Consider the following 1,153,433-nt stretch of genomic DNA (forward strand, 5'->3'; position numbering starts at 1 on the left):
GCACAACTACTACTTCACCCCCTCACCCATCCGTCTGCCACTCCATGCCCTTACACATTGGACTCCTATGCTCTCTTGCCCACTTACTTTACACAATTGCATCCTTTCTGTCGCTTGTCAGTTCCAGAATATGGCAGCTATATTATCAAAAGGGGGCACAGTATGACCTCTGAAGGTGACCTTGCATTGTGGTGGTATGGATAAGGAACGCTCCATGTTTTCTAAATGGCTGGAAGGAGACCAGAAATGCAGAACTCTTGAGCAAGGTGAGAGTGTAATGACAAGTGGATGGTGATTGAAACTCCACAGGTGACTGAGTTCAAGAAAGAAACAAGAATATCGCCCAAACTAACACACGGATAAAAAAAAATCAACTTGTATTTTGTAAACTTAAATTGTGAAAACTCAACAGATGTGCTGAACTACCTAATAGTCAACGATGCACATTTTTAATGTAGAATACATGGACGGCAATTTGTAGAGAGTAAGATCCAACAACCAGCCATGTGATAACTGACCAGCTGGCCTGTCATGGTGGTAGATACATTTCACAAGAGTGCTTCCTTAAACAGAAACCATGCATCTGTTACATTGTTCTGAGAGTGAAGATGTACATGAAATTGAAACAATTAATCTGGGAGTTCATTTGTTGGGGATTTCTAAGATTTTACAGTGAGTACATTAGATGCTGCGCCTGTCTAGATAGCAATGATGACTATATATTTCCGTAGCAATCCATTAGGTATAAAGTGTTTAGGAATTCATCACATAGATTTCTTTCTTGTATTCCTGGAAATTTGGCAAATATTTCTGTTTAATTTGGCGATGATTTGATTCACCACAATCTGATTTCTACTTCATGACCATCTTGGAATTGTTGTCAGGATCAGACCATTTTTACTCACAGAATATTTTTAGAACTTGCTCAGTGTTTCATATAAACATGCTTTGGTAAATGTTAATATGATTATCAAAGACATAACAAGGTGATTCAGTCACATGGCGAAGGATTTTCAATGCCAAGTAATTCCCCACTCTCCTGAGACACTGTTCAGTCAGTTATGGTTTCAAATATTTTCCACAGCTTTATTACAAGTTAAACATGATAGCACATTCAATACAACTAGCTTACTGACTAAATCTATCAAATGGCGAAGGTAAAAACATTACCCACGTAACTGCCAATGAAAAGTAATGGCCCTGAGGATAGATTGTTGTTAATGTGAGCTGCCTGTAGCAAAACAGCTAAAGATACATGTAATCTTGTTCGTCTCTTGACTCTCAGAGGTTAATTATCCCGTATAAACATGACAAAACTCTTCATACTGTCTCACTTATTTGCATTGTTGTTAAAGGCACTTTTTTCTTCCTATCATGCTGAAGCAGTATTTTCATAGAATCATAGAAACCTTACAGTGTGGGAACAGGCCATTTGGCCCATCGAGTCCACACCTACCCAGCGAAGGGCATCCCACCCAGACCCATCCCCCTACCTTATCCCTGTAACCCTGCATTTCCCATGGCCAATCCACCAGCCTGCACATCTTTGGACTGTAGGAGCCCTTCCTGAAGAAGGGCTTATACCTGAAATGTCGATTCTCCTGCTCCTTGAATGCTGCCTGACCTGCTGCACTTTTCCAGCAACACATTTTCAACACTGTAGGTGGAAATCAGAGCATCCAGGGGAAACCCACGCAGACACGGGGAAAATGTGTCAACTCCACACAGAGAGTCACCCGAAAATGGAACTTTAAAAAAGTGGGCAGCATGGTGGCACAGTGGTTAGCACTGCTGCCTCACCGCGCCAGAGACCCGGGTTCAATTCCTGCCTCAGGCCACTGACTGTGTGGAGTTTGCACGTTCTCCCCGTGTCTGTGTGGGTTTCCCCTGGATGCTCCGGTTTCCTCCCACAGTCCAAAGATGTGCGGGTCAGGCGAATTGGCCATGCTAAATTGCCCACAGTGTTAGGTGAAGGAGTAAATGTGGGTGGGTTGCGCTTCGGCAGGTCGATGTGGACTTGTTGGGCTGAAGGGCCTGTTTCCACACTATAAGTAATCTAATCAAACCAGGTCACTAGTACATTGAGGCAGCAGTGCTAACCACCAAATTACTGTGGCACCTCATTTATGGAATAGCATGTAAAAATCTTTCTTTAATGCAAGTGTCAACAAGGGTGTCATATACCACAGGCAAGCAAGAAGAGTTATGAAAACCTTTATAATTTGTAAGTAAAAGTTAAAAACTTTGTAGAAAACAGTATGTAAGAAAGCATAATCCAAGAGTGTGGCTGAGACAGATAGAGCTGTAGTCTTCAAAAAGGAATTAGATAGTACGTGACTAGAGAAAGTTATCAAGACTATGATTTAAGATGAAGAGTGAGATCCCACGTGGATTTGATGGATTGCATGGCCGCCTGCTGTGTGATAATCACTCTATGATTTCAGGCATCATGGTACAATTTTTATTAGATTTTAATTCCTGTGTAACATTCGTTTTTTAACCAATTTGCTTCACTCTTTATAACTATGCTCGCAGCGCTTATTGTAAGTGTTGCTGACAAAGTCATTGTTGGGTCAACCCATGGGAAAGGTGAGTTACAGATGAACAGGTAATAGGGGGCATGAACAAAAATGAAATGGGACCAGCAGCAAGCAACTGATTGGTCTGTGGAGTTAGAACAAATTGTTGTTGACAAAGACTTTCAGCTGTCAACAACCACGTGATTGAATCCAAAATAGCTAGGCAATTTAGTACAGCTGATTCATTTTAACCTGCACACCCCTGAACACTTTGGGTAATTTAAGCATGGCCTATCCATCTAACCTGCACATCTTTGGGCTGTGGGAGGAAACGGAAGCACCTGGAGGAATACCACTCAGACACGGGGTGAACGTGCAAACTCCACTCAGACAGTTGCCTGAGACTGGAATCAAACCCAGATCCCTGGTGCTGTGAGGCAGCCGTGCTAACCGCTGAGCCACCGTGCCACCCTTTATCTCCCCTTACCTGTTGGCCTAGGTTAAAGTGAAGACAGCAGATATTGAAGATCAGAATCAATAAATGGAGTGCTGGAAAAATACAGCAGGTCAGGCAGCATCCAAGGAACAGGAGAGTCGATGTTTCGGGCATATGCATCAGTTGGCCTTGGCTGATGCTTTTAACTAATAAGCCAGAGACTTCATAAGTTGTGGCCCATTACCCTGTGCCTCCTGGAAGTAACTGGAGTCAAGTAATCGAGGAACAGTAAGCTGAAAGGATCATTTCGGCCAACACTCAGAATGGGACCCATTGAACTGCCTTCCTAGATTTTCCCCACACCCAATTTTGTTGATGTTTGAGTCTGTCTAGTAAGTGTGTGAAGGGGGAGTTTTGTAAACACAGTCAGAGTTTTAACTCGTATAGTTCTAGATTGTTTGCTTCTAACTATTCACCTGTAGCTATATTTGGAATAAACAGTAATTCTTGTTGAAGTACAGAAACCTGGTCTATGCTGCCTGTTAACCTGAGATTAAAAAAGAGATAAGGAGGGGATTCTGCATTCTTTTATAAAATCTTCAACATTGCGATGACTGTAAATAGTGGAGCTTGATTTCCAGCATGGTATTGCAGAGAGGTCTGACAACTCTCATAATGGACTTGTTGATTCGCAAATTATTTCAAATACAACTTGAATATATATCACTTCCTAACAGTTTGCTAGCTGCTGAGAGATTAAACCACAACAGCAAATCTCCTGTGTCAGCATGTTAGGTCATGCTGATGGAGAGTCCTGTCTGAAACATTGACTCTCCTGCTCCTCTGATGCTGCCTGACCTGCACTGCTTTCTCCAGCACCACATTTTATCGACTCTGAGATTCCACTGTCTGCAGTCCTCACCATCTCCAGGACATCCTGTTTACACAACCAACATTTATTCCAGAAATTCTCTGAGGCTATTATCTAAAGTGTTGTGCCACGTGTTGTACTGGACGCCTTGGAGGTGTTAGCAGGAGGAAGAGAGTTTTTATTCATGATCATTCTACTGGGGTTGTCCTATGGGCATGAGGGCTAGCAGAGGCAGAGTGATAGAAGGGGGAAGCAGATTCCAACACAGGTTGCCTCCTTTCTTCTGAGTTCAGATCGCCAGTATCCAAGGACCAGACTGTAAATCCCTGAGCCAAAACAGACTGCAGCGTTCCAGTCAGCACACTCTGTACTTCTGGTGATTATGTAGCAGAATCATAAGATACAGAATTTATAGCAACAGGATTGTAGTGTCATGGAGTGTAAGATTAAACAATTTTAGCGTCAGTCTTTCACTTTTTACAATGATCATGTTAGTTTTGCTTCCTTCATATGTATATGCCAGAACTTTATATTTAAAGATAGCTTTTAACAATAGGCACCATCTCAGCGTAGATAATGCATTAAAAGTGTAAAGTTTAAGTCAGTCTGTGTCCCAATGTTTGGTCAGATTGATTCTACATCTAAAGTGGGATTTACAGAATCTTATAGGGATTATGTAGTTTTTGAGCAAAATAAAGTGCAATTCTGCAAATACAAATTCACCCCACAAACTTATGTGTGTGTGTACAGGGGAGACTGAGTGAGTGTGTGTACGTGTGTGAGTGTAAAGAGTTGTAAGTCTGTGAGAAGGTGGGAGTGTATGTGTGAGCGTATGAGAGAGAGAGAGAGAGAGAGAGAGAGTGTGTGTGTGTGTGTGTGTGTGTGTGTGTGTGTATGTGTTAGAGAGTGTGTCATGCAGTTCGATCACTTGTAATGTGACGTGAACCCAAGGTCCCGGTTGAGGCCATCCTGATGGGTAGATTTAAGCTAAGTTTGTTTAATATTACATTCCAGAATACTGCAATCCTGTTCCTATAATTCTGCTCTACAACCACCTGGTGATGAAGCAACGTTTCGAAAGCTAGTGCTTCCGAAATTATGGTAATTAGTAATTAGTGTCATACTGTCAGACAGATGTATCTTAGCACAGCCCGCATTTAGTTTGTTTTTGTCTTTTACTCAAATGGCACTCTATTATTTGCGTGCGAACATCTCAATGTGTGAAAAAAAGAATGTGCATGTGGTTGATTGGTAATTATAAGATTTGAACCTGATCCTCTCATGTTGGGTGCTGACCCACAAAAGGTTTTGAGGGTTGGCACCTGCTCCCCAATGGAAGACATGTCAATGTAAGCCTGAGTAGGGGTGGTGTGGTGGCTGATGGTTAGCACTGCTACCTCACAGCACCAGGGACCTTAGTTCAATCCAGCCTTAGGTGACTCTCTGTGTGATTATCTGCACATTCTCGACATGTCTGCGTGGGTTTCCTCCCACAATCCAAAGATGTGCAGTTTAGATGAAACAGCCATGCTTAAAATACTCATAGTGTGCATACTAGGTGGATTAGCCATGGCAAATGTAGCATTGCAGAGGTAGAGTGAGTCTGGAAAGGATACACTTCAGAGGGTCAGTGTGGACTCAATGGGCCAAATGGCCTACAACCACACTTTTGAAATTCTATGACAACCAATGTGAATCTGTTCAAAAAGTTATTATGCATTTTTAAATATTTCTTCATAGAGTTACATTGAAAAGAAGTTATAACGAGCAGTATCCAAGCCCATTCAAAGATGAACTCTCATACCAATGAAAAGTGCTTAAAATGCTTAAACAACTGGGAAAAAAAAGTGCTGAAGAGAATCAAAAAATGTCTTAAAAGTTCCTTTTCAAAGGTCAATGGAAGCGTCTTTGAGCTGACTTCTGTGTTGTGGTAACAAACATGCCATATTATTTTCCAATTCAAAGGCAGCTACGTCCCCAACATTACGTCAGATATTTCCTGGGTGCAGTTTGTTTACTAAACTTTGCAGCTGTGTTGACCATTAACTCAGCCTCTTGTGGTTCCTCAACTCTGCCGTTGTCGCTGGGATTACACATTGGTATCCTTCGTTAGGAAGTCATCACTGACATGGTGAAAAATCTCATGACTTGTAAATATCAGCTAAATCTACTTTCTGTTCAAGTAGCATGAAGTTCTGACAGACACAGGGTCATTCTTTTTACCACATTTACTTCCCATGGTTGAAGAGTAAAGTTGTAGAGAGCAAATTTTCATTTGGGACATCATTAATGTCACTTTTTGCTCTTCATCTGGACGCAAGTGGATTCTCATCATCTCCTCCGGACTGGTGCAAATGCCCAAGCAGAATGGTTACAATTTAGAAGTTTAGAATCCCTACAGTGTGGAAACAAGCCATTTGGCCCAACAAGTCCACACCAACCCTCCGAAATGTAACTCACGCAGACTCATTCCCCTACAATATTACTCTACATTTTGCCAAGTCTTCATTTTTAGTTTGGAAGTTTGATTGTGAAGACTCAGTTTAATTGGGTTAAGCCGGAGCAAGACCTTTAACTACGCAATAGAAGTTTCCAAGCCCAGAGTTTAGACTGCGACCACAAACTCCCATTTTGTAAGATCAGCCAGTTCCATTCCTATCTCACACTTCACTGCTGTCTGCATCTTTATCATGGCTTTTGTCATTCCCATTCGGAAATACTCCAATGTCTTCCATTCTGTTCTGACATCTTCCGCTTTCCATTAATACAATGTGTACAAAACCCAGTGGCAGCAGCCTGTCCAAAGAAGAGAGCTTCTTCAATTTCAGGGTGAGGACCAGTTCAGTCAGTCGAAGGAGGGTGTCAGTGGAAGGGTACTGGTTGGTGCGGCGGGAAAGGAAGAAGCGGAGGGCTTTGAGTCCTTTGTGATGGGGGAATGGAGGTGTACAGCGACTGGATGTCCATCGTGAAGATAAGGCGTTGGGGACCAGGGAAGCGAAAATCATGGAGGAGGTGGAGGGCGTGGGTGGTGTCCCGAACGTAGGTGGGGAGTTCTTGGACTAAAGGGGACAGAACCGTGTCGAGGTACGCGGAGATGAGTTCAGTGGGGCAGGAGCAGGCTGAGACAATGGGTCGGCCGGGGCAGGCAGGTTTGTGGATTTTGGGCAGGAGGTAGAAACGGGCGGTGCGGGGTTGTGGGACTATGAGGTTGGAGGCGGTGGATGGGAGATCCCCTGAGGTGATGAGGTTATGGATGGTCTGGGAGATGATGGTTTGGTGGTGAGAGATGGGGTCATGGTTAAGGGGGCAATAGGAGGAGGCGTCCGCGAGCTGGCGTTTGGCCTCAGCGGTATAAAGGTCGGTGCGCCAAACTACTACAGCGCCTCCCTTGTCTGCCGGTTTGATGGTGAGGTTGGGGTTGGAGCGGAGGGAGTGGAGGGCTGCACGTTCTGAGGGTGAGAGGTTGGAGTGGGTGAGAGGGGTGGACAGGTCGAGTTGGTTAATGTCGCGGCGGCAGTTGGCTATAAATAAATCGAGGGCGGGTAAGAGGCCAGCACAGAGTGTCCAGGTGGATGGGGTGTGTTGGAGTGGGAGAAGGGGTCGTCAGAGGGTGGGCGGGAGTCTTGGTTGTAAAAGTAGGCACGGAGGCGAAGGCGGCGGAAGAATTGTTCAATATCTCGCCGCGTGTTGAACTCATTAATCCGAGGGCGTAGGGGAATGAAGGTGAGGCCTCTGCTGAGGACTGGAGGAAGAGCACCTCATCTTCTGCCTGGGAACCCTCCAACCACAAGGGATGAACTCAGATTTCTCCAGTTTCCTCATTTCCCCTCCCCCCACCTTGTCTCACTCGATTCCCTTGAACTCAGCACCGCCCTCCTAACCTGCAATCCTCTTCCTGACCTCTCCGCCCCCACCCCACTCCGGCCTATCACCCTCACCTTGACCTCCTTCCACCTATAACATCTCCATCGCCCCTCCCCCAAGTCCCTCCTCCCTACCTTTTATCTTAGCCTGCCTGGCACCCTCTCCTCATTCCTGACGAAGGGCTCCGGCCCGAAACGTCGAATTTCCTGTTCCTTGGATGCTGCCTGACCTGCTGTGCTTTAACCAGCAACATATTTTCAGCAAAGAAGAGAGCTGCAGGAGTAGGCCATTCGACCCCTCTACCCCAACATTCAATCTGGTCATGGCTTATCACTGACCTCAATAGCATAATCCTACCCTCCCTCCACATCTTTGATACCTTTAGCTACAAGTGCTTTCATCTACTTCCTTGGAAACACATATTTCGGTCTCAACTTTTACCAGGTGTAGTGAATTCTATAACTTCACTGCTCTCTGGGTGAAGAAATTTCTACACATCTCTGTCATAGAAGGCCACCATTATGCTTAAACTGTGACTCATCTTTCCAGATTTCCCCATCATCAGGAACATTCTTTCTGCATCTAACCTGTGGAATTGAGTAGATTTCTATGCATTTCCCCCAACTCTTCTAAAACCAGAGAATATAATTTAAACTGACTCAATCTCTCCTCATCAATCCTATCTTCCTAAGAATCAATTGGTAAATCTGCGCTGCACGTCCTCTATAGTGAGAACATCCTTCCTCAGAGAAGGAGACCAAAATTGCACAGTTGTGATTCCGGTTGTGATCTCACCAATACACTGCAAAAGATTACAGTAAGACATTATTGCTCCTATATGCAAAATTGTTTGCAGTGATGGCCAACATACAATTTGCCTTCTTTACTGGCTGTTCCACCTGCATGCTTATTTTCAGTAATTGGTGCATAAGGACACCCAGGTCTCATTGAACATTTGTCTTTCTCAATTCAAAACTATTCAAATAATAATCTGCCTTCCTGCTTTGCTACCAAAGTGGATAACCTCAGATTTATCCTTATTATACTGCATCTGCCATGCATTCACCCACTCATTCAGTCTGTCCAAATCACGCTACAATATCTGTACATCCTCCTCACAGATCACCCTTCCAACACAGTTTTGTATCATCTGCCAATTTTGAGATATTACATTGAGTTCCACCATCTGAATCACTAGCATATATTGTGAATAACTGGAGTCTGAGTACCAGTCACTGTGGTACCCAAGGAGAAACTGCCTGTCATTTGGGAAAAGATCCATTTATTCCTACCCTTTAGACCATAAGACCATAAGACAGAGGAGTGGAAGTAAGGCCCATCGAGTCCACTCCGCCATTCAATCATGGCTGATGGGCTTTGTTTCCTATCTGCTAACCAATATGTTTTTTTCATCTCAATACACCACCCCAAAACTCATACACTTTAATTTTACCCTTTAATCTCTTACATGGAAGTTTTTTTTTAAAGCATTCTTAATGTTCAAATGAACGACATTCATGGGTTCCCTGATAGCTCTATTCATGCCATCCTCAAAGATTTCCAGTAAATTTGTCATGCATGAGTTCCCTTTTAGAAATCCATGCTGACTGTATTTGATTCTGGCACCATTTTCTAAATGGTCTGCTACAAAAATCCTTGATAATGAATTCTAACATCATCTGCACTTTTTGATGACAGATTCACTGGTCTATAATTCCTGTTTTCTCCTTACCTGAAGATTTAAATAGTGGAATTACATGAGCTAACTTCCAATCTTTAGGAACTGTTCCACAGTCTAAAGGAACTTGGATGATGATCACCAAAGCCTCCATTATTTTTAGGGCCCTTCCTTCTTTACTCTGGGATGGAGATTATTGGATCCTGAGGATTTACCAGCATTCAGTTCCATCAACTCCAACTCCATTGCGCTGCTAATGCAAATTTGTTTTAGCTCCTCCCTTTTACTAAATTTCTGGGACATTAATCTTGTCTTCCTTTGTGAACGCAGCAGCAAAGTATGGATTTAGTTCATTAGCCATTTCTTTGTTCCTCATTAGAAACTCTCGCGTTTCTGGCTGTAAGGGACCTACATTAACTTTCACAATTCCTTCCTCTTACATACCAGAGTCAGGTCTTATGGTTCTCACAAGCTTATCCTCATACTCTATTTTCTCTTCTTAATCAATCTCTTGGTCTTCATTTCCTGACTTCTAATACTTGTGTCTATTGTTTCTCTCTTGGCAATTTGTAAGACTTTTTTTGCATTTAAATACTATGTCTAACTTCCCTCGTAAGCCACTGTTCTCTTTGAACACTTGAATGGGACAGGAATAAGCAACTTTTGTAGTTCACCCATTTGCTCTTTGAATACTTGCCATTGTCTATCCACTATCATTCCTTTCAGTAGTGTTTCCCAGTCCATCACAGCTAACTTACACTTCATACTACCACAGGTTCCCTTTTTAAGATTCACGACCTTAGTCTCAGCATCAACTACTTCACTGTCCATCTTGATTAAAATTCCTAATGTATTATGATTGCTTATCTCCAGGTGGTCTCTCACAACTACATTACCAATTACTCCTTTCTCATTGCCCAGTCTACGATGGCCTGTTCTCTCATTGGTTCCTCAACCATTCTATATACACTCTAGGAATCCCTCCTCATTAGTATTTGATTCCCCTAATCTATATGCAGTTTAAAGTTACCAATTATTACTGCTGTTCCTTAACTGCGTGTATCTTTGATTTCTTACTTAATGCCATTTGCAATATCTTCACTACAGTTTGGTGGTCTATATAACACCTCCATTCCTTTTTTTTTTCCATTTTGGTATTTTTCAATTCTACACACACAAATTCTACATTGTCTGAGCTACTATCTTTCCTCAATATTGTGCCTATATCCTATTTAAACAGGAATGCAATTCCACTGCCTTTTCCTTTTTGTCTGTCCTACATAAGTACAGAATGTTTCTGGATGCTCAGTGGGAGAAAGTGAGGGCTGCAGTTGCTGGAGATCAGAGTCGAGAGTGTGGTGATGGAAAAGCACAGCTGATCAGGCAGCATCTGAGGAGCAGGAAAATCAACGTTTCGAGCATAAGCTCTTCCTGAAGAAACGCATGTGGTTGAAACGTCGACTCTCCTGCTCCTTGGATGCTGCCTGACTAGCTGTGCTTTTCCAGCACCACACACTCGACTCTGAATGCTCAGTTCCCTTCCCTGGTCACCCTGCAGCTAGCTCTCCATACAACTAACTATATTGGAACAATTTACATATATTTGTATAATTAATTCATCCACTTTATTTTAAATACTCCATGCATTCAGGCACAAAGCTTTAAAGGCTTGTCTTTTTAATGTCCCTCATCTCATTTCCACTATTTTCCCCTTTTTGATTTTTTTTATTTCTCTGTCTCTCACTTCTCCTATTCTCCTTTCTGTTTATTGTTCTCCTTCCTCTGAATCCTTGCATTGGTTCCCATTCCTTTGCTAATTTAGTTTAAACCATCCTCGGCCACTCTGTTAGATATTCCCCAGAGAATAGAGAATATCATTGTCAGTCCTGCCCAGAATAGCCCATCTAATTTGTATTGGTGCCACCTGCCCCAGGACTGGCGCCAATGCCCCAAGATTCTCAAAACCCTTCCCTTCACACCACCTCTTTAGTCGAGTATTCTTCCAATATATCCTGCTATTTCTACATTGACTGCCATGTGCAACTGGTAGAAATCTGGAGATCACTATCTTTAAGGACCTACTTTTAGAGATGTTTCTGGACTTCCCATATTCCTCATCCCTTAGTTTTAACCTATGTTGCTAGCACCAATCAGTACAATGACCACCAGTTATTCACCCAACCCCTCCAGGATGCTTGGTAACCACTCTGAAACATCCTTGTCTTAATCTTCGATATTCCTATCTACGGTGACCCACATTGGCTCTTTGTCTCTCAATCGTTGTTTTCAAATCCGACTACTCTTCGAACTTATCACTGGAACCTTTTCCAAACATTAGCTTTTATGTACAAATCTCTCTTTATGCCTATTACTGGTGCTTCACCTGTCTGTTGCCTTGACCTTACACTCTGTAACCCCTTCCTAAATGTTTTCTAATGTTTTGAGCCCAGTGGTTCTTCATCAGACGTGCAGTGAGGAAAACTTAACGTTTATGCTGAAGACAAGATTAGGAAGTGAGATGTGGCTGACCAGAGAAGTGGAGATAGAGCTCACAGATATATGAAAGGGATAAGTAAACAAGGGTATTGAGGATGGTAGGCCAGGACAGATGAGAAACTGAATAGGTGATAATGAGAGCTGAAAGTAGCAGAGAATGGGTAGTCTGTGTTGAAATGGAGGAGAAAGTTGGGACTGCAGATGCTGGAAATCAGAGTCGAGAGTGTGGTGCTGGAAAAGCACAGCAGGTCAGGCAGCGTCCGAGGAGCTGGAGAATCGACATTTCGGGCATAAGCCCTTCATCAGGAATGAGGCTTGTGGGCCAAGGGGGGTGCTGAGAGATAAATGGATGGGGGCGTGGGGCTAGGGGGTGGTAGCTGAAAGTGCAATAGGTAGATGAAGGTGAGGGAGAAGGACATAGGTCAGGGAGGAGGGTGGACAGGAAAGATGATGTTCAGGTCAAGAGGATGGTGCTGAGTTGGAGGCTTGGGATGAGGATAAGGTGGAGAGGGGAAATGAGGAAACTGGTGAAATCCACATTAATCTTTGTGTGGCTGCAGAGTCCTAAGGTGGAAGATGAGGTGGTTACGGTTGACGATGGAGGATGCCCAGGACCTGCATGTTCTTTGGGGAGTGGGAGGGGGAGTTGAAGTGTTCAGCCACAGATCGATGGGGTTGGTTGGTGCGGGTATCCCGGAGATGTTCTCTGAAACAATCCGCAAGTTGGCATCCTGTCTCCCCGATGCAGAGAAGACCACATCAGGGGCAACTAATACAGTAGATGACATTTGTGGAGGTACAGGAAAATTTCTGTTCGCTGTGGAAGGATTCTTTGGGACCTTGGATGGAAGTGAAAGGGGAGGTGTGGATACAGGTTTTCCACTTCCTGCAGTGGCAGGGGAAGGTGTCGGATGTGGAGTGTGGTTTGGTGGGAAGCATGGATCAGACAAAGGAGTCGCAGAGGGAATGATAAGAGTGGGGAGGGAAAAATATTCCTAGTGGTGAGGTCTGTTTGTAGGTGGCGGAAGTGGTGGAGGATGATGCAATGCATGCAGAGGTTGGTGTGGTGTGGTGGGGCGTTGAGGACCATGGGGATTCTGTCCTTGTTGTGGTTTGAGGGGTGGGGTTCAAGGACAGAAATACACTGGAAGGCATAATTGAAAACATGGGAGGGAAATCGCGGTCTTTGAAGAAGGAGGCCATCTGGGACTTTCTGAGGTGGAATTGATCATCCTGGGAACAGATGCAGCAGAGTCGGAGGAATTGGGAATTTTTGCAGGAGGCAGAGTGGGAGGGGGAGTGTAGTCTAGGTAGCTGTGGGAGTTGGTGGGTTTGTAGTAAATGTCTATGCTCAGTTGGTCGACAGCGAAGGAGATGGAGAGGTCCAGGAACGGGAAGGAGGTGTCCGAGATGTTCCAGGTGAATTTATGGTTGGGGTAAAAGGTGTTAGTGAAGTTGATGAATTGTTCAACCTCCTCATGGGAGCACGAGGTAGCGCTGAAACAGTCATCGATGTAGTGGAGGAGAAGGTGGGGGATGATGCCGCTGTAGTTGTGGAGTAGCAATGGTTGAAAGCAAACCATGTCACGTGGTAATCGGCCTGAGAGTGGGTGAAAATGGGTTGGCCAGTGTTAACTCTGCTTTCTGCCCAGAGATGCTGCCAGACTTGCTGAGTTTCATCAACAGTTTCTGGTTTTGCTTCAGATTTTCAACATCTAAGCTTCAGTTAAGTTTGTAGCTTACAAAGACAGGTTGGAAAAGCTGGTGTTTTTCTCCTTTAGTGAAGAGAAGTTTACGTAGAGATTTGGTAGAATTGTTCAAAATCAGGAGGATAAAGAAACATTTCCCATGGACACAAATGGCAAGAACATCTAGGCACCAATTAGATAAATTGTTGAAACACAAAAGAATGACATTGGGGAACTTTTCTTTTCTGGATTCTGTGATTGTCTACTGCATTGGTAGAGGTCAATTCAATTGCAGTTTTCAAAGGGCCTTAGATAATATCCAAAAGAGAAAGAAGTTTCATGACTACACCTAAAGTTAATGAATGGTACCAGCTGAGTGGCTAGCACAGAATTATCTGTCCGAATGGCCACACTCTGTCTTGGAACATTCTATGATTTCCTGACAGTTGCATCCCTGATTTTGATCAGCAAAGCTTTGGATATGAGAATGGAATCATTGTGGGTGACTGGTGCTAGACCTGTCATTTTAGCATTTCATAGAATGAAAGCCTTAATTAATGACCACAATTTCACCACAACTTGAGCAAAAAAGGGATCTGACTTAGTGTCATGAGTGTGATCAAATCGCAATGATAAAATAGACAGGTTTTATGTTACAAGGCTATGAACTGCTGGGGCATTAAAAGTGCAGCAATAAATTAAGATGATTCATTTGATGAATTGTCAAAATCATAGTCTTGTCCTAGAGTTAAACAGAACACTTGTCGATGCAATTAAATCACATCATGGCAGGCTGCGAATTTGCAGGTGAGCAAGTGATTGAAAATTTTGATTCATTGATAGGATCTGCAAGACATAATGTTTGATGTTATACCCACGTCTCAGAGATGGGTGAAATGTTCATTACAAAGGGGAAGAAAGAGCCAATAGGTGCCCAGAGCAAAAGGTAAAAGTAAAAAGGAGTGTTAATTATAGTACAAGAGAAATGTATTATGCAAAACAGCTATTAATCATGGATGTGAATAGAAGAATTTAGGGCAGCTCTGCGAACACATGCAAATAAGATGTAAGATGAGGAATGGGAGTGTGATTGAACTGGAGGATGAAATTGTTGAATTCAATGTTCAGTCCAGTGAGCTGCAAAGTACCTAAACAGGAAAGGTTGTGCTGTTCCTACAGATTCACTGGAGCACTACAGTGGGTCCCAGGATAGAAAACCAGGATGCTTATTCTGATCTTCCCTCTGGACCAGGAGGTGTGGACTATCCAAACCTAGATCCAAGGCGGGGAGCAGTTATTTGTGCAAGCTGTGTTGGGAACAGTGCCATAAATATTGACAATGACTAGTTCAGAATCTTGCGGGTGTCCTGTTCCAGAGTTCTGGAATAATGGAGCTGAATTCTCACTGTAAACTTTGCTGATATACAGTAGCATTTGTACAAAGCTAGTGATGACTCTTGGCAATATTTCATTCAATTGATGTTAGTCTTGGACCAAACATTTCAATGCCAAAAATTATCCATCAACCATTCTATGCTGGCTCTTAATTTTGTCTCCAGCTGGGGTACAGTTCCCAGACTCTTAATACAGTCTCCAACTGGGATACAGTTCCCTGACTCTCAATACAGTCTCCAAGTGGGGTACAGTTGCCTGACTCTCAATACTGTCTCTAGCTGGGGTACAGTTCCCTGACTCTCAATACAGTCTCTAACTGGGGTACAGTTCCCTGACTCTCAATACTGTCTCTAACTGGGGTACAGTTCCCTGAGCTGAAAATGTGTTGCTGGAAAAGCGCAGCAGGTCAGGCAGCATCCAAGGAACAGGAAATTCGATGTTTCGGGCATAAGCCTGAAGAAGGGCTTATGCCCGTATCGTCGAATTTCCTGTTCCTTGGATGCTGCCTGACCTGCTGCGCTTTTCCAGCAACACATTTTCAGCTCTGATCTCCAGCATCTGCAGACCTCACTTTCTCCTACAGTTCCCTGACTCTCAATACAGTCTCTAACTGGGGTACAGTTCCCTGACTCTCAATACAGTCTCTAGCTTGGGTACAGTTCCCTGACTCTCAATACAGTCTCTAACTGGGGGACAGTTCCTTGGCTCTCAATACTGTCTCTAACTGGGGTACAGTTCACTGACTCTCAATACAATCTTTAGCTGTAGTACAGTTCCCTGACTCTTAATACAGTTGCAAGCTGGTGTATAATTCACTGACTTTCAATACTGTTTTTAGCTGGTATGCAGTTCCCTGACTCTCAGTCCATTCTGTAGCTGGGGTGCAGTTCATTAACTCTCAGTCCTCTCTCTAGCTGGGTTATAATTCACTGACTCTCCTTACAGTCTCTAGCAGGGATACTGTTCCATGCTGATCCTCAGTCTAGTCTCGAGCTGGGATACAGGTCTACACTGATTGCCAGCACAGTCTATCACTGGGATATAGCTCCACTCTGACTCTCAGTGTTGGAGTACAGTTCCCTGTTGAGTCTCAGTGCAGTCTCCGATGGGTACAATTCCATGCTGACTCTCAGCAGTGCAGTATGCCCCCGGGGTATCTCTTCAAGTTGACTCTCGGTTCTGGGATGCAGTCCCAAGGTGACAGTGGATTACTGATTCTGCCTCATTTCTTGCCTCTTTCATTGACGACCTGTAACTGATCCATTACATGACCCTAAAGCGATTGGCAAGACTGTTTGGATACGGAGAGCATTTGATAAGCCAGACCCAAAGCCCAGCCAACATTCTAGCTGGGGATTTTGTTGAACAGAGTGGACCCAGTGGAGAGGAAGAGACTGACAGTCGCCTCTGACAGTGAGAATAAGGTGGTCAGTGTAGTCGTCAGCATCGGGAGCAGTAAACACAGGCTGACTCTCTCCAAACCTGGGATCTTGCCTTTCACATCAGACCTAATTGCTCACATTCATTTCCCATTCTCAAGCTGAAGTTAAACAGAAGCTGGCAACAGGGTTGAGGGTTGAGAACGAAATCCATTGTTGTGGTTCTGTTCGCCAAGCAGAGAATTTGTGTTGCAGACGTTTCGTCCCCTGTCTAGGTGACATCCTCAGTGCTTGGGAGCCTCCTGTGAAGCGCTTCTGTGATGTTTCCTCCGGCATTTATAGTGGTTTGTCTCTGCCGCTTCCGGTTGTCAGTTCCAGCTGTCCGCTGCAGTGGCCCGATACCCAGCATGAGCAAAACCAATGTAGTGTACAAAATCCCACGCACAAAACACTACATAGGACAAACAGGAATACAGCTAATGATCCGCATCCATAAACGCCAACTAGCCTCGAAACGACACGACCAGCTATCCTTAGTAGCCACACACGCAGATGTCAAGCAACATGAATTCGACTGGGACAACACTACTATTATAGGACAAGCCAAACAGAACTGAAAATGTGTTGCTGGAAAAGCGCAGCAGGTCAGGCAGCATCCAAAGAGCAGGAGAATCGTCGTTTTGGGCATGAACCCTTCTTCAGGAATGAGGAAAGCCAAACAGAGAACAGCCAGGGAATTCCTAGAGGCATGGCACTCATCCACAGATTCAATCAATAAGAACATCGACCTGGACCCAATATACCGACCACTGCAGCGGACAGCTGGAACTGACAACTGGAAGCGGCAGATACAAATCACTATAAATGCTGGAGGAAACACCACAGAAGCGCTTCACAGGAGGCTCCCAAGCACTGAGGATGTCACCTAGACAGGGGACGAAACATCTGCAACACAAATTCCCAGCTCAGCGAACAGAACCACAACAACGAGCACCCGAGCTACAAATCTTCTCACAAACTTTGAACAAAATCCATTGTTTAGACTATGCTCACCAGTGAACGTTCAGAACACAATCCCTCACATTTACACCACGCTGACAAACTCTGGCAATCTTGAGAAATGAGGCATTCCTTTCTGACCAGAAATATGCACTGGTTATTAATTTATTGAAGTAAAGCCAGGCACTGACACCTTCTCAATATCACTTCAGGGCCTTATATATGACAATAAAATACAGGGAAAAAGTGTATTTTGGAATAAAATATTATCATTGTCAACAGCTGCTGCTTATTTACTTGCTTCTCGAGGTATTCCTGATAGTAATGGTGACTGGAACAGGGGGAGCCGGACGCTCTGAACAGGCATCAAGTCAATGTTTTCCACTGTAGACCTGACACAAGAAATTGACCAGTGCCCTCAGAATGTGTGTCCTACAATAGTGCCAGTGTGGCAGAGCCATTGGGAGCTAAGGTCAGGGCAAATTCATCCATGCCTTTTCAGCTGGTTTTTGGAGGGAATCCATGCCCCTGCAGACAAAGGTGAGTAAACCAATCGACTTGAACCAGAATGTTGAGGAACTGAAGGGTTTAAGATGAGGATAAGCAGTGTATATATAGCTACTGACTCATCCTGCAGGGGCTACTGGACACAGATTGAGATCCTTTCACTTGCACTCTATGTTGCAGGTATTCCCACTTTGAGCCAGTTACTCCCAAATGGAATATTGCCCCGTGGGGCTCGAAAATGGGAACACCAGGCTTTGGGTATCACGTTTCACCCAGAAGGTGGCAATAGGGCACTCTCTCAGGACTGGGGCTGTTTTTCCTCTAGTGTTGGAGGCTGAGGATGACCTTATAGGGGTTTATAAAATCATGAGGAGCATAGATAGGCTAAATAGATGAGATCTTTTCTCTGGGGTGGGAAAGTCCAGAACTAGAGGGCATAGGTTTAGGGTGAGAGGGGAAAGATTTAAAAGGGACCTAAGGGGCAACTTTTTCCCACAGAGGGTGGCGTGTGTATGGAATGAGCTGCCAGAGGAAGTGGGGGAGGCTGGTACAATTGCAGCATTTAAAAGGCACTTGGATAGGTATATGAATAGGAAAGGGCTAGAGATACATGGACCAAGTGCTGGCAAATGGAACTAGATTAATTTAGGATATCCGGTCAGCATGGACAAGTTAGACAGAAGGGTCTGTTTCCGTGTTGTACATTTCTATGACTCCCATGACTGCATTGTGGGTTGAAAATGTGTTGCTGGAAAAGCACAGCAGGTCAGGCAGCATCCAAGGAACAGGAGAATCGACATTTCAGGCATAAGCCCTTCTTCAGGAATATTGTGGGTTGCCAGTTTAGTTTTATATTTAGAGATGGCAGAGGTGAGAGTGAAATAAAGGGAGAGGAGGGGGAGACACTTGTATTTCTACCAGAAACCAAAATTAATGGGAAAATTCTGCAGGTCTGGCAGCATCTGGGGAGAGAAAAGCAGAGTTAACAATTTAGGTTCAGTCATCGTACATTTGTTTCTTTTCCACGAATCTTCATTTTGTAGTCCATGATCTTGTGGTGCATCAACTAGGAGAAAGTGAGGACTGCAGATGCTGGAGATCAGAGCTGAAAAATGTGTTGCTGGAAAAGCACAAGAGGTCAGGCAGCATCCAAGGAGCAGGAGAGTCGATGTTTCGGGCATAAGCCCTTCTTCAAGAAGAAGATTCCTGAAGAAGGGCCTATGCCCGAAAAGTCGATTCCCCTGCTTCTTTAATGCTGCCTGACCTGCTGCGCTTTTCCAGCAACATATTTTTCAGCTCTTGTGATGCATGTGCAGTGTCCCCACCCCTGAGTCAGGAGATCTGCTTTTAAGTCCCACCTGCTCCAGACGTGTAACTGATGAGGCTGAGGAAAAATACCGACAGCTAATGATGAAGTAATTGCTGCCAGCAGCATTTTTCACTAAAGTCAGTACATGGCCAGGTCATTAAGGTTTAGATACTCGGGAGGGAAAAGTGATGGAGTGGGCATTGTACTGGATTTTTTAAAAAAAGAAGACCTTTGGGATCTAAGTCTGGACCCTTTTCTTATCTCTTTTCCCTGTCCACAAGGTGGCACAGTGGCTCAGTGGTTAGCACTGCTGCCTCCCAGCGTCAGGAACCTGGGTTTGATTCCTCTCTCGTGTGACTGACTGCGTGGCATTTATATGTTCTCCCCGGGTCTGCGTGGGCTTACATTGGGTGCTCCAGTTTCCTCCCACAATCCAAACGTGTTCAGGTTATGCCTGAAACATCGACTCTCTTGGTCTTCAGATGCTGCCTTACCTGCTGTGCCTTTTCCAGCTCCACACTTGATTGACTCTGACTCTACAGCATCAGCAGTCCTTACTATCCCCTAGGTTAGGTGGGTTAGCCATGCTAAATTGCCCATTGTGTTCAGGTATGTGCAGCTTAGGTGGGTTAGCCATGGGAAATATAGGGAAAGGGGATGGGTCTGGGTGGGATGCTCTTTGGAGGGCGAGTGTGGACCAGTTGGGCCTGTTTCCACACTGTTTGGATTCTATGAACATCCCTGGGTAGAATTTGCCATACTGTTTAAGGTTCAAGACTGACAAGGCATTTGACCATGCTTTCTTACTTTTAATCAAACCAACCCTGACACAGAGACATGAACTTAAAACAGTAGAACTGTTAATGAGCAAAAAGGAGCTGGAACATGGGATATGAGGGAGGGATTGGTCAATAGGATACAAAAGGGAAATTAAGAGATGCTAAACTGTGACATTCAGCCAAAGAAAACAGAAGGCAAAATTTTTGAAAATCCAAATAGTGCAGGTGGAGAGTGAGCTGCAAATGTGTTGCTGGTCAAAGCACAGCAGGCCAGGCAGCATCTCAGGAATAGAGAATTCACACAGCCCAGCCCAGATGGCCTCCTTCTTCAAGGACCGCAACACCGCACAGCCCAGATGGCCTCCTTCTTCGAGGACCGCAACACCGCACAGCCCAGATGGCCTCCTTCTTCAAGGACCGCAGATTCCCCCCAGACGTGATCGACGATGCCCTCCACCGCATCTCCTCCACTTCCCGCTCCTCCGCCCTTGAGCCCCGCTCCTCCAACCGCCACCAAGACAGAACCCCACTGGTTCTCACCTACCACCCCACCAACTTCCGCATACAACGTATCATCCGCCGCCATTACCGCCACCTCCAAACGGACCCCACCACCAAGGATATATTTCCCTCCCCTCCCCTATCAGCATTCCGCAAGGACCACTCCCTTCGTGACTCCCTCGTCAGATCCACACCCCCCACCAACCAAACCTCCACCCCCGGCACCTTCCCCTGCAACCGCAGGAAATGTAAAACTTGCGCCCACACCTCCACACTCACTTCCCTCCAAGGCCCCAAGGGATCCTTCCATATCCGCCACAAGTTCACCTGTACCTCCACACACATCATCTATTGCATCCGCTGCACCCGATGTGGCCTCCTCTATATTGGTGAGACAGGCCGCTTATTTGCGGAACGCTTCAGAGAACACCTCCGGGCCGCCCGAACCAACCAACCCAATCACCCCGTGGCTCAACACTTTAACTCCCCCTCCCACTCCACCGAGGACATGCAGGTCCTTGGACTCCTCCACCGGCAGAACACAACTACACGACGGCTGGAGGAGGAGCGCCTCATCTTCCGCCTGGGAACCCTCCAACCACAAGGGATGAATTCAGATTTCTCCAGTTTCCTCATTTCCCCTCGCCCCACCTTGTCTCAGTCGGTTCCCTCAACTCAGCACCGCCCTCCTAACCTGCAATCCTCTTCCTGACCTCTCCGCCCCCACCCCACTCCGGCCTATCACCCTCACCTTGACCTCCTTCCACCTATCCCACCTCCATCGCCCCTCCCCCTAGTCCCTCCTCCCTACCTTTTATCTCAGCCTGCTTGGCTCTCTCTCTCTTATTCCTGATGAAGGGCTTATGCTCGAAACGTCGAATTCTCTATTCCTGAGATGCTGCCTGGCCTGCTGTGCTTTGACCAGCAACACATTTGCAGCTGTGATCTCCAGCATCTGCAGACCTCATTTTTTACTTACAGGTGGAGAGTGAGGCACCGAGGTAACAAATGAGCCTCTTTATTTGTGATTTATTTTTCTCCCATTTTATTCTCCTCAAGATATTGCATTTCCTTTTGGGATCCAGCTCCTTGCCCTCTGTCACTGCCCATCAATGGCAAGAGGAGATTAACACAATAGTAAGGTAGGACATTAGCCTGGACAATGTGGAATCTGTATGTGTGGAGCTGCAGAATCCCAAAATGAAAACATCATTAATGGGAGTTGTGTGCAGACCGCCAAGCAGTAGTTTTTAGATTAGGTTAGCTACAGTGTGGAAACAAGCCCTTCAGCCCAACAAGTCCACACCGATCCTCCGAAGAGTAACCCACCCAGGCCCATTTCCCTCTGACTAATATACCTAAACCTATGGCCAATTTAGCATGGCCAATTCACCTGGTCTGCACATGTTTGGACTGTGGGAGGAAACCGGAGCACCCAGAGGAAACCCACACAGACACGGGGAGAACGTGCAAACTCCACACAGACAGTTGCCCAAGGTTGGAATTGGAACCCGGGTCCCTGGCGCTGTGAGGCAGCAGTGCTAACCACTGAGCCACCATATCGCTCTGTTATGTGGTTGGGGATGACATCAAACAGGAAATTAGAGATACATAAAAAGCGGTTAGGGCGGGTGACTTCAATCTGCATTTGATTGGATTAACCAATCTGGTAGCAATATGATGGAGAAGGATTTCCTGGAATGAATGTGGGATGGTTTCATTGGGCGATATGTCAAGGAACCAACCTGAAAGTAGGCCATCCTAGACTGGGGGTATTGAGTAACAGGGCAAGATTAATTACCTACATTGTGGTCTGAGATCCTTTAGGGAAGAGTAACCATAACATGGTGGAATTCTTCATTATATTGGAAAGTTAAACCTGAGACTAGAGCTCTGAATTAAAACTAAAACAGGGTGGCGCAGTAGTTCACAGTACCAGGGACCCGGGTTTGATTCCCACCTCGGTCGACTGTCTGTGTGGAGTTTGCACGTTCTCCCCGTGTCTGCATAGGTTTCCTCCGGTGCTCCAGTTTCCTCCCACAATCCAAAGATGTGCCCATCTGGTGGATTAGCCATGAAAAATGCATGATGACAGGGATAGGATGGGAGGTGGGTCTGGGTGGGATGTTCTTTGGATGGTTTGTGTGGACTCAATGGGCCGAATGGCCTGCTTCTGTACTGTGGGGAATCTATGAAATATATCTTTGTGCTTTGAGAATCCACGTTGTATTAAAAAGGCCGTTCTATCTTGATAGGGATGCCTCAATCACAGGTTATCCTGATCTGACAGTCCACCCATAGCTCTTCCTAGTGGAGGATCTTCGAATGACAATCAGCGTCGGGTAACCATGACTGAATTCTCACTCCTCCTTTTGAGAGAACAAAGGCTTCAAAGACCTTTTGTAAGTTGATGGATTATGTATTAGCCCAGATACTTAAATATGCTTCTCCAAATTAGTGCCACAGAGATCAGTTACTTCCATCTGAGAGGGCAGGAGGAGTTTTGGTTTGACATCTCAGACAAACAATGGGACGTTCAGTTGCTCAAAATTTTCCACTGGGGGAAGAAGGCTCCTGAGAGTAAACGCAGTGAACCGGATAAATGTTTAGAGGAACCAATCCACCCGTTCCTTCTGGCACCATCCCCCCACCAAAAGCATCTTCCCACCTGTCTCCTGAAACCTGCTTACATCATACTAGCTTGGACAGAATGGCCAGCATATTGGACAGAATCATTTTTCAAAATGGGAAAGATACACCAATACAGTGGTTTTGTTATTGAGTTGGTAATTCAGAAAATTCAAGTTTAAATCTTGCCATGTCAGCCTAAGAATCTAAACTGAATCGAGCAGAAAACTGAATTTCAAAGCTGCTAGCATCGGTAACAATTGATGCAGAAGTTGTCAAACTGTCTAAATCCCCAACTGTGTAATGCTCTTCGCGAAGGCAAGCTGCTCGTGGGAAGATGTTGGTTGTGAAGTCCTCAGTGGCTGATTAGTCCCCAGCAAATTCAGTCACTATCCATCGTCCCTCTCGAATGAGAGAGCAGTCCTATGGTCTGGTAAGACTATAGTAACTCAACATAGAACACACCAGTTAAAAAAAAGGATTACTAAGAACATTAGTGCCTTCAGTCAGCACCAAATTCTTCTCACTCTGCAATTAATTTGTTGGGTGGTAGATATGCTGAAAATGTGTTGCTGGAAAAGCGCAGCAGGTCAGGCAGCATCCAAGGAACAGGAAATTCGACGTTTCGGGCATAAGCCCTTCATCAGGATTCCTGATGATGCCCGAAACGTCGAATTTCCTGTTCCTTGGATGCTGCCTGACCTGCTGCGCTTTTCCAGCAACACATTTTCAGCTCTGTTACTCCAGCATCTGCAGACCTCACTTTCTCCTCCTGGGTGGTAGATATATTGGTTATTCTTCGTGGGCTTAGTTGGTCACCTTTCTTTATCAGAGCCAATCAAGCATGGTGCTGGAAAAGGCACAGCAGGTCAGGCAGCATCTGAGGAGCAGGAGAGTCGTGCAAACCCTTCATCAGGTCTGCTTGGCTTGCCATGTCTGCACGCATATTTGTGGCAATTGTTGTTGTAGTTTGAGTGGGATGAGAGCAGTCTCTGACTCGGCAGCTCCCTGATACCAAGGCAAAGGCAGAGCTAGAATCCCACCCCTCCAACATAATACGCATGGGAAAGGCAAACCCCTACTTTTGAACTGAGGAATTAATCTTAGGAACTTAACGATGATGTGACAGCATACTTTATCGGACTATGTTAATCCACCCTGGTGCATTTGTGCTGAAATTTAAGAAGTGAAAGTGTTTCGAATTTGGTCAAAAATTCTATGTCACAATCATTTCAGTTCTGCAATGACATAAATTAATGCAAATTATTGGATAGAATGTCTGATTTACAGGCAACAATAACTGATGGATGTTTTCAGAAAATTGCAATGAAATGTTTTGATCAAAGATGTTGTTGCAGAGTTAGAAATAGATAATATTCTTGTGGGTGCAAACAGACAGCAGCAAACTTTTCCATAAAGCGGCAATCACTGTTGAATTGCTGCTTCCTGCTCTACCTTTCTTGTGTTCTTTGTCTTGATGGCACATTGGAGACACAGTGGTTAGTAGTGAGAGCTCAGTGGTTAGCACTGCTGCCTCACAGTGCCAGGGACCCAAGTTTGATTCCAGCCTTGGGTTACTGTCTGTGTGGAGTTTGCACATTCCCCTTATGTCTGCATGGGTTTCCTCTGGGTGCTCTGGCTTCCTCACAGAGTTCAAAAATGTGCAGGTTAGGTGAATTAACCATGGTGGCTCAGTGGTTAGCACTACTGCCTCACAGCACCAGGGTCCTGGATTGAATTCCTGTCTCAGGCAACTGTCTGTGTGGAGTTTGCACATTCTCCCCATGTCTGCATGGGTTTCCTCCTGCTGCTCCAGTTTCCTCCCACAAAGATGTGCAGGTTAGGTGAATTGACCATGCTAAATTGCCCATAGCGGTAGGTGGATTAGTCAGGGGGGAATGGGTCTGGGTTGGTTGCTCTTCGGAGGGTTGGTGTGGACTTGTTGGGCTGAAGGGCCTATTTCCACATTGTAGGGAATCTAATCTAATCTAAATTGCCCATGGAGTTCAGGGAATTTAGGCTAGGTGCATTAGTCAGGGGAAAGGTATCTGTGTGGGTTAGTCTTTGCAGAGTTGGTTTGGACTTGTTGGGCTGAATGGCCTTTTTTCACACTATAAAGATACTATGACACTGCTCTGTATTTTTGGCTGGGTCATTTCAAGTTAGAAATACATTCTGATAAAGTGCCACATTACAATACTGCAACATCAGGGATGGGGTGGGGGTGGAGTGGGTTTGGGAGGAAGACAGGCTACACTAGCTTTTTTTGAACCACAAAAGTTGAAGTGAGCTAAGTTCAAACGTGTGTTTAAACATTCCAGTGTGAATGGTAGTGGAATTGTAAATGGGTAGCAGTGTAGTTTGTAGGTAGGTCTGGAAGGTGGGTGAGCTGGTCAATGATGAGTTGGCACACAGGTGGCTAGGGTGAAGTGGTAGGTAGGTCAGATAATTGGGGCAGATTAGCATGGGTTGTCAGGTTGAGTCAAGAGAGTAATTGGGTTTGGGAATTTGAATTGTGCAGATAATTCAATTTGTCTTGAGTGACACGGTGTTGGTTCAGGTGATGTTGGGCGAGAGCTAATCAAACAGTACAGGATGGTCAGATTAGACGGTGTGGGGGGCAATCAGGTTGGTATGTGTGATCACCCTTACAATGTCCATGGGAATCACTAATTTATCTCCCTGTGGAACTCGTTGATTATGGATTCCCTAGGTAACAGGAAAAGGCCTGTCCAACTGCAACTCATCATTTAGGCCATTTATAAGGTCAGCACAGTGGCTTGGTGGTCAATACCATTACCTAACAGCACTAAAGACCCAGGTTCAGTTTCACGCTTGGGTAACCGCCTGTGTGGAGTTTGCATATTCTCCCTGTGTCTGCATAAGTTTTCTCTGAGTGCTCTGGTTTCTTCCCAGAGTCCAAAGATGTGTAGGTTAGGGTGGGTTGGCCACAGGAAATGCACAGTTAGGGTGGAGGGATGGATGTGGATGTGATGCTGTTTAGAGGGTTGGTGCAGGTTCAATGTGCTGTGTGGCCTTGATCTATACTGGAAGGATTCTCTGATTTGTAAAGGAGGGTCAGGGATGGGTCTTCAGAACTGTTTGTCTCAAACTGGGACTAGCCTTTGAATGCCATGATGAAGGGCTCTATGTCTTTTCCCATTCAGACTTCCTGAGTTATTACAGTGGAATGAGAGGACTGGAGGGCTGAGTGTGAATGATCGCTGGGTATGTTATAGAGTTACCCTGATGTATGATTGAGTTTTGATATCTCTAGCATTTGTTGGGTGACTCGTCATATTGGAATGGTAGGACTGTCCAAAGTCTTCCACTCCAACTCAGAGTCAGTCATTAGTGGAGGGACCTGGGAAACATGGGATATGATCAAACTCCCTGCACAATATTCCACAGAGATTGGCACATCAGGACTTATTCAGGTCCCTAACTACTTGTTGGGTCATATATTCAGTCTCCAGTAATCGAGAGACCAGTGGATCTAGGCCAATATATGTAGTTGAGTAGATTGAAAGAACAATAGAGGAGCTAGTATGCTGCTGAAGTTTCATTATATTGCCACCAAATAGTGGAAAGGAAGTATAAAATATACAATATGAGCAATCTCAATAATACTAATGCATGACTACACAAATCTCTGACTAATGGCAGCTACTCTCAATGGTCATGTTTACTACTTGTGGAAAGCATTTACATTTTTTTCTGCTTGAATACTTTCATTGCTGTGGTGTTGACAAAGCTTTGGAAATACTTGGTAATGTTGGCCTTGTGACCATTAAACAGTGAGGCTGAATTCTTTTGCATATAAAGGAGTCTACTTATAAAGGTGGTTTCTTATTGCTGCTCTTAATGGGCCATTTTAATGATATTGAGCAATTTGCCGTACTTAATCATGAAATAATGACGCACTTTCATATTTGCAGCTGTTTTGTGAAATCTAATTCTTACATGCTACAACCAACTATAATTTAATATTACTCTATCAAGTGGGACTAGATTGGGTTGGGATATCTGGACAGCATGGACGAGTTGGATTGAAGGGTCCATTTCCATGCTGAACATCTCTATGACTCTATGACTCTAAGTAAGCCATTTGCCCCGTCCACACTGTTCAACAAGATCAGGGCTTATGTATTTGCATTTTTAAATTCCACATTCCCATCTACTCTCGATAACTTTGATTCCACTGCCTAGCAAAAGTCTATCTCACTTCACTTTAAAAACATTCAATGACCAACCTTCAACGCATTCTAAAAGAGACATTTCCAAAGTCATAAAACCCTCCAAGAAAAAAAATCTCCTCATCTCTAGGGTGATCCTAACTTTACATCAATGCCCCTTAGTTCCAGGCTCATCCACAAGATCAATGCCAATATTGTCATGACCAGCCCGGATCTTATACACTGCAATCAAGTCACCTTTCACTTTTCTGAACTCCACAGAAAACGGGCCTACCCTGTCCAAACTTCCCTCATACAATAAAATACTCATTCCAGGTATCAACTTTATAAATCGCTTCTGAACAGCATCCCATGCTCCTAAATCCTTCTTCAAGTAAGAGACCTGAAACTGCTCTCAGTGTTCAAGATGTGATCCCACAAATGCCTTGTATAAGTGAAGTATAATTTTCTTATTTTTATGTTCAATTCCCATTGCAATAGAGGATAGCTTTGGATTAGCTACATTAACACTTTGACAGTTAACTGCCAAGCTTTGCTTTAAAACTGTCAGTCATCATCAACTGGTGCATTTTCCTTGGCATAGTTTGTATCAATCATTGCCTCATAGTCAGCGTTTTGTTTTCATATTGTACAGATATTGTCTTTTCTTTGCATTAGTATTTATTGCAAATTGTCCTAATGAGCGCAAGACAAAAACCTTTGACAAATTATAAGACCACATAAAACCATAAGACACAGGAGCAGAAATTAGGCCATTTGGCCCATCGCGTCTGCTCCTGCTATCCGATCATTGGCTGATAGGTTATTCAACCCCATTTTCCAGCTTTCTCTCTGTAACTTTTGATCCCCTTTACAATCAAGATCCTATCTAATTCCGTCTTAAATACATCCAATGACCTGGCCTCCGCAGCCCTCTGTGGCAATGAATTCCATAGATTATGAACTTTTTCAGCAACATACAAGTTCTGTACTACTGAACAACTAAATGTTGAGTTCATTGATTTCCAAAACGCATTCCATAAAGTGGCACAGACTTGTGTTACGTGACTTTTAACTGCACTGTTTGAAGCCAGTGGGCTTAACAGCTAAAGGCTAAGGGATTAAACCCAGACAGTAGTGCTCAATGAAATAAAAGTAAGACATTTTGAAAATATTCAGCAAGTTTGCATGCATGCACTGAGAAACAGAATTAATATTTTATGCCCTTTATCAATTCTGAAAAATTGTACTGACTTATAGGGGGAAAGGGAGAAGGCGCTTGTTAGAGACAAACATACACTCAGGTCTTTGAAAGTTGCAGAACAATTTAAAAAGCTAATAAAAAGGCACATGTGATCCTTTGTTTTATCAATAGACATGTACAGGACAAAAGTGAAAGGACTCTTCTAAAAACCTGTAAGACTCTGGCTGGTTCCCAAGTAGAACATTGCATACAAAGGGATGCGAGCATTGATTACATCCCTTATAGTATGGGAACAGGCCTTTTGGCCCAACAAGTCTACACCGACCCTCCGAAGAGTAACCCACCCCCACCCTATATTTATCTCTGACTAATGCACCCAACACTATGGGCAATTTAGCATGGCCAATTCACCTGACCTGCACATCTTTGGACTGTGGGAGGAACCCGGAGCAAACCCACACAGACACGGGGAGAATGTGCAAACTCCACACAGACAGTCACGCAAGGCTGGAATTGAAGCTGGGACCCTGGTGCTGTGAGGCAGCAGTGCTAAACGCTGAGCCATCATGCCAGCATTGCAGCAGAGATTTATACAATGATATCAAGGTGAAAGATCTGAAAAAAAATATGATCCTCCCATTTAGAAAGCCGAAAGTGAGCAGGGGAAGAGACATGAATGTTCAGATTTATGAACTGTATTATCGAAGTCAACAAGGAGAAACTGTTTCTTGTGGCAGGTGAATGGAGAACCAGATGACCGAGTTTTAAAACAATTGGCAAAGGACTAGGGATAGTAGGCAAATTCGCAGATAACACAAAAATAAGCGTGACAGTAAATTGTAGTGGGGAGGTAAGAGCCTGGTAAATGGATATAGATAGGTTAGGAGAGTGGGCCCAAATACGACAGATGGAGTTTATAATGGATAAATGTGAGGTCTTGCATTTGTTCGGAAAGATAGGAAGGCGACATATTATCTAATTGCAGAGTGACTCCGGGGTACTCCAGTGCAGAGGGATCTGGGTGTCCTTGTTCTTGAGACAGAAAACTAGGTATGGCAGATAAGAAGCAAGAGAATGAAACTTTGGTATTTATAGCTGAAGGAATGGAATATAAAGGTAAGGAAGTATTGTTGCAACAATGCAAGATATAGGTGAGACTGCATCTGGAATATTGCGCACAGTTTTGGCCCCCTTATTTGAGGAAAGATGTAGTGGCTTTGGAGGCAGTTCAGAGGATGTTCACTGAATGATCCCAGAGATGAGGGGCTTGTTGTATGAAGAGAGAGTGAACAGTTCAGTCCTATACTCTCTGGAATTTAGAAGAATGAGGGGAGATCAAATTAAGGGATTCAAGATGATAAAAGTGTGGTTAGAATAGATGTGGAGTGGATGCTTCCTCTTGTGGGGCATTCTGGGACGAGAGGATAAGGGGCAGCAAATTTAAGACAGAGTTGAGGAGAAACTACTTATTCCAGAGGGTTGTGGATCTGTGGAGTTCACTACCCAAAGTGTGGTGGATGCTGGGACAGTGAGTAAATTTAAGGAGTTAGACAGATTTTTAATTGGTAATGAAGTGAAAGAATATGGAGGGAAGGCAGGAAAATGGGGGTGAGGAGCATATCAGCCATGATCAAATGGCCGAGTGGCTTAATTTTTCTACAGTATCTTATGAACGAGAGGTAACATGAGAGGAACTACATTTCCAGAGCAAACTGTTGTGATCTTGAATGCTCCAGCAGAGAGGGAAATGGATGCAAGTGTAACAGTAACTTTTGAAAGGAAATGATAGCAAGTATTTGAGCCTACAGCATCTGCTGGATAGCCCAAAAGGAATTTAAAGCATAAATTGATCATTAAAATTAAATATTGGGCATGTGAAAGTCTAAATTGAACGCAGAGAATGCTAGAGGAACACAGCAGGTCTTGCAGCATCTGTGAAGAGGGAGAATCAGTTAACATTTCAAGTCCAATCTGACTTTTCTTCAGAACTGAATTTGTTCTGTTCAATTCAGTTTTGGGAAGAAGTGTCATATTGGTCTTGAAATGTTAACTTTGTGTCTGTCCGTATAGGTGATGCCAGGCCTGCTGTGTTTCTCTAGCAATTTTCACATTTACAGTCAGTATAAATTATGTTTGCATGAACTAGTCTAGAAGCCTAACAAAACCTAACCATGCCCCAGGTAGAATTAATCGCCATTGGGAGGGAGGATCCTTACTTCTGCTTGTTTGAGGAAGATCTAAAAATCAAGCTTTTTTGGAGGTACATGGAAATTAATAGGCACAGCTTAGAAGTTATAAAATACTTAAGATACTGGCTACTGTAAACAAGCATGACTAGAAAATGATTAATAGTCCAACGTAGAGTTTTAAAATTGTTTTTGTTAAATCAGGTTCAAGCTCTCTTGAGAAAAACAAAGAACATGGCTTTCTTGTATTACCATTAGCTACTAATGGATTAAAAATAGCTGTACTGTACTTATAAATAATGTTGGTTAGCGACAATGTTCTGACTTCAAGGCCAAGTAGGGAGGAGAAATTGGAAAGCAAACTCTTTTAGTCTCTGCATGTGGCCTTCCTCAATGCAAATGTTTTGAGAATTCAAGTTTCCTGAGTCCTTGTTTAGTGATACGTTTTTCCTCTCTGTGTTTGATGTAACTGAAACCTCAAAACATCTAAAATTACAGTGGAAAGTTTTCAGGTGAGCACTGACCCCTGAGCCATTCAAGGCACACTGGAGTATTTTGGGATGTGGTGTGTTGTGTGCCATGTTTGGCAAACGGTGCCCAGCCCAAGCTGTGGAGTGAATCCATTGTCTGATGTTTAAAGTAATAACATATCTCTTGTTTGCTGTCCCTTAATGCAACACAGAAACGCAAGATAAAGAACAGACAAGACATTATCTTCCTGTTCAGTGCTAGGCTTGTGTATAGAGTAAGAGCAGTGCCTGTCTTACCAATGATTGTCGAGTCCAAATCTGTGAAAAAGCCAATTATGAAGTAGACCCAAGCGTTAAATTGTGACCTTCAAATGGCTATGCCTAAATGCACTTTGCGAACTTTGGGGAACGATTCCTCTTTATCTATCAGAGGATACAAAAATGTTGGGAAAATAAGCTCCAGTTCATGCTGTATAAATATGTAAAACTCCTCATTCGTGGTATGATGAAATTTGTGTAAAATTATTTATGATTGATTTGATGATGTGACTGACATCAGTACGATACTGCATTCTGCGGAAAATCATGAAGGGAGTGGATGGGGTAAACAGATAAGGTATTTTCCCGAGGGTAGGGGAGTCCAAAGTTAGAATGGTTTAAGGTGAGGACCTAAGGGGCAACTTTTTCACGCAGAGGATGGTGCGTGTGAATGGAATGAGCAGCCAGAGGAAGTGGTGGAGGCTGGTACAATTACTGTATTTATAAGGCGTATGAATAGAAAGGTTTAGAGGGATATGGGGCTTCTGCGCTGTGCATCTCTATGACTCTATGGCCTGCTATGCGTAGCTATAAATAAAAATGTGTTATAGATCATCAGGAGTGGCAGTGTCTCATTTAGATATGGGAGCCATAATCCTTGAGTACAGTGTATGAGGAGATAGCACAGCCAAACATTCTACAGATCGGTATCTCAATGGACAAATAGCCCTGTTGATGCAACGCACAATTGCAAATGACTGCTGAAAATAGGTCAAGGGTGAATGAGGATAATTTTGAAAAGAGATGTTAAAATATGCAGGAAAACCAGGCTTTGACGAGATATCTCAGGCACAGTGGCCTCAGTTGTCTCATCATTTGCTCAGATGTTTCTACAACAAAGAAAAACAAAAGAAGAAAATCGCATTCATATAAAATCTTTCACAGGATGTTCCAAAGCACTTTCCAACCAATGAAGCAATCTTGATGTGCCATAAGGGTGTCACCTATTAAAAGGTTTAATCACTTCTGGTAAAACTCTACTTCATATGCTTGCAGGTGAGTGTGAGGATGCAGAGTGTTCACAGAGGCTTTTTCATGACATTTCAGCAACACTGCCTCCCATTAATCATCTAACTAGACTGACCTCACTCTAGGAGAAAGTGAGGTCTGCAGATGCTGGAGATCAGAGCTGAAAATGTGTTGCTGGAAAAGCTCAGCAGGTCAGGCAGCATCCAAGGAACAGGAAATTCGACGTTTCGGGCATAAGCATTCCTGATGAAGGGCTTACGTCCGAAAGGTCGAATTTCCTGTTCCTTGGATCCTGCCTGACCTGCTGCGCTTTTGCAGCAACACATTTTCAGCTCTGACTTCACTCTAGGTCAGATACTATTGAAAAGATTTTTCATGTAGAGACCATAGAATCATAGAGTCATGGAGATGTACAACATGGAAATAGACCCTTTGGTCCGATTCATCCATGCCAACCAGATATCCTAAATTAACCTAGTTCCATTTGCCAACACTTGGCCCAGATCCCTCTAAACCCTTCCTATTCACATATACCCATCCAGATGTCTTTTAAATGTTGTAATTGTACCAGTCCCCACCACTTCCTCTGGCAGCTCATTCCATGCACCACCCTTTACGTGAAAAAGATTCTCCGTAGGTCCCTTTTAAAACTTTCCCCTCTCACCCTCAACCTATGCCCTCTAGTTCTGGACTCCCCCACCCCAGTGAAAAAAACCTTGTCTACTTAACCTACCCATGACCCTCTTTAAGATCACCCCTCAGCCTCTGACAGTTTAGGGAAAACAGCCCCAACCTATTCAGCCTGTCCCTATAGCTCAAATCCTCTGACCCTGGCAATAGCCCTGTAGATCTTTTCTGAACCCCTTCAAGTTTCACAACTTCCTTCCTATAGGAGGGAGACCAGAATTGCACATAATATTCCAAAAGTAGCCTAACCAGTGTCCTGTACAACTACAATAAAACTTCTGAAGACTCCACTATTAAAGAACTATGAATCTGCACTCTTGTTCAGCAACATCATTTGCTAAGTGAAGGAATAGAACAGGTATCAGGGTCAAGACACTAATTGCATTTTACTCCAAGTGTGTTGTGATGAGTGGACATTCAGAGTAGTTGGTAACTTTTCACATGATGCAGTTGTGAGCTTACCCAGAAGGGTGGAGAACTCTATTATACTATGGTTAAAGTGCCAGACAAGTAAACACACAAATTGTTCTAAAGGTCTCATCATTGGGAAGCCAAAATGAAGGATCAATATTTGAGCAGGTGTGAAAATAAGCTGCATCAAGATGTATGCGTATCTCATGCCAATTAATCTTCAATTTGGAAACCTGCTGAAGGAAGGAAAGAACAGGTGTGAGATGAAGAGTTCCACAATTGTGAGGTCCTCAATCAGAATGAGTTGGAGAAGAAAGCAGTGAGATGAGCATTAGAATGGTAGCATCATCGTAGAGTCATGACTTAGTTGTATAAAAAGAGCAAACATTGCCTGTAGTAATGAAAAAGAGATGGTGATGGAGATCACAATAATTTCTTCTTTAATCACCTTTTTGGGATATCATTGATTCCAGAGCTACATTAGTGCACAATGTCACATTGTCTAAAAGAGATAAAATGAGGAATTTGTCACGTGAATGACTTAAACATGTCAGTACAAAACCTGTGAAGTTCAGAGAACATTGCAGAATGCTGATTGTACATTGAATGAAAAGGGGGAATTTGTATGAATGAGAATTAGGGACACGTGACTCAGAGGGTTAATGACAGATCCTTGATAAATGAAAGATGTTAGTGACATTCAGAGAGTATCTACAAAGTCCAGCGATCTGTGACAATGGTCAGAAACATGGGGATATGAGTGATTCTCAGATTACCTGATGGGATTAAAGTTTCAAACTGAGACAGATATAACCATTGTTTTCATTATTGGATTCCAAAGAGATAGTCAAAATGATATTATCCTTCCAGAGGTTCAGACTCATACAGAAGTGTTATGACTACGTGACAGCATATGTACCGGGAAAAACTCAGACTGGAGGCATCACAATGTCCGGATCTATACTATATCAAACAAGAGATCATTAATTTAGAAATTAAAAACTTTTCATCAGTAAGAAGATTTTTTTTGACTTTTCTACAAATTATGAGAAACCAGAGAAGCACAATCAGCAGATGCAGAATGCATGTGAATCTGCACATTCTGACAAGAAATTTAGTCAAAATATAAGCAAAATTATCAATTCTCATGGCTATATCATGAACAAAGGAAGCACAATTGACCTTAATCAATGATCTTTCTATCTTTAATCACTGGCTGGTAATATTGCAAGTTATGAATGACAAAATCTTTCAAAGAAAAGGGCTTATGCTCGAAACGTCGAATTCTCTATTCCTGAGATGCTGCCTAACCTGCTGTGCTTTGACCAGCAACACATTTGCAGCTGTGATCTCCAGCATCTGCAGACCTCATTTTTTACTCAAAGAATCCAAATAGGTCACTGAGGAATAACCAAGCAGAGAGCTATAAAATACAGGGTGGCTAGATATTTCAAGATTTCATATTGTATCACAGTATTTGTGTAAACAACATTTAATTACCAATGTCCTTTTTTTTCAGCAGCACCTTTGGTTTTTTTGCTAGTTTCCTGACAAGGTCATGGGAACGTTTGGGATTCTACCACTACAACTTTACATTCCTGCTCATAGTGGACTATTATTCTAGGTAATTAGAAGTTAATGAACTCCACATCGTGACAGATAAGACCAAATCATGAAAGAAAACGGTTCCCAACTGAGATTGTCTCAGACAATGGTCTGCCATTTGTGAATTAGAACGTTAAGAAATTCAGCACAGAATGCAGAACGGATTGTGTCATGAGTCCTCACTCAGACCAATGGGGAAACCAAGAATGATGAAAACCATGAGCTGATAATGACTGAGAATACTGATCAGGATTTAGTTATAAATCAGAGAGCACCAGGTTATAGTCCAACAGGTTCAATTGGAAGCCTTTGGAAAGTCACTCCTTCACCAGCTGGTTGTGGAGGGCACAATTGTAAGACACAGAATTTAATAACAAATGTTCATAGTGTGATGTAACTGAAATTAAGGAGTGCTTCCAATTAAACCTGTTGGACTGTAACCTGGTGTTGTGTGATTTGTAACTTTGTACACCCCAAGTCCAACCCCAGTATCTGTAGATCAGGATTTAGGTTTACTGAATTACAGAGCAATATCTTTAAGCACCAAATATTCACCAGCAGTTACTCACAGGCGCACATTTCCTTCTCATAGCAAAACCTCAGATAAAAAGAATTTGCAGAAACTATCACAGTCAGATGGCTCTTGGGTAAGGGAGGTGATGGCTTAGTGGTATTATCACTGGTCTATGAATCCAGAGACCCGAGTAATGGTCTGGGGACCTGGGTTTGGCAGATGTGGGAATGTGAACCCAAAAAAATCTGGAATTAAGAAACTAATGATGACCCTGAATCCTTTGTTGATTGTTGAGGAAATGGAAACCTAGCTAGTTCACTAATATCCTTTAGAGAAAGAAACCTAATCTGGCCTACGTATGACTCCAGACTCACAGCAATGTGGTTGGCTCTTAACTGCCCTCTGGGCAATTAGGGATGGCAATGCCCTCATCCTGTGAATGAATAAAACAAATGGTCCAGACCACAAACTGCCAGTCAAGGCTAGCATTGTCATCTCTCTAAATGTGCAGATTAAAATCCCAAACCACAGGAAACATAAACCACTGCCCAATAGCTATTTAAATTAGAAGCAGAGAAATAGCCCAATGATGCACTGACTGGTTCACTTCGTTCATGTCTCCTCGTTGATCAAAGCAACGAAGGACAAATTAAACTCAGCGAAAGTGTGGACTTCAGGTGCTGGAGAGTCAGGGTCAAAAAGTGTGGCGCTGGAAAAGCTCAGCAGGTTCGAGGAGCAAGAGACTTGACAATTTGGGCATAAACTCTTCATCAGGAATGCTTGACATTCCTAATGAAGGGATTATGTCCGAAATATTGACTCTCCTTCACCTCAGATGTTGCCTGACATGCTGAGCTTTTCCAGCACCACGCTTTTTGACAAATTAAACTAGTCATCATGTTGGAGTCAATGAATAAAGAGATACATGTGAAGTGACTAGCTGGAGTTTTACATTATATTAATGGGTTCAAGAAGTTTTGTGACATTGATTGAAGAACTTTGTGGTCAATACCTGACATGAAGGCTCTCGATTTCATTCCTGGACAGGACATATAATCACATGGAATTTCCTGGCTCCACAGACTGGACGTGGAAGAAACCAGCCTGAAATGTTGGATCGTCATGGCGGAGTGGGCAAGTTGCCATGGGAGATGGGCTGGATAATCCTGCAACAACTGACCTTGATGCCAAATGCTGGGGCAAGGCTTGCACTCACGCACTAGTACTACGTGGCTGACAAGAAATAATCAAATGAAACAAATAGCAGCCCTATGGCCATCACCCTTCATAGCACCTCCCTTCCCACATACACATTCTGCAGCGATTGCAACACAGTCAGCCAGGTGGCCCTGACAGAATATTGAGACTGCTAATCTGGTCCAATCAGGGTGCACCTTGTGTCTTTCACTGTGTCTTACATCTGCACACACACAACATAGGTGCTGGGGAAAAAATAAGCACGACCGAAATTAAGTGGTAGTGTGGGGGTAAATAAAAAAAACAAAGAAAAAAATAAACAGGAAAGTTGTGCTCCTGGGCCTGGCCAAACTGGCCATAAACAGGTCCAGGCAGCGGGCCGTGGAGGGGGTCGTTAGGGCCGACTGCCTGCTCCTCTTCTGCGGTTACGTTAGAGCCCGGGTGTCCTTGGAGAAGGAGCACGCGGTGTCCACCAACACTCTGGAGTTGTTCAGGGAGAGGTGGGCTCCGCAGGGAGTGGAGTGCATCATTTCCCCCTCCAATTCTATTTTGATTTAGTCCCTGCCCTCCCCTTCACTGTTTGATCACACAGCATTGCCCTTTGGTGTGAAGGGCACTGCTTGTCACTGGCCACTCGGGTCTTTCCTTTCTTCCTGGTGGTGGAAACTGAATAAAGATTCGTGCACCTTGTGTCTTTCACTGTGTCTCACACCTACACACACACAACATGGGGGCTGGGGAATAACTAAGCCCTATCGCAGTTAGGCGGTAGTGTGTGGGTAAAAAAGAAAAAAAACACTCATCTCAGTCATTCTATTCACTCTGAGAGTTAGCTCTGGGGGAGCCAGACTAGTAAAATAAAAAAAAAGGTACGTACACACACGACATGGGTGCTGGGGGAAAATAAACACCACTGCTGTTCGTGTAGGAGATAATAAAGAGTAAAAAAAAGGAAAAAAAATAAACAGGAGAGTCAGACAGATCTGTTCACTCCGAAAGCTGACTCTGAGGGAGCTGGATCAGTGTCAAGACTCTCCATGTCTAAATAAAGGGAGACTTGGTGATGGGATGCCGACCTCTGTGGAGTTATGTCAGTGGTGACGAGAGTAGGATCTGACTTTGGTTTAACCCTTAATGAGATGCTGAGACACCGCTTGGTTTGTAGCATTATGAAGCAACCATGCAAAAGTGCTCCTTCCAAAACCTATCACCCTCACCTTGACCTCCTTCCAAACCTATCACCCTCACCTTGACCTCCTTCCAAACCTATCACCCTCACCTTGATCTCCTTCCAACTGACCTCTCCGCCCCCACCCCACTCCAACCTATCACCCTCACCTTGACCTCCTTCCAAATACCGTACAGCCCAGATGGCCTCCTTCTTCAAGGACCGCAGACTCCCCCCAGACGTGATCGATGATGCCCTCCACCGCATCTCCTCCACTTCCCGCTCCTCCGCCCTTGGGCCCCGCTCCTCCAACCGCCACCAAGACAGAACCCCACTGGTTCTCACCTACCACCCCACCAACCTCCGCATACAGCGTATCATCCGCCGTCATTTCCGCCACCTCCAAACGGACCCCACCACCAGGGATATATTTCCCTCCCCTCCCCTATCAGCGTTCCGCAAAGACCACTCCCTTCGTGACTCCCTCGTCAGGTCCACACCCCCCACCAACCCAACCTCCACTCCCGGCGCCTTCCTCTGCAGCCGCAGGAAATGTAAAACTTGTGCCCACACCTCCTCCCTCACTTCCCTCCAAGGCCCCAAGGGATCCATATCCGCCACAAGTCCACCTGCACCTCCACACACATCATCTATTGCATCCGTTGCACCCAATGTGGCCTCCTCTACATTGGGGAGACGGGCCGCCTACTTGCGGAACGCTTCAGAGAACACCTCTGGGCCGCCCGGACCAACCAACCCAACCACCCCATGGCTCAACACTTTAACTCTCCCTCCCACTCCACCGAGGACATGCAGGTCCTTGGAACTCCTCCACCGGCAGAACACAACAACACGACGGCTGGAGGAGGAGCGCCTCATCTTCCGCCTGGGAACCCTCCAACCACAAGGAATGAACTCAGATTTCTCCAGTTTCCTCATCCCCCCCCCCCCACCTTGTCTCAGTCGGTTCCCTCAACTCAGCACTGCCCTCCTAACCTGCAATCTTCTTCCTGACCTCTCCGCCCCCAACCCACTCCAACCTATCACCCTCACCTTGACCTCCTTCCAATTTAACCTACTACTAGCTGAAGTCCCAAGCTGACTTCAAAAAGACACCATAATTGATTTTATCAATGGAAATTGAGGCAATTAGAACATATGAGTTACAGGGTATTCTGAGAGAAAGGCATCCCCTCACCAGGCTGACTGAGCCTAGGAGAAAGTGAGGACTGCAGATACTGCAGAGTCAGAATTGCAAAAGTGTTGTGCTGGAAAAGCACAGCCGGTCAGGCAGCATCTGAGGAGCTGGAGAGTTGAACTGAGCTTAGGGAACACCTCGTGAGTATAGGCAATTGATACATCCTGAACAGAGGGACTCTGGGTCAGCCCACAGCAAAACCTCAAATCAAAGCCAGGCAGTTAAAATCTTCTTCTGGATCCAGGCAGCTAGCCATAGTAGTTGCTGCATGTATGCAGACTCAAGACAACAAAAGAGTCGCACTAGACCAAACTGAGTAAGAGAGCTTATGGGCCTGGATACAGGAAAGTCCACCCCCATCCATCCTAAAGTATGACTTGTTAACAGGATACTGGCCTCTGTGGAGTTATTTCACCATCCTTATGCCATATTCATGGTAGCCCATGTCACCTTGTAGCCATCTGCAGACTCCCAACAGCCTCCTTATGTTGCTGTACCCATTCATTGTGGCTCCTCATAACCCACTTGCCAACCTATGTTGTACAACCCATTTTCACACATATATGTACAAACCCCAGCCTGACTCCACTCCTCCCCCCTTAAAAATCGGAAGTGTCATGTTTTGTTTTTGGAGGTGACAATTTATTTGTAGACACTGCCAATGATTGTGTCCAAAATTCATCAGAATATAAGGATCTGAGCTCCCTTCGGTGGCACATAGATTAAAAATCATGCCCAGTGTGAAAATTAAAGGCTTTAAGGCTTTCTCTCAGGCTTGCGGTAGGTCAGCTGAGACAGCCCCCAATGGCAGTAGACAGGCTCTACATCTCTATGTAACTATACTGCTCTGCATTTGTGTAGCACCTCTCTTTCATAGTAGAAACATTGCTGAGGTGTTTCACGGGAGCATTACCAAACAAAACTTGTGCATGAAAAAAGCCATTAAGCCCATCATGTCCACACTGACCTTCCAAACAGCATCAAATGTACACCTAGCCCCATGCCCTATCTCTCATAACCTTTGCAATTCCATTGGCCAAGCCACCTAGCCTGCACATTGCTGGGAATTATGGGAAATTTAGCATGGCTCATCCACCTACCCTGAGCAGTTATGGACTGTGGGAGGAAATTGGAGCAGATCCACACAGACACGGGGAAAACGTGTAAATTCTACACTACAGCCTGAGGCTAGAATGGAACCCGGGTCCCAGGCGCTGTGAGGCAGTGGTGCTAACCACTGAGCCACCATGCCACCCCAACAATCCATGGCAGGCGAGTTAGGGCAAGTCACCAAAACTTAGGTTGAAGAGGCAGATGGTTAGGGCACCATTCAGGAAGAAACAGAGGTCAAGACACTATAGTCTTGGGGGCAACATTCTTTTTGATAATGATTTCATCTAGATGAACCTCCAAAGTCCATTTACAGCAGTGGCATGGTGGTTAGATAGTTGAAGAGTTTACAGGGCATGTTGCTGGAAGGGAAATCCCAGAGCTTTGTATCTAGACAGCTGATGGCATAGCCCACAGTGGCTATGTGATAAAAATGTGGGATATACATTTTTCCATCATGTAGTTTTTGTGTTTGGGCTCAAGACAGGCTGAGTGAGATCAAGAACTGTCATCAGGCTTGGGCTGTTTAATCACGCTGTTTATTGCATATTAAGGCTAAATATTACATGGGTATTCTGAGATATGCCAGTATCTATAGTTGCCGTTATATTATTGAAAAATCATTGTATAATCTCTGGTGCCAGGTGTGCATTGGTCTCCTCCATACGCTTCTCTCCACATGTTTCTCATCACAAGGTTCCTCCAGGGTTCTGAATCCATTACACAACTGTGTGAGAGACTGGGAGAAAGTGAGGACTGCAGATGCTGGAGATCAGAGTCAAGAATGTGGTGCTGGAAAAGCACAGCCGGTCGGGCAACATCCGAGGAGCAGGAGAATCCACGTTTCAGGCACACGCCCTTCATCAGGAATGAGGCTTGTGGACCGGGGGGCGCTGAGAGATAAATGGGAGGGGGTGGGGCTGGGAGGGGAAGGTAACTGTGAATGTGATAGGGAGATGAAGGTGGAGGAGAAGGTGAGAGGTCAGAGAGGAGGTTGATGCAGATAGATGGGAAGGAAGATGGATAGGTAGGACCATTCAGGAGAGTGGTGCCGAGTTGGAAAGTTTGGACTAGGATAAGGTGGGGGAAGGGGAAATGAGGAAACTGATGAAATCCACTTTGATCCTCTGTAGTTGGAAAGTTCCAAGGCGGAGGATGAGGTGTTCTTCCTTCAGGCGTCGGCTGACTAGGGTTTGGCGATGGAGGAGGCCCAGGACCTGCAGGTCCTTGGCAGAGTGGGAGGGGGAGTTGAAGTGTTCAGCCATGGGACAGTGGGGCTGGCTGGTGTGGGTGTCCCAGAGATGTTCTCTGAAACGATCCGCAAGTTGGCATCCTGTCTCTCCGATGTGTAAGAGACTGATTGGAGTATACCAAACTATCAGAGGTTTATGGGACAGGAGAAGATTCCAGAAACAAAGAGCTGAGGTTGTGAAGAGATTTGCAAGCAAGGATGAGAATTTTAAAACTCAGACACTGAGAGCAATGAAAGTTAATGAGCACATATCCAATATGGAGCACAGGCAAGACCTTTGTGTGAATCTGTTGGGGAGTGAATTTATGATCAGACTTAGCAAACATCAACAATATTTTATAGCCTGCTGGCAGTCAAAGTCTACAGTCAGATGGGGGGGGCGGGGGAGGGGCTCTGGGTGATTTGTCCAACACCAGTGAAACAATATTTCAACATGCAAAGGTGACATTATTGATTGATTTATTTATTGTCACATGTCCCAAAGTACAGTGAAAAGCTTTGTTTACGTGTAGTACAGGCAGATCAGGGTAAGCAAGGATTTAGAGATCATAGAGACTTGGACAGAGGCATACAGGTTATATTACATAGGGCGTGCGCTAAGCAAGAGGAACATTAGAAAGGTCAGCATTATTTGTGGCTAGACAGTCCATTCATCAGTCTAACAACAGCCAGGAAGAGATGCTCCTGAATATGTGGGTGCGTGTGCGTGTGTTCAAGCTTCTGTATCTTCTGCCTGATCGAGAGAGGAGAAAACAGGACACTGCAACAGAGGAGTTAAATCTGAAAAAAGGTTTTAAAACTGGACTGGAAAATTAAAGTGAAGTGATTATTATTTCAAGGGCAAACATTACATCCACATTTGATTTCTGAAAGGCTGATGTGTTGAGGGAAAATGGCAGTAAACATTCTGGTATGTTGTTATTCTAAACACCAGACAGATAGCGTTTTCCACCATGTCTAAGCTACTTAAAGACCATGGTCTTTGTCCGCACTTGCACAGTCCTAGTTCTTATTTAGTTCGGAATACGATAAGACTGTAGATACGTGATCTTGAGTGAGTGGGGAAAGGTTAGATAGGTGAACAAAGTTGTAGATGGAGTTTAATATGGGAAAGTATGAGGTAATCCATTTTGGATCTTTCTAAGAATTTAAGAGTTTTTCAAAAAGTAAAAATTTAAGTATCATTTAAGTTTAAAAGAATTTAAGAATCCATAAATAGAAATCACTATAATCTAATAGACAAGTGCAAGAGTAATATTAAAAATCTAATGGAACAGGAATATAGGGACATCACTTAAGTACATAAAGAGTTGGTGCTCATCATTCGAAACTTTATATCTGCCCTGCCATTTAACAAGATCTCACCTGAACTGCTGCATCAACCTCATCCTGTCACAGTATGCTTATGACTCTAAATACTTTTGGATTCAAACACCTAACAATATTGTGTCTTGAACATACTCAATGACTGACTATTGATTGTTCTGTGGGACACAGAATTCCAAAGATTCACAACCCTTTGAGTGAACAAACTTCTCAAATAATTCTTAAGGGAACCAATCCGTTATTCAGCTCCTTGGATCTTTCAATTAAATTGCAGCTGAACCTCTATTGTAATTCTAAATTAGAATCATAAAATTAGCAATAGTATTGCAGGAGAGCATCATATCCCTGACATTTCTCAGTAAGAGCAATTTACCCAGTCCCATGTCCCCACAGGACTACCTTAGGTACAAAATACCTAGGTACAAATCTTAGATAAAAACTAGGGAAATAAAAAAGTCAAATTACCTAAAGTTAGAAAATAAGCTGTGTTTTCAGTTGCCACAATGAGTATATTTTTAAAATTAAAAATCACACAACACCAGGTCATAGTCCAACAGGTTTAATTGGAAGCACTAGCTTTCGGAGCGACGCTCCTTCATCAGGTGGTGGTTGTCAATACCACCTGATGAAGGAGCATCGCTCCAAAAGCTAGTGCTTCCAATTAAACCTGTTGGACTATAACCTGGTGTTGCGTGATTTTTAATTTTGTACACCCCAGTCCAACACCGGCATCTCCAAATCATGATTATATAATTAAAATAATTCATTGGCTTTAATGCAATTTGAGATGTTCAGAGAATTTTGTTTCTATTCTCTTTAAAAGGTCTCAATTGAATCTACTTCGATCCCACTCCCAGGCAGTGGGCTTACTGATTTAACCCATTGTTTAAGAGCTTTGCACCTCTCTACTGTTTCCCTCACTATCACAAGGTGTGAACACAGCTCTACTCACGCGGAAATAAAGGCTGATCGTGCCCTTTGTGGATTATCACTCTGTTACTATTTAGTTTCAATGTAACTCATTGATAGTAAGCACATTCTCTGAATACATTCAGGTGCTGATGTGATTTCTGCTTGGAATTTGTGGAAAGATAAGTATGTACATTAGTGCAATGTCATGACAAAAACAAAGTAGTAGTAATGGTCCTGTTCTTTTTATACATTTAAACTGCTTCTTTTGGATTGTTGCTCTGAAGAGCATAATTGTTTTGAAATAGTGGCAGGAACATATCGGGACATAAATTGGCAAAACTGACAGATACATGTTCTTTGGTTCCAAATGTTAGGAAATTAAAAGATCCTAGCAATGATACTGCCCCAACTTTTCCCTTATTTAAGTGAGAAAATAGCTTAAATTTATACAGCACCTTTGCTGATCTCTGGTCGTCTTAAATTGCATTAAAACCAATGAAGTACTTTTAAAATACACTCTTTGTGGCAATTCAGAACACATCTGATCTTCAGAACACGTCTTAGTATCCCTAGTTTGTATCTAAGATTTATGCCGAGATACTTTGTACCTAAGAAAGCTCTGTGAGGGGTGACATGACTTAGTTACTCATAATCTTTCAGTGTATTAAGTCTTCAGAATGATGTAAGATAAACATTGTGTGGGATAGACTTGGTACATACTCTACGCAGGATGTCTACTCTGATGGGACCTTCCAGCTGGCTAAATGTGAGATTGGCATCTAAATCAAATCACACTCAAAATCATAACTGTTCTGCTACTGAGAATGTGAGTACAAAATTGTCATCTAATGTTTCAGTAATCTGTTGGGATCAAATGTTGGCCAATTATATATATACAGTAGCCAACGAGTATAAGTCAGAAGTTACTGAATTGGCTACACTAAATTGCCATTAGTGTTGAGGAATGTGCCGGCTACTTGGGTTAACCATGGGAATTGCAGAGTTACAGGGATAGGGTAGGGGGATTGGTCTGGGTGGGATGTTCTCTGGAGGGTAGGTGTGGACTCGATGGGCCGAATGGCCTACATCCACACTGTAGGTATTCGATGATGATTCATGTGCAAATAGCTAATCCCAGTGAAATCTGAGTCAATAATTCACTGCAATAGGCCATACACTGGAGCATAAAGATATAATTTTGGAATGATAGCAAAACCCTGACCTGTTAAATTTCAAACTTTTAAGGTTTTTGCTGTGGCTCACTTGACAGCTCACTCGTCTGCTGTATACCCGTGCTAATAAAATCGGGGGATTCCAAAAGTGGTCAGAAAGTAGGCCCCACCATATTCTCCTTGACCTAAAGAAAATTGTGCAGAGATTTTCAGCTCCTAATCTTTCAAAGTTTAGTTTAATTGGAAGCTGACCATTAAAGAAAAATCAGCAGTTGTTGTCCATCCTTAACTGCCTTTGAATTGAGTGGCTTATGTGACCATTTCAGGGGTAGTTCAGAAACAGCCATACCATTGAGGGTCACATGTTGGTCAGACCAGGTAAAGATGGCAGATTTCCTTCCTTAAAGGACTGTAGTAGGGGAATGAGGGGTGTGGTCCTTCTAGGGTAGAGAATACTGGAAAGAGTATCAGGCTGATATGATTTAACCAAGTCAGAAATTGTATAAGTACTTAATAAAAACACAGGGAATAGTGAACTGATTACCGCAACTCAGTCGAGAGATTTGCTGATTTAATCATTCATTCATTCAATTTCACGGAAGCTCTATTTTGATAGTAACTTTCATAAAAGGGGAAGACACCTTTATGGTGGCACGGTGGCACAGTGGTTAGCACTGCTGCCTCACAGCGCCTGTAGACCTGGGTTCAATTCCCGACTCAGGCGACTGACTGTGTGGAGTTTGCACGTTCTCCCCGTGTCTGCGTGGGTTTCCTCCGGGTGCTCCGGTTTCCTCCCACAGTCCAAAGATGTGCGGGTCAGGTGAATTGGCCAAGCTAAATTGCCCGTAGTGTTAGGTAAGGGGTAATGTAGGGGTATGGGTGGGTTGCGCTTCGGCAGGTCGGTGTGGACTTGTTGGGCCGAAGGGCCTGTTTCCACCTCCACACAGTCGCCTGAGGCGAGAATTGAACCCAGGTCTCTGGCGCTATGAGGCAGCAGTGCCACCGTGCCACCCAGTCTTGAGTTCCTTCCACTGCTATAATCGTTTACCACTTGAATAAACTGCTGAATTCCTGACTCCTTCAAAATCTTCTTGCCTTAGAGACTGCAGTCACTCTTACAAGGACATTAGTAAACTGGATGCGTTTTCATAACAATGAATGATAGTTTCTTGGTCACTATTACTGTGACTGTTTGCAACTGTAGAATTATTAATCAAAGTTAAATTCTGTCATCTGCAATCATAAAATCATGTGAATGACACACATACTGTTCCTATTTATTTACAGCAAAATAGAGCTCAAGAATGAACAATGCTTTCACTTCCAATAATGACTGGACATTTCCTCTTCCTCTTCCTCTCCAGTGAAATGAGTGTGAAGTTTTCCTCAGGAAAATAACTGATAAAACTTGCAGCTGGATTTTCTGTGGGATTATCCCTCTGTTGAATGATATCCTGCCCTACAATGTTAATGTTCAGTGACCCACGGTTGATAGATTCGGCCCTAAGGTATGATGCATATTCCACTGAAAATGGTGCTGCAACAAAAAATCATCAATATATAATGTTTCATATTAACATCGAAGCCACAAGAGCTGACGATATCCATCTTAGTCCAGTGTTGATAGAATCCTGTACTAGATTGAGGCACAACCTTCAATGAAGAATAAGCATTAAGATTTCAGGCTTGCACGTCATATTGTGACAAAGAGACAGAGGTCATAGATCATCATAAGAAGCTGCAGCTTGCAAACATAATGCTCTTTTCCAGTTCTACGCTCCCAACCCTGCAGGACTATGATTCCACAAGAATTAATGATTAATTAATTAATTAAGGATGGAAGTATTCATTGAGATAATGGAAAGTAAAGTTCTTTTTACAGCTTTTGTCCATTCATCATGAAAATCCTACTAATGGGAACACAAAGTCTGTTGAATTTTCAGCTGGTGCGACAAACCATGAGATTGGATGATATGTGTAACCAATAGAATTGACCTGTTCGGATATTCAATGATATCACGTCTGATCTGACAGTGGCTTACACAACACCACCATGTCTTTCCCTTCCTCATGGTCATTGACTCCATTATCAATCACATATCTGTTTATTATAGCATTGAGCATTCTCTCTGTGGAAGAGAACTCCAAAAGGCCAATACCTTTCTGAGACAACACTTTCTTCCTCATCTTCAGCTTAAATGATGACCTCTTTCACCTATACCTCCAGACATCCCCGTGAGGGCACGTATCCTCGGTCACTACTCCATCAAGCTCCCTCAGCATCTTAGAACATAGAACATAGAAAAGTACAGCACAGAACAGGCCCTTAAGTCCACGATGTTGTGCCGAGGTTTAATGCTAATGTAAAATATAGTAACTTAACCTATGCACCCCTCAACTCACTGCTCTCCATGCGCATGTCCAGCAGTCGCTTAAATGTCCCTAATGACTCTGCTCCCACCACCACAGCTGGCAACGCATGGGCATGCATTCACAACTCTCTGTGTAAAGAACCTACCTCTGACGTCTCCTCTATACCTTTCCCCAAATATCTTAAAACTATGACCCCTCATAGCATGGGGTCCTGCCCTGGGGAAAAGTCTCTGGCTATTGACTCTATCTATTCCACCCATTATCTTGTACACCTGGTCAGGTCTCCTCTCTTCCTCCTTCTGTTCAGAAAGAAAAGTCCAAGTTTATTCAACCTTTCTTCATAAGGCAAGCCCTCCAGGCCAGGCAGCATCCTGGTAAACCTTCCTTGCACCCTCTCCAAAGCCTCTGTATCTTTCCTAAAGTAGGCCAACCAGAACTGGACACAATATTCCAAGTGTGGTCTCACCAGGGATTTGTAGAGCTGTAGCAAAACCTCACGGCTCCTAAACTCGATCCCCCTGTTAATGAAAGCCAAAACACCATATGCTTTCTTAACGACTCTATCCATTTGGGTGGCAACTTTGAGGGATCTATGTACTTTTACACCCAAATCCCTCTGTTCCTCCACACTGCCAAGAATCCTGTCTTTAATCCTACATTCAGCATTCAAGTTCGCCCTTCCAAAATGCATCACTTCGCATTTATCCAGGTTGAACTCCATCTGCCATTTCTCAGCCCAGCTCTGCATTTTCTCTATGTCATGCTGCAGCCTACAATAGCCCTCAATACTATCAATGGCATTTCCAACCTTTGTATCACCTGCAAATTTACTAACCCACCCCTCAACCTCCTCATCCAAGTCATTTATAAAAGCTACAAACATCAGAGGCCCAAGAACAGAGCCCTGCGGGACCCCACTCAACACTGACCTCCATGCAAAATACTTTCCATCTACAACCACTCTCTGCCTTCTGTCAGAGCTGAAAATGTTTTGCTGGAAAAGCGCAGCAGGTCAGGCAGCATCCAAAGAGCAGGAGAATTGTCGTTTCGGGCATGAGCCCTTCTTCAGGAATCTGCAGCTTTTCCAGCAACACATTTTGAGCTCTGATCTCCAGCATCTGCAGTCCTCACTTTCTCCTCTGCCTTCTGTCAGCCAACCAATTCTGAATCCAGATAGCCAAATCTCCCTGTATCTCATACTTCCTGGCTTTATGAATGAGCCTACCATGGGGAACCTTACCAAATGTCTCGCTGAAGTCTATATACACCACATCCACTGCTTGACCTTAATCGACCTGTCTTGACACCTCCTCAAAGAACTCAATAAGATTTGTGAGGCATGACCTGCCCCTCACAAAGCCATGCTGACTGCCTTTAATCACACTATGCTTTGCTAAATAGTCATAAATCCTATCCCTCTGAATTCTTTCCAAACTTTGCTGACCACAGACATAAGACTGACTGGTCTGTAATTGCCAGGGATTTCCCTATGCCCTTCTTGAAAAGAGGAACAATATTCGCCTCCTTCCAGTCCTTCAGTACAACTCCCATGGAGAGTGAGGAGGCAAATATCCTCGCCAGCGGCTTAGCAACCTCCTTTCTCGCTTCCCGGAGCAGCCTCGGATAAATCTGGTCTGGCCCTCGGGACTTATCAATCTTAATGTTCTCCAAAATTTCCAGCAAATCAACTTCATCAATCTTGATCTGGTCAAGCCTGTTTCCCAGCTCCTCAAAGTTTTCATTCAAAATAAGGTCCCTTTCCTTTGTGAAAACTGAAACAAAAAACTCATTTAGGACTCCCCCTATTAATGGGCAGCACGGTGGCACAGTGGTTAGCACTGCTGCCTCACAGCGCCTGAGAACCGGGTTCATTTCCCGCCTCAGGTGACTGACTGTGTGGAGTTTGCATGTTCTCCCCATGTCTGCGTGGGTTTCCTCCGGGTGCTCCGGTTTCCTCCCACAGTCCAAAGATGTGCGGGTCAGGTGAATTGGCCATGCTAAATTGCCTGTAGTGTTAGGTAGGGGGCAAATGTATGGGTGGGTGGTGGGTCGGTGTGGACTTGTTGGGCCGAAGGGCCTGTTTCCACACTGTAAGTAATCTAATCTAATCTATTTACTCAGACTCCACGCACAAGTTTCCTCCACTATTCCTGATCAGCCCGACCTTCTCCCTGATCATTCTCTTATTCCTCACATATGAGTAAAATGCCTTTGGGTTCTCCCTAATCCTTCTTGCCAAGCTTTTTTTGTGCCCCCTCCTGGCTCTCCTCAGTCCATTTCTGAGCTCCTTTCTAGCAAGCCTGTAATCCTCTAAAGCTGTGCAAGATCCTCGCTTCCTCCACCTTACGTAAGCTGTACTCTTCCTTTTGATGAAAGGCCCCTCTGTTCTCGTCATCCAAGGCTCCTTAATCTTATCCCTTCTTACTTGTCTCAGAGGAACAAATTTGTGCATCACTCACAACAACTGCTCCTTAAACAGTCTCCACATGTCTGCTGTGCCCTTTCTGTGGAACAATTGTCCCCACTCTGTACTTCCCAATTCCTGTCTGACAGCATCATAATTTCCTTTTCCCCGATTAAATACCTTCCCTTGGTAACTGCTCCTTTCCCTCTCCAAGGCTATGGTAAATGTGAGGCAGTTGTGATCACTGTCACCAAAGTTCTCCCACCACGAGATCTGACCTGTTCTGGCTCATTGCCGAGCACCAAATCCAAAATGGCCTCTCCCTTTGTTGGTCCTTTCTAGCAAGCCTGTAATCCTCTAAAGCTGTGCTAGATCCTTGCTTCCTCCACCTTACGTAAGCTGTACTCTTCCTTAGTGAGTAAGGGAACCCTCCTGAATGCACCTGACAAAAGCGCCTCCATCCAAACCATCTGCACTTAGGAGGTTCCAGTCGATATTGGGAAAGTTGAAATCACCCATAACAACAACCCTGCTACTTCTGCATTTTTCCAGAATCTGCCTGCTTATGAGTCCTTCAATCTCTCTACTGCCATTAGGTGGTCTGTAGAAAACCCCCAATGTTGCGGCTGTTCCCTTGCTGTTCCTAACTTCCACCCATACTGATTCAGTAGACAAACCTTCCTCAACAACCTTCGTTTCTGTAGCAGTGATATACTCTCTGATTAGCAATGCTACACCCCCTCCTCTTTTTCCACCCTCCCTATTCTTTTTAAATGCTCTAAACCCTGGAACACCAAGCAACCATTCCTGTCCCTGTGAAACCCATGTCTCCGTTATGACCACAATTCGTAGTCCATGCTCTGAGTTCGTCACTCTTGTTTCTGACACTCCCTGCGTTAAAGCAAACATACTTTAACCGATCCCTTCGTTTCATTGCGTGAGAAACCTTCCCGATAGATTCACTACATCCTGTCACTGCCCCATCTGCATCTGTCCCCCTCTCAGATATGTGGCTCTGATTCCCACCCCCCTACCAAACTAGTTTAAACCCTCCCAAACCACACGAGCAAATCTCCCACTCAGGACATTTGTGCCCCTCCAGTTCAGGTGTAACTCGTCCTTCATGTACAGGTCCCACCTTCCCTAGAAGGTATCCCAATGGTCTAGGTATCTGAAGCCCTCCCTCCTGCACTAGCCTCACAGTCACATGCTAAGCTGCATTCGCTGGCTGTTCCTCATCTCACTATCTCGTGGCACCAGTAGCAAACTTGAGATCACTAATCTACTTGTCCTGCTCTTCAGCTTCCAACCAAACTCTCTGTCGTCACTTTTCAGATCCTCAATCCCTTTCCTGGCTATATCATTGGTGCTGAAAATGTGTTGCTGATTAAAGCACAGCAGGTCAGGCAGCATCCAAGGAACAGGAAATTTGACTTTTCGGGCCAGAGCCCTTCATCAATCCTATATCATTGGTGCCAATATGTACCACAATTTCTGGCTGCTCACCGTTTCCCTTTAAAATCCTGTAAACCAGATCAGCGACATCCTGGACCCTGGCACCAGGGAGGCTACACACCTTCCGGGAGTCCCTTACCTGACCACAAAATCTGAAGAAGGGCTCATGCCCGAAACGTCGATTCTCCTGCTCTTTGGATGCTGCCTGACCTGCTGCGCTTTTCCAGCACCACATTTTCAGCACAAAATCTCCTGTCAATCCATCTAACTATTGAATCCTCTAACATGACACTTGTCCTATTCTCCCCCCTTCCCTTCTGAGGCACAGTGCCAGAGACCTGACAACTATGGCTTTCCCCGGTAGGCTGTCCCCACCAGCAGTATCCGAAACGGCATACTTATTGCTGAGGGGAACGGCCTCAGGGGATCCCTGCTCTGACCATCGGTTCCTTTTTCTCCCCCTGACAGTTCCCCAGCTGTTCTTATCCTGTGTCTGGGGAATGACCACCTCCCTGTACATCCTCAATTTCCCCCTCAGCCTCCCAGATGATCCATAGTTCATCCAGCTCCAGCTCCAGTTCCCTAACTCAGTTTTCTAGAAGCGAGAGTTGGGCGCACTTCCCGCAGATGTAGTCGGCAGAGACACGTGAAGTGTCTCTCACCTGCCACATTCTGCAGGAGGAACATGCAACTGCCCCAACATCCCTCTTCTGCTACTCTGAAAGCCCGCACAGAACTAAACAAAGGAAGAGGAAAGAAAGAGAAAAAAAATGAGAAACCTGAAAACGTACTGAATTTACAGATTCTTAGTAAGGTTAGAGGAGTTGTGTGGGAGGGAGGCCCTATGGTGTAGGGTCTCAGGTTTAGATCTCACCCTCTTAAAAACTTCCCAACAGTCCCATGCACCTCTCGGCAAATGGAGGCCCCGAGGTAAGTGTTTTAAAAGTTAGACTCACCTTCCCGAAGTGCTTCGCTCCTCCCTCGCACCTGTCTGCAAATGAACAATCTGCATTTCTTGGAAAACATAGCATTTATCTCACCAGAGAATTCTCCCCATCAGGGAACCGAGCTCCAGTCTCCGGCATGACCAACATATTAACAAGGAACTTGCATTCAGCCATCTTGCAATAAGATCATCAGTCATTCTTCTAAACTCTAATGAATTAGCACAACATAATGACGACCTTACACAGCTAGGAAACTTATCTGCTAGGATATAAATCAAAGTTGCCACATTCTGCAGAAGGATTTCGATTTGTTACGAACACAGTTTACAAACATATATAGTCTCAATCGCCAATATGCCATGCTAAGACATTCATGTGAAACATTTGATATGCTTGCCTTTATTGGTCAGAGCATTAAGTATAGGAGTTGAGAGGTCATGTTATGGCTGTACAGGACATTGGTGAGGCCACTTTTGAAATACTGTATTCAATTCTGATCTCCCAGCTATAGGAAGAATGATGAAAGGATTCAGAAAAGGTTTACAAGCATGTTGCCAGATTGGACTGATTTGGAGGTTTGAGCTACAAGGAGAGGCTGAATAGGCTGGGGCTGTTTTCCCTGGAGCATTGGAGGCTGAGGGGTGGCCTTATAGTGGTTTATAAAATCAAGAAGCACATGGATAGGGTGAACAGGTCTTTTCTCTGAGATAGGGGAGTCCAGAACTAGATTTAAGGTGAGATGGGAAAGATTTAAAAGAGACCTAAGGGGTAACATTTTCACAGGTATGGTGCTTGTATTGAACCAGCTGAAAGTGATGGTGTTTCCACATATCTGCTGCCCATCCTTCTAGGTTGTAGTGTTGTAACTGTACTGGAACAGCTTGGTCAGGGGAGTGGCAAATTCTTGAGCACAAGTCTTCACATTTATTGTTGGAATATTGCCAGGGCCTGTAGCCTTTGCAGTATCCAGTAGCTCTTGATATCACATAGAATGGACCAACTTGGCAGAAATTATAGTACCTGGAATACTGGGATCATTGGAGGAGGTCAAGATGGATCATCTACTATGCACTTCTGACTGAAGATTTCAGCGAATGCTTCAGCCTTAACCTTTGCTCTAATGTGTTGGCCTCTTCCATCATTGAGGACGGGGATATTTGTGGAGCCTCTTCCTCCAGTGAGTTATCTAATTGCCCACCAACATTCACCACTGGATGTGGCAGGACTGCAGAGCTTTGATCTGTTCCATTGCTTATGTGATCTGTCTATCACTTGCTGCTTACGCTGCCGGGCATGCAAGTAGTCCTGTTTGGTAGCTTTGCCCAGCTGACACTTCAAGTATGCCTGGTGCAGCTCCTGGCCATGCCCTCCTGCACTCTCCATTGAACCAGGGTTGATCCCATGGATTGATGGTCATGGTTGAGAGGGGGAATATGCTGGGCCGTGAGGTTACAGATTGTGCAGGAGTACAAATCTGTTGCTGTTGTTGGCCAGCAGCACCTCATGGAGGCCCAGTCTTGAGTTATTGGATCTGTTTGAAACCTGTTCCATGATAGTTGCAAGGTGATAGTGTCATATAACATGATGGAGGGTATTCTCAATGTGAAGGTGGGACTTTGTCTCCACAAGGACTGTGTGATGGTCACTCTTACCGATACTGTCATGGACAGATGCATCTGCAGCTGACAGGTTGGTAAGAATGAGGCTAAGTATTGTTTCTCCCCCTTGTTGGTTCCCTCACCACATACTGCTGACCCAGTCTAGCAGCTATGTCCTTTAGGACCCAACCAGCGGGATCTGTGGTATCGCTGCCGAGACACACTTGGTGGTGGACATTGAAATCCCCCTTCCAGAGTACATTCTGTGCCCGTGCCATCCCCAGTGCTTCCTCCAAATGTTGTTCAACATGGAGGGGTTCCGATTCTTCAGCTGAGGGGGAACAGTGGGATGTGGTAATCAGCAGGAGGTTTCCTTATCCAAGATTAGCCTGAAGCCACAAGACTTCATGGGATCTAGAGTCAGATGATGAGAACTCCCAAAGCAACTCCCTCCCAACTGTATCCCATTGTGCCACCACCTCTGCTGATGGTGATGATAGTGTCTGGGAATATTGTCTGTAAGGTATGATTCTGTGAGTAGTACTATGCCAGGCTGTTGTTTGACTAGTCTGTGAGACAGCTCTCCCAGTTTTGACATGGGCTAGTAAGGAGGACCCTATAGGGTCAACAGGGCTGTTTCTGCCATTGTCTTTTGTGGTGGCTAGTTCAATGCCAGGTGATCTGTCCAGTACAATTTCTTTAAGAGATTGTAGCAATTGATACAACTGAATGTTGTACTAGAAATATACTAGCAATGGTTTGCTAGGCCATTTCAGGGGTCCCATTGCTGTGGGTCTGGAGTTACATGTAGGCCAGACCAGGTCAGGATGGTAGATTTCCTTCCTTGAAGGACATTAGTGAACCAGGTGGGTCTTTCCGATAACTGATAGTGATTTCATAATTCCAGACGTTTTTTAAATTGAATTCAAATTCCACCATCTACCATGGCAGGATTTGAACATGGGGACCCAGAACATTAGCTGAGTCACTTGATTAGTAGCCTAGCCTTAATACCACCAGCCCACCACCTCCCTTAGGAATGCCCCCTGGTTTTAAACATTTCAACTCTGGGGAAAGGATTCTGACCATCAACCCTATCTATGCCTCTCATAATTTTATAAACTTCCATCAGGTCTCCCCTCAGTCTCCGCCACTCCAGAGAAAATAACCCGAGTTTTTCTAGCCTTGCCCTGTAGCTCATACCCTCTAATCCAGGCAGCATCCTGGTAAATCTCTACTGCACCCTCTAATGTGGCGACCAGAACCGAATGCAAAACTAAGTGTGGTTCAGCCAAGGTGTTATAAAGTTGTAACATGACATCCTGACTCTTGTACTCAATTCCCCAATCAATAAAGACAAGCATGCTATATGCTTTCTTCACCACCCGAGTACCTACTCCAGTACCAGCAACACCCTGGTAAATCTTTCCTGAACCTTTTCCAATTTGATAATTTCCTTCCTATAAGAAGGTAACCAGAACTGTACACAGTACCTTCAGAAGAGGCCTCACCAACATCCTGTGCAGCCTCAACATGATGTCCTAACTCCTATACTCAAAGGTCTAAACAATGAAGGCAAGCATGCTAATTACCTTTTTAGCTATCCTGCCTACCATAGATGCAACTTTCGAAGAACAATGTGCCTGAACACACTACCCAGAGCCCTACCATTAACTGGTTAAGTCCTGTGCTTGTTTAATTTACCAAAATACAATACCTTGCATTTATCCAAATTAAACTCCATTGGCCCATTGGCCCAATTGGCCCTTTGTACTCTTAGGTAGCCATCTTCACTGTCCACCACGCCACCAATTTTGGTCTCATCCACAAACTTATCAATTCTCATCCAAATTGTTCTTATAACTGAAAACAAAAGTGAATCCAGCACCAATCCCTGTGTCCAGTATGAGAAACAACCCTCTACCACCATCCTCTGCCTCACACTGTCAAGCAAATTTTGTAACGAATTGGCAAACTCTCCCTAAATCCCCCGTGATCACACTTCACAAATCAGTCTACTGCGTAGAACCTTGTTAAAGGCTTTGCCAACACCTATGTCGACAATGTCTGCTGCTCTTCTCTCATCAATCTTTTTGTTTACAACCTCAAAAATACTCAGTCAAGTTTTGTTGATGAGGCAGGATACAAATATAAAGAGGGGAATAGGAATGGGAGGCAGTATGGTGGGGAGAAAAGGGAGGGTGGACATGAGGTGATCAATTGCAAGGATAGAAGGTTTTTCTTTGAGGTGATAATGGCAGATTGGAAAGAGAGGGGCCCAGAAGCTGTGGAGAAATGCCTATTAATAATATCAGCAAACTTGGGAAGCAGGAAGGGGAGCTTGATGGCCATAGTTTTATGGGAAGAGAATTGAGGAAACAGGAATTAAATTTTAGTGACACTGGGAACCCAAAGAGTCACAGAGTTGCACAGCATGGAAATAATGTTTCTGTCCAACTCATTCATGCTGACCACATATTCTAAATTAATCTAGTCCCATTTACCAGCACTTGACCCATATCCCTCTAAATGTTTCCTATTCATTTACCTGTCCAGCCTTTTAAATGCTGTAATTGTACCAGCCTCCATCATTTTCTCTGGCAGCTCATTCCATACAGACACCACCCTCTGTGTGAAAAGGCTACCCCAAGGTCCCTTTTATATCTTTTTCCTCTTACCTTAAACCTATGCCCTCTAGTTCTGGACCCCCCTACCCTTAGAAAAAAGACCTTGGTTATTCATCCTATCCATGTCCCTCATGATTTTACAAACCTGTATACAGTCACCTCCCCAGCCTGTGACACTCCAGGGAAAACAGCCCCAGTCTATTCAGCCTCTCACTATTGGTCAAACCCTCCAATCCCGGCAACATCCTTGTAAATGTTTACTGCACCCTTGCAAGTTCAACAACATCCTTTCCATAGCAGGGAGACCAGAAATGCATGCAGTACCCCAAATGTGGCTTAACCAATGCCCTGTACAGCCGCAACATGACCTCCCAAATCCTATACTCAATGCACTGACTAATAAAGGCAAGTGTGCCAAAGGCCTTCTTCACTACCCTGACAACCTGTGACTCCACCTTCAAGGAAGCAATGAACCTCTGTGAAGGTCTCTTTGCTTGGCAGCACTGCCCAGGACCTGACCATTAAGTGTATGAAATCCTGCCCTGATCTGCCTTTCCAAAATGCAGCACCTCATATTTAGAGGGAGAGGGATGAAGAACAAAAACCAGAGAATGATACAAATTTCAGAGGAAGAGATATGCATGGCAAGAGTACAGGGTGAGAAAGTCTTGATTTTAGTCCATCAGCCCCTTGAATGTGTTATTAGGGGGTAAGAGCAGAGGACACCATAGAAGATGGAATGGAGCTGAAGAAGACAATTTGCAGCAGAAAACAAATATTCAGGTTGGACTCCAGGATCATTCTGGAATGACGCACAGGATTGGTCATTGACAGTAAGACCCAATAAAGCATTATCTGGTCCAGCCAGATTTGGGTGATCACTGAATTAGTTGTCCTCTGTCAAAGCTAGTGGGTTTTGACGCTATGGAATGGAAATGGAGACTATACCAGATGGAACTAACAGGGTGAGACAGAGTACCCTAATAATTTTAATTTTGGCAAGGTGCAGAAATGTCATGATGAATGGAGAGTTAAAGAGAATTGGGATTTTGAACATTTGATATAAGCTAATTGGAAGAGAGTTTGTTCAGGAACAGACAAAGAAAGAAGTAGGATAATAAATAAAAAGGGGACTGTGAGTGGCAAATGATTGAAAGTAGTGATTAGACTTGGCCTGATCTGTAATTATTCACATGATGTGGAAAGCTCAATGGGATTGCCATGAATATGGGTTGCAAGGAGACCTTCACAGAGGTTCATTGCTTCCTTGAAGGTACACGGAAAGCCAGATAAAGGTAGTGAATTCAGCGGAGAGAGAACATGAGGTCAGATCACGACTGAAGTCACATCGGGTAAGATGTTGCTTAGTGCAGAGGCTGAGAGAGGAACGCAATGAAGATATCTCAGTGAGAATATGTTTATGCTACTTCAGTACGTGTTAGAGGCCTAAGAGGTGGTGGGTTGTCACAATATGAAAAAGGTGGAGAAAGTACCAGAAGAATAAGCGGAAATAAATTAAGGTATTGTTTTGGTGATGAAAGACACACCAATGGAAGTCTATATGGAACTAAATCGTAGAGTTATAGCCAGGTGGTGTGTCGCATGTTAGGGGAGAGATGTCACCACCCCTCAACCAGATTTCCATTGAAACTATCATGACAATAAGATAAAATAAGCTCATGGATGGCAAGTGAATAGACCTTGAAGACAGAGGTGAGGAGGGAACAAGTAGTATTAAGAACGTTCTAACTGGAAGAGTCTGCCATGTGGGCACTGGCAAAGGTGCCATAGAGCCACATAGTAAGAAAACAGGTCGTTCCAACCAGTCCACGGCAATCATGTTCCCAAACTAAACCAGTCCCACCTGCCTGCTCCCTCCAAACATTTCTTATTTGTGTACCTTATCTAAATGTCTTTTAAACATTGTAGCTGTTCTCACATCCTGTGGAAGTTCATTCCATTCACGTACCACTCTCTGTGTAGAAAAAAAGCCCCCCATGTCTTTTTTAAATCTTTCTCCGCTCCCCTTTAAAAAATGCCCCCTGGTCTCGAAATCCCCCACATTAGGGAAAAGACACTTGCCATTCACCTTATCTGTGCCCCTCATGATTGGAAAGAGAGGGGCCCAGAAGCTGTGGAGAAATGTCTATTAATAATATCAGCAAACTTGGGAAGCAGGAAGGGGAGCTTGATGGCCATAGTTTTATGGGAAGAGAATCGAGGAAACAGGAATTGAATTTTAGTGACACAGGGAACCCGAAGAGTCAGAGTTGCACAGCATGGAAGTAATGTTTCAGTCCAACTCATTCATGCCGACACATATTCTAAATTAATCTAGTCCCATTTGCCAGCACTCGGCCCATATCCCTCTAAATGCTTCCTATTCATTCACCTGTCCAGATGCCTTTTAAATGTTGTGATTGTACCAGCCTCCATAATTTTCTCTGGCAGCTCATTTCATACACGCACCACCCTCTGTTTGAAAAGGTTACCCCAAGGTCCCTTTCATAACTTTTTCCTCTTACCTTAAACCTATGCCCTCTAGTTCTGGACTCCCCTACCCTTGGAAAAAGACCTTGGTTATTCATCCTATCCATGTCCCTCATGATTTAATAAACCTCTATAAGGTCATGATGGGTCAAGAGGACAGGGTATCTGAGGCTGTTACTCAACAGCAAGGATCATGGATGTTGGACATCATAGTATAAAAGAGCTTGAGGTTAGGCACTGGGAGATACGTTGGTAGGAAGCATATGAGTGATGCTTTTTAAAACTCCAATTGCAAATGCAATGAGAAAGTCTTTCCACCGTGCCAACTATGTGTCAGGAAACATCCACTTTCATTTTGGTGTCACCTGGCTTAACTCCAGAAGAGCCCTGCCACCAATCCCATTCCTCCTGACCCTGGTCATGGTGAGGCAGCTCCCGTAAAATGTCCTGATTTTTGACTGTGGAAAGATGATCCAGGTCATTACTGAGATGCCTGGAGACCTTAGTGGTGCTACGTTTGGATTGTACTGCCCCAGACAAAGAGCCAAGAGCAACACAGTTCCAGCAAAGTACATGTGGCTGCGATTCTCCTCCTCGGATAAGGGAATCCCTGCCTTTCCCTGTTGCTTGCTATCTCAGATGGGTATCCGTGTGAAATGATATTCCCAGGATTCCCCCTTCTGCAGGATTTAAAGAGTTAACTTAAAAAGACAACTTGCATAAACCCAGACTTGCATTCTGTTAATATTAAATCTCAAGAGGTTATCTCATCAAGGTGTTTAAAAATGTTAAAATAATTTGATAAAATAGATTGAAAAGAAACAATTTCCTCTGTTAAGATCATTGAGAACAAAGGAGCATACCAAATAAGGCCATTGGGGAGGGAAATTGAGAAGTATTGCTTCTCACAATGGCTGGGGAAATTCTGAATTCTCTTGCCTTTACACTGGAAAGTGCTATCACACACAACCAGTGGCTTTTTATCTACCACCAATTCGCCTGTAAGCTCTCTTTCCTGAAGACTGTGGGAGTTGGAAGTCAATCAACAGCTGAAGGCTGAGATTGGCCAGATTTTTGTTTGCGAAGACAATCAACAATATGGAGCAAAGCTCTACCAGTGGAGATGGAAGTATAACCCAAAGGTCAAAGGGGCTGAATGGCTTCATTTGTCATGATGCACCATGAGACGGCTAGCTGCCTGGCCTGATTATTGAGTTGGCTGAACAGGGGCTTATGATGAGAGAGGAAAAATTTAAAAGGGGCAACTCTCTCACTCAGAGGGTGGTGCTTGTATGGAATGAGCTGCCAGAGGAAGTGGTGGAGGCTGGCGCATTTAAAAGGCATCTGGATGGGTATATGGATAGGAAGGGTTTAGAGGAATATGGGCCAAGTGCTGAAAAATAAGACTAGACTAGGTTAGGATGTCTGGTTGGCATGGACGAGGTGGACCAAAGGATCTGTTACCGTGCTATACATCTCTATGACTCTATGACACAGATGTAACTTTCCCAAAATCAGATGCAGTGATGTTGCAAAAATCCTTATCCATCTCCCAAATTAAAACTCAGAGAGACAAAGGCTACAAAAATATCAGCACATCCTTAATCTGATGGTATCATTTTATTCAGTTCATTGCAAAATATCAACATCGGCAATTTCTGGACTCAGAAGTGAACGTCAAGAAATCACATTGAGACTTCACCCTTCACAATCCAAGAGCTGGAGGAGGTCATTCTTTGTGTAAATGAGCAAGCCCTCTCACCCTGCTGCCAGCTTCTGGAGAATGAAGGCTATTTGGAGAGGTCAAAATATGCAGAATGGTTCAGCAATTAATCTTGCAAATTTGAGTTCAGCAGAACCAGTCTTAGGGAAAACTAGGGTTTGAAAAACAAAAGTAGCGTCCTTTGAGTCACAAGAAGTGTGTGTGTGTGTGTGTGTGTGTGTGCGTGCGCGTTTGTGTTTGTATGTGTGTGTGGGTGTGTGAGAGAGAGTCTGTCTGTGTGTGGATGTGTTTGTGTGTGTCTGTCTGTCTACGTGTGTGTGCGCTGATAAAGTATTGGAGGGTTACTGTTTGCAGTGCTGTGATTGAGGAAGACCTCCCCTGACATCTTCAGCTCTCGGAGCTGTGCTCTCTACTCCGACGACCCTCCACTGAGTTTGACGAAGGAGAGCTTCTCTCCAGGCTACTTGCCATCCTCACCGCTCTTAGATGTCAGCTGTAAGACAGGGGAGATAAAAAGAAAGCCTGTTGTCAGACTTCTGATGGAATGACAAAGACAACAATTTTGATTCCAAATTTACAACATCTCCTCAACACCATTAGAAATCAAACAAAAGAGCCAAGGCCAAGACTCTGGCGATTACAGAGAATCTAACACCCAGAAACAGAGCTCATGCTGCCTCACAGTGCCAGGGACTCCAGTTCAATCCCAGCCTCAGGTAACTGTGTGGAGTTTGTACATTCTCCATATGTCTGTGTGGGTTTCCTCAGGGTGCTGCGGTTTCCCTGCACAGTCCAAAGATGTGCAGTATTATGGGGTGGGTCTAGGCAAGATGCTCTTTGGTGGGTAAGTGGGCTGAGTGGCCTTCTTCTGCACTCTATGGATTCCATTATATGAGAAAGGTCATTTATAGCCAGCAGGATTGTATTCCACATGACCGTCCTCTAAATATTCCTGCCCGCCTTTCCTCCTGAATCCCTTAATGCCCTTGCTCTGCGTGCATTCACCTGCACCATTCTCTACATGCATTAGTGCTATCTGCTTCAAGCATCAGAACTGTCGGGATCTATCCTGCATTGGTCATACTCCCACACGAGCACAGTGGGAAATCCTGTGACAGGACTTTGCCACATTTGGGGGGATGGGAGGACCCGAACAGTGCACCTCCCATGTTTGTCACTACACAGCTGGAAGTAGTGTTCATATAGATGTCAGGGAGGAAGAGGAGGAGGAACGTCGATGGCAGGGAACTGCCAAGCCTTTCCTTGAGGAGCATGTTTGCTCCTGCAGGTCCAGCAGGAGACCTAAAACAAAATGGCGAAATCAAGGAACAGTCTATTCTGATATAACACGATAGTTCTGTTCCCATGTGATCCCACTTTATAAGAAAATCACGTCATAGCAGCACCATTTAAACCGATGGGGCTGGAATCGCGTGATAGCCAACACAGGTACGGGAAGTTCATGTTCCACAAATAATGGTCCAGATGCATTGTAGCCATGCTGCATTGAAGAAACCTGCGTTATTGCAGAACCAACTGTGAATGCTTTTCCTGGGGATTTCGTGGCCTCATTCATGTTTGCCATGAGTTTGGTCTGTCAGGGTAAACATGATTTCTTCCTGGAGTTCAAACATCAGAACCTTGTGCCTTATGCATTGTTAATACTCTCGGTCTTTTGTGAAGCCCCACTTGCCTGTTCAAGGCAAGTTAAAATTCCAAACCATAGGAAAACAATGGGCCAGTTGTTGTGGTCCCTTTAACAGCCTGTGTCTGTCAGACAGGCAGGGTTGGCAATGTCCCATGGAGAGAGAGAGAGGCATGGTGCTGATTTAGGCTTTTCCTGAAGTGTGTGTGGTTGTGTGCTTATTGACAGAGTCCTGGCTGTGAAATGGCCTGGACACGCTCAGACTCGTGCCACCAAAACAGGACTCTTCCTGGCTCCCTGTCAGCCCGACTCCGGGCAGAGTTGGCTTCGAGCTTGGCACGCAGCCTTGTCTCTGAGCTCAGCCTTGACAGCGGGTCAAATGAAGTACAAGAACAACAGGCACCACTCCAGTGCTAACACTGAGTCCAACGATCATGCTGATTTGGTTGGTTAACTCTGGTGAGCATCATCTGGAAATTGCCAATTAATCTCCTCAGCAGTCAACCTTTAGAAGTTACTTTCCTTATCTCATTCTGCTTTGTCCTCTGCCACCCTCACGGTCAATGTGAACTGGACAATGTTGTGCCTAATCTGACCATTGCACACTAGATATCGATCATAAGCCAGAGCCCTGGTCAATTTTCTCCATTGAAAGATACTGAATTGCAACATCCCTAACACCTGATGTGAAATTAGTTAACCAAATACAGATTAGGGGTTTCAATTTTGGGCACTGTTGCTCGGTAAGAGTATGTTAACCCCAGAGGAGTACAGAATAGATTTATCAGAATCTTGAAGGACAAAATCTTTGGGGCAGCATGGTGGCTCAGTGGTTAGCACTGCTGCCTCACTGGGCCAGGGACCTGGGTTTGATTCCACCCTTGGGTGACTGTTTGTGTGGAGTTTGCACATTCTCCCCATGTCTGCTTGGGTTGCTTCTGGGTACTCCAGTTTCCTCCCACAGTCCAAAGATGTGCAAGTTAGGTGAATTGGCCATGCCAAATTGTTCATAATGTTCAGGGATGTGTAGGCTAGGTGCATGAGTCAGGGATAAGTATAGGATAACATGGTAGGGCAATGGGTCTGGGTGGGTTACTCATCAGAGGGTGGATGTGGACTTGTTGGGCTGAAGGACCTGTTTTCACACTGTATGGATTCTACGAAATCTACTAGCTTTGGAAAGTAATCAAGGGCTGGTGCCTCTGGTGTCTGATGTTCACATGTGGGGGTAATCTTATACAAGTGGGTAATAAAAAGTGCGTCTACATTCACTGATGGACAGCTCTATAGGGTACTGCTGAACAGCAAAAGGTGAGTATAAGGCAGCCTCAAAATTGAAGCGCTCTGAAGAGACTGTAATAGGTTCAGGGCACTGCTGCAGCAATCAAAACATTAGGGTCAGACCCTCTTCCTGTATGATGTTTTGATTGTTTCAGCCGTGTGGCACTGCTGTAGAGGCATGGACAGCAAGCCTTGACCTCAGGGCATCTCCACATTTATCCTGGACTCCGGATTCAGTGGTGGGCTCCCATCTGGTAGTGTGGATGAAATGAGCTTTAAGTTCTGTCTTGATTGGTTTACCTACAGTTGGGGAGTGGATTGTTGAATCTCGTGAGAAACTGTCCCCTCTTTTAGAGGTGGGACAGCAATGGAGAGCGCTCATGATGGGATTTTATCCCATTTGCCCAACACCCGCCCACCAGCACCTCCAGTTGACTCCTAAAATTAGAATTACATTATGAGAGCAAGCCGCATAAATGTGGCTTATATTCCTTCGAGTCTAGAAAACAGGCTGTGATCTCATTGAGGAATTTGAAATGATAAAGGGATTAAATAAAGGAGAGAGAGAGAAGCTATGGTGAGGGAATCCACATTAACCTGTGTTTTGAGGAAGGGTCAATCCAGCCAAAACGTTACCTCTGATTTCTCCTCACGGATGCTGCTAGACCTGCTGAGCTTTTCCAGCAATTTCTGCTTTTGTTCCAAATTAGCCAAGGTCAAGTTGGAGTTAAACCATTTTGGAGTCTTATGTTGCCAATGTTGTGGGATAACAGAAATTGAAATCAACTGAGATCGATAGATTTTAGCTCAGTACAAATAATAAGGGAGATGGATCAAGGATGGGTAATTGGACGATAGGTACAAGTTGTGAGGTGACCTGATAGAAGCTTATAAAATAATGAGAGGTAGAGGTAGAGTTGGTGGTTGTTGTCTTTTCTCTAGGATGGTGGATTTCAAGGCTGGGGCGCATTTTTAAGGTGAGGGGAGAAAGATTTTAAAAAATACATCAGAGTCAAATTGTTTCCACAGAGAGTGGTTGGCGTGGGGAATCTTGACCAGATGGGCCAATGGGCTGAGAAGTGGCAGATGGAGTTTAATTCAGATAAATGTGATGTGCTGCATTTTGGGAAAGCAAATCTTAGCAGGACTTATACACTTAATCGTAAGGTCCTAGGGAGTGCTGCAAAACAAAAAGACCTTGGAGTGCAGGTTCACAGCTCCTTGAAAGTGGAGTCGCAGGTAGATAGGATAGTGAAGAAGGCTTTTGGTATGCTTTCCTTTATTGGTCAGAGCATTGAGTACAGGACTTGGGAGGTCATGTTGCAGCTGTACAGGACATTGGTTAGGCCACTGTTGGAATATTGTGTGCAATTCTGGTCTCCTTCCTATCGGAAAGATGTTGTGAAACTTGAAAGGGTTCAAAAAAGACTTCCAAGGGAGTTACCAGGTTGGAGGGTTTGAGCTACAGGGAGAGGCTGAACAGGCTGGGGCTGTTTTCCCTGGAGCATCGGAGGCTGAGGGGTGACCTTATAGAGGTTTACAAAATTATGAGGGCATGGATGGGGTAAATAGGCAAATCCTTTTCCCTGGGATCGGGGAGTCCAGAACTAGAGGCATAGGTTTAGGATGAGAGGGGAAAGATATAAAAGAGACCTAAGGGGCAACTTTTTCATGCAGAGGGTGCTACGTGTATGGAATGAGCTGCCAGAGGAAGTGGTGGAGGCTGGTACAATTGCAACATTTAAGAGGCATCTGGATGGGTATATGAATAGGAAGGGTTTGGAGGGATATGGGCCGGGTGCTGGCAGGTGGGACTAGATTGGGTTGGGATATCTGGTCAGCATGGACAGGTTGGACCGAAGGGTCTGTTTCCATGCTGTATATCTGTATCTTAGATTAGATTAGACTACTTACAGTGTGGAAACAGGCCCTTCGGCCCAACAAGTCCACACCGACCCGCCGAAGCACAACCCACCCATACCCCTACATTTACTCCTTACCTAACACTACGGGCAATTTAGCGTGGCCAATTCACCTGACCCGCACATCTTTGGACTGTGGGAGGAAACCAGAGTACCCGGAGGAAACACACGCAGACACGGGGAGAACGTGCAAACTCCACACAGTCAGTCACCTGAGTCAGGAATTGAACCCGGTCTCAGGCGCTGTGAGGCAGCAGTGCTAACCACTGTGCCACCGTGCCACCGTCTATGACTCTATGACTCTAAATGGTGGATGCAGGTACAATTACAACATTGAAAAGACATTTTGATTGGTACATGATTGGGAAAGGTTTGAAGGGATATGGGACTGGAACAGGCAGGGGGGACCAGTTTAGTTTTGAAAAATTGATTGGCATGGACTGGTCAGACCGTAGGCTGTGTTTCTGTGCTGGATGACTCTATCAGCCATAATTTAACTGAATGATGGAACAGTTTACATTTTCCCTTGGTCCTAAAGAAGCTGACGTCTTTCTGGATGCCAAGATTCACTATCACAGCCATGCCATCACCCTGAACCTCCCACCCCCACCAAGAGAGACCACCCTCCAATCCCATTGCCCTGCTGTATTATTGTGGCCTGACCTGGCTCAGCATGGAGTGAGTTTGCATGATAGCAGCAATTTGCTACCAGCTTCGATCCTCAATCGCATGTTGTCTGTAACAGAAAAGAATCCCCTCAAACTTGCTCTGAAAGATCGTAGACTCACCCGGTTCTTAAAGAACGAAGCTTTTTTACTTTTGGGGGTGCTCTTCTTCTCTCCATCATTCTCATCGAGGGAGAGCACAAACGTCGGCTGGCTCATCCTTTTCAGTGCGTTCTCATCAAGACTCTGGTCTTCACCTCCGTTCGCCACAGCAAAAATCAGAGCTGGAAAAAAAGGGATGCAACGCATTGAAGAGATCAGCCCAGGAGAAAGGGAAAGCTGTCGCAGAAATGCCCTCATTCCTGAACAAATTGTCAGCATCCGGATGGATTTAAAAACAACGTGCCGGATCAATGAAAGCAATAAAACACACCCGGAAAGACCCAGCAGCACTGTGGAGAGAAACGCTCCAGATTAAGATGACCTGACAACAAAATTGGTTTTGGGTTTGATTTCTGGTTTTCAAGCATCCACTATATTTTGCTTTTGTGTTCGTGTACATCAGGAGTATTGGTCACTTGCTGTCTAGAACTGTAGAACAACGCTGCTGTATGGCAGACCAGCCCTGGTATTTAACTGTGGCTCAATGCTTAGCACTCTTCAATTCTATTCACTCACAGGATCAGGCTGAGTCAGCATTTATCGTACACTTCGAAAAGCCCTGGACAAGGTGCTTTCTCGAACCGCTACAGTTCTTTAGAGTATACTGACTCCCACATTACTGTCTGTGAGGGATTTCCACAACTTAGACCTGGTGACACTGAAGCAATGGCGATACATTTCCAGGTCAGGTTGGTGAGCCTCAGAGACAGAAAGCTGCGAGTTCAAATCCCATTTTGGTGACTCATGCTGATACTTCAGTGTAATAGTGATGTCTTGTGGATGATATGAAACATGATCTAATTTGATCAAGAGCATAGAAACAGATAGACTTGGAGCAAGAGTGGGCTAATGCCTCTTTGAGCTAGCTCTGCTATTGACTATGGTCATGGCTCATTCTCAATATCAAGACCATTTCCTGCTTTTGCCCCATATCACTTGATGCTTTCAAAATCTAAAAAATGATCTATCGCTTTATTGAACCTATTCCATGATGTGGCCTCCGCAGTGTTCTGTGGTAGAGAATGTACAGTTTCACTACCCTTTGAATGGAAAAATGTCTCCTCATCTCAATCCTAAATGGTTCACTCCATATTCTTGAACTGTGTCCCCAGGGTCTTGTCTTCCCACCCAGGAAAAAGTCTTTAATGCATCTAGTCTGTCCAGCCCTATTAGAATTGTATATGCTTCAATCAGATCACTCCTCAGCCTTCTAAACTCGAGTGAATGTAGGCCCACTCAAAGCACTCCATCTTCATTGGATAATCCTGCGATTTCCCATAGCAGCCTAGTGAATCTCCACTACACTTTGTCAATGGCATATTCCTGATGAAGGGCTTATGCCTGAAACATCAATTCCCCTGGTCCTCAGGTGCTGCCTGACCTGCTGTGCTTTTCCAGTGTCACACTCTTGACTCTGATCTCCAGCACCTGCAGTCCTCACTTTCTCCTCTGTCTACTGCATATCCTGTCTTAGGTAGGGGGAGCGAAGCTGCAAACATTACTCCAGGTGTAATCTCACTAAGGCTCTATATGAATGCAGTAAGACATCCTGACTTCTGAAGTCAAAGCCTCCTTCATCATTTGCTTTCCTTAAGTGCTTGCTGCACCTGCCTGTCTACTTTCATTGACAGGTGTATAAGGACACCCAAATCCCTTTGTACATCCACACTACCCAATCCATCGCCATTTTAACAATATTCTTCCTTTCCATTTTTCACACCAAAACATACAACTTCACATTTTAGATTAGATTCCCTACAGTGTGGAAACAGGCCCTTCAGCCCAACAAGTCACATCGACCCTCCGAAGAGTAACCCACCCAGATCCATCTCCCCCAACTAATGCGCCTAACACTATGGGATTTAGCATGGTCAATTCACCTAACCTGCACATCTTTGGACTGTGGGAGGAAACCAGAGCACCCGGAGGAAACCCACACAGACACGGGGAGGATACGCAAACTCCACACAGACAGTCACCCGAGGCTGGAATTGAACCTGAATGCCTGGCTGTGAGGCAGCAGTGCTAACCACTGAGCCAATGTGCCACCCCAAACTGCAGATGCTGGAGATCAGAGTCGAGAGTGTGGCGCTGGAAAAGCACAGCAGTTCAGGCAGCATCCGAGGAGCAGGAGAATCGATGTGTTGGGCAGCTACCATGTGTTTGCCCACTCACCGAGCAGGTCTAAACCACCTGGAAGCCTCTTTGCATCCTCCCACAACTCACAAATCTGCCCACCTCTGTGCTGTAAGCAAACTTGGAAATGTTCCGCTTAGTTCCCTCATCCAGTTAATTTATCTATATACCGTGGCTAGCCGGCGCCTTGCAGTACCCCCCAGTAGTCACTGGTTGCCACTTGGAAAAAGACCAATTTATTCCCACTCTGTTCCCTGTCTGTCAGCCAATTTTCAATTCATGCCTGACTAACATGTATTCCTCAATGTAAGTCTTAAAAGGCGAATGTTTGAGGGTATCTGGATGGATCCAGATAGATTGGTAATGGGGTGAGAGGGGCAACTCACTGTTTAAAATGCAATCTGGCTTAGATCAGCTATTGGGTCTAACTGGGATACATCACATGAGTGGTAAGAGTTGCATGCTTCAGAAGTAAGAGATAATTTCGAACGTGTGATTCCCAAAATTCTACAGCATTGAGGAGAAGATTCCTCCTCTGGTATCTCAGTGGACTGATTGATAGAGGTTCATTCCTGTGACAAATCGTTCACAATACAACACACCAACTATCACAGAGAAGGCAAACTAAATTTGTTTCTGTTTTCTTTTCTGAACAGCAATTCCTACATGCCTAGGCTGGAGCGGACGGAGCTGAGATGTTTACTGTAATCTTAAGTAGATCCTGCAGTTTTCCCGCAAACTACCTGGGATTGTTGGCACTGATCTACTGGCAAAGCTCATCTGCTTGAGCACGGACGATGGGCGTTTCTCAGCTTGGTCTGACAGGTTGGTATCGCTCCGAAATTCCTGCTTTCTTGAGAGCTGTAAAGGACAAAAAAATAGGAAGAATCTCATGAACCGGCATAACAGGGTCGGGGAAGTATTTGCAGCCATTAAGCCAAAAAATTTTTTAAAAATTATTCAGATGATTAGCTTCAATATTAAACACGCTCAAATTCCCAACCACGGAGTTAGGTACATTGTAATTCGTTCAATGTTGTACTTTCAAATATCCCAGAGCCAGATATAGCATTGATTAGACAGAATAGTCTTTCACTACTCAAAGCATCACTCTTTGTGTGCAAAGTGTAAAATTACCTCCATACTGTCTGGTCATACACTCACATGGAATGTACAGAGAAGTTGGTAAAACTTTCTCTATACCAACACCCCAGGTTGAGTACAGCTCGGGTTGGATACAGAGTAAAACTCCCTTTACTACGTCCTGTGAAACACAACCAAGGCAGCTACAAAGTAAAGCACCCTTTATGATATCCTGTGAAACACCCTCAGGGAAGGAACAATATGCTTTGAGTACAGAGTAAAACTCCCTTTACAATGTCTCATGAAGAGCTCTCAGGGTAGGTCAGGTTAGGGTTGAATTCAGAGTGAAGCTCTTTAGATAAACGGTCAAGGTACGTCTCCAAAATAGGTGCAGCGTGGGTTGGATATGGAGGGAATCTACTTTTGTGTTGCACTAATGAGAGTCAGTTCATAAAGGTGTAGCCTTTTCATTTGAGACAGCAACCACACTGCAGCGTGAGAGTGAGACATTTGCTTTGAGTTGTGGCCAAATGCATTCCAGTAGGAACTGGTTAAGATCAAGCCAAACCCAGCTGTGTTTTTAAGCGTTGCCAGTGCTGTCCTTTTTATTTAGATGTTCGTACCCACATTATCAAAAGAGACAGCTTGAAGATATCAAACAGAGGCTGGGGAATTCTGACACTGAGGTCTCACTGGGCTTCATGCGCCACTATGAACTGTAAACGATTTATCACTAATCAGTCCCATTTGTGATTGGACATAACACTGCCTTTTCAAGCCAGCACTTTAAATTCACACGAAGATACAAGAGTTCATAAACAAAACTCTAATTAGCAAATTAAATGTAATGTTGGGGCTCAAAATCCACATTTTCATGTTGGAGCTTGAGAAGTGGTGCGTGTATGGAATGAGCTGCCAGAGGAAGTGGGGAAGACTGGTACAATTATGACATTTGAAAGGCATCTGGATGGGAATATGAATAAGAAGGGCTTAGAGGGATATGGGCCAGATTAATCTATCCCCATCCACTGGCAAATGGGGATAGATTAATTAAGGATATCTGGTCAGCATGATCGAGTTGGACTGAAGGTTTTGTTTCTGTGCCGTATATCTCTCTGAGTGCAAGTGGATGCTCAGTGATAGGGTTTGATGGCCTTGCTTTGTGACATTCTGTTTTATTGAACGGCATCAGGGATTGGTTTGTAAATATCTGAGTCAAACTGAGAACTACACATGCAGTCTTCCAAAACATCAGGAATGCCGGTATCCAGTTTAGAACCAGCTGCGCTCGTGTCAATGGGCTTTTCACTAATACATGGTTCCTTATGCTGCTTACTCGCTTGGTGTCTGAAGGCTCGGTCTTGCTGTCTGCAAACACCACGCTACTCCTCTTCTGTCTCTTCCTGTCCCTTCTTAGTTTAACCTCCCCTTCCTCTTTGAACACTCGGTCTGGAGCCTTGTCTTCAGATTTAAGGATTGGGGTCCTTGGTCTGGGGCTGTCAGGAATCACACCACCACTTGAAGCAAAACAAGGAACACTGGCGTGAGATAAACATTGAATTTATTCAGTTCCTTCTAAAAGCATAAAACAAAAACAGTCAGCATCCCGGAGATTCCACTCGATTCAGAGTTTATGAGCCACAACATAGATAACGTCTTCCAGCCTTTGATGTGGTGAACTCACACTGGCGAAAGGCACATTGAAGACACAGTATAGAATCCCTACAGTGTGGTAGCAGGCCGTAACAACTGTTACAACTTGGGGTAAACCCTCCTGCTTAATTTAAAACCAGCAACACAGAAAAGATTTATCCCGTGCAGTAATCTGTAAAACTCTGAGTGGCCAAGAACTATGTAAAGTAAAAATTAACGACTTTATTTCTTAAAGTATGACAGAGAATAATTAATGAACTATTATTTACAATTCCTTCCTCTAACCTATCTTTACCTTCCCTCCTATAATACTAGTCCAATAAAACTCCCAATTAAGATTTACAAAGCCACTTTTCTTATCTCAAAACAAGGTAGCATTTGTTCTTCTATTCGCATCTTCCTGTGTCTTTTCTTTTTCTCAGGAATTTCTTTGTCTTAGGTTTCTGATCAAAAAGGTACCTTTATTCAGACAGCTATTTTTCAGGCAGTCTGTTTACATGCTGGGCTTGTCAGTTCTCCTTTCTCTTTCTTCTCTCTCTCTCTCTCTCTGCTCAGTCAAGAACCTTCTCTTTCTCTCTTTTTCCTCTCTCCCTCTCCTTTCTTTTTCTGCTTCTCTCTCCCTTTTTGTTCAGCCAAGTTAGCAATCTTAATTGGGAATTCTTTCGGACTAGTATTATAGAAGGGAGAGGTTGAGCCCCCTTATTTTGAGGTTATACCCCCTTAGATCCAGTTTCACCCACCAGTGGAAACAAACTCCCTGCTTCTATCTTATCAATTCCCTTCATAATTTTATATGTTTCTCGAGGATCCTCCCTTTTTGTTCTCAATTCCAATGAGTATATTCCCAATCTCTCCTCTTAACCCAACCCTCTCAGCTCCAGAATCAACCTAGTGAACCCCCTCTGCACCCTCTCCAGTGCCAGTAAGGAGATCAAAACCAGACAGAGTGCTCCATTTTCCAGTCAGAAGGTGTTAAGGAGTTTGCTGCCTGCACTGATGGTCATAAGCTGCATGTAGAACAGTCGACAATGAGTTCAGTGCTTATTCCTCACCTGTCAGCAGGTCCTTTGGTTGGTGTGTTGCATTCAGAATTGAGGGAGGAAAGGGAGATCATGGACACTTGACGGTAGGATCTCAGCATGGACCTTGGTCGGCTTGTTCGCTTCTCGTCAAAGTCTGGCTGTTAGAACAAATTCAGGAAAGAACGCAGAGGTGAGTTGTCAAGGTATACATTATAGATCTGCTTTGGTTCAGTGTTGGCACTGCTCCAATTGAGTCAGCAGCATTAGGGTTCTTTTCCTGCCAGTATCAAGGCAATACTGCACCGTCAGAGTCGCTGTATTCTGACTGAGACATTTAACCGAGGCCCCATATCTACCTGCTCAGTTGGAAGTAAAAGATCTCACTCTTGAGGAAGACAAGGTAACTAGCTTGCGTGTCACAGCCACAAGTTATCCATCAATCTGGTCATTGCCACATCATGGCTGGTGGGAGTTTGTTGTGTGTACGTTGGCTGTGTTTCCTTCATTGCAATAGCAATGGGTGGCACGGTGGCTCAATGGTTAGCACTGCTACCCTAAAGCGCCAGGGACCTGGGCTTAGTTCCAGCCTCGGGTGACTGTCTGAGTGCAGTTTGCATATTGTCTCCGTGTCTGAGTGAGTTTCTGCCGGATGCTCCGATTTTCTCCCACATGTGCAGGTCAGATGGGTTAGCCATGGGAAGTTGCACTGCAGTGTTCAGGGATGCGTGAGTTAGGTGGATTAGCCATGGAAAATTACAGTGGTATTGGAAAAGCGCAGTAGGTCAGGCAGCATCTGAGAAGCAGGAAATTCCTCGGTTGCTGCCTGACCTGCTGTGCTTTTCCAGCACCACTTTAATCTTGACTCTGATCTCCAGCATCTGCAAGTCCTCATTTTCATCATGGGAAATTACACCCTAGTGTCCAGGGAGGTGCGGGTTAGATGGGTTAGCCATGGGAAGTTGCACTGCGGTGTCCAGGGATGTACGGCCCAGGTGGATTAACCATGGAAAATTACACCCTCGTGTCCAGGGATGTGTAAGTTAGGTCAGTTATCCAAGGGAAATTGTACCGCAGTGTCTAGGGATGGATAAGTTGGGTCGGTTATCCATGGGAAATTACACCATCGTGTTCAGGGATGTGGGGGTTAGGTGGGTTAGCCATGGAAAATGCAGGGCTATTGGTGTAGGGGTGGGGGCTGGGACTAGTTGGGCTTCTCTTTGGAGGGTCAGCACAGACTTGATGGGTCAAATGGCATATCTCTGCACTGTGGGGATTCTATGATTCTAAGACTAGTGTTCAGTGAGTACAGCTTTGGCTGCCAAGTGCTTTGAGACATCTGGGTGTTGGCCAAGAGCATCATTAACACATGACTTGCTTCCTTTCTTTAAAATCTTTACCCCATTAAAAGCTAGCTGAATGATAAATAGGTCAAGGCTTCTGTCAAAATAGTGGACAGCAAAATTTAATGTAAAGATCTTAACTTACTGCTGAGAAATCTCCAAGTAGCAAAACCGAAAAGGTGATGGCAGGCTTGAGGCCTGTGAACACGATGAGCTATTTCATCATTCATCAGCAACTAAAAGTATTTCAAACCTGATATTATCAATCGACAGATAAGCCATCGTCTTTTACAGGAGACAGAGGTAGAAAACTTTGGGCTTCAGCGAGGGGGTTTAGATTACACCCCAACATGCTCCATTAACTCCAAAACATGTCAGGAAACGTAAAGAGGAAAGAGTTATTCCTTCAGAAAAGCAAGCAATGATTCTCGGTCACTTACCAGCTCCCTTAACCCATATTCCTTTTGCACTTTTAGTTTCAACTGTTTGAAACATTCTTCCATCCGGTCATGGAAAGGTCGAAGGTCATCCTGCACTCTTTTCCCGTGAAGTTTTATTCCTTTTTCAAGCATTGGGACCTTGTGAAGAGAAAGAGGAAAACGTTCTTTACCAGATTCCTACTCAAAAAGGAAAAGTGAACAGAGTACTTGCTCTCCTTAACCTGCCCTAGGTCCTTCAGACAGTGGTTGAGATCTTAGATTAAATTCTGAGTGGAGAGAGGGCCCATGGTAAATGTGACAAGACACCATCAGATATGAATAAATGTGCAGAATGGCTGTGTAGTTGGAGAACTAACTTCAAAAGTTGAAAGGCTAAACGCTGTGGATGCTAGAAATCAGAAATAAGCATAGAAGTGTCCAGTTACAGGAAGGATATTATTAAACTGGAGAGGTTTCAGAAGAAAATTACCAGGAATGTTGCCAGGAATGGGAGGTTTGAGCTGAAAAAAATGGCTGGATAGGCCAGGGTGTTTTTCACTGGAGAGTAGGATGCTGAGAGGCATCTGATAGAGGTTTATAAAATAATGAGGGCTATAGATAGGTGTAATGGCAGTTGTCTTCTCCCTAGGGTGGGGTATTTCAAGGCTAGGGAGCACATTCTTAAGGTGAGAGGAGAGAGGTTTAAAAGGCATGAGGGGCAAGTGTTTACACAGAGGGTGGAATAAACTTCATGAGGAAGTGGTAGATGTGGGCACAATTGCATCATTTAAACTACACTTAGCTAAGAATATAAATTGAAAAGGTTTGGAGGGATATGGTATTTGGGACTAGTTTATTTTGGGATATGTTCAACATGGACTGATTGACCTGAAGGGTCTGTTTCCGTGCTGTATGACTCTGTGACTCCAGAAAGCTCTGGAAAGACTGGAGACAGAAAAAACAGAGTTAATGGGTATAATCTAGTTGTAGCGTTGAGAGTTTCTTCAGTCGCAGCCTCCTTTTGGAGGCTTGGCCGAACTACAGCTAATCAGGCAATGGTGAGGCCACCAAAGGAATTAAGACCCCAGGCGGCAGAAGATCAATTAGCAAGGGCAGCTGGGTAATTAGAGGTTGGCAAATCTTGCGCTTAGCAACACTACTGGAGTGGCTGAGGCAGCTGTTGGAAGGACATCCTCAGGGTCCCAGGAGAGTGGAGGACACAGACTGCATATATACAGATGTTTCTAATGTTGATGACAGTGGGCAGAAGCAGGCGGGAGTGTTAAACGTAGGGACGTTGCAAAGGTTCCCAGAAAAATCACTCCCTCCCGCAAAAAGATAAACTTCCTGATATCCCGATATTTCTAACCAGGCACTTTAATCAAGGTACCTCCCCTGTCACACCAACCTGCATGATATGTGGTCCTCACAAGTCTGACACAAGATTACAGGCCAACATCAGCCAAGTATGCCCCAGTGGTAATAGGAGACCCTTGTCTGACCTTAATTGGTCACGAGAGGACCTCAATTGGCACACAACCCCTTCTGTCCAGATCTTAATGCTGGTGGAGGCAGTAAGGGTGGAAGTTGGCATGAGGAGAGGTGACCCCACCTCTGAGCTCACTGCCAGGAAGAGGAGACCTCTCTACCCAAACTTTCAGTTGAATGACCCTTCACCAAAACTCATCATTCAATAACCGATTGCAAATGGCAGCACATTTTAGTGAAGAACACATAGATTTTTAGAGGGAAGAAGAGACAGAGGAAAATGTGGGTTCAGGACCAGGAAGAATTTGGGAGGATACATGTGAGGCATACACCAGCAGAGGCTGGTTGGGATGGTTGACACATTTCTATGCAATAGAAGAACAAAGGACAATACAGCACATGAACAGGCCCTTCGGCCCTCCAGGCCTGCGCTGACACATTTTGCCCTTCCATGGTAAAACTATCTTCACCACAGGATCCATACCCCTCTATTGCCTTCCTATCATGTATTCATCCAGGTGTATCTTGAACACTATTATTGTGTCTGCTTCCACACCTCCTCTGGCAGCACACTCCAATCACTCACCACCCTTTGTGTGAAAGACATATCTTGCACATCTCTCTTAAACCTGTGTCCCCTAGTAGTTGCCCCCTCCACCCTGTCCATGCCATTTAAAACATTATAAACTTCTATCAGGTCACCCCTCAACCTCCTGTGTCCCAGTGAAAACACTCAGTTTACCCAACTTTTCTTCATAGTGAAAATCCCCCATACTGTTCCCCTGGGCAACAACCTTCTCTGTACCCTCTCCAAAGCATCCACATCCTTCTGCTGTGGTACGGTGACCAAAACCATACACAATATTCTAAGTGTGCCCAAACTAAAGGGCTATCAAGCTGCTGCATAACTTGTCTATCCTTATACTCGAAGCTCCTTCCAATGAAGGCAAGCATGCCATAGACCTTTGTTACTCCCTTATCTACCTGCGCTGCCACCTTCAGTGATCTGTGGACCATCACACCCAGATCCCTCTGCATATCAGTACTCCAAAGAATTCTGTCATTCACTGTGTAATTATCACCAGTACTTAACCTTCCAAAATGCATCACCTCACATTTGTCTGGTTTAAACTCCATCTGTATTTTGCTGCTCTTACCTCCAACTGATTTATATTCTGCTGTATCCTCTGACAAATCCTCCTCACTATCTGCAACTCCACCCATCTTTGTATCATCCGCAAACATACTAATTAGACCAGTTACATTTTCCTACCAATCACTTATGTTGATTATGAACAGCAGAGGTCCCAGCGCTGATCTCTGTGGAACACCACTAGTCACTGTCCTCCATTCCGAAGGGCATCCTTCCACCGCTACCCTCTGTCTCCTGTGACTAAGCCAGTTCTGTATCCATATTGCCAGTTCATCTGATACCATGTGACTTTTCATTTTGTATCAGTCTGCCATGAGAGACCTTGTCAAAGGATTTACTGAAGTCCATGTCAACAATATCAACCACTTGTCCCCCTTCAATCATCTTTGTCACCTCCTCAAAAAACTCGATCAAGTTAGTGAGGCATGACCTCCCCTGCATGAAACCATGCTGTCCATCGCTAATAAGTCCATTTGCTTCTCATTGTGAATAAATTATGTCCTTGAGAATCTTTTTTCCAATAATTTCCCTCCCACTAACTTTACAGCGATGATTTTCACAGATGATTCACTTGCAATAAATGAATCACACAGCGAATGAAGTGTGGGCCAGACAATAATTTCACTTCAGGTGTCAGTGGCAAATTTGCTTTATCTTGTGCTTAAGGCAAAACTGCTCCCTGCACATGGAGACATCTGGTTTGGGGTAGGTGTCTGCTCATGCTCTGTGCTTCAGGCTGCATAGGCCTTATCTCAAGAGCATTCAGTAAGGTTCCTCAACTCTTCAACTACTGTAACACTTCTTTACTTACACATCCCTAGTGTTGTGTCTAAGACCACTCCCTTCATATGCTTATTCTAGACTGGTCCACTCTGTTATTGATTAGAGTGGTGCTGGAAAAGCACAGCAGGTCAGGCAGCAGCCAAGGAGTGGGAAATTTGATGTTTCGGGCAAAAGCCCTTCATGAGGGCTGATTCCTGATGAAGGGTTTTTGTCCGAAACATTGATTTTCCTGCTCCTCGGGTGCTGCCTGACCTGCTGTGCTTTTCCAGCACCACTCTAATCTCCAGCATCTGCAGACCTCACTTTCACCTCTCTGTTACTGACGTTGAGTCGTGGAAGCAGATATTTTTTAAAAATGTATTCATGGGATGAGACCAGTAATTATTGCCCATCCCAAGTTGCCCAGAGAGCTGTTAAGAGTCAACTACATTGCTGTGGTTCTGGAGTCACACGTAGGTCAGGACAACAGTTTCCCTTCTTAAACGATATTAGTGAACCAGATGGGTTTTTCCAACAATTGGCAATGGATTAATGAGCATCAGACTTTTAATAACAGATCTGTATTGAAACAAATTCCATGATCTGCCATGGCAGGATTCAAACCCATGACCCCAGAACATTTCTGGATTAACAATCCATTGATAATACCACTTGGCCATTGCGTTCCCCTCATGATAATGATTTCCATGAATTCTATGATACCACATTTCCCATCTCTAACCCTACCCCTCCCCAAGCTCCAGTTTTCCTTCACTTACTCCACATTCATTCCAGTGGTCGACTTCAATTGCTGCAGTGGATTTGTAATTATTAACAAAATGAAAACATCTTATAATTATCACTGGTTTGTGTTGCACTGTTTCTGGAATAGTGTATGATCTGCAGCACTCTGGGTTAACACTGTCCCACATGTATGATAATCATAGTCTCATTTCTTGGTTTGACTAACATCAATGCCGTCCTGTTGTTTCTGTATGGTGCATTCTATCACTATACCATCAGAGTCAATCTGTTTCTCTGATGATCATGTAGCCTGATCTCGTGTTCCTGAACCAGACTTTCTACCCTGGCTTTAAGGTTGGCAGATTTTTCACCCTGTCTCTAAAATTATACTACTTCTGCTGCTGCTTGCTGTATCATCTCTCCAGTTGTTATACCTTCTTGTGACCTTGAGAGGTCATATTTGGCTTTAGGTTGTGTTCAAAAACTGATACATAATTTTTAACCTTCTCCCCATTAACAATACCGCTGCTGAGTACCCATGATTCAGTGGTGCTGCTGATGAAGGGCTTATGCTCGAAACGTCGAATTCTCTATTCCTGAGATGCTGCCTGGCCTGCTGTGCTTTGACCAGCAACACATTTGCAGCTGTGATCTCCAGCATCTGCAAACCTCATTTTTTACTGAGTGAATTCTCAGTCTGGATTCTTATGTTTTAATGACTTCACAACCTGGACTGCTCTTTCCAGCTCCCCTTTCAACTGGAGATGGAGTAGTGAACTCCTCACCAGGATTATGCCTATCTCCAGAATCTTTGTTCACAAATTGAGTCCCATTACCTGATACCGATTCTTCCTGGCAACTTTGCCAGAAGTCTCACCACACCAGGTTATAGTCCAACAGGTTTATTTGAAATCACAAGCTTTTGGAATGCTGCTCCTTTGTATGGTCACCTGATGATGGAACAGCACTTCGAAAGCTGGTTGGTTTCTAATAAACCTGTTGGTCTATAATCTGGTGTCATGTCCCCCCCACCCCCCGCCATCCAACACTGACACCTCTGCACCATGGAAACTTTATATCCTGTTCAGTGCTCTGATCACCCCATCTGCTGTAGTTGATTGAAATATATCCACAGTGTGAATCCATTGCTTTCCTGCTCCTTGGATGCTGCCTGACCCGCTGTGCTTTTCCAGCACCGCACTCTCAACTCTGATCTTCAGCATCTGCAGCCCTCACTTTCTCCGAATCCATTGCTAGCTATTCTCATGCAGAAATCTTGATGAAATTATTAGATCTGCCAGTGCTTGGCTTTGGGTGGCACACATTTGGTGTGACCTTTTGAAATGCCTGGGCACTACACTGCTTGCTGTGTTCTTGCTCTACACTCCGTAACTCCTAGATGGCTGTCCTGGAGTCTCAGTCAGATTTTTCTTTGTATCAGCTTTGGTATAAGCATTCTGTGGTTGTACACCAATAAATCTTCTGCTATTGTTTTGTTGCTTCTGCTTGTAACTTCTTAGCAATTAATCGTGCATTCCATGTCAGATTTTAAGCTGCATGAATTTATCTGTGTTTGCCCTCAGTTCCCAGTAAATATCTGGTTACACATTTGATTTGATTTAATATTGTCACATGTACCTAAGTACAGTGAAAGGTTTTGTTTTGTGTGCAATACAGGTATGTCACACCATACAAAGATCACAGGATGATTGAGCAGAGTGCGGAATACAGAGTTACAGCTGAAGAACACTGTGGATAATTTAGCATGATCAATCCACCCTACCTTGCACACCTTTGGACTGTGGGAGGAAACCAGAGCACCCGGAGTAAACCCACATAATATTGCTGATATTCTGTTGACTCATGAGCAATGTGTAATTAAGAATACCTGCAGAAATAATGTCCTGAAGGAAAGGGATTAATTGTGGGAAAAGTTGTGTTTAAGCTGACAGCTAACTCTGAATATAACAAGGAACAGGGGGATAAGGAACTGGTAAGAAGCTAAGCTGAAGACTTGAGGTCTCCTGAGGTGTAATCAATGTTGAGGATGATAGAATCTATCGAATTGTCATAACGTCACACCACAAACTTGAATGACAGAAAATTGTGCAAGAATCCAACATCAGAACAATTCAATACTGCACAAGGATCAAACCCTGGACACTTCCAGAGAGACAACTGGTTGGAATCATTGCTAAATTCCACCATTAATAGCTAAATTGAGTTGTTAGGCTTAACCTGTTTATTAGAGGGGTCTTATTTTGGTCGTGACATGCAATCATTGTTTTAGTACTTGATTGTCTGTGAAATTCCTTTGTAAGTATCTGAATTAAAGGTAACTTCTGGTAAATTACCCACACCACAGACTTCGATCATGGAAAGATGAATGCCAGTATTAGAGCAGCCAATTCTGCTTGGAGTTTAAATTGTGTTTCAAAGTGTTGCAACTCCAAGCTGATTATCTGAAATCTGTTTTGTTTCTCCCTGATGTCACCAAAGGAGAGCTCACCTTTTGACTTGTTTCTTTAACTTGAGTGTGGAGTTTACACATCCTCCCTGTGTCTGTGTGGGTTTCCTACAGGTGCTCTGATTTCCTCCCACAGGCCAAAGATGTGCAGGTTGGGGTGGACTGGCCATGCTAAATTACCCATAGTGTCCGGGGATGTGTATGTTAGATGGGCTAGCCATGGGAAATGCAGGGTTACAGGGATAGGGTGGGGGATGGGTCTTGGTGGGATGCTCTTCAAAGGGTCGGTGTGGACTTGTTGGGCCAAATGGCCTGTTTCCACACTGTAGGGATTCTATGATCCTATGAACTTCCTGAACATTACCCTTGTCACATGATTTCAATTTCTCTTGAAAGTATTCCACTTGCAGGATCTTTATTTTGTTTAAGAGGTGAAAATGCTTCTGTTAACCAACAATATGTCCTGAAGAAACCCCAACTAGCCACACTGATGTCCTTTAGCTCCTCCTGCTGGACGTTCCTAGTGATTCTGTTTGGAGTCGCATCTTATTCGACCCGATATGGTCAATGATTTGATTCTGATCTTTTTGGCACTTGTTGGGCACTTGTGGTGGTGTCAACACTGCCTTGGGTCCTAAAGATTTGACCTTGCCAGAAAAAAAATTTCTACCTGCATTAGACTGCTTTTTCCAGCATTAAATCCATTGGATTGACATAACCAACAACATCTTATCCCTCATGCACATCACTCCATGGTCTCCAATTAAGTCATCGTTCTGGAACTTAACATCCTGCTAGACAGCACAAACACATTACAAAGGCTTTTATTTATTCCCCTACATGCTGATATGACTAAGTAAATCTCACCTCCTCTACCATTAAATTTCTTGTAAGGTTAAAGTAGGTGTTGAGTCCCTTAATAAATTACTTGTAGTTTCCTCTTTACCATTGCAACTACTGGATCTACAGCATGTTAAATATAATGACTTAATGCTATTGCATCTCTGCTATGGGAAAGTGATGGTCGAGTGATATTACTGTTGGCCTGTTAATCCAGGCACCCAGGTAATGTTCTGGGGATCTGGGTTTAAATCTCACTATGGCAGATGGTAGAATTTGAATTCAATAGAATTCTGGAAATAAAGAGTCCAATGATAACCATGAAGCCATTGTTGATTGTTGGAAGAAATGCTCATCTGATTCAGTCATGTCCTTTCTGGAGGGAAACTTCCATTCTTACCTAGTGTGATCTCCAGACCTAGAGCAATGTAATTAACTCTCAAGTGCTCTTTGGGCAACGCATTCTCAATTTTTTTATGGCATCTGTGACTGGTATAAACACCACCTGTAGGTAGTACAAAGGGTCTGCATCTACCAAGATCTCAAGCAAAACATTGAATTGGGGAGCAGACTCGATGGGCTGTATGGCCTAATTCCTGCTCCTATGTCTTATGGTCTTATTATTGTGACTCAGCAAGCAGGAATTGTACAATATTCAAAGCAAATTCAGCATTTACAGAAATTATGTGCTGTATTAATTTAAAATCGTTTCTGTTGAGGATGAGCCCGGCAATGAGGCAGAGATTTGTTCTATTGTGCTTTGAGCTCTGATCATGGAGAAATAGTGGGTTTGAGCTTCAGATTTTTACACGTCCAACTTTTTATTTCTTGGCTGCCAGGTCCTTCACTAATTGCCTTCTCTCTCTCTCAGTTTTATTCCCCCATTTTTACCACTTTATCTTCCTCATTGGTGTTGAAGGAGATGGAGTTGCTCGATCATTTTGCCTGCACCGGAGAGCTTTTCCTTCTATGAACTGGGGCTTCTCCACAGGGGCCCTGCTACCAGACAACCTTCCTTTCCCATGAGCGGGGCATCCTTTTGTGATGGCCACAACCATTCAATATATTATTCCTCATTCATCGATGCCATCTGTGCTTGCATGGTGGTTGCCTTTGTTTTATCAACTGTGAACGGACAGGGGGCCATCTGAGCATGTGCAAGCCATAGTGGCCATCTTTGACGGCCATGTTGGTCTTTGTGACACGCACTCTGATTGAAAACAATAGCAATAGTTCCACTGAAGTGGACACCTCCAATTAATATTTGCACGTGACTGATCTGGGTGAATATTGGAGGACATTTATACCCTCCAAGGTATTACTAATTCATGGTTAAGGTTCAAAGTGTCCAAAAGGTTCTTTCTCCCATCTTTGGCATTGCGTCTTCACATATAGTACTTAATCTGTTTATGAACCTGAAGCTATTGCCTTCCAGAACTCCCACCTTTGATCTTACTGATCCCTCATTATCAAAGATTTAAGGCAGCTTCCACACTGTAGCACAACAATCACATTTTCCAAGCTGTTTTGCCTTCCTTTAGGGCCTTCTGTCTTTGCAGCAACTTTTGTCTCAAAGTCTTCCAAAGTGGTTTCCCTGTCATAGATTCAAACAGTGGAAACAGACCCTACGGTCCAACCAGTCCATGCCGAACATAATCCCAAACTAAACTTGTCCCACCTGCCTGTGCTTGGTCTATATCCCTCCAAATGTTTCTTATTCATGTACTTATCCAAATGTCTTTTAAATGTTGTATCCACATCCATCATTTCCCCTGGAAACACATTCCACACGTGAACCACCCTCTGTGTAAAAAATTTGTCCCTTGTCTTTTTAAAATCTTTTTCCTCTCACCTTAAAAACATGCTCCCTAGTCTTGAAATCCAAACATTCTAGGGAAAAGACACTGCCATTAACTCTATACCAATCATTCAGGTTTTTTTTAATTCATCTGCACCTTCGAAGTCTTCTGTCCTACCGTCGGAGCTTTTTAAGCTGTGTCACTTGGGCTCTGGAGGTTTATGTCCTGAGCTGCCACAGGTTTAACCTTGTGTTCCCTGCACATTGAGATACTGGTCTGGAGTGTCTCAGGTTTGTACATATCTGCCCCTGAGGCTGCTTCAGCCTTATATCTCAGTGAAGCTCTCCAGCTCCTCTTGTACTGTAACACTTCTTTATTTTCATCTGTACAACTCTCTAGCACAGTCTAAGACTTCACTTTCCTTTTACTCATTCTAGACTTGATTTGGACCTGCCAGTGTGGAGGTTTGTACCATACTCTGAAGCATGGTACATTGGCAGAGCAAGCAGTGGCCACGGCAGTGGATGAATGACACCTCACAACATCACCAACCAGGGATGTTCCCTTCCAGCTGGACAACACTTCAGCGATCTGGAATATTTGGCCTCGCACCTTGGGCTGACCATCCTCCAAGGAGGACTTCCAGAGAGGCAACAACGCAAAGTGGCCGAGCAGAGGCTGATAGCCAAGTTCAGTACCCATGGGGATGGCCTCAAACAGGATCTTGGGTTCATGTCACATTACAGGTGATCACCATTGCACTGTACACTCACTCACACACACAAATTTATGGAGTGAATTTGTACTTGCAGAATTAGATTTTACTTTGCTCAAATCTATGTCAGATTCCATGTAAGATTCTGTAAAAGCCCTTTTTTAGAAATAGAATTAGTCTGAACATTGGGGCACAGACAGATGGACTTTAACCTCACACCTTCAATGCATTATCTGAGCTGACATGGCACCTGCTGTTAAAGTTCACTTGAGAATGTAACTTTAAAAAGAGTTCTTGAATTTACATATCAAAGAAGAGAGACTTAACAAATAATCCAGGTCTTTTTCAATATATAAAGCCAAAGTACAAAGGGATCTGGGAGTGCTAGTCGAGGATTCTCTGAAGGTAAACATGCAGGTTGAGTCCGTGATTAAGAAAGCGAATGCAATGTTGTCATTTATCTCAAGAGGGTTGGAATACAAAAGCATCGTTGTGCTACTGAGACTTTATAAAATTCTGGTTAGGCCCCATTTGGAGTACTGTGTCCAGTTTTGGTCCCCACACCTCAGGAAGGACATACTGGCACTGGAACGTGTCCAGCGGAGATTCACACGGATGATCCCTGGAATGGTAGGTCTAACATACGAGGAACGGCTGAGGATCCTGGGATTGTATTCATTGGAGTTTAGAAGGTTATGGGGAGATCTAATAGAAACTTACAAAATAATACATGGCTTGGAAAGGGTGGACGCTAAGAAATTGTTTCCGTTAGGCGGGGAGACTAGGACCCATGGGCACAGCCCTAGAATTAGAGGGGGTCAATTCAGAACAGACATGCGGAGACATTTCTTCAGCCAGAGAGTGGTGGGCCTGTGGAATTCATTGCCACAGAGTGCAGTGGAGGCCGGGACACTAAATATCTTCAAGGCATAGATTGATAAATTCTTGATGTCACAAGGAATTAAGGGCTACTGGGAGAATACGGGTAAGTGGAGTTGAAATGCCCATCAGCCATGATTGAATGGCGGAGTGGACTCGATGGGCCGAATGGCCTTACTTCCACTCCTATGTCTTATCGTCTTATAATTTCAGTTGCAAACTATAAACCTTTGATACAAATTCTGTGCCTTGCGATCTTATACTCCACAATCACCTGATGAGGGAGCAGTGCTCCAAAAGCTAATGCTTCCAAAGAAACCTGTTGGACTATAACCTGGTGTTGTGTGATCATTCTAAACTGGGTGGTCATGCACTGTCTCTCTCACTCACACACACACACACACACAGTAGAGGCTGTAGGTTTAAGGTGAGAGGGGAAAGATTTGAAAAGGACTGAGGGGTACCTTTTTCACGTAGAGGGTGGTGTGTGTATGGAATGAGCTGCCAGAGGAAGTGGTGGAGACTGGTACAATTACAACATTTAAAAGGCATCTGGATGGGTATATGACTAGGAAGGGTTCAGAGAGATGGGTCAAATGTTGGCCTCTGTGTGAAAAAGTTACCCCTTTTGAACCTTTCCCCTCTCACTCTAAACCTACGTCCACTAATTCTGGATTCCCCCATGTCAGGGAGAAGACCTTGTCTGGATTTGGCTTCTGGATGGGTACATGATTAGGAAGGGTTTAGAGGGATATGGGCCAAGTGCTGGCAAATGGGGCTAGATTAATTTAGGACATCTGGTCGGCATGGACGAGGTGGACCGAAGGGTTTATTTCTGTGCTGAGGAGAAAGTGAGGTCTGCAGATGCTGGAGTAACAGAGCTGAAAATGTGTTGCTGGAAAAGCGCAGCAGGTCAGGTAGCATCCAAGGAACAGGAAATTCGACGTTTCGGGCATAAGCCCTTCATCAGGAATGAGGAAACGTTGAATCTCCTGTTCCTTGGATGCTGCCTGACCTGCTGCGCTTTTCCAGCAACACATTTTCAGTTTTGTTTCTGTGCTGTACAGCTGTATGACTCTTCATCAGGATTCATATAATTCCGATAATATCACAAAATTAGTTACCTTGGAGCATCAGATCAGCACCAAAATGACTGGGCGACTAGCCCAGAGAAAAGTTATGGAAATAGAACCTTCACTGAAATTTGGCGACTCCTCAGCATTGAATGATACCTCAATCCCCCCCTGTACTCCTTTGCAGAAGACACTAGTTAAGATAGTTCCTGACTCACTCACATTAGTAAAAGCTGCTCTTTTCCCTCTTGTTGCAGTTATCCACTGCCACCCAGTGACGTACAGCTGTATAGCAGCATATTCAAGATAGGGGAGGACCAATGTTAGGGGCACAGTGGGAGAGAAGTGACTGATCATGTTTACGATAGCATTTTCAAATAAGCAAATTAGGAAATCTGAGTGGCACTTCCCGTGGAATTAAGTACTGAACAATTCAATGTGACCCAATCAGACAATACTGCATGCAAATTTTCACTGGTGTGTTTAGATTAGAAAGGAGATATTTTGCCAATTGTTCCAAGAATCAGAGATACACAAGCATTAACCCCAATTATCTGACCTACACTGCCATTTATTAAGCCTTATAGAAGGACTAAATGAGTCAACCCTGCAAGATTGTTCTGTCATCTCCAGAAATTGATGATAATGTCCTGTGCAGCATGTTCAGCAAACCTGGACATAAGTTACAGGGCATTAAAATAAAATTTGACTTTTCTTCCTCTCTGTTTGAATATTTTTGTTTGCCAATTATAATATTGTAATTATTATAATTATGTTGATAATTATGTGGAGGGGTACAATTTGCTTGAGACATTGGGTGACAGGGATCCATCTTGATACAAATTGAAGGAAAGTAAGGAGTTGGCAACACTAGTGTCATAGAGATGTACAGCACAGAAACAGACCCTTCAGTCCAACTTGTCCATGCTGACCAGATATCCTAAACTAATCCAGTCCCATTTGTCAGCACTTGTCCCATATCCCTCTAAACCCTTATATACCTAACCAGATCCCTTTTAAATGTTGCAATTGTACCAGCCTCCACTACTTCCTCTGGCAGCTCATTGCTTACACGCACCACCCTCTGGGGGAAAAAGATGCCCCTTAGGTCCCTTTTCATGCTTTGCCCTCTCACCCTAAACCTCTGCCCTGTAGTCCTGGACTCCCCCATCCCAGGGAAAGGACCTTGTCCATTTACTCTATCCATGCCCCTCATGATTTTGTAAACCTCTATTAGGTCACCCCTCAGCCTCCAACATTCCAGGGAGAACAGACCCAGCCTCTTCAACCTCTCTCTATAGCTCAAATCCTCCAGCCCTGGCAATATCCTTTTAAATCTTTTCTGGACCCTTTCAAGTTTCACAACATCCTTCCGACAGGAAGGAGACCAGAATTGCACGCAATATTCCTAAGTGGCTTAACCAATGTCTTGTACAGATGCAAGATGACCTCCCACCTCCTATACACAATGCACTGATAATAAAGGCAAGCATCAAGTTGCCTACTTTACGCTGAATCATATTTAATTTCTGGATCATTTCATAACCTTTTTTTTTAAATTAATCTCTGGATTTACATATCTTTCAAGGTGATCAATATAACGTGAATGGGTTTGGGAAGTTTGGATTCTACATGAAGATTGTGAATGAGTTGGGGAAACCTTGGTGGAGAGAATGAATTGTTTTGGGGATTCTTAACGGATGGGATAAATATAAAACTACAAATGTATGAATTAGGAGTAGTCTTCATAAAGTCCAAACAATTCAATGCGTGGAGGTAATTAGATTAGATTACTTACAGTGTGGAAACAGGCTCTTTGGCCCAATAAGTCCACACCGACCCGCCGAAGCGCAACCCACCCATTCCCCTATATTTACCCCTTTACCTAACACTGCGGACAATTTAGCATGGCCAATTCACCTGACCCGCACATCTTTGGACTGTGGGAGGAAACCGGAGCACCCGGAGGAAACCCACGCAGACACGGGGAGAATGTGCAAACTCCACACAGTCAGTCGCCTGAGGTGGGAATTGAACCCGGGTCTCTGGTGCTGTGAGGCAGCAGTGCTGACCACTGTGCCACCGTGCCGCCCAAGGTGCCAGTGTTGGACTTGGTTGGACAAGGTCAAAAGTCACACGCCTCCAGGTTATAGTCCAACAGGTTTATTTGAAATTGAAAACTTGAGGAAGGCTGCTCCTTCATTTTTAAACAAACATGTTGGACTATAACCTGGTGATGTGTGACTTTTGACTTTGTCCAACCAAGTCCAACACTGGCACCTCCATAATAAATAAACCTGCTTGACTATAACCTGGTGTCATGTGACTTCTGACTTTGACCAGTCAATAAAATTATGGTTGAGTTGATTTACATAATATATCGAACATAGAACAGTACAGCACAGTACAGACTCTTTGGCCCTCTATGTTGTACCAACCTTTTATGCCACTCTAAGATCAAACTAACCTACATACCCTTCATTTTACTATCATCCATATGCCTATCCAAGAGTCACTTTAATGTCCTTATTCTGCACGTTGCCCACCCCCAACAATCAAATACTCTCTGAGGATTTGTGGACTGTATATGGAGAGTGTAACTATATTTGAGGATTCGACATGCAAAATATGAATGGTTTTGGAGATTTTATTCAGAATGTATGAAAAGGTTTGGGATTTCTGCAGGAAGACATTTGGGGGGTTCTGTGTGGAAAGTATGAATGAGGTTGAGTATTATGTATAGAAAGTAAATAGGTTTGGGATTCTATATTAACAACATGAACACATTTGGTGAGAATTGTACCATTGTTCACCTTACCTGCCAAGCTATTAGATTCTTTAGATGAAGCAATTTTTCACAGTCTTCTGGATGCTCTTCTGAGTAAGCCTCTGTGAAGAAAGCCTGAAAATGTGGAAAGTTTTAACACAGAGTCAAAATCAAACATCTCCCTCTACTTAAATAACCACCAGCTCTCCCAGATTGAGAGCAAGTAATAAAGTGCCTACTTTTCAGTTTAGTTTAGACACAAAGTTTTAATAGTCAATTTATTGGCCAATTTTTATTGCAGAAAAAATCTTCACTTTTTGTCAAAGCTTTTCACTTTGCACTCATCAGGGCATTCACAAGAAGTACCACAGTAAAAGGGATAAACATTTTCTATTGTACGAGAAAAGATTGCTGATTGGTGGCACCGTGGCTCAGTGGTTAGCACTGCTGCCTGACAGCGCCAGGGACCTGGGTTTGATTCCAATCTCAGGCTACTGTCTGTGTGGAACTTGCATGTTCTCCCCGCATTTGAATGCGTCTGGTTTCCTCCCACAGTCCAATTCAGGAGGATTGGCCATGCTAAATTGCCCCGTAGTGTTCAAGGATATGAAGGCTGGGTGGGTTGGTCAAGGTAACTATGGGGTTACAGGGATTAACTGGAGTGCGCGTCTAGGTGAATGCTCCTCAGAGGATCGGTATACCCTCAATGGACTGAATGACCTCTTTCTGCACTGTCGGAGTTCTATGATTCTAAGCGGACTCTGACTGGCAGTGGCATTCCATGGTGAAGGCACTGATGACTGACAATTAATGACCAAGCTTTGCTTCAGTTTAAACCAGACATTTTGACTCTGATTGGTCCTGGTGCTTGCAACATTGAAAGCTTCAACAAAATATGTCTTTTTCACTACCAAGTGACAACATGGCTTTTAGGAGGAGAAAATTAAGTCTCTGTTTATCACAGATATTGAAAGGAAAACAAAATTCCTCAAACGCAAATGTAAAATTCGATCCCAAACTGCATGATGCAATGTCTTTTTCAACAAAATTCACTGCATGCCCCAAGGATTAAAAAGAAATGTAATATGTTCCAGCCATTGCAGAATCCCACACTGAAATGCTAAGTAACAATGCGTTGGGACATTTTAAACTCCTCTTTCCAAATCACAAGTGTTTCCTAAGCACTTGTTAAACTTATTCAAACTTTAAACTACTCATGGATATACCTTCTAATACATGTGAATTAATATTTGTTATTACTACAACTGAAGTTACTGTGCTTGCAATGTTTCTCACACACTAACCTTATAATTGTAAGGTTTCATAATCAAACCCAACCAAATCCAATCTAAATTTTGTCAGTTTATTTTTGCCCCTTTTTGGGCCTGTTATGTTTGAATATTGCGTTAGCTTGGTATTAAAATACAAGTCGTTCTGCGATGTTTCATTAATGTAAATTCACCATAACACAATTGATGAATTGGGAACACTGCTTCTAAAGGACAAACTTTTAAAGTGTGTATTGGTTCTAACACAATTCTGATGTCATTAAATTAAATGGTGCTGCTATTCCATGATTTTCTTGCAACATGGGATTGTGTGAGGATGGATCTAGTGTGTTACAGCAGATTCAACTGTACTTTAATCAGGGACTGAAGCTGTTTGTTTTGGGCTGCACTGTCTTTTGTTTTTGTCAAATATGTTGGCTTGGTTTTCTAAGTTAGATGTGCAGAGGTGTCCGTATTGTTGTATTTAGCTCGGTATCTCCATTGCATTGAAGCGGTAGTGATATTTCTTGATCCTACCTTCACAGCCAACTACCTAAACAATTTATGTCATGTTCTTTAAGTGTTTTAACGATAGTATCTGCTCCCTGAACATTAATGGGATATTGAACGTGCTCTATTAAATTTTTACATGACCATTTATCTCGCTCTCTATTAAGACATGAAAGAAACCACTGTTACACTGCCCTTATCTGTACATCTGCCCAGAGTAAAAGAAATGAAGGCTGTTAACTTTAGGCCAGTCAGCACGTTCAGATTCATTAAACAAAGTTCTTCAAGCAATATTATTTCCAATCCAGTAAGTACTTACAGCACAATATTAACAATCAAAAGTTAAAATAGATAAGAAAAACATTTACAAATAATGTAGATATTTTTAAATACTCGATCAGCACTGATGTTTAATATTGCATTCAATCAGAACAAATACAAATCTTTACACAGGCAGAGAAATGAACAACACATAAAGCGTAAGTGAGAACATTCACACTGATACAGTGATGGTGTATAATCCCACACTGATACAGTGATGGTGTATAATCCCACACTGATTCAGTGCTGGTTTATAATCCTACACTGATACAGTGCGGTGTATAATCCCACACTGATACCATGCTGGTGTATAATCCCACACCGATACAGTGCTGGTGTATAACCCCACACTGATACAGGGCTGGTGTATAATCCAACACTGATACAGTGCTGGTCGATAATCCCACACTGATACAGTGCTGGTGTATAATTCTGCACTGATACTGTGATGGTGAGTAATCCCACACTGATACTGTGCTGGTGAATAATCACACACTGATACAGTGCTGGTGTATAATCCCACACTGATACAGTGTTGGTGTATAATCCCACACTGATACAGTGCTGGTGTATAATCCCACACTGATACAGTGCTGGTGTACAATCCCGCACTGATACAGTGCTGGTGTATAATCCCACACTGAAACAGTGCTGGTGTATAATCCCACACTGATATTGTGCTGGTGTATAATCCCACACTGATACAGTGCTGATGTATAACCCAACACTGATAAAGTGCTGGTGTATAATCCCACACCTTTACCATTCTGGTGTATAATCCCACGCTAATACAGTGCTGATGTATACTCCCACACTGATATAGCGCTGGTGTATAATCCCACACTGATACAGTGCTAGCGTATAATCCCACACTGATACTGTACTGGTGTGTAATCCCACACTGATACTGTGCTGGTGTATAGTCCCACACTGATAGAGTGCTGCTGTATAATCCCACACTGAAACAGTGCTGGTGTATAATTACACACTGATACAGTGCTGGTGTACAATCCCACACTGATACAGTGCGGTGTATAATCCCACACTGATACTGTGCTGGTGTGTAATCCCACTCTGATTCTGTGCTGGTGTATAATCCCACACTGACACAGCACTGGTGTGTAATCCCACACTGATACTGTACTGGTGTGTAATCCCACACTGATACTGTGCTGGTGTATAATCCCACACTGATAGAGTGCTGCTGTATAATCCCACACTGATACAGTGCTGGTGTATAATCCCACACTGATGCTGTGCTGCTGTGTAATCCCACACTAATACTGTGCTGGTGTATAATCTCACACCGATAGAGTGCTGCTGTATAATCCCACACTGATACAGTGCTGGTGTATAATCCCACACTGATACTGTGCTGGTGTGTAATCCCACTCTGATTCTGTGCTGGTGTATAATCCCACACTGACACAGCACTGGTGTGTAATCCCACATGGATACTGTGCTGGTGTATAATCCCACACTGATACAGCGCTGGTCGATAATCCCACACTGATACAGTGCTGGTGTACAATCCCGCACTGATACTGTGCTGGTGAGTAATCCCACACTGATACTGTGCTGGTGAATAATCACACACTGATACAGTGCTGGTGTATAATCCCACACAGATACAGTGCTGGTGTATAATCCCACACTGATTAAGTGCTGGTGTATAATCCCACACTTATACAGTGCTGGTGTATAATCCAACACTGATTCAATGCTGTGTATAATCGCACATAGATACAGTGCTGTTGTATAATCCCACACTGATACAGTGCTAGTGTATAATCCCACACTGATACTGTACTGGTGTGTAATCCCACACTGATACAGTGCTGGTGTATAATCCCACACTGATAGAGTGCTGCTGTATAATCCAACACTGATACAGTGCTGGTGTATAATCTCACACTGATACAGTGCTGGTGTATAATCCCACACTGATACAGTGCGGTGTATAATCCCACACTGATACTGTGCTGGTGTGTAATCACACTCTGATTCTGTGCTGGTGTATAATCCCACACTGACACAGCACTGGTGTGTAATCCCACATGGATACTGTGCTGGTGTATAATCCCACACTGATACAGTGCTGGTGTAATATCCCACTCTGATATTGTGCTGGTGTATAATCCCACACTGATACAGTGCTGGTGTATAATCCCACACTGATATTGTGCTGGTGTTTAATCCCACACCGATATTGTGATGGTGTATAATCTCACAGTGATACTGTGCTGGTGTATAATCCCACACTGATACAGTGCTGGTCGATAATCCCACACTGATACAGTGCTGGTGTATAATCCCGCACTAATACTGTGCTGGTGAGTAATCCCACACTGATACTGTGCTGGTGAGTAATCACACACTGATACAGTGCTGGTGTATAATCCCACACTGATTCAGTGCTGGTGTATAATCCCACACAGATACAGTGCTGGTGTATAATCCGACACTGATACAGTGCTGGAGTATAATCCCACACTGATATTGTGCTGGTGTATAATCCTGCACTGATACTGTGCTGGTGTATAATCCCACACTGATACTCTGCTGGTGTATAATCCCACATTGATACAGCACTGGTGTATAATCCCACACTGATACTGTGCTGGGTGTATAATCCCACACTGATAGAGTGCTGCTGTATAATACCACAATGATAGAGTGCTGGTGTATAATCCCACACTGATACTGTGCTGGTGTGTAATCCCACTCTGATTCTGTGCTGGTGTATAATCCCACACTGACACAGCACAAGTGTGTAATCCCACAAGGTTACTGCGCTGGTGTATAATCCCACACTGATACAGTGCTGGTGTATGATCCCACATCAATACAGTGCTGGTGTATAATCCCACTCTGATATTGTGCTGGTGTATAATCCCACACTGATACAGCGCTGGTGTATAATCCCACACTGATATTGTGATGGTGAGTAATCCCACACTGATACTGTGTTGGTGAATAATCACACACTGATACAGTGCTGGTGTATAATCCCACACTGATACAGTGTTGGTGTATAATCCCACACTGATACAGTGCTGGTGTATAATCCCACACTGATACAGTGTTGGTGTATAATCCCACACCGATATTGTGATGGTGTATAATCTCACAGTGATACCGTACTGGTGTATAATCCCACACTGATACAGCGCTGGTCTATAATCCCACATTGATACAGTGCTGGTGTATAATCCCGCACTGATACTGTGATGGTGAGTAATCCCACACTGATACTGTGCTGGTGAATAATCACACACTGATAGAGTGCTGGTGTATAGTCACACACTGATACAGTGTTGGTGTATAATCCCACACTGATACAGTGCTGGTGTATAATCCAACACTGATACAGTGTTGGTGTATAATCCCACACTGATATAGTGTTGGTGTATAATCCCACACTGATACTGTGCTGGTGTATAATCCGACACTGATACAGTGCTGGTGTATAATCCCACACTGATAGAGTGCTGCTGTATAATCCCACAATGATAGAGTGCTGGTGTATAATCCCACACTGATACTGTGCTGGTGTGTAATCCCACTCTGATTCTGTGCTGGTGTATAATCCCACACTGACACAGCACAAGTGTGTAATCCCACAAGGTTACTGCGCTGGTGTATAATCCCACACTGATACAGTGCTGGTGTATGATCCCACATCAATACAGTGCTGGTGTATAATCCCACACTGATACTGTTCTGGTGTATAATCCCACACTGATACTGTGCTGGTGTATAATCCCACACTGATACTGTGCTGGTGTGTACTCCCACACTGATACTGTGCTGGTGTATAATCCCACACTGACACAGCACTGGTGTATAATCCCACACTGATACAGTGCTGGTGTATAATCCCACACTGATACTGTGCTGGTGTGTAATCCCACACTGATACTGTGCTGGTGTATAATCCCACACCGTTACCGTTCTGGTGTATAATCCCACGCTGATACAGTGCGGATGTATAATCCCACACTGATACAGCGCTGGTGTATAATCCCACACTGATACTGTGCTGGTGTGTAATCCCACACTGATTCTGTGTTGGTGAATAATCACACACTGATACAGTGCTGGTGTATAATCCCACACTGATACTGTGCTGGTGTGTAATCCCACACTGATTCTGTGCTGGTGTATAATCCCACACTGACACAGCACGAGTGTGTAATCCCACTCGGATACAGTGCTGGTGTATAATCCCGCACTGATACAGTGCTGCTGAATAATCCCACTCGGATACAGTGCTGGTGTATAATCCCACACTGATATTGTGCTGGTGTATAATCCCACACCGTTACCGTTCTGGTGTATAATCCCACGCTGATACAGTGCGGATGTATAATCCCACACTGATACAGCGCTGGTGTATAATCCCACACTGATAGAGTGCTGCTGTATAATCCCACACTGATACTGTACTGGTGTGTAATGCCACACTGATACAGTGCTGGTGTATAATCCCACACTGATAGAGTGCTGCTGTATAATCCCACACTGATACAGTGCTGGTGTATAATCTCACACTGATACGGTGCTGGTGTATAATCCCACACTGAAACAGTACGGTGTATAATCCCACACTGATACTGTGCTGGTGTGTAATCCCACTCTGATTCTGTGCTGGTGTATAATCCCACACTGACAAATCACTGGTGTGTAATCCCACATGGATACTGTGCTGGTGTATAATCCTACACTGATACAGTGCTGGTGTATAATCCCACATTGATACAGTGTTGGTGTACAATCCCACACTGATACTGTGCTGGTGTATAATCCAACACTGATACAGTGCTTGTGTATAATCCCACACTGATACAGTGTTGGTGTATAATCCCACACTGATACTGTGCTGGTGTGTAATCCCACACTGATACTGTGCTGTTTTATAATCCCACACTGATACAGTGCTGGTGTATAATCCCACACTGATACAGTGTTCGTGTATAATACCACACTGATACCGTGTTCTTGTATAATCCCACACTGATACTGTGCTGGTGTGTAATCCCACACTGATACAGTGCTGGTGTATAATCCCACACTGATACAGTGTTGGTGTATAATCCCACACTGATACAGCGCTGGTCTATAATCCCACACTGATACCGTGCTGGTGTATAATCCCACACTGATACTGTGCTGGTGTATAATCCCACACTGACGTAGCACTGATGTATAATCCCATTCTGATACTGTGCTGGTGTATAATCCCACACTGATACAGCACTGGTGTGTAATCCCACACTGATACTGTGCTGGTGTATAATCCCACACTGACACAGCACTGGTGTGTAATCCCACACTGATACTGTGCTGGTGTATAATCCCACACTGATACTGTTCTGGTGTATAATCCCACACTGATACTGTGCTGGTGTATAATCCCACACTGATACTGTGCTGGTGTGTACTCCCACACTGATACTGTGCTGGTGTATAATCCCACACTGACACAGCACTGGTGTATAATCCCACACTGATACAGTGCTGGTGTATAATCCCACACTGATACTGTGCTGGTGTGTAATCCCACACTGATACTGTGCTGGTGTATATTCCCACATTGATACAGTGCTGGTGTATAATCCCACACTGATTCAGTGCTGGTGTATAATCCCACACTGATACAGTGCTGGTATATAATCCCACACTGACACAGTGCTAGTGTATAATCCCACACTGATACTGTGCTGGTGTATAATCCCACACTGATACAGTGCTGGTGTATAATCCCACACTGATACAGTGTGGTGTATAATCCCACACTGACACAGTGCTGGTGTATAATCCCACACTGATAATATGCTGGTGTATAATCCCACACTGATACAGTGCTAGTGTATAATCCCACATTGATACAGTGTGGTGTATAATCCCACACTGATACTGTGCTGGTGTATAATCCCACACTGATACAGTGTGGTGTATAATCCCACACTGATACAGTGCTGGTGTATAATCCCACATTGATACAGTGTGGTGTATAATCCCACACTGATACAGTGCTGGTGTATAATCCCACACTGATTCAGTGCTGGTGTATAATCCCACACTGATACAGTGCGGGTGTATAATCCCACACTGATACAGTGCTGGTGTATAATCCCACACTGATAATGTGCTGGTGTATAATCCCACACTGATACTGTGCTGGTGTGTAATCCCACACTGATTCAGTGCTGGTGTATAATCCCACACAGATGCAGTGCTGTTGTATAATCCCACACTGATAATGTGCTGGTGTATAATCCCACACTGATATTGTGCTGGTGTGTAATCCCACACTGATACAGTGCTGGTGTATATATTCACACTGATACAATGTTGGTGTATAATCCCACACTGATACAGTGCTGGTGTATAATCCCACACTGATTCAGTGCTGGTGTATAATCCCACACTGATAATGTGCTGGTCTATAATCCCACACTGATACTGTGCTGGTGTGTAATCCCACACTGATACAGTGCTGGTGTATAATCCCACACTGATACAATGTTGGTGTATAATCCCACACTGATACAGTGCTGGTGTATAATCCCACACTGATTCAGTGCTGGTGTATAATCCCACACTGATACAGTGCTGGTGTATAATCCCACACTGATACAGTTGAGCTATGGGGTGTGCTAGTTTAACCTTGAGTGCAGGAATCAAAAAACATTTTTATTGTGTCCTCTGCCTTTTTCACTTCTCACCGGTTAACCTGCCTGTCAATGGACAGTGCCAGAATTAGCTTCTGGGCTGGCTTTTGTCTCTGTTGTTGAAGGCATGATTAGGTAATCATAGTGTTCTTTACCTTCTCATATTTAGCAAATCCACCCATCACCGCCGGATCCACAATCCCGTTGAGCAACATTGAGAGAGGATTGATCGGAAGATGGTCATCGCCCTTGTATTGGCTGATCAAGGTGAGGATTTTCTCATTGGTTTTCTGCATTGTCTCAATCGCATTTTCCAGGGGGCTGATGGAGTTCTGTAATGTCACAAAGAAACAGTTGATGAGAGTTTGCTGTTTACATTAGTGAAAAGAACGATGGTGTAACGATGTTGCTCCTTTTACATGGGGATGCTGTCCTTGGTTTTTTTTTCCAGAGAGTTCATTAAAGCAGCGATTCTGAAACGTCTAGCTTCGAAGGATGTTAGGGCTTGTTTGATTCTAGATAACAGATGCTGCCTCAGGAAAAAGGCTTTCAAGTTTGAAACAAACACCTGTACAATGAATGGGGAGTGGTCAGTTCTCCCAGCTCAGCTTGTCTCTGGTTTGACAAAAGTGAGGACTGCAGATGCTGGAAATCAGAGTCCAGATTAGAGTGATGCTGGAAACGCACAGCAGGTCAGGCAGCATCCGAGGAGCAGGAAAATCAAACAAGAGCCCTCCATCAGGACTGAACTTTTCTCTGGTGAGGTTTGGTTTTAAGCAGCCTGGCTATTCACTGAAAGCAGTCAGGCAGCTTTGGTGCTGCTAGTCCAAGAAACAGCTACATGGAAAAAGGTATTCCACGCTGAATCTCTCCACCATCTCTCTCTCTCTCTCTCTCTCTCTCTCTTTCTCTCCTGTAAGAGCCTGTGTTTGATTTTTGTTTTCCTTTTGTGCCAAGGGGATTGTTGCAAGTAATAGGAACAGCATCATTACACTGGGGTAAGCTGTTGGGTTTTCAGATAGGTTAACTTATTCTTTATTCTGTTCTCTTTTGCTTGTGTTTCATTCAGTCATCTTGCAAATAAACTCTGTTTTTTTTCTATATAGAGAGGCTAAGTGGTTGGACCAGCTGCATACCTCCTGGAATATCCACTTTACACCTGATTAAAACAACTAGCAAAATTAGGGTCTGGGATACTTTCTTGAAATGTTTTGAGAGGGTCAAGCCTGGTCCACAACAATGAACACAGTCAATGGGGTTAAACAATGTGGAGATGGGATGGAGGTAGCTGAGGTGAAGGATTAACCATGAGTAATGGTGAAGCAGTGTTGAGGATCCTTATGCCTAATCCTGCACTAACGTTATGTTCATATGAATCACAAGAAAAAATCATTTTTGCACCTTTTAGTTTTCAAAAGGACTGGCATACTTGCTGATCTACCACCTGCACTAATGCAACACGGATTCAGCCACTGGGATCAGGAGGGCCCCCTATTTAAAACTAAACTGAAACAAGTTAGGTTTGTTGACCATGCTAAGCTGTCCCATAATGCATCGGGATATGTAACTAGGTCGATGAGCCATGGGAACTGCAGGTGTAGTGATTGTAACAATGATGTAGACATGTTGGTGTTGGACGGGTGTGGACAAAGTTAAAAATCACACAACACCAGGTTATAGTCCAACAGGTTTATTTGGAAGCACCAGCTTTACGACCTGTTGAAGGAGCAGAGGTCTGAAAGCTAGTTGCTCCCAAATACACCTGCTGTACTATAACCTGGTATTGTGTGATTGCAATGAGGTCAGCTAGATGGATCTCATAGTATATGAGTTCCCTGATTGGGGCTGTTAACTTGGTCCAATCAGGGAGCCCTGGCTGACGGGGGTGTCAGGGGTTCTGCTCACTCTGGAAGTTGACTCTGAGCTAGTTGGGTCAGTGGCATATATATTTTACATGTAAATAAAGAATGACTTGGTGACAGGATGCCAGCCTTCATGGAGTTATTTCAGTAGGGTTAGCGAGATTGGGCTGGGTCTGGATAGGATGCTGTTTGGAGGGTCGGTGCTGGATTCGATGGGCTGAAAGGCCTCCTTCCTCACTATAGAGATTCCATGATTCGATGGTAAATTGAATGTTATTGCCTATCTGCAAGTGTGGCTCAACAGTGCCACCCACTGACCGGAGTCTCGGAGCACATACATCCCAGACAGGGCCTGCAGATGATAGTGAGGCAATCAAAGAGAGGACAAAAATGACTAGCCCTCGCCAATCTGTCACACATTCCTCTCTCTGTGATTGTACAGATAGGAGTGGCCACAACACATTGATTATAAAGTTTTGACGTTTTTGACTTCACACTGAGTTGATGGTGTTATCAGTTAAATGGAGAAAGTGAGGTCTGCAGATGCTGGAGATCAGAGCTGAAAATGTGTTGCTGGAAAAGCGCAGCAGGTCAGGCAGCATCCAAGGAGCAGGAGAGTCGACGTTTCGGGCATGAGCCCTACTTCAGGAATGAGGAAAGTGTGCCAAGCAGGCTAAGATAAAAGGTAGGGAAGAGGGACTTGGGGGAGGGGCATTGGAAATGCGGTAAGTGGAAGGAGGTTAAGGTGAGGGTGATAGGCCAGAGTGGGGGATGGGGGCGGAGAGGTCAGGAAGAAGATTGCAGGTTAGAAAGGTGTGCTGAGTTCGAGGGTTGGGACTGAGACAAGGTGGGGGGAGGGGAAATGAGGAAACTGGAGAAATCTGAGTTTCCTCCAACAAGGACGTGCAGGTTCGATGCATGGGCCATGTTGGTTTGTGAGTGGATGGGTGGGATGGTCTCTGGAGGGTTGGTTCAGATTTAATGGGCCAAATGGCCTTTATCTGCACTGTAGGGTTTCTAAGTACATTCTTGCACAGTACCCAAGGTGAGTTGCATTATTGCCCTGTAGGCGGCACGGTGGCACAGTGGTTAGCACTGCTGCCTCACAGCGCCAGAGACTCGGGTTCAATACTCAACTCAGGCGACTGACTGTGGAGTTTGCACATTCTCCCCATGTCTGTGTGGGTTTCCTCCGGGTGCTCTGGTTTCCTCCCACAGTCCAAAAATGTGCAGGTCAGGTGAATTGGCCATGCTAAATTGCCCGTAGTGATAGGTAAGGGGTAAATGTAGGGGTATAGGTGGGTTGCGTTTCGGCGGCGGGTCGGTGTGGACTTGTTGGGCTGAAGGGCCTGTTTCCACACTGTAAGTAATCTAATCTAAACTATCCCTACTCTTACATAGCAATCACCTTTCTAAAAAGGCAAACATCCCATTCCGAATTTCTTTCTTTCCCTTGATATTCTCACATTGATACAATACTGCACATTTTCTCATGGGTGTGGTCACAATGTTTTAATTCAAATAGTCTGGGTAGGCCGCTCATGTGTCATTTCTGCCTGATTTTGAGATCTCAGTTTCCAGTTGAGTGTAGAACCTTACATCAAAGGGTTGCAGGATTGAGTCCCAGAAACATGCATTAGCGTAACTCTGAGGAATATTGTACTTACAGTGGAGCTAGAAATGACTTCAAACCAACGCAGAATTCCAGGTAATTTATAAGCTGTGATAAATGTTGTCCTCTCAATCCACATTGACTACAAGATGCAAAGAAATGTATATATGAGCATCAATGAATGCTGAATTCTCAAATTATGTTCATGACTATTTTTCTTGACATCAGATGCACATATAGACTCTACCAGCAATGTTCGAACAAAGGTAAACAAACAGCAATACACCAGAGGCCATGATAGCAAAATAATCCGCGATATAATAGAGGAGGGACACCATACACTTAGGATTAAGGCTGCTTCCTTTCGGATGAGACAGATTCAAATTTGGGAGCTTTGTTTTTGTGTCACTACTGATGGCAGTAAAAATGTTTTTGAAAAATTATGAACACATGGCCTGCTGCCCCCATTAGCAAGGAAGAAATAATTTTCTCTTTCCATTTCCCAGTGTTTAATCTTCCCACTCACGTGGTTAAGAGGAGTTTCTCTTCAGTTTGAATAATTACAACAATATTGGTCCTTGCTGTTCTCTCCATTTGAGGTTAATAAAATAAATATATATATCTTACAGCAAATTCATTGTCTGGATCCACTGTTCCCTTCCGGACTGGTCTTGAGTATTGAAACTTCTGCACGTAATTTGCCCGGTAGAAACTAGGAGAATCAAAGAAATAAAATGACTTGCACAATGGTGTGTCATAGCTAGACTTGAATTTTCCTTTCTGTTAACAACGTGGTTTTGTTGTATAAATTTGTGGTCTCCATTTAACCATAGCTATATCTTGAGCTCTCACTGGAGGCTGGAATTATGCAGAGATCTAAAAAGAGAAGAGAAGCTGAGGCTTGCTGCTGAAGAAAAACCCACCCGCTGAGAAAACAGCATCAAGACAACACCGTAGGACAACGCCTTCAAGCGCAGTCACTACAGCTGAGACTGCTACTCCCATGTGGGCTTCTACAGCCACAACAGACACTGTTCTACCAACAAAGATTGAAGCAAGCCTTCCCAGGTGCAGATCCATGGTCTCACCAAACTAACAGATGCCACCACATACCACTAGTACAAGGGTAAGTCTATTGCAGGTTGACTATTCACGCTAATAACTCTTTTGTGTAGAGGTGGATATCACAAATGATGATTTCCCATCCCCTCCCCTCACCCCACCTTTTCTAATTGTAATGGGAGTATTCGGACTTTACCCATTTGCAATGCAGTTAGGTATATTTACAAAGTTGTCCTTTAACGTGGGGGTCAATACAGTGATTGGAGTTGGTGACTCCTTTAGTCTAGGGGAAATTATAGCAAACCCTCACTCATCAACCATTCAAAGAGGATTTGGTACTTTTAAAGTGGGCAGAAGAACATTATGAGTGGGGAATGGATGAATATTATGGAATCCTCTTTGTGGGAAAAGTATTCTTAGAGAGCTGAGAGGATGTCATGTTGAGGTTTTACAGGCTGTTGGTGAAGCCTTTCTGGAGCACTGTGTCCAGTTCTGGTCAGCCTGTTACAGGAACGATATTATTAAGCTGAAGAGAGTTCAGAAAAGATTTACCAGGATGTTGGGTTTGAGTTATAAGAAGAGGCTGGACAGGCTGGGACTTTTTTTCCCTGGAACATCGGAGCTTGAGGGTGACTTTATAAAGTTTATAAAATTATGAAGGGTATAGATGAGGTGAATGGCAGGTCTCTTTTCCCTAGGGTGGGGAATTTCAAGACTGGGGGGCATATTTTTAAGGTGAGAGGAGAAAGATTTCAAAAAAGACACGAGGGGCAACTTTTCTACACAGTGGTTTGTGTGTGGAATGAACTGCCAGAGGAAAGGGTGGGTGCTGGTACAGTCACAGCATTTAAAAGACATTTAGATAAGTTCATGAGTAAAAAAGTATTTTGGAGGGATATGGGCCAAGCGCAGGCAGGTGGAACCAGTATAATTTGGGATTATGGTCAGTGTGGACGAGTTGGACTGAAAGGTCTGTTTCTATACTGTTTGACTGTATGACTCTATGGCTCTCTAACATCAACAGTGAAAATTAAACAGAGTTCATAAAGGATTACTTTTTTAAAAGACTTAAGCCAGGACTGGGCTTTGCAGACTGAGTATCATCTCATTCACTGATGTCATATCATTACTCCGAAGGGATCGAGGGTCAGGAGATGCACAGAACAGGAAGGAGGTGACTTTGAATTTTATTAATTTATCCATTTTTTAAAATTACCAATTTGAAAGTCAGAAGCCATGGCAAAATGTGATAAGATCAGAATGGAATAGTCACGATCATGAAACCGCACAATGAAAAATTACATTATGGCGAGCTTCTACTTCTCCCTGAAGTTTAATCACAATTGTAATTCAGAGCTCCAATTTGGTGTTCATATTTGCAATTATGGAGTCACTGTTTCGAATTCAGCTGAGATGGTAATGTTACTGTTCAGCTGCATAGAAAATACTCCATGGCTGTGATAAATATAGGAGTTAAACAACAGAGCATGGACATCACTGTCATTCATTCACAGAATGAGGGTGTTGTTGGCAGCATTTATTGCCCATCCCAGAGGGCAGAGAAGATTCACCCACATTGCTGTGGGTCTGGAATCACATGTCGGCCAGACCAAGTAAGGATAGCAGTTTCCTTCCCTAAAGGGCATTAGTAAAGCAGATTGCTTTTTTTCCCCCACAAATTTAAGTGCCACCCTGTGCCATGGCAGGATTCAAATCTGGGTCCACAGGACATTAGGAGAAAGTGAGGACTGCAGATGCTGGAGATCAGAGTCGAGAGTGTGGTGCTGGAAAAGCACAGCAGGTCAGGCAGCATCCGAGGAGCAAGAGAATTGATGTTTTGGGCATGAGCCCTTCATCAGGAATCTAACCCTAGAATCCCCAGAACATTACCTTGGTCTCTGGATTAACAGGCCAGTGATCTGATCATTAGACCATCGCCTCCTCGTCATAAGGAAGAGCCTAAATAGCAGTGGAGCAGGACAAGCATAACATGAACCTGTTGAATATTAATGGTATTGTCACATGAGATGCTTTTTTAGTTTGGACCCACTGCATTAGTTTTCACCAACTGTTATTACAATGGGGCAGTGAGCCCATATCAATAATATGTATCTCTGATTTTGTGGGCACTTGAGGAGAGGTAGGGACAGGATAGACTGTTCAATAGGCTACTGCCACTACCAGACATATATTCCCCTTCCCTGCCCTGTCTGCCTTCTGCAGGGACCAGTTCCTCCAGAACACCCTGTCCGTCCTTCCTTCACTCCCGACACCCCCCTACAATCACTCGGCACCTTCCCCTGCAACCGCCGAAGGTGTAACCCATGCCCATTCCCCTCCTCAGTCTCCAAGGGCCCAAACACACCTTCCAGGTGAAGCAGCACTTTACCTGCACTTCCCACAACGTACCCCATAGCATTCGCTGCTCACAATGTGGTCTCCTTGAGATTAGGAAAGCAAAGCATAGACTGGGTGATCGCGTTGCAGAACACTTACATTCTGCCAACAAATCAGACCCTGCGCTTCCAGTTGCCTACCACTTCAACATACTACCCTGTTCCCTGTCCTTTGTCTGTCTAAGATTTCTGTCTGAGGTTTGCTGCAGTGCTCCAGTGAAGATCAGCACAAGCTGGAAGGGAGCCTGCAGCCCTGTGGACTCAATATCGAGTTCAATATTTTTAGGGCCTGAACTCCCCCATGTCCTAGCCCCCTACCACACACACCATCCCTTGTTATCATATAGTCTGTCATTACACACTACCTATTGTTAGCCACTAACAGTCTCCATTAACAGCCATTCAGCCTCCCAGCCAGACTGTAATCCACTCCTTTGTCTGTCCAATTGTTCTTTTCTCTCTTTGTGCTCTATCCTCACCTATCCTTTACTACTTACCCCTCCCTCACCCTACCTTCTGCAAATAAACCACAATTTTCCTCGCTACCATCAGTTCTGAGGAAGGGTCACTGTACCCAAAACTCTAACTCTGATTTCTCTCCACAGATGCTGCCAGACCTACTGAACTTTTCCAGCGAGTTCAGTGTTTGCTTCTGATTTACAGCATCTGCAGTTCTTTCAGTTTCCCAAGAAGGTTAGGGTGGATTGGCCATGCTGAATTGCCCATAGTGTGCAGGCTAGGTGGGTTAGCCTTGGGAAATGCTGGATTACAGGGATGGGACGGCTCTGGGTGGCACGCTTTTTGGAGGGTCGGTATGGATAAAATGGGCTGAATGGCCTGCTTCCACACTGGAGGAATTCTCAGTGCAGTGTTTGGACTGTCAAGCTCTTTCCATTATTTGAAGTATTTTAAATAATTCTACATCATTTAAAATTGTGACACAGCCACTTGCATACTAAACTGTGCAATACAGACACAACACTCGAGTGTTCCTTGTTTGATGTCAAATACCTACAGTTCTAACAAACATATTACATGACGCGGAGGAACGTGATGAAGGAGCATCAGAACACCAGGTTCCAGAACTATAACCTGGTGCTGTGTGAAACATATTGCAGAGTGGACACAAGGTGGCAGTGGAGGTTCAGCAGTTCAAACAATTTCTTGGTGAAAGGGTGTCTGAACAATGTAAGAAAGGGCTCCGCACAAAATGTTAAGCTGTGTCTGTTTCAACAGGGCCTGACAGCAAAAAGCCTGCCTGGATTGTAAATCAAGTACAGAAGCCCCACACAGGAAGTCGGCCTTCCACAGAAAGAGACAAAAAATCTCTGCTTGGGTCACAATGTGGTCTCCTCGACATTAGGAAAGCGAACGAGGTAAAAACAATGACTGCAGATACTGGAAACCAGATCCTGGATCAGTGGTGCTGGAAGAGCACAGCAGTTCAGGCAGCATCCCAAGTGCAGCGAAATCGACGTTTCGGGCAAAAGCCCTTCAGCTGCTGAAATCCAAGGTCGACAAGCAGGAGACTGGAAGAACACAGTGAGCCAGGCAGCGTCAGGAGGTGGGAGTCGCCAGTGTACAGCTGAAAAAGCACATCCGAGGAGCAGGAGATTCAATATCTCGAGCATAAGCCCTTTGACCTGATGAAGAGCTTATGCTCGAAACGTCAATTCTCCAGCTCCTCGGATGCTGCCTGACCGGCTGTGCTTTTCCAGCGCCACACTCTCGACTCTGATCTCCAACATCTGCGGTCCTCACTTTCGCCTAGCTCCTGGAAGTGAGAAGTCAACGCTTCCACAGAAGAGGGAAAGTGATATTATGGCTAGATAATGAATCCAGAGACCCAGGTGAAGTTCGGAGGACATGGGTCCAAGTATTGGCGTGGCAAATGGTGGAATTTGAATTCAATAAAAATCTGTAATTCAGATTCTAACGATGACAGTGAAGATGTGGAGGTGCCGGTGTTGGACTGGGGTGGACAAAGTTAAAACTCACACAACACCAGGTTATAGTCCAACAGGTTTATTTGGAAGTTCGAGCTTTCAGTGTGCTGTTCTTTCATCAGATAACGAGTGAGGCAGGATATTGTTTTAATTGCATGGCACTGTGATCTTTTACTAAACATTCTGTGTCTTATGATCCTGCCCCACTAGCTATCTGATGAAGGAGCAGCACTCTGAAAGCTAATACTTCCAAATAAATCTGTTGGACTGTAACCTGGGGTTGTGTGATGACTGTGAAAACATTGTGAAGGGAAAAACTCATCTGGTTCAAAATGTCCATCAGGGGAGGAAGCCATTGTCCTCACTGGTCTGGCCTGGAAGGGACTCCAGACCCACTGCGATGTGGTTGATTCTTAACTGCCCTCTGGGCAATTAGGGATGGGCAACAAATGCTGGTCTATCCAACAATGCCCACATCCCATGAATGAATAAAAAACAAAAACCACTGAATAGATTTAACACCCTCTTTCATTACACTAATAAACCAGCTTTGTAGAATACTTGTGGAAGCAAGCCATTCAGCCCATTGAGTCCATGCCAACCCCCGAAGGGCATCCCAACCCCATAATCCCACATTTCTTATGGCTAATCCACATAGCCAGCACATCTCTGGACTCTGTGGGCAATTTAGCATGGCCAATCCATCTAACCTGCATATCTTTGGACAATGGGAGGAAACCTGATCAAGAATATATAGACACGAGGAGAAGGTGCAAACACCACACAGACTGTCACCTGAGAGTGGAATTGAACCTGGGCCCCTGGTGCAGCGAGGCAGCAGTGCTGAACACAGCTACTGTGCCACCCTCCAGCCTGCTCCAGAGCCATGAGAGAATCAACTAAATGCAGTACAGGGCATCGCTTCGAATAATGGCCAAGTCGAGGTTGGTGTGTTCCTAAAGTATAGCAGTTTTTGATCGGTCTTCCAGGCAATGTGAGACTGGCAAGCTAACTATTCACTGAAAGCAAAATACAACATTCTTATAGAATACTTCATGAAGACAGAAGGACCCCAAGTACTTTTGAAGTGGAGCTGTTGGATAAATGGTGCCAAATCTACACACAGCAACGAGCAGTAATGGAATAAATTACTAAATCATCTGATTTCCATGCATTTTGGAGGAAAACTACTGGCCAAACAAACTGGTGATATCTCCTGGATTTCTTCCAAATGGTGCATCTTTATATCCATCGTAGAAGACAGAGAGTGTTTTACTTTAAGGTTAATTTGAAAGGCATCAAAATACCCAACAAAATTCTGTTACCATTTGGAATGAACGACTGCAATAGTGTTGTTAGTTCTCTACCTAAGTGTCCATGTCATGGTATCACAGGCCACAGTCAAAACTAGCTCATAGGCTCTGGTGTTCCCTCTTACAAAAGTGTGAGTGTTGGACAATGAAAAATTGTCTCTTCATCAGTAAATAGCCCACATCCGACAAAAAGCCCAGCTACCTGCTGAATACTTTACCCTATTGAGGATGTCAAACCCAACATTATAGCTGCCTTTATTTAATGGATAAGGCCTTTATTCTTTACCCACTGTATGAATGCACTCCATCTTGGTGGCTCAGTGGTTAGCACTGCTGTCTCACAGCAGCAGGGACCCAGGGCTGATTCCAGCCTTGGGTGACTGTCTGTGTGGAGTTTGCACATTCTCTCCATGTCTGCGTGGGTTTCCTCTGGGTGCTCTGGTTTCCTCCCACAGTCCACAGATGTGCAGGTCGGGTGAATTGGCCATTCTAAATTGCCCATAGTGTTAGATGTATTAGTCAGAGGGAAATTGGTCTGGGTGGGTTATTCTTCAAAGGGTTGGTGTGGACTGGTTGGGTGGGAAGGGTCTGTTTCCATACAATAGGAAATCTATGAAATCGACCAGTTTCGGAAAGTAATCAAGGCCGTTTCTGATGCCATTGGTGTCTGAGGTTCACATGTGGAGGTGATCTTATCGCAAGTGGGCAATAACACTCTGTGTCTGCATTCAACTGATTCCATTTTTCTCTTCTCACTGGCAGTAAGAAGATACAAGGGCGATAACTGAACGGCAACTCTAGTTCAAACGCACGATTGAAAATGTCAGAAACATCAGAGAGGTGTTGATCAGTTAGTCTGCCAAGGTTGTGTCACAAGCAGTGGGACAATGGTCAAGACAGGACGTATGGTCAAAACTAATGAACCAAGTCACAAACCCATTTCGAGATTCTGTGAGGACCGATATAAACCAAAATCAGCATCTTTCAATCCAAATGAACGGCAGCTAAACAGGCTGGTGATCAGTGAGACCACAAGCAGCTCATTTACCTTATCAGGGGCAGCACAGTACTGGGATCAAACTTACTTTATGACTTGGTCTGGCACGGGCTTGTCCTTGAAACGGGATGGTTCTTCCAGGACTGGCTGGACAGTGAAACATTGAATGACTGTTCAGAAGTTAAGGATCTTCAAAGTAGTATGTAAGCTGCTGCAATTTCAAGAGCAGGTTAGACACTGAGGAATCAGCTGTAAATAACTTACTTCCTGATTCCCCAATGACTCCTGATTATCGCCTACAAGGCACAACTCAGGACAGTGACGGAATATTTCCCATTTGTCTGATGAGTACAGGACCAAGAGGCTTGACGCCAACTAGGGCAAAGCAAATTGTTTGGTTGACATCCCATCCACCACCTTAAGCATTTACTCTCTCCACCACCGGCACACATTCACAGTGGTATGTACTGTACATCGGATGCACTGTAGCAACTTACCAAACCTCCACATCAGCAGCATCTTCCAAACCCATCACCTTCATGATTCATTAGAACAAGGGCAATAGGGCATCTGAACATCATGCTTGTATGTCCCCTTCCAAGTCATGTAACACCCTGAGTTGGGATATATTCCTGCTTCTTCACTGATAATGACCAAAATTCTGGAACTCCCTTCCTCACAATGCTGTAGTGTACCCACTCTAAATGAACTGCAGCAGATAAAGAAGGTGACACACTTACCGCTTCTCAAAGGATGGGCATCAGAATGCTGACCTTTCCCCCAATAGCCTCATCCTGAGAATCAATAAAGGAAAGGCATTTCTAATCATTTCTGCTGTGGAGATTGGGAGTAGCACAGTGGTTGTGATGGAGCCTATAGTCCAGCTGTATAATTTAGAGCTCCAGTTGATGTTTTCAACACTCTCTTAGATCAAGTTTGCAATAATACTTTGCCCAATCTACAAGCATATTCTGACTCTTCTCAGGAGATAGATTTGCTACCTCTCGGCTCAAGCTGCTCTCTATGAGGTCACCCCTCAACCTCCTACGGTTCAGTGAAAAAGGTCCCAGTCTGTTAGCCTCTCCTTACAACTCAAACTCTCCATTCCCAGCAACATCCTGGTAAATCTTTTCTGAACCCTCTCCAGCTTAATAATATCTTTCCCATAAGAGGCTGACCAAAATTCGACACAATCTTCCAGAAGAGGCTTTACCAACACTGCACCGCTAATGACTCTAAAACAACGTGTGTGTGTGTGTGTGTGATTGAGTGATTGGAAGGGCAGGGGAGGGGGTCATGTAGCTCATATGCTTGATACCTCTACTCTAGTCACAGCAGGACACTACCTTGAGACAATGGAAATGATTGAAAGAGGTACAACACCCTGCCAACCTGTAGGACTGACCAAAATGGAGAAAGTTCATCGGCAAAGGAACTGGACGGATCTTCAGACTTCATCAGGAACATACGGAGACAAAGCTGAGGTGTCAGAGAGAAGGGACAGGTCTCCAAACAACCCATCCATCCAATGCTTCAAGTACCATCTGCCCTACATGTGGCAGGGTCTGCAGGTCAAGTGTTTGATTTATCAGACATCTCAGAATCTGAGGTGGAGGTAAACCCTCCTGATTGTCAGGCATGCCTAGGAAGGACAACTCAGAACCCAGCTCACCTCTGATGAAACCCTCCAAAATGTTGCCATGCTCTAGACTTCAACCAGTTTGTAGCCATTCTCAGGACTGACTTGAATGGACATAGCTTCAGCTTAATTAATAGCTGCCTGTGTTGAACTTTTGTCAAGAAGATTTTTAGAATTTGCAAACCTTCTCAAGCTTACCATAGTCCACTTGGGTTTCATTTCTTCACAGAAGTTGAGGAGGGTGGTTAGACAGAATGTTCATTTTCCTAATCAGTGTTGACCATTGTCAACTGGACAATTTGTGGACAGGTTTACTTGCTATAGACAGCTGTATGAAATGTCCAGCATCTGTGAAGACAAATCAGAGTTAACGCTTTGGGTCCAGTGATCCTTCCTCCAGACCTGAAATGTTAGCTCTAATTTCTCTTCACAGATACTGCCAGTCCTGCTGAGCTTTTCCAGCAGCTTCGGTTTTTGTTTCTGATTTACAGCATCTGCAGTTCTTTCGGTTTTTATATGAAATGTCAGTTATTTTAAAATGCAGATAATTAACCTCGTTCTGATAGTGTGGTACTTCCTCAGCGTTTAATAACTCCATAATGGTGAGTTATTACTTTAAAATTCTCACCCTCAGTGTGTCTCAGCACTCTGTAATCTTTCTTGGTAATTTGTTTATATTGAGTCTATTTAGCCAGGAACTTCTGACTTTTTTATTCACTCATTGCACAGGGATGTCATTGGCTGGGTCAGCATTTAATGCCTGTCCCTAGTTGCTCTTGAGAAGGTGATGGTGAGCTGCCTTGAACTACTGCAGTCCATTTTGTGCAAATAGACTGATTATGCCATTGGGGAGAGAATTCCAGGATTTTGACCTAGTGGCACTGAGGGAACAGCGATATTTTTCCAAGTCAGAATGGGGACTGGCTTGGAGGGGAACCTGCAGGTGGTGGATTTCCCACATATCTGCTGCCCTTGTCCTTCTAGATTACAAAGGCCGTGGATTTTCAAAGTGCTGTTTAAGGATCTTTGGTGAATTTCTGCAGCATATCTTGTTGATGATACACACTGTTGCCTCTGAGCTGCGGTAGTGGAGGGAGTGGATGATTGTTCACTGAAAACAACAGGATTGAACATATGTTTTATGTGTTTTGTGCGGAATTTGGCTCATGAGTTTCTGAGATAATTATTGAATATGATCTTAACAGTGTGTTTTATCCTGAAGCGCACTGCTCAACTGCAGATGTCTAAAATTCCAGTTCTCCCTCCAACTGACCCCACATACTTTACACATATGACTTTCCAATGGGCATCCTGGATGGTACTTGGAATTATCAATAAGGATCATCTTCTGAACATCTGACACTGTTCTCTTTGGAGAGTCATTCGCAAACATTAAGCACTGGATTCCATTTCCAAAAGAGTTAGAATTGAAAAGCAAAGAAGTATTTTTGAATCGCATATCGAGCTTTGGTTAGATGAGACTTAGAGTACTGTGCACAAAACTGATTTCCACTTTGTAGAAGTGATACAGAGGTACGAAAGAAGGTGCAGAATAGATTTACATGATGGTACCAGACCTGAGCAAGCATTGCCCAGGCTGGGACTCCTTAAACGGTTAAGCAATGACCTGGTTGAGACCGTAAGGCGATGGAAGTGTTCGATAGAAAAGACATAGGGAAAAATGTTTCCACTTGTGATGAAAACCCAGGTTGTGAAAGAGTCATGAACACAAGATAATCCTGAATACAACAAATAAAGAAATCAGGAGAAACTCCGGAATCCAGAGAGTTATGAAAATAAGGAACTCATTGTGGCAAGAAGTGGTTGAGGCAAATAGTCTGTAATAAGAAGCTAGATAAATGCTAGAGGAAGGACTGAGTATGCTAACAGGGTTTAGATGAAGAGGACTGGGAAGAGAATTAACTGAGCATAAGCATGTTTTTGGGTATTTGCACTGTATTCTGTTTTGCCTATGTGAATGTTCAGGGGACATCACTGTGTTGAGAATTACCACTGTTTGTTTTTCGACCATATTGTTTCCTTCCCCTCCTCTGTGGAAGTACAAGGGAAATCATAGACTTTGCTTGATGTCAGCTACTCAGGATAGCCCTACTAGGAAAGTGGAGCTAAATAGCAAACTGGACCTGCCTCGTCAAACTACACAGTCAGTGCCAATAAACCACTCACCCAGACCATTATTATTGCAGAGTTCCCCGAAACAGTACAGCTCTTCCAAGTCATTAAACAGCTTGGTTACTGCACAGCTCCTTACAACTAACTGGAATTTAATGGCCACTAAAACCACTGACCTCTTCTACATGAAAACCACTGTGGAAGAGAAAGTGAGGACTGCAGATGCTGGAGATCAGAGTCAAAGAGTGTGATGCTGGAAAAGCACAACAGGTCAGGCAGCATCCCTAGAGCAGGAGTTAAAAAGTTTCAAGCATAAACTCTTCATCAGGGATGATGAAGGGCTGATGCTCGAAACATCGACTCTCCTGCTGTAGGGATGCTGCATGAGTAACACTGTGACAAGTTATTGAACAAATTGTGAGGACAAAGGCTTATTTTCTCCTGCCCTGTGTGTTGCAGCCTCCCTCACATTCTACCTCAATTATCTGTACCTCACAACATCAAACAGTCCCTTGGCTTATGGTCATGATGTGGGTTATAACACTGGGTTATAGTCCAACAGGTTTATTTGGAAGTACTAGCTTTTGGAGCGCTGCTCCTTCATCAGGTGGTTGTGGAACAGGACCATAAGACACAGAATTCTGTTTCACAACCACCTGATGAAGGAGCAGCACCTTGAAAGCCAATGCTTCCAAATAAACCTGTTGGACTATAACCTGGTGTTCTGTGTTTTTTTTTAACTTTGGCTTAGGAGAAAGTGAGGACTGCAGATGCTGGAGATCAGAGCTGAAAATGTGTTGCTGGAAAAGCACAGCAGGTCAGGCAGCATCCAAGGAACAGGAGAATCGATGTTTCGTGCATTCCTGAAGAAGGGCACATGCCTGAAACGTCGATTCTCCTGTTCCTTGGATGCTGCCTGACCTGCTACGCTTTTCCAGCAACACATTTTCAGCTTATGCTGCTTACTCCAAAATATGTGAGTGTGACACACAGTTCTGTACCTGCCATCTCTCACACCATTGAAGGGATAATTTCAATCATCTCCATTGTTGGGAAATGACCAAGGGCAGCGACCCCATTGCAAGCGAAAATAGACTATAAAACTAAGAGGTCTGCCTCATTAGGCTCTGAGCCCATTCACTTCCCGTGCGGCAGCTGGGATTTTCCGATATCCCGATAGCATTCCCTTTCCCAAGTTAACCCGCATGGGAGGATAGTTCGGTTTAATATTCCCTCTTCACCAGGATGGGGAGCAAAAGGTTGTTGTGTTGATTTACATATCCATGTGAAATGCTGTGGACTGTCACATTGAATTTTACACAGAATCGGAAGCAGAGGAATGAGGACATTGAATACAAGCAGCCCGTGCTGTTGTTTATATTCCTCCTTAGCTTTCCAACACTTTAAATATTTCTTCCCACATGCAACGTCTGCTCCCTCCTTCCCCCAACCATATTACGCTGCTAGTTTCTTTCTCAGATGTCCATCAAGTTCACCCTTAAATGCATTCAAGGTGCCAATTTCAACTGCTCCAATTTCTCTGTGTAATTTTGTTTTGATATATTAGTGGATATCTTATATGCTTGCTCAGAGTGACTCACAAGTTATAGTTTACTGTGAATGCCAATAGTTGTGTTCCTACTTATGCACTGGCAGTAATCAGTGAGTTAATAATATCCCAGGATTTGAAATAGGACTTTCTAATCTGAATGATATCATGGCTATTAGACATATAGTCATAGAGATGTACAGCACAGAATCAGACTCTTCAGTCCAACTCATCCAGGCCGACCAGATATCCCAACCTAATCTATTCCCATTTGCCAGCACTTGGCCCATATCTCTCCAAACCCTTCCTATTCATATACCCATCCGGATGCCTTTTAAATGCTGTAATTGCACCAGCCTCCACCACTTCCTCTGGCAGCTCATTCCATACATGTGCCACCCTCTGTGTGAAAATGTTGCCCCTTAGGTCCCTTCTATATCTTTCCCGTCTCACCCTAAACCTAGTTCTGGATTACAATCTTATTGAGTGGAACATGCTGTATGCAGACAAATTGAATATTAATACAAATTCTTCAAGTTTCAGGTTGAAATGTTTTTGAACATTTTCCACAAAAGCTATGAATAAAGTATATTTTTGCAAAACACACCTTCCTGGTCTGAATTAAGTTTTTAGCACGTAAGGCAAATCATATACCCGCACTGTTCCTCAGTTTATTTGCTGAATGAACACAGATCTCCACCTCAGCATAGAATTCTGCTCACAGGAGGGCTATCAAACAGAGAAGGTCGTACGTCTAATACTGAGCTCTGAGTATTTTTTGCTTGTTGAAAGGGAACCACTTAGAAAATGGCAATATTACTTACCTGGTGGTTGTCTTATTTCTGCAATGCTGGGCTTTTTATTTCTCTATTGTTTTAAGATATTGTAACTGAAGAAGCTGTTCCTGGGTGTCATTGTACCTAAGAAATAAGTGGCAACTTATAAACTTTTCACTGTACTCATTTGAGTACCTGAGACAATAAAGTTAATTTTATTCTATCCTAGGGTAAAAAATGAGGTCTGCAGATGCTGGAGATCACAGCTGAAAATGTGTTGCTGGTTAAAGCACAGCAGGTTAGGCAGCATCCAAGGAACAGGAAATTCGACATTTCGGGCATAAGCCCTTCCTAATGAAGGGCTTATGCTCGAAATGTCGAATTTCCTGTTCCTTGGATGCTGCTAACCTGCTGTGCTTTAACCAGCAACACATTTTCAGCTTTATTCTATCCTATCCTAGCTTACTCTGTTCTATTCTACCCCATCCTAACCTATTCTATTATATTCTATTCCATTCTATACTAGCCTAGCCTATCCTAGCCTATCCTATCCGAACCTTTTCTATTTGATTCTATTCTATCCTATTCTAGGGCAGCACAGTGGCTCAGTGATTAGCATGGCTTCCTCACCGCATTAAGGAACCAGGTTTGATTCCAGCCTCGGACCATTGTGTGGAGTTTGCACATCCTCCTGTGTCTGTGTGGGAGTGCTCCCTTTTCTTTCCACAGTTGAAAGACGTGTAGGTTAGGTGAATTAGCCTTGCTAAATTGCCCATAGTGTTCAGGGATGTGTAAGGTTAGGTGCTTTAGTCAGGGGTAAATATAGGGTAGGGGAATGGGCCTGGGTGGGTGAGTTACTCTTTGGAGGGTCAGTGTGGACTTGCTGGGCCAAGTGGCCTGTTTCCACACTGTAGAGATTCTACTCTATTCTATGTCTCCTTATGAGATTTTTATCAGGTGCACCCTTTGGGGAAGGCTTTTTAGCTCTGTGTTTTGGTTCACAAAGTATATTGTAATATCGAACAACTACATTAACACTGATGGGGCGAACAGGTAACACAAACCTCTTGCCATGAAAATGCCCAATACTTGGTAAAGATTGGATCGGAACCTTCCCTCCGATGCAACCTATGTCATTATCCACACAGCAAAGGATACATTGTCCTGGGGAGTTTTTGATGGTGCTTGAAGGGGGTGATGTTGTGTTCATTCTCTCTGCGTTTGGAAACTCAGTCATCAGCTGTCCTTGAAAATCCTCTCTCCGCTCATATTCCTTGCCCCGGTAGATGAACACCTTGTTCTGTTATTGAAGATAAAAAGAGACATATCCTTGAGCTATCTTTTTGCTGGTTAGTTTTGGTCAGTTTTAGTCCCGTTCCTTCTAGGCAGCAGAACAACTCCCTAGTCCAGTATTAATTAGCACCACGTTAGTAATCACACTCACATTAGTGAAGGTGCAGGGTGGAAAAACGACCCAGTCACATTGTAAGAGAAACTGTGTATATTTATCCAGCATTTTTCATAACCTCAGGGTATCTCACAGTAATTTGCAACCACTCCTAGGTAGTCCCTGCATAATGTTGACAAATGAGCATTCACTTTGTCACGCACTGAAGTCCCACAAACAGCAACGAAGCAAATTACTGAATCAAGTGCTTATAAACAAGGTTTTAAAATTGAGAAGAGAGGACAATAAAGTTTGTTCCCCAGAGTTGAGAAATCCTCTATTAAATATCTTCTGTTCTGCTCCAGTGAAAATGATTTGAGCGTCTCAGGTCCATTCTGTTTCTGAAACCATCCTCATTTACCTATGCTGTGTGTTCTCTATGACTCTAATGGCTTTGTTGCAATGAGCTACTAAAAATCGAACAGTTATTCTAACCACAGATTAACCATTTGCTTTATACAAATATAATCTGTCTCTGCTTTTTTATTGTAATGGAAAAAACAAAGTAAGTGGGGTGAACTGATCCAATTTTATTTTAAATAAGTAACTGCGATACGTAAGTAATAAAACACTGATTAATTACCAATTAATTTTAAATCAGACTCATCCATCAGCTAATTAATACCAGATTAAGTGATTCTATTAATCTAAATATAAATTACAGCTAACTCTAACTCTACATAAACAATTTTAACTCAGGAATTGGAAGAACAATTTCAAAATTTGTAGATGGCACTGAACTGAGTGTATGCAGTTAATACTGAGGACTGGAATAAAATATAAGGATGCATTAATAGATTTGCAAACACAGCTTATAGTAAGCAAACAAACTTGAAGAACAATAAGTGAATTTAATGTGGTTTTGGTAGGAAAACAAAGACCATCTCATATTTCTTGGCAAATAAATGTCTAATTGGATTAGATGGACAGAGGGATTTGGGTTAGAGATAGATCATTAGAGGGAGATGTTCAGGTTATGAAGACACAGAAGAAACAATATATTGGTGTTAATTTCTAGTCAGACAGATCTGCCTTAAACTAGACTTGGCTAACAAGAGATTTATTCCAAGATATTTACTCAGGATCTCTCCTGGTTCCATTTTTGCTTTGATCTCATTTAATTTCATTTGAATTGATTTATTATTGTCCCACGTACCGAGATACTGTGAAACGTATTGTTTTGCAAATTATCCAGGCAAATTGAACAGAATGCAGAATATAGTGTTACAGCAACAGAGAAGGTGCAGAGAAAGATCAACTTTAATATATGAGAGGTCTGTTCAAAAGTCTGATAGCAGCAGGGAAGGAGCTCTTCCTGAATCTGCTGATATGTGTTTTCAAAATTTTGTAATTTCTGCTCAACAGAGCAGGGTGGGAGAGAATATAAACAAGGGATGGGTCTTTGATTATTGTGTTTGTTTTCCTGAGGCAGCGGGAAGTATAGATGGAGTCAGTGGATGTAAGGTTAGTTTGTGTGATGGACTGGGCTGTGTTCATAACTCTCTGTAGTTTCTGGTGGTCTTGGGCAGAGCAGTTGCCAGACCATGCCGCGATGCATCCAGATCGGACACTTCCCATGATTCATCATAAAAACTGGTAAAAGTTAATGTGGACATGCCGAATTTCCTTAGCCTCCTGAGACAGTAGAGCCATATGTAGGGTATGTAGTAAGGCTCTTGTGGTGCAGTGGCAATGTCCCTGTCCCAGGCCTGGGAGCCCTGAGCTCAGAGCCTACCTAGTGTTCATTTCTGAAGAGGCTGATTAAAAATATCGATAATGTTAGCGAGTTTTCAGAAGACTCATAGCTCAGGTTGAGGTTCTGGATGTAGGTTTGATCACTGAGCTGGGACGTTCATTTTCAGACATTTTGTTGACATACTCAGTATCATCTTCAGTGAGCCTCTGGACTAAGCACTGTTGATGATTCCTGCTTGCTATTTATATGTTTGGGTTCCTTTGGGTTGGTGATGTCATTATCTGCAGTGGTGTCATTTCCTATACATCACCATAGGAAATTACATCACCGCAGGAAATGACATCACCAATCCAAAGAAATGCAAACAGATAAATAGCAAGCAGGAATCATCGGCAGTGTTTCGTCAGGAGGCTCACTGAAGATGTTACCTAGTATGGTGATGAAACGTTTGAAAATGAACCTTCCAGCTCAGTGAGCAAACCTACATCCAATTTCTATGATGTGTTTGGTTCACAAACAGTTTTATTTCCTAAGATCTGTTCTACATCCATCTCCAAATAAATCTTTAACGTGTCTTTGATTTCAGGTACTAAAATAAACACTGTGAGAAATACAAAAAAACTTATCAGAATGTTCGAGAAACCAAATGTAACTATAAGAAAAGACTGAACAGGTTGGGGTGGGTGAGGGCTCCCTTCCCAAGAGTATAAATGATGATCTGTTGGATGTCGAAAGGATCTGGAAGGTTTTTGTGGAGTCGATGTAGACCAGGACAGAGTTTAATTTTTCCATCTGTAACCTTGCAAATGAGCTGGTGAACCAGAAGGGTGATGTGACCCTCCTTTCAGGGAACCTGCCCCTGAGAGATACCAAACCATCTGCTGCTGTCAAGATTGTTGTTAGCGCCACCCAGAGTGGTGGCTCCAGCTGGTAATGCACCTAGCAAAGTTCCAGGATCAACAAGCAACTAGGGGCCATGGTCGAGTGAAGAAGGAGGGGCAGTGAGGTCAGGGCCTGCAGGTCACTAACATGGAGGAGTGTCTAAGTTGGAGGCAGGAGGATGGTTGTCTATAACTCTTCCTCACCCCCACCTCCCCTCCTCATGCCAGGCCTCTCAATGAGGCACTGAGCACCATTGAACGCAGGAATCAGGTTTGCTTTCTGAACTTCACACATGGGGACACGCCACAGCGTTTGGTAGAACACCAGTAGTGATGGGATGAGGCTATCAAAGTAGGTATCACATACCCAATTAAAATCCTCAACTGGCATGCAGGCAGAGTAAGTCTTTTGACCCAGGAGGTGGTAGGCATCTGAAACTCACTGCCTTAGTCTACAACTCCATGCTTAATTTAATGCCCCCTGCCACCATACCTGCCTCCAGGGTGAAGTATTAAATTCTGCTTCTTATTTCCACTTGTGGCTGAGATCACATCAGGAAGATAATATCTATAAGCTAGTTCCTAAAGGTCATCCAGAGGAGCCCTCTTTACCTGATCATCAGTGGGATGTGGAACTCTCTACCACAGGGAATAGCAGAGGTGATGTATTTCTGGGATGACTGAAGTGGAGTGGAAGAGCCTCATGTGGAACATAAAGCTGCATTGGACCAAATGACCTGTTTCTGTGCTGAAAATACCTTGCAATGCACAGTAATACTTAGCATGCCCTGATAATAAAATCCGAAGTGCTGCTGTGAGTCACTCATCTCAAACTGGCTGCTGCACTCACCTACATAACAGTGACTGCACTTCGAAAGTGATTTCAAATGTCACCAAGAAAATGAGGAGAGAGATTAGGAGAAAATGTCCTTACAAATGAGTCTGCTGGAATGGAATATTTTACAATAGGTAAGATTGAGACACAGCAAAGCCTGCTTTGCGCTGAAGTAGTCACCTTGATTATGTGTTCAACACTGCTATTGTTTGATTCCATGCGGCTTTTTGACACAGGGCCAATGCAGCCAAGCTAACAGCGAGCGCTGTGCATAGTTCTGCTCTCTATATTACAAGAAGTTAGAAAGTGAAAAAGATTTATGTGAATGATGCAAGAAGACAAAAACGTCTGAGCCCATTAATCCAGAAAATTGAAGGGTCTGGAGAACTCTGGTTAAAAGAAGATTCCGATGACAAAAGGATTGGGTAGGCTAGAGTTGTTTTCTTTTGAACAGAGTAGACTGAGAGAAGTTTCAACCGAGTTGTACAGAATTACGCGCAGTCACTGAGCATGAGCAATAAAGAGGACTGCAACCAATAGGCAAAGACTTGAAACAAATGTAGGAGGGGTAGACAGGAGTTGAGATTAATTCTTTTGACCCAGGTGGTAATAGGCACCTGGAAATCACTGCCTGCAATGGTGGTCGAACCAAGCAATCACAAAGGATTCAAAAACTACTTACTTGAAACCATTTGAGAAAACCATGCACTTTAAGTGGGGCAACTCATCACGGTATGTAAATGTTTCTCACCCAGGATAACAACATGTGCCAAATTTCCTATGATTTTAGTGCCAAAGGGAGGTGCAAGAGAAGACGTTACCACCTTGGGAGAAAGTCCAAAGTCTGGAGCTATAAATGTATCGAGAATGTGGTGCTGGAAAAGCACAGCAGGTCAGGCAGCATCTGACGAGCAAGAGAATCGATGTTTCAGGCATAAGCCCTTCATCAGGAGGAAACATCAATTCTCCTGCTACCTGATCTGCTGTGCTTTTCCAGCACCACACTCTCGACTCTGGTCTCCAGCATCTGTGGTGCTCACTTTCTCCTGGCCATAAATGCATGACAGTCAGTCATATATCCAACGGAGAGTTGTCCTTTCTCAGAGAAATGTGGAACTCACCACCACAAGCAGTAACTGAGCTCAAAAGCACGGATAGCATTTAAGGGAATAACGAGAAACCCCAAGAGGGAGAAATGAATAAAGTGAAGTGAGATGAAAATATGGAAAGGACCTTGTTTAGATTAGATTAGATTACTTACAGTGTGGAAACAGGCCCTTCGGCCCAACAAGTCCACACCGAACCGCCGAAGCGCAACCCACCCATACCCCTCCATTTACCCCTTACATGCCTGCCTGGTCCAAAAGGCCTATTTTTCTGGCTGTACGGTCTATATCATTCCATGTGACCATTAGACTATAAGAAATAGAAACAGGAGTGGGCCATTCAGCCCCTCAAGCTACCTCTGCCATTCCATACCAGTCAAGAATCTATCGCAGCCTTAAATAGATAGAAGCTCTGCCCTCATAGCTCTCTGTGGTAAGGACTTTGCAAGATTCTGAAGGAACAAATCCCACCTGATCTCAATCTCAAATTGGAACTGACCTTGACTGTCACTTCAACATGTTAATTGCCTGGTTTTCTCGCACTCATGGCTGGTCAATAATGATTGACATCTCTCTCTGGTCTGACTGTCACCATTCCACTGAGGACTGACCAACTTGGCACAAAGCAGGAGTCGAGTCTCCATGACTGTGTTGCATACCAGACCATGCCAATGCTGAATAAACCATTTGGGATTCTCATGGCTCCATGTGGCATTTTCCCAGATGATCACTCCTGGTACTTTGTGGATCATCCATCTCAACCAGAATGTGGCACTGATTAAGGGTTGTTTATAAGGTAATTTGGTGCCAAAGGTCTTCCGCTATCTTTGCTTTGTCTTGGCCTATTTAGTCATCAGTGGTAGAGGATACCACATTATAAAGTATCTATAGGAAAGGCATTGATTTTGAATGATGAGAAGGTTTATCACATGATAGCCATAAGTAAAACAACTATTAATTCCTAGAGCCTTTGGGAGTTGGCAGAGACACATCAGCTCCCTCTGAAACAATATTTCTTGATTCCATCCATAGACTGCGTTAACATGATCAATTAAGTAGAGCCAATGGTGCACAAACATGAGAACATAACAACATCAGACTAAGAGCAGAAGTAGGCTCCTCATTCCTGTCCCACCATTTAATACAGTCACGGCTCATCTCATCTCAGCCTCACCTCCATTTTCCAGCCTGCTCTCCAGAAGCTTTCAGTTCATTGCGAGTCAAAAAAATCTATCTCCTCCTTAAACTTACTCAGTGTCCCAGCATCCACCACACACTTGGGTTAGTGAATTCCACAGATTAAAATGAACAATAACCCTGTCAGAACCATTTCTTCACACTATAGGGAGCTTTGTGGTTAAAAACAAATTGTACCTGAAATGCAGAACAATGTGAAGTCTAAACAAAATGATCACATGACTTTACAAGCCCCTGTTAGAGTGAACTGCTTCTGATGAGTTAATTTGTATTTGGAACGATTGCAAATGTATACTTACTTTTCCAGTTGAAACTTGAGTGATGTTTACACACACAGTATGATTCAAAGAACAAAGTTAATTTAGAATTCTTACAGTGTGGAACAGGCCCTTTGGCCAAACAAGTCCACACCAACCCTCCGAAGAGTAACCCACCCAGACCCATTTTCCTACCCGATTCTTCTACATTTACCCCGACTAATGAACCTAACCTACATATCCCTGGACACTGTGGACAATTTAGCATGGCCAATTCGCATCTTTGGATTGTGGGAGGAAACTCACACAGACATGGGGAGAACGTGCAAACTCCACACAGAGAGTCACTCAAGGCTGGAATCGAACCTGGGTCCCTGGCGCTGTGAAGCAACAGGGTGAAAGTGTGGACTGCAGGTGCTGGAGTTCAGAGTCAAGATTAGAGTGGTGCTGGAGAAGCATTCGAGGAGCAGGAACTTTCTTTTCGAGGAGCGCTGGTTATTGAGGTGGGTATATAAATGCTTGTGATACCTGATTGATTCCTGATGAAGGCTCCTGCCCAAAACATCGATTTCCCTGCTCCTCAGATGCTGCCTGACCTGCTGTGCTTTTCCAGCACCACTCTAATCTTGACGCTATGAGGCAGCAGTGCTAACCACTGAGCCACTGTGCCACCCCTAGATGGATGAAATAGTTTATCTGGACTTTCTACGGAGGCAAGCAACCTAACATTATAATAAATATTAGAATTGTAACATTAGAAGCTGATTCTGTTGCATTTCCTCTGCATGCCAGCTCCTTGTTGAAGGTCCAGGTTGACATGCTCTGGTGTAATAATCACTTCCAGTCCATGATCCAGTTGGGATTGACACGTCTCTCAAGCAGTCACTATGAGGCTTTATTACTGCTGATATTTTGAAGAGCTGCCATGCAGTGTGAGCATCCAGCTCCAGCAGCCTTCTGTCCACCCTCTGGAGAGCAAACATTGACGCACAGCCGGCATAATGTCTCCTGCTGTTAAGTTAATCTTCTCCTGTTGTGGCCTTACCAATGGATAGAGCTTGCTTATTGCGTGGTCATGATCATACCGTGTATTGTTGTGAGCCAGAATGGCTGCTAAACTATGCAATTCAGAAACCTGCATGCCTAAACCCAACATTCGGTGCGGTATGGATGCAGTGCTATAGTCTCCAGGGTGAGCCAGTGATCCAAGGCCCTGGCTGCTTCAGTTGAGTGCAATCAAACCCAGTGCACTATTGCAATGAAAGGGGGCAATGATTCCCTAATGTCCTACATTGTATTTATCCCGAAACCATCACCAATGTAACACATTACCTGATCTGGTCACGATACTTTATTATTTTTTGGAGCTTGCTTGAATAAATTAACTGCCACGTTTCTTACATTACAGTGGCAATTGACAGAAAAGCGCTTGGTAAAGCATTTTGGTAAAGGGTAACGGGACCCGAAATATTAACATGGTTTCCCTCCCCATAGATGCTGCCAGACCTGCTGAGTTTCTCCAGGAATTTGTTCTTGTTTCAGACTTCTAGAGTCCGTAGTTATTTATTTTAGCTATTCCTGCAGAGAGCCAATACAGGGCGTTACATAAAGACAAATTTCCCTTTTCATATGGCAAGAGTGCCAACACATTGACAAGAAGCGTGGGATTTAATGGGGTAAAAGCAGAACACTTTCCTCATTGAGCCTTCTCCCATCGCATTCCTTGCTCTGTTCAATTACTCTACGATCTTTGTATCGTATGATCTGCCAGTGTAAACAAAACTTTACACTGTACTTAGGCACATGTGACAATCAAATTAAATCAAATCCGTTCACCTTCACAAGATGGCTGGCGTTTGTCACCTGGGCTTCTGGTGAAATGTCCAGCTTTGAGCAATGGGTCTGTAGGCTTTGGTATTCTATAAATACATTTGAATCATGAACAATATGCACCGTGTCATGGATATTACAACAGCTAAAAGGGCATTGGGAAGGGCAGCCACAACAATGAAGGAGGCAAAATGTCAGTGTGGATTGCACACCGCAAGATCCCACAAGTACCAATGATATGAAAATGACTAGAGCATCCAGTTTTTGATGATGATACTTGAGAGATCAACGTTGGTCATGAAACTGGAGAATTTTGTTCTTCTCTAAATGTTGACATAGAATCTTTCATATCCATGACACAGCCATATATCTTAATTGAATATCTCATCCTTGATAGTGTAGCAGTCCCTCAGTACCATCCCAGAAAGTGTGTTTATGCTGTAAACAAGTCCTTTGCATTGATATTTGAACCCGAGGTCTTCTGACTTATGCAAGAATGCTGCCAACTGAACCAAGGCAGTGACCTAAGTCAATGTAAGATATAGGTACAGAGACTAGATTAATTCAGAGTATCTGGTCAGCAAAGATGAGTTGGACCAAAGGGTCTGTATGATTAGATTGCCTACAGTATGGAAACAGGCCCTTCGGCCCAACAAGCTCACTCCGACCCTCCGAAGAGTCACCCACCCACACCCCTACCTTGTATTTACCCCTGACTAATGCACCTAACATTATGGGCAATTTAGCATGGCCAATCCACCTAACCTGCACATCTTTGGACTGTGGAAGGAAACCAGAGGAAACCCACACAGACACGGGATGAATGTGCAAACTCCACATGATTACCCACAGGAATTGAACCTGGGACCCTGGCGCTGTGAGGCAGCAGTGCTAACCACTGAGTCACCATGCCACTCCATATCTGTGTGATACAGCTCTGTCACTTTATAACTCTATGACTGTGAGTTTCTCAAAAGTGCACCTTCAAAATGTCACTCCTGGTCAAGAAAAGTCTACAGTAAATCAGTACCAATAAATTTTTATTTCTTCCCACAGAAACATTCTTCAATCCTTGAATGTCACCGTAAAAAGGAAGTCACGCTGTATTTTTCATCTTTCATCATAAAGCTGAAGGGGAGGAAGAATTTCTACTACATGGAAAACAGGGTTCACAAATGGACTCTGATTGATCAAGTGTTGCCATGGTGAAAGAGAGATGTAGTGGTTTTCCTTTTGCTATGAGATTTATCATGCCATTTAAACTGTTGTTCCCTTGGAAATGTGGTATTCTTGTGATTCTGTCCTGAAGAGCTCAAGAGGAAAATCTGAAACACCTTTTCCCAGCCATGCACAAGGTGACTTTTCTGTAACGAAAACAAATTGCTGGAAAAACACAGCAGGTCTGGCAGCATCTGTGAGGAGAAGGCAGAATTAATGCTTCGAGCCCAGTGGCTCTTCTTCAGAAATCAGTGAAGACTATTTTGGTAAAGGGTAATGGGACCCGAAGCATTAACATGGTTTCCCTCCTCACAGATGCTGCCAGACCTGCTGAGTTTCTCCCAGGAATTAATTTGTGTTTCAGACTTCTAGAGTCCATAGTTAGTTATTTTAGCTATTCCTGCAGAGAGCCACCCTCTGATTCCTGAAGAAAGGCTCATGTTCGAAACGTCGATCCTCCTGCTCCTTGGATGCTGCCTGACCTGCTGCGCTTTTCTAGCAACACATTTTCAGCTCTGATCTCCAGCATTTGCAGTCCTCACTTTCTCCTGCAGAGAGCCAATACAGACATAGCAGCCTGAATTACTTCTTTCTGCGCTGTGCTAATTCTTTGATTCTACAAAGTTCTATAAAAGCAATTTCTCATCATTTGGCTCCCTATCCAAATGTACAGAACAACACGAAGTTCCCACATTGAGCTCAGAGATATGAACCAAACTTCCCAAATAAATATTAGAGTCTGTCCATTTCAGTCTAAGTACCCTTTTTTTATGAGTCAATCTTTCTTCGCCTTTGAATCACCATTTGGAAAAAGCACAGAGGGTAACAATAAAACAAAATGTACGCTGCATGTGGCCTTTCAATGATTTGAGTTATAGAGTCATAGAATATGCAACACGGAAACAGACCCTTCAGTTCAATTTGTCTGCACTGACCAGACATCCCAATCTGATCTAGTCCCATTTGCCAGCATTTGGCCCGTATCCCTCTAAACCCTTCCTATTCATATATCCACCGAGATGCCTTTGAAATGTTGTAACTGCACCAGCCTCCACCGCTTCCTCTGGCAGCTCATTCCATACACGCACCACCCTCTGCATGAAAAAGTTATTCCTCAGGTCCTTTGTAAATCTTTTCCCTCCCACCTTAAACCTATGCCCTCTAGTTTTGGATGCCCCTGAGAAAAAAAGACCTTGGCTATTCACCCTATCCATGCTCCTCATGATTTTATAAACCTTGATAAGGTCACCCCTGAGCCTCTGATGCTCCAGGGAAAATAGTCTTGACCTATTCAGTCACTCCCTAAAGCTCAAACCCTCCAGTCCCAGAAACATCCTTGTAAGTATTTTCTGTGTTCTCTCACGTTTAATGGCATCCTTGCTGTAGAAGGGTGACCAGAATTGTACACAGTATTCTAAAAGTGGCTTCCCTCATGTCTTGTACAGCCATAAAATGACATCTCAACTCCTAAATCCAATGTTCTGAGCAATAAAGGCAAGCGTGCCAAATCTTTCTTCATGACCCTGACTACTTGCAATTCCACTTTCAAGGAACTATGTACCTGCACCGCTAAGTGTCTTTGTTAGGCACCATTCCCCATTAACTGTACAAGGCCTGCCCCGGTTTCCTTTCCAAAATGTAACAACTCATATTTATCTTCAAAAAGCCATCTACCACTCTACTGCCCAATTGGCCCATTTGATCAAGGTCCTATTCTACTCTGAGATAATTTCTTCACTGTCCACTCCACCACCTATTTTAGTGTCATCTGCAAACTTCATAACTATGCCTCCTATATTGACATCCAAATCATTTATATAAATGACAAACAACAGTGGAGCCAGCACCAATCCTAATGGCACACCGCTGATCGCAGGTCTTCAGTCTGAAAAGCAACCTCATACCACCATCCACTGTCTCTGACCTTCAAGACAATTTTGTGTCCAATTAGCTAGCTCCCCCTGGATCTCTTGTGGTCTAACCTTACTCTGCCAGCCTATAAGGCATGATTGGATCACTGTCCAAATGTAATGTTCCACATCACTTGTTTGCAATTTCCAAGCCAATCATCTCAGTGTAATTAAAATAAAAGTTATTTTGAAAACAAGAAAATTCATTCATGGGATGTAGCCCATTGCTGGCTCAACCAATTTATTGCATATCCCTCATCGATCGGAGGCCAGTTCAGAGTCAACCATATTGCGGTGGGTCGAGAGCCACATGAAGGCCAGACCAGGCACGAATGGCAGATTTCCTTAGTATCAGTGACAATTGGTGAACATTATGAAGTAGTTTTATAGGGTAGACATAGAGAAGATGTTTTGCCTTGTGGAGGTGATCTCCAAGGAATTCAAGAGAAATGAGTTTATCCAAAAGAGTGCTAAGAATGTCAAACACTCTACCACAAGGTATAATGAAATGAATAACAAAGATGCCTTTATGAGGGATTTAGATATATATTGATGAGGACGAAAGGAATAGAAAGATATGCTGACATGATAAAATGAAAAAACTATTTATTTATTATGGAAAGACTCAATACGTTAACTCTGTTATAACTCCATAGGTGGGCAGTATCATGGACAATGAGGAAGCTTATCAGAAATTGCAGCAGGATCTTAATCAGCTGGGGATGTGGGCCAAGACATGGCAAATAGAGTTTAATATAGATAAGTGTGAGGTTTTGCATTTTAGAAAGTCAAATCATGGTGAATGGAAGGGCCTTAACGAGTGTGGTGGAACCGAGGGACCTTGGAGTTCAAGTGCATGTTTCTCTGAAAATGGAGTCACACATACAGAAGGCAGTGAAGAAGGCTTTTGGCACAGTGTAGAAGTTATGTCGCAATTGTAGTCGTTGGTGAGGCCGCAGTTGAAGTATTGTATTCAGTTTCGGTCACCTTGCTTTAGGAAGGATGTTATTAAAGTGGAAAGAGTGCAGACGAAATTTTCAGGGATGTTGCCAGGACTCAATGGTCTGAGTTATAGGAAGAGGATGGGGAAGCTCGGAAGTTTTTGTTTAGAGCAACGGAGAGTGAGGGGCGATCTTATAGAAGTGTATAAGATCATGAGAGGCATGGACAGGGTGAATGCACTCAGTCTTTTTCCCAGGGGTGGGGTATCGAGGACTCAAGGGCATCAGTTTAAGGTTAGTGGGGAAAGAATACAAGGGAACCTGAGGGGCAACTTTTCTACACAGAGGGTGGTACACATATGGAATGAGCTGCCAGTGGAAGTGGTTGAGATGGGTACATTAACAACATTTAAAAGGCATTTGGACAAATACATGGATAGGAAATGATTAGAAGGATATGGGCCAAGTTCAGGGAAATGGGGTTAGCACGGATGGACATTCTGTTTGGCATGGACCAGTTTGGGCTGAAGTGTCTGTCTCCCTGCTGTATGACTCTATGACTCTAGGTGTTCCCAGACTGTTGAGTTCTCCAATAATGTCTGCTTTTGTTTGTTGCAGATTTGCTATCCTTATCCGATCTGGTTCATATGTGACTCAGATCCACAGCAATGTGTTTGATTCTGAACTGCACTCTGACATGTTCTAGCAAACCACATAGTTCAAGGGCAGTTAGGGACGGACAACAATTGCTGGCACATCCACCAAAGGAATGCATGTTTTACAAAGGAGGTATATGTGGAGCATTATGATTTGGAGGTGCCAGTGTTGGACTGGGGTGAATAAAGTTAAAAATCACCCCACAACAGGTTATAGCCCAACAGGTTTATTTGGAAGCACTAGCTCCACAACTACCTGATAAAGGAGCAGTGCTCTGAAAGCTAGTGCTTCCAAATAAGCCTGTTGGACTATAACCTGGTGTTGTGCAATTTTTAACTATGTGGAGCATCATCACTGACATGAACCCGACGCACTGAAACGCTTGTCCCGGTACAGTAGACTCCAGGCAATTCCCTGCACTGCCATTTCAAAAACATTTCAGAGAAACATTCCAGATCTTTCTCCAATGCTTGGGGAAATTGTCTGAGTTAACAAAGCGAAACTTCCACTTGGTCACTCTAATTTGTTTCTATAAACCATATCCAAGGATCAGCTGGTGCAAAGTTCCCAATCTCTCATCTGCGTTTCTCTCCTTTCGAGAAAGGAAGCACTCTGTGGTGAATTTACAATCGTGTTGATTATAAACCAAGAACTACATTACAACCTTCTGCAAATTATGCTTCTTGCTGCTGTGAAGCTCAGTAAAAATCAAGCTTGTTAAACAACCGGCATAGGGCAAATATACATGATTTTATAACATGTTATAAATTAGTACTTAGGTAAGTCTTCACAATGCTGTGGGCAAGATTTGGTCCTTAACTGGGAATTAGACCAGAGATCAAGTTTATAGGAGACTGGTTCAAAAGAAAATGTGAAGCCATTGTTCTTTGTCTCATCCCCTGTAACATTGTCACTTAAGCTTTCATCTCTGAGCCATGGACTCAAGATGCATCCAAAGACCTCAATGCATAATGCAGACCAATCCTTCAATGTCACACTGAATGAATGCTGCAGTGCCAAGGGGGGAATTTCGATGGAATAGAGGACTGCCCTCTCAGGTGGATGGAAAAGATCCCATGGCACTTTTAAAAAAAAATGGAGAAATGGTCCCAGTGTATGATCTCTAAACCAAGGTTACTAAAGATCATTATCTGCTCATTATTAAACTGATGCAGTGAGTATTTTCTGTGTGCAAATTGGGTAGATGTCTGCACTGCATTACAGTGCAAGACTTCAGCAGTACCTTAATACACATTACAATGTTGCTATAATGTCAATGTGATGGTGATAAAACATGTGGATACTCTGAGATGTTGAAAGGCACTATAGAAATGCAGGTTTTCAATGAAATAAACATTGATCCTTGCAATTTGGAGCTGCTGTCCCCTGTTGACTCCTGGGCCAAACTGGAAGGAGTAAAAACTGCTGGGGAAACAACGTTTTACCTTTGGATTACAGACAATGAAGTAAATCCTCAATCAGTGCAGGGATTCATTTTGGAGAGACAGCAAAGAATTAAACTCTGTAACGATTCACAGCACAAACAAGAAGCTTGTGTTAGATGCAGGAGTAGGCATGTAGAGCTAATAAAGGATTAAGACTCAGGACAAGTGAAATGTGAATAAGAAGCACTTAAAAAACCTATCTGTGTAAATAATGCATTTCCATCAGAATTCACTTCCAACCATGTAAAATACAATTTACTTCCCCCTACAGTTATCTTTCTTTCTGTGTTCTCCTGTTCTCTGATGATAAGTGAGGCTTGTGATGAAGAATGAGACCATACTCTATGTCTTTCTATATTCACTCAGTCCCGGTTGGATGTAGCCTGGAATAGAGTAAGAGTACTGAACTCTCTCAATAAATAACACACTGCCGAAGGAAAGTTACCTACATTTTCCAACAGTATTCATCGTCATTGTATTTGGTGGTGCCAAATTTACAGAATCTTGTAGCACAGATAAAGGCCATTCAGGTCATCGTGATTATACTAGCCTTTTTGAAAAACCCCCATCTGATTAGCTCCACTCTTGCCCCATAGTCCTGGATATATTTAAATCCCCATTTAAAAGTTAGTTTTGAATGTGTTCACACCACCCTTTTATGGAAGGCCATTTAGCTGGATGGTTTGCAATGAAGAGTGAAGCCAGCAGTGTGGGTTCAATTCCTACATCGGCTGAGGTTACCACAAAGGTCATAGAATCCCTACAGTGCAGATAGAGGCCCATTGAGCCTGCACTGACCCTCCGCAGAGCATCCCACCAGAACTAAACCTGCTAACTCCACACTTCCTATGGCTAGCCCACTTCATCTGCACATCCGTGGACACTACAAGGCAATTTAGCACTGCCAGTGCATCTAATCCACACATCTTTGGACTGTGATAGGAAACCAGAGCACCTGGAGGAAACCCATACCAACATGGGGAGGACATGCAAATTCCACACAGACCTGAGGCTGGGGTTGAACCTGGGTCCCTGAGGCTGTAGGCAGCAGTGTTAGCCACTGATCCACCCGACTGTTCTCTTCCTAAATGTTTCCTATTGCTTGGGGCATGGTGATACTCAGGATAAGCTCAATACAATTCAACTCTCTATAATGAGGGATTGGAACATGTTATCGTGCATTGAGGATGTGAAATAAATACTCCCCTCATTTCAGCTCTGGTTCTTCTGCCAATTATCATAAATTCTTATCCACTAGCTCCCAACTCTTGTCATAGAGGAAACCATGTTTCCTTTCTACGGTAAGATCCTCTTCAAAATTTTCTGTAACCTTTTTAGATGTTCCTTTGATCTTCTCCCATAGATCCCAGCTCCTCTAGTCTATCTCGCTAAGAATCTGACTAAAGTGCCACAAAAAAAAACATAAAATAGCATTTAACTTTGAAAAAATGAACTTTGATCATTTAAAATAGGTTATTCACAGGTGATGGCTTGACACTGGTTAAAAGTTCTTGTGATAAGCTTATTTACAGTTGATATCATCAAAAGTCTAAATAAAAGACTTTCTTTTTAATGGTAATGGTCTAGTGATATCACTAAGGACTATTAATCCAGAGACCCAGGGCATGTTTTGGGGACCTGGGTTTTAATCACAGCACAGACAGATTTCAAAAAAAAGAAATCTAGATTTAAACACTTAATGATGACCATATCATAAAAACCCATCTGAGTTCTGGAGACCTGGGTTTTAATTGCACTGCAGACAGATTTCAATAACAGAAATGTGGAATTAAACATTTAATGATGATCATGCCATAAAAACCCATCTGGCTCACCCTTTAACAAGGAAATCAACCATCATTACCTGGTCTGGCATACATTTGACTCCAGACACACAACAATATGGATGACACTGGTGTGTTGTGGGGGCCCATAGCCTTTGAAATAGACTGTTCCATCAACCATTTTTCGAGATTTTCTCAGGGTTGATACAACCGAATGGCCATTTCAGTTCAGAGTAATGAAGATGTGTTCTCAAGAGTGTGCTGAATCTCTAGCCAAGCTGTTCCACCATATTGGCATCTACTCGACGATGTGGAAAATTACTCAGGTATATCCTGTGTACAAAAAAGCAGGACAAATCCAATCTAGCCAATTACTGCCCTATCAGCCCACTCCTGAATATCTGGAAAGTGGTCTGGGGTGACAGTGCATGTCCATTTTGGGATAGTCCGGTGATATTTGGGTATGCCAAGTGGTAGGATGGGATTGTTTCAGATGGGATGGTTGCCATAATGCCAGGATATCTAACTAATGGGGAAGGTTTGGACAGTATTGGTAAGTGGTCTCACTCACCCTCAAAGCAAGAAACCCTTCTTGAAACCAAAGACGCGCAGGTTAGGTGAATTGGCCATGGTATTCAGGGATGTGTAGGTTAGGTGAATTAGCCATGGTGTTCAGGGATGTGCAGATTAGGTGAACTGGCCATGGTGTTCAGAGATGTGTAGGTTAGGTGAACTGGCCATGGTGTTCAGGGATGTGCAGGTGAGGTGAATTGGCCATGGTGTTCAGGGATGTGCAGGTGAGGTGAATTGGCCATGGTATTCAGGGATGTGTAGGTTAGGTGAATTGGCCATGGTGTCTAGGGATGTGTAGGTTAGGTGAATGGGCCATAATGTTCAGGGATGTGCAGGTTCGGTGAATTGGCCATGGTGTTCAGGGATGTGTAGGTTAGGTGAATTGGCCAGGGTGTTCAGGGATGTGTAGGTTAGGTGAATTGGCCATGGTGTTCAGGGATGTGTAGGTTAGGTGAATTGGCCATGGTGTCTAGGGATGTGTAGGTTAGGTGAATTGGCCATGGTGTCTAGGGATGTGTAGGTTAGGTGAATGGGCCATAATGTTCAGGGATGTGCAGGTTCGGTGAATTGGCCATGGTGTTCAGGGATGTGTAGGTTAGGTGAAATGGCCATGGTGTTCAGGGATGTGTCGGTTTGGTGAATTGGCCATGGTGTTCAGGGATGTGCAGGTTCGGTGAATTGGCCATGGTGTTCAGGGATGTGTAGGTTAAGTGAAATGGCCATGGTGTTCAGGGATGTGTCGGTTTGGTGAATTGGCCATGGTGTTCAGGGATGTGTAGGTTAGATGCATTAGTCAGGGGTAAATGGAGAATATTGGGGACTGGATTTGGGTGGGATACTCTTTGGAGGGTCGGTGTGGACTTGTTGGGCTAAAGGGCCTGTTTCCACACTATAGGAATTCTATTAAAAACACTTAAACAAACTGAAACTTAGTCAACAGATATGTTTCAGCCCATGAATTTGGACAGTAGGTCATCCAGATCTGAGAGCCTGCTCCACGATTGAGCACCTGACTATGACCTTAACTCTATCAAAATGTTTCACAGCAGAAGGCGGCTATTCAGTCTATCTTCCTTGTACCAGTTCCTCAACTTGCATGCCTCAGTTAGTTCCCTATTCATTCACAGCACATGCGTGTTGCTGACCAGGCCAGCATTTATTGCTCAACCCTAATTGCCCAGAGGGCAGTTGAGAGTCAGTGATATTGTTATGGTTCTGGAGTCACATGCACACAAAGCCAGGTAAGGATGGAAGATTTCCTTTCCTAAAGAACATCAGTAAACCAGATCGGTTTTTCCTGATAATAGGCAATGGATTCATGCTCATTATTAATTCCAGACTTTCTTTTCATGAGTTCAAATTCAACCATGGGGAAGGGCGGCACAGTGCCTCCTCAGTGGTTAGCACTGCTGCCGCACAGCGCCAGGGACCTGAGTTCGAATCCAGCCTCATGTGAAGTTTGCACATTCGCCCTGTGTCTCCCCTTGGGGTACTCCTGTTTCCTCCCACAGTACAAAGACTGGTTGGGTGGATTGGCCAAGCTAAGTTGCCCATTGTGTCTAGGGATGTGTAAGTTAAGTGGATCAGCCAAGGGAAATGCAGGGTCGGGGGAATGGGGTGGATTGCTCTTCGGAGGGTTGGTATGGGATTTGATGGGCAAATTGGCATGCTTCTACACTGTAGGGGTTCTATGATGGGCCATGGTGGGATTTGAACCAGGACATCAGCTGAGCTTTGGGATTAACAACCTAGCGATAATACCACTAGACCATTGCATCCCCCGAAAACAGCGCACCTTTAATTTCTATACTTAAGAGAGTACTAGTCCAGTCTGTGTGACCTGCTCTCATAATTTATTCCTTTAGCCCTGGGATCATTCTTGTAACCCTGGGCTACACCTTTTCAATTCCCAGTTAATTTTCCTGATCCTACAGTACCTCATAAGCACAATGGAAACACATTGTGGCCCCACCTGAAATGCTGCATGTCTGGATGGTGGTGTGAAAAGTATTTGAACTTGAAGCTTCCTAATTGGAGTCACCTCCTGCATCCTCACAGACCAGCTTATTTTGTCTTCCTTTTTGAAATTCATTCTGGGGATATGGCTAAGACTGACATTTCTTGATGGTGCCTCTTTTCCCTGGAGAAGATCATAGTGATAGTCCCATTTTCTTATACTTCTGCATTCCCTGACAGTGCAGATGCTTCCACAGTACTGCGAGGGTAAAGAGATAATGGCAACCACCCTTGAACAGGTTTCTAGGTAAAGCCAGAGATGAAAAACCTGAAATTACTTCAGAATCGCATAGTTGTGGTGGTGGGAGATGAGTGCAGGGTTTTCCTGGATGGTTGAATGAAAATCAAATGAATTGCCTTCTTCATCTGTACCCACATAATCTTGGGAGATGCAATGATTCATCCTTCAATATGAAATTGTTCCAGTGAGTAAAACATGATAAATATTCATGAAACACAAAGCACTATGAGTGTGTGGGCTCCACTCTACGGTTTTTCAATATTCCACATCCAAGAACCCACTAAGTATTTTATTTCCAATTCAAAGTGGTGTCAAATCACCTTTTGTTTTCATTATTAAGCTAGTTACATCCTACTTAGGACAATCAGAGGGTGGTTTAACATGTTCTACCACATTCTGTTGCCAATTATCCTCCCTGTTTCATTTACAAATGCTGCCTCTTGTTGGCTGGCAATGGGCCACAGAGATAGGGGAGGGTTGGTGATGAACTCAGAATCACGGACAAACCTAGTTCGATTCCCACTCGAGCTCAGTGCACATTTCAGCACTGGACAACAAGAAGGAATGGGGGAATGTAGGAACATAAGAACTGGGAGCAGGAGTAGGCTGTCTGGCCCCTTGAGCTTGTTCCCCCATTCAATAAGATCACGGCTGATCTTTCTGTGGCCTCAGCTCCACTGACTCACCCGCTCACCGTAACCCATAATTCCTTTACTGTCCAAAAAAATTCTATCTGTCTTTGCCTAAAAACATGCAGCAAATGGCCTCAACCGCTTCACAGGGCAGGGAATTCCACAGATTCACAACACTTTGGGTGAAGAAGTTCCTCCTCCACTCAGTCCTAAAGCTGACCCTCTTATTTTGAGGCCACGCCTCCGAGTTCTAATTTCACCTGCCAGTGGAAACCATCTCCCTTCTTCTATCTTATCTATTCCCTTCAAAATTTTATGTTTCAAAAAGATTTCCCCATCCCCACCCCCCTTCTAAATTCCAATGTGTATAGCCCCAGTCTACTCAATCTCTCCTCATAAGCCAACCCTTTCACCTCTGGAATCAACCTAATGAACAGCCTCTGCACCCCCTCCAGTGCAAGTACAAATAAGGAGACCAAAAGTGGATGCAGTACTCCAGGTATGGCCTCACCAGCACCCTATACAGCTGCAGCATAACCTCCCTGTTTTTGGACTCCATCCATCTAGCAACGAAGGACAGTATTCCTTTTATTTAGTTTATTGAGTCATTTATAGGGGCACTTGTAGCACTCCTATCACTGTGCAATCTGAGATGAGTTCATCTATGGCAGGAGGAGGAGTCACCGGTGAGATGATATGCTATCCATTGCTTGTCTAGGTATTAGGAGAGGTGTTTGTCCTTATCATACCATGGATAAGGAGGAAGGAAATCTTCAGAGTTGTTAAGGGAAGTGATCATTAATCTTCAGTGGGAGATTTCATCTGCCACTTTGAAAGTAGCTTTAGAACAGTTTCAGTACAGAAATAATGTATCATAATTTCACCGGGGACAGAACAATGGATCATTTAAATAAATGTGAACATGGATTTCTAAGGGTGGGTCATGTCCAATGAACATTGAATTCTTTGTGGAACTCACTAACATGTTGGATAAAGGTATGTTAGTGGAGTTCACTACAAGGATCAGCACAATCAATTTGATAATCAGAAACTCAACTGGACTCACCACATAAACACAATGGCTACAGGAGCAGGTCAGAAGGTTGGAATATTGTAGGGAGTAACTCACCTCCTGACTCCCAAAGCCTTCCCACTATCTACAAGATACAAGTCAGGAGTGTGATGGAATACTCCCCACTTGCCTGGATGGGTGCAGCCCCAACAACACTCAAGAAGCTTGACACCTTCCAGGACAAAGCAGCCCACTTGATTGGCACCACATCAACAAACATTCAATCCCTCCACCACTGGCACTCAGTAGCAGCAGTGTGCACTATCTACAAGACGCACTGCTGAAATTCACCAAATTCACCAAAGTGGGCGGCACGGTGGTTAGCACTGCTGCCTCACAGTGCCAGAGACCCATGTTCAATTCCAGCCTCAGGCGACTGACTGTGTGGAGTTTGCACGTTCTCCCTGTGTCTGTGTGGGTTTCCTCCGGGTGCTCCGGTTTCCTCCCACACTCCAAAGATGTGCGGGTCAGGTGAATTGGCCATGCTAAATTGCCCATAGTGATAGGTAAGAAGTAAATGTAGGGGTATGAGTGAGTTGCGCTTCAATGGGTCGGTGTGAACTTGTTGGGCCGAAGGGCCTGTTTTCACACTGTAAGTAATCTAATCTAATTTTCAGACAGCACCTTCTAAACCCATGACCACAGAAGGATAATGGCAGCAGGTACATGGGTACACCTTCACATTCAAGTTCCCCTCCAAGCCATCCTGACTTGGAAATATATTGACATTCCTTCAATGTCGCTGGGTCAAAATTCCCTCCTCAATGGTATTGTAGGTCAATCCACAGCAGGTGGACTACAGCAGTTCAAGAAGGCAGCTCACCCCCATCTTCTCAAGGGGCAACTAGGGATGGGCAATAAATGCTGGCCCAGCCAGTGCTCCCTACATCCCACAAAGGATTTTTTTTATAAAAGAGGTTATTGGAACAATGAATGGTGTACCCAGAAAAGATTGCTAGATTCAGCTTTCCACCACAGTAGCGGTGATTGGGATCCTGGAAGAGAGAGCTGGAGATGCATGTTTTCAAATGAATCCAATTCCAGAGGCACAGTGGAGAGAGAATCTGATCATTACAAAGGGGCAATGAGTGAACAGTACTGTAACAGATGGAACTTAATGTGAGGGTGTATGCAGTCATCTACTGTGAGTCTCAGAATGATGATCAAAATATTTTCTTAATGGCAAGAAATGTAAAATTGTGAAGGACTGAGGGACTGGAAATTCAAGTCGAAAAGTCACTTAAAACTGGCAAAAAATAGAGCACAGAGGACAGCTTCAGCTGAGAAATCATCTTGGAGCAAACATAGGACTGATACATTTCTTACATTATAAGTTTAAGTCAGAAAAGAATTTCAGTCCAGAGTGTGGTGCTGGAAAAGCACAGCCAGTCAGGCAGCATTTGAGGAGCAAGAAATCCGATGCTACACCCTCACATTAAGTTCCATCTGTTACAGTACTGTTCACTCATTGCCCCTTTGTAATGATCAGGAATGTGAAGAGCTTATTCTTATGCACATGCGAAGAGTTTATGCACATTCCTGATGAAGGGCTTTTGCTCGAAATATCAACTTTCCTGCTCCTCGGATGTTGCCTGATCTGCTGTGCTTTTCCAGCACTGCACTATAGGCTCTGATCTCCAGTATCTGCAGCCCTCACTTTCTCCCAGAATAAATCACAGGTGATGCAAGAATAAACTGGAACCTATTTGATCATGCAAACGCAAAATACTGCAGAGGGTGGAAAGCTAAAAGATTAAAAACAGAAAATGCTCGACATATGCAGCAAGTCTAATAGCATCTTTGGAGAAGGAGAGAGAGAGAAGAAAAGTGAACATGTCAAATTGATGCCCTTTCCTCAGAACTCGGAGAGAAGTAAGAAATATAGCAGCTTTTGAGTAAGTCAAAGGGTACGAGGATGTGAGGAACAAAAGGGAGATTCTGTGATAGGCTGAATAGACAGCTTCATCATTTCTCAGGTTAACTTTCCAGCACATGCAGTCTTCACTTCTGCCTTTTAAGCATCATGTCCATTTTATTCTTGCTTTCAAGTCCTTCTGCAGTCTCGCCCCTCACAATTTCTACCACAACCTACCCAACCCTCTGAGATATTCGTGTTTCTCAAACTTTGTGCTCTTGACCTTCCCCAATCATTTCACAACTGATGGTCATGGCTTCAGCGGCCTAGCCTCTAACCTCTTGTGTTTACTCCTTACCACATTCCATCTTCCCTCCCTCCCTTTTCTCCTTTCAGAAACTTCTCAAAATATGTTCCTTTGATCACTTGACCTCATGTCTCTTTCAAAATCAAGTTTTGTTTTATACTGCTCTTGTTATAGTGATGTTCAACATGGAAACAGACCCTTCAGTCTAACTTGTTCATGCTGACCAGATATCCTAACCGAATGTAGTCCTATTTGCCGGCACTTTGTACATATCCCTTTAAACCCTTCCTATTCAAATACCCATCCAGATGCCTTTTAAATGTTGTAATTGTACCAGCCTCCCCCACTTCCTCTGGCAGCTCATTCCATACATGTACCACCCTCTGCATGGAGAAAGTTATCCCTTAGATCCCTTTTAAATCTCTCCCCCCCTCACCTTAAACTTATGCCTTCTAAGTTTGGACTCATCCAACCCTGGGAAAAAAGACCTGGGCTGTTCACCCCACCCATGCTCAATCATGATTTTACAAACTTCTATGAGGTCACCCTTCAGCCTCCGACACCTCAGGGAAAACAGCCCCAACCTATTCAGCCTCTCTCTATAGCTCAAACCCACCAGTCCCAGCAACATCCTCATAATTCCATTCTGAACCCCTTCAGGTTTTGCAATGTCTTTAGAGTCATAGAGTCCTACAGCATGGAGACAGGCTGTTGGGCCCAAACTGGTCCATACTGACTAAAATGTCGCTAACCCCATTCGCCTGCACTTGCCCCATATTCTTCTAAACCTTCCCTCTCCATGTATCTTTCTGGAAGAAACTTTAGACGATTTATGATGCTCAAGGCGCTACGTTGTTCCAAGTTGTTGTTGTCATTTATCCTAAGGAGATGCCAGGATTAATTAGCATTCCCAAGCCTGAGATCAATGGATATTTGCTTGGGAACAAAACAAAGACTGTGGAGCCATGGTGACTGAATGGGGTTAGGTACAGGTCACCTAATAATATTTCAGCGCTCCTATTCATCCCATATATTTTAATGAGTTGTCATGGAGATAGTTTGTTGTTTATCAATTTCTTTACTTCTCTCCCTATTTGGATATAAATAAACATATCTCCTCCCCAGCATCGTTGCTCTGACACCCACAACCAACTTGTTCGATGATTCAGTTCACACTGCGCTATTAATTTAAAAATATCTACACTTGCAATGTTAAAAAGGTGAAGAATGATAAATCTAAACCAGGCCTGGAAACAAAGTCTTCTACAAACAATTCTCTTTTGGATTGTGTAGCGAGGAATACGTAGAATTGTTGAATAATACTTTCTCTCTGTGAAAATACAAAATCAACTTCTGAAATGTCCCTAAAGTCTCCACCAAACCTAGCCCCAGCAGGCAGTAGGGATTAGGTAGCTCTCAAAAAACGGAGCCTGGATTCCTGTCCACAAGACCATAAAACCGTAAGATGTTGGAGCACCAGACCATTCAGCCCATCGAGTGCTCTGTGCCATCCAATGAGATCATCCGATAAAACAAAAGAATGGCGGATGCTGGAAATCAGAAACAAAACAGAAATTACCAGAAAACTCAGCAGAGTCTGAGGAGGGAAAGCAGAGTTAACGGTTCGAATCCAGTGACCCTTCTTCAGAACTGGCTGAGTTTTCCCAGCAGCCTTTGAATAGAATAAATTCGAATAAAATAGAATAGAATCGCTACAGTGTGGAAACAGACCATTAGGCTCAACAGGTCCACACCGACTCTCTGATGTGTAACCCACCCAGACCCATTCCCCCTACTCTATTACTCTAAATTTACCCGTATTAATGCACCTAGCCTACATATCCCTAAATGTTACAGGCAATTTAGCATGGCCGACCCACCCTAACTTGCACATCTTTGGATTGTGGGAGGAGACCAGAGCAAACCCATGCAGACACGGAGAGAATGTGCAAACTCCATATGGGCAGTCGCCAAAGGCTGGAATCGAACCCAGGTCCCTGGCGCTGTGAGGCAACAGTACTAACCACTGGGCCCCTGTGCTGCCCTGAAGGAATTAAAGACCAATCCCCAAAATACGGTCATGTGAATCTCCAGTGAAAGAAAAATGGTCATTAGGACAGTAATAAAACATTTCTTTGAAAGTTCCTCTTTACTCAAAATAAAAATATCAAGGAGGGTTTAAAAGGTTTTAAAAGACAGTCAATCATCATCCAAGCAGACTATGTGTCTTTCAGTGTTCCAACTGATATAGCAGAGTGGATGTGTTAGCTGACTAATGGCTGAAGCAAGGGGACAAGTTGTGTAATAAAACCTCCACTCAACCACACTTAGCTACCTTAAAAGTGATTAATTCAAGCCTTTTCTATGTAATGCAAGCAATGTGCCAATTTTTACTAATTTGACATTTGCTATGTCCAGCCAACACTAATTGCGGCACCCCTTGGCTGTTCAAGACATAACTGGGGTCCATAATTATAACATGTTGGCACTGTGAGTGCTTAAGGCTCACAAGACCTCTCAGAGAGAGAGGCGACATTAAGGCTGGATGCTGTCAAACTTGCAAAAAGCAAATCTGATCAGAGAAACCTTGGGAAAGAAGAGGGCTCGAGATCTTTTACATGGTTGATGGAAAAGAGGAGAGTTAGCCTCCATCTTCAAGGGCTGGAGGTCACCAGAGAAATTGTGCTCAGGCAGCAGGAGCAGATGCCCAAGCATATTGATGCTGGAAGTGTCACCCCAAAATTCTGGAAGCCATACTGCAAGACATTCAGTGACCTCAAGGTCAAGGTCAGTGAATGTATCCACTAAAGTCACATCCCACCACAGGACCGTGTTCTGGAATACAGTGTCCAGTTCTGTTCATCCAGTTATTGGAAGGACATTGTTAATGTGGGGAAGATTCAGAAGAGATTTTACCAGGATGTTGCCAGATACGGAAGGTTTCAGTTATAAAGAAAGGCTGGATAGACTGGACAAAGTTAAAAATCACACAACACCAGGTTATAGTCCGACAGGTTTATTTGGAAGCACTAGCTTTCACCACCTGGTGAAGGAGCGTCGCTCCGAAAACTAGTGCTTCCAATTAAACCTGTTGGACTATAACCTGGCGTTGTGTGATTTTTAACTTTGTACACCCCAGTCCAACACCGGCATCTCCACATCCTGGATAGGCTGGGACTTTTTTTCACTGGAGAGTAGGAGGTTGAGAGGTGATCTTATAGAAATTTATAAAGTCATGAGGGGTATAGATAGGGTTAATGTTAGTTGTCGTTTCCCGAGGATGGGAGATTTCAAGATTAGGTGGCACATTTTTACAGTGAGAGGAGAGAGATTTAAAAAAGATGTCGGGACAATTCTTTACACAGAGGGTGGTTCACACATGTAATGAAGTTCCTGAGAAAGTGATGGATGTGGGCACAATTACAACATTTCAAAGAAATTTGGATAAATACATGAATAGGAAAGGGATATGAGTTAGGAGCAGGCAGGTACGATGAGTTTAGTTTGGAATTATGTTTGGCATGGATGAGTTGGACCGAGGGGTCTGTTTCTGTACTGTACAGACATTGCTTAATTTACCACACCTGAAAATGTGTTGCTGGTTAAAGCACAGCAGGTTAGGCAGCATCCAAGGAATAGGAAATTCGACGTTTCGGGCATAAGCCCTTCATCAGGAATGATGAAGGGCTTATGCCCGAAACGTCGAATTTCCTATTCCTTGGATGCTGCCTAACCTGCTGTGCTTTAACCAGCAACACATTTTGATGAAGGGCTTATGCCCGAAACGTCGAATTTCCTATTCCTTGGATGCTGCCTAATCTGCTGTGCTTTAACCAGCAACACATTTTCAGCTGTGATCTCCAGCATCTGCAGACCTAATTTTTTACCCTTTAATTTACCACACACCTAATAACTATCTCCAGTGATCAGGACGTTTTCCTGACATTCTTATACTGTACTCATCTTCATACCCTTTTGTACTTCTACAAGCTTCCCACCAAGTTTCACCGCTTGCCCGTGCTCTCGGGTATTCCCCCAAGTCAATTGAACCATGCTTATTGACAGACTTTGCTCTCTCTTAGAGAACAACATGGTCCACAAGTAAAGGCAGCAGGAGCTTATTGGAATGGAACAAGTGTGTGTGCATGTTCTGACATCAGTCTGGGAGTTTGTGTTGGCTGTTATTACAAAGGTCTTTGCTGAGTATGTAGCCACCACCTGACCCTTGAAGATAATGGCCTCCTTGTGTATGGTACTCCTGCTCAGAACCCATTTCACCCTCATTCCACACCTCCTTCTGATTTATAAGCTGCACATTATGTCAACTTGGACTTCCTGCCTCTCCGTGCCCCTCATCCCTACCCTTCTGCCTTTTAGCTTTTCCGATGACCAGAGAACTAAAGTGTACAACACGCAGCAGATTTCACAGAGGATTTGTCAGATTGCATGGTGGTTAGTACTGCTGCTTCATCTGGGTTTGAGTCCAGCCTCAGGAGCTATGGGGCTGTCATTGCACCCAAACACAGATGCCAATGAGACCACTTTTTTGCCCAACAACTTCAAGAAACAAAAGGAATAAAACTGGGTCAGAAGTGCACAAATTTAGCAATGGCTTATTACTAAACTGACATGGGAAAAGTTTGTATTGTAATATGCAATATATAAGATTTAGCAGATCATCTCACTGAGGTGAAACTACTCTCATTAGTGGTCAGTGTACATAAATTATACAATTGGCCACGGGTGCATAAATGATACTTACTGCTGAATAAGAACAAAGAATAAATCAGAATCCAAGCCATGGAATGGCAACATTGCAGGAGTCCTCTCAGCCCATTCATTCCATGCTAGCCCTCTGCAAATGGCCCCACTGACCTGCTTTTTTTTTCCCCTGAGCCCTGCAACTTTATTCTTTGCAGGTAAATTACCCAATTTCCTTTTAAAAGCCTCCATTCTATCTGCCAAAAGGATGTGCATTGTCTTGATAACAAAACTTGATATCTGTTGCTTCTACATCTCTCTTGTCAGTTTAATTTGGATTCATCAATACAGACACGAGTTCAAAGTGACGTTCGATCCATGAGACTGGCTTGCCACATTGGTGGTAGCTCAGTGGTTTGGCTGTACATAGTGTTAAAAGCAAGAAATAGGGAGAATGCATCGGGGAATTTGCCTCTTGTTGTAATATTGAAGTATTATAACAGTCAGCTCACACAGCAATGCAAGGTTAGACTTTTAACAATAGCAGAAATTGGATGTTTCTGCTGAGTTAGGTGAGCACCATTAGCTACCTCAATTAGAGTTATTAATGAATAAAATTACAGATAAATAGTGGAGAGCATCCAGAGATGTGCATGGTAGCATACAAGAGATGTACAAATTCCTGTAAATTAAATAGTCTTGGTCAGTAAAAAAAAATGAGAGGGATGTTATAAGATTAAAATAGAAGATTTTTGCAAATATAAAGAATGAAGAATGTTTAAATTTTGAGGACATATTGTTTGAGATGATGCTTGCATTTCCCTGATTAAGGATCGATCTAATTGAGCTGTTGAGAATGATTTAAATATTTAATAAGATGGACAGAAATTATTTCCTCCTTTGGTGGCATTCAGAGCAAGAAAGCACAACCTTAAAATTACAGCCGGGTCATTCCAGGACAATGTTAAGAATCCATAGCAGCATGTTACCCAGCCAGGCAACAAAATCCCTCATTGTCTGGACTAATTCACAAAGAATTGGTTTGGGGAGTACATCAATGTATTTGGAATTACACCATATCATGAGTCAGAGCTTTAAGAATGATGCACCAAAATATTTTGGTACATGGGGCTGTGACTTGACATTTCACCAGACAGGTGAAAGTGAGGACTGCAGATGCTGGAGATCAGGGTCGAGAGTGTGGTGCTGGAAAAGCACAGCAGATCAGGCAGCATCTGAGGAACAGGAGAGTTGACGTTTCGGGCAAAAGCCCTTCATCAGGAATCCCCGATGAAGGGCTTTTGCCTGAAATGTCAATTTTACCTGACAGTCAACTCCTCTGGAACTATAAGATTCCTTTAGAATTGTACAGCGTAGATTATATGCTCAAATCTTTCAAGTGGGAACTTAAACATGCAACCACTGCAAAAGGAATGAAAGTGATGTCAACTGAGCAAAGTCTGACATTTAAGGAGCATGAAAAACATGGAAAACCTTTTGGAAAAATTTGAAAACCACCAGAGTGGGTAAGCCTTTGACAGTCGACGAGGTGATGATATAACTTGAATGTGCTAAAATCATTTTTGCACTTCACTTGTTCCCTTATGGTATCATTGTTGATTCCCAATATTTAACTGTCTTACATAGGCTTCAAACTCTTCCATAATGCGCACTCAGAGCTGTGCTTTGTATTGTGAGCGTGGCGTGTTTATATAAATAATGCAATATTCTGTGGTCTCTGCCTGTCTGAAGTGAAGCAGCTCAGGGCTAATGTACCGCTGTGTATTTGCTTAGTAACATTGTCGGGTTTGATCTCAATCTATCCTGTATTACAAGCCTCAAATACGCCAGTGATTCAGACTTTGAAACAGGCATCATCTGAAATGGATTTCAGAAATCACTTTGAATAAAACTGAGGAGATATTCAGAAAAAAATCTTGCGTTTAAAACATCGTTATAATTAATGTCAACATGCTTTTTTAAATCTCTATTTCTTTTCATGTGTGCTTTTGTTACTGGAGGTGATGCCTAGAATTTTATGGATACAGACCCTAATGATGAATTGCTTCTCTCATCCCTTATACTCTCCCTCTGTCTATCTGTTCATCTTTATTATTTCCCCTCTATCCTTCTTTCTCACCTTTCAGCAGAATAATCTATCAATACCCCAGCTGAGATCTCAACATCTTTGATATAGTGTTACTCAGTACTTTAGCACAAGGTGCTAAGCCACTTGCAAACAGAACTGAAGAAAATAGGTTATGGAGAAAAGGACTCCAGAAAGCCACATGCAGCACTAAAGTAAACACATGTGGAATAGCCTGTGAATTCACTAACTGTACTCGAGAGCTAGCTAATTATTATATATTAGCAATGCACCCATATAAAGTCAGAGAGTCATCGACATGTACATCAAGGAAACATCCATGCTGACCAGATAACCTGAACTAATCTAATCCCACTTTCCAGCACTTGGTCCATAGCCGTCCAAACCCTTCCTATTCATATACCCATCCAAACGCCTTTAAAATGTTGGAATTGTACCAGCCTCGATCACTGTCTCTCCATACACGCGTGAAAAAGTTGCCCCTTAGGTCCCGTTTAAACCTTTCCTCTCTCACCTTAAACCTATGCCCCCTAGTTTTGAACACCTCTACCCTGGAGAAAAGACATTGGCTGTTCATCCTACCCATGCCCCTCATGATTTTATAAACGTCTCTGTATACGATATGGTCATAAATCAAATGACACAAGGTTATAGTCCAACAGGTTTACTTGAAATTGCAAGCTTTTGGAACTCAGCTTAGGAAGGAGCTGGGCTCTGAAAGCTTGTAATCTCAAGTAAACCCGTTGGACTGTAACCTGGTGTTGTTTGATTTTTGATCTTGTCCACTCCATTCTAACTCAAGCATCTCCACATCATATATAAAATGTATGTATATATATGTAATCAACTTGTGTAAATGTGCAGTTTTATTCTGGTAGCTTGGTAACATTGCACTTAGAATATTGCACATTGTTTTGATCTCCTTACCTACGGAAGGGTGCACTGGCCATAGAGGGACTGCAACATAGATTCCCTAGCCTCTCTCTTGGGGTGGCGAGATTGTCCTGTGGGGAAGGATTGCAGAAACTGGACCTGTGTTGTCTGAGTCCAGAGGTGACCTCATCAAAACATATAAAATTCCTATAAGGCTTGACATGGTAGATCCAGGAAGGATCTTACCCATGGCTGAGGAGGACTGGAACCAGGGGACATGGTTACAGAATAACAGGGAGGACATTTGGGTCCCAGATGAGGAAACATTTCTTTACTCAGATGGTGGTGAATCTTCTGAATTCTCAACTCCAGAAGGCTGTGGAAACTCAGTCACTCAGTACCTTCAATGCAGAGATCGATAAATTTACAGATAATAAAGATACCACGGGGCATGAGGATATTATGGAATAGTATAAGGTAGAAGAACACACATATGCCAAAAAGGTTTACTGCTGCTCCTGTATCCTATGTCTCTCATAGTGTTATCATTAATAAAATGAGGCAGAGGCCACGGCCAAGTGGTACTATCGCTAGAGCATTAATCCAGAAACCAAGTTAATGTTCTGGGGGTCTAGCTTTCAAATCCTGCCATGGCAAACGGTGGGAAATTAAATTCAATAGAGAACTTGGAAGTAAGAGTCTAATGATGACCATGGTGATTGTCACAAAACCCCATCTGGTTCACTTATGCTGTTCAGTGAAGGAAAGCTGCTGTCCTTGCCTGGTCTAGGCCTACATGTCACTCCAGACCCACAGCAAGGTGGTTCACTCTTAACAGTCCTCTGGGCAATTAGGGATGGCAAATGAATGTTGGCCTAGCCGGAGACATCCATAACTGAATAAAATCAAAGAATGCAGGACATGAGTGTTAATCTTGCAGTGGTGTAAGGCTCCTGGCTCACAAAATTGGCTGCCCAAATAAGGCAGTGGCTTCCTCTAGCCATATCCATTTTTTTGTTAGCCAGGAGTGGGAGACATAGCATACACTGGTTAGAGCTGCTAGGAGTAGATCTAAATTTTGCAGAAGGCTTTGGAGATGTGGTGTCCTTTTGGATCTGGCTCCTGGACACTTTTGGTGTGTACCAGATGTCTTTTGGGAGAAGTAAGCTTAAATATTAACCATGAACGTGCATATAGTCACTGGAACTGCCAAGCAAGCTGTGAAAAAATTGAATAAAAGTGTCAATGGTTACTAACAATTGGAATAGTCAAAATCAACAGTTAAACTCTCAAGGCATTTAAAACTCCTGCCTTTTAAATTCCAGAAGAAACTGTGTGCAACGGTAAATGAAAGTCATTGTTTTCCTTTCCACTCTGTCTTTTGACCTAAACCTGAGGGTAATCACAGGAACAAGAGTTGGCTAATCAGCTGCTTGAGCCTGTTGTAACATTCAGTGAGACTATGGGGCCTGACTTCATTCTCCTGCCTTTGGTCCATATCTCTTAATACGATCTGATGAAGAGTCACTAGACTCAAAACATTAAGTCGGCTTTCTTCTTACTGTTGTTGCCAGACCTGCTGAGTTTTACCAGCAATTTCTGTTTCTGTTTCAGATCTCCAGTGCTTTAGTTTATTCCCTTAAAACCTTTGTTTAACAAAAAATTATTTCCCTCAGATTTAAGATTAATAACCATTGTGCATCCACTGCCATTGTGGAAGAAAGCAATTCTGGTCTCCTTCCTATCGTAAGGATGTTGTGAAACTTGAAAGGGTTCAGAAAAGACTTACAAGGATATTTCCAGGGTTGGAGGATCTGAGCTGTAAGGAGAGATTGAATAGGCTGGGGCTGTTTCATAAAATCAACAAGGCATGGATAGGGTAAATAGACAAAGGCTTTTCCCTGGTATGGGGTAGTCCAGATCTAGAGAGCATAGATTTAGGGTGAGAGGAGAAAGATATAAAAGAGACCTAAGGGACAACTGTTTCATGCAGAGGGTGGTACGTGTATGGAATGAGCTGCCAGAGGAGGTGGTGGAGACTGGTACAATTACAACATTTAAAAGGCACCTGGGTATCTGAATAGAAAGGGTTTGGAGGGATATAGGTCAGGTGTTGGCAAATGGGACTAGATTAGGTTAAGATATCTGGTCGGCATGGATGTGTTGGACCGAAAGGTCTATTTCCGGGCTGTACATCTCTATGATGCTATAAATATCTACCAGCCTCTGTGTGTAGAAATACTACCTAACATCTCTCTTGAATGGTCTGACCTTAATTTTCAGACAATGCCCCTGAGTTCTAGAACCCCCAATCAGTGAAAATAGTTAGTCTATCATATCTTTTCCTGTTAAAATCTTGAAAATGTCAAACAGATCAGCCTTTAAACTTATAAATACTACAGGGAAGAGTCTAATTTGTATAATCTCTTCTCACAAATGAACCAATTTAATTATTACTGGATTAGGGTTCATAATTAATGTCACAACCTTGCATTATCACAGTAGGATGCCTGCTATGTTATAGTCAGATACAGGCTGCAAGTGTTTATGGACACTTTGAAATGGTACTGTGAATTCCTTTGCAGGGGGTTAAGCACTTGAATAAAATATTTGTTTTCAGAAGAGATAAAGTTTTCTTAAAAAAAAGTCCATGTATTAATAGTTTTGAATGAATCAGTCATGTTTGAAAAAGGAAATCTGCAATTAACTTCATTTTATTTCTTGTCAGATTGTTCTTGATGACTGCCCATAGTGGATACTGGATTAGAGTGATGCTGGAAAAGCACAGCAGGCTTTTGCCTGAAATGTCGATTTTCGTGCTCCTCGGACGCTGCCTGACCTGCTGTGCTTTTCCAGCACCACTCTAATCTAGACTCTGGTTTCCAGCATCTGCAATCCTTGTTTTTACATAGTGGATACTGGGTGAGTTGGCCCGGGAAGACAAAGAATGATGGATGAGGGTATAAGTTGGCATGAGTTGGCGATAAGTTGCCTTGGGGGTCCAAAGGGCCATGCAGAAAGTTGGAAGGCCATCATATGAATGGAGTATATAATAGGCCATAGGTTGGTGGGAGGCATAGATTAGCATAATGGAGTATGGAGAGTGTCTGGGTGGGGACAGAGGGGGTGTGAGAGATGTGAGCTGGAGGGTTGTTCCCCACTTTGTTTTAAATCTCGGATGATGTGTCAGTGTAAAGAGGTTCTGCCCAACTTGCACTCGACAGTCACAGCTCTACTCCCAGGGTGGTTTGACATGATTCCCAGAAACCTCAGGATCCCTCAGCCTAACTTTCGAACAAATGCACAATTTTCTGTGGCACCTTCTCCCAGGTCAGCTAGGAAACATCCACACTCTGTATTTGCAATCAGAGAATAAAAATTAAGCATGGGTGTCAATGCATCAAAAGAGACATGCCTAGTTCAAAGTTTGTGGGAAGATTTGTAGCTCGGGTGCTCGTTGTTGTGGTTCTGTTCGCCGAGCTGGGAGTTTTTGTTGCAAATGTTTCGTCCCCTTTCTAGGTGACATCTTCAGTAGATGTCACCTAGAAAGGGGACGAAACGTTTGCAACAAAAACTCCCAGCTTGGCGAACAGAACCACAACAGACATGCCTAGTTTGCCACCTTCCAAAGAAAGTATTTCTAAATGCCTTACTTCATCACAGAGACTGAAACAAGAATACAACTGGAGAAAGAAAAACAGCCATTGATCTGGAGCCGGAATTTTACACACAGCCAACAAATGCATTTTGAATGGCCTCGAGAGTATAGGATCAATTATGATGCACTGCATTTGCCAATTTAAATCATGTTGCGCCAAAGAATATGAAAGCGCTGACCTTTTGGCAAGAGGCCATATTAACAGTAAATACTTGAAACCTTCATGCACCTGACTGCCCAAGCTAAACGTACTATGATGCTGTTGATGTGTGGGAACAGTTTTAGTTCTGTCGAGACAAATGACCAGGAGACTGGCTTGTTTATTCTGGGATAGAGAGAGCAGGGAGAGCATTGGCTGCTTACCAGCATATGGCTGAGAGGCCAAATAGACAACAGAAAATGAACTGGAAACCATGAGCTCTGGAGGGGCGACAACAAATTCACATTGACTGCTGATCATGCCAGTTTTACAGGAGAACATTTTAAGCTGCAAGACAAATTGCTAACTAACCCAATATCATGGTTTGGTCATTGACATCCTTAGCAGTCAGCTGCTTTGTTAAATATTTTGCTGCACTGCTTGCTTCAGCTGCTAAACTATACAACATATAACCCAAGAAAATGGGTGAGTCCAAGGGTATTGCATTAACTCCTTTTTGCTTCCTGGTTTCACAGAATTCATAACTGCCCCGCCATAACTGCACCTCCATCCAGGGCCCGAAACACTTCTTCCAGATGAGACAGAAGTTCACCTACCTCTCTTCCAATCTAGTTTCCTCTACCTGGAGCTCCCAATGTGGTCTTCTCTACATTGGGGAGACCAAACGTTAACTCAATGCACTTCTTGCTGAGCATCTCAGCCAGGCCTGCAGGGGCTGACCGGACCTCCCAGTCACTGCTCACTTTTAATTCCCCCTCCCACTCCCTTTCTGACATGTCCATCCTCAGCCTCCTTTACTGCCACAGTGAATCAGACGACAAATTGGAGGAACAACACCTCATTTTCCACCTGGGCAGCTTACAGCCTGGAGGATTCAACAGAGAATTCTCCAATTTCAAATAAGTTCCCTTGCCATCCCCCCGACTCTCTTTCCACCCCCTCCCCCTCCCTTCCATTCCTCTGACTGACCCTTCTTTCCAGCCACCAACCAGATTGATCCCTCCCATTGACCAACCAGGACGAACCCCCTACCTGAGTTCACCTATCACCACTCTGCCCCTCTCCCCACCCAAAACCTTTCCCCCTCCCCCTTTATCTGCAGCTCCCCTGACACCACCCCCATCCTGAAGAAGGGTTACACCTGAAATGGTGATTTCTCCAGCCTCCGGATGCTGCCTGCCATGCTGTGTTCCTCCAGCCTCCTGCCTGTCCACTTTGGATTCCAGCATCTGCAGTTTTCTTTGTCTCTCTCCAATTTGTCAGTGGGTCTACTTTAAAATTCTTCCCATCATTCTCTCCAAGTTTTCTCCACCTTATCTCTCCCTTTGAGAAGACTGCGCTCCTCAAATTCCAGGCTCCGATGCCTCACTAAACTCCACCAATAGCGGCGGTGACTTCATCTGCTAAACTTTACAGGTCTGTGGAATTCCCGTCATAAACCTCTTTCTTCCTTTAAGATACGGATTAAAATGTCCCAGACCAAGCTTTCCGCCTCCTTTATCTCCTTATGTGGCAAACTATATTGGATCATGTTTCTATGAAATTGCTGCATTGAGGATTCTACGTGGTCAGATTGTCGATGCTTTGACAGCCCTTCCTTTGTTGGAACAAGCTGATATTGTTTCCTGCATTGTGAGGGACATATTATCCATTAAGGTCAGTTTAGCCTACTTCTTCAGAGGCAAAACAAATTTGCAGTTAGCTTGGAAGATAAAAAGTCTGTCATCCCATAACAAGGTTGTTTCTTGTCTGGTTTCCCAGTGATTAGTAGACCAATTTTGTGACAATGACCGTTCGGATGTTTTGAAAATGAATGCTAACAATTAGATCTTGTTCAGTAAAGGAGCTAACATAGGCCAAGACTGATTGAAGTCCAGATCACTGGATTTCCACTCATTTCGCACATCTCATGGTATCCCAGTCCATGCAGGAGATAAAAATAAATACATTTACGTTGCGTTTGTTTTAAAATCATGGGCTTGCCAAAGTGCCTTTTTACCTGCAGAGTCAAGGTTTAACTCATGCCTATATACATAGGAAGTAATTTCAATGATATCATGATCACATATTGGAGAAACTTTGAATACAGCAGCAACTACTTTGAAATTGTTTGTCATTAGAATGGACACAGCCTGTATGATTTAAGTAAAGAATTACTTCAATAAATCTTCAGTCTCTAACTACTGCATCTATTTCCTTGAATCGTGCAGACTAAACATCTTCAAAGACACCGCACAACACTTTAGGTACTTTTCATGTGGGCTTACTCATGTAATATAGGAAACAAAGCATCTAATTTGCGCGTCGGGAGATCCCATAAAACAGCAACGTGGCAATAACCTGATATTCTGCTCCAGTGATGTTGGTTGAATATCTGAAATGACGTGAGGGAGAATTGCCCCATGCTTCTTTTAATAGTTTCACTGGAGGGACGCAACTTAAACTCTCATCCCACAAGACAGTGTCTCTGAACTGCAGAACTCGCCCACAGTTCACCAAATTGTGAGACTGGAGATTAGTGTGAAACCTGAAAACAAATTTCTTCGAACATTTCGATTTTGTTTTTCTTGGACAATTGCAGACCTTCTCAATTTTCCGATGGCCTTATTAGCTCTTTAACCTCTCTAGTCCAAAAGGTTCAGACTTAGATTCCACACCAGGTGACGCAGCCTGAAGTTTCATTGGCTTCTCAAGAGACAGGCAACCAGCCTGTGACACCCTCATCCCACGGGTGAATTAAGAACAACACGTAGTGCAATCCATGCTCCACGTTGAGTTTTCATCTGGGTGTTGTTGCTGCAATTTGCCTCAGCATTCTTTATCGAAGGAAAAATTGACTTGTGCAGTACTTCCCCCATCGTGGGATACTCTACTGCAGCCAATGAATATTTTTCCTTTAACTTTATTCATGGGATGAGGGTGTCGCTGGCTATATTGCTGGAATTTATTGCCCATCCCTAATTACCCAAAGGGCTGTTAAGAGTCAATCACGTTGTCGTGGGCCGAGAGTCACATGTCAGTCAGACCAGTAGTTTCCTTCCCTAAAGGACATTAGTGAACCAGATGGGTTTTTCCAACAATCACTAATGGATTCCTAGTCATCACAGGTTCATAATTCCAGACACTTAATGAATTCAAATTCAACCATCTGCCATGCAGGATTCAATCTTGGGCCCCCAGAATGTTATCTGGCTCTCTGGATTACGAAAACCCAGACAATAGCCTCTAGGCCATTGTCCCCCCATAAATGCTGTTATGTAGGAAAGGTGATAGCCAATTATGTACAGTCAGATCTCACAATGAGGGAATAATTGGTTAATCGGTTTCAATGATGTTAAGTGAAGGGTAATAATGGATGAGGAGATGGGGGAGGAAGCACCTGCTCCTCTTTAAAATAGTGCAACAAAACCTCTTATGTCAACTTGTCAGGAAAGATAAGGCTCTTGGTTCAAAGTTTCACCTGAAAGATGGCATTTTCTGGTCGCTCCTGAGGCACTGCATTGAGTGCGGATTTGAGTTCGCAACCCTTCAACTCAGATGTGAGCGCATTGCCAATGAACCCCAGCTGGCATTTCTTCAAAGGGTGTGGGTGTGGATGGGAAAAACCAGTCAGAGTTCTCAATGTTGACCCAGATTTTTACTTCATGATGTCAAACGCGGTCCAGTGGGGACAGGATCAGGGGTGATAGTGTTGGCACCGTCCATACCTCCTGTTGTCTTGTGCTAGACCGGGTAACACACAAAGAATGGGTAGCTCGGGGTCACATCAGCTCCTCAGACAACCATAGTTTAGCAATTCACATCTGTGCCACCAATAGATGGAATCAAGGGTGATCTCAATCAAATTTTCCTGTCTGCTCCACATAACCCTGGGCTCAATTATGTATCAAACATTTACCTAACATAGCCTTGAATAAATTCAATAATCAAGACTCCTCACTTTCTGTGGAAGCAAATTCCACAGAAGTACAATCTTCCCAAAGTTAAAGAAAAGGCAGCAAAACATAAGCAATTTCATTGGCTGTGGGGGTGATATTAGACATTATTAGGGTTAATCATAATGACAATCATAGAGTTATACAGCACGGAAACAGACCCTTTGGTCCAACCAGTCCATGTCAAACATAATCCCAAACCAAGCTAGTCTCACCTGCCTGCTCCTGGCCCATATCTCTCCAAACTCTCCCCATTCATTTACTTATCCAAATGTCTTTTAAATGTTGTAACTGTACCTGCATCCACCACTTGCTCAGGAAGTTCATTCCACATGCGAACCACCCTCTGTGTAAAAAAATTTCCTCCCATTTCTTTATTAAATCTCTGTCCTTTCACCCTAAATAGGTGCCCCCCAGTCTTGAAATCTTCCATCCTAGGGAAAAGGCACCTACCATCAACTCTATCTATTTATAAACTTCTATCAGATCACCTCTCAACCTCCTGCACTCCAGTGAAAGAAGTCCCAGCCTAGCCAGCCTTTCACTATAACTCAAATCTGCCATACTCGGCAACATCCTGGTAAATCTTTTCTGGACCTTCTCCAGTTTAATAATATCCTTCCTATAACTGGGTGACTAGAACTGGTCACAGTATTCCAGAAGAGGCCTCATCAATGTTCTGTACAACCTCAACATAATGTCCCAACTGCTATACTCAAAGGACTGAGTAATGAAGGTAAGCATGCCAAATGCCTTTTTAACCACCCTGTCTACATGACCTCAATTAAATCTCAATGTTGGCACTCTGTGATGTTTATCTTTTATGTTGTTCCCAATTATTTCCTCTCTCCTTCAAAAACCGCTGTCTCCTGCTAAGCCTCAGTCAATGAGATTGTCGGTTCTGTTCTAATTAGAACTGTTAATTTGAAGTTATGATATGTCTTTTATTGCTACATTTGTCTTTTACAAGAAAATGTGCTAGCAAAAAATAAATGATTTGTACCTACATGGATACTTGGAAATTCTCAGTGACAAAACATTGCCATTGGGATAATTTCTCCAGGAATTTAAAAACAGGCAGACTCTGCAATGCTTTAGCACTTTGATGAGTGTGTAGTTCCACCCTTTTTAATAATCATTCTTTTCCTTACCCCATTTGTCAATGTGTACTTTCTAATGGAACAAAATAAAGGGACAAAGCAGACCATAGTTCATTACACCAGTAAATAATCCCTGATGGATAGACACAGGACGTTAGATGGTGGTTTTAATGACAACATCCATCATGCGGGAAGTTTATTGGGACAAATGTGGTTTTACATTGGAACAAAATTGTTAAATCTCCGGACTGCAAACTGTTAGGAAGAGGAAGTGACCTGCAGGGAAGAAAGGGGTAAAGGCACAGCCTCGTGTAGCACTGGGCTGGACAAGAGAAAGGAAAACCTCGGTTCGGTCTGCAGTTTTGATGGGAACTCCAATGTCCTGGGCCAGGAAATGGAGAAACGAGTGAAATCTTAACACTGGCTTTCCCTTTGTTGGAGCATGGGTATTTGGACACCAGTGGGCTTGGTATGTTTTGTCTCATTCAGTAAATTTGTTAACGCTGTTAGTTCCCTGTGCTAGGATTAGCAGTAAAGGCTGTGGGGATCTGTACAGCTCCATACCAGCAAGACAGCAGTACGATAAAGAGGAACTAAAAGGAACTGTCGTGTAAGGGTGTTTTCTCCCAGTCATGCTTAATTCCAAGAGGGAGGCCTGATGAGGAGCCACTCTCATATCTGGGCTCAAATGCTTTGTGCAGAAATCATGCTGCCTGTGAAACATACTTCAGCATGTGCCACATCATTCCCTGTAGGCTGATAAAGTAACTGTGGAGAACACCATAAATATGACAGGTCTTACTCTGCTTGCCTGCTTTATTTTCAGTGTAGATGAACAGGAGGCTGGAAGAACACAGCAAGCCAGGCAGCATCAGGAGGTGGAGAAGTCAAATTCCAAGTTCCATTACAGTTTTTGGATGGTCACTCACAGTGAGGCCTAGCATGTTGTTGCGCCATATCCCACCAAATTTACCTCATTAATTACCTGTCTTGCCCCTGTGGCATTTTTGTTTTGTCCTTTATCTACCCCACTTTACCACACACTGTTTCCATAACAAATTGTTGCCCAGCCAAAAGGCTCAGCATTCCTTTTGCCTGCGCCATCTTTGAAAGGTCACTGTGCACCTGGACAAACATGAGCAACCCGGTGCTGGCCCTCACTGGCAATGATATGGCACAGCAGCCTCAAAGCCACCGTAGGCAGCTGTCATGGTTTTACACAAATGCCCTTCATAGAATCCTGGAAAGAGGCCATTTGGCCCATCAAGTCTGAAGAGCATCTCACCCAGACCCCAAAACCCAGCATTTACCATGGCTAACCCATCTAACTTGCACATCCCTGGTGCTATATTTAGCATAACCAATCCACCTAACCTGCAGTTCTTTGGACAGTGGCAGGAAACCGGATCACCCCAAGGAAACCCACACAGACATGGGGAAGATGTTCAAACTCCACACAAACGATTACCCAAGGCTAGAATTGAACTCAGCACCACGAACCGAAGTCTGTATAAATCATGGCCTTCAACATTCCTCTGTCTACTACATTATTCAAAAATTTCAATTGGCTTTGTGAGATACGGGTTACCCTCTATAAATCCTCATTGACTTTCTCTAATCAACTAAGAAGAAGGGCTAAGAGAGATATGGGCCAAATATTGGTAAGTGCACCCCATCAGGTGAAGCCCACTTGATGAAGGGACACTGCTCTGAAAGCTTGTGATTTCAAATAAAGTATAACCTGGTATCGTGTGACTTCTGACTTTGTCCACCCCTGACTGACACTGGAACCGCTACCTCATTTTAAAATGGTGGAGTTACGTTTGGAATTTTCCAACCTGAATTGAAAATTGACAAATCGACCAAATTTTGGAAGATTATAGTCTCATCTGTTTCCTAAACTATCCTGGGGTGGAAACTATCATTTTCGAAATTTGTTAGTCCTGAGTGTCTTTATTTTTTTCCAATGTTATTTTCTTCTTTATGTTAGCTTTAGAGAATTCAAAGCCTTGATTAATTTTGGTTTTCTTGAAGTAGTGGATGTATTATTTTCCTCCTTATCCATGATGACTGACACAAAATAACTATTCAACAAGTCTCTCTCTAAATTTCATTTTAAGATTACCAGTGTGTCGTTTTAAAAGTCATTCCCCTAAACATGTTCTTCTGATATAATTATATATGCTATTTGTTTTGCAAGTGTGGCACTGGGAAAGCACAGCAGATCAGGCAGCAGCCAAGGAGCAGGAGAGTTGATGTTTCAGGCAAAAGCCCTTCATCAAGATTCTACATGTTATTTGTGTTAATCATGATATTCCTTTCAGGTATCTCATCTTCCTATGCTATTCTTGATATGCAGCCATGTTCTCTGGATCTGCCCTGTTCTCTGCATTTCTGCACTCTTTACTTTCACATCTCTCTTGTGAATGACAGCTGTTTTGTAGGTTGGATAGAGCTCTTGCCCCAAGGAGGTATATAATGGCCTTGTGATAAGATTTTAAAGCTCCCACAGTTGTTCAATGGTTTTATTCAATAACAGTTTAATCAGTTTTTAATTTCTGTCTGATCCCTTTAAAATTACCTGTTCTAAAATTTGCTTTGGTTCAATTATAACAACTGCTTCACCTTTGCAAACTGAGGTCGAATTTGACTATAATAGCATCAACTTTTTTTTGCTTAAACATTTTCCTGCTGTTAAATTATTAACTTAGGTTTAGTCCGCTTATTGGCTCCAGAATGTATTGCTCCAGAAACTATGTTGATGGATTTGGGAAATTCATTACTGAACAGATGCAACTTGAGCTACCTCTGCACCTTCAAATTTATATGAAAATTAAAAACTCCTTTTGTAGCAGCGCTGTTTTTTGCTAGACAGTGCTCTAATCTCTGAATTAATGTAGTTTGCTACTACATTGTAGCTGTCAGGAGGCCTGTATAAAACTCCCACCTCAGTGTTAACTTCTTTCTTATTGCTTAATTCTAAACAGAAAGACTTTGTTGACTGGCTCCCTTACCTATATCCTCTCTTACTAATATTGTAACAGTGCTTTTAATCACTGAACATTCTCCACCTCCATTCACTCTGAACACCGTAAAACCCGGACTATTTAATTTCCTTTCAGAAATCAAAAGATTTTTTGATGGAATTCTATTGCAATATTTTACGTGGTTTAAAAAAGCATTCTCACTATGACCTGGTTTGCATTTTCTCCCTCTTACTGCATTTTTATGACATTAGAATGACTCATTAAACATTGAAAATCTTCTCAGATATCTTAAGCGTGAAATGTCTAGTGTTTATAAATGATGGCATGACAGCCCGTAATGTTAATTTTCACACTTAAACAAGGAAGTTGTGGTCTGATTTAGCTGTTTTCCTCAGATCCTGAATGTTTACACCAAAGTGTATTTTTCAGCGAATGAGGAGTGAGGTTTGCATCCCAAATTGACATTGGTGAAATGGGCACAATGTGGATTACAACTTTCCAGTATGCCTTCAGATGAAATTTCACCTTCTCCCTTAATTAATAACCAGGTCCACCAGTTTTTTAAACTCATGTGCCATGTGAAAATGTGGGGTAGCACAGTAACCGTCTCAGAGGCTATTCTGAACGAATATTGTTCTCTAAGAAACTCATTGATGTCTTCATCGCTATGAGATCTGAATTGGTTTTTGTAATTTCTCTTGCTTTCTGTCCCACTGGGTTAGACTTCAAAGTTGGCACACTGGCTCAGTGGTTGGCACTGCTGCCTCACAGCATCAGGGACCCAGGTTCAATTCCACCCCGAGGTTGTGTGGAGTTTGCATGTTCTCCCCATGTCTGTGTGGGTTTCCTCCTGGTGGTCTGACTTCCTCCCACAGTCCAAAGATGTGCAAAGTCCTGAAGAAGGGTTATACCCAAAGTGTTGACTTCTCCACTTTCTGATGCTGCCTGGTTTGCTGTGTTCTTCCAGCCTCCTGCCAGTCTACTTTGGCTGGGTGAGTTGCTTGTGTTAAATTACCCATAATTTCAAGAGATGTGTAGTTTATGTGGATCAGTCGTGGGAAATGCTGGGTGATAGAGTGGGTGGGGGTGGGGGAGGGTGCACCTGGGTGGGATGCTCTTTGGAGGGACGAATGGACCGTTTTCACACTGTAATAATTCACATAAGGTTCCTGAAAGCTCCATTTTTGTCTAGTTTCTTCCCATCTCCCTGCAGATCTTCATCAGCACTCCTCACTGACGAGAGCCAACTCCTGTCTCCGAACCTATGACCATATCCCCACCAATCTGCTGACACTTCAAATTCCATTCCTAGTCCCAGTGTCAGTTAACATCATTGACAGTCTTCTCTTCCTGTACTGAATCTGTGACCACTCCCGTCCTCAAAAATAAACTTGATTCCTGACTTTGCGAAATATTGCTCCATCTTTAACCTTCCTTTCCTCTCCTAATCCTTGAATGGGTCATAACTTCCCAAATCCATGCCCATTTTTCTCAGAACTTCATGTTGAATGCTTCCAATTAGACATCCCACTCCCAGCACATTAACAATGTGGCTGTTACTGGAAACACAAGTGAGTGAGAATACTGTAAAAAAAATCCTTACCATTTTTTCTGTAGCTTTTCAGACAAGCATCTAGTTGTCTGAACTTGTACTTCCCTGATTCTAATCTTACTAATTAAATTGTAGCCCATCAGGAAGGGTTTTTGCCCGAAACATTGTTTTTCGTGCTCCTTGGATGCTGCCTGACCTGCTGTGCTTTTCCAGCACCACTTTAATCTAAACTCTGACCTCCAGCATCTGCGGTCCTCATTTTCGCCTAGGCAATAGTTTATCTCCCTATTCCTGTACAAATAGGGTGGGAAGTCCCCCGGATTAATCCTTGGGCCTCTCCTATTTCTCAGCTATATGCAGCAATATTATCCAAAACCAGAGTTCCAAGGTCCACGTGTTTGAGCCATACAGCATAGAAACAGGCCCTTCTGCCTGCCAGGTCTATGCTGACCAACAAATACCAAACTACACTAATCCCATTTACCTGCATTTGGTCCATAGCCTACTATGCCCTGGCATTTTAAGTGCTAGTCCAGAATCTTGTGCAAGATTCCACTCCACCACCCTCTCCAACAGTGAGTTCCACATCTCCTCTACTGTGTCAATGAAAAAAAATTTCCTCAGATCCCAATAAACCACTCACACTTCACCTTAAATGTATGCCCTCTGGTCTTAGACATGTCTGTTATGGAGCAAAGATTCTCACAATCTACCCTGTCTATTCCTCTCATAATTTTTCACATCTCAATCAAAATCCCCCTTCAGCCACCTCTCCTCCAGAGAAAACAAACCCAGCCAAGCTGATCTAACCCCATAACTGAAGCTTTCCATACTAGACAACATCTTGACGTAACCCCTCTGAATCCTCTCCAGTGCAACCATGTCCTTCCTATAGCGTGGTGACCAGAAATGTACGCAATATTCCATCTGTGGTCCAATCGGTATTTTATAAAGTTGCAACAAGACTTCCTCGCTCCTGGATTCTACGCCCCAGTTAATGAGACCATGAGCAAACCTATCACTTGAACACCAGGACACAATTCAGACCATATCATTAGCATGGCTGTCACGATCACCTACTTCCACCTCTGTAACATTGACCAACTCCTCTCCCACTTTGGATATCTGAGGTTGAAACTCTCATCGCTGTCATCCTTTTCTTGAAATTTGATTAATCCAACTCAGTCATAGAGTCATAGAGATGTACAGCACGGAAACAGACCCTTCGGTCCAACTCGTCCATGCCAACCAGGTATCCCAACCCAATCAAGTCCCACCCTCCAAACCTTTCCTATTCATATACCCATCCAAGTCTTGGCCACCTCCCGCATTCTCTTAGCTTAAAAATGTGTTGCTGGAAAAGCACGGCAGGTCAGGCAGCACCAAAGGAGCAGGAGAATCGATGTTTCAGGCATAAGACCTTCTTCAGGAATCACCTCCCACATTCTCCCCTCCGCAAATGTGAGCTTGCCAAAATGAGCGGCACAGTGGTTAGCACTGCTGCCTCACAGCGGCAGAAACCCGGGTTCAATTCCTGCCTCAGGCGACTGTCTGTGTGGAGTTTGCACATTCTCCCTGTGTCTGTGTGCGTTTCCTCCGGGTGCTCCGGTTTCCTCCCAGAGTCCAAAAATATGCAGGTTAGGTAAATTGGCCATGCTAAATTGCCCGTAGTTTTAGGTGAAGGGGTAAATGTAGGGGAATGGGTCTGGGTGGGCTGCTCTTCGGTGGGTCGGTGTGAACTTGTTAGGCCGAAAGGCCTGTTTCCACACTGTCAGCAATCGACAAAACCATTGCCTTTCCCATGTCCCACTGTCTTCACCATCACTCTGTATTTGTTGAATAAGACTGGCTCCAAGATGAATGATAACACAAACTTAAAATTATTATTCTTCATTCCAAGTTTGGCTGTGCCTTCAGCTTTTCCTTCCTAGGTAATCTCCTGCAGCCTTCTAAGCGTCCAACATTTCTAACCTGACCTCGTGCACATCCCCAGTTTTATTTGCTGTGCCATGGGAGCCCATGCCTTTAGCTGCTTTGACTCTCAGCTCCGGAACTCTCGCTGATCTCCTCTGCTGAGACATCCTTAAATCCTATCTTTTGGGCTGAGCTTTTGTTCCTCCACATCTCCTTATCTGGGTCGGCAGATTGCATTTTCCGCACTGGATGAACTATTTCCGGCGATACGCAGGAATGCAGAGTTAAGGTTAAAATCAGGTCAGCCACAATCTGATCAAATGGCAGTGCAGGACTGAGTGGCTTACTCTTGGTCCTTGTTCATATTTTTTGTCCCAACTCCTGTGAGATGTCAAAGGCGTCCTTTAAGTACAAAATATTGTTGCAGTAGCTGAAAATGTGTTGCTGGTTAAAGCACAGCAGGTCAGGCAGCATCCAAGGAACAGGAAATTCGACGTTTCAGGCCAGAGCCCTTCATCAGGAACTATTGTTGCAGTACCCTGTCAAATTCCTTCATAATTTTAAACACCTGGATCAGATCGCCCCTGTAATCTGTTAACCACCAGAAAATTACATACCAGCTTTATGCAACCTTCTGTCATAATTTAATAGCCTAAACCCTGGCCCCACTCTGATCCATCTGTACTGCACTCCCTCTGAGGTTAAAGATTCAAATGGAAATGACTCACTCGGAGAAACAGGGGAAAGCCACGACCATAGTACCCGACAGCGAAATAATCCGGGGTCGGCCGTAGGATTTTCATGATGTTTTCATAGAAAGTGGCTTGCTGTTTCTGCAAGGAGACAAATAAGTGCAGTGTTATCTCCAGAACCATCACACCATAAGTAGAAGCTATAAAGATCATGCTACAAAACTAGCAATCAACTTTGGTGAACATTATGCAAATACTCCAAGATGATTTAATGTTGGAGTGCTTTAAGATGATTCACTGCTCACACCATTCCAACATCCTTTCGCTTAGGTTTGCATTATTGTATATTAATGAGAGCAAGAGCCTCCAGCGTCTTGTCTCTAATCCAAGTCAGCGCATACCACAGCTTAAGAGGTAAGCTGTATACTGCATTATATTAAACAAAGCTTGTCTCAGAGAGACAAAAGTTGAATAGATTACAAGGTGGGTGAACACCTAACAATGCAGGATAAATGCTTTTCAAAGTCTGAGGCAAATGTAGCTTAGGGTAGCATAGCAGTACAAGGAAGGAACCTATTCTTTCTATTAGTCAGATTAATATCTCATGGGCTTGCAGACGCCCACAGTCACACTGACAGCCAGGAGGATGAGTACTTCAGGTCGACAAAACAAGGTTATATTATTTGCATGTCATCTTGTGATTTAATATAACACTGTAGAACAGTTATATAAAGTTTAATACTGCTATTAATCAATGTAATAAACCATGTCATTAGAGAAACCACTCGTGTAGAATCATAAACGGAGTCATTGCCTCCGAACTCACAAACCTTTGCTGCAAAGGTAATCATCAAAAATCTGTTAAATTGATACCATTTGACAGAACAAAACCTACAATCTGGAGGATCCCCTTTGGGCCCATGCGCCTGAAGTCATCATTTTACCAAATCATGGAATCCCTACAGTGTGGAATGAGGCCATTCAGTCCACCAAGTCTGTACTGAACCTCAAAATGCATCCCAACCAGAACCAGCCCCACACCTTATCCTTGTAACTCTGGTATTTACCATGGTTAACCCACCTAATCTGCTTATCCCGAGACAGTGTGGGGCAATTTAGCATGGCCAATCCACCTAACCTGCACATCTTTGGATTGTGGGAGGAAACTGGAGGAGAATGTGAGGACTACAGATGCTGGAGATCAGAGCTGAAAATGTGTTGCTGGAAAAGCGCAACAGGTCAGGCAGCATCCAAGGAGCAGGAGAGTCGACGTTTCAGGAAGAAGGGCTTATGCCCGAACCGTCGATTTTCCTGCTCCTTGGATGCTGGAGGAAACCCACACAGACACAGGGCAAATGTGCAAACTCCACACAGACCGTTGCCCAAGGCCGGAATCGAACCCAGGTCCCTGGCGCTGAGAGGCGGCAGTGCTAGCCACTGAGCCACCATGCCACCCAAAGGCAATACACACCCAAAGATCACCCCAATTTAACAAGGACAAATTCAGAGTGAGCTTGAATGAGCATCGAGCAGTAGCTTCTATTTCATGTTAATTTATTCTCTGGATATGGGCATCACTGACTGGTTCACGTTAACTGTACTTCAGAAGATCCTGAGCCACTTTTGTCCAAAACCACTGTCAACCCTGAGCCTATTAATAACTCCCACAATCCTGTTTGACAGTGATTTCTGGGATTTTTCACCCAGGGGCAATGAAGTAACAGTCCAAGGCAGCATGGAGTGTGCAACTTGGATTGGAACTCTGAGCTAAGGGTGCTCGCATCTGCCTGCTGCTTTAGTCTACCTTGACAGTGGGGTTCTCGAGAATGGGATGGAGCCAATGGAAAGTGGCTGTACTGCGTCCTTTGCGAATCCATTGAGAAATGATCAAAAATCAAACCATCTGGCAACATTTAAAAATACATGATTTGGAGATGCCGGTGTTGGACTGGGGTGTACACAGTTCAAAATCACATAACACCAGGTTATAGTCCAACAGGTTTAATTGGAAGCACACTAGCTTTCGGAGCGACGCCCACAATCACCTGATGAAGGAGCGTCGCTCCGAAAGCTAGTGTGCTTCCAATTAAACCTGTTGGACTATAACCTGGTGTTGTGTGATTTTTAACTTTAATGTGAATTAGAAGACGAGGTGAGAAAACATATCGGGTGGCAGTCCTCGGGGTGTCTGCAACCCAGGTTTGAGGAGAGGACAGCCCGCGTTCTGAAGTTTATTAACAATCCCACTCCCCGATCCCAGGTCAGGCTAAGAACAGCCTCCGTCTCTCTCAGGGGTCCAATTGTGAAACACCGAGTCTTGAATCTTTTCAAGCTGTTCCTTGGAATGGGCTAATTGACCAACTGGCCCCTTCAGGGCTCTCCATCAGGGCAGGCTGCACGTGGGTACTTACCAGGTTTTCGCTCAGAAGTTCATAGTCAAAGATTTCCTTCTCAAATTGATCAGCCAGCTCCTTGCAGAGATTCAGGGCTTCCTCCCACATCTGAAAGAGAGGCACCATCCATCAGCGTAGACCCAGAGAATCCCTACACTGCAGACAGAGGCCATTCGGCCCATCAAATCATTGCGCCAGTTGGAAATATGATGTTTTACAGGGGGTGAGTTGCTGGTGATGAGTGCAAGAAGTAATGACTCTTTTCATGCTCTGTCTCTCTCTCTCTCTCTCTGTACTGTATCCCTTCCCTTCCAATATTTTGACCCGGGAAAGGCAATTATGAGGCAATCAGGCAAGACTTAGGATGCATAGGATGGGGAAGTAAACTGCAGGGGATGTGCACAACTGAAGTGTATAGCCTGTTCAAGAAACAACGACTGCGTGTCCTGGATAAATATGTACCTGTCAGACGGAGAGGAGCTGGTTGAGCAAGGCAACTGTGGTTTACTAAAAAAGTTGAAGCTCTAGTCAAGAGGAAGAAGGAGGCTAATGTAAAGATAAAACATGAGGCTTTAGGGCACTTGAGAAATACAAGTTAGCCAGGAGGACCAAAACAAAGAATTAAGAAGAGCCAGGAGGGGACATGAGAAGTCATTGGCAGATAGGATCAAGGAAAACCCTAAAGCTTTCTATGGGTATGTCAGGAATAAAAAAATAACTAAAGTAAGATTAGAGCCAGTCTAGGACAGTAGTGCGAAGTTGTGCGTGGAGTCTAAAGAGATAGCAGAGGGGCGAAATGAATATTTTTCATCAGTATTCACATGGGAAAAAGGCAATGTTATTGGGGAGAATGGCTTTTAGACTAGACAGGATTGAGGTTCATAAGGAGGAGGCGTTAGCAATTCTGGAAAGTGTGAAAATAGATAAGTCCCCTGGGCCGGATCGAATTTATCTTAGGATTCTCTGGGAAGCTAAAAAGGAGATTACAGAGCCTTTAGCTTTGATCATTATGTCATCATTGTCCACAGGAATAGTGCCGGAAGGATATTGTTTCTTTATTCAAGAAGGGGAATAGAGACAACCCTGATAATTATAGACCAGTGAGCCTTATTTCAGTTATGGGTAAAGTGTTGGAAAGGATTACAAGAGATAGGATTTATAATCATCTAGAAAGTTGATTAGGGATAGTCAACACAGTTTTGTGAAGGGTAGATCTTGTCACACAAACCTTATTGAGTTCTTTACGAAGGTCACCAAACAGGTGGACGATGGTAAATGTAGTGTATATGGATTTCAGTGATGTGTTTGATAAGATTCTCTATGATAGGCTATTGCCGAAAATACAGAGGCATGGGATTGAGGGTGATTTAGCAGCTGGATCAGGAACTGGCTGGCTGTCAGGGTGGTGGTTGATGGGAAATGTTCATCCTGGAGTTCAGTTATGAGTGGTGTACCGCAAGGATCTGTTTTGGGGTCACTGCTTTTTGTCACTTTTATAAATTACTAGGAAGAGGACGTAGAAGGATGGGTTAGTAAATTTATGGGTAATGCAGAAGACTGTTGCAGGTTACAGAGGGACACAGATAAGCTGCAGAGTTGGGTTGAGAGGTGGCAAATGGAGTTTAACACAGAAAAGTGTGAGGTGATTCACTTTGGAAGGAGTAACAGGAAAACAGAGTACTGGACTAATGGTAAGATTCTTGCTAAGTGGTAGTGTGGATGAACAGAGAGATCTCAGTGTCCATGTGCATAGATCCTTGAAAGTTGCCACCCAGGTTGATAAGTTTAAGAAGGCATACGGTGTGTTAGCTTTTATTGGCAGAGAGATTGAGTTTAGGAGCCATGAGGTCACGTTGCTGGTGTTCAAAATTCTAGTGCAGCACACTAGGAGAATTGCATACAGTTTTGGTCACTGCATTATAGGATGGATGTGGAAGCATTGGAAAGGGTTCAGAGGAGATTTACTAGGATGTCGCCTGGTAAGGAGTGAGGGTCTTATGAGGAAAGGCTGAGGGACTTGAGGCTGTTTTCGTTAAAGAGAAGTTTGAGAAGTGACTTAATAGAGACATATAAGATGATCGCAGGACGAGATAGGTGGACAGTGAGAGACTTTTTCCTCAGATGGCAATGGCTAGCATGGGGGGGTCATAGCTTTAATTTGAGGGGTGATAGGCTAGATGTCAAAGGTATGTTCTTTACTCAGAGAGTAGTAAGAGTGCAGAATTCCCTGCCTGCAACAGTAATGAACTCACTCACACTAAGGGTATTTGAATGGTCATTGGATAAACATATGGATCATAATGGAGGTTAGATGGGCTTCAGATTGGTTTCGCAGGTTGGCACAACATCAATGGTTGAAGGGCCTGTACTGCGCTGTAATGCTCGATGTTCTATGCTCTATGATATCCAATTCAAACAAAGCCTTCCTTGACTATCTAATTTGGAATGATTATGAAGAGCAGCATTTTTACTGTGAACCTCACAACATCTTGGACATGTTTCATTCACCTTTTCACTCTAAGAAGGTTGTGCCATGCTATTCTGTCAGGAACAGTGTGCTGGCAACAGTGGGGGCTTGTGGCTCTTGGTCGTGCTTGGGACAGATAGTTTGGGATAGTGTGATGTTGAAGAGATAGCAGCTGCAATCAGGTGGAGAGCTAGGCAGTGCTGAGTGTTCAGGATATTTTTAGGGAGAGCAGGGGAGAGTTTTAGGAGGGAACGGGTTTCTCCCAAGTCTTAAGAAGGAACCATTGGCTCCAATCTCTTGGGGTTCCCCACTCTTCCAACCCACTGCCCCAAACTCATTGAGTCATTCAGTACTGAAACAAACCCTTCGGTCCAACCAGTCCATGCCGTCCATTATCCCAAACTAAATTACAGTCGGTTCTGCTATAATACGTGTTTCATTGACACAAATTGTCTATAAGATGATTGAAGAATTTAGACCGTTATTTATAGAACATGAACTTTCCTTACCTGTGTTGGCTATAATGTGATTCCAACTCTACTGGTTTAAACAGCGCTACTGTTAAATGATTTTCTTATGACATGGGAACGCACGGGGACTGTCGCAATAGACTGTCGTCCCAGTTGCCCGCGCTTGACCCCTCACCTCCTTAGTCTTGAAATCCCTCACCAATCTCTAAAATGTCAGCACACAATCCAGGCTGAAACTTCAGTGTGGTGATAAGGAAGTGTCGCACTGTGTGATTGAGGTACCATCTTACAGATAAGACATTAAACAGAGGCCCTCAGTGGTTTTAACCAAGTTCCATGACATTACTCAAAGTAGATTGAGGGAGTTCTTCCCTGTTCCCTGGATAACATCTCTCCCGCAACCAGTTACACAAAAATACAAATCAGCTCATCATCTTTTTAGGGTGCGAGCATGCTTTGTGAAAGCTGATTGATGCATTGCCTACATTCTAACAGTGATTAAGCTTCAAAAATACTCCACTCTCTGTAAGATTTATTGGGCTGTTGTGAGAATGTGAAAGGTGCTATGCAAATACAAGTCCTCTCTTTCTTTATTACCTCGAATAAAATCTGATTTATAGCACGTAATATTTGGCCTATTAATGGTATTTGTCTATCCAGTACAGTGCAAGGCACTTCCCGCTTTATTTCAGTGAACTTATCACCACAAGCAAGGGATCATTGCTCGCTGGATCATGTTTGTGGTATCATGCGCTTTACACACATGGTCAGGCTCAGCAGGGACAGCATTCTCTGCACTTAGCACGACAAGAACTATCTATTGAGAGGACAAATTAGATTCGCCCAAGCTGGTTGGCACGTGTTGGGTCCAGGCTGAATCTCATTCATTTGGCACTTACCTTCCCCTTGTCAAAGTAATCAATAATGGTTTTGTACAGGTTTTCTTTCAGCTGCCGCTGTGTTTGGGAATCATGAAAGTCTCTTGGCATAACATGCGAGGTACATTGTTCATCAGACCACTGAAGTAGAAAATGAAAACTGGGTCAGTCCATGGATGTATAATGGGGTTACACTCCCCTGAAAGAGGCTAATGGAATGTTAGCTATTATGTTCAATGTTCTAAGGTTATCACTTTGCTGCGCTCAATTTGACACTGCCTGGGAAAACTGTGTTCAGTTCAGTTCACCACACTTCAGGAAGGATGCTGCTCCTACAGTAAAGGTTAATCAGAATGAAGCCAGGTCCTGAAAGGAAAGTGACATTCCCATTTCTTCGCTGCTTTCCTTCAATATTCTTGGATTCCCCACAGCAGAACAAAGAGACACTCAAGAATATTCTACCTATTTAACATTCTCCCTCTCCTTCCTTTGCATAATTCTACAGTACATCTCCCCACGCCTGACACATTGGTGAATGAATAGTAAGCAATTGGTTATGGTAGCTCTCATAGCTGGTGGAATGGCAAGTATACATTATTACAAAATCCCCCAGCCTTAACACCTTCTTCAGGGAAACAGTTCCAGATTTCCGCTTCCCATTGCATGAGTTAGTGCGACCCAATTCAACTTTTATGGACGTGCCCCTTTGGTTCAGGTCATCCCTACCACAAGAAAAACAGCACCTCTTTACCTATCTTGTCCTCTGCTTTCACTATGATAAATAACTAAATTAGAATCACTTTTTGCTTGACTTTATTTCTGAGCGTACAGACCTTAGTTTATGCCCTGATTGACCCTTTTTGGTCCTAGCTTCATTCTGCTGACCCTTCACTGGACCCATTCCAAAAGGCATTGCAGAGTTTCTCCAGGTGCAGGCTAACCAGCTACAGCAGAACTACAACATAACTGCCACCCCACTTTCTTCATCAACCTCCTTCTCAAGAACTCTCCTTCTTTATGGTCATTTAAGCGGGCATTGGATAGGCATTTGGAAGTTATTGGGCTAGTATAGGTTAGGTAGGATTCGGTCGGCGCAACATCGAGGGCCGAAGGGCCTGTACTGCGCTGTATCCTTCTATGTTCTATGTTCTATGTAACCTTGGCATTCCGGCTGACTTTCCATTAGCCTTTTTTTTCCCCAGTTTTCCTACTGGTCCACTAACTTTTAGAGAAGTCTTTGCTTGGATCACCTCATTCTCTCTGCTCATTTGTAAATCCCAGCTCCAGAACATTTTGGAAATGTTCTGCGCTCCCTTAAATCCAGAGCGGATGACCTCACGTCTATTCCAACACATCAAACTCAGCTGCCACGGTCTCTCCACGATGATTCATCAGATGGGAGCTTTCGGACGTAACTAGTTAAACCATTGGCTCCTTTCCCACCCCTGCACTCAGCACTGTGCGTTTTTTTTTACGTTAAAAGTTCCTAACCTTCAGCAGCTTAGCATGCAGGAGGAGTGTGTAGGCAGCCTCTGTGTAGTTTTCACAGTCCAGGTGCAGATCCCGAAGCTTATACAGATATCTGCAGAGCACAAACAGAAGTGAGAAACACTGAAGATTACTGCTGTTGTCCTGTAATTACTGAGCTGTAATTAACTCCAGGGAAAAAAATTAAATTACATGATTTTAGATAGTTGCAGTGATAGGTATTGTCAAAATAACATTTGTTAGTGTACATAATTGTTCCCAAGGGATGTAATATGAGGATAATGTTTGGTAACAAGGCTTTGTAGAGCAATCCACTAAAAACTGGAAATTACCGTCAACGACGCTATTGTGTGAAAGCATTATGTACTCACATCAAGACCCCCATTCTTTCCATTTATTTTAAATAGCTTATTGCCTCCATTACAATGGCAGAGGGAGGGGTTTAATCTGAATGCACTGTGTTTTGCAGATAACATCACTGTGTCATTTGCTGTAAATGTATTTGTTTATTCTGGCACTCCAGTGTGCTCTGAGCTCACATTTCTACAGCCAGTTCCTTTCCCCTATCCACACTCCAGGCTTGCCATCTCTCGCCTTCATTCTGTGTCTCCTCTAATTAATACCCATGTCTAGCTCAGCCCAATTCCTCTGCATCTCTCCCTCTCCTTTACTCAGCACCATCATTTCTCAGCTTCTTTCTGGAATTGCAAGGCCAGAGATGAGGTTTCAGAAGTGAAGAAGGCGTTTGGTATGCTTTCCTTTATTGGTCAGAGTACCGAGTACAGGAGTTGGGAGGTCATATTGCAGCTGTACAGGACATTTGTTAGGCTACTGTTGGAATATTGTGTGTAATTCTGGTCTCCTTCCGATCGGAAAGATGTTGTGAAACTTGAAAGGGTTCAGAAAAGATTTTATAAGGATGTTGCCAGGGTTGGAGGATTTAAGCTATAAGGAGACGCTGTACAGGCTGGGGCTGTTTTCTCTGGAGCATCGGAGGCTGAGGGGTGACCTTATAGAGGTTTACAAAATTATGAGGGGCATGGATAGGATAAAAAGATAAAGTCTTTTCCCTGGGACTGGGGAGTCCAGAACTAGAGAGCATAGGTTTAGGGTGAGAGGGGAAAGATATAAAAGAGACTTAAGGGGCAATTTTTCACACAAAGAGTGATATGTGTATGGAATGAGCTGCCAGAGCTGGTACAATTGCAAAATTTAAAAGGCACTGGGATGGGTATATGAATAGGAAGGGTTTGGAGGGATATGAGCCGGGTGCTGGCAGGTGGGATGAGATTGGATTGGGATATCTGGTTGGCATGGGCTGAAGGGTCTACTTCCATGCTGTACATCTCTATGAGTCTATGACTCTAAGGAGGGCAGGGACAATGCTGTCAGGTCTGGGAGGGAGCTGGAAGAGAAGTGAGTCTGCAGATAGGAGAAAGGAGTAGCAAAGTGGGAACAGGGACCTCAAAGGAAGGAGAAGAATGGCAAAGGGAAAGCAGCCATTTTGAACTTTCAACAAAGGAATTGTGTACTGTAATACCATTGCAGTAAAGGATGACTTAATAGTGAACAGTTTGATTTCATAAAAATTTACGATTTGGAGGAGCCGGTGTTGGACTGGGGTGGACAAAGTTAAAACTCACACAACATCAGGTTATAGTCCAACAGGTTTATTTGGAAGCACTAGCTTTTGAAGTGCTGCTCCTTTATCAGGTGATTGTCCATAAAAAATTACATTTGTCTGTGACCACATCTCACATACAGTGGATCACTTGAAGTGTGGTGACTATGTTCAAGACAAACATGTAACTATTTAGATGTGATCTTACCAGTCCACAGGAAGCAGGTTTTTGGTGAAGGCTTTTTTTGTGTGTAAGCATGTGTTAGTTATTTGTTTGAAAAAGGACTCATTGCTAACTTATATCTGTTGTCTAGTGTCAGTTTAAACATTGTGGTGTCTCTAAATGAACCCTCTCTTTTTTCAGTGTGTGTGTTGTGTGAATGAAATGAACTCTCTCCCTATGTGGTGTGTGTGTGTGTGTGTGTTGTATGTCTCCCGTGTGCAGTGTGTGTTGTGTGTCTCAGTATGTGTGTTGTATGTCTCTGAAAGTTGCCACCCAGGTAAATAGTGCTGTGAAGAAGGCATATGGCGTACTGGCTTTTATTGGTAGAGGAATTGAGTTCTGGAGTCCTGAAGTTATGTTGCAGTTGTATAAGACTCTGGTGCAGCTGCATCTGGAGTATTGTATGCAGTTTTGGTCGCCATACTATAGGAAGGATGTGGAGGCACTGGAACGGGTGCAGAGGAGGTTTACCAGGATGTTGCCTGGTATGGTAGGAAGATCGTATGAGGAAAGGCTGAGGCACTTGGGGCTGTTTTCATTGGAGAAAAGAGGGTTTAGGGGTGATTTGATAGAGGTGTACAAGATGATTAGGGGTTTAGATAGGGTTGACCATGAGAACCTTTTTCCACGCATGGAGTCAGATATTACGAGGGGGCATAGCTTTAAATTAAGGAATGGTAGGTATAGGACAGATGTTAGGGGTAGATTCTTTACTCAGCGAGTCGTGAGTTCATGGAATGCCCTGCCAGTAACAGTGGTGGACTCTCCCTCTTTATGGGCATTTAAACGGGCATTGGATAGACATATGGAGGATAGTGGGCTAGTGTAGGTTAGGTGGGCTTGGATCGGTGCAACATCGAGGGCCGAAGGGCGTGTACTGCGCTGTATTTTTCTATGTTCTATGTGCGTCTCCCTGTGTGTAGTGTGTGCGTGTTGTGCGCAGTGTGTGTTGTGCACAGTGCGTGTCTCCCTGTGTGCAGTGTGTGTGTTGTGTGTCTCCGTGTGCAGTGTGTGTGTTGTGCGCAGTGTGTGTGTGTTGTGCGCAGTACATGTGTGTTGTGCGCAGTATGTCTCCCTGTGTGCAGTGTGTGTGTTGTGTGCAGCGTGTGTGTTGTGCACAGTGTGTGTCTCCCTGTGTGCAGTGTGTGTGTGTGTGTGTCTCCCTGTGCACAGTGCGTGTGTTGTGCGCAGTGTGTATCTCCCTGTGTGCAGTGTGCATGCGTGTCTCCCTGTGCGTGTGTGTTGTGCGCAGTGTGTATGTTGTGTGCGTGTGTTGTGCGCAGTGCGCGTGTGTGTGTGTGTGTGTGTGTGTGTTTGTTGTATGTCTCCCTGTGTGCAGTGTGCATGTTGTGGGCAGTGTACGTGTTGTGTGTGTGTGTGTGTGTGTGTGTGTGTGTGTGTGTGTGTGTGTGTGTGTGTGTGTGTGTGTGTGTGTGTGTGTGTGTTGTGTGCATTGTATTTGAGTACACCTGACAGAAGTCTAAATCTAACTCCATTTACTCTCCTTTCTGTGCTTCTTGATATTCCTATTCTTGAAATCCATCAATCTTTGCCTTTTAGTTCAACCAAGTTCATGGTATCTTGAAGGTGGATAGTGGGGCAAGGACCATAAAGATTGCACTGGAGAGATGGTAACTGCACTCGAGTCCCTGAAGTGAGGCTAGAATTCTCAAACATTTTGCCAGCGAAGCTTGTCTACCATGGCTGTCATACCAGAATCCTCTGAGTGACGCCAGTCTGATTGACGTCGCTGAGAGTTAACTGTGGAGCTGGGTTTCTTCATGTAACCCAGTTAGCCTCTCAGAGACGGCACGGTGGCTCAGTGGTTAGCACTGCTGCCTCATATCACCAGGGACCCCAGTACGATTCCAGCCTCGGGCAACTGTCTGCATGGAGTTTGTACATTCTCCCTGGCTCTGTGTAGGTTTACTGCGGATGCTCTTGTTTCTTCCCACAGTCCAAAGATGTGCAGGCTGGGTGGATTGGCCATGCTAAATTGACCATAGTGTCCACGAATGTGCAGGCTGAGTAGATTAGCCATGGGGAAATGCAGGGTGCCAGGGACTGGGTGGGATGCTCTTTGGATGGTCTGTGAGAACTTGATGGGCTGAATGGACCGCTTCCAACTGTCGGAATTCTATATTTCAGTCTGATTACGCATATTGTAAAGGAAAGGGAGTAAAGCAGATGGCTATCCTGCCAGAACTAATGTACATTTTATTGATTTAGATCATTTGTTTTCATGGCGCTCTCCATCTTGACTGGATATGCTTACTGTGGTATCATATCTGCAAATGACATTATCCCAATTAGTCTCCTTTGTGAGTACACTTAGGCTGGGATGCATCACAAAGTCTCAGGCTCCTGCAATGTTATGCTATCCCACAGAAGAGCTAACTATGAGTCAGATCAGAAACCATTCAGGACGATTCTCCACTTCGAGAAATGTCCATCCTGATTGAGCCCTGAGGTCGGCTGATGAGAGGGGTAGGAACGGGAAGGCCAATTACTGCGGCTACTGTAAGGATGAAGACCCTCCTGAGTGTTACACTGGTCCTGCAGCAGCTATGGGATTGTAAGAACTTCATGAGTCAAAAGAAATGGAAGGGATCACATCGTAAATAAAACTCAGGCACCAATAGGAGGTGACGACAAATCAGTGAGTGATTTCACTGGTTTATATTTAATGCCTAGGAGTGATTACAAAGCAGTAATCTAATTGAGAGACCTCAATTACATTAGAAAGCATGCGAGCAGAATTCCAATATGCTGCACCTGAACGTTGGGATTAGATTACTGTCTTCAGATCACACTCTTATTGTTATACAATATACAGGCTTTCAGTTTTATGTGGGAGTTTAATTTGAGTTTTGGGCTGGAGAAGACGACAATTGTTAGCTTTCTTCACTCACCCAAGTCAGAAATGTACAAGCAAGATCAGTAATTTGAAGATAGGGTGAATAATTAATCAAGGAATTATTTATCTAGAAACACTGAGGAACTGGAAAAAGGCTCTCTGATCCATCCAGCCTGTCCCTCAGGTGTCGAAACCCAAACACTTTCGATGTCACTCTGCGCCCAATCAATCAAAACTCATTCACATTATTCCAGTTGGGAGAACTAACAGCAGAGATCAATCGTTTTTGTTACTTTTACCCTCTCTCCTCCTCGGGACGTATCGAATACGTATCAGCGTGTGAAGGTCATGGATTCAACAGAGTTGACAGCACAGTGCAGCGCTGAGAGAGTGCAGCAGTTTCCAAAGTGCCACCTTGCAAATAAAATGTCAAATCAGGATTTTGTCTGTTCCCTCAGGTCGACAGAAAGGATGTCCATGGCATATTTGAAGAATGGCAGGGCAGTTCTTCCAGTCTCCAGGCCAATTTCAGTCCTCTATCTAAAGTCGAAAAGTGTAGCGCTGGAAAAGCATAGCAGGTCAGGTAGCGTCCGAGAAGCAGGAAAGTCGACAGTTCAGGCATAAGCCCTTCATCAGGAGTGTGGAGGGGGGAAGCATTTCAGGGAACACCTCAGGGACACATGCACCAAACAAATGTTGACTCTCCAGCTCCTCGGATGCTGCCTGATCTGTTGTGCTTTTCCAGCGTCACACTTTTTGGCACACACCAAACAACCCCACCGCCCTGATCCCGACTACTTCCCACTCCCCCTCCCACTCCACCAAGGGCATGCAAGTCCTGGGCCTCCTCCACTGCCAAGCCAAAGCCACCCGCCAACTGGAGGAACAACACCCCATCCCCTTCCCCCAGGACCCCCAATCACACAGCATCAACCTTGACCTTTATCCAACATCAGTGAAAGACCACAGTTGAGAAGGGCTCTGGACAAGAGCAACTCAATTTTTTCTGAGGTGGATCTTGCAGCTTTACAGTTTCAAGCTGACTAGAAGGTCACATGACAAGTTGTTTTTGTCACTCTTGACAGAGAGAGAGAGAAAGAAAGAGAGAGAGAGAGAGAGAGAGAGAGAGAGACAGACAGACAGACAGACAATAGGCTGTTAGGTAGAATAGGAGGGCATTCACGACACATGTCTGACATGTGTTCCTGAACAGTAAGGTTCCTTTGGGTACAAGATCATTCAAATAATCGTTTAAAAGAAAAACTTGAATTGTATTGATTAGATTAGATTACTTACAGTGTGGAAACAGGCCCTTCAGCCCAACAAGTCCACACCGACCCGCAACCCACCCATTCCCCTACATTTACCCCTTTACCTAACACTACAGGCAATTTAGCATGGCTAATTTACCTAACCTGCACATCTTAGGACTGTGGGAGGAAACCAAAGCACCCGGAGAAACCCACACAGACACGGGGAGAATGTGCAAACTCTACACAGTCAGTCGCCTGAGTCAGGGATTGAACCCGGGTCTCTGGCACTGTGAGGCAGCAGTGCTAACCACTGTGCCACCCTTGATGTGTGTAGAGCTACCTTTGTGAGTTTAGGTTAGTTATTCTTTTCAGGTCACTCACAGTTAGACGTTAATAAAGTTCCCCTAACTCAGTACCAACATATCGCCTCAAACCTCTATCCAATACTTTCTAATAGTTCTTTGCACTTGATCAGGGGAATTTCTGCTCCCATGCCCTGTCCCTGTAACCACCACCTCCCCATCTCACAAACCAGCCTCTTTGTATCCTCCCTGTGTTTTTTTTTAATTCATTCATGGGATGTGGACATCACTAGTCAGACCAGCATTTTTTACCCTTCTTATTTATCATTAAAAAGTTCATAGAAACATTATCTTGTGGGATAGGTGCAACTAGAGTGTTCTTATGGAGAGAATTTCAGGGTTTTTACTCAGGTGAGAGTGGTTTTTGAGACATAAGATAATCAGAGGGTTATCTTTTTCCTTGGATAGCAATGGCTAGCATAAGGAGACATAGCTTTAAATTGAGGGGTGATAGATATAGGACAGATGTCAGAGATAGTTTCTTTACTCAGAGTAGTAGTAGGGGCGTGGAACGTCCTGCCTGCAACAGTAGTAGACTCGCCAACTTTAAGGGCATTTAAATGGTCATTGGATAAGCATATGTACAAGAATGGAATAGCGTAGGTGAGATGGGCTTCAGATTGATTCCACAAATCGGTGCAACAGTGAGAGCAGAAAGGCCTGTACGACCTGTAATGATCTGAGTTTTACATTCTATGTTATATGGTGATGACTCCCTACTTGAACCTCTGCTGTCTTCTGATTATCTGATCACATCATTCAGGTCTTGCTGCATTTGGTTACAAACTGCTTCAGTATCGGAGATATCATGAATGGTCCTGAACATTGTGAAATCACCATCAAACTTATGATTGGCGGAAGGTCATTGATGAAGCAGCCATATAGTCATAGAGATGTACAGCATGGAACAGACCCTTCGGTCCAACCTGTCCATGCCAACCAGATATCCTAACCCAATCTAGTCCCACCTCCCAGCACCTGGGTAATATCTCTCCAAACTCTTCCTACTCATATACCCATCCAAATGCCTTTAAGTGTTGCAATTATACCAGCCTCCACCACTGGATGTTTGGGCTGAAGACATGACCTTGTGGAACTAACTGCTGCAATGACGTACCAAGGTTGAGATGACAGACATCCAAAAACCACAACTATCTTTCTTTGTGAGGGATATGTCTTCAACTAGCACAAAACTTTACTTTGGTTCCCATTGACTCTACTTTGGTTAGGATGCCTCAATGCCTCACTCAGTCAAATGCTGTCTTGATGTCAAGAGGAGGGACTCACGCTTCCCATTCTTCATTTGCCTGTATTTGGACCCCAGCTGTAATGAGGTCAGGACCTGCATGGCTATGGTGGAACCCAAACCAAAGCATCATTGAGTGTGTGTTATTGTTTTGCAAGGGCTGATTGATAGCACTAGGAGAAAGTGAGGACTGCAGATGCTGGAGATCAGAGTCAAAAAGTGTGGCATTGGAAAAGCACAGCCAGTCAGGCAGCATCCGAGGAACAGGAGAGTTGATGTTTCGAGCAAAAGTCCTTCATCAGGAAGGAGCTTTTGCTAACAACATTGACTCTCCTGCTCCTCGGATGCTGCCTGACCAGCTGTGCTTTTCCAGTGCCAGACTTTTTGAATCTGATTGATAGCAGAGTTAATGAGCAGTTCTATCACTTCACTGATAATTGAAAATTGACTGATAGGGTAGTAATCGACCAGGTTGGACATGATCTGCTTTTTGTGCACAGGACATATTTGTACAACATTCCACATTGCTATGTTAGTGTTCTAGTACAGCTATAACAGTTTATCGAGGGCATGTGACCAGTTCTGTACAAGTCTTCAATACTGTTGCTGGAATATCATCAGGGCCAATAGCCTTTGCAGTTTTCAGTGGCTTCAGCCAAGTCGTGGTATCGCATGGAGTGAGTCAAATTGGCTGAGGATTGGCAACTGTGATGCTGAGGACCACTGGAGGACGTCAAGATCGGCCAATTGGCACTGCATCAGTCTTGCCCTTTGCACTAATGAGCTGGGGTCTCCCATCATTAAGGATGGGGTTATGTATGAAACCTCCACCTCCTGTTAACTATTTAATGGTGCACCGCCATTCATGACCAGGTGTTATCGGACGTATGTCTGATTCTTTGGCCGAGGGATCACTCAGCCCTGTCCAATGAATGCTACTTTCTTGGCTTGGCATGCGAGGAGCCTGCATTGTGGCTTTCCCAGGTAGACACCTTATTTTCAGGTATAGCTGATGCTACTCCTAATATGTCGTCCTTCACGTTTCATTGAACCAGGATTAATACACTGGATAATGAGGGATTATGCCTGGTCTGAATTAAGAAATTGTTGTTCAATGCAATTCTAATGCTGTTGCTAACCCCCAGCACCTTATGGATACCAGTCCTGAATTAATAGATCTTTTCAAAATATGACCAATTCAGCACACTGATAGCACCACACAACTCAGTGGAAGTATCCTCAGTGTGAAGATTAGACTTCATTTCCACAAAAAATGCAGTGGTCATATTTACCAATACTATCATGGACAGAACCATCTGCTACTGATAGTTGGTGATGATGAGGTGCCCCTCTTGTTGGTTACCTCAGCTCTTGCTTTAGACCCAGTCTAGCAGGTATATCTTTGAAAACGTTGACTCTAGTGGAGTCACTGAGGTGAGCATTGAAGTACCTGACTTCTTAACTGTGATTTCAGGAGCCTGATTACAAGTCCACCTATATTCACACAAAATATTGAGTGCTACTTATCATCTTCTTCCTCGTAAGCATGTGTTTTCCTGACCTTGGCCCCATTCCTGTCACATCATGATCTGTCAATGGCCTGTTACAGGATCCTTTAACTGCATAAATCTTCTCACTGGATCACGATGGAGTTTGCACTTGGTGACATTGCTGCTAGATTGGTACTGCTCATTCCTGATGAAGGGCTTATGCCCAAAACGTTGATTCTCCTGCTCCTCAGATGTTGCCTGACGTGCTGTGCTTTTCCAGCGCCACACCTTAGACTCTAATCTCCAGCATCTGCGGCCTTCACTTTCTCCATATACTGCTCTTGGGGCAGGGTGTATACGTGCTTATAGGTAAGAATTAGTTTGTTTTTTTTAAACTCTTTATTCAGTAACCCGAAAGTGACCGAATAGTGTGACCCTCTAGCTACTGAGCAAAACTACTTTCAAATCCTGAATCTTGGTGGGTCAAGGAAGGGCTGAAGATGGGATGTTACTGATTTGGCTGCATTTTAGATGAACAGATATAAGGCACACTAATCTATGATCAGTAAAGATTCATCTCTGCCTCAGCTCTGATTTGACTAGATTAGATTCCCTACAGTGTGGAAACAGGCCCTTCCACCCAACCAGTCCACACTGACCCTCCGAAGAGGAACCCACCCGGACCCATTTCCCTCTGACAATTCAACATGGCCAATTCACCTGACCTGCACATCTTTGGGCTGTGGGAGGAAACCGGAACACCCAGAGGAAACCCACGCAGAACAAGGAGAATGTGCAAACTCCACACAGACTCCCGAGGCTGGAATTGAACCTGGGGCCCTGGTGCTGTGAGGCAGCAGTGCTAACCACTGAGCCACCGTAATGCATCGTGCTGCATTAGTTAATTATTTTTCACATTCTGAAGTTTAATTTCAAAGCAACAGGCAGATTTCCTATTGCTAATGAGTAGCAGACATAAACTCTCCCTTTCATGTCAGAAATGAGGAGTTAATGGTAGTCTGGTGGCAGCATACTACATCAGGTGAAATATGAGTCTGCACGGCTGAACTTATAAAGAAGACAGATTGCATGGTTATGACTGAACATTATTATGCACATACCTTATGTACATCTCTTCTCGGTTGATATCCTTATAGAAATTCTGTGGACAGAAAAAGAAAACCAATTACTTCTGATTATTTTTTTTAAAAAACACGCACACACAACTTTAAATATCTTTGGGATCTTGCAAGCAGGTTTAGCCACCAGGCTGAAGCAGGGAGTTTGAACAAGTCTTGCCTAAAGCAAGAGCAGGATCACGTTGTGCAGACAATCCCTTGCTTAGGGACTGGAGCTGATCAAGTAATCAGTTTGAGTTGGTCCTCACACATGGCAAGGGATGGCTACTTTGTTGAGTTGAAAACAACTGAGGCAAGTGAGCAGTGAGAGCTGAAAGGAAAACAGAAAACATTGCAGTGCAGTACAGGCCCTTCGGCCCTCGATGTTGTGCCGACCTGTGGAACCAATCTGAAGCCCATCTGTCCTATTCTATTCTATTTTTATCCATTTGTTTGTCCAATCACCATTTAAATGTCCGTAAAGTTGTCAAGTTTATTCCTGTTGCAGGCAGTGTGTTCCACGCCCCTGCTACTCTCTGAGTAAAGAAACAATCTCCGACATCTGTCCTATATTTATCACCCCCTCAATTAAAGCTAAAAGGTCTTGGAAAGAGAGAAAGAGTCACAGATTGATGGTGAGGGGGAGCGGAAGAAATGGTATGAGGAGAATTTTTAAGCAGTCAATCTGGTGTCAAAGCAAGGATTTTCTGGAAGAATTCTTAAAGGTCTGGGATATACTTTCCGACTGAATAGATGCCGATTTTGGAAACAGGAGTAGCCAGGGGAGAAAGGGAGCATGCCATAAGTGAAGCCAATGGTGCTGAAGTCTATTTGAAGAGATGATGGAACTTGGAATGGGAATGAGGTCTGTTCAGTCTGTGATGAAAGCGCCTTGTCGTTCTGACGGAGCTGTACTTTGTGAAGCCTAGGAGAGCTCTGTAAGGCGACTAAAGTACGAAATAGGATTTGTGTAGCACCAGAGAGGCAACAAGGTCAGAAGAGAGATCAACACTAGGGAACATCAACTGTGTTGGCACTAACAGCCAAAAGGCAACTAATGAGCTTAATACATAATAACCTGAAGGTAGGGATGCTTAATGAATTGGAAAGAAGTGAGAAAGTGCTAAAATGAGATCAATTTTCATCCCTGAATTCCATGCTTTAGTCAGCCACTTAAGGACTGAAGATAAGTTCTGTGTTTGCATCACTTGGATGTGGTAGCAGAAACTGCCAAGGAATTATAGGATTGTACCCTAAACTCTCCCTCAAGATGATCAAGATCCCAATTCACAATTTGGAGATGTGCAAAAAAGTCCGCCCATCATCCTGGGCCTCATCCGATATATCACTAAAAAATAATGATCATCTGGCCTTTATCTCACTGCTGTTCATGGGAGCTTGCTGTGTGCATATTAGCTGCCAAATTACAATGTATTATAACTTTAAATGCTAATTTTGCTAAGAATCAAACCAAAGCAATAAAAAGTAATTGAAGTGCAGTGGAGCAGCAAAACATTTCTCCATGGGCAATCTGTGCGCGTTGAAACTATATCCAGTGCAGACATGCTCAAACACAGCCCATAAGATTCGTGTGTGGAATGAACTTCGAGGGGAAGTGGTGGATGCAGTTACAGTTACAACATTTAGAGCACGTTTGGATAAGTTCATGAGTAAGAAATGTTTGGAGGGAAATGAATAAAGTGCAGGCAGGTGGGACTAGTTCAGTTTAGGATTATGGTAGGCGCGGATTGGTTGATCTGAAGGTTCTTGGTTTCCATACTGAATGACTTGATTATTTCTCTGGTCTGAATAAGCAGCTCCAAAACAACATGGATGGACTGAAGGACTAGGGGCATGGGAAACTAGGGGCCCGGTGGGAAGAGAAGCTGTACCGTGAAATGGATTGTGGCTGGCCAGTGTCTTTTGTGATAAAAGATTCAAGGAGGGAGTCAACACTTTTGGTGTCAGGGGCAATTTTAATCTTAGTTTTAATAAGAGTAATTTTAAAGCTTCAGGACTATGTGAGCAGTCAACATAGTCGTGAAAGAGAGCGGAGAAGCTATTGAAATTTCCTACACCCTAAGTATTTGGGGGAAAAAAATCAATGCTTGCTGTTTCACTCTGCCTGAGGGTTATTGTTACAGGGTAAATGCAAGCTAGCAAATAGTTTAAGGGTTAAAGGGAAAATGCAGGAAGGTGGACGTCAGGAATGTTGGATTCTCCATGCTCCTATTGAATGGTGGGCTAGACTCGAAGAGCCAAATATCATACTCCTGTTCGTATTTTTTATGATCTTACGACGATCGGCTCTAAAAACCTATGAGGTAAGTCAAAAGGAACAGATTAATGTGCACGAGTATGGGTCTATTACAGGTGAAGACTAGAGAATAGGGAAATGACAGATAAGTTAAAGTAATTGAAATGTGTCCTTTTCAAAGAGGGAGACATAGAAAATCCAGAAATGCTAGGAAACCTTGGGGCTTATGAACGTTAGGTACCGAAAGAAGCAATACTTCAAAAAAATGAATTAGTCTGAAGTTTGAAAAATCTCCTAGATCAGAGGAGGAACATCCTAGAATAGTGAAGGTGGTGGCTACATAGATAGTCTTTGCATTGACCTTCAATATTCTATAGATTCTGGAAAAGTTCTTGCAGAGTGGAAGTTAGTAAATGCAACCCCACTATTTAAGAAGGGAGAGCCAGAGAAAAGAGAGCCCAGGTGACCTCTTAGTTTGATGTCGGTGGTCAGAAAGTGTTAGAATCTGTTATTAAGAAAATAGTATCTGGACACCTTATGAAATAACGATATGATTATGCAGACTCAATAAACAGCCTTATAACAAAAGAAAAGATACAACACAGTAATGTACCATTCAGCCCATTGTGTGAATGAACAAGTTGCCCATTCTCGTCCCATTTACCAGCTCCTAGTTTATGGTCTTACAGGTGCAGATCCAGGTTAGCTCTCAATAAAGTTGGAGGATTTCGGCCTCTATCTTCAAACTGAGTAGCGTTTCCACATACGCACCATCCTTTGGATTACAAGGTTTTTCCTCAAGCCCCTATAATTCTTCTTCCAAATCCCTAACTCCCTGCGCTTTGGTAATTCACCTCTCTGGAAAAAGTGAGGACTGCAGATGCTGGAAATCAGAGTTGAAGGGTGTGGCGCTGAAAAAGCACAGCAGGTCAGGTAGCATCTGAGGAGCAGAAGAGTTGACACTTCAAGCACAAGCTCTTCATCGGGAATTCACCTCTCTGTTAGGGGAGAATTAATTGGATTGGAGAATCTGAAGGGTCCAGGGATGTTAGTAATGAGGCAAAGATTGCCATGGAAAGGGTGAGGGCCAATAGGTTCAGGTGGAGGGATAGAGGCTGTCATGCAGAGTATGAGGAACCATGGGTGTGTAAAAGGACAGATTTACACAAAGAATATGAGAAACAGGGATCATGGGCAACAGAAGTAATGTGGAGGTGTGGCGAAGGATGGGAGGGTTTTTTTTGTTTTATTCCTTTCTTTACAGCTGCAGCAAAATGCTGGACAACAGAAGCTGGCATTTCAAACCATCTTTCCTGCCCGGTCTCTAAACCGTCTCATCTGGCAGATGACCGGTGATCCTGGAGACGGTGTCTGGTAGATAGCAGTGAGTGAGTTGGTGACACTGGAGAGGGTGTCTGGTGAATGGCGGTGAGTGATTTGGTGATCCTGGAGTGGGTGTCTGGTAGATGGCGGTGAGTGATTTGGTGATCCTGAGGAGGGTGTCTGGTAGATGACGGTGAGCAAGTTGGTGATCCTGAGGAGGGTGTCTGGTAGATGACGGTGAGTGATTTGGTGATCCTGGAGTGGGTGTCTGGTAGATGGCGGTGAGTGATTTGGTGACACTGGAGAGGGTGTCTGGCAGATGGCGGTGAGTGATTTGGTGATCCTGAGGAGGGTGTCTGGTAGATGACGGTGAGCGAGTTGGTGATCCTGAGGAGGGTGTCTGGTAGATGACGGTGAGTGATTTGGTGATCCTGGAGTGGGTGTCTGGTAGATGGCGGTGAGCGAGTTGGTGATCCCGGAGAGGGTGTCTGAGAGCAGCAGCAAGTAGAGGACTGGTCGAGAGCCAATCACAGGCATCCGGTATTGGCTTAGGGAGGAGGAATGTTCCAGCTGGCTGCTGTGTTGGCAGTTCCTCTTGGCCGTTGCGACAGTGTCCAGATTAGATTAGACTTACAGTGTGGAAACAGGCCCTTCGGCCCAACAAGTCCACACCGACCCGCCGAAGCGAAACCCACCCATACCCCTACATTTACCCCTTACCTAACACTACGGGCAATTTAGCATGGCCAATTCACCTGACCCGCACATCTTTGGACAGTGGGAGGAAACCGGAGCACCCGGAGGAAACCCACGCAGACACGGGGAGAACGTGCAAACTCCACACAGTCAGTCGCCTGAGTCGGGAATTGAACCCGGGTCTCAGGCGCTGTGAGGCAGCAGTGCTAACCACTGTGCCACCGTGCCGCCCAGTGGTCATTCAGTTTGGATTCCTCGGTGGCACTGCCCAGGATTCCATTGGCCAAATCCTACAGGCAGCTTCAGTGGAGTCTTCCGCCCTGGCATTCTATTGGCCTGCCATCTCAGTCTTTACAGTGGCACTATCTTTTCCCAGACCCAGGAGCCGGGAATTGAACTCAGATGGACATTGTCTCAACGTTTTTCTCATCTCTGCCTTCTGTCATTGGTATTGACACGTGGCATTGTGACGAAGACTTTTTACTGTATTTTCTTTTGTAAAAAATATAAGTTATGATAAATGACTATTCTATTCATTTGCAGCCCCCTCAGCATGGAAACAGACCCTTTGATCCAACACGTCCATGCCAACCAGCTATCCTAACTGAAACTAGTCTCATTTGCCAACACTTGGCCCATATCCCTTTAAACACTTCCTATTCATGTACTTAGCTAGATGCCTTTTAAATGTTGTAATTGTACTAGCCTCCACCACTTCTTCTGGCAGCTAATTCCATACACGCACCACCCTCTTTGAAAAAGTTGCCCCTTGGGTCCCTTAAATATCTTTCCCCTCTCACCCTCTCCCAATGCCCTCTAGTTCTGGACTCCCCCACCCCAGGGAAAAACACTTTGCTTGTTTATCCTATCCATGCCCCCTCTTGATCTTGTCAATGAAAATCTATACACCCCTGGCATCTTCTCCAGAGTTGGGTTGATGGAGCCAGAAATAATCCAGACTTGCTGCTCATGAACTGGTGTCAGGCCAAAGGAGATCACTCTCTGAGCCACATCAGAGGCTCCAATTGTTTAGTTGTGGCTGGACATTTATTGCTTAAAATCATGAGGACCTTAAATTGGACAGACTTGAAAACAAGCACGGGGAGGACAATCTGTACAATTAACTCCCTGCCTCCTTTGCCGGGTGCCAAGCTAATCTCGTGCCCGCTGCCTGTGCATCTAATGTTAACTGCACTGCTGAATGGCTACACATCTCTGCAGGGGTCCTGCATTCATGTGAAACTAGCATTACTTAAAGCCAGCCTGTAGTTTTTAAACAGGAATGTAGAACATAGAACATTACAACACAGTGCAGGCCCTTCACCCTCGATGTTGTGCCAGCCTGTGGAACCCATCTATCCTACACAATTCCATTATTATCCATATGTTTATCCAATGACCATTTAAATGCCCTTAATGTTGGCGGGTCCACTACAGGCGCAGACAGGGCATTCCACGCCCTTACTACTCTGAGTAAAGACCCTACCTCTGACATCTGTACTATATCTATCACCCCTCAGTTTAAAGCTATGTCCCCTCTGCTAGCCATCACCATCCGAGGAAAATGGAGATGCATTTTGATTGGAGCAGAAGCCAAGAGGTGTTTATGGAAGTTTGAGTGTGTATTTAAAGAGAGCAAGGTCCAGAAAATTGGGTTTGACCCATTCAGGACCAGGTGACCCTGGAGAGAAACATTCCAAAGGCAGGGAGCCGTTGCTGTTGGGAGTTAATGTTAAGATTTCCTGATTTCTTTATTTTTCTACTTATTCTCTGAAGACAAAGCTTAACGTTGTTTCTTTTACTATTTTGTACCTAAGATTTTTATACCTGGGTATATCTGGCACCTAAGATGGTGCCAAGTGGAGCGCCATTATACACTTTTCACTGACCTCCTGTACTCAAGTACATATAACAATAAAATAAAAAAGTGGAAATGGAAAAGCACAGCAGGTCAGGTGGCATCTGAGGAGTAGGAGAGTCAATATTTCCAAGTGGGGCATTCCTGATGAAGGGCTTATGCCCAAAATGTCAACTCGCCTGCTCCTAGGATGCTGCCTGACCTGCTGTGCTTTTCTAGAGCCACACTTTTTGACTCTGATCCCCAGCATCTGCAGTCCTCACTTTCTCCGAGTCAATAAAATCAAAATCTAATCTAGGAGGAGCTGGAGAGAGAACCATAAGAAATTAAATAATCTTCAGGTGGTGTGTTAAGGCGAGTGAAGTTATCATTGAATGCTACATTCCACCAACAGCATGGTCAGCCTCACACACTGTTCAATTACCAGACTCCCGTCACTCATCTGGTCAGTGCTGTGACCATCAATGGGACTAAAACCAAAGATAAGTATATCCTCACATCTAATTCTTCTTGTCAGAGCCCTCCTCCTTCAATCTACATACACTACTAGCTCCAGGTGACATAATGGATTACACATTGTGTAATCCTTCTCACACAATGAAGGAGAGTTGTGTAACTCTCTCCTTCTATCACAATCCCATCCTTAGACATTTCTCTTTTCTGGTGGGCAAGGTCATTAACCTGCCCAGGAACACAGTGAGGAAGAGGAGATGAGAATGCTCAACCTCATACCAGCTCAGACACCAACATCCAGGCAGGATAAGCTCGTGGTGAGACAGCAGATATAAGAGGCATGCCATCAGTGCAGGGGACTCTCTCACACAGAGGATGGTTGTGTGTATGGAATGAGCTGCCAGAGGAAGTGCTGGAAGCTGGTACAATTACAACATTTAAAAGGCATCTGATTGGATACATAAATAGGAAGGGATATAGGCCAAGTGCTGGCAAATGGGACTAAGTTAGTTTAGGATATTTGGTCGGCCTGAATGAGCTGGACTGAAGGGTCTGTTTCCATGCTATATATCTCTGTGACTTTACAACAGATCGAGTCAAACATCATTCTGGAGTGAGTCCAACATAAGCACTGCTGCTGAGGATTCAGCTGATGAGCTTGATCAGGTCAGCTACAGCAGAAGGCTAATAGTCAGACGTTCCATGTGTATCCTGTTTGTGCATGTTCAACATGTGCTGTTGAAGACATGGCATTAGCTGGTGCAGCCCACTCTAATTTGGCAGCACTGGCACCAAACCCATGTCACACGCTGATCGGCATTATCACCCTGTTTTACTGCATTCCTCCAGCAGGTACCTGTGCATGCGCCAGGACCCTCAACAAAATGACATTCATTTCTATCCCACTAGAACTGTGCATGGGGATGGCCATTTTGGAGCCAAAATAGCACATTTAGAAGCTGAAATGCAGCCATTATTTCTTGAAGTATTCATTGCCAGGCTGTATTGTAGCAGCAGTGATTGCAATGACAGAACTAATCTCCGCAATCCAGGGCTCTGTTGCCTAGATCCTAATCCACGTTTACCCATCACTCCCAAGCTCACTAATCTACTATACCCAGAGTTAAACAATGCCTCCATTTTAAATTTTCTTCCAATGTTTCCAAGTCCTTCTATTTGTTTTTAATTCATAGTTACATAAAGTACAATACAACAATAACGATACACAAGAGAAATAGGGACATTGCCATAGGGTGCCCAAAATTTCTCAAAACAAACAGCACTACATAAAACGCATACAGAATTTCACACAAGTCACTGTCCTCTTAAAGGTACCACAATGACAGAAACCCAAAAAAAAGAGTCCATTTCAGCCTCTGAAGGCAAAGTTTACAGTCAGCAGAAGCACACAATATACAATTGCAAACACTTTACACATCGCCTGCACCAGACACAGAGAAAAGCAATATAGCCAAAACAACATTCACCAATAAAAATCACTGATTTCATAACTCAACTTCCAAATCCTTCTATTGCCTTGCTTCCTCTCTGGCTCTGTAATATCCTGCAGCCCCACAACATTCCAAGGTAGCTAAGCTTATCTCATTCTGGTCTCATCAGAATCCTCATTTTTAATTGGGCTAGCTATGCCTTTCACTGTCCAGGCTCCAAGCCTATTATTATCTTCCTTTCCTTCTTTAGCCCAATTTTTAAAACCCACCTCTTTTGACCAACCTTTTAGTTATTTGTCCTAACTCCTCCTTGAATTCAATATCAATTCAAATCTTAACAACTTTGCTTTGTAACACCCTGTTGTGCTATTAACGGCACGATAGCACCTCAAATTATGGCTGGTATTATTTAATTGAAGTTCCTAAACTGGGATCAATCAGACGTTCAACCTTAAAAGTAATAAAAGGTTGTGGAGAGAATTAGCAGCAAGGTAAGATCTTTTAGCATTCCGGTCATTTTTTTGTAACACACTGGTTTTCACTTCAAAGCACAATGTGCCATCTCTTCTCTGCCTACATTCTTTCAGAAATTAAAGGCAGAGCAGAGGTGAAGATAGAAAACATTACACTGTGACACGTCTGAATTTATTATCTCCAAGGCTATTCCAAACTGCCAGTCGATGATTTATTCAGTTTATTGCCTCTTGAGATTAAATTAAGCAAAGCAGCTCCCTGATGTCAGAGAGTTATGTACAAACCCTCCAACATGTATCATTATTAAAACCTGCAGCCAATTAATTAAGATCAGGTAGTTCATTGTGTTAATTCTCTGCTTACCAGCTGGAATTTCACCAACCTAATGAGCTGCTTAGATATTCAGATAGTTAGAATAACTACACTCTGCAACTTTGACTGGATAAAACTCCACAAATATTCTGTCAGTTCTCACTAGGTATGCACTATTAAGGTCTGTCATCTTCTGATTTGGAGCTATGTCTGTTCTCCTTAACATTGGTGACTATCGCTTGAGTAGCCTCCCTCAGTTTCTTCTAAATTATCTGCCAACTTACTCTCCAGCCTGGGACCAGGTCTCCAGCTTCTATGACCACATTCCATCAATCCTGGGACTTTAAGGCAGAGTGGCCTTGATTTAATTTGATTTGATTTACTGTTACCACATGTACCTAAGTGCAGTGAAAAGTTTTGTTTTGCGTGCAATACAGGCAGATCATAACATACAAGGACATACAGATCACAGGGTGAGATGTGAGGCATACAGGGTTACAGCTGCACAGCAAGGCAAGATCAACATTATTTGAAGTTAGAGGTGTCCATTCAGCAGTTTGATAAGAGCAGGGAAGAGACTGCTCTTGAACCTGTTGGTGTGTGTGTTTAAGCTTCTGTACCTTCTGCCTGACGGAAGAGGTTTGAAGAGAGCATGACCGGGGTAGGTGTGGTCTTTGATGATGATCGCAGCCTTTCCGCAGCAACAAGAGGTGTAAATGGAGCCTTTGGATGGAAGGTTGGCTTGTGAGATGGTCTGGTCTGTGTTCACAACCTTCTGTAGTTTCTTACAGTCCTGGGTAGGGCTGTTGATGTACCAAGCTGTGATATACCCAGGCAGAATACCTTCCATGATGCATCTGAAAAGGCTGTGATTCTCCCCTCTAATTGTATCGTTTTACCTCAGCTAGGCCAGGAGGTCTGAGATCTTGCTCAATTCTGTCAGTCAGCCCAGCCCGCATTCTTGATGTCTGATCACCACCAGCACAGGGTCAGACTATGAATGAGGGGCAGCTGGTTGTAAAACCCAGCTGGTCTCTGCTTGGCAATCTATGGCCTTATCTCAAAATGGTGGCCTTGGGGGTAAACTGTGAGACACAAGAAAACAATGGTAGAACACTGCTGCTTCAAAATGGCCTCCATGCTATACTAGAGAAACTAAAGCCCATTTATTTTAAACCAGTTCGTGCTCTGACTGAAGTAGCAGAGAGAGAGGAATTTCGGATTGTCACAGTGCTGTACATGGATGAAGGTGAAGTTGCCAATTCTGCCTGGATATATTTCCGAGGACTCTCATGACATTATGTCTCCAAATGCTCAGTCCCACCCACACTCAGACTCCCCTCCATTTTGTCCCACACAATTTAGAAATTTTTGCTTTTGTTTTTTACTTTTTATGCTTTTTGCTGTTCTTCCTCTGGGTACATACTTTTCATTTGACCCACTACCATTCCTCTGATCTTGACCATCATCACTTTTGCCATTTAATGATAGGTTGGTAGGTCTGGCCTGGGCAGGATGGTTGGTGGGCCAGCGGGGAGTGGCAGGCAGGCCAGGGACTCAGAGGGGGAGGGTGTGTTGGTGGGCGGGGATCGGTCAGTGGACTCTGGCCTGTTGTGGTCACTCTGTCACAGTTCATGAGCCCGGCAGTGCGGGCAGAGTGAGAACACATGTGAAAAGCCCAGAGTTTGTAGAGACAGCAGGCTATAGAAGGACTATAATGCTTACCTTTTAACTTTATTTGGAGTCATACAGCTGTACAGCACGGAAACTGACCCTTCGGTCCAACTCGTCCATGTTGACTGCATAGTCAAGCCTAATCTAGTCCCATTTGCCACTTGGCCATATCCCTCTGAATTTTTCCTATGCATATAGGTGAAAGTGAGGACTGCAGATGCTGAAGGTTAGAGTCAAGGTTAGAGTGGTGCTGGAAAAGCACAGCAATTCAGGCATCATCCGAGGAGCAGGAAAATCGATGTTTCAGGCAAAAGTCCTTCATCAGGTTTCGGGCAGGAGCCCTGATGAAGGGCTCCTGCCCGAAACGTCGATTCTCCTGCTCCTCGGATGCTGTCTGACTTGCTGTGCTTATCCAGCACCACTCTAATCTAGACTCTTCCTATTCATATACCCATCCAGATGCCTTTTAAAAGCTGTAATTGTATCAGACTCCAACACTTCCTCTGGCAGCTCATTCCATACATGCTACACCCTCTATGTGAAAAAGTTGCCCTTTAGGTCCCTCATATCTTTTCCCCTCTCACCCTAAATCTATGCCCCTCTAGTTCTGGTCTCCACCACCCCAGGAAAAGACCTTGTCTCTAATCTATCCAGGCCCCTCATGATTTCTTTATCTTCCTAATTTATACCATGAAGAGCTAATGTAGAACTTTTAACATTTCTCTTTATTTATTTTTGTACTTAATCTATTTTAGTACCTTAAGATTTGTACCTCGGTACTTTTTACCGATATGGCACTGAGAGTGGTGACATTGTACACATTTCACTGTCTCCTATACTTTGTACTTGAGTACACGTGACAGAAAACCCCAGTTCGAATTCCACCCCATCACAAGACCTTTTCTTGTATCCAATCCTCCCTCTTAAACCTGCCTAAAATTTATTACATTCCTAATGTTTCCTAATCCTGATGAGAGGTCACTGATCCATTTCCATCTCCACAGATACTGCCAGACCTTGCAGCATTTTTTGTCTATTTTTTCAGGTTTCCAGTTCCTTGCAGCATTTTGCTTTTGAGTTATTGTTGTTTGGACAGCCCTGAATTAGAGTCGGTCCCTTAGCAGTCAATGTGTCTGCCAAAACCAGACTGAGTCGGTCTGAATGCTGCGAGATACACTGATTTAGTTAACCTCTTCCTTGATCTTTCAATTGGAGACATTAATGAACACAAAGATGAGCTTCACGTAACACATTTGCCTGGATAAGTGCTGGTTAACACTCGAGAAGCCTCTGGATGAAACAGCTCACTGAGTGACATCCCTTACTCCACCACCAACATTTATTCCCTCCACCTCGGTTGCTCAGTAGCAGCAGACTGTACCACCTACAAGATGCACTACAGCAATTCAACAAGACTCTTCTGACAGCACATTCCAAGCCGTTACCACCTCGAAGAACAAGGATGCAGATAAATGAGAACAAAATCACCTGCAAGTTCCTCTCCAAGTCCTGCATAGGAACATAGAAGATTGGAGTAGAAGGAGGCCATTTGGCCCTTCCACCCTGCTCCGCCATTCATTAAAGTCACGGCCGATCATCCAACTTAATAGCCTAACACTACTTTCTTCCCATAACCTTTGATACTATTCACCCCAAGCCAGTATCTATGAAATCCTGACTTGAAATATATTGCTGTTGCCACTGGGTCAAAATCCTGGAACTCTCTCCTTTACACCATTGTGGGTCTACATACACTTGTATGGACTGTAACTGTTCACCATAATCACGTTTAATTTTTAAACTTTGTTCTTTCTTTCTACCTTGTTATTAAGATTCTGAATGTAGGCACTTTTTGGGCTGCACAGTGGCTCAGTGGTTAGTACTGTTACCTCACAGCACCAGGGTCACGGGTTCAAATCCCAACTTGGGTAACTGTCAGTGTAGAGCTTACATATTCCCTCCCTGCGTCTGTGTGGGTTTCCTCTGGGTGCTCCAGTTTCCTCCCACAATCTAAAGATGTGCAGGCCAGGTGAATTGGCCATGCTAAATTGTCAATGGTGTTAGGTGCATTAGTCTGGGGAATGGGTCTGGGAGGGTTATTCCTCAGAGAGTCTGTGTGGACTTGTTGGGCCAAATGGCCTGTTTGCATAATGTAGGAAATCTAATCTACTTGTACCTAAGATGACACCTTGTGTAGAGGCATTATTCACTATTCTCCTGCACTTGAGTACATGTGACGGTAAAAAAATAACAAAATCAGAGGTCACCACCACCTTCTCTGAGCAAGTATTGGTCTACAATAAGAACAATTGCCTTTCCAGCAACCCTCCCATCTAAGGAGATAAACAGTAATTGAAGAGTTGATAAGAATCCTTTCTACCCCAGTTATCCCCAAAACTTTTTGTGGTGTCAGATATTTATAAAAGGGCTAGCAAAACATTATTTCCAAACTAGGTATAGCCCCTTTAATTATAAAAAGAAATGAATACATTGCAATGGGCATTTCTGAATTTGATCAAAACCGTATTCTATTGATTCGGCATGGATTTCAGTCAGATGCTCAGGTTTCCTCCCGCTGTCCAAAAGTGTGCAGGTTAGGGTGGATTGGCCGTGCTAAATTGCCCATAGTTTCCAGGGATATGTAGACTAGGTGGACTAGCCATGGGACATGCGGAGTGACAGGGATAGGGTGGAGGGCTGGGTCTGGATGGATGCTGTTCAGAGGATCGGTGCAGACTCGATGGGCCGAATGGCTTCTTTCTACATTAATTCTCCTATTCCCTACCCAAACAAGAACATTACAAAGCCTCTGATTATTCAGCACATATGCAGGGACTTGTCCTCTGCAGAGAAAAAAAGACCATAGATCCTCATTTAATACAGGAATTGGGGAACATCCTTCCTTGATGGTTTCTCTGTGGAAATGTCTTGCCCAGAGCCAACCTGTCTGACCACTGGACTTGTGGTATTGTTGAGTCCCAAATAATGTTTTTGTGACCTGGGTTCGAAACCCAACATGGCAGATGGTGCAATTTGAACTGAGTAAAATCTGGAATTAAGGGTCTAATGATGACCATGAATCCATTGTCGATTGTTTGAAAATAGCTATCTGGTCCACTAATGTCTTTTAAGAAAGGAAACTGCCATCCTTACCCAGTCTGGCCTACACACGACTACAGACCCACAGCACTGTGGCTAACTCTTAACAGCCCTCTGGGCAATTAGGGATGGGCAATAAATGCTGAACTGGCCAGCGCTGCCCTCATCCCATGAAGGAAATAAAACAAAGCGCAACTTTTTCTTAAGCAGCATAATTCTCATGCAAATGCAAGGAAAGATCTTGTAACAGTCTGCAGCACAGACTGAGGCAGAGTATTAGGACTGAAGGCAGAAAGGTCACTAGGACTTGGTGGCCTGTAGCTCAGGTTTTGAAGGATGCAGAGGGAGTGAAGTCATTGGTTGAAATAGACCAAAACTCATTGAATTCTGAGGGGGTACCACTGGATTGGAAAACCAGTAATCTGACATTCTTCTTCAAGGAGAAAGGGAGCCAGAAAGCAGGAACCTATAGCCAGTTGGTAAAACATCTGTCTTTGGGAAACAGCTGGAGTCCATTCTTAAGGAAGAATCATTTACAACAGCTTAACACAATTAACATCAATTTGTGACAGGTAATCATGTTTGACAAATTGGTTCTGTTTCTTCTGGGGATATAACAAACAGAGTTAGAATTATAGAATTAGATGAGATTCCCTACAGTGTGGCAACAGGCCCTTCGACCCAACCAGTCCACACCGACCCTCCGAAGAGTAACCCACCCAGAGCCGTTTCTCTCTGACTAATGCACCTAGCACAATGGGCAGTTTAGTACGGCCAATTCACCTGACTTGCATACCTTTGGACTGTGGGAGGAAACCGGAGCACCTGGAGGAAACCCACACAGATATGGTGGAGGTGGGGGGAATGTGCAAACTCCACACAGACACAGTCACCCAAGGCCAGAATCGAATCCAGCCACCGTGCCACCCTACAGTGTGGAAACAGGTCATTTGGCCCAACAAGTCCACACCGATCCTCAGAAGAGTAATCCACCCAGACCCATTCCCCTATCCTATTACTCTACATTTACCCCTGACTAAGTGCACCTAACCTACTCATCCCTGAACACTGTGGACAATTTAGCATGGCCAACTCCCTTAACCTGCACATCTTTGGACAGATAAAGCTGATAAAGGGGAACTAGTAGATGTAGCTATTGTGCAAGACAGGTACTCAAAGCACTGGGGGCAATGTATTTGCACGGGATGAAGAAAGGTTAGCATGCTGAAAACACAGGTTCAGGATTAATGGTTAATTTTCAGGTTGAGGAAACATAACGGGTGGAGTCCCACAAGGATCAGTTTGATAGCTTCAATTACTCACTATTTATATTGATGGTTAGGATGAGGGGGCAAAACGTAATGTATGCAAATGTGCTGATGATAGGAGTGTGGGCATATTGTAATGAGGACATATGGAATTTACAAGGAGATACAGATCGTTTGAGGGACAGGGCAAAATCCTGACGAATAGAATTTCATGCAGGAAAGTTTAAGGCTGTGCACTTGGAAGAATTTAAAGGTTGATTGTTATTTAAATGGAGAGAGATTCCAACACTGCTCAACACAGAGGGATTTGGGTGTTCTTATGCACAAAATACAAAAAGTTGGCAATCAGATACACTAGATAACTAAGAAGGTAAAGGGAAGTTTAGCTTTATTCCTAGAGTTTAAAAAATGTGATTCTTGTTACAACTATGCAGTGTGTTGGTGAGACTGCAGCTGGAGCACTGTGAGTAGTTTTGGTCCCTGTATTTAAGGAAGGATTTTAATGGTATTGGAGGCAGTTCAAAAGAGAATCTTGAGGCTGGTTCTTGGAATGAAGAAACCAAAGGGCAGCAAAACAGGTTAGACCTTCGTTGATTGGAGTTTAAAAAAAAAAGGTGTGATCTTCATGAAACATTTAACATTCTGAGGGAGCTTGACAGTTTAGATGCATAGAACATAGCACATAGAACACTATAGCACAGTACAGGCCTTTTGGCCCCTGATGTTGTGCCAACCTGTGAAACCAATCTGAAACCATCTATTCTGCACTATTCCATTTTCATCCATATGTCTATCTAATGACCTTTAAATGCCCTTAAAGTTGGAGAGTCTACTACTGTTGCAGGCAGTACATTCCATGCCCCTACTACTCTCTGAGTAAAGAACCTACCTCTGACATCTGTCCTATATTTATCACCCCCCAATTTAAAGCTATGTCCCCTTGTGCTAGCCATCACTGTCCGGGGGAAAACGCTCTCACTATCCAACTCGGATTATATGTCTATACTAAATCACCTCTCAACTTTCTAATAAAAACAGCATCAGGTCCCTCAGTCTTTCCTCGTAAGACCTTCCCTCCATACTAGGCAACATCCTGGTAAATTTTCTCTGAACCCATTTCCAAAGCTTCCATATCCTCCCCATAATGCGGTGACCAGAACTGTACACAATACTCCAAGTGTGGCCGCACCAGTGTTTTGTACAGTTGCAGCATGATCTCATGGTTCCAAAATGCAATCCCTCTACGAATGAAAGCTAACACACCATATGCCTTCTTAACAACTCTATCAACCTGGGTGGCAACTTTCAGGGATCTATATACATAGACACCAAGATCTCCCTGTTCATCTACATCACCGAGAATCTTGCCATTAGCCCAGTACTCTTTATTCCTGTTGCTTCTTCCAAAGTAAATCACCTTACACCTTTCTGCATTAAACTCCATTTGCCACCTCTCAGCTCAGCTCTGCAACACACAATATTCTTCCACACTACCCACAACTCCACTGACCTTAGTGTCATCTGCAAATTTACTAACCCATCCTTCTCAGCCCTTATCCAGATCATTGATAAAAATAACAAACAGCAGTGGCCCCAAACAGATCCTTGTGGTACACCACTCATAACTGATCTCCAGGATGACTATTTCCCAACAACCATCACCCTCTGTGTTCTTTCAGCTAGCCAATTTCTGATCCAAACCATTAAATCACCCTCAATTCCATGCCTGCATATTTTGTACAATAGCCTGCCGTGGGGAACCTTATCAAACGCCATACTGAAATCTATAAACACCCCATCAACTGCTTTACCCTCATCCACCTGTTTGGTCACCTTCTCAAAGATGCTGAGAAGATGTTTTTACTGGTGGGAGAGTCTTGAACTAAGGAACATAGTTACAGAATAAAGAGAAACTCACTTAAAACCAAGAGAGCACAACAACATCTCTATTTCTTCAGGAGGCTAAGGAAATTCAGCACGTCTACAAGGAATGTTACCAGTTTTTACAGGTCCACTATAGAAAGCTAAAAATCACAACACCAGATTACAGTTCAACCGCTTTATTTGGAGTGCTGCTCCTTTATCTTTTGGACTATAACCTAGTGTTGTGTGATTTTTAACTTTGTGCAACTCAGTCCAACACCAGCACCTCCAAACCATGACTACAGAAAGCATCGTACCTGGAGGCATCAGTGTGATGTGGTAACTGCTCTTCCCAATACCAAAAGAAACTACCGAGAGCGGTGAACACAGCCCAGTTCATCACAAAAATGAGGCTTCTATCCATTGACTCCACCTATACTTCCCACAGCCCTGGGAAAGCAACCACCATCAAAGACCCCACCCACACCGGGTATACCCTCATCCACCCTTTTCCATTGGGCAGAAAATATAAAAGTTTGATTACTCATATGAACAGATTCAAGAACACCTTCCTCCCTGCTGTTGTGAGACTTTTAAACAGATCTCTCAAATATTAATTCTGATCTCTCTCCCTGCACCTTCTCTGCAGCTGTAACCTTGTATTCTGCACTCTGTGCTGCTGCCCTGCTGCACTCTGTATGGTACAAGTTGCCTGTATAGCACATAAATACACTTTTCATTGTATTTCGGTACATATGACAATAATAAGTCAAATGCAGACTCAAATGTGAAGGAATTTCTTTGAGAGGGAGCAGGAAATGTTTAAAATTCTCAGCCTCAGCTGTGGAGGTGAGATGTTATTTAAGAAGGACAGATTTTTGAAATATTGGGGAGTGGACGGCGATGTTGAGCACAACAGAGGAGTTGAGGCATGTAGCTCATCAGTCATGATCATGTTTAGTATAGAGTCAGGCTTGATGGGCTGAATGGCCTACTCCAGTTTTTATTTCTATGTTCTTCAGCTGGAAGTGAAGTATAATTCACACACTCGGATACCCTGGAGAATACTTCACACATCAATGTTGTATATGGAACAGACATTACACCTTGACTTTTTGGTTCAATCCAAAGTGGAACAGTTTGCATTTCTATAGCACCTTTAAGGTAGAATGCATTGCATCCTTCACCGGAGTGTTATTATAAAATGGAGTTTACATTAAAAGAGGGGGATTAATAAAGATTGATTAAGCAGTTTGAAGGGGCACCCCAAAGAGGAGAGAAACAAGAAAGAGGTAGAGTATTCTAGGGAGAGAATTCCAGAGGTTAGGACTGAAGAGAGATGATGGTGATAGGGAGATAAGTCTGGGAGGTCAAGGGAGAGTTATCAAGAATAAAGAGTGGGAGGAGTTGAAGAAATTTCTTTGTACTTACCAGCAGGTTAACTGTGCAACTCATACGGTTCCTCTTGCTTTCGTCACTTATCACCGACCTATAATCCAAGAGTTTCTCCAGGAGTCCCTTTACCAGGTGGACGAAATGCTGCACCGAGTAGGCAATAGATGGGTGCTGTTCAGCACACTTTAGAATGCTAAAAGACAGAGCCGCAAGATGTCACATTTACAATGATGATCTGGGAGTGATGTGAAATCTCGCTCTAGCTCTCGCGGATGTGGTGGGCAGATGCAGTAATGAGATCAAATCAAATTCATCCCAGCTCAAGGTTCCCTCTAGACAGTGCAGTGAAAGTGTTCAGTTCAATGCAGAGATGGCAGTAGCTTCCGAGTGTGCAGGAAGTGGATTGACAGAGCTTCATGCAATGTTTTAAAATATCTAACCATGCTCCCAACTCCACTGTGGTGTGTGTTTATATGCTTCAGAATCCTCACCCAGACTTAAGCAATCAAGCACAGTAAACGTAAATCAGTTACTCGACTCTTGTAATTATACACCGAATATTACACGGTGCTCACTTAAAGAATAATACTTTTGATGTATGAAGCTTTGGGAGATGCTTCCTACTTTACTCATGATGGGGGTAAAGTGCCAAATCCAAAATGCACCAGAAAGGGGGAGATAGCATCTTCCACAATGCCACCTCAGCCCACATACTATTGAGGAAAATGCAATCATTGCAATGAGGTCAGTGAGGTAGATGTTATAGAGTACAAGTTCCCCGATTGGGGCTGTTAACCTGGCCCAATCAGAGAGCCCTGACTGACAGAGTTCCCTGCCCTTCCCTTCACTGTTTGATCACACAGCATTGACCTTTGATGTGAAGGGCACTGCTCGTCACTGGCCACTCGGGTGTATCCTTTCGAGAGCTGGATCAGTGAGAGTGTGTGCACGTGTAAGGACTCTCCACCTTGAAGGGGTCTGAGGGGAAGGGGACTGTCCCTGAACCAACTACCCCACATCAAGAGAGCTCTAGGAAGGAAGAAAGAAGAAGAGGGAGAAGGAGAAGGAGGAGGAGGCAGAAGGTGGTGAGAGCTTTGAGTCCTGGGCCTCACCCAGGTCAAGGGAGTGTTGCTGCTGACTTGGGGCCAACTCCCACTGCTGGTCTCTGGGACCCCGCCCTGAACTGCCTCAGCTGTTACTGCTTGGGGCCTGCTTCACTGCTGCTGCCTGGGACTCGTCTTGGGGCCCCTCCCAGGACCTCCACCACTGTTGCTGCTGTTAGAGGCCCAGCTCCACTGTTGCTGCCTGGGACTCAATTTTGGGGCTGCTTGGGGACCCTCCCCAACAGGTCTGCCCCCACCGCTGCAACCAAGGGCCTGCCTAGGACTTGCCTGAGGCCTGCCTCCACCACTGCTGCCTGGGACTCACCTTGGGCCTCTCCCCACAACCTCCACCACTGCTGCGACCTGAGGCCTGCCTCCACCGCTGCTGCTGCCTGGGGACCTGACTGGACTCTTGTCAAGCCTGTGGAAGGCAGCAAACATGCTGTGCCCAAAGGTCACAGGGCCCAGCAGCACCTATGCCGGGGTAGCCTCTGCCTTAGGCTCGACTATCCCAACCCCGGCTGCAACCGCGACCCCCTTCAGGCACCTGACTAAACACCTGGGGGTCAAGGTCTATCCCCACCCCAATATGACCATCGAGGTCTGCAGCAAGGCCATGGCTAGTGTGGTCGGCCCACTGGCCATCGTCGTTGTGGCCCGGATGTACGGGAAGGCCATCTTCTTCCTGAAAACCAAGCAGGCGGTCCATCTGAATGTGGAGAGGGGGCTCACTGTGGGTGGGACACATCTGCCCTTTGACCCTTTGGAGGTTACAGCCCAGAGGGTCATGATCTCCAACATCCCACCCTTCATTTCCAGTGAGCTCCTTCTTCCCCACCTCAACACCTTAGGGGAGATCCGGTCAGGTGTCCAACTGCTCCTCGGTCTTAAGGACCCTACTCTCCGGCACATATACTCCTTCTGATGCCGGGTGTTCATCTGCCTGGCCCAGGAGGTCACTGAGGGCTCCTTTACCCACCTCCAAGAGGGCGCAGCTTACCGCGTCTTCTGGACGGCAGACAGCATACAGTGCCACCTGTGCCACAAGGTGGGGCACATAAGAAAAAACTGCCCCACCCAGAAGGCTGGCCAGCCCACACCAACGGCCAAGGGTGGCACCACTGCACCCACTCCCCCTCCCCTGAAGGCAACACCACGAGCCCCGTCAGCAGGGGGTAAGCCAGAGGCTAATGCCTCAGCCTCTGGCAGGAGGGGGGATGAGCATCTGACCGGCCAGAGGGCCCTCAGGAAGACACAACGCGTCAGGCCTGCCCACGGGGAGACAACCCTCTCGCCTTCTCCTACACCTAGCCCACAAGCTGCCACACCCCAGCACGACAATGACCCCACAGCCGTGCAAGCGTCGCCCCAGCACAGGAACCCTGACCCCCAAACTCGTACCTGATCCTGGGCCCACTGACCCAACCTCCACCCCATTACAGAAACCCCTGGGGCTTCAACGCCTGCCCTGGGGGCCCCTGAGCCCAAGCCCCACCCCACCCAGGGCACTAGCCTCACCTCCTGTAGCGACCATGTCTCTAGGCCTTGGAGAGAGAACTAGGCTCCTTCCCCACCCCACCCCACAAACCAGGAACAGGGCAGGAAGTGACACAGCTGACCCACAACACCCCCTGTCTTCCCCCAGCCAATTGTATTCTGGGAAAGGCTGGGGTGGGGCGGGACCTCAGGCCCCATGACCACCAAGGCGGGCAGGGAGGGGAAGGCCCATATATTCCCCCCTGTCTTGCTGGGGAAGAGGTGCTGGCCCTTGGAGGGGAGAGACACTCTAGCAGCACACCATAATGCTGCTCTGCTCCTCTCCAGGGGGATGAGCCTATGGTGCCTCTTGACTGTCCTGCACTGTGGCCTGACCTGCCTGAACCCCCAGGGGCTACAGCAGGGCCTTCTGCTGCCTCAACTCCTCCAGCCCTTGGGGAGGACTTTAATAGCCACACGGGCTGTGGTGTGGGTGACAACAGAGAACCCTCTGCTGGGTCGTCGAGAGGTGGAGGGGAGGAAGATGTAATCCTTGCTCCTCCCTCCCAGACTGTTTTTCCTGGGGGCCTTTTCCCCGAGGAGCCGGGGTCCTGATGTCGGGAGATGAGCGGGGCCCCGAGCCTCTGCTGCCCGGTGACCCGAACTCAGGGCGTTCTGGGAGGGGGTGTGCCAAGGAAGGTGCTGCCAGTGACCCTGGGGGTGGGGTTGCCGGGGGTTTGAGGCTAGTTGGCGGTGCTGGACCAGCCCCCAATTTCTTGGTGGAGGAGGGGTCAGTGACTGAGGGTCACCTCCCAGAGGAGGGTTTGGGATCAGTTGCGGACACTGGGGATGACGTGGAGTCTGTCTTCAGTGACCTTTTCAAGTCCCAGGTGCCCCCCACCGATCTCCCCCCTCATCCCCCTCGAGGAACTCTGGGAGTTTGTCGAGGAAACTTGGAGGCACCGGGATAGAGCCCAACTGGCGCTCGACTGCTGGTGCTCCTTTGAGAGAGTTTGCGGGTCAGCCCATGCTGCTCGCCAAGCACCTGGGCTCTAAGTGAACGAGTGAAAGTGAATCAGGAACTTCCTGGGGGCACTCTTGGTGAGGGTGAGGGCGAGGGACTTCTGTGCGCCACCCTCGACCTCCCAGTAAATGTGTGTGTATGTAGTTTTTTTTTACTGTACTGGTGGTGGTTGCACAATGCTCTGACATGAAGACAACTATAGCCAGCCTCAACATCAACGGCAGCAGAGTCACAGCGCAGATTCCAGACCCTCTCGGTCCTTCGGGACGGGAGGTATGTGGTGTGCTTCCTGCAAGAAACCCACACTACCCCGGGAGACCTGGCTCCTGGAGTGGCGAGGGGGGGGTCTACATGAGTCACCTCACCCGCAGATCTGGCGGGGTGGCTATCTTGTTGGCCCCACATTTTCAGCCGGAGATCTTGGGGTTCAGGGAGCCAGTGCCAGGCCGTTTGTTTCACCTGACAGTTCGGCTGGGGGGTGCGGTGCTTCACTTGGTGAATGTCTACGCTCCCCTGGCCGGGCCGAGGCAAGCGAGCTTCTTTGGAGAAGTGTCCGCTCATCTCACCTCCATCGACGAGAACCAGCGCGTCGTCCTCCAACACAGACCATGGCGGTGCCCGCACCAGTTGGGCGTCGGGGAGGAGGTTGGGGGACTTGGTCAAGTCATCTGGCCTGGTGGACGTCTGGCGGAATCTCCATCCTGACTCCATCATCTACACCTTCGTGAGGCCTGGGGTCGGAGCGTCCAGAATCGACCGCCTGTACATTTCGCGGGCGAACCCCTCCTGTTTTCTGAAAGCCTCCATGCGGCAGGTGTCGTACACGGACCATTACCTGGTGTGGGCGGAACTCCTTCCGTTTGGCGCCAGGCTGGGCTCCGCGTACTGCACTTTAACAACCTGCTGCTGGAGGACAAGTGGTTCCGGGACTCGTTTTGTCGTTTCTGGGCCGGCTGGAGAAGGAAGAGGGAAGGCATCCCCTCCCTGAGGCTATGGTGGGACGTGGGCAAGGCTCACGTCCGCGTCTTCTGTCAGAGTACGCAGGGGGGTCGACAAAGAGGCGGAAATCCAGGATCGGGGAGATGCTTGACTTGGAGTCACGCCTCGGTCAGCCCGACGCTGACCCGGCGGTGCGCTGGGTGTACGAAGAGAAGAAGGTCGCGGTCTGGGATCTGCAGCTCGTCCGTGCTCAGGGCGCGTACGTGAGGTCGCAGATCCAGCTCCTCCAGGACCTGGACCGCGGCTCCCCCTTCTTCTTCTCGCTGGAAAAAAGACGAGGCACCCGTCAGCAGCTCCTTGTGCTGCTGGCCGACGACGGGGTCGCTCGTCTTGGATCAGGAGGGTATCAGGGCCCACGTCCAAACCTATTACACGGCCCTGTTCTCTCCAGATCCGTCCAGCGAGGATGCTCGCAGAGTTCTGTGGGAGGACCTGCCGCAGCTCGGCCCAGAGGACACCGGAAGGCTCGACGCTCCCGTCACTTTAGAGGAGCTGACCGGCGCTCTCGAGGGGCAAGTCCCCGGGGCTGGATGGGCTGACTGGAGTTCTTCAGGGCGTTCTGGGACGTCCTGGGGAGCGACTACGCACAGGTCCTGGGGAGTGTCTAAATGCAAGAGAGCTGCCCCTTTCTTGGTGCAGGGCGGTCATCGTCCTGCTGCCAAAGAAGGGGGACCTTCGTTCTTTGAAGAACTGGCGTCCGGTCTCCCTCCTAAGCACAGACTACAAAATCTTCGCCAGGGTGTTGTCTTCTCGCCTGGCTTCCGTGCTGGCCCACATGATTCACATGATTCACCCGGACCAGTCCTACACGGTCCCGGGCCGGAGGATACACAGCAACGTTCACCTGGTCCGGGACCTGACCCATTTCTGTCGACGGGCTGGTCTGCCGAGCGCCTTCCTGTCTCTCGACCAGAAGAAGGCGTTCGACAGGGTCGATCACGAGTACCTGCTCGGGACTCTGCGGGCATTCGGGTTCGGGACGCAGTTCGTCGCCCGGATCCGACTTTTGTACGCCGCCGCAGAGTGTCTGGTTAAAGTTAACGGGTCCCTGACGGCGCCCCTTCGCTTCGGGAGAGGAGTGCGTCCGGGCTGTCCCCTGTGCGTGGAGCCTTTCCTGCGCCTCTTGCGGAGGAGGTTGTCGGGGCTGGTTCTGCGCGGCACGGGCACGGGGGTGGTCCTCTCGGCCTACGCCGACGACGTGCTCCTCACTTTCACCGACCCGGCTGACCTGGGGAGGATGCGCGAGTGCCAGGCCGTGTACTCGGCAGCGTCTTCCGCCAGGATCAACTGGGCCAAGTGTACCGGGCTACTGGTGGGTCCGTGGCGGGTGGACTCCCTGCCGGAGGAGTTTCGGGGGTTCAGCTGGAGCACCACCCATCTCCTCTACCTGGGGGTCTACCTCAGCCCGGCTGAGGAATCCTGGCCGGCCAACTGGCAGGAGCTGGAGGCCAAAGTCTCGGCTCGCCTAGGCCGCTGGACAGGACTGCTCCGAGTGCTATCTTACAGGAGCCGAGTGCTGGTCATAAACCAGCTGGTGGCCGCCATGCTGTGGTACCGGCTGGTCACTTTGGTCCCTCCTCCTGGCTTTGTCGCTGACATCCAGAGAACGTTGGTCGACTTCTTCTGGGACAAAAAGATGCACTGGGTCGCTGTGCAGGTTCTGAGTCTCCCTATTGAGGAGGGCGGTCAGTCATTGGTGTGCGTCCGCACCCAGGTCGTGACCTTCTGCCTTCAGACCTTGTAGCGATACCTTTACGTTGAGCTTCCTCCTAGGTGGTGCGCCCTGGCGATGTATTTTTTTCCGCCAGGTGCGTAACCTCAACTACGACACGCAGCTCCTGTTCGTCGACTGTGACGGTTTGGAGGTCGCCCTCAAGGTGCTGCCTGTCTTTTACCAGGACCTGAATATGGTCAAATCGTGCCACGCCTACCCTCCGCCAGGAGTAGCGGTTGTCGTCAGGGAGCCGTTGCTCAGGAATCCTCACTTCCGTACTCGCGGGTTCGAGTTGCTGTCGGAGGGGAGGGTGACCAGGGTCGGGGATGTGCCAGGGGCCTGGGCTAGATGCTGCCACAGGACATGGCGGGCAGGGCAGCGGTAGACGTCTGGTACGTGGCCACCGCCATCCGATGCCTTAAAATGGCGGTGCTCGGACCTGACGTGCACCAGTTGGAGGACGCTCAGGTGTGCGGTGGGATCCCGTCCACGCTCATCCCAGCCTGGAGGGAATTTCTCACATTGGCCCCAGGGTCCCGTACTTCCCGCGGGAGCCTGTGCCCCATAACCTGAGCTGCCTCCGAAATTTTAATTTTTTTTTGTCCCTTTTTTTTTTAAGGACGTATATGGCCTCTAAAAGGACCTTTATTGACTGCTGCTGCACACCGTCCACCTCTTCTCCCTCATCCACTGTCCGGACATGCCTTGGCATGCCCACTTGCCACCGGGCAGAGGGGATCCCCAGTGGAGGGCCCTCTACGCGGGAGTCCTCCCCCTTTCTCTCGGGGATCTGGGTTGGGGGGTGCTGCACGCAGCAGTCCCCTGCAACCGCAGATTGCGGTGGTTCATGGATTCCCAGCCCAACTGCTTGTTCTGTGGTGCTGTGGAGTCCGTGGACCACGTGTATATTGGGTGTGGGCGATTGCACTCCCTTTTTGATTTTTCTCAAAAACCTCCTCTGCTTTTGGTTGCACTTCAGACCCACGCTCCTGATCTTCGGGCACCTGGTACGGAGGAAGGAGGGCAGGTCTGAAGACCTCCTCGTGGCTCTGCTCCTGGGCCTGGCCAAACTGGCCATAAACAGGTCCAGGCAGCAGGCTGTGGAGGGGGTCATTAGGGCAGGTCTGAAGTGTTAGAGTTAGAGTTACATTAGAACCCGGGTGTCCTTGGAGAAGGAGCACGCAGTGTCCACCAACACCCTGGAGTTGTTCAGGGAGAGGTGAGTACCGCAGGGAGTGGAGTGCATTATTTCCCCCTCCAACTCTATTTTAATTTAGTCCCTGCCCTCCCCTTCACTGTTTGATCACACAGCATTGCCCTTTTTTTTTAAGAAAATGTAAAGAAGTAAAAAAACTGGAGTGGACTCCATTCCTCGGAATGGACTCTATATTTTGAAGACTCTATATTTGGAATGTGTAGCAGAAAGGACTCTGTTTTTTGGTAATTAACTGTGTATTATGGTGTTTGTTGGATCTATATCCTGCACTGTCTGTATCCCTGGGTCTGGCAAGCCTTGCTATGAGTTGGAGGCTCATGTTTCGTCCTGAAAGCTGTCACCCCGAGCGCTGGAGGGTGGGTAGGCCATCCTGTGAACCTGAAGGTTGGTTGGTTATCCCGAGAGCCAGATGCTGGGTAGGCCACCCTGTTGCCAGTTGCCCCGAGAGCCTGATGGTGGGTAGGCCATTCTGAGTGCTGTCATCCCGAGAGAGGTTAATCGGGACGGGCTGTCCTAGAGGTGGACGAAAGGTGTCAGAGCAGCCAAGAGGCAGAAGGCGCGTAGGGGCGGGTTGCCTTAGAGTGGCCAGAAGGTGGGAGGGATGGGTGCTTGCTGGGTCTGTAGTGTCTGCACTTTTTAATGAAACTGGATTCTTCTTTTATGTCCAAATGTCATTGTCACTGTCTTGTCAGCTGTGGAAGTGGGATTTGAGGTTTGCCCTCATTTCCCTGTAAACTGATTGAACGGTAGGGTTTGGGGCCTAGCTTTGCTACTCCTCTCCCTTGTAAAATTGCTGTTGTGTGTATATAGCTGTAAATGTTAACTGTTTTTAATAAATTGTTTTGTAATTAGTTTAATAAAATATTATAAACACGAGTGTAACCGAATAGATTCGTGCACCTTGTGTCTTTCACTGTGTGCAACATGGGGCTGGGAGGATAAACATAAGCACTACCGCAGCTAGGCAGTGGTTCGATTAGATTAGATTACTTAGTCTGGAAACAGGCCCTTCAGCCCAACAAGTCCACACCGACCCGACAAAGCGCAACCCACCCATACATTTGCCCCTTATCTAACACTACGGGCAATTTAGCAGAGACAATTCACCTGACCCGCACATCTTTGGATTGTGGGAGGAAACCCATGCAGACACAGAGAGAACGTGCAAACTCTACACAGTAAGTCACCTGATGCGGGAATTGAACCCAGGTCTCTGGCGCTGTGAGGCAGCAGTGCTAACCACTGTGGTGTGTGTGTGTGTGTGTGTGTGTGTGTGAGAGAGAGTGAGAGAGAGAGAAAGTGTCAGAGATTCTGCAAAAGGAAAGAAAAATAAAAAAAAACAGGAATGTTGCCGTGGGAGCTGGGGCACTGTCAAGGACTCTCCATTTGTGTCAGGAAGGGGACTGACTCGAAGCTGACTGCTCACATCCAGTGTGTACTACTACTGTTAGTTTTTGTGATTTTATTTTTGGGGGGGTGTGAAACCTGATTCTTAAACTGGTTGGTTTACAAAGCCAATTTGTTAAGTGATTTTCCTTATTTATTTAGGACTGATTTCTTTAAAAAAAACAGGACTGTAACTGAATAAAGATTCTCATACCTTGTGTCTTTCACTGTCTCTCGCACATGCGTGCATACACAACACGGGTGCTGGGGGAAAAAAAAAAGCACTACCACAGTTAGGCAGTAGTATGGGATGAAAAAAAAAAATTTTTTTTTAAAAAAAAAGGAAAAATTAAGAAAAAGAACAGGAGTGTCAGCCATCTGTCCACTCGGAGAGCTGGCTAAAAGATCAACAGGAGGATCAGGGGTTCCGTTCACTTTGAGAGCTGACGCTGAGGGAGCTGGATCAGGGTCAAGGACTCTCCATGTGGAAGTAAAGGGGGACTTGGTGATGGAGTACTGGCCTAAAAAATACAGGAATGTATAAGCACTACCGCAATTAGGCAGGTAGTGTGGGGGTGAAAGAAAAAGAATAGGAGCGTCAAACATCCTAAAAAAAAGTGTTGGAGGTTCTGCTCACTCGTGGAGCCAGCTCTGAGCTAACTGGGTCAGTGTCATGTATTATGCACGTGTAAATAAATGGTGACTTGGTGATATGATACCGGCCTTCATGGAGTTATTTCAGTACGTGCTACAGATTAATTATTTTAACTACTGTCACCCAGGAGCCTAGCAAAGACAGAATGCAGACATTAAGTCCTGTTCTACCAAAAAAGGTTACATCTAACTTCTGTAAAGTAGAGGAGAATATCTATGGCCAAGTATACCGTACACAGACTTCAGTTGATAACCCTGGAGTATGTCCACCACAAGTACACCCACTCTTCATTTGGAAGGCGAAAAACCAGGTAAGTGATTCAGGAGAGACTCCTCATCAGATATAACATTTATAGATTGGACTGTTAGTGGGCAAGAAGGAGTCTTACCTAACTGACACCCTGGGAACATCGGAGAGACTGCTGGGGGGGTCCACCCAAATTGTATAACCTCCACTTACACTGAGGCAACAGGTTCACCTTCCCTTTCAAGCCTTGCCTTCTACTCCTATCCCAAATTGTTGACCCCAAATGCAAAGTTCCCATCATTCCACAGCCGACTTCTTCCTCGCTTGAGTGTGCAAGTAGTGACCATTGCCCGTTCTGATACTGGGGAGAGTTGCTAACGTCTGGTTAGCTGGCCACTCTGAGGTGGGACTTGTTTACCCTGAGGGGTGGAAATCCAGCCCCCAACTCTGTTGACAAAAAAATGCTAGTGGGGCAGCTACTGATCCCATGGATGCCCTGGCCCCACTCGCAAATGTTTTAGCTGAGGGAAGGGGTGTGTGTAAGAGACCAAAGAATGCATATAACTCAAGCCAAAGAGTTATTTATTAAACAGTATGAGGTCATTCAGCCCATTTCAGTCCATTGGAGCAATCCATTGAGTCCCACTTCTTCAGTCTAGCCCCATAGCCCTACAGGTTTCTTTCCCTGAATTGTCTGCCCACCTTTCTTTTGAAATCACTGCATGTGCTTCCATCCTCTCAACAACGATGGATTCCAGGTCATTACCACTTGCTGTGAGATATAGGTGACCTGGAAGACCTCCTTGTATCTCTTGTTTGGAACTTTACTTTTGTGTCTTCCTCCAAACCCCTGCTTAATTGGGGGGAGGGGGGAGTGTTCCCTGATCTAAACCTGTTATAGTCTTTTATCCCTCCATCACATCTCAATTCAAGCCCTTTGGTTAAGAAAAGAATAACCCCCGTGTCACAATGCTGTGCTTTTAAGAGATTATTTTGTCCTTTTTTTTAGAAGAGAGATTTTAAGACAAAGGTGATGTGCTGTCTACTTGGAGAGCCAGTAAAGTAAACAGCTTGTGAGGCCTTGGTTTTTTTATTTTAAGTTGGAACAATAGGAGCAGCCTGGATGGGTGTGGCCAGCTGTCACAGCCTAGTTTTTTTTGGTTTTGAGGTTTAGCTTTAAGCAGTTGCTGTTACAAGCTTGAGGAATTGGAAGTTACTTCCCTCTCACGATTCCAGCCAAAAGCTGAGGGTTCTCTTCCTGGGCAACTGATTTGTATTTTTCTGAATTTGTCCTTTTGCCAAAAGATGTGTTTATGGGGTGTTACAAAATTGAAACAGTTCCTGTATCTATTATTCTGTTATGTTTTCCAATAGAGCTAAGTTATTCCAAATTCCTCTTTCTTTGGTTATACTTTAACAACAATGTTGAGCATAATGTCGAGTGGCTTGACAAGTTGCATTGCATCTGCAACACAGCATGTTATATTTGCCTTTAAAATAAGGAGAAGTTAGGATCTAGGCTACCTTCTTAAAATATTCTGGGAGGCATGTCTGGCCTGGTTCATAACACCAGCCTTTCCAATTTAACTTTATCATTAAGCTGCTCCATTCTGGGAATCACTCCAGTAAAGTTCCTTTGAATTCTCTTTACATCCTTCCTGAAGGATGGTGAGTGAGTCTCGACACAGTACTCGAGTCGGGTCCTAGCCACAGTTTCATCAGGGTACGGCATGACTTCCCTCAATTTATTATTTTTATTTGCAGTGAATGATTTGTTTTTTAGGAATGAATGCATTTGAGTTTGAAGAAGACACCCTTTGATTGACACAAAAGGCTTCCAAAAGAGTTATGCATCACAGCAAACACCTCCCCATCCCTACATCCTATCACCTCATCCCAACCCCTACTACCACCTCCACCACAACCCTCGCCGCTTGTACCTCAACCCCCCAGTACATAGATCCAGGGGTTGAGAGATGGAAATTGGAGATGAGGGGAGAAGGACATGTATACAGGACAATGATCAGAATGTCAGAGGCCAGGATTGAATTAGGAACCTTGGGGTTGAGGTGAGCATTGAAAGTGAGGTGGGAGGTGTTAGTGGGCAGGGTGTGGAGGACCTGGATTCGGGTGATAGAATCCATCGTAAGTTTGCTCTCAGTTGGTTTCGTAATTTGTAGTTTTGAATCAGGTCCACTGCCATTTCAGTAACTTCCTTCACTCATCTCACATGAAACCATTTCCCCTCCTTTCCACTTGACTTTTCTACTTTTCTCCAATTGTTTGAAAAAATTAACTTGGTGCCTACTCCTTCAGTACCTCTCCTTCCTATCTCTTTTGTGACTGAATGATGCCTTTCAACTCATTTCTATTTCTTTTTGTTTATTCACAGGATGAGGGGTGTCACTGGCTTGGCCAGTATTTATTGCCCATCCCTAATTGCCCAGAGGGCAGTTCAGAGTCAACCACATTGCCGTGGGTCTGGAGTCACATGTAGTCCACACCAGCTAAGGATGGCATTCTCCTTCCCCAAAGGACATTAGTGAACCAGATGGGTTTTTGCAATCATGGATTCATGGCCATTCTTAGACTTTCACTTCCAGCTACTAATTGAGTTAAATTTCCACCATTTACCGTGACAGGATTTGAACCCTGCTTGCGATATCAGTACCTGGATCTCTGGATTAACTATTCAGCAAAAATACCACTCGGCCTTTGCCTCCACCCATCCCCCCTTTAGGGCTAGTATCTAAAGACATACATGTTGTGGAGTTGTGCGATACTTCACACTCTTGTTTAGTTTGGAGACCTGTGATTCTGATTCTCTCTGCATTCATTTCTCCGACGTACTCGTTATATGCTTTGTGTGTCTCAGTTGAAATTGGGAAATGAATGCAATCTTACATGCTTTGAAAGAGCTCCATATACTGCTCATCGCCACATCCTCCCTCCACCGTGTGATCTAACTTCAGGATTATTTCGTCTTCGAACTGTTAAAAAAGATCATTAATTATGAGAGAGATCCAAAAAGTACACCGACTAAAGCACAGGATGAACATTGTTTGCAAAACTACTACCAGCAAAATTGAAACCACTCCTGGGCATTGGATCTAATATTCATAACCAATCAGTAAACATTATCGAATGTTATATTTCCCAATATCGTTCCTTTGGTTCACAGCCATTCCTTTTGCTTTGATTCTCAATGTTTATACCTATTAGGGCCTGACTGTCATTCCCAAGGTGCCTTATTAAGTTACCCTGAAGCTAACAGGATGCTGTTTGGCATGAATGCCTGTAAAAGACCATTTTGTTCATCTTTGCTGATTTAATAAGCACAGACCTGCAGCTTCCCAGCTCGTAATGTTGACTCCAGCAGAGAATTCAGTCCTTTTGAAATAGATTCCTGTATCCCTCAGTATCCTTACAACCACCCACCCACACCCCCTCCACTGCGCGCGCGCACACACACGCACGCACACACACCATCATCCTTACCGCCTATCGCTGGCCTGGCTTAACTTTGAGCATGTTTGTTTCATTGTTTGGGTTTATTTAATAGAGTCATAGAAATTATGGAAGGAGGCCATTTCACTTGGAGACCGGAGCTAACCCTTTAAATGGCATTGTCTGCTCAGCATCCTTTCTTTTCAAATAATTATTTCAAAGGTCATTGCTGCTTCAATAGCCACATGTGCTTCATGATTGTGTGGTATTATAATTCTGTGAACATCCAATTCCCTTTCTGTTCTTATTCTGCATAACCTATTTTTTCATTATTTTGTGAAATGTTTCCTAGAATGGTGATGGCTAACACGAGGGAACATAGTTTAAAATTGTGCAGTGACAGATGTAGGACAGATGTCATAGGTAGGTCCTTTACTCAGAGAGTAAGGCTCCTGATGAAGGGCTTATGCCCGAAAGGTCGAATTTCCTATTCCTTGGATGCTGCCTAACCTAATGTGCTTTAACCAGCAACACATTTTCAACTGTGATCTCCAGCATCTGCAGACCTCATTTTTTACCTGTGGAATGCTCTGCCTGCAACAGTAGTGGACTTAGGGTACACTAAGGGTATTTAAGTGGTCATTAGATGAACATATGGATCATAATGGGATAGTGTAGGTTAGAAGGGCTTTAGATTTTTGCGCTGACCTGTGAAACCATCGAGGGTCAAATGGCCTGTACTGCGCTGTAATGTTCTATGTTCTTTGTGGATATCGCTTCCTAAGCCAGTACTTATTGCCCATCTCACATTACCCTTGCGATGGTGGTTGTGGGCTGCCTTGTTGAATGATAGCAGTTCCATTGGGTTTAGGAACACCCAGCATGCTTTTAGGAAGACATTTCCAGGACTTTGACCCAATGCCACTAAAGGAATGGTGATATATTTCCAAGTCAGGAAGTGAACTTGCAGGTGGTGGTGTTCCCATGTATCTGCCACCTAATCCTTCTAGGTGGTTGAGATTGCAGAGTTTGGGAGGTTCTATTAAAGGAGCCTCAGTGAGCCATCGGTGGTGGACAGAACATATATGACAGATCATGTGGTTACAGGTGGTGGCTGAATTCAATTCTGTTGCTCCTGATTGCCCATAACATCTCCTGAACAACCAGTCTTCACCACTAGATCTGTTCAAAATATGGCCCACTCAGGACTTGAGTAGTGCCACACAACACAATAGAAGCATACTCAATGTGAAGATTAGACTTTGCCTCCATAAGGAATGAGCAGAGGCCACTCTTATCACATACTGTCATGGACAGACACATCTGCTCCTGGTAGACTGATGAACATAGAACATAGAACATTACAGCGCAGTACAGGCCCTTCAGCCCTCGATGTTGCGCCGACCAGTCATACCAATCTGAAGCCCATCTAACCTACACTATTCCACGTATGTCCATATGCTTGTCCAATGATGACTTAAATGTACTTAAAGTTGGCGAATCTACTACCGTTGCAGGCAAAGCATTCCATACCCTTACTACTCTCTGCATAAAGAAACTACATCTGACATCTGTCCTATATCTGTCACCCCTCAATTTAAAGCTATGCCCCCTCATGCTCGCCATCACCATTCTTGGAAAAAGGCTCTCCCTGTCCACCCTATCTAACCCTCTGATTATCTTATATGTCTCTATTAAGTCACCTCTCAATCTTCTTCTCTCTAACAAAAACAGCCTCAGGTCCCTCAGCCTTTCCTCGTAAGACCTTCCCTCCATACCAGGCAACATCCTAGTAAATCTCCTCTGCACCCTTTCCAATGGGCCCACATCCTTCTTATAATGCGGTGACCAGAACTGCACACAATCCTCCAAGTGTGGCCACACTAGAGTTTTGTACAGCTATAGCATAACCTCATGGTTCCAGAACTCGATCCCTCTATTAATAAAAGCTAAAACACTGTATGCCTTCTTAACAACCCTGTCAACCTGGGTGGCAACTTTCAAGGATCTGCGTACCTGGACACTGAGACCCCTCTGCTCATCTACACTACCAAGAATCTTACCATTAGCCCAGTACTTTGCATTCCGGTTACTCCGATCAAAGTGAATCACCTCACACTTGTCCGCACTAAACTCCATTTGCCACCTCTCAGCCCAGCTCTGCAGCTTATCTATGTCTCTCTGTAACCGACAACATCCTTCGTCACTATCCACAACTCCACTGACCTTAGTGTTGTCTGCAAATTTACTAACCCACCCTTCTACGCCATCATCCAGGTCATTTATAAAAATGATGAACAGCAGTGGACCCAACACCGACCCTTGCAGTACACGACTGGTAACTGGACTCCAGGATGAACATTTCCCATCAACCACCACCCTCTGTCTTCTTTCAGCAAGCCAATTACTGATCCAAACTGCTATATCTCCCACAATCCCATTCCTCTGCATTTTGTACAATAGCCTACTGTGGGGAACCTTATCGAACGCCTTGCTGAAATCCATATACACCACATCAACCGGTTTATTCTCATCTATCTGTTTGGTCACCTTCTCAAAGAACTCAATAAGGTTTGTGAGGCACGACCTACCTTTCACAAAACCGTGCTGACTATCCATAATCAAATTATTCTTTTCTAGATGATTATAAATCCTATCTCTTCTAACATTTTCCAACACTTCACCAAAAACTGAAGTAAGGCTCACTAGTCTATAATTACCATGATTATCTCTACTCCCCTTCTTGAACAGGGGAACCATATTTGCTATCCTCCAATCTTCTGGCACTATTCTTGTAGACAATGATTATTGAAAGATCAATGCCAAAGGCTCGGCAATCTCCTCCCTGGCTTCCCAGAGGATCCTAGGATAAATCCCATCCGGCCCAGGGGACTTATCTATATTCACACTCCCCCTGATTTCTAATACCTCCTCCTTGTGAGCCTCAATCACACCTAGTCTAGTAGCCTGTATCTCAGTAAACTCTTCAACACATTGTTGTTTTCTAGAGTGAATACTGTTGAAAAATATTCATTTAGTGCTTCTCTTATCTCTTCTGACTCCACACACAACTTCCCACTACTATCCTTGATTGGCCCTTATCTTACTCTTGTCATTCTTTTATTCCTTAAATACCTAAAGAAAGCCTTAGGGTTTATCCAGGTCCTATCCACCAACAACTTCTCATGTCTCCTCCTGGCTCTTCTGAGCTCTCACTTTAGGTCTTTTCTGGCTACCTTGTAATCCTCAAACGCTCTTACTCAGCCTTCACATCTCATCCTAACATAAGCCTTCTTCTTCCTCTTGACCAGAGATTCCACTTCCTTTGTAAACCACGGCTGCCACGCTCTACAGCTTCCTCCCTGCCTGAAAGGCACATACTTATCTAGGACACACAGTAGCTTTTCCTTGAATAAGTTCCATATTTCTAATGTGCCCATCCCCAGCAGCTTCCTTCCCCATCCTATGCTTCCTAAATCTTGCCTAATCGCATCATAATTGCCTTTCCCTCAGCTGTAACTCTTACCCAGTGGTATACACTTATCCCTTTCTATCACTAAATTAAACATAACAGAATTGTGATCGCTATCACCAAAGTGCTCACCTACTTCCAAGTCTAACACCTGGCCGGCTCATTACCCAGTACCAGATCTAATGTGGCTTTGCCCATTGTTGGCCTGTTTACATACTGTGTCAGGAAGCCCTCCTGCACACACTGGACAAAAACTGACCCATCTATAGTACTCGTACTATAGTGTTCCCAGTCAATATTTGGAAAGTTGATGTCCCCCATGACAACTATCTTGTCTTTCTCACTCTTATCAAGAATCATCTCTGAAACTATTCGGAGGCCTATAGAAAACTCCCAACAAGGTGACCTCTCCTGTCCTGTTTCTAACCTCAGCCCATACTACCTCAGTTGACGAGTCCCCAAACATCCTTTCTACTACAGTAATACTGTCCTTGACCAACAATACCACACTTCCCCCTCTTCTGCCATCTTCTCTGTTCTTACTGAAACATCTAAATCCTGGAACCTGCAACAACCATTCCTGTCCCTGCTCTAACCGTGTCTCTGAAGGGGCCACAACATCGAAGTCCCAGATACCAACCCATGCTGCAAATTCACCCACCTTATTTCGGGTGCTCCTGACATTGAAGTAGACATGAAGATGAGGTCAAAGACATTTTCCCTTCTTGCTGGTTCCCTCATCACCTGCCACAGACTAAGTCTAACAGCTGTGTCCTCAATAATGATGCTATCAAGCCACTTTTGGTGACCAACATTAAAGTCCCCCACCCTGAGCACATTTTATGCCAGTGCCAACTTCAAAGATTTCTCCACGTAGTGTTCATTATGGAGGAGTACTGATTCATCAGCTGGAGGAGGGTTCAGCTAATCATCAGCAGGCGGTTCCCTTGCTTGGCCTTGATCTAATATCATGAGGCATCATGAGATCTGGGGACAATGTTGGGGACTCCCAGGCAACTCTACCCCCTCATTATACCACACAGCTTTTATATTGAGTGTGCCTGAGCTGCCAACGAAATAGGATGGTTATGGTAGAGTCTGGGACATTGTTTGCAAGCTATGATTCTATTAATTTGATTATATCAGACTGTTGCTCCACTAGTCTTGGTACAGCTGTCCCAATGTTTCATAAGCCCCCAGATGTTACTGAAGAGGATATGGTAACATTGACAAGCCTGGGTTTGCCATTGTCGTTTCTCATGCATATATCAATGCTGGGCAGTTTGCCTAGTTTATTATCTTATTGACTATTCCAAAGTAGTTTGATAAAACTAAGCAGCAAGCTAGACCATTTCAGACATCAGTTAACATCGAAAAATAAATTCAACCATATCGTTGTGAATCTGGAGTCATGTGTGGGCCAGACAATATGAGGACAACAGACTTTATCCCTCTTAAAGTGCTTTGGAGAACCAGACGGGACTTTATGACAATCAAAGTTGGTCTTATGCTCATAATTTGATTCCAGCTTTTAAGTTTGGCCATGATGGGATTGGAAACCATATCCTGAGAGTACTATCCTCAATTTCTGGATTGTTAGTCCTGAGATATTCTTGCTACACAGCACTATACCCTCTTGTCCCTGAGATAAGAACATATTTATTAGATTCCGCTAAACTTCTCTCTTCCAATAATTATAATGTAGGATTCTGAATTTGCCTTTCTCGATACTGCTTATCGTTTTCACATACTTGGATCAGAGCCCCTTTCGGTCACTCTTTTCAAATTTCTCCAAAGACGTCAATTACACAGGATGGGTTGAGGAAGAACACTCTGATGATGACAATTGTCTGGTGACACTGAGTGTCAGCAACTAGCAGCAAGACAACCAAATTGTCAGACAATGACAACAGAGAACAACACACGTTTCTCCAGATGGGGATATGATCTCCAGAATAGGAGAAGTTGTCAAATCTCCACAGTGTTGCATTGATCTTTTTGTTGATGTTATAAATTCTGTTTAGCCTATTTGTATAACTGTTGAATTGCAACTGTTGAAAGCATCAATGAAGCAACCTATGAATAAGTTGTGCTGTTCTAATCACTGCTGGACAGGAAATGATTGGCAAGTCAAAGTAAGGCCATTTGATCTTGAATATGACATGTCCCTCACCTTTCTTGTCGAGCCTCTTTTAACGTTGTACTATCAACCTGTTGAGCTAGGGGCAAGTGAGGTCTGTGGATGCTGGAGATCAGAGTCAAGAGTGTGGCACTGGAAAAGCACAGCAGGTCAGTCAGCATCCGAGGAGCAGGAGCATCGACGTTTCAGGCAAAGCCCTTCATCGTGTTTACACCGACTGTTCTGGCATTCTCATAGTGGATTCTGGCATCTTATTGACCACAAACAAATTTACACTGGGGAAAGTTTGTTCACCTGCAGTGAGTTGACACAAAATTGACTTGAAGGTAGGAGACAGAGGATGGCGGTAGTGGGTTGCTTTACAGAATGGAGGCCTGTGACCAGCAAGGATTGAGGCGGGGTCCACTGCTTCTCATCACTTATATAAATTATTTTGATATGAATACAGGATTAAGTTATGGTTGGTAAGTTTGCAGGTGGCACCAAAATGTTGGTGTGGTGGGCAGTGAAGAAGGTTATCTCAGAGTACAATGGGACTTCGATCAGATAGGCCAATGGACCGAGGAGTGACAGATGGAGTTAAATATAGATAAACATGCGTTGTTGCATTTTGGTAAGGCACACCAAGGCAGGACTAAGACGGTTAATGGTAGGACCCTGGAGAGTGTTGCTGAACAAAGAGAATGAGGGGTGCAGGTGCATAGTTCCTGGAAAATGGAGGGTGGTGAGCAAGGCATTTGGCATGATTGCCTTTATTGCTCAGAACATTGAGTAGAGGAGTTAGGATAGAATGCTGTAGCTGCACAGGACATTAGTGAGGCTTTTAGAATACTGAGTACAATTTTAGTTGCCCTTCTATGTGCAGAGTACTATTAAACGTGCGAAGTTGCAGAAAAGATTGACAAGAATGTTGCCAGGACTGGAGGGCTTGACTATAGGGAGGGGTTGACTAGGCTGAGTGTTTTATTTCCCTGGAACGTTGGAGGCTGATTGGTGACGTTATAGAGGTTTATAAAATCATGAGGGGCACAGATCGGGTGAACAGCCAAGATCTTTTTCCTGGGGTGGGGGATTTCAAATCAAATGGCACAGGTTTAAGGTGAGAGGGGAAAGATTTAAAAGATGGGAAGGTTGGACTATAGAGAGAGGCTGAATAGGCTGGCGCTGCTTTCCCTAGAGTGTCAGAGGCAGAGGGGTGACCTTATAGAGGATTATAAAATCATAAGGGGCTTTTTTTTTTAGATTCTCCACAGTGTGGAAACAGGCCCTATGGTCCAACAAGTCCACACCGTCCCTCCGAAGAGAAACCCACCCAAACCCATTCCCCTACCCTATACTTACCCCTGACTAACACTGTGGGCAATTTAGCATGGCCAATTCACCTGACCTGCACATCTTTGGATTGTGGGAGGAAACCGGAACACCTGGAGGAAACCCACGCAGACACAGGGAGAATGCGCAAACTCCACACAGACATGAGGCAATCGAACCCAGGACCCTGGTGCTATGAGGCAGCAGTGCTAACCACTGAGCCACCGTGCCACCCATAGATAGGATAAATAGACACCCCACTCCCTGGGGTGGGGGAGTCCAGCACTAGAGGGAATAGGTTTAGGGTGAGAGGGGAAAGATATAAAAGGGACCGAAGGGGCAGCTTTTTCACACAGAGGGTGGTACGTGTATGGAATGAGCTGCCAGAGGAAGTGGTGGAGGCTGGTACAATTACAACATTTAAAAGGCATCTGGATGGGTATATGAATAGGAAGGGTTATTGGGATAGGTCAGATTAGGATTTATTGCTGATGCAGAAGAGTTGGATTAAAGGGTCTGTTTCCATGCTGTATGGCTCTATGATTCCACTTTTGTCTGATGCTTGCAATCAGGGTACAGCCAAGCTCCATAACCTGGCAAGATAAAGTTGGTAAAATGGTATCCTGTTGTGTAGTGTAGTGGGCAGAAACTGCAAAGAGTGAACAGCTGTACCACTCACATCTTGGTGACCATACACTCACCTGTCATCCCGAGAGACTTCTGTGCATGTTGGGAAGGAGTGCTGCTTGCTTCCTGTGTAAGTGACCTTAAATATAATCTTTTTGGGAGTGTTAACCAAGTGACGGAGTGCTAACCAAGTGCTAAAGTCACTTGATTAACACTCTAGCCGAAAGTTCAGGGGGTAATGGGTTCAAATCTCACCATGCCTGATGGTGAAATATGAATTCAATACAATCTAGAACATTGTCAATGGTCAGGAAGAATGTTAATGCTCTTTTGGGAAGGGGAAATATGCTGCCCTTACCCAATCCACCTTACATGTGACTCCAATTCAGAAACAATGATCCTGCTATTGGAAAATCCAGGCCAATTCTAGAACAAGGAGAAGGTGAGGACTGCAGATGCTGAAGATCAGAGCTGAAAATGTGTTGCTGGAAAAGCGCAGCAGGTCAGGCAGCATCAAGGAGCTGGAGAATCGACGTTTCGGGCATGAGCCCTTCTTCAGGAATCATAGAGCCATACAGCATGGAAACAGACCCTTCAGTCCAACTCTTCCGCATCAGCAATAAATCCTAATCTGACCTATCCCAATAAACCCTTTCCTGAAGAAGGGCTCATGCCCGAAACGTCGATTCTCCTGCTCCTTGGATGCTGCCTGACCTGCTGCGCTCTTCCAGCAACACATTTTCAATTCTAGAACAATCCATGCCTAAGGTATTATTTATTTCTATTCAAAGGATTCATGGTGTGGGAGAGAGGTGAGGCTCACAGGAGCTTATGATCTTAAAAGGACCCCTAAGCAAAAAGCAAAGTGAATCTGTTCTCAAAACCAAACCTTCTCATTTGGTTGCTGTTTAATGCCAAGACACACAGCCTTACATCAGTTCCAATTTGTGTCCTTCATCCTCTGAAGATGCTGATTTGTAGAAGGTTATTTTTTTCTTGCACTTTACTCAATCCTTGTCGAGTATTACAAGTGCTTATTCACACCATATAATTAGTGTCTGTCTCCACACTGCTGTTCACTCTGCCCAGCTACAGCAACCCAAGGCTCGAGTTTGCATTGAAATGCAATTGAACGAGTGACCACTCACAGAGAAGTAAATCAACCTGGATTTCTGAACCAGAGACGGGCTGCGGGAAAACAGCAACATCCAGTTTGGATTTGGAAGGGGTGGGTCAGTGGGATACAATGTCAGGAGATATTCCACTGCTTGGTGCAAGCTTCTGTCTCGTGACCTCAGCCACTGGGAAGATGCCAAAAGCAGTATTTTCACGAGCAGACTGACCTTTCTGTTTGGAATGCAATAACAGAAGCAGTGCAGATTCAACAATAAATTTTAAAGAGGGTATATGTTTGGAAAGTAAATATTGCCAAGATTACAGAGACAAGGACTAACTGAACATGAATTCGAAGAGGTGGCAGTGGCAATGTTGGGCCCAATGTGCTCTTTCCATGTTGTAAGATTCTACACCATTATCTCTTCCTGCTTTTGAACAATACTCATTTGGTGTGTGTGCATTGGGGTACAGTATCACCCATCACTAAGAACTCACATCCACCAGCACAGCTGTTTAAAGTACAAGATTGAGCTTATCCGACTGATTTAAATGTATTATTCCTTGCAATAAAATTCCAGTGGACAGGTATTACATGATTATTCCCTCCACGGCATCCCTTGCTTTTAGTTTCTGTTTTTGAAACAAAGATTCTTGGAAAATACAGATCTCAAGCTATCTTGTGACTTGTAACCAGTTCCAGGCCTACTGCATCATGCAGAATAGGAAATGGATTTTTGGCTTCCTCCATACCTTCCTGAATTTGTTGAACATGGAGTACTCGCACAGCATCATGTCAAAGAAGATTGGGATCGTGGCTTTGCGGAGCTCAATCTCTGGGATCAAGGTCATTTCCAGGATTGGACCGACCATTTCGGGGATGAAGTGGATCTTGTTTTGAGCTGCCAGTCAATATACAAAAGAAATCTGATTAGAAAACAGGGACCTGGAGACACCCCTCACTACTCCTCGATCATAATCTCTGCAATGTGGAAGCAGGAACGTCAGCCCATCCAGTCCACACCGACCCTTCAAAGAACATTCTACCCTGACCCACCACCTCTGCCCTATCTCTGTATGTCCCATGGCTAATTCACTTAACCTACACATCCCTGAATTCTGTGAGCAATTTAGCATGGCCCATCCACCTAACCTGCACATCTTTGGACTGCTGGAAGAAACTGGCGCACCCGGAGGAAACTCACACAGACACAGGGAGAATGTGCAAACTCCACACAGACAGTCATTCGAGGGTCAAAATGCAGCCCGGTCCCTGGCCTGTGAGGCTGCAGCGCTAACCACTGAACCACCATGTCCACCCCAAAATTGGTGACTTTGGCTTTACCATTTGTCACACCTAACTTGCATCACTTATACTGTGTTTTTGTTTCCAATTTTCCTCCCTACTCTTCTGAAACCACTCGCAACGCCCCTTGGAGCCAATCACCATCCAATAATTTGCCCAGATAATTGTACTTTGTGTATGTGCTTAGATGAAGGATTAGCATGGGGAAAGGACAGTGGATCCATAGCCTATTCCCTTTTCATCCATTCCAGCAACCTGCACCGACAAAGGAATGGCTGCTGAATGAGGTAGAAATTCATAGGGGTGGGTCATTTGGTGCCAAGGGGTAATGATCAAGGGCAAGAACCTTGAATCCATCCCACCATGATGAGGTCTGGGAGCCCTGAATGACCTTTAGTTTTCACCCAACAGCATTTAGGCCATTAGTAACAGCGACATCATCATCTTAGCACCAGACGTCACAGTCTACGGATGCAAACAAGGCCATTTCGGACTGAGGTGAGGTGGAATTTCTTCACCCAGAGAATGGGGAGCCTGTGGAATTCATTGCCGCAGAAGTAGTTGAAGCCAAACATTGAGTGTTTTCAAGAGAGGAAGTGGTGGAAAGCTGGTACAATTGCAACATTTAAAAGACATCTGGGTGGGCATATGAATAGGAAGAATTTGGAGGGATATGGGCCACGTGTTGGCAGGTGGGACTAGATTGGGTTGGGATATCTGGTCGGTATGGACGAGTTGGACCAAAGGGTTGGTCTCCATGTTGTACATCTCTATGACTCTATGACTATAAGGTGCTGGATACAGCCTTTCGGGCTAAAGGGAGCCAAAGATATGGGGAGAATGCAGGATCAGGATATATAATTCGATGATCAGCCATCGTCATGTTGAATGCTGGAGCAGGCACAAAGGGCCGAATGGCCTCCACCTGTTGTCCACGTCTGCTTATTCCACAGCCGATCTAGATGGCATTTTTGTCACTCAATACCACAAGGGGGAAGCATGTATAGACTGGGTCTGTGAGAATCCGGTTTAATGTGCAGCACATTGAAAATTCACCTTATTCAAAACAAAAAGGAACAAGTATTTCACTCACCAAGCCTGTACCACATATCACGAACATTAAATCCTATTAGCCGCCTCATATCGCCATATCTGAAAGTAATGAAGTGTTTTCATTTACTCTATCGTATAACAACCAAAATTGCAATTAACATATTTTTGACATGTTATCTCAATACTGCTATCATTTTCACTTCATGTTCTTCACCCTGCTTTCAGGCGGCAAAGTATCTTGTGATGTTAAAATATGACAAGTTTTCTTTCCAAGTCTCAAGATGAGAGGTCATTCATTTGGAAATAAAGAGAGTAAATCTCTTCACTCTGAAGATTATGAATCCTTGAAATTCTCTACATTTGAGGAACTTGGGTGCTCAGCTGATGTAAATAGTCAAAACAGAACAAGGGGTATTTTGCATTAGAAGGGGTATGGTGTTACAATACGGGGTAAGTCCTCCTGCTTAATTTAAACCAGCAACACAGTAAAGATTTATCCCATGCAGTAATCTGTGAAAGTTTGAGAGGCCAACAACAATTTAAAGTAAAAATTAACAACTTTATTTCTTAAAGTATAACAGAGATTAACTAACTAACATCAACTTACAACTCCTTCTTCTAACCTACCTTTTACCTTCACCTTCTACAACATTAGTGTGATAAAACCCCTCCAATTAAGATTTACCAAAATCCCAACTTTTCAAAAACCAGCCAGACGTCGAATCTTTTTTTCTTCTTCTTAGGGATTTCTGCTTCACAGGTTACTGATCGATAAAGGTACCTTTAAAAGGGCTATTCTCTGGGCAGTCTGAATATGTTGTTGGCTCAGCAGTTCTCCTCTCAATTGTCTAATTTTCCCCAGTCTTATAGCCTCAAAGTAAAAAATGAGGTCTGCAGATGCTGGAGATCACAGCTGAAAATGTGTTGCTGGTTAAAGCACAGCAGGTCAGGCAGCATCCAAGGAATAGGAAATTCGACGTTTCGGGCATAACCGAAACATCGAATTTCCTATTCCTTGAATGCTGCCTAACCTGCTGTACTTTAACCAGCAACACATTTTCAGTTATAGCCTCAAAGCATTGGATTGTGCCATTGGCTTTTAAGATTGTCAATATACCCAATTCAAACTTGATTGGTGTTTGGTATTTTGGGGGGTATAATTTAAGCTGGTTGGCCTAATTTAAACCTGTTTTGTTGTTTCCAGGCAACCAGCTACACTAGCTACTGAACCACATGTTACATTATATCTGGTTCAGAACACTTCATACTAGCTTTTAACTCACTTAAAGGTACAGTGCACCCATATCTTCATAACAATGGCAAGAGAGAAAATGGAGTTAATGGAGATATTCACTAAAGGTTTTATGCAACAGCATGTTAAGCACTAGTGACCACTTGGTCTGTTCCTGCTCCTATTTATGTTCATAACCGCCACATTCTCCTCAACTGCAGGAGGTGCTGTAACCAGTAAAAAAGCACCAAAGCTATGACAACACACATTCATGTCAAGGTGATTTCCAAAGGTCATTCTCAGACCCTAGGGATCCTGCAAATCTGCATCCAGAAAGGGAAATGACCCAGTTCCTTGGGTTCTGAGAGCGTGATTTGAGGAGACTGCATGAAAAGAGGGATGTGAATTTGAGATTGTGAGTGCTGTTAAGGCTCTGCTATAGCTGCCAGACTTGTGGCTGTGCTAGTTCTGTGGCCTCAGAATCAGAAAGTTATGGGCTCAAGTCCCACTCCAGTCATTTCGGTCACAATCTGATGTACTCTCAAGGGTACTGTCTTTCAGCTCAGATGCTAAACTGAGGGCCTGCCTGTCTCCAGGATAAAAAGATCCCATAGCAACATTTCAGGGTGGAATTTTTACCAGTATTAATCCATCACTAATGCAGATAGTCTTGTTATTGTTACATTGCTGTGATTTCAAATAAACTTGTTGGACTATGATGTTCACTTGCTGTTTGCAAATTGATTACTACATTTCCTCCATTCTGATATGACAATTGGTCATTCTGAATTGTGAGAGATGTGGAACAATGCAAATCCTTCTTCCTTTTTTGTTGGCTCATTAATAAGCTGTGGGATATATTTGGGATTAAGACAGATGTGTGTGATTCAATCAATACAATTAAGCAGGACCTGGACTGTGTACCCTCTTCTACTTTTACAGATGTAACCTGAAGCTAGAAGTCTTCATTTCTAACATCTCTCGCAAATGGAACACAGCAAGGAAATTGAGCTGTTTAAATTGTTCCCTCCCTCGGCCAGTGAGTTTGACTGACATTATGGTAATAGCTTTCACGTCATTAGCAAAGTGTTATTGCTGTTAAGTTCCAACCTTAACATCCTGAGGTGAGTTCAACAGACAATTAATGTGCAGCTCCAGAATGCTTTCAAAAAAAACACCAACGCAGCTAAAAGTGAAATATGAATGATGTGAAACAGATTGTGGAGCAACATAAATTCTGCACATTCACAACATCACTTTATCTCCAAATTTCAGTTAACTTGCTGTTATCATTTCCATCAAGACCCAGCCGAATCAATCGTTAGGTGGATAATTATCATTCCATTTGCAGCTTTAAGGAACACGGCACTAATTCAATTGAGGTATTAAATACTCCATGGGCAAGGTAGTGGAGGTGCTCCTCAAGCCTAGAAACAGCACTGGCCAAGATTTAGTTGCTTTGGGAAAGGATGAATATTCTCCAGTTTTGTTTGATCTATTCAGGGAAGATAAACTTAACATTATCCCAGTTGGAAACAAATGGATGGAACAGAATTTATTGCTGAGTAAAGCAGAATATCCAAGCTTCTCTTTGTTTATTAAAGCCATAGAGTTCTGCTTCATGGTCCAGGTACAAAGTATAATTAACTCTATGTTCCATTACTTTGCCCATTTACCAAAGAGCTTTGTGAACAGGAAATGCCCATTGATTTGCAATGTTCTAATCTTGTATTCTGACTTTATATTAGAAACTAAAACTAGCATTCATACCACATCATTAATGTAAATAGAAACCTCAAGAGACATTGCAGACAGTACTCAGGCGAAACACATCCCGTGCCAAGCTGGGCAAGATTTGGTAAAGTTTAGGAAATGATGGTAAGCTTGGTCCATTGATGCATTCTAAAGAGGATCTTTAAAGAAGGAAGAGGTGGCGAAGGATTGGAGGGTGTTAGAGATCGAATTAACTGTCTGCAGCTAAGTGGGCCATTATCTCCAGTTGGAAGTGAATGGAGTAAAAGGTACAGAGAGATCTTCAGGACCTTGGGGGACTGAAAGAGTTGTGGAGTGAGAAGATCATGAAACAATTTAACAAAAGAATGAAAATGTTAGCTGATAAAGAACGAGAAACTGATTTAAAATAGAAATGAAGGGGTGATTAAATATAGGGTTAGGATTTGAGTTAGGGTTATGTGAATGGTTGAGTACAAAGTGTGGCGGATTGGTGTCCAATTATGGGAACATTAAAACGATCCATTCAGAGGCGACAAAGGTAACCAGTTGACAGAACTTTTCAAAACCCCACATCTGCAAGACAAAAATAGGGCAAACCAGCAAGTAAGAAATACCAGTATAGATGGATCTAAGTTCCTTAGGATTTATAGGCTGGATTTGGTCAATGTACATTTCCGGTAAACCACCGAGGCTTCATTTTGTCAAGTGAATGACATTTTATTATTCTGTTGTTTCTTCACTTTCAACTCTAAAAGATCATAGTTGGCACTGAATAATAAAACCATTAGTGAATCACACTCACTTGTTCAAGACTTTCATGCTTTTTGCCTGAGAAAAATGTTCCAGTTGTAGTGAATCTTGAGTAATGAATTTTACAGCCAGATGGAAGTAATTATTCCATAACTAGAGATAAAAACATCCAAAAATTACACAGAGACATAATTAAATTTTACTGCACATCAAAACTATCACTATTTAAATGACATCTCATCATCATGGCTGAGCCTAATGTAAATTATTCAGAAAAAAAAGTTGGTTCTTTTTTCAAACAATACAATAAAAGCAATATTTGTAAGCTTCCAGCAACTTAATTGTCACAATATTTCTCATTTATATTTGTTACATAAGAATTTTTTTTATTTTTTACTGTTTCCAGATTTATCATTTCATAATGAGTTGGCATAAAACAGGGGACAACAGATGTCCAGAGGAACAGATTGAAGGAATTGCTAACAGAGGATTTGAAGAGTAAGCGAGTCAACCTTCATCTTTGTCAATCATTTAATTAGGTCAAGGATGATTTGGAAATTGACATCATTTCATTGCTTTGGTCCCAATAATAATACTCTGAACTCACAAAGATCTCAGTTCTGAATTTTTTACTTGGTCTGACCCAATAGCTATTGAGAATAGAGATCTACATTCCATTGTCCTTTGTATGAATAAGGGGCTTCCTGACAACAAATTTGGATAGTACAGGGCTGATTTTTGAGGATACTTTCCCTTGTAATGAACTCCCCCATCAGAGGGTTTCATTTCCCTGTGTTTATCCTACAGCATTCGTTAATCCTTGAAATTGCAATTAAATCACTCTTCCCTCCAGGAAAAACAAGACCAGTTGATAAAACCTATCCTCAGAATTTAATGTTTTTAACCCATATTTTATTGTGGTAATTTGATTTTGCACTTCCCAAGGCTAATGCCTTAATGCTTTAGGTATGCAGTCGGAGAGCTGAACCCAGTACACTAACTTATGTTTAACCTGAAATCAACACTACAATCTTGTAATTTCTATCCTTTGTGTTGCTGCTTCCTTCTTGAGATGAGGGCAAAAATCAAATATCTTTCTTTAATAACTTTGCATATCAGGCCACTAGCTTTTAGTGAGTTAAAGGTAAGGTGATAGTGGTATTGTTGCTAGGCTAGTAATCCAGAGATCCAGGTAATGCAATGGGGGTTAGCTACAAATCCCACATAGCAAATGGAATTTGATTAAAACAAGTCTAATGATTACTGTGAGACCATTGCTGATTGGCAGGAAAAATCCATCTGGTATATGAATGCCCTTTCATGAAGGACATCTGCTGTCTTTACCTGGAATATATTCCCGGTAAGGAGGGATAAATCAATCATAGCTAACCAAAGTGGTTAAGGTGAGTGTGAAGTTGAAAGCTAAAGGACATAAAGAGTCAAAAGTCAATGATGGTCCTGAAGTCTGGGGTAAATTCAGAATTCAGCAATGGAGGACTCAAAAGATAATAAAGAAAGATAAAATAAACGATGAAGTGCAAACTCATGAGGAATTCAAAAACTGAGACGAAGAGTTCCTTTAACTTTATGAAACAGAAGAGGGAGTTCAAAGTGAATATCAAAGCCCTTTCGAAAATGAATTTGGGAGATAGTTTGTTTTTATTCATTCATGGGCATCACTGGATTGGCCATCATTTCTAGCCCATCCTTATTTGATTGGATTTGTCACGTGTACCGATGTACACCTGTATGGGCCTGAAATAAACGTGTTGCCTACAACCTGGTGTCATGTGATGTCTGAGAGTTGGAGCCAGTAGACGTGTTGTATCTGGACTTCCAAAGGTGTTCAACGAGTTCATAGAGTCATAGAATCACAGAGAGGTACAGTGTGGAAACAGACTTTCGGTCCAATTTGTCCATGCCATCCAGATATTCTAAATTAATCTAGTCCCATTTGCCAGCACTTTGCCCATATCCTTCTAAACCCTTCCTATTTAAAGACTCATCCAGATGCCTTTTAAATGTTGTAATTGTACCAGCTTCCACCACTACCTCTGACAGCTCGTTCCATACATGCACCACCCTCTGGATGAAAAAGTTACACTGTAGGTCCCTTTTAAATCTTCCCCCTCTCACCTTAAACCTATACCCTCTAGTTTTGGACTCCCCTATTTTGGGGAAAAGACCTGGTATCTCAGAGAAGTTTAAGTTATAAGTTAAGAGGCCACAATGTCGTAGGAATGTAGAGTGGCATGGATAGACAATTGGCTAGTGGGCAGGAAACAGCTATGGAGATAAAGGGTTCTTTTTCAGGTTGGTGACCTGAGACCGGTGGGGATCTACGGGGATCAGAACTGGGAACGCATCTGTTTACAGTGTATATTAATGACTTGGAGGAAGGAAGCAAATGCATCATTGGTAAATTTAGAGACAACTGAAAAATAAGTGAAAGGGGAGGAATGAGAGGAATGGAAACAGTTTACAGAGAGAAATTGATAGGTTAAATGTTGGCAAATGGAGTATAATGTGAGAAAATGTGAAGTTCATTTTGGAAAGGAGTTCCAAAAAAAACGTTAACAATCACACAACACCAAGTTATAGTCCAACAGGTTTATCTGAAAGCACTAGCTTTCAGAGCACCTGATGATAAGGCGCGGCACTCCGAAAGCTAGTGCTTCCAATTAAACCTGATGGATTATAACCTGGTGTTGTGTGATTTTTAACTTTGTCCACCCCAGTCCAATATCAGCTCCTCCAAGTCAGAAAAAGAGTATTGGACATTGGATAAGAATGCAGACAGATGCAACATAAAGGGACCTGGGGGTATTTGTGCATGAAAAAGAATGCCAGCATGCAGGGGTAACAGATATCCCACAGTCTTTGCCCCATGGCTGATCTAGAGCTGAAAATGTGTTGCTGGAAAAGCGCAGCAGGTCAGGCAGCATCCAGGGAGCAGGAGAATCGACGTTTTGGACATGAGCCCTTCTTCAGGAATGAGGATTCCTCATTCCTGAAGAAGGGCTCATGCCTGAAACATCGATTCTCCTGCTCCTTGGATGCTGCCTGACTTGCTGCGCTTTTCCAGCAACACATTTTCAGCCTTGGCTGATCTACTCTTGGCTCAATTAATCCAATGCCCCCCTTCCACACTGGTACCCTTCGGTGCTGACCCTCTCTCCTTTCCACCCCCACCTCAACTCTGGCTCCCAGCTGAAACGCCTGCAGCTTGGCAATCTCTTCTTCAGTTGTTTGGCTACTGACAGGGCAATGATGTGGGAAGATTTAGAGAGAAATCAGAACCTCCAGAAAGGCCACGTCATTGGGTTTCCAGCCAGTAATCTTCCCACCTGCTCCTTCCATCAAAATAGTGGGGCTTTTGTATCCTCTGGTTCACATTTTACTCCAGAGATGAAACAATTTTCTCCCTTTATATATCCTTTGTGAATATCAGTTAGGATTGAATTATATCATTGCTGTTTCAAACTCACTCTTCACCATGATTTCAAATGCGCCTGTCTTTCGTGAATCATCCCCTGCTGCAATCTACAGATGGCTTAGCAAAAAGCCCAAGCGCTCTGTTACAAAATCACTCCTCCTTGATTTATGTATTTGACACACAGAGAAACCGTTGTCTATTAACTTGGACATCTCGCTATTTTGGATGACAGGCTCCTCGCTCTTTCTGATCCAGTTATGTGCTGCCGCGCGCTTAATTATTTAAAGTGGGTGAATTGAAAGATGTTGGGAGTTCCGCAAGGAAACTCCCCCAGTGACTGCTGTTCATTGGCAGAAGCACTGCTTTCTCTCGCTGGCTGTTACACTGTACTCTCTACCTCTGTTCACCCATTCCCACCCCACGACCCTTTATCTGCAGCTCCCCTTACACCAACCCCAGTCCTGAAGAAGGGTTACACTCGAAATGGGGACTTTTCCACCTCCTGCTGCTGCCTGGCTTGCTGTGTTCTTCCAGCCTCCTGCCTGTCTACTTGGAATCCAGTATCTGCACTTTTGCTTAGCTACAGGAACAACAGAATTGATACAACATCTCTCAACCCTGTCTCTCTCATAACCAGAATGACAATGGCAGCTTACATCAGACGGCCGGAGGCAGGAGATGAATGATACTCTCAGAGCATTCACATATAATTCATCTACAGAATTTCACAAAACTGTCTTTTGTTCACTTTCCCCAAACACGGTCCTTTGTGGGTCCTGTTCTATTTAAATTGCTGTAAGCAGTGGATTCAGGATGAGGATTGGTGATAACGTTCAGTAATAGCACAACAGCAAGAGAGTTTGTGGACCCAACTCCTGCAGCTGAGAATCTCTACTGTGTGGAAGTAGGCCATTCAGCCCATTGAGTCCACACTGACCCTCCAAAGAGCAGCCCACCCAGGCCCACGCTCCTACACAATCCCTGTAACCCTGCATTCCCCGTGACTAATCCACAGAGACACTATGGGCAATTCAGCATGGCCAAACCACCTAACCTGCATATCTTTGGATTGTGGGAGGAAACCGGAGCACCCGGAGGAAACCCATGCAGAGACTGGGAGAATGTGCGAACCCCATACAGACGGTCACCTGAGGCTGGAATGAAATCTAGGTGCCTGTTGCTGTGAGGAGGCAGTGCTAACCAGTGAGCCACCATGCTGCACTGAACCAAGTAAAGACTCTTCAACTCAATACAAAGGGGGAACTGTGAGATCGGAAAGTCATAAAGATATACAGCACGGATATAGGCACTTCAGATCCACTTGTCCATGCCGACCAGGTATCCCAACCTAATCAAGTGCCATTTGCCAGCACTTGGCCCATATCCCTTTAAACTCTTCCTCTTTATATACCCATACAGATGCCTTTTAAATGTTACGAATATACAAGGCATTGGTAAGACCACACCTGGAGTATTGTATGCAGTTTAAGTCCGCTTATTTGACAAAAGATTTAATAAATGTTGGAGGCAGTTCAGTCTGCTGATCCCAGAGAACAGGGGTTTGTCATACGAAAAGAGCTTGAACAGTTTAGGCCTATACTCTCCGGAATTTAGAAGAATGAGAGGTATCCAAATGGAGGTAATTAAGATGATAAAAAGTGTGGATGGAGCGGAAGCTTCCTTTTGTGGGGCATTCTGGGATGAGAGGTCACAGTCTTAGCATAAAAGGCAGCAGATTTAAAACAGAGTTAGGGAGAAACTCTTTCTCCCAAAGAGTTGTGGATCTATGGAGTTCGCTATCCCAAAGTGCAGTGGATGTTGGGACAGTGAGTACATTTACAGAGGAATTAGACAGATGTTTAATTGGTAATGGGTTGTAAGGTTATGGAGGGAAGGCAGGAAAATGAGGGTGAGGAGCATAACAACCATGATTGAGTGGCGGAGAAGACTCGATGAGCCTATATCTTATGAAATTATGAATGAAAGAATTAGTGTTTTGTCTCTGGTAGGGAAGTCCAAAACTATAGAGCATAGGCTTCAGGTGAGAAGGAAAGATATAAAAAGGGACAAAAGGGGCAACTTTTTTCACGCAGAGAGTGGTGTGTGTGTGGAATGAGCTGCCAGAGCAAGTGGTGGAGACTAGAACAATTGAAACACTTAAAAAGCATTTGGACGGGTATATGAATAAGAAGGGTTTGGAGGTTTATGGGCCAAGTGCTGGTAAATGGGACTAGATTAGGTTGGGATATCTGGTCAGCATGGACAAGCCGGACCGAAGGGTCTGTTTCCGTGCTGTACATCTCAATGACTCTATCAGGTAGGAGCAGAAACAATGACAACACTTAAAAGGCATTTAGACAGACACATGAAAAGGCAGGGAGTAGAGGGATATGGTCCATGTGCAGGCAGATGGGATTAGTTTAGAATGGTAACATGGTTGGCATAAGGTTAGAAATCACACAACACCAGGTTATGGTCTAACAGGTTTAATTGGAAGCACATTAGCTTTCGGAGTGACGCTCCTTCATCAGGTGATCTACCACCTGATGAAGGAACGGCGCTCCGAAAGCTTGTGTGCTTCCAATTAAACCTGTTGGACTATAACCTGGTGTTGTGTGATTTTTAACTTTGTACACGCCAGTCCAACACCAGCTCCTCCACATCATGGTGAGCATAGATATGGTGGGCTGAAGGGGCAGTTCCTGTGCTGTAGTGTTCTATGTTAACTATGATCACCTTCACAGCAAAGCAGACTCCATGGGCTGAATACCCTGCTTCTGCTCCCATGTCTTATGTTCTTATATTATGGTCTCATATTCTCCACGATAATTCTATCTCCATTAAAATACGGTGGAGTCAGACAACCATTGTGTTATCTTAGTGCTGTCTGTGAAAGAAAACTGTTTCCTACATTACAACAATGACTGCACTTCAAAAAATAAATTATTGACTTTGAAGCACTTTGGGATGGTCTGAAAGGTGCTACATAAGTGCAATTTCTTTCTCTAAATATGAATATAAGGGACATTTTCACTTTGAAAATTGCTTTGTTCTCACCACATCATCGAGAAACATAATGGATCCCAATTGAATTGAGAATATTTCAATGGAACATGTGATGCACTGACGAAGGTGTGACCATTGTGCCAGCAATTTGAAAGAGCTTTCAATTAGTCACACTTTGTCACTCTTTGTCCATAAGCCCTGTAATTTTGTTTCCTTTTCAAATGTTTGTCCAATTCCCTTTTGAAATTTACCGCTGAACTCATCTCACACACTCTTTCAGGCAGTACAATCCAAATCGTAACAAGTTGGTGTGTGCAAAAAAAAGTCTCACAACTCTGGTCTTTCATCAAGCAACGTTAAACCCCTGACCTTGATTTGGCAATTTTTTTTATGGGCAGAAAAGGTTGCTCCTTATTTGTAGTATTGAAACCTCTCCCACCTTTTAACATCTAATCCTCCACTGTACTCGATGGAAGACAAATCCCAGTTTCTCTACTATTTCATATTAATGAACTTCAGATGCTGAAGCAGTCTGTGTCCAGTTGTATTGGACAGATAAACAACATTCACATCACACAAGTACCAGACAAAGGCCATACAGTCATACAGCATGGAAACAGATACTTTGGTCCAAATAGTCCCAAACTAAACTAGTTCCACCTGCCTGCTCCTCGTCCATATCGCACCCACCCCCAAACCTTTCCTATTCATGTACTTATCCAAATATCTTTTAATCATTGTAATTGTGCCCACATTCCTCACTTCCTCAGGAAGTTCATTTCATGTGCAAACCACCCTCTATGTATAGGATTTGCCTCTCATGTCATTTTTAAATCTTTCTCCTATTCCCTTGAAATGAACCCCCCCACCCCCCCAGTCTTGAAATCTCCCTTCCTAGGGAAAAGACAACTGTCATTAACTCTATCTATAACCCCTCATCATTTTATAAACTTCTATAGGATCGCCTCTCAATCTTCTGTGTTCCAGTGAAAAAAAGTCCCAGCCTATCCAGCCTTTCTTTGTAACTCAAACCTTCCATACCTGGAGACCTCCTGGTAAATCTCTTTGAACCCTCTCCAGCTTAATAATATCCTTCCTATAACTGGGCAACCAGGAGTTGGCATAGTTCTCTACAAGAGGCCTCACCAATCTTCAATGAAAAAGAATTCAACCATGTCTCCTTGATATTGAATGGCCTTACCATTGATTATTGCCCCTCCATCACCATCCTGGGGGATACAATGGATCAAAAGGTTATTCGGGTCAGCCTTATAACTCGTTGCTTGATTCCTTAAAGCCTATTCACGAGAGAAAAATGGAGTTTGTGGGCAGCACAGTGGCACAGTGGTTAGCACTGCTGTCTCACAGCACCTGAGACCCGGGTTCAATTCCCGACTCAGGCGACTGACTGTGTGGAGTTTGCACATTCTCCCCATGTCTGCGTGGGTTTCCTCCGAGTGCTCCGGTTTCCTCCCACAGTCCAAAGATGTGCAGGTTAGGTGAAGTAGCCATGCTAAATTGCCCGTAGTGTTAGGTATGGGGTAAATGTAGGGGAATGGGTCTGGGTGGGTTGCGCTTCGGCGGGTCGGTGTGGACTTGTTGGGCCGAAGGGCCTGTTTCCACACTGTAAGTAATCTAATCTAATACTCTCTGCTGATCTGGATGAGTGGGGGAGCCTGAATAACACTCAAGGAGCATGAACCCTTGCAAAACAAACCGACCCACTTGATTGGCACCCCATCCACCACAGTCAACATTTGGTCCCTCCACTGACAGCTGTCTACTAGCTCCAACAATGTTCCTTCAACAGTCTCTTCCAAAGCCATGAAACCTTCCACCTAGAAGGACAAGGGTAGCAAATGTTTGGGTAGGCTACTGCCAGCAGGTTCCCCTCCAAGCCTTACTTCTACTGACTATGAAATATATCGTCGGTGTCGCTGAATCACATTCCTGGAATTCCCACCTCACAGAACCAGTGGGTGTATTACCACTGGGACTGCAGCAGTTTCATTAAGTGTTCAACCGCCACTTTTTCCAGGGCAAGATTGCCCAGAGTGTTCAGGGATGTGTAGGTGAGCTGCGTTAGTCAGCGGTAAATGTAGATAATACGGTAGGGGAGGGGTAGGTCTGGTTGGGTTAGTCTTCAGAGGGTCAGTGTGGACTTGTTGGGCCAAATGACATGTTTCCATACTGTAAGGATTCGAGCAGCACCTTCATGCCATGAAATGATAACCACAAAGACCTTCATCTTTCAAGCAAGCTTAATAACAAAAGATCTTATTTCCTGCACTGCCCTGAAAATCGCATCTCTTAGACTGAGTTGAAGACATCTCAATCAAACATCTCCTTTACCTCAGCCTACTAGTTCCTCAAACCTGTATGAACCAACCAGGGCCACTTATTCTGATTAAAACCATTATCTGGTTATCTCATTCAGTTACCATCAAAAGTGAAATGGTCTTGAAGGTTGTTGGTGCTTTAGAAAGATTCCATTATCATTCAGGTGCAACAGACTGAAACAGATGTCTCACATGTTGACTTACCTGTTGCTCAAAGTTCATATTCTCCAGGAATTTCTGGTTCATAGTTTCTGCAAACTTGTTAATGGCTCGTAGAAAGACTCTACAATAAAAAAGAAACAATGAATTAATCCAGATTTATTAAAATGCCTACTTGGAAAGGCTGGGTGAACTTTCATTGTACTTTCGAAGCTGGGATCAAACTTAGTCCAGTCAGATCACACAAACATTTCTTTCCCTGCAGAGTGTCCAAGTGAAACTGAATGGAGTGTCTGTGATCTCAGTTTAAAAACAGGAAGTGATACACTGCAGAAGAAATATGTTGGAGGAGAAAGTGAGGTCTGCAGATGCTGGAGATCAGAGCTGAAAATGTGTTGCTGGAAAAGCGCAGCAGGTCAGGCAGCATCCAAGGAACAGGAGATTCGACGTTTCGGGCATAAGCCCTTCGTTTCCTGAAGAAGGGCTTATGCCCGAAATGTCAAATCTCCTGTTCCTTGGATGCTGCCTGACCTGCTGCGCTTTTCCAGCAACACATTTTCAGCTCAGAAGAAATATATTGTCAAAGATTTTCATCTTGCGCCTGATGGATGGAAACTATCAAAGAAATCAACAGTTCTGGTGCAGGAAACAAGGGTGCTGATTGGTTGTCGAGTTGACACTGATTGGTCAAAGGGTTGCCGTGGAGTATGCACCAGAGAAGCATTGTCCCCATGTTTGCTGTCTGGCTCCCAGAAGGCTAAATGCTTGGACATGTCTTCGCTAACTGCTGAGGTTCAGTGATGATTATGTGTAGCTTCTTGCAACCACATTGAGAGTCCAATTGATAAACATGATAAAAAACAGATCCTAATCACAGAACTGATCTCATGATTCTATAGCTCTTGTTGAATATGTATATGTATCGCTATGTTACTGTTTGCAGGAACTTGCTGTGCTCAAATTGGCTGCTACATTTCCATACACGACATCAGTGCCAACATTTCATAAGTTCATTCACTGTTGCAAAGCACTTTATGATACTCTGAGGTTGTGAAAAGTGCTCTACATACAGAGGAGCATCAATTATCCAAATATCAATTATCGAATCTCAGATTATCCGAAGATCTCAAGGTCCCGCTAGAAACATTACATTAAAGAGGTGTTTCCAACACTGATCATGTCTTTTGTTCACAGTGATTAAAAGTGAACTCAGCTTACTGAACTGCTGCTGAGAACAGTCCTGGACATCGATGGGAGCCCAGGCACTGACTCCAAATGACTGACCTCCCGCCCTTTCTCCACCAACACTTTCCCTAGAGATCAACAGAGGGGTGCACCCTAAACCACCCTTCCCCAGATATTCTCTCCAACATTGACCCTGACAGGGCAAAGGTGAAACCTGTTAAAAAGTTGCAGTAAACAATTGTAGGTTTGTCTGTGTGTGTGTGTCTGTATGTGTGTGTGTGTGTCTGTATGTGTGTGTGTTTGTGTGTATGTGTGTGCCTGTGTGTGTCTGTCTGTATATCTGTGTGTTTTTCTGTGTGTGTGTCTATGTGTGTGCCTGTATGTGTGTGTGTGTCTGTATGTGTGTGTGTGTCTGTATGTGTGTGTCTGTGCATCTGTATGTGTGTGTTTGCGTGCGCATGTGTGTCTGTGTGTGTATGTATGTATGCGTGTGTGTGTTTATCTGTGTATCTGTGTGTGTGTCTATATGTGTGTGTGTCTGTGTGTGTGTGTGTCTGTATGTGTGTGTGTGTGTATGTGTCTGTGTCTGTGTGTGTGTGTGTGTGTGTGTGTGTGTGTGCGTGTGCTATTTTGAGACTCACCTCCTAAAGGAAGCAGCAGTCTTACTGTTGGTGTCCAGTCCGGCTGCCCCAGGAGGTGAGGGTGGGAGCAGACGGGATGCGGGGTGCATTGATGGGGGTGCTGACAGGGAGCTCACAGGGACGGGGGCAGATGGGACATGGGGATGCAGGGTCTCACTGGAGTGGGGCTCATGGTGGTTGGACAGGGGGCAGGGGCGCGAACTGAAGTGCGAGTTGGGGAGTGGGGGTGGGAGGCGGTGTTGGACTGGGGTGGGGGAGTGGATGGCGGCCCAGGGCTTGTGCGTGGTTTGCTGCTGCCTAATCTCCTGAAGGGGGAGTGGACGTAGCAAGCGCTCACCGTATCACTCCCATTGAACTGATGGGTGGGGGAGTTGGGAGGGGGGTGCAGGAGGCTTCAGCAATGCTGCAGGTCCCTAACACACAAGTGAGATGTCTGCCCAGAAAGAAACCCTGAGGCAGTGAGAGGGAGCAAGGCAGGCAGAGCGAGGAAAAAGGAAACTTCAGAAAACTCCAAGCCCCAGAGGAGAGGCATTGAATCGATTAACTGAATAATCAATCATCCAAATAAAATAGTGCCCAGCCATCTCATTCGGATAATCAAGGTTCCTCTGTACATGCAAACTTGTTTATACCACATTGTATCATTTGTAGTCTTGTCAAAAGGCCTTTGGTTAGTGCTCCTACATATGGCTGGTTAGAATGGCTATTAGCTGAACTGAGGCAATGATAAACCATCTCCTGCAGCACTAATCAATCAAAGCACATGAAAATGATTGTAGAGACAGTTCAGAGTGACGGGATGTGTCTGGTACTCAACCCGACTCTCTGCGTTCTTTTTAAATGTAATGGAGCTTGGCACTGACTGTCTTATTTTATAATGAAGGCCCAAACGCATGCAGAAGATGGAGTTCAGCAAGTCCCTATTTGTGATTTAAGATTTATGGGGGTTTAGCTTCAGGCATGAAGAACACAGTTGAGCTTGCCAAATGAACTTTGCATGCACTAAAATTAATGTGGAGACTCAAAGTCTATAATATTGCAATGCTAATGGCTGATTTTATATTGCGATTAGTAGATTTCTACTGCCATCTGCTACTGATTCATGAATCTTCGGCAGCTTCCAGGCAAAGCCAAACTTCCCTTGCTGGATTCAGTATGGACTGAAGCCCAATATAAATTATGACTGCAGTCTGCCGGGGGACGCTACAGAAGTTGGCTTGGGGAACTGATGGTACCTGTGAAACAGGAAGGTGATATATAAGCTGCAGGATCACAGTCGAAGATGGAATATGAACCCTTCCCTTCATGGGGCGCACGCCGTTGCATCAACAGCCATGGTTCAGCGGAGGGAGTTTGCTCGAGGCATTGGGAATAGTCAAATGTTGGAGGAGTCATGCACGGCAACTCGGATTTTCATGTGGTCATTTGCGTTTTCTTGCCATCCCAGGAAAGAGTTGCTTTTGGGCTCTGTGCAGTGAGGCCTCAGTGAGATCTCAGTAAAGGTAATGGGTTATGCAGCTTGAGACTTCGAGCAGATTCAAGTCAGATGCTTCATAGCGACCAATACAAGCAGCATGATTCAAGATCAAAACCACAGCAAACCATTGGTTTGAGATTGCAGTTGCAGCAGGCAGTGAAGAAGTCCAATGGTAAGTTGGCCTTCATCGCAAGAGGGCTTGAGTACAGGAGCAGGGATGTCTTCCTGTATTTGTACAGGGCCTTGGTGAGACTTCACTTAGGGACCTGCGTGGAAGGATGCTCCGGCTATGAGGGGAGCGCAACAACGGTTTATCAGATAGATTCCAAGGACTGACGCTTGCAGAGGTGCTGGATCAATGAGGACTACATTCTCTGGGGTTTAGAAGAATGAGGGAAAATCTCATGGAAGTCGATGAAATTCTAATGGACGCGACAGAATAAATGCAGGTAGGATATTCCCGATTATTGCAGCCTCCAGAACTCGAAGTCACACTCTCGGGCTGCGGAGGCCTGTTCGGAGCAGATGAGGGGAGATTTCTTCACCCAGAGACTGCTGAACCTGTGCAATTCCCTGCCCCAGAGCGCAGCCATAGAGTGATAGAGTCATACAGCACAGAAACAGACCCTTCAGTCCAACTCATCCCCATGGACCAGACATCCCAATCCGACTGAGTCCCATTTGCCAGCATTTAGCCTATATCCCTCTAAATCCTTCCTATTTATAGACCCATCCAGGTCCCTTTAAATATTGTAACTGTATCTGTGTCTATCATTTCCTCTGGCAGCTCATTGCATACACGCACCATCCTCTGCGTGAAAAAGTTGCCCCTTAGACCCCTTTTAAATCTTTCCCCTCTTACCTTAAGCCTATGCCCTCTCTCCCCCACCCTTGAGAAAGACCTTGTCTGTTTACCCTCTCCATGCCCCTCACAATTTTATAAATCTCTTTAAGGACACCCCTCAGTCCCCGACGCACCAGGGAAAACTGCCCCAACCTATTTAACCTCTCCCTGTAGCTCAAACCCTGGCAACTTCTTGAGATTTTTTTTGAACCCTCTCAGGTTTAACAGCATCCATCCTGTAGAAGGGTGACCAGATTGCACACAATATTCTAACAATAGCCTGACCAATGCCCGCAACATGACATTTCAACTCCGATACTCAATGTTCTGACCAACGAAGGCAGGTGTGCAGTGAAGTCCAAAACACTGAATGTTTTCAAGGAGGCATTAGGTATGGTTCTTATGGGATCAAAGGATATGGAGCGAAAGCAGTAATAGGGTAATGAGTTGGATGATCATATTAGATGCAGGCACAGGCTCGAAGGGCCAAATAGCCTGCCTCTGCTGCTATTTTCTATGTTACATAGTCATACAAGGAACTCAGAGGCTGTGAGTTCATATCTGACCAGACCAAGTTGGACAGCTCGAACCAGTTAAAACCTGAAGACCTGTGTACAGTGTAATGGGAGTGAATGTGTTAATGTTGGTATTGTGAGTCTGACACCAATAATCATGCACGATGAGACGAGAGAGTGGGGAAAGAGAATGGGAAGCTGTGATCAGCATTCTGTATAAAGGCAGTCCCGGGTTGTGAACGGGTTCTGGTCTGGAGTCTGTTTTCAAGTCAATTTGTAGGCAAGTCAGAGCACAATGCAGGACAAAGAAAGAAGCTGCTTGTAAGTGTGGGGGGATGTTTGTGTGTTGGGTCTTTAAGATTACAGCCCTATATGAGATTACATTCGTAAGTTGGGCATTTGGATATTGGGGATCCCCTGAATTGGGAAGTAAATAAATAGTTTATAGGACACACAGAAGGTCACTCTTGAATAAGGTAGGGACAGAGATACAGCAAACCCAGAGAATGGACAGTCAAATGTAGTTTTAAGGTTGCAAAATAGATTCCCAACACCCAGACAAAATGGTAGGCACGATCCATGAGGGTAGTCTCACTGTGCTAGGATTGGGTGGAGTTTATACATTCTCCCTGCGCCTGTGAAGGTTTCCTCTGGATGTTCCAGTTTCCTCTGACAGTTCAAAGATATGCAGGCTAGGTGAATTGGCTGTGCTAAGTTGCCCAGATGTGCTGGTTAGGTCGATTTGTGATGGAATGTGCAGGGATAGGGTGGGTGGAAAGCTCTGAATGAGATGACTTCCAAAGGGTCAGTTGGACTTGATGGGCAGAATGGCCTGCTTCCTCACTGGAGGGATTCTGAGACCACAAAAGCATCATCCTCCATGGTAACTGCAACATTAGCACAAATTATTATGTTACTGGTGCCAAAGTAAATGAAATTATTGTTGGAAACCCGACTGGCTCAGTACATCCTTCAAGCATGAAAACAGGTCCTCCCTGCCCGGGTTACATGAGACTCCAGTACCACAGACCATGACCGACTTACAATGCCCTCAGGCCAAGTCCAGATGGGAAATAGATGTTATCCTTACCAGCAGCCTCTACAAAGCAAAAGCAGTTGCAATGGACTGGTTAAGGCCAATGGAGAGAGGAGATTTTTAGCCATGAATCAGTGTGCGCAAGGGCAGACGATTAATCAACTGCACCCAGACAGTGGATTCGAGAGTGTGACAAAAAAATCTGCAAATGAGATTTGAAATGGAGCCTTCAACACATCTGCTGTGGGCCCTGTGGTTCATGTAATGACTAAAATTAGTTATCCTTTCATGAAAATTTACATAAACTTATTCATATAACAAAACGCTGCAGCAAACGGAATTATGCTAATATGTTCCACATACATAATTTGATCTTCCCACGACTGTAATGGGAAGGATGGAAGCTTAACTTTTATAATTATGCTGCGAATCAGAGGTACTGCCTGTCAAATTGATAGTTCAATGAATGTGGGGAGCTGGGTTTGAGAGGAAGCAGCCCGTCAGGTAGTCTTTTACTGCTGTCTACACAACGTGCCCAAAGCAAAAAAAGTCATCCAATCTCGCACCCAGCAAGTCAATGAGCTGGAGAATTCACATCACAGCTTTACTGCCTAATTCAGAATTTATGTACTGCTTTGATTGTCAAGGTGAAGCTTATTATGAAACGGAGGAAATGGCAGGAGACAAAGTCGCTGCTGGCCAATGAGGTTAGTGCCGACTGTGGTGGGAATTGTTCGAGTCCGGCACTGGGGATGAGCAAGTGAGTGCCTCAAGGCAGAAGAGGCTGATTTACCGAGAGTCAGCAGGATGTGTTCATTGGGAAATCATGGGCTAAATTGCCTTTGATGGGATCGCTGAGTTGTGCGTGGAGGAGGATCGTTGGCTGTCGCTTAATGCATGTCAGGAAAGCATTTGATAAAGTTTCATAGAATGAAGGCAGAGCCGTGGTTGTGGTGAGTTAGAGACCTGGAGGGAATTGGAACTGGTTAATCAAATCATTGTCAGCTTGGTGGACTCAGGTCAGGAATAAATTGACGTCCCTCAGGCTTCTTGTGTTGGAAACCCAGCATTTCAACTCTCTGTCCGAATAAACTGGACAGGGGACATTGAAAATATCCCCATGTTTGCAGATCAGACTAAGCTGGGCTGTTTATAGTGCACTGTGTCATAGAGTGCGGAGAACTGCATATGGACAGACCGTAGATGACAAAACAACAGTTGATGCATGATGGTTCCACATAAAAAGTACACGGTCGTACACGTTAGAGGTTAGAATGGCAAATAGGAGGTTGGAAAAACACTGGGTAACCGGGGAGCAAAGAGATTAAAGACTCAGTGATCTAAATCATTAAAGAATAACCTGCAGATGGAAAGGTTAATTAGATGCTGGGCTTCATCACAATGGGCATAAGGAAACAAAAATAGGGAGGTGCCGCATTTGATCACATAGATCACAAGTCCATATAGATCACATCTATCGCTCTGCCCTCATCAATCCTCTTTGTTACTTTTTCAAAAAACTCAATCAAGTTTATGAGACATGATGAAGAGAATTGACTCAAAGGTAGAAGACAGAGGGTGGTGGTGGAGGGTTGTTTGTCAGACTGGAGGCCTGTGACCAGTGGAGTGCCATAAGGATTGGTGCTGGGTCCTCTATTTTTTGTCATTTACATAAATGATTTGGATGCAAGCATAGAGGTACAATTAGTAAGTTTGCAGATGACACCAAAATTGGAGATGTAGTGGACAGCGAAGATGGTTACCTTAGATTACAACAGGATCTGGACCAGATGGGCCAATGGGCTGAGAAGTGGCACATGGAGTTTAATTCAGGTAAATGCGAGGTGCTGCATTTTGGGAAAGCAAATCTTAGCAGGACTTATATACTTAATGGTAAGGTCTGAGGGAGTGTTGCTGAACAAAGAGATCTTGGAGTGCAGGTTCATAGCTCCTTGAAAGTGGAGTCGCAGGTAGATAAGATAGTTAAGAAGGTGTTTGATATGCTTTCTTTTATTGGTCAGAATATTAAGTACAGGAGTTGGGAGGTCATGTTGCGGCTGTACAGGACATTGGTTAGACCACTGTTGGAATATTGTGTGCAATTCTGGTCTCCTTCCTATTGGAAAGATGTTGCGAAACTTGAAAGGGTTCAGAAAAGATTTACAAGGATGTTGCCAGGGTTGGAGAATTTGAGCTATAGGGAGAGGCTGAACAGGCTGGCGCTGTTTTCCCTGGAGAGTTGGAGGCTGAAGGGTGATCTTATAGAAGTTTACAAAATTGTGAGGGGCATGGATAGGGTAAGTAGGCAAAGTCTTTTCCCTGGGGTTGGGGAGTCCAGATCTCGAGGGCATAGGTTTAGGGTGAGAGGGGAAAGATATAAAAGAGACCTAAGGGGCAACTTTTTCACACAGAGGATGGTACATGTATAGAATGAGCTGCCAGAGGAAGTGGTGGAGGCTGGTACAATTGCAACATTTAAGAGGCATTTGGATGGGTATATGAATAGGAAGGGTTTGGAGGGATATGGGCCAGGTACTGGCAGGTGGGACTAGATTGGGTTGGGATATCTGGTCGGTATGGACAGGTTGGACCGAAGGGTCTGTTTCCGTGCTGTACATCTCTATGACTCTATGATTCTATCTTACATACCTCAGCTGAATTCTATCCAGAGACTCCCAAGTTTAGTCAGGCCCTCAGGCTAGTTCTTTCACTCTCAATAAAGTCTGGGTGGAATGTAGCTGGCTTCATTCTGATGTGAGTGCATCCCTTGTCTTCTACCTTTGAGCTAGTTCTGTATCCAAATGGCTAGTCCTCCCTGTATTCCGTGAGATCTAACCTTACTAATCAGTCACCCATGGGGAACCTTACTCAAGTCCATATAGACCACATCTATCACTCTACCCTCATCAATCCTCTTTGTTACTTCTTCAAAAAACTCAATCAAGTTTGTGAGGCATGATGAAGAGAATTGAAAATGTCAATGTAGAAAGGAGGTTTTGTCATGTATGGCAATCCAGAATGAGAGACCATAGTTTTAGGCTAAGAGGTGGTAGACTTAAAGGAATTACTTCTCTCAAAGTTCTGAGAATCTGGAGAATTCACCACCCCAGAGTTTGGTGGATGTCAGGGCACTACATAGATTTGAGGAGCAGATAATTAGCAATGAATTAAAGGATTACAGAGAGCAGACGGGAAATTGAGTTGAGGCTGAGATGAGATCAGCAATGACCATTTGAGGGGTGAATTACTCATGTATGATTTGAGGGCGATTAGTCCGAGGTGCCTAAATTGTCTGGATGGCAAACAATTATTTTCTCTAATAGTTGAATCCGGAACAATTGGGAACATGGTTAAATGGCCCTGATTGCTCACTTATCATGGATTTCTGAACTCACCGTTCATGATCATCAGGGTGCTGGGAATTGCAGTGTCCCTAGTAACTCAAGCTCATCTTAGCAAGTTTTGAGAAAATTTGTAGCTCAGGTTGAGATTCTGGATGTAGGTTTGCTCTGTGTTCATTGAGTGCACCATTCTTTTTGAATACACTGTATAGGGAATTTCCTTTGCTCTGTGTAGTTCTTCTGGGCTGCAGTGTGTGGTGACTCATTGGAATAATGTTCTGATGCAGCTTTGTTTGTGAATGTTGGGGTGATTGCTTCTGTAGTTCAATATTTGATCTGCATGTGCTGTTTTCCTATAGAAAATCCGCAGATTTCTCAGCAACAAACCCAACGAGCAGACAAAACATGTCCAGAAACCCTTGCCACTCTCCGCTACATCAAAGACATCTGGGAAATGACTGCCAGGCTACTCAGACCCCTTGGCATCATGGTAGCCCACAAACCCACCAACACACCAAAACAGCAGCTAATGAACTTGAAAGACCCTATACAGACAACAAGTAAAACTAATGTTATTTACAAAATACCGTGCAAGGACTGTAACAAACACCACATTGGGCAAACAGGCAGAAAACTAGCCACCAGGATACATGAACACAAGCTAGCCACAAAATGACATGACCCTCTCTCACCAGTATCCTTACATACAGATAAGGAAAGACACCATTTCGACTGTGACAACACATCCATCCAAGGACAAGCCAAACAGAGACATGTACCCGAATTCCTGGAAGCATGGCATTCCAACAAACGACTCTATCAACAAACACATTGAGTTAGGCCCCATCTACCACCTCCTGAGAAAAAGAACAGGAAATGGCATCACCACAGGAAATGATGTCACCACTGAAAATGACTTCACCAACCCAAAGAACCACAAACATATAAATAGAAAGCAGGAATTATCAACAGTGCTTTGCCCAGAGGCCCACTGAAGATGTTACCTTCTGGCAATGAACCTTCCAGCTCAGTGAGCAAATCTACATTCAAGCTCATCTGTTTAATCTAAGGAAAGTCTCAATGACACGAATCATAAATAAATGCAAAACCTATTTCCTGGAATAAATACCACAAAGAAGATCCAAACTGTTAAAATGGTGAGATAGAAGTAAGAATATTCAGGGATTAAAAATAAAAACCATCACTTCCTCTTTTTCAAAGTAATCATGGAGGACTGGTGTCCACCAACTCATTGGCCCAGCACTGAGAGAGTTTGGTAAGAGCTGGAAAGCTTCTCAACGAGTCACAGATCAGAACAGGGGAGTTGCAGCTTGCCCGAAGCCAATCAGCAGCTTCCTTGCCTTCAGGATGGTTGGTTAAGGACTACGTCTCAGGGGATCCAGTGGAGAGAAGGCCGTTCCCTTTCACTTCTTATGGGATGGGTGTCATGGGGAGTGGGAGAGAGGGTGGAAGCAAAGTGAGGAGGGTGGCTTCCAGAGTCCACCCCCACCTGCACCTTCGATTGGGTCCAGTTTGATGACTGACCACTTAAATCTCACTAATTCTGGCAAGTTGAGGAAGTCCCAGGGGATTTCCTTGGCCAGCATTTAATTGATGAGGTGCCAAGAAAGGGATCAGTATCATCCACAACAAACTCACCTGACTATTTCTTCTTCTCAAGGAAGGGGATATTCCACTAGAAATACCTTCCAGAAGTCAACAAAATGGTGAAGCAAGGTTAATGGCTTCCCCCTGTTTAAAGTAATGGGGGATGCCAGTACTAAGTGAAAAACTTTCCCTTTTACTTTCTATAAATAATGACAATGTCAATCACTCCTGTGTCAGGTCAATCACCGTCATATGTAGTGCATAGCTTGTTCCATTATGTCACAACAATGTTCCTATGTGTCAATCGCAGAAAGCACACACCAAACTGCATGAATGTGATGGTTCTCCACTTCCAACAGCATTAACTCTCAGCTATATAAGCCAATTTGTGAAGGTTTTTAAAGTAGTTTTATGTTATATGTTCAGTATGCTTGTTCAACATTTAGGATGGCACTAGTAGCTAACACTGCTGCCTCACAGTGCCAGTGATCTAGGTTCGATTCCAACCTCGGGCAACTGTCTGGGTGGATTTTGCACATTCTTCTTGTGTCTGTGAGGGTGGGGGGTCCTCCCACAGTCGAAAGATGTACAGGTTAGATGGATTGGCCATGGAAAATGTAGGGCAAGGGGATGGGTCTGGATGGGAAGCATTTTGGAGGTTTGGTGAGGACTCAATGGGACAAATGAACTATTTCCGCACTAAAGGGATCCCAATCAGTTATATACATGGAACTGGACTTATACTGTCCATTATCACTTGACATGTGACTCTTAAAACCAGGATGTGTTGGTAGGCCCACTGATGCATAGCAGTTGCCATGGTTATCCTGAATTTTGCCCTGTGATATAACCAGACTGTTTCCCTGTGTCACACTTGTTGTGAAATAATGTATAAACTTGAGGAGGAAAATAAAATCAGAAATCACAGATCAAAACAAGTCACTTCTCCATTACATCTTATATCATTAGCCGCTGTTAGATATATTACAGCATTTGCAATTGCAATAGGGCAGATTTCTGTGTTTACTCGGCTGCCTTTATTAATTTACAGTGTTGAGAAAAAAAGCAAAGGAACTGCGGATACTGGAAATCAGAAACAAAAACTGAAATTGCGGGAGAAAGACAGCAGGTCTGGCCACAGTTGCGAAGTGAAATCAGACCTAACATGTTGTGTCCAGTGACCCTTCTTCAGAACTCAGCGTTTGTGTTTCTGTTCGCTAATATGCAGGACTCCATTCTTTAAAGACAGAAAAAGAAACATACACACATACAAACCCTGTTTCAACACAACAAGATGAGTGATAGCCACTCTCTGGTTCATATCTAAGGGAAACATCTTGACCGACTAGAGTCGATCTAGTGTTCAAAATGTAAACAAAATGCAGCAGTTAACTGTTAAACACCATAAACTTGTGCATTCTCCGTGGTAATATTTCTGCAAATCAGAGTCCACTTGTCAACCAATCAGCATTCTCTGGTCATACAGTGTAAATATTGTTTTATCTTTACTTTGGCATTTCTTGTAATTTGTCCAGATGAGTGCCATAGAGAAATCTTTGACAAAATGTACATTTTTAACAGCAATTCTCAATTCTGAACGACCAACTGATTATTAGCAATTGGATTGATTGATACCACTGAAAGTGAGACAATATCTTAAGCAGACTCAGTGCAACACTTCAATCATGGCCTTTTACCCTAATTTTCATTTTTTAAAGGACTGTGAGAAAAGTAGTCTGGTTCTCCCTGTAAGAAATACTAAGGATTAATTTCTTTCAACAACTGTGCTATTCCCCCAAGGTTATACAACCTAGTCAATCAGATCTGCTATTGAAATGGATGATAGTAGAGAATGTTAAACTGTGTAACATCACAAAGACAGTGAAAATGATGACATGTAACTGTGTGCGCATTTTCTTTTACAGTGAAACAGCATTTGGAACATAATGTTTTCCATTCAACTTTTCTTTACTTCTTTTTTGGACTATTATTGACCAAAGTTGCTGTAGGGTCTAGGTGTACAGTGCAGATTGAGGAGTGAAGCCTATAAGATGGCAGAAATCAAGATCAGGTCGAAGACAGACACCCAGTGATTGAAGGTAAATCAAAGAGGCCAAAGTAGAGTTTCCCAGTTTTGTTTTCTTTAAATCAACATGGGTTTTGTCTAGTTTTGTCACTTTTTCTAGAGAAACAGTTTGTAAGGGTTTGGAACTCTGATGATGCTCTGGCTTTATGAAGTGCATTTTATCTTGGTGTCTGTTGAGAGAGATTGGAGGACAGATAGTGAACAGTCTATGAGAAAATAAACAACTCGTGAGGCTTGTAAGTTCAAACAATAGAAGCAGCCTGAGTTGGTGTGATCCAACTAACAGACCAGAATTTCTAGTTTTTTTTTGTTTTTTTAAGGTTTAGCTTTAAGCATTTCCTGTCAAGAATGTGTGGTGCTGGAAAAGCAAAGCTGGTCAGGCAGCATCCAAGGAGCAGAAGAGTCAACATTTCGGGCAAAAACTCTTCATCAGGAATGAGAAGCAGTCACTGTTGGAGTCTTAATGTGGTTGGAAGTTACAGTAAATGTCTCTTGACTGCTACTTTCCCTGAGTTTTTATTTGACATTTTTTCTATCTCTCTATTGCTGGGTTGCATATGAGAAAATCTGATCTCTGAAATTGCTTTTTTGCCAAAGAATGCTTTTTTTATGGGATATTACTACATTGGAACAATTAATTAGTGATAGTTACAGTATCTATTATTCTGTTAAGATTTCCAATAGAGTTGTTACTTCAAGGTCTTCTTTCGTTTTCTCTATTTTAACTACAGTGTTTGAATATATTATGCTTTGCTTAACGTTGAGTAGTTTAACCAGTCAAATTGCATCTGGAACACGGCACTTTACATTTGCCATTAAAATAAAAAGAAATGATAAGGTCTTGGCTACCTTCTTAAAACATTTTGAGCGGGCCTGGTTGGGTCCATAATAGTGTATATATTGTGATGCATCTGGCATCCCAATTATGAGAGACATATTGGTTGAAGAGTCTCTTTGCTCCTTCACGCATCATTTAGAACATAGAACATTACAGCGCAGTGCGGGCCCTTCAGCCTTTGATATTGCACCAACCTATGAAACCAATCGGAAGTCCATCTAACCTACAGTGGGCGGCACGGTGGCACAGTGGTTAGCACTGCTGCCTCACAACGCCACAGACCCGGGTTCAATTCCCACCTGAGGCGACTGACTGTGTGGAGTTTGCACGTTCTCCCTGTGTCTGCGTGGGTTTGCTCCGGTTTCCTCCCACAGTCACAAAGATGTGCAGGTCAGGTGAATTGGCCCGTAGTGTTAGGTGTAGGGGTATGGGTGGGTTGCGGTTCGGTGTAGACTTATTGGGCCGAAGGGCCTGTTTCCACACTGTAGGTAATCTAATTTATTCCATTACCATCCATATGTTTATCCAATGACCATTTAAAATTGGTGTCCTTAAAGTTGGTGTGTCTAGTGCTGTTGCAGGCAGGGCGTTCTACAGCCTTACTACTCCCTGAGTAAAGAACCTACCTCTGACATCTGTCCTATATCTATCACCCCTCAATTTAAAGCTATGTCCCCTCCTCATGCGAGCCATCACCATCCCGTTGGATATAAATATGTAGAAGGAAGTACTAGAGGTGGGATGTTCTGCAGGCATAAAATCATAAATAGAGTGCATAAAGAGGAGGATAGTGTGGCATGTCTTCATTTCAGCTTGATGAGAGCGCACGGAGGAAGACAAACATAAAGAATTGAAGCAAGACTGAAGAAAACTGCATATCTAATACTTAGATGTATGGTGTTGTCTTGACTATTAGACTTGTGACTGCTTTTCTGACACTTCTTCAATAATACCGAGTACTCCAGGCCAGTAATAATGATTAAGAGAATGTAAACACCCTTTATATCTGACAGGCATGCATCTCATTAAGACTTTAATCGTCACATGCAGCAGTAGAAAGGGATAACTCTCCCTCTAGGCAGTGAAATACAATAAGTAAATACAGCTTCTCCATGTGCTGCCATGTCAGCTTTAACTAAAATAATTGTCATGGGTCTATTGCAGCCCTCATGTGATATTGCACTGTTATTTCATATGAAATCATGAGTAACTGCCTTGGGCCAGAACTTTAGGTAGTTAATATCGAGAAATCATCAAACTCAAATCTCTCTAAAATAGTGTTGTGGTAAAAAACAGATATTATTAGCTTCTTCATTTTCATTATAGTCTTGGAAACTTCAGGTAAAGAAGTGATATATAATAATATGATTTGTTGAATCATATATTCCATAAAATGCAGTGGTGTCTTGCTAATTAAGTCATAGCAATTGGATGACAGAACCTATTTGTCAGGTTCTACTGCTCTATTGGCGAGAGAAGACTATCAATATTTCCTTAAAGTTTCTCATGCTACACACAAATACACATATACAAACACACACACACACACACACACACACACACATATATAGACACACACATACATAGACACAGACACACACACACAAACACATATGCATGTGTGCATGCACACACACATAGACACACATGCGTGTGCATGTGCACCCACACACACACACTCACACACACACACACTTACACACACAGACATACACACACAGTCTCTCTCTCTCTCTCTCTCTCTGACCAGTCATTTCTAAATTGAGCGATTCTCATTCATCAGAATTCAAACACCATGATTCCTTGCACAATTGTCCATTCCCGCTCAAAACCACCATCAGCTGCTATAAGAACCAGAATTCACATTGCAGGTTCATCAGTCAAAGTGTAGACATTTTAATGTTTGAGAAACAATTCACTTTCAATATAGAATATAATATAAATTTGAGATGAAACCTGGATCTGATTTTCACAGGGCTGGCAGGAATTGGGAAGTGAGTAAAAGATTTCCATTGATGCCGATGGGATAGAGACGATAATTATCGACAGGTTGGTGGGACATCTCCAAGCAGGAGCCATTTATATGTCTGCATCCCTGAATTATTTAATAAATGAGAAGGAAAAATTCTGCATTTTCTAATTGGCCGGGGCAGAGTGAAGAGCAGTGCCAGGGTGAGGAACAGTTTGTGTTCTTAAAATGTAACTGCTTCTTCAACAGTTTATTGCCAAAACTTTCAAATTAAAAAAAAAACTTTTTTTAAAAGATAAAATCTCTACAGTGTGGAAACAGGCCCTTTGGCCCAACAAGTCCGCACCAAGCCCCCGAAGAGTAACCAACGGTAGTTCTCGTAGTCAGACCCATTTCCCTCTGACTAATACACCTAACACCATGGGCAATGTAGCACGGCCAATTAGATTAGATTCCTTACAGTGTGGAAACAGGCCCTACGAGGGCCTGTTCAAGTCCACACCGACCCTCCGAAGAGCAACCCACCAGACCCATTCCACTACATTCACCCCTGATTAATGCACATAACAGTACGGGCAATTTAGCATGGCCAATTCACCTGACCTGCACATCTTTGTGACGGTGGGAGGAAACCGGAGCACCCAGAGGAAACCCATGCAGACACAGGGAGAATGTGCAAACTCAACACAACAATTGTCTGAGGCAGGAATTGAACCCGGGTCTTTGGCGCTGTGAGGTAGCAGTGCTAACCACTGAGCCATGGTACTGCCCTGAACGGAATGGAGACTTCAGCGCATGCACAGAACAAAGCGTGCAGGATGGTCACCATTGAAATCACACTATTGCAAATGGAGGTAAGTGATCTTGAAAAGACTGTTCCCTAATTCTTCAGTGACGTTGCAGCCAAATCACACTGCCAAAACTCGCTTTATAGGAGAACTACCCTACGTGTAAAATCATCCCAACTATGATGTGGGCAACTTCACTTTGGCATTTTGCAATTCAAGGTCAGGTTGGGATGTTTGAAGATTGGCATGCAGCAGGTTGGCATCTTTATAGCTTTTGGTTGATCACCCTCCTATGTCAAGGAGGGTGAGAATCCACACTGAGGTCTGAGCCCTGGCTCAGTGAGTAGTGCTCCTGCCCGATTCATGACTCTTCAGTCAGATTCATTGCAGGCCCAATCAGCCCTCCCGGGGATATAAGACCCCAGAACTAACAGCTGAGCTGCGCAGGAAAGTTGTCCTACACAACTACCTCAACAGCATTACTGAAAGAAAATCTGTTCATTGTCAGGTCGTGCAATCTTGCTGCATGAAACTCATTACCACAGAGTTGTAGTTCAGATGTACTTCCTTGAATGGGAAAACTCGTTTCTGAGACTGAGTAGGGAATACCAGTCTTGCCTTCCCTGTCAGTGAGACCCCTGATCTTTGGGAAGAGTTACATCCACAGATGTGTCTTTCCTTCGATGGAAGATGCTGTTCATTTTAATTGATGTGGTTTAACTCGCTGACTGCAAAAGCAGCTGGATGAAAGATTAATCAGGAACTGTTTCTGCCCTATGGCAGTGTAATGGCTGCCTTGATAGGAACAATCCAGTTGAGTGCTGATTAAATTAGACTTCAGTGATCACAGCATCCATAAATTCAAGTCATTACTTCAGCACTGTGACTCAATCACTGTTAAATCAAAAGATAGTTCTATTTTATTTGATATACCTAGGATACTGACATCATAGTCACCTCAAACCAAGGAACTTAACTTCATCCCCACTTCCTGGGGTTTTCAGAATCATAAAAGGGATATTTCCTGTTCTGACCTTTATTTTCATTTTCAAAAAAGACAGCCACAGCTTACATATAACTAAGTGGAACTTGCCAGGGTGATTCACAATAGCTTCATCAAACCAAAATTGATGCTGAGCTGAAGGATAGTATTAGTGCAGAAAGCTAGAACTGAATTAAGTTATGGAGTCCCTCAGTCATTGTTATTAGGTCCGAGTGTTTTTCATCATATAGGAATGAAGGTCCATAAAGGGGTCTTCATGATCATGGAGAAGCTACTCAGAGTCTAAGGTCGCTATTGAATACTTGGGACTGAATATTCCCTCCAGCAGGGCAGTTGTGGGGACTGGAACTAGGATCAAATGGATCTCATTGAGCATGGGTTCCCTGATTGGGAATGCTAACTTGGGCCAATCAAGGACCCCTGGCTGACAGATAGAAACAGGAGTGTCCCCCTTCACTGTTTTGATCACACAGCATTGCCCTTGGATGTGAAGGGCATTGCTTGTCGCAGGCCACTCAGGTGTTTTCCTATTTTCCTGGTGGTAGAAATTGAATAAAGATTTGTACACTTTGTGTCTTTCACTGTGTCTCACACCTGCACACACACAACATTGGTGCTGAGTGCAGTTAGGCGGTAGTGTGGGGGTTAATTTAAAAAAAGAAAAATAAACAGGAGTGTAAGGGCACTGCTTGTCACTAAAAAAAAACAGAAGTGTCAGGGATTCTCCTCACTCTAGGGACTGGCTCCTGAGCTAGCAGGGTCAGAGTCTATGTACTGTGTGCGGTAAATGAAGGGTGACCTGGTGACAGCACTCCAGTCTCCATGAAGTTATTTCGGCATTAAACAGAGGTCAGGGATGTTTCTGGATCTTGAGCTCACCCTCTCAATGCGGATAGAAGTGGTTTGGCAGAGACACTCACCAGAATTTTCCCAGGAGTGCAAGGAGACTGCTTCCCAGTCCAATTGAAAATGAGGAAGGATGGTGCTCAAAGCTGTGGAGCCACTTCCCAACCTAAGTGTGGCAGCAGGGCTGCACTGAAAAGCAAGTAAGGAAAAGGGTGCTTTACAATGGAGGTGCCCTCCTGTCCTATCTCATCTACAGTCGAAAAGTGCGGTGCTGGAAAAACATAGCTGGCCAGGCAACATCCGAGGAGCAGGAGAGTCAATGTTTTGAGCATAAGCCCTTTATCAGGTGTGTGATGACGAAGAGCTCATTCCTGACGAAGAGCTCATGCTTGAAACATCGATTCTCCTGCTCCTCGGATGTTGCCTGACTGGCTGTGCTTTTCCAACACTGCACTTTTGACTCTGATCTCCAGCATCTGCAGTCCTCAGTTTCTCCTCAATCTCATCTGCAGAATAGCTTGTGGCCAGGTAGGTGGGGGTGGGGTGGGGTGGGGGGGGATGGGGGTGGGGTTGGGGGGGGGTTGGTGGTGGTGGTGATGTGCCTCTCGGCCTCTCTGAAATTGCCCTGAGTTAGACTCTTCATTAATTAACCTGATGGTTTCCTACTGAGTGGTCCTCATTGCATCTCCACATAGAACAGCCTCAAGATGGGATTGAGCCTGGAAAACAACACACTGAGCGGCGGGGTTAACTTTTGGCTCCACACGCCTTTGGTCATCACTTCCTTCAGAGCTCAGAAATCCAGCTGATGCCCTCTATTCATTAAATCCTTCCTGTGTGGAAGCAGGCCATATGGCCCATCAAGTCCATGCCTAACCACTGAAGAACATCCCATCCAGACCCAAACCCTCTCCCACTATACCCCTGTTACCCTGCACTTTTCCACCCAGCCTGCATGTCCCTGGACTCTATGGGGCAATTTCCCATGGCCAATCCACCTGACCTGCACCTCTTTGGAGTATGGGAGGAAATCAGAGCACCCCGAAAAAATTCACGCAGACACGGGGAGAATGTGCAAACTCCACACAGACAGTTGCCCGAGGCTGGAATTGAACCCAGGTCCCAGGCGCTGTGAGGCAGCAGTGCTAACCATTGTGCCATTATGAATATTTAAATAGGGGCAATTTAGGTAGGTCCTGCTCTGTGTTGTTTTGGTTTGGGTTTTCAAATTTACCCCCTCTACCTCCACCCCCTCCCCCGGTGAGCCGGGGCCAACTTCTTAATCCACATCTGACAAATGATTGACATTGTCTGGACATGTTGGGTTCAGGTTCTCAGTGTAGTTTGAGAGTTGTGGGGAATGTGTGGAGACGGATTCATCCAGAAGGCCCCCATTTGGAGATAACAGCCTGCACCCACCATTATCCCAATTTTATACCACAAACCCCTCAGCCACCCCACCCAGTCCCACCCTCAGCATCCGCTTTTCCTCTGTGGTCCCTCTGTATTTCCTCACAGGCCCCAGGTTGCACACCGACCTCTCTATGTATCACTCCTTCTCCGTACCAATGCCAGCGTCCTTGACCAGGCCAACATGCCCAGCATCGAAGCACTGACAACCCACAAACCACACCCCTCCCCCACCGTCGCGATGGGGAGGGCACATCATCTGCATGACTGAGGCGAGACTCCCCAAACAGGTGCCCTGCTCCCAGCTCCGAGATGGCAGGCAAGTTCCAGGTCAGTACAGCCACCTTCAAATTTGCCCTGGGAGTGGAAGGGCATCATGCTCACCTTCAAGGGACTGCCAATAATGATGACTATGATGATGACAACATGAACCTCTGTGGACAGTCCTCAGAAATTATGCAATAGCAGTCACGTAAGAGAAAACATGAGAATTTAACAAAAGGCTCTTTGAGGAATCAGCCATTGCTACTTCAAAATAAACCACACTCCTACAGAGAAACAGTAAACCCTGAAGTGGTTATATTAGGTCATTTAAACAAGCAACCATCTTTTATTCAGAAACTGCATCAATGGCAGAAAATGTTCTTTCAAATCCGTTAGGCTGTCACTTCTTTGCCTCAGTAGCTGTGTTAATAAATCAGCTGCTGATCTCAGACCAGCTTTGTCTTTCTGGATTTAAAAAAAATGTGTCTATGGGATGTCAGTGTCATTGGTTAGGCCAGCATTTATAATTATAGAGCCATAGTCATAGAGATGTGTAGCATGGAAGCAGCCCCTTCGGTCCAACTCATCCATGCCGACCAGATATCCCAACCCAATCAAGTCCCACCTGCCAGCATTTGGCCCATATCCCTCCAAACCCTTCCTATTCATATATCCTTCCAGATGCTCTTTAAATGCTGTAATTGTATCAGCCTCCACCACTTCCTCTGGCAGCTCATTCCATACATGCACCATCCTCTGCATGAAAAAGTTGCCCCTTAGTTCCCTTTTATGTCTTTCCCCTCTCACCCTAAACCTACGCCCTCTAGCTCTGGACTCTCCCATGCCAGGGAAAAGACCTTGTCTATTTATCCTGTCCATGGCCCCCATGATTTTATAAACTTCTATGAGGTCAAGAAGATGGGAGTAAGCTGCTTGCTTGAACCGTTATAGTCCTTGAGCTGTCAGGAAGCTCCAGAACTCTGACCCAGTGACAGTGAAGCAACAACAATATAGTTCAAAATCAGGACAAGGTATTACTTAGGGGAATCTGCAAGTGATGGTTTTCCATACACCTGCCTCCCCTTGTCCTCCGAGGTGGAAAGGTCATGGGTTTTGGAATTGATCAAAGCATTCATAATGGTCACAGCTATCCAAAAAATCTCCTACAGCCGCTGAAACTGAAAGAACCAATGGGCTCTAGTTCCATTTCAAACCAGAGTGCGTGTTAATTAATGGAATGGTGATGCTTAGAATTTCTTTCAATGTGAGATCTATGTCCCCACCAATGAAATACTAATAAAGCTGGGATCACAGCAAAGATGGAATGACAGAGATTGTTCATGGTGGAACATTGTTTATTTCTGTTATTCACTGTGTGATTAGCATCAAATCACTTGATGCTGGTGGAGGAAATTCTGCAAACTGAAAGCTAGCATTACTGCTCGAAATTATAAAGGTTTCAATTTAGGCTATTAAATATTGAGTTTTCCAGGAGCTACAATTTTTACAGAAGAAAGGAATTAATATTGTTTAGCTGTAACTTTGTTTGATCTACACACTAAATGAGAGCATTAATTATAAAACTGCATTGACAGGACCATGAAATGCAATTTCTTTTGCACTTTTGAGTCCTTTACTCCCCAGCCTAGATTCATTAGATGGAATTCTCTTCTTTCTTCTACTCTGCAATTATCTGCTCAGACACACTCAATAGAAACAATGGATTGGTAGTAATGAAATAGACCAGGGCTGAAATAATTCCACAAAGGTCAGTATCCCATCACCGAGTCATCCTATATTTAGACCTGGACTTCATTAACATATTCCATATTGGGATCTTGTTATTTGCTAGTTGGTGAGATCATACCAAATGTTGGCAAATTTCAGGCTGTAACTGAGAAGACACAGGACAAAATTGACGTTGTTTTTCCACCGCCTTTAACATTGGGTTTGCCTTCAGAAGGCGTTATGATCTCTGCCATGTGAAGAAAAGTCCTGGATATGACAGCTTTTGATTCAGCTCCCTCAGAGCCAGCTCTCAGAGTGGACAGAACATCTGACACTCCTGTTTATATCTGTCAGCCAGGACTCCCTGATTAGACCAGATGAACGGAACCAATTGGGGGACTCATTTTCTGTGATGTCCACCTGGTTGACCTCGTTACAATCATTCCAAGGGCTAGACTGGCTGCCTGGTTCTGACAAACTTTGTCGGTTTCAATCAGGCCGCCCCCTCATTCAATGATACTCTGGGGATGACTGACCCAGAGACCTCTATATCTCCTTATAAACTAATCCCACAATGCCAGGAGTTATGCCCTTCAAATTTACAGTCTGAGTTTGCTGGCACAAGAGATGAATATTTGCTCAACTCAATCTCAACTTTTTACATAAAATCTGACTTTATGCTTATGAAGTGTTTTAACTGGATCAAGGTTATGATCTTTAGCTGGTAACCAAGCATGATCCTTTCAGGATCTCATTAACATATTCCTCACTGGGATCTTGTTACCTTCTAGTTGGTGAGTTGGTGGTGGGCAAGTTGTTGGAGGAAATCCTGAGGGACAGGATATACATGTTTTTGGAAAGGCAAGGACTGATTCGAGATAGTCAACATGACTTTGTGCGTGGGAAATCATGTCTCACAAACTTGATTGAGTTTTTTGAAGAAGTAACAAAGAAGATTGTTGAGGGCAGAGCAGTAGATGTGATCTACATGGACTTCAGTAACCTGTTTGACAAGGTTCCCAATGGGAGACTGATTAGCAAGGTTAGATCTCATGGAATACAGGGAGAACTAACCAGTTGGATACAGAACTGGCTCAAAGGTAGAAGACAGAGGGTGGTGGTGGAGGGTTGTTTTTCAGACTGGAGGCCTGTGACCAGCGGAGTGCCACAAGGATCAGTGCTGGGCCCTCTACTTTTTTACATTTACATAAATGATTTGGATGCAAGCATAGAGGTACAGTTAGTAAGTTTGCAGATGACACCAAAATTGGAGATGTAGTGGACAGCGAAGATGGTTACCTTAGATTACAACAGGATCTTGACTAGATGGGGCAATGGGCTGAGAAGTGGCAGATGGAGTTTAATTCAGATAAATGCGAGGTGCTGCATTTTGGGAAAGCAAATCTTAGCAGGACTTATATACTTAATGGTAAGGTCCTAGGGAGTGTTGCTGAACAAAGAGACCTTGGAGTGCAGGTTCACAGCTCCTTGAAAGTGGAGTCGCAGGTAGATAGGATAGTGAAGAAGGCGTTTGGTATGCTTTCCTTTATTGGTCAGAGTATTGAGTACAGGAGTTGGGAGGTCATGTTGTGGCTGTACAGATCATTGGCTAGGCCACTGTTGAAATATTGCGTGCAATTCTGGTTTCCTTCCTATCAGAAAGATGTTGTGAAACTTGAAAGGGTTCAAAAAAGATTGACAAGGATGTTGCCAGGGTTGGAGGATCTGAGCTACAGGGAGAGGCTGAACAGGCTGGGGCTGTTTTCCCTGGAGCGTTGGAGGCTGAGGGGTAACCTTATAGAGGTTTACAAAATTATGAGGGGCATGGATAGGATAAATAGAAAAAGTCTTTTCCCTGGGATAGGAGAGTTCAGAACTAGAGGGCATAGGTTTAGGGTGAGAGGGGAAAGATATAAAAGAGACCTAAGGGGCAACTTTTTCATGCAGAGGGTGATACATGTATGGAATGAGCTGCCAGAAGAAATGGTGGAGGCTGGTACAACTGCAACATTTAAGAGGCATTTGGATGGGTATATGAAGAGGAAGGGTTTGGAGGGATATGGGCCCGGTGTGGGCAGGTGGGACTAGATTGGGTTGAGATATCTGGTCGGCATGGACGGGTTGGACAGAAGGGTCTGTTTCCATGCTGTGCATCTCTATGACTCTATGACTCTGTCAGACAATGTTTGCAAATTTCAGGCTGTAATGAGATGACGCAGGAAGAGATTGACATTGTTTTTCTATCACCCCTAACATTGGGTTTGCATTCATAAGGTATTGTTACAATGTGGGGTAAAGCCGTCTTCTAATTTTAACCAGCCACATCAAAAAGATTCACCCCTTGTGGTAATTTGTTTAAATGTGAGAGACAAAGAACTATCTCAGAGGTCACTATTTAAAGTACAAATTAACAACTTTATTATTTAAGTCCAACAGAGAATATTAAAGCAAACAACTATTTATAACTCTTTTCTCTTCAACCTCACTTTTACCTCCCACTCGTCAATATAGTTCGATGAAAAAAAATCCAGTTAAGATTTACAAAAAACAACATGTTTCAAACCAGTCAGCTTTGTCAAATCTCCTTTGTAAATTTTCCTCTGTAAATTCTCCCTAGATCAGTTTTGATGTTTTGCTGTGCAAACTCTTTCCCCAGACAGTACCTTTCAGCCAGCTATTGTGCTAGCAGTCTCCATAGCAGCTCTCTCCCAATTGTTCAAAAATGTTCAGTTTTATGTCCCAAAACATTGGATCATTTCATTATTATCAAAATACTAAATTCAAACGTGATTGGATTTTGTCATCTTGGGGCATAATTTAAACTGATTGGCTGAATTTGAATTTGTTTTGTCTCATGGTAACCCAGCTGCTGCTAGCTGTTTTGACCACATGTTATATTGTTATCTTGTTCAAAACACTTTGTGCTGTGTCAGGCAGTTTTGCTAGCTTTTCAACTCTTTTAAAGGGTACAGTACCTCTACACCTTCCTAAATGTATTATGACCTCTGTCCTGTGAAGAAAAGATCTAGATATGACAGATTTTTAATCTGACAAGGGGATCCCTCAAAATATTTCTGTTTTGTAAGGGCCATCTTACATCAGCGCAAAAGATTCTCACCCGTTATAGCCACAGTGTCCAATTACAATGAAGTAAGTGTAACTTTAGATCATTTCTCTATCAATCTGCATATTGTCAAGAAAGAAGTGGGGACACGGGAAAATGTCTAAGTTTCAATTCTCCTGCAACTCTTGCTGATTTTTTGCAGGCAATATTTCTCCACATAGTCTGCCAACAAATTCTGCTCAGGCTCATTAGAAACTTGGTGAAGATTGACCACAGTTCTCCTGTAGGATCCAGATAGATGGCAAACTTCTCTACACCAGTCGAGGCTGGATTGTAAGCTGCCTCTCAAAGATGAAAGCCATGCTATGTTAAATGTGAGGCAAAGGATAATTAAGACATTGGACGGAAGCTGCTTTGCAGTTGGGTTATTCTCCAAGGTAGATTACTGACTTATTCATAGATGCACAAGCCCTTTTGTTTTGGAGTGCTCGAGTGTTACCAAATTCCTCCGACAGTCTAATTAGAAGTTGGCAGAGGTGGTCTGAGATTGAAAAGCACAGAAGAACAGCCAGTTCTCCGTGGGATGAACAACGCATCTGCTAACCAACACTGAAAGGTAAAGGGCAGCCTACAAGGGTTGGTCTTCATCTGAAATCCTTCCAATATGCAGACTAAGAATTTCACCGTGAGAAGGAGAGGGAAGGAGCAGTTACTACCTCAGTCGGTGGAAGTGAAATGTGGTCAGGGAGGGAAAGAAATGAATTGACATGTCCTTTATACAGGAGAGTAGTGACAGCAGCAGTTATTCTTCAGAGGAAGAAGGGGTCATTTTAACCCCCCGAGTGTTGGGACAGTCTTTGCGCGGGAGGAGGAATTAAACAAAGTTAGTTTCTCAAACCACCCATTTTACGTTCTGGTGCATGTAGAACAGCCTGGGTGAGCAACATGGATGTCACTTGTCATCAATTATTATAGGTTTTATATTCATTTTGCACCCACTTTGACAATTTTCCCAGAGCCTGGCAAAGCCAGTTAGTTAACGAAGAGGTGAAAGGTCACATCACTAAGCTAAGCATATTTATTCCATGACTGAGCTCTGATAAAGAGTCATTTCGCCTCAAGATGTTAGCTCAATCTTGCTCCATTGATGCCATCTGACCAACTGTGATCTCCACCATTTGATGTTCTCAGTCCACAATTGCACAATCAGCCAGATTCAATGATCACAATGCCCCCCTCGAAAACAATCCTCCCAATCACCCCACCCGCCCCCATGCCTGAGGACATACAACCTAGCCACAATCCCCATCTGATCACAATCTCATCTCCCGCCCCACACTCCCCTCACTGACCACAATCTCTTCCCCTGACAACCACATCACGCACTGATGACAATCTCTTTCTTCACACATGCCCCCTCCTCGACCACTGTCTGCCCATTTCCCACACCCCCTCACCCTGGCTTTGTGTGGCAGGTACTTTTGTTCAGAAAACAGATATCCTGCCAGGCCCACCTGCCTGCCAAAAGAGAAACCAAGTGCAACCCTTTCAGATAGATCCTGCGATTAATTTTGCTTCCAATTTGCCATCCACCTCTTCTCCGGCCGAATTCCCTGTTATGATCTCAAATCCTCACTCTGAGTGGGTGATCGTAACTTTTAAAACTTTTGCAAAACTTTCACATGTATCGAGGTACATGTAGCAGTAGTAACTCAAAAGGGAAACTGATATACTCTGAAAGGAAAATATTGGTGGGAAGTGAAGGAAATTCAAGGGCAAGTCCGAGGACAGCACTTTCTAAAAACAGGCATGATGGCTGAATGGCCACCTTCCAAACAGTGTTATGGACCAGGCTAGACACCTTCAAAATATTTTAAGAAGGCATTCTAGACCCTGACTTTTTTCAGGAGTGATGGAGCTGGTCAAACCACTCAGCTTTAAGCGAAACAGAATTTATTTAAACACTACCGTTGAAACACGAACGAACAAAATGGAATTTAGAATAACTGAGCTATTGGAAAACTGAACCAAATAATTGATACAGTAACTTAACTAATTAACTGCATCATAACATCCCATAAACACACCTCTTGGCAAAAAGGTAAATTCAGACACAAATTCTTACAGGCAGGAGGGAACAACATCCAGAGAGAGAGATTTCAGAAAAGATTCAGAGGCCTTCTCTACTGAAGCCTGCAATATTTCTGGACTCATACATCTTGTGACTGCTCGAGCTATAAAATGAACTAGAAATAAACCTGAACGGGCCACTCTCCTTCCGTTGTTTAGCTTTTAATCCTTAAACTCTACAGTGCCTCTGTGTTTATAATCTCTCTTCAAAAAAGAACCACAGACCATATAACCTTTTTAAAGTAGCACTTTCATCACACCCACAGATGCCATTCTACATGCTAACTAACTCATATCCATTTTCTTCAGCTGTTAAGCATGGAAGACATGCAGAAATTAGAGGGAACACAGGTTGTGTTTATATTATGCTCATGAGCTTACTGTGAGCGAATAGGCTCCCATATTTCCTATATTCTCAATTACTGCACATCAAAAATACTTCATTAGTTGCAAAGCATCTGGTGATTGTGAAAAGCCATATCCAATTCTTTTCCCTTTTCAGTTATGAACAGAAAGTAAGACCATGGGCTGAAAACCAAATCAACCACCTGTATTTTCTTGTATTTTTATCAGCCAAATGCAGCTTTGATTTAAACGTCGTGTGGATACATGTAAATAAGAACTGAATTTAATTCCAGATGCTTGATCTTGTATAGATAAAAAAAAGTCCTCATGGAGAATGATAATGAGTGCAGTTGAAGTTACCAGATACACGACTTTGTATGCATTTAGTTCTCCAATTTCAAATAACTTCCCTTTCCATCCTCTGACTCCCTTCCCAGCCCCTCCCCCCTCCATTCCATTCCTCTCAGCCACATACTGGATTCATCCTTCCCATCGATCAACCAGGTCGCACTCTCTATCTGTCTCCACCTATCCCTACCTCACCAACCTGCCCCAACCCTTTTATCTGCAGCTCCCCTTACACCCAGCCCCAGCCCTGAAGAAAGGTGACGCTGAAATGTTGACTTCTCCACCTCCTAATGCTGCCCAGCTTGCTGTGTTCCTCCAGCCTCCTGTATGTCTACCTTGGAATCCAGCATCTGCAGTTTTTTTTTGCCTCTAACTGGGGCTGTGAGAAAAACAGGTGACCACCATACAGGCCGTGATCATTGCCACAAATAGCCAATGCTCTGCAGCACAGAGAGCAGAGTCAGCAGTCTATCCTTGCCCTTATATTGCGCAGCACGGGAAACATTAATTGTTAATGAGAATTATTCTTCCAGGCAGGAACTAATGTGCTGGGCCATTGTCTCTCACAGGAAGTGACCCATTTAGCTTAAAGTTTGAGTGCATGAGGAAGACAGAGGACAGTCTTAAAGAGAAGCACTTGAATAAAATCAAGCACTGATTATCAATTAAAGAAAATAAATTACCTTAATTTGTTATCGTGTGTTTTTTATAGTCGCTGCGTTGTGGAAAAAGTGTGAGGCAAATATTGGTTAAAAATAAACTCTAATATGTTGTGGCAGATGCTTCAACTGTGGAATAATAAAATCAGAAGATGCAGCAGGATGCCTATTGGAATCTTCAACAGAAGAGGCAAGATAAAGTTTTGAGCTGATTTAAAGACAGTACATTAAAATAAATGAGGGGCATGGATAGAGTTAATGGTAGTTGTCTTTGCCCTGGGATGGGGGATTTCAAGACTAGGAGGTACAGTTTTAGGTGAGAGGAGAGGGATTTAAAAAGACATGAAAGGTAAATTTATTTACACAGAGGATGGTTCGCGTGTGGAATGAATTTCCTGAGGAAGTGGTGGATGTGGGTACAGTTCCAATGTTTGAAAGACATTTTGTCAGGTACATGAAAAGAAAAGGTTTGGGAGGATATGGACCAGGAGCAGGCAGGTGGAACTAGTTTAGTTTGGGATTATGTTGGGCATGGACTGGTTCGACCGAAGGGTCTGTTTCCACACTAAATGACTCTATGAACCTATAATACAAAGAACTGAGGAAGCTGGAAATCTTACACAAATACAGAAGTTGCTGGAGAAGCTCAGACGCTCTGGCAGCATCTGGGAAGAATGAAATAGAGAGTATTAGCGAGTTTTGAAAGGATTTGTAGCTCAGGTTAAGGTTCTGGATACAGGTTTGCTCGCTGAGCTGGAAGGTCCTTGTTCAGATGTTTTGTCACCCTACTAGAAAACATTTTCAGTGAACCTCTGGATGAAGCATTGCTGATGATTCCTGCTTTCTATTTATATGTCTGGGTTTCTTTGTCTGGGTGATATCATTTTCTGTGGTGACATAATTTCCTATGATGATGTCATTTCCTGTTATTTTTCTCAGGGAGTTGCAAATGGGGTCCGGAATTCTATCAACAAACACATTGACTTGGACCCCATTTACCACCACCTGAGAAAAAAACAGGAAATGACATCACCTTAGGAAATGATGTCACCCCAGGAAATGACATCACCAAGACAAAGAAACCCAGGCATGTAAATAGAAAGCAGGAATCATCAGCAATGCTTCGTCCGGAGGCTCACTGAAGATGTTACCTAGTATGGTGATGAAATGTCTGAACATAAACCCTCCAGCTCAGTGAGCAAACCTACATCCAAGAGTTAATGTGTTTTCAGATCTGTTCTGAAGCAGAGTCACTGCTTTGACCCCACACAATTCTGCTGAATTTCTACAGCAGTATCTGTTAAAGGCAAAACATTCAGAAATACTCAGAATGTCAGGCAAATTCTGTGGGGAGACCCATGCAGTTATACAGAGAGGTCATTAACTCCAAAGCTTAAATCTCTTTCTCTCTGCATAGATGCTGCCAAATTTGCTGAGTTGTTTTTTTTAATTTCCCAGCAATTTCTGTGTTTTTATTTCAGGTTTCCAGCATCTGTGGTATTTTAATTTTGTATGTAACTGATAGAATGATGTGACTCGAATGACAAAAAATAATTTTGCCCCAGCTCCTGATGCCTTTTGTCTGTCTGAGTCACATGGAGTTCCTGTGTCTGTGCTACTCACTCAACCAACACAAAGAGTGGAGCTGAGCAATGCAAAAGGAGACTACATGTTTTGTGTCCTATCTGTCTTGTCACAGAGCTGATTTAAGGATCAACGCAGGTGATATTAGTCATTGGATTAAATGAAACAAAAATCATCTTGTCTTCCTTCTAAAATGTGCTTACACGTTATCCAGTTCAGGCACTATTTCTCATGACTGAGGCTTCAGCTTTGTTACTCTGCTGGTTTTGTTCCAGGATATGATTTCCAGGCTGCAGTAAGCTACTAAATAAGACAAGGTGCTGATGGTATATGATGATCTCCATATTTTACCTATTCATTAGCTCATGGACTGTAGATAGGCAAGCATTTACTACCCATCCCTAATTGCCCTTGAGATAGCAGTGGTGAGCTAGCTTCTTGAATTGCTGCAGTTTCTGCAGAGTAAGTATACTGGCAGTGCTGTTAGGGAGGGAGTTCCACCTTTTGACCCAATGAGAGTGAAGGAATCGCAATACTTTCATTTCAGTTGGCATGTCACTTGGAAATGAACTTGCAGGTGATGGTATTCCCACACATCTGCTGTCCTTGTCCTTCTCAGTGATGCACATTCAGAAGGTGCTGTCAGAGAAGCCCTGGTGAGTTGTCACACTGCAACTTGTGAATAACATTCACTGCTGTGACTGTGTGTTTATGTTTAAGGCAGCAAATGTTGAAGTTGGTGGATAGGATGGCTGCTATGTTCTGGTTGACGTTGAGGAGTTTATGCATCATTGGAGCTGCACTCATCCAGGCAAATGGGGAGTATTCCATAACCCTCCTGACTTGAGCCTTGAGGAGTCAAGAAGTGAGTTACCCACTGCAAGATCTCCCAACCCCTGACCTGCTCATGTAGCTACACTATTATCATAGAATCCTAACAGTGTGGAAACAAGCCATTTGGCCCACAAGACCACACCAACTATCTGAAGAACATCCCACTCAGACCCATTCCCCTACATTTACCTCTGACTAATGCACCTAACCTCCACATCCAATTTGGCCTGGCTATCTACCCTAACCTACACTTCTTTGGCTGTGGGAGAAAACTGGCGCTCCCAGAGGATACCCCACACAGACGCAGGGAGAAAGTGCAAACTCCACACAGACAGTCACTCAAGGTGGGATTCGAACATGAATCCCTTATGCTGTGAGGCAGCAGTGCTAACCACTAAGTCACTGTGCACTCTGTAGGGGGCTGGGCACAGCCTACACCCGGGGTGATGTTTTCATGCTGATGCCTGCTAACCCCGATGTTGGTTTTAAGTTGCTGGACACATGGGTACAGCGCGGAGTGAGGCATGAGCTCATGCTTTATATGGTTAATCCAGTTCAGTTTCTCATCAATGGCAACCCCAAGATGTTGATCATGGGAAATTCAGCAGTGATATTGTTATTGGATGTCAAGGGGTAAATGTTGGAATTGGTCACTGTCTGGAACTTGTTTGCCACAAATATTACTTGCCACCTATCAGTCCACACCTAGATGTTGTCCACGTTTTGCTGCATTATCAACATGGACTTATCTGCGAAATTATAAAGTATCTGAATATTGTGCAATCACCAGTGAACGTCATCCATCTGACACTTTGAAGTCGGGGACGTCATTGATGAACTAGCTGAAGATGGTTCACCCTAGACTCTGAATGATAAAAGCTGTTGTGGTGTAGTGGTAATGCCCCTTCCTCCGAAGCAGGAGATCCAGATTCAAGTCCCACCTGTTCCAGAAATGTGTAATAACATCTCTGAATAGGCTGCTTAGAAAATATCTACCCTAAACAACATCCTGTTACTGAAATAATTAGCCTCTCTTAACAACAACCATCTGCTTTTATATGATTCCTACCAATGGAGAGATTTCCTTCAATTGCCATTGACTTAACTTTTCCTGCAGCTTCTAATGTGCACACATTCAAATGCTATCTTGATGTTGGGGGGCAGTCACTCTCACATCACCTCAAGCATTTCAAAGAATGTATTAGCATCTGTCAGTTTTTATTTCCTTTGCTGTGAGCTTACTTTTTCAATAAACAAAATGTCAGATTTGTAAAGTGTTATGCGAATCTCAGCATGAGAAGTGCCATCAAAAATCGCCAAAGCTTGAAATTTGTATTTTGAATGTTTCTGGACCGGAAGTTTGTTTGTTTTGACCCTCAGTCTGAGTTTTCACACATTTCGGCTGGTGGGGTGCAATTGAGTGAGACAAAAAGGCGAGAGATGGCCCATACTTAATCCAGTCGCCAAATGAATAGGTCATGTCAGCATTAAAGTCACTCTGTGCTCGGCTGAATTGCCAGATCTGTCCAGGTGGATAACCTGCAGAATGGGCAGACTGGAGAGGTGCCAGAGGGCACCTGATATCCATGCCAGCTTAGGGAAAGATGCAGATCTAGGGAACGGGGAAGGGAGAAAGGAAGGTAGGGCGAAAGGATGTTGGATAAATAGGAAGGCAGTAGTCAAAGAACTGTAAAAGTCTGATGAAAGAGTTAAACTCAAAATGACATTGTTTAAAAGAGTATTGATTCTGAAGTGAGGGGTGTTGAATTTCAGTGATTAAATGCCACTTTATCTTGCAGTGATTGAGATGCATTGGATATCATTTATTTGGTAATTACTTGATATTGGAAAGTTGTTACTAACGGATTTGCACTATTGAATCAATTGGTTTTTAAGTTGTTAAAGCTTTATAATGTCCATAGGGCCATTGCCATCTGTCTTGATTGCAAGCTGGCTCAATAGGGCAACTCAAAAATAATTGATAATTGGATTAATTGGTCTCAAAAAATGAATCAATTTGCCCTTGGTTCAATCAAATCAAAATTGGAATGATTTCATTTGAGACACCTGCTTTGTCTGACAATTGATCATTGCATACTCAATTTATAGTGCCACTCCATTATGGTATCTGTGCCAAGGTAATATGCTTTATACATCTGTAATTTCAACACAACAGAGCGATGACGCTCCCAAGTTGATGGGCATCACATTTTGGCAATGGCCTCAGTACGCACACTTCTAACTTTTCCAGCTGTCATTTTCTCTGATGTTATGTTTACATGGATGTCCTGTAGAGTTAGCCTGCTTATTTTAGTTCAGTGACTGTCAAAACAATACACCTAAGAAACCAATTGAACGGTTTACAACCAGAAAAGATAAATCTCCAACTTTGCCGATCATCTTGATTTCATCGTCGGGTAGGATCCTGATCGTTTGGGATGTGTTACATTTTAGTTCTCCATCCTACGGTAACTTTTGCCTTCTCTTTCATTCCAAAGAAGCTTGAGGAATAGCACCAAAACTGTCTGGTGGCCTAGACCCTTCCAGAATCAACACTGACTTCAAAGACTTTGAAGCAGTTCCCGTTTATTGTTGAATGGCAGGTTGACTAATTGGAAGAATGGTCTATGGCTGATAGGGTGGTCCATGGACCATATATCAACTTCCTTTTCATTCCTCCACACATTAGAGTCTTGTCCATCTGGTCACATTCTCTCTCTCTCTCTCTCTCTCTCTCTCTCAACTGCAAACCATTCACATAATCTCTGGGTCGCAGTATTTACTTCCAGAGAAACCTCGATTATCCAGCATTTGATTATCTGAATAGCAAATTATCCAGCAAAATCACAAGGTCCTGATGCTTGGCTAAACTAACCGGTATTCGATTATCTGGAATTCAATTAACCGAATGAAATACTCCCTGCCCGAGTCCTTCGGATAATCAAGGTTCCCCTATATTCAAGTTCTTTTGCTATTTTCTCAATTTTATGACACTGATGTTATTCAGCCAGCTATCCTCTACCCAATTAGAGTCCATGGCCTTCTCTCTTTTTCTCTCCCCCCTGTCGCTGCTTGAAGTTCACCTCTAACATCTTGTGTTAAAGATAGGAGATGATCAATGTCCAAGTTCAACCCTCTCTTCCATGAATAGTGGCTCAACTGCTGAGTGTTTCTGGAACTTTCTGATTCTATTTCATTTCATACCAATGTGTGCTGAAAAGGATTTGACTGTGAATGAAGAGTTTGCAAAACAATTAACATTTAAGTGGTATTTGGATGCCAGTGAGCGCAGCTTGGGTTTCTGTTTATGTGTACAAATAGCCAGCTCGGCTTTTTTTGACCAGAAAACCATGTGGACAAAAGGCATTGCATCTCACCACTGCTATTCCCACTTAGCAACCACAGAGTTTAGTGCCACGCTTTGTCATCACACAATGAATTATTTCATGTAGACAGTGAAGCAGGTTATCAATAATGAATGAACCACTCTTTAGTTATCCATAATACATAACGAGATTGCTCTAAACTTAAGGTCGTAAGGAAGCATTGAACAAACGTGAGCTGAGTTAGTGTGAGATAAGCCATCCATTAAACCATAAAATATCAGAGCAGGGGCAGTTTCCAGCCTTTTCCACTTCATCCTTGTTTCTCTTGCTGATTATAAATCTGCCTATCTTAACCAATCCTCTATCCATGCTAACACACCATTTCCAACATCGCAGGCTCTTACCTTATTGAACAGCTGGATATTGCATCTATTAGTACCCATTTATCTATCCTGCTTGTGACCTCCTTGAAGAACCATAACATGCTTTCCTCTTGACGAAGCCTTGCTGACTCTGCCTGATAATTTTCTATGTTTCCAAATGCTCTGCTATTACATCCTTTACAATAGATGCTAATATTTGCCCAATGACTGGCGTTATGTTTCCAATCATCTGGGACACTCCCAGAAGCTAAGGATTCTTGGAAGATTACTATCAGTGCAACTACTATCTTTGCAGCTACTGCCTTTATAATCACAGGATGCAACCCGTCAGATTTAGGGGACTTATTAACCTTTAACTTCATTAGTTTCTCTCGTACTTTCTCCAGCAAAAGTTAATTTGTTTATTTTCTCCCCACCTTTAGCCTCTTGCTTATTGATAATTTTCATGATGCTATAAGCATCCTCGACTGTGAAGACTGAAATATTACTCAATTCCTCTACTATTTCCTGATACCCCGTTATTATTTCCCCAGCCTCATTCTCGAAGGGCCTAAGTTCACCGTTGCCCTTTTTATACATTTAAAGTAACTCTCGCTGTCTGTTTTTATATTACTTGTTGGCTCATTTGGTTTATTTTCTTTCCTTTTTCTGGTCACCTTTTAATGGCATTCCCAATTCCTTGATTTACCCCAGATCTTTGCTATATTGTATGTCTTTTTCATCTAATTTGATACTGTCTGTAACCTCCTTGATTAACTCCCTTGCTGGCATTCTTCTTCCTCACTTATATCTGTTGTGAACCGTTTTGTTAAACATCAGCCATCATTCATCACTGTCTATCTGTTAAACCCCTTTCTTAGGGTGTCCAGCCAACTCTGCCCTCATTCACACCCCTCAGAGGGCAGAGAGGCACTTGGTTTAATATTGCTTGCACCCTCTGCTTAGCTGGCACATCAGGGAGGCAAAAGTGAAGACTGCAGACGCTGGAGGTCAGAGTTGAAGAGTGTGGTGCTGGAAAAGCACAGCTGGTCAGACAGCATCCGAGGAGCAGGAGAAGCCTACATTTTGAGCATGAGCTCTTCATCAGGGCATCAGCCAAGGTTATGTATCTGGGTATCTGGAGTGGGAGATGAACCTGTAACCTTCTGGTTCAGAAATGTAGATGTTGCCAGCTATGTAAAGGTTGGTATGAGGGACATACGGTGTGTGATACGGATCTGTAGCTCCTACCTGTTTTGCACCATACTCATAGCCATCCAGTCACTTGGGTAGACATTCTTCTCAATCAAATCCTTGAACAGGATAAAAGTTTCCATGAAGAAATCCTGTAGCAAAAAGCATCAGTTAGGAAAGAGTAAGAAATTGATCCGGAAGAACTGAAAATAAATGTCACATTCAGTCTCATGCAACCAAAACTTTTGTTTTTTTTTCACAAACACTTATTGGCTGAAAATCACACATGGTCATCACCCCACAATTAATAAAGGGCCTTTATTCATTGCAAACACAAACAAAAACATAAATTGCTGGAAAAGCTCAGCAGGTCTGGCAGCACCTATTGAGAGAAATCAGAGTTAACGCTTCAGGTCCCGTGACCCTTCCTCAGCACTCTTGATTATTCATTGCGACCTCTCTTGAAAGCATGGGATATGGGTCTTCATCTCAGAAGCACAATTATAGTATCAAACCCTAGCAGATTACACTGAAGGGACTAAAATATTTGAAGAGCATTACATTCACCCTAAAACGTCATAATGGACAATAGGTTTGGTAATGAATGAGCAGAGTCATCCTGCCTATTTTACCCGTTTCTCTAAAAGTAATTCAAACATCAACGTTGGCTCAGAAACTGCAACTCCAACTTTCTACTTGCAAAACCACTCACACACTCTTTTACCTTGAGTTTCAAAGTATTAAAACACCAGCATTTGAAAAGGTATATCATCTTTCATCTGTAGTACTCACTGCATTTACGACTGCCAACTTTTCGAAGGAACGTCTCCAAACTCTTCAGCCTCCGTAAGACAAGCAGCCAATTTATCATCAACATTTGGGAGATATAGAGCCATAGAGAAGTACAATAAGGAAATAGACCCTTCGGTCCAACTCATCCATGCCGACCGATATCCTAAATTAATCTAGTCCCAGTTTCCAAAATGTGGTCCTTATCCCTACTCATATACCCATCCAGATACCTTTTAAATGTATTTGTACCAGCCTCTGCCACTTCCTCTGGCAATTCATTCCAGACACACATCCTCCTCTGCATGAAAAGGTTGCCCCTTAGGTCCCCTTTAAATGTTTCCCCTCTCACCTTAAATCTATGTCCTCTAATTTTGGACTTCCCCACCCTGGGGAAAGGAACTTGGCTATTTATCCTATCCATGCACCTCATGACTTTATACATTTATGTATGCCTCAGCCTTTGACACTCCAGGGAAAACAGCCCCAGCCTATCCAGCTTCTCTCTATAGCTCAAACCCTCCAACCCAGGCAATATCATCCACCTCAGCTTCACAATCCGAACATAATAGAGGAAAAAGGGCAAGTTTATGAAAACAATGCACCTCCTGGTCTATTCAGAGTATCCACCGCAATTAAAATGACATTACATCATTGCTCCTTTTCAATCCTTGAGGCCAAACCTCAGATTAAAAAGACTTCAGGGCTAGTTGGTGAAAAAAAATCGGGTGAACTCCTCTCCAATCATTTTGGATAATTGTAACAAGGGGATCACCCTGGTCCTGGTTTACAAAGTAATCAGTTTTCTACCCTAACTGGAAACAAGACCAACTCTCCCTCAATGGTCTGAAAATTACTTTTCTTTATCTTTTGCAATGCTCCAATTAATTAAATCTGTGACCCTTGTTTTAATTGTATGACGCACAGTGAGTTCACCATTAAATTTAAAATTCGAGACGTCCATTCAGAAGTCTATCAACGGCAGGGAAGAAGCTGTTCTTGAATCTGTTGGTATGAGTGTTTCGGTTTTTGTACCTTCTGCCTGAAGGAAGGGGTTGAAAGAGATGGGATATGCACTGCAGAGCAGCTATTCAACTCTGGAATGCATCACAGATAATTTTGATCCTGTCATCCACAACCTTCAATCAAGCAGGAATGATTGGCTTGCCACTGATGTACCCAAACTCCAAACCAATGGTATCACCCACACCGTCAGTCCATCTGGGAGGGCAAGTATTCCATCACTTTTTAGACTGTGCTCTCCTCAGTTGTACAAACATATTCATTTTTGACATCACAGCCCAGCTAAGAAAAGCTTTTAATTTCCACCGGCTCATTGGATTTCTCTGAGGCACTGCAACTAATCTTATGTTGCAGAGGCTGGGAGCCATGGAATCTGTAAACATGGGTTTTGGAGGTTTGCATAAAGATTTGTAGCCGGGTGCCAGTTGTTGTGGTTGTGGGTATGTTCACCAAGCTGGGAAGTTGATTTGCAGATGTTTCATTCCCTGTCTCGGTGACATCTTCAGTGCTTTGGAGCCTCCTGTGAAGTGCTGCTGTACTGTACCCCTGGAATTTATTTGGTTCTCTTCCTGCTGCTTCCGGTTTCCAGTTCCAGTTGCTCATTGTAGTGGCCGGTATATTGGGCCTAGGTGAATGTGCTTGTTGATGGAGTCCATTGCTGAGTGCCATGCCTCTGGAACCCCTCTGACTGTCCTCTGTTTAGCTTGTCCTATGATCGGTGTGTTGTCCCAGTTGAATTTGACCTCCTTGTCATCAGCGTGTGTGGCCATGGTGGTTAGTGGCTAGTTGGTGTTCGTGGATGTGGATTGTTAGCTGTCTGCCAGTTTGTCCTATATCGTACTTCATGGAATCTTGTAAACTATGTTGTCCTGCACATGATGGGGATTGGGGTATTTTGTTTTGGTGAGTTGTTGTCTGGATTTTGGAGTTGAAGATATCAATTTAGTACTGCTGACTGCCCTTTGCTGACAGAGGTGCAGGTGCCTACTGGTTCAGAATGTCACTGATCAAACAGATAGGAAATTGTAACAACATACTTTTGCACAACTTCTTTCATCCCTGTTCTAACATGAGACACTGTGCCTTAGTGTGCTCAAGGGACTATGTCAATGGAAGATTTTGTTGTTTCTGTCTTTTCTGATATCTCTCATCCCAATTGCCTGCTCCCCCTGCTAAATTCAGTGCTGCCCTATTCTCTATCCACGCAGACATGCGGCTACCAAAAATCTGATTCAACTTTCCTGCTCAGGTTCTGACATGGATACACTGATTTTGTCCTGATGTCCTCCTGCCTGTCTCCCCCCTTCAAAGCCCGCTGTCGGCCAAATCTGTGCCTGAGGCATGGTAGAGGTGAGATAGATTGAATATTATGCCTTGCTCTTGCATTTTATTTGTTCAAAGCAATCTTTCCTGCATCAAAGAACTTTGCGAAATTAGCATTTTTTAAATTAGATATTCAAAGAAGTATAAAAATATTGATGTTTACAGTCTGTGACAACAAAACGTTTTCCCCGGGGCTTCAAATGGGATTGCACTGCCAGAAGTCAAAACTCAGTGTAATTATTATATACCATCTTTGCAATGTCGAAATAAAGAATGTGCATTTAAATCATCCTTTCCTCATCTTCAGGATACTTCCTCACATCCAATTAAATCATTTTGAAATGTGGTCGCTTCCAAAAATTTTGAAACCATATTGCACATAAGTGACTCTGATTTACTGAGACATAAATGTTGGCTGGGCACCAGAATAACTTTCTGCCCTTGATTCGATTAATATCACGGGATTTTTATATCCACCTGTTTAGGCAAGCAGTGACTTGGGTTTCACAAGATGGCCACCGCTGGCAGTGCAGCACCTCTTCAGGAGTGCACTGAAGTGTCAGCTCAGACCAGGCATCATCAGATTTTGTTAAACTCAAGTACAGGCAACCAAACTAAGTGGATGAATAGGTATGCACTTTACTAACACTACATAATCACTCACATGATCAGATTAGATTACATACAGTGTGGAAACAGGCCCTTTGGCCCAACAAGTCCACACTGACCCGCCGAAGCGCAACCCACCCATACATTTACCCCTTACCTAACACTAGGGGCAATTTTAGCATGGCCAATTCACCTGATCCGCACATCTTTGGACTGTGGGAGGAAACCGGAGCAACCAGAGGAAACCCACGCAGACACGGGGAGAACGTGCAAACTCCACACAGTCAGTCGCCTGAGTCGGGAATTGAACCCGGGTCTCAGGCGCTGTGAAACAGCAGTGCTAACCACTGTGCCACCGTGCCGCCCATAAGATGGATCACTGCGCTTGCACACAGACAATCAATACTGAGCACTCTCTTCTATAACACGATCCTGAGGCCAGCCTTCTCACTTGCAGGCATTGAAGGAGGCTACTGGTATGTTGGCCCTTGCAGCAAGAGGATTCCAGTAGAGGAGCTGGGATGCCTTGCTGCAATTGTGCAGGGGCCTCGGTGAGACCACACTGATGCATTATCTGCAGTTTTGGTCTCCTTATCTGAGGAAGGATGGATGCTCTGATTATGAAGGGAGTGCAACAAAGGTTTTTTTTTTAAGTAGAATCCCCTACAGTTTGGAAGTAGGTCATTTGGCCCATTGAGTCCACACCGACCCTCCCACCCCACCAACCACCAACCCTATCCGTGTAACCCCACATTTCCCCTGGCTAATCCACCTAGCCTGCACATCCCTGAGCACTATGGGCAATTTAGCATGGTAAAAACGATGACTGCAGATGCTGGAAACCAGATTCTGGAGTAGAGTGGTGCTGGAAAAGCACAGCAGTTCAGGCAGCATCCAAGGAGCAGGAAAATCGACGTTTCGGGCAAAAACCCTTCATAGGAATCCTGATGAAGGGCTTTTGCCCAAAATGTCGATTTTCCTGCTCCTCGCAATTTAGCATGGCCAATCCATCTAATCTGCACATCTTTGGATTGTGGGAGGAAACAGGAGCACCTGGAGGAAACCCACACAGACTCAGAGAGAATGCGCAAACTCCACACAGACAGTCACCCAAGGCTGGAATCAAACCCAGGTCCCTGGCGCTGTGAGGGAGCACTGACCACTGAGTCACCCTGAAAAACATTTAGCAGACTGAATCCTGGGATGGTAGGACTGGCCTATGAAGAGAGCCTGGATCAGTTGGAATTATATTCACAAGCGTTTGGAAAATTGAAGAGGGTTATCTCATAGAAATCTATAAAATTCCAACAGGGAAATCAGCAGAGTAAACCCAGGAAGGATGGTCCAATGACGAAGGAGTCCAGAACCTGGTGTTACAGTCTGAGGATAGAGTGTAGTTGATTGAGGACTGAGATGAGGATAAATTTCTTAACCCAGAGAGCGGAACTCTCTGCCACAGACAGTGGTCCATACCAAAACATTGAATATTTTCAAGAAGGAGGTGAACTTAGTTCAAAGGGGATTGAAAGATATGGGGAGAAAGGAGGAACAGGGAACTGAGTTGGATGATCAGGTGTGATCATATTGAATGGTGGAGCAGGGTCAAAGGGTCAAATGGGCGAAAGTGAAGACTGCAGAAGCTGGAGATTAGAGTCGAGAGTATGGTGCTGGAAAAACACAGCAGGTCAGGGAGCATGTGAGGAGTAGGAGAATCAACATTTCAGGCAAAAGCCCTTCAGTAGGAATGCCTGATGAAGGGCTTATGCTCGAAACGTCAATTCTCCTGATTGGCTGTGCTTTTCCAGCATCACACGTTTTGACTCTAATCTTCAGCATCTGCAGTCCTCACTTTCTCCCATTTTCTATGCGTCTACGAAATGATTGCACTAATGTTTGGTGGCAAGTGAGTGATGTAAATCAGGTATTGGGTTTTATTGAAACAGTCAGTTCTGAGCAGCGGGCAGGAAAGTGACATGATCCTGCACTGTGTGAACCATTGCTGTGACAACAATTCCCACACTATGCACAGTTCTGGCTTCCTCAACATACAATAGATGCTGCTGAACACCATCGCCAGAACAATTGAAGGGATGGAGGGATGGGATTGTGAAGAGTGATTATGTAAATTGGACAGATTCTCAATGGAAAGTGAGGCCAGGAGGTGACATGATTGTTGTTTTTTATTAAGGATTCTGAAAGGAGTAGATAATGAGGAGCTTGACAGGCTATTACATCTTGTTCAGAGCAGTGTAATCAAAGGGACATGATTGGCATTTGAAGGTGAGGTAAGATTCGAAACCAATGTGCAGAAACAATGACTAGGATTTTCTCCGTGAGCTGTGAACCGTGCCGTCAGTGTTAAATGGGGCACAGTGTATTGCAGTTTGTGGCTAATAGGCAATTTTTCCACCAAATTGTCAATAAATAACCAAACCACGAGAGTACCGTCCAATCTGTTGTGTCAATCAGCCTCCTTTCATCAATGCTGTCAGTGGCCTGCCACATGTAGCTCGGTAACCTGGCTAAGCCCTGACCCCTCATGCTGCCTCCTGGGAAAGGACCAGAGGGCAGGATGGAGCAATGGAACTGAATTACCAACTGGTGACCCGACACCTTTCTTCCTGGTCACAACAAAGTTCAAAGTTCATTCCACTACCTCTCCTCTCCTGCTCACGCAGTCCCTCTCCCCTGCCTGTGCATCCCTCCACCTGCTTATCTGCCCCCCTTGCCTGCCTTCCTCCTGTTTGCCTGCCCCCTCCCCATGCTCTCTTGCCCACCTGCCCTTCCTCCCATGCCCCCTGCATTCTTCTTCTCCCCTTTTTCCTGCCTTGACTCTTCCCTCTTGCTTGCCCCCCTCCTCACCCAGATCCCCTCCACGACATGATCTTTCCTGAAGAACACTAGCATTACCTTTGCCCCACCCTTAGCATCACCATTGTGCAGCTTGGGTGGCTCATTGGTTAGCACTGCTGCCTCAGAGTGCCAGGGACCCGGGTTCAAATCCACCCCCGGGTGACTGTCTGTGTGGAGTTTGCACATTCTCCCCGTGTCTGCATGTGTTTCCTCCAGGTACTCCAGTTTCCCCCCATAATCCAAAGATGTTCAGGTTAGGTGGATTGGCCATGCCACATAGTGTCAAAGAACGTAGAAATGCAGGGATAGAGTAGTGGAGGGAGGGGAAACATGGTGGATTTGGGTGGAATGCTCTTCAGACAGTCAGTGTGACTCAATGGGCTAAATGGCCTGCTTCCATATTGTTGGGATTCTATGCGTGAGTCTTTGAAACAGCAGACAGTTTGATGCTGGATCTTGGGAGAATTGAGTCATTTAACAGCAAACTGGAGATATTGCTTTCACAATTGCCAATACTATGCATTGGAAGGAACAAGTGAGTTTGAGAGATAGCATCAGATCTGACATTCGTCACTCGCAATGGGAGAGGAAGTGAAATGGTGGTAATGCCCTTTGGACTAGTCATTGAGGACCCCAGACTAACGTTCTGAGGACATGGGTTCGAATCTCACCACAACAGATGGTGAAACAGGAAGCCAGTAAACAAAATTGCAATTAAAAAGCTAATCTAATGGCAACCATGTAACCACTATTGATTCCTGTTAAAAGAACAAACAGGTCACTACTGTACCTTTTTTTTAGATTACTTACAGTGTGGAAACAGGCCCTTCGGCCCAACAAGTCCACACCGACCCGCCGAAGCGCAACCCACACATACCCCTACATTTACCCCTTTTACCTAACACTACGGGCAATTTAGCATGGCCAATTCACCTGACCCGCACATCTTTGGACTGTGGGAGGAAACCGGAGCACCCGGAGGAAACCCACGCAGACACAGGGAGAACGTGCAAACTCCACACAGTCAGTTTTGAGATGATAATCTGCTAATCTTACCTGGCGGCCTACAGGTGTGGTTGATCCTTCAATGCGGTCTAGTCCTTTGAGCAATATAAAGTAGCCTTGTCCACAATAGCTCAGGAACGCAAAGAAAGTGCTAATTGCGTCACAGTAAGGATCAGCTTGCTAATTCTGCTCTGGGCCTCCTCCACCACCTAAGTAAGGCTACCCAGAAACTGGAGAAACAACACCTCATCTTCTGCCTTGCAAGCCTACAACCACCAGTGGGTGGCACGGTGGCTCAGTGGTGAGCACTGCTGCCTCACAGCGCCAGAGACCCGGGTTCAATTCCCACCTCAGGCGATTGACTGTGTGGAGTTTACACATTCTCCCCATGTCTGCGTGGGTTTCTTCCGGGTGCTCCGGTTTCCTCCCACAGTCCAAAGATGCGCGGGTCAGGTAAATTGGCCATGCTAAATTGCCCGTAGTGTTAGGTAAGGGGTAGATGTAGGGGTATGGGTGGGTTGCGCTTCGGCGGGTCGGTGTGGACTTGTTGGGCCGAAGGGCCTGTTATCACACTGTAGGTAATCTAATCGAATCAGGCGGCCTCAACATTGAATTCCCCGGTTTCCAAATCTCCCCACTCCCTACCCCACCCCACCCCATCCCACCCTAGATCCAACCCTCTGACTTGGCTCTGCACTCATGACCTGTTCTACCCGTCCATCTTCCTTCCCACCAATCCTCGCCAACGTCCTATCACATCGCCTCCCACCTGCATTCGCTTATCACCTTCCCATCTACCTTTCCCCCACCCCCAACATTTATCTCTCAGCCCCCTTCCCCCTTCACATTCCTGATGAATGGCTCTTGCCCGAAACATAGGCTTTCGTGCTCCTCAGATGCTGCCTGGCCTGCTATGTTTTATCCAGTGCCATGTTGTAACGGCTCCCTCATTTTTAAACCAGTACCTCTAGTTCTAGACTCAACCACAAATGAATGCACCCTTTCACTTTCCACCCAGGCAAGTCCCCTCAGGATCTTATATGTTTCCATTTTATTTATTCACAGAATGTTGACAGGGTTGGAGTGTCTGAGCTATAGGGAAAGGCTGAACAGGCTGGGGCTGTTTGCCCTGGAGCGTTGGAGGCTGAGGGGTGACATACCATGGTTCATAACATCATGAGAGGCATGGATAGGATAGATAGACAAGGTCTTTTCCCTGGGGTGGGGGAGTCCAGAACTAGACAGCATAGAATTAGGGTGAGAGGAGAAAGATATAAAAGGGCCCTCAGGGGCAACATTCATGTATGGAACGAGCTGTCAGATGAAGTGGTGGAGGCTGGTACAATTACAGCATTTAAAAGGCATCTGGATGGGTATGTGAATAGGAAGGGTTTGGAGCGATATGGACCAAATGCTGGCAAATGGGACTAGATTAATTTAGGATATTTGGTCAGCACGGAGGAGTTGGATTGAAGGGCCTGGTTCTGTGCTGAACATCTCCATGACTCTATTATGACTAGAGCCAGCATTTTTTTGCCTAGAGGACAGTTAAAAGTCAAACATGTTGCTATGGGTCTGAAATCTCTGGTTGGCATCTTTCATCCCCTAAAGGACATTAATGTTGTTTAATTCCCCAATCAACAACGATTATTATTCAACATTTAACTCTGGGTTCCTTTTTTTTATTATTGATTTCAAATTCCACTACCTGTCAAGGCAAAATTCAAACTCAGGTTCTCAGAACATACCTGAGTCTTGGGTTTATAGTCAAGTGATAATACCATTAAACCATCACCTCCTCAGGATCATCGCTGACTCTCCTAAACACCAGCGGATACAGACCCAGCCTCTCTAGTCTTCCCTCATAAGACAGGGTAAAAACAATGACTGCAGATGCTGGAAACCAGATTCTGGATTCCTGGTACTGGAAGAGCACAGCAGTTCAGGCAGCATCCGAGTAGCAGTAAAACCAATGTTTCGGGCAAAAGCCCTTCATCAGGATTACAGGATGAAGGGCTTTTGCCCGAAACGATGATTTTACTGCTCCTCGGATGCTGCCTGAACTGCTGTGCTCTTCCAGCACCACTAATCCAGAATTCCCTCATAAGACAATTCATTCATTTCAGGTATTGTTCTGGTAAACTTTGTCTGAAATGCTTCCAATGCATTAACTTCCTTCCACATATATAGTCACCATGGTAATTAGTGAGTTCAAAATGGTGAGTGGGCTGCCAATTTTTACCCCCGAGCACCTTCCGGAATTTTGGGAGACAGGTGTGATGAGATTGCATTGCCCACATATTCCTATCAGTGCACTGGGGGTGGGGTGGGTATGTGGTCTGTGGCCAGGGTGGTAGAGGTGGTGCTCCTAATCTGGAATACCCAGCTCCAAGTTGCTAAAAACAAGCAGGTTTCATTTGCTGGTGCCTGGGTCAGTGCAGGATAACTTTCCTTTATTGGTCAGAGCATTGAGCATAGGAGTTGGGAGGTCATCTTGTGGCTGTACAGGACATTGGTTAGGCCACATTTGGAATATTGTGTGCAATTCTGGTCTCTTTTCTATTAGAAAGATATTGTGAAACTTGAAAGAGTTCAGAAAGATTTAGAAAGATGTTGCCAGGTTTGGAGGATTTGAGCTAAAGGTAGAGGCTGAATAGGTTGGGGCTGTTTACCCTGGAGTGTCGGAGGCTGAGGGGTGACCTTATAGAGGTTTATAAAATCATGAAGGGCATGAATAGGGTCAATAGATAAGGTCTTTTCCCTGGAGTGGGGAGTCCAGAACTAGAGGGCATAGGTGTAGAGTGTGAGGAGAAAAATTTAAAAGGGACCTAAGGGGCATAATTTTCACACAGTGGGTAGTGTGTGTATGGAATGAGCTGCCAGAGGAAGTGGTGGAGGCTATTACAATTACAACATTTAAAAGGCATCTGGATGGGTATATGAATAGGAAGGGTTTGGAGGAATGTGGGCCAAGTGCTGGCAAATGGGACTAGATTAGGTTAGGATATCTGGTCGGCTTGGACGAATTGGACCAAAGGGTCTGTTTCTGTGCTGTACATCTCTATGACTCTATAACTGTTGGAAATTAAATCTTACAATTATTTCACAACTCCATTCCCATTATATCATACCATCACTGGAATGATGAACGATACAAGCCTTTGTATTTTTACAGATCATAGCCTTTTGTTGAAAGAGGCCTCCAATGTCAAAGGTTCTTTCATTTGGCAGAGATATATCCATGGACTTATAAAGTCATACGGCACAGAAACCAACCCTTCATTCTCACCCATCCACACTGACCATAATCCCAAGCTAAACTAGCCCCACCTGTCTGCGCTTGGCCCATATCCCTCCAAACATTTCTTATTCATGTACTTATCTAAACATTGTAACTACCAGCATCCATCACTTCCTCAGGAAGGTAATTCCAACTAAGAACCACTGTCTGAGTAAAGAAATTTCCCCTCTTTTTTAAATCTTTCCCCTTTCACCTTAAAATGTGACCCTTAGTCTTGAAAAACAAGGAAGAGAGTCTATTTTTCCTATCCAAGCCCCTTATGATTTTATAAACCTCCATAAGGTCAACCCTCATCTTCGTACGCCCAGTGAAAAAAGTCCCAGCCTATCCGGCCCCTCCTTATAAGTCAAACCTTCCACACCTGGCAACACCCTGATAAATCTTCCTCTCAGCTTAATAATATCAGGGTGACCAGAACTGGACACAGTACTGCAGAAGAGGCCTCTCCAACATCCTGCACTACATCAAACATTTTTTAAAATGCATTCATTCATGGGATAAGGGCATGAATGACATTCATCACCCACCCCAGAGAGCATTTGAGAGTCAGCTACATTGCTGTGGGTCTGGAGTCACATGTAGTCTAAGCCAAGTAAGGATGACCGTTTCCTTCCCAAAGGGCATTAGGGTAGCAGATAGTTTTTTTTTAACCTCAACAATGATTTGATGGTCATTATTAGATTCTTATTTCCAAGTTCTTTTATTATTGAATTCAAACTTTAGCATCAGCCATGACAGAATTTGAACCCAAATATCCAGAATATTCCCTGGGTCTTTGGATTAACAGTCGAGTGATAATACCACTGGGCCATCGCCTCCTGTGTTGGGTCTTGGAATGGGGGTTTCTTCCAATTTCCTGGACAAAACTCCTCTGAAAACAGGGTGATTACCCGTACATGTAGACCTTCTTTTTACATTCCGTAGCCAAGCTGTTCAGAGATGTTACTACTCATCTCAGGAGCAGGTGGCACTTGAGTGTGGCCCTCCTGGCTCAGAGGAAGGGACTCTACCACTGTGCCACAGAAATAGTTAAAGATTAACTTCTGGACTATTAGGCTGGTGACATTACAACCGTTTCCCTCATATGGATGACCTGTAGGTCGACAGAATAATCGTTATTTGACTCTATGAGAAGTGACTGGCTTTGAGATCTTTTTTTGACAAAGTGTTACATAAAAGTGGGTGTTATTTTAAGACTGCAAACATATGACACCACCTCCTGTTAAATAACACTGTTGATCCAAGCAAACTAAGACAGCGCTATTTATTTGCAGATATAAACATATTAAATTAGGTTTACTGGGCTTGTTGTGAAGATTATTTTGACATTGAAGTTTCTCAAGCATCTCTATGTTGTTCGTTCCAACTCCCCAGGGGGGCAGAAATCTATTTACTCTGCAGCTTGAAAATGAACTCAATAAATTTTTGACCAGAAGTATTGATCAGTGCATTTTAAAAAATGCCCTGAAATTTCAACAATTTATCTCTTAAAATCAGATTAAGATTTCCCAGCGTCACTGTTTGTAGTAACTTGGCCCTTGCTAAAGAAAGTGACCTTCTGAACGTTACTGCTACAAATCTATCACAGAGTGCAGGTGAACTGGTAGGTGCAACTTAGGGGACTCCTCATGTATTATGGTGAAATGATAAGTACAGCAGGTGGGGGAAGGAACGTCATCAGAGAGGATTTGTTAGGGCTTGGTTCTCCCTTTCTGAAGGCATGGACACTTGCTGAAAAAAGTGTTTCCTTCTTGCATGTATCAAACCCTGAAGTTAAACTCGCCACCAGTAGTCTCACTCTCTAATGTGACAGCATCTCTCTGGGGTCACCAAGCGACTCTCCATCACCCATGAGAATCTGAAAGATGAGGATTCAAAAACTCGCCTAAATATCCTCTTTCGCAGCAGACCATTCAAATAGATTTTCACAGTTCCTTTGCTTTTCAAAAACAAAACTGGTTCGGAATTAAATGGGGGATTTGAAGACGAGGTAATATTTTTAAGGTGTGAGGAGAAAGATTTGAAAAAAGACATGAGGGGCATTTTTTGTATATCCAGAGGTCGGTTCATGTGTGGAATGAACTTCCAGTAGAAGTAGTTGATGTGGGTACAATATTTAAAATACATTTGGATAAGTTTATGAATTAGAACTGTTTGGAGGGACATGAGCCAGCAGCAGGCAGGTGGGACAAGTTCAGTTTGGGATTGCGGTCTGCATGGACTAGTTGGACCAAAGGGTCTGTTTCCACGCTGCATGACTCTATGATTTTTCTTTTATTTTATATTTTACCTCGGAATGTATCTCTGTACGTTTTTTTTTGTCCTCTGTTCTTCACTCTTTCCCTTCGAACAGGCGCTTGTCAGTGGTGTACCATTGCTGATGGTGTAGAAGGACCCACTACCCCCCCACCATCCCGGACCTTACTCATTTCCCATGTGGTTGCAATTAAAGCTTACAGTGTGCATAGGAAATGTGAGGAATTCTGCGCAGGGCAAGTTCTTCACTGGGAAAACATGATGATAAGCTTTAAAGGAGTCAGAAAGAATCAAAGAGGGAGGTTCAACGTGAGGAAAACAACTCCTCCAATCATTGCCATGAATGTAATTCTTTCTGAGAGCACAATGGTAGAAGTTTAAATTTGAGGTATAATCATTATGCATTACATTGGTTTCAATTTATAAATGTGTACATCAGCATTATTTATTGATCACAGCTTAACCACATTAGTGTACTAGGAACATTGCTTTTATTGTGGAAAAACAGACAATATTGCGTGGTGTCATTTATTCTGTGTTGAATGTTCATGCTAGTTATCAGTTTTGCACTCATCTCGCTGTGGGATATAGTTGAACTTACAAGCGTAGCAGACCCCTCCTTCTATAGCTGGTAAAGGAGCTTGCTCTCTGTGTCAATAATTACAATGTTGTAGATGAACTCATAGAGTCATACAGTACAGAAACAGACCCTTCGGTCCAACTCATCCATGCCAACCAGGTTTCCCAAACTAAACCAGTCCCATTTGTCCTGATTAACCCATTGCCTGCTAAACCTTTCCCATTCACGAACCTCTACCATTTTCTGTGGCAGCCCATTCCACATATAGAGTCATAGAGATGTACAGCACAGAAACAGACTGTTCAGTCCAACTCAACCATGCTGACCAGATATTCCAACCCAATCTAATCCCATTTGCAAGCATCCGGCCCATATCCCTTCCTATTCATATACCCATTCCAAATGCCTTTTAAATGTTGTAATTGTACCACCCACATCACTCCCTCTGTCAGGTCATTTCATACACGCACTACCCCCGGCATGTATGAACCACCCTCGATGTGAAAATGTTCCTCCTCAGGTCACTTTTAAATATTTTAAAATTATGCTGTCTAGTTTTTAACTCCCCTACCCAAGGGAAAAGACCTTTGCCATTCACCTTATCCAAACCCCTCATGACTTTTACAAACCTCTGTAAGGATGTAGTGTACCTGGACTTTCAGAAAGCTTTTGATAAAGTCCCACATAGGAGATTAGTGAGCAAAATTAGGGCACGTTGTGTTGGGGGCAAAATACTGACTTGGATTGAAAGTTGGCTGGCTGACAGGAGGTAAAAACTAGTGATAAATGGGTCTCTTTCGGATGGCAGGCAGTGACCAGTGGGTACCTCAAGGTTCGGTGCTGGGACTGCAGTTGTTTACTTATGCATTAATGATATAGATGAAGGTATTAAAAATAATATTAGCAAATTTGCTGATGACACAAAGCTGGGTGGCAGGGTGAAATGTGAGGAGGATGTTATGGTGACTTGGACAGGCTAGGTGAGCGGACGAATGCAAGCCAGATGCAGTTTAATGTGGATAAATGTGTGGTTATCTACTTTGGTGGCAAGAAAAGGAAGGCAGATTACTATCTAACTGGAGTCAAAATAGGTAAAGGGGAAGTACCACGAGATGTAGGTGTTCTTGTACATCAGTCAATGAAAGCAATCATGCAGGTACAGCAGGCAGTGAAGAAAGCTAATGGCATGCTGCTCTTCATAACCAGAGGGATTGAGTATAGAAGCAAAGAGATCCTTCTGCAGCTGTACAGGACCCTGGTGAGGCCGCACCTGGAATATTGTGTGCAATTTTGATCTCCAAATTTGAGGAAGAACATTCTGGCTATTGAGGGGCTGCAGCGTAGGTTCACAAGGTCAATTCCCAGAATGGCAGGACTATCATATGTTGAAACATTGGAGCAACTGGGCTTGTATACACTTGAGTTTAGAAGGATGAGAGGGGATCTGATTGAGACGTATAAGATTATTAAAGGATTGACTCTCTGGAGGCCGGATGAATCCAGAACCAGAGGACACAGTTTAAAAATAAGGGATAGGCCATTTAGAACAGAGTTAAGGAGAAACTTCTTCATCCAGAGAGTGGAGGGTGCATGGTATGCACTGCCCCAGAAGGCTGTGGAGGCCAAGTCTCTGGATACTTTCAAGAAAGAGATGGATAGAGCTCTTAGATATAGTGGGATCAAGGGTTATGGGGATAGACAGGAACAGGATACTGATTATGGATGATCAGCCATGATAATAATGAATGGTGGTGCTGGCTCGATGGGCTGAATGGTCTAGTCCTGCACCTAATGTCTATTTTCTATTGTCTATTGTCACCTCTCAACCTCCTGTGTTCCAGGGAAAAAAGTCTCAGCCTATACAGCCTTTCCTTATAACTCAAACCCTCCAGTCTGGGAAACATCCTTGTAAATTTTTGTCTGCACCCTGTCCAATTTAGTAACATCCTTCCTCTCACAGGACAATCAGAACTGTACACAGTACTCCAGAAATGGCCTGAAAAACATCCTGTTGAACTGCAACATGACATCCCCGATTCCTATGACATAAAGGTTTGAGCAGTGAAGGCAAGTGGGCCAAACGCTTTACTCACCACCCTGTCTACCTGTGATACAACTTTCAAGGAAGGATGTACCTGAACCCTTAGGTCTCTCTGTTTGACAACACTCCCCAGGGCCTTACCATTAACTGTATAAGTCGTTCCCTGGTTTGTCTTACCAAAATGCAACATCTTATATTTATCTAAATTAATTTCCATCTGCCATTCCTGATGAAGGAACGTCACTCCGAAAGCTAGTGTGCTTCCAATTAAACCTGTTGGACTATAACCTGGTGTTGTGTGATTTTTAACAACAAATTTTGGTGTCATCCTCAAATTTACTAACCATACTTCCGATAGCTAATGCCCCGAGATAAAAGCACATTTGAGTCTATTTTCACCCCACTCATTTTCTTTACTTGAACTGCAATGCTGATATCCTTAACATCCTAGGCCCTTCCAACTTCAATCCTCTGTGCCCCAGTCCAACCCTCCATCTCAACCACCTTCCAGTCATCCATGCACCGAATCCCAACTTATCCAACCTGAGCTCCGCCCTAACCTACCCTCGCTACTCTGGAGCCTCCATGCTAGTTGTCATACTCCTGCTTCCTGCCAAATTCAACAAACTCCCGGGAGTGGTTATCCACAACAAGATTTCTTGGACTCTTCAAGAGGACGCAATGATTACAAAGGCCCAACAACGTCTCTTCTTTCTCACGCAGCTGAGGAAATTTGGCATGACAGCAAATACCCTTGCCAACTTTTATAGGCGCGCCATCGAGAGCATTGTCTGAAAGTACCACTACCTGGTGGGACAACTGTACCATTCAAGATTGGAGATGGTTACAGAGAGTGGTGAACTTAGCTCGGACAATCACAAAGGCCAACCTCCCATCTATAGAATCCATCTACCAGGCCCGCTGTCAAGGAAAGGCCGCCAGCATTCTCAAAGATCCATCCCACCCTGGCAATGTTTTTCTACAACCTCTACCATCGGGGAGAAGGTACAGAAGCCTGAACACACGCACCAGCTGGTTTCACAACAGTTTCTATCCAACTGTTGTTAGAATACTGAATGGACTCATAAACTCTTAACATTCGCCCGTACATGTGTTTTTGCTTTTGCCGATGTTTCCCTATTATTTACTTATCTATGCAACTTAACTCTGTGGTCTGCTTGTATTGCTCACAAGACAAAGCTTTTCACTGTGCCTTGGTACATGTGACAATAAATTCAATTCAATTCAGCTACTCACTGACGTCACACAACTGCACAAAGCTAACGTGATGCATGCCGCCTTCAAACAAACATCAACAAGGAGCCATGAGGTTCTCATGCATCATTGATTAAAATCAGGAAGCTAGGAAATAACCAAATGAATTTAGGGCTTGCAAACGTTTTTGAAATGAGAGGTACCATCCTCAGATGGTGATGGCTAGCGTGAAGGAGCTTGGCTTTAAAGTGAGGAGTGATAGATAGAGGACAGATGTCAGAGGTAGTTTCTTTACTCAGAGAATAGTCGGGGTGTGGAACGTTCTGCCTGCAACTCACCAACTTTAACGGCATTTAAATGGTCAGTGGATAGACATATAGATGAAAATAAAATAGTGTAGGTTGGATGGGCTTCAGATTGGTTTCACAGGTCGGCACAACATCGAGGGCCGAAGGGCCTGTATTGAGCTGTAATATTCTATGTTCAGCCGTGGGCCTGGATTTAAACCTGACTCAAGGGCTGACTTCATCCCTTCATTGAAAATCAAAATTTTAGCTCTTGCCAAATGCTGTTCCACTTCTCAACAAATTTCCCCAGTCTTAATATTCTCCTCTCTGCATATTTCTCTTTATTTCTTTTTAATGCATCTCCTCCACCATCTCTCTTTTATTCTTTCTTAATACTCCCTTTTTTTTTCTGTCTTTCCATAGTTTTCTCCCTGTCTCTTGCGCTCAAATTCTCTTTTGCCTGTTGTTTGCTGAGATCTCGTGAAAGAGGAGACCGACACTAACTGATTTCACCCCACCCCCAGCCTTGTTTAACCCGACACTATATGTTAGTCCCATGGTAGGATTAATTGTACAAAGCACCCTTATACTAAATGACGTGGTTAAATATTAATCTATCAATCTATCTTACTCCTTCCTTTGCAAAACACAATGCTCAGATCCACAGCCATCTCACATGGCCTTTCTTAGAGTCTGCTGTCAGTTGACATTTCCTGGATTTTCAATGACCTTTAGCAGCATTGTCCAATTGGCCTTCCTCTCAAACAATTTCAATTTCTGAGAGAACTTCACACATCCCCTCTCTTGAAAAGCTGTGCCAAAATGTGCTCCTCTTATCTGCTTGAATCTGTTCAATATCTATAGTAGTCAAGAGTGTGGTGCTGGAAAAGCACAGCAGGTCAGGCAGCATACAAAGAGCAGGAGAATCAGGAAGGGCTTATTCCCAGAATGTCAATTCTCCTGCTCCTCAGATGCTGCCTGACCAGCTGTGCTTTTCCAGCTCAATGTTGCGCCAACCTGTGAAACCAATCTGAAGCCCATCCAACCTACACTATATCATTTTCATCTATATGTCTATCCACTGACCATTAAAATGCCCTTAAAGTTGGCAAGTCTACAACCGTTGCAGGCAGAAGGTTCCATGCCCTGACTGCTCTCTGAGTAAAGAAATTACCCCTGATATCTGTCCTATATCTATCACTCCTCAATTTAAAGCTATGCTCCTTCACGCTAGCCATCACCATCTGAGGATGGTACCTCTCACTTCAAAAATGTTTGCAAGCCCTAAATACTGCAACCTTCATTTGGTTATTTCCTAGCTTCATGATTTTAATCAATGATGCATGAGAACCTCATGGCTCCTTGTTGATGTTTGTTTGAAGGCGGCATGCGTCATGTCAGCTTTGTGCAGTTGTGCGTGACGTCACTGGGTAGCTGAATTGAATCTGCAGTCCTCACTTTCTCCCAATATCTGTAGCGACCATCTTGTGGGTCAAATACACAATGGACACATGAACATCATGGACACAATATGAATGTCAATTGACACTGATGGTGTGTTTCTTCCCTTCTTCCATTCTTAGCTGTCCCTCCACATTACCGAACACAGTTAAGCAAGTAGTCTTCATTTTGATTTGAGTGTAAGTCACAGGGTATCTGACATTATGTACATTGGGCAGCCGATCCTGTATGGTTCTAGTCTGTAAAGTTCTGCACCTTTCCCTCTGCAGTCTCACACCTATTTATGTCGATCTTTCATAAATAAATACTTGAGAGTGAGGATGCCCAGTACTGTTATAAGGCTGTATTTATGAAACTTAGCAATGCAGCAGGATTAAACTTACTGCTGCTAATCAACTGCTCCAGACTAATTATAAAGATCTGTAAATCCTATGATTCTAGGTCATAGCCAAAATACCCTGCAATCTTCTCTGATCTTGGAAGCAAAACAAAACTGGGATTGGCTACTCACATTCTCCCTGTGTCCGTGTGGGTTCCCTCCGGGTGCTCCAGTTTTCTCCCACAATCCAAAGATGTGCAGGTTAGGTGAATTGGACATGTTAAATTGCCAAATAGTGTTCTGGGATGTGTAGGTTAGCAGCATCAGTCAGGGGTAAATGTGGAGTGATAGGGGAGGGGAATGGGTCTGGCTGGGTTACTCTGTGGAGGTTTGGTGTGGACATGTTGGACCAATGGCCTGTTTCTGCACTGTAGGGTTTCTATGATGACTCTTTAGTCAAGAGGTTGCCTGTAACTACAAGTTATGAGGACAACAGAGCCTATTAATTCCGTGCATGCTTCAAAATCCCTGTTCCAACACGTATTCTCTTATTTTTAATCCACTTCAGTAACCATCTGCCGTTCTTTTTTTGTCTTGTATTCCAAAAATTCATGATTAAAACATTAGGAAGTTGCTGAGGAAACAAGTACATGCAAAGGCTCAGAGGTTAGGAATGCTTGGCAGAGCAGGCTTGATGAGACAAAGGTACCTTTTCTTTCACCTATGTCCTACATTCCAATTCTCATTTCAAGTTGCCAGTATCAGATGCCCATCCTCTGAGGTCAAAACATCTTTCCTGAGGTCAGGTGCAGAGACAGATGGAAAGAAATCAGATCTAACTAAAGCTTTATTTTGTTCTGGTATAAATCCACCCACTTACAATCTGCATAGATCTTGTATAAGCATACCCTCTGCAACCCCCCCCCCCTTACAAAGATGTTGATTTGGGACACTTGGACCTATTCAAGTGTGCTTTCACGAATTTTGTGACTAAACATTTTATGAAATTTCTGCAGAAACAATTCAAATATGGGAACTATCCCTCTTCCTGTCCCCTGGTATCAGGGCAGATTAACAAGTGTGGAAACAGCCCTTTGGCCCAACAAGTCCACACCAATCCTCCAATGAGTATCCCACCCAGAACCATTCACAATTACTCTACATTTACCCCGACCTAACTTACACTTCCCTGAACACTGTGGGCAATTTAGCATGGCCAATTCACCTGTCCTGCACATCTTTGGATCATGGGAGGAAACCGGAGCACCCGGAGGAAACCCACGCAGACACGGAGAGAATGTGCAAACCCTACACAAACAGTCACCTGAGGCTGGAATCATGCCCGAAATGTCGAATTTCCTATTCCTGAGATGCTGCCTGACCTGCTGTGCTTTAACCAGCAACACATTTTCAGCTGTGATCTCCAGCATCTGCAGACCTCACTTTTTACCCTGGTGCTATGAGACAGCAATGCTAACTGCTGAACCACCGTGCCATTTCTGGACTGTCTCCAAGCAACCAGCAGCCAAGCTGGGTAGTGCCACTGTGGGGGAATCACCAGGGTCTGTGCCGTCAGCAGGTCTGAGCTTGGGAAGCACAGACCTCTTTGTGATAGTGATTACTCTGAGCTCAGCCAACCCCACTCTGATGTCATAGAGACAGAATCAGTAAGGCTTCTCCAATCACAGAATTTGCCTATGCTATGCTTCTCCAGTCACAGGTGTTTGTATCTCAAATTCAAAGCTGATAGGCTCGTGAGTGAGCCTATCAACATCTAACATGGGAGAGAGCCAGTCTATAATTGGAGAAGCTGTATGGAGTGGCTATGTGCAGCAGTTCTATTGGGTGAAGGCCTCAGGGGGTTACCAAACATGGTCCCAAGGCCTCAGGAGATTTCCAAGTGTGAAACTGGGAAATGAGGCAGGGACAGGGGAGGTGATGGGGGGGAACTGCTAGTCAGGTCCAGAGGATGCAGGAGGTGGTATGAAGGAGGAGGCTGTAAAGAGTTGGGGGAGCTGAGGGGAGAATGGGGAAAGGAGAAGGTTGCAAAGAGTATTAGAAAGAAGGAGGCATGAGGGGAAGAGGAAAGAGAAGACTTCAAGCAGTAGAAGAGGAAGTCTACTGTTAATTGGTAATATTGATAAATTCTTCTAATTCTGCTTTCGTGCAAATCTAATATGTCAACACAAATGCAGAAGGTATTGGTTCCACATGAATGCATCACCTCATAAATGTCAGTGAGAATGAATAAAAAAGCCACGACAACCAAGCATTAGTATTTGAAAACATGTCAAGAAGCACCCTTGGAAAAAACATATTTTGCCATTGGTTCAGGTTCAAACAAATGGGGCTGGTTGCACAATATAAACAACTGAGCTGCATGTAATTGTCTGACAAAGGCTTCACTATATCATACTGAAACCTAAGCTTAGAATGGGGACCTTTCGTAGAGGCATAAAGATCAAAACAAAATCATTTTGCAGCATCTATATAAAATAGTTTGATCTCACTGTGCCTATGGTTTCTGATTCTTGAACCAGATGTTTGTGAAGGCTTTGAGTAGGACTGAGAAAAGATTCACCAAAATGACTCCAGGGCTCAAGTGTTACAGAGGGGCTACAGTTGTTTACTGAAGAACCAGTGATAAACAATCAAATAGCTCAGATCTAATTACATTCAATCTGTTTGGCAAAATAACCACAAAGCTAATACGATAAAGATCTTTTACACACTGAGTAGTTAGGATTTCCACCTATGGGTGGAACAGTGGCTCAGTGGTTGGCGCTGCTGCCTCACAGTGCTAGGAACCTGTGTTCAATTTCTGTCCTTGAGTGAGTGTCCGCGTGGAGTTTGCACATTCTCCCCATGTCTGCGTGGATTTCCTTCAGGTGCTTCGGTTTCCTCCCACAGTCTAAAGGTGTGCAGTGGATTGGTCATGCTAAGTTGTCCTATAATGTCCAAGGTTGTGTGGATCTGGATGAGGTGTTCTTCAAGGGTTGCTGCAGACTTGATGGTCCAAATGACTTATTTCAGCACTGTAGGGACGCTGTCTTATTGTGATGGATTTAAGTGCATTGAAAGGAGAATTGGATAAATACTTGGAGAACAAAAATAAGGAAATAATGAGTGGGGAGGGCAAGGGGATAAAACTGACTGGATTTCTCTTCAAAACAGTGGGCACAGATTTGTTGGTTTGAATAGCCAATGCCTTCCATTTCCTCCAGAATACATTGCATAGTTACTTGACAGAAGTGGTCATGTATTAGAGTGGGCAGGAGGAGAAATGGGACCCAGAAACAGGAGTACCAGAATCCTTTCCTCTCCCTTGCTCTGCAAGTCCCTTTTAGTAGGAGAAAGTAAGGACTGCAGATGCTGGAGATCAGAGTTGAGAGTGTGGCCTGGAAAAGCACAGCAGGTCAGGCAGCAGGAGAGTTGACATTTTGAATATAAACTCTTCTTCAGGAATGATCAAACCCCTTTTCATAGCCTTTGCTTCAGAATTCCCTTCCTAAATCACTCCACCTTTTTCCTTCTTTGAGGCATTCTTCAAATTGTGCTTTTTTTGATTTAACTGAATTGAGTTTTTTGAAGACATAATGAAGAGGATTGATGAAGGCAGAGCAGTCGCCGTGATCTATATGGACTTCAGCAAAGTGTTCGACAAGGTTCCCCATGGGTGACTGGTTAGCAAGGTTAGAGCACATGGAATACAGAGAGAACAAGCTATTTGGATACAAAACTGGCTCAAAGATAGAACACAAAGGATAGTGATGGAGGGTTGCTTTTCAAACTGGAGGCCTGTGACCAGCAGTGTTCCCCCAGGATCGTTGCTGGGTCTACTGCTTTTCATCACAAATATAAATGTTTTGGATGTGAACATAGGAGGTATGGTTAGTAAGTTTGCAGATGACACCAGAATTGGAGGTTTAGCAGACAGTGAAGAAGGTTACCTGAGAGTACAATGGGATCTTGATCAGATGGGTCAATGGGCCAAGGAGAGCCAAGACAAATGTGAGGCGCTGCATTTTGGAAAGATAAATCAGGGCAGGACTTATGCACATCATGGTGAGGTCCTGGGAAGTGTTGCTGAACAAAGAGACTTTGGAGTGCAGGTTAATAGATCCTTGAAAGTTGCAGATAAATAAGATGGTGAAGAAGTTGATCAATATGCTTGCCTTTATTGGTCAGTGTGTTGCGTATTGGAGTTGTGAAGTCATGTTGTAGGTGTACAGGACATTGTTTAGGCCACTTTTGGCATACTGTGTGTAATTCTGGTCTCCCTGATATAGGAAAGCTGCCGTGAAACTTGAAAGAGTTCAGAAAGGAATTACAAGGGCTGGAGGGTTTAAGAAATAGGGAGACACTGGACAGGCTGGAGCTATATTCCCTGGAGCATCAAAAGTTGAGGGGTGACCTTATAGAGGTTTATAAAATCATAAGGGGCATGGATAGGATAAATAGACAAAGTCTTTTCCCTGGGGTGGGGGAGTCCAGAACGAGACAGCGTAGGCTTAGGGTGAGAGGGAAAAGACTGAAAGGGATCTAAGGGGCAACTTTTTCACACAGAGGGTGATGCATTTATGGAATGAGCTGCCAGAGGAAGTGGTGGAGGCTGGTACAATTACAGCATTTAAAAGGCATCTGGATGCGTATATGAATAGGAAGGAGTTAGAGGGCTATGGGCCAAATGCTGGCAAATGGGACTAGATTAGTTTAGAATATCTGGTCAGCATGGACGGGTTGGACCGAAGGGTCTGTTTCCACGCTGTACATCTCTATGACTCGATGACTGTATGAATTATTGGTGACCTGCCCTTAGAGTTTTTTATGCGTCTTAGGATCAGGTTTTGCTATTAAATGCCCCTGTGCCGTATATTGCAACATCTTAGTCTATGAAGGATGCTATACAAATACAAATTGTTCTGATCCAGCCCCGAGAGACAAACATTAACGCTAGTTTCTTTGGTTATCATTCACTAGATTTAATTGGTTTTTATATAGAACATCCTCCACAGTTCCAAGCTTCTCAGGATTTCAAAAAAATGTCTGTTCTACCTTTCTTCAAACCAGGGAGGCTAGCCTTGTAATTCCCACATTCAGTTCCTTCCTGCTGCAACTACCGACATAATCTGCCAACTTCGCAGTTTCCATGAGTTTATGGGTTGAGAGGGACTGGGGTCTGTCCCCTTCATGCTACTTCATCATAAAGCCAAGATGTGACACATCTGATATGGGATTATAACACTGGTGAGCTCCTGTACTATCAGATTCTCTCTCTGCGTGATATCCAGCATCGAAATAACATCTTTGGGTTTTCGAAGACATAGGAGCAGAAATTAGGCTATTTGGCCCACCAAGTCTGATCCACTATTCAATCATGGCTGATAAGAAACTCAACCCCATTCTCCTGCTTTCTCCCCATAACCCCTTTGATCCCCCTTGATAATCAAGAACCTATCTATCTCCATCTTAAATACACTTAATGCCCTGGCCTCCACTGCCTTCTGTTGTAATGAATTCTATAAATTGACCGCTCTCTGGCTAACAAGGTTTCTCCTCATCTCCATTCTAAAGGTCTTCCTAAGGCTGAATTCTTTGGTTCTAGTCTTTCCGCCAATAGAAACATCTTCCCAATGTCGGCATGGTGGCACAGTAGTTAGCACTGCTGTCTCACAGCGCCAGAGACCTGGGTTCAATTCCTGCCTCAGGAGACTGACTATGTGGAGTTTGCACGTTCTTCCTGTGTTTGCGTGGGTTTGCTCCGGTTTCCTCCCACAGTCCAAAGATGTGCAGGTTAGGTGAATTGGCCATGCTAAATTGCCCGTAGTGTTAGATAAGGGGTATGGGTGGGTTGCGCTTTGGTGGGACAGTGTGGACTTGTTGGGCCGAAGGGCCTGTTTCCACACTGTAAGTAATCTAAATGTCCACTCTCTAGGCTTTTCAGATCGCCCACCCCATACTTCTAAACTCCATCGATTGTAGACCTGAGTCCTCATATGTTAACCTTTTCATTCCTGGGGCCACTCTCATGACCCTCCTCTGGACTCACTCCAGGGTCAGTAGAATTTGTGTTTTGAGTCTTTGCTTGCATTCAGGTTGCTTGGGTGTTGCACAGATCTGAATGTTTAATCAAAACTCCTGCAATAAACTCATTGGTTCCTCAAGCAGCAATGATGTCAAGCAATTTCTTTAAAAAAGTACTTTCAGGCGACAAATTTCAGCAGCTCAATAGAAACTGAAAGAACTGTGGATGCTGGAATCCAGAAACTAAACAAAAAGTTTCCAGAGAAGCTCAGCATCCGTGGAGAGAAATCAGAGTTAATGCTTTGGGTCCAGTGACTCTTCCTCGGAACTGTATCGGATTAAGTATTGGAAGTTCCTGAGAGTAGAGTCCTTCAAAAGCCACCTCTTTTGATGTGGTCACACTAATGACAATAAAGTTCATGCTGTCGTGAGGGTACTTGCTCTCTGCTTACACCTCACGGAGACATAATCCCACATGGAACATCAAGGAGTCCAATAGCTACCCACTGGCCTTTCAGATTCTTTAACAGGGCATGGGTATCTGGAATCAGACATAAGCCAGAGCAGGTAAGGATGGCAAGTGTCTTCCCAGAAAAGCTGTTAGTGAACCAGATGGGCTTTTAATGACAATTGCCAATGGTCATTGTTACTAAAACCAATCTTCAATTCCCGATTTCTTGAATAATTAATGAAAATCCATCACTAGCCACAACAGGATTTGCGCCTGGGTTCCCCAAAGAGTTAGACCAATGGGTTTGTGTACAGCGACCTTATTATTTCTCCACCGTCAGTGAGCAGCATAGGTTAATACATTAAGGACGTGTAACCACGCAACAGCCCATTTGTTAGTGATGGAAAAGTCTTACTCACCACCAGGTCTTGATTTGTTTGGAAGGATTCTAGATAATTGGAGTAATGCTCATTATCCATCTGCTTGAATATTGCAGTCATGCATGCCACAAAATTACTCTGTAATAGAGAAACACCAAGAGAATTAGCCGTGAAGGATGCTATAGAAATGTGAGTTCTACTTCTCTGCCTTTCTTTTCACTTCTCGGACACGGTACCATTTTCAGAGGTAAGACAAAATCCTTTGTTGCAACCGTTATCGCTAAGCAATGCTGACACCATGGTCTTCAAAATGGTTACATAACTTGCACTGAATATACCCTCCTCCCTAAATTTATAGACGAGTGTGTGTCACTGGAAAAGCACAGCAGGTCAGGCAGCATCTGAGGAGCAGGAGAGTCGACGTTTCGGGCAAAATGTCATTCCTTATGCCTAAAATGTCGATTCTCCTGCTGCTTGGATACTGCCGGACCTGCTGTGCTTTTCCAGCAACACACTCTCGATTCTGATCTCCAACATCTGCAGCCCTCACTTTCTTCACTCTAAATTTATACTCAAACAGTTTCAATAACTGGTCAGGTGTTCTGCTTTGCCAGATTATGTTCTGGACAATTTACGACTCCCTATCTCTCCAGCCTATTTTGTTCTTTGCTTCCACACACTTGATGCTTTCCCTTTGGAGAAGCAGGACTGAGACTCAGTTTTGAAATGAACCATGGTTATATAGAAAGAATAGAATAATGACCAAGTTCAGGGTTCCAAATAATGTTTTCCTAGGGCAAACTTCCTTCTATTTTTACTGGTTGTTTTGGAACAGTTCCAAGGCAGATGACCAATAAAAAATTTGAAGGTGAAAGATCTAATATCAGAATTGCATTTTAATTCAATCACAGGACACAGATTTCATTGGCTGGACAGGTATTGATTGCCATTCCTTAACCGCCCTTGAGAAGTGGCAGTGAGCTGTTCTTTTGAACCACTGCAGTCATTTGGTACACCCAAAACGTCATCAAGAAGGGTGTTTTGGACTTTGACTCAGCGGCAACAAAGGAAGGGCCATGGAAAGGGTGACTAGACAAAGACTTTTCCCTGGGTAGGTGTGTAGGTTTAAGGGAGAGGGAAAAAATTAAAAGGGCAACTTTTTCACACATGGATGGTATGTGTATGAAATGAGCTGCCAGAGGAAGTGGTTGTGCTTAGTAAAATTACAACATTTAAAAGGCCTCTGCATGGATACATGAGCAGGAAGGGTTTAGAGTAATATGGGCCAAGTGCTAGAAAGTGGGACTAGGTTAGTTTAGAGTATCTGGTCAGCATGGAGGAGTTGAACTGAGGGGTCTGTTTCCATGCTGTACAGTTCTATGACTCTATGAATGGTATGTATTTCCAAGTTAGATGACGTGATCCTTATGGAGCAGTGGTAGTGTCCCTGTGTTTGATCCAGGAGACCCGGGCTCCAAGCCACCCCCATGCTCCAGAGGCACGTCATACCATCTCTGAACAGATTGATTCTCCAAGTCAGGATGTGAGTGGCTTGAAGGGAACTTGCAGCTAGTGGTGTTCCCATGTATGTGCTGCCTTTGTCCTTCTAGATGGTGGTAGTTGGAGGTTTGGGAGAGGCTGGTAAGGTGCCTTGGTGAATTTCTGCAGTGCATCTTGTAGATGGTACAGATTTCAACTACTAAGCATCAATGTAGAGAGAGTGAATGTTTGTAGATGTGATGTCAATCAAACAGGCTGCTTTGTCCTGGATGGTGTCAAGCTTTCCTAGTGTTGTTGAACTCATCTAGGCAAATGGGGACTATTCCATCACACTCCGAATATATGCCTTCCATATACTGGACAGGCTTTGGAGAGTCGGGAGGTGAGTTATTTGTTACAGCATTCCTAGCCTCTGACTTGCTCTTGCAGCCACAGTATTTATGTGGTGAATCCAGTTCAGTTTCTTGTCAATGGCCAACTCCAAATTGTCAATAAATGGGGGTTTCAACAATGTTGATGCCACTGAATGACAAGGGGTGATTAGATTCTCTTAGGATGGGTAACAGGCCCTTCGGCCCAAAAAGTCCACACCACCTCTCCAAAGAGTAACCAACCCAGACCCATTCCCCTACCCTATATTTACCCCTGACTAATGCAGCTAACACATGGGCAACTAAGTGCAGCCTATTCACCTGACTTGCACATTTTTGGATTGTGGGAGGGAACCGGAGCACCTGGAGGAAACCCACGCAGACACTGGGAGAACATACAAACTCCACACAGACAGTTACCTGAGGTAGGAACTGAACCTGGGTCCCTGGTGCTGTGAGGCAGCAGTGCTAACCACTGAGCCACCGTGCGACTCTGTGATGATTAGATTCTTTTTGTAGGAGGCAGTGGTTGCCAGGTATTTGTTTGACATGGTAAAAACAATGACTGCAGGTGCTGGAAACCAGATTCTGGATTAGTGGTGCTGGAAGAGCACAGCAGTTCAGGCAGCATCCGAGGAGCAGTAAAATCGACGTTTCGGGCAAAAGCCATTCATGCTGCCTGAACTCGTCTGCTCTTCCAGCACCACTAATCCAGAATTTGTTTGACATGAACGTTACTTGCCAATCATCAGCCAAACCTAAACATTGATAATCTATTCGCATTTGGACATGGACTACTTCAGTTTCGGAGGAGTCGCGGATGGTGTTGATCATTATGCAATCATCGGAGAACACCCCCAATTCTGACCTTATGATGGAGCGAGGGTCGTTGATAAAGTAGCTGAAGATGGTTAGATCTAGAACACTACCTTGTGGAAATCCTGCAGAGATGTCCTGGAGCTGAGGGGAGTGATCTCAAACAACCACAGCCATCTCTCTTTGTGCCATGTATGACACTAACCAGTGGAGAGTTTGCCCCCTCATACCCACTTATTCCATTTTTGCTAGGGCTCCTTAATGCCACACTTGGTTCAATGCAGCTTTGATATCAAGGGCTGTCACTCTCACCTCAGCTCCAGAATTCAGCTCTTTTGTCCACGTTTGAACCAAGGCTGTAATGAGGTCAGAAGCTGGGCAGAACCCAAACAGGGCGTCATTGAGCAGGTTATTGCTGAGCAGGTGCTGCTTGACCGCACTGTTGATGACACCTTCCAGCACTTCACTGGTGATCAAGAGTAGGTTGATGGGGCAGTAATTGGCCGGATTGGATTTGTCCTACCTTTTCATACAGGACAAACCCAGGCAATTTCCCACATTGTTGGGCAGACGCCTGTGTTGTAATTGTACTGAAACAGCTTGGCTAGGGGAGTGGCAAGTCATGGAGCACAGAACCATGTCAGGTGTTGTCAGGACCCATAGTTTTGCAGTATCATTTACCTTCAATTATATTTTGATATTATATGGAGTGAATCAAGTTAGATGAAGACTGGCATCTGTAATGCTGGGGACCACATTGGAGGAGGCTATGATGCACTTCTAGCTGAAGATTGCTATAAATGCTTCAGCCTTATCTTTTGCACTGATGTGTTGGGCTTTCCCACCATCGAGGCTGGAGAAATTTATGAACTTTCCTCCTCCAGTCAGTTGTTTAATTGTCTTCCACCATTGGAAGAGGCATGGAACTGCACAGCTTATATTTAATCTATTGGTTGTGGAATCATTTAGCTCTGATTTGCTGTTTATATTTTTGTAAGTAGTTGCATTAGGTTGCAATGCAGGTAGTCGTGTTTTGCAGCTTCACCAAACTGACACCTCATCTTTCGGTCTGCCTAGTGCTATCTTGCACTCTCTATTCAACCAGGATTAATCCCATGGCTTGATGGTAATGAGTGAGTGGCGGATGGGCTAGGCCATGAGGTTGCAGATTGTGTTGGGGTACAACTCTTTTGATAACCCACAGTACCTCCTGGATGTCCAGTGTTCAGATTTAAGATTGATATGAATTCTGTCCCTTTTAATCCAGCAATAGAGTCACACAACTCCGTGGAGAGCATTCTCAATGAGAAGATGGGATTACATCTCCACACTATGATGCGGTGGTCATTTTTATCAATACTGTCACAGACATGTATTGTGGCAGGTAGAGTGGCGAGGATGAGAATAAAAGTGGTTATCTTATTGGTTCCCTGACTAGTTGCCACAGACCCAGCCTATTAGTAATGACCTGGAGGACTCAGTCCATTCTTCTGCTGCTGAGACACTCTTGGTAATGGGCACTGAACTTCTCCATCCAGAGTATATTCTGTACCCAAGACACTCTCAATACTCCCTCCAACTGGGGTTCAATATAGAAGGGTAGTGATTTTGAACTGTATTGCTGAGTTGGGTTCAGTTGGCTGGACACATGGTACGCAGTACTGAGCAATATCGAGCATGGGTTTATTTCCTACACTGGCTTACATGAAGGTCTCACCTCCTCAACAGCGACCCTCACCTGTGGCATGGTGACCCTCAGGTTAAATCACCATCCATCATTTCCTCTCTCTGAGAGAGTAGCCCTATGATCCTATGCCAACTTTCCCTTGTCTGCCTGCACCTTCCCTGTCCATTGCCCACTGTGCCACGCGTTTAAAGGAGGTGTGGTTGTGTCTATCTCAGGATTTACCTCTCCAGCTCTTTTCCGCACTCACTATAACAGAGTAGTGGGCAAGCCCTTTCTGCAGGACACCTCACATGGGTCAGCAGGGGTAGGTCAGAGTCTACTTGAAGAACCGAATGATCCACATGGCATCGTTGCCACAGCTGGCACCAAGCTCCTTGAGATAATTGTTTACATGGGAGATCTCAGTCACCAACCACTTACCCTCCTACAGCAGCTTAGTAGAGCTGGGGGCAGTGCCTAGTAACTGGAATAAGATCAACAAACTCATTTCCTTTACGGGTGAGACCCCTGTACTGTCATCTATCGACAAGGACGTACGATCTTGGTCAAGACTCCAGTCGAGTGCAATGCAGCCAGAGTTGGTACACGGTCAGAAATGCTATCCTTTAATCCAGACATTTAAACAGCATCCCTCTCAGCTACCCACCCACCACCCTCTCAGACTGACAGACGAGATTCTAATCGAAAGAAGAGAAGGGGAGATCTTGTAATGCCTCAGTTAACCTCCGACAAGTATCGATGCTGAGGATTATCTAGAAAATTACACAATATTGACATGAAAACTGGGCAGCCTCCGTAATCCGCAATGCCAATTTTTATAGGTAGGACAAGTGGAAAATCCAGACTTGCCCCTTCCCTTACCTACGTCCTATCTCTCAGGCCTTATGCCCGAAATGATGACTCTTCTGTTCCTCAGGTGCTGCCTGACCTGCTGTGCTTTTTCCAGTATCTCAGTTTATGACTCCTCCCCCACCTCTCACCATGTCCGTGCTGAAGACAGCTGAGTTGGTGGCGACGAGGTTTGGTGATGTCCCACACCGATCAAGGAACATTTACCTAACAAATTCATTTGGCAAGCTGAAAATGGATCCTTAGGACCAAGTGTGTTTAACTATGGAAGACAATCAGCAGTAATATAAGTCATACTTTAAATTTAGAAATGTTCTGGAAACACTGCCTTACAATCATAGAGCTCAAAGTGACTGGTGCTGAAATATTCTCCATTTCACAACTAAACATTACAGTATTGGAAAGCACAGTGCCTCAGCCCTGAACATCTGAAGTTTGATGGAATTGTGTTGTGCGGTGTCCTAGCAGAGAGAATCTCAGACACTGTGCCGTTATGACCAGTCAGAAATTGAAAGGAACATCTCAACATCTATCAAACAAAAACACAAAGTACTGTAGATGCTAGCAACCAGAAACACACAGAAATTGCAGTAAAACGCAACTTTTTTTTAGATTAGATTAGATTACTTACAGTGCGGAAACAGGCCCTTCGGCCCAACAAGTCCACACCGACCCGCCGAAGCGCAACCCACCCATACCCCTACATTTACCCCTTACCTAACACTATGGGCAATTTAGCATGGCCAATTCACCTGACCCACACATCTTTGGACTGTTGGAGGAAACCGGAGCACCCGGAGGAAACCCACGCAGACACGGGGAGAACGTGCAAACTCCACACAGTCAGTCGCCCGAGTCGGGAATTGAACCCGGGTCTCAGGCGCTGTGAGGCAGCAGTGCTAACCACTGTGCCACCCACATTTCTGTAGACAAATTGAAGTTAATATTTCAGCTCCAGTGACCCGTCTACAGAACTGACTGTATCTTGGAGAAGGCTGGCCTTTATGCTGATGCTGGAGTTGGGGAGGGAGGAGGATGAAGCTGAGTGAGACAGAACAACAGTTCAGCAGACAAAGGAATGGTTAATGGTTAGCCTGGGAGGATGAATAGCTGCTAATGTGGGTCATTAGTAGCTGACAATGAGTTGGCTGGAGTAGCAGTCCATGTGATGACAAGGCTTGGTGTGTGAGGATTGGGGTAAGGGCATGGGAGAAGGTGCCTCAGGCCCTGAAATGATTAAACTCGATATTGAGTCTTGAAGACTGCGGGTCCCCCCCAAGCGGAAAATGAGGTGCTGTCCTTCCAGCTTGCACTGAGCTTCACTGGAGCACTGCAGCCTGAGACGGAGATGTTGGCCAGGGAACAGGGTGGGGTGTTGAAGCCATAGGTAACTGCAAGCTCAGGGTCATTTTTGCGGGCAGAACGTAGGTGTTCTGCAGAGTGGTCATCCAGTCTGCATTTTATCTGCTCTACACTGGGGAGAAGGCCTCATCATAACATGGGCTGCGACCGCCGACAGCTCATTATCGGCTACATCTGCATTAGCAGGTATTGATTCTCCTGGACTGACTTTTACCCCTTCTTTTATCTGCCTGACTATTGGTCTCTCACAGGGGAAGGTGTGGACTGCAGATGCTGAAGATCAGAAACATTGATTCTCCTGTTCCTTGGATGCTGCCTGACCTGCTGTGCTTTTCCAGCGTCACACATTTTGACTATTGTTCTCGCCCACCGGGCTCCATTACTCCCTCTGAGGAGCAAGAGAATCAACATTTCAGGCATAAGCCCTTCATCAGGACTCTAATTCTCCTGTTTTCCTGTCGATTCTCCTCCTCCTCGGATGCTGCCTGACCCGCTGTGCTTTTTCCAGTGTCACAGGTTATGACTCCTCCCCCATCTCGCACCACGTCCATGCTGAGGACAGCTGAGTTGATGGAGATGAGGAGTGAAGTAAGCTGCAGTAGGGATGTCCCACACAAATCAAGGATCATTTACTTAAAAACTCATTTGGCAAGCTGAAAATGGATCCTTAACACAAAGTGTCTTTAACGATGAAAGAGAATCAGCAGCCATACAAGTCATACTTTAAATTTAGAAATGTTCTGGAAACACTGCATTACAATCATCGAGCTCAAAGTGACTGGTGCTGAAATATTCTCCTCCTGTCTACATTTCACAACTAAACATTAAAATGTTGGAAAGCACATTGCCTGAACCCCGAGCATCTGAGGTTTGATGGAATTGAAATTTAAACACCCATTGTCTTGTGCAGTGTCATAGTCCTGTAACTGCTGAGCGAATCTCAGAGACCGTGCCATTATGACCAGTCAGAAATTGAAAGGAACATCTCAACGTCTATCAAACTAAAAACAAAGGACTGTGGGTGCTAGTGACCAGAAACGCACAGAAATCGCTGGAAAAACTCAGCATTTCTGTAGACAAAGTAAAGTTAATATTTCAGCTCCAGTGACCCGTCTACAGAACTGACTGTATCTTGGAGAAGGCTGGCCTTTATTCTGATGCTGGAGTCGGGGAGGGAGGAGGATGAAGCTGAGTGAGACAGAACAACAGTTCAGCAGATAAAGGAATGGTTCATGGTCAACCTGGGAGAATGAATAGCTGCTAATGTGGGCCATTAGTAGCTGACAATGAGTTGGCTGGAGTAGCAGTCCATGTGATGACAAGGCTTGGTGTGTGAGGATTGGGGTAAGGGCATGGGAGAAGGTGCCTCAGGCCCTGAAATGATTGAACTCGATATTGAGTCTTGAAGACTGCGGGTCCCCCCCAAGCGGAAAATTAGGTGCTGTCCTTCCAGCTTGCACTGAGCTTCACTGGAGCACTGCAGCCTGAGACGGAGATGTTGGCCAGGGAACAGGGTGGGGTGTTGAAGCCATAGGTAACTGCAAGCTCATGGTCATTTTTGCGGGCAGAATGTAGGTGTTCTGCAGAGTGGTCATCCAGTCTGCATTTTATCTGCTCTACATTGGGGAGATGGCCTCACCATAACATGAGCTGCTGCCTCAAACAACCCATTGTCGGCTACATCTGCATTAGCAGTTATTGATTCCCCTAGACTGACCTTTACCCCTTCATTTGTCTAAAATCTGATTGAAGATTTGTAGCTCGGGTATCCATTGTTGTGGTTCTGCTCGCCGAGCTGGAAGTTTTTGCTGCAAACGTTTCGTTCCCTGGCTAGGGAACATCATCAGTGCGGTGGGAGCCTCGTGTGAAGCGCTGCTTTGATGTTTCTTCCGGTATTTATATTGGTTTGTTCTTGCCGCTTCCGGGTGTCAGTTTCAGCTGCAGTGATTTGTATCTGGGGTCCAGGTCGATGTGTCTGTTGATGGATGTTCTTGCCGTTTCCGGGTGTCAGATTCACACGAGAAGAAGAAAAGGATAGCCAACTCCCATTCCTAGACGTGTTAGTAGAGAGGACACCTAACGGAGAATTCACCACAAGGATACACAGGAAACCAACACACACAGACCAAGTCTTAAACTATGAAAGTAACCACCCCAACACACACAAACGAAGCTGCATCAGGACACTATTCAAAAGGGCCACAACACACTGCAGTACACCAGAACTGCGAAAAGAAGAAGAGGAACATCTATACAAGGTATTCGCCAAAAACGGATACCCACGCAACTTTATCACCAGATGCCTAAGAGATAGACCACGGAACGAGGACATGCCACAACCAAAAGGACTAGCCACTCTACCATACGTCAGGAGTGTCTCAGAACTGACAGCCAGACTACTGCAACCCTTAGGACTCATAACAGCACACAAGCCAACATCCACGCTCAGACAACAACTCACTAGAACAAAGGACCCAATACCCAGCATGAGCCAAACTAACGTAGTTTACAAAATACCATGCAAGGACTGCACAAAACACTATATAGGACAAACAGGAAGACAGCTAACAATCCGCATCCACGAACATCAGCTAGCCACAAAACGACACGACCAGCTATCTCTAGTAGCCATACACTCAGACAACCAGCAACATGAATTTGACTGGGAAAACACCACTATCATAGGACAAGCCAGACAGAGAACAGCCAGAGAATTCCTAGAAGCATGGCATTCATCCCCAAACTCCATCAATAGACACATTGACCTGGACACCATATACAAACCACTACAGCTGAAACTGACACCCGGAAACGGCAAGAACATCCATCAACAGACACATCGACCTGGACCCCAGGTACAAATCACTGCAGCTGAAACTGACACCCGGAAGCGGCAAGAACAAACCAATATAAATACCGGAAGAAACATCAAAGCAGCGCTTCACAGGAGGCTCCCACCGCACTGATGATGTTCCCTAGCCAGGGAACGAAACGTTTGCAGCAAAAACTTCCAGCTCGGCGAGCAGAACCACAACCTTCTTTTGTCTACCCAACTATTGTTCTCTCCAGAGAGGTGTGGACTGCAGATGCTGAAGATCAGAAACATTGATTCTCCTGCTCCTTGGATGCTGCCTGACCTACTGTGCTTTTCCAGGGTCACACATTTTGACTATTGTTCTCGCCCACCGGGCTCCATTACGCCCTCTGAGGGGCAAGAGAATCGACATTTCAGGCATAAGCCCTTCATCATGACTCTAATTCTCCTGTCGACTCTCCTGCTCCTCGGATGCTGCCTGACCTGCTGTGCTTTTCCAGCGCCACACTCTCGCCTCTGATCTCCAGCATCTACAGTCTTCAGTTTCTCCATTACTTCAGGATATAGACCAACCATTTCCTAGCTACAATAAGTTCCGAAGAAAAGTCTCCGGACCCGGAAACTTGTTTGCCGTCCATTGATGCTGCCAGGCCTGTTGAGGTTTTCCAGCAATGTCTGTCTGTGTAACTCAAAGTCTATGTTGTGCACTTTAATCAGAGGATACAAGGCAGTGTGAAGAGCAAATAGCAATGCAGTTGGTGACAATGAAAAGCCAAAGTTCAGAAGCGAAGCCTGGGCAATAAATAGAAATCTGAGTCAACAATACAAAGTTGAAAGGTTTCACAGGGAATGCCAAACAGAGTTTTTTCACAAAAATTAATGATAATCGTTGAGAGCAGGTGGGCATTCCAAACTAGTGACTGTTTACTATGAGACACCTTGGGAGAGTGGGTGGTGTGAATTAGCTTTCAATAAAGCCTCAAAGCCAGAGAGAGCGATAGAGAGAGAGAGAGAGAGAGAAAAAAACACAACTGATGAACATGGCTAGCAACTGTATGTGTTGCAGGTGTTATACTCTGCACAGTTTTACCTCTGTCCCAGATGACTAATGGTGATCCTATCAATCAACATTTTGCCAAACATTTGTCTTAAATACATGGCTACATTTGAGGTTTATTGCTCTCATACGAGCGTGGGTAATGTGAGATAGAATGTTCCGTTGTGAAATAGACTGCTGTCATTCAGTATCCCAGTTTGCTGAAGAAAAGGACTTTTGTTAAGTGCCAAATGACAGCTTGTCCCCAAACTAGGAACCATGGTCAGTTAGCATCATCATCTTCCATCGAGAAAGGGTTAAGACAGGTGGGTGATGCAGAAATGGGGAGAAACCAACTATTTTAAATTCAATGCATTTGTACTTGGGATGCTGACATCTCAAGCGAGACTGGCATTTAGCGGACATCTATCTCACCATCCTTGAGAAGTAGTTGGTGAACTTTTTTGTTGTCAGTGTAGTGAGGGTGCTCCTACAATGCTATTAGGCAAGGAGTTCATGGATGATTAAGGACTGTTTTGTAATCTCTCAATCAGGAAAGTTTAGAACATGGAGATAAGGTGCTCTCATACATCTTCCGCCTTTGTCCTGTGTGCTGGAAAGGAGATGCTACTGAAGAAACTTTAGTTGGTCCAGTAAACATCGACTCTCCTGCTCCTTAGGTGGTGCCTGACCAGCTCTGCTTTTCCAGTGCCACGCTTTGTGACTAGTGTCAACAGCATTCATTTATAAACCTGGTTGGACTACATATTCAGTAAGTAGAATTGATGTGATGAAAAATTGAAGATTTTTCAACCTTCCTGTAACTTTGAACGTTCTTGCAAAAGCTTTGTCGCTGTTGGTTATGTGTTATACCTCAAGGCCATTGTGCATAAAGGTTGAAAAGGCACATTAAAATGTAAAATGTTAATTCTATCGATACCTTCACTCGTTACAAAACAGAGACGATGAGGCTCTGAGTCAGCCTTGACATAGAGCAAAACGGGAAAATAAATCAATCTTCTCTAGCCATCTAAGACACAGCAGGGTAAATGAAAGCCAAAGCAAAAAGGAACCCGAGGCTAAATAAGGACATGACTTAGATCTGCAGTAAGGAAACAAAAGCAAAGCCTTGCTAATGAGCCACAGCAGGTGAAGACATAACAGATTGGCAGGCAAAAAGTCCTGTAATGATATCCAAGGGGACAAGGTTGATTTATAGTGATTAACCCAGTCAAAGGTGATTTCAGTATTAATGATCTAATGTTCTGTGATGAAGTCAGACGTCAGTGACATACTTAGTTCAGAAGAATTCAGACACAATGTTTAGCAGTCACAAATTCGCGAACGTAACTGAAAAAAAGCCTTGAGTTTTTTTTCTGATATTTAAATGCGATGAGTCAGCGATCAGCCTCTATCTGTGTGTCTTAGGGAGTGCTAAAGAGAATCGCAATGGTGAATGTACGGAAATCCACCAAATGTTTGCAAACTCATCGGTTTCAGAAGAACTTAAAGAGCAAAGATAGGAATGATACTTGATTGGGATTGAGTGGCTGGAAAGTATATTGCTGGGAAAAAGGGTTGCATCTTTCTTTTTACTGCTCGTGATGAGACCTTTTTAAATTGTCATTATGTTCTTTTGTTACAAGTACATTGGCAGCTTCTTGTAAATATTTTCAGTGATTGGTCATCACAGTATACAAACTGAAAAACAAAAATTTATAGTCTATCAAGGCAGATTGCCCTCTAAGACTTCAATTGACTTGTCCTTTATTTCCATAATCTCTGATCAGTACACATCCAAAAAGGCTATTTTCCAAAAGAAATGCATCTAATTTTCATTTGAATAAATTAATTCTGAAGTTTTCTATTACCTTTCAAGGGAAGTTATTCTAAAGAGTAGCCCCTTGCTCACTGTTCCCACAGGTGGGTTGTGAATTCACCTCAAATTGTCCACTTTTTCCACCCAACTTCCATTATTTCTGTGAAACTTATTGAAGTTCATGCATAAAGGTACTGAACCTCAAAACAGATTTCCTAAGAGTTTATCTTACTTAAATTACTGAATCTTGTTGCTACATATTTGCCTGACTAGTGAGTATCATAGCCCCAAACTGTCTTATTTGTGCTGTTTGATAACAGCTAAATCCTCTGCTGCTGTCCTATATAGAGGTACAATAATGATCTGTATTCAATTAACTGGGATCCTCTCAATTTTAAACAGTGTTCCTGTCAGGCACCGATCTATCTGCTCCCCCTCCCACCCTCCTCCGCCCTGTCAATTTGAATCCTTTTTCTCATTATTCTGTCTGAACTATTAGCTGAGTGGGTGGAGAGGGTAATTCTCAAGCTCTATCAAATCTCTCTTATTTTTTCTAACAGGTATAATTGCGCTAACACTTTATGTATGTCCTCCTAATTACTGCTCCATGTTGTGGGTGGAAAGGGTCTATATGTGATGGAGAAAAATGGAAATCAATTCAGAAATGGTTGCGTTGGCCAGCTACCTCAATGGATAATGACATCATTAGTAAAGATGAAAATGGTTCCATGTTCAGCTATTGCTGTTTAGTCACACATTTTGGAATTTCCCACCCTCTTCCCTGCAAATCTTTCCACTTGTTGACTCTCCCTTTTTCAAAATATTAGCTCCAATCAACCACTTAAACCTATTTTTTTACGTCATTTCTCATAAAGTCGCTATTTCCGTCTCTGCATCAATTCTACGTTAATGTGCATTGGGGCACTGCACTGTCCTGAAGATGCAGTGTAGATGCACATTGTTGCTGCTGGGCTGTTGACTTGTGCTGACTTGACTATTCTCACAGGATTTTGTGACATTTGCCAATTCAAGTTGTGGGCTTGTGAGAGGAATAATCATTCAGTGTTCATTCCTTGCTGGCAAGTGTACAAAGAAAGTCTGTGGAATCAGATGCAAGAGTTGGTTAAACAACACAGAGACTTCAGAGAGCCAACCACTTGAGCTGGTAGCTCGAGTGCACAAACCCAGACTGGAGATCAGGGTTGAAATCACAAAGCATGCCAAAAAGTACACATTTTTGAAAGAAAACTCCAAGAAAAGCCCATCTTGTCAGACAGACAGACCTCCACACTTGCATTAATTATAAAGAACATTCTTTTTAAAATCAATTTTCTTTCAAAGATGCCATTAACGAGCAGCAGAATATGAAGGTTTGACAGGAATACAATGACGCAAAGTCACCACAAGGACTTGCTGCAGAGTACAAAGTACAAAATGACTTCAGTATCTCTGATCCTAATGGATGCCTCAATATTAAAGTAGTTCTGGTAAGTTTCAACAGTTCAGAGGACGCCCCAGTTTTAGTGTACTTTGATCAAGGGAAATGAGTCAAGCGTTCATTGAAGTCAATGGAGCATGTAGATTGGGAACTTCAGGTGTAAAATACATGCCACACTAAACCCACTCATGGGTTAAGTTAAGAATTAGTCTTCAGCATTGCAGGATGAAATATATTCCATGATATACTTTATCCTGGCATTTGTCAAATTCACTCTACATTTACAACATAGAATCCCAACAGTATGGAAGCAGAGTATTCAGCCTATCAAACTCACACTAACCCTCCAAAGACCATCCCACTCAATCCTTGTAACCCTGAATTTCCCATGGCTAATCCACCCAGCCTGCACATACCTGGACACTATGAGCAATTTATGAACCCTTCCTGAAGAAGGGCCTATGACCGAAACGTCGATTCTCCTGTTCCTTTGATACTGCCTGACCTGCTGTGCTTTTCCAGCAACACATTTTTAAGCTTTGATCTCCAGCATCTGCAGTCCTCACGTTCTCCTACGCAATTTAGCATGGCCAATCCACCTGATCTGCACACCTTCAGACTGTGGGAGGAAACCAGAGCAAACGCACGCAGACACAGAGAAAACATGCAAACTCCACATGGACAGACACCTGAGAGTGGAATTACCTGGTGCTGTGATGTAACAGAGTTCACTACTGAGCCATCGTGCCTTTCCATGGCTAAATAAGTCAAAATTCTCAGTTGTTTAAATACAGTAATGAAGCAGACAACATTTCCATTTTTTAATTATTTATTCATTTTATGAGGTGTGGGTGTCACTGGCTGGGCCAACATCTATTGTTCCTCACTAGTCGCCTTTGAGAAGGTGGGGGTGAGCTGCCTTCTTGAACCGCTGCAGTCCACCTGCTGTGGGTTGACCCACAATGGCATGAGGGAAGGAATATTTCCAAGTCAAGATGGTGAGTGGCTTGGAGGGGAACTTGAAGGTGGTAGTGTTCCCCTGTATCGGCTGCCCTTACCCTTCCAGATAGAAGTGGTCGTCAGTTTGGAAGATGCTGTCTGATGACCTTTAGTGAATTTCTGGAGCATATCTTATAGACAGAATGCAGTACTGCTACTGAGCATCAGTGTTGGAGAGAGTGGATGCTTGTGTAATGCAGTGCTAATCAAGCAGGCTACTTTGTGCTGGACGGTGTCAAGCTTCTTGAGTGTTGTTGGGACTGCACTCATTCAGGCCAGTGGAGAGTATTGCATCAAACTCCTGACTTGAGCCTTGTAGACAGGCTTTGGGGAGTCAGGAGTTGAGTTACTCGCTGGAGTATTCCTAGCCTCTGACCTGCTCTTGACGTCACTCTGATTATGTGGTGAATCCAGTTGAGTTTATAGTTAATGATAACTCCCAAGATGTTGTCAGTGATGGTAACACCATTGAATGTCAAGGGACGGTAGTTAGATTGTCTCTTATTGGTGATGATCATAGCCCGATATTTGTGTGACTTGAGCGTTACTCGTCACTTGTCTGCCCGTTCAGCACATTGGCAATTCTCTTCTCTCCTTCGGACAAAGACTGTCAATTCCAAGGCTTGCATCTCAAATATTTCATAATCAAATTTGCACATGGTCCCAATGCGTTAGACTGTCCATTAGATAGTTCAGTGTCTCAACAAGCTTTGGTTAGTCTCATCCTCACCACAAACTCAGGAGCATAAGATTCAGGGTGGCAATACTGAGGGAATGCTGCACTGTTGGAGCTGTCATTATTCAGTTGAGATAGTAAACTGTCATAAGCTTCATTGGTTCCATCGAACAGTGAAGATTTCACTTGGCCAACATTATCCTTTCTCAACCATCAGAAAAGCAAAATCAGCTGGCCATATACTTTATGACTTTTGGCTGGGTGTATGGTGTGTGAACTGAGTTTGTCACACTGATCTAATCACTGCTCCTTGTCAGTGACTTACAATGTGTGAAGTATTTCGGATGTTTTGATAAGATGCTTTAGTGAGGTAACGTTATATAAATATGTTTTGTAATTTTTTTATGAAAAGAAATCTTTCATCTGTAAACTGAACATTTGCATTGCCAACGTGATTTTTTTTCTCTATATTTCTTTAGTTTAAAATCTGAAATTGTGTGTCAGCTTTTGTTACAACCCTGATGGAGGAGCTGCACAGGTAAACAAACTCCAATCTTCAAGAACTGTAATATTTCTTGAAAAGGACAAGTGCCACAGTTCTGCTTTCTCATGAGAGAGAGGGGTGCATGTTTAAACTGAGGCTCACCATATCTTGGAAGAGGGGAAGATCGTATGAGGAAAGGCTGAGGCACTTGGGGCTGTTCTCATTGGAGAAAAGAAGGTTTAGGGGAGATTTGATAGAGGTGTACAAGATGATTAGGGGTTTAGATAGGGTTGACAGTGAGAACCTTTTTCCGTTAATGGAGTCAGCTGTTACTAGGGGACACAGCTTTAAATTAAGGGGTGGTAGGTATAGGACTGACGTTAAGGGTAGATTCTTTACTCAGCGGGTTGTGAGTTCATGGAATGACCTGCCAGTAGCAGTGGTGGACTCTCGCTCTTTATGGTCATTTAAGTGGGCATTGGATAAGCATATGGAGATTATTGGGCTAGTGTAGGTTAGGTAGGCTTCGGTCGGCGCAACATCGAGGGCCGAAGGGCCTGTACTGCGCTGTATTTTTCTATGTTCTATGTTCTCTGTTCTAAATAAAGTTCTTCATTGTAATCTTAGCTGGTGTGGGAATTGAACCCACGCTGTTGGCAGCACTCTGCATTACGAAGCAACCATCCAACCACATGAACTAACTGACCCCTCCCCCATTCCTTTCACTCAGACCTTTATTTGGAGAAATGACCCTCAAGTTGCATCTAAACCTCTTGCTCTTCATCTTAAAGCTGTGCCCCTGGTTATCAACCCCTCTACAAAAGGGAAACATTCTCCCTATCTACTCAATCTATGCCCCTCATAACTTTATTCACCTCAGTAAGGTTCCCCCTCAGCCTTCTCTGCTCTAAATAATTCCATCGTATCCTGTCTACTACCAACCGTTACCACGCAAACTTCAAACTTTCCCCTTTCAGTCCAAGCATGGAGCCATTCATTAACACACAGGCAGAGAAGATGGACAATTCTGCAAAAATATTGTTGATGGTAAACCATTGTCAAAAAGGAACAAATTCTGTGGATCAAAAGTTTAAAGCACAAAGGGTGGAAAGAGGTGACTCTCTCACAGCTCTGTTTGGTGTTTGGTGATGATACCACATTGTTGTTAAACACAGAAGAACCTCAATTCAGTCGGTGTCCAGTTGCACATAGATCTTTGCTTGGCTTTGACATTCTTCTTTTCAATGTTGTTAAACATTTCTCCACTCACAGAGGGGGAGAGATAGATAGATAGATAGAGACCTGTCTTGGCCTGCAGTCTTTCTGAAGGTGTGAGTGTATCTGCCCTCTCCTAGTTCTGTAATAAACTGGTACTTGGAAAGACGTTGCTAAGCCATCATCAATACAAAGACACCAGCAATAACTGATTCCACTTTGTGTCACAGAAGTATCTTCTCCATAAGTTACATGACCATGTCTGAATGATAAGGAGAAAGTGGGGGACTACAGATGCTGGAGATCAGCATCAAAAAGTATAGTGCTAGAAAAGCACAGCAGGTCAGGCAGCAACAGAACAGCAGGAGAAGTGATGTTTTGGGTATAAACACTTTCTCAGGAATGTCTGATGAACAGCTGACACCCAAAACATCGACACATGACTCTCCTGCTCCTCGGATGCTGCCTGACCTGCTGTGCTTTTCCAGCGCCACGCTCTTTGACATGTGTAAATAATAAGTCAACACGACACAGGTCCACTTTTAATCTTTGAGTCACGAGAAACCCACAAATGCTGCACACTCATTTTCAATTGATATTCCAAATAATAAACACCAGTCTTAACATTTTGCACTTTTTTAAAAGATGCTATCTCTCAGTTTAAATAGATCGTCACCCTTGACAATGTGTTCTGAAGCTTGAATTTTATGTTCCGTAGTTAGTAGACTTCACTGTGATATGTTGTGTTATGTGGTGACTCATTTGCAGTTTTGGGCGACAGGACCTGAGGGAGGAGGGGAAGTGGGAGAGGAGTTAGGGGAGGTTGTGAGGTAGGCTTGAGGCTTGAGGCCTGAGTGGGGCAGAAGGATGCAAAGACAGGCCTTCTGACATTGGGCAGCTCTGAAGCAGTCTCAAGAGGATGTCAGGAAAGCTTAGACCATATTCAATCATGACGTTGTGGAGAACCATACATGCTGAGTTACAAATTGTTTATGTTTCAAGATGCATGATGTGCCTCAGGCGTTTGGGTCTCTGTTGTACTGATACGAGCCATGAATCTCCATTCTGGACATGAGGTACTAATCATTGCAATGATGTGTTAGAAAAGATGTTCCGTCTCTTTGAGAAGGCAAACAGTGCGTTTACAAGACTGCTGCAGGGATAACTCACAACCTCATATTTACATGTTTTTATTACCTTGTGAAGCACTCTGATACTTAAAAAAACACACTAAGCAGGGGGTTAATATGACATTAACATCTTGCTTATTGCAACTGCCTTGAGGGACCAAAGATTTGTTTTTGTGAGAATGGCTAGAGTATCTTTTCAAGTTACGATTCCAAGTGCCCCATTGTTTCCTGCTTTTCCCAGAGCACAAGTTATATTTAGTGTCACAGTGTAGCACCTATTTATCTAGATCAGAGCTGTCTATCTTGGCCATGAATACCTGGCATGAGTTCCTTTGTAGGAAACAATATTAGATTCAGTGCTTTGCTTCCGGCCTCAGTCATCGCAACCTGTACAGGAAGAAGGCCACTCAGCCCGTTCACCAGAAAGAACTTACAGCAACTTGCCACTCAGCACTGATTTTGCAACACACTATCCAAATCCTTCTCAAATTATTCCAGTGTTTTCACCTTTCTACCCAACATCAATCCCTGTTTAAAACAAAATCCAGAAGGAGGCGTTTTGTCTACTCTTCCTGTGTTGACTCTTTGAATGATTTAACCAATATGTCCCACACCCCTGCACTTTCATCAGTACCCTGAAAAAGTATATTTGAGTATCTGAGTTGAGAGCAGGGTGCTGGAAAAGCACAGCAGGCCAGACAGCATCCAAGGAGCAGGAGAATTGACATTTCTCGTGCTTCTTGGAAGCTGCCTGACCTGCTGTGCATTTCCAGCACCCTGCTCTTGATTCTGATCTCCGGCATGTGCAGTCCTCACTTTCTCCATATTTGGGTATCTATCCAGTTAACTTGTTTCAAATTCTTCTTGAATCTACTTTCACCAACCTTTCAGGCTATGTATTTCAGATCACAATACCTTGCATTACAATTAATTCTCTCATTCTCCCTACGGTTCTTTTCCCATTGTCGTGAGCATGGGCCCTCTGGTTACCAACCCTTGCATCACTGAGAACAATTTCTCCCTCCCTGCAATGGAATAATCCCTCATAATTCAGAGCCTCTGGTTTGAATACACCCCGAATTTTTAGGAGAACAATCGCTGGGGGATACAGAGTTCAGGGCCTCTAACACCACACTGCATTTCTGTAGAAAATGTAGTAGCCAACATAATAATGCATGAAAGGTCAGAGTTAGAGGACTTTGAACTTAGAGAGTCATGAGGCTGTCAGAACTTTCAAAGATGGGGAGGGAAGGGCCATGGAAAAGGCTGAAAATCAGGAAGCAAACTTTTAGATTTGAGGCATTATTGTACATGGAGCCAATGTTGGTCAAAGAATAGGGTGGGCCTAACAAGCCTGCAATGGAAATTTAACACCACCCATTGCATTATGGGAAGAGAAGAAGGTTGTAGGTTTTTCCTTTCCATATGCACAGTTGCATTGGAATCTCCAATGCGAATTAAGGAAATCTCATACTCAATCAACATTAAAATGTCATTAAAAGGTGAAAATCTATAACAAAAGCCCCTAAACTGTTCTCTTACTATTCATCCCTTCGGATTCCTCCTTCCAGCTCATTAATCTTGCTGCTTAAGTGAAGCGTGAACATTATTTATGGAGCACAAGTGCTAAGGTTATTGTTTCAATGTATCTGGAGGTTTTGGGTCATTAATTAATATTCTAAGTTATTTGTCTCTGCAAGTTTGAAGACTTCTTCTTATCACCAAACACTTTGTCTCCTCTCTAGATGGGCTATGGTTTCAGTGGTATTGAGTGTGTCTGTACAGTACAGCTCTGCATATATCTGCACATTGAAGACCTTGGCCACTTATCCTGAGTAAGCCTTGACCCTGAACATCCCAGGCAATTCATCCAGATGCTGTGCCTCACTCACTACCAACACAGGTAAGTTCAATCGGAAAGGTTAACCAGATTCTGTCTCTTTTGTCAATGGTTCATGAGATGTGGGAAAAGCTGGCTAGGCCAGAAATGATTCCTTAGCTTTAATACCCAGAGGAGCATTGAGAGTTGAACACATCGCCTTGAGTCTGAAGCCCAATGTAACTTAGAACAGGTTACAATGGCAAATTTCCTTCCTTCAAATACAACAGTGAGCCTGATGGGTTTGTACAACAATCAAAATATTTTAGACAAAGTTTTTCTCAATTCTGTATTTTTTATTGAGTTCAAATTCCACTTGCTGCCATAATTTTGTTCCCAGAACATGAACATGGGGCTCTGGTTTATCAGTCCGGTGACATTATCATCTTGCCACCACCTCCCCTAAAAGACCAAGAATCCCTGGCTCACCTTTAACCCTGAGGAGACAGCCAATTGACATGTTGACCAGCTCAATCTGAAAGGATCAGCCATCCAGATGAGTCTTTGTCAAGCTGAAACCTAATGGGCTAAGTTAGCCCTTGTTTCTCCATGACAGACAAAGAACACTCGATACACACAAGGCTTCTCAGTTCATACATGCAGCCGAAGTTTTCCCTCCTCCACCAGCATCTTTTCTTTACAGTGACTCAATGGTAGCACCCTCACCTCTGAGTTAGGAGGTCTGCATGTTCAAGTCTTATTCTGGAAACTCAAATACAAAAATTCTAAGCTGATGTTCCAGTGTGGTAACAAGTCGAGGCTGCACCATCAGAGGTGCCACTAGCATTTGGTCCTCTGTGATCCGATGTGTCCATCCAGCCTCATGCCCCTTCTCTGGCACTGCGGAGTGCCAGACCCGCCAGCCACTCATTGGCTGACAGCTCTTGTGGGCTGAAGCCTGAACCCCAGCTGAAGACCCACTGATGCCGACTTGGCATTCAATTCTGCAGCTTGGGGATAGCGAGCACTGCAGACGCTGGAGAGTCAGAGTCGATAAAGTATGGAGCTGGGAAAAGCACAGCGAGTCAGGCAGCATCAACAGAGTCTTAATGAAAGGTTTCGACCTGAAATGTCGACTCTCCTGCTCCTCTGATGCTGTTCAACTTGCTGTGTTTCGCCCAGCTTCACACTTTGTCTATTCAATTCTCCAGCCAGATACCTGGCTGAATCTCCAAGGCTGAAAATGTGTTGCTGGAAAAGCGCAGCAGGTCAGGCAGCATTCAAGGAACAGGAGATTCGATGTTTTGGGCATAAGCCCTTCTTCAGGGCTTCTTCCTGAAGAAGGGCTTATGCCCGAAACGTCGAATTTCCTGTTCCTTGGATGCTGCCTGACCTGCTGCGCTTTTCCAGCAACACATATTCAGCTCTGATCTCCAGCATCTGCAGACCTCACTTTCTCCTTGAATCACCAAGGGGCTGACGAGACCCCACTACCTCAACAAGATTCTGCCCCTGATTTTGCATTAATGGATCGCTGCAGGCTCTCCTCTGTTGGTCCTGTTGTTCCAAACAGCTTTCAATACTCTCCTGGTTTGTCACTTCCAAAGTCACTCCCTCGCAATCACTGTTAATGTGGCTGAGTTTAGATCAGAGTGGTGCTGGAAAAGCACACCAGGGTCAGGCAGCATCCGAGGAGCAGGAAAGTCGATATTTCGGGCAAAAGCCCTTCATCAGGAATAGAGGCAGGAAGTCTCCAGGGTGGAGAAATAAATGGGGGGGGGGGGGTGCTGGGGAGAAGGTAGCAAAGAGTACAATAGGTGAATTGAGGATGGGGGTGGCAGTGATAGGTCAGAGGGGAGGGTAGAGCGGATATCTGGGAAGAGAGATTGGCAGGTAGGACAGGTCATGAGGACAGTGCTGAGTTGGAAGGTTGGAACTGGGGTAAGGTGGGGGGAGGGGAAATGAGGAAACTGGTGAATTCCACATTGATGCCCTGGGGTTGAAGTGTTCTGAGGCGGAAGATGAGGCGTTCATCCTCCAGGCATCGGGTGGTGAGGGAGCAGCAGTGGAGGAGGCCAAGCACCTGCATGTCCTTGGCAGAGTGGAAGGAGGAGTTGAAATGTTGGGCCACAGGGCGATGTGGTTGATTGGTGCGGGTGTCCCGGAGATGTTCCCTAAAGCGCTCTGCTAGGAGGTGTCCAGTCTCCCCAATGTAAAGGAGACCGCATCGGGATCAACGGATACAATGTTCAGGTAAAACTTTGGATGTGGAAGGCTACTTGGGGCCTTGGATGGAGGTGAGGGAGGAGGTGTGGGCGCAGGTTTTGCAATTCCTGCGGTGGCAGGGGAAGGTGCCAGGATGGGAGGGTGGTTTGTTGGGGGGCGTGGACCTGACCAGGTAGTCACAGAGGGAACGGTCTTTGCGGAAAGCAGAAAGGGGTGGGGAGGGAAATATTTCTCTGGTGGTGAGGTGAGGTGGGGTTTGAGGGCAGAGGTGCGGGATGTGGATGAGATGCGTTGGGGAGCATCTTCAACCACGTGAGAAGGGAAATTGCGATCTCTAAATTGCGAGGCCATCTGGTGTGTTCTCTGGTGGAACTGGTCCTCCTGGGAGCAGATATGGCGGAGGCGGAAGAATTGGAAATATGGGATGGCATTTTTGCAGAAGGTAGGGTGGGAAGAGGTGTAATCCAGGTAGCAGTGGGTTTGTAAAAAATGTCAGTGTCAAGTCGGTCATCATTAATGGAGTTGGAGAGATCCCGGAACGGGAGGGAGGTGTCAGAGATGATCCAGGTAAATTTAAGGTCGGGGTGGAATGTGTTGGTGAAGTTGATGAATTGCTCAACCTCCTTGCGGGAGCACGAGGTGGCGCCGATGCAGTCATCAATGTAGCGGAGGAAGAGGTGGGGAGTGGTGCTGGTGTAACTACGTAAGACAGACTGTTCTATGTAGCCGACAAAGAGACAGGCATAGCTGGGGCCCATACAGGTGCCCATGGCTACCCCTTTGGTCTGCAGGAAGTGGGAGGATTCGAAGGAGAAATTGTTAAGGGCGAGGACCAGTTCAGCCAAACGAATGAGAGTGTCGGTGGAAGGGTACTGTTGGGGATGTCGGGAGAGGAAGAAATTAAGGACTTGGAGGCCCTGGTCATGGCGGATCGAAGTGTAGAAGGATTGGATGTACATGGTGAAGATGAGGCATCGGGGGCCAGGGAAACGGAAGTCTTGGAGGAGGTGGAGGGCGTGAGTGGTGTCTCAAACGTGTGTAGGGAGTTCCTGGACTAGGGTGGATAGGACAGTGTCGAGGTAGGTGGAGATGAGTTCGGTGGGGCAGGAGCAGGCTGGGTTGGCCGCGGTGGTCAGGCTTCTGGATCTTGGGAAGGAGGTAGAATTGGGCAGTGCGGGGTTCCCGGACTACGAGGTGGGGAGCTGTGGGATGGGAGATCTCCTGAGGTGATGAGGTTCTGTATGGTCTGAGAGATGTTGGTTTGGTGACGGGGGGTGGGGTCATGGTCGAGGGGACGGTAGGAGGAGATATCTTCGAGTTGGCATCTGGCTTCAGCAGTGTTAATGTGGCTGGTCTATAATTGCCAGATTTATCCTTCTCGTGATGTAACCTTGACAATCCTCCAGCCCATCGGAACCACTCCTGTTTCTCAGGACGATCGGACGATTGTGGTCAGCCTCTCTGCAATTTCTTTCCTTAATTCCTTCAGCAACCTTGGAGTCTTCCCATCTGGACTGGATAACTTATTTACTTCAAGTATTGCCAGCCTCTTAATACCTCCTCGTTATTTATTTTTAACTCAACCAGTATCCTGGCAACCTCCTTACTTCGTACATTGTTTGGCACCATTCTCTTCCTTGCTAAATACTGTTGCAAAGCGCTTGCTTAGAGACTCAATAATACCTTCTGCCTCCAATTTGGACCCTAATTGACTCACTGCTTCTTTGGCAACCATTTTACTGTTAATACACATATAGCGAAACCTTTATATTTCATTTCCCTCTGGCTGCCAAACTATTTCCATAACTTACCTCTGGTCCTCTCATTTTCTTTCTCACTTTTCAGTTCCCACCTTTCATTGAGCTGACTTCATACATCCACTTCTCTCTGCCATATCCTACTCTAATTCCTGCTTTGCCCTTGGAGCTCTGAGTCTGGTAGCGTTCTCTAACTGAACCATTGCTTTTTCAAAGGTTGCCTGTTACTCCATTGCTTTTCTGCCTGACAGATCCCAAGTTACCTTGGTCAAATCACTCCTCCATTCACTGAAATCAGCTTCCTGCAATGAAACAGTTTTATTCTAGATTGTGAGTTGCTGGAAAAGCGCAGCAGGCCAGGCAGCATCCAAGGAACAGGAGATTCGATGTTTCGGGCATAAGCCCTTCTTGGAAGAAGGGCTTATGCCCAAAACGTCGAATCTCCTGTTCCTTGGATGCTGCCTGACCTGCTGTGCTTTTCCAGCAACACATTTTCAGCTCTGATCTCCAGCATCTGCAGACCTCACTTTCTCCTCCTTATTCTAGATTGTCCTTGGTAGCCATCTAAATCTTACAATTCTATCATCACATGGGTTATTCCCGATTGTAATATTCCCCATTTGACTGATCTCACTCAGTACGATGTCCAACAATAACCCCATTATTATTTCCCTTTTGTTTCTGTGCCTTTCAGTAATTTCCCTTTGAACTTGCACCCCTGTCTTCTTTCCTCAGTTTGATGGCCTCCAAAATACACAAAGTCATTTAATCATGGAAGCTTGACACTGTCCAGGACAAAGCAGCCCGCTTGATTGGCACGATATGGACAAAACATCACTCCCTCCACCACCGTTGCTCAGTAGCAGTAGTGTGTACTATCGACAAGATGCACTGCAGAAATTCACCAAAGGTCCTCAAACGACACCTTCCAAACCCATGACCACTTCCATCTGGAAGGACAAGGGCAGCAGATATGTTGGAACACCACCACCTTCAAGTTTCCCTCCAAGCCACTCACCATCCTGACTTGGAAATATATTACCATTCTTTCACTGTTGCTGGGTCAAACACCTGGAATTCCCTCCCTAAAGACATTGTGGGTTGCAGCAATTCATGAAGGTAGCTCTTCCCCCACTTTCTCAATGGGCAACTAGGGACGGGCACATCCAGACGGCGACATCCACATCCCACAAAATGAACTACAATAAACAATCTTTTCTCTGTGTTATTTTTGCACAACACCTAGGAAACAGATTCTAAATTTAACCCCTCCAGAACCTTCTGTCCCTTAGGCAATGTGATAGTTTCCATTATCAAAACTGCTCTCCATTGGCTTTATCTCCTTCCCTTTCTCTCTGGAATACCTTGTACCCATGAATATTAAACAGTCAATCCACTCTGTTACTGGATGAGATCTGTGCTATCACCAGTGTGGAATATTTATATGTGGCTCTTTGCGTTTGCAGCTCAACAACTTAATTAATCACAATGTGTGCATTCACACAAATTCATAAGACCATAAGACCATAAGACATAGGAGTGGAAGTAAGGCCATTCAGCCCATCGAGTCCACTCCGCCATTCAATCATGGCTGATGGGCGTTCCAACTCCACTTACCCACATTCTCCCCGTGTCCCTTAATTCCTTGTGACATCAAGAATTTATCAATTGCTGCCTTGAAGACATTTAGCGTCCCGGCCTCCACTGCACTCAGTGGCAATGAATTCCATAGACCCACCACTCTCTGGCTGAAGAAATGTCTCCGCATGTCTGTTCTGAATTGACCCCCTCTAATTCTAAGGCTGTGCCCATGGGTCCTAGTCTCCTCGCCTAACAGAAACAATTTCTTAGTGTCCACCCTTTCCAAGCCATGTATTATTTTGTAAGTTTCTATTAGATCTCCCCATAACCTTCTAAACTCCAATGAATACAATCCCAGGATCCTCAGCCGTTCCTCGTATGTTAGACCTGCCATTCCCGGGATCATCCGTGTGAATCTCCGCTGGACACGTTCCAGTGCCAGTATGTCCTTCCTGAGGTGTGGGGCCCAAAACTGGACACAGTACTCCAAATGGGGCCTAACCAGAGCTTTATAAAGTCTCAGTAGCACATCGCTGCTTTTATATTCCAACCCTCCTGAGATAAATGACAACATTGCATTTGCTTTCTTAATCATGGATTCAACCTGCATGTTTACCTTTAGAGAATCCTTGACTAGCACTCCCAGATCCCTTTGTACTTTGGCTTTATGAATTTTCTCATCGTTTAGAAAGTAGTCCATGCTTGTATTCTTTTTTCCAAAGTGCAAGACCTCACATTTGCTCACATTGAATTCCATCAGCCATTTCCTGGACCACTCTCCCAAACTGTCTAGATCCTTCTGCAGCCTCCCCACTTCCTCAGTACTACCTGCCTGTCCACCTAACTTCGTATCATCGGCAAACTTCACTAGAATGCCCCCAGTCCCTTCATCCAGATCATTAATATAAATTCACTCCAAACTTTACTGAGATATTCATTGCATAAAGCCCCATCTAATTGCATATCTTTTTTTTTAATTTGCTGTCTATTCTCTCCAGTTCCTCCACACACCCAAATCACATCTCCCTCACCCAATTAAATTCCCTGATTTTCCTAGGCAATTTAAATGAATTCCAAAACCTAATTTGTCATCTCAATCATCACTTTTGCTCTATTTTTACTGGAAATCTCATGACTTGGCTGTTCTCTTCTTGCCTATGGCAAGACCCTACAAGGGAAGGCTTTTAACATCAAGTTGTGTAGCACGGAAACAGACTCTTCAGTCCAACACAAAGTTTCCCAAACTAAACTAGTTCCACTTACTTGCATTTGGCTCATGCTCCTCTAAACTATTTCTGTGCATGTACCTGTCCAAATGTCCTTTAAATGGTTTAACTGTTAGCTCCACTGGTAGTTCATTCCTCGGTGTGAAAATGTTGCCCTCCAGGTCCCTTTTAAATCTTTCACCGCTCACCTTAAACATATGCCCTCCAGTTTTGAACTCCCCTAACCTAAGGAAAAGATCTTTGCTATTCATCTTACCTAAGCCCCTCGTGAATTTATAAACCTCTGTAAAGTCACTCCTCCACCTCCTCTACTCAGGGGAGAAGGTCCCACCCTATCCAACCACTCCTTATAACTCAAACCCTTCATTCCCAGCAAAATCCGAGTCAATTTCTTCTGGACCTGCAAGTGGCCTGACCAATATCCTGTACAATTGCAACATGACGTTCAAACTCCTCTGCTCAATGGTCTGAGCAATAAAGGCAAGCGTGCTAAACGCTTCCTTATCCACTGTGTCTCCATGTGATGGAACTTTCAAGGAGCTATGTACCTGAACCCCTAGGTCACTCTATTCAATAACACTACCCAGGGCCCAACCATTAATTGTATAAGCCCTGCCCTTGCTTGTTTTACCAAAATGTAATACCTCGCATTTATCCAAATTCAACTCCATCTGCTACTCCTCAGTCCATCGGCCCAGTTTATCAAGAGTCACTTCATTTAAAATTTACACTGTTGACTAAATTCTGAACTGGCACGTAGCAAGAGAGCACTGGTGTTGGGGTTTACACCAATTAATCAAATAAGCTAACACTGCGAATTATTCTCAGTCATCTTAGGAGAAATGGGCTTTCTAGGACATCCTTGAGGTAGTGGTAGCCCCTACCTCTGATCCAGGAGGTCCTGTTTCAAATCCCACTTGCTCAAGAGGTGTGTAATATCACCTCTGAATATGAGGATGCTTTGAACAATGGGGGCACAGTGGCTCGGTGATTAGCACTGCTGCCTCACAGCGGGAGGACTTGGGTTCGATTCCACCCTTGGACGACTGTCTGTGTGGGAGCTCTAGTTTCCTCCCATGGTCCGAAGATGTGCAGGTTAGGTGGGTTGGCCATGCAAAATTTCCTCATAGTGTCCAGGAATGTGCAGGTTGGGTGGACTAGCCATGTCAAATTTTCCTGTAGTGGGACTAGCAATGGGAAATGCAGGGTTACAGGGATTGACTGGGGTGGGCTAGGTTTGGTGGGGATATGGATTGGAAAGTCATTGCAGGCTCAAATTGCCAAATGATCTCTCTCCATGCTGTAGGGATTCTGAGCTGTGGTGCTGCAGTTCCCATACGGTGTAGCTGACCAGGCAACTCATAACTCTTACTGCCTGTCATTGGGCTATCAGAGGATTTAAGCTGTTTGAATGCACCATAAATGCAACTTCCTGCCATCAAGTCTTTAGGGGAGTCTTGAACTGGCTAAGAATGTTAGCACTGGCACCACTAAAATCTCTTTTCTTGTCTCTGATTTTCTTTTACTGTTCCCTTCCAAATCTCCTCATCCAATCGCGTAGAAATCGCAACAGAGAAACAGGCCATTTGGCCTAGCCAGACTTTTACCTTCCATTCCCTCAGTCACTCTCCTCCCATGGACTGGATTTTACTGGATGCCATATCATCCACTCAGCCCACAGGTTGGCCACAAACCCACCACCCAAAAGCCAAGCAGCAATTCTGCACTGGGAGCAGTTTATTCGTTCCAGGGTCACTTCACGCCCAAAACTGGGAGGATATCCTGTCTTCGAGACCTGCTGCCCAATCAAATCATAGAACCCCTACAAAGTGGAAACAGGCCCTTCAGCCCAACAAGTCCACATAGACCCCTCCGAACAGTAGCCCACCCAGACCCATTCCCCTACTACTCTATACTTAGCTCCTGACTAATGCAACTAACCTACACATCCCTGAGCACTATGGGGTAATTTATCATGGCCAATTCACCTAACCAGTACATCTTTGGATTGTGGGAAGAAACCAGAGCACCCAGAGGAATCCCATGTTGACACGGGGAGAATGTGCAAACTCCACACAGACAGTCACCTGAGGCTGGAATCTAACCCAGGTCCCCGGCACTGTGAGGCAGCAGTGCTAACCACTGAGTCACCGTGCCACCCCGTGGGTGGGTAGCTCTGTCATCTTGGAGGTGTCAGGTCTGGGTCGTGGTGTCTTCTGGGATTAAAGCCAGATGCGGGCCTGGATCCTGGTTTTCAAGGTCAGTCTGGCCTTTCGGATGGCCCCAGCCAGGATTGAGAGGAGAGAGTGACGGTTAAATGGTGGTGTGATTTTGAGTGGGGTATGCCCTCTGCTCCAGTGCTTGCAGGAGTCCGCACTCCCAAAAAAAGGAACATCCTACTTCTTGCCTATGGGGAAAATCAGTCAAATTTAGAAACAATGATATTGATCCAATCTTGAGTCCAGATTAAGGTATCCAGACACATTTGGTTCCATTCCACCATTTTGAAGTGTAACAGAGTCTTCCTCCATTGAAGGCTTCAGGCTGTCTAGTTGACCTAAACCTACCATTTTCTTTAGTAAAGTAGGGACATCAGCAGAATGAGGCATTAACGTGGTCATTAATCAGACACTTCTAGCTTTCAGTAGGCCAAGACCAGGGAGGACACTGATGTCTTCCTCACCCATGGGAAAATAGGAGACAAGCTGGGGTTAACACATAGTTAGGGGATGACATAATGGGTAGGCCATCAGTTTGCAATCATCCCAACCTTCAAATGCACTGGCAGAGCAGAAAATCCACCTCTGTATTCCTTTATACCCCCTAAGCCTCAATCACCTATTTATTAGCCTAATCTCTGCTGTAAGCACTGGCTCTGATTTAAAAAACAGCCTCTTAATCATCAGGAAATAGGAGAAGTACTCAAATGGGCACTGCTGCCTCACAGCGCCAGAGACCCAGGTACAATTCCCACCTCAAGCAACTGTGTGTGGAGTTTGCACATTCTCCCCGTGTCTGTGTGGTTTCCCTCCGGCTGCTCCGGTTTCCTCCCACGGTCCAAAAATGTGCAGGTCAGGGTGAATTGGCCATGCTAAATTGCCCGTAGTGTTACGTGAAGGGGTAAATGTTGGGGAATGGGTATGGGTGGATTGCTCTTTGGAGGGTCATTGTGGACTTGTTGGGCCAAAGGGCCTGTTTCCACACTGTAAGTAATCTAAAAAAATGTACCTCAGCACTTGTCTAACACTGATCAATGTACTATGATAGTCAACTTGTTTCAGCAGGTCAGACACTAGGAATCAGTTTTAAAATTCATTCATGGGATGAGGGCGTCCTTGACTAGGCCAGTATTTATTGGAATGACATGGTTGCTCAGTGGTTAGCACTGCTGCCTCACAGCGCCAGGGACCGGGTTCAATTCCAACTTCAAGCAACTGTGTGGAGTTTGCACATTCTCCCCGTGTCTGCATGGGTTTCCTCATGGCTGCTCCAGTTTCCTCCCACAATCCAAAGATGTGCAGGCTTGGTGAATTGTCCAGGCTAAATTGCCCAAACTGTTCAGGGATGTGTAAGTTAGGTGAATTTGTCAGAGATAATATAGGATAATAGGGGAGAGGAATGGGTCTGGGTAGGTTACTCCTCAGATGGTCAGTTGGACTTGTTGGGCCGAAGGGCCTGTTTCCACACTGTAGGGGTTCTATCGCTAATTGCCTAGAAGCCAGTTAAAAGTCAACCACATTGCCGTGTGTCTGGAGTCACATGTAGGCCAGACCAGGTAAGGATGGTAATTTCCTTCTCTAAAGGACATTAGTGAACTAGATAGGGTGTTTTTTCCTCGACAATTGAGTCATGGTCTTCATCAGATTCTTAAGTCCAGAAATTCAGAATAAATTCCTTCCAGAGAGTGGTTAGAACATGGTATATACAGATATTCTTGAGTGACTACAAAGTATAGCATTAACATGCCTAAGGCCTAGCTAATTAAGTAAATAAGGGAGAAAAGAGTGAAAGAGTCAGGTGACAAAAGAATGGATGGAGGCTTGTGCAGAGTATAAATGTTGTGTAGGATTTTTAGACCCTTGGCTCCCTTGTGCAGATGTCATAGGAATACAGGAATTAGCAGCTGAAGTAGGCAATTCAGCTCTTTGAGCCCACACCACCATTTAACATGATCATGGCTGAATTTATCCAGGGCTCAACTCCAATTTCCTGCCTGTTCCCCATAGCCCTTTATCCCAATTTTCATCAGAAGCATAGTTATTTCTTCCTTGAATCTGTTGATTGATTCTGCCTTCACTGGTCTCTGGGGCAGTGAGTTCCACAGATTCACAACCCTCTGAGAGAAGTAGTTTCTCCTCATCTCAGTTTTGAACCTATCTCCTCCCACTCTATATCAATGACCTCTTGTTCAAAACTGTCCCACAAGGGGGAATATAAGTTCAACTTCCACCTTATCAATTCCCTTCAGCATTTTATATACCTCAATCAGACTCCCCCCACCTCATCCTTCTGAACTCCAGTGAGTACCAGCCTGAGCAAGTCAACTGCGCCTCATATGGCAATCGTTTCATAGCTGGAATCAATCTGATGAACCTCCTTTGATCTGCCTCCAGTGCCACCACTTCCCTCTTCAAGTAAGGAGACCAAACCTAGACACTCCGGAATTGCAATAACATTCTATAATCCAGTCCTTTTGCAATAAATGCCAGGATTCCATTTGCCTTTCTTATGAAATGCTGCACCAGCTAACGCACTTTCTGCGATTCATGCACAAAGACTCCCAGATCCCTCTGCACTGAAGCACTTCGAATCTGCTTCCCATTTAAATAATAAGTTGTCCTTTCAGGCCGAAACAGACAACCTCGCACCTATCCCCATTAAACACCATTTGCCGGCTTCTAGCCCATTCTCCGAGCCTATCAATAGCCGTCTGTAAAACTCTTCATTTCATCATTACTGCCTGCTGTTCCACCTGTATTTGTGTCATCTGTGGACTTTGCTATGTTGCACACTGTCCCTGTTTGCAGGTCATTTCTATAGATAGCTGAGGTCTAAAAATTAAACCCTGTGGCACCTCATTAGTTACAGTTCGCCATCCAGAGAAGACCCATTTACCCCAACCCTCTGCTTTCTGTCAGTCAGCCAATCCTTTATCTGGTTCTCTGTGGGAGACTGGTGGGCAAGGTTAGATCTCAGGAAAGAACTGAAAATGTGTTGCTGGAAAAGTGCAGTAGGTCAGGCAGCATCCAAGGAGCAGGAGAATCGGCGTTTCGGGCATGAGCCCTTCTTCAGGAATCTGAAGATCTCCAGCATCTGCAGTCTTCACTTTCTCCTAGGTCTCAGGAAATACAGGGAGAACTAGCCATTTGGATACAGAACTGGCTGAAAGGTAGAAGACAGAGGATGGTGATGGAGGGTTGGTTTTCAGACTGGAGGCCTGTGACCAGTGGAGTGCCACAAGGATCGGTGCTGGGTCCTTTATTTTTTGTCACTTACGTAAATAATTTGGATGCGAGCATAAGAGGTACAGTTAGTAAGTTTGCAGATGACACAAAAATTGGAGCTGCAGTGGACAGCGAGGAGGGTTACCTCAGATTACAACAGGATCTGAACCAGATGGACCAATGGGCTGAGTATTGGCAGATGGAGTTTAATTCAGATAAATGCGAAGGTGTTGCATTTTGGGAAAGCAAATCTTAGCAGGACTTATACACTTAATGGTAAGGTCCTAGGGAGCGTTGCTGAACAAAGAGAACTTGGAGTGCAGGTTCATTGTTCCTTGAAAGTGGAGTCACAGATAGATAGGATAGTGAAGATGGCATTTGGTATGTTTTCCTTTATTGGTCAGAGTATTGAGTACAGGAGTTGGGAGGTCATGCTGCAGCTGTACAGGACATTGGTTAGGCCGCAGTTGGAGTATTGCGTGCAATTCTGGTCTCCTTCCTATTGGAACGATGTTGTGAATCTTGAAAGGATTCAGAAAGATTTACAAGGATGTTGCCAGGGTTGGAGGATTTGAACTATAGGGAGAAGCTGAACAGGCTGGGGCTGTTTCCCCTGGAGCGGAGGCTGAGGGGTGACCTTATAGAGGTTTACAAAATTATGAAGGACATGGATAGGGTAAATAGGCAAAGTTTTTTCCCTGGGGTCGGGGAGTCCAGAACTAGAGGGCATAAGTTTAGGGTGAGAGGGAAAAGATATAAAAGAGACCCACGGGGCAACTTTTCACACAGAGGATGGTACGTGTATGGAATGAGCTGCCAGAAGAAGTGGTGAAGGTTGGTACAATTGCAACATTTAAGAGACATTTGGATGGGTATATGAATAGGAAGGGTTTGGAGGGGTATAGGCCGGGTGCTGGCAGTTGGGACTAGATTGGGTTAGGATATCTGGTCGGCATGGATGGGTTGGACCAAAGGGTCTGTTTCAATGCTGTATGTCTCTATAACTCTATGATTCTATGACTCTAACACTTGGGACCCAGCCTTTTGGGTCAGTCTTTTATGTGATACCTTGTCAAATGTCTTCTGGAAGTCTAGATATACCACATCCACCAGATCCCCATTATCTACATTGCAGGTAACATCCTCAAAGAATTCCAGTAGGTTTGTCAAATACTACTTGCCCTTCATGAAACCATGCTGATACTCCCACTACAGAGATCAAACAAACTGGCCGATAGTTCCCCACTTCTTTCCCATCTCCTTTTTTGATTGGGGTGTCACATCACTATGTTTCCTATTTACTGGTACCCCACCCACCCCCCAGAATCCAGGGAATTATTTTAATGCCCTAGGATGCAGGCCTTCAGGTCCAGGTTCTTATCTGCCTTTAAATCCATCAGTTTACTAATACCCTCTCCCTAGTTATAAAACTTACACCAAGTTCCTCTACATTAACTGTGGTTTTTGGGAAGAAATTATTACCCTCCGCCATGAAAACAAGAGACAAAATATTGGTTTAGAGTCTCTGACGTTCCTGACTTTACCAGTTTTTTCCTCTGAAGGACCAACATTTACTTTTGCTATTCTCTTTTTATATACCTGTCATGAAGCAAAATAGTACAGTGTGGGCGGATTTAAACAGAAGAGAGAAGGTCACATAGAGCTGGCAGAAGCCTGAAATCTTGCTTTGTAAATGTTGAAAAGTGCAGCGTTGGAAAAGCACAGCAGGTCAAGCTGCATCTGAGGAACAGGAAAATCAACGATTTGAGCATAAGCCCTTCACCAGGAATGTTGAGGGTGGGGGGATGTTGGGAGTGGGGGGGGAAGGGGGCTAAGAGATAAATGTTGAAACGTGCAAAGAAGTATATGCATCGACCCACAAGCATTAGGTGGTAGAGTTTAAGGAACAGCCTTTCAACAATGTAGCAGTAAAATTAGATCCTGGTACATTTCTGAGCATTGTAGTGTTTAGCCTCAATATGTCATAAACAGATCCCTAAAGAAACCCTGAAGGCAGTTCTTGACCTTGCCTTTTCACATCAATCCATCTGGAAGTCAAATAACAAAAGAAAGAAAAAACAAACAGCATATTCAGTTAAGCTGAATAGGATTTTACCATGTCGTACATTTGATGCAATTGCTCTAAATGGTTCCATTTGCTCAGTGGCAATCTGTGTCCTACACCCACTGGCCAGGTTTCGGACTAGTTGACTTGGGTGGGATCCTGAGGATCTGGTTACTGCCATCTATCCTGTACCAGCCCACTGCCTCTTGCTGTCATACCACCATCAGGTGTGACTGATCTGGATATAACCACTGGAAATGCAGCTTTGGAATGTTGGAGCTGTGCTCCACTATTTTGTTGTCACCTTGTATGTTAGGAACTGTTGTCTCAGATAGTATCTCATAGAGCACGGAAGGAAGCTATTAAGTCCATTTTGCTTACTGTCCGTACGACAGCTCTCTCAACACTCTCTCTCTCTAGATGTTTCCATATCTTTTGTTCCTCCTCTCTTGCTATCTCAATCATTTTATTTTTAAAATACTGAGTCTCCCGCTTCCATTTTCTCTATGTTCCCTCATCCCACACACCACCCTGGTCACATCTGCCTCATCCAATTCTCCTCCATCCACCCTCATCCACTCCTCTGCCTCTGTTTCTCTCTTATGCTCTCAATGCTGGCGTGGAGTTCTTATTTTTGCTATATTCCCCAGCATGCCTGCTTATTGTTAAAGTGACTAAATACCTGCCACTGTGCAAAGTTTTCTATACATTACAGGAAAGTTGGTTAAGGAGCGTTCAGCATGCTTGCCTTCCTTGCTCAGACCTCTGAGTATAGCAGTTGGGACGTTACGTTGAGGTTGTACAGGACGTTGGTAAAGCCTCTTCTGGAATACTGTGCCCGGTTCTGGTCGCTCTGTTATAGGAAGGGTATTATTAAATTGAAGAGGGTTTAGAAAAGGTTTACAAGGATGTTGCTGAGAATGGAAAGTTTGAGTTGTAAAAGTAGACTGGCTAGTTCAAGTCTATTTTCACTGGAGCATAAAAGGTTGAGAGGTTAACTTAAAGAGGTTTATAATATCATGAGTGACATAGATAAGGTTAACGGCAAAGGCCTTTTCCCTTGGGTGGACAGTATAAAACTAGGAGACATATTTTAAGGTGAGAGGAAAACGCTTTAAAAATGATGTGAGGGGCCACTTTTTTAGGCAGAGAGTGCTTTGTGTGTGGAATAAGCTACTGAGGAAGTAATGGATGCAGTTACAGACACAATGTTTAAAAGACATTTGGGTAAATACATGAATATCAGAGTTTGGGGGGATATGGGCCAGATGCAGGCAGATGGGACTTGTTTAGTTTGGGGGCATGGTCGGCATGGACTGGTTGGACCGAAGGATCTGTTTCCATGCTGTTTGACTGTGTGACTAAAACAGCGAGGATTAGCGATAATAAACTAGAACAGAAAGTAGAAAGACTCCACAAAGAAAAAGTGGTAAAAATGCACCCCCCTCAAGCAGCTTTTATTTATACCTCACTGGGATGTTGGAATTTATTTTCTAATGTGTACAAAACAAATGGATTGGTGGCAGATGCCTGGCTGAGGGTGTTAACGGCAACGGTGAGAGTGTCTCTTTATTCTAAAGACAGCAGCCTTCCCTGCACTATCATAGTGAGATCTTGTACAATGGCAACCAGGCTGGATTAATAGATTTCACTTTCAGGAGTGTTGAAACCATGAGAGCCACTGCAATCTTATTCAGAAAGCAACCTGCAGGATATGAGAAAGTGCTTGACCAATCCCAAGCGGAGACAGGCTCTCAGGACTTTGCAACTGACAGAGAAAGTCTCTCATTCTCAGATCATACCTTTCACAAGTTCAAGACACACCAATGAACTTCATAGCTGCTGAAGTACTTTTGAGTGCGGTTGCTGTTGTAAACTGAGCAATCGCCCTGCACACGGCAAACTTTCTTGATGAGCAATGTAATTTGCCACATGGTCTAGGAGTCATACAGGAGAAAAACAGACCCTTCGGTCCAAGACGTTCATGTCAACCAACTAAACTCGCCCCAATTGTCTGGTCCACATCCCTCTATGTTTTTCTTATTCATGTAGCTGTCCAAATGTTTTTTTAAATGTTGTAATTGTACCAGCCTCCACCACTTCCTCTGGCAGCTCTCTCCATACATGCAGCACCCTCTGTGTGAAAACGTTGCCCCTTAGGTCCCTTTTAAAGCTTACCCCTCTCACCTTAAACCTATGCCCTCTCGTTTTATGTCTGTGACTTACACAGAAGAGGGAAGTACAGTCAAAGGAAAAAAAGTCAGGAGATAAATAAACCTCACTTGAGATTGGCATACGCCTCATGTGTCAAATGTGTCAAACAACACACACGCGTGCACATACATGCAAGTGCACACACACACACATGCACACATGCATGCACGCACGCACACACACAACACACATACACACAAAACGCACATACACAGAAAATGCACATACACACACACACCCCTTTTGTGTGCTATACTCCCAAAAACAAACCCAGAAGGCTTTTGTTTTGAAATTAACTTTTGAAGTCACGCTCACCTTGATTGCTCTACTGCCATGGCTCTCAAACATCTTGTTTTCTTCTTCCATGGGCCAGGCAGTTAAGCACCACGCAGTTTAACACCTCACAGAATCACAGAAGCATTGCAGTGCAGTCTGGCCCATCACACTCACTCTAGTTCCATTAGCTACTCTGTCTGTATTACCTCGTGCCAATCTCCTGCCTTTTTTCACATATGCCTGCCCATCATTGCTAGATAAATAATCACCCAATGCACCCTTGAGTGTTTCATTTCCAGACAGTGCATTCCATATCCTAACTACTCACTGTGTGAAAAAGTTTTTCTCTCTCTGACAGTAGCCTTACTGCATTTGCACGTCACTTTAAATCAATGTCCTTGCAATTTTTTTTTGTCTTTTACAAGCAGTGAACAGCTTCTCCTTATCTATTGTGTTCACTTTCCTTTGTTAAATGGACATGAATGTAATGAAGTGATGGTGCTTTTTGAAGTGGTGAGATCTGCGTCCCAGCTGGAAAGTTTTGCTTTCACATTCCTCATCTTAAAACCCAATCTCTCAGTTGCCTGTTGCGAGGTGTGGCAAGGTGCATTCTAAAAGCTGTGTTGGTGAGACCAGAAGATCCCGGCCATAGGTGGAGCCAGACACTGCTGGCCAAAGAGAAGTTTCAGGAGACTGCATTCATGACTGGTCCAGTGAACGCATCACTGCTGAGGGCCAACCTGGAGTTAAAAGGCTGAATGGCCTTCTTCTTTGTGGTGATAATTCTCCAATTCCTAGCCACATCCCTATAATACCCACCATCCACACCAATCTCAGGAGCAGAGACAGTTCCTGAGACAGTCTTGCAGGAGCATTATAAAAGATGGAAGTTTTAATCTAACAATGTGTACTTTATCACATCTCCACGGCAATGGACTCCTTTGGCTATAAATTCTGCGAGCATGGTCTTAACCTCTACAACCACCTGATGGAGGAGCAGCGCTCTGAAAGCTAGTGTGCTTCCAAATAAACCTGTTGGACTATAACCTGGTGTTGTGTCATTTATAAAAACTTTGTCCATCCCAGTCCAACACTGGCACCTCCAAATCATCGCAGGAATGAGTAGTCTTTGATTTATAAATTGGTTCATAAATTGACAGAAGACATTAGGGTCTGAACAAAGATCATAAAGGGGAAGGGGCCACTCAAAGTATTGTGAATAGCTGATACTATTCAGGAAAACATACCAAATACTTCAAACACCCGACTCGAAACTTTAACTTTGCTTTCTCCCCACAGATGCTGTTGAATTTCTCCAGCAATTTCTGTTTTGTTTCAAATATCCAGCCTCTGCTTTGTTTTACAGTAAAATGGCCTCTGCATCTTAAGAAGAATAAATCTTTCTCACATAACACATATCTTTGAATTAATTTTCCAGATTGCTCAAGTGCTTCAACCTAAAGGCGCTGCCAAATGACAGAAAAATCCAGAGCCTGGCACCTTAACTAAAACTCTCACAGCACTTAGACTGTCAAGATATATTGACTGTACGCTTACTGGATTCTGACATCCTTGGCTCTTACTCAGTTAGTCCTGTCATTTTACTTTAAAGACAGACAAGTGTAAATAGGTCCAATTTTCTCTTTCTCTTAAAGATGATTTTCAGTCAATGTGTTGACTGAAATAAGGTGGTCGAATGCAAAGTGTTTCCACTTAGGAGACACTGTCTACTCATTACCATGCTAGCTTCCATACCATTCAGCACAACTTGGCAGAATGAGTTCATAGAATCTCTACAGTGTGGAAACAGGCCCTTCGGCCCAGCAAGTCCACACTAACCCTCCAAAGAGTAAACCACCCAGACACATTCCCCTACATTTAACCCTGACTCATGCACCTCAAGTAAATCTGACTTAACAGTATATGCATGTACTGTGTATATGTTTAAGGTGAGAGGGGAAAGATTTAAAAGGTGATGTGTGTGTGGAATGAGCTGCCAGTGGAAGTGATGGAGGCTGGTACAGTCACAACATTTAAAAGGCATCTAGATGGGTCCGTGAATAGGAAGGTTTTAAAGGGATGTGAGCCCAATTCTGGAAGTAGGACTTCATTAATTTAGGATAGCTGGTTGGCATGGACGAGTTGGACCAAAGGATCTGCAACTCTATGACTCTATAATTCAATAAACAGCCAACATGCATAATCTTAGGCTATGCCATATTTCCCTGAGCATTCCAAATTTGGAACTGAAAGAAATTGTAATTAATGTTTTTTTTTTGCTAATGTTAGCAGGTGGATAATGTAATATTTCATGCCCAAAACTCTCCAGTGAACCCTCATATTGCTGTTAATTGAGGTCCAAGGCCTATCAAATTCAGCTTCAATCTTTGTCTATAACTAAGCACTGGATATATCAAAAGCTCAGATATGTTAGGGTGAAGCTCCATTCTCTATGTGAAAAGTGGCCTCAAATTGCTCATCAACCACCAACCAGAATTGGTGAAACAGTTAATTTTGCTTTTGGGAACTTGAAGGCATTTGAATTTATCTTCAGCCACAGAGACCAATGCATGGGCAGAATTTCATAGACTATGACTTCACATGTGCAGGGATTTCTACAATCTTTGGAATTTTGTTCTTTTCATCACTCCACCTCAGATGCATAGTAAATCGTCACAAGATTGGTGGGGGGAGTCTCATGATCTCAATGCGATGACACTGATCAAAAATGTACTTTTGGGTCAAAGACATTTGATTTAATTCACTAGCCTGCTACCTGGAATGTTGGGAGAGAAATAAAAAGGAAAGAGACATTTGGAAAGGAGTGTTAAATTGGAGAAACAAGTGAGTTTGTCCAAGAAGGGTGGCTCACCCAAGCCAAAACCAGTCAGTTTCAGAAAGCTAATTGAGCAAAGGTGGTGGCATCCATTAGTCTCATGAGACAATGGATCTGCACCTGAGAAATCTTGCTTCAATCTTTGCTGGTTGTCTATTGTGGCTATAGAGGCCCACACGGGAGTGGCAGTCTTGACTGCAGCGATTGCACTTGAAGGCGCTGTCCTATGGTGTTGTCTTGGTGCTATTTTCTCAGCGGTAGGCTTTTCTTCAGCAGCAAGTCTCAGCTTCTCTTCTCTTTTTAGACCTCTGCGTAATTCCAGACTCCAGCCAGAGCGATCACTTGCAATGTCCTCCGAACACTCGACGTTTATGTTCAGTGACTTCATGTCTCTCTTGCAGACATATTTGAAATGAAGCTGGAGCCGCCCTTGTGCTATCTTGCCAGAGGCCAGTTCCCCATACAGCACATCTTTCAGGATCCTCCCATCTGACGTGTGGTGTGTACGTGCCAAAGGTATGGCCATAAGAAAGAGTCCTGTGGCTATTCATTATTATTCCTCTCAAGGAGAGCTATGAAGCTAGTCAAGATAATGTGAAATTTCATTCTAAGAATGACTCCCAACATTCACATGTCAGTAAAAGAAAATGGGTTAAGAATTTACATGAGGGGTTGTCTCAAGAAAATGCTTGCAATCCACTTTTAGAAAGAGTGGGCTTGTGAAAGAAACAATTTAGATCACAAGGAGCCACCTATTGTCACATACACTCTGCCTACAGTGTTGTTTAGTTTGAGAAGAACTGGCTGCTTACAAGAACAATCAGCAGTCCGGTACCTCAGAGAAAACCTCAGGTAAAACAAAAACTCACAATACATTTACTTGTGTAAGTAAACACTAGCTCTGTCACCCCAATGCTCTGAATGAAATCACTCATTCATGGGCCATTCCTGTCACCCTGTTTCCAGAGGTTAATGGTTCCTAGGATCACTTTGCTTTAAGGGGAATCTTTAACCTGGCAATCCTGGTGCATTGTCACTGGCATCTTCAGCAACAGGAGTCTACATCTCTCATAAGCAGGAGTTTACCTTGACTGCCTAATATTTGGTGAAATTATAGCATGACCTGAGCAAATCTTTCTCAGGGAAGTTTGTTCCTGTAATAACATATGTGTCACCATTCTTACCTTCCAAAAAATGGACCCATGAATACTTCAGGGACCATAAGACAATGACTGAGTTATTTCCACATGGTGGGTATGGTGTAATGGAAACAATTCTGTACAATTCTTCATCACAGACAAGACAAAAGAAAACTTGCCACATCACCTTATTAACAGGCTAAGTGCATTACTTGGACTCACAATCTCTCTTACTACAGTCAACATTATGTTAAAAGCAGAATATATTCGCTCTCACATTTTGGATTCTTTACCAACTTCTTGGTTCCACCAATTGATCCTTAGCTGGAAATGAAGACAAAAAAGAGAGATGTCTGACACATCTCTTCTTGCGAGGAAATTGGCTATCCAGGACTTGAAACCCTGTGAATATTTACAGGACCAATTGTACCAAATCCTTTCTGTACTGAAGTGAGAGAGAGCCTGTCTATAAAATGGAATTGTCAGTCAGTAATGTTGACCACATCGTTGTCTCAAACTGATCAAAGCAGATCGGATGATGGGCCCCTTGGATCTCTGGGAAATTCCCTCAAATAGCTTTCAACAACAATTTGCATTTATAAAGTGCCTTTACGCAGTGAAACATCCCAAGGCAACTAATGTAATTGGACAACAACATGCCTAAAAAAAAAAGACAGGTGACCAAAACTTAGGCCAAAAAGGTTGCTTTAAGAAAAAGAGCAGATATAGAGATTTAGGGATTCCAGAGCTTCGGATCGGTGTGTTGAAGACACAGCTGCCAATGGTGGTGCAATGCAACTGGGGACAGACAAGAGGCCAGAGGCAGGGGAATGCTGAGATCTTAGATACTGAAGTAGATTAAACAGAAAGGGAAGAGTAAGGCCTTGGAGAAATCTGAGCATGAGGCTAAGAGTTATAAAACAGAGGTACTCAGAGGACTGAGCCAAACTCGAGTTTTGAGCCTGAAAGGGACAGTGTGAGTTAATACACAGACCACAGTCTGTTGGAGGAACTGGGAGAGGGCCGGGGCGGGAGGTTGTTGATAGGCAAGAATTCAATGAGTTATATCTGAACACAGCAAAAACATGGAACCGTTGATGAAACAATTGTAGTCTTTTGCTTTTGTCAAGTAAAATAAAACAGCTGGGCCTTTAAGAGGGAGCCCATAGAATCAAATTCACATCCAGAACATAGCATCGAATCAAGTGAGTCATCCAATCTGACCAAATACTCAGAAGTCAACAATGGGCAAGGACCACTTTATTTGTATTCACTATCCTGTTTAATTATAAGACCATTACATCAGCTAGCCACAGCTTTGAGGAAAGCAAATTATCCCAGAATTCGACAGGAATGTTCCTGTGGAATCTTAAATCAGTAATCACACAGTATGTTCTTGTCAAATATACTGCTATGTAATGAGTTCGTGCTTGTCTCCAGCTAAAAGAACATCACAGTCTCAAGGAGAAGTGTGGTTCCAAAGCTTGATATAGAAATTATCACTTCTGTGTGCATTATCGATATGGACTCTGTGAGGACACCACATGCTGTACCGAGAGAAACTTCTCTATTCAATAACTGCAACAAAATTGGAAATACGTTTTCCTTCTTAAAGATTTGTACACCCCTCAATTTCCCATCCATCACAGTACTTTGCAGGGCAGGGGCCATTATTCTCTAAATTAATCTCGCAATTATTTTGTGCACAGTTGGATTCCACAAGTGTGGATGAAGTTGGTAACTTCTCGCCCAGCAAGGCTAGCAATCCCACAGTGCTGTGCTGAGGTAGGTGTCAGCTCAAATTCTCTACTCATGTCTCCAGAATGAGGCCTGATCACACAACTTTCTGATTCAGGGGCGAGAACGCTCCCCTCTGAGCCATTTCTCACACACAGTATTACATTACCGACAGCTTTTCATTATTCAAGGAATCCACATCTTCAAAGCTTTTTATTGATATGAGAGCTCCCCACAATTAGTAATGACATGACAAACTGCACTTATTCATTCGACACTCTTTAACTGTTAGTATAAATATGTCTATTTGGTTCATTAGCAACACTAGTAAACATCAATTGACTTAACCAATGCAATTAGCCAAGGTGCCTCATAGATTTTAGGTTCGTTGCTTTTACATTTTAGAAAAATGTAATTTGCAATTAATTCCTGTTTTGGCAATAATTCAACCTATTTCCAGTACAACTATCTTTGAATAAAATCATTGTTGTTATGGGAACAGAAATGATAGCCAACAAGTAAACAGAAAGATCCCACTAAAGGAAGATGAGAGATGACTGACCACTCAGTCAGCTCTCGTTGGTTCTGATGAAGAGTCAGAAACATTGACTCTGTTTCCCCTCTCCACAGACACTGCCACACCTGCTGAGTTTCTCTAGCAATTTCGAGTTTAACTTTCTTAGTGTTGGTTAAAGGAGCAAGGCAGACAAGTGCACTTAGAGTACTATCCTGCTCCTCTTACAGACAATGCGGTGGCAAAAGCATGGGAACGTATGAATTAAAAGTCAGAGTAGGACATGTGACAATTCAATCCCATTCTGCCATTCAATAAAATGGTGCCTGATCTTGTAAAGATCTCAACGCTGCTTCCCTGTCTGGCTTGCACAACCCTCAATTCCCTTGTTGAGCAAAATAATCTATTGAACAGCCTTTAATTAATTCAATGATTTCGACTCCACTGCTCTCTGGGGAAGAGATTTCTACAGCTTAGGGACTGTCTGAGAAAAGAAATTCCTATCTCCATCTTAAACTGTCATTCTTTAGCTTTTCTTTCTAAAGCTGTGTCCTGTAGTTTTATTCCACAAGTGGAAACATCTTCCTTTTATCCATAGCCGTAGGTCCCCTCAATGCTGTGTAATCATAAGATTACCTCACATCCTTTAAAACCTTTATGGGTGCACGCCCATCCTGTTCACTCCTCCTTTTCCCTGGGGTGGGGGAACACAGAACTAGAGCATATAGGTTTAGGGTGAGAGGGGAAAGATATAAAAGGGACCTAAGGGGAAACTTTTTCACACAGAGGGTGGTGCGTATATGGAATGAGCTGCCAGGGGAAGTGGTGACGGCTGGTACAATTACAGCATTTTGAAGCCATCTGGATGGGTATATGAATAGGAAGGGTTTAGAGGGATATGGGCCAAATGCTGGGACTGGATTAATTTAGGATATCTGGTCGGTATGGATGAGTTGGACCGAAGGGTCTGTTTCCATGCTGTGCATCTCTTTGACTCTATGACTCTAAGCTCCTCATGAATTGGGTGAGACTTCTCTGAGCAATCTCTGTATTAGTGCCATGAGAAAATGGGTGAAACAAGATTAATGAGATGATTGCATGCCTCAGTTTGGGATAAACAGGCTTTCCATTCCTGGGACGTTGGCATCAGCACTAGGAAAGCTGGGAGTTGTACCAGTGGAATGGTCTTTGCCTGAACGGTGCTGGCACAAGTGTTCTAGCTAATATTTTAACCAAGTTAGAGACAAAAAAAAACCCGTCTTGAAAAAGGGTTACACTCGAAATGTTGATCTTCTCCATCTCTTGATGCTGTCTGTTTTCTCCCAGGCTTCTGCTGGTCTACTGACAATATTTTAATCATCGCAGCAGAGAGAGCTTTAAGTGATATGGTTGGGAGAGAGTAAGTGTGACAAATCAAAGGGAAATGAAGTAAGAGACCATAGTAGAAATTTGGGTAACAATCACTAAAGTGTATCAAGAAATGACAGACTACAATGTTATACAGGCATTAGCAGACAAGGTCAAGAATTGCAAAGGTTGGAAAATGCCTTATATCTGAATGCATGCAGCATTCATAACAAAATGAATGAATTGTTAGCGCAGACAGCAATAAGTACATATTATATGATCTCCATTACAGAGACATGGTTGTCTACTTGAAGGATATTTGACATTTTGAAACAGAAAGGAAGCCTATGTAAAGATGGTGGAGAATCCCTGCTGGTTAATTATTCATTAGTACAGTAGTGAGAGATTATCCATAGCTCAAAAGAGCAAGGTTGAGCTTGTGAGATAAAGTGGGCAGTGAGAGGCTGAAAGATCATCTAGAAACCTGTTTACAATTTGTTTGCACACTGTCATTGAATGGGGGAACAGGCTCGAGAGGCTGATGGCCTACTCTTGTTTCTACGTTCATGGAATGTGGACATTGCTGGATTGGCCCATATTTATTGTCAATCCCGAATTATCCATGGGAAGGCAGTGGTGAGGTGACTTCTTGAACCTTGCAATCCATGTGGTGCAGATGTGGTCACACTGCTGTTAAGAAGGGAGTTCCAGATTCTGACCTGCCGCAGTGAACAGTGGGTGTTAAGAGTTCCAAATCAATATGGTGCATGGCTTGGAGCATAACTTGCAGTTAGTGGTAAATGCTGTCCTGTTGAAGGATCTTTAATGAGTTGCTACAGTCGATGTTGCAGATGGCACCCACTACTGCCACTGTATGTCAGTAGCGGAGGGATTGAATGTTTAAGGTGGTGGATGCGGTGCCAGTCAAGTGGGCTGCCTTGTCTTTGATGCCGTAGAGCTTCTAGAGTGCTGCCCTTATCCAGAAAGTTTTAGAGACATCCTTCACACTCTGGACTTATAGGGTCATACAGCACAGAAACAGACCCTTGGGCCCAATCAGCCCACACCAACCATAATGGCAAACTTGTACCGAGTAGATAGTGGACAATCTTTGAGGAGTTGGGAGGTGAGCTACTCACCACATGATATCTAATCTCTGACCTGCTCTTGTAGCCACACTACTTTACGTTTCAACCCCAATCCAGTTTAGTTTCTGGGAGAAAGTGAGGACTGCAGACACTTGTCATCAGAGTCAAAAGGTGTGATGCTGGAAAAGCACAGCCAGTCAGGCATCGTCCAAGGATGTTTCGAGTATAAGCCCTTCAACAGTTTAGTTTCTGGTACGATATAGCCTCCAATATCTAAGTGGCAGATTCAGGGGTAGCTAAGGCTTTCTTGGGAGGCAGGAATTGACTTTTATGCACTCCCATGAAAACACTTGCGGCCTGGGAGGGAATCCCATACCAGTCATCTTGGTGGCAACTGTGATCCTAAACCTTTATTCCAAGATCTCATCATCTGGATCTCATCACCTCTCATCTCCAGGCTGCAAAATGTAGGTGCATATGAGAGGTGGCCAAAGCCTCTATTCAATGCGACCATTAGATACTTATTAGATGCTGAGAGCCAGGCTATGTGAGCAGTTGTCCTTTAGATTAGATTAGATTACTTACAGTGTGGAAACAGGCCCTTCGGCCCAACAAGTCCACACCGACCCGCTGAAGCGCACCCACCCAGACCCATTCCCCTACATTTACCCCTTCACCTAACACTACGGGCAATTTAGCACGGCCAATTCACCTAACCTGCACATTTTTGGGATGTGGGAAGAAACCGGAGCACCCGGAGGAAACCCACGCAGACACGGGGAGAATGTGCAAACTCCACACAGTCAGTTGCCTGAGGCGGGAATTGAACCCGGGTCCCTGGCACTGTGAGGCAGCAGTGCTAACCACTGTGCCGCCGTGCCGCCCTCCTCAGGTACAGCATACTCTCCTGAAACTGTCAGCTACATTTATCAATGGGACATTCACATTTTCTTTGGCCACTGAGAAGGAATTAGGCAGGCAAGTGCTTTGCTTCCGGACTCTCGTGATCCATTCACTTCAAGGACCGGCCAGTGATTTCAGCTGTTTGAGATCACTCTTCAAATCTGCCCTACAGTCCTACAAAGGAGCTTTATAATGCTGCAGTGTCTTTCATACAGGTAAATATAGAACACACCATACCATTGCTCAAAGAGGAGGGAAGCACACAGGGACAGAATATATATATGCAGCGAGATAGTGGCAGAGCTCCGCAAGCTTGCAATTTCAAATAAATTTGTTAAACTATAACCTGGTGTTGTGTGACCTCTGACTTTGTCCCCTCCAGTCCAACCCCGGCACCTCCACAACATTGAATGGTCTGGAAGAGCATTCCAATATGTGCCTCAGACCACATTCAGAATGTCTTCATCTGCTGCGCCTTGCTCAATATGGCACTGCAAAGGAGGGAAGAATTGCCAGTTGAGACCAGGGAACAGCTCCTAATCTCTTCAGAACTCGATGACGGAGAGGAAAATGAGGAGAATGTTGATCTCGTTACAACTCCTTCCCGATGCCAGTGCTGTGCAGGGGCATGCCAAGGGAGTCAGGGGCAACTTCATCCTCCATCAATGTGTGCATCGGTGTGGCTCAGTAGTTGGCACTGCTGCCTCACAACGCCAGCCTCAGGCATCTGTGTGTAGAGTTTGCACATTCTCCCAGTGTCTGTGTGGGTTTCTTCCAGGTGCTCCAGTTTCCTCTCACAATCCAAAGATGTGCAGGTTAGGTGAATTGGCCATGCTAAATTGATCATAGTATTCAAGGATGTGTAGATTAGGTGTTTTAGTTCGGGGCAAATGTAGAGTCATCGGGTAGGGGAATGGATTTGGGTGGGATACTCTTCAGAGGGTCGGTGGGGACTTGTTGCGCTAAAGACCTGTTTCCACACTGTAGGGACACTATTTGACCACCATCTCCTCTCCTAGAATCCTGTACCTGCCATGACTGTGCAGCCACCTCTGCCAACCTACGACACCTGCGAAACCTCCATCTGGCACTACTTCATTACACATGCCCTTTCCTCTCTGGAAGACCATGAGGGAGTTACCATTCAAATACAACTTGAACACACCTTTCCTCCTCCCCTGAGGAACCTGGCTTTGCAGCTCCCATCCAAGTCCATGAAGCTTTCCTGAGCCAGCTCTCTGCTCCTTGCTTGTATCATTAAGACCATGTTGCACCAGCAGCACATCAGTTCTCATTCTCGTCAGTGACATTGACTAATCTGCTTGGGCCATCATTTCTGAGAAGGCTAATAACTGCTGTATATGCTGCCATGTCACATTGCTTTCGAAGACAAATCACACTTTAGATATGACACAAATCTAATACACCACCATTTGATGATCTGTAAAGATGTAATGTCCCTCAACCCCTTTCATGCAGCTAAGACTGCATTAGGCATGGCAACATTTCCTTCAAAGATAGATATCTCAACAAATGCACATAATGCTCACGGTAGTCGAGAGAACAAGATATGCTGTGATACTTAAATGTACAGCATGACAGTGTCTGAACAACTGTGTCAGCATTGGACCCTCTAGATTTCTTAAAGTTTCTTCGAGCAATCCTACACTTTATTGCAACCCAGACCCTTGAGTGTATCACCCACCATGTCCCAGTATTTGCTATACAAGCCCATCTCTCACTCACACAGACACAGACACACACACTCAAACACACAGACACACACACACACTCCCTCTCTCCTTCCCCCACACTCCTACCCACACACATAGACACCGACACACACTCTCACACAGAGAGACACATGCACACACTCCCTCCCTCCTTCCACCACTCTCTTACACACACACGCACACACACTCCTACCCGTGCCCACACACACACGCTCTCCCTCCTTCCCCCACTCTCCTACCTACAGACACAGACAGAGACACACACTCTCACACAGAGAGACACACGCACACACTCCCTCCCCAACTCTCCTACACATACACAAACACACACACACTCTCTCTCTCTCTCTTCAAAAATATTGTTATTGCATTATGGCTTCCCAAAGGTGAGTGTGTGTGACGTCCCCCTCCTGTACCACCTAGTTTCTTGTTAAGTTCTGCCCTTCACCACTGCTCTTCACTGTTTATTTATTCACAGGATGCTGGCATGACGAGCTGGGCTGGCATTTATTGCCAATCTCTAATTGCCCTTGAGAAGGTAGTGGTGGGCTGCCTTCTTGAACCACTGCACACTGTTCGGTGTAATTGCACACATAACGCCAAAACAGAGGGATTTCCAGGAGTCAAACAACACAGAAGGGCAGGCGATATACTTCCAACTCAGGCTGATGAGTGGCCGTGGATTTGGAATTGATGTTGGTATGGTTCTCTCCTCTCCAGGACAGATTATGAAGTTTGGTAAGATTTACCAAAGAGAGACAATGTTAATGGGATACTGCTCCAAGAGCAAACTGAATAAGAAGGAAGGAGAAGTGATAAAGAGAAGGTCCCCCTTTCTATTAGACTCGTAGAGATGTACAGCACAGAAACAAACCCTACAATCCAACTCATCTATACCGACCAAATATCCCAACCTAATCTAGTCCCATTTGCTAGCACCTGGCCCATGTCCCTCTCAACCCTTCCTATTCATATACCCATCCAGATGCCTTTTAAATACTGTAATTGTACCAACCTCCACCATTTCCTCTGGCAACTCATTCCATACACATAGCACACTCTGCATGGAAATATTGCCCCTTAGGTGCCTTTTATATTTTTCCCCTTTCAACCTAAACCTATGCCCTCCAGTTCTAGACTCCCCTTCCCCAAGGAAAAGACCTTGTCCATTTATCCTATCCATGTTCCCCACGATTTTATAAACCTTTAGAAAGGTCACCCCCTCAGCCTCCGATGCTTCAGGGAAAACAGCCCTGTTTTCATTCAAATCCTCCAACCCGAGCAACATTCTTATAAATCTTTTCTGAACCCTTTCAAGTTTCACAACAGCCTCCCGATAAGTCTTTGCTCTGCTCTGGGACTAATTCCGATGCAAGTTTCACATGCACGATTCTGGAATCATGTAGCCACACTCACAATATCAAACAGCCCCCATTGGGACCGCAATCCCAACCTCCCCCCCCACCTCCCCCACCACGCGACCCCCCCCTCCCCCCGAGACCTGGAGGTCAGTTCTCTGATCACTGAAGGTAATCTGGAATGGCATCAGAATATAACACTTCAGACTCAGAATACTGAGCTAGCTTTCACTCTGTCCAGATCTCAACACCCCAATGGATGTCCAGCCAGTATATAACGGCCAGATTCCAATCTCTACTCATTGAATTGTCTGGAGCCATGCAAAAACCAGTCCTGAACTCAGTAGGCAGGAATGCCACTAATACATCATGGGCTTATTCCTGAGGGAAGATACATTTTTAAAATTCTTTCATAGGCTATGATCATCACTGGCTAGGCCAGCACATATTGTTTAACCCTCAATTTCCATGAGAAGGCAACAGAGATCTACCATTCTGAACCACTGCAGGGGGAGGTGATGGTCTAGTGGTATTATCCCTAAACTACATTATGTATTCAGCCAGAAATTCAGTTCATGTTCTGGGGACCCAGGTACTGAGCCTGCCACAGCAGATGGTGGGATTCATATTCATCAAAAGAAAACAGGGATTAAGAGCCTAATAATGACCGTGAAACCATTGCTGGTTGTTTGGGGGAAAAGAACCCCTCTGGCTCACTTATGTCCTCCAAGGAAGGAAACTTACCTGATCTGGCCTACATGTGATTCCAGACCCACAGTAATGTGGTTGACTCTGAACAATTAGGGATGGGTATGAAATGCTGGCCCAGTCAGTGACTCCCACATCCCTAGAATGGTTTAAAACAAAAAGTTCATGTGCTATGGATAACCCAAAGCAAATTCCAGGATTTTTCAAGTCAGGATGGTGTGTAGCATGGAGGGGAACCTTGCATGGGTGTTCCCAAGTATCAGTCTTTATTCCCCATGGTCCTTGTCGTTGAAGGTCACAGGTTTGGACGGTGATATTAAAGAGTGTGTTGCTGCTGTGCATCTTGTAAACTGTACACACTGCAGTCACTGGAAGTCAGTGCTCGATGTGGCATTACTCAAGTGGCGGCCTCATCTATTCTTGTAATACAATGTGTTTGATGATAGATTTATCCAGGGTGACTCATTTGTGAACAATGATAATGATGTGACAGGTAAACCGGGATCTAAGAAGTAATAATTGAATTAATAGAACCAGAAGCACAGTTCCATTGCCCTTTTAATGATGCACAGGAGAAAACAGATTGTACTGACAGCCAGACTATGGAACAGCTTGAGACTTGTGGTTGGAGGAACAGCAATTGCCAAAGCCCGAGTAATTCAGAGCCTTAACTAGACGTGGGGCGTCTGAAGTGATTGACACACTGATTATTATTTACCCAAATCCCACCTCTACTCCTAACCCACAACACCTCCGATTTGAGTGTGGTGTCGGCAGTTCTCACGTGGAATGTGTAGGCAAGGGAGGGAGAGAGAGACAGAGAGAGAGAGAGAGAGAGAGAAACAGCGACAGCACTGAGAGCTTTGCCTCTTTATTTGCGAGCAGTGCTGCAGCTCAGATTGTAAATAGACTAAAGCTGATCCTTGGCTCACACAGCACAGTATCATTGAACAAATCTCTGCCAAGATTTTCTCCTCAGTGCTTCACCAGGACAAGGAGTTATAAACTGACTGGATTACCCCGTACACTGAGGCAACCAGAGATGGAGGGGAAGGAGGGTTAGCTGAGGGATTAGTCTCGCTGGGTTTTCATCGTGCAGTGAACTTCAGGGCTCTCCTCATGCGAAGAGTTGAAAATGGGATTCCATGTTCAGCATACGTTATGGATATTGTACAGCATGAGGAACTTGGCAGGTAAGGAGTCTTTCATTCACATTATTAACCCACAGAACTTGATCAGAAAGCATTTGACGTTTAAAAGTGAACAACTTGTTAAATGCTTCTGAGCAGTTCTGCGATATGCTTTCACCTCCATGTCGACACCGAAGCAGCATTCTAAGTCAGTGTCAACTGCATGCCTTTCATGGTCTATGAGGTGGCAGGTGCGTTGTCAGAGAAGGTCTGCATGCTAATCACTCTGGTCATCATGTCTGCTCCATATCTGCTGAGTTAGTCTGGTGTTTGACACGAAGAGCTGCCCGCTCAAGGTTGTTCAGAGCCGTTGTCTGTGCTCAGCTCTTGCCCCAGTCTCCCCTTGGCACCGGGTATGGAATTTCAACAGCCTAAAGTCCCTGCCATCTCGCCACCATCAACGCCTGGTTTCAGGAAGTGCTCCAGGAAATTGGCAGAATGAGGAGCAAGGGTTGGTGGGTTGGGGAGTTGTTGGTAGGGGAGAGTGGATGCGGACAGAGGAATTATCAAATGATCGAGATGTTGGAATATTAGTTGAACAAGAACATAGTAAAATAAAATAGGAATATTTGGAGAGAGTATACTGGGTGTGCTGATGCTCCATTTTGGAGTAGACAATGCAAGTCAGACCAGCATTTCTCACTGGCCATTTTTTACTGTTTCCTTCCCTTATGGGTACAGTCATTTGCACTGGGAAGACAGACATGGTGGGCATTAACAGGCAACAAGGAGGAGAAAGTGAGAACTGCAGATCAGAGTCGAATAGTGTGGTGTTGGAAAAGCACAGCTGGTCAGGCAGCATCCAGGAATAGAGAGTCAATGTTTCAGGCATAAGCTCTTCATCAAGAATGAGGCATTCCTGATGAAGAGCTCATACTCAAAACGTCAACTCTCCTGCTCCTCAGATGTTGCCTGACTGGCTGTGCTTTTCCAGCACTATACTATTCGACCCATTAACAGGGAACAACCTAACAATTGCATGCAACTTTTACAGTTTAACTTTCTCCTTTCGTTTGAAGTTGGAAGAGAGTGAAAGTATCTGACCATAGCAATTCAAAATTCCTCCTGCACTTCGCTGAACCCATTCCACTTCACCCTGAGTCGTTCCAGATTGTCAGAGGTAGGAGAAAAATATAATATTGAGAGGAGCTGGAATGCGTGTTGAGATACTTTTCCCTTTTAAATCTCACTCCAGAGGGGATTTTGAGGAAGGAATTGGCATGAGACATGGCCAAGACTGTCACTCTTAAATTCTAAGAATGGTCAGCAAGTGGAACAATTCGAGATTCCCTCCCATCAAGCACACACCCTGCACTCTCTTCACCACTGGACAGAGTCACAACGTTACAAAATCTAGAATCCACTGAGAAGTAACCAGATGCATTTGTGAAGGAATGGTGCAGTAAGGGAGGAATGTCAGATGAATGGGATTCGATAAACTGGAAACGCCTTCTTTATCCCTGTATAATTGTTTTTATCTGGTAATCTTCCTCTCTAGACCTGACCCACTTCTAGCAGACCTCTGGCTGAGGATTTTATTACTAGCTGATGTCTGCTGGTAACAGTTGAGAATGCATTACAACATTTCACCTCAACACTGGCAGTTTTCAGGGACATTATGAACAGGAATATGCTGGTTTTGTAAAGACATTGTTAGATTTCAAGCAACTACGTTATTTCCTTTCTAAACGTACAGCCACAACCATTTTCTTTAACTCACTTCCCCTCTTTGGGTACTTGTGTTTGCTAGGGCAAGGTTCCCGTCACACCAGGTATCCTTTAGCCATTCCCCTGTCTGTACATCTAAGCCCACACAACGAGCCATACTGGCAACCCTGTCTGGTCCTATCTCTATCCCGATGCCCAAGAGGACATTGGATGACTACTTGAATAGAAAAAATGTGATAAAAGCAGGAAATCAGCACTGGGCAATGACGCTGATTTAATGGCTGCTTCAGATATGATGGGTCAAATGGCCTCCATCTCCTCTGTCACACTTCTGTGACTCAGCGCTGGGCCCTAGTCACTGATCAGGAGCAGGAGTCTACATTAGAGTTGCCTCCTCTCCCCACCACCACACCCCCCCCCCCACTTCCTTTGTTGTTGGCAGTTTCCTGAACTGAATGCTCACTCACTGCTGATCAGGAATTGTGCACGTAATCTAGTTTTTTTTTTAATTCACTTTTCGCATGGGGAATGCATTAACTTTTATGGATTGTGCATGCCATGTCTTCCTCAGTGTGCCAGTGATATACTGTGTGAATTCAGTACACTGTCAGCAGCATTCTCTATAAAAGGGTTGAGTATTTGATATATCTCTTCCCTTACAGCTGTTCCCTCTGCTCTCCTAATTAGGCGAACTGCTACAGCACCCTTTGAATAAAAGCTAACATTTCACTGGCTCATTTTGTGTTCACAGTGATTATAATCTGCTTCTGTAGAATGGGTCTGGTGTACAGCATGTTGTATCCGAATGACTGACAGGAGGACCACAGGCTTAGTGTTGGTGTCAGGTCATTTTTCAAAGAATTGTAGCCTTGAAAATGGTGTGCAGTTCCCATCCAAAACAGCGACACATGAGTGAATGGGGCACGTACTCATGTCAGTTATTACTTATTGTGGCTCAGCATTGCCAATTCTGACTGGATGCATTCCTGGATGTTTAGCCTTCAGGCACTTTTGCTTTTGTCACCCTCTTCCTGGTCAAGTAGCCCAGTTAAAACAAACAGCTGAAAACATTAAGAAAAGGAAATCGAAAATCAATTGTCTCGAGCGGCCACTTGACTTTCCTTCTGTGTTAGTCACTAAATAGGTCCCGTAAACTCTGGGATAACTCTGGGATGCAGGGATGTCATCGTGACACCACAATACCAGCACTGCAGGTTCAATTCTCACACTGAGTGGAGTCACTGTAAAGGCCCTCTCTTCTCAACCTCGCCTCAGGTTAAGCTCCCCACCAGCCATCTCTCCATTCATGATCCTTTCGGACTATGGTTGTTCTCACTTTTATCTCCAGTGACTTGTATAATGCACTATTGGGCTCCCTAGCAGTTGGATCTTGAAAACTAGGCAATCATTTTTTCAATATTGCAGCTGTGACTCAATAAAAATGCTCCAGTTAAACCTTTTGGGATGCATAACACCATTGAGGCTTTTGCATCCATACACATTTTCTTTCCTTTCCACCTCCATTTAAACCCATCAGTTAAATAAATGTAGCGAAGAATGAAAATTTAATGTTAACACCTCTCCATCTCCTCGGTTTTGGTTTTAACTGAAATTTGTTCCAAAGTTTTCATTTTATTTATTCGTCACCTTTCAGTTTGGATCATGCATGAACTTAACTCTCGCTGGACTGTGATTGCAACAACACATTGTCTCCTTGTCAATTGGCTGTTCCCTTTGGCAGGCATCACACCTGAATCCAATCCCAATCCCAATCCCAATCCAAGGACAGAGATACAAACACACAAATGGACACCTACCTTCTTTTGTAAGGGTCTCTGAATTGTGACAAAGGTTGAGAGTTTTCTTGTTAATCAGCTCTTCTGGCAAGCTAAGTCTGTCTGTAGTAGCCCAGCTGAGATTGACCAACTCAGTAAAGGGCAGGTATTGAACCTGGGAGTGTGTAGACAGTAAGACAAAGTCTTTACCAACCGGGCCTTTAGAGGGTGCTGTGGACAAATATTTATATAATTGTTAAAGGTTAACCCATTGCAAACAGTGAAATTTATTGATGGTCCTTAAAATAATGGAATTAGGAAGTCCTCACTAGCTCAATATAGACTCTACAAATATAAGCACCACTTTAGATGTGATTAAGTCAACTGGCAGATTAGAATTAATGATTTACAGAGGGTGTAGAAGGGTTAGTTTAGGAGGGCAGTAGCATGTGGTGCATGGAAATACATCATTGAGTACTTGATGGATATTCAAGAGTCTGGACAATTGAGAGGGCTTGATTTTCTTCAGGGAATTTGACAGATAACCTATCCATGGTCTCCCTTTGACCATGTTTCTGGGTCAAATGAGGCAGATCACAGAACTACTAGCACATAAGGAACTTTGGATTTAAAAAGCATCTCAGTATTTGCCCGAATTGAAATGTTTGGCCTGAGTGAAACACCTAAACATTTTTCTTTTTGTATCCTCTTCCCAGAAACCAGTGTGGCTTTCCACTGCCGACTGTCCAACGTGTTCTCAAGTGTCCTGGTGGGCTTTTTGGGGCCTACGTCCCAATTTCAAAGCCAGTGAAAATTATAACTGCAAGCTCCTCCTCCTTCTGGCAGTCAGCAGGAATCAGTGGGCCTGACTCCAAGAAACATCACGTGACGAGCAGGTCGCAACTTCATTGGACAGCGGTGCCTCTGGGCCAGGATTTGATTGGGTCATATTTGCTGAATGATACTTTGTGATGGAACTTGCTCTCAAAGAGGCCAGTTCGAACGTATCACTGTGGGCAAGGGGATGCCACCCTGGCCAGTGGTTCTGCTGTGGTTTATTTCTTTATGCTGACCAACCCATCCCAGAAACTTAATATTCCAAATTTGCCAATCTGTGATTGGACATATGGAGCCCCTTTGACTGCACCATTTCCCGTCTGTAGTTACATGATCAGATGCTCATAGACCTCAAAATATACGCTCCTAGGTTGAATACCTGCCCTTTACTGAATTGGTCAATCTCAGCTGGGCTATGACAGATAGATTGCCAGAAGAGCTGATTAACAAGGGAATTCTCATTTTTGCCATATTACAATGAGGACTGCATACAGCTGTCAAGCCTCAAAAGCATATCCCGTGCTAAATGACCAGGCGGTAAGGTCTTTACATGTGCTTTCTGATGTGTGCTTTCAATTTTTGATAAGACACTTTTATTTCTGGCCCTTCTATCTGTTTGCCAGTTCACTCAGCTTCAATGTAAGCGAAGCTGATGCTGTAGATAAAGGAAGAATCTGTATTCTGTAATTGTTACTCCTTCAGTTTGCCATGTGGAATGGACAACCCTAGCAACAGAGGCGAGAGACTGCCATTGACTTCAAGGCTTGAGTCAGCCTGAGTTTCATTGATGTGTCAAACGAGGCAGTGGGGGGGAGGAATAGTTCCACCCTGCGACCCCTCACCTTTCGCTCGATGCTTGCTCACGACCATTCCCCCTTTCGGTGAGCACTGCGATGGGTCGTAAGGAAAATAATTATCTGGAACCTTTGAGGTGTAACAGTGGCCCAGTGCAGAACTCAAAGACACGTTCGCTCGCCGTCAAACAAGAAAGTCAAGACCCTTCCGATTTCGCTGGGCAGGTCCAGCAGCGCAAGAGCAAAGTTCAGCAAGTGCACTTCAAAGAGGAATGTACATCCAACATGAGAGAAAGGACTGAAGGGAAGCCCACACTTAAAGGGAAAGCGCAAGGCTCCAGGTCTCGAGGACTAGCCAACTGCTCACTGGTGATTACAAAGCCCCAGGGTGTCCTCAAAAACATTGCCATTCAGACATCACCAAGTCTGAGAAAGCATCTTCCAAAGTTCAAGGGGAAACTGAAGACTACGGCGAGGCTGACCAAGGGGTCACTCTCAATGGATTCAGCTAAAGCTGCCGGGGTCACTCTCGCTAAGAATGGTGTGGCTGTGGAGACCACTGATACTGGCACCCAGTCTGAGCAAACACAGTCAGGCCAGGCCCAAGAGAAAGGAACTGAGAGAGCCCCGAGTGTACAACTCCAGTCAAGTGTCTACGGCTCAGTCAAGAGGAAGTCTGTGCCACAAGCCACTGATCCTCACCTCCAAGACACGCAGCAGGAAGCAGCGGCCTTGTGCCACTGCCCAGCTACGCCCACGGCTGCAGAGAGCTCAGGGCTCCCAGGTGACCTATCAGACTCTGATCAGCCCCACTCCAAAGTGAGTGCCTCCCCTACTGAGAACACCCATGCTCATGTGAACTGTTACACTGTGCACAAGTTTGAACAGGCACCCAGGCGGCAATCAGCTGCAGCTGAGCTGAGGGACAGATGTCACTGCCGAAAGGAGGTTTGGTTAGAATGCTCAGAGCTTCCTGCTGACTGTGACGGGTATCCCGATCGAGTGAGCGAGGAGGTCTCACAATCTCCAAAGTGCTCACTAAGTGAAGGCAAGGCAGGTCTCTCGGGCACTGAAAGCTCTTCAAAATCCATTCGCAATCACACAGCTTCCTGTAACATGGAAATAAAATCTCAGACGAGCAAAAGGATTAAGGAAATTAATCAAATCCATCTGACTCAGAGGGACCTGTGTGATCTCCAGGGCAGAATGCAGATCATTGAGGATACCTTACAGTCAAACGAACACAAAATTAAAGTCCTTTTGAATGTAATTCAGGACATGGAGAAAACCAAAGCACTCAATGAAGGGTATGATGGATTTTTGTTACTTGCATGTTTAACTGTTTTATGGCATTAGTATCCACACATTCATTGTCAAAGAATTTCAATTTTTCGCAGAGCAGGAGAATCCCAATAACAAAATAGTTTCCCCACCTCCAACTTGATGGGGTTTTGTTCTGAGGTTGACCTCCCCGGAACAAAAAGGGGAACAATCAGGAAGGCATTTTCTGCCAGTCACTCAGTCCCAGTACTTTAACAACTCTTCTCTGACTCAGTCATCACACTCCAATTACTCTCCACTCACTCTGTCCCCACACTCCAGTTACTCATTACTCACTCTGTCCCCACACTCCAGTTACTCATTACTCACTCTGTCCCCACACTCCAATTACTCTCCACTCACTCAGTTCCCACACTCCAATTACTCTGCACTCACTCTGTCCCCACACTCCAGTTACTCTGCACTCACTCTGTCCCCACACTCCAATTACTCTGCACTCACTCTGTCCCCACATTCCAGTTACTCATTACTCACTCAGTCCCCGCACTCCAGTTATAGCCCACTCACTCTGTTCCTGCACACCAATTACTCTCCATTCACTCTGTCCCCACACTCCAGTTACTCATTACTCACTCAATTCCCGCACTCCAATTACTCTCCATTCACTCTGTCCCTGCACTGCAGTTATTCACTACGCACTCAGTACCCTCCGATTACTCGCCACTCATTTAGTCCTTTTGCTCAACCACCTACCCTTACTTAGAGAATACGAGCCACGTTTATGTGTTCAGCGATCTCAAGCTAACACTCTAAGCTTTGGTATCATTGTGATGACACTGCACAGCGACACCTGCAGGATTGACAACAGCAGCCGGTTGGATGATTGCTGTCAGTCTTCCTCCAGGCACTGACTAGGGACTGCCATTGGATCCCTGGTGCTAGGGGCAAAGCTGTAGCTTTCAATGCCACCACTCACCCTCAACCGGGCTCTGGGCGCCAAACAACTAGGAAACCCTGGCAAATCTATCGGAGTGACCTTTGGTGGGCATGCTGGGGTGCAGGGGTGGTGTTCACATGACACATGACACCCATTTTGATGCTGAACCACAGCGAAATTCAGGGAGGGCTCTCGGATAATTGGTATCAACCGACTCATTGTTGAACCCACTTGAGCAAGTGAGTTTCCTGCTCAGTCTGTTCCTGCTCCAGTTTAATTGCAGAAGGTTGCTCCCCCTGTTGTGCGATCGGTCTGTCCCACAGTTCAATCAGTGTGGCAACCATATTGCTTGTCACAGTGACTTGGATGAAATCGCCCTCCCCAACAAGCCTGGGCCCTCAGATTGACTACAATCAGGTATTAGCAACAAATTTTGACTTTGCCAGGTAAATTCACATCCCACAAAAGAATTATCATACCCTTCTCTTCCTTTCTCCCTCATCGAGCCTCCACTGAAAAGTAATTCGGCAATTCGCCTTATCCTTCCCAAGCAAGTCATTTTAGCAAAATCTGCATTCTAACAATTCAACTTTAATGAATTTCTCCTGAGTCCCTCACTGAATTGATTCATGACTATTTTGTTTTTATATTCGTTAGGTGCAGATCCCCAATCACTATCTTCTTTACATCCACATCCCTATCAAAGCCCTTCACATTTCAAAACCACTATGCGATTACTCCTCAAAAAAATAGATTAAGCCCATTTAGTCATTGCCAAAAGTTATGACATTTCAGTTTTGCTACCATCCTCTTTTCACCTTTCCAAGTGCTTCTGTATTCATTTTTTTTTCGAATGGGTAACTTAGATAGGTAAACAGAGCTGAAAATGTGTTGCTGGAAAAGCGCAGCAGGTCAGGCAGCATCCGAGGAGCAGGAGAGTCGAAGTTTCGGGCATGAGCCCTAGTCAGTAAAGCGATAAACACAAATTCAATAATAGGTTTCAATGGGAAAGGCCCATGCGCAACTCAGATGAACTGCACATTGCTTCTTCATTATGTACAGGAATATTGACTGTGCCCGATAACATATATAAAAACAATTCGACGTTCAGGCAATACTGTAATGCATTTCTTGCACAAATGTGCAGTGTAATTTGGAGTTCTGGTGGAGCTGGTATTTCTGCTGTTTTCCTGCCTGTTCTACCCGTCGTATTTAACTAGTTGGCTAACCCCACCGCAGGAGGGAAATGTGCAGTGTCAGCCTTGCAGTGGTACAGAGGGACAGTTAGGAATTAGTTACTTTACCAGCAAACAGCAGGACCTCTCTGCTTGGTGAAAAGTGGATAGTTCAGAACTGCAGATGAATCCCTCTTGTTTCCTTCCGTGTATATTTTTGACATAGGAACATAGAAACAGAAATAGACTATTCAGGCCCATCCATTTAGTCCCATCTCTCAATATAGTTATGGCTGATCCTCTATCTCAACACCATACACCCACTCTCTCCCTTTAACCCTTTTGTGTCTACAAATCTTTCTTAAATGTATTCAGTGACTTGACCTGCACAAGCTCCTGTGAAGGAGAATTCCACAGATTCACCACTCCCTGAGTGACCCAATGTCTTCACATCTCAGTCCAAAATGGCCGAATCAATATTCCAAAAATATGATGTCTTGTTCTGGACCCCACAGTCAGGGGAAACATCATCCCTGCATCATTTCGGTCCAGCCCTATCAGGGTTTTATGTGCTTTATTGGCATCCTCTCTTGTTCCTTTAAATGCCAGTGAATACAAGCCCAACCAAACCAGTCTTCCCTCAAATGACAGTCTTGAAAATATGCTGGTTGATTGGTTGCAATGTACTGACAAGATCATCTCATTGTAAGTTAGAGATTGCTACCAGGTTTTAAAGGGTAGAGAGTAACTCCGTGAGATGGTGAGAGACTGAGAGCAAGCAGTAAACAGCTCTTTCCATGTCTCATTAATTTCCATTCATTCAATCAATCCCTTTCTTGTCCATTTTACCAGATAACACAAAGTTAAGATTGGCTTCACTGTCTATAAAGAAGCAGTTGACAAAACTTTGTGAATTTCATGAAGGCAGTGCCAGGAATGGAATGGTACAGTCTAATAATTACAGAGCAATTATGCAGATTTTTTTTTGTCCTAGTTTCCTCAGTGTGGCTTGTGTCTGTTTTATTGTTCTCAATACTTCGTGAAAAAAAGTAATGTGTCCTCAAGATATGTGTGACACTTTCAGGACTGAATTTATTGGAAATGTTTATGTAATATTGAGTCTTTTGTGACTGCTGCAGCAGATTAGGAAGTCCCACATTGCTGTTAGGCAGGAGGTTTCTGGATTTTGACCCAGCCACAATGAAGGAATGGCAAATCTATGTCCGAGCAGAGATTCTCTGTCACCTGGAGGTGATGGTGTTCCCTTGATTTTGTTGCTACTCTGTGTCTTAGTGATCGAGGTTAATGGAATCGGGAAGTCGATCTGAAGAATACCTTTATCCGGTGTGGCTCACGAAGATTCCAAAGAAACTCTCCTTAGTGTTTAACACCTCACACACCGGACTCTTCTATTCTAAACCTGACATTTGTCATAAGCAGGATGATTTCACTTTGAGGAAGGAAAATAACCATACCAGGTTACCAACAGTTCTTGCATGTCTTTTGGCAGGAGAGTTTGGCAAGATAGAGTCATAGAGTCATAGCGTTGTACAACACGGAAACAGACCCATCAGTCCAACTCGTCCATGCTGACCAGATATCCTAACCTAATCTAGTCCTTTTGCCAGCATTTGGCCCATATCCCTTCAAACCCTTCCTATTCATATACCCATCCAGATGCCTTTTAAATGTTGTAATTGTACCAGCCTCCACCACTTCCTCTGGCAGCTCATTCCATACACGCACCACTCTCTGAGTGAAAAAGTTGCCCCTTAGGTCCCTTTTAAATCTTTCACCTCTCACCCTAAATCTATGACCTCTAGTTTTGGACTCCACCACACCAGTGAAAAGACCTTGTCTATTTACGCTATCCATGCCCCTCATGATTTTATAAACCTCTATAACGTCTCCCTTCAGCCTCCGACATTCCAGGGAAAACAGCCCCAGCATCTCCCTCTAGCTCAAACTCTCCAACCCTGGCAACATCCTTGTAAATCTTCTCTGAACCCTTTCAAGTTTCACATCTTTCCTGTGGGAAGGAGATCAGAATTGCACACAATATTACAAAAGTGGCCTATTCATTCCTAATTTCTCACCATTACGTATTGAACACGGGATTGTAAGCACAACTGTTGTATTTTATGCTTACAAATTATTACTCCTAGCAGTGGCCTGGTGGCTCAGTGATTAGCATTGCTGTCTCACATTCCCAGGGACCCAGGTTCAGTCCCAGCCTTGGGTGACTGTTTGTATGAAGGTTGCACATTCTCCCTGCGGCTGTGTGGATTTCCTTTGGGTGCTCTGGTTTCCACCCACAGTCCAAAGATGTGCAGGTTAGGTTAAGTGGCTTGGGCTGGGTGGTTTAGCCATGGGAAATGCAGGGTTACAGGGATAGAGAAGGGGGATGGATCTGGGGGCGATGCTGTGGACTTGATAAGGCTGGATGGCCTCCTTCCACACTGTAGGGATTCTATCATTTCAGGCCTTTCAGCGATTACACCTAAACCTTTAGTGCCAAATATCATCAAGTTTTGAAAAACTTAACAGACTAGACCAAAGCAACACAGGATTCAACCCAGAATCTCTCACCCAATTCTTAAAATCAACAAGAATATAATATTAGTAAATATTAAATGCTTGCTTCAATGAACACTTATGAGCAAAGTTCCCCAGTAAACAGATTTTGGGTCCAATTTTAACTCACTCAAAATCTCTTCATCTGCACAGAGTTCACTTCAGGGCAGTTGCTTTCCAAGTGAAATAAACATGGAAAAACATCTTTAAAATTTGTGTTGTAACTTGGTTTGATCTGATTACTGTAGTGTGGAAGTGAAGGTCAGGATCACAACATCAGTGAAGGCATTTGGAGAGAACTTGAGATGAGTTAATTAGTTATGGAAAAGTGAAGAGTAAAGTCTTTCTTTTGTGCATTGTAACTCTATAAACTGAACTCTACAAAGGAGAATCAGTTTGGAATTATTAATAGAAATTGGAAAAGAAGCATGAATTGCCTTGAAGATAATGGAAAATGGTGAGTCAGGTTCAAGATGCTTATTAGCCTACACCTTCTCCATTTCATTAACCATCTGCTTCCTCTCTATCTGAGCTATTAGTTTCCTTTCCAATTTTAGCACTCACAAACTTCTCAAATTCATCTTGTAGCTTTTTCTTACCATCCAAAATGGTGGACAAAGCATGGTGGAATAACATTGCGGTTACCACGGTAATATTCCCTGAGTTTACAAATAGGCAGCCAGAGTGATTCCTGAAGTTGGGAAGTAGGATCAATTCAGCCTCGTATTGGGAGCTCACGGCATAGTTGGGAGCCCTATTGTGGACTGAACTGCCCAAAGATGATCTTGAAGGGAAGACTCCCCAATCTTATTGTGCAATCAGAAAAATGATCAGTGCTCCTCAAATCTCAACTGGAATTGCCCAGGTCACTGCCACACCACTTAACATAGATGTCAACAGATTGTTTTCTGTTGTGGGAGAGTCTATAATCTCAATGTAAGGAGTTGTACATTTCAGAAGAGATGAGAGTAAATTTCTTCTCTCAGACGGTAGAGAATCTCTGGAATACTTGACCCCAGAGGCTGGGTTGTTAAGCATAGTCAAGGCTGGGATAGATAGATTTTTAATCAGTCAGAGAATCAAGGGTAATGGGGAAGAGACAGGAAAGTGGAGTTGAGGATTATCAGACTAGCCATGATGTTATGGATCAGCAGAGTACTCTCAATGGGCTGAATGGCCTACTTCTGCTTCTATATCTTATGGAGAACCTGGAGATGTCACATCATCACCATTTTGCTCAATCCTGATTTGATATATTCCCATTATAATCTGCTGTGTCCACATTTATAACGCAAACAGTCTATCCAACGTGCCACTCTGTATTGGAATCCACTGGCCAACAGGCAGTTTAATGTCAATAGGAAGGTGTAATCAGGCAAATCCACAAAGGCAACATCCATGAGAAATGTGGGCATTGGTATTTATGGCAGTGTCATCAAAATTAGGGAGGCATGGTGGCTCAGTGGTTAGCATCACTGCCTCACCAGCAGAGACCTAGGTTCAATTCCAGCCTCGGGCGACTGTCAGGGTGGAGTTTACACGTTCTCCCTTGTATAAGACTCTGGTGCGGCCACATCTGGAGTAGTGTGTGCAGTTTTGGTCGCCATACTATAGGAAGGATGTGGAGGCACTGGAACGGGTGCAGAGAAGGTTTACCAGGATGTTGCCTGGTATGGTAGGAAGATCGTATGAGGAAAGGCTGTTTTCATTGGAGAAAAGAAGGTTTAGGGGTGACTTGATAGAGGTGTACAAGATGATTAGGGGTTTAGATAGGGTTGAACATGTGAACCTTTTTCCACGTATGGAGTCAGCTATTACGAGGGGGCATAGTTTTAAATTAAGGGTTGGTAGATATAGGACAGATGTTAGGGGTAGATTCTTTACTCAGCGAGTCGTGAGTTCATGGAATGCCCTGCCAGTAGCAGTGGTGGACTCTCCCTCTTTATGGGCATTTAAACGGGCATTGGATAGACATATGGAGGATAGTGGGCTGGTGTAGGTTAGGTGGGCTTGGATCGGCGCAACATCGAGAGCCAAAGGGCTTGTGCTGCGCTGTATTTTGCTATGTTCTATGTTCTCCCTGTGTCTGTGTGGGTTTCTTCCTAAAGTCCAAAGGTGTGCAGATAAGGTGAATTGGCTGTGTTAAATAGGCCATAATGATAAAGTTATGCCTGTGTGTCCCCATCCAACTCTGCCTTGCCCTCAACCTAACATGACCGGAGGACTGGATTCCAGACATGCAGATGCAAGATTTTTCGAGTAGTGCATTATCTGAATGATGGCAAAAAACATTACTTTCCTTGGATGTAACAGATGGTTTTGGGATAGAGTTTATAGTCTGCACTACTGCAAGGAGCACTTGAGTTTCATCAGATACTACAAACTGTATCATCAGTTACATGCTTGAGAATTTACTGAGACAGATTCACATTACAGACCATTATACCCAATAGTGCAAATAAGAAACCATTACCAAATCCTTTTTAAAAAAATCACTTCCTACTGTGAGTTGAATCTACGCTGATGAATTTAGCATGGTGTTATGCACAATGTGAAGATCATGGTTGCTAGTTAATAGTGATGAGCTCACTGAACTAGAATGTCAGATACACCCACTAATCTAATCAGAACTCAAGAGTTGCACAGCCACCCCTAGGCCTCTTTTCAAAAGAATGCGAGACTGAAACAAACAGGGACAGGTAAAAGAAAGAGAGAACTTGCATTTCTGTGGAGCCTTTCAATACGTCATAGCCAGCGAGGGTCTTTTGAAGAACAGTCCCAGTTAAAATGTACAAAACATCATCAGTGAATTTGAACATAGCAAGGTCTCAGTCAGAAACAGCGGTTTTAAAGTGGGAAAATGATATGGTCTTTTTTTCAGTTTGCTGGTTGAGGGATAAATATTGATTGCGGAAATCTCCCTGTTTTTTTTTCCTTGGGTCCCACGGGAGTTTTAAACCCACCTGGGAAAGCAGAGGGGAGCAGATGGAATCAATGTTATACCAGAAAGGAAGGTTTCAATGCAGTTGTTTCCCCCCATTACTTTTGCCCGTCCATTATCCCAGGATTCCCATGGCCCTACCACTGAAGTCATTGAGAGCAGGAGAAAGAATCAACTCTTAACCAGCTCCGTAAATTGATTTAAAAAGACACTTTGCAGACAGTCGGTGGGAAGGGAATAGTGACTGGCGAGAGAAGTTCAATTATAACATTCTCAGGGATTTCATAGAATCCCTACAGTGTGGAAACAGACCCTTCAGCCCAACAAGTCCACACCAACCCTCCAAAGAGTAACCCACCCCCCGACATTTTGACCCCTCTAATGCACCTAACCTATACATCCTTGAACATTATGGGCAATTTAGCATGGCCAATTCATCTAACCTGCACATCTTTGGACTGTGGGAGGAAACCAAAGCACCCAGAGGAAACCCATGTAGACACATATAAAACATGCAAACTCCATACAGACAGTCGTCCGAGGCTAGAAGTAAACATGGATGCCTGGCACTGTAAGGCAGCAGTGCTAATCACTGAGCCATGGTACCACTGTAAATTGGGGCATTGCTAACCAGCCAATGCAGCTTGTCCCTGGCGAGGATGTGCTGGCCATTCCTCATCAACTGGGCTTTCTTTTCCCTTTTAGCAAATAGGTGAAAAGTGAACTAATTGAGGTCTTTAAGGTGAGGAAGTGCTGTGATATGATAGACAACGAGAATATGGTCAGGGCGGCACGATGGCTCAGTGTTTGGCACTGCTGTCTCAGCACCAGGAACCTGGGTTCGATTCCTGCCTCGGGTGACTGTGTGGAGTTTGCATATTCTCCCCGTGTCTGTGTGGGTTTCGTCCCACAATCAAAAGATGTGCAGGCCAGGTGAATTGGCTATGAGAAATTGCCCCATGGTGTTCAGGGATGTGTAGGTTAGGTACAGTCAGAAGTAAATGTAGGGTAGGGGAATGGCTCTGCATAGTTACTCTTCAGAATGTCGGTGTAGACTTGTTGTGCTGAAGGGCCTGTTTCCATACTGTAAAGAATCTAACCTAATATTCTAATGGCCAGGTTGGCGTCGGAGCACCAGAGACTAGAAATGTACACTGAGGAAACGCGGAATCCAAAACACAGCTGAATCCCTGTGAAATTGTATTTTACAATAGACAGTTCCATGTTGTCTGAAAGAATCCATGATAGCCAGAGTTTTCAGAGGATTTCAAATCGGTTTGGCCTAATAATTACTCAGAAGAGGCCAGAGAAATAAAGCTCTGAGTCACTACTTAGATTAGATTCCCTACAGTGTGGAAACAGGCCCTTCGCCTCAACAAGTCCACACTGACCCTCCAAAGAGCAACCCATTCCCCTACATTCACCCGTGACTGATGCACCTAACATGACAGGCATTTTAGCATGGCCTACTCACCTGAAATATACATTTTTGGACTGTGGAAGGAAACCGGAGCACTCGGAGGAAACCCACACAGACACAGGGAGAATGTTCAAACTCCACGCAGACAGTTGCCTGAGGCAGGAATTAAACCCAGTCCCTGGCGCTGTGAGGCAGCAGTGCTAACCACTGGGCCACTGTGTCACCCTAACATTCCCCAACACAAATAACCCCATTGCTGAATAACCACCTCCTGACCAGACTACATACCACCAAACCCACTTGTCCCTGTGACTAACATCTCCCACCACACACCGGATGCTTCCTCCCCCCCTCCCCCACCACGAAAACTCCCTTTCACATGGATAACACCCCTCCAAAGGCCTGACACTCTTCTAGACCCACCATTCCCATCCTGGGTGGCACAGTGGCTCAGTGGGTAGCCCTACTGCCTTACAGACCAGGGACCCAGGTTCAATTCCTGATGTGGGTAACTGTCTGAGTGGAGTTCCTGTGTCTGCATGAATTCCCTCTGTGTGTTCCAGTGTCTTTCCACAGTCCAATAACATAAGGGTAAGGTGGATTGGCCATGCTAAACTGCCCATAGTGTGTAGGTTAGCTTTAAAAATGTTTTTTGATGCTTAATTCACTGAGAAAGCAACAGTGAACTCGATACAAGCAAAGAGGCTGAGTGAGTTAAAGTTGGATCCAAAATGTGTGTTTATTGTTTGTAAATGCAATGTTTATTGAAGCAGGCATTTAATATTTATTAATATAATATTCTCGCTGGTTTTAGGAAACTTATGAGAGATTCTGGGTAGAATCCTGTGTAGCTTTGGTCTTGTCTGTTAAGCTTTTTAAACCTTGGTGATATTTTGCACTAAGGGCTTAGGTGTAATCGCTGTCAGGCCTGAAATCATAGAATCTCTACAGTGTGGAAGGAGGCCATTCGGCCTATCAAGACCACGGCAACCCACCGAATAGCATCTCACCCAGATCCAATTCCCTACTCTATCCCTGTAACCTTGCATTCCCCATGGCTAATCCACCCAGCCCGCACATCCCTGGACACAATGGGGCAGTTTAGCATGGACAATCCGCCTAATCCACATATCTTTGGACTGTGGGAGGAAACCAAAGCACCCGGAGGAAATCCACGCAGGCACAGGGAGAATGTGTGAACTCCACACAGCCACCCGAACTGAGATTGTACCTCGGTCCCTGGTGTGGTGAGCCTCTGTGTCACATTATTTAACTCAACTAAATCTTGGGATGATATGGAGGTACTGGTGTTGGACTGGGGTGGACAAAGTTAAAAATCAGAGTGCTGTTCCTTCATCAGATAATCTTGGTATCAGCCAATCTCTGGTGCTTCTGACATGGAAACACTACAACCAATCAGAGTCCACTTTCCAATCAATCAGTATTCTCTTCCCTAACAATATCAAGCCTTTCTTCCCTTTGAGATTTGGTATTCTTGTGATTCTATCCTGACGGAAGCACGATGAAAAATTTCAGCAGAATGCCTTTCTTTTCAACAATGCTTATACCATAAATTGTCTGTTTGAAGGGGAAGGGGATGATGGGAAATGCTGACCGAGTTAAATGACAATGGGGGGGAGGAAACTTGATGAAGCATAAGCACAGACATTGACCAGCTGAGCTGATTGGACTGTTTCTGTGCTGGGTAATCAGTATAATTCCTAAACCATTGCAATCTGTAAAACGCAGATAGGAATTCTGAAAATGGACCAAAAGATGATTAAAAAGGTCTTGGGAGGAAGAGTCAGAGGAGCAGATGTATCAACACAGATTCAGAGCAAACTGCCGGTGACATTGAATCTAATCAAACAGTTCCCTCCACTGAAAGCCATTAGACAAAGGAGCAAAGTACTAGTTTAATTGTCTTGGTCTAGTAATTCCTGCATGTAAGAGCTAGTCATTAATTAATGGCCAGTTGATCAGAAGGACTCTATCGGGAATTGGCGGTCAGGTATTATGCTAGTGCTTTTTATTGCTGTGATACTGTGATGCAAATAAGCTACAGCTCTGACCTCCAGTAATCCCAGTTTGCTGAGGCAGCTGAAGTGAAGGCTGACCAACTCATCAGGTACTAATGTGAAATGGACCTTGAATGTCATGTCAGTCAGGTTGGGAAGGATTTCTGGGCCAGAGAGGCGATTTGAAAATGGTCGGTTTACCCATATAATATTGCACGTATATTGTGAAGTTTACAACTCTCACCCCTCACCCTCCCCACACTCGATTTTCTCCCCACCCCCTCTTTTTTTGCATAATTTTTCTGCACGAACAGCTTCAATAATTCACTGACTCACATCAAAGTATCTGGGTCAGAACACAGTCACAGTTCCTGAATGTGAAACAGCCGCAGTTCCCATTACTTTCTGTTAGATCATTGACTCCAGCGTTCTGCCTTAATACCATCCTGGCATGTGTCATGAAAAATAACCATTCCATTGGCAGATGTAAAGCACTTGGTCCAAAAAAAATCTTCACCCAAACTGATTGCGACACAAGCTTTTAGTTCAGAACGATTTATTGGACCAGTTCTGCTTTATGTTAGCATTACAGTATTGGTGGTTAAAATCACATTTTCTGACCTTGACAACATCCCCACTCACTCAAACTGTGGACATGGAGGTATACATAAATGTAACATCAAACATACACATTAGAAGATGTAGGCCACTCAGCCCATCGAATTTGCTCTCCCATTCAATAAAATGGTGGCTAATCTGATTATATCACATTCTTGTCTACCCGAGATAAGCAGGGGCATTGAGTATAAGGATAGACAAGTGATGCTGCAGCTTTGTAGAACTTTAGTTAGGCCATACTTGGAATATTGCATACAGTTCTGGTCACCACACTTCCAGAAGGATGTGGATGCTTTGGAGATGCTGCAGAAAAGGTTTCCCAAGATGTTGCCTGATATGGGGGAGTTTAACTATGAAGAAAGGTTGAACAAACTGGTTTTGTTTCCACTGGAAAGCAGGAGGTTGAGGGCTGGCGTGATAGAAGTTTATAAGGTTGTGAATGGCATGGATAGAGTGGAAAGTATCTGGGCTTTGACCCAGGGTGGAGGGGTTGATTACTAGGAGACAGAGGTTCAAGGTGCGAGGGGGAAAGTTTAAAAGCGATGTGCGATGCATATTTTTCACACAAAGGGTGGTGAGTGACTGGAACACACTGCCAGAGGAGGTGGTGGACGCAGACACAATAGCAGCATTCAAGAAGCACCTGGACAAATACATGAATAGGAAGGGAATAGAGGATTCTGTAAGTGAAAATAGCTTTAGTATGAAAGGGCAAAATGTGTTGGCGCAGGTTTGGAGGGCCAAAGGGCCTGTTCCTGTGCTGTATTGCTCCATAACCTACCCCTGAAAGTCTTACTCATCAAGAACATATTGATCACTGTCTCAAGGAGATTCGAAGACTTTTCTTTCACTGCCTGTTAACCCACAACTCTCTGTGAGAAAAACATTTTCCTTATCTCCATTTTAAATGGGTAACTCTTTAACCTTGAAACAATGACTTATAGTTCCAAAGTTTTCCATAAGAGGAAATATCCTCTCCAGAAATATCCTTTCCTGTTAAAATCCTTCAGAAGTGTATTGGCTTCAGTCATGTTGTCGTCTTATTCTTCAGAACTCCAGCAGATGCATGCCTTGCCTGATCCTTTTTCATTTGACACCCCTCTCATTCCAGACATTAGTTGAGCAAACCCTCTATGGACTGCTAAAACGGTTCACTTGATGTGGACTTACCAATGCTTTGTGTCGCTGAAGTATAACCTTCCTACATTTGTAATCAGTTACCCAGTGCTCAATAAGGAGATTGGATTAGTTGTCCTAATTACTTGTTGCACCCATATACATTGATAGGAAGGATATTATTAAGCTGGAGAGGATTAGGGGGAAGAGATTTACCAGAATGTCACCAGCAACGGAAGGCTTGAGTTATTAGAAAAAAGGGTGAAGAGGCTGGGACAATTTTCACTGGACCATAGGAGGTTGAGAGGTTTATAAAATCATGAGGGTTATAGGTAAGGTTAATGACAGTTGTCTTTTCCCTAGGGTGGGGGATTTCAAGATGAGAGGGCACATTTTTAAGGTGAGAGGATAAAGATTTTAAAAATACATGAGGGGCCAATCATTTACACAGAAGATGGTTCGCATGTGGAATGAACTTCCTGAGGAAGTGGTGGATGTGGGGACAATTCCAAATTTAAAAGACATTTGGATGGATACATGAACAGGGAAGGTTTGGAGGGATGTGGGCCAGGAGCAGACAGGTGGGATTAGTTTGGGATTATGTTTGGCATGGACTGATTGGACTGAAAGTTCTGTTTCCATGTTATATGACTCTGACTCTATGATTAATGTGTTGAGGTTCACTCACGAGGATACCCAGATTCTTCTGCATCTTAATGCTCTGCAAGTTTAAAGAGGTTTCTATTTTTTTTAAATTGCTGCCAAAGTTGACTAGTTCATATTTCCTCACATTGCTTGTCAGTTCTTCACATACCCAAAACTAGTCTGTGTGACTCTCTTATGTCCCCTTATTTTCATACCTACGCTCATCACCAGCAAATGTAGTAGCAGTATCTTCCATTCCTAAAAACCAATAATTTATATAAATTATAAAAGTGGAGGTCGTAGTGGAACAGGATGATCAGTCTAAAAAAAATCACATAAAATTGATTATATGGTCTTCCCAGTGGTCACTTCCTGACTTGGAAGGTACAGAAGTGAAGCCAACACACCAGGCCTCGTGAAGGGATGAGGAAAGTCAGAATGGATCAAAGAAAATTGTTTCCTTTTATATAATGGGCCAAAGCAATTGCTGAATACATAATGCGCGAGTACATTATAAGGAGAAACTGCCTAAATGTGGCTCTTATTCCACGAAATTTGATCAAGATGTTTCAAGTGTTAAGTAAATTCAATAGGAGATTCTTTTCATTGGGGAAGAATCAGATGCAAGGAAACAATAGGTGGAATCTTCCTAGCAGAGGGATGATGGGTCTGGAAGGATGGGGGATGTTGGTGGATCAGAACTTGCCACCTGCCTACTTTAAATTCTGGACAGGAGCCCTAAACTCCATGTTCCCACTTTGTAGTTTAATAAGGCCTTTAGGTGATCAATGAGTGACCACTTAGGGGCCTCCACCTGCCTAGGCAACAATTATTTCAACTCCAGATAGGACGGGAAATAGCCACCCTCCCTGACTGGTTAACCACTCCAACTCCCTCTCCTAGTCCGCCAAGGGCATGTAAGTCCTGGGCCTCCTCCACCACCAGATCCTAGCCACCCAACGACTGGAGGAAGAATGCATCATCTTCCACCTCAGGATCCTCCAACCATACAGTATCAACGTCAATTTCACCAGTTTCCTTATCTCTCCTCCCCCCTACCACATCCCAAAGCCAACCCTCCAACTCGGCACCACCCTCTTGAACAGTCCTACCCGTCCATCTTCCTCCCCAACCCCCCACCCCGCTCCGATGCATCACCATCACCCCCCACCTCCATCTACCTTATGCCTCTCAAGCTGCCTTCCCCCCAGTCCCACCACCTTCTCATATGTATTTTTCAGCACCCTTTACCATCCCCACCCCCCCACATTCATAATGAAGAGCTAATGCCTGAAATGTTAACTCTCCTGCTCTTCGAATGCTGCCTGACCTGTACGCTTTTCCAGTGCCACCATCCTCAATACTGGTTAACCAGGGTGGACAGGCTGCTGGTTAAGATGAAGACACTGATCTGTCCACGATTGAGGGAGCAATATAGGGCACTAAGGTGTCAATTGAATGCCCTCTCTCTCTCTGCCACAGCGAGACAAGAGAGCATCTCCCCCCGCCCCCAGCCATTACCGACATTCTCTTTTTCCTTATTCACTCACGGGATGAGGGTGTCCCATAAAGATCAGCATTTGTTGCCTGTCCCCAATTGACCAGGGGCAGTTATGAGTCAACCACATTGCTGTGGGCCTGGAGTCATGTGTAAGCCAGAGAAGGTGAGGATTGCAGTTTCCTTCCCCAAAGGGCATTAGATGGGTTTTTCTGGCAATCAACAATGGATTCATGGTCACCATTAGTGTATAAATCCCAGCTTTTTTATTGAATTGCATTTCTACCATCGGCCTTGGCCAGATTTGAACCTGGGTCCCCAGAACTGGGGCCTGTAAGTCCAGTTGGGGTGGTGGGGAGGTGTTTGTGGAGGGGGGAACATTGTACCAGCAGCAGCCACAGCGTCCTCCTGAGTTCTGGAGCTGTCAGTTATTGGTTGCCCAGCAGCTACCTAGCAACCAGCCTCCCCTCACGCCAGTTCTTAATATGAGTCACACAACTGGCTGCCTGGTCGCCTGAAAATCCCACCCTCTTTCAACCTCTCAGACTTTCAGGCATTGTGGAAAAGCGACGATACAAATGCCCACAATCTTGAAATAACTGCTGGAAATGCTTTCAGGAGTGATATCAGTGAGCTCAAGTTTAAGCGACTGGAAATTTGAAGACTTTGAATGATAGATTTTCGTGAGGTAAATGTGAATGGGATAAACTCCCAAGTAGGCAAAGGTGTTGAAATGCAGTTAAATGGCTGCACAAATTCCAAGGTCTAATTGTCTATTCTTGTTCTTATACTCCTACCAGCTTTATCATTGAGGATTTCTTCTTCAATTGATAGCACCATTTTACCTCAATGACAAACAGCACTCCCCTATCATTCCTCAGTTTCATTTTCCCTCACTGCTCCATTTCCTTTAATCTCCATGACTACCTCTCTGCCAATGGTTTACATTGAAGGCCCCCAACAGGAGTCTGACGGGTAGTGCTGTGAGGTGAGTGAATTAATGGAGGAAGAGGTGCAATCATTAACCACAGATCCCTTCAGGGAGTATGTCCGTGTATTAACTAATTGTCAGACGCCGCGGCTCCTCAAAAGTACTCCAACCAGTGACTTTTCAGAAACTACAAATTGTCGGTGAAAAGCAACCATACATTCACAGAGCTCCAAAACATTTCACAATCCATGAGGCGACTCTGAGGAGTGTGTAATGGCAGGACCCATGGCACAGCAACCTCCCACAAACAGCCATCTTTAAGCAGATAATTTGTTTTAAAAATGATTGTTGATCAGAGAGTGACCCTTGTTCTTCTTGCTCAGGAGGCTTCTTCACCAGTCGGTAAATTCACTGAATTACTGACTGGTGTTGCCACCGGGTTTCGGTTTGCTGACGGTTAGTTCAAGTCAGACACTGATATCAGGAGCGGGAGCCTATTTATCTCAGCCCTTTAATCAAAGAATTTTACAGCACAGTTTGAAGTATTGTGGCCTTGCCAGCTTTTTTGAAAGAGCTGTTCAATTACTCCCACTCTTCTAGTTTCTACCACCCCCAAATCTGTTAATGTTTGGCTGATGAAAGTATATAACCTTCTGAAAGTTACCATGGAATCGGCTTCTATCAGACGTTCAGCTAGTACATTCAAGATCATCAGAGCTCACACATACAGAATATGTCTAAACTCTCCCCCTGCTTCTTTTGCCAATAATCCTAAATCCGTATCATTCGCTCCCGAATCTCCTGGTAGTGGAACAGATTCCACTTATTTACTCAATCAAAACTCGTAATAACTTGCACCATTTTCTATTAAATCTTCTCCACTCGAAGGTAAAGAAATCCCACATTCACTAATCTCTCTTCTAATTAAAGGCCTCAACTCTGATACATTCTCGTAAATCTTCCCTGCACCAAGGTTTTCATTGCCGGTTCCAATTCTTTTTTTAATTCACTCATGGGATGCAAGTATTATTGGCCAGGACAATATCTATTACCCAGCTTTAATTGCCCAAAGGGTTGTTAAGAGTTAGCCACATTGCTGGGGGTCTGGAGTCACATGTAGGCCAGACCAGAGAAGAAAGGCATTTTCCTTCCCTAAAGGAAGGACATTAGTGAACCATTTTTTTTCCAACAATCGATAATTAACTCAGAGTAGACTCTTAATTCTGGATTTTACAAAAAAATCCACTATCTGCAATGGCAGCATTTGACCTCAGTCTCTGAGGTCTCTGCATTAACAGTCCAGTGACAATACTCTTTCCTGATGAAGGGCTTATTCCCAAAACGTCGACTCTCCTGCTCCTCGGATGCTGCCTGACCAGCTGTGCTTTTCCTGCACCACACTCTTCGACTCTGATCTCTAGCAACTGCAGTCCTCACTCTCCCCCAGTGACAATATGACCAGGCCATTGAGGAATAAGTTGATACTGCATCTGCCTGGTGCCACTGCTCACTATATTTTCATTTTGGGGTGGCAGGGTAGGCTGCAGATGGGATATTGCTTCCCCAAAGTGGAATTGGGTAGAAATTGAAGTGGATGAATTCTGATTGAGGCAGTTGTATTTCATTTGCCTGTGAAAGCAACCAGTTCTATACATAAGAGGTAGGTAACTTATTCCTCAACTTCACCTGCTCCTCATGGCTTACCTGTACTGCCATTCACTTAATTTACCTTGTTCTACCATATATCCCCATATCCAAGTATCTAATATCCACAATGGATAAACTCATGGGATCTACAACAATGATATCTGTGAGTGTTTATGATCCTGTCAAAAATAAATGAATATTTATTCAAAATCTACTTAAAATAAACTTAATCCACTTAGGAGCTCAGAAAACTACCAACCAAACACACAGGTATTCATACTTGTGCTCAGACAAAAAAACTTAATCCAATTAAACGTTCTGAAAGCTGTAAAAGTAAACAGTCTTTCAAAGCATCTTCAAAGACAATGCTTGGAGGAGTTCATTAAGTTACCAACAAAACAAACTTCACAACCTTCTTGTCACATCTATGAATAACCCCCGCTAAAATGAATTAATTAGCGGTTTTCGTAGCTCAGTAAAATATTCATCATGAAATGTTAGTGCACAACTGTGTCAACAAAGCGTCCAGAGTTGAGTGTGTTAAAACTTATGAAATAGTGGAACAAATGTTAATCAATTGCAAAATCAATTGTACCTTGAAGATGGAATAGCTATCTGAACTATCAATCAATGAGAAACATAAATCACAGAATGCAACTAACATTCATAGTTTGAACCTCAACACAGTTCAGTCCAGTGGATCACTTGATACACTGGATAAATTAATCTGATATAAAGCCAGAAATTGCTGGAAAAGCTCAGCAAGTCTGACAGAATCAGTGGCGAGAACTCAGAGTTAACATTTCGGGTCAAGTGAACCTCTGTCAGAACTGGGTCCATTTTGTTCTGAGGAAGGGTCACTGAATCTGAAACATTAACTCTGATTTCTCTCCACAGATGCTGCCAGACTTGCTGAGCTTTTCCAGCAATTTCTGGCTTTGTTTGTGATTTATTGCATCTGCAGTTCATTCGGTTTTTAGATTAGTTTGATACTTCAAAATACCTTCCCACCTTTACAATGGTTCAAAAATCTAATAGCCCCATACCTATTTTAAACAAAGCTCTATCAAACCATCTCCTTATTAAGCAACATCATCTTAATAAGAATGTATTGATTACATTATATGATGAAATATGAAGTTTTCAACAACATTTGAATTAAATATCTAAACGTTTCTCACTCTAAATGAGGGATCCTCCATGTTTCATGACTCCCATGAGATGTCCTGAAACACACATTTAGCGAAAAGAAACTTAGCTTCATGAAACTGATGTGGATCAGAGACGATAAACCCTGCAATGGAGCTAGAAAGGTCTAAGGCTCTTTATCCCAGTACGCTATCTGCATTTGAATCCTGGGACATTAAAAACAACTGGCAACAGGAACAAGAGTAAGAATCGCAGAAATTGGGTTTGGATTGTTATTTTGAAACCCCTGCTAGCTTACATTCCAAAGCAGATGGAGGCTTAAAACTCTAACCCTCACTTGTATGTGTGAGCATATGGGTTATCAATGGGCTTCAGTTATGTTGCTTCAAACAGATAAACCACAGACACAGAGCACTGATGTATTTATGTGCGTGGCAGCTTCTTGAATAAGTTTTGAAAGAATATCCATAGGACCCAGCAAGGTCTTAAGATGAGGAAGGAGCCAGAAGCTTTACAGAATAGTCAGCAAAAAAAAACAAGACAAAAATAACCCAAGGGTGTCATTGAATGTGATGGAGCTGAATTAATGCAGAGTTACAATGTCAGGGTCATTGGATGCTGTCTGGGTAATTACTGTATCAACCGCTGTCAATTCAAATGCTTTCCACACCATGTTAAAGGTCTAGCTAATGCCTTAATCAGTGTAAGTTAGGGATCTAGTCATGCTGTCAGCTCTGAATCAAAAGGTTGTGAGTACAAGCCCACCTACAGACAAGACGACACATAATCTAAGTTGACAACAGCATGTCAACATTTTCAGGGATTCTGTGCATCCTTATTTATTGGCCTCCCCAGGTTGTGTCAGTCAGTATTTACAGTAAATTTCTGGAATATGTCAGGGATTTGTGAGCAGGTGCAGGGATACTCAAAATAAATCTATCTCTTCAAGGTATTTTTGGGCTGGGTCAGTATTTACACCAACTTTCTGAGTATTTCAGCAGTTGCAGGGGACCCTTCCAGAAACAGGCTAAATAAAGGAAGTGAGAGGACAAATGAGAAGCAGTACCAGCAATGAGATGAGACTAGCACTTAATATAAAAAGGAAACCCAAAAGTCACCCAAACAAATAAAAGTCCAACTTGTTTTAGAAAAGGAAGTGCAGACCTTCAAGAGGACATGGAAAAGATTTACCTGAGTGTATCCATGACTGAAGAATCTCTGTTCTAGGTTGAATTGGAAAAGCTGGGGTTGTTCTCAACAGAGGCGACAAAGTTGAGGGGAGATTTGGTGTAGATGTTCAAAGTCACGCAGGGTCTGAACAGAATAGAAACACTGCAACACTTTCAGCTGATGTAGAGTCAAGAACCCAAAGGGCGCTGTTTTAGGATGAATGGCCAAAGATTCAGAGGCATGTAGGGCTCCGTTGCCTGAGTGTGAGGCAGGTAAAAACAGCTCTCTTTGAGAAGAGAATTGGAGGATTGTGTTAAGAAATACAGTGAGTAAAGTTAAAATATTCCAACTTCGTGGAAAACACATTAGCTGTGACCTCACCCCAGTCTGAGGAAGCTGAATTTAGGCAGATGACTTTGTGTGTGCAGAAATTTCTGTTAATAGTGGAGGAAAAGATACAATTTGTTACCTTTCATTTATTTCCTTGCACCAAATTGAATACAGCAGTGACTTGGAAATTCATGTTTTCCTTTGGTACTGTGGCTCGAAACTAAACGGTGTGTTAATAATTATTGAGAATATTGATGAATTACTCTAATTTTGTTTCTGTCTTGAGTCCAAACACCCCATATATCAACCATAGAAGGCATTGTTGCAAAGTGAAGCATCACCTAATAAATAAGTTAATGAGAATAAAAAAAAAGTCCTTGGAAACTGAGAAGTAGCCTCCAAAAATCAAAAGGTAGCTCTTGAGAAAATCTCTAAAGGTGTTCACAAAAAAAAATTTAGACGCTTGGTAACTATTCCGACAAGTACAAAGAGTTCTGGGAGTGGATCAATACTTAATCATCAATCATCAAGGAGGAATTTTGTAAATAGCCACTGAAAGTAAACAGCATGCTGTTTATTCAAACTTTCTGAGTTGACGTTGGAGAAAAATGTACAACTGAAAGTGATGATTGTACTTTATGTACATACGTACCAAAACTTGCACATGTGTCAGCCTTGACTCAATAGTAACAGCCTTGCAATCAGCTGAACATCGGTTTAAAACTCACTTCAGACACTTGAGCACGTAATACAAGCTGACACCTCGCTGCCTAGGGAGAACTGCACTGTCAGAATGGTAACTTACCTGTATCATAGAATTCCTACAATTTGGAAGCAGACTCTTCAGCCTAACAAGTCCACATTGATCCTCTGAAGAATAACCCACCCAGACCCATTCCCCTACACTATATTTACCCCTGACTAATGCACCTAACCTACATATCCCTGAAGAATATGGGCAATTTATCATGGCCAATTCACCTAACATGCACATCTTTGGATTGTGGGAGGAAATCTGAGCACCCAGAGGAAATCCACGCAGATGCAGGAAGAACGTACAAACTCCATACAAACAGACAGTCACCCGGGGCTGGAATCGAACCTGGGTCCCTCATGCTCTGAGGCAGCAGTGCTAACCACCAAGCCACCATGCCACCCGATAAGAAGTTAAACTGAGATCATGTCTGCTTCTGGGCAGTTTAAGCATCAAGGCTAGGGAAAAGCCTTTAACTTACAACAAAACATTAAGATGAAGAAGAACAAGGGGAAATACGAAGGCTAAATCTGTAGGCTTGTTGAGTATCACTCATAGTGACTTACAATGACTCATTTTTAAAATTACATGCAGATCCTTTTGTGTAAATGGATTTGTGACTGATCATGTTGCCTATAGAGCTTATTCTAACCTTTTCCTGACATGGAGTGTTTTAGTCCTTGATCTCTCGGATGTTGACTAAAAACAAGAAAAGAAGTGTAAATTTAAAGTTTTTTTAATCTTAGAAAAGGATCCAGGGACTGCCATTAAACAGACACTCACAATCCCTTCATTCAGTTCATGACTTGCTGCCATCTCACTTAATCTTTGCAATGTTCCCATAACTCATAATTACCTTGGTACTCACTCATGCAAACATAATGGCCAATTTTCAACAATTCACAAACTAATCATTCCATGACTTTCCTCATGCTTTCTTCCGGTCCCTTCTGTACCTTCATTCTCATCCCTTCTTAGGATCCTTGTTTGTGACTGTCACCCTGCTGGATTTTATATACAGTGGGGTTGAAGAGGAGGTGGCATATAAATTCCAGAAAGTGAACTTCCTGGTACTAATCCACTCACCCCTGACCTGTATCGGAGTGGCAGAGGCAGGCGCATGATGAGTAATCTGCTCATTCTTAGGCCTGAGGCCTGTAACGTGTCAACTAATGGTTACTTAAAAGCTTCCTCCCACCCTCATCAGAGGCTATCCTCTGTCCCCAACCTCTCCCCCACCAAAGGTCAACCCCTTCTTAAACCCTCTGCAGAACACTTGAACCCATTCCATACCTCCCCTTGCTAAGAGCCCATAGCCTGGACATACCTCAGCAGAATGGGCTGGCCTTTGTCCCATCACTGGGTCTGCACCCCCCACCCCTCTCCAGTGCTGATGGGTTAATAAAGCGTGCTGGCCATCCATTCTGCCTGGGGTGAAGTCCCACTAAAATTACATAGTATTAAACTGGTGTGAGACAGTGTTGTTTAAAGGTAGTGGTCCTGAAAGTGTCAACGCTAAAGCTGCCAATAAGCTTCACCGTATCTGATAATGTTCAACAGTCTTTGAGTGGTGAAGATGTGCTCTAATCCAAGATCTCGATGGAGACAGAGTTGATACCTCTGGTTCCTGAAGTAATTATGCCTGAATAGTAAATCTAACTTGTACCAATTGCTCTCATGTAATAAACGACTGTAGAACAAGTATCTCTTCTTGTTAAAACTCACCAGTGATCTATTATCTACCACTGATACCTACCACACATCACTATTACCATAAAGCCTTAGACTCAGCACAAAGAAGGAGGATTGGTTACAGCACTTCAACCCAAACATAAGCTGCTAGTGATTGGTAACCTAGTGCTCAATCTGACAGGTAGCCTTCTGGAGCTATGGCTCAGTGGTTAGCACTGCTGACTCACAGCACCAAGATCCTATGTTTGATTACAGCCTTGGTACCTGTCTGTGTGGTCTCCTTGCATCTGTGTGCGATTCTGCAGAGTGGTCTGGTTTTCTCCCATGGTCCAAATATGTGCAGGTTATGTGGATCAGCTCTGGTTAAATGGGCATAAGCTTGGGGTCTAGGTCTGAATGGGATGTCTTTGGAGAGTTGGTGCAGATTTAATGGGCCATATGGTCTCATTTCACCTTGTTGGGGTTTTATGATATCTCATCCAACCCAACTTTTTAATCTGAATGGGCAGCTAAAATCTGATGGGGGTGCTTTTGCCAGAGCATCGAATCTCCTGCTCCTTGGATGCTGCCTGGCCTGCTGTGCTCTTCCAGCGCCAAACTGTCAACTCTAATCTTCAGTATCTGCAGTCCTCCTTTTCGCCTGTGTAAAATCCAACCTTGCGGTTATTGGAGATATCCTCCCTCCTTGCCTCCTTCAGTCTGCACTCAGGATCTTCTAATCTTTGATCATTTCAATCTCCACTTCCCTTGCCCTCTTTTCTGTGAATTTATTCCCCACCTGTCCTGTCTAATCTCCTTTTCTCAGAAACATGCTTACCTATAATAAAGTATGCATTCTTGGCATCTCTCTCTCTCTCTCTCTCTCTCTCTCTCTCTCTCTCTCTTTCTCTCTCTCTCTTTCTCTCTCTCGCTCTCTCTCGCTCTCTCTTTCTCTCTCTCTCTCTGCTATTGTTCACCTCTTTCCTTTGTTTGAGAGTCAAAGTATCTCTGGATTGATCCTCATAAATCTCATTACCCTCCTTCAGCCTGGCTTCCTTCTGTGTCCAACCTTGGGTGAAACCACCAAAGTGTGTGGTGTTGTCATCAATACATCATGGTAAGGCCACACACAATTCTAAAACCACTCCCACTCCAGGATCATTCTAAAGAGCATAGCTAACCTCTACCTCCTAATGAGCTAACTGCCTCATTAACCTCACTACCTCCATTGTCAGCTTTAAAAACTTGTGGGAGACTCTAGAGGATTTCTTCAACAAAGTCAAATCTTTCCCTTCTGCCACTTGCTCTCACCCACTAGTCTAGACAATTCCTTCTCATCCTGCTTCCTCTTGGGTTCACAAACTCCAATCACTTACAACTCCCATCTCCTTATCTTCTCCAGGCTCACTTCCTTGATGAGATTTAACCTTAGTCACACTAAATTCCTGATAATTCCCACATACGGCAGAGTGGCTCAGTGATTGGGGTGACATAGTAGCTCAATGGTTAGCACTGCTTCTTTGCAGCATCAGGGACTCAGGTTTGATTCCAGCATCGAGTGCCTGTCTGTGGAGTTGGCACATTCTCCCTGTGTCTACGTGGGTTTCCTCTGAGTATTTTGGTTTCCTCCCACAATCCAAAGATGTGCAGGTTGGGTGAATTGGCCATGCTAAATTGTCCGTAATCTTTAGGGATGTGTAGGCCAGATCAGACTAAATGTAGGGGAATGGGTCTGGGTGGGTTACTCTTCAGAGGGTCGGTGTGAACTTCGAACACAGAACATTACTGCACTATACAGGCCCTTCGGCCCTCAATGTTGCACCAACCTGAGGAACCAATCTGAAGCCCATCTATCTACACCATTCCATTTTCATCCACTGACCACTTAAATGCCCTTAAATTTGGCGAGTCTACTAAAGTAAAGCTTTTCATTCCTGGGACCACTTCACTCTGTTGACATAAGCCTAATGATTTTCTGTATTAGATTTCAGGTAAATGAATGCTCAGCGACAACCACCCTTTCCCAAAAACAGAAAGAACTGCAGATGCTGTAAATCGGAATCCAAAACAGAAATTGCTGAAAAGCTGAAAGTAGTTTGTTGCCATTTCAGTTTTTGATTGACAGCCACAAGTGATTATAGACTGTTTGAAATGGGATCATGAATTTTAATGCTTGGTATCATAAGAGATTGTACACTTGTTCGGCTAAAAGGTTTGTTTCCATACTATACGGTTTATGCCATGCTCAGTTGCCCATAGTGTTCAGAGATGTGTAGATTAGGTGCATTAGTCAGGGTTAAATATAGGATAAAAGGGTTGAGGAATGCATCTGGGTGAGTTACTCTTTGGAGGGTTGGTGTGACCATATTGGGCTGAAGGGCCTGTTTCCACACTGTAGGGCTACTATGGTATGTTTCACTCTGCTCAGAATTTTTATCTTACACTTCAAAACTATTGCTGTCTTCCTTAAATTAAAGGAAAACTCTAAACTCAATTCCACCTACCATACATATCCAATCTCCTTTTCCTCTTCATGGTGCTTGAATATGTTACAGACTTCTAGTTCCAAGTCCTTTTCTTTTGTAATTCCTTACACAAACCTCTTCAGCCAGAAACAGCTGCTAGAAAGCCCTAATCAAAACCCTGAGTGACATTGTTTGGACCAGTGCCCATCCAACATTAACGTTGATTATTCTTTGTGATCTCACTACAAAATTTGACACAATCATCAAAGACTCTGTTCATTTCATGTGTCATTCGATGAGTTTAAGGCAGGGCAGCACCGTACAAATTTGTTACTCAGTCGACTTAAGCAGCAGCTTCACCAGTTTCCTCATCTCCCCTCCCCCCGACCGCAACCAACACTCCACTTCGGCACTGCCCTCTTAAACTGTCCCACCTGTCCATCTTCCTTCCCACTATCCACTCCACCCTCCCCTCTGACTTATTACCATCATCCCGTACCCCCCCCCTTCCCAGCTACCTCACTTCCACCCTCACCCCCCACCCTCTCATTTATGTCTCAGCCACCTTCCACACCCACCCCCACAACATTTCTGATGAAGGGCTTATGCCTGAAAAGTCAACTCTCCTGCTCCTCGGGTGCTGCCTGACCTGCTGTGCTTTTCCAGCGCCGCACTTTTCCACTCTGACTCTCCAGTATATGCAGTCCTCACTTTCTCCTACTTAAGCAGTGTCTCCACAGCAAACATGACTCACGATCAAAACTCCAGCACTGTCCCTCAGTGGGCTGATTTCTCCAGGACGTACAGTGAAAGGAGGAAGTTTAGGTTTAAATTTCAGTCATTTACGTGATCGATGGGGGAGTCGTCATTCAGGGAATAGTGGCCTTTTGGCAGCCATTTGTCACACTGTTCCGCTTCAGTGCCTCCTCCTGCTTCTACCCTCACAGTGAAGGCTGGGGCAGTCCTGTCATATACTGCTACTACAGATCTGTTTCCTGAGACAAACACATCAGTGATTTTTGCGACGATTTGTAGCTCAGGTTGTGATTCAGGTTGTTTGTTCGCTCGCTGAGCTGGAAGGTTTGTTTTCAGATGTTTCATCACCAGGTGACGTAACATTGTCAGTGAGCCTCTGTTGAAGTGGGTAAAAAGTGAGGTCTGCAGATGCTGGAGATCAGAGCTGAAAATGTGTTGCTGGTTAAAGCACAGCAGGTTAGGCAGCATCCAAGGAACAGGAAATTCGACGTTTCGGGCCAGAGCCCTTCATCAGGATTCCTGATGAAGGACTCCGGCCCGAAACATCGAATTTCCTGTTCCTTGGATGCTGCCTAACCTGCTGTGCTTTAACCAGCAACACATTTTCAGCTCGAGCCTCTGTTGAAGGCTGGTGTTCTGTCCTGCTTTCAATTTATGTGTCTTATAGTGTCAGACCATAAGAGAGTCAGCTATAGCTCTTGAGCCCTCTATTAAATTGCATCTACTCAACTCGTTCCTGAGATATTTAGCACAGCAAATCTATGCAGTTGAAATAAAAACAAAAAAAAATTGGAGAGCTACAAAATATAACAATTTCTGTGTTGAAAACTGCTTCAGATAGATGTCTCTGGGTAGGGTATGTATTGCCTGAAGAACACACTTGTCTTCACCCTGCATTAATACAGTCAGTTTTGTTGAATTTGACATGTTTTTCTTACATACATCCTAATTTTTTTTTCATTGCAGAAGGAACTTCTATCGGACTGGCCAGGACCTCAGTAACTGCAGCATGTGCCAGAACACTGCTTGTATCATCTACAGGTACAGCAGTCATTTATTACATTTCCTGTTTGCTTATTACTCACATTGTGCCTTTCAGATTCGAATGTGCCTCACTGCAGCGTTATGAAACAAGAGTTGACAACATGAGCAATTGTTAGGGCACGTGGCAAAAAATACTTATTCAAAGAGGCAATTTTAAGGATTTTTTTAAAGGAGAGGAGAAGCAGAATTGCAGAGAGATTTAAGTAGGGAATTTTAGAAGCTGAAAACATAGGACAGCAGTAAAGAGAGGATGCGAGTCATTATTAGTTTGTGGATGCACATTATAAGGTGAGTACATTCCCCAAGACATGTCTGACTCAGCCTGTCCATTCAAATTACAAAACCCATTCCCAAGACTTGAATGCTTACACTCCAAGGCAGCGTCATGGAGATGGTGGATTGTTGCAAGCGCTGTCTTTCAAATGAAGCATTTGCCATCTCAAGCTAACATAAAAGATTCCACAGCACTGTTCAAAGAAGAGTAAGAAAGCTCTCCTGGTGTCCTGCCAATATTTAGCTATCGGCCAACAAAAAATGAAAAGATGAGAGAAGCAACTGCCTGCCATATTGTTCCTTGTGGGCCTTGGCTTAGTGAAAATTGGCTGGGATCCCATACTAAAGCCCAGCTTCTCAAGAACACCCTGGGAAGTTAAAGCTGACAATTATTTTATCTGCTTTCTTGCACTTTCCTGATTTTAATTTTGTACCTGAGTTTGTGGGTGGGTTTGATGTCATGTCTTTAATAAGATCACTCTTCTTTTCAGCCAAGAAAACTGTGTAATTGGCTCCAATTTTTTTTCTCTTGAGCTGGTTAACTACATCTTAATCACAGTGTGGTATAACTGTATGATAAAAATAAAATGAAATCTTTGCTGTGACCAACCAAAGAGCTACAAACTCATACAGCATGGAAACAAATCCATTGTCCACCCAGTCTATCCCAACCATGTTTGCAAACTAAACTAGTCCCACCTGCCTGCGCTTGGCCCATATCTCTCCATCCCTTTCCCATTCATATACTTTATCCAAATGTTGCAACTGAACCTGTGACCACCACTTCCTCTGGCAGTTCATTTTACATACTAAACCACTCTTTGTGTCAAAATATTGATCCTTTTGTCCTCTTTAAATCTTTTTCCTCTCACCTTAAAAACACGCTTCCTAGTTTTGAAATTCCCCACCTTTGGTAAAAGACCTTTGCTTTTCACCCTATCCGTGCCCCTTAGGATTTTATAAACTTCAACAAGGTCATCCCTCAGCCTTTGGCGCTCCAGGGAAAACAGCCCCAACCTCTCCATATAACTCAAATCCCAGTTGAAAAACGTCCCAGCTTATTTTTATCACTCAGACACTCCTTCCTGGCAACATCCTGGCAAGTCTTTTCTGAACCCCCTCCAGTTTCATAATATCCTTCGTAAGAGTTTTTGAAGAGGGGAGATAAGTCACCTCATGTCACCTGATTGCTACAACATGACGCAGATTTAGTTTTTCATTGCCAGTGGGATCTGAATAACATTGGCGATTTTGTTTCTCTACCATTATCCAGCAACTCTGTAATGAGCATATTCCATGGACGCTTGTGTTAAGTTCCACTGAACTTTCACGGCCACACACTTAAATGAATTGTTGCTGGCCCACACTATTAGGTCTCACCTGGAAAATTGCTAGTTAACCCACTGACCCAACGGAATAGACGTTAGCATTAAAAAAAAATCACATTTTTGTTAAAATGCACTCTGTTGAAATGGGAGGATGTCAGATTTTCTCCCGATGGTCACTGGGGACGCAAAGTGGAATGAGTTCAAACCATCACAACCAAATTCCCACCAGGTCTTAGACAAGAGAACATAAATAGCCCTCAGCCTCAATAATTGTCCAATGGGACCAAAGTTAATATCCTTTTGCCATGCATCAGGTACAACTTCGAGACTGAGATGAAGGTAATGTCAGGCAGGAAAAGTAGGGCAACGTTTTCAAGTTTCAGATGCATCTGCTAAGGGCCTGTAGCAAGGCAATGAGAGTCTTTAACAAAAATTAAAAGATCTTCAGCTGCTCAGCTCTCACTTATCTCTTGTTATAATTAAAAATAGTTGCATTCAGGTGATCACGTCAAGGGTACATTTTGACAATGTAGTTGCCTGAATGATTGATTTCATGTTGCGTTTGGTTTGCTGTTTTATTTGGAAAAAGAAGGCAATGAAACTTATCGTGTGTCCAACTTGTCACTTGTGCTGTATTGGCGTTTCCAAAATCACCTGCAGAGCTGAGTTTTCTCCCACCTTGTTTTGATCTCTTTAATCAAGGCAGACAATAGACAATAGATAATAGGTGCAGGAGTAGGCCATTCAGCCCTTCGAGCCTGCACCGCTATTCAATATGATCATGGCTGATCATTCCTAATCAGTATCCTGTTCCTGCCTTATCTCCATAACCCTTGATTCCACTATCTTTGAGAGCTCTATCCAACTCTTTCTTAAATGAATCCAGAGACTGGGCCTCCACTGCCCTCTGGGGCAGAGCATTCTACACAGCCACCACTCTCTGGGTGAAGAAGTTTCTCCTCATCTCTGTCCTAAATGGTCTACCCCATATTTTTAAGCTGTGTCCTCTGGTTCAGCACTCACCCATCAGCGGAAACATGTTTCCTGCTGCCAGAGTGTCCAATCCTTTCATAATCTTATATGTCTCAATCATATCCCCTCTCAGTCTTCTAAACTCAAGGGTATACAAGCCCAGTCGCTTCAGTCTTTCAGTGTAAGGTAATCCCTCCATTCCAGGAATTGACCTCGTGAACCTACGCTGCACTCCCTCAATAGCCAGAATGTCTTTCCTCAAATTTGGCGACCAGAACTGCACACAGTACTCCAGGTGTGGTCTCACCAGGGCCCTGTATAGCTGCAGAAGCACCTCTTTGCTTCTATACTCAATCCCTCTTGTTATGAAGGCCAGCATGCGATTAGAACTCTCCAGGTGTCTGTCCTGGAGCTAGACTGTGGAAACTCTCAGTTCACGTTTATGTAACTCAGAGATATTCCTCACTTAGAGCACTTAGAAATGTCTGGCAAGGATACAAGATGGGTTAGGACTGTCCTCCATCCGCTCAACCTCGCATTCAAATCCAACCCGGCTGGATGGGATTAGCATTTCGCCTGCCAGAAAAATTGCCAGAGAAACTTGGTAGGTCTGGCAGCATCTTTGGAGAGAGAAACAGAGTTAATGTTTTCAGTCCAGTGAACTTTCTTCAGAACTGAGTAGTTCACTGGACTCGAAATGTTGGCTCTGCTTTCTCTCCACAGATGCTGCCAGACCTGCTGAGTATCTCCAGCAATTCCTGTTTTTGCTTAGAATTTCTTCTGTCTGTTCCCAGTAATGAATCAGGCAAAGCTTGCAAGGGGTCATTGTAGTAGAATGGAATATTTTAGATGAATTCCCATAAAGGGCTAATTGTAATAAGCTGTGATTTCCTAGTTGGAAATGACATATTGTTATGGACCAGACCAAATCACCTCAAAATATTCAAAAGATAGTCTAGTCCCTAACTTCCTCTTATTTGATAGATTATTGTAAGTGGTTGCATTCCAGATGCAGTTTGATTGGTCACACTACTGCATTTAAAGCAAAACACACTTCGTTCAGCTGCTAGTGTTAAAATACAACAAAAGAAAGAAGGAATTGGAATAACTTAACTCCGCTGGAAAAGTTAGTAGAATATAAAATACAATAACTATGGTTAATTAACTGTTCTAATATTGTGACGTCGCATCAGCATACCCTTGGGAAAAGGCAAATTTAGAAAACAAATTGTCTCACATGCAACTCCTGTCGCAGACAGAGAACCCCCAGCTTTTGGCAGTAACTGAAAGAGGGAAAGAATAGTTTTCACTTCAACAGCAACAGCAACTACTGAAAGCGAAACCTTTGTACTTCGGGAGCTCAACCACACCCATTCAGACTGCTTCTATTGTTCCAACTTTTAAAAAAAGGCCACACAAACTGTTTACTTTGTTAGAATACTCTCTACCTCTTGTTCAATCCCCCTTTTAAAAATGCCAGGACAAAATTGCCTCTTAAAGCCACTGTATCATCATAACATACTTCTATATTCCGACAGTGTAAGGGAAAGTCACAATGAAAGGAATTGGTATCAGGGAGTGTTCTCGTAACTGTAACTAGGTTACAATAAAGTAAGAGCATATTATAATTAACAGCCTTTCAAAGTTAATGAAACTATTCCAATCCAACTACACAATAATATAGTCACAGTGAGTAATTGATGCTAGATTGGCAATATTACTAAATAGAATAAAGTTGCAATGTTCTGAGTTCAGTCCTAGTCATTTTATTAAGACAAGGATAAGATGTGGGTAGAGAGATTCTTAAAGGGAGTAAGAGGCCACCCAAAGAGTTTGAACATCAAACATAGAACAGTACAGCACAGTGCAGGCCATTCGGCCCTTGATGTGCCAGCGTTTTACCCTACTCTAAGATCAGACCAACCTACATACCCTTCATTGTATTATCTTCCACTTGCCTATCTTAGAGTTGCTTAAATGTCCCTAATGTATCCTGAGTTTGGATCATTTTGTCTGAGAAACCGTTGACTGAACCACAGCCTACGGCCAGTAGAATGCTGGGGTCATTATGACGGTCAAAGATATCACGAGGAAACTACACTTGCTTTATCCAAGAAGGAATTGCCACTTCTACTTCAGGACCCAACATTGCCCTTTTCCCAGTGAAAGCAGGTTCCCTAGGCGATGTCAGGACAACAACTCAAAATGAGGTGTCCATCAAACGGAGCTACTAACCATGCCTACCGTGTGCCAAGCAGCATAAGTGATCCCACGACTGACATTCAGATCTCAGCTCTTCTGTCTGCAAACCCAGTCATGAATAATGATGGATGATTAAACATCTGACAGGAAGAGCAGATCCCAGAAAGGTTCCCATTCCCACAACCCAGCTCATCAGTCATTCCCAATGGCAGGACAACCCAGCTCATCAGTACAAAACTGAAGCGCTTGCATCCATATTCAGCCAGAAATACTGAGCAGATAATCCATCTCAGCCTCCTCCTGAGGAGACTAATGCAAGGAATGGGGGACTTTGGTTATGTGAAGAGACTAAAGAACCTGGGTTGCTCTTGGTTTCTACACTGAACAGCATTACCAGCCTGGCACCAGTTGTAGTCATGCCCACAGGATCCATCGGCAATCCCATGGGAAGATTCACTAGGAGGTCTTCCCAGTCCCTGAATAACATTGGCAGTTGAGAGTGAATGGAATAATGGCCTAAGTTTGGCAGTGAGACATTTCTTGACATTGAAAGCAAAAAGTCCCAATTTCCAACCCAGTGTTGAATGGTGGCACCAGATTCTTGTTAGTCAGCAGCAAGAGACCTCCTTACCCTGTTTATCATCCTCATTATCTCATTAATATGCTGTTTTCTATTTCCCATCACTGGATAGAAACTAGATGGTGACAGCTACAGACATGAAAGTCCTGGCAAACTGGGCAACTCCAATTTGTTGTTTGCTCCTCCAACCCATCGTCAGTCACCAACTTCTCCAGGCACGCTCCATGAGCAGTGGCTGCACACTGTAGCAAGATTCCCATTCCCCTCCTCCCCACCCCTGCTCACCAGGGTCTCCAATCAGTGAAGCAGGACACCAGCTTGCCTCTGCCTGACAGGCAGTTGACAGGAACCCAACTGCTTGCACTTGACAGGCTGGAGGGCCGGGGACACTGGCAACAGGAATCTTTGCGTTCCCAGCAGCAGCCAGTGCTTACATTTACCAGGAGAATACAACAAATGCCAGAGGGGCATAACACATCAGTAATGATATATTCGAATGGCACAACAACTCAGTGGTTAGCACTGTTTCCTCACAGCGCCAGGAGCCTGAGTTCAATTCCAGCCTCGGGTGATTGTATTGAGCTTGTACCTTCTCCCTGTGTCTGCGTGGGTTTCCTCCGGGTGCTCCGGATTCCTCCCAAAGATGTGCAGGTTAGGGTGAATTGGCCATGCTGAATTGCCCCATAGTGAACTGGGATGTGTAGGTGGATTAGTTGTGGAAAATGTGGGGTTATGAGGAGAAGGGTGCTCTGGGTGGGATGCTCTTCAGAGGATTGATGCAGACTCGATGGGCCAAATGGCCTGTATCTGCTTTGTAGGGATTCTATGACTTTGGAAGCTAGCACAAGAGAACTCGCTGAGAGACATCTTCCATGAAACACAGCAAAATTTACACTTGGCTGAGTTCTGGTCAAATCTTCCACCTGGCATGAATCCTTCTTCTTTATATTGGTCTGAGTTACTGATTCCATTTGGAAATGGATACCTCCATGGAAGGACGGATTGACCTTGTTAAGCAGAATAGAATTATTAAATGGTCCTCGATAGCTGTTATTTAACTTGTGAGTTACATAGCAGGTATACCAAGAACAAATACACATTAATGTTAGCTACATAGAATTTGCACAAACCTGGAACCAAAATTAAACACACATTTGTAAGCTCTTCCCAAGCACAGCCCCTTAAACACTGACTGGTAGAGCTTATTTTGCATCGTCATTTAACTTTTTCAGGTACTAACTATGTTACACAACCATTCTACTATGAGCAAAAGAAAATCAGCTGGTGGGGAGGTGGATATTTGGAAGAAAAAACCATTCAAAGCTGGAAATGGATTCAGTGGAGCAGATAGGGAGAAGTTCAGGTGGGACAGTAGATGAGGAAATGATGTTAAAGTAATTGACAGATGATCCACATCACAGGAGATTTGTATGCATGCGCTGTTCCAATATGGACTGCATCGTCTGAAGAAAATGTTGAATAGTAATTTTAAAAAGGATACCTTGAAAAGAAAAGGAAAGCTTGCAATGTTATTGTGAGAGAGCTCTAATGTTTGGATAGCTGTTGAAACACCTTCTGTGTTGTATAACTGGCTCTGGTCAGACTGCATTTAGAGTATTGTGAGCAATTTTGGACCCCACACCTCAGGAAGGATGTATCGGCCCTGGAGCTGGTCCACAGAATTCACAAGAATGATCCCAGGAACAAAAAGCTTAACATATGAGGAATATTTGTGGACTCTGGGACTATACACGATGGAGTTTAGAAGGATAGGGGGGATCAGACTGAAAGTTACTGAATGGCCTGGGCAGAGTGGACATTGGGACAATGTTTCCATTGGCAGGAGAGACAGGGACCCAAGGGCACAGTAAAGGGAAGACCTTTTAGAAAAGAGATAAGGAGGAACTTCTTCAGCCAGAGAGTGGTGAATCTAATGGAGGTAAGGAGAAACTCCTTATGAATCATAGAATCTCTACAGTGTGGAAACAGACCATTAGGCCGAACAAGTCCATGCCAACTCTCCGAAGAATAACCCACCTGGACTCATTCTCCTATCCTATTATTCTACATTTACCCTCGACTAATGAACCTAACCTACACATTCCTGAACACGATAGGACAATTTAGCACGGCGAATTCATCTAACCTGCATATCTTCGGAAACCAGAGCACCAAGAGAAAACCCACGCAGACATGGGGAGAAGGTGCAAACTCCACACAGACAGACAGTCACTCGAGGCTGGAATCTAACCCAGGTCCCTGGCACTGTGAGGCAGCAGTGCTAACCACTGAGGCAGGAGAAAGTGAGGACTGCAGATGCTGGAGATCAGAGCTGAAAATGTGTCGATGGAAAAATGCAGCAGGTCAGGCAGCATCCAGGAGCAGGAGAATCGACATTTCAGGCATGAGCCCTTCTTCAGGAATGAGGAGAGTGTGCCAAGTAGGCTAAGATAAAAGGTAGGGAGGAGGGACTTGGGGGAGGGGCGTTGGAAATGTGATAGGTGGAAGGAGGTTAAGGTGAGGGTGATAGACCGGAATGGGGTGGGGGCGGAGAGGTCAGGAAGAAGATTGCGGGTTAGGAAGGTGGTGCTGAGTTCGAGGGTTGGGACTGAGACAAGGTGGGGGGAGGGGAAATGAGGAAACTGGAGAAATCTGAGTTCATCCCTTGTGGTTTGAGGGTTCCTAGGCGGAAGATGAGGCGCTCTTCCTCCAGGTGTCGTGTTGCTATGGTCTGGCGATGGAGGAGTCCAAGGACCTGCATGTCCTTGGTGGAGGGGGGAGGGGGAGTTGAAGTGTTGAGCCACGGGGTGATTGGGTTGGTTGGTCCGGGTGTCTCAGAGGTGTTCTTTGAAACGTTCCGCAAGTAGGCAGCCTGTCTCCCCAATATAGAGGAGGCTACATCGGGTGCAGCAGATGCAATAGATGATGTGTGTGGAGGTGCAGGTGAATTTGTGGGGGATATGGAAGTATCCCTTGGGGCCTTGGAGGAAAGTAAGGGGGGAGGTGTGGGCGCAAGTTTTGCATTTCTTGCGGTTGCAGGGGAAGGTGCTGGGAGTGGAGGTTGGGTTGGTTGGGGGTGTGGACCTGACAAAGGAGTCACAGTGGTCTTTTTGGAATACCGATAGGGGAGGGGAGGGAAATATATCCCTGGTGGTGGTGTCCGTTTGGAGGTGGCGGAAATGATGGCGGATGATACGCTGTATATGGAGGTTGGCGGGGTGGTAGGTGAGGACCAGTGGGGTTCTGTCCTGGTGACGGATTGGAGGGGCGGGGCTCAAGGGCGGAGAAGCAGGAAGTCGAGGAGATGCGGTGGAGAGCATCGTCGATCACGTCTGGGAGGAAATTGCGCTCGTTGAAGAAGGAGGCCATCTAGTTTGTTCGGTATTGGAATTGGTCCTCCTGGGAGCAGATGCATTTTTACAGGGGGCAGGGTGGGAGGTGGTGTAGTCTAGGTAGCTGTGGGAGTCCGTATTGATTCGGTCACCCAAGATAGAAATAGAGAGGTCTTGGAAGGGGAGGGAGGAATCTGAGATGCTCCAGGTAAATTTGAGGTCAGGGTGGAAGGTGTTGGTAAAGTGGATGAACTGTTCAACCTCCTCGTGGGAGTACGAGACAGCGCCGATACAGTCATCGATGTAACAGAGGAAAAGGTAGGGGATGGTGACAGTGTAGCTGCGGAAGATGGACTGTTCCATATATCCTACGAAGAGGCAAGCATAGCTGGGGCCCATGCGGGTGCCCATGGCTACTCCTTTGGTTTGGAGGAAGTGGGAGGATTGGAAAGAGAAGTTGTTCAGAGTGAGGACCAGTTCAGTCAGTCGAAGGAGGGTGTCAGTGGAAGGGTACTGGTTGGTGCAGCGGGAAAGGAAGAAGCAGAGGGCTTTGAGTGCTTCGTGATGGGGGATGGAGGTGTACAGGGATTGGATGTCCATGGTGAAGATAAGGCGTTGGGGACCGGGGAAGCGAAAATCATGGAGGAAGTGGAGGACGTGGGTGGTGTACTGTGCTGCCCTTCAGCCAGAGAGTGATGTATCTGTGGAATTCCCTGCCACAGAAGGCAGTAGAGGCCAGGTCATTGAGTGCATTTAAAAAAGAGATAGTTAAGTTCTTGCTTGTCAAGGGGATCAAAGGTTAAGAAAGCAGGAGAATGGGGTTGAGAAACTTATCAGCCATGATTGAATGGCAGAAAAAAACTTGATGGGCTGAATGGCCTAACTTCCTATGTGTAATGTTCTTATGGAACCGGAAAGGACACCAGCCTTATCAGAGGTGCTGCTTGTGATTTTGTTACTGTTTACCAAGTAAGTGGCTCCATTCCAGTGATTGAATACTGTAAGCACTAACAACTGACTCAACTGCGACCTAATCAGTTACTGCCATGAACAGACTGCTCACAGTCAACGTCATGAAAAAGAAACAGATGGCTCGCTTGCGATTTATTGCACACTGCTGGTAAACCAAATGTACCCACCATTGGCATGGCTTCCACCCGCTGATCTGGAATGTAATCCTTGCCAACCTTAAGTACCTGTTGCAGATCTCAGGCATACTGCCAGCTGTTAGACTCACAGAGCTAACCCGTGAAACAATGACAGAGCTGTGAAATGAAGTGCTCGCCTTACTATAGCACCTTCCCCTTCCCTGCTGAGTGTTCTAAAAGTCATCACAGCCAATTAATTGCTTTCAAATTGTGGTCGGTGTTGCATTTAGCCTGTCTGCTCACGGCAAGGCCTCACAAGCAACACGGAGATAAATAACTAATTATTTAATATCTGGGAAACTTCTCCTGCTATTCTTTCTGTGGTGCCATCTCAAGGCAAGCTCACCTTCATGTGCCATCTCAAGGCAAGCTCATCTGAAAGATACTTGGGACTACAGAGGAACCTCAGTTATCCGTAGGACAACGGCGGGGAGTATTTCGTTCAAATAATTGAATGTCGGATGACACAGTTAAGCCACACATCAGAACCTGGTGATCTTGTTCAGATAATCTGAAATTCAGATAATTGAATGCCAGATAATGAGGTTCCTCTGTACACTGCACTGTTAACCTGGCTTTCATGCTCCAGTCGTAGGAATGGGACTGGAACCCACGAAGTGGAGGATGGAGTTTAATTTAGGTAAATGTGAGGTGCTGCATTTTGGGAAAGCAAACCTTAGCAGGACTTATACACTGAATGGTAAGGCCCTAGGGAGTGTTGCTGAACAAAGAGACCTTGGAGTGCAGATTCCTTGAAAGTGGAGTCACAGGTAGATAGGATAGTGAAGAAGGTTGTTGGTATGGTTTCCTTTATTGGTCAGAATATTGAGTACAGGAGTTAGGAGGTCATGTTGCAACTGTACAGGACACTGGTTAGGCCACGTTTGGAACATTGCGTGCAATTCTGGTCTCCTTCCGATCAGAAGAATGTTGTGAAACTTGAAATGGTTCAGAAAGGATTTACAAGGATGTTGCCAGGGTTGGAGGATCTGAGCTAAAGGGAGCAGTTGCATAGGCCAGGGCTGTTTTCCCTGAATGTTGAAGGCTGAGGGGTGACTCTATAGAGGTCTATAAAATCATGAGGGACATGGATAGAATAAATAGATAAAGTCTCTCCCCTGGGGTCAGGGAATCCAGAACTCGGGTTTAGGGTGAGAAGAGAAAGGTATAAAATAGACCTAAGGGGAATCGTTTCACGCAGAGGGTGGGATGTGTAGGAATGAGCTGCCAGAGGAAATGGTGGAGGTTGGTACGATTGCAACATTTAATAGGCATTTGGATGGATATATGAATAGGAAGGGTTTGGAGGGATATGGGCCAGGTTCTGTCAGGTGGGACGAAATTGGGTTGGGATATCTGGTCAGCATGGACGAGTTGCACTGAAGGGTCTGTTTCCATGCTGTACATCCCTATGACTGTATGACTCTATGACAGTCTGTCTCAGAAAATGGGTGTTATCAATTGAGCAGGTCCTCACTCAGTATAGATCCACTGCTGTTATCTCTCTTCATTTGATATTCAGCAGTCGTGTGCCTGGACTGGATGCTGACCTTCTCAAGTGGCATGGCGACTCAGTGGTTAGCACTGCTGCCTCACAGTGCCAATGACCCAGGCTTGATTCCAGCCTCAGGTGACTGTCTGTGTAGAGTTTGCACATTCTCCCCGTGTTTGCGTGGGTTTCCCCCCAGGTGTTTCAGTTTCCCACCACTATCCAAAAATGTGCAGGTTAAGTGGGTTGGCCATGGGAAATTACCACGCAGTGTCCAGAGGTGTGTTGGTGAGGTTGATTTGTCATGCTGAATGTAGGGTCACAGTATTAGGGTGTGAGGCTGTTTGAATGTGGGGTTACAGTGCTAGAGTGTGAAGTGTTTGATGGATCGGTTCAGACCCAATGGGCGAAATAGCCTCTTTCCATGTTGTGAGATTCTATTAGTTTAGGATATCTGGTCAGCGTGGACATGTTGGACTGAAGAGTCTGTTACTATACTGTATGACCCTATGATTTTATGAGTGATACAGTATACAGTGGTTGTATAACTGTTGTTTCACTATTAGTATTACTACAACCATTGCTAATAAACGTTTATGGATTACTGTTAGTTCTGAAAGAATAAATATTATTTATTGTTGAAATTTCAATAAGTTACCACTAAAAACTGATGAAATCAAAGTTTCTTCTATCTCTCATCTTCCCTCTATGAATGATTCTTCACTCTTAACTTGCTCATGAAAGGCTGCTGACACAAAACCATAAGAAATCATACACTTAAACTAGCACAGGACCCAAGCTCGATAAGGTGACATTGCAAATGTAATGTGATCCAGTGTCACATAACTGAACAAGAGAGAGTCAGACGGCAGTTCCCCAGGTGATCAACCCTGGACCGAAGTCTCTGACAAGAGTTGACAGGCTGAGCTTGCAGTTGAGATTGTGGTGCTAGCGAAGCACAGCAGGTCAGGCAGCATTTGAGGAGCAGGAGAGTCAACGTTTCGGATACCGACTCTCCTGCTCCTCAGACACTGCCTGGCCTGCTGTGCTTTTCCAGCACCACACTCTCGACTCTTATCTCCAGCATCTACAGTCCTCACTTTCTCAGGCTGAGCTTGGAGGTTAGTTGCAGAGTCTCCTTTCATTCCAATACCCACACGTGCCGCAATAGTCACTCAATGGCAGTCAGCATCTTCAACCCAAGCTGGTTGGCCCTGCCATTAGCTCAAAGGTACTGAGGTCAATTCAAGCCGCAATAGCAGCTACTCTGGCACACTGTGGAGAAGTGTAAACATCTACGGATTGTGCATCAATTGATTCACTAACAACAAAATGACCAGAAAAGTTATCCATTCTTATTGAGTGACTGTTACATATTTATATCATGACACACATATATCTATTCTGCTCATATTAAAATTGTCAGTGTTAATGTGCTCCGGCATATCCCCAAGGCCAGACATTTTGTTTCAAAAATTACACTGTGTAGATAAGCAGAAAGCACACAGGAATAATTGAATATTCTTTACTCTTATGGAAATTGAATCTTTTAAGGAGTCATTAAACGAAGACGAGAATCTAATTTTACTAATGAAGCCTTCGAGGAGCTAAGCAAAGCCCCAAAGTCCTAAAGCTATAAATCCAATAATTTAGTCCTCTGATACCAGGGATCAGTCATTGGCTCCACTCCGAAATGCCTCTGGACCTCAATGATTCCCTTGTGCTGAGAAATGGCACAGTATTCAACAGCTGCAGAAACCTCAAGCACAACTCACGTTCCTTTCTGTTCTGTCGTTTGACCTACTTTAGTGGCTGTGTGCTTGTACACACGAAGGACCTGGTCTTAAACTTCCAGCTGGGTACAGTTACAATATATGAAAGACATTTGGATAAGTACATGAATGGGAAGGGTTTGGAGGGATATGGGCCAAGAGCAGGCATGTGGGACAGGTTCAGTTTGGGGTCACTGTTGGCGTGGCCTGGCGCACCAGCCGCTGAAAATAAGCGTGCAGGTGCAGCAGGTGGTAAAGGAGGCAAATGGTGTGTTGTCCTTCACTGTGAGAAGCTTCGATTACAGGAGCAGGGATGTGTTGTTGCAGTTATACAGGGCCTTTGGTGAGTCTACACCTAGAATATTGTGTGCAGTTTTGGTCTCCTTTTCTGAGGAAGGATGCTCTTTGAGGGAGTGCAGCGAAGGTTTCCCAGGCTGCTTCCGGGTACGGAGGGACTGATGTCTGAGGAGAGACTGACTAGGTTAGGAGTATTTTCACAGGAGTTCAGAAAGTGGGGGGAGGGGGGAATCTCATAGAAACTTATAAAATTCTAACAGGACCAGGCAAGGTAGATGCAGGGAGGATGTTCCCCATGGTGGGTGTGTCCAGAACCAGTGATCACACTCTGAGGATTTGGGGTGGACCATTTAGGAAGTAGATGAGGAGACATTTCTTCACCCTGTGAAATACATTACCACTGTGAAATTCATGTCAAAAGAGGCAGCTGCTTCTTAGCGCTTGGGGCAAATGGGATCAAAGGTTATGGGAAGAAAGCAGGATTAAGCTATTCAGTTGGATGATCAGCCACGATTATGATGAATGGTGAAGGAAACTTGAAGGGCCAAATGGCCTCCTCATACTCTAATCTTCTATGTTTCAATGTTTCTATGACCTGGTTGGACCAAAAGGGCTGTTCTGGACTATATGGCTCCATGACTCACAGATCTGGTACAGAACAGAAAGAGGCCATTCAGCCCATTGTGCTAACACCTATAATGCCAATCTCCAGCCTTTTTCTGCATATGCCTGCACACCATTGGCATGATGGGGGAGATGATGACACGGTGGTATAAACACTGGACTGATAATCAGAGACCCAGGTAATGCTCTGGGGGTGTGTGTTCAAATCCTGCTATGGCAGATGGTGGAATTTGAGTTCACTAAAAATCTGGAATTAACGATGACCATGAATCCATTGTCAATTGTTGGGAAAATCCCATCTGGTTCACTAATGTCCTTTAGGGAAGGAAATAGCCATCCTTATCTGGTCTAGCTTACAGTGACTCCAGACCCACAGTAATGTGGTTGACTCTTAACTGGGCAAATAGGGATGGGCAATAAATGCTGGTCTAGCCATTGATGACCATTTCCCGTGAATGAATAAAAAACTATCCAAATAATCATCCAATGCCTTTTTCAATGTCTCAGTTGGATCTACCTCCATTACATGTCTATGACGTGAAGGTGCTGGTTTTAGTCTGGGGAGGACAAAATTAAAAACCACACAAAACCAGGTAATAGTCCAAAAGGTTTATTTGGAAATACAAGCTACCTTCATCAGGTAGCTAGCCATTGGACTATAACCTGGTGTTGTGTGATTTTTAGCAATTGTATATCTCAGCAGTGCATTCCATACGCTAACAACTCACAGTGTGAAAAAGGTTTGTTTTCTCTTACATTGCCTCATTTGCATATTACTTTAAATCAGTGCCTTTGTTAAGAAGTTCATATTCTAGGCTGGCATATCCACTCCAGTTGATCAATGCACTAGCAAAGTCATTTTGAAGCAAAACTAATTTTCAGAAACTCCAGCTTTGCTCTGCTAGAGATCAAAAGGGAGTAGGTGGAAGATTATTATACCTCTGGGCTGAGAGTGTCAACAGACAAATCTTAATGTTCACGACTTTGCAGACAAATCCCTCAAGATGCACTCTGACTGTTCAAAGATAATGCCATTCTCAAGGTACGTGAGCTATGTGATAAAATAGGTATGACAAGGTAGATTGTTTGAGATGCTAAAGGGCTCTGTGCTTCAGGAAAACATGTTTGAGTTGGCCGGAGTGGACAGCATTACACCCTGAATTCCCCATTTTAGGGGCATCAAGAAGGTGAATAGCCAAGGTCTTTTCCCCATGATTAGGTGAGTCCAAACTGGAGGGCATACGTTTAAGGTGAGAGGGGAAAGATGTAAAAGGGATCTGACGGGCAACCCTGGCACACAGAGAGTGGTGCATAGATAGAATGAGCTGCCAGAGGAAGTGGGTACGGTTACAAGACTAAAAAGGCATTTGAACAGGTACATTGATGGGAAAGACTTGGAGGGATATGGGCCAAATGCAGGCAATTGGGACTAGCTCAGTTTAGGAAAATTGGTCAGCATGGGCGAGTTGGGCCAAAGGGCCTGTTTCCTCTCTGATTCCATGACACCATCATCCTGAATGAAGATTGTACTGGTCAGAAAACTGCTTTCTGTTAAACCTCCTGCCTCATTAAAAAAAAATTGAAGAAGGATCCATGGAATGATGTCGTACGTCAGGATATCATTCAACCCACTGTGACTCCCAGTGCACACAAAGAACTTATTCAAATAAATCCATTCTTTTATCATTGTCCTGCAAAATGTTTCTTATTTTGATGCATTTGTTCAATTCCCCATTTGAAGCTTTCATTGCATTTACTTCTCTCAGGCAATACAGTCCAGTTCAGATCAGATCACTGCATAAACAAACCTCTAACCTTCTCCTCTGTTTCTTTTGTAAATTAGATCTAAAGCTGTAACGGATTGCCAGGCCTCTTATTGCTGTGAACACAGTCTGCCTCAGTACTCTGGCCGGACTGGCCCAGCAGTCTGGAAGGGCAAAATGTGTCAGCGCAGGCTAGGAAGGTCAAATGGCCTGTTCCTGTGCTGTATTGTTCTTTGCTCTTTGTAAGCAGAATTTTACAGTGGTTTGGGGAAGTTCGATCGGCCATCAATATAGAAAAAGAACCCTCTGCAGTTTTGATGCACACTGCAGGGGTGGGGGTGGGGGGGTGGTTGGAGGGGGGGCTGGGGGTGTGTGGAATGTGGGTGCAAAGTGGGAGCTGCAGCCCGCAATGGGAGGAGGATCCATGATATAGAGCTGCTGCTCAATCAGATTGTCTGGTGGCTGTCTCAGCAGCACCAAGTCGTGCAGATGACTGGGACGGAAGGGAGGAACACAAAGAACTCCTAATTTTGCCTTTAACTATCTGGAGCAACTGCCCAAGTCCATGTACGTTATTTGACGTTGCAGCCAGACTCCTTAAATATCAGACTAAGAGCTTCTTCTACACCTATGAACTTAAACCTGCTTTAGTGTTGTTGGTGTATCTGCTGGAAAATAACAGTGAATTCCACACTCAATGATGCAAATATCATAGAATCCCTACAGTGCGGAATTAAGACCAGCAGGTTGACACCAACCCTCTGAAGAGCATCCCAACCAGAGTCACCCCATCCCCGCATTCCTCATGGCTAATGCACTTAGCCTGCTCATCCCTGAGGACTGTGGGCAATTTCCCACAGCTAATCATCCTAACTTGCACACCTTAGGACTGTGCGGGGAAACTGGAGCATCCAGAGTTAAATCACACAGACACGGGGAGAATGTGCAAACTCTGCATAGACAGTTGCCCAAGGCTGGAATTGAACCCAGCTTCCTAACACTGTGAGTAGACAGGCAGGAGACTGGAAGAACACAGCAAGCCAGGCAGCATCAGGACCTGGAGAAGTTGATGTTTCGGGTGTAACCCTTTTTCAGGACTTGGGGTTGGTGTAGGGGGAGTTGCAGATGAAGGGGGTGGTGGTAACAGGGTGGTGAGGTGGGGATAGGTGAAGACAAGTAGAGGGTACCACCTGGTTGGATAATGGGAGGAATGAATCCAGTTGGTGGCTGGGAGGAGTGGAAGTGAGGGGGAGGGGCTGGGAAGGAAGTTGGGGGATGGGAAGGGAGGCTATAGGCTGCATTTTGTTTTGTCCTTAACACTGTGAGTCAACAGCATTAACCACTGAGCCCCCGTGCTCAGGACAGAGGGATTTCCCCATAGGTGCTCCAATTACACACCAGGATTGATGTCGTGAGAGTTCCCATTCTGTCTGTTGCCGTGTTGCTCCATGATCAAGGTTAGGGGAGGGGTGGGGAAAGGCAGGGTTTGGAAAGGAAGAAATAGTGACATGTGAGCCCAAAAGTTCCCTTGAGTTGGAGTATCAGACTCCAACTCCATTAGTATGAACTTAAAGAATTTTGGTAATTCCTGCCTGACCTGTCCACTATGTCTGTGCCTAACTCTTATATGCTGAAAATGTGTTGCTGGAAAATCGCAGCAGGTCAGGCAGCATCCAAGGAGCAGGAGATTCGACGTTTCGGGCATAAGCCTTTCTTCAGCCCTGACGAAGGGCTTATGCCCAAAACGTCGAATCTCCTGCTCCTTGGATGCTGCCTGACCTGCTGCGCTTTTCCAGCAACACATTTTCAGCTCTGATCTCCAGCATCTGCAGACCTCACTTTCTCCTCCTAACTCTTATATATCAAAGTTGTGGACAGGTAGGTTTCATGGAGTCTTTGGATTTTAGCCCCTAAACCTTTCTAATACCTTTCTTTGCTGATATTAATTTTCTCAATTTTTGCACCTATTTTAACACCTAGGTAACCCCTTCTTTCTGCTACGAAACTTGTGTTCTCGATGAAGATGGAACAACACATTTATTCAAATTCTTGGCAATTTCCTCAATCCCCATGATAATTTCTTTGTCTCTGCTTTGAAAGGACCATCATTTATTTTAGCTCAAAGACATTTAAACAGGTACACGAATTGGGAAGTTTGAGAGGGATGTGGGTCAAATGCAGGAAAGTGGGACTAGTTTAGTTTGTGAGTGTAGTCAATGTGGACAAGTTGGGCCAAAGGATTTGTTTCTGTGCTGTATGACTCTATCACTTAATTTTTATATACTTATAAAAAAAATATTGCTATCTGTTTTTATATTTCTGGCCGGTTTACTCTCAATCTGTTTTTATTTTTCCCTTTTTATCAACTTTTAGTGACTGCTGGTTTTTAAAACATTCCCAATTCTCACATCTACTACTACTTTTACAACTTGACAAGTCGTGTCTTTTTATGTAATGCTATTTGTATCTTCCTGAGTGAGCCATGGATGGGTTGCTGAGTTGAGTTTTGTATTTTTTTATATTGAATTGTATCGATAAATGTTTCACAGTGTTTCTGCATTGCCACACATTCTTGATTATTTACATAATCAACCTTAGTCAGTTTTATACCTGGGTAATTGTCCTTGTTTACAATTCTTGGGTATTGCTGAATAAAATATCTGTTTTATCAAAGTTTTTTATTTTGCACGTGCCAAGAGAATTCACAAGAATTAACAAAGTAAGCAACATTTATACGATATGAGAGGAGTGGGTTAATTGGTTAACAAGTAAACTTCTACCTGCAGAGGCATTGCCAGGCAATAGATAGTAACGACTGTCAGTTCGCTGTCAATCATTGATTCAATTTAAAATCAGGCAATTTAATTCAAATTAATCAAGGTATTACCCTGAAAGTAAAAGGAATACAGTGTCTCACACCGCCAAGGACCCGGGTTCGATTCCAGCCCCGGTTAATTTCTGTGTGGAGTTTGCACATTCTCTTGGTGTCTGCATGGGTTTCCTCTGGGTGCTCCGGTTTCCTCCCACAGTCCAGAGATATAGACCTACTTGTAGAATCATACAGCATGGAAACAGACCCTTTGGTGAATTGACCACAGTGTCAAGGGATGTGCAGGATAGGTGGGCTAGCCATGCGAAATGCAGGGTTACAGGGATAGTGTGGGATGCTCTTCGGAGGGTCGGTATGGACTCGATAGACTGAATGTCCTGCTGCCTCACTGTAGGAATTGTATGGACCTATCGATGTAAAAATCGCTGTCATCCATTTTGTTGCCTGTTAGTTAACAGGCACAGTATGATCATATAATTATTGACAGGGAAGAATAGGGCTGTGTGTATTCATATCTGTAGTTTCCGGTACATGCATGTGAAAAGTACTGTGAGCCTGACAGGAGTGCATTGGAAGCTACATAAGTTAGTAGACTGAGAAATATTGATCATTCGACCTTGAATTTCATGTTAAATTTGGAAGTGACATAAATTAATTACAAACAAGAATTTAAGAACTGCTGAGAAAAACACAAGTAACATTACTAATTAACTGTGCCTCATGACAGATTACTTGGTCTAAGCCAACTTTATCCCTGGTCGGATGCACAATGTATCACTCCAGGAAACTCATGAAAATATTCTAACAACTCATCTTCAAGATCATTCTTGCCAATTTGATACTCCCAGTATATATAAAGATTTAAAACCCCCACAGGTAACATATTACCTTGTTATATGTTTTTCAATAATTTCTTCTTAAATGTTTTGTTCAATGATATAATTAATGTTCTGGAGATTAAAAACTGCTCGCACCAGTATTTTTAACAGTTGCTTATCCTGATCTCCAACCATACTGATTCTATTTCATGTTTTTCTTGAGGGAGATCCTTTCTTATTAACATCTTATTCATTAGGCCCAACTGACTCTCTGAAGAGTAACCTACCCAGACCCATTCCCCTATTATTCTACTTTCCCCTGACTAATGCACCTAACCTGCACATCCCTGAACACTGTGGACAATTTAGCATGGCCAATCCAACCTAACCTGCATATCTTTGGATTGTGGGAAGAAACCAGACCACCCGGAGCAAACCCACACAGACATGCAGAGATCGCGCAAAGTCCACACAGACAGTCACCCGAGGCTGGAATCAAACCCAAGTCCCTGGCACTGTGAGGCAGCAGTGCTAACCACTGAGCCACCATGCCGCCCATTTTCATGGCATTCTATACTATCAAGGCTACCCACTTCGTTTGTCATACTACAGGTCTTTCTGAAATATTCAGTGCCCTGGAATATATTTGATCACCTCTCAATGATTCAGTAGGTTGTAGATTCCAACCCATTTTAGAGATATGAGACAATCTAAGTCATCACTCCTGAGGTATCACACTTTGTTGCACATTCTACTCTTCAGATTAAATGCTAAACAAAGGTGAATGGAAAGGATCCCAAGGTGCTATTGGAAGAAGAGGAGGAAAGCTAATCTGGTTTCATATCCAACCTTCAACTCTCAATAATCAAGTCAGTATCACTTTGCTAGATAACATTGGCTGCCCTCTATCCCATATTATGAAGGACGTGGCATTTCAAATATTCCATATAAAGCAAAGGCATGAAAGGCAAGATTCTAGTAGTGTCGTACATATCTATCCACCCACCACTTCCCAACCCCCACAATTAAAGATCCTCAATGTTCTTCACTGAACCAACCAGTTTAAATTTCGGGTCCATAGTATTAATTCACAATTCTTTTTTTTTCCAAAAAAAATCTTTTGTTTTAAAGAGAAGTAGCAACTTGTTCTTCAACTATGTTTTCTTATTCAAAGTTTGGGAGAAGATTTGTAGCTCGGGTGCTCGTTGTTGTGGTTCTGTTCGCCGAGCTGGGAATTTGTGTCGCAGACGTTTCGTCCCCTGTCTAGGTGACATCCTCAGTGCTTGGGAGCCTCCTATGAAGCGCTTCTGTGATCTTTCCTCCGACATTTGTACCACTATAAATGCCAGAGGAAACATCACAGAAGCGCTTCACAGGAGGCTCCCAAGCACTGACGATGTCACCTAGACAGGGAACGAAACGTCTGCAACACAAATTCCCAGCTCAGCGAACAGAGCCACAACAATGTTTTCTTATGAAGCACAACACTGTAAAACTGTCCTGACCAAGGGTTTCAGCTCAAAATGTTTACTCTCCTCCTCCTCAGATACCATCTGACCTGCTGTGCTTTTCCAGCTTCACGTTTATTGACTCTGTAAAGCACAACCGTTCATGTTTCAGAAATAAAACAGGGCGATTCATCAGCCTTTGTTTCCTCATGGTGAGGAACTGTCGTTTTGCCATTTCGGTTGGAATGGACTTTCAGCTCTACATAAGTATTTCTCTTCAGAAGAATGCAGGATTTATATCCTGCTCTGGAACAATTCTCTTTGTTAAATTCATGGCTGGCTTTCAGCAGAATACTTAGACTCAACGGGGGATGCGGGCTAACTCCTCCTGCATTGAATGAGATTGCAATAATCGCAGCTCTGTTTGACCAGCCATCCTATTGTTTGCTTATAAGTTGGGCTGTACACAGAAAGAGTATTCATATTGCTGTCAGTCAGACTGCTAATCAGTTTCCAAATCATCCTTTACTTTCTGTACCAAGGGATGAATGTGGAAAAATAAAAACTGCAGCATCCATCACCAATCAGTTGCAATATTACAGCGTAAATATAATAAGAACAACATCTTTCTGACAGAAAGAAAACAACAGGAATTTAGTACATCAGAAATAATGCCAATGATGAGCAACACCAATAGATTTGTGAAACTGTTTCAGTCTTTAGCCAATTAAAGTGCTTGAGCACAGAATTAATTGATGAGAATGTTATCAATAACTGAGATTTTGTCCAAAGCTAAAAATCACACAACACCAGGTTACAGTCCAACAGGTGTTGTGTGATTTTTAACTTTGTACACCCCAGTCCAACACCGGCATCTCCAAATCATGAGATTTTGTCAGTTGTATTGAGGACTATTTCTAACATTCCAGGAAAGGTGAAGAGGATAGTTTGATAAAATTTGCTTTTTTGTGGTCTGAAGGATTTTACCAGAATGAGGTAAGAGAAGACTCATTAACTTATTCTTTCAGAAAATGTCCACATCGTTGGTGAGGCTAACATTGGTTGCCTAGTTATAATTGCTTTTGAACTGTGTGACTTGTTCAGCCGTTTCAGAGGGCAGTTGAGAGTTAATGAACATTCCCCTGGTCTGGAGTCACAAGTAGGCCAGACCAGTTAAAAATGGCTGATTTCCTTTCCTAAAGGTGATTAATGAACAGATGGCAGTTTTATGGTCACAATTAATAAGACTAGCTTAATTCCAGATTCTCCAGAATGAATTTAATATTTGAACCTGAGTAAAAATACAATCTAATGTAACACTATAACATTTGATTGTGAAATTAACAATCCTTAGGGTTGCTATGCATGGCTGCTCCCTGTGATCCTGAACCAACAGCCCATTGTGCTCACTATTCAAGATATGGAGGTGCCACTGTTGGACTGGGGTGGACAAAGTTAAAAATCACACAACACCAGGTTATAGTCCAACAGGTTTATTTGGAAGCACTAGCTTTTGGAGCACTGCTCCTTCGTCAGGTAGTTGCCATCTGGCATTGCGTGATCTTTAACTCACTAATGAAACCCATTGTGGTCAAATAGCTGACTCACCATCCCGGCCTCAACAAACTCACCTACACCAGAATTACCAAAAAGAAAACAGCAGCCCAGCTTTAGCTGAACAAACGGTGGAGAACTAGTGGCAAATAAAACATTGACCAGAAACAAAAGAAATGACTCCTCATATTGCATAGCTTGACAAAACGAGACTGATAACATGGCAGGAAATTTTATGTCAAATCAGACTTAAAAAAAAACTGCAGTGGTATCCTGTTGATTGTACTGTACAGTAAATTCTGAACTTATCTCTAGAAGGTAAATGTAAGACTCGATTTTGGTCAATCACTAGAGGAACAATGTCATATTCATTTTTATTGATTTAAATATGAATAAAAATCAAGTGTTTTCTCTCATGGCTAACAAAGTAATGATACGAGATTCATACCTAGTTATCAAATTCAGAAACTGTCCCTGTGGCATAAGAATTGTCACTCTCCGATAATCTGCTTCCTGGCAAACATTAACTGTTTAAAACTATCTTGTCGTATAGTACACAAGAAGATGAAGTCCTTATTTACATAGTGCTGACAAATGTCTCATGTTCGGTGTCATGCCTGTCCCAAATTGAAAATTTTCAGAAGAGCAGCCAAAAGACTCTCAGGCCTAAATGTCATGGAGATGAAGGAGGTAATGGAAACACTGAGAGAGTGTTGAATTATAGACCGCTTTACTGTTCCTTTGAGACTCTCACAGACCTTGCAGGTCTGCAAATGTTGCCGAACTCTTGCCCCCTTTAGATCGCTATTTCAGGTCGGACACACCATGCCCACACATGGAGGACATGATGTTGAGAGTTCCTTCTCCAGTCTCATCACACTCGACCCATTGATGAGAAATCAGAGACATTTAACTTGAAACTTGAGATAGCTTAACCCCTGAAATAATTGGCTTTTTTAACCTTTAATTTCTATTCACTGCACACAGGACTGAGATTTTCCAGATGTAACAAGGAGAAACATCTGCCATGCTTTATTACTGGCTCATCTAGATGAATTGGCCTTGCATTTTGAAAAAGCTTTTAAAATACAACATTCCCTTGAGTTAGCACACTTTTCCATCAGCCCAATCTTTCTTCTTCCTGCGTTAGTGTGTTCCACACATTCTTTCCTATTCATCCTAACTGTACTCCATTCTAAGTCTTCTTTCCCAGCTCTCATCTATATTAACCTATTCTTTCCAAGATTGGAAAACAGTGGAAGTTCCTTGTTTACATCAATCTATCCTTCCCTATCGAGTCCATCTTCTTTTTAAAACATCATTTGCAGGAATCTGGAGCTCCTGCCCTCAATACGCTCTGAATGTTGGAACAGTGGTGCTTTCCAAACTGAGATGGGCTGATTTTTATTTGGCAAAAGTAGTAGGTAATATGGAGCAAAGCTGAGCAAATGGAGTGGAGGTTCAAATCATTTATAAATTGTTTGAATAGCACAGTGAATGAATGGCAGAGTGACTGAATGGCCTCCTCCTAGAATTGTACTGTACAGAAAAGGCCCTTCAGCCCATCAAGTCTGTGCCACCAAAGCTACACTCAATCTATGCTAGTCTCACTTTACAGCAGTGGGCCCATAGCCCTGAATGTTATGCCATTTCAAGCGCTCTTCCACATACCTTTTAAGTGTTATGAAGTTTCCCGCCTCAACTGTGGAGAGAAAACCGAGTTAATGCCTCGGGTGCAGTGACCTTTCCTCAGAACTGTTCTGTGGAAAAGTCATTTGACCCGAAATGTTAACACTGATTTCTCTCCATAGATCCTGATGGAACACGAGTTCCCTGATTAGGGCTGTCAATCTGGTCCAGTCAGGGAGACCTGGCTGACACAAAAGGGTGAATGTCAAGGAAAGATGTGGAAGCTTTGGAGAGGGTGCAGAGGAGATTTACCAGAATGTTGCCTGGAATGGAGAATAGGTCGTACAAGGATAGGTTGAGAGTGCAAGTCCTTTTCTCATTGGAAAGACGAAGGATGAGGGGTGACTTGATAAAAGTTTATAAGGTGATCAAGGGAATAGATAAAGTAGACATTCAGAGACTTTTTCCCCAGGTACAACAGAGTGTTACAAGGGGGCATAAATTTAAGGTGAAGGGTAGAAGGTATAGGGGGAATGTCAGGGGTAGGTTCTTTACCCAGAGAGTGGTGGGGGCATGGAATGCGCTGCCTGTGGGAGTGGCAGAGTCAGAATCATTGGTGACTTTTAAGCGGCAATTGGATAGGTATATGGATAGGTGCTTAAGCTAGGACAAATGTTCGGCACAACATCGTGGGCCGAAGGGCCTGTTCTGTGCTGCATTGTTCTATGTTCTAACTACCCTCCAAGGCAATGCATTCCAGATTCTCGCCACTTTCTGGGTGAAAATGTCTTTCAGAAAAGATTTACAAGGATGCTGCCAAGGTTGGAGGGTTTGAGCTACAGAGTGAGGCTGAATAGGCTGAAGGGTGTCGTTTTAAAGGTTTATAAGATCATGAGGGGCATCGATAGGGTAAATAGACAAAGTCGTTTCCCTGGGGTGGAGAAGTCAGAACTAGAGGTATAGGGTGAGATATAAAAGGGACTTTAAGAGGCAACCTTTTCATGCAGAGGGTGGTACGAGTGCAGAATGAGTTGCCAGAGAAAGTGGTGGAGGCTGGTACAATGACAACATTTAAAAGACATCTGAATGGGTATATGAGTAGGAAGGGTTTAGAGGGATAGGGGCCAAGTGCCGCCAAATGGTACTAGCTTGGGTTGGGATACCTGGTCAGCATGGATGAGTTGGACTGAAGGGTCTGTTTCCATGCTGTACATCTCTATGACTCTATGACTCAAATTCCACCTAAACATCCAGCCTTTCACTTTAATATAATGTCCTCTTGTGATTGACCCTTCAACTAAGGGGGACGGTTGCTTTCTATCCAATCTGTCCAACCCCTCATGACCATAGACACCTCTACAAGGATCCTCCATTCTTACTTCCTGGTTCACCATCTCAAACTGGCTGATGATTACCTGGGTGGCCCACGATCCTTCATTAGCTGATGATTACCTGGGTGACCCATGATCCTTCATTGGCTGATGATTACCTGGGTGACCCATGATCCTTCATTGGCTGATGATTACCTGGGTGACCCATGATCCTTCATTGGCTAACTATCGGCATTGATTTAGCACCTTGATTGTGGAAATGGTGTCCCCAAACAATCTGCAAATCAAATTCATAGCAGAGCCAAAAAAGGAGTTATACAGAGGGTTGAACAAAAGAGCAGTCAAAGAGATTTGGTTTTATTATGAGATGAAGAAGCAGGAAGAAATAAAGAATGAAAACAAATGCATCCTGAGCACAGGATCTCAATCAGTATTCATCTGGCAATATTCTGAGAGCCCTGCAGGGCTGGGGGTGCATAAGTTACATAGTTACCGTTCTCACCAGCTGACCTTCGACCTCTGACTTACAGTTATTTAATGAATGGAGAGCAGTGCCTTGGCACACTTGCTTATATGACAATTAGTGATCGCTTAACTGCCAATTGCTGCCTAGTTACATTTCCCAGTTGACAGGGGAAGGTCAGTGTGGCTGTGACGCCTGGCAGGTAACTGAGTTTGAGCCGTGACAGGAAAAGGGTCAGTCTCCTTCAAGGGATGCTGTAGGTCATTCCCCATTTCGCCATTTCCATTGCCTAACTCCACCTATGAACCCTGCAACCACACATTCCAACTGACCCATTATTCGGTTCCAACATCCTCTATCTCAGGACTCCCGTTGGTGCTTCAGGGATCAGAGGAGAGATCTCCTCACAGATAGGGGTGGAGGCCTCTCTCAAACCATTTAACAATCCTCAACACATCTGACTGAGGATAGTCGTATGATGGCTTTATCAACAATGGGGCTTTCTCACTCCTAAGTCAAACACATATCATATCCTATGTATAGAGTAACTCAATGTCAATAAAGTGCGGTGCTGGAAAAAGCACAGCAGGTCAGGCAGCATCCAAGGAGCAGGAGAGTCGATGCTTGGGACAGGACCCTTTATAGTCCAGCATCTGCAGTCCTCACTATCTCCGAGTAAAGTAACTCACTCTATGTCTTTCGAGTCAATTGAAGTACCTATTTCCAAAACATCTGCATCATTGAGTTTGCCACTTTGTAATCATTATGTCCTCTACAGTAACTCAATTTTCTCTGTTAGGTCAAGAGACCATCTATTTAATGGTCATTGAGTCAGTAGATAATCTCACAATAAATCATGAACATCCATAAAGAATTTTCTTTACTCATGGAACCCATTAAGTATCGAGTAACTCCTATAGACTACAACACTTAGTAAAGTCAAAACGTACAGTGCTGGAAAAGCACGGCCAGTCAGGTAGCATCAGAGGAACAGGAGAGTTGACCTTTCAAGCTTAAGCTCTTCATCAGGAATATGGGATGATGGAACGTGGAATTCCTGATGAAGGGCTTATGCTCGAAATGTCGACTCTCCTGCTCCTTGGACGCTGCCTGGCTGGCTGTGCTTTTCCAGCACCACACTTTTTGACTCTGATCTCCAGTATCTGCAGTCCTCACTTTCTCCTACGTCACTTGATAACTGTAGCTAACCAGCAACTTAAATCCCATCAAGATTTCATTGACAACTTGGGATACAGTTAAGGTTCTGAGATCAAGGGAAGCAGAGAAGAGTCCATTGACACTTGATCCTCTATGGTCATGAGATGTCATACAGTCATAGAGTTATACAGCATGGAAACAGGCCCTTTGGTCCATCCAGTCCATGCCGAACATAATCCCAAACTAAACTAGTCCCACCTGCCTGTGCTTGGCCAATATCCCTCCAAACCCCTCCTAATCATATTCTAACCTAAATATCTTTTAACATTGTAATTGTACCCATATCCATCACTTCCTCAGGAAGTTAATCAGTGTTCTTGAGAACTCAGGTTCTAACAACTGTGGAGGGTATCTATGGTTTGATTCTCTATAGCCGCACACAAATTTTTACTCAGGTTTCTCTCAGAACAAAGTGACTCAATTCCTTTCATGAGGCCTCTCTGTTTTCAACTGTCCTGGTGAGTGTAGCATTTCAAATACACAGCGAATTGTGGCAGTATTTGCTGTGGCTCCCTCCACCTCTATCTTTTCATTTCATCATTGAGAATATGCTTTCCCCACTGTACTTGAGAGAGGTAAATGAGTGCAGTATAGCAAAGTAATCCCAGTTCTCTCATTCCAATGAGTGACTCTTGAATTCCAGATATATATGATGGTCTGAAATCAACGATGCACACACTATGAATTGCGAGAAGCTGTATATATTTTACAAGGATAGCTGGAAGGAATATTTCACTTAAATCAGAGCCCTGGAAAATGGTTTTAACTATGACAGATATTAATGGGATGGTTATATAATCTAACTGCATTCGCCTACTTTTCTTTTTTTGAAGTTTCCTCTCATCAGTTTGAAGGCTTTAAGTATTGCAGAAAGGAAAGTTCACCACTTGAGTCTCAACATTGCCAGCTCAGTCACTGTACTTCCAGCTCACTGACAGCCAAGCTAAGTGCAGAATAGTGATCCCCAACAATCTGCCTCAGACACGCCATCAAAAGTGCATTCCTGATTGTTCCAGTCATTTCCTGCACCACCCTTCTCCACCCACCACACCCCCAAACATCTTTTCTCCTGGATCGTACAGGACGCCGATCAAATCTGTGCCAGACATTAGAAAGAACAACCAATGCTCCTATTCCCACCTCATCCTTATGCATTTCTTGTCCCTTTCTCAAGTCCCTATCCAGTTCCCTTTTATTACTTACAATTGAATCTTCATCTTCCCAGGCAGAGTACTGCAACTCATAATAACTCACTGTGTAAACAAAACTCTCTTAATCTCTCTGGAGGTTCTGATCTTAATTATCATACCAATTATGTTAATAGCCAATTATCTAAATCTGTATCCTCTAGCTGTTAACCTCCCTACAATGGAAACAGTCTATCTTCATTTACTGTAACTAACCCCTTCATACTGTTGAATACTTCAATTCAAGATAGTAAGAATGAAGGTTTGGAACCGTGACTTGATCTAATCATTGCTACAAGAGACAACATTTTTTTGAAACAAAATAGAGAAAGCTTTTCACTTCTCTCCATTGTACCGCAGCTCTGTTGAAACAAACATTGGCAATCTATCATACATTACAGAGAAGGTCAGACACCTGATCTGTTATTTTGTTAACTTCAATGTCTTTGCCTGCCCTAAAATTTACATTCAGATGTTTTGTGTCCTTGGCTAAATCTGATTAAATTGCCTCTTTCTCTGATTACATTGAATGAAACAAACCCCCGTAAAAACAGATACTGCCATCAGCTTAGGAGCAAAAGATATCAGTACCAGGAATTTATTTTAGATTAGATTACTTACAGTGTGGAAACAGGCCCTTCGGCCCAACAAGTCCACACCGACCCGCCGAAGCGCAACCCACCCATACCCCCACATTTACCCTTTACCTAACACTACGGGCAATTTAGCATGGCCAATTCACCTGACCCGCACATCTTTGGACTGTGGGAGGAAACCGGAGCACCTGGAGGAAACCCACGCAGACACGGGGAGAATGTGCAAACTCCACACAGTCAGTCGCCTGAGGCGGGAATTGAACACAGGTCTCTGGCGCTGAGTGATGTAATTTGATAGTCAGTTTTCACAATGCTGGAATGAATAACAAACAATCACATGTGGAATCTCTCTTGACTTAAAGATTATCCATGTTTTCCCTCACTCCAAATTTCAAAGACACTGTTTGCCAGAGCAATATGTAATGTGCAGGATTATAGTTGGAGCAAAGTGTTACGCAGACATACCATAAAGATTCAAAAACATTGAAATATGAGAATGATCTTTCTTGGTCACTCTAAGGTCATTGAACCTTCATAACATATGAGTCCTCTTTTTTTTGTGTGAATTCCCTATTCATCAATGCGGTCGTTAGTATTGGACAAGTCAACATGCATCAAGCATTGTGGTGCCAGAGAAAGACAGCCAGTCAGGCAGCATCCGAGGAGCAGGAGAGTCGACACTTCGAGTGTAAGCCCTTCATCAGGAATGAAGAGCTCATGCTCAAAGCATCAACTCTCCTGCTCCTCGGATGCTGCCTGACTGGCTGTGCTTTTCCAGGGCCATACTTAGTGATGCTTATCTCCAGCATCTGCAGTCCTCACTTTCTCCTATACGGCAATCATTGCCAGCTCAGGAATAGTATGAGTTACAAACAGATTCTATAACATCCCATTAAACACTCCTAGGGCAGTTAGAATCAGTTCCCTAAATGATGTCCATCAAACAATCCCTGGGTGGGCACAGTGTTAGAGTAAAACTGTGTCCCCATCAACTATTTCCAGGTTAGGTAGAACATGGGCCAGTTAAAAAAAATGAAGCTACCTCTACCCTTCTAAGTTTGTTCCTTTTAATTTTATTACCTCCACATGGACCCCTAAAGATTGTATGCAGCATTGACAGCATAAAAACAAAGTTGATTCTGGGAGCAACATCGGTACACCAATTGATAAGTGTGGACTCTCAGAGCATTTGAGCAGGTTCACAGATTAGAGGGAACATTGACTGGAAGATAAACCAGGTGTAGGATGAGTAAAATATACAGGCTCATCAAACACTCCAAGGTCAGGTACAGCACAGATTAGATACAAAGCAGAGCTCCAACTAAAACATTGCATCAAATACTCCCAAGTCCTATACAGCAGGGAATAAACATAAAGTAAAACATCTTTTAAACCGTCTCAGTAAACAATTCCAGAGCATAACCAGTATTGTCTTCCTGAATTTAATCATGGGATGTAGATGCTATTGATAGCACAAGGATTTATTGTTCATTCCTAATTGCAGTTGAGAAGGTGATAATAAGATGCTCTCTGGAACCGCTGTAGCCCATGGCTAGAGATCCACTGACAATGCTTTTAAAAATATAGAATCTCTACACTGTGGGAGCAGGTCTTTCAGCCCATCAATCCCACACTGACTACCTCCTTACCCTATCCCTGCATTTCCCATGGCTAACCCACCTAATCTGCACATTCTTGAGACTAGATTAGATTTTTTAGGTTAGATTAGATTCCCTGCAGTGTGGAAAAAGGCCCTTTGGCCCAACCAGTCCACACCGACACTCTGAAGAATAACACACCCAGACCCATTTCCCTCTGACTAATGTACCTAACACTATGGGGCAATTTGGCATGGCCAATTCACCCGACCTGTACATCTTTGGATTGTGGGAGGAAACCGGAGCACCCAGAGGAAACCCACACAGACACAGGGAGAATGTGCAAACTCCACACAGACAGGTAAAAACAGTGATTGCAGATGCTGAAAACCAGATTCTGGATTAGTGGTGCTGGAAAAGCACAGCAGTTCAGGCAGCATCTGAGGAGCAGTAACATTGACGTTTCGGGCAAAAGCCCTTTATCAGGAATAGAGGGCAGTCACCTGAGGCTGGAATCGAACCTGGGACCCTGGTGCTGTGAAGCAGTAGTGCTAACCACTGAGCCACCCCATATGTGCAATTTAGCATGACCAATCCACCTAACCTGCACATCTTTGGATGATGGGAGGAAACCCACATAAACACAGGGAAAATGTGCAAACACCACACAGACAGTTGCCCAAGGCTGGAATTGAAACCAGTTCCTTGTCACCATAAGGCAGCAGTGCTAACTACAGAGCCACCGTGCCACCCCTACAATACCAAGAAACACAGTCATTACTCTTTATGATCATTGTCAAATCTGCAGTGGATAGTTTTCCTTCTGACTCCCTTTAAATTTGACTTCGGGTACCCCATGGCCAATTATTATCTTGATGTCAAGGTTAGTTACCCTACCACACGAATTCTGCTATCATATCAATGTTTCGGTGGAAGCTGTAACAATGTTTTGAGCTGATCATTCACAATGATGACAAAATTGATCAAGGGAACTGTTCCCCTTAACAGAAAAGACAGTGAATTAAGGTGAATGACAAAAGAAAAACAAAGGCCTCATGAGAAAATAATGTTACAAAGCAAATGGTTAGGATCTGGAATGGAATGTCTGAGACTATGGCAGAGATTGACCCAAGGAAAGCATTCAAAAGAGAATTGAATGGTAATGAGGAGCAAAGATTTTCAGGGTCATGAGAAAAGGGCGGGATTGAGAGATTGGGCGAGTCGCTTTTACTAGGAACAAGCACAAATTGAACAAGCAGAATGGAGTCCTTCTGCATTATATGATTCTATACATCATCCACTGAAGAGATATAACTCTCCATTTCTTCAATCAAGACACTTTTCCGATATTCACACGCCTTAGTTTCTAGGTCAAACTTCATTCCAATAACCTCAACGATTGATAAACATTTTCAACAGCAAGTAAAGAATGATTTTGTGCAAACTTGTATGAGAAGTTCATACTTGTTGCTGCTAGCAAATGGAACATTAATATTTGATAAATACTGTCCTTGATAATTGAAAATACCTCAATCATGAATAATTGAAACACTCTGATTACAAAGCCAGTTTTGTATGATTTGTAAAACTAGCACATGTTTTCACATGAACTCCCACTCATTAAAGAAAAAATCCCTGCTTTATCTTCTGACTCAGCACTTGTAAGAATGTATTTCCAAGGGAGTTATAAGAACCTTCCTTCTGTCTTTGCTTAGGGCACCAAACTGACTTGCTTCATTTAAGTAAATCCTTTAGCTTTTGATATATACAGATTTTTAACCTTGAGGAAAACAATGATTGAGAGAAAAAAAGGTGGATACAATGTTCTTAGTCTCCCACAAAAATACTTCAGTGTCACACTTAAATTTGAACAAAAGAAATTCACCCAATTGAATAAAGGGTATACGTGAAGTAGTTGTGCACAGACAGACAATGAGATTGAACACTGAGGTACAGAAAGGTTCAGTGCTGTTGGCAATGTCATTGATTTGCACTATCTCGGAAACTGCATTATCAGTGAATGGTAAATTGAATGCATGTCTCTTTGAGGTAAGATAACCTCTGGAAGGATTGTCTTCATCCGGGTTGCATGGTACAATTCAATTGTGGCAGACTCAACAGGATTTAGTCTAGAATGTATTAAAGTAAGAATTCAAATTGGAATCCCTGCAGTTTTTTGTAGTCAGTGGTCAGTGGTTAGAACTGCTGCCTTACAGTTTCAGTTTGATTCCAGCCTCGGGCAACAGTCTGTATGGAGTTTACATATTCTCCATGTGTCTGTGTAGGTTTCCTCTGGGGGCTCTGGTATACTCCTACATTCGTGGGGTGTGTAGGTTAGGTGGACTAGTCATGGGGTAAAACCCTATGTGGGGTTATGAGGATAGGATGGGATGCTCTTTGGAGGGGTGGTGCAGATGGGCTGAATGATCTCTGTTTCAATGTAGAGGTTCTGTGATTCATGCTTTGAATTGGGTTTTGCTGAGGTCCATCTTTCAGAAACCCATCTTTCAGTCCCATACACATTTTGGGAAAAGCGATCCCGTGAGTTAAACAACTCTGTTTTCCAGCCCTAATGTTCTTTTCTCCTTTGTACCCGAGCCTTTCTTCCACAGACACTAGTGACATTGTGTTGGACTGTGGGTTCACATGGATGGAGCCCACCAATGGACAGCGCAGTTTCCTCCACCAACTGGGTTCTAGGGTTTGACACTCATCGGTCAAAATCAGAGCTGGGCAGGTCAAGCTAAAAGTAGGCCCAGATGGCCTCCTGGTCTCACATGCCCGCCGCTGTGGCAGAACTGGGGTGGGTATAGGCCCAGTTGAATGAGGGTGTCATTCTTGCTATTGAGGGGGTATTCTTGCTATTGAGGGGGTATTCTTGCTATTGAGGGGATCATTCTTGCTATTGAGGGAGTCTAGCGAAGGCTCACCTGACTGATCCCTGGGGTGGCAGGACTGACATCTGAAGAAAGATTGGGTCAACTGGGCTTGTACTCATTGGAATTTAGAAGAATTGGGGTGGGGGTGGAGTAGAATCTCATAGAAACAATAAATCCTGATGGGACTGGACAGGCTAGAATGTGGGAAGAATGTTCCTGATGTTGGGAAGTCCAGAACTAGGGGGTCTAAAAATAAGGAGTAATCAGTTCAAGACTGAGATGAGGAAGAATTTCTTCACTCAGAGAGTTGCAAACATGTGGGATTCTCAAAGATCCATCCCACCCTGGCAATGTTTTTCTACAACCTCTACCATCTGGGAGAAGGTACAGAAGCCCAAACACACACACCAGCCAGTTTCGAAACGTCAATGGTAAAAGGCTGGTAAATGGAAGAGTGTGGCTGATGAGGGATCAAGAAGATTTATAACCAGAGGCGGAGGTTTGGCTCCGATGTCAAATCAGTAGCTTAGATCAAATTTTTAGCCATGAGGCAGATCCTGAGGAAACTCAATTTCGAAACAGTTTCTACCCTACCGTTGTTGGAATACTGACTGGACTCACAAACTCTTAGCATTCACTGTACCTGTGTTTTGGTTTTTGCTGCTGTTTACCTATTATTTACTATCTTTGCTACTTAACAATGTGAAATGCCTGTACTACTTGCAAAACAAAGCTTTTCACTGTGCCTCGGTATACGTGACAATAAATTCAATTCAATTCAATTCACAGGAAGCTGTTGCAGCCAGTTCATTAGATATATCCAAGAGGGAGCTCTGTCACTTTTGTGGCTAAAGGGATCAAGGGCTATGGAGAGAAAGCAGGAATGGGATACTGGGAATGCATGATCCAACATGATCATATTAAATGGTGGTGCAGATTCAAAGGGTCGAATAGCCTACTCCTGCACCTATTTTCTATGTTTCTATTTTCCTCCATGAAATTGTTCAGTCAACTCTGGGGTGGCAGGACTGACATCTGAAGAAAGAAAGATTGGGTCAACTGGGCTTGTACTCATTGGAATTTAGAAGAATTGTGGGGGTGGGGAGGTGGAATCTCATAGAAACATAAAATCCTGAAGGTAAACCAGTCACCAAGGCTGCTCCGATGAATAAGATTCAATGCTGCTTTAAAATTGAAACAAAACTAGCAATTAGCCAACAAAAGCCAGATTTACATAAGCCTTCACTGCAAAATCTTTATTTGATGAAAATTTGCCTGGTGGAATGACTTAATTGACAATTCTAATTTCTAATCCAGAGACACACTTGATTTTTCAATCACCCAGTGAACATGATCATTATTTAATGGCATATCGAAAAAAAACAAAGATTGGAGACTTAAAGGAAATGAAACTCGTCTGTAATTTAATCTCCAGCCTCATTGAACATTAGTTCTGCTGCTCTTGGGGTGGAGGCTTCTGTCATGTAAATCGTGATAAAGCCAGTTCTTCAGTGCAGCTGATAACATTTTTTCTTCTTGGTACAATGCTCCACCAGAGCTAATGAAGCCCATCCAGATTCTAAATGAGCTATTAAACTGAATCAGGTTACTAATTACTAAAGCCTGATTCCGAAGAGCAATATATGGGTGAATCAATTGGATGATTTCCTTGTGCTAGTGTTCAGAAGAAACAAGAACATGGAGCCTGTGTGGTGGTGGTGATTTGAGTTAGTCGTGTAAATAACAAAGATAAAATAAATCTCATACGATGGAAAACAAAACAAAGGAACTGCAGATGCTGAGAATCAGAAGCTAAAACAGTAATTGCTTGAAAACTCCACAGGAGGAAGCGAGGACTGCAGATGCTGGCAATCAGAGTCAAAAAGTGTGGTGCTGGAAAAACACAGCCGGTCAGCTAGCAGCCAAGGAGCAGGAGAATCGATGTTTCGGGCATGAGCTCTTCATCTGGAATCAAGATGAAGGGCTTATGCTCGAAACGTTGACTCTCCTGCTCCTCGGATGCTGCCTGACCGGCTGTGTTTTTCCAGCACCACACTCTTCAACTGTGAAAGCTCCACTGGTCTGGCAATGTATATGGAGAGAAAGCAGAGTTAATGTTTTGGGACCAGTGACCCTACTCCTGAACAGAGTCATGATGCCAGTAAAGGTAGCAGCGAGGAAAAATAATATTAATAAAAGGTAATGTTCGAGCCTGTTAGGACTTGATGAATTGGATCTTGATAGAAATTATTTGTTCTTCCTCATCAACTGAGAAGCCAGAAGCTGGAAGGTTTTCAAATTCCTGCTGGTTACGAAGAATAAATAGAAATGAGTGATTGAGCGCTTAAGGCCTGAAAAATCTGGCTGCGTCTCCCAGCTGCCAAAACAGAAAGCCATCCCAGGATGATTTTTGTTACTGTGGCTAATACCTTTCCTGAGCTTCCCAGAAAAATTGGATGATTTCCTTGTGCTAGTGTTCAGAAGAAACAAGAACATGGAGCCTGTGTGGTGGCGATTTGAGTTAGCCGTGTAAATAACAATGATAAAATAAATCTCATACGATGGAAAACAAAACAAAGGAACTGCAAATGAAGGGCGCTGGCCCGAAACGTCGAATTTCCTGTTCCTTGGATGCTGCCTGACCTGCTGTGCTTTAACCAGCAACACATTTTCAGCTCTGATCTCCAGCATCTGCAGCCCTCATTTTTTACTTCCCAGAAAAACACTGACTGAATTTCTCAGCAAATTCTCTTTCAAAAACAATCAGTCAATTCAACACAAACTGTGTCTAATGTTGCATTGGTTTCTTTCATAGACTCCCTACAGTGTAGGGAGAGGTCATTCAGCCCATCAAGTCAACACTAAACATCCAAAGAGCATCCCACCCACATCTACACTCTTACTCCCAAGGCTAATCCACATGACAGGGAAATTTAGTATAGTCAATCTTCATAACCTACACATCTTTTGACTGTGGGAGGAAACCAGAGCACCCAGAGGAAACCCACGCAGACACAGGGAGAATGTGCAAACTCCACCCAGTTACTCAAGAATGAAATTGAAGCCTGGTCCCTGGCACAGTGAGGAAGCAGTGCTAACCACCATGCCATCTACATACCCTGCCTTTTGGATACCTGCATTAACCCATTTCGGTTATGCAAAGTCTGTCTTGAACCAGCATGATCAGCAAGCCCAAATTCTGTTTGAGAAACTTACTTTAGAAAATATTTGCTCTGTTTAAATTCAGCATCTTGATTAACATGACTGAACGTGGATTTTGTCCCAAAAATTTAAGCGTTTCTCCAATCCAGACCTGGATTTCAAAGGAAAGAAAACAACTTTGAAAAAAATGCAGAGAACTCTGTGCTGGTTACAGTGGGATACACTAGTTAGTTTCTTTGCAAATGTGATGAGGAACTCAAAAGCTTTTAAATCACATTTATTTGTGTTTTGCACCCGAAAGAACTGGCTTAATATTTGGAACATTCTGGAAGGCCTGCAAATGAGCCCAATTAGAGGAAACTCCCAATGGTGATTAACTCCTTACTGGGAATCTAGCCAATTTTGTAAACAGATCCTACTTATAACACAATTACTCTGAAATTAGTGCACATTTCTGAAGCTCAGATAATGCTCAGTGTAACTTAACACACCACTGCCATAACAAGCACAGAAAATGCTGGGGAAACTTTTAAAGTTAACTTTTCAAGTCTGGTGTGAGTGTGTGGATTAGTTGTTGTTTCTCTGTCCACTGATGCTGCCAGACCTGTTGATTTTCCCCAGCATTTTCTGTGCTTGTTTCAGATTTCCAACATCGCTTTTATTCAGCAGACTTAAGACTGAGGTCAGGCAATTGCAGAGAAACTTCCAGCATCATGAAGTGAAAAAGCTAGATTTGACAAAGCCATTTTAAGGGAATGTGGGGATTTATGAAGTAGATATTTAACTCACTGTTTGGTTTTGAACATTGATAACAGAATTGGTCATGATTGAGGTGAAAAGGAAGTAGAATTGAAAGGGATCTGAGCATGGCATTTTATCATCAAATGTCACCTAATGAAACAAGGAAGGATGCTGAACAAATAGGGTCAATTCTAACCCTATCTCAAATGACTAGTAATCTGCTGGGGCTGATAGCTCTGCTATTGTAGAATTCACCTCATGGGATAATTATCAAGTAGGTGTTTCTCTGTGCCAGACTGCTATCTATATGGGCGAGACTAGAATTTAACCTGACATGAATGAACTAACAAGCAACAGTTGATGAGATAAAGAGGCACTTTTGCAACTAGGACGACAGGTTACAAAACACTTCAACTGAAGGCTGATGAATTAAAATGAAAGCAAAGAGCACACAAAAAAAAACTCCTGCATAATTGGACTGTCCAGAAGTTTATTTTCTCTGGAAGGTTCTGAGATTGAGGTGTGACCCTACAGAGGTTTATAAAATCATGAGGGGGCATGGATGGCTTATGTCTTTTTCCCAGGATAGGGGAGCCTGAAGTGAGAGGCCATGGGTTTAGGGTGAGAGGGGAAAGATATAAAAGGGACCTAAGGGACAACATTTTCATGGGGAGGGTGGTCCCTGTATGGAATGAGCTGCCAGAGGGAGTGGTGGAGGCTGGTACAATTACAACATTTAAAAGGCATCTGGATGGGTACATGAATAGGAAGGGTTTGGAGGGATATGGAACAAGTGCTGGGAAATGGGATTAGATTAATTTAGGATATCAGGTCGGCATGGATATGTTGGACCGAAGGGTCTGTTTCCGTGCTGTACGTGTCTATTAGTAAAGCTGGGGTGCTGGTGTTGGACTGGGGTGGACAAGGTCAAAAGTCACATGACACCAGGTTAGAGTCCAGCAGTTTGTTTGAAACCACAAGCGTTCAGAGAGCTGTTCCTTTATCAGGTGAAGGAGCAGCAATCCAAATTCTTCTGACTTCAAAGAATTCTGTTGAATGAGAGCCTGGTGTCATGTGACTACCAACTCTATTATTGGCAATAAAATTAGAAATGGTTAGAGGTTCCAGGAAGAAATATTAGAAGATGCTTATGTGCAGTTTGTCAAAATCCCCTTGGAACAAGATGGTGTGATGACAGAGAATGAATCGTTATGCACATCAGAGCAGATGAATCTGATGCCATGTGGCATTGCCAGTGCTGTGAGCCGGGATTGCAAATCCAGGTGTTCAGCCTTGGATGGTTACCAACTTCACCTTATAAAGCTGCAATCAAGAACATGGATGGGTTCATCCCACAGAGTAAGCCTTTGTGCATGTGTTGTGAACTATATGCCTTCAGCAAGGTCCAAGCTGTAGTGAATAGAACAGGGCTACACCAGCTGTTTGGGAGCTAGTCATCTGCACTGGCCTCTTCAAGAATTGGAGGCAATCCAAATCAACAAATCAGGGATAGCAGGAGGCCATTCAGCCCCATGAGTGTGTTCCGCCATTTAATAAGATTATGGCTGGTCTGACTGTAACTTCAAATCCACATTTGTCCCTTATCCTGATCCCCTTTCACCACCCCTTGCTTAACGCAAATATATCTGCCTGTCGGAGAAATTTGCCCAATAGGTTAGAAATCGCAAAACACAGCTCGAAGTGAAATTGACAAGCAGTTTATTGTAAGCGATATCGCGAGAAGGGAAATTGACTCAGCTGACACAGAACTGACAGACTGTACAGGTGGATTAGATTTCTCTTCCCAGAGCTGAGGGTGAAGCTAGTTTTATAGTAATACGCACAATGAGGCTGATTAAGAAGTGGGAAACTGAAATGGAGTAATCTAGTTACAAGGATGCTAATTGGAAAACAATTATCGGATGAATGTCCTGTCCCTTCATACAATGCAACATCCTGACAGTGTTGATGGTTCCATTCATCTTCACAGGTAGGTGTTCATGTCTCCTCTGAAGTGAAGTATATCCATTGTCCTGTGCCTGGAGCATGTCCTTGCTGGTGTCTCTCTGTCTGACCTGCTCTTTGTGTGGCTTTGGTATTGCTGGGTTGTGAAACTGCCCTTGGGGCTTTGAGATTCTGTGGTGCTCTGCCATTGTTAATGAGCTTAAAGTGTATCCTCTTGTCTGCGTTGGCTCTCTGATTTGGCTTGTGAACCTGTTTGGGAATTCTGGGTGTTTTTGGTACAGTTTGACCAATTTTGCTTTTGTAGGCCTATCGTGGGTTAGCAGATCTTTTCCCACGCTGCCAATGCCTCAAAAATAATCAAGGAAGACCTTTCCCGAAAAAAAAGAGCTTCAGAGACTCATGACCCTCTGACAGAAAGAATTTTGCCTTGTATAAGACTCTGGTACGGCCACATCTGGAATATTGTGGGCAGTTTTGGTCGCCATACTAGAGGAAGGATGTGGAGGCACTGGAACGGGTGCAGAGGAGGTTTACCATGATGTTGCCTGGTATGGTAGGAAGATCGTATGAGGAAAGGCTGAGGCACTTAGGGCTGTTTTCATTGGAGAAAAGAAGGTTTAGGGGTGACTTGATAGAGGTGTACAAAATGATTAGCGTTTAAATAGGGTTGACCATGACAACCTTCTTCCACATATGGAGTCAGCTATTACGAGGGGACATAGCTTTAAATTAAGGGGTGGTAGGTATAGGACAGATGTTAGGGGTAGATTCTTTACTCAGCGAGTCGTGAGTTCATGGAATGCCCTGCCAGTAGCAGTGGTGGACTCTCCCTCTTTATGGGCATTTAAACGGGCATTGGATAGGCATATGGAGGATAGTGGGCTAGTGTAGGTTAGGTGGGCTTGGATCGGCACAACATCGAGGGCCAAAGGGGCTGTACTGCGCTGTATTTTTCTATGTTCTATGTTCTATATACCTCAGGTTAAATGACCATTGATTGATTCTCCCTCAAAAGGAAACACCTACTCTGTCAAAATCTCTCAGGCCCTTAATGATGTTAAGGTTGTTTTGGTCATGTTTATTTTGCATTTCCAGAACCCCAAGACTGAATTTTATACCCATTCAGCAGTTTATTTTCCTGCACATTTTTTTTTCCCCGAAATTGTTACATCGCCAGATTCTGTACTTGCTTTGCAGACAGGAAAGGATCCAAAATTAGGAGTGCTGAGGCATGGAGGGACGGAGATGTGGGAATTTCAAGTAGGATTGAAATTTGGAAAGGAAGATTCTGAAAGGCTTGGGGCAACTCAAACATTGTGACAACCGAATGCATCTCAGAGTAGCCTTCTGTTTTCTCTTTCCACTTCACTGGAGTAGGTTATTTCAGAGCCACAGGGAGGCAGTCACATAACAACATTGTCACTGGTCCTGTAACCGAGAGACTCAGGCAATGTTCTGGGGATGTGGGTTTAACTCCTACCATGGCAGCAGGTGGAATTTCAATTCAAGAGGAAAAATCTGGAATTAAAAATCAGTGCTAGTCAGTCTAACAATAAACATTGTCAGCTGTCGTGAACATGAATAGGAAGGAAAAGTATTATTAGCTTATCTGGTTGACACGTGAATCCAGATTCACAGTGACCTTAGGTCATAGAGATGTACAGCACGGAAACAGACCCTTCAGTCCAACTCGTCCATGCTGACCAGATATCCTAAATTAATATGGTCCAATTTGCCAGCATTTGGCCCACATATCCCTCTAAACCTTTCCTATTCATATACTCATCCAGATGCCTTTTAAATGTTGTAAATGTACCAGCCTCCGTTACTTCCCCTGGCAGCTCATTCCATACACGCACCACTCTTTGCGTGAAAAAGTTGCCCCTTAGGTCCCTTTTATATCTTTTTCCTCTCACCCTGAACCAATTACCTCTAGTTCTGGACTAACACACCCCAGGGAAAAAACCTTGACTATTCACCCTTTCCATGTCCCTCATGATTTAATAAACTTCTATAAGGTCACCCCTCAACCTCTGATGCTCCAGGGAAAACAGCCCCAGCCTAAGAAAGAAAAAAAGACTTGAACCATGTTCAGGCCAGTAACATCTTGACATGACATTTAGGTCAGTAATAGAGGTAAAGCTTTCCAACCCTCCTGAGGAAATGCCGAGGTCAACAATGGTTAGCTGTGCACTCTTGGTCAAGTGGCAGACCAAGCTTGCAATGGTAACCCCTTCATTCACCTCCCTGTGATAGGAAGCATCCGCTTGACCCACAGGGATTTGACCCCAGCTTCAATGATTTGGAATTGGTAGCTACATGGCCTTCAGAATCTTGAAATCAGCTGGATTGCTGTTGCAAGGAGGAAGGATTACATTAAGTGAAGTTTCTCACAGTACCCAAATAAAATGCACACAGTCAGCATGACCCAGAATGATGTCATGAGGCAGTCTTTGTACACCAGTCTGAAATGCATGGATTAATTGAAGGCAGAAATGAGGCTTAATTGAGTTGGTGAACCAATGAGCCCTCCACCATGTTCACTTTTGTGAAACACATTTCGGTAAAACAAAATTCCTGTAGTTTAGCATAGGATTACAAACTTACATGTGCAACTCAGAAGTATAATTGCCTGTTGTCTGGTCTCTTTGAAAGGCCTCTCAACCACACCTCAGAAAATTAATGTCAGACCTCACAAGATTTACCAGTTCACAGGTTATGAAGCTTCAACAACGTTCATATGATGTTTTGTGAAGGCAAACAATTAACAATTAAAACAGTTAACTTTCACCAATGCAATTTATTACAAAGAGCACAGTTCTCATTTCTGTCTGCTGATTCAGGAACGGTGTTATGAAAGTAGTTTGCAGTAGAGTTCAAAGAGCACTAATCCAAGACATAAAACCTTCAGAACACAAAACTGAGCTTCTTCAAGACAGCTAATCTGAATGCAACCAAGATATTGAATTTCCCTCAATAGAGCTTCCACAAATTAATTACAAACTGCAGCTTGAGAAGAGAAAAAGTGCCTAACCTTGTGCAACAATAAAGATTGTGGGATTGCTTATGCTCACAGGTTAATACGTGTTTGAAGGAAACCCCACCAACAGTTTGCTTAATGCTTCATCTGTAAACAGAAACAAGAATTTGCCACAACTGAACTGAACTAGCAAAACATAAGCTCATTGAGTGGTTGGGCTCTTGTGGTGCAGTGGTCATGTCTCTACCTCTGAGCCAGGAGGCCTTATATTAGGTCCCACCTAAACCAGGGTGTGTGGTTTATATCCCTGAACAGGTTGATGAAAGTTATTGACCTTTAGAGCAGTAAATAGCTCATGGCTGACCTGTATGGTGGTTCCACTGACCTGCCATGGTTCTCAGCCTTGAAATGATCATCGTCCAAGGTTCAAACACTGAATTAAGGCAAGAATACCAGGTTTCCTCTGCCTTTTGGGTGAAAAGTGCTTCCCAACAATATCTCTTTACCTAGCTTATTAAATCATTTAATAATCTTAAACATCACAATTTGAAGCTTTACTCCAAGGATTACAAGTATAGTGTGTGCAACCTGTTGAAACAATTCATCTTTTAGCTCCAATATAATTTTATTGATTCTAAACTTCACCCACTTGCAATGTTATTATATTCTCCCTCGGGGTAGTGAGTAGAAGTGAATGAAATATGTTCTCTAACCACAGCTTTATACAGTGATAGTATAACATATTTGCCATTCTAGCTCCCCTAACGTGATAGAATCGCTACAGTGTGGAAACAGGTCATTTGCCCCAACAAGTCCACACCGGCCCTCCGAAGAGTATCCCACCCAAACCCATTCCCCTACCCTAATACTTTACATTTCTCATGACTAATGCACCTGACCTACACATCTTTGAACACTAGCATGGCCAATTTACCTAACCTGCACATCTTTGGACTATGGGAGGAAACCCACTCAGACACAGGGAGAGTGTGCAAACTCCACACAGATAGTCGCCTGAGGTTGGGTTCGAAACTGGGTCCCTGGTGCTGTGAGGCATTAGTGCTAACCAGTGAGCCACTGTGCTGCCCAGTCTAATGTCCTTTATCAGCTATGACATGGAGGGAGCCAGTTTAGCTCAGTCGGTTGGAACCCTGGCTTACAGTATGGGCCCAATTCCCATCACCGATTTGAGATTACCACGAAGGACTCTCCTCCTCAACCTCTTCCCTCATCTAAGTCTGGTGGCCCTCGGATTGAATCACTACCAGTCGCTTCTCTCTAATGTGAGAGCAGCTGCTATGGTCACACAACAGTAAGGTGGAAATGATTCCTGACATAGAATGATGTCCTTCAATGTATAACCATTTGTCTTCTTCTGAAACAGACTGTGAGAGATCGTTATTGTTCCTTGTGGAACCTGGTTCACACTCGATATACAGTCCTCTTGACTAAATTTTATAATTTCTCCTCACAGATCTGCTCCTAGAATCATTACAGCATATGATGTGGAGATGCTGGTGTTGGAATGGTGTGGACAAAGTCAGAAGTCACCATGGCACCAGGTTCTAGTCCAATAGATTTATGTGAAATCACAAGCTTTCAGAGTGCTGCTCCTGCATAGGTGATGAAAGAGCAGCGCCTCAAAAGCATGTGATTTTAAATAAGTCTGTTAGACTAAAACCTGGTGTTGTGTAACCTCTGATTTTATTACAACTTAGAAGAAGGCAATTTTGCCCACTGTGTCTGTGCTGGCTCTCTCAAGGGAGAACTCATTGACAGCTGCATTCCTGAAGTTCCATAGTTATTTCCATTTATAAGCTGGAAAATCTAGTTTAAACTTTGTATCCAAACCATCAGTCGAGTTTTGCTCTTGGGTCACCATTATGTAAAAGGGTCATCTTTTTGTGCTTCACATGTTTTGAAACACTGTGACATCAAGTGTCCAAACAGAAAAGGAAGAGGCCATTTGACCTATGTCTCTGTTACCTCTCTGACAGAGTTATCCAATTAGTACTACATTCAATTTTTCTCCAAGTTGGCCTTTTAAGGATATGTTCATTTTCCTTTGGAAGCTTATGTGAATAGAATTAAGGTTAAAATCATTTTGTTTTATAAGACCATAGGGCATAGGAGAAGAAATTAGGCCATTCAGCCCATCCAGTCTACTGCACCATTCAATCATGGCTGATAAGTTTCTCAACCCCATTCTCCCGCTTTTTCCCCGTAACCCTGATCCTCTGGACAATCAAGAACCTATCTATCTCCGTCTTAGATTTACTCAATGACCTGGCTTCCACAGCCTTATGTGGCAACGAATTCCATAGATTCGCCACTCTCTGGCTGTAAGAAGTTTCTCCTTATCTCCGTTGTAAAAGGCCTTCCCTTTTCTCTATTTGAGGTGACCGGCAGTTAGCATCGATAGGCAGCGATCATTTGTTTTAATGGTGTTGGTTAATTTGAGAAAATGTCAAAAATTCTTTTCTGGAATTTGCTGGAACTGGCAAGTTTTGATATCCTGCTCATTCTCAGTGTGGGAGCATGGAAACGACAATAAAGCAACAAAAATAATTGAAATTATTTTGCAGTTGAATTCCCACTGTGCATTATTTACAGTCCAGAGACTGGTATTAAATTTCTGAGTAGGTTTATTTAAGTGTAGTCATTAGCTCCTTTATACCAAGTTCATGATTCCACTAAAGGAGTGCAGTGCCTTAGTTCATAAAAGGCAACTACAGAACTAAAAATGATGGACAGCAGGAATGGAAGTCTTTTGCTATTATTTTTGAGAGTTTAACTTCAAAATATTACTAAGGAGTTTAAATTGTAGGATGGCAAATCTTTAAAACACTGAAGGAAGGTAACAAAGTCAGGTGCAAGCACTATGGTCTGGATAAGGCCTAAAATTGCTTTGGTTACTGTCAAGATCATGATAGGTAAAGGAAAATGATGCAAGATAATATACAAGATACAAAATAGGATACAGAATGGAAATAATGCAATGATACTTTGGAAGAGATATATGAACAGAACTGAGGGCAGTATCAAGGGGCTATTGGACAGCAAAGATGAAAATGGTTTTCTTTTCACAGAATCTGGAATTGGATACCAAGAGTGGTGGTTGAGACAGAACATTGGAGTCATTCAAGAAAGAGTTCCCTTCTTTGGCAAAATAAGGAGAAATCTTTTTACACAATTGGTCTAATCTGAAACTTTGTTTGCTTAGGTGCTGGAATCAGACACAATAACAAACTATCAGCAGGGAAACCAGATATATAATTGAAAGGGAGATATTCACAGAAACCTGAGCCCCAGCACATAAGCCAGGAGATCTGGATTACTGTTACGGTGACAGTTACACCACACCACTGCTTCCCCACTTGTTACCTTATTGCCAGCTCACATGCTCATGCCATTCCCATAGGCATTTGTCCAGTACACAGAATCAGGACGTATGATCAGAATTGAAGGAAAATGCTCAAAAAGAGCTCTAACCCAAGCACGTTTGTTACAGAAAAAAAAAATCATGGAAGGTATTGAAATGTTTTAAGTCCTCTCATATTTTTCATTTCTTATTCAAAAAAAATTCTATTTCGAGACAGATAATTATTTAATATCCTCTTAAAACTGCCAATCAAAATGTGAACTCAGTCCATGATTGAGATAAGTGCTTCGAAGCAATTGAGTAAAAAGTGAGGTCTGCAGATGCTGGAGATCAGAGCTGAAAATGTGTTGCTGGTTAAAGCACAGCAGGTCAGGCAGCATCCAAGGAACAGGAAATTCGACGTTTTGGGCCAGAGCCCTTCATCAGGAATGAGGACAATTGGTCAAGTGTCCATGTAGGGCTCATCTGTAACAGCAGTCTTAGGAAAGTCTATTGCAGCAGGAATAGACCTTAATTTTTCTTTTAAGCTCCACCTGATGGCCCGCCAATCAATGCACTCCAGCAGTGTATATTGTTTTGTTTATTCAATTGAATCTGTTTAATCATTTTATAAAGAGTTGGGGATTTAAATAGCTTCAGATCAGGACAATTAAACAGATGTTATCTGCCCATCAAGAACACTTATACCTCCATCAATTTGTGACTCCTGTATAATAGAGTGAAGTATTGCTGAGTATGAATTTCCCAATTGTGTGATTTTAATCTCATATCTTTCCCTCTACCAGCAAAAAAAAGTATCTACCAGAAAAAGAGGCAAGTCTTCAGCACTTGGGCTCTGATCACATTTCTCATAGGTCTGAAGACCCAACAAACCTCTGCAAAATTGCAAGTCTGTCTCAGTGGTAGTTGCTCAGGTATTCTGTCTATGAATACCACAATGATACGGTATCTCAATGATTTTACTGCAGCCCTGAGACCATTACTGTGTACAATTTTAGATCTCCACAACTGAAAACCGATAATTTAAGGCACTCCATCGAAAGTTCACTCAACTCATTCCTGAGATACAGGGCCTATCCTTTGGAGAAAGGCGTGCCTATATTAACCATTGGAGTTTAGAAGAATGACAGGTGACCTTATTGACACATCCAGAGAGGGTTTGAGATGGGCGATATGAGAGGATGCTTCTTCTGGCGGGAGAGACTAGGGAATCCTGTTGCAGAATAAGGTGTCTGCCTTATTCTTTTCCCTCAGAAGACCATCAGTCTACATCCATTCGAGTTTTATTCTCCAGTAAACACTGGAGGTCAGTCAGTGAATTTATTTAAAACCGTTAGATTTTTGATAGGCAAGGCTTGTTGGGGGAGGGTAGTCAGACATCAAGGTTGAATCAAGATCCCTGCCAGATCAACCATGATCTTATTAAATGGTACAACAGACTTGAAGGCAAAAGTGTCAAAGTGTGTGGTGTTGGAAAAGCACAGCAGGTCAGGCAGCATCTGAGGAGCCGGAGAATCGATGTTTTGGGCATAAGCCCTTCGTCAGGAATGCCTATGCTCGAGACGCCGACTCTCATGTTCCTTGGTTGCTGCCTGACCTCTTGCGCTTTTTCAGCACCACACTCTTTGACTTTGACTCTCCAGCGTCTGCAGTCCTCACTTTCTCCTCCTTGACGGCATAAAGGGCTGACCCATGATCTGAAGTGGGTCCTCTACTTGTTGTCATTTACATAAATGATTTGGATGTGAGCATAAGAGGTACAGTTAGTAAGTTTGTAGATGACACCAAAATTGGAGGTGTAGTGGACAGCGAAGAGGGTTACCTCAGATTGCAACAGGATCTTGACCAGATGGGCCAATGGGCTGAGAAGTGGCAGATAGAGTTTAATTCAGATAAATGTGAAGTGCTGCATTTTGGGAAAGCAAATCTTAGCAGGACTTATACACTTAATGGTAAGGTCCTAGGGAGCGTTGCTGAACAAAGAGACCCTGGAGTGCAGGTTCATAGCTCCTTGAAAGTGGAGTCGCAGGTAGATAGGATAGTGAAGAAGGTGTTTGGTATGCTTTATTTATTGGTCAGAATATTGAGTACAAGAGTTGGGAGGTCATGTTGCATCTGTACAGGACATTGGTCAGGTCACTGTTGGAATATTGCAAGCAATTCTGGTTTCCTTCCTATCGGAAAGATGTTGTGAAACTTGAAAGGGGTCAGGGAAGATTTACAAGGATGTTGCCAGGGCTGGAGGATTTGAGCTACAGGGAGAGGCTGAACAGGCTGGGGCTATTTTCCCTGGAGCGTTGGAGGTTGAGGGATGACCTTATAGAGGTTTATAAAATCATGAGGGGCATGGATAGAGTAAATAGGCAAAGTCTTTTCCCTAGGGTTGGGGAGTCGGGCATAGGTTTAGGGTGAGAGGGGTGAGATATAAAAGAGACCTACGGAGCAACGTTTTCACACAGAGGGTGGAACATGTATGGAATGAGCTGCCAGAGGAAGTGGTGGAGGCTGGTACAATTGCAACATTTAAGAGGCATTTTGATGGGTATATGAATAGGAAGGGTTTGGAGGGATATGGGCTGGTGCTGGCAGGTGGGACTAGATTGGGTTGGGATATCTGGTCAGCATGGACGGGTTGGATCGAAGGATCTGTTTCCATGCTGTATATCTCTATGACTCTATAAGTCCTATATTCCAAGGGAATAGCACACTAAATGTAAAATCTCAGGTAATGTTTAAGACCTGTGAAGCCATTTGTAAGGGATTGTAAACTTTAATTTTCCAGGTCAGCATTGTACACCAAAGTGTACAGAGAGAGAAGAAAAAATGTAACAGGGATTTTTATCACATTTAACTTAAAATTATAGGTTGGGCAGAGAGCTAACATTCTTGGCTTTATTCTTTTCTCAATATCAATGGACAGGCAATTGCTTGGAGGTACACTTGCTCTTCAGCTTTCCTTCATTGCGGTTGCAAAGGAAGGACCATTGTCTCCTGAGACAATGACAGCAGAACAAGAGCAGTCCTGGCCATTGCCTGTGGGGTCTGTGCCCATATCCATTCCAACACTGCAAGGATGAAAACCTTCTCTCTATGTCAAGAGCTTTGCTCAGTTACATACTAGCTTGAAGTAGTCAGATACCTAAGGTACATAACAAGATGCTGATTGTCAATGGAGGGTAGGCTCTAGGCAACACAAGAATGTCACTCGGTTGCAGCAAAAATGATGTTCAGAGTTTGCATTTGTGCAGAGGGGACGCTATGTTGTATCTAACCTTGTTAGACTTACTGCTGAAGAGCAAAGTGCTGCACGGGCGGCACAGTGGCTTGGTGGTTAGCACTGCTGCCTCACAGTGCCAGGGACTGGATTTGATTCCAGCCTCAGGCAACTGTCTGCGTGGAGTTTACCCATTCTCCTTGTGTCTGCGTGGGTTTCCTCTGGGTGCTCCGGGTTCCTCCCACAATCCAAAAGATGTGCAGGTCAGGTGAATTGGCCATGCTAAATTGCCAATAGAGTTAGATGCATTAGTCAGGGGTGAATGTAGGGAATTGAGTCTGGGTGGGTTACTCTTCGAAGGGTCGGTGTGGACTTGTTGGGCCGAAGGACCTGTTTGCTCACGATTGGGAATTTAATCTAATCTTATCTCATTCAGCTCAGGATGAAAGTGTAGTGCTTGTATTGATGTCAGTCAGCTGGACCTCATCGAGTATGAGTTCCCTGATGAGGTTCTTAGTCCGGTCCAGTCAGGGAGCCCTGGCTGATATAAAAGGATGAATGTCAGGGGTATTGAGTCCTGAATGCCTGACTCAGCGAGAGGCAGTGCTATTGTCCAAGACTCTGCATTTGTAAATAAAGGACGATTGGGAATGGGTTGCCAGCCTCTGATGAGTTATTTCGGAAAGAGACTGATATTTTGCACGTCAGAAATATTGTTCTTTTGGAGCTTTCTGATTTCCAAGATCCTATTAACAGAAGCAAATATTCTTAATAATATGATAGGGAAGTAAGTGTTACCCTTGGAGAGGCAAGCCCCAAAAATACTTCAGTGGCGGCACTTTGCTCTTCAGTGGTAAGTCTAAAAAGGTCAGTTACAACGTGATGTCCCCTCTGCACAAACACAAACTCTGAACATCACTTTTGCTGTAACCGAGTGACATTCTTGTGTTCCCTAAAGCTTATCCACTCTCCATTGACAATCAGCATCTTTTTATGTAGAATAGACAATTGACAATAGACAATAGACAATAGGTGCAGAGGTAGGCCATTCTGCTCTTCGAGCCAGCACCACCATTCATTATGATCATGGCTGATCATCCTCAATCAGTATCCTGTTCCTACCGTATCAACATAACCCTTGATTCCACTATCCTTAAGAGCTCTATCTAACTCTTTCTTGAAAGTATCCAGAGACTTGGCCTCCACTGCCTTCTGGGGCAGAGCATTCCATACACCCACCACTCTCTGGGTGAAGAAGTTTCTCCTCAACCCTGTTCTAAGTGGCCTACCCCTTATTTTTAAACAGTGTCCTCTGGTTTAGGACTCACCCATCAGCGGAAACATGCTTCCTGCCTCCAGAGTGTCCAATCCTTTAATAATCAGATCCCCTCTCAGCCTTCTAAACTCAAGGGATACAAGCCCAGTCGCTCCAATCTTTCAGCGTAAGATAGTCCTGCCATTCCGGGAATTGACCTCGTGAACCTATGCTGCACTCCCTCAATAACCAGAATGTCTTTCCTCAAATTTGGGGACCAAAACTGCACACAATACTCCAGGTGCAGTCTCACTAGGGCCCTGTATAGCTGCAGAAGGACCTATTTGCTTCTATACTCAATTCCTCTTTTTATGAAGGCCAGCATGCTATTAGATTTCTTCACTGCCTGCTGTACCTGCATGCTTGCTTTCATTGACTATGTACAAGAAACCTAGATCTCGTTGTAATGCCCCTTTACCTAACTTGACTCCATTTAGGTAGTAATCTGCCTTCCTGTTCTTGCCACCAAAGTGGATAACCACACATTTATCCACATTAAACTGCATCTGCCATGCATTCATCCATTCACCTAGCCTGTCCAGGTCACCTTGTATTTTCCTAACGTCCTCCTCACACTTCACCCTGCCATCCAGCTTTGTTTCATCAGCAAATTTGCTAATATTACTTGTAATACATTCATCTATATCATTAATGTACATTGTAAAAAGCTGCGGTCTCAGCACTGATCCCTGCGGCACACCACTGGTAACCGCCTGCCATTCCAAAAGAGAGCCGTTTATCACTACTCTTTGGTTCCTGTCAGCTAACCAACTTTCAATCCATGTCAGTGTTTTGCCCCTAATACCATGTGCCCTAATTTTGCTCACTAACCTTCTATATGGGACCTTATCAAAGGCTTTCTGAAAGTCCAGGTATACTACAGCCACTGGATCTCCCTTGTCAATTTTCATAGTTACATCCTCAAAAGATTCCAGAAGATTAGTCGAGCATGATTTCCCCTTCATAAATCCACTCTGACCTATCCTGTTACTGCTATCCAGATGTGTTGTAATTTCATCCTTTATATTTGACTCCAGCATTTTTTCCACCACTAAGGTCAGACTAACTTGTCTATAATTCTCTGTTTTCTCTCTCCATCCTTTCTAAAAAGTGGGACAACATTAACCACCCTTCAATCCACAGGAACTGATCTTGAATCTATAGAACATTGGAAAATGATCACCAATGCATCCACGATTTCTAGAGCCACCTCCTTCAGTACCCTGAGATGTAGACCATCAGGCCCCGGGGACTTATAAACTTTCAGACTTAACAATCTCTCCAACACCATTTCCTGCCTAATATAAATTCCCTTCAGTTCAGGTCCTTCAGCCACTATTACATCTGGGAGATTGCTCGTGTCTTCCCCAGTGAAGACAAATCTAAAGTAGCAATTCAACTCTTCTGCCATTTCTTTGTTCCCCATAATAAATTCACCCGTTTCTGTCTTCAAGGGCCCAATTTTAATCTTAACTATTTTTTCTCTTTTTACATACCTAAAAAAGCCTTTACTATCCTCCTTTATATTTTTAGCCAGATTACCTTCGTACCTTATTTTTTCTTTGTATTTCCTTTTTAGTAATCCTCTGTTGTTCTCTAAAAGCTACCCAGTCCTCTGATTTTCCACTCATCTTTGCTATGTTATACTTTTTCTCTTTTGTTTTTATATGGTCCTTAACTTTCATTGTAAGCCACGGCCATCCCTGCCTCCCCTTAGGATCTTTCTTCCTTTTTGGAATGAACTGATCCTGCATCTTCTGCATTATACCCAGAAGTACATTAGGTATCTGACTACTTCAAGCCAGAATGTAACTGCCCAAAGCTCTTGACATAGAGAGAAGATTTTCATCCTTGCAGTGTTGGAATGGATATAAGCAGAGACTCCAGAGGCACAAAGTCAGAGTCTAACTCAATCCACCAATAATTTGGAAGGTTAAAAAAAGGGGAAGCAAAATGTACTGCTAGTGTTAACTCATGGTACTAACAGAATTATGTCTTGAACTGGCAGCAGTTTTATTTGATCTGTCTGTACTTTCTCCTAGTGTAGAATATGACTTCAGACAACAAGAAGGCAGGTTTCATCAAGTACTACGAGCACTGGAAAGTGAAGATGAAAGTTCACACCAGCCGCACTTACCCAGAGGCAACACGGATACACAGACTAGTCAAAAACAAGAGCTGAAGAATAAAGCGCGCAAGCCTAAGAAAGCCTGCTTTTGGTGTTTGTGAGCCCCTGCTGTCAGGATTACTGGCTTTTCTTTCTGTCCCCATGCAACTTTTGTAAATTAAAGTGCATCGATGGACATTTCAGGCTAGCTGGGGCTGGCTGTAGCAAAGGAGGCAGCCACAGTCATTACAATGGCCACGTGGGAGGAAAGAAGAAAAATTTAGAGAGAGAAGAGGTGAGAACATTTATAGAAAGACCAATCCTTCTGACGTGACGTTGTACCGCTGCAGCAAAGTGACAGCTGACGAGTGTAAGTGACCTGCACCATCCAACGGATTCAGGTCAATTGGTACGGGCTGATGGATTACTTTCCAAACCACATTTGGTTTGATGCAGCACTCTCTCTAATAATTATTTTTGATTGATCAACATAATAAAACACAGCAATAATGAATGTGGTGGAGCATTTAAGAAGCTGATGAAATCGATTCAGTCTAACAATAAAGTCTGCAGCCTCATTCATTATTAGCATTGGTGCAGAGGATAATGTTCGTATTCCTGTGTTTCCAAATGGTCACACTCTTTCCGCTTTTCAGTGGGATATTTGACATTGCAGTTTGGTGCCACTCTCTCTGTATCAGTGGTGCCACTTTTGTACATAAAAGAAAGTCTCCCCTTGGGGGTTTCTGGTTGCCCCCACCCCAAAACCTTAACTTCTCTTTTTTGTCACAGACGTTGTTTTCTGCAGCCCTGTTTTAATATGGATTTTCAGCATAGAAGCAGTCCAATTCTGACCATTTTACTGGTCTTATTCAGTATTAATGCTCCACAAGTGTCACCTCCCACTGTGCCTCACCTTACCACAGACGTCTATAAATTTCCACCTTATTTGATTTATTGTTGTCATATTTACGGAGATACAGTGAAAAGTATTGTTTTGCATGCTCTACAGGCAGATTGAACCATACAAACTGCAACAGGTAGCAGAACAGACCTACGCCTCCATTATTCATCTCAACAACAGCAGATGGTGTTGACTTCCACATTATATCAATCATATTTTGTTCAAAAGTTAAATCCAGAATTTAAAATGACATACAATGCAGGAAAAATGCCAGAAATAATTCATATACTGTAGTAGAAACAATTATTCCGAAACGCATATCAGCACATTCGGATAATAATTCATGTAATGGAGATCCTTCAAAAATAAATGGCCTCTTCGCTGCATTAATAACATCACGTTCCAATTTCGCATGAACACTCTAAACATTGTGCCCCACTATCACCAACACTTCATAGGCTAATAGAGGGGGCCATCACAGAATAACATACTTACACGGTGACAAGATTACAAAGAGCTGAATTTAAAAAAGGCCTCAAAATGATTAAACAATGCAAAATTCTTCTCTTGTCTCTTTGGGCACAAAGCTCACTTGGTGGCCTAAGCAGCGATTCATAAAAGGTTTCCATTGTGATGAATAATTTTATAAGAATATTATTGTGGAACAAACCCTTAAATCATGAGTTATTTTAAAAATGTGGAACAGTGTCATTAATTTTATATTCTTCATAACATGCACAGCAGCACTGTTAAAAGTTCCAGAATCCATGTGCTGTCCTTTCTAATGCAGGTGGTGGAAGATTGACTGTGTAATTATTGAACTTTCTTTAGGCTTTTATTTGGGTTTCTTGGTGTTCTTGCTTTTTACCACTCCTCATTTGAGTGCAGCTTTCTAGAAAATTCCAGCTGTGTATATAATAGCTTCAAAGCTATTTCTGACACCAGTTATATTTTGTGCAACATTAGTGTTCGGCTCAGCATCGTACTGTGCGAATTGAAAATAGTTGGAAGGTAAGGTGGGTTAATCCATGACGGTGAACATTTCCTTGAACCCCACAGTTACCTACAGTTACTGTTGAGAATCACAGGTGAACAGCTGGGGCTGTCATCCAAAGCTAGATCAATACTCAAAGAAATGAAGAAGATAGGATGAATCAGGAAATTGCGTGAAGGTGGTGACAGTTTGGGTTTGGGAATCCTGGATATCATATGAGGGAAAAGGTGAGTGATAAAAGTAGAGTCTTCATGATTTTGACTCAGTGACATTGCAAGGAGGAGAAAGAGATAATCAGTCATTGCATTTGATTCTCATAAGAGCAAGGGAAGAGGGAATGCAGACTGTAATATTTATTATAATGGAGATAGTCAACAGAGGTTGAGATGAATAGTGAGAGAATTTGATCTTTCTTATGTTGGCAAGTCTTTGGGGATATCTAGCCTGAAAGTGTAAGGTGGGCTTAGAAGAGACACACTAAGTAGGAAAAGGTCTTAAAGTTCTGGGCCAAATTAAACTCGGATTTTGAAACAGGTTGAGAATTACTAAGATTAAAAATAATTTTCAATTTCATATAGTTTCTTGACCAAGAAAAGAAACAACAATCTATTGCTCCCCAAAGTTTGGGAACAGGCTCCTGCGTCAGAGAAAATATTGCAGATTATATGCTTTAAAATACGTACAGGTATACGAGTGCTTATGCACGAAAGTTGCTTGTACGTTGGATATTAAAAGATCGAAACATGCTGATAAAGAACAGAAACTGAAAGGTTTTCCTGTGTGATCCAAAATCAGTTAATGTTCACTGTGGTGACTGGAAGTGAAAAACAATTGACTTTGGAGTCCTTGAGATAGGGAAAGGTGAGACCTCTGGGCACTTGTTCACCACCACATCTGCTGGGGCATGTTGTATCGGTGGATACCAGGAAGAGCAGGATCGAGCTGGACTGAGATATCTGCTTTTACCACCTCAACTCTCACAATTCAACAATCGGCTGAGAGTCACAGATGAAGAGCTGGAGAGTTGTTGGAGATACAAGAGGATGAACTGTGGCCCTTCAGTAGGAAAGAATACGAGTGCCAAAGAGAAACCAAGAACTATCTGAGTTATTAGAAAGAAATGAAAATATGTAAGTTTATTTTGAAATGTGAGAACAGGAGTAAAATAATAAATAGTTTTGTGTTACATGTGATGCTAATTTTTGGATGTGTCTTACCTCAGTAAATGAGGCTAACACTTGTGTTATAGGCATATGGGGTGCAGGTGAATTTGTATATTGTCTATACAGGAATAAGACTTTTCTTTGTATGTTCTTGAATATACCTGTAAAATACATTCAAGCAATGATATTTTTGAAACTGTGTCATTTTGATGGCTTTTCATTGCGCACAAATCAGTCAGTTGTTTTCACTGATTAACGCACAGAAATAAAGAAATACTGATGTTTTCATGGACATTTTATCAAGCCAACATTTAAGAGCACTTTTCGCCATGTATTTCTCTGGGGAGTGGATTTCTAGTGTGTAAGCAAACAGAACACTCATACTGCTGCTGCATTGCTCCAGGAACAGCATTCAGATTAATGATCAGTCTGGTTCTGGCTGCATTAGTTATGAGATCAATGTTATCCAGGATACAAAACAGATAGCTCTGAAGCAGGCTGCTTTGCCTTGGATGCTGTTAAGCTTCTTGAGTGCTGTTGGAGCTGCACTCATCCGGGCAGCCAGAAATATATGGCCGGTAGTATGTGGGAAGTCATGGACCCTACTGGTGTCTTGGATGAGAACCTGTGCAATAGGTGCTACCAGCTGCAGAAACCTGAGCTGCAGGATTCAGAGCTTGAGTAGAAACTGGAGTCACTGTGGCACATCTGCGAAGCTGAGAGTTATGTGGACAACACACTCAGATGGGTGGTCATGCCAAGACTTAAGGGCCTGAGACAGTTCAAGAGAAACAGACAGGTAACGCAGGAGTTCCCCCATGTTCCTGCTCACAAATCAGTTTTCCATTTTGGAAATTGGTTCCTCAAGGGAGTGCAACCAGAGCCTTGTTTGTGATACCATGACCAGCTCAGCTGTACAGGAGTGAACTAAGGAGCAACAGTGATCATGTGATAGGGGTTTCATTAGTGAAGGAAACAGACAAACGTTTCTGACAAACTCCAGGATGGAATGTGGCCTTCCTGATGCAAGGATCAAGGATGTACAGAACAATTATAGGTTGTTCTGTCATAGCGCACGTTTCGTCAACACGAATTGGCTATACCCCAATTGACAAATTGTGGATGACATTTGGCTAACGCAAACTTTCTACTGAACGGGTATAATGATTTTCTATATCGTTCTTCTGCAGCACGAGTTTCTGTAGCTGTTTTTGTCAGTGCAATTTTCTATCACGCAGAGTTGCAGAGGAACACAATTATGCATTATGCCAGAATGACCTGTCTAGGGCATTATTGTGGGGGAGAATGAACAGGCATGATCTGCAATAGTCCAAATGATTTGAATAGGAATTATTAATGTGAACGAATGTGAGTGCATGGAGTGTTATAAATAAGATTGGGAAGTTAAGGTCAAAGATTACCATATGAAGTTATGGTGGTAATTAAGCATTGGCTCAAGGAAAGGCAGAGCTGGGTGTTAAATATTCCCAGAAATAGACGCTCACATAAGATGAGAAACAAAGTGAAGCAGGAAGGTCGGAGGTATTGGTGGAGGGGAGCTCTGGAATATGGAGAATGCGGATGTTCCAGAAGGAGTCTAGAAAAGAATCAATCAGACAAGAGTGAAGGAAAAACACTGTTGCAATTACACTGCATAGGCAACTAACTATGGAAAGTTTGTAGAGGAAGAAATCCGCAGGAAAATTACATAGTGATATGTCAACGTTATATTGGGGGGTGTAAACTACCCGTGCATAGATTAGCATTAAGGGTGAAGATGAGCAAACAATCCTCGATTGTGTTCAGAATAATTTCATATGGCAGCCTGTGTTCAGTCTAAATACAAATGAGGCCCTGGATCTGAGTGTTGGAAATGAGGAGTGCCAAATTGATCCCGTGTCAGCGGTTGAATATATAAGAGGGAGTCATCATTGGTTTAGAATGGTTAAGGTTTAGGATGATGATAGAAAAGGACAATGGGCAATCCAGAACAAGAATTAATCCAGTTGAGGCAACTTCAGTGGGGCAAGAGTAGAGCTGGGCCGATAAACTGAAATAAAAGGATGATAGGAAGATCTGTGGCAGACCAATAGACTACCTTCAAAAAGGAGATGGTTCAGATATAGACAAGGTGTATTTCTTCAAAAGGGATGTGGAAGTCAAACAAAGTGAGAACTTCATGGATGCAACAGGAGAGTGGGGAGAAAATATGTTAGAGAAGCAAAGTGGAATTATAACAAAAGACTAGCAGTTAGCATAAAAGAGAATCCCAAAATCTTCCATTAGTGCACCATTAGTAAACGAGTGACAAGAAGAGTAGATTCTGAAATAAAGAGTGTGTTTGACCAACTTGCTAGAAATCTTTGAATGGGTAAGAAAAAGAGACAACAACAGTAATGCTGTTGATATGGCATCCATGCACTTTCAAAAGGCATTCAATCCAGCGTCATAATCAATACAGTACCACGTTCAACATAGCGCCACATTCAATACAGTGTCACATTCAAAACAGTGGCATATTCAATACAGTGGCATATTCAATACAGTATAACATTCAGTACAGAGCCACATTCAATATAGTGCCATATTCAACACAGGACCACATTCACTACAAAGCCATATTCAATACATGCCTCATTCAAGACAATACACATTCAATATAGTGCCACATTCAATACAGAGCCACATTCAATACAGCGCCATATTCAGTACAGCACCACATTCAATACAGCACCATATTCAATACAGAGCCACATTCAATACAGAATCATTTTCAATACAGTGCCACATTCAACTCAGTGGCATATTCAATACAGTGCCACATTCAGTACAGCGCCATATTCAATACAGAGCTACATTCAATACAGCGCCACATTCAATATAGCGCCACATTCAATATAGTGCCACATTCAATACAGTGCCACATTCAATACAGAGCTACATTCAAAACAGAAACATATTCAATACAGTGCCGTATTCAATACAGCACCACATTCAATACAGCACCACATTCAATACAGTGCCACATTCAATACTGTGCTGTATTCAATACAGCACCACATTCAATACAGAACCACATTCAATTCAGTGCCACATTTAACACAGTGCCTTATTCAATACAGTGCCACATTCAATACAACGCCACATTCAATACAGTGCCATATTCAGTACAGTGCCACATTCAAAACAGCACCATATTCAATACAGTGCCACATTCAATACAGTGCTATATGTAATACAGTACGACTTTCAATACAGAGCCACATTCAATATAATGACATATTCAATATTGTGCCATATTCAATACTGCACCACATTAAATACAGAGCCACATTCAATACAGAGCCATATTCATTACAGAGCCACTTTCAATAGAGTGCCATATTCAATACAGTGCAATATTTAATAGGGTGCCACATTTAATACAGTGCCACATTCAATCCAGCACCACATTCAATACAGTGCCACATTCAACACAGCGCAACATTCAATACAGTGCCCTATTCAGTACAGAACCATATTCAATGCAGTGACACATTTAATACAGCGCCACATTTAATACAGTGCCACATTCAATACAGTGCCACATTCAACACAGCGCAACATTCAATACAGTGCCCTATTCAGTACAGAACCATATTCAATGCAGTGACACATTTAATACAGCGCCACATTTAATACAGTGCCACATTCAATACAGTGCCATATTCAATACAGCGCCACATTCAACACAGCGCAACATTCAATACAGTGCCACATTCAGTACAGTGCCATATTCAATACAGTGCAATATTCAATACAGGGCCACATTCAATACAGCGCAACATTCAATACAGCGCCACATTCAGTACAGTGCCAAATTTAACACAGTGCCGTACTCAATACAGCATCACATTCAATACAATGCCACATTCAATACAGCGCCACATTCAGTACAGTGCCAAATTTAACACAGTGCCGTACTCAATACAGCATCACATTCAATACAGCACCACATTCAATACAGTGCCCTACACAATACAGTACGATATTCAATACAGTGCCACATTTAATACAGCGCCACATTGAATAAAGTGCCATTTTCAGTACAGTGCCACATTCAATACAGAGCCACATTCAATACAGTGCCACATTCAATAGAGTGCCATATTTAATACAGCACCACATTCAATACAGTACCATATTCAATACAATGCCACATTCAATACAGAGCCACATTCAATACAGCGCCACATTCAATACAGTGCCATATTTAATACAGCACCACATTCAATACAGTACCATATTCAATACAATGCCACATTCAATACAGTGCCACATTCAATACAGTACCATATTCAGCACAGTGCCACATTCAATAAAGTGCCACATTCAATACAGTGTCCTATTCAATACAGAGCCACATTCAATACAGCGCCATATTCAATAAAGTGCCAGATTCAATACAGCGGCACATTCAACACAGCGCCACATTCAATACTGCGCCAATTCAAATCAGGGCCACATTCATTACAGCGCCATATTCAATACAGCGCCACATTCAGTACAGTGTCATATTCAATACAGTGCCATATTCAATACAGGGCCACATTCAATAAAGTGCTGTATTCAATACAGTGCCACATTTAATACAGCACCTTATTTAATACAGCGCCACATTCAATACAGCGCCACAATCAATACCGTGCCGTATTCAATACAGCGCCATATTCAATACAGTGCCTTATTCAATACAGTGCCTTATTCAAAACAGTACAGTGCCACATTCAATACAGTGCCTTATTCAATACACACCACATTCAATACAGCGCCACATTCAATACAGTGTCACATTCAATACAGCGATACATTCAATACAGTGCCACATTCAATACAGTGCCGTATTTAACACAGAGCCACATTCAATACAGTGCCACATTCAATACAGCGACACATTCAATACAGCACCATATTCAATACAGTGCTACATTCAATACAGAGCCATATACAATACAGTGCCACATTTAATACAGTGCCACATTCAATACAGCGCCAAATTCAATACAGTGCCTTATTCAATAGAGTGCTATATTCAAAACAGTACAGTGCCACATTCAATACAGTGCCTTATTCAATACACACCACATTCAATACAGCGCCACATGCAATACAGCGATACATTCAATACAGTGCCGTATTCAATATAGTGCCTTATTTACTACAGCGCCACATTCAATACATTTCCACATTCAATACAGTGCCTTATTTAAAACAGCGCCACATTCAATACAGTACCCCTTCGATACATTGCCACATTCAATACAGCTCCACATTCAAAACATTGCCACATTCAATACAGTGCCACATTCAATACAGCGCCACGTTCGATAGAGTGCCACATTTAACACAGAGCCGTATTCAATACAGTGCCGTATTCAATACAGAGTCACGTTCAATACAGAGTCACGTTCAATACAGTGTCACATTCAATACAGTGCCACATTCAATACAGCGACACATTCAATACAGCACCATATTCAATAGAGAGCCACATTCAATACAGAGCCATGTACAATACAGTGCCACATTCAATACAGCGCCACATTCAATACAGTGCCACATTTAACACAGTGCCGAATTCAGTACAGCGCCAAATGTAATACAGCGTCACATTCAATACAATGCCTTATTCAATACAGAGCCATGTACAATACAGTGCCACATTTAATACAGTGCCACATTCAATACAGTGCCACATTTAACACAGTGCCGTATTCAGTACAGTGCCACATTTAATACAGCGCCACATTCAATACAGAGCCATATTCAATAGAGCGACACATTCAATACAGCACCATATTCAACACAGCGCCACATTCAATACAGTGCCACATTCAATACAGCGGCCACATTCAATAAAGCGCCACATTCAATACAGCGCCACATTCAATAGAGCGACACATTCAATCCAGCACCACATTCAATACAGCGGCCACATTCAATAAAGCGCCACATTCAATACAGCGCCACATTCAATACAGCGCCACATTCAATAGAGCGACACATTCAATACAGCACCACATTCAATACAGCGCCACATTCAATACAGTGCCACATTCAATACAGTGCCGTATTCAATACAGCGCCACGTTCAATACAGTGCCACATTCAATACAGTGCCGTATTCAATACAGCGCCACGTTCAATACAGCGCCACATTCAATACAGTGCCACATTTAACACAGTGCCACATTCAATACAGCGCCACATTCAATTCAGCGGCACATTCAATACAGCGCCATATTCAATACAGTGCCACATTCAATACAGAGCCATATTCAATACAGTGCCACATTTAGTACAGCGCCATATTCAATAGAGTGCCACATTCAATAGAGTGCCGTATTCAATACAGTGCCGTATTCAATACAGTGCCACATGTAATACAGCACCACATTTAATACAGTGCCACATTCAATACAGTGCCGTATTCAATACAGTGCCACATGTAATACAGCACCACATTTAATACAGTGCCACATTCAATATAGTGCCACATTCAATACAAGTGCCACATTCAACACAGCGCCACGTTCAATACAGCGCCACATTCAATACAGTGCCACATTTAACACAGTGCCACATTCAATACAGAGCCACATTCAATTCAGCGACACATTCAATACAGCGCCATATTCAATACAGAGCCACTTTCAATACAGTGCCATGTTTAATACAGAGCCACATTTAATACAGTGCCACATTCAATACAGTGCCACATTCAATACAGTGCAATATTTAATAGGGTGCCACATTTAATACAGTGTCACATTCAATCCAGCACCACATTCAATACAGTGCCCTATTCAATACAGAACCATATTCAATGCAGTGCCACATTTAATACAGCACCACATTTAATACAGTGCCACATTCAATATAGTGCCACATTCAATACAAGTGCCACATTCAACACAGCGCAACATTCAATACAGCGCCACATTCAATACAGTGCCACATTCAGTACAGTGCCATATTCAATACAGCGCAACATTCAATACAGCATCACATTCAATACAGTGCCATATTCAATACAGCGCCACATTCAGTACAGTGCCAAATTTAACACAGTGCCGTACTCAATACAGCATCACATTCAATACAGCACCACATTCAATACAGCACCATATTCAATACAGTGCCCTACTCAATACAGTACGATATTCAATACAGTGCCACATTTAATACAGTGCCACATTCAATACAGTGCCACATTCAATATAGTGCCATATTTAATACAGCACCACATTCAATACAGTACCATATTCAATACAATACCACATTCAATACAGAGCCACATTCAATACAGTGCCACATTTAACACAGAGCCATATTCAATACAGTGCCGTATTCAATACAGTGCCACATTCAATACAGAGCCATATTCAACACAGTGCCACATTTAATACAGTGCTACATTCAATACAGCACCAAATTCAATACTATGCCACAATCAATACAGCACCATATTCAATACAGTGCCACATTTAATAGAGTGCCACATTCAATACAGTGCCGTATTCAATACAGTGCCTTATTTAATACAGCGCCACATTCAATACAGCGCCACATTCAATACAGCGACACATTGAATACAGCACCATATTCAATACAGTGTCACATTCAATACAGCGCCACATTCAATACAGAGCCATATTCAATACAGTGCCACATTTAATACAGTGCCGTATTCAATACAGCGACACATTCAATACAGCGACACATTCAATACAGCACCATATTCAATACAGAGGCACAGTCAATACAGAGCCATGTACAATACAGTGCCACATTCAGTACAGTGCCACTTTCAGTACAGTGCCACATTTAATACAGCGCCACATGCAATACAGCGCCACATGCAATACAGTGCCTTATTCAGTACAGCGCCACATTCAGTGCAGTGCCACTTTCAATACAGTGCCTTATTTAATACAGTGCCACATTTAACACAGTGCTGTATTCAGTACAGTGCCACATTTAATACAGGGCCACATTCAATACAGTGCCGTATTCAATACAGCACCACATTCAATACAGCACCACATTCAATACAGTGCCACATTCAATACAGCGCCACATTCAGTACAGTGCCACATTCAATACAGCACCACATTCAATACAGTGCCACATTCAATACAGTGCTACATTCAATACAGCGCCACATTCAATACAGTGCCACATTCAATACAGCGCCACATTCAATACAGTGCCTTATTCAATACAGTGACTTATATAATACAGTGCCACATTCAATACAGCACCACATGCAATACAGTGCCTTATTCAATACAGCTCCACGTTCAATACAACGCCACATTCAATACAGCGACACATTCAATACAGCACCATATTCAATATAGTGCCACATTTAATACAGCGCCACATTCAATACAGAACCATATTCAATACAGCACCATATTCAATACAGTGCCACATTCAATACAGTGCCACAATCAATACAGAACCATATTCAATACAGCACCATATTCAATACAGTGCCACATTCAATACAATGCTACATTCAATACAGCACCATATTCAATATAGCCCCACATTCAACACAGCACCATATTCAATACAGAGCCACATTCAATACAGCGCCACATTCAATACAGTGCCACATTCAGTACAGAGCCACATTCAATACAGCGCCACATTCAATACAGCGCCATTTTCAATGCACAGCCACATTCAATACAGTGACACATTTAACACAGTGCTGTATTCAATACAGTGCCTTATTCAATACAGTACCACATTCAATACAGAGCCACATTCGATACAGCATCATATTCAATCCAGTGCCACATTCAATACTGCGCCAAATTCAGTACAGCGCCAAATTCAGTACAGCGCCATATTCAATACAGAGCCAATTTAATACAGTGCCATATTCAAAATAGTACAATATTCAATTCAATGCCATATTCAATACAGCGCCACATTCTTCCGCTGGATTAAGGTTCGCAGTGGAGTTCCCCAGGGTTTGGTACTTGGACCCTTGCTTAGTCTGTTGAGGTCTGTGTATTACTCCAAAAGGACATTGACAAGTAGGTGGAGACATCAGAGAAATGGCAGATGAAGTTCAGTGCAGAAAATTGTGAGGAGAATTCATTTGGTAGGAAGAAAATGGACAAACAATGTATAATACGGGGTACAATATTTATAGGGAGCAAGAGCAGATCGACCTGGGTACAACTGATCACTGTAGGTGGAATAGATAGATAAGAGAGTATCTTAGACATCACAAATGTACACGTAGAATACAAGAGCAAGGAGGTGATGCTGAACTTGTTGAAGACACTCAGCTGAAGCATTGTGTTTGGCTCTGGACATCACACAATTAGAAGATTGAGAATGCATTGGCAAAGGTTCAGAGCAATTTATAAGAATGGATCCAAGGATGAGAGATGAAGTCACTTTTCAGAGCCCGGTATCCAGATTTGAGGCTAGATTGGAAAAGTTGGTCTTGTTGGAAATAGAAGGTCAAGAGGATGTTTACAAAATCACAAGCTGGGGGATAGACAGAATGGATAGGGGGAGACTGTTCCTGTTCACAAAAGGGCACAGAGTTAAACACAGCAAATGTAACATGAGCAAAATCCTTTCTTCCGCTCAATGAGTGCTTTAGTTCCAGAATTCACTGCCAATGAGTCTGCTGGAGTCAGAGTCAATTGACTGATCCAGAGGACATTGAATAATTATTTGAATAGAAACAATATGCAAGGGTTTACGGGGAAAAGTGGAAGAATTCCACTTAGTTATAATGTGCATTAGCAAGCTAATGTAGACAGGCTGAATGGCCTCATTTTGCACCATAACATTCTACATTAGAAATATCAATGTTCAGCAGATCCAGACAGCATCGAGAAACAGTGTGAGATCCTAGGGTGACGCCTTTTCATGAGAACGATTTTAGGCTAATGACCTTTCAACTACTCTTGGCCAAGTCAATTGAGGAGAGCTTGGAATTAATAGAACTAAAATACTGTGAAAATAAAATTTTAGGTTAATAACCTTTCTACTGCTTTTGGCAAGTCCCCAGATCAAGCCAAGTGAGGAGCTTGGAATTAATATAACTAAAATACTGTGAAAATAAAATTATGCCAATGCTTGTTTCATTCAAGTGGGCTACGAGATCGGAGCATACATGAAGGCGAAAAATATTCCTCCTCTAAAACCAAATGTATACCTTTCATTCTATTGTACATTATGTATGCTGTGTAAAGGGATACTATTACCAGGAATCAATAAAGTGGAAATCTTTTCTCTTCTTGTTTGAAAGGGAAGGTGATTGTCATTGGCACCCTTCCTTCTATGAAAGAAAACGAACACTCTGCAAAAAAATCCATTTCAGACCGAGACTCTTTTTTTTTTGTTCACCTTGTTGATGGCTAAAGAGATTAGTCCAGTCAACAGACAGGTCTATCATAAAACACTACTGGTAAAACTAAAAGGAGGTTTACACCCAATAATGTGATGTATTACATCCTGTGTCATGCATTGAAAAAACATGGAGGATAAAGCACATTTGCAGATCATTTCCCATTAATATGTAGGATATATTCTTAATGTGTGGGAGTTGCTGATATTTGCCCTGGAGAAGGTAAGAATATGCCTTAATCTTGAACTTCTGCAGTATCGTGTAGTCAAGGAACTCCAACGCCGCTGATAGGGCAAGAGTTTCTATATTTTGACCCAACAACTTCCAATGCGAATAATGCATGTAGCATCAGTGTTCTTGTATCTATTCACACATCCAAGTTCATACTCCTGCAGGCTGTGTACACATGTTTGTGAAGGAGGAAACCAATACTTTTTGCTGAAGGTATTTATATGCATATTTATACAGCAGAGGTACAAGTTTGTCTCCTTCCTGCACAAGTACCATGGCTTCGATACCAACCTCAGAAGTCAATTAATTTTAATATGTCTCAACAACTTCCATCCTTATGGTTCAACAAAGGACCACACTGATGGGAAGCTTAATCCTGTGGTGTTTTAGTCAATTGTTAACATGGCTTCAGTTCAATTAGAGAAGAAAGAAGAGACTGGTCCAGCTTTTCAGAGCATTTTTGGTTTATCAATGCAACACCACTCTATCCCAGGCAGCGTTGTAGAAACGTGATTGTTTTTTAAATCTCCTGTACATCTGCCTGTCAACAACAAGGATTTGCAAATCCTGGCAGAAACCTCAATGACATGGGCACAGAACAATCAGAACCCTAATTTTAATTAAAAAACAAGTTGACTGTCAATGACAGAAGGTGACTGCAATATAACAGGAAAGAAATTTAACTCATGGCTTCCTGCCTTTCCAGCATAAATTCAGAATCCATTCCTTTGTTTCTCATGCCAGGATCTGTCTTAATGGGCACAGACAGTGCCAGACATCATACTAATGGAAGGGGAAGATTGGAGTGCAGGTGCTGGAGAGTCAGACTCGATAAAGTGTGGTGCTGGAAAAGCACAGCAGGTCAGGCAGCATCCGAGGAGCAGGAGAGTCGACGTTTCAGGCATAAGCCCTTCATCAGGAATGTTGGAAGAAACCTGAGAGATAAATAGGGAGGTGGGTGTGGGGCTGGGGTGGAGTATATGTGGAAAGGCAATAAGTGGCTGCAGCTGCGGGGTGATGTTGAAAGGTCTGACGGGAGGGTGGAGTGGATAGATGGGAAGGAAGATGGACAGGAGGACAGATCAAAAGGGTGGTTCCAAGTTAGAAAGATGGGTCTGGGGTGAGGTGGGGGGAGGGGAGATTTGGAAACTAGTGAAGTCGACGTTGATGCCATGTGGTTGTAGGGCTCTGAGGTGGAAGATGAGGTGCCAACTGTAGGAAGAATGCCTCATGTTTCACCTTAGGACATCTCAACCTCACAGCATCAACATCAACTTCACTAGTTTCCAAATCGCCCCTACCTCCACCTCATCCCAGCATCATACTAATGCAGTTCATCCACGTGACCTGACTGAGGCATCAGGCATCCTTCAACCTGTAGGTTATAAAACTCAAGGAAAAATGGGTAAGATTGTGCGTTTGGCAGATGCAGCAAGCACACTGAGCAGGGTGACCAGCCGTCCTTAAAGGGACTGCTAAAGGCCATTCGACAATGACAAAAAAAGGTTAGGCTATCACATTTCTTCCTTTTGTTTTAATCAGCCCAGAAAAAGCAAGAGTTCCTCTTCTGAGCAAACAGAAAGGCTCTAGCCTACTGTCAGCTGCATTGAATCAACTTCTGTCTTGGATACAGACCCTAAATCAGCTCCACAATCTCCCAAACTTCATGTCTATTTAGCCACACATTACATATCAGAGACAAAAAAAAACTGCAGACGCTGGAATCCAAGGTAGACAGGCAGGAGGCTGGAAGAGCACAGTAAGACAGGCAGCATCAGGAAGTGGAGAAGTCAATGTTTCAGGTGTAACCCTTATTTAGGGCATTCCATATCCACAACAAACGCCAATTAAATGCCTGCATCACACAGACTTTGGAGCTTTTCACAGAATCATCACAATGCTGAAAAAGACCATTTGGGCTATCAGGTTAGCAACAACCCTATGAAGAGTATCCCATGCAGACCCACACCATCCCTGCATTTCCCATGACTAATCCACCTAACCTGCACATCTTTGGACTGTGGGAGGAAACCAGAGCACCCAGAGGAAACCCGGACACAGACACAGGGAGAACGTGCAAATTCCGCACAGGCAGTCGCCTTAGGCTGGAATCAAACCCATGTCCCTGGCGCTGTGAGGTAGCAGTGCTAACCACTGAGCCACTTTGCCACATAGTGGGACATCTCCAATTTGTCACACCAAGATACATCAAGCTCGAAGACAGCTCTATTAACATCACTGGCCGGAAATGTTCGCTCTGCTTCTTTGCACAGACTCTGCCTAACCAGCTGAGCATGTGTGGCAACTTCCATTTTATTTTGACTTCATATTTACAGCATCTACAATGTTTAGCGTCCTTGGGACTGCAGGGCCATTCTCTTGCCTCAACTCTTGAGGCTGGAGTGTGGGTGGATTGAGCCTGGGGTGGATGCAGAGTCCCCAGGAGGCCACCAGCAGCCGTAAAGGGACAGAACACTAAACACAATTCCACCTTAATGACCAGATCAAAGCTATGCTCCAGATATGTGTGCTCCCAGGGACCTACAACCAATCAGGTAAAAACAATGACTGCAGATGCTGGAAACCAGATTCTGGATTAGTGGTGCTGGAAGAGCACGGAGTTCAGACAGCAACTGAGGAGCAGGAAAATCAACATTTCGGGCAAAAGCCCGTCATGAGGAATACAGGCAGAGAGCCTAAAGGGTGGAGAGCTCTCTGCCTGTTTTCCTGATGAAGGGCTTTGGCCCAAAACATCGATTTTCCTGCTCCTCAGATGCTGCCTGAACTGCTGTGCTCTTCCAGCACCACTAATCCAGAAGCTACAACCAATCACCCTTGGTCACACTTGTGTGTGGAGACACACAGATATAAATAGCAATGCTGTCTCCAAGGCTCCAAAGGAACACATACAGCACACGAAAGCTAAAATGCTGGTGAGTCACCCATCGCCCAGCAGCAAGTTCCTGCTTCGCCCTGTCAAAGTCCATGCATGCTGTGAGAAACGTTGTTTTGATTTTACAAACTCCCAGCTGTCCCAGGAAACAGGAGCAGATAAGCCAGAGCAGATTTAGCACCCACCTCCAGAGCAAGGCCTTCGCATGAGAAAACACGATGGAACATTTTTATGCCTGCTGTTTCTATGGAAACGGGAACTAGAATGCTACTATTTTGTTTATTTGGTGATAGGTTGAGAGGGTGAGCCCAGACCATACTTTGTTTCTGTAAATCAGGTGCTTCCAAATAAACCTGTTGTTCCACAACCTGGTGTTGTGTGATTTTTAACTTTATTCAGCCGGAGAGGATTAGAACCCAAAAGTATCAAGGGAGATTCTCAGAGTGTCGTGTTGTACCTATGATTGCGGGCTAATCAGTTAAATGGCTCTTTAACTTCAATGATGGAACTTGAGCAGTTCCATTATCAACTGCTGGGGATAGCCTGCAGCAAGCTGTGAGTAATGCACACTCCCCATTTGCCTGGGGCTATTGCACACTAGGAACAGTGAAGAGTTATCTTTGCAGTTTGAATCATAGAACCTCGACAGTGCAGAAAGAAGCCATTCAGTCCATCAAATCTGCACCCACCCTCCAAAGCGTAACTCGCCCATCCCCACATGGGGTTTTAACCATGACTAACCCCACCTCACCTTCACATCCTCCACAATGTAGCATAGCCAATCCACCTAACCTTCACATCTTTGGACTTTTGAGAGGAAACCAGAGCGCCCAGCAGAAACCCACATAGAGATTGTGCAAACTCCACGTAGTTGCCCTAGGCTGCTGTAAAACCTGGGTCCCTGGCACTGTGAGACAGCAGTGATAACCACTGAGCCACTGTCCCACCTACAGTACACACCCCATGCTTTGCTGACAATTCTGAAAGCCTTTAAACATATGACACAAGCAGAGTTCACAAACGGGATTTGCACAAAGTAAGCAGAGATCACAGAAGAGATTTTATTTCTCCTGTCCTTCCCTCCAATCAATTACTTACAACCAGGCCGTGGTCTTTTCCCAAGAAAATAACTGTCCGATTCACTGTTCGCAGCAACTTTGTTATGATCCATTGGAGATGGTCGTGAGTTGAACCCTAGAGAAAAGAAAAGTACAATTTTGAGGCAGACAATTTTTGTTAAGTGCAGGTCAGCCATTTTGGATGAAGTTGGGGGAATGCATGCATCAGGTAACACAGTCTTAAACTTTTACCTAAAAATTTACCCAGAATTCAGAGCATTTCAGAGTAAGAGCTTAAAAGTCCCTAACTACAACAAGGGTTCCTTTCTGCCTGCCCCTCCTTCTCTGCACAATGTGCAATAGGCCATCTTTTCAATTTCCCATGGAGTCCTAACTCCATATACTTGGTTTTGGTTCAGAGATAGTATTATAACCATTGAGTCATGCAGCACGGAAACAGACCCTTCAGCCCAACAAGGCCATGCTGAACATAATCCAAAACTAAACTAGTTTGACCGGCCTGCACTTGGCCAATATCCCTCCAAACTGTTCCTATTCACGTACTTGCCTTTTAAATATTATAACTATGCCCACATCCACGGCTTCCTCAGAAACTTCATTCCGCACACATTAGAAATTTGCCTGGAAGTCGTTTTAAAATCTCCTTGCACTGTAAAATGTGCCCCTACCCTTGAAATCCCCCATCCTAGGGAAAAGACAACTACCTACAAAGGCACGTCTATTATCTGGCATTCGATTATTCGACTATCAGATTATCTGGCAAGATCACAAGGTCCCAATGCTTGGCTAAACTACGTTATCTGGCATTCAATTATCCGGAATTCAATTAACCGAGCAGAATACTCCCCGCCCATGTCCCTTGGATAATCAAGGTTCCTCTGCATACCCCTCATGATTTTGTAAACTTCTATAGGGTCATCTCTGAACTTCCTACACTCCAGTGAAAAAGGTCCCAGCCTCTCCAGCTGAATTCGAACCTTCTGTACCCAGCAACATCCTGGTGAATCTCTTCTGAATCCTTACTAGCTGGTGTCATCTTGAAGATAGAATGTGCCCGCACTCCCCTGCCAAGGCAGAGAACCTGTCAGCACATGTTTGGACTTGAAGATCACACCTTTATTGAAAAGGTCACATTAGACGCAATCATCGCTCTCCTGGGATGGCCACCAGGATATACCCAGGCTCACCAATCCCAAATGCAGATTGTAGGTGGTCATGGAAGAGTGAGGAGATCTGGTTTCCAGCATCTGCAGTCATTGTTTGTACCTCGTTGATTTTAACCCTACTGCGAATCCTCTTGCAAAGATGCCTGCCTTGAAGAAGTTTTCCTCCTCTCTCTACAAGAATCTCAGGGAGTCCCTCTCCCACTGCAACTCCAGGTCATTTCCTCTGCCCTGAAGCTCTTATGCTACTTTGTCCCCACCCCCACCCTCCTCTAGTTTTCTCTCCATGCTTCAGGCTCTCTGCCTTTATTACTGATGAAGGGCTTTTGCACCGAAACATCTTCCAGCACCACTAATCCTGAATCTGGTTTCCAGCATCTGCAGTTATTGTTTTTACCCCATGGAAGAGTGAGGGCCTTGCTGGGCCATTCACAAGGCCCACCTCAGTCTTATGTGTCTCTGGCCCTTTTGTTTTAGGAAGCATTGGGCTTTCTTGTCTTTGTTCCTGTCCCAAACTCCCCCATGAAAGTCCCTTCATGCATATTCATGCACACGTGCCCCTTCATGTTACCTCATACCCCATGCAACTCCATAGCCACTCACCCATTATCCACTATGGGCAGACCTCAAGAGTCATATGGAGCTGAAAAAGCAAATGTCTAACAATCCAAGAAAGTTCATTTTCATATACACTTGATACAGAAGTAAACTCATTCATTCTACCTATTCTAAGATTTTTAATCAGCTCAAGGTTTCAATTTATGGTTAAATCAAAATTATACTATGTAATCTATCAAAGATATTGAATCTTTTAATAACCCCTTTAAACTGTCAATAAAGATGAGAAATCAGAGATACTCCCCCACATTGAGATATTTGCTTTTTTAAGCTTTTGAAACTCAGCAAAGCATTCATAATTATCTCAGCTATAATAGCTACCCTTGTAAATCTTAAAAATAAGCTCTATCAAAACTATAATAACAGGCTTTCTTTTCCTCGCATACACCAGCTGGGCTGTCATTCAAAGCAGACAATGTTTTTTTTGCACTCTGACTGACAGATTCAACTTATTTAAATTTTCATTTTTAAAGGGCTACAGACTTAAATAACTAACCAAAGAAGGGCAAATGGGTGATGTTTTGGTTTCATGGCCAGAATGATTTCCCTCAATTGACACCAATAAAATAGATTATCTGGTCATAGAGTCATAGGTGCATACAGAATGGAAACAGGCCCTTCGGCCTAACTAATCCATGATGACCTCTTTTCTAAATTCAACTAGTCCCATTTTCTTTGCATTCTGTACATATCTCTTGAAATCTTTCCTATCAATACACCTCTCCAAGTATCTTTTAAATGCTTTAATTGTACCCGCCTGTACCACTGTCTCATTCCATTCATGTACCACCTCCAGCCCCTCAGGTCCTTTTAAATTTTTCCCCTTCTCATCTTCAACCTATGTCCTCCAGCCTTGGACTCCCCTACCCCAGGGAAAAGACCTTGGCTATTTACCTTATACATGCCGTGATTTGGTAAACCCCTATAAGGTCACCTCTCACCCTCCTGTGATCCAGGGAAAAACAAATCCCTGTCTACCCGGCCTGTCATTATAATTCAAACCCTCCAGTCCTGGCAACATATTTCCAAATTTTTTTTGCACCTCTTTCAGTCTAATAACATTCCTCCTATAGCAGAGTAACCAGAATTGCACACAGTACACTAAACCTCGTCTGTTTTGGCTTGCCATGGCGTTCAAATTCAAACAATATTCATAGAAATCCATTCCCTGATGAGTTACACTTGCCACTTTTCATACAAGTAACTCCTTTTATAATCTTCTGCCTGAAAACATAATTAGTTTCCCTACCCTCACCATTAAGCAACTATCCTCACTCCCCCTTGCAGCCCCTCTCCCCTCCCACAGGGACTCCTTGCCACAGAGAGTCCTTGTGAATACTTAAGATTGAGATGGATAGATTTTTAACCTTTTATAAAATGCCAGTATGTGGGAAGTCGCTGTGCACAAGGGGCTGTTATCCTTCCTAAATTGTAAGTGACTCCTGTTCAAAAATACTTCATTCTGAGACATTCTGAGATTGTGACAGATGCTATATAACACAAGTTGCCTCTTGTACCTACAGTCCAGTCCCTAAGAATTGTACCATTTTTCACTCATGACATTTCCAGCCTTCTTATTGAACTTTAAGGGCTCAGTCAGTTGGATTCAAAAGTGTGGCATTGGAAAAGCACAGCCGGTCAGGCAGCACCCGAGCAGGAGAGTTGACGTTTCAAGCATAAGAACGATGAAGAGCTTATGCTTGAAACATCAACTCTCCTGCCCTCGGCTACTGCCTGACTGGCTGCGCTTTTCCAGCACCACATGATTGACTCTGATCTCCAGCATCTGCAGTCCTCACTTTCTCTCAATCAGTTGGATGCCTGATTTGCAAAACTGAGTGATGCCAGCGCCACGGGTTCAATTCTTGTACCAGCTGAGGTTACTATGAAAGACTTTCCTTCTCTATGTCTCCCTTCATTGAGGCAGCATGATCCTCAGGTGAAACCACCACCAATCATCTTTCTCAAATAAGAAAGCAACCCTAAGATTTTTAATCAGCTCAAGATTTCAATTTATGGTAAAATCAAATTATTACTCAGTAATGTATCAAAGATATTGAATCCTTTAATAGCCTTTCCAGAGTGTCAATGAAGATAAAACTTCAAAGACACCCCATCCACACTGAGATATTTGCTTTTCAAGCTTTTGAAACTCAGCAAAGCATTCATAATTACCTCAGCTGTAATAGCTATCCCTTGTAAATATTAAAAATAAGCTCTATTGAAACTATCCTAGCATACACCAACTGGGCTATCATTCAAAGCACTCGAGTAGACAATGTTTTTTTTAAACTTGAACTGACGGATTTAGCTTGTTTACATTTTCATTTTTAAAGGGCTGCAGATTTAAATAACTATTCAAAGAAGGGCAAATGAGTGACCCTTTGGTTTCATGGCCAGAATGATATCCCTCAATTGACGCCAGTAAAGTAGATTATCTGGTCATAGTCTCATAGAGGTATTCAAAATGGAAACAGGCCCTTCGGCCCAACTCATCCATGCCTATCAACTTTCTAAACTGGCCCATTTTAGTCCCATTTGCTTGCATTCTGTCTATATCTCTCAAAACCATTACAACTATAATGACTTTACTTTTACTTACACCATTGGATTTACCCTAATTATTAATACATATTAAATTGGCAACAGTTTTGATCCAATTAACTCTGTAATTTGGGCTTGTCTAATTAATTGGCCCTGGTATTTACTTGGAGAAGGGGGGTGGAAATTGGATGCTGGGGTGGGAGAATGCTATTTTGCAGACAGACTGCCACCCCTTGTTTGCAGCATGTTTTACACATCCTCCAAACCAACCCACTGGTTTTGGAGGGTGGCATGTTGCAAGTAATTGTGCAAAATGGATAATCCATGAAGCGACCATTAAAAAGAGGGGTGGGATGGGGTGGGGAGCAAAGTCTGCTGATCCGAAGGTGGAATGGCACTTTTCATTCTACAAGGTTGGATGTATAGGGTTTGGGGAGTGGGCTCATCTCCTCATATTAATCCAGGAGTGTTTAGTGCACTTGGCTTCATTGCTGAGACCTTAGATTATAGGAATTGGGATGTCATGTTGAAGTTGTACAGGATGTTGATGAGGCCTCTTCTGGAGGACTGTGTCCAGTTCTGGTTGCCCAGTTATAGGAGCGATATTGTTAAGTTAGAGAGGGTTCAAACGAGGTATATGAGCGTGTTCTTGGGAATGGAAGGTTTGGTAGATAGAAATACACTAGAAAGCCAGGGACGTTTTTTCACTGGAATTTAGAAGGTGACCTTATTGAAGTTTAGTCATGAGGCACTAAGGTAAGGTGAAAGATAAGGATCTTTTCCATAGGTTGGGGGAATTCAAAATGAGGAGTCTTTTTTTTAAAGTGGGAGCAGACCTTTTTACCCAGAAAGAGGTTTGTGGGTGGAATGGCTGCCAGAGAAAGTGATGGATGCAGGTACAGTTACAATATTTTAAAAAACATTTAGATAAGTTCATGAATGGGAAAGGTTTGGAGAGATATGGGGCAAGTGGAGGCAGGTTGGAATAGTTTAGTTTGGGAATGTGGTCAGTGTGGACTGGTTGTACTGAAGAGTCTGCTTCAATGTTGTATGACTCCATGGAGACTGGGAAAAAACTGAATTTTCCAAACCAGTCACAGTTGAAAAGGCTGCAGAAAATCTAATGTACACAACGGTGGGCATTATGTTGATACAGTGGTTCTTGTAGTGGTTCTGTTCGCCGAGCTGGAAGTTTTAGTTGCAAACATTTCGTCCCCTGGCTAGGAGACATCATCAGTGCTGTGGAGCCTCCTGCGAAGCGCTTCTTTGATGTTTCTTCCGGTATTTATAGTGGTCTGTCCTTGCCGCTTCCGGGTGTCAGTTTCAGCTGTCCGCTGTAGTGGTTGGTATATTGGGTCCAGGTCGATGTGTTTGTTGATGGAGTTTGTGGATGAATGCCATGCCTCTAGGAATTCCCTGGCTGTTCTCTGTCTGGCTTGCCCTTCGACTGGGAAAACACTACTACACATCTTTAATGCATTGTCTGAGCTGAGATGTCACCTTTTTGTTTTAAAACTTTAAGTTATCTCAAAAAGACGACATAAAAGAAGTTCTGAGATTTACATATTATTGAACCGAAACATTCTAAAAGATGAAAGGCCGAACAACAATCTGCGTTTGTTCAATATACCATTTCATTTGCATGGCACTGTGTAAATTCTGTGTCTTATGGTTTTATTCTCCACAACCACCTGATGAAGGAGAGGCGCTCCAAAAGCTAGTGCCTCCAAATAAACCTGTTGGACTATCACCAGGTGTTGTTTGATTTTTAACTTTGTCCACCCCAGTCCGACATCACTCCTCCACACTGTTGAGGCACAGAGGTCAGGAGCTGGACATCAACAATATCTGGTGTTCCTCGAGAGGTGGAGAAAAAAATGGACTGCACATTATGGCAGCAAACATCGGGATGTTCTCAGACTCCTGCTGGTGGCTGTGGCTGTGAGAGAAGAGCAGGAACAAATTCAATCCTGACTCCCTAGGTTCCACAACCTGGCTAATGTTCACTGAAGCTGGAACAGTGAGGCAGCATGCACACACCACCCTCTCAGCTGGAATCGCCAAGTTCACCAAGAAAGCCGGAAGAGCATGCTGAAGTGGAAATGAACCAGTTCCTTTTTACAGTGCTACGTTTTTTCATTTAACTGGATTGTTGGCAGGGCATAAATTTAACATTCTACAGACAGCTGGAACAAGTTCAGGGCAAGCATCTCTCGCTGTGTGCTCTCGATATCAGTAATTATAAAAATAATGGTACATTAGTCAGATTGCGGTATATTCTCTCTGCACCTCGGATTTTATTCCTGATGCTTTAGCTCTCAAGTCGTTCACGCTTCACCTACTTCATCACTTGCTGAATGCTGATTGTTTCTAACAGGTGGCCTGTCTGAAACTGTACACAAGATTGATTCTGTTGGTCATTTTCTGACCTACTGCAGGCTGCACAAGGCAGCAAAGCTGCAAAATCCTCCTCTGAAGAGGTTAACTGGATGACATAAAGGGGTTGGGTGCGTTTGAGACCCCATCTTGTTTCATTCTCTGTCCAAGTTCTATTTCATAACTACTTCAATGGGATAACTGTAAAACAATCAGTTGGGAGGTCATGTCACGGCTGTGCAGGACATTGGTTAGGCCCCTTTTGGAATATTGCATGCAATTCTGGTCTCCTTCAGATAGGAAGGATGTTTTTAAACTTAAAAGGGCTCGAAAAATATTTACAAGGATATAGCCAGAGTTGGAGGGTTTGAGCTATGGGAGACACTGAATAGGCTGGGGCTGTTTTCCCTAGTGCATTGGACTCTGAGGAGTGACCTTATAGAGGTCTACAAAATTATGAGGGGCATGGATAGGGTCAATCGCCAGGGTTTTTTTTAACCTGGGGTGTGGAAGTCTAGAACTAGAGGGCATTGGTTTAGGGTGAGAGGGGAAAGATTTAAAAGGGGCATAGGACACTCCTCAGAGTCCAATGCTCTAGGGAAAACAGACCCAGCCTATTCAGTGTCTCCCATTGCTCAAACCCTCCACCTCTGGCTATATCCTTGTAAATATTTTCCCAGCGTATGGAATGAGCTCCCAGAAGAAGTGGTGGAGGCTGGTACGATTACAACATTTAAAAGGCATCTGGATGGGTATATGAATAGGAAGGGTTTAGAGGGATATGGGCTGGGTGCTGGCAGGTGGGACTAGATTAGGTTAGGATATTTGGTCAGCATGAACAAGTTGAACTAAAGAGTCTGTTTCCATGCTGTACATCTCTATGACTCTCTGGCCCTAAGCCCATCAATTTTTCAGACAGTAGGTTAAGTGGGAATGATTCTCTTTGAAAATGCTTCTTTCTGAGTCCTATCCAATGGATTTCACTCCTGGATCAGCTACTCTTTGCATTTTATTTTCAATCGTAAAAAAGAATATGCCAGCAGTAATGTTCTCCATTCCTGGGGCTAGCACATCATGTTCCAGCAGAGTGCTTCAGAGAGCCATAACGTACTGGAACAAGATAACTAATGGAACCTGCTGTGATCTCCATTTGCCCTTGCAGGTTTGGTTTTTAATTGTGTGCGGAACAACGTTTCGAAATGAGGGAACAGATAACTGTGAAAGGAGGAACAGTGAGCACGAGAAGCAACTGTGTCTCTCTCCCTCAGCAATCAGGATTGCCAGAACACAGAAGGAGGTACATTAAGAGTGCACAAATTTAAAGTCAAATCAGGTACAGAAACAGCAATAAATACAGGGAAAAGTTGACTTGTTTAAGAAAGAATTATGAGCAAGATAACAGACGAAAAGGAATGGTATAAAGGGCATCAAACTTTTACAGTTTTAAAATTTCAAACAATTAATTCCTGCAGGAATGAAACTGCGCTTTTGCAGTTTATTAATTTCCAGTCATAGAATGGTGATTGACATCAAGTAAAGCATATTACACCTTCATATAATGAGACATGTTAAGAGTAGACTTAAACTTTCTTTACCTTGCATCTACGGCAGGTACACAGCAAATTTGCACCATTCAATATATTGTAATAGCAAAGCAGACAATGAGATGTCACTTGCATCAAATAAGTAGGGGCTTAACACAAATGGCTATGTTTTGGATATTCACATTAAACTGCATGTTTGTTCCTTGCCTGAATTTTTGTATTGCTTAAATTTAAATAACAGAGAGCAATTTTAGCCTTTTTTGATTATTATTATATGAGACGTGGGCATTACTGTCAACAACAGCATCTGATGCCCATCTTGAATTGATCTTGAGAGGTGGTGATGAGCTGTCTTCCTGAACAGCTAGAGTCCATTTTGTGTCTGCATAATCACAGTGATATTATTCAGGGAGTTTCAGCAGTTGTGCCCAGTGATGGTGAGGGAATGGTTATATTGCTCCAAGTCAGGATGGTGTGTGGCCTGGAGAGGATTTGTAGGTCGTGGTGTTCCCCTGCATCTGCTGCTTCTTGGGAGGGGGGAGGGGTGCGTGCGAGTGAGCAGGTTTGGGGGGATTCGCACAGATGCTGTTTTTGGTGAGTTGCTGCGGTGCATCGTGTAGATGGTGCACATTGCTTCCATTGTGCCACATGGTGCGTGGATGTAATGCTCTATTAATGTCTCAACACACTTAGCAATTTGTGTTATACAATGAGAATGGACAAATAAATTCGAGAATCGATTAGTCCTACTAAAGCTACAAAGGGCAAGAGACGGAGAGGGACATTGGGTAGATTCAGCAAGATTTCACAGTCGATCTCCAGAATATTTGCTGGCTACAATACTTTGGAATTGCAAACAGAACAGGAATACTCATGAAGTAAGGGTTGTAGGTTATTTGGAACATGGAAATGAAGGGCCACAAACGCAGAATCCACTGCAGTGACTTGTCAAAGTTTCTTCACTAGTTTGAAGAACACGAGCATTAAGCATATCACGAAGTCACCATCACTCACAAGTCCCTCTCCAAATCAGAGACAGAAGCAACCTTCTTCTTCACATGGAATTTCCTAATTAACAGAGTAGTGGGAGCAAACACACTAGATTGACAGCAACTGTTCAAACTGAAGTCTCACTGCCAACTTTACAAGTCTACACCTTGGGCTGTGCTATAAATACTAACATTTGTTGGCAACATACATATTACACTAAGGATTCTTTCTTTAAAAAGATGTGTAACAAGCTGCCTGAGTTGAATGTCACTGATCTATGAGTATTCTAGACTGTTATGGACCCGGATTTATAGTAACAATCTATATCAAGAACAATCAGTCATTCTCTGACCGTTAACTTTACTGACACAGGTGGCATTTATTGACCAGCGCTAGTTGCCCTGAGAAACTGGTGGTGGGTTTTCCATACAGATTGCAAGAAGAGATTTCAATGCAACCATGTGTGTGGCCACATTAGCTCAGGAATTAAAGCTGCAATGTTTCTGGACTATGTGGCTCAATGTGACACCTCACAGAGCAGAAATCCTCTAAGCAGCCACGGCATCCCTCCGATGTTGTTTTTTAAAATTCTAATAGCACCTCATGCCATCAGTAGTCATTATTTGTCAGGCTAGGCCAGAGGATCAACTTCCACAGGCATTAATGAAAATGATGCCACCTATGGTAAAAATATAGAGATTATTAATACCATACTTTTCAGTACAGAGAGCCATCCAGACAGTAACAATGAACTTTAAGTCCTTTTGAGTTTTGGTAAAAGAAGACTTATTCTGTTGCAGTATTTTGTCTTCGACTTGTCTGGTGAATTCACAGAAAACAACAAAGTTAGGGGCAAATAACATTTATATTGCATGAGAGGAGGGTACTGATTGGTTGGCAAATGGACTGTAGTCAGTGGAGGCGTTATCAGAGAAAATGTAACAGATAATGATGATTGACTGTTAACTGCCAGGCTTTGCATAGATTTCAAACTCGATAGGTTAATTCTGATTCATCAGGGCATTACCTAATATGTTGAGTTGAAACTGATGCATATGTTCTTCCAAACTTCAAATGTGGCTGTAATGGCCTATATAGCTTCCAGTATACCCAAGTGCTCACACTGCAGGTTTGACTGACAATACTAAACCGGTTATCACTGTAATTTTTTGATTGCTCAGTAAATGTTGTCCAACTGCAGAATCATATTGAATTTTGGACACTGGGCTACTTTGATTGACAGAAGATCTGGTGCAGGTTAGAACAAATATCAATTCATACAGTTCCAATAGATGTCACTTTTAGCACATTTGGAGGGTTGTTATTACAGCTGAGGTTATCATTAATGCTCAGCTGAGTTTCAAAAGTTTCAAAACCATATATCACAGTTGGAGGGAGGGGATATAAGTTCATGTTTTTATTGGCCATTTGAAGAGGCTGTTGTATGATTAGATGTCTTTGATTTGTTCCTGAATAACAAGAGCTTTTAAAACACACAACGTGTCCTTTTTTTACAACAATACTCAAGTTCTGAACTATTTAAATAATTTGCTATTGCACTGATAATCTAATGATTATTGCAAAATGCTTTATCCTTGGTAAGGTGACAGGCCAACAGCATATTATTAGACCAAGGTAACAATAGAAAGGATTTGCTATCTCCATTGTTTGACCACACTGCACTGCATCAATAAACATTCTCATTCCTGTGCAGCTACGTTATATAAATGACAATCCAGTGGTCAAATCTCTGGCATAACATACTGGCCTCAAAGTTCCTCAGTTTGACTCCCACTAAATTTGGAGTGTTGAAATTGTCCTTTCGCACCCTGGCGTGGTTGGAAGAGTGTGGTTAGCCAGATTTACAGTTTCTGGTCATTTCCCAATGTGGCACTTCGTTGAGACAAGCTCAACCTTGATAACCTCCTGTGACCAAGTGTTTGAACCTATCCACGATACACTACCATTTGGTTAAAGAAGGGTGAAGGATACCTGTGTTTCTGGAGCAACTTTCTCAATGTATGTTTGAAGTTCAGGGCATCATTACCTTCTGAAGAGGATCTTCAAGTATTCCAATCTGAGACTTAATAATTATTCAGTGAGATCATTCAGGGGTCACTTTAGTCACTTCATGATTGCCAGGATGGCTGCTCAATCTCTCAATAAAGTGATCTGTCAGGGCTCCCTTTCATATTCCAACATTTCAATGGAACATGCCGTTTTGGTGATTCTTTGGAGAAGTGTATATAGATGGTATTCTCCAAATGAGGTGTGGTTCTTCATCTACAGAAACAAGCCACTGCTCTTAAAATGCTAACTTGATTTACACATCTCAAGCTAACAATAGCCTGGGCAGCAGTGTCTGACTGTCAGACCCAGTGAAGCAAGTGTTCAGTCAGAATCCTTGGTATTTTGTCATGATTACTGTAACCTTCACTTGACTCTCCCGCAGTCATGCCTCATGTCGAACTCCCAGGCTGATCCTTTCCTTCATTTGCCACGCTCAACCATTCCGGCTTCTCCGGGGAAATTCCCTCACCTGAAGCTCAGGTTGATTAACATGGGCACATCATTGGCAATCGCTGGCGGTGCATTCATAATTTATTCTGTGAGCACTGACCGGGCAGATTGAGAGGCAGGTGATGACTTGCATTTCTGTACCAACTTCCATAACCTCAGGAGGTCCAAAAGAGTTTGCAGCCAATGAGATGCTTTTGAAGTGTAGTCATTTTTGGGAAAACTGACTGCCAATTCGTCCACAGCAGGATCCCGCAAACATCAATTTGATAATGAGCATGTAGTCTGTTTTTAAGTGATATTTGAGGAACAAATAGTGATTTGGACTACCAGAGAAAAATGCCTCAGTCCTTCTATGAAAATAAATGCCATGAGATTGGAGAGAAAGAGCTTCATTTTAACATCTTGGACAGATGTACAACACTTTCTAGCAACACAACACACCCTCAGTATTGGACGAGAGCTTCAGCCTAACTTTAAGATTCTGGGGTGGGACTCAAATGCACATTCCTCTGACTCAGAGACAAGGGCATCTGCTGGAAGAGTCTGGTGTCAGTCGAACAAGTGCATAAAATAGAGTGCTAAATTGATTTCTACATATCTGCTCAATTTATTTTTACATGGACATCAATTGATAAGGCCCATAAGGCACCAATTCACGAGCACTACCTTACACCTCTGCTTATGGTAAATTTAACACACAGCTGTCTCCCTGTTGATTTCTCACTAAGCAAGAAGACTGTCTCCTTCCAAACCTAGGTACATTAAGATCAATTATAGAAACCGTATAGTTGCTTCTGCTGAGCTCAGCTAACAAAGGATCGAATCTGAGGCATCCTGCTCTCAATGTCTGTCCATTAGTCACTTCCTGGATAAATTCACTGCACCATCATGAACACGCAGTCCGGTCAGAGTAACAACTTGTAAGCTCTCACAAGCACTTGCTCGTTTACTTCCAATTTATTTGATTAAAGCTTCAGTGCACTTGAACTTTCACTGGGTCTTGATGCATTTTTAGAACAGTTCTGTGAGGTTTAACTGCAAAAGTGAATATTAAAGTGTGATCACTTTGAATGTGATCGCATCCGCTTTGTTATAAAAATTGATGTACATGTTGCAAACAGCCTGGTGAGTCAAATTATTTCTGTGCCTTGCATCCTGACTTTCATAACCACAGTCCACCAATTACAGTGAATATCTCTCCACTGTGCCTAGTTCACAGCCCCTGACAGACAAACTGAACCAGATATTCAGTTTAATGACTCACTCTTCTCTGAAAGGAACAAAAGTCAGTGCTGATTAAAAGGAATTTGGAAGACTAAATGATAACGAATAATTAACAACACCAAAAAATGATATAAGCTCAGGTTATAGATGCGCCAATGACTCTGTTGCATTGCTGTTTTCACATCACAACATTGTACTCGACTAAGTAATGAGGTTGCTGACTGTATCAAATTTTGGCAGTGATGCCTTAAAGACATGTAATAACAAGCTCACAGAATCTGCAGTCCAGGAATATACTATTCAGCCTATTGCATTTGTACTAAAGATATCAAATCTCATCATAGTCCAAACAGCCCATGCTGAATTCTTGAACAAATCCTGATTCAAAATCCAGTTGTTACTGACTCTTGAATCAAATAACAGGCTCTTTCAACACTCATTTAGTCATCTGAAAGACCTCCAGAAAATGTTCCAATAACTTTCCTTATTCCATTGATAAAAGGTTTAAAATCTTTGTTCAGATTATACCCAGTTTCTTGGTAAACCATAGTTTTACCCTTTCTATGATTCCTGCACCCATCCCACAATAGGGTTCTTTACGTTGTGCACTATACTCCAAACATAGCACAGTTCCACATCTTTGCACACAGAATAAGAATACTACTTAATTTATGATTTTAAGAAATATTTGGAATAATATAGATTTTCTTAAAAGCATTTTAAAAGCACTCTTGACCAACAAGGAGACCTTGGAGTGCAGGTTCATAGTTCCTTGAAGATGGAGTCACATATAGAGTCATAGAGTCATAGAGATGTACAGCATGGAAACAGACCCTTCAGTCCAACCCATCCATGCCAACCAGATATCCCAACCCAATCTAATCCCACCAGCCAGCACCCGGCCCATATCCCACCAAACCCTTCCTATTCATATACCCATCCAAATGCCTTTTAAATGTTGCAATTGTACCAGCCTCAACCACTTCCTCTGGCAGCTCATTCCATACACGTGCCACCCTCTGCGTGAAAAAGGTGCCCTGTAGGTCTCTCTTATATCTTTCCCCTCTCACCCTGAACCTATGCCCTCTAGTTCCGGACTCCCCGATCCTGGGGAAAAAAACTTTGCCTATTTACCCTATCCATGACCCTCATAACTTTGCAAACCACCATAAGGTCACCCCTCAGCATCCGACGCTCCAGGGAAAACAGCCCCAGCCTGTTCAGCCTCTCCCTGTAGCTCAGATCCTCCAACCCTGGCAACCTCCTTGTAAATCTTTTCTGAACCCTTTCAAGTTTCACAACATCTTTCCAATAGGAAGGAGACCAGAATTGCATGCAATATTCCAACAGTGGCCTAACCAATGTCCTGTACAGCCACAACATGACCTCTCAACTCCTGTGCTCAATACTCTGACCAATAAAGGAAAGCATACCAAACGCCTTCTTCACTACCCTATCTACCTGCGATTCCACTTTCAAGGAGCTAAAAACATGCACTCCAAGGTCTCTTTCTTCAGTAACACTCCCTAGGACCTTACCATTAAGTGTATAAGTCCTGCTAAGATTTGCATTCCCAAAATCCAGCACCTCGCATTTATCTGAAATAACCTCCATCTGCCACGTCTCAACCCATTGGCCCATCTGGTCAAGATCCTATTGCAATCTGAGGTAACTCTCTTTGCTGTCCACTACACCTCCAATTTTGGTGTCATCTGCAAACTTACTAACTGCACCTCTTATGCTCGCATCCAAATCATTTATGTAAATGACAAGAAGTAGAGGGCCCAGTACCGATCCTTGTGGCACTCCACTGGTCACAGGCTTCCAGTCTGAAAAACAACCCTCCATCACCACCCTCTGTCTTCTACCTTTGAGCCAGTTCTGTATCCAAATGGCTAGTTCTCCCTGTATTCCATGACATCTAACTTTAGATAGACAAGATGGTGAAGAAGGTATTTGGTAGGGTTGCCTTTATTGGTCAGAACACTGAGTATAGGAGTTGGAGGACATTTTGCAGGTCATTGGTTAGGCCATTTTTGGAATACTGCATTCAATTCTGGTCTCCGTGCTATAGGAAAGATGAGACATGAAAACATTCAGAGAAATTTACAAGGCCATCGCCAAGGTTGGAGTGTATGAGCTATAGGGAGAAGCTGAATAGACTGGGACTGTTTTCCCTGGAGCTTCGGAGGCTGAGGAATGACGATATAGAGGTTTTTAAAATCATGACGGGCATGGACAGGGTGAATAGCCAAGGTCTTTTTCTCAGGGGAGGGAGTCAAAACTAGAGGGCATAGGTTTAAGGTGAGAATGGAAGGGCATAACAGGGACCTCAAGGGCAACATTTTCATGCAGAGGGTGAATGGAATGAGCTGCCAGAGGAATTGGTGGAGTGTGGTACAATTAAAACATAGGTACATGAATAGGAAGGCTTGAGAGAGATTTATGCCAAATGCTGGCAAGTGGGACTGGGTTAGGTTAGGATATCTGCTTGGCACAGACGGGTTTGACCAACGTGTCTATTTCCATGTTGTGCATCTCTATGACTCTATTCTCTCATTCTACTAACAATTCTTATCAGGTAAGGTATAATTTCTACCAGTGAGTTTTCTTTTATCAGCTATCATTATTTCCGACTGATCTGTGTTAATCGTATCGCCACCGTGGCACCCAGGCTGGATGGTAGACAATCTCCTGACCCTCAGTTTTACACTTTCCTTTGAGGAAAGTTATGAACAATTGTAAGCTATTCAGCCTTCTTAAACATGTTCTGTCATGCTGCTGGCGATGGCGCGCCCCTATCACAACTTGATTATACGTTGAGATCCATGCAAATGCAGTAACATCCGAAATGTGGCACTGACCACCCATGGTGAAGTTGCATCTCTCATTTGCCAAGCAATGGAAGCAGAGAGAGGCTGGTGTACCATTCACAGCAGTCTAGCTGCATTCAAACAAAGAGGAGAGTTTTAACTGCCTTGATTGGAAACTTAATGCTTCTTGGCAGGCAGCAGGGGTTTTGCCTCCAGCAAGATCAATAGCAGTGGAAATAAGGCAAAGAATCCATATTGCAAATTGCTACAGATTCACTGCTTCCAACTGCCCCTCAGCAGGGCTGGCAAGATTCTGACCTTTGTCTTCCATTTTCTAATGGATTCTGTATTTGGTTGCATTCTTTCTAAGTGTGTGCATGTGGTTAGCTAAGCGAGTCATAGAGGCAAAGAGTCATAGAGATGTACAGCATGAAAACAGACCCTTCGGTGCAACCCGTCCATGCCGACTAGGCATCCCAACCCAATCTAGTCACACCTGCCAGCACCCGGCCTATAACCCTCCAAACCCTTCCTATTCATATACCCATCCAGATGCTTTTTAAATGTTGTAATTGTACCAGCCTCCACCACTTCCTCTGGCAGCTCATTCCATACATGCGCCACCCTCTACTTGAAAAAGTTACCCCTTAGGTCCCCTTTATATATTTCCCCTCTCACCCTAAACCTATGCCCTCTAGTTCTGGACTCGCCCATTCCAGGACTTCGGGACAGGCAGCAGAGGAAAGTGGCCGAGCAGAGGCTGATGGCTAAGTTCGGTACCCATAGGGAGGGCCTCAACCAGGACCTTGGGCTCATGTCACATTACAGGTGATCACCATTGCACTACACACACACACAGATATTCCTACACACACACACTCTCACATACACATGGACACAGGCACACACAGACATGCACACGGACACCCACACACACCCTTATAGGATACGCACACTCCCACACTCACACATGCACTCCCTCACAGACTTAAGACACTCTGCGCTCACTACACACACACACACACACACACACACACACACACACACACACACACACACACACACACACACACACAAAGACCCACATGCACACATATGTTTTGTGGGGTGAATTTGTACTTGCAGAGTTATATTGCACTTTGCTCAAAACCTGCATCCATTCATGTAGAACTCTGAGTTCAAAACCTGCATGAATTTATGTAAAACGCTGTTATCTCACTTATTAGATTAGAATCAATCTAAACATCATGGCATAGACAGAGAACACAGGGGGCTAATACCTTCAACATATTGTCTAGCTATCACTATTGTTAACAGCTAACCCGAAAATTCAACTTTAAAAAGAAGGGTTTTGTGATTTACACATGAAAGAAGTGAAACTATCACTATATTCTAACAGAAGAAAGGCTTAACAGACAATCAATTTTTCAATGTATAATTTCAGTTACATCACACAGTAAATTTTTGCTATAAATTCTGTGTTACGATCAAGCCCTCCGCTATCACCTGATGAAGGAGCATCGCTCCGAAAGCTAGTGTGCTTCCAATTAAACCTGTTGGACTATAACCTGGTGTTGCGTGATTTTTAACTTTGTCCACCCCAGTCCAACACCGGCATCTCCAAATCATGTCTATTTATCCTATCCATGCCCCTTATGGTGCATGAAGACAAAATGCTGCAGATGCTGGAAATTTGAAATAATATAAACAGGAAAAGTTGGAGATATTTGACAGGTGTTGAGAGAAAAACCAAGTTAACGAATGACTCTACTTAAGAATTTCTTGGAATCAAAACCTTAACTGTGTTTTTTCTGTCTCTCTCTCTCCATAATAATTATTGTCCAGCTGTAGTTACCTTGGATAAAATGGAAGACCTTGGTAGATCACATGAGAAGGCAGATAAGTATCAGCAATATTGATGTATGATTGGAGTCACTGTAGACTAGATAAGGACAATGCATTTGTCATGAAATGACAATAGGCTATAGGTAATCACACTGTTTCTAGTCATTGAGGGGTTTATTTCAAGGAGCTATAAACAAGGGATTAATTGTAAAATGTTTAAAAGTCATGGCTGGGCGAGGAGTCTTTACCAAAATGGTGTATGTTATAGTACTTTGGAGTAAAAGAAGACACTGGTTCATGGTAAGAGCATGGACATGAGGAGACTGTTGAGCTATAGCTGCCTCATGGTTCTGTCTAGAATGCTCCCCCTATCGCACTGCCTGCAGTAAGTGCCTCAGAAAGATTGACAGATTGATTATCAATATTTATGGCCACATTAACGCAATGATTTTAACAAAGTCAGCCATTGGACATCATAGAGCATGGGTTCCCTAAATGGAGCAGTTAATCCAACCAGGGAGCTCTGGCTGACATCAACGGGTAAATGTCAGGGATATTGGAGTCTTGGAGTGCCTGACTCAGTGAGAGGCAGTGCTATTGTCAAAGCTTATGCACTTGTGAATTAGGGGTGACTCAGGATAGGACTGCAACCTCTGAAGAGTTCTTTCAATTTTGACACATCTTCCATTGCTATCAATGCCTGATGTAGGACCTCCTGGTCCAGAGGTTGGGACACTCACGTTAGACTACATGAGCCCTCCTACACAAAAAGTAGTGAGGTTGTAGGATTCAGATCAAAGAGAAACAATGGTGCCTATGTCTATGATTGTTTTTATGCGTAACATGAGCCATGCAGTAGCAGCAATATAGGTTTAAGTCTCAATCATGTGGGAATTGGAGGGGAACCATAAATAATCTCAGTGCTTAGCATCCTTGTCCTTCCAGATTGTGGAAGTTGTGGGTGCTACCAAATAAGTTTTTATGACTTGCTGAAGCACAAGACTTTGACAGCCCTCGAGGGGAGGTTGTACCAGAGGGTTGGTCCAGATGCATGAAACACACCTTTGACATGCCAGTTGTATATTTGACCATTCCAGCTGCAATATAAAAATCATTGTACTTGAGTACAATCTCCAATCATGGCTGGTAAATGATTGTCACACATCATGGCTGAAGATGACTTTGAGGAGCTGGATGGGGGGAGGGGAGGGGGGGGGGGGGGGTTAACTGTCAGTGCTGTAGAATAATGCACTTACTACAAGGCACTTGATAGGACTCAGCATTCCCAAGCTGGAGAGGGAAGGGAGGAAATGAACAAGATTCTTTAGTTCAGCAAAGAGGAACAATGGCCAAGTTATCATATACATTGAGTCATACAGTCATAGAGATGTACAGCACAGAAATAGACCCTTCGGTCCAACTTGTCCACACCAATCAGATATCCTAACTTAATCTCGTCCCATTTGCCAGCACTTGGCTCTTATCCCTCTAAGCCTTTCCTGTTCATATACCCATCCAGATGCCTCTTCAATGTTATAATTGTACCAGTCTCCACCTCTTTTGACCCATTCTATTGTTAAATTCTCCCAGATGCTCAAGCACTCCTCTCCATTCTGAGCCAGGTAACAGGCATCTGTGTTCTCTACTTAACCGAAAGAGATGGCTCTACCATGTTAAGGAAACAACATAGTCAGAAACCTCAGGGGAAATTAGTGAATGAAACTGGATTTGAAGCTGAGTGAATAAAAACACTTCTGAAAAAACAGATTGACCCGAGATTATTCAAAAATTGGGTAGACAACATTAACCAATTTACTTCATACTAAAATCCATCTGATTTCAGCACAGGTATTAAATCATTCCAACACACTTATATATGAGTCAGCAGGAAAACAACATGCATTGCCTGATCTGAGTTTACAGTCTAATGATTTATAAGCTATAATTTTGACTGTAGTTTTATTTAACAGTGTGTGCGTTGTCTGCATCTTAAAGAAAAGGAAAAAGTTTGCATTTCAGTCATGCCTTTCACAACCTCCAGATTTTCCAAGCACGTTCCACCCATTGAAGTACTTTTAAAGTGTAGCCAGAGTTATAGTGTAAGGGAAAGCCGCAAGGGAATTAAGCAGCAGGGACATTTATCTATGGCAGATAGCACAACCAAGAACATATTGTCCTTAACTACATCCAGAGTGATGAGGTATAGAAAAAATCTTGCCTCATTTTCACCCATTGCCAGAAGATTATTGAAGGCAGAGTGGTAGAAATTGTCTGTATGGACTTCAGCAAGGCATTCCACATCGTAGACTGGTTAGAAAGGTTAGATCACATGGAGTCCATGGGGAGCTAGCCAATTGAATACAAAATTGGCTTGAAGATAGGAAACAGAGAGTGGTGGTGGAGGATTGTTTTTCAGACTGGAGGCCTGTGACAAGCAGAATGTTGCAAGGATCAGAGCTTTTCATCATTTATGTAAACAATTTGGATGCGAATATAGGAGGTAAGGCTAGTAAGTTTGCAGATGACACCAAAATTGGTGATGTAGTGGACAGTGAAGAAGGTTACCTCAGAATACAATGGGACCTTGATCAGATGGGTCAATGGGCCAAGAAGTGGCAGATGGAGTTTAATCTAGATATAATGAGAGGTGCGCCATTTTGATGAGGTAAATCAGGGCAGGACATATACACTTAAGATAGGTCCTGGCGAGAGTTGCTGAACAAAGAGACCTAGGGATGCAGGTTCATGGCTCTTTGCGAGTAGACAGGACAGTGAAGAAGGCGTTTGACATGCTTACCTTCATTGGTCAGTGCATTGAGTATAGGAGTAGGGAGGTCATGTTAAAGCTGTATAAGGCATTGGTTTAGACCATTTTTAGATTGCTGCATTCAATTCCAGACTTCCTGTTAGAAGGAATATGTTATGGAACTTGAAAGGGCTCAGAAAAGATTTACAAGGATGTTGCCAGGGTTGGAGGGTGTGAGTTGTAAGGAAAGGCTGAATAGACTGGGATTATTTTCCCTGGAGCGTCGGAGGCAGAGGGCTGACCTTAAAGAGGTTCATAAAATCATGAGGGACATGGATAGGTTGAATAGCCTAGGTCTTTTTCCCAGGTTAGGGAAGTCCAAAATTTATGGTGTGAGAGGGGCAAGATATAAAAGGGACTTCAGGGGCAACTTTTTCACACAGAGAGGGGTGCATGTTGTGTAATGAGCTGCCAGAGGAAGGGGTGGAGGCTGGTAGAGTAGCAACATTTAAAAAGGCATCTGGATGGGTATATGAATAAGAGGGGTTTAGAGGGATATGGGCCAAGTGCTGGCAAATGGGACTCGGTTAGGTTCGGATATCTGGTAGGCATGGACAAGATGGTCCCAAAGGTCTGTGTCCAAGCTACATAACACTGTGGCCAAATTGTTCACGCCCTTGCCATAAGGTCAACTGTGGTGCAAAAAAATAAGCCAACAGCTTGAGTTCAACCATTTCACTTTCTGTGGTACCTCAGGGAGTCTCTACCTCTTCACCTTGCCCCATGCTTGTGGAATAATTACCCTTAGCTACATCTAACCAAATGTGTCTGCCTCAGAGAGGTGCCTTGGTCCTTTGTGGACTGTGGTTCCTCACATTAAGTCAACACATCATCACCTTCTGCCTAATTAACATTTCAGGGATGTCAAATTTTGATTTCACGAACAAAGGAATTTGAGGCCGTGGTGACTGATTTTGAGATCCCCTTTCTTTGTAAGTAGGTTGGGTGAATGAAAGATGCTTGTTAAAATCTATCAGAGGCAGTTTTAAAATGTGAAGTTTTAAAGGAAGACTTGCAGGTAGTTGCTAGCCAATTAATCAAATTCAAATTTAATAACATGCACTGCGCTGATTTCAACACAACAAACCAAGTGGCACCCCGTTCATTAGTTTAGCTCTCAGAGCAAGGCCACCATGAATCACTGTTAACCTGCCTCATTTAAAATGTAACTAAAGCTTGACTATTAACTGTTGATTAGCATTAATGGATACATTCTCCATAGTAATGCTCATACCAATCAGAGTCCTTCTGCCAACTAATCAGCATTTTTTCCTCATGCAACATGGTCTTTCTTCCTGAATTGGTATTCTTGTGAATTGTCCTTTATTAGATTATTTACAGCATGGAAACAAGTCCACATTCCCCTACACTAACATTACAGGCAATTTAGCATGGCTAATTCACCTAAGCTGCACATTTTTGGACTGTGGGAGGAAACCAGAGCATGGTATCCAGAGGAAACCCATGCAGACATGGGGAGAATGTGCAAACTCCACACAGTCAGTAGCCTGAGGCGGGAATTGAACCCGGATCTCTGGCGCTGTCAGGACAGCAGTGCTAATCACTGTGCCACCATACCGTCCTGATGAGTGCAAGATGAAAAACTCTGATAAAGTAGGTCTTTCTTCAGCAATATTGCATTTGATGCACTGCCACATTTCTAGCTGATATGCTTTAGATTCCGAATCTTGACACCCTAATTTCCGTAACTTTTAACATCAAGAATCACCCTTTGACTTTGCTGCTTTAACCCTGCCCTTTTTTCCAGTTGAGATTAGGATTCTCACTTCTCCTTTTGCTAGACATGTCCCTATTTAACATGGCTTCTCACGGCAGAGTTCTCAACAGTGATCAATTTTGCATCTAGCCAAAATGAACAGAAAAATCACTTAACAATGGAAGCTGTTGCACTGAATAACCTTTTGTCCCTTGTATTTAGAATCTACACATTCAACATTGTCCATTTTCATTTCCAGCACTTTTTGTTTTCATTCACAAGAATCTGGGCATTTATTGCCAATCCTAATTGCCCAGAGGGCTGCTAAGGGTCAACAACAAGATAGTAGGTCTGGAGTCACATGCATGCCAAACTAGGCAAGGATGATAACTTTCTTCCCTAAGGGACATTAGTGAACACGATAGGGTTTTACCAACAATTGACAACAGATTCAAGGTCATCGTTAGACAGAAGAAGGTTGAGAGGTGACTTAATTGAGACCTACAAGTAATCAGAGAGTTAGATAGGGTGGACAGTGAGAGCCTTTTTCCTCAGATGGTGATGGCTAGCATGAGGGGACATAGCTTTAAATGGAGGGGTGATAGATATAGGACAGATATCAGAGATAGTTTCTTTATTCAGAGAGTAGTTGGGGCGTGGAACGCACTGCCTGCAACAGTATAGACGTGCCAACTTTAAGGGCATTTATGTGATCATTAGATAAATATATAGATGAGAAAGGAATAGTGCAGGACAGATGGACTTCACATTGGGTCCACAGGTCAGCGCAACATCGAGGACCGAAGAGCCTGTACTGCGTTGTAATGTTTTATGTTCTACTGGACTCCTAATTGCAGATTTTTCCTGAACTCACATTCTACCATTTGCCACAATGTGGTTTGAACCGGGTTCCCAGAACATCACTAGGTCTCTGGATTAACAGTCCATCAATAATATCACTGGGCTGTCCTGTCCGCCACTTAAAATATAATTCATATCCTTTATCTGCCCACTGAGTCCATCCAACTCCCTTTTCTTTGGATAATTCCATTTTGGGATTTTTGGATTGATTATAATTTTTAGGATAGACCTATTATGGTTTATCACTTGGTGCCATCAGCAACTTTTTTATTCAACAATTGTCCCTGTTGCTAAATAATTTGTTGTTCATGTCATCTGGGTGATGTAGATATTGTGCCCATTTATTGGCAACTGTAGATGAGGCAGGTCCTAATGGAAACATCCTGCAATAACCACACTCCAAAGTCTTTTCAGAATATGACTGTTACGTCCACAGAGAATGGCATTAACTTTCATCCAACTCAAGACACAGGGAGCTCATGGGATCAACTGCTCAATATGACTCTCCACGGACTTTACTGGAAGGTAAAACGAGATGAGTTCCACATAAAAATTGCACTTGATCCCAACAGAATGTCTTAAACAAATCAAATATTATGAAAGTACATTAACTTGAGACTTTGTGAGAGGTAACACTGAGCAAAGACCATTAATGAGCGAAAGGATGGAAAATGCATGAAGCTCTACCTGTGTAGAAAGAACCTGCAAGTTAATTTTTGTTCCAGTTGTGCTAACATGTTTGCATTTAACTCCATAGCCTGCTACTAATAAAGATCTGTAAGAGCAAATAAATTCTCAATCCAGAAATAATCAACAGAAAACCATCACCTCAAGCTGAACCTGAACTATGTCCTTTTGAAAGATCATGGGTTGCATGGGTAAGAGTATCTCTATCAAACAATTCTGACCTTCAGCAAAGGCATAAAGAGACATTTCAAGCCCCATATTGCGAAGGTATATTAATCAGGCTTCGAGACAGCTCATTGAGAGTGTAACAAGACATTTCTGAGATTAAAATTGAATCCTCAAAGCAAGAATTAATTAATTCCAGAGCCAAATGCCAATGCTTTGATTCAAATAAAAAAAATATGATAAATGTTAGGGAAAGATAAAAATCCTTGAGTCCATTAAAGCTCCCCCTTTAACAGCCCATCCTTCCCAGCTAAATAAACTGGAGTCTAAATTCTGTGCCTTCCTAGTAGGTCAACCCATTCATTATATCTCTCCATTCACTTTTACACAGAACACATATATCTGTTATTGCTAAATGGTGCTGGAGGAGGGAACATTGTTGGCACAGCTCCCATTTCAATTCCCACACAAATTAAAAATGCAGTTCATGTATCCCAATGTTGTAAAAGATGATGGAACTGCTGATGTTGGAGACTGCATTATGCTACACCCAATCTGATGATGTTATATAGCTCTAGACGGAGAATTGAGGAGTCCAGCTCAAATTCTTGATAGGGTCTGAAATGACACCTCTGATTCCTGATCATCTCAGTAATTAAACCTAACTAGCCAACAAAGCTTTAACCTTCTGCTATCAGGCAATGATGTGGAAGTGCCGGTGTCAGACTGGAGTGGACAAAATCAGAAGTTTGGCAGCATCTGTGGAGAGAAATCAGAGCTAACTTTTCAGGTCCAGTGACCCTCCTTCAGAAAACCTGCTCAGAACTGCAAACAAGAAGATAAAACTAATATCTGTAATGAGCATGTTCTCTTCTTATAAACATTGTACAGGATGATGTGATGAACTTTAGAAGAATCACAGGGCTCCACTGGAACATACAAGATCCTAAGGATCTTGATGGGATGCAGATGGGAAAGGTGTTCCTTCTAGAGGGACAATCCAGGGCTAGGGGTCATGTTTTAAAGTAAAGTGCTACCCATTCAAGACAGAGAGAGGAAAAATATTTGGGTTTCTCTTCCTCCAAAGGTCATGGAAAGAGAACTGAACAGAGATCAAAGAACAAAGAAAATTACAACACAAGGACAGGCCCTTTGGCCCTCCAAGCCTGCACTATCCTGATCCTCTATCTAAACCTGTCACCTACTTTCTAAGGGTCTGTATCTCTTTGCTCCCTGCCCATGCATGTATCTGTCTAGATATATCTTAAATGATTCTTTGTGCCCGCCTCTACCACCTCCTTGGCAATGCATTCCAGGCACCCCACCCTCTGCATAAAGAACTTTCCATGCATATCTCCCTTCAACATTTCCCCCCGCCACCTCGAACTTGTGATCCCTAGTAATTGTCACTCCCACTCTGGGAAAAAAAGTTTCTTGCTCTCCACCCTGTCTCTAACTTTTCTTGAATACTTTCAGGCTCAATAAAATTTCAGCAGCTTGATCAATTCTTGTAAGCAACGGGGTGACAGGTTTCAGAGGCTTGGCAGAGGAAGTGCAATGGTGAGAGAGCAGTTTTGAAATCTTTCAGCAACAAAATAGGCTGGAATTTAGCAGAACTCAGCCAAGTGTCAATTTGGGCAAGTTTTGTGGAGGTTCTGTGTGGGACCTAGCCAGTTTTCACACGCTGTTTTCCCAAACCTGCATCATTACTTACACACTACATCCCTACGCCTCCCCGCTTGTCCCATTCCCCCAATCACTACAGGCGGGATGTTCTGACCTCTGTATCCACCAATTGTTCAGTGGCTGCGAAAATTCAACCCAGTGTGTTGCATGAACATTACTAGTCTATGAAAACTGTCAGTTGGATAATTTATTGCTGGGAGTTAAGGTAAGTTAAAAGTGAGGACTGCAGATGCTGGAGATCAGAGCTGAAAATGTTTTGCTGGAAAAGCGCAGCAGGTCAGGCAGCATCCAAAGAGCAGGAGAATCGACGTTTCGGGCATGAGCCCTTCTTCTGAAGGTTTAGGGCTAGGATTTGAGTTAGGGTTAGGGATGGTTTGGGTCAGGGTTACGGCTAGGGTTACGGTTATGGTTAGAGTTAAGGTAGGGTTTGGATCAGGGTTAGGGTGAGTGTTAGGGCTAGGGTTAGGGAGACTTCAGGTCAGGCTTAGAACTAGGGTTAGGGAGTGTTAGGGTCAGGGTTAAGACTAGAGTTAGGACTAGGATTAGGGGGGTTTACATTCAGGGTTAGGGTCAAGGTTAGGGCTCCCCTAACCATATTTCAGAAAGATTTACATTTATGTGTTACCACATCTCAATGCCTCTCAGATAGTCGAAATTGTTTGATGTACAGTGTCTGTGTTCAAGCTAAACATGCAACTATTTAGCTGTGTTGTCCCCAATCTGCAGAATGCATGAGAATAGGAACCTTTTTACATTAGACAGAGTGTCAGTTATTTACTATCGCTAAACTAATTTGTTGCAAACTTATGTTTATTAATTCATATCAATTTACATTGAGTGGTGTTTTAGATACACAGGAATGGGTGTAGACCATTCAGCCCTTCTAGCATCACACGCCATTCAATGAGATCATGGCTGGTCTGTGGCATATGTCCACACAGTTGACTCTGGCCCATATCCCTTTGCTTAGTAAAACATTATCTATCTCAGATTTAAAATTAATTCAGCATCAACAGCCACTTAGAGAAGAATTTAAAACATCTTCCATCCTTTGTGTGTAACAGAGCTTCCAAACATCTCTCCTGAATAGTCTGACTCAAATCTCAGACCATGCCCCTAATTCTAGAGTCACTAACTACCGTGAATAGCTTAACCCTATCTATCCTGTCTTCTTGATTTCTTGAAAACCTGGGTGAATGCTCTGGTGAAATGGGTCCAAATCCCAATACAACGCATCATAAAATGCAAAACTAGTTTTATTAACAATAAGCATGAAACTACTAATGACCGTTGCAAAAAAGCACTCATTCGTTAACATTGTTATCTTTCGGGGAAGGAGCTCTGCCTCCATATTCAGTCTGATTGACATGTGAGTTCAGACCCACAACAATGTGGTTAACCCTATAACAAAGGCAAAATAGTGCAGCTGCCAGAAACCTGAAACAAATACAAAAAGTGCTGGAGTAACTCAACTGGCCTGGCAGCATCCATGGAGAGAATGACTCTTCTTCAGAAGTTAACAGGTTGTTTCTTAGTTGTTTCAGGAAATGGCCTTAGTAAGCTTCTCAGTTAGAGGGTAATTAACGATGCCTATATTCCAAGAAATAATGAATACATACAAAGAATGTCAGAGTTGAGAAGGAAATTATTGAAACCATGATCAGGATCACCTACCACATTCGGCTGACTGAGGACCTCCAGGATGTGATTGAGGAATTCGATGCAGTACTTTAATTCCTGGTTTTGTTGTTTCTCATTCTTCTGATCCAGCTGGGTCTGCAGCTCATCCGTCATCATGGGAAGCAGGATGTCACGGCATTCTGCAAAACAAAAAGTGCGGGTTCTGAGACTCGTTGAGTGCAGGAAGTTTGTTTGAGAATTACTATTGTAATGATGCTGCTCCTTTAACAAGGTTATGTTGTCCTTCAGTTTTTTTCAGAAGGTCTTAAAAACACAGGCTCTGAAAAGCCTGAGTTTGGATGGTTTTAGGGCCAATTTGTGTATACTGCATCATGCAAAAGGCTTTCTCTCTGACATCTCTCCTGTAAGACCCTGTGTTTGGTTTTACCCTTTGTACCAAGGGGTGTTTATGGGGATCATTTCAAGTATCTGGAACAACATTGTTAAGTTGGGATGATCTGTTGGATAGGTTAAGTTATTCAGCATCCTGTTCTCTTTGGTGTGTGTGTCACTCGGTAATCTAGTAAATAAATTCTATTTAGTCTAAAACTGCCTGGTTTGACCAGCTGTATCCCTCCTGGAATATCCGTGTTACACCTGCTTTAAACAACTAGCAAAGTTAGGGTCTGTGCTACTTCCTTGAATTGTTTTGAGGGTATCTGGCCTGATCCATAACAGTATACACACATTGAAATAAATATGCAGAACCAGGAATAAAGAGTTAAGAGATTGCCATCTGTAATCCAACTGAAATATTTTAGTAAAACAATTGCTGTTGTTTCCTGGTGTGACCTTCATCTCATTCCAGTCCCAACCAAGGGGGGCTGTCTTCAGTTTGCCACTGAAGGGAGAACCATGTACTAAATTATACAACAGTCATGGAGAAGACTGAGCATCATTATCTCACGGTAACCTGGAATAGGTTGGAATTTGCCATGGTCTTCAATATCTCATGAACTAATACTTGTTTCTAAAAGTGACATTGATGTCCTATTGAACTAAAATGAGATCACATACAAAACCCCAAGATGGTTCACAATCCTTAAGGCTTCAAGGTTGTATTGGTGAGGGTGGAAGTTTCCACTTGAACACATAACTCCCAATAGAAGGAATATCCACTGGACAGAAGTCTGTAGGAAAATACTTCCCATTTTGAACATTTTTACTTGGCACTCTTCAGTGCTGAAATGTGGCACAATGGCACAGTGGTTAGTGCTTCTGCCTCACAGTGGTATGGACCTAGGTTTAATTTCATCCTCGGGTGACACTGTGAAGTTTGCATATTCTCCCTGTGCCTGCATTGGTTTTCTCCCACAGTTAAGTGAGGTAAGGTGGATTGGTCATGGTAAATTGCCCATAGTGTCCAGGGATATACAAGCTGGGGGTGCGTGGGTCTGGGAGGGATGCCCTTCAGAAGGTTTGTGTGGACTTGATTGGTCAAATGGCCTGCTTCCATACGGTAGGGATTCTATGATGCTCTGTAGTTGGAGTATAAACTGAAATAGGCAGGAATGGAGCATGTTCTAAGGTTCAGATATTTTCTGTTGCCAGGACAGAGGTGTGTGTGGACAATTGGTGCATGTTAAATTTCATTAAAGGGTCATTACATTAAGGAAGTTATTTCTGAAAACAGAGAAAAGTTAGATTCATAATTGCTAATCGCTGGCATTTTTTTAACATTGGTAAAACCAATGCAAAATCATTTTGAAGGTTAAAATTGTTAGGATGCATTTATAAGTCTAACGTAGATAAACCCAGGGAGCACCGGGAAGTCTGATTTAAAACTGCAAAGAGTTGAACATAGAACTATGAGTTTGGTATTAGACAGCTGTCTAAACAAAAGTCAAGTATTTTTTCCAAGTGTTTAAACTACCCTTTGTAAGTATGTTGAGATGAAAGGTGTGTAACTTATCAGTTTTAGAGTTTGGATTCCAAACTTGTGGCATATGGACACCAGTTACTATGGTACAAAGAACAATCCAGCACAGGAACAAACCCTTCAGCCCCCCATGCCTGCGCTGACACAATTTGCCCTTCCATACTAAAACTGTCTTTGCTTACAGGATCTGTATCCCTCTATTCCCTTCCTGTTCCTGAATTTACCTACGTGTTTCTTGAATGCTGCTATTGGTAGAGTATTTTAAAGACAAAACAAAGTCAATCTTTCTCGAAAGAATATCTAATCTAGTATGTATCAGGAAGCAGGGATCCTTTTTTTTTAAAACTGTGGGGATCATGACCTCAAGTGTAAACATTAGGGGCCATTATCTTTGATTTAGGATAATGAAGAATTGATTTTAGTCAACAAAACTCAAAGATTAGAAGTTTTTGTATAGTTTTTTGGAGAAATGTTGTTGAAGACAGAAGTAAAATATTATTTCTATCTGAGAATGGAGTGCAGAAGAATTCAGGGAATAGGTTACTTCTGTCAGAACTTTGTCCATGCAATTTCAGGACCAGGAATGTTTGGTTAGAAATTTGCAGGTCATGGAAACCTGAGAAAGTCTAAACTTTCAGTTCTATTAACACTCATGTAAAAAGGTTTCGCAGTTCATTGGAGAGCACTGGGAATCTGTAATGTGACAATATTGAGGAATAAACAAATTTATGTTTTGCTGCGTGTTTTAAGATCTTCCAAACTATCCTCTGTATTTACTTAGCTTTGGTTCTTTCTGTTATTTTCTTTTTATTAACAAGTTTCAGTTTCATTGCTATTCAAAATCTGCAGCCTTTTGTGCTTTTGCTTCAGTGAATGATCTTGACATTATGTTTTTTAATAAATCCATTGAAATACGTTTCATTCTGGGACCTGACTTGGCCAATAGTAGCATCAGCTGGCACTACGTGAGTGTTAATAATGGACATTGATTATAAATCTACAGTTTTGTATTAATATTAGACAGCTGTCCAAACAAAGGTCAAGTATTTCAAATATTTTCTCCAACATAAATGTGTACGTGCAGATTTCTTATAGTTTTGTCTTGTCAAAACACTAATGTAAGGTGCAAAACATTTTGTAGTTTGCAGTTACTCTTATGCAATGGTTGTTTGGTGAAACCATGCACAGATGGAGAGAGTTAGTCCCCTTCCACTTCACAGGACGTGACTCTGTACATACACCAGAATGGTTTCTGCGTAGGTAGACAGATCTCGAAGGAAGTTGGCCAGTTGTCGTGGGAACCTCTCTGCTGGGGAGGGTTGCCGTGGTGAACATGAGCTGACAATCATGGACTGTTGTCATCGTAGAAATGGTCAGACAGTGTGTATGAGGCAGAGCAGGAAGTGGAATCACATTCAGCATGGTGCTCATTGAACTTCAGGCTATTACTGCAGCTGGACAAGGAACAGGGGAAATAGCCTGGTCAGCTACCTGGAAGGAGGACCAACAAAGACCAATTGAACAACAAATCCTCAGGGAAACTAACTAATTAACTGGAAGTGGCATTCATTCATGTGAGAAGTGTTAAAATGTTTGACAATAGTATTAACAGTTGAAATGTGTGTTGCTGGAAAAACACAGCCGGTCAGGCAGCATTCAAAGAGCAGGAGAATTGACATTTTGGGCATAAGCTGTTCATCAGGAATTTGGGGGCGAGTGCCCAAGGAGGCTGAGAGATAAATGGAGGGGGGTGGGGCTGGGGGGAAGGTAGCTGAGAGTGATGAAGGTGGGGGATGATGGTAATAGGTCAGAGTGGAGGGTGGAGTGAATAGGTGGGAAGGAAGATGGATGCAGGGGCAGTTCAAGAGGATAGTGCTGATTTGGAGGGTTGGTTTTTGAAATAAGGTGGGGGAGGAAAAATGAGGAAACTGGTAAAAATGTCATTGATTCTGAGTGGTTGGAGGGTCCCAAGGCTGAAGGTGAGGTGCTCTTCCTCCAGTCTTCGGGTGTCCAGGATTTGGCACTGTCCTTGGCAGAGTGGGAGGGGGAGTTGAAGTGGTTGGCCACAGTGCGGAGGGAATGTTTAGTGCTTATCTCCCGGAGATGCTCTCTGAAACTTTCTGCAGGTTCATTAGACTAATCCTAAATGTGGAGGGAATGTTTGATGAGCAATGTTTGAGTGAATTGTGCCTGTACTCATTGGAGTTTAGAAGAATATGAGGCAGGATAATGGTTCAGTGGCTACCACTGCTATCTCATAGTGCCAGTGGCTGGGGTTCAATCCCAGTCTTGGGTGACTTTGTAGAGCATGCATGCTCTCCTTGCTTCTGTCAGGTGCTTCAGTGTCCAAAGATGAGCAGATTATGTGGATTGGCAACAGTTAAAAATGTGATGATAGGTCAGGTGATAGGATTGGATGGGATGCCTTTCAGAAGGTTAGCATGGGCTGAATGGCCTCTTCCTGCACTGCAGTGATTCTCAGAGAAGTTGACAGCTGAGATATGGAAACGTTGTTGCCCCTTAAGGAAGGGTTTAGCACCAGAGGATGTGGTCTCGGAATAGGGGGTTGGACATTTCAGGCAGAGATGAGGGAAGAGTTCTTCTCTTTGATGTTAGTGTGTCACTAGAATTTTTTACTGTTGAGGCTGTATCACTGTATATTTGAGGCTGAGAGATTTTAAATCAGTAAGGGGGTCAAGCGTTATGGCTGAAGGCAGAAAAATGGAGTTGAAGATTATCAGATCAGCCATGATCTCGTTGAATGGTGGACCAGACTCGATGGGTTGAATGACCTATTTCTGTTCCTATATCTTATGGTCTGAATAAAGTTTTGTTGCTTTGGGTGAAATCTTGAATGTTGGGTCATTTATATCTGGTGTAGATTTCCCAGCTTAGGTGAGTGATAGGAATAATCTAGTTATGAGCAATGTGTGATGCTGCTCACCAAGTTGTATCATCTCTCTAAACTATTGCCACCATCCACTTTCAAAGTAGGCATTTCAAGGACATGCCTGGTCTAGTGTTATAGGACGAAAGTCACTTGGTAGTCTAATGAGAAGAAGCTTTAAAATATAAAGGATATTACACATTAACAACTATGTACAATTTATATTAATGTAATAGATATTGTTACAAAGACCATGAAGAAAAACCAGGTGGTACATAAGACTCCTTTAAGATCCTAAATTGCTCTCTCACTGTAGCCTTAGGCATGCTCATGACAGTTAGTGCTTAAGTCACTCCTTAGCATTGATCCTTTTAGACTCTCACACCCTTATAAAATAAGGATTATGGAAATATCGATGCTAAGCCCATGGGCTGGTTTCACACATGTTACTTTGTGTGGGTGAAGAACAGTAGCTAGTAGTTTTCTTTTTGATGCTTGACAGGTTTGCAAATCTTTTCAATGAGCCCAATGCAAGAACTCTGCCAGAGAAAAAGGAACATATAGTTATAGAGATGTACAGCATGGAAACAAGACTTTCAGTTCAACTCATCCATGCAGACCAGATATCCTAAATTAATCTCATTCCATTTTCCAGTACTTGGCCCATATCCTTCTAAACGCTTCCTATTCATACACCCTTTTAAATGTTGTAATTGTACCAGTCTCCACTGCTTCCTCTAGCAGCTCATTCCATACATGCCCCACCCTCTATGTAAAAACGTTTCCCCTTATGTCCCTTTTAAATCTTTCTTCTCTCACCTTAAACAAATGCCTTCTATCTTTGGACTCTCTCACTCTCGGGAAAATAACTTAGCCATGCACCCGATCCATGCCCCTCATGATTTTACAAACTTGCACAAGGTCACCACTTAACCTCTGATGCTCCAGGGAAAAAAGCTTATTTAGATTCCCCCTACAGACTCCAACCCTGGTAACATCCTTGTAAATCTTTTCTGAACCCTTTCAAATTCTACAATGTACTTCTCATAGCAGGGAGACCAGACTAGAATGTAGTATTCCAAAAGTGTTGTAAACAATGTCCTGTACAACCATAACATGACCTCCCAACTCTCACACTCAATGCACTGATGAATAAAGGCAAGTGCAACAAAGGCTTTCTTCACTATCCTGTCAACCTGGGACTCCAATTTCTAGGAGCTATGAACCTGCACTCCAAGGTCTCTTTTTTCAGTAACACTCCCCAGTACCTTACCGTTAAATGTATAAGCCCTTTCCTACTTCACCTTTCCAAAATGCAGCACCTCACATTTATCTCAATTAAACTCCATTTGCCAGTCCTTGGTCTATTAGACCATCTGATCAAGATCTTGTTATATTCTGAGGTAACCTTCTTGGCTGCCCACTGCACCACCAATTTTGTGTCATCTGCAAACTTAATAACCTCCTCTATTCATATCCAAATTATGACTCAGCATCGACCTGGGTGGCACATCACTGATTACAGGCCTCCAGTCTGAAAAGCAACCCTCCACCACCACCCTTTGTCACCTACCTCCGAGCCAGCTTTGTATCTAAATGGCTAGTCTACCCTGTGTTCCACTGAGCTAACCTTACCAATCAGTCTCACATGCAGAACCCTGTGAAACCCCCTACTGAAGTCCAAATAGACCATGTCTGCCTTCATCAATCCTCTTTGTCACTTCCTCAAACATCTCAATGTAGCTCGTGGGACATGATTTCCCATGCACAAAGCCATGCTGACTATCCCTAATCAGCCCTTGCCTTTCCAAAAACATGCAAATCTTTTCCCTTAGAATCCCTGCCAGCAACTTGCCTATCACTGATGTCTGGCTCACCAGAGGTGCCATTAAACAAAATCGTGTTCTTTTCTCATTGATCTTAAACACATTCATCCATTTGATGTAAAGATATTGGGATTTAAGAAAAGAAGGCTTGAAATCCAGATTGGGTAACAGAGTTCAAATGGGATTGGGACTGTGTGGTAGATTGGAATGGTTCAAGGGTGGAGTGTGATGGTGAAGATGTGGTCATGGTGATAAGACCTTCAGGAATGCATCTGATCAGAATTAGCAACTTTATTGTATCGCAGTTACACACACAAAAAAACAAACTGTCAAATACATCAGACATAATATGAACGTGCTTCACATTGACAACGTGATGACGAGAGACATTCTTATGCCCAAGCAACATGGAAAAACTAGGGAGAGAGGATTTTTCTTCAACTCATCCTTAGCCTTAGCTATAAGTGGCTAACAATTTAAATCCATTAAATTCAAATTTCATAATTTACAATTTCATAAACATGAAGTTAGTGTGAGGAGTCTGGTTGAGTGGTATTATCATTATCGTGTTAATCTGGAGACCTAGGTAATATTCTGAATTTGAAATCTGCCACGGTAGAGTGTCATGAGGAAAGGCTAGATGGTATATTTTATTCCTTGAAATTCCACCATTTGATGACTGATTTCAGTTCAGAAAAAGGGTCCAGCAAAATAAAGTTTGGTGCCAGTAAAACTGTTCCCACATTCCTTCAGCAGTTTAACAAAACTGAAGTAAGGAGACATACAGTCCGTGTTTGGTTTCTCTTCTTGGCTAAGTCAGTTCTCAGTGAGCAGAGCTGTACGTTAGCCCAAGTCTAGAGGTTACAGCCGGAAAGCTGAACATGTATGACTTCAGGTGAAAGAAGACCAATTCTTGAGAAGGAAAGTCAACCATGTCCCCTGGTCACTATCGATTTTACGACCTTAAAACATCAGAGGGCTGAACACTAGGCTTGCACAAACTAACACTTATTGCCTATAATTATATATGTGCGGGCTTTTCCAATACCTTAGTGGTGTCCCTACTGAAGGACTGGGTTCAGGTCGAACCTATTTCCTGTGTATGCAATAATACACCTGTACAGTGGCTCAGTGGTTAGCACTGCTACCTCACAGCGGCAGGGAACCCGGGTTCAATTCCTGTCTCGGTCAAATGTCTGTGAGGAGTTTGCACATTCTCCCCGCGTCTGCGTGGGTTTTCTCTGGGTGCTCTAGTTTCCTCCCACAGTCCAAAGATGTGCAGGTTAGGTGAATTGGCCATGCTAAATTGCCCGTAGTGTTAGGTGCATTTGTCAGGGGTAAATGTAAGGGAATGGGTCTGGGTGGGTTGCTCTTTGGAGGGTCGGTGTGGACTTGTTGGATCGAAGGGCCTGTTTCCATACTGTAGGGAATCTAATCTAAATCTCTGAATAGGCTCATTGGAAAATATCTAACAGAAACATCTCTCCCCAGGTATCTAAAGTACAATATAACTATATGCATAACCGTGATAGGGTAGGGTTTCACTAATACCCTTTTTCCATCAGATGTGATTCCATGTGATCTTCCAAATTCACATTCTCACTAGTTTGAATTATAGTTCTTTGTTATATATTAACTCTGCTTTGTCTCCACAGAGGCTCTCAGATGTGCTGAGTTTAGATTAGATTAGATTAGATTCCCTACAGTTTGGAAACAGGCCATTTGGCCCAACAAGTCCACACCGACCCTTCGAAGAGTAACCCACTCAAGCCCAGTCCCCTACCCTATATTTACCCCTGACTAATCACCTACATTATGGGTAATTTAGCACGGCCAATCTGCCTTAACCTGCACATCTTTGGATTGTGGGAGGAAACCGGAGCACCTGGAGGAAACCCACGCAGACAGAGGGAGAATGTGCAAACTCCACACAGACGGTCGCCCAAGGCTGGAATCGAATCTGGGTCTCTGGCGCTGTGAGGAGCACAGCTAGCTACTGAGCCATTGTGCTGCCCAATTTCTGTTGGAGCTATTATTTGTGCATTGATACAGTTAACCATTTATATCTTTCATACCCCAAACCTAGAGGTCATGGCCAGAAAGCTGAACGTGTATGACTTCAGGTGAAAGAAGACCAACTCTGAATATATTGTTGAGTGAAGAAGCTGTTAGATTGTGGTTAAAAACCCAACAGGTTCAGAAAATATTTTCAGGGCAGTTAACCTGTTATCTCTTCATGGGCTTGTCTACCTATGGTTTTGAATCTTACAAGTCGACTCTTAAATAGTGAGCAAACTGGTCCTACGAGCCATTCAAGTTGCATTAAAATGCTACCTGCAACCCGTGAAAAAAGAAGATGTACTTCCAACTTTCTCTCGGTGATGAGAGACAAACAATTGAATTCAGCCTTGCGAACTGCATCCATAGCACAGGAACAAATAGCAAAGCAATAGAAGCCTGGTATTGACAGCAGCAAGCTCAGCAGTGATACCCACTGCCATCCCAGCCCAATGACTGGACAAGCAGATGTCTGGGGCTTATGAAACAGCCATTTGTACATGATGCCACAAGGTTCTCATGAATCAATACTGCAAGGGTCAACACTTCAGATGTGGGCAGAAAGTAGGGATTTTTTTTAAAAAAGCCTTCCAGCTCTGAGGGGCCACGTGTATCTTATTTTTTTCATCGCTGTGAAGAGATTGGAGATAAATCATTCACTAACTCATTTATATTTTATATTGCAAGGATTTTACATTTACAACCAGGTACTATAGGAACTTGCCTTGGAGGTCAATATTTTAAACTGTTAAAGAAGGAGCACTGTTAAATCGAGATAATAATTTGTGTCACAATCTGTACTATTACACAGCTTCTCATTCCCTCAAAGTTAAAATAATTATTTGCAAAGGGATATAACCTATGTTCAATTTCTGGTCATGGCTGAGTCAGTTCTCAAATAGGGGAGATGTTGGGAAAGCTCAAGAATTGGCTGCAACATCACTTGTCGAGGGAGGAAAAAGTCAAGCGTGCTCCTACTCATAGAAGCCCAGAACTTTTAACCGGAAAGATGGGTGTGAAAGTAATAGAGAACCAATCTGGTGTTGATCCAACTCCTACTTGTTGATGAGATCGAGCGTGATCACTTGGTTTGGATGTCAGCAGATGGGCCCAGAGAAATTGACTCTCTCATCAAAGGGTCAAAAGCTTCAGAAAACAATGGTTAAAACTTTCAGGATACAGTGATTAGCAGCTTCAGAAAAGAATGCTCAACACCTTCAGGATAACATGATCAACTACCTTCAGGAATAATCAATGAACACCTTTAAATAGACTGGGAGAGTTTTTATTCACTAGTGGGAAGTGAACGTTGCTGGTCTGTCCCCAGTTGTCCTTGAGAAGGTGATGGTGAGCTGCCTTCTTGAACCATTGCAGTCCATGTGCTGTGGGGTATACTCACAATTTTATTAGGGGGGGAAATTCCAGGATTTTGATCCAGCTACAATGAAGAAAGAGTGATATATTTCTAAGCCATGATGGTGAGGGGAATTTGTAGTTGGCAGTTTTCCCACATATCTGCTGCCCTTATTCGAGATGATAGTGGGCACAGGTTTGAATGGAATTGCCCTAAGGACCTGTGGCCGCAATACAAAGTATGAAAGCAGCTAAACATCTTCACTAATGTCAGTGATGTGCTGCTCGCCTTGGAACAGTGATGTATTATTAATTTCACACTGTAGCAAACTAGTCAAGAAAGTAATGGCTCTTCAAAGGCTTTTAATGTGGACTGAGTAATAGAGCAGAAATAACAGATACATCATACACCAGCGACTCAATCACAATATGCAAATAAATAAACTGTGTGAGGTAAATAATCAAATCTGCCCAGATCCAGACTCAGTAGGAGTTAGCAGTCTGGCCTATTCTTAATGTGCAATTCTAGGCAGTGAGTGCTGGCAGGCTGTTCAAACACAGAAGAGAATCTAAGCAAGGCCTAATTGGATTCCTGTTACATGCCAATATTGTTCTATTTTAACAGGATTCCTAGCACCTGGAGTGAAAAATCTAATTTTTATTCCCCAGGATCACTGGTGACAATTCCAATCAATTTACTGGATCAACTGACTTGCTGCAAGAGCAAGGATAAAGCCTGGGACTGTTCTAAAGCTCAGGGCACTTAATAAGCCAAATGTGTAATCTTTTGGCATTCTGACTGCAAATCTAAGTGTGGTAAATGTTTAATGTGGAACGTCTGTCCATTCTGTGGTCAGAGTGAAAACAATCCACATTTTACACAGGCATAGAAGGAAGCAAATCATTACTATGTTCCCTGGCCAGCATCTCTGCTGCAGTGCTCAAGTGTAGCTCCAGGAAGAGCAGGACTTCATTTTCCTGCTTGGGGACCCTGCAACTTTCTGGAATCAATATCAAGTTTGATAATTTTAGGATGTGAATAGCTTCTCCCATGACTTTCCCCAAACCCTCACCCACCTGGCCTGGTCATCACTTGGACTGCTAGCACAAACAACCCATTATCAGCCACCAACGGTTCCCATTAGCAGCCACTGATTCTCCCACTCTGACCTTTACCATTCCTTTGTCTGCCAAACTGTGCTTTTCTCTCTCTCTGGTCTCCAGTGCTACCTCTTCTTTACCCCTTTGCCCTTCCCCCACCCCATCTTCCGCATATACGCCAAACTGTTCTGTGCTAAAAGCGGGGATGTTTATCTGAGGCTCTCTAAGGCTCTGGTCAGACCACATTTGGAGTATTGTGTGCAGTTTTGGGCCCCATGTCTCAGGAAGGATGTACTGGTCCTGGAGCGTGTTCAGAGAAAGTGCACAAGAATGGTCCCAGGAATGAAAATCTTAACACATGAGGAACATTTGAGGACTCTGAGTTTATACTCGATGGAGTTTAGAAGGACCCATCTGAAACATGGGATCTAACTGAAACATACAAAACACTGAATGGCCTCGACAGAGTGGATGTTGGGAAGATCCACTTGTAGGATCTCCATTTGTAGGAGACACTAGAACCTGAGGGAAGACCCTTTAGAACGGAGATAAGGAGAAAATTCTTCAGCCAGAGAGTAGTGAATCTATGGAATTCACTGCCACAAAAGGCTGAGGAGGCAAGGTCATTGAATATATTTAAGACAGAGATAGATAGGTTCTTAAAGATCAAGGGGATCAAGGGTTACGGGAGAAAGTGAGAGAATGGGGTTGAGAAACTTATCAGCCGTGATTGAATGGTGGAGCTGTCTCAATGGGCTGAATGGCTTCATTTCTTCTCATGTTTCTTTTGATCTTATGGTCTTAGCTCTGAAGGAGGGTCATTAGACCCAAAATGTTAACCCTGTTTTCTCTCCATAATTGTAGTCAGACCTGCTGAGCTTTTCCAGTTATTTTTATGTTTGAAGCAAATCATTTTGTGCTTTCACCCTCCAGTTGGTCTCACACAAAGAATTTCATTTCCCGGCGGCTGTTTGTGCTTTTGCGTTTGGGGTACCATGTGACTACCAACCTGACAGAGTTTATGGATATCCAGGAATATCGGGGTCACTGAACTCAAAATGTGAACTCTGCTTTCTCTCCACAGCTGCTGCCTGGCCTGCTGAGCTTCTCCAGCAACTTCTGTTTTCCCCATTGGGGTAGAAGTTGGCAAGTGATGGTCTGCTTCTGGACTGAAGCAAAAGCACCATCACCAAATTAGCAGTGCAATGACTTGTGCATCATTTGCACTCAGAGATTGTAAGGTGATTGTAAGATCCTTACGACCTCACCCCAGAACTCATCCACCTTATTACAGTTCACGGTTAATTATGGCTTTAAAAAAGGCACTGGCATTGGTTTGGCATTCTTTACTTTCTTCAGTTGCAACTGAAGTTGCAATTCGGTACGACACAAAAGATAAATAGAAAGCTATAATCTGGTTTAACCCACTGTTCTGAGCATAATGGAGAGAATTGATCTCACAATAAGTGAAAGTTAAACCCCATTGGGTCAGGTGCAGAGTGCACCTCCCAAGTCTGGCAGCTTTCAGGCCAAGTTTATGCTGGACCAGAGAATTTGCCAGACAACATGAGGTCAAGTATCTTCTATAACGTGATGGTTGCATTCTTTTGCAACCCCACATTACAGAAAAATTGCGCGTCAGAAACAGCGCTTAAAGTGTTGGCGATGTAATTGTGTTACAGCCAAAGCACATTTTAGAAGTTCACGCTGTAGAAATAGTCAATTGCATTGCAGCAAATTCACATTGGCTAAATGCATGTTATAACAGAACAACCTGCAGTTTAAAATGTATTAAAAGTCGAGGCCTCACCTTGACCCGTATCAATCATATGGGTAACGAAGAATCGTTGTTCAATTGGACTTTAATGACACAACTTGGATTATCCAAACCAGGTAAAATGTAACAAAAAAATAACATGAATAAAGATCAGTGCAGAGCCACTAGGAGGAAAATTGGAAGAAAACCAGGTGCCATACCAGAGATTGCTAGATTAGGGAGGTAACCCACACTTTCCTCCACATCAATTTATTTGTCTAACTTTCCAACCACAGAATGTGGGAAAGATAGAATTAGGTTTAGCTACGATATCTATTTCAGTTAACGAAATAAGTAGGAACAAGCACCATGCAGGCGTGGGTGTGAATATGAGCATGTTGAGGGTGGTCTGGGATTGAACCTGAAACATACCTTTAGAAGAATGAATGTTTCAGGAAAGGAGAGATATTCAACATTTTCACTTTGAGGCAACACAGTGAAGCAGGAGATTTAAAAACAGCTGCACAAAAGATTTACCCGAATTAAACAAAGGTCAGGGTGGCATGTAATCTGAGTGCAGACGGGTGATGTGGCTTAAACAATCGTGGAATACACATACAGAAATGAGTGGTGCATGACATCTCAACACATGCTAAGTATCTTCAATCTCATAAGAGTATCCAATGAGGCCGTGGGTGAACAAGTTTCTGCCCATAACTGACCAGGCGACTCTCTGTGTGGAGTTTGCACATTCTCCCCGTGTCTGCGTGGGTTTCCTCCGGGTGCTCCAGTTTCCTCCCACAATCCAAAAATGTGCAGGTTAGGTGAATTGGCCATGCTAAATTGCCCACAGTGTTAGGTGAGAGGGTAAATGTAGGGGAATGGGTCTGGGTGGGTTGCACTCCGGCGGGTCAGTGTGGACTTGTTGAGCCGAAAGGCCTGTTACCACGTTGCGAGTAATCTAAAAATAATCTAAAAATTATCACCTTCTCAAGGGATATTGGGATAAACATTAAATACTGGTCTAGTCAGTAACATCCCATGAACAAATAAAACCAAAATGCCCTGACTCTGAAATGCAAGCATCCTTGTTCTGAGATTGGAGGGGGTGGCAAGACTGGGGATGAGTTCTGTCAATATTATGCATGTGAAGTCTCAGAAACAGTAAGAAATTATCATTTACTTGAATATTTCATTGCAATCTTTTAAACTGACTTTTAAAAAAGGAATTATATCCTCATTGAGATGCAGTCTGTTTTCCTATTTCATGCATTTATGTAATATCAGAGTAAGCTACATTAAAGATCAGAATGTTTTGTAAGCACGGTGGACCTGATGTGCGTGAAGGATGCTTCAGTGAGTTGGAATATATATTTGAGGGCTCCAAGAAGATAAACTAAAGAATAGCAGATAAAAAGGAAGAGCATATGCTATGATTTTATAAATCACAGGCAAGGCATCAACTGGGGGAATGTGAATAATTTTAAGAGTCACACTTCAGGCCTTAGAAAGGGTACAGAGAGTTTACCGAAATATCAACAGAGAGTGGGATATCGGTTATGCGGAAAGTTTGTTAAAGTAAGTACTGTTCTTTGGAACAGTGAGTTAACAGATGACCAAATAGTAGTTTTCAAAACACTGCAAACCTTAATGAAGCAAAGAAAAATCCTTTCTCCATCGCAAGTGGATCAATAACCAGGGTTCCCAGACCTAAACTCATTGGCAAAAGAAATTTCGTTCAAGTATCATTGCCATATTTAGGCCTAAAAGGGACTCTGTTCATCTGAGATTATTCTGGAAAGGTAAATTTGTCTCCAAATTTGAGAAATAGGTGACACAAACTATGCAGACGCATAATAAGTGATTGCCCCTATTGACAGAATGTTGAAATCAATCCAAAAAGATGTTCTACCGCCCACACAAATGTGCAATGTAACATATGAATTTCAGTATTGATGTCATACTGAGTCCTAAAAAATGATGGATCACATCAAACAGCTTACCAATGTGGCTGTTCGCAATAGTCCGTCAATGCAAAATATAATGTCTAATATTGGGTGTGATTCCATAATTAGGCTGCTTTGCTGAACAGTCTTCATTGTGCTCAGAATTACACTTAGAACAAACCTAAGATGACCATTTAAGTTTGCAATGTGGCTTACTCATGCGTACCAGAAGCTACATGTGTTCACACAGAGAAACCTGTCGTCTGTAAGCAAAAGGAATATGTCCAGACACTATTATTTGTTATCAAGTTAGACAAAAAGAATAAGGACTAATACACCCCTGGCACACTCACAATGTAGCAATCCGTGCCTACCATTTGGCATCACTCTCATGTGGTATAAATTGTTTCTCTCATTGAAGTTTAGAATTCTTGCATTTGTCCTGATGAGTGCAAGACAAGAAACTACAACAGCACAACCCTTTTTCAACAATACTTCAATCTTTCAGAGTTCAGGCCATTATAAATTTAACTGATAATAGGGATGAGTAGATGCAGCATGTTTGGAGTTTCAAAAGGCAGTAAAAATGAATTGGTGCAGTATATTAGCGCAGACTGGCACAAGTTAATGCACAGAAAACAGTCGGTGTGAATAAATGAGACAGTTTTGTGTGTCAAACTGTAACTAGTTGAAATCCAAGTCTTGATTTTTAAAGTATCATACTTGTTACAGACTGATACATAAAAACGTTTCATTGATACATATTGTTTTCTGTCCATTAGCGTATGCTAATCTGAGCTAATCGTTGTAAGTTAGCCCTTGTCGTATGAGATGGAGAATGTTGCACATTACCAAGCAATATCTCTCTCTGAAATAAACAGTCAACAAATGACCTTAAACCCAGCAATTGAGAAGGTAGTTGCTTGAATTCAGTGAGTTGCATTTCCAAATTAAATACAGTGATCAACTTGAAAAACAAACTGTTTGTTAGTTCTTTTTACAGAAGGGATTTGAGTATAAAACCAAAGAAACCTTACTACAATTATACAGGATATTGGAGAGGACATACACAGTGTAAGATATGTAGTTTTGATCTCTCTACAAAAGAAGGAACCATGCTTACCATCTGAAAGTGCATCAAAGTTTCACCAAACTGGTTTCTGGAATAAGAACATTTCCCTTGAGGAGAGATTGAATGTCTAGATTTATTGCATTCTCTGCATTTTAGAAGAATCAGAGGTGACTTTTTAATTTGTCCTTTCATGGATGTTGTCCACATCCAATTGCTCTTGAGTGTTTTACTAAAGCCATTTTAGTGGACAGTTAAGAGTCAACCTCATCACTGAAGGGGGCTGGTTGGCTCAGTTGGCCGGACAGCTGTTTTGTGATGCAAGCAGTCAACATTGCAAATGCAATTCCTGCACCGGCTATCACAAAGGACTTTCCATCTCAGCCTCTCTCCTTACCTGAGGTGTGACGACACTCAAGTTAAACCAGCACCAGTTCTCTCTTCCTCCTAATTCGAGAGTAGCTCTATGGTTTGGTAAAACTATGACAACTTTACTTTTACTGTTGGTCAAAAGTGGGCCAGCTCAGGTAAATGCAGTAGCTTTCCATCCCTAAAGGACATTAGAGAAGGAATATTACAACAGTTAATGGCCCCTGTTATTGAGGCTTTGGATTCCTGATTTAATTAATTGAACTTAAATTCCACCATGCCATGAGATGGGATTTGACTCCCCATCCGCACAGCATTAACCTGGGCTCCAGGTTGCAGGTCTGGTGACATTGCCACCACACAACCATCGCCCCTAACTGAAACACATGAGATCTTTAAGAGGCTTGGATAGGTGAGATAATAACTCCCATGGCTAATCTTGAGCATGGGGTCAGTGTTAGAATGAGGAATCAGTCATTCAGGACTGAGATAAATGGAAGCCTCTTTTAAAAGGTGGTAAACCTTTGGAATTTCCCAATCCAGAGAGCTGCGGTCAAGTCTATTTAAGACAAAGGTCAATGGAGTTTTGAATACTAGAGAAGTTGTTATATGAATGGAGGCAGTGTGGTAAAGAGGAGTTGAAGTAAAAGATGAACCACAGTCTTGTTGAATAGTTGACAAGACTTAAAGTGCCTTTTTGCTCTTCTATTTAATATGAGCTTTGTCAATTAGAGCCTGTCTGTTTTCTATATTTTGCCATGTCCCATCAAATCTTATGTTTAAAACATTAATACTTTACTATAGGGACCTGAGAAACAATTATAATTTGAAGCAGGAACCTTGTGTTGGTCAAATCTACCTGGCTCTATTATCATGAAGGGGGACAGTTAACAGGTATAGGATCAATAATGAAATCATTGAATTGCCCTTGTGAAGTTTTTACACTTCTGCTGACAAAATAAAAAAAAAACTGGGGCAGATAAATAGTTCGAGGGAATCCACAAAGCAATGAAGATGGTTGACTGGATTACACCAGCAATAAATAAAGCTCATAAAATGTTTTTATCTTTCTGAAAGCTTTAGCTATGCAAAGTTATGATTCAAATTCAGATGTTTTGGTCTTTAATTCTGACTTAACTGTTCTCTGAAGCTTATCAGGAATGAATGACTGAGCTGACTGCATGGAGGTAAATAATTAATGGGCAACGCTCAGGTAAAGATCAGAGAAATTCTTGCACAAAATGATCATCTCTGCAATATATTCAATCAGCTCTATCATAGAGTGCAATAACATTCCTATCACAGGGTTCAGTAAGATTCCTATCAAGTTGTCTTTCTGCAGAAACAAAGCCACTGCACAATATAATTTTTAACTCCTGTGTTCTGTGCTTCCTTCTGCCCCTGAGTTGGGGAACCAATGCATGACTGAGGGAGTGCCACATTGTTGCCAGTCAAATCCATCTGACAAGACGCTAAACTGCAATCTTCTCCAGCCATGCAACTGGATGATGAAAACATTGATGTGGTATTTGGTTGGTGTTCTGGCCAACATTCTTCGCTAAATGAGCACAATCTAAAAATGGGTATAATTCGTACAAATTGACTGTCTTAATTACCTTTAACTTATTCCACTTCAAAGTAACTGAAACATGCCTGAGGAGTGCTTTATGGTTTTGTATAAATGCAAGTTTTTGTTTTGAAGTGGATGCTGACAAAGCATCTTCCATTGCATCTTCAGGAAAACATTATACATTAGTCTTTCCTGAATTCAGCACATCTTAAAGCGTATCACAATCAGTGACATACTTTTAAGGTGAAGACACTATGGTAATATAGAAAAAGCAGAAGTCATTTTTTGCACAGAAAAATCCTCACCTCCAGCCATGTGATACATGAGGAAAACAATCCAATTTCATGGTAATGTTGATGAAGAGATAGATCAGTGTGAACTCTCTTACTGTTCTTTGAGCAATATTTAACAATGTCTTTCAGCATTTATTTTTATTTAAGGAACATGTGATTGTTTTGGAACAAATTATTATGGAACTATTTTGTGCTTGGGTCAAGCTTTTTCATTTAAAGTTCAATTAGCTCTTTCTCCCTTTCTATATACAGTGAAGAGTTCAGGCAGTGATGTTCAGGGCCATGTTAAAGCTTTCAAGTTTGATTTCCAGCCAATATTGACTTGAGTAATCTGTATTAGGTCAGAATTTGGGGACTGCAATCAGTCTTGTCATCCCTCTCCTAAAAGGATAGAGTCAGCAAAAACTCCTTTTGCTGTTAGATAACTACTGAAGAGATGTTTACTTCACTTGAACCAGTTTAAGTGGATCAGTTTTCACAGCACATTTCGGAGGTGACACTTGTTTATATATAGGTAGGAGGAGGTTCCCCTTACACTTCAGTGTTGCTTGACCAAAAATAGGAAACTTGTTTAGTTGGACATGTGTTTGCTATGAGTTTCTCACTGATAAACTAGCCAATTTTATTGTCTGTATTGTAAACTCGTTAAATTGTGACTCGGACAAAGGGTTTATATTCCAGTAGACCTTGAGGGGAAAAGAAGTTAAAAAGAGTAAAACATTTTCCACAACAACTTTGTGATTAGTGTAATATCTCCCCTCGTGAGCCACTAAAGCCTGTCATGTATCACCATGATCTGAATAGTAGCAAACCAAATGTCGATGGTCTCTAAGTGCAACCGAGCTCAGAGATGCTCATTTTTCTTTCAAGTTCTCCTGTGTTTCCATGAGGTTCCAGGGATCCGAGTTTGAATTCAGCCATGGCAAATGGTGGAATTTGAATTAAGAATCGAATCTTGACCACGAATCCATTATTAATTGTCAGGAAAAACCCATCCACTTCACCCATGTTCCCGAAGGAAGGAAACTGCCATCCTTGCCTGGTCTGGCTGACATGTGACTCAAAAGTAGACAGGCAGAAGGCTGGAAGAACACAGCAAGCCAGGCAGCATCAGGAGGTGCAGAAGTGACTCCAGGCACACAGCAATACATGGTTGACGCTCAACTGCCCTTTGGGCAATTATATACAGGCAATTAATGCTGGCCTACTAAGTGATGCCCTCATTGCATGAATACATTTTTTAAAACCTAGCATGTTAATCCTCATGTTCCACAGCTTCATACTTATATGTCCCATGTCAATGTGTTTGAGTGAGGCATTTACCCAGGAGCCTTGTAACTGTAACCATTCCTGACATTTGTATTCAGGTGGGCTGAAGCTCCAACATTGGCAATTGGATGGTTTCCACTTGCCTTTCAGTTCCTTAACAAATGAGAGCTGTTTTGCAACCGAAGTCAACACTATTTGCTTTCCCTTTACAATCCCTGTTGAGTTTATTTCTAATAAAAGACTTCACTGTGATGGAGTCAAAACGTGTAGCACTGGAAAAGCACAGCCTTTCAGGCAGCAGCTGAGGAGCAGGAGAGTCGACGTTTTGGGCATAAGCCCTTCATCAGGAATGTGATGGACCCGGGGTACAAACCCTCCATGGGGGGAGAAAAGTTGTTGAATGATTGCAAGATTTCAACATAATGGCAGTATGTTTTGGCAGAGCTGAGTGAGGGAAGCAGTACCAAAGAAATTTGAAAACATTGACCCATAGACAGTATTACTATTACTATAATAAAAGCCTCTGACTCCTGTTCCACTTGTTGGTCAATGAGGCAGCTGGAGAACAGCCAGTTTGGAGGTTTGTGGAGGGGAAGAGCAGGAAGAATGAAGGTGCAAAAATTCCAATGATTCTTACTTTAGTATCCCACATTCACTTTTCAAACTGTTGCTTCAACAGCTCAATTATTCCCATTCCTCACACCGGGTTAGCCTTAGAGCAACTATTGTCCGGTCAAATTCTCAGTTAAAACAAAGAGTATAGAAGTGGGTGAAGAGGTGGAGAATAAGCATGATGGAACTACTGGGTTCAGCCGAGCTGGTAGGATAAATAAGAACTACAAGACAGAAGCTAAAATTTCCAATGCCTTCACAAACATATTGCATGGGGGAATTCTGAGCAGTAATAAGAATGAGGATCATTTGCATTAAATCCTACTCATCATGATTAACATTTCTAAGTTTAATCATCAATGTTGCTGGAAGTTTCTGTCAAAACTTGACAGGACAAGATTAGTTTCAATATTCTAATTAGTGGGAGCTTTATTCTGTGAAAGAATAAAGAAGCAAAGCTAATTTGTTACACCTTCTTTTCAATGCTTGCTCAGAACTCCCAATACCTTGCCTTGAATATACTGTTCCACTTTCTTTTCAGTTGAGTCTGTACTTCTAACGGCAAAAGATTGAAAAAGAAAACACTTGGACACTAGAATAGTGTTCAAGAATTTTCAAGCTTAAAATGGGTCAATTGAACAAAAGCATCTTTCCTCACCCCATAATGACAAAACAAGTTACGTATTCCTTCATAAATATGGTCCTGGAATTCGGGTGTCTGGTTTACGAGGGAGCTGTTTTGAGGTAGAAATGATGAGCTAAAGAGACAGTGTGAGATCAAGCATTCCACTTGTCTGCTACGTTCAGGGCAAATGACTCAGTAACTCCGGACTGACGGCATTTGTCCGGTATACAATGATATTTTTACAGATGGCACTCGTGCAAGAGATGCCAGTCTTTTGGCGAATGTCCACTTAGCGGCATGTTGTTTGCAGGAACAGTGCATGGGGAGATGGAAATAGAATCAAAAGTGCAGGATACCACAAAGGGAGAGGAGGTAGTTAATGACCAAATTTTGTAAGATACGGCCAGAAACCTTCCTAAGTATTGCGATGAGAATCCCTATCAAAAACACTCAATGCAACTCACACTTAATCAAAATGAACCTTAAGATTCTGCTGATTATTTCCCATAACACAATGCCATTAAACGTAAGCGTGTATTTTGTGCTCAAACCCTGCACTGACAGTTAGAGCTAGAGGTTTGGTCTTTCACTAAATGATGTGAATGTTAACCATCAGTGTGAATACTTTAAGCTGAGCTTCCCTGTAATCATTCAGTTCAGCGCGATAATTTCCCAGAAATCTCTTGCTCTGCTGTGCCTTTGTTGCTTTCTTCTGACCCTTTTTAAATGGAAGTATTTGTTCATATTGAAAATGAATTAGATTTCCCTCACTTCACAAGTTTGGAGATCCGAAGCTGTCAGCCTGCCTTATCATTTCCTTTGCTCACTAATCCCCTGAATTGTCCTTTCTTGTTCCTCTTGAGCTGTCTTCTGGGTTAATCTTTATTACCCCAGTGCATTGCAATCCGCTCACACTAAACCATGTCTTGATATGTTCTTCTTCCCCAGGCTCCTCTATCAGAGCTTAATGCCTCCTCATAGCTGAAGTCGGCATGACCTGAACACGGAGTGCTCAAATCCAATCACAACAGACGGTGAAAATTAAATTCAATTGGTAAATCTGGAATATAATATTTGTCCCAGCAATGCTGCCAATAAACAGCCATTGCTTATTGTAAAAAGCCTTCTGGTACATGCAGTCATAGAGATGTACAGCACAGAAACAGACCCTTCAATTCAATTCTTCCTTGCTGACCAGATATCCTAACCTAATCTAGTCCCATTTGCCAGCATTTGGCCCATATCCCTCTAAACCCTTTTAAATGCTGCAATTGCACCAGCCTCCCCCACTTCCTCTGGCAACTCATTCCATGCACAACCATCCTCTACCAGGAAAGGCTGCCCTTTTGGTACCTTTTCTATCTTTCTTCTTTCACCCTAAACCAATGCCCTCTAGTTTTGGACTCCCCTAACCGGGGGAAAAGACCTTCACCCTATCCATGCCCCTCATGATTTTACAAACATGTATGAAGTCTCTTAGGCTCTGAGCCTCCAAGGCTCCCGGGAAAATAGCCATAGCCTATTCAGCCTCTCCCTATAGCTCAAACCCTCCAACTTTGTCAACATCCTTGTAAATCTTCCCTGAACCCTTTCAGGTTTAACATCTTTCCTACAGCTGGGTGACCAGAATTGCACACAATATTCCAAAAGTGGCCTAATCAATGTCCTGTACAGCTGCAACATGACCTCCCAACTCCGATACTCAATGTACTAACCAATAAAGGAAAGCATACCAAATGCCTTCTTCACTATTCTATCTACCTGTGACTCTACTTTCAAGGAACTATGAACCTGCACTCCATTGTTTAGCAATAATCCCTAGGATCTTACAATTGCATGTGTAAGTCTTGCCTTGAATTGCCCTACCCAAAATGTAGCACCTGACATTTATCTAGATATTGTCCTGTAGGGAAGGAAATCCATAATCTTTGTCTGGTCTGTCCTATATGTGACTCCAGATCCACAGTAATAGGATTCAGAAATGGCCTAGCAAACTATTCACTTCAAAGCTAATTAGAAATGAAGAACACTTCTGGCCTTGCCAGCATCACCTACATTCTATGAAAGAATAAAGAAACAAAGCTGATTTGTTACACCTTCTTTTCAATGTTTGCTCAGAACTACCAATACCTTGCCATGAGTACATTGTTCCCCTTTCTTTCTACTTGATGTGGGAAAAGATCTGCTAACCCACGATAGGCCCACAAAAGCAAAATTGAACAAACTGTACCAAAAACACCCAGAATTCCCAAACAGGTTCACAAGCCAAATCACGCAAACAAGAGGATATACTTTAAGTTCATTAACAATGACAGATCACCACAGATATCTCAAAGCCCCAAGGGCAGTTTCACAACCCAGCAATACCAAAGCCACACAAAGAGCAGGTCAGACAGAGAGGTACCAGCAAGAACATGCTCCAGGCACAGGACAATGGAAGCATCTCACTACTTCAGAGGAGACATGAAAACCTACCTGTGAAGAGGAATGGAACCATTGATAATGTCAAGATGTTGCATTGTGTGAAGGAACGGGATATTCATCTGATAACTGTTTTCCAATTAGCATCCTTGTAACTAGATTACTCCATTTCCAGATACATTGCAGTTTCCCATTTCTTAATCAGCCTTATTGTGCAGCATTATTATCAAACTGACTTCATCCTCAGCTCTGGGGTGAGAAATCTGATCTACCTGTACAGACTGACAATTCTGTGTCAGCCTAGTCTGTTTCTCTTCCAACCATAGAGCTTGCAATAAACTGTTTGCCAATTTCACTTCGAGCTGTGCCTTGCGATCTCTAACCTATTGGGCAAGTTTCTCCGACACTTGAGTCTGTACTTCTAACAGCAAAAGAATTAGAAAGAAGACGCTTCGACACTAGAATAGTGTTCAAGAATTTTCAAGTTTAAAATGGGTCAAATGAACAAAAGCACCATTCCCCCCGTAATGACAGTACAATCCCCGCCAACGTGATTTCAACAACAGTGAATTTCACCCACAGTCAAGGAGACAGAGTGCAGACTTTAAATCAATGAACCTGAATTGATCTGAATATTGTGTGTGTTGGGTTCTGGATTCCACCCTGGAGAACTCTTTTAGTATCATCACCACCTTAGAGATGATAATAGTTTCCCAGGTGGATAGGATATAGCCCTCTAAGTGGAGACATGAAGATCTTCTTAAAACCATAGATCAGCCTATTCACAAGCTTTGTGCTATTGTGGATGGTTCAAAGCCACTAATTAAACAACTTTAAGACTTTGTAACCCGACAAAGAATATTTTTAGGTGAGAATTAGTAATATTTTACTGCCACTATTGGGATTCTTAGAAAACTTGGCAGAGTTTGCATCATGTAGTTTATGTCAAAAATGTAGCAATTTTCTTCTACCACTCAAATTAATATATATTCATTTCATTAGGCTAATACAATGTGTACTTGACCTTTACTTTGAAGCAAAGAAAATGGGAGCAGGAGTAAGTCCTTTAGCTCATGAGGCTGCTCCACCATTCAATATGATCATACCTGATCCTCTAATTAAATACTGAAAATGTGTTGCTGGAAAAGCGTAGCAGGTCAGGCAGCATCCAAGGAGCAGGAGAATCGACATTTCGGGCATGAGCCCTTCTTCAGGAATGAGGAAAGTGTGCCAAGCAGGCTAAGATAAAAGGTAGGGAGGAGGGACTTGGGGGAGGGGCGTTGGAAATGTGATAGGTGGAAGGAGGTTAAGGTGAGGGTGATAGGCCAGAGTGGGGATGGGGGGGGGGAGGTCAGGAAGAAGATTGCAGGTTAGGAAGATGGTGCTGAGTTCAAGGTTTGGGACTGAGACAAGGTGGGGGAGGGGAAATGAGGAAACTGGAGAAATCTGAGTTCATCCCTTGTGGTTGGAGGGTTCCTAGGCGGAAGATGAGGCGCTCTTCCTCCAACCGTCATGTTGCTATGGCCTGGCAATGGAGGAGTCCAAGGACCTGCATGTACTTGGTGGAGTGGGAGGGGGCGTTGAAGTGTTGAGCCACGGGGTGGTTGGGTTGGTTGGTTCGGGTGTCCCAGAGGTGTTCTCTAAAACGTTCTGCAAATAGGTGGCCTATCTCCCCAATATAGAGGAGGCCACATTGGGTGCAGCGGATGCAGTAAATGATGTGTGCGGAGGTGCAGTGGCCACAAATTCACCTGCACCTCCACACACATCATTTACTGCATCCGCTGCACCCGATGTGGCCTCCTCTATATTGGGGAGATAGGCCACCTATTTGCGGAACGTTTCAGAGAATACCTCCTGGACACCCAGAATGACCAACCCAACCACCCCATGGATCAACACTTCAACTCCCCCTCCCACTCCACCAAGGACGTGCATGTCCTTGGACTCCTCCATCACCAGACCATAGCAACATGACAGCTGGAGGAAGAGCGCCTCATCTTCCGCCTAGAAACCCTCCAACCACAAGGAATGAACTCAGATTTCTCCAGTTTCCTCATTTCCCCTCCCCCCACCTTGTCTCAGTCCCAACCCTCAAACTCAGCACCACCTTCCTAACCTGCAATCTTCTTCCTGACCTCTCCGCCCCCACCCCACTCCGGCCTATCACCCTCACCTTAACCTCCTTCCACCTATCGCATTTCCAACGCCCCTCCCCCAAGTCCCTCCTCCCTACCTTTTATCTGACCCTACTTGGCACACTTTCCTCATTCCTGAAGAAGGGCTCATGCCCGAAACATCGATTCTCCTGCTCCTTGGATGCTGCCTGACCTGCTGCGCTTCTCCAGCAACACATTTCAGCTCTGATCTCCAGCATCTGCAGTCCTCACTTTCTCATCTAATTAAATACCCTGTTCTTCCCAACTTAACAGTTGAGGCGAACTTTGAGAAGACAAAACGCATCCAAAAACCCTCACCCTTCTCCCCTGCATCAAAAACATCTCAGAAATCACTGCCAGACTACCCAGACCCCTTGGCATCATGGTCGCTCACAAACCCACCAACACACTAAAACAGCAGCTAATGAACTTGAAAGATGCTATACAAACAACAAGCAAAACTAATGTTATTTACAAAATACCATGCAAGGATTGTAACAAACACTACACTGGACAAACAGGCAGAAAACTAGCCACCTGGATACATAACATCAACTAGCCACAAAATGACATGACCCTCTCTCACTAGTATCCTTACATATGGATGAGGAAGGACGCCACTTTGACTGGGACAACACATCCATCCTAGGACAAGCCAAACAATGTCACGCACGAGAATTCTTAGAAGCATGGCCTTCCAACCAGAACTCTAAGAACAAATGCATCAAATTAGACCCCACCTACCACCCCTTGAGAAAAATAAAAGGAAATGATATCACCACCAGAAATGGTGTCACCACAGGAAATGGCATCTCAACCCAAAGAAACCCAAACATATAAAGAGAAAGCAGGAATTATCAACAGTGCTTTGCCCGGAGGCCATTGAAGATGTTACCCAGCAGGGTGACGAAATGTCTGGAAATGAACCTTCCAGCTCAGCGAGCAAGCCTACATCCTTGGCAGTTGTGGATTTGTAATCTTTCCCAGGTCACTTATTTCAGATAGCTTTCTATAATTCTTAAACATTCAACATTGTTGCTTGTCAAAAAATGCTGGTTTTGACATTCCTTATTGCAATTGCAAAAATTTCTACTGCTTCATAAGGACAATACTCAGTCTTTAATCTCGCTCTTGTTTACTACTCTTTGCTGCAATAAGTCATGTTAGAAGGACACGACAGATCTGGTGTCTATACTTCCAAGGCAGTGTGGTTAATCTGGGAAAATTTGATTATTACCTGATTAAATGCCAACAGGTCAATAGCCAGCACATTGAAAAAATGGTGGGTGTAGCAATGAGTAACAAACAATCTATATACTCACCAATCTAAAAGCAACTTCAGTGGCATTGAAACCTGAGTGTTCTTGAAAATCTTCTAGTTAAAGAAAAGATACAAAACACTGACTTGTAGAGTCTGCATTATAAGTCTGGCAGTTTTGGACTCAAAAAAATAGGCCTACCCCAGCAAGTACTTACCACGCTGTAAGAAGTTAGGAGTTTCACAAGATGGCTTCTGTTTTGGGAAGAGCTGATAATCACTAGTTCAATGTCAGTGCTCACAGGACGCTTGCCTTCATCAGCCAGAATGTAGAATATAGGAGCATGGATGTCTTGTTACAACTTTATAAAACATCCTTTAGGCCACAGATGCAACACTAGTCACCACACCTTTGGAAGGGCATGATTGCATTGGAGAGGGTGCAGAAGAGATTCACCAGGATGTTGTCTGGGATGGAAATGTTCAGTTATGAGGAGAGATTAGATAGGATGGGTTTGTTTCCCCTGGAGTAGAGGAGGTTGAGGGGGCATCTGATTGAGGGATATAAAGTTATAAAAGGTGGAGGCAAGGTAGATCATGAGAATCTCTTCCCCAGGATAGATGTTTCTAAGAGTGTAGGGAGTGCGGCGCTGGAAAAGGCACAGCAGGTCAGGCAGCATCTGAGGAGCAGGAGAGGTGACATTTCAGGCAGGATCCTTCATCTGACCCTGATGGACAGCTTAAGCCCGAAATGTCAACTCTCCTGCTCCTCGGGTGCTGCCTGACCTGCTGCATTTTTCTCTATCTCCTCTGACACCTCGAGGAGTCCTCATTATCTCTTGGATGTTTCTAAGATCAGTGGGTACAACTTTAAGGAGGAGAGCAAGTGGTTTGGAGTTTTGAGAAAATACTTTTTCACCCAGAGGACAGTAGAAACGTGGAATATGCTGCCTGCAAGGTTGGTGGAGGCAGATACTTCGGATCTTTTAAGAAGCATTTAGACGAGCATTTAACAAGCTAGGGTATAATAGGCTATGGACGAAGTGCAGGAAAATTGAACTAGTGGAGTTTTGTGTTTGTTCCTTGACTTACACCTGAAGAGTCAAATAGCTGATTTCTGTGCTGAGTAACTCTATGAGTAAACCTCAATGGAGCATTCGGGAAGACATACCAGGAACAGCACCAGGCAACTCCAGAAATGAGGCATCAACCTGGAGAAACTACAAAACAAGGACAATTTGTGTGCCAAGCAGCATAAAGCAACAAGTGATAGATCTGAGTGATCCCACAACCAACCAATCTAGGCTCTGCGGATCTAGGCTCTGCAGTCCTGCCACATCCAGTCGTGAATAATGGTGAACAATTAAACAAGTCAATGGAGAGAAAATTATAGAAATAGCCTTACTCTCAATGACGGATGAGACCAGCAGATCAGAGTGAAAGATAAGGCTGAGGGATTCATATTAGTGCTGAATGGGTGATCCAATTTGGCATCCTCCAGAGGTTCCCCCGCATTACAGATACCAGGGTCTTCAGCCAATTCAATTCACTCCATGTGATACCAGGAAATGGTTGGATGGCACTGGATGTTGCAAATGCTTTGGGCCCTGACAACATTCCAGCAATGGTTCTGCTGGATGTGTGCTCCAGAACAAGCTGCATCCCCAGCCAAGATGTTCCAGTATGCTTACAGCACTGGGATTCTATCCGACACTATGGAAAATTGTCCCAGTCTGTACCCAATCATCTACTCTCAGTAAAGTGATGGAAGCTGTTATCAACAGTCTTGATCAAACACTTGCAGAACTCCAGAGGTGAGGGGATTGTGACTGCCTTGACTCAAAGGCTGCATTTTATTGAGTGTGACATCAAACAGCCAGAGGATCATAGACTATAAGATACAGGAGCAGGACTCAGCTATTCAGCCCATTGAGTCTGATTCACCATTTGACCATGGCTGACAGGTTTCTCAACTTCACATTCCAGCCTTCTCCTGATAACCTTTGTTGTCCTGACCACTGAAGAGCATATCTAACACTGTCTAAAATACACGCAATGACTTGGCCTCCAAGTCTGTGGCAATGAGTTCCACAGATTCACCACCATCTGGCTTTAGAAAATCCTCCTCATCTCAGTTCTAAAGGGTTGCCTCTTCACTCTGAAGTTGTGCTCTCAGATCCTAGTTTCTCTTATTAATGGAAACATTTCCACATGCACTCTATCCAAACCCCTCTCAGCACATTTCTTCTGCAAGTTTCAAACAGAGTTCACCCCTGCACACTACGCCCCCATCCACCATTAAGTACAGATGCAGAGTCCTCAACCACCCTCATATGACAAGCCTTCATCTCCAAGATGATTCTTGTAAACCTCCACGGGATCCCCCTCCAAGGCCAGCACATCCTTCCTTAGATACAAGGCCCAAAACCGCTCTCAATATTCCAAAAGTGGTCTGACCAGAGCCTTATACGGCCTCAGCAGTACATCTCAGCTCTTATATTGTAGCCGTCTGGAAATGAATGCTAATATTGCATTTGCCTCCCTAACAGCCAACTGAATCTGCATGTAAGCCTTAAGAAAATCCTGAATTAGGACTCCCAAGCTTTCATGCTTCAGATATCTGAAGCCTTTACCCATTTGGAAAATTGTCTAAACATCTCTTCTTCCTACCAGAGTGAACACCTCACACTTGCCTACATTGTATTCCATCTGCCACTTCTTTGCCACTCTCCAATTCTGCCCACGTCTCTCTGCAGCCTCTCTGCTTGCTCAATACAACCTGTCCCTCCATCTATCTTAGTGTCACCTGCAAACTTAGCAACAATGCCTTCAGTTCCTTTGTCTAGCTCGTTAACGTATAACGTGAATAGTCATGGTCCCAACATGGACCCCTGTGGAACTCCACTAGTCACCGGCTGCAATCCTGAAAAAGACCCCTTTATCGCTACCTGCTGCCTTCTGCCAATCAGCCAATCCTCTAACCATGCCAGTATTTTGCCCCTAACACCGTTGGCTCTTATCTTATTTAGCAGCCTCCTGTGTGAGGAACTTTCTGGGAAGATCATGTCTGCTGCCTCTCCTTTGTCTACTTTGCTTGTTACATCCAGAAAGAATTCTAACAGATTTGTCAGGGATGAGCTCCCTTTGATAATGCAGAGCTAACTCAGCACCATTTTATCGTGCACTTCCCTGTACTCCGCAACCTCATCCTTAATAATGGACTCTAAAATCTTATCAACGTCTGTGGTCAGGCTAATTGGCTTGTAATTTCCTGTCTTCTGCCTCCCTCCCTCCCTCCTTAAATAGGAGCGTTAGATTAGCTATTTCCAGTCCTCTCAGACCGTGCCTGATTTCTGACAGTGATTTCTGACAGATCGCCACCAATGTTTCTACAATCTCCTCAGCTGTCTTCTTCAGAACTCTGGGGGGTAGTTCAGCTGACCCTCAGTAAAACTAATATCAATGGGAATCAGGGACCAAACTCTCAGCTGGTTGGAGTTATACCTGGCATTTAGGAAGGAGGTCATAGCTGTTGGAGGGCAGTCATCTCAGCTCCAGGACATGTCCACAGGACTTCCAAAGGATAGTGTCCCAGACACCATCATGTTCAGCTGCTTCATCAATGATCTTCTCTCCATCAGAAGGTCAGAAGTGAAGATATTTGCTGATGAGTGCACAATATTCAGCACTATTCATGACTCCTCAGATACTGAAGCAGTCCATGTTCAAATGCAACAAGACGCAGGCTTGGGGGTGAGTGGCAAGCAGCATTCATTGCACACAAATGCCAGGCAATGACCATATCCAAGGAGAGAGAATCTGACTACCCTCCATAACATTTAATGGTGCTACCATCACTGAATCCTTAACTATCAACATCTTGGGGGTTACCGTTGACCAGAACCTGAATGGGATTTGCCCTCTGAATGCTATGGTTACAAGACCAGGTCAATTCAGCAATAACTAACTCACTTCCTGACTCCCCACAGCCTGTTCACCATCTCAGGCACTCCAAGTCAGGAGTGTGATGGAATACAGTCCACTCCCCTTAATGGGTACAGCTCTAACAATACTCACGAAGCTTGACACCATTCACGTCAATACAGCCTCCTTGACTGGTATCACATCCAGAAACATTCACTCCCTCACTGACGCTCAGTAGCATCAGTGTATATTATCTATAAGTTGCGCTGCAGAAATCCACCAATACCACTCAGCTAGGTAGCACCTTCCAAACCCACAACCACTGCAATCTAGAAGGACCAGCAGAAACACATGGAAACTGCACTACCTGCAAGTTCCCCTCCAAGCCACTCACCATCCTGATACGGAAACCATATCGCCATTCCTTTGGTGTTGTCGAGTCAAAGTCCTGGAACTCTTCTCTCACAGTATTGTGTGTCTGCCTTCACAAAATGGACTGCAGTCATCCGAGAAGGCAACTCACCCCTACCTTCTCAAGGGTATCTAGGGACTGGCAATAAGTGCTGGTCCAGGCAGCAAAGCCTGCATTCTCGCGAATGCCTTTGTTTTAAAGATTCTGTCACTGCACTAACCTCACTTTATTCTGGCAACGTTCTTGAACTGAAAATAGCAACCTTGCTTGGAAAAGGAAAACTCCTTGGTAACAGAAGCCCACTGACTCATCGCACTGTTCTGTCTTTTACACATTTCTGCCTTGCTGCGCACTTTAAGAACTCTTCACTTTCAATGAGAAAGCAGGATGTCAGGATGATAAAGGATTTCCTCTACAAATGATCTCGCCTGCACAATGATTCCGAGCAGCTGCATTGAAATCCTACTGGGGCCAATTCCCACACATCTTCATGCTAAATTCATATTCTTATTTATCATGTTTAAATCTGTTGTCCTTGGCGAGTTGCAGTTCTCCTGTGAGAAATCATGTACTGTCTTGTATAGACTCTGTTGGTTCCCTGTGAACACAACCACTTGCCTCCATCATTCATGAAAAAAGCCAAGTGCATCCTTGCTTGGATAGTGCCTCCTTGTATCACTTTGTAACAGGAGTCAAATTAATTACAGTAGCACTTTTGGTGCAGTGAGAGGCTGCACTCTTACCTCAGTGCCAGACATTTGACTCTGGGATTTGGAAATACCAATCCAGTCCAGGACACTAGAAGGAAATGGCTTTCTGTGGGGACAATCTTGGAGTATAAGAAGGTGCCTTATCAACATGATTCGGTAATGAAATGAATTCTGCTCGATTGATTAACAAGATCAGGCTCCAAAGAACTCGCACTTCCCACTTAACCAGCTGTGTTTCACAGAGAATGAATTACTGACATGAGCTGGTTCCTCTGGGGGTAACTGCAACAGTGAATGTGGGCTGGGCAAGTTCACACAGACAAGGATGTAATGGACCTTTGAGTTAAACCATGTCTGGTCAGTGATGATATTGAAAGGATTCATTGGTCAGCTTCTCAGTAGAAATGGTCTTCAAATTGACAGTTTCATTCCAGAACGACAGGTCTGCAAATCCTGCTAGAATATGCAATGCCACCCAAGGACAGAGGCTCGAGAGTGACCCAATTTGCATAAGACCAATTTACACAGAAATGATTCCCAAATGGGCACAGTAATCAAAATTACTGTCGGTCTCAGTCTTTATTTGCTCCCAGGCTGCAGGCCACAGTAACCTTAATATTGATCATTCTTTGAACTGCTAAGTCCAATGATAATTGTGGAATCCCTACAGTGTGGAAGCAGACCATTTGGCCCAACAAGTCCACACCAACCCTCCGAAGATATCCCACCCAAACTCATTCTCCTACCCTTTTACTCTACAATACCCCTGACTAATGCACTTAACCTACACATCCCTAAACACTATGGGAAATTTAGCATGGTCAATTCACCTAATCTGCACATCTTTGGATTATGGGAGGAAACTGGAGCACCTGGCAAAAACCCACACAGACATAGGGAGAATGGGCAAACTCCACACTGACAGTTGCCCGAGGCTGGAATCAAACCCGGGTTCCTGATGCTGCGAGGCAGCAGTGCTAACCACTCAGCTACTGTGCTGCCCTGATGTGATCTCCATCATGAATTCTATATCAACAACAAAGGCACAGTAATATATGTTCAAATATAGTTACCTGTTTAAGGAGCAGTGCTCTGAAAGCTAATACTTCCAAATAAGCATTGTGTGATTTTTAATTATGTTCCGATAGGGATGATTTTTCTGACTTACAGCCACTGGTTCTCCCTCAACTTTTTTCTTAATGTTTAGATTAGGTTCAGTCTCTTCGTTGTAGGTTCTGAATTAGACAAAAGAGACTATAAATGAACAGGGCTGGTGCGTAATGATTGATTCCCATTAGACAACACCGCATGGAAACTGGCTGTTACCATTGTCCAGGACCGAGCCACAATATTGTGTTTGGTCTTTTCACCTCATATTAAGAAAGGTTTTGATGATCAAAAGTGAAATTAAGTATTAAATCAAGGCCCCATTTTGCGGTTTCAAAATGCACCTGGTGCTATTTGTGTAAGGAGTTCTGTTAGCTTTATAGTCACTCTCAGGATCAACAATAATTAGTAGAATTTGCTTTCTGTGAGACTGTATAGTGAGCACATTGGCTGCCATGTTTGTTCACATGACAACCATGACCACACATCAACTTAGGTCATTGGACATGATATCAGACAATGATTATCGCCAACCACAAAGAGGCCAGCCACTTTCCCTTGACTCCGAATATAATTCCCCGCTGTCAGCATCCTGTGGGTTAACGTTGACCACAATCTCAACTTGGATCTGCCATAGGAATACTGAAGCTTCAAGTGCAGGGCAGAGCCTGGACATTTTCAGTCGAGAATCTCTCCTTGTCTTGAGCCTATTCACCATCTATATGGCGCAAATCAGCAGTTAGTGAGATGCTCTCCATTGCCTGGGTGAGTGTTGCACCATCAGATTCTTTTCAATTTCAAAATTATATCTTATTTATTAAAATATCTTTATATACATAGTCATGAAAACGGTTCAGTTCTATACAGCAAATGAAGAAACAAACATTGGAGTTTGACTTTATGTAGCAAACAAACCAAAGGTGTCTTTTACTCATACAAGACTGTATTCACATATATTTGAGGCACTGGGAGACTCCAATAACTGAACAAACACCCATTTAACTTCAGCAGAAAGACCTCAGACAGTGTTTTTTCCCCACTCTGCCTTAGCAGCAGCAGCCCCAAGCTTTAGTCCATCCGTCAACACATAGTCCTGGACCTTGGAATGAGCTGTCTGTAACACTCACTCAACGTCAACCCCTTGCTCTGGAAGACCAATAAGTTTCAGGCAAACCAAAGAGCATCTCTCACTGGGTTGAAGGTCCTCCAGGTGCAGTCAATGTTTGTCTCAGTGTGCGTCCTGAGGAACAGACCGTAGAGCACAGTGTCCCACATCACAGAGCTGCTCAGGACAAACGTCAACAAAAACTATTGGATCTCTCTCCAGACTTCCTCTGCAAAGGCACATTCCAGCAGGATGTATGTGACAGTCTCTGATCCACAGCAACCACTTCAAGACAGCGTGAGGTGGTGTGGAACATCCAAGAAGCTCAGCGCAATCTCAGAAAAAGCAGCCCACTTGAATTCCATCTAACCCGTCGTTAATTTCCTCCACAGTAGTCACAACAGTGTGCACCATCTATGAGATGGAGAAAGTGAGGACTGCAGATGCTGGAGATCAGAGTTGAAAAGTATGGTGCTGGAAAAGCACAGCAGGTCAGCAAGCATCCGAGGAGCTGATGAAGGGCTTATGCCCGAAACGTCGACTCTCCTGCTCCTCAGATGCTGCCTGACAGGCCATGCTATTCTAGCGTCACACTTTTCAACAACATCTGTAAGCGTGTGACCAATTGCACAGAGAGAATGGCAGCTGAAAAAGGCAAACTCAGTCTGAGGAATCAATGCTGGTTTTGTTAGCATTGCCCGTGTTTTATGAACAAATCTTTTAAAATATGAAGTACGTCTAGAAGTTGTGCCAGGGCTCATGCAAATTAAAGCCTTCTATAAAATAATGAAGGGAATAGATAAGATCGATGTAGAGAGGATGTTTCCACTGGCGGGTGAAACTAGGGCAAGAGGAGGAGCAGGTTTAGGACTGAATTGAGCAGGAACCTCTTCACCCAGAGGGTTGTGAATGTGTGGAATTCCCCACCCAGGGAAGTAGATGACATTACTTCAGTAAATGTTTTTCAAGCTAAGGTAGTCTTTTTTTGAACAGTAAAGGAATTAAGGGTTACGGTGAGAGGGTAGATAAGTGGATCTGAATTCATGAAAAGACCAGCCATGATCTTATTGAATGGCAGAGCAGGCTCGAGGGGCCAGATGGTCTACTCCTGCTCAGAGTTCTTATGTTCTTATGTTATCTTTTAAAATTAATTTAATTTTGCATACTCTTGGTACTGATGTTTACTTGGTCTAAAGTCAATAGCTAAGCTGTGACAGCTCTGATCACGCTTGTCAGTGTTAAAGACTGAAATCCCAATGAAACAGCTGGCTGTATTTTGATGCTGGCAGTGGCAGATGGCTCCATAACATTGGGGTCACTTTGTGTCATTAACCTTGCAGCTAACAGAAACCTGTCATCTACATCAGAACAACAGTTGTCTGAAATACTTTCAACTGGCAGATCACTGCACTCACCAGCTCAACTCAATCCCAAGGCTGAGTCCCCTCAAAATGTTCAAGAGTTCATTACAACATAATGCTTTTTTTACGCTGTCTGGCTTATTTACTTGCTGATCAACACTCCACTGTCGCAAGATTAATGATAAGCCCAGGATTAAAGCAGCAAACTGGAATACCTTTCATGGTGGCTTATACATCTGATCTTCTGCATTTAGAGGAGTGATTCTCTTAATAGATGTTCAATAAAAATAGAAGATCCAAGTTTGATCACCCTGACTCCTGCACCCTCATAACTGAGAGTTTGATCTATCAGGCACAGAATAATCATGACGGAAGGAGTTAAGCTTATACACTTTTAAAAAAGCAGAGAGATGGTTTAGAATTTCACTAGCATTCTATTATACTGAAACAACAGATTTCATAACATTACGTAGAATATACAGCACAGAAACAGGCCATTTGGACCAACTAGTCTCTTCCTATTGCTTACACCTCAAGCCCGTCCCTCCCCATTCTACCTCATCGCCGTCTTTCAACACAGCTTTCTATTTGATTTTGCCTCATGCATTATTCAGTTAGTAGCACAGCCATCTCTGAAGGGTATTGTTTCCCACTTCCTCTCTGGGTAAACATCTAAATGGACAGGCCCGTCGCAATGTTGAGAGAGCACTGCACAGTTTTCAGATGAGGTGCTTATTTGAGGTCATATATGTGCTTTCAAGGGGACACAAGTAGTGGCTCTATTTCAGACATGAGCAGACACATCATCCGCAGGATCCTGGCAAAGGTGTCTTGTTCAACAAACATCTCAAAAACAGATTAACTGGTTAGTATTAAATTGTTGAATGTGAGAGCTTGCTACACACAGAGACATTTCAGAAATGACAACAGTGACTACACCGCAAAAGGACATCATTGTCAGTAAAGGTCTTAAGGATGTCTTGAAGTTGCAAAAGGCACGATTGAAATATAAATCTACCTTTTATCTGGCTTCCTTTTGCCAGCCTTTATCTCATCCATGTGCGTGGTAGTAAGCTCCAAGTTCAAATCAGTGTCTGAAGAAATAAATCCTCTATATTTCTTCAAATGTATTTATTAAGAACTTTCATGCGCTCACGGCTTCAATTTTGGGTCTTCCCATAGAGGGAATCTACCCTCTCCAGCACAATCGTCATTTTGAAGATCGCTGTTAGGCTGCATATAAATCTTCTCTTATGAGAAAGGGAAACCCCAATCTGTTCCATATTCCCAATTGCTGGTATCTCTCATTTCTGATTCTACTCTTGTAAATGATGAATACAGTCATAGAAATACACTCATACAGCATGGAAACAGGCCCTTTGGCCCACCATCCCTATGCAGGCCAACAAATACAAAACTGCACTAATCCTATTTACCAGCTCTTGGTCCATAGCTTACTATGCCTTGGCATTTTAAATACTCATCCAAATCCTTCTTAAATGTTGTGAGAGTATCTGCCTCCAAACACCCTCTCAGGCAGCATGTTCCACATTTCTACTGCACGCTGGGTGAAAAAAAATTTCTCAGATCTCCTCTAAACCACTTGCTCCTCACCTTAAACCTATGTCCTCTGGTCTTAGACACATCTACTGGGGATAGAGAGTCTCATGATGTACTCTGTCTGTGCCTCTCACAATTTTGTATATCGCAATCAGACTCCTGCACCTCCCCCCATCACCCATCCCTCCTGTGCTCCAAGGAAAACACACCCAGCCTCTCCAATCTCTCCTCATAATCAAGACTTTCCATTCCAGGCAACATCCTGATGAATCTCCCCTGTACCCTCTCCAGTGCAAATATGTCCTTCCAATAGTGTGGTGACCAAAATTGCACACAGTGCTGTACCTGTGGACCAAACCAATGTTTTATGAAGTTGTAATAAGATTTCCTTGTTCCTATATTCTACGCTCCAGCTAATGAAAGAAAGCATCCTGTGTGCCTCCTTCATCACCCTGTCTACCTCTGCTGACACCTTCAGGGATCTATTAACTTGTACATCATTCTCTTTTACCTCACTGTTCCCTAGGGATCTACCATTCATCATCTATGACCTTCCTTTATTGGACCTCCCAAAATGCATCACCTCACTCTTATCAGGATTAAATTTCATCTTCCATTACTCTGCCCAATTTACCAGCCAATCAGTATCAGACTCGCACTGAGATCATCCTCCTCACTATTAACCACCACCACCATTTTCTGTGCTATCTGCAAACTTTTGACTTGTACATTCCACATTAATATCCAAATTGTTAAGAGGCTCAGCACCGATCCCTATCGTACAACATCGGTCAAAGGCTCCCAATCACAAAACTACACTTCCACCACCACCCTTTGCCTCCCATTTTAAATCAGTTTTGGATCCAGTTTACCAACTTGCCTTAGATTCTTAGGTTTTGAAGCAGACTTACTGTGGGACTTTGCCAAAGATCTTCTTGAAGTCCATCCACCACCATCACCAGTTTACTGTTTTAACTTTTCAAAAAAAAAGTCCAACTAAATTAGTCAGACAGGATCTTGCTCTAACAAATCCATGCTGACTATCCTTAATCAATTCTTATCTCTCCAAGTATTAATTAATCCAGTCTCTCAGAACTTTCTTCCAATAAATTCCCTACAACTGAAGTCAGACCAATCGGTCTCTATTTCCCCTCGGTCTGTAACTCCCTGGCCTATCTCTGCTGATGTGCTTAAACAAAGGAACCACATTAGCTACTCTCCAGTCATCTGGCACTTCATTTGTAGACAGTGAGGTATTAACTATCTCTGCCAGAGTCGCAGCACTCTCCTCCTTTGCCTTCTATAACAGCCTGGGTACTCTCATTAACCCCAAGGTACTTATGCACCTTAATACTCGCTAGAACATCTCATATCTCCTCCTTTTAAATTTTAATGTGTTCTAGAACCTCACCACCACAACTGAAATCCCTGGCTACAATGTCTCTCTCCTCATTGAATACAGATGAGAAGCATTCATTTCCACTAACTATATGCTTGGGTTGTTCCTTTGGTTTCTAATAAGTCCAAACCACTCCCTAGTAATCCTCTTACTCTTTATAAACTAATAAAAAGCTTTGGGGTTTTGTTGAACCCATCTGCAAAGATATTTCATGATCTCTTTGCCCTCCTAGTATATGTCTTAAGCAACCTCTTACAATCTCTAGACATTTGAAGAGTTTCCCCTGTTTTTAATGCACTTACACTTTAACGCACTGACGTACACTTTCTTCTTTTGTTTATTAAACTCTCAATATCCATTGACATCTCAGCTTCCATGGACTTGCTATCCTTGCTTTCACTCTTAGAGAAACACGCTGGCTTGGAATTCTCACTATATTAGTTTAAAAGACTCCCACCTGTCAAATGTAGGCTTACCTGCAAGTTGCTGTTCCCAGTCTATGGCGGTGCTGAAAAAAGCACAGCCAGTCAGGCAGCGACCAAAGTACAGGAGAATCAACATTTTGAGCATAAGCTCTTCATCAGGAATTCATTAGCTTATGCTCAAAACTTGCTGTTCGGATGCTGCCTGACCAGCTGAGCTTTTCCAACACCACACTCTCGACTCTGATCTCCAGCATCTGCAGTCCTCGCTTTCTCTGATGTTCTCCAAATCCAGTCTAGTGATAATGAAATTGGCCTTCCCACAACTTAAATTCTGCACTATGATCACTCCTTTCCAAATGACTGAAAGTTACAGAGTTATTCCCAAAAACACTCACCATCTAAAACCTGAACCACTTGACTGGCATCATTTCCTAGGATTAGGCCTGATATTGTCCCAGCTTTAGTTGGACTACCCTCTTACTGGCACATAAAGCTCTCCTGGGAACACTTTGAACATTCCAGCCTGTCTAATCCTTTCACTCCAAGGTGATCCCAGTTAGATTATATTACATTAGATTACTTACAGTGTGGAAACAGGCCCTTCGGCCCAACAAGTCCACACTGACCCACCGAAGCGCAACCCACTCATACCCCTACCCCTACATTTACCCCTAACCTAACACTACGGGCAATTTAGCATGGTCAATTCACCTGACCCGCACATCTTTGGACTGTGGGAGGAAACCGGAGCACCCGGAGGAAACCCACGCAGACACGGGAAGCATGTGCAAACTCCACACAGTCAGTCGCCTGAGTTGGGAATTGAACCCGGGTCTCAGGCGCTGTGAGGCAGCAGTGCTAACCACTGTGCCACCGTGCCAGAAGTTGAAGCCTTCTGCAAACATAACCCCATATTTCTCACATTTTTCTGTGATTTGCATATATGTCTGCTCCTCTATCTCCCTCAGACTGTTGGAAGACCTGTGCTCTAATCCCAGAAATGTAATCACCTCTTGTTTTTTTTGTTTCTAAACCTCATTTGAACACTTTCTAGGATGCCCTCCCTCTTTACTGCAGCAATGGTTTCCCTTATCAATAATACAATGTCCCCCACCTCTATTACATTCCACCCTATCGCACCTGAAACATCTACAGTCTGAAAATATTGAGCTGCCAGTCCACGCCTTCCTTCAATCTCAGAGATTGCATCAATATCACAATCCCATGTGCAGATCAAAGAGTTTTTTTTCCCACTTTCTCCAGTGTTTCTATGTTATTTTTGCAGTATGGGGTTTTACATTGTGCAGTATTCTAAATGACCCATGCAGGTTTGACACATTGTCACAACTTGTGAATTGCTTCCCCCCAGAAATCAATCCCAGTGCTTTGTTAGCATGGCTAATTGCTTTGCTGACATGCAATGCTGCTCTTAATGACTTGTTCATTTGTAGAGACCTTGAACCCTTTGTTTTTTTTTCTAGCCTATTCATTTCTGATGTCCAATAGTAAGCAGTGTTTCTGTTTTATCAACCAAAACACATCACCTCACATTTATCTATATTATAGTCAATTTGTCACTTAACTGTCCATCCGGTGAGTTTTTGAATATCAATGGGATTTTTTTTTGTTTTCCTCAATTTTAGCTGTACAATCTAGATTGACAATTTTGATATTGGCTAACTTACTCATAAATTATTCTGAAAATGATATCATTCATGTAAATTATAAATAACAATGCGTCTTGACAATTATTTTTGTTGCACATCATTTTCTACCTTCGTCTAACCTGAGGAATGATTGGTTTATCTGCTTTTAATTTCGTAGCCAATTTTCAAACCACTCATCAACATGTCCCCGGCTCAACAAATTCTAACCTTTTGTCATGTGACTACTGTGTCATACCCTGTCGGAGGACATTTAAAAATCCCATACATGACATATTGTCATGATGGCGGATGAGAACAATGAACACCTTGTGGACAGATTGAACTTTTGACTAAGAAATGTGCCTATTGATAATCTAAGTCTAAGAATGGAAATCACTGACAACCTGTAGATTCCTTCTGTGAATTCCTGGAATACCACACCTCACAAGTTGCCAAGGAAATTTAAAGAGAGAGGCTTCAAAAGATAGAGGCACATGCAAATCTAATTGCTTCTGCCCGGCTAGAAAAAAAATCTTCAGACAATGGAGTGAAGTTATGGAGTCTTAGATTCACACAGCATGGAAACAGACCCTTGGTCAACAAGTCAAAAAATGTAAGCATGTTTTACCCTTCCAAGAATGTACAAAGATGAAAGAACCAAATTGAACCTCTGGGCAAGTGTGTTACTGAACAAATGTGCCATTGTTTACTTGTGAGCTGTCAAGGTCATAGCCTGAGGTTAACCATGACACACCCCTTTGTAGCTCTAAGTACAGGAAACCAGTCAACATGCTTGTCGCCATTAAAAAGAAGCCAAGACAAATGGATTCCAGCTAAAACGCAAAGCCAAGAATCTCACTGTATACTGCACTTCTATCAATGTTAATGTAGCTGTTATCACCAAAAATAGAAGCTACAATGTTCCAATATCTACTCTTCACAAACAATCCACACACTCGTTCTATGTTCTCTTAACTTTTAACATTTTTTTGCACTCACTTTGACAGAATCACAGAATTGTTACAGTGCAGGAGGCCATTTTGCCCATCACATCATCACTAGTTCTATTCTCTAGTGCCAATCTGCTGCCTTTTCCCCCTATCCCTGCAAACCATTTCTATCCAAATAATCATCCAATGTCTTCTTAAATGCTTCAATTGAAGATGCCTCTAAAACATTTCCAGGCAGTGCATCACGTACATTGGGCTTGCTACATTTAGCACATCTCCTTTAAACCTACACACTGGTATTCTGTTTCATGTTTACAAACAGGAACTGCTTTCTCTACCTATCTAGGCTGATCATGCTTCTGAAAATGTTTATCAAATCTGCTCTTCTGCTCTTCAAAGAGAAGAGTGCCAACGGCTTCAATCAATCCTCATTGCTAAAGTTTTTCATTCCTGGAACCATTATTGTAAATTGATTGCATTACTTACAGTGTAGAAACAGGCCCTTCGGCCCAACAAGTCCACACCGACCCGCCGAAGCGCAACCCACCCATACCCCTACATTTACCTCTTACCTAACACTACGGGCAATTTAGCATGGCCAATTCACCTGACCCGCACATCTTTGGACTGTGGGAGGAAATCCACACAGACACGGGGAGAACGTGCAAACTCCACACAGTCAGTCGCCTGAGGCGGGAATTGAACCCGGGTCTCTGGCACTGTGAAGCAGCAGTGCTAACCACTGCAAACCACCAGAAATTGATTCTGCACTCTCTCCAAAGCATTCACATCCTTCCGATGATACAGTTTCCAGAACAGTGACAAAACTCTTACTGACGTCTAACAAGTGCCTTGTACAAGTTCAACGTCACACCTTTGTTTTTGTGCTATATGACTCTTTTCACTTCCATGTTGTGTGCATACGTGTTGCATTATTCCTTCCTCTCACATTTCGTAACTAATAATTTTCCTTTAATTCAGGAAAATCCAATTAAGTTGACTCCTTGTAACGCATAAATTCACTTGGTCTGAGAGAACAATATGAATAAGCAAGGGCATCCTTTTTATTAATGCTGGTGTGACCAAGAAAGGGGTTTTGCTGCATAAAGACAAGGGCTAGTTCATTTCACCGCACCTCAGAAGGTAATAATTTAGGATATCCCATCGGGAGCAATGATAAGTTGGGAAACTTCACACATGAGCGATTCATAACATTACATTATTTTTGTCTATTCTTTCTATTAACCTGCCCAAAGAATCCTATCAGGTTAATTAAGCATGACAAAGAGTCATAGAATCATACAGCACGGAAACAGACCCTTCAGTCCAACCAGTCCATACTGAACAGAATCCCAAACTAAGCTAGTCTCACCTGCCTGTGTTTGGCCCATATTCCTCCAAATCTTTCCTATTCATGTACTCATCTAAATGTCTTTTAAATGTTCCAACTACCTGCGTCCATCACTTACTCTGGAAGTTTATTCCACACACTAACCAGCCTCTGCATAAAAAAGTTGCCCCTCATGTTTTCCTTAATCTTTCTGCTCATACCTTAAAAATGTGCCCCCTAATATTGAAATCCCTTACCCTAGGGAAAAGACATCTGCCATTCGCCTTATCTACATCCCTCATGATTTTATAAACCTCTATAACATCTCCCCTCAACATTCTGTGCTCTGGTGAAAAAAGTCCCAGCCTATCCAACCTCTCCATGTAATTCAAACTGTCCATTCCTGGCAATGTCCTGGTAAATCCTTTCTGAACCTTCTCCAGCTTAATAATATTCTTCCTATAACAGGGCAATGAGAACTGCGCACAGTACTCCAAAGAAACCTCAACAACCTTCTATACAACCTCAATATGACATCCCAACTCCCATACTCAAAGGTCTAAGCAATGAAGGCAGGTGTGCTAACTTGCCTTCTTAACTACCCTATTGACATTTGATACAAGTTTCAAAGAATTATGCATCTGAACCCCCAAATCTCTGTTCTACATTACTCCCCAAGACCCTACTTTTAATTGTAAAGGTCCAACCCTAACTTGATTTATCAAAATGCAATAACTCACAAATCAATTTTTATCTGCCACTCCTCAGTCCATTGACCCAATTGTTCAAGATCTCTTTTAGCATTAGATAACCTTCTTCATTGTCCACCGATTTTGGTGTCATCAGCAAACATACTCATCATGCCTTCTATATTCTCATCTAAATCATTTATACAAAGGATAAACAAGAGTGGGAGGAAGTGAGAACTGCAGATGCTGGAGATCAGAGCTGAAAATGTGTTGCTGGAAAAGCGCAGCAGGTCAGGCAGCATCCATGGAGCAGGAGAATCAACGTTTCGGGCATGAGCCCTTCTTCAGGAATGAGGAAGAAGGCTTATGCCTGAAACGTCGATTCTCCTGCTCTTTGGATGCTGCCTGACCTGCTGCGCTTTTCCATGAACAAGAGTGGCCCCAGTGCTGATCTCCAACAACTTATCACCAATCAAAGTCAGACTCACAGGTCCAGAGTTTCCAGGCTTCTCCATACATTCCTTCTTAAACAAAGGCACATTAGCCACCCTCTAGACCCCTAGCAGCTCAACTGTGGTTATAGATGATACAAATATTTCTGGAAGGTGCCCTGCAATTTCCTCCCTAACTTCCCACAATGTCCAGGGATATATTAGATTGGGTCCTGGAGGTTTATCCATTTTTATATAATTTAAGACCTGCAGCACTTCCTCATCTGCAATGTGATGTGGACGAACCAGTTTTGGACTGGGGTGGACAAAGTTAAAAATCACGCAACACCAAGTTATAGTCCAACAAGTTTAATTGAAAGTGCTAGTTTTCAGAGTACTACTCCTTCATCAGGTGGTTGTGAAAACTGATATATTGAAAAAACCTAGATTGTTAAGTCTTTTGTCTTTTAGAATGGGTTTGTTGGTTTCGGTTCTTTAATATATAAATCCCAGAACTTCTTTTAAGTCACCTTCTCAAGATAAGGTTTTATAACAAATGGTGACATCTCAGCTCAGACAATGCCTTAAAGGTGTGAGGTCAGAGTCTGTCTGTATTCCAAACTTGAGTCAGATTAGTTTGATTTCCAAAGTGGAATTTACAAAATATTACATGGACTGACTGCCTGCAGGTTCTGCATTTTTTCAGCAAAATAGAATGCATCTGCAAATGTAATTCTGCGAATACACATAAACCTATATGTGTGTGCACGTGCAGGAGAGAGAGAGTGAGTCTGTGCGAGTGAGTGTGTGCGTGTGAGTGCACGTAAGAGAGTGTGTGTTTGTGTGTGTGCAAACTCCAAGACATAATGCATTATGAGACTAAGCAGACACTATGATAATGGATGAACAGACACCGCGCAACAATCACCAAGCAGGGGTGTTCCTTCACAGTCAGGGAACACTTCAGTGATCAGGGACTTTCAGCCTTGGACTTTCAGTTGACCATCCTCCAAAGCAGACTTCAGGAGGGGCAACAATAGTTTTGAGAGTATTTGTTTAAATAGGAACATTAGCTATCCACTAACCTTCCAACAATACCTCTTTTTTTAATAAACACTGGCATAGATCATCACCTTATTGAGATTGTATTATAGACACCCTAATAGTCAGAGGGAAACTGAGAAACAAACTTGTCAGGAGATCTCAGCTATCAGTAAGAATAATAGGGTGGTTATGGTAGGGGATTTTAACTTTCCAAACATCGACTGGGACTGCCATAGTGTTAAAGGTTTAGATGGAGAGGAATTTGTTAATTGTGTACAAGCCAATTTTCTGATTCAGTATGTGGATGTACCTACTAGAGAAGGTACAAAACTTGATCTACGCTTGGGAAATAAGGCAGGGTTCAGATGCTGCCTGAACTGCTGTGCTCTTCCAGCACCACTAATTCAAAATCTGGTTTCCAGCATCTGCAGTCATTGTTTTTACCTAATAAGGCAGGGTAGGTGACTGAGGTGTCAGTGGGGGAGCACTTTGGGGCCAGCAACCATAATTCTATTAATTTTAAAATAGTGATGGAAAAGGATAGACCAGATCTAAAAGTCTTCAGAAATGAGATAAGAATTCAGAGAAAGTATATTCCTGTCAGGGTGAAAGGGAAGGCTGGTAGGTATAGGGAATGCTGGATGACTAAAGAAATTGAGTGCTTGGTTAAGAAAAAGCAGGAAGTATATGTCAGGTATAGACAGGATAGATTGAGTGAAGCCTTAGAAGAGTATAAAGGAAGTAGAAGTATACTTGAGAGGGAAATCAGGAGGGCAAAACGGGGACATGAGATAGTTTTGGCAAATAGAATTAAGGAGAATCCAAAGGGCTTTTACAAATATATTAAGGACAAAAGGGTAACTAGGGAGAAAATAGGGCCCCTCAAAGATCAGCAAGGCAGCCTTTGTGGGAGCCACAGAAAATGGGGGAGATACTAAATGAATATTTTGCATCAGTATTTACTGTGGAAAAGGACACGGAAGATATAGACTGTAGATGGTGACATCTTGCAAAATGTCCAGATTACAGAGGAGGAATGTCCAGATTACAGTGCTGGATGTCTTGGTTAAAGGAGGATAAATCCCCAGGACCTGATCAGGTGTACCCAAAAACTCTGTGGAGAGCTAGAAAAGTGATTGCTGGGCCTCTTGCTGAGATACTTGTATTATCAATAGCCACAGGTGACGTGCCGGAAGACTGGAGGTTGGCAAATGTGGTGCCACTGTTTAAGAAGGGTGGTAAAGACAAACCAGGGAACTATAGACCGGTGAGCCTGACCTCAGTGGTGGGCAAGTTGTTGGAGGGAATCCTGAGGGACAGGATGTACATGTATTTGTAAAGGCAAGGACTGATTAGGGATAGTCAACATGGCTTTGTGCATGGGAAATCATGTCTCACAAATTTGATTGAGCTTTTTGAAGAAGTAACAAAGGGCAGAGCAGTAGATGTGATCTATATGGACTTCAGTAAGGTTTTTGACAAGGTTCCTCATGGGAGACTGATTAGCAAAGTTAGATCTCATGGAATGCAGGGAGAACTAGCCGTTTGGATACACAACTGGCTCAAAGGTAGAAGACAGAGGGTGGTGGTGGAGGGTTGTTTTACAGACTGGAGGCCTGTGACCAGTGGAGTGCCACAAGAATCGGTGCTAGGTCCTCTACTTTTTGTAATTTACATAAATGATTTGGATGCGAGCATAAGAGGTACAGTTAGTAAGTTTGCAGATGATACCAAAATTGGAGGTGTAGTGGACAGCGAAGAGAGATATCTCAGATTGCAACAGGATCTTGACAAGATGGGCCAATGGGTTGAGAAGTGGCAGATGGAGTTTAATTCAGATAAATGCGAGGTGCTGCATTTTGGGAAAGCAAATCCTAGCAGGACTCATACACTTAATGTTAAGGTCCTAGGGAATATTGCTGAACAAAGAGACTTTGGAGTGCAGGCTCATAGCTCCTTAAAAGTGGGGTCGTATGTACATAGGATAGTGAAGAAGGCATTTGGTATGCTTTCCTTTATTGGTCAGAGTGTTGAGTACTGGAGTCGAGAGGTCATGTTGTGGCTGTACAGGACATTGGTTAGGCCACTGTTGGAATATTGCGTGCAATTCTGGTCTCCTTCCTGTCGGAAAGATGTTGTGAAATGTAAAAGGGTTCAGAAAGATTTACAAGGATGTTGCCAGGGTTGGAGGATTTGAGCTATAGGGAGAGACTGAACAGGCTGGGGCTGTTTTCCCTGGAGCGTCGGAGGCTGAGGGGTGACCTTATAGAGGTTTAGAAAATGATGAGGGGCATGGATAGGATAAATAGACAAAGTCTTTTTCCCTGGGGCAGGGGAGTCCAGAACTAGAGGGCATAGGTTTAAAAGAGCCCTAAGGGGTAACTTTTTCACGCAGAGGGTGGTATGTGTATGGAAGGAGCTGCCAGAGGAAGTGGTGGAGGCTGGTACAATTGCAACATTTCAGAGGCATTTGGATGGGTATATGAATAGGAAGGGTTTGGAGAGATATGGGCCGGGTGCTGGCAGGTGGGACTAGATTGGGTTGGGATATCTGATCAGCATGGATGGGTTGGACCGAAGGATCTGTTTCCGTACTGTACATCTCTATGACTCTATGACTCTATCTGGTGCCTCTGTTGTTCCACTGGTCATGCGTGTGTACCATCTGGACTTATTCTTTCAGTCTTGCAGGTTTATTAATTTTTCCCCCTTTCTGGCCACAATCCATCAGTTCTTTTCTGAGCATCCCCATTAATGAGGTGAATATATCACTATGGTCTTCATAAAAGCTGGGATGAAGCAATTATTCAATACCTCTTTTCATTTATTCGTATCGCCCCAATTGTTTTGAGTTTTTAATTTGTCATTGCCATGAGAGAGGGACAATAAAAATCAGCCTGGTCAATGACCTTGTAAATGTGGAGATGAATATTTGAAAACAGAAACTGCTGATCAAAATATCATTTATAGAATATCACAGAAGAAAAGAAAGGCATTTATTTATCACTCCATTTAATATTGGAATGGGACTAATACACTGCAGTGTTGAAATCTGTACAAAAAGTATTACTGAAAACAGGGTGCAAGTTTGTGTTAACCATTCCTGACATAGTACAATAAGTCTCTGTAAATTTATTCTGAGCCTGTTCTGAGATGGTGCCATGAACCAAAAACACTCAGTCTATTCACTGAATGTTTAAAAGTCTTGAGATGCTGAAACCCATTATGTTTTATGCTCTGCATTTTTGGAATATGTTACAGCAAATTCCTCCTTTAAGAAGTCCACAATGACGAATGTAATTATCTGGTTGGAAATAGAATTGATCAAAAGAAAGAAAGGAAGCATTTGCATTTACATAACTTGCTTTTTGCGACATCCCAAGGCACTTTAAAGTAAATTAACTACTTTGAAAGTAGAGTCACTGTCTCAGTGTAGGAAATGTCAGTCAATTTGTGCACAGCAACAAAAGGCAATGATGAGATAATCTGTTTCACCAACGTTGAACTGGAGATAAATATTGGATAAGTTGCAGAGAATACCTCTTCTGTTCACCAAAATTGAGCTCTTAAGAGATCCTTTGAATCTCCCTCAGAGGGCAAGTTGGGCTTTAGTTAATTTCTCACCAGGAGAAAGTGAGGACTGCAGATGCTGGAGATCAGAGCTGAAAATGTGTTGCTGGAAAAGTGCAGCAGATCATGCAGCATCCAAAGAGCAGGAGAATCGACGTTTCGGGCATAAGCCCTTCTTCAGGAATGAGGAAAGTGTGTCCAGCAGGCTAAGATAAAAGGTAGGGAGGAGGGACTTGGGGGAGGGGCGTTGGAGATGCGATAGGTGGAAGGAGGTGAAGGTGAGGGTGATAGGCCAGAGTGGGGTGGGGGCGAAGAGGTCAGGAAGAAGATCGCAGGTTAGGAAGGCAGTATTTCTCACCAGAAATGCAACAGTGCTGCACTCCCTCATCACTGCTCCAAAATGTATAAGTTGGACGTGAACAAAATAATGAGCAACATCTTAGGTTTGACATATTACCTGTCCACCTGCACAGCTGCTGAAAATACATAAATCTATGAAATATTAGCTCTGAATGATGTGAGATTTGTACCGTGGATTCATGCCCACAGGAAACTGACTTGTTCCAAAACCATGATGTTTTCAAACCAGAACAGAACCAGATTCAATATAATGGACATGTAGACAGTGTGCTCACAAAGGAGAAAGCGAGGACTGCAGATGCTGGAGATCAGAGCTGAAAATGTGTTGCTGGAAAAGCGCAGCAGGTCAGGCAGCATCCAAGGCGCAGGAGAGTCGACAATTCCGGCATGATTCCTGAAGAAGGGCTCATGCCCGAAACGTTGAATCTCCTGCTCCTTGGATGCTGCCTGACCTGCTGCGCTTTTTCAGCAACACATTTTCAGTGTGCAAACAAAGGCCATCTTTATTCCCTTCTGTTCTCTAGAAATGTTGACTCTACTGAAAAGAAATAAAATTAAATATAATCACAACACAAATGTCTTCAGGACTTATCTGTAGAGCTGGAATATCTGTTCAGAACATTGCCACAGTAGCAGAAGGAAATCAATTATTGGATATGATTATGTGATTATTGAAACTGCTAATGAAGCTATATCCTAATATCCTTTCCGCTGTCACATCAATCAGACCCTGCAGATGGCTAAAAGCTAGTGGCCCAGTTAAATTTATGTGCAGATATAAAACGAGGGAACAGCAGCAATCAACAGCAAGTGAATGCTAGCAACAATTAAAGGAAAGTGTGGTGCACTGAATAATTACGTGAATCCAAAACATTGTAAAAGCCTAGCACTACACACTTGCAGCTATCTCTCAGAGTCTGTTGCTCTTGGGCTTCAAAGCTGTTGGTTGGAGCAGTCAGTTTGTATTAAACTTATAATATGTGAATTTCAACTCCACAGATGTGTTGAAGGTAGACATACTCATTACAATTCAATTGAAGCAAAATATTTATGTGCAGCCTATTTCTTTTAAGATCGTAAAGCAATGGTAATTGGAAGACTTTGGTATTGTGTAGGTATCAGCCCATCATTTGTGATACAAACACAGAAATAGCTGGAAAAGCTCAGCAGGTCTGGCAGCGTGGGTGGAGAGCAATCAGAGTTGACGTTCGGGTCCGGTGGAAATCAGAAACAAAAACAGAAATTTCTGGGAAAGCTTTGTGGAGAGAAATCAGGATTCACGTTTTGGCTCCCTTCCTCAGTTCCGAAGATGGGTCACCGGGCCTGAAACATTAACTCTGATTTCTCTCCACAGATGCTGCCAGATCCGCTGAGATTTTCCAGCAATTTCTGTTTTTGTTTGTGAATGCTTAAATGCTTAAGGGTTGGAACCCGAAGGAGCTTTTTTTTAAGTCAGCCACTCTAGGATAAGTACTTCAAGAAGAAAGGTCGCCACTTAGCACGCTGTAAGCACAACTGTTGCAATTGATCAGTTAGTGGACCAATTCACCTTATATAGGCAGATGTCCCTGATAAGTGTGAGTGGTGGGGCCTGTACCTCATTTTTCTAACATATTGGTGACGTTGAGTCAAATATGTTTCCCCTTTATGGGTACACTTTCTCCTCTCCTCCACCTGCATTCCCGAGCCCCAACAATATGCACATTCAAGGTCACCAACCTTTCTTCTTGAAGAGCTCACTGCGCACAATCTCGGTCATAGACTGGATCTTCTGTTTCTGCAGCTTATTAGGTGGTATGCTGATGTAAAATTCTAACAGAAGTTGGCTGCAGTAGAAAGAGACAGAGAAAGAATTCATTAGTGGTCTAAGAAAATAAAATCCCAATAGCGCAAGGTACCTCAAAATTACATGTTTCAAGAGCTTTGTTTCGTCCGCACTGGCAGAGGGATGCCCAGCTAACTTACGTAAGGATGCAATTAAGTTAGGTTTGCCTTACAAGAGGCTCAGTCTCAAGCAGATACAAGTTACAGTTTAATTTGGATTTTTCAACATGCAAGTGTTAATAATCAAAAGTTAACGGAACCAAACCCCATCATTGTTTGCCAGTACAGATCTTGGATATTGCTATCAATGCTGTCCATCTTGCACTCATCAGGACAATTCATAAGAATTACCAATTTCAGAGGAATGGCAACTCTTGCATTGTATGAGGGGAGCTGAAAATGTGTTGCTGGTTAAAGCGCAGCAGGTCAGGCAGCATCCAAGGAACAGGAAATTCGATGTTTCGGGCACAAGTCCGAAACATTGAATTTCCTGTTCCTTGGATGCTGCCTGACCTGCTGTGCTTTAACCACCAACACATTTTCAACTCTGATCTCCAGCATCTGCAGACCTCACTTTTTACTTGTATGAGGGGAGAATTATGATTGGTCAGCAAGGGGATTCTGATTGGTAGAACTATGTCATGGAAAATGTGTCAGTTTATGATGAGTGACAGCTAACTGCCAGATTTTGTTTACTTTTCTAACCAGGAATGGAAAGCCACAGAAGAAATATTGCACAGAACTGTACTTTAATGGGGCGAAGCAGAGACAGCTTCTTGTTATCTTGAGGGAGTTACGTTTCAATGTTGCTTGTTATAATGCAAAAACACAAACATGCATGGTGGTGATCTCAGGAAGCCATTAATAACTTCAGTTGTTTTAGTTAATTAAGCAAAAATGATCCATTGCTTTGAATGATAGTACTGATTCAATTGGGTACAAAGCTTGGAAATGAGAAAATTACATCAGAAAAAGCTGCCATTTTATTATTTTATTTTATTGGCCAACTGGGTGGGATTTCAGAGATTCCAATTGATGAAGCACTCCATTTGATGTGGTGTTTGATCATTATTCGTTTTTCATGCATATGATGTTGAACCAGCAACGTGGAGTTTGACAATGTTAAAATAGTTTGAAGCAATGCAGAGAAGTACTATTTGCATATTTAATAGATTCACATCTGTAATACACCCTTTTATTCCTCATGGGGCTGTGAACATCACTGGTAAGATCTACTACCTTTCCTTGATTACCCTAGAACTGAATGGCTGGATAGGCTACTTCAGCGGGCAGTTAGCTGTCAAACACTTTGCTATGGGGCTGGAGTTACAGCGGTATTAGTATTACAGCGGTGGAAAGGACGATGGAGGAAGACTTGCCATCTGAGGTAGTTTGGGCTGAGGTTAGAAATAGGAAAGGTGAGGTCACCCTGTTAGGTGTTTTCTACAGGCCCCCTAATAGTCCGAGAGAAGTAGAGGATAGTATTGCGAGGATGATGCAGGAGAAGAGTGAAAGTAGCAGGGTGGTTGTTATGGGGGACTTTAACTTCCCAGATATTGACTGGGAAAGCTATAGCTCGAGGTCGTTAGATGGGTTGGTGTTTGTCCAATGTGTGCAGGAGGGTTTCCTGACACAATATGTAGACAGGCCAACAAGAGGTGAGGCTATACTGGATTTGGTTCTAGGTAATGAACCAGGCCAGGTGTTAGACTTGGAGGTAGGTGAGCACTTCGGGGACAGTGACCACAACTCGGTGACTTTTACTTTAGTGATGGAGAGGGATAAGTGTGCACTGCAGGGCAAGAGTTATAGCTGGGGGCAGGGAAATTATGATGCAGTGAGGCATGACTTAGGATGTGTGGATTGGAAAAACAGGCTTCAAGAGAAGAATACTAATGATATGTGGAGATTGTTCAAGGAACAGCTACTGAGTGTCCTTGATAAGTATGTACCAGTCAGGCATGGAGTTAAGGGTCTTGTGAGGGAGCCGTGGTTTAATAAGGAATTGGAATCCCTTGTGAAAGGGAAGAAGGCGGCATATGTAAAGATGAGGCGTGAAGGTTCAGTTGAGGCGATTGAGAGTTATAAGGTAGCCACGAAGGATCTAAAGAGAGAGCTAAGAGCAGCGAGAAGGGGACATGAAAAGTCCTTAGCTAGTAGGATTAGGGAAAATCCAAAGGCTTTCTGTAGGTATGTCAGGAATAAAAGGATGACTAGGGTAGGTATCGGTCCAGTCAAGGATAGTAGTGGGAAGTTGTGCGTGGAGGCGGAGGAGATTGGAGAGACACTAAATCAATACTTTTCGTCAGTATTCACTCAGGAACAGGACACTGTTGCTGGTGTGAATATTGAGTCACAAGTGATTAGAATGGATGGCATTGAAGTATGTAGGGAGGAGGTTTTGGGAATACTGGAAAGGATGAAAATAGATAAGTCTCCTGGGCCTGATGGCATTTATCCTAGGATCCTCTGGGAAGCTAGGGAGGAGATAGCAGAGCCATTGGCCTGGATTTTTATGTTGTCATTGTCAACGGGAATTGTACCAGAAGACTGGAGGATGGCGAATGTGGTCCCCTTGTTCAAGAAGGGGAGTAGGGATAGCCCGAGTAACTATAGGCCAGTGAGTCTGACTTCTGTGGTGGGCAAAGTCTTAGAGAGAATTGTAAGGGATAAGATTTATGAACATCTGGATAGGAATAACGTGATCAAGGATAGTCAGCATGGTTTTGTGAAGGGCAGATCGTGCCTCACAAACCTTATTGAGTTCTTTGAGCAGGTGACTAAGGAGGTGGACGAGGGTAAAGCAGTAGATGTTGTGTATATGGATTTTAGTAAGGCGTTCGATAAGGTACCCCATGGTAGGCTAATGCAAAAACTACGGAGGTATGGCATTGAGGGTGCATTAGAGGTTTGGATTAGAAATTGGCTGGCTGGAAGGAGACAGAGGGTAGTAGTTGATGGTATAGGTTCATCTTGGAGTGCAGTTACTAGCGGTGTACCTCAAGGATCTGTTTTGGGACCATTGCTTTTTGTTATCTTTATAAATGATCTAGAGGAGGGGCTTGAAAGCTGGGTGAGTAAGTTTGTGGATGACACAAAAGTCGGTGGAGTTGTGGATAGTGAGGAAGGATGTGGCAGGTTACAGCGGGATATAGACAAGTTGCAAAGCTGGGCAGAAAGGTGGCAAATGGAATTCAATGTAGCTAAGTGTGAAGTCATTCACTTTGGTAGGAGTAACAAGAAGATGGATTACTGGGCTAATGGTAGGCTACTTGGTAGTGTGGATGAGCAGAGGGATCTTGGTGTCCATGTACACAGATCTCTGAAAGTTGCCACCCAGGTAAATAGTGCTGTGAGGAAGGCATACGGTGTACTGGGCTTTATTGGCAGAGGAATTGAGTTCCGGAGTCCTGAGGTTATGTTGCAGTTGTATAAGACTCTGGTGCGGCCTCATCTGGAGTATTGTGTGCAGTTTTGGTCGCCATACTATAGGAAGGATGTGGAGGCATTGGAACGAGTGCAGAGGAGGTTTACCAGGATGTTGCCTGGTATGGTAGGAAAATCGTATGAGGAAAGACTGAGGCACTTGGGGCTGTTCTCATTGGAGAAAAGAAGGTTTAGGGGAGATTTGATAGAGGTGTACAAGATGATTAGGGGTTTAGATAGGGTAGACACTGAGAACCTTTTACCGCTAATGGAGTCAGCTGTTACAAGGGGACACAGCTTTAAATTAAGGGGTGGAAGGTATAGGACAGATGTTAGGGGTAGATTCTTTACACAGCGGGTTGTGAGTTCATGGAATGCCCTGCCAGTAGCAGTGGTGAACTCTCCCTCTTTATGGTCATTTAAGCGGGCATTGGATAGGCATTTGGAAGTTATTGGGCTAGTGTAGGTTAGGTAGGATTCGGTCGGCGCAACATTGAGGGCCGAAGGGCCTGTACTGCGCTGTATTTTTCTATGTTCTATGTTCTATGTTCTATGTAGGCATGGAGTTCTTTCCCTTAAGGACAGGAACCAGAAACAGATGAGGGTGTGTACAACACTGAATGGTCATGAACTCAGTGTCTCCCTGATTGGATTCTGTTCCAAGATGTCCACAAAGGTCTTAGTTGGATATCCAGCGTCGAAGTCCTAGGCTCTTACTATTCACTGCATTTGGTGGCAGGTGTTAGGAATTATGTGAAAGCAGAATCTCATCAAATGGGTTCGACTGAAGTTGTGGCCAGACACAATTACTTGATGTTGCCAAAAAAAGTGTGGTTCTTGTCAATGCCTGTGAACTGTAAGACATTTCAGTATCCAGGGCATGGTGAAGATTGGAGTGGAGAACAGATGGGTGAAGAGTTGGATAAAGAAGAGACCAGAAGGAGGGGAACAGGCAACTGAGGAGGAGAACAGGAGGGCTGAGGTGGGTGAGGCAAAGGGGATAGGGTTGGGAGTGTGGGGGCAGGTTCAGCGCAGAAAATCAGATTGCAAGGTCAGCTGTGGCAGGCATGGGCTGGAACTTAGGAGGAGAGGGCCAAAATTTAATGTGGGAGAGGTCAGAGTTCAGATGGAGAGGACTGGAGATCATGGGAAAGGAAAGAAATGAGAGAGCATAGGGGGCAGGAGATCAGCATGAGGAGTGGACACCATTCCTCCATTGGTGCATATGTCACCCTGCAAGGCTGTCCCTGCCCTGATGCTCCACTTTCCATGTTTTAAGTTACAATATTATTTGTACAACAGCCGTTTATGATGGCTTTTAAGAATAGAATCCTGAATCTAGTACATGCCCTCAGTTGGTTGGACTCTGGTTACAGACAGCTGACGATAACGAGAGGCAGAGAAGCTCCATACAATATTTACACCATGGTGATGAAGTCAGAATATCAAACCGCTCTACTGCATCCGCCAATGGGATCAGTACAGGCATATGACAAATTGCATCTCCCACACTCTGTAAAATTGGAAATACCCAAACATTTAACGCCAAAATATTCAGTGCCTACCCCAAGCATTGGACGATACCGTCAAATGCTAGGATAGATAAATCATTGACCACAGGGAAGTCTGCACCAAAGGGACCTCTGCACATAACATAACCAATCATTGCAATGCTGCATTGAAGAGTGCTGCACTGTCAAGGTAGGGGGAGGAGTGTAGGGAACGATATTGAATGATGGCTTCATCTGTGACTCTGGATGAGAGCTTTATCCTCATGTGAAGAACCAGGAGAATGCCCCAAGGAACTTTCTTGATCAACATCCACCTTTCAATTAAATGCCACAAATTGGACCGTTATTCGAACTACTCTCTTCCTGGGGAAGCCTTGGCTGAAAGTGAGTCGCTGGTTGTAGTGATGTGCTTTAGAGCAATGACAACACTTGGGAAGTCTACAAAGGCATCCCCAGGGTGTGCAAAGATCATACATGAAGGTTCTGACATGTCAGTTTCTGATATCGTGACAAAAACTGAAATTGCTGGAAAAGCTCAGCAGGTCTGGCAGCACCTGTGGAGAGAAATCAGTGTTAAAGTTTCCAGTCGAGTGACCCTTCCTCAGAGCAAATACAGTGACGATCCGTGTGGAACACTTCCTGTTTCAATCAATCCCTTTGGTGCTAATGATGGCCTCATCAACCCATTCAAAGTGAAAAAGGTAAGCTTCTCCTGAAGTGCGTGAGATATCACTCCCCACTGAGGTCAGGCAAAGAATAACTCGGCTCTCTCTTACTCATTGGGTATGCTGCTCAGGTCAAACTGCAGCATAAAATCATAAAGCACAGCAGGCAATTCTATCTGTTTATTAACTCCCCACACAAGCAAGGCACAGAGATCCATCAATTCAGCCCGTCAAAGCCATCAAAACATACTGTTTCGCAAGAGAGATCCTTTCGACGGCTTGAATTAACTTGCAGTATTTATGGCAGAGGTCATTCTCCATCATTTGATTCAATATTTCAATGTGTATTTCAAGCTTAGTCTTAATAATATGAATGTTATTAATGGTGTAGAATCATAGCACACAAGGATTTATCTAATTCCCTTTTAGATGTTAATATTGAATCATGCTGTAAATGCAGTCAATTCTGCATCAGAGTCACTCACTGGGTTACACTTTGATTTTGGGGAAATGAGCAACTTGTTTCAAAACTGCATCCAATTGGTCCTCGTCCCTAGCAGCATGTTTCAAACAAAGCCCATGCTGATGAGATATCCTCTGGCTGTCGGCTGTAACTTGTTTGCGTGAGTATCGACCATGCTGCAGAAAAGCTGCCCCCCTAATTTTGGCATCAATTGGCAACCTCACCGAAAGCCAACGTGGAAAATGAATAACATCACAGTGGATTGATTCCAAAGGTTGTATTCGGCGTTTTCGGGAAAAGAATCATATAATCCTTACAGTGTGGAAACAGGCCATTCAGCCCAACAAGTCCGCATGGACCCTCTGAAGAGTAACCCACCTATTACTCCACATTTATCCCTGACTAATGCACCTAACCCACACATCCCTGAACACTGTGGCAATTTAGCATGGCCAATTCACCTAACCTGCACAGCTTTGGATTGTGGGAGGAAACCCACGCAGTGACAGGGAGAATGTGCAAACTCCACACAGACAGTCACCTGAGGCTGGAATTGAACCCAGGTCCCAGCGCTGTGAGGCAGCAGTGCTGAGCAAAGATCTCTGAAGGATCATCATATTGGACTCGAAAGGTTCCCTCTGTTGCTATCTTCAGACCTGCTCAGTTTTATATTCCGCAATATTTTCCTTTGATATCTTATCAAAGGGAATATTATCTTTTCCCTTCTTACTTCCAATGCAATAATAATAACAAAAAACAAACCTCGACTGGAAAAAACTTCCACGTCTTGTGGAAAGACATTCTCAGCAAGGTATGTACGTACCTCAGTAACTTGACATCAAAGACTGTCACCACGTCATGAAGTACTGACGGCAGATATTTCAAAGAAGCAACCTGAGACCAGGAAAAGAAAAAAAATTTAAAAAATACTACTGCAGTTATAGTCTACTTTTATCAATTATCTGCACAACTTGCATATTGATGGTTTCATGCTCATTTATACATTGAAAGTAAACAGGTAGGAGACTGGAAGAACACAGCAGGCCAGGCAGCATCAGGAGATGGAGAAGCCGACGTTTCGGGTGCAGCTCTTCTTCAGGACTGGGGGTGGGTGTGGGGGGAGCAGCAGATAACGGGGGTGGCGGATGGCAGGGTGGTGCAGTGGGGATGGGTGAAGACAGGCAGAGGGTACGACCTGGTGGTGAAGATGCCACTGTTTTGGCTGAATCCTGAATATCCTCTGAACCTCTGGAGCTTTGTCCCATTCTGTGTATGAAGTTATGAATTACCTGGTACATTGCAAGCATACCCACTATGACAATGGCACAATGCAACAGCTTGAGCTGCCTTGCCTCCCTTGAATACCCACCTTCATAGATTTATATAATCCCTATGGGTGCAGATAGAGGCCATTCAGCCATCGAGTCTGCCCTGACCCTTTGAAGAGCCTCCTACCCTATTCTCGTAAGTCCACATTTACCATAGATAACTCACCTAACCTGCACAATACCGGGCAATTTAGTATGGCCAATTCACCCAATCTGCACATCTTTTGACTGTGGGAGGAAACCAGAACACCTGGAGGAAACCCATACCAACACAGGGTGAATGGATCTTCAATTTCCTGACCCACAGGCCATAATCAGAAAAGATTGGGGACAATATTTCATCCTCACTAACACTCAACACTGGAGCTCCCAGGGGTGCATACTTGGCTCCCTACTGTACTCACTGTATACCCAAGACTGCGTCGCCAAATACCAGACAAATGTCATTTACAAGTTCGCTGATGATGCCACCATAGTTGGGCGAATCTCAGATGGTGATGAAACAAACTACAGAAGGGAGGTGGAAGACCTGGAAAAATGGTGCACTGAGAACAACTTAGCTCTCAATGCTGGCAAAACCAAGGAACTCATTATTCACTTTCAGTGGGATGTTACTCATGTCCCCTACACATTACCAACACAGAGGTGGAACCAATGGAGAATGTCAAGCTCCTGGAGAGGTCATCAACAACAAGATTTCTTGGACTCTTCATGTGGACATACTGGTTACAAAGGCCCAACAACGTCTCTTCTTCCTCAGGCAGCTGAGAAAATTTGGCATGACAGCAAATACTCTTGCCAACTTGTATAGGTGCATCATTGAGAGCATTCTGTCTGGATGTATCACGACCTGGTGTGGCAACTGCATCATTCAAGATCAGAGGCAGTTACAGAGAATGGTGAACTCAGCCTGGACAATCACTAAGGCCAACCTCCCATCTCTAGAATCCATCTACCAGGCCCGCTGTCAAGAAAAGGCCGCCAGCATTCTCAAAGATCCACCCCACCCCGGCAGTGTTTTTCTACAACCTCTACCATCAGGGAGAAGGTACAGAAACCTGAACACATGCACTGGCCAGTTTTGAAACAGTTTCTATCCTACTGTTGTTAGAATACTGAATGGACTCACAAACTCTTGACATTCGCCTGTACCTGTGTTTTGGTTTTTGCTGCTGTATACCTATTATTTACTTATCTATGCTATTTAGCTGTGTGGTCTGCCTGTATTGCTCACAAGACAAAGTTTTTCACTGTACACAGACAATCGCTCAAGGCTGGAATCGAACCTAGGTCCCTATGATTCTTTACTAAATCAATTCATTTCAGAGGAAATATTAAAGAGAAAGAGACTTTGATCACTCCTCATGTCTGTTGACCAATCTGAAAAGTCTGTGCAGACTTGACATTGACTGCACCCTTTGCTGTCGTTCAGCTGATTGGAAAATCTTTACTGTTCACAAGAAGTGCAGAGTGTGCTAGCTGCCTTATGGTAAGGCCTCAGCCAGCCTCAGTAACTTGACAACAAAGAAACCAATGAAATTCTAACAGGGCTGGACAAGGTAAATGTAGGATTGATGTTCCAAAATCAGGGGATCACAGTTTAAAAGAAACAGGATAAACCATTCAGGACTGAGATGAGGCGAACTTTCTTTAAGCACAGAGTGGTGAGCCTGTGGATTTATCTACCACAGAAAGCAGTTGAAGTCAAAATATTGAATGCCTTCAAGAAGGAGTTAGATGTAGTTTTACAGAGTCATAGAGATATACAGCATGGAAACAGACTCTTCAGTCCAATTCGTCTGTACTGACCAGACATCCTGCACAAGTGTAGTCCTATTTGTCAACATAGTTGTTAGGGCTAATGAGATCAAAGGGTATGGGAGAGCATGGGAGCAAGGTACTGAGTTGGATGATCAGCCATGATCAAATTGAGTGGTGGATGAGTCTCGAAGGGCTGAATGGCCTACTCCTGCTTTCTATGTTACTATGGATGCATGATCTCTACATCTGTTGTGGTAGCCATTAAACTCCTGATATGAAACATCAGATCAGCAAATGGAGCTCACCCGTAGTGATAGTGCCAAACCTAAACAGTACCCGAAGTCTAGGTTTTGACTACCGCAAAGTTAATGCAGTTACAAAATCTGATTCATAACCTATTCCATGGCTTAAAGCCTGTATTGAGAAGGTGGACAAGCAACTTATATGTCTAAGTTGGACTTACTTAAAGGATAATAGCAAGTACCTTTATCTGAGAGAACAAAGTGTTATGAAGTTGAAGACATATACAGCATCTTTAAGGGAGCTGAAACTTCTGGTTGGCACAGAGTGTGCTGAAACAATTTAAAATGCTTTGGATGTAGGTTTGCTCACTGAGCTGAAAGGTTCATTTCCAGATGTTTCATTACCTTACGAGGTAACATCTTCAGTGGACCTCATGCGAAGCAATGCTGAAAATTTCTGTTTTCTATGGGTTTCTATGGGTTGGTGATGTCATTTCCTGTGGTGATGTTATTTCTTGTGGTGAAGTCACTTTTTTCCTTTTCTCAGGGGGTGGTAGATGGGGTCTAACTTAATGTGTTTGTTGATACCACAGGAAATAACATCAGCACAGAAAATGACATCACCAACCCAAAGAAACCCAAACATATAAATAGAAAGTAGGAATTTTCAGCATTGCTTTGCATGAGGTCCACTGAAGACATTACCTCATAAGGTAATGAAACATCTGGAAATGAACCTTTAAGTTAGACCCCATCTACCACCTCCTGAGAAAAGGAAAAAAAGTGACTTCACCACAAGAAATGACGTCACAACAGGAAATGACATCACCAACCCATAGAAACCCATAGAATACAGAAATTTTCAGCATTACTTCGCATGAGGTCCACTGAAGGTGTCACCTAGTTAAGGTAACAAAACATCTAGAAATGAACCTTTCAGCTCAGCAAGCAATCCTACATCCAAAATCTCAACCTGAGCTGCAAATCTTCTCAAAACTCGCTAATTTAAAATGTAACACATGGCTGTGAAACAGCTAGTTGAACTGAGTTGTTATGTCACTTGAACCAATCAGTTTAATTTATACCCCAAGATACTAAAACCCAAACAAATTTGAATTTTATTGTTTTGACAACATCAAACCAATGAAATGAATGGATGTTTTGGAATATAAAATCTGGTATTTTGAACAGTTAGCTGGGGAGAATGGCAAAGAGCAGCTAATCACTAACAGACTGCCTGAAAGGTACCTGCCTATAAGAAAGTTGTACAGAAGAAGACCAAAGATGACCTAGAGGAATCTATAGAGGCAGTTCGACATCAGGAGATGACAACTGGTTTTGAAAATCGATTTGCCATAAATTTAAGAGGGAATTAATGGGACCAGTACTGTCGAGTGGGAGGTAAAAATAAGTTTAAGACAAGGGAGTTGTTTCATGTTTTCTTTTGGATTTAAAGAATAAAATTGTTTGTTTTTTCTTTAAATAGTGATATTTGGGATTAGTCTTTGCCACTCAAAATTTAACAGATTCCAGCATGAGGTGAGCTTTTCTGTGTGTTTGGTTTAAATTAGCAGAAGGGTTTACCCTGTGTCATAACAAAAGAAAATTTCAGTTTTTTTATAAACCAAATGGACTTCACCAGTTTAAAGTTATGCCAGTTTTAAGGAATATGAGCCAAGTGCTGGCAAATGGAACTAAATCAGTTTAGGATATCTGGCTGGCGCAACAAATTAGACCGAAGTGCCTGTTTCTGTGCTGTATTACTCCATGACTCGATAAAGCTGAAATTGAGTGAATTTTCAGAACTGTCAGATGGTCAGCTACACTAAAAAAACAGCAAGGAAGGATTAAAATTGGACTTTGAAACACTGGGTGAGTTACTAACAGCTGTGAGTTCCCATTCCTTGCGGCTATGGACATGAAAGGAAATGGGAGACAGAACTTCAAAATGTTTTTCTCCTCTCAGTGGTAAAATTATGAAACATTTATGGATTTAAATAAAAAGGCTGAACAAATAAGACATATAAATCTGTTATCAATGCTGGGGAAAGAGGGTTTCAAGCTAATTATACCCTCAGTCACATCTGGAAACAGCAAACCCAGACAAAAGACATTTTGAAGACCTTGAAGACATACTTACAATCCCATATAAATGTTACTTAAGAATGATATGTGTTTAACATTAGAATTTGCAGGAATCGGAGACAATTGATCCGCATGGCAGCTAAATCCTGAATGTTTGAACATCTAAAAGATGATCTCCTCAAACCTAGGGCCATGTTCGGCAGACGGCATTTTATCATGAGAACATGTTTCTCAAGATAGCTTTCCACCTGTGAAAAAACTCAGGGGTGTCCAACCATCAGCTGCAGTGCATTAGTGGAGGAACAGAAAATACTTTGTATTTTGCTGAAAGACATTCCAGGCTGAAGGAGTGGTGAAGGGAGCTGATTCAATGGTAACTTTCAAAATGGAATTTGACTTGCTTTTGAAAAATGATAATCGACAGCATTACGGACTACAATCAAGCAAGTGGAATTAAATGGCCAGTGAGGACTGTTTGAGGAGAAGATGAGGCATTGGGTGCCAGGGAAACGGGAGTCTTGGAGGAGGTGGAGGGCGCGGGTGGTGTCCCAAACGTATGTGGGGAGTTCCTGGACTGGGGGTTATAGAACAGTATCGAGGTAGGTGGAGATGAATTCGATGAGGCAGGAGCAGACTGAGAGGATGGGTCGGCCAAGGTAGTGGTTTTTGCCTGAAACGTCGATGTTCCTGCTCCTCGGATGCTGCTGACCACCTCTTTCCAAGTATTTGGTGCGGACATGATAGGTTATACGTCTTCTTCAGTGTTTCGATAGTTTCATGATTATAGGCATGGACATACATACAGTAAAGCCCATGCATTTACCTCTTTGCCACTCATAAATCCATTTATCCCCACAAAACATGACTTATTCCATTTTGCTCAATGTGTGTTTGATACTTACTTATCCATAGATTTCAGCAGAGCGAAAGTAAAAAGCAACTTGGAGACAATGAGGAAAATGTTAAGAGACCTAAATCAATATTTAAAAAGTGAGTTGTAGCAGGTGTTCATGCACACTGTCCTATATTTCCTGTACTAAAATGCAGAGCTGAAAATGTGTTGCTGGAAAAGCGCAGCAGGCCAGGCAGCATCCAAGGAACAGGAGAATCGACGTTTCGGGCATGAGCCCTTCTTCAGGAATGAGTCTCATTCCTGAAGAAGGGCTCATGCCCGAAACATCGATTCCCCTGCTCCTTGGATGCTGCTTGACCTGCTGCACTTTTCTAGCAACACATTTTCACCTCTGATCTCAGCATCTGCAGTCCTCACTTTCTCCTGTACTAAAATGCATGCAATGCATTTGTGTCATGTGCCATCTTGTTTCCTGTGATGTTGCCATGTGGATATTCTTTACTCGGCCAGAGATCATTACAATAAGGGCAGGAGTTACAAAGTTTACGAGCTGGGAATTTGTGTTGCAGACATTTCGTCCCTTGTCTAGGTGACATCCTCAGTGCTTGGGAGCCTCCTGTGAAGCGCTTCTGTGATCTTTCCTCTGGCATTTGTAGTGGTTTGAATCTGCCACTTCCGGTTGTCAGTTCCAGCTGTCCGCTGCAGTGGTCAGTATATTGGGTCCAGGTCGATGTGCTTATTGAATGAATCTGTGGATGAGTGCCATGCCTCTAGGAATTCCCTGGCTGTTCTCTGTTTGGCTTGCCCTATAATAGTAGTGTTGTCCCAGTCAAATTCATGTTGCTTGTCATCGGTGTGTGTGGCTACTAAGGATAGCTGGTCATGTTGTTTCGTGGCTAGTTGGTGTTCATGGATGCGGATTGTTAGCTGTCTTCCTGTTTGTCCTATGTAGTGTCCTTTGCAAAACCAATGTAGTGTACAAAATCCCATGTAAGGACTGCACAAAACACTACATAGGACAAACAGGAAGACAGCTAATGATCCGCACGAACCACACGCACTACCACGAACAGAACCACAACAACGAGCACCCGAGCTACAAATCTTCTCCCAAACTTTGAACAAAATTTACATATTTCTTATTTTATTAAACAATATTTCCATTCAAACATATTTATTTATCTTAATTTGGAGGTGCCAGTGTTGGATTGGGGTATAAAAATCACACAACACCAGGTTATAGTCCAACAGGTTAATTTGGAAGCACTAGCTTTTGGAACGCTGCTCCTTCATCAGGTGGTTCACTCCTAAAGTTAGTGTTTAAACTATAAGCTGGAGTTGTTTGACTTTTAACTTTGTTTATCTTAAAAACCTTGCTTTTGTTGTGTTCTACCTTTTAATTCTGCATTTTGAATATTGGATGGTTAGAACCACTTTTTAAAACTATGTTCACCACTTACAATGATTTCCAGGAACGTAACCTGGAATGTAAATGATGGGACTTTATTGCATGCATCTTTTACTCCTCCTATGACTTATCATGAAGGCAGGCTACCTTCTAGTGTTTGCAATCAATCCCATTTATATATGCAACATTTTCAATTTCATTGGCTAACTGACCTGCAATAGGATTGTGGTCACTTGCTGACTTTTCATCAGGTTATTGATGGACTCAAATAGTTTTTTCAGTGATTCTTCGAACTCAACCTGTTCCTTCTCTTCATACAGTCTGGAACAAAGAAAAAGGGTTTGTTTATAGATAGGGTGACAAACATGTTTTTTTTAAAATCAAAATTGCTGCTCAATAAGGTCTAATTATCAAAAACACAAAGACTTGGCATAGTTATATTAAATTAGTGAATCGCTGAAAAATTGTTTACATTAACAGACAGATAGTTTTGTCTTAATTATTAGCTATTCACTCACATCTCTGAGCAGGAACTCTCGTTCAAGGATCTGATGTGGCAATGTGCTTATTCAAAGATTCATCGAGTCATACAACATGGAAACAGATCCTTCAGTTCAACGTGTCCAAGCTGACCATGTTTCCCAAACTAAACTAGTCCTATTTGTCTGCATTTGACCCATGATCCTCTCAGCCTTTTTATGTACCTGTACACAAGTCTTTTAAATGTTGCAAATGCACTTGCAGCCATCACTTCCTCAAGCAGCTCGTTCCATACATGCACCACTCTCTGTGTGAAAAAGTCATCCCTCATGTCCCTCCTAAATTTTGCCCCTCACCTTAAAATTATGCCTCTAGTTTTGAACTCCCCTACCCTCTGTCAATACCATGTTAAACTCAATCAGGTAAATGGTGCTGGTGTGGTTGGAATATGAAGGTAATTTCCCTCTACCCATTAGCTAAATATACCTTGTTTTCTGATGTAAATCTAAAGACTCAACTCATTGACAACTCAACAACTAAGAAGAGCCGTCATGCAAGTTCCAACTAAGGGTTGTATCCGTAGCTCTGTCTTCTTTCCATTTATCACAGTGTATTTGTTGCTCAAAACATGGTCTGCTCTTCAGCAGGGAAATCAAATGTGCCATGTGGAACTTTATAATTCAGCCTGCAAACATGACCCTGAGTTTCCAATCATCAGTAATTTTAATTCTCTACCTTCGATACACAGTCATCTTTTTGAACCACCTGGGATATCTTGTGTAGTTTCACAGTCACCAATCCTTTTGGGTGATGTTAATCTAAGCTACTGAGACCAAATGGGGAAGGCTTCCCCCATAAGTTCAGGCAGAAGAGAGCAAAATTTTGAAAGGTTTAGTATAGATACAATCTCTACAGTGTGGAAACAGGCCCTTCAACCTAACAAATCCACACTGATCTTCCGAGGAGTAATCCACCCAGACCCATTTCCCTACCCTATATCTACGCCTGAGTAATGCACCTAATCCACACAGCCCTGAACACTGTAGGCAATTCAGCATGGCCAATCCACCCTAAGCTGCACATCTTTGGATTGTGTGAGGAAACGGAGCACCCAAAGAAAACCCAAGCAGAGACAGGGAGAATGTGCAAATTCTACACAGGCAGTTGCCGGAGACTGGAATCAAACCTGGGTCCCTGGTGCTACTCCCTGGAGCAGTACTAATCACTGAGCCACCGCCCACTTGCTACTATCACTTAATAGCAGGCAATAGGCCTTCTGAGAGATATGATGGTCTCATAAAAGGTATCAGGCTCAATCCAAGAACAAGTTCTCATTATTACTACTGAAATATTCTCATACAGCATTGGTATGAGAACCAAAGCAGAACAGATAGATGGAATCAATCTCATGACATCAGTTAAATTCAGGTAGTAACTACTTCGTATGAGCTCTCCCTCCAGGCACGTTATTTTTCTAATTCTTAAGTTCTTTATATTATTTCAAATAAGTAAAGTGGGTTTACTACCCCATGTCCCTCACCTCCCTACACTCGCATTCCAAAGTTTTTTAGACTTTGTTGGGACGCAAGTTTACTGCTTAAGAACAAAATATTTAGGTACAGTTCAATGCAGTTCTAGAATTTTGGTGGACTTTTGATTTCTCACCTGTTATGAATGAATTGTTTCATCTAGAGAAATGTCAGTTTCCTCTATTTGAGCAAGAGAACATATCCTTTATAAACCAGTTAAACTTCAGCTTTTGATACTGTGACAAAGTACCTATGTAAATGTTCCTTCCATTTGTGCTTGTATTCTTTTGGATAAGATTTTCATCTTTTCATATTCAATCATCAACCATAGTGTTGTTGTTGTGACCATGTTCCTATCAGATAGATAAATTGGCTGCAACAGGAGTCTACTACTAACTCCTAGTGGGTGTGGTGTCAAAGATATCTGATGGTCAGTTTTGAAGAGTTTGAAAGAATTGAATAGCACCTTCAAACCTCTTAGATTAGTAGTGTCTTCCAATTTCTCACTGGTGAAGAGCTATTGGACACCAATGTAAATAAGTGTGAATGGTATGTCTTTTTCTCTTTAGTTCAGAGACCTTTGAAGCTATTCTCTTACTGAGTGAAATTATTGTGGTCACTAGTATTTGCTTCGGAGCTGGTTGAAGTTATTCAAGGTATTGCAGAATATGAAGAGTGTAATGTGTTTCTGCTGAGAAGGGAGAAGTTTGATTTCTGATAATGTTCTTCTGTCCCCTGCATTTTAAGAGGTGTCTCAGCATCCCTTTCCTTTTCAGCAGTATTCTGCCTGTAACAGGCATCTCTGTCTGAAAGTTGCAATTTCATTCTCCGAAATAAAGGAATTTTTCAGATTAACTATTAACACTTGCTTAAGTACTAAACTTGAATTAGTTGGATGACCGCTGACCTGCATAATCTCTTTCACATTCATGTCAATTAATCAACAACAACTTTTAAGAAAGTTTCATTCATATATTCCAAAGTTGATACATCATCACATAATATAGGTTAATGAAGGCAAATCTTGGGTTTTCTTCCAATATATTTGCTGTAAAGTATTTGCTTCTTTCTGCACATTAGCATGATTGATTCAATGGGTCGACAGTTGTTTTTGACTCTTGAACAGTCTTTTAAAAAATACCCAACTTCTGTACAGAAGTTGCATTGACATGATGAAGCTGGAGATTATTTCTGCCAGTGCACATTTTTTTAAACTCCACACTTAGACTCGTAGGGTCATAGAAATGTACATCACGGAAACAAACCCTTTGGTCCAACTCATCCATGCCGACTAGATATCCTAACCCAATCTAGTCCCATTTGCCAACACAAGAAAACTTGGAGCATTGAAGGGATCCAAAGACATTTGTCTTGGTCAATCCTGTGATGCTCTGCTGTTTTTGTATCTTAGAAGCTTGATGAAGCTTCTTGAGTAAGTTTAACTTTCTGTTCCCATCACACTTTTGTGCTATTTTGAAATTTTGCATTTTACTGCTATCTGAATAGCTCATTCCAATCTGACACCTTATTTTGACTGTATCTTATCTAAAATAAATCGATCAGAAATTCCAATGACATCTCTGTTTCAGGTTAGGTCCAAATGGTGGCTCAGTGGTTAGCACTGCTGCCTCACAGCACCAGGGACCAGGGTTCAATTCCAGCCTCAGACGACTGTCTGTGTGGAGTTTGCACATTCTGCCTGTGTCTGCGTGGGTTTACTTTGGTTTCGTCCCACAGTGCAAAGCTGTGCAGGTTAGGTGAATTGGCCATGCTAAATTGCCCATAGTGTTAGGTACATTAGTCAGAGGGAATTGGGTCTATGTGGGTTACTCTTCGGAGGGTTGGTGTGGATTTGTTGGGCTGAAGGGCCTGTTGTCACACTGTAGGGAATCTAATCTAATGATGGTCATAACATTCTGACGATGGGCAAAAATGATTAATAAACTTGTCAACGGGTTCTCCTGAAAGTTGTATTCTTCTGTTAAATCCTGCTCTCCTCAATGCGATTGGTACTTGACGTTAAGTATTTGTCAAATATTCTTACAATGTTATTAAAAGTGCTGGTGTCTTCTTTTGTATTGTCACTTTAAAACATGACCCACAACCTGACACACAGAGTAAAGAAATATAGTTATTTGTTTTTAGATTTTTTTTGAGATCTGGAATCATTTCTAAATTGTCTGTCCCATATATACCAACTCAATTCACCATCTGAAGGATCAATGATTTTAAACCGGTATGGAGCTGTAATATCTTTCTCCACTTTTGCTTACTTAATTAGTGTCCTCTCTCTTAATTGAAGATCTACTTGAAAGCTGCTGTAGGAATTCCATCTTTTTTTTAGGATAAAGTAGTTCAGTGTTTTAAATTAGATAAGAACCATAATAGGAATAGGCTAATCAGTCTTTGAGGAGAAAGTGAGGTCTGCAGATGCTGGAGATCAGAGCTGAAAATGTGTTGCTGGAAAAGCGCAGCAGGTCAGGCAGCATCCAAGGAGCAGGAGAATCGACGTTTCAGGCATGAGCCCTTTTCCTGAAGAAGGGTCATGCCCGAAATTTCGATTCTCCTGCTCCTTGGATGTTGCCTGGCCTGCTGCACTATTCCAGCAACACATTTTCAGCTCTAATCAGCCCTTGAGCCTACTGTACCATTCAATACGATCACGGCTCTCAGCAATTACTTTAGTTGGATAAAAAGTTAAATCCTCTTCCAGAAAGATATTGAAGATGAATTGCTAATTAAAACTTATTCTTAAGAGCTTTTAGATATTCTTATGATATTTCTGAAGAGTTTCGACTTCGATCTTCTTACTTTTTTGAACTTTTCTTTAATGATTGCCAATTAAAGTTGAAAAATGTCTAAAAGTATCAGGATTTATCTTATATTTACTGTAAAAGTTATTTCCAAGTATCTCATCTTCAGTGAGATCCTTTATAATGAAGAAATATGTTAGACAGCTTCCCTTTTGTTCTTTTCTCCAATCTCTCCCTTAAATCTAATACATTTCTAATTTCCTTACATCAGATGTTATGTCACCACCCTAAAAAATTACCACTGCCTCCCTAACCACAGATGCTACAAGACCTGATAACTGTTTTGAACATTTTTTGTTCTAATCACTAGGATTCTATTTTGTTTTGCGAGTTGGAAATCAAAGTGCAAGACCCAACTCTGTAGAGTAGGATGCCAAAGATTGAAAAGAGAAAAGAAAATCAAACACACACAGAACAGTAAAGACATGCAATGGATTATGTATTTGAAGCCTGAGGACCTAGGGTAGCAAGGAGTTCCCGTAGGGTTAAGGTTTGGGTGACCTTAGTGTTATGGACCAGGCCAGACCCTCTCAAAACAGTTTGCGAAGTTAGCCCAGATCCTAACCGTTCTATTTGCTTTAAGCAGGTGTATAGTGGATATTCCAGGAGTGATGCAACTGGCCCAACCATTTGGTTTTAAACAAAACAAAATCTATTTACAGATAACTGAACGAAACATGAACAAAAGAGAACCAAATTTAGAATATCTTAACCTACCTAAAAACTCAATCGACTCTATCGCAATTTAATGATGCTATTCCAAATACCTGCCACATCCCCATAAACAACCCCTTGGCAAATAAAGGTAAAATCTAACCCAGGTTCTTACAGGAGAGATGTTGGAGAGAGTGAGGATCTTTGGGTCCCCAATAGCTTCTCTGGGTCCCCAGCTAAAACTTGACCAGCTGCTGCAAACATAACAACCAGACTACTAAAACCAAACCAGACCCTGAACCAGGAGAACTGGCCACTCCCTTTTCATTGTACAAGTCTTATAAAACAAAACACGTGAAATGTTTTGCTAGTAGATTATCCAGATGTATCAGAACCTCTGCCTTTACAACCCCTCTGAAAAAAAGGGACAACATAACCTTGTTAAAGAAACAGCATCAACACAATAGGAAATGATGCATTGAGTATTGAATTCAATACAATGAGAATTCAAAGTGGAAGAGAGTGTTGTAGTTAATATTCAAAGTTTCAAAGAAACAGAAGAGTAACATTTTGAGTTGCAATTATTTATGAAAAGAAAGAAATATGAGCGATCATGACTCGCTAGAGTAGTGCGCTGGAAATTAGGTCGCAACTATTCCTAGAGCTGTCACCATTGTAAAAAAAATTAAGTCAATCTGTCCAATGTTCCCAGAACTGAAGGTGCTGTAAATCAGAAACATAAACAGAAATTACTGGAAAAGCTCAGCAGGTCTGGCAGCATCTGTGGAGAGAAATCGGAGATAACGTTTCAGGTGAAGTGACCCTTCCACAGCTCAGACCTGCTGAGCTTTTGCAGTAATTTCTGTTTATGCCCCCAATTTATCTGTCGAGTGAACTCAGTTTAGAAAAACACTCTCCCCAGGTTTCTATAATTAACAAGAAAACAGCTATTTATTGCAAATAAAAGAAATATGATTTCCTAACTTATAGTTCATTGTAATTTAACAACCTTCAAAAATAGCATGTGTGGAAATTCAACCTTGCTAAAGAAGCTCATCAGACCACATCAATCTTCTAAAATATAATAACAGCAAAACATCATCTGACAGACCAAGACAAAATATATTTTGAACCCTTTGATGCTAGATATTTTCTTGCAGAAGAGCAGTTAAGAAAAGTGCACCATCATTAAAATTTTCCTCCACACATGCAGACGGACTCACAAAGAGACAACATGACATGGATTTTAAGGATCAGAAAGAAATCAGAGAAATAGAGCTCAGGAGCACCACAGGATTGGATGATTTCTCTTCTTTCTCTTCCTTTCAACTCTCTAATGCTAACACAAAGTTGCTTGCATACCAGCATTCAGTCTTTCAATCACTTGTCGTGAATGTTCCTATGTCTGAAGGTGATTTTCACTTTCTCCCCTTGACAAGGGAATTTGCAGAGGATGGTGAGTGGTTATTGGATGTGTTACTGGAGAGGATTAAGTACTTCCACAGTAAAGAGAGACTCAGAAATTTTTGATGGTTTTAGGTGGATGTTCCAGCTGCAATATGTCAAGCAATTGTCCACTCTTTCTGATTTTGGTCCCACTGTTTCAGGAAATAAAAAAACAACTTTACATCTACCTCACAACGTGATTGAGTAAAACTGTAGCACTCTCTTTGAATTGTCTCCTTGGTGTAAAGCAATATCTTACTTTTCTAGTCCACCAATGAAAAATAAAAGGAATTAAAGCAACCTATTTGCTACAGTTGGGAGGAGAAGAAAACGTTTGTTTAAATATCAAATTAAGGAATGTAGCACTGACGGACGTTATTATGCCTGTGCGGTCTTTCAAATGAGTTTACCACTTTGCGGTGATTGGAATCTGGTGGATCGCGTTGACTTTGAGGTCTTGATGAACATGATAAACTGGGCCAATCAGGGAGCCCTGGCTGATAGATATAAACAGGGGATGTACCGGGGCGGGCTGTCCTAGAGGTGGTCGAAAAGTGTGTCAGGGCAGACTGAGAACTGGAAGGGGCACGGGGTGGACCGAGAACCGGAAGGTGGATAGGAGTGGGCTGCCTTAGAGTGGTTGGAAGGTGGGAGGGGCGGGGGGCTTGCTGGGTCTGTATTGTCTGCACTTCTGTATGTAACCGTATTGTTTAATGTACAAATGTCGTTATCACTGTCTTACGTGGAACTGGGATTTGAGGGTTGTCCTCATCTCCCTGTAAAATGGTTGAACAGTAGGGTTTGGGGCCTAGCTTTGCTGCTCCTCTCCCTTGTAAAATTGCTGTCTCTTGTACAGCTGTAAATGTTTTTTTGTAAACTGTTTTGTAATTTGTTTAATAAAATAAAAGAAAAGAAAATATATAAACAGGGGATTCAGACAGCCTCCTGATCTCAGGGACTGACTCAAAGCTGGCTGGACATTGCCAGTGTACTATGCAAGTGTAAACAAAGAGACACTTGGTGACAGGATGCCGGTCTCTGTGAAAATATTTCACACTTCCACCACTTCCATCATTTCTCTTCTCAGGCCTTTTAAAGTTTTCTTTTGCAAACATTTAATAGTTTTCTATGTAAAATATATGAAGGATTCTATTTTACAGTCAATCTCCTAACCACCATCATTGCAAAATTTCATCTTCACCCCTTTTACTTTTCTCATCCCTCTGCATTGAATGAAGTATCTCCAGTGCAACACCCGATGGGGAGCATTTAAAAACTCATATACACAGCATCCATTAAGTTTCTTTCAGTATACGTTTGCTATTTCCTCAAAAAGACTTTAAGTTTGTCAGACATGATTTGCCTTTTAAAAGTCACTGGTGCTGATACATAATTACTGATTGATTTATTGTTGTCACATGTACTGAGATACAGTGAAAAGTGCTGTTTTGTGTGCTATACAAGCAGATCATACCATTCAAAGTGCAAAGCAGAGTGCAGAATATAGTGTTACAGCCAAACAGAAGGTTCAGAGAGAGAGAGAGATCAGAATTAACATTTGCGAGGTCGTTCAAAAGTCTGATAACAGTGGGAAAGAAGCTGTTCAGCCACATTCTAAGTTAGAATTAATTTTTAATTGTATCACAAGTTAAAGCAATAAATCCATTGATGATATTACCCTCACTACTGCACAGTCATTTAGTTGGTTACTTCTTACTTTTATTGGACAGAATATATTGCATTAGCAACAATCTGACCTAACTGTGATACCCAAGATAAACCTTAACGAAAAGAATGACTTCTATTCGTATAGTTCCTCTGAAGACTTCAGAAAACCTCAAAATGTTTTGCAGCTGACAAAGTACTTTTGATGGACAGTCACTGCTGTAATGCAGGGCCATGTAGGAGCCAAGTTATGTCCCTTATCAGCCACAAACCATCAGTAAAGGGAATGAACAACCTGACTTAGTCATGCTGGTTGAGGAAATTAGAGTCATAGAGTCTAATTCGGTTCAGCTGGTTCATGCCAAACATAATCCCAAACTAAACAGTCCCACCTGCCTGTGCATGGCCCATATCCCTCCAAACATTTCTTATTTATGTACTTATCCAACTGTCATTTAAACTTTGCAATTGTACCCACATCCATTACTTCCTCTGAAAATTCATTCCGCACATGAACCAGCCTCTGTGTACAAAAAAAATGCCTCTCATGTCTTTTTAAAATCTTTCTCCTCTCACCTTAAAATATGTCCTTTAATCTTGAAATCCCCCACCCTAGGAGCTAAAAAAAACACCTGCCTCTCACCTTATCTATGCCTGTCACGATTTTATAAACCTCCATAAGGTCACCTCTCAATCTCCCATGTTCTAGTGAACAAGGTCCCAGTCTATCTAGCCCCTCCTTTTCCCTCAAACCTTCCATTCCCTGCAACATCCTAGTAAATCTTTTCTGAACTCACTCTAGCTTAATCATATCCCTCCTAGAACAAGGCTACCCAAGACAGCACACAGTGATTCAGAAGAGGCCTCACCAACGTCCTGTACAACCTCACCATGAAGTGAAGTCATTGGGAAAACTGCCAAGACTGTGTTGCTGGAAAAGCACAGCAGGTCAGGCAGCATCTGAAGAGCAGGAGAATCGACATTTCGGGCAAAAGTCTGACCTGCTGTGCTTTTCCAGCAGCACACTCTTGGCTCTAACCTCCAGCATCTACAGTCTTCACTTTTGCCTCATTGGGAAAACTCTTTAGCTTTTCCTTGAAATGGTGTGATGTGATCTTTCACATCCACCCAAGAGACAGCTAGGAACTCCACACGACATTGAGTCAGAATGACGGGGGCCTCTGACAAATGAGCCCTCCCTGTTGGGGGAGGTATGAAACCACAAATTTCTCACTCCAGGATAAGAGTGCTACTCATTGATTGGTAAACAAAGAATCTGACACAGATAGAGGAGCCACAGTCAAAAACTTAATTGTTTTCTGAAGCTAGCAAAGGAAGCAATAAAGCAGACTGGTTGTGGAAGAGAGTTCCAGAGAAAGAATATATTGACATCAATCTCTTGAGATGGTATTAGCTCGCGAGTTCATCTCTTAATGCAAATCTGTGTTTTCAATCCTCAACCTTAATCCAAGGCAATTTCCATTAGTGCATTATTCAAACCACATTTATTTTCTGTCCTTCAGAAAAGAAGCTAACCCAATCTAAAACCATCGGCTGCAATGGATCAGGCCGACATTAATGACAGCACAGCATTATTGAAGTAAGTGCAGGGACTTCTGCTGGTGTTCCAGCCAAAATCCTGTTTGAACCCACAGGAACAAAGCAGTTGAATTGGCTATTCATTACATTTATCCTTTTCGTGTTTACCAACATGACAATGATGGGTCGTTCCAAAACAAAGATACCAACAGACAGGAAAGAGGATTCTCTGTCAATATAAATTATTTTTATAGGTGTGTAGATTTTGAAATAACACAGGAGCTTGTATTTAAATTGTCTCCCTGACAGAGTAAAACATCCAGAGGAGTTGAACAAAATCATCCATTTATATTTCTCACAATGAGTCACAGAAGGAGAGACATAATCAAGAGATCGGTCCATTTTTAAGTGGAATTTTAAAGGAGTTGCAAGGTCACATGCTTTAGGGATTAATTAATTAAAACTTAATTGTACATTTTACTAATTTCTGAATAACACATCTTACAAAAAAAAATTGTTATGGATGATCTCCTTCTGGACTGTAAAATTATATGAATCTATGATCCCATGTTGGCTATAACTCCCCGATTCCCCCCTCACCTTCTTAAATAACGAAATGGCTGTGTCATTTAACAATCTGGAACAGATTCCAAATCAAAAGAACTTCAAAAAATCCATTGATAGCGTCAATTTGATCACCTAACTCCTGTAAAACTCTGAATGGAAATCATGTCGCCCTGAGAATTGTCCCTTTTTAATTCCATTGGTTTGGAGTGTATTTTTTTTAGGCTGTGTGATAGCAACACTGAGTTTCTTGGAGCGATTCTCACCGCATCCCACTACACCCGCCTCATTAACAACATCCTATGGCAATGCTCATGTCCAATTCCACCCCCCTTCTTATAACGTGCCATTTGCAGAGTAATCTGCCACTCACCAGACATCTTTTGAAGGACTTTGCAATGGCGTCATATTTAACAGCTTGGTGCTGCAAGCTGTCCACTTGTACCTGCCCTTTCTGATATTTATACTGAACATTGCCAAGAGAGGGGGAGATTGAAACCCCAATTTGTGGGAATGTGACCTGGAAGCCCTGTTGGCCAGGATGGTGCTGTCATGGGATTTGTGCTCCCCCTAGGACCAGTAGTTGAGGCCATGATACCTGACCATCCCAGCCTGATCCAAGGTTGCCTCCTAGGTTGGAGTTGTCTCAGTCAACTGCAGGAATGAGCACTGTATGACGAAGGCCAAACCCTACTGTCCCAGCATAAATGCCAACAATTTTGCTCTGGTAGCTGACATTCATGGTATCCCTGCTCCTGCACCTGCCTCACTTCCCACCAAGGCTCATGTTCTATCACTCTCACTGTTGCCTGCTCATGGTCACTCAACTCAAACACCAACACCCACTCACCCAAGATACCTCAACTTGTACCAAAAGTAATAGTTATGTCACTCACTTTAATCAACTTTAATACCTGTCTCTCTCTCTCAATCTGGGAGGAAAATAGCTCCCAGCAGGGCTCACTGAGGTAAGATGGACAGTGAGCTGCCTGATATTTGACTCTTGATCGTTTTGAGGAGAGGATTCTGTCAGTGACCACCCCAACTGGCTGACTGTTTCTCAGCTCCTCACCACTCTTTGAGGCCTTACATAAATGTACAGTGACCCTCTGAGCAAAACCTATCCCTTAGGGCCAGCTGACAATAGTAACAAGCTTCCTGCCTTTGTGTCCATGCTAAACAGCAGTAATTTGAGGCTGGTAATTCTGATGGAGGGGATCAAAATGCTCAATGGCTAAAGTAAGGCTGCTAGGAGTGTGCAGGTGCACGCAGAAGTGGGTGGGCACTATGACAGTGAGCAAAGAGCGCACAAATGCAGCCTGGTGCAGTCCATGAGTTGGGTGTTCATAGTGTCGTCATGGTGTTAGCAAATGCAGCATGAAGTGCAGATACTCGTGGATTGTAACTGTGCCATGAGCGCTCACTGAGGTTGGCACATGTCAGATGACAATGTCCGTGGGCAGGGCCTGTGTGTAACCCCCCCCCCGAATGTGCCCTAAGAAGCAGGTGCCCCTGAGCATGGAGGTCCCTTTGGAGCAAGTTGTGAGCTGACGTCACCAAGGACCTGTTCAGACGCTCAAGTCAAGAAGTCGCAATGTCTGGTTTATTTCCTGCATTTGATAAGATGGGGAGCTAAGTATCGATGAGGTGGTTTGGGCTGTTACTAAAGCATTTACCAAGCTAGAATTCCCCCTTTACTGGCAATTCTTAACTCTGCTTCATCTGACCACTCAGCAAATGTATAAAAGATACAGCAAGATAGGCCTCACCAGACTTGTCTGATTCGTTCACAGATTTTGCCATAGTCCACACTGCTCAGGCCCCTATAAGAATCCATTAGCTCCTCCATTACTATCATTTTGCATCTGTTAATGTCAATGCATCAGCATTCCCAATTCAATATTAATTTCCATACTATGGAAATGGATAAATATTCATTTCCCACTGTTGCAAAATGAAGATACAAAGTAATGATTCAGTGTTTGCCACTTTTTATTTACATCTGCAGCATCATTGTTATCTGTTTACCAAGTTAAAAATCACAAACGCCAGGCTATAGTCCAACAGGTTTATTTGGAAGCACTAGCTTTTGGAGTGCTGCTCCTTCATCGGGTAGTTGTGAAGCAAGATCATAAGACACAGGTTTTATAGCAAAAAATGACAGTGACATGCAGCCAAAATGATATATTGAACAAACATAGATTGTTGTTAAATCTTTCATCTTTTAGAATGATGAAGGAGCAGCGCTCTGAAAGCTAGTGCTTCCATATAAACCTGTTGGACTTTAGCCTGGTGTTGTTGATTCTTAACTTCGTAAACAGATAACAATGATGCTGCTGATGTAAATTAAAAGCGAAAAACATTGAATCATTACATTGTATCTGCATTTTGTGGCAGTGGGAAATGAAACTTTATCCAGTTCAATAGTATGAAAACCAACACTGGCTCCTCCACATCTGTTTTCAAAGCACCTGCATTGTCCAGATCATCTCGTTTTTTTCTTAATACCATTGCAAAAACATTTGCTTTAATTTTTTTAAACTTTCTTTTCTCTCTCTTTCTGTGGCTTTTGCGATCTGCTGTAATTTTGACATCGTTCCCTGTGCTATGCATTTTCTTTTTCATTATGGATAGGATCGTTCTTTAGAATTATGCTAGCTCTTGCCTCTTTCAATTTGACTATGGATAGTTTTTTTTTCCCCAGCAAGCAGATCTGATCTGTTCTTTAGTTTAGTTTAGTTAAGGCATGATGATTGGTGCAGTCTTGGAGGGCAGAAGGGCCTGTTCCCGTGCTGTTATTCACTTTATCCTTTACATCCTGGTACAAAATGCTTCTATTTGACATTAAATTCTTTTTAAAGACTATCCTTCAAGGCAGAAGGTGGTAGAGGGTTGTTTGTCAGGCAGGAGGTCTGTGAGCAGCAGTGTTCCACAGGGATCGGGTTTGAGTCCACTTTTGTCTATCATTTATGAGAATATAGGAGGCATGGTTAGTAAGTTTGTGGATGACACCAAAATTGGTTGTATCGCCGACAGTGAAGAAGAAGGTTATCTAAGATGCCAAAGAGATTGTAATCAATTGGATCATTGGGCTGAGGAGTGGTAGATGGAGTTTAATTTGGGTAACTATGAGGAATTGTATTTTGATAAAGTAAACAAGGGCAGGATTTATACAGTTAATGTTCGAGCCCTGGATACTGTTGTAGAACAGAGGGACCGAGGGGGTTCAGTTATAAATTTCAAACAATTGTGTCACAGGTATACGGGGTGGTTAAGAAGGCTAAGATCTTTGAGTATCGGAGTTGAGACATGATGTTGAAGTTGTACAGGACGTTGGTGAGGCCTCTTCTGGAGTACTGTGTCCAGTTCTGGTTGTCCTGCTATAGGAAGGATATTATTAAATTGGAGAGGGTTCAGAAAAGATTGAGCAAGGTGTTGCAGGGAGTTGAGGGTTTGAGTTATAAGAATAGGCTGGACAGGCTGGGGCCCTTTTCACTGGAGCTGGGGAGGTTCAGGGATGAGGTTTATACAATCATGAGGAGCACAGCTAAGATGACTATCAAAGGTCTTTTCCCCAGGATGGGGGTGCTCAGAACTAAGGGGCATAGTTTTAAGGCAAAAGGAGAATGTTTTTAAAAGGACATGAGGGACATTTTTTTTACACAGACAGTGGTTCATGTGTGGAATGAACTGCCTGGGAAAGTGGGTGGTTGCAGGTACAGTTACAACGTTTAAAAGACATTTGGGTAAGTTCATGAATAAGAAAGGTTTATGGGAATATGGGCCAAATGCAAGCAAGTGGGACTAATTTAGCTTGGGAAGATGGTTGGTGTGGACTAGTGGGAGCACCTCTTTCCGTGCTGTGTGATGCTACGACTCTTACTCTAATTGCCTGCCATTTTAATCATGAACAGATTGGTCCAGCTTACCTCAAATAGGCTCCATCATATTGCCCTGGAGTTAGTCTTAGTTATATCTAGGATCCTAGTTGCTGTTAAAAGTTTTACCCTTTCAAACATTACATTGAACTCAACCGTAATGTGGTCGTTGGTGGGTAAATGTTCATTCGTGTTTGGATTGTTCACTAAGACTTCATTGGTCATTATTACATTTCACTTGACCATCCCTTTTGTTTTAAACATGGGAAGTAGAGTTGCAGAAAACTATCCTGTATATACTCACAACATTTACCACGTTTCTCATATAGGCAGGTCTGCACATTTCAATCTATGAAAATTAAAATTACCCATTAAAAGCATTCTGCCTTTACTTGCCAATCCCTGCATTTATAGAATCACCTACCGAACAGTTTACCACAAGGGGACCCATTTATATCCCCCACTTCCATCTTAAATTATTTTTTATTTCTTAAATACATCAATAAGGAGTGCACTTCTTCCTCCCGTTATACACAAGGGGCTCCAAGGAGACCAGTGCTTCCAATGAGGGTGCTATGTTTGGATTGAGTTGCTCCTATCTTATTTATCCAGTAGTAATGCAGAGATATTCTAAATTCAAACAGTTTATTTACGCGGCTTAAACGGTCTTCGAACTTCACAAAATTTTCAAGACACCAAAAGGCAGAGTGGGGAGCAGCATGTGCAATCTTGCTCCAGAATTGTCTCTCTGAGAGTTAGGAATCAGTGACTTGACTCTTAAATGTCATTCAAAGGCCAAAGCGTTTCAGTCACTCTACAAGGATTTATGATCAGACAAGCATAATCAAACACCACTGGAAGCTGCAGATAGTTTGAGAAGGGGAAGGAAGAATAGCTCACCCAGAAATGTCATTTGATGAGGTGCAGGGCAGGTCCTGAAGTCAATTATGAAACTTTAAGAAAAAGAAGCATAGATGTGGGAAAGCATTAACACATTCACCTTGATCACTTCCTGATAATTCACTAGCTGTGTTAACACTCTCTTTGTGTTTTCAGTTTCAGAAACAAATTGTTCACATTCATATGAGCTCTCAGAAACACCTTAACTCAGTTTTAATGAATTGTTCTGTAGCATTGTCTCTTTAAATGGTGAGTAGAGCTGCCAGATGAATGACAGCATGCCTGATGGTACCCTGCTCCGTCAGAACTGAGCTGAATGGTCATTCCTCGATGATACACTCCAGGTCTTGGACCCAGGACATTCTAACTCTGAAGCAAAGGAGTTTGGGTCACATGAGTGAAGCCGACTCTCTGGAAGTTCAAACACCCTCTGTTAGAACAGTATAGTAACTTATACCCATCGCCTTTATGACGGGATTCAGCTAGGAGAAGCTTTGACAGAATAAAGACACTTTGTTAAATTTCTTTTTATCCACCCTATATAATTATTTGCCTAATTGGCTCTTTGTCATAATGCATCAGTGCTATTTCCAAGTAGAGAGGGTGTAAGAAGCACTTCCATCTGCATAATTAACCATTATTTAAATGAGCTTTACTATCCATTACTGAGCTGAAAATGTGTTGCTGGAAAAGCGCAGCAGGTCAGGCAGCAACCAAGGAGCAGGAGAATCATGCCTGAAACGTCGATTCTCCTGCTCCTTGGATGCTGCCTGACCTGCTGCGCTTTTCCAGCAACACATTTTCAGCTCTGATCTCCAGCATCTGCAGACCTCACTTTCTCCTATCCATTACTGAAGACAAGTATATACTGTACCTCCTTCTTACAGTTAACTGTCTTTGGCATCAGCTTTCACTGGAACCTCTGCACAAATATCAGAAACCAGAGTCTAAAGATGATCAAGCAATAGTCTTGGCAAATTGATAAAGGAGATGTTTACTATATCCTGACAGTTTATGAATCGTTTTATAAAATTCCACTTCTTCCTTTGAAAGTAAAGTATGAGTGCCTTTTAAAATATACATCCTTTTAGACCAGTGGTCCGATATCGATAATGAAGAGGTAAAGTGATCAATTAGTGAGGGCAGCTAATCAATATCTGGAACTTACTGTGCAAACAACGATCGAGATCTCACAATGAATTTAAAGATGTACTCCAGGGCTTTCAAAGTCCGTAAAATGGGTTCACATTGCTTGCCTTCACTACAAATATCTAGATAGTTTTTCAGCACAGTCATCAGTTTCCTGGAATGAGATTTGAGGAAGAAAGTGAAGACAAATGGCAGATTTTTTTAAAAATAAAGTAACTTATTGACAATTTGATTGATGCACACGTGATTTTGTGGCACTTTTTTATTGCTGCAATATTTCATTTTGAAATACCTAAAGTGGTGCTGAAGGAGATTTAAAGGAGGTGCAAAAATTCAACACATGTCCAACAGGTGAAGAAAGCAACATCTACAGGAAGCAATGAAACACTGATTTAAATTTGGAAAGATTTACATTGATATAGCACCTTTTATGGCTATCTGGAATCCCAAAGCTCTTTGCAGCCAGTGAAATGCTTATAAATCAATTTCAATGCTATAACATGGGAAATCAACCTGCACACAGCAGATTCTCACTAACAACAAGCTGATAATAAAAAGACTATTTGGTTTTTGGCGATGATCAAAGGTTTGAATTTAGTTAACACTGGGAAGAGAAAACCCCCTGCTGTTCTTTGAAATAGCTCTAGAAGGCTTCCTTTGAAGGTCTTAGCTTATCACATCATCCAAAAATCAGAACCTGTACTAGTACAGTGAGGTCCTTGCTGTGTTAGACTGGATAGTGTACTTGGGTCTCTGGACTTGAGCTCAGAACCGGATTTATAACTGGGTGGCTTGTTTGCTATTAATAGCTGGATGTAGGAATAGCATGGTGCAAGGTTTTATGAAATCTCATTGCAATTGCATTGTAATAGGCTTCACTAACACCTTGAGCACTCATCAGTTTTGGGAAGTCAGACACAAGGCAGATTCACAAGTCTTCAGATTTCCATGGAGAGGAACAATGCGACTGCACTTTATGAAGAAAGGCTGCAAAAGCTTGGGTTTGCAAATCCTTAGAGCTAATGAGTTAGCATAGCTTTTGTTAATGAAATAATGGATTATTTATAAAGGAGCTCGATCTAAAATGGTGTTCAGAGGACAGATGGTACAGTTCAATTAGTAGAAGGATAATGTCAGACTGATAGCAAGAAATTCTAACCCAGAAGGATTAAAAAGGTGCACTTGCAAATCGTGAAGAATGTTGGGACTCAGTGATGAAAGAATTCTGGTTGGGGTCTGCTAATATTGTGTGGAATGGAAGCGCCAAATAGAATTTTCCAGTTATCTTGTGACAACTCTGTAATATCTGTCCTCTAGCCATATCATTTTCAGTGTTGGCTTGTACAAAAGAGGCACTTGAGTTCATTAAGTCCACACCAATCTATTTACAGTAATCCCGCTTTCCCACTCTCGGTTTTGTTATATTTTCACAGTCAAATAGAACTGAATGGGGGTTCCAAAAACATGCCAAAAGGAATCTTTCTAAATAACTAGCCTGTCCAATATTGTTTGTTTCCAGGAGAAGGAACTCCCAAGGAAGTGTAATGATCACCTCACAGTGGAGTGTCTTGAGTGTTATACCACTTTCAAATGTTCATCTAAATACTTTTTAAAAGGTTGTGAGGTTCCTCCCATGCAGTGTATCTCTGATTTACCCCATTCTCTAGAGGAAAAGATTTTTCCTCAAATCCCCTCTAATCCTCCTGCCCTTCACCTTGCAATTACTCTCCCTTGTTAGTGACCCATCAACCCAGGGAAGCAGATGCATCCTCGCACCTTATCCATGCCCCTCATAACCTTATACACCTCAATCAGGTCCTGTCACAGTTCTTCTCTTCTCCAAAGAAAACAACTCAAACCTATCCAGCCTCTCTTCATAATTAAAATGCTCTGTCCCAGGCAACATCCTGGTGAATCACAGTTGGTGTGTTACCTCCCAGGTGCCAGAGTTCATAATGTCTTGGATCGTGTCTTTGGGGTCCTGAAAGGAGAGGGTGACCAGCCCCAAGTCGTGGTCCACGTAGGTACCAACGACATAGGTAGAAAGAGGGATAGGGATATAAGGCAGGATTTCAGGGAGCTAGGGTGGAAGCTGAGAGCTCGAACAAACAGAGTCGCTATCTCTGGTTTTTTTACCCGTGCCACGTGATAGCGAGGCAAGGAATAGGGAGAGATATCAGCTGAACATGTGCAGGTAGGGATGTTGCAGGAGGGCATGTTTCAGGAACATGGATAATTAGAGCTCATTCTGAGGAAGGTGGGATCTCTACAAACAGGACGGTCTTCACTTGAACCAGGGGGATACTAATACCCTGGGTGGGAAATTTGCTGGTGCTATTTGGGTGGGTTTAAAATAGCTCAGCAGGGGGATGGGAACCTGAGGTGTAGTTCCAGCGCACAGGAGGATGAGATTAGGGAGAGCATGGACAGGATTTCACGGTCACAGGAATGTGCTGGTAGACAGAAGTGTGTCTACTTCAATGCCACAGCATGGATAGATACCGAGGACTTAAATATTGTGGCCATTTTGGAGACATGGATAGAGGAGAGTCAGGAATGGATGTTGCAGGTTCCAGGGTTTAGATATTTCGTTAAGAATGGGGAAGGCGGTAAAAGGGGGGAGGTTTAGATTAGAGATTACTTACAGTGTGGAAACAGGCCCTTCGGCCCAACAAGTCCACATCGACCCGCCGAAGCGCAACCCACCCATACCCCTACATTTACCCCTTACCTAACATTAGCATGGCCAATTCACCTGACCCACACATCTTTGTGACTGTGGGAGGAAACCGGAGCACCCGGAGGAAACCCATGCAGAGAACATGCAAACTCCACACAGTCAGTCACCTGAGTCGGGAATTGAATCCGGGTCTCAGGCGCTGTGAGGCAGCAGTGCTAACCACTGTGCCACCGTGCTGCCCACTAAGGTGTGGCCTTGTTAGTCAAGAACAGTACAACGATGGCTGAAAGAACATTTGCAAAGACTCATCCACTGAGGTGGTAAGGGCTGAGGTTAGAAACAGGAGACGAGAGATCACACTGCTGGGAGTTTTTTTATAGGCCTCTGCAGAATTTCAGGGATATGGAAGAGAGAATTGGCAAAACGATTCTGGGTAGGAGTGAAAGGAACAGGGTGGTCATTATGGGAGCCTTTAACTTCCTCAACATTGACTGGAAATGCTGTAACTCTAGCACGTTAGATGGATCAGTTTTTGTCCAATGTGTGCAGGAGGGTTTCCTGACTCAGTATGTCAAAGAGCCAACAGGACGTGAGGCCACACTGGATCTGTTACATGGTAATGAACCAGGCCAGGTTTTTGATTTGGTGGTAGGTGAGCACTTCAGAGAGAATGACCATAATTCAGTTACATTTAGTTTAGCGATGGAAAGGGATAGGTTCATGCCACAGGGCACGAGTTATCGATAGGGCAAGGGCAATTATAATGCAATTAGGCAAGTCTTTAGGATGCATAGAATGGGGTAGCAAAATGCAGAGGATGGGGAAAATTGAAATATGGAGCTGGTTTAAGGAACAGATATTATGTATCCTTGTATGTCCCTGTCAGGCAGGGAGGAAGTAACAAGGTAAGGGAACCGTGATTTACGACAGAAGTTTCATCTCTTGTTAAGTGGAAGAAGGAGGCTAATGTGGTGATGAGATGAGATGGTTCAGATGAGGTGATGGAGAATTACAGATTAGCCAGGAAGGATTTAAAGAGAGAGTTAAGAACAGCAAAGAGAGGACATGAACAGTCTTTAGAAAATAGAATAAAGGAGAACCCTAAAGCTTTCTATAGGTATGTGAGGAATAAAAGGATGATTAGGATAGGAATAGGGCCAGTCAAATTCAGAAATGGGAAGTTATGTGTGGACCCTGTGGAGATCAGAGAGGTGATAAATGAATATTTCTCATTGGTTTTCACTCAGGAAAAGGAGAATATTGTTAAGGAGAAGAATGAAATATGAGATATTAGACTAGGAGGGATTGAGGTGAGTAAGGAAGAAATGTCACCAATTCTAGATGGAGTGAAAGTAGACAAGTCCTCTAGGCTGTAAGGGATTTATCAAAGGATTGCCTGGGAAGCTAGGTGTTGGAGCCTTTGGCTTTGACCTTTGAGTCATCATTGTCTACAGGATTAGTACCAGAGGACTGAAGGATTGCAAATGTTGTGTCCTTGTTCAAGAAGGACAGCACAGGTGACCTAGGTAATTATAGACCAGTGAGCCTTACGTTGGCTATAGGAAAAGTTTGGAAAGGATTATAAGAGATAGAATTAATAATAGTCGAGCAAGCAACAATTTGATTGCAGTTAGTTAACATGGTTTTATCAAGGGCAGGTCATGTCTCACAAACTTCATTTTTTTAAAATGAAGGTGACTGAGCACGTGGATGATGGTAGGGCAGTTGATGTGGTGTACATGGACTTCAGTAAAGCCTTTGATAAGGTTCCACATGGTAGGCTGTTGGAGAAAATGCGGAGGCATGGAATTGAGGATGAATTAGCAGTTTAGATTAGAAACTGGCTTTCTGTAAGAAAGCAGCAAGTGGTGGTTGATGAAAAATATTCAGCCTGGAGTCTTGTTACAAGTGGTGTGCCACAAGGATCTGTTTTGGGACCACTGCTGTTTGTCATTTTGATAAACGACTTGGACGCAGGCATAAGTGGATTGGTTAGTAAGTTTGCAGGTGACACTAAAGTCAATGGAGTGGTGAATGGTGTGGAAGAATGTTGCAAGTTGCAAGGGGACTTGGATAAACTGCAGAATTGGGCTGAGAGGTGGCAAATGGAGTACAATGCAGATAAATGTGAGGTGATTCCCTTTGGAAAGAATAACAGGAAGGCAGAATACTGGTCAATGGAAAGATTCTTGGTAGTGTGGATGGGCAGATGGAGCTTGGAGTCCATGTACATAGATCCCTGAAAGTTGCCACCCAGGTTGATAGTGCTGTTAAGAAGGCATACAGTGTGGTAGGTTTTATTGATTGAGGGATTCAGTTCTGGAGCCGTAATGTCATGCTGCAACTGTACAAAATGCCACACTTGTAATATTGTGTGCAGTGCTAGTAGCGTCATTACAGGAAGGATGTGGAAGCATTGGAAAAGGTGCAGAGAAGATTTATCAGGATGTTGCCTGGCCTGGAGGGAAGGTCTCATGAGGAAAGGCTGAGAGACTTGGGTTTGTTCTCATTGGAAAGAAGAAGGCTGGGAGGAGATTTTATAGAGACATACAATTTGATCAGAGGATTAGATAGATTAGACAGTGAAAGTCTTTTTTTAAGGATGATGACTTCAGCTTGTACGAGGGGGCATAACTACAAATTGAGGGGTGATAGATTTAAGACAGATGTCAGAGGCAGGTTATTTACGCAGAAAGTGGTAAGGGCATGGAATGCCCTGCCTGCCAATGTATTTAACTCAGCCACACAAGGGAGATTTAAACAATCCTTGGATAAGTACATAGATGATGGTGGCATAGTGTAGATGGGCTTAGATTAGTTCACAGGTCGGCACAACATCAAGGGCTGAAGGGCCTGTTCAGCGCTGTATTGTTCTATGTTCTATGAATCAGCAGTACAATCACGTCCTATAATACTGTGACCAAAACTGCACACTGTACTGTCGCTGTGCCCAAATCAAATATTGAGACAGTTCCATTTCAAACTCCACGCTCTTCTAATCTATGTCACAACTGATAAAGGCAAGTGCCCCATATGCCTTCTTAATGATCTGATTAAGCAGACATTCCAACATCATGGATCTGTGAACAATTTTTCCAGGCTATTTTCTGACTGTGTTTCTCCTGACTGTGTTTTGGATAAAAGTTGCCTCTAATACAGGGAGATTTTGTTCTAAAGCAAATCAATATTCCTGCAGGTTTGTGGGAAAAAAAAGCAGGAGGCTTGGTGCAAAGTGGAGCAGGAGGAAGGTGCCATCTATTTATGGTTCCATCTGGGGAGATGGTAAGGTGCCAACTGCGTACGATGCCGAATGGCTGTGGGTAAGGTGCAAGGATAAATGGGAGCAGAGAAATGTTTAGGGTAGGTTAGGGTGGGCAGAGAAAACAATGGTGGTGGATGGGGGCGAGGGGTGATAGTTGGTAGGTCTGGGGGCGCCAGTCAGCTCAAGTTGGGTCAGGGTCTGGGGCTTGTACGTGCGTTAAGTAATGGATGTGTTTCATAGCAACTCGTGAGTTAGATTCCGTATTCAGTCGTCTGGCATTTCCTCAGTAACTACTTAATTTCACTGTAACGGTCCAGTCTCTGATTTAAACTGAGACTTTCAAAAGGTTCCACGTGTAACGGAATTGAGCAGTGGAATATTCAACTTCCCAGGCAATTCCTTTGGAATGTGCTACAATGGGAATTCCATGCACAACTCTCACCTACACTGACAAGTTGACTATCTGACCATCAGAAAATCTGATGTTTTGTCTTAGATTAGATTTCCTACAGTGTGGAAACAGACCCTTCGGCCCAACAAGTCCACACTAACCTCCGAAGAGTAACCCACCCAGACCCATTCCCCCTCTGACTAATGCACCAAACATAACAGGCGATTTAGCATGGCTGATTTACCCAAACCTGCTCATCTTTGGACTGTGGGAGGAAACCGAAGCACCCGAAATAAACCCACGCAGACACGGGGAGAATGTGCAAACTCCACACAGACATTCGATTCTAGCCTGAGGCTAGAATCGAATGTGGGTCCCTGGCGCTGTGAGGCTGCAGTGCTCACCACTGAGCCACTGTGCCACCTGTCTTGTGGACGAGTCTTGAACTCGGGGTCATAGTTTAAAAATTAGTCATTGCCCATTTAAAACAGAGTTGCAAGGAAATAAATTTCTGTTGTGGGTTCAGCTACAGATTAGCCATGATCTCATTAAATGGCAGGACAGGCTCATGGGGCTGAATGGTCTACTTCTATGTTCTATGATTGAATGGCCCACTTGTATCTTTGTATGGTTTTATGTGCATTAATGGAGACTCCGGTCTCTGGTGCCAGTTAATGGTGTTCAGAGTGAAGAAGTGGTTTTGGCTTTGTGCTTATATTCATCATCAATAACTGTCTGGGGCCTCAAAATGTTAACAGTTAATAGTAAGGAGAAGGAAATCTAGTCTTCTCAGAATAAACACTTAGATTTGTTCCAAGCAATACTTGGGACACCGCTCTTAGTATCTGAAACATTGCTTCCTTTCCATATTGAGCACCAGCTCTCTCAACATCTCCTTTCCGCTGCCCCTCCCCTTCCAGTTGACTGTCCATCACATGACTACCCCTCCTCCTCTCACCTCCAACCCTGAGCCTCCGTTTTTCTGTCCTTAAAGCGAGGCTACACACCCTCACCTCTTAGAATCTGGTGTCTATATGTGGCCACTGCTCCCAATCCAATGGTCTGGCCACTCTCTTGGAGTGAAGGACAAAGTGGAAATATCGCCTTTGGCCAATAAACACTCCCTGGGCAGGTCAGCCAGTATGGATGGGCTTGATCCATGGTAAGTCTTTGGTTGGCAGAAGGGGGAGTTTTAGTTTGGTGAGCCCTGCCACCCTAAAAATACTGCCACAGTGCTGCATTACTTGTTCCCACTGGATAACCATTCACTTGCTTCTGATGCATAAAGCTTTTCTCTCCATCTACACTACATGAGGAGGATTTGATGTACTCATTCTCTCAGCTAATTTAATAGCAGTCATAAATATCCACACCATACAGTTTACTTTTATTAACAGTACTCGCCTAACTGAAGGGAAATGCTCAACACTATTTTTAACATCTTGTTGGTCTAACTGTAGGTTGCAAATTGTCACATTTTGCTCTTGCAACAGTGAAGGATGACCCAATTAAAAGCAAGGCTATAGCACTTCAAGCTACAACAGTGGAACTTACTTATAAGCCAAGGTGGCACTGAAGTGTTGTTTGATGTAGGCTTCAAGGACAGCATTGAAGTGCTGGAACTTCCTGTCAGCAATCAGCCCTATAATGTATATCTGTAAAAGAAAATGATTATGTTACAATCTCCATGGTAAAGGACTGGTTCAGCATGTGCAATGTTTCTTTTCACGTTGTTTATCTCAACAGAAGGTCTAGATTGTTTCCTTTGCTAACTGCTTAGTGAAGATTTAGTGGACTAAGGGAGTCCATCATTCTCAGAGGTCCCCTCTTTCAGATGAGAGCATAAATCAAGGCCATGAATCACTCAGATGGACAAAAACAATCCCCTGGAATTACTCGTAGGGGAGTTCTCCCCAATGTCATGAACATCATCCGTCCTTTAAGCAACAATACTGAAGTTAAAATCAGTGAAAGCATGTTCTTGTGGCCGCTTATGTACATATATAAAAAACAAACGGACTTAGTTCAGGTCAATTCTCAATATCCTGTCCCACAAAGGTTTTATAATCTCTCGTCATTTGTGTCATTCCTATTGTGGGGCTTTGAAATTTACAAATTGGCTGGTGTTTCCCCCACATCATAACAGTCCTTCACTGTGACACAGTTTGAGATGTCCTGAACATATGAACAAACAATTTTCTTCCCAGGAGAGGCTTAAGCAAGTTGTGGAGAAGAGAGAGAGGACCAAGGACTTTACTTGTTGATCTGTTCTGGAGCTACTCACTGGGATATGTTGGGTTCACAATGAGGATCCTTCTTCCACCTCATCTGTAATCATGTTTATTTATGCCAGATCGCCACAGAATGGTCCATTTGATGCTCATTATTAGCTATGATGTCATTCACAGCATGTATACTCCACAAGCTATGACCTTATGTAATTGATTATGGTTAGTTCTCAGTTAGTTTTAGTTTAAGTTTATCCTTGTTCAGTTGGACCATTTGGTAAAATGATGTTCTATTACTTGTTTCTTTCTCAAATTAAGAAGTGCTTGCTACACTGATTTAAGTCATACCCAGTACTTTCTGTTTTAGTCCAATTAAAATAACACTGATCATTTCATGTTCCACTCTTTTGAATTTTAGTCAGGATTTGATTGGCACTTTTTGTTTGACCTTCAGAATATTTTAGGTTTTGTTTCTTGAATTTAGCCAAAATCTTAAGTGAGAATAACTGTAAGTAAGTTGATTCTTTATTGAGACTAGCAAAAATGATTAACTCACAAAATAACTTGGCAGAGTCAAAATAAATTACTTCAGTAAGTGCCTTAATTGCCTTCACTAAACAAAACAACCTGAAGATTCATCTGTGGTCTCCTCAGTTTCTTCCCTATGGAGTTTTATATGGCTATCTGTTTTATCCTTGTTGTTCTTGTGCTGTGGATTGTGGCAGGATGGTTACATTTTATTGTCCTTTGTCCTTAGTTACCCAGAGGAAGTAATTAAATTACTTCTTAAGCCAGTCAAGGGTCAATTATATGAATCGGACTCAAATCACACATCTATCAGTCTCAGTAACAATTTTGAGTTTAATTTTCAAAAGGGCATTTGTCAATAACTAGGGTTTTGAAAATCCACTAGTTTAATTCAAATTGTGGACAGCCATCTTGGTATTTTCTTTTCAGTTCATGGGATGTGGATATTACTGGCTGTTTACTGTCTACCCTTAGTTTCAATCAAGGTCTGTCGAGTTACCGGCATGAGCCACTGCTGTCCATTTGTTATGGATAGACCCACAATACCATTAGGGAAGCAATTCCAGTTTCATTCTTTCTTGCAGGTGACACAATTGTTTTTTTTTAATTCATTCACGGGATGAGAACGTCGCTGGCCAAGCCAGCATTTATTCCCCATCTCTAATTGCCCAGGGTGCAGTTGAGTCAAAGACATTGCTGTGGGTCTGGAATCACATGGAGGTCAGACCAGGTAAGGATGGCAGTTTCCTTCCTTAAAGGACATTAGTGAACCAGATGGGTTTTTCCGAATAATCAACAACAGATTCATGGTCATCATTAGACTCTTAATACCAGATTTTTATTGAATTCAAATTCCACCGTGCAGAATTTGAACCTGGGTCTCCAGAACATTACCTGGGTTTCTGGATTAACAATTCAGCAATAATGGCACTAGGCTATTACCTCCCTATTTGCTCAGCCAGTTTCACTGGTTAGTTAAGAGTCAACCACATTGCTTTGGGTTTGGAGTTATATGTAGGCCAGATGTAAGGATGGCAGATTTTCTTCCTTAAAGGACATAAGTGAACCAGTTGGATTTTAATGACAATTGACAATAATTTCATGGTCTTCATGCCTTTTAATTCCATTTTTATTTGGTCTTACCTGGTTCTCCATTACCTGGTTCTCTGAATTACGAGTACAACAATATCATGAAGCCATTACCTTTCCCATTTAAGCTCACATTTCATAGAATATTGTTCTGGGTTTTGGGGATTACCAGTCTGGACCTACAACAATTACATCTAGGTGAAATGTTGCTATCTATCCCGAGGCACAGAGCAGAACAGAGCTTTCCTGAACATTCATTTACTCATTGTAGAGTTTGCTGAATTATACCATATCAATAAATATCTGAAACTAATAGCTACCCGAAATGAATGAGATCTTTGAGTGCTCTTAAAAGGACCCTTGTTTCCGAATGCCCCCAAAGCAATGGAATTCCCTCAAGGATTCATCCACTTCAACTAATTATACTTTAAAGAAGTTGGTTTGTATTATTTAGTGATCAAGTTAGATGGATGAGCTCAAGGCTTGATGTCAGGGTGAGAAAGTGATGCTGGTAAAGCACGGCAGGTCAGGCAGCATCCGAGGAGCAGGACAATCAATGTTTTGGGCATAAGCCCTTCATCAGGAAGATGAAGATTCCTGATGAAGGGCTTATGCCCGAAATGTCGATTCTCCTGCTCCTTGGATGCACCTGACTTGCTGTGCTTTTCCAGCACCACACTCTCAACTCTGATCTCCAGCATCTGCAGTGTTCAATTTCTCCTCAAGGCTTGAGGTAGCCTGGATCTAAGTATCTCTCTGCACTGATACACCTTGGAATTCCCTCACCATACAATGATGTTGCTCGAGACATTCTGAACTGGAAACTTCAGGATTCCCTCAGAACTTGATGTCACCAAGCTATTCAGAACTCACCAGGAGCAGATGGAAAACAAACTAATGGCATGTATAAAGTTAGCAGGACATTTCACAGAGTCCCTACAGTGTGGAAACAGGTCCTTCAGCCCAACACATCCACACCAACCCTCCGAAGAGTAAAACACCCAAATCCATTCCCCTATCCTACATTTACCCCTGACTAAAGCACCTAACCTACACATCCCCGGACACTATGGGCAATTTAGCCTGATCAAGTCACCTAACCTGGGCATCTTTGGATTGTGGGAGGAAACCGGAACAAACCCATACAGGCAGCCACCCTATGCTGGAATCAAACCCGGGTCCCCGGCGTTGTGAGGCAGTAATGCTAACCACTGAGCCACTGTGCCGCCATTTCTGCTCCCATTTCTCCTTCGATTCAACGTCACAGATTAACATCTGGATTCCACCAACATTTACATTGATAACACTAGTCAGACCAAGCACTGTTTATTTATGTGGTCGTCCTGATAATGAAAACCTCATAAACAGAAATAATCTGGAAGAAAGGTCTTGAAGATTTTGATTAAAGGGTCATGACTATTTCACTTAGATCGGTCCACTGTCAATTGTGCTTTTGAGGTAAGATTATTGATATACTGGCTCAAAAACTAACGGCCTTTGTGGTTTGTATGAATAACAACTTTATGTTTGCCATTGCTGGTAAGGCACCAAGCACTTGTTTCTGTCACTTCCCACCAGCCCACTCCATATTTTATCAAAGATCTTTTTTTAAGATTACTTACAGTGTGGAAACAGGCCCTTATGCCCAGCAAGTCCCCACCGACCCGCAACCCACCCATTCCCCTCCATTTACCCCTTTTACCTAACACTAGGGGCAATTTAGCATGGCCAATTCACCTAACCAGCACATCTTTGGACTGTGGGAGGAAACCCACGCAGACACGGGGAGAATGCGCAAACTCCACACAGTCAGTTGCCTGAGTCGGGAATTGAACCTGAGTGTCTGGCGCTGTGAGGCAGCAGTGCTAACCACTGTGCCACCGTGCCGCCCAATAGATTGTTAGTCTATTTATCCCTACCCTTTGCTGCGGTGATTCTCATTTCAAGTCTTTCATCAAAGATCTGAAAATAATATTTCCCACACTAATTTGTGCAGCACATCTTTGAATCACTCCAGTCTTATTTACCCATGCAAGGATCCCCCACAACCTGGATTGGAGAATTGATTTTTTCAGGAAACTCTAATTCTGATATTTTTGTTGCAGCACCAAAGATTCCTCCTTTGAAACCTGAGAATCTGGTATGCTTTCTTGTATGCTAAATGAGGAATGTCCAATAAAGATTGTTTTGAAGTGGACCCCCAGGTAACTGTGTTGGAGACTTTGATGACAGGACTCAAATCTATCTTGCTGGTAGATCATTTTCATTGCTAATGCTCGTGAAAGAGCATCGTATGCCAATTCTCATTGATTTTACCAATTTTGCAATTTCATAAGATCATCTTGCATTGAACTGACATGATCTTGAGATTTTCATAATGGGGTTCTGGACAATCATATTTATCTCATTGTAGAATTTGAGAATGTATCAAGTAAAAAATAAATTGCTTTGTGACTACCCAACTCAATCATGATTCTAAAGCAGACCTGAACATGCCAGCAAATGAGTTATACCTCGTGTCTTCTATGCTTGTGAGTATATTTAACATCATAACTTCCTTTCTGGGTCAAAAGTGCCCCATTATTTCTGACTCCAAATGAATAAGACCGTTTGCACAGGCAAACAGAAATGTATCATCCAACCAACCAACCAAACAATCACAGGGCAAAGATAGCATACAGAGTAAACGTTCTTCCACAGTATCCCACTAAACATTGCATTTGTGCATAGTTTAGACATAATAAAACTTCCACTTCACATTATAAACAACCAGGGCATGGAAACCACAGGTTAGATACAAAGTAAAGCTATCTCTGCAGTGTCCCATCAAACACTCTTTGCACTGATACAGCACAGACTAGATACACTGTAAAATCCACACCACATTGTCTCAACAAACATCTTTAGATGAGAGAGTACAACTCAAGTCCTCTCAGTTATCAGATTCTCCCAGTGCCTCAAAGTGTGTAAATATGGTCCTCTCTAAGATTAGATCCCCTTACAGTATGGAAACAGGCCCTTCAGCCCAACAAATCCACACTGACCCTCTGAAGAGTAACCCACCCAGATCCATTCCCCACCCCATATTTACCCCTGCACCTAACACTATGGGAAATTTAGCATGGTCAATTCATCTAAACTGCACATTTTTGGATTGTGGGAAGAAACCAGAGCACCTGGAGGAAACCCATGCAGACATGGGGAGAATGTGCAAACGCCACACAGACAGTCGCCCAAGGCTGGGAATCAAACCCAGGTCCCTGATGCCACTGAGCCACTGTGCCACCCCTAAGTAAGAAATACCTTGGTTTCTTTTGGTTACTGCAGGGAATGCCAAATTCCAATGTTTACTTACTATTCATATGCAAAGATTGTACAGAACTGCTTCACTAACATAAATATTTTTTATGAGTAAAGTATACTTTTGCAATAATTTTATTTTAAATCTCTCAGTCAGGTATAACTGGCTACATTGGAGTATAGAATCCAGTTTGGATGTAGTTGACAGTCTGGAGACAAATTGGGCAGTTTTCCAAAGTGAAGTTTTGTCTCAAGTTTCTGATCATACTCATTTTCCAAAGTGGGAACCTACTTTGTTTTTATAGCTGGAAGTAGACTTATCACAAAAAATGAGCGCTTATAATAAATATTTAGTCATACTGCCCATAGTTTAACTGGTTTTATATTGCAGCAAATAATCTTCACAGATTGCAATAAACCACTGCAACAGTGTTGTCCACCAATAAGTTACTTAGTATTTTCTTTTATATTTAAAAACCTGAAAAAGGTTGTTATATTTTCTTTGTGCCTAAAAAGACAAGCATAATTTGAAAACCTTTCAAACAGACCACTTGATGGATAGTCACTTTTCTTAATATTTTGATCTGGCACATAGTCAGGATTTTATGGCCAGACTGGCCTCCAGAGTGACATATTTTAAGCTAGCATTAACTGCAGCAACTCAATTTACACTCAATGTAATTAGTACTTAAAAACACTGAATGTTTTATCTGTGAAGGATGATCATAAACTAACAGAAATTTAAGGGTATTCTGATCTAAGCAGTGGAGTGCATTCTCAGGAATGATCAATGCTGGGTCCACTGCTTTTCGTCATTTATATAAGTGATTAGGATGTGAATATAGGAGGAATGGTTAGTAAGTTTGCAACTGACACCAAAATTGGAGAGGTAGTGTTCAGCAAAGAAGGTTACCTCAGGGTGCAATGGGGCCTTGATCAGATGGGCAAATGGGCCGTGGAGTGGCAGTTGGAGTTCAATTTAGGTTATTGTGAGGTGCTGCATTTTGGTAAAGAAAATCAGGGCAGGAGTCATACACTTAATGACAAAGCGCTGGGGAGTGGTGCCAAACAAGTCAACTTGAGGTGCAGGTGCATAGTTCGTTGAAAGTGGGGTTACGGTAGACAGAGTAGTGAAGAAGGCATTTAGTACGCTTACTTTTATTGGTCAGTGCATTGATTATTGGAGTTGGGAGGTCATGTTGTGGCTGTACAGGACATTGGTTAGGCAACTTTGGCAATACTGCATGCAATTCTGGTCTCCCTGCCATAGGAAAGATGTTGTGAAACTTGAAAGAGTTCAGAAAAGAGCTACAAGGATGTTGCCAGGGTTAGAGGGTTTGAGCTATCGGGAGTGTTGGAATAGCCTGGGGCAATTTTCTCTGGAGAGTCAGAGGTTGAAGGGTGACCTTATAGAGCTTTATAAAATCATTAGGAGCGTGGAGAGGGTGGGATTCCTCCCCATTCGAAAAGGATGGTGCTAGAAAAGCACAGCAGGTCAGGCAGCATCCAAGGAGCAGGAGAGTCGGCATTTTGGGCATAAGCCCTTTTTCAGATCTTTTCCCCAGTGAAGGGGAGTCCAAAACTAGAGGACAGAGTTTTAAGATTAGAGGAGAGAAGAACCTAAGTGGAAACTTTTTCATGCAGAGGTTGGTGCATATATGGAATAAGCTGCCAAAGGAGGCAGTAGAGGCTGGTACAATGACAACATTTAAAAAGCATATGCTTGAATACATGAATAGGAAGAATTTAGAGGAATATGGGCCAAATGCTGGCAAATAGATCTAGGTGTATTTGTATTATCTGGTTGACATGGACAATTTGGACCAAAGGATCTGTTTCCGTGCTATACATCTCTATGACTCTATGCATGCTGAGGGAATTGGAGATATGATCCAATCATCCTCCCAGCATTGCCCTTTTCACAAACACAAATAGCCCTGAAGTTCTGTACTGCTGCATCAACATTCTTTCGATTCCATGCTATGAAGTGTAAGACTACCAAATGGAAGGGATTTTCAATTTTCCCGTAAGTGGTAGGTCTTGCACCGTAGACTCATTCCTACCAGAGTTCTTTAGAATTTCCCAACTCAGTTAACCACACTAAATAATTCCACACGCAAGATGCCACAGGAATGATGCTCGCCGAATTTCTGCCCTTTCCTCTTATGAAAGCAAGGTTGTTCAGTGGCCTGCAGATCCCAGGGTTCCAGACTGCCTCAAATGGACAGAAAAGATTCCACACCAGTACTCTGATGAAGAATAGATCAGTTATCCCTGAATTGTTGGTCCATATTTATCTCTCAATCAACTTCACAGAGACATCATCAAGTTGCTATTTGAGGGAGCACGTTGTAGCCAAATTATTTGCAGTGTTTTCTTCATCACCACGGTGACAATACTTCAAAATGTGCTTCTTTGGTTGGAAAGGGCCTGCAGTCATTAAAAAGGTACTAAAAAAAAGTATTTATTTTCTCTCTTATTATACTGATTAATTGAAATAAATCCGATTGCAACTGCTGCACTTTATATGACATGAAATAATGTCACAGTTCAGTTCTAGTCTCATAACCCTCTCACCTCACAAAGTGAATCTTAGGTGTAATGGCTGTAAGGATTGGAGTCTGATTATAAACCTCAGTAAGGTCACCCCTTAGACTCCAATGCTCCAGGAAAAACAGCCCCAGCCTATTCAGCTTCTCCCTATTGCTCAAATGCTGATTGGAGTATGACAGCACATATGAATGATGTGGAGGTGTCAGTGCTGGACTGCGGGGGAATCAAAGTCAAAAATCGCACGACACCAGGTTATAGTCCAACAGGTTTATTTGAAATCACAAGCTTTTGGAGCGCTGCTCCTTCATCAGGTAACCAAGCAGCAGTGCTCCAAAGGATTGTAATTTCAAATAAACACATATAAAAGACACAGTATCGACTATAATTCATTGAAGGAGATATTGAAGATGTATTAAAGTCTCTCAGTTGTTATCATAGAGTTTGCTATTGGACAGTGCAGATGAATGTGAGTGTAAGTGGGATGTGGCATCCATTGATGTCATTGAGTGACCATGCAGAACCCAAGACTGCTTCTAGCATAGATTTGTATTGATTAGGGGCCAGGTTTAGGGATTAAATTTGGATTCTTCCATCTCAGGTGCAGCTTCATTCTACACCAGAAGCTACATTTATACCAACATCTAAAACTTTTATACTTATGCTTTACTGTAATTGAGAAAAACGTTATGCCAAATTAATTGAACTGCATGACTACATGGCCAAGCACAATTGCAATCACAAGACCTTTCAGTTTTACATGAGTGCTAATTATCTTTATTTTACACCAAATTGATAATTTACTGAATTCAAAAGACATTCATTTCATTGATAGGTGATAAAAGCATCAAACAGCACAGTAACAGCAGCCTGGGTTCTGTGCTGACAATTGCGTAGTAACTAATTATATTTCAAACTCCGTCCTCCCCAGACTTGTTACAGAAACAGCATACAGCAACTAAATAAGTGGGGACAAGGAGGCCAGTTTGTAAAAAGCTACTGAGGACTTGTTAAAGAGTAACTATTTTCTTCTTGAAGTGTTTATCCGGATAATTTTCACTTTCAATGTCTTTTTCACTGACAGTTTCAGTTAATCCAATTTGTAGAGACAAGTCCGTTTCTCAACAGTGGGACTAAAATATAACACATCGGTGTTCTCTCCACAAAGGATAAGTAAGCTATCCCCTTGTGCAAACATCAATTCTGAAATTCTAGTCCATCCGCCTGCTTTGGCTAGTCTCATACAGTTTTAACAGAGCACAGTGTGCAACTTTAATCTTCCAAAGTTGGCACCAATTGAACAGAACGAGGTGGTCCCTAAGAATGGGTGTTCATTTCACCATGTGTCTGGCTGGCTCACTTCAGAAGGCAATTAATGGCCAATCATGTTGATAATCAAGTATTGCAGATGCTGGAAATCCAAAACCAAAGCAGAAAGTGATGGAGAAACTCAGCAGACTTTGTAGAATCATGTTGAAACATTAACACTCTTCTCAGATACGACCAGATCTGAGCTTCTCCAATGCATTCAGCCAAGGCTTCCTTCAAAGGTATAAATGTCTACTTTTCAACTCTTCCCTTTGGGAGCAGTTAGTGGAAACTTTTTTCAGATGTCACAGAATGAGAAATCACAGTACTTTCCTTTACCATCCAGAGCCAATATTTAATTAAGTTTTCCCCAAAACTGTTTTCCCTGGAGTGTCAGAGGTTGAGGCGTGATGTTATAGAGGTTTATAAAATCATTAAGGGCATGGATAGGATAAATACACAAAGTTTTTTTCCCTGGCATGGGGGAATCCAGAATAGAGGGCATAGGTTTAGGGCGAGAGGGAAAAGACATAAAAGAGACCACTCAGAGGGTGGTACATATATGGAATAAATTGCCAGAGGAAGTCGGGGAGGCTAGTACAATTGCAACATTTAAAAAGCATCTGGATGGGAATATGAATAGAAAGAGGGATATTGGCCGGATGCTAGCAGGTGGGATTGGATTAAGTTAGGATATCTGGGGTTGGCATGGACAAGTTGGACCGAAGGGTCTGTTTCCATGCTGTACATCTCTATGACTCCATGACTCAATGGTGCAGCACCATCATGGAGACAACGGTCTTGCCCCATTGAAAAGGCTGAGAACCACATTTGTGAGCAGTCTTGAAGACAACGTTGGTGTAACAGTGAAACCATATTTCTCACTCACATTCCATTCCTTTAAGAATGAATGAAAGCCAAGGATTTATCAGTGCATTTTCGATCGCTGGTGAACAAGGTGTTTGGATGGGTGAGGGTTTAGCATGGTTTTCTGTCTGTTAAAATGAATGTGGGAAAATGAAATGTGTGCAGCTGTAATGTAACTCCTTTTTCTTTATTTTTCTATTCTATAACTAAAAATTGTACCAAGATACTCTCGACATAAAACGTCACTGTATGTTGGTGACATTGTTACACTGGAACTAATCTGTAACCAAAGAAACTGAACTGAGGTTCCTTTGTACCTAAGATAGTGCTGTAGGTGGTGACTTTTCATTGTATTCATTTGAGTACCTATGACAATAAAGCCAATTTACTTCAAATTGCCTCTCCTCAGGGCAAAGCTTGTTCTGTTTTTCTCTTTTCTCACTCATCTTGTGGGATGTGGGTGTCGCTGGCTGGGCCAACACTTATTGCCCAACCCTAGTTGCCCCTTGAGAAGGTGGGGGCGAGCTGCCTTCTTGAACCACTGCAGTCCACCTGCTGTGGGTTGACCCACAATGTCACTGGGGAGCAAATTCCAGGATTTTGATCCTGGCCACAATGAACGAACACCGGTATATTTCCAAATCGTGGCTTGGAAGGGAACTTGAAGGTGGTGATGTTCCCATGGGTCTGCTGCCCTTGTTCTTCTAGTTAGAAGTGGTCATGGGTTTGGAAGGTGCTGTCTGAGGATTTTTGATGAATTTTGAAGTGCATCTTATAGATAGTACACATGACTGCTACTGAGTGTTGGTGGTGGAACGAATGGATATTTATGGATGTAGTGCCAATCAAGTGGGCTGCTTTGTCCTGGGCGGTGTCAAGCTTCTTGAGTGTCGTTGTGGTTGCATTCATCCAGGCAAGTGGGGAGTATTCCGTCACACTCCTGGCTTGTGCTTTGTAGATGGTGGACAAGTTTTAGGGAGTCAGGAATGTGTTACTCACACAGTATTCCTAGCATCTGAACTGCTTTTGGAAAAGCACATCAGGTCAGTTAGCATCCGAGGAGCAGCAGAGTCAATTTTTGGGCATCAGCCCTTCATCAGGTATGTTCATGTGATGAGTCCAGTTCAGTTTCTGATCAATGACAATCCCAGGATGTTGAAAGTGGGAGATTCAGTGATCGTAATACCATTAAACATCAAGCGGTGGTGGTTAGATTGTCTCTTATTGGAGATAGTCATAGCCTGACTTTTGTATGGCGCAAATGTTACTTGTCACTTGTCAGCCCAAATCTAGATATTTTCCAGATCTTATTGCATTTGGACATGGACTGCTTCAGTCTCTGAGGAGTTGCAAATGATGCTGAACATTGTGCAAGTATTGATGAACATCTCCACCTCTGGCCTTATGATGGAGGGAAGGTCATTGATGAAACAGCTGAAAATGATTGTCCTAGGATATTACCCTGAGGAACTCCTGCAGAGATATCCTGGAGCTGAGACTACTGACCTCCAACAACCACAACCATCTTCCCATGTGCCAGGTATAACTCTGACCATCGGAAAGTTTGCCCCCAATACCCATTGATTCTAGTTTTGCTCAGGCTCTTTGATGCTACACTCAATTAACTGCGGCCTTGACATCAAAGGCTGTCACTCTCACCTCACCCCTGGAATTCAGCTCTTTTGTCTATGTTTGAACCAAGGCTGTAATGAGGTCAGGAGCTAAATGGCGCTGGGGGACCCTAAACTGGGTGTCACTGAGCAAGTTATTGCTGATCAGGTGCTGCTTGACAGCACTGTTGATGACACCTTCCATCACTTTACTGATGATCGAGAGACAACTGATGGGCGATATTGGCCGGGTTGGAATTGTCCTGCTTTTTATGTACAGGATTTTTTTGTGCAAGTTGCAAACATGTTGTCTTAAGCCTTTGGTACAGTGTTAATGTTCACCTGTGCCAAATCTTTGCTCAAATCACGCTTCATGCAGTCCCAGAAAATCAAGACCAGAGTTCTGACACTGGGTTCTGGGGTTAAGATCTTGAGGGATACTTATACCGGGTTTAACCTGGATCCACGTCACCACACGTTTATGCAGCCATTCACTCCCATTCACTGATGTAGAGATATAAAGGGCATCACAGTGGAAATCAATCTGTTAGTCAGCCTTCCAACATTTCATTTCAATCTCATGAGGGAGGAGTGGAACAACATGTAGAACCAACACAAAACAGTTCTGTGTAAATGCCTTACCAAAGCATCAAAGACGAGCATGTCATATTTCTCCGTGTCGGAATGCTCCATCATGATGTTGAAAAGTGCATCGAGAGTGTCCTGGAGGAACTGTAATTGAGCACAGTAACAGATGAGATATTAATTTACTTTGATATTGAACAGTCTTTGTATCTACCGCCCTTGGAGCAATGCCCCATCATATTTCCAAAAGTATCCAAAGTGGGAAGCCATTCAAGTAATAGATGCTTCCCAACAGTGCATGAATATCCTGTGCAGGTAAGACAATATATTGTAGGCTTCCATGAAGGCCCTGAGTTACCTAGTTAAAACCGGACACCGGAACATAACATTCAGCCTCTCAGATCTACTCCTCCGTTCAATCATATCATGTCCAAGGTGCTCCTCCAGACCATGAACCTGCCCTTGGCCCAGTTTCCACATTGGTTTCCAATTCAGAGAAACCTGAGAGTAAATGTAATTTGGATGGAGAGCCTTTTAAATCAATCACATTGCAGTAAACTCGGTGGCTAATTTGAAGCCCTAGTATTCCAGGTACAGGAGTTCTGCTCCTGGAAAGACATATTGGGAATTTGGGAATAAAGGTGATTCATATATATGGAAAACGCTGCAGGATGTGATGCACTGAAATTAGCAATAGGACCCTATCTATACTTCTTTGTGCCACGGAAAGGCTGTCAACATCAAAGACCCCTCCCATTCCGGTCATGCTCTCTTCCAATCTCTTCTCAGATAGAAGACACAGAAGCTTAAACTCACACACCAATGGGTTCACTAACAGCTTCCTCCCCTCTGTAATTAGACTGCTGAATGGACCTCTTTGAATTCAAATCTAATGTTGATATTGCTTTGTTCACCTTCCTTGCAGCTGAACCCTTGTGTGCCTCACTGTGTCCAAGCACCCCGTGACCTGTATGTCCTTGTTTGCTATGATCTGCCTGTACTGCTCACACAACACTTTTCACTGTACTTAGGTACATGCTACAACAATCAATCAACTCAAATCTATCTGTAGTCCGCAATATGATTTTATTTGCAGCTGACAACAATTAGAGTTCATAGAATCGAACAGCCATTCAGCTCAAGATATCTGTGCCAGGTCTTTGAAGAACTATTTATTTCCTTCCACTCTAGACTGCTTTATCCCACAGCCCTATAGATATTTGTCCTTTCAATTATAAATCCAGTTCTGTTTTGAAAGTCATCACGGAATCTGTTTTCACGACCCATTCAGGCATGGATTAAGGTTCTCACACAATCATGGCTCCTGAATTTCCTTGTATATATTTTGCAATTTCCTGAACAGCAATTGGCCGGTGGTGCACTCCCAATGCTTCCCCTATCTCAGCAAGAGCTGAGAACAATGGCTGTTCATGCTGGGTCACATCAAGGTTCAGCCAACTGTTTAGCCAGTGAATCAATTAACTCCAAACTTAGGGAAACCTGCAGCTCCAATGAAGAACTAAGACATATTGCAGCTTTATAAGGCATTCAGAAAAAAAAAATGAGTCTCGTTTTTGAAAACTGATCGATCAATGTAATCTGACACCACCCAACAGACATGAGGTTCCAAGTCTAAAGCAAAGAAAATGATGTATTAATCCGTGTTTCTGAGGAGACAGGCAGAAAACGAACTTCTGCCTGATGTGTTTATTATTACAAACATTTAAAATAGTGTAATTTTTCAGTCTTGAGCTTTTTTTGTCTTTGCTTCATTTAATTCTAGTGTTCATAGTTAGTCTGATCTCAAATGTCTTGACAATCCGTAAACATGCCATGTAATATTACAGCACATTTTTGACTCAAAGTTGTTTAATTCAAATTATCTGTTCATTTTGATTTAGCACTGAAATCCTACTTGTCACTTGCATGGCTTAACTTTAATTATTGGATAATTCAAATATTTTAGTGCAAAAATTATCAAATCAATCTTCAGGCCTCCGAGAAATGACAGGGACTAAGACAGAGGAAGTGACTATTTGTCCCTTGAGCATTTTTCACGAATCAATAGATTATAGGGCAGCACGGTGTTTCAGTGGTTAGCACAGTGCCAGGAACCTAGTTCAATTCCAGCGATGGCTGACTGTCTGTCTGGAGTTTGTATGTCTGCATGGGTTTATTCCATGTGCTCCGGTTTCCTCCCACAGTCCAAGGATGCACAGGTTAGTGCAGTTATTGTAATGAGGTCAGCCGGTTGGATCTCACAGAATAAGAGTTCCCTGATTGGGGCTATTAACCTGTTCCAGTCAGGGAGCTCCGGCTGACAGCTTTGAACAGAGGTGTCAGAGATTCTGCTTGGTTTGAGGAGGCTGGATCGATATAAATAAAGGAGGACTTTGTGATGGGATACTGGCCTCTGTGGAGTTGTTTCAGTTAGGTTGATTTGCCCTTGCCCCATAGTGCCCAGGGATGTGCAGGCAATGTGGATTAGCCAAGATAAATATGTGGTCTTAGGGATAGGGTGTGGGTGTGGGTCCAGGTGCAATGTTCTTCAGAGGGCTGGTGTGGACTCAATGGACTCAATGTAGACCTCTATCTGCACTTTGATTCTTGTACCTTCTTGAATCATTAAGTGAAGACTCAATGGCAAACACATTAGTTGCTCTGAGTTTGTTCAACCTGCATTTCACAGGAATCATTCCCTTGCAAATGGCATCCTCACTGTTTTCAGGTCAGATATCCCACCTCCAGGAACAGCCAACCAACCACAGTGCCATCAACAATAGTGGCCACTGCTGAATTTGCAATCAATCCAGAGCAGAGATCAATATTGGGACTCTGGAGAAAACAGAGACACCAAGGTTCGTCAGGGAGGCTGCAATGAGGAATTTGGGTGTAGGGGGTGGTGGTGGTGGGGGTCTGTTAAACGGCATGGTGGGGCTCTTCATAGAGTCAAAGAGTCATAGAGATGTCCAGCATAGAAACAGGCCCTTCAGTACAACTCGTCTATGCCGACCAGATATCCTAATCTAATCTAGTCCTATCAGCACCTGGCACGTATCCCTCTAAACCCATCCTATTCATATACCCATCCAGATGCTTTTTAAATGTTGCAATTGTACCAGCCTCCACCACTTCCTCTGGCAGCTCATTCCATACACGTACCATCCTCTGCATGAAAAAAGTTGCCCCTTAGGTCTCTTTCATATCTTTCCCCTCTCACCCTAAACCTATGCCCTCTAGTTCTGGACTCCCCCACTCCAGGGAAGAGACTTTGTCTATTTATCTTATTGATGCCCCTCATGATTTTATAAAGTAAGCACCTTGTTATTGACAGATTTCCCTGTTGAGTTACCCACAGATGAGGGATATCCCCTGGATAAATGTAAAGTGATTCATTTTGGAAGGTCAAATTTGTTTGGCGAATGCAGGGTTAAAGACAAGATTCTTGGCCGTGTGATTGAACAGCAGGATCTTGGGTTCCATGTACATGGATCCATCGAAGTTGCCACCCAAGTTGGTAGGGTTGTTAAGAAGGTGTACTGTGTTTTGGCTTTCATTAGCAGAGGGATTGAGTTTATGAGCTAGGAGGTTTTACTGCAGCTCTATAAAGCCCTGGTTAGACCACAATGGGAATATTGTGTCCAGTTCTGGTTATCTCATTATAGGAAGGATGTTACTGCTTTAGAGAAGGTGCAGAGGAGATTTACCAGGATGCTGCCTGGACTGGAGGGCTTGTCTTATGAAGAGAGGTGAAGTGAACTCAGGCTTTTCACACAGGAGAGAAGGAGGAACAGAGGTGACTTGATAGAGGTGTACAAGGTAAATAGAGTAAATAGCCAGAGATTTTTCCCCAGGGCAGAAATGGCTGTCATGAGGGGTCAAAATTTTAAGGTGCTTGGAGGAAGATATAGAGGAAATGTCAGAGGTCGGTTCTTTACACACAGAGTAATGGGTACATGGAATGCACTGCCAATGGTGGTAGTAGAGTCAGAGACATTAGGGACGTTTAGTGATTGCTGGACAAGCACATGGAAGCAATAAATTGAGGGGTGTATTGGTTAGGTTGATCCTACATTAAGATAAATGCTCAGCAGAACATTGTGAGCTAAAGGGCCCGTACTGTGCTGTACTGTTCTATGTTCTATCCGCCTTCCACCAGGACGCAGGCATTCCTAGCAGGTTCCCATCGTTGGTACAACAGGAGGAGTAGAGGGACGAGGACTTTAAGTAGCTACTGAAGTATCTCAAATATCGTCCAGAGGGAAAAGCTATCGGCAACAACTCCTACCTCTAAATTAGTCAGGTTAAGTCAGAAAAGTGATGGGTCTCCACCCAGCATCTTCCAGGCTGATTGTATGTGATGTTTACCTCCCACTTCTACAGAAGCATTAAATTCACACACAAAATCCCAGTCACCCTTCTTCTGCTTTCTCTCTCCAAAGATACGGTCAGACCTGCTAGGTTTCTCCAGCAATTCCTGTTTTTTTTCAAGTTCAGATCATAGATTCCCTACAGTGTGGAAACAGGCCATTTGGCCCAAAAACTCCACACCGACCCTCTGAAAAGTAACCCATGCAGACCCATTCCCCTACCCTATGTTTCCCCTGACTAGTACACCTAACTTATGCATCCCTGAACACTATGGCCAATTCACCTACCCTACACATCTTTGAACTGTGGGAGGAAACCAGAGCATCCAGGGAAACTCACGCAGAAGTGGGGTGAATGTGCAAACTCCAACAGACAGTCGCCCAAGACTGGAATTGAACCCGGGTCCCTGGGGAGGTGAGGCAGCAGTGTTAACCACTGAGCCACCGTGCTCTTCAGCATCTGCAGTTCATTCTTTTATATTAAATTCAACATGGGTTCCTCATATTTCCTCAGATTTCAGTTCTGCTGACGGTGAGGGACATTATACCCCAGGAATTTCCCAGGAACAGGGCCATCAGGGGTTGGGTGGGGGGGAATGGCACCAGAGCAGAATAAAATGATGTGCTTACGACGTGCATTGCGTTTGTGAGATGTTCTGAGATGGGGATGGCACAGACCAATCGCTACAATTGACCTTACCTTAACAACCTCTTCTCCATCAACTATCTTCAGCTTCTCCAAGTTTTCTTGCAAGAGCTCGGGCTTGGTTCTCCATTTCAGAAGGCCCAGCAAACCAACTGTTGAAAAGAGAGTCTCAGTGATTATCTGCGCTCCTTAATGGAAGCACTAAGGAAAGCACTGTGGATTAGGGCTTCCCCAAGTGGGATGTCAGGACATCCAAGTCACACTGCAAGCTAAAACATTTCAGATTGAGAGATCCAAGGCAGGTAGGCCTGACATGGGCTGGTATTGGACCTCCAACTTTTCAACAGGAATGTCTCCACTCCAATAGGACCTCACTCTTCAGTTCTAGATGAGGAGTCGCAAAAGATTTTCCCTCAACACTGGACCACAGTGACAAAACATTTGGGGAGCACTGATTAGATGCTGATAAATCTGACATGATAAAGAAATTGCTGGAAAACACTTGGCAAAGTCAGGCAGCCTCAAGGGGATGAGAAACAGTACATATTAAGGAGAGGTGGTGCCCTAGTGGTATTATCACTAGACTGATAATCCAGACATCCTGATAATATGCTGGGGACCCAGGGTTGAATCCTGCCATGGCAGATGGTAGTATTTGAATTCAATAATAATCTGGGGTATAAACTTTGGTTGATTGTCAACAAAAACCCATCTGGTTCACTAATGTCCTTTAGAGAAGGAAATTCTTACCTGGTCTGGCCTACATGTGACTCCAGTGACACAGCAATGCCCTCTGGGAAATTAGGGCACTACCCAATTAGTGATGCCCGCATTCATGGATGACTTTAAAGAAAATCAGCTTAATTCTCAAAGGCTAAAACATTTTCTGCAATAACATAAGCTTTGTTGAACTCAATATATTCTTATGTAACAGCCAAGTGTGGGGGCGAAAGGTTTCTTGAATCATACAACAAGACTCTGCAAAAGAATTCAGTCAATTCATGTTGCACTTAATCACATTGCATCATTCATTTCACACCAGTAATTACTTTTAAGCGCAGTCAGTTACAATAAAAAACAGGGAGATTTAATCCAAAACTCACACAGGACTGTATGGGCAACAACTGGAAGACTGCTTGGGCAGTTTTGGGCCCTTCATCTGGGGAGAAATATACTGGCATTGTCAGCAATCCAGAGAGAGTCCACTTGCTGATGTTGGCTGTGAAGGGACTGTCTTACGAGCTGAGTAAGTTCGATCTGTACTTGTTGGAGTTTAGAAGATTGTGGGATTGAAACATGCAGGATTCTTGAAGGGATTTGTCAGGGTAGATGTGGAGAGTTGGTTTACTCTTTTGGGAGAGGCTAGGACCAGAGGCATCATCTCAGAATAAGTGGTCACTTGTTTGAGACAGGGGATGGGGGGAGGGGGAATGAGGAGACATTTCTTCTATCAGAGGGCAGTGAGTCCGTGGAAGTGTTTATGAAGAAGGGCTGTCAAGGCTGGATATATTTAAGGTTGAGTTAGACAGGTTTTTAATCCGTAAGGGAATCAAAGACAAGTCAGAAAGTAGATTTGGGCATGATCAGATCATCCATGTCTCATTGAATTGCAAGCAGACTTGATGGGCTGAATGGTCTACTTTAGTCCCCACATCTTCTGGTCCTAATTGAGGCAATTGGTCCACATTATTGCAGACAACCTATATTTATTTACTGTGGCTGATTTGTAAGAGAACAAAATACAAGGATCAGACTTTAGGAACCTCTGCTCTTTTTCAGATATTGCCATGATATCATTTGCAGTTACCTGAACAGGTAGTTGAAGGTTCAGTATAAATTCTCAGCTGAGGGATCTCCTCCTACAGCATCACACTCTGTCATGCTCATGACGGCATGAAGGTGATCTGCTCAATTCCTGGGATGGAGTTTGAACACAAGACATTTGACCCAGAAGTAAGATTGATGTGATGATGCTGTTAGGAGGTCGTCTTGTCCAAAGAGAGGTCGTAAGGCAGAGGGTCTGAGCTGGCTATTGAAGATCACTTGAGTAGATATGCTTGGGCTTTTTAATGTGTGTGGTTATTAGGATTCCTGGGTTTTGGCTTTTCAGTAACATCAGAAGCTATCAGGACCTCAACAGAATTGGAAGCTTCAGTGAATGCCCCTGGCTGCTACTTTCTCTGAATTTTCTCTTTATGTTTTTTCCTCCTGGATTGGGGAACTGCATGTGAGGATCTGTATCTGAATTTGCTTTTTTGCCGAGAGGTGTGTTTATGGGATATTACTATATTAGAACAGTTAATTAGTAATAGTTCCTTCTGTTGTTATTCTGTTAAGTTGTCTAATTGAGTTAAATTATTCTAAATTCCAACTTCATTGGTTGTATTTTTAAATAGTGTAAATAAATGATGTTTTGCTGAACGTCAAGTAATCGCATTGCATCAGGAACTGACATTTTACATCTGCCTTTAAAAATAAGAATAAGTTAGGGTCTAGGCTACCCCCATGACATACTTGAGGGGGTCTGGCCTGATCCATAACTATGACGCTAACTAGAGTTACACCAAACAACCTCCATTTCTTGCTACAATATATCATTTTTGTGATGCTCATGCATTACAATTAGAGTTGGCAGAAACGGTAATGTAATTACAAATAGCATTGCACAGATGTTAGAAGGCCTTATGCCTATGACATGTATAACAATGCACAGAATAATGAGTGAAGGGTCTCCCCCATTATTGTGTTCAATTCCAAAGTTCAGAATGAAACTCAGAAACAGCCTTCAAAGCCACTGGGCAGAAGAAAAAAGATGGACAGCATCCCACTCTTCACAGCAAAACATGTTTGTGCTTCTAAGAAACTTTAAATAAACAGATTGACGTGTTTCATACACGTTGCCAGTACAATGCTGGCGAAATGCCATTCACATTTATTGAAATACATCTGCTTATGCCACCAGCCAGTCATCATTCTCTGCCGTGCTGCCCCTCAGTCTGTGAAGTGATAGTCAATCATCTTCCTCTTTTACAATCCAAAATAATTGGAAACAACAAAAGCACTGACTAGCAGCTCTCCATCATGGACTTGGTCCCAGATGAGTCTGGACATCCCGTTCAGCTGCTTTGAGTGGGGTGGTTGGGTTAGTGGCAAACAAGGTGCCAACCGACTGCAGTTGGTACAGGAAAAGTAATCCCCTGTAGATTCCACCCGGTGAATTTACAACAATAACCAGATACCCAGTAGGACTTAATTAACCGTAGTACTCTTTGTCACAACTTAAGATAATGAAAAGCATTATAACATCCTATCTTTCTTGGATTGTTTACGGATGTCTGGGCAATGTACGAACTATAGTAAACTGGCCGTAGTGCATACCATTCTGTGTGAGTTTTGTGGAGCACACCAGGGTTGAGATGGCAAAAGTATCTCTGGAACTGCTGGACAAGCCTCCGCCTAAAGTTGTGTTGCTACGGCTGAGTGTGTAGCCTTTGAGCTCGGAGGCCGGGCGGGCGGAAGGCAGCTTGGTGTATATATTGGCTTCTTCCATTTTTTTGCTATCACCCTGTAAGCAGGCAACAAGAGAGAGAAAGCGGTTAAGCAGTTTTATTTAATACAGGTGGTCTCCAAATACCCGGAGGATGAGGCTGTCAATAATATCACAAAACCAATTCCTCTTCAGTCCTCAGTATTGCTACTTCTCAACATGACTAAGTCATCCTTAAATCCTCAATCATTGTCAAAATGCAAGGACAGGATTATAACTTTGCAGGATCTGGAATAATCATGGAATCCCAACAGTGTGGAAACAGGCCATTTGGCCCAACGAGTCCACACCGACCCTCCAAAGAGTAATCCACCCAGACCCATTCCCCTACCTTTTACCCGAGACTAATGCACCTCTGAACAGCCCTGAACATGTGTGCAATTTAGCTTGGCCAATTCACCTAACCTGCATATCTTTGGATTGTGGGAGGAAAATGGAGCACTTGGAGGAAACCCACATAGACATGGGTAGAATGTGCAAACTCCACACACAGAGTCGCCCAAGGTGGAAATCAAACCTGAGTCCCTAGTGCCATGCGGCAGCAATGCTAACCATTGATTCACCGTGCCTCCCATAGAATAAGGATGATGTGATAAGAGCAAACTCCCTTTGTACCAGTCCAAATAATCAGAATTGTTTGATTGGTTGTGAAATATCAATGCAGTGACAATAGACATCTGAAACTGTCCCCATGACTTGTCCAGACTTGTCCTACCTGCCTATCTTCTTTTCCACCTATCCACTCCACCCTCTCCTCCCTGACCTATCACCTTCATCCCATCCCCCACTCACCCATTGTACTCTATGCTACTTTCTCCCCATCCTCCTCTAGCTTATCTCTCCACGCTTCAGGCTCTCTGCCTTTATTCCTGATGAAGGGCTTTTGCCCGAAACGTCAATTTCGCTGCTTCTTGGATGTTGCCTGAACTGCTGTGCTCTTCCAGCACCACTAATCCAGAATCTGAAACAAGCAATATCAAAAATCGCTAAGGAAAACTCTAGCAACACCTGGGAAGTGAAAGCAGAGTTAATGTTTGAGTCCAGTGACCCTTCCTTAGAATCCAGACCCTTGTTCCCCAGTTGTTTTACCCAGCTGTTAGAATAGAGTGACCAACAGCAGAGAAAACATAGTGGGAGGAGGGGATAGGGATTAATTATTGATTGACGAGGGTGGCAAAGTTTACAGGGGTAGGCAGGAAAGTAGAGTGAGCCCACAATCAGGTCAACCATATTATTACTAACCAGGAGAGCTGGCACACTGTACATTACATTAAGATTTCTGGAGCGGCAGTAGGCTATTGGGCCAATCGAGTCTTCTCTACCCCTCAATGAGGTAATGGTCATCTGATCATTTGGCCCACCCCTGCATCAAATTGCTAAATTGACTCGAAGTTTTGAATACAGGACTGACACTAAGGTCGTTTCTTTAATAAGAAGTCTGACTGAGAGATCCTCAGGGTTCGAACCTAAAAGTGAAGTGTGTCACTTAACATGTATTTATATGTTGTGATAGGCTTTAGATGAACATGCGTTAGCATTCTTTCATTATTTCTGGTTCAGTATCTTTGAATCCCCTACTTAATACTAGCAAGGTACTACCACCACTGTGAGACAGGCACCCCTTCTGAAGAAACTAGATTGCATAATAAATGTGGCCGTTCCAGTGTTACCCACTCATCAGAATTTATTCAAAAAAGAAGTCTCAAATTTATTCTCCAATGCTTATAGGCGCCTAATTTGAAACTAAAACTGTGATTCCATAAAGATTGTTCTTCTGGGGTGCAGAATATTTTCAATTGTTGCTTAGGTATATTAGTGTCATAGAGACATGGAAATGTACAACATGTAAACAGACCCTTTACTCCAACTGTCCATGCTGACCAGGTATCCTAAATTAATCTGTCCCATTTACGAGCATTTGGCCCCTCTCCCTCCAAACCCTTCCTATTCATACAGCCATTCAGATGCCTTTTACATGTAATTGTACCAGCCACCACCACTTCCTCTAGCAGCTCATTCTATCCATGCATCAACCTCTGTGTGAAAAAGTTGTCCCTCAGTTCCCTTTTAAATCTTTCCCCTTTCATTATAAACCTATGCCCTCCAGTTTTGGACTCCCCTAACCTGGGGAAAAGACCTTATTTATTTACTCTATCCAGGACCTTATAATCCATTATATGGTCACCCCTCAGCCTCTGACGCTCCAGGGAAAACAGCCCCAGTCTATTCCTCCTCTCCCTGTAGCTCAAACCATCCAACCCTGGCAACATCCTTGTAAATCTTGGGAGATTTAGAAGTTGCCAATTTGTGTCACACCATAACCTGGGATTGCTGATGCTAAGTACTATGAATGAATGGATTTGCGTGACCAAGTATCAATGATCTCAGTTTGTTGAAGAGAAATATGATATGAAGCGATGAATTGAATAATGATATCATTCAGCACTTCGGGTGGTATTCCCAATTCTATGCAACAAACAGACAATAAACGACTGTCAGGATCCAGTGTGTGATCGATAATTGTGAATACAAGGTCACGTACCTTGTACACGAGCAGTTCGTGAGCACCATCTTGCAGTGTCGTGCCATCCTCTTTCATCAGCCTCACAAATGCCATTGCAAAATTCTTTTCACTCTTGTCTTTCGCTGCAAATTACAAAAGGCAATAAAGCTAGTTAGATCAAGGGTTGTTTGGAAGAGAGGGAACAACACCATCAGATCACAAGACACTGGAGCAGAAGGAGGCCATTCGTCCCATCAAGTCAGTCCCACCATTCAATTAGATCATGGCTGATCCGATAATCTTCAACTTCACTTTTCTGCATAACCTGGATTTCCTGACGGATTATCTGTCCATCTCAACCTTGAATGTACTTAATAACTCATCCACAACAGGCTGCTTCAGTAAAGATTTTCATAGGTTTGCTAACCTCAGAGAAGAAAGTCCTGTTCATCTTTGTCTGAAATGGGCAACTCTTTCTGAGTTTATGTTCTTTGGTCCTTGACTTTCCCTCATGACAAAACAACCTCACAGCGTTGACCCTGTCAAGCTCCCCAAGAATCTTACTTGTCTCAACAATATCTTCTTCTAAATGCTAATGAGTACAGGCCCAATCTACTCAACCTCCCTTCATATAAAAAACCCTTCCTACTTCGAAGCGATCTAATGCATGTTAGAATTCCTACAGTGTGGAATCAGACCCTTTGGCCCAACAAGACCACACCAATCCTTTGAAGAGTAACCCACCCAGACCCATTGCCCCTACCCTATATTTACTCCTGACTAACGCACCTAACCAACACACCCATGAGCACTATGAGACAATTTAGCACCGACCCTGCATATCTTCAGATAGTGGGAGGAAACCCACACAGACACAGGGAGAATATGCAAACTCCACACAGACAGTCACTCGAGGCTGGAGCTGGTGAGGCAGCAGTGCTAACCACTGAGCCATCGTGCCACTCCCTGTTCTGTGGACAGTCTTCAATGCCAGCATATATTTCCCAAGATAAGGGAAATAAACTGCCCACAGTATTCCAGATGTGGTCTTATTAAGTGTCTCGTATAGATTAGATTCCCTACAGTGCAGAAATAGGCCCTTCAGCCCAACCAGTCCACACCGACCCTCCGAAGAGTAACCCACCCAGACCCATTTCCCTCTTACTAATGCACCTAATACTATGGGCAATTTAGCATAGCCAATCCACCTGACCCACACAGCTTTGGACCGTGGGAGGGAATCTGATCACCCAGAGGAAACCCACGCAGACGCGGGGAGAACATGCAAACTCCACACAGGCAGTCACCCAAGGCTGGAACCGAACCTGGGACCCCGGTGCTGTGAGGCAGCAGTGCTAACCACTGAGCCACCATGCCGCCCTGTATAGTTTAAGCAAGACTTCCATATTTTTATACTCTCTGCCCTTTGAAATAAAGAGCAGTACTATGTTTGCTTTTCCTCTTTCCCACTGAACTTGGATGCTGCATTTTGTGATTGATGCATAAAGACTCCCAAATCCCTCTGTCCTGCAGCTTTCTTCACACTCCCTCCATTTAAACAATAGTCAATTCTTCTAATCTTCTATTCCTTCTGAGAATTCTTCTCTTTCATTGGGTTATGTCATTGCTGATGGTTATGCATTATTTTCTTAAACACCTACAATTTCCACTAAACTCCTTTCCGAGTTCCCTCCAGCCATGTCTGCCCTCATCCCTATGCAACCACCCTTTCTTTAAGCTGAACGCACTTAGTTGTAAATCATGTTTTTTATTCACAAACTGCATGCTAAATTCTATCATGTAATCTTCACTGTTCCCTAGAGAATCTTTTCAGTTGGGGATAATTTATCAAACGTGCCTCATTGCATATTATCAGATCAAAAATAGCAAGATCTCCAATTGGATCCACAATATATTGTTCTAAACACTGTCCTGATTGCACTCTCTGAACTCCTCCTCATCGTTTCCTCTGACAATTAGATTTTCCTATTTTACATGAAGGTTAAAATCATCCATGATTCATGTACTATCGTTTTTTTAGGTGCCCTCATTATTTCCTGATTTATTTTCTGTCCCAACATATAGCTGCTGTTAGGGGGCCTATAGACCACTCTTATCTCTTTTCTCCCCTCTTCCATCCATATGGATTCTACATCTTCTAATCCAAGACAATTGCTTTTATCATAATTATTTCACCTCACACTGACAACATGATGGCACAACCTTTCCAATCTCATCTGTTGTTTTGAAAATCCACAGACTCCTGGGTACTTAACTCCCAGTTTTGATCTCCTTGTAGCCGTGTCTCCATTATGGCTATAAGATCATACCCATTAACTCCTAGTTGAGCCAATAATTTATTTATTTTGATCTAAATTCTACATGCATTTAGAATCATACTGTTGTATAGCACAGAAACATACACTTCAGTCCAACTCATTCAGGTTGACCAGATAGCCTAAATTAACCTAGTCTTATTTGTCTGTAGTTAGCCCCTATCCCTCTAGATGTTTTCTATTCATGTACTTATCCAGATGCCTTTTAAATGTTGCAATTGTACCAGCCTCCACCAGTTCCTCTGGCAGCTCATTCCATACACGCACCACCCTCAGTGTGAAAGTTACCCTTATGTTCTTTTTAAACATTTTCCCTCATACCCAAAACCTATGCCTTCTGTTCTGGGCTCCTCCACCTCAGGGAAAAGATCTTAGCTAATCACCCTATCCATACCCCTCATACTATTAGAAACCTCTATAAGGTCACCCTTCAGCCTCCGATACTCCAGGGAAAATAGCCCCAACCTATTTAACCTTTCTCTACAGCTCAAACCCTCCAACTCTGGCACATCCATGTAAATCTTCTGTGAATCCTTGCAAATTTCATAACATCTTTCCTAAATCAGGGAGACCAGAACTCTATGCAGTATTCCAAAAGTAGCCTAAACAATGTCCTGTACAACTGAAACATAATATCCCAATTCCTATTCTCAATGCCCTGACCAATAAAGGCAAGTGTACTAAATGGCATCTTCAGCATTGTCTATCAGTCCTCTTTCAAGGAACTGGGAACCTGCACTCTGAGGTTTCTTTGACAATGAGCCATTAGTTTTGCTGTTTTGCCATTTTTTTCCTCGTTAACTCTATTTGCTTATACATTCTGCCCCTTCCTGCCCTACTCTGGGTATCATTATCTAATTAATTGCCTGCAATTGCTTTGTAAGCGAAAGTATCTGCCCTCGCAAACTCAACACATCCCACTCCTATTTAGCTCTGGTTAAAGGACAGAGAAGGGAAAGTTGAGATGAGGATAGAATTGTAAAAGGATATTGCAGTGAAGAATGAGGAAATGACTATTTTTATTCTATTCAGTTGTGCCTCTTTGAAGGATTCTGGGTGGAAGATGCAATATAAGTGCAAGTTACTTACACTCTTGTGACGATCTGTGCCTAAACATAAATCTCAAATGTATTCTTTGCATTTCTTCCATTGGAATGGCCACCTGGTAACACATAAGCATTTGAATCAGTCAGTAAATCTACATTGTAATCGATCTGTGCCACTTCTAATGTCCTGTTTTCAAATCACACACACACACACACACACACACAAAATCACAAGGACATCACTTCTTAATTAAAGATTATGAATTGAACCAGGTAATGAAATGGTCTTGTTTCAAACTCATTCACTGGCCAGGAATTGCTTGCATCTGTTCAAAGTACAGCAGATACCCAGTCACCTGTTACAGCAGAAATTCTACCGTACATCTAGTGAAATTAAAGTAGAGCAGGAGGCAGCTGCGAGGATGACCTTCGGAGTCTAAGTTTTGGCTGAAATGACACCGGTCGCTGCATTTCAGAAGGTAGTGCACCGTGTGTGACTTTAAATAATATGTTTGTGATTATTTGAGGCTAGTGAAACTGTGGTAGATACTGTTCCACATAAGAGAATACAAGATAATCTTTGAATCTAAGAAAGATAGGTCAGGTTAGAGTGTGGTGTTGTCTCATGACTGGAATGCAGCATGCCTTTAGTAAATTTGCTTAGAGTATCATCACTGAACCACAACATGTAATCTGATAGGATAAACTCTGTCCACTTTGTTGAATCCTCTGACAGCATGACACAATGAGAAAAGCAGGCTCTACTTTACATCTGAAATTCTTAGCTTTAGTCCAGATGCACAAGTGCCTGTGATTGTAAATATGTATATATCTGAAGCTGTGATAACAGCCTATTGACCCTTACTTATGTTACCTATGCCTTTTTATAGAATCATAGAGATGTACAGCACAGAAACAGACCCTGTGATCCAACATGTCCATGCCAACCAGATATCCTAACCTATTCTAGTCCCATTTGCCAGCCCTTGGACTATATTCCTCTAAACTCTTCCGATTCATATACCCATCCAGATGCCAGTTAAATGCTGTAATTGTACCAGCCTTCACCACTTCCTCTGGCAGCTCATTCTATACGTGCACCATCCTCTGTGTGAAAAAGTTGTCCCTTAGGTCTCTTTGCTATCTTTCCCCACTCCCCAAACCTATGCCTTCTGTTTCGAGATTCCACCACCCCAGGGAAAAGACCTTATCTATTCACCCTCTCCATGCCCCTCAGGAATTTATAAACCTCTATAAGGTCACCCCTCCAGAGAAAACAGCCCCAGCCTATTCAGCCTCTCCTTATCGCTCAAATCCTTCAACCCTGGCAACATCCTTGTAAATCCTTTCTGAACCCTTTCAAGTCTCTTATGCTATGGGAGCTAACACAAGTGTCACCTCATCAAGAATGAATGCCCAGTTGAAGGTAGCAAACCCAGCTGTAATTCAATCTATGATAGATCATCAGGAACAGAACAGATCTACATTTCCAAAGAAATGACTCCAGATCCCAGATATCACATCGCAAAGTCCTCTCTAAATGATGAGAAAGTAGGATTGGAGATAACCAAAGTCATTTCAGGGTCCAAATAGTGAAATTTCAAAGACACCGTTAGCACCATTTGGCCCTTCTCCCTACATTGCAAGGCTGCGCAGCTGCCCAGGGGTTACCATGTACACAGATTGCTGTGCCAATGCTTTGACCAGGCAGACATCACTGTCGGAGATCTGTACAGCAGAATAGAAAATCAGCGGGAATTTCTACTTGCTTGTGTAACTCAAATCCCTCTGTCACCAGGCCTAAAATGCCCTGTTCCATGTAGGAACAGGCTTACAGGGGTAGATGGAGGAAGTGAGGACTGCAGATGCTGGAGAGTCAGAGTCAATTCCTGTCGAAGGGAGTATGCTGCAACATCGACTCTCCTGCTCCTCGGATGCTGCCTAACATGCTGTGCTTTTCCAGCACCACCATTTTCCATTCTTACAGTGGTAGAGTATGTACCACTGACATCTTAACAAATAAGGTATTTGTCTTGACAACTTTGAAGATGGTACACACTGCTACCACTGTGAGTCAGTGGCGGAGCAGGGGAATGCCAAAAGTGATGGATGAGATGCCGATCCAATGGATGGCTTTGTGTTAGAAGTTTTTAAGTTCCTTGAGTGTTATTTGAGCTGCACTCATCCAGTTAAGTGGTCCATATGCCATCATACACCTGACTCGTACCTTATGGTTGGTAGACAGGCATTGGGGAGGCAGAAGTGAGTTAATCCTCAGCACCTGACCAGCTTAAGTAATCATCACATTTACATATCTTGGGATCAATTGTGAAATCTGCGATGTTGATTAAATATAATAAAAACTGGCATTTTTGCGCAGCTAAGAGATGATGGAATGAAAGTTGCCTCATTATAAAGAAGAACAGTCCATTTTTGCGCAGGAATCTTGCTTTGACTCAAGGAGGTTAGTTCCGGGAATTTTCTTTTTCAATTTTGCCACTTTGTACCAAAGGTAAGCAACACCAGAGTAAAGTGCCCAATAATAACCACTGGCCCTTCCAATTTCAGTATGCCAAATCAGAACTTCCCTACCCTGTGCCTGCCCAGATGTATTTTTCCATATGAAATTGCTTCTCTATTTAGAGGAAGCTTTTTATAGAAGCAAATTACTGCAGATGCTGGAATCTGTAGCAAAGGCAAAATATGCTTGAAATCACAGCAGGTCAGGCAGCACCCGAGGAGAGAGAGCAAACAAACATTTCAAGTCTAGGTGACTCTTCATCAGAACTTTTACATGACATCTGCCTTCCTTGAAGTCCAACGTTTTTTGCTGCTCCCTAATTTCCCTTGAACTTAGTGAATTGCTAGGCCATTTCAGAGGGCAGCTGATAGACAACAGTATTGTTATGGGTCTGGAGTCACATGCAAGCCAGACCGGGTAAGGGCGGCAGATTTCCTGCAGGAAGGATGTAAACAAACTAGGAGGATAATGGGGTTACTGTAATTCAATGGTAGCTTCACAACGACCATTACTGAGACCAGCTTTCCATTGCAAATGTTATTAATTTGAACTTACATCTCAGAAGCTGTTATCATGGATGTTGAAGCCCTCTCTCCAGGACATCAGCCTATATCACGTCGGATTATCAGTCAAATGAAATTACCACGATTCTACCATCTCTCTTGCTCAAGGGGAATCATCAGCTGGAACTTTCCTGACTGCTTCTGCCTCTCGTTGACCCAAAGTACTAAGGTCAACTGATTTGCCAGCTGCTCCAAGATCAGAACAGAGCATGGTGGGACCTGTGCTAGGTTCCACAAGCAGTGGTCACCCACATCATTTAGCAAGGTGATCATCGCCATGGCAACTCAAATGCACTGGATTGTGTGAAGGGTACTAACAATACACTCACAATAAAATAAGGAGGAGGACAGAGTAAATAGAAGGGAAAGGAATGTACTGATTATTGAGATGCAGCAGTAGTTGTCATTTAATGATGTAATCATTAATTACAGAGAGGCTGAGTCTTCACATTGACAGCTTTAAACCTAGTACAGTTCAAACGAAGGTTGGCACGTTCAATGAAGTTAGCGTCAATGTTAATTTTGTGCGAGATGAAATTATGAACCAGGGCCAAAGTGGCCAAGGTTCATCATGAATATGTGACCGCGAGCGCGCGCGCGCACGCGCACACACACACACACACACTTCCTGGGTCTGCCAGCAACCAGTATGGAAAATAAAATCAAAACATTTAACATACAATTGCTTTACTTGCACTTTTCGTGATTAATTATTGATTTTTCTCCTGCAGGTACGCACTTTGCAATGGTAATTTTCTTTCTTGCAGAACTGCAGTCAGCGTGATAGCTCAAACTGTATTAATACGTGGAGAATTTTACAGCCTAACAGTGATAAATAGCTGAGCAATGAACTGGCATTGGCAGTTATTGGTTACCTCTGTGACAATTCTTGAAAGGTGAAGTGAATCCCATCCCAACTCAAACACAATTACTCTTCCTGGGCCATGGTTCAATAGGCAAACCTGGAAGTCCCCTCAAAGTCACTGCACATCAGAAAGTGTTCCTGAGCCTGCTAATTGAATATGGTCCAGTTCATCATGTCCTTAGCCAACCTCTGTGGATACGGAATCACTGAATTTCACAACCCAGGGAGTGGCCATTCAGCCCATCATTGACTTTTTGAATGAGCAATCTGCTCTGTTCCCCTCCTTGTTTTTTTTTGTGCTGGAGCCCTGCAATTTTTCTACTGACTTATTGACTTGCCTATATTCTGCTCGATGGTCTGAGGAGATCGATCATAGCTTCACCAGATTCTTTGACTATGTGGTAGCACACCATGTTGGTGTCCTTCCAAAAGTGGGAACAAATCTGCAGCCTTAGACCTCACCTGTCATTTATAAATGTTTAGCAGAACCTTCTTACCTTTTAATACGTGGGTCCAATTTAATACCAATCTTATTTGCCAAACCTCCCCTCAAGATCAGCTGGGATGCAGACGAGGAGACATAGGATGTGGGAGATCCTACAACTCTCCCCAATTAGCTGGGGGGCAGAGTTGAAGTTAGGTTGCCAGTTATGAGGCACGTAAAATCCTTGCACTGGCAACACTGTAATGGATGGCGAAGGCCACCTATTCAAGTGCCTGTGCCCAGTTGAGGAGCCCTCCACCTCAGCAGCAAAGGCCCTCCTCATTTGGAGATAATCCACTGTCTTCAGATCAACCTCCTTCCTTTAAGTGGCTCTGTTTGATATCCCTCCACCCATCCCATTCTAAGGCCTCGACAGAATATGTCCCAATCCTCCAGGAGTTCCACCAGTGGCCACTGGGAGTGCTGTTGGGTCTGAAGAGCAGCTGGCCATCTGATTGGAGCTGTGATGGCAGGCAGGTTTGGGTTTGACTGTTCTCTGTCCTTCTTTCGCTGTACCACAGTTGTAGCTGTGTATTCAGTTGCTCAGAAATGAGTTCTTAAATCTCTCTGTCTTTTCATCTTCCTCCCTTTTAAAGGCACTCCTCAAAATCTACCTCTTTGTCCAGCTGGTTGATCACTCATCCTCATGACTCCTTCTAAAACTCCTTCGGTTTATTGTGGAACACTTTGGAATGTTTTACAATATTGAAAGAACCAAAGAAATTATTGCAGCTGTAAAGTGTGAATGAAGGTGGACAAGTGTTGTGGGAATTTGACTTGCAACTCCGGACACAAATTTCATTTTAAAAGTAAATGCTTTATTTCTGGAGAGCTGGCGAGAGATTCTGGGTGACAACAAAAGGATCTCATAGCCTTCTAGCGGTGGCACCCCTCAATGAATCTCTGCTCTACTCATGAAGGCAGTATATTTTATGGGAATAATGCAGAGGTCTACAAGTTACATAGCTGATTGCTGTTACATTGTCTAAGACAGGTAATTACAATTTTACAATGCCTGGTGATTGCTGACTTCCTGTGACAAATAGCAAATGGTTTACAAGAACTGGTTATCGTATTCTTCACAATTATATGTTAATGGATAAGGGTTCAACGGAAGGATTTTGTTTTGTTCACATTGTTGGATTCGCATGTCCATGTTAATAGGTAGGGGAAGCATGATAATGAGAACAGGAGGCAGTTAATTAAGGTTATGGCCAAGGCTATCAGTCTTGTCCAAATTTCCAAGAAGATTGCACATATTGACACAGACATCAAGTTTCTACAGGACAGGACAACTCCATACAACCCTGTCACAGTGGACGCTGCAAGACATGTCAGATTGTGGACATAGATACCACTATTACGCGTGGGAACACCTCCCACCTTGTACATGGTAGGTACTCATGTGACTCAGCCAACGTTGTCTATCTTATAGGTTGCAGGCAAGGATGCCCAGAGGCATGGTACATTGGGGAAACCGAGCAAAGGCTACAACAACGGATGAATGGGCACCACGCAAAATCAACAGACAGGAGGGTTCCCTCCCAGTTGGGGAACACTTCAGTGGTCCAGGACATTCAGCCTCGGACTTTCGGGTGACCATCCTCCAAGGTGGACTTCGGGACAGACAGCAGGGAAAAGTTGTCGAGCAGAGGCTGATAACTAAGTTCGGTACCCATAGGGAGGGCCTCAACTGGGACCTTGGGTTCATTTCACATTACAGGTGATCACCATTACACTACACACACACACAGATATTCCTACACACACACACACTCTCACATACACATGGACACAGGCACACACAGACGCGCACACAGACACCCACACACACCCTTATAGACACACACACTCCCACACTCACACATGCACCCCTTCATAGACTTAAGACACTCTGCACTCACTATACATACACACGCTTTCTCACACTCACAACCCCCACCCCAGACAGACACACACACACAGATAGACAAACACCCACATGCACATATATATTTTGTATGATGAATTTGTACTTGCAGAGTTACATTGTACTTTGCTCAAAACCTGCATGCATTCATGGAGAACTCTGAGTTCAAAAACTGCATGAATTTATGTAAAACTCTGTTATCTCACTTTTTAGATTAGAATCAATCTAAACATCAGGTCATAGACAGAGAACACAGGGGACCAACACTTTCAACATATTGTCTAACTATCACCATTGCTAACAGCTAACCCGAGAATGCAACTTTTAAAAAAAGGTTTTGTGATTTACACATGAAAGAAGTGAAACTATCACTGTATTCTAACAGATGAAAGGCTTAACAGACAATCAATTTTTTAATGTAGAATTTCAGTTACATCACACTGCAAATTTTTGCTATAAATTCTGTGTTACGATCGAGCCCTCCACTATCACCTGATGAAGGAGCGTCGCTCCGAAAGCTAGCATGCTTCCAAATAAACTTGTTGGACTATAACCTGGTGTTGTGTGATTTTTAGTCTTGTCCAAGGAGGAAAAACATCTTTGCCTGAGGCTTCAAGTGAAATCCGCACGTATGGCTCCAGAGAATTCTGCCCGCTTGGAGTCAGCCAGCCCCCCTACTGTGAGCTGCAAATGTGTTGCTGGTCAAAGCACAGCAGGCCAAGCAGCATCTCAGGAGTAGAGAATTCGACGTTTCGAGCATAAGCCCTTCATCAGGAACTGTGAGGACCCCCTACTGTGAGGACAGTCATGCAATTGATACTGCAGTCAGTCCTTTTAAGAGTGGATCTTTAACGCTTGAGTTCCCAATATATCATGATAAGCAAGTAAAAGTGCAACTTATTCTCTTGTGGCTCTCTAACTTCCTCAGTGTGACTCAAGGCTTGTGTCAGACAGAACAATTGTCATTACATCGTGGTCAGAAACTCTGATTCCATGGTTTTTCCTTATCTTGCTGGTGTTGATCATGAGGCATCTTTACATACAGAATTTTGCCAACATTTAAAATCCTAAAGCTTTTACATTTATGTCGCAGCAGCAGTGAAAACAGCTCTCCTGCTGATTCACATTTTCATTCTTTCTCATGTTCAGAAAATCAGGTCATGACATGTTTTGTTCGGATGTCATCTGTTCCCTATACTGAGACAATCCACACAGTAAGACTTCTACGATTGTATGATTTGCTTCCTGTATGTCAGCAAGTACATAAAGCAACTTGGAAATGTGTTTTCCCTTATTTGAAATCGTCAAAGTAACAACCAGAGTTGTTGTTTTGGATTTTACGTTCAATATTGCCAAAATGTTTTCCAAAGAGAAAATGAGCCAATGCAGTTCTATTTACTTCATTAAAGCCCATGTATCCCCCAGTCCTTTATATAATAAGTGTCTAAACTTCAAATATACTTCTTTGGTTCTGAAATACTTCAAGCCATCTTGAAATCATGAAAGGCAACCTATAAATATAAGGACAAAGTGAGGACTGCAGACGTTGGAGATCAGAGTCAAGAGTGTGGTGCTGGAAAAGCACAGCCGGTCAGGCAGCATTTGAGGAGCAGGATATTTCAGCCATAAACCCTTCATCAGGAATGAGGTTTGTGGGCCTACAAGCCTCATTCCTGATGAAGAGTAAAAAGTGAGGTCTGCAGATGCGAAGGGCTCTGGCCCGAAACGTCAAATTTCCTGTTCCTTGGATGCTGCCTGACCTGCTGCGCTTTAACCAGCAACACATTTTCAGCTTATTCCTGATGAAGGGCTTATACCTGAAACGTCGATTCTCCTGCTCCTCAGATGCAGTCTATCCTCCTCTGTTTTTCCAGCACCACACTCTTGAGTCTATAAACTTACACTTTTATTTTGCAAATGAAAAATAAAACTGGAATATCTCATTATTTTCACTGACCTTTATTGTCTCAATCCAACGGGGTTGCTTGACCTGATAGTAGATGACAGATCGATATTCACTGACTGGTTTGTCTCCTGCACCCAGGCAAATGGCGTTCTGTATCAAAACAATTCAATTTTGATGATGCAGATTAAAGAATTGCAGGGTACATATGTAATGTCAGAGTCTCACAGAGGGGAAACAGACCCTTCGGTTCAATTCGTCCATGACGACCAGATATCCCAACCCAATCTAGTCCCACCTGCCAGGACCTGGCCCATATCCCTCCAAACCCTTCCTATTCATATACCCATCCAGAAGCCTTTTAAATGTTGCAGTTGTACTAATCTCCACCACTTCCTCTGGCAGCCCATTCCACACCCGCACCACCTCTGCTTGAAAGATTGTCCCTTAAGCCTCTTCTATATCTTTCCCCTCTCACTCTAAACCTATGCCATATAGTTCTGGACTCCCCTATCCCAGGGAAAAGACTTTGCCTATTTACCCTCTCCATGCCCCTCAGGATTTTGTAAACCTCTATAAGATCACCCCTCCAGGGAAAACAACTCCAGCCTGTTCAGCCTCTCCTTGTCGCTCAAATCCTCCAACCCTAGCAACATCCTTGTAATTTTTTTCTGAACTCTTTCAAGTTTCACAACATCCTTCTGATCATGAAACAGCACCACAGTTCAATAGCACCGAATAGTGACAATCAGTGTGTATCATGGACTTATTCAATAGCTCTTGAACGGTCTACAATTCATCCAATTCTCTTTGTCCCTCACCTACCCACCTTGGCCAGTACAGTCATTCTCTTCCCTGAGGATCTCACTGCTCGGCCACGCTGTGTTCAGCGATGCTCAAGTACATCATTCACTGCTCATCCTTCGAAGGATTAAGGTTGCGATATCCAGGAGCCCTGATGTGGCCTTGAAGTGAGGCCTTTGGAGTGATATAGGCTAAATGCTGGCAGATGGGACCAGATTAGTTTAGGATAGCTGGTCAGCATGGACAAGTTGAACCAAAGGGTCTGTCTCTGCGCCGTACAGCTTTATGACTCAATGACGATCTCCAGGACTGGACGGATCTTACTCCCACTTTAATTCCTTGCACTTCAATCTTCTCAGAGGCAACACAGATACATCAGGAGGGGTCTTCTGGCTGAATTAAAACTTCTAGTGGAAGGAAATCCCAGAGTTCTGCCACCATTTGTGTGGAAAGGGCTTCCCAATTTTGTTCCTAAAATTGTAGCTCAAGTTTTAGTGGTCTCTCCTTCTTGGTACCACCACCAGTGGTAACAGGTTTCTGTTATGGCCTCGTAGAATCCTTGCAATATTTTAAAAACATTAGTTAGATCATCCCGTTAATCCCCTATATTTGAGTAAAATGATAGACAATTAAGTCCAAATGGAATCCTGCACTTGATTGGTTGGATCAATGGGAGACTGGACTGTCTGAAGTAAGACTTGGCATCTCTGGGCTGTTACATGAAGGTGAGCTCATCTTGATACATTTTAAAGAAGCAGAAGGGTTTACCCCGCAAAATGGTCAAAATGACACAGTCCTCCCCTCTTTACCCCATTTTCCCCCACCCCATTAGTACTACCCTTATCCAATTGCCCCATAAAATGGTGTCTTCCACCTACTGCTGCCTCTCCGATTTTAAACCTGCTCTCTCCCCATTAGTATTATCTGTTCCCAACTGTCCCATCAATTGGTTCCCTTTGCCAACTTTCCTCAATATGGTGCCACATCTGTTTTACTCCATTGTTTGAAGCTATCCAATAATCCCCTCCATACGTAACTGAATCAGACCATTTGGCCCAAAAGATCAATGAAAGAATTTGTGATTCATATGTGATCCTCCACATTTGTCTACTTCACACACAATCTATTCTTTTGGTGTGTTCCCTTTTGTGTGCCATTCTAAATGGCTCCCAAATGATTAGTTAAACTTTTCCCTTAGCTATGCTTCATTGTAGCATGTTCTACGTTCTCACCAATCCTAAGAAGTTTCTCTTGAGTTGCTTATTGGATATATCTATCACTATTTTGTAGATCTACCACTCCTAGTCCTGGAAGGTTCTATGCAGAAATTACATGATGTTGACTTGCCTTGTCTAATACTTCACATTGTTAAAGTAATACCAAGTTGCCCTTGTTTTGCTTTTCCAAAAAAAATGATACATTTATTGATGTTTTCCACCAAATGCTCCATTTACTGATGTCTTCTGCAAAATTCCCCAATATATTGGCACCTTTACCAACCCCTCTCCATCAATGCCCTTATCCAATGGCCCATAAAATGGTGTCTTCCATATTTTCACTGTTATTTTGCTTCCATCCCTGTTAGTGATATCTTTATCCAAATTCCCCAATTATTGGTGCCCTCCTCCGATCTTGGAGTGAAAGAAGCAAGACTATTACTTAATTTGCTTTCATAATGACTGTCCTGGTGGGGTGTATAAAACTAACAATGGATAAACAGTGAAGCGAGATGTGAATATTCATTGAACAAGAAAGACTGTATACAACAAAATCAATAGAATCCTGTCCAAATTAATCGCTGCGTGTGTTGGCTGTTTTCTTGACTGAACCCATCAAGTAAGACCTGCTGAGGCAGTGATTAACTGATCACTTGCAACTACTTAAATCAATTACCTATTGCTCATAATGAAGTAGAGTTGTCAACCTTTCAGGTTTCTCCTAGAATCTACTTTGAATAAAGATAAATCTCCTGCAAACTGCTGCCTGAGAGAAAATGCAGAGGGACGCACAAAAATGGTGTATTTCATTCCCTTCAAACACTTTTCATTCTGTATTTACAAAACACTTTAAGATGAGGAGAAAAGCTGTCTTTCACCAATTAGGTGCTGAAGTGTTCCCGGTTTGTGGGGACTGTGTTATCTGTATCCGCGGTGGGATTGAAACATTCGGAGGAGATGATGTGATGACAGCTCTGGAAGTTTGTCCATTCGTAGTTGGCAAATCCTGCTCTGAAGTGAATGACATTGCATTTACAGAACTGAAGCAAGCCCATTCGGCCCAACAGATCGATGCCAGGTTTGTGGCCAACATGAGATTCCTCCAAATCTATCTACTTCATCTCATTCCAGTAACATATTCACTTATACCTTTTTCTCCCATGGACTTTTCTGGATCATTCTTAAGTGCATCTTTGACTTGTTGCAATATGTTCTGTGTTCTCACCTTATGAGGAAATTTATTCTGAATTCCTTACAGGATATATTCGTGACTCTCTTCTAAGTATTGCACCTAGGTTTAGACACGTCCTTGCAGAAATTACACAATAATGTCCTGCAATGTCTAATATTTTCATTTAGTTTGGGCAACTTGATCAGCATGGATGAGTTGGACGAAAGGGGTCTGTTTCCGTGCTGTATGACTCTATGACTTTATTTCAATTTAAAACCCTACCCTCCTGCCCTTTTGAAGAGAAAATAATCTGTTTGCTTGCGTTCTCCATCAATGACTCCATTTGTTGCTGACCTCCCTCGATTTCCCAATGTAATGATACCTCCCTCATTTCACACCTCCCATCAATATTACTATCCAAGCATCCCATAAAATGGAGCCTTCCATCAATTTCCTCATTTACTGCTGCCTCTGCCATTTTACAGATCTCCTAATGGGGTTATCCATAACAAAGTCCCCTTCCCTAATTTTCCCAACTACAATGAATGCCTTGTATGTATTTACAAGCAGTCTTCACTAATTCCCCTTTTCATTTTTATGGTTTTCCCATTTACTAGTGCCCTCTCATCATCACCTCAGTTATTGGTAATTGGCCATTTTCCAAGCCTACATGCATTGGCTCCCTCCCTCAAATACCCCATTTGCTGCTGTCCTCCCCAAACCCTGCAACACTGCTGCCCTCTCCCCAATTATTTTTCTCAGATACACTTCAGCAATTACATATCTGGTAAAGCCACAGCACAATGTCACAATGATCAACGATGGCCAGAACGAAACATCATTCTCAAACAAAAACAGAAATTGCTGGAAAAGCTCAGCAGGTCCGGCAGCATCTGTGAAGAGAAATCAGAGTTAAGGTTTCAGGTTGACTGACCCTTCCTCAAAACTCTGAGGAAGGGTCACTCGGCCTGAAACTTTAACTCTGATTTCCCTTCACAGATGCTGTCGGACCTGCTGAGCTTTTCCAGCAATTTCTGCTTTTGTTTCTGATTTACAGCATCCACAGTTCCTTCAGTCGATATTTCTTTCTGTTGTGTTATCTACTAAGGGCATGAGCTGGTAGGAAATTATTGACCTTAACTTCTCGGTTCAACAAGAAGCAAAAAAATACTAAGAAGCCAAGGGTTCTTGATCTCATCTGCATCTTCAAGAAAAGGGCTGAAAAATTTCAAAATCACAGGCACCGTTTTTAAATAAGGGATCGTCCAGTCATGACAAAGATGAGGAAAAAGAAATGTTTCTCTCAGAGGGTTGAGATTCTTTAGAATTCCCTTCATCAGAAGCCAATAGGTGTAGGATCTTTACATTTTTGATCACCAAGGGGATGGAGGATTTTCAGGGATATGCAGGAATGAGGCTAAAATTCGATCAGCCATGATCTGCTGAATAGAAGCGGGTTCAAAGAACCAAGTGCCTCATCTTATCTATATGTTCAATGCACATACATCATACATTAGCCTTGAATGTTTTGATAAAGCTTTTGGATTAAAACATTTACCATACTCTACCCAATGGGTATGATTATACACAGCCCCTTTGGAATGAAGGAGTAGCTTTAAAAACCACTCCTTTGTGTATTTTCAGGAGAGTCTGAAGTTTGAATCATTGCTGTTCCATCTCTACTAACCACCATTGATCGCCCATATTCATTATTGAGAAGTAATTATTACCGGAAGAATTTTACCGTCGTCGCTGCAGACACACATTATCACTTCCACATTCTTCTGGGTGGTCTTATTGTACTTGTCAAAGTCACCATACTGGATGGTGATGTAAATATCATTCCTCACGTCACCTGCAGAGGATTGAAACAGAACAACACCTTTAGATTAGTTGTTTTACAATACTTTGGAATGTGACAACAGACGTCAGGTGCTTTAAGTAACAGAGTCCCATTGGCATATGCTGAAAATGTGTTGCTGGAAAAGCGCAGCAGGTCAGGCAGCATCCAAGGAGCAGGAGACTCGACGTTTCGGGCATGAGTCCTTCATCAGGAATTCAGCCTTCATTCCTGAAGAAGGGTTCATGCCCGAAACGTCGACTCTCCTGCTCCTTGGATGCTGCCTGACCTGCTGCACTTTTCCAGCAACACATTTTCAGCTCTGATCTCCAGCATCTACAGTCCTCACTTTCTCCCATTAGCATATCTCAGCTTTTGGAGCTTCCCTCTCAGCAGTGCACTGATGTTCCAATCCCACGCTCCCACTCCAGAGCATTGTGAGAAAGGTGTCCATGATCAGCAACTCAAGCCCTGCAACCAACATGGTCCAAACTATTTGCAGAAGGGAGTACTAATTCTTAAATACTTCACCCACTTCTATCTATAGAATTTCTGTAGAATCCCTGCAAGGTGGAAACAGGCCATTTGGCACAACAGGTAGAGCTTATTCCTGTTCCTCAAATGCTGCCTGAGCAGCTGTGCTTTTCCAGCACCACATTCTGCGACTCTGATCTGCAGTCCTCACTTTCCGCACGCCAACCTCCCCAAGAGTAACCTACCCAGACCCATTCCCCTTCCCTATTACTCAATATTTCCCCTGAATGATGCCCCTAACCTGCACACCCCAGAACACTGTGGGCAATTTAGCATGGCCAATTCATCTAACCTGCACAATCTTTGAACTGTGGGAGGAAACCGGAGCAAACCCACACAGACACTGGGAGAATGTGCAAACTCCACATAGACAGTTGCCCAAGGCTGGAATCGAACCTGGGTCCCTGGCGCTGTGCGGCAGCAGTGCTAACCACTGAGCCACCAGGCTGCCCTCATCTCTTTCCCTGACAATCAACTTTGATTTGTTCTTTCACAAGATCTAATCAATGTATTTAATTGTCCATGAGTAGATGCTGGTGAGTTGTATACTTGAAACAATGAAATACAAGGGTTGTAGGGACAGCCACAGGGCAGTTTGGAAAAGGATAAGGATCCCTACTCATTAGCAGTGAAGGAAAAGTAATCAGGATGCTGAAAAACTTGGATTGGAACATGCAGGAGGTGCCACTATCCTTCTTAGTGGAAGGGGTCACAAATTTGGACATGATGAAGGAGCTGTGGGAGGTTGTTGTATTGCATCAAGTAGATGGTCCACACTGAAGGAAAATTGATATCAGTGATGGAAGGAGTAATCAACCAGACTGATTTATGTTCTGGTGATGTCAAGTTTCTTGAGTATCATTGGAACTGCAGTCATCCAAACAAGTGGAGAGTACTTCATCACACACCTGACTTGTGCCTTGTAAAGTGTGCACTGGCTTTGGGTATTCTGGACTGTCTTTTTCTGAAAAATTCATTCAAAGGTTGTGAGTATCACTGGCTGGGCCAGCATTTATTGTTCATTCCGAATTATCTTGGAGAAGGTGGTGGTGAACTAACTTCTTCAACTGTGTTAAAAATCACACAATGCCACGTGATAGTCCAACAGGTTTATTTGGAAGAACTAGCTTTCAAAGTGTTGTTCCTTCATCAGGTGGTTATGGAGCAGGATCATCAGACACAGAATTTATCGCAAAAGGTTACAGTGTCATGCAACTGAAATAATATATTGAACAAATCTGGTCTTAACAGCAATCTAGGTTTGTTCAATGTATCATTTCAGTTGCATGACACTTTAATCTTTTGCTTTAAACTCTGTGTCTGATAGTCCTGACGCACAGCTACCTGTTGAAGAAGCAGTGTTCCAGGAAGCTAGTGCTTCCAAATAAACCTGTTGGACTATAACTTGGTGTTGTGTGATTTTTAACTTTGTCTTGAACAGAGGCAGTTCTCGGGAAGTCCAGGATTTTAACCCAGTGGCGCTGAAGGAACAGAGATAAATTTCCAAATGGGGATGGTGAGTGGCTTGGAACAGAACTTGCAGGTGGTGGTTTCCCATGGCTCTACCCCTGTCCTTCCAAATGAAAGCAACTGTGCACTTGAAAGATGCTGACTATGAAGCTTTGGTGAAATTTTGTACTACATCTTGTCGCTGGTACATTCTCTTGCATCAATGATAGACAGAAAAGATGGAATGACAAACAAGTGGATTGCTTTGCCCTGGATGATGTCAAGCTTCTTGAATGTTATTGGAGCTGACCCATCCAGACAAATGCAGAGTATTCCATCACACTCCTGACTTGTGCCTTATAGATGGTGGACAGGTTTTGGGGAGTCAGGAAGTGAGTTACTTGCTGCAATACTCCTAGCCTCTGACCTGTTCTTGGAGCCATTGTATTTATATGGTGAGACCAGTTCAGTTTCTGGTCAAGGATAACCCCAAGAATGTTGATAGTGTTGGTTAATGTGATGGTAATGCCATGTGGATTTCAACAGGCTATTGTACATTGTCGCTTATGGTGATGATCATAGCCTGGCATACATGTGGCATGTATGTTACTTGCTAATTCTTAGTCCACTCCTGGATATTGTCCAGATCTTGTAGCATTTGAACATGGACTGAGGAGTCACAAATTATGCTGAACATTCTGCCATCATTGGCGAACATCCCTATTTCTGACCTGATAATGGAGGGAAGGTATTTGATGAAGCAGCTGAAAATGGTTGGGCCTGAGACACCACCCTGAGGAACTCCTGAAGAGATGCCCTGCAGTAGAGATGATTGACAGCCATCACCATCTTCTTATGTACTAGGTATGACACCAACATTTCTACTTGATACCTATTGATTCCAGTTGAAAAGTGTAGCACTGGAAAAGCTCAGAGGTCAGGCAGCATCCGAGGAGCAGGAGAATCAATGTGTGGGGTATAACCCATCATCAGGAATGTTATATTCCACATTCCTGGTGAAGGGCTTATGCCCAAAACTTCAATTCTCCTGCTCCTCTCTTGCTGCTTAACCTACTGTGCTTTTTGGGTGCCACACCTTTCGACTCTGATCTCCAGAACTGCACTCCTCACTTTCTCCTAACCATTGACACCAGTTTCACTAGGAGTCCTTAGTGCCACATTCAGTCAAATGCAGCCTTGATGTCAAGGGCTGTCACTTTCACCTGACTTCTGGAATTCAACTCTTTTTGTCCATGTTTGAACCAAGGCTGTAATGAGGTCAGGAGGTGAGTGAGCCTGGCAGAATCCCCTCATCTGCACCACAAGATTCTTTTTTGTCATCTGTCCCTTCCTTTCTAATCTTGTTCACTCTCTGTACCAGAGTGTTGTGAGGTGGAAGAGTTTTAATGGAAAGGATCAGACATTGTGGCATCCAAACAGCATTAGTTAACATTGATGTATTTTATTTCTATCATTGAACCCAGCTTCTGAAGGACCCGGAGTCTAGATTAGTTGGGTTTAAAAGAGTACACCACAAAATGATTACTGTTCTCTCACCATGATTATAACAGTGCTTGACATCCTAATCTTGCCTCCTGCAGTTGAGAATAGAATCCCTTGCCATATTTAGAAAGAGCATGTGGGCTTAGGGGCCTTAAGAAGCCAGCCAAATGACGTCAAATTCACAGCTGCTTCAAACAATTTCACAACAGGCATTACAGTAGCCACCTGTAACCCCGGCCAGATCAAGTTAATAACAACCCCATTGAAAGGTGGAAGCTTTGAAATACACAGCTACTAAGCTGCATAAAATAGACATTGCTCCTTGACTGTATTCTGGAGTGGTTTTTCACTATTGTCAGGCTTGAGAGGTAAAGAAATTTGGAATTTCATCAATGAAGGGCATTGAGTCCATCTTTAGTGTCTCCCGGTCAATACCAATCAATATCCCAGTGCCACACAAAGGGAAATAAACTGCATGCAAGGTTCTGCGAAGCAGGTGTGAGAATGCACAGTGACTGGACAGAATGTAGCCACCATTTTCAAGTCATATCTTGATTTATTTAGCACCTGGAGTTACCATATATACTCTAGTAAACGCCAAGTTCATTTTTGGCCAAAAAGTCTGGAGTTTTCCACACATCTGTGTAAAGTTAATACTAGTTCTTCACAGATAACAGATCAACATTTGTGAGTCATGGTATTATCCTGTACATAAATGTTATGGTGAGTAAACAATTTTTTTTAATGCAATTACGTATTTTGATGTACAGTTCATGCCAATTTGGCACGAAAGCTTAAGACACATCAGGTCAGAATCTGGTGGACAACCTGGGGTGGCACAGTGGCTCAGTGGTTAGCACTGCTGCCTCACAACACCAGAGTCCCAGGTTCAATTCCAGCCTTGGGTGACTGTCTCTGCGGAGTTTGCACATTTTCCCCATGTCTGGGTGCTCTGGTCTCCTCTCATAGTCCAAAGATGTACAGGTCAGTTGAATTGGCTGTGCTAAATTGCCCATGGTGTGAGGTGCATTTGTCAGAGGGAAATGGGTCTGGCTGGGTTACTCTTCAAAGGGTCGGTGTGGACTTGTTGAGCTGAACGGCCTGTTTCCACACTATAAGGAATCTTTGTGTGCACCTCCACTGAGCTCAGTTCCCATATGGCATTTGTGGAATACAGTCATCTTAAAGTAATTTGTTGTGTTTTTTAAATTGGTTTGGAGATTCATTGGGCTTCTGCTAAAGATATGGCATTTTAGATGGTAGCATGAATTTCAGGCCCTCAAATGTTGTATCCATGTAATAGTTGACCCTGTAAATCTAACTTTAAAGAATAGTCCAATTCGACTTTCCCATGAGTATATACAGTATATACAAAAAGAATTCTTTCATCATTTATCACAGCGGCTCTTGTAAATTTGTTGTGTATGAATTCAGCTGCTGTATTAGCCTATGATACATTAGTGAGCACACCTCATTGGCTGTGAGGCACATTGGGACATTCTAAACTCATGAACGATCATTCATTCTTATTGGCTATGGAGCTGGTAGTAAAACCGAGGCATGAATAGACCTCCACAGGCAAAAGTGGAAACTGACAGCATGTAGGTTAGAGAGCAAAAAAGACATTTGTAGTGTAGTCATTATTGCTGCATCCACAAACATAAAATAGACAATTTGCACAGGACAAGACAAACAAACTGTATAGGCCTAAATGGCCAAATAATCTGTTTTCATTGTGTTTTATTGATGGATAGCTGTTAAAGTGATTTGTGCTATATATGTGAGAGTTCTGACCAATAGACAGAACTAAGCCTTCAGAGTTTGCCTTAGTTAGCTCTGATCACCTTTATCCACCTTGTTCATGTGAAATATGAATCACTTTACAGGTATAGGTTGTCCTGCCAGTAACTCCATTTGGTCCCATTTGACAACTTTGGCAGCTCCAATTTTTTTTTGTTTTAATTTTCTTGTTTGGTCACGATGTGATTCTTAAGGCGATCTGCCCCTTACCCAGGAATTGAGCATGGTAAGTAATAAGGGGCTTTGATTTTAAGTTCTGTGTTTTACCAGAATGTGAGCTTTCTCTCCAAGGTCCTGGAGCACGTTGATCACTATCTGTCAAGGTTATCTTGGCTTCATTTTGGAACGTGGGCCAGGCACATTTCCTGGGCCTAACCCTGAGAGTGTATAAAGTCCAACCACCTGCATAGTGTTCCCAGTAGCAGCCAATTAACAGGACAACCCCTGGAGGCTCACACAATTAAGGAATTCAAGATGGTATTGGGTGATTATTTGGATAGAAATAGAGTTTAGGGGACATGGGTCGAAAGGCGGGACATTGGCATGAGGTAACAGAACCAGTGTGATGGCAGTAGGCAAAATGGCCTCCTTCTGCCCCAGAACAGTTCCGAGGTCCTCTGGATGATTGGGAGTGGGGTGGGCTGAGTTGCCTGACCATCTCCATACCTGATAGATACACAGGGAGTGTGCCAGTGCAGGTAAAGGAGTCTGAAGGGCAGCTCAAGATGAAAATACCCTCTGAAGACTTAAATTGTGACTCGGGCCAAAGGGACAGCATTGAACAGTAGTGCGAAGAGAGTGTGAGCAGGTTTCACTGAGACCCTTCAATTTGACCTGTAGCCACAATGCTGCCTTAGGGAATACATCAAGCTTTGGGGTCAGTGGGAGGTCCTCTGACAATGATAAAATTCCACAGCTCCAACTAGGCATTAGATCACAAATAATTAGTTATCGCCCCCACCATTGTTGTCTGTCTCACCCTCCCTCTGAGCAAGACTCAGGTTTTCTGCCCAACATATACATTTAAAAATGTCCCTTCCTAAACTGCTTCCACGCAACTGGTAAAATTCAGCCATCACTGTTTCTAGGTTGAGTTTGCAATGAATAACTGCTATTAGAATGCTGGATTTTTTTTTTAAAGCCTACTGGGTCTCAAAACCAATGCTTGAAATGCCTGAGTCAACAATTTTGATTCTATCCACGAGTAATGAGCAGAAGAGGGTTGCTGTGGGAGTTGAATGTCAGGTTTGAGAAAATGAACCTCAGTCCCATTGCACGCTGTTTAATTTTTTAAAAAAAAATTAAAACCAAGCCAGCAGTGAAGTTCCTGGGAGAGGTACGTCAGATCCAAATTAACTCTCAAAAGTCACCATATAATCATATCATTGGCATCGTTTCTCTGCCAGAACTGCACAGTTGCCGGAGGCAAACGAATGTGGAATAAAATCTCCGAGAAAGTGTTCCTGGGGATCGAGAGACAGAAGGATCTATCCCTGATCCTCAGAAATAGGATTCAGGAGACATAGGGGCAAGAGGAGGCCATATGGCCCATCGAGCCTGCTCCCCCATTCAATAAGATCATGGCTGACCTTTCCGTGGATTCAGCTCCATTTGCCCACCACATTCTCTTTCCCACCCACAGCTCCCCCACTAACACACACTCCCCCAAACTTACCACCCCCTCCACCACCACCCTTCCGTCCCCTGTCCCATTTGCAGGAAGAAAATGACAGTTTCCCGGGTGTTTGCCCCCTTACAAGCGTACCTGGCATGATGATCTCTGGAAATCCCAACTTCCTGGCTACCACTGTGTTTCTGTCCACAAGGTGTGGATAATCCTTCCTGATCTGTGACACATCGCCGACCAGCATTTTCATGGTAACCCACAGTCCTGGGAAAGGAAAGAAACGTTTACCAATGGCTTACCACGCATTCACAGAGCAGGTCATAACGGCTGTAACCTGTAGCAGGCTAATGTGACTGGCAATCTTTGAAACATGGGTTGTTCATGCATTTCCACATGTTCATACCTAGAAGAAACAGCGCACTTGCAGATGTTGGCACTGGAGCAAACTGGTGCAGGTTCTGATATGATTAGACAATCTGCATGCACGAGGTCATTCCAGTCAGTCTCATGTCCATTTCATTGATACTGCTATTTCTGTGTTCATTCATCTTTGTCTTAAGAATCACCACAGTGTGGAAACAGGCCATTCAGCCCATCAAGTCCACACTGGCCCTCCAAAGAGCAGCCCGCCTAGACTCACCTCCTACATTGTCCTTGTAACCCTGCAATTCCCATGGCTAACCTTCCTAGCCTGCACACCCTGGGGCAATTTAGCATGGTCATAACATTCTAACCTGGACATCTTTGGACTGTTGGAGGAATCCGGAGCACCTGGAGAAAACCCATGCAGACACAGGGAGAATGTGCAAACTCCACACAGTCAGTCGCCTGAGGCTGGAATTGAACATAGCTCCCTGGCGCTGTCAGGCAGCAATATTAACCACTGAGTCACTGTTGCTGCTATTTAATGCATTGCTTGTTTACAAAATAACAGAGAACAGATTAAAAACAGCAAGGCCATGGCTGAACAAAATAAAGATCCAACTGCTGAAACTCTTCTTAAAAATGAAACAGCAAATGACAGCAGGTCAGTCAACATCTGAGGGGAGAAAACCAGAGCTAACAATGCTGCTCAATGACTTTTCATCTGGCATTAGGCATTTGACCTGAAAAAAAAGAACTTTGTCTGGACCTACAGTCTGACCTGCTGAGTATTTCAATGTCTTCTATTGTTTTGTTTTAAACTGTCAAAGCTCTTCTTCAATTCAACAAAATAGGTGATAGCCTATCACTGGGCGGCACGGTGGCACAGTGGTTAGCACTGCCGGAGATCCAGGTTCAATTCCTGCCTCAGGCAACTGACTGTGTGGAGTTTGCACATTCTTCCTGTGTCTGCGTGGGTTTCCTCTGGGTGCTCTGGCAAAGCCCTGCCCAATCAGAGGCAACTTGTCAGATTCAAATATAATCAAAGTCTGGCAGTTAACTGTCAATGATCAGTCTCCATGGTAATGCCTCCATTATTCAGAGCGCATTTGCCAACCAATTAGCATCCTGCTTTCATGTAGTAAATGATAGTTCTCCCCTGATATTTTTGCAAATTGTCCTGATAAATACAAGTTACAAAACTTTGACAAAGTGTCTCTCTTTTTATCTATATTCAAGTTCTGTACAAGTAAATGTTTATTTTCTGTTTTGGATCAGATTCCTAACATCTGCAGTGTTTTTTTTCGTGTTCTGTAACTCATTGTTTCCTTAGCAATATATCTTCATAAAGAAATAATAAAGACAAAGTGATTACTTAACTATTGACATTTTGTTTAAATGTGAAATTATAATATGATTTTCTATGCTGCCCTAATTACATAGTGAATATGCAATTTTAGTTGAAAATTGTTTTTATAATGAAACATTTGAAAGAAAACTTAGCACAGGTAATCTTATGTGCAGCACACGAGATGATTATTTTGACATGTGCATTTTTCTATGTATATTTTGCTAATACTGCTCACTCAACCACTTCAGATGTGGTTGTGTGATTTTCAAAACATCTTGTAGTTGTTGCCATGGAGCCTCTGTAGGTGAGATTGTGGAATTAAGGATTCTTAAACAATGTCCATTTGTTCAAAGGTGGCAATTCAAAGGTGGTCAGCACGCTTGCTTTCATTGTTCAGATCTTTGAGTTTAGAAGATGGGACATTTCATTGAGGTTGTACATGACATTCGTGAGGCCTCTTCTGGAATACTGTGCCCAATTCTGGTTGCCCGTTATAGGAAAGACATTATTAAGCTGGCTAGGGTTCAGAAGAGATTTATCAGGATGTTGCTGGTGATAAGTTGGAAATAGATATAGTGACCATATAGAAAATGGAGCTCAGAAATGTTAACTAAAATGGCCCCGGCATATTGGCTGTATTTCCCGGCATCCTAAGCGACAGGCTAAGCGAAACTAATTGCTAACATAGCAATTTGTAAGAAGCCAGCCTAGCGGTAAACAATCCTCCCCACAGGTCCGAGGATGAGATAGTACATAGCACTAGATCAAAGGGCAACCATCAGAGGAATACTGGAGCCTCATTGTTTTAGAGCTGTACTAATGAATACATGTTTAGTTTAGAGCAATTTTTGATATCTGAATGTTACCTTGAAAAGCAGAGTAAGAATAATGAGGGCTATGTTAAGAGCTTAACCAGATGGCTGTTGGTATCTGTGTGTGTGTTAGATTTAGAGCACTTTTGATGTGTAAGCTTCCAATAAAGTATGCTTTGATTAATACACTGTGCGATAGCTTAATGATACGGGACTCTGTATTGCGTATGAAGTTATGTATAAATGTAACAACTTTCCCTATCAACGGGGAGAGAATCCACTCTTTAGTACCCGGCGTGGTCTAAGGTGGCTTTTCTCCCAAGCCTTGTTTGTATATTCGTATACTGACAGTCTTGAATAAAAACAGTGCTGTTGAAATGTGTTAATCAAGTGGTGGTTCTCTGTTCTTGGACAGGCGTTCACAGGAGCTCAAGGCTGAGCTTCCACACTGGGTATGGAAAGTTTGAGTTATAAGGAGAGGCTGAATAAGGCTGGAGCATAAGAGGTTGAGAGGTGACCTTATAGAGGTGTATAAAATAATGGAAGCATAGGTAAAATGTCTTTTTCCAAGGTGGGTGATTTCAAGACTGGGGGGCATATATTTAAGGTGAGAGTTGAAAGATTAAAAAAGACATGAGGGGCATTTTTTTTTACACAGAGAGTGGTCCATATGTGGAATGAACTTCCAGAGTTAGGGATGGGTACCATTACAACGATTTAAGTATATTGAGACAAGTACATGCATAAGGAATGTTTGGAGGGATATGGGCCAAGCGAAGGCAAGTGGGACTAGTTTAATTTGTTATTATGTTCAGGATGGACCGGTTGGACCGAAGGGCCTGTTTCTGTGTTGTATGACTAATACAATCAATGATGCGAATGGCACGTATGCACATCACGGTTTTTAATTGCTGAATTGTGTTGTTCTATATGTGGCTCAGCATTATATCTGATCTTAGAATTTATGAAAAGTCACCCAGTCAATCCTGCACTCTCTTTGTCCTGCCATTGGTGCATGAGCCTTCAATGGCCTCAGTCTTAATCTCTATTATTGTCTCCTCAAGCATCTTTGCCTTTCTCCTTCAAGAGGCGACTGAATACCCTTTGTCCTTGCCCAAGCACTGTTCTAAATTTTCCTTCTCTAGCTCACTGTAAATACGTAGGACCCCAATGAAACATCTTGTGCTGATTAATGCCATGAAAAGTGCTACATAAGTTCAAATGGTTATTGTTGCTGTCAGCAAACCGGAGCTGATTCAGTACCTAACGCGCGTTAGGAAAAGTGATGGATACCCTAAGTTTTCTCTTTTCCCTCCTCTACCCCCATCATCATTGCTCACAATCCCAGTAACAGAGAATGGATGTCAACTGTCTCACTCCTTACTTCGGAGGGATATTGGAGTGCAGAGTGAATCCTGTTAGCCGTTCTACAGGGCTCGGCTGGGGAGTTGTCTGGACGCTATCATTGCTCACCATTTTATGCCAGGTTACTAGAGCGAGCTGGAGACAACTCTAAGCAGAGCACTGACTTAGCAAGAACAAATTGGTTTCATAGATCATAGAAAGTCAGCCAGAAAGGATGTGCTTTCACCTTGAATGTCTGTGAAGGAGGACAGGACACCAGACATGAAAGTTCTGCCACGACAGTTCATTTAAATGACAGATGGCTTTCTGTGGAATGACACGGATTTTAAACAGGGAGCCACACTGTGAACTCACAGCAGAAAAAGCCAAACAATTGTTTTGACACTTTCGTTGCTTCATTGATGCATGGAGTTGTGTTTTATAGCGTTGCCGTGATGGAACCTGAGGGAAATTAGAAAGTGGCCCGTGGTGTGCCTGTGTTTTGTTAAGCTGACTGGTGATCATTTTTTACTCAATCTTTCTTTCCTCTCTCTCTTATCACACACAGTCTGTTCCTGTGTTTTTTTCTAAAACGGAAGACTGTTTTGCAACCATTGATTGTCTCAAACTCAGATTGATAGTAAACCCAAGTGCAGAGGTTAATCTAGAACAGGGGGAGGTTATGCCCCTTCAGAGACGGGTCAGCTATTGTCCACATGATCACACTCACACCTCGTCGCACCTCAGTAAAGAGGCCGAATTGATGGGCGGGTTCGGCAGGAGGTCCTGCCCCAACCAGGAACACTCTGCCTTGAGGCCATTCAGCCCTTCCACTGTGCAATTCTGGGAGCACCGTCCAACTTATACTCAACACCATCCACCTCTGGAGATGCCAGATACCAGGAAAGAAGTAGCACCATGTTTTAGTGATGCCTCTGCAGAGGTTTTCCTGAAGACACCCAGTATTAAAGGGAGTTATTTTCCCTTGGGATGGCAAGCGTGCAACTGATGTAGGCAGCTTGAACAAAGGTGGCTGTGGAGGTCGGTAGCTATGGGCAGCTCAGAGAACCCGGATCCAGTGCCACTTAGTGTCATGGAGTCATGGAGATGTAGAGCACAGAAGCTGACCCTTTAGTCCAACTCGTCCATGCAGACCAGATATCCCAACCCAATCCAGTCCCATTTGCCAGCACTTGGGCCCAAATCATTCTAAACCTTCCTATTCGTGTACCTATCCAGATGCCTGTTAAATGCTGTAATTGTACCACTTGAGGACAAATACTTTGCTGTGCTTTACCATGAGCGGCACGGTGGCTCAGTGGTTAGCACTGCTGACGTACAACACCACGGTCCCAGGTTTGATTCCAGCCTCAGGCAACTGCCTGTGTGGGGTTTGCACATTCTCCCTGTGTCTGTGTGAGCTCCTCTGGGTGCTCCAGTTTCCTCCCACAGTCCAAAGATGTGCAGGTCAGGTGAATTGGTCATGCTAAATTGCCCATAGTGTTAGGTACATTAGTCAGAGGGAAATGGGTCTGGGTGGGTTACTCTTCGGAGGGTCGGTGCGGATTTGTTGGGCCGAAGGGCCTGTTTCCACACTGTAGGGGATCTACAGTGGGTGGCACGGTGGCACAGTGGTTAGCACTGCTGCCTCACAGCGCCTGAGACCCAGGTTCAATTCCCGACTCAGGTGACTGACTGTGTGGAGTTTGCACGTTCTCCCCGTGTCTGCGTGGGTTTCCTCCGGGTGCTCCGGTTTCCTCCCACAGTCCAAAGATGTGCGGGTCAGGTGAATTGGCCATGTTAAATTGCCCATAGTGTTAGGCAAGGGGTAAATGTAGGGGTATGGGTGGGTTGCGCTTCGGCGGGTCGGTGTGGACTTGTTGGGCCGAAGGGCCTGTTTCCACACTGTAAGTAATCTAATCTAATCTAATACCTACTCAATGCTTCCTGAATGAATGAATTAACAGTTTTAATTGTCACGTGTACTTTGCAGTGAAAAATACAATAATATACAGTGAAAATCATTCATTCCTCGCCATGATACGGCACCATTTTAATACTTTTAAGAATAAGAGGAAAATCAAAAGATGTAGCTTCAACAGAAGTCCATCTAAGTTTGAGGTCTGAGCCAGATCAGAATGATCAACACCATGCCATTGTCTACACCAGATTCAATAACATCAAAGTCGCTGATCCTCAGACGCCATTGTTTCACCACAGGGCCTGTCTCACTGGCATCACTCCTGCCAACGTAGCAGTCTCTTGTTCTGGGGTCCCATGCCAGCATGTCCTGATGGGTGAGAGTTAGCTTTTGGAAAGGGCTGCCATGTAGGAAGTTGGCTGTTAGGCATCTCTTTAAAAGACTTCTCACGCGTAATCAATGTCTGCCTCATCATTGCTGCTAGCAACGTGCTCCTGTTGCACCACACACTAGTGTCCATGCCTCTGAGCCAGGAGGCTCAGGTTCAAAACTCACCCACTCCACAGGTGTGTGTAAGAACATCTCTGAACAGGTCAGGTTGGAAAGAATCTGCAGTAACCAATATAGCGGCCATGACATGATAACTGCGCTGCCTCACACATCTGCCAGGCTTCACACTTAGCAATTTATCACTCAGCACATCACCAGCTTATTGGTTTTCATCACAACTCGGAGAATGTGCAAATCTGACAGCTTTTCACCAAGTAACAAGGCACAACAACAAAAGATGGCTTCAGATTAAAAAACACAATTGTCTCAGGCACGCACATTGCATAATGATTTATTTCTTTTAAACTTCTTTAGCTCTTTGATGTCACTCAGCCAACTTTTGATCAGAACCCTGTAACACCCAACTCGTTCTCACCATCTTCCTCCTGTAGATAACGTACAGGCACAGCTCTGGGAACTCCATTGTACTTGTGTGCCTTATGTAAATCTCTTAATGCAGGAGAAGAACAGCACGGTGGCACAGTGGTTAGCACTGCTGCCTCACAGCGCCAGGGACCTGGGTTCAATTCCCGCCTCAGGCGACTGACTGTGTGGAGTTTGCACGTTCTCCCCGTGTCTGCGTGGGTTTACTCCGGGTGCTCCAGTTTCTTCCCACAGTCCAAAGATGTGTGGGTCAGGTGAATTGGCCATTCTAAATTGCCCGTAGTGTTAGGTAAGGGGTATGTGTAGGGGTATGGGTGGGTTGCGCTTCGGCGGGTCGGTGTGGACTTGTTGTAAGTAATCTAAACAGGCATAATATGGAGTGACATGGCCAAATGGGGATGATGTAAGGTTCATGACCCCATGCAAAGAGCAGGCTGACAACTTGGGTAGAGAGCAAGGGAACATGGTAAAGGGGAGATTAGATATCTACAGCCAACTTGCAATGTCTTGATAAAACATTGTGGTGCAGGTGTTGGACTGGGATGTACAAAGTTAAAAATCACACAAGACCAGGTTATAGTCCAACAGGTTTATTTGGAAGCACTAGCTTTCTAGACACTGCTCCTTCAATGCTCTGAAAGCTGTGCTTCCAATTAAACCTGTTGGGCTATATTCTGGTATTGTGTGATTTTTAACTTGGGTGAATGTGGTGGCTCACTAACGAATCCTTAAGCTTTTCAATGCAGTTCGAGATCCCACTTCCAAGCTACAACCAAACAAATGGCCCCGTCTCTCTCATCCATTTCTCCAAGCCATTGCAACCACAATTCCACGGAGGAACTGTCACAAGCCTCAGAGGATGCACTGTTCAGACCTTCATCCCCATTCCACACCAATACAGAGACTTCCACCTCAATGAATGATCCATCCAGAGTCAGCTCAGGGTCACAGTCTGGTGAGCAAGGCCCTACAGCTAAAGGAGGAAGCAAGGGGCCAGGGTCTCTGACCCTCAGAAGGCAGTGGTAGAACAGGCCCCTGTGGACTCCGGGTACTAATGTTGAACATCTAGGCTCAGCCATTAGTGAACTAATGGAGATGCAGACGAAAATCAGGGGAATTTTGAGTAGAGGTGACAGGCCACGTGCAAACCAGAGCCTAGGGCAGAGGTATTGGTCCATGTTCTGACTGGTGTGGCTCTGTGCACTTTTCACTGTTCTCCTTTATCCCAGTAGTTGAATCCACGTGATTTGAGTCCTGTTGGACTATAACCTGGTGTTGCTTGATTTTTACTTTTGTCCACCCCAGTCCAAAACAGGCTCCACCACATCAAATTCTATCATGTGAGCAATGGCTGCAGCCACTGTGGTGGATAAGGACAATGGATGAGGACCAGAGGCAAGGATACATTCATTCCTAGGTGATAGGCAGCTGAGGGAGCTTTTGACTTTTTCCTCAAAGTTTGAGGGAGGTATCACTGGGCACCGGGGGGGATGAGGTTGGATAGTCATCCACCCAAGGATTGTCATCTCAGGACACTCCAGAGGTGCCCTGCTGCATCTTCTCTATGCTACCAGTGATCCAAGTCTTCCAGCTGATTGGACCAAGGAGGTAAAGTGCAGGAGACTGACAGCAGGCCAGAGACTTCTAAACCTCTGACCACAAGACAACCCCCGCCAAAATCATCTGAAATGAGGCAATAAGGCAGTTAGAAATCTTCTGCAAGTTCAGCTTTGGCCATCAATGTGGCTTCAAGACGAAGGGAAGGAAAGGTTAAGGAATAGGAAAGATTGAGGGACTTGGAGCTGATTATGTTAGAGAGAAGGTTAAGAGGTGACCTAATAGAGTCATGCGGAATGATCCGAGGATTAGATAGCATGGACAGTGAGAATTTTGTCCTCAGATGGTGATGGCTAGCACAAGAATACATAACTTTAAATTGAGAAGTGATAGATATAGGACAGATGTCAGAGGTAGGTTCTTTACTCAGAGAGAATGCCCTGCCTGCAACAATAGTAGACTTCCCAACTTTAAGGGCATTTAAATAGTTATTGGATAAACATATGGATGACATTGGAATGGTGTAGGTTAGATGGGCTTCAGATTGGTTTCACAGGCCAGTGCAACGTCGAGGGCCAAAGGGCCTGTACTGCGCTGTAATGTTCTATGTTCTATGAATATTGGAGTCACGTAGTGTTCATAGTTATCACCTTTCTTTAAAAGTTTCAACAACACAAATATGGCTCTCTATGTATCAGTCTATGGTCTCGTTTAATCTGTTCAGGTTGCCGGCTATTTATGGTTTCCGTGTAAGTGATCTTGAGGTAGGCTGATCACTCTATAAGTTCGCGAGACCCATCATGTGAAGTAGTATGAATAGGGAGCAGGGTCTGACTCACTACTATCCTCTGGGAGGTACTTCATCTCTGGAAACCAGGAATCTAAGTTCAATGTTTGGGCTTTGGAAGTTGGGATGTTTTAGCCCCTCTCCAACTTAGTGAGAGATTTGCAAATAGAGATTTGAACCATATAAACACAGTCTCCATTAATCTTGCATTATTTACCCTCTTATCCAAAAAAAACACAGGTACAGAGGGAACAAGAAAATTTAAACTTGATAGTAAACAAAAGGCTCTTAATGTTTTAAAGGTATAAAGCTCAGGAGGGTAAGAACAGTATAATGGTTCTGATTTTCCACACATGTTAATTCACCTCAAATCTAGTCACAATCTGGTTGTCTCAGGCCTGCCTGCCTCATTTCATTACTGTCCTGACTTCCTCCTCAACGTCATTGTTGGTGCTGGCTCCCTCAGCCTCTCTGTCAGACGCCACCCCTTTCGTCCCCTGAGGAGACAGGCGGTTGATCTATCTCATAGAAATGTAGAAAACAGGAGCAGAAGTAGGCTATTCAGCCCATCAGTTCCGATGTATCATTCAACACAATCGTGGCTGACCCTCCATCTCGACACCACACTCCTGCGCTCTCTTTGACGCGTTATGCTTCTATGCAGACTCGAATGGCCTCATTCCGCACTGTAGTGATTCTATGAATCAATGTAGCTATGATTTTGTGTGATCCAGTCAATTCCACAGTTTCACTACCATCCAAGTGAAGGAATCTGGACTCCCCTCAAGCCAAAATGGTGGACCCGAGCTCCTGAGACTGTAACCCTTTGCTCTGAACACCATCCCACCCCAGCCCTCCAAAGCCAGGGAAGACTGAATCCAGGGAGAAGCAAATTACTGCAGATTCTGGAATCTGTACTGAAAACAAAAAATGCAAGTGATCACAGCTTTCTCTCCATGAATGCTGCCTGACCCTGTTTCGAGCATAAGTTCTTCAGGCATTCCTGATGAAGAGCTTATGCTTGAAACATCGACTCACCTGCCCTCCTGACTGGCTGTGCTATTCCAGCACCACACTTTTTAACACAATATTCTAAGTGTGGTCTCACCATGTACAGCTGCAGTAAGATTCCTACTCTCAAAGCTTCTTACAATGAAGACCAAAATATCATTTGTCTTCCAAACTGCTTGCTGTACCTGCTTTCTTGCATTGACTGATGTACAAAGACACCCAGGTTCTGTTGTACATCAACATTTCCCAATCTATCTCCATTTAAATAATACTCTGCCATTCTGTTTTTCCTACTGGAGTCGTCGACTTCACATTTATCCACATTATACTGCACCTGCTAATTACTTATCCACTAAATCATCCTGAAACCTGCACACCCTCCTCACCGCTCATGCTCTCACCTAGCTTTGTATCATCCACAAAGGTGCAAATGTTACATTTGGTCCATCAGTTAAATCAATGATAAATATCATGACCAGTAGGTCCAAGCAGTGATCTGTGTGGTACCATACTTATCACCACTTTCCAGTTCAAAAATGACTGATTTAGTCCTACCTCCTGCATCCTGTCTGTAAACCAACTCATGCCAATATATTACCCCCACTCCATGCGATTCTGCACAACGGGTGGCTCAGTGGTTAGCACTGCTGCCTCATGGCTAGGGACCCAGGTTCAATTCCAGCCTCGAGCAACCATCTGTGTGGAGTTTGCACATTCTCCCTGTGCCTGCATGGGTTTCCTCCCACAATCCAAAGATGTGCAGGTCAGGTGAATTGGCCATGCTAAATTGCCCATAATGTTCAAGGATGTGTAGGTTAGGTGCATTTGTCAGGGGGTAAAATGTAGGGAAATGGGTTGGGGTGGGTTACTCTTCAGAGGATTGGTGTGGACTTGTTGGGCTGAAGGGCCTGTTTCCACAATAATCTCCCAAGTGGGAATGGTTTTCCCTCATCTACTCTACTAAAAACTCCAATAGGTTTGGCAAACATGCCTTCCACTTCATGGACCCACATTGGCCTTTGGCAATCCTGTTGGTATTTTCAAAGCTATCCTATTATCACATCCTTCCTCTTTTAAGTTCTGAACCTGCCGTGGAGCTAGGTTCGTAGACTGCTGCAGATACTGAGCCTTACGTCTCTGGTTCAGTTATTGCAGGCTATTCCTCCACCTCAGCTGAAACCTTGTTAATGCTAATACAGCCACTGAATAATGTCAGTCAGCATCTGACATGGAAGTACTGATGTGTGAGGAAATATAAGGAATGAGATGTTTTGTTTCCTTTTTGAGATCTTGCTACCACCAAGCTACCATTTGGACCTTTATCAGGTGCTTGTATGTTGGTGAAAGCCTGTCCTTTCTACCTAGTGAGGACCATCCTCTATAACCCATGGTCTGGTTTTCCTCTTCCTCAATGTGCCATGTGCAGGATCTTTGTAGCCTTGATCTTTACATTGCCTTCCATGCATGTCACCATTTAGTCAGTCTGACACCTGGTGCGTTTTACTGTTCCTGGTGATATGAACATAAGACTACAAGGAATAGAAGTAGACCATTCAGCCCATCAAATCTGTTCTGCTATTCAAGGTCATTGTGGTTGATAATCTGATAATCCTCAAATCCATTTAGAGTCGTAGCATGCTACAGCACAGAGACAGGCCCTTTGGCCCAAACTGCTCCTTGCTGACAAAAACGTCCACCCCATGTCCCTGCATTCGGCCTACACCCTTCTAAACTTTTCCTACACATGTATTTGTTCAAAAGTCTGTTCAATGTTGTTAATGTACCTGCTTCAACCACTTTCACTGTCAGAAAAACCAGGCCATGGATGTTCCTCACTGGGTAGAAAGGACTGGCTTTCACCAACACACAAGCACCTGGTAAGAGTCAATATGGTAGCTTGATGGTAGCCAGATCTCAAATAGGAAACAAAACATCTTATTCCTCATACTTCCTCACACACCAGTACTTCCATGCCAGATATTGACTGACCTCGTCCAGCAGCTGTATTCCAAATGCTTACCACCTGCTGTGTAAAACAGTTGCGCCTCTGGTTCCCATTTATTCTTTCCCCTCCAACCTTGAACTGACACCCTCTAGTCCTCTAGTTCCCAGCCCTGGGAAAAAGTCTGAGCGCAATCACCCTGCCCATACACTTTCCTGCCTTTTCACCATAACCTTAAATTCCCATAACAATAACAAATTTGTCTCAGCCTTAGTAGACTATTCAGTCCTTCAATCCTATTCTACCATTCCGTAAGCTCATGGCTGATCTGATTGTATTCTGAATTCCACATGTCCATCTACCTTCATTCAATTCCCTTACCCAAAGCCAATCTCTCTCTCTCTCTGTCTAAAAATGAAATTAAATGACTTCCATTGCCTTCTGAGGCAGATTTCCAAAGCTGCACAGCACAGAGAAGTCTATGTCCTATATAAACCAATTAAACTCCACTATGTCCTAAAAGTGCAACTCCAAATTTGAATATAATGCTCCCTAGTTCGAGATGCAAGTGTAAATATGCTTTCCACATTCACCTTGTCAAGACCAATCAGGGTCTTATATATTTGAGTCAAGCATCTTTGACTCTTCTAAATTCCAATGGAATTAAGCCCATCCTTCCAATGTTTCCTCATAAGACAACCTGCTCATTCCACATACCAATCTCATGAACTGCTTCCAGTATGCTTACATCCCTCCTTGAGTAAGGGTCCATCTCTACAGTATTGGAATCTACAATTGGCCAAACTGGCAAATTGCTTCCCTCAGTTTGAGGTGAACGGTCCTTCTCAGCTTCAACTCTTCCTCACCATCAACAGCACTTTGGGAATCAAAATTTCCACTGGGTACTTTCCTTACACTTACGAACCCCCTAAAAGTGTGGCATGGTGGCTCAGTGGTAAGCATTGTTGCCTCACAGCACCAGGGTCCCAGCTTCGATTCCAGTCTCAGGTGACCATGTGGAGTTTGCACATTCTCCCTGTGTCTGTGTAGGTTTTCTCCAGGTGCTCCGGTTTCCTCCCACAGTCCAAAGATGTTGGCCTTGTTAAATTGCTCGTAGTGTTAGGTGCATTAGTCAGAGGGAAATGGATCTGGGTGGGTTACTCTTTGGAGGGTCATTGTGGACTTGTTGGGCTGAAGGGCTTGTTTCCACACTTTAGGGAATCTAATCTAATCAAAAAGGTCTTCACTTAAATCAGAGAATGGGAGGCTTCTGAACAAATTAAGTAAAAGAGTTACCCAGGAAAACTTAAATGATTAAATACATAGTCTAACTCCTGAATAACTGTTAATAAGCGACCCAGCAAGTCTGAGTCTACAGTGTTCCTCCCAAGACTTGGGCAAAGTGGGTCACCCACCCCCACCACACTCACTAAATCATTTAAAATAGCTTTTACTTAATGTAATTAGTTGTTTAGTATTGAATTTAAACAATTTAATCTCCAGTAAAAATGACTAAAGGGAAGGGAGCCCACAGCTCTCAGCAAGCAGGAACCTCTCCCCCACCCTCTCCAGCTGCAGCAGAGGCATGCGCAGCCGTCCCAGGGGACTTACCTACGGTGGCGAGCCTTGTGGAAATCATCTGATGCGAAGATCGACGCTTTTATTGAAGAATCCCGAAGTCGATGGGACTCATCCTCGGCCGCGCTACAAAAGCACGACCGAGACATTAAGGAAATCGAGTGCCAAGTCGGGGGGGGCGGAGCTAAAGGCCGCAACCTCCGAAGCTACAGCACAATCGGCCGTGGATCGTGTCCGGACTCTCGAACAGCAAGTCCAGACCTTAGAGAACCACATTGACGATCTCGAGAATCGAGGTCGTCGAGAAAATATTCGCTTGCTGGGCTTCCCGAACGGGAAGATGAAGGCCAGCTTACAAGGTTCCTTGAACAGTGGCTTCCACAGCTGTTAAATCTGGACGCTGGATCAGGCCAGGTAAGGGTGGAATGGGCCCACCGGGTTGCAGTGCGTGGACCCGGCTCGAACCAGCGTCCCCACCCGGTCCTGTTCCGGCTGCAGAGCTAGAAGGAGAGGCAGATCCTCCTAAAGCCTCTAGCAATCTTGGGAAAGATCCCCAAGCCACGATCTATAAAGCTTCCAAGATCATGTTATTCCAGGACTTTTCCCCAGCTCTGGTCTGAAAGAGGAAGGCTTTCGATGAGGCGAAGAAGTGTTTAAGGGACTTAAATATTCAATACCTCTTACGCTACCCAGCGACGCTACGCTTTAACCATGAAGGATCCATGTATAACTTCGGATCGCTGGAAAAGGCCAAGGAATTTTTGGACTCTCTTAGATAAATTGTAAGAGGTAATTGATGTTGGTTTGCTTTCCCCCCACTCCAGTTTACACCCCCCCCCTTCTTTTTCTTTTATATATTCATGTATTCATCCCCGTTTTTTTACCTTACTGTTTAATATTATCTTGGGGGTGGGGAGAGGGATTTATTTATTTGTTCTCTACTTAACGATTTTCTCCCACCCCCCCCTTGTTTTTTTATTATTCTATATATTATATATATATATATATATATATATATATATAGGCCGGGGAGGTCTAGTTAATGTTGGTGGAGTTGGTTTCCCATGTTATTTTGTATTATTGTATTTAATTATTACTTGTTGAGGTTGTAATTTTACAGTTATATATGTTTATACATGGTATTAACATTACCAAATCTATCCAGGTGTTGGTGGGGGTGGGGGTAGGGTGCTCACTGTTAACTCTAGCTCTGTAGTATATTTGAATTCTCCTCATCCTATTGAGGAGTGTCTGGGTCAAGGGTGGGGCACTGGTTGGGAGAGGATACGATGGACCTTTGGAAAGGAAGTGGGAACAAGGGGGAAAATCTCCATTTCAATACGTTTTATATTTTTTAAATTTAGAAATAGTTTTTTTATTATACTGTTGTGAGTGTATTAGAGAGCCTTTATTTTTGTGAATTTTATATGCTCTATGCTCGGGATGTTCTGGATAGGGTTTCCCCTCCCGAGGGGTCTCGGATTTGCCCGGACGATTATGATTGATCAGTCGGTTAAGTGGTGCACCTGGAATGTCAAGGGGAGTAATTCACCAATCAAAAGGAAGAAAATATTATCAAACCTCAAGAAAGAAAGATTTGATGTAGCTCTCCTACAGGAGACACACTTATTGGATAAAGAACACTTGAAATTACGACAGGGTGGATTTGATCAGGCCTTTTTTTTCTTTTAGCTCAAAAAGCTGGGGAGTTATTACTCTTATTCGGAAGAATTTCCCTTTCAAAATTCTAAATCAGATAAAAGATGAATCTGGATGATATATTCTGATTAAAGCCCTTATAAATGGAGAGGAATATGGGATTTTAAATTTGTATTGCCCCCTGGCACATCCTTTTAAATTTATAACGGAAGCCTTCTCAAAATTGATGGCTCGTGGTGCCGTCATACAATTATAGGGGGAGACTTTAATTGTATTATAGATCTGGAAATAGATAGGATTCCCAAGAGTACTGCAGGAGTATCTCCCAGATCTAGACAATTGGTGGATCTGCACAAAGAATTAGGATTAGTGGATGTATGGAGATGTCTTCATCCACAGAGCAGAGATTTTTCTTTTTACTCCAATCCCCATAAATGCCATACCAGAATCGATATGTTTTTTGCCCCTTCGATTTTTTAAAATTCCATATCATCCTGTAAAATAGGCAGTATAGCAATTTTCGATTACACTGCTATATATATGGAAATCAAGGCGGGGAACAATGAGACATCCCCCCTGGCATTGATGTATGGACCCCTTCCTGATGAAAGACAGTAAATTTGTAAGGTACTTCTCTCAAGAATTTAAAACTTTTTTGGAAATTAATTCAGGTACGGCTAGCAACCCATCAATGATGTGGGAGACCATCAAAGCTTACGCATGAGATTTGATCATCTCCTACTCAGCGACCCAGAAAAAATTAAAGGGAGAACAACAGCATCCGCTTGAAGCTCACTTAAAAGCAGCTAAAACAGCATATACTGACAGACCTTCTATTATCAAATTGCAAAGGATTACGGCCCTTAGGACAGCTCTAAACACCACGCTTACCCAAACGGCCAAGAGGGAAATATTATTTGCAAAACTAAGGTTATATGAATTTGGTGATAAACCTGGTAGATACTTAACATTTCTTGCAAAGAAAAAGAAGGCCCCTCAAACTATCACGTCTATCAGGGAAAGTACGGGTATTCTGACTCATGCTCATAAAAGGATTAATGCAATCTTTAGAAAATGTTATTCTGATTTATATAAATCGCAGGATTGTGAAGACAGGACTAGGAGGATGCAATCATTTTTTAAAAATTTGACCTTTCCGGACCTAACTCCGGAACAGGTTTCGGTCCTGAATGTTCCCCTAACAGTCCAAGAAATACTTGATGCAATCAGGCAACTTCAGAGCGGTAAGGCACCTGGCCCAGATGGCTTTCAAGCTGAATTCTATAAAGAATTTACAGGAATATTGGCTGGTCCACTTATGGACATGTATAATACTTATACAGTCAGGGCTGTCTCCCGCCTTCGCTGAAAGAGGCAAATATCTCTCTTATCCTTAACAAAGGAAAGGACCCAGAAGATTGCGCATCATACAGATCAATATCCTTGCTAAATGTAGATTTTTTTAAATCCTTTCTAAAACGTTAGCATTGAGGCTAGAAAGGGTATTGCCATACATCATAAAGGAGGATCAGACGTGGTTTATTAAGGGCCGTAGATCATCCAATAATATAAGAAGGGTTTGAATGTGATTCAAGCCTGCCATTAGGGAAAGATACCAGGAGTAGTAGTCTCATTAGACGCGGAAAAGGCATTTGATAGGGTTGAATGGTCACATTTGTTTTACACATTGGAAAGGTTTGGCATTGGAAAGATGTTTACCAAATGGGTCTCAACATTATGTAGTGATCCCAAAGCAGTTGTGATTACCAATGGATTAGACTCAGATAGCTTCAGTGTGGGTCGGGGCTGCTGTCAGGGATGTCCTCTCTCACCATTGCTATTTACACTAATAATTGAGCCACTAGCAGAAGCTATACAGGCTGACCCTAATATAACAGCCCTGAGGATTGGTACAGGTAAACATAAAATTACCCTTTATGCAGATGATGTTCTTCTATTCCTCAGTAATCCTCTGACGTCCGTGCCTCGCTTAATCCAAGTTATTAATACATTTAGTGCATTCTCAAGCTATAAAATTAATTTCTCAAAATCAGAGGTTATGCCAATGAGTGGCCTTGCTAGTATATCCCACCTATCGGACGGATCCCACTTTCCCTTTTGGTGGTCCCTGGAAGGTTTCTTATATTTAGGCATTTTTATTACCTCAGTATTTGGTCAGTTATACAAGACTAACTTTGTGCATTTACTGGAGAGGGTAAGGCAGGACCTCCAGTGAAGGGGAGACCTTCCAATGTCGAATAGCACTAATTAAAATGAATGCCCTGCCCCATCTCCCATACCCTATGAGAATGCTTCCAGTGATGCTGCTGAGGCTGGCACTATGTAAATTATATGGCTGGTTGGGTTCCATTATCTGGAATCAAGACAGCCCCTCATTAAGCTGAAAAAGCTACAGCTTCCACAGGCAAGGGAAGGATTGAATTTCCCAAATTTTAGGAAATATCAGTTGTTCTCTATTAATTAAATAGCCGATTGGGTCTTGTCTGACCTGCAATCAATCTGGCTGGACATCGAGGCTTCTCAAGTAAAATGCCCACTTATTAACCTTGTATTTTCAGACAAGAGGAAAATCATTACGGATCACTGTAAAAATCCGATAATACTAAACACAATTAAAGCTTGGAATATACTGTGGCAAAATGAGGGCAACTCACATAAAACATCCCCCTATGCTCCGATAGTGGGAGCATGGGGATTTCAACTGGGGTTTACAGATGCCACTTTCAAACTCTGGAGATCCAGGGGTATCTCTTGTTTAGGGGATCTGTTTAAAGAAGGGGTCCTGATGTCTCTTGAACAGCTGCGTCAGAAATTTGGATTACCTAATGGAGACCTCTTTCGATACTTCCAAATTCGAGATTATATGCAGAAGAAGACTACATTACTAGATAGTCTTTATAAATCAGATAGAGAACATAGAGTGCTACGGCCAATGGGGGTATCTTCTGTCAGTACTATTTATCATTACTACATGATGAAGTATCGGGAGATATGGACAACCTGCTTAAAACATGGGATCAGGATTTGGGAGTAGAAATCTCTATAGAAACATGGAATGACATTTTGGGAAAACGCCAGAAGAATCACCATCTGCAACAGAACTCAGGCTATTCAGCTGAAGATACTTCATAGGGCCCATATAGCATCGGATCGATTGGCAAAATTTAAGGCAGGAGCATCTCCAATGTGTCCCAAATGTAAAATAGAGGTGGGCACTCTTGTACATTGCCTATGGACCTGTCATAAGATCTGTAGATATTAGACTAAAGTAGCAAGTGCTCTGACAGAAATCTTAGGAACGGAAGTTAGAGTGGACTCTGTATCTCTTCTTTTGGGCTTTTCGAACTTACCCTCCCTGGATATGCACGGGAAGAGATTATTTACTATTCTCTCTTTCTGTGCAAGGAAAAATATTTTGGTGAACTGGGTGGCTGAGGGCCCCCTGGACTTTCAAATTGGCACAGATTAATTATGGAATGTATTCCCCTTGACTTCCTTACAAATATGGTGCACCGAAAGACCGAATTATTCCATAAAATATGGCAGCCCTTCTTGAATTATCTAAATACAGATATTTCGGCCAAGCTAACAAGGGCTTTTATTTAACTGAGATTGTGAACCTGGCTGGCCCGGGGCCCCTTGGGAGAGGAATCCCGCACAAAAACGGGTTTTGTTACATTTGATGTTAACACATTCCGAGCATGTATCTCACTATCCAATTTCTGTGTTAGCCGCAATTTTTTTTTCTCCTTTCTCTTATTTGTATCATGTAAGAAACTTAATTATACACTCTGGTTAGTTGTAGGTTAGATTAGTAGTTAGTTGAATTTTGCTTCTTTTTCTCAGTATTTTTCTTTTGTTAAATTTTGGTTATTATTTATTTAAGATTTAATTGTATATCATTGTTTACACTTGGGTTTTTTTTATTTTTGTAAACTTGTAAAAATGTTAAATTTTCAATAAAAATGTCTATAAAAAAAAACTCTATACTTACATCACCTATATCTTCCCTTGATCATGTATTACCCCTAGATTCTAACCTGACAGCCAACACATCTCTCTTGTTCCTTGTTTGAATGCTCAGTTGGTGCCAAGACCAAGGAGTCCAATCCCTATTCCATCTCAGGTGAATTGGTCACCAGCCTCATTGCCCTCCCCAATGCAAAAGTTTGGAATGAAGGATAAACCCTGCCCTCTGGCAGAGGACTAAAGAGGACAAAGGTTTAACAGCAAAAGGTGAAAGGCACTGATAGTCCCTCCATCATGCACACTATCCAACAATATTACCAAGATTAGACTCTTACCCATTCATATAGATGAGCCAGAGAAAGCATTCTATCCGGGTGCGTCATGGCTTGGTACAGCAGCTCAGGACCGTAAGAAACTACAGAGAGTTGTGAACACAGCCCAGTCCATCACACAGGCCAACATTCCATCTGTTGACTCCATCTGCACTTCTCACTGCCTTGGGAAGGCAACTAACATCACCAAAAACTTCTCCCACTCTGGTTGTAATCTTTTCCAACATGTTCAGTTGGGCAGAAGATTCAAAAGCTTAAACACATCTACCTACAAGTTCAAGAATAGCTTCTTCCTCACTGTTTTTAGACTTCTGAATGGACCTCTCAAATTTTAAATTTAATGTTGATCTTGTTCTTTGTGCAACAGCTGTAACTTGGTATTCTCACACTGTTCGATTACCTGAATGCACTTTGTACAGTATCATCTGCCTGTACTGCATGCAAAACAAAACTTTTCACTGTACCTAGGTACATGTGACAATGATAAATCAAATCAAATCAAAAATATGGCATGGAGTTCTAAGAGACTAAGCTGACATGGAAACTATTGAGCCGTTTTAGGTTAGCGATCGAGAAGACACAGAGTGTGGATATGGGAGATGGATAGAATTATGTTGCTTAAACATTCCAGATATCATCTACGGACATATAGCATTCATTAATTAAAGGAAAGCTTGGAGAAAGTGCATCTATAACAGTGAGACAAAGGATTCAGTTGAAATATTGAGGGAATGAAAAATGAAGCGATAAACTAACTTCAACTGAAGAGCAGCTTATTTATTTTAATTTCAGAGTGAGTTTGATCATTCCTCATTATGGGAGCAGTGGAGTCCACTAATAGAAAACAAAACAAAAATTGCAAAGAGAGATTTATCATCACACCTTCATGGCAGAACAGGCAACATTTTAATTGGTGAATTAAATCTGAGAGTGACTGGCCTCAGCGGCTTAAAAACAATCATTTGCAATTTCAGTACACACCCCTGAAATTGCAACCTCTCGTGTTAAACTCAGTCTCATGATTTCTGAGACAAGTTAGACTTAATTTTTCATGTACCTCCTATAAAAGACAATACTTGTTTTTCAGGAATCAAAGGCCAAAGATTTTGAAGCAATGTTTCTTCCCGGAGTTAAAGATTTGATTTCATTGCAAATGCATAAAGCTCCCAATACTATAGGAGTCATCAACTTTAATGTGGATGAAATGTATCTAATTTATAATGTCATAAAATAATTAAGTGTTTCTTAAGTAATATAAATCTTCTGATGTTTTTATTGCAAGAATCTTTTCTGTTGGATTTCACTTAGGCCCAATTCAAGTCCATATGCCAACCCTTCACATAATTATTTGTGTCAAAGTCTGTTCCATGAAACTAACCTCAAAGAAAGGTTTGATTTTTACATGAGGATCCCAACCACAGTATGAACAAAGAGGCAGGGAGGGAGGGAGGGAACAAGCAGAGGGGGACGTGGGAAGCACTGTTGCACTGAGGGAAGACAAAGGTTTATCTTTCCTCTAAGTCCTACCGTTAAATTTGTGAAGATGTAAACGTTATTGTTAGACTCTGTTTCTTGGCCACAGCCTATCAGATTGAACCGCTGGCTGGCGAGTAAGGAGACTGATGACACCAGGTTATTCCCAACATCTTTGTTCCTTCTCCTGACATCTTCCTGTGCAAACTCTGGAGATGCAAAACCTGCCCTTTTCGCTGCCTCCATTTCTACCATGCAGGGACTGAAGCTTTCCATGTGGGTGAAACCACGATTTGATTGTACTTATTTCAGTTCAGTGTATTGTGTTCTCGCCTCACAATGCAGGCTTTTCAATAACAGGGAGACTGAGTGCAGTCCACATCATTTCCTCACAGTCTGCATGTGTGATCCCAAAATTCCATTTACTCGCCATTCCAATTCACCACTCTCCTCCTAAGCTGATCTCTCTGCCCTCTGTCCCCTACACTGTTACAATTATTAGATTAGATTAGATTAGATTAGATTACTTACAGTGTGGAAACAGGCCCTTCGGCCCAACAAGTCCACACCGACCCGCCGAAGCGCAACCCACCTATACCCCTACATTTACCCCTTACCTAACACTATGGGCAATTTAGCATGGCCAATTCACCTGACCCGCACATCTTTGGACTGTGGGAGGAAACCGGAGCACCCGGAGGAAACCCACGCAGACACGGGGAGAACGTGCAAACTCCACACAGTCAGTCGCCGAGTCGGGAATTGAACCCGGGTCTCAGGCACTGTGAGGCAGCAGTGCTAACCACTGTGCCACCGTGCCGCCCATTATGTCCAATGGAAACACTAGGAACAGCACACAATCTTTCAAGTAGGCATTTTACGGCCTTCCTTACTCACACTGTGTTTCAAGATTTCAGATTTCAACCACTGTTCCCAGTCTTCAGAGATCCAAGGGTTACTAATGAATTTGCTATTGCAATTTGTAACTCCTATTACCACTCTTATTGTACATCATCATATTGTTGTTCACTTCATACCTCCGTCATTCTTTGCCATCATAATCCTTGCTTTTGATCTTTCCTTGATAACCTGAAATATTTATTACGGGGTAGTTTTATTTTTTTTAAGGACAATCTGAGAGAACATCCAGAGACACAAGTTGAAGGAGGAAAATTCCAAACTCAGACCCGAGAGAGTTGAATGCATGGCTGGAGTGATGGGACAAAGGTAAACAAGGATACAGAAGGAGCCATAACTGGGTCAATGCTGAATCTCCAGAATCCTGCAGAGCTGAAGGAAATTATAAAGACAAGGAGAAGCAAGGCCACAGAGAGATTGAAACCAAAGGATGGGAAATTTAATTTGGTCGTGTTGGTGGGTTGGGAGAAAGTGAGGACTGCAGATGCTGGAGACCAGAGTTCAAAAGTGTGGTGCTGGAAAAACACAGCAGGCCAGGCAGCATCCGAGGAGCAGGGGAATCGACGTTTTGGGATTATATGTTGCCTGGCTTGCTGTTTTTTTGGTGGGTTGGGAGCCAACTAAAATCAGCTGATGGGGTAACAAGACCTTTGTAAGAAGTTTTAAGGCAACACTTCAGACTTTTGGTCAAGCTAAGGTTTGTGGAAAGTGTTGGATGGGAAATTGGCCAGGGCATCCTTGGAGACCACAAAAACATATTTGAGGGTTTCAGGAGAAGACCTGTGGCTGGGCCTAAGACAAGCAAGCGCACAATATTGGAAGTAGAGGCTTTTTGATGATGGAGATGATTTCAGGAAGCTTGGCTGAAGGTCAGTCTGGTTCAAGCTCACACGGTGACCATGGAGAATGATGGAAACAGAGAGTGCAACAGTTAGGGGGTCAAAGGCAACAGTTTTTATTATTGAAAGAATGAATGGGCACAACTTGTGAAAGAACTCATAGAGTCATAAAATTATACAGCACGGAAACGGACCCGTCAGTCCAACTTATCTGCGCTGACCAGATATCCTATACTAATCTAATCCCATTTTCCAGCACTTGGCACATATCCCGCTAAACTCTTCCTATTCATGTACTCATCCCAAAATCTTTTAAATATTGTCATTGTACTGTCATTGAGCTACGTCCCCCGGCAGCTCATTTCATGCATGCACCACCCTCTGCATGAAAAAATCACCCCTCAGGTCCTTTTAAATCTTTCCCCTCTCACCTGAAATCTCTTGCCTCTAGTTTCTCCTACTCTGCGAAAAAGACTTTGACTATTCACCCTATCCATGCCCCACATGATTTTATAAACCTCAATAAGGTCACCCTTCAGACTCAGGGGAAAAAAAGAACCCAACTATTCAGCCTCTCCCTGTTGCTCAAACCCTCCAAACCCAGCAACATCCTTGTAAATCTTCCAATGACTCTCAAAAACATTCCAAATGATCTTGGGGCTTGGTTGAACAGTTAAGTCTCCTCTATTTGTAATCCAGATCCTTCAGCAGTACTGACTGCAGTGCAGACCAATAGCAGGACCTTTCAGTCCAATACAACATCATCAAAATGTGCTCCCAAAAAATGACTTTGTATTCTTTAAAGAGGTTACTTCTTCAGACTTATCTGCTGGCAACAATCTCACTAGACGAAAATAAAAAGGGTCGCAGATAAGACCCAATTTTCTAAAACTACTTGGCTCAGTTTCACTTAGCCTCCCAAAAATATGGAGTCAAGTTCTACTCCTGGACCTGAACGGATCATTCCAGCTGTTATCCTACTGGACAACTAAGAGCCATTAGGTAAGTCAATAAACTGGTAGTTTGTCTGTTGTCTGCTTATTCTGATGGAGATTAATGATCCATCACACAGACAGTTCTAAACCAATGCCTAAGCACAGCCTAACTGCTCGGTGATTTTGTAGGCTTCTACTGTTTGAACCCAGCCAATACTGTCCACATGACAGTAGTCCCTGCATTTCATATTAATTCATTTCAGATATCTCTGCAAAATACAATAGAGCGCTACAGTATTTTAAAATTAATAGGTAATTTTAATAATACATTAATCGATTTTAATATTATGGGCAAATAAGAAAAGAAGAAAGTTCCATGTTGTTTGATTAAGAGGATTACCTTGACCCTTTTCATCTCCTGTCTTGGTAGAAATTACTCTATTAACTAGAGAGTGCAGAAAATCATTTTCTGCCATAAACCTGCAACAAATCATATAATTAAAATTAGTGAAATGCAAATGAAGCAGCTTACAACTATCAAAGTAATTCTTTCATCGGAGGGTTTAAACGTGAAGTTGTTTCTGAACATCATGATACCTATCAGTAATTGTAAACAGTATCTGCATGACTGCAATATGAATCAAATAGAAAATGGTTAAGGCACAGTAAAGTATAATTGCTAGAATTATTCATATCGAGGATATTTGAGAGCATTCGGCCTAAATTGTTGTGGTTTGTTTGTGCTGGGTTTTGGATTGCCAAATTAAGTTGGACCATATTCCAGAAGAAAACCAAAAGAGCTCCGGATGCTTCATATTCCAGAAGAGGTTGTCATATGACCTCTCGCCTCCAATTGCCCTGTCCATTCTCGAGAATTAACCACATGCCCAACCATCTCAGCTATAATGGTGGTCACACTACCCACAATCCTCTGCACCGATGGATATGCACTATATTTTGACGCATTTTAACCAGAGGGCAAGTTGAAGCTCTTCTGCTTCCTGACAGTACAGCCCAAGCAAATCAGAAGAATAAAATGTCTGAATGATGCTTCTCCCAAATCATATAAGAAATTAGTCTTAATTCTGGGAGACTGGGATAATTTGTGAGTATTAGCAGTCTTTCAAGGGACCTACAATGCTGGCAGAGAGCTTTGCATATTTGATGTTGTCCTGTTCCTTTATTCTAGGTCCTGACTTTCACTGAAGCTTGTAAGTGACTTCCAGTTCTGATTCATACCTCTAATTGTCTCAGTATAGGTTCATCTAGTTATATAAAAAAAGACTGAATAGGCTGGGGCATCTTTCAGTGGAGCGAAGGAGGTTGAGGGGTGACCTTATAGATGTTTATAAAATCATGAGGGATGTAGGTAAAGTGAATAGCAATGGTCCTTTCCCTAAGGTGGGGGAGTTCAAAACTAGGGGGTATACTTTTAAAGCAATATATTGAAATGCAAATCTACTAGGTATTTATCCAATTATTCCAAATGGAATTATCTAGTTCCTACTATGACCCCCCTTCTCCAATCAGTACTCTTTAAAATACCCTTAAAAGACCCTTTGGTCCAACTAGTCCTTGCTGACCATAATCCCAAACGAAACTAGTCCCACCTCCCTGTGTTTGGCCCCATATCCCTCCAAATCTTTCCTATTCATGTACTTATCCAAATGCCTTTTAAATGTTATAACTGTACCCACATCCACCACGTCCTCTGGCAGTTCATTGCAAACATTCACTGCTCTCGGTGTAGAAAATTTGCCCCTCATGTCTCTTTTAAATCTTTCTAGTAGATTTGTATTTCAATATATTGCTTACTCATTAATAAAATTATGAGTGGCACGCTGGTTCAGTGTTAACACTGCTGTCTCACAGTGCCGGCACCCAGATTGGATTCCACCCTTGGGCAGCTGCATGTGTGAAGTTTGCACGTTCTCCCTGTGTTTGCATGGATTTCTTCCCACAGTTCAAAGATGTGTAGGTTAGGCAGATTAACCCCATAGTGTGCTGGGATGTGCAGGTTAGGTGGATTAGCCATGGGAAATGCAGTGTTATAGGGATAGGGTAGGGGGGTGAGTCTGGGTGGGATGCTTTTTGGAGGGTTGGTGTGGACTTGATGGGCCAAATGGCCTGCTTCCACACTATAGGGATTCTATGATAATGATCAGTTAAAATTGAATTAGGTTCCATTGTTTTTTTACACTTTCCAGCATGAGGTTTCTGTGGCGCCGAAGAAACCACACTCCCCGTTGTCCCCGTTGTCCCCATCTTGATCCAGATTGAACTGAGACCAGTTCACACAGTACAGATCAAACCTGGGGTTGTCCTCAGATTATGACTTAGAATTCAATTAGTTGGTCCACCTGCTTTCTGGGCCATCTCGACAACATTGCAAATGCATCCTTTTTATAAATGCCATCATTGTTGATAATATTTACAACTCTGAATCAGAAGGCTGACTTTCAAAGTTCACTGTGGGATTTAAAGAACTTATTTAATGCAATTCAGATGGCTGGCAGAGACCAGACACCTGCTCAGGCCAAGGCAGGAGAGGGCTTTGTGGAGTCAGGAATCAGGGAGGAACAAGAGCAGCAATCCTGTCCCTAGCCCAAACCCTTAATGCCTGGTTCCCTCAGTACGCAAAGATATAATTATCCAGCAGTGTCTGTGCCAGGGAGATGTAACATACAGAGAAGGCCAATGCAGTAGGATGGCCTGGAAGTGAGCAGCCTGCTTTAGATTTGATTAGTTTAGATTACTTCGGCCCAACAAGTCCACACCGACCCTACGAAGAGCAACACACCCAGACCCATTGCCCTACATTTACCCCTTCACCTGACACTACGAGCAATTTAGCATGGCCAATTCACCTAACTTGTACATTTTTGGACTGTGGGAGGAAACTGGAGCACCTGGAGGAAATCCAGACACGGAGAGAATGTGCAAACTCCACACAGACAGTTGCCTGAGGCGGGAATTGAACCCAGGTCTCTGGTGCTGAGAGGCAGCAGTGGTGTATGGATACATGACTGATATTCTTCCCCAACAAAGGCCTGAGATTAGTGATTGCTCTAGCCCCTCCCTCACAAGTTGAGTCACTTACCCTGCCCACTCTGGGTCTGCTCACAACCAGTTTGTTCCTCATTCCCCACTTTCCCGGCACAACAGAAATCGACAGAGTGCTCCTAATTCAGCACCTTCTTGTCTCAATCTGAACACACCAGTGAGATCCAGAAAAACCACATCCCCTTCCCATTAACCCACTCGCTCAACCCCATAGGCTTAACACATCCCCGTGTCCCCAGCTGATCTGTCTACACGTGGATAAAAACCAAAAGAACTAGAGATGCTGGAAATCAGAAACAAAAGCTGAAATTGCTGGAAAAGCTCAGCAGGTCTGCAGAGAAATCAGAGTTCATGTTTCAGGTCCAATGGCCCTTCCTCAGAACTGAATAACTTACTGTTTCCTGATTATGTGTAATTAACAATATGTCAGTCTAAAGGAGGGTCAAAAACATTTACAGAGAGCTGACTGGTGTTAACAAATTTTCCATAGAAATTTAGTTTTCAGCTGGTCACTTTGACATTCAGCTCATAATCTCGTCAGCACAGAATGACCACATCCCATCTTGATGATCTCAAATTAAATCTTGACAGCATTGGAATTAAGGTGCCAAAGAGGACATGAGTTGTATCGATAACAAATATCAGCCAAGATGGATCTTTATGTTTGATCTCTTGCTTAAAGGAATATCATGATCAAAAGCAATTGATGTCATCATGCTTACCCTGCCCAAACTGACAAACTGTGCTTTTTGACTTACGGGTGGAAAGGAATAAAATGTTGTTTCTCTTCATCACTTTCTGTTTTGCACTTCACGATATCGGTGATGTCCATCACTAGAAACGGAGAGGGAGAGAGACAAACACACAGAAACAGGAAATGTTAATTTGTTAAGAAAAAATAGCCCCAGTACAGCAGGGGGTAAGCATTTTTCACGATCTGCAATGGTTAGGTTGTGGAATTAAATGCAGTACATCAAATGGGTTGTGAATTCGCATGAGGAAAATGGCCAGAAAAGCCGCAGAATTGTTCTAGCCACCTGACTGACTCACTGCTATCCTTTGGGAAAAAAGCTGGGTCTCCTATCAGGTTTATATGACACACGTCTCCAGTCCAACAACAGAAAACAGATTACACCATCCTTTCAGCACAACTGCAGAGAGATAATAATTGCTGCCCTGACAATATCATCAAATCAATCAAACATTTTCAAAGTCCAATATTTCTCAACTTAAATATAAATAAATGATGCAATTTTAACAACAAGAAAACCTATTTGCCCCCCTCTGTTTTCTCTATAAATGCGAGCCAATAGCATTAGAACTTGTATTTATATTACTTCCTTAAAAATTCCAAGGAACTGTATCAGACAAAACTTAACACTGAGAAGATGCTAGGACAGATAATCAAAAACTTGAGTGAAGAGGCATCAAGTATCAAAAAAGGAAGTGGACAATGGAGGGGTTCAGAGAAAGAATCTCTGAGCCTTAGACCTTGGCAGATGATGATACAAGTGCTGATGGCAGGGAGCAACAAAATCGAGGATGCTCAAAGAGGCTGGAGTTGGAGGAATACAGATTTGGGAAGAAGGCTGCAGAGTTCGGAAGAATGGGGCCATGGAAGGCTTTGAACCAGCAATCAAGGAGAGGGGAATGAACTGAAGCTTAGCTCTTTGAGCCCAAGACTACTTAAGTTATAAAACGTCGGCAGCCAATCAGACTACTGTCCGTGAGTCACCCTGTCTCTCTGTCAACAATGCTCTTAGTTTGTGATAAAGTCTTAGCCATCCGAACTGTCAGTCAGAATGTAGATCCTGGAAGGAGGATACAATATGTATTTAATTAATCCAGAGAGGTATTCACCAAAACTGAATAAAAGCAAACTCTAATGATTGTCAAAGGCACTTGTCAGTGAACATACCCAACCTAGTTAACTAACACTTGGCATTTCTATTGTTTACAGCAATGCTGGCAGATCTGGGACTAATCTGATATGTATCTTGCCACTTGAGAAGATTAACTAATTACCACTTGAAACCGCTATTGTGTGAGCCAAGATGAATCACCTTTTGAAAAAACATAATGGACAAAGAGACCAGTGGTTTACTTTTAAAAAGGATGAATGATTTGGACTAGGAAGTTAACCCCTAATGTGTTACTCAACCACCACATTCAGAAAATTCAACGTGGGCAACCTAGCCAAATATTCACCTTTCAAAAAAAGTCATGTAGATACTTTTCACCTTTGTAGAGCAGCTTTGTTTATTGATCCTAAAACAGTATTTCCACACATAAGAGATCCACTAATTATTTGCACTGAATGAAGATTCCAGAACTGTGGGCCATAGAAAACAGATTAGAGTCAGACCATTCAGGAGAGATGTTAGGAGGCACTTCTTACACACTGTCTTTCACAAATGGTAGTAGATGCAGGATCAGTTCTTAACTTAAATCTGAGAGAGTTTTTTTTGTTAAGCAAAGGTATTAAGGGATATGGACGATGGAGTTAGGCCACAGATCAGCCATGATCACATTAAATAGCTTGAGGGGCTGAATGGCCTACTCCTGTTGCTATGTTGAGAAAGTTGTCAACGCATCTTGAAAATGGCCTGGACCAATACAGGGTTAAACAACTTTTGTGGGATGCAGTTTCCTGAATTGCCCCTATTTGTGTAAAAAATGCACACGATAATGTTCAATTTTCAGCGTCTCAATGAGAAGCTGATATTGAACAATGACTCTTTGTCCTATCATCATCTGCTTTTACACATATTCACTTTTCTCACACTGGCTTTTACATACAGGTACTTTTTTCTGGAACGTTATTGGTCTTATTGTGCTACTAAATCATGTTCACAGGGTTTTTATGGGAGAAGGATAACTGTAAGTTTATTTAAGAAACATCTTACAGTGGCTTCATCTTGCCACAAGGCTGCAACAGATGACTGCATCATTTCCTGCAAAGTCATGTCCTGTCTTATTAACCTGTTACATGGTCAGAATTCCCTCTCTATAATACAATTAATACAATTCTGAATTATTGAGGACATCAACAGATGTTGTATCCTTCATAACATTTATGAGTATTAAGCCAATCCATGATAACATTCCACAGAGTTGTGTCAAATGCCTCTTTGTTGCGTCTTCTGCAAATGACTTGAGCTACAGTTTGGTACAAAGGTTTTCATCCTTGAATTCATTCACTTGTTTGCTGATTTTGGAGGCTGCCATTGTTTATTCCAACAATGAACTGTCTTAAAACACTGCAGCAGGCAGTCCCATGCTGAGTTACCCAAGATGGATTTCTGAGCAATGACCCGTTTGTTCATGATGTATGGTCATTCAGGAGACATCTAAATTGTGTGTTTACAAATCTTAAAGGGAAGAAAATTGTAGAGAATGTGGAGAAAAATAGGGAAGTTGGACTAATAGGATACCTTTGAAGAGTTCATGCTGGCCTAATGGCTGCCTTTTATGTTATAAGTCTTACCATTCTTTCATAGAATCCCAACAGTGTAGAAGCAAATCATTTGGCCCATCAAATCCACACCGACCCATCTCCCCCCCCCCACCAAAGAGCATCCCACCCACTCCCTGTTACTCTGCATTTCCCAGGCTAACCCACCTAGCCTGCACACACCTGGTCACTTTAACATGGCCAATCTATCTAATCTACACATCTTTGGACTTTGGGAGAGAGCCAAAGCACCCAAAGGAAACTCACGCAGACACGGGGAGAGTGCGCAAACTCCGCAAAGACAGTCACCTGAGGGTGGAATCAAACCTGGGTCCATGAAGCTGTGAGGCAGCAGTGCTAACCATTGGTACACCGTGCATTGCTGAGAAACTTTGAATAATTGCTGGTAAGTCAGCGTTTTTAAAAAATTATTCATGGGATGAAGGCATCACTGGCCAGGCCAGCACTTATTGCCCATCCCTAATTGCCCAGAGGGCATTTAAGTGTCAACCAAATTGCTGTGGGTCAGGAGTCACGTGCAGGCCAGACCAGGTAAGGATGGCGGTTTCCTTCCCTAAAGGACATTAGTGAACGAGGTGGGGTTTTCCCAACAATCAGCAATGGATGCATGGTCAGCACTAATGTTGTGGATCAAGTCAGACCTCCTCAAAACATTTCAAGAAAGTAACTCGGTCCCTAACTTTGATAGTTGTTTCAAACAAGTGTCCTATGGATATTCCAGGAGTGATGCAGCTGGCCCAATCACTTGGTGTTTAAAAAAGCAGAATTTATTTGCAAGATTACACAAACAAAAGAGAACAGAATATAGAATAACTTAACCTATCCAAAAAACCCAACAGACCACCCCAATTTAATGATGCTGTTCCAAATTCCCACAACAATCTCCATAAACACTCCATTGCAAAAAAAAAGGGAAAATCAAAACAGGGTCTTACAGGATTGACGTCAAAGAGAGAGATGGCTGAGAGATTCAGCATGGAACACTTTCCACCATGTAGCTGTTTCTTTGATCCGCAGCCTTAAAACAAACCAATCCAAACCAAAACGAGAGTAAAAATAAACTGGGAGAACTGGCCAATCCCCTTTCATTGTACGTATTTTTTTAAAAATTGCAAGCCTTTTGGCTGAAGCAGTATCTGTTACCTATAATCAAATTGGTAAAAACAATGACTGCAGATGCTGGAAACCAGATTTTGGATTAGTGGTGCTGGAAGAGCACAGCAGTTCAGGCAGCATCCGAGGAGCAGCAAAATTGACATTTCGGGCAAAAGCCCTTCATCAGGAACCATTCCTGATGAAGGACTTTTGCCTGAAATGTCAATTTTGCTGCTCCTCGGATGCTGCCTGAACTGCTGTGCTCTTCCAGCACCACTATTCCAAAATATAATCAAATTGGCCCTAAAACCCAACCAAACCAAATCTCTTGGTCATTCTGCGTTTATGACCCTTTTAAACAAAAACAAGGACAACATAACCTTGTTAAAAGAGCAGCAGCATCACAATAGCCTCCTAATTACACTTTGGGTTTGATTTCTAATTCCACCATCAGCTGTGGTGGGTTTTGAACTTGAGCCCCCAGAACTTTACCTGGGTCTCTGGATTAACATTCTAGTGATAACACCAGTAGGCCACCACCTTCCCTTATAACATGGTAAAGCAAAACAAAGAATGAAAATGGGGAATAACCCTGCACTATTGACAGGGTGGGTGGCTGGATTAACGGAGTCCTTGTTAATAATGGGTTGTAATCATTCCCAGAACAAGTTCTGCAGTTCTGACGAAGAGTCATGCTAGTTAACTCTGCTTCTCTCTCCAGAATGAAAATAACCCACAATGTCAGGTTATAGTCCAACAGGTTTATTTGGAAGCACCTGGAGTACTGTGTGCAGTTCTGGTCTCCAAATTTGAGGAAAGACATTCTGGCTTTTAAGTGAGTGCAGCGTATGTTCACGGGGTCAATTCCTGGAATGGCGGAATTACCTTACGCTGAAAGACTGAAGCGACTTGGCTTGTATATCCTTGAGTTTAGAAGACTGAGAGGGGATCTGATTGAGACATATAAGATTATGAAAGGATTGGACACTCTGGTAGCAGGAAACATGTTTCCACTGATGGGTAAGTGCCAAACCAGAGGACACAGCTTAAAAATACGGGGTAGGCCATTTAGGACAGAGATGAGGAGAAACTTCTTCACCCAGAGAGTGGTGGCTGTGTGGAATGCTCTGTTCCAGAGGGCAGAGGAGGCCCAGTCTCTGGATTCATTTAAGAAAGAGTTGGATAGAGCTCTCAAAGATAGAGGAATCAAGGGTTATGGAGATAAGGCAGGAAGAGGATACTAATTAGGAATGATCAGCCATGATCATATTGAATGGCGGTGCAGGCTCAAAGGGCTGAATGGCCTACTCCTGCACCTATTGTCTATTGTCACTAGCTTTTGGAATGCTGCTCCTTCAGCAGATGGTTGTCAATGCAATTCTTAAATTTATCCATCCCAGTCCAACATCCGCTCCTCCAAATTTCTCTGCAGAGGCGGCCAAGCTCGTTGAGTTCCTCTAGCATTTTCAGTGTTTGTATCCATTAAATCCCTTCTGCTCACTTTGATAACCCAACATGAACCTTCCTCCTGGCCCTGTCTCCTTGCTCCTCTATCCAGAGAGTAGTAGAGGGAGGTAGCGCCGTGTCGAGAAGGTGGGAACTGTCGACACAGAGATGAATAACTTGGAGATGGAGCAGTGGCAAGATGACTCCTTACTTGGCAATAAACCGACCTTGGAGAAAGTGAGGACTGCAGATGCTGGAGATCAAAGTCAAGAGTGTGTGGTGCTGGAAAAGCACTGCAGGTCAGGCAGAATCCAAGGAGCAGGAAGATTGACATTTCGGGCAGGAGTCCTTCATCAGGAATGAGGGTGGGAGCCTCAGAAGTGGAGAGATAAATGGGAGGGGGGGTTGGGGCTGGAGAGAAGATAGCTGAGAGTGCAATAGGTGGATGGAAGTGGGGGTGAAATGATAGGTTGGAGAGGAGGGTGGAGCAGATAGGTGGGAAGGAAGATTGACAGGTGGGACAGTTCATGGGGTGGTGCTGAGCTGGAAGGTTGGAACGGTGCTGAGGTGGGGAGAGGGGAAATGAGGAAAATGGTGAAGTCCACATTGATGCCCTTGGGGTTGAAGGGCCCCAAGGCTGACGATGAGGTGTTCTTCCTCCATGCGGGTGGTGAGGGAGTGGCCACTTGCCTTAATGGTGATGACTGAGCATACACCAGTTTCTGAGACTGGAAAACTTTATCATTGCTTCATCAATATTCATTAATGTTGGAAAGATGCATGTGGGAGAGTCTAACCGATGTAATGTCAGAATGCATCTGCTGCTCCATTTATTGACTATAAGAGAGTGTCAGGACACAATATTGAATTTTTCATCAAAGCCACTATTTCATAAATGTCTCCGACACGCATCTCTCCAAATTTCTGCAATGCAAGATAAACAGAGTGGTATATAGACTGTGACTGGAATAAAATTCAGAACTGCGAGGTAACCGCTCCTCCCCCCATGTGCCCTGTCAGGAAATGCGTTAAATAAGTTTGGGCAGTCCGTAGTTATTTCTATAGCAGAAATGCAATCACAAATTGGTATTCCTTCATCGATCACTGTCCTAGGCATTAAAGGCAGAAATGGAAAATTAATATTCGATGCAGGGATGAAGATGTTACCTCACGATGTCGGTTTTTAAGTAAATTACTGGAGCTGATTCTGGTATCTGGAAGTGATTGGTTTTGACAGTGATGTCCTCTCTACAAAAACATGGCCTGGTGACAAGGGCATGGTAACTTACGTGGTCCACCAAGCTAGTGCAGAGAAACACTCTAAGATGAGCTTTCCAAGGGGGGAGAAGGAAGCACAGCTTAGTGGGAGAACAAAAGCAAATAAAACTGGCAAGAAATGCAAGCATTGGAAGATGGTGTAAGTCAGAGGAAGTTTCTGTAGTGATTGGATCTTATTGACTACGAGATCCTTGATTGTGGGGTTGTTAAGCTGGGCCAGTCAGGAAGACACTGGCTGAGCTGAAAATGTGTTGCTGGAAAAGCGCAGCGGGTCAGGCAGCATCCAAAGAGCAGGAGAATCGACGTTTCAGGCACGAGCCCTTCTTCAGAAGGGCTGACCTGCCTGACCTGCTGCGCTTTTCCAGCAACACATTTTCAGCTCTGATCTCCAGCATCTGCAGTCCTCACTTTCTCCTCACAGACACTGGCTGACCCAGATAACCAGGGGATTTAGAATTTCCTCCGTTTGGGGGACTGACTCTGAGGAGGCTGGCCACAGCCAGTGTACTGTGAACAAATAAATAAAGGGGGACTTGGTGACATTATACTGGCCCTCTGTGCAGTTGTTTCACACTCCAATCTTCCTCCGGTCTCAGAATTGCATCAAACTGAATTACAATAATGCGCGGATAGCAGTCCTTTCAGAAAGACGAGATTCCCAGGAATCATTTAAAGTGAATGGCATTCTTGAAAACCTCCCATTTCAACAGCCTTCCATTTAATTTAGACTTCAATTCAATTTAGATTTAGATTTAACGAGCTTAAATTACCCCGACTTGACGCTGATAGGATCTAGAAGTGAGGAGGCTATGTCACGACAAGGACTGCAGAATTCAGAAGGATGCTCCATCAGGTGAGGCAATATTAAACGTTTTATCTCCATGTGCTGACTGACAATTGGCACTGTTTGAGTCAAAGCAAATCAATTCACTATCATTCTAATGGCTGGAATGCAGAAAGCACCATCTTGTGGCAGATCTTTCAGATAACAGTCTTCAAGAATGTGCTGAAGTCACATTTATTAAACATTAAACCACCTTGTGGAACCACTCCGGTTCGGTTACATTAAATGCCGGGTAAAAAACAGTTCCCCCAACAAATGGAATGGAAGGTTCTTCACTCTGCACACTATAAATAGACCTGATTGAATGCATTAGGCCATCTGAAAACACTGGAAGTGGAAAAAGCTCTACACCCTGATTGTATTCCCAACTGGAATTCTATGGCAAGTGGTTCACCTCCTACTTTCTCCAAACCTGTCCACCATCTACAAGGCACAAGTCAAGAGTGTAATGGAATGCTCTTCATTTCCCTGGATGAGTGCAGGTCCAACAACACTTAAGTAGGTCCATACCATCCAGGTAAAAGCAGACCATTGACATAATACCACCGACTCACTGTTCCTGAGTAGCGTGTGTGATTCTTTTTTCACTCACAGGATGCAAGGGTCTTTGGCTTGGCCAACATTCATTACCTATCCCTCATTGACCAGAGACCAGTGAAGAGTCAATCACATTGCTGTTGGTCTGGAGTCCCATGTAGGCCAGACTGGGCAAGGATGGCAGATTTCCTTCCCTAAATTCCATTAGAAAAACCATTTTCAAACAACGGATTCATGGTCATTATTAGAGTCTTAATTCTAGACTTTGACTGAATTCAAATTCAATCATCTGCTGTGGTGGGGATTTGAACTCAGGTACCCCATAACACATGCTGAGTTTCTGAATTGATAGTTTGGTGATAATACCACTAGGCTATTGCCTCCCCCTAAAAGCTAAACTGTCTTTGACTGCACATTTCAAGTGCACACGTTCTATCACATCAAAGGACAATGGCAGCCAATGCAGAGCTACGTTGCTACTTGCAAATGTCCTTAAAATCACATATCATTCTAATTTGGAACTCTATGGCCATTCACTCAGTGCTCAAAATTGTGAAACACCTTCCTTCCAGCATTGTGGGTGCACATGAATCACAAGGACTCCAGCAGTTTAAGAATTTAGCTCACCACCAACTTCTCAAGGGTAACTAGGCAATGGGCAATAAATCCTACCCAGTCAGCAATGCCCACATTCAATCAACAAATGAAGATAAGTCTCAACTTGGCAGTTAGGCTGACAAGGAGAAAGTGAGGACTGCAGATGGTGGAGATCAGAGCTGAAAATGTGTTGCTGGAAAAGCGCAGCAGGTCAGGCAGCATCCAAGGAGAAGGAGAATCGACGTTTCGGGCATGAGCCCTTCTTCAGGAATGAGGAGAGTGTGCCAAGCAGACTAAGATAAAAGGTATGGAGGAGGGACTTGGGGGAGGGGCGTTGGAAATGCGATAGGTGGAAGGAGGTTAAGGTGAGGGTGATAGGCTGGAGTGGGGGTGGGGGCAAAGAGGTCAGGAAGAAGATTGCAGGTTACGAAGGTGGTGCTGAGTTCGAGGGTTGGGACTGAGACAAGGTGGGTCGAGGGGAAATGAGGAAACTGGAGAAATCTGAGTTCATCCCTTGTGGTTGGAGGGTTCCTAGGCGGAAGATGAGGCGCTCTTCCTCTAGCCATCGTGTTGCTATGGTCTGGCGATGGAGGAGTCCAAGGAGGGGGAGTTGAAGTGTTGAGCCATGGGTGGTTGGGTTGGTAGGTCCGAGTGTCCCAGAGGTGTTCTCTGAAATGTTCCGCAAGTAGGTGGCCTGTCTCCCCAATATAGAGGAGGCCACATCCGGTGCAGCGGATGCAGTGAATGATGTCTGTGGAGGTGCAGGTGAATTTGTGGCAGATATGGAAGGATCCCTTGATGGCCTTGGAGGGAAGTAAGGGGGGAGGTGTGGGCGCAAGTTTTGCATTTCTTGCGGTTGCAGGGGAAGGTGCGGGAGTGGAGGTTGGGGTGGGGGGACGGTGTGTACCTGACGAGGGAGTCACGGAGGGAGTGTTTTTTTTCAGAACACTGATAGGGGAGGGGAGGGAAATATATCCCTGGTGGTGGTGTCTGTTTGGAGGTGGTGGAAATGACGATGGATGATATGATGTATATGGAGGTTGGTGGGGTGGTAGGTGAGGACCAGTGGGGTTCTGTCCTGGTGGAGATTGGAGGGGCGGAGCTCAAGGGCGGAGGAGCAGGAAGTGGAGGAGATATGGTGGAGAGCATTGTCGATCACCTCTGGGGGGATTTTGCGGTCTTTGAAGAGAGAGGCTATCTGGGTTGTACGGTATTGGAGTTAGGCTGACAAGTCAATATTGCCCACATTGGTAGTATTTGGTACACCTTTGGCAATCTCATGTGGAGCAGGTATACGTTGAGCAGTGTGTGAAATGGAAAAAAATGGTGCATTAATGGTTCTCTGTATCTATGGTATTAAAAGATGACTGCTGTCTATACAAATATATCCCAATAAATCACTGCTAGGGGTAGTGCATAGCAATGGTATATTTTCATAAAAGATCAATTGTGTAGCTGAAAGAAAAATATACTGAAAATGCCAAATATTTCACCTTGGGAGAAAAATGAGCAATCTGGACTCATATTTGAAATATTTAATTTCACACAGAAACCTAGAAAGACAAATAATCAACTTGCAATGTCAAGTCAATGGCAAAAACACTGAAATAGAATGTTAGAATATTTAGTCACAATGCAAGCAACGTAATGTAGCTATTTTATAATGCATGGAAACAATATAGTATCAGGGAAGGAGTGTCACTGCAGGAAGATCACAAAAATCAATTCATAACTCATCAATTTCATACTTATTTCAAATTAGCTTAATTCACAATATCCCAAGCTCGATACTGACTAGTAATGTCAATTGACTATTAGAGCTTAAAAATGTGTTGCTGGAAAAGCGCAGCAGGTCAGGCAGCATCAAAGGAACAGGAGAATCAACGTTTCAGGCATAAGCCCTTCTTCAGGATTCCTGAACACTGTGTATAGTACCACCCCACAACAAATAAATATTTGAGTCCAATTCCTAGTCTTTAGTCTTTCGACCACCATCAGTTCACAACCATGAATTAGTTTAAAGCTAGTCCTGTATCTCTTGGAAGACAGCAATGACTTACATAATGCTAATTTGGATAATTAATTTAAATGTTAATAAAACTTGTTCTTTTTCACTACTATTTTGTAAATATGAGTTATAGTTACTCGATTATGTGCCTCTCTGCTGTAGACTGTTAGTGGTTAATCCTTTAGAACTTAACCCAAATAAACTCCACAGTCTAGAATCACAAAAGATTGAGGGTAACAAAGCTACCCATAAAAGATCACAGCAGAACCAAATGCCAACAGCAGGAATCTCTTACAGCAAAACAAAACAAAGCAAATTCTAGACTTTATTTTTAATAAGAAATTATTGAAATGCTTGAACTAATTTCCAATTGTCTATGTATCCTCAAATCTTCAAGCTCTGCTTGAGTCAGTGCTCACAGTTCCAAGTTAAATGAACTCTTTATAACCTCATTATCTATTTTCATTTGGACTTCAAACCTAAATCTTATCTCCTTTCACTTGCTGTATCTCCAATCAGGACTATTTCATTCAGTGTAAATTATCCCCTTGACTCTCCATCATATTTCCTCTCAACAGCCCTGGAACACAATACATTGTGTAGCTGTTAATTACCTGCCACCCCAAAAGGTCGTCTTAACCCGAGAGTACATTTCTTCTGGTTCGTGTCCTTCAAATCCATTCTTCCAACACGGACTATTTGGCAAATCAGATAAATTTTATCGCGATTCAAATCCTTATTTCCCAGATCCTGTGCAAAATCAAAATCAGAGTTTAATCTTATTGTCCAGTTTATCTGAAAAAAGAATCTGAATGCATCTTTCCCTATTCTCAGAGTCTGGAAGTAACAAGACAACAAGGTGCAAAGTTTATGTCAAATAATTGTTTGTACTGGGCAAGCACTTCTATGCTACCACTGTCACTTCCAGCTGGAAAGTTGGTCATTTTCTTATCGTTAGGAGCAACAAGGGAATTTTAGCTTCCCTTTCTGTCCCACTCTACATTGTGTAACATCATCAACAAACTCATTTATGCAGCAAATTGGTCTTTTTGCATTTTTCTTCAAATTGAACCAACTTAAATGATTGTGTATTGCTGAAACAATGTCAGCTTCAGCCTCAGTTTGTCAGTGATTTTCAAGAATGTCAACGTAAAAGGGAATGGCATTTTAAACTGTTTGAGCATGATGTCATGATGATCTAGACCCACCACGTTAAAAATCACACAACACCAGGTTATAGTCCAACAGGTTTAATTGGAAGCCCACTAGCTTTCGGAGTGATGCTCCCTCCGAAAGCTAGTGTGCTTCCTATTAAACCTGTTGGACTATAACCTGGTGTTGTGTGATTTTTAACTTTGTACACCCCAGTCCAATACCGGCATCTCCAAATCATAGACCCACCACTGTTGCGTGAATCAGTATTCACTGCAATTATGAAATTAGCAACTCACACATTTGATTTCAGCTTTAATGATACAAAGTATGCCCAAATAGATGGACTGCCATGGGTTCCCTTTAAGCTCAGGTCTCACAAACATCTTTCTTTGGTTTCATGAGCAACATGTCTTTGGTACTTAACCTTCTAACACTTGCATATTTCCAATATGTGAATATGTCTTTCCAAGACATTTTCTATATTTGAATTATCATCTGTATAAAAGAATTTTCTTACATCTCTCTTGATCTTTGTTCTGTTTTAAAAGATACCTTTGAAATGGAACACTCAAAGGTGCCCTAACTGAGATTTCTGCCAAGGTTGTCCACCATGAGCTGACCTGTACTAGTCAACACACATGTTGGGATTCTTACATCTCCATGTGCTATAAAATTAGTGTCATTGACAACCTTGAATAGGGCATGAGACCTTTGTGTACTGCGTAAGCCTGATGCTGAAACACGGAACATTAAAGCCGTCCTGTGAGAAAACACATACCTTGATCACTGTGTATCATGCGCACTCATCCATGGGCTGTTTTTGTTTATCCATTCATGGGATGTATGCATTGCTGGCTAGACCAGCATTTATTACCCATCCCTAAATTGTCCAGAGGGCAGTTTAAGAGCCAAGCTAGCGCTAGCCTAAGACCACCAATTTCAGGCCTGAAAATTCCCCAGAATACTCTGAATGATTAAGCTTCTCAAGATTTGAGCAAAGGATGAGGCTTACCTTTTTCAGGCTGCTATAGTGCAAGAGCAACACAAATGGGTGTCACTCATAGGATGCTGTCATTAAGCTAAAAGGACCATTGAGCATGGGTATCATTAGCATTTGTGGCCAGTCTTCAATTTCCCTTTATCCAAATGGTTTGCTGAGCCATTTCAGAGGACAGTTAAGAGCCAACCACATTTCTGTGAGTCGGGAGGCACATATAGGCCAGACCAGGTAAGGATGGAAGATTTCCTTCTCTAAAAGACATTAGTGAACCAGATAGGTTTGTATAACAACAATGGATTAATGGTTAGTGGTTACCAATACTGACATGAATTCCATACTTAGTTAAATGTAAATTCTACCAGCTGTCCTATGCCTTTGCATTGCCAGCCCAGTGACTTTACTGCCTAGATGTGTCGTGTGGTATATGACTTTAAGAACTGGTGTTCTGATGGTATGTAGGACGTTTGTAATAAACACTGACAATTTAGAATATAATCGAATCCCAACAGCATTGAAACAGGTCCTTCAAGTCCACACCAACCCTCCAAAGATTATCCCATTCAAGCACATTCCTCTACATTTACCCCCAACCTACACCATCCCTGAACACTATGAGCAATTTAGCAGGGCCAATTCACCTAATCTGCACATCTTTAGATGGTGGGAGGAAACTGGAGCATCCAGAGGAAACCCACACAGACACAGGGAGAATGTGCAAACTCCACACAGACAGGCGCCAGAGGCTGGAATCAAACCCGGGTCCCTGGTGCTGTGAGGGCACAGGGCTAACCACCATGCCACCCATATCAAATCACATGTCCTTCTGTAATTGGCAAGGTAATGGCCATAACCAACTATTCTTGCAAAACTCAGAGCACACTGTCCAACATTAGAAGTGATTCTGTGATTAAAACTAAAGTTGTTAAATAACCCTGAGAGTGCTAAGAATTATGCTAATGATCATTGTAAAATTATCAGTCAAGTTCTTAGTGTTGCGCACTTACATGTACTGGAAGCTTTGTGTATTAATAAAGAGAACCCTGTACTTTGCAGGCAGAGAACAAGTGCACACAAGTTCACATGTTTCAACTTGATACAGCAGGCCACAGCCATTCCCTAGTTCATTCTACAGGGAACTGTCTGAACCAATCAGAGTCAATCTACCTGTCGTGATTTTAAATAATGCTTGGCATTTAGTTATAATCTAACTGGTGCAATGTCCTTGGCAATGCCTCTATCAATCAGATGCTAACCACCAAACCATTTGCACTGTCTTTCCTTCAGTACTAAGTGTTGTTCCCTTTCTTATTTCTTGATTAGGACAATATGAACAACTTTGATAAAATGTATTTCTGCTCAGCAAAGCTCAACTTCCAGACTACCAAATGACTATTACTGTGTTGTACTCATAAAATAAGCAGAGGACTTGTGTTGGAGCAAGATGATCTTCAAGTCTAATTCAATCATGTTAACACTTTTCTTTGCATAAAATGTTTAGTCAGGTCTTGATGGACAATGTTAACACAGTTTTCTGTGGTTGTTGAAAGTACATTCACTTGAGTAGGATACAGTTGCATTTCATGCCATTTTCTGGGGGAGAAATGTGTAAAGCTTTGCCATGTCTACAATTGAATTTCAAAAGACTGGGAGAGTGCCCCTGGAAAGTCAAGGCCTCGTTTAGCTTAAGGTTAGCTTTTAATGACACAGTTGTGGAACCATTATTCCCATGCAGCTTCAATATTGTCAGCTTTAAATTCATAGAACCATAGAATCACTACAGCGTGGAAGCAGGCCATTCGGCCCATCGAGTTCATACCAATCCTCCGACAAACATCCCAACCTCCTACCCTACCCCTGTAACTCGGCATTTCCCATAGGTAATCCACTTTGCCAACACATCCCTCTACACTATGGGCAATTCAGCATGGCCAATCCAGGCTTAGCTGAACATCTCTGGACTGTGTGAGGAATCTGGAGCATCCGGAGGAACGCAGACACGGGAGGATTTAAATGTCAGATTGCCAGGTCACAGCTTTTATTCCAAATGACACTTAAATGAGGAAGATCTTTGGGCATGTGAATGTCATTCTTTCTCTCGGCCTGTTTTCATGGATTCTCCCGTTGCTTTGATGGATGAGCATTGAGCAAAAAGAGACAAAAAATAACATTGGTTTACCATCTTGCTTGATGTTCTCCCACATGTAACATTGGACTAAGTCTTGATTTGCATGGGCCTGCTCTACCAGAAACACAAAACCTCTCTGACATATTTCCTCATTGCTCAACAATTGAACTCCCAGAGAAAGTATCTAGTGTTAAATTCTATAAGTTGTCCTTCTCAATCGGACAGCTTCCTGGCAGCTAAAGCACAATCCCACTATGCTGCATAGAGTAATCCCCTCCTGTACCTACTCTTGTGAGTTCGCAATATCCTCCAAGAAGGTCAAGAGTAGGAGGACCCCCATTGTCTCCATGTCACAGAACACCTGGGTTTGGGGATTTGTCATTATTGCTTCATCCATCACTGTATTAGAAGTCTTGGCAATCCTACCCAAGAGCACTGTGTGAACACCCTCACGTTACAGATTATAACAGGTTAAAAGAAAGTCTTCTGTCACTTTTTCAAGTGCAACTAGGAATAGGCAATAAGTAACAGCCTTGCAAACAAGACCCTCACCTCAGGAATGAATGAGTAAATAAATATATCTTTATATCTAAAAAGGTCCAACTCTATTTAAGAGAATGTGTGTGTGTGTGTGTGTGTGTGTTGCTGACTAATAAACATGCCTTTCTTTATGCTGTAGCTTAGTTCCTGATATAAAGTGACCTTCCCCTTCTTTCCTGCCATTTGTGATATTAATCATCTGCTTCTTAATGGCCCGTTCACAAAAAGTTATTAAAGTGATTTCATATCAAATGGATATACTGTTAAAGCTGCAAGATTGGAGAATTACACTTTGAGAGTTATTATTTGAGGGTTATTATTGCTGTTTGCTCTCTCCTTTGCTGAACCTTAGCTCCTAGGCTTGTGCCAGCTCTCAGATGATTGGGCAGGTGATCAGCCTTCCTGTGTGAGCCAGGCCTTGAATGTCACAGGTACGTTTGACATAAGGTGCATCACTGCAATGCAAACCATCCTGTACTGGCACCAAGGGACACATTTCCATACGAGACACTGGACTGTACTCAAATGCAAGAAATCTATCTGAATTATTCTGCTTGCTACATCAATGTGACTGAAGGCAATTATAGCACTCCAACCGTTGTCATGACAAAACCCAGCCTGCTCATTAGAGATCTGGATTAAGTCTTGGAATTTCTGGTTTGCATGATTTAGTACTGTGCCATGCAGTATCATTACTCAAAACTCCTTTTAATAAGTATGTGGCTTCCTGCCTCCAATTATACCTGTGGTCTTTGAGCCTCAGAAGGGATAAAATTTGAAGAGGATGCATTTCAATACTTACTGTAAACACCACTTTCAGGTTGTTCAACATATCGATTTCTTTTGGGAGGCCTCCACTTCCCCATCGTACTAAATAATTCTCACTGGATGAGAAAGGAGAGAAATGTGAATGGTTTGGTCAAGCCTAGATGCACTTCCATTGTACACTTGTCACAAGGTGGACAGCACCATGTTTTGTGGGAGACCTGTGATTTGGATAGTTGAGTTGTCATCCACTAACATGCCTCTTTTGATTTCATCAGGCAAGCTCTTCTGACACCAAGTTGGCCATAGCTGCTATCGGAAGGACAAGCAACATCAGTAAAATCAAGGGGCTCAAGTAAAAGTTTGTTGATAAGTGGGTGGGGTGATTCTGGGATTAGGCATTGCAGGAATTCAGAGGGTAGAGGCATTAGAGGCAAGGCCAATGAGATATTTCCTAGCTGCCACCCTCTCTACCCTCTCTTTCATATTCAATCCCTTGACTGTGCATAGGTGAGCGCAAACTGAGGAATACACACCCTCCAACCAACAATCTGACCGCATTCATTTTCCAATCAGGTGGACTGAGTCTTTTCTATCTGCCAAGAGCTGAGATAAAAGCAGCCCAGGAGGAAACAGGCCATTAAACGGTCATGAAATGATCAAGTCAGGACCTCACTTGGCAGTGTGGTACTGGAAAAGCCAGTCAGGCAGCATCTGAGGAGCAGGAGAGTCGATGTTTTGAGCATAAGCACTTCATGTGAAAAACATCGACTCTCCTGCTCCTCGGATGCTGCCTGGCCTGCCGTGCTTTTCCAGCACCACACATTTTGACTCTGATCTCCAGCATCTGCAGTCCTCACTTTCCCTCTTACTTAGCAGTGGGATGTGAAGATGTAATATTCCCACCCAGAAGGTAATTCAGGCATAGGAGAGAGAGAGATAGGCTTCTGGTCCATCCCACCTCACCAAGCCCCTTTCCCAGCTCCAGGTTGGAAATGTTCTGCCCACACAGCTTGAGAATGCTATTCCTCATCAACCTTCTGCACTAGCTTACTCCTTTAGCCAAAGTCACTTCATCCAGAAATGTGAAGACTTCTGTCCAGCAGTTACCCAAAGAAGAAAGGTATGTGAATGAAGCATAGAATCCCTCAGTGCAGAAAGAGGCCATTTGGCCCATCAAGTCTGCACCAACATTCTGAAAGCATCCCACTTAGACCCCTATCCTATCCCGAAAATCACACATTTCCCATGGCCAATCCCACCTAGCCTGCGCATCCCTGACACTATGAACAATTTAGCATGGCCAATCCTTCTAACCTGCACATCATCAGACTGAGGGAGGAGGACTCAGAAGAAACGGGAAAAATGTACAAACTCCACTCAGACAGTCACCCGAGGGTGGAATTGAACTCAGGTCCCTAGCGCTGTGAGGCAGCAATGCTAACCACTAAGCCACGTGCCACCCAAAGGGCAGTTGAATAGCTGGCTCACCTGATGATCGATTGTTTCTGAGGGTCGTACAACGCCATAAAGAGTTCTGAATCCTCTCCTATCCGACACACAAAGTTTCGGACAAACACGTAGAGGCTGTGTGTTGGGGATGATGCCATCCGGGCAAAGGTACAGCTGTCAGTTTGAGTCTGAGACTGTGGAAACAAGGTGAGTCAGTGGGTTTCTTTGTCACGTGAATATATCTCCACACAAACCACAAAGTGAAGCCTCAATGCAACTCCTCAAGTATGAACTTGAAGGTGTATGATTTTGGCTGAGATAATTCTACCAGCAATGTTCCCTTTCATAAAGTTGCTCATCCTCTCTTACCCACTTCCTAAATTGCTCATCCTTTTGTCTTATCCTTTAACGTGGCATATCTTCTCTTTGGTATGAATTTCATGACTGAAGTCTTCGATAGAAAAGAATGGGAGGCCATGCAGTTATGAACTAATTTATTGGCTATTCATGTAAATTCAAAACCAGACTGTAGCAGGGCTTCATCAGAACCTTTCCCTTTCAAGAAGTAACCCCTTCTAATGATATGATTCACCATCCTTGAAGTCTCTCTCTCTCTGTTTCTCTCTCCATTTCCCCAGCTCTCCTGGAATAATCATTCACCTGGTTTTCTCCATCCCTGCTTGTCCCCTGCTCCTGTAAATATTCATCAGCAAATGTCAAGCTTGTCGTGTACAGGGTGATCAGATGATGGTGTCCCAGAAACAATTACAGATGATTTGATTTATTTTTGGCAGAGTATGAGGTACAAAGCGACTTTGAGAAGCTAAGAGGAAGTCAACAAAGTCATTCACTGGAGTTTTCTGCTTCATTTGACTCGAGTTATTGCTGAATCTTGTGCGTTTGACACTCAAATACCATTCATTTCATGGCAGTATCATCATTCTCAAATGGTATTCAGACAGATTTCAGTCCTTTTTTCAAATAAAACAAAGAACTGCTGATTTCAGAAGTCTGAAACAACTGCAGAAATTGCTGGAGAAACTCAGCAGGTCGGGTAGCATCTGTGGAATGATAGCAGTGCTCATGTTTCGAGTCCGGTAACCCTTCTTCAGAACTGATACCTGGTGGTTCTGCAGAAGGATCACTGGCCTCAGAACATTAATTCTGTTTCCCTCTCAGATGCTGCCAGACCTGCTGAGTTTCTCCATCTGTGGAGAGGGAAATAGAGCTCTGTTATCATTCCAGAGATGTTGCCAAGCCTGTTGAATTCCTTTGCAATTCTGGTTTTTGTTTCAGACATCCAACACCCACAGTTCTTTGTTTTATTTGAAAAAAAGGATTGAAATTTGCCCTAATGTCTCAGGAGGTTGATGTTACTCACTGCTTTGTTCTTTTCTCACATGGTGTCCTTTGCCTATAGCCTCACTAGTGTTAAATAAGTTTCTCCTGCTTCTCAAAAACTCAAAAAACAAGTGCAACATAAATATCCCCATTTTATCAGAGAGGAGAATAGCAATCCTTATATGTTTTGTTTTGGAAACCTTTCTGCAGAAGAAATGAGTTGTACCCTCCCATTCTGAAACCAGCTGCAAAGGAACCCAAGTGCAAAGGTCAATGGTATGATGTCTCATATTCCTCAGGTCCACTGCATATCTGACACTTACAGCCAGTTTCTATCGTAATTGAAATCAGAACCAAGAGCCGACAGACACTGTTCCTTTCAATATCTTCTCTCCTCCCCTCCACCTCCTGCATTGACAATGGTCCGATATCTCAGAAAGTGCTCTTCTTTGCAATCAACACTATAAACTTCTCAGTAACTTATCACCATTTGCTTTCATTTCCTATTCTCTTGTGGGGCAGCTTTGTTCAGCTGGTAGCATACTCTTTCACTCTGAGGCTGAGTGCTGTAGGTTAACGTCCTGCTTTGGGATTTGGGCATGTAATGTAGGCTAATTCGTGAACACAGCACTTCAAAACAGCTCACAGCAATCTCCAGAGGGCTGTGGTAAGCCACAATAATAAAGGCAAGTGTTTCTAAGGTAGGTCAAGGGAAATGACAATCACCATAGCTTAACAACTCTTGTTAAAAAGAAGTTTTGATCCCTTGCATTGTATCAAGCTAAAACTGAATTAATAAATCTATTCAAATATTAAACATGCACACATCCGCTTACCATTATATTTTAAATAATCAAATCCATTTTTAACTTTTCATCAGTTCAACTCACTACCGCTGATCCCAAATTTTATTTATTTTAGCTGTAATGTTTTCTCTATCTCAAACCAGTCTAATCTGAACTAATGCAGAAAGAAAGGCATGCAATTACGTAGTGCTTCTCACAAGTTCAGGAGATAGTGATGTACATTAAGTTCTTTCAAGTTGCAATAACTGCCACAAAGTAGAAAACACAGGAGCCAATTTTCAGGATAGCAGTGGGCTCACAAACAACAATGAGGGAATGTTTTGGTGAAGTTGATTGAGGGGAAAGTGTTGTTATTCCTGTCTTCAAAGTAGTACATTGAGATCTTTTTATCCACTTAAGAAAGCAGACAGAGGCTTGCTATAACATTTCATTTGAAACGCCTCACTTCTGATAATGTAGCCCTCCTGCAGTACCGCACAATATCTAGTTGAGAGTGTGGTGTTAGAAAAGCGTAGCAGGTCAGGCAGCACCTGAGGAGCAGGAGAATCGACGTTTCAGACAAGAGCTCTTCATCAGGGACCATTCCTGTTGAAGGGCTGTTGCCCAAAACATCTATTCTCCTGCTCCTCAGATGCTGTTTGACCTACTTTTCCAGCACCACACTCGACTCTGCAGAATATCTACTGTCAAACCATGTGTTCCTGTCTCTGGAGCATGGGTGTAAAAGCTACCAATGGAGCCAAAGATGAGAATCATGGCTGGATTTACCTTGGGCTCAGGAAAACTCAAACTGTGCTCCTTTGCACAGTCCAAAATGCGACCCATGTGTGACTTTGTGAGGATTTCACAGAGCAGGGATGTTCACTCTGTATATTGTAAGCCTGATAGAATTCTCAAACGATGTGGGCAAGAGGTCCCTGAATTAGAAAACCTATTTCAGGTCTCCAACATAGCAGCTCAAGATTGTAGTGTTGAAGGAGCTCTGAGGCCTCACATCCTAACCTCACCCAACAAACATGGCACCCATTCCACCCCAGGGTGCTCATGCCAGCTCAGTTTGGCTGTGCCATCTTTCTAACTAACTCACTAAATAAAAAATTCCAGTCCAAAAGAAACTGTAATTAATTAAGTGCTCAGTCAGTGTGTAACCAAACAAAAGGCTACATCGAAGAAATATTCTGTTGTTATAGCTGCTTCAACATTTCACCTGTTGATTGAAATAGCATTTGAAACAAAAAACTAAAACTGATGGAAAAGCTCAGCAAGTCTGTCAGCATCTGTGGAGAGAAATCCGAATTAACGTTTCTGAAATGCTAACACTGATTTTCTCCATGGAATGTGCCGGACCTGTTGAGTTTTTCCAGGAATTCTGTTCTTGTTTCTGATTTACAGCATCTGCAATTTTTAACAATATTTGAAACCCAGCCAAACATTCAAAATAGCGACAGCTGTCATAACAAATGTTTTCTACCACACTATCTGAAGCTGACTGAACAGAATGGTGCACATTTCACTTTGAAAAAGACAATGCCTGTCAATCAATGGGGTGAAGCAGATTCAGTGATTTTTCTTTTCTAAACTTGTTATGATCATTGACAGGACTGCCAAATTTATGTTGTATTCTGGCAAGGAACCAATCATTCTTTTGCTTAAAGCAAAGTTTGACACCACAGTACTTACTAAGAGAATAAAGCCTCAATATGCCACAGTTTTAAACAAACAATAAAATTTCTGACATAGAAATGGAATAGAAAAATAATCAAAAATTCTCAAACGGCTAATAACTAAAGATCCAGAATTCACACAAGGCAAATATAAGTTACAGACAAACTGGTGAAAAACCCCACTGAGAACATCAAACAGATATGGTCCAGACAGATCCCCCTGATTCCTGATCAATAGTGACACTGTGGGTTAACAAAGCTCATTAAAATGTTGTCTCCTTTGTAAGGGATTTCAATTCTTCACTTTCAAAGATCTAGGTTCAAAGCTCCCACAGCAGAGCAGTGTGTTGGTAGTGTTTGAAGAGAAGAGAGGGCTAAATCAAGGAATTCTAGAAGGAATACAGCAGGATTTGTGCATTTATTTTAATGCAAAGAGTATGATAGATAAGGCAGATGGGCTTAGAGCCTGGACTACTATTTGGGACTACTATGTGGTGGCCTTACAGAAATTTGGTTAAGAGAAGGGTAGGACTGACAGCTCATTGTTCCAGAGTTTAGATGTTTCAGATGAGATAGAGAGAGATATAAAAGGGGAGGGAGAGATGCATTAGTGATTACGGAGAATGTCACAGTTACACTAAGAGACGACATCTTGGAGTGTTCATCCAACAAGGCAATATGGGTAGACCTCAGGAACAAAAAAAGGTGCAGTTACCATATTGGGGGCACCCCAATAAACAGCAGGAGGTAGAGTAACAGATACAACATAGAACATAAACATGGAACAGTATGGCACAGGAATGGGCCCTTCGGTCCACGATGTTGTGCTGAAAATGATGCCAGGTTAAATTAATCGTTTCTACTTGCCCATGGTCCATATCCCTCCATTCCTTGTTTATTCATGTGCTTATCTAAATGCCTCTTAAACACCGCTATTCTATCTTCCTTCATCACCATCCCTGGCAGCACGTTCTGACAACTCTCTGTGTAAAATACGTGCCCCTCACATCTCTTTGAATTGTCCCCTCTCACCTTAAAAGCACATCCCTTAGTATTAGACATTTCAACACTGGGAAATAGATTCTGGCTGTCAACCCTATGTATGCCCTTCATAGTTTTGTAAACTTCTATTAGGTCTTCCCTCAGCCTCTGCCACTCCAGAGAAAACAACGCTAGTTTGTCCTGCTTCTCCTTATAGCTCATACCTTCTAATCCAGGCAGAATCCTAGTAAACCTCTTCTGCACCATCGATAAAGCCTCCACATCCTTCCTGTAATGTGGCAACCAGAACTGAATGCAATACTCTAAGTACAGTATAACAAAACTTTTACAAAGCTGCAACATCACTTGCTGATATGTAAGCAGATAGTGGGAGGATGTAAAGACAACAGGGTTGAGGGCAGTAGGTGATTTAATTTCTCCAATGTTCACTGTTTCGGCCTTTGTACCAGGGGTTTAGACTAGGCAGAATTTGTTCAGTACATCCAGGATGGATTCTTGAAGCAATACGCAGATGGTCCAACTATGAAACAGGTCAGTCTAGACCTAACACTGGGGAATGACCAGGCAAGATGTTCCAGGTTTCAGTGGGGGGAGGCATTTATGGAATAGTGATCATAATTACATAAGTTTTAAGATAGTTATGTTCCTGGGTGAAAGTGCTAAACTGGCTGAAGGCAAATCACAACAGTTTTATGCAGGAACTGGTAGCACAGTGGCTCAGTGGTTAGCACTGCTGCTTTACAGCGCTAGGGACCCGGCTTTGATTCCAGCCTCAGGAGACTGTGTGAAGTTTGCACTTTCTCCCCGCGTCTATGTGGGTTTTCTCTGGGTGCTCTGATTACCTCCCACAATCCAAAAATATGCAGGTCAGGTGAATTAGCCATGCCGAATTGCCCATAACGTTAGGTGCATGAGTCAGGGGTAAATGTAGGGGGATGGTCTGGGTGGGTTATCTTCAAAAGGTCGGTGTGGACTTGTTGGGCCAAATGGCCTGTTTCCACACTGTAGATAATATAATCTAAACTTCGACCCACATCTGACATGTGGGTGTCTTTTAAAAGCCAGAGTTCAGGACCAGAGTGTTCCTGTGAAGATCAAATGGTTTCCTCTCGATGCTCCGGTTTCCTCCCACAATCCTCCCATAATTTGGGCAGCACAGTGGCACAGTGGTTAGCACTGCTGCCTCACAGTGCCAGAGACCCGGGTTCAATTCCCGACTCAGGCGACTGACTGTGTGGAGTTTGCACGTTCTCCCCGTGTCTGCGTGGGCTTCCTCCAGGTGCTCCGATTTCCTCCCACAGTCCAAACGATGTGCGGGTCAGGTGAATTGGCCATGCTAAATTGCCCGTAGTGTTAGGTAAGGGGCAAATGTAGGGGTATGGGTGGGTTTCGCTTCGGCGGGTCGGTGTGGACTTGTTGGGCCGAAGGGCCTGTTTCCACACTGTAAGTAATCTAATCTAATCCAAAGATGTGCATGGCAGGTGAATTGGCCATGGTAAATTGCCCATAGTGTTAGGTGCATTAGTCAGAGGGGAAACAGGTCTGGGTGGGTTGCTCTTTGGAGGGTCGGTGTGGACTGTTTCCACACTGTAGGGAATCTAATCTAATCTAAAAAATCAAAGATGAGGATGCCAAGATTCAGGAACCTTGGATGATGAGATGTTGGCAGGTTAGCTTGAAAAAAAATGGAAGCATATGTAATGCTTAGGAAACAGAAATCAAACAAGTCTGAAGGAAGCAGAAAAGCACTTAAAAAAATAGGAGGGCTTGATGAGGCTATGGAATGTCCTTAGCCGGTAGGTTTAAGGAGAATCTTAGGACATATATATATATATATATACACACATATATTAGGAGCAAAAAGATAACTAGGCAAAGGGTAAGTCCACTCGAGGCCAAAGGAGGGTATTTATGTGTTCAGCCAGAGGAAGTGGGTGAAGTCCGTAATGAGTACTTTGCATCAATATTAACCAAGGAGAAGGACATGGTTTGATGATGGTAAATTTAGAGAGGGAAAGAGGTTTGTTAATACTCTAAAGTTTGTCAATATTAAGAAGCAGAAGGTATCAGATGTCTTGAAAAACATGAAGGTAGATAAGTCCCCAGGGGCTGATGGAACCTATTCCTGAATACTGAAGGAGGTAAGGGAGGAGATTGTGCCCTTGACAGAGATCTTTGTATCATCCTAATCTACAGACACGGTTCCAGATGACTGGAGAATAGCCAATGTTGTTTCATTGTTCAAGAAGGGCAACATGGATAATCCAGGAAATCATAGATGGGTGAACCTTACACCGGTAGTAGGGAAATTATTGGAAAAGATTCTTCGGGACAGGATTTTCTTGCATTCGGAAAGGAATGGACTTATTAGGGATGGTCAGCATGGCTTTATGAAGGGGAAGTCTTGTCTCACAAACTATTGACTACAACCTGGTGTTGTGTGATTTTTAACTTTGTCCACTTCAGTCCGACACTAGCTCCTCCACATCAAACGTGATCGAGCATTTTGAGGAAGTGGTGAAGATGATTGATGAGAGTAAGGAAGTGAATATTGTCTACGTGACTTTCCTAAAGCATTTGACAAGATAGGCTGGTCCAGATGATCAAATCACACGATGAGTTGGCAAGGTGGATACACAATTGCCTTGGCGGAGCGTTGTTGTGGAGGGATGTTTTTCTGACTGGGGGTTTGTGGCCTGTGGTGCTGTGTAAAGATCAGTGCTAGATATGCTGTTGTTTGTCACATAAGGTTATATAAATATATAAAATGATTTGAATGAAAATGTAGATGGTCTGACTATAAGTTTGCAGATGACATGAAAATTGGATTGTTTTGGAGGCTGAGGGGTGACCCTGGTAGATATATCTAAAATGATAAGGGGCATGAGTAGTGTACATGGGTGAAGTCTTCTTCCCAGGGTGGAAATAACAAATACCAAAGGACACTAGTTTAAGGTGAGAGGGGAAGATCTAAAGGAAATGTGCAATAATTTTTTTTACACAAGGAGTGGAACAGGCTACCAGGGGAGATGGTAGAGGCAGATATGTTTAAACAGCTTTTAGACAGACACATGAACAGGCAGAGAATACACCATGTGCAGGCAGCTGGGATTAGTTTCATATAGCATTGTGGTCAGCACAGACAATTTGGGCCAAATGGTCTGTTCGTCTACTGTATGCAGAGAGCGTATGTTCTATGTTTAAAAGCTGCTCTATCATAGATTGCCTTAATGGCTGCTCATAGTGAAGTAATCTATGTTTCTTCCAATGCTGCATTCCACTAGATTCCTGATGTTGCCCTGCAGCACTTCCACTCGGCACAAGTCCAGCTCTTACAGCCAGCTTCACTAAGCTACTCAGAAAGGCAGAGGAAACTGGTTTCAGTTAAAAAATAACTTTAGCATTTTATGATCAACTTGTACCTACTTTTGGAGAGGTGAATGGGAAATGTCAAAGGTCATTAATGTCTCTTGTCGACTTTTGACACATCAGGACAGAAAATCCCTCTTTCCTCTCCTTTAAGAAATTTATTCAGTAATCTTTCTCAGAGCCTTTTTTGTGCAGGACTGTGTTTCGGCTTGAAGTCCCCTCCACTTTCTTCCACCCCCGTTGCGATTTTAAACAAATCTGCAAGTGAGTCAACAGGGATCAATTTGCATTGTCATCTTCATCTGATAGCAAGGACGTGGTCTGTCAAAATGGCTAAGCGTGAAGGCCACCCATAGTCTAACCATCATATTATTCGTTCTGGATCGAAATCCTGAGCTGGCAGCCCTACAGCCAATATTAGCAGAAAAAGCATCAAGCAAATCAAGGCCGATGCTTCCGCAAGCTGACAGAGTGCGATGGCAAAATTGCAGCAGCAGCAGACTGTCACCGTGCCAACCAGGACATTTGTGCTAGGTGCAAAACAAACTTTTAACGTACATTACAAACATTAAAAACAAGGTGATGTAACCATCAAATGTCCCCATGTTGTTCACTCTCCAGATCTCTTCACTTTCAAATTACAACAGCAGGGCGCAAGGTTCTCTGAAAGAGCTGACAGAGTCAGCGAGTTGTGCAGCTCGGAAACAGACCCATCAGTCCAACTCGTCCATGTCGACCAGTTATCCTAACCTAATCTAGTCCCATTTGCGAGCACCTGACCCATATCCCTCCAAACCCTTCCTATTCATAAACCCATCCAGATGCCTTTTAAATGTTGCAATTGTACCAGTCTCCACCGCTTCCTCTGGCAGCTCATTCCATATACACATGCCACCATTTGTATGAAAAAGTTGCCCTTTAGGTCCCTTTTAAATCTTTCCCCTCTCACCTTAAATCTATGACCTGTAGTTCTGGACTCCCCCACCCCAGGGAAAAGACTTTGTCTATTTACCCTATCCATGTCCTTTAGGTATATCCTGATTAACGCAAAGTTGACACTCCCTTGGATATTTAAATGCAGTCTCAGACAGAAGAACTTGCCATGATGGGTAATTGTAGCAAAATCTGCCAATTCTTAGATAGTGCTTTACTTATTAACAGGCAAATGAAAAGTCATTAACACCACGCCCATGTGTCAAATTGAATTTGAGGTGTTTGCTTGAAAGGTTTAGGAACATGAACAAAAGTGTGTCACACTATTTAAATACACTAATCTGAAGTAAACTAGCCTTTTCTTGCTCTCTCTTCATCAGTACAGAATCCCTACAGTTTGAAGGAGACCATTCAGCCCATTGAGTCCACACCGGCCCTCCAAAGAGCATACCACTCAGACCCACCCCTACAACCCTCATTTCCCATGGCCAAAACTGCACATCTTTGGATTGTGGAAGAAAATTGGAGCAGCTGGAGGAAACCCACACAGATAGGTGGAGAATACACAAACTCCACACAGACAGTCACCTGAGGGGGAATTTGAACACAGGTGCGTGGCATTGTGAAGCTGTAGTGCTAGCCACTGTGCCAGTGTGCCACCCCTTAGTTTCTCAGCCTACAGCAAGTGATCATGGCTGCCTGAATTGCCAGAAATTATGGCATGGAAGCAGACCATTCAGCCCACTTGGTCCCTGTTGGCACTGACTCTCCATATAAAATCATTTGGAATGATTACAGGTCAAATGGACACCACGCTACCTGCTCAGTCCTTTCCAGCTCAAGAAGAGTCATTTCTCACACTTGACCTCTTCGATCTGCCATTTGGTTCACTTCAAATAATTATCCAATTCTCTTGTAAAAATCAAATCTGCCTCTACCACACTGTCAGGGGGTACATTAAAAACCTCATTCATGCACTGACTAAATACTTTCCTCATGTTATCATTCCTTTTTGTGCATCTTAATTGATGTGCAATGGTTCTCAATCCTGCAAACAATGGGAATACTTCCTTCCTATCTAGTCTATGCGGGCCCCTAAAGATTTCAAACACCTCTATCAAAGCTCCTCTTTACGTTCTTTTCTCCAAAAAAAACATTAACTTCTCTAATCTAATCACGTAATTGAAATTCCTTCATAGCAGAAACACTCTCATGAATCTTTTCTGCATGCTCTCCTAAAGTGTGGTGCTCTCAACTGATTTCAATGCAAGTATTGCATGCATGTTAACTTGCCTTTGTAATCTATACTCCTATTTATAAGCCAAAGGTCCCATATGGTTCATTAACTTCTTTCTGATCCTGCCTTGCTACCTCGGGGTTGATATATGTATGCATATGTGTGTATGTATAATATCCCCACACTCCTTTACCTCTAGAGCTATGTTAGAATTCTCTTAATTTTCACATTGCCTCCCATCATTCTTCCTACCAAAATTAATCACCTTTGTATTAAATATCTATGCTGACCATCTACCCATTCCACTGACCTGTCTACATCCTTTTTGTAGTTTAATGTTATTCTCCTCTCAATTCACATTACTTCCAACTTTGTGTTCATTCATAAATTTGGACGTAATACTTTGCATCATTAATTATATATCAAGAGAATCAGAAGAATGGATACCAATGCCTGGGGAATCCCACTGTAAACCTTCCTCTTGTCTGAATAATAATTTATCGTTACTTCTCTGTTTCTTGTCATTCAGCCAATTTTGTACCCATGGTGTTATTGGCACTTTTAATCCCTGAACTCTAACTTTACTAACAAGCCTGATACACAGTACTTTGTCAAACACTTTTAGCAATCTTTCTATATCACATTAACAGCACTCCCATCTTCTGTCTTACCTCATCTGAAGATTCAACTCAGTCAGTTAAACAGAATTTTTTGTGAAAAATATCTGTGTAAGCTTTCCTTCACTAACCCCAATTTGTCCAAGTCACTGTTAATTTTATTCAGAATTATTGTTTCTAACAGTTTCCGCACCACAGAGGTTCATTTAACTGATTCTGTTCGCCGAGCTGGAAGTTTTTGTTGCAAACGTTTCGTCCCCTGGCTAGGAGACATCATCAGTGCTGTGGAGCCTCCTGCGAAGCGCTTCTTTGATGTTTCTTCCGGCATTTATAGTGGTCTGTCCTTGCCGCTTCCGGGTGTCAGTTTCAGCTGTCCGCTGTAGTGATTGGTATATTGGGTCCAGGTCGATGTGTCTGTTGATGGAATTTGTGGATGAATGCCATGCCTCTAGGAATTCCCTGGCTGTTCTCTGTCTGGCTTGCCCTATGATAGTAGTGTTTTCCCAGTCGAATTCATGCTGCTTGTTGTCTGAGTGTGTGGCTACTAGGGATAGCTGGTCGTGTCGTTTCGTGGCTAGTTGGTGTTCATGTATGCGGATTGTTAGCTGTCTTCCTGTTTGTCCTATATAGTGTTTTGTGCAGTCCTTGCATGGTATTTTATAAACTACATTAGTTTTGCTCATGTTGGGTATTGGCACCTAATATAGTTGCCGGAAGCGGCAAGGACAGACCACTATAAATACCGGAAGAAACATCAAAGAAGCGCTTCGCAGGAGGCTCCACAGCACTGATGATGTCTCCTAGCCAGGGGACGAAACGTTTGCAACAAAAACTTCCAGCTCAGCGAACAGAACCACTACAACAAGCACCCGAGCTACAAATCTTCGCACAAACTTTGTTCATTTAACTGACCCTGCTCAGCTAAAACTTGCACAATTTTGAGCAAAGAGGAAACATTCACAACTCTAGTCTTCAAGCATCAGTTTTATTTTATCTGAGCATGAATGGAACATTATAGTTAGTGCCTCTGCAATTTTCACCCTTACGTTCCTCAGCATTCTTGGATGTAGCTCATTCAATCCTGGTGTTTAATCAGCGTTAAATCCAGACAGCCTATTTAAATACCTTCTCTTTACCAATGCTAAACTAATCAAGCATCTCAATTATCTCTACTTGCAAATATGACTTGGCAACAACTTCTTCCTTAGAAAAGCCAGACGAACAGTATTTATTTAGTGTCTCAGCTGTGCCCTCTGGCTCCATGTGTAAAATCATCTTTGCGTCCACAATTTGCGGAACTTCTCTTTTTAGACTCTTTTACAATTTTCGCGCCAAGTAAAGAATTTTGGATTTCCTTTTTGAAGTAATTAGGCCAATTGGAAAGGTGATGGCAAAAATAGCTACCTGCCAGATACTTTAACAGATATCCCTAAGCCAGGTTGACATCACTATGTTCCATCTGTAATAATGACACCTTCCATGGATGTACGGATGACCCAATTTATACATATCCAGGGGAGCCTGGGACAGACAACCAAGGATTGGGACCATAGGCCGGGAATGGGAGGTAGATGCCAATAGTGAGAGACCAAGCCTGACAAAGTAGCACCAGCTATTGAACAGTGAAGTTGGATAGCTCCACATGGAGGGCCAGAGAGCAATGTAATGACACTGAACTGGAGTTGGACACGGTGTGAGCACTGACAGCGAGGAGTAGCTTCTTCCTGCCTGCCCCTCAGGATCCAACACTTCACCATGCCCAAGAGCTGGATCAACAGAGTATCTTTGGAAGGCAGTTGGGTCCATCACTTGGCAGTGAAGTAGCACTGATAGGTGAAATTTCTCCTAGAACACACACTTCCCTTTTATTAGCTACTAGACACTTCTCATGATCTCTCTTTGATTCTATTTTGTGTTTTTTGCATCCACTCTGAGTTGAATATATTCAGACTGATTCTCAAGTATAGCTAGCATCTGCCTAGTGTATGCCATGGTCATACTTGTTCTACTTCAGCTTACAGTCTCTCTCTTTTGTTGCCCAGAGAGCTCTGGATGTTTTTTTTTTCCCTACCTATCCACATCATGAATACTTTTCCTGTACCCCAACAATCTCCTATTTAACGATAACCCTTTGCTCCAGTTTAGTTATGGCTACTCATCTTAGATTCCAACCTATTTGGGTTAGATCTGTTCTCATTCTGCCGATGTCGGCCTTCCATCAATTTGTTATTTTTATTCTGAATCAAAATGTTCATTCTCCACAAAACTTAACATTTACAATGCTATGCTCAGTATTAGCTAAACGTTCCCCTTCAGATAGTAGATCCATTTAACTCACCTCAATTCACAAACTTAACGTCTGTATAATGAACTGTCGGAGGAAGTGGTAGATGCAGACTCAGTTACAGTATTTAGAAAACATTTGAACAGGTACATGAATAGGAAAGGTTTGGAGGGAAATGAGCCAAATTCAGGCAAATGGGACTAGTTTACTTTGGGAAATTTGGTCAGTCCGGATGAATTGGACCAAATGATCTGTTTTCATGCTGTATGACTCTCTGACTATAATTAGTTCTTGCATTGACTCCTTCCTCACAAATCAGAAACAAAGTGATTCCCTGAACAGTATCAAAATTCTTGCCCCCATCTGCCCTTTATTCCATTACTATCCCCAGAGTTGACCTAATTCTTATTCTCATTATTCCTTCCTTGGTTGACTCAGCCGGGCGGTTGCTCAACAGGACCATCATTATGGTTCAATGACCTTCCTCATCAGCCACAAGTTATTATAATTCTCAGATCACAAACATGTCAGTAAATAATGAAAACAATACCATTTCTTCCTTTATACGCTCCGAGATTTGTTTCGTGGCCTCCTCATGAGCATGGAATAAGCTTATGACACTGGTTTCATCTGGGTCCATAATGTTGCCATTCTCATCCCTGACGACAAGGTCCAGTTCAAGGATCCTGCAGAGAAGATCACAGTGAGAAAATAAAGTCACATTTTCTTTTGCTCCTTGAGCTTTCCTTTTAATTTTCTATTTTCTAACTTGGCACTCATGGTTCGACAAGTGCCAACCACTCAGACACCGCACCCAAGTGGTTGTACCTCATGAGTCAGCAGCAACTTAGGGACCATCTTTTTTGACCATACTACTTGCGTGGTCATCCAGCAAAACATTTCCTTGCCTGTTTACAGATCACACTTGATTCTTGCCTTCACTGGTCAAGGCAAACTAAAACTGGGAAACATCTACAGTTGGCAAAGGGTCCCACTTTATCAGTTTACCCCAAAGTATTTCCTGTTATAGTCAAACAATCTCCACCCTGGGAAGTGGTGGAGAGATGGAAAGGATGTTGGATCTGGTCATAAATTTGTTCGCTCAGCTCAGTGTCCTCATTCACAACCGCATCTTTGCAAAAACTCTAGCAGTTGGACTTACTCGAACATGCGAGAAGGACAGAATCATGGGAGTGGATGTTTGAAGTGAAGTGAAAGGGAAGGAGCTGGATAAATTTCATTTAATTTAAGCGTTAGGGTCAAGGATGTTAGCACTAGGGAATAGAACTGCAAGGGGCAATATGGTGACTCGGTGGTCAGCACTGCTGCCTCACAGCACCAGGGACTGGGGTTCGATTCCAGCCGCGAGTGACTGTCTGCGTGGAGTTTGCATATTCTCCCTGTGTCTGCGTGAGTTTCCTCCAGGAGGCTCAGGTTCCTCCCGTGGTCCAACGAAGTGTAGCTTTGTTGGATTAGCCGAGGGAAATGCAGGATTATGGGGATGGGATGTGTCTGGGGAATGTTCTTCAGAGGGTTGGTGTTGACTCAATGGGCCAAATGGCCTGCTTCCATCATAGGGACTCTATGATTTAAAGAACTCAATAGCTCTGTCATGTTGGCAGTTAGCAATCCTGAATGCAGTGCAGTTAGAAGTGAAGTAAGGTCTCCTATCTGTGCCAGCAATATGCCTCATTCCAAGCCTCACAGAAGCAATACTCGATTACCTTAAGATGTCAAGAATCCCACAATAGCTGTTCTCAAACTTCTCTGGGCATGATGTCAATCTAGTGTTAGATTCAGGCTTGTTTTGTGTTGTGGGCCATTTATTTGGAACGGAATGGAGGCTTTCTTAACTCTTTGCACACAACACACCTACAACCAGATGAAAGTGGGTACTGCAGATGCTGGGGATTAGAGTCAATATTAGAGTGGTGCTGGAAAAGCACAGCAGGTCAGGCAGCATCTGAGGAGCAGGAAAATTGACATTTCAGGCAAAAGATCCTTGCCCCCATCTGCCCTTTATACCATTACTATCCCCAAAGTTGACCTAATTCTTATTCTCATTATTCCTTCCTTGATTCACTTAGCTGGGTGGTTGCTCAACAGGACCATCATTATGGTTCAATGACCTTCCTCATCAGCCACAAGTTATTACAATTTTCAGATCACAAATGTGTCACCAAATATTGAAAGTAATACCATTTTTCCTTTATATGCTCTGAGATTTGTTTCGTGGCCTCCTCATGGGCATGGAATAAGCTCATTCATGGAATGTACTTTTCCAGCATCACTCTAATCTTGACCAGATGCAGTCTTTCATCCTGCCAGTCTGGGCAGAAATCAAATCCAAAACCGAGAGGTGAAAAGCCAACACTTAGAGCACTGCATTGCATTGTTCTTGGAATACTGCAGCAGAGAGACCAATATTTCTGTTAAACCTTGCTCAGGGGCATAGAGATCAGTTCTAATGAGCCATTCATTCTCGGCTGCAGTTTGTTAACACAACAATCTTGTGGAGAACTAGGATATCTCTACCAACGGCTGGAAAGTCAGACAAAGAGACAGGGAAGGACAGGGAAACAAAGAGAGGGAAACAAAGACAGAGACGGAGGCAGAGAGACAAGGAGAAAGAAAGAGAAAGAGGGAACCTGAGAGAGAGAGAGAGAGAGACAGAGACAGAAATGGGGGAGAGAGAGAGAGAAGGAGAGAGACAGAAACAGACAGAGAGAGATAGAGAAAGCGAAAGAGGCAGAGAGAAAGACAGAGACAGGAAGACAGAAAGAAAGAGACAGAGAAAGAGAGAGAGAGACCAGCGTTGCCACTTTCCAGGAAGGCTCACCTTATCCCATTACACTCAGGCATATGGCAGGCCAGCAGCAGATCAAGGACCCAAAAGCTTCCAGCCAATCTGAGGTCAGCATCGTGACTGAATGGCAGCACTACTTGGGAGATGCTGGTTACTACGGCGACCGCACTCACACAAGGCTAAGGATCGCAGACAGACTCAGGCAATGGGTTCAGAAGAAAGGACTTTGCTGTTAGCAGCATGTCTACAGCCCCCACCCTTCCCCATCCTGGACCCCTCCCTCAGGCACTGAGTACCATTGAACAAGGAGCCCCCTGGGAAGTGCTCAAGCAGCTGAGTACTGGCTTTGTTTGTTGTTGTGCTCCCTGCATGGTCTCTCCTGCTCTCCACCCACCCCTGCAACTGGGTTGGTATCACTGGTAGTGGAACGATGACTCTCTGTGGGCATCAACTGCCCTCTGAAGGGCCTCAATTGGTGGCGGGACAAGAAAGTAGTGAGCAGGTCTCCCTGCCTTGGACTTCATCTGGAGTGAAAGCCACCCTCACCCTTTCCAAAAGCCTCTGCCACTGCCAAATTTGCCACGGAGATGGCACATGTTTGCAGCCAATGAAAACGAAATCTGGAATGTTCCAGATCTGAAAGGATAAGATGAAGAAGCCCTTGACTGAAAAATGAGAAAGTCTAGAATGAAGGATTCTTTCTCTCTCTCTCAAACTATTATCCGAAAGAATGAGAGTAGTAATGGGAAGATGGTAAAGTTTGGCATTTGGAACGATGAGATCAAATGGATTAAAACTTTCCCACAAACCTAACTGGCATATAGTTAACTGTTTCCCAATCGAAGAGATTGGCTTCATTAATTTATTCAACATCCTATAAAGAATGGCAAAATGTACCTCATTAATTCGATCATCCAGTTTCTTAGACGGTTTGCAGAATTTATCTGAGTATTGAGCTATTCAATGTCAATGTCAGATAACAAAACCATAGTATTGCATTGTGTTGTATTGCATTGCACTGTATAACCCTTTGGACAGGATATAAATAAGCCTCCATCCAAAAACAATCAATAACACATTGAACCATTGTTCATTAACAAATAGATCCTGGGAAAGGGCTTGGGCGTATTCAGTTCCATTCCACTGTGCACCACCAAGGTTGAAAACGATGTGGAGGAGCTGGTGTTGTAGTGGGGTGGACAGAGCTAAAAATCACACAACACCAGATTATAGATCAACAGGTTTATTTGGAGGCACTAGCTTTAGAGCGCTGCTCCTTCATCAGCTACCGATTGAAGAAGCAGCCCTCCAAAAGCTAGTGCTTACAAATAAACCTCTGGACTATAACCTGGTGTTGTGTGATTTTTAAGACTGAACACAGCAGGATTGAAAATCTGGTAAATCAGCCAGTAGACTTCATATCATTACCTGTTCCCATAATCGATTCTACAAGTGATTTTCTGCTTTAGTTCTTTCAGTTCATCCTTGGGCAGTGTCCCGGAGAGCAGCTGAGAACGCCATTCCATCAAATCAAACATCATGGAACGAACTTGATGGTATTTTCTCTTCTTACCCGTCTGCATTAGAGAACAGTAATGGGCAGCTGTTGAACACAAAGGCCAACAATGCAACATTTTCATCCAATAACATCCCAAACTACAGTATCCACTGTGTTAAACGGGGATAGTTTCCTGCTATAGGTCAATGTCCAGTAGGAAGGGCACTGCGATTGGTACAAACCGGATTAGGTCCAGTAATATAAATGCCATTTCCATTATGAGGCTTGGCATGATATTTCCACGTCCACCTCCAGCAGAATGGAAGCCCACATCTCTCCAGGGCAATTTGAAAACGTGAGTGCAGCCTTCACCAAGAAAAGGTTGGCATCAGTAAATGAAAACAAGACTTTCTCACATTTTTCTAAATGCTCACTACATTCGGTTCCTACACAGTGCAGCCTGGATGCAACACAGCACTTCACCCACGGTTAAAGAAGATATTCACCCATGGTTAAAGATGATACAAGTTTGTTCAATAGGCTGAGGAGTGGTAGATGGAGTTTAATTTGGAGAAATGTGAGGTATTGCATTTTGGTAAAACAAACAAGGGCAGGAATTATAGAATTAATGGTCGGGCCCTGGGTAGTGTTGTTGAACAGGGAAACCTAGGGGTTTAGATTAGATTACTTACAGTGTGGAAACAGGCCCTTCAGCCCAACAAGTCCACACCAACCCGCCGAAGCGCCACCCACCCATACCCCTACATTTACCCCTTACTTAACACTGCGGGCAATTTAGCATGGCCAATTCACCTGACCCGCACATCTTTGTGACTGTGGGAGGAAACCGGAGCAAACCCACGCAGACACGGGGAGAACGTGCAAACTCCACACAGTCAGTCACCTGAGGCGGGAATTGAACCCAGGTCCCTGGCGCTGTGAGGCAGCAGTGCTAACCACTGAGCCACCGTGCCGCCCACGGTGTGTAATTCTTTGAAATTTGCATCATAAGATAGGTAGGGTGATTAAGAAGGTATTTAGCATGCTTCAAAGCTCATGTCTTTGTTTATCAGAGTTGAGATGCTATGTTGACATTGTACAGGATGTTGGTGATGCCTCTCTGGGGAACTGTGTACCTGTCTGGTCACGCCGTTATAGGAAGGATATTACTAAACTGGAGAGGGTTTAGAAATGATTTATCAAAATGTTGCTGAGAATGGAGGGTTTGAGTTATGAGGAGAGACTGGAAAGGCTGAGACTATTTTCACTGGAGCGTAAGAGGTTGAGGGATGATGTTATAGAGGTATATAAAACCATGAGGGGTGTAGATAAGGTACACAGCAAAGGTCTTTTTCTAAAGGTGGGGGGTTCAAAACCAGGGGGCATATTCTTAACATGAAAGGAAAAAGATTTAAGGAGGACATGAGGGGTAACTGTTTGACTTAGAGGGTGGTTAATGTGTGGAATGAACTGCCAGAGGAGGTGATGGATGCAGGTACAGTTACAACATTTGGAAGGTATTTGGTTAAGTTCATCAATAGGAAAACTTTGGTGGGATATGGGCCAAACACAGGCAGGTCAGTTGAGTGTGGGAACACAGTTGGCATGGACTAGTTGGACTGAAGGCTCTGTTTCCATGCTGTATGACTCTATGACATCTGTCCAGTCTTCAGTGACTTACCTCTGAAGTCACTGAGCAAGTTATTCAGTTGCAAACCCAACTTCTCAAAAACAAATAGGGATGGCCTTATTAACAATATCTGCATCGCAGAAATTCTTATTCAAAAATCTCTTCAATTCTAAGTATGAAACTCTACAGCCTCAAAAATTTACCAAGTGGTCCTGCATCATTAACTGAATATCCGTACAAAGAGAAGTATATGGTTTTTGCAAGGTTTGTGAAGGTTGAGTTTTAGGGTGTAGGTTTGCTCGCTGAGCTGTAGGTTTGATATCCAGACGTTTCATTACCTGGCTAGGTAACATCATCAGTGGTGACCTCCAAGTGAAGCGAAGCTGTTATCTCCTGCTTTCTATTTATATCTTTCTCCAGGATGGGGTTCCTGGGGTTTGTGGTGATGTCATTTCCTGTTCGTTTTCTGAGGGGTTGATAGATAGTATCTAGATCTATGTGCTTGTTATGGCGATGTGGTTGGAGTGCCAGACCTCTAGGAATTCTCTGGCATATCTTTGCTTGGCCTGTCCCAGGATAGATGTGTTGTCCCAGTCGAACTGGTGGCTTTTTTCATCCGTGTGTAGGGCTATGAGGGAGTCTTTTTGTGGCTAGCTGATCGAAAGAAAGGACAATGGAGAACTACAAACCTGCATATACAGAAAACTGACAAACACTGACCAAATACTTAACTACACCAGCAACTATCCCAACACACGCAAACAAAGCTGTATCAAAACACTATTCCAACAAGCCACCACACATTGCAACACAGACGAACTTCGGAAAACAGAAGAGAACCACCTATACAACGTATTCAAGAAGAACGGATACTCAAAAAATACAGTCTGCAGATTCCTCAGGAACAAACCACGACAAGCAGACCTAACACAGCCAGAAACCCTAACCACCTTACCATAATTCAAAGAAGTTTCAGAAATGACAGCCAGACTACTGAGACCCCTCGGAATCCTAGTAGCACACAAACCCACCAACACTCTCAAACAAAAACTAACAAACTTAAAAGACCCAATACAACCCATGGACATCTACAACATCATCTACAAAATTCCATGCAATGCCACAAACACTACATAGGACAAACAGGAAGAAAGTTAGCCACCAGGATACACGAACACCAGCTATCCACAAAAAGACACGACCCTCTCTCCCACGTAGCCCTACACACAGATGAAAAAAACCACCATTTCGACTGGAACAACACATCTATCCTGGGACAGGCCAAGCAAAGACATGCCAGAGAATTCCTAGAGGTCTGGCACTCCAACCACAACGCCATAAACAAACACATAGATCTAGATACCATCTATCAACCTCTCAGAAAACGAACAGGAAATAACATCACCACAAACCCCAGGAACCCCATCCAGGACAAACATATAAATAGAAAGCAGGAGACAACAGCTTCGCTTCACTTGGAGGTCGCCGCTGATGATGTTACCTAGCCAGGTAATGAAACGTCTGGATATCAAACCTACAGCTCAGCGAGCAAACCTACACCCTAGAGCAAATATGACCAATGTCATTCACTGAAAATTTGGACCTCAAATCAGAAAAAAAATTGTTAAAAGAAAGTTTATGCAAAAAAAAATGACAAGCAGCCTAGAGGAAATTAATGGCTAATTAGGCTAATGGATAATTTCAACTCAGTTCCTGATGTCCATGAACCACATTACAAACCTGTCCCTGAATAGCAATCATTTCTCTCTCTCTACAAGGGAAGAATTGTTTCTAATTTTCATTAATGACCTATTAATAAAACCATGGAACACTGTATTTTGGAAATTAAGAATACAATGAATTAGCAACTATAAATAATAAAGCATAATATCACATATTTGACATTCCAGAAGATTTGCAGTCATTTGATTTGTATAAATGCTTCAGTCAAAATGTAGGACTGGCAATCTCTGTGGGTCATGAGAAGATAGCAATAAAAATTTGTCATTTATCCCCTTGAGTCTATTCCATCATTCAATGAGATCACAGCTAATCTGCAAACTAGTTCCAAAGGTTTCATATTTGCCTCACATTAGTTAACAAAAAAGTATAACCCTCAAAGTTCAAATTATCAATTAATTTAACATTAATTATCATTTATGGAGAAGGATTTAACATCATTGTTTCAAGTATAAGGATTTACCTGGACTATGAAGCACACACTGTCAGATATCTTTCACAGCCTGAGGCAAAGTCTTTAAATATTCACAATTCAATGCAGAATCAATAAATTAAAGCAATCCTGAGTGAGAATCTCTGCATAAAACTTACAAAACCATTTCATACCCACAGAGTTCTGGACGTTTGCAATTGCCAAATGCTAAGGCAACTCAAAATTATTTCACTCTTGATTTCTACAGAGGCAGAAATTAAACAAAAGTCAATATTTAACTCAATCCCTCTCTTGTCCTCTTAATAGGCTCAAATTTTGTTGAATCTGTTCAAGAACCTCATCATTCGCAATCTGAGGTAGTCTCACTCACACCCCAATCCCTGCGGCCAGTGTTTTGAAGGTGAGTGGAATGGGCTTGGAGATTGTTTTGAAACTCATCCTGCCCACCATCCATAATGGCACCATTTTAACGGCTTATTGCCAATTGGTGGCTAAGGGGCCAGCTGGAAGTGTATGGGATGCCGTACATTAATGAAGGTAAGTGATATCTGATTATATCATGACAGCATAATCTTTGTTTTGGCAGAATAGTTGTAATATGGTATTTTTCCCAGCGTGAGCTGGTCAGTAAGGGTGTAGAGACAACTTGTAGTAAGGGAAGAAGCCTGAACATGATCTCCTGCTGGACACCACAGCATCCGCTCTACAAGCCTTCCCCCAATTTCTGAGACATACTGTCTTTGTCACTAGCCCCTTCCCCCAGAAGCATCCCACTTGCCAATAGCCTTCTTCATCAGCCTACTGGCAAAGCACAGCTGATTTCCTGATATCCAGGAATAAGATACAAACCTGTCCCCAGCCATGTTCTTATGACTACTTACATCACCTCTTTTTCCTGCTCGCTCAATGTAGAACATCCACAGAGTTGATTGACAGCAGGAAATAAAACACAGACATTGAGGCACTTATGTATGTCTTAAATACATTGGGCTGAATTTACTGCAGGAGTGGGCTAAAGGAGATGTGGGGCTCAGAAGATCAAGAGGGAAGATGGAAGATGAAGTGGGAGGAACATGAAGGGTAACCTTCCATGAAGGAGCAGATCTCTGAAAGCTTGCACTTCCAAATAAACCTGTCGGACTGTAGCCTGGTGTTGTATGATTTTTAACTTTGTCCACTTAAAATGGACACTTAAGGACATCTGCCCACACCTAAAGGTGGACAGTGCCCCCTGCCACTTGGGAAGACTATCTAAGTGCTGGGGACCTCCATAAGGTCTCACGGGCAACGTTTTCTCTAAACTGTGAAGCTAGCCAGCTTCTCCACAGGTCTGTATATGGTGATTGGCATTGACCTCTGATTCTCGGAGTCACTGCAGTGCATGGAGCTTGGAGGTCTGCAGAGAAGGAGAAAAGAAAATTAGCTGCTCGTTGGCATTCTTTGCTCCACAGAGACCTCCAACAGAGACACCAAGAGACCAATAATATCTAGCACCTATCCCCTCCCAAGTTGCTCAATCTCTACCAGAGTCAGTGAGTCATATAGAGAGTGTCGGTTCTCCTCATCCTTGCTAACCATATTGGTATTAAACAGCTTCTTTGGAGACATTCCTAGTTGGATTCACTGGGTGCAAACTGCAACCTGGTCAACCCCCACCATAAACACATTCTTTTTGCTAGTTCTGACAATCTTGGTTGTTGAGGAAGAGTTTCAACATTCAGTGAGATGAGCTGCTGAAAGAGTGAGTTCAGGACAACAACGTGCATGCTATGGTATGTGGTGTGAAACAGATGTTCTTATGGCTGACCTCCAAGAATGGGGTTTGACCACACAGTCTCAGAAGATCCCAAAGAAGATAGGGTCTTTTTGACGGCAGCACCTCTAATGGAAAGCCTGCAGGGTCAGTGGCTTTGAATCAAAGGTCCAAGCAATGGATTTATGGATGAAGTGAACAGAATGCTCTCAACAAGCCAACACTCAAGAGACAGAGGAGCTGCCATTTTAGAATTCCCTAAAAAAACAAACATGACTTTCAAGTCATTTAGAGACAATCTAAACCACAACACCTTGATACTCAATAGTATGACCATCACTGATCAACTATCAGTTAGTCGATATCACCAACAATTAGTTTACAAACTGAGGTTACAAATGACCAAGAAACTTAACTGCACTCACCACCTAAACACTGCAGCTACAACAGCAGATCAGAGGCTGGGAATATTCACCTCCAGATTCCCCAAAGCCTGTCCACCATCTACTAGGGACAAGTCATGAGTGCGATGGAATACTCCCCACTTGCCTGGATGGGTGCAGCTCCAACAACACTCAAGAAGCTTGACACCATCCAGGACAAAACAGCCCACTTGACTGGCACCTCATCCACAAGTACCTACCATTGGTACTCAGTAGCAGCAGCGTGTACCATCAACAAGATGCACTGCAGAAATTCACCAACGATCGTTTGACAGCACCTTCTAAGCCCATGACTACTTCAATCTAGAAGGATAAAAATACATGGGAATGCTACCACCTGCGAGTTCCCCTCCAAACCACTCACCTTGATGCCTTGGAGATATATCACCATTTTTTCACTGTCGCTGAGTCAAAATCCTGGAATTCCCTCCCTAATGGCATTGTGGGTCAACATACAACACATGGACTGCAGCGGTTCAAGAAGGCAGCTCACCACCACCATCTCCGGGGCAACTAGTGACGAGCAATAAATGCTGGCCCAGCCAACTATGCCCGCATCCCATCAGTGAATAAAGAAAAGCAAGGGCAACATCTTTGTGATGATTTTTAGCATTCAGGCGAGGAAACTCAAGACATAAAATCCAGAAGAACAAAGCTCAAAAATAAAACCAGTGTGCAGATAGTTGTTTGAAACCGAACATAGTCTGTCTCCATATTGTGAGCAACAGGATTCATCCTTTTTCTTTTAAAGGGGCTGATTAATTGTATTTGTTAATTTGAAGGAGTTGACACCATCCATAACTCTCTTGTAATTTAAAAAAAAACATGCTTGGAACACATCTGGACCTTGAACCCACACCTTCTGTCCAAGATGTATGGGCACTACCACTTTGCCACCAGAACCTAAGAGCTCATTTCGATTCGATTTGATTTATTATTGTCATGTACCTAGTTACAGCCAAAAGTTTTGTTCTGTGAGTGGGAGTGTATTGCAGATCCTCCATAAATTAACCACATTGTACAGGCAGGCCATTTGGCCCATTCAGTCCATACCGACCCCCTGAACAGTATCCCATCCCCTCACCCTATCCATGTAATGCTGCATTTCCCTTGGCTAATCCACCTAACCTACACATCCCTGAACACTATGGGTTATTTTAGCATGGCCAATCCACGTAACCTGCATACCTTTAGAGGGAGTACCCGGAGGGAACTCATGCAGACGCAAGGAGAATGTGCAAGCCCCACCAGTCCTCCAGTCACCCGAGACTGGAATCAAACCCGGGTCCCTGGTGCTGTGACGCAGCAGTGCTAACCACTGAGCCACTGTGCCAGCCCTAACTGTGCACTGCATGGGAATAAGCTTCCTCACAGTGTCATATAGCATGGAAATGGACCCCCAGTCCATGCTGAACACAATCCCCAACTAAACTAGTCCAACCTACCTGCTCCTGGCCTATATCAATTCAAATATTTTCTATTCATATATCCATCCAAATGTCTTTTAAACATTGTAATTGTACACGCATCCATCGCTTCCTCAGGAAGTTCATTACACACTTGAACCACCCTGTGTCCACTCTAGTCTATGATCCCCCTGCCAGTGGATAGTTTCTCCAACTGTGTTCACTCCAGGCTCTATCAAATCTCCTCTTAAACTATTGCCAAGAGTACTGAAGCTATCTGCAGCTGACCCATTCACTCCTTTTACCTCAGGAATCAAACTTGGAACAACCCTGGTCTGCATGATTCAGGATGGAGATTTGATTCCCTACAGCATGGAAGCAGGCGCTTCAAGTCCACACCGACCCTCTGAAGAGTAACCCACCAAGACTCATTCCCCTACCCTACATTTACCCCTGATTTGGCAATTTAGCATGGCTAATTCACCTGACCTGCACATCTTTGGATTGTGGGAGGAAACCAGAGCTCCTGGAGGAAGCTCACACAGACACCGAGCTGAGAGAACACCACACCGAGCTGAGAGACCACCACACTGGGCTGAGAGACCACCACATCAAACTGAGAGACCACCACATCGAACTGAGAGACCACCATATCGAACTGAGAGACCACCACATCGAACTGAGAGACCACCATATCAAACTGAGAGACCACCACACTGAGCTGAGAGACCACCACACTGGGCTGAGAGAACACCACACTGAGCTGAGAGAACACCACACTGGGCTGAGAGACCACCACACTGGGCTGAGAGACCACCACACTGGGCTGAGAGAACACCACATCAAACTGAGAGACCACCACAAAGAGTTGAGAGGCCACCACACCAAGCTGAGAGACCACCACACCGAGCTGAGAGACCACCACACCAAGCTGAGAGACCACCCCACTGGGCTGAGAGAACACCACACCGAGCTGAGAGACCACCCCACTGGGCTGAGAGACCACCACATCGAACTGAGAGACCACCATATCGAACTGAGAGACCACCACATCGAACTGAGAGACCACCATATCAAACTGAGAGACCACCACACTGGGCTGAGAGACCACCACACTGAGCTGAGAGACCACCACACTGGGCTGAGAGAACACCACACTGAGCTGAGAGAACACCACACTGGGCTGAGAGACCACCACACTGGGCTGAGAGAACACCACACTGGGCTGAGAGACCACCACACTGGGCTGAGAGAACACCACACTGGGCTGAAAGAACACCACATCGAACTGAGAGACCACCACATCGAACTGAGAGACCACCACAGAGTTGAGAGACCACCACCGAGCTGAGAGAACACCACACTGAGCTGAGAGATCGCCACACTGTGCTGAGAGAACATCACACTGAGCTGAGAGACCACCACACTGAGCTGAGACCACCACACTGAGCTGAGAGACCACAACAATGAGCTGAGAGACCACCACACCGAGCTGAGAGACCACCATATCGAACTGAGAGAACACCACACTGAGCTGAGAGACCACCATATCGAACTGAGAGAACACCACACTGAGCTGAGAGACCACCACAATGAGCTGAGAGAATACCACACTAGGCTGAGAGAACACCACATCGAACTGAGAGAACACCACACCGAGCTGAGAGACCACCACAATGAGCTGAGAGAATACCACACTGAAATGAGAGAATACTACACTGAAATGAGAGACCACCACAGGCTGCCGGAAGACTAGGCTAAGACCCAGTGTCCTCTGGGTAATTAGAGATGGACAATAAATTTTGACTTAACCTGAGACACCCACATCCCCAGAGTGAATTTAAAAATTTGTTTTTTTTTTAATTGTTTTATTCGTCTTAGGTGATTAGAAGCTCATCTGAAGGTCAGTTATAACAGTAGGTGGCACCAATCCCATTTGGCCTCAGCTGGTTGCCAAGGAGACGAATAGAACTGATAGCTCAGAAACAGATCTTGAAACATTGATGGAAACCAATGATATTGCCTTCCTAGTACTTGTGGAAATTTCTGTTCTTGCTTAACTTAAAATAAATGGTGGCACAGTGGTTAGCACTGCTGCCTCACAGCGCCAGAGACCCGGGTTCAGTTCCTGCCTCGGCCAACTGTCTGTGTGGAGTTTGCACATTCTCCTTGTGTCTGCGTGGGTTTCCTCCTGGTGCTCCGGTTTCCCCCACAGTCCAAAGATGTGCAGGTTAGGTGAATTGGCCATGCTAAGTTGCCTGTAGTGTTAGATATAGGGGAATGGACAACCAGGAACATGAATTTGACTGGGAAAACACTACCATCATAGGACAAGCCAGACAGAGAACAGCCAGGGAATTCCTAGAGGCATGGCATTCATCCACAAACTCCATTAACAGACACATAGACCTGGACCCCATATACAAACCACTACAGCTGAAACTGACATCCGGAAGTGGCAAGAACATCCATCAACAGACACATCGACCTGGACCCCACATACAAACTACTACAGCTGAAACTGACACCCGGAAGCGGCAAGAACAAACCACTATAAATACCGGAAGAAACATCAAAGCAGCGCTTCACAGGAGGCTCCAATGGCACTGATGATGTTCCCTAGCCAGGGAACGAAACGTTTGCAGCAAAAACTTCCAGCTCGGCGAACAGAACCACAACAACGGACACCCGAGCTACAAATCTTCAACCAGACTTTAAATAGAGGAATGGGTTTGGGTGGGTTACTCTTCGGAGAGTCAGTGTGGACTTGTTGGGCAGAAGGGCCTGTTTCCACACTGTAAGTAGTCTAAACAGTCTGTAAGGGACCAGTTCAAATCCCCTCAAAATATTTAGAAGACCCCAACGTTTTATTATTTTAAAGATAAACATAAGTTGTTTTATTCTAGATTCGACTGGTCAAACTAACAGATTTAAAACAAAACATACTTCATTCATCCACTATAGAAAGCAGGAATTGAAATAACTTAATTCCATTGGAAAATGTAACAGAATAATAGATACAGTAACTATTACAAATTAACTGCTGCAGAATAGTAACGTTCCATAAACACACCCATGGTAAAATGGTAAATGTAAAAAGCAGCTTGTCTCACATGCAATTCCTGTAGTGGGCAGAGATCCCCAACTATTGGCTGTAATTGAGATTGAGAAAAAAAGGCTTTGACTTTCAAGACTCCAATAGCAAATGCTGAAAGCAAAAGCTAAAATCTCTGATTCAATGGGAGCTCGACCACGCCCATTCAGGCTGCTTCTATTGTTCCAGCTTTTTGAAAAGAAGCACCCAAGGCTTCACAAGTTGTTAATCTTCTCATCAACAGCTTGGCACCTGTCGCCCAATCTCTCTCAAAAAGAAACCAGGACAAAACACACCTCTTTAAAGCACGGTGTTGTCACAAATCTGATAATTCAGCAACAGTGGAGAGGGAAAAGGGAGAGGTGGTGCGACAGAACTAGGTATCATGCATGCATGTAGGAAAGCACATGATCACCTAGGCTCGCTCCTTACCGTGTAAAGCTGCCTCCAGATGATGCCCCATTCTCTCAGTGTGGTGGTGACCTCCTGGACCAAAGGCATTTCCCCAGAGAAGACGCTCTCCCTATTTCTGAAAGGAAACACACAATTTGATGAGTAGACAGGGGTGGGTATTGTGCAACTGTACACTGCACCTAACACCATCTTTTGTGTCAGCTTTCAGTTTACAAACCAATACACAAAATTACCTGAAGTAATCAGCTGGCTAAAGCACAGAGGATTCTTTTTTTGCCATGCACAGTGCACAGAATGTATTGAACAGAGGTTGGTCCGTCAGCCTAATTAGTCAGTACCACATGAACATCATTGCACCCGTCTTCCTCTCCTCCAGTGCTTGTATCTCTTTCTGCCTCATTTTCACCTAAATGCCTCCAGTTTTTCTTCTTTAGATTTAAAGCAATGGTTTCCAAATTCATCAAAATGCCTCCTGCCATTGAAAGTTTATCACTTCATTTTTGAAGGACCAAGTCAATGCAGCAATAAAGTAAGAGACTGTGAAGGCAGGGAATTGCAAACTCAAAGGTCTAAGGCAATGGCCATCCATGAGCTATCTTGAATGAAGGCAAAACACTAAGAATTGTGGATATCTGAAACCAACACAGAAAATGCTACCAGAAACTCAGCAGGTCTGGCAGCATCAGGAGAGAGCGAAACAATTATGTTTCCAGTCTAGTATGATTCTTAGACGTAAGTTTGCTCGCTGAGCTGAAAAATTCACTTTCAGACATTTTGTCACCCATACAAGGTAACATCATCTCTGAGCCTCTGGTGAAGCACTGCTGTTCTGGCCCGCTTTCTATTTATGTGTTTAGGTTTCCTTGGTTCAGTGATGTCATTTCTTGTGTTGGTGGTGTTATTTTCTGTTCTTCTTCAGAATGATTCAGTATAATGTTCCTTCAGAACTTCAGAAGGAAGGCTATTGACTGGAAAGGTAACTTGAAAGGTATGTGGAACCACAGTGTCTCATCATTGCCTCCAGTACCTTATCTTCTATTGTAATCTGTCAGGTTTCTTCAAGAAATCTAGCAGATTGCCTAACTAGTTTTAAACTGCTAATAACGTTTGACACGGATTCTGTTTTAAAGTGATTGAGCATGAAGGAGATTTAGCACTCAACATGCAGAAACCTTCTGTGAACTGCCCACGGTTCTCAAATCGATGGCCTACACTTCAATGACTCTTCTCATTGCTTCTTCCATTGACATCTGCAAAAGCCTTTGGCAAAGTCTGTCCTGATGCATTTCTAAACAAGTTACCATCATGTAGACTCCTGTTAAACCTGTCCTAAGCGCATTCACCTTCTCCTTTATGTACTCTGTGTTCAATCATCGGCCAGTCCTGCAACTCTTTTACTAGTATTTTCAACTTGCTCCTCCTTTCTATCAAATATTGTCCCAGCACATGACCCAGCACAACATGTCCTTGAGGTCTCACCATGTCAATTTCCTGCAGCCTGTTTCACCTTGGCAGTACTCCTGCTGCTTGGCTTGGTCTTTCACTTAATTGATTGTCCACAACATGACCTTATTTTCTTTTTGACAAACCTTAGCTCAGCTACAAGAGGACAAATGGGTGTTTACATCCTAACCAACACCCCGACTCAGACATGAGCCTGAGTTTTCTGACTTAGCCAAATGAGCTCTAGTGTGGAGCTGGGACTGACACTAAAAAGGTCAAAGTTGACATTCCAGATAACGTTAGTTGCCTTGCAATTAAAGAAACTGCTGAACTATGCATACGTTTATTGCTATAATAAGCACACTTCTTGTCTAGTGCTGAACAGTCCAATTCTGAAAGTAAATTGGATGGAGCTGTCAAAACTCAATTCAAGTGGGAACTGTTAGTGTTAACAACGAATATTTTCAGCACAACAGTCCTGGCTACATTCACACCTTCATCCCAGAGCGTGATTCTCAGTGAAGAGCTGAATGCACTCTAACCACGCTACTGAGGGGTGGACAGTACCCCGGTAATATATGGGCAGCACTCCCAAGCATAAGCAATTGCAACCCAAAAGCAAGTTAGTATGATACGCTGTTGTGTAAGCACAGTGCAGCTGCAGCAGTATTGACAGTGTGCTGTGTTGGCATTCACAGCAAAAGAGACAGTTGAAAACAAAAGTTTTGCTAAAGAGTGACATTAATAGGCTTCATTTTTACTTCATACCCTCGCCTCTCGATGGCAGCCTCTTTAATATGAACAAACGCTGCTGGAAACACACCCTGCAAGGGAAATAAAGTCTTCATCAGCAACTGTCACCACAGATTTCAAAACTGAGTCCACGTTTTTTTTCTGTCAACAAAATCATCAGAGCACTTGATACAGGACTAAAAACAGCACAAACTGTTCAGGTGGGCCTGACAAGAAACAGATTTTTGAAATAACTGCAGGTAAGGAATGGGATTGCTCTGATTACTAATTATTACTGACAACTTCAGAAAAAAACAAGACACACTGATCAGGAGAAAGTGAGGACAGCAGATGCTGGAGATCAGAATCGAGAGCGTGGTGCTGGAAAAGCATTTATCGGGAATGAAGGGCTTATGCTCAAAATGTCGATTCTCCTGCTCCTCAGATGCTGCCTGACCTGCTGTGCTTTTCCAGCAACACACTCTCGACTCCCTCTGATCGGTTGTTTAGGAAATTCTGTAAGCACCATTTTTCATATTTTGCGAAACGTAGAATTGTCCAACAAGGAGAGGGGACTATGGGATATAAATTGGCAATAAAGGACACCTTGCCTTGAATGTGGAAGAGAGGGGTCAATAGGACTAAAGTAAAGATAACCCTATTATCTAATCCCAGTGCAGTAGCTGCTGTGTTCTAAGTATCTGACACTATTAAGTAAGGGCACCATCATTAGCATCACTGCAGTGCTCACAGGAGCTGTCAGGATAATATTTAATGGATTTAGTCAATAACTCTGGCACAGTTTAGCCATTACAGGGTATAGTGGTCATTGCTTCATATTTAAAGGAGCATTAGCACATTAGATGTTTTAGTAATGTTAATTAGGAAGATCAGGGTGTTAAATCTGTTAACTGGCAATGTTTTTTTGCCTTAAGGGGAAGGACTTTTTGACTGTGGGTCATATGTGATACAGCTTATAATTGGCCTATGTCAACAAATAAGAAAAATGTTAATTTTTGTTCATTGAAGGTTCTTTCTCATTCATTAGTTCCGAGTCTTGTAATCTCAACCAACCATTCTTCACCCAGGGAACCTGTTATTCCAGAATTGCTCATTCATGACAAATTTGCCCATTCATGGGAAAAACATGAAAACTGCACACAGAACTGATGTTGAGTTGAGTGTCCTTTGAATTAGGATTTGGAATCCTTGACCTCAAATTGATCTAAAGTCACACAGTAGGAGAGGAAAGCAATGCTGTCTATTATGAGGCACTGCAGAGATTGAGTTAAAGTTTTTGATTCGAAGTTTGACATGTCCATGAGATTAATGAAGTTGTCAATGGGTGGAGAGATGCATTTTATTCACTGTACATACCTGAGGAAATGGAATTGTCAGATTTACAAACAATGGACAGTTAACACACTGAGATCCAATTGTCCCTCTGCCCCATTTTTGTGCACTAGCCAGCCTGTTGGTTCATTTGTACAAAAGTTATGGTGGCGATTGGTAAATGATGTACTCCCTTCCCTGCACTTGATTAATTTCAAAACTGTTCAAACATTGGGCCCTTAATTCATTTCTACACTTAGCAATGTTCCAAATACTAGACAGTGATAGCTAAATGTCGTGCGGAGAGATTGACACAAAGAAAATTCTTTTACATAAGGGAGATTATGGTAGCTGAATTTTCATTGGTCTGATCAACATAGCAATCGTTTGGGGTACATCACTCCCTTTTGGAAAGCCCGCGTAAAGCCCTGCATTCCTACATCAAAATGTTTTTTTTTGTTGTCCCTTTATTCAAAGAATTATGGCAACTGAATTTTAGTTAGCCGAAACAACTCAGGGAGTTGTGGCAATCATTTTGCCGTATTGCAACTCCACATCAGAAAGTTCCAGAAAGGCTTCACAAAAAAATTCTGACACACACACGCGCACACACACACACACACACACACACATACATATGCACATACACGAACACACATAAACACATGGACAGACAGGTGCACGCACACATGAACATGCATCACACGCACACATACATATGCACACACGTACACTCACATGAACACACAAACATATGCACATGCATAAATACACACGCGAATAAGTACACACACACATACACGTACACACATGTACACGTACATATGACACATGTACGCACATGCACACACATGCACACACATACAAACAGACAGTTATACTTTGTTATAGTCATTAACCCATTTGTTATGATCCCAGCTGATAGCAATAGAGGACATTTGGATCCCAGAGTGAGACCAGATTAGATGGATCGCAAGTTTTATTGTTGATATTATTTTATAGTATCAACCACTGTTCATATTCACAATAAGCTTCCAACATAGATTTAGCAAAAAACATCACAAAAGAAATAAAAAGCTATTTTACACTCAATAAAAACTATTTGAAATAATCTCATTACAAAAATTGAAAGTAATGATTCAACCTTTTTATGCTAACAAATACTTTACTGATAATCAAACACTGTCTCCAATTTAAAGTTCCTTGTCCAGTTGGCATTGTGTACTTGGTGTCTGGAACTTCCTTCTTACTAAAATCTGAGCATTTCTAGAGCAAATACCAGCAGTTTTCATACTCTCAGCTTTCAGCTGTTCTCTGCTTCTGGAGCATTCATCCAAGGCAGTTCCCCAGCCCTTCCTTATTGGAGACGCTAATTAATGGCATCAATATCTGCCATAGGGTTGGTTTAGCTCAGTTGGCTGGATGGCTGGTTTGTGATACAAAGTGATGTTGATAGCATGGGTGGGTTCAATTCCTCCTTGAGCAAAGGTGACCATGAAGGATTCTTCCCTCTTCCCTTGACTGAAGTCTGGTGACGCTCAGGTTAAACCACCACCAGCCGTCCATCAGATGAGAAAGCAGCCTTGTTTTCTGGTGAGACTATGGCAATGCTGCTCTGAATGAACCTGCAAATGTTGCCTTACCCGTTGTGATACTGTCACTATGCTTTTTTTTATCATAAGTACCCTTGTTCCTAACACATTGATCTATAAAGCTCAATGGTATTAAAGATCTTATTTATATGTAGATCGACAAAATGTCAGACACCCCAATAGAAGGTGGCATGGTGGCTCAGTGGTTGGGACTACAGTCTCACAGCACCAGGGACCCGGATTTGATTCCAACTCGGACCACTGTCTGTGTGGAGTTTGCACATTGCCCCTGTCCCTGCATTGGTTTCCTCGGGGTGGTCTGGTTTCCTCCCACAGTTCAAAGATGTGCAGGTCAGGATAATTGACCGTGCTATATTGGCCATAGTGTCAAGTGCATTAGTCAGAGGGGAATGGGATTGGGTAAGATATTCTTTGGAAGATCGGAGCGGACTGGTTGAGCCTAATGGCCTGTTTCCAAACTGTAGGGAATCTAATCACTCAAAGCTAAAAGCTTATTGTCCCCTTAATATACACAATACAGAAACAAAAATCAAATTTAATTGTTCTTCTATGTTAAAACATTAGCTTCCAAATGATTATACTATAATATGAATTTTCATCACAGCAGTTACTTTATAAATGTTTAAGATAAAATGTAGCATGTCAAGACGAATGTGTTTCATATGAAAACATTTTGGTTGGATTTTAGATGAGGCAATGAATACAAGCAAGCAGCCATAGTTTACATCAAACATTGACTTACCCGCTGTGACTTGTTTTTCATCAGGCACCCTCTGTACCAGCCTGAGGGGAAGAGAAATATTGGTATAATTGAGGGCCATATTTTGGTGAGATTCCCGATCAGGCAAAATTCTACAGACCTTTGTAGAACAGGAAAAGGCCATTCAGCCCACAGATTATAGTTTGTGCTTCACTCTAAACACCTCCCCACCCCCTACTTCATCAAACCTCATCAGAGTACTTCCTTTCTGCACCATCTACTTATTTAGGTTCCCCTTAAAGGCATCTGTGTATTTCTATTTATTAATTTCCTTCCACTACATAACACAATATGTGGTTCAAACACTAAATTATACAGGAGTGAGTGTGTTTGTTCTTTGGGGGAGAAAAGGAAACATATTGCCAGGAGGTTTGGCCATGTGGCACAGACGAGACTGATTTCTGAGAGAAGAAGTGCTCAGAATCGTTGCTCTGATCCCAGCGTTTGTGTGTGACCTGTTCGAACCCATCACCAACCTGAACCTCCCACTCTTCGTAGCAGTTGGCTCGGAGGTAATAGTCTGATTAGTTCCTTGCCATCAATCACAACAGGTCTGATGTGGAGTCAAATGTGCAAATGTTAAGCTGATATTTGAAGCAAGTGCAATGAGTATCCCATGGTTCACGCGACATGGGTCTTCAAATTCTTCAAGGTTTTTTGGACTCACAAAGGCTCTTATCTAGTCATGAGGCTTCTGTCTGTAGGAAAAGCTAGACGATAAAGGTACCATCATCCATTGCATGCACATGTCCTCCCAGTTGCTGGTTGCATGATGCAATGGAGATGGAATTAGAGTCATAGAGATGTACAGCATGGAGACAGACCCTTTGGTCCAACTCGTCCATGCCGAACAGGTATCCTAAATTAATCTAGTCCCATTTGTTAGCACTTGGCCCATATCTCTGTAAATCCTTCCTATTCATATACCCATCCAGGTTGTATTGCTTAACTGTATTTATCTGTGTTCACATGTTATTGCTTTGATATTGTCCAATACAAAGGATTAAAAAACTTCAAATAAAAATCACACAGGATGCAAAACATTAACTCTTTCTCACTGAGCAAATGCTGCTGAGTTTCTCAAACATTGTTTGTAATTACACTGTTAGGTTTATTTGGAATGAAGTAACATAAACAGGAAATCCAAACCCCTGAACACAACAAACTGGTCAGGATCAAAGCAGAACAACAGAAACTGCTTGATAAAGGCCACAAATCTAATCATTGGCATCCTGACTGAACTCTGTAAAAAACCAATTGTTCATGAACAATGTGAAAATTGCACATTGCACCAAATTGCACCAACCTGAATGGAGGGACTCTGGGTCAGCCCACAGCAAAACCCCAAAACAAAGTCAAACTTTGGCCCAACGGTTAATATTAAACTTGGGAATAATAAGCACTGAATTTGAAATGTCTGAATAAATTAGCTTTTTGAAAATGTTTCCAGCTTTCTTCTTAAGCTTTCCACCATGAACAAATAGAGCTGAATAGTGACTGGAAGGAGAATGTAATGATTGTAACAAGGTCAGCCAGGTGGACTTCGCACAATAAGAGGTTTGTGACTGTTAACCTGGGCCAATCAGGGAGCCCTGGGTGACAGATAGAAACAGGAGTGTTCGTGGGTCTGCTCCTGGGCCTGGCCAAACTGGCCATAAACAGGTCCAGGCAGCGGGCCGTGGAGGGGGTCGTAAGGGCCAACTGCCTGCCCCTCTTCCGCGGTTACGTTAGAGCCCGGGTGTCCTTGGAGAGGGAGCATGCGGTGTCCACCAACACCCTGGAGTTGTTCAGGGAGAGGTGGGTGCCACAGGGAGTGGAGTGCATTATTTCTCCCTCCAACTTTATTTTGATTTAGTCCCTGCCCTCCCCTTCACTGTTTTGATCACACAGCATTGCCCTTTGGTGTGAAGGACACTGCTTGTCACAGGCCACTCGGGTGTTTTCCTATTTTCATGATGGCGGAAATTGAATAAAGATTTGTACACTTTGTGTCTCACTGTGTCTCACACCTGCACGCACACACACACCATGGGTGCTGGGGAAAAAAATAAGCACTACCGCAGTCAGGTGGTAGTGTGGGGGATAATTTAATAAAAAAAAATTTAAAAAATAACCAGGAGAGTGGAAAGATAAAAAAGATAAAAAAAGAAAAAGGAAAAAAAAAGTTACAGGAGTGTCAAAGGTCCTGTTCACTCCGAGAGCTGGCTCTGAGGGAGCTGTGTCAGTGTCAAGGACTGTCCACACGTAAATAAAAGGTGACTTGGTGATAGGATACTGGCCCCTGTGGTGTTATTTCAGTGGTGACATGAGAAAAACACGCTCTAGAAGCAATTCACTTGAAACAGTCCTCTTTGGGTTATATTAAGCATTTCTGGTATCATGCCATTAGTCAGGAAGCTTAATTTGTCTATTCCTGTCATCAAAAACTTGGGCCCAGTATGTGGAAAGAATGCACTCTATTTTCCCAGGCAAATGACATTGGGGCAGATGAAAAGCAACAAGTAATTCTGCTGACAGCTTGTGGACCTGCAGCTTTTTCAGTTCTCGGAAGCCTTACTTTTCCTGAGGCACCAGATGCTAAAGAATTGACAGATTTCGATGAGGAATATTACGACCTCAAGCCATCTCAAATTCTGAGATACCGTCGGTTTTACTCAGTTCTTCAAGAACCAGGAGACTTTTGACAAGATGAAGACTACTGACAAAGGCAAGTAACTTTGGTTTATCCCTTAATGAGATACTGAGAGACCAGTTGATATGTGGGATTAATGATGTAACCATGCAAAAGTGTGCACCAGCTGAAGCCCATCTGGACTTCAAACAGGCTCGACAATTGGCTTTATCATTGGGAAATACAGCAAGTGGAACATATGAGTTGCAGGATATTCCAACGAAAGTGGGTCAGCCCACAGCAAAACCCCAAAACAAAGCCAGGCCTCAGCCAATGGTTAAAAGTTTCTCCAGGACCCCGGCCTGTACGCCATTAGTTGCTACTGGTATGCGGCCTCAAGACAACAAAAGAGTACTATTAGATTTAAACGGAGTAGGAGAACTCACAGGATGGTATCCAGGCAAGTGCACACCTTGAAGGTCCACCTACAGCTGGATTGGAGCTATTAAAATGCTCAGCAACATCGAAACCATAAGCAATTGAGGCAAACGTCTGGTTAAGTAATCATTCAGTTCTAATGGAGGTCGATACTGGTGTGATTGTTTCAATAGTCGCAGAACTGGACTTTATGAAGATACAGTATGGACTTCACCCCTTATATTTGTATAGTACCTCAGCCAGGCTGAGAGCCTGCACCAGGGAACCTTTACAGATTAATGGTATACCTTCGGTTCTGGTCCAGCCAATGGAAAATATCTTACAAGGTCTATCCCAGGTTTCCATTTATCCAGATGCCTGTTAATAACCTGGACGTCTAATAAGAAACACTGAGAGAACTTGTACATGGTCCTTAGATGCTTCGCTCAGGTGGGTGTACCCCAAGTGAGCAAGTTAGGCCATAGAGTTGACAAGACAGTGTTAAGGTGGGTAAAAACAATGACTGCAGATGCTGGAAACCAGATTCTGGATTAGTGGTGCTGGAAAAGCACAGCAGTTCAGGCAGCATCAGAGGAGCAGTAAAATCGGCATTTCGGGCAAAAGCCCTTCATCAGGAATACAGGCAGAGAGCCTGAAGGTTGGAGAGATAAATGAGAGAAGTGGGGGGTTGGGGAGAAAGTAGCATAGAGTACAATAGGTGAGTGAGGGAGGGGATGAAGGTGATAGGTCGGGGGCAGGGGGAGGGTGGAGTGGATAGGTGGAAAAGAAGGTAGGCGGGTAGGACAAGTCATGGGGACAGTGCTGAGCTGGAAGTTTGGAACTAGGGTGAGGTGGGGGAAGGGGAAATGAGGAAACTGTTGAAGTCCACATTGTTGCCCTGAGGTTGAAGTGTTCCGAGGCGGAAGATGAGGCGTTCTTCCTCCAGGCATTTGGTGGTGAGGGAGCGGCGGTGAAGGAGGCCCAGGACCTCCATGTCCTCGGCAGAGTGGGAGGGGGAGTTGAAATGTTTGGGCCACAGGGCAGAGGGGTTGATTGGTGCGGGTGTCCCGGAGATGTTCCCTAAAGCGTTCTCCCAATGTAGAGGAGATCGCACCAGGAGCAATGGATACAATAAATGATATTGGTGGATGTGCAGGTAAAACTTTGATGGATGTGGAAGGCTCCTTTAGGGCCTTGGATGGAGGTGAGAGAGGAAGTGTGGGCATAGGTTTTACAGTTCCTGCAGTGGCAGGGGAAGGTGCCAGGATGGCAGGGTTGGTTGTAGGGGGGCGTGGACCTGACCAGGTAGTCACGGAGGGAACAGTCTTGGCGGAAGGCGAAAAGGGGTGGGGAGGGAAATATATCCCTGGTGGTGGGGTTTGTTTTAACCTATTGGAAGATAAAGAGATGGCAATCAAAAGGCACCCTGGTTCCCACATCTGTACTGGAGCTTGGATCTTTCCATGAACTTATGGAATGTTCATACATAACCTGGCCTCCATCCTGGCACCTTCGGTTCAACTCTTAAAAAAGGGTCAGCCTTGGAAATGGTCACATAGCCAAGCCATGGCTTTCAGGGAAGCGAAGGAACCGCTATCATCCCCTAAGGTGTTGGCACGCCATGATTCTAAGTGAGATCTGGCATTGGCATGTGATGCCTCCCTGTACGACATTGGCATAACATTAATTCGTAGGTGGCCCAATGGAGAGGAACGTGAGTTAGCATATGCATCCAGGACTTTGGCTAATGCAGAGCATAAATATGCCCAGTTAGAGAAGGAATGTTTGGCTATCATATTTGGAGTCATGAAGTTCTGCCAGTACCTTGACTGGCATAAATTTGTAATAATAATGGACCACAAACTCCTGAAAGGTCTACATGAAGAGGACAAGGCAGTGCCAGCCATGACTTCAGGCTGAATTCAGCGATGCGCTCTAATATTAAGTGCGTATCAGAGGATGATCAGACAGAGACAGGGAATATTTCATTCGGTCAATCAAATGTTGGATAATCAAGTGCCGAATAACATAGTTAGCCAAACATCGGGACCTTGCGATCTCATTTGGATGATCTGAAATTTGGTTAATTGAATGCCAGATAATTGAGGTTCCTCTGTAATTACAAGTTGGAACACCATCCGGGAGGCCAAGTAACAAATGCATTGAGCAGCCTCCCATCACTAGAAGATTCCGTAATGGTTTTCAAATTTATGAGCACACTTCCAGTCACAGCTGATAAGAGCAGGCTTTGGTTACAGAAGGATCCAGTGCTGACAACACTGGCATGGCTGGTGATGATGGGTGAAACCAAAGGGCCAGGACTGAAGCTTTGGTGGGTCCAGACAGGCCAGATCATAGTAGAGGATGACATTTAGCTAATTCTAGAAGGCTGCGATCGGATTGGTTCCACCACTTTCACAGTATGCAGTGATTGTAACAAGGTTAGCCAGATGGGCCTCATGGAATATGAGTTCCCTGATTGGGGCTGTTAATCTGGTCCCATCAGGGAGCCCTGACTGACAGCTAGAAACAGGAATGTCACAGGTTCTGTTCACTCCGAGAGCTAGCTCTGCAGGAACTGGATCAGTGTCAAGCACAATCCACGTGTAAATAAAGTGTAACTTGGTGACAGGATACCGGTCTCAATAGAGTTATTGAATTGAGCTAAATTTATTGTCACGTGTACCGAGGCACAGTGAAAAGCTTTGTCTTGCAAGTAATACACGTCGATCATATAGTTAAGTAGCACAGATAGTGAGTAATAGGTAAACACCAGCACAAACAAAAACACAGGTACATGCGAATGTTAAGAGTTTGCGAGTCCATTCAGTATTCTAACAACAGTAGGATATAAATTGTTATGAGATCAGCTGGTGCGTGTGTTCAGGCTTCTGTACCATCTCCCCGAGGTTGTCGAAAAACACTGCCAGGATGGGATGGATCTTTGACTTCAGTGAAACGTCTCAGTAAGAATACGTTAAAGGCATATCAGTGCTGAAATGATCATGTTAGTGTTATCTGATCTCCACAAAAATATATTTATTTCTCTGATTACTAATGCGATTTTAGGCTTTCAGTCTGTCTTTCATGCAGAGACCCCTGTTACCATAGTTACTAGTCTCTTTTCAACCAGTGTCTAGATTTCGGCTTACCTTCACACTTTTCCAGGATTTGCACTGTGTCCCCAACACATAGTGAGAGTTGTGGATCCCTCTGTGCCTCAAAGTTAAAGATCGCTGGAAACAAAGTAAAAAATAAACAAAATTAGCTGATCAAAAACCACCATTTTTATCTTTGCACACCTCCCTAAAGGTTTTGTCAGTGCAATTATGATCAGAGTTTTGTCACATGATTGCAAGGACGGAAATCTGACACATACTCGAAGACAGTCCATGCCACTGTTGATGGTATGTTCCAAAATTCACAGATTCACAAGGATGCTGACCTTCTGTAAGGTGGAGTGGTTGATGACGTTAATTCTGATGAATAGTCATGGACCTGAAATTAATATCACGATACTAAGGCATTAGTGCAGTTTCTTTTTAAAAAAAATCAGGTTGAATTCAAATTTCACATTGGTGGGAATTGAAAGTGTGAGATTCTAGATTCCTAGCCCCCATGGGGTTACCACTCTGCCACTGCCTCCTCTTACTGTTCATTATCAAAGGCATGAAAATTTCGGGTACAGGCTATAAAAAGCCCTGTCTACTTGAGTTTGTACTGTGTTATGTGCTACGCAACAATTTCTGTTGTATTCTACATTATTCCGATAGTGGTAAATATGGGTTATTGAATTTTATCTTCTACCCCCTGACTGTTATAATTAATACATTCCCACAGTATGGAAGCAGACCATTCAGCCCATCAATTCCACACCAATCTTCTGAAGAGCATTCCGCCCAGATCCAGCCTCCCTACCTTAACCATCCATTTACCATAGCGACACACCCCTGCACACTATGGGGCAATTTAACATGGCCATCCACATAACCAGCGCAGCTTTGGATTGAGGACGGAAACTGGAGCACTCAGACAAGTAGGACAGGTCAAGAGGGCAGTGCTGAGTCCATCTTCCTTCCGACTTATCTGCTCTTCCCTCCCTACTGACCTATCACTATTAACCCCCCACACTTGTATCCACCTAGTGCCATCCCAGCTACCTTACCCCAGCCTCACTCCCACTCTCCTATTTATCTCTGAGCCCTCTTCTCCCCTCCACATTCCTGATGAAGGGCTTACACGCAAAATGTCAACTCTCCTGCTCCTGGGATGCAGCAGGCCTTTGATGTGCTTTTCCAGCATCTGCAGTCCTCACCTTCTCCTTTATGTAACATTGTCAGAATGAACCAACAGCATTATATAGCTTTAAATTAAGGGGTGGTAGGTATAGGACAAATGTTAGGGGTAGATTCTTTACTCAGCGAGTCGTGAGTTCATGGAATGCCCTGCCAGTAACAGTGGTGGACTCTCCCTCTTTATGGGCATTTAAACCGGCATTGGATAGACATATGGAGGATAGTGGGCTAGTGTAGGTTAGGTGGGCTTGGATCGGCGCAACATCGAGGGCCAAAGGGCCTGTACTGTGCTGTATTTTTCTATGTTCTATGTTCTATGTTCATCAGCACCCTCCTTTAATTCACCTTTTGTGTGACACATACACATCAGGAGAAGAGAGACACAGCTGACAGTTGGCCAGCTTGGAAAGACAATGGAACTATATACACATATACAAATGAGGGACAGCAGTTGGCCATTCAGCCCCTCAAGCCTGTTCAGTAAGATCATGGCTGATCTGATGACTCCACATTGCAACCTCCTCCCTGGCACACTTCCAACCTTCCTTTTCGTTAAATCAGATTCTATATACTCCCGGTGTCATGAGCTAGTGAGGGTAGGGATAGGAGGATAGAGCACATGAACACTGAGGAGCTGGTGCAGGGGAGAAGGATTCATATTTTTGGATCACTGGAACTTCTTCTGGGATAGAAGTGACCTGAATTAGGAGGATCGATTGCACCTGAAGTGGAGGGGGTCTAATATATTGGTGGGGAGATTTGCTAGAGCTGCTCAGGAGGATTTAAACATGTAAGTGGGCTGGGAGGGGGACCAAGGGAGATAGTAAGGAAAGTGATCAATCTGAGGCTGGTACAGTTAGGAAAAGGAGCAAGTCAAACAGTCAGGACAGGTAAGAACAAAGCAGAGAACAAGGTAGGACTGATAACTTTAGCAGTTTTTATTTCAATGCAAGAAGCCTAACAGGGAAGGCAGATGAACTCAGGGCATGGTTGGGAACATGGGATTGAGATATCATAGCAATTACAGAAACATGGCTCAGGGATGGGCAGGGCTGGCAGCTTAATGTTTCATGGTATAGATTATATAGGAAGGATAGAAAGGGGGCAGGAGAGAAGGGGGAGTGGTGTTTTGATTTGGGATAACCTTTCGGCTGTACTTAGGGAGGATATTTCTGGCAACACATCCAGGGACTTCCCAGTTCTCAGTTCCACCTTGCGAATTAAGAAAGGGATGATCACTTTATTAGGATTTCACTATAGAACCCCCAGTCACCAACAGGAAATTGAGAAACAAATTTGTTATAAGATATCAGTTATCTGTAAGAATAATATGGTGGCTATGGTAGGGAATTTTAAATTTCCAAACATAGACTGGGACTGCCATAGTGTTGAGGGTTTAGATGGAGTGAATTTGTTAAGCATGTACAAGAAATCTTTCTGATTCTGATTCTAGGTGGATGTACCTACTAGAGAAGGTGCAAAACTTGACCTACTCTTGGGAAATAAGACAAGGCAGATGACTGAGATGTCAGTGGGGGAACACTTTGGGACCAGTGACCAAAATTCTATTTATTTGAAAATAGTGAAGAAAAAGATCAGATCAAAAAATTGAAGCTCTAAATTGGAGGAAGGCAAATTTTGACGAATTGAGGCAAGGACTTTCAATAGTTACTTGGGGACAGATATTTGCGGGTAACAGGACAGCTGGAAAATGGGAAGCCTTCAAAAATGAGAACTCCAGTCCAAAGACAGAATGTTCCTGTTAGGGTGAAAGGAAAGGCTGGTAGGTGTAGGGAATGCTGGACGACTAGAGAAATAGAGGGTTTGGTTAAGAAAACGAAGGAAGCGTATGTCAGGTATAGACAGGACAGATTGAGTGAATCCTTAGAAGAGTATAAAGACGGTAGGAGTACACTCAAGAAAGAAATCAGGAAGTCAAAAAGAGAACATGAGATAGCGTTGGCAAGTAGAGGTCAGGAGAATCCAAAGGGATTTTATAAATGCATTAAGGACAAAAGGGTAACTAGGGAGAGAATAGGGCCCCTTAAAGATCAGCAAGGTACCTTTGTGTGGAACTATAGGAGATGGGAGAGATAGTAAATGTGTATCTTGTATCAGTGTTTACTGTGGAGAAGGACAAGGAAGCTAGAGAAAGTGGGGAAATAAATAGTGACATATTGGAAAATGTTCATACTACAGAGGAGGAGGTGCGAGGTGTCTTAAACACATAAAGGTAGATAAATCCCCAGGACCTGATCAGGTGCCTATGGAAAGCTAGGGAAGTGATTGGTGGACTTCTTGCTGAGATATTGTATCATCGATAGTCACAGGTGAGATGCCAGAAGACTGGAGATTGGCTAACGTGGTACCATAATTTAAGTAAGGTGGTAGAGAAAAACCAGGGAACTATAGTCCAGTGAGTCTGACATAAGTGGTAGGCAAATTGTTGGAAGGAGTCCTGAGGGATAGCATTCACATGTATTCGGAAAGGCAAGGACTGATTAGAAATAGTCAACATGGCTTTGTGCGTGGGAAATCACGTCTCATGAACTTGATTGAGTTTTTTGAAGAAGCAACAAAGAGGATTGATGAGGGCAGAGCAGTGGATGTGATCTATGTGGAGTTCAGTAAGGCATTCAATAAGGTTCCTCATGGGAGACTGGCTAGCAAGGTTAGATCACGTGGAATACAGGGATTTGGTTACAGAACTGGCTCAATGGTAGAAGATAGAGGATGCTAGTGGAGGGTTGTTTTTCAGACTGGAGGAGTGTGACCAGTGGTGTGCCCCAACGATTGGTGCTGGGTCCACTCCTTTTCGTCATTTATATAAAGGATTTGGATGGGAACATAGGATGAAGTTTGCAAATGACACCAAAATTGGAGGTGTAGTGGACAATGAAGAAGGTTACCTCAGAGTACAACAGGATCTTGATCAGATGGGCCTATGGATTGAGGAATGGCAGATGGAGTTTAATTTAGATAAATGCAAGGTACTGCATTTTGGAAAAGCAAATCAGGGCAGGACTTCTACACTTAATGGTCAGGTCCTGGGGAGTGTAGCTGAACAAAGAGACCTTGAAGAACAGGTTCAGAGTTCCTTGAAAGTGGAGTTGCAGGTAAATAGGATAGTGAAGAAGACATTTGGTATGTTTTCTTTTATTGCTGAGTGCATTGAGTACAGGAGTTGGGAGGTCATGTTGCAGCTCTAGAGGACATTGGTTAGGCCACTTTTGGAGTACTGCTTTCAGTTCTGATCTCCCTGATATAGGAAGAATGTTGTGAAACTTGAAAGGGTTCAGAAAAGACTTGCAAGAATGTTGCCGGAGTTGGAGGATTTGAGTTATAGAGAGAGGTTGAATACCTGGGGCTATTTTCCCTGGAGCGTAAGAGGCTGAGGGGTGTCTTTTCAGAGGTTTATAAAATCATTAAGTGCATGGATTGGGTAAATGGACATGGTCTTTTCCCTGGTGTGGAGGAGTACAGAACTAGAGGGCATACATTTAGGCTGAGAGGAGGAAAAATTTAAAAGGAACCTAAGAGACAACTTTTTCACACAGAAGGTGGTGTGTGTATGGAATGAGCTGCCAGAGGAAGTGGTGGAGGCTGGTACAAATACAACAGTTAAAAGGCCTCTGGATGGCTATGTGAATAGGAAGGGTGTCGAGGAACATGGGCCAAGTGCTGGGAGTAGATTATTTTCGGATATCTGGCCGGCATGGACGAATTGAGCTTGAACTGTTTCTGTGCTGTACAGCTCTGTGAACCTATCTCTGCCATAAACACAATCGGACTTTGCTTCCACTGCCCTTTGAAGAAGAGTTCCAAAATCCTGTGAAGCTCTGTCAGAAAAGACATCTCTTCACATTTCCCTTAAATGTGTAACATCTTGTTGTTAAACAGTGACTCCCAGTTTGAGATTCTCCCACAAGAGAGAATATCCCTTCCACCTCCACTTAAATCTGGCTCACAGTTTAAACAGTATTTCAGCACCTGCTTTTGAGAGGCAGAGCAGAGAGAAGAATGTGATTTCATATTTACAGATCCTAAAAGACATTCTTCTGCTCTCTCTCTCTCTTTCTCTCTCTCTCTCTCCCCCCCACTTCTCTCAATATCTCTGAAAACCATGCCAATGAAAATGCAAGTCAGAAAAGGAATCCAAGATTCAAAGATATGGACAGATTCTGTCACTACTGTGGATGTTTAACAGACTGTCATCCAGATATTGAATTAGACAGCAAGAGAACTTTAGAGATTGCCAAGGACTTTTATTGTAAATCTATAGTTTAACATAAATACCTGTTTCCACCTTTCCCTATTCAGAAGCCAATTCCCCACTGGGAAAACCCCAGCTCTTAAATACAAAGCCCACTGAGGGTTATTTTCTCTTTGCCAATTGTGGAGCCGTTCTGGTCCATCCTTAAAGGAACCTGCATTTCCAACGAGTCAACAATTAACCAACTGTGACATCATGTGTAAAATCTAACACCTCAAAGATTCTAATTTTTAAACTGTGAAGTTTCTTCCTGTCTATCCCAGAGTCTCTGCCTTCTAAACCCATTATCTTCATCTGTGCATATCTTTGAGGGCATATGTGTTTTTAATATTTCTCATGCTTGATAAATATTAGAATTCCTTTTAAGGGAAACCCTTATGTTGGCTTCTTCCATTTCTAGTGAGCCACATCTTACTCATAGAATCGCTACACTGTGAAAGCAGGCCATTCAGCCCATCGAGTCCACACCAATCCTCCGAGGAGCATTCCACCATGACTCACACTCCCTACCCTGCTATTGCCTACACATCCCTGGCACTGTGGGAAATTTAGCACGGTCAATACACCGAACGTGCAGAGCTTTGGACTGTGATAGAAAACCAGAGTGCTCGGAGGAAGCCTACGCGGACTTGGGGAGAATATGCAAACTCCAAGTAATTGCCTGAAGCGGGTCCCCGGTGCTGTTAGGCAGCAGTGCTCACCACTTTGCCACCACTGCACCACTGCTCTCACAGTCATAATGTCATGGAGATCTGCAGCACGAAAACAGACCTTTTGGTCCAACTCATCCATGCCTACCAGATATCTTAAATTAATCCAGTCCCATTTTTCAGCATTTAGCTCATATCCCTCTAGACCCTTCCTATTCATATAACCATCCAGATGCCTTTTAAATGTTGTCATTGTACCAGCCTCCACCACTTCCTCTGGCAGCTCGTTCCAGAAACACCTCACCCTCTGCGTGAAAACATTGGTCCTTAAGCCCTTGTTAAATCTTTCCTCTCTCACTTTAAACCTATGCCCTCTAGCATTGGACTCCACTTCCCTGGGGAAAAGACCTTGGCTAGTCACCCTGTGTATACCCCTTATGATTTTATAAACCTCGATAAGGTCACCCCTCAGCCTCCGACGCTCCAGGGAAAACAACCACTTCGTATTTGAAGTCTGCTAGCTGCGTGCTTAAAATAGAATTTAAAAATCATGTGCCCGTATTGGGTGAGAGGGAGTTAAAGGAGGGGTATCAATTCCCTTTCCTGAACCAGTTGTAACAATGTGTGAGCTGGATTCTACTCTGTGTCCTTGTCTAATGTCTGCTGTAGATTACACTCTCCCTGTGATCGTAGACTGCACAGGCATTAGATTCTTCAACTAATTTTACAATTCTGACACGAAGGGAAAACGCGAAAGTGATATTTTAAAAGCTAATTTGAAAACAGGTGAAAGCAGCACAACAATATTTTTATTGAAAGTAGAAATGAAAATAGATTTCCCAGATTGCCTGGTAATGGCTGCTGACTTGTACCTTAGAGGACATATACTGATGTGATGGATGGGTCATTGCTTTAGAAATTCTATTACCTGCCCGCTTGCAAAATAACTGTATGGGCAATAAATTAAAATGTATTACTGAGGAGCAGAATGGCACAGTATCAAGGTTGTCACTTTTTTTTTGTTTATATGTGGTGAAGTGAGCAGATGGTCCTCCTATCTTGTGCCCTCCTGCCTGCCCATTTCATTTCCCAGAAACTGGAGAGTACAGCAACTCTCGTCGGGCACACAGTGCCAGGCCTGGCAGTTTGGCTAAAGTAATCCCCACTCTGAGGACTGCTTGTTTCAGTGCCCTTGACCCTCAGCGCAGCACGTTTGGAAAATACAAAGTGGGGGGGCCAACAGTGGGACTCCACAAGATGTGAATCCATCCAAGGATAAGTAATTAAATCACGGCGTTGGTGGTGTTAATTAGGCTTCTGGCCTCTGTCATAAGATGCTACCTGTTGGATCATTGACTCTGCCCCCTGCAGCAAGGGAGCTGGGCTTCTATTCTTAGAGAGTTATAGTCTGTGAATGTGACAGACTGCACAACGCAAAAAGGTCATCTGCATTGTCATGACATTATTTCTAACAGAATGGATTCAGTTTACACAACCCAGAGGACTGCACCTTCGCTGGACACTTTTGGGAGCACTTGGAGCCTCCGAAAGCTATTTGCCTTTCTTCACGCTTCAGTCCCAGTTGTGGCTGGAAAGGATTAGTGTTACATTCGTCTGAAACTGGAAATATTGTTGGGGGTGTAGGAGGAAGTAAAGAAGGAAAGGAAAGGTTTAAAAATAGACAGAAATGGAGGAGGAGTAATTGGGAGGAGGGGGTAGGAGACTAGAAAGGAAGGGAGAACTAAAGAGACTGTACTTCTGTAGTTCCTTTCACCATCTCAGGAGGCCCCAAGTGGCTTTCCAGTATTTCTGGAGTAAATGTCACTGTTTAGATTAGATTAGACTTACAGTGTGGAAACAGGCCCTTCGGCCCAACAAGTCCACACCGACCCGCCGAAGCGTAATCCACCCATACCCCTACATTTACCCCTACCTAACACTACGGGCAACTTAGCACGGCCAATTCACCTGACCCGCACATCTTTGTGACTGTGGGAGGAAACCGGAGCACCCGGAGGAAACCCACGCAGACACGGGGAGAACGTGCAAACTCCACACAGTCAGTCGCCTGAGTCGGGAATTGAACCCGGGTCTCAGGCGCTGTGAGGCAGCAGTGCTAACCATTGTGCCACCGTGCCGCCCACTGTTGTAATACTGGAAATGTGGCAGACAACATAAACTCAGAAAACCCCTTTAACAGGATTAGATTCACTACAGTGTGGAAACAGGCCCTTCAGCCCAACAAGTATACACCCACCCTCTGAAAAGCAACCCACCCAGACCCATTCCCCCTGAATAATGCACCTAACACTACAGGCAATTCAACATGGCCAATTCACCTGCACATCTTTGGACTGTGGGAGGAAACCCACGCAGACACGGGGAGAATATGCAAACTCCACACAGGCTGGGATCAAACTCTGAGGCTGGAATCAAACCTGGGACCCTGGTGCTGTGAGGCAGCAGTGCTAACCACTGAGCCACCGTGCCGCCCCACGCTGATGGTGAAAACAATTCAATTCCAAGGAGCTGGCCGTGCAAAATAAATATCAACTACAACAGCAAAGAAAACAATTTGTTCTTTTTTGAATAATAGGCATGGAAACTGGCAACACCATCTGAGATTGTAAATGGGGCCCTCAATTTAGCACCCTGTTCATACCTGCACCAGTGCAGTACTAACCTCGTTGGTATAGTGCAGGCACTGTTAATCCACAAGCTCAGCTAATGTTCTGGGGAGCTGTGTTCAAATTCTGCTTCAGCAGATGGTGGAATTAAGACCAACATCTCATCTTCAGACAACTTTCAGGTTGTGAGCCCTTCTCTTTAGCTTTACTTGTTATATTCTCTGTCACTATGTCCTCTCTCGCCTCTCCCCCACCCTAGAGGGACTGCCTGAGGAGTGACCTAAGAAGTATGTAAAATTATGAGGGGCATGGATAGGATGAGTAGTCAGAGCTTTTCCCAGGGTGGAAATGTCAAATACTAGGGGCGTAGGTTCAAAGGTGACAGGGATATAATTTAAAGGATATGTACAAGGAAAATTTACAGAAAAGGTGGTAGGTGCCTGCAGCATATGCTGCCAGGGAAGGCATTGAAGCAGATATGATAGCAATATTTATGGGGCATTTAGACAGGCACATATAGGGGCAGGGAAAAGAGTGACATAGATCATGTGCAAGCAGATGGGATTAGGTCAGAATAGCATCATGGTCAACACAGGCATGATGGGCTGAAGGGCCTGTTCCCTAAGTTATGTTCAAGCTTGAAGCTGGCATTCAGTGGCATTGTGCAAAAGCTTGTGAAAATGTGGGTCATGCAGCCCCACATGACACAACAGGGTTAATTAATTAATTAATTAATTAATAATTAAGAATCAAGGGTGACAGAGCAGCAAATGTTTTCTTATTAAAATGACAGAACTAGCTGAGTGGAGCAAATTCTCACAAAGGCAAGGACAAAGTATCTTGAGCATCAGAACATTTCAGAAGAAAGTATTAAGAGCTTATTAATAATAATGCTTTTCTGCCTTGCTGTGACTCTCACTGAAAATTGGCAAGCAAGCTTTCAGAGATGTAAACACAAATGTAACGGACAGATTGGGATTTTTAAAACAAATCGCTTCCTCTTCCCACCACCTGTTTGTCAGCAGATTGTGATTTACATTTTCCCAATTTTAAATCATGGGAGCATATCTACTTAACTCCCTCTATTTATGGACTCAGGCTTTGAATGAAATACAACACCATTGTGATAAGATTAAACCAGCAGAAAGGAAAAGGTCCTTCCTGATAGAGGGCCCTTGCCCAAAATGTCTCCTGCTCCTTGGATGCTGCCTGATCTGCAGTGCTTTTCCAGCACCGCACTCTAAACCAGCAGAAAGTTGTTGTGGTTCTGTTCGCCAAGCTGGGAGTTTTTGCTGCAAACGTTTCGTCCCTTTTCTAGGTGACATCCTCAGTGCTTGGGAGCCTCATGTGAAGTGCTTCTGTGCTGATTCCTTCGGCATTTATAGTGGTTTGAATCTGCCGCTTCCGGTTGTCAGTTGCTGTCCACTGCAGTGACCGATATATAGGGTCTAGGTCGATGTGTCTGTTGATAGAATTTGTGGATGAGTGCCATGCCTCTAGGAATTCCCTGGCTGTTCTCTGTTTGGCTTGCCCTATAATAGTGGTGTTGTCCCAATCGAATTCATTAGATTCTATTCGTCCCCAATTCTCACAAACTTTGAACACCTACGGGCGAAAGATGCAGAAAGTCTTATTTCACTCTTCAAAATGTTTGCACTTGGCAACACAGGCACACTTACAAACATACGAGGGCAAATAGAACTGGAGAAGGTGAAGAGATGCACCTGGATTGGATGCTTTCTTGGTGCGTCTATGAAAGTTTGTAATAGTCCTTGTGGACATGCCAAATATCCTGAGCCATCTGAGGAAGTAGAGGCATTGGTGTGCTTTCTTGACTGTAGCGTTGATTTGGATGGCCCAGGACAGAGTGTTGGTTGACACTTACTCCTAGGAATGCGAAGCTCTCTGCCATCTCTACCTCAGCATCATTAATTCAGACAGTCCTCCACTCCACTTCTTGAAGTCGTTGGCCAGTTTCTTCATTTTGCTGACATTAAGGAAGAGATTGTCATCTTTACACCATGTCGCTAAGCTCTCTATCTCTTTCCCATACTCTGTCTCGTCATTGTTTGAGATCTGATCCAACGTTGTAGCTAAGAGCTTCTATTCTTGGTAAACCTCCTCTTCCCCCTCACAAGAAACCTCAGGTCCTTTCTCAAAGGTGAGGACTGGAAGCAATATTTGAGATGTGGGCTAGCCAGGGAAGTCACCAGTCCCAAAACCCCCCTTCTGTGGGTTAGTGCCAAGTGATGATTTGGTTTTGTTTGATTTGATTGTTTTATTGTCAAGTGTATTAATAACAAATATTATGAAAAGTGTTGATTTTTAAAAATATATAATCCTTACAATGTGGAAACCAGAGCACCCTGAGGAAACACAGATATGGGGACAACACATAAACTCCACACAGACGGTGGCCTCTGGCTGGAATCAAACCCGGAACCTGGTGCTGTAAGGCATCAGTGCTAACCATTGAGCCATCATGTTGTCCCAAGTGTCACCCACTCTCCAGCTCCATCTTAAAGCACAGAAAAATAAAGCTGGTAAGAATATAAAGCTGGAAAATAAAGCAATAAAATTCATCTAATAGTCTTATCTCAATAATGTTAGCTGGCCTTTGGAACAGCTCATTCTTCTGTTCACCCACAGACCTGGATCCTGGCTCCATCCTGAAGCCTCAAGTCCCTGCTGCTAAACTGACTGTAATCCTGCCACCTCACTTCGTCACACCATCGTTGCTAGGGTTGCCACTCTCCGGCAACATCTCACTTCCACCGTGAGACCGCGATGGGCCAATCTTGCCGATGCAGGTGCCGCTGGTGCCACAGAGTCCTGAGCCTAAACTCACTGCCAGGCAGCCGGGCCTACCCATGAACATACAGCCTGCGAGTCTGGACTGGGGGATTAAGCCTGATGCCTGCTCCTCTCTCACTGGGAGACCTCGGGGCTGGGATGGGGCCACGTCCGCCACTGGATGCCCGACACTTGCCTTTCGACATTTACTTGGCCTCACTGCTCCCTGCGCATGTGCTGCCATCTTTATCTGCCATTCCATACAGCTGGCTTGTATTGCTCCTGTGACATGCGTCAAATTGTTGATCCACACATAAAAAACCTTATGTAAGCGCTAATCAGTACCGAGTATGAGTTAGCCCATGTGACCAGATTAAAAAGAAAGTATGGAGTTTGTTTTTTGAAAGTAAATTTGACTGACTTATCAACCCAATGGTCGATTGACCAATCGGGGTGGGTGGTGGTGGGGGAGGGCAAGGAAAAATTCCAACCTTATTCCAATGTTTGACACAAGAGAAGGAATGAATCAGAAAGTGTGGCGCTGGAAAAACACAGCATCTGAGGAGCAGGGGAGTTGACATTTTGAGCATAAGCTCTTCTTTTGGTTTCTTTTGTATCTGCCCATCACAGTGGTCATGTTGACATTTGTTGAACTGCTTTGATCACAAAATAAATTATCCAGGCGTTTGCAAAAGCTGAAGAAAGTTAGCATCTTCCAGGGACACGGGACTGGAAGACAGTGACACACAGTGGCTACGGTTAACATAGACTTTCATAATGATGATAGCACCAACAGGATGAGCAAACTCCAGCAAATAGCCCCGAGTCACAGGCAACAGGCTATCAATCGGGAACTCCCCTTCACAGCTGGCAGCTTCCTTGGATTTATTAACATGAGTGGCACCCATTTGTTCAGACTTAGCTGATTCAGAAAGAATCTTGTGTCAGTGGAAAACATTTTCCCTGCTACGCTGTTTAAATAGCAGTCAAACATGGGCACAATGAAGAGGAAAAGTGAGGCTCCCCATTTCTATAATTGCGCTCCTGAAGCTCAAATATCCTTTGCTTTGTTGATGCTGGAGTTGGCTGTGTTGGAAGAATCATAGAACCCCTCCATTGTGCAAACAGACCATTTAGCCCAACAAAACCACACCGACCCGCCGAAGCATAACCCCACCAGACCCATTCCCCTACATTTCTCCCTGACTGCTGCAGCTAACCTACACAATGGGACAATTTAGCACGGCCAATTCACCTAACCTGCACATCTTTGGAATGTAGGAGGAAACCCACATAGCCACGGGGAGAATATGCAAACACCACACAGACAGTCACCCGAAGCTGGAATTGAACCCACGTCCCTAGTGTTATGAGGTAGCAGTGCTCACCGCTGAGCCACCATGCTGCCCTAAAGAGGGTGATGTAATTCAGTGTTGAATTTCCTGACCGGTACATCGGCAGTGATGGTGTTAGCTGTGCTATAGAGGCCTTTTGTAATTGGGTCAGACTATTATTGCAGAGAAGCATCTTTTGTCCTTTGGGAGATACGGTTTCTGTAGATTTGCAAACTGTTGCTGTGTCCAAGTAGCCACACTCATCCTTCCTCTCAATACGTTTTCAGTGGAGAGAAGTCAATCTCATCTAAAAGCTGCAGAAATCTACAGGCACCTCCTCCGAAGCACGATGTCCATTACTCTCCCTCAGGTACCAGCTGACTTAAAGGTACAGGCACCTTGTCGGAGTTTGTTCACTGAAAATTTGTCAGCATTTGCCAGGAGTGTTCATTATACAAAATTAAAAATTACGCAACACCAGGATAGTCCAACAGGTTTATTTGGAAGTACTAGCTTTCGGGGCGCTGCTCCTTCATCAGGTAGTTGTGGAGTATAAGATTGTAAGACACAGAATTTATAGCAAAAGTTTACAGCATGATGCAACTGAAGTTATATCTTGAAAAAGACCCGAATTGTTTGTTGAGTCTCTCATCTTTTAGAATGGACATGTTGGTTGTGAGTGTGTCAGTGTTTGTTACCCCAATAAACTTTATTCTTTGCAAATTCTGGATTCTGAACAATGTCAAATGTTCATTCAAGTAAGCTAGCTGTGTTTCTGAGCAGTCTCTTTAGTTTCTGTCTACTGGTTTTAATTGCTAAATATTTCTGACACAGAATGCAAACTATTGACATTATCATTTGTAAAAAGCTTGGTTTAGGTATGTATTCTTGAATAAGTAGATGGAAACATAAAATATCCCACTGCACACAGACATTGCCTTGTCTCAAGATACAAAAATAAAAGCATACAAAATAGGAGCAGGAGAAGGCAATTCGGCCCTTCGAGCCTGCCCCACCATTCAATAAGATCATGGCTGATCATGCATTCTCAGCTTTCTCTCCATGCCCCTTGATCCCTTTAGCCGCAATGGCCATGTTCAGCTCCCTCTTGAATATGTCTAATGAACTGGCCCCAACAGCTTCCTGTGGGAGAGAATTCCACAGGCTCCCAACTCTCTGGAGAAGAAATTCTTCCTCGTCGCAGTGCTGAACAGCTTACACTTTATTCTTAGACTGTGAGCTCTACTCCTGGACTTCCCCAACATTCTTCCCACATCTAGCTTGTCTAGTCCCATCAGGATTTTATGTTTCTATGAGATCTCCCCTTCATACTTTTCACTTCCAGTGAGCACAAGCCCTGTCAAGGAGCAGGAGAGTTGACCTTTCGAGCACAAGCTCTTCATCGGGATATTCCTAATGCTTGGAACGTTGACTCACGTGCTCCTCAGATGCTGCCTGACCAGCTGTACTTTTCCAGCACCACACTTTTTGACCCTGATCTCAGCATCTGCAGTCCTCACTTTCTCCAAATCCAGTTGATCCAGTCTATACTCGTATGTCAGTCCTGCCATCCAAGGAATCAGTCCGGTGAACATTCGCTGGACTCCCTCAATAGAAAGAATGTCCTTCCTCTGACTAGGATATCAAAGATGGTTAATTCCATTCCGATACATGATAAACAGACCAAATAAATGGAACAAAACAACCAGAAAATGTACCATGGAATCTTTTATATCTGCCTGACAGAGCAGATGGGGCTTAGTTTAAGATGCAATTGAAAAGACTGCACCTCTGAAAAGGCAGGTCTCCTACAGTATTGCAACTGAGGATTAGCCCGGATTTGGTGTTGAGTAAGGAGTGGCATGCTCATGATTCTGAATCAGTGGTCGTACTCTTGCCTCTCAGTCAAAAGGTTATGGTTTCAAGTCTCGCTCTAAGACTGCAGTACCTAATCATGATGATCGTCCAATATTGAGAGTATTTGATCAAGTGGGTGATTTCTTGACACTAATCTGAAGTGTAGTCGGTTCTCCCAATGTCTTAGCCAACATTCTTAACTAGCTATCACTTGTTCTGTTGATCATTTATTGAGTTTAACTTGGTTGAATCTTCCCATTCTGTTGACCTTTTGCAGTAGGTAATGATGGACACTTGCAAAGTGAATGAGGAAAGAATGCACTTGAGGTGAAAATTAATACAGCAAAATGGTGTAAAGGGAGCCCCAAACAGCTACAACGTGTCAGTTCCTTATGTTCAATTGGCCTTGTCCTTCCTGTCTTTCTATGATCTCGTCCAATACTATAACACACCAGTCAGTCTTGTCCCTGCATACCTAGACATTTATGCAGCACCCCCTACCTTTGACCCAGAAATAGTGGTTCTACCTTCAGCTATCCAGACCTAAAACATTTAAATTCCCTTCCTAAACTTCCCTGTCTCTCTACATCTCTCTTGTCTTTAAAAATCCTAAACTTTTGACCTAACTGTGAGTCACCTGGTCTAACTAGTGTCCTTTGGTACAAGAAAATGACTTCAAATTAACACCATATTAGAGGCACCATGCAAATACAAGAAGTTCTTACCATTGACAGAAATTTGGATTGTACAGTTGATTAAATTATGATGTGACCTTGAAAGCATAAGAAATATGAACAGGATAACAATCCTCAAGCCTGTTCCACCATTCAATAAAATCAAGGCTGATCCAACGTATTTGGAGTCCATTTCCTTGCATTTTCCCTATAAACCTTGATTCCACAACTGATCAAGAATCTATCTCAGCCTTAAAGATAGACAAGCACTCTGCCCCTACAGTTATCTGTGGTAAGAAGTTCTAAAGACTTACAACCCCAGAAAAATGTCCTCCTCATCTCACTCTTAAATTGGTTAAATATCACACAACACCAGGTTATAGTCCAACAGGTTTATTTGGTCGCACTAGCTTTCGGGGCACTGCTCCTTTATCAGCTGGTTGTGGAGTATAAGATTGTGAGACACAGAATTGCAACCATCCTGATGAAGGAGCAGCGTTCCGAAAGCTAGTACTTGCAAATAAATCTGTTGTTCTATTACCTGGTGCTGTGTGATTTTTGACTTTGTACACCCCCGTCCAACACCGGCACCTCCAAGTCTTTAATTGGTGCCTTTTTATTCTGAGACTGTGTTCATGGCTCACTGCACTCCCATTAAGCTTTACTCATATTCGTCACTCATATCATTGAAGAATTGAATTGCTGTTCTTACAGAAAAGTAATAAAATTGTGAATGTTTTGAAATGAAACTTACACAATCTACTGACTATAAATCAATTTAACTCTTCCAGACACCTTGAAGCAGTGACTTATGTGGCTCATTTGCAGTTTTACATTAACTATTTTTTTGATTTGGCACATTTTCTTAGTGATTCTATTCAAACTTTTCTTCAAGGTCTCACTGAGCTTTGTAGGTTGTCTTGTGTGTGAATGCAACTTTAAAACAAATAGGATTTGTTTCAATATCAATAAGCTGTAATGGCCTAAATGTCAGGTAGCATTTTCCCCAAGAAGAGTAGAGCATAAGGATAGATAATGGAGGCTTACGTGAGGGGAAAAGAAAATAACATGGATTTAGTCATAGTCATAAAGTCATAGAGATGTACAGCAGGGAAACAGAACCTTCAATCCAACACGTCCATGCTGACCAGATATCCTAAATCAATTCGTCCCATCCATCTCAACTCTTCCAATTGATCCAGGTATGCCCCGCTTTTCAAACACTCGCTCTACATAATTTTTCTTTTACGAAAGACCTACATTCATATCTGTTTTCCTGAACCTGAAGAGGATTTCTGCTTTTACGAGAAATGGTGATACTGTAACCCATATAAACCATGCACCTTTGCTTTATGCCATTTTCAGCTGACGAAAGGTTTCCTGGGAATGTTTTATTTTTGGATAGCGGGGGTTACCTGCATACCTATCCAGATGCCATGTTGTTATTTGATGGGATTCATGGCCTTCCATCATGTTGGAATGCGTGGCTCACTCTGTCTAAACATCCTATGATCTATATATCCTTGTTTGCAATGATCTGCCTGTACTGCTCACAAAACAAAGTTATTCCTTATACTTAGGTACATGTGACAACATTAAACTAAATCAGACAATTTCAATGCTTCCACTCAAGGCAGAGGAATGTAAACATAAATTTAGCAAAAATTCATATTGGATTATAAAGAAGTCAAGCTAAGACGTCATGACACTTTCCCCCATCTGTGCCACAGAATCACACCCTATGCATTGTCCTTGAGCACTTCTTGAGAACTGATCATTTGAAGCAGAGAAGCTCCTATCATTGAAGTGAATGATGAGGATTTAATGGGTATGGTCTTAAACAAGACAGCTATCAAGCAGTGAGGTGACTTTGATGCCACTGTGACAGACATGTTGGCTGAGGAAATAACTTTGAAGCTAAAGGGTTTTTCGCACAATGCTTAGTTAGTCTGTCCAAAGTTAGAAGAAAATGGGAAATCAGCCATCTTGATTTGCTTCAGCCCACTGGTTCAACACAAAATATATTCATTACATGTAATGCAGGTAGGCATATGAACTGGAACTATCCACACTGCCCCGAGCTCCACAAATAAGGAAACAGAAGCTGTGTTTGCATTGGATATCAGTAATTGCTTGGTAGTATAGAATTTAAACATGACTAAAGAGATATAAAAAAAAGTCAAAATGTTTTGTCTTACATTCATCAGGACAGGAATGGAAGAAACTAAACTTCGAAAGGGAACACTAATTTATACAGCATGAGAATTCCAATTGTTTGGGCTGTGGTTTGCAAGAAAATGAAGCACAAGCTGTTAACTCGATCCGAGTTAGCTGAAAAAAAGTCAGATAGACTCTGATTCATCAGGGCATTAGGACAGATCAGTTTAATATTTAGATTCTTAGTCAGATGTTTATAAAAAAAATACAATGACATTTTTTTTTGCTTTTCATGTTATGCGCAATGTGTTTCCATGACCCTTATTATCCAAGAAAGTTAATTCCATGTTTTTCAATTTGGAAACAATATCAGCCCTGTATTAGGACATCATCATGACATTAGAGCTGATTTTTTACACTGGGTCAAATAGATTCCTCTCTGCTAAAGATTCTACAACCTGAAAGTGAAGAAAGCAAACTTTAAACAGATAGTAATATTGTCTGGTTGGAAATATTGTCAACAATGATGGTGAATATTTTGATACTTGTGTCATTTTAGCTGCTTTGCTTGCACTCTTGAGCCAAACGTTCATTGGTTCAGGGTTTGAGTATTCAGTCAGAGGATGATGGTGGTACAATGGCAATGTTGCTGAACTAATAATTCAAAGGCTAGAGCTCTAGAGTTATGGATTCAAATCCCATCATAACCAACGGGTGGAATTAATAATTAGGAGTGTTAACAATAAGTGTTGTGTTCCACAGTTATCCCTCAACCAACATCACAAAAACAAATCGATTTACTATTTGTGAATGTATAGCATATGGAATAGAACACTGTACAGGCTCTTCGACCCTCAATGTTATGCCAGCCTTTTATCCTACTCTAAGATCAGACTAACCTACATACCCTTCATTATACTATCTTCCATGTGCCCATGCAAGAGTAGTTTTGCAGTCCCTAATGTATCTGACTCTAATATGGATGCCAGCAGTGCATTCCATACACCCACCACTCTCAGTGCGAACAACTATCTCTGACATCTCCCCTAAACCTTCCTCCAATCGCCTAAAAATGATGCCTCCTCATGATAGACATTTCCACTCTGGGAAAAACTCTCTGGCGATCCACTCTATCTATACCTTTCAACATCTTGGACATCTCTATCCAGTAACCTCTCATCCTCTTCGCACCAATGAGGAAAGCCCTAGCTCCCTTAACCTTTCTTTATAAATCATGCCCTCCAGTCCAGGTAGAATAATGTCAGGTCTTTTGTATTGCAATAGTTGCGTAATGCAACCCTACATTATAGAAAAATCACACTTTAGAAACAGTGTTTAAAGTGTTCGTGCTGTAATCACATTACAGCCAACACACATTTTAAAAGTTTGCGCTGTAGAAACAGTGTCCCCAATTTGTCAATCACATTACAGCGAATTTGCGTTGATGAAAAGCACTTTATAACAGAACGACCTGCATGAATCTTTAATTGGATAGACTAATTTATTACCTGGCACTTTTCATGAAAGAATACAACTTTAAATGAGCCAGGACACTGTTTAAAATGGCTCTGGAAGTCATCTGATCTACATGACAGGCCACATTTTGATTAACTCGTTTTATGTGGACTAAAAGTAGACATGTCTAAACGGTGCCCCAGCATAATGTAACAATTAGGATTGCATGAATGATCTATGATAGCCTGAGGACAATGAGCATCAGCCATCTTCAGAAGCTAAAACCCCAAAACGCCGGAAATCCGAGTGGGTCAGGTAGCATCCACGGAGAGAGACAGCAAGCTAACATTTCGAGTCTCGATGACTCTCCATCAGAGTTGAAGTGAAGTGTGGAGGGGGCAGCATTTATGCAAGAGCAGGGGAGAGTTGGGGGAGAAAGGATGTTGATAGTTCAGATTTAGTGACCAGAATGTGACAATGGCAGAGGAACAGTGTGTCTAACTGCCAGACTGGGAAGAGCAGACAGTCCTCTGAGGTGGAGGTGGGGAGGGGAAAGAGGACATGGTGACAGAAAATGTAACAAGTAAAGCTAAAAGAAAGGGGAGGAATGGGAGAGAATTCACAACTTGAAGGTGTTGAACTCAAGACTGAGTCCAGAAGGTTGTAAAATGTTTAGTCTAAAGATGAAATGTCGTTGCTCCAGTTTACGCTAGGATTCACTGGAACACTGCAACGTGCTGAGGACAGACATGTGGGGCATGCGAGCAGGTTAAAATAAACAACTCCGGGAATGTCGGGGTCATACTTACATACGGACCAGAGATATTCTGCAAAGCAATCACCCAGTCTATGTCTGGTTTCTCCAAAGTACAGTAGGCCATATTGGGTGGATCAAATCCAATACACAAGATTGGAGGAAGTACAGGTGAAATGCTACTTCACCTGGAAAGACTGTTTAGGCCCTTGGGCAGTGAGCAGGGAGGAGGGGAAGGGGCAGGTGTTGCATGGGAAGATGCCATGGGGATGGGGGAGTGGTGTTGATGATCAAGGAATGGCCGAGGGTATCCTGGTGGGAACGATCCCTGTGAAAGGGGAAGATGCGCTTAGTGGTGGCATTCTGCTGAAGTTGTCTGAAATGGTGGTGAATGATCCTCTGAATGTGAAGTCTGGTGGGATGAAAAGTGAGGACAAGGGGAACCCGAACATGCCTGGGAAGAGGTGATGGGAAGGGCAAGGGCAGAAGTAAAAGTGTTAGGTGGGATGCGGTTGAGGGCCCTGTCAATCACAGTGGGTGGGAAAACCACGATTATGGAAGAAGCAAGCCGTGTCAGAAGCATTATTGTGGAAGGTGGCATCATCCAAATGGATACAACAGAAGCGAAGGAACTGGGAAAATGGGATGGAGTCCTTACAGGAACTGGGGTAGGATGAACTACAGTGAAGGTAGCTATGGGAGTCAGTGGCTGTGTAGTGGAAGTCAGTGGACAGTTTATTCTCTGAAATTGGGGATGGAGAGCTCAATAAATGGAAGGGAAACGTCAGAAATGGATGATATGTAAGTTATAGATGGATGGAAACTGGAGGCAAAATGAACAAATTTTTCAAGTTCAAGTGAGAGCGTAAAGGCATACCGAATCAGTCATCGATGTAGCGAAGGAAGAGTTGTGGGAGGGTAGCCTTGTAGCACTGCATCGTGGGTTGTATTCGCTGCACCCAATGTGGCCTACTCTACAATGGAGAAGCTAAACGCAGACTGGGTGACCTCTTTGCAGAACATCTCCAGTCTATGCGCAAGCATGACCCTGACTTTCCTGTAGCCAATCATTGTAACACAGCATCCTCATTACATGCCCCACATGTCTGCCATTCAACATGCTGCTATGTTCCAGTGAATCCTAGTGCAAACTGGAGGAACATCCCATCTTCAGACTGGACAATTTACAGCCTTCTAGACTTAATTTTGAGTTCAACACCTTCAGATTGTAAACCCACTCACATTCCTTCCCTTTCTTTTAGCTTTACTTATTACATTCTCTGTCACCGTGTCTGTCATCTCTTCCCTTCCCGACTCCCTGTTTTCTCTTTCCAGTCTGGTAGTTGGACACGCCATTATTCTGCCACTCTAACATGCCAATCCTTTAATCTGAACTATCAACCTCCTTTCTCTCCAGCACTCGCCTCTCTCCACCCTCCCCACTCCCCCGACTATTGCATAAACGCTGCACCCTTCACACTCCATGTCAGCTCTGATGAAGAGTCATCTGGACTGGAAACGTTAGCTTGCTCTCTCTCTCCATGGATGCTGCCTGGCCCCTTGCGAGCTCCAGCATTTTTTTGTATTCAGTACAGATTCAGGCATCTGCACTAATTTGCTCCTATCTTCATAAGCTACCAGATATAAAGGAAACCCATTCAAGTCCATCACACTAAAAGGATGGTGGAGACTCCTTTTCTATTTTGAAGGCATCTTAATTGCTTTGGCAACTGGAGATCAAAGGTTGTTTGTTCATGTGGTATGCCTCCAACATTTGTCAATAGTCAGCTGTCACTGATTGAAGACCCCCACCCCATAGGTAAAATTAAGGTGATAAACTTGCCTATAAGATATAGAAACAGTAAACTAAGGAAGGCCTGTAAAATATCCATATCTCTGTCTCCAACATCGTTTTTTCAGCAGAGACCCTCTCTCTGTTACAAGTTGGGATATATCACTGAGATAGAGAATTTAAAATACCAGGCGCCTCCAGAGAATTCACTCTGAAAAAGGGCTGACTGAAGTTTAAAGAGATTGTTGTTTTACTGGAGGCAAACAGTTTATTTTATATGGAACACAAGCAGGTCAGCATGGGAACATATTATTCTTGTGCTTGTGAACTTTAACATTTTGTTTCCCAATTCCAGCTTACCCGCAGTAACCTGTTCTGGCTGCTTTCACGTTAATGGTTTTCAGGATGGCCTTTCACAATGCATATACCTTTAGCTGAATAAGCATGTTTCACAATAAATAAACTCTTTTCTTGCAGGTTTCGGATCTGACTGGCTTGACATGGGACCACTATATATAATTCAAAAAGTCATATTTTCTTTTTAAAAAATCAAATTCAGGTCTTCCAACATAAGGAGGAAACTGAGGAACATATTCACCCCTCTGCACTTGATCATAACAATGGCCTTATTGGTGCATTTGGGAGCTTGTTGAGTAAAGATTGACTGTGGTAATTCTTTTCCAATATAGCAGTGGCTAATCAAAAGCACTTAATTGGGTGTCTTGGGGTTACAGCTGGCTATATGTAAATGCAAGTCTTTATTCCCCTGTACAAGTAGCAATTCTTCAGATATTATTTTTTAACATTAACCCTTTTTTTTATCTACTTACTGCCTCTTCTACAAAATACACTGATGATGGATATCGTTGCTTCAACATAACCTCTCTCAACTCCCTTCACCTTTATCTAGCTGTTTAACTGATATCCAATAATGGATTAGCAAAAACCTCCTTTAACTTAAATATTTGGAAAGCTGAACCAATGCCCTTGAGATCTATCCCCAGTTCCATTCATTAGCTAAGCACTCCATCTGTCTCCCTGGAAACTGTCTCAAGCTGAACATTTCATTATTATGTATGACATCAAAAGAATTTAAATCAACGATCTATCCATGCCACCACTGAAACTATATATTTCTGTCTTCGTAATATCTCTTGACTCTTTTCCCCATTCCACCTCCCCCCCCTCCCCCACCTCAGCTGGTCAACTGCAGAGATCCCAGCCATGTCTTCCTTATCTCTAAACCTGACCTTATTCTACCCTTTGTAAACTAGAGATCACCCAGAATTCTTCTGGCTGTGATGTTATTCACACTGAGTCCCATTCATCCACCGATCCTATGCTTGATGACCCCCTCTTGCTCCTAGTTAATCAATGTGATGACCCCCTCTTGCTCCTAGTTAATCAATGTGTCAACCTTGTTTTGAATCCCTACCTTTATGTTTCTTGTTATGGACAGACCAAACCCCCTCAAAATATATGAAGGAGATAACTGAGACCCAAACTCTTAACTTATTTAAAGGTAAGTGCTAGGTGCAGTGTTCCAGATGCAATTTGACTGGTCAAACCATTAAGTTTTAAGCAAAGCACACTTTATTCTTCCACCATAGTTAAAATACAAACAAAAAAAAGGAATTGGCATCAATTTAACTCTATTGAAACACCTAGCCAAATAATACATTATTTTACTACTAGTCATCAACCGTTCCAATATAGCAGCATCCCACAAACACACCCTTGGCAAAGGCAAATTCTGCAAAACAGAATTCTCTCACTTGCTATCTCCTCTAGTCTAAGAGAAGGGATATAGACAGAATGAATCCAGCAGCAGAGAGAAAGTTCAGGCTTCAGCAATTATAGCAGAGAGAGCGAGAGAGAGAGAGAGAGAGAGACAGAGACAGAGAAAGAGAGAGAGAGAGAGCTGTATCTAGCAGCTTCAACTTCCAAACCCCCAGCTTAAACAACTGAAAGCAAAACGAAAAACCTTGGGTCAATGTGAGCCTACCTCCACCCACTCATGTTTCCTTTGACTAATTTAAAAAAAACTCGAAGATACTCTGCTTTCCATGGAGCAGGTGTCTCAGCACCAGGTTGACAGTGACCCTCTTCAAGAGAAACAGGACAGAACAGTCCCCTCTTAAAGGTATATATTGTCACACACTGTCATCTCCTTTAGGCTCCTCTTCACACCTAATTCTGATTTCTCCTGCATCCCCAATTTTCACTCTTCACGGTTGTGCTTCACTCTTCACTCTTCACTCTTCAGTTACCTATGTCACAATCCCTGGAATTCCCTTGCTACACTTCTCTGCCTGTTCTTTGTATTTTAAGCCGCTACTTCAAACCTATCTCCCGTACTATCTCATTATTTCGGCAGCAACACTTGCATATAACTCTCCCATCTTAATACATTAAAGGTGTTATATGAATGAAAGATGTTGCTGTTGATGACTGGTCGCAGGATTGAAGAGGCAGAGAGTGGACGGAAACCATAGTGCTTCCTTTGTCAAGTACTAAGTTGGGAATCTCGGGCAAGTAAGATTAGAATTAGAATTAGAATTAGAAAAATATAGCGCAGTACAGGCCCTTTGGCCCTCGATGTTGCGCCGATCTAAGCCTACCCAACCTACACTAGCCCACTATCCTCCATATGTCTATCTAATGCCTGTTTAAATGCCCATAAAGAGGGAGAGTCCACTACTGCTACTGGCAGGGCATTCCATGAACTCACAACTCGCTGAGTAAAGAATCTACCCCTAACATCTGTCCTATACCTACCACCCTTTAATTTAAAGCTATGCCCCCTCGTAATAGCTGACTCCATACGTGGAAAAAGGTTCTCATGGTCAACCCAATCTAAACCCCTAATCATCTTGTACACCTCTATCAAGTCACCCCTAAACCTTCTTTTCTCCAATGAAAACAGCCCCAAGTGCCTCAGCCTTTCCTCATACGATCTTCCTACCATACCAAGCAACATCCTGGTAAACCTCCTCTGCACCCGTTCCAGTGCCTCCACATCCTTCCTATAGTATGGCGACCAAAACCGCACACAATGTGGTCAGTAAGTATCAAGTAGTATCAGGCACTGACTGGCAAAATTGAAGCTGAAATCTACATAAGGAGCCTGTTACAGAAACAAAGTGGTGGTGGCAGCTTGTTAGCTGATCAATTGAAACTGGATAGCAGAATAATTTCTGTCATAGGAAGGTGATTCAGCAGATAAAGCTTGGATACAAATAATCAACTCTCCTAACTCAGGCTTTGCTAATGCATGCTTTGATCTGAGGAAAGAGTGCATTGTGAGCTGAGTACAAATTCAGAAATTTGGCGTGGGTGAGGACTCCATAAAGAGTGGGAAGGTGATGTTGATCTTTGCAGCTTTTATTTTAATCTTCAGTGGTTGATGAACGTTCTTCTTCTGCATGAAAACAGGATGTAGTGACTTCAATAAAGTCAGCCAGATGGACTTCCTCGAATATGCGTTCCCTGATTGGGGCTGTTAATCTAGTCCAATCAGGGAGCCTTGGCTGACAGATAAGAACAGGAGTCTCTGACACTCTGAGGGCTGACTCTGAGGAAGCTGTGTCAGTGTCAAGGACTCTCAATATGTAAATAAAGGGTGACTTGGTGATGAGATACCGGCCTCTGTGGAGATATCTCAGTGGCAATGATGAAAAAGCACGCTCCTGAAGAAAGTCACTTGCAACAATCGCCTTTGAGTTGGGGATAAGCACTTCGGTTTTATGCCATTAATTGGGAAACTTTACTTGTTCAATCCTGCAGTCCAAGACTGAGCCCAGTATGTGGAAAGAATGTGTTAACTTTTCTGGGCAAATGACTCTGGGGCGGATGCAAAGAAACTAGCAATTCATCTGACAACTTGTGGATCTGCAGCTTTTTTGGTTATTAGAAGCCTACTTTTCCTAAGATACTAGATATAAAAACCTTTCAAGAGTTGGCGGATTTAGTTAAGGAATGTTACAATCCCAAACATCCTCTAAGTCTGAAATGCTGACAGTTTTACTTGGCAATTTGAGAATCAGGAGATTCTGTATCAGGATTTTTGATTAAGATGACTGGTAGAACCATGAGACTTTGGTTTAACCTTTAATGAGGTGCTGAAAGACTTTAAAATGTGGGATTAATGATGTAAACATGTAAAAGCATCTACTAGCTGAAGCCCAACTGTCAAGTGTTATTCAGGAGACTGTAAATTACTATTCTTTTAGCAAAATGAGTGAGTAACTAATTGATTAGGTAAATAATGTCGACAGATATGAAGAGGAATAGTAATGTGGATTGCGAATATACTCTCTGGAATGCTAAAATGGACTTGATAGAGTAGATGTGAAAAGGTTGCTTCCCCTTGTGGGAGAGTTTAGGACCAAAGGGTATAATCTCAGAGTAAAGGGTCATCACCTAAACCAGAGATGAGCATGAATTTCTTCTCTAAGAGAGGAGTGAATCTGTGGAATTGTTTACCACAAGGGGCTGTTGAGACTGGGTCACTAACCATATTCAAGGCTGAGGGAGACAGATTCTTAATCAGTAAGGGAACCAAGGATTATGAGGATATGGTGGGAAAGTAAAGTTGAGGATTATCAGAACAGCTGTAATTTCAGTTCAATGGCAGAACTTACTCAATGGGACAAATGGCCTACTTCCTACCACCCTACTTGAGGTGGCACAGTGGATCAATGGTTAGCACTGCTGCCTCATTACACCAGGGTCCCTGATTCGATCCTTCTTGGGTGACTGTGTAGAGTTTGCACATTACCCCTGTGTCTGTGTGGGTTTCCTCCCACAGTCCAAAGATGTGCAGGTTAGGGGGACTGGCCATGGTAAATGTGGGGTTGCAGGGCAGGGGTTGTAGGATGTTCTTCAGAGGGTCATTGCAGACTCAATGGGCCAAATGGCCTCTTTCTTCACTGTAGGGATTCTATGACTCTACCCCTACACCACATGTTCTTATGGCAGCTCAGGAACCATAAGTACCCATTTGTGGGAAATTTCTACAGAATGGATTTAGGATCAGTTGCAGATTCCCATGTTTCATGTCTGTATACTTTCTTTACCTGGTATTGAATGTATCATCTCAAAACTGCTGCTGCTGCTTAAACTCAACAAGCTATCACAAACACCCCAAAGTCAAAGATATGTAACAGTTAGCTGGTCAACCATATACACACACAACAACTAATATATTCTGCCATCCTGTCTTTATTCATTTGCTGTCCTTGCAACCAACATGCCTCCACTCAGCGTTTTTGATGTATACATTTCTCGTTACAAAAGCAAAAACTTTCCCAACAATTGCATTTCATCTGTCGTTCATGTCTGTCTGACAATATAGCTGTCATTGCAAAATATAAAGCCTGCAAAGGTTGACGGAAACGCTTCCCTCCTTAGTAACACCTTGGATGCATCTATACCACATGAAGTGCAGCAACTCAAGAAGACAGCTCCCTCCCACCTTCTCAAGGGCAATTAAGGATGGGTTACAAATGCAAACCCACCCAGCAACACCCACAACCTGTGAAAGAATATTTTGAAAAAAAAACGTAAAGCACTGCATGGGGAGGAGGCGGGGGAAGGGATGACAAATATGTATTTGAATGTTACCTGAAATGTTTTCCCATTCCACTTGAATTTATTTCCTCTCCTCCCTCTAGCATTTCATCCATCACTAGGAACAATCATTGGAATTTACTGGATGTAAGTTGGCTCACTGAGCTGGAAGGTTCATTTTCAGATGTTTCGTCACCATACACGGTAACATCATCTGTGAGCCTCCAGTGAAAGCACTGGTATTAGTGACCCACTTTCTACTTGTGTGTTTAGGTATCCTTGGGTTGGTGATGCCATTTGCTATGGTGATGTCATTTCCTGTTCTTTTTCTCTGCCTGAGAGGTCACAGCAGCAATGCCACATTTTCTGGTGTTAAACCTGCCAATTGGTATTGTCTGAACGAAGAGCTCACCTCTCTGCTCGGATCCACAGAGCAGAGGGAGTTTCACTCTGTAACTAGCCTGTGATGGATCCATGCTGATACCGACGAGAAAGTGAGGACTGCAGATACTGGAGATCAGTCGCAAAGTTTGGTGCTGGAAACACAGAGCCAGGCAGACAGCAGCCGAGGAGCAGGAGAGTCGACGTTTCAAGCATGAGCTCTTCATGCTGATACTGATACTTGTTTAGTGAAATGGGAAAGTTTTCTATCATGTTCACACCCGCAGTGATCACAGAATTAATACAAAACAGCAAAGCAATCAGTACCCTGTGTTTAGTGGCAGAAACAGGGAGAAAACACCCTGTCTAAGGTATGAGTGAGGCAGTAGAGAGTGAAATGAGGGTGTGAGTTTGATGGCCTGAATAATTCCAAACTTCAGTTTGCCCTGCCTTGCAGTGTCAGTGTGTTGATGAGATATAGGTTCTGTACACTGAATAATGAATCAGTTCAGGGCACGATGACTACAGGGTGGACACTATCTTGTTTTTAATTGTTGAGTTTCCTTGTGGGAGATCACACAGGACAGCAGGAAGGGGAACAGTGTGCTGGTGTGAAAGTGCATGGCCTTTACAGAGTTTCAGATTGCCCTCTTAAGTTGAGAAAGTGAGTAAATCTCAATTGTAAAGACTCGTTCAGAATATTTTGATATGAGGGGAAGTCCCGATGTGAAACGTAAGAACATAAGAACGGGAATCAGAGAACCAGCTATCACAGTGAGGAGAATGATCAATAGCTACAGCAACCTTCCAAGCAGGACACAGAATTGTTCTTTCATTTTGGATACGTGGGAATGATAAAAAAGATCTCACCTGAAAGTAAATGGTTTTCCAACTTCTCCACTCCCACCTCTTCCTAGATCCTGCCCATCTTTCCCCACAGGCATTCTCCCTCTTTCTGATGCTCCTTATCTCCCTCAGTCTTTCCCTCTTCTTTCAGGACCTTGGATAGTATAGGAGGAGGCCATTCAACACATCAGATCTACACCAACCGTTCAATGAGCACCATGGCCTAATGCTGTTGCCTGACCTTTACCCCATATCTTTGTCCATTTTTTCTGTCCAAATAATCATCAGGTATCCACTTGAATGTTTCAATCAACTCTGCCTCGACCACACTTTCAGACAATTCCAACCTATTCGTAAAGAGAGCAGAAAGAGGCCATTGAGTCTGCTCTGCCATTTAACAAGACATGGCTGCTCTGGTAATCCTCAACTCCACCGTCCTGCCTTTTCTCCATAACCCTCGATACCCTGACTTTTTCAAAATCTGTCTGTCCCAGCCTGAATATACTTAATGACTCAACCTCTACAGCCATCTGTGGTCAAGTATTCCACAGATTCAGTAAAAATAGAGAGAAGAAATTCCTCCGTGTCTATCATAAATGGGCGACTTACTCAAAGATTACACCTACTGTTCTTAGATTCTCCCAGAAGAGAAGCAACTTTTCTACATCTGACCTGTTAAGTTCCCTCACGATCTTAGATGTTTCCAGAAAGTGACCTCACAATCTCTAAACTGCACTGAGTACAGGCGCAACTAAATCCACATCTCTTAATAATACAATCCCTCCAAATCCAGAACCAAGCAAAGGAATAATCCGTGGACTGCCTCGAATGCTCGAACATCTTTCTTTAAATAAGGGACCCTAAACCGTCCACTGTATTTAGGTTGTAGTCTGACTGGTACCTTAATGTACTTTCAAGAAGACCTCCCTACTCCATTCCCTTTAGAATAAAAGCCAGCATTCCATTTGCCTTCCCTATTACCTGAACTTGAATGCCATCTTCCCGTGAATAAACCATAAGCAGTCCCAAATCTCTTTGTGTGTTGTAGTCTTCTGCAAACTTTCTCCATTTAAATAATATTCAGCTCCTCTATTCTTAAAGCGCATGGTATCATATTTTCCTACAATATTGAATTTTGAGAAGATTTGTAGCTCAGGTTGAGGGTCTGGATGTAAGTTTGCTTACTGAGCTGGAAGGTTTGAATCCCTACAGTGTGGAAATAGGCCCTTCAGACCAACAAGTTCACAGCCACCCTCTGAAGAGTAACCCACCCAGATCCATTTCCCTCTGACTAATGCACCTAACACTATGGACAATTTAGTTTTCAGATGTTTTGTCACTATACTAGGTAATATCATCAGTGAATCTCCAGATCAAGCAATGGTGATAAGGCACACTTTTTATTTATGTGTTTAGGTTTCCTTGGGTTGGTAACGTCATTTCCTATGGTGATGCCATTGCCTGTGGTGATGTCATTTCCTGTTATTTTTCTCAGGGGGTGGTAAATGGGATCCAAGTCAATGTGTCTGTTGATGGAGGACCCAACAAAACCTGAACACATAAATAAAAAGCGGAGCATACCATCAGTGCTTTATCTGGAGACTCACTGATGAGGTTACCTAGTATAGTGATGAAATGACTGAAAACAAACCTTTCAGTTTAGTGAGCAAACCTACATCCAATTCCTGCAGTATATTCCATCTATCAACATTCTCTTAACCTGTCCATGTCTCTGCAGACTCTGACTCACCCCAGCCACTTGTCTTCCCATCTATTTTTGGGTTCATCTGCAAACTTAGTGACAATGTGTTCACTTTCTTCCAAGTCATTAATAAATATTGTAAACAACTGCGATCCCAGCACTGATTCCCATGGCTTTCCATTAGTTACATGTTGCCATCCAGAAAATGCTCTCTTTATCCCAATTCTCTGTATTCAATGAGTTAGCCAATCCTCTATCTGTGTTAACATACAATCCCTGATGCCATGGGTTCTTATCTTATTAAACGGGCAAACATGTGGTATCATATCAAACACCTTCTGAAAATTGAAATCACCATTATCCACGCTTGATACATCGTCAGAGAATTATAGCAAATTTGGCTGGTATGATTTCCCCTTCATGAAGCCATGCTAACTTTGTTCAATCATATCATGTTTTCTAAATGCTTTGCTGTACATAATCAACTTGAACATTTTCCCAATAACAGACATTAAGCTAAGTGTCCAAAAGGGCCCTGCTTTTATGTCTCCTTCTCTTTCTAAATAAAGGTGTTAAATTAACAGGGAGTATTGCATGCAGTTCTGATTGGCTCTATAGAAAGGATATTATTAAACTAGAAAGGGTGCAGAAAAGATTTATTAGGATATTGCCAGGATTGAAGGGTTTGAGCTATAGGGAGAAGCTGATTAGGTTGGGGCTGTTTTTCCTGGAGCGTCGGAGGCTGAGGGCTGACCATTTAGAGGTTTATAAAATCATGAGGGGTATGGATAGGGTAAATAGACAAGGTCTTTTCCCTGGGTGGAGAGTCCAATGCTATAGGGCATAGGTTCAGGGTGAGAGGGAAAAGGTTTAAAAGTGACCTAAAGGGAAAATCTTTCATACGGAGGGTGGTGCATGTATAGAATGAACTACCACAGAAAGTGGTGGAGGCTGGTACAATGACAACATTTAAAAGGCATCTGGGTGAGTACATGAATAGGAAGGGTTTAGAGTGATCAGGGCCAAGTGCTGGCAAATGGGGCTAGATTAGATTAGGAAAGCTAGTCAGCATGGATGAGTTGAACAGAAGTGATTGTATCAATGCTATACATTTCTACAACTCTATAATTATTTTTCACTATCACACTTATTCCATCCTATACTAACAAAGCTACCCCAAACCATTCTTCCTTTCCTGCCTGCCATTGTAAAAGTCACAGACCTCTGAATATTTAGTTCCCAGCTTTGATCTCCGGATTACCATATCTCAGTAATGGCTATAGGATCATAGCTATTAACCTGTGGTTGTGCTGCTAATTCATTTATTTTGTTCTGAACATTACATAGCTTCAAGAGCCAACTATTTTGCCCCTTTCACGCTATTTACTGCTGTTTTCCTCTGTATACAAACTCTGTCCCTGTCCCACTTTGTGTTAGAAGACCTTTTGCACAACATATTTGCTATGTTTGCAAATCATTAATTCTGTGCCTTCTTATTCTGTGTTTAGAAGTGATATTTATAGAAAACAAGCCACTTTATTTCCTGTTGAGAGTTTTGACCTTGAGATAATCCAGCTCCTCCCAAAAAACCAGTTCACAATATATTGAAGGTCCCAATAACAATAATAGTTTGTACCTAAATGAGCTGAGTATTTGTTCAATTTCACCACAGCCTGGAGTTTTGCTGAGTCAGACATATTCAAAAGTTCTTTAAATATGATGGGCAGGTCACGTTTTGCATCTCCACTTCCATTTTCAGCTGTTTTTGTGCACACAGAGCAGTCTGATCCTTGCCAATTCTATTACAGAAGTGGATGGTTCCAACCCTCTCTCCCATCAACCAGCAACCAACCACCACTACTCCACCTCACTCCCCTCAACTCTGGAAACTTGTGTACAAAGCTCCTCAGAGAAACTGTGAACCATGTTGTGACCCCACCCCAGCCCACATCCACAGAGCATTAATATTATTGGTGGAGTTGAGTCTGACAAGTAAGCATGTTTCTCAACCTATCTTTCATACCTTCTCCGCCAAAACCTGCCTCCATGTCTCCAAAGGCACTGCCTGGAAAGTGGTCCCAGAGCTAGGTCAAATACCCCAACTCACGGTGGCTGGGTGTTTAGCACTACTGCCTCACAGTGCTAGAGACCTAAGTTCAATCACACCCCTGGGAGACTTTCGATGTGTGGAGTTTGCACACTCTCCATGTGTCTGTGTGGGTTTCTTCTGGATGCCCTGGATTCTTCCCACAGTCCAAAGATGTCCAGGTTAGGTAGATCGACCATGCTAAACTGTCCAGAGAAGTGCTGGCTCGATAGATTAACTATGGGAATGTTGGATTGGATTTTTTTTTGGAAAGTCAATGGGCCAAAAGGCCTGCTTCTACATTGTCAGGATTCTATAAATTTAGCACTAATTTATTGCTAAATTCAAACCACTTTAGAAAATGACAATTGGAGTTTGGAAGCCATAGTCCCATGCTATTTTTGATATAACGGTAAAGACAATGAGACATGAATTGCACAAATATAAAACACAAATCGGCTGAGCCAATAACAATTAGTACGGAGTTCAAAGAGAGTGTGGCTTTGCTGATCCAAGCATCTAAACCCACATTGTGGAAACTATAACTTTATGGAGGAGGTATAAATGCTTGTGAAAGGAAGCTTTAAGACATGCTTAAGCTTCATGATATGAATTGATTTGTGTTGCAGCTTTTTACATTTTAAAAGCAATTCTGCGGCGTTTACTTGGAGTAAGAAAGACACTTAATGTTGGAGTGCATTGGTTTAACTGGCTATCTGGCAGAGCTTAGAAAATCAATTTGACATTGTAAAATCCAATTTCAAAAGACCATGTTCAAATCTCCTAAGTCTTTTTGTTATTTTTGTTAAGCCTTTTGTAATTTTTTTGGCTGACTTTCAAAATTTCAGAACCATTCATCTCAGTAGAGGTTCTGTATGGATATATTAATTGACATTTTTAAGAGGTTATTAAAGGATTAGCAGTCTTTGATTTATTTACTGCAATAGATGATTGTTTTTACAAGAGGTGGATGCCTAAGGGAATTCCCGTTTTTAAAATTGCTTTTTGGATTAGATTTTTGTGAGCATTGGGTTAGTGACTTTGGAGAAAGAATAGACTATGCGGGGGTAAATAAGAACTTAAGGGGGATCTAGAGTATGAGTGACATTAAGGAAGCATGGGACTATACAGTGAGAAGATGAGTAGAAGGCAAAATTGAGGGGGATATGTTGAGCCATGGGGGAATGGAGGGGCCACAAATGGTGTTTCCAGTGGGTGGGGTGAGATGCACAGTTGCCTTTAATACAAGTGTGCTAAAGTCCCAGAGAATTGAGAAAGCCTTGTCACATGCCTCCATATTTGCCTCACAGGCTTTGAAACAAAGAATCCCTAGGTGTGGATACAGGCCCTTCAGCTCAACAAGTCCACACCGACCCTTTGAAGAGTAATCCACCCAGACCTATTCCCCTACCTTATTGTCCTTTATTTACCCGTGACTGATGCACCTATGCTACGCAGCCCTGAACACTATGGGCAATTCAATATGGCCAATTCATCTAACCTACACATCTTTGGATAGTGGGAGAGAACCCATGCAGACATGGGGAAAATGTGCAAACCCCACACAGACAGCAACCTGAGGCTGGAATCGAACCCAGGTCTCCGGCGCTGTGAGGCAGCAGTGCTATCCACTGAGACAACATGCCATCCAATGCCATCAACACCAAACCCCAGAATGAAAACCATGACCTTCCCATGTCTTCATCAAAAATCTGACAAGTGTCACATACTGATATTTGAATCTCATCATTCTCTACAGATCATTTCCCCGAGTGAGGAAATCCAGAACTAAGGGATATAGTTCAAAAATTGAAGATCTCCCATTTAAGTCAACCAGTTCTAGTCTGTCATCATAAGCCTGTGGAATCATCTTCCCTGGCAGCAATGAAGGCTGAATCATTTAAGGCAGAGAGTTTTCTGTCAACAATTATGTCAAGGATTAACTGAATCTGGCAGGAAAGTGAAGTTTTGGCTACAATCAGCTCAGTTTTTTGACTGGCGGAAGAGGCTCAAGGGGCCGATGGCCTGCTCCCCTTGTTAGTTCTTGAGTATCTGGATCCTCTTTCCCATAGATGGGCTGGTACAATTTCAGTCAAACCTCACTTCCTCCATTACACATTCCTGACAAATGGTGCAGCAGACTCCGCTATTGTGGGCCTCATTTCCATCGTTAGAATGGAAGACTTTGCATTTACCTTCATCAGGTAGCTAGTGAAAAAGTGCTAGCTACCTGGCGAAGAAGCAGCGCTCTGAAAGCTTGTACTTCTAAATAAACCTATTGGACTATAACCTGGTGGTGTGTGACTTTTAACTTTGTCCACCTCAGTCCAACACCGGCACCTCCACATTACATTCTGACAGAGACAGCACAGTCACAATGATGATGTCATTGCTGATGTCTTTTATCATCTCAGGATGTTGCAAAGCACTTTACAGCTAATATGGTACTCTTGAAGTGTAACTCTTGTTGGATGGTAGGAAATGTAGCTGTTAATTTGAACACAGAAAGCTCCCTTTGTTAGGAATGAAACATCAGAGCAAATCACTCTTGGGAAAACTGACTGTAACATGATAGAATTTCATGTTCGCTCAGATGTTTCCATTACTGGTGGTACACTATTACTGATAATAACCCTCTGGAAACAATACACCCATCAGAGATAGTTGTGAAGAAATACACTCAGTGCACAATAGTACCGCTTGCCAATGTACGCTTTTTTTAAGGACATTTCCTGACATATTTCTAGCATTTCACATCCTATAGTCACTTTGACAGCAGCTAAGGAAAGAGAAGTGTGTAAGGTAAGTAAAAAGGCTAAAGGGGCAACTAAATAAATAAAGGGACTGTGTGCCAGTTGGGTAGGGTATCAGTTAAGTGGATGAGTGTTCAGGGCAAGGTTTGAACCTGACTGAGTGGGGACAGGTGACAGTTCCAGTAGGATCCTGATGTGTTGAGTGGATTTTGGGGGAGGGAAGGTGTGTCAACTCCAGAAGGATTGGGTCAGGCCAATACTGAACAAGGTCAGCTCCAACAGAAACAGTGTGGTGAGGCAATCAGGAAAGGAAGTGGAAGAGGTCAGACCCAGCAGAGGATGGGAGTATGTCAAGGATCAAGGAGGGAGTCATCAGGGGTTCAGTTTAACAGTTCCCCAGGAGTTAGAGTAGGTTTTCAGTCCTACATTTTTTCACGAGTTACTGTTCAGCTAAAGTGAATCAAAGTCTTGCAATACCTGAAACTGGAATGGACTTTTTTGAAGGGTCCCCAACACAGGGGAGTTGCCCACTGGAAAATTCAATTTCCCAGCCAATTCCCACAGAGTCTGCTGCAATGGGGATTTTCCACACTCCATCCGAAACAGCCTGAGTGATCATTGCAATATCTGGGCCATTAAATTTGTGAGTGACATGGCTAACATTGGAAACTAGGGTCTTCAATTCACACAAAGATATTTCCTTGGTAGGAAATCCAGGTAAACTAAAGGCTGCAATTCTAAAAGGGTGCGGGAGTGGAGGGACATGAATATGTGTGCACAGAATGTGGATTTTAAAAAGTCACGTGGGATCCTAGGTTTTATTAATGGAGGCATAAATCACAAAACTGCGGACGTTATTTGGAGTCATCGAGTCGCACAGCATGGAAACAGACCCTTCGGTCCAACTAGTCCAAGCCAACCATGTCCCCAAGTTAAACTAGTCCCACCTCCCTGTCCATCTTTTTTCAAACCTTTCCATTTCATGTTCTTATCCAAATAGCTTTTAATCATTGAAACTGTACCTGCATTCATCACTTACTCTACAGCTCATTCCACACACTAACCATTCCCTGCGTAAAAAAGTTGCTCTTCCTGCCCTGTTTAAAATCTTTCTCTTCTCATCTTAAAAATACGCCCTCTAATTTGGAACTACCCCACCTTAGGGAAAAGACCTTTGCTATTCACCTTATTTGCTAAAGTTAAAAATCACACAACAACAGGTTATGGTCAAACAGGTTTATTTGGAAGCACTAGGTTTCGGACCGCTGCTCCTTCATCAAGTGGTTATCACCTCCAAACCATGACACCTTATTTGTTCCCCTTTGATTTTATAGACTTCTATAAGGTCACCTCTCAACCTCCCGCACTCCAGTGAAAGTAGTCCCAACCTATCTGTATAACTCAAGATTTGGAGAAACTAGTGTTGGACTGGGGTGGACAAAGTTAGAAATCACACAACACCAGATTACAGTCCAGCAGCACTTCAAAAGTTAGTGCTTCCAAATAAACCTGTTGGACTATAACCTTACTAGTCAACCAGACGAAGGAACAGCGCTCCAAAAGCTAGTGCTTCCAAATAAATTTGTTGGACTATAACCTGGGTGTTGTGTGATTTTTAACTTTGTTCACCCTAGTCCAACATTGGCACCTCCTCATCAGGACCATAACCTGGTGTTGTGTGATTTTTAGCTGGAACTCAAAGCCTCCTTTCCTGGCTTGATTTCCTGGCAACTTCCTGGTTAATCTTTTCTGAATCCTCTCCCGTTTAATAATATGCTTCCTATTGAACCTTTGAAAAGTATGGCACTCTGCCCAATTCCAAGTGCCACACTTTAGGAAGGTTGGGAAGGCATTAAAGACGGTGCAAGAAAAATCCATAGGAATGATCTGCTTCAGGTGTATGAATAGACTAGAGAGGCTGAGGTTGGTATCTCCAGTGAAAAGCTTGAGAGGAGCTTTTGTAGAGATGTTCAAAATCATGATGAGTCTGGAAAAAAATGCATAAGGGAAACATGGGTCCATGCATACAACTGTTGAGAACCAGACAACACTAATTAAAGGTGAATAGCAAGAAAATAACCTAAGGGCTAGACGGTGACAATTTTTGTTTTAATGCAGTGAGTGATCCTGATCTTGAATATATTGCCCAAGAGTGGGGAGGAGAGTGGTCTTGAAAAAAGAATTGACTGAGTACTTGAGAGCAAGAAACTTCTGCAGGGAAAGAACAGCCAAATGCAACCAGCTGTGTTGTTCTTACAGAGATAAAGTTAAAATCACACACACCAGGTTATAGTCCAACAGATTTGGATGTACTAGCTTTAGGAGGACTGCTCCTTCATCAGGTAGCTAGTAAAAAAGTGCTAGCTACCTGACAAAGAAGCAGCGGTCTAAAAGCTTGGAACTTCTAAATAAACCTATTGGACTATAACCTGGTGGTGTGTGACTTTTAATTTTGTCCACCTCAGTCCAACACTGGCACCTCCACATTACATTCTGACAGAGACAGCACAGTCACAATGGGCCGGGTGGTGTCATTGCTGTGACAATGCTATGATTTGGTGAATTACAGAGTTGTAAGAGTGATTGCTAATTGGACTCAGATATGTGGTAGTTAAAGGAACAGCGAACATAATCCTGAACAAATCTGCATTTTCTTTAAGAAGAACACTTATCTGTTGAGGTGGAGAACCATGGCAAGCTAGAAAACTTAAGGATGTTCTCAAATTAAAATATCCCAAGGAAAGGAAATAAGTTAAACAATTGTCAAAAGGAATAGCAAATCTTTTAAGGAAAATGAGAGTGTTTTAAAATCAATAAACGGGAGACAATCAAGGCGAAAACCAAATACAAGAGTAAACTTGCAAGAAACAGATTGAAAGATTTCTAGCAAGTATATAAGAGGAAATTAGGTCAAGAGAATATGGGTTCTTTAAAGGCAGAATTTACGACAGGCAATGAGAAAACTGCAGAACCGTTCAGCAGTAACCTTGTATTTGACTGCACAGTAGAAAGTACAAAGGCATATAGGAGAAATTGTGTGTAATTATATATCTAATGAGAGTGAGACTTAAAATGATTGATGCCTGTTAAATAAAAATATACTAAAGATGGTAATACGGTGAAAAACTATCAAAATCTCCAAGTCTGCACCGTTGGGATTTAAGAGATGGTTTCAGTTGCATCGGTTTTGAAATTATTAAATTCTGATTTTTCTTCATTAATTGGAAGGTGGGAAATATAATGACGCTTTTGCAGAAAGTGGAGGATGAGAAAACAGGACTTTATAGCCTGCCCAATGAAAATAAAAGGCTGGCATCAATACATCCGGAGAACCCTGGATATTGAGGGATATATATGATTGGGTAAGAGAGAAAGGGAGGCTGATGGCAGGTACTGAGGGCAGAAAGCTAGAGAAGATCATGAAGAGAACAGAATGTACAAGGGGGAACTAAAAATGAAAATTAGGAGAATGAAAAGGGGGCATGAAAGAATAAAGGCAGGTAAAATAAAGAAAAATATTAAGTTATTTTACAATTACATTAAAGCGTAAAAGATAACCAGGGGAAGAGTCAAACATATTAAGGACCACAGTGGTAATTTATGCATGGAACTGGACCATCGAGCTAGGGTTCAAAATGAAGGAGGTATTGGGTGGTCTGGCAGGCTTAAAACTGGATGAATCTTCAGACCCAGATAAGAAGCATCCCAGGCTGCTGCATGAGACAAAGAAGGGAATAGTAGGTGCGCTAACACCAATTCTCAAATCCTTTCTGGCCACAGGAGAGATGCCAGAGAACTGGAGGACAACTAATGCAGTACTGTTGTTCAAGGCAACAAGTCAGTCTAACATCAATGGTGGGGAAACCATTGGAGGCAAGTTTTAAAGAGCAAAATTAAACTGCACTTGGAGAGGCAGGGAGTAATCAAGAGCAGGCAGCACGGTTTTGTTCAGGGGAGGTCAGATCTGACCAAGTTGATTGAAATTTTGACAGAAGTCACCAGGTGTGTAGATGAGGGCAGTGCTTTTGATGCAGTCCACTTGGGCTTTTGATAAGTTCCCATATGAGAGCTTAATAATGAAGGTAAGAGCCCGTGGGACTGAGGCAATTCGACAAATTGGATCCACAATTGGCTGAGGGAAGAAACATAGGGAAATGGTTGAGGGGCATTTTTGTGACTTAAAGCCTGTGCCCAGAGGAGTTCTGCAGGGGTCAATGTTGGGGCGCGTGGTTTTTGCAGTTTATTTAAATGATCTAGACTTGAGCGTGGGAGGGTCGGCCAGTCAGTTCAGAGACAATATGAAAATTGGGTGGAGAAGATAGCTTTAAATTGCAGGAGGATGAAGATAGCTGGTCAGATGTGATCTTACTGGTGAATGGAATTCAACCTGGGTAAGTGTGAGGTGATGCATTCGACCAGGGCAAACAAGGCAAGAGAATACATGATGAATAGTAGGATCTTGGGAAGCACTGAGGATCTGAGGGACCTTGGTGTATGTCCATTGTTTGGTGAAGGTAGCAGGACAGGTGGACAAAATGGTGAGGAAGGCAGATGGGATACTTGTCTTTATTAGCCAAGGAATAGAGTTTAAGATCAGGGAGGTGATGCTGCAACTTCTAAAAACATTGCTTAGGCCAGAGGTAGAATATTTGCCTGCAGGTCTGGAATCCACATCACATGAGGGAAGTCATTGTACTGGAGAGGGGGCAGAGATTTACCAGGATATTGCCTGGGCAGGAGAGTTTCAGTTAGGAAGGGCTGATGCCCGAAATGTCGACTCTCCTGCTCCTCGGATGCTGCTTGACCTATTGTGCTTTTCCAGACTATTGGACAAACTGGAGGTGTTTTTCATAGAGCAGAGGAGGTTGAGAGGGGATATGATTGAGATGTGTCAAATTATGATGGGCATAGAGAGGGTAGACAGGAAGGAACCTTTCCCTTTGGTAAACCAAGGGGCATAGATTTAAGATAACGGGCAAAAGGTTTAGAAGGGATGTGTGGATGATTTTTTTAAACTAAAAGTTGTTGGATATCTAAAGCTCACTGTCAAAATGTGTGGTGCTAGAAAATCACAATATGTCAAGCAGCATCCAAGGAGCAAGAGAGTGGCCATTTCTTGCATCAGCCCTTCAGGATGTTGAGGGAGGGGTGGCAAGGGGGCTGAGAGATAAATGGGAGGGGGTTGGGGCTGGGGGAAGCTGGCATAGAAGGTGATAGGTAGATGAAGGTGGGGGATGATGGTGATAGGTCGGAGTGGAGGATGGACTGGATACATGGGAAGGAATGTGGACAGATAGGACAAATCAAAAGAGCAGGGCTAAATTGGAGATTAAGGGTATTAGAGACAGAAACCATCTTGGCATTTAAGAAGTATTGAGATGTGCACTTGCAATGCCAAGACATACAAGGCTATGGGCCACGTGCTGGGGACTGGGATTAGAATCGTTAGGTGGTCGATTTTGACGCAGACTCCAGTGGTCCAAAGGGCTGTAGACCTCCATGAATCTAAGCTCAACAAAGAATGATAACAAAGAATTAATGGAGGAGAAAAGAGAATGAGAGTAAACTTACAAGAAATAGATTGTAACACCTTTCACATGTATGTAGAAAGGAAATCAGGTCAAAAAAATGTGTCTCCTTTAAAGACAGAATTTTAATGGGCATTGAGGAAATGACAGAACTTTTCAGCTATCTTATGTTTGTTTTCGGAAAAATCATGTCCAGGATTGTGCAAAATTACTTGGTATGCTATAATATAGAATCCCTGCAGTGTGGAAACAGGCCCTTGGGCCCAACAAGTCCACACCAACACTCCAAAAAGTAGCCCACCCAGACCCATTCCCCTCTCCTATACTTACACCTGACTAATGCACCTAATCTACACATCCTTGAACAATATGAGTAATTTAGCTTGGCCAATTCATCTAACCTGCACATCTTTGGACAGTGGGAAGAAACTGGAGCACCTGGAAGAAACTCACGCAGATACAGGGAAAATGTGCAAACTGCACACAGGCAGTCCCTTGAGGCTGGAATCAAACCCGGGTCCCTGGTGCTGTGAGGCAGCACTGCTAACGACTGAGCCACCATGCCCCACCCCCCCCCCCCCCACCCCCCAAAATATATTTTGAAGAGTGGAGCTTAAAAATGATTAATGCTTGTAACATATAAGCATTCTAAAGGAAATAAATAGGATGAAAAACTGCTATATTTCAGAGATCTAATGGTCTGCATCCGAAAGTTTTAAGAGACGGTTGCAGAAATAGTAGATGCGTCGATTTTTACCTTCAAGATCTTCCAATCAATTCTGAAAATTTCTTAATTAATTGGAAGGTTGCACATATAATGTTACATTTGAAGAAAAGGGAATAAGAGAAAACAGAATGTTATAGCCTAATGAATTTGATATGAATCTTGAGTACTGAGATGAGGAGGAATTTCTACAGCCAGGGAGTGGTGAATCTGTGGGACACATTGCAACAAAGCAGCTGTAGAGGCTAAGTCATTGAGTGTATTTAAGACAGAGGTAGATAGGTTCTTGATTGGTAAGGGGCTCAAGGGTTACATTGAGAAGGCAGGAAAATGGGGTTGAGAAGCATCACCTGTGGAGAAACAGACTCACTGGGCTAAATGACTTATTTGTACTCTGATATCTTATGGTTTTATGAGTAAAGGTCTTACTAGCATATTGTCAGCAGAATTAAGAGAATAGACAATTACATAGAGATTAAAGGGGAAATCTGAAGCCCACTCACTTATAGAATCATAGAATTCCCAGCGTGTAGAAAGAGCTAGGAATTCAGCCCATCAAGTCTTCACTGGCCCTCTGAAGAGCATCCCACTCAGGCACACCTGCCTACCCCATCCCCATAACCCCTACATGGTGCTTTTTTTTAACACAACAGGGCTTACTTTTACCATAGTTATATTTTTCAACTTTGTTAGTGAGACAAATCTAGGTGAGAAAGCAAGAAATGGAGAAAAATCAAAGAATTATAGACACATTAAATGAGTGAACAAAAGGTGGCAGATTGTGGTGGAGCATGAAAAGATCCACTTTGACAGGAAGATAAGAAAAGCAGACTTTAAAAAAGTGACAGACAGTGGCTGGCAAATAAGCATGTTGAATTAAGATGCAAATCCAAGAATCAGAAAAGCACATAATATTTTATCCTTATTGCAAGGATGTTAAAGTAAAAGGGTGATAGTTAGTTGGTAGAATAGAACTTGGTAACTGCTAAAAAGGAGATAAGCAAAAATGAGAAATCAGCTGCAACTTACTGGAGAGTTCTTTGTTTTATTCATTAATTGGGAATGGGTCCTGCTGGCTGAACCAGCTTTTATTGCCCATCCTTATTTGCTCTGGAAAAGGCGATGGTGAGTTGCCTTCTGTCACCGTAGAAGATTTGAAGTCATCTGAATAATAAGACCATAAGTCATAGGAGCAGAAATTAGGCCATTCAGCCCATTGAGTCTGCTCTGCAATTCAGTCATGGCTGATAAGTTTCTCATTCTCCCACTTTTTCCTCATAACCCTCGATCCCCTTGACAATCAAGAACCTATCTATCTCCGTCTTAAATATATTCAATGACCTGTGCTCCGCAGCCTTCTGTGACAGTGTATTCCATGAATGCCCCACTTTCTGGCTGAAGAAGTTTTTCCTTTTCTCCATTCTAAAAGGTCTTCCCTTCACTCTAAGGCTGTGTCCTTGAGTCCTCATCTCTCCAACCAATGGAAACATCTTCCCAACATCCGTTGCGCCCAGGCCACTCAGAATTCTATAAATTTCAATTTGATCCCCCCCTCATCTTTCTAAACTCCACTGAGTAAAGACCTGGTATCCTCAAACATTCCTCATATGTTAAGCTTTTCATTCCTGGGACCATTCTCATGAACCTCCTTTGAAACCGCTCCAGGATCAGTACATCCTTCCTGAGGTATGGGGCCCAAACCTGCACACAGTACTCCAAACGTAGCCTGACCAGACCCTTATAGAGCCTCAGAAATGCATCCCTGCTTCTATATTCAAGTCCTCTCGAAATAAATGCCAAAATTACATTTGCCTTCCTAACTCGATCTGCAAGTTTACCTTGAGAGAATCCTGGACTAGAACTCCCAAGTCTCTTTTCACTTCGGAATTCTGAATTTTCTCCCTATACAGAAAATAGTCCATGCCTCTATTCTTCTTACCTCACACCTTCCCATGTTGTACTCCATCTGCCACTTCTTTGCCCACTCTCTTAACCTATCCAAACCCTTCTGCAGCCTCCCCCGCCTCCCCCTCAATGCTGCCTGTCCCTCTACCTAATGGGAGGATGGACATGTCATTATGCTGTGTAACTGTGGCTCCTTTCCTCGAATTTAGAAACGTGGTTTGATTTAACCCTTCTGGTCTGGTTTCTAAGTTGTCTGGAAACCAAGTGATGAAAGGCACTGTCCATGTACCAAGAGGAGCCAGGAACACTTCCACCAGATACGTAACAAATCTGATTAGAATCCTGTTACTTCCCTATGATCATCCAATCTTTCCATCCCTGACCATCCAGCCCTCCCATTTTCCTGCCAGATTCCAGATCCACTTTGCCATCAGTAGATGGCTGGAAGCAATCCCTAAGGCCTCCATCTGCAACCTTATACCATGGGCCTTCCTGGCCAGCAGGGATCATCTTCTCAGCTGCCCAAAAGGGGTTCCGGCATGAAATTTCACACAGCTTTCAGCTGGCCATTTCTGGATTAGCCAGCTCCTGACACATGTTCCTGTCTTCCACTTCCCCCCACACCTCCCCCCAGCTCCCAGTATATACCTGGACCAACCTCACATGTAAATTTGGATTGTACTTGTCTTCAGTAAGACAGATACTACCCACCCAAAACCACAAAACAGGGTATTGAACACTTTAACTCCCCCTCTCACTCTGCCAAGGACATGCAGGTCCTTGGCCTCCTCCATCGCCAGGCCATGGCAACACGATGCCTGGAGGAAGAGCGCCTCATCTTCCGCCTAAGAACCCTCCAACCTCAAGGGATGAATGCCGATTTCTCCAGCTTCCTCATTTCCCCTCCCCCCATCTTATCTCAGTCCCAACCCTCGGACTCAGCACCGCCTTTTTGACCTGCAATCTTCTTCCCGATCTCTCCGCCCCTCTCCGGCCTATCACCCTCACCTTAATCTCCTTCCATCTATCGCATTCCCAACGTCCCTCCTACAAGTCCCTCCTCCCTACCTTTTATCTTAGCCTGCTTGGCACACCTTCCTCATTCCTGAAGAAGGGCTTATGCCTGAAACATCGATTCTCCTGCGCCTTGGATTTTGCCTGACCTGCTGCGCTTTTCCAGCAACACATTTTTCAGTTCTATTCTGATGATTCACCAGCTCCCACTTTCCACCACAGAAGGTTTCATTGTGCTGAGTAAAGGTGAGTTCCTGACTCCCAGTTTAACTTCCCTCTCGAATTAATTTGATTGGAAACTCCATGCAACTCTCCCCTCTCTGTCCCCAGTATTCTCACAAAAAAACTCGATTCATCTCTGTCATGAAAGGACAAAGATCTGATGGCTGGTTAGATTCTCTAGCATAGTACAAGATAAAATGTGAGGGTTTTACCCAACCTCTGTCCTTTGGTGTAAACTATTCAGTTTCAGGTACAGTCCGCCATGACCTCATGGACAAGTTACTCTGATGTGGCCAGGACAACGCAAGTTGCTCAGTTCACTTCTATGTTTTAAAATTCAGGATTTCTATCTGGATGAAATAAAACAAATACTGTCTGAACCAGTTCCTGATCTGTTATGAACATGGCAAAATGATTGCACTGAATTTCATGACTTTGTGGCTTACTTTTAATTTCTGGCTGTTCCTGATCTGCTCTGGAAAGTTTTACAGCATTTGTTTCCAGACATTTATTACAACTGCAGTCATTCGAAATGATTTCCTGCGGGATTCTGTCCAGGATCTTTGACTCCTTTTCCATCTCTCTCTGTTCCCCAAGAGAAAACCAGAGGAGTGGTGGGTATGTGCCAGTGAGGGGGCATTGGTAAGGGGGCAGTTTGACAGGGAAAAATAGTCAGAGGAACTTTCATTTGCCAATCATTAGTAGTCACCCACTGAAATGTTACTGTTAGTTTATTCATAATGCCAACAATTGCATTCCCTTCACAGCAAACATTAATCCAATTATTCATTGCTCTAGATAGCTGCCTCGCTTGCTGTGTTCTTCCAAACTCCTGCCTTATCTACTTTGGATTTCAGCATCTGCAGGTTTTTTTTGTCTCTAACAGATACTGTCTTAACATTCAGGGAGGAAAAGGATCCATTTTTCCATCCGCAAAGGTGCTCGGGAGGACATGGGTTACTGATGAAGGGCTTTTATAAAATAGATGGTTGCATGATAAAGGAGAGTTGGGTGGAGGGGACAAGACAGAGCAGCACAGTAGGTGAAGTAGCTAATCAAGTTAATCCGAGCCACCCGACACCTTTGAGGAAGAACACCTCATCTTCCGCCTTGGGACCCTCCAATCACATGGGATGAATGTGGCTTTCACCAATTTCCTCAACTCCCCTCCCCCCGCCTCAGCCCAGATCCAACTCTTCAACTCAGAACCACCCTCTCGAACTGTCCCACTGTCCATCTTCCTTCCCACCTATCCATTCCACCTTCCCCTCAGACCTATCACCAACAGCCCCAACCTTCATCTACCTATCATCTTCCATCCAGCCCCACCCCGCTCCTATTTATCTCTCAGCCCCCTTCACGCTCCACACCCCCACATTCCTGATGAAGGGCTTTTGCCCGAAACATCAATTTTCCTGCTCCTGAGATGCTTCCTGACCTGCTGTGCTTTTCCAACACCACATTCTTCAATGCAGCTAAGCTGTAAAGCCACCCATCAGAAGTTAATGTTGGTAGATGAAGACTTATCTGAAAGAGCCGAGTGAGAAGCTCAGTACAGATGGGTAGACAGGGAGTGCAGAGAAGAATGGGAGTTGGAGGTTGGGGGAGTGGGGCCCTGATGACCAGGCGGAACCTGCCACTCACTCTGCCAATCTAGGATCCACAGAGCTTTCCATGTAAACGCACCATGAAAATGGTTGCTACGTATTTGACAACATGCTCTTATTTACAATGCTGCATTCCATGGGGCAGTGTGTGTGTGTGTGTGTGTGTGTGTGTGTGTGTGTGTGTATATTTGAGAGAGGGAGGGAGGGAGCTGTGTGTCTGTGTGTGTGCATGCACTTGTGTATTTGTGCGCGTTTGTGTGTATTTGTGCGCGTGCGTATGTGTGCACAGTATATATGTGTGTGTGTGCATATGAGCGTGTCGAGACTGTGGTGCTGGAAAAGCTCAGCAGGTCAGGCAGCATCCAAGGAGCAGGAGAATCAATGTTTCAGCCATAAGCACTTCATCAGGAAATGTGCGTTTGTGTGTGTGTGTGTGTGTGTATACATACATGTGTGAGAGTATGTGAGAAAATAGGAAAGGGACAAGGTTTTTATTTACATTTCCAAGCTCCTGTCATAGTAGTGCTGGATTGCTTGTACTGCATACATCAGAATAAGGTTTCCTAATGTCGATGGTCCATAGGGAAACATTCAAGGCCTTCCTTATCAGGGTCCTCCAAGTCCCACTGTAACGAGGACTATGCTAAACTATCAGTAATGTCACTGGTAACACCAATGCTCCAGGAACCTGTGTTTAGATCCCGCCACAGTAGACATTGAAACCTGAATTCAACCAAATCTAGAATTAAAAGTTAGTCTAATGGTCTCCATGAACTGATTTTTGTTAAAAAAAACCTGTCCACTCATGTCCTCACGCAATTCCTTATTGGACACTCAAGGGAACTCCCTTGGGAGTAATCAAACATGAATTGGACATAATCAACTCTTCAGTCAAAAAGTCACAAATTCAAGTGCCTCTTCAGATAACTGAACGTAACACCCGGGTTGAACAGGTTATTGTGGGGTAGTTGGGCCAGTAGTCATGGGTTCAAGGCCCACCTGTCCCATAAATATGTCTGAATATGGTGATTGAAAAGCATTTTTAAACCCCAGGTCAATACATCAGTGGAGTACTGTGGGAGAATTGTTCAGTTGACGTACTGCTTTTGAAAGAGATATTGAGATACCTTGAAAAGACTCCATGTCTTTAACCTGGTAAAAGGAAAAGTGGGAAGGGTTTCTCCAAAGTCCTAGTCAATACTTATCCCAAATTAATTCATAAGTTTCATCATTGCTGTTAATGGAATCCGAGAAGAAAGTGAGGCCTGCAGATGCTGGAGATCAGAGCTGAAAATGTGTTGCTGGAAAAGCGCAGCGGGTCAGGCAGCATCCAAGGAACAGGAGATTCGACGTTTCGGGCATAAGCCCTTCCTCAGGAATCCTACTATAAAAAAATATGAACTAATTGAACTTCAGCCCTGGAGGTCTGCATTGGACTCTTATTCGCTTTATCTCCAGGCTTTTCAACACCACAAAGTTCCAGTAACGTTATAAGATAATCAAGTCTAACAATTTCTAGGGTGGAATGTTCCATCAAAACACCCAATCATCATTTTGCAGCCAATTGCAAGAATTCAAAAATGGAGTTCAGGCATGCAAGTTTCAAAACGCACTGACAATCAATATCCTCGCATGCATATCCCTGTCAGCTTTTTAAAATGTGACTATTGTGGTGGGACTTCCCTTTTCGAGTCTACTTCAGTATGGAAATCCTGATATGACTGAGTTAACGTTGCAGGCTGCGTGACTTCACAAAACTAAAGATAATTTCACTGCTCAAGTGTGGATTTTCTCTTCGAGGGGAACACTAGGAAGTGGGGTACCGGGAGCCTGAGTATGACTGACCTTAGCACTGAAACAGGAAGCCATTGAGTAAACCAATTCCTACGGGTGTTTCCTTGTTCAATCAGTAGCCTGAGTACATACTTTGTTAACAAACCTCAAAACCTCAAGGGATACTGGGGGTAATCTATGACCTTATCAACCCAGTGCAAATGAAACATGTCTAACTCTGTAAGACCCTTACAGCACACTTCTATAAACACCATAAAGTCCAAGCAAATCTGGAAATGTTACCAAGGATTAGCACTTAATTTGAGGGAGTTGGATTATCGGGAGATTCAAACCTGCAGCTAAGTGAAACTTCAAAATCTCAGTTCTTCTAAACTCTTACTGTTAACAGATGTAGCATCAGCATAGACAGGTTTCAAGATTTTGCAATACTCTGTTCTGCTCATGTTTCCCCCCACAACAGCACAGCAAGTGTTATCTCCACCATGTCAGCTGCAGTGGTTCAAGAAGACAATGCTTTATTGAGGTACGGCTGGGCAACAAAATGTAGGCCAGTAATGCTCACTTCCTGTGCACACTCAACTCTCAAGTCTCTCTGAAAAAATAAATGTAAACTTCTGTGCATTTTTTCCATCACTTACTGCTTGAAAGAGGAACCCTGGCCAGACCACCAGGAGACCACTATGGTTTTCTGAGATTTATTTGTATCTATCCACAGCAGCAAATGAGCACTTAACATCTTAGCCATCAGTCAGCTCTGCCAAGGTCTTTCTCTGGGGTCACGGCTGGAATTTCTAGAGCAGCCTGGGAATTCTCCAAGACCCAGTGACAGGGCTGGGCAAGGAACAGAAACTGCTCCTCTAACCAGCTTATGTTGTCCTTGACTTTCTATTTCAGAAGGAGTCATATATAGATCCCGAAAGGTCTGAATGTATCTACATGAAGAAGCTTTTAAGCTTTTAAACAAACACTTGTACAATGAAAGGGGAGTGGCCCATTCCCCCAGCTCAGCTTTTCTCTGGTTTGGTTTGGTTTTAGCAAGCAGTTAGTTTTTTGAGGCTGCCGGTCCAAGAAATAGCTCCATGGAAGAAGATGTTCCATGCTGAATGTCTCTGCCATCTTTCTCTCTCTCCTGTAAGATCCTGTATTTAATTTTACCTTTTTTGTCAAGGGGTGTTTATGGGGATTGTTGCAGGAATTTGGAACAGCATCATTAAGTTAGGATAATCTTTCAGATAGGATAAGTTATTCTGTATTCTGATCTCTTTTGTTTATGTTTCATCCTGTACTCTGTACATAAATTCTGCTTTGTTTGAAACCGAGGGTTTTGATTAGTTGCATCATTTCTGGATTATCCACTAAACTCCTGCTTAAAACAACTAGCAGTGTTAAGGTCTGTGCTACCTTCTTAAAATGTTTTGAGAGGTCTGGCCTGGTCCATAAAAGATGGCACCTCTGATCAGCTCTTTCCTGACATGTTCCTACTGGCCGATCGCAGACTATGACTAATCAATGTGTGTATGACTAATCAACACTGCTCCTTGGATGCTGCCTGAACTGCTGTGCTCTTCCAGCACCATTAATCCAGAATCTGGTTTCCAGCATCTACAGTCATTGTGTTTACCTAATCAATGTGTAGACCATTGGCAGCGATGCCACTTAAATGACTCTGTCTGGTGATAGTGACCTAGTGGTAATGAGCTGAGCAGATAGGGATTTTGTGTACAGGAGTTGATATGTGAGGTTGTGCAGGACATTGTTGAGGCCACTTTTGGAATACTGTATCCGGTTCTGATTGCCCTGATATAAGAAAGATATTATTAAACTGGAGAGGGTTCAGAAAACATTTACCAAGATATTGGCAGGACTGAAAGGTTTGAGTTATTGTGAGAGACCGGATAGGCTGGGATTTTTTTCTCTGGAGTGTAGGAGGTTAAGGGGTGACTTTATAGAGATTTATAAGGTCATGAGGAGCATAGATAAGGTAAATGGCAAAGGTATTTTCCCTAGGGTGGGGTTTTAAACTAGAGGGCATATTTTTAAGGTGAGAGGAGAAAGATTTAAAGGGACCTGAGGGAGAACTTTTTCACACCGAGGGTAGTTCCTATGTGGAATGAACTGGCAGAGGAAGTGGCCGATGAGGGTACAATTACAGCATTTGAAAGACATTCAGACAGATACAAGAATTGGAACAGGAGGGAGGGAGATGGGCCAAATGCAGGCAAATAGAACCAGTTTAGTTTGGGAAATTTTGTCAGCGTGGACCAGTTGGTCCGAACGATCTGTTTCTGTGCTGTGTGACTATCATGCTTTCAGTATGTCGGTTCAAATCTCAGCCCAGCAACTGGTAAAATTTTAGTTCAACAAGTAAAATCATAAAAATGATTGTGAAACTTTTGTGAAAATTCATCTGCTTCACTGATGTCCCTTCCTGAAAGGAGGTCTCCTGTCCTTACTCAATCTGATTTACATGTGACTCCAGTAATATTGACTACCCTCTGGAAAGGCAAAGCATGCCACTCAGTCCAAGAGTAATCAGAAATGGATAACAATTGCTGACCTTGTGAGCAATGTCCTCATCCCACGAAAGAATTAAGTGAATTAGGTCGATGCCTGAAAATTGCCATGACCCCAGAATTGCGAAAGCAACATGGAGTCAGGTGAGGTGAGTTGAAGAGGGGTGAGGGTGAGACAGGATTACGGGGTCTGAAAGAAGAAAGACCTGTGAGGCAAAACTCTTTAGATGGCGTGTTTTTAAAGTTAGAAAGTACTGAACTCACTGGGTTTTTCCAAGCAGGAATTGGGCGCTAAAAGCACTCCATTAGGCCACGTCCACCCATCAAAAAAATACATGGCTTTAAAGGGGGTCTCACTGTTGTCAGCACTTTGTCAAAGCTGATGGCAGCCATTGCTGTCTCAGTGCATGTAAATCCCAGAATTGCACCTTATCACTCCCAGTTAGGATCATGTCAGTTTGGGAAGCCTTGATCCACATACAGACCACGTGCACACCCTTCTTTAGCAGTAGCTTATCACTTGAAGTTTGCAGGTTTGTTAAGATTACTGCAGAAAATGTACACAATTGCTAGACACCTTACATTATCCTCCCCATCACTTGCTACATCAAGTTGGCCATATATGGCCATTCGTTCATAAATCACTGAATGATGAGTTCCCTTTCCTATCTGTGACCTGACTGAGGGAACACCCAGCATAAATAGCAGTGGCTCACAAAGATTGCCCATTGCTGATATCTCAAAGAAGGAATGGCCTGGGATTATTAATCTTGTCAGCAATTTCCTCCCCGCACCACCTCCCCGCCCACCCCCCCCACCCCACCCAACTTGGGATGATTAAACAAAATTCCTGTGAAATCCACACTTTGTCCCTACTGGCCACAACCTCCCACAGACATGGGAAAACGATTATGGCCAGTCAAACAGCATGGAAACAGACTCTTCGTTCCAACCAGTCCATGCCGAACATAGTCCCAAACTAAACTAGTCCCACCTGCCTGTGCTTGGCCCGTATCCTTCCAAATCTTTCCTATTAACTTACTTATCCAAATGTCTTCTAAACATTGTAACTGTACCTACATCCATCACTTCATCAGGAAGTACATTGTACATGTGAACCACCCTCTGTGCAAAACATTTACCCCTCCATGTCATTAAGGTGAGAGGAGAGAGATCTAAAAACATTTCCTCTAGTTTTGAAATCCCCCATCCTAGGGAAAAGATCTTATCTATCCCCCTCATGATTTTATAAACCTCTATAAGGTCACCTCTCAACCGCATACACTCCAGTAGAAAATTGGCCCACCCTATCCAGCCTCTCTTTATAACTCAAACCTTCCGTACCCGGCAACATCCTGGTAAATCTCTTCTGAACCTTCTCCGGTTTAATAATATCCTTCCTATAACTGGTTGGCCAGAACTGGACACAGCATTCCAGAAGAGGCCTTACCAATGTCCTAAACAACCTCAACTCCTATACCCAAAGTACTGAGCAATGAAGGCAAGCATGCTTATAGAAGTGTGCTTGTCTTATAGAAACGTATAAAGTTATGAAGGGAATAGATACGATAGACGTAGAGAGGATGGTTTCACTGGCAGGTGAAACTAGGACAAGAGGACATAGCCTCAAAATTAGGGGGAGCAGGTTTAGGACTGAATTGAGAAGGAACTTCTTCACCCAGAGGGTTGTGAATCGTTGGAATTCCCTGCCCAGGGAAGTAGTTGACACTACTTCAGTAAATGCTTCTAAGGCTAGGGTAGATTTTTTTTTAACAATGAAGAAATTAAGGATTACAGTGAGAAGGTGAGAGGGTGAGTGGAACTGAGGCCATGAAAAGATCAGCCATGATCTTATTGAATGGCAGAACAGGTTCTAGGACTGCTGCTCCAAGTTCTTATGTTTTTATGTGTTAAATGCCTTTTTAACCATCCTGTCTATATGTTTTGCAAACTTCAAAGAATAATATACCTGAACCCGCAGGTCCCTCTGCTCTACACCACTAACCATGCCCTACCATTAATTGTATAAGTCAGGCACTCATGTGAAAGGTTCATCTCCTTGTTTATTGCCTATATCATTCTGTTAAAAAAAGGCTTATTATTTCACAATCCCTCACCACAGACCAAAATTTAAAAATAGTTCAATGGTGAATATTGAATTTAGAATCTAGCTACTAAGAATTGTGCTGAGATGAGCTAAAACCATTCTACACAGGGTCATTAACTTGGTCTGATACTTTGTCCCTGTTGGGGATCTATCAAAGTTGGGTTACAAATAAGAAACGTGAGATGAATTCCTCATTCTCTCTCCACCTTTAAGACACTCTTAAAAACCTACATTTCTGATCATCTGTCCTGACGGCTTCTTTTGTAACACAACGCTCAAATTATTACAACTAATATACATTTTTTTTGCTACGCAGAACACATGTACAAGGGCCTGGGACTTAGTATTTACGTGTTAGTTGGTTGGCTCAAGCACCGCTAGTGGGCCCTGGTGCAGGAAAACCAGACTGTATGGCATAGCCATCTCCGGCCTTCTTAAGTAGAGTGGCTTGTCCTTGGGAAAAGGAATCAAACTGTGAACCAGATGCCAAATCCACAACTGATGGTTAATATGAAGGTCTTCAGTAACATGGGAAAGATCAAAAGAGGAAGGAAGATTATGCAGTAACAGACCAGTCCGTTTCACTGGACAAGTGAAATGTGACTTGCCCAGTGTCTGTCACTTGTTTGGATAAATTTCATCTGTTAGTCAAAGCTGTGGCTTCACTGGAACAATACTTTCGCAATCAAATATGAGCCTCGCAACAGTGTGTTGTACAAAAATAGACACCAACAAAAACAGAAGTTCCATCAGTTTCTCTCGTTCTGGCCTTCCTAAGCATGAAGTGGCAGATTGTCGTCTTTGCACTCATTACTTCCTGTTCACCCACACCTTCTGGTGCTGTTTACACATTATTTAAAAACTTGTCTTTAAGCATGTTTAGTATATTTTCAAGTGATGTATGCGTGGGATACACAATGCTTCAAATATAAAGTTGCACCATCAAACAGTCACAGATCGAGTGTGGCTCAATCCCTCCATCTATCCGTTCTGTGAAGTAAAGTGCCTGCTGTCCCAGCGAATGTCAATATTATTTTTTCCTCTATGCTCATTAGCCATCGTTGAGTCAAATTTCAAACAGATTTTGAATTAGGATTGATTTTATATTATCGTTTGCCTATAGAAACAGGCAGACAGATATGGCCAATTCTCAGTCCATGCTAAATTTGACTTAGGTTCTCAAAAGGAAAGGACGATAATATTCCTTGGCCCATTATGCGATCATCTTCACACAATTAAGAACAGGGCATAATTCACTTTGGTACTTCAGTCAATGTGCAAACTGAGGTTTAATGTGATGCCAGGGTGACATCAAGTGAGACACACTGGAGGAGGCCACACTGGACACCTCCTAGCAGAGCACTTTAGGAAATATCTCTGGGACACCCACACCAATCAACCACACCGCCCTGTGGCCCAACATTTCAACTCCCCCTCTCATTCTGCCAAGGACATGCAGGTCCTGGGCCTCCTTCACCACTACTCCCTCACCACCAGATGCCTGGAGGAAGAACGCCTCATCTTCCGCCTCGGAACACTTCAACCCCAGGGCATCAATGTGGACTTCAACAGTTTCCTCATTTCCTCTTCCCCCACCTCACCCCAGTTCCAAACTTCCAGCTCAGCACTGTCCCCATAACTTGTCCTACCTGCCTAACTTCTTTTCCACCTATCCACTCCACCCTCCCCCCCACCACCACCACCAACCTATCAGCTTCATCCCTCCCCCACTCACCTTTTGTACTCTATGCTACTTTCTCCCCACTCCCACCCTCCTCTCACTTATCTCTCCACCCTTCAGGATCTCTGCCTGTATTCCTGATGAAGGGCTTTTGCCCGAAACGTCGATTTTCCTGTTCCTCGGATGTTGCCTGAACTGCTGTGCTTTTCCAGCACCACTAATCTAGAATCTGGTTTCTAGCATCTGCAGTCATTGTTTTTAACCCAGTCAAAGTGGTGTCCTTCTTTGCCTGTATATATGGAAACTAGTGATAGGGGTCATGTCTTTTGGTGGCCAGTTGGTGTTCATGTATTCTGGTAACGAGTTTCCCATTTGTTTGTCCAATGTTGTGTTTTTTTATAGTTCTTGCATGATGTTAGTTTTGCTGGTGGTATCTAATGGATCCTTTAGGCTCATTAGTCACTGTTTATGTGTGATGGAAGGTTTGATCAGCTGTGATCGCATTGAATGGAGGAGCAAGCTCAAAGAGCTAAATGGCCTACACTAGCTCCTATTCTCTGTTTCTGGAGATTGTCAGTCTCCTGTGCCTTTTCACAGAGTTCATTTACTTTGCCTGACATGAGCAATGGGGCTAGAGATGGCCACCAGAAGGGATCTGTAAACCCCATTGTTTTTTTAATAGGCTTCATACTGGTAAACAAGGCTCCAGTTGTCAATTTCTGTCAGAACTGGTTCAGGAGTGTACCCTGCAGCATTTGTTCAGTTCATGGTCAATAAAGTTGAGAAGGTCAGTTCAGATGTATTTGGAAGTATTTTCATGAACCCTTCTTTAAGCTAGACTGCATCTCCTGGCCACTCAAAACTGCCTCCTTCAGAGACAGATCTCTGCAAACACAGCTGTAATATAACTGAATTTGTGTTTGTGAAATTTCTGGTGTGATAAGACTCAGTTTCTGACCTGCACTTAAATGAGACCATTTAAAACCAAGTTTCTTCTTATAATTAGAACCTCCTCTGCATATTTGGTCACTAAAAGATCAAAATCAACTACAAGGAGTCAAGCACAGGCCTCAAGACATAGTCAGACCACAGCATTCAGGTATAATCCAGTGCCTCTGTAAAAGCATAATGATCTGTCCTTATCTAATACATGAAGGAGACTTTTATTATTTATTGCTAAACAGGAGGAGAAATGAAGTAAAGTTTGTTGAAACAAGGAAATTTATTGGCATTGCAGACTGGGAGGAGGATATAATTGCAAAAAGATAGGTTTACATCAGAAGTTTCCACTCCATTAATAAGAATTTCAGAATGAATAATACAAGCAGCTTATAAGAGACACAAGTACAACACTCATATTGAATTTGGATCTAAATCATTGCAGAATCAGTTAACATATGTAACATATTTTTCAAACACTATACAAAAACGTGCAAAAACTCAGTAGAAATTTTATTGTTTACCAATCTACTTTCTCATCAATTTCAGCGTGGGAACAATCCTAAGGTCCAATGCTGATCATGTTTCCCTAAACTAAACTAATCCCACTTGCCTGCATTTGGACCTTATCCTCCAAATCCTATTCTTATTCATGTAACTACCGAAATGTCTTTTAAATGTTGTGACTGCATCTGCATCTACCTGTTCCTCTGGCGGTTCTTTCCAAATATGAACCATCCTCTGAGAAAAGGCTACCCCTTAGACCCCTTTTAAATCTTTCTCCTCACACCTTAAAACTATGTCCTCCAGTTTTTATAAGCCCCTACCCTAGGAAAAAGACCTTTGCTATCACTTTAACTATGCCTCTCATGATTTTATAAACCACCATAAAGTCACCCATCAACCTCCTAGGGTCCAGTGAAAAAGGTCCCTGGCAGCATCTTTGCAGCTATTTTGATTAGATTCCCTACAGTGTGGAAACAGGCCCTTCGGCCCAACAAGTCCACATAGACCCTCTGAAGAGCAACCCACCCAGGCCCATTTTCCTCTGACTAGTGCACCTAACACTATGGGCAACTTAACATGGCCAATTCATCTGACCTGCACAGCTTTGGTCAGTGGGAGGAAACCAGAGCACCCGGAGGAAATCCACGCAGACACAGGGAGAATGTGCAAACTTCACATAGACAGTTGCCTGAGACTGGAATTGAACCCAGGACCCTGGCGCTGTGAGGCAGCAGTGCTCACCACTGAGCCACCCTCTCCAATTTAATACTGCCTTACTGGGGCAGGGCAACCAGAGCTGTGCACAGTACTCCATAAGTGGCCTCAACAATGTCCTGTACACCCTAAGCATGATGTCCTAATTCTAATACTCAATGGTCTGAGTAATGAAAGCAAGCGTGCTAAACACCTTTTTAACTACCTTGCCTGGCCCAACCCAACTTTCAATGAACTACGTATCTGAACCCCTCAGTCTCTACGTTCAACAATATTCCCCAAGGCCCTTCTATTAACTGTATAAGTCCTGCCACCAGGTAGCTTCCCCTGCAACTGTAGAAGATGCAAAACCTGCCAGCACATCAATCCCCTCACCTCCATCCACGGCCCCAAACAGTCCTTCCAGGTGAGACAGAGGTTCACCTGCCTCTCCTGCAACCTAGTTTACTGCATCAGGTGCTTCCCAATGTGGCCGTCTTTACATGGGGGAGGCCAAATATTAACGTTTCGCCAAACATCTCAACCGGGCCCATGAGTGCTAACCTGACCTCCAGTCACCACCCATTTTAATTCCCCTTCCCACTCCCTTTCTGGCATGACCATCCTCGGCATCCCCCATTGTCACAACGAATCAGACTGCAAATTGGAGGAACAACACCTCATCTTCCTCCTGGGCAGCTTACAGCCTGAAGGAGCTGAAAATGTGTTGCTGGTTAAAGTACAGCAGGTTAGGCAGCATCCAAGGAATAGGAAATTCGACGTTTCGGGCATGAGCCCTTCATCAGGAATGAGGAGAGTGTGCCAAGCAGGCTAAGATAAAAGGTAGGGAGGAGGGACTTGGGGGAGGGGCGATGGAGATGTGATAGGTGGAAGGAGGTCAAGGTGAGGGTGATAGGCTGGAGTGGGGTGGGGGCGGAGAGGTCAGGAAGAAGATTGCAGGTTAGGAGGGCGGTGCTGAGTTGAGGGAACCGACTGAGACAAGGTGGGGGGAGGGGAAATGAGGAAACTGGAGAAATCTGAGTTCATTCATTGTGGTTGGAGGATTCCCAGGCGGAAGATGAGGCGCTCCTCCTCCAGCCGTCGTGTTGTTATGTTCTGCCGGTGGAGGAGTTCAAGGACCTGCATGTCCTCGGTGGAGTGGGAGGGAGAGTTAAAGTGTTGAGCCACGGGGTGGTTGGGTTGGTTGGTCTGGGCGTCCTTGAGGTGTTCTCTGAAGCGTTCCGCCAGTAAGCGGCCCGTCTCTCTAATATAGAGGAGGCCACATCGGGTGCAACGGATGCAATAGATGATGTGTGTGGAGGTACAGGTGAACTTGTGGCGGATATGGAAGGATCCCTTGGGGCCTTGGAGGGAAGTGAGGGAGGAAGTGTGGGCGCAAGTTTTGCATTTCTTGCGGTTGCAGGGGAAGGTGCCGGGAGTGGAGGTTGGGTTGGTGGGGGGTGTGGACCTGACGAGGGAGTCACGAAGGGAGTGGTCTTTGCGGAACGCTGATAGGGGAGGGGAGGGAGATATATCCCTGGTGGTGGGGTCCATTTGGAGGTGGCGGAATGACGGCGGATGATAGGTTGTATACGGAGGTTGGTGGGGTGGTAGGTGAGAACCAGTGGACAGCGGATGATATTGCATCCGCTGCACCCAATGTGGCCTCCTCTATATTGGAGAGATGGGCCGCTTACTGGCGGAACGCTTCAGAGAACGCCTCAGGGACGCCCGGACCAACCAACCCAACCACCCCGTGGCTCAACACTTTAACTCTCCCTCCCACTCCACTGAGGACATGCAGGTCCTTGGACTCCTCCACCGGCAGAACATAACAGCACGACTGCTGGCGGAGGAGCGCCTCATCTTCCACCTGGGAACCCTCCAACCACAAGGGATGAACTCAGATTTCTCCAGTTTCCTCATTTCCCCTCCCCCCACCTTGTCTCAGTCGGTTCCCTCAACTCAGCACCGCCCTCCTAACCTGCAATCTTCTTCCTGACCTCTCCGCCCCCACCCCACTCCGGCCTATCACCCTCACCTTGACCTCCTTCCACCTATCACATCTCCATCGCCCCTCCCCCAAGTCCCTCCTCCCTACCTTTTATCTTAGCCTGCTGGACACACTCTCCTCATTCCTGATGAAGGGCTTATGCCCAAAACGTCGAATTTCCTGTTCCTTGGATGCTGCCTAACCTGCTGTGCTTTAACCAGCAACACATTTTCAGCTCTGATCTCCAGCATCTGCAGACCTCATTTTTTACAGCCTGAAGGACTCAACATTGAGTTCTCGAATTTCAAATACTCTCCCTTCCCACCCCAACTCCCTTCCAAGCCCCTCCCTCTCCCTTCCACTTCTCTCATTGACCCTTCCTTCCAGTTACCACCCAGATTCATTGACCAATCAGTCCGTACCCTCTACCTGTGTTCACCAATCCCTACCTCACCATCTTGCACCTGCCATCCCATTTATCTGAAGCTCCCCTTACATCCATCCCTAGTCCCGAGGAAGAGTTAAGCCCGAAATTTTGACTTCTCCACCTCCTGATGCTGCCTGGCTTGCTGTTTGCTTCCAGCCTCCTGCTTGTATATCTCATTCATTTTACCAAAATGCATTAGCTCGCATTTATCCACATTAATTTTCATCTACCATTCCTCAGCCCATTGACCCAATTGAACAAGGAGATATTAAAAACAAATACAGAGACACCTAAGGAGATCTTAGGGCCAGATGGCAAAGGTCCTAGTCAAAGAGATCAGGTTTAAGGGGCATCTTAAAGGAAGAAAATGAAATAGGGAGGTCCAAAGAGGCAGTTCCAGTGCCCAGGGCTTAGGCAGTGGTAGGCATAGCCAGCAATAATAGTAATTAAAATCAAGGACACTGAAGAGTCCAGAATTGGGTGAGAATGGTTGTCTCAGCAGATGAGCTGAGGCAGGGATGAAATTGATGAATATTATTCGAGATGAAAGCAAGTGGAGTTAGTGACAGAGAGGTTTTCGTTAGCTCACTTCGCAATCAAATATGCCACCAGTCTCATCAACATTCCACTTTAGCCTCAGCCCAGTTGCCAGGGAGATGGGCAGATGGAGTTGGTGGTTAAGAAACTGAAACTTTCGCACAGCCAAAGGCAATTGCTTCAACATTCCCCAAATTTCACCGAGGGAAAACTCTGCTCAATGAGCAGTGAACAAGCAAAGAACTTGGAGGCAGTGGAGGCGTTGAGAGAAACGCTGATGAGGAATAAATATGAAAATGGAACATGTTTTTGATAATGCCACCAAAGGCCAGCGAAAATAGGAGAGTGTGTCAAGGACCAATCTCTGGGTGACAGAGAGGTAACAGTGTGGGAATGAGAAATAAGCCATCAAAGGTGATTCTGCATTTGAATAGATTGGGGCAGCATGGTAGCTCAGCGGTTAACATTACTGCCTTCTGGGACCTTAGAGACCCGAGTTCAATTCCACTCTCAGGCAATTGTCTGTGTAGAGTTTGCACATTCTTCCTGTGTTTCCATGGGTCCCCTTAGGAGGAAACTGGAGCACTCAACAGTCCAAAGATGTGCAGGCTAGGTGGATTAGCCATGATATATTGCCCATAGTGTTCAGCAGTTTGCAGGCTAAGTGGATGAGCCATTTGCAGTAGTGGGTTATTGGGTGGTTCTGGGTGGATGCTCTTTGGAGGGTTGATGTGAACTTAATGGGCTCAATGGCCTGCTTCCACACTGCAGGGATTCTATGATTTGGATTGATAAGTCCTCTTCTATTGATCTGATTCCACCCCACTTTCCTGCAGAGCTTTCCACTTCAAAACAAATGACTAAATAAAAATAGTTCTCCTCATTTTGTTCTGATTCTTTTGCCAATTCTCTTAAATCTGTGCTCTCTCGCATCAGTCCAGTTAATCGCCATGCACACTGTCCAAGTTTAGACATCCTTTCTAATGCCCGGTGCCCCTAAACTTCATGCTGAACAAATTGCCTAAACTTTGAGACATTAAAGCTGTTATCATTCGACATGAACTGAAATTGCTAGAAAAACTCAGCAAATCCATGGAGAGAAAGCAGAGTTAATGCTTCAGGTCCAGTGACGCTTTTTCAGCTGTGACTTAAGCTTGCTTAACCAAGTGACAATAGGGTTAAGCTACCAAACGCTTGCAAGTAGGTCACACCAACAGGCACCACTCATCTGGTGTGATATTTATATCCTGGGAACTTTAATCATGTTAAAGTTGTGGTGAACTGCTCATGTGTGAATAAAACATGTGTGATTATGCGTTTGAGTGAATCAATAGCTTTTGAGGCAAAGCTATCGGAAATTCATTTCCAAATCTTGCTTGTTGGATAGGTATCCTGGACAGGGCATAAAGCACTATTGTTGCCTTGATGTTTAATGCAATCAAGCCCATGGGTGATATAGTCTTCAGGGTACTCATTTGCACTTCAATGAAGAAACATCCCTTTCATCTAGAGGAACCCTTCCTTTTTTATTTATCAAGCTGACAAAGTGGGGTGCCTCAAACAAATTCTGCACGTATATTACGAGATGCTAACGTGAGGTGAATTTCCATGAGTGTCCTCTGGTTCATCTGTGCTCAAACCTTTCTTCAAGCCTTCTGTACTGACGTGATGAACAATTAAAAGATCATCCCTCACCTCATGGGGTCTCACTCACTACGTCTTTCTCTTGTCTCTCACTGCAGGCTTTTTCTTTTTAATAGTTAAGCCAGTACGTATATAACACATATTTGGTTGAACTCTATGTTATCCTGTATGTCCTTTATGCTTTTATGGACATTCTGTTCTTTCCCACCTGAACAGTTAGACTTAGAAACAAAAGGGTCTTTTCATGAACTAGGAGAACAAACAATAATACTTGGAAATGAATGTACTGGAGCATTGCTCTCAAGAGCACAGAACAAGCAGAATGTGTACTCAAGTATGGGAGTACAGTGAAAAGTTTACAATGTCAGCCCTCATGGCGCCATCTTAGGTTCAAAGTACCTAGGTACAAATCTTAGGTACTGAATAGAGAAATAAAGAAAAATCTGATTACATTATCTTACAGTGATCCTAGGAGAAGGATGTTATGAAACTTGAAAGAATTCAGAAAAGATTTACGAAGATATTTCCAGGGTTGGAGGGTTTGAGCTATAGAGAGAGGCTGAATAGGCTGGGGCTATTCTCCCTGGAGCGTCGGAGGCTGAGGGGTGACTTTATAGAGGTTTATAAAATCATGGAGAGGGGGCACAGATTGTATAAATAGACAAGGTCTTTCCCCTAGGGTGGGGGAGTCCAGAACTAGAGGGCATAGGTTTAGGGTGAGAGGGGAAAGATTTAAAAGGGACCTAAAGGGCAACTTTTTCACACAGTGGTGCACGTTTGGAATGAGCTGCTAGAGGAAGTGGTGGAGGCTGGTACAATGACAACATTTAAAAAGCATCTGGCTGGGTATATGAATAGGAAGGGTTTGAAAGGATATGGGCCAAATGTTGGTGAATGGGGATCAATTAAGTTAGGATATCTGGGCGGCATGGACAAGTTAGACCAAAGGGTCTGTTTCTATGCTATACAGCTCTCTGACTCCATGACTCTAAGTCTGTCCCTTCCTAGTGGAAGGGGAAGTAAGTGTTTGGCTCCTGAGGCCAAGACTCAAAGATTGGGACTTTTTGGCTGCTCACGGAACTCTAGACATCCTGGATGATGAGAAAGGAATAGATTCAGATTTTGTTGTTGTGTCATCAATCACCAGAGGGTGCTCTCTTATTAGGGAGAAGCGGCTGGGGGTGATTTAACCTGAAGGCCACCAGACTTCAGATGAGGGAAGAGGTTGAGAAGGAGAGTCCTTCATAATAACCTCTCATTCATGCATGAGATATGTGTGTTGCAGCCATGGCTGACATCAATTCTCCAACCTTAGTTATGGTTTACAAGGAGATAAGGGCACAATGGTAACACTACTGGACTGGTGATCCAGGAACACAGGGTAATATCCTGGGACATGGGTCTAAATTCCACCAGAGCAGATGCTGAAATTTGAATTGAATAAAAACCCAGTCTAATGGTGTCCAAGTAACCACTGTCAATTGTCGTGAAAACCCATTTGGTTCACTGATGCCCTCTAGGGAAGGGAATCTGCCATCCTTAGCTGGTCTGGCCCGCATGTGACTCCAGATACACCGCAATGTGGTTAAACTTGAACTGGACAAACAGGAATGGCTGAAGCATGCATCCCATGAATGGATAAGACACTATCCCCCTTAATAAGTGGTGGTGTAACAAGGGTCAACCAGAAAAGTTTATAAAAAGATGCACTGGGTACCTTTAGGAAGAGAGATCCTTGCCTTGTCTGACCTGTGTGTGACTCCAGATCATAATAATATGCTTGGTTCCTAACTATCTTTTGAAATACCCCTAGCTATCATTTGTTCAGAGGCAATAGGATGTGTGACAGATGGTGACCTTACCAGCAGTACCCATATCAAATGAATGAATGAAGAAAAAGATGTAAAAGACAGTAGGTATCCTTCCCCAAAGAACAATTGTGCACCAGTAAGTACAAGGACATAGTACATATAGTCTTTTACATATTTTGTTCTTTATTCACGGGATGAGGGCCTTGATGGCGAGACCAGCATTTACTGCCCATCCCTAATTACCCAGAAAGCAAGTAAGAGTCAACCACATTGCCCTGGGTCTGTAGTCATATGTAGGCCAGACCAGGTAAGGATGACAGTTTCCTTCCCTCAAGGACATTAGTGAACCAGATGGATTTTTCTGACAATTGACAATGGATTTATGGTCATCATTAGACTCTTAATTCAAGATTTTTTTAAAAATTGAATTCAAATTCCACCATCTGTTGTGGCGTAATTCAAATTGGGCCCCCAGAACATTGCCTGGATTAAACAGTCCAGCAGTAATACCACTCGGGCATTGCCTCCTCCATCGCTACTTACCAAAGACCTGCTCCACCATTCATTTCGACCCCAACTGTTATGCAACTCAATTAACCTTCCATTGCTCAGAACACATTAAACACTTCATCCAACAAAATCTATCATTCTCAAATTTGAAACCTCAAATCCTTGCATTTATAATCTGCCACAGCAGTCCGTCCTAGATTCAGGTGGCTCAGTGGTTAGCACTGCTGCCTTACAGCGCCAGGGTCCCAGATTCATATCGCAGCCTTGGGTGACTGTGTGGAGATTGAACATTCTTCCTGTGTCTGCGTGGGTTTTCCTCCGGGTGTTCCAGTTTCCTCCCACAGACCAAGGATGTGCAGGTTAGGGTGGTTTGGCCACACTAAATTGCCCAGAGTGTCCAGGGATGGGCAGGTCAGGTGGGTTAGCCTTGGGTAATGCAGAGTTACAGGGATGGGGTAGGTGGGTGAGAGTGGTTGGGACGCTCTTCAGTGAATCAGTGTGGACTTGTTGGGCCAAATGGCCCGTGTTAACAATGGAGGGATTCTATTCTAAAAAAAATTCCTGCTACCCTTCATGTGGTAAGTGTTTCCTGATTGCTTGGAACCAAGTGCCCCTGAATGATTGTAGTCTAATATTGAGGACATCCTATTTTGTTCTTGATTTCTCCAAATCTACAATGAAAAGTCCTTTTAAAATTTCCAGCACTTCAGTTAGATTGACCATACACAATCAATTACAAAGCTATCTTAAGAAAGTTCTCCGAATTAAACTCTCCTGTGCAACACCATTTGGAGGTTCATGCTCATAACCAAGTGGTATCGTTTTCTCATTTCTCATTTTGTTTTATAGAAACTGAATTAGATTGACAATATTTGAACTCACAAACTTATTGCTCCAATAAAATAATCACCCAGTTATTGCATCTTCAAATTGTTCATGCAATAAAAAAAACCTTTAAGGGAAAAGGCTTAAATTATAATGGAGATTCTATTTGGTTTGCTAATTGGGCAGTCTGCACTGTACAAGTGAAAGCAAAGCTGCAAACATAAAATGAAACAGATGAAACCTATTTTCTGCAATTGATAATGACTGCAATTTTCCTACGATCAAAGCTAGTGTGTTTTTTTTAAGCTGCAGTGCCCACTAGGCAACTTAAAATACTATTCAACCATCACTCGCAGACTGTCATGAACATTGTTGGCTTCGAACCTCTAATCATTCTCTCTTGAGACTTTAAACAATTGAAGATTCCTTCGAGCTGCTTATCTTCCCAACTTAGCATTAATTGGTCCTGACAGCCAACTTTCTACCCATCCTGAATCAGATAATGCACTGCCACTGCTGTATATTTTAAATTCGCCTGGCTCTGATCAGCTGAATTCAGACATATGTCTGTGCAAAAATACTTCAGACCTCACCCACATCCCCTCGGTCCTAACATGAATGATTCCTCAGAGCTGACTACACATTGTACAGAGGTGTCTTCACGGTGTTTTCTGAAATCATTACTGTTATTAAGTTACAGAATTTTATGGTGCTGAAGGATGCCATCTGACATGGGTTGAGAAACTGGAAAAGCTCTCCAATTGGCCCCAATCCCCTGTTCTTTCCCTGGAGGCCTGCAATATATCCAATTTCCTTTTAAACATTACCATTGACACTGCTTCCAATAGCCTATTAGCTTAAGGAATTTTGAACACCTTTACTCACTGCATAAGAAAATTCCTATCCTCCCATCTGTTCTTCTGCAAGTTACCAAATTCCCTCGTATCATCAACCTTGCTGTCACGGAAGTCAATTTATTCCAAACTACACTATCAAATGCTCTCAAACTCTTGAACATTTGGATCAAATCTGACCAGAATATTCTCTACTCTAAGAGTAACAACCCAAATTTCTCTCGAATCTCATGCGATTGAAATCTCTCACTGTTGTACCCAGGTTGTTAAATGTCCTCTCTACCCTGTTCAACAATATTACACCCTCACTTTGAAGGGTTGAACAACTGAACAAATTGTGGCCCTGTCAAAACCACAAAGATGTGTAACATGGTGCTGCAATTGCACAAACCATGTTTCCATTTGTGCAGAGTCTAAAACTAAAGATCATAATTTAAAAATAATCATTGACAAATCCAATGGAGAATTCAGGAGAGACATTTTCACCCAAGGAGTGGTTAGAATGTGTTACTTGCTATCACAAGATATAGTTGGTGAAAAGCATCAGTGTACTACAGAAGAAGCTGGAACTGTGCAGGGGTGGGAAAGGAACAGAAGAATTTGCTTATAGCATTTGGATGAAAAAGGTGGAAGTCCGGTGTGAAATATAAACACCAATAAGAGAGCAGGCTTTTTCAGTCTAGGATCAAGCTGGTCAACAACTCAAACCCCACCACCATGTCCTCCTGGCCCACATAACAATCCAATTTAATTTCCCTTCTATCTTGACATACAATCATAAGCTGGCTGATGATACTTACTGGAAAGTGAATGCAAAGGGGTCATTTACAATTTATTTCTGTCAGCAACAGTAATAGTGACAATAGTAGGTGTCACTCCATTCTGACCCAGTCACCTTCCAAAACCTTTCTTTGCAGAAAAGTCCTTCCCATCTCATGCAAACAACAAACATCATCATGATGAATTGTTCTCTGAGTGGATTTTCCTGGTTCAATTTTGTTGCCCTTGTTCACTTGACTCTGTCAATACTCTCTCTCATGCATTGCATTTCATCTTCCTCTCACCCCAATCTTTCATCTGATTGCACTTTCTCTCATTCCTACCTGCAATTGGGAAGACATAAACCACATTTTTAGAAATATATTCATTCCTGGGATTGCTGACTAAGCTACCATTTATTGGTCAAAGGGCAATTAAGGGTTAACCTCATTCTTGTGGCTCATGGGGTCGTATGTAGGCTCGACCAGGTAAGAATAGCCATTACCCTCCCTAAAGGGCATTAGTGAACCTGATGGGTTTTTCCAACAATTAATTCATGGTCATCATTCGACATTTAATTTCAGATTTTTATTGAATTAAATTCCACCATCTGCTGTGGCGAGATTCGAACCCAAGTCCACAGAATATTACTTGGATCTCTGGATTAACAGCAATTGGATAATTAGGCCATTATCTCCCCGTAACCATACACTCTCCTCAATGAAAGGGACCAGTAGTCACTTGTCATCAACTGAAAAATTTCCTGCAATATTTGCTTCTTATTCTGTGTCATGTCCACATACCTTTATCTGCAAGAAATACTGACTCGTTATTTTACCCATTTGCAGTTGATGGCGAACAACAGTCATGTCACCACCATCTGTCCTCCTTAGCCATTTCTGTAAGCAGGATGATAAAGGGTGGAATGTTCCTACTTCCTGAACTAGAAGGGCAAAGGGGTGTCAATGGGAAAATATGGTGCGATTGACAGAAGTGAGATTTCTGGCATTGAGACTAAAAAGGTCCGGTTTTGAACAGCAAGGCAAGGATCTTGCAAGTGAGCAATGAGGCATTTTTTGCACTTATTTGCATGCCATTAGCCTCTCATCTCACCTCATTGATGTACAGTTTCCTCTTCCCCCATGCACTGGAAAGAAACTAGATGTTGCTAATTCCTGACATGAATACCTGGTGACTCCAACTCATTGCATGTTCCACCAGTCCTCCATCTCGAACACCAAGCACCAAAACCTCAGGGCGTACTCCAGATAAAATTACCACCCGCCAGCCACAAAGCTTGGTGGATACATAATGGCCTCACATCACCAGCCAACATGGCACAACTCTGACCCACTCAAAACCCTGATCTACACTTCACTGTAATGCTGCTACTGTCAGGAGACTTTGTACTCAGGGACAAGCACCCAGCTCATGGATTGGATCATGGTGCATGTCTGGGCTCCTCTCAGTGCCCATTCACTTTGTGCATTGAACATAGAATAATACAACACAAGATCAGGCCCTTCAGCCCACCATGTCTATGCTGACCATGACACCATTCTAAACTAATTCCACCTGCCTGCACATGGTCCATATCCCGTATTGCCTACCTGTTCATGTGTCTGTCTAAATGCTTCTTAAACTTTGCTTTCATATCTGTTTCTGCCACCTCCCCTCGCAGCATGTTCCAGATACCTTCCACCCTCTTTCCTCACATTCTCATTTAAACTTTCACCTCTCAGTTTTTAACCTCTGCTCCCTCGTATTTGACATTTCCACCCTGGGATGGAGACTCCAACTCGCAACCCTGTGCATGCTTCCCATCATTTTATACACTTGTGTCAAGTCCTCCCTCAGCTTTTGATGCTCTAGTGAAAACAATCCGAGTTTGTCCAAAATCTCCACATAGCTAATACACTCCAATCCTGGCAACAGCCTGGTAAACATCTTCTGCACCCTCTCCAAAGCCTCACATCATTCCCATAGTGTGACAACCAGAACTGCACAAATTTTCCAAATGTGGCCAAGATTAAGTATCATACAGCTGCAACATGACTTGGCAACTTTTATACTCAATGCCCCGAACAATAAAGGCAAGCATACTGTATGCTTTCTTTAGCACCATGTACACTTGTGTTGCCACTTTCAGGGAATCTATTGGTTTGCATCCCAAGATCTCTCTCTATATCAATATCTCTAAGGGTCCTACCATTCACTCTGTACTTTCCTCTTGCATTTGACCTCCCAAAATACATCACCTCACACTTGTCCAGATTAAACCCCACTTCCCAATTCTCTGCTCAACTTGCCAACTGATCTATATCCTGTTGCATCCTTTGATATCCCCCCTCACTGTCCATAACTCCCCCAATTTTCATATCATCATAAAATATACAGACTACCTACATTTTCATCCCGCTCACTTACTTGCGGCGGCAATGTGGCTTAGTGGTTAGCACTGCTGCTTCACAGCACCAGGGACCCGAGTTTGATTCCAGCCTCAGGTGACTGTCTGTGTGAAATTTGTACATTCTCCCCGTGTTGCGAGGGATTCCTCTGGGCGCTCTGGTTTCCTTCCACAGTCCAAAGATGTGCAGGTTAGGTGAATTTGCCATGCTACATTGCCCAAAGTGTTCAGGGACGACTAGGTTAGGTGCATTAATCCGGGGTAAATATAGGATAGTAAGGTAAGGGAATGGGTCTGGGTTACTCTTCAGAGGGTTGGTGTGGACTTGTTGGGCCAAAGGGCCACTGTAGAGATTCTATTCAATACAAATTACAATCTCAATTATCCAAATGAGACTGGCAGGGAGTATTTTGTTTGGATAACCGAATGTTCAGATAACTGATCTGATCATAAACAAAGAAAGCATTCTCAAGTGTAAATGAAATCCCTTGACACAAAGCCTCAGCCAGATGCACTGACTCATGTGTTACAAATCAAATCAAATCGAAAGGCACCCTGGGACGGAGCGGGGCCTTCTTTCCTGTGGTTTTACATGGTTTCTCAAATGTCTGTCTGGGTTTCTGTCTGTGTCTTTGCTCAGAGCCGTGCTGTTTTACTCATGCAGGTCATGAAGGTACCCGAGTCTAAACCCGATTGTCGAAAATAATCAAACCCAAACTTTGGATTGTAATTAAAGTACAAGGGGAAAAGAAAGCTGCATGTAAGTCTGTAAATATACCTCCTGAAAGAACAGCTGTCAGAAACTCCCTGCTGTGTATGACAGAGAGAAAGAATAAGAGAGGAAGAAGGAGAGTGAGAGAAAGGGGGCAGGGACAATGTGAGAGATAGAACAAGGCAGAAGGGCAGGAAAGAAAGAAAGAAAGAAAGAAAGAAAGAAAGAAAGAATAAATGACAGAGGCGGAGTGGGAGAGAAGTTGTCGAGTTCACTGGTGGGCAGTCTGTCTTAGAAAGAGGGTTTCTGCAGATAGTATTAGAGTCTGGATTCCAATCTCAAACATTGGGAGCTTGAGATCTTTTTCAGATAATCCGAAATTCAGATAATTGATGTTCGGATAACCAAGGTTGTTCTATATTACAAAGAGGAGAAAGTGAGGTCTGCAGATGCTGGAGATCAGAGCTGAAAATGTGTTGCTGGAAAAGCGCAGCAGATCAGGCGGCATCCAAGGATCAGGAAATTCGATGTTTCGGGCATAAGCCCTTCTTCCTGAAGAAGGACTTATGCCCGAAACGTCGAATTTCCTGTTCCTTGGATGCTGCCTGACCTCCTGCGCTTTTCCAGCAACACATTTTCAGCTATATTACAAACAACAGAGGTCCCAGCACTGATCCTGGTGGAACACAACTAGTCATAGACCTCCAATCAGAAAAATATCCCTCAACAACTACCCTCTATCTTTGTTGCCCAAGCCAATTCTGTACACAACTTACCATTCAATATGGATCCAATGTGATCTAATCATCTAGACCAGCCTACCATGAGGGACCTTGTCAAATGCCCAAACTTTATGAATTATCATCAAAACTTCCTCCAAAACCCCAATCAAATTTGTGAGACATGACCCATATAAAGCCATCCTGGCTATTCCTAATATGTCCATTCTTCTCTGTATGAGTAAATCCCTATTGTTAAGAATCTTTTCTAATAATTTCTCTACCACTGATGGAAAACTCACCAACCTATAATCTCCTGGATTGTCCCTGTTGCCCTTCTTGAAAAAAGGAACAACATTGGCTATTCTCCAGTCGCCTGAGATCTCATCTGTGGCTGAAGACGATACAAAGATCTCTGTAAAGGTCTCACTAATCTCCTCCTTTGCCATATTACAATGCTGGATGGATCTCATCAGCACCTGGAGATTTTTTTCCCTTAATGTTTTTCAAGACGCCCAATAATTCCTTCTTCTTAATATTGACATTCCCTTGAATATCAACACACCACTCCCTAATCTAACGATCAGCCATGTCCTTCTCCTTTGTAAGTATCAATACAAAATACTCATTAATGACCTCACCTACTTCCTCTGGCTCCAAGCACAAATTTCGTGCTTTGTCCCCAAGTGAACTTATCCTTTCCCTAGCTACCCTTTTGCTTCTAATAAGTGTTTAAAATGAATTAGAATTCTCCTTAATTCCTCTTGCCAAAGGGATTTCTTTGCCCTTTGCCCTTTGCCCTTTGCCCTGTTAGCCCTCCCAATTCTTTGTTCAAATTCTTTCTTGCTTTCTTTTGATTCCTTGGGGGTCTTGCGGGATTTCAATTTCTGAACTCTTGCATTTGCTTCCTTTATCTTTTTGACAAAGCTTTTAATATCTGTTGTCATCCAAGGTTCCCAAACGTTGCCATCCTTATCTTTCATCTCTACAGGATCATGCTAATACTGAACTCTGATCAACAGGCCTTTCAAATACTCCCACATGCCAGATATGGATTTACATTCAAACAGCCTCCCCTAGTTAAATTGCTACAGTTTCTGCCAAATACTGTTGCAATTAGCCATTCCACAATTTGGCACTTTCATCCTAGGAACATTTTTATTCTTTCCAAGAAATATCTTCAAACATATGGAATTATGATCACTATTCCCAAAACGCTCCCCCACTGAAAATTTGATCACCTGGCCAGGCTCATTCCCCAGGACAAAGTCTGGTACGGCCCCTATCATAGTTGGACCATCTATAGATTCTTTCTAGAAAGAATCCTAGATGCACTGAAAAAATTCTGCCCTAACGAAGCCCGTGGCACTAAAGGAGTTCAGTGAATATTGGAGAAGTATAAATCATCCACAACAACTCTGTTGTTTTTACATATTTCTATGATCAGCCTACATATCTGTTCCTCTATCTCCCGCTGGCTATTAGGAGGCCGATAGTATAAGCCATCATAGTGACTGCACCTTTCATATTCCTGAGTTCTACCCATAAGGCCTTGCTAGATGAGCTCTCCAAATGTCCTCTCTCAGTGAGGCTGTGACATTCTCCTTAATCACTAATGCAACTCCCCCTCCCATTTTACATCCCTCTCTATCTCACCTGGAAAATCTAAACCCTGGAACGTTCAGCTGCCTATCCTGCCAGTTTTCAACCAAGTTTCAGTAATGGTTACAACATAATAGTTCTATGTATTAATCCAGGTTCTCAGTGGTCCAGAGGCTGCTCTCATGTTACAGAGAGAGAGATGACTGGTGGTGGTTTAATCCGAGAGTCACCACGCCTCAACTGAGGGGTGTGGTTGAGAAGGTGCGATCATCATGGTAACCTCAGCCGACCTTGCACTGTGAGCTGCACTCTGCATCGCTAACCAATTGTGCAGCTCATGATTTAACCGACCCAATTTGCTGCTGCATACAAGTAAACGCTTTCAACCGTTTGCAATCTTTTCAACATGTGCTTGTTCATTGTGGGCTAGAGAAGATCTCAAGTTAGACTGAGCATTGCAGAAAGAGTATCACTCCCTTAGACAGGGTATGCTGATAGGATGATGCTGAGGACGGGGACCTTCATTCTTAAGCAGCAATATATTTCCAAACATGTCTTCGCATTAGCAGTGAGATGCCAACAATACCATCAAAGGCATTACTTTTCCACTCAGCTCGTGCCGGGAAGGCCAGGTCTTAGTTGGCAGAACTTGGCTTGGTGCACATCTGGGCTTTTAAAATGGCGTCAGCACCAGGAACCCTGGGAGATCCAGGCAAAGCTGATTTCCTGTTGTGCAGGAGACAGTGCAAGCAGGGTACTACTGAAATGTGATGTGTAGCTCATGAGGCAAACAGTGGAGAATTGTATGAGGAAACACCCCTAAGCACTCCATAAAACTCTCCAAAATTGACATATATCGGACTTCTAGTCAAATTCTTCCCATAATTACTCTCAATCCATTCTGGCTTGCTAGACAATGGCTTGCCTAGTTCCTGACACAGATTTCCACTCGATTTTATTGTTCAGTGCTGACTTTACTCTGGACTCAGCATTTGTCCTTTGGAAAGGAGTGTTGCAATACAGTGCCCAAAGCATTTGCAAAAGACTGAAACATGAACTCCACAGTGACATAGCACTGAACAGGAAAAGATAATGATGACTGAATACATAACAAAAAGCTAGATGCTGAGGTAATTTTTAAAGTCATGCAGAAAGTAACAGAACAGAATTGGTGCTGGTAAGTTTCAGATGTAAGATGGGTGGTGTTTTGTACAGAGAACTGGAACTGGAAGAATAAGGAAAATGAACAGGAAGTAATGCACAGACGGAATTATATGGTCAGGTATTAGCAACAAGGGAAATGCTTCATCTCAGTTCATAACAAGAACAGGCCTGAGGCATGATTCTACATTGAGCAAAGAGACTTTTGCGAGAGGAACACCCTCAAGGTCATCCAAAAAAAGGAAGACAAGCAGTAGAAGCAGCTGGCACATGTGTAGGAAGAGAGCAGTAAGAGTTTTCTTTAACCCAGTTTTCAGTTCTAACTCTGTAGAGGGCCCAAGGGACCGTTCCACTTTCTGTGCCAGCATTCATTATTTTGATGAGCTTAACATTGAGTCAAACAACAAAAAAAGCACATGGGACATTACTGTTCCAGTACATTGAAGAAGGAGAGGAGAAATGTAGAGGGTATCTATTCTGACTTTAGGATGTTCCAATTGTTTCCATTGGTGCATTGTTAAGTGCATTAGTCAGGGTTAAATTTATGATATTAGGGTAGGGTCTGGGTGGGTTACTCTTCAGAGGGTCAGTGTAGATTTGTTGGGCTGAAGTGCCTGTTTCCACACTGTAGGGATTCTATAATCCACAATTCTATTCTAAAGGCTAAAAGGTCAATGACCAGAGAACACAGATTTTAAGATGATCCTTACTTTAAGGAGAAGGCTTTCTTCATTTTCTTTCATTTTCCTTTCCTCCCGTTCCTATATTCCTATATTCTGCATGGGCCTCAAAGGTCTATGCACAGCAGTAACTTCCAAAACCAGAAGTCAATGTGCTGGCATGCTGTTTGATATGTGTAGACCCTCTCACTGGCTACATTAGATGAAATATTGGGGTGGTGGTCTAGTAGTAATGTCAGTGAGCTAGTAATCCAGATTCCCAGGCCAATGCTCAAAGGGTGTAGGTTCAAATCCCTCCATAGTTGATGGTGAGTTTTGAATTCAATGAATATCTGCTCTAAGTAAAGCTAGCTAATGGCAACCATAGCTTGCATTTTGCCTAAGTATTCTCCATTTCTGAGTGTTTCACAGATACTTCTTTGTGAAGCTCTAGCAGGTGAATCTTCACTTCTCAGCCTGAGTTGGATGCATCATCCCTCGGTGGTGCTATGCTCGTTCTATCACATGCTTACCATTGGCAGGAGTACTCAACACTGCCAGGACTTGCTATGCTTTCTATCACTGGTACAATGTTTACAGTTCAGCTATGCACCAGCTGAATTACTGCCAACCATTGACTAGAATTCCAAGGTGCACATAGCCTTCGTAAAACAAAACAAGAAGAATCTTCTGAAGCCACATGGAGTGACATGGGTGTAATTTCTTTGCAACAAAAGCTTGCATTTTGAAATATTTTGCCACTTTACACCTATCTAATCAACTATCACTGTAAATGAAGCTACACTATTGCACTACACTTAGAGCTACAATATTGTCTGAATCCTATCTCAGGAGGTGCTGCTCTTTCCCTCATGTTCAGCACAGCATGAAATCTCATCATTGTTCAGGACTGACCATGACTCCTCCTCACCACCACCCTCCCACCTCCCCCCATGCCCCCTCTACCCAGGGAAGGACAGGGAGCAAGAAACTGAGGACTGCAGATGCTGGAGAGTCAGTGTCGAAAAGGGTGGCGCCGAAAAAACGCAGGCAGTCAGGCAGCATCTGAGGAGCAAGAGAGCCCATGTTTTGGGCATAAGCCCTTCATCAGAAATGTGTGACACATTATGCCCGAAACGTTGACCCTCCTGCTCCTTGGATGCCACTGACCTGCTCTGTTTTTACAGTGCCACACCTTTCAAGTTGGAAGGACAGTTCTAACCGATGAATGATCTCTGTGCGGCTTCCTGACTTCCCATTAGTCTCTTGTCTGGCTGCACTAGAACCACATTACCCACTCTCAGGGCCTTAATGATATGAAACCCCTGAACTTATGCCACACCAACCATGTCCACGCTCTTGGACTAATGTCAACTGATGCCCTTGGCTTACGGCTCTGGTATATCCAGATTAATTAAGTCCCATTGACTTGAATGAGGGCTGCACTACTTAGACTTTGAGACAGGGCTATTTGGTAGAAGTATATTGGGTGTGTTTGACATGTAAGATGCTGCAGGTGTGCCATTGAATTAGCATAGCAACATACAACAATATGTCCACCCTCTTGACTGATCACTGCTTGTAAACATACCAGCTGCCTTTATCGTCTCTGGCAGCAGGCAAGACAAGGAAGAAGAATTGTAAATTCTGTAAATGATGTGGCAAAGCACAAAATAGACAATGCACAGATGCTGTGGTCATTCAAATGGGTGCAGAGTGAGTGAATGCTAAGGGAGCAAGCTAAGAGTCCTGTTCTACATGTGATGGTCTCTGTACAGGAAGTGACCTGGCAGTAGCATTGCAGTGAGATGTTGGTTAACCACAAAGTGCCGTTTTGCAGTGGAGAGCTGTATTCAGAGTTAAATGTGCCATGATGATGTGGTGAGGTTGGAATGTCTGATGCCAATTCCTGTGAAAGGGGTACAGGTGGTCGTTGCCCATGGAACACACCCTGAGATTATTGGTCAAGATGGCAACCTGCAGGAGCAAGGGGTAACTATAGATGGCAGGACCAATCCAGACTTTCATGTTGGGAATTGTCTTCATCTATATCTTTCTCCAGAGCACAGAAAAGTATTGATTCTTAATTGCCCTATGGGGGCCTCATAGAATCCATTATAAAATCCCTACAGTATGGAAACAGGATCTTCAGCCCAACTGGTCCACAACGGACCCTCTAAAGAGTATCCCACCCAAATCCATTCCTCTACCATATTAGTCTACATTTACCCATAGGCAGAAGTGGGTACTGCCAATGCTGGAGATTAGAGGCAAGGTTAGAGTGGTGCTGGAAAAGCGCAACTGGTCAGATAGCATCCAAAGAGCGGGAAAATCGACGTTTTGGGAAAAAGCCCTTCATTTATCCCTCACCACTGTGGGCAATATAACATGGCAGATTCACCTAACCTGCACATCTTTGGACTGTGGGAGGAAGCCAGAGCACCCAGACAAACAGGGAGAATGTACAAACTCTACTCATACAGCCACCCGAGGCTGGAATTGAACCAGGTCCCTGGCTCTGTGAGGCAGCAGTGCTAACCACTGTACCACTGTACTACCCCCACTACCTATGGCCAACTGGATTGTCGTCCAAAAGACTTGGTGTAAAATAGACCATTCCTTTGTTGCACTCTACTGTGATTCTATGATTCTGTGGGCTGGAGCGTTTTAGAGGATGTGCGAAGTTGGCAGATGGGTCACCTTAGAAAGTTCCCTGCCTTCTGTATTTTCATTCGGGGGAGTGGGGGCAGGACTGTCTAATGCCCCTCACTTTGAAGGTGACAATGGAGGTTAGCAGATAGCTGGTTTGCCTGCTTCTGTTTATTGGGACATCGGCCCAGTTCTACTGATCAATATCAGGCCTTCAAATGCCATCGATATCATATGTTCTTCCATACACCCCTTCTGTAGCTCCTCATTCAGTCTCACATACTAGTACTCCTCAAGAACCACTTCATAGCTATAGGAAGAACTTGCAATGGACATGAGAAATATTAAACTTCTAGCAATCAAATCGAGTACGTTTTTAGACATACCACACTGAAAGATATTTCCTGAACCATTGAATGAAGTTAAGAACCCTCAAGTGATCAATCAATTTCCAACACAAGCAAATGTCAAGTCAGTAACTACATAAAGGACAGATCCTCCTTTATCAAACTCTTAAAGCTGTCAATGCAACCTTTGCTGAGATAGGTGATACAAATGCTTTTGAAATCCAGCCAAGCATTCTTAACAGACTCATCTGTCAAAATAAGCCATTAGACCTGCAGATAACAATGCTTTATGAAATTGGGAACATAGACATATTTGCTCTTTTTTCTCAAAATTATACCAGATGGCTCATCAACAAAGCAACCCAGGAGTTGCTGTCTTTATGTTTTTGGGAATTGAAGTTGTCACAACACTTCCAGGGTGCTGTATATCCTGCACTGGGCAGTTACAAGGCTCCAGTCAGAACAAAAAACATGCAAACTCATAGTTTGCTGCAACACAACAGAAAGGTTTTTATTCCGATAATGTGCCCTCTTCAGAAAGTCAAGAACATGGTGGCTCAGTGTTAGCACTGCTGCTTCACAGCACCAGGGACCTGGGTTCGATTCTAGCCTCAGGCACCTGCATGGGTTTCATCCCACAGTCCAAAGATGTGCAGGTTAGGGTAGATTGGCCATGCTAAATTGCCCATAGTATCTAGGAATGTGTAGGTTCGGTGCATTAGCCATGGGAAATGCAAAGATTTAGGGGGAATGGATCTGGGTGGAAAGCTATTCAGAGGATTGGTATAGACTTGCTGCACTGTGGGGATTCTATAAGCAAGTCTGGCAAGTGGGAATTGGCTGAACAGTCATTGATGTCACATGACTCACCTCTTATAGACATTCTGACCCAATATATTACACATCTTTGTATAATTTATATATGTCACTGTAATGCTGCACTTTGAACCAAGTCTATCTATAGAGATGGCTTGACACCAATAAAACTGTGGGGCAGGAGGATTAATTTAACCGCCCCTCCCCCCCCCCCCCTCCCCACCCCATGCATTCAAGTTAGTAATGCCAATGGGGAGCAGAGCAGAAGTCACAGAATCGGGTCAATATGCCATTTGTAAATGGCCCGCAAGTGCCCACTTTGATGTGGGACTCCTCTGGTCCTGGAGGACATATGGCTTAGTGATTGGTTGCCAAGGTTGATTCCCATTTGGTTCTGAGACAGGATATCCCACCTTAAAGAGATACTGATCAATCAGAGGTCAGCAGCTCTGAAAAGCCAGCAGAGGCACCAGGGATTGTAAAACATTGGTCCAATTGTGGAATCCAAAAATTGTTCTCCAGACAATGTACTAAAACTAACCATAGTTTCTCTACTGCTTTTGAGTTCATCCAATATCTAATTGACGACTTATCTGGTGTTCTTCCAGTCTCTCTCCAGCCTCATATTCACCATGGTGGTGAGAGTTGCAAAGAAATCCCTTATTTGACTGAAAAATACTTAGGGACTGTTGCCACTGGTTAGATATCATCATTGCATCTCATAGTTATGATGTGGAGGTGCCAAATAAACCTGTTGGACTATAAACTGGTGTTGTGTGATTTTTAACTTTATTTCACAATTCATGAGAGATCTCCTTACAATGCAACCAGGGTCAACACAATGACCTTTTCTTGCATACTTAAACAAACCCACCCTCACTGTAGGGGCATGAGGTGTGGTTTTATGAGATAACAGGGTCTCTATCAATACTCAAGAAGTTGTGATTCTAAGAGCCAAAGGGTTGGCCAATCTGGGCTACTTAACTCAGCCACCAATATCCGGTGTGCTCGAAGTGTTTCAGGGCAGTACAATAACCGCAGCCCTTAATATCATGACTCACACACAGTGCCTTCTGAAGGGCATGTTTGAAAAAACTGCAGCATATACTTTACGCCCCAAAGTAATTCTAACGCTCCGTCTGAACTCACTTCCCATTGGTCAGTGTGCAATAGTAATTCAGGTAATTTGCAGAGAAAATATGGAGGTATTTTGCCATGGGCTGCTGGTCAAACAGCAAAATTATTTTCTGTCTTTGCAAGTAAAACCACATCAAAACCACACTCTGATATTTCTGCCATATTTCCTGAAATAGCGACAAATCTGAAGAGTAGCTGGAATAAGAGATTAGCGCTCTGTGTTAATACAGATAGGCTTTTTAAACACAGTACCACAACCACAGTGGATTTCTTGGTATCTCTCATGTCACGCTTGAACACTACATTTGAAATCCAGGATCGTTCAGGCTTGGCATCGTGTTTTAGAGGAAGCTAAATCTGGATTTGTGCGCTGTTCTCGCCTGACAAGCACGTCCCTCAATAACACTGAGGAAACAGACGCCATCAAATGGCCTTACATCTGACTTCCTCTATTGTGTATCCGTGTCTGTCCGAGGTACACACAGGTTCATGGTTTCAGGTGCCTGACTAGCCAAGTGCGTCAAGTGTGTTGCTGGACAGGAACAGTCTCAACAAAATGTCTAAGCAGACCGGCCAGTTGAAATCCACCGCACACAGGGAAACTTGTTTCAAACATAATTAACTACAAACCGTAACAACTACTGCACCGGGGAGGAACAGGGAAGCAGCTTCCCTTTTTGTTGCATGTGTTGAATTTTGCCGAAGATTTGTACCAACTTGTGTCAACGTTTAGTCTGTTTGAGCAGCACCACTCTTGAAACAGGCTACCCACATCCTGTTGACAGACTTACAGATATGTGGCAGCTTCGGACAATTTTAAGCTCACTTTGTAGCACTTCATTTATGGAAGAATGGAAGTTTGTTTTTCCCTTACCCACTCCATATCTCTCCTTAACTGTCCGGCTCCAGGAAGGCATGGTTCAATTGACACTGTCGATCACCCCCACAACGCAGTTAACGGCCAACAGGGCTACGGTCGTGCAAGGCTATGCCTGAAGTGCTTTCACTTTGCTGCATCCGGAACTCTGCATCAGCGAGCCAGCACTGACGTCTTAACCACAAAGGCGGCAAAGGTGCAAATAATGGCGCGTGAGGGATGATTTAGGCGGGGCCTGGTTAAGGTAGTTCACACAGGCATAGATAGAGGGGTAAAAAGGCAGAACCTACTTTAGGTACTGTAACCCACACTGAACATTTTGCAATAAAGCACTACCCCGAATCATTGCCTGTGATGAGACTGACACCCAATTGCAAACTGAAAATGAGTTGTTCTTTTTAGTGTTCTGCCTATTTGGAGCAAATGATTCAAGTTTATGCAGCACACTGCGAAAAGCTTGTTGGGTACATGTAACTGAAGGGTTCTACTTCAGGATTTCTGAAGAAGGATAGGGGCTTCTTCATACACATCTGGATAAAGACATTTGGGTCACCCAGTGGTTAGCACTGCTGCCTCATAGTGACAAGGACCTAGGTTCAATTCCACCCTTGGGTGACAGTCTGTATCGAGTTTGCACATTCTCTCCGTATCTGCGTGGGTTTCCTCTGGGTGCTCTGGTTTCCTCCCACAGTCCAAAGGTGTGCAGCTTAGGGTGAATTGAAAATGTTAAGTTGCCCACAGTCTCCAGGGATGTGCAGGCTAAGTGGGTTAACAATGATAAATGCAGGGATTGAGTAGGATTGGGTGGGATGCTCTTCAGAGAGTTAGGATGGGCTGAATGGCCTGCTTCCACACTGTAGGGATTCTATAATTTCTCAGTGAAATTTCTGCCACGCTTCTTGAGGTTTGGACACGGGTCACATGGACATCTTCAAAGAATCAGACTATGTATTGGCATGTCCTCTTTACCCAGGCTGCTGTGTGAGGGCTGGGAATGATAGCAAGCTGCCTTGGAAGATGCGATTCCAGGCAATCAGTAAATTTGACCACATCGATTAAAACCTGACCAAGCCAATGGTTTCGGTCACACTCCATATTATATTTTAAAAAGAAAAACTGATTTGTGCCCTTTAATTCTGGGGTATTCTGTCTTTATCCCTCTCCACCAAATCTAACCCAGCTCTGTCTAACTAAACCTCAACTGTGACAACTATTTGCCCAAAGTCCCTGTTGATGGTTATGGCAAGTGATCACAAATGATTCCACTGTTTTCCTTGGCTCATTGGAAGGTCTCCCGTGTCAGTTGCCCTTTAGAGTCCTTTTAAAACTTTCCCCTCTCATCTTAGAGCAGTGCCCTCTAGACTTAGACTCTCCTACCCTGGGGAAAAGACCATGGCTATTCACTGTATGCCATCATGATTTCTTACTGTTATAGTGTAATCACTGCTCAGAAACTAGGGCCAGGTCTTTGGCCACTATTTCTTTAAAAAAGAGCATAAGAAATCAGACCCAAAGTTGGCCATTTAGTCTGCAAAATTCTGACTGGTCTGCCCCAGTGCTCAACTCCACTTTCACGCCACATCCTCAAAACCTTCAATGCTCCAAAAATCTCTATCTTAGATTAGATTAGACTTACAGTGTGGAAACAGGCCCTTCGGCCCAACAAGTCCACACCGACCCGCTGAAGCGCAACCCACCCATACCCCTACATTTACCCCTTACCTAACACTACGGGCAATTTAGCATGGCCAATTCACCTGACCCGCACATCTTTGGACTGTGGGAGGAAACCGGAGCACCCGGAGGAAACCCACGCAGACACGGGGAGAACGTGCAAACTCCACACAGTCAGTCACCTGAGTCGGGAATTGAACCCGGGTCGACAGGCGCTGTGAGGCAGCAGTGCTAACCACTGTGCCACCGTGCGGCCCATGTGTCGAGTCATACAGCACAGAAACAGACACGTTGGTCCTCCCAGACTAAACTCGTCCCAACTGCCCGCTCCTGACCTGTTTCCACCAAGCCTTTCCTGTTCATGGACCTATCCAAATGTCTTTTAAATGTTGTGATTGTACCAGCCTCCACAACTCTCTCAGGCAGTGAATTCATGACATTCACTCCCCTTTGAGAGAAGAAATATTTTTTGTCTTAGTTTTAAAGAAGGGTCCCGCTATTCTGCAACTATGTTCCTTCAATCAAGATGCTCCCACTAGTGATGCTCTGGATCTACCCTGTCAAGCCCCTTCAGACTCTTGTACATTTCAATAAGATTTCCCCTTCATTTCTTAAACTGTAATGAATAAAGGCTTGACCTGTTTGGCTGTCCTCAATAAGTCAATCCTTCATCTCAGGAATAAGTCGAGTGACTTTCTTTTGAAAAGGTTCCAAAGCTAGTACATGCTTTCTCAAATGTGCAAAACTCTGCTGCACACCAACCACCCCCTCGACTACACCCAAGGCCCCATAGACTCCTTCCAGCTGACACAGAGGTTCACCTGCCTTTCCTCCAACCTAGTTTACTGTATCCAGTACTCCCAATGTGGCCTTCTCTACATCAGGGAGACCAAACGTTAACACAGGGCACGTTTCCCTGAGCATGTCAGCCGGGCCCACAGGGGCTGACCTGATCTCCCAGTCACCACCCACTTTAATTTCCCCTCTCACTCTCTTTCCGGCATGACCATCCTTGGCCTCCTCCATTGCCAGAGTGAATCAGACTGCAAATTGGAGGAACAACATCTCATCTTCCACCCAGGCAGCCTACAGCCCGGAGGACTCAACATTGAGTTCTTCAACTTCAAATAACCTCCCTCCCCATCCCCAACTCACTTCCCAGACAGCTGTCTACTTTCAGTCAACAGTAAAGTTTTGCCAAATGTGTCCTGGAAGGAATCTTGATGCGATATGTAGGTAGGATAACTAGAGGGGAGACCATAATGGATTTGGTGCTTGGCAATGAACCAGGCCAGCTATCAAATCTCTCAATGGGAGAGCATTTTGGTGATAGTAATCACAACTCCCTGACCTTTACTATAGTCATCATGGAGAAGGATAGGAGCAGTATGGGAAAGTATTTAATTGGGGGAGGGGGAATTACAATGCTATTTGGCAAGAATTGATGTGCCTAAATTGGGAACAGATGTTCTCAGGAAAATGCCCAACAGAAATGTGGAGGTTGTAGAGGGAGCACTTGCTAATACTGCAGGATAGGTTTGTCCCACTGAGGCAAGGAAGGGATGGCAGGGTGAAGGAACCTTGGGTGACAAGGGATATGGAACGTCTAGTCAAGAGGAAGAAGGAAGCTTACTTAAGGTTGAGGAGGCTAGGATCAGACCAGGTTTTAGAGGTTTTCTAGGTAGCCAGGAAGGAACTGAAGAATTTACTAAAAGGAGGCATGAAAAAGCTATAGCCAGTAGGATTAAGGAAAACCCTAAGGTATTTGACACTTATGTGAGGAACAAGAGGATGGCCAATGTGAGGGTAGAGCCGATCAGGGATAGTGGAGGGAACTTGTGCCTGGAGTCGCATGAGGTAGGAAAAGTCCAAACTGAATACTTTACTTCAGTATTCACTACTGAGAGGGACTTTGTCATTTGTGAGGACAGCATGAAACAGGCTGATACGCTTAAACAGGTTGATGGTAAGAAGGAGAATGAGCTGAAAATATTGAAAAGCATAAGGATAGATAAGTTCCCTGAACCAGACAGGATATACCCAAGGTTACAACAGGAAGCAAGGGAAGAGATTGCTGTGCCTTTGGTGATGATCTTTGCATGCCCACTACCCACTGGAGTAGTACTAGAAGATTGGAGGGTGGCAAATGTTATTCCCCGTTCAAGAAAGGGAATGGGGATAATACTGGGAATTACCGACCAATCAGTCTTATGTCTGTGGTGGGTAAATTATTAGAGTGGATTCTGAGAGACAGGATTTATGATTACTTGGAAAACTATAGTTTGATTAGAGATAGTCAGCATGGCTTTGTGAGGTGCAGGTAATGCCTCACAAACCTTATTGAATTCTTTGAGGATGTGACAAAACACATTGATGAAGGTAAAGCAGTGGATGTGGTGTACCTAGATTTTCAAAAGACATTTGATAAGGTTCCCCATGGTAGGCTCATTCAGAAAGCAAGGAGGCATGGGATACAGGGAAATTTGGCTGCCTGGATACTGAATTGGTTGGCCCACAGAAGACAGACAGTGGTAGTAAATGGACAGTATTCAGCCTGGAGCTTAGTGACCAGTGGTATTCTGCAGGGATCTGTTCTATGACCTCGGCTCTTTGTGATTTTAATAAATGACTTGGATGAAGAAGTGGAAGGGTGGGTGAGTAACTATATTGATGACACAAAGTTTGGTGGAGTTATGGTTAGTGTGGAAGGCTGTTGTACGTTGGAACAGGACATTGACAGGATGCAGAGCTGAGCTGATAAGTGGCAGATGGAGTGCAACCTGGAAAAGTGTGAAGTGATTCATTTTGGAAGGTCTAATTTGAATGCAGAATGTAGGGTTAAAGGCAGGATTCTTGGCAATATGGATCTTTGGGCCCACATCCATAGATCCGTAAAGTTGCCACCCAGATGATAAGGTTGTTAAGAAGGCGTATGGTGTGTTGGCTTTCATTAGCAAGGGAATTGAGTTTAAGAGTCATGAGTTCATGCTGCAACTCTATGGACCCCTGGTTAGACCATACTTGGAATGTTGTGTTCAGTTCTGGTCGCCTCATTATAGGAAGGATGTAGAAGCTAGAGAGAGGCTGCAGAGGAGATTTACCAAGATGCTGCCTGGACTGAAGGACATGTCTTATGAAGAAAGTTGAGGTAGCTAGAGCTTTTCTCATTGGAGCAAAGAAGGGTGAGAGGTGATTTGATAGAGGTGTACAAGATGATGAGAGGCATGGATAGAGTGAATAGTCAGAGACTTTTTCCCAAGACAGAAGTAGCTATCACAAGGGAGCATAATCTTAAGGTTCAGGGAAGATTCAGGGTAGATGACAGGGGTAAGTTCTTTATACAGAGAGTCATGGGTGCGCAGAATGTGCTGCCAGTGGTGGTAGTAGAGTCAGATACATTAGGGACACTTAAGCAACTCTGGGATAGACACACGGATGACAGCAAATTGAACAATAGGTTAGTTTGATCTGAGAGTAGGTTAACAGGTCGGCACAACATCAAGGACAAAAGGCCTTGTTCTGTGCTATACCATTCTATGTTCTAAAGTGATAGAATGTGTCACCAACAGTACTTCAAATGACATTTAATCAGCAAGAACCTACTCTAAGTATGGTTCCACCAGGACCACGAGCTCTGACTCCCATCACAGTTTTAGCTCAAATGTTGAAAAAAGAGCCACCCTCCAGCAATTATTAGAAAATGATTGTCTGACATCAAGACAGCACCTAACCATGTGTGACGCCATCAAGGATCCCAGCAAAACGTAGATACATGGGACTCAGTACAGCAACCTTCCACTGGCTGAAGTCATCCCCAGCACAAACAATGATGAGTTCAATCCTCTCATCTCTCGAACATCGCTGCAGGAGTTCCTCAGGGTAGTGTCCTTTTCCCAACAATCTCCAGCTGCTTTATCAATACCTTTCCCTCTATCGCAAAGTTAAATGCTGGTGATTGCACAATCTTTAGCACCATTTTCAACTCGTCAGATACTGAAGCAATTGGAGCCCATTCACACTTGCACAATATCCACGCTTGAACTGATAAGAGACAAATAAAAATTGTGACAATTGTCAACAAATAAGCAGGTCAGAAGCTAGGATCGCTGCAGTGAGAAACTCACCTCCTGACTCCCCAAAGCCTGTCCACAATCTACAAGGTATAAATCAGGAGTGTGGTGGAATAATCCTCACTTGCCTGGATAGGTGCAGCTCCAACAACACTCAAGAAACTGGGCACAATCAAGGGTAAGCAACCACATCAACGCACCCAACATTCACACTCCCAACAATGCACAATTGCAATGTATATGCCACCTAGAAGATAAACAGCAGCAATTCACCAAGAGTCTTCCAAAAGTACCTTACAAACCCAAAAGCTCTCTCACCAAGAATGTCAATGCCAGATAATGCATGGTTGCATCTGCAGCCACAAATTTCCCTTCAAACTACCCACACTCTGAGAGGGAATTCCATCACTAAGCCTTCCTTGTCTCTGGGTGTACCCATACCCAGTGGATTGCAGTGGTTCAAGAATATGACTCAACAATACCTTCTCAAAAGCAATTAAGAATGGGTAATACTTGTTGGCACAAACAAGTACCCACATCTTGTGAACAATTAAAAACAAATGAGAAATTCCACTGGGATGGTGGAATGAAAGTTTCTTGGAGCGTATTTTCAATTCTATGACTGCACAGATCAGTGAATTAATAACCAATTCCTTTAAAAATTTCTACCAAATGAAACAGAGACCAACCATTTATAAATTGATTGACAAATTGAAATGCTTGAGTAAGACAAGTTCTATTTTTATCTCACAGAATTTCTGAAACTTTGTCAATCAGTTTCCATTTCTGATTCTGTCCATTTTTCTGCAAAACTTGCCCTTTTTGATTTTATCCATGACTGGATGCATCAATGTTTTTGACGAATCTGTCTCATTCACAGCTTGTGTTTTGATCTCTTTGGATCCCTTTTGAAAGAGGTTGACAGTGCAACCTCAATAATCCGAACAATGCAGGCGGGGAGTATTTTGTTCGGATAATCAAATGTTTGGATAATCAAATGTTCAGATAATCGAATATTCAAATAATACATTCTACCCAAGCTTCGGGTCCTTGAGCTCTCATTCAGATAAGCCAAAATTCGGATAATTGGTGTTCTAATAACTGAGGTTGCACTGTATATTCCTGCAGATTGATTTGACTTTTGAAGTGAGCTCTATCTGTAAACTGGTCCTTGGCAGATGCTCTGCTGTCACTTCATCTGGAGCTATTTTTAACTAGTGGTGGTGATCCATTGACTTCACTCCAATAGAAGGGCCAGGAGGTAGGTACCAGGGCTGCCTCAGCAGGAATAGGAATTAAACCCACATTGTTGACATTATTCTGAACAAGTAGTATCATTGTTTTGCCTTGAAGAGAATGACTGTTAACTACTTATCAGATGTATCCAAGAATATTACAAGATGCTAGAGAAGAAATTGCGGGGGCCTTGGCTGATATCTTTGCATCACTGTTAGCCACAGGTGAGGTCCTGGAAGACTGGAGGGCAGCAAATGTTGTGCCCTTATTCAAGAAGGGCTACAAAACCTGTGTTGCTGGAAAAGCGCAGCAGGTCAGGCAGCATCCAAGGAGCAGGAAAATCGTCGATTCTCCTACACCTTGGATGCTGCCTGACCTGCTGTGCTTTTCCAGCAACACATTTTCAGCTCTGATCTCCAGCATCTGTAGTCCTCACTTTCTCCTACAAAACCTGTGAACTATAGACCAGTAAGTCTGACATCTTTGGTAGGTAAGTCACTTGAGAAGATTCTGAGAGATAAGACATACATGCATTTGGAAAGACGGGGTTTGATTACAAATAGTCAGCATGGCTTTGTGTGTGGGAGATCATGCCTCACAAATTTGTTAGTTCTTTGTTGAAATGACCAGAAAGGTTGACGAGGGCAGGGTAGTAGATGTAATCTATATGGATTTCAGTAAGGCCTTTGCTAGGGTTCTACATGGTAGGCTGTTCTGGGAGGTTAGATTGCATGGAATCCAGGGGAAGCTGGCAAATTGGATACACAATTGGCTTGATGGTAGGAAGCAGAGGGTAATTGTGGAAGGATGTTTGTCAGACTAGATGCCTGTGACTAGTGAGTGCCTCAGGGGTCAGTGCTGGACCATTACTGTTTGGTATCTATATCAATGATTTGGATGTACAAGGCATGATTAGTAAATTTGCAGATGACACTAAAATGGACGGTATTGTGGACAGTGAGGAAGGTTCTCAACAATTGCAGCAGGACCTTGATCAGCTGGGGAAGTGGGCCAAGAAATAGCAAATGAAGTTTAATATAGATAAGTATGAGGTCTGGCATATTGGAAAGTCAAATCAAGGTAGGAGCTCCACGGTGAATGGTAGGGCCTTAAGGAGTGTAGTGGAACAGAAGGACCTTGGAGCTCAGGTGCACAGTTGTCTGAAAGTGGAGTCACAGGTAGACAGGGCAGTGAAGAAGGCTTTTGGCACACTGGCCTTCATTAGTCAGGGCACTGAGTATAGAAATTGAGAAGTTATGTTGCAGTTATACAGGATGTTGGTGAGGCCGCACTTGGAGTAGTGTTCAGTTTTGGTCACCTTGCGATAGGAAGGGTGTTATTAAGCTGGGAAGAGTGCAGAAGACATTTACAAGGATGTTGCCAGGACTCAAGGGTCTGAGTTATAGGGAGAGTTTGGACAAGCTAGTACTTCTTTCTTTAGAGCGTAGAAGACTGAGGGGGGCTTTATGGAAGTGCATGAGATCATGAGAGGCATGGATAGGAGAATTTGCATAGTCTTTTTCCCAGGGTTCCTGAGGACTAGAGGGCATCAGTTTAAGGTTAGAGAGGAAAGAATAAAAGGGAACCAGAGGGACAGTTTGTTTACACAGAGGGTGGTACATATATGGAGTGAGCTGCCAAGTTGAGGCGTGTGCATTAAGAACATTTAAAAGGCATTTCGACAAACACATGGATATGGAAGGTTTAGGTGGATATGGACCAAGTGTAGGGAAATGGGATTAGCATGGATGGACATTTTGGTCAGCATGGCTGAGGCTACCATTACCTTTGTCTGCTTGTTCCTTCATGGATTCTAGACTCTAAGGTGCTGGGGTCTAAACTTGCACTCTTATAGACTGTTCTGTTGTCAAGACTGTTACAATTTTACATCCCTTGTATCACTAGCTCATCTTTATCCCAGGGCAAGCCTCATTCATTCTCTCCAGTACAGCAAACTCTTGACTTATATATCCATATTAATGAATACAGCTCATTGCGAGTGTTTCTGGCTTGCTCCCATTTCAAGATCCTCTCAAGACTGTTCTTTCAGGCCCTTCGCTGCTGATATCAGAGTATTGATAAAGGCAACTGCCCCATTGTCTCAAAATGCTGCTCTCCCATTAGAGAGAGATGACTGATTTAACCATGTCTCAAGAAACAGAAGATGCTGAGAAGAGGAGTTCCTCATGGTACCCTCAGAGAGTGTGGGATTTAAACCTGTTATGGATCAGATCAGATCCCTTCAAAATATATGAAGAAATAACGAAGACCCTAACTCATTTCTTATTTTGAAGGTAAATGTGAGGTGCTGTGTTCCAGAAGCAATTTGATTAGTCAAACTATTTAACATTAAGCATACACAATTTAGTCAAACACAATATTTAAAATACAACGGAAGAGAAAGGAACTTGGAATAACAACAATATTAGAAAACTTAACAGAATAATTGATTATTTTATTACTAAACAGTAACTGTTCCAATACAGTAACATCCTATCAACACAGCCTTGGCAAAAGGCAAATTCAGAAAACAGTGTTTCTCACATGTGACTCCCATAGCAACCCAAGAGGAAAACATACAGAGAAAACTCAGAGGCAGAGTATAGCAATCGAGAGGGATTCACTCCTTCTATCCCTGCTGTGATCCCACCAACAACTACTGAATACCAAAACTAATGCTCTTGGTTCTGTGGGAACTTGCCCACACCCATTCAGGCTGTTTCCATTGTTCCAAGTTTAAAAAGAAAACACCCAAGCTTTCACACGTTGTTTATCTTCTCAAAGATTGCTCATCACCTGTCCCCAATCTCTGTCTAAAAGAACCCAGGCAAAAGCACCCTTGTTAAAAGCACAACATTATCACAAGCAAAGCTGCTGACATCAAGCTGCATCACAAACCAGCTGTCCAGCCAACTGAGCTGACCAACTCCATTAGATTATCATGATTATTTACATAATCATGATTAGCCCATCTCCATCCCATTAAGGTACAATTTAAAATATATTGAGAGATGATATTTTTAAATTGGTCACCATTTTCACAACCTACACCTCTCTGCCCTCTTATGTTTTCAGGTCATAGAGTCATAGAGATGTACAGCATGGAAACAGACCCTTCAGTCCAACCTGTCCATGCCAACCAGATATCCCAACCCAATTTAATCCCACCTGCTAGCACTCGGCCCATATCCCTCCAAACCCTTCCGATTCATATACCCATCCAAATGCCTCTTAAATGTTGCAATTGTATTATCCTCCACCACATTCTCTAGCAGCTCATTCCATACACGTACCACCCTCTGCATGAAAATGTTGCCCCTTAGGTCTCTTTTATATCTTCCTCCTCTGCATGAAAATGTTGCCCCTTAGGTCTCTTTTATATCTTCCTCCTCTGCATGAAAATGTTGCCCCTTAGGTCTCTTTTACATCTTCCTCCTCTCACCCTAAACCTATGCCCTCTAGTTCTGGACTCCCCGACCCCCGGGAAAAGACTTTGTCTATTTATCCTATCCATGCTTCTCATAATTTTGTAAACCTCTATAAGGTCACCCCTCAGCCTCTGATGCTCCAGGGAAAATAGCCCCAGCCTATTCACTCTCTCCCTGTAGCTCAGATCCTCCAACCCTGGCAACATCCTTGTAAATCCTTTCTGAACCCCTTCAAGTTGGCATCCATTAATTTCCAACTTGATGATTGCTTCGATTTCCCCCAATCAATAAAAAAGTCTCTGCTCCCTACTTTCACTTTTAGTTTTGGCTTATTTCTAATCTTTATTCATCACAGTCTGGGAGCAGAGTGAAGTATCGAGGTATGACTGCAAGCTCTCTAATGTTTCGTGCAGCAGCTATGTTGAAGTGACCTCCCTTGATGGTGGAATGCGAAAGGAGTGAACTCTGTTAGTCAACACACTGGAAATTACTCAGAGTAAAACTACACACACATATGCCAAGAATACAAGGGAAGTAGGAATACACCTAAAACCATAAGACTACTTGGGTTTGCTCTGTCATTCAAACACAAACAAAAATGATCTCCAACTGTAACTATGCTTGCCTGTTCCAATTCATTTCGAAAGAAAATCTTCCTGTCGGCTTTTAAAAATGCCAACTAACGTGTTGGAAGTCAGGTCATGTGGTGCAGCGATAGCATTCCTGATGAAGGGCTTATGTTTGAAACGCGATTCTTCTGCACATCGGATGCTGGTTGCCCGGCTGTGCTTTTCCAGCACCCACGCTCTTCAACTGCGATCTCCAGCACCTGCAGTCCTCACTTTCTCCTCGTGGTAGCATCCCTAACTCTGGAAGTCAAGTTCCACTCCAGTTGGCGGTGGTAAGCAAGTTTGTAGCCAGGTCAAGCAAGTTGATTGTCAGTCTGTGAATCTTTGCAAAATGCATGATGGCAGGTATTAATTGTGGGACCCAAATCCTGGTCAGCCTACAGCAAATGCAAACCATTGCAGTAATTATCAGTAGATGTGGATCAATCCAATGGAAATCCATGGCCTAACATTCATATGTTAAAAATAGACAAATGCAGGCTAGGGGCTGTCAGATGTACAATATTGACCAGAAATTTGACACAAAGTTTTTCTACAAAATATTTCATAGATCAATTTTATCCCTAACAACATGGAACCTTTGTTTTATTATCTTGCAAAATGATCTCCTTTGGAGGAATGTAATAGGCCTGTGATTCTGCTCCCACATGTTTCTCAGGTTTGTTAACTGGAAGAGAAGGGGTTCACAGCAGTGTTTGGACACATTGCTGGCAATTTCACAGCAGGTCATCAAATTGCACTGTCCAGCGCAGCAACCCTCAACATAATCTGTCTCCCTGTTTGTTTGAAGCAGTGAGCCACGCATGAACCTTTCGTTTCCAGTGGCTCCAAGAATGTCCAATGGCTCTAACTGAGAAGGAAGTGGCATTTTTAGGTACACAACATTTTGTGCCTCCTTCTGGTTTTTAACATCCTACTGGGGTGGGGGGGGGGGGGGGGGGGGGGGGGGGGGTGTGTGGGCAAAATTCAGCCAGCCATCATTTCATTAATTCCTCTGCAAACTTAGAACAAAGCTTCCTCCTTGCACAAATGTCGAGCTGGCAGTTTCAGTTACACCACAAACAGCAAAAGGAAGAAGTGCTTTTACCACATTGTTCAACTCTACCCTCTCCCTCCTTGTCCTCTGTTGAATGCACTCAGTCCTACCAGACCGACATTCCAGAACACATCATCCTGCAAAACAATGATGTAGTCCCACCGAGACCACCGATGAGCATCCCCCATAGTGAGCTTAACGCTACCTTGACAAAAGAAATACTTAGTAATGACAAACAGGAACAATAGACCACATAGCTCATGGAATGGGATGAGAAATTTGAGCTCAGAATGGGAATTGTACCCAGAATGGTCCTGCTGTTCATGGCTTAGCTAGTCACTCAGTTAAACAGGCTGTGTCACTCAGGGAGCTTGATCAGAAAGGGCCTATGCATTATCTTGACCTTTTGCCATCCACAATCATTAAAACGGCCTTTCCAATAAAAAGGTCATACAGTTGTAGAGATGTACAGCATGGAAACAGTCCCTTCATCCAACTTATCCATGAAGACTAGATATCCAAATTTAAACTAGTCCCAGTTGGTCCATATTTCCTCTAAATCCTTCCTATTCATATATACAACCTTTCAAATGTTGTAACTGTACCAGCCTCCACCACTTCCCCTGGCAGCTCATTCCATACATGCACCACCCTCTGCATGAAAACGTTGCCCCTTAGATCCCTTTAAAATCTTTTGCCTCTCACCTTAAACCAATGCCCTGGGAAAAACCCTTGAGCACTCACCCTATCCATGCCCCTCATGATTTTATAAACCTCTATAAGGTCACCTTTGAGTCTCTGATACTTGAGAGCAAACAGCCGCAGCCTATTCAGCCCCTCTCTGTAGCTCAAACCCTCCAACCCTGGTAACATCCGTGTAGATCTTGTCTGAACCCTTTCAGGTTTAATGACATCTTTCCTATAGCAGGGAGACGAGAATTGAATGTAGTATTCCAAAAATGCCTGAACCAATTTCCTGTACAGCTGCATTGTGATCTCCCAACTGTTATACTCAGAGCACTGACCAATAAAGGCAAGCATACCAAATGCCTTCAATATTCTATGTAGCTGAGATTCCACTTCGAAGGAACTATGGAACAAACCTATCAAAACGCACATGCATCCATTGGTAGTTTCTGATATCCAGTTCATGGCATCAATGCTGTTGTCCATGGTCTGAGGCAGCAGTGGGACCTAGCTTGCTCATCTAACAGGCAGGCTGTGTCCTGAAGGGAAGCTGTACAAAGAAAATGGTCAGAATGGAAATTCTGACAAACCGAGCAGCAGGACATATCGAGCGATCCGTCGCAACAGTCTCAATGGATGAGTGGTGCAAGCAAGTAGGAAGAGAGACACCATGGGCGGGAGGGAGGGAAGAGCAGAAACCATCAAAAACAATCCTACAAGTGGCCTACTCCTGCTCCTACTTTATGATTTAAGATCACAGAGGCTCTGCAGTTCAAATTTTGTTCCCTATTGTCAGAGAAAAGCAGGTAGTTCAGGCATGCGGCTTTGTGGAAACTTTAAAGCAGCCTGGTGATGTCCAGTATCTTTGACCAAGAACACCTCATTTGGAGGAAATGCCACACGTTAACACTGAGATGTACCACAGCTGGAGGGGTTTGTACTTTGTCAATATGTAGCGGAATGATTACTGTGCATAGGGTGCCATGTCGATTAATGCCCGATGCTACTACAGCAATAACAAGGCTCTTTCACATTTGGGTAGTCCATCATCTGCACGACATGAATCATCACTTCAAACACACCAGAGGGGGGTTCCAGCATGGTGACTAAATGACAAGAGCTGTCCACTGACCACGAGAACCCTGGCGTCAGATGGCCAACACATGCATTTGGTGCGCTCGGACAGTAGTCCCATTGCTTCACCCACATCCAAAGAGTCTTATACTGCTCAATGGGTGGCATGGTGGCTCAGTGGTTAGCACTGCTGTCTCACAGTGCCAGGGACCCAGGTTCGATTCCAGCCTCAGGCAGCTGTTCGTGTGGAGTTTGCACGTTCTCCCATGTCTGCGTGGGCTTCCTCCATGTGCTCCAATTTTCTCCCACTGTCCAAAGATGTGCAGGTTAGGGTGAATTGGCCAAGCTAAATTGCCCATAGTGTTCAGGGATTTGTGGGTGAGGTGCATTAGTCAGGGTAATTTTAGGATAATAGGTGGGGGGAATGGGTCTGGGTGGGATAAGCTTTGGACGGACGTTGTGGACTTGCTGGGGTGAAGGGCCTGTTTCCACACTGTAGGTATTCTACAAGAAGGGTACATGCTGTACAATCTCTCTATCATAAGGGCAGAGACCCTGTTACAAGGTAAACAGAGACTAACTGAGGAGAAGAAGGAGGGGACAAAGAGGCAACAAATGCCATCTCTTTTTTTGGCCAGGCTGCCCATGATCAACTCATCTGAAATGCATCTTGCAACAACTGAGGGGGCAAGGATTTAAGGCAATTAGTAAAAGAAGCAAAAAAAAAGATATATGGAGAAATCTTTCCAATGCAATGAATGCCTGGGATCTGGAGGGCACAGCCTGAGAGTGCAGTGGAAGTGAATTAGATCAAGGCATTCAACAGGAAATTCTACAGTAAATTGAAAAGAAACTATGTGCTGATAAGGCAAGGGATAGTCACAAAATGAAATGCTCAGCATGACACGATGGGCAAATGGCCTCCATGTGTGTTCCATGATTCTGTGAATGCCATGATTCAGCAGAATGGATGAACACCACTCCAATTCCCCATTCAGCAACAGCCCCACTCCTTCCCTCACCACTGTTTCTGCCACCAATATCCATGTAGCAACAACGCAAGAAAACTAAGCCACCTGTTTTCTTTAATTCATTCATAGGGTGTGGGCATTGCTGGCCGGGGCAGTACTTATTGCACAGTCCTCCTGGTCCTGGAGAAGGTGGTGATTAACCGTCTTCTTGAACAGTTGATTTGGTAGAGGGACCCCTACTCTCAACGCGATTAGGGAGGGTGTTCCAGGACCTCGTAACTAGCATACAAAATCAATTCAAATGTAAAAAGCAAATCACAGGGCAGCACCATGGCTCAGTGGTTAGCACTGCTGCCTCACAGCGCCAGGGACCTGGGTTTGATTCCAGCCTTGGGTAACTATCCATGTGGAGTTTGCACGTTCTCCCCGTATCTGCATGAGCTTCCTCCAGGTGCTCCAGTTTTCTCCCACAGTCCAAAGATGTGCAAGTTAGGGTGGATTAGCCATGCTAACTGCCCATAGTGTTCAGTGATGTGTAGGTTAGGTGCATTAGTCAGGGGAAATGGAGAGTAATAGGGTGTGGAGGAATGGGTCTGGATGGGTTACTCTTCGGAGGATTGATGTGGACTTGTTGGGCCAAATGGCCTGTTCCCACACTGTAGGGATTCTCTGATTCTATGATAATTACCTTTGTGGATTCTCAGTGTGCCAAGTGCCTTGCTCTTGCCTGATGCTTCTATGTACTGCTACCTCGTGGTTGCACCATAGTTATAGGAGAGCTGTTGACAGCTCATAGGGGAAAGCCTACAGACACCTTTACAGGACAACTTTTGAGCAACTCTGGTCTGGAAAGCCCACTTCTAGCCCCAGCTGCATTGGTGTGGGCTGACGGACTGACTGGTGGGAACCAATTGGCTGTGTAATGACAGTGACGGGAGGGTAATTGCTGGCATTCTGAGAGGGGACATCAAGTGCACGTCCCACAGAGCCACTGCCAATCCTCTGAGGCGGCTACTGTGTTGCCTCCAACAAATGCAATGCACTCATGCCTGTTCTCTCACCCAACTGCCGATTCCATCACAACACAATCGGCTGAGTAACGTCAGGTTCTGAGCTGGATGGGGAGGGTGTGGGGGTGCGGATGTTGCAAAACATGGGAATATATGATGGTGCTTCTTCTTTCTCATCGTATTCCCGTTCTTTCATCTGTTTCCTCCTTCCAATGGTGTCAGTCACAGTTGTTCACTGGGGTAAGGATATGCTGCTATACCTGACCATGATGGGGAAGATGCCTGACCCACTCTATCCTGTCCAAGACGGAGACAACAGTGTCAGTTCGCATGGTGCAATGTTTTTGGGACGTGAGGTTGTCATGGTTGAATAGCTGGCAATACATGTACGCTGTAGGATGCAGGTATTGAGCTTAGAGCAGTGCTGAGTCTGAAAGGGTGAGATAAAGTTACAAATGCAAATGAATACTTTTATTACTACTTCCATTAACATTGGAGAGAGGGAAAGGCTGTTTTGATTTGGAGAGCAGTTTGAGGTGAAAGCTTATGGGGTTCAGACATGTAGCCAATCTGAGTTGGCAAGGCTAGGTTTAGACCTACCATGTCCTATCAGGCTTATGCCTCATCTCAATGTCAATCCCCAAGGGTTGGAGATGCCAGTGTTGGACTGGGGTGTACAAAGTTAAAAATCACACAACACCATGTTATAGTCCAACAAGTTTGTTTGGAAGCACTAGCTTTCAGAGCGCAGCTCCTTCATCAGGTAACAAGTTCACAATTTCATTTGTATCCAAACATTTGTTAAAAATTCCTCCCCATCACCCAATACTGGGACCATCGGAAGAGGTACAAAAAGGGTATTGCTGCGGCTGAACCTCACTTTATATCCTGAATGTTGCTACGTAACAGGTATTTAGCTCCAACTCACTTGTTACCTTGCGCAATGTCCTTTGCTTTACAATTGGGAGCTGCTGAGGGGGATTCCACTTAACATTGGAAATCTCATTACACCACCCCCTAGTGTCCTGATGGGTCAGTAAGGGTGAGAAGCCCAAATGAAGCAACAATCCTGGAAATCTGAAATTGAAGCAGAAAATGCTGGAGAAACTCCGCAAATCTGGCAGCAACTGTGGTGTGAAAAACAGAGTGAACACTTCTGAAGAAGAATAATATCGAAACCCTACTTACTCACTGCTGGACCTGTTGAGTTTCTCTAGCAATTTCTGCTTTTATTCGGTCAGTAGGAAAATGCTGGCATTGAAATTCCTACATAAGATGTTTACATTAAAAATGCTTTTTAATATTCAGTTTGCAAAACAATTGCGACACATTCTTGATTAATGTAGGCTCAAAACTTGACCTTTTGGTCATATCTCCCCATGAAGCCAAACTACACAGCTCTGTGTTGCTAGGGAAACGAGGCAAAATCATGGACTTGTAACACAAAAACAAATTCACATTGACGTGCTCTGCTGCAGCACTCTGATCTCTTCCTTGTAAAGAAAAATTAATTTGCTATCTGATATGGACAATTTCTTATAAACTGTGAAAAAAGAGCCACTTCTAAAGCAGATGCTGACACATTTGTAGAATTTACAGGAAACTAGACTTTGTCTGAGAGTGAGCTTGAGATAAGATGGAAAGTATAAAAATGGGTAACATCTTTATTCATGAGAAATGGTGAAAAGGACAATGTTTTACTGCAGCTTATATTTATTACTCAAAACAACAAATGCTGGAGATCACAGCAGGTCAGTCAGCCTCTGCAGAGAGAGAGCAAGCTAGCGTTTTGAGTTTAGCTGACTCTTCATCAGAGCAGATGTGAAATGTGGAGAGAGAATCAATTATGCAGTAATGGAGGGCGGGGTGAGTTGGAGTGCTGGGGTATAAAAGATGTTCGAGTAAAAAATGAGGTCTGCAGATGCTGGAGATCACAGTTGAAAATGTGCTTATGCCCGAAACGTCGAATTTCCTATTCCTTGGATGCTGCCTGACCTGCTGTGCTTTAACCAGCAACACATTTTCAACTATAAAAGATGTTGATAGTTCAGATTAAGTGATCAGAATGTGAGGACGGCTGAACAATAACCTCCCTTCTCCTCTCCCCCTCCCTTCCGTTCCTCGGACCGACCCTTCCTTCCAGCTACCAACCAGATTCATCCCTCCCATCGCACAGGTCGTACTCTTTACCTGTGTTCACCTATCACCTCACCACCCTGGCCCCTACCTCCCCTTTTACCTGCAGCTCCCCTTACAGTTCTGAAGAAGGGTTACACCCGAAATGTCGACTTCTCCACCTCCTGATGCTGCCTGGCTTGCTGTGTTCTTCCAGCCTCCTGCCTGTCCACTTTGGATTCCAGTATCTCCAGGTTTTTTTTGTCTCAGAACCATGGTGTGTCTCACTGCCAGACTGGGAAGAGCAGACAGTCCCACTGGGGTGGGATGGGGCAGGGGGAAGACAAGGTGACAGAGAATGTAATCAGCAAAGCTGAAGGGAAGCAATGGGATCCCAGTTTGAAGGTGTTGAACTCAATATTAAGCCCAGAGGGACTGTCGGTTCTTCCCAGTCTGGCAGTTAGACACACCATCGTTCTGCCATTCTCACGTTCCGATTATTTAATCAGAACTATCAATATCCTTTCTCCCCAGGACCCCAACCCTACCCCCTCTCCATTGTTACATAGATGCTGTCCCCTCCACAGCTCTGCTCTGGTTATCTAGATTCGAACCGTTAGCTGGCTCTCTCTCCATGGATGCTTTCCAACCTGCATTTGTTATTTTTAGTTCAGGTTCCAGTATTTGCAGTAATTTTCTTTCTATATTTATTATTTGCCTGGTTTGTCTCCTTTGAATATTATGGAGAATATAAACTCTTTGCCCTATTTCTACACTGATAAACTCATCATGAATCAGAATACCACCGTCCGATTACATTGGTTAACAGATGCCTACAAATTAACATGACGTTGAATTGTATGCGTAAGTAAAAAACAGAACTTCTGCACAGCACCCGTCACCACTTCGGATCGGTGTTGAGTGTGTTACTGGCAATATACACTTAAATGCTGTCATATGTAGCAACATAGGAAAGCAGCAGCCAAATCCCCTCACAGAGAGCTCTCAAAATAAAACAGCAATAAACAAATTTGTGGGCAGCACGGTGGCACAGTGGTTAGCACTGCTGCCTCACAGCTCCAGGGACCCAGCTTCATTTCCCGCCTCAGTCTGTGTGGAGTTTGCATGTTCTCCCTGTGTCTGCATGGGTTTCCTCCGGGTGCTCCGGTTTCCTCCCACAGTCCAAAGATGTGCAGGTTAGGTGAATTGGCTATGCTAAATTGCCCGTAGTGTTAGGTTAGTGGTATGGGTGGGTTGCACTTTGACGGGTTGGTGTGGACTTGTTGGGCCGAAAGGCCTGTTTCCACACTGTAAGTAATCTAATCTAAAAAAAATGACACAATAATCAATTTTATGTGTTGGTGGGTACATGATTAATCAGGAAACCAGGGAAAGCTCTCCTGTGCTAATCCAAAGTGTCCATGGATCTTTTAGACCTCTAAATGTAGGAGTAGAAGAAGTCATTCAGCCCTACATCAGTCTTCTCTACATCAGTGAGACCAAACGTAAACTAAGGGAACATTTCGCAGAGCTTATCAACTGGGCCCATGAGGGCTGACCTGACCTCCCAGTCACCGCCCATTTTAATTCCCTGTTCCACTCATTTTCCCTGTCCACCCTAGGTCTTCTCCATTGCTACAGTGAATCAGACTGCAAATTGGAGGAACAACACCTTATCTTCCGCCTGGGCAGCCTACATCCTGGAGGACTCAACATTGAGTTCTCCAATTTTAAATAATCTTCCCACTCATCCCCTGACTCCTTTTCCAGCCCCTCCCCCTCACTTCCAATCCTCTGACCGACCCTTCCTTCCAGCCACCAATCATATTTATCCCTACCATTGACCAACCAGGTCGTACCACCAGTACTCAACTATCACCTAACTCACCACTCCACCCCTCTCGCCACCCATAACCTTTCCACCTCTTCTCTGAATCGACAGCTCCCCTTACCCCCACTTCCATTCCTGAAGAAGGGCTATACCCAAGATGTTGACTTCTCTACCTCCTGATGCTGCCTGGCTTGCTATGTTCTTCCAGCCTCCTGCTTGTCCACCTTGGATTCCAGCAGCTGCAGTTCTTTGGGCTTCATCAAGTCCGCTCCGCCATTCAATGAGGTCATGGCTGATCCGATAATCCTCAACTCCACTTTCCTGCTTTTTCTCCATAACCCTTGATTCCCTTCCTGATTAAAACTCTGTCTTACTTAGCGTTGAGTATATTAAACAACCCAGCCTCGACAACCTTTCGCAACAAGAAGTTCCACAAATTTTGCATCCTCTTAAGTGGACAGTCTAGTCACATGTTGATGTCTCAATTAAAAGACGGCACTTCCAATGCTGCACTAGAATGTTAGGCTGGATTCTGCTCATGTAATGAAACTCACAACCCTCTGAGTCAGAAATAACTGAAACAAGGTTAAATAATAAGCAAAGTTAAACCGTGAAGAACAAGGCTTTGATCTCCCTGCTGTTGTAGCTGATGAAACAGTTAAAAAGCAGCGTGTTTTACTATGAAACTCAAACTGTGCGAGATACTGAATCATTGTGGTTACTTTAACCTAACGTGGCTAATGGTAAAATGAGACAAACGCATCTGTCAACAGATTTTTGCATGATAGGAAGTTGGTAGAATCACAATTGGGATGCAAATTAAGTGGTAACATCATAGAATCCCTACAGTGTGGAAGCAGGCCATTCAGCCCATTAAGTCCACACTGACCCTCCAATGAATATCTCACCCAGACCCATCCCCTATCCTATCCCTCTAACCCTGCACTCCCCATGGCTAATCCATGGGCACGCCTGAACACAATGGGGCAATGTAGCATGGCCAATCCACCCAACCTGCACATGTTTGGACTATGGGAGGAAACCCATGCAGACACAGAGAGGATATTCAATCTTCAGTCAGGCAGTGGCCTGAGTGTGGAATCGAACCCAGGTCCCTGACGCTGCGAGGCAGCAGTGCTAACCACTGAAGCACCGTGCTGCCCGTTACATATTGCTACACACAATAAAGTTTAAATCATTATTTCAGTACTTGATTGTCTGTAAGCTTTCTCAATAACTAGCTAAATTAGAGACAACTTATGGTGATTTCCCCAAAGCAGATTCCATTGAGCAAGGCCAATGAAAGGAGCTTACCATCTGACCGGAGTAGGAATCCTTATTTCTGACACAGCTCTAACAAGACTAATATTTGCACACCTTGCACACTCATGTGCTTGTGACTTTCTTTGTGCCAACTTCCAATGGAAGATCCTGCTGAACTCACCAAGTGTAGGAATCCCCCATTGTGAGCATAGCGGAGAGTCTTCATAGAAGCCACATCCCTTTTACGATATGAGCTGCTGTATTCCAGTAACAAAGAATTCAAGAGTCCAAAGCCTCTTTAACAGGTAGCAGAGAGAATAGAAGTGTGAAAGGTTAGGTGAGGGGTTAGGTGAGATAAAGAGACAGGCTGGCATATGGGAGTGTGATTCTGGATCAGTGGTGCTGGAAGAGCACAGCAGTTCAGGCAGCATCCAACGAGCAGCGAACTCGACGTTTCGGGCAAAAGCCCTTCATCAGGAACGTCGATTTCGCTGCTCGCTGCCTGAACTGCTGTGCTCTTCCAGCACCACTGATCCAGAATCTGGTTCCAGCATCTGCAGTCATTGTTTTTACCATATGGGAGTATGAGGCAACAGGGCAGCATGGGATTAAGACAGTACGTATATATTGGCGTACATATTAACAAAACAGCAGGGACAAGAATAGAGCTTTTTGCCCCTCAGATCCAATAAGATCATGACTGATCTGATTGTAACCACAAATCCGTTCCTTCTTACCTCTGAAAATCTTTCCATCCCTTTCTTAACAAGAGTCAACTCCTACTGATGAAGGGTTTTTGCCCGAAACGTCAATTTGCCTGCTCCTCGGTTGCTGCCTGACCTGCTGTGCTTTTCCAGCACCATTCTGATCTAACACAAGAATCAACTCACTTCAACCTTAAAGATCTTCAAAGACTCTCCCTCCATTGTCCATTGAGGAAGAGAGTTTAAAACATTTACAGACAGTTGAGAGAAAGATTTTCACTTCAACTCTGTATTAAATGAATAGCCTCCCATTTTTAAGCAGTGACCCTTAGTCTAAATTCTTCCACAAAAGAAGACATCACTTGGATATCCTTTCTGTCAAAACCCCTTCATCAGATCACCTCCTATTCTTTTAAACTCCAGCAGGTGGCAGCGCAGTCTAACTATATTTACCTGATAATACAATCCAAGTATCAGTCTGATCTACTTTACCCCAGATGGGTTTACATCGTTAAACGTACAGAGCATATTGTAAACAAACATAGTCTCATCATTAAATGGTAACATCCTACGAGTTTTCCTAATTGCTTGCTGTACCTGCCTACTAACCTTTTGTAACTCATTCGCAAAGACAGCCAGATTGCCTTGAATCTTACACGTGTTCTGCTACAATACTTTACTAAGGGCTTTGAATGTTTTCCCAATGACAGCTGTGATAGTTTACTGGCCTGCACCTTTGTGTGTCCCTTCCTACTTAAATAAAAGAGTTACATTTGATAGCTTCCATTCTTATGGAACTTTCCTCAAATCTAGAGAATTTTTGAAAACTAGGACAAAACGGATTGACTACTTCAATAGACACCTCTTTGAGGAGTCTAAGGTGCAGTCCATTGGGTCCTGAGATTGGCCAACCTGCACTAGCATTGAACACATTCTCCTCTCCCTCAAATGCCATGTAAAGCTCAACTGGGTGAAAGCTGAGTGGGTAAGAGGGAATGCTAGCCTATGGATGGATGAAGAGTTGGTTGGCAGATAAGCAAGGGGATAGAGTGGCATCTGAATGGGTGAGGGGTTGGCATGTCAAGTGGATGACAATTGGGGTGAGAGGATTAGAGTGGCAGGGAGATGAAGGTGTGGTAAAACCAGTGGCTGAGTAGGTCTTAGGTTGGATCAAGGCTGGGGTCAAGTTAGATGGGGCAGTCAGAGCATTGGGGGTTGGTAGTTCACAGTGGATCAGATAGGAGGATGGTCTGTGATAATACTATCCTCTTAACATGTCGTCCTTGGTCTTTTTTCAAAAGGGGTCATAAAAGCAGATGTTCCGATATGTCTGGAGTTGTCTATTCAAAACTGGGGAATGGCCAGTTCTCTCAGTTAAGTTTTTTTTAGTTTGGTTTAGTTTTAGCAGGTAGTCAGAAAACTGCTGGGGACCTAGAGAAGCAGCTACAGTGAAAATAGATTCCATGTTTCAACAGAGATCTTGCCTGAAATTTCTTTCTGTAAACTCCTGCCTGTAAGACCCTGTGTTTGAACTTACCTTTTGGCAAGGGGTGTGTTTATGGGATGATGCAGGGATTGGAACAGTTTTGTTAGGTTGCGATATCATGTCGGTTGGTTTATCAAATAAGTTGTTATTCTAAATTCTGTTTTCTTTTGTTTGTGTTTCATCCGTAGTGTATAAATAAATTGTGTTTTGTTTAAGGTTGAGTGGTTTGACCAGTTGCATCTCTCCTGGAATATCCATTAACATCAGCCTAAAAGAAAATTTCAGATCTGGGCTACCTTCTTAAAACATTTTGTGGGGGTCTGGCCCGGACCATAACAGGTCACCCGACGGAGTTAGTAAGTGAGTCAAGGCATTACAGGGTTGATTAAGAGAGTCAGGATGTAATTAGATTGAGTCAAAAAAGTACTTGGGTCAGGTTGGTGTGACAATATAGTCAGGGTTTAAAGATCAGTGTTGGAGGACAATTGGGTCAGGACGTACTTTGGTCATGGGGGGTGCTAGTCAGGTCAGGCAGGTGAGTGGAACCGAAGAGTGTGGGTGAATCCAGTGGGAAGTCAGAGATTTCAGTTGAATAGTTACCCTTAGACATGGTTTTTGATCTGTCAGAGTTGGAGACCTATTCAGACATTTTTCCATGAAGGGTAATTGCCCATTAGCAGTTTAAATTTCACAGGTTACTCACACATAGTGAATGCCTTAGTGTGTTCAAGGGGTACTGATGGGCTTCTTTGGGAAATAGGTCCAATCTCTGGCCATTTCAAGATGGCGCCAGAGCATAGCAGCATTTAGCAAGCTGTCGACAGCAGATTTTACTCTCAGATACCTTGTAATCACTCTGCTCTTCTACACCTCAATTTGAAGTCTGTCAGAATTAGTAACAAAGGTTTCTTAAATCTCCTTTCAAAACAACCCTTTTCACTGTATCTCAGTACACGTGACCACAATTAGTCAATAAATCATTCGATTATTTGGAGATCGTAAGATCTGAGCCATGATAGTGCCCTCATTGTGCTCCAGTGTGCAACACTTTGATTCTCCACTAGGTGGGGCAAGGACCATTTACATTGATTTGCCCGCACGTTCCCTACACTTCCGAATTTTAGGGACACATTTCACTACATCTTAATAAGAAAAGACCATTTCCAATAACAAGTACTCCTCACATCCCAAAGTGATCAGAGATCCAAGGAAACTCGCTGACTCAACTGTACAGCAAAATAGTGAGAGAGGTGAAGACCTTGTTGAGTCTGCTGTCTATACCCCAACTTGTCAAAAGCTTCCTTCACCCAGTGTGTTTACTGAATTGCATTATTTCCAAGTTAAGCCTAACCTCAGTTTCAAACTTCTAAGCATTGTTCACAAATCATTCATGATCCTACCTCTGTCATCTTGCTGAATCCTACAACTCTTTGAGATAACTGCTATTCCAATTCTGGCCCCCTTGTGAATCCCCAGTTTTAAGCACTCCACAATATTTGGCCATGCTTTCTTAAATACAGAAATTCTCTCCCAAACCTCTCCAAATTTTTAATTCTCTTTACTTATGGAGTCATAGAGTTGTACAACACGGAAGAAGACGCTTTGGTCCAATGCGTCCATGCCAACCAGATATCCTAAATTAACAGAGTCCCACTTGCCAGCACTTGGCCCATATCCCTCTAAACCCTTCCTTTTCATATATCCATCCAGATGCCTTTTAAATGTTGTAATTGTACCAGCCTCCACCACTTCCTCTGCAGTTCATTCCATACACGCACCACACTTTGTGTGAAAAAGTTGCCTCTTAGGTCCCTTTTATATCTTGCCCCTTCACCCTAAACCTATGCCCTCTACTCCACTACCAAAGGGATAAGATCTTGTCTATTTACCCTATCGACTGACATAGGACCATCAATTAGTCACTGAAACTGAACATTGGAAACCTTTGGGAATTCATTGGGTGAAAGGTGGGCGGGTGAGAGGGAATACTGGGGTCAGTGTGATTGGTCTGAAGTCACTGCTGTTGGGTTCCCAGGGAATTGTGGGAGTTCCTGCATTTTGAGGACAGCATATTAAAATTACAGACTTGACCAGCATGAGATGATGTCGAGAAAGCTGACATTTACATTTCACACAGTTTATTCACTCCTCACCATCGAATCAGCTAAAGTGTCATCTTTGATGTTTCTCAAGGTTCTGCTTTCTCCCATGTTTCCCGTGACGACCTCATAAAGTGATAGAAACACAGAAAGTAGGAATAGGAGTAGGCCATTTAGCCCTTCCACCCTGCTCCACCATTCAATTTGATCATGGCTGTCCGTTCAACTCAGTACCCTCTCCCGCCATTCTCCACACACCCTTTGATCTCTTTAGCCTGAAGGACTGTATCTAACTCCTTCTTGAATGTTTTTGCCTCAACCACTTTCTGTGGCAGAGAATTCTACATGGTCACCACCTCTGGGTGAAGGCATTTCTACTCATCTTCGTCCTAAATGGCCCAGCCTGTATGCTCAGACTGTGACCACCTCCGTCCTTGACTCCCTAATCATTGAAAACATCCTTCCAGTACTGACCCTGTTTGAATTTTATAAGTTTCGATGAGATCGCTCCTCATTCTTCGAAATTCCAGTGAATAATTCTCTGATTATACATGAGTTTGCCATCCCAGGTATCAGGTTGGTAAATTATTGTTGAACCTCCTCTATCGCCAGAACATCCTTCCTCAGATAGAGTCTAAAACTGGACGCAATATCCCAGGTGAGGTCTCACCAAGGCCCTTCCTCTGGCAGCTTATTCCATGCACGTACCACCCTCTGCGTGAAAAAGTTGCCCCTTAGGTCCCTTTTATATCTTTTCCCTCTCACCCTAAACCTCTGCCCTCTAGTTTTGGATTCCCCCATGTCAGGGAAATGATCTTGTCTATTTACCCTATCCGTGCCCCTCATGATTTTATGACCCTCTATGAGGTTACCTGCTCCTGTACTCAAGTACTCCTGTACTCCTCTCACTTATCTCTCCACCCTTCAGGCTCTCTGCCTGTATTCCTGATGAAGGGCGTTTGCCCGAAACGTCGATTTTACTGCTCCTCGGATGCTGCCTGACCTGCTGTGCTTTTCCAGCACCACTCTAATCTAGACTCTGGTTCCCAGCATCTACAGTCATTGTTTTTACCCTGTATTCAAGTTGTCTCGGTATAAAAACCAACATACCATTTAGCCTGTACAAATACAGCAAGACATCCCTGCTCCTGTACTCAAGTCATCTCTCTATAAAAACCAACTTACCATTTACCTTTTACACAGCCTGCTGCACATGCCTGTTTACCTTCAGAGACTGCTGCACAAGGACATCCAGGTCTCACTGGATCTCCCCCTTTCCAAGACTATCACCGCTCAGATAATAATCTTCCTTCCTGCTTGTGCTACCAACGTGGATAACCTCACAACTATCCATAATCACAAAATATTAATAACCAGTCCAGCAACTTAGATTAGATTACCTACAGTGTGGAAACAGGCCCTTCGGCCCAACAAGTCCACACCAACCCACTGAAGCTCAACCCAAGCATTCCCCTACATTTACCCCTTTACCTAACACTAAGGGCAATTTAGCATGGCCAATTCACCTGACCTGCACATCTTTGGACTGTGGGAGGAAACCAGAGCAAACCGACGCAGACACAGGGAGAACGTGCAACTCCACACAGTCAGTCGCCTGAGGCGGGAATTGAACCCGGGTCTCTGGCGCTGTGAGGCAGCAGTGCTAACCACTGTGCCACTGTGCCGTCCACAAGCTTGCAGTTGCATTTCTTTAAATTCACTCCTTCATCTCTCACAACGTGAAGGCCTTCACTCAGCACCAATTTCAGGACTTGTCAGGGAGAAAGGACAGATTGACAAACTTACAGTCCCCTCTCTGATAACCTCACAATGACACAAAGTTACTTAGAATCATAGAGATGCACGACACAGAAACAGACGCTTCTGGTTCAACACCTCCATGCTGTCCAGATATCCTAATCTAATCTGGTCCCAATTGCCAGCATTTGGCCCATATCCCTCTAAACCCTTCCTATTCATATACCCATCCAGTTATCTTTTAAATGTTGTAATTGTACCAGCCTCCACCACTTCCTCTGGCAGCTCATTCTATACACGAATCACCTTCTAGGTAAAAAGGTTGCCCCTTAGCGCCCTTTTATATCTTTCCCCTCTGACCCCAAACCTATGCCCTCTAGTTCTGGACTCCTCCATCTCAGGGAAAAGACCTTGTCTATTTATCCTAACCATGCCCTTAATGATTTTATAAATCTCTATAAGGTCACTCCTCAGCCTTCGACGCTCCAAGGAAAACAGCCCCAGCCTGTTCAGCCTCTCCCTATAGCTCAAATCCTCCAACCCTGGCAACATCCTTCTAAATCTTTTCTGAACCTTTTCAAGTTTCACCACATCCTTCCTATAGGAAGGAGACCAAAATTGCACACAATATTCCAAAAGTCACCAAACCAATGTCCTGTACAGTTGCAACGTGATCTCCCAACTCCTATACTCAATGCTCTGACCAGCAAATAGAACATTTTTGTATTATAGTCAACCTTATAAGGCAGGAAATGACTATGAATGAATGTGACGGGTCTTGGCTTCATTGTGCCAATGAAACAAAAAGAAAAGGAATACTCAGGATGATATAATAATGTGGGAAACGATCTGCCACCAACCTACCCACAGCATGACCACACAAAACGCAGAAAATCCACCCTGTCCAAACCATATAAGAAACACCCAGAATACCTCAGCATTGACCAAACAAGGTGACAAGAGAAACCAAACATGACCATAGTCACTCGCAGACCGGGAAATACACTTCCCAAGACAAACTAACAATAAGCTTCCTGGACCTGATCAACACAGCTGTCCCAAAGCCCTAAGGGCAGTCGTGTACCCCAGTGATACCAAAGCTACACAAAGGACAGGTCAGATGGAGAGGCACAATAATACCTTGCTCACAGGACAGCAACGATGGAAACACCTTACTGCTTTAAAAGGGACATTCTCACCTACCCTCGAAGAGAGCTGGAATCTCCTGATCCCGTTAAAACTGTTTGATGCTGTCGTACACTACATTGTACCTACATTCAGGATATTCTTCTGGTAACTGTTTTGCAATTATCACCATGGATTACTTAATTATCAAATACATTGTACTTTCCCTACTTTTAATTAACATCATTGTACAAGATTCCTATGAAACCTGGCTTGACTTTCAGCTCATGGAAGAAAGTTTTCAGTTATCTTGTCAGACTGTCTGTGCTGTTTCGGCTTAGTCAATTTCTCTTCTGTGACATTGCTGTGTTAAACTGTTTGTTAATTTCACTTCGGTCTGTGTTTTGTGACCTCTGCTTTATTGCGATAATATCTCCAACAACTAAGTTAGGAAGGCAAGCGCAATGTCAGCATTCATTTCAAGAGGAGAAAGTGAGGCCTGCAGATGCTGGAGATCAGAGCTGAAAATGTGTTGCTGGAAAAGCGCAGCAGGTCAGGCAACATCCAAGGAACAGGAAATTCGACGTTTCAGGCATAAGCCCTTCATCATGAAGGGCTTATGCCCGAAACGTCGAATTTCCCGTTCCTTGGATGCTGCCTGACCTGCTGCGCTTTTCCAGCAACACATTTTCAGCATTCATTTCAAGAGGGCTAGAATATAGCAGCAGAGATGCTGAAGCTTTCTAAGGCTCTGATCTGACCACATTTGGAATATTGTGAGCAGTTTTGGCCCCGTAGCTAAGGAAGGATGTATTGGCTTCGAAGGGAGTCCAGAGGAGGTTTCCACGTTTGATCATCAACTTGTCATTTGACGAGCAGTTGAAGACTCTGGTTCTGCCCTTACTGGAGTTTAGAAGGATGAGGGGAAATCTGATGGAAACTTATAGAATAATGAAACGTCTGGATAGGGTGGACATGGAGAAGGTGCTTCCAATTGTAGGAGAGGCTAGGACCTGAGGGCGGAGCCTCAGTGTGAAGGGACGATGCTTTGGAAATGGGATGAGGAGGAATTTCTTCAGCCAGAGGGTGGTGAATCTGTGGAACTCATTGCTGCAGAGGGCTGTGGAGGCCAAGTCATCGAGTGCCTTTAAGACAGTGAGATAGATAAGCACTTGATTAGTAGGGAAATCAAGGGTTATGAGCACAAGGCAAGAGAATTGGTTGAGAAACATATCAATTATAATCGAATGGTGGGGTGATCCTAATGGTCCAAATGGCCGTATGCTGCTTATGATGTTATGAGAAGAAAAGTGCCTATAAAGGACAGATCATCCATTGTATTAGCTCTTTGCTTGAACAATTTAAAAACCACACTGCCATCTGCTGTCCTAAACTATTTACCCACTCGCCCTTCACTGGATGCAGTTATCTCAGCCTCAATCACTCTTTGCAGCCCAACATTCCATGTGTCACAAGCTCCTGCAAGTGGATTTATACTTAGTGTTCCTCATTCAGCAGTCTGTTCACCCTCTCCCCGCTCATTAAACACAATTACTCCAACAGGAAGCAACTCCAGACACCAGAGCCAGAGTCTAGTATTCATTCAACAGGTCTGTCTGGATGGGGTTCGGGATCTCCATCCTTCTAACCCCCAGGTGGGATGTGAGAAAAGAGGTTGCTTTGTTTCAACCTGTCAAACTACCTCAAAGAAAATTCAATGATGCACTAGACTTGAATCATTGATTGAGGCTCTTCAATTATCTAAAAGTGGGCTGAATTGGGTCAGAAGGGCTTTTGATTCAATATCCAGCCTCTGTCAAGGGTGCTGATATCTGCTGAGGATCTGTGGATAACTGAATTCTTAAAGAGCTTCCTACTCCTGGTGACAAAAGCATGTTCTCAAGATGAAGACAAGATTAGACTAAGCTGTGCTGCCCTTTTGGGATGGTTTGCAGATGAACGATACCTGAGATATTGGGCTGGGGTGGAGGTGAACCCAATCAGCAAAACATCAGAAGAGAAAGGGAGAGGGTAGGTATCAACAAACTAATGGATTCAACTTCAGGATGAAGGGAGAGGATGGGGGAGAGTGTAAAATACAATAATACTGTGATGAGTCTCAGAAAATTCCCTAGTTGTTGACTGAATTTCCCAGTAGCAAAAACAATAAACAGAGAGAGTACTGATCATGCAAGGACTGCATGTCACAATCTAATCCAATATGAAGGCTCACCGTCATGCATCTCTCTTCATTTCCTGTTCTGACAGTGATAATAAAGGTCCATCTGAAGTAAGTGCCAAAATTGTAAATACCTCTATTGTGATCTCCAAATAATTAGTTTCTGATTGATGGCTCTTCATCAATTGGCTTCGTATTTGAAGATCTAGCATCTGGGTATTTCCAAATGTGAGTTGGGTACTGACTTGTGAATCTCCCTAACAAAATAAAAAGAGAATATTGACATATCTCCCTTCCCATTGAAACACCAAGGCATATAAAGTGCTGTCATCCAGAATCTTTCAATGGTCAAATGCAGCTCTCTATCTCTTCAACACCTGCTTGCTCCTCCTTTCCTCCCAGCATCCCCTAGAAATGAATGGTTTTGAACACAGAGGTAAACAAAGGGTTAAGAATAGCTTGAGGGTAATTAGGGATGGGCACTGAATTCTTGCCAATAATGTCCACATTTCATGATGAAATACAAAAGCAAATTGACCAATGATGGATTGTAGGAGAAAGTGAGGACTGCAGATGCTGGAGATCAGAGCTGAAAATGTGTTGCTGGGAAGGCGCAGCAGGTCAGGCAGCATTAAAGGAACAGAAGAATCGATGTTTCAGGCATGAGCGATTCCTGAAGAAGGGCTCATGCCCGAAACGTCGATTCTCCTGCTCCTTGGATGCTGCCTGACCTGCTGCGCTTTTCCAGCAACACATTTTCAGCAATGATGGATTGTCACCAGTAGTATAAACTATCAATCGCACTGTATTTCTGCAACTTTGTTTCCTCCTGCTTTTCCATTGCAAGGTGCAATCACCCCTTCCTCAACCATTTTCCATGAGACCATAAGACAAAGGAGCTGAAATTAGGCCATTTAGCCTGACAAGTCTGCTCCACCATTGAATCATGGCTGAAACGTTTCTCAACCACTTTCTCCTGCGTTTTCCCCATAACCTTGATCCCCTTGATACTTCCCTAGCAAAGTGTTCTACATTCTAATAATACTCTGTGTAGACTTTCCTTAGCATCTCTGGCCCCTCAGTGACTACTTTAAATAGACAGTGGTAGTAATGTGGTAATATTACTGGACTAGTAATCCAGAGACACACCCAAATGACCCTGAGAGTTGAGTTCAAATCGCAACAGTGCAGCTTTAAGCAATTAATTATTCCATTAATCAATAAATTAGTCCGGAGTCAAATGCTGTGCTTGTTAATAATGATCATGAAACCACAGGAATGTCATAAAACCCCATTTTGATTCTCACTAATGTCCACCAGGGCTGGAAATTTGCTGTTTTTACCCATTTGGGCCTATATGTGAGCAATGGCCCTCAGCAATGTGGTTGACTCTTAACCATTTTCTGAAAAAGCCCAAAAGTTGCATCAAACCACCACTGCAGAGAGAAAAAAAATCACAGGTTTACCTCAACCACAATGATCGCAAGATTTCAGGAAGGCAGCTCACCACCATCTTGTCAAGGACAATTTACAAGCTGTCCTTGTCAGTGACACTCGCATTCCATGAACAATTGTTAAAAAAAAACTTCCTTTATGAACAAAATCAACAAAAGTTTCTGATTTTTACCAGGACAGTGAACTCGGACTGTCTTTGTATAACCCGTTTCTTCCCCCGATTTTCCCTAATAACATGCAACAGTCCCTGCTTCAATCTCTCCCTGTGGAAGACAAGGAGAAGCTATCTCAGAATACTCTGCACAAAGACTTTCCCTGACAACTTCTGGAAAATCTTTCTCCACAGACTTTAAAACCTTTTACAATTAAAACGGAAACCATTAGGTCTCTTCCTAACCATCTCCATCAAAGAGGAAGAGCTGTAGTTAGTGTTGGATGAAATGTTGTAGTTTGTGTGCAACAGGTGAGACCCCGTAACTGTTTGAACAACTATGTTGGTAATATCACAGAATCTTTCTTCCTCAGTGATGTCTTTTGAGGAATAAATGGACACTGGTGTAAAATTTCAAGCTTCTCTTCGTAAATGCATGTTCGAATCAATAAGTTATAGGATCCCTATAGTATGGAAACAGACCATGAACCTTCTGAAAAGCATCCCATCCACCCATTCCTGCATTTCCCATGGCTAATCCACCCAGCCTGCACATCATGAGCCATTCAGCTTGGCCAATCCACATAACCTGCACATCTTTGGACTGTGGGAGGAAACACACACAGACGTGGGGAGAACGTGCAATCTCCACACAGAGTGTCACTCAAGAGGGGATCTAACCCAGGTCTCTGGTGCTGCAAGGCAGAAGTGGTAACCAGAGCTGAAAATGTGTTGCTGGAAACGCGCAGCAGGTCAGGCAGCATCCAAGGAACAGGAGATTCGACGTTTCGGGCATAAGCCCTTCTTCAGAAGTGCTAACCACTAAGCCAACATGACCTTATGACATAGTGAGCACAAGCAAGCCTTGTTTGGTATCAATTATATCTTCCATCTAAACGTCATTTCCCCACATCATCCCCAAAGTCCTTGATACCTTTAATATCTAATGATCAACTAATCTCTGTCTTGAACATACTCAGTGACTGAACCTCCACAACCCTCTGGGATACAAAATTCCAAGGCTGGAGGATTCTCTGTGAAGAAATTCCTCCTCATTTCAGTGCTAAATGGATGCTTCTTGTTCTGAGACTGTGTCCTCTGGTTCTTGAACCTACCATGGCCACCTCCCAGGGAAAACATCTTTCCTGCATCCACCCTATTGAACTCTGTAAGAATTTTCTAACCTTCATCCTTCTCAACTGTGGAGAATACAGATCCGGATTCCTCAATCTTCCCACATAGGAAAATCCTACTACACCAGGGAATACCAGCATTTTCCATTCTGAAGAAGGGTGATTGGACCGGAAACATTAACTCTGCTTTCTCTCTCCACACACCTGCTGAGATTTACCAGCAATTTCTGTTTTCGCTTTTGTTTCTGATTTCTGGTATCCGCAGTTCGTTCGAGCTGTTTTGTTTCACACCAGGGAATCTGCTGGTGAACTGATAAATGATATCGCTTCATAAAATGCACACTTCTACAGAATAAACTCAACAACCGGAAAGAGTAATAATTCAAAATCTGACAACCCCTTTCTCATTCAATGCTGTTACAAGTTGGTCCCCTTTCCCTGCATGCACTCTGTTTTTAATGGATTACAGTGCAATTGATAATGGCAGTCATCTTGTGTCTTAGTTGTTACTTACACAGAATCGCAGAAGTATTACGGTGCAATACAAGGCTGTTGGGCCCATCAAGCCTGGACTGGCTCTTCAAATGAGTTTCTCTACCCAGTGCCAAGCTTCGGCTTTCTCCTCATATCCTTGTCCATGATTTGCATCCAAATGCCGTCTTGAATGCCCTTGCCTGAATCTACCTCTAACACAATTCAAACTGTGCTTTATGCTTGTTCCATAAACCATCTGCTTGAAAACATTGCCCGTCAAGTCCTTTTTAAATCATTCCCCTCCCCGTAAATCTATGCTCTCTAGTTTTGGACGCACCCACCCTAGGAAAATGACCTTGCCTACTCACCCTATCCATGCCCCTCATGATTGTATAAAGCTCTGTAAGGTCACCCCCTCAGCCTCCAACGGTCCAGGGAACAAAGCCCCAACAAATTCAGCCTCTCCTAATAACTCTATCACTCCAGTCCCAGCAACATCCTTGTAAATCTTTTCTGCACCCTCTCAAGTTTAACAACATCCTTCGTACAGAACAGTGACCAGAAATGCACTCAGTACAGGTACACAAACATTAGGGCCAGCTGTTTTTCAGAATTCTGAATTTTTCAGAGTTTGGAATAAGTGACAGTTTCACAGTGAAATTTTAAAAATTACCTAACAGCAGACGCGCATGTGAATAGCACAAGTGCTGAGACACAATTGACCCCAGCCAGTGCTGGGCCACGCCGCCACGTCACATCTGAGCGAAGTGGTTCAACTGAGTGTGGAGTTGGGTCACGCCAAAATGACACTCCACACTCCACGATAAAAGTTTCGGATTTCAGAGCTTTTCGGATTTTGGAATTTTGGATAAAGGATTGTGTATTGATATTCCAAAAGTGATCTCACCAATATCCTGTACAACTGCACCAATGACCTCCTAACTCCTATACTCAATACTATGAATGCAGTCCTGATGAAGGGCTTTTGCCCGAAACGTTGCTTTTCCTGCTCCTCGGATGCTGCCTGACCTGCTGTGCTTTCCCATCACACTGTAATCTTAACTCTGATCTCCAGCATCTGCAGTCCTTACCTTTGCCTATTCTGAACAAGGTCCCATTGAACTCTTCACTGTCCACTGCACCACCTATTTTGGTGTCATCTGCAAACTTACTAACCATACTTCCTATAGTCACATCTGAGTCATGTATACAAATGACAAAAAGCAGTAGAAAAGTGCGTTTACATAGTGTCCATCATGACCTCAGAACACCCCGAATCAGCCACTTAACCTTAGTGTTGAAGGAAATGTTGTAGTTTACGTGTAACAGGTAAGGCCCTGTAAAGGTTTGAACAATAGCGTTGATAATAATCAGAGAATCATTCTTTCTCGGTGATGTTTTTTGAAGGATAAATGGACATTGGGTAAAAAATGACATGCTCTTCTATGAACCAGGTGTTTGACTTGATTTAATTTGATTTGATTTAATGCAGACACGTGTACAGTTGTACAGTGAACAGTTTTGCTTGCAGGCAGAGTATAGGAAGCAAGGACATACAGAGCACAGGGTGCTTTGACAGAGTGAGGCATACAGGTGACACTGCACAGGAGTGTGCAAAGTAAGATTAATATTATTTGAAGTTAGAGAGTCCATTCAGCAATCTAATAACAGCAGGCAAGAAACTGCTCTTGACCCTGTTGGTGTGCGTATTCAAGGTTCTGTGTCTTCTGCCAGATGGAAAAGATTGTAGGAGATCATTATCAGGGTGGGAGGGGTCTTTGATGATGTTGGCAGCCTTTCTGTGGCAACGAGACATGTAAATGGAGTTCATGGATGGAAGGCTGGCTTCCATAATGATTTGGGCTGTGCTCCGAACCTTCTGTCATTTCTCACGGTCCTGGGCAGAGCAATTGTCGTACCAGGCCGTTCTGCACCTGGATAGTATGCAGGTGTACAAGATCATTCGTGTTCACTTTACAGCATGGACAGCGTTTCAGTTTACATCTCACTGGACAGGCAGCACTTCCCTCAGGGTCAAAAAGTGTAGTGCTGGAAAAGTGCAACAGGTCAGGTAGACTTTGAGCAGGAGAGTTGACGTTTCGGGCATACGCCCTTCATCAGTCCAATTGTGCCAAAACAGTAGCCAGAATGTGTAAAACTCCAAATGCAAGGTAAGATGTAAATAATTCATTTTTTATAGAAAATTCCCTTTAAACATGTAGTCATTTTATTCAGTCATGGGTCCTGTTTGGGAATTTTTCTTTTGCAGGGGAAAGACTTTGGTTTAATTTATTTTAATGATTTAATTTTAACTAACAACAAAGATAAAAAGTATTGGAGCCAGATGAAAAATGTGAAGCATTTCAGCGTGAAATGCAGCATGAGATAATGAAGCTCACGAATGACTTCTGGGGCATACATACCTAATATACTGTCTCATGCTTAATTTATTTGGAATCTTAGCTCAACAGGCCATGAGGCTGCCTGAACAGCATTCTCTGAATCCTTGATGACAGTACACATGTGGCTAACACAGACAAGGGGGAAAAATTTGCAGCTGTTTGAAGGATACTAAGGAAAAACATCCTCAGACGCTGAATATGGGATCACTCACTGAAAGAGGCAACCCTTTCTTTCTAAGCTTTCTAAATGAGTCAGTGTAGTAGGCTTGTAGAAGTGAAACCTACCCTGTGCCAGAAGCTATATTTTTACTATTGTATTGTATTTATTGATGTTGCAATGAAGAATAGAGATTAATTTAAATTTTGCTGTGAGCAGTTCCATGAAATATCTATGAAATAAACTAGCAGTGGTCTACTCTCATTAAAATGTTAGTGCTCCCGAACCATAAACCAAGATAAATCTGAACAGAGGGCATGAAAAACTGCAGTGTCAAGTATGGATGGAGATAAGAGGAGAAAGATTTGCAACTGTTATATGAGACATTTGGCCTTAAATGGTTAACTTGGAAAGCTTTGAATAACTCTGCTCACTGATAAATAAATGTCTCGGAGGAGCTGGATAGCTTGTTCATTCTAAATTGTTCATTTTACAGTTTGTGGCCATGTGTCATAAAGCTAATTACTATCTTGACCAGTCACAATTAATCTTCCTGGTTAAAGTTTAAATAAACCCTGGCAGTTAACTATCAATCATCACTAACTGGTGCATTCTCCATGACAATCACAGTCCACTTGACAATCAATCAGCAGTGTCTTCTCATCCAGTATATGTAGTAATTGTAACGAGGTCAGCCAGGTTGACCTCATAGAATATGTGTTCTCTGATTGGGGTTGTTAATCTGGTCCAATCAGGGAGCCCTGGCTGACAGATAAGAACAGGAGTGTCTCCCCCTCCAACTCTATTTTGATTTAGTCCCTGCCCTCCCCTTCACTGTTTTGATCACACAGCATTGCCCTTTTTGATGTGAAGGGCACTGCTTGTCATTCGGGTGTTTTCCTACTTTTCCCGGTGGTGGATATTGAATAAAGATTTGTACACTTTGTGTCTCACTGTGTCTCACACTTGCACACACACACACCATGTGTGCTGGAGAAAAAAATAAGCACTACCGCAGTTAGGTGGTAGTGTAGGGGGGAAAAAAAGAACAGGAATGTCTCCCCCTCCAACTCTATTTTGATTTAGTCCCTGCCCTCCCCTTCACTGTTTGGTCACACAGCATTGCCCTTTGTGAAGGGCACTGCTTGTCACTCGGGTATTTTCCTATCTTCCTGGTGGTGGAAATTAAATAAAGATTCATGTCCCTTGTGTCTCTCACTGTCTCACACCTGCGCACACACACCATGGGTGCTGGGGAAAAAAATCAGCACTACCGCAGTTAGGCGGTAGTGTGGAGGATAAAAAAAATTTTAAAAAGAGAAAAAAAGAAAAAAAAATAATAATCAGGAGTGGGTAAGGGCACTGCTTGTCATTGGACCACTCAGGTGTTTCCTAAAAAAAAAGAACAGGAGTGTCAGAGGTTATGTTCACTCTGAGAACTCGCTCTGAGGGAGTTGGGTTACTGTCAGGCTTACTCCATGAGTAAATAAACGGTGAGTTGCTGATGGCATACTGGCCTCTGTGGAGTTAGATCGGTAGTGACAAGAGAAGCATGCTACTGAAGAAATTCCCTAGCAACCGTCGTCTTTTGAGTTGGGCTAAGCATTTCTGGCACCACGCCATTATTTAAGAAGTTTAACTTGCTTGATGCTGCCATCAAAGACTAGGCCCTGTATGTGGAAAGAATGTGTTGCTTTGTACGGGCAAATTGCACTGGGACAAATGAAAAGCAATGAGAAATTCTCCTAAAGTTTGTGGGCCGATAGTTTTTTTTGGTTATTAAACCCTGGTTCTTGAGGCACTGGATGTGAAAACATCAAGAGTTAATGGATTTAGTTAAGGTATATTATGATGCTGAACCTCCTCTAGTTCTGACATAATCAGTTTGACTTGGCAATTCGAGAACCAGGGAGTCCATATTGGGATTCTTGACGAGGTTAAGGTGACTGAGACCAGCATGTGACTTTGGTTTAACCCTTAATGAGATGCTGAGAGTTGGCATGTGTGGTCAGTGATGTAGCCATGCAATAGCACCTCCAATCTGAAGCCCACCTGGCACCACAACTGGCTTTATCATTGAAAAATGTGGCAAGTGCAGTGCATGAGTTGCAGGGTATTCTGATGGAAGTGGACACCCATGCCAGTCCAACTGAGCTTGGGGAGCATCACTTGAGTAAAGACAATTGCATAGCCTCACTCAGGCCATATCCTGAACAGAAGGACTCTAGGTTAGCCCACAGCAAAACCCCAAAACAAAGCCAAGTCTCGGTGAAACAGTTAAAATTTCCTTCAGGATCTGGTCCAGCGAGCCATTGTAGTCACTACTGATACATAGGCTCAAGGCAGCAAAAGTGTCCCACAAGATCTAACTGGAGTAAGAGAACTCATAGGCTAGTATCCAGGGAAGTAGACACTCTGGAAAGTCCATCTATGTGTGGTTTGGAACAGTTAAATTGAATTGCAACATCCAAATCAAAATAAATGTCCAGTTAAATGGTCACCTAGTTCTAATTGAGGCCAATAATAGTGCTACTTTTCACCAATCGCAGAACCAATCTTTAACAAGATTCACTTTGGACTCCACCACTTAAGTTTGCACAAGACTTGACTTCGGCTGGACTGAGAACCTATAGTGGGGAACCATTACAGATTATGGGTACAACTTTGGTTCCAGTCTCTTATGAGAAGCAGCTGGTTTATTTAACACTAATTGCTCATTGCTAATTGCAGCAAAAGACTTGCGCCCAAGCGTGATGGGGCAATACGAGTTGAGAAACGATTAGAAAATGGCTGCCTGACTGAAGTCCTAATTAAATACCCGGATGTTTTTCAGAAAGGTCTAGGGACTGGGAGAAAGTGAGGACTGCGGATGCTGGATAGTCAGAGTCGAAACGTGTGGTGCTGGAAAAGCACAGCAGGTCAGGCAGCATCTGAGAAGCAGGAGAGCGATGTTTTGGGCTTAAGCCCTTGATCAGGTGTAGGGACAGTCATAGGAGCCAACACCTTCTTGCATGTTGACCAGGAAGCAATTCTATGATTCTGCAGGGTCCACCCAGTGCCACTTGCCTTACAGGCAAAAGTAGAGATCGTATTTAGGAGGCTGGAAGCAAAGGAATCATCAAACCAGTCAAGGAATGGGCAGCATCGGTTGTACCAATTATAAAGCCTAATGGGTTGGTTCGCCTTTGTGGGGATTTCAAACACAAAGTAAACTGTTTCTCACAGCTGGATAAATACCCCAACCCTTGCTTGGAGGATTTATACACAAAACTGGTGGGCGGCCTGTACTTTGCCAAGCTGGACGTGAGCTATGTGTACATGCAATTGCAGTTAGATGATGATTCCCAGACGTATGTTACAATTAATACTTATAAGGGTTTGTAACAATTTACAAATCTACCATTTGGGGTGTCATCAGCCTGTGCAATGTTTCAGCAGATGATGGAGAACATTTCACTAGGGCTACTCCAGGTCACCTTTTATCAAGACGATGTGCTAATAACAGGGAAGACCAATAGAGAGCACTTAGAGAAATTGGACATAGTCCTTAGACATTCCTCCCAGGTAGGCAAATGCTTTCAAAGGGACAAGTGTGGTAGTTCAGCCATCCAAAATGACCTACTTGAGCTACAGAGTCAACATGACCAGGTTACACCCACTGGAAGATAAAGTGAGGGCAATCAAAGATGTACCAGAGCTTAGGTCATTCCATGAGCTGGTGAATTATTCTGGAAAGTTCATGCATATCTTGACATCCATCCTGGCACCTGTGCATCAACTCTTAAAGAAGGGTCAGCCTTGGAAATGGACATGAAGCCAAGCTATAGCTTCCAGGGAAATGAATAAACACTGTCATCCGCACAGTGCTAGCACGCTATGATCTCAAACAAGATCTGGAATTAACATATAATGTCCCACTCCCTGCACGACAACAGGTAGAGTAAGCTAAAAGGTGACTGAACAGAGAGGAATGTCCAATGACATATGCATCCAGGATTTTGGCTAATACAGAAAGCAAATACACCCAGTTAGAAAAGGAAGGTTCGGCAAACATGTTGCAGTCAGGAAGTTCCACAAGCCTTTTATGGATGTAAATTTGTAATAATAATGGACCATAAATCCTTGCTAGGTCTACTTAAAGAGGACAAAGCAGTGCTGGCCATTGCTTCAGGCCAAATTCAGCTGTGGGCTCTAATACGAAACGTGAATCATTACAAGATGGAACACCATTCCGGGAGGGCAAGTAGCAAATGCAGATACATTGCACTTCCTCCCACTGGCAGGTACACCACTGATGGTACTGCCACTGGAGGAAATTGTAGTGGTTTTAATTTTCTGGACACACTCCCAGTCACAACAGACTACATCAGACTATGGATGCAGAAAGATCCGGTTCTGGCAAAACAGAAACAGCTGGAGGTGATAAGGGAAGCCAAAGGGCCGTCACACCCAGAATTACAATTTTTTTTGACCTAGAGAGACCGGGTCACAGTAGAGGATGGCATTTTATAAAGGGGAGCCAGAGTGATTGCCCTGAACAAAGGTCACTGCCAGATAATGGCTGAACTTCATCAGGTTCATCCAGGGGTTTTCAAAATGAAGATGTTGATGAGAAGTTATGTCTGGACAAAAATGACTGCCAGCAGCTCCCCTACATTTGTGGGCATGGCTGGGTAAATGCTGGACTCAGTTACATGTCGACAGTGCAGACCCTTTCATGGGAGATGCTGGAGATCAGTGTCGAGAGTGTGGTGCTGGAAAAGCACAGCCAGTCAGGCTGCATCCGAAGAGCAGGAAGATTGAAGTTTCAGGCATAAGCCCTTCATCAGGAATGGGCTGATGAAGAGCTTATGCCTAAAACGTTGACTCTCCTGCTCCTCGGATGCTGCCTGACTGGCTGTGCTTCTCCAGCACCACACTCTCGACTCTGATTCTTTCATGGGCTCAATGTTCTTAGTCATTATGGATGCTCCCACTCAAAGTGGCAGGATGTGCAAAGAGTTCTGGTTGTAAGTTTGCTCACTGAGCTGGATTTGTTTTCAGACATTTCATCACCATGTGAAGTAACATCTTCAGGGAGCCTTCAGTGAAGCGCTGGTGTTCTGTCCCACTTGCTATTTATCTGCGTTGGTCTGTTGCGGTGGGTGAATTACAGAGGAACCTCGATTATCCAAAGGACACTGGCGGGGAGTATTTTGTTTGGTTAATTGAATTCCGGATAACAGAGTTTAACCAAGCATCGGGACCTTGTGATCTTGCTGGATAATCTGATATTCAGTTAATCGAATGCTGGATAATCAAGGTTCCTCTGTAATTCACAGGCGGAGAGGGACACCAGTTTGACTGGGATAATACATCCATCTTGGGACAGGCTAAACAAAGACATGCACGGGAATTTCTGGAGGTCTGGCATTCAAACCAGAACTCCTTTAACAAACATAGCGATTTGAACCCTATTTACCAAACTCTCAGAAGCAGAGCCAAAAGTGATCTCACCCACCACAACAGACCAACATGGATAAACAACAAGTGGGACAGAACACTGCGCTTCATCAGGGGCTCACTGATGATGTTACCTAGTATGGTGACGAAATATTGAGAACAAATCTACCTGTTCAACAAGCAAGCTTACAACCTAATCCACATCCTGAGCTACAAAGCTTCTCCAAAAAAAACTGTGCATAGAGTTCATTTATTGAACATAGGGACAATAATAGAAAAACTACATTCATCTTTTGCAATACACAGACATTCAGATGTGTTGGTCCCAGATACCAGACCATCATTTGCCAGCAGGCAATTTGAATATTTCCTAAAGTTAAATGGTATTCAACATAGTAGGAGGCTCCTTACTATTCATCATTCAATCATCTGGCAAAAAGAGCAGCCCAAACTTTGAAGACTCGCTTAAAGGAACATCCTTACAGCTTCACTTGATATTAAACTGTCCCAGTTCCTATTTGATTATTGGATCAACCCTCACACAACTACAGAGATAGCTTCAGCAGAGCTGCTAATAGGGAGAAGACATCGCACCAGCTTAAAACTGATCTTTCCGGACCTGAGGGGGGCCGAGTTGTGGGGGAGGTCAGGCGGGGAATGTGAGATGGCATCAAGAATGCCAACGCCAGACACAAGACTTCAGGGGATGAAGTTTGGCCTCGCAACCATGGGAATGGCCCTTCATGGATAAGAGGCATGGTCAACGAGTCATCAGATCCAGTGACGTACAAAGTTCAGGTAGGTGAGACAATCTTGAACAAGCATGTGGGCTATATGAAATAGACACGTAAACAGCGTGTTCGCAAAATGTGTCTGGGTCTTCAACTGCCTATCTGACTGTTCCAGATGGGTTTTCCTTCTCCCTCAAGCATTAAAGAAACCTCAGAATCTGGATGCGGCAATATCACCATCTTGACATCTTTGCCCTCTAAAGTGGAGAATGAATTTCTTCTGAAACTCTCTGGGCACAAGAGGTGAGCTACTGTGAGTTACACATCGGACCTATCAGAGGCTGAGTTGGAGAAACCTGACCTGGTGCTAAAACGCCCCAGGAGGAGCTTAAAAAAAACTGGCCTATATCCTCTACTCAGAGACGGAGGGATGTAGTGACTGTAACAAGGTCAGCCAGGTGGCCCTCAAAGAATATGAGTTTCCGGACTGGGGCTGTTCACCTGGTCCAATCAGGGAGCCCTGGCTGACGGATAAGAACAGGAGTGTCAGAGGTTCTGTTCACTCTGACAGCTGGCTCTGGGGAGCTGGATCAGTGTCAAGACTCTCCAAGTGTAAATAATGAGTGACTTGGTGACAGGATATCTGCCTCTGTGGAGTTATTTCTGTATTAATGTTGCCTTTCTCTTCAAATTGTTATTCTTCTAAATTGTGCTGATGAGTGCAAGACAAAAAGCTTCGATAATATAATTGCAACAATTATCAATTTCTGTTCTACCAAATGACTACTGGTTGTTATCCCTTAGAATATAACATGGTGTCTTGTTTAGTGTAATATTAACCAGTCATAAACTAATGCAATCTGTTATCTTATCATTGTGTAATGAGCAACTTTGTGTGATTCAAGAATGTGTTCTTTCTGCCTAAAATTTTCAAATGGTTCAGCCTTCACTATTAAACACTAATAACCCCTGTCAGTAAGAATTACAGTAAGGCTTTCGTACCATCAAATCAACCCAAAGTCAATCTTATCAACAATCAAGTGGGAGCAGTAGGCATAATGTGCAACTCTGTATGGACATCATTATCTCTCACAACACCTTTTCGTTATCTCAAAAAAGCTCCTTTCACAACTATGCACCATCTCCGAGTCTCTTACAGCTAAAATACTTTTCGGAAGTGTTTTCATGTCTGCAAACAGCCAGTTCACACACAGGCCAACTCCTACAAATAACAATGTGTTGATGATCTGCCATTGTGATCTTGTCTGAGGGGTAAATATTGGTTCAGACATCGGGATGTTGCCAGGGTAATCAAATTGGTATCAGAGACCTTTAAAGCCCATTTAAGAGGCAGATCAGGCTTTGGTTATAAACCCCATCCAAAAGGCAGCACCTCTGACAATGTTGCTCTGGAGGCCTGATATTTATGCTGAAGACCCAGAATGGGACTTGAATCTAGACCAAGCGATGGCAACTTCAGCCACAATCATACTGTCATAGAGTTATAGAGATTACAGCACAGAAATAGATCCTTCAGTCCAACTCATCCATGACGACCAGATATCCTAACCTAATCTAGTCGTATTTGCCAGCACTTCGCCAATATCCCTCTAAGGAGAGGATGTGGCCTCCTCTATATTGGGGAGACGGGCCGTCTACTTGTGGAACGCTTCAGGGAACACCTCTGGGACGCCTGGACCAACCAACCCAACCATCCTGTGGCTCAACACTTTAATTCTCCCTCCCACTCCACCAAGGACATGCAGGTCCTTGGACTCCTCCATCGGCAGAACATAACAACACGACGGTTGGAGGAAGAGCACCTCATCTTCCGCCTGGGAACCCTCCAATCACAAGGGATGAGCTCAGATTTCTCCAGTTTCCTCATTTCCCCTCCCCCCACCTTGTCTCAGTCGATTCCCTCGAACTCAGCACCGCCCTCCTAACCTGCAATGTTTTTCCTGACCTCTCCGCCCCCACCCCACTCCGGCCTATCACCCTCACCTTGACCTCCTTCCACCTATCACATCTCCATCGCCCCTCCCCCCAGTCCCTCCTCCCTACCTTTTATCTTAGCCTGCTGGACACACTTTCCTCATTCCTGATGAAGGGCTTGTGCCCGAAACGTCAAATTTCCTGTTCCTTGGATGCTGCCTGACCTGCTGCGCTTTAACCAGCAACACATTTTCAGCAATATCCCTCTAAGCCCTTCCTATTCATATACCTATCCAGATGCCTTTTAAATACTGTAATTGTATCAGTTTCCACCACTTCCTCTGATAGTGCATTCCATATACGCACCATCCTCTGTGTGAAAAAGTTACCCCTTAGGTCCCTCTCCCCCAAACCTATGTTCTCTAGTTCTGGACTCACCCACCCCAAGGAAAAGACCTTGTCTATTTTCCTATACATGGCCCTCATGATTTTATAAACCTCCATAAGGTCACCCGTCAGCCTATGATGCTCCAGGAAAACAGCTCCAGTCTATTCAAACTCTCCCTGTAGCTCAAATCCTCCAATCCTGGCAATATCCTTGTCAATTACTTCTGAACCCTTTCATGTTTCCGAGCATCCTTCCGATAGGCAGGAGACCAAAATTGCATGCAATATTCCAAAAGTGGCCTAACCAATGTCCTGTACAGCCACAATATAACCTCCCAACTCAATGCTCTGACCAATAAAGGAAAGCATGCCAACCACCTTCTTCGCTATCCTATCTACCTGTGACTCTACTTTCAAGAAACTATAAGCCTGCACTCCAAGCTCTCTTTGTTCAGCAACATTCCCCAGGACCTTAGCATCAAGAGTGTAAGTCCTGTTCTGATTTGCCTTTCCGAAGTGCAGCACCTCACGTTTATCTAACTTAAACTCCATCTGTCACTCCTCAGCATATACACAAGAAGAACAATTTTTTCAAAATACAGCCAAAACCCAGTGCCCCAGGAGCTGTTCATTCCACCAACATTTAAAATCTCGTTACAAAAATGTTGTCAATTTGAATGACACCTTTTCATCAGTGGGGTGCATGAAGCCACTGCACCCTTGGATGTTGCCTCTAATGTCAGATGGATGTTCAAAGGAGCAAGTGGCAAGCTGCAGTCAGTGGGGCACCTGCCCAGGCTTTCACATTGCTATCGAATTTCCTCACAGTGGGTGGTCGGGTAGGAAGCTGCATCATATTGAGTTGAGATTTGCATTTAACAAGCTGCAGTCCCCATGAATAGGCATGTCGCTGCTGCCTAATGAGAATTCCTGTCCTGACGCCCAGAACTCTGTTGGAATTGGCAGTGAGCTGATCCTGACATTGGGGTAGACCTTGCTTGACCCCTCACACAATTCTCTCAGATTTCTCAGCCATAGCCCCACAGCGTTCAGGGCCTGGTAAGAATCTGCCCATCCTTATGCTGAAGCCCTAAATTTTTAGTGACACTAAAGATTTAGTGACACTGAGTTATATTCAATGGATCGTTTCCAGCTTTTTCATGAACAGTGAATGAAGCATTCGGGAAGGCCAAATTTGAAGACTCCGATCTTGACATTACACGACGTTTTGTAAATAATTAATTTATTCTAAAAGAATAAAATAAAAGCACTTGCCTTTTCATTGTGTGTTTATATTGAGAGCTGAGAATGAACAGGTACTCACTGGTCCATAACTCAGAGTGTTCAACATTATCTTCTGTTGTGACTCAGTTGATGCTACAATTACCTCTAAGCCATCATTTATTAGTTCAAATCTTTTAAGACTTAGAATCACAGAATCTCTACAGAGTGGAATCAGGGCATCCAGCTCACCTACTCCATACCTCCCCACTGAAAAGCATCGCACCCAGACCCACCCTATCCCTGTGACCCTGCATTTCCCATGGCTAATCCACCTACCCTGCACACCCATGGACAGTAAGGGCAATGTAGGATGGCCAATCCACTGAGCCTGCACATCTTTGTACTGTGGGAGGAAACTGAAGCACCCAGAGGAAACCCACGCAGACACAGGGAGAAGGTGCAAACTCTACACAGACAAATGCCCAAAGCTGGATTCAAGTCCCATGTGCCGCAAGGCAGCAGGGCTAACCACTGAGCCACCGTCCCACCCAACATTGGCACAATCATGTAGATTGACATTCTAGTGTAGCACTGAGGGAGTATGTCAAAATTGGGGTCGTGGATGTTAAAGCTGCCACTTTTCAGATTGAGAGGTTAAACTGAGGGCCTTTCTCCTCTCTTGGCAAAATGTAAAAGGTCCTTATGGCAATATTTTAACAAGAGAAAGCAAGTTAGAGACAGTATCCTTGTCAATACTTATTGCTCAATCAACAATATCCCTATGGAATATCTGGCCATTATCACTTTACTGCTATCAGACTTTATAGTGCATCTATTGGCTGCCACATCAAATCAGTGACTACTTCAAAAGTTTGGAATTGACTGTAAAATGTATTGAGCGTCTAGTGATGGGATGAGTAACATCCTTGCCTCCAAGCCTGAAGGTCAGGCTTCAAGCTCCACTCGGGGTTTGAAAGCTAAGGCAGGTGCATTCATAACATGGCCAAATGGATTAAAGAACAACTTACATTCACCTTACAAAACACAGAAAGTGATAAGAGTGGGAGAGATTTCTGGACAACTGTGTGTTGGAATGAAATTGGAGACCCAATCTTCAATCTCCATAGTTCCAAGTTGTCACATGCATAAAAAGTATAAGGTGCCTGAGCAACATTGCACCTTTGGGAGTCAGTCAGTTGATTGAATTGGCCAGATGTTTGGTCTGGATCAGCGTGGTCCAAAAGCACAGGCTCCATTCTGGTTTCAGCTAGAAGAATGTCAGGATCTTGACCAATCCAAGGTAATGGTTCTGATGGCTTCGGTCAGATCAGCTTTTGACTAAGAACTGAAGAAAGGGTAAGTGGTATAAGACATCCTGAGACTATAAAATGCACAATACTTTTCGATTCAAACTTGAAGGGAGATTTTGATTTGAACATTTATCCAAGAGATTAAACAGAATTGCATAAACATCATTACTTAAGAAGGAACATTTTTAAATAAAATAAACATTACACTGAGATTTATATCATTTGTAGTCTTTGTTATATGCCTTATTTGGAACAAATAATAATTATTAAAATCTGTTCTCTTATTGCAGATAGAGGTAGATTTATTAACTTAGAACTTGTAAGTCAATAAACCCTAAAATGGCATTTATTTGTATATGTATTGTCAGTAAAAGAAATATATTTTGCAATCATTAAGAAAAATGAATCTCCAGTGTTACCTTTTGGAAGACCTATTCAAACCTCTTTCCAGATCCCTCCATCACTTTCCCTACCCATTGTATTCCTCCTGTATGAATATAACTGGGCTGTGCCATTAATTTAAATTAATCACATCTCCACCTCTGCTTTTCTAAAGTAAAAAAAATCCCCAGATAGTTCAATCTTTGCTGACCATTATAAACTCTCAGTTCTAATATTATTGTATCTCTATTAGAAATCTGATCCAGAGTCTGTATTTCCATTTATGACATGGAATTATGTACAGCACCCCAAGTGTGGTCTAACCAGGTTTCTGTGCAAGATTTATTTAGCCATTCTGCTTTTCAATTATTTTGTAAAAGAAATGACTCTGGTGTTCAGCTTGCATTTTATATGGCTCAATTAACCTACCTGCAATGATTTGTGACTCTGTACTGCTCGAAATTTATGCTATGCTGGATTAGACTTTAATACCTGTGGAACACCATTTTAAAATAAATAAATTAGTTCAAATATAAAGAGTCTGAGAAGCTTCAAAATATTTATGTTCTGCTGATTAAATATAATTCTCTCTTGTCTCCTCTGCTTATCAACCTGAAAGTTTCACTGTATTGGCTTCTATGTATGTACAAACAAGGTGATAATGATTGATGATGAATTGGATCTTTACCCAATACTACCTTCTATTTGACAGACCAAAGTACCTGGTTTAACAGACAGGTCAAAGAGAGAATGTGCGATATAACATGCCGCTGAGCGGTGCGGACAAGACAACTTCAAGGCTACAGCACAGCTCTGTGCTAATCTCGGCAAGGATCGCAGCTTCAACCATTTCAACTGGCCTCAGTGACTGTGAGTTAATGAAACACAAAAGGATGTTCCAGTTCACGACCAACAATTCATAATTCCTACCACAAAGTATATGAAATGGGGTTAGGTGGGGTGTTGGCTGACAATGTAAGTCATGGTAATATTTCACTGGACAAATAATCTAGAGCTGAAAATGTGTTGCTGGAAAAGTGCAGCAGGTCAGGCAGCATCCAAGGAGCAGGAGAATCGACATTTCGGGCATGAGCCCTTCTTCAGGAATGAGGAGAGTGTGCCAATTCTAAGATAAAAGGTAGGGAGGAGGGAATTGGGGGAGGGGTGTTGGAAATGCGATAGGTGGAGGGACTTGGGGGAGGGGCATTGGAAATGTGATAGGTATAATCTAGAGGCCCAGATTCTGAATCTTAGAAACCCTGCAGTGTGGAAACAGGCCAAACAAGTCCACACTGACTCTCCAAAGAGTATCCCACCCAGACCCATTCCCCTACATTTACCCCTGACTAATGCGCCAAACTTACACATCCCTGAACACGATGGACAATTTAGCACAGCAAATCCATGCCAACCTCCTCATCTTTAGGATGTGGCCGCAGGTTGAAATCCCACCACAACAGTTGGTGGAGTTAAAATTCAATTAATAATTCTGGAATTGAAAACTAATGGCGACAATGAGACAATCATCAATTGTTGTAAAATCTCAAGATGGATGGAAGGCTGCATCCTCGTGCACCAATCTCTGAAAATAAGCAGGCAATGAAGGAGGTAGACTGAATGCTGTTCTTCAAGGCAAGGTGATTCAAGGACAGGAACAAGGATGTCTTGCTGCAATCATCCAGGGGCATCAGTAAGGCCATGTCAGGTATATTGTGCACAGTTTTGATCTCCTTATTTGAGGAAGGATGTTCTTTCTATCAAGGGCTTGCAGCAAAGGTTTAACAAATTGATTCCTTGGATGATAGGACTGACATCTGAGGAGATGTCTAAATGGTTAGGATTGTATTCATTGGAGTTGACAGGAATGGGAGAGGAGATCTCACAGGAACCCATAAAATTCTTACAGAACTAGACAGGCTAGAGGAGCAAATTACTGCAGACACTGGAATCTACACTGAAAGCAAAAAATGTGCTGGAGATCACAGCGGGTCAGGCAGTATCTATAGAGAGAGAGCAGGCTAACATTTCAAGTCTGGATGCTGAAGCAGTTAGACGTGTTAGATGCAGGAAGGATGTTCCCATTGGTGAGGGAGTCCCGAACCCAGGTGTCATAGTTTACGGATAAGGAGTAAGCCTTTTAGGATGGTGTTGAGGAAAGGTTTGGTTGCTCAGAGAGTGGTTAGCCTGTGAAATTCACTACCACAGAAAGTGGTTAAACCAAAACGTAATGTATTTTTGAGGAGATAAGTATATCTCTTGTTGTTAAAGGGATCAATGGATATCAGAAGATGACAGTATAAGGGTATTGAGCTCAATGATCAGCCATTATCATATTGAATGTTAGGGCAGGTGCAAGGGACAGAATGGCTTACTCCTGCTTCCATCTTCCATATCTCTATGTATCCTTACCTAGTCTGACCTTCACGTGACTTCAGATCTCCAGTAACATGATTGGCTTGAAACTGTCTTCTGAAATGGCTGAGAAAACCATTCAATGGAAAGGCAATGAGGGATGAGTAACAGATGATGGTGTTACCAACAATGCTCACATCCCATGGAAGGATAATTTTTAAAAATATTAACCCTGGAGTTATGCATCTCTCTGGGCAATCAAACAGATAATGAGTGAAGATGTTTCATAACACTGCGTTTTAATCACAGCAATTAATGGTTAAGTAAGCAATAGTTCATAGCATCCTGTCCAATTGACCTATAGCAGTGCTTACGCCAGTAACCAATGTCACAGTTAGCACCACTGAGCAATCTGTTTAAAAATCAGTTATATGCCATTCAATTCAATCAAAATCAGGTAGAACAGCTCCTGTGGTGCAATGGTAGCATCGGTACCTATAGGACAGGAGATTTGGGTTCATGAGTTCACAGCTGGGGCTGTTTTCCATGAAGTATTGGAGGTTGAGGGATGACTTTATAAAGATTTATAAATTCATGACGGGCGTGGATAGGGTAAATAGACAAGGTCTTTTCCCTGGGATAGTGAACTCCAGAACTAGGGGGCTTGGTTTTAGGCTGAGAGGGGAAAGATATAAAAGGGGCCTAAGGAGCAACTTTTCCACACAGAGGGTGGTGCATGTATGGAATGAGCTGCCAGAGAAAGTGGTGGAGGCTGGTACAACTACAACATTCAAAAGGGAGATTTGATAGAGACATATAAGATGATTAGAGGATTAGATAGAGCAGAAAGAGAAAGACTTTTTCCTAGGATGATGATGTCAGCTTTTACGAGAAGCATAACTGCAAATTGAGGGGTGATAGATTGAAGACTGATGTCAGAGGCAAGTTCTTTACACAGAGGGTGGTAAGGGAGTGGAATGCCCTACCTGCTAAGGTAGTCAACTCAGCCACATTAGGAAGATTTAAGCAATCCTTAGATAAGCTCATGGATGATTTTGGGATAGTGTAGGGGGACGAGCTGAGAAAAGTCCACAGGTCGGCACAACATTGAGGCCGAAGTGCCTGTTCTGTGCTGTATTGTTCTATGTTCCAAAAGGCATCTGGATGGGTACATGAATAGGAAGGGTTCAAAGGGATAGGGGCCAAATGCTGACAAATGGGACTAGATTAGGTTAGGATATCTGGTCAGTGTGGATGAGTTGGACTGAAGACTTTGTTTCCGTGCTGGACATCTCGATGTGTCTATGACTGTGTGACACTGGAGATGTGAAATAACATTCTGAACAGGTTGAGTAAAATAATCAAAACAAGTCAAAAACAAAAAGAAGATAAAAAAGAGAGTGGGCCTAAAGGAAAAGTATTAAACTGGGCCAAGGCCAATTATATCAAAATTAGGCAGGAGCTGGGAAATGTGGATTGGACACAGCCATTTGAAGGGAAGTTCATATTTGAGATGTGGGAGGCTTTCAAAGATAGGTGAAAGATAGTGCAGGATAGGCATGACCCGGTGAAGGCAAAGGATAGGAAGGGCAAAATTCATGAACCGTGGATGACAGGAGAAATTGTACAACTAGCCAAGAGGAAAAGGAAAGCATGCATAAGGTCTAGGTAGAATGGTCCCTGGAGGAATATCGGAAGAGTAGGACAAGTCTTAAATGAGGAATCAAGCGGGCTAAAAGGGGTCATGAAATAGCTTTAGCAAGCAGAATTAGGGAGAATCCCAAAGCATTTATTCTTACATAAAGCAAGTGGGTAACTAGAGAAAGGATTGATCCACTAAAGGATAATGAAGAAGGGCTGTGTGCTGAACCTGAGAGAATGGGTGAGATTCTGAATGATTACTTTGCATCAGTGTCCACTGAGGAGAGGAACATGAATCTTGAGATTATAGATAGAAATTTGATTAGTCTGGATCACGTTGGCATAAGTAGGGAAGATGTGTTGAATAGGAAAGAGGTTATTAAGTTGGACAAATCCCCAGGACCAGATGGGATCTATCCCAGGTTGCTGAGGGAGGCGAGAGAGGAAATAGCTGGGGCCCTGACAGTTATCTTTGTGGCATCCTTAAGTACAGGTGAGGTGCCGGAGGACTGGAACGTTGCTCATATTGTCCTCCTGTACAAGATGGGTAGTAGGGGTATTCCAGATAACTATAGACCAGTGAGCCTGAAGTTGGTGGTGGGGAAGTTGCTGGAGAGGGTACTGAGGGATAGGATCTATTTATATTTAGAAAAGAATGGGCTTATCAGTGATAGGCAACATGGTTTTGTGCAGTGGATATTGTGCCTTGCTAATTTAATAGAGTTCTTCGAAGAAGTGACCAAGTTGTTAGATGAAGGAAGGGCTGTTGATGTCATATACATGGACTTTAGTAAGGCGTTTGATAAAGTTCCCCATGGTTGGCTCATGAAGAAAGTGAAGTCACATGGTGTGCAGGATGTTCTAGCTAGGTGGATAAAGAACTGGTTGAGCAACAGGAGACAGATAGTTGAAGGGAGTTTCTCAAAATGGAGAAAGGTGACCAGAGGTGTTCCACAGGGGTCAGTGTTAGAGCCACTGTTGTTTGTAATAGACATAAATGATCTGGAAGAGGGCATTGTTGGTATGGTCAGCAAGTCTGCAGATGACACAAAGATTGGTGGAGTAGCAGAAAGCATAAGGAACTGTCAGAGAGTACAGGAGGATATCGATAGACTAGAGAGTTGGGCAGAAAAGGGCAGATGGTTTTCAATCCAGACAAATGTGAGGTGATGTATTTAGGCAAGATTAATTCTAGAGAGAATTGTATAATGAACGGAAGAGCCTTGGAAAACGTTGATGGGGAGAGAGACCCGGTAGTACAAGTCCATTGTACCCTGAAGATTGCTGCACAGGTGAATAGAGTGGTCAAGAAGGCAAGAAGGCTTTTATGCATGCCTTCATTGTACGGGGTATTGAGTATAAGAGCTGGCAAGTCATGTTAAAATTGTACAAGACATTGGTTCGCCGCATTTAGAATATTGTGTATAGTTCTGGTCGCCACATTACCAAAAGGATGTGGACGCTTTGGAGAGGGTGCAGAGAAGGTTTACATGGATGTTGCCTGGTATGCAAGGTGCTAGCTATGAAGAAAGATTGAGTAGATTAGATTTATTTTCATTAGAAAAAAGGAGATTGAGGGGGGACCTGACTGAGGTTTACAAAATCATGAAGGGTGGATAGAGACGAGCTTTTTCCCAGGGTGAAGGATTCAATAACAAGAAGTCACACTTTCAAGGTGAGGGGGGAAAGTTTAAGGGGGATACATGCGGCAAGTACTTCACACAAAGGGTGGTGGGCATTTGGGAAGCATTGCCAGCAGAGGTAGTAGAGGCAGGCACGGTAGATTCATTTAAGATTCGTCTGGACAGATGCATGAGTAAGTGGGGTGCAGAGGGATACAGATGCTTAGCAATTGACTGACAGGTTTAGACAGTACATTTGGATTAGCTCAGGCTTGGAGGGCCGAAGGGCCTGTTCCTGGGCTGTAAATTTTCTTTGTTCTTGGTTCTTTGTTCTTTTTTTCAAACATCAGATTGAAAACCTAGTGGTTAATTGACTTCAAGATGTGCATATAGTAATGAGATTATACGATGATGTTCTTCATAGAGTCATAAAGTCATAGTCATACAGATATGGAAACAGATATTTTGGTCGAATGCGTCAATGCCGACTATGTTCTAATCTAGTCCCACCTGCTTGCGTTTGGCCCATATCCCTTCACACACTTCCTATTCATGAACTTATCCAAATGTCTTTAAAATGTTGTAACTGTCCCTGCATCCACAGCTTCCTCTGGCAGTTCATTCCACACATGAAGCAAACTCTGTGTAAATGAGTTGTCCCTCATGTCCTTCCTAAATTTCCTCTCACCTTAAAAATGTGCTCCCTACTTTTGAACTCCCCAACCTTAGGGAAAAGACTTTTGCCATTCACCTTACCTATATCCCTCATGATTTTATGAACCTTTGTAAGATGACCCCTCAACCTCCTATACTCCAGTCAAAAAACTCCCAGTCTATTTTTATAATTTACCCTGTTTTCACAAAACAAGGACAGGAAACTGTTGGGAGGTTAAAATTCTCACAAGTTACAACAATTCTGCTCTTACCATGAGGAGAACATATGGTCAACAAGAGCATGGAAATTTACAAAGCCATGGGACTAGAAAGGGAACCTGGGAGCATTTCCAGCCATATAAAGAGACTGAATGGAAACGGTTGTGGGGGGAGTTGATAGGTTACCAGGAGCCCAGGGACAATATCCATCTCAGGTGCAGTTTGCTACTCACTTACAGGGACATTAATTTGAGAGTTTGCCATCTTTGCAACAAATTCATGAACGCAATAAGGAAACAAAATGGCTGCCACTGCATGCCATGTGGGTAACGCAAGGCTTTTGTTTGCCCTTCAGGTGCAGAGTACACTCTTTCAAAACTAAGGACAATTACATTGATCATCCATCTACTGATTGTGTAATGCCACCTAGAACCAATTTGTCAGCTCATTGTTTTTACAAGAATAAGCATTAAAAAGTAGAGCTTCAAGCAACCATGACCATTGTGTGCTTGACATCAATTGGGCCCTTGTCATGTCAGGTGAGTAGATCCATGCAGATGTGAACTTAAAAGTCTTACTTGTATTTTTGATTTCTGCATCACATCTCATACCTGAAACTGGAATATGATGTGTCACAGCTGCCACATTTCTAACTGTAAGCATCCAAGAGTATAGTCTGTGGTGTTCAAGGATAGTTCTTTTCTGAGAGAGGGTCCATCATGGTGGATAAGTGCCTGAAGAACACTTCCCCTATGTGCTATTCACACTTGGATTCAGCATTTGGATAAGGTTACAAAGCTCAAAGCTCCTTATCAAGATATGACATTGTCATCCTTGTGAGGTGTCCATGGCATTCTTTGTTAGGGCATAAAATGTTGCTTTATAGTGATTGGTGTGGGGATTCTGGAGTATCGTTATTGATGTGTTGTCCAATTTCCAATATTCCCCGCAGATTATCATTCTACAAATGTGAGGTGGAGTCCTTTCGCCATGGGAAACCAGTGAAGAAGTGTTTCATCTCCTAGTCATCAAACGGTGCTTCTGGGATAAATTGTTCTTTTTTTCTTGTGCACCCAGCCCTTCATGTCGAATGAAGATAATCAAGCAGTTCAGATACTGGGATTCTCCATCATTGTTGGCTCCTCTCACTAACAGTGTGCTCTAGACTGTACCCCCCTTGACAGCACGTTATCACCATATCACACATGAGCATCAATTCCAAACATTGGAGATAGTTGCCAAATATCCTGCATGTTGCCAAGACTCACATCATACAGGGAGCTGCTGGAAGATTAAGGCAATCCTCCCCAAACATGACTGATGATAGCTTAATAAAATCTTCAGATTGATGCAAACTGCACACTCTTCCAATAGGGCTACAGTGGAACAGACCACAGGCCTCCTGAAGATGAGGTTTTGATACCTATACCATTCCTGAAGTGACATGGAATACAGCACAGAAAGGGTGCCTGCATCACTGTGGGACCCTGTACCCTTCACAACCAAAGCTGAGAAAGTGGTGAAGGGATTTTTTTTTTGTCCATTTATTGAATGTAGGCATCACTGGTTGGGCCAATGTTTCTTGCCCATTCCCAGTTGGCCTTGAAGAGGTGCTGGTGAGCTGCGCTCTTGAACAGTTGCAGTCCATTTGCTGTCAGTAGACCCACAATGCCTGAGGGAAGGAATTCCAGAATTTTAACTCAGCGATAGTGAAGGAACGACGATATATTTCCAAGTCATTTTCGGGAGTGGCTTGGAGGGGAGACATGTTGTGGGGGGTTTGTTCTCAGGTATCTGTTGCTCTTGTCCTTCTAGATGGAAGTGGTTATGGGTTTGGAAGGTGCCATCTAAGGATCTTTGGTGAATTTCTGCAGTGCATCTTATAGACTGTACACACTGCTGCTACAGTGTGTCGTTGATGGAGGGATTAAATGTTTGTGGATATGATGTTAATTGAGTGGGCTGCATTGTCCTGAATGGTTTTAAGCTTCTTGAGCAAAAATTGTTGGGAAGGGCAGGGGAGTGGAATGGAGTGGAGCTGCATAAGTTGTTGGAGACACACTCGTTCAGACAAGTGGGAATATTCCACCCCACTCCTGACTTGAGCCTTGGAGCTGACAGACAGGCAGTTGCTCACTGCACGGGTCCGAGCCTTTAACCTGCTATTGTAGCCTTTGTGTTTATATGATGTTATGTGATTTCTCTTTCAGCACCTGAAGAGTCACGAATGGTTCCAAACATTGTGCAATCTTCAACCAGCATCCACTGGAGCAGTATGGTGATTGAGTGGTTAGCACTGCTGCCTCACAGCGTCAGGGACCCGGGTTTGACCCTAGCCTCAGCCAACTGTCTTGTGTGGAGTTTGCACATTCTCCCTGTGTCCGCATGGGTTCCCTTCAGGTGCTCTGGTTTCCTCCCACAATCCAAAGATGTGCAGGTTAGGCGAATTGGCCATGCTAAATTGCCCATAGTGTTCACGGATATGTTGGTTAGGTGCATGAGTGAGGGGAAATGTAATAGGGAAGGGGAATAGGTGCATGAGTGAGGGGAAGAGGATCAGTGTGGACTTGCTGAGACGAAGGGCCTGTTTCCACATTGTAGGGATTCTACGATTCAGAAGTAACTATGAGGAACAGAAGGCCATTGATAAAGTGACTAAAGATGGTTTGGCCTAGAACACGATCCTGAGGAATTCATAAAAAAATCTTGAATGTTTTGGGGTCCCAGAAAGTTCTGAATGCTGAGGAAATGGTGCATCCTTTCCATCACCCAGACCACCAATGTCTCCAGGTCTCTGTTGACAACATGAGGTACTAAGTTTGTCTTTCTGCGCCACGTCCTCAGTAAAGACCAGTGAACAACTTTATTGGAAAGCTGGTTCTTGTCTTTGCTGCGTCTGAGGGTCTGGGCTTTAAAAATAGCCTCAGCTACACGTATTTTATAAAATTCCCACAGCATTGAACATTTCTGCCTTTCTTGCTGCATAATTACATGATGCCATGGAGATCAATTGAGCTGTAGAGCAGACTGTTGCATGAGAAAAGTCGACATGGGCCACGAAGAACTGCCCACAAGAATTTCCCGCAAAAAAATCATCTTTTTACAAAACCAAAATGGATAAATGTAGCTCCCTGCCAGGACTGCTGATAGATACAGAGAGATTTTTTTAAAAAGAACATGCGTTTATATAGGACATTTCATGGTCTCATGCATTACAATCCCAGTTTCAGTACTTCTTTATCACTGAGTTCACAATTCACCATAAAAACTCAGGTCTCATGTAACATAATTCCAGGATTGCTATACCAAACAGAAATTCACCAAGTCTACTTCCTGGTCTCCACAAGGATAATTGTCACCATCTTCTCTCTGCTACACCAGATTCACTCCAACTCTGGCACCATCACAATACCAATGCTAATGGTCTCGCAATCTCATCACTAAGGCCACAAGACCATCAGAAATAGGAACAGAAGTGGCCATTTGGCCCCTTCAGTCTGCTCTGCCATTCTGCACTGGAGGCTCCCTGTCTCCATTCCTGATGAAGGGCTTTTGCTATAAACATTGATTTCCTGCTCCTCGGATGCTGCCTGTCCTGCTGTGCTTTTCCAGCACCATTCTAATTGAGTTATAGAGTCATAGAGATGTACAGCGTGGAAACAGAACCTTCAGTCCAGCCTGTCCATGCCGACCAGATATCCCAACCCAATCTAGTCCCACCTGACAGCACCCGGCCCATATCCCTCCAAACCCTTCCGATTCATTTACCCATCCAAATGCCTCTTCAATGTTGCAATTGTACCAGCCTCCACTACATCCTCTGGCAGCTCATTCCATACACGTTCCACGCTCTGCATGAAAAAGTTGCCCTTCGGTCTCTTTTATATCTTCCCCCTCTCACCCTAAACTAATGCCCTCTCATTCTGGACTCCCCGACCCCAGGGAAAAGACTTTGTCTATTTATCCTAACCATGCCCCTCACAATTTTGTAAACTTCAATAAGGTCACCCCTCAGCCTCCGACGCTCCAGGGAAAACGGCCCCAGCCTGTTCAGGCTCTCCCTATAGCTTAAATCCTCCAACCCTGGCAACATCCTTGTAAATCTTTTCTGAACTTTTTCAAGTTTCACAACATCTTTCCAATAGGAAGGAGACCAGAATTGCACGCAATATTCCAACAGTGGCCTAACCAATGTCCTGTACAGCCGCAACATGACCTCCCAACTCCTGTACTCAATACTCTGACCAATGAAGGAAAGCATACCAAATGCCTTCTTCACTATCCTATCTACCTGTGACTCCACTTTCAAGGAGTTATGAACCTGTACTCCAAGATCTCTTTGTTCAGCAACACTCCCTAGGACCTTACCATTAAGTATATAAGTCCTGCGAAGATTTGTTTTCCCAAAATGCAGCATCACGCATTTATCTGAATTAAACTCCATCTGCCACTTCTCAGCCCATTGGCACATCTGGCCCAGATCCTGTTGTAATCTGAGGTAACCCTCTTCACTGTCCACTACACCTCCAATTTTGGTGTCATCTGCAAACTTACTAACTGTACCTCTTATGCTTGCATCCAAATCATTTGTGTAAATGACAAAAAGTAGAGGACCAAGCACCAATCCTTGTGGGACTCCACTGGTCACAGGACTCCAGTCTTCTACCTTTGAGCCAGTTCTGTATCCAAATGGCTAGTTCTCCCTGTATTCCATGCTAATCAGTCTCCCATGGGGAACCTTGTCGAACGCCTTACTGAAGTCCATATAGATCACATCTACTGCTCTGACCTCATCAATCCTCTTTGTTACTTCTTCAATAAACTCAATCAAGTTTGTGAGACATGATTTCCCATGCACAAAGTCAAGTTGACTATCTATAATCAGTCCTTGCCTTTCCAAATACATGCACCTCAGAATTCCCTCCAACAACTTCCCCACCACTGAGGTCAGGCTCACCGGTCTATAGTTCCCTGGTTTGTCTTTACCGCCCTTCTTAAACAGTGGCACCACGTTTGCCAACCTCCAGTCTTCCGGCACCTCACCTGTGACAATCGATGATACAAATATCTCAGCCAGAGGCCCAGCAATCACCTCTCTAGCTTCCCACAGAGTTCTCGGGTACACCTGATCAGGTCCTGGGGATTTATCCACCTTTAACCATTTCAAAACATCCAGCACTTCCTCCTCTGTAATGTGGACATTTTGCAAGATGTCACCATCTATTTCCCTACAGTCTATATCTTCCATGTCCTTTTCCACAGTAAATACTGATGCAAAATATTCACTTAGTATCTCCCCCATTTTCTGTGGCTCCACACAAAGGCACAGCTGCACCTCCACCTCAGAGTAAGAAGCCACAGATTCCCTCAGAGGGCACCTATACTCGCCAATGAATCACAGCCTTGCACCTCAGTGAACCCAAGAGCTCATTGTGGTGAGCGTGTCACTGTCACATCTCCACAACTGGCAGAGAAAACAATACTCTACTCAGAGGCTGCCGGAGACAGGGTACCTGCTCTGACCGAGGCAGAAAATGGTCCCATGGTATTTTCCACTAATAATCTTACACATGCACAGAGAGGAACTGGGAGAGCACCCAAGTCTGTCAGAGACACTCAGGAAACTGGTTCGAAGGTTGGAGAAGTCTACTGACATTATTAGTACCATGTTACCTCTTGTGTGTTCCCTCTGTAATGCTGCAATAAAATTATTCCAATATAGTAAACACACACTTCACAAAGACAAATTCAGTTCACATAATTGTTTCAAATGTAACTCCAGCAGTCCAAGGGTAAGACAACAATTCCAGTCCTTTGCTCATGCTACGGCGAAGTTTGGAACCACAATATCTCTTCTGTGGTGTGATTCCTGCTCAGTCATTGTTATGCAAAGGAGACTTCATTTTGATAATGATACACTCTGGCATGGAAGCCTACCAGCAAGAGGGTAGTGTAATTGCTCTATACGAAGCACTGCATTGTTTCACTTTCTGATGTAATTCCTGCTGAAGAGTTTACGCTCAAAATGTCGACTCTCCTGCTCCTCATTTGCTGCCTGACCGGCTGTGCTTTCAGAACATAGAACATAGAACAGTACAGTACAGAACAGGCCCTTCAGCTCACGATGTTGTGCCGACCATTGATCCTCATATACGCACTCTCAAATTTCTGTGACCATATGCATGTCCAGCAGTCTCTTAAATGTCCCCAATGATCTTGCTTCCACAACTGCTACTGGCAACGCATTCCATGCTCTCACAACTCTCTGTGTAAAGAACCCGCCTCTGACATCCCCTCTATACTTTCCTCCAACCAGCTTAAAACTATGACCCCTCATGTTAGTCATTTCTTCCCTGGGAAATAGTCTCTGGCTATCGACTCTATCTATGCCTCTCATTACCTTGTACACCTCAATTAGTGCCCCTCTCCTCCTCCTTTTCTCCAATGAAAAAAGTCTGAGCTCAGTCAACCTCTCTTCATAAGATAAGCTCTCCATTCCAGGCAGCATTCTGGTAAACCCCCTCTGAACCCCCTCCAAAGCATCCACATCTTTCCTATAATAGGGCGACCAGAACTGGACGCAGTAAACCAAAGTTTTATAGAGTCTCACGACTCTTAAACTCAATCCCCCTGTTAATGAAAGCCAAAACACTATATGCTTTCTTAACAATCCACTTGGATGGCCATTTTAAGGGACCTATGGACCTGCACACCAAGATCCCTCTGTTCCTCCACACTGCCAAGAATCCTATCTTTAATCCTGTACTCAGCATTCAAATTCGACCTTCCAAAATGCATCACCTTGCATTTATCCAGGTTGAACTCCATCTGCCACCTCTCAGCCCATCTCTGCATCCTGTCAATGTCACGCTGCAGCCTACAACAGCCCTCTATACTGTTAACGACACCTCCAACCTTTGTGTTTCTTGCAAACTTGCTGACCCATCCTTCAATCCCCTCATCCAAGTCATTAATAAAAATTACAAACAGTAGAGGCCCAAGGACAGAGCCCTGTGGAACACCACTCACCATTGTCTTCTAGGCAGAATATTTTCCTTCTACTACCACTTGCTGTCTTCTGTAGGCAAGCCAATTCTGTATCCAGACAGCTAAGTTCCCCTGTATCCCATTCCTCCTGACCTTCTGAATGAGGCTACCATGGGGAACCTTGTCAAATGCCTTGCTGAAGCCCATATATACCACATCCACAGCTCAACCCTCATCAACTTTTCTAATCACATCCTCAAAGAACTCGATAAGATTTGTGAGGCATGACCTGCCCCTCACAAAGCCGTATTGACTGTATTTAATCAAGCCATGCTCTTCCAGATGGTCATAAATACTATCCCTCAGAATCCTTTCTAACACTTTGCAGACGCCAGATGTGAGACTTATTGGTCTGTAATTGCCAGGGATTTCCCTATTTCCTTTCTTGAAGAGAGGAATTACATTTGCCTCTCTCCAGTCCTCAGGTACGACTCCAGTGGAGAGCGAGGATGCAAAGATCTTCGCAAGTGGCGAAGCAATTTCTTGTCTCCCAAAACAGCCGAGGACAAATCTGGTCTGGGCCTGGCGACTTGTCAATCTTAATGTTTGACAAAACTTTCAGCACGGGTAAAAAATGAGGTCTGCAGATGCTGGAGATCACAGTTGAAAATGTGTTGCTGGTTAAAGCACAGCAGGTCAGGCAGCATCCAAGGAACAGGAAATTCGACGTTTCGGGCATAAGCCCTTCATCAGGAATGAAGAAACTTTCAGCACATCAGCTTCCTCTATCTCTATCCATTCCAGCATGCACACCTGCTCTTCAATGGTTTCATTCACTACAAAGTTTATTTCTTTCATAAAGACAGAAGCAAAAAACTCATTCAGGGCTTCCCCTACTGCCTCAGACTCCACACACAAATTCCCTATGCTATCTCTGATCAGCCCTACTCTTTCTTTGACCATTCTCTTATTCCTCACATAAGTGTATAATGCCGTTGTGTTCTCCCTAATCCATTCTGCCAATCCTTTCTCGTGCCCCCTCCTGGCTCTCCTCAGACCATTTTTAAGCTCCTTCCTCACCTGCCTGTAATCCTGTAGAGCTGAGCTTGATCCTAGCTTCCTCCACCTTATGTAAGCTAACTTTTTCCTTTTGACGAGAAGCTGCACAGCTCTCGTAATCCAAGGTTGTTTTATCTTATCCCTTCTTGCCTGTGTCAGAGGGAATATTTATTCATCATTTGCAACAACTGTTCCTTAAACATTCTCCACATGTCTATAGTGCCTTTACCATGAGAACAATTGCTCCCAATCCTTGCTTCCTAACTCATGACTAATCGCATCATAGTTTCCTCTTCCCCAATTAAATATCCTCCAATTTTGCCTAATCCTCTCCTTCTCCATAGCTATGTAGAATGTGAGGTAGTTGTGGTCACTGTCACCAAAATGCTCTCCCATCACACGATCTGATAGCTGCTCCGGCCCGTTTCCTAGCACCAAGTCTAGAATGGCCTCTGCCCTCGTCGGCCTGTCAACATACTGAGTTAGGAAACCCTCCTGAACACATCTTACAAAAACAGCTCCATTCAAATCTTCTGCTCGAAGGAGGTTCCAATCAATATTGAGAAAGTTAAAGTCACCCATTACAACAACCCTACTACGTCCACACTTTTCCAAAATCTGCCGACCTATGCGTTTTTTAATCTCCCTGCTGCTATTGGGGGGCCTGCAGTAAACCCCTAACAAGGTGACTGCTCCCTTACTGTTCCTAATTTCCACCCATACTGACTCGGTAGGCAGATCTTCCTCGACAATGGTAACTTCTGTAGCCGTGATACCGTCTCTGATTAGTAGTGCTGCATCCCCTCCTCTTTATCCCCCTCCCTATTCTTTTTAAATGCTGTAAACCCTGGAACTTCCAGCAACCATTCCTGCCCCTGAGGCAGTTGTGGTCATGTCTCTGTGATGGCCACAACATCATAGCACCAGGTACTGATCCATGCTCTAAGTTCATCACTTTTATTCCTGATACTCCTTGTGTTAAAGTAAACACACTTTAACTGATCCCTTGGTTCCTTCCCAGGAAAATCCTTCCCACTAGCTGGTCTACCTCTTGTTATTGCCTCATCTGCATCAACTCTCACCTCCAGTATACAGCTCAGGTTCCCACCCCCCTGCCATACTAGTTTAAACTCTCTCAAACTGCTCGAGCAAACATTCCACCCAGGACATTGGTCCCCTTCCAGTTCAGATGCAACCTGTCCTTCCAGTACAGGTCCCACCTTCCCCAGAAGGCATCCCAATTATCTACATATCTGAAGCTCTCCCTCCTACACCAGCTGCGTCCGCTCCCTGTTTCTCACCTTTTTATATCCTCAATCATTTTTTATATCCTCAATCCTTTTCCTGGCTATACCATTGGTGCCATTATGTAACACAATTTCCGGCTGTTCACCCTCCCCTTTTAGAACCTTATACACCCAATCGGAGATGTCCCGGACCCTGGCACCAGGGAGGCAACATACCTTCCAGGAATCCTGATCCTGACCTTAAAATCTCCTGTCGATTCCCCTAACTATCGAATCCCCTACCACGAGTACTTTTCTATTCTGCCCCTTTCCCTTCTTTGCCACCATGTCAGGCTCAGTGCCAGAGAACTGACTGCTATGGCTTTCCTCTGGTAGGTCATTCCCCACCCCCCCCCAGCAGTATCCAAAACGGTATACTTGTTGCTGAGGGGAATGTCCACAGGGGATCTCTGCACTGCCTGTCTGTCCCCTTTCCTCCCCCTAACTGTAACCCATCTATCCTTATCCTGAGCCTTAGGAGTGACCAACTCCTGGTAACTCCTCTCAATTACTCCCTCAGCCTCCCTAATGATCCGTAGTTCATCCAGCTCCAGCTCCAATTCCCTAATATGGTTTTCAAGGAGCTGGAGTTGGGTGCACTTCTCACAGATGTAGCCAGCGGAGACATTTGCCATGTCTCCCACCTGCCACATTCTGCAGGAGGAACAAGCAACTGCCCTAGCATCCATACCCCACTTATCTGAACACCCATTCAGCACTAAAGTAGAAAGCTTAGTTCAAGTTGCTATAAAATTAAAACAAACTTATATTCAATAGAGGAAGTTTAGAATGAACCTTACTTTATTAACTAGGTTAGAGGAGGAGGGAGGGTGGAAGACACTGCAGTTTCCAGCGTCACACTCTTCGACTCTGATCTCCAGCATCTGCAGTCCTCACTTACTCCTTATGCCACTTTATTCCTACACATGTAGCCAGCAGAAGCAGTGAGAGATCGGTTTCAGCAACTCCACAGCCAAAGGATCAGACCTAAGCTCTGCAGTCCTGCCACATCCAGTCATGAATGGTGATAGACAATTGAACTGGAGTTAGAGGCTCCACAAATATCTCCATCCTCAGTGATGGTGGGGGAGGGTGGGTGCAATCTAGCACATTAGTGCAAAAAGTAAGGGTGAAACATTTGCAACAATCTTCAGTGAGAAGCAGCAGCTGGACCACTCGCCCTGCCCTCCTCCAGTGATCCCCAGAAACGCAACCAAATTCAATTGATTCCACATGATATTGTGAAACAGATGAAGGATTGAGATATAGCAAAAGCCTTGGCAATCTTCCAGCAATAGTGTGAAGGTCGCGTAGTCACCAGACGTCAGCAACATTCAGAATTCACCGTTCAACTTTAAGGAAGAAGTCAGACTTCTTTTTCAGGTTGTCAGTAAGCTGATGTTCTCATTCTTGTCATATTTCCTCAACTTTCTCACCATTGACAACAGTGCTCAAGGCCTGCGAGAATTCTGCACCTAATTTCTCAGATAAGGAGACAAAACAGAGCAGGAACACAATGCAGTAGGCAGCACTGATGGCAAAGTAGCACTCACTCAGTACCGCACTGCAGTGTCAGCCTGGTTCTAAGTGGGCTCAACTTCCTAACTCTGAGCAGACAGTAAAATGAGGCTGAGATTTTGAGGTGAATTTGTGCTTTATGCCTTAATAATGACATATTGGGGCATTCAGCCTTAAGAAAGCAAATTGAAAAAGTAAATTTGACTTATTATCCTGCAGGGAGTGGGTGCTAATGAATTGGCCACCCACTTCACATTGGGAGCTAATCGGGTAATTGGTGATAAAAATGAAAATAGCCCTCCATTGGAAAAAGCTTTTCTGTTGGTACGAATGGTATGAGCCCTTTCCAATTCTATTTCAACCTCCTGTAGCTGTAGGATATGGCACTGGCCCAAGTCATTAACAGTGCCTGTTGTATTTTAATACTACACCAGGAAATTGTGATTGTGATTTTGCCTGGAGCGGCAACTGGAATGTCGGTTTGAGTCATGGCTTCTTCTTTCTCTCCTTGATGGTGACTGAAGTAAGCCTTGCAAACACTCCCTCCACAATCCTTATCCTCCATTCCTACACAAATAAGTAGAGGTTATTTCTGTCTCCTCCTTGGTACAACTGACCTCTCTGACTCAGTAGCGCAGGCTCACACTGCACTGTTGGATGTACCGTCTTTCAGATGAAACATCAAACCAAGATGCCCAATTGTGCAAAAGATGTAAAAGGCATCGCAGCGCTCTCTGAGGAGGAGCACATAGCTCTCGCAGTTGACATTTTTTTCATAATTTGATAGCATAACAATGGCTGCACCAATGGGTAATTTATCAATTGTAAGATACTTTTGGCACATTGTGAAAGAATGGTATGCCAGAGTTCCCTGGAAACTTGATTAAGGCAGTGCATCTGCAACACTGGTCCCAACTTTAGATTAGATTACTTTAGATTAGATTAGATTAGATTACTTACAGTGTGGAAACAGGCCCTTCGGCCCAACAAGTCCACACCGACCCACCGAAGCACAACCCACCCATACCCCTACATTTACCCCTTACTTAACACTACGGGCAATTTAGCATGGCCAATTCACCTGACCCGCACATCTTTGGACTGTGGGATGAAACCGGAGCACCAGGAGGAAACCCACGCAGACACGGGGAGAACGTACAAACTCCACACAGTCAGTCGCCTGAGTCGGGAATTGAACCCAGGTCCCTGGCGCTGTGAGGTAGCAGTGCTAACCACTGTGCCACCGTGCCGCCCTAAACTTATGCTGCATGTTCCTAGGAAATTACGGAGCAATTAACTTATGGCATTACTCATGCAATGTCATTGTACTTTAGGTCATTTCACCACTTCACTCAACATAAAGACCTAGAAAGTCATTATTGCACCTCCCTCAAAATCAGTAGAGTGTTTATTTTGCAAGAATGCTATTTTTCCAACTGTAAAACAATGATAGTGATGACCTAAGGGCAAAGAGATTTCTGGCTTCTGGATAGAATACTTATTTCTATGTCTGAAATTCACATGGTTGCCATATCAGCAGGCATAATCCTCAGCTTTCACATCAATGGCTGCATCTGACATTTGGGATTATTAAAGAAGATCAACTTATTATTGGGATCTTTGAACTGCAGACCTCATCCAGTGACTCTGCTGAGAAGAAATTAGCAAATGTAAGCAAATTAGCTTGCTGTAAGTAGGCTTTGAAAGAGAGCAATGAGAAAGATGGGTTTTCTATCCATTTGAATGGTTATCATTTCACAGCTAGGATTGAATAAATGTGAACACAGTAGCATCCATCTTGGATTCCTACATTGCATTCTGATGAGAAATACAAGAATGGAATGAGAAATCAGCATCAAGTCCACCATGACATTAACCCAAATTTATTTCATAGAATCCCTACAGTGCAGAAGCAGATCCTTCAGCCCAACAAGTCCACACAGACCCTCTGAAGAGTAATCCACCCAGACCCATTCCCCTACAATTACGCTAATGCACCGAACCTACACATCCCTGAACATTGTGGCCAATCCACCTAACCTGCACATCTTTTGGATTGTGGGAGGAAGCCCACACAGGGAGCATGTGCAAACTCCACACAGTGCTAACCACTGAGCCATCTTGCTATGCTTCTGCTCCAAATACCTTGAATCACTTGTCAAACACGCTTCAAAAGCTCCAATGGTCACAATATAACTCCTTAGTGAGTTAAAGACAGAACCAGATATCATCTTTATACAGTTATCATAGCTGTGTAGCTTCACACTGTGGTGCGTTGTACTTTTGTTATGAATGGATGTCCATTATTGGCTGTAGACTTGTGGTTGTTGGCTGGCATGATGTATACAGTAGCATTTGTAACAAGGTCAGCCAGCTGGATATCGTAGAAACAGTTCCAGATTGGGGCTTTAATCTGGTCTAATCAGGGAGCCCTGACTGACATATAAAGGTTGAGTGTCAGTGATACTGACATTCTGGTGTCTCACTCTGTACAATCAAGACCTTCCATGTCTAAGTAAAGAGTGGCATGGTGATGGGACATCAGCCTCTGTGGAGTTATTTCATCCTCCATATCCAAGTTGCTATCCGAGTGTGTTGGGTGGTTGTTGACATGCAGTTTGGGTATGTCACCTACCTTTTTTGTAGGGCTTGACCATTACATTGCCATAAGACCTAGACTAGACATTACCATGTCACATTTTTCCATGAACGCGCATGTTTCACGTGAAAATCTGAAAATCTTAAGCTTTGTCCTGGCTCAAACTGGGTTAACTATCTGCATGCTCATCAATCATGCTCTTGTTGTGTTTTCTCCCTTCGTTTCCACCATTCATTGTGTGCATGTATTTTGGAGGCATGTGTGTGAGGGCAGAACTATTTGGAACTATTTTCCAAACAGGAGAGCCACTGATGATAGTAAAACATTGTCCTGGGAAGCAGCACATTGGGGTAGTATAGCTGTCTGAAAGTTTTGGAACTTTACATTTGACTTGTGGAATTTACTGAGTGAACAAGATTCCTTGTTTAAAACTATGGGTAGTGAGGTGAAGATAAAATATGTTAGATACCCTATTACCAGCAAATGCCTTAGAAGTCCACCTGACTGTCCTGCAGACTGCTATCAGAGACAATTACTGAGGAATACTACACAGGCAGAAAATGGCTGTCAATGTGTCAGCAATGTGTGGGCGGCATGGTGGCACAGTGGTTAGCACTGCTGCCTCACAGCGCCTGAGACCCGGGTTCAATTCCTGCCTCAGGCAACTGACTGTGTGCACGTTCTCCCTGTGTCTGCGTGGGTTTCCTCCGGGTGCTCCAGTTTCCTCCCACAGTCCAAAGATGTGCAGGTCAGGTGAATTGGCCATGCTAAATTGCCTGTAGTGATAGGTAAGGAGCAAATGTAAGGGTAGGAGTATGGGTGGGTGGGTTTCGCTTCGGCGGGTCGGTGTGGACTTGTTGGGCCGAGGGGCCTGTTTCTATACTGTAAGTCATCTAATCTAATCTAAAAACTGTGGCTCCAATGGTATCTTTCACTTGTCATTCAAAAGACAACTCAGTGCAGCACTTGGTCGCCAGAATATAATTGTGTATTTGGACAGGAGAAATATCACTATCAATCTTTCAGCATGGCACCTTGTGTGGAATGAGACATTCTCTTGATTGTTGAGGTTATTACATTTGCCATGACCGGGTTAATTGATCAATGCCCACATTGATGTCAGGTTCGTAAATGGATTCCTCTTCCTTTCGCTTGTGTATTTTTCTGCATCCACATGATCTAAATGTGTACAATTTGGTCTATATTGACATAGAGCTTGCAAAATCACATTGGCATGTCTTTAAGAATTACCTTCATTGAAAACCCTAACCCATCTCTGAATGACTACTTTCTCAGGGACCTGTGGGATGTAGTTCAGCCACCCACTAATGACAGTACTGTTGAGCTTTCGCAGTTGCTCAGCATCTTTCAGAGTCTGGCCTGCTCATTTGGCTGTGCTCAGCTTTGAATGAGACTGATGTTGTGCCGATTCTGAAATTCTTGGTTTTGCATTTGTAGTGTCCGTTATCACGAGAATAGTAGTGCTGTGCAGGCTGGCAGGCAAATAATAGAATAACCTGCTACATAAACAACTCAAAAATTTTCAGGTGTCCATCCCGAGACACCACATTGACATTAAAAATGGTAATGCCAATGCATGGGAAATGAGAGCCATTGTAAGTATTGTTATCATGCATGGAATGCACCATTGTGAGCTAGTTTTCTGAGTGTGTTTCACACACAATGCACAACAAGATGATATTTGGTAGATAACTGGGAATTTAAGAAATTGGGACTTCCTGTAGGATTTATATAGGGAGTTCTGGGATATGGAAGAAAGAAGAAGGCTTACATATAGCATACCAGTTGGTTCTCTGGCTATCTTGCATCTGGTAAACCAAAATGGCCAGTCACATCAAATGAAGCTGTTCGGTGTTATCTAGGCATTAATATTCTTTGCAGCAATTTGTTTTTTTTAAAATTCATCTCACCAGTCATGCCCCATTCAGCAGTGCTGAGGACTATGATGATGAGATGTAACACCTAGCTCTGCAGACCTGGAAGGTTCCATGCTTTATTGATAGTCTTCACTGAGTCAGCCCAAGCAGTGAAGAAGAGAATTCAATGTCATCTTTGGCTTCACTACTCCATTGATAAAAGTACAACATTGGATAGGGTTTCTGCTTCCAATTGCTGTCAGGATATTCCCGATAGATACATGCATGCACCAGAGGCATAGATAAGGTAAATAGCAAAAAGTATTTTCTCCAGGATACAGAAGTTCAAAACTAAGGCTTAAGGTGAGAGTGGAAAGATTTGAAAGGAACCTGAAGGGTAACATTTTCACACAGAGGTTGGTGCGTATATGGAACAAACTGCCAAATGAGGTTCTAGATGCAAGTACAGATACAACATTTCAAAGACATTTAGACAGATATTAAAAGCTTCTCCCGTTTTACCCGTCAAGTCCTTTTCATATTCAACGCACCTCAATCAGCTCACCCCTCTATCTCTTACATCTAATGTAACACAATCCAAACGTATGTCACGTATTCTCATTTTTAAACCTTGTCAGGCCTAATACTATATGGGTCGGTAAGTCATGATGAAGTACAAATTCCTTCTCTTGTGAGAACTCAGAATTGAAAAGGAGATGTTTTTACATGGAGCAGTCCACATGTGCAGCTTATTGCTGATCTCGGAATTAGCACAACACAGAATATTCTCCCACGCTCCACGAGTTTCTCCTGTGAAGATAGTGTTGCAGACATTTGCCTTCCCTGACTAGAAGCAAGGGAATCCATATATTGCCAGCAAAGAACTTCTGAGGTCCAACGAAATCCCAGTGAATAAAAATAGTTCAATGACACAATCTGTGCTCCACAGGGAAAAAAAGGAAGCATTTACAGCTGACCAAAAAATGCATAGTATGGGGAAGTATGTTCTACTGAGGCACTGAAAAGGGAGTAGGATTACTCTTTGAAAGGGAACAAGATGCAGGGAAGAAGGAAGCAGAATGGGTCTAAGTGAAAAGCTCATTTGGAGAACTGGTTCAAACATGATGGACCAAATGGCCTCCAACTGCATTGTATCAAACCTGTGAGTGAGGCAGATATTGAGGTTTGAAGGTCTACTGCTTCTGAAAGTAAGTTTTCAATCCTCCCTCGGTTACCAATTATCCCTTCCCCTTTTCCCAGAGGGTGCTTCATGCCATATTCGGGCTTCACAAATTCCTTCTCTGGGTCCAGTCATTGTTGAAGAGTCTGGTCAAAGATTGGCTTGAACATCCAAAGATCTGGTGTCTCATATTGTCATTGCTGGTACTTAGGGATACTTAGCAACTGCATCACCTCTCACCTCCCTCTGGGCATGTCAGGCATTGCATGTGTAGAGTAAACAGCCCTTGGAATGTGCTGAACCAAATTTCAGGACTTGTCTCTGCATGAACCGGCTAACTGTATTGTTTTCTCAACAGAAGTGCAAATGTCTGTAATAAGGCTTTCTTTTTGACTGCACCATGCCATTGGTGCTGACCACTTCAAAGTCCTTTGCCCTGAATTAGCGGATTTGTACCTTTACAGAATGTTAGATTTCACTATAATGTGTGAAGCTCCCGTGTAAGTTCCAGTCACCTTCAATGAAGTTTGTGTGGCGTGTTCAGTCACTCAGTAATGTACTTGAAATATCAGATCTATAGGGAACAATCACAGAACCAAAATGTTGACTTCTACACTTCCTGATGCTGCCTGCCCTGCTGTGTTCTTCCAGCCTTCTGCCGGTTCAGCGTGAGCCATTGTGCCAACTTTGACAGGGTAGGCACTGAGAGACTACTGGGGAATTTAGAACTGAACCTGAAATGGAATGTTCAGAATAAGGGAACAACTGTTTAGGACTGGGATGAGGATGTGTCCTCACTCAAATGGCTGTGATCCCTTGGAATTCTCTGCCCCAGAGGCCTCCATGATGGGATATATTTAAGGCTGGGAGGAGTAAGGTTTTGGTCTCTCTGGGGATCAAGTGATATTGAGTTCTGATGGATGGGAAAGGGGAGTTGAAGCCCTTGTCCTGCATAGTGGAAGGGACAGACCAGACCATATGGTCCTCTCTTGCTTCTGCCCTTGTGCTCCTGTGTATACTTGAAACAGCAGTGGGCAGTAATTAAAGGAGCATTGAGTTAAAATCTTAATTGGAACAGCTGGAAATGAGTTGTTTGTCCTGGATATAGCGCAGTATATCTCTCACTGCACATTGATGATAAACGAAGGAACTTCTTTAAAAAGTATAGAATCTCTACAGTGTGGAAGCAGGCTATTCGGCCCATCAAGTCTACACCAACCCTCTGAAGAGCATCGCACCAAAACCTACTCCCTTACTCTGTCCCTGTAATCCTGCATTTCCCATGGCTAACCCACCTAGTCTGCATATCCCTGGACACTGTGAGCAATTTAGCATGGCCAATCCACCCTGACCTACACATCTTTCAACCATGGGAGGAAAACAGAGCACCCAGAGGAAACCCTCACAGACACAGGAAGAATGTGCAAACTCCACATGCCTTATTCCAGATTCATGGAATGAAACAGGACACAACGAGGCCGTCTGGACAATTGTGCCTCTGCTGGCTCTTTGAATGAACTATCCAATTAGATCTGATGCATTTTTTTCCGAATTCAAGCGTGTAAGTAACGTCCCTCCTCAAAGCTCCAATGAAACTATTCCCACTGACCTTGCAGGTGGTGTATTCCAGATTATAACATTTCTTTCCTTGTGTCACCATTTATCCTTTTGTCAATTAACATTACACTATGCTCACTGGTTACTTCTTCTACTGGAAGCAATTTCTCCCTATTTATTGAATCAAAGTTATTCATGTGTTTAGATAGCCCTTTCAAATCCACACTAGATTTTTTGATATAGTCATAGAGAGATACAGCATTTCTCTGCTCCAAGGGGAACAATTCCAGTTTCTTGTCAGAAATCCTCAATGCCATTCAAATAAATCTCTTCTGTGCATTTGTCCTTGATGCAGAGGTGCATAGAATTGGGCACTTAATCGGAAACAATGTTTTTAGATTAGATTAGATTACTTACAGTGTGGAAACAGGCCCTTCGGTCCAACAAGTCCACACCGACCAGCCGAAGCACAACCCACCCATACCCCTACATATGCCCCTTACCTAACACTACGGGCAATTTAGCACGGCCAATTCACCTGACCCGCACATCTTTGGACTGTGAGAGGAAACCGGAGCACCAGGAGGAAACCCACGCAGACACGGGGAGAATGCGCAAACTCCACACAGTCAGTCACCTGAGGCGGGAACTGAACCCAGGTCCCTGGCGCTGTGAGGCAGCAGTGCTAACCACTGTGCCACCGTGCCGCCCTTAAGAAAGACTTTGTAAAATTTCCTCACTTTTTTTTTCAATCGCTTTATTAACTTGCCATGCTGGCTTCAAAGATTTGTGTTTACTTCCTCAGGTCTCTCTCTCTCTCAAAATCTCTCTCCTCCGAATTCTAAATGAATCTTGAAAGTTGCACCATGCCATTTATTTTGCCTATTCTCATTATTTCCTCCAAACCACATCACTTTGCAACTCTCCCAATTAAGTTCCATGTCTCTCATTTCACCACACTGGCCATACCCTCCTGAAGTCTGCCACTATTCTCCTCACTGCTATCAGAAAACCCTGAAATTATGTCAAGTCCAGGCACATCTGCAGGGCACAGTGCATTTGTACACAAACTAAAGCATGTACAGAGATATAATTTTTAGCCACCAGTGCACATATGCAAGCAGAGATTGGGTTGTGCACAGATGCATACACAGATATGGGTTCATGTGTATTGAAGCCTCTATGTCTGTATAGATACATCATTTAGTAAAAGATATTTCTATGCATATAAATATCAAAGTTAAAAATTACACAACACCAGGTTATAGTCAACAAGTTTATTTGGAAGCACTAGCTTTTAGAGCGCTGCTCCTTCATTCTAATGCTTCCAAATAAACCTGTTGGACTATAACCTGGTGTTGTGTAATTTTGAACTTTGTCCACCCCAGTCCAACATCAGCATCTCCACAACATAAATATCAAAACGCAGACACACATGTACATGCACATTAAAATGCATGCAAAGACATACCACATGACTGATTAAATTGGATTTTCATTGAAACTGAGTGAGAGGTCACGACATAACTAGGCCAAGAGTGAGTCATTAGCAATCACATGAACTGAAACCACAATGTTATGAGATTACTTGAGGTTTCTGAAGTTTTCTAGCTTCTGCTTTGACATCTATGCAATATTCAAATTCAGGACAATATGTTGAATGTTGCCATTAGTGTTAAAAATTTGTAGGTGCAATAATTTAACCACACAGCCCCAAAAGGGGAGGTGATGATTAATTGGTGCTATCAATAGTTTATATATCCAGGTAAAGTTTTGGGACTTGGGTTCAAATTCTGCAGAGGTAAAACTTAAGTTCAATAAAATTCTGGAGTTAAGAGTCTAGTGATGACTATGAAACGATTGTCAATATTCAATGAAACTGCTATCCTTACCCGGTCTAGCCTACGTGTGACTCCAGATCCACAGCTGATACATTTAAGTACCCTATGGGCAATTAGAGATGAGCAATAAATGTTAGAGTGGCCAGCAACATTCTCATCTTCTGAATTCTTTTTAGTATACAGGTGAAATTAAGGTCCCTCACACAGGAGACGTGATAGTGAAGGCTGCTACAAGGTCACAGGTCCTTTTGTCCATACTTTAAAATGTAAATAAAAACAACATTTGTTCAGGCTTTGTCTTCAGTTCTAACCTTGTTATGGCTTGTTTCCTTGAGAAGGCTGAGAGGCAATCCAGTTATCAGCCTAAAATGATGAAAGGATTTAATAAAGTATGCTCAGAGTTACTTCTTCCTCAGGTGTGGAAATTAAAACTAACTGGACTTAAACACAGAAACATAGAAGATTGGAGCAGGAAGAGGCCACTCGATCCTTCGAGCCTGCTCTGCCATTCATCACGATTATGGCCAATCATCCAACTCAATAGCCTCATCATGCTTTCTCCCCATAACCTTGGATCTCATTCACCCCAAGTACTATACCTAGCAGCCTCTTGAATACATTCAATGTTTTGGCATCGACTACTTCCTGTGACAATGAATTCCACAGGCTCACCATTCTGTCGGTGAAGAAATGCCTCCTCATCTCCGTCCTAAATGGTCCACCCCGAATCCTCAGACAGTGACATCTGGTTCTGGACACGCTCACCATCAGAAACCTCCTCCATGTATCCACCCTGTCTAGTCGTGTTAGAAGTTTCTGTGAGAACCCCCACCCCCAACACACACACACACACACACACACACACACACACACACACACACACACACACACACACACACACACACACACACACACACACACACACACACACACTCATTCATCTGAACTCCAGTGAAAACAATCCTTACCCAGTCAATCTCTCCTCTATGTCAGTCCCACTATCTCTGTAATCAGCCTTGTAAACTTCATGTCAAAATCGGAGTTAGGCCACTCAGGGGAAAAGTCAGTTTGCACTTTATCAAACAAAAAGAAGGGAAATCTGCAATTCTCTCCACACAGAATCCTGCGGATGGCCACTACAAAGAGTGCCCTCCAGACTGAAAGCAATGGTTTTTCACTGGCTAAGGACGTCTGATGAAGGACTTATACCTGAAACGTCGAATCTCCTGTTCCTTGGACGCTGCCTGACCTGCTGCGCTTTTCCAGCAACACATTTTCAGCTCTGATCTCCAGCATCTGCAGTCCTCACTTTCTCCACTGACTAAGGATATCAAAGCATGTAAATGAAGTTGATGTACAGCTCATCCATGAACAACTTGAATAGCAGAGCAGGCTCAAGGGACTGAAAGCCTCTTCTGAATTGGCCCGGCTATCCTCCAGAACTGTATCCAGCAACGGTTAGATCTCCAAGTTTCAGTTGAAAATACCAAACTATCGAGTCAAGGGAGTGTCACACTAAACACAATCCATTTTCATCCCAATGACCTGGCATGGCCACATTACAGTAAGATTTTACTGGGCAATGATCAGAAGAGAGCTGAACGTTTCAGCATTGGTGGTCAATAACATTGGATCAAACCTGCAATTTTCTCTCCCTACATCATTTAACGTTGCAGCTGCCTCTTCATGTTCTAGACAAATGAAATATTGCAGATGCTGGAAATCTGAAACAAGATGCTGGAGAAACTCAACAGGTCTGTCTGTATCCGTGGAGAGAGAAACATGTTAATGTTTTCAGTCTGATGTGAGCTGAAAATGTGTTGCTGGAAAAGCGCAGCAGGTCAGGCAGCATCCAAGGAATAGGAAATTCGACGTTTCGGGCATAAGCCCTTCATCAGGAATGAGGAAAGTGTGTCCAGCAGGCTAAGATAAAAGGTAGGGAGGAGGGATTTGGGGGAGGGGTGATGGAGATGTGATAGGTGGAAGGAGGTCAAGGTGAGGGTGATAGGCCAGAGTGGGGTGGGTGCGGAGAGGTCAGGAAGAAGATTGCAGGTTAGGAAGGCTGTGTTGAGTTCGAGGGATTCGACTGAGACAAGGTGGGGGGAGGGGAAATGAGGAAACTGGAGAAATCTGAGTTCTTCCTTTGTGGTTGGAGGGTTCCCAGGCAGAAGATGAGGCGCTCTTCCTCCAACCGTCATGTTGTTACGGTCTGGCGATGGAGGAGTCCAAGGACCTGCATTCCTTGGTGGAGTGGGAGGGGAAGTTAAAGTGTTGAGCCACGGAGTGGTTGGGTTGGTTGGTCCGGGTGTCCCAGAGGTGTTCCCTGAAACGTTCCGCAAGTAGGCGGCCTGTCTCCCCAGTATAGAGGAGGCCACATCGGGTGCAGCGGATGCAATAGATTATGTGTGTGGAGGTACAGGTGAACTTGTGGCAGATATGGAAGGATCCCTTGGGGCCTTGGAGAGAAGTAAGGGAGGAGGTGTGGGCGCAAGTTTTGCATTTCTTGCGGTTGCAGGGGAAGGTGCCGGGAGTGGAGGTTGGGTTGGTGGGGGGTGTGGACCTGACGAGGGAGTCACGGATGGAGTGGTCTTTTCGGAACGCTGATAGGGGAGGGGAGGGAAATATATCCCTGGTGGTGGGGTCTGTTTGGAGGTGGCGGAAATGACGGCGGATGATACGCTGTACATGGAGGTTGGTGGGGTGGTAGGTGAGAACCAGTGGGGTTCTGTTCTGGTGGCAGTTGCAGGGGCGGGGCTCAAGGGCAGAGGTGCGGGAAGTGGAGGAGATGCGGTGGAGGGCATCATCCCACACCAACAACACATTTTCAGCTCTGATACTCCAGCATCTGCAGACGTCACTTTCTCCTTCAGTCTGATGTGACTCTTCTTCAGAATTGGAGAAAGTCTAAAGTCCTGTTCTGAAGAAGGGTCACTTCGGACTCAAAACATTAACTCAGCTTCTCCCTCCGCAGATGTGGCCAGACTTGTTGAGCTTCTCCAGCAATCTCTGTTCCTCCTTCTCGTACCAGGACTAGAGGTGTAACTCATTCTCACAATTTAGAGCTGTAATCAAATCTGTAAGGCAAGGTGAAAGGTCTCAAATAGTCAATAAGTTCTCAGAAAAAGCTCACTTTGCATTCCTCATATAGAACCTCTCAAAACAAGAGGCAGGAAAGATTTAACAAGATAAAGCTATTTCTGTGAACTGTCTAGCAGAGATCCACACTAAGTACTGAAAAGATAGTCTAATCCCCACTACCTATCATGGACTGTTTCTGCTAATTGATGCCCCTGTTATTAAAGGCAGTTGGTAATTTATTGGGGATGGCAAAGGCATATTTGCAAAGCTGATTCTGATTTCATTATAAACACTTAAAACTTTCCAAAGACTCAAATTTCCAAGTGAGACATTGATTGGATGCAGCCATCATAAAACGAGACAGATTTGCATCCAAAATATCATGAAATGCTCATCAGCAAAATAGTCAGCTCATGTAATACTGTTTAAGTGACAACTTTGTAACTGATGCCCATGTTGGCCCAAATAATTGGCTGAATTTTCCCAATAAAAGTAGCTACCTTTAATAAACGCAGTTGATGCAAGTGGCTTGGGGTGGCACTGTGGCTCAGTGGTTAGCATTGCTGCCTCACAGCACCAAGGACCTGGGCTCAATTTCACCTTTGATTGACTGTATGGAGTTTACATGTTCTCCCCACATCTACAAGGGCTTCCTCCGGGTGCTCCAATTTCCTTCCACAGTCCAACGATGTACAGCTTAGCTGGATTAGCCAAGTTAAGTTGTTTATAGTGTCCAGGGATGTGCAGGCTAGGTGGATTAGCCATAGGAAATGTAGGATTACAAGGATAGGGTGGGATGATCTTTGGAAGATCAGTATGGATTTAATGTGCCGAATGGCCTGACTCCACATTGTGGGGGTTCACTTGCAGGGACTGGGGTTGCTTCTGACTAGTGAAAGAGAGGATAATGAACAAAACAATTTTCAAAAACGTTAGTTAATCAAAAAGGTTATTGTTTTTAGATGTTTTTTTCCTGTGCCTTAAAATGCTAACAAGACTTACTTTCCTAAACCCCTTCTATCACTAGAAACAGTAATAAGGTGGTCATGTTCCTGAACAAGTTATCTACGGTCCTGAACAAATGCTTGATGGCATTAACTCAAACTCAAAACAGCAATTCATTTTTGTTTTTAAATCTAGGATTAAGTAGCTAGAATTAGTAAGAAGGCTTATGAAAGTTTTGAATTGCCATTAAAAAAGAAATTGATTTAACAATATCCTTAGCCAATTTGGATGTCATATGGCATAGACCTACGACAATCTAGTGATGCTCATCTTCCCTTTGAAATGATCCTAGCAAGGCACTTGGATCAACACTTTACAGAAAATTCTAATGACAAAACTGGAGAAACCAGCATCAAAGTAGGAATGACAAAGCTACGTCCATCTCTGGAGATGCAGCAATCTTCTGTAGCAAGGACTTGTGTCCAGATTGGGAGTGTTGTCCCTGAGACAAGTCAAGCAACATAAAGACATAATATAGTCACAGAGTCATAACTTCCAGAGAAGTCCCAGACACCACCATCACCATCTCTAGATATGTCTTTTCCCACCAGCAGGACAGATCCCTCAGAAACAGTTGCATAGTGGCATATAACTAGATTAAAGTGACCTGAGGGTCCTCAAGATTGATTGTGGAAGCCATGATGTCTCTTGGCATCAGATCAAACATGGAGAAGGAACACCCTTGCTCATACCATCTAGCTCCACTGAATCAATTCAAATCAATGTTATACAGTACTTTGAAGTAGTTCAGAAGACAAAAAGAGCTCAAAATCTACTTTGTCTTCAATATCCATCACTAAAAACATAACCACTGACCATGCTGTTTGAGTTCTGAAGGGTATGTCTGTCAGACTGGGTCTCTGACAGGTTGTGAGGGAACCAACATGGGAAAAAGGCCTTGACCTGTTCCTCACCAATCTACCGTTTGCAGGCATACTTGACCAACGCACTATTGACAGGGATGGTCCCTGCAGAAACCTTGCAAAGGCAGAACCCCCATCTTCACTCCATCTATTAACAGTGAACTGCAATAGCTTAAGAGCAGATATAGCAACTCTTGACTGGACATCCATGAGGTGCTGTGAGTTTAAAGTACATGCTCCAGAACAGCCACACATAGCCAAACCTTCCCCGCATGGATACAGTACTGCCACCTGTCTGGCTATAATTGAAGGGTATGTCTTGTCTGCAAAACTCAGGAGAAAGCTAATCTATCCCATGGCTGCTCTATCATTCTACTCTCAATCTCCAAAAATCTCCAAGGTATTGTCAACCAGGCTAGCCAGGAGCCATGACTTACTAATAACCTGGTCACCTACTCAGTTTTGCAGGACCACTTGTCCTCTGATTTCATTAGAGCTTTGCTCTGGGTATATTTCAGAGACAAAGTAAGAGTGACTGCCTTTGACATCAAGGCAGCATTTGACTAAGTGGAGCAACAAAGAGCCCTAATAAAAATCAAAGTGAATGAAGATTATAAGAGAAACCTTCCATTGGCTGGAGTCATAAATAATACCAAGGAATGTGGGTGCAGTTGTTGGAGGTCTAGAACCTCAGCTCAGGTCTCACTCCAGGAGTCCCCTCAAGTTAGTATACCCACCCAACTATCTGAAGCTGTTTCATCAATGAGCTCTGTCACAAAGCTACATGGATGATGGTTACACAATACTCAGTTCTATTCTCAACTCCTCAATGAATCAGTCCATGTTTGCATGCACTAAGACCTGGACAGCATCAACGTAGGCTTGGGCTGACAGCAGGAAAAATAACTCTTGTACAACACAAGTGCAAAGCAATCACCAATTCCAACACCAGAGATTCTAACACCCTCCCCTTGACCATCGATAAGACTATAAGATTTGGAGCAGGGTAGGTAGTTTAGCCCCTTAAGTCTGTTTTATTATTCAATACAACTATGGCTGAAGTCATCTCAGCATCAACACCACCTTCCTATAACCTTTCAACTCATTAATAATTTAAAATCTGTCTATTTCCTGCTTGAATGTACTCAATGTCTCAATATTTTGGGACAGTGAATTCCACAGATTCACAACCCTTTGAGAAAAGTATTTCACCTCATCTCTGGTTTGAATTTGCTGCCCACTCTTTTGAGCTTGTCACAGAAGGGGAAGTGTCTGCTCTGTGTGTAACCTGACAATCCCCTTTTGCATCTTAAACACCTCCATTAGACCACTTCTCATCCCTCTGAACTCGATCGGCTAGAGGCATAAACTGCTCAGTCTCTCCTCATAAGGCAAGCCTTTCATCTTCTGGAAACAATCCAGTGAACTTTCTCTGAGCTGCCTACAATGTAACTATCATAGAATCCCTGCAGTGTGGAAACTGGCCCATTTGGCCCACCAAGTCCGCACTTACCCTCCGAAGGGTATCCCACCCAAACCCATTCCCTTACCCCATTACTTCACATTTTCACTGACTAATGAACCTAACCTACACATCCCTGAGCACTATGGGCAATTTTAGCATGGCCAATTTATCTAACCTGCGCATCTTTGATTGTGGGAGGAAACCGGACCACCTGGAGGAAACCCACGCAGACACGGAGAGAATGTGCAAACTCCACACAGACAGTCACCCGAGTCAGGAATCAAACCCTGGTCCCTGGTGCTGTGAGGCAGCAGTGCTAACCACTGAGCCACCGTGCATCCTTCACTGATTAAGGGAAGCAAAACTGCACACAGTATTCCAGATATGGTGTCATCAATGCGTTGTACATTTGCAACAATGTATAGCACTATCAACCTTGGATCCCCCACTATCAACATCATAATTAAACCAGAAATCTAACTAGGCTAGCCATAGAAATAATGTGACTGTAGCAGCAAGTTACAGGTCGGGACTCTTCTGGTGAGGAATTTACCTCCTGATTTCCAAATTCCTGCCCACCATTTATAAGGTAGAAATTAGAAGTGTGATGGAATACTCCCTATTTGCCTGGAGGAGTGTAGTTCCTTTGAAATGCTTTAGCATATCAGTATCATCTGAAAATTTCAAAACTGATAGACCTTTGCCAAGCTTTGTTAGTCGTGTTTAGAGCTCAGGCTTAGTGAATCGATACCGCATAGATAGAATAAAGGCACAGCCTGATTGTGATCTAATTGAATGGCAAACAAACAAACTTGAAGGATTGAGCCATTTGTCTCTATGCTCCCATGCCTTAGATTTACTTTTAATCATCACTTTTGTTCATGTGCGACTCCCTAGGTCTGTCGAGACTGGCATTGTAGAGTTACTGTTCAGGATTCAATGGGATAGTAACGAGTTTTGAAAGCAGCAGCTTCATCAAGGTATAAGAACATAAGAACTAGGAGTAGGAGTAGGCCATTTGGCCCCTTGAGCCTGCTCCTCCATTTACTAAGATCATGTGGTGGCCCCAGCTCCGTTTACCCACCCTCTCACCGTAACCTTTAATTCCTTTATTATTCAAAAAGAATCCATCTTAGCCTTAAAAACATTTACTGAAGTAACATCAACTACTTCACTGGGCACAGAATTCCATAGATTCACAACTCTCTGGGTGAAGAAGTTCCTTCTCAATTCAGCCTTAAATCTCCTCCCCCTAATTTTGATTCAATGCCCTCTTGTCCTAGGTTCCCCTGCCAGTGGAAACATCCTCTCTACATCGATCTTATCTATTCCCTTCATAATTTTATATGTTTCTATCAGATTCCCCCTCCATTCTTCTAAATTCCAATGAATATAATCCCAGTTACTCAGTCTCTCCTCATAAGCCTATCCCCTCAACTCCAAAACCAACCCCTACTGAAACTCCTCCACACCCCTCCAGTGCCAGTACATCCTTTCTCAAGTAAGGAGACCAAAACTGCACACAGTACTCCAGGTGTGGCCTCACCAGCATCTTATACAGCTGCAACATAACCTCACTTCTTTTAAACTCAATCCCTTTAGAAATGAAGGACAAAATTCCAATTATCATCCTAATTACCTGCTGCATCTGCAGACCAACCTTCTGTGATTCATACACAAGAACACCCAGGTCTCTCTGCACAACAGCATGCTGCAATTTTTTACCATTCAAGTAATAATCCTTTTTACTGTTATTCTGACCAAATCTGCCAGACTTTTGCCCACTTAAAATATCTATGTTCCTCTGCAAAGTTTCACAGTCCTCTGCACACTTTGCTCTGCCACTCATCTTAATGTCATCTGCAAACTGTGACACACTAAACATGATCCCCAACTCCAAATCATCTCTGTAAATTGTGAATAATTGCAGTCCCAATACTGATTCCTGAGGCACACCACTAGTTACTGATTGACAACCAGAATAGCACTCCTTTATCCCCACTCTTTGCTTCCTGTTAGTCAACCAATCCTCTATACATGCTAATGCTTTACTCTTAACACCATGCATCTTTATCTTATGCAGCAGCCTTTTGTGCAGCACCTTATCAAAGGCCTTTTGGAAATCTAGTTACATCATATCTCCTGGGCCCCTGTTGTCCACTGTGCTTATAACGTCTTAATAGAATTCCAAAAGCTTAATTAAGCATGACCTGCCCTTCATGAACCTGTGCTGTATCTGCCCAATAGGACAATTTCTATCGAGATGCCTTGCTATTTCTTCCTGGATAATAGACTCAAGCATGTTCCCCACTACAGAAGTTAAGCTAACCGGTCTATAATTCCCCATCTTTTATCTACTGCCCTTTTTAAACAGTGGCATCACATTTGAAGTTTTCCAACTTGTTCGAACTGCCCCAGAGTCTAGTGAATTTTGGAAAATTACCGTAGTGCACTTGCCATTTCCCCTGCTATCTCAAAGTATAAATAGGAACTTCAGAGAGAGCAAACCCAGAGCTCCACAGAACAACTTTTCAGCTCAGTATCAACTGATTCCCTAATTATAATAATGGAATAGATGGTCCTCTGTCTCCCAAAAGCACTAATGAGTTAAGGCTGATAAGGAAGTATAAATGAGCATGTGTTTCACCAGATTTCTCTTGCTAATGTTGAGAAATATGGCATTTATACCATGTTCTATTACACTGTAACGTTCCTTGCATAATGAAATATTTTTATGTGACATGGCTGCCAGGGTCCATTGACAGCAATGAGATGAACAGTTCAGAGAACAGACGACAAACTAAACTCATGATGTCAAAGTCATTGAGATATAGGGGAGAATTTATCATATGATAGAGTAATGTAAATTCAGCTCCCTTCAACAGCTCCACTAATCTAATGACCAAAACCTGTGAAGGAATCTGCAACAGATATTGAGATCTATAATTTAGGACCCAATGCCAATGTTAGAATGATCCAACCTTTTTTGTTGTGTGGTTGAGTACGCACACCTAAGAACTTTGGTTCAAGACAGACTAGTTGAAGAGAAGGAAGGTCAAGAAGTGTATCCAGCTTGGGATTCTTTTAGACACTGTTTATTATTTATAAAGACTAAATACAACAATTCAATGTGTTCATAGATATGGCAGATTCTAATCTTATTGTTACATTATTGAATAACTATTTCATAAAATCCATTGCCTCAATATCAGTCAGTCTACTCTACATGTTTCTCCCCATGTGTTTCTAACATTGACATAATTGGCCTTCAGGCCTCTGCCCAGCTTTCTGTGCATTTTCCCTTTTCCTTAACTCCACCCACACTATGCTATTTGAGCCTAGTGAAGAACAGCTGCATGTCTTCATTGCAAGGTAACTCTAGGATCATAAAACCCTGACACAATAGCCTACCTACTCAGTAACCTTCACTCAGAAAAACAAGATGGAAGTTCCATTTTCAGCAGGATAGCACCAAATACTGTAAAGCTACGGAAGTACTTTGGGTTGAAGTCATGGTGGTCATGTAGAAATTGTGAGTCAAGTTGCGCAGAAAAATGTCCCATCACTGGCCAAGAAAAAAAATGACCATATACAGGGTGATCCCCATTTCTGCAGAATCATTTTCCATGGAATCATTTTCCGTGGTTTCAGTTACTCACGGTTTACCGTGGCCTGAACATATTATAGGGAACCTTCCGGAACCAGGGACCATGAGGTTGCCGGGAAGGTAAATTTCCCATTGAAATGAATGGGTTCGCTCCTATCCGCAGTTTCGGACTTCCAAGGTAGGTCTTGGAAAGCATCCCCTGTGGGTACGGGGGGGCCACTGTAAACCATTCCAGCAATATTGACTAAAGGGTAGATCTGAAGCAGGATACCAAGGAGAACAGCACAACTCTTCATCAAAATAGTATATTTTCTTACCCACCTGGAGGTGCAAGTGGAGTCTGTTTTAAAAGGTGTAATTTTTACAGCACAGCAACCCTCAGTGCTGTGGAATCAGTCAATCCATGCATTGACCTCAATTCTCTCAGGAGTGGAAACTGTTCTCAGATTTCTACTCCACTCAAAAATGGCGTCAACAAGGCTCCACATCTCTTCCAAGAACGGTTATTCCTGAAGTGTGGAAACAGGGTGTATCTATGAGAACTCCATCAAAGCAGAATAGCGTAGGGTATGACAGGATATGTCTCCCATGTACAGCACTAGCTGCAGTCTGGCATGTTTAATCATCCAACATTTGAATGATAGCCAAAGGATGAATGAGAGGATAAGGAAAAGTAGATAAAAAGGTGAAATGAGGTAGTTGGGCAGTGTTGGTAAGTTGGGGTAAGTGGGATCGATACTTAGTAATGAAGGTAGGTGAGTTAGGCTGTGCCAGAAGGATAGGTGAGAGACTGCCAGATTGAGGTGCTAGTCAGGGAAGTGATTGGAAGGGTCAAGGGGTTAGTCAGTGAGCATTAGTTAGTCAGTGAGCATTAGTTAGTCAGTGAGAACAATTGGGGGTTCCATTCTGAGCAGATGGATTAGGACTTTTCTGTCTCACGTTTCCAGGGTAATTATCCAAGTAATTGTTTGAAGTCTCTGCTCAAATTCAGTGTTGGAAGCATTCACAGATTGTTCCAGGGAGCAGGAGACTTGCCCATCATAAACTCAAACTTTCCAGGCAATTCCCAGTTAGATCTGCACATCAGGACATCTGTCAGATCCCGACATATATCTTCTGTTGGACATCGATTGCTGACTGGAAGATGTGTTGCTTATGTGTTCAACCCTCAAGTTGAATTTGAACCCACAATCCATGACTGAGCTTTTTGATGAAGATGAGAAGACTGCCACTGAGTCCAGGTTGAGCTGAGTAGTTTATAAACAGGGGCACAGATAAACTGAAGAGCAAAGGTCTTTTCCCTAGGGTTGGGGAGTTCAAAACTAGATGGCATAATTTCAAGGTGAGAGAAGAAATATTTAAAAGGGACCTGAGTAGCAACTTATTCACAAAGTGAATGGTTTGTATGTAGAATGAACTGCCAGAGGAAGTGGCAGATGCAGGGACAGTTACAACATTTAAAGGACATTTGGACAGCTACATGAACAGGAAAGACTTAGAAGAATGTAGGCCAGATGCAGACAAATGGGACTAAATTAGTTTGGAAAACTTGGTCGGCATGGATGGGTCAGACTGAACAGTCAGTTTCAGTGCTGTAAGACTCGATGATTCTAGGAGTCTAATGTATCAGTTCTGGTCACCATATTATGGGAAAGATGTGGAAGCTTTGGAAAAGGTTCAGAGGAGATTTACTAGGATGTTGCCTGGTATGGAGGAAAGGACATATCAGAAAAGGCTGAGGGACTTGAGACTGTTTTCGTTAGAGAAAAGAAGTTGAGACGTGCCCTAATTCAGACATACGCGATAATCAGAGGGTTAGATAGAGTGGACAATGAGATAGGACAGATGTCAGAAATAGTTTCTTTACTCAGGGAGTAGTAGGGGCATGGAATGTACTGCCTGCTACAGTGGTAGACTCACCAACTTTAAGGGCAGTTAAATGGTCATTGGATAAGCATATGGATGAAAATGTAATAGCGTAGGATAGATGGGCTTCAGATTGGTTCCACAGGTTGGCACAACATTGAGGGTCAAAGGGCCTGTACCGCGCTGTAATGTTCTATGTTCTATTCTTGATTTCACTCTCTATTCCCATGTAACAGATAAAATGAATGATAGAAACCAGCAATCAAATGATGCCTAAACCTTGGGGTCAAACAAATCCCTACTCAGTCCCCATTACCTGTTAATTATTTTTTATCATCTATTCACATATTTTTATCTGTGCATTTCCAAAATCTTAAGTATGAAGCATCTTCACTGAATGGTGAGACAGGCTCGAAGGGCTGAATGGCCTACAGATGTTCCCTATGTTCCTAGGTTCTAATAGATGCAAGCAGCTTGCACAATCTCAAGCCAGTTCATGACCACCCACCACGAAACCAGCCATCATTCTGAGAGATGAGAAAGATACAGGGAGCAGAGCCTATACATTGCATGGTGACTCTGCATTCAGGTAAATTCATTTTTGTCTCGCTGTATACTATTCTCAACCTGGCCAGAAGCCTATAACGTGAGGATGCTATCTCTTTCATCACTAATTACAACTAACACTAGGAAGTGAAAGCTGATGTTACTAAACTATTGACAGCACGTAACAGGTCCCGACTGAAAGAGAAAGAAATGCTTTGAAGGAAAAGATCCAAAGCACCAAGAAAGGTCAAAAATTTACACGATATGGATTCAGAAAATTCCATTCAGAAAACTCCTCTCCAGCTGATTCATCTTTGCATTAAAGTTTCACCTTGTGCGTCAGATAATGGTCTGGCAGTTAGCATACCACTGAGTCATACAGACTAGAACGCCTCCGTTTCATTCAAGTGAGCTTATTTAAAAGGGACAGCTGTAAAACTTGCATGATTGGCCTTCTCACTTCTGGGAAACCTGACCAAAGCTCCTTTTCTGCTGACCATTCAGAATGGAGGCGTTCAGAGATCTCAAGTTAAAACAGGATGAGCAACTTCCACAATTCAACAAACAGTAAGCACCTGGCATGTTGGCCAATGGATGATCTCATTCCAGAATGGGCAAATAATTGCTGGTGCCATTGAAAGAATGCACCAACTGTGGAAAAAGTCATGGATGACAAAGACAGCTAGCGCATCATGGCTGCAGTCATTATCAATGTGTTTGGGCTCTTTGGCTACGATCATTTAGCGGCACAGTGGCTCAGTGGTGAGCATTGCTGCCTCACAGCACCAGGAGACCCAGGTTCAATTCCAGCCTCGGGAGACTGTCTGTGTGGAGTTTGCACATTCTCCCCGTGTCTGTGTGGGTTTGCTCCGGTTCCCTCCCACAGTCCAAAGATATGCAGGTCAGGTGCTAAATTGCCCATAGTGTTAGGTGCATTAGTCAGAGGGAAATGGGTCTGGGTGGGTTACTCTCCAGAGGGTCAGTGTGGACTGGTTGGGCCAAAGGGCCTGTTTCCACACTGTAAGGAATCTAATCATAGAGTCATACAGTGCAGAAACAGGCCCTTTGGCCCAACCCTTCTATGCTGACCAGGTTTCCTAAACTGAGTTTGTCTCATTTTCCAGCCTTTGATCCTTATTCCTCTGAACCCCTCTTATTCATGTACCTATCCAAATGTCTTTTAAATGTTGTAATTGTACCCACCTCTACTATCTCCTCTGGCAGCTTGTTCCATAGATGCACCACCCTCTGTGTGCAAGCATTACCCCTCAGGTCCCTTTGAAATCCTTCCCCTCTCACTTTAAGCCTATGCCCTCTAGATTAGATTACTTACAGTGTGGAAACAGGCCCTTCGGCCCAACAAGTCCGCCGACCCGCCGAAGCGCAACCCACCCATACCCCTACATTTACCCCTTACCTAACACTACGGGCAATTTAGCATGGCCAATTCACCTGACACGCACATCTTTGGACTGTGGGAGGAAACCGGAGCACCCGGAGGAAACCCACGCAGACACGGGGAGAACGTGCAAACTCCACACAGTCAGTCGCCTGAGGCAGGAATTGAACCCAGGTCCCTGGCGCTGTGAGGCAGCAGTGCTAACCACTGTGCCACCGTGCCACCCATAACTTCCCCAGCCTGGGGAAAAGACTGGCTGTGCACCTTATTTTAACATTTCATTATTTTATAAATGTCTAAAAGGTCACCCCTCAGTCTCCTATGCTCCAGGGAAAATGTCTCAGCTTAGGCAGCCACTCCACATAATTCAAACCTTCCCATTTTATTAACATCCCTGGAACTCCATTTTGCTCCCTTTCCAGTTTAATAATATCTTTCCTGTAGCAGGGTGATAAGAACTATATGCAGTACTCCAAATATGGCCTTACCAATGTCTTCTATAGCTGTAACATGGTGTTGCAACCCCTGTATTCAATGCTCTGACCAATGGAGATGTTGTGTCGTAAACAAAGAGTGAGAAGAAAATGGGAATAGAGTTAGTTAGAGGTAACATGATCAAGGACATGACTGAAGGATGGTGGCTCAGTGGTTAGTACTGCTGCCTCACAGCACCAGGGATCTGAGTTCGATTCCAGTCTTGGGCTACTATCTGTGTGGAGTTTGCACATTCTCCCCGTGTCTGCATAGGATTCCTTCCAGTGCTCCAGTTTCCTCCGACAATCCAAAGATTTGCAGGTTAGGTGAATTGGCCATGCTAAATTGCCCATAGTGTTCAGGGATGTGTAGGTTAGGCACATTAGTCAGGAGTAGATACAGTGTAGGGAATGGGTCTGGGTGGGTTACTCTTCAGAGGGTCAGTGTGGACTTGAAGGGCTTGTTTCCACACTGTGGGAATTTGATGAAAAGAGGGTGGAGGAAAACAAAAGAGGTCACAAGGGTTAAAAGCTGACGAAGACACTTTGAAGGACAGCACTTACAGAATTTGGATGAATCCTGAGAGCTTTTTTTTTAGATTACTTACAGTGTGGAAACAGGCCCTTCAGCCCAACAAGTCCACACCGACCCGCCGAAGCGCAACCCACCCATACCCCTACATATACCCCTTACCTAACACTACGAGCAATTTAGCATGGCCAATTCACCTGACACGCACATCTTTGGACTGTGGGAGGAAACCGGAGCACCCGGAGGAAACCCACGCAGACACGGGGAGAACGTGCAAACTCCACACAGTCAGTCGCCTGAGGCAGGAATTGAACCCAGGTCCCTGGCGCTGTGAGGCAGCAGTGCTAACCACTGTGCCACCGTGCCACCTAATGTTGCCAGGAATAGAGGACACTGAAACGTAACTTTACTAATCCATATGCATGTGGAGGTTGTAGGCAATAGGGGGTTCATATATAAGTCGAAAGAGAGCAAAGCTGGCCATCGTTTTTCAATGTAGCCTGCATCCTCAAACAAATCACATTGTCACAAATAAAACTAACCAAGGCAGATGTTGAAATATCTTACTCTGCAGTTTCTTGTGAAAGTCCCAAGGAGTCCCAGTTTCCATCCAAGTCAAACTGTAAGGTATCCCCCATTCAATTGACTTTAATAACACAAGAATAGAGGCTATGGGTGAAAGGGTTCAAATCACACCCTGGGCCCTGGTGGAATTTTAATTCAACTCATAAAATATGGAAAATGAAAGCTATTCCCAATGATTTTGTCCGCGAAGCTAATGCTATAGACACTCATCTGGTTCACAAACGGTGTTTATGGGAAGATAGCTGCCACTTTATATGGTTTCACCTACATGTGACTCCAAACCAACCACAATGTGGTTGGCTCCGAAATGGTTAAGCAAGGCATTTTATTCAAGGGCAATTAGGGATGACTCATATTGCAAGCTACAACTATGGCCTGATTTGGAATGGCACAATGAATTGGAAACAATTGGCCTTTTGCTATATTTGTAATACTGGGTGTCTGATTCATAGAATCATAGAATCCTTACAGTGTGGAAACAGGCCATTTGGCCCAACAGGTCCATGCCTACCATCCGAAGACTATCACATTCGGACTCATTCCCCTACCCTATTACTCTACATTTTACCCCTAACTAATGCTCTTAATGCTATGGGCAATTTTAGAATGGCCAATTCACCTGACCTGGATGGTGAGAGGAAACTGGAGCACCTTGGAGGAAACCCATGCAGACACGGGGAGAATGTGCAAACACCACACAGTCGCCCGAGGCTGATGTGGGCTAAGTCAGGATTTGTGGCAGACTCAGATGAGAGGTCTGGCTCAGACAATCTCAATGTCAGGGCATCTCGCTCAAATCCTTATGCTTTCGACAAGTATCATAGTGAGTGTCTTGCTCGGTAACAGTGAATTGCCAATATGGGGAGAGTGGTGGAGGTGGTGGTGGTGGTGGGTGGTTTAAAGCCTTATTAATGGCCCAACTTGCCAGCTTCCTAACTTACCAAACGTGACAAACTTGCCAGATGTCAGGAATTCTCCATATGGAAAGCAGAGTGGGAACTTCATCTCACGGCTGTCTGTGACCAGCTTTCATGGGCAAGGTCCACAGGCACCAGCCGCGCACATCCTTCATCCATGGCATTGGCACCCCGCATTTGCCAACCCTCATGACAGCCATGAGATCTCTCTCTCATCCACTTATAAGCTACACATGGTCTTGCATTGCACCGGGTGCCAGCAACTAACTGAAAGTTTGGGACAAAGACACTTGGTGTCATGGACAGGACCCTAGCTCATACATTGCTGTAAGACGATAAGACAAAGGGGTAGAAATTAGGCCATTCAGCCCATTGAGTCTGCTCTGCCATTCAATCATGGCTGATAAGTTTCTCAACCCCATTCTCCTGCTTTCTCCCCGTAACCCTTGATCCCCTTGACAATGAAGAGCCTATTCATCTCCATCTTAAACATACTCAATGATCTGACCTCCACAGCCTTCTGTGGCAGTGAATTCCATAGGTTAACCACTCTCTGGATGAAGAAGTTTCTCCTTATCTCCGTTCTAAAAGGTCTTCCCTTTACTCTAAGGCTGTGCCCTCAGGTCCTAGTCAAGGTTGCTCATTCGCTCGATCTCTTCGTGATTATTCACTTAGCTCTTTCCTGCATGTTTGTACTATCCTTATTGTGCCTTGTCAATTAGCACAGTCACACACCTTGGCAGCTTATCTTGCTACACAGCAGTCTGCAGTCCAGGCCCGCTACATCTTGTTGAATGGCAGTGCGCTACATCAATTTCACATCTTCACCAGCAACTTATGTGGCAAACACATTGTGCATGCACCAAAGCAAACAGGCATCTCTCAAAGTCCCAGGAAGTAATCCTCACTGAAGTGCCAAGAGGCACCCTTCAGGCAAAGCAAAGAGAGTAGCCCCAGCCCCCTCTGGAGGGTCTTAAGTGAGGGAGCTGTGTGTGGTTCCTCCTCTAGTTGGGTGCCTACTGGCATTGCCCTGTCTCCTTGTGAGGACGAGGCGTCTGGAGATTACACCAGGTTGCCAACCTCCTATTGCTGTACCTTCAGCCCTGAGGACCATGGGCTGGGGCAATGGAGAGCAGTTGTGTGCCCTGAGGATGCTGGGCCTGACTCTCCACGGTAACCACTGCCCTGTCCATGGAGATAGACAATCACATGACTCACTGATCTGCTGCAGCTCCTGGGCACTGAGGGCCATTCCTTTCCACATTCCTAGCCGCTGCTCCTCTCCCTCCCTGTGCATGTGAATGAAGGTCCCTGATTCCTCAGAGGTTGAACAATTGCCTGCTTAGGGAGTCCACTGTTTCCCTGCAGTGCTGCTGGTGGTACTGTCGAGGTAAAGAGAGAGCAGGCGTCATGGCCAGTGGGTGTCAGTGGGTGTGTAATGATTGAGAGTGATAGGTGTGCCTGATGGGAGAGAAGCTGCAGCATACAGAGTGACACTTACCCAGTTGCTGGGACATGGATGTACCTACATAACCATTGCAGCAATCCTGCAAAGGACAGGTTCACCCCTTGTCAGAACTGTGGTGCCTAAAGTCAGGCATCCCCTGCTCACTCTGTAAAGGCATGGGCTTGCCTTCTCCCGTAATGAGAGAAAGGGAGGGTTCGAGTGAGGTGAAAATGGGTGGTACAGCTCTCAATGCCAGGTAAATGGTGAGGCACTGCAAGAGAACGAGGGGACAATGCAGAGTCCCAGGCTGGCTTAGTGACATGGGAGGCTGGAAGGTCAGGGGAATAAGTGAGGGAGGATGTTGTAGGGCCAACAGCGAGAGTGGTGGAGACTTGGTGGGAGGTGGGCGCAGAAACAGAGATGGATTCAGTGTGACGTGGCAGAGTGTGACACTCGCCCTGACACATTAAGGAATGTCATTGACCTTCTCATAGCACTGCTGATCATCCCTCTGGCCTGTGGAGAAAGCACTGACCCAAGATGGCTACTTCAGCCAGGCTGTCAGAGTCTGGCCGTCATGATCTGTTCAGCAGGAGTTCTGAGAATAGGACATCCCTCTTTTGCACCAACCCTTTAACCTCAAGTCTCTGCCCAAGAATCACAATTCTATTTTCCCTTTCTTTTATACCTTCTGGAAATATTCTTGACCAAACAGGGCAACTTCAGAATGTCAGCTCTCGTCTAGATGCACAGCGGCATTTTAAAGATGGTGCAGATACAAGTGAGGCTGATCTCTACTAGTGCTGATATTGGTCTTATTGGTGTTGATGCTGGTCTTGCTGGTGTTGATGGTGGTTTTAATCATGCTGATCGTTGCCTAACAGGTGCTGATGTTGGTCTTAATGGTGTTGGTGATGGTCTTAATGGTCTTGCTGGTTTTACTGTGCTGATGCTGGTCTCATTAGTGCTTATGCTAGTCTTACCGGTGTTGATGCTGGTCTTAATGGTCTTGCTGGTCTTACTGGTGCCGATGCTGGCCTTACTAATGTTGATGATGGTTTAAATGATGCTGGTGCTGGTTTTACTGGTGTTGTTGGTGGTCTTAATCATGCTGATGTTAGTCTTACTGGTGTTGATGATAGTCTTAAGCATGCTGATGCTGACCTTCATGGTGCTGATGCTGATCTGACTGGTATTGATGCTGGTTTCCTTGAGTGATACGTGGAATGAGTGGATTGCTTTATGATGAAAAACCAAACAGGCTAGGCCTGTACTCTCTAGAACTTAGAAGAATCATGGGTGACTTATTTGATCCATATAAGATCCCCAGAGGGAACATGATAGAGAATCTAGAACTATGGGTCAGAGTTTAAAAATAAGGGTCACCCGTTGAATACAGAGATTAGAAAGCATTTTTTTTCTCGGAAGTTTGTGGATCTTTAGAATTCCCTTCCCCAGAAGGTAGAGGACACAGAATCTTTAAATACTTTTAAGGCAGAATTTGAACAGTTTTTGATAACCAAGTGGATGAAAGATTATTGGAGATGTGCACGGTGGCACAGTGGTTAGCACTGCTGCCTCACAGCGCCTGTAGACCCGGGTTCAATTCCCGACTCAGGCGACTGACTGTGTGGAGTTTGCACGTTCTCCCCGTGTCTGCGTGGGTTTCCTCCGGGTGCTCCGGTTTCCTCCCACAGTCCAAAGATGTGCGGGTCAGGTGAATTGGCCAAGCTAAATTGCCCGTAGTGTTAGGTAAGAGGTAAATGTAGGGGTATGGGTGGGTTGCGCTTCGGCGGGTCGGTGTGGACTTGTTGGGCCGAAGGGCCTGTTTCCACACTGTAAGTCTAGTCTAATCTAAATGTAGAGTTAGTTTTAAAATCAGATCAGCCATGATCTTATTGAATAATGGAGGAGACTCAAAGGACCAAGTGACCTATTCTCATTCCTTATTTGGATGTCCACACATCTTTGGTGATATCCACTGAGTGACAGACAGGTTGTCCTGCGAATCACATGTGCTAAGATGAGGATAGAATCGAATGTGATAGACACCGAGAGGTAACTTTGGTAAGATACAGAGAAAACCTCACTATAACTCACACTTAGCCAAAAGGATGTAAGGTTCAGCTCTGAGAGTTAGAAAATGACTTTTCTGAAGATAGTGGGTTTGAAAACGTGATGATAGAAATTTTAATCCAGCTCACATTTTGTCAAAGGCCTGAAGCAGAAATTTCTCCTTAACATGACAGAAGCCGAATAATTGATCTATTGAGTAACTGAGTGCCATTTACAAGATGCAATGCGGCAACTCATTAAGGCCCCTTCGACAGCACCTTCCAAACGCATGATTTTTATTGCCCAGATTGATAAGGACAGCAGATGCAAGGGGACATTACCATTTGCAAGCTCCCTTCCAATGTCACTTGTTATATTAGCTTGGCCAACATTCATCCCTCAGCCATTTCAAAACATTTTATTGAAACCCATTCCCTTACTGTAGCTAGGTCAAAATCTTGAAAACCCCTACCCCAAAGGGACGGCACAGTGTTTAGCACTGCTGCCTCACAGCACCAGGGAGCCGTGTTCAATTCCAGTCTGTGTGGAGTTTGCACATTCTCTCTGTGTCTGCCTGGGTTTCCTCCGGGTACTCCAGTTTCCTCCCACAATCCAAAGGTGCGCAGCTTAGGTGGATTGACCATGCTAAATTGCCCATAGTCTCCAGGGCTGTGCAGGCTTGGTGGGTTAGCCACGGGAAATGCAGGGTAACAGGGGTAGGGTAGCCAAGTGGGTCTGAGTGGGATGCTCTTTGGAGGGACTTGATGGGTCGTTTGTCCTGCTTCCACACAGTAAGGATTCTATGCATAGCATGGTGGGTGACCATAAACCAGCAGCACTGCACTAGTTGAACAAAGCAGCTCACTACCACCTTTTCCTGGAATTGACAATGGGCAATAAATACAGGAACAGCTGAGTTTGTGTGCAGCTGTGTGTTAGGGAACAGGTTTTGCTGTGATATAAAACATAGGCATAACAGCTTTGAATGACCTCAAGTCTGTAGAGAGTGGAATGTGGGAGGACATTCAGGAGTGCTTACAACAGTATTCTCAGGGGTGCTGAGAATACAAATGTGTGCATGAGGGTTTCAGAGCTACAACAGGGGTGAATTTGTGTGATGTTATGGAAGTGGAAATAGACTGTGTTGGGGATGGCACGATTATGAGATTGGGAGTTCATCTCAGCATCAAGCATGACACCCAGTTTCAAATAGACTAACTTAATAACATATTAATGCAAATGAGGGTGTTGTGTAGGAGGAGAGCAAAGTGGAAAGCTTTAGGAAAGAAATTCCAAAGCTTAGGTCCTGAGCAGCTGAAAGCACATTTACCAATGAGAGAGTGAAGGAGTTTGGGAATGTACAAAATGCTAGATTTAGGGAAATGCAGTGGTGGTGTGAGGCAGGGAAAGGGAGGATGTGACATCCTGACTGTTTTATACGCTCCCCTCACCCCCCCCCCCACCCCAAACTGAAAAGTTGAAGTAGAGCCAGATGTTAACTTGGCCAGCATTCATCCCCCAACAGCATTACAAACACAGTGGCACTGCCAGTTACCTCATTGCTGCCTCTGGCAGTTTGTTATCCATAGGCATTAACGTTGGTTCCATTGGTAACATTCTGGCCTCTCAATTCAAGAAATTGTTAGTCTAAGGTCCTTTCCAGAAAATTGAATGTATTACCTACACAGACACCTCATTACAGTACTGAGGGAACGTAGATTGTCAGTGTTTTAAGTTTATTTTTGACATTTGGGCATCTGTGATACAGAGAGATATTATTTTCAATCCCCAATTGACCTTGGAAAGGTGGTGGTAAGCAACTTTTTTGAACCACTACACCACACCTCCATTTGGTATCGCCTTCACTATACAACTATTAGAAAGGGAATTACAAGACTCTCACTTAACAATAATAAAGGAACACGTCAGGCAAGTGTGTAACTTCGAGTAAGCTTGTAGGTAGTGGATCTCCACTCTCTTGGTGTGAACAGTCATAGGTCTGCAAGGTGCTATTGAAGGAGTCTTGATGAGTTCCTACAGCGTTTCATTGTATATTGTTACCACTGTGCATTAAAGGAGGAGGGAGTGGGTGTCTCAGATGGTGGATGGTGTGTTCATCCAGGGAGCTTCTCATGTGGTGCTGGAAGCAGGCAAGTGAAAAGTATTCACTCACACATCCAACTTGTGCTTTGCAAATGGAAGAGACTCTTTGAGGTGACAAAAGGTGTGTTACCTACTGCAGAATTCCCAGCCTCAGGCCTACTCTTGTAGTCACAGTGCTATTGTGACTGGCTCTAGTTTAGCTTCTGTTCAATAATGACCTCCAGAAGATTGATGGAGGGGGATTCATGAATGACAATGCTGTGGAATGTTATAGGATGGAGTTGGTTCTCTCTAGTTAGAGATAGTCATTGTTTCACAATTGCGTGGTGTCAATGTTACTTAACATTTATCAACAAGGGCTCGTGGTATGCAGGAATTAACTGCTTTAGTGATTGAGGAACTGTAAATGGAACATTGTGCAATTATAAGTAAACTTTCCCACTTCTGTCATTTTGATGGAGGGAAGGTAATTGATAAAGGTAATTGGACCCAGGACACTGCTATATATCTTCGAGTGTGTTTACACTTTGTATATGTCATTCACCACATCATAGCTTGGAACATTGACTCTCCTGCTCCTCGGATGCTGCCTGACCTGCTATGCTTTTCCAATGCCTCACTTTTCGACTCTGATCTCCAGTATTTGCAGTCCTCACTTTCTCTCATATCATAGCTTCTGTCAAGTGACTTAATTGTGGCAATCTATCGTTCACCAAGCAACATAGGCTAATAAGAACTCAGCAGCAATGTGTATATGCTGCTGTAATCATTGAATAGAGAGTTTACAATTCAGTTTACTGAAAGCAAAATATTGCAGACGATGGAATTCTGAAATCAAAACAGAAATTGCCGGAGAAGCTCAGCAGTTCTGGCAGCATCTGTGGAGAGAGAAACAGCGACAACATTTTGAGTCCAATGACTCTTTGTTGGATCTCTTTCAAACTTTCCACAGACCTGCTGATTTCCATTTAAATCCATGATATAGTGTACTTAGCAATTGTGTTTGAAGGATGGAAGCAAAAAGTGGTGGGAACAGTTGGGAATTAGAAGATTTTGAGTTTTGGGGGACACCGCACACACCATGTTAATGACATTTGGGAATCTGAAGAATTGATCATCCCCAGCCTCAGCATTTGCCTTAGTCCTTGATGGGATTTGGATGTCATTGGCAAGACCAGCATTTGATGCCCATCCTTAACTGCCCTTGAACCGAGTGGCTTCCTCTGCCATTTCAGAGGGCAGTTAAGAGTCAACCACATTATTGTGGGTCTGGAGGTAAGGATGGCAGATTTACTCCTGAAAGAACATTAGTGAACCACTGTTATTTTACAACAGTAGTCTGTAGTCACCTTACTGAGACCAACTTTCTTTTCCTTATAAGAACTGAATTTAAGTTCATCACATTACAGGAAAGATGTGGAGACTTCGAAGAGGGTGCAGAAGAGGTTTACCACGGTGCTGCCTGGATTAGAGGGTATGAGCTATAAGGAGAGGTCAGAAAAATTAGGGTCATTTTCTCTGGAGCAGCAGAGGTTGAGGGGAGACTTGACAGAAGTCTATAAAATTATGAGCTGCATAGATAGGGTTCACAGTAGAATCATTTTCCCAGAGTTGAAGTGTTTAATACGAGGGGGCATGCATTTAAATTGAGAGAAGGAAAATTCAAAGGAGGTGTGAGGGATGTTACACAGAGAGTGGCGAGTGTGTGAAATGTGCTGCTGGGGGGTGGTGGTGGATGCCTATATGATAGAGGCATTTAGGGTGCGTTTAGATAAGCACAGGAATGTACAAGGAATGGAGGGATACAAACGAAGGGAAGACAGAAGGCATTAGTTTAAATTGGCATCATATTCAGAGCAACATCGTGGGCCGTGGCGTACATTTCGATGTTCTAAATTTCACTGGTTAGTCTATCTCCAAAACGCTCACCGGAGTCCCTGAATTATTGGTTTGATGACAAGACCATAATGTCACCATCGCCCCTCGGTACCATCACAGCTTCAAAGACTTGTCAAAGTTCTACACATCTGAGGATGCTTACATGCAACGCAATAGCAGCCCGTCAAGTGAAAAGAAGGAAAAGCTGCAGTTTTGCCAAGTTGGCAACATTGCAAAAGCAGAAGACATCAGGATGGCTGTAGATTCAACTTGGAATGAGACCCTCAGTCTGTGAGGGATGGAGATTTGAGAGACGAAACAATCTGTGAGCAGCATTCTGTTGGGAAGTGTAGGCAACTCTGCACAGGAATTACCAGCAAAAGGATGCGCTCAGCCAACTGGGATCAGGCCTGTGAGGGCTGGTTCATAAGCAATGGTAAAAAGCAATCACAAATCATTCAAGCTATTTGAGGCTGCTTCATTAGAGAGTCCTGATAAAATACATGTTGTTCGACGATAGTGCCACGCATCGTCACCCTGGTTTTGCTGCAGAATCAGATCATGTGAACTAAAAATAGCACAGGCTATCAAATCTGTAAGGCACTGAAACATTGCTTACTTGTAAAATCACAAAAAATCCTGGGAATGTTAGCAAGATGTTGGTAAAGTCCCTGACCATGAGTTGAAAAACATTCATTGATTTGGCTGACATCAGAGCCAGGTAAACATGCAGCTTCACTTAAGATGGTTATCAGATAAGGACAACTTCATAAGCTGACTGGTTCCAACTCATCCGGAGGTGATCTGACAGAAAATACAGACAACCCAAGATCAGTCATATAAGAAAAGCAATTTCAGAATACATCATTTGGAATTTACATCATGTAGGAACAGTCAAAAAAGTCACTCAAGCAATTTGTCAGTTGTGAGAAAGGACAAAGATAGGGAATGCAAAATTCTCCATTCTGAATTATCTGAAAGAATTCCAGATTCTGGGAGCTGCATTGACACATATTTTCAAAAGGACCTCCTCAGGACACCTAAAGGTCTTGACATTAAAGATCTATTAAATGTTGGGCAGAAAAATAAGACTTTTTTTTAATTCAGCAGAGCTTGGCTGGGTGTGGCTTTAACTATTGGCAGAGTAACCAAGGTGGCACGACTAGATAAGCCATGTGGAACATGTAGACCTTTTAATCCACCAAAAACCTGTCCTGCAGATAAGGATCACCATAAGGACTGTGATGCAAAAGCATAGGGATTGTTTGAGCTCGGTTTGCTGGGTTGTTGAGGTTAAAGATTACCATAATGGGCTCTTCTTCCCTCACCTGAGGTCTGGTGGCTCTCGGGAAAAATTACCACCAGTTGCTTCTCTCTAATAAGAGAGAAGCTCCTATTGTCTGGTAAGACAATGGTGATGAAGCAAAAGGGCATTTGGCGTTCCCATTTAAGGACCTTAATGTGAAAAGTGTGCCAAGAAGTCATTCAAGGTGGTGGCACCAACACAACATCTCCATGATGTTGTGGGGTGGCTTCAGTGACATCAGTGGCGACCAGAGCAGGGGCTCCTGCCTCCACCTTTTGGAATTGGCAGAAAGGCATCAGCTGCAGTGATGAAGGAATGGGGGCTCCTTGGCAGTGGTAACCCCAGTGTGTGGGCCTTGCAAAAGTCCTGGAGCTGTATTTGGGACCCCAGCCGATAAAGATGACCTCTATTTAAGTCTTTCATTTTCTCTCTTTTGTACGGTCAATTTTACCATAATGTGATGGTTGCGTTCTTGTGTAACCAAGAGTTATAGAAAAATTGCGCTTTAGAAATAGCGCTTAAAGTTTTGGCGATGGAATTACGTTACACGTTTTAAAAGTTTGCGCTTTAGAAACAGCATTCTCAATTCATCAATGGCGTTACAGCAAATTCAGGTTGACTAAACATGCGTTACAGCAGAACAACCTGCACCTCAAAATGGCAACATGCTGTGACAACAGAACATTTCGCACTCTATCTTCCAAGGTATATTGACGATAAATTATGCATCCATTCATTCATTTCTTGTAAGCCACAAGCTAATACAAAACATGTAGCAAACTGGCAGCAACCAAGATGATGCCAGGCATTAGAAGTGAGGGCACACACTAAGTTGCCAATGCAGCACAAAGCATGGAAGGAGATCATGGCCAAGATTAATGAAGTATTTCAAATTGTAAAGATTACCAGGAAAATGGCTGTAATCATTTGCAACCATTAATAAAGTGTGTCCTAGGTAAACTGGAAATCATACACAGATGACTAAAGCGGAAAACAGCACAACTGCCAATATTCTTTCCCTGAAAATACTGAAGGGGATGTGCCTCCAACAATAGAAGGCAACTAACCCAAGGTAACTGCATACCATGGGTCCACACTGATTCATTGCATTAGTGTGGTAACACTGAAATTCCGGCACAGTTAATCAGCATGGTTGTCACACTTCCTTTATCTCATTGATACATAACGTCCAACAAAGCGGGCTTACCATGATGCAGAGACCTTTGGCACATTGCTTCCCATGGAATCAATAGGATACCAACTGTAAGACCAGATATTTGAAACAATTCCATTGAGTCGGTAACGAAAATGGAAAATGAGGAAGAAGCTCAACAATTCTGGCAGCATCAGTGCTTAGAGAAGCAAATGTGATATTTTCAGTCCAATATGACTCTACTGTGGAACTCTGAAGAAGTCCCAAAGAAGAGTCATATCAGACTGAACTCTGCTGCACACTCTACACATGCTATGTTAGATTTCTCCTGCACTTTCTGTTTTTATTTCAGATCTCCAGCATTCGCAGTATGTTACCATTGAGTTGAGCTCCGAACACCCAGTCGGGTTCAATACAATCAGTAGTGGTACAGAAAACACTGATTCAGGCATACCAGCCAAACCAGCACAAGGAACCTTTGACACCTCATTGTGTTCCTGGTGGATCAGAATTATTACGGATACATTTTTCCAAATTTTTGACAATGGCATGATACGTTGAGTGAAACCATGGCAACATTACGGAGAAACTTACACCACACAATCCTAACGCAAATGGAAGGTTTTCAAATGTGAAATCTGAACATTGCCCTGTGCAGGTCATGACAAAGAGAGCCAGCACACAATATAATTGAGCAAGGAAGTAGTACTCCTCTAAATCAAGATCCCTGGGATAATGGGCAGGGATCACAAAGAGTTTTCACTTTGACCATAGTAGATTGGACTGTCACAAAGCACCTCCACGGTTCCAGCTGCGTAAACTCATAAAGTTATAAACTCACAATGCACAGAATTTGTTGAAATATTAGGGCACACTTATTATTACGAGTGTAATCTTAATTTTTAAAAAAATGGATGTTGTGGTATGTCTTTAAGTGGGTATGTCTATAATCCATGCATATCTTCAGACAGGACATGATCTATTACACAGATCTGGGACAGTAATCGGAATGTGTTCAAGCAAGGTGCACTACAGCAATGTGGATATCCTGCTGTAATCTTTGAATGAAGTACTCGCAACATAGTTTACCAGTCCTAATTGGAGTAATTAGTGAGCTTGTGTTTGAGGGATAGATGGAAATAGAGCATAAACTATCCTGAGGAACCCTTACAATGATGTTTTGGATCTAAGATAATTGACTTCTAATAACCACAATTATCCTTCTTTGTAATAGATATGACTCAAAGTTTTGCAGAATTTTTCCCCAATTCCTATTGATTCCAATTTTCCTAAAAGCTCCTTGGTCCCATGAAAACTCAATTGGCATCTTAATATCAAAACCTTTTGATTCACCTGTGGAACTCAGCTCTTTGACCCATGCTTGGGTTTTAATGAGGTGTGAAGTAATGTGGCCTTCCAGAATCAAAACTGAGCAAAGGTGAAATGGTTATTGCTGAGTACGTGTGCCTGATAATACTTTCAACAATACGTTTCATCACAGTGCCAATGAGGCCTGATGGGGCAGTAATTGGCCAGATTAGCTTTGTCTTGTCGATTGAGGCCTGGACCATCTGTTGCATTACTGACGAGATGTCAGTGTTGCAACTGTATGTTGGAGAGCTGGGTTTAAGATAACGGCTAGTTCTAGAGCACAATAAAGTAATGCTGCTGGGCTGTTACCAGAACCATAACCTTTCCTGTTCCATAAGCTCACAAATTTCTTGAGAAGACATGAAGTAAATTGAATTGATTGAAGACTGGCATCTGTGATGGCAGGGACTTCAGGAGAAGCACATACCCACTTGGCACTTTTGGCTCACAATACGTCTCTTCTTCCCTCTACACCCATATACTGTGCTGCACCGTCATTGTGGGTGGGATGTCCATGTTCCCTATCAATGGTTGATTAATTGTCTACGACCATTCATGACCGGAGATGACAGGACTGCAGAGCTTTGATTTGATCCATCGATTGTGGCCTCACTTTGTTCTGTCTACAGTATTCTGTTTCTGCTGATTAGCCTGCGTGCCATTACATGTGGAGTATTGCCAACTTAATGGCTCATTATTTGGCTTCTAGTTGTTTTCCATCAATCTGTAAGGTTATAAGAATTAGCAACAGGAGTAGCCTGTTCAATCCTTCAAGCATTTTCCACCATTCAACAGGATCATGATTGATCCTAAATTCCTTACATCCATTTTCCTGCCTTCTTCCTGTAACCCTTGATTCCTTGACAGATCAAGAATCTCAGCCTGAAAGAATATACAGCCCCACGGCCCTCTGTGGCAAAGAGTTCCAAAGACTCAGAATTCGCTGAGAGAAAAAATCCTCCTCATCCCTGTCTTAAATTGGCCACTCTTTATTCTGGGATTATGTTCTTGGATACAGCATTCATCCTTGTGCACATTAGTGTTGATCCGTTGGCTTGCTGGCAATGATAGAGTAGGAGATATGTTGGATCATGGGCTTAAACTTTGTGTTTGAATTCAGCTATGCTGCTGTTCACATTTAAGCTGCAAGACCTATCTTTAACCTATCCCATGTGGCATGATGTAGTATCATACAATGCAGTAGGGGATGGCTTCAGTGTGAACACGGGGTCATGTCTCTACAAGGACTATGCAGTGGTCTCTTCTACAAAACTAATCCTGGATAGATGGAACTGCAACAGATAGATTGGTGAGAATTAGGTAAAGTGGATTTTTACATTAGCCTCGTTCTCTTACATTCCAGACTGGACCTATCACAGACTGTATGTCATTAAGGATTAGCAAGGTTAGATCTCATGAACTATAGGGAGAACTAGCCATTTTGGATACAGAACTGGCTCAAAGGTAGAAGACAGAGGGTGGTGGTGATGGAGGGTTGTTTTTCAGACTGGAGGCCTGTGACCAGTGGAGTGCCACAAGGATCAGTGCTGGGTCCTCAACTTTCTCCACTCCTGGCACCTTCCCCTGCAACCCCAAGAAATGCAAAACTAGCGCCACACCTCCCCCTTCACTTCCCTCCAAGGCCCCAAGGCATCCTTCCATATCCGTCACAAATTCACCTGCATCTCCACACACATCATTTACTGCATCCGCTGCGCCCTCCCATTCATTGGGGAAACAGGCTGCCTACTTGCGGAATGTTTCAGAGAATACCTTTTTTTTTTAGATTACTTACAGTGTGGAAACAGGCCCTTCGGCCCAACAAGTCCACACCGACCCGCCACACACCCATACCCCTACATTTACCCCTTACCTATAACTACGGGCAATTTAGCATGGCCAATTCACCTGGCCCGCACATCTTTGAACTGTGGGAGGAAACCCACCCAGACACGGGGAGAACGTGCAAACTCCACACAGTGAGTCGCCTGAGTCGGGAATTGAACCCGGGTCTCAGGCGCTGTGAGGCAGCAATGCTAACCACTTTGCCACCGTGCCGCCCAAAAACTCAACTTGCTTGGAACGTAAAGCAACAGTCGCGCTGTTTGCGATTTTCTGCACGGGAGGCAAACACCAGCATGACAGCAGAGAAACTTCGCAAAATCCAGCACGTTCCCACCCCACTGTCAATTCGCCTGGAAGCTAACCAATTTTACTTTTTTGTTTTTTTTAACATCATCAATGCAGCATTTTTAACAATGCTGCGGCAGTGGAGCTGATCAGCAGAAATGGCAGTGGTGGAATTCGAACCCACGCCCCTCCTGAGACTGGAACCAGGATCCAGTGCCTTAGACCGCTCGACCACACTACCTTAATAACTACATTAGAGTGTCTTTCTGGAACTTGTGACCTAATGTGCCAGAGTGCAGGGACCTCCTGGAATATTAGTGGAAGATTGTTTGTATTTTTTTTAGATTAGATTACTTACAGTGTGGAAACAGGCCCTTCGGCCCAACAAGTCCACACCGACCCGCCGAAGCGCAACCCACCCATACCCCTATATTTACCCCATTTACCTCTGGGACACCCACACCAACCAACCCAACCGTCCTGTGGCTGCACACTTTAACTCCCCTCCCACTCTGCCAAGAACATGCAGGTCCTTGGCCTCCTCCTTCGCCAGACCATGGCAACACGACGCCTGGAGGAAGAGTGCCTCATCTTCCGCCTACGAACCCTCCAACCACAAGGGATGAATGCAGATTTTTCCAACTTTCTCATTTCCCCTCCCCCCACCATTTCTCAGTCCCAACCCTCAGACTCAGCACCGCCTTCTTGACCTGCAATCTTCTTCTCGACCTCTCCACCCCCACCCCCTCTCTGGCCTTTCACCCTCACCTTAACCTCCTTCCACCTATTGTATTCCCAACGCCCCTCCCCCAAGTCCCTCCTCCCTACCTTTTATCTTAGCCTGCTTGGCACTCCCTCCTCATTCCTGAAGAAGGGCTTATGTCCGAAACGTCGATTCTCCTGTTCCTTTGATACTGCCTGACCTGCTGCCCTTTTCCAGCAACACATTTTTAAGCTCTGATCTCCAGCATCTGCAGTCCTCACTTTCTCCAATGCTGGATGGGTCCAGTGTTAGTCTTATTATAATTTTACTCCAACTGAGTCAGTTGTTAGGCCATTTCAGAGGATGATTAAGTGTCAATCATATTATACATAGGCCAGATGGAGTAAGGGTGGCAGATTTCCTTTCCTAAAGGGGATTAAGTAAATGAGATGGGTTTTTACAATACTCTCGTAGTTTCACTGTCACCTTACTGATATACGCATTATATTCCAGAAGATAGAATCAGCACAAATTATCAAGTGACATTACTTAGGCAACTGAATTTACATTTTCCAGCTGCTATTCAACTCACAGTCCAGATTATTAGGTTCTGGATTACCAGTCCAGTATTGTAACCACAATGTTATCGTACACGCACAAGCTACCTCTTCAAAATTATTTGTTAAATAGCGATAAAATTATATGTAAAATGTGTATAAAATTAAATGCTAAATGGGGTAAATTTAAATGTTAAATGGGTATAAAATTATATGTTCAATGGGTATAAAATTATATATTAAATGAGTACAAAGTTATATATTATTAAACAAACACCATGGTATCATCCATGCACAAACTGCCTCTATAAATTGTATGTTAACCGAAGGCCCCATTTTCCTCTCAGATGAGTGACAAAGATCCCAGAGGGTGTTTTCTAAGAAGACCAGGCAAATTTTCCCTTGATGTACTGGCCAGTCTTTGCTCCTCAACCAAAACCATTCTCATTTCCATTTGTGGGAGCTTGCTGTGTACAAGTTACATTTCCGACATTACAACTTTGACTCCAATTCCGAAAGATGCTAACTAATTATAAAATGCTTTGTGGGTCACCTATTGTCATTGTTTGCAAGTTAATTTAATCTTTCTTTTCCTCCGTCCTGCTTTTCTCTTCCTCACTTTTATTTTGTTGCTGTAGACAGCGTGGTGTTACTGAAGAAGTGTTACTGTGCTCCACAAGATCAAATTTCAAACCATTGCAACATTTATACTGCAAAGAAAAAGAGAGCTAATTGGTGGGCAGATTGACTCTGACTGGCTGGGTCACTGAGATGGTTGTTGGTATGTCAATAAATATTACAATGTTTGAACATGTTCCTTTTGTTTGTAGGAGAACAGGTCCCTGTGTATGAATAGGTTTCACTTCCAGCAAGTGCAAATAAGTCATAATATGAACTCAAGTGAGTATCTTAAGTTGATTATTGGTGTGGCTATGAATACATTCAAGATTGTTCAGTAGTTGTTGTCCAGTCGCAGAATAATATCTTGAGTGGATATTTTGTTTCAGGTTTTGTAAACATGGTTGAGAATGGTCTTTACTTTGTCTATTCAAAATAACAGACTATGTGACTCAAACAGCCAATCACTGTACTTTATGACCAATGTACAGGACTTTCCTTCTCCTGCCTGAGAACCCACAATTCACTTTGAGAGATTTCTCACAGAGACAATATTTAAAATGAGACCCTTTCTACTTATTGTATCCCATGTCACAGAGACATTGGACAATAGGGATTGATTGCATAGCTCCCCTGGCGGTGAACTGGATGCAACTCCCTGGACTAGAGGCAAGTCCAGGCCTGGAGGCCATCACGAGGGCGCGAATCACCATCGTGGGTAGGCCAGGCCTCTTGTGAGCTGGAGGCGTGGGACTAGACGCTGTTGCTAGGAGGTGAGGTCCCTTTGTGAACTGGAGACCAGGCCTCGTACCAAAGCCCAGTGTGGTCTGGAGGTTATGTACTTGCATGGACTGGGGTGGAAGAACAGTTAATTGCGTACTTCCACTTTTATCTTTTAAATTTTCCTTTTTATCCTTATGCTAGACTTGTTATTTAAAGGGCGTTCTGGTATAATGCGTGACAGTTGTGTTCCTCTGTAATCTTGCGGTATAGAAAATCGTGCTTTTGAAAACCGCAACAGAAGATTATGCTATGGAAAATCACTCTCCCCATTCAGAAAAAAGTTCACGTTATCAAAAGAGTGACCACAATTTGTCAGTCGCGTTATAGCCCATCCATATTGACAAAACACGCGTTACATTAGAATATCCTTTATTATCTTTACTATTTTGTACCAGATACCTAAGTATCTGTACCTCACTATCTTGTACCTAAGATGGCGCCATAAGTGGAAACTTGTAAGCTTGTAACTCATCTGCATATGTGTGACAACAAAGCTAATAATTCTGAAAAGGAGAATTACATAATTCACTCCTATTTCAGACTATATTGTGGGAGGTACTGGAAAAGTTTTGGAACTAAACTGTGGTAACTGAGGAGATGACAAAGGGACACATAGGTTAAATCTGTCTATCTCACTAGACTAGACACTTGCTCAACTGAATTGAATCATTTCTTGTCATATGTTCCAATCCAAAATACAGTGGAAAGTGTATACTGTCCCCATATATAGGCACCATTCACCTGAACCTAAAATATAATTTTAAAAATAAAGGAGGATGACTTAAAAAGAGTCGACTTTTCCTAATCCTCTCTGGGTTACACCAGCCCTTGCCATGTTGCTGCCAGAGTCTGACTTTGGGCTATACCAGCACACACTTTGCTGTGTCCAGAGTCTGGCTCTAGGCTAGACCATCCCACACTGAGCAGCGTCCAGATTCTGGCTCTGCGCTATACCAGCCCACACTTTGATGTGTCCAGAGTCTGGCTCTGGGTTATACCAGCCCACACCGTGCTGTGTCCAGCTCTGGCTCTGGGCTATACCATCCCATGTTGTGTTGTATCCAGAGTCTGGCTCTGGGCTATACCAGCCCACATTGTGCTTGCAAAGTCAGGCTCTGGGCTATACCAGCCCACGCTTTGCTGTGTCCCGAGTCTGGCTCTAGGTTAGACTCACCCACACTTTGCTGTGCCCAGAGTCTGGCTCTGCACTAGACCATCCCATATTGTGCTGTATCCAGAGTCTGGCTCTGGCTGTGTCCAGAGTCTGGCTCTGGACTAGACCATCCCATATTGTGTTTTATCCAGAATTTGGCTCTGGGCTATACCAACCCACACTGTGCTTCCAAAGTCTGGCTCTAGGATATACCAGCCCACACTTTGATGTGTCCAGAATCTGGCTCTGGTCCATACCAACCCACACTGTGCTGTGTCCAGAGTCTGGTTCTGGGCTATACCAGCCCACACTGTGCAATGACCAGAGTTTGGCTCTGGGCTAGACCAGCCCACAGTCTGCTGCATCCAGAGTCTGACTCTGAGCTACACCAGCCCACACTGTGCTGCCAGAGTCTGGCTTTGGGCTATACCAGCCCTACTGTGCTGCGTCCAGATTCTGGCTCTGAGCTACACCAGCCCACAGTTTGCTGCATCCAGAGTCTGGCTCTGGGCTATACCAGCCCACACTGTGCTGCGTTCAGAGTCTGGCTCTGGGCTATTCCAGTCCACAGTCTGCTGCGTCCAGAGTCTGGCTCTGGGCTATACCAGCCCACACTGTTCTGTGTCGAGGGTCTGGCTCTGCGCTATATCAGCCCACACTGTGCTGCGTCCAGAGTCTGGCTCTGGGCTATACCTGCCCAAACTGTTCTGTGTCGAGGCTCTGGCTCTGCACTATACCAGCCCACACTGTGCTGCATCCAGAGTCTGGCTCTGAGCTACACCAGCTCACACTTTGTTGTGTCCAGAGTCTGGCTCTGGGCTAGACCTGCCCACACTTTGTGTGTCCAGAACCTGGCTCTGGACTAGACCATCCCATGTTGTGCTGTATCCAGAGTCTGGCTCTGGGCTATACCAGCCCACATTTCGATGTGTCCAGAGTCTGGCTCTGGTCCATACCAGCCCACACTGTGCTGTGTCCAGAGTCAGGCTCTGGGCTATACCAGCCCACACTGTGCTGTCTCCAGAGTCTGGCTCTGAGCTACACCAGCCCACACTGTTCTGTGTCGAGGGTCTGGTTCTGCGCTATACTAGCCCACACTGTGCTGCCAGAGTCTGGCTCTGGGCTATTCCAGCCCACACTGTGCTGCATCCAGAGTTTAGCTCTGGGCTATTCCAGCCCACAAAATGTTGTGTCCACAGTCTGGCTCTGGGCTATACCAGCCCAAACAGTGCTGCCAAAGTCTGGCTCTGGGATATACCAGCCCACACTTTGATGTGTCCAGAGTCTGGCTCTGGGCTATACCAGCCCACACTGTGCTGCATTCAGAATCTGGCTCTGTGCTATACCAAGCCACACTGTGCAATGACCAGAGTCTGGCTCCGGGCTATACTAGGGTCGAGGGTCGGGCTCTGGTCCATACCAGCCCACATTGTGCTGTGTCCCGAGTCTGGCTCTAGACTAGACCATCCCATATTGTGCTGTATCCAGATTCTGGCTCTGGGCTATACCAGCCCATACTGTGCTGCCAAAGTCTGGCTCTGAGATATACCAGCCCACACTTTCATGTGTCCAGAGTCTGGCTCTAGTCCATACCAGCCCACACTGTGCTGTGTCCAGAGTCTGGCTCTGGGCTATACCAACCCACACTGTGCAATGACCAGAGTTTGGCTCTTGGCTAGACCAGCCCACATTGTTCTGTGTCGAGGGTCTGGCTCTGCGCTATACCAGCCCACACTGTGCTGCCAGAGTCTGGCTCTGGGCTATACCAGCCCATACTGTGCTGCCAAAGTCTGGCTCTGAGATATACCAGCCCACACTTTGATGTGTCCAGAGTCTGGCTCTAGTCCATACCAGCCCACACTGTGCTGTGTCCAGAGTCTGGCTCTGGGCTATACCAACCCACACTGTGCAATGACCAGAGTTTGGCTCTTGGCTAGACCAGCCCACATTGTTCTGTGTCGAGGGCCTGGCTCTGCGCTATACCAGCCCACACTGTGCTGCCAGAGTCTGGCTCTGGGCAATACCAGCCCACACTTTGCTGTGTCCAGAGTCTGGCTCTGGACTAGACCATCACATATTGTGCTGTATCCAGAGTCTGACTCTGAGCTACACCAGCCCACACTGTTCTGTGTCGAGGGTCTGGCTCTGCGCTATACTAACCCACAGTGTGCTGCGTCCAGAGTCTGGCTCTGAGCTACACCAGCCCACACTGTGCTGCCAGAGTCTGGCTCTGGGCTATTCCAACCCACAATGTGCTGCATCCAGAGTCTACCTCTGAGCTACACCAGCCCACACTGTTCTGTGTCGAGGGTCTGGCTCTGGGCTACACCAGCTCACACTGTGCTGCCAGAGTCTGGCTCTGAGCTACACCAGCCCACACTGTGCTGCGTCCAGAGTCTGCCTCTGTGCTATTCCAGCCCAAACAGTGCTGTGTTCATAGTCAGGCTCTGGGCTATACCAGCCCACACTGTGCCATGTCCAGAGTCTGGCTCTGGGCTAGACCCGCCCACACTTTGCTGTGTCCAGAGTCTGGCTCTGGACTAGACCATCCCATATTGTGCTGTATCCAGATTCTGGCTCTGGGCTATACCAGCCCACACTGTGCTGCCAAAGTCTGACTCTGGGATATACCAGGAGAAAGTGAGGTCTGCAGATGCTGGAGATCAGAGCTGAAAATGTGTTGCTGGAAAAGCGCAGCAGGTCAGGCAGCATCCAAGGAACAGGAAATTCGACGTTTCGGGCTTATGCCGAAAATCCAAAGAATTTCCTGTTCTTTGGATGATGCCTGACCTGCTGCGCTTTTCCAGCAACACATTTTCAGCTCCTGGATATACCAGCCCACACTGTGCTGTGTCCAGAGTCTGGCTCTGGTCCATAACAGCCCACACTGTGCTGCATTCAGAGTCAGGTTCTGGGCTATACCAACCCACACTGTGCAATGACCAGAGTTTGGCTCTGGGCTAGACCAGCCCACACTGTTCTGTGTCGAGGGTCTGACTCTGCGCTATACCAGCCCAGAGTCTGCTGCGTCCAGGGTCTGGTTCTGAGCTACACCAGCCCACACTGTGCTGCCAGAGTCTGGCTCTGGACAATACCAGTCCACACTTTGCTGTGTCCAGAGTCTGACTCTGAGCTACACCAGCCCACACTGTTCTGTGTTGAGGGTCTGTCTCTGCGCTATACTAGCCCACAGAGTGCTGCGTCCAGAGTCTGGCTCTGAGTTACACCAGCCCACACTGTGCTGCCAGAGTCTGGCTCTGGGCTATACCAGCCCACACTGTGCTGCGTCCAGAGTCTAGCTCTGGGCTATACCAGCCCAAACAGTGCTGCGTTCACAGTCTGGCTCTGGGCTATGCAACCTACACTGTGCTGTGTCCACAGTCTGGCTCTGGGCTATACCAAGCCACAATGTGCAATGATCCGAGTTTGGCTCCGGGCTATATCAGCCGATACTTTGATGTGTCCAGAGTTTGTCTCTGGGCCATACCAGCCCACACTGCGCTGTGTCCAGCACTGGCTCTGGGCTATACCAGCCCACACTGTTCTGTGTCCAGCTCTGGCTCAGGACAAAACCAGCCCACACTGTGCTGCCAGAGTCTGGCTCTGGGCTACACCATCCCACACTTTGCTGTGTCCAGAGTCTGGCTCTGGGCTAGACCAGCCCACACCATGCTGCCAGAATCTTGCTCTGGGCTATAACAGACCACACTGTGCTGCCAGAATCTGGCTCTGGGCTATATCAGCCCACACTTTGATGTGTCCAGAGTCTGGCTCTCGTCTATTCCCGACCACACTGTACTGCCAGAGTCTGGCTCTGGGCTAGACCAGCCCACACCATGCTGCCAGAATCTTGCTCTGGGCTATAACAGACCACACTGTGCTGCCAGAATCTGGCTCTGGGCTATATCATCCCACACTTTGTTGTGTCCAGAGTCTGGCTCTGGGCTAGACCTGCCCACACTTTGTGTGTCCAGAACCTGGCTCTGGACTAGACCATCCCATGTTGTGCTGTATCCAGAGTCTGGCTCTGGGCTATACCAGCCCACATTTCGATGTGTCCAGAGTCTGGCTCTGGTCCATACCAGCCCACACTGTGCTGTGTCCAGAGTCAGGCTCTGGGCTATACCAGCCCACACTGTGCTGTCTCCAGAGTCTGGCTCTGAGCTACACCAGCCCACACTGTTCTGTGTCGAGGGTCTGGTTCTGCGCTATACTAGCCCACACTGTGCTGCCAGAGTCTGGCTCTGGGCTATTCCAGCCCACACTGTGCTGCATCCAGAGTTTAGCTCTGGGCTATTCCAGCCCACAAAATGTTGTGTCCACAGTCTGGCTCTGGGCTATACCAGCCCAAACAGTGCTGCCAAAGTCTGGCTCTGGGATATACCAGCCCACACTTTGATGTGTCCAGAGTCTGGCTCTGGGCTATACCAGCCCACACTGTGCTGCATTCAGAATCTGGCTCTGTGCTATACCAAGCCACACTGTGCAATGACCAGAGTCTGGCTCCGGGCTATACTAGGGTCGAGGGTCGGGCTCTGGTCCATACCAGCCCACATTGTGCTGTGTCCCGAGTCTGGCTCTAGACTAGACCATCCCATATTGTGCTGTATCCAGATTCTGGCTCTGGGCTATACCAGCCCATACTGTGCTGCCAAAGTCTGGCTCTGAGATATACCAGCCCACACTTTCATGTGTCCAGAGTCTGGCTCTAGTCCATACCAGCCCACACTGTGCTGTGTCCAGAGTCTGGCTCTGGGCTATACCAACCCACACTGTGCAATGACCAGAGTTTGGCTCTTGGCTAGACCAGCCCACATTGTTCTGTGTCGAGGGCCTGGCTCTGCGCTATACCAGCCCACACTGTGCTGCCAGAGTCTGGCTCTGGGCAATACCAGCCCACACTTTGCTGTGTCCAGAGTCTGGCTCTGGACTAGACCATCACATATTGTGCTGTATCCAGAGTCTGACTCTGAGCTACACCAGCCCACACTGTTCTGTGTCGAGGGTCTGGCTCTGCGCTATACTAACCCACAGTGTGCTGCGTCCAGAGTCTGGCTCTGAGCTACACCAGCCCACACTGTGCTGCCAGAGTCTGGCTCTGGGCTATTCCAACCCACAATGTGCTGCATCCAGAGTCTACCTCTGAGCTACACCAGCCCACACTGTTCTGTGTCGAGGGTCTGGCTCTGGGCCACACCAGCTCACACTGTGCTGCCAGAGTCTGGCTCTGAGCTACACCAGCCCACACTGTGCTGCGTCCAGAGTCTGCCTCTGTGCTATTCCAGCCCAAACAGTGCTGCGTTCATAGTCAGGCTCTGGGCTATACCAGCCCACACTGTGCCATGTCCAGAGTCTGGCTCTGGGCTAGACCCGCCCACACTTTGCTGTGTCCAGAGTCTGGCTCTGGACTAGACCATCCCATATTGTGCTGTATCCAGATTCTGGCTCTGGGCTATACCAGCCCATACTGTGCTGCCAAAGTCTGGCTCTGAGATATACCAGCCCACACTTTCATGTGTCCAGAGTCTGGCTCTAGTCCATACCAACCCACACTGTGCTGTGTCCAGAGTCTGGCTCTGGGCTATACCAACCCACACTGTGCAATGACCAGAGTTTGGCTCTTGGCTAGACCAGCCCACATTGTTCTGTGTCGAGGGTCTGGCTCTGCGCTATACCAGCCCACACTGTGCTGCCAGAGTCTGGCTCTGGGCTATACCAGCCCATACTGTGCTGCCAAAGTCTGGCTCTGAGATATACCAGCCCACACTTTCATGTGTCCAGAGTCTGGCTCTAGTCCATACCAGCCCACACTGTGCTGTGTCCAGAGTCTGGCTCTGGGCTATACCAACCCACACTGTGCAATGACCAGAGTTTGGCTCTTGGCTAGACCAGCCCACATTGTTCTGTGTCGAGGGCCTGGCTCTGCGCTATACCAGCCCACACTGTGCTGCCAGAGTCTGGCTCTGGGCAATACCAGCCCACACTTTGCTGTGTCCAGAGTCTGGCTCTGGACTAGACCATCACATATTGTGCTGTATCCAGAGTCTGACTCTGAGCTACACCAGCCCACACTGTTCTGTGTCGAGGGTCTGGCTCTGCGCTATACTAACCCACAGTGTGCTGCGTCCAGAGTCTGGCTCTGAGCTACACCAGCCCACACTGTGCTGCCAGAGTCTGGTCTGGGCTATTCCAACCCACAATGTGCTGCATCCAGAGTCTACCTCTGAGCTACACCAGCCCACACTGTTCTGTGTCGAGGGTCTGGCTCTGGGCTACACCAGCTCACACTGTGCTGCCAGAGTCTGGCTCTGAGCTACACCAGCCCACACTGTGCTGCGTCCAGAGTCTGCCTCTGTGCTATTCCAGCCCAAACAGTGCTGCGTTCATAGTCAGGCTCTGGGCTATACCAGCCCACACTGTGCCATGTCCAGAGTCTGGCTCTGGGCTATACCAGCCCACACTGTGCTGCCAGAGTCTGGCTCTGGGCAATACCAGCCCACACTTTGCTGTGTCCAGAGTCTGGCTCTGGACTAGACCATCACATATTGTGCTGTATCCAGAGTCTGACTCTGAGCTACACCAGCCCACACTGTTCTGTGTCGAGGGTCTGGCTCTGCGCTATACTAACCCACAGTGTGCTGCGTCCAGAGTCTGGCTCTGAGCTACACCAGCCCACACTGTGCTGCCAGAGTCTGGCTCTGGGCTATTCCAACCCACAATGTGCTGCATCCAGAGTCTACCTCTGAGCTACACCAGCCCACACTGTTCTGTGTCGAGGGTCTGGCTCTGGGCTACACCAGCTCACACTGTGCTGCCAGAGTCTGGCTCTGAGCTACACCAGCCCACACTGTGCTGCGTCCAGAGTCTGCCTCTGTGCTATTCCAGCCCAAACAGTGCTGCGTTCATAGTCAGGCTCTGGGCTATACCAGCCCACACTGTGCCATGTCCAGAGTCTGGCTCTGGGCTAGACTCGCCCACACTTTGCTGTGTCCAGAGTCTGGCTCTGGACTAGACCATCCCATATTGTGCTGTATCCAGATTCTGGCTCTGGGCTATACCAGCCCACACTGTGCTGCCAAAGTCTGACTCTGGGATATACCAGGAGAAAGTGAGGTCTGCAGATGCTGGAGATCAGAGCTGAAAATGTGTTGCTGGAAAAGCGCAGCAGGTCAGGCAGCATCCAAGGAACAGGAAATTCGACGTTTCGGGCTTATGCCGAAAATCCAAAGAATTTCCTGTTCTTTGGATGATGCCTGACCTGCTGCGCTTTTCCAGCAACACATTTTCAGCTCCTGGATATACCAGCCCACACTGTGCTGTGTCCAGAGTCTGGCTCTGGTCCATAACAGCCCACACTGTGCTGCATTCAGAGTCAGGTTCTGGGCTATACCAACCCACACTGTGCAATGACCAGAGTTTGGCTCTGGGCTAGACCAGCCCACACTGTTCTGTGTCGAGGGTCTGACTCTGCGCTATACCAGCCCAGAGTCTGCTGCGTCCAGGGTCTGGTTCTGAGCTACACCAGCCCACACTGTGCTGCCAGAGTCTGGCTCTGGGCAATACCAGTCCACACTTTGCTGTGTCCAGAGTCTGACTCTGAGCTACACCAGCCCACACTGTTCTGTGTTGAGGGTCTGTCTCTGCGCTATACTAGCCCACAGAGTGCTGCGTCCAGAGTCTGGCTCTGAGTTACACCAGCCCACACTGTGCTGCCAGAGTCTGGCTCTGGGCTATACCAGCCCACACTGTGCTGCGTCCAGAGTCTAGCTCTGGGCTATACCAGCCCAAACAGTGCTGCGTTCACAGTCTGGCTCTGGGCTATGCAACCTACACTGTGCTGTGTCCACAGTCTGGCTCTGGGCTATACCAAGCCACAATGTGCAATGATCCGAGTTTGGCTCCGGGCTATATCAGCCGACACTTTGATGTGTCCAGAGTTTGTCTCTGGGCCATACCAGCCCACACTGCGCTGTGTCCAGCACTGGCTCTGGGCTATACCAGCCCACACTGTTCTGTGTCCAGCTCTGGCTCAGGACAAAACCAGCCCACACTGTGCTGCCAGAGTCTGGCTCTGGGCTACACCATCCCACACTTTGCTGTGTCCAGAGTCTGGCTCTGGGCTAGACCAGCCCACACCATGCTGCCAGAATCTTGCTCTGGGCTATAACAGACCACACTGTGCTGCCAGAATCTGGCTCTGGGCTATATCAGCCCACACTTTGATGTGTCCAGAGTCTGGCTCTCGTCTATTCCCGACCATACTGTACTGCCAGAGTCTGGCTCTGGGCTATACCAGCCCAGACCATGCTGCCAGGTTCTGGTTCTGGGCTATAACTGCCCACGCCATGCCACTGCCAGGGGACCACGTCACACAGAAGCGAGAGTCTTGCTCCAGTCTTCCCTGGCCAGCTGTTACTGTGGGCACACTGCCTCTGAAAAATGCCACCGTCAGTCCGGAGCCTATCAAAGACTCCTCCCTTATCGAAGAGCTCTCCTTATGCGTGTAAACTAAATAAAACTGAGAAACAGAAGACTGGGAGAAAGGAAGAATAAAAAGTGGATGAAGAGGACAAGTCAGGGCGCAGGGGTCTGGATGTTTCTGGATGCCAACTTAAATAACAACTGGGAACAACAGCAGAAGTTCAAACTGAAAATGACAATCAATAGTTAGCTACAACAACGAGGAAACAAATGCAAATAAAAATCCTTAACACCATTTATTAGCAGGTCGATGAGAGATACAAACCAAGGGTCATTTTTGCAAGACTGAGCTGAAACAAGCAGAGAAACATTTTTTAATTGATAACTATGTTGATATATTCCACGGAGAGATTAAACACAAGTGGATGTAGTGCGTCTCTTCAACACATGTATATTGATAGAGATTGAGAAGCAGGATTTTCTCACAGTTCTTCCATCCACTATACAGTTAGGGGAATCGGATTTGGTGGATTGAGACATTGGGGTTACACACCATGAAGCCCAATAATTATGAGTTCACACAGCCCAATGACAGTTTCTATTAGTCATTATTATTTGCTGTCCATTCCCAGTTAGCCACACAAATCTGGTGACTCACAGATTGAACCACGCTGCCATGCTACAACATCGCCCCATTGCAGTTCAAACAAGATGGCTCATCAGTGTGAGTAATATTGACCTGAGATGATGAGTCATTTGAGCAGGTAGACCAGCTCTGTGAGTGAGGTTTGGTTCCCCCCAATGCCCTGGCCATCATTGTTTGTTCTGTTTGTGCGTTTCCCTTCTTTTTCTCGATTTTGCCCAAATTCCTTTCACTTCAGAACTTTGGCATGTGGAGCTCCTCACGCCATGTCCGAATGAAGCTGACTTTGGTCGGGTCTCAGGTCCCACCAAGCACACCGCTGCCAGGCATAACCCGACCATTTGCTGTATTGATGTCTTGCCAGTGGAGGGCAGGTTCAACCCATTGATGTGCAAAGACAGAAGCGATCCCAAAGCCAAATCCTCAAATGAAGATGGATTCTAATACAAAAGCTGGATATATTAAATGAAAACAAAAAATGATGGAGACTTACTCAGGTCAGGCAGCATCTGTGGGGATCAGTTGAATGATCTCTCACTCTTTAATCCCATTACCGACTGCCATTTACATGTTCCTTGCTGTATTAGCTACTAATCTATTACTGTACATTCTCCTTATCAGTCATTTCATTTTTCAGTTCTGTATTTTCTGTGTTCAGTTGGTTTTGTGCTCCAACTTATCACGCTATCTTAATTGCTTGTTTAATCTCTGCATCCTCTGTTATCCAGGATCATCTAACTCGAAGGGCCCTTCCTTATTCATAGAGTCACACAGCATGGAAATAGACTCTTTTGTCAATGCTGACCAGGTTTCTAAACTAAACCAGTCACACTTGTCTGCGTTTGGCCTGTTTCCCTCTAAATGTTTCCTATTAATGTACTTATCCAAATGCCTTTTAACTGTTCTGACTGTATGTGCATCTACCACTTCCTCTGGCACTTCGTTCCACATAAGAACCACCCTCTGTGTGCAAACATTGCCCCGCAGGTCCTTCTCAAATCTTTCTCCTCTCACCTTGAAAATATGCCCCCACTAGTTTTGAATTCACTCTCCCTAGGGAAAAGGCCTTGCTTATTCACCGTACCTCGGCTCCTCATGAATCACTTAAAGTAGAGGAATTCCTAATTTCAATTAGGAAGAAAACTTTCGTCTTTCTTGCAAGTGGGTTGGAATACGAGAATAAGGAAGTTTTGCTGCAATTAGCATAAATCTTTGTGAAGAATACACCCAAAATATTGTATACTGCTTTTAATTCCACACCCAAGGAAGGAGAGACTTGTATGAGAGGATGGCTGATTCCTGGATCAAATAACTATCCTATACAAAAAGACAGAGCAGAATGGATCTAAACTCTCTGATAAGATCATCTCATTGAAACATAAAATTCTGAGAACATTTAACAATAAGAGCATTAGACCATAATAAATAAGAACAGAAATAAACAGTTCGGTCCCTTGACCTATTCAATAGGATCATGGCTGATCCAACATTCCTCACTTCCACTTGCCTGCCTTTTCCCCATAACCCTTGACTCCCTGACTGATGAAGGCTCTATCTATCTCAGCCTTAAATATGCGCAAGGACTCTGCCCCTGCAGTTCTCTTTGGCAAAGAGTTCCTCAGCCCGCTGAAGAAATTCCATCTCATCTCAGTCTTATATTGGCTCTTCTTTACATTGACACGATGGTCTGTGACCTAGAGTCTCTCATGAGTGACAACACAATCTCACCATTAACCCTCATTGTCATGGAGATTTTACCCCAGTGATCACTTTTTAAGATTTCCCATTGCCTTGAATTGTTTTATTCAGCATTTCCCATTCCAATCTATCGTGGCCAGATGCCCTTTCAACTCTTTGAAATAAACACTTAACCAGCTGATGCTTTTCATGTTCATTCCTAAACCGAATGATGTTGTGATAACTGCCTGCCAAATTTCCCCCAATTCAAACATGCTCCGATTACTGACGAATGAGATATAACTGACAGAGACCATTTGACCAATGGCTTTGGGAGTTTGTTGGTGGAGATGTCTAACAGCACCCCATTTCCCTATTCCTGCCTGTATCCCTGCAAATATTTCCTACTTTAGAAAGTCATTTCTAAATATGTTTCTGCCACCTTTCCAGGCAATACAATTCAGCACAGAAAAATTCACTGTGCAAAGTATTACCTCATGTCACCACTTGTTCTTTTGTCTTAGTTCATTCTCAGAATAAGATCCCGTCGGTTCCTCTTTGGGGTAGAAACATACTAAGTTCATTTGGATAACACTTCAGGAATTAATGTCCTTTACATTATTATCCTCCTAATCTATGTGTAAAAAATTGAAGTCCCTATTAATCACCATTCTATAGACGTTGCATTTTTCAGTATTTCGTGGCATCTAGAATACCATCCAGCAGTGTTGCAACCTCTCTGTAACTCTCACTTTATGACCAAATAGATTCTGAGAGCGAACATAGTTCTGTGAAATCTTCAGCCACAAACACAGTTTGAGAGAGCATGGTGAGAATAGCATTGCCAGTGGCGTTTCTGGCCATTAATAGTTACACGACTAATGGCATCCAGTGGAAGCAAGCATTATTTGCACAGTCTCTTGGCTCATGGGTCTCCATTATGGATGTCCTTGTGTTCCAAGAGAAAGGAATACATTTCATTCTCTTCACAAGGATTGTAGGAAACCAGAGGGTGGTGACTGGATGACAAGGGCTAACCACTAAAAACACGGCTCATGACTTCAGCCCATGTTCACACAGGAAGGATATGTACACTAAAAACCATGCTGCCTCACAGAATGCGATAGATCGTTAGGTTGCTGAAGCAAGGTTTCTGTCTCCTAGAGATGCCACGAGTAAAGGGATACATCAAGGTTAATCATGACCTCTACACTTAGAATCAAATAATCCCTACTGTATGGAAACAGACCCTTCAGCCCATCAGCTCCACACTGAGCTTCTGGAGAATATCCCACCCAAATCCGTTCCCCTTTCCTCTGCATTTCCCCTGACTGATGCACCTAACCTACACATCCCTGAACACTACGGGCAATGTAGCATGGCCAAATCACCTAACCTACACATTTTTGAACTGTGGGAGGAAACTGGAGCACCCAGAGGAAATCCACACGCAGGGAGAATGTGCAAACTTCACACATACAGTCACCCAAGGCTGGGATTGAACCCAGGTCCCTGGCACAGTAAGGCAGGAGTGCTAACCAGTGAGCCACCATGCCATCCCAAATGACCTGATGCAGACTGCACAAGCTTACCATAATGACAGCACAGGGCTTGCTATAATATGAATGCTATCTTTTGGCTTATAGGGCAATGGGACCTGAGAGATCATCCATCAGCCACAGCATTGTGCATAGAGCCAGATGTGTTCCCGTGAAGGTGGCTTTGACACACATGTTAAAAAGGGAAGGGTTCTGAGGTTTGTTCAAAAATTATTTCCCAGCTGGAACCCAAAAATCCTTGGCACTGAGAATTGATCTGAGCAGTGAAAAAAAAGAAATGAAGGGCTTCGGATTCCATCATCTTTGGGGTCAGTTCTGATGCAGGATGCGGTTGAAGCAGGTGAACAGGCTGCACCTCAACAGGACTGGGAGTCTCAGCTTCGGAGCTTAAGCCTGTTCGAGACGACTGAGAGACATTTGGTTGCCCGACTGAAAGTAAGAGAGAGGTGATTGCTGAATACTGACCTGCAGAAACGCATTGCTCAGGGAGAGAATTTGAGCGAATTTCACAGACACAACAGAACACCGAGATGAGGAATTCAAGAGGAGGAGGAAGGAGCAGAACCTATGGTAGAACTGGAGGGCATATTTTTAAGGTGAGAGGGGAGACACACAAAGGGATGCAGAGGGGCAATTATTTTCACACAGGGGGTGATGATAGTCTGGAATGGGCTGGCCAGAGGTGGTAGTGGGGACGGGTATAATCTTGTCATCTAAGAGGCATTTGGACAGGTACGTGGATGAAATAGATATGGATGGATTTGGACTAGATTAATTGTGAAAACTGGGCTGCATGGACAAGTTGGGCCAAAGGGCGTGTTTCCATGTTGTAAACCTCTATGACTCCATGACTACAAATGCTCCCATTGACATGTTTGCAGTCAAAGTTGACTTGTAAATTATCCTTTATGCTTCTCTCCCACCTACTCATGCATCCTCAGTTTATAGGTAGAAGGGGTGTCTCTCTGAAGCAGGGCTGAATGAGGCCCTGCAGCCCAACATAGATTGTTTCTTAACCCTGCTTGCTCCTTATTCAGCCTGTGGTCCCTCCCATTAGACAGCTTTGTTTCCCTGCCTCCTTTATTGTGTGGGAGAGGGGGAGGAAGAGGGAAGTAGTGACCACGGCTTGGCTATATCACAGCAGAAACAAAAAAAAACGTCTATTACGAACGAGTCAAGTTGTGAGACATCTTCTGGGAACTGGATGAATTTTTGCCCAGCTTCGTTTGGTGGTAAACCATTGTTGTTTCAAAATGTGTCGAAACTGCAGTTTTGTGGTAATTCCCAAAGTTCCTCATATTAAATGCAATGTTGGATTGTGTTGGTTACCCGTAGCCTTATCGAAGACAGGTTGTCCCAATTACTCATCAAATAAATTCAAACAAAAAAGACTTGGTCTATAATAGTCAACTAATCTATTCACACATCCTGACTGTTTTTTTTCACTCAGTGGTTTACTTTTTAAACAGCTATCAACTGAATTGTTTTTCATTAGATAGGGAAGGTGAAAATAAACCCACGGAGGTTGTTTTATAGTCAAGATGCATTTCCTAATTTATTTACGCCTTTGCTGAATGGGACCATGTGAGGCAAACTGAGTGACCACTGTTCCATCTCTCCCAGTTGACTTTGGTGGAAACTAAAATGTGCAGAGATGGGCACCTGACTATCGCACAAAGTCAAGGTCTCGTGCGATGAAAATGCCTACTGTTAAAGAGTATGTTCAATATAATGGACTGCTGGGCTGTGATCGAACCTTGGAATGGAGCTGTTGGACATCCTTGATGTGGTTACTCTCTTGTACTGGGCATTCTGTGATGATGTCAAATAGAAATGAGAATTGTGAGGAGTTGCCAATCAGATGCTTTGGAAACAGTGGATATGGCAACAGTCCAAATGAAAGTCAATGGTGTTCAAGATGGGATCTGGCCAAAGTACCAGTCGGTGGATAATTATTTCCAATGGAACCCCTTTTGCAATGTTCCATGCCATTCCCCCTCCATAATTTGTGATTGAGAAGGAACTGAGTATGTTCAATGTTGTGGAAATGCTGGCTCAAGGCCCTTCAAGCTTTATTGTGTTCAGTTTTCTGAACTCGCATTAAAAATTTCCCATTAAAAATGACAGAGAGCTTTAAATCAGGAGCATTCCCCTTAGGTTCACTGGGAGATGATTAATGACATTCATAATGTCTCTGTGGGTAAAAACAGTGCCCAAGGTGGTATAGATCAGGAATGTCCCATGTTTAATGCTTGCTTGCACTGACTCAGCTCAGTTCAGCCAGGACGAGGGTACAAAAAAGTGGATATTACAGTGACATCAATGTTCCTGGGGAAAGGGAGAGAAAGTATCAATTAAAGCTCCCTCAATGTATTCACTCACATACGTTGTCCCCAAATGAATAAATCATTACATAATGAAATTCTTATCCTCGTGTTCAAATCCCTCCATGTCCTTTTCTGTCTCCCTCCAAATCTGACTTCCTCTTTATCACTCCCATCCCACCCCCACCATATTATTGCCATTGTCCACCGCCAATCAGTTGAGTTGTTTTTCATCATGATAGGGAAGGTGATGTTAAACCCATGAGATTGTTTTATAGTCAAGATGCATTTCCTAATTTGATTACATCTTTGTTTAATGTGACCATGTGAGGCAAACTGAGTGACCACTGTTCCATCTCTCCCAGTTGGTAGAAACTAACATGTGCAGAGATGGGCTGTTGACTATTGCACAAAGTCAAGGTGTCGTAGAACGAAATGCCTCCCGTTAAAGAGTATGTTCAATGTTGTGGAAATGCTGGGCTGTGATCAAACCGTTGGAATGGAGCAGTTGGACATCCTTGATGTGGTTACTCTCTTGTATTGAGCATTCTGTCATGATGCCAAATGGAAATGAGAATTGGCAGGATCTTCCCGTTTGAATCAAAGAGTGTGGGTTCAAGTCCGACTCACACAAAAATGACATTCTGGTAAGATGCACTGAAGGAATGCTAGGAAGGTGTGTCTTTGAGATGAGATGCTTAAGATGAGATCCCATTTGTCTTGTCAGTTGGTAGTCAAAGATTCCTTGCAGACACGCAAGGGATTTGCTTTGTCAATTTTGATCCTTTGATCAGCAGATTTTCTGATCATTATCACATTGCTGCATGGGAATCTGCTGTGCACAAATTTGCTTTATATTTATTCTTTCTCAGGAGGTTGGTGTGGTTAGTTAGGCCAGTATTTGATGCCCATTCCTAGATGCCTTGAAGAAGATGGTGATGAGCTGCTTTTTGAATTGTTGTTGCCTTTGGGATGTAGGGAGACACTTGTGGTGACAGTGAGGTCTGCAGATGCTGAAGATCAGAGTTTGAGAGTGTGTTGCTGGAAAAGCACAGCAGGTCAGGCAGCATCGGAGGAGCAGGATACACATGGTGCTGTTCAAAAGAGAAATCCAAGATTTTCACCCAGTGACAATGAAAGAATGGCAATACAGTTCCAAGTCAGGGTTTTGTGTGGATCGGGGGCGAGTATGCAGTTGGATGATTCTCCCATGTATCTGCAGCCCATGTCTTTCTAGGTGGTGAAGGTCATGGGTTTGGAGAGAGAAGGCGCTATTGCAGTGCACCTTGTGGCTATGCACAAAGATTCAAAACTTGCAGAGGCAGCAAATAAATTCATCTTTAAATCATCACGTACTCCTGAGGAAGCAAAGACAGGATAAAAATTCAAGAATGGTTAGACCGTGCGATAGATTGCTTTGCATTATAGCACCTCTGTTCCGGGCTGACCTCTCGTGAGTGCAGGTGTCTCATTGACAGCGGGAAAGCAGTGGAGAGTTTGAGTGGAAAACCAGCAAGTGAGGAAGAGGCAGAGGCCGTTGAGAAGAATAAGAGGAGGTCTAACTGCACTATATAAGATGCTAAAAGAAATTGACAAAGTAGACATGAAGAGAATATTTCCCCTATGGGTAAATCTAGAATGAGAGGTTACAGTTAAAGGCTAAGGGGTAGCAGATCTAAAACAGAGATGAGAAGGAATTATTCATCTCAAAGGGTCATGAATCTGTGGAGTTCATTGCCCCTTGAGTGTGATGGAAGCCAGGACATTATGTCAATTTAAGGAGGAGATAGACACCTTTTCAATTAGAGTGGTTTAAAGGGTGACAGAAAGCCAAGACGAAAGTGGAGCTGAGGCTGAGATGAGATCAGATGTGATCACATAGAACGGTGGAGCGTGTTGAATGGCTTCCTCCTGGTCCTAGTTCTTATGAGTGGCTGTGTTTGTGTGGGAGCATGTGTTTTATGTCTGTGAGCGAGTGTGACTGACTGTGCATGTATGTACGATAGAAACACAGGAGAGATAGAAACACACTGAGGAAGGAGGGGATAGGTTGGCCTCTCAGGGCAATTATAAGAAAGGGAGAGAGATGGTTTAGGTACACAGGCAACATTGCTCATATCTCATTGTCAAACTCATATCTCATTTATTTATAGTGTCATAGAGATGTACAGCACGAAAACAGATCCTTCAGTCCAACTCATTAATGCTGACCAGATAGCCCAACCCAATCTAGTCCCACCTGCCAGCAACCGGCCCATATCCTTCCAAACCCTTCCTATTCATATACCCATCCAAATGCCTTTTAAATGTTGCAATTGTACTAACCTCCACACTTCCTCTGGCAGCTCATTCCATACATATACCACCCTCTGAGTGAAAATGTTGTCCCTTAGGTCTCTTTTATATCTTTCCCCTGTCACCCTAAACCTATGCTCTCTAGTTCTGGACTCCCCCACTCCAGGGAAAAGACTTTGTCTATTTTTCTTGTCCATGCCTCTCATTATTTTATAAACCTCTATAAGGTCACCCCTCAGCCTCCGATGGTCCAGGGAAAACAGCCCCAGCCTATTTAACCTCTCTTGATAGGGCAAATCCCACAACCCTGGCAACATCCTTGTAAAACTTTTCTGAACCCTTTCAAGTTTCACAACATCCTTCCGATAGGAAGGAGACCAGAATTGCACGCAATATTCCAACAGTGGCCTAACCAATGTCCTGTACAGCCACAACATGACCTCCCAACTCCTGTACTCAATACTCTGACCAAAAAAGGAAAGCATACCAAACGCAGCAGTGTTAACCACTAAGCCACCGTGCCACCCCTTTAGCTCTGCTTACTATGGAACTAGTAGCATAGAAATGGCTCCTAATTGGCTGTCTCTAGGTATTGTCATCCCTAATCACGTTATACAGTAATTCCCTACATTTTGGTAGGCTGGATTGAAAATCAGTACTTGGCCTTCCCATGTACGCACTCCATATTAGTTTAATTTTTTAGATTAGATTACTTACAGTGTGGAAACAGGTCCTTCGGCCCAACAAGTCCACACCGACTCGCCGAAGCACAACCCACCCATACCCTTACATATACCCCTTACCTAACACTACTGGCAATTTAGCATGGCCAATTCACCTAACCCGCACATCTTTGGACTGTGGGAGGAAACCGGAGCACCCGGAGGAAACCCACGCAGACACGGGGAGAACATGCAAACTCCACACAGTCAGTCGCCTGAGTCAGGGATTGAACCCGGGTCTCAGGCGCTGTGAGGCAACAGTGCTAAATTGCGAACTAGTAGTTATTCTTTAATATATGGGGCAATAGATGGGAAACCACTTAGAACCATTATTGCATGAATTTTAGGTAATGACTAAAATTTAACCAGTAAATTGTCAGAATGGAAAATTCAGGAAACTGAATTTACATAAGGCTTTGTAAGCATGAATTTTCATGATTAATACGCCTGATGGAGATGAGAGGGATTGGACAGTTTCCTTCAGACTTTTGCAGGTGAATACACAAGGCTGAAGTCACAGAGATCTGCAGGTCAGGTGAATTGGCCATGCTAAATTGCCCATAGTGTTGGGTGCATTAGTCTGGGGTAAATATAGAGTAGAGAAATGGATCTGGGTGGGTTACTCTTCAGAGGGTCGGTGTGAATTTGTTGGGCCAAATGGCCCGTTTCCACACTATAGGGATTCTAATCTAAAAGCATCTTTCAGGGTGTGTGTGTGTGTGTGTGTGTGTGTGTGTGTGTGTGTGTGTGTGTGTGTGTGTGTGTGTGTGTGTGTGTGTGTAACTGTATGTGTGTGTTTTCTTTATCTGCAAATCAAATAAGTTTCAATGTGCAGAAAGACGGGTCAATCCAGAAAAACTTGAGTTTTTCTTAATATTAACCAAGTGAAGAGGACAATAGGGTGGGGGTTGATGGGAGGAGTAATGTGAGAAATGAATTGAACCAGTTTAATGATTGATGAATTCTTGGCTGACTGCCCAGCACTGATGTTGTGGTTCTGTTCGCCAAGCTGGGAATTTGTGTTGCAGACATTTCATCCCCTGTCTAGGTGACATCCTCTGTGCTTGGGAGCCTCCTATGAAGCGTTTCTGTGATGTTTCCTCCGGCATTTATAGTGGTTTGTATCTGCCGCTTCCAGTTGTCAGTTCCAGCTGTCCGCTGCAGTGGTCAGTAGATTGGGTCCAGGTCGATGTGCTTATTGATTGAATCAGTGGATGAGTGCCATGCCTCTAGGAATTCCCTGGCTGTTCTCTGTTTGGCTTGTCCTATAATAGTAGTGTTGTCCCAGTCGAATTCATGTCGCTTGTCATCTGAGTGTGTGGCTACTAAGGATAGCTGGTCATGTCGTTTTGTGGCTAGTTGGTGTTCATGGATGCGGATCGTTAGCTGCCTTCCTGTTTGTCCTATGTAGTGTTTTGTGCAGTCCTTGCATGGGATTTTGTACACTACATTGGTTTTGCTCATGCTGGGTATTGGGTCCTTCGTCCTGGTGAGTTGTTGTCTGAGAGTGTACTGAGAGTGTACTGAGAGTCATTGCATAGGACAAACAGGAAGACAGCTGTCTTCCTGTTCAATCAATAAGCACATCGACCTGGACCCAATATACCGATCACTGCAACGGACAGCTGGAACTGACAACCAGAAGCGGCAGATTCAAACCACTATAAATGCTGGAGGAAACATCACAGAAGCGCTTCACAGGAGGCTCCCAAGCACTGAGGATGTCACCTAGCCAGGGGACGAAGCATCTGCAACTCAAATTCCCAGCGCGGCGAACAGAACCACAACAACAAGCACCCGAGCTACAAATCTTCTCCCAAACTTTGCCCAGCACTGAGTCTCGCATTTCTTTAATATTGATTAAGAAATCTACAGAGCAAGTTCATTAATTCCTCCTTCACGTACAGTTTTGGCTTCTGAATTTAGCCTCTGAAAACCAAACAAAGTGTCCCCCAAAAATCAAAAAATTGCCCTCGAGAATATCTCAAAAGCTGTGCTCAAAAAGGCTGTTGTCCCTTATGTTAAACACAGAAGTCATTGTGCATTATTTGGGGAGGGATTGAATACTGTTGCTATTAGATAGTTTGGTAATCAAGTGGGCTGCTTTTTCTAAGCTGTTATCAAGCTTCTTGAGTGTTGATGGAGCTGCACACAGTGGAGAGTATTCCATCACACTGCACTATTATTGTTGTTCATGGTAGGCAGAATTGTCAGAGGTGAGTTACTCTCTCAAGAATTCGCAAACTCTGAACTGCTCTTGCACTGATCTCAAAACTTATATGACAGGTCTAGTTCAGTTTTTGCCCAATGGTAACCCCCACGACATTGGTGGTGGGGCGTTTAGTGATACTAATATCATTTAGTGTCAAGGGGAGATTCTTGTGTTGAGGGTGGTCATTCCCTGGCAGTTGGGTAGTGCAAAAGTTACTTCCAGTTTTCCGCTCAAATCTGAATGTTACCAAGGTCTTGTTGCATTTGGACATGGACTGCTTCAAAATCAGTTTGAAACGTTACCTGAATATCAGTTACTGACTCTGGGAGATAATGGAACAAAATAAGAGGTGGGAGGGAGAGTGCACATATTTGTTGAACAGTGTAATTGAACACAAGTACATACAGGATTAGTAAATACATACTATTGTATACAAGTGATGAGACTGAGGGAAGTTTCAGAACTGAAGACTTGACCAGAAAGACTTGACTATATAAACTGTGTTTAAACAGTGTTTATGCTGTGGATTGGACTCTCTATTGTAAATAACTCTGGAAAAGTATCTAAAAGAATGAAAATACCCCAAAAACAGACATAATTCTCTTTTATTGGCTCAGTTGGGGCTACAGCACACAATAAACTTTGATACAATTAAATTCCAAGCCAACAGTTTGGAAAATGCCAACGTTTCCTTTGTCCAATCTTCCCTCCTCTCTTCGATATGATTTTGTCTCCATTCATGAAGGCAACACATTGATCTTCTGTCCAGTTGGGTTTTGTTCGATCGTGCGTGACTTTTAACAAAATTAATTCTGAGGATATGGCTTCATTTCCCATCCCAAACAGCTGGTCCTGTTGTAGTTCAAAAAATGAAGTCAGTCTCACAGTGCTGGTCATTGGGACGTTAGGTAAAAGATTTTTGACTGAGCAAAAGGGGTAGGACTGATGTGTGTGAAGGACTACTTTGGAGAGGATTGCGATCCGACATATCTGCTGCATTAGTCCTTTAATGGAAGTCATGTGTTCAGAGGTACTGTTGGAACAACCTTAATGCATTGCTGCATTGTGTCTGACAGTTAGCCAAGGCTGACCAGTTGGGAAAAGAGTTGATTAATAGCAGTTGAATCAGTCATTGCAAATAGTGAGGGGTCGAATTGGAATTCACCATAACTTAGCTAACCCACACATAACATCTGCAAACACATACACACCCCGTAATACCAAACACTGGGGATCTGTGCTATTTTACAGTCACTCCACTCTCCCGTCTCAGGGTGGTTGAAACCATTGCCCTCTCCTACAAGCTCCCAGGCTAACATCAACTCATTCTCACAGCCCTGGGACTGACGCCGGAATCTTTCAACCAGACCACAAGCTACACGGGTTCGTGGTCATTGGGAAGCCCATGATGATGAGATTTTTTTTTCAGTTTGTGACCAAAGTGTATTTGTATTGCATGGAAAAATACATTCTCAGTTTGATGACAAAACAGTTACCTAAAATCCCTGCATGTGTGGAATCAGGCCCTTCAGTCCCTACCTACATATCCTATGGCCATTCCACATAACATACATATGTCTGGGGCAGTTTAACACAGCCAATTCGCATAACCCATACGCCTTTGGGAGGAAACTGGAGTAAACCCACGCAGACACAGAGAGAATGTGCAAACTCCACACAGACAGTCATCCGAGGCTGAAACCGAACCCAGGTCTCTGGCACTGTGAGGCAGCAGTACTAACCACTGAGCCACCTTACTACCACAATATCCATGCAAATCCCCATTCCCTCATTACTGACAACTTATTTCCTCAATACATACCATAATTCAGGGGAAATAAATTAATTATAAAATGACTTCCTCAGGGTTTGATCTTGATGGAGAACCTCAAATTTCTGAGGAACTCAAGTTAAGGCTGATTTTAGGATCTTCTATGAAGTCACAGAGAACCTTTGCTCACTTCACGTTTGAAGGCCTTCATCACAAGTTGAAAGTGGTTGTTATTCTGAGGAACTGACTGAAAAAAGAGAAAAATCCATTGGCATTATGTAGAGGAGGTGTCCGAGCCAAGGAGCCATATTGAGTTATCCAGTGATTGCTGTTGAGATGTAATTATTCACAATGTCCGTCAATGCCTTATTTAAAAATATAATGCAATTTAGTCAAATATACAGTTGACACTAAACTGATCAAATGGATTTTGACATGTAATAAGACCTTAGTGTTTCAGCATGTTTACAAGAATGACATCAGATTTGAGAAATTTTAGTTATGAAGACAAAACAAATTTTAAAAAATTACAGTGATTGAACATGACAGAATCCTTTAAAATAATGAAGGAACTTGCTAGAGCAGGGTCATTCACTTTACAGAATTCGGAAATCAGAGGTTGTAAATGTTAGATAATCACTCATGTATCTGAGTATTTTCTTCACCCAGAGAGCAAATGGGGCGTGAAGTTTCTTCAAAGTTTATGAGAAGATTTGTAGCTTGGGTGCTCGTTATTGTGGTTCTGTTCGTCGAGCTGGGAATTTGTGTTGCAGACATTTCGTCCGCTGTCTAGGTGACATCCTCAGTGCTTGGGAGCCTCCTATGAAGCGCTTCTGTGATGTTTCCTCCAGCATTTGTAGTGGTTTGAACTGCCGCTTCCACTTGTCAGTTCCAGCTGTCCGCTGCAGTGATCGGTATATTGGTTCCAGGTCAATGTGCTTATTGATTGAATCTGTGGATGAGAGCCATGACTCTAGGAATTCCCTGGCTGTTCTCTGTTTGGCTTGTCCTATAATAGTAGTGTTGTCCCAGTTGAATTCATGTTGCTTGTCATCTGCGTGTGTGGCTACTAAGGATAGCTGGTCGTGTCATTTTGTGGCTAGTTGGTGTTCATGGATGCGGATCGTTAGCTGTCTTCCTGTTTATCCTATGTAGTGTTTTGTGCAGTCCTTGCATGGGATTTTTTACACTACATTGGTTTTGCCTATGCTAGGTATTGGGTCCTTCGTTCTGGTGAGTTGTTGTCTGAGAGTGGCTGTTGGGTTGTGTGCTGTTATGAGTCCTAGTGGTCGCAGTAGTCTGGCTGTCAGTTCAAAAAATGCTCTTGATGTATGGTAGTGTGGCTAGTCCTTTGGGTTGCGGCATGTCCTCGTTCCGTTGTCTTTCCCTGGGGCATCTGTTGATGAAATTGCCCCAGTTGCATTCCTTTGCCCGGCCCTAACCTTCCTCATTGGAGCCTGTGAGCTTGGCATGAATGAAACAACACGCACTCCAAACTTTGCCAACTCCCAAGCCCTCAACTTGCCTTTCCAATGATTCCTTAGGTGGAGGGGGCCTGGGTTAGCATGCAGTTTCAACAACGGCCAATGCTGTTGGTGGCGCTGCTGAGACCAACCAGCTGCTGCCTCATTGTTTGATAGTTCCTGGAAACAGTTCATCCTGCCCTGATAGGGATGGAACCCCCCTCTTCAAAGCAATGGGCACCCCTCTGAGCACTAAATGTCTGTGATGGGCATTAAGCTTACCCATCAACCTTTTTGTTAGCAAGCGAGGGTGTGGAGGGTGACATCCTGCCCATACGGCATAAACGCATGGTTAAGCAGAAGCTAGATAAATACATGAAGGAGAAATTAATAGAAAGATTTGTTTATGGTGTTAGGTGAATGGTGAATGGAATCTCGCATGAAACACCCAACATGGATTAGCTGGGCTGAATGGCCATTTCTATATTGTAAATCCTAGGTATTTGGCTTATTTAAAATCTCCCCTATCGTTATAGTGCCCAAGTTATGAGCATTTCATAGAATGGAACCATAGACTCCCTACAGTGTGGAAACAGGCCCTTTGGTCCAACAGGTCCACACCGATCCTCCAAAGAGTAACCCATCCAGACCTATTCCCCTACACTATCATCCTATATTCACACTAGATCAATGCACCTAACCCACACATCCCTGAACACTGTGAGCAATTTAGCATAGCCATTTCACCTAACCTGCACATTAGATTAGATTACTTACAGTGTGGAAACAGGCCCTTCGGCCCAACAAGTCCACACCGACCCGCCGAAGCGCAACCCACCCATACCCCTACATTTACCCCTTACCTAACACTACGGGCAATTTAGAATGGCCAATTCACCTAACCCACATCATTGGATTGTGGGAGGAAACTGGAGTACCTGGAAGAAACCCACGCAGACACGGGGAAAATGTGCAAATTCCTGAGGCTGGAATCGAACCCAGGCCCCTAGCACTGTGAGGCAGCAGTGCTAACCACTGTCTCTCGTAACATTCCGGCAGTGAAAGGAGAATTATTCCTTCAGATTCCAAACTAGCATCAGTCCTCTAAAGCAAAGGAGCCATGTAACTGGAAACAACTTCAAGACCTAATTTACAGCCAATAATCTGAAGGTCAGAACGAAAACCAGAAAATTCGGAACAGAACTGGACTGTGCTCACAACTCTAATGCAGCCTTGCTTCCACTCTTAGTGGAAGTTCAATGATGTTTACTTACCCTCAACTGGAAGAAATCTGATCTCCTGATCTCGATCTCCATCCACTTCAGTGGTGTGGGATCAGTTTTCCATTAAATAGGATTGATCAGATGATGTCCAGTCCTGGCGAGACTGATGTGCACAGCAACAACAACTTTAATTTAGATGACACTTTGGAATTGTAAGACATTCCATAGATTGAAAAAAAGTGTACCATCAAGGGATAGGGGACAGCATTTTTTGAGCTTCCATAAAACTCAGTGAGAAAGTTGGATTTGAAAGTGAGTCTGAAAGGATGAAAGCAGTATAGAGCATCAGAGAGGTTGAAGAAGGGAATTGAAGAGTTCATGGCCCAGGCAGCTGTAGACTCAACTATTAATAACAAAGAGATAAAACTGGGGATAAGCAGAATTGTCTAGAATTACTCCAGAATAGTGAGGAACCAGATTTCTCAGAGAGCTGTGGGCACTGCAAAGGAATGAAGAATGCAAGGGTTTGAAAATAAAATGTGAAATATTATGTTATCTTTTTTAACTCACACTAGCTCGATATATTCATTAATACGGGGTTCCTGTTCATTCATTATTAACCCGTTATTTACTATAACATAGTTTCATTTATTCAGGGAATTTCATGGAAATGCTCTTTTGCCAGTTAGGTCCTTAAAGGGATAATGGCCCACTTAAAAGGTATTGAACAGTACATACTTATTGGGGAATCTGTTTGGTGCTCTGTAATCTATTCAGGTCCAGGAGATGGTTGGTAAGGGCTGATAAGGTGTGAAAATGCAGTACTGGGAATAAAAGGGTTGCTTTGATTAGAAAGGGTTGTTTTAAAATTGGTCTATCTAATGATAGTAAGGTATACCACAGAACCATGGTTTTATGAAGGCATGAATGAATGATAAATTATTATAAATAACAGGTTAGTAAAGGTTATGAACAGAAACCTGATATTGATGTTTATAGCGAGCTGGTAAGTGACTTAATAAAGACTTGAAGATGCTGGTGTTGGATTGGGGTGTACAAAGTTAAAAATCACACAGCACCAGGTTAGAGTCCATCAGGTTTATTTGGAAGCGCTAGATTTTGGAGCGCTGCTCCTTCATCAGGTGATTGTGGAGCAGCAGCACTCGGAAAGCTAGTGCTTTCAAATAAACCTGTTGGACTATAATCTGGTGTTATGTGATTTTTAACTGAGTTAATAAAGTTAACTGAAGACAATTTTTAAAAATGGATGAGAACATCAAACTAAGACCCTCTTCCAGACAAAATGCCAATGTAGTTTAATAAGTACAGAGGGTATGGACCCATGGGAATTGAAGGAAGTTTGGATATGGGTGAATAATAGGTTAAAACTTAAAAGCAATCAACACCCTTACCTCACAAAAAAAAAATTGATCTCAGTCTTGAAAGCACCCACTATCCTCCAGCATCCATAATCTTTTGGGGTGAGATTTCCAGTTTTCTCTGCCCTTCAAGAAAGGCAGACAAGCGGGAGCCCGGAAGAACACAGTTTGCCAGGAACCCAGCATCTGCATCTTTTTTTGTCCCTTTCAGGTAAGGAGAGCTTCCTGATTTTGCACCTGAATAGACAGGCTCTAATTTTAAGAAGATATTGTTATGACCAGATGAGGAGGGGCGAATCGTCACCTCTCTTTTTAATTCCTTCAGCTGGCCATTGCAAACATTTTTAATTCATTTTAGCACACCGCATTTCAATTTTAAAAAGCAGTTCAGCATTATTAAGGAGCCAGCTGCAAGGTTTTCTTGGGTGAAAGAAATAGGAATTTTATTACTTTCTACCTTGGAGAAAAATAATAATATGTGACAGCAAACACACTCATACTCCCCAGGTGCAAAATTTAAAAAGAACAAGTGTCGGTATCAAAGAATCATAGAATTATAAAATCCATACAAAATGGAAGCAAGTAATTCGGCCCATCAAGTTCACACCAACCCTCCAAAGAACATCCCACCCAGATCCACTACCACTACCTTATCCCTGTAACCCTGCATTCCTATGGCACATCCACCTAGCCTACACATGAGCGCAATGGGCAATTAGCATGGCTAACCTGCACATCTTTGGACTGAAAGCAAGATTGAGATCAACAATAAGATTAGATTAGATTAGATTACTTACAGTTTGGAAACAGGCCCTTTGGCCCAAAAAGTCCACACCGACCTGCAACCCACCAATACCCTTTATCTAACACTACACCAATTCACCTGACCTGCACATCTTTGTGACTGTAGGAAGAAACCAGAGCACAGGAGGAAACTGGAGCAAACCCATGCAGACACAGGGAGAATGTGCAAACTCCACACAGTCAGTCGCCTGAATCGGGAATTGAACCCAGGTCTCTGGCGCTGTGAGGCAGCAGTGCTAACCACTGTGCCACTGTGCCACCCACAAAAGGCAGTTTAAAATCATTACGTTTTGAGAGTCTTTGATGTATTCGGTTTTAGCTGGAGACAACAGTTGTTTAATTAATGTCTTGCATTCTCATCAGTCATAAAATGTGTTGATATATTTGAGTTATTGATGAATGGATGTTTCTTAAATTCATCTTTTATCAGGCATTGCCTTTAGAGAAGCTGACAGTAAGATAGAGCTAGCTATCAGTTCTGCTGTTATGAATCCATTATTTTCTCTCTCTGATCTGCTGTGTGAAATAAAGTTCATTTTTCCAAGTCTGGCTTCAATGTTTTATTTTTCAAGTGAGGTAATCTGCATACAACACCCAGACTTTAATATATGAAAATTCCAGAAATCGGTATATTAAGCAGAGGAATACACATCTGAATTAACTCTATGACTTCACCTGACAAAGGAGCTGCACTCCAAAAGATTGTGATTTCAAATAAACTTATTGGACAATAATCTGGTATCATATGACCTTGTTTATTGATGGTTTGCTGAACACAGTTCAACTGGTCAGGTGACCACTGCAGCCATCTTAAGTCAGTGTTTTTCCTTTTTTAGAAACATTTTAGTTTTAAAGGTCCCTAGGTTTTAAAATCAGATGATAGAATTTGGAAAGTGATAGTCCATTTTTTTTCCTAAAAGAGTAACAGTGTCCACTCATTTTTGGATAACCCATTAACTTGAATGTTAACAGAAAGGTTGAAAATTGTGGGTGTTTGGCAGTTGACAAATATTCCAGCAAGCTCAGGGCCATAAGGAGCCTCTCCAATCTTAGTTACAACACTTCATATGTTGTTACAACTTACAATCTCAAGCGAAACATTAAAAGCTTGAGAGCAGCTGTAGGCCATTAGGTCCCTTCACCTGGCCGCCATTCTTGATCACGGCTGATAATCCACCTCAACTACATTCCCACGCTATCTCCATATCTTTTGATGCCGATGATCTCAAGAAATCTAATGATCTCTGTCCTGGACATTCTCAACGAACAGCCTTCGCATTTAGAGTAGAGGATTCCAAAGGTTCACCACTCCAACCCCCAAGTGAAGAAGTATAATTTTCTTTTTTCTCTTGGGTGACATGATGACTCAGTGGTTAGCACTGCTGCCTCACAGCACCAGGGAGCCGGGTTTGATTCCAGCCTGTCTGTGTGTAGTTTGCACATTCTCCCCACGTCTGCATGGGTTTGCTCCAGTTTCCTTCCCAAATCCAAAAATGTGCAGGTGAGGGTGAATTGGCCACAGTGTTCAGGGATGTGCAGGCTAGGTGCATTAGTCAGGGGTAAATGTGGAGTAATAGGTAGGGAAATGGGTCGAGGTGGAATACTCTTCAGAGGGTAGGTGTGGGCTTGTTGAGCCATAGCGCCTGTTTTCACACTCTAGGGATTCTATTCCTCAACTCAGTCCTCAACGTCCTGAGGGGAAGAGGGGAGGAATAAAGCATATGTGGAGATGAAGCCCAGAGAGAGAAAAGAACAGTTAGACAGACAAAGGCAACAAAAACAAAAGTTGCTGGGATAGCACAGGTTTGGAAATGTGATGGTGATATTAGCTGTCATACTGTCCAAAGATTGTGAGCTCAAATCCAACTGTAGAACTTAAATATTCTACATAGTCCTGTGTAGAGATAGAGTTTCTAAGACGAAACATTTAGTCTGAACGTAAAGGGTTGACTTTTACATGAGTACCATGTTTGAGTCATTGAAATCCACTCTCTCCCAACACCTCAATGGTGCAGATGTCATAGACTGTCTCCATCATTCCTATTCCTGAAAATCAGAAAAAACCATCAAAAACTCATGCGCTGACACAAAGAACAGCTGCTAGCTGTATTTTTTTTATGTCTCTATCAAAGACGGTTTCACCAGGGAGAATTTGATTTCGGTAGCAAGTGGATGGGAAAAACAGTGTTGAGTTTATTTGGCAAAAGTCAGCTGTCAATGTGCACATGAAGCATATGAAATACAAATTTATTTTGGGGTCAAGAGTGTGGTGCTGGAAAAGCATAGCAGGTCAGGCAGCATCTGAGGAGCAGGAGAATAGATGTTTCAGGCATATGCCCTTCATCAGGAATAATTCTCCTGCTCCTTGGATGCTGCCTGACCTGCTGTGCTTTTCCAGCACCACACTCTCGACTCTGATCTGCAGTCCCCACTTTCTCCAAATTAATTTTTGGCCAAAATATAGGGGTTGATATGATTGATTATTAGCACTGAAAATGTGTTGCTGGCTTGTGCCCGAAATGTCGAATTTCCTGTTCCTTGGATGCTGCCTGACCTGCTGCGCTTTAACCAGCAGCACATTTTCAGCTCTGATCGCCAGCATCTGCAGACCTCAGTTTTTACCCGATGATTGATTATTACTTGTGTATATACAGTAATCTGCAAATAGAGAGCTGGCAGCTGTAAAAATGATCTTAAGTCTTTTGGATTGTCCTGATTCCCTAGACAGCTCATGACTGTTGATTGAAGGTGAAAACCCATTGCCCTTTACAATCTGACCCACCAGCAGTCCCACAGTAAAGCATTGGATGCTCTGAAGTACTATCAGATCAACAAGTGATTGGAAATAACTGTTTGCCTTGCTGGCAACACCCACACCCTGAGACTCATTGCAAAAATGGATCAATGCCCAAGTTGCAGAGATCAAACATTTTGGAAACTAAGTGGAGGAAGTAAAAGGGAGGGGCCCCAATGCTTTCTGTTTGAGAGATGAGAATCTTAAAACAACTCATTTCATTGCTTTTCTAAGAAAAGACAGAGAACAGCGACCCTAGCAGCAAATGATTTACCAACTTTGGTTCCTGTGGTTAAGTTGAGAACCACATACTCCAACATTAACGTAACAGAATCTTTTTAATTCCAGACAAGACTACTTCCAAATTCTGAACACCCGGTACAAGGTAAACATGTGAATTGGTAGTTTAGGCAGAGCTCCAAGTCAAGTAAACCTCTATTTGTTTTCCATTGTATTGACATCTGTCCTTAAGTAAGGATAATATTCAAGATGTGATCTCATCAGTGTCCTTTATAAATGAAGCTTAACATCCTTCACTTCATCTCATAATAAAGAACAGCTTTCTATTAGCCATCTTAATTTCTTGCTGCACAAGCAGAAAGTGCTAGAAAAACTCAGGAGGTTTGGCAGCATCTGCAGAGTTAAACGTTTCGGGTCCAGTGACCCAAAAGCAGAGTTAACGTTTCGGGTCCAGTGACCCTTCCACAGAACTGACTGTAGTAACAATAAGATTGGTATATTTGCTGAAGATGAGGTGGGGGAAGAGGGGAGGAATAAAGCATAGGTGGAGATGAAGCCCAGAGAGAGAAAAGAACAGTTAGACAGACAAAGGTAACAAAAACAAAAGTTGCTGGAAACACTCAGCAGGTCAAGCAGCATCTGTGAAGAGAAATCAGAGTTAACGTTTTGGGTCCAGTGATACTTCCTCAGAACTGACAGACAAAGGAATGGGTAAAGGGTTCACCTTTACAACATCCGCAGATCTTTGGGTTTTTTTCCAATCGCTTGCTGAACTTACTAACTTTTATTACTTCTGCAAGAGAATACCTAGATCCCTTTGCATGGCAGAATTCTGCTGTCATTTTCTGTCAAAGGAATGCCAAAGTGAACAATGTCACGTTTTTTTCACTTACTCCAACTGCTTAATGTTTTCCCCACCACTACAGTGGGAAAAAAATTAAGCAGTTGGAGTAAGTGAAAAAATATATATAGAGATATCTATATATGAGGAGGTGTTGGCCTAATGGTATTGTGACTAGGCTGTTAACACAGATAATGCTCCAGGGACCCGGGTTTGAATCCAACCATGGCAGATGGTGGAATTTGAATTCAATAAATATCTCGAATTAAGAATCTAATGACTACTATAAATTCATTGCCAGTTGTCGGAAAATCCCATCTAGTTCACTAAACTCCTTTAGGGAAGGAAGTCCACCATCTTTACCTGGTCTGGCCCACGTGTGACTCCAGACCCATTTAGTCTGACTCTTAACTGTCCTCTGGGCAATAAATGCTGCTTAGCCAGTGATGCCCTCATCCTGTTACGAAATAAAGAAACAAAAATTATGCAACTTCCTCTTCACAGCATAATTTCCTACTTCTCTGTGACATCTGTAATTTAGCCTTTATTTCGCACATCTCAGTCATTGAAATAAATTATAAGGTTGAGGAACAAGGCACCTGCAGGAGAGCTCCTGTCAGATTCTGGAAATTGGAATAAAAGCCAGTTATGTACACTCATTATTTATTGTCAGTCAGCCAATCTCCTAGTCATGCGAATATGTTACACTCTATTCCAGGAGCTCCTATTTTGTACAATTATCTTTTGTGATACACTTTTCTTTTGGAAATCCAAATACAATGCATCAACAGGCTCCCCTTTATCTAAAGAGCATGTTACTTATTCACAGAACTTGAATAAATTAATTAAACATGATTTCCCTTTCACAATCCTATACTAACTCTTTCTGGTTAGCTTACAATTTTCTACTGGTCCATTTATAATCTCCTCAATGGTTAATTCTAACACCTTTCTTATGACAACTGTCAAGCTTAGCTAGTCAATGTATTCCTGTTTTGTTTGTCACTCTTCCTTTTTGAGTACAGGAGTTCACTCCCTTCCACTCTGATGGAATAATTCTAATATCGGATACGTTTTGGAAAGTTAACACCAATGCATCCACCACCTCATAGAATCATAGAATCCCTACAGTGTGGAAGCAGGCCATTCAGCCCAATGAGTCCACACTGACCCTCCAAAGAGAATCCCACTTAGACTCACCCCCACCTCCCTGTAACCCCACATTTACCATGGCTAAGCCATGTAGCCTGCACATCCCTGATCACCATGGGGCAATTTAGCACGGCCAATCCACCCTAACCTGCACATCTTTGGATTTTGAGAGGAAACTGGACCACCTGGAGGAAACCCACGCAGACAAAGGGAAAATGTGCAAATTCCACACAGACAATCACCAATGGGAGGAATTGAACCGAGGTCCCTGGCGCTAGAGGAAGCAGTAAACACTGTGCCAACCCCCCCTCCCCATTTTGTCAGTATTAATAGATAACGTTTTGACTCCAATGTCACATGATGGAAATATGATAGGATAAAAGAAGTAACCTAAGTATAAGGATATGCCAAGATGCTTTAGAAGCTGAGGGTAGTGATATTGATGAAATTGGACAGAGGTGAAATTCAGGATGTAGTACCAGGATGGTGGCAGGTTGCACCTTTGGATTAGATTAGATTCCTGGCAGAGTGAAAACAGACCCTTCAGCCCAACAAGTCCACACTAACCCTCCAAAGCACAACCCACCCAGACCCATTTCCCCCTGACTAAATGGATCTAACAATACAGACAATTTAGCATGGCCAATTCACCTGACCTACACATCTTTGGACTTTCGGAGAAAACCGGGACACCCAGAGGAAACCCACACAGACACAGGGAGAATGTGCAAACAGTTGCCTGAGGCAGGAATTGAACCCAGGTCCCTGGCACTGTGAGGCACCAGTGCTAACCACTGAGCCACAGTGCCACCTCTGGAGAGCATTGCAGAAGGTGAGCTAGGGTATGGAGGATTTGTCAGCAAACCTAAGCATTGTGATCAGGAAACTTGGTAGGAGAAAGGAGCAAGTAAGAACAGAGTGACGTCAAGGTTGGACAACATTAAGAGTTTGTGCAAGGCAGAGATGATGAAGAGAACATTGTAAGATTCAATTCTTGGGGTAATGAAGGACGAGGTAAGAAAGAAATGCTTACTTTCACGTAGAAACATATTGCAGTCAATGAAATACCCTTGAATTGGTCAATTCTGTGATGTAGAAAACTTGGTAACCAACTTGCACACAGCAAACTCCCACATAAGCAACAAAATAATCATGACTAAATAGACTGTTCCTTGGGGAATTGGTTGAAGGTGAGCCAGCACACAAGGGAAAATTCCCTGCTTTTCTTCAGAGTGCTCCTGTGGAATCTTTTACTTGAGAAATCAGATTGTGAATTTGTTTAATTCCTCTCCTGAAGGAGAGTAATATTAAACCACCTTCCCCCTTCTGATCACCGTGGGCGGCACGGTGGCACAGCAGTTAGCACTGCTGCCTCACAGCGCCTGAGACCCGGGTTCAATTCCCAACTCAGGCGACTGACTGTGTGGAGTTTGCACGTTCTCCCTGTGTCTGCGTGGGTTTCCTTCGGGTGCTCCGGTTTCCTCCCACAGTCCAAAGATATGCGGGTCAAGTGAATTGGCAATGCTAAATTGCCCGTAGTGTTAGGTAAGGGGTAAATGTAGGGGTATGGGTGGGTTGCGCTTCAGCGGGTCAGTGTGGACTTGTTGGGCCGAAGGGCCTGTTTCTACACTGTAAGTAATCTAATCTAATCTGATAGTGTTGCATTTGAAGTGCATGAACACTAGGGGAGGATTGAACAGGAGGACTCATGTTTGAACATAAAGCAAACTTGAGGTTTGGGGATTGTGCCTCGGTGAAAAGTAAGGTTCTGTTTTAGAGAGAGAAGAAAGCATTAATTGGTGGAGGGGAACTGAGAGAAGGGTGGCTCAACTTGCTTGTTTAAGGCACTACCTTCTCATATTACCACACTGAGACTGCCCACTTGAATTCTTTAACCCAGAATGACCATGTCTAAGCATTATAGATGTTTTTAAACCTTAATTCCAAAACAATTAGTAAGAAATAACTCACTCTTTTGGTTAACTCAGGAAAATTGACTCCTTTACATATATGAGTTCATTGAGTTCTTGGAGAAAAATATCCAGGAGGGAAACAATCCTTTTGAAATGAACCTTGTTATATCCAACCAAAGGATGATTTAAAAAGGGAGATAGTACATCCCTCTTCACCCTGGAGTTTAATATGACTTCAGCTGTTGAAGGAGCAGCTGTCCAAAAGCTTGTGATTTTAAATAAATCTGTTGAACTATGACCTGGTGTCATGTAAATTCTGACTTTGGAGCTTAGTATCCAATCTGGAACCACAATAAATTAGGAAGCTGCATCAGGGTCCACTTGTAACAAATTGGAAGGTCATGCTATAATCTGATTACACAAAGATCACAAATTAATGCGTGGGAAAGATGTTGCTTTGAAAAGACTTTTTTTAAAAAAAGAAATCAAGAGCTTCAAAAGGCTTTCTTGAGAGTTTAGAAATGTCTGCATTGAATGCCAGTGTGTCTTCGCCAAATTACGGAGGTTTACTTCTAAGCATTTAAAGATCCTGTCTCTCAAACATTTGCAGATAATTCAGAAGGCAAATGGAGAAGGAACTTCTTCACCAAGAGGATTGTGAACCTGTGCAATTCCCCACCCAGTGAAACAGTTGAGGCTGCCTCATTGGATGTTTTTTTAAGGCAAAGATAGATAGATGTTTGAACCCAGGGAGGTCCTCAACTGGAAGATGACAGGAGAAGACAGTGGCTGTGTGGTTTTGAGTGGGTGTTTTATTGGAACAGCATGTTGTTATTGAGTTGGATGCAGATAATAAGTAGCTAAGAAAAAGGGGGCTTAGAGTTGTGAATGGTTGTTGTTTAATGTTCACTTTTAGAGTTAAAAAATAAATTGATGTGATTTTCTTTTAAAATAGTGAAATTGGGGAGATCTCTGTCACTCATATTTTAATAGATTACAAGGCAAGGCGAGCTTTTCTGGGTGTTTGGTTTAATTAACAGCGGGTTCAACTCTCCCATTCCAAAAGACACTCTTCTCTAATCATGTCCAAACAACCCAAGAACATTTCAGTGCCTCATCCATAGACATTTTTTTCAACTTTTTTATCTTTTTTAGAGTCATCTCTTTTTCAGATCCAAGTGAGCTGTATTGTTAATTCTTCTTAGTGTAGTAACTCATAAACCCATTCCTTGTTAAATCAAGAAAACCTGGTTAAATTGGCTCTTTTTAAAATATGGATTCTGGGAGAAATATGTTCATAGGGGAAGGGATCTGATTTAAATTAATCTCTGTTGTAACCAACCAAAGGAGTGGACTAATCAAGAAGGGAATCGTCTGTTTTTATTCATGAGCTAAGCAGTTTGGGGTACCCATCTGAAATCTTAATAACTTGGGGAACATTACCCAAGCTCTGGTTATTAAATAATCTCTGACTGTAGACTCTGGGTTCTAGTCCCATTATATCTCTTTGAACTGGCTAAGTTCTACGCACTTTGTGAACATTTTTTTTTGATCATCTGAATTTCCCAAATTTCACCCATCCCCTTTGGAATCCCAATGCACAAAAGCTTTGGGGCTTTTACTCAGGCAGCAACTTACTTTCTGTTTGAATGGACACTGAAGAACAGGAGATAGCACTGACCACTTCACACAGAGCTAGGACTGAACCAGGGTTCCCCATATAGTGGGCCATAGGGTCTTCACAGACATATTGCAATCAGGGAAAGTTAAAGGCCAAAAAATTTCTTACCATCATGTTAGCCTTTGCTAGTGATTACTCGCTACACAAGCAAGCCTACATAGATTAGATTCCCTACAGTGTGGAAACAGGACATTTGGCCCAACAAGTCCACACCGACCCTTCAAAGAGTAGCCCACCCACAAGCATTTCCCTCTGACTAATGCTCCTCACACTGCAGACAATTTAGCATGGCCAATTCACCTGACCTGCACATTTTTGGACTGTGGGAGGAAACCAGAGCACCTGGAGGAAAGCCACACAGACCCGGGCAGAATGTGCAAACTCCACACAGACAGTCACCCAAGGCAGGAATTGAATGCAGGTCCCTGGCACTGTGAGGCTGCAGTGCTAACCACTGAGCCACCAATGTACAAGATTTCACAGTGCTAATTTGCTGTCTATAGAAGCAGTAGACAAGCCATTTGGTTCATCAAGCCTCAGTTGGAGGACAGCACAACGCTAAAGGACATTGGAAAAGTGAGAAGCTAAAGACTAAGTTAGCAGCATCATCGCTCAGTGAGTGCTTTGCTTGGCTATTGACCTTGTTGAGTCACCAAGGAGACCAATTCTTTCCCAAGGCAAGTTCTGTGAGATTGACCTACATTCTCACTTGGACTTTGTGTAAAGAGCTGGGGAAATGGTGATGGTATTGTCAGTAGATTAGCAACCCCTGAGGCACCTAGCAATACATTCTAGAAGCAAAAGGTTCAAGCTACTCCATGACAACCGACAGAATTTAAATCAAATTACTAAATGAATTGGAATTGAAAAATCTAGCAAACCATGGAAAACTGATTGAATCTACCTGGTTCACTAATTTTCTTCAGGGGAAGGGGAAATCTGCCATCCACACCCGGTCTGGTCCACATGTGACTCTAAACCCATAGAAATGTAGTTGACTCTTAACTGCTCTCTGAAATGGTCCTTCAGGCCTCTCAGTTCAAGGTCAATCATGGAGTGGCAAGAAATGTTGGCCGAGCCAGTGGTGCCAATTAAAGTGAATTAAATGAGAATATGGTCGCAATGTCAGACCAAACAGAATGGGAAAGTGTCAGTCTGGTTCCCTGCCCCCATCTTTGATCCTGATGCAAGAGAATATGGAATTGTTGACTGTCGCTGGTTGCCTGCAAAGCACTTTGGAATGTCCTGAGATTGTCACAAAATGACAGAAGGAGGCCCATTCTGCCTGCACTGGTACTATCCCCTCGTGCCAATTTCCTGCTTCTTCCCCCCATATCTCTGCACACCATTTCTATCCAAACAATCATCCAATGGCCCTTTGTATGCCTTGATTGAATCTGTCTCCATCACACTTCCAAGCAGTACATTCCATACCCTAACTACTCACTGCATGGGGAAAAAAAACTTTTTCGCATTTCATCCTTGATTTGTTTGCAAATAACTTTAAATTTCTGCCCCTCACGTTGTTGCTCCTTTTACAAACAGGCACAACTTCTCCCTATCTTCTCTCTGCATCTGGCTCAACGTTTTGAAAACCTCCTCTCAGCCTTTTTCCCTCCAAGGAGAGAATGTCATCAGTCTATCCTTATCACTGCCATTCCCGCCACCAATCTTTAAATCGCTTATGAACTCTTCCCGTTACGTTCACATCTTTCCTATAATCCAGCACCCACAAGAGCACACAAAGCTCCAAAGTAGCTCAGTGGTGAGCACTGCGGCCTCACAACGCTGGGGACTCAGCTTCCTTCCCACCCTCGGGCGACTGTCTGTGTGGAGTTTGCACATTCTCCCTGGGTCTGCATGGGTTTTCTCCGGGTGCTCTGCTTTCTTCCCACAGTAAAGAGATGTGCAGGTCAGGAGGATTGGCGATGGGAAATGCAGGGTTACAGGAATGGGGCATGTCTTACAAGGTTCAGTGTTGACACGATGGGCCAAATGCCTTGCTTCCACACTGTAGGGATTCTATGAGGTGTCTTATACAAGGTATATAGAGACACCACTGTTTCCTATTATTAGTTAGGTTCCTGGCAAGGTTCCAGGAGAACAATCACATTCACTCTAACATTGTTCTGAATAGCCCACCTACTAGTTCCCACATATTGCAGTGAAGTGAGTGCATTTCTTTCAGTTTAGCTCATGAACATGTCTGGTCTTCACAACGTACCACCCACTTAATTGCAGCAAGAACACTGTGGTTGCACCTAAACATGCCTCAGTGAAAAATTGTGAAAGAACAGCAAGTTCTTTCTTTCCCGATGTGTGGAGCGATTCAGCAGCTCCTGCCTGTTCCTCTCGTGGTTGAATGATCGACGAATAAGCCATGCCCTGCAGTTAGAGCCACACCCACATACGTAAAGGCTGCAAGATTTCTCATAATGTCGTCTGTCATGAACGGTCTGGTTCAACCAGGAAAAGGCTCGGTCAATCTGCAGAATATTCCGCACAAGAATATTTTGCAGCTTTGCTCTTAATACCATGTGTCAATTGTAGTTGCCAATTTGTCAGGTCAGGGAACCCAAAGGAACCTGGGCTCCCTGATGTGTGCTGAAGCAGTAAGAAATGAACTAGCTTAATGGGCAAAATCCCACCCTCGGTGGGGGACCTAGAAGTAGGAACTAGCCTTTTATCCTTGTCCTTCCTCCTCTGAAAGCGGGCTGCTCCACAACTTCATTTCATACTTCAGCTCAACCGACTCTTTTAGAAATAAAATGTGCTTTCTGCCTTACAGCTCACAAGGATTGTAAACATGAGCCACTCAGGCTCACCGAGGCCCCTTCAGATCCCTCCCTCACTTCGCACTGACCACCTCCCTGCTTTCGATCTCATCGCGCTCTCTTGTCTCCCTCTGTATCTGACTCGGAGGGACCATTCCTCAGCAAAGGGCTCAGTTTCATTCCAACCAGCACCAGCCTCTTTCTCCCAGATGGATTTTTTTTTTGCCATGTTGAATAACTTGCCTTCCAATACTCATACACCTTCCACATAATTGGGAGTGTGTGGGCCTCTCACTAAGCCTGTCCTTCTTGCTGGGGTTGTGTCAGATATTCCATGTTCTATTCCTAAACAGGTCCTGTCGCTCAGTTATTTTTCTTTCCATTGCATTGTTGAGTCTAACACAGTCATTTCCTGCCTTCACCTTGAATGGAAAATTTCATCAGTTTTGTTCCCAATTTACACCTTTCTCTCACCTTCACCATGGCCCATCTCCAATTCCTCCCCTTCCTTGAATACTCTGTCACCATCCCAGAATATCCAATGTTGATACCCACAGCTGTCTTGATGACACTTTAGATTAGATTAGATTACGTATAGTGTGGAAACAGGCCCTTCAGCTCAACAAGTCCACACCGACGAGCAACCCACCCAGACCCATTCCCCTCCACGTACCCCTACACCTAACACTACAGGCAACTTAGCATGGCCAATTCACCTAACCTGCACATTTTTGGACTGTGGGAGGAAACTGGAGCACCCGGAGGAAACCCACACAGACACAGGGAGAATGCAAACTCCACACAAACAGGCGAGAATCGAACCCAGGACCCTGGTGTGGTGAGGTAGCAGTGCTAACTACTGAGCCACCATGCCACTCACTTTCTCACACCCTGCGCTCTGTGTGGATGCACTCCACTCTTCCAGATCCTGGGTTTCGGTTGAATTTGTTCTGATGACACCAAGTTCCCAACCAGCGTTTCTGACCTGTTTCAACTGGGACGGTCTTTATCCATGGGGTTAACTTGGCAGTCACCCAACTTGGTGCCAAGTCTGGATTAAATGCCAGCAGTGGTAGGAAAAGGTCCTCAATTGTTCCTTTCGGTAATACAGATGGCACCTCAGCAATTTGGCTATCCTTCATTTTCAAGATGGCGCCGACACAGGGACACTCCTTGTGAGTGTTGAACAGCAAATCTTGTTCTCACACTTCTTACAACCATTCCACACTTTTAAACCTCTACTCCAAGTCTGTAACAATTACTTCTATCTCCTCCATCTGGCAGAAGATCCAAAAGTTTAAACACACTTTTGGAATTTTTTTTAAGATTAGATTCTCTACAGTGTGGAAACAGACCCTTCAGCCCAACAAGACCCTCTGAAGAATGCCCCACTCAGACCCATTTCCCTCTGACTGATGCACCTAACACCATGGACAATTTAGCAAGGCCAATTCACCAGACCTGCACATCTTTAGACAGTGGGAGGAAACCAGAGCAAACCCATACAGACACAGAGAGAACATGCAAACTCCACACAGACAGTCACCCAAGGCTGGAATTGAACCTGGAACTCTGGTTCTGTGAGGCAGCAGTGCTAACCACTGAGCCACCATGGGAAATCCCTGCTACAGGAAGGGTGTTATGAAACTTGAATGGGTTCAGAAAAGATTTACAAGGCTGTTGCCAGGGTTGGAGGGTTTGAGCTACAGGGAGAGGCTGAACAGGCTGGGGCTGTTTTCCCTGGAGCATTGGAGACTGAGGGGTGACCTTATAGAGGTTTATAAAATCATGAGGGGCGTGAATAGGATAAATAGACAAGATCATTTTCCCCGGGATGGGGGAGTCCAGAACTAGAAGGCATAGGTTTAGGCTGAGAGGGGAAAGATATAAAAGGGACCTAAGGGGCAATGTTTTCACACAAAGGGTGATGCATGTATGGACTGACCTGCCAGAGGAAGTGGTGGAGCTGGTACGATTGCAACATTTAAGAGGCATCCAGGCTGGTATATGAATACGAAGGGTTTGAGGGATATGGGTAAAGAGCTGGCAAATGGGGCCAGATTAATTTTGGATATCTGGTCGGAGTGGACAAGTTGGACCGAAGGGTCTGTTTCCGTGCTGCACATCTCTATGAATATCTGACTCATACCAATAGGTTGAAGACCAGCTTCTTCCCTGCTGTTATTAGACTGCTAAATGGACCTCTCAAATTTCAAATCTAATGTTGATCTTGCTTCTGTATACAGTACCTCCTATGCAGCCATAACTCTGTAGGCCTCGTACTGTTCAGTCACACTATGATCTGAATGCCCTTGTATGGTATGATCTGACTTTACTGTAGGAAAAAAACATAACCTTTCACTGCACTTAGGTACATGTAACAACATCAAATCAAATCAAACCATGCTGACTGGAAAATGTCAACATTCCACGCCCACCCATACCTCTGCGTCAACTTGCATCTCCCATTTCATGGGGCATGTTGACCTCCTAGCCTATCCTGAGAGAACTAGCACAATCCATTGCTTCATTCTGTAATTTTATTAAGGCCCTTTTGTATTTCATCGCTGGTTTTTTCCATATTATGTATACCCATAATTTGGTTGGCATTTAGAAACGCTGAGCTTGCATTTCTGATATCGTGGTCCATTTCGTTGAAATAAATGGTGACAAACAGGGATCCCTCTGCAATGTGCCACCTTCCCAAGTAAATACCTGTCGCCTCCAGTAGCGTTCCATTCACAAAACTACAGCAAATTCACTATACATGGATTAGTGCTGAATTTTTTCCCTGCATAAGGTTTTCGTGCACTATTCAAGGCATTTGTGATAAATTATTTAAAATCGTCTAATAAAGGCAGAGAGAAATCAACCCATCTTCATCCGGGAGTTATTTAAAAGAGCTTCAGAACTAGTCTGCTCCTGTTGCTTCTCCACAGCCCGGAAACATACTTGTCGTTCCAAGTTTCAATTTTATGGCCTTGCAAAAGTTACCGTAGACTCTACTTCCGTTCTTTTTTCCTGGATAAGATGGAAGCAGAGTAGGATGTTCCAAATGGAGCTCCTTCACTTCTTCTGTCTATTTACTGAATCCTTCTTTTTCCCCCTGTACCCCCTTTTTGATATTTTCCCCTGATATATTTGTGGGCTGGAGATATGAAGTAGAGCGGGCACAGTCAGTGGGCTGGAGGCCGGAGAGGGGATGGTCAGGAGGCTGGAGGCTGGAGTTGGGGATGGTCAGGGGGCTGGAGGCCAAGGTAGGGGATGGTCAGGGGGTTGGAGGCCGGAGTGGGAGTGGTCAGGGGGCACGGGGCCGGAGTGGGGGATGGTCAGGGGGCTGGAGGCCAGGGTAGGGGATGGTCAGGGGTTTGGAGGCCAGAGTGGGGTTGGTCACGAGGCTGGAGGCCGGAGTGGGGGTTGGTCAGGGGGCTGGAGGCCAGGGTAGGGGATGCTCAGGGGGTTGGAGGCTAGAGTGGGAGTGGTCAGGGGGCTCGGGGCTGGAGTGGAGACGGTCAGGGGGCTGGAGGCTGGAGTGGGGGTGGTCAGGGAGCTCGGGCCGGAGTGGAGACGGTCAGGGGGCTCGAGGCTGGATTGGGGATGGTTAGGGGGCTGAAGACTGGAACAGAGATGGTCAGGGGGCTAGAGGCCACAGTGGGGGTGGTCAGGGGCTGGAAGCTGGAGTGGGGGTGGTCAGGGGGTTGGAGGCCAGAGTGGGGCTGGTCAGGGGTTTGGATACCAGATTGGGGGATGGTCATGGACTGGAGGCCAGAGTGGGGGATGGTCAGGGGGCTGGAGGCCAGAGTGGGGAGTGGTCAGTGGGTTGGAGGCCAGAGTGGGGGATGGTCATGGACTGGAGGCCAGAGTGGGGGATGGTCAGGGGGCTGGATGCCGGAGTGGGGGCGGTCAGAGGGCTGGAGGCTGGAGTGGGTGTGGTTGGGGGCCGGGGGCCGGGGGCTGGTGGCTGGAGTGGGAGATGGTCAGGGGGCTGGAGGCCGGAGTGGGGGATGGTCAGGGGGCTGGAGTGGGGGGTGGTCAGGGGGCTGGAGGTCAGAGCAGGTATGGTCAAGGGGCTGGAGTGGGGGGTGGTCAGGGGGCTGGAGGTCAGAGCAGGGATGGTCAGGGGGCTGGAGGCCGGAGTGGGGATGGTCAGGGGCTGGAGGCTGGAGTGGGGGGTGGTCAGGGGGCTGGAGGTCAGAGCAGGGATGGTCAGAGGGCTGGAGGCCGGAGTGGGGATGGTCAGAGGGCTGGAGGCTGGAGTGGGGGATGGTCAGGGGCCTGGAGGCCGCAGTGGGGACAGTTGATGGACTGAGGAACAGTGCAGATGGTCAGCAGTTTGCGAACTTGGTCAGACTGTGTGTGGAAGTCTCCCTGAACTGATCTACTGCAAGCCCTTTATAGGAAGACAGAAATGCTTCTCTTTAACACTTTATTTCTCATTTTTCTAACTTAGACTGGTTTGTATCTTAAGACCTGTACCTGGCTACGTTGTACCAAAGGTGGTGCCTTGTGGTACGACATTGTAAACCTTTTGCTCTACCTCCTGTACCACATGACGATAAAGGACAATCTAATCTATTCTTTCTGGTGATGCATTCTGGGTCTTTTCAACTTCTCTCTATTTTCGTTAAGTGCAGTGTTCATCAAATGTTGATGTCTCCAAGTCAACCTATTCTGAGATTTTAAGACATTTCCCTGGAGCAGCTGATTGAGAGATAGGGACACCAACACTGTGTTACATAAACCTTTAAGACTTAACGTGAATGTGTTAAACCTGCTCTGAGGCAGCGGAAGGCCACAGTCTTCATTTAGTGAGAAAGGGAAGGCATTATTGCTGGGCGCCTTGCTGAGATATTTGCATCATCGATAGTCACAGGTGAGGTGCTGGAAGACTGGAGGTTGGCTAACATAGTGCCACTGTTTAAGAAAAGTGGTAAGGACAAGCCAGGGAACTATGGACCAGTGAGCCTGACATTTGTGGTGGGCAAGTTGTTGGAGGGAATCCTGAGGGACAGGATTTGCGGGTGTTTGGAAAGGCAAGGACCGATGAGGGATACAAAGTTAAAAATCACACAACACCAGGTTAAAGTCCAACAGATTTATTTGGAAGCACTAGCTTCCTGGTGTTGTGTGTTTTTAACTTTGTACAACCCAGTCCAACACCGGCAACTCCAAATCATGATTAGGGATAGTCAGCATGGCTTTGTGTTTGGGAAATCATGTCTCACGAACTTGACTAAGTTTTTTAAAGAGGTAACAAAGAGGATTGATGAGGGCAGAGCAGTGGACATGATTTGTATGGACTTCAGTAAGACGTTCGACAAGGTTCCCCATGGAAGATTGGTTAGCAAGCTTAGATCTCATGGAATATAGGGAGAACTAGCCATTTGGATACAGAACTGACTCGAAGGTAGAAGGTGGTGGTGGATGGTTGCTTTTCAAACTGGAGGCCTGTGACCAATGGTGTGCCACAAGGATTGGTGCTGAGTCCACTGCTTTTTGTTATTCATATAAATGATTTGGACGTGAACATAGGAGGTACATTAGTAAGTTTGCAGATGACGACACCAAAATTGGAGGTGCAGTGGACAGCAAAGAAAGTTACCTCAGAATACAACAGGACCTTGATCAGATGGGCCAGTGGGCTAAGGAGTGGTGGATGGAGTTTAATTTCGATAAATGTGAGGCACTGCATTTTGGAAAGGCAAATCAGAGCAGGACTTATTCACTTAATGGTAAAGTCCTGGGGAGTGTTGCTGAACAAAGAGATCTTGGAGTGCAGGGTCATAGCTCCTTGAAAGTAGTGTCACAGGTAGATAGGATAGTGTAGAAGGCATTTGGTATGCTTTCCTTTCTTGGTCAGAGCATTGAGATTAGGAGTTGGAAGGTCGTGTTGTGGCTGTACAGGACTTAGTTAGGCCACTTTTGGAATATTGGACGAGTTGGACTGAGGAGTCAGTTTCCTTGTTGTACATCTCTATGACTCTCATGGGTAATGATGCTGCAACTGGAGCATTATCCCTTTGGCCACACATTATGATTCACTCTTATCTATTTCATTTTAAGAGTTTGAGTACTTTCCCAGGCACAGGTAACCCAGGAGAACTGAGAATACAGACAACCTGGTGTGTGAAAGGTACTGTGTTAATCCCAGTGTTTCCATTTAGGGGCGAGGGGCTATTTGAAGTAAAGTATAGTCTGGTCGGGCAGGATGGTGCTGAGTTTGAGACCTGGCTGCACTCAAGTCTTTGCAAAGCCATCTTTCTGTTTCTGAAGAACAGGGCCATGGAGGAACAGGGAACAAAGGAGAAAGATGTTTCATGACTGAGCTGTTGTGACAGTACTGCAGACCTGTCAGAATGTTCTTTCGTGTTTTACAAAGATTTTCTTTTTAGCAGAGGAATAAATTTCCCAAAAATAAAAATCAGGCCTGGTCATTGCTGACAGATATGCGTCCACTTGCAAATATTTGAAGTGAACATATTATCCCATATAACCTAGTAGAGTACAATGATCTCCTTGCAATGTCTGGATTACAGGTTTATATTCCATTATAGTTGAATTAAAATTAATTTTAAAAACTGTAATAAAGTCTAATGTCAGTAACAGTGGCCATACCAACTGTCACAGCTTCTTCTCAAAATCCATCCTACTTTATTACTCAACTTTGAAAAAGGAATTCTGCTATCCTCACCCAGTCTGGCCAACTTGTGACTTCAGGCTCAAACCTATGTGATCGACTGTTAATTCACCTCAGTTCAATGGCAATTAGGGATGGGCACCAAGTACTGGCCTAGCCAGTGATACCCATGAAGAAAAAAGCAAAATACACAAAGCCAGTTCGATATGAATCCCAAGAGAGTATAAGAAAATCAATGAAGGATCAAAGCAATAAAGAATCTCCCAGGGCAGGTTCCCCTCTCTGAAAAGGGAACTTCAAAGCTAGAGCCCATTCCCTGATCTAAGGAATCAAAGAGTTGAAGGGCCAAGACCATAAACCAAGCGTTGCAAACACACTAGCATCAGCCTTCCTGTTTGATTTTGTTCTTCAAAATCCAACTTGCTGTGTGAGCAGCATGGCTTGCTAATTTTAAACCTGTGGTGAACTGGATGGAGACAGTATTACAGTGTTGATATCACTGGGTTAGCAATCTAGAGAGTCAGGCGAATGAAATGGTGACATAGACCATAGAACATAAAACAGTACACCACAGCACAGGCACTTTGACCCACAGAGTTCTGCCAAGCATTTATTTTAATCTAAGGTCAACCTAACTTACACATCCCTTAATTTACTGCCATCCATGTGCCTGTACAGTAGTCGCTTAAATGTCCCTAATGTCTCTGACTCTACTACCACCTTGACAGTACATTCCACGCACTCTCTGTGTAAAGGACCTATCTCTGGCATCTCCCCTATACCTTCTTCTAATCAACTTAAAATTATGAACCCTCTTGACAGCCACTTCTGCCCTGGAGAAAAGTCACTGTCTATCTGTCCATGCCTCTCATTACCTTGTACATCCTTATCAAGTCACCTTTCTTCCTTCTTCGCTCCTGTGTGAAAAGCCCCAGCTCCCTCAACCTCTGTTCATAAGACATGCCCTCCAGTCCAGGCAGCATCTTGGTAAACCTCCTCTGCACCCTCACTAAATCATCTACGTACTTCCTATAATGAGGTGACCAGAACTGGACATGATATTCCAACTGTGGTCTAACTTGGGTTTTCTAGAGCTGCAGCAAAACCTTGCGGCTCTTCAGTCAAGCCCCCCTGCTAATGAAAGCCAAAACACCACATACCTTCTTAACAACCCTGTCAACTTGGGTGGCAACTTTGAGAGATCAATGTGTGTGGACCCCAAGTAGCTGATGGATTTTAATTCAATTGGTCGATCTAAAATAATGGTCTCATTGACAGTGACCATGAAACAATTGTCATAAAAATTCACCTGGTTCAGGAATGCCCTTTAGGGAAGTAAATCTGCCACTTGTCCTAAGACTGATGTATGTGTGACTCCATAACTACAGTAGTGTAATTGACCTCAATTTCCTCTGAAATGGTCACTAACAAATAAGGAAAGGAGAAAATGCTTAATATAGAGTACCAGCCATATCCATCAAGAGATTTTCCTCTTTAAGAGTTGTCATTCCTCTGGGATTGGACTGGAAGATTAATTTCCTGCATGTTGCTATGAACAGCCTGAGAGAAAAATCATTGTGGCATTTAAAAAAAAGCAAATTTTCCTCATTTACTTTGAAAACTTTGTTGTAAAAATGTCGGGCACAGTAGAAGTGATGAGAACGGTTGAAGATGACAGATCATCTACACAAATCAATTTGATAGTTAATAGCTTCAAGCCAAATTGGTACTGGTCAATCCACAAGACCCATTGTAACTAATGAAGAGGTAGGAGCTATTGGATCAAAGCAAGATTATTTTAATGACCAGTTCTGCCGGGTGCTCCGATTTGCCCTCAGAATCCAAAGGTGTGCAGGTTAGAGTGGATTGGCCATGCTAAATTGCCCATAGTTTTCAGTCATGTGTAAGTTTATTGGGTAGGCCATTCTAAATTGCCCATAGTGTCCAGGGATGTGTAGATTAGGTGGATTGATCATGCTAAATTGCCCCATATTGTCCAGGGATGTGTAGAATAGGTGGATTGATCATGCTAAATTGCCCCATATTGTCCAGGGATGTGTAGGTTGGGTGGATTGATCATGCTAAATTGCCCATAGTGTCCAGGGATGTGCGAGCTGGTTTTATTAGCCATGGTAAAGGGTGGGTCTGGGTGGGATGCTCTTCAGAGGGTCAGGGCTCACTTACCACAAGGCAAATGGGCCTACTGCATGATAATCGAGGTTTTGTGGGTTTAAAAAGAGGATCTGCCACATTAGAGCAGCTAGAGATGTGCAATAAATGCAAGCCTTTAGAGATATAAAAAAATACATTCGGAATGCAGGAAATGTATTCCAAATGGAATGTGGAGTTTTCGGATTAGAACTAAATTGGAATGCTAATCATTCTTTTGTTTTGAATATGCTGCTCGGCTGGTTAAATAAAATTCCTGAGAAGTACCTGTTAAATGTTTGTGGGCAGGACCTGAAAGTAGAAACACGAGCGAGCAGTGCTGACCTGGAATGAGAAACTGAGATCACCTGTCAATGTGAGATTTCGAAATCCCAGTGATTGCTGCATTTCCTGTTGCCATGCTGTTCTTTCTGACAATGTTGTTTTGCTCGCTTTAATTTCATCATTGCCTTACTGCCAGCATCATCATGTGTTACTAGTCAGTTTCCTCTCCCAATGTTTTTAGTTATGACTGGTGACCGAAGAATATTTTGCTTACATGTCAATATGACGCACTCTAATTTACTCTTTCTCTCATTCATGGGATGTGGACATCATTGTGCTGTTAATAGTTTTTGCTTATCCTTAAACATAAAAAGAGCACATTACTGTCCAAACAGGTTGGAGCAGCAACTTCATAAAATGGTTAACAAAGAGTTTATAATAGGATTTATAGACCGAACCATTCACAACAAAGTATTCCTTATTTGGATTTAATCTTCTGTACAATTCAGGGTATGTGCCTTAGAAGGCCTGTCAGAAATTTAGACAGGGTACAAGAGAGATTTACTAAAGAGAGACCAGGGATGATTTCAGTGGAGAGACCGGAATAGATAGGTTTGTTTTCCTTTGAGCAACAAAGGTGAGACTTAATAAAAATGATCAATATCCTGAAGAGTTTTAATTGAACAAACAGTGAGAAATTGTTTCCCATGGCAGTTGGACTATAGGTTTAAAATAATTGCCAATGGCATGAGACAGAAAATTATGAATTTTTTTTGTACAAAGGGTGGTAGAGATCTGGAACATATTCTGAAATTATAAAGACATTAGATTTCAGAGGAATCTTAATTTTTTGCTTCTAAAGGATTGCATTTTTGCACATCTCCTGCTGCTCTGTATGTGACAGACGGTCTTTAATTGCTAATTGAAAATGCATTCAAAGGCATATTTGCAGGTTTATAGATCAAACACTGGAGTGTGTGACTAAATTGCACTCTTTCTGCATATCAGTGCATGGATGTTGGACAGAATGGCCACCCACTGTTCTGTAAAATTCCAGTATTTATGTAACAGAAAAAATTAAATTATAGACTTGAGTAAAACCTTTGATAAGGTTCCACTTGGTAGACTAATTCGGAAAGTTAAATCACGTGGGATTCAGCATGAGGTTGCTAATGGGTTCAAAATTGGCTCCTGTTGATCAATAGGATTGATGAGGAGGTGCTGGTGTTGAACTAGGGTGGACAAAGTTAAAAATCACACAATACCAGGTTATCGTCCAACAGGTTTATTTGGAAGCACTAGCTGTCAGAGCGCTGCTCCTTTGTCAGGTAGCTACCTGTTTCTGGAATATAGTGATGCTGGAAAAGCACAGCAGTTCAGGCAACATCCAAGGAGCAGGAAAATCAACGTTTCGGGCAAAAGCCCTTCATCAGGAATACAAGCAGAGTGCCTGAAGGGTGGAGAGATAAATGAGAGGACGGTGGGGATGGGGAGAAAGTAGCATAGAGTGCAATAGGTAAGTGGGGGTGGGGATAAAGGTGATAGGTCAGGGAAGAGGGTGGGGGAAGGTAGCAAAAGGAGCCTTCCACATCTATCAAAGTTTTGCCTGTACATCCACCAATATCATTTATTGTATCCTTTGCTCCCAATGCAGTCTCCTCTACATTGGGGAGACTGGACACCTCCTAGCAGAGCGCTTTAGGGAATATCTCTGGGACACACGCACCTATCAACCACACCGCCCTGTGGCCCAACATTTCAACTCCCCTTCCCACTCTGCCGAGGGCATGGAGGTTCTGGGCCTCCTTCACACCCACTCCCTCACCACCCAACGCCTGGAGGAAGAACGCCTCATCTTCCGCCTCAGAACACTTCAACCCCTGGGCATCAATGTGGACTTCAACAGTTTCCTCATTTTCCCTTCCCCCACCTCACCCCAGTTCCAAACTTCCAGCTCAGCACTGTCCCCAAGACTTGTCCTACCTGCCTATCTTCCTTTCCACCTATCCACTCCACTCTCCTCTCTGATCTATCACCTTCATCCCACCCCCATCCACTCATTGTACTCTTTGCTACCTTCCCCCACCCTCCTCCCTGACCTATCACCTTCGTCCCCACCCCACTCACCTATTGTACTCTATGCTACTTTCTCCCCAACCACCCCCCCTTCTCTCTTTTATCTCTCCAACCTTCAGGCACTCTACCTATATTCCTGATGAAGGGTTTTTGCCTGAAATGTCGATTTTCCTGCTCCTCAGATGCTGCCTGAACTGCTGTGCTTTTCCAGCACCACTCTATTCCGGAATCTGGTTTCCAGCATCTGCAGTCATTGTTTTTACCAAGATAGCTGCCTGTTGAAGGAGCAGCGCACTGAAAGCTAGTACTTCCAAGTAAACATGTTAGACAATAACCTGGTATTGTGTGATTTTTGACTTTGATGATAGGAGACAGAGGGCGATGGTGGAGGGTTTTATTTTGGAATTGGAGGCCTGTGACTAGCCATCTTCCACAGGATCGGCACGGTGGCACAGTGGTTAGCACTGCTGTCTCACAGCGCCTGAGACCCGGGTTCAATTCCCGACTCAGGCGACTGACTGTGTGGAGTTTGCACGTTCTCCCCGTGTCTGCGTGGGTTTCCTCCGGGTGCTCCGGTTTCCTCCCACAGTCCAAAGATGTGCGGGTCAAGTGAATTGGCCATGCTAAATTGCCCGTAGTGTTAGGTAAGAGATAAATGTAGGGGTATGGGTGGGTTGCGCTTCGGCGGGTCGGTGTGGACTTGTTGGGCCGAAGGGCCTGTTTCCACACTGTAAGTAATCTAATCTAATCTATCTAAAAAAAAAGGATCAGTATTAGTTCCACTTTTGTTTGTCATTTATAAAAATCATTTTGGATGGGAGTATAAGAGGCATTGTTCGTAAGATGATACCAAAATTGGTGGCATAGTGGACAGTGAAGAAGTTTATCTAAGATTACAAAGCAATCCTGACCAATTGAGTCAATGGGATGAGGAATGGCAAATAGAAATCATAGAGCCCTTACAGTGTGGAGTCAGGCTATTTGGCCTAACACGTCCACACTGACGGCTCTGAAGAGTAACCCACCCCGCTACCATACCCCTGCATTTCCTATGCTAACTCACATGACCCTGGGCAACTTACCATGGCCAATCCACCTCAGCTGCACTGAACTGTGGGAGGAAACCCAGGCAGACACAGGGAGAATGTGCAAACTCCACACAGAGACTCACCCAAGGCTGGGATTGAACCCAGGTCCCTGGCTTTGTAGGTAACAGTGCTAATCACTGAGCCATTGTGCCACAAAGTATTGTATGTGGGAAAACAAACAAGGACAGGACAGAAACAATTAATGGTAGGGCCCTATGTAGTGTTGTAGAACAAAGAGACCTAGGAGTTCAGTACCTACTTCATTGAAATTTGCAGCACATGGAAACAGAGTGTTCAGAAAGCATTTAACATGCTTGCCTTCATTGCTCTGATGTTTGAGTCTAGGAATTGGGACAGCATGTTGAGTTTGTACAGGACATTGATGAGGCCACTTCTGGGATACTGTGTGCAGTCTGGTCACCTTGTTATAGGAAGGATATTAACATAGAACATAGAAAAGTACAGCACAGAACAGGCCCTTTGGCCCACGATGTTGTGCCGAGGATTAATCCTAATGTAAAATAAAATAACTTAACCTACGCACCCCTTAATTCACTGTTATCCATGTGCATGTCCAGCAGTCACTTAAAACTCCCTAATAACCTTCCACCACCATTGCTGGCAACACATTCCATGCATTCACAACTCTCTGTGTAAAGAACCTTCCTCTGACGTCCCCTCTATACCTTTCTCCTAATATCTTAAAGCTATGACCCCTTGTGCCAGTCAATCCTGCCCTGGGGAAAAGTCTCTGGCTATTGACTCTATCTATTCCTCTCATTATCTTGCATACCTTGATCAGGTCGCCTCTCATCCTACTTCTGTCCAGAGAGAAAAGTTCGAACTTCGTCAACCTCTCTTCATAAGGCAAGCCGTCCAGTCCAGGCAGCATCCTGGTAAACCTTCCTTGCACCCTCTCCAAAGCCTCCGTTCTTTCCTATAATAGGGCAACCAGAACTGGATGCAATATTCCAAGTGTGGTCTCACCAGGGACTTGTAGAGCTGTAGCAAAATCTTGCGGCTCTTAAACTCGATCCTCCTGTAAATGAAAGCCAAAACACCATATGCTTTCTTAACAACCCTATCCACTTTGGGTAGCAACTTCGAGGGATCTGTGTACTTGAACACCAAGATCCCTCTGTTCCTCTACACTAACAAGAATCCTGTCTTTAATCCTATATTCAGCATTTGAGTTCGACCTTCCAAAATGCATCACTTCGCATTTATCCAGGTTGAAATCCAACTGCCATTTCTCAGCCCAGCTCTGAATTCTGTCTATGTCTCCCTTCAGCCTGCAATAGCCCTCGATGCTATCGACGGCACCTCCAACTTTTTTGTCATCTGCAAATTTACTAACCCACCCCTCAACCTCCTCATCCAAGTCATTTATAAAAACTACAAAGAGCAGAGGCCCAAGAACAGAGCCCTGCGGGACCCCACTCAACACTGACCTCCAGGCAGAATATTTTCCCTCTGCACCCACTCTCTGCCTTCTGTCAGCCAACCAATTTTGAATCCAGATAGCCAAATCTCCCTGTATCCCATACTTTCTAACTTTATGAATGAGGAGAAAGTGAGGACTGCAGATGCTGGAGATCAGAGCTGAAAATATGTTGCTGGAAAAGCGCAGCAGGTCAGGCAGCATCCAAGGAACAGGAGATTCGACGTTTCGGGCACTTTCCTCATTCCTGAAGAAGGGCTTAGGCCCGAAACGTCGAATCTCCTGTTCCTTGGATGCTGCCTGACCTGCTGCGCTTTTCCAGCAACATATTTTCAACTTTACAAATGAGCCTACCATGGGGAACCTTATCAAATGCTTATTAAATTGCGGAGGGTTCAGAAAATATTTACCAGGATGTTGCTGGGAATGGAGGGTCTGAGTTATGTAAATAGGCTGGGATTTCTTTCACTGGCGCATGGGGGGTTGAGGGGTGACCTTACAGAAGCTTATAAAATCATGATGGGCATAGATAGGGTGATTAGCAAAGGGGGAGTTCAAAACCATGGGGTATAATTTTAAGGTGAGAGGAGAAAGATTTAAAAAAGACAGGAGAGGCAACTTTTTTACACAGAGAGAGGCGAATGTATGGAATGAATTGCCAGAAGAAGTGGTGGTTATAGGCACAATTACAACATTTAAAGGATATTTGGATAAGGAAATGAATAGGAAATGTTTGAAGGGATATGGGCAGGCAGGTGGGAATAGTTTATGGTTTGGGATTATGGTTGGCATGGACTGGTTAGATCAAAGGGACTGTTTCCATGCTGTATGACTCTATGACTCAATGACGTAATGAACTTACGCAGTGTCTTTCAAAGCTTCAGGGCATTCCCAAAGCAAATAATGATCTAACTAATGACCTTCATTTAATAAGAATAATTATCTTAATGGATAGTGGCCAGGTATTTTGTAGCAGCCCACTGGAAACACACCGGAAGGTGGGAGGGACGGGGAAGAGTCAGCAAGAGAGTTTGGAAGGAAAGCCCAGCATGCTGCTGCTGTGAGGGATACTCTCATTGTTGAGAATGGTAGCAAACTGGTAAATGGGAAAGTTCACCAAGCAGATGTGGATGGCCAATTTACACAAATAAAAGGGACAATTCTTCCAGGTCACCAGGGTGTTGCCAGGTATGGGAAGGATGCCAGCTCCTGGAGATAACTCCTCTTCCACTTGCTGGAGAGATTAGGACCCTTGGTTTTCCAGACATTACCCAAACTGACTTCCCAAAGAAGGGACCCCAGTGATAATGGCCATCCCTGCAGTGCCTCATTGTTGCTGTAGACAATCACCCCCAATACCAGGACATCCTGACGCAAAATTAATTTCCATAGAAACATAGCCAATAGGTGCAGAAGTAGGCCATTCGGCCATTCAGGTCTGCTCCGCCATTCAATATGATCATGGCTGATCATCTGACTCAATACTTTATTCCTGTTTTCTCCCCATACCTTTTGATCCTTTAGCGCTGAGAGCTATATCTCTCTCTATCCAGGAGGCATTCAATGTTTTGGCCTCAACCACTTTCCGTGAGAAAAAATTCCACAGGCTAGCCATCCTCTGTGTGAAGGCATCTCTCCTCATCCCAGTCTTAAATGGTTAACTCTGCATCCTGAGATCGGGACTTCTGGTTTGGAACTCTCCCTGAGTATGTGGAACATTGATTGCCTACACAGACGCCTCAATGTACAGTCACTCTCACTTTCCATTTGCCTTGTTTAGAACATAGAATATTATAGTGCAGTACAGGCCCTTCGGCCCTCAATGTTACGCTGACCCGTGAAACCAATCTGAAGCTCTTGTTTCTGTGCAGGAGGTCCGAGGTGGTGAGTCACAGAAGGAGAGATGGGAAAAATGGAACGAGAGTGATCATCTCTGATCCCTGCTCATCCCAATTCTATTTGGTAGATACAAGCAAAATGCTGGAAATTTTGTAGAGAAGGCTGCAGAAACTCAACAGATCTGGCAGCGTCTGTGGAGAGAGGAATAGAGTTAATGCTTCATGCCTGGTATGACTGGAAGAAATTAATGACTCAGAAGACGAGGCAGACTGGACTTGAAACGTTAACTCTGGCCATATGTCCACTGCTTGGACTGCACTTTCAGTACAGGATAGAGGCAAAAATCCTTTAACAAAATATTCAAAGGTGTATTCCAATCTTCAGAATGATAGGACCCAATGCCAACTAATCATTATGATAAATTGAAAAGGCCTGAACAATTTTGGTTTGCTTGTTGAGTAATGTTTGGCTAGCTCATTTGCAATGCAGAGTGATACCAGCAACAACTCCTGCACTGGCTGAGGTTTCTGTGAAGGACTGTCTTTCTCAGCCTCTTCCCTCACCTGAGGTGTGGTCACCCACAGGTTAAACCACCACCAGCTGTCTCCCTTTCTCATTCCCTCTCTCTCTATCTATCTCTCTCTCTCTCTCACACACATGACAGAGCAGCTTATCAGTCCAGTGGGACTTTGGCCACTTTAATGTTTCATGAAACCACTCAGTTAAGTTTTGGCATTATCTACAGATCTTCGTCACTCTGAGTAAGGAGGTGAGCTAAAACCTGCTGGTCAGTGACCTCCATGTGACCGAGCAAGGGAACTTGTTGGAAGTTTCCATTGGCTTCCTCAAGTTCTGGAAATAGGTTGCTATCTAAAAGAAAGAACAATTTTTATTTGTGACACTCTACTCATCTTGCAAACTTAAGCATTTACATACAGAAATATTTACATTTCACTGAAATGTAATGAAATAAAATTTGACATAATCCATATTATGTGATGCATAAGCAGACACCCATGGTTCTGGGTCCTGCTGAGGTGCACAGAGAGCTGGAGAGGCAGAGATTCAGGGTGGACTTAGAGACTTGGCAGCTGAAGGCATGATTATTAATGGGGAACTGTGCAAGAGACCACAACTGGAGGAACAGAAAACTGTAATGCTGGAGGTTAGGGAGGTGGCTGAGACATTTATGGATTTGAAAACAAGTTTCACAAATAGCAATAAATCACCATTTGTAGAAGTTGCTACTGGGTTGTGTCTGCCGGAATATCACATGACGGGATACCACAAGGAGCGGGCACTCAGATGCAAAGCCCACCCAGGTCCTGCCATGGCCAGACTGTCCCGGGGACTCCTCTCCTTGGGGATAATGAAAGAAAAATGCTGACAGCTTAACAACCACCTTAGATGAACCAGAACTTCAGGAGAACAGGAAAGATGGGAGGAGAAGCAGCTAAAGTGTAAGAATGAAAACCTCCGCTCATCATTTACATCTCGGACTGAGATCTGACAGCTGCTGCAGACGTGAAGGGTACACAGATACCACCAGGAAGAAACAGGCTTGTCTGTATTCTCAGTTCTCCTTGGCTACCTGTATCTGGGAAAGTACTCAAACTCTTAAAGTGAAATAGAAAAGAGTGAATCATGGTGTGTGTCCAAAGGGGTAACGCACCACTAACGCACCACTCCAGCCTCATTACCCACTAATGCCTCACCTTTCTCACCGAGCAACCATTGTGGGCTGTAATTGTCTCAGAGCAAGTTTAACACATTTGTGTTAAGCTTTAAAGGTTTTTGTAGCACAGTGGTATTGCCTCCGCTTCTGAACCAGGGGGCCTGGGTTCAACTCCCACTTACTCCAGGGATATGTCTTGATGTCTTTGAACCAGTTGATTGGAAAATATATACAGTTGATTAACATGCACTAAAAGAAATTGAAAAGATCCAGAAGGCATTACCTGAAAGTGAATGGAAGCAGATTATTTGGTAACTTTCACAAAGCTATTAAATGGAAACTTGCAGAGCAGAGCAGATTTCAGGGCTGGGGAGAAACAGCAGCAGGAGACTAATTAGGAAGCTCTTTTTAATAACTCACAGATGAACAATGGGTTGATTTTTCTTTGTCTTTATTACCCGAGTCTAAATAATTTATCACAAATTCCTTAAACTGTGCACTAAATCCTCACACAGAGAAAGTTAAACGCTGACACGTACATAATTAATTTACTGTATCTTTGCGAATGGAATGCTATTGGAGGTGACAGGTATATACTTAGACGGGTGGGATATTGCAGATGGATCACTTTTTCACCAATTATTTCACAATACAGACCAGGGAATCAGAAATGCAAGGTTAGCATTTCTAAATGCCACAAAATTAGGGATAGACTGAATACTGAAAGAGTCAAAACAAGAAGATTTGCAGAATGAGGAGCTAGGTTTGACATGCTGTCCAGAGACAGGCAGGGAAGGTTGCCAGGGAGGATATAGAGATGTGGATGGGTTACTGATACTTTCCTCATTGATAAAAAGTGGAGCTGGAAAGGCCCAGCAGGTCAGGGAGCATCGAAGGAGCAGGTTTTGGGTCAGGACGTTTCGTCAGGACCACATCCTGTTCCTTTCCTGTTAGCGTGGTGTTATGCCAGTGCTGGGTAAAGTGCAGCATAGCCATCCTGCCCCAGAGACCATTTTTGCTACTGAAATGATCAATTATGGGGCTCTTTGCACAACAGCTGGCAGTGTACCAAGGCTGAGAGGTACATTCCCTGCTGTGCTTTTCCAGTGCCACACTTTTTGACTCTGATCTCCAGCATCTGCAATCTTCACTCACTGCCTCGCTCACTCTCGTCAGATAAACCCCTTGACATCCCTGCAGTCTTAGGCAGGGTCTGTTCTCACTCAGCTCTCCCTAGCAGATAGAACCATTACTCTTTGGTAATGGCTACCCCCTTAGCAACAACTCCTCCCCTCACCCTCACAAACCTTCCATCTGCTACTTGGGTCAGCCTGACTCTTGGGTGGCCCCCGATCCCACTCACCTTGATCAGAGTACTGTATGCATCATTGTGTTCTCTCAGTCAAGTAGAGCCCCATCAGTCGCCAGTGTTTGCAATGGTGCTTCAGAGATTGGAGAGCAGATTCCTGACATCTCAGGAGTGGACCATATTCTCTCAAAGAGACAAGAGTTCAAATGATAGCTAAATAACCCGTGGGTGGACTCAAATTCAGTCGGCAATCTGCCAATTGAGGCAGCTCGGTGGCTCAGTGGTTAACATGGCAGCCTCACAGTGCCAAGGATCCAGCTTCGATTCCAGCCTAGGAAGACTGTCTGTGTGGAGTTTGAACATTGTTCCTGCATCTGTGTGGGTTTCCTCTGGGTGCTCTGGTTTCCTACCACAACGCAAAGATGTGCAGGTTAGGTGGATTGACCATGCTAAATTGCTCATAAGGTCCAGCGATGTGCAAGTTAGGTGAATTGGCCATACTAAATTGCCCATAGTGTCCAGGGATGTGCAGGCCAAGTGGACTGGCAATGGGAAGTTGTGTGGGGAGGAAGTTGGTCTGGGTGGGATTCTCTTCAGAGGGTGAGTGTGGACTGGATGGGCCGAATGGCCCACTTCCACACTTTGGGAATTCTAAATGGGGTTTTCACCACCCATCATTAAAGTTCCTTCAGTTTGACAAAATCCATCCCTGGGTGTCCAATGACAAATAAGTCCCAATAAGGATAACAATGATGTGGTGCGGAGTGACAGTATAGACAATCAAGCCACAAATTCATTGGGAAATATGAGTTTAAGTAGGATTGGGAAGCAAATGGAGCTGGGAACAGGTTTGCAGCTCATTAAAACTAGAAGTATCGGTTTATAAACTGTCTACAAAAACAGCACTAGGGCTCATATAGAGAGGAGTAGAACTGTAATAATGGGAAGGTTATGTTAACCTTGGTTAAACTGCAATGGAAATAGTGTCCACAATTCTAGACTCTAAAAGATATTGTTGATAGCCTTAAGATAGTCCCTAAACGAATATATATTGGTTCTGATGCACAAAGGATTTCCAGCAAACTCTGTTTTAACCAGCGCTTTATTAATAGGCATTCTTGATAAACTGGCAAAAATTATATAATTCAAATACTGTTTACTGTGTTATTCTGCCAGTTATTATAGTTTTACCTCAATGCAAATACACTTGTTGTTCAATCAAATGGCCACACAAAATATCAACAGTTAATACATGATCAACCATAATATCTGAGTACAGAGGAACCTCGATTATCCAGCATTCAATTAACCGAATTTCAGATCATCCGAACAAGCTCGCAAGGTCTCGATGCATGGCTAACATGGGAGACTGGTCAGCAAAGGTTAGATCACATGGAATGCAGGGAGATCTAGCCATTTGGATACAAAACTGGCTCAAATATAGAAGACAGAGGGTGGTAGTGGAGGGTTGTTTTTCAGACTGGAGGCCTGTGACTGGTGGAGTGCCATAGGGATCGATGTTGGGCCCTCTACTTTTTTGTCATTTTTATAAATGATTTGGATGTGAGCACAAGAGTAACACTTAGTAAGTTTGCAGATGACACTAAAATTGGAGGTGTAGTGGACAGCGAAGTGGGTTATCTCAGATTACAATGGGATCTTGATCAGATGGTCAATGGGCTGAGAAGTGGCAGTTTAATTTAAATAAATGTGAGGTGCAGTTAGGAAAGCAAATCTTAGCAGGATGTATACACTTAATGGTAAGATCCTATGGAGTGTTATTGAACAAAGAGACCTTGGAGTGCAGGTTCATAGCTCCTTGAAAGTAGAGTCGCTGGTAGATAGGATAGTGAAGAAGGCATTTGGTATGCTTTCCTTTATTTGTCAGAATACTGAATATAGGCGTTGGGAGGTTATATTACGACTGAGCAGGACATTGGTTAGGCCACTTTTGGAATACTACGTGCAATTCTGGTCTCCTTCCTATCAGGAGGATGTTGTCAAACTTGAAAGAGTTCAGAAAAGATTTACAAGGATGTTGCCAGGGTTGGAAGATTTGAGCTATAGGTAGAGGTTGAATAGGCTGGGGCTGTTTTCCCTGAAGTGTCGGAGGTTGAGGGGTGACCTTATAGAGGTTTATAAAATCATGAGGAGCATGGATAGGATAAATAGACAAGGTCTCTTCCCTGGGTTGGGGAGTCCAGAATGAGAGGGTTTAGAGTGAAAGGGGAAAGATATAAAAGAGACCTACAGGGCAACCTTTTTCACACAAAGAGTGGTGCGTGTATGGAATGAGCTGCCAGAGGAAGTGGTGGAGGCTGGTACAATTGCAACATTTAAAAGGCATTTGGATGGGTATATGAATAGAAAGGGTTTGGAGGGATATGGGTCGGGTGCTGGCAAGTGGGACTGGATTGGGTTGGGATATCTGGTCGGCATGGACGGGTTGGACTGAAAGGTCTGTTTCTGTGCTGTACATCTCTATGACTCTCTGACTCTATCAGGCATTCGATTAACCGAATGAAATACTCTCTGCCCATGTCCGTGGATAATCAAGTTTCCTCTGTAGTCCGTTGAGGGTGTGAGTGAGTAGGCTCTCTCCCGGTAAGTAGTATTGAAGGTAAAGTTACATTATTAATGAAGGGATTAATGCTGTAAATAAAGTATAACAACGATGTGTACACCCTCTGCTTTATGTTCTATTACTTAGTGTGTGTTTTTACATTGATTAAGTGGACCTCTTGGTTATCTGAAATATTTGATCAACCCGCCCACTCCCTGTACCATAAGTGCCAATTACTAAAACATTTGCTGTACAAGGACTACACCAGAGGTGAGTGGTTGTAACCATGAGGGAAATATTTAACAGGCTTGTGCACCTGTCTGTAAAAAAAGAAGCTGAAAAGTGTCTAACATTTCAACAGAGTTTGATAGGCTGTGTTTCTACCAGTGGGAGAACTCACTAGCAGGTATCATGAATACAAACCCATCAGCGACTGTCTGTGGAGAGTTGGCACACTCTCCCCGTGTCAGCATGGGTTTCTTTCAGGTGCTCCACTTTCCTCCCACAGTCCAAAGGTGTGCAGGCTGGGTGAATTGGCCATTCTAAATTGCTCACAGAATTAGATGCATTAGTCAGAGGTAAATGGGTCTGGGTGGATTATTCTTCGGAGGGTCAGTGTGGACTTATTGGGCTGAAGTTGAAAGTGTGATGCTGGAAAAGCGCAGCAGGTCGGGCAGCATCCAAGGAGCAGGAGAGATGATGTTTCAGGCCTGAGCCCTTATTCAGGAACAGAAACGTTGACTCTCCTGCTCCTTGGATGCTGCCTGACCTGCTGCGCTTTTCCAGCAACACACTTTCAGCTCTGATCTCCAGTATCTGCAGACCTCACTTTCTCCTTATTGGGCTGAAGGGCCTGTTTCCACACTGTAGGGGAATCTAATCTAAATCTAAAAAATTATGAACCCACAGAAGAATTCAGGATTTTTCTTTGGACCCAGAAATTGGTTAGGATTTGAAGGAGTTGAGATAAGCACTTTTAAAAAGAAAGTTTCATAGCTGTTGCTGGCAAGTTGAACTGAGTAACACGCTCGGCCATTTCAGAGTCAACCACATTGTCAGTGATCTGGAGTTGCTTCTAGACTAGATAAAGGGAGCAGATCTCCTTCCTTGAGGGACATGAGTGCATCTGATGGGTGTTTGCAACAATTTATAATAGCTGTATGGTCACCTTTCCGGAGTGTGTTCCTTTCCAGATTTTATAAATTGAATTTTAAAATTATCAGCGCCTTGATGACACTGGAACCTCTATCCCTGAGCTTTTCACCTGGGCCTCTGGATGATGAGTCCACTGACATTTCCTCTTGTCCACCATCTTTCCCATAACCTGAACATGTTTGAATGGAAGCTGAGTGCATGAGGTTTGTTAACAAGGTTTAGATAATATCGAGTGACAGCAGGATTGTATGGATTATGGACACAAACACGGATTTATAAGGCTGAACAGCCAGTTCTTTGTACCAGATTCTACACAACTGAATGTACTCATGCCTATTTCTTGCACTGCATTGCTAGGTAGAATCTCAATTATGATTTACCTGCTAATATTCTGAATTTGATTCAAGCATGTACACAAAATGGGTCCTTCCTTATATTGGATGTTCCTGATGGTGCTGACATGTTCTCTTTGAAATAATCCCCAGAGTCACCCTTTATTTACACAGTCGAAACATGTGGTGCTGGAAAAGCACAGCCAGTCAGGTAGCATCCGAGGAGCAGGACAGTCGACGTTTCGGGCATAAGTTCTTCATTCCTGATCTCCTTAATACTGCACCTGCAGTCTTCATTTTCTCCTTTATTTACCTGGGCACTGTACATGGACTCTGACCAGTTAGGTCAGAGTCCAACCCTAGAGTGAGAACCCCCTGACACTCCTGTTTATATCTGTCAGCCAGGAGACTCCCTAATTGGTTCAGGTTAACAGCCTCAATCAGGGGACTCGTACTCAACGAGTACATATGTTTGGAGTATTGTGAGCAGTACGTTTTGGACCCCATATCTCAGGAAGGATATACTGGCACTGAAGCATGTTCAAACGAGGTTTACGAGAATGGTCGCAGGGATGAAAAGCTTAACATATGAGGAGCATTTGAGAACTCTGAGTCCATACTCAATAGAGTCTGGAAGAATGAGGGGGGATCGAATTGAAACTTACAGAATACTGAATGACCCGGACAGAGTGGATGTTGGGAAGATATTTCCATTGGTCGGAGAGACTAGGACCCGAGGGCACAGCCTTAGAGCAAAGGGAAGACCTTTTAGACTGGAGATAAGGAGAAACTTCTTCATCCAGAGTGTGGTGAATCTATGGAATTTATTGCCACAGAAGGCTGTGGAGGCCAGGTCTTTGAGCATATTTAAGTATTAAGGAGATCAAGAGATAAGAGAAGAAAGTGGGAAAATGGAGCTGAGAAAGTTATCAGCCATGATTGAATGACAGAGCAGATTAGATAGGTTAAATGGCCTAATTTCTGCTTTTATGTCTCATGGCCTTGTAGCTCTATGTGACTGATCTCGTTCCAATGACTATACTCTACAGCATTTGACTCATGAAGGTATGAAAATGGACGGATGAAGTCAACCACCAAATGTAAATAAAATTATCAGGATCACTTTTACCAATGTACTTCAACACAGTGTTTTATAATTCCAAATTGGTACAATTCTGCTCAAGCCATTTCAATGTACATAAGAGCTTTGAGCAGGAGTAGGCCATTTTCCTCTCAGGTCTGCTGTGCCATGGTTGAGCTAGTCAACCCAGTTTCCTGGCTACCTCATACCCTTTGCACCCTTGCCAGTCAAACTCCAGTTTGCTATCCATCGAGTTCTCAGCTGTTGACATATTATGTTTAACCTGAACTGATTTATTTTCTTTTTCTCCAAGTCAGCTAGGTATTTAGCAAACATTTCTTCTAGTATGTTGTCACTGGGTGTGCAGAAGTTGCAATAGAAGGTGCCGTTACAGATGGCCACCATCCCCTATTGTCACCAAATGTTGGACATCCAGAGGCACAGTGTAAGAATGGCCAGGGATGCAAAAGATTAGATTAGATTAGACTTACAGTGTGGAAACAGGCCCTTCGGCCCAACAAGTCCACACCGACCCGCCGAAGCGCAACCCACCCATACCCCTACATTTACCCCTTACCTAACACTACGGGCAATTTAGCTTGGCCAATTCACCTGACCCGCACATCTTTGGACTGTGGGAGGAAACCGGAGCACCCGGAGGAAACCCACGCAGACACGGGGAGAACGTGCAAAAGAGACCTGCAAGTCAAAGCACAAAAGAAACAAATTCTTCAACAATTCCAGGAGTAAGATGGGAACCAAACCACATCAGAACCATTAAAGGCAGAAACATGGATGAAATGAAAGGTGAGTAATATTCTGAATAATTTCTTCCTCCAAGTATTTACATGCAGTACTTTCATTGCCTAAGCAGAGTGAACAAAGAATAACTGATGACTTCAGTGTAAAGATAAGGGAGCATCAGGATGATAATAGAAATGCAAATCAAAGAGATCAACCAGGCACCAATAAAAAAAGTTCAGGATGAAATTTGGGGGGGGAGGGGGCACTAAAATCATTATCAAGGAGCCACAGGACATTGGGAAGTGTTGATAGTTTGGAAAGTGGTAACCCTTCATCAAAAGAGTAACAAGATTGACACAGACCTATTCACCATTTTGACTTAAATGAGGGAGATAATTATCAGGTGTAAATTTGAGATTACTGTGAAGGATAATAAATTAATATCCAAGGATTCAGAAGAGAAAGTTATAGCTGGCAGGGGAGAAAACTTGTTGGTCTTCATCGGGAAAGCATTGGAGTACAGAAGCAGGAATACCTTGCCGCAACTGTACAGGGCATTGGTGAGATCACATCTGGAGTGCTGTCTGAGGGAGGATGGTCTGGCTATGAAGAGAGTGAAATGAAGACTAACCACACTGATTCCTGGATGGCAGGACCTGATTGATTAGAACTATGCTCACTGGAATTCAGAAAGGTGCATTGGGTCTCAGAGAAACCTATAAAGTTCCACCAGGACTGTCTGGTTTAGATGCAGGAAGGATGCTTCCAATGACTAGAGAATCCAGAACCAAGGGTCACCATCTCAGGCTATGGTGTAAGCCATTTCAGACTGAGGTGAGGACAGACTTCTTCCAGTGAGCCTGTGGAATCCTCTCCCACAGAAGGAAACTGAGGCCAAAGAATTGACCGTTTTCAAGTAAGGAGATAGACATAGTTCTTAGGGCTCAAGAGTACGAAGGGTATGGGGAGAAAGCGGAAACAGGGTACTGAGTTGGATGATCAGCTATGATCATATTGAATTGATGGAGCAGGCTCAAAGGGCCGAATGGCCTACGTGTGCTACTAACTTCTACGTTGCCAGGGAACATTGCAAGTTTAAAATGTTTTTTCTAAGACAAGTGACATTCTCAATGGACTATGTAAGGTCCTATTATGTGGTATACATAGACTTCCAAACAGGTTTTAAAACTGTTACACTTAAAAGCCTATTTGACCTCCAAATCGGCTGTGTGAAGAATAGAAAAACATGTGTATTTGCATATATTGTGTTGCCATAGTCTCAGCAGAGTATAGCGGCTGCTGACTCATTAGAGAAAAGTAACTGGTGGCGATTTAACTTAAGGGCCACCAGTGCTCAGAAGAGGGAAGAAGTTGAGGAGGCAGGTCCTTCATGGTAACCTTGAACCCACACTATTGGCATCACTCTATAAACCAACAATCCAGCCAACTGAGCTAAACTGATTCCTATTTACATAGATACAGTGTCTGTCACAGTACTAGTGTTGTACATTTTATATCTTGAATCTATGCAGAGGTGATCCTGGTTTCTATGTGCATAAGAGGTTTATTTACAGTTTTTTGAAATGTCTGCTTTGTACTTCAGTTCTGGCTTCCAGCTCTTTTGACAGTTCGATTTACTTTTATCAGAATCCGCACCCAGGCTTGACTTATCAAGCAGAGTGAGCATAGATCAATTATCAAACTCAAGTAGTCTAACACAGAACAGTTGAACACAGTAAGGCCACCCCAAAACATATCACAGTCAATGGAGATCTTTTGGAAGGTGGTCACTGCTGTATTGTAGGAAGTGTGGCAGCCAAATTGCACACATCAAACTCTCATTAGCATATATGATCAATTAGTAGCACTGCTGCCTCACAGCGCCAGAGACCCGGGTTCAATTCCTGCCTCAGGTGACTGACTGTGTGGAGTTTGCACTTTCTCCCCATGTCTGCATAGGTTTCCTTCCACAGTCCAAAAATGTGCAGGTTGGGTGAACTGGCCGAGCTGTGGTTAGCACTGCTGCCTCACAGCGCCTGAGACCCGGGTTCAATTCCCGACTCAGGCGACTGGCTGTGTGGAGTTTGCACGTTCTCCCCGTGTCTGCGTGGGTTTCCTCCAGGTGCTCTGGTTTCCTCCCACAGTCCAAAGATGTGCGGGTCAGGTGAATTGGCCATGCTAAATTGCCCGTAGTGTTAGGTAAGGGGTAAATGTAGGGGTATGGGTGGGTTGCGCTTCGTCGGGTCAATGTGGACTTGTTGGGCCGAAGGGCCTGTTTCCACACTGCAGGTAATCTAATCTAATCTAAATTGTCCATAGTGTTAGGTGAGGGGGTAAATTTAGGAGAATGGGGTCTGGGTGGGGTGCGCTTCGGCGGGTCGATGTGGACTTGTTGGGCCGAAGGGCCTGTTTCCACACTGTAACTAATCTAATCTAATTAATGAGAAATTGGTTAAAATGTCAGGCAGAATTCATGCCTTTTTTTTCCAAATGGTGCCATGGGATCTTTTACCTTAGAGGACAAATAGAGTCTAAGTTTAATATTTTGTTTGAAATAGAGTGCCTCTGACAATACAGCACTGAGTCATTGTTGTGTCAGTCTTGCTTTTGTGCTCAAATCTCTGCAACAGAATTCAATGATCAACTTTCTGACTCAGAGGCTGGAATACCTGTTATTGTGTCAGGGTTAACACATAAACGCACGTTACCTCAGGATCACAGGGCTAGGGAAATACTGATTGGGGTGCCACAAGGTTTAGCTGGGGAACCACGAAATTACATCAATGAGTTCCCTTCAGAAACCCAATGCAAATTGGTCAAAGTTACAGATGCTGTCAAAGCAGGGGAGTCAGTGGAACTGAATGAGGCAACTTAGAAAATACAGAACGAGTGAGGAAGAGCAAAGGGAAGTAACAATTAGTGATAAATGTAGTGTACAAGGAAGTGAATAATTGATGAGACAGGCTCCTAGTGAATGCTTTCGAAATAACAGAATGTGAATTAGCTTTACTGTCACATATACCCACATAAGCACAGTGAAAATTTAGCAAGTCGCTGCTTACAGCGTCACTTTAGATATCGAGTTACCGGTGTACAAGTTCCTAAGTAAAAATTCTTAGGGAGAAACGAATTAGAAAAAAAATGTCCAGCAAGAAATTAGAAAAATAGAGAAATGAAAGTTCAGAATGACAGTGCTCTCAACCCAGACTGTGCCAGGCTTCACCTCGAGGCTGGGAGCTCGAGTCCACACTGAGGCCGGGAGTCCGAGTCCACGCTGAGGCTGGGAGTCCGAGTCCACACTGAGGCTGGGAGTTTGAGTCCACACTGAGGCCGGGAGTTTGAGTCCACGCTGAGGCCGGGAGCTTGAGTCCATATTGAGGCCGGGAGTTTGCGTCCGCACTGAGACCTGGAGGTTGAGTCCACGTTGAGACTGGGAGTCCGAGTCCATGCTGAGACCAGGAGTTCGAGTCCACGCTGAGAGGGATAAAGTTGAACTAATCGGGGATAGAGTTAAAAGGCATCTAGGAGTCCTTGTAGATCTAACAGGAATTGGAGATATCATTTTAGTTTTTGGAAATACTTCGAAATAACAAATTGTTGGCCCCAATTGTACACCTTTCTCATTTTACCTGTTCAGTTACTGCCAATGAGAGGCTTGAATTACAACAGCAGATTGAGTAAAGTTATACTTTACATCCTTGAACAAAACTAATGAGCAGTAATGAAGTACAGGAATTCATCGTGTTTATGTGACATGGATAGCATCCACACCATCAGTGGCATCAATAAGAATGAATACAATCATATTCACCTATTACCTTTCACATCCAAAGCCGTGTTTTTCAGCCGCTGAGTTCCTTTTGAGGTGTTGGCTTTGCTGTGTATTTTTGATAAACTCAGCAGCCAAATTGCACACAGCAAGAGCTTACAAACGTGAGACGCAAAGCAGCATCCAAGGCTCCTTCCTCATGGAGTCCTCCTGCCCTCAAAGCCCAAGAGCAAAGAGGAAAAGTAACTTTTATGTTCATGGATCTGGCTGCTGGCAGGAAGACAATTTGAATCTGCAGGAGGCATCATTAAAACTTATCCTGCAATTTTCACTTCCATCCTAAGTCATTCTGTTTAACATCAAGGGAGAGGGAATGTCACTGGACTAGTAACCTAACAGGCAAAGCTAATGATAAAGGTCCTGAGTTCAAATCCCACCATGACCTGCTGGTGGATTTTAAATAAATCTGAATTTCAAAAGTTTGTCTCAAGTCGAGTGATGATCAGTGCCTAATTGACGTATGAACCCACCTGGTTCACTAAAGATCATCAAGACGGCCTTTGTGTGGAGCCACAGAAAATGAGGGAGATACTAAATGAATATCTTGCATCAGTATTTACTGTGGAAAAAGATATGGAAGATAAAGACTGGAGGGAAATAGATAATGACATCTTGCAAAATGTCCACATTACAGAGGAGGAAGTGCTGGATGTCTTAAAACGGTTAAAGGTGGATAAATCCCCAGGACCTGATCAGGTGTACCCGAGAACTCTGTGGGAAGCTAGAGAAGTAATTGCTGGGCCTCTTGCTGAGATATTTGTATCATCGATGGTCACAGGTGAGGTGCTGGAAGACTGGAGGTTAGCAAATGTGGTGCCACTGTTTAAGAAGGGCGGTAAAGACAAACCAGGGAACTATAGACCGGTGAGTCTGAACTTGGTGGTGGGCAGGTTGTTGGAGGGAATTCTGAGGAACAGGATGTACATGTATTTGGAAAGGCAAGGACTGGTTCGGGATAGTCAACATGGCTTTGTGCGTGGGAAGTCATGTCTCACAAACCTGATTGAGTTTTTTGAAGATGTAACAAAGAAGATTGATGAGGGCAAAGCAGTAGATGTGATCGATATGGACTTCAGTAAGGCGTTCGACAAAGTTCTCAATGGGAGACTGATTAGCAAGGTTAGATCTCATGGAATACAGGGAGAATTAGCCATTTGGATACAGAACTGGCTCAAAGGTAGAAGACAGAGGGTGGTGGAGGGTTGTTTTTCAGACTGGAGGCCTGTGAACAGTGGAGTGCCACAAGGATTGGTGCTGGGCCCTCTATTTTTTGTCATCTACATAAATAATTTGGATGCGAGCATAAGAGGTACAGTTAGTAAGTTTGCAGATGACACCAAAATTGGAGGTGCAGAGGACAGAGAAGAGGGTTACCTCAGATTACAATAGGATCTGGACCAGATGGGTCAGTGGGCTGAGAAGTGGCAGATGGGGTTTAATTCAGATAAATGCGAGGTGCTGCATTTTGGGAGAGCAAATCTTCACAGGACTTATACACTTAATGGTAAGGTCCTAGGGAGTAAACAAGAGACCTTGCAGTGCAGGTTCATAGTTCCTTGAAAGTGGAGCCGCAGGTAGATAGGATAGTGAAGAAGGCATTTGAAATGCTTTCCTTTATTGGTCAGAGTATTGAGTACAGTAGCTGGGAGGTCATGTTGCGGCTGTACAGGACATTGGTTAGGCCACTGTTGGATTATTGCATGTAATTCTGGTCTCCTTCCTATCGGAAAGCTGTTGTGAAACTTGAAAGGGTTCAGAAAAGATTTACAAGGATGTTGCCAGGGTTGGAAGATCTGAGCTACAGGGAGAGGCTGAACAGGTTGGGGCTGTTTTCCCTGGAGCGTCAGAGGCTGAGGGGTGACCTTACAGAGGTTTACAAAATTATGAGGGGCATGGGTAAGATAAATAGACAAAGTCTTTTCCCTGGGGTTGGGGAGTCCAGAACTAAAGGACATTGGTTTAGAATGAGAGGGGAAAGATATAAAAGAGACCCAAGGGGCAACCTTTTTCACACAGAGGGTGGTACGTGTATGGAATGAGCTGCCAGAGGATGTGGTGGAGGCTGGTACAATTGCAACATTTAAGAGGCATCTGGATCGGTATATGAATAGGAAGGGTTTGGAGGGATATGGGTCGGGTGCTGGCAGGTGGGACTAGATTGGGTTGGATATCTGGTCGGCTTGGACAGATCTGTTTCCATGCTGTACATCTCTATGAGTCTATGACTCTATGACTAATGTCTTTTATAGAAGGAAAACTCCAATCCTTACTCGGACTAACCCATTTTCACACCCATAAAACGTCATTGATTTTTCACTGGCCTCAAGGTTTGGCCTCACAACTTAGTTCAAGTACCATTGGGAGTGGATAACAAATCTTGCCAGTGACAAAAGACAAGAGGAACTAAAAGAGTAGGTTAATATGGGGCGATGGTTGGAAGTGAGTGGAGTTCGAGGAGGTAGATGAACCTTTTCTGTTTACTGGCCACTTCTGAATCCTGCCCAGTTTTCAACAGCTCCCAAAATCACTATAACACAGAACAGCATGCAAGGTGTGGGGCTGGGGTGTGTGCAGAGTGAAGTAATTGAAACAATGAGATCAAACAGGTTCAGCAGTTGGAAAGCCAGCTTTTGTTTTTATTGACACTAAAATAGGTCTGTGTCACCTTCCTTTCTCCAAGCCCTTTCTATTTTTAAAACTAGCTGACAGTCACCTGTGTAAGGTGAGGGGTCTGTCTCTCGGGATGCACTCAGGAAGAAATCATGTCCAAAACTATAGAGCAACAGATTTAGTTCACTTCCCCTTACAACCATTAACTTCCTCTTTGTATTTAACCTCTCCAGGTGGGCGAGAGGAGTTTTGATTTTCTTTCTAAAGGTCAGGAAGACCCATTATATTGATATTCATTTCGATATGCAGTCCCTATTTCCCCCCATCCCATTATAATATTTGTGAGAATACCTATTGGTGACTTAGTTGGACTCTCAGTAACTTTCCTGCCCAATGCCTACTGAGCAGATGTAATAAGAACAAAAGTAAACCCAGTTTCTAATCTGTCTTTGACTGTAATTCTCAACTTAAATTATTTACTTTAATATGATGTGCCCTCTGAACACGTGCAGATTCACTGCAAAAGTCAACCCACTGGCCAATGTGATAAATGGTTGTGTTTTGCTCGTGCTGCAGGTTGGAGGATCAGAACTGAGTTCACAACAGGTTCTCTGATCCCAGTAGAATTTCTTGTTGGACGTGCTCCTGATGGAAAATCTGCTCCTCGTGACATTGTCACTAAATGAGAGGAAACCTACTGCAGCCAACACCAAGAATCAGATGGTCTGATCACAATCTACTATTCATGGGATCGTGCTATGCACAAATATGCAGCCACGTTTCCTTATCTAACAAGCACGGCTGCACTTGATTGTCTGGACAGTGCTTTGAGTGCTTTTGGATATCTTGGTGGGGGGGCGGGGTGGGTGGGTGAGCTGGTTGGTGAAAGGTACCATGTAAATATGTACTTTTTTAATGCAGGCCTGCTTACATTAATGCTGTGAAAATGACAAATTGTCACTTGGCACGAAATGGCAACTAGCACCGAAGACTTAAGGCTCAAAAATACTCTTTTCCAAGATCAGAGGAGAAAGGGTGATGCACAAATTTGGGTCCTTTTCCCTTTGGAAAGTTGTGGGGAGAGCACAGGCTGCACTTCCGTCATTGTTCCCTGTCTCAGAATCTACCACCACTCCATGATCTATAGTTCAGACGACAGTAACAACTGAATAAAAGGACATGGACCAAATGCGTCTTGTGTTTCACCAACTTCAGAAGTGAATGATGAATGGTAAAATGCAAGAAGTCCATTCGGCCCATCAAATCTGCTCTGCCATTCAGTGAGATCATGACGAACTCTGATAATAGATACCCGGTATGATTCCCTGGTGGGTAAAGGCAAGAAAAGAAGGGTCATGCAGTTGTCAATGCTTGGAAATATATGAGAGAAAAACCTAACCCAAAAAAGCTTTCAGGACAGTTGTGAAAGGACAACACTGCCTTTATTAGCATCATTGGATGGTCACAGAACAGGAAGAGTCGAGAGTGGGGTGCTGGAAAAACATGGCGCAGGAGCAGGAGCAGGAGAATCGATGTTTTGGGCAAGGGCCCTTTTCCACCTGCCCACTCTTGATCCTGATCTCTTGCATCTGCAGTCCTCACTTTCTCCCACAGAACAGGAAGAGGCCATTCATTCATTAAGCCCATGCCTGTTCCCTTCAAGAGCAACTTAGTTGATCCCACTTCCTGGTCGTTTCCCCTTGGCTCTTCAAATGTTTCCCCTCAAGTGCTTCTCCAATTCCCTTTTGAAAACCACCATTGACTCTGTTCTCACCACATGCGTAGGCAGTGAATTCCTGGTTCCTACCACTCACTGCATAATAAAGGGTTTTCCTTGGTTGCCCTTGGCTCATTTACAGACTGTTTCAAATCAGAGTCCTGTGGTTCTCGACACCTCCGCTAATGTGAATGGTTTCTCCCCATCTGCTCTGGCTTGACCCTTCATGATTTTGAATTCCTCAATCAAATCTCCTCTCAACCCTTACAATGAACAAGGCAAAAACCTCCAGCTTTTCCAACCTAACCACATAACTGAAGCCCCTCATCCCTGGAACTCTCCTTGTAACACTTTCCTGCCAATTCCCAGAAGGCTTTGCAGCCCTCTTTAGAGACCTCTGCTCAAAGACTGGATACTATATTCTAGTTGATACCAAATCAATATTCTATAAAGATTCATCTCTACTAATTGTCAGGGTCTACCCTGTGCTAACAAGTCCCTGCTTTTCCATTCTATGCATTCTATGATTTATAAAGATCTGGAAAACACATGCCTTTTTAGAACCACTTTCTCAACATGTTCTGCTACGCAGAATAATTTGTGGATCTATCACAAGCAGCTTTGTTCCTGCACCTCCTTTAGAATTGTGTACTTGAGGTCGTATCAACCCCTCCCCATTCTTCCAAGAAAAATGTATCAATTTACGCTCCTCTGCATCAAATGCTATTTGTCCTGTATCTGTCAATTCAACCAAACAATGTGCTCTTGATGTCTATCAGTATCCTTCTTACAGTTCTCAATGTAACTTTTCATAATCTGCAAATTGACTAATTAAAGGATTGATTTATTGGTGTTACATGTACCGAGATACAGAGAAAACTTGTTTGTCGTACTATACAAGCAGATGATGCCATACCAAGTGCATCAGGGTAGCAGAACAGAGTGCGGAATACAATGTTACAGCCACAGAGAAGGTGCAGAGAAAGAAATCAGAATTAACATTTGAGAGGGCTATTCAAAAGTCTGATAGCAGCCAGGGAGAAGCCGTTCTTGAATCTATTTTTATGTGTACACAAACTTTTACATCTTCTGCCCAACAGGGTGGGAAGGATCTTTAATTATGTTGGTTGCTTCTCAAGGCAGTGAGAAGTATAGATGGAGTCAATGGAAGTGACGGACTGGGCTGTGTTCACAAATTTTTGTAGTTTCTTGCAAACTTGAGCAGAGCAGTTGCCAAAACATGCTGTGATGCATCCAGATAGGATGATTTCAATGGTGCATCTACAAAAATTGGTAAGAGCCCTTGTGGACATGTTAAATTTCCTGAACCTCCTAATGAAGTAGAAACATTGTGGTGCTTACTTGGCTGTCATGTCGACCTGGGTGGACCAAGACAGATTATGGTCAATCATCACTTCGGGGAACTTTACGCTCTTGACCATCTCCACCTCAGCACCATTGATGTTGACAGGGATGTGCCCTCCACTGTACTCCCTGAAGTTAATAACCAGCTCTTTCCTTTTGCTTATTTTGATGGAGAGATTGCTGTCTTTACACAATACGGCTAAGCATGCAATCTTTTTACTCCATTCCATCTTGTTGTTGCTTGAGACTTGGCCTACAACCCATGACCAATTCCATCTAGAAAGATAAGGGCAACAGGTGCATGGGAAAATCACCACCTGCAAATTCCCATCCAAGTCACTCACCACCCTGACTTGGAAATATCGCCAATCAAAAGACCATAAGATCATAAGACATAGGAGCAGAAATTAGGCCATTCAACCTATCAAGTCTGCTCCGCTGTTCAATCATGGCTGATAAGTTTCTCAACCTCATTCTCCCCATAACCCTTGATCTTGTTGATACTCAAGAACCTATCTATCTCAGTCTTAACTATAATCAGTCCTTCAATGTTGTTGGGTCAAAATCCTGGAATTCCCTCCTTAAAAGCATTGTGGATCTACTAGGGCACAATGTGATCCAAGAAGGCAGCTTTCTAATACCTTCTCAAGGGAAACTGTGGATGGGTAATAAATTCTGGGGAGTAACCAGTGATGCCCACACATCGTTGAATTGAATTGAATTGAATCTATTGTCACGTGTAATGAGGCACAGTGAAGAGCTTTGTCTTGTGAGCAATACAGGCAGATCACAGAGTTAAGTTGCATAGATAAGTAAATAATAGATAAACAGCGGCAAAAACAAAAACACAGGTACAGGCAAATGTTTAGAATTTGTGAGTCCATTCAGTATTCTAACAACAGTAGGGTAGAAACAGTTTTGAAACCAGCTGGTGCGTGTGTTTAGGCTTCTGTACCTTCTCCCTGATGGTAGAGGTTGTAGAAAAACATTGCCAGGGTGGGATGGATCTTTAAGAATGCTGGCAGCCTTTCCTTGACAGTGGGCCTGGTAGATGGATTCTATAGATGGGAGGTTGGCCTTTGTGATTGTCTGGGCCGAGTTCACCACTCTCTGTAACCATCTCCAATCTTGAATGGTATAATTGCCATCCCAGGTAGTGATACATCCAGACAGAATGCTCTCAACGGCACACTTATAAATTTGGCAAGGGTATTCACTGTCATGCCAAATTTCCTCAGCTGCCTGAGGAAGAAGAAACATTGTTGGGCTTTTGTAACCAGTGCATTCACAAGAAGAGTCCAAGAAAGCTTGTTGTGGATGACCACTCCCAGGAGCTTGACACTCTCCACTCATTCCACCTCTGTGCTGTTAATGTGAAGGGGGGTATGAGTAATATCTCGCTGAAAGAATAAAAATAAATTAATACAGCTCAAGGAAAACCGTGACCCTAGAGAACCATCCTTTGCCCTAATCTACTGTTCATCATTAACATGTTTCCTGTCATTCACCCCATTTTGTATTTTTGCCTTGATAGCAAAATCCATCAAGAGTAAAAATGCCCAATCAGGAACCATCATGGTATTCCACTTAAGGAGGATCCTCTTGTGGAAGATTGGTGTATTGATCCTTGAGTCTTCAGATTGGATCAATATCCCAAAAACATAGACATTGTCCATTCAGATCAAGCACCCAAGGATAGGTTTGAACTTGTATCCACAGCCACAAACTGCAAGTTCAACCCAAAGTCCCAAAAATGGAATGGTTTTGTTCATCGCAGTCCAGAAGGGGGTGACCTCGCTTCCAGGTGTGTGGGAGTGCTGGGTCAGGAAAGGAGGAAGTGCCCGAGGATAGGCCAATAAGTCAATCACCAATGCAAAACTCTAGCAAGGGTCAAAGGTCAAGTCTTTGGCTTTCTGCCTGGCTGGAAAAGAAGTTTCTGATTCAGGCACAGATCAAACACTCCAGGTCATCTGGGCATGGTTGGTTGCAGAGAGTTCCTGCTGCATTGTCCCATGACATACTTGACCCAGAATCCCTTTGTAGTGTCCCCTATTGGACCAATGTAAGAAAGCATTTCTCACATCCATCCACCAACCTGCCTGTCCAAGGTAGCCAAATGTTGTAAACTACTAAATTAAAAGCCGAAGGAACTGTGGATGCTGGAAATCAGAAACAAAAATAAAAATTGCTGGAAAGGCTCAGCAAGTCTGGCAGCATCTGTGGAGAGATGTCAGAGTTAACATATCGGGTTCAGTGACCCTTCCCCCAGAACACAGATGTTGTAAACCCTTGGACAGTTGTGCTCTTTAATCCCATTGTCTGTTAAAGATTTGTATGCACATAGCGTCCTTAATAAGCAGTAGAAAGAAAGAATCTTTCTGGATCACTGGGATATAATTTTCTGAACACAGATCAGGTCAATAATTGGAAGAATTCCCACGAAACTTCCTGTTTGAGGAAGAAAGCTGCAACTGAGTCACCAATGGATTAGCAATGCGTTATTATACCAAAGTGTTCAATCCTCCTTTTGTAACTATGTTGGCTCAGCTCTTAAAGCCCAGAAGCATTCCAATTCTATCAGCGTTTATGTGTCCTAGTTGCCTTTTACATGGGTATAGTGGCTAACTGACGTTACCAACTGTGGATCCCCACTGCAAATAATGGAAACTCCTCAGAGTGAAACTGGACTGGGAAACTTTTATATGGTAACTTAATATCTGGGAGCAAGCTAAACATCAAGTGATTGTACACCAGTGAAAGCTAGGGCAGTAGTTGAATGGTGAATTTTCTTTTTTCCCTGAGTTTGATAGTTAAGGTGATAAACTTTAACACATTATCCTTGCAGGGAGGCTTGCTGGTGCCAGTCAGGAGTGTTTAAACTAGGTGGCAGGGAGTGGAAAATGCAGCAGTGGGTCAGCATGAGGAGCTGTTGAGGTGACAGTAGAGGTTCAGTCAAATAAGAAGAGTCAAGTCTGGTTTAATGAATACAGTGGGACTGGTGATCTGAAGTATAGTTATTTTAATGCAAGGAATAAAACAGGTAAGGCCGATGAATTTAGGATTAGTGCAAGGAATTACAATGTGGTAGCCATTATAGAAACTTGTTTGAGAGAAGGGCCAGACTCGCAGTTTAATGTTCCAGGGTTCAGATATTTCAGGTGAGAAATAGGGAGATGTAAAAGGGCCGGTGGATTCAGGAGAATGTCACAGGAGATGACATCTTGGAGGGCTCATCCAGTAAAGCCATATGGGTAGACCTCAGGAATAAGAAAAGGATTACCATGATGGGGTGTGCTATAGGCCTCCCAGTAGCCAGAGGAACAGATGTGTAAGCAGATCATGGAAAGAGGTAAAATCAATAGAGTGGTTATAGTGGATGATTTTAACGTCCCCAATATTGACTGGGACACCCTTTGTGCCAAGAGTTTGTATGGGACAGAATTTGTTCACTGCATCCAGGAGGGGTTCTTGAAACAATATGTAGATATTCCAACTTGGAAAGAGACCAAACTGGACCTTATATTGGGGAATGAGCCTGAGCAGGTGATTGAATCTTCCTTGGAGGTGCATTTTGGGATCAGTGATCATAATTCCATAGGTTTAAGATAGTTATGGAAGAGAATAAGACTGGTCCTTGGGTGAAAGTGCTAAATTGGGGGAAGGTTAATGACAACAGTAATAGGCAGGGACTGAAGAAATTAGATTGTGTGAAGCTATTTGAAGGTAAATCCATATCTGACTTGTGGGAGTCCTATAAAGGCCAATTGACTAGAATTCAGGACAAGCATGTTCCTGTGAGGATGAAAAATAAGGAAAGCAAGATTCAGGAAAACTTGATGACTAGAGATAGTGAAAATGTAGTCAAAAAGAAAAAGGAAGTATATAGAGTCATACAACATGGAAACAGACCTTTCAATCTAACCCGTCCATGCTGACCATTTGATATGTAAGGTTGAAGAAACTGAAATCGGACAAAGCCCTTGAGGAATATAAAGGAAGCAGAAAAGAACATAAAAAAGGAATTAGGAGAGCAGAAAGGGACCATGGGAGGTAGGATTAAAAAGAATCCCAAGCAATTTCAGGAGCAAGTGGGTAACCAGGCATAGCGTAGGTCCGCTCAAGAGCAAAGTAGGGTATTTATGTGTGGGGCCAGAGGAAGTGGATGAGATCCTTAAGGAGTACTTTGCATCTGTATTCATCAAGGAGAGAGACATGGATGATGATAAGATTAGGGAGGTGTTTGTTGATATTCTGGGGCATATCGATGTTAAGAAGGAGGAGGTGCTTGGTTACTTCAAAAACATTCGGGTAAATAAGACTCTGGGCCTGATGGGATCTATCTCAGGACATTGAGTGAGGTTAGAGAGGAGATTTCTGGGGCATTGACAGAAATCTTTATATCCTCTTTAGCTATAGGGGACGTCTCAGAAGACTGGAGACTAGACAATGTTGTTTATTTGTTTAAGAAGTACAATAGGGGCAAGACAGGAAATTGTAAACTGGTGAATCTTACATCAGTGGTTGGGAAATTGTGAGAAAATTCTTAGGGAAAGGATTTAACTGCATTTGGAAAGGAACAGACTTATTAGGGATAGTGAGTGTGACTTGCTGCAGGAAAGTATTTGTCTTACAAATTTTATTGATATTTTTGAGGAAGTGATGAAGATGATTGATGAGGGTAAGGCAATGGGTGTTGCCCACATGGACTTTACCAAATTGGACATGGCTCCTCATGGTAGGTTGGTCCAGAAGATTAAAACAATTGGGATCCGTGATAAGTTCTTAAGTTAGATACGAACTTTGGTTCGGACATAGAAGATAGAGGGTGTGGGGGGTATTTTCCTGACTGGAGGTCTGTGAATGGTTCTGTTTCACAAGGATTAGTGCTGGGACCTTTATTACTTACAATACATATAAATGATTTGGACAAAAATGTAAGTGTTCTGAATAGTAAGTTTGCAGATGACACAAAATTGGTGAGGTGGTGGATAGTGAGGAAGAATGTCAAAGGATTCACCAGGATATAGGTCAGTTGAAATGTTGGGCGGTGGAACGGGTTTAAGAGGAAGAAGGTAAGATGTATGTGCATTAGCTGCTTGTAAACCAGAAAATATTGTGGGATGTGGAGAAAGTGAAATGTGAGAGATTCAATTGATTAGGAGCATAGCGTTATGTACTGCTAACCCCAGATTCACTCCTGGCCACTTCCAAGATGGCTATCATTATGGAATCATAAGATCCATACAGTGAGGAAATAGGCCCTTTAGCCCAACAAGTCCACACCGACCCTCCGAAGACTAACTCACTCAGACCATTCCCCTGCTACTACAAATTTATCCCTGACTAATGTACTAACTACACTATGGGCGGTTTAGCATAGCTAATCCACCCCAAACTGCACATCTTTTGATTGCAGGGGGAAACTGGAGCACCTACAGGAAACCCACGCAGATACGGGGAGAATGTACAAATTCCACAGAGACAGTCCCCCAAGGCTGGAATCAAACCTGGGTCCTTGGCGCTGTGATACAGCAGCGCTTATCACTGAGCCACTATGCCCCTCCCCACCCTCTGCGGACTGAAGCCTTGTACAAACACGCCTTGGTGGGCAGCTATCTGTTCTCCAGATATCCTCTTCATCGCAATGAGAACAGACAGTTTGATCTGTGGTTAGATATTGCTGCTGGTTGTTATTTACCCCCTTGATCTATGGGAGAGAGGGAACTGTGTCAGTGAGTGTAATGCAACATGTTTGAGCAACCTGGTGAATAGCTGGTCGCGCGTGCAAGCGGTGAGCTGTGGATGTGATACTTGCAACAGCAGGAAACGTGTGAAGGTGAAGCAAGGCTATGAATGAGTGGTGTGAATTGTGGTTGATAGAAGCTGTTTGTTGATGAGTAAAGGTTCTGATGGAGGCCAGTGATTCATTGGTAATGACTTTTGACTGGTCTTGATCACTCGCGTGAGGTCATAGAAACATAGAAAACAAAGCAAGAGAAGGTCATTCACTCCTTTGAGCCTAATCATGAACATGGTTGAGCACTCAACTCAGTATCCTGTTTCCACACTCTCCCCACCTCTTTAGCCTCAAGAACATAATCATTGATCTTCTGGCAGTAATGCTTCCATGTCCTCAGCACTAGATTGCTGCCTTTGAGCCCATCTGTTCCCACTGCCTTCATGTTGTCTGGCTGGAGATTCATCTGATCCCTCAGGACAGGCCATCTCTTTCTTCTTGTCTATTTCCTGCACAGAGGGCCTCCAATGCTGTGCCAATAAGCCACTCTGCATTCATTTGTATAATGTTCATCTCCTTTCAGGTCAGATACTTACAGGGATTTGGTAGCTGCTACAGTCGCGGAGGCTGGTTTCAAGTGGTGCTAGACTGACATGACCCTCCATTCCTACATGAAGTCTGCAGCAGTGTAGTTAACACTGGTCTGTTCACGACTGTAATATAAAGCATGGACTGAATCATAATGAGCAGACACAGGGTAATTGCATATCACAGTCACTGCAAAGCCCTGGTGTGGGACTATCTCCACATTCTATCTCTGAGGGTAAAAAAGCCAGAAGGTTGGGCTAAACCTGTATAAATCATTCATCACAATCCTAACTGGAATAATATTTTCAATTGTAGGGATTACACTTTACGAATAAGATAAAAGGTTCATTTCCAGATGTTACATCACCCTACTAGGTAACATTTTCAGTAGGCCTCTGGGTGAAGCACTGCTGATAATTCCTGCATTCTATTCATATGTTTGGGTTTCTTTCGATTGGTGATGTCACCCCTTTTGGTGATGTCATTTCCTATGGTGATGTCATTTCCTGCTCTTTTTCTCATGGGGTGGTAGATAGGGTCTAACACGATGTGTTTGTTGACAACAAATTATCAGCAGGAATTATCAGCAGCGCTTTGCCCGGTGGCCCATTGAAGATGTTCTCTAGTAGGGTGACGAAACGTCTGGAAATGAACCTTCCAGCTCAGCAAGCAAACCTACATCCAGAACCTCAACCTGAGCTACAAATCTTCTCAAAACTTGATAAGATAGAAGCTACAGAAGAGATTTACTCAATTGTCCCAGGAATGAGGGACTGCAGTTACAAGCTGCTGAGTTTTGGGTTGTTCGCCTGGGAGTAAGGAATAATATGGCTGTATTTCTGACAGCAGAAAGGTCAGGACGCATATTTAAAGTGGCTGACAAGAAGAGAACCAGAGAAGATAATTCTTGCTTGCAAACAAGTCATCAAATTGGAATGCAGAACCTGGTCATTTGTGGATGTTGTTATAGATTAACATTGTCACTGAATTGAATTGAATTAGCTTTTTTGTCACATACTCACAGTGACAAGTTTATAGTTCACAACTTACGGCGCCATCTTAGGTACAGAGTACCTAGGTACAATCCTTACTTACAGAATAGAGAAATTAAGAAAAACAAGTTACATTTCAGCTGTATTCAGTATAACCACAGGTCAGAAAAATAAGAAGCAATGTTAAAAACGATAAACATCACAGTCTCTCTCCAAGGCCTCTCCACTGCAGACCAGTGCAGGAAGCCTCCAAGTGATCTGATTACTGGTTCCAGCCACAGTCCCACACCAGACTGCTATTCCCACTCCTACATTCAGCTGCTATCCCCAATCCCATGCCAGGCCACTATCCCCCCTCCCACACTAGGCCATTATCCTACTCCCGTACCAGGTCTGTATCCACACTCCCCCACCAAGCTACTATCCCACTCCCGTACCAGACATATATCCTCACTCCTCCACCAGGCTGAAATCCCCACTCCCACACCAGGCTACAATCCCCACTCCCGCACCAGGCTGCAATCCCCACTCCTACACCAGGCTGCAATCCCCACTCCCACACCAGGCTGCAATCCCCACTCCTACACCAGGCTGCAATCCCCACTCCTACACCAGGCTGCAATCCCCACTCCCACACCAGGCTGCAATCCCCACTCCCACACCAGGCTGCAATCCCCACTCCCACACCAGGCTGCAATCCCCACTCCCACACCAGGCCTCTATTCCCACTCCCACACCAGGCTGCAATCCCCACTCCCACACCAGGCTGCAATTCCCACTCCCACACCAGGCCTCTATCCCCACTCCCACACCAGGCTGCAATCCCCACTCCCACACCAGGCCTCTATCCCCACTCCCACACCAGGCCTCTATTCCCACATCCACACCAGGCTGCAATCCCCACTCCCACACCAGGCTGCAATCCCCACTCCCACACCAGGCTGCAATCCCCACTCCCACACCAGGCCTCTATTCCCACTCCCACACCAGGCTGCAATCCCCACTCCCACACCAGGCCTCTATTCCCACTCCCACACCAGGCTGCAATCCCCACTCCCACACCAGGCTGCAATTCCCACTCCCACACCAGGCTGCAATCCCCACTCCCACACCAGGCTGCAATTCCCACTCCCACACCAGGCTGCAATCCCCACTCCCGCACCAGGCCTCTATCCCCACTCCCACACCAGGCTGCTATCTCCACTCCCATACCAGGCATTTATCCCCATTTCCCTACCAAACCGGTATCCCCACTCCCACACTAGGCCAGTGTCCTATTCCCATACCAGGTCTCTATCCCCACTCCTCCACCAAACCACTATGCCCACTCCCGCACCAGGCCGCTATCCCCACTCCCACACTAGGCCACTATCCCCACCCCCCCACCAAACCACTATCACCACTCCCACAATGGCTGCTACTCCACTGCCCCACCAGGCCACAATCCCCACTCCCACATTACTCCACCATCCCCACTCCCCAACCAGGCCACTACCTCCACTCCACTAACAGGCCTTTATTCCCACTCCCCACCAGTCCTCTACCCCCAATTCCCCACCAGGCTGCTATCTCCACTCCCCCAACAGGCTGCCATACCCACTCCCCCACCAGACTGCTATCCCCAGTCCCATACTGAGCCGCTATTCCCACAAGCCCCACCAGGCTGCTATCACCATTCGCCCACAAGGCCTCTACCCCCAATCCCCCACAAGGCCACTATCTCCATTCTCCCACCATGCCACTATCCTCACTCCCCCACCAGACCTCTATCCCCACTCCCAAACTGAGTCGCTATTCCCACAGCCCCCACCAGGCCACCATTCCCAGTTTACACCAGGCCACTTTCCCCACCTCCCCAATCAGGCAACCATGCCTACTCCTGCAGTGGGCCGCTATCCCCACTCCCACACTGAGCCACCACCCCCACTCCTCCACCAAACCACTATCCCCACTCCCAAACCAGGCCACTTCCCATACTCCTGCGCTGGGCTGCCAGTCACCTGCTTCAGGTCTCCGACTGGAGGCTGGGAGTTGGAGGCTGGGGTCGGGTGTCCAAGGCCAGGAGTCCACAAAGTCAGAAGAGCATGTAAAAACTGCAGCAGGAAGGAAACGAGGGAGGGATAAAGAAAAAGTACAGTTGGAATGGATGAGCTCCCCGGCTGGAGCATCCTACTCTGCCAATTATTTTACCGGAAGTGCAGAGTATGTGGAGCTATTTGGCTTCTCCATCATCTAGCCTGCCATGTGTTTGGTGAGTCCTTGGATTATCGGACCATGCCCTGGATTATTAGGCCACTGTTGGTCCACTTCTGGGCACCACAATTAGCGAGGGCATAAAGATCTTGAAGGGAAGATTAACTAAAGTGTTACCTTGAATGAGAGGGTAGAAATGCCAGCATTGTTCTCCTTAGAGAAGATAGGACACTTCATCGCAGTATTCGACCTTATCAAAGCAATAGCAAATGTTATGTTGGGTATTAAGGGAGATATTGTTGCCATTGGCAACACAACAGAGTCAGGAAGCAGATTCTATTCAGGATTTCCGGTGCAGTTACATCACAGCGGCTTGTTGTTCAGAGCCAAAAATACTTCCTCTTTTACATAACAGTGCAGGATGACAGGACAGGAATGATCTCATCTGTATTTTCCTCACTTGATAGAAGTTCAGTGGCTGGATGAATGAATGATGTCATCTCCGCAGCTCGAATACGAAAGGAGCTCAGAAAAATGCCCTCATTGTTTTCAGCCAGCTAAATAGTTCTCCCCTGAGCTCACTTCACAATACCGTTTACTTGTGTTAGAACGTCACTGAGGTTCAGCCACACACTGAATGAGCTCTAACCCATGTTGGGCATTCCAGTGCGGTGCTGGGGAACGCTCTGTTGTTCAAGGTCGTGTCCCTCGCATCAGAGAGTAAATCAAAAGGTCCTATCTACTTGTTCAGTCAGATGTGAAAAGTTCAAAAGCATTATTTGAGAGTGACCTGGAAGTTCTCCTGTACCTCGAACTAAAATTGCTCCTTCAACAGGAACAAGCATTGGTATTCATTTGATAGAATATTGCATTGCAACAATCTCAGTCCAGATATATAGTGTAAGAAAGCACAAGACACCAGGTCAAAATCCAACGGGTGTGTTTGACATCACAAGCTTTCAGAATGTAGCCCCTTTGTCAGGTGAAGACTCTATAAGCATCACGCGAGACAGTCTTACCTCTGCTTTGCTCTTCTCTTGCTTCTGCTTGGGCCATCTCTTGTTAGTCCAAGCGATTAAGATCCAAGGGAATGCCAAGTCCTCACCATCCTGGCAATGCATAAATAGTGTTTCTAGCTCATTGTATATTGTTCTCACCTTTGCTTCAGACCATCCCTCGATTTTGACCTTGGTACAATCTTGCATTTAGCCAATGTGACTTGTGAGGCAAACATCTCGTATTGTATACAAGGTAAAACCATGGGTCTGAGAATCTTCCTTCTAAGTAGCATGGCATGTAACCAGTAACAGAAATTGCATCCGAACCAGGGATAACTTGGCACAATCCTAATTGTTGGTCATATTCACTAAAGTCATTCCTCTCTGCAGCCACCACTTCCTTCCACTGCTTCCTTCTTCAATTTCATCCTCGACAGCAGTTACAGCATTATCCTATAAGCTGAACCTATGCTGGAATTCAGAAAGAACTTCAAGTGCCCATGAGAAACACTGAGAAATTGAGTTAAAAAATGATTACAACAGCTAATGTCCCCTGGAACAACCTGATGACCGCCTAACTGTGATATGGACAAAAAAATGTCACATCTTTGGGAGTTTCATAAGACATTCAATAAGGCACCACACATTAGGCTATTTAATAAGAGCACATGGTATTGGGGGTAGTGTATTAGCGCAGCTAAAGGTTTGTCTCACTTCTAGAAGACAGAGAGTTGGAAGGAGTCAGATATTTCAGATGGCAACCAGTAAAGAATGGAGTACCACAGCGATCAGTGCTGGGTCCACAATTATTAGCAATAAATGTTAATGATTTGGATGATACAAACTAAGTGAGCATACTATTGTCAAGTTTGTGGACATGTACACACTGAGGGATGCACGCAAGTTTGGTGAGTGGACAAAAACTTGACAGATGGCATATAATGCGGAAAAATGCGAGGTTGTGCAGTAAGAATAGAAGAGCTGAATATTATTGAAATGGACAAAGAATTCAGAAAGCTGCAGTACAAAGGGATTTGGGGGCCTTTGTGCATACATCACAAAATCTAGCATTCGATTTCAGCATGTAATAGGGAACATAAACGGACTGATGCTTTTATTTCAAATGGAGTGGAGCACGAAAATAAAGAGCTGCTGCTAACACTATGGGTTCGATTCCCGCCTGTCTGTGTGGAGTTTGCACATTCTCCCCATGTCTGTGTGTGTTTCCTCCGTGTGCTTCGGTTTCCTCCCACAGCCCAAAGATGAATTGGCCATGCTAAATTGCCCACAGTGTTAGGTGCATTAATCAGGGGTAAATGAAGGGGAATAGGTCTGGGTGGGTTGCTTTTTAGAGGAAAAGTGTGGACTTGTTGGGCCGAAGGGCCTTTTTCTACACTGTAGGGAATCTAGTCTAATCTAATCTAATCATTAATCAGAATACTGGAATACTGTGGACAGCTTTGGTCCCTTATCAAAGGAAAGATATACTTGCATTGGAGACAGTTCAGAGAAGGCTCATTGGACTGATACAAGGTGTGGTGGGACAGTCTTATGTACAGAAATTGAGTAGGTTGGGCTTCATTGGAGTTTAGCAGAATGAAGGGAAGACCTTTTTGAAACATACAAGATTCTTTGGGGACTTGACAGGGTATAATTGGGAAGGTTGCTTCCCCTTGGTGGAGACACTAGAAATCGAGGGCATACTCCCAGAGTAAAGGGTCCCCCATTTAAAACAGAGGACTTCTATTTTCTGTCAGAACATAGTGAATCTGTGGAACGCTTTACCACATAAGACTGTCAAGGCTGGGTCATTTAAGACTGAGATAGACTTTTGATCAGTAAGGGAACCAAGAATCATGGGGAAAAGACTGGAGTTGAGGATTAGCCAGTCAGCTGTGATCTCACTGACTGATGAAGCACACTTGATGGGCTGATTGGCCTCCTTCTACGTCTTATGGTCATATATCAACTTCCACAGCCTGCAGATCTGGTAAGACTGTTCCCATCTTAGCCAAGCCACAATATAGATTATTTGTTTTACTTTGCAACAGAAGCCAAATTTTGCAAATGAAAAAAAATTGCACTCTGATAGACCAATATTAGACAGAGAAACTGGAAGGTCTTCATCAGCAACTAGCCGAAACTATGAGGTGTTTTGACCGATTAGAGAAGGAGAAATGGTTTCCACTTGCTGGAGGTTCAGGAAACAGATCTGAGGAGATTTTCTTTTTCTGGAGTGAGTCATAATCTCAAAGGTACAGGCTGTAAGGTTGGAGGAAGCTGATTCTACACCACCTTAAGGGTTGTTGGGAAAGAGTAGGGCAATGGAACTAAATACATAGTCCCTGCACAAATAGGACAGATCAAATGAGCTCCTACACTGTCTGACATTATGAGCTGGCTTTCTCTTATTAGTTTGCATTTGTCTCCTGCTGTCCACAAGGATGGGAGGATTGCACTACCTTTCTCTCGTCTCACAACCCCATGGGGTCACAACGTAAATTCAATTGTTTTACCTAGTTCCCAATTTTGCTGCTCTAATGGTTACCCTAAATAGACTTAAAATAATCCATTAACCAGCTTCCTTTAATAGGCACAACATTATTAATTTAATCTAAATGAAATTTATTAAATGAATATGCAAAACTGGTTAACACACTTAGTTTATAATATGAAAATATAAATGTTAGCTTCTCTTAAAACTCAACCCTGGGGAAAGAGAAAAATGATGAATTTCTTTCTGTAGAGATGCTCTTTGGATAAATGTTTGGCATCGAGCCATTGATCTTGGAATGCAAACAGGATAGTGGCTGAGATGTTGTGATGGCCATTGACCTGACATTCTGGCATGTGTAGATGAGAGTCACCAAGAATGGACAGCTTTACAACATAGACCATAGAACAGTACAGCGCAGTACAGGCCCTTTGGTCCACAATGTTGTGCTGACTTTTTATCTTAATCCAAGATCAACCTAACCTACACACACCTCAATTTACTGCGTCCATGTGCTTGCCCAACAGTCGCTTAAATGTCCCAAATGTCTCCGACTCTATTACCACGCACCCACCACTCTCTGTGTAAAGAACCTACCTCTGACATCTCCCCTATACCTTCCTCCAATCACCTTAAAATTATGCCCCCTCGTGACAGCCATTTCTGCCCTGGGAAGAAGTCTCTGACTATCTACTCTATCTATGCCTCACATGTACACCTCTATCAAGTCACTTCTCATCCTTCTTCTCGCCAGTGTGAAAAGCCTTAGCTCACTCAATCCCTCTTCACAAGACAAACCCTCCAATCCAGGCGGCTTTCTCTGAGATGTTGGCTGACATGTTTCCTCCAATGCATACAATTGTAACTTCACTAACACTTCAGCAGCTTTCATTATGTTTTGAACCACCCACAAGATGTATATTTGAAACTTGATACTTCTGAATGGGATTTGAAGTGTCAACTTCACGATACTTCAGGTCTGTGGCTGAATGGATCATAGGGTTTGTTCCTGTCTGACAATGTTTGAATGTTTACAGATATTTGCTGTCACCACCTACTCGTCGATATCTTGAAACTGGACTGATCAAGGAAGAAACTCTGTAATGGTTGCTGTGGGCAATTGGAGTTTTTAGAAGAGAGATTGATTGATTCATGTCAAGTTAAGACCACAATGGATATGGTATACATGAAATGCAGTTGATGTACACACCAGCTGCGATCTACTTCAAAGATAGAGTTGACCTTAAAGGGTGAACCACATCTTCTCGTTCCTAATGTTGCTCGGAGAAAGTGAGAACTGCAAAATGCTGGAGGTCAGAGTCAAAAAGTATGGTGCTGGAAAAGTACAGCCGAGCGGTCAAACAGCATCCGAACAAAGCCCCAAAGGATTCATCCACATCCGACAGAGATATTCCTACAAATTGGAACACCTCATCTACTATGTCCGTTGCTCTCAATGTAGTATCCTCTACATTGGGGAGACAGGACGTCAGCTCATGGAGCATTTCAGGGAACATCTCTGGGACACCCACAGTAAATAACCCCGCTACTCTGTGGCTGATCACTTCAATTCCCCCTCCCACTCCACCAAGGACATGCAAGTACTGGGCCTCCTCTCAGCCACCTGATGCCTGGAGAAAGAATGCCTCATCTTCCACCTTGGGACCCTCCAAACACACGGCATCAACGTCGACTTCACCAGTTTCCTCATCTCCCCTCCCCTCACCTCATCCAACTTCCCAACTCGGTACTGCCCTCTTGAACTGTCTCACCTGCCCATCTTCCTTCCACCTGCAACACCCTCCCCACCAATCTATCACCATCATCCCCCACTTGCACCTACCTATCACCTTCCTAGCTCCTTCAGCCCCACTCTCAACCCCTTATTTATCTCTCAGCCCACTTCCTCCCACACCATGCCCCGCCAACATTCTTGATAAGGGACTTATGCCCGAAACATTGATTCTCCTGCTCCTCAGATGCTGGGTGACCTACTGTGCTCTTCCAATGCCACACTTCTCATTCCAAATGCTGCTAACCATCTCAGTTGGTTTCACACATCTGGTCAATTAAAGCCGTGTACGCACCATTCACACAATCAAGTGAGGTTAAGGAGCCTGGTCTTCAGTGGCCATTTCTTCAAAGATGTTCTGGAGGACACCTCTCAAATGACCACTTCTCTGCCATTCAAGATCAGATGAGCACAGCCTTTTCTTATTTTTGGTCACTGTTGGTGGAGATGGAGAGGTCTAGGAAGGGGAGAGAGGTATCAGAGATGGACCAGGTGAACTTAAGGTTGGGGTGGAATGTGTTGATGAAGTTGATGAACAGTTCAACCTCTTCATGGGAGCACAGTCACCATTGATGGAGATGCTTTTGCCCACAACGTCGATTTTCCTGCACCTTGGATACTGCCAGACCTGCTGTGCTTTTCCAGCACTACACTCTCGACATTCAAGATCAGTCAACCACAGAGTTAAGCTCAAAACCTCTATCCATCTGCATCCACTAACATCTCAAGAAAGAGCCTTATCATTGTTTCCAAGTTTCTCCATGGCTTCAATTTTCCACATCCCTGTAACCTCCACCATTCTTCCATCAACTTGAAATCATTGTCATTCTGTGTGTGCTCTTCTGTGAAGGTAATTCACTGACACATTTTCTGCTGATGTTTCCCATGTTCTCTGTGCCCTCCAACTTTAACCTCTTGAACATCATTGCTTTATTTCAGACCATTATTAACAGCCATATTGTCAGCATCCAATGGTCTACTGTAATGATTGTGTGTATTTGGGCACTACCATGTTTTTTACTGGCAGGGCTTTTCACAAAGTGAGTATTTGCAGAACTTTCGGCATGCAGGGATGTCAAGGAGGCACAGCCTTAATAATGTGAGGAGGTACTTCACATTTGAAATCATAATGAGGACGTTCTTTCCTCCCAGAGGATTGTGGGTCTGCGGAATTCTCTTTTCCAGCGCACAATGGAGTCACTCAATATTTTTAAGGCAGAAGTAGATAGGTTATTGACTGACAAGTAGGTCAAATCACATTGGAAAGTGAGTTGTGCCCACCATCAGAGTCGAAAAGTGTGGTGCTGGAAAAGCACAGCCGGTCAGGCAGCATCCCAAGAGCAGGAGAATCGACATTTTGAGCATAAGCCTTTCATCTTTCCTGTTAGAGGCCTTATGCTTAAAACATTGATCCTCCGGCTCCTCGGATGCTGCCTGACCAGCTGTGCGTTTCCAGCACCACACATTTTGACTCTGATCTCCAGCATCTACAGTCCTCACCTTCTCCCTGTGCCCACAATCAGAGTAGCTATGGTTTTATTGCATGACAGAGCTGGTTTAAGGAGCGAAATTCTCCTCATGAAGGAGCAGCGCTCCGAAAGCCGGTGTTTCCAAATAAACCTGTTGGACTATAACCTAGTGTTGTGTGTTTTTTTTAACTTTGTACACCCCAGTCCAACACCGACATCACCAAATCATGACTACAGTGTGGAAGCAGGCCATTCGGCCCATCAAGTCCACACCAACCCTCACAGGCTAATCCGCGTAACCTGCGCATAGTTGTTTTAAATTCCATTTTATGTTGTTCATGTGTTTAAACAAATTATCATAGATTCCCTACAGTGTGGAAACAGGCTTTTCAGGTAAAAAATGAGGTCTGCAGATGCTGGAGATCACAGTTGAACATGTGTTGCTGGTTAAAGCACAGCAGGTCAGGCAGCATCCAAGGAATAGGAAATTCGACGTTTCGGGCATAAGCCCTTCATCAGGAATGAGAAACAGGCTTTTCAGCCCACCAAATCCACACCGACCCTCTGAAGAGTAGCCCACCCAGACCCATTCTCCTACTATTCTACATTTACCCCAGACTAATGCAGCTAACTTGCACATCCCTGAACACTACGGGCAATTGAGCATGGCCAATCCACCCTAACCTGCACATTTTTGGACTGTGGGAGGAAACCCACACAGACAGGGGTGGGAGTGGAGTGAAGAATGTGCAAATTCCATGCAGTCACCCGAGGCTGGAATCAGACCTAGGTCGCTGTCACTGTCGCTGTGAGGCAGCAGTGCTAACCACTGAGCCATCATGTCACCATCTGCTTCATCGATGATTTTAGGGAAGGAAATCCAGTCCTGAAGAAGAGTTACACCCAAAACGTCGGCTTCTCCACCTCCTGATGCTGCCTGGCTTGATGATTAGATTAGATTCCCTACAGTGTGGAAACAGGCCCTTCAGCCCAACAAGTCCACACCGACCCTCTGAAGAGTAACCCACCCCCCTCTGACTAATGCACCTATCAACTATAGACAATTTAGCATGGCTAATTCACCTGACCCGCACATCTTTGGAATGTGGGAGGAAACCGGAGTACCTGGAGAAAACCCATGCAGACACGGGGAGAATGTGCAAACTCCACACAGACAGTCGCCCGAGGCTGGAATTGAACCTGGGACCCTGGAGCTGTGAGGCAGCAGCAGGAGGCTTGCTATGCTCTTTCAGCCTCCTGCCTGCCTACTCTGGAAGCCAGCAGCTGCAGATTATTTTTAGTCTCCTCCTCTCCAGGTCTGACTGGGAATCGGTTTAGCTCAGTTGGCTGGATTGTTGGTTTACAGAGCAGTGTGATGCCAACATCATGGATTCAGTTCCCATCACAGCGGTTTGAGGTGACAATGAAGGTCTCTCCTTCTCTACCTCTTCCTTGGCCTGAGGTCTGGTGACCCTCAGGTTAAATCACCCCCCCCCCCCCCCCCCCAGTCTCTTCTCCCAGTAGGGGAGCAGCCACTATGGTATGGTATGACTTTGGTGACACAGATATGTTAACTGCCCCTCTGAAATAGCTTAGCAAACCCATCAGAGGGGTGGGCAGCACATGTGGGCACACCCTCCCCCCCCCCCACCCACGAAAGAATGAAATATTGGAGGCGCTAGGTCAATGCAAGTTGTTGTTGGCTGAGCCCTCACCAGTAGAACGAGGCGACCGTTTGTGCGCTTGGCAACAATATCTCAAGAAATTCCAACTTGCAGCGACGTGGCTCAAATTTCCAAGTCCCGAGTTGTCTCTGGAAATTGCCCGAGCGGGGTTTAACTAAGGACTTACACACAGAGCTCCGCGCGTTCTGGGATAAACGTTGCAAACATTCCTACAAGGAACTACAGCAGTGCAGCCTGCTGTCAAGCGGGGTGGGGTATTGTAGGGTTAGTCCCTTTAACGCCTTAAACTCCGGCGCTGTACAATCAGAAACTGAAAGTGCAGAACCGTCGCTCGAGTCTTGTCACAGTGTGAGAGGAGAGAGAGAGAGAGGGAGATGGGGGGAAGTGGGAAGATCTGTCCCCTGGGATGTGAATTTCCCTTGAGATCAGAACAACGTTATGGGAAACAACACCGAATTATTATGGAAGAGGGACCATTACTTCTGTTTTTGTCTGGGATTATCCGAAGCGGGATTTGACACCAAAAGTCGAAAGGGTGGGGAGAAGAGAGAGAGAGAACTCTTCAGAAATGTTCTGAGTTCCTTCTGATTAACTCGCTCTCGCATATTTCCCTGCCCTTGACCCAAGTAAAGCGGACGACCAAAATTCTGACAGAGCTGCTAATTAGAGATATACGACCCTTCAGTCCAACTTGTCCATGCCGACCACGTATCCCAGCCCAATCCAGTCCTATTTGCCGGGCCATATCCCTCTAAACCCATCCTATTCATATACCCATCCATATACCCACACAACACCAGGTTATGGTCGAACAGGTTTAATTGGAAGCCACTAGCTTTCGGAGCGACGCTCCTTCATCAGGTGGTTGTGTTGTTATTGTAGCAGCCTCCAGCACTTCCTGTAGAAACTGCAGATGCTGGAATCCAAAGTAGACAGACAAGAGGCTAGAAAAACTCAGCAAGCCAGGTGACAGTATCCTAATCCAGCCTCCTGTCTGCTTCCCTCTGGCAGCTCCTTGCACCCACTGTGAATTTTTTTTTCTCATTTAGAGATTCTTACTTAAAATTCTCATTGAGCTGATGTTCAATCACAGGCTGCAGGAACCACTGAGCAGAAAGCGGATTTGAGAACTGAGGGAAGAGGAGAAGGGGAGACTCTCAACTCGTTTCGTGTCAGTTTCTAAGGAACTTGCAATTTCATGTGTTTTTTTTTGTTTCCACCGCCAGCCCCCACAAACACAAAAGAAAATAAAATTGGAAATTAATCGATGACTTCACCACCAAACAAAACTACAACATTTGAGATGGAAACAATGCAGCTGGCCACAGAGACTGTGAAAAGTTTACACGGAGTTTACATGCAGGCGAGTGTTTAACGGTGTGTTGAATAACCAATGGGAAAAGTGAACTGCGGGAGATCCAGCGGTTGATAACACTCAGAGTGATCAAAATGGCAAAAGAAGGGAGGGGAAGCCCCGGGGAAAATAGGAGTTCAAGGGGAGTCACTTTTTATGCCATATTCGTTCCCATTAAAGTGAACGCGTGTACAGTTCGTTTTCACATACCGGCTGAGGCGCTAGATTAATTCATTTTCTATTTTCAGTTCCCCGCCCCCGCCCATCCACTTTAAACCTAATATAAACCACTCAAACATTAGCTAGTTCGATCACAGGTGAGAGGAGAGATCTTGCAACAGCGAAGCAACAAGGTAAACACTGATCCCTGTTCGCGTCTCGGCATTGTAATAGCGAACTGATTCTAATATTACAGGTGGATTTCACTAACTGCGGGTGTAACTCTCGTACCGCTCAGCATCTTGTTAATTTGGAAGGGGGAACCTTTCACTTAGAAATATTTGTTTTTAATTCTTTTGGAACTAGCTTTCAAAAATGTTCAAATGAGATGTGATGTCCATTTATTTTAAAAAAGCATCTGAATTTGCTGTTGGAAACTTTGCAGTTTGATATGTGTTTGAGGATAGAATTGGAGTGGTTTTATGCACTTTTGACTGTGCGTGCTTTGGGTGTCAGTTAACGTTTTGAATTAATAAATCCGCAATTTTCACAAATCAATGATAATTTTAAACAGTGGTTCGATTCCAGTCTTGGGTGCTGTCTGTGTGGAGTTTGCACATTCTCCTGTGTCTGTGTGGGTTTCCTGTCCAAAGATGTGCAGGTTAGATGAATCGGCCGTGCTAAATTGTCCATAGGGTCAGGTGCATCGGTCAGAGGGAAATGGGTCAGTGTGGACTGGGTGGGCCGTAGGGCCTGGTTCCACACTGTCGGGAATCTAATCTAATCTTGTTCAATGACCTTCCTGTATTGGGAAGTGATATATTCGATCTAGTCGGAATTCTGACAAATTGATGACAGTATTTAATGACCTTTCTGTAATGGGAATGCAAGATGAATTCTCAAAGAGTTGTTTCTTTTGTTACCCACGAGAATATATTCTCACCTGAAATAAACCTCTTTACTCGCAAGAAGAGAACAGATCACAGCGGGTCAGGCAGCATCCACGGAGGGAGGGCGAGCTCATGTTTCGAGTCTAGCTAACTTTTCATCAGATTCCAGCATCTGCAGTAATTTGATTTTTGTTTCTAACAAGCGGAGTGGATGTTAATGCTGCACGTTAAGAAGAATCTATATTTGATTAACTCTTTATTTATTATTTGGCGTGTATGCTTTTGACAAAGTCCGACAGACTTCCAGAAGGTGAATTCGGTAAAATGAGGCCTTGCAAGTCTTTGTGATATAGAGCTGAAAATGTGTTGCTGGTTAAAGCACAGCAGATTAGGCAGCATCCAAGGAACAGGAAATTTTATGTTTCGGGCCAGAGCCCTTTAGACACCTGCAAACGAAACAAATTAATCGTTAGCCAACGAAAATGTGTGGAATTGTAAACCTGAAAAACAGAATGTTGGTTTAATGTATTGCTAATTGGCCGATGGTTTTCAGCTATTGAATATTTTGTCCCGGTGTTGCATCAATTGTCATACCGTCCAAAGATTTGCTCGCCCTTCAGTTGTTGCCTGTGCTGTAACGTGGGTGAGAATGCGAAAGAGTATCGAAAATTCCTCTGGGCTGGTTGCGCGGTAACCCCCTGCCGGAATCCCTTATTTGCATACATGTGAAAACAATTTGCGGAAAGCTTGTATTTAAGCGTAGCTTCACATCAAAGTAGGAGATAAGCGGCAAAGGTTGTGCTTAAAGGTAAGGACATGTTTTCAGGACTCTGTCAGGTGAAGTGCTGGGGGTGGGAGAGCAAGGAGCCACTGTCGGCGCTGACTTTCATAATGATTGTACCGTCACACTCCAGAATCCAGTTTCAATTGGGAGAATCCGAGCACCAGATTGACCTGTTGACTGAGCAGATGATAAAATATCACGCGGCTGATCGCAGTCGCATGGTTTGAGTATTCCTAAAACACACTCTTTAATCGGAAACCTGGTTCTGAAAGCTTTTCGGATCTTGTCTGGTTTGTGCGTAGGGAAATAAACACGTTTTCCTTATGAGGAAAATGTCAAGCAAGAGAGATTAACGCAGTCCCTGCACTATTGGAGCGACCTGTGCCAAAAAATCTCTCCACGTTCCTTCCTAGCCCTTTACTCAGGAGATGTATCTGAGCCAGAGGCGCGCTATCTACTCGGCAGCAGGAAGAGCAATTGCCCCACGGGCTGCTCATGAGGGGCTAATAGGGGTGTGGGGGAGGGAACGGGCTCTAATTTTATTTGTTTCATTGCGATATTCGTTAAAAGTTATGTAGTGAAGGAGTTGAGAGAATTCCTGAGGATATAAGGCACAGAAACAGACTAATCCTCAATGGGCTGAACTCCCATCATTTCGTATCTGAATCATGTATCATGCTTAACTTTGCAATCCCATCTCCCTCATCTATTTGTGTCTTTTCTCCCACCCCACCCCCTTTAACTAAATCTACACCGTTGACTTCCACCACTCCCTGTATTAGAGTGAATAAGTGTGGTGCTGGAAAAGCATAGCCGGTCAGGCAGCATCCGAGGAGCAGGAGAGTCTACTGTCTGACCTGCTGTGCTTTTCCAGCAGACGTTTTGTCTCTGACCTCTAGCGTCTGCAATCCTTACTTTCTCCCACTCCCTATATTAGCCAGTTAAGACAGTTGCTTCTGGGTAAAGCAATGTCTTCTGATTCTTTGAATTTACAGCGAGCATGTTTTTGAAGTACAGTTCCTGATGTATTGGAGCAGGACAGCTAAGTGCCCAAATGGCAGCAATATCCAGTTGATCTATTTGCTGAGGAGTAAATATTGGCTGGGACTCAAGAATGGGCACTCCTAATGCTCTCCCAGTCATGACATTGGGATCTAAAGGCCCTGATTTAATATCTCACCAACAGGACGGCACTCCCTCAACACCACTGCAAGGATCAACCTAGAATTTCTCCTCAGTTCTCTGAGTCAGAATTCAACCTGGGGTGTTTTGTCTCCAGAAGTGAGAATTCAGCAGCATCCGCTAGGGTCTTGGTGTACTGCGTAAACTGCAACGCTGCCATTAGGGAAGGAAAGCGATGCTGGTAAGAAGGGCGTTCTCGATTTGTCTGGAAACAAATTGTGTCACCAGTAGAAACAGTGGCTGGCAGAAAAGAATATCAAACCCTTCGCAAGGACAGATGGGGACAAGATCAGGGTGCCATCAGGACAATAAGGAAGGAGTCCAACTGAAAATCGTGAGAAGCGAATCTTTAAATATCCTGAATTCAGTTTGTATTATTTCCCCAAATTTTCTAAGAGACAATTGTTCTATAAGCAATCATCTAAAATTGATGTGAAACATCAGTGAGATTTTTGCCTGGTCACTTACCAATGTGGAGCCAGCCAGTGAATCGACCTGAGATGCTAAACATGCCTCGGAATAATAACCATAGTATAATAGAGCGCTAGACATGAGAGAGTGATGCCAAAGCAATGGGTGCTAACTGTGATTCAGCCGGTAATGTTCTGACCTCTGAGTCAGAAGGCTTCGGTGCTCAGACGTTTGAGTATAGTAGTTGGAACATTTTGTTGAGGTTGGACTGAACATTCTGAAGTATTGGGTGCAGTTCTGGCTGCCCTGTTATAGGAGGTATGGTCTCATACTGGAGAGGGTTCAGAAAAGGTTTACCAAGATGTTTCTGGAAATGGAGGGTTTGATTTCTAATAATAGGCTAGATAAGCTTGGACTTTATTCACTGGAGTTGAGGGCTGACTGTAGAGAGAGATTTATAAAATCATGAGGGGCATAGATAAGGTGAAAAGCAAAGGTCTTTTCTCTAAGATGGGGAGTTCAAAACTAGGGGGCATATTTTTAAGGTTAGAGGAGAAAGATTTAAAAAGTACATGGGAGCAACCTTTTTTTTTACACAGAGTGGCTCATATGTGGAATAAACTTCCAGAGAATTGGCCAAGCTAAATTGCCCGTAGTGTTAGGTAAGGGGTAAATGTAGGGGTATGGGTGGGTTGCGCTTCGGCGGGTCGGTGTGGACTTGTTGGGCCGAAGGGCCTGTTTCCACACTGTAAGTCTAATCTAAAAAGAAAGTGATAGTTGGGTATAAGTGCGTGAATAGGAAGAGTTTGGGGGTATGTGGGCGGAATGCAGGCAAGTGGGGCTAGATTTTGGGAACATGGTCGGCGTGAACTAGCTGGACTGAAGCATTTGTTTTCATGTTGTATGACTCTATTAGTTTAAGACTCACTCTATTGACTTTGGTGCAAAATCCAGACTGATGCTGCACTGTTATATTGTGCAATCCTGCACCTTCAAAGTTGCTATCTTTCAGATTAAATACAAACTGGGGCTAAGTCTCTCAACCCAGATAAACAGAAAAGACCTTGCGATATTAATTTGAAGAAATGAAAGGGACAGCTCTCTAGTGTCCAGATCCACGATTACGCTGTAACCAACATGCAAAAATAAATCATCAGGCCATTATCAAATTGCACAAATTAGTTGTGGAATTACCTACATTACAACAGTGACAGTAGTTCATAAACACTTCACTCATAATGAGGCACTTTGTATTATCCTGAGGTCATTGTATAAAGGTGCTATGTAAATACAAGTCATTTCCCTTCTTTCCTAATCATTATATTATTAATCTTTATTTAATTATTATTTTGTAACTGTGTCACAAGACATTTCAGTGAGGTGTAAGTAATTCAGAATGGTTGCTGTCATCAAAATACTTATCCTCAAAGCACAAAGCCTGTCAGGTTAAAGTACATTGACTGTCAATGTGTAGATGAAACATTGAAAATGATGAAATGAATGAGCGGTTTATCAGTTTCTTTCTGTGACTGTTAGTTGTAAGAGAAAAACTGGGTAGGGAATAGATTGCTGAGTTGCTTTAAAACGTGCCACAAGTCCATCAATGCCTATTTGAAGTCAGATAATAAATGTTGGGGACTAAAGCATGCTTTGAAAGGAGTTGGTTGGCTATGGGAATTTTTACAGAAGAGAGATGACAATAGAACAGTGGTGTTCAGTTAGGGACAGTCCACTCCCAGAGTGGGCCTCCTTTTAACATCTCCTCCCAATTCTCAATTTACAATCTCAAAATCACACTGGGGGCTCTGTTAATTGAGAGCAGTTAGGCTGGTTAAACACACTCTGGGGATATCAGACTGAGCGAAGCTCTTCCTATAAACATTGACCGTCATAACTGTATCCCGGATTCATCACCAGTGTCTTTCCAGACTGTGATATCATGATTGCAAGTTGGTCCACCAAAACAGCATATTTGTGTGAGAGACATGGGTATTTCAGAAAAATGTACAAGCCTCAAAATGATGCAATGTAACAGCAGGAAGGTTTTAGCTCTGCTTTAGAATTTAAACGAATAACAAAGAAAGAATTTTCCCATCACTTGCGTGAAAGGGAGATGAGTAGAAATGTTATTCTGCGCAATGCAATGTCATGATTTGGAATGAGCTGGATAGTGGAAGAAGCATTAACTTTAAAGAGGGAACTGTGGAAATATCGGTGCAAAGGAAAGAATTGCAGAGCAACAGAGAAAAGCTACTAAGTGGAACGTGGCCAAATAGATAGGGTTTATAAAGGACTAGCACAGGCCTGATGGAACCAAAGGCCTCTACCAGTGTGCAGGATTCGATGAATCATTTCAAAGCAGAGGAGATTCACCAGGATGTTGCCTGGGCCAGAGCGATTCAGCTACCAGGACTGGATAGGCTGGGGTTGTTTTTCTTACAGGAGAGAATGATGAAGGAGGACATGATTGAGATGTACAAATTTATGAGGGGCATAGACAGGAAGAAAAGTTATTTCCTTAGTAGAAGGGTCAGTTTTAAATGAAGGAGCATGAGGTTTAGGGGCAACTTGGGCATTATTTTTCACCCAGGTGCTGGTGGCTATTTGGAATTCCCCGACTAATAAGGCAGTAGTGGGAAACCTCAAGATATTTAGAAAGTATTCAGGTGAGAATGTGAAATGTCATAGAATACAAAGGGGCTAACAGTGTGGCGCTGGAAAAGCACAGCCAGTCGGGCAACATCTGAAGAGCAGGAGAGTCGATGTTTCGGGCAGAAGCTGATGAAGAACTTATGCTCAAAACATCGACTCTCCTGTTCCTCAGATGCTGCCTGACTGGCTGTGCTTTTCCAGCACCACACTTTTAGACTCTGATTTCCAGCATCTGCAGAGTTCACTCTCTCATAGCATACAGCAGGCCAAGTGTTGGCAAATGGATTAGGATAGATGGATGCTTGATGAGATATGATGGGCTGAAGGGCCTTTATTTATGCTGTAAAAACATTATAATTCTATGGTCTTATATATGAGAAGACTGACATAAGCAGCTTGGTGCACCACAATTAAAAATAGATGGCAAATATCAGCCTGTACTGATGTACTGTACCTACTGCCATGGTTTTGTCGATGTGCAATATTTTGTGCAGATTGTTAAGAAAAGATGTGATATAATCAATTATCAACCACAAGAACAAATGATTAAACTCTTTTGTTTACAAACATAGCAACTCTTGCCTCTAAGTCAATGGGTGTTTTGGTTCGATTTATTATTGTCATGTGTACATAAGTACAGTGAAAAGTTTTGTTTTGCATGCAGTACAGGCCGATCATAACATACAAGGACATACAGATTATAGGGTGATTGAACAGAGTGAGGCCTAGAGTTTAAGGCTGCACAGGAGGTATACAAAAACAGGAGCAACATTACATTTGAAATTTAAGAGGTCCATTCAGCAATCTAATAAAAGCAGGGGAAAATCTGTTCTTGAACCTATTGGTACATGTGTTTAAGCTTTTGAGAACTGAGAAGCTGCTGCATTCTCAGGGACACTGAGTCATCTTTCAGATGCCTCAAACCCAGGTCATATGTGCACCCCTGGGTGACCATATGAGATTTCATGGCATTGTATTGAAGAAGAGAAGAAAGTTCCCTCATGTCTGCTAGCTACCCCTAAACTGAGATCACTTAGATTATCAGATCATTATCAAGTGGCTCTTTATGGGAACTTGCTGTGCACAATTATGTCATGCGTTTGGTGACTACATTTGGAAAGCACTTCATTGGCTGTAAATTACTCAGATGTCCTGTTGTTGTGAGCAATCAAAAATTGCTGGAGAAAGTCAGAGGGCATGCTGGGGAAAGATAAACAGAGTTAACAGTTTCGGAACAATAGAAACGTAAGTTATATCTTGCTGTGGGGGATACAGTGATCATATCGCACCAATGCACTTTAGATACTCCACTCTCTACCCATTGATGGAATGCATCGAATGTTTCTCTGGAGTTTTGCTGTAACATTTCCCAGCGTGGCTGATGCTTATGATTGTACCTAATGTCTTTTCTGCAGATGGTTGGCCATTTGTTTCTTTGTTTGTGGTTCTTATCCTTAACGGCGACGGTGAAGATGGCATTTGAGGAGAAATGTAAGCAATAGCTGTGTGTTCTTCTTTTGTTTGCAAGTGCTTTTGATTACTGTTACATGTGTGAAAAACTGTGTAAAGGACAGAATCCATGGCCCAAGCCCTAGGCCAGTTGCAGATACATCAGTATCTATGTGTTTCGATGAATGTTGCTTAGAGTCATAGAGATGTACAGCACAGAAACAGTCCAATTCATCCAAGCCGACCAGATATCCCAACCCAATCTAGTCCCACCTGCCAGCACCCGGCCCAAGCTCCTTCAAATCCTTCCTATTCATATACCCATCTAAATACATTTTAAATGTTGCAATTGTACCAGCCTCCAACACTTCCTCTGGCAGCTCATTCCATACACATACCACCCTCTGTGTGAAAAAGTTGCCCCTTAGGTCTCTTTTATATCTTTTCTTTCTCACCCTAAACCTCTGGCCTTCGAGTTTTGAACTCCCTCACCCCAGGAAAAAGACCTTGTCTATTCACCCTATCCATGCCCCTCGTGATTTTATAAACCTCCATAAGGTCACCCCTCAGCCGTTGAAGCTCCAGGGAAAACAGCTCCAGCCTATTCAGCCTCTCCCTATAGCTCAAATCCTCCAACCCTGGAAACATCCTTGGAAATCTTTTCTGACCCCTTCCAAGTTTCACAACATCCTTCCAATTGTCAATAGTAACAGAAGCAATCTGCCCAGTTCCTAAACATATGCTGCAAAAAAATTGTCCTTAGCTTGATGTCCTGGTGCAGGCAGCTTGGGAGAAATGATCGTGTTTGTGTGGCTCATGTTAGTTCATGGTTGGCATTGTTTGCACCAAACCACCATACCCTTAGCCTGTTGGAAATGAACCTACTGCACAATCCCTTAAGATGAAATGAAAGGTAGGGTTTAATTAACAGAGTATTCCCAATGTGGGGAAGTTGCTTCTCTCCTTCACTTTCACACACTGGCAGATAATCTAAGAGCTGGTGTGAAGTTTAATCTTCAGGGCTTTATCATGTCTTTGAAAATTATATATCTGCTTTTTTTTTTGTCAGACACTATTGTAAGCAAGGGTAGTTATAACCTGAGCTGTGATGCCTCCCCTGACCAATTGCGGACTGGAATTCATTGGCGGCTCGATGGTGTGCCAATCACTAAAAATGCCCACTCAAACGAACTCAGCTTGGAAGTGACAGACCGCCCAGACGCTGGCAACTACAGCTGTCATGCCAACAACACAGCAGAGTTGTTAAAACACTACTACATACTGATCGACGTGGGCAGAGAGCCTGATAAAATACTCGCACGTAAGTGTACACTATCTTTATGGAAGGGGGCATGAACTGGAAGCAGTCGAACACACAGCTCATCCCGGTCAGATCACACTAATTGCTTTGGAGGGATTCACACACTAGTGCCTCAAATGGCATCGATGTGTGTCAGCAAATAGTTGGCAAGATCAACAATACTTGAGTGAAAGCTTAGCTGAGAGATGTTTGCCAGTTGTATCGATTACCTGGCATTTGCTGCCTACTTCCCCACGAGAAGATGGTGGTGAGCTGCCATCTTGAACCGCTGCAGCCTATTTAATATGGGGACACCTATGATTGTTACTAGGAATGGTCTTGACCCAGTGACTCTGAAACTAATGTGTTATATTTTTGAGTCAGGATGATGTGTGGCTTAGTGGGGAATTCGCTGGTGGTGATGTTCCCATATATCCGCTGCCCTTGTCCTTCTATATTGAAGTGGTCCTGAGTTTGGAAGGTGCTGTTTCAGGAGCACCTGAATCTTTGCAGTACATCTTGTAGCTAGTGCACCCTGCTGCTACTGAGCTTTGGTGTTTGTGAATGTGGCACCAATCAAGCGAGCTACTTTGGCCTAGATGGTGTCAAGCCTCTTGAGTGTTGTTGGAGCTGCACTCATCCAGCCAAGTGGGGAGTATTCCATCACACTCCTGACTTGTGCCTTGTAGATGATGGATAGACTGAGTCAGGAGGTGAGTTACTCACTGCAGTATTCCTAACCTCTGACCTGTTCTTGTAGCCATAGTATTTAATGGCTAGTCCAGTTAAGTTTCTGATCAAGAGTAACCCCCCCATTGATATTGGGGGATTCAATAATGGTAATGGCATTGAATAACAAGGAGTAATACTTTGATTTTCTCTTGTTGGAAATAGTTATTTCCTGACAATTATGTAGTGCAAGTGTCACTTGCAACTTATCAGCCCAAGCCTTGATGTTGTCCAAGTCTTGCTGTATTTGGATATAGCTGCTTCAGTATTTGAGGAGTCAGGAATGATGCTGAACATCGTACAATCATTGATGAACATGTCCACTTCTAACATTAAGATAAAGTAGATTGGGCCCAGGGCACTACCCTGAGGAACTGCTGCAGTGATGTCCTGAAACTGAGATGACTGACCTCCTACAACCACAACCATCTTCCTTTATACTTGGAATGACTCCAACCAGCAGAAATGCTTTCCCCCTGAGTCCCATTGACTTTTGTTTTGCTAGGGGTCCTTGATGCCACACCTGGTCAAATGCAGCCTGGATGTCAAGAGCTATCAATCTCTCACTTCACCTCTGGAATTCAGCTCTTTTGTCCATGTTTGAACCAATGAGATCAGAAGTTGAGTGGCCCTGGCAGAACCCAAACTGGGTGTCACTGAGCAGGTTATTGCTGAGCAGGTATTGCTTGACTGCACTGTTGATGACACCTTCCAGCACTTTGAGTGTAGACTGATGGGGCAGAAATTGGCCAGGTTGGATTTGTCCTACCTTTGTGTCCAGGGCATACCTGAACAATTTTCCACATTGTTGCATAGAGGACAGTGTTGCAGCTATACTGGAACAGTTTGGCTGGGGGAGCAGCGAGTGCTGGAGCATAAGCCTTCAGTACTATTGCCAGGATTTTGTCAGGGCTCATAACCTTTGCAGGATTTTCACTGAAATCATTCTGGCACATAAACTGGCATGAAGCATATCTTGAATTTCCCTTAAATACATAGGAATTGCCAAACATTAAAGGGGCATTGTCCACCTAGGTTAGCCTTTTGCTATGCAAACAGTCAAATGATCTAGTGATAATGGTGACTAATTATAGTAATTGCCTATCCAAATCTGTTTCTTATTTCTGTGCCTACAAACAGAAGCAAACGGAAACTACATCACATGTCACGCAGAGCAGTTCGGTGGGATTTTCACCTGCTCCTGGAAAATGAGAGAAAAAGCCGTTTTCTCAGCAAGCTTCCATCGTGAGTAAGTAAGCCCATTTTAATCAATCGCCTATCCAGTAAGGCGAGTACAATGTTTTTTTTTCGGAGAGCAATCTGCTCTTTTCTTTGTGATGCCTGTAAGCAGAAGCAACATCCATGTCGATGCCTTTCCCGATGTGAACAGCAAATCCGTTCAAAGTCTCATTTGGTGGGAGAGTGAGTCCATTGGGACCGCACTCACATGCTGATGTGCTTTTTGCATTGGTCACCCTGTGAGCTGTTTGAGTCAGTGGTGTGTGGCGCTGGAAAAGCACCGCGGGTCAGGCAGCAACGGAGGAGCAGGAGCGTCAACGTTTCAGGCTTGTGGGTCGGGAGCTGAGAGATAAATGGGAGGGGGTGGGGCTGGGGGCAAAGTAGCTGGGAATGTAATAGGTAGATGATGGCGGGGGTGAAGGTGATAAGTCGGAGGTGGAGCAGATGGGTGGGACGGAAGATGGACAGGTCAAGAAGGCTGTACCAAGTTGGAGGGTTGAGACTGGGATAAAGTGGGGGGGAGGGGAAATGAGGAAACTGGTGAAATCCACATTGAGCAGCCAGAATGAAAGGGTGCTGAGGTGAAATGAATCATTGTGGCTTTACTGATTCATCAGACATGAGGGATGGCAGAAGGAGAGGGGTGCAATGGAGGAAGGTGGGTGGTGAAGTATAGTGAAGTGAGGGGATTTTGTCATTCTAACTTAAATGAATGTCAGATGGAGTTTGACCCCAAAGAGTCATGTGACCTTTACGTACAAACATATGTACCCTGATCCTTCTGCTTTCACTGTGTGTGAATGCCATTCTCTCCAAGGTGAAGGGTGTTTGTATAGAGGGATTGCTAGTGTCACACTCTTGTCACTTGCTTTCAGCATTACTCTCCCTCTAACGGGTTCACCAGTTCTTTTCGAAAATCCACTCTCCTTACCTGGTCTATTTGTTACTTCAATTTAAAATCAACACATTAGATCTTTAATTGTCACTTGCATGTGTCATGGCACCCATTCTGTGTATCAGTCTGCCAGCTAACCAGATGAAGACCTACCAATATTCTCAGGTGCTGTCCTTGCCAGCGATGCCCATGTTCTGGGAATTAATCTCAGTAAAGTCCTTCCTATCGGAAGGATGTTGTGAAACTTGAAAGGGTTCAGAAAAGATTTACATTGATGTTGCCAGGGTTGGAGGTTTTGAGCTATAGGGAGAGACTGAATAGGCTAGGGCTGTTTTCCCTGGAATGTCGGAGGCTGAGGGGTGACCTTATACAGGTTCATAAAATCATGAGGGGCATGGATAGGATAAATAAACAAAGTTTTTTCCATGGGGTGGGGGAGTCCAGAACTACAGAGCATAGGTTTAGAATGACACTGGAAAGATATAAAAGAGACCTAAGGGGCAACGTTTTCACGCAGAGGGTGGTACGTGTATGGAATGAGTTGCCAGAGGAAGTGGTGGAGGCTGGTCCAATTGTAACATTTAAGAGGCATCTGGATGGGTATATGAATAGGAAGGATTTGGAGGGATCAGGGCCAGGTGGGACTAGATTGGGTTGGGCTATCTGGTTGGCACGGACAAGTTGGACTGAAATGTGCTGTACATCTCTATGACTCTATGACTCTAAAGTAACCCGTGGCTTGGTACAGCTCCAAAAGTATATCTTGGCTCAGCTTTATTCAAGAGCCCAGTCAGCTGCACCAGTGCACCATTTCCCATTTGCCACCCCACTTGGGCTGAGGTGGACACTGCACGCTCTTTATTTTCTGGCCCGTGTAACAAATTTCATTCTGTTTTCCCCTTGTGTGACAGAGGTTGGAATGGAGAATCCAAGGACTGTGTCCTGACACCATGCAAGACGTCTGATTGCACTTTCCAAGCAAGCTGCATTGACCAGAGCTTCTCCCCATATGCTGAAGAGCTGAGGCAAATCACCTTCAACGTGGAGGCAGCTACAACCAAGCGATACGAGAAACACACAAAACACTTCTACGTCCGCGATATTTGTAAGTATAGACAAGAAAGAGACTTGGCGTTTGTAAAAGTGACTAATTTAAGGTCACCAAAGCCAATGATACTGCCATTACTGGATCCTTCTAATTAAATCAGGCCGTAAAAGGAATGCCTCCTCATTTTTTTTAACCTGGAAATCTTGTGCGAGTGATGCCATATTTTCTAACTCGCTGAATGAGAAGTCATCTGTCAACCTAATCCTGCCCGACACAAATCCAGGCTTTCAGTATGAAACTTCTCACCCCTCGTGTACACATCAATGGCTTCATCCCTCCGTAACCTCTGCAGCCGTGCAATTCTCTCCGAGATCTTTGCCTTCCTTGACGCAAGAGGGCATAGGTTTAAGGTCAGAGGGGAGAGATTTAAAAGGGACCTGAGGAGCAATCTTTTCACTCAGGGCTTGGTGCACGTGTGAAATGAGCTGCCAAAGGAAGTGATAGAGGCAGGTGCCCTTACCAACATTTAGAAAACATATGGATAAGTACATGAATAGGAAGGGTTTGGAAGGATATGGGCCAAGCGCAGGTAAGTGGGACTAGTTTAGTTTTGAAAAACTGGTCAGCATGAGCAAAGTTAAAAGCATACAACACCAGGTTATAGTCCAACAGGTTTATTTGGAAGCACTAGCCTTCTGAAGTGCTGTGTGATTTTTAAATGGTGTTGTGTGATTTTTAACTTTGTCCACCCCAGTCCAACACCAGCTCCCCCACATCACAGAATGAGTAAGTGGGACCAAAGGGTCTGTATCAGTGCTGTACATCTCTATGACTCTGGCCACTTCCTTCACTACGACATTTGCAACAGTAAAACAGTCAAGACTTTCCATTCATGATGGATGACAGAATGGGGATGGGGCTGGGGGTTGGGGGGTTGGGGGGGAGGGGATGAAGGGGAAGGGATTGGAGGGAGGTCATGATGGTCTCCTTTGGAAAGTGCAACTGGCATCTCCAATGGCATTGTCATAGGAAATCTCCCCATCCACCCCACACCCTGACCAAAGACGCTACCTGGTTTCATCTGAAAAAACTGAGAATAGTCATCTGCTATCTAGGGGAACAGAACCTGGCAAGGATTAACCCTTTCTGGACAGGAGGAAGTTTGGGGGAAGTAGTAAAAGAAATCCAATGGTAATAATTGACTTGGAATCAGATGAAAACCTAATCCAATTGATTCATTTTATCTTGGGTACAAAGAAAACTGGGCACCTAGCATTTGATTCCTGAAGAAGGGCTTATGCCCGAAACATCGATTCTCCTGCTCCTTTAATGCTGCCTGACCTGCTGCGCTTTTCCAGCAACACATTTTTCAGCTCTGATCTCCAGCATCTGCAGTCCTCACTTTCACCTAGCATTTGGGTCAGGGAAGAGCAGACACTCTCATTCTATTCTTATGGCCCCCTTGTGCTTCCCTTTCAGTAAAACCTGCTGCTCCGAAGAAACTCATGACCATCAGCGAGAACCTCAAGTTGAAAATCGACTGGCAATACCCAGATTCCTGGAATAGTCCTCACTCCTACTTCCCACTAATGTCTCAGGTCAGCGTCGAACTGACGTCCAGGAACGGCAAGCATAAGAAATACACCAAGACCAAGGACTCTTCAGCCGAGGTACGTTTTAGGATGTAGCTAGTTTCTTGGAAGTTCTTAGCAGAGAAACCAAGAGGTGTAATAATTAAGTATGTCGACATGTTGCTTAGAAACAGGAATTAACTTGCATTTCTGTAGAATCCCAGGGTACACTAAAGTGCCTCAGTGCCAATGAACTGGTTGTCTTTGTAGCACTGTTGCTGTTTTTAGCTGTTTGTACACGCAACTCAGTGGCACGGTAGCTCTGGGGCGATCATTGCTCCTTCGCTGCACCTGGGTCCTGGGTTCGATTCCAAGCTTGGGTGACTGTCTGCTGGAGTTTGCAAAGTCTCCCCATATCTGCAAGGGTTTCCTCCAGGTGCTCTGGTTTCTTCCCACAGTCCAAAGATATCCAGGTTAGATGGATTAGCTACAGGGCTAATCTAAGGGCTGTTCTCTTTCTCTTTAATGTATGTACAGTACCTGCCTGGAGGCATATTGTGGAGAGGGAGCATTCAATGGGCCGAGTGGTCTCTGTCATGCTATATTTCCCATAGCTCCATGTTAGACATTCTGTATATCTGCCCCATGTGTAAATGTTGGCCATTGTGGTATTATCATAATGAAAATCCTATCAATGATATAAAGGAATGTGTCTCTCAGTGTCTTGGGTATAGCTTTCAACCAGAATTATCAACATTAAACAAAAATGAGCTGGTCATGCTGTTGTAGAATCTTGCTGTGTGTAAACATATATATCTTACCGATAGCAGTAGCTACAACTGAAAGGTGGTTAATTCAGTGGGAAGCAATTTGGACTTCCTGAGACCCAAGTTATCATATAATTGCAAATTCTTTCTTTGCTTTCTAGAAACTGCAATACATTTGATAGGTATTTTTATAAAATGGTATAATACAAAATAGGAACAGTAGATGGCAACACACACACTATGATGCCTCACATAGAAGAAGTTCATGAATTTCTCAGCAACAGGCTTGTCCCTCACCCAAAATAAGAGAGGGACAGGACTGAAGGAGGAATTATCATTTTGACTTCTGCCTCTGTTGCTAACTTAATAACTGCAACTCAGGACACTTGCAATGTGATGGTAGGAAGTGAGGGTTCTTAAAATGTTAGCAGGATCGAATGGGGTTGAAGCAGTGAAGCTGTCCTCCGGTGAGGGAGTCGTACAATTCAAACTAGGCCCTTTGGGAATGAATCAAGAAACAGTTTCTCACACAAAAGGGAAATTTTGAATTGAATTGTGTCCCAAAAAACGTAGAATGAGTTTAAAGGTACATGGTAGTCCATTTAGGACTGAAATGAGGAGAAATGTCTTTACTCAGAGAGTGGGGAGCCTGTGGAATTCTCTACCACAGAAAACAGTTGAGGCCAAAGCACTGACTGTGCCGGCAGTGACTCAACTATAACAATAATGCGGTGTGAATCTGCATTCCCACAAAACGGTCTTTGACAGATGATGATTTTGTTTCCTTCTTCTTGTTGTAGGTGCTGATCCCATGCAGAAATGAGACTGGGGTCCCCCATCAGCTTAAGCGCCACCAGAACATCAACTGCTTCACGGAGAGTTCCAATGTGGAGATCTCAGTCAACAAGAAGTCTCACAAGAGCTACAGGATATGTGTCCGTGTGAAGGAACTGTTCTTCAACTCCACTTGGAGCGAGCCCACATGCATCAATCACCGAACGTAAGTGATGGGTTTTAAATGGAGGATATCACCTTTTAAAGGTTATCATAGAATCCCTGCAATGTGGAAACAGGCCATTTGGCCCAACAAATTTCCACTCGCCCTCCGAAAAGTAACCCACCCAGACCCATTCCCCTACCCCATTTCTCTGCATTTACCCTGACTAATGACTACACAACCCTGAACACTATGGGCAATTTGGCATGGCCAATCCAACCTAACCTGCACATCTTTGAATTGTGGGAGGAAACTGAAGGACCTGGTGGAAACCCGCGCAAACACGGGGAGAATGTGCAACCTCCACACAGACAGTTGCCTAAGGCTGGAATCGAACCTGGGTCCCTGGCACAGTGCTGACCACTGACGCAATGTGCCACCTTTATCTGTGCAGTTGTTAGTTAACGAAGGTATGTGTCCAGCACACCCCCTCCTTCTCTGGAAGGCTGCCCATTTCCCACAGTCCAGTAGCCAACCTTCATTCATCACCGTTGTGTCGATGGTAAGGAACGATTTTGTCTTGGGGGGGGTTGGTGGGGAGCAGACAGAGTAGCTGGAAGGTGGAAAGGAGCCCACAAGAGGGCAGTGTAAGCTTAGGTTAGATTAGATTCCCTACAATGTGGAAACGGGCCCTTCAGCCCAACCAGTCCACACCAACTCTCTGAAGAGTAACCCACACAAACCCATTTCCCTCTGCCTAATGCACCTAACACTGTGGGCAATTTAGCATGGCCAATTCACCTGACCTGCACATCTTTGGACTATGGGAGGAAACCCACGCAGACACAGGGAGAATGTGCAAACTCCACACAGCCAGTTGCCTGAGGCTGGAATCGAGCCTGGGACCGTGGTGCTGTGAGGTAGCAGTGCTAACCGCTGAGCCACCGTGCATTGGGCTATTCAGGACTGATGTCCGCGAGCTCCTTTTCACAGAATATGCAAGGGAAGTCTTGAGCTGACTCTTCCTAAGTCCTTCTGAGACACAAGTTCATTTGAACACTTCACAAGTGATCAGTTTCTGTTGAGGTAAGGATATGATGGGTTGTAGAGGCAAGGCCTGTCAATGCCATTCAGATACAGATCTAACTGAATGGCACACAGGCAAAAGGGGCACAATGGTCTCCTCTAATTCCTCACGTTATGCAGGTAGCCTCCTCAAAAAACGCCTTCTACTTTCTGTCTCAGGGAGAGGCACGGACTCTGGGTCCCACAGCCCTGTCGCAGTGTTTGAAATGCTCACTGGTGACACTGGTCTCAGTGTCTCAGAACTCTCCCAGCCTGATGAGTGCAAACCTCTTCAATTGCTAACATCCTAATCATCTGTCCACAGAAAACGTCGATCAGGAAGCTATTGAGGCCATTGGAAGTCTTGGGGGCATTCCTGTTTGATGTGCTCCATGGCACAGTGAGACCCAACACTACCCTCAAGCTGAGACTTCAAATAAGCTAGAGATCCTTCAAGAGCTGACTTCATGAAATGAATTATAACAGAGTCTTTAATCTTTATTTAATTATTATTTTGTTATTATTACTTCGTAATTTATTCAGTGCTAATTTGTTTTATAATAACATTTATTTATTTAATATGGTTTCTTCTATTACACTGTACTGAGTGTTAGTACCAGCATATCTGACTGGTGGGAGGGAGGGAAATTGACTGAGATTCCTAACTCAGATGATTATCCACAGCCTCTTACTGGACACAGTTAGTGGCAGGCACAGGCTCAATCAACCCTGACCATTATGCTGCCTGTGATAACCCTGTCTTGTGATTGATTAGCCTTCGATGAATCAATATTGCAGAAAAGTATTAATTCACCAAGTGCCATCAACCGTAACTATTGACCTGTTTTTTAACTTTGAATATGCCAAAGGATCTTGACAGAGTTAAAATTTTGCCTAAAGCGAGAGGTAGATTTTTATCCCATGTTAAATTGTAAGAAGTACTTTCCCTGGTCACCTTGAAAGGACAATCGCTAATCCATTAGATTTCAATCAGGGACACTGAGTAATTAGTATTAAATTATTTATCAGCTATTTTGTTGAGATCATTTTTCAGCATCATTGAATGACCTGCCATTTTTAAGTGTCCTGTAATTCCATTGCTGTTGTATAACAGGATGGCAATCGAGTGGTTTGAAGAATTATCGTGAGGCTTGGATTAACAATGCAGAGCTAAACCCCCCCCCCCCCCAACTGTGACAATTTGAGCATTTGGTTGAAAATGTCTGGTCAATGTGACATTGCAGTCAAAATTAACTTTTCCCCTGAAATAGTTGACCAAACTATTCCAATCCAATGTTCCTTCACTGGCTTTGGGACAAAATCCTGGAATTCCTTCCCTCAAGGCATGTGGGTCAACCCACAGTAGGTGGACGGCAGCAGTTCAAGAAGGCAGCTCACCCCACACCTTCTCAAAGGATGGGCAACAAATAACGGCCAGCCACTAGTGCCACAAATGAATAAATAAAACTTTTATAAAGTATTCAGTAAATACCAATTAATGAGTTTGTGGCAAATGTCCCAGTTCCAGTGATAATTATTCACTTCTGAAGAACCACTTGATTGCATCAATACTTGAGATATATTGCACTTTTTGCTTTAACAAATGTATCAATATATTGGAGAATTCAGTTCTAATTTATTCTATTTAAGTTAATATTTTGATTAATTTGCCAATAAAAAACACTTTGCAGAAGGCACATTGTTTCATGTTTCTTTTCAGCGAAATGTAAGAATGCAGCCTAATGCACCAACAAAAGTTGCATTTTGATAGTGCCGTTAACATTCCATCATACTTAAGTTGCTCACATTCATATCACAGGCTCCTAATAGATGCCTTACTCCTTTCAGAAAGCCCAAGAAATGTTTTTTTTTCCTTTCTTCTCCTTTTCTGAGAACACCAATGCCTTTTGGAACATCCTGCGCTGCTCCATCCTGTTTAGCAATGGCTTCATGGGACAAATGTTTAGCATTGGCTCGGTGGAAATCTGACTCTCAAAATCACAACATTTAATATCAGCACAAAACTGGTTTATGTGTGCAAAGTTCCATTTGTAATACTTAACATAAATCTAATAACATCTAAGAAGACTCTTGCTTGTAAATACTCCATTAGACAAATAGGTATTTTTATTGGTGGTGGTTACTAGTTTTAAAAATATGCAAAAAAAAATGTCACGGTGATTTTGGTGGGGGGACGGTGCTCAATTGTGTGTGGTAGCACTTATAGAATCATACAACACAGAAATAGGCCCTTTGCTCCAACTCGTCCATGTCAAACATAATCCTGAACTAAGCTAGTCCCACCTGCCTGCTCCTGACCCATATCCCAGCATAAGTGAGGACTGCAGATGCTGGAGATCAGAGTCGAGATCAGAGTGGTGCTGGAAAAGCACAGCAGGTCAGGCAGCATCCAAGGAGCAGGAAAATCGACGATTCAGGCAAAAGCCCTTCATCCGGATGAAGGGCATCTTTATGAAGGGCTTTTACCCAAAACGTCGATTTTCCTGCTCCTTGGATGCTGCCGGACCTGCTGTGCTTTTCCAGCACCACTCTAATCCTGGCTCATATCCCTCCAAACCTTCCTTATTTATATACTTATCCAAATGTCTTTTAAATGTTGTAATTATACCCACATCCATCACTTCCTCAGGAAGTTCATTCCACATGAAAACCAGTCTCTGTGCTACTGAGACTTTATAAAGCTCTGGTTAGGCCCCATTTGGAGTACTGTGTCCAGTTTTGGTCCCCACACCTCAGGAAGGACATACTGGCACTGGAACGTGTCCAGCGGAGATTCACACGGATGATCCCTGGAATGGCAGGTCTAACATATGAGGAACGGCTGAGGATACTGGGATTGTATTTGTTGGAGTTTAGAAGATTTGAGGGGGAGACTTAATAGAGACGTACAAGATAATACATGGCTTGGAAAGGGTGGACGCTAGGAAATTGTTTCCGTTAGGCGAGGAGACTAGGACCCGTGGACACAGCCTTAGAATTAGAGGGGGTCAATTCAGAACAGAAATGCGGAGACATTTTTTCAGCCAGAGAGTGGTGGGCCTGTGGAATTCATTGCCGCGGAGTGCAGTGGAGGCCGGGACGCTAAATGTCTTCAAGGCCGAGATTGATAGATTCTTGTTGTCTCGAGGAATTAAGGGCTACGGGGAGAATGCTGGTAAGTGGAGTTGAAATGCCCATCAGCCATTATTGAATGGCGGAGTGGACTTGATGGGCCGAATGGCCTTACTTCCACTCCTATGTCTTATGGTCTTATGGTCTAAAAAGTTTGCTTTCATGTCTTTTTCAAATCTCTCTCCTCTCACCTTAAAAATGTGCTCCCTAGTCATGAAATTTCCGATCCTAAGAAGGAGACAATTGCTATTAAATCTATCTATACCTCTCATTATTTTATAAACTTCTATCAGATCACCTTTCAACCTCCTACACTCCAGTGAAAAAAATTCAAGTCTATCCAGTCTTTCTTTGTAACTCAAACCTTTCATGCCCAGCAATATCCTGGTAAATCACTTCTGAACCCCCTCCAGCTTAACAATATCCTTTCGATAATTGAGTGACCAGAAGTGGATATAGTATTGCAGATAAGAAATATTTTTTTAAAAAAGAAAGTAAGCCTTGCATTTTCATAGAACCCTTTCATGATCTCAGAGTCTTGCAAAGCAGATCATCACCAATTAAGAGCGGAAGTCTCTCACATCTCTTCAAATCTATTCCCACTTGTTCTTTTATAAGTAGGAACTCTTTTTCCCTATCTCTGTCACCATACTGCTCAAAAGCATCTAACAAATCTTCTCTCAGCGTTCTCTCCGGGAGAACAGTCCCAACTTCTTCAAGCCATTCTCATCACCGAAGTTTCTTATTCCTGGAACCATTCTTGTAAATCATTTCTGCACTCACTCCAATGTGTTTACATCTTTCTTATAATGCAGAGCCCAGAACTATACGCAATACTCCAGCTGCGGTCTTACAAGTATTCTGTACAAGTTCAACATCACCTCAGTGCTCTTGTACTCAATACCCCTATTAGTAATTTAAAAACCACACAACACCAGGTTATAATACAGCAGATTTATTTAAAAGTACAAGCTGTTGGAGGGCTGCTCCTTTGTATGGTAGCTGGTGGGGCTATTAACAGAACTGAGGAGACTGCTTGCACTCTGAACTGCACCTCTCTCCACCTACCCATCACCTACAATGCCTGTGCCCATATACGCTCAGGTCTTTCTGCTCCTGCAGCTTTGAGTAAAGATATAATTCCATTTACTCCAAAGAGAGTAACAATCATAATAGACACCAATGATATCTGGTTTTCTTTAATTTTTATTTTATGAAACGGATCAAAATAAGAAAAGTTAACAACAGACAATAAGCAGCAGTTCACAAAATACTGCTATTTGTAGGGAAAGGGACAGCAAGGTCAAACCCCAAATCCCAACCCCACTGTGCAATCTGTTAACAGGCAAATCGAGATGAACCTCAAATTTATTGGCCAGTGCAGTGGAACACCTTAGAAAGTCCCAGATGGCCTCCTTCTTCCATGATCGCAACTGCCCTTCCCACATGGTTGGTGATGCCCTCCAGTGCGTCTCCTCCACTTCCTGCACCACCGCCCTTGAATCCCACCCCTCCCAACATAATAAGGACAGAAACCCTCCCCCCACCACCACCCCGCCCCCCCCCCCCCCAAACCCGGTCCTCACTTTCGACCCCACCAACCTCTGCATACATTGCATCATCCTCCCCCCAAGTATCACCTTCTCCCTCACTATCGTCTACCTATCATTTTCTGAGCTACCTTCCCCCCAACTCCATCCCCACTCCCATTTATCTCTCAGCCCCAGCCCACAACCCTCATTCCTGATGAAGGGCTTATGCCCGAAACATCGACTCTCCTGCTCCTCGGATGCACGTATGGAATATTGGAATATTATTGACTGGTAAGGGCCTGAGTGACTGCACGTATCAATTCTTTAATGTTTAGCTTCCTGTCTGACCAAACCCAACCAGCAAACTGCTCACCAAGGATTCTCAACACGAAGGTCAGAGACTTTTATAAATATTGGATGTCCCAAAGTATATTGAAGGCAGGTGATAGCCAAGCAGCATTGGTGCTGGACTATGGATCCAGAAAGCAAGGAAATGCTCCTGGCTTCATATCCCAGCATGACAGGTGGAGAAAGTAGAATCCGATAAATTCTGGAATTCGAAGTCAGCAAAAGCATTGCAGACAGATCCATTAACTTCACTAATGTCCTTCAGGGAAAGAAATTTGCCACCACAATCTGTTGGCAACGTGGTTGACACTTCATTGTCCCTCTGAACTTGGATAACAAGCCACTTGGTTGTACGAAAGTCCTTGCTCCAACAGCTGAGGGCTTGTGCCAAAGCTGGGAGAGCTGTCTCACAGACCAAACTTCCCAGTCACTGTCCATTTTAATTCCCCTTCCCACTCCCTTCTGACATGACCATCCTCGGCTTCCCCCACTGCCACAACAAATCAAACTGCACATTAGAGGAAGGTTCAGTTGGGGCGATTGAGAGTTATAAGGTAGCCAGGAAGGAGCTAAAGAGGGAGCTAAGAGAAGCGAGAAGGGGACATGAAAAGTCTTTAGCTGGTAGGATTAGGGAAAACCCAAAGGCTTTCTATAGGTATGTCAAGAATAAAAGGATGACTAGGGTAGGTATCGGTCCAGTCAAGGATAGTAGTGGGAAGTTGTGTGTGGAGGCGGAGGAGATTGGAGAGACATTAAATCAGTACTTTTCATCAGTATTCACTCAGGAACAGGACACTGTTGCTGATGTGAATATGGAATCACAAATAATTAGAATGGATGCCCTGGAAATATGCAGGGAAGAGGTTTTGGGAATATTGGAAAGGATGAATATAGATAAGTCTCCTGGGCCTGATGGCATTTACCCCAGGATCCTATGGGAAGCTAGGGAGGAGATAGCAGAGCCATTGGCCTGGATTTTTATGTCGTCATTGTCAACGGGAATAGTACCAGAGGACTGGAGGATAGCGAATGTGGTCCCATTGTTCAAGAAAGGGAGTAGGGATAGCCCTAGTAACTATAGGCCAGTGAGTCTGACTTCAGTGGTGGGCAAAGTCTTAGAGAGAATGGTAAGGGATAAGATTTATGAACATCTGGGTAGGAATAACGTGATCAGGGATAGCCAGCATGGTTTTGTGAAGGGCAGGTCGTGCCTCACAAACCTTATTGAGTTCTTTGAGAAGGTGACTAAGGAAGTGGATGAGGGTAAAGCAGTAGATGTTGTGTATATGGATTTTAGTAAGGCGTTCGATAAGGTTCCCCATGGTAGGCTAATGCTAAAACTTCGGAGGTATGGCATTGAGGATACATTAGAGGTTTGGATTAGGAATTGGCTGGCTGGAAGGAGACAGAGGGTAGTAGTTGATGGATTATGTTCATCTTGGAGCGCAGTTACTAGCGGTGTACCACAAGGATCTGTTTTGGGACCATTGCTTTTTGTTATCTTTATAAATGATCTAGAGGAAGGACTTGAAAGCTGGGTAAGCAAGTTTGCGGATGACACGAAAGTCGGTGGAGTTGTGGATAGTGAGGAAGGAAGTGGTAGGTTACAGCGGGATATAGATAAGTTGCAGAGCTGGGCGGAAATGTGGCAAATGGAATTCAATGTAGCTAAGTGCAAAGTCGTTCACTTTGGTAGGAATAACAAGATGATGGATTACTGGACTAATGGTAGGCTACTTGGTAGTGTGGATGAGCAGAGGGATCTTGGTGTCTATGTACACAGATCTCTGAAAGTTGCCACCCAGGTAAATAGTGCTGTGAGGAAGGCATATGGTGTACTGGGCTTTATTGGTAGAGGAATTGAGTTCCGGAGTCCTGAGGTCATGTTGCAGTTGTATAAGACTCTGGTGAGGCCTCATCTGGAGTATTGTGTGCAGTTTTGGTCGCCATACTATAGGAAGGATGTGGAAGCTTTAGAACGAGTGCAGAGGAGGTTTACCAGGATGTTGCCTGGAATGGTAGGAAAATCTTATGAGGAAAGGCTGAGGCACTTGGGGCTGTTCTCATCGGAGAAGAGAAGGTTTAGGGGAGATCTGATAGAAGTGTATAAGATGATTAGGGGTTTAGATAGGGTAGATACTAAGAACCTTTTACCGCTAATGGAGTCAGGTGTTACTAGGGGACATAGCTTTAAATTAAGGGGTGGAAGGTATAGGACAGATGTTAGGGGTAGATTCTTCACACAGCGGGTTGTGAGTTCATGGAATGCCCTGCCCGTATCAGTGGTGAACTCTCCTTCTTTATGTTCATTTAAGCGGGCATTGGATAGGCATTTGGAAGTTATTGGGCTAGTATAGGTTAGGTAGGACTCGGTCGGCGCAACATCGAGGGCCGAAGGGCCTGTACTGCGCTGTATCCTTCTATGTTCTATGTTCTATAACACCTCATCTTCCGCCTGAACGGCTCTATATTGAGTTCTCCAATTTCAAATAACCTCCCTTCCCATCTCGTCTCCTCTCTCAGCCTCTTCCCCTCCCTTCCATCCCTCACAACCACCTACCAGATTTATTCTACTAGATTAGCTAGGAAGGATTTAAAGAGAGAGTTGAGAAGAGCAAAGAGAGGACATGAGCTGTCTTTAGCAGATAAAATAAAAAAGAGCCCTAAAGCTTTCTATAGGTATGTGAGGAATAAAAGGATGCCCAGGATAGGAATAAGGCCAGTCAAAGACAGAAGTGGGAAGATGTATGTGGACCCTATGGAGATCGGAGAGGTGCTACTTGAATATTTCCCATCAGTTTTCACTCAGGAAAAGGAGAATATTGAAGAGGAGAAGAATGAGACTAGAATGGATTGAGGTTAGTAAGGAAGAGATATTATCAATTCTCGAAGGAGTGAAAGTAGACAAGTCCCCTGGGCTGGGTGGGATTTATCCAAGAATTCTCTGGGAAGCTAGGGAGGAGATGGCAGATCATTTGGCTTTGATCTTTGAGTCATCATTGTCTACAGGTTTAGTACCAGAGGAGTGGAGGATTGCAAATTTTGTGTCCTTGTTCAAGAAGGGCAGTAGAGATGACTCAGGTAATTATAGACCAGTCTGTTGTAGGAAAAGTTTTGGAAAGGATTATAGGAGATAGGATTTATAATCATCTAGCAAGCAACAATTTGATTTCAAATAGTCAACATGATTTCATCAAGAGCAGATCATGTCTCATAAACCACACATTGAGTTTTTTAAGGTGACCAAGCATGTGGATGAGGGTAGGGCAGTTGATGTGGTGTACATGGACTTCAGTAAAGCCTTTGTTAAGGTTCCATGTGGTAGGCTGTTGGAGAAAATGCAGAGGCATGGGATTGAGGGTGATTTAGCAGTTTGGATTAGAAACTGGCTTTCTGTAAGAAGGCAGCGAGTGATAGTTGATGGAAAATATTCAGCCTGGAGTCTGGTTATTAGTGGTGTGCCACAAGGATCTGTTTTGGGATCACTGCTGTTTGTCATTTTTATACATGACTTAGACATAGGCATAGGTAGATGGGTTAGTAAGTTTGCAGATGAAACTAAAATTGGTGGAGTAGTGGACAGTGTGGAAGCATGTTGCAGGTTGCAGGGGGACTTGGATAAACCACAGGATTGGGCCGAAAGGTGGCAAATGGAGTTCAATGCAGATAAATGTGAGGTGATTCAGTTTGGAAAGAATAACAGGAAGGCAGAATACTGGGTCAATGGAAAGATTCTTGGTAATGTGGATGTACAGAGGGATCTTGGAACCCGTGTACATAGACACCTGGAGGTTGCCACCCTGGTTCATAGTGTTGTTAAGAAGGCATACTGTGTTAGGTTTTATTGGTAGAGGGATTGAGTTCCAGAGCCATAATGCCATGCTGCAACTGTGCAAAATGCTAGTGCGGCCACACTTGTAATATTGTGTACAGTTCTGGTCACCCCATTACAAGAAGAATGTGGAAGCATTGGAAAAGGTGCAGAGGAGATTTACCAGGATGTTGCCTGGTCCGGAGGGAAGGTCTCATGAGGAAAGGGTGAGAGACTTGGGTCTATTCTCATTGGAAAGAAGAAGGCTAAGAGGGGATTTGATAGAGACATACAATTTGATCAGAGGATTAGATAGGGTAGACAGTGGAAGTCTTTTTCCTAGGATGATGATGTCAGCTTGTATGAGGGGGCATAACTACAAATTGAGGGGTGATAGATTTAAGACAGATGCCAGAGGCAGGTTCTTTACTCAGAGAGTGGTAAGGGTGTGGAATGCCCTGCCTGTCAATGTAGTTAACTCAGCTACATGAGGAAAATTTAAACAATCTTTGGATAAGCACATGGATGATGATGGGATAGAGGGATGGGCTTAGATTAGTTCACAGGTCAGCATAACATCGAGGGCTGAAGGGCCTGTTCTGCATTGTATTCCATGTTCTGTGTTCTCTGTTCTGTATTCTGTGTTCTGTGTTCTATGTTCTATGTTATATGTTCTATGTTCTTTGTTCTATTCCTTGGATTGACCAGCCTTGTCATACCGTCTACCTGTGTTCACCTATGAGAAAGTGAGGACTGCTGATGCTGGAGATCAGAGTCGAGAGTGTGGTGCTGGAAAAGCACAGCAGATCAGGTATCATCCAAGGAGCAGGAGATTCGACATTTCAGGCATAATCCCTTCATCAAGAAGGACACTGGTGGGCTGGGGCTGCAAGATAAATGGGAGGGGGGCGCGGTGGGGTTGAGGGGAAGGTAGCTGAGTAAGCGATAGGTGGATGAAGGTGAGGGAGAAAGTGATAGGTCAGAGGGGAGTGTGAAGCAGATAGATGGAAAAGGTGACGGACAGGTCAGGAGGGTGGTGCCGAGTTGGAGGCTTGGGACTGGGAAAAAGTGGGAGGAGGGGAAATGAGGAAACTGTTGAAATCTATATTTATCCCGTGGTTGCAGGGTCCCTAGGCGGAATATGATGTGTTTTATTTCTCTCTCTCTATCCCTCTCTTTCTCTCTCTCTCTGACCCTCTCTCTATCTCTATCCCTCCCTCTTTCTCCATCCCTCTCTCTCTCTCTCTCTCCCTCTCTCTCTCTCCATCCACCTTTCTCTCTGTCTCCCTATCCCTCTCTCTCTCTCTCTCCCTTTCTATCTTTCTCTCTTTCTATCCCTCAGGAATTATGATTTCTGATGCTGCTTGACTTACTGTGCTTTTCCAGCAACCCACGTTGATCTCCAGCATCTGCAGTCCTCACTTTCTCCTAGTAGACTTTGAACTGATCTACCTACTCAAGACCGGACATCTATGAGGCACTGTGGCCCACAGCAGCAGATGTATACTCCAGCACAATCTCTAATCTCGTGGTCCAGTATATCCCCTCATTACCGTCAAGCCAGGGATCGACTCTGGTTCAATGGAGAGTGGGAGGGAAAAGCAGGAGCAATACCAGGCATACCTGAAAATGAGATGCAAACCTGGTGGAGCAACAACGCTAGCTACTTGAGTACCAGACAGCACAAGCAGCAAGTAACCAGCATCAGAGTTACCAGTCTTCATTCTATTAATTCCATGTGATATCAAGAAATGGCTGGAAGCATTTGATACCCCGAAGGCTTTGGGCTCAGACAATATTCAGCAATAGTACTGAGCACATGCTCCGTAACATGCAAACCGAGCTGTTCAACAACTTCTCATGGCCCCTCTTGGCTCTTCTCAACTCTCCCTTTAGATCTTTTCTGGCTAAATTATAAATCTCAAGTCCCCTAACTGAGCCTTCACATCTCATCCTCACAAAAGCCTTCTTCGTCCTCTTGACAAGAGCTTCAACTTCTTTAGTAAGCCATGGCTTCCTCTCTCGACTACTACCTCCCTGCCTGATAGGTATATATTTATCAAGGACCTGCTGTAGCTTTTCCTTGAATAAGCTTCACATTTCCATCCCCTGCAGTTTGCTTCCCCATCCAATGCCTCCTAAATCTTGCCCAATCGCATCATAATTGCCTTTCCCCCAGTTATACCTCTTTCCCTGTGGTATATATCTATCCCTACCCATTGTTATTGTAAACATAACCGAATTGTGGTCACTATCGCCAGAGTGCTCACTTACCTTCTAACACCTGGCCGGGTTCATTCCTCAGTACCAAATCCAATATGGCATCGCCCCTTGTTGGCCTGTCTACATACTGTGTCAGAAAACCCTCCTCCACACATTGAACAAAAACTTACCAATCTAAACTACTTGAACTATAGTATTCTTAGTCAATGTTGGGGAAGATAATGTACCCCATAAAATCTATCGTTACTCTCGCTCCTATCGAGAATCATCTTTGTCATCCTTTCCTCTACATCTCTGGAATAATTCGGAGACCCATAGAAAACTTCCAACAGGGTGACCTCTTCTTTCCTGTTTCTAACCCCAGCCCAAACTACCTCAGTAGATGAGTCGTCAAATGCTCTCTCAGCTGCTGTAACACTACCCTTGATTAACAATACCACTGCCCTCCCCTGCCACCCCAAGCTTTTACCATCTTCTCTGTTCTTACTAAAACATCTAAATCCCGGAATCTGCAACAATCATTCCCGTCCCTGTTCTATTCATGTCTCTGAAATGGCCACAACATCGAAATCTCAGGTACCAACCCATGCTGCAAGTTCACCCACCTTATTCCGGATGCTCGTGGTATTGAAGTATATGCATTTCAAACCAACACCCTGATTGCAGGTGCCCTCTCGCGACCTTTTAAACCTACCCCTGACCTTACTACCCTCCTGTACACTGGAACTACAATTCAGATTCCCATCCCCTGCAGCATTAGTTTAAACCCCTAAGTGCATTAGCAAATTTCCCCCCAGGATATCGGTACCCCTCTGGTTCAGATGAAGACCATCTTGTTTGTAGAAGTTCCAACTTACCCAGAAAGAGCTCCAATTATCCAGGAATCCAAAACCCTCCCTCCTGCACCATCCCTGCAGCCACATGGTCAGCTCCACTCTCTCCCTGTTCCTCGCTTCACTAGCACGTGGCACAGAGAACAAACCAGACATAACAAATCTGTTCATTCTAGCTCTAAGCTTCCACCCTAGCTCCCTGAATTTCTGCCTTAGATCCCCACCTTTCTTCCTACCTATGTCATTGGTGCCTACGTAACCATTACTTGCTGGGTGTTGGCAGGTGGAACTAAATTGGCTTGGGATATCAGGTCGGCACGGACGAGTTGGACCGAAGGGTCTGTTTCCAAGCTGTACATCTCTATGACTCTATGACTTGGGGCTGCTCCCCTTCCCCCTCAAGGATCCCAAAAACACAATTAGAGATATCATGAACCCTGGCACCTGGCAGGCAACACACCAATCACGAGTCTCTCTCATTCCCACAAAACCTCCTATCTGTCCCCTTAACTATGGAGTCCCCAAGGACTGAAGCTCTGCTCCTCTTCCCCCTTCCCTTCTTAGCAACAGGGGCAGACTCTGCACCAGAAACTTGTGTCCCTTTGATTATCCCCGGTAAGTCGTTTCCCCCCTGCTCCCCCAACTGTATGCAAAACCGTAAACTTACTATTGAGAGGAACCACCACAGGAGATCCCTGCACTGCCTGCCGGTTCCCTTTCCCACCCCTGACGGGGATCCATCTAGGTGGAAGTGGGTACTGCAGATGCTTGAGATCAGAGTCAAGATGAGAGTGGTACTGGAAAAGCACAGCAGGTCAGGCAGCATCCGAGGAGCAGGAAAATCAACATTTCGGGCAAAAGCCCTTCCTCAGGAATCTACTTTGTTCACGTGGCTGCGGAGTAACTACCTTCCTGTAACTCCTCTCAATAATCCCCCTCCACCTCCTGAATGATCCGAAGTTCATCCAGTCCCAGCTCCAGTTCCCTAACACAGTTCTTGAGGAGCTGAAGTGAGTCCCGGAGCAGTGTGAAGGGGATGTGTGTCCGGAGCAGTGTGATGGGGGAACCAGTCCCAGAGCAGTGTGACGGGAAGTGAATCCCAGAGCAGTGTGAGGGGGAAGTGAGTTCCAGAGCAGTGTGAGGGGGAAGTGAGTCCCGGGGCAGTGTGAGGGGGAAGTGAATTCCGGAGCAGTGTGAGGGGGAAGTGAATTCCGGAGCAGTGTGAGGGGGAAGTGAATTCCGGAGCAGTGTGAGGGGGAAGTGAGTTCTGGAGCAGCACAACAGGAAACGAGTTCCAGAACAGCGGGGGGGGAAACGAGTCCCAGAGCAGTACAACAGGAAACGAGTCCCAGAACAACGCGGGGAGAAACGAGTCCCAGAGCAGTGTGAGGGGAAGTGATTCCCACAGCAGTGTGAGGGAGAAATGAGTCCCGGAGCAGTGTGAGGGGGAAGTGAGTCCTGAACCGTGTGAGGGGGAAGTGAGTCCCAGAGCAGTGTGAGGAGGAAGTGAGTCCCGGAGCAGTGTGAGGGGGAAGTGAGTCCCAGAGCAGTGTGAGGAGGAAGTGAGTCCCGGAGCAGTGTGAGGGGGAAGTGAGTCCTGGAGCAGTGTGAGGAGGAAGTGAGTCCCGGAGCAGTGTGAGGGGAAGTGAGTCCTGGAGCAGTGTGAGGGGGAAGTGAGTCCTGGAGCAGTGTGAGGGGGAAGTGAGTCCCGGAGCAGTGTGAGGGGAAGTGAGTCCTGGAGCAGTGTGAGGGGGAAGTGAGTCCTGGAGCAGTGTGAGGGGGAAGTGAGTCCCGGAGCAGTGTGAGGGGGAAGTGAGTCCCAGAGCAGTGTGAGGGGGAAGTGAGTCCTGAACCGTGTGAGGGGGAAGTGAGTCCCAGAGCAGTGTGAGGGGGAAGTGAGTCCTGGAGCAGTGTGAGGGGGAAGTGGGTCCCGGAGCACTGTGAGGGGGAAGTGAGTTCCAGAGCAGTGTGAGGGGAAGTGAGACCCGGAGCAGCGTGAGGGGGAAACGACTTCCGCAGCAGTGTGATGGGGAAACGAGTCCCAGAGCAGCGCGAGGGGGAAACGAGCCTCGGAGCAGCGCGAGGGCGAAATGAGTCTCAGAGCAACGCGAGGGTGAAAAAGAGTCCTGGAGCAGCGCGATGTGAGGGGGTAACGAGTCCCAGAGCAGCGCGAGGGGGAAACGAGTCCCGGAGCAGCGCGAGGGGGTAACGAGTCCCAGATCAGCGCGAGGGGGAAACGAGTCCCGGACAGCATGAGGGGGAAAAGAACCCCAGAGCAGCGTGAGGGGGAGATGAGTCCCGGAGCAGCGCGAGGGTAAAACGAGTCCCGGACAGCATGAGGGGGAAAAGAACCCCAGAGCAGCACGAGGGAAACGAGTCTCGGAGCAGCACGAGGGGGGGGGAACGAGTCCCGGAGCAACACGAGGGGGAAATGAGTCTCCGTTCAGCGTGAAGGAAATGAGTCCCAGAGCAAAGTGGGGGGAAACCAGCGCCGGAGCAGCGTTAGGGGGGAAATGAGACCAAGAGCAGCGCGAGGGGGAAACGAGTCTCAGAGCAGTGCGAGGGTGAAACGGGTCCCGGAGCAGTGTGAGGGGGAAAAGAACCCCGGAGCAGCATAAGGGGGAGATGAGTCTCGGAGCAGAGCAAGGTGGAAACGAATCCCAGAGCAGCGCAGGGTAAATGAGTCCCGGAGCAGCGCGAGGGGGGAACGAGTCCCGGAGCAGTGTGAAGGAGAAATGAGTCCCAAAGTAGCGCGAGTGGGAAACAGGTCTCGGAGCAGTACGAGGGGGAAACGAGTCTCGATGCAGCGCGAGGGGAAACGAGTCCCGGAGCAGCGAGGGGGAAACGAGTCCCGGAGAAGTGCGAGAGGGAAACGAGTCTCGGAACAGCGCGATGTGAGGGGGAAACGAGTCCCGGAGCAGCACGAGGGGAAACCAGTGCCGGAGCAGCGCGGGGGGAATCGAATCCCAGAGCAGAGTGGGAGGATACCAGTGTCGGAGCTGTGTGGGGGGAAATGAGTCCCAGAGTAGCGCGAGGGGGAAATGAGTCTCGGAACAGCGCAGGGGAAACCAGTGCCGGAGCAGCGCGAGGGGGGAACGAGTCCCAAAGTAGCATGAGTGGGAAATGGGTCTCGGAGCAGTACGAGGGGAAAAGGAGTCCCGTAGCAGCACAAGGGGGGAACGAGCCCCGGAGCAGCGGAAGGGGGAAACGAGTCCCAGAGAAGTGCGAGAGGGAAACGAGTCTCGGAACAGCGCGATGTGAGGGGGAAACGAGTCCCGGAGCAGCATGAGGGGGAAACGAGTCCCAGGGCAGTGCGAGGGGGAAACAAATCTCGGTACGGCATGAGGGGAAAAGGAGTCCCGTAGCAGCGCAAGGGGGAAACGAGTCCGGGAGGAGCGAGGGGGAAACAAGCCCCAGAGCAGCACGAGGGAAACATGGCTCTGAGCAGAGCGAGGAAAACGAGTCCCGGAGCAGCACGAGGGGGAAACGAATCCCGGAACAATGCGAGGGAAACAAGTCTCGGAGCAGCGTAAAGGGGGAAACGAGACCCAGAGCAGAGCGAGGGGGAAACAAGTCTCGGAGCAGCATGAGGGGGAGATGAGTTTCGGAGCAGCGCGAGGGGGAGACGAGTCTCAGAGCAGAGGTGTGGGGGGGGAACAAGTCTTGGAGCAGCTCAGGGGGAAACGAGACCCGGAGCAGCGTGAGGGAAACAAGTCCCAGAGCAGAGCGGGGAGAAATGAGTCTCAGAGCAGCGCAGGTGGATATGAGTCTTGGACCAGCACGAGGGAAATGAGCCCCGGAGCAGCGCGGAGGAAACGAGTCCCAGAGAAGTGCGAGAGGGAAACGAGTCCTGGAGCAGCGCATGGGTGAAATGAGTCTTGGAGTAGCGCGAGGTGAGGGGGGAACGAGTTCCGGAGCAGCGGAAGGGGGAAACGAGACCCAGAGCAGCGCGGGGGGGAAACGCGTCTCGGAGCAGCGCGAGGGAAACGAGTCCCGGAGCAGCACGAGGGGGAAACAAGTCCCAGAGCAGCGCAGGAGGAACCGAGTCCCAGAGCAGCGCGAGGGGGAAACGAATCCCGGAGTAGTGCACGGTTGAAACGAGTCCCAGAGCAGCGCGAGGAGGAACTGAGTCTCGGAGCAGCGGGAAGGAAACGAGTCCCAGAGCAGTGCGGGGGAAACCAGTGCTGGAGCAGCATGAGGGGGAAATGAGTCACAGAGCAGTGAAAGTGGAAAACGAGTCCTGGAGCAGCGCAGGGAGGAACGGGTCCCTGAGCAGCATGAGAGAAACAAGTCCCAGAGCAGCACGACTTACTTTGGTGAAACTGAGTGCCGGTGAGGAGCTGAGTGGAGGCTCGGACCGGATCAGTTGTTGTACTGGGACGTGGTGCAGACGGCCACATGTTGAGCTGCTGCGACTTGACATTCTTTCCCGGACTGTAATGTCAATCCTTCAACTATGTTATAAATTCCTTATTTATAGCTTTTTTTTAAAGTAATGCTATTATTTTTCCTTTTATTTCTATTTTGTATCCAAGATTTGTACCTCGATACTTGCACCTAAGATGGCGCCATAAGAGGCAGCCATTTTATCTCCTTTTCACATTACTCCTGTACTTCTGCACGTGACAATAAAATATATTCTATTCTATTCTAACCATAGGATGATCTAATTTCTGCTATTTTAGTTGGGGAGTAAATATTGATTCGGACACTGGGGCAAACTCCTCTGCTCTTTGTCAACATATTGGCAAGGGATCTTTTACATCTTGCAGATTGCACCTTCCTATATTTAATATCTCATTTAAAGAGTAATATGGTTCTGCAGGAGCACTTGCTTCACACCATGTAGGTGGCACGATGGCTCAGTGGTTAGCACTGCTGCTTCACAGCGCCAGGGTCCTGGGTTTGATTTCCGCCGGTCTGTGTGGAGTTTGCACATTCTCCCCATGTCTGCGAGGGTTTCCTCTGGGTGCCCCGGTTTCTTCCCACAATCCAAAGATGTGCAGGTCAGGTGAATTGACCATGCTAAATTGCCCATAGTGTTAGGTAATTATAGGGTAGGGGAATGGGTGTGGGTGGGTTTCTCTTCGGTGTGAACTTGTTGGGCCGAAGGGCCTGTTTCCACATCATAGAGAATCTAATCTAACTTCCTAATTCACAGGCTAAATGTCTCCAACTGATGCACAGGAGGAATTTCCTGCTCTCCGCTGTTCATTTATTGGAGATCACGTCAAAACATCCAAATGATACCAAGGTGATATGGTTGTTACAAATAAGGTTGGAAGGGTGCATTGATTTTTCTTCAAAGTCCCTGTCTCTCATTGTTCGTGACAAATGATCAGGTTAACCAGTGCAGTGTTACAGTCAATTATATCATTCTCTGAGTGAAACTCATTCGAGAGTAGAAACAAGACAGGTCTCACTGTCAAAACAAAAAGAGTTTCTTTCAACCTAAAAATGCTCAAACTAAAATGAATCCCTACGTTGTGAAGCAAGGCCATTTGGCCCATTGAGTCCACACTGACCATCGGAAGAGAATTCCCACCCAAACCCAACCCCCCACCCTATCCCTACCCTAATCCACTCATCCCTGGACAATTTAGCATGGCCAATCCACCTAAACTGCGTGTCGTTGGACTGCAGGAAGAAACGGGAGCATCCAGAGGAAACTCACACAGACACGGGGAAAACCACAAACTCCACACTGACAGTTGCCCAAGGCTGGAACTGAGCCTGTCTCCCTGGCAACGTGAGGTAGCAGTGCTAACCACCGAGCCACTGTGCCACCCAAATATACAGGCCTTATCAACAAATAAGATTTAGATTGTGCAAAGGTGGACACAGTTTATGTTCAAACATCCCAAACTTAACATGAGGCAATGATGAGTAATGTTAAATGATGTTTGATCAGCTCAGACAGGAACTGCTGTTGAGACAGGTCCCACAAATTTCTCATCAATACCTCCTGCACAAATAGAACATAGAAAAAACATAGAACATAGAAAAATACAGCGCAGTACAGGCCCTTCGGCCCTCGATGTTCCGCCAATCCAAGCCCACCTAACCTTCACTAGCCCACTATTCTCCATATGCCTATCCAATGTCCATTTAAATGCCCATAAAGTGGGAGAGTCCACCACTGCTACTGGCAGGGCGTTCCATGAACTCACGACTCGCTGAGTAAAGAATCTACCCCTAACATATGTGCTATACCTACCTCCCCTTAATTTAAAGCTATGCCCCCTTGTCATAGCTGACTCCATACGTGGAAAAAGGTTCTCATGGTCAACCCTATCTAAACCCCTAATCATCTTGTACACCTCTATCAAGTCAGCCCTAAACCTTCTTTTCTCCAATGAAAACAGCCCCAAGTGCCTCAGCCTTTCCTCATACAATCTTCCTACCATGCCAGGCAACATCCTGGTAAACCTCCTCTGCACCCGTTCCAGTGCCTCCACATCCTTCCTATAGTATGGCGATCAAAACTGCACACAATACTCCAGATGCAGCCGCACCAGAGTCTTATATAACTGCAACATGACCTCAGGACTCCGGAACTCAATTCCTCTACCAATAAAAGCCAGTACGCCATATGCCTTCTTCACAGCACTATTTACCTGGGTGGCAACTTTCAGAGATCTGTGTACATGGACACCAAGATTCCTCTGCTCATCCACACTACCAAGTATCCGACCACTGGCCCAGTACCCATCTTCTTGTTACTCTTACCAAAGTGAATGACTTCACACTTACCTACTTTGAACTCCATTTGCCACCTTTCTGCCCAGCTCTGCAGATTATCTATATCCCGCTGTAACCTGCCACATCCTTCCTCACTGTCAACAACTCCACCGACTTTCGTATCATCCGCAAACTTGCTCACCCAACCTTCTAGCCCCTCCTCCAGGTCATTTATAAAAATGACAAACAGCAATGGTCCCAAAACAGATCCTTGTGGAACACCGCTAGTAACTGCACTCCAAGATGAACCTTCACCATCAACTACTACCCTCTGTCTTCTGCCAGCCAATTCCTAATCCAAACCTCCAACACACCCTCGATGCCATACCTCCATATTTTTTGCAGTAGCCTACCATGGGGAACCTTATCAAACGCCTTACTAAAATCCAGATACACCACATCTACCGCTTTACCTTCATCTACCTCCTTAGTCACCTTCTCAAAGAATTCAATAAGGTTTGTGAGGCATGACCTGCCCTTCACAAAACCATGCTGACTATCCTTGATCACATTATTCCTATCGAGATGTTCATAAATCCTATCCCTTACAATTCTCTCTAAGACTTTGCCCACAACAGAGGTAAGACTCACCGGCCTATAGTTACTAGGGTTATCCCTACTCCCCTTCTTGAACAAGGGAACCACATTTGCTATCCTCCAGTCTTCTAACACTATTCCTGTAGACAACGAGGACATAAAAATCAAGGACAATGGATCTGCAATCTCCCTTGCTTCCCAGAGAATCCTAGGATAAATGCCATCAGGCCCAGGGGACTTATCTATTTTCACCCTTTCCAGAATTTCCAACACCTCTTCCCTACATACCTCAAATCCATCCATTCTAATTAATTGTGACTCAATATTCACATCGGCAACAATGTCCTGTTCCTGAGTAAATACTGACGAAAAGTATTCATTCAGTGTCTCCCCAACCTCTTCAGCCTCCACGCGCAACTTCCCACTACAATCATTGACTGGACCTATTCCTACCCTAGTCATTCTTTTATTCCTGACATACCTATGGAAAAACCATTGGGTTTTCCCTAATCCTACCAACCAAGGACTTTTCATGTCCCCTCCTTGCTGCTCTTAGCTCTCTCTTTAGATCCTTCCTGGCTACCTTATAACTCTCAATCGCCCCAATTTAACCTTCACGCCTCATCTTTACATAGACCTCCCTCTTCCCTTTAACAAGGGATTCCAATTCCTTATTAAACCACGGCTCCCTCACACGACCCTTTCCTCCCTGCCTGACAGGTACATACTTATCAATGACAATCAATAGTTGCTCTTTGAACAAGCTCCACATATCAATTGTGCCCTTCCCTTGCAGCCTACTTTTCCAAGCCACGCATCCTAAGTCATGCCTCACCATATCATAGTTTCCCTGCCCCCAGCTATAACTCTTGCCCTGCAGTGAACACTTATCCCTCTCCATCACTCGAGTAAAAGTCACCGAATTGTGGTCACTGTCCCCAAAGTGCTCACCTACCTCCAATTCTAACACCTGGCCTGGTTCGTTACCCAGAACCAAATCCAGTATGGCCTCAACTCTTGTTGGCCTGTCTACATATTGTGTCAGGAAACCCTCCTGCACACATTGGACAAACACCGACCCAGCTAACATACTCGAGCTATAGCTTTCCCAGTCAATATCTGGAAAGTTAAAGGCCCCCATAACAACCACCATATTACTTTCACTCTTCTCCTGAATCATCCTCGTAATCCTTTCTTCTATGTCTCTAGGACTATTAGGAGGCCTGTAGAAAACTCCTAACAGGGTGACCTCACCTTTCCAATTTCTAACCTCAGCCCAAACTACCTCAGATGGCGAGTCTTCATCCATCGTCCTTTCCACCGCTGTAATACTATCCTTGATAAGCAATGCCACACCTCCCCCTCTTTTACCCCCACTTCTGACCCTACTAAAACATTTAAACCCTGGAACCTGCAACAGCCAATCCTGTCTCTGTTCTACCCATGTCTCCGTAATAGCCACAACATAGAAATCCCAGGTACCAACCCACGCTGCAAGTTCACCTACCTTATTTCGTATACTTCTCACATTGAAGTATACACACTTCAAGCCACTTTCCTGTTTACAGACACCCTCCTTAGAGATTGATGCCATGTTCCTAACCTCCCTACACTCCAGGTCCTGCACCCTAAAGCTACAGTTTAGGTTCCCATGCCCCTGCAGAGTTAGTTTAAAACCCCCAAAGAGCACTAGCAAACCTCCCCCCAAGGATACTGGTGCCCCTCAGGTTCAGGTGTAGACCATCCTGTTTATAGAGGTCCCACCTTCCCCAGAAAGAACCCCAGTTATCCAGATACTGGAATCCATCCCTCCTGCACCATCCCTGTAGCCACACATTTAACTGCTCTCTCTCCCTATTCCTCGACTCTCTATCACGTGGCACGGGTAACAAACCAGAGACAACAACTCTGTTTGTTCTAACTCTAAGCTTCCAACCTAGCTTCCTGAAAGCCTGCCTAACATCCTCATCCCTCTTCCTACCTATGTCGTTGGTGCCAATGTGGACCACAACTTCGGGCTGCTCCCCCTCCCCCTCCCCCTTAAGGACCCAGAAAACACGATCAGAGACGTCATGTACCCTTGCACCTGGGAGGCAGCATACCAAACGTGAGTCTCTCTCGCCCCCACAAAACCGCCTATCTGTGCCCCGAACTATCGAGTCTCCAATAACTATTGCTCTGCTCTTCTCCACCCTTCCCTTCTGAGCAACGGGGACAGGCTCCGTGCCAGAGGCCTGAACCCCATTGCTAACCCCTGGTAAGTCGTCCCCCCCACAAGTATCCAAAACGGTATACTTGTTCTTGAGGGGAACGGCCGCAGGGGGTCCCAGCACTGGCTGCTTCCTCCCAGTCTCCCTCACTGTCATCCATCTGTCTGCAATCTTTGGAGTTACTACTTCCCTAAAGCTCCGATCTATAACCCCCTCTGCCTCCCGAATGATCCTAAGTTCATCCAACTCCAGCTCCAGTTCCCTAACACGGTCTTGGAGGAGCTGGAGATGGGTTCACTTCCTGCAAGTGTAATCAGCAGAGACGACCCTGGCATCCCTCACCACAAACATGTTGCAAGAGGAACATTGCACTGCCTTCACTGCCATCCCTCTAAAAGTAACCTTTAAAAAAAACTAGGTATAAAGAATTGAACAAGCAAAATGCAGCACTTACCTGCTTACCACAACGGGTCTTATTATTAGGTTAGAGGAAGAGGGCGGGTGGGAGGCTCTACCCCTGTAGTGCCTCGGGTTCCTCTCCTGTGCGCCTTTATAGGAAACAAACCTAGCCAGGTAAGCTTGCGCTACACCAGCTTCTGGGTCCGCTCTGTGCTTTTAAATTTAAACCGTTAAACAAACGTAACCGTGTCTACAAGCAGACACTGCCAAACAGACCTTACCTGCTCCGCCGAGAGAGTGAGGATGATGTTAGTAGCACTGTGGGTCACCAACTCACATTAAAATTGTGGAGCGGATTCTAATTGTCCACATTTGGGCCTGAAATTCCATTACTGAAGTCAGTTGCAATCGTCGTACACGGAACGTCATAGAGACCTCGGACATGAGCAGCTTAGAGGCAATGGTGCAGAGATGTTCGGAAAGGAATTCCACAGCTTAAATCCCTCAGCAGCTGTAGATAACAGCCTCCAATGGCGAAAAAGTGAAAGTGAAAGTCACTATAGTTGACTTTCTCATTAGACAGCCACGATTGATGGTGGGTTTGAATTGGAGGTCACCTCAGGTTAGGCGTGAGGTTGGGAAAGTAGGGCCGACATGGTGATCCGAGCCATTGGAGGAACTGAAGCTGTCTTGATATCGCTCTGTGTCACAAACGAGCCATCCAAGCTGACCAATACCCTCGGGTGGAAGGGTCATAATAACATGCTGTCAAGAGCTCAGGCATCTCGGAGGACTTTAAAGCTACAGGATGTTGCAGAGGGAAGGAACCTCAGTGCCAGGGTTTCCTTTACCTCCGGCACTCATCAGATAGTCACTCAGTGTCTTGTTTCCAAAGTCGGTAGAAAGGTGATAGGTGGATGCAAGTGGAGGGTGATGGTGATAGGTCAGAGTGGAGGATGGAATGGAGAGGCGGGAGGGAAGATGGCCGGGTAGGGCAGTTCAAGAGGGCTGTGGCGAGTTGGATCTGGAATAAGGTGGGAGGAAGGGAGATGAGGAGACTGGTGAAGTCGATGTTGATGCTGTGTGGTTATAGGGTCCTGAGGCATTAACCCACAGCAGCGACCTTCCTGAAATGCAACCCTGTATTTTTCTGCTTTGAACATGCAGCCTGCTATTGGTGCCTGGACCAACAGATGGCAGTGTTTTTCTCTCATGTGCATTATAACTCACACCATGTCTTTGCCATGGTTCATTCAGAACGGTCTTTGGGAAAACCACAGTTTCTCACACGCACAGACAGCCCGGAGGCTTTCTCTCTTTAACAAGTAATCTTCCATGTCAGAAATAAATACACCCCAAAAAACAAGCAGCCACTTAGCAATCATGACGCTTGTGTTCAAGCCATTCACAAGCTTCCCTCTTTAAGATATGCCTCAGGCACAAATGTTGCACTGCAAAGATATTCTTCATTGAATTAAACAGATCACACAAAGCAAGAAATATTAAAAGGATTGAGCTTGTACCGAGCACTTTATCAGGCAGTGCTTTCCCAGTCTTAGGTAAGGCTTTGTACAGGTTCAGTGTAACATTCAGGCTTTTACATTCACTGCCTGAAAACTGTTGCACAAACAGTTCTGGCTCTCCCTTCTTGTTCCTGCTTTAAAATGATAAAGTTACACACATGTTGATTGTCATCATACATCTGATGAAATGGCATCACGATGCAGTTGTTAGAATCAGAGACTTTTCTCTTGTTGATAGACTCTACACATCTCCTGAAATAATCATACCTGCAAAGAACTTAGTTAAAGATTAAAAAAAAAACTGCAGATGCTGGAATCCAAGGGAGACAAGCAGGAGGCTGGAAGAAGACAGCAAGCCAGGCAGCATCAGGAGGTGGAGAAAGTGAGGACTGCAGATGCTGGAGATCAGAGTCAAGAGTGTGGTGCTGGAAAAGCATGGCAGGTCAGGCAGCATCCAAGGAGCAGGAGAATCAGCGTTTCGGGAATAAGCCCTTCATTGGGAATGAGGCTTGTGTTTCGTTTCGGGTGTAAGCCTTCTTCGGGAATGCAGAAGGGTCACACCCGAAACGTTGACTTCGCCACCTCCTGATGCTGCCTAGCTTGCTGTGTTCTTCCAGCCTCCTGCCTGTATACCTGAAAAGAACAGCATTTATGTAGCCCCTTTGTTATCTCAAAGTCCTTCACAGCCCAGAAAGAATATTGGGTGTCTAAAATGCCACTGAAATATGGGGGAAACAGTGTGCAATTGGTGTACAGGGAGATCCTCTTAATAACAGTGAAATAAATGATAAATCTGTTTTTGTTGAAGGGAGGTAAGTAGTAAATAGCACTCAGTAGCAGCACTGGTAGTTATAGATTCAGATGCAGCAGGAGGAGACCAGAGGTGATAAGATTAGAGGCAGCGAGTATTCGGCTCATCCCAAGATTCCACGCTTGGCCCTGATACCTGCATGGGGATAAGATTTAAGCAACACTTTAACATTTGGACATTTCTCATTCTTTTTGGCTTTGTTTCCTTTATTTCTGTTGCCTTCTTAAATTCCAGTTTCATAATCAAGTATGTAACCAAGATGACTGGACAATGGGGACTTTGTACATTTTTCACTGTATTCCTATACTTGAGTACAGGTGACAATAAAATCTAGATCTAAATGTCAATCAAGACACGGGGAGAACCTCACTACTGCTCTTTCAGTAATAGCATGGATCTGTTATGATGACAAGATCTCCAGACATTTCAAAGAAGGTGATCAATATTGCAAGAGATGCACACATCATCCCTGAAACTGTTAAGATTTCTTCACAGCTTAATGCCAGTCAGCAGTTAATTTATGAATACTGGAAACAGAATAGCCATTAAACCTTTGTAAGCTAATGACCTCAATGTAAGCACTTTAAACACTGGGAGGATCAAAGCCATTGGCTTTGGTACTTAATACAACTCTATCCCCTAGTGACTGATTCCATCCCTTAGCGACTGACTCCATCCCCTAGCATCACATTTAGAGTGGCGCTGGAAAAGCACAGCAGGTCAGGCAGCATCCGAGGAGCAGGAAAATCAACGTTTCGGGCAAAAGCCCTTCATCAGGAATGAGGCTGAGGAAGATGCTTTTACCCAAAACTTCGATTTTCCTGCTCCTCAGATGCTGCCTGACCTGATGTGCTTTTCCAGCGCCACTCTAATCTTGAATCTAATCTCCAGCATCTGCAGTACTCACCTCCACCTAGTTGATTCCATCCCTTAGCAACTGACTCCATCCCCTAATGACTGACTCCATCCCCTAACAATTGGCTCCATACCCTCATGACTGACAGCATCGCCTAGCAACTGACTCCGTCCCCTAATGACTGACTTTACCCCTTAATGACTGACTCCATCCCCAAGCAACTAATTCCATCCCCTTGGCTGGCAATTGTTCGAGACTGATTCTGAAAAATTGCAACCTCAGTGTCTTTTTTAACCCCAAGATGACATGCTAATAACCTCACTGCCCCACCTCTTACACAATCTATTTCTCCCTCCATGACATTTATCTTTGTTCATTCAGGGGATTTAGGTGTCACTTGGCTAGACCAGCATTTATTGCTTATCCCTAGTTGCCTGGAGTAGTTAGTGATGAGTTGCCTTCTTGAACTATTGCAGTTCTTGGGTGTAAGGGCATTCACTGAGATCTGTGAAGGTGGAAGCTCTGGGATTCTGACCCAGCGACTCTCAAGGTACAACAGTACATTTCCAAGTCAGGATGGTATGTGGCTTGATGAGGAATATGTAGGTGGTGGTGCTCCCATGTATCTGTTGCCCTTGTCCTGCTAAACAGTTGACTTAAGAGGCTTGGTAGGTCTAAGGAGCCTTGGTGAGTTACTGCAGTGGGACACATTGTTGTACTGAGTATCAGTGGGGGGGGTGGGGGTGGATATTTGTGGATGTGGTGCCAATCAAGCGCGGGCTGCTTTATCCTGCATGATGCTGAGCTTCTTGAGTATTGTTGGAGCTGCACCCATCCAGGAAAGTGGGGAGGATTCATACACACTCCTGGATGGTGGTGGACAGACTGTGGTGAGTTACCCGTTTTTAGTATTCTTAACCTCTGACCTGCCCTTGCAATTACAATACTAATGGGATGAACCTGACTTTTTTTTTGGCTAACATGTCAGTTTTGTTGAATCTCTTGGAAGGTTTCGGTTGCTGAGGCTTGTTGAAATCTCTGGTTGTACCTTACCACCCGCACCTCATTAGTTAGTTACTCTGTGGTAGCCCTCTTGACTGACTTTAGATCCTTCTTACCACCTACCATTCCATAAGACCATAAGACCATAAGACATAGGAGTGGAAGTAAGGCCATTCGGCCCATCGAGTCCACTCCGCCATTCAATCATGTCTGATGGGCGTTTCAACTCCACTTACCAGCGTTCTCCCCGTAGCCCTTAATTCCTCAAGAAAGCACAGCCAGTCAGGCAGAGTCTGAGGAGCAAGAGAATCGAACTTTTTGGGTGTAAGCCCTTTGTCAGAAATGAGCCTGCTGCTAGTGGACAGGACAACCCTGGGCAATATTCCACATGCTTTCTGCAGGCCCTATTCACATGCTGAGACCTCAGCAAGTATATAATAATACAGCTGTGACACCCACACCTCCTCCCTCACCTCTATCCAAGGCCCTCAAGGAGCCTTCCACATCCATCAAAGTTTTACCTGCACATCCACCAATATCATTTATTCCCACAATAACTTGCCACAGTTGGAATATCCTGGAATTGACAGGTAACCGTGGTGTTGACGTTATGTTTACGAACCCATTGTGCACCCAACCAAGCATTGTCAGTCTGTACATCTGATATTTGTCCACCAGACATTTCAAACTGGGGCATCCTGCTGATCAAACATGGGATATCCTCTTCCACTAATACTAGCAGAGAAGTCAAGACACCAGAACATTGACAGCCTCGTTTGAGATTGCCCCTAAATTTCCCCCTCCCACATCAGTGCAGTGTCAGCCATTTCGAGGAGTGTACAGCGCTGTAGGAAGAAGCTCAATAACCTTCTCCGCTCTGCCAGGGCAAGTGCCATCATTTGCCCTCCAAGACCACACACTCACTCTGTCTCTGCCTCAACTCCCATTTCCCATCAGGACTCATGCTCTCACTAATGCCTGCAAAATGTTCCCTCGCTCTCTGATCCCTCCATACCACTAAGCCTACATGCCTTCTGCATGACAGAAAATGAGGAGTGCAGATTCTGGAGATCAGAGTGACCTAGGTTAGCTAGATTACCCTACAGTGTGGAAACAGGCCCTTCAGCCCAACAAGTCCACACCAATCCTCCAAAGAGTAACCCTCTCAGACCCATTTCCCTCTGACTAATGCACCTAACACAATGGGCAATTTAGCGTGGCCAATTCGCCTCACCTGCACATTTTTGGACTGTGGGAGGAAACCGGAGCACCCAGAGGAAACCTGCGTAGACGCGGGGCGAATTTGCAAACAGCCCACAGACAGTCGGCAGAAGTTGGAAATGAGCTTGGGTCCCTGGAGCTGTGAGCCACCAGGCCGTCATTAGTGTGGTACTGGAAAAGCACAGCCAGTCAGGCAGAATCCGAGGAGCAAGAGAATCGAACTTTTTGGGCATAAGCCCTTCGTCAGAAATGAGCCTGCTGCTAGTGGACAGGACAACCCTGGGCAATATTCCACATGCTTTCTGCAGGCCCTATTCACTTGCTGAGACCTCAGCAAGTATATAATAATACAGCTGTGACACCCACTTTCATCTCCATTAATATGTGCCTCTCTGTCATTTCAGGGGCCAAAGGTTATTTCCTTCGCTTTGACTCAGGATTGCTGACAAACATAACAAGGGTGAGAGTGATGGTCATGCATATCAGGAACACATTTGACTGACTGCGACATCAAGAAGGCCTGGCAAGACTGTAATTAATGAGAATCAGGGGCAAAGTCTCCGTTGGTTGGAGTCACATAGGAAGGTAATGGTAGTTGTTAGAGGTCAATCATTTCAGCTCCAGGACATCTCTGCAGTGATTCCTCAGGATAGTGGCCTGGACCAAACCATCTTCATTTGCTTCATCAATGACCTTCCCTGGACAGAAGTGGGGATGCTCGCTGATGATTGTGCAATGTTCAGCAATATTCACTGCTCCTCAGGTCCTGAAGCAGTCCATGCTTAAATGCAACAAAATCTGAGCTATGTCCTGATTTGGGCTCACAGGTAGCAAGGAACATTTGCGTCACACAAATGCCAGGCTATGATCATCACCAACAAGGGACAATCTAACCACCACCTCTTGGTATTCATCACTAAATGCTCCCGCTGTCAAATTCCTGGGTGTTTCCATTCACCAGAAACTCAACTGGACTTGGCATAGAAACACAATGGCTACAAAGTAGGACAGAGGCTAGGAATACTGCAGCGGATAAATCAGCCCCTAACTCCTCAAAGCCTATCGACCATCTACAAAGCACAAGTCAAGAGTGTGATGGAATACTCCCCACTTGCCTGGATGAGTGCAGCTCCAACAACACTCAAGAAGCTTGACACCATCCAGGACAAAGCAACCCACTTGATTGGCACCACACCCACAAACACCTACTCCCCTCCACGACTAACACTCAGTAGCTGTAGTGTGTGCTACCTGCGTGATGCACTGAGGAAACTCACCAAAGATCTTTAAACAACACCTTCCAAACCAACAACTACTTCCATCTCGAAGGACATGGGCAGATACATGAGAACATCATCACGCTGACTTGTAAATATGCCACTGTTACTTCATCCTTTAAGGTTGGATAACCTATAATGAATGGACTGGAGTGGCACAAGCAGTCAGTTCACCACTACCTTCTCAAGGGACAACTAGGGACAGGCAATAATTGATGGCCAGCCAGCAACTCCCACATCCCACGAGCATATGTGAAAAAATCCCACTTAGCCTTACCTTCAGTACCAATAGGTTCTCCAATAAAACCCTCTTACGAATATCCATGCCCTTCAATTCCAGTAATTGTTCAATTGGTGAGTTTAAATCGATTACTTTTGTTTCGTGAAATGCAGCCTGAACCCCCCATCGTGTGTAAAATTTAATACATACTCGATTTCTACCTTGCATGCTTTCCTTCTCAGAGTTTACACCAGAAAAAAAACCAACCCTAGCCATGAAATTTTAATAAGCACCTTGCTGTATCGACAAAGAGAAATAGAGTATCGCCTATAATCTACTGTAATTTGCCGAATTTCTGCATGGATCTCATGTTTAATGACAGATGTCTTTGTGTCTGCACTAAATGGCAAGGGAAAATGTCAGCCTGGTATCACTGACTGGAAGCAAGGTGCAAAAAGAAGCAAGGTAATGTTAGGCCGGGATGCATTGAGCAACAAGGCAATCTCAGAGTGAGTGCTATGACAGCAAGTGAACAGAGCAGAGATGCAGCCTGGTCTAGTCCATGAGCACTGTGTCTTTACTGCAGCATTGCAATGAGACCTGCCAGTGCAACCCAGACTGCAGCACTGAAGTGCGGAGATGCCCTGTCAGTGGTTTGAAGATGTGCCATTAGGGCTCTTAGAGACTGGCACATGTTGAACGCCAGCGTTAATGGATGCGGGTTGCATGTGATGAGTGCCCATGGAAGGTGCCCTGAGATGTTAATGCCTGGTGTCCAACATGGAGAGCCATTTGGTATGAGTTGAAGTCGTCAGATTTCCACTCTGCCTTTCACATCGAGAATTCTTGGTGTTTAGTTTCCTCTCCGCAGGTGATGGGTTCAGGAGCTTTATATTAATAAGGGGAGATATGCCATTAATAAGCTTTTTAAAAAAGCACTAATTCTCCCTAATAAACCTGCTGCTTTATATACAGAATCTCATCACAATGCCCAGAAATTAGTTAAAAGATGCAGCAAGTCTCACCACATTTGATGTGATTTTGCTACATTTCACACCAATGCCCATGTTGTTCCAGTCATTATAAGATTCTGCCCCACATATCAATTCTCATGAATGGCAAATCCAGGAAATTGACAGTGGGGGATTCAGTAATGCCATGGTAAGGCCATTGAATGTCAAGGGGTAGGTGCTTAGATTCTCTCTTGTTGGAGATGGTCATTGCCTTGCACTTGTATGACATGAATGTGACTTGTCACTTATCAGCGTGAGTCTGAATACAGCCCAGCTCTTGCTGCATTTGGTCACGGACTGCATTACAATCTGGGAAGTCACAAATGAACATTGTACAATCATCAGCAAACATCTCAACTTCTGTCGTTATGGTGGAGGGAAGGTCATTAATGAAGCAGCTGAAGATGGTTGGGCTGAGGTACCACCCTGAGGAACTCCTGCAAAAATATCCTGGAACTGAAATGACTGACCTCCAGCAACTACAACCATCTTCCTATGTGCCAGATATGATTTCAACCCCTGCCTCTCATACTCTTCAGTTTCTCTCTGGCCCCTTGATGCTGCACTCAGTCAGTAGCAGCCGTGATGTCAGGTCCAGGCTGTCTCATTTCCCTTCTTGAATTCAGCATTTTTGCCTATGTTAGGGCACAAATTTTTATAAGGACCTGACCAAATCCAAACTGAGAGTCAGTGTGTAGCTTCTTGTTAAATAAGTGTCACTTGATAGTACTGCTAATAATTCAAATCATCACACTCCTGACACACATGAGCAGACTGATAAGGCAATAATTTGTTGAGTTGGATTTTCCTGCTGCTGGTGGATAGGACATACCTGTACAGTGTTGGGTAGGTGCAAGAGTTGTCACTGTACTGGAACAGCTTGGCTAGGGGAGCATCAAGTTCTCAGCGCTGATAGCTTTTGCAATATTTAATATCCTCAACATTTCTTGATATCCCATAAAGTGTATCCAGTGGTTAAACACTGACATCTCTGATTGACAAGAATGGTCAGAACCCCTACAGTGTGGAAACAGGCCATTTGGCCCAACATGTCTACACCTCATGACTGGGACCTTAGGAGAAGGCCAAGTTGGATTATCCACTTGGCACTTCTAGCTGAAAATGGATAGAAATGCTTCAGCCTTGTCTTTTACCCTAATATGCTGGGTTCCCCTATCATCAAAGATTGGGATACATATGGAGTCTCCTCCTCCAGTGAATTGTTTAATTATCCAGCTCCGTTCACAACCAGATGCAGAGCTTAGACTTGATCAGGTGGCAATGGGATCATTTAGCTCTGTCACTTGTTGTGTATGTTGCTTGACACACAATTAGTCCTCTATTGCAGTTTCTTTAGCTTGACAGCTCACTTATGTCTGGTATGCCTGGGGCTGTTCCTGCATCTTGATTGAACCACGGTATGATCCCCTGGTTTGATGGTAATGATTGAGTGGGGGATATTCTGGGCCATGAGGTTGCAGATTGAGCATGAGTGTGATTCTGCTACTGATGATGACCCACAACATGTCATGGCAGCCCAGTCTTGAGTTGCTACAATTGTTCAAAGTTTATCCCTTTCATTATAGAACGACACGATGGGAGGTATGCTCAATGTCAACATTAGACTGCATCTCCTTAGGTTTATGGTTGTTCCACCTATTAATATTATCATGGAGAGGCACATTGACAGCAGGAATATTGGTGAAGTATGTTCTTTTCCCCTTTTGTTGGTTCTCTCACCATTTCCCACAGACCCAGTTTAGCAGCAATGTCCTTTAGCACTCAGACAATTCAATCAGTAATGGTGTTGATGAGCCATTCTTGGCGGTGAACATTGAAGGCCACCCCGTTTCAGTGTACATTAACTGCTCGTGCCACCCTCAGAGCATCCTCCAAGTGGTGTTTATCATGGAAGAGTAATGATTCCACATGTGGGGAAGGGGAGGGAGAGAGTGTTAGATGATAACCAGCAGGAGGCATCTTTGTCCATGTTTGACATGACGCCACAAAACTTCATGGAGTGCAGAGTCAATGTTGAGGACTCCATCCTCAAATGTACACCCCTGTGCTGTCACTTCTGGTACTTGTGCCCTGTTGGTAGGACAGGACATGTTCAGGAAAGACAGTAGCAGTATGTGGGATATCGTCGGTAAGGTATGATTCCATGCAATTGATTATATCAGGCCATTGCTTGACTAGTCAGTATGACAGCTCTCCTTAATTGCGAACTCTGTGGCGTTAACAGGATATCAGTGTTTTTGCCATTGCTGATTCATTGAATAAGGCCAGGCATTCTATCCAGTTTCATTTATTTCTAGACTTTGTAGAGACTTCATATAACCACTAAGCCTGCTCAGTCATTTCAGAAGACAGGCAGGAGCCTGGAAGATCACAGCAAGCCAGGCAGCATCAGGAGGTGGAGAAGTTAATGTTTCAGGTGTAACCCTTCTTCAGGACTGGGGATAGGTGTAGGGGGGGCTGCAGATAATGTGGGTGACAGGGGAAGGGTGGTGAAGTAGAGATAGGTGAGGACAGGTAGAGGGTATGACATGGTTGGTCAATGGGAGGGATGAATCCAGTTGGTGGCTGGGAGTGGGAGGGGCTGGGAAGGGAGTCTGGGGAAGGGAAGGGAGGTTATTTGAAACGGGAAAACTCAATGTTCAGTACTCCTGACTGTAGAACACTCAGGCGGAAGATGAGGTCTCGTTCCTCCAGTTTGCGGTTTGCTTGACTGTGGCAATGGAGGAGGTCAAGAATGGTCATGTCGGAAAGAAAGGGAATTAAAATGGGTGGTGACTGGGAGGTCCAGTCAGCCCCTGCAAGCCCAGATAAGGTGCTTGGCAAACCTTTCCCTAAGTTTAAGTTTGGTCTGCCCAATGTAGAGGAGACCACATTGGGAGTACCTGATGCAGTAAATTAGGTTGGAGGAGAGACAGGTGAAGCGGTTACAATCAGGAGTTTAATGCAGGCCAGACCAGTTGAGGATGGCAAGCTCTTCTTATCTAGGGGACATTAGTCAACCAAATGCACTTGTATGATAACTAACAATAGTTTTAGTTCCTGATTTATTAATAGTGCAGTGGTGGGTTTCCAAACCATGTCCCCAGAGCACTTTGATCCCTGGATTACTCTTCTACTAACATCACTGCACCAGGTCAAACTGCAGAACTTTGTCTGACTCCACTCTCCATCTGCTCAGTTGCAGCTGAAACTCTCATCCATCCTTTATTTCCTGTGCATTTTTTCCTACTTCAGCTTCCACATTCTGCTCTCTGTACATACCAATTCTTCCTAAACTCTGCTGTCTGTACCCCAAGTTGTCACAAGTCTCCTTCACCCAGTGTGCTTACTGAATTACTTCCAGTTAAAGCTAAACCTCAGTTTCAAAATTCGTTGTTTGCAAATGATTCATGATCCTATCTCTGTAATCTTGCCAAATCCTACGACTCTTTCAGATAGCTGCTACTCCAATTTGAATCCCCAATTTTAAGCACTCCACAATATTTGGCCATGCTTCGGCTACCTAAGCCTTATAAATAGAAATTCTCTTTCAAATCTCTCCAAATTCTTGACTCTCTTTACTTATAGAGTCATAAAATCATAGAGATGTGCAATGCAGAAGCAAACCCTTCCATCCAACTCGTCCATGCCAACTAGATATCCTAAATTAATCTAGTCCCATTAGCCAGCACTTGGCCCATATCCCTCTGAATCATACCTATTCATATACCAATCCATATCCCCATTAAATGCTGTAATTGCACCAGCCTCCATCACTTTCTCTGACAGCTCATTCCGTACACTCATCATCCTTTGCATGAAAAAGTTACCCCTTAGGTCCCTTTTAAATTTTTCCTCTCTCAACCTGAACCTACGCCCTCTAGTTCTGGACTCCCCTACCCCAGGGAAAATACCTTTTCCATCTACCCTATTCATACCCGTCATGATTTTATTAACCTTCTTGAAGACTGTCCTCAAACTTAACTCAGATCTCGTTTTTGCTCATTAGCCCTAATACTTCTTTATGTGGCTTGATGCCAATTTTCAACCTGTTACACTCCTGTAACATGCCTCCAGGTGTTTTACTTGGATAAAAACAGTGCAAGTACGTGTCGCTTTTGGTGTTGTAACTTCAAGAGATGCAATCTTAAATAACCAGCTGTTTATCCAGAGAGATATGGCCACAGTGTTATCCGCACTGACAATATAATAGGAGAAGGTGTTGAAGCTCCACATATAAACCTTATAGAGGTTTATAACATCATGAGGGGCATGGATAGGATAAATAGACAAAGTCCTTTCCATTGTGGGGGGGATCCTAGGCCCAGTTAGGGAAAAAAATATTAGGAAATGTCCTCCCCAACTCCCTCGGTTGAATCCAATCTATGGTTGTGGGTACATTCGCTGAGTTGGGAAATTGATTTGCAGATGTTTCATCTCCTGTCTAGGTGACATCTTCAGTGCTTTGGAGCCGCCTGTGAAGTGTTGATGTACTGTGTCTACTGGAATTTATTTCGTTCCGTTTCTGCTGCTTCTGGTTGCCAGTTCCAATTGCTCGTTGCAGTGGCCGGTCTATCAGGTCTAGGTTAATGTGCTCATTGATGGAGTCTGTGAGTGATTACCATGCTTCTCGAAATTCTCTGGCTGTCCTCTGTTTAGCTTATCCGAAGATCATTGTGCTGTCCCAGTCGAATTTGTGCTCCTTGTTATCTGTGTGGATGGCTACTGGGGACAGCTGGTCGTGGCGTTTAGTGGCTAGTTGGTGTTCCTGAATGTGGATTGCTAGTTGTCTGCTAGTTTGTCCTATATGGCAGTCTTTGCAGGAATCTTGTAAACAACATTCATCTTGCAAATATGGGTATGGAGTCTTTTGTTCTGGTGAGTTGTTGTTTGAGTGTGGCTGTCGGTTTATAGGCTGTCATGAATCAGAATGGTCAGAAAAGTCAAGCTGTTAGTTCCGAGATGTTTCTTATATAAGGTAGCATGGCTAGTGTGTTGGGCTGTGGCATGTGCTCGTCCAGTCAAGTTAAACACATACCCCAGACTCTTGTTAACTAGTAAATGGCTCACCTTACATATGCTACGATGTCTAGACTCCCAAGGAATTCGTTATGTTACTGTAGATTGAAGGGATGCTGCTGATGAATTATTTTAGCTTGAAGTCTTTTGGAATCAAGTAATCCTGCTCTTAGATCAAATGCTAACTCCATGGCACTTTCCAAAACGTGAGATTAGTTCCCTCTGTTGATCTGCAGTAGATGACAAACCTTGTGCCTTTGATCCTAAATTATACAAAAAACCTCTTGAGATATTTCTTTTATTAAACAAGTTGTTTGGATTTGGAATGCATTTCAGATTCGATAGTGGCCTCTAAAGGGATAATGGGTAAGTATTTGCAGGAGAAAACTAAAAAGCTGGAAAAATGGAGGAAAGTAAAGGGGTTTGGGCTTAAGTGGATTGTATAAGAGAGATGAAGAGAAGTGTCCCTAAACAGCAAGGTGTCATCTTCTGGCATTTGTTATGACATAGGGTAAACCTCTCTGCTAATTTAAACGAGCAACACAAAAAAGAATCATCCCACGTGGAAATCTGTTAAAATTCGAGAAGCAAAGAATATCCCAAAAGTCAAAATTAAAGTAAAAAGTAAAGTAAAAATTAAACACTTTATTTTTTAAGTCTAACAGAAAATAATTAACTCACAACTATTTACAACTTCTTTCTCTGAACCCAATTTTTACCTTCCCCTCTACAATACTCATTCAATGAAAAAAATCCCAATAACGATTTACAAAAGATAATATAATCATGTTTCAAAACCAGTAAGCTTTGCCAAGTTCCCTCTGTAGTTTTTCCTCTGTAGATTCTCTCTCCAGGTTGGCCTCGATGTTCTGCTGCACAGACTTCCTCTTCAGACGGGTACCTCTCAGAGAGCTCTTAAATTAGCAACCTGCATCTTTTGGTCTTTTGGCAGTTCTCTCTCAACTGTTCAAATATATTCAGTTTTATACCCCAAAACATTGGATTGCTTCATTGGTTTTAATATTATCAAAATACTAAATTCAAACTTGATTGGAGTTTGGTATCTTGGGGCATAATTTAAACTGATAGCCAAATTTGAATTTGTTTTTGTCTCATGGTAACCCAGCTACTCTAGCTGTTTCAACCAAACGTTACATTGCTACCTTGTTCTGGACTCTCTATGCTCCTCTAAGTCCTTGCTAGCTTTTCAACTTTCTTAAAGGTATAGTATCCCTTGCACCTTCATAACACATTTGTTGTCTGAAAGGTTGGTAACTTTCAAAAGGAATGGGATAAGTACTTTAAACAGCGAAAAAATACCAGGTTGCAGAGAAACAGCAGTTGTGTGGACCGAATTGAATGGCTGTTTCAAAGTGGTAACATAGACCTTTTTATTTCCTATATTCATTCACAGTATAAGGGAATCACTGACTGAGAGTGAACTGCATTGCTGGAGTCTAGAGTCCAGTACAGGTAAGGGTGGCAGTTTCCTTGCCTAAAGGACAGTAGTGAATCAGATGGGATTTTTGCTGACAATCATTTCATGGTCATCAGTAGACTCATAAGTGGAGCTTTTTTCTATTGAATTCCAATTCCATCATCTGCCATGGTAGAATTCAAACCCAGATCCCCAGGACATGACCAGGGTTTCTAGATTAACAGGCTAGCAATAATCCCATCAGGCCATCGCTTCCCCTGATGGAGTAAATGTTCTCCTCTAGCACCAGTGGATTGTACAATAATTACCGTTCGTTGGCTGTTTCCAGTATAGAATGACTGATCTATTTTGCACATGAACTTGTCTCTGTACTCCAAAAATAATCAGTTGCCTCACACATTTTGCAGCAATTGAGAGGTATCAAAAATTATACTTCTTTATGTATAAACATGTGCTGATGCATTACCTAATTGGAAAGCAAAAGCAGAATTCTCGAAGGACATTCAACCCATTTTTGTACTCAGTGACCTGGTGCTGCTTTGCAATGCTGAATAGCTTTGCACATTTAACAGAGCAAATTGTCAAAGGCTTTTTACAAAAGCGCTATTGGGTGAGAATTGACACTGAGCCACTTCAAGAGACTTTAGGTGAGATGGCTAAATGCTTGGGTAAAGAAATAGGTTTTAAGATGCTTCCTAAAGGAGGAGAGACATGAAAAAACTGGGATCCTTCCTTCTTTCAATAAAAAAAGGATTACCGTCAAGTTACCTGAGAAGTGTTTTGACAGCAGCCATGTTAACTAGGTGAGGTCACAACAACAGTCAGACCACAGCAAACTTCTATCCTGAGAACTCCAAGAAAAGAAAAGTAGATTGACTGATTTTCTTGTTAAATAGGGGTATTCAGAGATGTGAAACTAAGGCAGGTAGATGCATTAAAGATGCTTGAACACTGATTGCATAGTATTAATATGAGAAACACAGGCAATAGTATCTGCAGAAAACTTAAGAATTGATAGCGACCATTTGAGGCTGTTAGCAATCTTGGAGGTGAAATTCAGAAAGGGTTCTCTCTTCGTGACTGCTGAGAATATTGGCTGAAGTTAGCAATGGCATTGATTCTTGGCTTGCGTGCAGCAAGCCTTTCAGGTGTATTTTGGAGTTCACTTCCATTGTGTGTGAATAGCTGGTAATCAGTGCAAAGCTAAGACACCAAATCTCTCCCTCATTCTCTCTGCACACCAGTCACGCGACCAAACTAACATCTCCACTCCTTCAGCAAGTCAACAATTTCTGAGAACGATACCTACCCCCTCGAAGAGGTCAGCATTGCTGCCTACAGTTGCACCAGGGAGAGGAATAAAGAGCGCAGCATGTAATTTTCTCGGTGAAACAACCTTGCATCACAAAAGCTTTAAATAAAAACAGAAAATACTGAAACAGTCAAGAGGCACAGCGGCTCAGTGATTAGCACTGCTGCCTCACAGTGCCAGGGGCCTGGGTTCATTCTACCCTCGAGTGACTGTCTAGTGGAATTTGCACATTCTCCCTGTGTCTGAGCAGGTTCCCTCTGGGTGCTCTGATTTCCTCCCACAATCCAAAGACATGCAGGTTAGGTGAATTGGCCATGCTAAATTACTGATAGCGTCCAGGGATATGTAAGTTTGGTGCATTAGTCAGGGGGGATGGAGCTGGGTGGGTTAGTCTTCGGAGGATCAGTGTGGATTGTTGGACTGAAGGGGCCTGTTGTCACACTGTAGGGATTCGATGAGGTCATTGATCAGGTAATATCTTTGGAGAGAGAGGGAGAGTTAACCATTGGTGATCTTTCATGAGAATATCTTGCTTTCTCTTTTTCTTTCTCAAGCAAAGGAAGTCTAGGACAATGAAAAATGGATTCATAGAGTTATACAGAATAGAAACATGCCCTTTGATCCACCTTGTCCACACTACCAGCCTTGCTAAACAGAACTAGTCCTATTTGTCTGCACATGACTCTTACCCCTCTAAACCTTTCCTGTGCATGTACTTATCTAAATGTCTTTTAAATATTGTAAACGTACTCTCTCTACCACTCTTCCGACGGCTCATTCCATATACACACCGCTGTCTGTGTGGAAAAGGTGTACCTCAGGTTCCTTTTAAATCTTTCCCCTCTCACCTGAAATGTTTGCCCTCTAGTTTTAGATTCCCTTACCCTAGGGAAAAGACCTTGTCTATTCACCTGATCTATGCCCCTCATGATTTTATAAACATCTATAAGGTCACCCACCAACCTCCTATGGTCCAGGAAAAAATGTCCCAGCCTAACCAACCTCACTTTATAATACAGTCTCAGTAACATCCCTGTAAGTCATTTTTACACTTTATCCAGTTTAATAACATCCTCCTGATAACAGGGTGACCAGAATTGTACACAATACTCCAAACATGGTCTTACCAATATCTTGTACAGCCACAACATGACATCCCAACTCTAGTACTCAGTGCTCTGAACAATGCAGGCAAGTGTGCCAAACACCTTCTTCACCATCCTCTCTACTTGTGGTACCACTTCCAAGGAACTATGTACCTGTACCCCTAGGTCTTTCTGTTTGACCACACTCCACCCGAGGACCCTACCATGAATAGTGTAAGTCCTGTCCTGGTGTGTCTTACCAAAATGCAACACCTCGCATTTGTCTGAATTAAATTCGATCTGCCATTCCTTGACCCACTGGCTCAGCTGATCAAGATCCCATTGTACTCTTAGATAACTTTCTTCACTGCCCATGAGATTACTTACAGAGCAGAAACAGGTCCTTCGGCCCAACAATTCCACACCGATCTGCCGAAACATAACCCACCCAGACCCATTCTCCTACATTTACCCCTTCACCTAACACTACGGGCAATTTAGCATGGCCAATTCACCTAACCTGCACATTTTTGGATTGTGGGAGGAAACCAGAACACCCAGAGGAAACCCACGCAGACACAGGGAGAATGTGCAAACTCCACACAGACGGTCACCTGAAGCAGGAATTGGACCCGGTCTCTGGCACTGTGAGGCAACAGTGCTAACCATTGTGCCACTGTGCCGCCCATTATACCACCAAGTTTGGTGCCATCCACAAACCTACTAATCATCTAAATCATTTATATAAATAACGGACCCAGTACCAAACCTTGCGCCATCTGGCTGGTCACAGGCCTCCTGTTTGATCTTCAACCTTCCACCGCCAAGCTAATGTGAAAAGTTTGATATCAGTTCCACAACTGGATCATGGGTGGTTCTGCATCTTGGGCTGCTATTTTTTGTGTGGGGTGCACATGGTCAGGGGTGGTGATGGCACGTATGTCTACGGCTGGCCTCCCGAGAAGAAGGGTTACTCTGAACCAAAACAATCGCTAAAAAGCTGACTTCACAGCAATTAATGGAGCATTGGAATTCTGACCTGGAAGGCACAGGGTAGGGCTACAGTCTTTAGGGGGAATAACCCTGATATACACAGGACACTTCCCCAAAGGATATCCCCCCTCTTCCTTCCTGTCTTTTCACCAGGTTGTGAAAAAATGGCCTTCCCACTCTCACCTACCTTCAGCATGTCAAGAAGTGGAGATAGCTTAAGGGCCTTAAGTGAGTAATAATTGACCGCTAAAAGGCCTCAATGGGCCTAAGGACAGACCAGCTGCTGGGTGCATTGTCTATTTTCCATTATAGGGAAGAGATAGGTACGTACAGCAGTGTAAGCCATCAGCATTTCGTGTGACTCCCAATCTTCATCCCAACCAATAACCATAGATTTCAGCATCCTTTATGTTCTCCACTAGTCTTGGTCCCATCGCCCTCAATACCCTTATCTCATTAAAAAATTATCAATAAATTTTGACATATTTCTCTTCTCAGAAGGAAGAAAGTCACCGAACAACACGGGAACTGGTGAGAAAGCTGGGAATATCACGTGGGATTGGCAGAGTCTCGACAATGACAGTGAGATGTCCCATTTTTCCAACCAAATGTTGGACAACAAGAAGGGTTCTTACAAATGACCACCAGAGACCCCTTTGCCTGTGCGAGCATGCATCTTACTGTTTGCTGTACCCATCACATCAGTATGCAGTTGTCATTCACCTATTTGCGGGACAGAAACCAGATGTTGAGAATTGGCGATTCCAGCTCGCTACTTGCTCCTCTAGCCTTTTATCTTGGCTACCAGTCACTGGCATCTCAGGGCACAGTCCTTGGCATTGACAGCATGCATCTTCCAACCATGGGCATGGTATCAGACCCATGCCAGCCTCAGTAAACCCACGTATCGCATCTCTGATCCACTTGCAAGATGCCATTTCGCAGCAAACCAGCAGCTTTGATCGCAATGCTGCTGCCAGGGGCAGTGTGCACACAATGAGAAGCACCCATCAGGTGGATAGAGTCACGGTGTGTCTTGGCGATGGCTTGCTCTCTTAGCACTCACTCATGTTGTGCCTGTTTGTATGCACAAAGCATGCCTTGGAGTTTTTTTGTCCTATGTCTATTCAGCCAGAGCTTAAAGACTTGACTTGTTTCTCAGCACAGAGACAAAGCCAGGCAGCTTGTTGTCATTGTTAGCAATGATCAGAGAATACAGAACATAGAACATAGAACAGCACGAAATAGGCCCTTTGGCCCTTGATGCTCTAAGATCAAACTAACCTACATTTTACTATCATCCATGTGCCTATCCAAGAGTCACTTAAATGTCCCTAATGTATATGATTCTACTACCACCTCTGGCAGCACATTCCACGCACCCACCATTCTCTGTGTAAAGAACTGACCTCTGACATTTCACCTAAACTTCCTCTAATCATCTTAAAATTATGCCCCTCATGATAGACATTTCCAACCTGGGGAAAAAGACTCTGGTTATTTTATGCCTCTCATCGCCTTGTATCCTTCTATCAAGTCACCTCTCACCTTTCTTCACTCCAATAAGAAAAGCCCTAGCTACCTCAACCTTTCTTCATAAGACACACCTCCCAGTTCAGGCAGCATCCTGGTAAATCTCCTCTGCACCATCTCTCCAAAGCTTCCACATCTTTCCTATAATGAGGTGACCAGAACTGAACACAATATTCTAAGTGTCGTCTAACCAGGACCCTGTAATGTTGCAGCATAACTTTGTGGCTTTTAAACTCAATCCCCCTGCTAATGTAAGTCAACACTACATACGCCTTCTTAACAACCCTATCAACTCAGGTGGCAACTTTAAGAAATCTATGGACATGGCCTCCAAGATCCCTGTGTTCCTCCACACTGCCAAGAATCCTGCCTTTAACCCTGTGTTCTGCATTCAAATTCAATCTTCCAAAATGAATCACCTCACACTTTTTTAGGTTGAACTCCATCTGCCAATTATCAGCCCAGGTCTGCATCCTGTCAATGTCCTGTTGCAACCTTCAACAGCCCTCCACACCAACCACCACTCCACCAACCCTTGTGTCTTCAGCAAACATATTAACCCCCCCCCCCGCCCCCTTCCACTTTCTTGTCCAAGTCATTCATAAAAAATCACAACGAGCAGAGATCCCAGAACAGATCCCTATGGAACACCACTGGTCACCGAGCTCCGGGCTGAATACTCCCATCTACTACCACTCTCTGTCTTCCATGAGCCAGCCAATTCTGTACCCAGACAGCCAAATTTCCCTGTATCCCATGCCTCCTTACTTTTTGAATAAGCCTACCATGGGGAACCTTATCAAATGCCTTGCTAAAATCCATGTACACCACAACTACTGCTTTAACTTCATCAATGTGTTTTGTCACATGCTCAAAGAATTCAATAAGGCTTGTGAGACATGACCTGCTCCTCACAAAGACATATTGTCTGTCTCTAATCAAACTGTGGATGCTGCCTGACCTGCTGCGCTTTTCCAGCAACACATTTTTCAGCTCTGATCTCCAGCATCTGCAGTTCTCACTTTCTCCCAGATAGAATATACCCAAGGTTACTACAGGAAGTGAGGCATGAGATTGCTGTGCTTTTGGCAATGATCTTTTTGTCCTCACTGGCCACTGAAATAGTGCAGATAATTGGAGAATGGCAGATGTTATTCCCTTGTTCAAGAAAGGAAATTGGAATAATTGTGGAAATTACAGGCCAGTCAGTCTTACTTCAGTGATGTGCAAATTGTTGGAGAGGATTCTGTGTGCTTCAAGCCAATGTCCATGTCTCTATCAGAGGGTCTCAGCACAGTAAGGGCAGCCTCTGATATCAGTCTAGTGGCTGTGGTATGGTCAGCCTTTTAAATGTTGCAATTGTACCAGCCTCCACCACTTCCTCTGGCAGCTCATTCCATGCACGCACTACCCTCTGCATGAAAAAGTTGCCCCCTAGGTACCTTTTGTATCTTTCCTCTCTCATCTTAAACAGTATTAAACAGACACTCACACACTTCTGGTAAAACATATCTGTTGCACCTGAAGCTTGGAACTATAAGGCCGAGATGTGCAGAGCATACCCTGGGCTTGAAATCCAACCAGGCTGAAGGAGGCAGGTGAGGTGGAAGACCAGGCTATCTCCACAGCATCCAGAGGGGAGACTTCTGAGGGGCTTTTGTGAGGTTGCTTCTCCGGGTACCCACTAGGACAAGCTTGTCCTCCAGTGAGGAAGAGGCACCGAGACAGAGAGAGAGAGAGAGAGAGCGTGAGAGAGACAAACAGACAGACAGACAGATGGACAGATCATGTTCCTTCATCTCCCTATCATCTTGCCATTGGGACTGAGTATCCATAGTTGGAGTGATGGACCACAGCTCCCTAAGCATATCGAGCAGACTCTGAGGATGCTGAGCCTAGTTCCTCATGAGCAGCTGCTATCCTGTCAATGGGGTAACCAGGTACACACATGCCAGATGCCCACATAGGGTACACTGCACTGGTAGAATCTTCTAGCCTTTGAGTCAGTTTGCCCAATGTGCCTTGCATACCTGCCTTATGAATGGCTTTTGCCCGAAACATCGATTTTTCTACTCCTTGGATGCTGCCTGATCTGCTGTGCATTTCCAGCACCACTCTAATCTTGACTCTAATCCCCATCATCTGCAGTACCCACCTCCGCCCATTAATTTCCTGGTCAGGATGGTGAATGTTTTGAGGGGAACTTGCAGGTGGTGGTATCTGCTGCCCTTGCCCTTCTCAATGGAAGTGGTTGTGGTTTGGAAGGTGCTGTCTCAAGATCATTGATAATCTCTGCAGTGCATCTTGCAGGTGGTATACAGTGCTGCTAATAAGCGCCAGTAGTGGGAGGGAGTAAATGTTTGTGGATGTGGTGCCAACCAAGTGGGTTGCTTTGTCCTGGGTGGTATCAAGCTTCCTGAGTGTTGTTGGAGTAGAACACTTCCAGCAAGTGGGGGGTATTCCATCACACACCTTGTAAATTGTGGTTAGGCTTTGGAGGTGAATTTCCTGCTGCAAGGTTCCTCGCTTCTGACCTGCTTTTGGAGACAAATATTTTTATGTTAAGTCCAGTTCAGTTTCTGGTCTATGGCAATCCCGAGGATGTTGACAGTGAGAAAATCAGTGATGGTAACAACATTGAATGGCAAAGGATGATGGTTCAATTCTCTTCTTTTGGAGATTGTCCTTGCCAGTCATTTGTGTGGTTTGACTATTACTTATTGTCCAGATCTTATTGCATTTGAACATGGACTGCTTCAGTAAATGAGGAGTCGTAAATGGTACTGAATATTGTGCAATCATCAGCGAGCATATTCACTTCTGTGCTTATGATGGAGGGAAGACCATCGATGAAGCAACTGAAGATGGTTGGACCTAACACTACCCTAAGGAACTCCTGCAATGATGTCCTGGAGCTGAGATGACTGCCCTCCAACAGCCATAACCATCAGCCATCAACCTTTGGAGAGATGGTCAGTGTAGGAGGAAGCTTTGCTGATGTAGTAGGAGGACTCTCTTAGCCATCGAGATGGTCTAGATGCCATTCATACCTAGAGGAGACAAAAAGAAGAATGCATCACATACAAGGGCTTGACAATCTGACATGGTAATAATGCATTCCTCATGGCAGTAATGAGAGAGGAGCACTGCAATGTTTCTGACTGGTTAGGAGGGACATGGAGGTTTTAGCATCACCACAAGTGGTCACTGTCCACAGCAAGGCCAGCTTCCTCTCCTTGTAGAGAGAGAGGAGGCTGACTCTCAGACACCTCACCACCCATCCTGACTTTGTTGTCTTAATATGGGCTGTTGTCTTCTGGAATGAGATATAGGGAGGAATTAGGTGAGATGAAAGTTGCCAGCTATTGGTGCTGGTGCCCGTGGGACTTGAAACGAGACTCGAATGAGTCAGCACAGAGGCCGTGCAGGGTTAGTGGTGTAAGGGAGGTTTGGTGGGTAAAAGCAAATGAGGGAAGTCATAAGATGTGACAGAGGGAATGGTTGAGCATGAGGTTCAGTCGGAGGTGTGTGCAGTGATAGAGATAGAGTGAGTATGCTCTGGCAGAGGGCAGAGTGTGGTACTTACTCATATGGAGCGAGTAAGTCATAGGCCTTTTAGCAGCATTTCTTGTGGACTTTTTTTGTGGACATATTTGTGGACTTTTGTGTATCCTACTAACTCAGATGGCAACCAATATTCCCTGTAAGCTGCATCACACAAACACACACACACACACACTGAAGCTTTGTACATGATGATCAGAGTCAGCATTCCAACCATGGCACTGACTTCTGCTTCCACATCCACAGTGCATTAAGAAGGGAATTCCAGGATTTTGACCCAGCAACAGTGAAGAAACAGCAATGTTATATCCAAATCAGGATGGTGAGAGGCTTGTAAAGTAACTGGCAAATTGTGATTTTCCGAAGCATCTATTATCTTTGTCCTTCTAAATAATGAAAATCATGAGAGACATTTCAATATTGCAAGATACCAGTAAGGTTTTTTTTCAAATCAATGAACAAATTTGAACCCCAATCATGGATAGCATTTAAATCAATGAAAGAAAAAGAGAGCGCGATCATTAAATTGCTATGAATAAACCACCTTTAATATTTTCAAGTTTGTTTTATCTTGTGTGCATTTGATTCTCATTTATGTTTATGAGCAATAAAATTTCATTTTCATAGAGTAAATCCCAAAACGTTGTGTGGCTTTAGGAACAGGACTATTTGAATATCCAGAGAAAGTGAGGACTGTAGATGCTAGAGCGTCAGAGTTGAAAAGTGTGACAATGGAAAAGCCCAGCAGGTCAGGCAGCATCTGAGCAGCAAGAGAGACGACATTTCAGGCATAAGCCCTTCATCAGGACTTTTTGGATACTCCCATAGCCAACCTTGGACCTCTCTTTCTTCCTAAACTGAACATATTCAAAATGGTCACCATAGCCCAACTCAAAACAAATCCCATTCACGCATGGGCTCTGGCTCTCCTGAGCTACACTCACTCACGTTCCAGCTGAATCTCGATTTTAACATTCTCATCCTCAGGCTTTATCCCCTAATCTTTGACACCATTTCCTGGCCCTCCCCTGAGGAATTCTGCACTCCTAGAATTCCAGCTTGCTCAGCGTCCCCATTACTCTCCCTGTGGGGGTCATGCTAACAGATTCTCAGGTTTTAAACTCTGGAATACCCTCCTGAAACCATTCTGCCTCTCTACCTCCCTCTTCCTTCAAGATAATCCTTAAAACTTCCTTGGTTGACTAAGCTTTTGGTCACTTGCTCTTATGACTCACTATGTGACTTGGTCACCTTATCTAAGAAAAGATATACTGGCATTGCAGGTAGGTCAATAAAGGTACACTCAGTTCATTTCAGGGGTTATCTTATAAGTGATGTTGAGTAGCCTTGGTTCATATTCAATGGCATTTAGAAGAATGAGAAGATGTTATACATGGGGTAGCATGGTGGCTCAGTGGTTAGCACATCTGCGTCACAACGCCGAGGAACCAGGTTCAATTCCAGCCTTGGGCGACTGTCTGTGTGGAGTTTGCACATTCTGCCTGAGTCTGTGTGAGTTTCCTCCAGGTGCTCCAGTTTCCTCCCATAGTCTAAATATGCACAGCTTAGGTGTATTAGCCATTTGCCCAATAGTGTCCAAGGGTGTGCAGGATAGGTGAATTGGCCATGGGAAATACATGGTTACAGGGATGGGGTGAGTCTGGGTGGGATGTTGTTCAGACGGTCTGGGTAAAATTGCTGGGCTGAATGGCCTGTTTCTAAATGGTGTAGATTCTACGAATTACTTAGGGGGCTTGACAGGGTAAATGCAGTAAGGTTGTTTCCGTGAGTTTTCAGAAGATTTGTAGCTCAGGTTGAGGTTCAGGATCTAGGTTTGCTTGCTGAGCTGAAAGGTTCATTTTTAGACATTTACCACCCCCTGAGAAAAAGAACAGGAAATGACACCACCACAGGAAATGGTGTCACCAACCCAAGGAAATCTAAACACATAAATAAAAAGTGGGCCATACTACCAGTGCTTCATCCAGAGGCTCACTGATGATGTTACCTAATATGGTGTTGAAACGTCTGAAAATGAACCTTTCAGCTCAGCGAGCAAACCTACATCCAAGGTTGTTTCCCTTTATCAGAGAGCTTGGAGCCAGAATGTGTACAATCTCACCTAATAAGACAGAGATAATGACACATTTCTTCAATTGGAAAATAAGAATCTGTGGAATTCTTTACTGCAAAGGGCTGGAGAGGTTGGGTCCTTAAGTGTATTCAAGGCTGGGACAGATAGGTGTTTAATCAGTCCAAGGGTTATTGGGGAGGAAGGAGGGCAAGTGGATCGATGGATGATCAGATCAGACATCATCTCTCTGAATGGCAGAGCAGACTTGATGGGCTGAACGGTCCACCTCTGCTCCTACATCCGATGGGATAAATCAGTTGTAAACTTTAAAACCGAGAATGCCCAATTGCAAAACATTGGCCCAACCATAAAACCCCAGTGAGATACCCAAATTTAAAAATAAATCCGCCCTAATCAGAGCTATCTCAACAATATCTTTAGTACTTTGCCTAACAGCAGATTGTTGCCAATTATTCGCCAAACTATTGCCAATTATTGTGAGTAGGGTGAGAGGCAGTCTGATTCATGGGAATGGAGGTTGAGGTCCCTACTTTTGCTGTTAATCTATCCACACGCCCGCTGACTGACCTAACTGTACCCTCCCCCAATATCTCAGCATCAACACCTGGGAAATAGATCACACACAATATGCTGATAATGAGTGATAATTTTCAGGTCAATTCCTCAAAGTTGTTAGCAATTAAAGAAAGATCTAGTTTCTTATGCTGCAGAGTGTTGCATATTTTTACACCTTAATAAAGGAGCAAATCACACACACTCTCAGACCATGCAATCTGGTTTCAGTATGAATATCAGTCCCAAATTGGAACAAATTACATGCCCACAGCTTCACTCTGTTAGAGTCCTTTCTTTCCCTGTAGCTGCACTGGTAATTATGTAGTTATGGGTATTTCAGTGTAGCCACACAATGGGAGAGCACGCATATGCCAGGTTCAAGTCCGTAATAAGCAGCAAAATGATTTATTGTATAACCACCCCTGCCTTTAGTTTAACATTACACCAGATTCTGACTGTTTGAAATGGCACATGAAGAGCTCAACTGGTTAGGAAAGGGACCAGAGAGAAAAAAAAATCAAAGCCAGCAAGTTGTACACCTTTTCAGCCCACTCTTGTTTTTACCCTTTACTCTTGCATACAGGACATGGGGATTGGTATTACATAGGAATCATGATTATCCAGCATCCAATTATCCAAATATCAGATTATCCAGAAAGATTGCAAGGTCCCAATGCTTGGCTAAACAACATTATCCAACATTCGATGAACCAGAATTCAATTAACAGAACGAAAAACTCCCCGAATGTGTCCTTCGGATAATTGAGCTTCCTCTGTATTGCCCATCTTTAGTCGCCCTTGAAAGGAGTGGCCATATCAGAAGGCAACCACTTTTCTGTGGATCTAGAGTCATGGGGAAGCTGATCAACCTCCTTCCCGAAGGGGCATTAGTGAATTAGGTGGGTTATTTTTTCAATGATATGGTCACTATGAGGATTTGTATTGAATTCAAACTTCACACTGCTTGGGATTTGAAGCTACGACCCAGAACATTAGCTTTCAGCTCTGGAATACTAGGCTACTGACATTACCACTCGACATTGAACCTGCCACTCTATGTGATCAGACAGTTTTACGCGATAGCAAACCAAAAGTTTGCTAACTATTAGAGACAGTTGCAGTGTCTCTACCTCTGAGTAAGAAGGACTAGGTTCAATTCCCACCTGCTCTAAAGATGTGCCATGGCACATCTGAACAGGTGGAGAACTATAAACAAAAATCTCAAATGAAGCATTGACTGTCAATTCTAATTCGAGAGGATAATGCTTGCTGGACTTGTGCGAGAGCAATGAGAAGCTAACTACTATGATACAGTGTGTCCACACAATTCTTTGTATTCAGAGGTTGCCCAAGACACACAAAAGCATTGTCTCTTTATTGCTCATTCCTGGTAAAGAGCTCCGGCCTGAAACGTCGACTCTCCTGCTCCTCAGATGCTGCCTGACCTGCTGTGCTTTTCCAGCAACACACTCTCAACTCTAATCTCCAGCATCTGCAGACCTCACTGTCTCCTATTGTCTCTTTATGTTCGATCTCATCTGTGAACAGTTCTGCAAAACATGAACAAGTTGAACAGGAACATATTACTTCAGATGCTGGAATCTGTACTGAAAACAACAAAAGGTGGAGATCAGAACAGGTCAGGCAGCAACCATGGAAAGAAAGCAAGCTAACGTTTCAAATGCAGATGACTCTGAACTGGTTGGGTAATTGCGACAACCAGTTTTGAGCAAGTTTTCCACAGACATAGGGAAGGGTTCCTTCATATTTACGAAGACCACACAGGACTTGCATATTGATAGCAATGCGGTGTCCATGTACTCATTTGACATTGTTAGCCTATTCACCAATTAAAAGCTTAAAGGAGTCATAGACATCTGCACTGCGGCATTATATCAAGTAATCTAGATCCACCACCATTGTGTGAACCAGCATTCATTGGGCTTAATGAACTCAGCAATTCATAGTGTTCAGTTCAGTTCAGTTTTAAAAGCATTATGTATGACCATATAGATGGTGGTGATACGGGATCGTGCTCAGTTCAGATCTGAGGTGGGTTTTGAAAGGAATGTGTCTGTAATGAAATAACACCTAATCTCCTGCCACTTGCCTATTTCCAAAAGGTAAATGATATGTTCACTATATTTGAATCTGTAGCTGCATGTAAGAATTTCCTTACAGTTTTAAAGGACTCTGTCCAATGTTCACGAGTGAAATGGAGCAGTCAAATGAGATTTCTTTCCTTGATGTTCTAGTTGAGAAATCACCCTGAGGGTCCTGAATACCATCTATTGCTTATCACCACATACCACTGCATACAAGACCACTGCATAAAATCTTCAACTATTCAGCAACACTCAAGTTCTGTACATCCAAACAACTTAGGGTTTTTGGAGGAAGTAGCAACCAATGAATAAAGTGGAGCTTGTAGATGTGGTGCACTTTGATTTCTAGAAGTAATTCGATTAAGTGCTGCATCAAACCTTTGTACACAAGAATAAGTGTACATAATATGGGGAAGGGGTGAGGAGTAACATATTAGCATGTTCAAAAGGTCAGTAAGCTAAGAGGAGGCAAAGACAAAAAGGTAGGTGGATCTTGCTCAGATCGGCATGCTGTAGCTATTGGAGTACAACAGAGGGCTGTGCTGGGGCTTCAACTATTTACAATTGATATCAATGACTTGGATGAAGAGATCAAATGCATGGTAGCTAAATTTTCTGATGCCACAAAATGGATTGGAAAAAGTAAGTTATCAAGATGAGTTGGAGAGCCTACAGAGATATAGACAGGATAATTGAGTATCATAATTAAGATGAGGAGGTGCCAGTGTTGGACTGGGGTGGACAAAATTAAAAATCACACAATGCCAGGTTAGAGTCCAACAGGTTTAATTGGAGCACTAGCTTTCAGTGCACTGCTCCTTCATCAGGATGGAGCAGCACTCTGAAAGCTAGTGCTTCCAAATAAACCTGTTGGGCTATAAGCTGGTGTGGTTTGATTGCTAACTTTATCATTATTATGCCTTAATTAAGTTGTGAGAGAACATAGAACATGGGAACATTACAGGTCATCGTCCCTCGATGTTACGCTAACCTGTGAAATTAATCTGCTGCCCATCTAACCTACACTGGTCCATTGTTATCTATATGTATGTCCAATGCCCATTTAAATCCCCTTAGCGTCGGTGAATCTCCCACTGTTGCAGGCAGGCCGTTCCACGGCCCTACTACTCTCTGAGTGAGGAAACTACCCCTAACATCTGTCCTAAATCTATCACCTCTTCACTTAAAGCAAATTCCCCTCATGTTAGCCATCACCATCCAAGGCAAAAGGCTCACACTGTCCATCCTATCTAACCCTCTAATTATCTTATAAGTCTTAATTAAGTCACCTCTCAACCTTCTTCTCTCCAACAAACACAGCCTCAGTTCCCTCAGCCTTTCCTCATTTGACCTCCCTTCTATCCCAGGCAACATCCTAGTAAATCTTCTCTGAACCCTTTCCAAAGCTTCCACATCCTTCCTATAATGCAGTACCTAGATCTATATGCAATACTCCAAGTGTGACCTTATCAATGTCTTGTACAGCTGAAGCATGACCGCGTGGCTCCAAAACTCAATCCCCCGTTAATAAACACCAACACACCATATGCCTTCTTAACAATACTATCAACCTGAGTGGCAACTTTCAGGGACCTGGACACCAAGATCACTTTGTTCATCTGCATTGCCAAGAATTTTACCATTAGCCCAGTACTCTTCATTCCTGTTATTTCTTCTGAAATGAGCTACCACACATTTTTCCTCATTAAACTCCATTTGTGACTTCTCAACCCAGCTCTGCATCTTATCTATGTCCCTCTGTAGCCCACAACATCTTTCAGCACTATCCACAACTCTGCCTACCTTAGTGTCATCCATTAATTTACTACCCCATCCTTCAATGCTCACATCCAGATCATTTATAAAAATGACAAATAGCAGTGGCCCCAAAACAGATCCTTACGGCACACCACTGGTATCTGAGCTCCAGGATGATCAGAAGTTAGGAAATATAGGAAGAAACTATTTCTGCTGATGGAGCAGTTTGGCCATGGGGATAAAGCTTAAAATTAGAGCTCAGCATTTCATAGGTGATGCCAGAATCACTTCTTCATACAAAGGATAATGGCAATTGGGAATTATTCCACCCAAATAGTTGCTGAGGATAGGAGTCGATTCACAACTTCAAAGTTGTAAATGGAGGATTTTTGTTCGGTGAAAGTGTTAAGAGACATGAACCCAAGACAGATAAATGGGGTTTAGCTCACAGAGTAGCCCATGGCCTGATTGAATGTTCGAACATGCTCAGTGAGATGCTTGTGTGCCTCTTGGGGTGTAAAGAAGAACCTCAGGGCTGAAATTCAGGAGCATTGATGGTGAAATCTGAGCATATTGGACCTCAAGCTTCATGAACTAATGATGGAGATGTGAGAAGAGGTAGCACACAATCGATGCAGCATGTGCAAGTGCAGCTACAAGCCTACTACCAGGTGGTTAGCTTCTCAGGTTTGGTTTAAGGTGGTTGGGGAACAAATGGGGTAAAAGGAGCTAGGGTTTGGGGTTAGGCTGGTGGCTGGGTAAAGGGTATATAAGTCAGAACTGAGGGGGAAGAGAGACGATGCTCTTACCTGGCGGGGAATGAAGATTGGAGAACCTGGAGGTCAGGGGAGCGTAGAGAAGTGGGGGAGTGGCCACACCTTGTTGGGCTGAGAGAAAGATTAGTGCTCAGGGTAGTGGAAGGAGGAAGATTGGAGGTCAGGTTCATGTGGGGTTAAGAAGGAGGGTAATCAGTGATCAGACACAGGGTCTGGAAAATAGATAGGAGAGATCAAAGGTAGGTTTTACAAAATCGAGGTTAAGTTGATATTTTTGTTTGTCAACTTGTAGTGTTCAAATTTGACCACCACAGTTTGCCACCAGAATCTGAACTGCCATTAAATTCCTTTTTGCATGCGCCAGGGGTTTAGCCCACTTTCATCCTTAGCAGGTGACATGTTTTTTGCTCTTTCTAGTCAGAAGTGCACTTGTCAAGATATAGATTGCCGCACTGCGCAGTTTAACCTGCCCAAGCCCCAACAGTAACCTGGTCTTATGGGGTTAAATCTGTAAGAGTTACATTTCATTCGTGCAAAAAGCAAAGTTGAAGGCTAAGGATTATCCCAAAATTGATGGATTGAGAACAGGAACTTATTTCAAATTCAACAATGAGTTAATTAATAGGATTGATTCATTTAGGTACTCTAATTACAGGTCTGTATTCAAGTGTTGATAAAAAAAACCTCACAAAGGGGGATTTCTAACTGTAAGAAATGTGATTAGTTTCTAAACTTGAAGGGATTAAGAAATGTGATTATTTGCAGACAACATAATTCAAGGTGAGCGGCTAATCCCTCTTTAAACATCGGATCTATGTAGAACTGAGGCAAATTACAGTAGATTATAGGTGTTACCCTGTTTCTCTTTGTCTGATACAGCAAGGTGTTCATTAAGGTTTTGTGGCTTGGGTAGGTTTTTTTAGTGGTCTAAACTTTAAGAAGAAAAGCACGCAATGTAGAAACCGAGTATCTGTTAAATTTTACACGCAGAGATATACGGGGGGGGGGGGGGCGGCGCTGGGTGGGGGGTGAGGGGGGGAGGACGGGGGAGTTCAGGCTGCAATTCGTGAAACAAAACTAATCAATTTAAACTCACCAATTAAATAATTACTGCAATGGAAGGACTTGTGTATTCATAAGAGAGTTCTGTTCAAGAATCTAATGGTACTGAAGGTGGATGAGTGGGTCTGATATTTTATGTTTAGAGTGATGAAGGAGGTTGCAATGGAGGTAGTGGTGTATTGGCAATTATCTTCCAAAATTCTATAGAATCTGGAGGTTAGAAGGTAGCACACATCAGCTCACTATTTCAGAAGGGAGGGAGAGAGCTAGAGAAGGGGAACTATAGACATGTTAGTCGGACAGTATACTAATAGTAGAGAGATGCTCAAAATTGTTAATGATAGAATCTATTATAAAGCATGTGATAAGTGGCCACTTAGATAATAATGAGTTGGCTGGGTATAGGCAGGGTAGAGTTTTTTTTTATGTTCACTCTGGGATATTGCCCGGGTATAGTTGCCCTTGAGAAGGTGGTGGTGAGTTGCTTCTTAAATCGCTGCAGTCCATGTACTGTAAGTAAACCCACAATGCCCTTATAGACAATATTCCAGGGTTTTGACCATGCAACAGTGAAGGAACAATGATCTATCACCAAGTGAGGATGGTGAATGGCTTAGAGGGGACTTTACAAGCGGTAGTGTTCCCATGTATTTGCTGCCCTTGTCCTCCTAGATGAAAGCGATCATGGGTTTGGAAGGTGCTGTCTCAGGAACTTTGGTGAATTTCCGCAGTGCATCTTGTAGCTACTGCAGCTACTGAGTGTCAGTACTGGATGGAGTGGATGCTTATGGATGTGGTTGTTTTGTCCAGGATGGTGTCAAGCTTCTTGAGTGTTGTTGAAGTTACACCCATTCGAGCAAATGGGGAGAAATCTCATGATGAAGCAACTATTTGTGAATGGGAAATTGTATTTAATTAGTCTGTTGGTTATTTTGAGAACATTCTAACAGAATTGACAAAAGGGAATTAGTGTGCATATTATAATTGGATTTTCAAAATAGAAAGCACCCTGAAGGGGATTGGTTAGCAAAATTAAAGCATTTGGGATAGAAGGCAATATACGAGGATGGATTAAAGGTTGGTGAACAAACAGAAAACAAATACTAGAAATAAATGGTTCATTCTCGTTTTGACACACTATGACTAGTGCCAGAAGGAACAGTGCTTGAGCCCCGGTTATACACAATTTATATCAATGATTTAGACAGAGGGACTGAATGTAATTTTTCCAAGATCAGAGATAGCACAAAGCTAGGTAATAATATGTTCTCTGTAAAAGATGGAAAGTATCTTCATGAGAATGTGAACTGATTTAGTGAATGAAGGAGAACATTTCTAATGAAATATAATGTGGAAAAATGTGAGGTTATTCAGTTTGGTTGGAGGAACAATTTTGCAGATTATTTCTGAAATGATAAGAGGTTGGAAAGTATAGATATACCAAGGGGCCAAGGCGTCCTCACTGAAAAGGCATAGAACATTATCTCAAAAGTACAGCAAGCTATTAGAAAATCTGATGGAATATTAGCCATTATCACAAAAACAATTGAGTACAGGAGTAATGAAGTCTTCCTCAATTGCAAAGAAGCTTGGTTAGAGTGCACCTGAAGTAGTGTGTGTGGTTTTGGTCTCCTTCTCTCAAAAAGGATATTATTTCCATAGAAGGAGTGCAACACACATTCACCAGATTTGTTCCTGGAATGAAGGAGGAGGAGAAGTGAGGACTTCAGATGCTGGAGATCAGAGTCAAAAAGGCTGGCACTAGAAACGCACAGCAGGTCAGGCAGCATCTGAGGAACAGGATAGTCGACATGTCGGGCATAAGCCTACATTCCTGATGAAGGGCTTATGCCCAAAATGTCGACTGTCCTGCTCCTCGGATGCTGCCTGACCTGCTGTGCGTTTCTAGTGCCACACTTTTTGACCCTGAGATGAAGGGACCGTGCTATGAAGAGTTTGAGCAAGCTGTGTTCTCCAGAGCTTCGAAGAATGAGAGGTGATCTCATTTAAACTTATAAAATACCGAAAGGACATACAACACAGATGCAGTTATGTTGTTTCTTCTCACTAGAGAGTCTAGAAATAGGGGACATAATTTCAAAATAATGGCAAGTCACTTAAGAGAGAAATAAAGATAATTCCTTTCACTTAGAGTGTTGCAAATCTTCAGAATTCTCCACCCCAGAGTATTCTCAGTTCACGAATATATCTAAAGCAGAGATTAACTGATTTATAAATATCAATAATGGCAAAGGATAAGGGAATAATCTAATAAAAAGACATCGCATGATCATCCATAGAATCCCTACAGTGTGGAAACAGGACATTTGGCCCAACAAGTCCACACCGACCCTTCGAAGAGTAAAAATGTGTTGCTGGAAAAGCGCAGCAGGTCAGGCAGCATCCAAGGAACAGGAGAATCAACATTTCGGGCATAAGCCTTTCTTCAGGAACACTATGGGCAACTTAGCATAGCCAGTTCATCTAACCTGCACCCCTTTGGACTATGGGAGGAAACCCATGCAGACACAGGAAGAATGTGCAAACTCCACACAGATGGTGTGTGAGGCTGTGAGACAGCAGTGCTAATCACTGAGCCACCGTGCTGCCGTGACCATGTTAAGTAGTGGAAAAGCTCAATGGACTGAACAACTTAGTCATGCTTGTGTATTTCTACTGAAACATTCCTTCCAGTAAGCTATCCATCAACTAGTAAAGATATGTGCTTGTATTTCCTGAATAAATGACCAAACCATCTGCAGGCAATGACCAAAATCACAAGTCTTGATAGAATCAGAGAATCTTACAGCACCATAAGTGACTGTTTAAGAAGTCATATTTGATGAACCTGTTGAAATTTTTGAGGCATTTTATTAATAGAATTGATAAAGATGCTAGTGGATGCAGGGTGTACAACAAACGAATCAATGTTGCTGCCTCACAGCACCAGAGACCTGGGTTCGATTCCAGCCTTGGACAACTGTGTGGAGTTTGCACATTCTCCCCATGTCTGTGTGCGTTTCCTCCAGGTTTTCTGGTTTCCTTCCACGGCCCAAAGATGTGCAGGTCAGGTGAATTGGCCATGCAAAATTGCCCATAGTATTAGGTGCATGAGTCAGAGGGAAATGGGTCTGGGTGGGTTACTCTTCAGAGGATCAGTGTGAACTTGTTGGGCCGAAGGGCCTGTTTCCACACTGTAGGGAAGCTAGTCTAATCTAATCAAAAAAGGCTTCACTATTCTTGCACCCAAGCCCCCTTGCAATGAAGGCTAATATTTCATTAACTTTCCTAATTGCTTGCTCCATCTTCAGCAACCTGTTAACAAGGACACCAGTTCACTTTGCATATGCTTCTTTGAAATGAAATTATTCCATTTGCAACACTTCCCCACAGCCCTACATTTTTAAAATATTCATTCATGGGATGAGGGTGTCGCTGGCTGGGGTCAGCATTTGTTACCCGTTACTAATTGCCCAGAGAGCAGTCAAGAATCAATCACATTGCTGTGGGTCTGGAGTCACATGGAGGCTAGATCAGGTAAAGATGGCAGTTTCCTTCCTTGAAGGACATTAGTGATTTTTCTGACAATCGATAATGGTTTCATGGTCATCAGCAGCTTCTTAATTCTAGATAATTTTCAATCAAATTCAAATTCCAACATCTGCCGTGGCGAGATTCAGGTCCCCAGAGCATAAGCTGAGTTTCTGGATTAACATTCTCTCATTAATTCCGCTAGACCATTGCCGCCCTTTAAAATATCGGAGCGTGTATTTTCCTTTTAAGAGTAGCATCATTTCTCCTTGTGAAAGTCACAATTAAATCCATATTCACCATCCTTTCAGAAAATGCATTGTATACTATAATATGTATGCAATGCCTTCTGCATCCTTTGCTTTGTAGTTTACCAGATGAAACAGATTACTTTGGGAAAACGCTAAGGGTCAATCAGCATCTGAAAGAGAAAGTATCAACTTTCCCATCACCTTCAGTGACAAGGCTAATGAATAACACCCTCACACTTCTCAGCGTTCAGACCCAACTATGGCTACATTTAAATTCTTGAATGTCCATATATTTAAACTAATTAGAGATTAGCTGATTCAAATTTCTATTGACTAAGGTTACTAACTCTACAGCCCTTCCTGAAGAAGGGCTCATGCCCGAAACGTCGAATCTCCTGCTCCTTGGATGCTGCCTGACCAGCAACACATTTTCAACTCTACGGTATTGCCCTGGAGTCCCCACCAACTGGACTAATCTCTATGACCTTGTTGCAATAATACAAAGTATTAGAAGTGTCAATGGTACTGAAACAGGCCATTAGGCCCAGCAGATCAATACAGATGCTTATAGTGTACACAAACTTCTTTCCACCCTTCTTCAGCTCATCCCATGGGCCATGCACCTCAACTACTCCCTCTTGCACATTCAAAGCAATCTCAAGCGAAAGGAGTTCCACCTGAATTCTCAATTTAATTAGTAGTGATCATTATATTACATTTAATTTTCATTTGGCTGTTCTTGTGAATTTGAGTTTGAAGGATTATGACGATTCCTGGTTGTACTTTTTTTAAAATGGCAAATAGTGAGAGGCAATGGCCTTGTGGCATTATTGGTTAGACTATTAATCAGGGACCCAGTTAATGTTTCGTGGACTCAGGTCTGAATTCCATCAGGGCTGATGGTGGAATTTGAATTCAAAAAATAAATTAGAATTAAGAGGCTAGCGATATGCTGCTTGGGGAAGGAAGCTGTCATCCTTACCTGGTACAGCCGACACATGACTCCAATCAGGTTGACTTTTAACTGCCCTCTGGGAAATTAGGAATGGGCAACAAATGCTGCATAGAAAGTGATACTCTCATCCCAGAAATGCACGAAGGAAAAGAAAAGAGATTAGAACTTAGCTTTAACAAGACATTTCTTGGAAATCACCTGCCTCAACATAATTGCTGGTCATGGTTGCTCACTTCAGGGAAAATGTTTCAACCACTGTGTTTTATGGCTATTCTGTTTGATAGTGTTTAGTAAGCTTGGAGTTTGTGCTGGGATTTTCAGATGGAGAAAGCCTGCTATTGAACAGGCTGCTCATTCTGCTTCTTAGTAGACAGGCAGGAGGCTGGAAGAACACAGCAAACCAGGCAGCATCAGGAGGTGCAAAAATTGACGTTTCAGGTATAAACCTTCTTCAGGAAAGAAGGGTTAAACCCAAAATGTTGACTTCTGCACCTCCTGATGCTGCCTGGTTTGCTGTGTTCTTCCAGCCTCCTACCACCTACTTTGGATTCCAACATCTGTAGTTTTTGTCTCATTCCGATTCTAAAGCACCTTTCCTGTAAAACTAGTGTGAAATCTGATTGCTGTCTTCAAAGACAAGTAGAAGTCTTCTTGAGTTGTTTCCTGAGCAAGCTGTATTTGCCAAGGTTCCACAGTCAACTGCTTATGTTTGATGACACCTACATATGCATGTATTATGCCATATCAGAAGCTACATGCGTATTCCACACCATCTGAACATTCCACACTGCATCTATTTTCCCTTGAGAAACTAAGATTTATTAACCAAAAGGTTCTTTTTCCAAAGTGAATTTTTACAGAGAATACATTTTGTTTTTCTTTGCTTTTCTCTGTGTATGAATGTGCTTATATATGTGTGTGTGTGTGTGTGTGTGCGCGCGCGAGTGCATGTGTGCATGCAAGTGTGTGTGTGTATCTGCACGTGTGTGTGTGAGTGCATGTTTGTGCATGCATCTGTGTGTGCATGTGCGTGATTTTTGTCTTTTGGTTTAATTACAGGCGGAAGCGTTTATATTTTCATAGTAAAAACTAAACATGTTAGTCAGGTTAGTATCTAGAATAAATAAACTTTGTTTTATAGTAAATCAAAAATTTTGTTTCTTAAAATAACCCAATTGATGAATCTTTTTATTTTAAGTCTAATGAGGAGAAAGTATATGCTTGACAATATTAAGGACTGAAAAAAACAATTAAATTTATGTTGTGACCTATCTACTGAAAGACAGAACACTCCTCTCATCTCAATCATCGCTTTTCTACACCATGGAAAATGTTCAAGCAAGTTATTCCTTAGCCTGGTCCTTTCTAAAGACAACCTACCTTGTTTAATATCACATAATAAGGTACAACCTCTCAGGTTTGGACTAATTCTTAAAAATTCTTTGCATACATTCTCCAGAATCTCAATGCTCTTTTTATAATGTAGATGGTAAAGACAATTATTTCATAAGGTGTTTGGTTCTGAAAGGATTCTTTCTGAGGAGCACATTAATCTCTATCCAGTATGACTCTGTATCTCAAAGAAGGTTCACCTATCATCTTCTCATAGCGTAAATAATAATGTTTATCTTATCAATGCATCTAATGTCATCATGCAATGAACTACATGTTGTTTAAGGTAGGGAGCTCTTCCTGTTAGACAATCAAGTGGCTTCGCCTACCGTACTAGATCAATCGGCCCTGCAGATCCTAACTCCCTAAAAAGAGAATGGTGGCAGTGAAGCATTCTTAAGATGGTCAAGAATCCAGCTAGCTCATTGCCCACGGTGATTGGCAGGTCAGATGAGAATTCAACTAAAGTACACCACAGAAAAGGTTAGATAGAAGTGTAAAAGTAAAGAATTTTCCAGACAGCTTTAAGAGAGTGGCTTGCTGGCTGTCAACAACTTAAAATGCTGAGCAACCCAGAAGCCTGGAGAAGAACAACCCATGGCAAGGTTCAACAAGGCAGAAATCACGGTCACTGCTGAGAGCATTTAGAACACAAAGAACAGAGAACAGTACAGCACAGTACAGGCCTCTGGCCCTGAATGTGTGCTGGCCTTTAATCCTACACTAAGATCAGACTAACCTATCTTCCGCTTACCTATCCAAAAGTCACTTAAATATCCCTAAAGTATCTAACTCTACTACCACTGCTGACAGTGCATTCCACGCACCCACCACTCTCAGTGTAAAGAACCTACCTCTGCCATCTCCCCAAAACTTTCCACCAATCATCTTGAAATGATGTTCCCGCATGATAGACATTTCCACCCTGGGAAAAAGTTTCTGGCTATCCACTCTATCTACGCCTCTCATCATTTAGTACTCCTCTTAAAAAGTCACTTCTCATCCTTCTTTCCAATGAGAAAAGTTCTAGCTCCCTCAACCTTTCTTCATAAGACATGCCCTTCAGTCCAGGAAGCATCCTGGTAAATCTCCTCTATACCCTCTCTCAAGCTTCCACATCTTCCCTATAATGAAGTGACCAGAACTGAACGCAATATTTCAAGTGTGGTCTAACCAGAGCTCTACAGAGCATAACCTCGTGGCTCTTAACCTCAAACCCCCTGCTAATGAAAGCCAACACACTATATGCCTTCTTGACAACCCTATCAACCTTGGAAGGCAACTATGAAGGATCTATAGGACATGGACCCCGAGATCCCTCTGTTTCTCTACACTGGCAAGAATCCTGCCTTTAACCCTGTATTCTGCATTCAGATTCGACACAGTAAAAGAAACATGGAAGCAAGGATGAGCTCAAAGTTCCATGGAGGGGACACAACAATTAAACCTGGCAATTACAACTTGCAACAAATACCAACAAATTGCAGAAGCAGCACAAGTTGAGGTTGGTCAAAAGAATGGATAAATTTCAGAGCCTTCTTGAAGTAAAGTCGAAATCTCTGATGAGCAAAGGGAAATCTTTTTACAAACATTGCACACTTACAAGTTAGGAAAGCAAGAAGTCAGAGGAATACTTACACTTCAGATTAATAGGAATGCATTGGCAAACATTTAAGGGGATGTTTCAGAATACATAAAATAAACATATTGCTACATGAAAACAAAATCCCAATGGAAGGACCCACCATCCTCAGTTAAACAAAAATAATTACATATTGTATCAAGCCTAAAGAAAAATCATAAACTTATACAAAGGTGGACAACTAGTCAGAAGATAAAAGCAGACAAAATTAGAAGAGAATGAGAAAAAGTTTAATAAGAAAAAAAAGAAAAAGAAAAAGCACTAGAAAAAGTTGGCTAGAAATTTCAAAATAAATAGTAGGAGTTTCAAAAAATACTTTAAAAAGAAAAGTTAACAAATAAAAAGTTAGATTAGAGAAAGTGAGTCTGGACAATTAATAATGGAAAAGAATGAATTGGCAGATTCATTGAACATTTATATTGTGCAAATCTTTATGTTGGACTATATAAGTGACATTCGGGAAAAAAAGCTGTAAGTCAGGAATTGAAAGTGTGAGGGGATCTCAAGAAAATTATAATTACAAGGGAAGAGGTACAGAATGAATTGTTGGAGCTGCAAGCTGACTAGTGCCCAAGGATTGATGAACTTCATCATATGGTTTTAAAAGTAGATAGTGAGATAGTTTATTAATTTTAACTTTCCAAAATACCCTAAATTGAGTGAAGCTCCCATTGGATTGGAAAACATAAATGTAACTCATTTATTCAAAAACGTTGGATATAGAAATAAGGAAGTTATAGACCAACTATCCTAACTTTTGCAAAAGGGAAGATTTTAGAAGCATTTTCAAAGATGCTATTGCAGGAACAGGCAGACCCAACATGATTTCATGAAAGGGAAATCATGTTTAATCAACTTATTGAAGGAGCTAAGGGAGAACCAATGGGTATACTGTTCTTCGATTTCCAAAAGGCATTTGATAAAGTGAAACATTAAAGGTTATTTTAGAAAATGAAAGTTCATGGTTTTGAGGTTAAAATTGTGGCATGGAAATAAATCAGTCACTTTCTGGTTAGTAAGATGTACGCCACAGGTTCTGATGAAGGGTCGCTGGACCTGAAATGTTAACTCTGTTTTCTCTCCACAGACACTGTCATACCTGCTGAGATGCTCCAGCAATTTCTGTTTTCATTTCATATTTCCAGCATCTGCAATTCATTGGTCTATTTTAGTGTGATGCAATGATCAGCTCCAGAGCCTCAACATTTTAGAGATTATATAAATGCAGAGTGACACCAACAAGGTAGGTTCAGTTCCCCCAGCAACTGAGGTTACCAGGAAGGACTCTCCTTCTCAACTTCCCCCTCTTCCTGATGTCTGCTGACCCTCAATTAAATCATCACTGGTTGTTTCTCTCTACTTTTCCAATCTAATGGAACCTACCTTGAAGGTAGACTATTTTGGAAAAGCAAGAACCATCTCACTAGCCATTTCTCATGGTTACTTTATCTTTATCATGGATCAAGGGCAGAAGGTATGGTAGCTAAATTTGTTCATGATACAAAGATAGTTGGGAAAATAAGTTGTGAAGAGGAATTCAAGAGGCTACAGATGTACATAGATATGTCAAATGAATGGACAAAGATCTAGCAATTGAAATAAAATGTAGGAAAATCGCCCTTGTCCATTTTGGCAGGAAGAATAAAAAAAGTATAACATCTAAAAGGCAAAAATTTACAAAAGCTTTGAGATTCAACAGGAATTGGATGTCCTCGTGCATGAATCACAAAAGATCATTATTTAGTTGCGGCAAGTAATTAGGAAAGCTAATAGAATATTATCATGTACTATGAGAAGAAATAAATGCAAAAATATGTAGGTACGTTATGCTTCAATTATACAGGGCATTGATGAGACCAATGAGTACTTAACGAAGGGGGTACATGCATTTGCAGCTGTTTGGAAGAGGTTTACTCAACTAATTCCTGGAATTTGAGGATTGTTTTAGGAGGGAATTTTGGACAGATTAGGCCTCTATTGGCTAGGATTTATAAGTGCAAGAAAGGTAAGAGGTGACTCGATTGAAACATTTATGATCTTAAGGAGGCTTGACAGAATGGATGTGAAAAGAATGCTTCCTCTTGCAGTGAAATCCATAACTAGGTCAAACACTGCCTAAAACGATAATGTCAGCTGTTTAAAATGGAGATAAAGATGCAGTTATTTCTCACTGAGGGTCATGGGTTTTTGGAACTCTCTTCCTCAAAAGGTGCTGGAGGCAGAGTCTTCAAATATTTTTAAGGCGGGGGGAGGTAGATAGATTCTTGATAAGCCAAGGAAGTGAAAAGCTGTCAGTGCTAAGCAGGAATATGGAGTAATCAAATCAAGCCATGGTCTTATTGGATGGTAGTGCAAGCTAAAGGGACTGAATAGCCTACTGCTGCTCCTAATTCATTTGCTCATGTGCCCACAATAAAAACAATCTATTTCAAAAGAGCAGCTTTCTTCCACATAGGACATATGTGATGAAGATCTCCTGAATGATGTTATGGGTTAATTAGCTGTTTCAGCAGGAAATAGTCCACTGTGAAGGAAATACTGCATATTGAGGGTCCTCTGGTGGATGTAATATACCAATTGCCTAGCTCCACAGGAACATCATGCTTTGCACCGGGCATACAGTTCAAAGAGACTTACAAACCTCATACAGTCAAAAAGAAAAGTCCTAAAGTCAAAGAACTACCAATCTGGAACAACTGGCTGGCATGGTGGCACAGTGGTTAGCACTGCTGCCTCACAGCATCAGAGACCCGGGTTCAATTCCCACCTTCGGCAACTGTCTGTGTGGGGTTTGCACATTCTCTCCATGTCTGTGTGGGTTCCTCTGGGTTCCTCCCACAGTCCAAAACTGTGCAGGTTAGGTGAATTGGCCATGCTAAATTTCCTGTAGTGTTAGGTGAAGGGGTAAATGGGTCTGGGTGGGTTGCTCTTTGGAGGGTCAGTGTGGACCATTTGGGCCGAAGGGCCTGTTTCCACACTGTAAGTAATCTAATGTGTGACACAAAGAAAGGAAATCTCCAGACTGACTAAATTTGTGAAGTCAGAGATGTAGTCACTGTAAATGTTGTCACATGCATGAATAAGGTGAAAAATGCTTGTGAGAGATATTGGATGAAGTATTGGTTCTGAAAGGGTTAATGCTGAAGATTGCATTAAGCTCCATCCAATCAAATGGAAAGCTTGAACAGCTCTGGATCTCAATGGAGACAGACCTACCATACAGATCTCCTCATTGTCTTTGTAACAATGTCCATCATACAAATGTAACTTTGACCCAGAGGGTCATGCAGTAAACTACATTTTGTTTAAGTCAATACCCACTTCTCCTCAGGCTATCCAGCAGGTTCTCTGCCATGCCAGACTTAGCACATCCTGCAGATTCAAACCTGAAAGGAGGATAGTTGGAACAAATCTACAGTATGGTGTCCAAGAGTCCTGCTAGTTCGTTCAAAATGGTATCAGTCATGATCAGTCTGATAAGCCACACTATTACAGCACAGCTGTCCTTATTGGCCATCACATTGGAAAAGAAAGTGAGGACTGCAGTTGCTGGAGATCAGAGCTGAAAATGTGTTGCTGGAAAAGCGCAGCAGGTCAGGCAGCATCAAAGGAACAGGAGAATCGATGTCTCGAGCATAAGCCCTTCTTCACGAAGGCCTTCCTGAAGAAGGGCTTATGCCCGAAACGTCGATTCTCCTGTTCCTTGGATGCTGCCTGACCTGCTGCACTTTTCCAGCAGTGGCCATCACATTCCCAGTTTCTGGATGCTCACTTCCTACCAGCTGCAGATTGGTTTCTTTTGAGCTTGCTTTGTCTCTCATGGATATAATCTCATTGAGTTCCCAAACTGATATGGCAAATCCTACAATAAGGGGTTAAAGGAATAAAGCTCCAGGTCACATTCAATGATTTATATTTAGGAAAGAATCTTAGTGGGAATACCTAGCGCTTCTGATGATAATTTGCTCATGTCTGGGAAATGCCATGAAAAGTCACTTCATTTAATTAGAATCCACCAGCTAATAGAACAATTTTGTCAGTGAGAAAGTGCCTATTTTAAAGTTAACTTGATTCACGACCATGTATTTAATTGCATGTGGGAACAGCAAAGCAATTATATCACCGTATATGACTGATTCAATATGAACCTTTAACAAGCATATATTATTTTGTTGCATTAATACAAATTAGTGGTGATTGATCTTGCAAATTCCTTTCTCTGCAAATATCCCTTATTACTGAATCAGACAGATAGGGTGTCATGATATTATGGAAGACATATTGGCGAACCAGACTCATTAACTGGATCACTAACCCCTGTAACATCTATACTGAAAGGCACCTTTTTTATTCCTAGCTCACACTAGCTTGTCAACTGAGGGGATACTGTAGGGGATGGGGGAATAATTGTTGCAGTTTGATGTGAAAATCAAGAAATGGCAACATTTTTCTCAGAAATTTCAGTGTATACATCCTGTGTGTGTGTGTGTGTGTGTGTGTGAGAGAGAGAGAGAGAGAACATGATAGAGAGATTCATTCCAAATGAATTGCAATGATCTTCTATTTCCAACAGAATCAAGAAGGTGTAATATTGCTCAAATATTCCTAGAGGCCAAAGGTTCCACTTAATTCCATAATCTAAAGGCTGCAAATCTCATTGAATAATAGCATTTTACATTCATTTCATTGTGGGAATGTAGGCCCTTTCAAGGAAAGCTATCCAAATAGTCATAATTTCTCTCCATACTCTCTACAACTCTGCCATTTCATAGAATCCCTACAGTGGGGAAGCAGGCCATTTGGCCCAACAGGTCCACATTGACTCTCTGAAGAGCATCCCATCCAGATCCACCTACCTCACCCACTGTAACCTTGCATTTTGCATTGATAATTCACTTAACCTGCACATCCCAGGACACTATGGGCAATGTACCATGGCCACTCCACCCTAACCTACACACCTTTGGACTGTGGAAGGAAATCCATGCAGACACAGGAAGAATATGCAAACTCCAGACATATAGAGTCAGTAATTGAACCCACTGTGGGAAAGCAGCATTGACCACTGTGCCTTCATATCATCCCTCATTTCATTTTCTCTTCTAAAGTATCAATTTACTATTCCCGTCTGTTCACAAACTGCATATTATTCTTAAAGGAACATGTCAGAAGTTTGTAAACAAGCTGTTGGTCCAGTGAATCCTAGGGAAGGGCTAGAGGTTTTGAAGAAGGCCTGAAATGTTAACTCTGCTTTCTCTCCACAGATGCTGCCAGACCTGCTGAGTTTCGTCAGCAAATTTTGGCCTTCTTTCTGATTTCCAGCATGTGCTTTCTTGTTTTTTTTATGAGGGCTAGAGGTGATAGTCTTTAAGAATAATCTTCAAGGAAGATCAACAGAAAGGTAAGGAAGGCTAACAGGAAAGTCACAAACAAAATTATTGCTCAAAATGTTAACAGAAACAGGCTGGGATCTCAGAACAACCATTACAGAAATTCTATAGGATTACAAATGACGATATAGGAATACTAGAACAGAAGTAGGTCACTCAGCCTGTCAACCTTACTTTGTCATTCAATCAGATTGCGGCTGATTATGAAACACATCAGTTATCTGCACTTTCATTGTATCGTTAGATCTATCTACCTCAGTTTTGAACTTTCTAATTCTCCCAGAAATGACAATATTTTGAGGAATTGAGTTTCCTTATTGAGAAAAATTGTCTTCTAACTTTGCCTTTAAAAGACGTAGATCTAACTTTGCTGTTAACATAGAAATTAGAGAGTAAGTTCAGGACTATGTCATTCAAGGCTGCTTCCCATTCATTCCAATTATCGCTGATCATCGGACGAAGTAGCCTATTCCCACATTTCCCCCAGATCATTGGATCCATTTAGCCCTAAGTGCTACATCCAATTCCTTCTTGAAATCACACTGTCTTTTTAGCCTCGGCTACTTTCTGTCATAGTAAATCCCACAAGCTTACTTCTCTCTGTGTGCAGAAATGTCTCATTAAGTGGCCTACTCCATATCTGTGATCCCTGATTATAAACTCCCTGTCATTAGGAATATCCTTCCTGTATCTAAATGTCTCACCTTGTTAGAATTTTCTAGGCTCTTATGAGATCTCTCTCGTTCTTCTGAACTACAGCAAATATAATTTCTAAGCAATCATAAAAAATATATTCATGATTAATTGTATAGGGCAGAACTAGGGCATATGGTCCCTGTAACAAACTCAGACAATGCTGAAGAAACTCAGTAGGTCGGGCAGCATCTGTGGAGAGAAACAGAGGCAATACTGCAAGTCGCTATGACCTTTCTTCAGAAACCACGACATTTGTCCCCGAGGCCTGCTCCTCTATTCAATCAGACAGTGGTTTATCTGACTGTGGCCTTGTATCTTCTTTCTTTAATGCACTCCCCCATATCCTGCAACAACCCATGACACCTTTGTTGACTAAAATTCTGTCAAATTCAACCTTGGATATATTCATGAACCAGCCTGCACTGCTCTGGTGGAAGAGACTTCCAACAACTAGTGCCAGTATGAGAGAAGAAATTTCACTTCATCTCTGTCTTAAATGTCCCCTCATTTTGAAACTGTGCCCCCTCGATTAGATTAGACTACAGTGTGGAAACAGGCTCTTCGGCCCAACAAGTACACACTGACCCGCTGAAGCGCAACCCATCCATTCCCCTATATTTACCCCTTTACCTAACACTACTGGCAATTCAGCATGGCCAATTCACCTTACCTGCACATCTTTGTGACTGTGGGAGGAAACCGGAACACCCGGAGGAAACCCACGTAGACACGGGGAGAATGTGCAAACTCCACACAGTCAGTCGCCTGAGGCGGGAATTGAACCCGGGTCTCTGGTGCTGTGAGGCAACAGCGCCAACCACTGTGCCACCGTGCCGCCATGGTGTAGATGTAGATCTCTGCAAGAGAGGAAACTCCCCTAGACACCTGCCCTCTCAGAATCTTTTGTTTCAATAAGATCAACAAGTTTATATCAGTTTTTGTCTCTTTTATTCCTCCTTTGTGATTCCTCCATTATCAAGATACTTCTTCCAGGTAAAAGCCAAAAGGACTGCAGATGCTGTAAATCAGAAATGAATACTGAAGTTGCTGGAAAAGCTCAGCAGCAGCTATGGAGAGAAATCAGAGTTAACAGTTCAGATCTGGTGACTCTTCCTCAGAACTCAATTAACTGTTAACTGTTCTGTGGAATGGTCACCGGACTCGAAGCGTTAACTCTGATTTCTCTTCACAGATGCTGCCAGACCTGCTGAGCTTTTCCAGCAACTTCTGTTTTTGTTACTCCTTCCCATATGTTTGCCCTATCAAATGCTTTGAATATTTTCTTAATTTTAAATTAGTGAAGTGTCAACAAGACCTTCTCTTTGGATTCAATGTCAGGAAGCTTCAAAATGTAGAGTCGCGAAGCAGTATGGAGAAGGATGTTTGCCTCCATCTGAGCAGCTATGTAGACCATAGTAGGCCATTCAGCCCTTCCAGCTTACTTTCCCAGCTATGATATTATTGATTCTCCTGTCCTTTAAGCCTTTTATTCCAATGACCATATGAAATTGGGTAGGCGAAAGTGAGGACTGCAGATGCTGGAGATCAGAGTCAAGATTAGAGTGGTGCTGGAAAAACACAGTAGGTCAGGCAGCATCCAAGGAGCAGGAAAATTGACGTTTCGGGCAGGATGATGAAGGACATCTGCCCGAAACATTGATTTTCCTGACCTGCTGTGCTTTTCCAGCACCAGTCTAATCTGAAATTGGGTGGCAACTCAAGATGAAGGCAAGTTCCGCTCAAGTCATTCCTCTCCAACTCTGTAGACTCTTTGGGTTCACCAAAGGTGTGCTTTCACCATTCACCAGAAATATTTTGCTTCAGTTTGGAAATATGGCCATAAATTCCAATTAGGTACATGGAACAGTAATCCCTCAGTGCAGTAAGTTGAAGGTGTTACACACACAGGCAGATGTATGCATGCCCTGGGTATCAGTAAGGAACCACGTGGGTTGATTTCAATAACTTAAGATGCACTAACTTTGCAAGGAAAAATATCCACTTGTATGATGTAGCTTGGATGTGTACCATGCAACAATGAAAACATTGTAAAATTTCCCAAGGCACATCATGGAAAAGACTAGCAAACAAAATTTGGCACCAAATCACAGAAGAAGAACTTGAGACCAGTGGCTAAAACCTTGGTCAAAGTAATGGATTTTAAAGAACACCTTAAAGGAGGAGGAGTTTGAAATATTGAGAATTTGGAGAGGGTGAATGTGAGGTCCAAGTAACTAATGGCACAGTCATGGTGAAGCTGTGAAACTCAGAGATGCACAGGAGTTGGTGAAACTCTTTCAAACACCGCTCAAACATTATGGTCAGCAGTATATGAACAAGCATCATCATAGGAACATCATTCAGGCTCTTGAGCTTGAAAGAATAGACTGTACTACTCTTGGAGGTAGAAACAATAACTGCAGATGCTGGAAACCAGATTCTGGATCAGTGGTGCTGGAAGAGCACAGCAGTTCAGGCAGTATCCAACGAGCAGCGAAATCGATGTTTCGGGCAAAAGCCCTTCATCAGGAATAAAGGCAGTGAGCCTGAAGCATGGAGATGCCTGAACTGCTGTGTTCTTCCAGCACCGCTGATCCAGAAAGGAGTATTCTTGGGACATTCTTACAAGTTTCTTCTCATTGACCAAAGAAACTAAAGGTTTATGATCTATTTCACACTTTTATACTCATAATGTAGTCTGGAAATCTCTGTTACTAGAAATTTCTTACTCTGGAGAGGTCTTATAACTGAGACAGCCTCCTCCTGAATCACTGCATATCATATTTCTGTGTCAGAGTAATGCTCTTGTTCCATAATAGTCTGATTAGTGATGCCCATTACGCTGCTCATGGAAGCCTAAGGTATGAGCATCGACCCCTATTGACTGTGCAAATGAAAGGTTGTAAAGCTCTAGGACCTCAACTTTTTTTTTCACTCTTTTGAAGTGCATTCTCTGAATGCATTCTCTCTCCCAACACCATATTTGCACCTTCTTTAGCAATTAGCTCAAGGGCTCTATTTTTAATGGTTTCTAGATTAGGCAAAAGTTTTGCCAACTGATTGCAATTAGTCCAGACCCAAGCATCTTCAAATAACTTGGATTCACACTGAAGTCAGGAATTCCATGATGGCTTTAGTCTTCGAGGACCCACCAATGTTCCTTTATTGTTGACAACGTGTCTGAACAAATGAATGGATTCTTTGAAGACTTCATGCTAGTCATGAAGTGTGAAGTCGCCCTCTTGGAAAGATTTTAATTCTGTGTGTACTGTCTGGTGAAAACTCGACCATTGCATAACTTAGTCAGACTCGTGTCAACTGTGCAAACAGGGTGAATTTCAATTGCTGTTTTGTTTCATTCACTCTTAGAGTCATAAAGTCATACAGAATGGAAATAGATACTTCAGTCTAACTCTGTTGGTTGTGCTACAATGCCTTTAGGCATGAAATACCAGGATTTTGACCCAGTGACAGTGAAGGAAATGCATTTCCAAGCCAGAATCATGAGTGGCTTGGAGGGGAACTTCCGGATGGCAGTCATCTCACGTATCTGTTGCCCTTGTCTGAGATGGAAGTGGTCATGGGTTTGGAAGGTGCTGGCTGAGAATCTTTGGTGAATTTCTGCAGTGCACCTTATCTATAGTACAGCCTACTGTTGTCAACATAAATATGAATAGTATTGTTAGGCTTCATTGAGTGAACATGATCGAACTGTTGGTTTCACGACTAGAGAAATTATTGCCACTCTTTTCGTCTCTACAGCTTCATCAAAGTATCCAGATGCCTGTAGAAAGGGATAGGGTTTCAGTATCTTTGGTGCAATGCTAATTTTGGTTTTTAACAATTCCAACCTTTTGAACAAATTAGGATATTTATCTTCAAAGGAACTTTTTAAACTTTTGCTGCTGAACTTCTTCCACTTTTGAATGAAATTGAGTTCAATATAGTCTGTTCTACTCAGGAGAGACCATTTTTGATGTGAAATGTACAATATTTTCCTAGTTTTTGGAATCCCCCCAAGTTGGAGAGTTGCATCTGGTCTGCATGTAACATTAAGTGCAATGTCCCTGCTCTGTAACTGAACCTCTGTCAGCCAGAAGCAATGTTTTGTCTATCTGTCTATTTTGTTCTCTATCTGTCATTGCCGATACCTGTTACCTTTAACCTGAAATTAGTGAAATTCTCTTGACATAAGTGTCTGATGAAAATATGTTTGGTCTGGGTCATTGACTTCCCCTCAGAAACCTTTGGGATTATCTGTGACTGAAGACTGTTATCCTCATTTTTTTTTGCATGTGGATAGTAATCTAGTCCGAAACTCCCTCTGGCCTTGTCATGCTTTGGCACATTTTCTGCATTTCCTTCCTTATAATAAAAGCATTCAGTTTTAAAGGCTGGTCATTGTTTTTTTTTTGTTCCAGAGCATTAGCAAGAGCTTTTAGTTCAGGTGTCTTTCCTACATATTGCATTGGCTTTTCTGTCTTTTGTGGAATTAAACTTTAAGAAATTAGTAGATTCTGTAGTACTCCTGAGTTGTCATATGTTCTGCCCCTGTATTTGATCTGTTTCAGCTCTGACTTTTTGTTTCATTCACCAGCTAAATGATTGCCTTGTGACATAGATCTTCTTTGATCTGTAATAAGTCTGACAAAGATTCATTATTAATGTTTACAACAGTGTTAAGTCATTATGGGCACACCATTCTGCTAGACTATAAAGACCATTCATAGAATCCCGTCAGTGTGGAAACAAGCCCACGCCAACTATCCAAAGAGTATCCCACCCTATCCTTTTGCTCTACATTTTACCCCTGACTAATGCACCCAACCTACACATCCCTGAAAACCATGTAAAATTTAGCATGGCCAATTTACCTAACTTGCACATCTTTGGACTGTGGGAGGAAACCAGAGCACCTGAAGTAAACCCATGCAGGCATGGGGAGAACGTGCAATCTCCATACACACACAGTCACCCGAGGGTGGACTCAAACCCAGGACCCTGGCGCTTTGAGGCAACAATGCCAACCACTAAGCCACCATGCTGCCCAATGATTCATGCAATCATCTTTGGATTCATCTGGATACTTCACTGTTTAGTTAATTTCTTGACCTTTCAAGAATTTCATTCATTAGAATCATAAAGGATTATGGTATTGAAAGAGATCATTTAGCCCACCATATCTACACCAGTCCATTTTAGTCCCATTTTACAGCACTGGCTAGCAGCTTTGTATGCTATGGCATTTCAAGTGATCACTTAAATATTTCCTGAATGTTGTGATGGATTCCACCTCTACCATCATTTCAAGTGGTGAGTTCCAGACATCTTCCAATCTCTGGGTAAAAATAAATCTCTTTAAGGATCTTACCTGATCTTAAAACTGTGCCTTCTGGTTATTGATCCCTGAACTAAGGAGAAACGTTCATTTCTATCCACCCCGTTTTTGCCCTTCATAATATTATATGCCTCAATCAGGTCACACCTCAGCCTTTTCTGCTCTATGGAAAACAACCCCACCCTATCTAATCCTTCTTCTCACTGCAACACTCTGGCCTAGGTGACATAATGGTGAATCTCCTCTACACCCTCTCTAGTGCAATCAGATCCTTCCTATTGTCAGGTGATTAGAACTGCAAGCAATTCTCCAGCTGTGGCCTAACTAGCATCAGAGATCCATTATAACCTCCTTGGTTTTGGATTCCATGCCTCAACTGATATCGAAGAAAGTGAGGACTGTAGATGCTGGAGATCAGAGTCCAGGGAGCAGGTGAATCAATGTTTTGGGCAGGAATCGGAATCTATGTGGGATCAGTCAGTTCTTTAGGCAGGCACCGAGGAAGAACGTGGCTGTGCTAGTGAGTCTGCTTCAGGACGTGGCTGAAGAGCTTCAGGGCAGAGGAGATGACCTGGGGAGGTACAGTGAGAGAGAGACTCACCGAAATCCTTGTAGAAGGAGGAGAATTTCTTCAAGTTAGGCATCCTTGGATGAAGCTTTCCAGTAAGGTTGAAATCAATTAGGAGAAAGTAAGGACTGCAGATGCTGGAGATCAGAATTGAGACTGTGGTGCCGGAAAAGCACAGCAGGTCAGACAGTATCCAAGATGCAGGAGAATTGATGTTTCGGGCATAAGCTCTTCATCCATTCCTGACATAGGGTTTATGTCCAAAATCTCGATTCTCCTGCTCCTCGGATGGTGCCTGACTGGCTGTGCTTTTCCAGTAACACACTCTCAACTCAGCTGATATAGGTTAAGTATCCTATATACTTTTTAAGCATTTTATCCACCTTTCCTTTCTTTCCCTTCAAGCTCTGAGGTTTGCATATTTATTGATCGGTTCGGTAGCTCTTTGAACTTATCTGATGTGTCATTTACCCCTTGGTGAGCAATCACATCACCTGCTACACCCTATTGACCCTATCGGTTTCGTCGTCCTGTTTTGATGGTCAAGAGCCGTTCAGCTTTAGGATAGAATGTTTTTGTTTAAATTCTGTCCTTCCAGACTAAATATTAAAGCTGAAGTTGAGCAAGTTAGAATCATAGAAGTATAGAATTTACAGAACAGAAGGAGGCCATTTGACCCATTGTGTCTGTACTGGCTCCCAAAAGAGCAACCCAGCCAGTCCCATTCTCCAGCTCTACTTCCGTAGCCCTCTAAATTAATCAAATATATATCTAGCTCTCTTTTGAAACCTCATATGGAATCCAACTCCTCCACTCTCAAAATCCTAATAACTTGCGAGTAAAAAGGTTTCTCCTTATCCCAATCCACAGCTCTCTTGCTGACAATCTTGAAATGGTGATCCCTAGTTGCTGACATGCCAACTATGGAAACAGAATATCCTTTATACCCTGTTAAAATTGTTCATAATTTTGAATACTTCAAGGAGGTGTCTCTTCATCTTTTCTGCTCTAAGAGAATTAGCCCAATTTCTCTGATCTTTCCTTGAATCTAAACTCCTTCATTCCTGGTGTCATTCCAGTAAATACATACTAGTTAATACACTGTTATAATCAATGGGTCAAATTACAATGTTATTAGCTAGCAAAATATCAAAGAGACTAGAGAAGGTTTCTCAAAAACTCACTTCCTGACTCGCCAATTTAAGAACAAATACATTTCTTGAACAAACAAGATCAATGAAAGTCCATGGACAATCTCATTAATAACCTGCACTGATTAATGGAAAGCTGTGAATATGATGAACTGAAAACAGAATTCATAAGAGACAGAACTACTGTTGGAATTCGTGATTAAACTACGTCAGATTTCTTATAAGCCAAAGACTAGTTAACTTTGGAGAAAGCTACTCAAATTGTGTTGGAAGCAGAAACCAGAAAAGCCCATCAATCCTGAGAGGATACAATGACTCAGTGGTCAGTACTGCTGCCTCACAGTGTCAGGGGCCTGAGTTCGATTCTGCCCATATTCTGGTGACTGTCTGTGTGGAGTTTGCATATTCTCCTTATGTCTGTGTGGTTTCCTGCCATTGTCCAAAGATGTGCAAGTTAGGTGGAGTGGTCATGGGAAATGCAGGGTTACAGGATTTGGATGAGGTGTACTTTGGAGGATCAGTGTGTGCTGAATGGCCTGTTAATGCACTGTATGGATTCTCAGAGAAGACAAAAACGACTGCAAGAGGGCAATGGATTCTATTAACTTGAGCAGGTATGAAAATTCTAGAGAGGCAAGTGACGAGAGACCAAGTCGAATACTTGGAGCGAATAAAAGCATTAGCACTACAGTACAATAAGGACACCCAGGCACGGACAATGTTTAACAGAGATAAGGAATAACACATCTGTAAAACTGTAGGTCACTTCCAGAAAACGTACAAACGCAAGACACAGTTTCAGAAGGTGGAAGTACTAGTGGTCACACGTGTAAAGAGATCTAGAGAGTAGAATACCCATCAGCATTAGAAACAGTACATGCAATTAATGGGATACCCAAGGTATTCTAAGGCAACAGGGTGAGCCAGAAGAGACAGAAGTTTTTTTGTATCAATGGACAATCTGTTGATTCTGTGCTTGAAACAGCAGCAAGTGTCAGGGCCCCATAAGACTAGGCACATAACAAAAGAAACAGAAGTTATAGCCTATTAGAGATAAGACTATGTGGCACAGGTGGAATAACTGTCAACAGCATAGGAATTACAGGTTATGCTACAAGACAATGCACAGAGTTACAAATGTGAATATGGTTTGAAAGTAACCAATTCAAAGCTTGCACACATTTCACAACTCTATTTTTTTAGGACAGCAGAAGGAGTTCAGTTATCTTTCCAAAGACAAGCATGAACAAGCAGTTGTTGAAATTCTGGACAGGAAACAGATAATTGTAAACCAACTGGTCAGGGACTAACTGTTGGAAGATTCCTCAGGGTTTCATGTACCCAACAGCAAGAGATTACCTGAAATGGCACAAAGGAAACATTTCATATGATTATGGAGGAATAGTGGCTAGTAGGACAAAAGAAACTCAAATAAATTCAATAGAACACACAGTGACTAGCTCATTTAAACACATTGTTGAATGGACAGACAGGCCAAAAATCCAATACATTGACTGAGAACAAGTACTCTGAGCACCAGCAGCATTTCACTATTCTATATGACTTTTCTATAATGTCTATGACAAAAGATTAGCTTTTCTAGTTTCCCTTTGGGAAGATATATCAGAAAGAATGCATTGGCTACACATGTACAACCAGGGCTCAGTAACCATCACAGCAGCTAAAGATCTTAAAAGAGATTGAAATTCTCGTAATGCATTGTGAAGCTTGCAATTACACAGGGTTGGCAGACTGGAAAACATTCCTATCATCACTGCTGGAGGGTCAGAAGATAAATCTCTGAAAAATTTACAAGTAGAAGCCAATACTAAGAAGAACATATAGTACAACCCAATGAGCTTGTTCAGGAATCTTTAATTGTTCACATAGACAAACACTTTGGTGAACAACATCATAAAGTAGAATTGCTAATGCTAATCACAAAGATAGTGTTGACTAAGCAGAAATCATTCAGTAACATGACCAAGTGTGTGAGATAATCGACATCAAACGCATATAAAATGTGACTGATCTACAAATGAAGTTGCATCTGACTCCCTGGGAACCAGCTAAATGCCCACACATATAGGGCATGGTCAAGAAGAAACAACTGGTCTAAACATCTAGGATATATCCACTTCCAATTAGAAGGATATTGCCTGCTTACAAAATCCAGAATATTGATATCTTTCAGGATAGACATTCACAATAATAAAAGTCCGCCAGATGCAATTATGGTTAGAGACAAAAGCGATTCTGTACATCGGGGAGACCAAATGTAAACTAAGGGAATGTTTCGCTGAGCATCTCAGCCAGGCTTGCAGGGGCTGACCTGACCTCCCAGTCACTGCCCATTTTAATTCCCCTTCACACTTCCTTTCTGACATGAGCATCCTTGGCCTCTCCCATTGTCAGGAGCAAGTGAGGACTGCAGATGCTGGAGCTCACAGTCGAGGGTGTAATGCTGGAAAAGCACAACAGGTCAGGAAGCATCCAAGGAGCAGGAGGGTTGAAGTTTCAGGCATAAGTCCTTCATCATGAATGGTCATTTGATTCCTGATGAAGGGATTATGCCCAAAATGTCAATTCTCCTGCACCTTGGATGCTGCATGGCCTGCTATATTTTTCCAGCACTACACTCTTGACTCCTCCATTGCCACAATGAATCAGATGGCAAGTTGGAAGAACAACACCTCATCTACTGCCTAGGCAGCCTACAACCCAGAGGACTCAACATTGAGTTCTCCAATTTCAAATAACCACGCTTCCCATCACCAACTCCCTTCCCAGCCCCTCCTTCTCCCTTCCATTCCTCTCATTGGCCCTTCCTTCCAACCATCAACCAGATTCATTCCTCCAATCGATCTACCTGTGTTCGCCTATTCCCACTTCACCACCCTGCCCCTGCCACCCCCTGTATTTGCAGCTCTCACCACACCCACGGACAGTCCTGAAGAAGGGTTACACCCAAAACGTCAACTTCTCCACCTCCTGATGCTGTCTGGTGTAATGACATGGTGGTGAACTCTTCTATAAGTTAAACCAAACAACCAGAAAAAGTTCACCTCGCCTCATAATCTGTTAAAGTGTGAGTGACAGAGAACACTGAAATCCACTATTTAAAGAAAAATAATATCAATTTATTGCTGAACTCTAAAAGTGAACATTAAATAATATCTATATACAGCCCTAAGCCCCACTTTCTCTTATCTGTTTGTTATCTACCTCCAACTATATAAAAATATACTGTTCCAATTAAAACTAGTATTAAAATTACATCAACTTAATTTCCAAACCACACACAATGGCTGTCATCGGCGGTGTCCTCCTCCTTTCAGCTGAGATTCTCCCTGGGTCATCTTCTGTCTTTTATTGCAAAGGTATTTCATATGAAAAAGGAACCTTTGACAGAGAGTGCTTTGAATGGCAGTCTGTCTCGATGACAGTTACTCTCTGTCTAACTTCAAAATGCCTGCTGCTTTATCAGATCAGATCATCTCATTTGTTTGAGGTTGGCAAAAATAATAAGTTCAAAATCAACTGGGTTTTAGAATCCTGGGGCATAATTTAAACTGATCAATTGAATTTGAACTGTTGTAAAAATAGCAACCAACTCGTAATCTGGTTCACAACTAAATGTTCCATATTTTCAATTTTCTAGTACACTCTAAGACTGCTGCTTGGTCAAATGACAGATGCTGGTAAAGTCTCAGTGCAAATCAGCATTAAAGGTACATTACATGCCTTCAACATCATATCACTGGCTGGCTGCGTTCTTCCAGCCTCTTGCTTATCTACCTACAGATGATATTATAGGCCAAGTAAGTGGTGAAGAGTTCTTTTGTGCATTCAAGAGATTAAGGGTGCTCCAGAACAATGACAAGGTCTAACAAGGAAGAACACTCTCCTCTGTGAATGATATCCAAGGGACAAATGATCCTCCATCAGAGACAATATCCACAGGTAAGAACCAAAGTCAGCAATGCCAAGCAGAAAACATATCATTCTTCTAAGTCCAAAGAGAGTGTTTTCTATGTAAAATGGGAAAATGTCCAGACATGGAGGGACATGGGGAAGGGATACATGGATCATAATTATATGACGAATCATATAATTAATTAACTGTGGGGAAACAACTTGGAGGAAGATGCAGTATAAGGTCATGGTTTGACGGGTTTAATGTTCATGGTACATTGGATCCACTATTCAATTTGATGTCAACCACAGTTTTACTTAAGTTTTCAGAGGTGGCAAATGTATCTGGACCAACTCCTAAAGGTCCTACTAATTATGTCTGCCCAAATGTCATTGTAGATATTCTAAGGTATTGTACCACTAATCACTTGTTAGGACCAAACCATAGCAAAGGAAAAGGACGATTGATGTGAGTGAACTACCTTAACCAAACATTATTCAATACCACATTCTGGAGGAGGTCACAGTGAAAATCCTACCTTCTCAACCTTGCCACTCACCTGAGGGGTGTTGACCTTCACATAAAGCTACCACTAGTCATCTCTGTCTAATGAGAGGGCTGCCATATGGTTTCTGAGGACAATGATGACCTTAACTTTGCCTTTATTGGTAGAGGTGACAAATACTGTGGGGTGACAGCAATTTTTATATGGAAAGATACCACAGGTTTAAATGAGGGTCTGAAAGATACAGAGACAGAGGTGCATCTGGATGGGAATTTCTATAGGAAGGGTTTAGAGAGATATGGGTGCTGGCAAATGGAACTAGATTAGGTTAGGATATCTGGTCGGTGTGGATGAGTTGGCCAATGGGTCTGTTTCTGTGCTGTTTACCTCTCTGGTTCTATGACTCTATGGTTCCTAGCATATAGCAAGGTCCGGCAGTAATACATAAGGCCATTTGGAACAAGGAAATAGGAGAAGGTTGTTCATCTAGTGATATAATTAGGTGGACATAGCTAATGAGCAAGTAATCAGTATGGAGTTTGGTGGTGTATGAGAGTTTAAGTTGAACTCTGAAACAAGAAAATCATATACCAGACTCTGTCTGACCAACCTTTTACCTCCAGTGTTTAGCTGTGTACAGGGAGAAGGCTTGGGGATGAACTCAAGATGTTGGCACCTAGACATGACCATCGATTGTGTATGTTGAATAACAGTCACTGAATCTGTAAGTAGTTCACTGTGAGGAGTGTAGTGCTGGAAAAGCACAGTAGGTCAGGCAGCACCCAAGGAGCAGGAGAATTGTCATTTCAGGCATAAGCCTTTAATCGATTCTCCTGCTCCTCTGATGCTGCCTGACCTGCTGTGTTTTTCCAGCACCACACTCCCAACTCTGATTTCCAGCATCTGTAGTCTTCACTTTCTCTGAGTAATTCATTGTGTCAAATAATCTGAGATATTTCAATAAGAGAAGACACTATAAATTTATTCATGCACAAAGTTAATGAAATGTTTGTTTCCAGTTGAATGAGTAGGAGCCACTAAACTCTATCTTTTATATATTTGACTGAAGTTCATCCTGAGGTAAAGTGCCTGTCAACGCTTTGCTTGTAACCTTCATTGTGTTGGTGGATGTTGCATCAAAACATAGGCAGAAATTATAGTAATTATGTACGAGCAAATATTAAGCAAGCAAAGCACTTCCAAAGAAGCATTACATGGAAAGGACCACTCAAAAAATAAAGAGAGAAGTGAAATTGTTTTAAAATCCTGGGGACGATTGTCAGCTGGGGATCAGCCATTGATGGGCCTGGGTCCTAGCTCTGTCTTGTGTCTGCATCACTGACCCAACACACTTTCTAAATGTAAATGGCATGACCTACCCTAGGAGAGAAGCCGTGCCAAATCAGTGGCCATGGAAGCAGCCTGGAGGTGGTACACAGTTACTGAAGGTCCTTTAAAAAGTTGAGTAGCAGACATGACTGGGACTGACAATCGCTGTGAAGGTGGCCACTCAAGGGGAAGCACCAGGGGCGCACAGGGGCAAGGACAGCATCGAGATTCTCCGATACCTCCCTGAAGATCCTCACTGACGCTGAGAGACGACACCTGGTCATCCAGGAGACCAATAGGACAGGGCTGGGGGTGATGGAGGAGGACAGTGGTCATAGAATCAAGGGAGTAATATGTGTCCAGTATCACAAACACTTCCAGGATCTCACAGGACATTAGGCAGCTCGGAGGATCAGGTGGACACTATGGTACTTGTTAACAGATCCCTGAAGGGGCAGGGCAGATTAGCAGCATAGGTAAGAAGAGTATGGGATGCTTGCCTTTCCATGTTGAGGCATAGAATATAAGAGCTCGTGGGATAATTCATGCATTGGTTTTAATTTTCCAACATGCTCTACAGATCAGCCCATGATGTTGTTCAATGATGGAGCAGCCTCAAAGGACCAAATGATCTATTTCAACTCTTATTTCAAATGTTCACAGTGGATAAACTGTATTTTTAATCTAGAGCACTTCACTGAGAATCGATATTTAATGTACAGGGTGACTCCCGTACTGGAGAGGGATATGTTCCAAGACCTACCACGGATAGTGGCAAACCTATTCATTTAAAGGGAATTTTACCTCCCTGACAGCCCCCTGGTCCCTGGTTCTGGAATATTCCATGTAATATGTTGGGGCCGCGGTAAACCGCAGATAACTGAAACCGCAGTAACTGGACCCGGAGATATGGCGGTCGCCCTGTAATGTGACTTTTGAAATGCAATATTCCATGTCTTTTGGTCAGCAGCAATGCAATGTGCACTGACACAGAAACAGAAATTGCTGGAGAAACTCAGCACGTCTGGCAGCATCTGTGCAGAGAGAAACAGAGTTAGCTTTTCGGTTCCAGCAGCCCTTCCTCATACACTCTGACTTTGCTTTCTCTGCATAGATGTTGCCAAACTTGTCAAAGTGCAGAAAGGTGAAGACAGCCTTGGTTCAGATGATCGGGTGCGTTGATACTTTGGCTTTAAGAGGTGTGTCTGGTCCTGGTTTTTTTAAGTAAGGTTTTAAGATAGAGGCACTGAGCTGTTTACTGAAATTCAATAAAGGAATCGGTTTGTGAGGCCTTGGTGTTTTTTAAAAGTTGGAATAATAGAAGCAGCCTGAATGGGTGGTGTCAACCTCCCACAGAACTAGGATTTTTAGTTTTAGTTTTTCAGTTGCAGTTGCTGCTGTGGTCTTGAAGTGGGGTTTGGAAACCATTTGTCCTCTCTCTGTTACAGCTAAAATCTGGAGTTCTCTCCCTGCTGGTAGAATTGCATGTGAGACAATCTGTTTTATTGAGTTTGCTTTTGCTAATAATGTGTTCATGGGATGTTACTGCATTGGAACATTTACTGTTTAGTAGTTATAATCTATTATTATGTTAATCTGTTATTCTGCTAAGTTTTCCAACAGAATTAAGTTATTCCAATTGTTTCTTTCTTTTGTTGTATTTTAACTTTAATGTATGAGTAAAGTGTGTATTACTTCAAGACTGATATGTTTAACCAAGCAACTTGCACCTGGGACACAATGCCTGGCAATTCCCTTCAGTTCAAGCTATCTTCTAAGTATATTTTGAGGGGGTTTGGTCTGCACCATATTAAGAGTCAGGGAGGTAATTGAACTGGGAAAGGAAGTCGGGTCAGATGGATAGTTGGCTTCTGAGGGGTTTGCAATAAGGTTGGGTTGGTGGGGGTGTACATTCGGATAGTGTGGATAACCAGGACAGGTTAGATGGGAAATCAGGTCAGCAGAAAGTGAATAGATTGATTGGGGCAGTGGGAGGCAAAGTAATTTGGGCCAAAGTGGGCAAACCGACTGGGCATTACTCAAGTCATGGGTTGGTGACTAGCCAGGTTGAGCCAGGATAATCAGGTCAGGACAGGTGATTACAAATAAGAAGCAGTCAGAATAAATCTACAAGTTTTATTGTAGTCTTTGATTTCATAGAATCCTTACAGTCTGAAAACAGACCATTCTGCCCAACGGGTCCACACCAACCTTCCGAAGATCATCCCACACAGACCCATCCCCCCCACCCTATCCCTACATTTCACATGGCTAATCCACCCAGCCTGCACATCCCTCAACACAATGAGCAACTTAACCATGACAAATTCACTTGACTTGCACACCTTTGGACTGTGGGAGGAAAACGAGGCACCGCAGAAAGAAGGAGAACATGTAAACTCCACACAGTCGCCCAAAGGTAGAATTGAACCCAGGTCCCTGGTGCTGTGGGGTAGCAGTGCTAACCAGTGAGCCACCGTGCCACCCCATGCAATGAGAGAATGTAAACTTTATCGGTCACAATATCGGAGACAAAAAGAAAGTAAGCAGTGGATAGCAGGTAAGGAAGATCAAAGATACAATCAATACAAGTTGTTGTATGAAATTATATAATATAGGTAGTTCTTCAATAATGCAATGGTTGCATTCTTGTACAACCCTGCATTATAGAATTGCGCTTTAGAAACAGCACTTAGTGTTGGCGATGTAATCATTTTACAGCCAACACACATTTTAAAAGTTTGTTCTTTAGAAACAGTATTCCCAATTCGTCAATTGCATTACAGTGAATTGGTGTGAACGAAACGCACGTAGCAGAATGACATCACAAGTGTCCAAATGATTAGTTTGCCACTCAAGGCTAGTGTTTCTGAAGAAATGTTCTAGGCTTCTCGATGAGACTTTTGATTTACAAAGGGGGTTGCGGTAATAGAGGTTGGATAGGAAAGTAGAGTTGAGACCAAAATCAGGTCAGCCACTGTCTTATCAAAGGCTCAAAGGGCTGAATGGCCTACTTCTGTCCCTAATGCTGAGTGTTCCTGAACTGGTCATCAGAGTCAAGAACCCTGAATTATTTCCTTCTCTCCAGATCAGTCAATCTTGTCCCATTAGCAAAGCTGTAAATCTGTTAGCCTGGGATCTTCCTGTGCTATGCGCATGAGCCACTTCCAGCTTTATCCTGCTGAGTAACTGGGGCAAGCAAGGGTAAGTCACCTTTAAATGCAGAGAGCATTTTTAATCAGCCTTCTTTCTCACTCAGGTTAATAACAAATAACCATTCATGAGTTGCTACAGCATTCATGACTTTGACAGGCATTTAAGGTACATGACCCGATATGGTGATTTATCACTTCAAAAAAACAACAAACACTGATATTTTATTACAGCTTTACAACTCTAACCTCACAAGAAAAAGGTGAGATCATAATATCTTGTGATATGAGCCCTGTCTTTATTTTTGGAGCATCCTAACAATAACGCTACAATAATATAGTGCAAAAGACACAATAGTTGCAAAGTGTAAGATTCCCCTGTTAAGCTGGATGGTTGAATTTCCATCATCCAGTAATGTGGTTCCTGAAAAGACTGCAGAACTGGGGCAAAGCGATCTTGCACACAGCAACGTCTTGCGATAAATGTGTACCTTTCTTCAAATTCTTCCAGTTCCCTGTTCTTATCCAAAGTTCTGTCCCTTCTTGTGCCGTATTTTCTAGAATCTCTGTGGAGCTCTAGAATTTTCCCTGAAAACTCTGTATCCCTCCGCCTCTTTCTCCCGATTTAAGGCCCTCCTGAAAACCTACTTCTTTGCAACCTTTTGCGCCCTGCACCTGACATGTCCCTCCTTTGTTCAACCTCCATTTTCTGTGCCTGACGTTCCTTGAAACTTTTCGCTTCGTCAACGGCGCGATGCAAATGCTGATTGTTGTCACTGTTGCAAAAACACTGTGAATCCCTGCGGAGGTGAGATTTCTAAATGTGAGATATGTGACACCAGTTAGGAAAGAATGACACGCTGCTCATGTTTCTGTGGCTTCGTGTGCGGAGCCAGTGAAAGCTGACAGACTCTGTGGCTACAAGTTGTAGTCCTTTGGTACAGAGATGGGCCTGATCACAAAACGCTGTTTTGTTGTTGGGAGACAGAGGTTTGGCTCTACTTCAAAGACCTCAGGCAGTTACTGAAAAGTGGTGCAGTTTGTCAACTTGCAAGTCAGAAGTGGAGACTGTTCAGTACTTTGAAGAAAACTTTGAAGCCTTCAACATCAGCTGATTGGACTCAATGGGTAAATGCCCTTTGGTCAAGTTAGCTATGTTCCAGCAGGTAGCTCTCAGTGCAATTTCATGTTTCCTTCTCTCCTGTTTTCGTACTTGAAAATAATCTTCTATTTTCGAAGGATTAAAATTCATCTGCTGCTGAAACAATTGAACATGCCTTTGTTACCTCTCGATGTGAATGGTCCACTGCATCCCAGGCTGTTCTCCCATTTTGTAAACTTGAGAGCACCCAAAGTCTGGTTCCCCTGTGTCCTAACCCGCACCACATCCCATTCATGCATTGCCCTGGGCTTTACTTTGGCTTCTTTCCATAGCCAGCATCCCTCCCTCTCTCTCTAACCTCCTCCATCAGCACAAGATCTCCAGGGTGTTCTCTTTCTGATTTCTTGAGAATTCCAGATTTTAATTATGTTCATTTCTAGTGGCCCTGCATCCTACTGCCTATAGTCTAAACTCCTACAGTTCCCTCTCTTAACCTCTCCACATCTCTGACTCTAAGATGTTCGTTAAAACCTACCTCTTCAAACCAAGCTTTTGTTCATTTCTATTTGCGGCCCAGTATTAGTTTTTTAAAAATTTGATACTGCTCCTCTGAAGTGCTTTAGCATGTTTGATTATATTCAATGTCCCATTTAAATGCTGGTATTTGTTGTTTGACCAAGCCTAATTGGAACATTTCTCACACATTTCAGAGTATAGAGTGAGTCAAGGGCAGAGTCAACAGAATAATACCAAGACTTAGAATCTCCACAGTGTGGAAACAGGCCATTCAGCCCAACAGGTCCACACCTACTCTGAAGAGTAACCCCCACCCACCCACCCAACCCTGGACCCATTCTCTATCCTATATTTGCCCTGACTAATGCACCTAACCTACACATCCCTGGACACTATGGACAATTTTAGCATGGCCAAACCACCTAACCTGGACATCTTTGGATTGTGGGAGGAAACCCACGCAGACATGTGGAGAATGTGCAACCCGGTCAAATCCGGGTCGCTGGTGCTGTGAGGCAGCAGCGCTAACCACTGAGCCACCGTGCCAACTTGGTGGAAGTGGGCGTGCTAATTTACAAGGAAAGGTTGCAATCACTGGAATTTAGAAAGCTGAGAGGTAATTTGATCAAACCTTTTGATTTATTACAGAAACCAGATGGGGTAGACAGCGAGAAACTAATTCCAAGAACATGAGACAGTAAAGGAATTGGACAAGTGGCCACACAAGAGGAATACAGGAATACAGGAAATGCAGGAGGAACTTAAGAAAGCATTAGAAGAGCAAAAAAGGGGACATGGAAGAGGACTTGCAAATAGGATTAGGGAGAATCCAAAGATATTTTATGAATACATTAAAGGGAAGAGATTAAACAGGGAAAGACTAGGGCTCATTAAGGACCAAAGTCAAGAGTGTGGTGCTGGAAAAGCACAGCAGGTCAGGCAGCATCCGAGGAGCAGGAAATCGACGTTTCAGGCATAAGCCCTTCATCAGGAACGCTTATGCCCGAAATGTCAACTCTCCTGCTCCTCGGATGCTGCCTGACCTGCTATGTTTTTCCAGCACCTCACTCTCAATTCTGATCTCCAGCATCTGCAGTCCTCACTTTCTCTCCATTAGTGACCAAAGGGTAGACCTACATGAGAAGCTGTAGGATATTGGAAGGGTGTTGACTGAATACTTCTATTCAGTCTTCTGGAAAAAAAGAATGTTGGTACACAATTCAGGAAAAGGGACTGTAAGGAACTTGCACAGTTTGACATAGGAAATGGGGAGGCACTGTGGAAGGCAAGGCAGGAATTTGCAGGGGCTCTGACAAAAATGTTTAATACCTCTCTGACCACAAGGGAAGCTACCTGATGAAGAGGCAGTGTTCCAAAAGCTTGTACTTTCAAATAAACCCATAATAATCAGCTGTTGTACGATTTTTAACTTTGTCCACTGCATTTCCAATACCAGCAAACTCCGTCTCAGAAGAGAAATGCCAGAGGACTGAATGATGGCTAATGTGGTTCCACTTTTCAAGGGAGGTGGGAGAGATGAATCAGGAAATTACAGACTGGTGAGTCTCACGTCTATGGTAGGGAAACTATTGGTGAAAATTCTGAAGGAGCAAATTAATACCCACTTGGAAAGGCTTGGGTTAATTAGGGGTAGTCAGCATAACTTTGTCAGAGAGAGGGCATACCCAACACATTTGTTAGAATTTTTTTGAAAATGTGTTCAAGTGCATGGATGGGGTAAGTTGAGTTGATGTTGTTTAAATGAATTTTGGCAAAGCTCTTGATAAGGTCCCACATGGGAGACTGATTGAGAAAGTTAAAGCACATGGAATTGCGAGAATCTTGGTGAGATGAATCAGAAACTGACTTAGTAATAGGACACAAAAGGTAATGATAGAAGGCTGTTTGAGAACTGGAGGCTAGTGTCCGGCAAGTTGCACCACAAGGATTAGTATTGGGACCCTTATTGTTTGTTTTATATATATAAATAACATAGGTGAAAATGTGGGGGGATTGTTAAGCAAATTTGCAGTTGACACCAAGATTGGTAGAGTAGTTAATAGCGAAGAGGATGGTTGGGTTACAGGGAGATATAGATGGGTTGGTCAGATGGGCAAACCAGTGGTAGATGGCATTTAACCCTGATAAGTGTGAGGTGATACACTTTGGAAGAAGAAACAAGATGAGGGAATATTTAATGAATAGCAAGAAAGTAGGCGGCTTAAGGGAACAGAGGGACCTTAGGGTAATTATTCACAGATCTCTGAAGTCAGCGGAAAGGTGAATAGGATAGTTAAGGAGGCATATGGGAATAGTCATGACAGACAATATAAGAGAAAGGGAGTAATGTTGGAGCTGTGCAGAGCGTGGGTCAATATACTGTGCAAATTGTAGATGGTACACACTGCTGCTACTGAGCATTGGTGGTGCAGAAAAACAATGTTTCTGAATGTGGTGCCAATCAAGTGAGCTTCTTTGTCCTGAACAGTGTTAATGGTGTCTTGAGTGTTGTTGGAGCTACACCCATCCACGAAGGCAAGAAATATTCCATCAAAATTCCTGGCTTTGTAGATTGTGGACAGACTTTGCATCAGAAGGTGAGCTACTCACTGCTGGATTCCTAGCCCTTGACCCGCTGTTATAGCCACTATATTTATATGGTTGGTCCAATTGAGTTTCGATCAATTATAGCCTCCAGAATGTTGATAGTGGGAGATTCAGTGATGGTAGTGTCATTTAATGTCAAGAATTAATGGTTATATTCTCTCTTGGAGATGGTCATTGCCTGGCATTTGTGTAGTGTGAATATTACTTATCATCCTATGCCTGGATATTGACTAGGTCTTTTTGCATTAGCACGTTGATGCTTGAATACCTGAGGAGTCACAAATGTTGTTGAATATTGTGCAATTAGCAGTGAACACAGTTACATTCCCTCACACTACATGCTGAAAGCTAGATGATGCAATGGCTACCAGTCACAGCCTGGTTACTTGTGCATTGGTGGCTCTCTCCCAACATGATATCACAACAATAAGAACAGTGTCTACACATCAAAAATACTTAACTCGTTGTAGCGTGCTTTGGAGCATTGAGATTTTCGGAAAGGTGTGATATATTTACTTCTTTAGACTGGGTTCCCTGTTGGTACACTGGTCAAAGAGACATACGTGAGGACATCAGTGAGTGCATTCCAATTGTAATCAATTGTTCTGGGTTAGACAGGAGCTAACAAAGGAGTCCCACTTAGCCTTTTCTGATTACTACTCAGTGTGCCCTGCTAGAAAGAATAGGATTGCATTTTGCTGTGAACCATCCAACAGTCAAACAGCCTGATGACACACAAGGTGCTAATGATGAGTAACTACTCAGACTGGCTACGAAAGAGTGCAGTTCCATGAACTGTATGTCAGTTGATACAAACACCATCCAGAGTGGAGGAGGAAGGCAAACTACAACATAAACGCAAATGAGGCAGAAAAACTGCACGGGCCTCTTTCTCAAAAGCAATTAGTTACAAGAATTAATACAAAAGCTTTTCCCTCTTTATTTTTCTCTGGTAGCTCCCATTGAATATTTTGGAAAAGCATCTTTGTGGATCAGAATCATCTGGTTTGAAGTGGTACAAGGTCAAGTCAGGCTGATGAGGCTGCACTAACTCCCACTGGTTTGCAAACTAGGGGTGCTGTTGGCACAGTCCTGAATGAACTCGTTCACCCTGTGAATGTTAAACTATGTGCACCTTGTGAGATAGAGGCATCCTGCAGTAACTAATGGGCATTGCAAAAGGAACATGGATTACTTATTTACCTTTCTGAGACTAGGACCTGTGGACACAGCCTTAGAGAGACTGGGACCCGTGGACACAGCCTTAGAATTAGAGGGAGTAAATTCAGAATAGAAATGCGGAGACATTTCTTCAGCCAGAGAGTGATGGGCCTGTGGAATTCATTGCCACAGAGTGCAGTGGAGGCCGGGACGCTAAATATCTTCAAGGCAGAGATTGATAAATTCTTGATGTCACAAGGAATTAAGGGCTACGGGGAGAATGTGGGTAAATGGAGTTGAAATGCCCATTAGCCATGATTGAATGGCGGAGTGGACTCGATGGGCCAAATGGCCTTACTTCTACTCCTATGTCTTACGGTCTTATGGTCTTATGCTTTGGCAACAGACTAAAATTAGAGGCGATTCATTTTCTGTGGCTTTTGGCAACACACTGCATTCATTTTCCCAGTGAGCTACTTATATAGTGCGTGTTAAAACAATTCCATAATTATATAGGCGACACATGTGCTACTCCTGAGAAAAGTGCATATCTTGTTTGTCAGAATGACTGTAGATTTATATAGCACGTTTTGCATCTTCAAGATGTCCTACAGCATTGCTATTGTGTTATGCAAGTACAGCAACAAGGTCCCACAAACACCAATGGGATACACCTCCATCCCCCATCACGAAGGCCTCAAAGCCCTCCACTTCTTCCTTTCCCGCCGACCCAACCAGTACCCTTCCACTGACACCCTCCTTTGACTGACTGAACTGGTCCTCACTTTGAACAACTTCTCTTTCCAATCCTCCCACTTCCTCCAAACCAAAGGAGTAGCCATGGGCACCCCCATGGGCCCCAGCTATGCCTGCCTCTTTGTCAGATATGTGGAACAGTCCATCTTCAGCAGCTACACTGGCACCACCCCCCACCTTTTCCTCCGCTACATCGATGACTGTATCGGCGCTGTCTCGTGCTCCCACGAGGAGGTTGAACAGTTCATCCACTTTACTAACACCTTCCACCCTGGCCTCAAATTTACCTGGACCGTCTCAGACTCCTCCCTCCCCTTCCTAGACCTCTCCATTTCTATCTCGGTCGACCGACTCAACACGGACATTTACGATAAACCGACCGACTCCCACAGCTACCCAGATTACACCTCCTCCCACTCTGCCCCCTGTAAAAACGGCATCCCATATTTCCAATTCCTTCGACTCTGCCGCATCTGCTCCCAGGAGGACCAATTCCAATACCGAATAACCCAAATGGCTTCCTTCTTCAAAGATCGCAATTTCCCCTCAAACGTGGTTGACGATGCTCTCCACCATATCTCCTCCACTTCCCGCTCCTCTGCCCTTGAACCCCCCCCCCCTCCAATCGCCACCAGGACAGAACCCCACTGGTCCTCACCTACCACCTCACCAATCTCCAGATCATCGTATCATCCTTCGTCATTTCCGCCACCTCCAAACAGACCCCACCACCAAGGATATATTTCTCTCCCCTCCCCTATCAGCATTCCAGAAAGACGACTCCCTCCGTGACTCCCTCATCAGGTCCACACCCCCCCATCAACCCAACCTCCACTCCCGGCACCTTCCCCTGCAATCGCAAGAAATGCAAAACTTGTGCCCACACCTCCACACTCACTTCCCTCCAAGGCCCCAAGGGATCCTTCCATATCTGTCACAAATTCACCTGCACCTCCACAACATCATTTACTGCATCCGCTGCACCCGATGTGGCCTCCTCTACATTGGGGAGACAGGCCGCCTACTTGTGGAACATTTCAGAGAACACCTCTGGGACACCCACCAACCAACCCAACCGCCCCTTGGCTGAACACTTTAACTCCCCCTCTCACTCCGCCAAGGACATGCAGATCCTTGGCCTCCTCCATCACCAGACCATGGCAACAGGACGCCTGGAGGAAGAGCACCTCATCTCTGCCTAGGAACCCTCCAACCATATGCAGATTTCTCCAGTTTCCTCATTTCCCCTTCCTCCACCTTATCTCAGTCCCAACCCTCGGACTCAGCACCGCCTTCTTGACCTGCAATCTTCTTCCTGACCTCTCTGCCCTTCTCCGCCCCTCTCCGGCCTATCACCCTCACCTTAACCTCCTTCCACCTATCGCATTCCCAACGCCCCTCCCCCAAGTCCCTCCACCCTAGCTTTTATCTTAACCTGCTTGGCACACCTTCCTCATTCCTGAAGAAGGGCTTATGCCCGAAATGTCGATTCTCCTGCTCCTTGGATGCTGCCTGACCTGCTGTGCTTTTCCAGCAACACATTTTTCAGCTCCAATGGGATATGTGACCACATGATTGATTTTGACTGGCATTGGTCAAGTCTTAAACGTTGACCAAGGAATCTGGGAAACCTCTACTGCTCTTCTCTGGAATAATGCCATATGATCTTCCACAACTAAACAGTGGGTAAGACAGGGATCTGGTTCAAGGATTCCCTTGAAATATAGCAATGCTATCAATATCAATGCTGTCTGTCAGCATGCTTGCCCCACTGGATTCATTTACAATCTGGATTAAGAGAAAGTGAGGACTGCAGATGCTGGAGTTCAGAGTCAAAAGTGTGCTGCTGGAAAAGCACAGCAGGTTAAGCAGCATCCGAGGAGCCGGAGAGTTGGCGTTTCAATCATAAGCTGTTCATAAGACATTTGGGACGAGGGGCAAGGGGGTTGAGAGATAAATGGCTCGTGTTTGGGGCTGGGGGGAAGGTAGGTGGAAAGGCAATAGGTAAATGATGGTGGGGGTGAAGGTGATAGGTCGGAGAAGAGGGTGGAGCAGATAGGTGGGAAGGAAGATGGACAGGTAAGACAGTTCAAAGGGAGATACCAAATTGGAAGGTTGGATCAGGATAAGGTGGGGAAGGGAAGATGAGGAAACTGGTGAAATTAACATTGATTCCATGTGGTTGGAGAGTCCCAAGATTAGCTATTCTTTCTCCAGGTTTCGGGTGGCTTGGATTTGGTGGTGGAGGAGGCCCAGGGCTCATATGTCCTTGGCAGAGTGGGGGGAGGAGTTGAAGTGTTCAGTCACAGGTCAGAGGGGATGATTGGTGCATGTGTCCCCGAGATGTTCTCAGAAACTTACCACAAGTTGGTGTCCTGTCTCCCAAAGTAAAGGAGACCACATTGAGAGAAACGGACACAGTAGATGAGTTGTTTGGATGTGCAGGAAAGTCTCTGCTGGATGTGGAAGGATCCTTTGGGATCTTGGATGGAGATGAGGGAGAAGGTGTAGGCACAGGTTTTAAATCTCTGGTAGGGGAAGCGCCAGGTATGGAAGGTGGGTTGTTGGGGGTGGGGTGCATGGAGGGAATGGTCTCTGTAGAATGCTGAAAGGGATGGGGAGGGAACTATATCTCTGGTGGTGGGGTCTGACTGTAGGTCTCAGAAATGGCAGAGGATGATACATTGTATCTAGAGATTAGTTGGGTGGAAGGTGAGGACCGGGGTGGGGGAGGGGCGGTCTATCCTTGTTGCCATTGGAGGGGTAGGGTTCAAGGGCAGAGGTGTAGGAAGTGGAGGAGATGCACCGTAGGGCACTGTTGACCACATGGGATGTGAAATTGTTGTTCTTGAAGTAGGAGGTCATCTGGAATGTCCAGGAATGGAACTGATCTTCCTGGGAGCAGACGCAGCAGGGGTGAAGGAATTTTTACAGGAGGAGGGTTGGGGAGGAGGTGCAGTCCAGCTAGCTATGGAAGTCGGTGAAGTAGATGTCCATGTTGTCAGAAATGGAGATGGAGAGGTCCACGAAGGGGAGGAACATGTCCAAGATGGTCCAGGTGAACCCGAGGTCAGGGTGGAAGGTGTTTATGAAGTTGATAAACTATTCATCTTTCTCATGGGAGCATGAGGTGGCATCAATACAGTCTTCGAGTAAAAAATGAGGTCTGCAGATGCTGGAGATCATGATCTCCAGCATCAATACAGTCATCAGTGTAGTGGATGAAATGGTGCTGGTGCTGGTGCAGCTGCAGAGGATGGACTGTTGCATGTGCCTGATGAACAGGCAGGCATAGCTGAGGTCTATGTGGATGCCCATGGCTGCCCTTTGGTCTGAAGGAAGTGGGAGGATTCTAAGGAGAAGTTGTTGAGGGTGGGGACTAGTTCAGCCAAACGAATGAATGTGTCAGTGCAAGGGTACTGGGTGGGTCAGTGGGAGAGGAAGAAGCGGAAGGCTTGCAGGCCTTCATCATACAATCTGATTATGTAATCAGAGTGAAACAAAGATGTTCACTGTAAATCTCCAAGAAGTTCTCACTGGGAGATCCAATGGTCTTTGTGGGTGAGAACTTTTCTTATTTATTATTAATTGCAACGTTCATGAATGGGAATTGGCAAAGTGGACTCACAAAGGTGTCATCAAACTGTCCAAGGGGTTGGGAAGTCATGTTGAGGTTGTACAGGACATCGGTGAGACCTCTTCTGCAGTACCTTGTGCAGTTCTGGTCACCCAGTTATAGGAAGAGTATTATCAAGCTGGATAGGGTTCCTAAGTTCGTAAGATATAGGAGCAAAATAAGGCCATTCAGCCCATTGAGTCTGCTCTGTCTTTTGATCATAGCTGATATGCTCCTCACCTCCATTTTCCTCTCTTCTCCAATGGCCCTTCAACCCATTACCAACTAAAAATCTGCCTAACTCCTCCTTAAATTTACTCACTGTCCCAGCATCCACTGCACTTTGCGATTGTAAATTTCACAGATTCACAACCCTTTGGGAGAAGTAGTTTCTCCTCAACTCTGGTTTAAATTTGCTGCCCCTTGTCCTAAGACTATGACCTCTCATCCCAGAATGCCCCAACAAAGGAAGCAACTGCTCCACGTTTATTTTATCCCCGCCTTTTATCATCTCGAATACCTCAATTTGATCTCCCCTCATTCTTCTAAATTCCACTGAGTATATGCCTAAACTCTTCAATCTCTCTTTGTATGACAAACCTCTCACCTCTGGGGTCAATCTAGTGAACCTCCTCTTTCCTCAAATAAGGGTGTGGTCTCACCAATAAGAGATTTACCAGGATGTTGCCAGGTATGGAAGGGTTGAGCTATAAAGAAAAGCTGGATAGGCTGGGGCTTTTTTCACTGGAGCTTAGGAGGTTGAAAGGCGATCTGATAGAAGTTTATAAAACAATGAGGGATGTAGATAGAGTTCATGGGAGTTGTCTTTTCCTTAGGATGGCAAATTTCAAGACTAGGGGGCACATTTTTAAGGGAGGAGAGAGATTTTAAGAAGACAGAACAGGCAAATTTTTCACACAGAGGGTGGTTCGCGTGTAGAGTGAACTTCCTGAGGAAGTGGTGGATGTGGGTACAATTACGACATTTAAAAGATATTTGGATTAGTGCATGAACAGGAAAGGTTTGGATGGACAGGGGCCAGGAGTAGGCAGGTGGGACTAGTTTAGTTTGGTTTGGGATTATGTTCAGCATGGACAGGTCGAACCCCAAAAGGTCTGTTTCTGTGCTGTATGTCTCGATGACTCTAAGTAACCAATCACATGAAGGAATTCTCACAACCAACCAACCAGCAGATGGAGAACCTTGACATCAAATCACTTTTTCAAACATTTTATTTGAAACAATAAAGTTTGGACCAAACGTGAGCAATGATGCTAGTTCTCAGTCAGTGTGGTGTACTAAATCCACGGATTGGCCATCCTGTCAATGCCCTAGTTACCTCAAACTGTACAGAATTTCACAGAGAGTAATTTATGGCCACAAATGGGCTGCTCCCTGGTCTAGCCTCGCCAGGGGAAAGAGCCAAACACAAGGCAGAAGGCAAGTAAGCTATGTTGCTTGAGTCTTGGGTGGAACCATTAATTGGTCTCCATTAATGACCATTGTTCCCAAACATCTGTCCCTTACTTTTGATGCTCTACAAATCATGACCCTTAACCCTCATCACTCCAAGCCTTCCCTCCCCTCTGCAAGACTCTGACTTGCCCTTACCCTGCGTCCAGACGCAGCTTGTAATCAGAATGGTCGACAGCTCCTGCCCAAGTGAAAGCATAAGTCTAACCTCTTACATGGCCATGGAATAGCGAGGGATGTAGTCCTCCCTCTCTTCGCCATTGACAGTACAGGAAACCCCATTCTTGGAAAAATCCTGTCCTCAAAATATCGTGGAAAATGTTTTCCAGAAAATTACTATGTAAATAATTTAATTCCCTTCAAACCTAGCAGTTAATCCGAATATTGGCACAATGAAGTTCAAGGCCTGATCTGTTGGTTTGTGAATATTTATCAGGCCGATCAAAGAAACCAAAGAACTGAGGATGCTGGTAACCCGAAACAAAATCAGAAATTGATAGAGAGCTCAGCAGGTCTGGCAGCATCTGTGGAGTGAGGGCAGAGCTAACATTACAGGTCGAGTGACCCTCAAAATTAAGGGGAGCAGATTTAGGACCAAATTGAGAAGGAACCTCTTTACCCATTGAGGTGTGAATCTGTGGAAGTAGTTGAGGCTTCCTCACTGAATGATTTTAAAGCTAAGATAGATACTTTTTTGAACAGTAAAGGAATAAAAGGTTATGGTAAGTGGGGTTGAGGCCATGAAAAGATCAGCCATGATCATTTTGAATGGCGGAGCAGGCTCAAAGGGACAGACAGCTACTCCTGCCCCGGTTCTTATGTTCTTCTCCGAGTTCAGAGTTCGACTTGTAGAAGAGACAAGGACCCAAGGGCATAACCTTGGAGTAAAGGGAAGATATTTTAGCATTGAGATAAGAAGAAACGTCTTCAGCCAGAGAGTGGTGAATCTATGGAATTCATTCCAACAGAAGGCTGTGGAGGCCAGATCATTGAATATATTTAAGATGGAGAGAGATAGGTGCTTGATTTTCAAGGAGATCAAGGGTTACGGGTAGAAAGCAGGAGAATGGAGTTGAGAAACTTATCAGCCATGATTGAATGGGCTGAATGGCCTAATTTTTGCTCCTATGTCTTATGGTCTTATGGACTCATAATGTTAGCCCTGCTTTCTCTCTACATGTGTTGCCTGAGTTGCTGAGTTTCTCCTACAATTTCTGGTTTTGATATCACTCTTATCGCCACAACGTAACCCTCCAATCGGTCTTCTAACAGGAATGTGAGACAGGACAGAAAAGTTCTCATCACAACAATTTATTTCAATGATTGTTAGTTCATCGACGGTGGTCCTAGCGCAGCCTCTGGTACTTTAATGATTGACAAACTGCCACTTCAGGATTTCATGAAGTTAATCGATGCTGGTGTGAATTACTGTGCGCTGTTTTTGAACAGAAATTATTCTAAACACTGATTGTTCAGACTGCGGACCTGTGTATTCAAATTCTTGGATGGGGCTATGCCCACAGCCTTCTAATGCTGGGGGCAAGAGCAATGCCCTGGTGCATTCTGGGTAATCCAAGATGGAGGATGGGAAAAATTTGTGGCTGTAAGAGCTGATTCTTTTTTGAGGTGTTTTCACTGTTGGAGCTGATTTCCTCGAATTCTAGGAGCAGTAATTACTTTTTATAAGCTGTTGCATCGTTTTGGGACTTCAGGGGAAAAAAAATCAAAACAGTGGCACTTTAAAAAGGAGGAAGAGAGACAAAAGGCAGTGACCAGATGGGGGTGATTCAAAAAGAGAAAGAAACCTGCACAGCTGCTGCCTTTGCTGTCTGGTTTCAAGTATCTCCAGTCATCGGAGTTCATTGTAAGAAAAATAAACATACATCGAAAATCACAGCTGACCTTGGAGAAACTTGGGAGTTCACAGCAGGGGAGCAGCTAAGTGGATTTACAAGAATGTTGCCAGGGTTGGAGGGTTTGAGCTATAGGGAGAGTCTGAATATTCTTGGGCTATTTTTGTCTGGAGCGTCGGAGGCTAAGGGATGGCCTTATAGAGGTTTATAAAAAATTGAGGGACACGGATCGGGTAAATAGGCAAAGTCTTTTCCCTGGGGTGGAGGAGTCCAAAACTAGAGGGCATAGGTTTAAGGTGAGAAGGAAAAGATTTAAAAGGGACCTGAGGGGCAACCTTTCATGCAGGGGATGGTGCATGTATTGAATGAGTTGCCAGAGGAAGTGGTGGAGCTTTTAAAAGCCATCTAGATGAATAAGAAGGGTTTAGAGGTATATGGGCCAAATGCTAGCAAATGGAACTAGATTTATTTAGGATATCTGGTCAGCATGGACAAGTTGGACCGAAGGGTCTGTTTCAGTGCTGTATATCTCTATGACTCTATGACTCTGATCTACAGCTATAACCTCAACAAGAGAGCTAATGTGATGCAAAGGTAGTGCTTAAATTTTGCCTCAGTAAGACTACCAAATCAAAGCAATAAAATGGCAGTGAATGTGATGGATCTATTTTGACTTAACAAATGCGTGCAGTTGGCATTGCACAGTCTTGTACTGACAATTAAAGCCTCTGCAAAGTGAGTTGATTTCAATTGCTGTTCTAATTGGCCCTGGGTCATCAAAGAGGGGAACTTTCACCAGGCTATCTGCGGAGTGCCCTCTGCCAACACCCCATCCAACCCCATCCAGCTGGACAGTGCTGACAAAACATGGAAATGACACCATGCATGCCTGTGATGCTATCCACTGTCAAATAGCCTTACTGACATTCCCGATACAAACTCACAAGTAAGGGATGAGCATGGAGAGGGAAAAGGAGCCAATGGGCCTCCAGTGCACATTGGACCAGAGTGCAGCAAGTGTTGGAGATTCTGGGATTCCGGTATGGTGACTCAATGGTTAGCACTGCTGCCTCACACTACCAGGGACCCAGGTTCTCCCCGTGTCACTGTAATTAGATTAGATTAGATTACTTACAGTGTGGAAACAGGCCCTTCCGCCCAACAAGTCCACACCGACCCACCGAAGCGCAACCCACCCATACCCCTACCCCTACATATACCCCTTACCTAACACTATGGGCAATTTAGCATGGCCAATTCACCTGACCCGCACATCTTTGGACTGTGGGAGGAAACCGGAGCACCCGGAGGAAACCCACGCAGACACGGGGAGAACGTGCAAACTCCACACAGTCAGTCGCCTGAGGTGGGAATTGAACCCAGGTCCCTGGCGCTGTGAGGCAGCAGTGCTAACCACTGTGCCACCGTGCCGCGTGTCATTGCGGGTTTCCTCTGGGTGTTCCAGTTTCCTCCCACAGTCCAATGAAGTGCAGATCAAGTGGATTGGCAATACTAAATTGCCCATAGCGTTCAGGGATGTGTTAGGGGTAAATGCAGAGCATGAGGGTGGGGGAATGGGTCTGGGTGGGTACTCTTCAGAGGGTCAGGATGGACTTGTTGGGCCAAAGGGCCTGTTACCACACTGTAGGGATTCAATGATCTAATCTGGAGAAAGAAATTTTAAAAACATGGGGTTAAACTTCAGATCGTCATTGGCTGCAGTCTGTTCAGAACTAGTCACTTTGTGTAACATGTCCTCATCAATCAAAATCTGACTGTTTTTTCTGGACAGAGAAATTCATAGTTTGGGATTCCAGGCAGTCAGAATCGACAGTACCCTGACCTGTCTGGATACTTGTTTTGCATCCAAGCACAACATGAATGTTTACCATTCTTTATTTCCAGTTAATATTATAAATTTGATTGCTAGCAGGTTGGTAATGAACCTCAAAGGACAAATTGTGCACTCATTGAAAATTGCATGAAGACAAATATAGTTTATTAGGTACATTTGTTCTCATATTCTCCCTCCCCATACCCCCACTTCACTAATAAGGTGCTTCAAGGGATATTCATAGACAATAGAATTTCTCTAATGTTTCATCCTGGTAGATCATTCTTCATGTGTGGACCATAATAGTAAACTGTTAGATTATAAAACAGTATAGGAGTGATGTAACAAAATGCAACTCTATCAATCATAAACGAGTACTCCTTCACAGAGATGCTCTCACCACTGGTACTTAGTTAAAAACGTTGTCAGCTCCTTTAATCATTCGTTCTTCAGAGCTTCAAGCAGTAAGGTTTTTCAGATTTCAGTGGTCAGTGTGTTTTTTTTTGACTTCAAGTCAGAAAGTTGTAGGCTTGAGCCCCAAACCAGACACTTGAGCTGAAAATCTAAGCTGCCACTCCACTGAGGCAATAGTGTGAGTAGGGTTTCATTGCACGGAATATGCAGCATGAAGACAGGTCTTTCAGCACATGCAGGTGTGCACACTCCATTTCAGTCTCTTCCAAATAGTTCCATAGAATCCCCAAAGTACAGTTAGAGGCCATTGAGCTCATTGAGTCTGCACCAATCCTCTAAAAGGCATCCCACTTAGCCCCCACTGCCCATCCCTGTAATCCCACATTAACCATGGCCAATCCACCTAACCTGCACATCTTTGTGATGTGGATGGAAACACACTCAGACACAGGTAGAACGTACAAACACCAGACAGTCACCCAAGGCTGGAATCGAACCCAGGTCCCTACTGGGCCACCCAAATTTAAAACCATAATGCTTTCTTCCCTTCTCCCTCATACACTTGTCTATCTTTCCCTTAAAGCCATCTAGCCCATTCATGTCAACCACTCTCACTGGTACTGAGTTCCACATTCTCATCCCTCTTGAATTTCCAATTGGATTTCATGGTAACTATCTTTTATCGACAGTGTCTAGTTATGGTCTTTCCCATAACAGGAAGCACTGCATCCATATTTAATCTGTCTAAACCTACCGTTATTTCGAAGATCTACATTGGGTCACCACTCAGCTTTCATTCTTCAGGAGACAAGAGACCAGCCTATCAATTCTTTCCTGATAGGTGCACCCACATACTTCTGATTTCATTAAAGCAAGATAACTTATTGAGGGAAATAGGAAGACCAACAACGCGAAATGAGCTTCACTCCTGAAATGAGTCTCAGTTCTGCTAAAGTGGCACAGTTGATTTCTTTTGCTTCTTTGCCAGGAGCTGAGGCAGACCTTGGAGGATTCATTGTGGGTCGGTGTTGAGTCTAATCCAGCTTTCACTTTGACCACAGCCCTCTTGGTTGAGGGAGAGAGCCAAGATTCAGATGCTGAATGCTTCTGACCCAAGTTCAGATGAAGAAATGCCTTTACAATCCCAATCTGTTGGTTACAGTCCCTCACTGCTTCTTAAATGAGTCACATATTCTGATTGCAGCAACTCATACAACTCGATGAGTATCCTCTGTATAAAAAAATTCCCTGGTTTTTAATATGCATAAACTTGAATCCATTCTGTCATGATACAAGTGTATGTTATTTTCCCAAGATCAGTTTTGTTTTCTATTCCATTACATTTCTTTAATCTTAAGGCCTCAGCAACCCACTCATTGCACCACGTTTACCATGGTCAATCCACTTAATCTGTGGCATCTTTGTAATGTGGTTGCAAATGTACACAAACATGGGGAGACTGTACTTGAGGATGAATGCTGCAGCTTAATAAACTATTTCTCATCACTCTTACTGGAAAACAGCCTCAATGCTGCATTGGTTCCTGATCCATTAGCACCCCACCTATCAAATGTTCGCCCTTGTCTAGAAATTCTTTCATGCCCGTCTATCTCTGTAACTTTCGATAATGCTCTCAGAGCTCTCGGTGGCTCAGTGGTTAACACTGCTGCCTCATAGCCTTGGGTGACTGTCTGTGTGGAGTTTGCACATTTTTCCCATATCTTTTGGATGCTTGGGCTTCCTCCCACAGTCCAAAGATGTGCAGGTTAGGTGAATTGGCCGTGCTAAATTGTCCATAGCATTCAGGGGTGTGTAGAGTAGGTGAAATATAAAGTAATAGGATAGGGGAATGGGTCTGGGTAGGATACTCTTCGGAGGGTCGGTGTGGACTTGTTGGGCCAATTGGCCTGTTCCACACTGTAGAAATTCTGTATTACCGAACTCTGTGTTCCTTCATTTCTTGCCTCTTCTCCATCCTTCAATGGTAGCCATGCCTTCAGTTGTCACATGGGCTCAGAGCTCTGGAAAACCATCTTTAAGTCTCACCAGCTCTTTTTTTCTTCTTCGGAACATTCCTCAAAATCCAACTCTGACCAAGTCACAGTAAGGTGGCATGATGGGTCAGTGGTTAGCACTGCTGCCTCACAGCACCAGGGATCCAGGTTCAATCTCAGCCTCAAGCGACTGCCTGTGTGGAGTTTGCATGTTCTCCCCATGTCTGTGTGGGTTTGCTCTGTGTGCTCTGGTTTCCTGCCATAGTCCAAAGATGTGTTGGTTGGGTGGATTAACCATGGGAAATGAGGGATTAGGGGAGTGGTTATGGGTTGGATGCTCTTCAGAGGGTTGGTGTGGACTCGATGGGCAGAATGGCTTGTTTCCAACTGTAGGAATTCCATTAAAATGATCCTACTGTCAACTTATATATGCTATGTCAATGTATATCTTTTACACTACAATGAAGTGCTCTGAGCTACATTATAAAGGAGCTAAATAAAGACAATGGGCTGCAATTTGTTTTTTTTTAAAGGGATGGGGAGGTAGAATGTAATGTTGATTCTTCACTTTCCCCCAGTCACACTGTCTCAGTACTTTGTGACATCCAGTCCAGCCAAAGGTGCTGTTAATTTTATTCACTGCCTTTTTACCTCATACACTCACCCTATATTGTGGAAATAAGAGCTGTCCACAGCATTGGACTGTGAAAATATTGATTGTGACCTTTGAGGATTTGAACTCACTCGAGCTAGCTATTAACTCAGCATCAAGATTAGAGTGGTGCTGGAAGAGCACAGCAGGTCAGGCAGCACCCAAGGAGCAGAAAAATCAACATTTCAGGCAAAAGCCCTTCATCAGGAATGAGGCAGGGAGCCTCCGGGGTGGAGAGATAAATGGGAGGGGGGTGGGGCTGGGGAGAAGGTAGCTGGGAGTGCAATAGGTGGATGGAGGTGGGGATAAAGGTGATAGGTCAGAGAGGAGGGTGGAGCAGATAGGTGGGAAGGAAAATTGTCAGGAAGGACAGGTCATGAGGATGGTGCTGAGCTGGCAGGTTGGAACTGGAGTAAGGTGGGGTGAGGGGAAATGAGGAAACTGGTGAAGTCCAGTTGAAAGGCTCCTGGTTAACTCAGCAGCCTTTCAACTTCATACAGAGGAACCTCAATTATCCGAAGGACACGGACGGAGAGTATTTCATTCGGTCAATCGAATTCTGGATAATTGAATGCCAGGTAACATTACTTAGCCAAGCATTGGGACTGTTAGATCTTGCCGGATAATCTGATATTCAGGTATTCGAATGCCGGATAATCAAGATTCCTCTGTATACTGCCAACATCTCTGTGATGGCACCCTGGGATGTAGGGCTACTTAAAGAGCCTGAATGTAGGTTTGCTCGCTGAGCTGGAAGGTTCATTTTCAGATGTTTCGTACCATGCTAGGTAACATCTTCAGTGAGCCTCGGAATGAAGGATTGGCGGTATAGCCCGCTTTCTATTTATATGTTTGAACTTCCTTGGGTTGATGATGTCATTTCCTATGGTGACATTTTTTCCTATGATGATGTCATTTCCTGTTCTTTTTCTCAGGGGGTGGTAAATGGGATCCAAGTCAATGTGTTTGTTGATAGAGTTCCAGTTGGAACGTCAAGCTTCTAGGAATTCTCATGCGTGTCTCTGTTTGACTTGTCCTAGGATGGGTGTGTTGTCCCAGTCGAAGTGGTGTCCTTCCTCACCCATATGAAAGGATACTAGTGAGAGTGAGTCATGTCATTTTGTGGCTAGTTGATGTTCATGTATCCAGGTGGTTAGTTTTCTGCCTGTTTGTCCAATGTAGTGTTTGTTACAGTTCTTGCAAGGTATTTTGTAGATGACATTAGTTTTGCTTAAAGGCACTATATAAAACTGTTGACTGATGTTAACAGTACCTCACACCATTCAGATGTAAAGTACCATGACTCTTTGTCTGACCAGACACCAATACAAAGCAGCACTGTTATCCAGGACTGACAACTCCATATCAGTGTGACCAAATACTCAGGCCACAGTTCGGAGATTGTTTAAAAAACTTGGGAATTCCTTTCACACAATGCAAAGTAGTGTAAAATATTGATGACACGCCAAAAGTCAATTCTTCTTCCCTTTAACTGGAAGATATATTTTTTACCAAAACTTTCCCCAATTTCTTGCTTAATTCTTTTCATATAATTTCTGTTCTGCATCATTTCAGCTTCTTAGTGAATATCATCAGACCCTGACATCATTTTAGTACAAACACAATATAAATGCTCACTATTTTTGTAGAGGAATTTCTCTTGTGGCTGATGGGATGAGCACATGGTCGGGCAGATTTCTGATGCGGTTCTCCCAGAGAACTAACTAGTGGCTTCATTCATGAACCAAACTATGTACGGGCCACTCTCATTCTGCTATTGAGAAGCTAAGGTGAAAGGTCAAATGTCACAGAATAGGTCATCGGCGAGGTGGTACAAAGTTAAAGTGATGGAAGTGTATCAGAAAGAATTAATAGGTGGCATCAAACTTGTCATTTCAAAGTGCATTGGCTGTACAGTGACAGTATTGGCACAGTAGATAACATTCCCAGCTCTGATTCAGGAAGTTATAGACTCAAACCCCATTCCAGAGGCTTCAGCAAATACTATAGTCTCCAACATGTCATTATTAGAAGAGCTGCATCATCATAGAATGGGGAAAGGACCATTCAGCCCATCAAATCTTCATTGAACCTCCAAAGAGCATCCCATCCAGACTCAGCATCCCCATCCCTGCATCCCTGCATTTAACCAGGCTAATCCATCTAACCTGCATATCCTAGACATTATAGACAATTTAGCATGGTCAATCCACCTTAACCTGCACATCTTTGGACTGTAGGAGGGTGACTAGTGCACCTAGAGGAAATACACACAGACATGGGATGAATGTGCAAACTCCACACAGTCACCCAAGGGTGGAATTGTACCCCTGTCCCAGGTGCTGTGAGGTAGCAGTGCTAAATGTAGTGATTGTCATGAGGTCAGGCAGGTGGAGCTCTAAGAATGTTAGTTCCCTGATTGGACCAGATTAACAGCCCCAAACAGGGAGCTCCAGCTGACAGATATAAACAGGACTGTCAGAGATTCTAGTCACTCTCGGGGAGCTGGCTCTGAGGGAGCTGGACGAGTGTTAAGTACTATGCATGTGTAAATAAAGGGTGACTTGGTAACAGGATACTGGCCTCAGTGGATTTATTTCACTAACCACTGAGCCACAATGCTGCCTGGATGTGATGTTAAGCTGGGGCCCTTACTTGAAGCTGGCTCTTGTTTTAGATGTGCTTTATGAGTGCACTGTATCAACTCTCATTTCTCAGGCCAACCACACTGACAGGCTGTTTTTTTTTCTTTATCAGGTGTGACGAAGCTGCTCCTTTAACAAGTTTATGTTGGCCTTGGTTTTTTGCAAAGAGGTCGTGAAAGACACAAACTCTGAAAAGTTAAGTTGAAGGGTTTTAGGGCCAGTTTGATTATAGCTAACAGATGCTGCCTCAGGAAAATGGCTTTCGAGTTGAAACGAAAACACCTCTACAATGTAAGGGGAGTGGTCAGTTCTCCCAGCTCAGCTTTTCTCAATTTTTGGCAGTCTGGCTATTTACTGAAAGCAGTCAGGCAGCTTTGAAAGCTGATGGACCCAAAGAAGCAGGCCTAGTCTTGTCCTCTCTTTCTGACTTCTCTCCTGTAAGACCATGTGTTTGATTTTACCTTTTGTGCCAAGGAGTGTTCATGGAGATTGTTGCAAGTATTTGGAATAGCATCACTTAGTTGGGATGATCTGTTGGGTTTTCAAATAGGTCACTCTATTCTATCTTCTGTTCCCTTTGTTTGAATTTCATTCGGTAATCTTGTAAATAAATTGTTTTGTTTCAAACGAAGTAGGTTGACAAGCTGCATCACTCCTGAAACATCTATGTCACTACCACTTAAAACAACTAGAAAAGCTAGGGTTTGGGCCACTTTCTTGAAATAATTTGAAGGGGTCTGGCCTGGTCCACCACATCGGCTACCATCAATGCTTGTTTCAGGACATTAGTTTGCCCTTATTCTACAATAAGAGTCTCTCACTCTCTTCAGCAAGGTAACACGTAACTTTAAATATACGTTACTCTCTCATAAAACGTCTTATTCCTGATCCATTGCATGCTTCTTTCTAGTCAGTTGTTCTGAGCTCAGTTTCAATAACATTATTTGCCTATATATCCAATTATGCTAAATATGTGTAGGCAAATATAAAAGGTCCTGAAGTATTCATTCAAAAGGTAAGGGGTTCTGTAACACCTGCCTCTCAGTGATCACCAATAAGACCATTTCATTGGTTACTTATCCCAATGCTGTTAGTGGAACATTGCTTGTGCAAATTTCCACATGTGAAGTGTTCTTGTAGACATCCAGTTGATTTTAGAATACTGACCACAAAAATACTGCCTCACATCACTAAGTTTCAACTAATTGCTGCTATTTTCTTTGTAATACAGTGTATCTTGAACAGAAGTGTGTATTGAATCAAATAATTGAGATTAGCAATGGGTATACTGGCAAGAGTTTTCTTGATTTAATGGGACAAGAGATGCATTTGATTTTAATACTGAGAAACAAAGATTAAGACTTGGTCTCCAGAGTTTACCACAACGAATGCATTCCAAAACACTTCTTCATTAAAGAGACTTGGGACATTTGAAAATTGTGAAATGTGCCATGTAAACTTCTTTATTCCCTTCTCAAGAAAGGAGCACTGAGGAAGTTAGCAGATTCCTGGTTTTGAATAAACAAGAGGCTAGAGTGGGAGAATATGCAATTACTCATTGTTTCAATACAGTGAAAATGTTAAGGGGATGAAAATATGTAAATTAAATTCTTGGAACATTGGCAAGTTCACAGGCATAATGGTTTCTGAGGAAACAAAGGAAGAGAAAATGGAAAATAAGTTGGAGGATAGAATTGGGAGAAATTGATTAACAGATGACAAATATTTCTCAAATGCTGGAGGGATTGCATGATGGGATCTTGAGAATGAATTAACCTGCTGCATTCAATTACTGTTTTTAGGAAGTTTCTCCATATTGGTCTTAAGAACCTTAAAAAGTCACATTCGGTTCAAATAGATCATCCCTAACTCATACATTGGATGAGATTTGCCCATACATAGTCCAAATCTGCTTTTTGTTCAGCTGAGTTTGCCCTGTAAAGGTCTCCTGATACTTTGACTAAGTCACAAGAGGAACAAGCTAAAAAAACAAAATGCTCCAGAGCACTAATTTTCAACATCAGAATTAATATTGCAACTTATAAACAGTAGTCATGATAAGACATTGGTGAGGCTACATCTGGAAACTGTGTTCAGTTCTAGTCTCCTTGCTATAGGAAGGATGTTGTTAAGCTTGAAAGGGTGCAGAAAAGATTTACAAGAATGTTGCCGGGACTGGAGGGTTTAACCTATAGGGAGAGGTTGAATAGGCTGAGGTTGAGGGATGACCTTATGGAGGTTTATAAAATCATAAGGGACATGGATAAGGTGAGTAGCCAAGGTCTTTTTCTCAGGGTATGGGAGTCCAAAACTAGAGGGCATAGGCTTATAGAATAGGCATAGAAGGGAAAGATTTAAAAGGGTCCTAAGGGGCAATTTTTCATACAGAGGGTGGTGCGTGTATGGAATGAGCTGCCAAAGGAAGTGGTGGAGGCTGGTACAATTACAACATTGAAAAGGCATCTGGATGGGTATACGAAGAGGAAAGGTTTAGAGGGATATGGGCCAAGTACTCGAAAGTGGGACTAGGTTCGTTAAGGCTATCTGGCCGTCATGCATGATTTGGACTGAACAGTTTGTTACTGTGCCGTACTCCTCTATGACTCTAAGTGAGGATAGAGGAAGACGAATATTGACCAGCAGGTACAATACAGTGCTACAGGATATAAATTGGCACATCTGTAGGCAGTAGCCTGCCAGTCAATTAAACCTTTAGCTTCTACCAGCAAAGTTATGGGTCTCACTCCAGATTACCAAAACTAACTGACTGTGTGGAGTTTGCACGTTCTCCCCGTGTCTGCGTGGGTTTCCTCCGGGTGCTCCGGTTTCCTCCCACAGTCCAAAGATGTGCGGGTCAGGTGAATTGGCCATGCTAAATTGCCCGTAGTGTTAGGTAAGGGGTAAATGTAGGGGTATGGGTGGGTTTCGCTTCGGCGGGTCGGTGTGGACTTGTTGGGCCGAAGGGCCTGTTTCCACACTGTAAGTCTAATCTAATCTAATCTAACTTCCAAAAGTCATTTTACCTTTCAATATGAGTCCTGTCACAGGATTCATATATTACCTTCATACACCGTGCCTAGTACCATTACTGTTGTATGTTCCATCACCTCAAAACAATCTTGCCACTGTCACCAATGACAGGCCTGTCTCAAGGATTCCTCCACCAGAGTATTTGATAACTCAGGATATGTTCTCCAGGCACAACCTACATCTGGAAGGAAAATCGGGTGTTTTCCATGTTGCAAGTGATCATTTAGTGCAGCCATCAACGTATTCTGTTGAACTGCTAATGACAAGGTTAATGACAAGATCCTGGACAAGAATTTTGCTCAGGCAAAGGACTGAAAGAGACAATGTTGGATTGAGTATGCCGGAAATTCAGCTCCTTTGCACTGAATGGAAGTCAGTGTCAAACTAGACTGATGAGCTAGGTTAGATCTCATGGAATACAGGGAGACGTAGCCATTTGGATACAGAATTGGCTCAAAGGTAGCAGGCAGAGGATGGTGGTGGAGGGTTGTTTTTCAGACTGGAGGCCTGTGACCAGTGGAGTGCCACAAGGATCGATGCTGGGTCCATAACTTTTCATCATTTATACAAATGATTTGGATGTGAGCATAAGAAGTATGAGAGGTAAGTTTGCAGAAGACACTAAAATTGGAGGTGTAGTGGACAGATTATAATGGGATCTTGATCAGATGGGCCAATAGACTAGAAATGGCAGATGGAGTTTAATTCAGATAAATGCGAGGTGCTGCATTTTGAGAAAGCAAATCTTAGCAGGACTTATATACTTAATGGTAAAGTCCAAGAGAGTGCTGCTGAACAAAGAGACCTTGGATTGCAGGTTCATAGCTCCTTGAAAGTGGAATCACAGGTAGATAGGATAGTGAAGAAGGCATTTGGTATGCTTTCCTTTATTGGTCAGAGTATTGAGTATACGAGTTGGGAGGTCATGTTGCTGCTGTACAGGACATTGGTTAGGCCACTGTTGGAATATTGAATGCAATTCGGTTCTCCCTCTGATCGGAAGGATGTTGTGAAACTTGAAAATGTTCAGAAAAGATTTACAAGGATGTTGCCAGGGTTGGAGGACTTGAGCTATAGGGAGAGGCTGAATAGGCTGGGGCTGTTTTCCCTGGAGCGTTGGAGGCTGAGGGGTGACCTTATAGAGGTTTACAAAATCATGAGTGGGGAGTCCAGAACTAGAGGGCATAGGTTGAGGGTGAGAGGGGAAAGGTATAAAAAGAGACCAAAGGGCAACTTTTTCACACAGAGGGTGGTACGTGTATGGAATGAGCTGCCAGAGGAAGTGATGGATGCTCCTACGATTACAACATTTAAAAGGCGTCAGGATGGGTATATGAATAGGAAGGGTTTGGAGGGATATGGGCCGAGTGCTGGCAGGTGGGACTAGATTGGGTTGGGATATCTGGTCGGCATGGACGGGTTGGACCGAAGGGTCTGTTTCCGTGCTGTACATCTCTATGATTCAATATTACCCATTAATACCACTGCCCAAGGTGAATTTCAGCTCCCTAAAATTTCCACACGTGATCCTCTTTAATTTCATTCCTCACTCTAGTACGTATAATCCCCAACATCTTTGGTCACCATTGGAAGTCATGCCTTCAGTTGATTTCGTCCCTGCCTAAGTCCTGCAACTTTACTCTCCCCATATACAAACCTGTCTTTTTGAGCTTTTGCTCACAGCTCCAAAGCTTTCCTACTTTGTTTTGGCCCCTTTCCAATGTATACCTCTCTGATATGGCCTGCAATATTTTTTCTATGCTAAAACTTGCTGTGCAAATGTAAGGTTATTGTTTCACCAGAGCACTTGCTGGAAGGTCAGTTAGAAGCATCGGAGAATGGTGCAACCCCAGCTGAGATTCCTCTCATAGTTATTCCTTTGTCAAGGGAGCTAGGTTGCAACAAAAAAAATTGGTTTAGGCCATCCCCTTATTTCTGTAAGAAACATGGAGTGTCAGAGCTTTAAGAGCTGCGGTGTTTTAGGAGCTTGATATACTAATGAGCCAACCTCCAGGATATAAACCACATGATGAACTGTCGTGTTCAGTCAAAAAAGAAGCTGTAGCTGCAAGTTGTAGCCTAAGCTATTAACTATCCCATTGGAGCTTTTCCAGTAAACAGAGTTCACACTTCTCAATCTGCACAAATGAAAATAGAGTTTAATTTGGATAAATGTGAGGTATTGCATTTTGGTGAAACAAGGATAGGATCTGTACAATTAATGGTAGGGCCAGGGTAGAGTTGTAGAACGGAGAGACCTAGTGACTCACGTACATAATTATTTGAAATTTGCATCATGGGTAGACAGAGTGGTTAAGAAGGTGGTTAACACGCTTGCCTTCATTGCTCAGGCAATTGAGTGTCAGAGTTGGGATATTATGTTGTACAGGACATTGGTGAGGCCTCTTCTGGAATACTCTGTGCAGTTTTGGTTGCCCTGTTACAGGAAGGATATTATTAAACTGGAGAAGGTTCAGAAGTGATTTACTAGGATGTTGCAAGGAACAGAACTTTTGACTAATAAAAATAGACTGGAAAGACTGCGACTTTTTTCACTGGAGTGTAGGAGGTTGAGGGATGAGTTTATTGAGGTTTATAAAGTCATGAGGTGCATAGATAGTCTGAATGGCTAAGTGTATTTTCCTTCGGGTGGGTGAGTTCAAATTAGGTGGCACATTTTTAAGGTGAGGAGAAAAAGCTTTAAAAAGGATATGGGGGCAACTCTTTTACACAGAGAGTTGTTTGTGGAATGAACTGCAGAGGAAGTGGTGGATGCAGGTATAGTTACAGCATTTAAAAGATGTTTGGATAAGTTCATTTATAGGAAAGGGTTAGAGGGATATGAGCTGAAAATGTGTTGCTGGTTAAAGCACAGCAGGTTAGGCAGCATCCAAGGAACAGGAAATTCGACGTTTCGGGCCAGAGCCCTTCATCAGGATTCCTGATGAAGGGCTCTGGCCCGAAACGTCGAATTTCCTGTTTCTTGGATGCTGCCTAACCTGCTGTGCTTTAACCAGCAACACATTTTCAGCTCTGATCTCCAGCATCTGCAGACCTCACTTTTTACTTAGAGGGATATGAGCCAAGTGCAGGCAGGTGGGACTAGTTTAGTTTGGGTATATGGTCGGTGTGGACTAGGGGGACTGAAGGGTCTGCTCCCATGCTCTATGACTCTATAACTGTATCGCTGATACCACAAGAAAACATGACAAAACCCAATATGACATTGAAGGAACAGCTTGTCTTTCAGTCACATATTTAATGAGATAGGGGTGTCCAAAAATGCTTTAGGATCAATCTATCTTTTTGAGATTGAGTTATTGTTGTTGTTGTTGTTGTGTGGGAAAATACACAGCTAATTTGTGCACAGCATGATCCCACAAACAGCAAAGAAATTATTGACTACATTAACTGTTAATTAAAAATCAGATATAGACCAAAATAACAGGAGAACTCCCTGGCTCTTCGACTGACAGTGCCCTGAGCGGGATAAGTCTTGCAAAATGTCAATGAAAACAAATCCCTTTGGTCTATAGCAGTGGAGTGTCATGGCTGTTCAACATCAAAAATAGTGCCTCTTTGATACCTTTTGTGTCCTTCAGCTTAATGAGTGATTGTGAGATTTTACTCTTCCATCACTACTTTTTGGTGAACTTTTATTGCATTACTTCAGGTGTTTCTACTATTGCCTTTTTTTTGAAAACTGTCTTGCTCCAACACATTTTACCTTTTTTAAATAAACTGTCTTGTTGAAATAGCTCCATAGAGGCTGGTATTCTATGATGAAGTTGTCCTTTACGTACACTTGCAGAGTACATGACACTGACCCAGCTAACTCAGAGCCAACTGTCAGAGTGAACAGAACACCTAACACTCCTGTTTCTATCTGTCAGCCAGGGCTCCCTGATTGGACCAAGTTAACAGCCCCAATCAGGGAACTCATATTCTATGAGTTCCACCTAGCTGACCTTGTTACAATCACTACACATACCATTCAAGTCAATTGATTCAGAACAACATGAACAAATGAAACATGCAATCCTTCTGAAACCACCCAGGAATTTAATGGATAAGAGGGTGATGACATGGGAGAGAAATCAATCTGATCCTGCAACAGCTTTTTCCATCAAGACCCTGCTAGAGCTACTTGAAAAGAGCGATATACTTTCGGATCTCAATATCAAAAAAGGGTTTCCTCCAGAACTGAAGGCAAAAAGTCCTGGAAACACTCAGCAGGTCTGACAGTATCTACCAAGAGAGAATCAGAATTAATGGTTTGAGTCAAACATGACGTTCTCTGAACTGAAGGAGGTAGAAATGGGATGGGCTGTCTGCAGAAGGAAGAGAAGAGGTGACAGGGTAGCAAAGGGAAAGTATTGGCTAGGGCAGAAAGCCAGAGAGATTAAGAAACAAAGATGGTGTAGAATAAAAAACAAAGGGAACGGTAAAGAAGAGTTGGAATTGGATGCTCATGCAAAGTAATTGTGAGTCACTCAGACTTTCTTAATTATTCATTCAGAGGATGACATTGATATGGGAAGGTATGGGGCGGCACGGTGGCTCAGTGGTAAGCACTGCTGCCTCACTGCACCAGAAACCCGGTTTGATTCAAGCCTGGGACGACTGTGTGTGTGGAGCCTGTACATTCTCCCCGTGTCTGCATGGGTTCCCTCCTGGTGCTCTGGTTTCCTCCCAAAGTCCAAAGACGTGCAGATCAGGTGAACTGGCCATGCTAAATTGCCCGTAGTGTTCAGGGATGTGTAGGTTAGGTGCATTAATGTAGAGTAATGGGGATTGAGTTTTGGTGGGATACTCTTCAGACGGTTATTGTGGACTTGTTGGGATGAAGGTCCTGTTTCCAAACTGTAGAGATTCTAAGATATGCTGCGGGGGCAGGATTGTATTCTACATAATAATGTCCCCCCATTCCAGTCTGGGAATAATGCCCCTCCCCACCCACTGAGTGTATCCTCCCATTTCTGCCAGTCCTGAGTCTCCTCTGAGCGATATTATCCTTACAAATTGGTTTTGTGTTCTAGCCTTGAACTCTTGCATGAAGACAATAAAGATAGCTGGCAAAAATAGTACAGAACAATTTCTCGGCTACTTTATCTGGCAAAATTTAATACAATCAGTTTCATCCACATTCGATCCTAGGTCCTGGCACTGTGCATCATATAAGGGACTCCTGTGATGCAGAGGTTAAAAGGCCTGAGTTCATGTTCCACCCCGGACAGAGGTGGATCTGAATAAAAATCTTGAGCATCACATCCAATGTTAAGTTCACACCCCACTGTACCATTGTAAATATTAATAGAGTGATACAGTATGAATCACAAAAATCCAGCATAAAAGCTCAGCAAGTATTAGGGAAGGTAGATGGGGAGATTATGGCCTAGTCGTATTATCACTGTCCTGTTATTCCAGATACCCAGATAATATCCTGGTCAGGTTCAAATCCTGCCGTGATGGATGATGGAATTTGAATATGATAAAAATTCTGCAATTAAGAGTCTCATGATTATTGTGAAGCCATTGTTGATTCACAGGGGAAATATCCATCTGGTTCACTAATGACTTTCAGGGAAGGAATATGCCATCCTTACCTGGTCTGGCCTACATGTGACTCCAGACACACAGCAATGTGGTTGACTCTTAACTATCCCCTGGGCAATTTGGGATGGGATATACTGTGAATCATTTTGGTCAACCTATCTGAAGGAAGATATACCAGCACCAGAGGCAATCCTGAAAAGGGCTGATCTTGAGTTTGTGTGGACTTTCTTATGAAGAGAGGTTCAGTACGTTGAGCCTGTACTCATCACAGTTTTGAAGAATAAGATATGACATTATTGAAGCGTAAAAGGGATTTGACAAGATTTAGCAATTGTTTTTCCATGTAAGGGAGTTTAGGACCAAAGGGCATTATCTGAGAATAAGAGGTCTCCCATTAGGACTATCAAAATGACATTGGTTGTCTTCTCTTCAAATGGTGTATTTTTCTCATGTGATGATACTATGGCTTTAGGAGTGTATTTTGTCATTTTTTTTAACAAAGAAAGATTGAGGGAAAGGTGTCAAGCAGTCTACTCAGAGCCAATAGAGTAAACTGTTTGTAAGGCCTTGGGTTTTTATTTAAAGTTGGAACAATAGAAGCAGCCTGAATGGGTGGTGTTAAGCTCCCACAGGACCACGATATCTAGCAGTAGCATTTGTTGCTGCTAAGCTCTTGAAGCTGGATGTGGAAGCTATTTTTCCCCTCACTGTTACAGCTAACGTCTAGGGTTCTCTTTCTGCTGCTAGAATTGCATGCGAGACAATCTATTTTACAGAATTTGCCTGTTATTATTCTGTATTATTGTATTATTCTGTTAGTTTTTCCAAGAGAGTTACGTTATTCCAATTTCTTCTTTCTTTTGTTGTATTTTAACAACTATGTATGAATAAAGTGTATATTACTTCAAGTTTAACCAACTGAATTGCTTTTGGAAACCAATTCCAAAAAGTTAGAGTTTCCGTTATCTTCTTATTGTATTTTGAGGGGGTTTGACATGGTCCATAATATTCAATCCGCTCCCACTATTGTGCTTTCAATATTTAAGAACAAAGAAACAAAACGTGTTGAAGCAAAAAGTAGTTCAGCACAATTATCAAATAAACCAAGTTGATGTTTCCAAGCAAAACAATGCACTCGATTTCTAATTAAAGACTGAAAGAACTGTGGACACTGTAAATCAGAAACAAAAACAGAGATTGCTGGAATAGCTCAGCAAGTCTGGAGGCATCTGTGGAGAGGAAATAGAGTTAACATTTTGGGTCCAGTGACACTTCCTCAGAACCTGTTTTTTTTTTGTCATTTAATTTCTAAAGATCTTCAGGCTCTTCTCCTGTATTCTTAAAATAATTCTCCACAGGAGCCTTCATGGCCTCTAACCTTTGCTGGCTATCTGGAGAATAGATAATTGCCCAACAAGGGGTGTTTATACAAGGCTTCAGGCTGTAGGGGGTGGCATGGTGGCTCAGTGGTTAGCATTGCTGTCTCACAGTGCCAGGGACCTGGGTTCAATTCCAGCCTCAGCCAACTCGCTGGATGGAGTTTGCACATTTTTCCCATGTTTGCATGGGTTTCCTCCAGTGCTCCCGTTTCCTCCCACGGTCCAAATATGTGAAGGTTCGGTGAATTGGCCATGCTAAATTATCCCATAGCATTCAGGGATGTGTAGATTAGGCGTATTAGTCAGGGGAAATGAAGGGTAATAGGGTAGGGGGATAGGTCTGGTTGGGTTACTCTTCAGAGGGTCAGTGTGGACTTGTTGGGCCAAAGGGCTTGCTTCTGTAGGGATTCCGTGAAAAGCAGATGTCTGGCTAACAGGATATCTTTCATTTTGACATACATAACGATGAAAGGTAATACCACTTGTCAGCTTTGGCTGGTGTTTTCTACGACAATGACATCGATCCAAATTCATGTTTTACCCGAAATTCTCTATTGGTTTCACAACGATGGAACACAATAGTTTGCGTCTAGAAAATGTTTCATGATTATCAGGAATCGCATTTTCACCTGTTAAAATCTTTGGTTCAATATTGTTAAACCCACAGCGATGTGGGTGACTCTTAATTACCCTCTGGATAATTAGCGATGGGGAATACTGTGAACACGTATTTCAGTGCAATTCTCTTCAGACTGAAGCCTTGTATAAACACTCCTCTCCTCCCAGGAGATCCTACCTCTGTCACCATCCCAGTTCCCTCCTGTTTGGTATCCACTGCTGGGGCCACCCTTCAGTATTCAGGCTGTTGTTTTGGCCAGTTCTTAGGGTTGGCATTAAATGCTTTTTGTAATGGGACCTCCAGGTTCTTAGCTTTGCCTGTTTTCCTCACACATTTCTTCATTCAGTCCTAAACCAGAGTGAGATAATTGCCATCTTGGATGTGAGTTAGGTTTTCTATCTTTTGATTAATGTATCACGCAGAATTGTGAGCTGCCCTAATATAAAGTCTAACACAAAGGCCATCACATTCAGATTTCACTATCACGGCCAGTTTTAATATAGGAAAATGGGATATTAACATTTAAAGTAGATTGCCCTGTAACATTTTTAGTCAGGAAAAGCAATCAAGTGTGATGGGGAAAAGACAGGCAAGTGGAGTTGAGGATGATCAGATCAGCTGCGGTCTCATTTAATGATGGAGCAGTGTCAATGGGCTGAATGGCCTACTCTGTCCCTATGTCTTGTGGTCTTATTAGCAACAGAGGTGGATCATACAGCTCTTCGAGTCTTTTAACCACAGAATTAGATCAAAACTGATCTGCACCACAAAACAATATCCCAGCTTCGCTTTATATCCATTCACTGAAGGTATAAGAAAACAGCATTTTAAGATTCATGTTTAAATATTCTTCAGAATGATGGATACCTTATATCTGTCCTCACCAACACAGAATGGACAATCATTGGCTGCAGAGTGCTTTAGATCACCCTGAAATCACGAAAGGCACTATACAAATGCAAGTTCTTCCTTCCATTTCATTAGCCTTACAGGACAGCTCCATCTAGAGCCTGGTTGCATTACTGATCTTAATTGAATAACAAAGTAAATGTGAAATTGATTTCTTCATTATTTGTGCAATGTGGGACGTACATGAAAGAGGAATGGCATCAGACCCATGAAGGGTAAGTATGTGATATCCACCTGTGACCTAAGGATTTCTCATCATGACTTCCCCCACTGCCCCACTTTAGAAACAGAAAGAAACTGAATACAAACTGCTAGGTGTTTATCTAATCAACAAACTAAAGGGAGTTTGATTACAATCATAAAAATAAAAAATATTCTTTACAAATCTTTTTTCTTATTTATTATTTCATTGGGTGTGATGTCACTAGCAAGGCTAATTATTCCCAAAGGAAGTGTTGCTAGACCGTTTCAGAGGGGAGTTAAGAGTCAACCGCATAACCGTGAATCTCAATAATGTGTTAGCTGCGTTGCATTTTTGGAGATAGATCCCAGATCAGATAGGCCGTGTACCTGAGATAATATCGCAACAAGTGAAGTTCCATTGAACAAACCTGCCTCAGTGTGAGTAGCGGTAGCAGTAATAGCAGTGGCTTGCTCACAATTACTATATAGTTGCTCTAAGTAGATAAGTACTGAACCCAGACTATGTGGAAGACTGAAATCTTAAGCAATGAAAACTGTTAGTGTTGTTAACAAACTTCAAGACATCTGTCTCAAGGAGAACCCAGTCTCCATGGCAGATATTAACACAGCCCATATCATACTGACATTGGTGTTTTATCTCCAAACTGCATTGTGCTAGTAGCTAGTTGGTAATATCAATGGGGAAACTTGCGAAAAATAATCCTAGAGTAACTAAAATCAGTGGATCAATCTTCACGGAGTTCAAGGTAAGGTTTACAAGGAGCAGTAAGCAGGACCAAGGTGTTGCAACCCATTCTGAAACTCAGTAACCTCAATGAACAAACAGCATTCCTGAGTACTCAATTTAAAACAAAATGGGAGTATATTCAACAATTCAATCTCTCCAGGAGCTTAGCAATTAGGACAAATGCCAGACTGCCACAAGATCATAGAGTCACACAACATGGAGACAGATCCTTCGGCCAAACTTAGCCATGCCTATACTGAACTAGTCCCATTCCCTTGCATTTGACCCATATCCCTCTAAACCTCTCCTATCCATGTACCTATCCAAATGTATTTTGAATGTTGTAATTGTACTCACATCTACCACTTCCTCCAACACCTCATTCCATATATGCACCACCCTCTCTGTGAAAAAGTTGCCCCTCGGGTCCCTTTTAAATCTTTTCCCTCTCACCTTAGACGTACGCACTTTTGTTTTTGTCTCACCTACCCTGGGGAAAAAACACTTATCTATTCACTTTATCTATGCCCCTCATGATTTTATAAACCTCTATAAGGTCATCCCTCAGCTTTCGACGTTCCAGAGAAAAACGTTTCAGTCTATCCAGACTCCCCTTATAAATCAACCTTCCAGTCTTTCTAACACCCTTGTCAATCTTTTTGGCACCCTTTCCAGTTTTATCGCATCCTTGCTATGGCAGGGGTGAACCAGAATTGTGGACTCACTCCCAATGTGGCCTCACCATTGTCTTGTACAGCTGTAACATGATGTCCCAACTCCTACACTCAGTGTTCTGACCGATGAATCCAAGCATGCCAAATGCCTTCTTCAACTCTCTGTCTATCTGACACCGCTTTCAAAGAACTATGTACCTGAAGCTTTAGGTCTCTTTGTTTGACAACATTCCCCAGGGACCTATCATTAACTGTGTAATATAGTCAGTCCTCCAGTATCTTCAGGCAAAACCATCCTCAGGGAAGATGATCCTTGGGAAAAGTGATTCTCCAACAAAGTGATCCTCAAGCAAAGTGATCCTTTGACAATATGTAGGCTGAATATCAGAAAAGAAAGTATTTTCTGTGCTGCTAAGGTCTTTTCTGCAACCATACATCTTGTGTTCATCAGTTCGGCCAACCTCTTGCACAGAAAAAGACATGGGAAGCTACATTTTTTAAAACTGTTCATTCATGCTTTGACAGTATTTATTGCCCACAGAGCAGTTAAAAATCAGCCATATTGCTGTGGGCCACATGTAGACTAGACAAGGTAAGGATGGCCAGTTTCATTCCCTAAAGGACATGAGTGAGCCAAATAGGATTTTCTTGACAATTGACATGTTTACCATTAGACCTTTAGTTCCAGTTTCTTATTGAATTCAAAATCCACCATCTGCCAGTGTGGGATTTTAACCAGGGCCCCAGAATGTTACAGTCTAGCAATAAACCACTAGACCATCTCCCCTCTCCATGCAATACTGCTTTTTCTTTATCTCTCTCCTTTCTTAGTTCATTCTTTTCTTACTTTACTTCAGTTCTTGCACTTAGACTCATAGAGATGTACAGCATGGTAACAGACCCCAACTTGTCCATGCTGACCAGATATCCTAACCTGATCTAGTCCCATTTGCCAGCAGGTGGCTCATATCCTTCTAAACCCGTCTATTCATAAACCCATCCATATGCCTTTTAAATGCTGTAAATGTATCAGCCTCCATCACTTCCTCTGGCAGTTCATTCCATACACGCACCACCCTCTGTGTGTTAATTTGAGATTGAAATTCATTGCTTCCAACTCAGTTTCCTTCTTGGTCCTTCTATTTCTCAATAATATAATCTCATGGATTACTCCATTCACTGAAGTCTTTCATGTTCTGTTGTCCTCATCGTTTCTGAGGTCATATTTCCAACAATTCATGGAATAAAGCAGGCTGGTCTGAAGAGTGTGGGAAAATGTCTAACTGAGCATACCATGACATGCTCTGCTCCAGCACATATCTACCTCATTCAGGATTAAATTAATTCATTTTCAAGCAATGTTTATGTTAATTTGAGCAACTTGTAACCTTGAAGCCTACTGAATCATAGCACAGAAATTTTAAAAACTCTACACCAAGTCTAACTTTCCCATTCTGCATACATTCAATCAGTCTAGGAACGACAATGTTGAAAACAAAACTAGATTAACTGCATTGTTTGGAACTAAATAGAGCTCTTTAGTTTTTAGAGACTGTCAGTGATTTAAGGTTGAGAGGAGATTGATTCTAAATAGAGTGCCAACGTTGATACCCAATACTGCACCAAGTCACACTCATTCATTACAATTTCTCGTTTGTTGACTCCTTAGCCGTCAACTTGTTGATTCGAGCTCCCTCTCCTCACCTTCCAATCCTTTCAGATGTTCTCCTCGCTAACCTATGTCTTGGTCTTCAGGACACGTGTGTTTTCTTTCTCCAATCCTCACATCTCTGCTGCCCCCACCAGCTGTGCTATGGCCTTTGGCAATATCAGCTCTGCTCAGAAACCCTCCTCACTTCATAAAGTCTTCACACTCTCCTGGTCACTTTCAAAAAGCCTCAATTTTGCTACATCACACTGGCCTTGAAACCTCTGGTCAAAATCACTTGACGTTTTTATTTACAGTAAGGAAACAGGCCATTCTGCCCAACTTGTCCATGCCTCCCAGTTTTCACAATTAACCTAGTCCCATTTTGCCCATGTTTGGTCCATGTCCCTCTATGCCTACCCCATCCATGTACCTGTCCAAATGTTTCTTAAATGACAAATGTAGTCGTTTCCACCACTGCCTCTGGCAACCCGTTCCAAACACTTACCAACCTCTGTGTGAAAAAATTCCCCGTCTGCAACATGTTGTATCTCTCCCCTCTCGCCTTTAACCTATGCAGTCTAGTTTTAGACTCCTCCACCCGGGCACAGGCTGTTTACTATCTACCTTAGCTATGCCTCTCAACCGCTATCAGACCATCCTTCAGTCTCCTACACTGCATGAGAAAAGTCCCAGCCTATCCAGCCTCTCCTTATAACTCAAACCTTCCAGTCCAGATAACATCCTAGTAGATTTTTTCGACACTCTTTCTAGTTTAATTATATCCTTTCTATTGTAGGGTGACCAGAACTGCTTGCAGTACTCCAAATGTGGAGTACAGCAACAGGACATGTTAGCTCCTTGCCATAATCATGACAATCCTCAGTGCCGTCCTTTATCTATAAAGCACCTTTCTAAACCACTTACCTAAAGGTTCCATACAAGTTCTCATGATTGTGGCTGGCGCTGGGTATTTAATTACCCCACCTTCTGGCCCCCTGGGCAACACGTGCTTGCACATTATATCACTATGAAAATATCCAGCTGCAATTTGCTGGATTCCAACAGAAGGAATTAAACCAGCAGAGCCCTTAGCAGTAAGTGTATTGTGTTTCCTTCTTTGAAGAGAGGGGTAGGAAAGGTTCAAAGGATTTTCTCTAGCGCGCGTTATAAGTTTTAATCATCCCTGCCTCTCGTCAGTTCAGGAGTGTGGGCGTGCTCTGACTGAACGTCATTGGCAACGAGTGAAGGAGGGAGGTGGGGAATCATTCTTAAAAAGTTAGCCTGCAGACCAGCTGCCAGACAGAGATTCTGCAGGGAGCTGTGAGCACAGGGAGTGCTGGGGCCACAAGGATGCAGCTGCCTAGCTCCCTCACACTTGGAGCCACCTTGTTCTGCCTCACCGCGTTGATGCCTGGCAGAGGGGAGCCAGTCTTCAAGAAGAGGGATCACTCCGACACACAGCTTAAGAAGCACCGAGCCCCCCGTATCCTCACCATCCGAACCGCAGAGGTGAGAGAGAGAGAAAGAAAGAGAGAGATAGAGGGAGAGAGAAGGGACCACTTTTCCCAGTCCATGAGAGGGGGGCAAGGACAAGAGTAAGCTAAGCTCAGAGCATCCTTTTTAAAAAGTATCAGCTTACTTCAAGGCTGCAAGGTTCCAGTATCAGTGAAATTGGATGTATTGCCCATTTTAATTGCAGTTTTGTTGCTGACCCTTGGTCTTGACTGAGATTGAACAGTACTCATCGAGAAATGCTTGTAGGACTGTGTTTTATTTAGATGCAGGACTCTGGGGATGTGAGCAACTGGGACCTGGGACTGAAGTTATACTGCGCTGAAGTTACACTGCACTTGGGGCAACAATGAGACTGCTAACTGCAACCTGCTCATCATGATTGGCATAGTATTTGTCCTGTAGACACTTTCTCTCTCTTTGTGGTTTACCTTTGGTCACCTGCGCTCTTTGAGTTAAATATATAGGTCATTCTGCTATAACATGCGTTTCGTCAAAGCAAAATTCACTGTAACGCGACTGATGAATTGAGGACGTTATTTCTAAAGCATGAACTATTATATCCTTTGTTGGCTGTAAGACAATTACATCGCCAACACTTCAAGCACTGTTTCTGCAGTGTGATTTTACTATAACATGGAGTTTGCATAAGGACACATGTGAATGTAACTGCGAAAGTTTAGGAGTAAAATCCCTTGCATTTGAAGAGGTGATAGACTTTGATAGAAGCTCTGCCTTATAAGATCAGGTTTCTCCTTCTCAGTCATTGACTCCTGTCAGGATCGACAGCATCCTGAATGTCCCTGCTCACATTAAACATTACTCAAACCCGATTCTATCTTCAAAGACCACTGACACACAATGTCAACAAGGATTCAACACGGGGTGGCACAGTGGCTCAGTGGTTAGCACTGTTGCCTCACAGCGCCAGGGACCCAGGTTTGATTCCAGCTTCGGGCGACTGTCTGTGTGGAGTTTGCACATTCTCCCCGTGTCTGTGTGGGTTTCCTCTGGGTGCTCAGTTTCCTCCCACAATCCAAACGTTGTGCAGGTGAATTGGCCATGCTAAATTGCGTATAGTGTTCAGGAATTTGTAGGTTAGGTGCAGAAGTCAGCAGTAGATAATAGATCTGGGTGGGTTACTCTTCAAAGGGTCGGTGTGGATGTGTTGGGCTGAAGGGCCTGTTTCCACACTGTAGGGATACGGTGAAAGATAACTCATCACCATCTTACATGAAAGATGACAATCAGCATCCAACAGCTCCCTCACCCCAAAACTGATCTTTGTCTCCCTCCAACTGACAATGGCTCGATTAAAGCTTCCAGAAATAGCAGCTAATTAAGCAGAGACAAACAATCTGAAGATGGGACTTCTGTGCATTTGCTTCACCAGCTGAGCAACTGAGGAAAACGTAGCAACCTCCCCCACCATCCCCCCAACCCCCCCACCCTCCGCCCTATTCTGTATCAAGCCTTGACTTGTTCTGATTCAAACAGCTTATGTCTCCAGGTTTGGGTGGGGATGTGGAGCATGGAACCCTCTCTCCATCTACACTTTCAAAGAAGTTAAAACCTCAATTTCATTGCTTTCTCAATCCATCACACTCAAGCGAATTTGAGCCCGTGCTGAATTTAAGAAATCAGTCCTCATAATCAATCTCTCCTGGTCACCAGGCTTCATATTTAGTTTTATCAAGTCAAATATAACAGTTTAGCTGTGGAGTAAAACTTCTACTCTGTCGAAGAACCTCCGAGTGAAATCCATTGTTGCTCATTGGCTTCCGTAGAGAATCCCAGTTTAGGAATGGGACTGGAAATTAAAGTGATAGGGAAGGAAGGGATCTGATCACACGTTGACATTGATTCAGACAGCAACTGGACCAGGAGAGCAAGATGATAAAAGAAACCTCTCAGGCAGTAGAAATCTCTTTCCTCTGAAGGGTTGCAAATTTTGTTGGGTAAAGGCAGAGAAGCAGATGAATGTGGGTAAGGTACAGATCAGCTATGGACTAGTTGAATGGCAGAGCAGGGATAAGTAACTCAATAGTCTATAAATGCTTCTAAGTGAAGGCAGTGACTTGGTGGTAATATCAGTGGCTTAGCCATTGAGCCTCATATTCTGGGACACGGGTTCAAATCCTGCCATCTAAAATTTTTCTTTTCATAAGATAGTTGAATGGCAGTCATGTGGAGCCTGTATGGTTCGCGAAAGTCTTTTATTGATGGACAGGTATCCTTACCTTGTCTGGTTTCCAGATCCACAGCAATGTGACTGACTCTGAAATGGCCGAGACAGCTGTCCAATCAAAATGCAGGCCTTTCCAGCAAGGCTCACATCTCCTGAAATAATAACAAAGGAATGGCGGCACCAAGAATCACAAAACCCTCCATGGTGAGGGAGGAGGCCACTCAACGCATTGAGTCCACACCAACCCTCCAAAGGACATCCCACCCACACCCAGCCCTTACCATCTCCCATAACCCCACATTTCCCACAGCTAATCCACCTAACCTACGCATCCCTGGACACTATGGACATTTTCAGTGGCCGATCCAACTGGCCGGCACATCTTTGGACTGTGGGAGGAAATTGGAGCACCCGGATGAAACCCAGGCAGACCCAGGGAGAACATACAGACTCCAAAGAGTTTCCCAAAGCTGGATTCAAGCCCAGGTCCCTGGCACTCTGAGGTAGCAGTGCTAACCACAGAATCTCTATGCCACCCATAACTACTGAGCCACTGTGCCACCCATAGAATGTTATAGGCGTTGGAGATGTTGATAAATATTACTTGATAATGTTTGAGACTCAAGGCCAATTATGCTCAGGAGACTAAATAGGTAATTAAAGGCCACTCCAGGCAGGTTGTTCTGAAGAACTCTGAAAGATTTGGGCTCGATAGAAAATATAGTCCTGTTTAAGACACTCAATGAGTTTGGCACAAAATTGCATAACTGGCCTTAAATGGATCCCTCAGAAATGCCGCACTAGGGATTTAGCACTCCTGGAATGTGACTGGACAAAAATGCTAGGAATTCAAATCTGAAGATAATTGAGACCCACATAACATGGACAGGAGGTTCACAGAATTGTTCCAGGGTAGAAAAAGTCCATTTGGTGCTGTATCATGCCTGCACTGGCTCTCTGAATGACCATTTAACTTTATGCCATTCCCTTACCTTCTCCAAATAACCCTGCATGTGAACCTGCCTCCACCACACTTTGAGGCAACGCATTCCAAACCCTAGTTGTTCGCTGTGTGAAAAGGGGTTTTCTCATGTCACTTTTGTTGCTTTGCCCAATACTTTAAGTCGATGTCCTCCTGTTCTTGATCCTTTGACCAATGGGAACCGTTTCTTCTTATCCACTCTGTTCAGACTCCTCATGATTTTGAAAGCTTCTACCAAATTTCTGCTAAGTTATCTCTCCTCCAAGAAAGAGAGTGCTAACTTTTCCAAACTTTCTCCTTAACTGAAGTTCACCACCTCTGAAACCGGCCTCATGAATCTTTTCTGCATTTTCTCTAATGCCTTCCTGTTCTTCCTAAACTACAATATCCTGAATTGGACACAATATTCCAGATGAGCTGTACAAAATCAACATAACCACTTTTTAATTCATTCACGGGACATGGGCATCACGAGGGTTTATTTCCCATCCCTAGTTGCCCTTAAGAAGGTGGTGCTGAGCTGTCTTCTTAAACTGCTGCAATCAATTTGATGTAGGTGGAGCCACGATCCTGTTAGGGAGCGCGTTCCAGGATTTCGACCCCAGCGACACTGAAGGAATGGTCCAAGTCAGGATGGTGAGGGAAACCTGATGGCGGTGGTATTTGAAGCTGCTGCTGTTATCCTTCTAGATGATACCAGTCATGAGTTTGGGAAGTGGTGGCTGAGGAGCTTTGGTGAATTTTTGCCAATGGTGCACATAGCTGCTACTGAGTGTCGGTGATGGGGAGAGTAGATGTTAGTTAATGGGATACTAATCAATTGGGCCGCTTTGTTCTGGATGATGTAAAGCTTCTTGAGTGTTATTTTTGTACTCTCTTGGATACTGTAAGCCTTATTAACAATGTTCAGGCTGTCCTCCTACTTTTAGTAGCTTAAAAAAAGGAGGGAGAGAGAAAATGGGGAACTATAGGCCAGTTAGCTTGATATCAGTGCTGGGGAAAGTGCTGGAGTCAATCATGGAGAATGTAATAACTGAGCGTTCGGAAAGCGGGGACAGAATCAGTTCAAGTCAGCGTGGATTCACTAAAGGCAAATCTTGACAAAGCTTCTGCAATTGTTTGAGTATGTAACCAGTAGAGCAGACAATGGTGAATCAATAGATGTTGTGATCTGGATTTTCAAAAGGCTTTTGACAAGGTTCCACAGAAGAGACCAATAAGCAAAATTAAAGCTCATGGTATCGGAGGTAATGTATTGACACAAATAGAGAACTGGTTGGCAGAGCAAGCAGAGAATTGGAATAAACTGGTCCTTTTCAGAGTGGCAGGCAGTGACAGGTGGGGTACTGCGGGGATTCAGTGCTGGGACCTCATCTGTTCACAAACATACATTAATGATTTGGACGAAGGAATTGAATGCCATCTCTCCAAATTTGTAGATGACACTAAGCAGGGTGGCAGTGTGTGCTGTGAGGAGGATGCTAAGAGGCTGCAGGGTGACTTGGACAGACTGGCTGAGTGGGCAAATACTTGGCAAATGCAATATAGTGTGGATAAATGTGAGGTTATCTACTTTGATCACAAAAACACAAACACAGATTATTATCTGAATGGTGGCAGTTTAGGAAAAGATGAGGTACAACGAGATTTAGGTGTCATGGTGGAACAGTCACAAATGCAGCAGGCAGCGAGGAAAGCTCATGGCATGCTGACCTTCATAGCAAGAGGATTTGAGTATCGAACTAAGGATTTTTTTTGCACTTATACAGAGATTTGATGAGGCCACACCTTGAGTATTGTGTGCAGTTTTGGTCCCCTAGTCTGAGGAAGCACCTTCTTGATATTGAGGGAGTCCAGCAAAGGTTCATCAGACTGATTCCTTGGATGGCAGGTCTGACATATAAGGAAAGACTGGATCAATAGGGGTTGTACTCAATGGTATTTAGACGAATTGAGAGGGGAATCTCATAGAAACATAAAAACCTGATGGGACTGGACAGGCTGGATGTGGGAAAAAGAATGTTCATGATGTTGGGGAAGTCCAGAACTAGGGGTCACAGACAAAGGATATGGGGTAAACCATTCAGGGCTGAGATGAGGAAGAATTTCTTCACTCAGGGAGTTGTGAACATGTGGAATGCTCTCCCACAGGAAGCTGTTGGAGCCAGTTCATTAGATAGATTTGAGAGGGAGCTGGACATGGCCCTCGCAGCTAAAGGGATCATGGGATATGGGAAGAGGGTGGGAAAAGGATATCGAGATTGCATGATCAGCCATGATCGTATTGAATGGTGGTGCAGGCTTGAAGGGCCAATTAACATTTAGTTTCTCTGCTTCTTTGTTTATGCACACACACCCAGGTCCCTCTACTCCTGCATGCCCTTTAATAATGTGCCCTTTGTCTTCCATGGTTCGTCCATGTTCTTTTTAGTAAAATGAATCGCTTCACATTTTTCCAGGCAGAGCTTCATTTCACATCTGTCCCGCTATTCCATCAACTCACCTCTAAGAAAATGAGGACTGCAGATCAGAGTTGAAGAGCGTGGTGCTGGAAAAGCACACAGGTCAGGCAGCATCCAAGGAGCAGGAGAATCAATGTTTCAGGCATAAGCCCTTCCCACACCACACTCTTCGACATTGACTCACCTATGTCTTTTCAGGGTTCTAACCTATCTTGTTTGCAATGCTTCACGTTTTGTGCCATTCACAAGTACCGAAAGTGTTCCCTGTACACTGAGGTCAAGGCCATGAATATCCATTTATAATTCTCCAGTCCCCTGCCACTGCACCCTGAGTCGAAGGAAGAATCATAAAGTTTCTCCACAATATCCACTCCCCCCAGTATTCTTGGATATATTTGACCTGCTCCCAGTGCCTATTGACCTAAGAACGTACATCCAAAAGGCATATTCCAAAAGGATCAAAGGCTATGGAGAGAAAGCAGGAATGGGATACTGACTTGGATGAGCAGCTATGGTCATATTGAATAGCAAAGTAAGCTTGAAGGCCTGAATCTCCTCCTGCACCTATTTGCTATGTTTCCACATTTGAATGAAATACCTCCTCTTCATCACTGTACTTGCTTCCAGCATCTGAACTCCCCCCTTGTTCTCTATAGTTTCTGTAGCATCTTCTTCTTTGGTGAAAGCAAATGTAAAGTATTCATTTAATAGAGCAGCACAGTGGCTCAGTGGCTAGCAGGGCTTCCTCATAGCACAAGGAACCCGTGTTTCATTCCATCCTGGGGACACCTTCTGGGTGGAGCTTGCACACTCTCCCAGTGCCTGCGTGGGCTTCCTCCAGGTACTCTGGTTTCCTCCCACTGTCCTATGATATGTAGGTTAAGTGAATTGGCCATGATAAATTGGTCAAGGATGAGCAGGCCAGGTGGATTAGCCATGAGAAATGCAGGGTTACAGGGATAGGGAAGGGGCTAGCTCTGGGTGGGATGATCTTTGTCAGGTTGTGTGGCTCAATGGGTCGAATGGCCTGCTTCTACACTGTAGAGGTTTTATGGCTCAGCTATACCACTTTCAAATCCCCTTTTCAGTTATTAGTCAGTCTTATCCTTCCTTTACCACTTGTTTACTATTTATATACCTATAAAGACTTTGGAAAAAGTCTTTCATGTAAGTTGCCATTCTGTTTTCATGTTCACTTTTAGCTTCCATCGTTTGTTTTCTTATTTCCACTCTGAACCTTTTTATATTCGTCTTGATTCCCACCTGGAATTTCTATCCGGTATCTGTAACAAACACACATTTTCTTCTGTTATTATCCAGGGTGCTCTGGATTTGTTCATGCTACCTTCCCTTTTGAGAGAATACACCTTGACTGTGCTTGAACGACCATTCTCTAAAGGCAGCTCAGTGTTCAGTTAGCATTTTTCCTCCCAATCTCTCACTCTTGCTTTTGTGGCCTGATCCATTCTTTCCCCGTTGGAGTTGGATTTTTCCCAATTTATTATTCTCCCTCTGGATTAGTGGTTGTTCTTTTAAGCAGGCAACCTCAATCTTGTCATGCAATGACCCCTTTGCCCAGAATATTCTCTCACTGAGATTTGATCAACTTGCCGTTCCCCCTCCCACCCCCCAACCTGCACTCCCCCGCCCCCATGCCTGCTTACTCATTGGACAGGAAACATTTGTTCTAGAAAATTATCCTCCCTGTCATTTACAATACTATTATCCCAGCTTATTATTAGACAATTAGTCTCCCATTATAAGCATAGTGTTGTTTTTGTAGATATGACAATGCTGCTCTTTTAACAAGGTTATTCATAGAATTCCTACATTGTAGAAACAGGTCATTTGGCCCAACAAATCCACACCGACCCTCCAAAGAGTAACCCGCCCAGACCCATTGCCCTAATCTATTGTTCTATATTTCCACTGGCTAATTCACCTAACCTACACATCCGTGAACATTATGGACAATGTAGCATGGCCAATTCACTTAACCTGCACATCTCTGGACAGTGGGAGGAAATCAGAGCCCCCAAAGGAATCCCATGCAGACACGGGGAGAATATGCAAACTCCACATATACCGTCACCCGAGGGTGGAATCAAACCCGGATCCTTGGTGCTGTGAGGCAACAGTGCTAGCCACTGAACCAACCTGCCTTCCTTTAGGCTATCCTTGGACTTTTTTTTTCTCAGAGAGGTCATAAAAGCAGTGATTCCGGAAGGTCTAGGTTTTGAAGGGTTTTAGGGCCAAGTTGATTATACCTAACAGATACTGCCTCAGGAAAAAGGCATTCAAATTTAAAAACAAAACACTTGTGCAGTGTAAGGGGAATGACCAGTTCTCCCAGCTCAGCTTTTCTCTGGTTTAGTTTGCTTTGGTCTTTAGCAGTCTGGCTATAGATGAAAGCTGCTGGACTCAAAGAAGCAGGTCCATGCTGATCTGTTTCTCTGTCTGACAGCTCTTCTGTAAGAACCTATGTTGGAGTTTTCCATTTTTTGCAAAAGGGTGGTTATGGGGATTGTTGCAAGTATTTGGAACAGCATCATTGAGTTGGGATAAAATGTTCAGTTTTCGGATAGGTTAAGATATTCTATATTCTGTTCACCTTTGTATTTTATTTGGTAATCTTGCAAATAAATTCTGTATTGTTTAAAACTAAGTTTTGGATGTAGATTTGTTCACTGAGCCGGAAGGGTCATTTTCAGACGTTTCGTCACCATACTAGGTAACATCTTGCATGAGCCTCTGGATGAAGGCTTCGTCTGAAGACTCACTGAAGATGTTACCTAGTATAGTGACAAATAGTCTGAAAATGAACCTTCCAGCTCAGCGAGCAAATCTACATCCAAAACATCAACCTAAGCTACAAATCTTCTCAAAACCTATTAAAACTAAGTGGTTGGGCCAGCTGCATCCCTCCTAGAATATCCACATTAGCAACCTGCTTAGAACAACTCGCAAAGTTAGGGTCTGGGCTACTTTCTTGAAAGGTTTTGAGGGTTTTCTGACCTTTCATAACAAGAGCATTTTCCACAGATTTTTTCCAGTACATTTTTCTCATGAATTGCAGGCTAGAGATAACATTAACAACAGAATTCTTGCTTCATTTACTTCTGATGTGTTCATAAGAAATTACAAAGAGTTGTGAACACAGCCCAGTCCATCACCCAAACCAGACTTCCATCCGTTGACTCCATCCAAAGTTCCCATTGCCTTAGGAAAGCAATCACTGTAATCAAAGACCCCTTCCACCTCGATTTCACTCTCTCACACTCTCAGCTGTTGGGCAGAAGATAGAAAAGTTTGAATACACGTACGAACTGATTCAAGAACAGCTTCTTCCCCGCTATTTTTAAACAGACTTCTCAAATGTTAATTCTGATCTGTCTCTCCTTCTGTACCTTCACAGAGGCTGTAACACTGTATTTGCACACTGTTCTGTTACCCTGATGCACTGTGTATGTCACATTCTACCTGTGTAACAAGCAAAACAAGACCTTTCACTGTATCTCGATACACAAGACAACAATAAATTAATCAATCATTATTCTTTGAGGCAATGTTTAAAATAAAATAAATCAAAAGCAAAATTAAGCATGATGCATTGTTAAAATATTCTCTCTGCAGGAATACTTAACAAGGTTTGGCTGGGGCGAGCCCATTGACTGGGAACATCAAGTTTCAGGGACGGGCACAGTTCCACAAGAGAAAAACCCCGCACCCCAAGATGCACCTCAGCTCATGACTGAAGGGCCCTCTGCAGAGTCTGACACAGAAGAGCTCGTGGACAAACTTTCTTACCTTCGCAATCTCAAGGAGTTCCAGAAAGCCAATGGCCTGAACCCCAGCGGAGTCCTGGACAATGCCACCCTCAATGTAATGAACATGCCTCGTTGTGGAGTGCCCGATAAGATGCTGCCGGTAAATAGTTCGCTCTCCAACACAACCTCCCGGAACAAGTCAGACAGCACTCTGCCTGAAAGCACGGGAATCAGCTCCAATAGCACCCGGCCAAAGTCTGTCCGGAAGAAACGTTTCCTTGCTGGTCTAATGGCTCATGCCAGGGCAAAGCGGGACAGTCAGGACATCCTGGGAGGAGCAGCTAGTAGCCTGGGCTTTTCAAAGAGAAAGCTGAAATGGCGCCTGATAGATGAGGCCTACACCATCCAAATGAGCATCGAGCAGCAGAAGAATATCCTGAGACTGGCCTTCCGCATGTGGAGTGAGGTGACCCCACTGGAGTTCGAGGAGGACTTGGTTTCTCTTCCGGCTGACATCGACATTAAACTGGGCTTCGGAACAGGTAAACATTAGGTGTGCGAGCTTATGAGTAATTACTTGTGTTCTCAGGTGAATCTCTGATTAGAGCCATCTCTTCCAAGCTAGGGAATGGCACAGGAACTGCAAGTGATGTCGGAATTCCTGGGTTAAGGAAAAGCAGAGAGTGGGGAATACAAACCTCCCCTCTTTGTATGACAGGGAGCATGTGATTGAACATGGGAGTATGCTGGGCCCACAAGGCTTTTAAAACCTGCTGACCCTTATCACCAAAACTTACTTGAGAGCTATGCCTACTTGGATACAGCAGTGAGTGTTAATGGTATTTGCATCCTAGCATGAGTTTCCATCTGATAGAAAAAAATGGAAGGCTCTGGAAATAGGAGAAGATCCTACACCAAACAGCTTAGCCCAATGGTAATGCCCTATAAATGGAACCACTGGTCAGAAGTGACAACATAAGTACACTGAGGGCAATTTTAGTCTTTTAAAAAATGGTTAACGCAATTAAAAAAATCTGAACCCTGACCCTGCTCACTTAAATTTGATATTGCAGCAGGAAAGGATCTGCCTGTATAGTGTGTGAGTGTGTGTGTGTGTGTGTGTTTGTGGTATGTGTGTGTGTGTGAGAGTGTGTCTGTGAGAGTTTGTGGTGTGTGTGAGAGAGTGAGTGTGTGTGTCTGTGTGTCTGTGTGAGAGAGTTTGTGGTGTGTATGCGTGTGAGAGAGAGAGTGAGAGTGTGTGTGTGTGTCTGTGAGAGTTTGTGGTGTGTGTGAGAGAGTTAGTGGTGTGTGTGTGAGAGAGAGAGAGTGAGTGTGTGCGTGCGTGTGTGTCTGAATGTGAGAGTTTGTGGTGTGTGTGAGAGAGTGAGAGTGTGTGTGTGCGTGTGTCTGTATGTGAGAGTTTGTGGTGTATGTGAGAGAGTGTGTGTGTGTGCATGTGTGTGTGTGTGTGTGTAAGAGTGTTTGTGGTATGTGTGTGTGTGAGAGAGAGAGTGAGAGTGTGTGTGTGTCTGTATGTGAGAGTTTGTGGTGTGTGTGAGACAGAGTTTGTGGTGTGTGTGTGTGAGAGAGAGTGAGTGTGTGTGTGTGTCTGTATGTGAGAGTTTGTGGTGTGTGTGTGAGAGAGAGAGAGTGAGTGTGTGTGTGCGTGTGTGTGTGTCTGTATGTGAGAGTTTGTAGTGTGTGTGAGAGAGTGAGAGTGTGTGTGTCTGTGTGTCTGTGTGTGAGAGTTTGTGGTGTGTGTGAGAGAGTTAGTGGTGTGTGTGCATGTGAGAGAGAGAGAGTGTGAGAGTGTGTGTGTCTGCATGTGAGAGTTTGTGGTGTGTGTGTGAGAGAGAGAGAGAGAGAGAGAGTGAGTACGTGCGTGTGTGTCTGTACGTGAGAGTTTGTGGTGTATGTGAGAGAGTGTGTGTGTGCGTGTGCATGTGTGTGTTAGTGTGTGTGTGTGCGTGCGCGTGTGTGTGTGTTAGTGTGTGTTAGTGTGTGTGTGTGTGTTGCAAATGTGTTGCTGGTCAAAGCACAGCAGGTTAGGCAGCATCTCCGCTGTGCTTTGACCAGCAACACATTTGCAGCTGTGATCTCCAGCATCTGCAGACCTCATTTTTTACTGTGTGTGTGTGTTAGTGTGTGCGTGTGTGTGTACGCGTGTGTGTGTGTGTTAGTGTGTGTGTGTGTGCGTGTGTGTGTGTTAGTGTGTGTGTTAGTGTGTGTGTGTGTGTGTGTGTGTGTGTGTGTGTGTGAAGCATCCTTTTCCCCGTCGCAGCAAAAGACCTGAACTAAAGCATCAGTTGTGAGCATATCCCTTGCCTGCCAATCTGGAGCATGTGGACAAATGTAAAATTAGTACCTGCTGCTTTTCAACTCATTTAGACTGGGACCTTTACTGGCAAGGGAAAAAATGTCACCTCAGTTTGGGCTGAATTCCAGTCCAAGGTGTAAACCCAAGGTCTAATCCATTTCCCCAATCGAATCTGGCACAAGACGAGTACTTGTTCCCTAGCACTCTGCCAAAATATCATGGCGGAATGAAAGTGTGTTGGGTTAGAGTCAAATAAACCTATAAATAGCCTTTGAAACAGCCCTTAAATGCTGCACAGCAATAATTGCCCTTTGATAATAGTCTTGCGTCTAACGATTGTCTATTGGACATCAGATATCACACTTTGTTTCAAACTTAATGAGAAAGGCTGGGCCTTTCCATTTTGTTTTCCTCTGGCCTGCTGCCTAAGATTTACAAACCAAGTACTGTCTTGTAAACTGATCACAGCAACCAGTTACAAGACCCATAGGTCTTAAAGTGACAGCCCAGATTACCAGTACAACATCACAAGCATGGTCCACATGTAACGTCAGAGACAGTGGAAACTTTGCACCTTATACATTGGCAAACTTCAGGATGTCTCATATCTTAAAAGATGGCAACTGTCATGGAAGTCACATTTCTAATGCAAGAATGCATATATCTTTAAATGGAATTTGAATATATTTATCCCTCGGTAATTGTCATATCGTAAATAACATCTCAGTAAAGGTTGCCTCTTTAAAAAGGAGCTTTTGAAAAATATCACCATACTGATTGTGAAACCAGAAAGGAACTTCTAATGAATAGGAGTGTGCTGATTGCAATTTATTCTCAATCCAAACTTGCATTTGTGTAATCAAAGTACTAGCTGTGGATTGGGAAATCGATTAGACATTGCGTTTACATTGAGTTGGAATGCTTTGTGGACGTTGGAGACCAGCATTTTCTGTTTCTGTTGCATTTATATAAGATCCCAGAGCATGTCAAAATGCTGTATACAGCCTAACAAGGTAGTTTTGGAAGGCAGTCATTGTCAGAATGTAGGAAGCCTGGATGCCAATTTGTACGAAGCAAGCTCCCACAGACAGCAGAAGGACATCTGACCAGATAACCCGCTGTCGGCGGACGAATCATTTTGGCCAATAGTTCCAAGCCAACTCATTTGCTCCTCATCATGTCAGGGGATAACATATATTCACTTGAGAGATCTCAGTTGAACTTTTCATCTGGAAAGACTGCACTGCCAAAGCACGCAGAGTGCTCCGTCAGTATTGCACTATAGTCTTGGCCCGGATTTAAAGAGCTACCACTTGTTGCAGGTGTACAAAACAGTCACACCGAGTGCAAGCTGCCACCTTTCATTTGTGCTAATGAACCTCATTAAAAGCTTGTTTTACAGACTGAACAACTCGAGGTGCTGAGCACGGATGAAAGGGAAGAAAAAAAGTGGGAAAGAAAGAAGAAATATGAGAGATAATTACCTGCCGCCACTTTTTAGAATAGGTTGACTCCACCTCACTCTCCTTTTGAGTTCTCAGAGCAGTTTATAATGCATTACTGATAGTCCAGGACAGTTTGTTTGTAAGATAATATTATTGAAGTATATAGGCCAGGTTAACTCCTTCCCTGCTGCACTGTTATTGGGATTGCCTTCTGCCAATCCTTTAAAGCTATGTCTGCACCTACGGTCAGAAAGAAAATGACCAATTCATCAGTCTGGAGTGAGGTATTAATTCAAAGACCCAAGTAATGTTTTAGTGATGTGGGTTCAAATCCCACCATGACAAAGGGTGGGTTTTGAGTTCAATAAAATCTGGACTGTTGTGATCAGAAAACCATTGTCGATTGTGGGGAAAACCCATGTCATTCCATAATGCCCTTTAGGGGACGAAGTCTACTATCCTCACCTGGTCTGGCCTTCATGTGACTCCAGACCCACAACAATGTCATTGACTCTTGATGGCCCTCTGGAAAATTAGGGGTGGGCATCAATTTATCCATTCAGGAAAGCTGGCACAGCTGGTCGGCTAAAGGACTGCCAAATTTGAGAAGACCTCCAGTCAGAAAAGACACAGTATAATATAAGGCCTGGCCTCCAGAGCAGAAGTTATTGTCTTTGAAGAACGGTACGCTCACCACCTCCTCTGCATGATGAGCCAAACTGATCTACAATGTGCTGTTTACGATCCAAAACCTAGTTCCCTTACACTTCAAAATCACATAACAACATACAACAGGGAAGCTTGGAACAAAGAGAAAGATTGGCATCGAAGGAGCAGGAGGGGCATATTCCGGGCACACTGTCTTGATCGTCACAGCAGGATTCTCGATGCTGTACGATGTCGTGAAGAGGGCCTGGGGTTTGACCACACAGTTGGTTCATGCCTTCGCAAGTCGTGAATGTAGTTCTCATGGGGTGTCATTCACTATTGCCCTTTTGAAAGGCCTCACATCATTTGGAAGTGAAGCTCCTCCCTCACAGATTGAGACATTCACCCCTCCCTCCACCCCAGGTAAAGAGACAGCCATTTTCAGCTCCACTGCCTGCCCCTAACATGGAAGGAGCCAGCAATTGTACTTCACTCAGTGAGTCTCAGGCTCAGATTCCCAAATGCATGCATTCCCTTCTTGGTCATCCCCTGACCAGCCCCATCGGCTTTGCGCCTCCCTGTGTTCCCATCTAAACCACTTATACATAACTCTTCATTTCTCCACTTTAGACATCGGCCGTAGATGTTATGAGCCAGTTGTAGTAGCCCACTACTCCTCCCCCCACCCACTTTGATATTTAGTGGGTAAAGCCCCAGGACTGACTGAGTCCCACCCAGTTGACTGATTTGGAGAGACAGCCCCAACTGATAACCAAACAGGTTCCTCACTGATTGGGTGCCAAACTCCCTGACTGATGTCCTGCGACTTCCCTAGACTGATTTCACAGGACTGTGGCCCACTTCCCAGATTGTAGAGGTGCAGACACCTGATCCTGACCCTACCCGTAGCCCAAGACTAACATCAGGGACTCTCCTCGACTTACTGTGCTGGGAACCTCTGACTTAAAGGTGCTCCTAAGATCTTACTGAGGACTAGACTTTGAGACATGGTCATTTGCATGAAGCGCATGCAGTGTATCTGGCATTAATACAGCTGGCATATGGTGCACATTTCAGATTGAGTAGCTCAGTGATGTACAGCAACAGTAGCACAGAGGTTAGCACTGTTGCCTCACAGCATCAGGGATCTGGGTTTGCCTGTGCGGGTTTCCTCTGGAAAATTGGCCCAAATTGATAAATCTACTGACTTTAACCAGTGGGACACCATCATTTCAATCATCATGCAAGTTTCTACTCATGTACTCCTTCATATTTCCATTGATTTTGTCTTTCTGTTATTCATATACAATCCAGATTCTAAACTTCTAGTTTTTCTTAGTCAATGATATTTTGATTTGGAGGTTTTGGACAGGGATGGACAAAGTTAAAAATCACAGAACGCCAGTTTATAATCCAGCAGGTGTATTTGGAAGCACTAGCTTTCAGAGCACTGCTTCTTCATCTTCATCAACCACCTGATGAAGGAGCAATGCTCTGAAAGCTAGTGCTTCCAAATACACCTGCTGGATTATAAACTGGTGTTCTGTGATTTTTAACTATGATATTTCATAGCCTTTGAGATAGGAATATTTACTGTAGAAATCCAAACCAAAATAGTTAGCTGTGTTTATCATATTTTGAACATTTTAAAAGGGTGACAGATGCTGTTAAAGCATCAATGTAGTAGTTAAACATGAGTTGGGGAGGTCACAGACAATGCAATAATGACAAAAACTAACTCTTTTACGAGAGAACCATAGAGTCATACAGCTCAGAAAACTGACCCTTCGGTCCAACCCAACAATGCCAACCAAGTTTCTCAAACTAAACGTGTCCCATTTGCTTGCACTTGGCCTATATCCCTCTAAGCATTTTCTATTCACATCCCTGTTCAAATTTTTCTTAAATGTTGTAACTGTGCCTGCACCTATCACTTCCTCTGGCGGTTCATTCCACATACAAATCACCCTCAGTGTGAAACTGTTGCCCCTCAGGTCCCTTTTTGAATCCTTCTCCTCTCATTTTAAAATTATTCCCTCTAGTTTTGAACTCTCCACCTTGGGGTAAACACCTTTGCTATTTACCTTATCTATGCCCCTCATGATTTTATAAACCTCTTATAAGGTCACCCCTCAATCTCCTACCCTCCATAAGAGAAGTCCCAGCTTTTCCAGCCTGTCCTCTCTCAAATCTTCCAATCCTGGTAACGTTCTTGTAAATCTTTTTATGCATCCTCTCCAATTCACAGGTCAACAGAACTGTACACAGTATTCCAAAAGTTGGCTCACCAATGTCCTGGATAACCACAACATGACATCCCAACTCCTAGACTCAATGGTCTGAGCAATAAAGGCAACCATTCCTGAACGTCTTCTTTACCATTCTGTCTGCTTGTGATGCAACTTTCAATACCTTTACCTGAACCTCGTGGTCTTTCTGTACCATAACACATGCCCTACCATTTGCTGTGTAGGTCCTGCCTGTGGTTATCTTAACAAAATGCAATACCTTGCATTTATCTCAATCAAACTCCTGACCGGCGGTGTTCCTCAGGGATCAGTGCTAGGTCCACTGCTGCTTGTCATTTATATAAATGATTTGGATGAGAATATAGGAAGCCTGGGGGGGATTAGTAAGTTTGCGGATATTTCCAGAATTGGTGCTATAGTGAACATGAGGAAGTTTTTATCGAAGATTAGGAAGGGATTTTGATCAGTTGGGTCAATGGCCCAAGGAGTGAATGAATGATTCTCTAAAAAATAACAAGCGAAATGGTCAATACTTTGACTCTACAGTCTATTGACTTGTCCACACCTCATCCTTTTTGAGCATTAATGGCTACATGAAGCCGCCAAAGTAGTGAGCAGCAGGACTTAGACATGTCCAACTGAAAGTACAACATCCATCAGGATTGGAAGGGAAATAAGAATCATCCTTTATAGATGTTTGAAGCAGCTCTATGCATCTGCAAAGGAAAGGTTTACGTCTGCTTGAGGTGCACTCCCCACAATTAGTTATGGCCTGATACAGCAAGTAACTGTATGGGCTTTAGACTCAGGGGAACCAGCCCTCATGAATGCCTGATAACCAAAACAATGAGTGAGTGACCTGTCTGTGAAGTCAGGTGAAGAAGGAGTGCTGCTCCTGACCTACCTTAAAGTTCAAAATGGCCAGCAATCTCCCCTGACCATCACTGCTGCTCAAGACCCCGCCCCTGATCTAACATGAATTGATACACCCAGCAACAATCCCCCCATCAACAAATCTCTCCATCCATATATTTGATCTCAACCCCCCAACTGGCCCCAGTCCTCACCCTGAATCTCAAATCAATCTCTTCACAATCCTCTTGGCACCCCGCTCATCGCTACTCCCTTCCCCTGATTGTTCTCACTGGAGTCACCGTGACTCATTCCCCCAGACTGCCTCTCCCATCCTGCACAAGGCCCAGAAGTCTGTTCCTGCCACTAATCCTAACCTACTGACTAGACAGCCGCCTGTTATTACACAAGACTTCATGATGGGCTCCATTATGTCTAGTGACATTCTGAGCTCACTGTTCAGTTCCAAAGACTCTAGTGTCTGCATCCCACTCCCACAACCTGCACACACAAATTTCCAGGTCCTGTTTTGTCCAACTATTAATCAGCAGATATTCTGCCTCAACAATTTTGTGTTCTTAAAAAAATGCATGATGTTAATATTTTGTTTTAATCGGCAACTGAGGTTATTTTTACTTGATGGACTTGCCAGCTCTTCTGATGGTTTTCTGCCATAGCTCCAGCCTAAATTTGGTCTGGTCTAAGCCTTAGACCGCAGTTTTAACAAAGCTGGCAAAAAGATGAGTCTCTGTTTCTCCTTTAAATGAACATCCACATCAACAGACAAAGGATATGGAGTATAATCTCTATGTTAGATGTTCTGGCATCCTCAGACTAAAGATGTTCTGTAACATTTGGAGGCTGGGCTTTGTCCGTTGCTCCCGATGCGATCTCCTCTACATTGGGGAGACTGGACACCTTCTCACAGAGTGCTTTAGAGAACATCTCCAGGACATCTGCACCAATCAACCCCACCACCCCATGGATGAACATTTCAACACCCACTCCCACTCTGCTGAGGACATGCATGTCCTGGGTCTCCTCCACCACCACTCCCTCACCACCCGACACCTGGAAGAAGAACGCCTCATCTTCTGCCTCGGGACCCTTCAACCTCAGGGCATCAATGTGGACTTCATCAGTTTCCTCATTGCCCCTTCTCCCACCTTATTCCAGTTCCAGCCTTCCAGCTCAGCACCGTCCTCGTGACCTGTCCTACATGCCAATCTTCTTTCCCACCTATCCGGTCCACCCTCCTCTCTGACCTATCACCTTTACCCCCATCTCCATCCACCTATTGCACTCACAGCTCCCTTCTCCCCAGCTCCACCCTCCTCCCATTTATCTCTCCACCACCAACGCTCCCAGCGTCATTCCTGATGAAGGGCTTTTGCCCGAAATGTCGATTTTCCTGCTCCTCGGATGCTGCCTAACCTGCTGTGCTTTTCCAGCACAACTCTAATCTTGACTAATGTTGATCACACCTGCTTTTCATGAACTAAGCCATTATATCCAGGATGGGCTTGTTATGAAGAGGATATATGAATAAATGAACAGATGGATGGGATAGATACAAGAGATGGATGGATGGATGGATGGATGAATGGAAAAAAGAAAGGAATATGAGGAAGTTATTCAGTAAAGTTAGGTGGTAATTTCTCAGCATCGTTTGTCCTCAGATTGATGTTCCCAAGAGTCCCAGCAGCTCAGAAACTATCACCTTCCAGGTAGTTTCCAATAAAATCTCAATATTACTTCTTGCACTCCTCATTAATTTATCAAACTGGATTTTCAATTATTTCTGTTCTCTCCCCCATCATGTGCCATTGATAGCTGGAAGTCCTTTCCTCCATTTTCATAGCAACTGAGAAGTGAGAGAAATACATCTCAAGAGTGGTCAGAAGACCATATCACTTCTCGATTTACGATTTGTATTCAGGAGCTTAACACAATGTGTTTCCATGCACTTGCAATTCTGAATGAAGAGAGGGGCGGACGGTGGCACAGTGGTTAGCACTGCTGCCTCACAGCGCCAGAGACCCAGGTTCAATTTCCGACTCAGGCGACTGACTGTGTGGAGTTTGCACATTCTCCCCGAGTCTGCGTGGGTTTCCTCCCGGTGCTCCGGTTTCCTCCCACAGTCCAAAGGTGTGCGGGTCAGGTGAATTGGCCATGCTAAATTGGCCATAGTGTTGGGTAAATGTGGGGGATGGGTGGGTTGTGGGTCTGTGTGGACTTGTTGGGCCGAAGGGCCTGTTTCCACACTGTAAGTAATCTAATCTAATCTAAAAATAAAGTATCAGATCCTAATGAGACAGCTCAGAAACTACCAGATGACTGGACAACATTAAACAGATTTTCTTGCCCCTGGGTACAACTAGAATTCCTTGTTCTTAGCCATGATCTTGTTTCTGCACACTAATCAAGCAAAGAACAAAATCATTTTCTGTACTGGCCTCACTGTTTGCTTTGAATCATAGAATCCCTACAGTGTGGAAACAGGCCATTTGGCCCAACAAGTTTACACCAACCCTCTGAAGAGCAACCCACCCAGACACACTTCCCTATTACTCTACATTTTCCCTGGCTAATGCACCTAACCAACACATCCCTGAACACTATGGGCAATTTAGCACAGCCAATTCACCCAACCTACACATCTTTGGACTGTGGGAGGAAACTGGAGCAAACCCACAAAGACACAGGGAGAATGTGCAAACTCCACACAGCCAGTCGCCCAAGACTGGAATCAAACCCGGGCCCCTGCCGCTGTGAGGCAGCAGTGCTAACCACTGAGCCACCGTGCTGCCTTTGACTTACAACACTTCCAGTTGGGGATCTCCTCAGTGAGCGCGTGTGTGTGTGAATACTTACCACATGCACTTAAGGCTTCCCAAAATAGAAACCATATCTTAGAGAGATTTATGTTTGTGTTCCAGGGCAACATCTCGGCTGTTCTCAGGACTTTGATGGGACTGGACAGATCTTCGCCCATGCTTGGTACTTGGCTGATATCCATTTTGACGATGCTGAACACTTTGTTGTCACCAACAACGGTCAGGGCATTAGTCTCCTTCCGGTATTTCATTGTCTTTTATCCTTTTTCCCCATCTTTTCCTCTTTTCCTTTCGTTATAAATTATCGTAGGAGTAAAATGTCTTAGCATCACAGGGCAGTACTTTTGGCTAAAGGTTGTAAAAATATGGTGTGGGTGATGTAAGATGCTTTTGTGTGAAAGCTCATATTTTGCATTCAGATTCGATCCATATTTACTCATCTTTGTAATTTCAATGCAGTCCCAATTTTTCATAGAATCCCCACAGAGTAGAAACAGGCCCTTCAGCCCAACATGTCCACACCGACCCTCTGAAGAGTAACCCACCCAGACCTATTTCCCTACTCTATTACTCACAGGTTAGGTGAATTGGCCATGCTCAATTGCCCATAGTGTCCAGGGATGGGTTAGTTAGGGGTAAATGTAGAGTAATGGGTTTGGGTGGGATGCTTTTTGGACAGTCAGTGTGGACTTGTTGTACCAAAGGGCCTATTTCCACACTGGAGAGATTCCAATATTTCCCCATGTTTCCGTGTCTCCAATACTCAAAGATAAGCAGCCTCCTTGTAGAGCATGAACAGGCATTTTAAGTGATGATCAGCCTCTCTAGGCAGCTATTGTAGTGCAGGTTTCAAGTCCTTACCCAAATGGTGTCATCTGCTAAATTGCAGCTAAATTGAGTACCAGTTGAAACCCCTATCTTGGCCATCTCAGAGACTATTAGGTGCTGGCATTGTTGGGAATCCAGGGTAGGTCTACAACATTGATCTGGAGGATGAAGAACTTGTCATGTGAGAAGTGGTGGAGGGCTGTACACGATGGAGTTTTGAAGGGTCAAGCAGATCTCCTTGAAACTGGCAGGCCTGGTTACAGTGGGTGTGGAGAGGATGTTTCTGTGAGTAGGACAGACCAGGATCCGAGGGCACAGCCTCAGGGTGAAGGGATGACTCTTTAGAACTGAGATGATGGGGCATTTCTTCAGCCAGAGGGTGGTGAATCTGTGAAATCCGTTGCCACAGAGAGCTGTGGAGGCCAAGTCTTTGAATGTATTTACGGCAGAGATGAATAGGTTCTTGTTTGGGAAGGGGATCGAGGATACAAGGAGAAGGCAAGAGAGTAGGGTTATGAAGCATATCAGGGTAGAGAGTGTATTGCAGGAAAAGCACAGCCAGTCAGGCAACATCCGAGGAGCAGGAGAATCGACATTTCGAGCCAGAGCCCTTCATCAGCATTCCTGGTGAAAAGCTCTGGCCCGAAGTGTCAATTCTCCAGCTCCTTGGATGCTGCCTGACCGGCTGTAATTTTCCAGCGCCACACTCTTGACTCTGATCACCAGCATCTGCTGTCCTCACTTTCTCCTTGTGAAGCATATCAGCCATGATTACAAACAGCGGACCAGACTCAGTGGCCCGAATGGCCTAATTTACTTCCTATATCTTATAGAGTTATTATCAACAGAGAGCACTTCCAAAAATCAGCCCCAGCCAAGTCCAGAATGGCATAGCACAGAAGGAGGTCATCTCAGTCCTAAATTAGGCAAAAGTAAAGACTGCAGATGCTGGAAACCAGAGTTTAGATCAGAGTGGTGCTGGAAAAGCACAGCAGGTCAGGCAGCATCCGAAGAGCAGGAAAATCGATATTTCGGGCAAAAGCCTTTCATCAGGAAGAGAGGCAGAAAGTCTCCAGAGTGGAGAAATAAATGGGGAGGCTGGGGAGAATGTAGCAAAGAGTACAATAGGTGAAATGGGGTGGGGATGGAGGTGATAGAGCATCCCCATTCCCATTCACCTATTGTACTCTTTGCTATATTCCCCCCAGCCACCCACATGCCTCCCCCCACACCCCACCCAACCCCCCAACCCCGTTTATCTCTCCACCCTGGAGACTTCCTGCCTCTATTCCTGATGAAGGGTTTTTGCCCAAAACGTTGATTTTCCTGCTCCTCGGGTGCTCAGTCCTAGATTGTCTACCCTGCATCCTGTGACTGTGACCTCTGATTCTAGACTCCCCCAACCAGGGAAAACATCCTTCCAGTGTCGAGTCTGTTCAGCCTCTTTGAATTTTATCAGATTCCCCTCTCATCATTCTGAACTCTAGTTAATACAGGCTCAGCCAAACAGATCCCATGTCATAAGACAATCCCACCATCCCCGGAGTCAGCCTAGTGAACCTCTTCTGCATTTGCTCTGTTGTATATCCTTTCTTAGGGAGAGTGACCAAAACTGTACACAAAACCTCCGGGTGTGGTCTCCCCAAGGTCTGCAGAAAGACAGTCCTATTTCTGAACTCAAAACCTCCTGCAATAAACGACAGTTTACAGAGATGTCGTTGGGTTTGAGAAGGAGAGAAAAAGAGGGAGAATACGATTGCCACTAGGATGCTCAATCACTCCCAAATGTGTCTGCCATAAAGTGCACACATCGACGTGAGGCAGGAACAGGATGGACCTGGGTACTATATCCCCCCCAAAGTTAAGTTGGCGAACTGATTAGATTCCGTTCCGACAAGCAGGGAAGAAAATGAGAAACCATTAAAATAAATCAGTACAGCAGAGACAACACAATCTTTGAAGAAGTAATGTAATATCTGGAGTCAGGTAGCAACTTAATGGTGCACCTGGACCTCTCAATTATCTGTAATTGATGTAATTGTTCACACCAACACAATAATCCCTGCTTGCCCAGGATTAGAAAGGGAAATCCCATTGTTCTTGAAAATAATTTCAGTATGGATTAAGAGCAAATTAGTTTAATTAAAATGTTACAATCAAACAGCCACCATTAGAACAATGCAGCAGTTCATGAAAGGAATAATGTGCCTTCATTCTTTTTATAATCTCAATGAATTTCCACAAAAGGTAACCTAAACTCATAGTCATCATGAAAATGATCTGCTTGTTGTACCTTGGCTTTACATACTCCTTTCTCCTCTTTCAGGTTGCTGTCCATGAAATTGGCCATGCCCTCGGTCTGTCCCATCTCCTTCGAAAAGGCTCCATCATGCACCCCAATTACAACACCCAGAGTGAAAACTTCGAATTGGACTGGTTAGACAGAAAGGCCATGCAACGTTTATATGGTAAGAATGGACACTGGAAACATCCATCCTGATCTGATGTCAGGTGACTATTCCAGTTAACAAAGGGGAGAAATGAAGAAGCTACACTGTTTTGTGAAGCAGCCTACATTTTATTTAATAATAACAAAATTAAAAAGAAACGGGACTCAATAAAACAAAAGAAGTGAATCGGGTATCTGTTCAATTGCAAACTTGACAGGGTTCACGGTTGTCTTTTATATAATTTTGTTGGAGTTATCTGGTTCTGGCTCATATGTGATTCCAGTCCCAAAGCCAATGTGCATGACTTTTAATCTGCCCTCGGCGCTTCAAGAATGAAGCCAAACAGCACCTTCATGGTATATTTGTACTGTATTACAATATTACTTCATACTTGTGATGATGCTATCACTTTAACAAGGTTATTTTGCCCTCGGGTTTTTTTTTAAAAGAGAGGTCGTAAAGGCAGAGGTGCTGATGAATCTTAGGAAGAGCCGAGTTTAATAATGGCCAGTTCTCCCATTTCAGGTTTTTTCTAGTTTGGTTTAGCTGTGGCAGTCACAAGATGCTGGAGTCCAGGAAGGTTGTGGGCTTCAGCAAATGATGCCTGACTGACTTTCTCTCTGAAAGCTTATCGGATGTTTTTCCCTCCTGTCTGAGAGAATCTGTGTTGCAATTTCCCTTTTGGCCAAGAGGTGTGTTTATGGGATGTTACTGGATTGCAACAGTTCCTTAGTCAAGTTCCATTCTTGGGTCAGTTAAGTTTTCCAATAGTTAAGTTATTCTAAATTCCTTTTTCTGTTGTTTATGTTCCAACTTTAAATAAACTGTTTTGCTTAAAGCAAAGTAGTTTGGTCAGCTGCATCAAACTTGGAATATCCACTTCATATCTGCCTTGAAAATAAAAAAAAGTTAGGGTCTAAGCTACCTTCCTAAAATATTCTGAGGGGGGTCTGGCCCAGTCCATAACATACTAGATAGAATAATTATACCAAGGAAATACCTAGGTATCACCACCGTAAACTTTTCATACCACTCCTTTGTGAAGGTAAGGGCCCACGCACGCTCACTGTGCAACTGCAGATCTAGTAAAATCCCAGAGAAACTGCTTCACTAAAACAAGGGTATGAATGCATTTCTGAAGGTATTATTTTGCTGGTCAGTACATTTAGTGAGATTGTTAATTTTAACATTTGGAAAACCTGAACTCCGAAAGTGAATCATTGCGGTGATTTGTTTTCGAGAGCTGGGAGTTAGCCTTCATTGCCCACCCCTAGTTGTGCTTGAGAAGGTGATGATGAGTTACCGTTGCAGTTCTTCAGATGTATGTGTACAATGCTGTTAGGGACGGAATTCCAGAATATTAGCCCACAATGATTTGATTCCATTTCAGGACGGCGCATGACTTAGATAATAGACAATAGGTGCAGGAGTAGGCCATTTGGCCCTTTGAGCCAGCACCACCATCATTCATTATGATCATAGCTGATCATCCACAATCAGTATCCTGTTCCTGTCTATCCCCATAACCCTTGATTCCACTATCTTTTAAGAGCTCTATCCATCTTTCTTGAAAGTATCCAGAAACTTGGCTTCCACTGCCTTCTGGGGCAGAGCTTTCCACATATCCGCCACAATCTGGGTAAAGAAGTTTCTCCTCAACTCTGTTCTAAATGGCTTACCCCTTATTTTTAAACTGTGCCCTCTGGTTCTGGATTCACCCATCAGTGGAAACATGCTTCCTGCCTCCAAAGTGTCCAATCCTTTAATAACCTTATACGTTTCAATCAGATCCCCCCTCAATCTTCTAAACTCAATTATATGCAAGCCCAGTCACTCCAATCTTTTAACATATGATAGACTTGGAGGGGAACTTGCAGGTGTGATATTCCCACGTGTATGCTTACCTTGTCCTTCTGGTTTGGAAGGTGAGACTTGGTGAGTGCCGCAGTGCATTTGTAAACGGTAGACCCTGCCACTAAAATGCACTAGCGGTGAAATGAGTGAATGCTAAATGTTTAAAATACACCACCTCAGTAAACATATCAGGAGAAAGTGAGGACACCATTGCCCCCGCCTGCATCGACCTGTCACCTTCCAAGCTACCTCACCCCCAGCCCCACACCCCTCTCCTATTTATCTCTCAGCCCCCTTTCTCCACTCTCCCACATTCCTAATGAAGGCCTTATGCCCGAAACTTCGATTATACTGCTCCTCGGATGCTGCCTTACCTGCTGTGCTCTTCCAGTGCTAAACCTTTCAACTCAGTAAAAATACCAGTCAGGAAAAATATCTTCAGAAATATATTTGCAGTCTTGCCTTTACTGAGCAGTTCTCAACATACGTTTTGCAAGTTATGACATAAAACTTGAAGCTTCTTGGCTTGTGCTCATCAGAACCAGAATGCATGAAGCCAAACTGAGAAAGGGAAGACTAATTTACATATTGTGAAATGAGGCTGCTGATTGGTCGGGGCAGGGTTGTCATGGAGATACAGCAGGGTTGTCAATCCGAGAGCAGGCAAATAGACTTGGATGGGTCAGGGCATTGCTTTGGGGAATATAGGGATGGATTTGGCAGCCCACATCATTCTTTTTCAACGGAAAACTCGCAATATATTGACAAACTCCTTTTGCCTACATAAGTGGCGTGAATATGTGCAGCATCCCGCACAGATTTGTCCAACTTTTTTGCATGGAGCGGGGTGGGTGAGGGGGGAGGTGGGCCCACATCACAGTTTTATTTTCCCACTTGGCAGCCACTGAGTAAATTTCATAAAGACATAGTTTGGTATAATTGTAAGCATGAATGAAAAAGTAACTTCCTCAGCAATACATTAATAATTTAAATAAATGGTTAACTAATTAGAATGACAATTGAAAAATATCCAGCAGCACAATAACTAATAACTCTGCTTATTTTGCCTTTTCAATTTAGAAGTGGCTCAGTGGTTAGCACTGCTGCCTCACAGCGCTAGGGACCTGGGCTCGATTCCATCCTTGGGTGATGGTCTGTGTGGAGTTTGTATGTTCTCCCCGTGTCTAAGTGGGTTTCCTCTAGGTGCTCTGATTCCCTCCCACAATCCAAAGATGTGTAGGTTAGGTAAATTGGCTAAGCTAGATTGCCCATAGTGTTTAGAGGTGTGTAGGTTAGGTACAAACGTTGGGTAGGGCAATGAGTCTGGGGGTGGGGGGGTTACACTTTGGAAGGCCAGTGTAGACTTGTTGGGCTGAAGGGCCTCTTTCCACACTGTAGAAATCCAATGATTCAGAGTCAGAGAGAGACAGGCCAGGTCACCAGACCTGATTGCTAGGGAAAGAGGTTGGTTAAGGGATGGACCAAAGTGTTGGGGTTTAAGTAACATTGTTGTTGTTGTTGAGATCACTCAATACTCTGAGAATTACCAGGAGATGCAGAAAATCCTTCACAAAATTAAGCTTATATTTGCAAAAAAAAACTGCAGCAGAAGGTATTTTCTCCTGTTTGCCTATCAGTCCTTTGCCTTTCTGCAGTTTATACAGTCCTAGTTCCCAGATTTATCTGATAGCATTAGCTTAACCAAACATACCAGCTTGCTTTGTTTGTCTAAACTAATCATCTCCTGCCACACTGGTCCATTACTTTACACTTAACCAATCACATTGCAGCACGACCATCTTTAGCATTAGCTCATCTATCAGTGATTTAACTCACCTATCACAGTGTGCTACCATTATTTGTTAGTGGAGCCCAGTAATATGATCCTATGCATGCATTACACCACTAAGTTAACTACATAACTGCCAAATTAACTTCCATATATTCCATAACACAAACCCTGTTTTCATCTCTGGAGGCAAGTACTCCAAGATTGAGCATAGGAAATGGAGGGTGGAAGCAGGTTACCTTTCATCCTGGGTTTTCCTACTCTCCCAGCTTACTCTGAGGACAGGTTTTTTTGGTGGTGGTAGAGGACAGAGTATGTGTCTCATGTTCAGACACACTCATTTACTCACTAACTCATGCCCACTCCATGTACACACTTGGCATCTTACTCCCTCCTTCCCACATGTACGTTCAGTCTACACCACTCCATCCCACACACACTCTTCCCCTCTCACTCCCACATACATCCTTCACTCTCTTCCAAACACTCTCCAGCTCACCAGCTCAATCCTTCCACTTTCTCCCTCATACTCTCCATCACCCTCAAGCCTTCTGCCCTCCACACAAACACATACCTACTCTTACTCTCACTCACTCACAGTCTCCCTTTAGGTCCCTCCCAACCTCTCTCTTACATACATACACATGCCCCCCCATCTCACTTCCTCCTTTCCCTACACAGACCTCTTCCTCTTCCTCTTCCTCTTTCCACAGATGTCCTCAAACTGGATGCAAATGAAGCAGACTGTGAGCCTAACTGATCATCTTAAATTTGTTTCTGCTGAACGAGCAAGCAATAACTTTGCAAGTGGTTAGCAATGACCTCACGTGAGACATGATTTTCAAAGACGTGCAGGTTAGGTGAATGGCCATGCTAAATTGCCCACAGTGTTCAGGGATGTGTAGGTTATGTGCATTAGTCAGGAGTAGATACAGGATAATAGGGTAATGGAATGGGTTTGGGTGGGATACTCTTAGGAGGGTCGCTGTGGACTCATTGGGCCGAAGGGCCTGTTTGTCCACTGTCCAGATTCTATATTATTCACAAAGGAAATGCCTGAAATGCTTCCAACAAGACACTGAAGTTAGTTACACATTGGTAACCTAGTCTTCCTTAACTCCCAGGTGTTTGTGAAGGTGCTTTCAGCACGGTCTTTGACTGGGTCTATCCACGTGAGAATCCCGACGGCACCTTAACTTACCACTTCAACACCTACTTCTTCAGGAAGAGTTGGTATTGGATGTACGAGAACAGGAGCAACAGAACACGCTACGGAGATCCAATTCCTATCTCTGCGGGCTGGCGCAATCTCCCTGATTCTAATATCGATGCCTTTGTTCATGTCTGGGCCTGGAGCAGTAACCTGGAGGAGAAGAGAGATGCCCAGTACTTCTTCAAAGGTAAGTACACCTGGCTGTCAGTTTATTGGAAACCTTCATTCAGGGAAATGAGCACAATACCCACTATCATCGTTGCTGTGTTGGTAAATACAACGCCAGATATGAGATTGAATCATTCTGAAAAGAAACATTCCATGTTTCAGTCTTCCAGCTGCGCTGATTGGCTGCCAGCCCACTAGAGTATCAAAGTCAAAATAATCTGCCTTGACCTCTCCAGCATCATCAAAGAACTTGCATTTATATGGTGCCTTTCATAATATGTAGATATAGCTATGTGCTTCACAACCCATGAATCACTATTTTGGGAAAACATGATTGTATTACAGGAAGACAGCAGATATTTGGGGATGCAGGGTTAATGTCACTGGACCGAGCCATTCAATAGGTCTGGACAAATGTTCTGGGGACAAGTTCTAAGTCTCAATATGGCAGATAGGAGTTAGATTCAGTTGATCAAAAGGAATGGGAATGATGGCTGGTCTCGCACATAGTCAACATGATAGCTTCTGTTAATTGCTGTAAAAGCCTATTTGGTGTGCCAATGTTCTTTAGTGACAGTACTCTGCCATCCTTAGCTAGACTGGCCTACAAGTGACTCCAGACCCACAGCAGTGTTGTTTGCTCTTACCTGCCCTCTATGATGACCCAGACAGCCATTCAGTTCAAGGACAGTTAGGGATGAGCAATATAAATGTTGACTGTGGCAATGACACGCACAAGCCATGAAAGGATAGAGATAAAGAAATGGCACACTGCAGGGTTCCACTAACAGTGCTGGGGAAATGGCCAAATAATCCATTCCAAGTGTTCATTGGGAGATAAAAAGTGCCAATGACATTTCAAAATACTCTTTTTCAACACATCACCCTGTTTCAGGGAAAAATATGTGGCTGTAAGAGCTGCTCCTTTTTTGAGGTATTTTAGGTGTTGGAGGTGATTTCCTTGAATTCCAGGAGCAGCAACTACTGTTTTACAGGCTGTTGAAAAGACATCTGGATGGGTATATAAATAGGAAGGGTTTAGAGGTATATGGGCCAAGTGCTGACAAATGGGACTAGATTAGGCTGGGATATCTGGCTGGCATGGACGAGTTGGACCGTAGGGTCTGTTTCTCTGCTGTACATCTCTATAACTCCATGACTGTATTAACATCCATCTGAGAGTGCAGTAATGGTGTTCAGCCATTCTGTGGGTTATTTAGGAGCTTGCATGGTCTATAATGTATGAAAGGGTAGCCAGTTTCCATCTCAGAGAGTAAAATAGACATAGTTCATTTCATTTCTGCTACCTTTTAAGTTATATGTATAGATATACATTACCATCTAACCTTGGGCGTCCCACACGATTCATACTTCACTTATGTACCAAGTCCTTCTGACTTCATCACTGTGCTTATTGAACAAAAGTAACCCTTCTAAACCCTTTATGATTCAGAGACAACATCTCCCCACAAAAATGTTTTAGTCCAAAACCATTATTTGTTATCCCTTTGTTAATATAATTACATTTACCACTACAGCATCTCTCCTTATGTTTTCGACTTTACAAATTCTGACAATCTGGAGATTTAATTATTCTGCCCATAATGTTCTCTTCCAGCTTGGAAGAACAAGCATTTGTTAGGTAGAAATTAATAAACTTGGGCTGTCTTCCCCCCAGTCTGATGTCTGAGGCTATCTACTTAACTAAAGAACTTTCAGTCATTTGTCATGGGATAATTCCTGCTATCATGAGCATATCTTTCTTTGCAGCAAGTTAAATCTTTAGATGTTGCTTATCCCTTTTATATGTTCGTAAAGTGTGGCGCTGGAAAAGCATGGCAGGTCAGGCAGCATCCGAGGAATAGGAGGGTCGACATTTCCGGCGTAAACCCTTCAGCCTGGTCCTTGGATGCTGCCTGACCTGCTGTGCTTTTCCAGCACCATGCTTTTCAACCCTGACCTCCAGCATCTGCAGTCCTCACTTTCTCCTTTTATAGTGGTGTCTTCCATAGAGCTGTATTCATCACAACTTTATTGTCAGTCTCCCTTTAAATTTGTGCTGATGTAGGTAGAACTTATTACTTCAATATAGTGATTAGTTTAGACTTTCTGGGCTTTGCTTTCACTGTTCGAATTATTGGTGAAATCAACCTGTCGCTTCCTCCATTGTGTTACTGGAAGATTCCTTCTTGCTTGATGTGATATCCTTTATGATTGTTGAGGATTCCTTTTGAAAGGAAGGAATTTTCACTGTAACCATTGACGTGTCACCTTATCAAATGCTTTCTGGAAATCTAAGCACATTACTACACATACCTGTTCTCCTTTAGCTACAGCATGTTACATCAAGGAGCTCCAAAGGATTGGTCAAACATGATTTCCTTTTCAAAAAGCCACAAGGAGTTTGGTTAAGCCACGTTTTGAATAGTGCATGCAATTCTGGTCTGCTTCCTACCGCAAGGATGTTGTGAAACTTGAAAGGGTTTGGAAAAGATTTACAAGGGCTTTGCCAGGGTTGGAGGGTTTGAGCTACTGGGAGAGGCTGAATGGGCTGAGGCTGTTTTCCCTGGAGCATCAGAAGCTGAGGGGTGATGTTATAGAGGGTTATAAAATCATGACAGGCAGGGATAGGATAAATAGACAAGGTCTCTTCCCTGGGGCAGGGGAGTCCAGAGCGAAAGGGCATATGTTTAGGGTGAGAGGGGAAAGATATAAAAGGGGCGTAAGGGGTAACATTTAATGCAGAGGGCAGTACATGTATGGAATGAGCTGCCAGAGGAAATGGTGGAGGCTGGGACATTTACAGCTTTTGAAAGATATCTGGATGGGTAACTAATAGGAAGGGTTTGGAGGGATATGGGCCCAAGTGCTGGCAAATGGGACTAGGTTAGGCCAGGATGTCTAGTCAGCATGGACATGTTGGACCGAAAGGTCTGTTTCCATGCTGTACATCTCTATGACTCTATAATGCTTTCTGATTACCTTGAACATTTCCATGTGCCCTGCTATAATTTCTTTATTAATACTTTCTAACACTTTCCTGATCACTTCTTTAAATTCCCCAGTGCCTATCACCTTTCAGTTTACCATGTCTCCAGTTCCATAGAAAAGAATAGAATCCATAGAATCCTTACAGTGGGGAAACAGGCCATTCAGCCCAACTAGTCCACACTGACCCTTTGAAGAGGATCCCACCCAGACCCATCCCCATCCCCATCCCCCTACCCTATCCTTGTAACCCTACGTATCCCTTCCATGGCTAATGCAGCTAACCTACACATCCCTGGACACTATAGATAATTTAGGATGGCCAATCCACCAAACCTGCACATCTTTGGATTGTGAGAGGAAACTGGAGTAACCAGAGGAAAACCCACGCAGACACGGGGAGGACGTGCAAACTCCACACAGACAATTGCCCAAGGATTGAATCAAACCCAGGGTTCCTGGAGCTGCGAGGCAGCAGGGCCAGCCACTGAGTCACTGTGCCGCCCTGTTCTCTGATTCTGAGTTGTGCAAGTTCCTCTCTTGATTGGTCAATTCCATTTTTTTAAGCAATGCCTCACAGTATGGTTTGACAGCAATGTGCATTTTTAAATTCTTGCCCTTTCAGTCTGAATTCTTGCACAGTTTAAATTCTCCTCTTCGTACTTGCATTCCTACTTTTCATTTGCACAATCTCCAACGTTTGTTCACTTATCAGCTGAACCTTTCTTTTATTCATTCAAGGGATATGGGGTCCTCTGGCTCGGCCATCATTTATTGCCCATCCCTCATTTCCCAGAGGGTAGTTAAGAGTCAACCACATTGCTGTGGGTTTGAAGTAACGTGTCGGCCGGATCAGGTAAGGAGGACAAACTTCCTTCCCTAAGGGCCGGGTGGATTTTCCAACACTTGACATTGGTTTTGTGGTCATCATTAGACTCTCAATTCTAGATTCTTTATTGAATTCAAATTCCACCTTCTGCCATGGCAGGATTTGAGCCCTGGTCCTGAGAACATTGGCTGAGTTTCTGAATTAATAGTCAAGAGATAATATCACTAAGCCATAGCCTTGCCTTGGACTCAGTACCACTTCTATTGACTGTAGCCTTATGATGCAGCCTTGAAGCTACAGATTTCCTCTATTCCATTGCATCCCTTATCAGATCTGAAATTATTTCTGTCTTTCTTTGAACTATTGAAATATTCATGAATGTATCAATTAACTCTGGTTTCTTACAATCTACCGAGTGTACATTTGTTTTGCTATTTATGTATCTCCTCCACCACCCTCCCTATTTCCTTCTGTCTGTCAGATCAGGTGTTAAAGTTAGACCGACTTTCCCTTTGCAGGTAAATGTGAAAAAAATCTCAAAGCACAATTTGAAAGAAATCAAGGAAGTCCCAACCAACTTTACACTTGAACCAGCATCACTGAAAGATTATTTCTAAAAGATTATCACGAAAAGATTATCTGTAATGTGGTTACTTGAGTTAAATACCACAGCCAGTATGATATGGTCTGAGAGATACCCTTTATGTTAGATTATGTAACCTATATCACAAAGATTGGATTCTTGTTGAGCCTAATTTCTTGAAGTTTATTAACTACACTAACTATTTATATGGCTATAACATCACAGACTTGCTCATTGCCTGCATTCTGTGCTTACTGATGTCACCGTACATTGTATACACAGGACAGAGACTGACTGAATATATTACACTGACTCGATTACACAGAGAGTGACTAAAGATGAAGTGGGTACCTTTATGCTTGTGTTGTGATACTGGTCATTTTCTTAAAAATACACTGCTTGCCTGGTCAGGAAACTTTGCAATAAATCAACAAACTGGTTATTGTCGGTTAGTTTGGCTTTGCAATATGCAAATTAGCTGAAGTATTTCTTATATTACTAGAGTAATTATTCTTCAAAAGTGATGGACATGAATGTAAACCTTTATATCGGCAAACTCTGTCTTGCCCATTACTTTTTATGCACAAAGAAGTAGTGAGATATAAAAAGATAGGGAATGACCAACAGAAGGAGGGTGTGATCACTTTTCTGGTACATATGTTTATCCTTGTACAGCGCACTGTAAACAACAATTATATTACTGCTGCTCATGAGAAATACATACAAAGCTTGTCATTCCTGATGAAGAGCTTATGCTCAAATTGTCAACTCTCCTGCTCCTCGGATGCTGCCTGACCGGCTGTGCTTTTCCAGCACCACACTTTTTGACTCTGATCTCCAGCATCTGCGGTCCTCACTTTCTCCAAATGTTGTTATTCATCCATGAAAGACTGTTGGAAAGACAACTACAGAAATCATTCCAAACAGGTTGACGGACTTTTGGCCTTTACTGCAAGTAGGTCAGAATGGACAATGGAGGAAGTGACGTTCTATCAGAAATTTTCTCAGACACCGTCTGGACTGAGAGGGCTGGGTAAATCAGGTCTACACATCTGGAATTTAGAAGACTGAGAAGTGACCTCATCAATGTACTGAATTCGGATGATGCCTGATAGAGGGAGGCTGACAGATTGCATCGACTGGCCAATGTGTCTAAAACACAAGGGTACAGCCTCAGGAAGAAGGATTATTTAAGACTTGTGTTGAGGAGAGATTAGTTGACTCCAAAGGGGCTGAATCTTTCGGACTCCCACCCCTCCTCAGAGGGTTGTGGATACTCCACCTTTGACCACATTTAAGGGTTGGATGGAGAGATTACTGGTCTCTCCAGGATCAATGGATTCAGGGAGAAGCAGAAATGTGGACTAGAAACCCAAGAGAAGCCATGATTTATTTGAATAGCAGAGGAGGTTCAAGAAGCTAAATGGTCTTCTGTTTCTATTTGTTGCATGCTTGAATACACAACTGTTTCATTGAATTACAGAACTTGTATTTATATAGCACCCTTAATGTAGGAAACCACTGTAAGGAACCTCACAAGAGCTTTATCACACTGAGCGGTCTGGTCCTACTCCAGTTTCTTGTATTCCTGTGTACTGCAACCAATGCAGTGGACCTCAGTAAGGGGATATTATCCTTGGAGGACATGGAGCATAGATTGACACTGGGACCCAGAGGCTAATTCATGAATACAGCTCATATTAACTTGGCTTCGTTCCTCTCGGCGTAACGAACATTTGTGCCACACCAATGCAAGGCAATGACTATCTCCAATAAGAAGCAATCTAACCACCACCCCTTCACATTCAATAGCATTACCATCACTGAATCCGCTACTACAGATCATCCTGCCATAACACGGGCTTCGCAAACTCAAACTCGCTGTAAAACAATTGACGAATTGGAGGCACTGTTTCTAAAGTGCAAACTTTTAAAGCGCTTATTAGTTATGAAGTGATTCTGACACTACTAGTTTAAATGGTGCAGCTATTATGCAATTTGTTTACAACACGGGATTGCACGAGAACGGAACTACCATGTTATAGCAGAACCAACTGTATCAACATCCTGGAAGTTACCATTGACCAGAAACTCAGCTGGAGTCACCATATAACTACAGTGGTGACATGAGAAGGTCAGAGGTTGGGATTCCTACAGTGAATAACTCACTTCCTAACTAGCCAAAACCTGTCCATTATCTACGTAGTTGGGAATGTAATGGAATATTCCCCATTTGTCTGGATGGGTGCAGCTCAAAAACAGTCAAGAAGCTCAACACCATCCAGGCTAATGCAACCTACTTGATTAGCACTACATCCATAAACATTCATTCCTTCCACCATCAATGCTCAGTAGCAGCAGTGTGTACTATCTACAAGATGCACTGCAGAAATTCACCAAAGATCCTCAGACAGCACCTTCCAAACCCACAACCATCTAGAAGGACAAGGGCAGTAGATATATGGGAGCACCAACACCTGCATGTTCCCCTCCAAGCCACTCACCATCCTGACTTGGAAATGTATCGCTGTTCTTCCAGTGTTGCTAGGTCTATATCCATCATTGTCAATCTACCTACAGCACATGAACTGCAGTGGTTCAAGAAGGCAGCTCACCACCGCCTTCTCAGGGGGCTATTAGGGACAGATAGTAGCTTCTGGCCAGTCAGTGAGACTCACGTCCCTTTAAAGAAATATAAATTACAGAAGATTAAGTGCAGAAAACATTAAACTAAGTTTATACACGGGCTTAATTTCTGTTGAAGGAGAAAACAAAATCAAGAGGCAAAATCTTAAATTTGGAACTGAAGTGTTTAAGAGTCAACTCAGAGAGCATTTTCCACACAGATAGTAGGTGAAAATCTGAATTCCTTTTCCCTTTAAAAATGAGGTAGGTAGATACTGGGAATCATTTGGGGCTTTCAAGTCTAAAATTGCTAAATTTTTGATCAGTCAGAATATCAAGGGAGATGGAGTTAGAGTGAGTAAATGGATTTGAGATGTATTAACTGGCAGAATAGGCTCAAGGGGCTAAATGGCCTCTTCCTGTGCCTAATACTTCTCTGTTAATGAGTCATTTGTCTTCCCACTTAAAATGGATGAAGTTTCTGGGGGATGTACGTACACCTTTCCATCTATCTTGGCAGCATCATCAATATCAAAAAGGAACATAATAATTATCTATTTCTGATTTGCAGGGACACAATACTGGCACTATGATCCCATTAATGATATGGCTTTTACTGAGGATGCACACAGCACCAGATATCCCAAGCTCATCAGCGAAGGGTTCCCTGGTGCCCCAAGCCCAATAGACACTGCGTATTTTGACAGAAAGGACCGGAATATTTATTTCTTCAGGGGCGACGAGGTAAGCTCAGCTTGAGTACACTGTGTTCACAACAGCCATAAACTCTGACTCTTGTTTGTCCTTCAAACTTCAGAAGCTGAATGCATAAAGATGTAAGTCCTGGAAGATAGTGCAAAAGATCCATTTTCCACAGGACTCTTTGCCAAGGCTGTCCTGGATTTTAATTGAGAGAGCTCTCTCAGCTTCTCTTGCTCTGGATTCTCAGTTGTTGCTCCCTCTCACTTTTCCTGAACTCCACTTTTCCAGATTATGCAAAAACCTGGCCTTCATAAAGCTCTGTTTGATCTTCCCTTCTCTCAGCCTGTTCCTCTCTTTCAGTCCCTTCTCAGACTTGAAATCCTGCAATGGGAATTTCTAGACTGAGGACAGACAGACAATTTAATGCCTCACTCAGATAATAGCTCCTCTGATTCTTTCAGGCATACCAGCTTATCAGTTTAGATGATGGGTCAGGACACATGAATCAGTTCTGCTTGCTGTCCATACCCCTTCATCCCTTTAGCTGCAGGGGCCATGTCCTGTGATGTTGTAGTTGTCGATATATAAAACCTGAGGGAAATGTGAATTTCATTCCAACAGGCTATTCTTGTTATGGCAGGAGGGATTTGGAAGTCTGTGAGACCCAAACCAGGTAAGTCTGTCTGTAGCCATTGGGGAAGGCATCAGGAACCTTTTGACAAGTTTCCTGATTTTCCTGATTATACAATCCAAACTCATCACCTCATGCCAATTCAGTTTGGAAACCTCCCTCAGTTCACTGGAACATCAATCCTGTTCTGTACAATATCATTGGGACCCCATTTTCATAGCCCCTTCCTTGTGCCCCCCACATTCATCTAAATCTCCACTATGTGCCTTCATATTGCCCTATGCCCCCTTCAGCCAGCTCATTGCCCAAGCCACTTCCATGTCCTTCATGTGTCCTCCTTTCCTACTTTTACGGTGTCTGTTCCAATGAATTGTTGGCAAGCCTGGAAATGAAATCCTTGCCAGACTGACAAAATCAGCAAACACACATTGAAATTCCCCTTTGTGAAAAGATACTCACCTTGCAACATCAGAAAAGTGTCATTCAAGGAGAGTAATGCATGATATTCTTAACAAAAGCATGAACTTTCTTAAGAGCTCTTAATCTTGTTCAAATGAACACATAGGCATTGACTTTAAAACAAAAGCACATCAAAGAAAGATTAACTGATTACAACCTTGTAAACTCATCCATTAAATAATGCCAGCAGCCCCCTTCAAGCTGTGTCAATGCTCCTCAGCCACTCCTAGAGCTCAGCCAAGCATTCATGATAAGGCTATCTGGCATTCTTTCCAGGTGAAGCAGGGGGATGGACACCATATGGGGTCATGGGGGAAATATGAGAGGGCACTAGCAAAACTTTTCACTTGTCAAAAGGTTCCTGATGCCTTCCTCAATGGTTACAGACAGACTTACCTGGTTGGGGTCTCACAGACTTCCAAATCCCTCCTGCCATAACAAGAATAGCCTGTTGGGATAAAATTCACATTTGCCTTGGGCTTTATATTGACAACTACAACATCACAGGACGTGGCCCCTGAAGCTAAAGGGATGAAGGGGTATGGACAGCAAGCAGGAGTGAGATACTGAAATTGCACGATCAGCCATGATTGTATTGAATGGTGATACAAGCTCGCAGGGCCAAATGGCCTACTCCTGCACCAATTTTCTATGTTTTGATTTGTGTACCAGGTAGCAACATTTCACAACTATGGAAAGTCAGAAGGATCAGGCATGCATGAGTAAATTTGACCTTTCATTTTACCCATTCCCCTTTCAATTCCAAGTAGATGCAGGAGGGGAAGTGCCATCCAATAGTGATTCAGTCTCAGGAGTGGGATGTGAGCTTACAACTTACTGAACCAGAGAGGAGAACTGACCAGGAGCTATTGCCAATAAAGGCACCTCCTTCACAAAACAAGAAAGACAGAAGTAGGAGGGAGAGAGAGATGTTGGGCAGGGGGGAAATAACCTCATATCAGCAGGATGTGAGCCTAAACTCAACAGAATCAAGTCAGCCTGTTTGTTTCTCCACAGGTGACGGCGTTCACTATCGATCTTAATCAGAAGGTCAGCGGGTTTCCCAGAAAGATGGTGGATTTTTTCCCACCCGTGGTGGCTGGTGACCATCCGGTGGGGAACCTGGATGCTGCGTTTTACTCCTACACCCACCGCGCCCTCTTCTTCCTGAAGGGCCAGTATTTCTGGAGGGTGGTGAGTGAGCAAGAACGTCAGGTCAGCCCCGCACTGCCGGTCAGGGGTCTGCACGGCCGCGGGAGAGTGTCCGAGCAATGGTTCGACATCTGCGACATCCACTGGTCGATGCTTGGTGTGAAGCCCAGTTAAGGGTCACACAGTCCACAGGTCCCTGATGCCATCCCTCCATTGCCCTGTGTATGTACACCAAGTGTGGGTGAGATGCTAACCATGTCATTTCTACGTGCATTTTGTAAATACGTTCTGTGCTTTCGTCAGTTGCAGTTGAATGGACAGAGGTGGAGGTGAAAAGGTAATTTGCAGTTTTCAACGTGGTCCAGTTTTTGGGTCTTTACGAGGACAGAAGCAGAATGTGGTACTTGGAAAAAGCCCTCGGTCACAGCGTTCTTGCACAGGCAGTAGTGGCATGGAACACTGATAAAGACAGAAGTACTGCTTTGGAAGAGGAACACATAATTAGTGGGCAAACCATGCAGCAACAGTTTCTATATTTAATAAGTGACAGTGGGAACAAGAAAAACCCCTTGTTCAAAATCCCAAGCTCAAAAAGACAAGATTAAGGAGATATCTATGAAGGCCTTCATTTGTGCATTTATATAACGAGAATGTATCTGGACAATCAGCGCTTAAAGACTCATCTCTACTCATATTTGAGTATCCCTGTCAAGTCTTTGTTGCATATCCCTATTGAGTAGGTCGTGGTTAAGCAACTTTTTGATCTACTACACTCTACATGGTTCCAAATACGACCCCCTTACTCCCCCCCCCCCCCCACCCGGCAACCCATCCATCCCAGTATTGCTGTTGATCTGACACACCAAGTAAGTGCCCCTGTTTGATGGTTCAGTATCAGATTTTATCTAACGATGTTCTTGGGGGGGGTGTCTGAGGACATTTTACTCCGTTGAAGGCACTATATAAAAGCAGGTTGTTGCACAATGCATAATTCGATGAGCCTGTCTGTGCGCTCGAGAACGCATAAAAGAAGAGTCACTGAATCCAAAACATTAACTCTGCTTTATGTCCACAGTTGCAGCCAGACCTGCTGAGCTTTTCCAGCAATTTGTTTTTCTGTCACAAGCAGTTTGTTGCAATTGCATGGGTATGACCATACAGTCAATGAGTCATACAGCACAGAATCAGTCCCTTCGGTCCAACACATCCATGCCGACCAGTTTTCCCAAACTGAACTAAGTCCCATTTCCCGCTGTTTTGCCCAAATCCCTCTAAACCTTTCCTTTACATGCACCTGTCCAAATCTCTTCTAAATGCTGTAACTTTACTTACATCTAGCACTTCCTCTGCATACCCTCCCATTTGATCCCCAGAATTCAACATGGACAACTTTACTGGAAGCTGTCAGTTGTCTTTAATTGATGGATGGTCCAAATTTTGCAAGAGTCAAAAAAGAAGGGGTCAACACAACACCCTTACATACCAGGACCTCTGTTGACTTCCAGAAGTCCCTATTGTCAAACCCTTTGGATATGGTTTCACCAATGCTCCATACAATCAAGCAGAATATTCATACTTTTAGATCGCATTCCCTTTGCAGTGAAAAATAAATACATCCTTACAGTTATGACTAGGCACTGAAGTCTGCTATATGTGGCCAACTTTTCCTGCCTCCACTTTAACCACCTTCACTCAACACTTTAGTAATTCACGCATCTCTGGAAATACCTGATGTCACTTGTTATCTCTCCTACTTCCTCATTATCATTTCAGCCATTGAGCCCCCCTCTGTTTCCTGTTTAATCAATCTAACTCAGGGCACTCTAACTTAAGAATGGTGACTACACTTCGAAGAAACATTGTTGGTCATTAGGAACTTTGAGGAGTGCTCTGCAAATACGAGTCTTTTTTCTGGTGTCCTGGTCACCTCCGGTCTCTTCCATTTTGTTACCAGACACTTGTTTTCTCTGTTCTTAACGCAGAG

At 43.6% G+C, this 1,153,433-nt stretch overlaps 3 protein-coding genes and 1 long non-coding RNA gene across 6 annotated transcripts; 3 read left to right on the forward strand and 1 right to left on the reverse strand.

The window, feature by feature from the left end:
* The first annotated feature begins 17,663 nt into the window (after positions 1–17,663).
* LOC132823143 (uncharacterized) lies at positions 17,664–37,436 on the forward strand. 3 transcript variants are annotated; one of them, XR_009645503.1, is made up of 4 exons: positions 17,664–17,865; positions 22,677–22,823; positions 34,989–35,093; positions 36,636–37,436. It is a non-coding gene; the product is annotated as an uncharacterized LOC132823143 (long non-coding RNA). The 3 variants fall into 3 exon arrangements; XR_009645504.1 differs by lacking the exon at positions 22,677–22,823; XR_009645505.1 differs by lacking the exon at positions 22,677–22,823 and having other exon boundaries at positions 34,992–35,093.
* Positions 37,437–60,435: 22,999 nt separating this feature from the next.
* On the reverse strand, positions 60,436–778,162 carry LOC132823334 (dedicator of cytokinesis protein 2-like). The gene is made up of 52 exons (XM_060837030.1): positions 778,041–778,162; positions 699,516–699,599; positions 693,318–693,358; positions 689,667–689,722; positions 687,474–687,570; positions 676,473–676,621; positions 672,789–672,924; positions 659,025–659,179; positions 657,571–657,652; positions 652,563–652,698; positions 641,427–641,502; positions 638,006–638,085; positions 613,999–614,124; positions 606,838–606,962; positions 601,970–602,068; positions 593,714–593,786; positions 590,328–590,431; positions 587,617–587,803; positions 584,293–584,390; positions 579,280–579,369; positions 566,712–566,812; positions 558,844–558,978; positions 542,420–542,528; positions 535,354–535,424; positions 528,361–528,467; positions 478,162–478,307; positions 450,948–451,043; positions 296,509–296,607; positions 270,610–270,704; positions 235,173–235,251; positions 226,240–226,340; positions 222,513–222,571; positions 220,867–221,015; positions 210,908–210,993; positions 198,221–198,377; positions 180,065–180,105; positions 169,895–169,985; positions 168,425–168,544; positions 164,607–164,696; positions 162,232–162,336; positions 115,775–115,916; positions 108,608–108,689; positions 101,433–101,517; positions 100,861–100,947; positions 97,487–97,663; positions 88,607–88,690; positions 73,890–74,027; positions 72,140–72,267; positions 70,771–70,951; positions 69,095–69,212; positions 66,177–66,337; positions 60,436–61,033 (listed from the first exon to the last, which is right to left on the reverse strand). Exons 1-52 carry the CDS (start codon positions 778,081–778,083, stop codon positions 61,001–61,003), a joined length of 5,490 nt encoding a protein of 1,829 aa, XP_060693013.1. The 5' UTR covers positions 778,084–778,162; the 3' UTR covers positions 60,436–61,000.
* Positions 778,163–984,219: 206,057 nt separating this feature from the next.
* il12ba (interleukin 12Ba) lies at positions 984,220–994,895 on the forward strand. Its single transcript, XM_060837477.1, has 7 exons — positions 984,220–984,238; positions 985,266–985,517; positions 987,366–987,474; positions 989,271–989,464; positions 990,887–991,077; positions 992,546–992,745; positions 994,862–994,895. The coding sequence occupies exons 1-7, from the start codon at positions 984,220–984,222 to the stop codon at positions 994,893–994,895; spliced, it is 999 nt and encodes a 332-aa protein (XP_060693460.1).
* Positions 994,896–1,113,326: 118,431 nt separating this feature from the next.
* LOC132823535 (matrix metalloproteinase-21-like) lies at positions 1,113,327–1,151,623 on the forward strand. The gene is made up of 8 exons (XM_060837478.1): positions 1,113,327–1,113,428; positions 1,122,697–1,122,990; positions 1,123,030–1,123,372; positions 1,133,281–1,133,420; positions 1,136,333–1,136,474; positions 1,141,224–1,141,499; positions 1,149,077–1,149,249; positions 1,151,315–1,151,623. Exons 1-8 carry the CDS (start codon positions 1,113,327–1,113,329, stop codon positions 1,151,621–1,151,623), a joined length of 1,779 nt encoding a protein of 592 aa, XP_060693461.1.
* The last annotated feature ends 1,810 nt before the right edge of the window (positions 1,151,624–1,153,433 follow it).

The sequence above is a fragment of the Hemiscyllium ocellatum genome, chromosome 16 (genome assembly GCF_020745735.1).
Source record: "Hemiscyllium ocellatum isolate sHemOce1 chromosome 16, sHemOce1.pat.X.cur, whole genome shotgun sequence".
NCBI lineage: Eukaryota > Metazoa > Chordata > Chondrichthyes > Orectolobiformes > Hemiscylliidae > Hemiscyllium > Hemiscyllium ocellatum.

What these genes read in the sequence shown, in the direction of transcription:
- LOC132823334 (XM_060837030.1), bottom strand. Translation starts at nt 778,083, where the DNA reads ATGCCTTCCTGGAGCCGGACAGTTAAGGAGAGATATGGAGTGG. An exon ending in GCTGCCATCGAGAGGCGAGG is followed by an intron (nt 687,571 to 689,666) that starts GTATGAAGTAAA and finishes GTTTCCTTTCAG; the next exon opens with AAATAGGGAGAGCGTCTTCT. An exon ending in ACCAAAGGACCTGCTGACAG is followed by an intron (nt 70,952 to 72,139) that starts GTGAGGAATAAG and finishes TTTTGCTTCAAG; the next exon opens with TGGTGGTGTGATTCCTGACA.
- il12ba (XM_060837477.1), top strand. An exon ending in GCCTGATAAAATACTCGCAC is followed by an intron (nt 985,518 to 987,365) that starts GTAAGTGTACAC and finishes GCCTACAAACAG; the next exon opens with AAGCAAACGGAAACTACATC. An exon ending in CTTCTACGTCCGCGATATTT is followed by an intron (nt 989,465 to 990,886) that starts GTAAGTATAGAC and finishes CTTCCCTTTCAG; the next exon opens with TAAAACCTGCTGCTCCGAAG.
- LOC132823535 (XM_060837478.1), top strand. Translation starts at nt 1,113,327, where the DNA reads ATGCCTGGCAGAGGGGAGCCAGTCTTCAAGAAGAGGGATCACTCCGAC. An exon ending in GGCCATGCAACGTTTATATG is followed by an intron (nt 1,136,475 to 1,141,223) that starts GTAAGAATGGAC and finishes CTTAACTCCCAG; the next exon opens with GTGTTTGTGAAGGTGCTTTC. An exon ending in ATTTCTTCAGGGGCGACGAG is followed by an intron (nt 1,149,250 to 1,151,314) that starts GTAAGCTCAGCT and finishes GTTTCTCCACAG; the next exon opens with GTGACGGCGTTCACTATCGA.